Consider the following 1,151,769-nt stretch of genomic DNA (forward strand, 5'->3'; position numbering starts at 1 on the left):
AAGGAGGCTTTTCCTTGTTGAACTTTATTTGGGAGAATTTTGGACACATCAGGATCGTGCACAGTAAAAACCACAAAATCTGCCAGATTGTCAGTAGGACACTGTAAGGTGCCTAATAGGAACCAGGAAAAGCCAGGTAGCTGAAAAGGGAAAGAGACTACTCTGGCATGTGAGTAATTATTAAAAGAAGAGCAAACTTTTAATTCAAAAACTAAATGCCACGTTGGGTTTTTTTGCTGCTTCAACCACACACTGCAACTGTAACCCCTGTTTCCTGGCCATAGCAACTACAGGCTTATGAAGGAGTTACCGTGCCTCAAAGAAATTATTAAATAGAGATAACACACCTGAAAATAACATGCTTTCTGTTGACTCTCATCCAGCTCAAATATTTGCTGCTGAGTCAGCTAAGGAAAGAGCAGCCGGATGGTTGCTCTGATTTCCCGTCAGCACCCTCATACCCCCAGCTGGGTGCTCACTTCAGTGTCAGTGCAAGGAGAAAACCAAATGCCGTGAGGTGACCCAGTCCAGCGGCTGCTGCTCAGCAGTGAGAGGATGGAGATAACGGTACTTCTCTGGGGTAGTTACTTAACTTTCCTCATCAGCCCAAACCCTGAAGAGCTGTTCTACTGATGATATTGTCTAGGGTTTGTTATCTCCTGTTGCTTGGCCTGAGTAACCTAAACACCTAGCACTGACCTCCCTCTCTCCTAGCCTGATCTATCTGTTATCTGGAAAAGCTGTAGCTCTGCCGACATCTGGATGAGACCTCCACGGAGTCCAGCCTACACAGCCCTTGTTTCAGCATTCCCAACTCAGTTGTTGCCTGGCCATCACAAACAGAAAGCTAAGTGCAGCCTAGCTTCATCCTGTTGTAGCTGTGGGTGCTACCTTATGCTACCCGTAGACCCGTAGTAAGGAATTAACCGGCTTTGCCCAGCCAGAAGCCTCCTGCAGCCTCACCAGAGGCCAGGCTAAGCCTGCACACTGGGCCCTCTAGACTAGCCTTGATGCTGCCTCGACCTGCGCCACCTGAGCTCTACTCCTACGCTTGGCGAGCCAAACCCATGCCCCCAGTGCTGCGTTGCCCAGCTTAGCCCCACGGCAGCAAAGCCAAGCTATGGGCTAGCATTCGCGCAGCTGCAGCCTGCCCTGCGCTTTGCAGCCAGCAGTGCCCAAACAAGAGCTCTTCTGTTTCTGTGCAGCATGGCCAAGCTCACCTGTGTCTTTCCACCAGCAAGTTCAAAGGGACCTGGCTCTGTTTAACACCTCGAGGCATTTATGAATTAGCAGACCATGCTTTGAAACAGTTAAGCACTTATTTTATTCCCAGTGAGAGCAATATGCCCAAATGCATCTCTCCAAAACTGGAGTAAAGAATGAATACCTAGTTGGTACACATCAAAATTACAGACAAGAACAGATGACACAGACTACCAGAGAAACTGTACATTCCAATGAGAACTGCTGACTTTAATCCAATGTGAGACTTGAGGGGCAGCACGGCGTAAGAAATCAGATCTGAGGAAGTCCCTACGCCCAAGACGGTAACTCAAGCCTGCAAATCCTTGTCCAGTGCTTTGGACTGGACACTGATCACTCCACAGCCTGAGATGTTAGAATACCCTTAAAATAAATAAATAATTTTAAAAAAGCAGAACAATTTTATGCTTCTCTTTCAACAGTACTGATGGCAGGTCTGAAACACAGCATCAGGGAAACCACCAATGATTCCTCACAGGAGGAAGAAAACACCAGGATTTCTCAGACCTGCAGCAGCAGGTTGAATCTGGGTGTTGCAACCTGGCATTTTTCTACAGACTTTTGGTTTTCAGACTGAGAACAGCCCTTTAAGTATCGCTTAGAGAGTTATGCTGAATCCAACCTGTCTTGAAAGAGTTGGATTTACGCAGATGACAGTAGTCTTTCAAAAAGCTTGCATGAAATTTCCCACTGTCATTAGTGGGTCACTAGCTGAGGCCCATTATGAGATGGGGAGCAGGAAGAGAAGGGCACCTCAGTAGTCAATGACAGAGTAGTTAAAAAGCAATAAACACTTTCAGCCTTATACAAGATGTTCAGACTGCAAAACCGGGAGATTAGCTCAGCATAGTTCATGCCAATCCCACACGGTGCCTATTTCACAGCTGGTCAGACCAGTTTTTAAAATGCAAATTTAAGTCATGCTTTTTACCAAACTTCAGGAGGGGTCACACCTTCACTATTGCACAGGCATATTTCACTGGGAGGATGTGAGGAATATCCCTTTGCAACTGCAAGGGATATTCCTTAAAGCAGAGTCTCTCCCAGAACAGCAGGGTTACACATTTTTACTTGTTTCTAAAATAAAACTGGAACTCTGTCAAAGACCAGCAGTGCATAGGTCTCATCTAAAAAGCCTGGCAGGTGCAGCAGCCTAGGGACAATGTGAAATTTTTTTTGTTCCAAAATGGTTTTTGGAGGAAAACCAAAATACAAGAGCAATTTTTCTAGAAATTAGTTTCTTCTCTTTTCCCCACAAATACTTAGGTTTTGGTTTGGGCTTGAGGAAACTGGAACAGATTTGGCAGAAAACAGAAAACATTTTCATGGGCAATACAATTCATATTCTCATGCGAGCAAAACACATCATTAACCGAAATGGCTGAGGAGTCCCCACCGCACCACAGGCCTTCATGACACAACTGCACCTCCACTTTCCCATCAAGCACTGGAGCACAAACAGACCCAAATGCTCACACCCAGTGGCTCCAGCAGAACATGGTTTCTGGAATAAGTTATAAATAAATAAACATGACATGATTATTAATTCATTAAAGGCTACTTTAGCCACTACTCAACTGACAGACGCTTCAACCTCAGAATTTCTCCATGTTTCTGAGATCTAAAGCTCAAGGGCGAGAAGTGGAAGTACAGAAAAGGCTTGTAAATGCACTCTAAACTGCCTGGGATTGGCAGAAGTGGCATGTGAGTACAGACCTGAGAGCGCTCAGTAGTCTGCTCACAAGTGAATCAATGTCCAGATCCTCGGGAAGACACTGGCCCTTGAGGCAGGAGCAGCTCCAAGACATTGTCACTCTGGGTACGCAGAGGGACCCAATATGAAACCCCATTCCTTCTGCCAGGTGCTACATCATAGCTATCGCAGAGTCCTCAGTGCTGCTCTCCTGCTCCAAGCCCACCCGGCGGATGGACTCCCTGTATTTCTGCCGTCCCAGCTCAACAATGGTTTCGACCTCATCAGCAATGTCCTGGCGGCCACTCTCTTTCATGGCTGTAATCAGCTTACCCACACAGTCAGGATCCTCCAAGTTTTGCTGAGCCCATGAGAACAGCATGTCCAGGATCTGCTTATCAAGGTCCTCTCTGAAGAAAGGGGGAAGCGCAGAAGTAACCAGCACACTCTCCTGACTGACAACCCGAAGAGGCCTTACTGGAGTCCTAGTCCATGCCTGGAGCCCCAGAGAAGCCATCCAGACACACAAAGCACCCGGTGGGCCTGCCTTTTCCCCACCCACCATACAGGAGTTGCAGTTCCTACACTAGAATCTCTCTAGATTTTTTTTTTTCTAATGGAAATATCAAATTAAATGATTCTGCTTTTGAATGTAAATTCCCCACAGGAATAGTAGGTTAGTCATAGCAAGTCTAATTCTCTCCTACTGCTCTGGCTTTTTGGTCAGACTGCATGTCCCATGACGTACCACAAGCTCTTTTTGAATAAAGATGATATTCACAATCAATGCCATAAGCCATTGCTCATTGTCAGAGATGGAGTCTGGCCAGGAATCCAGATCACAGAACAAAACAGGAATGCGACTCATCAGAACTACAAAGGTCATCAGGTTTGTTATTTCCCCGATTGTGTTTTTCAAACTTAAAGCTTTGTTTTATAACAGCAAGAGAAAATAATCAGTTTTCGATAAAAGAGGTAATGTTTTGAGAAGAACCATTAGTCAACCCATCTTTTATCTGGTGAAACAATTCCAGTGGGAAAACTTTCAACCAGCCAAGCATTAATTTATACTATTACACTGCAGATAGATATAATGCACTACTCTTGATCAGTGTTGTATCTTACCTGTTATTGTATCCTATGCGCTCAATCTGCTGATAGGTCAAGCCCAGGTTCAGGCCGATGGTCTGCCAGTCAGCTCCCATGCGCCTGGCAATGCTCAGCAGGTTTGCCTGGGTCAGGTAGCCAGTCTCAGCACTGCCCAGGTTCAAGGGAGGGAAGGAGAAGCCATTCAGGGGGTGGGGATTCTCACCCCAGCGGGGTTTCAATCGCTGTGTCACAGAGGAAAGAGAGAGAGAACGTGCTAAACAAATTGGTTTTATACAGGACAATATCTGGCCATTCAGATTGCACACTGAAATATCTTTCCTCCCGCCAAGGAGGAAGGAAGATCTTGGGGCTGAACAGTCAGGCTGTAAAAAGCAAGGAGCGCTCACACTGGCAATGACCAGCAATGCTCACTGCCTCTGAAAATATCAAATCATAAAGTACACAGTCATATCTCACACTGGAAATTTCCTTTCTTTACAGAGTATTTTTCAATGAACTATCTCCCCAGAATATATTTGCCTCGGCAGTAAGAGAGCACTTAGTCTAGATGTGTAGTTGAGGTTGCATGTGTCAGAAAGGGATGTGAGATCCTGGCACGTGATCTGAACAGAAGCATTCAGCCTACAAAGGTATTTATTGTTTTAAGCTTCTCAAATATCAATTAAATTTTATAAGCAAAAGTTGCATTTCTCACTGCAACATACAGAGCAGCCTTAAAAGGCCAGTGGCTCACACCAGAGTACTTACACTCAACACTTGTATTAAAATCCAGCCTACCTACCTCATCCTAGATCTTCCTTTTTTCCTGCTGCATGAGCTGTGTGACTAAGAAATTTATAAACAAAACAGACACTTCCTTTAATTACAGTGAGCTTCCTCCTGTTCTACATCATTCATTCAATGGATCCACCCTCTCTGACCACCCATCCAACAAGCCTGTGCTTGACAGAGAAGATGAGTAGGAGAGATGGAGACCACTCCCAGCTGTTTGTGTTCCTCTTTTCAGAAGAGCTCATGGAGAGTGGGAAATCTCCATGGTTGGGCAGCCATTTCTTGCAGTCATTCATTGCATCCGTTCTCATGGAGGAAGACAAAACTAGCTGAGCAGCAAGGCCGTGCTTTTACCCACCTATTTCTTTTTTTTAGGAGACAAAAAAAACTCACAGGCAGTTTAATAGGCAGAGTAGCGAGCCAGAAGGAGTCTGGTCCTTTCCTCCTCCTGCTGGCATCTTCAGGGATGCTCTTGGGAACTGCCCCTCGGTAGAAAGAGACCTTTGCAAACAAAAAGCATGCAGTGAGGCTCAGATTCAAGAACACTGGCCAAGCCTGATTGCTTTGTCTTTCCTGTCTGGAACAGAATGAATCCAGCATTTCTCACCTATCCTCTGTTCACAAACATGGCCTCCCAATGAAGTGCAACTGGGAGGAGCACAGAGGTTCTGCCATAAAGTCTGGACTGACTGTGAAGACACCAAGAGTTAATGGCAGGAATGTAAGTCAGAGAGCTAAGTGATGAGTGATCCTTTAAGACTACTCTGTGATTATTCAGGGTTTAGTCAGTGAAATGCAAAGCCAAGGAAAAGAGGGGAGGGAAAAGAGTCATACCTGGCACTCAGAAATTATTATTGGGAACATCGTAAAAGCAATGATGATGATGGCCATGGAGGAAACAAATAGTCAGTGTAACCGGTTGCTCACCTGGCCTTTGACAGCTTGGTCTTTCCTGTCTACAGGGGAGGTCACATAGATTTCCTTCATGTTCTTCAAGTGAGAGTAAAAAATAAACGAGAGTCGTCCATCCACGCAGTCGGGGCGATCTGCGCAGAGAAGCAGCAAATGCTCAACTTGTGCAGAAAAGCGTGCAGATTTTCGAGCCTGGCCAACAGCCACTAGCAGCCTCCATGCTACTGCCTACTCCTACTCATGCCTGAAAGGAATCTAACACCCTGCTTCCTCACCGGGTGAGACGGGAAAGCAGAAAACCCTGGCTGTGGAGAAAGCAGGTCCCAAAAGTGAAAAAAGGTAATGGCCACAAGGTGGAGATCAAGTTCAAGAATGGAAGGCAAGGCAGGGCAAAGCATTCGGGGGGAGCCTAGTCCATCCTTGGCCCATTCCTCTGTCCTAGGTCCATTCTACCCCTTGGAGGGCAGAATCAGCTGCAATAGCATCCTGTCATGCATAAAAATAGGCCCCCTATCCCTCCACCATTTCTGCAGTGGGTGCTGGAATATGAATATAGCTAAATGGAAAAAACTATAATCAGGTACAACACTCATATGTAATTATCTAGAAATTAATTTAAGAGTCCAGCCTAAATCAGGACAGAGCAACAGACCCTGGCCTCACAAACTCCACTGAAAGACCAATGCACTTCAGTATTCTTGGCAGTGCTGGGTTAAAGGCTGGACTCTACGATCTTAAAGGTCTATTCCAACATAAACAATTCTATGATTCTGTGATTCATAGAGTTAAGCTTAATTTACACCAATGAAACTGAGCTGTACGCCCAGGTTTTGAAGAACATGGCTCAGTTTGCAGCTGTAACAGGTCCAGACACATTGGGGCATAAAATATCATCTTGAGTTTTGGTCTTGCTCCCTCTTTTCTTCTCTTCCAGTGGCTCCATTTGGGGGAATTTTTTTTTTGCTCTGGATTATTTCAGAAATACCTTCTCTAATCAAATACCATTATATGTGTTCTCTCAGAAATGGGCAACATTAATTAGATCACCATGGGCATTCCAGAGTTTTGTCTAAGATGCCAGGAAAAGGGCATAGATGGCTGCAGTAGCAGATCAGTCATAAAATAAACACATTTGGCTATTGCCCTCTGCAGACTACAACAGCATGAGAGGAAATGAAAGCCTACAAAGAGGACTTTCCTTCAGAAAAGTAGACACAAAAGTTGGGTGACCAGAGAATATGACAAGTTCAATGTCCAAGGGCTAGCTGCTGTGAGTAGTAGGCAAACTGGAGGCAGAGAGGAATGCCATGGAGTACAGCCCCCAGCAGATACACACCTAGGGCTAGAGAAGCACAGGAGTTAGAAGCAGAAAGGAGCCCAGTGCTGCCATACCCATATCGATGCTGATGCCTTGCTCAAAAGCTGCAAAAAATTGCTCTCCCTCAAACATCTCCACCATGTCAGATGGCTCAGGTCCTCGATAGCGGTCCTGCAGCTTCTTCAGCACTGGATCGACCTGACAAGGATGATGACACAGGACTCCATGTTTGATCTGAAGCACATCTGTCCCCTGACCCATGTTCCTACACCCATGATGTTCCCCACACCTTCAACAGGGGAAGTCCATTTTACATGGGAAGGATGTAAACAAATGAACACACACCCACCCTCCTATCCCAGGTACATTTACTACAGGCAAGGAAGTGTTTGTGGTTACCCTATTTCTCCCCTCCAGTAAAAAGCAGAAAAGCCTATGTGGACTAACAAAGATAGGCCATCCCAAAGCTGTCAATAAAAAAGCATTTTCAGCAGTATCTCTACATTGTAACAGGTCAGTAACCTTCAAAGACAGGGAAGGATTTCCTTGCTACCTTATCTCCCTCACAGTATGCCATTAAAAGACATTTTTTCTGCAAAAAGCCACATGCTGCAATAGCACACAGCTGAGGACACCAGAAAGCTCATTTTTGCTTTGCAGCTTGCAATCACACTGGCAGACCTGGGGTCTCAGAGGCAATGCAAGAGTTAGCCCAGAGCTGAGGTGTCTATTGTTCTTCCTATTTGTAACAGTAAACCTTCTCTCTCACCCCACCAGCACCCCTAGCAGGAGTACAGACACCACTGAACCTGTCTCACTGTGGGTGCCGTTGCTGCCTCCTCTGGAAACAATTTGAGCCCTGAACCCAAGATATAAAGAATCCTTATAGCTGTTTATGCGTACAGGTCATTTCAATGTTCTCCTACAGGAGAACAAATAAAGAGCAAAAGGAGGAACCAGACCAGAGGGTTGTGCAGAGAGTTGGATACGCAGCCCAGTTCTGGCAGCCTGATAAAACTCTCACGTCACTGAGCTGCGCTGTCTGTCAAGGTACACGCTCTACAAATGCAGATGCACACTTGCTTTGCTGCTGAGGGCTGGTACCCCTAGGGCAGAGGCAGCAGCAGAGAGTGAGCCCTTCCTATCTCCTGACAGACCATCAAGCCAGGTTAGCTCAGGCTAACAGCACAAACTAACTTGATGCTGCACTGAAGCAGATTAAGGAAAGCTCGTATGTTCTGTTCCACTGCTTGAACGGTAAACAGCAAGGAACATCGGGAAGAGTGAATACCATTTCTAGCCTCTCCAGCTGAAACCAAAGCAGTGCTTCTGCCCACACTACTAGCCCACGTCAGACAAGTGACTTATTAACCTTAATATCTTTGACTGAAATTTAAACCGTGTTTTGCCTCATGTTTGCTGGACACTTACAGCATGCAAATGGCCAGCTACTGTGTCTAGCTGATTTTAGCAGCCCAGTCTACAGAATGTATATCCAGCCACTGCTGCACAGAGTGAGTTTTCCTTCTACCCCAGCTCACAGTGAGCTGGTATCACACTACCAACACAGTGTGGTGACAGCATACCCCGGCCACGACCTTGGGGCAGCAAACAGGACCATTTGGTGCACTGCTGCCCTGATATCCTATAAAGGGAGGCGCAGGAAGCTCAGGAGCAAGGCAATGGAAGCCAGTCAAACCTTGTGCTTGGGGACACACTGTAGCAGGACTTGCTCGGGGTCCTTCTTCCTCTGCAGAGCAATGAAGTTCACCTGGTACATACGCAGCCGCTCATAGACTTTCTTGGCAATGCCTCCAATGTAGGTCTTGGTGGTGTACCACAGCCAGTACCTGGCAGACAAGGAATTAAGAAAAAGGAGGGATCCTGCCTAGTAAGAGAAGCCAGTGTCACACCCACAAGACTGTAAAAAGTGATGGGTAGAGATGAAGTGCTAAGCTTGGCCTGATGTGCAAAGGGAGAAGGTAGGGTTAACGGCATGAGCCCTGATCAGTGTGGGAAAAGCAAGGCAGAGGAACATCCCATCTTTTCCTCAGGACTAATCCTGCACTTACCAGGAGAAGTGGGTGACTTCAAACACCACATAGAGATGGGTGAATTCCAGCACCACCTGACTAGTAATGTCATCCCAGGTTTGGCCCTCCAGGTCACCATGGAGAAGATGCAGCCTTGACCGATCCAAATTTAGCCCTTAAAGACAACAAGGATCAAGAGATGCTATATGCAGCAGAAGCCTTTGTTCATGGCTTTACAAACCTAGCCACAGTCTGGGGGGATTCACTATTGAAAAGCACCAAAGTAAGGCTCATAGCCTTCTCTTCAGCACCCAGAACTGAATTTTGGTCAAAGAAGAGCAAAAATAAAAGGATGATGCTACTTCAACGTTTCCAGGATAGTCTGGCAGAATATGCAGGCTTAAACTGATAGTGTGCTGATTGCCACCAACAGATTAATTAGACAATTCCTATCACCAATATCTAGGGTTATTAATTAAGTTCCATCTCTTTCTAAAGGTACATCCCACAGGCTTTTCTATCCTGATGCACTTCAGACATAAAAATGCCAGGTGGTGTTACAATGAAGGCCAAGCCGTACCCAAACATATTTTACTTCTTCACAAGAAAGCCAGGAAAGGTCAAAGAAAATAGGAATTAGGAAACACAGGATACTCAGCATGCAAACAGAGGAAACCCTGGCGAGGCTGAGGCTGTTTCTAGCAATATTCAGGGTGGGAGATGGCTTAGTGTATGATCATACATTTTTAACTGCAGTGGCTCAGCATCAGATTCATGAGCTGGACCTGAACTACCTTCCGCACCACCACACTGCACCACCACTCACTCAGCATATGCACCTTGCTGCTCCTGCAGGATAAGCAGCAAGCTTTATTATTACAGGAGAGGCAAACAAAAATCCCAGCTTGCCATTCATGGCTTTCCACATATGATGTTTCTCTTTGCCAGTTTTGGGAATAAACTCACCTGTGAGCCCAGGTGGGAGGGGCAGCTGAATTCTCACTGGCCTGAGAAAATCCACCAGGGAATCCTGGGAGAGGCAGAGCAGGGGACTGGCTCTGCACCCTGCATCGGCTGTGATTTCCTCTATCTCTTCTGCAGAGACCGGCAGCACCTGGATGTGGAAAACAATATGGAGAGCAGGGCAGTCAGGCAAATTCCCAAATCACTTGCTCAGTTCCCCCAGCACCCAGCAGGCAGATGCTGCTCCTGGCTCAGGGGCCCGTGAGAAATGGAAGCACAGTGAGTGAACTTTGGCTGAAGTCTGCTCTAATACCAGTGTCAATGTGGCAAGCTGGGACAGCCCAGGGTATTACAATAGCATTTACCACTATCTAGCAGCTCTACAAAACAATTATTTTTAGTGGGGTGGCTTTAGAATTACATCCACAGAAATTATTTCCCCCTAGTCTCACTCACTAAGCTGCTGCAGCAAGAGCTGCACTAAGGCTTACTAAAGCTTGTGGTTTTTAAAGCATGCATACCTGCAGCTTGACGTTGCGAGTCTCTTCAGTGACTCCAGGAGGAAAAGTCACTTTGATGTTTGGATCCACACTGGAAAAGAGCAATGTCCCCTCTGTTGGCACTTTGCATTGATTTTGCACAAGTCGAGACACAACAAGGAACCAAGAGAAGTGGAGGACACTACAGTGAGCCACATGCTTCTGTAACGGAAGACAGGGAAGAAAACATCTAGGCATATTATGCAGTACAATAAAGGCAGGAAGCAGCCGGGCAGGTGAAAGCACTAGAACAGGGATGAAGCACAGCAGGCTGCAAGTTGTCACCTTCAGGAGACACACCTCCACAAGAGAGGAAACCTGGAGCTGAAATCCACTATGTTTTATAGCAGCTGGTCAAAACACAGCTTGGGAGGTGTTTCAAATGGATTCACTCTTGGCTGGGCAAAACGGAAGAGGGGAAGGGTAATAATGTGTGTCACCAGTCATTCCAATCTGCTTACCTTTGACTTTTTCTTCTGCTCCACTCTTGTACTCAGATCACTCCAGCTCTGCCCGCTGAAGGTCCGAACTACCACCTCACGCTGACGAAGGGTTTGAGGGGAGGTGTACGGCATCCAAATCTGTACCTCCTGGCAAAAAAAGCATTCCTGTGAGACACCAATAGAAAAGATAAAACCAAGCCTAGCTCTGCTCTGTGGCTTCCTGTGCAGACAAGAAGGGGAAAGGCAAAGCACGGCCTGTACGCAGGGAGCGGAAGAGGAGATAGGAACCTGCTCTGTCCTGCAGCCTCCAGGGAGGTGACAAGAGATGTCAGGTTTGCTACACAGTGTGGCGGCAGGAAAAGTTCTGCAGCTTGGGGGCAGAAAGGGCCAAGCAACTTTTGCGGTGAGTTGCTGTCAGCCACGACAGGGCTGGTGGCGTAAGTACTCACCAGCCTGAATGAAAACCACACAATCAGGCTTTTGGGGAAGGATGTGAACCATTCTCCTTGCAGGCTAAGGCCAAATGCTGGAACAGCACTTATCCTCTGGCACAGGAGGAAGCTTGTGAGTGAGGAAGGTTATAGCTCAGCTCAAGTGGGAGCAGTGGGGCAGGCAAAGAAGCCAGACCAGCACAGTGCCAGGAAAGCTTGTCCTTTCTGAATCTTTGTGGCTGGGCTTCTTTGAAAGGCAGTCCTGCAGTTACTTAAAAGCAGCAGTGATGGGCGTAGCTGTCTCAAAAGTCCCAAGAGACTTTCTCAGAAGACTCCGCCAAGCTATTGCAGAGGCAGATTGATCAGGAGGAGGCCTGGATGTGTCCTCACCTGCTGGAATTTGACCCCATGGGGCTGCAGCTCCAGGACTCTACTTAGAAGGACATCATGGTGTCTCAGCTTTACCCACTGAGGGTCCGGTGCAAGGGTTCGGAAGTAGATCCGCAGAGGGTCAGAAGCAGCCCCCGGTGGAAAGCAGAAATGGATGCCACAGGCCAGGACCACTTTGCAGCCTTCAGAGGTGACAGTAAAGCTTCCAGAAGAAATGCATGAATGTATGACACTGTGCAATGACGTCAGCCCTCCGAAAATCAACAGAAGGATCTCCTACCTTGTGTTTGACTGGCCTACTGAGGACATAAGCTTCTATACATATGTGCAATACCCACCACGCACCGATCTTGACTTGGAGCTTGTTACACCACTGTAATATAAGTACTTAATAACAGAGGCTTACCTGTCCTCTCCTGATGCAAGGAAGAATCTTCGTAGCCCTCTGGCACTGGATTGATCTGTGGCAATAACGTTTGGGTAGGAGAAGAAGACAGGTTACTTAAATCAGGATAGAAAAGGAAGGCTGAATTTGCATTTTAATTTTGGCTTAATCCTAATCTGACAGTCACTAACAGAACCCTGTTCACACTGCAGTAGGCTTCAGATCAAGCAGCAGCAGGAGGACAGGAAGGAACCTAGAGGTCCCAAGACACACTAGAAGTACTGACTCTCCCCCAGGAAAACTCAGAAGCAGGGAGAATTAGAAAATATTTCAATTTACCACCCCTGCAACTCTCAGGGCCTTGTTTGATTGCCTGGGGCCAACCCTGGGAGTCAGCACTTGCTCTTGTGAATGTAAACACTATTGGGAAACCTCGCTCATATTCCTGCTCATTCATCACCTTCATCTTGCACAAAGAGCTGCTCCTCTGCAGCCTGGGACCCACAGGAAAGCAGGAGGTAACTGCATGGCAAAATGAGTTCTTATTGCTCCCAGCACCTCTAGCATGAGCTACCACAGCCTTAGGGCCACGCAGCAAGTCCAAGAACTGGTGCTCACCTCTGCTAAAAAGGCTGGACCCTTTTAAGGGCCTCTCCTGATCCACCTCCTGTGAATCCCATTTTCGCTTTCACTGTAAAACCTCTCCTAGCAAGCCAAATTCCAGGGACCACCGAGCCCTTCGGACTAGGCTTGGGCTCATAAAAACAGAACTAGTACTGTCTGTATCCTTACAAGATCGTAATTGTTCCAGACAAAAAAATACCGATCTGATTCCCCCTTTCTTGCCTTCTCTAATCCAAACCCATTCACGCCATGCTGGGCTGAGGGAGGGAACAGCTGGGCAGAACCCACAGCAGCAGAAGCCTTACAATTACCATCCTGCAGGGATGGCTCCGTTTCTCCTAAGGGATTGCCTCGGAGACGAACGAATGGTGAGGTCTGGATCTCGGGGGGGACAGCACGGAGGCAATTGTTCTGCAGATCAAGTCTGGACAAGTTGGGAAGGCTGGCAAGCGAGGCAGGGACCGTCACCAGGAGATTGCTGTGGAGATGCAGCCGCCGCAGAGACTTCAGATTGGCTGCAGGTTAGAACAAGAAGTGACCCCCCATCCATGCTGTTAATTGCATTGCACATCAGCTCTAACGCCCCCGCCGCTCTCCTCATCACGCACACACGCACAAAATAAGGGAAAAGCACAAGATCCCAGCATCCCTTCAGCTCACAAAACAAAGGGGTCCAGGGAACTAGCCGAGAGGCAACGCAGCCTCCTCTCTCCTCTGCTTTTCAGCACCCAACTACCAGTATCGATATAAGATGCTTCTGTAACAGCATCAATGACAACCCCAGGCACAAAGTAATACAGGACCCAAGAGCCAGGAAGCTGGGCAGAAGTCAGAGCCCGGTTCAGTGGACTGGTCCACACTGGACAGCATGATTTGACACCCAGATTTGCATCCCACTAAACCACAGCTCTTCTGTTTCCAGTTCCAGGTGCCACCCAAAACCAGCCAGGCCAGATCCTCGGCTATTATTGTAAATTGTATTGAAATCTTAGCAGTCTTGCTGATCCACAGAAGCAGAAAGCACGGTCCAGAAAGTCATTAATGCTCAAGGGGACTGACTGAGCCAAGCATCTTTCTTCTGGGTATCCCTTCCATTTGGCTCTAACATAACAGATGGTTTGTGTTAACAGCTCTGGGGACAGAGCCCAAGGGCCTCAGGGGTCCTAGACTGTATCAAAAACTCAGTAAGTCTATGTCCTTCTTTTCCTCTAGAAAATACATACCAAAGGAGTCTGGGACACTCGATAAGCAATTCCCAGAGAGATCCAGCTCTGTGCAGTTACGCAAATTCCCGACTTCTTCGGGGAGGAATTCCAAAGCATTTTCAGAGAGATCCAGGTCCTGTAGCACTGTCAGCTCCCCAATGCTACGAGGTAAGTTCTTCAGCTGATTTTTCATAGCAGAGAAGAAAGTCAGTTTGCTCAGACAGCCAAAGTCCTCAGGGAGCGCCACCAGGCTGTTGTGGCTCACCAGGAGCACGTGGAGGCTAGGGAGGTGGAGGATGCAGCTAGGCAAGGTGGAGAGGCTGTTGAAGCTGAGATCCAGGTGGGTGAGACACCTCAGGTTCCCAGCGTCGGGTGGTAAGCTTGTCAGGGAGCCATGCTGACACGAGCCAAACTCATCCCTGGCATGGCCACCTGGGTGTGGAGGGAAGGGGAAAAAGAGGTCAGTATGCTACAGGGATACCTCACCGGCCCCACGTAAGACTCACAGGGACCCAGAAGATGGGGATTTACTGATCACATTGAGCAGCACCGATTACAAAGCATTCATAGAGAAATGGGGTTTCTCCTTGCCTCATTTTCCTGATCAGTGAAAGCGATATAATGGTGAAGACCTTTTATGAAATCAAGAGATGCTACAGTCAACCAGTAAAACTCTGCTGAACATGTCTGGAGTCACAAGTCAGGAAGCGCCAGGCCACTCCACATATCTACCCCCCTTCAGCAGGGTGGCCGATACCCCTCCAAGCCTCCCACTCTCCTTCCCCACCAGCACCAGTGGCCAACACACAACACTTTTTGGACTAAGGAGACATTCCTTACCCTCCAGGCTTTGCCCATGCTGTTGAGGGATGAACAGCCCTGAGGACTGAGATCTGCCCCTGCAAGCCTGGAGAGCAGATGTGAGGAAAGCAGTGAAAATGTGGGGAAAAAAGCAGGTAGTTCAGTATTGTGTAGGCCAGATGGCGCAGTGAGGAAAGGATACGTGTTCCCCACCCCAGCTTGTGACAAACTGAAGAAGGTCTGCACCCATGGAAAATAAGTCAAACAAACAAAAGGAACCTTCCAAAACTCTCCATTCCTTCATCGCTTTCCACTCTCCCTCCACTGTTGTCTGTTTGTATACACGTACAGCAGATGGCACCAAACATTTTTTATGCTGCATAATGGTGAAAAATGAGAACAATCAAACTAACAGACACACATTGCACTAAGAAAATCTTAGCAAACTATTTTATTGCATTTCAGGATGCTCAGGGTGTACATCTCACAAAACAAGCTTGATAAAAGCTATGCCATTATCCTCACCTTACTAAAGGGGGAAAAGACAAATGAAATTATTCACATGAGAAATCTGTGGCAGATATAGAAGCAAACTTCAGTCTTTTCAGTTTTCAGCTAGAATCCTGAATTCTGGCCACAAACTCCCCCTTTTTTTCTCTCGTTTCTTTTTTAAAATCCACCTCCCAAAGAGCAAATGATTCAGTCTAAGAAATTATACCATTTGCATTGAGATCCTCCTACAATAAAGAGACAAGAAAGTCAAAGAATGATCTAATATTTATAGGTCTAACAGTTACTACAGCTTGCCAAATTATGTGCACACCTGAGTCATGCTTTTAATAAATGTTGAGCAGTGTCTTCCGGTCTTAAACGTTCACTGACACTAAGAAGGATTAAGCTAGGATTGATGGAGATGGAAACACAGCAAAGACAGCTCATTATACTCCCAAAAATGAAAGAGGGGCTGAATATCTACCAAAAAATTAAACACCTTTCAACCCCCCCATCCTTGCATGCATAACCACGCAAAAAACCCGCTCTTCTTCTAGAGGATGGCTACAGAAAATACTGCATCATCAACCCAACCAGACTCCAAAACCTGTTCCCCAGGCAGCTGTAGAAACAAAGGAAGGAAATAAGAGTTTAGGACCTGTATCTTATTGAAATCTGCATGCAGCTCTGAGCAAGGCTAAGAGCTAAAGCTGTAGTAAGGGGCACCAGAACAAAAAAAATTCAAGGGCAGTTTGTCCTGCAGATGTGGAGAAAAGGGTAAAAAAAATTAAGCTGAGCTTAAAAGAGTTGGATGGTGATGGGCCCAGGAATTTACCTTTGAGCACCAGGGACTTCAGGTGCTTCAGATGAGGAAGGATGTCCAGTGTGGTGTCAAGGAGGCGATCGTTGCTGCTGAGCCGGAGGAACTCCACCTGGACCACCTCTCCCTGTCGCCCCTCGAACAGCTGCAGGAACCGGTGGCAGCCGTCAGGATAAACGTCCAAGTTCAGCCTGTTGTCGGCAAGGCACAAGCCAGCAAGTGCAGGAGCCCCCGAAGCCCCCTCCCCACACTTGTCCCCAAGCCCCAGAAGCTCTGCCATCTTCTGCGTTTAGTCCACAGGGTCCGGACATGCTCTGACTTGCCAGGCAGGCAGGCACCAGCAGCACTACGAGGCAGCTGGGACAAGGAGGAGGAGGAGGAAAGATGGCTCTGAAAGAGAACACAAGTGCACAATGAAGTCTTCCTGCCCCAGCCCAGAGCAGCTGGAAAGTTTATAATCACAGCAAGAGGGCAGGATGGATTACACACTCGTTACCAAAAGCTTTGTGGGCAGAGAGCACAGAAATTCAGGGTGATGGATGCTACACAGGCTTCTCCTCCTAGGGAAAACCTCTGAGTTTCCCTAGCCAACATCCCAGCAGAGAACAGAGTAATTACCCACCATCAAAATAAATAGCAATATTAACTTTTAAAGACATGAATGTAAATGCCTATGCCTTACGCAGATTTCAAAGTGCCTTAGCGGGAAGCTTTACAAGTGGAGGGGAAAACCGGGGCAGGGAGCACCAAGCCAGGAGCAGAGCCCAGAGGCTGCTCACAGGCTGCAACATCAAACCCAGCTGTGAAACTGGGTGCCAATGGGATAAAAGTGAGTGTAGATGAAAATGGACAAAGGGCAGCAGAGCCAACGTGGCAGGGCCAGGGAGAGCGTTAGAAAAGGCGTGTCCATGATACAGGAGCACTGGACTGTGCATTGGGATGGGGGCTCTTGCAGATTTGCCTCCACAGAGATGCTCTAACACAGCCACAGCCAGCTAGTCCTTGTTTCCTCCCCGCACAGCACCCTCCACAGATAAAGAGAAAGGGGGAAAGCAGGTATCACATAATGCATGCTAGGAAGGATTTAAACCTAAAGGAGCAGAGGTATGAAATTTGAAGAAATTAACTATTCTTCTGCCACCTTAGTGTGAAGAAGCCTTCATCCACCTAGGACTTTCAAAATCACCTACTATCATCACAGCACACTGGTAGTCCAAAGATGAGCAAAGGCACCACACTTGTTTTTATACCAGTAGTCACATACTTCCAAGTCCCCCACTTCCTGTTTTTTCCACTTCCTTTATCTTCTGCAGCTCCCCCTGAGCATGGCAATTAAACTAGCTTATGGTATGAATATCAGGAGTTCTTTTCAAACCCTGTCATGGATCAAATAGGTGAACAGAAATTTCTTTTAAGTGATGCAGAACTACAAAACACTTGTAACAGCTTTAATGTCCGAGGCCAGCAGAAGCAAGCTAATGCCCCTGCAACACCCTGAGGATCAGCGCTTTTTACTGTTAACCTCTGGGACATGGCAGCACTGGTGTTCCCGAGGCACAGTCTGGGGGAGGCATCACACCTGGCTCCCTGAAAGAGGAGAAATCTTTCGGGCACATAAAGACAGCAAGAACAGGTAAATGGGAACTTTAGTAAAAAAGTATTCCTTACAAAAAGGCTGTACACAACACAAACACAGCTCTCTTCCAGATACACATAAGCAAAAAGACCATCTGCTACAGCTTGGTAAAGCTATTGATGGTGAAGGAACCACAGGGCAGCTCTGAACTGGCCAGGCTGGAGGACATGGGCAGGCACCCTTGTGCACAGGCATGCACACGTGCACATACACACACATGTGCACGTACACACACACACTCACCCCAGTCTTCACCTGCCCTGCCACCAGCTCCGGCAGCACCAGGCCCCCGTTACCCCACAGGGCTCCTGAGCAGAGGCTCAGCCCCCTGGGGACACCCCTCCCCCCCCGCAGGACTTACAGCCGAGCAGCAGGGCCACACGCGCCGTGCCCCGCTGAGCACTGCCTCGCTTGTCTCACCCCCTCCGCACCCGGTCCCTGGGTCACAGACCCTGGGTCCCGAAAGGCCCGGCCGCGCTCGGTTGGGCTCAGCCCGGCACAGCACTTCCTGCAAAGTTCGCCGGCAAGCTGCGCTGCCGGGGCGGGACGAGCCGGAGGAGGTGCCAGATGCAGCGGGACAAGGCGCAGGCAGCTCTGGGAGACGAGACCCAGGCGTCCCACTGTCACAAAATGCCATTTTCCTAACGCCGGCCCAGCCTCGGCACCCCAGCTGGTCCCAGCGTGAGCTCAGCCTGCAGGGAGCGGGAGGCACAGGCAGCCTATGGTGTTATGCTCATTCACTGCAAATCCAGGGAGAGCAATGCAGCAGGGGCTGCAAGCCTGGCAGGGCACAGGGCTGAGCACTGCCGAGCCAGCCCTCGAGCCACCCAGGGCCACCGGCTCTGCCACAGCAGGGCCTTTGCCGCCCGCCTGCCCCAGGAGCCTGTAGTCCACTGCCTTGCTTGCAAGGGATGCCATGTGGTCCTAACACCGCATCCCAGCGCGGCCCCATGGCGTGTGCGCTACTCTCCATTTCGCTCCCAGGGGCAAAGCCAGGTTTTCCATGACAGCAAGTTTCTGGCCGGTGCCTGGCTGCTCTGGCATGGTGGTGCTGCTGCATTAGTGCCCTGAGAGGAGCACTCCTTGCTTACAGCCAAACACAAGCTGCACAGTGCCCTGAGGAAATGTCTCTTCCCAGAGGGAGTCAACAGAAACCACCGGCTGTTTCTCTCAGGCCCTTCCTCAGTTAGAAACCGGGAGCCTGGGTGTTCCCTGATGGCACCAAAGTTACCAGAGAAGCAGGAAACGCGCTCACCCGCATGGGGGGTTTGTAGGGAGACTCCAAGGCGGCAAGGCAGGGCTAGCCAGGACCTCCTCACGGCCCTACTGCAGCGCTTCTGGTGTATTTAGCCCCTGGGGATTTTGGCACAATATTAACTTTTTGCTATTCTTCATTTCCATAACCCAGGGAGGCCTCAACGGAACCGAACCAGGCGGTAACTCCCGCAACCCCGCGGCGAGGCCTTGCCACAGGGCCACCTGCTGCCGGCCTCCACGGGCCGGGGCAGAAGGGCCGCTCCTCGGCGGAGGGGGAGTCCGTGCTTCCCGGGGGACCCCGCCAGGGCAGGGCCCTGCACTGCCACCGCCCGGCCCGCAGGAAAGCCGCGGTTTGGGGGGAAAAAATGGTCCTAAAGCGGGGAAAACGGGCCGCTGAGGCGGCGGCACCACCCGCCGGCCGCGCCTCATAGCGCCGCGCCTCACAGCCCCGCGCGTGCGCCCCGGCCGGGCCCGCCCTGCGGCGCCGACAGCACGGCCCGCGGCTGCCCATTGGCCTGCAGCTCCCCGCCGGCCAGGCCCAATGGCAGCCTTCGTTGTTGAGGTGTGACGGGAAGAAGGTGTTGCAGAGGCACCACCCCTTCCCTTTGGCCGCCGGGCTGCCATTGCGAACGCACGTTCCGGGTCTGTCTCCCGCGCCGCCTCCTCCCAAGTAAGCGCTCGCCGGTACCTTATCCCCCCTCCCCCGCGGGAATGGTCGCTCCCGGTCCAGCCCGCGGCCCCCAGCGCGGCTTGGGCGAGACTACTTAGCGCGGGAGGGCGGGGGGTGGGAAATGGCGGCCATGTGCTCTCCTGGCCTGGGCCTGCGCAGGGCCGGGGCTGGCGGGGATGCCGCGGTACCGGGGTGCCGACAGCCTTGGGCTGGGGCGGCCGGCTGCTCGGGCTTGGGGCCCACAGCGGCTTTGCGGTGTGAGGGGCTGGCAGGGGCGGTGCGCGGCCTGGCGCGCCGTGGGCTTCTGTCTATAAGCCGAGCCAGGCGCCGGGCCGGCGGGGAGCTTTGCCTGGCTCCGCGTTCCCAGCGAGCGGGTGAGGGTGCTCCGGGCGTGGGGCCGGGTCCCTGGCACCAAGAGCCGGCTCGCTTGTTTTCCAGGATGCGTTACGTCGCAGCTTACCTCCTAGCGGTTCTCGGTGGCAACGAGTCTCCCACCTCAAAGGACTTGAAAAAGATCCTCGACAGTGTCGGCATTGAGACGGACGATGAACGCATGAACAAGGTGGTTTTGCCTCTTAATTCCAGATGGCCACGGTCTGGGCAGCTGCAGACATTGGAGCTGTTTCCTTGGTTCGGTGTTTCTTTGGTTGCCTCTGTGTTGACTAGTCTTATTTTGTTTAGGCGCTTGCAGGCATTACCTGTGTGATTTCCAAAGCACTGCTTAACCAGTCAGAACTATTTTTACAACACTTTTGTAGAAGTCTGGCTTCCTTATTTAACACCTGCCCTCCACAAAGATCTCTGGCAGTTGTTGCTGACTTCTGACTGTTCAGTTTAATAATTTTCAATGTGATGGTGGCCACAGATAAGTATGTATTGAAAATAATTTATGTTCTGACATAATGTATAGTTTGCACTTCATGTTGCATTTTGGCTTTTGGTCAGTATCAGTTCAAAGTTAGTACTTTTGAAGGCCTGATATTCAGTAATAAAGTGTCATTTAGTGTACTGCAAAGAAGCATTTGTTCCTTCACCAAGAAACATAGACAAGTTATAACGTGGACATTAAAGGTATTCAATAATAATATGTAGGAAAAATTTGGAAATTAATGTTGAAATGGTTGTGTTGAAAAACAGGTTTTTTAAGAAGGGAGTGTCTTAATTAAAACTTGGGATGTGATACTTTTCAGCCTTGTGGATTTAAATGGTCATGGGGGAAAAAAAAACTAAAGAAACTATCTTATCACCTGCCCCATAGTTGTATCAGAATGTTTCCAGGGAGGTGGGAGAAAAACTGAGTTACTTTCCCAGTTGGAGACAGTGTTTTACCACAGGCCCGACCAAACAGTGGGTTCACTGAGCTGACAGCGCCCTTATTATGGTTTGAGATGTTGATTTGAACTTGTGGTACTCCTGTTTAAGCACCAGGTCTTTGGGCTTTGGCTTGTTTACATTTGTTTAATACCTTTATAAATTAATTGTTTTCTCTGGTCCTCCAATATCCAGAAAGCTGCTCTGGAATGTGTTTTGCTTGTGATTAATTAATCCTTTTCTGTTTGCATTGGCTGTATCTTATGCCAGTGTAAATCTAGTGAAGTCTTAAAAACACCTTCCATCCAGACGAAGCAAGCACACAGGCATGACGTTTTGCAGATTGCACACTAAGCAGGAGGTGCCTCCTGCTGAAAAGCCCTTGTTTGAAGTCCTTTGGCTTTGGCAGTTAAACAGTGTTCAGCACTGACTGCTGGTAGCAGGGACTCACCGGTGAGGTCTATGGCGTTACTTTTTTTTTTAAGTGCTTGGTTGCTTTAGCAATTTTTGGATTTTTTTGCTTTCCTCGTCCCTGGCTATAGGATGGTAGTAAAACTGAAGTTGGAACTCTGTGTTCCAGTGCAAGGATACAATAGCCAGCTTGGCTGTAACATTTGGTAACGCTAGGAACAGGACCCTGTGGTTTTTGGTCTAGGGCCCAGTGCTTCAGAGCCTCCCAGTGGGTATTAAGCAAGATATGTTAACAGTCCCTCAGTGACTAACAGACCATTAGTGGGGTTTCCTACTTGGCTCCACAACATCTGTGTAGCTTGCTTTCTGCAGGGTCCTTGGGTTCACTATGAATTTATTGTAACAGATTTCATGAAAAACCTTTCACAGAAAAGTATAAAAGCCTTAGCTGAAGTTTTTGTTGCCATGTCCTCTTCCTTCCATTGAGAAACCAGCAATGCTGGGGCTGTGTAAGCAGCAGGATGGAGGCATTGCACGTGACAGTTAATCAGTGCTTGTTTAAATCTAGCTTACACTCATGCTGTTTTAAAACTATTAACATTCTAAACTTAATTTACACAGGTTATTAGTGAGTTGAATGGAAAAAACATCGAGGATGTCATTGCTCAGGGTAAGTACAGTCTCTGAGCATCACAGATAATTGCCTCTGCTACTTTGGTAACTTAGACCCAAGAGCATAAATTGGTGCAAACTCCGTGATTATTCATCAGTGTAGCTTTGTCGTTGAGGACTTCCATGTTGGATCTTAGCTGAAGTGACCAAAATCCAGGTCCATTCTCATTCCCTGCAGGTTGGTGCCAGTACCTGCTGGGTTTTGCTTGTGGACAACATTAAACTGGAGAACTTCAGCATGTATGAGCTTACTGGTAGTCTGCTCATGATGTGGTTTTCTGGACATGTTGATTGGAGAAAGAATTGGCGGTCCTTCAGGTTCTCTGGGAGACTTTTTTCTTTGTGTTTACCCACTTCTATGGGCTGATTATGTAAAACAGGAAGAACAGACTGTTAAATGTAAATTAAGTGTCATTAAGGGTACAGCTACACCCTCTGCAATTAATACAAGTCTCTCCAGTACACATCTCCTGGAGCTCCCCAAGTCTGGCTTTTCCTTTTCTCCAAGATAGGACTCTTTGAGTGCTGACTTCTGCAGGAACTTGTGCTCTTACCCGCTGGCTCTTAACTAAAGTTGGAACTTTTAACATTAATTGACTGGGTCATAGGGCTGAAATAAAGCAGAGCTGAGGTGGTGCAAAGGTTTCTGATTAATTAATTTCTGTATTTTTTGCAAGTGTGTAAGCACAAGGGAACTTTTAGGCATATGTTTGCTTAAAGGTTGCCGGGACTTTGCCTGGCGTTGCTGTTAGGAGAGCAGTAACTGGACATTTCTATCCACGGGGTCTGAAGGCCGAAGAGAGCTGTTATACATGTGCTTACAACACACTTAGGCTATCTCGTCCTGTAATACTTTTTCTTTAAATAAATTGTTTCCTAGAACATACTGACATGCATATGAAACATGTTTGTTTACTTGGCTAGTTTATTAGAGCTTGAAGTAACAGGGAATTATTTAGAAACTGATTCCCAGAAACTGAAATACAGGCAAACGTACTGTGTACGTGACCTCTGAATGCCCAGGGAGCCTTGGTATGTGAAAGGCAGATGCCAAAGAACTAGCTAGCCTTCCAAAGATGAGCATAAATCAGTTTGTTAACCTCAAAGGAGATGCAATAGGGTTCATAGGGTGCTGGAGAATTGGTTTAAAATACTGTGCTCTTTGCCATAAGTACATCTCTCCCCTCACCCCCTTCTGTCCTGTGTGATACAGTCATGCCCTCACAGTTCTCTATACCATTAAAAAAAAAGGTGAGGGAGGGGGGAAAGCCAGTGCTGCTTATGTGTTATTTTTGAGGTATATTGAAATCATCGATTTCTGGGCTCTTAGTGCTGCATTCAGAAAACACCATTTTTCTGTATATGTAAAACTGGATATGTTTGCCATATTTTTATATGACAGTTTTGGAAAAAAATGTTGAATTCGTGTACAGAAGAAAACTTACTAACAATGTGCTGCTAGCGTTCTTAGCATAAGCCTTAAACTTCAGGGTTTTTTACAAATAATAGTTTATACTTTCTTAATCATGAGCGCAGCCTCTTGTTCCTTTCAGCTAATAGAGACAAGTTCAGTCCATGAGACATAGTACCCGTTCTTCTGCACTCTTAGTTTCTCTTCTTTTTCACCATACCTCTGTGCTTGCGATGAACACTTAAATACTTCCTCTTCTGTCCCATTCAGGCAACGGAAAGCTTGCCAGCATGCCGGCCGGGGGAGCTGTAGCAGTGTCTGCTGGAGGCGGCTCTGCTGCTCCTGCTGCAGCTGCTGCCCCTGCTGCTGGTGAGTATGAGTGGAGAGGCACCCTTACAGGGCAGCACTGGTTTTCTGTGTTAAACTGAGTCCAAATTTCACGGCCTTTCCGCTTCAGCAGTTCACTATATAACTGAAGTGTAAAATGGAACAGTTGCTTTTCCTTTGGGAAATCAGAAACATTTGCTCTTTTATCTACCTTATGATTGTGCTGGCTCAGAACTGAGAATCAGATGGACTTCACTGTGTAAAGCACATCCCTTCAGCAGTAGTGTGTGCATCCCTTCAGTGTTTGTAGTTAGGTATTGAAAGGGAATGAGATGAACCGTGGAGGGTGAAATACCAATAATATGGGAGCTGAGGGCACCAAAACCTGCATCTCAAAAATCTGTCATGCAGAAAGTATAAATACTGACCATTGGCTTGGTCTTTCTTTTCCCTGCAGCTGAGGAGAAGAAAGAAGAGAAGAAGGAGGAATCTGAAGAATCTGACGATGACATGGGATTCGGCCTATTTGATTAATTATTTGTTACAGAAAAATTATTAAAATCCTTTGTTTAAATTTTTTTTTTCTTACTTTTATTATATACATACAAATGCTGTTGGATTCAGACAGCTGTTCTTAAAATAGCTCTGACAAAGCTTTGATTTTTGTCTCTGTTTGAACCAGGTACATGAATTTTAGGACAAGCCGTGGGACTGTGCTCTCTCTGAGTGCTTAGGAAATGGCTAAGCTGGTGTGACCTGGCTGCTTGTTTGGACACTGCTCTTTCTTAAACAGTATGTGGAAGCTGAATCTACCTGATGTTAACTGTACTTTGCCTTCTCTGTACTGTTTTGCCATCCTGATTACTCAGAGCCCCATCAGTTCAGCAATAAAAGGAATTTTATTTTTCAGGATCGGTTTAATCAATTCCAAAACAAGCCAAACTGAACAGACAGCAGGTCTGAATTTGTCCAGAAACATTCTAATTTCAGAGCTAGTTATAAGTTATTTTTAAATACCTAAAAGCACAGATTTCATTGTTATGTCAGATTCCCAAGGTCTAGGGACAACACCGACAATAAAGTGCTTGATTATGCTCGGATTTCATGTTACATTGATATGCACAACATAGAATCTAACAAAAAAGCCAATAGTGCATCCTGCTCCTCATGGGACACTGAGAACCTTGTAAAGGTGCTCTTCATACTGAACAGCTGTTCTGGGTGTAGCTGAATTATCAGGACACAAATCGCCTTGATCTGAACAAAAAGAAACTATTTTGTGAGGGGAATGGTATGTTTTGAGTACTGAAATTGATCCCCAGTGTGCTGAGGAATTATCAGCTTGGGAAGACTAAATTTTGCTTGATTGTTCTCTGCTAGAAGATGGTTCTGGCAGGCACCTTACCCTGACGTCTGCTGTGGTCTTTGGCTGTTGCCATAAGTAGGTACATGTGATGTACAAGCAGCACATGATGATCTTCCCATGCCAAGTTTCCATAGGTAGTGTTGGAAAGAGGTCTAGGTGTGCTGGGGCAGTCTATACTGTGAAGCTTTTCTAACATCGTTGGGAGTTTTTTTTTGGGGGGGTAAAAAAAAAAAGCATTAGCTGATACAGCTGTGTTGGTTATGAATCATTGGACAAAGCATGGCAAGTACTTCTGAGAGGAGAGAGGGTGAAATCCAAGTAGGAAAAACTATTTTATCTCCCTGTGGTGTACTCAGAGAAAACGCCCATTACTTGATAGCAGCCGAGGGAGAGGGTTGTTGAAATTCAGGTCTTCAGACCCCAAAATGGCTGGGATTTTAAGCAACTAGCCCTTGGTGCCCTTCTGTGCCTGCTGCAAGGAAGGGTTACAGGGGGTAACGGTGCCAATACCTTTCATCTACTTCGGCTCGAGTCCTAGCAGGGTGACCTTTGTGGCAGTGAGGAAAACTGCTTGGGTTTGCTCTAGTTCTCCGTCAGCCTGGTGATGGCCGTGGTTCGGCACTGGGAGGGGTGTGGGTATACCTGTGGTTTTTTCCTTGCCAATTTCTTCATTTCAGATCAGTGGAAACGAGTTGTTGGGTGTGCTTTTTTCTGAGAGGTTGCCCCCCCCTACACCCTGCAATACTGCCTTGCTTTGGGGCTGCCAAGCAAAGTCGGTGTTTTCACAGGAAGGAACTGCCCTGTCACGCCACTCGGCAGGGTTTTCTATGCACAAAGGAATTCGTTTCAGTGGCGCTGAGCTATTTGTGTTCTGCTGTGCCCAGACCTGTGGGCTGAGACTGAAACCTGTGGTGCCAGCTGCTGGCTGCTGCGATGAGGGGAGGGCTATAGCTACATCTAGAGTAACTTCTTTCTCCCCCCTACTTTTCTCTCTTTCTTCCCTATGACCTGTTTAACCTTGAGTTACAGACTCGATCCTGTGCTGGGTGTCCTCTTAGCACCTTTAAATTCCTTCCTGAAAGCTCATAATGTTGATGAAAACTCCCATCACTCAATCTGCTTTGAAAAAGGGGACAGCTCATTTGGTGAACTGTTTGAAGAAGAAACTTTGGGGGTCAGCTCTTGGAGAAAGCACTGAAACTGCAGCGTTCCTTACACTGCCACAGGGAGCCAATGCATTCTGCATAACCACTCCATAGATATTCCTGTGAAGGTCAGGGCAGAGATCTCCAAGATTTCACACACGTTTTACAGACTTTGCTAAAACCTCTGCATGGTGAACATTTCTTCTGAATGCAAAATTGAGGTATTTTAAGCTTTTGTCCCCCGCACCTGTTTACAAAACAGTTGTCACCTGATGGTTTTGTACATGAGCAGTTGTGCCTGGAAGTCTTGCAGATCTGTTTGGTGCTCTGGATGGAGTTCACAGCTCTGTTCTGATCTCAGTGAGCTTCAGCTAGGAAGGAGTTGGGATCCCTGCTCTGTGGACACTCCTCTGAATTTTCAAGAGTCACCAAGGCCTTTTCAGACTTAGCAATGATTTCCAAAGGCAAGGGCAGCGGTGGGGTGGATGCATTGTATTCCATGATGCTCTCGAAGAAAATGAGTGCCTGCAAACACTTGGAGTGGTGGCCAAGTCTGTCCCCTTGCAGAATCAATTTTAACTAGATTTTTCTGGGCTTCTTAAAGAAAGGCTCAAAGGCATTGAAGAGAAAGGAAAGGATGGCCTTGTGCCTGGAGGTTACACGGGTAACTGATCATTACTAAATTGACTGTAGGGGAGAGTGATTTAGTCATAGGCTTGACGTTGAAACATGCAGGCTTTCCTTGCTGGGACACAAACACTGTGCCACCTCAAATCACCTCTGACTGAAAATCTTACAAATACCATGGGGCAGGGAGAGTGACATGACATCTTCACTACTTGGAAAGCAGGGAGAACGTCCTGGACACTGCTGGAAAGTAGTAAGTCAATGGCTCCCTGGGGCCACTGTCAAATTAACTGGTTTCACTCTGACTACTAAGGCCCAATTTTGCAGGCTGCTACATTCAGGCAGCCCCGCTGAACTCAGTGGGTTTGACTTCACACAGGGCAGAGCTATCTGTAGTAGCTCACCTAGAAGGAAAAATCAGTCCCAAGAGAGCAGGACAAGGTGACTGCTCCATTGCCTTAGGAGATGCTCCTACAAAGCAAGTCCAGCTGTTTGCCATGGAATTGTCTGATATATGCAAACATCACAGGTAAGAAAAAGCCATCAAAGTCAGCTTTCAAATGATGTAAAGAGCACTGGATTTGGGCTTCGTGACCAGTGCCCCAGCCTTGCTGACTACAGGCAACAATACCAAAGTAACATGCTGAAGACGACGGTGTACAGGCTGCCTCTCAGCTGCCCTTCAAAATTAATTCCCAGTGGCTGCCAACAGCCAAGGTCTTACCTGAAAAAAACAATCAGGGATTGTTTGTTGGTACCTTATTATCTGATACATACTAACTGCTCACCATTCCTTAGACTGGAAGACAAATGCAGCGAAGAGATTGCATGAGCAGCTGTCTCAGTGGCATCACAACATGTAAGGAAGGGCATGAGTGAACTTGCAGCATTCTGATAGGAGTTCAATACGCATGAAAAGCTGCAATGTAAATCTTGCTGACGTGGCTTATTGCAGGATTATGAGCGATTGCAGGATTATGTCAGTACTTTCTTATTGAGGAGAAAAAGATTAGTTTGGGGGGATAATTTTTTTGAGAAAAACACAGTCCTCTGCCAGCCTGCTAAGTGCCAGTACCCAGGCAGCACTCTGCAAGAGATTACTGTTCACATGGGTTATTTCATTAACTGGTTTCAACAGGGCAGCATTAACATCCTCAAATAAGTAACCTTGAGAGCCAAGGCAGACTGGTGTAAACAACTCAGAATAAGATTGTTGTTGAGAAATCGATTGAAACTAGCCCCAGCATTGTTGCAGCATTGTTATTTTTGTTACAAACCTTAAGGTTTCTGAAACACTGGAAAAAAGAGGAAGCAGTGTTGGCTCAAGAATGAAGCTGTTCTTGTGGTCAAGTGTTAGGGAGGTATCTGCAAACAAGGTTCAGTATTCAGATTTGTCACAGATTTCCACTCAAGTCACAACCCATTGACTAGTTCTTTTGCAGCACAATTCCTGCCCCTGAAAATGCAAAACACTTTTTCTTTGGATTTGACTACATGGAAATACCTTTCCATGTGGTCAGAAGCACGGGGTGAAAGCACTCTGATTCTCTTGGTATTAAGGACCTTTAAAGAGGGTCAAGGCTCAGGTGGATGAGATGAGGGCTGACGAGGGTCATGTAACCACATCAAACTCAAGGGAGGAAGAAAACTACAACAGCAAGTAGAGGTGTGGGGGGAAAGAGAAAGAAGGGTGGGTATAGGACGCAAGTAGAGGACTTGAGATAAGTGGGATCAATCCTTTAGACGCTCCAGGATGGAGCCAATATGTGTCAAGGGTAGTTCGTGGCAGCTAGGTGAGGTGATGGGCTCCAGGGTAGGACATGAAGAAAGATAAGGCTGGAGTCCTGCCTGTCTGATGGAAGGCAAGTGCAAATATTTAATGAAAAGGCAGTCTGTCTGTAGAGGCTGGAGTATGAGGCCTAACTTGAGCTCAAATATTGGATTTACACAAGGGTTACCTGCTGAGTTTGGTTGCTTCAGCTGACTGTGAGGTGGTACACAGCTGTTCTTCCAGCCTGGATGACCCCTCTGTGGGGAGGGTACCAGCCTCCCCTGTATCCTTTGAAAAGATGTTTGGAGTGGAAGGAACAGGAGAGGGGCTGCTTGAGTGACCTCCACTAACACAAATAGTTAAAATCCCATGGGGAGGAAGGCCTGGCTTTAATTAGTCTGAGAGCTGTTACAGACAAGTACAACGGTGTCCCAAATCAGAAGCTTCCGACCAGTTACAGGAAAACTAATGCAAATAGATTTATGCCAAGACTAATTAAGTGGTTTTTTTTTTTAACTTTGGTAGAAAGTACTCTTACCCTATATTGATTACATTGAAAAAACTACTTATGCTTTTTGTTTTGTACCCACCAAACCTCCCTCCCGCTGATCTGGCTTCCTTGCTTTTGAGTTAAGCAGCTGCTTTTCTTGCCATGCTGATCCTTTTGCCACCCCTGTAAACTTTCTTGCGTATCTAACTGTTTGAATGACTATAGCTTGCATTGTTTATGAGGAGGGGATCTTCTCAGCTTCTGAAGCCTGTGTTGATCTCCGGGCAGTACCAGCCCCTCACCCAGCTGACACACCATGGGCTTGCTCCTGCAGGAACACCGCTGAAAACTGCAGTCGCCCTGACCAAAGGTAAGCTTAGAGGCACAGGGAAAGCTGTTGAGAGAAGGTTGGCAAAGGTAAGCAGCCCTATGTGCTTTGGTGAGTTCAGAGGCAGAGAAAGGTGTTAAGAGAGGGGTCGCCTTCCTCTGTGCGCTGAGCCTTGCCTCTGGCCCCTCAGCTTTTTAGGGAAGGGGAAAGCTTTTTCCTTCCTCTGTTATTTCTCCCCTCATCTCCCAAAAACCAAAACGCTCTACTTGCAGGAAGCTCTGGGAGCTTGGAGCAGAGGAAAAGCATGTTTTGTGAGGGGAAGCACCAGCCACCCCGGCACGCGGTGATGCTGGGGATGCTGCGAGGGCCGACATGTCCTCCTGCCCCCCAGTACATGGCGAGGCTGGGGGTGCTGCGAGGGGCCGAGGCTGGGGGTGCTGCGAGGGGCCACCACCCCTGCCTGCCCCCCGGCACACAGCAAGGCTGGGGGTGCTGCGAGGGGCCACCCCCCCCTCCTGCCCCGCTCCCGGTCGCCGGGCCCGGTTCAGCCCCCGGTGCGGGCCTGGTGCTCGCGGGGTCACCGGAGGAAGGGTGGCGGGGCGGGGCGGCGCTTCCCGCCCAAGGCCGGGGCCGGCCCGCGGGGCGGTGGCGGGGCCTCCGGGGCGGGCCCGGGCCGCCCCATATAAGCGCGGCGGCCGGTACCGGCAGCCCAGAGGCAGGCCTTGAGTGCCCGCCGCCTCCAGCCCCGTTTCGGCCCTCGCCTGCGTCCCGCCCGCCCCGGGGCGGTGTGGTGTGAGCGGATCCCGCTGCTCCCCCTCCGCGTCGCGGCTGCCGCTTCCCTCGCCCTCAGCGGGGTGCGGAGGCCATGTTCCCCACTGACTCCACCTGGAATATCTCCTTCGCCGGCTGCGGCTTCCTGGGGGTCTACCACGTCGGGGTAGCCAGCTGCCTGCAGGAGCATGCCCCCTTCCTCGTCGCCAACGCCAGGAAAGTCTACGGTGCCTCAGCCGGGGCGCTCACCGCCACCGCCCTAGTCAGCGGCGCCTGCCTAGGTAAGCGCGGCCTGCCGCCGCTCCGGCCCCTCTTCCCGGCCTTCTTACTAATTATTTAATTACAGCAGCAGCGGGAGGGTGGGGAGGCAGCGCTCCGCCCTCCTCATCCTTCCTCGATGCGTGCGGCCTTTTGTTGTTAAGGCCTTTACCTCAGCATCCCCCCCCCCCCCGCCTCAGGCCGGGGCGCTCAGCCCCCTCAGGAGCGGGGAGCGCCTCCAGCATGGCCCCGGCCCCCAGGGCGGGAGGGTCCCGCCGTGCCCACAGGCCCCTGGTGGCTGGGGGTCCTGGGGCTGACCCCACCCGTGGTACCCGGGGCTTGCGGGGGCTGGGTTCTGGCGTTGGGCTGGAGCGTGGGTCTGGGGGCTGCTGGTGGGCAAGAGAGCTGCCCGCGGCCGGGGATGGAGATGTCCAGCAGCGTGTTTTGTGTGCGAATTGTAGTTGACGGGCGCCTCCGAGTAATTAGGAAATCACCCTTTATTCGTTGTTAGCATCTTTATTTCTGGAAGAAGGTTATTTCTTGGGGTGTAGGGCACTTGGGAATTTTGTTGCCCTCTGCAAGAGCTAGGTCTCAGAGTTTAGCTAGATGTTACCTCAGTCTTCAAGTTGCAGAAGAAACCTTAAAAAGTTCTCTCCAAAGCAGCCACGCGACACAGTCTGTTCCTGCTTGGGGCATGTCTGGGGAACAGCTGAAGAGAATGGTGTGTGGTGTCTCCTGGTTTTTTGCTGTTTTGATTTTCAGCTGTTTTGCATATGGGAGGAAAAGCCAATGAGCATGCCAGAGTCTGTACTTGACAGCTTTTCTTTTGAGAATAACGAATGTAGAAAAGTGTCTTAAACTTGAAAGGAGAATGTGGTGTGAGAGAATCAGGTATATCTGTTTAGTCTTGGAGGGTGATGAGCCTTTCCTAGACCCAATGAAACCACGTTTGTTTACTGTTTGAACTCCTCTCACCTTGATCACAGGTGTCTTTCCATGGCACTCCCTGCTCTTTGGGGACAAGCGGAGTTTTGAGATGTAGCCTTCACACAGCAAAAGTTAGCTTTCTTTTCTGTGTAGTTTCCCGCTCCATTGGGCATTTCTGTAAACAAAATGCTAAGGATTCTTAAGTGTTGCTTCTGGAGCTTGATGGGAAGCTCTTAACAGCTGTTCAAATCCCAGTCTGGGATCTCAAAGTCTGTAGTCATGCCATGGTGCCAGCTTTTATGATGGACAAGGGAAGAGATCTCTTCTAATCTCTTCTCCTGCAGGGATCCATTTGCTGCCAGCTGCCAGGGATTTGGTTGCTTTACTTGCTGTTGCTTCTGTTGAAGAGGTGGCTGCCCAGTTAGTTCCTTGACTGGGTGGCCGGTGTGCTGGTCTGAGGTGTGACACAAACATGAGACAGGTTGGTGGTAGAGCCTTTGCCTTGCTCAGGTGTCATTATAGTGCTGAGCAAGTCTGTTATCATGTCTACCTTGTTCCTGCTGTTCATATAACATCCGTGGCGCACTAGGCATTGCCCTCGGAGAGCTGCCCAGCCTGGTAGGGAGCTTTCTGTGGGTCAGGGTTAGAACAATAGGTTTTCTCCCTCCCTATGAGGTACGAGGGGAGGCACGATAAAGAGGACTGAGTTAGGGGCCACCTTCTTGGCAGCATTTGCCTCTCTCCTGAAAGAGGGCAAGCCATGCTGTTTAAAGCTAGCCAAGGCTTGGATTTGGGGTGTTCAAATTCTGTCTTAAGTTTGACTTCTCTGGAATAGTTTTCTTTGAACTCTGTCTGTGTGACTGGCATATATATCTTTGGTAGAGAGCAGCTCTAAGGCAATAGAGCTGACTTCTGAAAGTAAAAGCTAATGGGGTGCTTGGTTGGGGCATAGTATTGCTGCACTTTGTCCCTGTCGTTAACTCTCCTGACAACGCAGATTCCAAGCTGAGGTCCAGAGGTTAGCATGAAATCATAGGGAAGAAGGGGACAGGGCAGAAGGTATAGCTGCGGCCCGTGTAAGGAGAGCAGTTCATCCTAGTACAGGCTCTTGTAGGATCCCGAGTATCTGTGTTTGCCATGCAACTGGCTTCTGTCTGAGAGTAGGTGTTATAGCCTGTGGGCTTTGAAGCTTATGGCAGCAGCTATCTTGCACTCTGTTGCCCTCTCCGTCAAATTGGAATGTTATATAGTGTCTCTTGATAGATGACGAAGCAGAGGGGAATTTTGCAGAAGCCTTGCTTACCTGGCTATGTGTAGATAAGGCTAGTGCCTTCGTGCATCTGTACTTGGCTCTGAGCACAATGAGACTCTACTGTGCAAAGGTAAATACTTCCTGGGGAGGAGTGGAAAAAACCTCTTCCTTTGGTGGTTTGTCTTTTTTTTTTTTTTTGGTTCTGATCCTCTGGACCTTAGAGTGTAAGATCTTTACATCTGAGCTGATCCTGCCTTTTCCCTGAATTAATACCTCACTGTCATCATTTGCATGTGGCAGTGGAGCTTTGCTGTGGGCTAACGCTGAAATGAAAGCCCAGACCAAGTAATCTGCAGCCTTGAGAGCTCACTGTGGGCTTCAAAGGTACATTTGAGAACACCAAATCAAACAACGTTGGGCATGCCTATTAGCTAGACAGAGGCCCTTATTCCTAAATAAGGGGCTAGGAGGTATTTGTGGTCTGATACGACCTTGCCTGGCTCTTGTTAAGCACTTTACCATTAAGTTGTAGGGATCTTGGGTTTATTCTCCAGGGCTACAACAGTGGTATTGTCCTGCATCTGAAATGCTGTCTCCCACCTTGAGGTTCTTCTGTTCACTGGCATGAAAAAGCATTGCTGTTTTTCCACTAGAATGATCTGTGTGGCTATCAAGATGCATTGGGCAAAGTCTTGCATTCTTAGGAGTTACTTGGTTGTGCATACTGCAGTGTTGTAGCATGAATCACTTCTTGTCCTGAGGGTTTTCTGGGAGATGGCCTTCTGTCATGCCTGTGTCTTCTCTTGGGAATGCTGGAATCCAGCGCACCGGGAAAGGCACCTTTATATGCCAAACAAGTGAAAAGTCCTTTTATGCAGGCTTTCAGTCTCCTCCTTATGGGTACCTCAAATTCTGCGTTTTTTCACAAACTCTAGGCCTGGAGCTCTGAGGATGTTTGAATCTGTTTGAATAAATCCAGTCATTGTCCTGGATGCGATAAGGCTGTCCCTTTTTCAGTCAGGAGTAATGCTAAAATGAAGCCACTGTTGGACCCTTAAATCTTTAATACAGGGTAGGGTATATATTCCTGTTAAGGGTCTTGAATCACCTCACTGTGGTGAGCTATATGGGATTTGGTGTGCCTGCTTTGGAAGTGTAGCAGCTTGGAGGAATGATGGGATTTGAACCTGTAATCACTGAAAAGCCATTTTTGGCTGATCCAAAGGTCCCAAACTGTGCTTCTGACTCATACTTAACTGACAGCACTCAAATGTCTGTGTAGCATGTGAGTATTGTTCTATACAGCTTTCATCTGGTGGTGGGTTGGAACTGCTGACCTGCTTTTTTTGGGGGGGGGGGGGGGGGGGAAGAGGTGGGCTCTGCTGTCAGAGGCAAAGCTGGCTATCAAACCCCCATCTGTGGGAGTTAGCTGTCCTCCTAAAGCACGACAGTATCGGCAGAAAATGATAAATCAAGCTGAGGGGATGCTTCTAGTACTAATAATAGAGAAAGGAGGCCATATGTTTGCTAGGTTGAGCAGCGTTGTTTGGAGAGCTCTTCCTGACTTGTCTACAGGTGTGTGTTTTTCAACTAGTATCTTAGCCAGGACGCTTTCAGGCTTGACCTAAGATGAAGTAACAGTTATTTGACATCCAGGTTGGTTTGTCAGCTGTCATCATGTGACCACCAGGAAATACACTGCTGAACTGTAGCGACTTTTTCCATTGAGTAACAGGAAGAAAAAAACCCTACCAAGACCAAACCCAACTGTCTTTTACCTTTTGAAATTGAGATAATGAACAATAGCAGCATCTTAAATCTTGTGCTCCTGAAATATAATTATGTGCGTGCAAAGGCTTAAAGACAGCAATTTTCTGTGTGTGGTGTCTCTTAACACCAAATCCCAGACTGAGAGCAGGGAAATAAATCAGCTTAATTTCTATGGGGTCCTTAGAGCAATGCCAGTTTCTGCTGGCCCAAGTGTCCAAGGGACAGTGTATGCAATGGTGTCGTGTGGCTGCGTGAATCGATTCATAGATCTCCCCAGCTACATGAAGGAAAACTACATAGCATCTGTGGCCTCCCAAAACTTGAGTCCCTCTCTGCACAGGAGATTGTCAGTTGTTATCTCCTGCAGAGGCCCTGGCGGGGGAAAAAGTTGTTGAGCTCAGCAGCCCCAGCCCAGTCAATGGCAGGAGAGGGACCCTTGTGTACATTCATGGAGACATGGATTATTTCATGGGGAGGCTCGTGGTGTTCTGGAAGCAGTAAAGCTGCTGCTGCTTTCACTGGTGGACAATGTGGGGGTGGGGGGTGGGGTAGGGCAGGGGGGAATGCTCTGTGCTGACATAGTTGGAAAGGCTCGCTGGCTTGGTGAAGAAGCTGCTGTGCTTGGATCAGAGCCATCAGTGGTCACAGGGCTGCAGGCTCAGGTGTCCCAGATAAGTAATCTGGCAGCCAAGCAGCTGGAGCACTGCAGTCAGTACCTTTTACTGGGAAGGAAGAAGCTTGTTCCTGCTGTCTGCCTGGCTCTAACAAGGAATTTCCCGAGAGGAAAGGTGCTCTTGCAGGAATTTTGTTGGATGAGTGCAAGGGAAGCCAAGCAGCCACTTCTAGTGAAAAACATAGTCGTAGCAATGATGTGTCTTTATTCTTTTGTCATCCCACGTAGGCAGTAGGTGTGCAGACCACCGTGGTACCCTGCCTTGCTCAGTCAGCCACAGCAGCAGCCGTGCCGTGTCAGTGCCAATGGCACAAGTGGTCCTTGCATGGTTGTTCTGACCCATAATTTCAGCATCTCTCTTGAACTTGTAGTGTGCCTAGGCTGTTCTGCTTTCTGCCTCTTATCTCCCAAAACTCTTCAAGGCATCCACGAGTCAGCCCTATAAAATATGAGAAGCTGTTGTGTGTTCTTCAGGAACCTATATCTGGTTATTGATTGTGTTTGGAAGTTTAGTCCTGATAAATCAAAAACCTTCCTCAGATTCCTTACTTTGTCTTCCAGTCCCAAACGCCCGCTGCTGTAGTGGTTACAGCATCTCTGCCTGCATGTCCAGTAGCTGATGGTGGGGTTTTGGTCTGTCAGAGGCCCATGCTGCTTTCCAGTATGGTGGGCTTGGGAATGACTGTACTCTGATGCTAGGCCCCTGCTCACTCGAGGCTTCTCGGTGTTTCCCTCTGTGTCCTCCATGAAGCAGGGATGAAATGTTCACTGTCCTGGCTGGAGAGGATTTTCAGCTCTGCTGTACTTGCTTTGTAATGTACTTGAAAAGGCCAAGCAAGGGCTGGAGAAATGATAATTTGGTTAGCATTCCTTCTCTCCAGAGCTGGAAAGGATAAGCCTTCTAATTCCAGGGCCTTTGCAAAAGCTCAGAAATCTCCTGCTCCAGGGAGCAGTGTGAGCAGGTGACTCCTGCCCACCTTGCTCTCCATGAAGCAAACCCTGTTGATGGTTGGATTCCAAACTGGCCACCACTTTCCCATCGAATCCTCTGCACTTCGACAGCTCTGTTGCTCAGCCATAATACTTGGCCTCTTTCTTTCTGCTAAGCGTTCCTGGGACTTGAGGTGAAAGTCAGGATGTGACTTCAAGAATCTGGGAGTTGAGGGAGCACATGTATGTGTATTTGCCTTGGGCTGTCTTCCTTGTCAAGTAGGCCTATGGCACCAAGAGAGTGTAAGAGCTGGTGAAAAGAAGGGCTGGAGGAAATGACTCCGTGTAGAAAGCCATAAATAGGTCTGTCCTTGGGAAAAGGCAGAATGTGTCCTGGAAGTGATAGGGTCTGAGGCAGTGGAAAATCCCTTCCACGGAGCATCTAGAAGGGAGGGAACTGGTGAGCCCAGGAGTATAGAGAAGATGTTGGAGGTTGTTGTAGCTACAAAAGTTGGAGCAAGGGAGGAGTGTTCGGCACTTGCAATACAATAGCTGCTTCTGACAGGCCTAATCCTGTCCCTGCGGTTGAGCTGATCTGCAACGTGGTGTGTCTGGGAGAGCAGCCCTCGGCCTTCCTGGTGAAGGGGACTCTTCCCAGCTGAAAGGCTCAGAACAAGTCAAGCTCCATGTAATCCCAGCAGTGATGAGGCCGGGTGGGTGGGTGGCGTGCACTTTTTGTCTTGGTGCTTGGGATGTGTCAGTTGTGGCGTTTTAGTAGAATCCAGGGCTTTGTGCTGCCCTCTGGCACTTGCCCACACCACACCTCTGGTGCTTTCTGGTACAGGCAAAGGACAAATCTACAGTGATGGCTTATGTCTGACAAGTTCTCTGGAATCGGCAAGCTTCATGAAGCATCTTCTGCAGCTCTTTCCCAGGCTTTTGGCTGTTCTGTGCCTGGAGGATTTCTGAGTGAGCCATTCTCTCCCTCTTCATACACTGCAGTTTGTTTGGTTTTGGAAGCCTTTTGGATTAGGATTTAAAGGATTGTGTACCATTTTAGTGTCAGAGGCTTTGGCAGTGTCTCTGAGCTGCCACTGCTGTGGATTATCTAATTTAGCATCCTGAAGCAGAGGAGGTGGCATCTGAGGGCGTAAATGAATGGGAGCGTGTTACATACGTTAATTACAAGAGCTGCTCTTGCCGGCTTTATTGAAGCTGCTGATCCAGGGCTGGGCCTGCAACAAAGTTATTCCAGTGTGTCATGGAGGCAGGGTGTGGATTTATGCTGCCACAGTTATGTCATGCGTGGAGAAAGTTAGAGCTCTGTTTCGGGGAGGGGGGCTGTCAACGCAGGGGGAGTTATGTTGGTTTATTGAGCCCACTGCTCTTTAGTAGGGTTGGTAAAAACTTCTTTATGGGAACAAAGTAACCATTTTACTACTAGCCATGCTTTTGCAAACAAGAGTTAATTCTGTGCGTGCAAGCTTCAGGTGGAGGTTGCTCCATCTGCCTTGCTGATGTCCTTGCTTGTGCACTGCTCAGCCTTGCAGGAAGGGTTGAGCAGAAGCTCTTTCCTTGCAGGGGTCTGTGCAACCCCCTGAGTAGCTCCTGTCCTGCTCTCATGGCTGCTCTCACAACAGTCATCTTGATGACCGGGGATTATGGCTGGGGGACCAACTGTTCACGTCCGTGGAAGAAAGACAGCGTCAGTCTCCAGATATCCTTGTGTCGTGGCTCCCAAGGAATGCAGCCTGCCTTGTGGTCTGCCTGAAGACGCTTCCCAGATGAGCAGCTTCACCAAAATCACATTCCTTCTAGAGCAGAATGCCTACGCCTCTCTGAGGACTGCTTTGGAATGAAGCTTCTCATTCTCCCTTCCTTGCTGGAGACTGCTCTGCTCATGCTGTGGCTTGTGGGGAAGAGTTCAGGGGTGTAAGGTGATACTTAATGTGCCTGTTGGGATGGAAGGGCAAAGCGGGCACAGCAAGCAGTGTGCTCACAGGCGCATGGTGAGGTGCTTGGCATGGATCGGAGCAGCTGGCTAGCTGTGCAAGCATGAGGGAGCTGGGTATGATGCAGGCTGAGGGCCAGTGGAGGACTTCAGGGATATTCCTTTCATTCTGTGCCAGGGCTTTAGTGCAAATGTACAGTGGGAAAGGATGGGGACAAGTACTAGCTGCCTCTTTTTCTGAGAGTCTTCAGCAAAGGCTCTAGTAACATCTCTGGTGGGCACAAAACAATTGCCACCTGAAAGCATGCAGGAGAGCATTTGGCAGGGGTTAGACTGAAAGCCACCAAAAGTGGTGTGTGAGCCTTGCTTTGGTGTTGGTGAGCCAGCTGAGGGTAGTGTCGTGTGTGTGGTAAAGCTAGAAGGGCTGCTGGAGTGGCAGCTATTTCTTCAGGCTCTGAAAACAGAAAGGACAACTCACTTCTTGGTTTTGTGGATCTGTGGTGCAGGTGCCTGGCAAAGGTACCTACTGTCCTTTAGGACTGATCTCTTTTTTTCCAAACATCTTGCCTCTGGTGATAGCTCCCCTGTGAAGTGGAAACAGGGCACTCCTTCTCTAGGTCTGTGGTGCCGTCCTGCAAACTGACCCTGAGAAGTGAGTGTGGAGTGTGTTTGTAACATTGTGCATGTGGATGAGACCTGGTCCTTCTGCACTGGTTCCTGTTCAGAATAACCACCACTGGAGGCTTTGTGTTAGTAGCTTTCACTGGGCTGAATAAAGTGAGTCGGATGTAGTTCCACTTCTGCCTCTGTGCAGGCAGAGGAGAAAGGCAATTTCACATTATTACGTGTTTCTCAGTCTGTTTCTCCCCTCTGCTAGCTCTATCTTGCTGAGTACTTACTTTTTAAAAGTACCCCAAACCCAGCATTGCTCTGGCTAGTAAGCAGCGGGGATCTGAGCTGTACCTTCTCTTACTCTGCGAGTCCCCTTTTCTTGTCATCCCATGCACTTTGAGTTGCTCGGTAGCATTGACAGGAATTGATGGATGGTGGAGGACAGCACATGGCTTTCGGTACGGCTTGCTTGGGATCCTGAGCAACCTTTCCTTTTCATGTGCTGGTATACCGCTTAATTTCTCTCTAATGCAATGAACATAAATGCAGCATTAAGACTTGTATTAGGCAATTACAGTGGAGAAAAATCAGACTAGTGGGGATTGCTGTTGTGGTTGTGACAGAATGATCCTGGCTGTCTGCCTGAACTGAGCTGCCTCTTGGCCTTCCTATTGACTGTTTCGCAGTAGCAGCTGCACTGTTTTGTGATTTGTGTTGCAAAAACAAACACTCCCGTCCTGGCCACAGAAACAAAGCGGGCCTCAGCTTGCAGAACATCACTTGCCTGGTATGGCTTTGGTGTGCCAACACTACATTAAAGGTTTAGCTTAGAGATGTAATCAAGCCTGGAAGCTCTTGTGCCTGTTCTCCCAATGCCTTTTTGCTTCTGTACGAAGCAGAGCAACCTACCTTATAAGAGGTGAGATGAGGTACAAGTTGTGCATCTGTACTTTGGCTTGCATGAGGGTCCTTCCCTGTGGGTACCAGTGGGTGGACAGGCAGGCAGCAGTCACTGTGGGCTGCCTAGTGAGCTGCTCTGTGCAAGAGGAAGAAATTCAGGCAGCTTAAATGCAGGTATTCTCTTATGCTCCTCATATTCAGGATTTTGCAATAGTTCTGGTTCATCTGTTAACTGGTACACAAAACAAGGACCGCTTTTGGCTGAAAGAGGAAGAATGGCTCTTGGTTTGGCTTTATTTAAACAGGTAAAGTGACAAACAGCTTTTTGCTTTTTTTCCCCAGACTTAACTTGAAATAGAAAAGCAAACATCTTGGGGACAACCACATTAATGAGGTAGGCTTCTGGCTCTGAAACAGTTGCAGGTGATCTGGGTTTACTTAGTCTTCCTGCTGCAGGCTGTGCCTCAGCACTGTTTGTGTCCAGACTCTGCAATGCTGAGCACTGAGAATCTGAGCCAGAAAGTGTTGTGGGCTGAGCATTCAGCATCCGCCTCTGGCTGTGAGAGCTGGCACTACTTGAAAAGCTGTCTCTTCCTCTCAGTGTTTCCACCTGCTCCACCTGTAAGGTCAAAACAGGTGTTGCTTACCACTGTTTGGTAGGGATCCCGAGGAGTTACTCTGATAGGGTATGAGTTGGTGCCCCTTACTCTTGAAGCAAAGGGGAGAAAAAACATTATTTACAGACAGTGGCCAGGCTTTCCTAAGAAAAATCCTTTGCAAAATCATTTGCTTGTTGCTCTGGGGTTAAATCCCTGCATAGAGCCCCTGTTGGGGAGGGTTACCTGTCACATGGAACAGTCAGTGAAGCAGTAGGGGCTATCTGTAGGCTGAGTGGGTGTGTGCTGTAAGAAGAGTTGTGTTTGCTACCTATGTCTCACAAAAAAAAAAAAATAGATACAGGAAGGAAGCTTTTCTTATCTTGAGCCAAGTCAGCTGAGCTGTTTCTTATCTGATGGCAAAGTAGTAGGTGAGGAGGTTTGAATGAAAAACTTAAAAATAAACACACCTCAGAACAACAAAAATTAGGGAAGTCCCAGAAGAACAGCTTGTTCTGGTACATGGTATTTCTCAATATTGCTGGCTTACAGGAAGGCGTGCACAGATGAGAAGAGAATTGGTTCCTTTAAAGGCTTCACTGCTAGTTGCCATCTCCTAGCCTCAAGTGTGTAAAAATGGGTGATTTTTCTTCGTGTTAAATAGTGGGAGTTATACCTATCCCTCACTTGCCAGAAGTAGTATTGTTTCCACACCCAATGCTTTTAGGCATCTGTCCAGGATTTCACGCTGAAATTAAAGAGCTGACACCAGCTGTGGGGTACACATGTCACCTGAAAATATCTTGTAAGGGAAGATTGTAAGAAGTTTTGCACATTTATTTCCTGCTGGCATGAATTTCTTTGCCCACCTCCCCTTTGCCATCCACCCAGCCTTGCTGATAGGTACCAAGAGAACATCTTGGGTCAGGTTCCCATTCAGGACATGTTGGCCTTTGTTTTGCGTGGCTCAGCTGAAGGTCTGTCTGATTCTTGCTGTTAGAGGACAGTGAGTGGAAACCAGGTCGCTTCAGCTGAGTGTGGGAAGAGAAACAGAAGTCTAGCCAAGCAGTGGGATCTTTCACAAACTGAGGTCGCTGCCCACAAGGCTTGGGGTTGGCTTTTGGTCATCGGCACGTTGCGATGTGCTGCTCCTTGGGGTGAACAAATGGGCGCTTCCTGGGGCTTTGAGCTACCTGTAAGGAAACATCCAGTAAAGTTTTCTGTTCATGATTTGCCTGATGTCAGCTTGCAGACTCTGTTTTCATCACCTCTTGTTTACAGCTTTACGTTTTTGGGCTGGTGACAGGATTGTTATAATTAGGACCGTATCATCTCCTGGGAGAGGCCAGGCTGGAAAAGCATGTGAATTGCTGCTCTCGGTACTCGGGGAAGAGGCAGGTGCAGGAGCTGAGTGTGCTGTGCTGGAGCAGCTTGGGGATTTGTACCCAGGTCAAGAACATGGGACAGCTGTCCTCATACTCCTGCTCATCTTTAGAGACTGGCTTTTAGCTCTTCCATGGATAACGTACAGGAGCAGCTGAATTAGCAAGGGACAGGCAAACAAGCTAAATTAACCTTGGGGGAGATCATGCTAGTAAATTCCTTCTCATTCCTAAATTCAGGTCTGGACTGCGATCTACCAATAGGAAACACAAGAACTCCCATGAAGCTCAGCAACCATTTGAATTGAAAGCAAAGTGTGAAGATTGTAGGTGGGGACTCTTGCAGGGAGCATCTGTGCTGAGTATTGCACAAACATCACTCAAACAGATAACTGAGCAGAACTTGGAATGCTCCAGAATGAGGTTCCTGGTTAGGGTGCGCAGGAGCTGGCTCCTGTCCTGAAAAATCTTGCAGCTAAAATAGCTTGGTCATGCCATCCCAAACTAACGAGGCATTGGGTGCTTGGGGTGCTGGAGGAATGTCAAAAGCACCCACACTTCCTTTTGCTAGCCGGCTTCCTTTGAAAGCTATTGGTATGTCTGGCCAGTCTGGAGCCTTAGCTGGGTAATGGGAATGAGGAGAGCGGGGGGTGCCTCCTGCGTTGCCAATGTGTAGGAAGGAGTCCCTGTGAATTCCTGTTGATGTTGACTGAGAAGCAGGTTTAGTGAGGATCTGCACAGTTCTCTGCCTGCCACAGTGGTCCAGGTGAGGTGTGGTGTTTGCAGTCTGGGGTGTGACTTCTGTCTGTGCCTGTTATCAGCAGGGATGGGAGGGATGCTGTCTCTACATCCATCAGCTGTGCTGTCCTCTGTTCTCCATCCCTGTTGGACAGCTTTCCCTTTAAGCTTGTGTTCTGTGGACTGCTGCACTACCCAGGGAGCAGAAATGTTCCTGGCACAGAGGGTGATCTTTGTGCTCCTGTGGAGCTCTTCCAGAGGGAGCTGCAGCGTCATGGGTGAGCCATGGTCACAGGAGCTGTGGGGTGGAATGTCCAGAATGCCCCCTCCCTCGTCAGCCTGCTCTGCTCCTATTTTTGTTTGTGTCTTAGGCTTTTTTTTCCACTCTAAATACTTTACGGGTCAACTGTCCTTTTGCTAGCTGGCAAACTGATATCTATGTGGTCTAACGTCAACAGGAGAGCATCACGGTGCCCTTAGCGCAAAAGCCCTCCTGCTGAAGATGTGCTCATCACCCCTTCTGCCATGAGGTGGCTAACCTTTGCAAGATCCTCATCCTTATGCATTGCACAGGCTTGAAAGTAGCCTTTCTCTTTCATCTCAGAGCTCTTAGCTGCAGTTAAATGTCTTCCCAGCAGCCCAGCTAACATCAGGTTTAGGTGATTGATCTTCAGCTCTTCTCCTTTTCCAGATACAGAGCAGCAGCAGGCTGCAGTAAAGGTGTTTGTGTACCATTATAAATAGCGCATGCTGCCTGAATGCTTTTCAGATTAGAGAAGGGTAGCGTAGGGGGTTGCGAGGCAGTAGAGTCTTAGGTACTGGGTTATTATTTTGGAGTCGAGCATGGCAGCCAGTTCTCTAAGGGAATGATCTTGCTATGTCAGTAAGCTAATGTGAAGCTGGCTTGATAGCTTAAAAATGAAATGCGAACTAGCAACTGCCTTCAGGTCTTTTCCGACCAGTAACAGTAACTTGCCCCTTGTAGCTACTGCAGTATGAGCACAGCATGAGCCAGCAGAGGTGGAGCAGCTGGTCTCCCCTGTCTGACGAGGGACACGTTGGGGTGTTTCAGGACGCAACTGTCTGAATTTCAGTGGTGATGACGCAAAGGAGCATCAGATAAGGACGATGGATGGCCCTGCAGTACTCGGGTTCATGTATAACAACACCTGCTGGGGCAGTGGTGGGGGCAGGGAAGAAGAAGGATATGACTTTTCTGATGAAAACAGAATATTCCACATATGAATATATAACTTTTAGAGGAATGTTGGCTTAACAAATATGTATAGGGAAAAGTGTTGAACTAATTAGTTGGTAGAAGAATGAAATGTTTTCACAGCAAGCAATACTAAATGCTAAGAATTGCCTCTGCCCCTCGGTATGTACCTCGATAAGGGAAGAGGAACTTAATTTAGCTTTTTCACATGACCCTGTATCCTGAATTGCCAGGTCCATCAAAAGCCATAGGAAACTTTCCTGTGGATTGGAATTGGCATTGGACTAGCCCTAGTAATTGACAGCTTGTGAGCTGATTTTCCTGGAATAGCACTTCTGGTAGTAATGAGATTAAACCACTCTCACCTCTTCTCTCCTCCCAAGTATATTTCTAAGAGGGCTTGTCATGTGTCATGGATCTAGCTACGTGAACCTGACTCCTTTGGCTGAACCCTCAGCTAGCCTTATTTCCAGGAAAGCTGGTGGTGCTGCAGATCACCCTGTGCCTGTCTCTTCCCACAGAGCTGTTCTGCGCCCAGCTTTGGTGCAAGTGAGCCAGCAAGTCCAACAGAATCACAGGTGCCCTTAAGTGAAAACATCTCACAAGTTCCTGTGTGTATACCTGTATTTTGCACATGTATTAAAAAAACAAACCAAAAACCCCCCTCAAAAACCAAACACCCAGAAAGCAGTTAAAGAATAAAATTGCTAATTAGCAATAATTCTTACTTCGTCCTCTTGGCTGTGAAACTGATAGAGCAGGCAGCTGCAACTGAATTCTCCCCTCAAATGCTGAGACAGTCTGTTTCCTGGCATAGCTGGGACTTGGCCATTTTGTTTTTCTTAAAAAAACCTTCCAGCTCACATTTTAGGTCAAATAGTCATAATTTCAATTTAATTGCAGTTGTCTTCAGTGCTCAATATCAAATCTTTCTGCACACTGAGATGCCAAGTCGGAAAGCTTCATTCTCTAAGCACCATCTCTGGGGTGACACCCTACTCACAAACTCCACCACCACCACCACGGCCTTTGCACATAGGGTGTATCCCCACATCTGCACACTCAATACCCACCCTCCCGCTGGGTTTTTCAGCTAAGCCAGCAACTCCCTGCAATGCACTTGGTGCAGTGGAGTTCCCTGGGGTCGTGCGGCCAAGGTGCTGGGCTGGCATTCATTTGGGTTTTGGCCCTGTTGCAGTTTGTGTGTCTTTCCTTCCCTTGTCAGATGTGAAGGTGTCTTAGGGAGCGTTATGAGTGCTGATGGCGTGGTGCTGGGATAAACGTAGTTTCTGCGAGGCTGGCTGACTTCACTTTGGGAAGTTGTTGAACCATGTGGCTACTATCTGGGACAGGTTGGGCTCAATGGCTTACTGCTAATTGAGGAAGATCGGTAGTAGACTGCTAAACATTGCCCTAGGACAGAGCAAAAGGCTGGGATTATAGTGTTAAACATTGCTTCAGAGGGGGGAATTTTGGATTTTCTGCCAAGATGCTACCTCACAGTGCCTGACCCCAGAATCTCTGGTCATGTTCAAGGGTCCGGTTCTGTGCGTGGTTGAGCTGCTGGTGTTGATGGGTTTCCAAAGCACACAATTATATTCCCAGGCTGTGTTAATGGAAAACATGTTGCTGGCACACATGTATTGCAAAAGAGTGGGATGTGTCAACATAGCATTAAGGGTGGTGGTGTTTTTATCTCCGTTATATTTATCAACCTGGATCTAACTCAGGTTCTTTCATTCTGCTGCCTCCTTTCTGCAGTTGCAGGACTGCGTGAGAGAACAAAATGGAGGGTTTTCCCGTTGGCTTGAACGGGTGGTCTTTCATCTTTCTCTGGAAACTGAACTTCAGTTCCATTGGAGAGAAGTCTTGATTTGCAAAAGCATTTTTTTATTTTTATTTTTTTTCTCCTGGTTTCTTTAGATCTTCCCCTCACATTCTTCTCACATGTATATTCCCAATGCCCCTGGGAGTGCAGTGGTTGGCTGCTACTTAAAGGAACTGTTGTCTTGTATCTTGCTGTGTCTAGGAGATGCATGTGGAAATAGCAGTCAGTGTGTGAAAGGGCAGCATGCTGGGCACTGAGGGTTTGGCTTGAGTTGTTGTTTTTGCTTTGTTTTCTCCTTTCCCACTGGAGAGCTCCAATACTCTTGCCAGATTAGGCTCCTAGTCACCGTGAGAGAGTGGACTTAGCAGATGCCTTCCTTTTTGTGCAGATGAGATGTCTCCTTTCTTCCAAAAACAGCCGGGTCACCGTGTGAAAGGGAAGGCAGGCATGCCTTTGTGTGACTTCTGCTTGTCATCAGGGCCCAGTTTTGTGCTGTGGAATTGAGCACGGGGCACCAAAGGAGGCATTAAGTTGCTGATTCCCTAATGGAACATAGTGTCCATCTTGCCCACCTGAGATGTAGCTGACGTTCACAGCAGAGCTGGAATCACTTTGATTGATGGAAAGCATTGATGTTTCTGTTTACTGGCACTTTTGCTTACATGCATGAATTTCATGGTGCACTTTTTTTTTTTCCTCTTGTTGCAGGTGAGGCTGGTGCCAGCATTATTAGAGTGTCAAAAGAAGCCCGGAAGAGGTTCTTGGGCCCACTCCATCCATCTTTCAACTTGGTGAAGATCATTCGGCTCTGCCTGTCCAAGACTGTGCCGGAGAATGGGCATGAAGTTGCAGCGGGACGTTTGGGTATTTCCCTGACACGAGTCTCTGATGGAGAAAATGTGATACTGTCAGACTTCCATTCCAAGGAGGAGCTCATCCAGGTGAATGGAAATTACTGCAGAGGGCTAGGCAGGAACTGCATGCAGTTTTGTTTTGCCTTAGTGCTGGAGTATAATTGTCAGCCAGGTGGTGTTCTGAGAAGAGTAATAGGTTCAGAAGGCTTTAACCTGCTTCTTACATTCTGGATCTCTTTCTCCTTCAGGCCTGTGTCTGCAGCACCTTTATCCCTGTGTACTGTGGGCTGATACCTCCAACCTTGCGTGGAGTGGTAAGTAAGACTCTTAAGATGCTCCTTCATTAAATCATGTACTAACAAATAAGAAGGCAGAAATCCTGGTACTCAGTGTTGTCAGTCTTATTGCCTGTCTGCTGGCAGCAATTAACCTGAAGAGGCACGAGAAATTCCCAAATAAACAATTTCCAACAGTGGCTGTGCCTTCTTTTCACTGCTGCCTGCAGTTGGCTACAAATATCCTGAAGACTAGAGGATTTAATGGGATAGTAATATACAGCACAGTCAGGGCAGGTGCTGGCTGACTTAGCAACGCTGTCCATCACTGAGGCTTCAGCCCTCTGCGTGTGGAAAGAATTTGGGTCCAGGATAGAAATCACAAGTGTGTAGTCCCTCTCCTATATGCCTGACACTTTCTGCAGGGTTTTAACTAGTGGTGCTGATACCAGACCTCTTTTCCATGGAGTTCTTCCTGTCCTTCCTCTCGGAATATGGTCTGCTGCCTGCTAGAGCTTTTTTTAATATCATGTCTAAGGCTGTCCAGAGCAATTTGTCCCTTCTGTGTTTGCATGTTAGAAATGTAACCATCTGAAAGCTCTGCAGAATTGGAGCATCTCTGATATTGCGGTCATGCTTAAGGACCTCCCTTGGACTCCCCTTGTGCTACATAGGTTAATACACGTGTTAAAAGGCAGTATGTTGGCAAAGTAAATAATCAAAAGGGAGAGGGAGAACTGCTATTAAGGTATGTGTGCCCTGGTTTCCTGTAACTGACCTGACCAAGACACCTCAGTCTGTCAGAGTGCAGCATCAAATCTGCTTCCTGCTGCTGTCTGTGTCCTGAAAGTGGGGTCAGTTTTGCTCCCGTGGGATATACAGCTTGGCTGTTTTGTCTTGTGCAAGCAGGTTGGGCAGGGAAATGAACTAGAAGAAATGTCCAATGTCCAGCCCTTCAGAGAAGTGACAGATTCAGTAATGGTTTGGTATTTTCTCAGCAGCAGCAGCCAGGGCTTTTGTCCCACAGCTGGTGGGAGCATAACAGTGGCTCTTGCCTGACACCTCTTTGGGGCTAGTGTGGATCAGGCAAAATCGCAGAATTCCAAAACTGTACATCAGGGTTTCTGGAATGTGCAGCTGCCCTGGCACACTGAAGGATGATTTCTTGTGTCAGAATTCCTCATGGGAAAAGGTGGAGAGAGAATACAGAGATGAGGAAATAATTCCTACCTCTTCCCTAGAAAACCATGGCTCTTTGTCTCTTGGAAGGCACCACTGGTGAGGGTAAATGTTAAATTAGGCTGGGTATGAGCCTGAGAAAAGGTTTTGAAACAGTTCCTAGTATGCCTGTGATGACTGTGTTTGCCACAGGACGAACTGACAGGCCTGGCATGAGGACCAGTATTCCAAGCAGTATGATTGTGTGTAAGGTGTAAAATCTATATTCTGCCTTCTTAATCTATTTGTAGTGTTTACTTCTCTGAGCCCATGGAGTAGATGATGAAGATGGGGGGGGGAACCACCTAACTCTCAAAGAACCAAGAAATGGAAGGGTTAATAACTGAAGTGTCAACACACACTCTAGTCATGAAGTGTTTTCTGCAAGTGGGTGAGATGAACCCCTAACAAGGGTCAGAAAGCTAATTGTCAGCTCATGTGAGTGAGGGGCCCTCTGCATGGGAGGACACAATAAGGGAATGGAACTGGGGTGATTTCTGCGGTGCCCAGCCCATGAACCACCCCCAAAAGCTGCTGGTGCTCACACCTGCAGGCCCCTGGTGGCTCCAGCCTGTGGCTCTGCTGCTAGGGGCTTTGCAGGAGGTGGGAGAGTGGGTTGCTAGAGATTCAGGCAAATCCAAAGAAGCGGCAGCTGGTCTTCAGTGAGGAATGGAAATCGGCATTGCTCGGGGAATGGTGGACCCGAGGGCCGGGTCTGCACCTGTGTTCCTGGCTTGCCATCTGTGAGAAGGCTTTGCTGGTCGCCTTTCTGTTGCTAAGCCTTCTTTCTAATGGCATCCGTGCACTCATGCTGCCACCCGCAGGGAAACGTTTGTTTCTGCAGCCTTGCTGCATAACTATTGTCTGTCTTAAGTGACCAAAAGGCTTACCACCATCTTTTTTGAACAAAGCAGGTGGTGCCTGCTTCTGTCCCCTTCCCACTCGGCCTGTCGTCATCTTGCCCTTGCAGAGGGAGTCAGCCAGATGTCTCCAGCTCTAGCTGCACGTAGTCCGGCTTCCAGTGGAGCAGCTTTGGGGAGATGATGACAGACAATTTGCTATGGTTACTTTCGGCTTAGGGGAAACTGATGTCCGCTTTAAAAGGGGGCAAGGGTTCAACTGATTTTTGGCACCTCTGTTGTCTAGAGAGCATCCTGTAAGCCAGCTGAGTGTCACTGTTTCTGAGACGGCGTACTTCTCTGAGTTTAATCTATCCCATCCTTCCACTTTCTTCACTGTCCAAATCCAGGTGGTGCAGAGATCTCTGTCTGCCTTGATACTGTGTTTGGTGACCAAGGCCTGACATGAGGATAAAATGCCCTGTGCTATGAGTTCGTGCTGCTGTAGCCTACAACTGTAATTGCAAGCCAGCTCTTGAACCTGTAGGCTGTATGCAGTGGTAGCCCCAAGGTTTAGTTTGCCCCTGAGAAACTAAGGGCAGTCCATCTTGACCCTGTTGCCTCGATAGGAGAGGAATTTGATTGCTTTCAGCCCAAGAACCTGTGAACCTTTCCCCAGGCTCACAGAAGCTGCCTGAAGAGGTCTCTGCCTGTCTGCTATCCAGAGCAGGAGAGAACAAAGTGCAAAGCGTCTGCATTTTCCTGGGCATTGTGCAGCAAAGGACCAGTGTCAGTGGTCAGTCTGCCTGTGAGACAAGGCAGAGCATGATGGAGAGTGGAGCGCCTCCTCTTCCAACCAGCATTTCCATGTTCTGCCTGGGTTCACCTTCTACCAGCGCAGCTCCTCACCCAGCAGAGCTGAAAGATGTTACAGCTACTGCTTATGGGGCTATGTAGCTCCTGTATGATGATTTGCATTTAAGCCTGTCCAAAGGGAAGGATTCCAAGCAGCAAATGGCAGGATCAACCCTGATACAAAATCAGCAGGACTCTTCTGTAACTAGAGGCTCACAAGAGCTTGCGTTGTTGCTCTGCAAAGGTCTCAAACCTCCTGTTCTTTTGGCTTGACCAACATCCCCTTCCTTTTATCTTCAGCATGTTGCTTACTCTGCCAAAGGCCTGTGATGGGGATTGTCTTGCTCAGCTCCTTGCGCAATTACGGTGCTCCTAACAAATATTTTGAAGTGGTTACATGCTACTGGGGTTGCCCTTCCTGCAAGGGCAATACAAATGTGTTTATGGTACATAGGTACAGAACGTTCTCTGATAAGAAGGTGCCTGTTAAGAGCAAAACCCAAGTCCCCTGTGCTCTTTTATCACACTGCAGCAAGTAGATTCCAAATGTGTATGCATGTGTTGGGATTTCTGCTCGATAAGCCTGCTGGCAACAAATCAGCTGGTTTTACTCTTAGGTAACAAACTTTCTGCCAGTGGGGACTTGTATCTGAGCTTAGTAATTTTGAACATGAGTGAAAAATGTCACAGTGTGCGTTGCAGGTGGTTGTTGGTGTGTCATATTGTTTAACTGGATGACAGTCAAACCCCATAAGAGATGTAAGTCAGCATCACACAAGTGACTATGCCTTTCATGGAACACTTGTGACCAACACACTTGACCGTAGGAAGAAAGGCATGTAGCAAGAGGAGATTATAGACAACACAGCTGCGCTGTCACTGGTTATGACTCCTCCAGCACTGGTGGATGTATTCCATTCTCTTCCCAACTTGTTGGCACAAATAGAAAATGGGAACACATAGTAAAAAAAGTCACTTCATCAGTTATGGGAATGAACAGTGCTTCATTTGTCTTGTTTTCAGAGATATGTTGATGGAGGGATTTCTGACAACTTGCCACGATATGAGCTGAAGAACACCATTACGGTGTCTCCATTCTCAGGAGAGAGTGATATCTGTCCACGGGACGGTTCCACAAACATGCATGAGCTGAGAGTCACCAATACAAGCATCCAGTTCAACCTTCGCAACCTCTACCGCCTCTCAAAGGCCCTGTTTCCTCCAGAGCCACAGGTGAGTTTCCTGGCAGCACTAGAACTTGGGGACAGTAGATGGGCACTGGCCATACTGTGTACTTTAGCAGATTCCAGACACTTAGTTTTGTCTCATGTTTGTCTGTTTTTTAACCTTGACATTATCAACCCAGTGACTTGGCAAACCTTGACCATCTGCACAAGGTTGTGTAGGGGGCTTAGTTTTCTTTTGCTACTGTGAGAGCTGGAATTTAGGTGGTAGCAGTTGCTTGGAACACGTTCCCATGGCGCAGTCTCTAGAGCAGCGTTTGCCAGGAAGTCAGGCGCGCTTGTAAGCAAAGATGTATCAGCCATTGGAACAATGTGCTCTTGAGTGTTTTAAGGTCAGGATGGAGCTTGCCAGCTTGCAGCCAGTGACTGTCTCCTAAATAGTGCCAGTGGAGTAGGTGGCACTGCAGTCAGCTTTGCCTGCTTCTGAGCAAATGCAGCCTCAGATAGCCCTGGCATTTGGGCATAATAAGTGTGCATTCATGTGCTGAATTACTCGGACAGGTTTTTGCCTGTCCCCTCGCTACTCTTAGCTGGCTTTATCTGCAAATGCAGTGGCCCTTCCTGGCATCTGCTGGGAAGTATTCTGGGCTGCTTGTCAGAGTGACTTGCTGAAGGCTGCTCACAGCAGCATCATCTCTACAAGGGGAAATGAGGTGGCTGCAACTCTAACCCCGTATTTAGGCAGGATTGCAGGTGTCCCTTCCAATCTGAATTATCCTGTGATTCCAATATCCAACATATTCCCATTGTACCTCCCATTCCTGCTCAAAGCCTGGAAAGGGCTGGCAAGGATGAGACTTGGGATAGCTCAGGAGTCAGCAGAATTCCTCTAAACCCTCATTGAGCTGGATGTTTGTGCTGCTTAGCCAGACAGTTTCCAGGTGACATAGTCTTGCCTTCCTCTGTCCACAGGTGCTGCGGGATATGTGCAAGCAGGGCTATCGGGATGCACTGCACTTCCTGAAGAAAAATGGTAAGGCACTGAGTGTTTGTAGGGTGCGCTGACTGGCCTCTTCTGTGCCAAGCTTTGAGGGTTGTCAGTGGTGTATATGAAAGGTGAAAAGGCAGAACTGAGCTGTGCCTCAAATATCAGATTATGGAATTTCTGTTAATAAGCCTTACTCTAGCATTTCAGGAAGCAGAGGTGGAGTAGACACCTTTCCAGTGCAATGCAGGACTGTAAGCACTCTGATACCAAAGTGGCGGTTTTGGCACGTGCTCAGTGCTACACCAACACAGTTGTTGGGTACCGGTGCCGTTTGTACCTCCTGCAGCTACCTCGCTCTTTTTGTACGTGCAGCTAGGGTACCTCTAACGTGGCACAGCAGTGCGGCATGCAGGCATGCCCTCAGCAGCCCTGAGTGCCTGGCAGCTTGACACAGTTGCACACCCTTCTACAGGCAAGCCCTGGACTTTCTTGCCTCCAACTGTTGTAGCAGGTTGAGTGAGTTTTTGATGCCACCTGGTGTCAATGTACAGCAGATCAAGCACGTTTGTTTGCCCTTTGTTGCACACACGTTACTGGGGTAAGAGCAGGCAGGCAGCTGTGTTTGCGGATTAAGCTGCGGGAGGGAAATCTTGCCTGCAAGACTGGTGACTGGCAGATTATAGCAACAAAATGCTGCCGAACAGCACCCTGTGGTACTTAAAGGGGAAAAGCTAGAATTTCTGGCGGGGGAAGAGAGGATGGTCTTAAAGCAGCAGGGTTTCTAACTCATGGTAATTCTTACAATAGATGTAAGTCAGAATTGACACTCTAAAGGCAAGGAAGGGCAGCTAGTTTGTATCATCCTTATGGTCTGACTTCTCTTAGGACTCCTTCATCGTCCAAGTCCTGCCCGTCCTCTCCTCGCCATAGAAGCCCCTCCAGGCGAGAAGAAAGAGGAAGAGACAGAAGGCGAGGATGAGCTTGAGGACAATACTGCCCTTGCTGTTGTTGAAGAGCACATCTTTGAACACCTGCCTCCCAAACTGAACCAAGGTATGATCCAAAGGGAGCCATTCCAGGCAATCTTTCTGTGCTGACTAGTCCAGAGGATTACTGGGATGTGTGGGTGCTGCTTGTGGCTGGGCTTGGCCATATCCAGGGGTTAGGTGGACTTGAGGCCTCTTAAAGTTGTGATTTGCCCTGTGGAGGCTGAACAGGGAGAGGCTGACTCATTTGACAGTGTTCTGCATGGTAAATAGAGGAGGGGGTCTTGTTGCTCACTCCTTTGGGAGTCTGATAAAGCTAAAAGCTGCTGTTCTCATCTGCACCGGCCCTGAGCAAGACTTCCTTAAAGAAGGTGGAGAGGGGAGACCTCTAACTTCTGCGGTATGGCAAGGAAATGGGATAGCCCCATTGTGGGGATTCAGCCATGTTCTCTTCTGTCTTCAGCTCTTCTGGAGGCTTGTGCTGAAAGAAGAAGTTTCTTGACTGGCATTACCAACATGCTGCCTATACGTGTGGCCACGGCAATGATGGTCCCTTACATGCTGCCTCTGGAGTCTGCAGTTTCCTTCACTGTCAGGTAGGCCTTCGGCTGGTTCCCTCAGTGGTGGTCTTCCCAGTGCAGCAAATGTTTTGTGTAGCTGGTGGAGCACGAATGGACAGAGAGTAGGTTCCTCTCTAACTCCGCAGTGTCAGAGCTCCTGGGGAAAGAGTTCCTGCCACTTAACCAGACATACGAAAAAAAACCTAAAAAACAAACCACCAAAACCCCACAGAACTTTTTCTGCCTTCATGTGTCATTTAGCTACAGCAGATACTTCCAGCTTGAAGGAAGATGGCTATGTCCTGGGACTTGCCCTAGGAAATGGTGATAAAATTTGGAGCCTGGAGAGAGACTTCTGAACTGGGAGTGCAGGGGTGAAAGTAGGAATCACACAAGAGGTGGTTCCCCGCTGGAGTAAGGGGTAGAGTATTCCCAGCCATTTCCAGCTCTACACTTACATGGCTGGAAAGACAGCTCTGTCAGGCTTGCTCTTAGTACAGAGCACCCTAGGAAAAGTTTCTGGAAGGGAGATAGTTTGGAATAGAAAGGCTTAGGCAAAAACACTTTCCAAATCTGAAAATGGGTGAAACCTATGGGAAGTGCAGACATAAAATGTAATGACAAGTTCCCAGGCTGTTCTCAGCCTTCGTAGCTTCTCTGCCTTAGTCCATAAATGGTAGTGTAAATGGCTCTTAAGCGTTTGTCACTAATATTAATGTAAACGTTGATAGGAGGCAACGCTGGCATTCTTTTCATCCTATCCTTTGTGTGTCCCAACTAATGGTTGTCCCCTGTTTCTTCCCAGGTTGCTGGAATGGCTCCCAGATATCCCAGAGGATATTAGATGGATGAGGCAGCAAATGACTGAAATCTGCAACTATCTTGTGAAGAAAGCCAAGAAGAAACTGGGCAGCCACCTTTCAGCCAGGTATGGCTGCTTTCCTCCGCAGCACTGTTCTGGAGGATCCTTCCATTTCCCCTTTCCCCTTTCACTTCTACAGACTCTGCTCCATTGGAGCAGAGAAAGTAAGACCCAAATTGACTGGAGGGCTTTACTGCTTAACCTAAAATGTAAATCTGGTCCATGGTCTCTTGGCTTCCTTAGCTGTTGAATAGAGTCGGCGCGTGGTCTCCTTCCTTCTTCCCGCTACAGGGCAGACCCTGTGATGGAGCTGTTACCATACCAATAGGGCAGAAGATGTAGGTCTGATTAAAACAATATGCTAGCTAATTGCATGCTCCCTGTAGAAGACTGAGGTGCTTGTCTGTGTGGCATTTGCTGACCCAGGGTCCCCTAAAAGTTCCTTCCAAGAGGTACTCGTGTTCAAGTTACCTTTTCTGCCTTGAGATCTAGGCCCGGCTTAACTGGGTGGGGAGGTGACCAGGGAACACCGGAGTGTTTCCGAGGGAGCCGGTGCTTTGGGTCTGTGTGCCATGTGCCTGTGCTGCTGAACTGAACTCCCTGTAGTAGGCCATGGCTTGAGGCTGAGGCAAGACAGTGTTGCGTGGATGAGCACAGGAAATCGTGAGTTACAGTAGGCGGCAGAGGGTCCCAGCTCCGATTTGGATCGTAGTGCAAGGGGGTGAAGTACAAGGACACATGGTCCTGAATAATGAAGCGATGAGGGGGAAAACGGGCACACACAGAGACTTGTGACTAAGATCATGCAGTCAGTAGTAGAACAAAATAGCTCTGCGGTTCTGGAGCTCTGGTCTGGTGACCTGCTAAGTCTGCCCATGTACTGATTCTTGACATGTTTGCCTTTCAGGCTTTACTATCACCTCGAGCTTGGAGGGCCCCAGACCATGCCAATTTCTTCCACACCACCTTGTGGTGAAGCCCTGCCGATGTGGATGAGAAACAACCGTTCCCTGTCTGATGTCATGATGAAGTGGGAGGAGTACCAGCGCCAGCTCATGCTGGGCTTACTCTGCATCAACATGGACATGCAGGCCTCCTTCTTCCCTCGGGAAGGGTTTCCTATAAAGCTTCCACCTCTAGACTGTGCGAAAGAGTGCCTGCCGCTCTTCTGAGCCTGCTGCTGGGAGGGGATGAGGGTGGGTGGGAAGGGGAGCGGACATAGGGTGAGACCAGTCTCATCCCTCAGCAGCAGGCTGCCCTGTGCTCCTGAGTATGCTGCAAAGGGGATTTCCCTGGGATGGAGACTGGTGGAATTGACTGTAGCCATTTGTTGCCCACTGGGCCAGGCAAGGGATCTCCGTGTTCAAGGACACACGCGAGCTGGTACCTTGCTCTAGACCTGTGTTGACACGTGGCCGTTGCCTGTGGCCAGGCTGATGCTGACCCAGCTGAGCTTTCCCAAATAATGCACTTTAAATTGCTATTGGCTTTTTACCGCCAAATAATTGGGACGTAGATGACGCTCTCAAGTTCATACAGCTTTTAGCTTCCTTTGTTTTTTAGAGCGTTAGTCTTGGGGTTTTTCTTAAATCATCTGTCATCCCTTGGCTCTTTGTGCTAGGGGAAGATGAAGTAGCTTCTTGCCAAACCAATTTTTATCATGCTTCCAAATCTGCTCCTGACTTTCTTTGCTGAAGCCACGTGCTTTCCTCTGTTCCTTAACTGCATCCCCACTGGAAGCCAGAGCTGGCCCTGCTGCAGACTCTGCTGGAACTGCAAAAATGTAAAAAAATCCATGTATTTACCCAGATTCATGTTGTCATGGTCTCTCCCTTTTTTATTTTTGTCCTCTTGGAACTGCTGCAGCTTGAACCCTTGAGTGTTAAGTCATTGAACTTAATTTAAAAAGTAATTTAGAACTTTTCTAGGGAAACACGTTGAGGTTGAGGCCCCGTTCCTAGCACTGAATGGAATTCTTGTGGGGTTGCCCTGGAAAAGCTCAGCCTAACTATCTCGGGATCAGCTTAGCAGCTGAAACAATGCGAAGGGCTTGTAGGAAGGTGAGATTGTGCAGGGCACGTTACTGTTGAGTGGCTTGTGGTGGGAGTGTCACAGCAAGTGCTGGGGCAGTGGCTGCCTCTGACAGGGGTCAGGCTTTGCTCCTTAAGGGACCGTACAGCTGAAGGAAACTCTCAAATGAGTGATGCAAAAGGGATCTCCTGCCAAACTGGGACTTGGCTTAGTCTTTTGCTCAGAGTTTGGACATCAAGGCTTTGGAGTGAGAGAGATTTGGGCTTTGTAGCTGTACCAGCCTCACAGCTTGGCTGTCTCGCATTGTGGCTCACAGGTAGAGCTCTGCAGCTGGCAATAGCGGGAGCATGAGAAGCGGAAGCGAAGTGAGGACTGTTGGTGCACATGCAGCCTGCTTGGAACTGGCTACTTTTATCTTGTCCCTTAAAAGACCAGAACCGGTAGGTCTGTAGCAGGGCAGGACTGTGCCTTCTAAGGTACTGCCTTCTCGGTGGTCTGGTTGTGACTTCCTTTGCAGAGGCATGAACTCTGTTCTTTGCGGGGCAAGACAAGGCTTCCTGTGGGGATTGCATGTACTTAAGCTTAAGTCCTTGCACTATGCCACAAAATCATCTTCTGGTATTATCTTTTTCTGCAGCGTGTCTAGCTGCATGAGGCGTCATCTACCTCTCCTAGCACAAACAGTATGCAAGTGGCCAAAGCAAACACACGCTGTCTTTGCTGGGGAGCAGGATAGGATAGCTGAAGCTGATTACATAGCCTATACATTGAATAGTGATTTATAATAGACTCTTTTGCACCTTTGATTTAGAAAGGAAAAATAACCCCAGTTCTACTAATAGCTGGAGAAAGTAGTGAATCTGCTCAATCACATCTGTATGAGCAGTGTGGGTGAGGTGGTGGGTGCTGTTTCCTACCAGCACGATCCTGCACTGGGCATGGGTTGGTTGGTTTGTGGTAGAGACCGATAAGCATCGGGACTTTTCTGCAGTGGCTGTTGCAAGCTGGGAGGCAATAGATGGGGCAGCTGTGGTGCTAACCAACTGTCCGGGAGATGCCGGTGCAAATACAAACCTGTGACTTAAAAATCACCCCACTGCCCTTCCTGGATAGTAACCTACCCATGTAACACAAGGGCCTGCATATAGCTTACGAAGCAGGCCTGCACTTAGGCAGTCAGATTTAGTCTTAAGCTTCACATAGTTAGGGCAATCAGGGAACAGGGAAGTCGCTACAGGAAGAGAAAAAAATTGGAGGATTCTGACACCAGAATAGGAATAGTGGATTATAAAACAAGTCAATCTTGTGGTTGTCTAAAGCCTGCAGAAAAAGCTTACTGCTAGATGGGTGTAACTAACTGAAGTGAACCAGCAGCAAGCTACTGGCAATTAGTGGGAACAGGATGACTTTGGTAAAAAATGGAATTGAGAAAAGGTGTTTACTTTGTGGTTTGGTGTGGGATTTCTTTTTTTCCACTGCTTTGGGCTGCTTTCTTTGGGGGAATGGCACAGGCACAGTGCTTAGTTTGCCGAATGCATATCTCGCGTCCCCAAAGCACACGGAGCAATTGGCAAGAACATGTAGATATTTAGTGGCAAGAAATGAAGGCATTTCATCCAGTAGCAAAACATCTATGATGGGCAAAGCTATATAAAGAAAATCTTGTGCTGCCCTTTTGACTCTGCCTTGTTTGTGCTAATATAAGGGTGGAGAAAATGATGCAACTGTTTGTTGGGTTTTTTTATCCCTTCTTCCTGGACTGGTAAAACCACTGAGTGATTATGTAAACCACTAAACTATGAAACAAAATTCTCTTGGCAACAGAGTGCGCTAAGAAATTGCAGCTTGGCACCCTTATCCCCTGGATCTCCTCTGTTCTCCTTTTGCATTAGAACTGACTGGGCTGGTGCCACTGTCTTCCAGTGCTCTGATCCAGAAGGCTTGCTGGTTCTGGTCCATGCATTTCAAGAGACTAACAGTTTTATTTTGTGTCTCACCTCGCCTGTCATTTATTTTATTGCGTTAACCTCTCAAAGAGAAGCTTTTGTACACTTCAAACTATAACCACAAACCAAAGCCTGGCTTTAAATATAAGGCCTAACTCTTCAGGGAGGAAACTCCTGTTTTCCCTATGCTAATTTGCAGGGTGTGAACGGATACTGGGAAAACACCACTCAGTATTAACCCCTTTTCTGCCTGTGTTTATTCCCCAGGTGGTGCGGTGGCTGTTGTGTGATAGCTTGTTGGCATTATAGATTTAAGCTCTGATAAAGGAACTGCAGATCAAAAATACCTCAAATTACCTTCTGCTTCCTTAAAAGAAGTTTCACACATCCACTTGAAATTCTTGCAATCTGTGATGAATGAGCAGCAAAGGATGAAGAAAATGGGGAAGACTTTCTTGCCCGCTAATGCAGAAAAAGGGCTGTGGCTGCTTTTGAAGAGCAGCTTTTTTGTTTTGCAGTGCTGCCTTGTCTAGGTCAGACCCCGCTTCTTTGAAATCCCTGGAAACCTCATGATAGGCTCTGGACTGGATGTGGAGGGGTTTATTGTGATAGTTGTAACGGGAGTTCCTCAGGCCTTTGTTCTGCATGTACCTTATGGCATGTGTTCTCTTCTGGGCCGCAGCTGATTAACCTACCCTTGCGCAGCTCATAGGAACGAGGTAGCCATCTGGAGCAGTCGGTCCCAAAATGTGTGGCTGGGCAGCCCAGCGGGCGGTTGCCAGGGCTTGTCCGCTCTCCAGTATGCAGCGGTTGGGAGGTCAGGTTCCTGGACCAAAAGCTCATCTTGCAGTCCATGTCCAATTCTCCTTATAGCATTCACATGAACTCTGCAAGCAGAGTCCCAACCCTTGCCGTTTCTACCGTTTCACAGAAAGGGTCTGTGCATTCAGGAATCCACTTTTTTTCCCTCCTCGTTCCTGTGGTACTAGTTGCTGCTTTTAACAAGGCTAATGGCAAACTTCTGGTGCATCTAACCAGCCCCTAACCTGTACAACGCCGTAGTTTTGTGTTGTGTACAACGGTCCGTATCTATGGCATGGTCTGTAAGCTGCAATTTGTGTGTGTTATGTTTGGTTTGCTGCCTGCCCTACTGCTAATACTGTTGCAAGGTGATTTTTTTTTTTTTTTTCAAGGGGTACAAGGAAAACACTTCTGACCACTATCTATAGGACCTAGGAGCTGTTTTCTTGTGACTTCTTGGAGGGCTGTATACCTGCAGCACTCAGACCAGAGAATAAAAGAGAACCTGCTGTCTGGCAGCACTAGGGTGTCCCTAGGACTTGTTGTATGTTTCCCAGTGGTTTTGTCAGTTTTAAAAAATGAATCTAGTAATTCACTCCTTCCTCTGAGAGAAGAGCTCTCATGTTTGCCTCAGCGGTTGTGGGAGAAATACCTGAAACTCCGTGCATATCCCTTAGGGGTCCATTTCTGCTAAGCACGTGCTAGATGTGGTGGGTGGCAGGGCTGAGCATTGCCGAAGTCAGAGGGTCTCACCAACTCTTTTCTCAAGCTTTGTTTCAGTCTTCCTCTTAAATCCGTGAGAGAATGGACCACTTCACCCGGCTGCCTCATCAGCCGGTTGGTTTGTGCCAAACACACCGTGTGCCTTTACGGTGGGCTCCGGCCTGCCTGCCTTCGGTGTCCCTGTGGTGTCTGAATGCAGCAGTACTTGCTTCCCCTCTCCCCTCCCTTCCTCCTCTTGCCTACTGGTGGGATGTTGCTGTCTTTCCATTCTGCCAGCAGCTCCACTCCTACAGTCTCTTAACTGCATCCATGGGATGGATCCACATCAGCTCTCCTGAACGGGGAGAGGGGGGAAGGAAACCTCTAGTTCTGGAAGATTTAGAAATGTAACTGAAATAAACACCATATTCTTCTGGGGGTTTCTCTTGCTCTTGAAAACAGCACCTAAAGCAGCTCTTTGAGCTAAATGCGTCCTGGGACTCCACTGCTGTCACTGAGTTTAAGACGACCCTCAGGCACGCAATGCACGCGGAGATCCTGTGGAAATCCCTGATGTCAGAGCAGCAACTAGCCCAGCAATAGCATACGCAAGTCATGTATTTACACAGCAATGTCACTAAGTAGTGTTCACAGTCACTTTAAGAGTTCAGTATTAAATTGTTGATCCTTTTTTTCCCCCCCTCCTGTTTCTTTTTTCTAAAGTTTTGCTGAAGAACATGTAACTATTTATTTTGGCAGAAATATACCTTCTAATAAAAACATTCTCGATGTATTTACCTGGCTGTGGTAGGTTACTTGCCATTTAAAGGTTTATTACCTATCTTTCAATGCACTGCACGACTTGGGTTTGTTTTGCTGAGCCCTATCCTGTTCCAAATGATCTCAGGGTAAACATGCATCAGCACGCAATGAATGAGGCATTGACCTGGAGGTGAAAAATGGTGCATTTTGGCTCAATTCTGACTTCTTCAAGCCAAAATGCCTCAAATGATATTAGCCTCTGGGTCAACCCCGGTTTCCAAGAGGAATTAAGCACCATCTTGCGGGAATAACAGGAGCTTGGCGCCTGTGAAAGGGTTACTAAGTAGTTATTCAGGGAGCTGAGACTTTTCCAGTTTGGGGGCATCACTTGGGGAAACCAAACCCTGTCCCTCCCCGCTCTGTTTCCCAGCTGGGCGATGCAGATGACGCTGCCTGTTGGGTACCTGGCTCCTTCAGCCAGACCCCGTTTCGCTTTCTCCGGTCCCGACAGCAGTAAACTGTAGAAGGATACTTTGTTACGCGCTGTCGCGGGACAAGCACAAGCCGTGTAATTAATACAGCATGCGGCTGAGAAAACGAACAGCTTTTTCACAGCGAAAAGCAAACGTCCCCCGCTCGGTGCCGCGCCCCGCTAAGTTGATCTGTCTTCCGTGGATCAGCCGGGGCGATGCCGGCGGCGGCTGCGAGCGGGGCCGGGCTGCGGGGTCCCGCGGGGGGCTCGGGGCGGGGAGCCGGCCCTGGCCCCGGGGAGCCCCGTCGGGCCCGGGGAGCCCCGTCGGGCCCGGGGAGCCCCGTCGGGCCCGGGAGCGGGGAGCCGGCCCCGGCAGCCCGGCCGCCCGCCCGCCCGCGGCCCCGCTCATTTCCGGGTCGGGGCCGCCTCCGGCGCTACCGGCGGCTCCGCTCCCGCGGGCCGGGCGGCCGCAGGTGCCCGCTGCGCCCGCTCCCCTTTGCCGGCTCAGGTAAGCGGTGCGAGGGGCTCCCGCGGCGGGCGGAGGGCGCGTTGCCCCTGGGGACGGGGCTCCTCGGCGGGGCGGCTGTCCCCCCCGCCATTTTGTGCGGCTGTCGGCGCCCGGGTGGCCCGGGCAGGACCCCCGCAGGGCCCGAGCCGGGCGGGAGAGGTGCTGGGGGCGGCCGCCCCAGCGAGGGGCCCTGGCGGCACCTGCACCGCCCCCGCCAGCCTCCCGGCCCTCGGCCCTCACCTGTGGCCTCCCTGCCCTGCATGTCACCCTCCCCGTCCCTCGCCTCATCGTCCTGCCCCGTCCTTCCTCCCGGTCTCGGTCTCCCCTTCCCTCGCCTCAGTCTCCTTGTCCCGCGCCACCTCGGCCTCCCCGGCAGCAGTGGAGCGAGGGGCGCGGGGTGCTGCGGGGGTCCTTGCCGGTCCAGAGCGACACACCCGCCCTGTCCCCGGCTGTGGGTGGGCCCTTGCCGAGGAAGGACAGGCGTGGAGGATCCACGTTCCTGTGCAAAGCCACCTGCCCTGCCAAGCTCCGGCGGCGCAGCTGTGGCCATGGGACGGGGGGCACTGCCCTGGTGGGGTCCGGGCTGGGGGCTGCCGGCTGTTCCACCTTCTCCCCTCTCCTGTTGCTCTGAAGCCTGCAGGCTCCTTTGCGATGCTGTCCGGGGGCTTTGGTCTTGTGTGCTGGACCTGAATGGAGTTCTCTTATTTTCTCTTTTTTTTTTTTTTTTTGCCATGACCCAGGTGCAGATGACACTGCACAGAAAAGTAGTGCAGGTCCCTACAGCAGCTGCGTTAGTGCTGCTTCTCCTTCTCTTCTGAAGGAAAAAACACCAGAGCTTTCCCTCTCCTAAGACTGCAGCGTTTTTCTCTTTGACATCCCGTGCACATGGGATGCACTTCAGTGAACTCGTGTGTCGAGCCTCAAGTCCTTCCTGTAGGACTTCCTGGAAGCAGCCAAGGGGAAAAGAGGCCGGCGATGGCCAGCCTCGGACACAGGGCGATGGCTGTGCTCGGGGAAGTCCTGAGGAGGCAGGATAATCCAAACACCGCTTGCTTGTTTAGACATGACCCACTGAGTCCTTGCTCGTTCCCGTGGCGATGAAGGCTGTTGTGCATCAAGGGGCTCTCAGAAAACCGGTAACTTCCAGCCTTGCCTTAACCAGGTTCAGGAGCAATTGCATCTTATTTTTCATGCTCTTGAGCTATTCCCTACCTATTTCAGAGGACAGCATAAGCAGGTATATACAGATGAATGTATATATACATCTCCTGAGGGCTGTGGAAATTGCTTTTCTAGATCAAAGAGATAATCAGTCTACTCTGTCCTTTCACTGTCCAGTTTGGGGGTTCCAGAGGAGGTTCTGAGGATGCAACGGGCTGGAGTGGAGTAATGCTGTCTTTGCCAGGGCATCCTGTTGCACAGAGACAGATGTGAGGCCCAAGGCATAAAATTTTAGGATCCTTCATAAGGTGGTATAAAATCTCTCCAAAGCGATCTTGCTGGGCAAACAAAATTGTTCTGATTCTCCAGAGCATCGCTCTTCTCTTGGTCTGCCTGCTGTGGCAAGCTAAGCTGGGTAGTATAACCAGTCCAGCTGGAAGGTCTGCTTGGCTGTTTTGTCACCATCAAATAGGAAGATTTGGTGCATGTAACGAATCAAGAGCCTACCATCTACTCACCCGAGAACTGTGTTGCAAAGGAGGACTCCATTTGGGGCTGTCTTTAGAGCATGCAGACAGTGCTGGGGGATGCTGTTACTCATGACTTTGCCAGGCAGCCTCAGAGAATAAAGTAATGGGATGAGGACAGTTGGCAATAACAAAAATCATATGGGCACAGCTCCATGCACAATGTTCTTCATGGTCAGAGAGCTTTGCAGATATTGATCCTTATGTACAATAAACTAGGTTTGGCTTCCATAATATAGCCCACATGTCACTGACTGAATCTTTTGGATTTGACAAGGCTGCTCTGGGGACCAGATCTTCCCACCTCTCCTCACCTGCTCGCAGGAGCTCATCTGGGATTTAAAGACAGTGACTAGAAACTTCAGCTGTAGCACATGTGTCGTCTTCCACCGAGCGGAGCAGCATCTTCCCTGTTCCTGCCAGATGCCTTTGCTTGCTGTCCGTATAAAGTCTGAGGTTGGTTTTCTTTGAATGTCTGAATCTTGAATGATCCATTTTGTTGTCGCATCAAAAGAGCAGAATTGTAACAATTAGTAAGGCTTTCTGTCCTTTGTCAACGTGTATCCTTTGAGGTATGGATAGCCCGGCAGCTTGGAATGGAGATGCTGCTGATGTTCTGATTACCCCTCTTAATATTTTTCTAGCAGTGTTCTCTTTTCCCTGTCCTGCATCGTAAAGCTTTATTTTCTTGGCTGATGCCGAGAAGGATTGCCCTATGCGTGGACCTAATTGCACATTTTACTAAGCAAACCTGACCTCTGCAGCTATGCAAGGAGCACTGGGGTGGATCCACTAAGTATTCGTTGCATGCTTCTGCAGCGGCAAGGAGCGCAACTCCTGATGCTGTGTGTTCAAAAGATTTGCCAGCTCTAAGCTTTTAAAAAATATCAGCCAGCCATTAAAAAAATAATTAAAAAGGTGCCATGGGATGACTAAGTGGGGTTTTTTTTGAAAATTATTTCTTGATTTGCTTTCTCATGCTGATTTCTGATTGTCTTGGAGATTTCTGCGTGTCTGTATAAGCTGCCAGCAATGCTTGAATCTCGGTATTTTACTTGACTGTAGGACCTATGGGCTTCAAGTGCAATAACAAATATTGTGAGCTGTGGGATAAAATGATGCCAAACCTCAGGTTAATAGCTGTCGTGAGTTGTGTGTAGATTGTTGTACCGTGAACTTTCAAATCAAGTCTGGAGCCACGGTGGGCTTTCCTGTGCTTCGTTCGGGTTGGGGTAAAGTGACTGGGAAGCCCTGTGGACTTCTTAACCGAGTGTTTTTCTCTTAACCATGTATCACAGAGCACTAAAGCAGGAGCAAATACTGCCTTGTGCTCTTAGAGGCTGTGGCTTTAATCATAGGTTTGCTTTGGAGGAAATGGGGTGTGGTATGACACTCTGGAAGGGTCCAGTGCTCTCATCCAGTTGGCATAATTGGAGGAAAATCTGTCAAGTAATGAGATGGAGAGCGGAGAGGCTTGTGAGATCCCTCCTTTCTATCTGGTGAAGTGTGTGATTGCAGTTAATTCAGCAGAGATGTCATCTGAAGGAGGAGCTGTTGTTCCTGCTTCTGTAGTTTTAATATCTGTGCTGGTACAAGACCTTGCATTGCTTTTCTGCACCAGTTAATGGCCCCATCTATGCGGAAGGGACTGCCTGGTTCAGAAAGACATTTGAGGATTACATACACCTGAAAGCCTTGCAGGAAAGGTTTGTGTTGTTCTGACGATGGCAGGAGACCTCTAAAAATGTGACTGGGAGCTGTGAACCTCCTGACATCTGCTGCGGTGGTCCAGCGCTGTCTGGGCATGGGGCTGGCCTGAGCTTGTGATGCTGATAAGATCCTGGCAGATGCAAAGATGTCGCTGTTTGCAGCAGATGGTGTATCATGGGCTGAGGCAACCTACATTTCTGAAGATGAGATCAGAGTATGAGTAGGGGGAGAGCTCTTAAGACCTCTTCTACGGTTTTTTGAAAGAATTAGCCTTTAGCACGTGTGCTGGATGAAGGCTAAAGCAATACAGTCAGGGCCTGAAAAATGCCAAGTCCAGTTGTTGTAGCCGTGCAATCAAGGTAATGAGTATCTAGCTGCTTATTGCTTCCAATTTCAAGCTGTTCAGAAGAATAACAAGCAGGATATCTGCAGACCTTCAGACAAGTAGAACTGGTAGCAGTGTGGTGTTAAAAATAAAATTGTGGAATGCCTAAACATGTCATTTAGGCTATGGAAAGCAAATCTTTTGGGAAGAATCCAGCTATGTCTGGGCATAGCTAAGTGAGTCCAGCCTCTGGAAAAGGAGGGTTAGAAGCAGACTGTAAGCCCTTGGCTGGGTGTGGAGGGAGAGGTGCAGGTGCGGGGAGGCAGATCTAATACGTGAAACAGGAAAACGTGGTGGCCCTCACTGTTACAGTAGCTGAACGCCTCTTCATCTCATTCAGCAAAACATGTCTGAGTAAGAGTGGTGCTTTTATCTGCCTCAGTTTTCCCTCTGCAAAATGAAGCACAGGAAACCGGGCTCATCTCCAGCTGGGAATTTAAGCTGTAGGTGACCTGTTGGTTGACAGCATGAAGGATGTTGGAGTCTTCTCTCTGGACAAATGGTCTGACTCCCTGTAAAATAAAAAGTCCTTGCCCATTGATAAGCCAGTACAAGCGTGGCTGTATTGTGTCTAGGGAAGGTGAGCTGCGTGCCCGTGCTAGCAGCTCAGGTGAAGGTCCGATGAGATATGTTGAGCCGAGTGTTATTTTCCTCAGAAAAGTATTGCTGAGCCTTATTTCCCCCGTAAGTTTGCTTGTGGACTAAATGCCTGCCTGTTTGTGGGGTGGGACAGGCTGGCCAGCAGAGCTGTCCTGCTCTGGTGTGAACTGCTGCAGGCTGAAGCTCCTGGCCTCTGCCCAGCTCCCCTCCTCGGCAGGTGCAGAGCTGCTGAGCTTTGCGCAAGGAGGAAGACGAGCGTCATCATCACTTAGATAAGATAAAGCATGACCAAATCCTTGTTACCTTTGGCAGGTGTGGCTAGATGCTGGCTGGGATTTGTGTAGCTCCAAGGAACAGCCAGGCATTGCAGCTGTGGGGAGGGTTGCAAAGCCTCTTTAAAGTGCGGAGACTCGATGCTGGAGCCCAGAAGGGAAGACAGGTGCACCCCATGGGACAGTGACAGCAAGGGCCTGAGGTATGTGAGTGAAGGAACAGCCGCCCAGCAACCCTGAGGGCAGAAGGACTTCTGCTGTGTGTTCCTGTGCCTGTGACCTGCTGCGGACTCCGGGGTTGGTGTCGCTGCATGAGCCACTCCATCAGCTTGATGTCCTCTGAGCAGGGCTGTGCGGGTGCCCTGGTATCTAGCAGGGCTGAGGACTACTTCAGCAGCAGCACTGCTAGAGCCTCTCTCTTCACCTATTAGGTTTTTGAAGTCCAGAGATGTCTGTTGTCCTGAACTGCGCCCATCTGTCTGAGATCACGGGAAATAGGAAAAAAAATCAGATTTATTGAAGGAAAGAAGGACACATGTGGTCGCCCCCACAAATGTTCATGTTTAATCCCATTGCACCCATTTCTCCTGTGCTTGAAAGCTGCCTTCTCTCTTCCTCTTTGACCTCTAAAGGAGTTTGCAACATCTCTGCTTTAGCTTTCTTTCCTCCCAGAAACATAACCAGAGCAATAATCCTCAGCTCCGGTACAGATGCACAAACCCCTTTGATTTAATGCATTTCCTATGACACAAAAAGAGACTTTTGCTTCCTATGCAAATCTGGTCGCTCAGTCAAAGCTGCTAAATGCAAATGAACCACTTGTAGCTGTTCCTTCTGGGAAGAGTGGTGTGGGTTTTATGTAAAGCATGATGATAAGACCTCAGGAGCTCAGAGAGCAGAGCAAGACACAGATTTGTGCTGAGAGACGTCAGCATGGCTGTAGTTCATTCACAACCTGTTTCCAGGCTCTTGAGGTGGGATACTAGGCAGGGGGCTATTTCAAGCCATCGGTATCAAATAAATGAGCATTTACAGAAATGGATTAACATTTACTAGGTGGGGGGCGGGGGTTGGGGCAGGGAGTTGGTCAGTTATTCTCTCCCCTCTTTCTTACCACCTCCCTGCTGCATCCAAGTGCAGAATCAACAGCGACCGTGATTTGGTGACTCAACCCCTTCTGACGCCTGGATCCCTCTCCTCTGTTCAGGTTGGGCAAACAACGTTCAGCCTGTAATCATGCTTGAGAGCTCTTGCCATTGCCCTAGGTGTGGGGAGCTGTAACGATGCTTAGATTGGCTTAATCCATTTCGATCTGAAAATTCACTTCTCTACACAATAAATATTGCACGTAGGGGGTGGTATTCAAGTGTCTTTACTAAATCAAAAACCTTTTTGGCATTGGTGGATGAAGCCTTTTTCTTTTCAACATGTACCACTAAATACACAGGATGTGCAGTATGGTTGAATTAGCATTACTATGGGAACAGTAACTTTTTGTATTTCCTGACCTTTATCCATGTAATGCTAAGGATTCATTAATGTGGCTCCAAAATGCTATTTATTTTTTGGTGTTTGATAAGCTTTTTTGTTCTGGTCAGTACCAAGAGAAGCTTTATAAAGGACCCCGGGAGGAGGTTAGAGACAGAACAGGCTGTGAGGTGGAGAAGAGCGGTTTGCTCCCTTTTTTTGTGCTGTTCTAGCAACATCCCAGCTGAGACCATGGTTCAACGTTAAGCATCTCTGCAGCAACAGTAGACAAAATGGTGAGTAAAGACAGGTACCTCATTTGACGGAGATTTGTTGGGGGTTTTTTTGTCTCAGCTACACTGCTAGAGCCTGCCACAAAGGATGTGTGGTCCTGGGGCTGAGGCAAGGCAGAGCTCTTCTCAGACCAGGACGATCAGCTCTACGCTCCTCACGGGCAGCGCTGAGCCTTCCCAGCTGGTTAGGGGGGAGCTCGCTGGCCCTCTTAAACCTGTATTAAAGACAAATGTGATGATTTGTAGTTGTATTTCCATGCATTTTTTTAGTCGGGTTTTTTGAAATAACAGTCTTATAAGTGGGAGGAACCCACCTTTCCCTTTGCTTTCTGCTGGTCCCACTGTCCCTTGCTACTGGGAGGATGGAGCTGTACGGAGCTCCTCTGTTTGCAGGGTGATGAGATACCAGCTGGAGCGTTCTCAACGGGAATTGGTAGATGAGCGGGTTTTGCTCTCTATGGAGGCTGGGCTTGCCCCGCTCATGACTTGGATGACAAAGCTTGTTTGCTGGGCAAATATTATCCTTGAGGGCTGACACAAAGAGGCATTTGGGGCAGGGTGAGCAAAGGGGAGAAAAACCATACCAGGTGATGCAGAACCAGCCTGCCAGGGGCTCAACATGCTCTTTTTTCCTTTTCTTTGTCACCTTCCAAGAAATCCTCCAGCTTAACTAGTGGGAGCTAACACAGCTGAGGGCAACTTCATGCTGCCTGGAGGCTCTGGAGCTGCGAGTGACAAATCCCCATCAGCATGTCCAGCTGTCAGTGGGTTGGGGGAGCTTTGCTTCCTTTTGGCGATGCTGTGGGATAAAGGGGTGCTTTGGTCAGCGGCAGGATAGAGGGTGGCATCCCAGGCTGCTTTAGGGAGAACATGCTGGGGTGCACACCCCACCCCTGGGGTGTGTTTTATGGTGCTTTGGAAAAACGTTCCTTGCGCTATCATCTTGTGCTTTGCTTTCTTTATTCCTAAGATCTCTGTGCTTCTTTTTGTGAAACAGGTTGCCAGCTATATAAAAATGGAATTAAACTTGAGGCAGGATTCATAGGGATAGTGTCCAGCCCTGCTTATGTTGAAATGGTATGGGAGGTCGGCAGCGAGCTACCTACAGGCACAGGTAGTGTTTCTCAGGGAAGCTAAGGTCGACGTGAGACGAGGGATCATCTGCTCTCTTACCTCTTCTTCCTTTCTTGCCTAAGGCAGCTCAGAGACAAGCCCTTCTCCTTCACAGCTGTGCGTGGGGCAGGATTACAAGGAATTTACCTTGGGAGCAGGTTTTCTTCTGCTGCTTTCTGAACTGATGGCTGCTAGCCTGTGTTGGAAAGGGGATGAGATGCGTAGGGAGCGTTGCAAACCACACCTCCTGGCTTGGACCGGCTCTGATACTCTATTTACAGTGGTGGTGTTCGTTCTCTGCTAGCTTTCTGCTGTGGGATACGCTGCTGGCTGCAGGGAAGGGGAGCATTACTGTCCTGCCTCTCGAGGTATTTGGGGATACCTGCAGAGAGAGAAAACGAGGTTGTGTGATGGGGTGGAGGGGAAGGGAGAAAGTCTCTCTCATTTGGGCAAGGAATTATTTGAGAAGGAAGTCTGAACGAGTTTGCAAGTTGCCGTGTCTCCGCAGAGTTTCTTCCTAGGAACTTTCTGTTCTGACTTCCTGCTTTTGCTTTAAAGCAGCGGAGTAGAACTCGCTGAGTGCCGTGGCGTTGTATATCGCTGCAGAAAATGGTCGTTACTCCCCTGCTGGAGCAAGGCAAATTTATTGATTGGTTTTCAAGAGCTGGAGGTGCTTAATTAACACATGGTTAATGCTTCAGTCTGGATCACCCAAGGTCTTTGCAAATGTTGAGCTGAAGAAGCTTGCTCTCGGTTCTGATGTGGTTCTGCAGGTTGCCTAACTAATGCTAGTGACTCATTGATTTGGGAAACTGCTGATTTGGGAAGCGGTTACATTTTTAAAAGTAAAGGGGGAAAAGTACATGCTTAGAATATGTGGGATTGTGATGTTTTCTGATGAAGTGGATATCTTGAGCTGGTTAGATTAAAACCTAAGGATCTTCTGCTGCATACTTTGAGAAAACTTAGAAATTTTTATTTAAAATTATTTGTCAGGAAATTTTCCACTGAGCATACCTACACCCCCTCCCCCCCCCCCCTCCCCTTTTCTATAATCCTACCTCAGTGTTGCTGCTGTGGGCTTGTTTCTCAGTGACAGCTTTTGCCAGAGGGGAGTATTTCCCCTCCCTCCCCAGTCATTTCACCTTAGAATAACTTTGTACAAGTTGAACAAAACCGCCTCTGAGATATCATCTGCTTATGAGTTTGCTTCAAATGCTGTTCCTTGCTGGCACACAGGGGACACGTGCCCTTCTGTTGCATGTTTTATCCCACTATGCAGAGGGGCAGTTCAGGGCTTGTGGGCTTTAGTTTTCTGCCTGTAGAAATCTGAAGCTTTTAGTGTTTTGCTGTGATTGTCCCCCCCCCCGAATGAGAAAGGGAGGGGATATTTCTGATATCTTGTATAAGGTCCTGGAGTTATTGGATATTCAGAGTGTTCCTCTCTTCTTTTGGGAGGTGTGGGGGTGTCAACTCCCTGGATCCAAGACTTCACCTGTGCCCCCCTCAATGGTCTGACAGCCAAGAGGTGTCTCTACTCGGGGCATGGATCGCATCCCTCTGCAGTGCACAGGTTGCACTGGCATTTCAGGAAAGGTGTTTTGCATAGCACAGCCAACACCTCCTCAGCTCGCAGGAAGGGGTGAACCTTTACCTTTATACCCACTGTTATCGGGGTAAATCCTTAGCTGATAGGTAACCAAGTGTCATGCACCTGTGCATATGGCCATTTTCATCTCTGCGAAGCTATGAATGGGTTAACTGTCATCTTGGAAATTGGCTTCACCCAGCTGCCTCTGCTCTGTTTGTTGTTTTAATAGCATCTGCAGAAAGGTCAAACTGTCCATGAGTCCCATACATCGCTCCTGGGCAAAACCAATACAGCACCAGCCACAGAGAGGCTTCTCCAGCAGGGAGTTGTGGTGCCTGGAAATCCTCTCTATACTCATTCCTGCTCGTTAATCTTTGCAAACCATGTTTGTCCTCTAAGTGCATCTTGCAGATTCAGAGTAGTGAGGTGAAGCTTCTCCCCCTGGTCCCATTGCTAACATGCAGCCCAGCAAAGATCATGGGAGTGAGATCACTGTGTCCGCTTCTCAAGATATGGGAGATGAATTTCTTGGGATGAGGAAAAGATGCTTGAACTTCATGCATCCCCCCTGCAGTTGCAGCCCTCTGGATAAGGAGCTTTCAAGTGCTGTGGAGAACTTGCCGGCACAGCCGCAGAAGGAGTCACTGTCTGCCACATGTATTCAGTAAGCAGTGTGGGTGGATGCTTTACCGAACAGAAGTTTCTTCTTCGAAAGGGGATTGGGTGGTCTGCTGTTCTGGTTTGATGTTTTATGTGTGTGTGGTGGGGGAACTATTTGAGGACAACATAAGGCTACGTATTTTTGTTTGTATAAGGCTGATTTCAAGCTTAAGGATCTTGATCGACAAAGGTAAGGCTCATGATCTCTTCTTTATATGAGTTTACACCCGTGGTACTCCAGGTGAGATTGGATTGTCCCAGGATTTTTAGCCTTTATGTGAAGAAGGCACTGAAACAGCTGAGGGGAAACTTGCAGCTGGCCAGGAGGGCTTGAGCTCAGGACAGCGGGTGGCTGTTGGGAAATTTAATGAAGAAATGACAGAATAAGATTGGAAGCCAGAGAGATTCAGCTTCTTGTTGGAAAGGAAAATCTTTGTTCTGCTATTACACAGACAGCTAGAATCTGAGGACTCACAGGGAGGTCTGGGGTGAGCTCAGCAGCCAGGTGATGGGTCTGATGGCAGTGATGGTTACGGGGAGAAGCCTGACTTTTGGCTATTGGAGTACCAAGCCCAGTTTATAGGACTGCCCTTGGTGAAAATGAAGCAAATGCTGTCGGCCTTTTGGTAGAAGACTCCATGTGCTTCGAGGGTTGTTCCTGCTGATGGGAAAGCAGCCTCTGTTCATGCTGAGGAGCAGCCAGGCTGAGTCTCCAACAGCAGCTAACGGTAGATACCCTTGTCTTCCCAGCATAAATGTGTAACAGTACTTTCCTAGTACACTCTTCTGTTGTTTGTGGCTCAGAAAGTTTTCATCAGAAACAGAATTTTTGTGTAATAGTCCTTTATGGACAAACTCAGGCAAGAAAAAAACAGCCACTTCTGCAGCCCGTGATTGCCTGTGATATCCTCAGCATCCCATGTCAGCAAGTCCCACACTTTAATGATTTGCAGAGAAGTTCTTCCTCCTGTTTGATGTGCAGCTGCCACCACCCAGTTTTATCTGAGGCTCATGGATTCTTTTTTTAAAGACGACGGTGACTGGGGACAATTCTTCACCATCTCTGCCATTCAGGAATTGGTTACACAGGCAGCTGCACAAACCCCAAAATTTTGCGTTTGAAGCTTTGTTCCATTAGAACCTTTTATCCAGTTATTCAACAAAAGGCTGTTTCTGCATAATAGAATTTTGCCCCTGAGGTACTTCAGGGACACTGAAGGAGTGTGTGTAGCTCTCCACCAGCAACCAGCATAGGACTGCATGTGCCTCCTTTCAGCCTGAATTTTCTCTGCAAGACACCAAGTGTGGGTGCATTCCTGAGGGCTGGGGAAAAACCTCGTTTAGCGGTGCCTCTGCTGCTCGCAGGGTGTGAGAGAAATCTCCCCAGCAGCATTTCTGCTGATGTGTCCTTGCTGAGCTGCGGCAGCCAAGGTGGTGCTCATCATGTGTCGAGTTTTCCTGGATAACATCTTAGCTGTTCCGTAACCAGTGGCACGAGCCCAGCAGAAGTGCACTGCCTTCTGGTTGTCGTCTCTGGTACAACCTGCTCTGCATGCAAGTCCTCCCTTTGCTAAAGGGGCAGGTAAGGCAGGAAGAAATTGCCAGTGATGTTCAATTAAACAAGCTGAGGAGTTGCCCTGCATTTATGCAATTTCCTGTAAAGGCTCTTTGTAGAGCTTTAAATACCAGCTTAGATCTGGAGCTTGTCTGCCGTATGGGGTGTCCTTGCATGCCACACCAACCCTTGGAAAAAAGTAGAAGACAGCAGGGATCTCCTTTGCCTGGGCTCCCAGTGCTCATTTTTTACTTGGAATCAAAAATGATCCAGCGTGTCTGATATCAAGCGCCAAGTCCTCTTTCTTCTCTCCTCTTTTTCCACATCCGGGCCGGCAAAGAAGGTTTGTTTGCCTCCTGCCTACCTACCTGGCCCATAGGTATCACCAGCAGAGCAGAACGCTTACTCTGTGGTCAACATGCTTGGTGTTAAGCAGGTGTAATCTCCCTACCGGTTGCTGAACTCAAAGCAGCATCTAGCTCCGACTCCACAACATTGTTAGCAGTGTTCAGCTAACACAAATAAGGGCTGTAGGATCTCTTCACAGCTAAAATACCCTGTCTCTCTCAATTATGTTCTTGAGTTGATTGTCTCTGTCCTCTCACAACCACATATCTGTGGTAGAACATTAACAGCAGTGGCATCAGGGGGAAGCTTAATGTTGCTTTTCTACTTGACTAAGTGAACAATGTTTACTTACTGCTGGCTAACGATGTCCTTTGTGGATGTGCAGCATGATCTCCAGCCTATGAAAGTACAGTGAATTCTTCTTCCTGAAGCCAAAAGGTACAATACTGCTGGGTTTTGCATTCCTCTGCCAGTGTGGTATATAAGATGAATCTTTATGTTGCGTTGTATGAGATGTTGCAGTGTTCTGTTCTGTCTCTTTTAAGGAAAAAAGAAAAAAAGGTTTCAGGAAAGCTGTAAACCTTTACAAAGAGAAGGAATTTGTAAAAATTAGTTGTTTTGAAACTAGCTGTTGCTATTTATCATATCTTATGGCAGGCATGTTCTTTGTTTTCTGAAAAATCAGCTGTGTGCTAGTTATATTGACAGATCCAAGGCCATTAGCTGTTTATGGAAAAAATGTGGATTGGATTTTGGTTTTAATTGCTGAGAATTAACTCTTGGCCCAAATATTATTAGAGGAAAAACTGATGCTTTCTCTCCTCGCTCCCCAAGCAAAACAACCCATCAAAGCCAAAACCCCAATTAGTAGGAGTGGTTCCAGTGCAAACACACACACTCGGTGTTTGCCGTGCCAATGCTGTGACACTGTGCCAGTGTCCGAGAGCTGCGGAGTGTCACTGCCTTGCGATGGGCACAGCTGGGGAGCGGCGTGGGGCTGTGCCAGAGGATTTGTGGCAATTTCTGGGGGAAAGAATATCAGTGTGGTATGTTGCGGATACCCATCTGTGTTGAAGTTATTGTATTGATGGTTCTTGGCACACGTCGGTGCTTTCTGTTGTGCTGTTGAATTGGGAAGTATCGGTGAGTGCCGTTGTTCACCTCTTGAAATAAAAAAAAAGAGAACTGTTAGCAGTCTCCGATTGCTTGCAGATAAGAGCGTAGTAGAGTCTGCATCGAACAAGTTTATGGGTGGCAAGTTTTTTTAACAAAGATCAAGAAGCTGGTGTGATAAGTCATAAAGAAGCATTCCCCTTTGATGAACTCGGGCGAGGGAAACGGTGAATTGTTTTTAAAGATGCTCTTCAGAGTGATGGAGCCTTGAAGCTGTCTGTGGCTCAGGGCTATACCTCCGTGTTGTCCTGGCATATCCCAGGATGAAGTCATCCATCCATAGTGCAGCAGGGGTTAGCTCAGGGCTATCAAGCCGGGCTAATCTCCTGCTGAGTAAACACCACAAAAGTTCCTGGATTCGTTCCTGTTTCCTTAAAGGGATACAATCAAGTGCAAGCAATTAAAAGAGAGAGAGAGAGTGAATGAAGTGTAGCTCTAAATATTACACCTGATTTCAGGCTTTCTGCCCAGGGTGTGTATGGGTTTCTTTGGGTTTTTTAAAGAACCCCCCCTTACAAAACAATTGATGTTTTCCTAATTTTTCAGTGTATTTCTTTTCCTGCTGTTCCCTTTGGGAAGGGAGAACCCAACAACCACCCAAACAAATTCCAAACAATGGAAACATTTCCTTGAGAAGGGAAAGAGCAAAATTAATTTTGCACAAAGTATATCAAGAAATAATTCTTTTCTTTCTGCTCTTCTCCCAGCCTTTTCAGGCACCATGGCAGAGCCTTTTAAAACCATTTCTACCAAATGGGTGCCCAGGTCCTTTGAGCAGCTTTTGGAAATTCAGCCTGTGTGGAAGCCAGTTTGACACGGGGGTCAGTGTCGTTCCTCTGCTCTACCTTCACCTGGTCAGATTTGTATGGCTATAATTTTGTCCTTGCATTTAGAGTATATGCTTTTTGCATGCAACTAGGATAATAATTGTAAATGTGTATTTGATCACTGAATCTCACAGTACTATAAAATCTGGGATGTGTAGATGTGACTGTGTCCTACAATGAACGCTTGTTATAGTCATTATTTGCTTTCAAAACATTGGGGAGGGAAAGGAAGGTAGAACAAACAGAGCAAGTGGCATATGTTTGATATAAAATGGTAGAAGGAGCTGTGAAGCTTTTATTGTCCTTTTTTTCTTAAGTGTACCAGTTCCTCAGCTGTTCCCCTGTGACGCTCCCATTCCATGAGCAAGTAACAAATGCTTTGTACTACTGCGCCTTGGCGTGCTTTTGCTGTGCATTTGTAATTTGCTGAAGCGACAGGCTTCTGCTGCAGGACTCCCTTGCCCCTTCATCTCTTTGTGTAGTATCTTCTCACGCATGAGATCAAACCCATCTCATCCAACGTATGCACTGAGAATGTGGTCACTGCATACCTGAACGCCTTGTGAATTCCTTCATTTAAAGTTGTAGGACACTTTTTCTGCACTGGGACTAGAAAGGGTGGGTGTTTTTCTGATGTGTTTAAATAAACGGCTTAAATACTTAGTTTTAGTAGGAGGGTGGTTTTGTTGCTTCTTATAATATTGTCTTAGGCAGAGGTACAGGAGGATGTCTTTTGGGAAAATGCCCAGCAAGTATCTGTGCACCACAGTTTGTGGTACACCTTGGACACCCGCTATGTACCTATAACGATTCTTCTTTAATATTCCCTTCAACCACCACCTCACCAAGAATTCAGCAGTACAGGAAAGCAAAAACCTGCTTTCCCCTGTAGTTCCACAGGACCAAGCGCTGGACTTGCTTTGAGATCCTGGGTAAGCCACTTAGCCAGTTGTGCTTAGTTTTTTCCTTTTTCATTAACTGTTGATTCCTGTCTTGCACTGGGGCTGGACCCCTCGAATCCTGTGTTCAGTTTTGGGTCCCTCACTTCGATGTAGATGCAGAGGTGCTGGTGGGTGTCCAGATAAGGGCAGTGGAGCTGGGGAAGGGGCTGGAGCACAAGTCTTATGAGGAGCAGCTGAGGAAACCGGGCGTGTTTAGGGGGCTGAGGGGAGACATTCTCGCTCTCTGTAACTACCTGACAGGAGGTTGTAGGCAGTTGTGGGTTGGTCTCTTCTCCCATGTAACAAGCAACAGGACAAGAGGAAGCAGCAGCCTCTTGCACCAGGGCAGGTTTAGGTTGGATATTAGGAAAAATTTCGTCACTGAGAGGGTGGTCAAGCCCTGGAACAGGCTGCCCAGGGAGGTGGTAAAGTCACTGTCCCTGGAGGTATTTAACAACATGCAGACATAGCAGGTAGGGACATGGTTTAGTGGTGGGCTTGGTAGTGTTGGACTCTATGACCTTAAAGGTCTTTTCCAACCAAAACGGTTTTATGATTCTGTGACTGCTAGGCATGCTCTGTATTCAGTGCGTGTGCAATGCCCTGTGGTGACTGGGGTCATCTGAGGACCAGCTGTGGAAAATTTGGCTGCACTCCTCACTTTCCTCCATGTCATTGGGCTGTGGAAAAAGAAAAACAACCAAAGCTGTCATGTGCACATGCTGGTCACGGTCACATATAGATAAGGGCTTGGCTGTTGATAGCATTTCAGCCATGACTTTTCTTTACCTCTTTAATACTGCTTACTGCTACAACAAGAAGTTTCTGAGACAATAAATTGGAAATCATGACCTTGCGACGCTGCCTTGAAAGTAGTATCTCCCCTCTCCAGGGAAAGTGTGTCGGATCTGTTCTTTTGTTTGTTGAAACTTGCAGTTTCTTCAAGTTCTGTGTCCAACTTTTTCATTCTTCAGCTTCGAGGCTTTGTAACTGTTTTGATGCTTGAGTTTCACATGTAATTATCAGTCTCCAGGAACTGAGTCTTAAAATAAAATGCCAGCTGTCACAAGCATCAGAACCAAATTGGAGGAGCTGACAATCTATAAGCATAGGCAGGTGACGTGACTTACCCAGGGCCATATGGCAAGCAGAGTCAGGATTAAAAATCAGGTCTTATGATTTCCGCAAAGAATGCCATGCCCATGGGATCCAGCTGACTTTCTGGCACAGCTTTGCACAGGACAAACGAGAGTTTATGCCTCAGGTGGATAAACTGCACTTGTAAGACTGGTCTGAGTTACCTCTGTGTAGAAACACAAGACCTGGTGTTAGCTGTCTTTACTGGCCGTTGAATTTCCCATTCTGTGCTGTGTCTGAGAAGATCTGTGTTTGCTTTCCAGGCTCGGGGAAAGTTGTCTTGCAGGAGCAGGTGAATTTTTGCTTGCTGGGCCCCAGCATGCTCTGTGACAGGAGATACCTGGTATAATCCGTGGGTCCTGAAGACTGGCTTTCTCTCAAGCTCTATATTGGGTTGTTCAGACGCTGGACACTGCCCAAATCTGGACTGTGTGATATCGGAGCTGACCTCGAGCACCGGCAGCCAAACCCCTGGGGCTGGGGAAGAGGGGGCTGCAGAAGAACATTACACACTGAAGCTGTCCAGGGCAATTGGAGCCCGTTGGTGCCTCTGTGTCCCTGGCACTTCCATCTTCCTTGCAGATCTCCTGGGCCCTGGGAGAAGAATTTTTGGTCTCTGCCATGGTTCTCAGATGTGAAGTTGGCAGGAAAAACTTGTTTGAACTGAAGCTGAGACTCCATGGAGCGGGTGCTGGTCAAACCATGTACCCAGAAAACTGGAATAGTGCTGTGAGGCTTTGTCAGCACCCAGTGATTGCAGCAGGCACCCCGTTTCTATCAACATGATCGTGTGAACAGTGAATGTTTTCATACGGATTCAAAGGGAGACTGGACGAGTGTCTTGGAAGACAAGGGAGGAATCAAGTGTCTCAGGAATTGCCCCAGGCTGACAGTGGCTAGAAGCTGGCAGATCTTTTCAGGGAAGCCTTGGCTGTGCTTGCCCTGCTGTTACTCTTCCCTCGCCAGCCATTCATGGCCACTGTTGAGGGCAAGATGCTGGGCTAGATGAACCCTGCAGTGACCCGTTGCGGATGTTCTTATGATCATATGAAATCAGCAGCCCAAGATACAGAGATTGTCCTGACTCTAGGCTAGGTCTGGAAATTAATTCTTAATTGATACTGACTCAAATGACTACCTTGTCCTGCCAGAAGAGATCTGGAAAATTTAATCCTGTTAGGAAGTTTTGGTAGCAACCCCAGGCTTTGTCACTGGAGGTGGCCTGGCTGTGTCTCCTTGGGGGAGCCTGGCAGGTTTGCCTGACCAAAAGCATTAGCTGCTCTTACCTGTCTTCTCTGCCTTCTCCACTTGCATCAGGCAAGCATGGCTTTTCCCAGGCTGATCTTTCTGTCGCTGAGAGTGATCTGGCTCTGCCGGCCTCACTGTTGGGTACCAGTTGCAGTACTCTAGTGACCTCAGCCTCTTTCAAAGTTGTCCTTCAGTGATGTACCATGTCTTGCTGATAAAGCTGCTTCCCCAGAAGTTTGCAGTCATGATCTGTGAGCAGGGAAGGTATGACAGCACTTGTTAGACTGAGATCTATTTTGTGTTTCATCTGCGTTTATACTATGCAATGCCCTTACCAACAGGGATGGAGATGAAGAGCTTTTCAGTCAGAGAAGCTTCTAGGAGAGAAGTCCATCAGAGCTGCAGTGTATTTTGCTTTCTGGGGCTCTCTCTTATTTGCCACTCTGGTCCTCTACGAGTCTGCATTGCCACTGAAAGAGCCACACCTGGCTTGAAGCCACTTGAAGCAGCTCGAACAAGAGACTCTGCGCTCCAAGCATTGAATAAATGGGCTTGGTCTTTTACATGTGACTGAAATCCTTTCAGAATCTTGTCTGTGTCAGGCTCCCAGCTCTTCTAATTCAGAGACTTTTAGCTTAGCCAGTGTTCGGGAGCTACAGTACAGCTGGGCTTTTGGTAAAATGAGGAGATGCTAGAGGTAGGGATGTAATGGGTCTGACTTCAGCTTGCAAATATCTTGGAGAACAGAACATCCTCCTTGTACAACCTTGTTTGCTGCAGCAGAGCTGGGGAGACGGCGTCTGCGTGGATTGCTCTGGCTTTTGAAATAGAAATGATGAATCTGATAATAAGAAAGTAAGATCATCTTCTGGGGACCTCAGTGTCTCTTAGGCAGCTAGAGGGATGTTGCAGAGAACGTGTTTCTTATTTGTGCTTTTTCTCATTCTGGCTGTTCTCTGCAATCCTGTTGTGGCTCTTGCTTTGAACTCCCATTTCGTTTCCTCCCCTGCTGCCGCCTGCGCTCACCATCTGGTACAGGGTGCTGCTTGTGCTGGGGACTGTCTTTGCAGAAGGAATGGGTCTGGCAAAAAGCTTCAGCCAACAGCTATCATTCTTCAGTGTGGCTATGTGATTCCTTACCGTAATCACCTGTAAAATCTATGCAGCGTAAGATATTTGGGTAATTTTATTCTTTTTTTTTCTTTCAAGACCAGCTGTGCAACTTTTACTTGAATGTGAAAAGTAAGCTGGGGTCTTTCCAGCTTCTTTACTACTAATTCATACAGAGTTGCCATCAGAAGCAATCTGACTGTCCAGCTAATGGATAGAATCAATCTTTAGTATCCAAATTTTGCTGTGTTGGCTCCATAAGAAAAAAAAAAAAAAAAAAGCTTGGTAGGAGAGTTTGTTTCAAAAAGAGAGAGAAAGACATTCCCTGCCTTCCTGCTTGTCATGCTTTCTTACCTTTTTTTCCTCTGCAATATTCCCCAAATCTTGGGTGCAGTTATGTGTCCATTGGTTGGCAGGGATGTCTATTTGATAAAAACATAGAATAGTACCCATTTATAGGTAGTTTTCTGCAGAGTTTCAAATAAGTATCTTCAAGTGACATGAAACAGAGGTGCCTTGAAAAAACATGGATTTGAAAGGGGGAGTGAGGCGTTCTGCTTGTTCTTTGAAGCAGAACCACCCTCTGGCTCACGAACCAGCAGTAATAAATGGAGTCAAATAGCGTGGTACACAATAGCCTTCTCCTTTTGTGTCAGCTTCATATAGTTCTCGCACGTGACATTCTTCCTGGCCATCATGCTCTTTATCCTCCCATTGTACTAAGAGTGCAAACAGAATTAACTTGTTTGTTATCACAGCATCTATACGTGGCTTTAATTTCTTGGAGATTAAAAAAAACCCCAGCAAACCAACCCTCAAGCCCTCTTTGTCTTAGCACTGTTTAAATCTGCTCTCAGCCTGCTTGCACAGCTCAGTTCTGCTTGGCAATGCAGAACAGATCTGTAGAAGCGAGAGTCTAAAGCAATCAGTGCAACAAGGCTTAAAAAATGTGGTGGTGTTGCTGAAGAAAAAGCTCTCTGGAGGGTGTTGCGTGGCCTCAGTAAGTCGGAAGATGGGTTGGGGTAGGGAGGTGTTGTGTGCATCTTTACAGTGCTTAAAGGGGTGCTTTCATTCCTAGCCTTTTTGGTTTAGGTACTTGCAAGTAACATGAATTATTTTCTTTGGCCTCCGAAATGTCTCCATAGTCATGTGGTTTCCTTCCTATAAAGGTGAACATTTCAGATTAAAATTCTGTTTGGCAGCTTATGAGGTCTCAAAACAGAGGCTGAGCAGAAAGAAGGCAGAACGGAAGGCAAGGGGGGCAGGAGTGCCCAGCTTAATACGTTTTTCCCAGTGTAGGAATTGTCTGACCTTTCTTTGTGCCATAATAATGTGAAAGGAGATGGAGTTACTATTTGGGAAGCGTTAACAAGAAAAAGAGGTGGAGGTCCAGCTGGGGAACCTGGGCGGGAGAGGGCTGGGAGGGACATGTTCCTTCTTCTCTTTGTCACTTGCACAGATCTTCCTCCTATCTGCCTTCATCCTGCTCTGGGCTCTTGCAGTTGTGATGCTGGTTTGGTGTTCGAGGATGGCAAAGAAAAGCAACAGGAGAAGGAAAAGCACATGTTAATACTGAAGGAGCCAAGACCAGAGAGAAGCATCCTGGTCAGGACACGCAGGGAGCTGCACGAGAGCTGGGAGCTGGTCCTGCTCTCCTGGTCAAGCCCCCTGTCTCAGCTAACGTGGGACTATCGCCGCGCTCCCATGCAGATTTAATTGCGTGCTTTAATATTGCCTTCCCATCCTCTTGTCTGCTGAAAGCTCCCTTTGTCACCTGGCTTTCACCAACGGAGAGTTCTGACTGCCCCACAGGTCTTCTCCTCTGGCTCAGAGGTGGCAAAAGAGCATCTTTGGTGGGTGCAGGGACTGGAGCCCATCACAGTGTGGAGGGTTACGGCTGTGTGGTAGGCTTGGTTACACCCATGTTGTGTACACTGTGTACCTCTGACAGAAACTCCCTCCCTTCCCCCCTCAGTAAGAGATCATGGAATATTTTGGGTTAGGAGGGATCTTTAAGGGTCATGTAGTCCAGATACGGATGCTGAATATTTTTCTTTCAAACTAACAAGGCATGTAACTAGGTGATGTGTGGGGTGGAAATGTAGGGCCGTGTTTGACTGGGGTTTCTCTGTTTCCTGCCCCACAGCTCTTCCATTTGCTCCTGCCCTGGGGGAAAAGACTTTGAGAAGATGGAGAACCAGAGGGGAGCACTCTTGGGATCCGCCCGCTGGGAAGGAGAAGAGGAAGGGGATGAAGAGGATGGGGTAGCTTCTGGTGTTTCTCCTTCCAGCCAAATGAGCAAACTGAAAGATGTGCAAGTGGAGATGCTCGAGAAGGCAAGGGAACTCTTCCAGCTGTGTGACAAGGATGAGAAGGGTTTTATCACCAAGGTGGATATGCAGGTGAGGGAAAAAAATCCTCCCCTATCCTGGGAGGAGTTGTAAAGTCATGCGTGGCAGAAGGGGGGAGAATGTGTTACGCCTTTACTTTTGACAGGGGTGTGTGTGTGTGTGAGCATTATCTCATTCAGATTTCTGGGAGTCAAACACTGACACAGCCGGTTGCTAGGAACTGAAAATCCCAGGAGGGCCTTGGACCTCCAGAGAATTCCAGGGACAAGTGGGACTGCAATTCAAAATTTTTAAGGAATGCATAAGATGAAATAAATTTGCAACAGTTCCTACAAACATTAAGCGTGCAGTGGATGGGAAATCTGGGGAAAAAAAAAATCTTTGGTCTAATTTAAAAAAAACAACTAACGAACACCCCCCTCCCAATCAACAATAACCAAAAAATCCACCAACCTCTTAACAAAAAAAAGCTGTATAATCTTTTTGTCTCAGTCATAGCTAAAGCCTGATCTCAAAAACTCCTATTAGGCCTGAACTAAAACCTTGCTCTAGAATAATGTGTTGTGTTGCTTTCTGTTAAAAACAGTATTTGTTAAGAGAATCTCTATAGTTTTTTGTGAGTGTTGTTTTAATGGTTTATCAGAGATGGTTACATGTGGATTGTTTTTTTCCTGTCCCATCTCTCCCTCCATCTGTAATTAGCACTTGGCAAGTCCATGCTGGTCTAATTATTGACTCACTTTGTTTTGGGTTGTATGATGTCTAATTTTGTGTAGTTACATTAGTAAGTCTTTATTAAACTTTTATGTAAAGCTGCAGGTTTAATGGAAAGTAATGAGATTTTAACCTACGCGTTTTGTTATTTGGAAGCTCCTTTGGGTGCCTCTCCGCACTAAGTGCTCTGTACGTGTATTATGAAGGGAAATCTCTGCTCCTTGTCTCTGTTGTGGGAACAATGATATGGTCCTCTTGTGGTTTAACCCCAACCAGCAACTAAGCACCACGCAGCCGCTCACTCGCTTTCCCCTGGTGGGATGGAGGAGGGAATTGAAAGAGTAAAAGTGAGAAAACTCATGGGCTGAGATAAAGACAGTTCAACAGGTAAAGCCAAAGCCACGTGCGCAAGCAAAGCTAAACAAGGGGTTCATTCATCGCTTCCCATCGGCAGGCAGCAGCCACCCCCAGGAAAGCAGGGCTCTGTCACGCCCAACAGTTACTTGGGAAGACAAACACCATCACTCCGAATGTCCCCCTCTTTCTTCTTCCTCCCCCAGCTTTAGATGCTGAGCACAGTGCCATACGGTATGGAATATCCCTTGGGTCAGCTGGGGCCAGCCGTTCCCGCTGTGTCCCCTCTTGACTCCTTGTGCCCCCCAGCCTGCTCGCTGGTGGGGTGGGGTGAGGAGCAGAAAAGGCTTTGGCTCTGAGCAAGCGCTGCTCAGCAATAACGAAAACATCCCTGTATTATCAACACTGTTTTCGGCACAAATCCAAAACACAGCCCCATACTAGCTGCTAGGTAGAAAATTAACTCTATACCAGCCAAAACCAGAAGGCAGAAGATGACAGAAGAAAGCTAACTCTCTGTGAAGGACTGAACATTTTGTTTCTGATCTGCAAGATTTCCTGCAAGGGCTGGGAACTGAATCCAGACACCTACAAGTCTGTCCTCCCTCTCTGGCCAGAGAGATGGAGCTGGTGCCTGATGTGCCTGTGGAGAGCTCTTGGGAGCAGCAGTGGTCACAGGAGGCTGGCAGTGCCCCAGCCACCTTTGGGCAGGGCTGGAGGCAGGCAGGCAGTGGTTCTGAAGTGGGGAAGGAAAAGGGTTCTGAGCTCCCTCCAAACAAAATAACCCAAAGTTCCCTCTCTGCAGTCCTGGTTAAATCATCCAGTAATGGAGAGTGTCGCTGTATCAGCGGGTCCAAACAGGTATTTGTGTCATCACTCGGAGGCACAGGCAGACTGTTGCATCCTGGCCAGGATGCAGTGCTGGAAGGGCACATCGCTGTGGGCTGAGGGTGGCAGGGACAGTAGCTAGTCACAGGGAAGACTTGAGTCCTGCCTTAATTTTGTTTGTTCTTTTCTCTTTGCAGCGGCTCCAGAGTGAACTGCCCCTAACCCTGGAACAGCTGGAGACTGTTTTCAACAGCTTGGAGCAGAACAATAAGGGATACCTGACGCCTGTGGAGTTCAGTTTGGGACTAGGTAAGGACTGCACAGAGGCAGAGGAAGGAAAAAGCCCGCCTGAGACATGATGTTTTATGTTGGTAAGAAAGAAAGCGCAGTGGTTCTGCTGGAGCTGTGCCAGCTGCGCAGAGCAATGCCCCACACTTATGTAAATGTCGTTGGGAAAAAGGTGTGTGCAATACTGCTGTCCCCCGTCCTGAGGCTTTGTTTTGCCACCTTCTACAACTGTTACCTGCCGACCTGGTAGAGCCAGCTTCTGAACATCTACTGGAGGTGGTACGTACTGCAGCCTGTATTTGGCTATGTGATCCATTCATCTGGATAAGGACCCTCGTTGGATGAGGGGACAGAAATATGCCTCTTGGCAACTGTCTCCAGCTGGTGCTGTTCAAGGTTACTAGTAGGAGCCCTGTTAGTAGGTTAGCACATTGGCAAATGAGCTTGTGTTTTCCTCTTACCGCTGTCTTTTCCAAACACGAGGAGAATGCTAATCCTATACCAGAGTCGTCATCCAGCAGCAGAAGCAGTGCAGGAGATGTTAAGGCAGAGGAAGGACTATAGCGCTAATAACCTTTGCAATAGGTCCTTAGTTGCCTTAGCTGGTCGTAAGGTCTCAGAAAATCTGCACCTTCCTTGGACGTGTAGAGCTGTTAACTGGATCAGGTCAAAGCAAGTGGATACAAGTGGTCTACGGTTTTCCGAAGCGATTGAGGAGGCTCCTGAATTGCAGTGTCCTGATATCTCAGCTTGTGGCTGCTTATGGCTTTCTCACAGCTTGGAGAAGGGTGGCCTTTTTGGTGCTCCAATTTGGACTGGCCAGAAACAGCCACCCCTGGAAGGTGAAGCTGTAGAGATTTCCTTGGAATAAACATGGAAAGCTGTGTCTTGGGCCAGCCTGTTCAGGGAATGTGTTAACCCACTGAGTGCCTGCTGACGATGCCTGTTTTTTCCTTACTTCCTTGCCTGCGGGGTGAAGCCTTGGTGACTGGTTCTGCTGCCTTTGCCAGAAACAAGAGACTTCCCAGGAGTGTAGGCTTTCCTGCCTGGCACTCTGTAGAAGGTGAACAGGCACCATTTGGGCACCTTGGCATCCACAGTGCCCTCCGTGTTATTTGGTTATTCCTAAATCTCGCTGTTCGAGGCATTTGTCCCAGCCATAGGCGTAGATGGACATCATGAGGGTACCTGTCTCAGTGCTGTTTGCATCAGCCTGGCTCAGTGGGATTTGCTCTAGTCCAGGCAAAACACTTAATTTCTGCATTTCTTTTCTTTATGCCCATTCTTTGTGTCTGGCTTCACTGAAATCCTTTTCAGACTTTGCCCCAAACTCAAGTTTGGCCCAGCATGTTGCTGTCTTCCCTCTGGAGTGTGCAGGGGGAAAATCAAGGGCAGTGGTTCAAACTGCAATCAGGTCTGCTTCTTGAGAGGGCTCCTTGCGTGGCCTCTGAGAGGCTACAGGGTGCATCTGCACAACTGACAAAAGAGCACACATTTAAATTGTTCAATGTAAAGCAATCGGAGATCCTTCTAGGATGTCAAAACAATCTTCAGACCATCCTCTACTTCAATTTTCCCAACTGTAAAAAAGAGATAATGAGACATAATGACTCTTTCTTTAAAGCAGACATCCAAAGTGCCTAATCTAAGCCCATCTCCTTAATTAACTGTCTGAGCCTCAGGCTTTAAGCTGAGTAGGGCCTGTATCTCCACACCGCTAGTTTTTTTACAGCACGTTTTAAGAGTGGGAGAGAAGCGGCTAGATTCTGGACATGCAAAACTAAGAAGTGGTGGAGTTAAGTCACTCGAGGCACACAAATAGTGGATCTGTTTCCCCTTAGAGCAGCTTCGTGTTCTTATCTGTGCTCTGAACATGTAGCTGAGATGTCATTTCTGCCTTTTGAACCAAGCAGGTATATTTTGGAAAGGAAGAGCAAGCTGCTGATGGAGGTCTGACCTCTGTGTACAGGATGAGGGCTTGTGTTTTTGGGTAGGATTGTTTGATTTGTTTCTTTGAGAAGAATTTGTTCCCAGCACCAGTATTTGTCACATTCTTTGCATAGCATGAAATTCTCATGGCGTTAGTATCTCAGTGTGAAACAGGATCCAGATAGCTGGAAGCCGTCCGTATGTGGGATGGGGCAGAAGGCGGTTCATTTTGTTCAGACGCTCTACACAATCCTAGCGAGAGGCAGTCCTTGTCCTGCAGCCCTTGAACTGGATCAGTTGTAGCACATGAGAAGGGAGGGGTAATGATCTCCTCTTTGCTCTTTTTAAGCTGGGGAGCTGAGGCACAGTACTATTCAGTGCCGGGCTTGGGGTCCCAGGAGGAGCTTGTGGGATCATGGGCAGCTGAACCCACAGCCGCTGCTCCGTGGGAGTGAGGTGACCTAATGCTGCGCGCTTTATACGCCGAGAATCCAAGGCCGTGGGTGGTAGATCATCTTCACGCAGATGTGAGCAGAGCCCTAACAGCCTGTTGTTGGGCTGGGAGCCAGCATCGGTCCCAGCATCGCAAACTGGACACTGACATCACTCAGGATGTCAGGACGGAGGCTCTTTACTGACCAGGAGCTGTATTCTACACCAACAGTGTGCAGGCAGCTTCTCGTGGAGCTCTGTTGGGCTCCCATTTATATAGCAGCTTACTAAATGATATCCAATTTTACTTTATTCTCCTTCTTCCCTTCTCGTTCCACCAGGAAAATTACTAGGGATTGAATTGTGTCAGGGGGCTGGGAGAATGGATCACTCCAGGCACGAGGAGACCTTTGAGTCAGGCTGGTCAGATGAGTTAGACGCTGCAGACGATGAAGAGAGACGATTCTGTTCCATGATGGAGCAGCTTGGAGCAGCTCAGATGTTTGAAGAGTAAGTAGGGGAGTTGCATGGCATTACTTCTACCCTGTTTTGATCTTGCAATATACCAAAACTTCAAAGGACCAGCAAAGACCAAAGAGGTGAACGGAGCTGCTTGCTTTCTGAAGCGCTGCTTGGGCTTTCTGGTACTGCTGTCTGGGGGTTTCATATGCTTGGTAACCAATGCAGTGAATTCTGGATTGTTTCATCAGTTATCTATTACTTTTAGCGCAGTGCTTTTTGTAGAGAGTTTCCCAAACTAGAATTCATACCGCAGCTGTAAAATGTAACAGTTGGTGGCGTGGAAGCCCATTTACGCACACCAAATGAAGTGTGGAGGGTTAGACTGGGTGAGGAGGATGAGTGTGCTGTCTGTTCCAGAACGGTGTGTGACTGTTCAAGTACATTCAGATAATCTTAGTTCTAAGAGTCTCTGAAAGACCTGCGCTCAACAGGCTGCTTGGGACTGGGCTGATCTTGAAGAGAGCGAAAGGCTAAACTGGGCAAGGGATGCTCACCTGAGCCTTGAAATTTGGTGTTAACGCCCTTGCATGTGGCCCCAGTAGAGTCTGCTGGCACCAGTGTCGTCCAGCCTTTTTTTAGGGTCTTCCCAAGTGAAGCATGATGCATAACTGGTTCTTACTGATGCACGTCTGCTGCGGCTGGGGTGCCCAACTGCATCTGCGGCAGCGGTTTTTTTCTGGCATCGTAGTCCAACAGTGTTGCTGCTTTCCAGGGAGCAGCCCAGATAGGGGCAGGAGGCAGACAGGATTGAAGACAGAAGCTGAGAGTGAAGGAGCTTGCTGCTTTCAGAGCTGCATCTGTCATGAAACAGATTTTTTTTTTTTTTTTTTTGTCTCATTTGCATTGTAATGCAAAGCACCTGCATGCTTCTTTTAATGCTAAACAACTTCTCCTGTCCTGAAAAATTCTGGAAAGCTGTTATGCCTCAACTAATGGGATGATGCTGTGACAGGCCATATTGCTGTTCTGGAAAAACAGTCTCGGGTGTTTAAAACTCTGCTTTCAGAAGCATCAGGTCTTAAAGTGGAACTATCCTGTTTTTATTTTGACCGCTTACTCGCAGTTTTAGGCAATGAGTTTAGTAGCTACTTCATGTCATGCCTTTGTGCCAAGCCAGCTGTTGTAAAGAAGTAATACAAAACAGAAGCTAATTGGGGTTGGAGCAGGAATCTGAACTATCTTCACTGTTTTTGCTAGAAATAAATGGTTTTGTTTGTTAAGGGGACTCAATATGTTCTTTTATCTAAAACACAAAGTTTTAATGAAGTGCTAGTAACTTTTTCAACTTGAGACAGAAAAAGGAGGCTATCATGCAACAGTGTCAGGGGGAATCAAGAGCTTTTTGGTTGTCTTTTTGTTTGTTTTTTCACAAAGAATATTAAGGGAGACAAATACATAGACAAAGAAAAACAGACATTTGGTAATGTCTGTATGTATAATTATTCTGTATATTCCTCCAAAGTACATCATGGATTTAAAAAAAAAAATTATTAATAATAAGTTCTTCCCTAAGAAGAAGCGTGAAGTAATGTCTGCATGCTTATAAGACTTTTTGGGAAAGAGTAAGTTTATAGGTGCTGTGTTCAAGCTGCGATAAATTAAATGCCAAAACAGTGTAATCGTTAGTGCAGGTTTAGAAAAAGATTTTGGGGTTTTGGGGCTTCCTCCGTTATTATCCTGATATGACACCTGGGCAAATTTGCTTCCTTTTTTTGTGTGCCTCAGTTTCCAAACCTGTAAAATAAATAAGTAAGGAGGGCTGTAGCAGCTACCACTACAGTCCCGGTGTGTGAAAAACACCTGTGTGATGTGTGCTAAAATCCCTGGGCTATAACAGTTTGCTGCTTGACCATAGCGACAGCAAATTTGCTGAATGTTCATCTCTTCAGGTCTTGGTTTAGACACCAAATGTGTTACTGCTGAATACTTGGAATAGTGATCATTCCAGGTTTGCTTCCTAGATGGCTTTCCTTTCCCTCTTTCGGATGGCTTCCTTTATTTTAACCTCACAGTAGATCTCACCCCACATGCACGCTCCGTCACTGTCCAACTTCGCCCTTTGCTATGCTGGTATAATGGAGGTTGTCACAGGAGAAGGGCGGTTTGTCTGTCCCGAGTGCATGTTGGAATTGGAATAACAGTCCATAAGATGACACAGAAGCTCATTTGCTTTCCCTCTCTTTTGTATGCTTGCTCCAGTCCACGTGAGATTCGGGAGCTCTGGGCTCGGCTACGAAAGGAGCGTCCTGAGCTCTTATCCAATTTTGAAGAGTTTCTGCTGCGTGTTTCATCATACATAAGGGAGGTGAATCACGAGAAGGAGTCCATGGAACAAGCATTGAAGCGGTAAGGAGAGCATCACGGCCATTTGCGGTCAGGAACCAGCTGATGCTTGGATGCTGCCTCAAATGCAAGGAAAGGCTGGGTTACAGGATGCAGAGATTTTTCTTGCTGTAATAAAGTGATTCTCTATCTTGATCTGATCCCCATGGGTTTGTTTTGGATCAGTGCCCACCATAACATTTGGTCTGGTTAGAATTCCACTCAGTCTTACACTGGTATTAGTAGGGATCTGTTTCCATCCTCCTCTCCTGTTTTCTATCTATTTTCTTTCTCTGTCCCGACCTGTGTGCACCCTGCTTTTTGTAGGAAGGAGACAGACCATGACCGGGAAGTCAGGTGCCTTTACGAAGAAATGGAACAACAGATCAAAGCAGAAAGGGAGAGGCTGATCTGCCAGGTACCTCATCTCTCTTGGCCGAAATCAAACTTCCTCTGGCCTGAAGCAGAGGTGGTGGCTCATCTGTCCAAGGAACAGCTCTTACTGTGCTGGGTGTTGTATGCACAGCATATGTACTCTGCGATACAATATGTATATCTTTACCTCTCTAGGAAGCACTGAGACATGACAGGAGTAACCTGCTCCAGAAGGAACTGCGCAGCAAAGAGCAGGAGCTGGAGAAAATCCTTTACCACCAGAAGAAGGTAACAGGACCTAAATCCTTTCTAAAGAAGTACATCCCTTTCTACCGTCTTTCTGCTAAGGCCTTTTCTGGCTGAGAATGGGTTTTGTGTGCGGAGGGTTGGTACTAATCTGGTATTACCTAGTCTAGTTCCCTCCTACCTCTGAAGGTGTTAAAGTGATTGGTTTGTCTCCTGTGAATGTTCTGTCCAAGCATTTTCTTATCAGGTTTGTTTTCTCGTCACAGTCTATCGGTTGTACAACAACTATTTGGCAAGAAAGAGGGTAAAAATCTGGAAGTTGTGAGTTTGGAGCCTTTTGAGGTGTGTAAGAAAGCTGTGTGCGGATACACAAGAGCCAGATTTCTCTAGTTTGTTTTCTGGCTGCTCCAAAATAACCCAGAGTGAACAGTTCCATGACACTTAGAACGGTACGTACTGTATATTTGCATTTTAGCACCTAATGACGTACTGATTAATCAGTCACAGAAAAGATGAAGGCAGAAACTTTCCTTTAGCCTGTGGTCCCTGGTACAGACATTTGTATGGGATAGTCCATTCTGGATGTCTTTTTCCTTTCTGTCTGAAGAACTGAGACATGACCCCCACAGAAACAAGTCATGGGAGGTACCTGTAAGAGGCTGGTGACTGGGAGTATCCAGGTTGGATACCTAGCTGTGATGTGGATGAAACAGCTGAAATCACCAGCTCATTGTGCAGCAGCTGGAAAAGTTAGCAAAACGTAGGTGCCATCAGGAAGGGTATTGAGAATAAGATAGAGGATGTAATTTTCCTGCTGCCCACACCCTTGATGTGCCTCAGTTGGCATGTGCAGTTCTTGGTTTCTCTAACTCCACCGTGTCCTTCTGAGTATGAAGGTGCAGAAAACGAATGCGATTCAGGAAGTGGAGCATCTGCCTTAGGAAGAGAAACCAGGAAAGTTTAGACTTGATTTTGGAGAGGAGGAGACTGAGGCAAGATCTAGGTGAGCTTCATATGGACTCAGGAAGGCGGTGGATAAAGGCCCACATACAACTGTTACTCCCTAAATCCTGCAACAGCAGAGGTGAGGGACTCGCTGGAATGGTGGTTTCTGGCTGTACTAAGCTACGTGGATAATCGGGTCCCTCTTGTGGCGTAAAACCAGTATTCTAGGGTATTGCTTCCCAGCGCAGGCAATGTAAACGGGAGAGCTGTGTGTGACGGAGGGGTCTTCGGGAGAGGCAGATTTGCTTTACTTAAAGCCTGTCCTCTGGCTCATTGAAAGGTCTGCGGAAGACCTTTCTGATCACCTGAAAGAACAGGCTGTGCGCAGGGGTTGCTGGCTCTTGGTCTCAACTCCACTGCTCAGCATATGTGGTCATGCTCAAATTTGCCCTGATGTCCAAAGGACTGGAAGTCTCCCGACAAAGCCGGGTGTGACTTGTGCTTGTAGCCTCAGAGGTGGGAGATGTAGGGCTTGTGTTTCAAGGAACCTAGGAGCGGTCCGCTCTGTTCACTCCTGCTCATGACTCTTGTACGTGTGTGCTGGTAGAGAGCAGGGTAGCAAGAAAAGAGTGCCACGGTGTGCTGCTTTACTTTGCCTTTGAGAGAGTCAGGAGGTAGACTGAGAGAGATGACAAGCTGAAGGTGTAAATGCAGAGGCTGACTGCTACCTACTACGCTGGTCAGAACTGGTTCCTGGTGCTCCTTTCTGCTTGCAAGCACAGATTGTATAATTCTATTTTGGGGCTGTAAGTTGTCAGGTGGATACTGCAGTTTCTGCAATAGCACCAGCTTCAGCAGAGGGCCCTGGTTAGCTGGTATCGCTGGCTAGATACTGAAGTGTCAGTATGATCCTTCTTGCAATGCCCCGCTTGTCATCTGAGATGGGTGGGTTTGACGGCTGCATCTGTCTTTTGACTCTTCCCCATCTACGCCAGCCGTTTGTGAGGAATCGCATCACTGGTTGAGTACATGCCTGATTTTGGGAAGTTCAAAGCCTGCTGTCTTGTTAGTTGTGTGGGGGTCTCGTGCTACCTCGAGTTCAGCTGTGCCCCAGTGGCATTTAAACAGCATCTCTAGCCTGAGGTCCTGTCTCCAACAGTTGTAAAGGCCACCTAATCGCTGGACTTCCCAGGTGTAGCGTGAGACACCCCTAGCACCTCGATATATCCCCCTTTCAGCTGCCGTGGGCTCAGGAAGCTCCCAGACTGGAGCATGCATTTCAACAACTGTGCTTGATAAGTCCCGACAGACACACCCTTGCTTCTGCCCAAATTTTTCCAGTCCTCCTTTGACCCTCACTTGCACTCTGATTTCTACTATGCCTGCCTGACAGCAGCAGGTTCCTCACGCTGCCCGAAGCGCTTCCTCAGCTATGCCTCACTAATTGCATCACTTGCTCCCCGGTGCTGGCACGGATGGTGAGAAATAATTGCTTCCAATTCACCTTCTCGATGCCACTGGTGGTCAAGTGGTGTTTATCTCCCTTCTGCTTCGTTGCTTACGTCTGCTTTTCCAGCCTGTTTTTACAGGCATGTTTGTAGCACAAACCCTTCCTCTCTGTGTTTTAACCTCTCCTTTTCCTTGCCCATTGCAGCTGGAACATCAGCTGCAGTCGCTGAACTCGGAGCAGCTGGAGACCCGTGTGCAGAATGAAAGGCTCCGGCACCTGAATGAAAACCTGCTGGAAGAGGTGGAGAAAAGCAAATGGGAGCTGGAGGCGGTGAAGGGGCAGTTACAGAAGCTCCAGAAAGAGGCTCAGCTTGAGCAAGAGCAGAAGGACAGGTGGGAATGGGCAGGGAAGGGGGTGTCAAGGCAGGAACCTAGGCAGAGAAGGCAGAGTGGGCAAGTAATTAAAGGATAAGGATAATTAGAAGCCTTGGTTTCATCAGAGGATCGCCTGTCCCTTCTTGAGGAAAAGTATTAACATCCCAGTGATCTTACAGGCCTAAACAGGGAGTGATAATGCTGCCTCCAGCCTGCCTTTAGCGGGAAATGAATGTGTTAATGGATATCTGTTTAGAAAAGCAGTGTAAAACTACCAATGTTCCTCAGTCTAAAGGAGGCTTCTCCATTTATTTTCCAGTTCACCATCACCTCTATAAGGTTCCTACAGAGCCTCTTCTAATCACTTGTTTTCCTGTTTCTGGGCTTCATCTAATAATATGTAGCTAAAACACTGGGATGTTTCAGACCCAGATGGCGGTGAGCATCCTTCCCATCTCTAGCAGCTGAGGAAAGTGGAGTGTGAAAGGAGAAAATGGGTTGCCTGTCTTCATACTGGAGGAGAGCAGGAGAGCTGGGGTACAACCCAGCCATCCCAGCTCCTGCGGCAGTGCTGCTTCCCCTGAATCCTCCCAGCTTAGGGCAGGCCCTTATCTTGGAGAAGACTCTGGGTGTCCCTGAGAAAGGGATCCTTGTATTTCCTCTCCTGTTAACTTATTTCCCCTTTTAAAATCGCCTTTGCCCAGGGATGTGTTTAGAGTCTCCAAGAACATGCAGAAAGAGAAACAAAGCCTTCTTCGGCAGCTGGAACTCCTCAGGTAAGAACTGGCTGTGGGGAGATGCTGAGCAGGGCTGGGGGAAATGCCGAGCTCTTGTGCACATAAAGGGCTGAGGTTGCAGCACTCCCACAGAAAGCTACGGGACTGTATTCGAGCAGTGCTCAGACACTGCTTGTTTCTCCAGGTCCAGAGAGAGCTGTGCCACCTGGCCAGCTCTGCCAGAGAACAGGCTGCGGTGTTTCACCGAGTATTCCCACCACTGGAGGAATTTAGTCTTCCCTGCTGGTTAAGGGGACCATGCGGACCCCATTACGTGAGCTGGGATACTTGGAAATCCCAACATGTCCAGCAATAACTAACATCTTTATCTGTGTCCCAAGCTCCCTTTCTGTTCTAGCTTTCAAATGTTGGGCTTTACTCCATTTTTGATGAGTGCTTTATTGTGTCTCTCCTGTGTCTTCCTTTGGAGCAGAGAGATGAACAAGAAACTTCGAGATGAGCGAGATGCTTTTGAAGCCAAGAAGCTGGTTAGTCTCAGAAAGAAAATCCTAACTCCCAAACACCCTCCTTTCATCTGCTGCTGTTGCTGTCACCACTTGGGGGCCTGTCACTTCCACGGGGGACAATGACCTGAGCTCACCAGGCCTGGTGTGGTGCTTAATACAGACTTCACAGCACCTCTCTGCCCGTGCTGGAGACAAGCTCTGCTGGTTGCAGTTGCCAGTCCCTGGGTTTAAGCCTTGTGACTGTTGCGCAGCCCCGTGCAGGGCTGCGGTGGGTGCTGCCTGCTGCACGTGTGGGGTCTGCGCGGTGTGACAGGCACTGGGCACACGCCAGGAAGGGAGTGAAGCTGGATACATCCCTGGAGCTGGGTGGGGAGGAAGACGATGGATTCCCAGATGTGCTGCCAGCTGACTGGGGGTGGAGAGGCACAGGAAGGTTTTGGAGTTTCTCTGACCCCTTGAGTTTGTAGCAGATGTTTTCAGATGTTCCTCTGGGGCAGCTCCCCATTCCTGTGAACTCTGCTGGGGTGGAGGTGCAGCAGTGAGCCTTGTGTCAGAGGGCTAGGAGGAGGCAGGGGGAACCCTCTGGAGCAATCAACTCCATCTCTGACCTTTCCCAGTCTCCAAGATAAGTATGAATATGTGATCTATTTTTAATTCTTATTATTTATTAATGAAAAAGTCTTTGTATTCCCAAATGTCATTGTCAAGGCTGCTCTGTGCTCTTCTTGGACCCATCCCTGCCATCATGTGTCTGTCTTTGCCTGCTCTGCCACCATGCCCCATTTGAAGATCTGGAAGTGGCTGCCTTGCAGTGAAGACAGGCAGTGGTAGGCTGCAAGAGACTGTCTGGCTGGTGTGTAAGGGAACGTGGAATGAAGCACAGGGCTCATGCCCAGATAGGGGACAAGATCTCCTGCTGCGGGAGAGGCTGCAGTTCTTCTCCAAGTGGAGCAGCAGCTGTATAAAATAACTTCAGTAACTTTTGGATGGAGGCAAGGTGTGTTTGTGTGTGCCTTTTTGTGTGTGTGTGTGTGTTTCTGAAATCTGAAAGATCTTGCTTTTATTCCCCCCTTCACTCCATTTTCAAAGCTGCAAGGTATGTGTATGTGCACCAGAGCGTCCTGCTCCCTCTTGGAGAAGTAATCAGCACTGTCACTCTGTAGCAGAGTCCAGTGCAAGCAGGCAAAGAAAATGGTTCATTTTCCTCTTTCCATGCGTAGTGCTTCATCAGCTTCTGGGTTCCTGTGGGTGGGGTGGGTGGCCCATGGAGACCGCGGTTCAGGTATGTACCTCTGCGTGTGTAAAGCTTGTCTGCTTCTGTTCTCCTCTCCTTTTCCCTTGCTAGGACCTGCTCAGGGCTTCTCTGAAACATGACAGTTGCAGGTGGATGTAAGAGAGAGCCTAGCAGAGACGGTCCCTAGTACAGAGGAGCCGCTTTCTCCTTTCTCCCAGTGCTGGCAGTAGGGATGGGGCAGCAGGGTGAACTCCTACCACCATTGCTCATCTGGTAGGGCTGTGTCATGCCGGGCAGATGAAGCCTGTGCTGAAGTAAGGGTTTTTTGCTTTGTCAGCCAGGACATCTTGTTGGCCACTCTTGTTTCAGTCCTCAGGAAAGCAGGGCTCCAACAGATTGCAGGGATGCTGCTGTCATCACACACCTGCAGATCTGCTGTCCAGCCTGTCCCACTGTAAGGGGCAGAGAAAACAGCTATACTTCCCTGCAGCAGCAAAAAGGAGAATCCAGCCTTCTGATGAGGATCCCTAATCACTCTTACCAGAGACTACCAATGTTTTTACAGCCTAAAAAGAAACCCAAGGCCTTAATACCATCTGTTAGTGCTGGGGAGAGCTGTGTTATTTCTGTGAAATGAAGGTGTGGTGAACAGCGGTTCTCTGTTAGCAAAGATCTTGAAGTGGTTGGGAGGAGGAGCTGGGCTGTACGTGGCTGACAGCAGCCCAGTGCTGTTCCTTTGCACTTCTCAGTGCTCAGCTTAATACCTTGCTCTTCATAAGAGTTTCTGGCCTTGCCAGGGTGCACCGACCCTGGCCCCACGGTGCTGTGGGGCACTGTTTTGCCCCGGTGGTTAGATCACAGTCACAGATAGCCACCGCTGCTGGGTGCTTTAAAGACCTATGGGCTGTGGGTTCAGTATCACAGCCATGACTTACCTGGCTATAGAGTTATGCTTGCATGCTGCGTATTGACAGCAAATTTCATGTCTGCTGATCATGAAGAGTGTTCTGGGACTTTGACTACATTGGACATGTGTTTGTATTTCACCGATAAATCAGAATCTTTTTTCTGTCCCTCTGATGAACCAGAATCTTTTCCATCCAAAATGCTTGTACGTGTGCTGTTGTTGCTGTGGAATCCTTGCCATCGTGTGTTGTATAGCTGTGATGTCACATCTGTCCCTTTACCATCCTGGTGAAAAGCCAAATGTCACACAAACCTGGCAGGCCAATAAAGCACGACAGAACCGATGGCAAAGCATCCCGTTGTTTCTCCTTTCTTACCCAGGTAGGTGCTCTGCAGGCTGTTTCCTTTCCAGGTAGGGGATGCCATAGCAGATTGCCTGGGAGGCCCTTTGCTTCACAGGTGACGTGAAGGTTGTGGTTCGGCTCCGGTGGGCTGTAACATGATTTCCTTGTTTCTGTGTGTCTAGAAGAGTGCCCTTGAGCGAACCTGCTCAAACCCTGAAAACATCCTCCTGCATCCCTGCTGGAGAACCACTGGCTGGCTGAACCACAGCCCAATATCGGTGTTGACTGAAGGGTCACTATGTGCCTGGGGGTCCTTTGCCTTGGAAGATATGTGCTCCACAGTTGTGAGCCTCTCCCTGCTGGGTTGTTTCTGTGCCTGGAGCTTCTCTTGAACACCAGGTTTATATGTAAAAAAAGTTCTTGGGGTGTTTTTTTCCCCTTCGAAGTTCCTAGTTGGGTGAGGCCCCTGCAGAGCCCAGAGTGTCTCCGTTAGTCGGACTGCACGGCGGCAAAGGTGTTCTGGGAATTCTGGCCAACAGAGCAGTTTCTTATTTTTTGCCTTTTAAAATAAGCCAGGGGTTACTGAGGAAATTGTCTTTGTAGCCCTCCCCTGGGCTGCGGGCAGCATGAAGGCAGGCCTGTCCAGAGCTGCCTGCAGGTGTGTGGTCAGGTCACAACTGCTGCCGGAGGTGGATCTGGCAAGCTGGGAATTCTTCTTTCCCCACCTTCACCCCCAGAAGTAACTTGTGAGGGCGCGTCGGAAATCTCCGGCCTTAGAGAGCAAGTACCTCTCCCTTTCCCCCGGCGCTGGGGCGGTGGGCACCTTGCCACGCCGTCTCTCCCTCTGTCTGTTTTGTGCCTGTAGCCAGAGCAGCCAGCCGGTCCGTTTGGGGGTGCGGGGGGGGGGGCTAGGCTGTAGCATGGCCCTTGGAGGAGCTGGCAGGGCAATCCTCTCTGCCGCAGGCTCTCCTGTGCGATCTCAGGCACGTTGTTCATCTTCGACTCTGTGGGGAATGACAAAGCTGCCGTACGGGGGAAAGAGGGTTGCGAGAGGAGTTGTCCTGCTTCCTCCTTCTCTTCCTACCGGCTGTAGGAAGGGTGTAGTGTGAGGTAAGTAGGAGGAAAGCATGGAGAGGGACGTTTGTGTAAGGCAGAGCACACACACTACCCTTTGCAGAGCGGTCTCCTGCCTTTCTTGTGGTGCGTGTGCAGCCGTGGGTGAGTACTGGTGGAGGGGTGCTAGCGCCTTCTGAGGAAGGGGCAATGGGTCTGTCCCACAGAACATCAGCCTAATAAAAAGGCAGGTGGGGAAAGAGAGATTCAGCTGTGAGACCATGTGAAGAACAAGCCACAGAAATAAAAGCTCTGGCTGGCTAGAGGAAGAGTTCAGTTTGGGGCACCACCATTACTGATGGATTTTGTTGCAAAGGGGAAAGCAGCAGCAGCGATGCCTTCTTGCCTGAGTTAAATGAACGGTGAGAAGCTGACCCCTGTGAGCCTGTGCTCACCTCCATCCAAGCCTGCCGGCAGGGTGCTACGCTGCAAGGTGCAGGGGTGCAAGGGGACCAGCCTTGCCTCCCTGAAGCGGTCTGCAGGGGTGGCGAGTGGTTGAACTGGGGCTGGTCAGGTTCCTGGGTGCTAATGACATTCTTCACCCCTTTTCTTTTCAACTTCCAGGCACCTGAGAACAAAAAACCCCTGTTGAAGAAAGGGTCAGTGCTAGGCAGTTACCTGCTGGATGACAAGCCGGTCAAACGGTTAGATGGGCGTCTGTGTTGTGTTTGTGGTGTCGGTCCGTGCCCGCTGGAGTACCCTGTCAGTCCAGCTGCGTCCCGTGTCTAGTTCTCCCACCTTGGTGCTGGCTGGTTTGGGGAGCGTGGCAGGGGGGTGACCGTGGCTCTAGCTGCCTCTCGGCGTCAGGTGGTGCTGGCTCAGCATGAAGCTGAGGATGCTGTTAGCTGATTCCCACAGGCTGTGCCCCCCTCTGGGCTGCTCCTACGTGCGGGGAGCAAACCTAAACGCCATCAGAAGCTGTGAGAGTGTTCGTGGGACAGGAGTCACGAAGGCTGCCTCTGACCGAGTCAGGCAGCTCCGTTAGAATGACTGGATCATATCCCAAGTGTGCCAGCTCCTCCTCAGGCAGAAACCCTGTCCGCTGGCAACTCATGCCAGAGCTCATATCCCTGGGACATGGGAGAGGGCAGGAGTTGCACAAGGCTGGTGTTCTCTCTGGCAGCTGAAAGCCCCAAGGAGAGGGCCCAGCTCCAGGTGGGTTCGGGGTTTATCCTGCCCATCTCTCCGCAGCTATGCAGATGCTCACCTGGCACACCGGCCTCCCCTTCAGCCAGGGCAGGTGAAAACATCTGTAAATGTCTGTGTGGTTAAGACCTTATGTTTTTTTCTGCTCCCCCCACCCCTGACATGCAGACTGTACAGTGGCTTCCATACCCACAGGTGCCTGCTTGCCTGACCAGTGCTGGCATGAAGCACCAACCCTTGTGAACTGGTTGTGTGACCAGCACACCAGTTCTGGCCAAAAGCCTGGTTCCTCTGGGAGGCATGGGAGGCCAGCCTAGAGCTGGATCTCTCTTGCAGCTGCTGGCCCCAAACAACTTTTAAAGGTGGCGTGCTTCCCTGTTTCCTACCAGGTCTCTGCAGAAGGTTCCACTGTTTCCCAGTTACTCCTGGTGCCAACCAGAGACATGTGTCTAGGCTCAGAGTTTCTTCCAGCTTAGACTCACCAGTAATGCTTGCAATTCTGGTAGTGGCATTTAAGAATTGAGCTTCAGACTCCTGGGCTCATGGACTGATGGAAAATGGGGTGAACTGTGGAGCAGGGCTGATTCTTCAGCCCAGGCTGAGGTTGCTTGAATAGGTCTGAGGCAGGGGCGTTTTGTGGCTGTGTGACTGGTAGATGTACCATGGGATCAGACAACCGAGTTCTCCCATCCTCCTCCCCAGCTATTTCTTGCAAAGATCCTGCTGGCTGCTGCTGGCGTAAACCCACCAGAACACAGGTGGAGAAGTCTGGCAGCGAGGGTGATGTGAGAAGGGGAGAAGTATTTGTTGGTCCTGTCTCTGTCCCAGTGCTGTGTCACACCTCAGTGCTTGAGAAACATGAATAAAATCCATTACATCTGGAGTCACTGTCAGAAAGTTTTGTGTTTGTCCCTTTTTTCCCCCCACTGAAGAGGCCTTTGAGACTCAGCCCCTCGTTGCTGTGACTCCTGGCTGTGGCAGATGGGGGCTGAGCCTGGAAGGATGTGTCTGGTTCCAATGGGGAGAGGTTCCAGCTGGCCTGACTCTGGGCTGGCGTTTGGGGCAGATGCAGGGAGGCCAGCCAGAAATGTGAGGTCCCTTCTACGGAAAAAGTGTAGGCATGGCAGCAGGTGAATTTTGCAGCCCTGACAAAGTGTACTTGCAGATGTGAGAGGGGAGAGTTGTTGCTTTGATTCCCACACTAGTAGCAAGAGAAGAACATTGCAGAGAGAATTGTGAAGTGCTGCCTCTGAAGAGAGTGACTGAAGCAAGCCTCTGGTCGCTCTAATTTGCTTCCAAAAGCGATCTGTTGGAGGGCAGTGGAGATACCTGAGGTGGATAAAGCCCTTCAGCTGAGTTCTAATCCTTCTCACTCCATTTGTCTAGTTCTTTAACCACAGAAAGCCAAGGCAGAGCTATGACGCTGCCTTGCTCCTCAGCAAGGGTTCCAGTACTTTACATCGGTTATTCTAGCTGTTCTTTTGGAGATTGTTCCTCCACTTGCCGTACCAGTCTACTCCCAGTGAACAAAGTGCATCGGCCTGTTCTTGTACAGGTGCCGTCAGTGCAACGCCCGTTCCCCACTGCCACGGCTTGGGCAGAGGTCCTGGGGATTTTTTTGCTGTTGAGAGCGCAGCGTGGCTGGTTGGAGGCTTTAAAAAATAAACCCCTTACAGGTCCTGGCTCCCTTACCTTGGGCCAGGCATGATGCACACCAGAGCAGAGCCAACACCAGCCAAAGCAACCCTGGTGTGAGCATTTTCTTGGCAGTTTGCCCACCTGTGGCAGGTTGCTGCTGCCTGAGCTCAGTAAGACTCTGCTCCAGCAGCGGTTGGAAGTGAGGGGGACGGGTTTCCTGGACCGCAGCTTGTGCCCTCAACAGAGCACAGCGAGACATGTGTGTACTGCATGCAGCCCTTTGTGTGCTTTGCCTCGTTTTTCAGCGCTGGGGGAAGTGGGTGGCAAAGAATCCTTGAAAAATCTGGAAGGTGGGATTTTTAATTAAAATTAGTGAAATATATGTCAGCACATGTGAGTACAGCATAGCTCAGGTGAGCTGTCTGTTTCCCTAGGGATGCTACTGATGCCTTAGTCACAGGGCGTATGGGGAGTGAATGTATAGAGTGCCTGCAAGTGCTGCATATGCACTAATTGGATCGCATTGGTTGTTTTGGGAATCTGCAACCTTCTCCTTTTCCCCTCACCCCCTACCCTCCCACCCTATTTGTGGTGCCTGTGGGCTTTAATACAGACAGCTGGCCTCTGCGGACCTTCCCTTCACCTTCCCGGAGGATGTGGCAGTGGAAGAACCCAACAAAAAGAACTGTAGATACATCCCAGGCAACAGGACGTGCCTGAAGACAGGAGAAGGAGGCAGCACAAACTTCAGAGAGAATAGTGGAGACACGGAGAGGTGGTCATTGGTAGCAGATGCTGAGTGGTTGAAGATGACTTTGAAGGGTGATGCTGACTGTAGAAAAAATGCAGATGGATTAGATGATGCTCCGTTGCCTCCTAGAGGACAGCCTGTTGGCACCGAAACCAGGGTGAGTCTAATTACTTGGGGGTTCTTCCTCAAACAGCTGCTACCAGGGACTTGAAGGTTTCTGATTCTGTTCCCATCTAACTCCAGCTGCCTAGGTTTATAGTGCAGGGGTCCAATGCCTAAATCAAAGCACGGTCTGCAGCTGGGCTGTTCAAAACTGCGTCCCTTTTTTCCGTTGTAGCTCCAGGCACTGGAACCAGCTGGCTGTTCCCCAGACCGCATCTTTAAAGTGGTGTTTGTAGGAAACTCTGGTGTTGGGAAGAGTTCCTTCATCCACCGCTTCTGCTATGACAGGTTCTTGGCTGAGCTCAATGCAACCATTGGTAAGTAGTAGGGTTCCTGACTTATCTGGCTATGAAGGGTGGGAGCTTTTTGCCCATATTTTAGCCCAACTAAAGGTAAAGATGGTCCCTTTTGCAATTTTGAATCGATCTTGCAATTTCCCTGAATTAAATAGTGTTGATCTTGGCCATTGCAATGGCAAGCTGCACTCTCTCCATTCTATCTTATGATCATTGTTACCTTCCTGACAGGTATCGATTACCAAGTGAAGAGTCTGATGGTGGATAACACCCAGGTTGCCTTACAGCTGTGGGATACAGCTGGACAAGAAAGGTAAGCAATGTATGTCAGGATGTCCTACTGCCAGGCTCAGTTTAGGAAGCAGGAGGAAAGTGCGCACGCCTGGTTTCTGGCTTTGGACCAAAGAGGTTGCAGCAGCTATCCCAGAGTTGCATCTGCAGCAGAGGTCTGTGTCAGAATTTCTAGAAGCTGTGGCTGTGAAGCAGAGCCCAGGGAGATAACTCTGAGGACTGGGGAAAAGTAGTTATCCGTATGTCTGACCTGCATGCTTGTGGCTTCAGGTAGTCTACCCATAAATCACTGTATGGTGCGGCACGCCAGGCTCCTCTAGCCCTCAAGGCTCTCCTGCATCAACCTGCTGCTGGGAAAAGCTGCAGGGCAGGGCTGCAGGGCAGGACAGAGATGAAGGCTCTGGGTAGACATCCTGTTCTCAGACTCGGTTGCATGACTGCTGTCCCCAGCTGCTCACCGCCACTTGCTATTCAGAGGGTAGAAGGAAGTGTGGGAACTTTTCCAGGTCTGACTTAGACAAAGCCAGGTGAATTGGCTCAACCTGTGGGGAAGGGGCTTTGAATACCCTGCTGGGCTCTGTTGGTAAGGTTACTGGTCCCCTCCACTGTCCCTTCTGCTCGTAGACTCGTGGAGGTGATAATCCATGGTAGAGGGATGGTGTGGCTTTTTGTGACAGTGAGTACAGGTTCCCCATTTGAATGGCTCCAGTTTCAAAAGCACAGGCTTTATCACTAAATATGACCAGCACTGTTGGTGAGGATCAAGGTAGTAAAGGACATACTTGACACTCATCTGCTACTAGAGAAGAAGGCCCACCACCACCGTCATGTAAATTACATTTTATTTAGGATACACTTTGAAGCTAAAGATGGAAAGCTATTTCAAGGGGGCCGTTAACCTCAAGAGCTTGGCAAAAATAAGTACTGGGTGTTTGGGGCTAAATATGTTATGGGGGCAGGCCTTCAGAAAGCAGCCGAGGTCGTGGGAATGTTATAATCCTAAACTGTGCCAGCAGAGCCGTGATGCTTTCTACCTCAGTCAGCTAGACCACGCAGACTTGGTGGAAATATACTAAGTAGGAGTATCTATGGAAAAGCAAAGTATTTCTTCCAAAATCAAGCCTCATGCTGAAGAAATAATGATTTTTGAGGGGACTCCTGTGGTTATTTTGGTGCTGAAGCTGAGCAGTAAGGGGAATTGTTATGACATGCTATGTGACATTTTGCTGAGGCCAGGTTCAAGATCTAGTCTCTTCTAGTCCTTCTGCAAAGGACCTTTAGGGTAGCCCCCTGCGGCATAAGCAGGTCTTAGGTGTGTACTTGCAAGAGGGAACTTGGCTTAATGCTGATGCTGAAGAGACACCTGGGAAGAAACAAAAGCTTTCCTTACTTCTAGAGAAATATTAATTATTTCTAACTGGAGGTGTCCAACTGTGAGCATCCAATGGAAGAGACAGAGGAACCCCTTGGAGCATGCAAGGAGAGCTCCTTGGTGACCTCCCTGAGACCAGTGCATGCTACATTTGATGGTCCATCTAGAGCACTTAGCCAGTCCCGTTGTTCCAGAGGTGTATTGTGACCACCAAAGATACAGTCTGCGCTTTCTCCGTTGGGTAGTTGCCAGAATGTCACGCCCTTGTCGTAGTGAGAAAGACCAGGCTTCAGGCAATCATCTGAAGGGTTCAGGAGGGTCACTACTTGCTGTAGGGTTTTTTGGCCCTTAATAGAATAGGAGAGCTTGTTATCCTGCGCAGGGCTGCAATGCGGAGCTCTCCAGTGAGATCTCAGGACTTGTGTTGCATTTAATTCCATCAGTTTGCAATTGGTGTGGTTATATCGTGGCCCTGACACAAACTGCTTACAGATTTTAAGGTTTTGATTTGGCCTTGGTTTTTTGGTGTTGTAATTTACTCCCAAAATACAAGTCTGTTGTTCTAACTGATACCCAGAGGACAAAGTAGATGTCTGGTGGGAGTTTCTCCTGGAAATTGTGTCTAACTGCTGATTTTATAGATGATGGCATTGCTTTATAGATTCAAAACTGGGAACAGGCTGTAGTGATGCAGAGGTCTTAACTGCTGCTTTGGCAGCACTGGGGCAGACATTATGCATGCTTAGTTTATACTGTGGCACAGCTTAGTCTGCAGATTCTTCCAGACTCTAGAGAAAGGTTGTGGGTTTTTCCATCCAGTTCCCTTTTTAGAGGCAATTACCTTTTCCTGTCCCACCTAAACAGATTCCTCTGTTCCTTCCCTCCTGACCTGCAGAGGTTTTCCTTCCTGCTTTCTCAGCACCATGGGTTTGCAAAGACCCCTGCTCGCCCACGGCTGGATTCAGAGGAGCAGGGATCTGATGTGTCCTTACACAGCAGCCCCAGGGGACACATCCCAGCCCAGGGGACACGTCCCACACCCGTAGGACGATCCTATTCTGTTTCTTGGCGTTACGCACCTGCGGTTCTGAGAGTGCTTTTGGTTTCGTTTGGGCTCAGGTTCCGCAGCATTACCAAGCAGTATTTCCGGAAGGCGGACGGGATTCTGGTGATGTACGACATCACGGCCGAGTGCTCCTTCAGGGCGGTGCGGAACTGGATGAGCAGTGTCCAGGTGAGAGCTGGGGTCAGTGGTGGTACCGCTGCCGTGCTGCAGACCAGCTCCAGCGGTCCGGGGGTGATGTTATCCGACGGCCCAGGAGGTCCCGTTGAGCTTAGGAAGATGCATTATCAAGGCAGATGCTACAGGTACTGCCTGTGGCAGTCACTCAGGGACCAGGGGCTTCTTGTTGAAGGTAGCCCATGGAGGGAGGGAGGGCTGTTTCTGTGGCAGGTGCTGGGACCTGCCCAAACGGTCGCGTGTGCCTGTGAGTAGCCTGTGTGCACTGGCAGCATCTCCTAAACACGGTCACATCACACCTCTGCTCAGGCAAGATCTCCTGGTGTCCAGCCCACGCACAGGGAAGGGAGGTGGTGCGGGTGTGCTTAGGCTCAGCTTTGCAGCGTGCATGCCCAGCACTGCGCGCAATCACATCCTGACTCTGCTTTGAGATTTCTAGAGGAGACTGAAATCCTAGTAATAGCTTTTTTCCCCCGCATCCTTTGCTTCAACTTTAACTGTTGGTTTGTTTTTTCTTTTCCATTACATTTGGTGACGGTGCATTAATAGTGTAGTCTGGCCCCCTGCTTTTTATTTCCAAACTCTCACTAGAAGCACTCATCTGTGGCTTGTATCTGCTTGGGGAGACAGAAATACCTGTCTGTATAATTTAACTAAGTTGTGTGTAGGTGACTCAGAGCCAAAAGGAAATTATCAAGGGTGGTTTTGTTTTGATTGTGCTGAGTCTCAACAACCAAGATCTAAGCGAAATGAATAAGCACAGTTTGGAGGCTTCTAATATTATTAACTTCCACACGCCTGTTGCGGGCAAAAAGACCCAAAACACGTGGCTGTTTCTTTGGACTCAAAAAGATCAAAGGTTAAGATTTTCAAAATTAATCAGCCTCTGAAAATCAGGCTTCTTTCAGGAAGGTTAAACTGAACACACAGAAAATCAAAGCACCCGAAATCTGTAACTTTTAATAATCTGTCGTCTTTTCCTTTTTGCTGTCATAGTATTTATTTTGCTTTGAAGCTGTTCAGGTACTGTAAGTCATCCAGGGCAGTCAAGTTTGGAAATAACTTTGAACACAGTTCTGCAATCCTTACTCTGGTGATGTCCTAGTAAGCCAGCGGATCTAGCGGGAGTTTTACCATAGGTGATGGGCTCTGGGAATTGTCTGGGAATAATGGCTCCTACAGAGACCTTACGCAAGAGTTGAAAGTTGCTTGGCTTGCTTGGCCAGTGGATTTTCAGCAAGGGATCGTTGAGTTTAGGACAGCACATCAGACAAACAGTACGGCACATACACACAATGACTGAACTTAACAAGAAGCCCTGCCTGAACTTAAATTCCCAACAGCCTATGGAGCAAACCGGTTTTCTTTAGGCTTCTTGTTTCCCAGAGAGGAACTTATGTTCTGTCTCCCGCCTCTCAGCATCCCAGCTGTACATACCAAACATTTGAAATGCACTCCCATAGTCTGAGCTTCCTTCCACAAATCCCTGGGGCTATTTGAGGAATGGCCCTTTAATGAGCTAAAGGGCCTGATCCTGCTGCCACTGAAGGTCTTGTTTGCATGAGCTGGAACAGGATCTGCTCCAAGGTATTTCCCTCCCTCAACTGAGTCTCTAGGGTGCTTTAATCTGTTTCTTTTGCAGGAAGGTATCGAGGATGGGGCTGTGGTCTTTCTGCTTGGAAATAAAATGGATGCTGCGCAGAGGGAGACCCGGAATGTGCCCAAGGTGGAAGGAGAAAGGCTGGCAAAGGTGTGACTCTGTGCTCTGTTGCTCAGCTTGCCCTGCAGCCTCCCTCCAGCTGTGAGCAGGGCAGCCTGGCTGGCAGGAAGCCCTTCTTGGAGCCATTTCCCAGTATGGTACCTTCCCTCTCCCCTCCCACCCCCTGTTTCTCCAATGTAAACATGTACCAAGGCCCTTCTGGTACAGAGAGGATGAGGTGGCGATGGGCATGGCCCTTGAGGCACGCTCATGTATTTCTCTGGAGGCTTGATGCCTCCTTACAGTGGTGCTCAGTCTTTCTGAGGGGAGCATGCATGGCTGTCTTCCCATTTGAGGACTCCTCCAATGCATGCTCTGCAAAATCGTCCTGCCTCCTTCCTCACTCCCTCCCTCTGCGTGCCCACCGGTACCTTGGCCCCTGGGTCGGGGGAGGCAGGGCTTCTGAGGTGTTCCCCATCTTCCGGACTCCGCAAGACAAAGGTAAGGGAATCCAAGCACCCTGGGCAGATACCCTCTCTTCCCAGATAACAACCCGGGTGTTCCCTTGTGGACACTGGCTGGGCCCCCGGTGCTGAACAAGCATCTCCCTTCACGGGGTTGGTGAGCAGGGTGTGCGCCCCAGCGGGGTGGCAACAGCCACCCTTCTGGCCCCAGCTGCTTATGGCAAAGTTCCCGGTGGTGAGGGTGGGCCAGCTCCCAGGGTGTGGGTGAATGGTGAGGGAGAGCTGGCAGCCAACGTGGGTGCTTGCTGTGCTCTCTGGCAGGAGTACAAGGCTGTCTTCTACGAGTGCAGCGCGATGACTGGCTATAACATCATGGAGCCCATGCTGCACATGGCCAGGTCAGTGGACAAGAGCCGTTGCTCCGGGGTATTTCCCCAGCTGTGGGTAGCTGGTGTGGGCTCTTCTGGGGAATGGGCAGGAAGAGGGGGTTGTCAGAGGCTGACTTTCTGCCATGTCACGAAAAAGACCTGGAGCAATACGCTCTTCCCCCGAGTCTAGGTCCTTGTCTTCTGTGCCTGGAGAGCACCAAGTGTAGACTGGGTGTTATTGCGTGCAAAGCTTCACCTGGCAGAGCTGCCTGTTGCAAGATTAGGAGTTTAATTCAAATATTTCATCACAAACACCTTGTGCACTATCCCTGATTTTAAGTTGGAATTTTCACTTTGAAGTCTGCGTGCATCTCTACGGTTTTTTTTTTTTTCTTCCTTATCTTATTAAGCATTATAGAGAATGTGATATTTTGGTGGTAGTATTTTTAAAGGGCGATAAGACACTTTGTAAGGATTAAGGACATTTGCTCTAAGATTTTTAGTTTTTAAAAAAGCAAGTGGTTTTAAAAAATGTCTTTGAAATCTTGCAAGAAAAAGTATCCTTTTGTTTTCTTCTATCCCTTCACTTCCTGCTGCAACATCTCTGTTAAATTCACAGCAGGACCTAGCTGTTCATTAACTGAGATGATTTACTTACAGCTAGGTAAATCACAACTTCCATAGCATATGCCTTCAGCGTGCTTTATCACCATGCTGCTGCCTGAGATGGCCGAGACAGGTGAAGCAAACAGCCCGGGATTCTGCCATCGGTGTGGGACTTTGAGAATAAGGCACAGACCACTCGCACCCCGGTCTGGTGCTCTGACTACCAAGCCATGCTGTCCCCGCTTGTATCTGTCCAGTCTCGTTCCCTGTTCCCTGGAAATTCATGCTCGTTTTCTGTGTGTGGTTTATCTAGTTACAGACCTGTCTCTTCCAGAGAAGCCTGGTCTTTGGGCTGGATGTTTTTTACAATTCTAAATGTCCCCGGCTGATGGGGAGCAAAGGGCAGAGCCAAATGCCTCAGCAGGAAGATCTCAGTAACAGGATTGTGTTCTTGTTCTGTGCTGCTTGTTCCAGGTTGCTGACAGCACAAGAAGACAGGCAGAGGGAGAATGCCCTGCAGCTGGAAGATATCAGCAGGAGGAAAGGGTGCTGCACCTAAGGCACATCAACGTGTCAACAAGAGACGTGTACCAACACTATTCCGTGAAGCTGGGGTTCCTTTCAAGCAAGCCAAACCTGATGGTGTCAGCTCGGCAGAGACTTGGGGAAGCTGAAGCTTTTCCCCATCTGGGAATTTCAAGCCACTAAATCAGGCCAAATTGTGCATATGATCTGCCCTGTTCCATTTCCAGCTTGGCACACAGCCCTGGTCTCTGAAGGCCTCTGCTTCCTGGGGGAAATTTGGCTGGTCTTGGCTAATTGCACGAACCGAGCCTTCCGTCCGGAGAGTTTGCTGCCCTGTGAAAGGATGAAGTCTTGTTCCTTCTTTTTCTGGCAAAGAAGTGGCCAAGCAGCAGAGAGCAGAGGATGCAGTGGGTGCTGTGTTAAATATAATTGTAGTGTAACAGGTAAAGAAATTATTTTAAATTGGGGCTAGCTCTAGGTAGCGATCCATCCATCTCAAAGTGCAGCATCTCTTGGTTCCATAAGAGCAGAGCCCCGCGGAAAGCCTGCTCTTGTGGTAAGCAGGAAAACCTCCAGCGGTTCCTGTAAGATCTGGATCAGGCCCTGTATTTACTGTGAAATTAAGATCTGGATCAGGCCCTGTATTTACTGTGAAATTTGTTTTGACTTACCAAAATTGTAGTTTACTCATTCCCTATGTGGATAATAATTTGTATGGATAAAATGAGTCATCCTGACGGTTTTTTCCCTTTGTTACCCTAATGGACCTTGTCACTGTCCCTCTCTTACTGTTTACAGAACACAGAGCAGTTGCCCAGGGACTCGCAGGCGCTGGCATGTGCTGCTGATTCATGACCCCTTGCAGGAGCTGTGCTGTACGTACTAGGGGGTTGTATTATAGCCTGTTTTAAGGCTGAACACTGCCTGTTTCCTCCCATTCTCTTCTTTCCTGAAAAATCTCCAGCAACTAGGAGGAAGCACCTGCAGTACTGGAAGATCCCACCCCGCTAGCCCGACCACAGTGCTTTCCAGTGGGCTGGAAGCACAGGGCAGCTGCGGGTGCGAAAGGTGTGGAGCAAGGTGTTCTCTCTTGCGGTGACCTTGTGCAGTAACCTCGCTGTGCCAAGGAAGGGCCTGAGGAAGAGCAGGACTGAACCTGTTCCCATCGGGAAGGGGCCTCCTTGGCACTGAGTGGGGGGGCATGGCAGGGCAAGGAGAGGCGTGGGCTGCGGTGGAACTGATGCCTGAAGCTGCCTCTCAGCACAGCTGCTGCCGTGCCTGCGCACCATGCACTCTCTGCGCTGGCATGCTTGCTGTGTTGTAGCTCGGTTGCTCTTAAAGCCTTGTGGGACTAAGTGAGCTTTTTTTGTGATGCCCTGTTCCCTTTTGTCGTTGAGCCTGTTTCTGTATGTGACTTTGACGTTCTAGGCGCGTGACGTGATGCTGCAGCCGTGTCGCAGCCCCCCTCAGCAGGAGAGGGAAGGTCTGTGTTTATCCACTGTCTTTCCTCTCTTGGGATAAGGCGGTTACTCTCAATAGCTGCTTACTCCACCAACGTCTCTGGGAATCTCGCATGCAGGAAAACTGCTCTGAGTCACCTACAGCCCATCAGTGTTACACAAAATTTCCATGGTTCCTCCCAGTGCCTGTAACTTCCTCTTTCCTATCAGGAGTATTCCTCTGGAAGAGCAGGATTCCTGACTAAAAGGAATAGCTAAAAGCGGCAAGCCCTGCTCGGTCCTTACTGCTGGCTGGCTGTGGTTCACGCTGTGTTTAACTGCAGTAACGCCTTCCAGAGACTGGGAATCAGAAAGTTAAAGAGGTCCAGAAGGAAGCGGGGCAGCTGGTGTGGAGCCAGCAGTAACCCCAGCAGCGCTGCCAGTGGAACTGCCTGTGCTCGCAAGAGTGATGTTTGGCAAGGGAAATCCTCTCTCTTTTCAGAAAACACCTGTAACCTGAACACAGATGTGGCTTTCTGCCTTTCTAGCCAGGGTGGGTGTGAAGGAGCACAGGCGCTGACCCCTGCTGCACAGGGCAAGCCCACCACCTGAGCTGGGGGAGCTGCTGTCAGTGGTTCCTCTGCATCATGCTCCAGCGGCACGTTAATACGGAGTGGTGCTGACCAAGAACTGGCATCTTTGGTTGGGGCACATCAGAAATGCTCATGGTTACGTACCTGCAGCAGCAGGACTTGGGAAGTTGCTGCAGAAGGAAGAGAGCAGTAGCCACTCTGCTGTGGTGGTCTGAACGTGCACCTCCCATGCCGTGTACAGAGACAAAGGTGTAAAATACAGCTGACACAAATTTGGGCCGGTCTATGTATTGCCTTTATCAGCGCTGTCATATTGCAACAGCAAGAACTACCACGTGTTGTTTTTTTTATGTACAGCCTTAAGCATGTTTTCTTAGTGTGCAAGCAGAGTACAGGCAATAAAGAAACACTGTCTTACAAATGGCTGCGTTGAGAGATTTTGTTTTTTTTCAGGCACTGCAGAAGATTCAGCCTTCTTTTTTCAGTCGCCGATTGTAGCACAACCTCCCCTTCTCGCTGCTCAGGAGGTGCCGAGAAGCCTGTCTCTCATGGTGGTACACATGGGAGGTTTGTAAGCTGGGAGAGAGTTGTTTGGGAACCCATGTCTTAGAGGCAGCACAGGAGCAAAATTCCTCTCCAGTCTTATTTTTTTTACCTCTTTCAAGCAGCCAGAATCCAGGTGATCAGGGAAGGAAGAGCAGGGAGGCGAAAAAGGGGAGATGCTTCTCCAGTCTGGGGGGAGTGCAGTGCTTTCAGAGAGGGCAAGTTCTCACCTTGTACCTGTATTTGTAGAACCAAACATTTGTTTTAATAATTTGCCATGCATATTTTTCACTAGAGTTAAGAGTTTGGTCGCTTTTAATCCTTGTGCCCTGGCATGGCTCCAGCTGCATGTTTGTGCATTACTGAACTAATCTCTCTGCAGCTTTGACAAAAGGAATTATTACTCATTTCCCCTGCTATAAGTTGATACCGCACAAGTAGCTCATTGTAACGTCTTTTTTTAGCAGGAACAGGGTGGACTTTTGTTTCAGCCATGACAAAGCGGCATGGCGTTTGAGCAGGTTGCGCTTGGACAACAGTCAGCACCAGGGCAGGTTTTATTACTGGATGTTCTTTTGTTGTCTCTCTGCACAATATTTAAATGTCCTGTTGGAAGACGCAGACACATACAGTCTAGAGGGGCACGTTGTTAGTTTTTAAACGTGTCTGATACCAGATCCAAGTTAGACCAAAAATCCTAATTGTACTACATCCCCCCCGTTTTTGTCAGAATCTCTCCTGCCTCTAAATGAATGGAAGCCCTGGGAGCAGCCACTCTTCACAAGTGACTGCTGGAAACCACGGTGTAAATAAACAAGCAAACAACGGGGATGTCCTGAGGTGGCATGAGATGAGGGAGGAGGCAAAATAGACTCTGCCTGGGGGCTTATTCCTGCCCTGTATTGGCTGCAGTCTCTGAGGGGACAGGTGACTTTTTGTACATTACCTGTGTAAGAGATTTTGGAATTGTTATCACAAGAAGGCACTTTTCTTATAGCTTGAGAAGCCTTATCCTGGCACATGCAGGGGTGCAGCTGTGTATACAATCAGATCTAGGGGCAAAGGTGAAAAAAACAGCTGCTGTGATAAGCAGCCATGGTCCCACCAAGCTCTGCAGGCAGGCAAAGGGACTCCGCACTGCCTTGCCTTGCCTTGCCTTCGACTTGGTCTCTTTCATGTTGATATGCCAGGGATAAGCACAACAGGATTACCCTGACAGCCTCTCATTGAAAAGCCAAAACAGAGCTAAAGAGAGCACATTAAGCCACAGTGTTAAGTTCAAAGCTTTCCCACAGAACAAATGCAGGGATCGCAATGGTTTGGAATGCTGTTTTCCTCTACCTTTTTGACCCCAGCAGCCTGAATTCCAAGGGACGGTTTCGGTTTATACACATTTAATCAGTTCCTGTTATGGTGATTATGGTGTCTCACACACATTATTTTCTGCCCTGACACCTTCTGTTTGTGTCTCTTTATGTTCCTTTCACTTGTTCATTGCTTAGTCCGTATATATTGGCCAAATACTTAAGCTCCAAGTATAACAGTATCTCATAGCTCATGCTATATACCTTTAAATGCTCATGGTGGAAATCTCCTGCCCCGTGCCAACAGATGCACAGCCCTGCAGCTCAGAGCTTCGTTAGCTCCTTGAGCCGCCGTCAGTCATCAGTCTGCTGTTACCTAGCTGGCTGTTTATGAGTCACACAGCAATTTCAGTTGGCGCAGCTACAACAATCCAGCTCCGAACTCTTCAGGCCTGCGAGGCATGTTTCACACGCCTATCAAACCATGCGGTGTAATAAGGGCCCGATCCCACAAACACAAGCAGAGCTGTGCGCTGCTGCCCAAATGACTAGTCTGCAGGAGACCTGACCAGGGGAAAATTAGGGTTTTTTTCAAGGTAAACATGTATCTCCAGTAAACATACGTTACTCCAGTAACAAGCTGAGGGGTGGGATGCTGGGTGTCCTGTGTGTCTCTCCTTTACCTGCAGGCCTTGCCAAGCACAGGCAGTACTTGTGCCTAATTGTGCCCGTTTGCTGGCCTCGCTGTTCTCTGAACTCCTGAATTACCAAGCTGATTATAGTGCTTAGCTATACGTTAAATAAATATACGTTAAACAAATCTGTGCACAAGGCGTAGGGCAAACTGACTCTTGTAAAGTGACGAATGAAGCCCCAGGAGGATGGGGAACAAAGAACGGATGGGGAAAAGAACGCCATTATCTAAATTGTGCAGAAGGAAGTCTCCAAGTGAGGAAGCTCTGGCTGCAAGAGATGAGCTGGCAAAATGCTGCGACTTGCAGAGAATTCGTTGAAAGAAGGACAAAGGTAATTGTGGCAGTGGGACATCGCGGCCTCCGACTCAGATAGCCCCTGAGAGCGGGCAAACCCTGCTGGGGAGTGTGCGGAGTTAGTAGAAGCTTCAGTGGTGCTGTCTGAGGGTGCGTGCTGGTTTGCATTGGAAGCGAGCGACGTGCAACCAGTCCTGTGCGCGACTGAAAACGAGTGTAACGTGCTACGATGTGCAAGTAACGCGCACCCCGAGCAGCTCGGCGCCATGCCCGCACCCAGCGCTGCTGCTCGACGCTCTGCTGCTGCGGCGCGGCCTGTGAGGCGCATCCCCAGCCGTGCCGGGACCCCGCTGCGTCCTGCTCTGCCACCCGCTCTGCGAGCGGTGCGACGGCTGTAACGGCGCCGTGCGGCCCCGCTGAGCGCTGGGCCCTGCGGGGCTCGGCTCGGGCTGGCCCCACGGGCTGCCGTGCCCGCTGCAGGCCGGCGCGGGGGCGGAGGGGGCGGCTGGGCCGAGCGCTGAGGCGGAGGAAACGCGGGTCCCGCCGCGGCCTGGTCCCTGCGCGCCCCGCGGCCGGGCTGAGGTAACGGCAGGCCGGGCCCTGCGCCCGTCGGGGGTCCTACCGTACCGGGCGGAAAGCTCCGGCGCCTCCATTACGGAGAGCGGCACCCCGAGCTCGGGCCCGCTGCGGCACTGGGGAGGCCGGCGCGGTGCCCGCAGCCCCGGGGCGGCCCGTGGCGAGCGGCGGCCCCAGGTGCCGTGCCGTGCCGTGCCGTGCCGTGCCTCAGGGCCCGGGGAACGCGGGGAGGCCCCGCCCCGCCCCGCCCCGCCGCGGCCCGGCCCGGCCCGGCCCTGCCCTGCCCCCCACAGCGTGAGGCGCGCCGCGCGCTCCGGTCCGCCGCGGCTCTGCGGAGGGTGAGGCGGGAGCGGCGCAGCCCGGCATGGCGGCGGCCGGGGGGGAAGGGGCCGCGGGCGGCCGGGCGGGGAGGGCGGGGGGCGGCGGGGGCTGCGGGCGGCAGCCCCGGGGGAGAACAGGCGCTGCCGCGGGGCCGGGCTCCGGGCTCAGCCGCCGGACTCTCAGGCGGCGGGAGCGGCCGCCCCCTCGGCGTTGCAGCTCCTCAGCGGCCCCGGGCGGCGTCACCGCGCTTGGCTTCGGCGGTTTGTTTTGTTAAATCAGTGTTTTAACCTGTTGCGGGTGCGTGTGTGTGCATATGTGTGTGTGTGTGTGTCTATGTGTGCGTGTGTGTGTGTGTCAGCAGCCCTGCCCGGCCCGCGCCGTGGGACGCTGCTCCCCGCGCTGCCCTGATCTCCTGTCACGGTGTTTATCTCCCTTTGCCTTTGGTCCTGGCCCGTCTCCCCGGTGTAGGAGGAAGGCCTGGCCTCCCAGGTGGGCTTGTAGGGCCCGCGGAGGCGGGGGAGGGGAAGGGCCAGCCCTCCTTCGCCACAGAATCCCACCAGACCCAGGCGGTGTGCCGCTTCCTTCATTTTCTGGAAGCCGGATCAGGTGGGAAGGTGATGGCCATGGGTTATTGTGCGGCAGCGCTGCTTGCCATCATGAGCCTGTCCCGCTGGCCTTTGCTCTGTGTCATCCTGTGAAGGACATAAATGCTGTAAATTTGAAAAGCCCCAACTCTTGCGGAGGGCTTTTGTAACCAACCTGGTGCAGTATCCTGTTGAATTTTAGCAATGATGCACCTTTATTTCAGGCTGCTCTGTAGCATCCCTTAAACTACGTGCTTTGTTTCCTTTGTCCCCCTGCAGTGCTTGCTGGCTTGCTCTGAGATTTCACGTAGTGTCCGCTCAAACAAGCTTTTATTAAAATGGCATCACCCATCAGAGGTCATGCCCAGCGGTGGCCTTTTGTTGGAACAGTTTTGAAACAAGTCCCTGTTGCCAAAACGCGTTTCCTTCACCATCTGCGAGGCCACTGCCTGGGTTCTTAGGGAAGCTTTTGGTGTGAGGGGATATCTACCTCCTGGTGGTGCTGAGGCTGAAGAGCCCTGGGCATGTCACCAGTCAGGCAATGGTCCATCGCAGTCCTCCTGTGCAAGTTGCTGCTACCAAAGGTGACAGCCTGTGGTGGAGGGAGCAGAGCACCTGCCTCTTCTGAGCTGTTGTTGAGCTCAGCAGAAATTAGAAAAGCTGATGCAGAAGTATCTGGCGTATTCAGATTCTCTGAAGGGCTTTGTGTGCCTGGGACAGGCAGTTCCCAATCTGCAAATTGTTGGAAGCTGGGTAATGTCTGGGGCAGCGTCACTTACGCTTTACTTGAGGCATCTGGTGACAGGTCCCCACCAAAATCGTGGTGCTGGTTTGCAAAGGTGGGTCTAGGCTCTGGTTTGCTACGGTTGCTCTTAGGTGCCGGTACTTGGGAGTTGGATGTCCTGGCTGAAAGCTTCGGTCATGCGTCAGAGGAGTCAGCCGCTTTTGAGCTCCTCCATGTAACTATCCTGAAGTCATGTCGTTGTTCTGTAGTTTCCTGATGATGTCCTTGGGTTCCTGACCTGCATGCCTTTCTGTCCATATGCTGTGTTTCTGCAAAAAGCATGGTTTATTCCACACTGGTGCATATATTGATTGGCCTGTGGCTCTCTCTCAGTAATGGCTTGCCTTCTTGGTGGAGTTCTTCTGCAGTGGAGGAGAAAGACTTCCCCAGTTGCCTGGTAAAAGTCTGGGCAGTCCCTGCTGTATGTTGACTCCAGTAAACAATAAGAGCACACCTTTTCTATGTGCTTGAGATAATGTCACTCTTGTGACATCTCATTTTACTCTGGAGTCCAAGGTGGTTAGTCTGTCCTGCAGTATGTTTTGTGGGAGCTTAACAGTCACGTTTTCTTTGTCCTGTCTCAAGGCAGGCGTGTTAAAGGGGGTTTGTTCTTAGTGCAGAGAGCAGAGCACCAAGTACGAGGAACTTTGACAGCCCAGCTGGGGCTGTGGCTCTCCTCTTGGATCTAAGACAAAAACTGTCTTCTGAGTAAGCAGGGAATACCCACCCAAGAAGATTTTTCCCCAGTGCTTTAGCTTCCCAGCCTGCTTGTGCAGAAGGGAAGTCTTATGCCAGTTTGGAAGTGGGCAGGACTCTGAGGCTTCTCTTCAAGTACTGTGAGGCACATACAGCCAAAATCTTGGCTCTGTGAAGGGTATTTTTGGTGCAGCTTCCTAAAGTTTATGTTGATGGGTGTGAGATTCTTCGGCAAGGGGTTGGAAGAAAGCTGCTTGTATTCCCTTATCAAGCAAAAATGCTAGGTGGGAGTGGCTGATGGAGTGCTATCTATCCCTGTTCGGAAGTTTCCAGCAGGCGTATTAGATTATTCCCAGCTAATAAAAGTTGTAGCACAGCTCTAGCTGTTCCCATTGCACATACACAGACCAGGCAACAACTCTCTTGCTCGTGAGACAGCCCTGCAGCAGCTGACTGATGAGCTATGTCTCCTCTAGTTGAGTCATCGCACAGGTAAATTTACTCATTGCTTCTACAGAGTTTGGCTTCTGCTCTAAGGAGTGTGTTGGGCTACTTGTTATGCATAGGAGGAGAATATGTGTTTACATGTATTTTACATGTAACATCTCTGTCGCTGTAAATGCTTGTATGTGGCAGACCGTCCTGCCTGATGTTTCCAGCTGGTTTGGTCACCTATAAAGCAATCATGCTGTCACTTTCCTTGTGCCTTGTTTTTCTTGTTTTCTTGTTTTTCTTGTGCCTCCTGTTTAAGACAGAAGCTTAGAAAAATAAAGGTAAGTACACTGACTCTGAAAAACAAAAAGGGGGAGCTTTGCTTTTTGATGTCCCAGTCTACTGCTGCTATCCCCAGTGGCCTCATCAGTCTTGCTCTTGAAACCTCCTGAGAAGATGCTCTCCTGCTCCCCACCTCTCCTCTCTCCAGGGCTCGGCACTGGGCTATCTCCAGCTCTCCCTGTGGGTGCGCACCGACTGCTGAGGTCATGGAAAGCCTGAGGGAGGGTGACTCCTGGAAGTCACAGCTCATCTCAGCTTCCCTGGCTGTGAGGAACAGAAACCTTAAGTCTCTGTGGTTGTTTGAAAACCTTCAAGGTACTGAAGGTGAAGACCAGGTCTCAGTCCATCTCGCTTGCTCATCCTGCCTTTCAGACCCTGAACATGATTTTCCTTTGGCCACAGCAAAGCCAAAATGGGATGAACAGTGGCACTGTTTGTAAAATCGTCCCATTTTCCCCTTCATTTTTGCACATGCATTTTGGCAGAGCTTTCCTCCAGGGTGGTGACCATCTTCCCAACCTGTGAGAAACGTGCTTTTCCCTGCTACCTCATGCCTGCAGCCAGGGTGTGGAGGGAGAAATGAGGAACTGAGGAACGGCAGGGCTGGGGCATGGGGAGGAGGTGTTTTGTCAGTTCTGCGGAGAGCACCTCATACCATCCTTCCCCATGGCACAGGTCCTGTTCGCTGCTAGCCCCTCCTGGCAAGGATTAGCACTGTAAGAGCAGCGTTGCTGCTGAGCATCTCTCTCACCCTGCCTGCCGTGTGATCTCAGCAGCCTGGCATCCCAGGGAATGAATTCAGTCAGTCCTGTTGGTCCTGCATCCTGGCTGCTGCACAGTAATAAGACTCTTGGCAGAATGAGCAGGAGGATAGTTACCATTTTGCACTCCTGGCATTGCATGGCAAAGAAAGAGGTGTGTTCGGCAGCCTGGGCTGCGTTTGTGTGTAATCAGCTTGGTCCGTGTTTCTAACCCGAGTTCCCTTTGCTGGTCGGGGGGTTACGGCTCTCCAGTCCGAGCTGGGAAATGCTGTGCAGCTCGGCAAGTCCATTTCTGGCAGAAGTGCAGTAGGCTCAGCGCGGGACTGAAAGCGTAGTCAGCTCCTCTGTGGAGGGGTACAATCATGAGTAGCTGCTAGTGGTGGCAGGATACTGGTCTAGTGGGAGAAGCAGGGGCAGTCAGGAATTGTGCTCTGTGGAGGTCAGTGGAGGCATCCTTGGCAGCTCTGTAATACAAGTGTATGACTTACCAGCGTAGCTGGAGTATGATCAGTGGATTCTTTGACTTCTTCACTAATGAGATCCAGTTAAAAAGGGGACCAAATGTGGTCTGAGGTAGGAATTTCTGGGGAAGAGGTTTTTGTTTTGTGTGAAGTGGATCATGTTCTGAGCCTTGCTAACCTGTTATCTGCCAGAGCAACAGCCACGATGCCTGTGTGGTTGTTTTCAGGGAGTGCTCTGATCCTCAGTGACCACCACACTGCAACAAATACAATAAAGAAAATAAGGGGGAAGGACTGTTTTGGTCAAATTTATAGAGTGAGCCAGTTGGCAGATGCCATTTCTGGCACGTCAGCCAGTGAGTGGGACTTCTGGTGTGCTGGACAGGGCAGGAGTGAGTCATGGCTTGTGAATGTCAGTTTTTCTTCCTAGCTTTAGTGGAATCCAGAAGGGAGGAATTCATATCCCACATTTCCCCCACGCAGTGCCCTGGAAACAGAGGTGACTTGTTGTTTTTCTTCATGGTCGCTGTGAGCTGCCTGCAGAGCTCCCAGGGAGGCGGTGGGCAGCTGCGTGTGCAGTCACGGCAGTGTACAGCGAGCGGGCAAGCCGGGCACGGGGACACGTGTGTGGCAAGCACTGCCTTGGAGCGGCCAGCGCTGGAGCAAGGAGGGGTCTCAGCTGTGTGTGGCGAGTGCTGGGATCAAGGGCCGTGCCCATGGGAAAGTGTTGGGCTTCGTGCTTGGGGGTTCGGCTGTTGTAGCATAGAAGGGATGGGTCCAGTCCCGTGTGGAACTACAGCTGGCTGACTAGTTGAGCTGCCTGCGAGCTCCTGTTGGCAGCGGCAGGTCCCCCCGGCTGTAAGGGGTGGCCCTCTTCCATCGTCACTGCGAGTCTGGGCTTAGGTGGGGTCTGCCAGAGGTGAGGTGGGGGGTTTGATGTGGGCTCCGATTTACCTTGCCCAGTCAGAGTGGTTTTGGAGGGATAAATTTCCCATTATTGGGAGGACCTGTGTCTATATTTGGGGAGTGGGAAGTGGCGGGCTGGTTTCTGTGCCTCTGAGTCCCAGTTTGCTGGTTTTTTCCTCATCTTGAGTGGGGAAATAGTACAGGCTTTGCGCCGAGCTCCTGTGCTGTACATGGGGAATGAGGCTGTGCTCAGCCTCGCAGATGGGCTCTGCAGACTAACAAAAGCTGCTCTGTCCATTGTGCGCTGCCCAGGGCTTACCTCCAGTGTGTGCAGTGTGGCCCCAGACTGGAGGGAAGGGAACTGAAACCATTGTGCTTACAGCAGGAGAAAAATCCCGGTGGCTGACTTCACCAGACCATTTATTTACCCTCAGAGCTGGTCAGGCACTGGGGAAGCGTGGATCCTGGCTCCCCGGTGTGCTGCCAGAAAGCTGGGAGCAGGAAAAGCAGACACAGTTGCAGGGGAAAAAACTCGGCTTTCACTGATTTAACGAGCTTTGCTTTGGCTGCATCTGTCTCTATGTGGAAGAAAACCCCTTGCAGAAAAAAGGGAGTTTATTGTTTGCTACTTCATCCAGAATTTTAACAAGTTCTCAGAAAAAAAAGAAGGGAGGAGCAAGCCAATTTAGAGAGCAGTGAAATATCCAAATTAAATCAGTGCAGCTGTATCAATGTAATTCTTATCAGTGGTATATTTACAGCGTGTAAGTGGGAACCTGGTTTGCCTGTGTATGAAGGGCATAACTGCTGCACATCAGCAGTATCCTCCCAGTTTTTGACATTGATAATCATGTCGGGCCAGTTCAGGTGCCCTCTCCCTCTGTCACCCTGACCAAATAGTCTTTTTTTGTTCTCCTGTGTCTGTACACGTGGTTAGTGGTTATCAAGTCAGGTGCTGCTGCCTGCACATGCACCACTGCAGTGAGGAACTTCTGAGAGGCAGGAGGGTGGTCAGTGCTGAAACACCCTTTCACCTGAGGTCAGTAATAGGAGGATTATTTTCTGTCTCAGAATTGCCCTGATTATTTCCAGAATGGATTTTAGAGTTTTATCTAAATTCTTCAGAAGCAAGAAGCGGGTTTTGGTTTCCAGGTTCCCTTGATATCCTAGAGGGCCCTCATTTTCACAGCGGGTATTTAAGTACTGACTGAAACTTGGGCCAAAATGAAGGTAGTTCCTCGATTTCTTCAGAAACTTTTGGCTGTGGTGTTCCTGGATTCTCTCTGAATATTTTTTTGCTTTTAATGTTTAAGGACTTACTGAGTGTCTTAACCTACAAGGGAACAGTGCTGTGGACTGCTTTTCTCCTGCTGCTCACTAATGGCATGGGGCACACAGAGAGACAGATGATAAGCCTGCCCAACGCTGGATGTTTGCTGTGTTCCTGTCTCTTAATGTGCAGGGGCAAATGTGCTGCTGCTTTCTGCTGAGCTCAGCGAAGTGGTCTGAATTCTGAGTATGTGCTAGTAGCATTTGGAGAGGCTCCCAAGGGACAAAGTATGTGGTTTCTCCCATCTCTTAAAGTCTTCCTGAGGCTTCCTGGTATTTGAGGGTTAATCTAGGGTATCCCAGAGTTGCAGAGACTCCTTTTAGCCTTTAAAATTTTAACCTTTAAAATAACAGGAGATCAGATGAGATTATATACTCCCTCTTGACTTGAAAATTGACCTACAAGGTGGGGGGGATGGGGAGGATTAAGTTTCAAACTCCTTTTAGGCTTTCATTTCATGAAGTTTGTTCATACAGGGCAGGGGTAACCTGGGGGTGGGGTGGTGGAGAAATCCCAGGTAGGATTTCCCAGCTTCGTTTGAAGTCCAGCTGTTTTGTGCTGGCAGCTGTTAGAGGAACCCTTTCCCAGTTACTTATTCCTGCCAGCTCTAAATGAAACGGATGATACGCTGAGACAGACTGGCCCGAGTTTTGCAGTGGTGATAGCTCTGTACCCTTGGTGGAGAGCTGCCCTTTGCCTGTGCCTGTATTTGAAGTGGCGGAGAGGTCCTGAGCAAGCCCAGCTCCTGGTGCCTCTGCCTGCAGGTCTGCGTACGGGCTGGTGGAGCGAGGTGTTTCAGGGAAGTGGTTGATCAGGGCTTGCGGCTGGGAGGTTTCTTTAGAACTGGTTGGCATGTGCTCTGGGGTCAGGGACTTCTTTTTATCTTTTTCCCCTGCCCCTAGCCTTGGCGAAGGGCCAGCAAGTAATTTCCTGGAGGACAGCCCTTGCCTCCCAGTTATTTATTCTCCTGCTGGTGCCTCCCTGTCAAGTTTGCAGGCTGGTCTAAAAACAGCTGCGTAAATGGGTTTGGTGGAGTCATTAAAACCTGCTACACAAGAGCAAGGCGGAAGGGGGAGGAATGTTTTATTTTTGGCTGGGGGTTGTTTAATTTACTGGAAGAATGGTCCTTTTCAAGGCAGCCTTAAGCAGCGTGGATTGAGCATTGTTTCCTGCATCGCTCCTATAGCAACAGGAGAGAGGCAGCTCCTATGGACTTGGACTTACAGCTCTGGGAAATGAAATGTCATTTAATTTGCCCTTGACTGTGCTTGATATTTGATCTGACTCTAGTAAAATGTTTTTAGCTCTGGAGAGGAATGTAAGTCCTCAAAGCATTCAATGATCGCTCCAAAACAGCCTTGGCGACGCAGACATCATGGATATATAAGGACCTATGGGCAGAAGAGACTTCTTGGCCATTCCTGGTGCTGCTGCTAGCGAAGTGGGTAATTACAGGTGCGAGCGTGTTCCCGCATGAGGTGGCTGCCCTAGGTAGGGAGGGAGGCTCCTAAAGATGTCACAGGTATCTCTCCAGCTGCCATGCTGAGGTGAGAGCTGCTGTCGCCCCGTTCTGTGGCTGCATGATGCTCCCTTTTCTGTTGATGCGCTGGGACGCTGCAGGAGTGGGTTGCCCTGTTCCTAGGACCGCAGGTACCTGCTCCGTCGCTGACATGTTGAGAGGTTTTCTCTGGCATGCCTGGCACCGGTCCTGAGCTAATCAGCAACATGGGTGAAGCAGTAAGACCGTTAACTGTAGTTTCCACTGTCAGATCCCTTCTCAGTTACTACGATCTTTGTGGAGTTGAAACAGATGAGCTGCCTGGGAGATATCTGTGAGCTGACTCCAGAGGTTTTTGTTTTGTTTGTTTACACTGCTGAAACTTCGAACAGGAAGAGCCTACTCAAAGCAAAACAGGTTTTGTGCAAAAGCTAAAGCTGCTGCCAGCTTTTTATGTGCTTCTTGCTTTGTGCTGTCTGCAGTCATGTGTCTCAGGCACAGGCAGGGCAGTGCTAACAAGTAGCTTGAAAACTTTGCGTTTTACAGCTTCATATTCTGCAGTGCTTTTCCAGAGGATGGAATAGCTCAGCAGATGGAGGATGGATGCTGAGATGCAAGGAGAGCGAATCCACCCCTTCTCTCTGCTGGGAGAGTCGCTTGATCTGTCTGTGCTTCTATTACAACGTGTTACATCTTTTTTTCTTTGTTGGGGTGCTTTGAGGAGGGAAAGGGTCTTCCAGGCAGTAAGATTATAAAACATTGTGTCATTGAGAAGCTGGAAATGTACCCTATGGTGGCAAACTGGCTGCCTGCCCTCTCTTCCAAGAACTGCTTCATGTATTTTTGACAGTGGGATTTAAAGTCCCACAATTCGTTCATGAGCTCGGTGAGGTGAAGATGATGACCTGCCATGGGATACGTACCTGCTGCTGTGGGTAGGTGGAAAATCTACTGGCTTTTAGCTAGTCACCTTCTCACTGCAGAGTTGATGGGGAATTAAAACTGAAAGTACCTCTGCAGTGAGACCGCAGCCAAATTTTGAGTGACTCTGTGCTAGCTACAACATAGCACGTGTTCTTAGGTTAGTCTTTGCCCTAAGCTCAAACCACAGTGTAAAATCCCAGCGATTTGTAGGGAGTGAACAAATAGTTGTCATCGCTGCATTGTTTGGAGAGCACTTTGAATTCATGTACAGAATTGCCTGAATAGACTTTGTGGGGGCTGGGAGGATTTTTATCCTCCCAGGATTTTTAGTGCTTGTTGGCTTGGTCCTAGTGCTGGCATGGCTACAGGGCAGGGAGGTTTTGTGAGTGCTCCCTGAAAACGCTGAGGACCCAGTGGCTTTGCCTCTGAAAGCTGAGCAGAAAATGAATGTAATGAATAGGAAGGTAATGAATGGGAAGGGATCAGGCGGAAAGCTGATTCTGCACAAATTGTTTTGTTGAGAAATGTGGTTTAATGCTACTGGTAAGTTCTCCAGTGCAGACAAAGCCCTGCTTTAAAAAACACCCCCCCCACCCACCCCCACCCCCCAAAAAAAAAAACCCCACCACAACTCTATTCACGGGCACTGTGGGGTTTTTTTTGTTTGGGGTGGGTTGAGTTGGGAAAATAGAATTTAAAATACTGATAGGCTGCAGTGAAGAGTTTGTCGTGTCTGTTGGCTAAGCCTGACCGATCTGAACTGTTGTTCCTGGTTGTGGCAAACCCTCGCTGCTATGAGCTCTCTGCAAACACATGCCAGGCACTGATTTCTGCGCTTTGAGTGAGAGAAAAGAGGCGGTTATTGTTCCTCTCCTCAGTTCAACGACTAGTGAAGTGGTTCCTGTGTATAAATAGCGTAAAGTGCTTCAGGATCCTTTGGGATAAAGGAGGCCTTATGAGATACAAGAGGATGCTGTTTGACGCAGAAGGAGTTCCTGCTGGTCGTGCAGTGCGTGCCGGTCTCTGGCCGGCCCTCCAGCTCGCGGTGGGGACAGGGTGCTTGGAGGGGCAGTTTGTTTCCCTGGTTATCCACTTCTGGGAGCAGCAGACAGGGGCTTTCTGCTCGCAGGAGGTGGTTGTGTATGTTTTGTTAGGACCAGAGCACCCTGTGAAGGATTTTTTGTTTGCTTTGTCCTAAAAGAGTGCTAGAGCACAGACGCACAGAGTCCCAAACATGCTCAATCACTCTTTCATTCTCTCTCACGCTTTATTTTTCTTAATGGTTGTGAAATTGATTTCACGCTGAGTTTCCTTTTATCTTCAAGGATCCCAAAGCCAGCCGCCACCTTGCCCAGGTTTGATTAACCCGCTCATAAACCCCTTAATTCACAAGTATGTGTGTGGTGCTGAACGTGTAAATCCTTGCTGAGTTTGAAATTTATGCTTGCTGTTATTTAGGCTTCAGTGAGTCCCTCACCTGGGGAGTAAACAGTCTTGAAAAAATGGGTGGAAGGGCTAAGTGCTCTTCTCCTGAGAGACAGCTCTTGTCTCAAAGAGCAGACAGCTCCTCAGGTGTATTAGGCACACAATTCCTTGCTGGATACCTGACTGTCATCAAAATTAGCAGGAGTTAAGGGTCTACATCTCTCTTGTGGGATCTATTCAAATGCAGCAGCTCGAGCCAGGGTAGAAGAAAGGAGGCATTTGGCAAGCATCCCAAGGGATGACCGCAGGACCATGATGTGCCCGTGGAGATGATGTCTGGACCCAGAAGGCGCTGAGGTGAGATCCTCCCAAACTCCCAGGATGGGATCTTGCTTATTTCTTCAGAAAGGTGCTCTCCCAGTGAAGAGGTAGGGCCAAGAGGGGTCTGCCAGGTGATCTTCTTGTGGAATGTAGGTGGCTTTCCAAGTTGTCTCCACCTCTCCCAGAACCACTGTGCCCATTCCTGGTAGGAGCCCGTGATGTGCTGGGAAACATTGCTCTGTATTCCTCACCTCTCAGCAGCGCCTAAAAGGCTCGGGGCGCAATCCTTTTGTGCTGGGTGCTGTACAGTTGAGGAAGATGACTGTGCCCTCAGGAGCACGTCATCAGTTTAGACAACAGGCAGAAGAAGATGAAGGCAGTTTCCAGGCTGTGGTCTGGGGAATGTCATTCAGCAGGGCCAGATGAGTTCAGCTTCCATGGGAAGGGTCAGGGAGGAGGGGTTTGGACCAAAATCTGTTCTGTGTGCCTGCCCCGCCCCCCCCCCCCCAAGTATAAATGACAATTCCTGAGAAGGAGCCTCTTTGCCTCACTGGATGTCTGGCTCGTGTTTTGCGTTCTCCCTAGCCCTAGAACCACAAGTACATTGACTTCCCAGCACGTTCCAACATGCTGAGATGGAAAGCAAAGCATTCCGCTTTGCATCCTGGGTCAGCGCTCAGCTTTGCCTCTTGGCTCCGCTTCCTCTTCCGAAGGGGCAGGAGGGTGGGAGCAGTGTGCAGCAGATGGATAAATGGCAGGGCACAAGGGCTGCTCAGCCTCGGGACTGAGGGTGCTTCAGAACTATTGCTTGCTTTGCAGGTGACTGTGCTGCTGTGCCTTCCCTCCTCTCCCCAGTTCCTCAGAAGGCTCCCTTGTCTGGTCTTTGATGTTTCCAGGGGGTTTTTTGGCCTGCTTCTCGGTGGCTCAGGTGCTGGGTTTTCCACTGTTTCAAGAGATGTTTCTGTGGTCTAGAGGCTACATAGTAATGTGAATCAACAAGTTTCTAGCTCTTACCAGAGCATTCCTTTTCATAGGGAATGGAAGCAAGGGTAAGCAAGCTAATTACAAATGAAGGTGTGTCACCCATACTATGCTAGGTAAAGGGCTGCAGGAACCTCTCCTTGAAGATAATAGTAACTTAAAATGGTCATGAATTGTGTTAAATTCGATCTGCTAATAAAAACTAACTTCTTTCCCTTGCTGGGTGGTTTGCAAACACCCCATTATCCCACCCAGGCAAGTCAGGAAATATTACTGCTTCCATATCCCGGTACGGGCAGTAAATACGAGTTTAAGCCTTAGGCTGTGAAGTCAGTTAGTGTCAGGGTGTAGATCAAAGGATCGTTAATTCAGTACCCAAACAGACAGGTTAGGGAGAAAGAATTGCTATTCTCCATCCTGCTGCCTGCCATGCCGATGGAAACGGATTGCAGGGAGAATTGAACCTGCTCGCTGTGGGCTGAGGGTGAGGTGGCTGGGCATGTGGCAGTACAAACGACTGCAAAAGGTTTGGGACCCTTTATATTAGAAAAGCAGGGGACAGAAGGGGTGCTGGACACCATTTTCCGTTACAGCAGCCTTATTCAGCCTAGCTACCTTCACAGACATGACAAGCCATGGGATGACATGCCAAGGTTAGAGGGACAGGCTGCTAGGAAGGGCCCTTAGCCTGCTGCTCTGCAGTGTTCTGGGTACACTGGAGCATGCCTCAGATCTTACGGAGAGGAGCCAGGGGCTTCTGAGGTAATAGGAGCCAAGAGGGAAATACCAGTGAAGTACCTCAAAGGAATTAAGGTGTGTTCCTCTAAAAAGGTGACGTAGCCAACAGCCCAGCTGAAGTGCTTCTGCACCAGTGCACACGGCATGAGCAACAAGCTGCTAGGATAATAAGGAGGGCTTCTGTAGGTATGTCAGCCAGAAAAGCAAGGCCAAAGAACATGTACCTCACCAGTGAACATGACTGGCAACTGGTCACAATGAGTGAGGAGAAGGTTGAGGTACTCAACAGCACACGTCTCGAGTGGATGGACCTCAAGGCAGGGACAGGGGGAGTAAAGTCCCTCCAACTGTAAGAGAAGATCAGGTTTGAGACCACCTGAGGAGCTTGAACATACAGAATGGGACATGATGAGACGCAGGATCTTGAGGGAACTGGTTGATGTATCTCCACGATATTCAAAAAGTCATGGCAGTCAGGTGAAGGCCCTGGTGACTGGGGAAAGGGAAACATCGCACCCATTTTTTAAAAGGGCAGAAAGGGACCGCTGGAACTCTGACCTGTCAGCCTCTGGGCCTGGGAAGATCACGGAACAAGATCCTGAAGCTGTGTTAAAGCATACGGAGGACAGAGAGGTGATTCAAGACAACCGGCACAGCTTCATCAAGGGCAAGTCTTGCCTGACCAGCCTAGTGGCCTCTCTGTGGCGGAGTGACTACATCAGTGGACAAGGGAGGAGCTGCAGATGTCACCTCTCTGGATTCTGTAAGGCCTTGGGCACAGTCCCCCACACAACCTTCTCTCTAAACTGGAGAGATACAGCTTTGATGGGCGGACTGCTTGGTGGGTAAGGAATTGGCTGGATGATCACATCTAGAAGGTAGTGGTCAACAGCTCAAAATCCAGATGGAGATCAGTGACCAGTGGTGTCCCTCAGGGGTCCATACTGGGACCAGTACTGTTAGATATCTTCACCAGTGACACGGACAGTGGGACCGAGCGCGCCCCCAGCAAGTCTGCAGGTGACACCAAGCTGAGTGGCGCAGTGACGACCCTGAGGGAAGGGATGCCGTTCAGAGGGACCTGGACAAGCCCCAGCAGTGGGCCCACCTGCACCTCCTGAGGCTCAGCCAGGCCAAGTGCCAGGTCCTGCACCGGGGTCGGGGCAGCCCCCAGTATGGATACGGGGTGAAGGATGGAGAGCAGCCCTGCGGAGAGGGACTTGGGGGTGCTGGTGGGTGGAAACTGGGCGTGAGCCAGCAACGTGCGCTCGCAGCCCAGAAAGCCACCCGCGCCCTGGGCTGCGTCACCAGCAGCGTGGGCAGCAGGGCGAGGGGGGGATGCTGCCCCTCCTCTCCGCTCTGGTGAGACCCCCCTGCAGCGCTGCGTCCAGCTCTGGGGTCCTCAGCACAGGAGAGACACGGGCCTGTTGGAGCGGGGCCAGAGGGGCCACAGAGATGGGCAGAGGCTGGAGCCCCGCTCGGTGAGGGCAGCTGGGAGAGCTGGGGCTGTTCAGCCTGGAGCAGAGAAGGCTCCGGGGAGACCTGACAGCCGCCTTCCATACTTGAAGGGGGCTCACGGGAAAGGTGGGGACAGACTTTTTAGTAGGGCCAGTAGTGATAGGACAAGGGATAATGGTTTTAAACTTAAAGAGGGCAGACTGAGACTAGATAGAAGAAATTTTTTATGATGAGGGTGGTGAAACACTGGCAGAGGTTGCCCAGAGGGATGGTAGATGTCCCATCCCTGGCAGTGTTCAAGGCCAGGCTGGATGGGGCTCAGCAACCTGGTGTGGTTGAAGATGTCCCTGCTCAATGCAGGGGGGTTGGACTACGTGACCTTTAAAGGTCCCTCCCAACCCAAACCGTGCTATGATTTTATGATAAATGTAGTAAGGTTGTGGAGAAACAACCTCTTGACAGCACCTTCCTGTGGCTCTGTGCCGGTCTGAGGGACACCCTGCAGTGGCAGGGGAGTTCAGGGCAGCAGTTTTCCAGCAGAACCTGGTGGTGCTTAGGACCCGTGTCTTGATTATGCTTCAGCAGTGGTAGAGGCTGAAGAAAATGGTGACTTCCTAGTGTGTGTGTTCTCTGCATGTGCCCTGCTCTGGTTTGTGCTCTGTATCCTGGGGCTTGTAAGCCCTGGGAGCAGAGGATGGATGTACACAATGAGTTCTGCCCACCACTTCCCTCTTCCCAGGCAGTTCCTGTGGGAGGGTTAGGAGAAATGATCATTTTGAGGCACTAACACCACCTGGGGCTTCACCCTGCTCAGAAGGGTCTTCTTCCTGAGCTTCTCATGGGGTTACTTTCAGGCCTTTTGCACTAGAATGAGTTGTCGTGGTGTCTGCACAGCCTTGATGGAAACAATAGCAGCATTTACAAAAGGATGCAGCAGGGAATATAAACCTGCTCTGACAGCTTCCTACCGTCCGAAGGTCTTCACGCTGTCACAGTTAGGCTCTCTCCCATTATCCAGTGCACCTTTTGCAGTTTAATCAAATGTGTGTGTAAGCTGTATTCTGAAATCAGGCACTCTTTATTAAAAGGAAGACGTGATGCCGAAGAATGTTATCAAATACCGATTCCCGGAATAATCTTTGACATGGTTTGTGATTCTCTGTATCTCTCTTCTTTTTCAGCTTTCTGCTTTCCTGAATCCAGTGGAGGACCAGAGCCAGCAAGGAGAGAGGGGTTGGAAGAGAGCACTTGAAGAGGACTGCACATTTGCGCTGGTGCTGTGAGCTGCTTTGGTGGTGAAAGGTCAGCGTCAAGGCTGTTGACTGTTGGTTTGGGGTGGATAATGGTACTCGGTAGTTGTGTAAATCAGGGCTCTTCACCTGCAAGCTTTAGAGTTCCCCTCCTGGGAAGGCTTTACTTCATGACTTCTGGCTGCTTTCTGGGCTGTGCGAGATGGGCTGGCAAGTTGATAAGCGGCTGGAGGCTTTTTCTGAGGATGTTCAGTGGGGTAGGTAAAGTGGCGGTGGTAATATTTTCATCTTACAGAGAGGGAGCTTGGAGAGGTCATGCTTTCAAAGGCTGGAGTTTAGCCTTGCTGGAGAACGAGGTCTTCAGTCAGTTTGCTGAAGGTAATAGGTTATTGGCCCACACCTGCACTGTGCATACCAGGGAGGGGACGGTCGTCTTTGTTTGCCCAGAGCTGCCTCCAGGCCAGGGTTACCGGCCCAGCTCACACAGATAAACTGCAGCATGGTGGCAGCGTGCCCGCTGCGTGTGCGAGGTGGCTGTATTGGCAGAGGGCTGACAGCGTTGGACTTGCAGCCCTTTGCGGGCTCCATTTTCATAGCAGGATAGGTGCGGAGGGGTGTCCTGCAGCGAGTCTTTCTTGTGCATGTTGGCAAAGGTGTTAGAAGTTACCTAACTGCTGGCATACAAGTTATTATGAAATAGACATTACGGATGTGTTGGATATCAATTTTCTTGCTATCATTCAAAAATCAATACTTAAAAATAATGACGCTTTTAATGGCCTGGGAGCTATTTCATTTGCTTTGGCATGGCTTCTTCCCCATCTGTCAGACACTGCTTTAGGGCAGGTTGTGCAGAAAAAGCCTGCGGGCCTGGCTTTCTTTGCTGTTTAATTAAGTCCTGTTACTGTGCAAGTTGAGGCAAATGTACCAAGTGATGTCGGTGATGACTAAATGAAAGTCTCGCCAGCAGGAGTGTGTGTGTGTGCGTGCATGCCACGTGCTTTCTGAGCTGGCATGTGGGTGCACGCCTGTGTGGGCCTTTGGGCCTGCAAATAAAAATACAGTGGTCTGGCGTGGGATAAGCAGAGCAAGTCCTGCCATTGAGGTTTTAGGTGGCTTGATGCCACAAAACAGCGGTTTGGCTCCAGTTCCAGGTGCTGAGCACCTGGGAACACAAGCACTGCACAAACTGCTCAACTTCTGGTGGATTCCTGTTACCCGGTTTGTCCTAAGGTTCAGTCTCAGTAGGATGAGAGCCCAAGAAAATCAGACCATGGAATGGCTTCACTTTTGAGGTGACCACTGCTTTGCCTGGCAGTCATGCACTGTGTATGCTTACCCAGCTGGTGGGTTGTGGCTTGCAGTCAGGCAGGGCAAGATGAGCTCACTCTCTTTTTCTTTTTACTTTTTTTGAGGTATTTGTATATGTGGGTCATCCTTTTCCTTCTTGCTTTTTGTGTAGGTGCTTCATTATTACTCCATTCTCTCATACTTCATTACTAGCATCTTGCAATCTTTGATGTATTTGAGCCAGCACGTCTTGTAAACGGTTGGCAAAATCACTTTACCAGACGTTTTCTCTCATTATAAGTATGGATTTTACTAACCCCCAAAGAGGTGGTTCCAGTTCACTGGCCAAAGTAGCCCATACTGGCAAAACCACTTTTGAGGCAGTGAAATGGTGTTGCTGTAGGGCTTTTGCCAAAACACCTGTCACCTGGAGCCTGTCCTGCCTGCATTCCTCTGTCAGCAGGGGTTCTCAGTGTAGATCCTTACAACATCACTGGGCTTAGGGGAGGATGAGGATCCTGCACTGGAGAGGAGGAGCAGAGGCAGGGGACAGACTAAGGGACTTGCCCAAGGCCATGCACAAAGTCTGTGTCAGAGTGGAGAACTGGGTTCGAGCTGTTCAACTCCCAGTTTCTTGAATTAATCTTCAAACTGTTAACCCTCCCTTTCAGGCGCAGTTCTGTTGCACTGAGTTTGTCCTTGTTTTTTCCTCCCGTCTTCATGTATTTTGTTTTAGTTAGAGCATTTTTTCTCCTGGTCACTTACATCACAGTGTGTGTGGGCATAGTAGGAACCTGTTCTTGATTTCTGGTGAATTAGATAAAAATACCTGTATTCATTGTATTAAACATCACAGCCTGTATCCCATGATTGCTTGCTTAAATTTAACTTGCTGATGAAGCTCCTGTCTATGGAACTGGACCAAGTGAACTTCATTATGGGAGTGCTTTTGGTCTTCTAACCACTTTTTCAATTAGCAAAGTGCTTCCCATTATGAAGCTCATGTCTAATTAATATGTTTTAATGCATTGGTAAATACACCACTGTGGCATAGCTTGCCATTTTCTGTCCACTGGAGAGCTCATTCGCAATTACCGATGTGATTCAGAATAGACCTTTGCCTCAGCATTTTAAAATAGGATGCAACTGTGTGTGTTAGCTGATGTTGCTGCTGCTTGTCTGGTTTCAAGAGTGATTTGTGTTCACTTCTGAGGGTCTGTTATAAAGATGACTGAAGCCAAGAGACCCTGGTCACGTCAGGGAATTCAGGATGGGGCCCCCCATGTTCATCCCAGCGCTGTGGTGCAGCACCGGAGGCTCAGAGCCCTAGGTCACACTTAGCCTGCGAGACGGATTGTGGCTCTCCTTCCTGCTGCCTGGGCTCTTTGGGAAAGGCGTTTCTCTGGCGTCTCCTGCCCTTACTTGCTCTGAAGACCAGCACAGCTCCGTACAGCCTAACCCTGTCTTTGCAGGCGACAGGAGGTGCCAGGTCACCCTGTGTGAGGCAAGGAGCACAAACACTTCCAAAAAGAGGGTCTGGAGAGAGCTGCCTTTCCCTGAATAGCTCGCTGGGTGAGTCATTAAGCATGCAGAGACAGCCAGTGCCATAAGCTCTGCTCCTGGCTAGGAGGGATAGATCAAACAGGAGACAGCCCTGATTGCTTTCTGATTCATGACCTGCCATCCCTGCGTGAATCACCCTGCTTTATAAACCTGCAGCTGTTCCCTGCCAGCTTTCTGGAAACAGGCAGATCCTCTCCTCCCAGCAGCGAAGTCGAGCCGCCTGAAAGACTTGTACGTGGTGCTTGGTGGAGCAGGACCTGCTCTCGGGGGGAGTTTCAGACTGTCATCTGAGTGCAAGTACAGTCTCAGTGGTGTGTCTGCCCAGTCCTCAACCAGAACAAGATGCCGCTTGGTCTAGGGTTTCTGAGCTCTCAGATTGGAAGGAGGGACAAGTTAGCATCCCTTGCTAGGGCCCAGCACCTGCTGTATGGTCATACATGGAAATACCTGCAGTGGCCTATTTTTGATGGGGGACATACCTTGAGGGGAAGGGGAAAAGGTTCCTGAAATCCTCTGGAGCAAGCGGGGAACTAGGCCAAGGAGCCAGCCCAAGGACAGGAAGCATCATTACCTTCCCCAGGCTATCAGTGATAGGAACCAGGGTCAGTTTCAGCAAACTTGGGGTGCATTTTCCTCTACAGACAGCGCTGATGTTAGAAGGGGATGGCAAAAAGCCAAGCACAGCCCTTAGATCTGTTACTGGAGGGCATCTCTCTGGTCTGGGCTGAGGTACCTGTTTTGGGTTGTGCCAGGGTGTGTGGCTGTGGGAACCTGCCTCGCTGCTGCCGTCTGTTCTGTGGCTAAATGAAGCCTCTGGGAACCGTAAATCTGTCACCTTCCTGAACGTTGCATTCACAGGGCGTTTTCTCATTGAGAATTTACAAGTCTGTTCAGTGCCTACGGTACCAGCAGCAGCCATTTCTCCTTGATGCCCCAGGCCTGTTTCTGCTGCAACAGGGTAATTAATCTGAGCATCGCTGGAGGTTCTGATCGCTTCTGAAGATAGCTCTGAAGAGTTATTCTCCTTGATATACGCCACCATCTCGGAGCTGTTCCCTTTGCCTGTGAAACAGCCTTCTGCTGCCAACTGTTGTTGCCAGATGTTATTCTAGAGAGAGATGTTTTCTTGTGAGATGGTGAGGGGAAACGGGCACGGGTGGGACTGCTGGCATCTTCTCACCCTCGCCTTCCCTGTTAGCTTAATTTATTAGTTTCTAAAGCACAGGCCTGGCTGGGGTTTTCAAGTGGGCTGGCGTGACGTGAAAGGAAACAGTTCCCTGCAAATAAAATAAAATTACGCCGCAGAATGGGCAGCTGCTGTTCCCAGCCTTGGTACATCTGCCTGTAAAGCCAGGTATTAGCAGTGTAGTGGCAAAGATGCTACTGACTGACCCAGCCTGAGAGGCGATCGATGTGCAGCCTGGCCGTGTGTACCCTTTGCTCACTTTCTTTTACTGTCAGGTGTTTGGCAGTGGGCTTGCCAAGGTAGATGAGCGTCTGTATGGGTTGCGTGGCTGGGTTGCAGCTGCAGTGGGTCCCCGGAGGAAGCTCACATCACTTGTGGGAAGAAGCTTTGTCATCTAAGCGAACATGAAGCCTATATCTCTGGAAAAAGGGAGAGACTGCTCGCCTGCCTGCTTCCAGGGAAACTGCTGCTTTAATAAAGCATTTTGCTCTGGTATGGGTGCAAGATGTTTGCATCGTTCGCTGCTGGCTGGTAGGGGAGGAAAGGGGAGATTTTTTAACTGAATGCAGGAGAGATGGTGTGGATTTGGTTGCACTTTTGCAAACTACCTCACACAGATGATACTGGCAGTGATGCTCTGGGCAATGCTTTTGTCCGGTCTGCCTGGCCAGGCAGTGGTGAGAGTATTTTTTTTGTTTTTGAGAGGTTCAGGTCTTCTGGCATCAACAGGCGACAGTGAAGTGACATGGAGCTGCACTTGCTGCAGAGCTACTTCAGGGAAACCTGCTCAGGAGTGTTGCAGATCTGTAACACTGCACTGGGGCTGACCCACAGCGGACTCCCATTTGTTACGTATCTGCAGCGGCGTTTTATGCTGTCAGATCATCTGAAGCCGATGGTTATGTTTCTGCCTCTTAATAGCTGGGACAGCTGCCCTAGGAGACAGTTGGCCCCTGGGAAGGGCCATGAGAAATAAGCAGAGTGAAGAAGAAAATTCATTATTCCAGTGTATTGCTGGGGTTCAAAAAGGATAGGGCATTTGAGTGGATAACAAGCATGTTCCCAGTTACAGTTGCAAAGATTAAAAATAGCTCAAACTTAAGAGAGGGATCTATTTAAGGCAGTTGTAACTAATGCCAGTGAGGAAAGAATATTCTTTGGAGACAGATTATTCCGTAAATGTCAAAGACAGAGGTTTCTGTCACTGCCTTCCGAAGCAGCAGTTACAGGCTGCAGGCAGGAGCCAGATAAACGAAGCCCCAGACTGGTTATCCAGAAAAATCTTGGTTATTTCAGCTGAAATAGGAAGAAGTGAGCATGAACTGTGCTGAAGTTTCCTCACCGTAATGTTGATCACAATTCATGGTTTTGGCTTGACCTTTTGCACAACGGTGGGTCTGATCCCTCCACTGCAAGTAGTGATCTGAAGGAAAACGAGTCTCCCGAAGTGACAGCAGGATGGAGAGAGAGGAGGAGGATGAAGGCAGTACAGGAAGGCCACTGGCTGGTACCATCTGCCTCCCTTTCGCACTGCGCAAGGTCTTGTGCCGTGTAGGTCACCCAGATGGATACAGGAGCTCTTTATTTATCAAGCAGTGTCTGATGCACTTCAGCATCCCTGAAGTCAGTTGAACGGCTTGCTCACTGCCTTACCTCAGCAACAGGTTGGAAGTGTGAGCTCTTGCAGGAGGAGAGCAGTAATGCTGGCCTTTTGGGAGAGGGGGTGTGATGACTGACTGACTCAAGCTTTTCTGATTATTTTTTTTTTCCCCAGGAACTCACTGAGCCAGAAAGATGCGTGAGTATACCGAAAAGAAGGAAACATGTGGGACCATCTGTCTCAAGTACCTGCTCTTCATCTTCAACTTCTTTTTCTGGGTAAGAAACTTCAGTCTGTTTCAGAGGAACTGACAGGGCACTGCAGTTTTGGTGTCAGGAGTACAGAGATCTTGGGCTTGATGAAGTCTTTGGCAGAAAGCACTGACATCAGCGGTACACAGATTTCATGCTGTGGGCTGCAGTCCCATCCCTTGGGCTCGCCTGCCCAGGCTGCAGAAGTTACGGTTTGATGCTGTAGTCTCTGGCTGTTTCTAGGTCATGTTACCAAGTATAGAAAATAACAGGGAGCCGGAAAACAGGCTTTGTTTTTCACCTGGCGTGCTTTTTCAGAGAGCCTGAGGACTCCATTGTCTTGCCATTTCTCTCCTCAAAATGGCAGAGGGAGTCCTGGCAGTGGAGTGAGACAGCTAGAGCAAGGATAACAAAACACCTTCTTGCAGCTGGGTCCGCACTAGAGCTTCCCAAAGTCATGCTTTCCACCAGAAAGTTAGTGATGCCAAAGCATTGTCTTTTCCTTTGCTGCCTGGGACAGCATTGGAGTGTCCGTGTCAGACCTTTAAGGAAAACTGTCTGAGCTTACTAGAAGCTGCAAAGAACCCTCCAGAGACACAAGGCTTGCAAAGAGAGAAGGGACTGCTAGGAGTCTGGTTGGCTTCTCCGTGCTCATTTGCTGCAAGGGTTAAGAGTTTAACCAGCCAGGCTGTTTAGCTCCTTGACTGCTTTCTCCCCAGATGTATTGTCTAGGAAGGAGATACTGGGCATGGTTGTCATTTATGGGTAGTATTGCTCCCTGACAAACAGTGGAAAGCTTGCTGATGTAAAGCTGTTTTCTTCCCCTCTGCTGCTGGGTAGCACCCCGGTAGACATTGTTTCCTATTTGCCCGGTGTGGCTACATTTGGGAAGGCTCAGGCCCGAGTATGAATTGCTGTACACAGGTAGATGCTTCAGATAGCATCCCAGGCAGCCCAAGATGCAAGCTAAATGGGCTGCCTTGAAGCTCGGCTCCTCCAGCGGACTGGGGCCTGCTCCTGGTCCCAGTGAGACCTCTGGGAGTCCTTCCTTTAGTGTAGATCATGAGCTTAGCTTCCAGAGCTGAGGCACATCCTGGTATCCCAGCACAGTTGCTCTGGGAGATGAGGAAATTCATACATCAGATGCCCTTCACCTGCTTGCTTCTCCCCTCCCCAGCTGGCTGGCGGGGCCGTGATGGCGGTGGGCACCTGGACCCTAGCTGAGAAGAGTGACTACATCAGCCTGCTCTCCTCCAGCACGTATTCGGCAACTGCTTATATTCTGGTGGTGGCTGGGGTGGTCGTCATGGTTACTGGCATCCTTGGTTGCTGTGCCACTTTCAAAGAGCGTCGGAATTTGCTAAGAGTGGTAAGTTTTGCTCGGTGGTTTTGTTTGGGGGAGCATTCACCCCGTTGCCTCTTGAACCATGCTGGGAGGGAGGGAAACATCTTGGCTATGTTCGGCATCAACATTGTTTGTTTGTCCTAGAGCAAATGCCCCCCAGGCCTCCTGCTCCTAACAGCACACTGTCCTTGTCCTAGGGGGCAGGTTCTGCTGCAAAGCATTTCCTTTCATCCACCCAAAGAATGTGCTTATCACTGCATGGTGCAAAAGTACCGAGTACAGTCGTAATACTTTGTGTAAGGATGTCTGCTTGAAACCATTCAAGGCAAAATCTCCTGGCTTTTGTCTCTTCTTTCTTCCCTGCCCATGCTATATTCTCTTTTGGAAAATGGGAAGAGAGAGGAAAATATAAGACACCTGCAACAAATCTGGCTTTTAATAACAGTAGGTTCATGCCAAGTGAACACCTTTTTTCAGTTGGTTGTCAAAAATCAAAACATTTCCAATGAATATTTTCCTTAATTGCAAAGAAACAATTTCAGTTTTGCTTCCACAAAAAAAAAGCCAGGCCAATCTGATAATCTGTTCCTTCTTTTACGCTGTTCCCTGTGTTACTTCCTGAGCTCCCTGCTCAGCCACCTACGCGGAAGTTTTTGACCAGCCCTAGGGTTTCTAGTCTGCTTCCTCCCTCTCAGATCTCCGTTTCGGTCTGGAGCGTGGCGCCAGTCCTTTTTAGTATCTGGGCTACAGCGGTGAGTGCAGTGACTGAAATAACAATCAGTGGTTCTTTGCTTTCACAGTTACAGAAAAGGATACTTCAGCAACTCTTCACCAGCTCCCTCCTTTGCAAATCCTCGTTCACCTGACTGTCCCATTTCCCCCTCTTTCATTTGGCTAGAGGAGCAGAAAATGGGAGTTGTGAGCAAGCCTGATGCTTGTACCACTGCTTTGAAGGCTTCGTAATCCCCATGAGAGGCAGAGTAGGGTCGGGAAGGGAGGATAAAACACAGAGGAGTGCATTGCTGGTGCTTGTTCATTAGGCTCCTGGTCTGTAGCAGTCTGGTTTGGCCTTGCTTCACTTAGTCTCCACGCCAAAGAGATCCCCCTTTGTCTTTTTTTGCCTCAGCCAGAAGCCACAGATCCAAATCCGGTGGGTTTTTCTTTGTTATTCTGCTACAGAAAACTAATAATTGTCTCTTGGGAACAAAAGGTCACTCTGTCTCCTTACACCACGCGTCCTTTTGGAGTGGCTGGTTGTGACAGGCCTATTGTCTCTTCTCGCTTGTGCTCTGCTTTGGTTGCCGGTGAGTAATCTGCACAAGAGAGAGGGCTGTGCTTGCCAGGGCTGGGTGAGCCTGGCGGGGGGCCTTTGCCAGCTCTGAGCTCAGACAGTAATTCTTACAGCTTTGCAGTCAGTGCCCTGGGGTCTGTGCCAGCCCGTCCCAATTTCTCTCTGTACCAGACGCCCGCATAAGTATGGGAGGGAGTGCTGTAAGCAGCAATCTCCGCTCTCCCCAGGGCTTCCTTGGTGGTTTTAGAAGTCAGTTAGGGCCAGCTTTGTTTGTTGTTTGTAAAAGGTATATCAGGTTTTTTTAGGTTTTTTTTCTGCTGAAGGCTCAGGAAGCTGTGAATTTTTTTGCTGCTTTTCTGCCTATGTGTTTTATGGGCCCACTTCAAGGCTTTTCATGGTATTTCATTGCTTATCGGTCTCAGCCGTGGTACTTTTTTAATGTCATTGCTTATTTGCCTTCCTCATGTCCCTCCTTCAGACCACATCCGGTGATGTCCTGAGGTTTGAGCAGTAGATGTGGAGTTTCTCTGGCTCCATGAGGAGGCACGGCAGTGGGTCCGCAGCCTGGCTGGCCGTGATGCTGCAGTCCAGCTCTTCGCAAGCACACAGACCACTACTATCTTATACTTCAGTCAAGATGCATGTACACAAAAATACGCAAGCAGGAGTCACAGAAAAGGACCCATCAAATACAAGACTTGCATGTGAAGAAAGAGGGTGGCTTTCTTCAGGCTTGGCTCCTCACGCTGCCACTTCTAGTTAGCTACCTTGGATAGGGAGAAGGGAACACACGTTGGTTATGATTTCTGTTCTTGCCACACTTCAGCCTGGAGCACTCCCTCTGAAGTGAGATTGCTGATTTAGGAGTACGGTTGCTGTATATTTCTTCTTCAGGTAGTAGAAAGTTCTTGAGTGATTTGGATTGTAGGCGGGTTGAACCATTCTTCGGGTTGTTCAGAGATAACGCACTAAATCTTGGTGCTTCACTCTAACCCTTGAGGCTGGATGGAAGAAATCTGGACCCTGTAGATCTTGAGGAGACACCAGATAGCCCTGACTCTGGCTTGGAGCCAGAGTAAGAGTAAACTTTGCCTAGAGCCCACCCAGGTCCAGGCACGTGTCTACCACAGGCTTTTGGGTGATCCCACATTTCTGTCTTGTTCTTCAGCCCCTCAGGAAGTGAGTAGGGCATGTCCCTGCAGCTCGGTGCCAGAGCTGGCGTACTCTTCCCAGGGCAGAGCTCTGTAAGAAAGCCCTGCAACTCCTGGTGAAGAGCAAGGAGAGCAGCCCTGTACGCTGTGTGTGTCCAGAGTGTGAGCTGCTGCTCCACCATGTCAGCCCGATACTTGGAAGCAGCCCTGAGGCAACGATGAGACTGAGATAAAGATAATGATGCAGCGTATCAGTAGAGACAGGTTGGATTCGTGGGTGGCAGATGCACTAACTTCCCTTAACGAGGTTTTACAGGGCCCTTGTGACTCAAATTTTTTAAGGTCTGCTGGGTGTCTCTTTCTGCCCACCGTGAGCCAGCACGATGAGCTGAGCTGTGATGACACATCTCAACTCTACCTGAATGCCTCTAACATGACAACACAGAGCAGGGAAAAATAAAGATTTCCAGTTCATTGGTTGTTCTCAGCATCCTGACCCCTCCTTGTCAGAGAGATGATGTCAGGGCAGTTAGGGCATAACTAGATCCCAACAAAAGAAAGCCAGCCTTTGTGTCAAGGCATGCCAATCCTTTCTTGCCCCCTTTCAAACTCCTCTGAGTGTTGGGACCAGCCTTCAGCTCTCCCGCACTCCACTGGGTGACTCATGCTCCTGGTATGAATGGGTACCTTGTACAGGGTCTGCAGAGACCGGCAGCGTGGGGCTGGGGGGGGACCTCTGAGATAGGGTGCTCACATTAAAGCCTGGTCTGCAGATAAAACACAGCTGTCCGTCCTTCGTCCTTCGCAGCTGCTGAATCCCAGCAGGGGCAAAAGAGGAGGCCTGAGCCTTTGTGTCTGTCTTGCTTTACTCCTGCAAGGGGCTTGGCAATACCTAGCGGAGGAGGGTGCGCAGTGGGAGTGCCACAAAAGGCAGGGCGTGCTGCGTAGCTCAGCTTGCTGCCTCCAGGTCTTCACTGTCCTGCTTTGTGCCAGGAAGAGATGGTTTGATGTCCGGTTACGTTTGTAGGGAGCAGTTTGCTCCGTCCCTTGGGAACAGCCGTTTCTTAAGGTTGGGATAAAACAGAAAATGGGAGCTACTTTGTTTGTTCTGCCCTGGGGAGGCCAGCTCTTACAAGGACTTGTTACGGCTGGAACTGGTGTCCCCTCAGATTTATCTACAGAAAGATAAATTTAATAACGAGGGTAGAACAGCCTGGATCTGTAAGGAAACTGTTCGTTGCTGCCCAGGAGCAAGGCAGGGGCTGTGTGTCAGAGCAGGGGTTCTCCCTGGAAAGCTCTCTTTGGCCCTATGGAGAAAGTGGCCACGTCACCCTCTGTCTTCAGGCCTGCCCAGGCCTTTTAACCTAGTACCCACGTTCCTCCTTGTAGACTTGGCTTCCCTTCCTGTTTGTGGGTAGGAACGGTGCTCCCAAACAGTCTTCTGTACTGTCCGTTGGATTCTCCTTGTAGTAAGCAGGGCACATCCTTCTCCATTTCACTGCCATTAAGCCCTTGTAAGAAACAGTCATGTTCTCTTCTTGGTCTTCTGAGAGCTCTTCTCACTTTGAGTTTGAGATACTGACCTTTTTCCTCTAGATCCTAATTCAGAAGAACATAATAGCCACAGTCCTGAGTGTGAATCAGTTGCTTTGTTGAATCATCATTATAACATACTCCTTCGTAACTTGGTGAAGTGCCCTGAACAATATCAAAACAAGCAAAAGTTTCAGATTTTTTTCGTATTGATGACAGAATCAGATGTTTTCTGTGATAACGAGTGGTCATCGGGTTATCCAGCAACCGCTTTCCTTTTATCCTGTGATCTCATCTCAGTTGCCTGCACTTCTCCATTCTCAGCATCCCTCTGGCTTTGTAAGTTAAACTCACACTTGCTGCTGCTTGTCTTCAGTTATCCTCTGACTTGGTTTGTTTTTTTGTTTTGTTTATTTTTTTTAATCAGTGGGGTTGTTCCTTTCCTACCCTGCTGAGGTCTTAATCCCAGCCCCTGCCTTTGGACACTGCTGCAGAAAGAGCATCAATGAAGAGTGTGTTGTGCATTTTACCAGCGAATGAAAAGCTGGTTCCCAGCATCTCCTTACGTTCTGTTCTAATGTCTTGCTTTCCGCATTATTTTACAGTACTTCATATTGTTGCTGTGCATCTTTCTCCTGGAGATCATTGCTGGAATCCTGGCCTATATCTACTACCAGCAGGTGAGTGGACATTAGTCCTTAGAGACTCAAACCAGGGAGGGAAAACAGCTGGTTGTCATCCTGTTCCTCCAGCCAGAATTGGGCTTGGAGGCTTGGGACATGGGGTCTGGTTGTGGCTCGCCTTTCCACATGTCTGTACTCACTCCCCTCCCTGTACAGAAGACCTTGAATTATTTACTGGTTTTGACAAAGCGCTGGTGGTTACTCTAGGAAGGCTGCTCAGCCTTGCTACTCAGCTCCTCCATGTTGTTCACCCCTGTGTGCTGGTTTTCTGCAGAGCCTTGTAGAAGACCATTTTTGAGGCTGCATAGATATAGGAGCTTTCTTAATGCCCTCCAAGGCGTAGTGCAAGCAGCTCAAATCATGTTAGCGCCACTTACTGTGTTCAGGACATAGGAACGGTTCCTGCTGCGTCCAACAAGCTAGCACCATACTTCTGACCTGGCAAAGATAACGAATGGTCGAGCTGAGAGGTTCTTTCAGGTCAAGAAGTTTTTGAGAGCTTTACTGAACTGGCCCAGCTGAGGGGCTGGAGAAGAGCGTAGCCTCCCCACAGCTGCAGTTCTAGCCTGGCACTTTTTGCAGTTGCAGAGAGAAGAAGCTGAAGTCATCACTTTGGTTTCAAAGGGAGTTTAACCACCAAGGCACAGACAGCCTGCAAAGTTGCTCTCATGTCTGGAAATCGATTGGAAATGGCAAATTAGGGTTGTTGTCAACTGGCTGTCTGAAAAGCAGCTGGACGTCCCATCGTGTTGGCTTCGCTGCCAGGATTCTTTGCCGTTCCTTTTTCTCTTGGGCCTTCTGTGTTTTGCCTGGCTAAGATGGGCGCTGGCGGTTTGCAAGGAGCCAAAGAGCCGTGCTGGCTCCTGCCAGGAGGGGCAGTGGTGCCAGTGTGCGTTTGTACCAGGGGAAGATCCACCTGGCAGGCATGGCAGGGAGCCAGGGTCCGTCCGTCCGTCCATCCGTCCATAGGCACGAGGTTCATACATGATAACGGATGAAGAGCTGATCCTTGGGTTGAAATAAGGGACAGCATATTCAGAGCTGGACCTCCAGTGCCTGAGATTGCTTGTGGGCATCTCTGGTCAACAGCTGCCCTTCCCTTGCCCTCTGGCTGACAAAGACCCCTCTTTCCTGGTTGCAGGCTGCTTGCTCTGTTTGCCGCTGGTTTTATTTCAGCCCTTGCTTTGGTATCCAAGGCTTGTGTGTGTGTGCGCTAAACTGTTTCTTCTGTTATCTCTGTTCCATGCTGCAGTTCTTCCCCGTGAGCCCGCAGGTAACTGCTTTTCTCCCAAGTAATAATTCTGCTAATGGACTCTCCTCTTTATTTGCCTCTGATGCCTTCCAGCTGCTGAACCTTTTCCTTTCTTTGTATTACACTAAGTCCTTTGCACTTCTGTAGAGCTTCCCAGCCCAAGATCTCAAAGCATTTTGCAAATGTTAATGAATGAAGCCTCATATCGTCTCTGTGAGGTAGGTGTTGTCCTCACTTGACGCATGGGGTTGGAAAAAAGTGTTTCAAAGGGAGAATAAACTTCAGACTGTATTTTGCAGTTTGGCATAACCAGATGTTTGACCTCTCATTTACTACTTAATGTGTAGAGTAAAAGGTGTACAGAGAGGCTGCCCACTTGTTTCGTTCATTGACCCAATCTAAAATGCATGTTGACATTGTTTATTGGTATAGGAAACTTAGCATTTCATATTTCATAGGTGTTGACTAAAGCAGTGTTGCTGTATGAACCAGGATGGCAAAAAAAAAAAAAAAGGATGCAGCTCTTTGGCTGTCACCTGGATGTTTGAGAAGAATTCATGTAGATTTAAAAGAGCCTCCACAGGATTAAATGTTTGAATCCAGTCACCTGAACATGCCGGTGGTTTATGATGATGCTTTCAGAAATTCTGTACTTGCGGAATCAGGCTTTGTCTCTCTGTCACTGTTACCAAAAAAGGCCTTGCAGTACTTTTGCAATCGCACGCGTAATTCCCTCCTGTGGCATCCTTTTTGATGCCAGTACAAGAGCTATTCAGACCGTGGCTTCAGGCCAGCATGCCCAGGACTCTTGATTTCTTCCTGCTCCTGGACAGAGTGATTTGTCACAATATTTTGTCACGGGCTTCAGAGGGAGAGGAGCACACATGGTCTTGTAGGCTTACTCATATTTTAGCAGGCACAGTTTTGTATTCTGTTTTGATGCAGGCATGTCTTGGCAATCTTACATATTCAAGGGGAGGACCCATACGGTGACGTGTAACACAGGCTGAAATTTGGTCCAGGAGCACATTCTTCCAGTTACTAAAATGGAGGCATGATCTGTGATCAGTTGGAAATAAGCCTGTCCAGTCCAACCTCGGAGGATGATCCTGAAGGAAGCTGTAAGCTTCCACTAGGTGCTCTGCTTTCCTCTTGGAGCATGCAGGGCTCTGGGTCACTCTGAGGGGTGACTTTGCTTTGTGATTTTATCCCACGTGTCTCTTCCATTCAGCTGAGCATGGAGCTGAAGCAAAATTTGAAGAACACCATGACCCAGAAGTACCGTAAGGAGGGAGAAGAGAGTGTTACCAGTGCAGTGGACAAATTGCAGCAGGAGGTGAGTGTCTGCAGAGGCAGGGAGAATTAATGCAGGGCTTAAAATCATGCACAAAAGGCATTGTGGGCTCCTGACACCCAGGATACAGATGTTTCTTCTGTGTGCGGAGTGTATGTTCTGCTGCTCCTGGTTCAAGGCAACGCTGGGTGAGGTGCAGGGCCAGGGCCATGCAACCGGCAGAACTGCACGGCGGCGCGATCCCTGGCGCCCAGCAGCGCTGGGGAGACTACATGTGAATTGCTCCCAGAGTGAACCGGAACAGCCAAGTCACTCTGACAGCTGTTTCTACTTACCACTTCAAAGCTTTGGAGGAGTTGCTGACATTTTTCATTAAGCTCCTCGGTGCCCTGGAGAGCAAGAGGTAATGAAAGAAGAGCCTTCTGTTGTGGTGGTGGCTGTGCCGGGCTCGGGGGTTGTTCAGGTGAGGGCTGCTGCAGTTCTGACAGGCTGTCCCACAGAAAGGACAGGCACTTCCAAAGCTTGGGGCCTGCTGTATGCATACTGCCATTGTAACCGGTAATTAAACTTACCCTGTTGTCACCACTAACGCTCTCCAGTCCGGCGGTTAATTGCTGAGGCAGCTGCAGGTGTGCTCTGGTTACAGTTCCTCCCAGCAGTAACCAAACGCCGCAGCTGCCGAAAGATGGATGAAGCTGGTATTTAGTGACGGTCTGGGGGGGCGTATAACACGAAAGCGACTAATAATTACAGGAGCCTAAAAAACCCCAAACAAACCTGTGGTATAGCTGGAGTCTCTCTGCAAAGGCTGGTGAAGCGCAGGGGCAGAAGGAGGTTGCGGTGCTTGCAGGCTCAGCCTTTGCTCTGTGTGTTGCAGTTCAAGTGCTGCGGCAGCAACAACTACACAGACTGGGCTGACTGCGGGTGGATCAAGTCCCCGGAGGCCAATGGACGGAAGGTCCCAGACAGCTGCTGTAAGACGATAACCGACCTGTGTGGCCGAAGGGACCATCCTTCCAACATCTACAAGGAGGTAAAGAGCCAAAGAGCTTCAGAGCCGCCTGTCACAAAGTGTGTAAAGGAGGCGGGCAGGGAGCGAGGGTGTTGGGTTATTGCTGCAAGCTGTCGGTAGGCTTCAAGGTCAGTGGGATTCCTTAGAAAGCAGAACTCATTTCTCTAGCTCAGCGTCCAGCCATCTAGGCTATTATTTTATATGTAAATATTGATAAAAATAATAAATTACATTTCTTACTAGAGTATGCTAGCGATAGGGGGAAGTTGGGGAGAGGTTGTTGGTTCTGGCAAGAGACTTGGATGTGAGCCCTACCGTTGCCGCAGCTTCCTGCCGTTGGAATTACTCGGTGAGGTGCAAATGGGAACACTTCTGGTCCTTGATCGAGATGGTGGGATTGGACCTACAGCACGAAGAAACAGCATGTGGGGAAGAAAGAGGGCCCTGTAGCAGATAAATCAGGCCAGCTCGGGTGGGCTGCAGTTTGGGCTGAGCAGGTGGCTGGAGTTGAGATGGAGGGGCTGGGCTGTTTTCTGGAAGCAAACTGAATCCCAGACTTGAGTAAGCGAACAGGTAGCGCTCACACCATTTATTCATCCAGTTTGCATGAGGCTGGTAGAAGTTCGTGCGTTTATTTTGGCACCTTCCAGTCCTGCCAGCTGGCTTTAACTTGCTGACCGTGATGCTTTCTATGGGGTAGCATAGTCCTTTTTTTCCAATCAGTGGGACCAGCCCCTTGGCTGGCTGTATGAGCCTGGGGAGCAGCAGCCAGAGCTTTTTCCTTGGTCCTGTCCCCCTGACAGTTAGGGAGGGCTGTGGATGAAGAGGTGGCCCCTTGAGAGCAGGTATTTCTTCTCACAGTCTGTGCTTTGAGCAGCACTCGGAAGAGGAGTAGGAATTAACATCCGCATTAAGACAAACAAACAGCTAAAAGAACCAACCATATGTCTTTGTGGAACGAACAGGGAGATGAAGGCCAGTCTTTCTGATCTACCAAAGCCCCTCTCACTTATGGCTGCTTGGCTTGGGCTTGCTCTTCAGGAAGAAGACTCTCCCGTAAGAGTCTCCTTCTCTGGAGACATTCAAAACCAGTGAGTGTGCAGCCTGCGCTAGGTGACCCTGCCTTAGGGGGCTGCGCTAGCTGATCTCCAGAGGTCCCTTCCCACCCTGACCAGTCTGATAAGGTTTTTGCCTTCCAGGCGAGACCCGTTAGTGCAGAATAGAGTCCAAGGGCTAATGAGGTGTTTCTGAGAGCGCAAACCCACAGCCGCTGGAGCTGGAGGGGCAGGGCGGGCAGTTCCCATCCTCTCCGTGCTGTGTGAAGCTGGAGGTATCTGCCCCAGCTGCACTAAGAGAGGCCCTGGTGGGTGCCAGATGCGTTGGGCTAGCTCTAGGGGAGTAAAAGCTGTAAGGGGAGATTTGGATCCACAGTCAGATGCTGCGTATCATGATAGGAGGTCTCAGTCAGTGTTCAGAAGGGATTTTAGTGGCGTTGGGGAAGAAAAACCTAGAAAAGGGTCAGGTCAGGGAACAGGACTAACTGCTTCGTATCAGGGCAGCTGGGGCTGATGCTAAAACCTACTGCTGGCGTGGGAAAAGCGAGGCCTTTGCCATCCCTCCCTGGAGGGCTGTGTGCTCGCTCCTCCCCTCTGCCCGTGTGCATCTCAGTGTCCGTGTTCACCGTAAACTCCTGGGACCCCCAGCACCCTTGGGGCTCTGCTGTAGCCTACGCAATAAATCCCCCTGACGTTACCATGGAAAACCTGCCTCGATAGATTAAACAGTTTGTTTAAAGGGAACTCTTCCATAAAAACCCAGAAAGTACTCTTACTGATTTATTTTTGCCTTATGACAACAAAAACTTGGGCTTGAAACAGGGAGGGAAAGGCCACGCTGCCAGCCAAGGCGGCAGTTGCAAGGCAGAGGCAGGGAGAGCCTGGCTTTCCAGGTTCACTCTGAAAGTAATCGCTGTCCTAGAGAGCGGTGGGAGGAATTTGCTCTTAAAAGGCTCCTGTCGTTAGAGTTCTTGGTACTGAATCCACTCAGGAGCATTTCCTTGGCCATTTGGTCTGATGGGGGTAAATAACCTCTCCAGGCATGTGCTAGGCAGCGAGTGTGGGAACCTTTTTCCACGTATCTCTGAGAAAAATGACACGTTCCCGCCGTATGATGTGGCTGGTTCTGCTGCATTTCTCCCACCCTGCTCGCAGCTGCCTTGGGTTTGTTCGATGGTTCCTGAGCCAGTAGGTCCAGAGCAATACAAACCAGCAGTTTACATCGTCAGTGTAGTTTTTCCAGTGGTGTCGGAGGAAGAGATTGCTCACAGATGCTGCTTTTTATAGCGTTGCTTTCAAGGGTCACAACCATTGGGTTAACGTGAACATGAGGTTAAAATGAAGCTGATTTTCCATGTCCCTCTCTTCACCCTGCAGAGTGGTTGCATTACCAAGCTGGAAAACTTCATTCAAGAGCATTTGAAAATCATCGGGGCAGTGGGGATCAGCATTGCTTGTGTGCAGGTAAAAGGGCTGAGTGGAGTTTTGGGGCTGCTGGGTAGAAGTTAAAGGAACCCCAGAGCTGAGGGAAGGAAAAAAAAAATCAAATGTTTTAGATTTTTCCCTGCCTGGCAAGGAGAAGTTGCCAGGTACTTCGGGGACCCAAGCATTCACTAGCTCCAAAGCCTTTTCTGGAGGTCTGTAACATTTACTCCTGGTGAAGGAGAGCTGCCAGCCGGGCAAGGGGGAGAGTCTGCTCCTGCTCCGAGCTGTGGGAAGGGCGGTGCTGGCCGCAGCAGGAGCTTTGGCAGCCTGAGAGAGACCTCTGGTGGGGTTGTGCCGTGGCAGCCCGCGCAGCTGAAGAGCCAGGCTGGAGGAGTTTCCTACCCTGCTCATTAGGATTGTTGTAAGTCATGCAGAATTTCTCCCTCGGCTGTGTCATACTGAAGAACGGCGCTGTGGGTCTGCGAAGGATTTGGGAGAAGGTGATGAATAAAGGGGTAGGATGTGGAGGCCCCCCCCTCCCGTTTTAGAGGGGAGGGCAGAGGATATTCTTTTCTTCCAGATGCAGATGTGTCTGGGAATTCCTCATCTTTCCCTTTGTTCTGGAAGGCAGCCAAATTACACCCCAGAGAAGCTGCTGGTGATGAATTACAAGGATTAGCACAGATTATGTTCTCTCTTGCTGCTTACTGTAAGCTGGAGTGTGGTGTCCCCCGGCAGGAGCTAGCTGCTACTTCAGTCTGGGTCCAGGCTGTTACTTTGCAGGCTGCTGCCTCCACTGCATCCGTTCTGTTTTGTCATGCATTTCTCTCTTCTCTTTACCCCCTGTAGATCTTTGGGATGATTTTCACCTGCTGCTTGTATAAGAGTTTAAAACCAGAACCCTATTAATAGCTGTGGGAACTCTCGTCGCTCCCCCTCTGCCACCTCCCGTAGCGCCTGCCACCCTGACCGCTCTCCACCACCACCACAGAAGTGTCTGTAACCTGAGGACTTGGCTCTGTAATTAAATGCCTCTCGAACCACGCGCGCCTTACCTGCCTCCCCTGCGGGGGAAAGTCACCCTCCTTGTTGTGTGCAAGGCAGCCAGGAGTTCAGCGGGGTCCTCGTCATTGTCAAGAAACCAAAGAGCTGTGGATCTTCTGCCAGAAGCTTTAGCGAAACAGTCCCTTGATACAACTCCGAAGCAAGATTTATCCAGGGCCATTTCTCTTGAGGCATTTCCTGAGCTAACAGGAAGGTTTCAGGATGCTATACAAGAGCATGGCTCGCTCCCTGAGAAGTGGCTTAGCAGCACCAGGCACTGACTGTGAGGAGGGGTGATGCTCCTGTGCTGAGCTGGAGCCAGATCCGAGTCTCCCGTACCTTGAAGATTTATCTCCCTCCTCCCAAGTGCGTGCCAGTGTCCTAACACAGCCGTTCTCTGCCCGAGGGGTGCCTGCCCGGTGGCTCGGGGCAGGAGCTACTCTCCCTGCTGATCAGGAGCACAACTCGGTGCAGTTGAAATCTTGCCATGACTCTGACGTTGCCATGATGTGGGTGCCTTAGGATTTCTCGGCAATCCTTCCTCCTCTTCCTCGAAGCTTCCCCCAGCACAGTGCCATTAGTGCCACGAGAGGCCTTTTATCTCCTAGCGATTCTGGAGCAGCGATGACGGACCGCTTTCCAGTTCTTTGGGGTCCAGTCCGTATTTATCGAGAGGCTTCCAGCGTGGGTGAGAGAACTTTGTTTCCTCCTACCTATCCCCTGCTTGAGGTTTCGTGAAGAGCTGGTCTGTTTGTGGAGCTGGCACATCTTGCTACCCTTTGGCCTGTTCGGTTTGTGGAAATGCCTTCCCCCATCTCTTACCTGCTGAAAGGTGCCCTTGGCTTGATTTTTCTAATTAAAATCTCCAGGCTTGTCTCTCTTGGGCAGGAAATTAATACATACAAATGTCTTATCAGCCTCCAAAGAGCTCATTAAGCAGCTGAGGGTTTTCTGGCTTTAATGAGATCTAGAAGGCCACTTTACTGGTTACTGCTGAGAAGGTCCCCCAGTGTACTTGGTAACTTGGTACTGCTGGGTTAGCCGTCTGTTTGCTGCAGAGGAGCAAGTTTTAATTAAATACTCTCTCTGCATTGGGATCCTGGGTACGTACAGGATGTAGACGTCGCCACTGCCATGGCCTTAGTGCCACCATGATGCTAACAGGGTCTTAGCCTGAACCGATAGGATCTTGTGTGCCTCTTGGCTTGTTCCCACCTTCCTGGTAGGCCTGTTCCACCCACGAGAGGAAGGGCTGTGGGGTTTTGGTGTTTCAAAGCAGTGGAGACAAGCCCGTCTATAAACACACACACCTCTTCCCTCTCCTGGCCTTTTAGTGGTGCCAGCTGAGCCCTGTCCCCTCGGCAGCAGAAAGTTAACAGGAGCAAAATCATCCAGGCCCCTAAAGGGTCTTGGCAGCATCATGGAGTTTTTAGTTCACAGAGCAGAAATCTTGGACTGGTGCTAAAGGGTGACAAGTTAAAATTCAGAGCAGGTCAATCTGAAACTCCCCCATCAACGTCAGCCCCGTGAAATAATCCTTAACTAATGCAGAAAGAGAGGTGGGGAAACTGAGGTGTATCCTTGGTTCCACAGCAGTAGGAGAGAGGGGAAAGAAATCTAAATTATTGTGTAATGATCTAAAGGAGAAACCTCTAAATTACTTCTTGTTTTATAATCAAGTTCCTGACAAGTATTGACTACTAACTAAGAGGAAAATATTGAGCATGTTGCTTGAAGCAATATTTCTAGTTTCTTAAGCATATCTTCATAGCTGCCCTCACCCATTCCCTTCAAGTGTGTTGTACGGGGTTGGGAGGGGCCAGGAGGAGTGAGATATGAACACTGAGTTGGCTTGTGTCCATTGAGTTGTTTTATACTTTTTCTCTGTGTAATAATATTTGTTGCTTTTTTTTTTTTTTTTTTTTTTTAACCCAGTTTTAAGTTGCTGGCCAATAGAAAAAATAAAGCTTAAGATTCTGTACTTGCTCTGTGTGGCGAAATGGAAGGGGTACCGTGAGCCGGATGGGTTATGTGGATTCCTCGGATCCTGCTGCCGAGGAGGCAATTCCTCGGGAAGAAGCTGGTCTGAGGGACCAGGCTGAGAAGCAAACTGGGGAAGAATCTGCTTTGCATCACTGATCTTGCCAGCCTGGTTCTGACCTGCTGCTCCGTGTGGCACCCTGAGAGCTGGCGTCCCGGACCTCAGGGTGCCAGCTGCTGCCCAGCGGCCGTGGGCTGTGCGCGGAGGGTCTGTGTGGCACCTCACCGCGCTCGCTGGGACACTTGGTGACCTCTCTTGGCCTTGTCACAGGCTGTGCTTTCTCGTCGCGTGCAGCGTGCCGAGGCGGACGGAACGCGCCCTTTGCCATCACGTAACTTACGTTCGTCCTGCGGGCCAGACCGGCTGGGGGTACGGGCTGGCTCAGGGTTCAGCTGTGCTCTCTACACCCTGTTTCCACTTACCCCAAAGACAGTGGAGATCCTTCCCCTTTCCATCTGGACTGGAGGAACGTAGGTGGGCGGCTGCAGCGGGGCTGCCCCTTCCTACGCCGCGCGATAAGCCTGTGTGTGCTGGTGCACGGTACACACTACATGTGTAGAGTAGCTTGTAGCCACCTTGCTTTGCAGGCACGTCAAAAAGAGGGAGCAGATGTGTGCCCTTTGGAGTTTAAGGCTGAAAATTACACATTCTGAGTTTCCGTACGCCTGTATTTGGCCAGATGGAAGCGCCTGCCTGCAGCTGAGGAGCGCAGCCGCTCGGTGGCTCTGGGGGCTCAGCACAGCACGCTGTGAATTCCGCCTCTGGAGTTCAAGTGCGTCTGATTCAAGCCGCTTGGCTCTGTGGGCAGCGGGGCCGTGGTGTCACCCAGCCCCTGGGAAGCTAGGGCAGGTCACGCTGGTGGTCCCTCGCCTGGAAGGGGAGGTTGCTGCTTCCAGCCCCGACAGCACACCTGGGTTTCCCGTTGCAGCAAGGCACAGTCGTGCAAGGCTGAGGCCGAGGGCTTGACCTCGCCTGCCCTCGGCTCAGAGCAGGTGCTACTGCTGGAAGAGCCCACGAATGTGTTGGCACATGCTGAGGAGAGAGACCCGGGTGGCTCGGAGCGGCAGGGCGAGCCAGCGCCCCTGCTGCGGCCCCGCCGTGGGAAGGCGGATCACTCCTGAGGTGCCTCGGGTGAGGCGGGCGGGCGGGCCTGGCCCTGTACGAGACACTGTCCAGGGCCTGCGCGGTGCCTTCAGAAATGGCAGATTCCTTGTGGGGAGGGGCACGGTGCTCGGGGTGAGCTATAATCCTGCACAGCGGGGATGCTGGTGCCCACCAAATTCATGTCGGTGACTCGCTAGCACAGCGGATCGCCAGGCACACTGGGGGTTTGAAGTCCTTTTACTCTCTGCAGAGGAGATGGCTGCTGCTGTGTTCTCCGCTGCCTGTGCTAGCAGAGCGGGGCTGCACGCGCTGAGGCCGTCAGGCTCAGCACCTTTCTCTCCTCTGATTACAGCTCCTGCCTGCTGAGCAGGAGCTGCTGAGCATCGGGCATTTCCAGGCTTCGCTTTTTCGAGTAGCAAACTCTTGCTGACAAGGGAAGAGCAGTTTCTGCCTACGCAGAGTGTAGAGAGTGTCCAGCGCCCCAGCTGGGTCTGATCCTGCCAGCGGCTGCTGTGTCCCCCGCTGGGACGGCAAAGCCCAGTGCTCCCACCCTTGGCATCCCAGAAGCAGCTTCGATGGCTGCGGCGTGTGTCTCTGGCAGCTCTGTGGGGAGCGTGAGGGTCACACTGAGCCCTTGCACCCCTTGGTGGGTAGAGGCCAGCCCAGACCAGGCATCGACCCTGGGGTGCCGGCTGTGTGCTTTAGCTATACGTGTGTACCTATAGCTGTATCTGCGTATCTCCTGCCTTGCTGGAGGGTTTGTACTGCCTGCCCAAACTCCTACGTGCTGGAACCCCTTTACCCCAGTAACCTGCCACCGTAGAAACGTGCTCAGTCTTTCCGGAGCCACGGTCCCCCCTTTCCCTTCCCAGGGGAGGGACGTCCTCTCTCCGGTGGGTCAGGGATGCTCCTGACCTGCCAGCAGCCACAGCCTCAGCCTTCCCTCTTCCAAAGGGCTCCCAGCCCCGGGTTAGCGAGGTGGCAAGGTGAACTGTCGTACCGCACAGCGAACGGCGTTCTCATTAACCCGGCGGTGCCCCGTTAATGGTCGGCTGCATGTCTCCCGCCTGCCGCTGGCTGTAAATAAATGGGCATCTGCCTGACAGCACCTTGCGGGTGGCAGGCGGCAGGTGCCTGCATCGGTGCGCAGCCATCGTCCTCAGGGGGAACGCAGGGCCAGAACCAAAAGCTTAAGCCCCTTGCCGTGTTTTACAGGAGCAACGGAGGCGTTTCATCCGTGCTGATCCAGCAGGTACGTGGTGGATGCTCGGGGACACGTGGAGGTGTTGGGCAGAGCTGCCTGTGCTGCTCAGTAGCACGCCGTACTCGTAGCACGTATTTTAAGTATTGTCAAAGCTGCCTTTTTCCTGGGACACTGCCTGTTTAATCGCCTTTTAACCCTCCCGAGCAGTCTTTACTGACTAGTTGTTTTCCCAGGTTGTTCTTCACGCTTTGATTTCTTGCCACCTATTCTGCGATGCAGCGTTAAGCTGTGATGGCCTGAGATGTGAGGCACCAGCCTCAGGTTTTGGGATTGCAACTTCAGCCGCTACCTCCACTCCTGGAGGATGCCAGCTCAGTTCCCCCCAGACTGAAGTAACAGCCAATATCACTAAAAAACGACATCTGAAGGCACATCCTTCCACGCTCCGCTCTTACAGCTCCCCTCTTGCATGTTACTCCTCTGTTATATGCTGAGCATTGTCAGGTACTATTTTATATTTATCTAAATTAAATCTTGTCCCATTTAAATGTGCCTGTCTCTCTAAGATATCCCAGGCTAATTCAGATTTTGTCCTTCCTTGCGTTTTCCATCCCTCCACCTCCATCGATCCGCAAACGTGATCAATGTTATAATTTATTTCCTTTCCCTCCTTTCTCCCTCTCCCCCTGCTCTCTTCTAGGACTTTAATGAAAGTTTTTAATAGCACTCAAGCTGGAGGCTGACCTGCTCTTTCCTTTGCCGAACACCTCGTGCTCTGCAGATGGGCTCATGAATGATTCAGTTGTTTGGGCTCTAGCTGACAGCTGTGGCAGAATTACTCAAATGAAACATAGCTGAGGTTTGTCCGCACTTCCATGTGGAACAATCCTGAACCCCAGAACAGGGAGCGGAGCCCTAAATCACAGGACAGCAAAGAAAGCTGCATATGTATTAAATATGTTTTTCAACAACAAAAAGAACCCCACCCAAATTTTATTCAAACATATTTTACAGTTTACTTACCATAGTTAAAGGTACTGGCTGGGGCTATTAAAATCACAGTCCCAACAAAAGTGGGTTCTTGGTGCCCTTTTCACCCAAAAACCAGCGCTGCCTTCTGGAAGTGAACTGAATCCAAACAGAAGTGGGTGAGAAGAGGTGGCACTTCACAAGCAGTGGGTCGCTGGGGACGCGGTTAAGGTGCTGAGTGGGAATACAGGAGCTTGGTGGTGCATCCGCGGTTCGCTGGGAAGTTTAAGGACACCTCTTCCATCGGGGTTTTTTGGCAGAGCTCAACAACCCCTTTAGCAAAGTGCCCAGATACTCAGATGTTACTGGTGCTGGATGGGAGCGGATGAGCGCACAGCATCGCAGGAGTCTGTCCTGCACCTGCCTAGGTGGGAGCAGACAAATTAATTCCTATCAGTCTTTTTTTTTTTTTTTCCTCCCCTCTAATAATATTTCCTTTTCCTTGTCCCCTTAAATTGAAAGCTTCCTTTTAGCATCTGTACAAGCTGTGCTGAGCGCCACGCGGCCCTGGTTGCAGCTGCACGGCTTAAGTTCTGCCTGTAATCTAAATAACGATAAAAATACTGCTCCAAAGGAGTTACGACCCCACGAAACCACTGCATGCTGGTGGCACTCTCCTTCTGAACCCAACAACGGGAACGCGGGGCGGTGGTGAACTGCAGCCTCTGCGTTAGCATCAGCAGTTTTGTCTAGTTTTTTGCATACCCTGGAGCTTCGAATAAACTTGATTCTGCTTTTGCAGGCAGAGGTTTCTGGAACGTGAATGCAAATAACATCTCTCCATGCACTGCTGGAGGGATGCACTTGTTTCACTGCTTTAGGATTCCGAGTCCTTCCCGGAGACGGGGTCCAAGGGTGCTTGTCGTCTCCCAGGGGGACCGCATGCTGCCAGCCTGTCAGTTAACTAGGAGCAGGAGCTGGGCTGGAGCAGGGAGGGGGTTTAAGGTTTGGGGAGAGGGGGGCAGTTCCCGCTTCACCTGCTTGGAGTCCGGTCACTTTTCCCCAGGAAAGGGTCCTGGAGGGAGGAGGCAGCGAGCCACAGCCCCTCGGCACTTCCACCTGCCCCCTGCACAGCACAGACCCTCCAGGCAGGGGCAGCCCCTGCTGCCACCACCTCCTGGGCAGGGGGCAGAAACAACAGGCTATAATTAAGGCCATTATGCCTTTAATTAGGCATAATTGAGCTAATGGCTTTTTTCCCAGTCTACATCACCACTCCTGGATAACCTATGAGCTCTGACTTCCCTTTCAGGGCTTGTAGGATGCAAATGCTCACCTCATTTCCTCCAGCTAATTAATGCTGCCCCCGGCCCTGCTAGAGGTGGCAGGAGATGCCCCCAGCTGCTCTTAACGAAGGCAGCTGGTGCATGAGGGTTATGCGAAGGCCTGAAGGGGCTCCCAGGCAGCTCTTTGCAGGGCTGGCTCTTCCCCTCCGTGCCTCCAGCCCTGGAGAGGGGCTCCTCTCTGCAGATGTGTGGGGGCCGAGGCTGGTGGCACTGCCCTGGGTGGCAGAGCTGTGGGCAGGGGAGATGTGCTTCAAGCCAAGAGCAGCCCAGCTGGAGCGTGGGGCGCAGGGCTGCGTGCTGAAGGAGAGGCTGCGGGATGGGAGAAGCGTGGCAGTGGTTTGTTTTTGTTGTAGCCCATCCCACGCTGCAGAAGCTCTAGCAGAAAGCCCACGACGCGTCTCTGGTGCGCCACCACCATCAGCCAGCTCACCCAGCCAAGGGCAGGAGCAACCTCCTCCTCCCTGGTGCCCCGCCCCAGTGAGATGCATGGCCCTGCCTGGCACACCCAAACCATCGCAGCATCCCTGTCCCTGCCTAGGGGGAAAGCAGCAGCTGCCACAGCCCCTTCTGGGGGGGATTTAGGTTTTGGGGGCTGCAACACTGCAGGTGCTCTGAGCTCTCACCTCCTGCAGTGGAGGGTAAGGAGCAGAAATGGGATGGCCGCACCACCGGCTTTAGCTCCAGCAGCCCTGCAACGAGCTCTTTCCTACGCAGGAGCTGTGGGATGAGGCAGGGATGAGCAATGCATCCTGTGTGCTGGGAGCAAGGGTTAAACAAATGCTGCAGCAAACAAAACAAATGTCACCTCCTCTGAGCTGTGGCTTGCTCCAGTTTTTACTTCCAAGAGCAAACACAGCCCCACTGTTGCAGCCCTGCCGTTACACATGTAATTTGGGCATCCCTGACACCAGAGTGAAGGGAGAAAGAGACGGTCCCACGGCCAGAGTAACCTCTGCCCCCACTGGGCAAGCGATGCAGAAAGCAAAGGGGAGGAAATCTGGAGATGGCTTTTGCTTCAGCCATTTCACGGGGCTGCACCTGTCTGTGGTGGCTTTTTGCAGCCAGGCTGAGCGTCCACTTGAACTTGCTGTTGAGTGTTTTCCTACATGACTCGCTCTTACTACCACACTTGGAGAGAAAATCTCCGATGTCCCCTTGAAAGGAGATGACATCTCCATGTGTCCTCACACGGTGAGGGATGCTGCTTCAACCAGGTTTGAGGAAAGTGGATTGGAAAAGGACAAATGGAAAAAAGTTGTTGCAAAGGGGGTAGCTGTGCTGGGGCAGGAGTGGGGTCCCCTCCTGAAGGGGAGCACGGGTGCCCCCTCCCTGTGTTTCCCTCCTGGCATTGCTGGGGTACCTTGGGGGCCGCTTGCTCTGCATCCCGGGCTGTAGTGGCCCAAGTGCGGGTAGGAGTAAGCCAGCAGTAATAGGTAGTATCTAGGCAGCAGGAGTGTGAGCGAGGCTTAAGGTGCAAATGGGTCCTGGTAGTGCCCTTCGGCAGAGCGGGGTACGAAGCTGGGTGGCACGCTCCGTATCCCTGACCCCTTCAAGGCCAGGAGACCTCCCCAAGGCCAGGCGTGCAGTTGGGTGCAGACAGACACCTCTGCGTTCCGAGCCAGCCCCCCGAGATCATCTCACCCCTGGCTCTGGAGACATCGCCCAGCCTCCTGACGCCGGGAGGGTGCCTTCTGCCTCGCTGTGCTGCTTTCATCCGTGCATACGCCCCGTAACTCGCACCTGCTGCCAACCGCATCCCCGCGCCGGGCCGGGCATCAGCCCTTGCTGCCGGCTGCCTCGGCACGCGGTGGGAGATGGGCAGCCGCCCCCCTCCCCAGCCGCGGGGGTCCTGCTGATGGCGCCGGGCTGAGGCTGGGGTCCGCGCTGGGTGGGGGCGGGGAGCCCCGCCGGCAGGTTTATTTGGGGCTGCACAGGAACGGCCTGCAGGCGAGGTCAGCCTTCGGCACGGGGCTGCCAACGCGGTGGCGCCGAGCCTGGTGCTGGCTTCTTCCCACGGCAGCCGGCCGTGGCTGCCCTCTCGCACACCCGTTCGCACCAGTTGCGGCGGCAGGGAGGCTCCTGCCCAGATGATATCACCAGATAAACCTGCTGAGCGGCAGAGCCAGGATGAGGCCCGTGGCACCTGGTCCAGCACCCCGTTCCTGTGCTGTCCCTGTTTGTTGCGGAGGAGCACTGTGGCTGCGCTCTCCCGCGCTTGCAGGCAGCTCTCAAAAGCATCTTGGCGCTTTCTAGGCATCCAGCCCCAGTCATGGGGTGGGATTAAATCCAGCCTGTACCACATCTGCCTAGAAGTTTCCTGGGGACCTGGGGCTCAGCTGCTCCCTGAAGTAGCATCTCACATCGCCTCCGTAACTCAGATGCCAACACGACTTTAATACAACTTTTTAGAGTATGCATTTGTATCTAGTAAGCCCTTGAGTACAGCAGAGTCCCTTTTATATTGAAATTCAGGCTCCTCAATAACATTTTATTATGAGGCTTGCTATTTTTGGAATTGCTGTTACTCTGTTATGAGCAAGGCACCTAACATCCTTCGATATGAAATCATTAAGGGCACAGCAGAGTTCATTACAGGGGCATTTCTCTGGATTAAGAACAAATCAATACCACATACTAATATCACAGCCTGGTACCTGGCTTCGGTTGCAAATATCACATCCAGAGGCAGATACTCTTCTTCTGGCCTCTTGTGCTCTTCTTCCAATACCTTATTTACTGTTTTCCCCCAAGCTGTTGTGATGGATTTATGAGCAGACAAAATCCAAAGGTTGTTTTTCCTTGAGCTACCTGAATATTGTAGCTTTTAAAATAATGAAGAAAGAAATAACCAGCTTAAGTTTGTGATATTGCCGTGGCCTCACATGCAATATGACTTCCCCGCTTCTGCCGGCAGAGCCCCCTGAGTGGGCGAGCAGAAGGGAGCAAAGGTCTGAAGCTCGCTCTGGTTAGTGTAGCCGATCACCTCCAGAGTTTAAATTAAGTTTTGGATGTTCTGAGTTGGGAACACACCTGGGGGAGGTGGGTTGGGAGTGAAAAAGGGTGAGGATAATTTGTAAGAAACCTCCAATAGAAGGAAGAGCTCTGCTGCCCAAGGGACCCCTGGAGGAGTCACCTGGTGTGAAAATCTGCCTTGGGTTGAGATGTGGAAGCAGCTGGCGTTTGTTGGCTGCCCGGGCATGCTGCACTGGCAGGGGGTGGGGGTAAGCACCAGTGCCTTGGGGGGGCAAGGGCAGCATGGCCACAGCCTCCACGACAGACCCTCACTCGGGCAGCGCATGACCACCCTGACCCCGGGTGGAGGCTCCAGCTTCGCTCCGGCCAGCACAGATCTCTGTTCCGGACCTGGCCCCAGGCAGGATTCTCCATCTGTGGTTTGAGACCAGGATAAAGGCACAAGGCAGTGGGGCGGCCAGGGGACACCGGGCTGTCAGGAGCCACTGGCTTGCTCTGGCTGTTGCTCAACCATCCAAAGCCATGTCTGTCTCCAGACGCCTCCCACTGCAGCCGAAACGGAGCTTCCTCACGCGGCTGCTCCCAGCCGTCACAGGACACAATGTTCCTTTGGTTCGGTGGCAGCTTGGCTAGCTGACGTGAAAGCTGCCGAGGCCAATGGCATTTGTTTCTCTTTATTTATTAGAAGTAATTATTCATCAGTGGACTTTAATTATTATTTTTTTGCCTTTTAAAAACGTTGCTTAATGGAGGGAAGTAGCCATTTGTCTAGGCTGCATTTAATGCTGAGTGGATCCAAAGGGGGTTTTCTTCAAGCTGTTTTGACAATAATAATAATAAAAAAAAATCAGGTTGGTGAAGTGTGGAGCTGTAGGCTGTCTCTGTAATCATCTGAAGCACTCAAGCCCTTATTAACTTAATGCTTTCATTTACTAGCTCATTCCTGGAGGAAGACCTCCTAGTCAAACTACTATTGCTCCTTTACAAAAAATGAAGTTAGTAATTGCTTCAGCTGCACATCTCATTACAAACAAAGGCCTACAGCAGAGAGCAGCACTCATCTTGGTTTTGTTTTTAAATATTTTTTTGGGGGGGTAGAATTTCAGCAAACCCTGTCATTATACCTCCAGCCTAAGTGTTAGCTATTCCATTACTGCGTATAAATTTATAAACTCAATTATAAAAGTTCTGCATTTCCACTTTCTTTGGAAATGGGAGGCTTGGGGGCTTGGCTGTATTGCAAACCATTACCCTATTGATGAAGAGCTGGGCAGAGCCTGTCAGCTGCTGGGTAGCGGCTGATAAACGGTGGTAGGAGCACATCCTATTTCATCAGTGCAGCCTTTAACCGGGAGCAGTGACACTGCTCCGAGTGCCACTTACCCCAGTGTTCCACTAAGTGGACATTTTCTCCCTTCCCTCTTCTAGTGCTGTCTAGGAAGGAGCACGCTTCACACGTGCTACCAGGGGGAAGACTTAGTTGAAAAAAAAAAAAAAAAAAAAAAGGGGAGGGGAAGGACTTTAAAGCAGCTTTGAGTAAATAGCTGGAGATAATTGGGCTTTAGCTGTGTTCTTGCACCTGCTGGATTGCCAGGGCCAGTGACGCTGCCAATCTCTGAATTGCTGCACAGGCTCAGGGCAGGAGCTTTCCATCAGCAGTTCCTGCACTGGGCTGTGCTGACAGTCAAAAAGCATTTTTTTAACCTGTTTAAAGGTATTCTATTAGGATTAGTGGACAGTATATGATAGGGGCCCTTGATAAAAGGGAGGCAAGAAGATACCAGTGGTTGGGTGAGATTAGGCTTCTCCTCATTGCCCACCTCTGATGGTTTCTGAAGAGCGGGGTGAGTGCCATCTCACAGATACAGGCAGGGAAACTGAGGCACGGCACAAGTTTGCCCAAGGCTTGTGTAATGCCTTTTTTTTCCCTTTTTTTTTTTTTTTTTTTTGACATTGAAATTGGTTCTTGTCAAAGCCTGTCCCTAAATATACACCTTCAGGGGAAGTATTTTTCAGACTTTGAAAGACACAAAAAATGATGTTATGTGGACACAGGCTAAGGGAGCCTCCGCTGCTGACGTGACCAGCCTGAAGAAAGCAAACAGAGCGTGGAATGGGATGGACCCCAGGTACACCAGTGCTGGAGGAAAGATCCTGTTGAGCTTCATGCACTCGGATCGGATCTCTGCAGAGGTGTTGGTAAGGACGGTGACATTTATGTTAATCCCTGAAGTAGTTCCAAGCTTGTAGATACCACTGTGGTGAACCCCAAGCAAATGTGGAAAGTAGCAGCTCAATAAAGGTCAGCACCTGAAGGTGGATGCTGAGCGCAGCTTTCCTACTGCTGCACTCATTTATTTCATTTTTTTTTTTAAAAAAGCAGTTAATTTCTTAGAGTGCTCCAGGTAGACCTGCTTTTAAAAGAAGGAGGTCTGATTCCCAAAGTGCGGGTATTCAGTATCCATTCTTCCTAGCTCCAAATCCAGCCCACGGGGTGGGGTGTGGGTTAATTCCAAATCCTCAGTGCTACAGAAAGTCCTGACCACAGCCTTTGCAGATCGCTTTGAAGTTTGCTGTTAACTGCCAGTTTCTTGTGCTCCCCAAAGCGTTCAGGCTTTTAGCTTTTTGTCCGCTGTGCTGTGCCTTCCTTTGATCACTATTTATTCAGCTCCTGAAAGCAGGAAATAATGAACCCATTTTATTAAAATACTTGCTTCATATTTGGGAGGGATAAATCAAGGACTTTCCTGCATGAACTTTGTAGCTTGGCTGTTACAAGACACAGTGTTCCATATGGGAGCAGATGCATCCGGAAGGAAATTGTGCGGAGATTTGTGTGGTGCTTTGGAGCTCCACGTCTTCACCCCAGCTGTGTGTGACCTACGAGGACAGGACAAGGTGTAGGTGACCAAAACAGGTGACTGACAAAGTCCGGAACATGTGCATTTGTGGAGAAGGAGAAATAAGATCGGTGGTGAGAGCCTTAATGCTCTCTGCATGTCTTGGCTCTACATCCCCTATAGATTTCTGTAAGGGAGTGTCGAGGAGAAAGAGTTTAAATGAGACCTGCTCCCACGTAAATATTGTGCTGCTGCCAAGCTCTAGCCCGATGTGAAGACGGTTGCCTTGCAGCTCCCCCTGGGTGGCTGGAGACGCTGAAGCTAGAGATAATTTCTTACCTTTTTTTTTTTTTTTTTTATGGCCTTATGTGCTGGAGACACACATGGCTGAGGTCTGCAGCAAGATCTGAAAGCTCTTTGAGTATCTAAGGCTTGGGCATCTCAAACAGCTTTTCTTAGCAGAACTTAACAAAACGAATTAATCCTGGACACTCGAGTCGCGTAAGGCACCACATGCTACCAGGCCATTTTAAGTCACGTTGAACTTAATGAAAAGGCTCCCACAGACTTCAGTGGGCGACACATCAAACCGGGCAGCACGGCAAAGCCCAAGTCTCGGCCACGTGCCTCCTGTCCTGGGTTTTCAAACACCTCTATTGTGCTGTCCCTATTGAACAATTAAAAATGCTTTCTCACTGGCTGGAGGAATTGAATCAAAATTGGATCTGAAAACAAAGCCACGCTGTATATCATGGTGCAAATGTGCTGAAAGGGAAATCAAAGCTGTGTGCATCATCTGGGTGGTCAGAGGCAGGTGGAAACATTATTTTGGAGATGTCTCAACCAAGAAGTTCCAAGAGTCAGAAAATCTTGCTGGCTAACTAAGCTCAATTGGATGTACATGTGTCTGCTCAGAGAGGCGACGAAGTAGAAATAGTGTTTTCTTACTAGGATCAGTACTGAGTTAGAAATCGTTTGGAATTAAACTGCGTTTAGAGGCAAACAGGTTATTTGGATTTGGTTGGAGTTGTTTGGTTTGGTTTGGGGGGGGGGGGGGGGGCATGCTGGGGGTGTTCGTGGGAATCGTTTTTTCCTGTAGAACTATTTGCGGGGAAAGAGGTAGCTCATGTGCTGGGTCGTCGTAGTTTATTACCAGTGAAATGCAGATTTGTAGCCACAGAGCTAGTTAGGCATCTCTATGGCAACGTGCAGCTACGGAGTTTTTGCACTGGTTGTAATTGGGGTTTTCAGAGTTTGTGTTTTTCTTCACACAGACAAGAAAGTATAGACAAGAAGTCAGACTTCAGTATCCAAATCCAGGCTGCATTTGGGGAAAGGTCATGGGAAGAACAAAACCACAGCACACATCTCAGTACATCACCCTCTGGGTGGTTTTTCAGAGTAAAACTCCTTTTGAAATACAAGGCTGGAGGCTCGTTACCGATAGGCAGGAAAGCACTCCACTTCCTTCCTGCAGATGGACTCAGAATCGTGATCAAGAGGGGTTTTTTTTGCTTAAAACTGTCATTTCAAGAAACGTAATGCTTTCCAACACACACATACCTTGGTGCTGATGCTCCAGGCAGAAGCAGGATGCTGGATTCAAGCTGATTCCTCTGTACTTCCGTGCCCTCCGCTCCCACCCTGTGCTCCTCGGGCACCAGGTCGTTATTTTGATACGAGTGATGTGTGAAGTCCTGGCCGAGGCTGCCCTGCCCCGGGAGGCTGCAGCCTGGGTGACGGGGTGGGGGGGTTACACTTCTAATGGTACTTGCTTGCTTTTCCAATACCAGGTTAGCATGATCCCTGCACCAGTCTTTCAAAACAGGCTTGAAAAATTTCCAAAATACTTTATACATCAAGTGAATAAATGATGGCAGAGGAGTGGTGGAATTTTTGTTTTTTTCAGCAATCTCCCAACTGACAGATTTCTGCATGTAATTAGGGGCTGCATATTCAGTACAATTTCTCTTTTTTGCCACTTCTGCCTATCTGTTGGTTTTATTAAGATTCAGGGAAAAGTGAGGGGGTTTTCCTTTTTTGACCTGTGTATATGCATGTGTCTCTTCTATTTGCTTTAAAAAGTACAGTTGTTGTGAGCATATTTAATGGATCTTCTCAAAGAGATCTGGCAGGTTAGAAAGCAGATCCGATAAGCTGGTGTTATTAACAGCTGCAGCAGCAAGCACAGGAGAAATTACAGCCAAAAGGGAATTACTTTCCTACTTACCGATGAGCAGGGGTGAAAGCTGGGATTTTTGGAAATTCATTGAAAAATTCACTGACTCTTTATGGAACAGGATTTAAGCTCTGTTTCTGCTCCGAACCCTCCCAGGGACAAAACTCCTGAGACAACCTTTCATACGAACATGATAAACAGTTTGCTTCGCCGCATAACAGAAATGGCTTTTCTGGTCAATGCTGTGTTTGCAAACTCCGGACGAAAAGCTGCGATGCAGACAGGTTGTCATGAGCTGCACGAGCTAATATTAATGCCTGCTGTGACTTAGTCTTGCTACTCAGGTTTTTTTGCTGCTCCTTGTGTAATATCTGTCTGACAGAGCGATACCAGCCTGTCACTAGCTTCCACTGCACCCTGTTTTCTGTCTGAGGAACGGTAACAAGAGCAACCAGAGAGGTTTTTATTTTCCTTTGAATTTTTGAATGAGGCCTGCTGTGTTTTTGCAAATTGCATCTTCATTATAAGTATTTAAGAGCCCTAGCTTTTCATATCAGACAACTTGGCATCAGCTGTGAAAAGAAACATGTTATTCTAAAGCAGAAAACTAGATTAGAAAATTGCTTTTGCAGATAGAAACAAAGTCCTGTCGGCTCATGTAATCCAGTTCTTTGGCACTGATGCAGGACAGCTTTCCACACGGCATAATGCACGGCTGCCTCTGCCAGACGTACCAGCCTGGGCTGCTGCACTTTCTCAGTACAGCTCACGGAATGCGCGCTGGGCACGGCGTTTTGATCTGTCTGTGAACAAGCTGGCACGTAGCTTCCGTGTAACGCTCCACTGTAACGTGGAAAAGTGTCCTGCACGACTTCAGCTTGGAAAGGTCATCCTCTATTTCATAACGTCCCTTTGAAAAAATAGCCTCAGAGACAAGTGAAGGTTGCTTTGTGGTTTTTTAAAGATGCATTTAGCTAGCTAATACAGCAGGCGTGCAGAACGTAAGCTATCCAACCAACTATGAAACAAATGCTAGAATTAATTGCTTAATTCTCTTGCATTAGGAGAAAGCGTATAGTTTTAAAATGTCGTCAGTGAAGAACTGCTGAACATGGGAAACATCTCCTGTTGCTGTGTACTAAATTGAAAAGCAAGTTCAAGTGTAAAGATTGGTGGGGTGATAGCCAAACACACTGTCCTGCAACTTACTTTGTGAGACAATCGAGTTTTAAGGTTTGTGCGTACGAGTTTGACCCAGTAAACACGTAAAATAATTACCATCTCTGGAACCCAGGTTTTGTTCAAAGCAACTTCTTTGTAGTTCTTCAACTACGGAAAAGAATCCACAGAGACACCTCTCACCCAGCAGCCCACGCGCGAGTGCCAAAGGCTTAACTGTACTAAGGAGTAAGAAACCACAAACCCAGGGAGTATTGTCTGTTCCAGCGCGTTTTCTACAAGGCTGCTGTAACGATGGTTTGTCCTACATTTACATATGGACCGATGCTGCACTTAAAACAGAATCCTGAGCGTGCACAGATGTAGAAATTTGCCTCTATTTTCAGGTGAGGTGGGTGTGTCTGCCTGGGCATACGCCACCCGGAACGATGCGTTTTCTGGCTGTCAGAGAACAGCCTGAAACACGGTCCAGCTTTCAAGCCAATATACAGCAGGAAGGGGAGATCTTTCGGCAGGATCAGTGCCGCTCCCTCAGTGCAGGTAACCTTCACAAGCCTTGCATGTACAGCTGACCTCTCAGTGTTTCATGCCACCACAAGAGTGCAGAGCATTCCATCTGGCCAGGCAGTACCACACCACACGCGCAGCACAACACGAAGCCAACGAAATGACTAACAAGTGGAAAGCTCGCATGTGTACCAGCTACAGCGCGGTGCAGGTGCTTGGCAAGATCAAGACTTTGATCCTGTTCACACCAGCGTGCGTAAATTCTCACATCCAGTGCTTTCCATGGGAACACTCATACATGTTTTACCTAAATGAAGGGTACTGCACCATCTGATTCACTGTTTTTTATAATACAGCAGCCCCAGTGTTATATAAGAATTGGGGTAGAGACCACAAGTTAACTGCAGTGGAAGTAACTCTGCTAGCTCCAGCAGCTCCAAGGAGTCATGCCTCGTTCCGACCAAACTCGCCCACTTCCCTGCCGCTGGAACCCTGAGCTTCTGTCCCATGTTTCTAACCCTCTTCCCTGACTAGCACAAAACAGTGAACTGATTACTTAGTAGTACGCCTAACCTCAAAGTAACCAGCACCAGCAAATGGCAAGATCCAAGCACATACTTAGCACTAACCGGAAACAGCAGGAAGGCTACAGGGAAAGACCTCCTTTATTTCAACATTTTTATGGAATATAATAAATTTTCTACATGAAAAGCATTTATTTTTGCTGGCAGAAGCATCTAAAAGTTCACAAAGCTCCAAACAAATTTAAAAAGAAGCATCCAAACTTTTAATTTAATCTTCAAATCTTGGTTAAGCAGACTTCATCCTTCCTTTGTTTCCTTGAAAGAGGTTAGTGGCTGGGAGCAGTATTTTCTCCAGAAGGCAAACATCTCTCAGCGGTTGCACTACAGGTGGCTTTCATCCTTTACTGCCTGAAGACCAGTTTCAAGTAGAATTAGAGATACGTTCCACATGGCTTGCAGCATGGTACTTTTTAAATCTTATTTCTCCAGGGGTGCATAATTCAAAAGCTTCTCAATCAGATCCACATGGGCTAGAAGCATTCTGCGGCAGCAGTATCTCTTCAAACCAAGGGCATCCAGGGCATCTCTATTAATGAACAAGAACAATAATGAAAAAAAAAAAAAAAAAAAAGGATGAAGTGAGTCAGAACCACTAAGCAACACACTGATTACTTCGAGCTTAATCAGAGACAAAAACTTGCTTGCAGTTCAAACGAAGAAACCAAAATTTAGCATGTGCTGTTAATGTTCTTTTCTGTTTACTGCTGTTGACAGTGTGTTTGCCTGTTCTCTGGCCTGCAGGAGCGCAAGATCTTCTGCTGAAGGTGGTGCCCAGCTGACACAACTACCAAACTTTCTGAGGTAAGTCTGCAGAAGTCCCACCCATAGGAACAGAACCATAACAGACTAACTCTTATGAATTTCCTCTTCCGAACTACGTGACTCATGAGGGTAGTTCCTTTCATTTGGTCATGAAACAGCAAGGTTAAATGAGATGCAAGCCTTTTGGTTTTGGAAATAAATTTTTTGTCTTCCCAGCTGGAGAGACTTGAAATATGGTACATTTCTAACCTCACTTACTTAGTTACAGTAACTGTCTTCCTTTTACAAACACCAGTCTGTAGAAAAGAAAGGAGCTGAGCTGATTTGGTTAAAGATAGATCTGATCAATCAAGAGTAGCAACAGGAACACAGTTCTGAAACATGGGAAGTAATTTCCACTCTTAAAATCCTGGACAGTCCGTAATTACTGGTGCTGGCTACAGTTCCTGTTAGTTGTATGGTAGAAGACAGCACGAAGGCACTAGACAGTCTCTTGACTCAGGAATAAGGAATAACATCTCTAAGCACCATTATAACATGCTTCTGTAAACTGAGGGTGATACCTGCCTACTTCACAAGATAAATGTGTGATCTAACCGATGATAAAAGGGTGAGAGATATACAGAAACTAAAATAACTACCCCACATACGGACGGGATGCTAACTCTGAGGAAGGCTAAAATCCTTTCCAGCTCCAATGTAAGGCAGCATTCAGTTATACAACCTGTTCCCCACAAATACACAAATAAGGATCTGCAGACTGCTCAACAAGAAATTTGTAGTTTACAGTCTTTCCACTTAATTCCTTCTGAGTGACTACTCGAGATTCTTATGGTTGGGTAGAGAACGTATGAGTCACCCTCGCCTAAACCACTGTATCCATCTCCTATGGCTATCACTATCAGAGCTCTCACAGGTAAGTGACACTATCCAAGCTCTTCAGCACCAACCTATTAGCCATAGAGCCAGTCTGACACTCCTTCAAAATTTGACATTCATGAAATACGACTGATCTCAGGTCTCTAGATCTATATGATGCCATACAACAACCCAGCATTTGCTTAAAACACAAGTAATTTCCTGAAACCTGTAATTCTGCTGTAGGAAGAAGCTGATAGATACTTTTCTAAAGTGCAAATGACTGAAAGGAAGCCTCTGCAAAGCTGGACTTGTTTGGTGTCAAGTAGTGCAGTCTGACTGCATGGAGTCAAACTCCAGCAGCTTCTCTGGTGATGTCAGTTAGTCCTTGTACCTATCAACAGTTCTTCAAGGGCTTAAATAGCAGGGCTATTTATTTTAGGGCTAGCACTTGCAAAAGTTAAAAGTATATGAATGTGTATTTTTTAAAAAAGAATGTTTATAAATAATATCACATGGTATCTAAACTTTCCAAAACACTTGAGAACAAAAGCATCTAATGTCTGTGGATAGTATAAGTTTTAAGGGCTATCTGAAAAGTTCTGAACTTTCAAATGCAGTTATCAGAGATGCAAAATACTAACATTAATCACAACTTTAGAATTCATACTATACATTTCTGCTAAAACAACTTCAATTGTATTTCCTTTTTCCTCCAGCTTCCAAGGACTTGTGGAAAGAGAGCAATTTTAAGGGACAAACATAAAGGTGTGGGTCTTTTTAACCACAAATTGTTTAGACGAGTTTCTCCCATTTTGTCCACCCATTTCTTAAGCCACCATTAACAGTGATTCTGACACTAGCCTGTAAGATTTTTAACTGTTCCATATCTGTAAACTCTGCTTTTGATCTTATCTTACAATACCATAACTGCATTACTTTGATCAGGCATCCCAGAATCACAACAGTGACCACAGCAATTGTTTTCAAGTGAGCATTTGTCAATAACAATGTACATCTTCCTGTTACATTCAAAAGCAGGGGAATAATGAAGACAGGAAAAATACTGAAATGTAATACTTGGAAAGTAAGTCAGAAGTGCTACCAGAATACCTCTGATGAAATTTCAGTATTAGTGATAAATGATTAGCAACCCGTATTATTTTAAAGATTTTAACCTCACAAATGAAAGAAAAATTATTTGTTTTTTTGTCGGAACTTTCCAAATACCTTTAGCTTAGCAGCTGCGGTATTCTACTCAACTATGTTTTACAGGTTCTGGCATGTAAATGCACTCTAAAACGGCTACTCACAGAAATAATGAGATTTAGGAGAAGTACTGAATGATTTTCACTGGACAGTTTTTAAAGAAACTGATAACATGGTGGCGGGACAGGGCATCTTTCCCCTGCAAACTCCACACCAACAGTGAGAAGCACAGAGAGTAATCCCAACTGCCTACAAGTTTAGATGAACCTCAAAACCCAAAGCCTTCCTTTTCTGTTTGTTCTGTGCTCCACTGTTCAACATTTGACAAAACAGTATCCTAAACCATAAGAATGTTTTCAGATTTACTCTAGATAAAAAAGCAGTGAAATCTGTGTTGTTAATGTACATTCTTCTGATAGGTTTTTAAATGGACTTATATCTATGAACTATTAGTAACCCTAACCATTTGAATGCAAAGCAAATACTCTTTTCTTTCTACTTAATAGTTTCAGCATCACTTTGGGAAGTCTCAGACTTCTAACATTTCTTCAAGTGGCAAAGATCTGTGGGTTGTTTTTCCCTTCCATACTTAAATTGGATGACAACGTAAATATTTCTCAAAAGTCACCTTCTCAAACCCTTCTGAAGTAGTCCCACCACAGCCAGAACCTCCTTGAACTATTAAAAGACAATTCTGGCTACGCAAAGCATGCATAACCCGCTTAAAATAGACTTGTTAGGACTACCAGTCAGTTATCTAGAGCCATTAAACTTCCCCTTCCCCCCAGCAAAGCAGTGCTTTCAAATAAGGTTAGCAATTCTGGGCAGCGAACATGAAATGCTTTTCGGAAAACCTAAAAGGGGTATACATTGTTAACAACGGCAGTTACTTTTTACACTTGTAACTTTTTCTTTCTCTACCCTTTGAAAAACCCACATTAGCATAAAAGTTGACAGTACTGTTTGTTTCTTTCCTTCCCGTCCCATACAGAGTTAAATATTTGAGACTGTTTTGGGTATAAAGGTTATGACTTGGCAACTTCCATACTCCTACCCAGAAAGATTCAGTAGGGAATCACGCAGTATTTCCTTATCCATTATAATTTCTAATCTCTGGTTACATAGTTCGCCTCAGAATGTACCTGTGGTTTTTAGCCTGGGCACAGCTAGTTCCTAGAGCTGTGATGCTGCACTTAATTATCTTACACGCTGTACAATTCCATCTAAAACCTGAGTGAAAGGACACACAAGTAATACCCACCCTTCTGTGTATTCTGCTTGCAGAAGGCCCAGGTAGGCTTCCCACTTGTTCCCAACTATTTTGCCGCACGTGAAACATCTGACTGGGATGATCATTTCTGCACTGTAACATTAAAAACCAACAGTATCACACAAGGCAAAGTGAACAAACACCGCGCTCACGGAGCGCCACGAGAAGCCCGGCCCCCCCTCGGGCCGCACGGCAGCGAGGGACGGGCCCCCGGCTGGGCCGCGGCCCGGGTGGCGCCTTCCCCCGGGGCCGGGGCAGCGGGGCCCAGCGGAACCACAGGCCGGGCACTGTGCGCCCGGGCGGGCCCGCGGGGGGTCACACTGCCCGCGGCCTGCAAACGGACGGGCCTGGTGGCCGCGGGGCCGGGGAGCCCGCGGCAGGGGCCGGGGCCGAGGCCGAGGCCTCGCTCACGGGCCAGGCCTCCCCGGAGGAAGGCGGCCCCGGCCCTCCTGCCGGCTCCTCGCCGCCGTGCCGGGGCAGCTCCCGCGGGGCCGCGGCCCCTCAGGCGATTCCTACCGTAACGGCTCCTCCGCGCTGCCGTGACGGCCACCGGGTCGCTACCAGTGGGGGAGGCGGGGGGGAAAGGCGCCCCAGTCCCCCCCCCGCTCCTACGCAGGCGGCGGGGTGGTAGCGGCCAGGCGTACGGCGTCCCGCGCGGCTCAAGAGAGCGCGGGCGGGGCGGGCTGGGTTCGCGTTTCGCGTGCGGCGCGCTGAGTGGCAGCTGGGGCGCCGGGAGCGCGGAGCGGCGGCACCGGCGGCGGGAGCGACCGAGCGCGGCGCCCGCCCCTGCTCCTCCTTCTCCTCCCTCGTTCCCCGGCGGGTGGGCACTTGTTGCACTGTGAGAGGGGCTTCTGCAGCGACGAGACTCCTCACCCCACCCTGAGGTACCGCAGCCGTCCGGGGCGGGAAGCGCAACTGGTGGTTGCAGCCCAGCAGCCGCCGAGCGCTGCCCGGCGGGGAGCGCTGCGAGACGGAGCCGGGGCGCCCCGCAGCAGCCCGCCCGCCAGCCCGCTCCCTCAGGGGAGCCGGTGCAGGTGGCGCCCGCGGTCGGGGAGCCGGTGCCCGCGGCGGGCAGAGTCCCGCGCCGCGCCTGAGGGGTGGCTGGGCGGACGTGAGGCGGGGATGGGGACCCCCCCCGGGGCTGGGGGACGCCGGCGGGCGGCTCGCTCCGCGGTTCCCGTCCTCACAGCTCTGAGGGATCGACGCGCCCGCGCCCGGGGCTTCTGTCCGCGCTCGGCGGCGGGAGCGGCTGCCGCCCGCCCTGAGGGGTGGTTATTATCGTTCTTATTAATTATTTATTTATCTATTTATTTTACCCCCTCCCACGTCGTTCCGCACAGCCCGGACAGCGTTTATTCCTTTAGAATGCGAACTCGAATCCCAGCCGAGTTGTGGGCGCTCTCTTGGCTGCCGAGAGTTTTGGGTTTTTTTTTTTTTATTATTTATTAAAAATAAAAACCACAACTCTGGGGTTAGGTTGGATTTGAAGCTGTGCTACTTAATTTCTAACCTTGCTCTTGCCTTGCCGTGACCCCTGCACGGCTGCCGTGACACTGGAGCGGTTGAACGGTCCGTGTCCCGCCCCGGCCGCTCCCCGCTGCCCCCGGGGTGCTGCCCGCCCCAGCAGCATCGATCTCCCCGGTACCTGAGGGACGGGGGATGCTCCCCTGGCTCGGGAGGCGATCAACCGATTATATGGGGTGCCCCTGAGCCAGGGAGGTTTGGGAGCAGAGGATAACACATCTTGAAACTATAGGCTTGTATCCCGTTAACCTGAGGCCGGGGGAAGCGTTAGGCATAGGCTGTGTGCATCCAGCAAAGGGAATCGTGCTGTGATGGCTATGAACTTCAGGGACAGATGCTGCTTTTCTGGAGGCTCTGGGGTGAAGCATTAGTCTGAACACTGTCAGTCCCTACTGTTCTCTTGTTATGACGCTAGGATTATGCTAATTGTCCTTGGGCAGAGCAGAAATTCTCCAAGTGTTTTATTTTCCTGCTAAAGTATCTGTGAGTTGATACAGTGCACAGTGCAGAGCCATTACTGTCAGACATATAAATAATTGTGTCTTAATGCACAGCTTATGTTAATATGTCTTTCGTGACTATTTTTTGAACGACTGGATTATTGACCCTCTGCACAGAAATGCCAGACTTCGCTTGAACTGTAAAAGAGCAAATAGTTTTGTTTCAACAAATAAGGGTTTGAGGCTGTTTGAAAGCATTTTTACAATTCTGATCGCTAGTGAAAAGACAGTAATTTTTGCAGTCCCAGGAACAATTATACACAGTTGTGAGGGGAGCAAATTGACTTGGCTTGGAGGGTAGATGAACCTCCTGCGATCTCTAGATTATCATCATTATTGTTATTGTAGGCCAGTGGGAGCCAAACTGTGCATTTTCTTTTTCTCCTTTGATTTCTTTTTTTGGGGGGGGTGGGGTGGGGTTTTGAGAATGTGGAGACTGTGATTTGATGCATTTTCAGCACCAGGGCTCCAAAGTAATTTTCTTACTGAATTGTGCGGTGAAAAGCATTTGTGTTTAGAGATGGAAGTTTGCAATTGGAAGTGAGAAAGAGGGGCTGTCACAGGGGCTTCATGGCAGAGACACATCATTAGATGTAGGTTAGCATCACAGAGCTGTCTTGTGGAAATGTGCTTGCTTATTTCTTGAAAACAAACCTAAATTTTAACTTTCAGACCTAGTCCTCTTATCTGACTTTGCTTAGCATCTTTTTTTCAAAGAAAAGTTTACTTCGCTTGTCCTCACAATATTACTTTAACTTTGTTATGTCTCTTCTGGATAACCTGCTTTGGCTGGGTGATGGGCTTAATGAACTAATAGGTCTTTTATGGCTGTAGCTTCTTTGATCCTAGAAAATGTAAGGATTTTTATGATCTGTGACCTGGAGAGACTGCTACATACTAAGAACATTCCCTGCTCAACTTCATGTATCCCTTGCTTAATCTGTCCCTTTGCCAAGCTACAGAAGTCTGTTTAAAAGAGTTGGGGGCTGTGTGTGTGGGGATATGCGCACATGTGACTGTTAAGAATCAGTGAGTGTTTTATGGGCTGTAGCTTGTGTTGGTTAGGGTGAGCCTGCAGAGTGGGCCACTTGTGGCATGCCACTTTTCAGCTCTTTCAGGTGAGCTGGGTACTGCTGACACTCAGCTGTTGCAGTTTAGTAATTAGTCAGATTTGGTCTCCTCAACTCCTCTTCTGAAGAGGACTGGAAGAATTGGAGAATTAGATCTGTTTCTTGCAATTCCTCTTCAAAGGATGCTTAATCGGTCCTATCTCCTAGAACTGCAAGGGTTTTTCTCGCGGTAGGTTCTTGTACCATTTCTGGCCTCTTGCCACTTTCAGCAAGCAGCAGTCCCCAAACTGCTGATCCTTTGGGCCTGTGGGCAGCCTGGTGGTCAGCAAACGCATCAGAGTGCTCCTCAGCTTTGAGCAGAAGAGGGTTCCCTAGAACTAATCACATTTGAAGTAAGTTTGAGAATTGTGGACTGCTTTTCTGGTGTGCTTCTGGAGCAGCTTGTGTCATGTAAGCTTTTGCTGTGGGGCATTGCAGATAATATATCCCACTTCCCGGTTAATGTGGTGCAGGGCTGCTTCCTGTGATCTGAACAACTTTGGAAAGCTGACAGTGTTCTGTCCCACCGTCGCTGTTGGGTTGAGGCTTGTTCTTGGCATTTTTTTGTGTGGATTTAGACCACATGCAGCTAGGTGTGACTGTTCTATGGCATTGTTAGTGATGACTGCTGAAATCCTAGATTAGTGACTAAGGAGTAGATCCAGCTTCCTATTCTCCCATCCACAAAATGTAATGGAAAATATTGCTGCTTGTTTAAAAAAAAAACAACCAACAAAAACCACCAGAAAAAGTCAGTTAACTGACCTGACTGACTGAACTACTCTTAAAATACTTTTATAGCTTGAGTGGCTGTATGACCTCCTGCAGCTCATGTTGGCAGATTGTGTCTTTTGTGACCTTGTCCCTGTAATTAGGGCTGTAGAAAGGAGCCGTGGGATCTCTGCATTTGTACTGGTAGCGTGAGAAACCAGTGGCTGAGGTTGGTTTTTTTTTTTTTTTTTTTTACTTTGTGGGTTACAGCAGGTCAAGTTTAGGTGTGCACCCTCACGAGTCTGGGGTCTTCACCTTTCACTACTTTTTATCTGCTGTTGTCGTTTGCCTTCTTCGGACTGCAAACATGGAGAATAGCCAGAACTGAAGACTTGGGTATTCTAAAATCTGATTTGCCAGTTGCGTTCAAGGATTGTGAATTGTTATTTAAATTCAGGACTTCTTAGGAGAGCTTTTCAGTGAAGGATTGTTTCAGTACTAGTGATTGTGACTTGCAGCTTTCTACAAACCTGTGGGTAGCCCTGTTGGCTCTGTGTGGAGTTAAAAGTTGTTTCCTATTGCTTCCTGTGGTCGTTTAGAGAAAGAATGTTACCAGTTTTCAAGCCATCTCTGACTAACACCTCACAATCCTGTGCATGATTGGAAAAGTTCATGGTACTGTAGTCAGTGTTGTACTCCTTGGATCTCAACAGAGCTAGAGAGAGAAGAACCCTAAGAGAGAAAGGCTTGCATGAATCTCAAAATGAGTGATTAAACAGGACATTAGCCAGGAACTGAAATGTGACATGGAAACATTAAGAAATAAATATGTAGCAGTAGAGAGCCAGAGTGAGAGGGGAAGATAAAACAACCACCATGCCCCACACTCCATGTGCAAGACAAATCTTGGCTATTGTTTTCTCAGGCACATTTGCCACTCCAGGTTTATTAAATCCTGCAGATTTACTGTTGGGCTTTCTCTAGTCCTGCCTGGTTAACTACTCAGAAGTGTGTCATTATCCCGTTCCACACAAGGGAAAGAAAAGTGGCTTTCTAGTTAGCTAGCATGACTTTGGAAGGACTTCCCTCCTTTCCCTCTAAAGCTTGTAGGAGCAAAGACTAAGCTGGAACCTTGTTTCCTTTCCTCTTGATTTTTTTTTTTTTTTTTTTGTGGGGGTGGCTTTCTGCCCCATTATGTGCCTCCCCCCCCCCCCCCCCCCCAACTGGATGTAGCTTTACATGTGATGGTAGGGAGGTGGAGAAAGCCAAGAAAGAGAGGCAAGGACAATGGAAGGAGGAAAGACTTGTCTAATTCTGTAGAGCTCTGTGTTGTTTAGTTGCCCTGCATGCTATTTAATAGCTGCTCAGGCCGCTGGATTTAGCGAAACAAATACAGAAGCTGCTAAACCAGTAGAAATGAAGAGAAACCTCTCTAAGCTGGGGATGTGACTGCAGCTTCACTGTAATACCAGACAAGCCTGATGCTGCTGATTTCATTAAAAGCAACATTTGGGGCCTCAAAGCAGGGTTTAATACTTGCTATATATTTTTTTAAATATGCTGACCTTATCTGGTAAGCCTGTAATATTTGTTGCAATGAAGAGCAGCTGCTGCATAAATACATATAATATCAGTTGCCAATTCTGAAAGCTGTGCTGAGACTGTGACTTGTTTGAAGTGGGGTTGCTATTAAAAGGCAGGTGGCAGGATGTTTATTTTACACCTTGTTAATTGCTTGTTTTTCCTGCTGTAATTGGCTTCCTAATGGGGGCAGAATGCACTTGGTTTTGCACACAAAGCTTCATTAGTGACAACCGATGGAAAGGATTCAGAGGGTGGGATTTATATGAAATTATATATATATTGAGTAACAGATGTCTCTGCTAAATAGAGTGTTCGAGGAAGTCCCATAGATGTGTCTAAAAATGCAAGTGTTTTCCCATAAAGCTATTTAAGGTGTCTTTGTGTTAGATGTAAAGATCGCTGCCTATTACTTGAAAAGAGGGCAGAGGCTTTATCTTGCTATTTCTGTGGGGCAGAGACTTTGTTCTGTTTCTCTGGACAGCAGTTAGGATGCTGGGTAGTGTGTATATGTATTTATAAAGATAGTTCTGATCTCTGTGGCATATCTAGCGGTTGCCTGTGCTAACAAACTGGGAGTGGATGGTGAGCTGTGGTGGTGTTTTTTTTTTTTTTTTTTAAAGATTTATGGAGCCTTCCCTGCTGCTTGTGTATGTTAGTGCTATTTCAGGTGTCCTCCCACTTGCACTGGGTAGGACATAGCTACAGAGAAGTATAGCTGGACCATCTGTAGTTTCAGAGTGATCCTAGTTGCGCTTAGAAGTGAGAGGTGAGGTGTTCTGGCTTCGGGGGGTGGGTGCTCCACAAAGGCAGTTCTTATTTTAATAATGACTTTTGGTTTTATGTGGTGTAAGAGACTGGTTGAAGAATTGTCCATTGATGGTCATCACGATGATAATCAGACACCACTGTATCTGATGCAGTGAACAGAGTTTTGCACTGTTCAGTTTGATGTGCTGTTGTTCCTGTAGAGGTAGCTGTAGGTGGCAGGTGAGCGTAGTTTTGTGTGTGTGTGTAAATGTATATGAAATTAACAATGAAAAGATAGCCTTTTGTGGAGATGGCTTGTCATCCTTGCATCTTTTAACTTCCCTACACCTCCTCTCCCCTCTTCTTTTTAGCACTGAGATGGGATTGAAAAAAAACACTGGTCTACTCCCTCACTTCTCTGCTTCTTTACATGTCAGCATTTAACTAGTTTAGGACTGGTTTTATCTGTCATGTTTGTTTTCAGTAAGATCACTTCAAGGCAAAAGTATAATGTTTGCCAGTCTTGGGTTGACATATTTTATAAGAAAAAACCTTTATTGCATGCATATATCATGGCCTAATTGACTGTTTAATTTATTTTTTTTTTTGGGGGGGTGGTGGTGGTGGTGGCAGAAGTGGTATCCTGAGGCAGCATTTTAATTGGAAAGATCACAGGATCTGCCCATCAGTTCTGCTCTTCCATGGAAATGTCCTCAGATGACAGAATAATCCCCTTTCTTGGGATAATACTTCTCATTTCAGCAGAAATTTTCCTTCCAGAGTAAAGGATGGACTGTGAAGCTGAAGTGAGACAAGGACTTGTCAGTTGTTAATGCTTGAATGGAAGAGCCCCAAGTTGTTGTTCTTCCGTGGTGAAACCACTATGTGCATTCCCATTGCGCTCATGGCAGTGCTTTTGTCTCTGGTGTACTTCCTGTCTTTGGCTGAGAATTTTTTTTCTCTGGGTGTATGAGCAGGTCATCTTCTGTCAAGATTTATCTCTATTTAAAGAGACTGCAGCAAGCCAGTCCTCTTGTAGTAGTTTGCCCTGGCATCTATGAGTCTCTGAACTCCAGGGAAAAGGAATGGGGGATTTTCTAACTTAGTTTTGAAATCTTATCTCTGAAGATCTTACAAGTGATGATGGATGCATTAGGAACAAAGAACTAAAGAGCAGGCTCTGCTGAAGGCTATCCTTTGGGCCTTTTGGGGATGTGTATGTCTGTGTTTGAGCTTGGTGCCTGGGCTTTTCCTTCCATCTGTCTTCTGGCTGGTTTTGTGTCTTGCAAGCTTTCATGGGAGTGGGAATAAAAGGTGGTTGTTTTAAGCAGGAGCAAAGATCCATCTTGCTGAGTAGTTAGTCTCTGACAGTGGCCAGGAGTGGCTATTTAAGGAAAGCAGGTAAGCCTGAAGCAAGACTGTGGTAGTAATACAGTGGGATGCCTGCAGTTTCTTTCATGGAAGTCTGTAATTGTAGCCTTGTTCCAGAACTGACCAGGTAGGGAAGAAAATGTAGTTTTTCCTGATAAAACCCATTTATCTAGCTTAGGCATGTCAGCCTGTTGTGTCCATATTCAGGTGCTGTGTGGAAGCTGGATGTCCTAAACCAGCTCTGAAGCTGCCCCTGCTGTGTGCTACATCCTGGTGAAAAACAGCTGTTTCTGGAAAATTCCCAGTGTTTGGGGCCTCCAGCTTGGATGTGGGGAGGAGGAAGAGTCAATGCACAGAATATCATGTTATCGCTCAGATGAGTGGGCTGCAATGCACCTATCGTTGTGCCATCCACAGGGAATGTTCCACTGCTTTGTTTATTGAGCTGCTGTTTTTAAAATTAAAAACAGCCAAATGTTTCATAAAATATTAAGAGGCACTGCTTTAGCGTGTCTCATCAGATTAAGTATGTCACATTGTCTGTCCTTAGGGTGATGAAGCCAATCAGCTTGGCTGTTCTCTCACCTTAAGGATGCATTAAGGTGACATGCTTCATCTCACAAGGGATGCTGAAGCTATCACACTGCAGAACTGGTAACTGTAGGGGTCCTGCACTTTAACTGTGGGTACTCAAATGAAATTCTGCAGAAGCAATAGTTTGCTTTGTTACGAGTGAATTCGTTTTTTGTTAGAGAAGTGCTTTTTGAAAAAAAAAATCGAGGTAATACAGTGGTAGACACATGCACAGTGTCTGCTCTGCAGGAAAGAAAGGAATTATGGCATGTTTTGTATGAAAGACCCAGAACTTTTACATTTCAGTGGGTAAAGGGGAAGAAGCCTCTAAATTCCTCGAACATTCTTTGTGGGTATGGATTTTAAAGCAGTATTGCTTGCAGGTGAATTTTTTTCATTCAAGAGCCAGTTCTGGCTTTTTAAACATGACACAGTGTCACTGGAGTAGCAGAGGGCTGGGAAACTGGGGGTGTGGTAGCCCCAGGACTGGAAAGCTGAGGGAGGCTCTCCAGCTTGCTGCAGAGAAGCCCGAAGGCCTGCACGCTGGTGAAACATTGTATGTTGGAGCTGGGACTGAGCTGTGGAGAGCTAGGTTTCACTGGGATTTCTGCCATCTCTTGCCTCCACCTGGCAGTTCTAGCACTCTTCAGCATGTGTACAGTACTTGGGAATGCTGCAACATACCAGGTTAAATAGTCACAAAGTTTTAATAAACTCAAGATACAAGACTGGATTGGCTTCTGAATGTCCTGGTTGTTCTTGCTTGTGTTGCCTCTTTAAACTCAGTAAGTAATGGCACAGGTGGCATATTACTTACTCTTGTGTTCCCACTGCACACAGCTAAATCACACACACGTGCGCACCAGGGAGCAGTTTTTCAGGAGTCTGTTCTGAAGGGCAGCAGTTCCTTTGTGTGATCTGATATGCTGCTGCTGCTGCTTTGCTTGGTGATGGTGTGAGGGAATAATAAAGTAAAGCCTTCAATCATATGACCTGATCTGGGTGGGTTGTCTGTAGTGATTGATACGTCCACTCAGAACAATAAGCTGCTTGAGCTGTGCCCAGGGACTGGTGAGTTTGGTTGGGGTTTTGCATTTGTTTTTGGCCTAAGTAAAAAGAACAGTGAGATCAAGGTTGCAGTTTTGTTTGCAGCTTGCCTTCAGATCCCTGCCTGATCTAAAATGGTACTTCACTGTATATACCTCTGCTCTCCCCAAAGCTATCTGGAGGGCATTTTTCCCATCTCCTCTAGGATATGCTGAGTATTTTGAGAACCCCCACGTTATTTTGATTCCTTAAATTAGCTCTTCCAAGTGGGCATGAAACAAATACATCTTTCCACCTTTTCATCCTTGCACCCCACTGGCCTGACGAGCAGCATGCTGAGCAAACAGACATGGGTTCTCTTCCCTAGGATGTCCCCCCAGCCAGGGATTTTTCCCACAGGCCTCTTGTATGACCTTGTCAAGCCGCTTCACTTCTTTTCTTGATTTATGACGTTTGCCATACTCAGTAGAGAAGCTAGAAAGCCGAATATTAAGAACACGCTTGTAGTCTGTGAAAGACAGCTTTTTCTGTTTGCGTGAAGAAACCTCTGAAGATGAATGTGTGTGTGTGGCTGCTTCTTAGCTCTGTAAATAACTGAATTGTGCAGTGGTTTATCTGTAACGTGGATGAATGTTAGCCATGAGCCGTGTTACACAAAGGATGCCACCTGTCTGCATCTGGGCCAGAGGTGTATTTGGATGTATCTGCACTTCTGCAAAGGAGATGTGTTTTTCTGCTTCTCTGTGGAGATACGTCCCCAGCGTGGGGTCTCAGTTTAAAGCAGAGATGCTCCATCTTCTCAAAATGCATGGTGAACAAATACACTTTTCCCTTTTGTCCTGCAGAACAAAATGGTATGTGGGTAAAGGAATGGCTTTCCCCCGAGCATATGTGCAGGTGCTTTATGGATTGAGGAAGGGTTTGTGGAGCATGGAAGAGCTATTGCTGCTGTAGAGAAGTGCCAGTTTGATGCTGTTTTTCAAGCATTCCTAGCTTCAGCCACAGTGGTAGTAGGCTAGGGTTGTGCTGCAGTGGCCCTGACGGTACTGCTACTGCCGCTTAGATGTTCTGCCTTTGTTAAAGTGAATCAGAACATCTGGAGGAAAGGGACTGTGGGATGACTAGGACTTTTCTGTCACATACACAAGAAGATTTCTTACTTGGAGAATGGATAATAGAATCCCTTTACATCAGAAAGCAAGAACTGCCCAGGAGATCCTGCTCCCCTGCTAGAGGTGAGGACACAGAGAGCCACACTCGCATGAAGAGGAGATTTCTTCATCTAGATGCAGTAGTAGGCTTGAGAAGCATTTGTTTCTGAAAGTTGTCTGGGATCTCTTACTGTTCTAGTGGGGTTTTTATGTTCCTTTGCTCTCTATCAGTAAATGACCATTCCATTTTGGCAGTGCCCTGCTGTTTAAATTATGGTTAGGACCAGTTTATTGTGGACCTGTTTAGCATCAGTTTTATTGCTTGCCTGCATTCCTGCTCTGCTGCGGGATCGTCATTGCAGTGCCTTTTGGGTATCCTCTTTGCTGTCAACTGGCTCGACTCCTAGGGCTTGAAAAGCTGTTTTGGGGATCCCTCTGGGAGCCGAAGGGAGTTATTGGAAAGAAGTCAAATTCTCATAAGTTCCTGAGAAAGCTGTCACAAGCCTTGTGGCTGCTGGGTTATTGCCAAGTCCTTTATTCATGGGACCCATTATGAGCCATTGCTAGACAATAATGGTTTTGGGTTCCTTTGTACTGTATTATGAAAGGAGAACCAGTTCTGGGCCATTGTTTTCACCAGTGTAAGAACCCACAAGATCCTCTATCAAAGCATTTACAGCTTAATCAGCCTTGTTTTCTGGCACCTTTTTTTAATTTTGTTTTTTACCCTAGGGTTCTTTTTTCCATGCACCTGGTTGCCCTGTTGCAGGTTCAGTCCTAGCAATGATTAATCCAGACTGCTTTTGCATCCTGTGGCCTTTGGCAACTGAAAGTCCCGTTTACCATGCGCAGTACTGATTCTAAGGGCAAGTGCTGCTGCGGATGAGCCAACTGTCCTCTACTGCTGCCTAAGCTACTTGTGGCTGTGAGGAAAATGGTTTTGATGACCCCTCGTTATGGTATTTCCCTAGTGCACCAACTCTATAGGTGCATACGCACGCACAGAGTGTACATGTTAACCCTGCCTTTGCCTGCTGGTGACTAGTTCTGTTGGGCAGGCTCTTGTATAAGTTGCAGAGTTGGTCTGCCCCTGCATATTCAACCCACATCCTCAAGACATTTGGCATTTTCTTTCCCCTTATATGCCTCTGCAGTGAAAAGGGTGAAAGTTGGAACTAGTTTATTTGCCTCATGAGTTTCCTTTATTTGCTGCTGGCTCGAGGCTTTGTCCTGCTTCATGGTGGACATGGTACAACCGAATTTTGAATAGCTATTGACGAAGTTTTAATTTCCCATGGGGAGGTTGGTACTCCACCCAAACAGCTTTCATTCTGTGAATGTCTGTCTTAGTGCAATTTTCTGTTTTTAGTTTAGTCCGATTGCCCTACACTCTAACCACTTAGTAAGAAAATGGGTTGATTAAAAAGTTATCCAGAATAGTATTGAAATGTCAAGAATGCACATTCAAGGTAATTTCAAATACTTAAATTTAAAATGAAATGTGTTGGTGCATTGAAATTGTTTGATACATCTCTCTGTTCAGGACTAAGCTGGGATGGAATCCAAACTAAACCATGCGAGATCCCTGGAGGGAAAAGTGCAATGCAAATTTGGAGGCAGAAAAGTCAGTCTGAGCTTTGGTTTGGCTTTGCCTTTGCAGTCTCTGAATGTGTGCCAGCTATGGATGAACAGCAGTAGGACAAATATTTAGGTGCTGCTGTACAGCCTATGGAAGCTTTTATTCAGTAGTATGCATTATAGGTTTCATACTAGATCTGAAAAATTGTGTTTCTGTCAGAACCCACACCACTTAATTTCAGCACAGTGTTCTGCCAGCCTTGAAACGTGCCTGCATTTGCTTGCAGAGAGCTTGCTTGGATGCAGGGTTTGGTTCCGTCTATTTCTTTTTTTCTTGGCTTGCCCTCTGCAGATACAATAATAATAAAAAGCCCCAGAGAAATCCTCTCCAAAATGTTGCTATTGGAGCTGATATATTGATGATTTCAGCAGTCGTTTAAGTTATTGGTGTTTGGGTTCTTTTGTTGTTGTTTATGTTTTTTAATTTGGCATTTCTCATTTTGATTTGAAGTATTTGAAGATTTACATATGATAGCACTACAATAGAGCTAAGCATTTGGTCAGCTGCACGGATATTGGCAAACAAGTCTGGGGACACGTTTCTGAGCCACAGTTTGGAAGAGCTGGGGTGTAAGGGACTGACTGAAAGCTGGAAGTATTTGGAAAAAAGAAGCTTTGCTGAAATCTGATACGCCAAGCTGCCTTAGTGTTTATAAAGTCTGAAAGGTCAGAGTGGACACAAGAAATTTGAGGGACTAGGGAGGAAGGAAGTCACAGGAGACGCAAAAAGCCGGGCTGGTATTCAGCACCTGTTGAGTGTTAAGTGCACGTGTGTGTGTGTGTGTGTGTGTGCAGATGATGAAAGCAGAGTGCAACTGTTAGTAGTTTCTAGATTTACTGTGGAACGGTTTGCATCACCCCAGACACACAGAGTTGCTGCTTGCTAGTCTGGACGTGAATAGTAATAGCTGCCTATGAGCTGTAATGTCAACAAGGATCACTGGAGTGCAATGAATCTGGTACTGTGCACCCAGCGCTCAGCCTGCAGCTTGTGCTGAGTGGCATGGATTGGACTGGGTGTAACAAGGAGGACATGATGTCAACAGGGTGGGAAGATCTGCTTGTGACTTTGTAAGGCAGACTGCTATGGAAATAGGAGGGAATGGGGAGCTGATAGTCATGAAGCCAAACCGGTTTTATTTTGACATAGCAGTACATGAATGATGGAGAACGAAGGCTGAAAATTCTGACTGTGGATGCTTCAGTTTATCATCAGAAGTCAAAGGTCTCTCTTGAAAGATTTCCTTCTAAGAAAGGACGTGTGTAATATGGATACTGTGTTATGTACATGTGTAAAAACTGCCTTTCACAGTGTCCTGCTGCTGCAGAGTGGATCAGACTGGCTCTCTTTCTCTGCTTATGCCAACGAAAATACATTGTCCCATCGTAACTTGTGAGGAAAGCAGCGTTCTGTAATCCTGTGTACAAGGCCACCAGCCAACGGTGTCGAAACAAAGCCAGCCCTTCCTGCGGTGTTGGATGCTGCTTCTAGGCAGGGCAGGGAGGCAGCAAAGCTGTCACTTTTGCAACTTTCTTACTCGTGGCTACTGAAAGGGGCTCTTCTCTGAACTGTGAACAATGTGTTTTTCTTGGTGTGGCCCCCCCCCCCCCCCCCGTTACTTAAGACAGCCCTGTTGCTTCTGTCAGGGAAGGTGCTGTTTTCTTTTGCAGCATTTAGAACAGGAGAAGAGGCATTGCACATATGGTATTTTGTTCCAGACACTTTCTACAGCCCTCCCATTTTATTTCTGATCTGTTTTCTCTTCTTAAGAGCTTCACAGAGCAAAAGATGAGGCTCTAATGACGCAGGAGGAGGGAGAAGGAACCTTCCCTCCTAATTTTTTGCTGCTTATATGTGTCACTGGCAAAGTAGAACATGGGGTAAGCATCAGTGTCTCTGTATGCACAGCGTTGTGGAGCAAGTGCCTCAAATTTGAGTCATATCAGGGATAGATGAAAGGGGATTGCATGGACAGGGCTGAAGGAGGGGCAAATACTGGAAGCTGGAGCTCTGAGCAGCTGAGAGAAGAGGGCTGCAGCTGACCTAGCTCCGTCCCCTACCTGTTTCTTTTCTTGTGATAATTTTTTTGCCAATTCTGATAGCAGAGCACAAGAGCAGATGCAGAGTGTGATGTAAGGGGGCTAGCAGGATCCTGAAAGCTGCCTTCTGCTTGTGAGAAGACCTTGAGCCTTCCAAGCCTGTTTGTGCTCTCTCATTTCACACTTCCCATGTGCTGTTCTCAGTGATCAGCCTTGCCTCCTCTGTTTTCTCAGGTTTATACAGCTGCTGTGTCTGAGTTTTCCTGCAATACTTGGGATGTTTTCCTCACTTCCTCTCAGTATTCAGCGTGTGTATTAGGGTTGGGGGTGTCCTAACGTGAAATCTCCTTGTACTGTTCTCTTTGTCATCAGCCAGAGCGTGTATTCTGAGAACACCTACTGGTTATCAATAACGTTCACCTGTAGGTCAAACTTCTGCTAGAAGAGGGTTTATTTTATGGGATGTGAGAAGTGAGGTGCCCAGCAAGTCAGTGGAAGGAGCTATGGCTCAAATCCAGGTTGTGTTGACATATTGCATCCACTTGGCTAGCCGGTGTCCTGCTTTCATGCCTTTGTTGTTTCTCCACTGCATCTCAGTTGATACTTGGTTGAACACAAGTGAATTACTGTGGTGTTTCAGGGTTACTGGTGCTGCTGCATTTCTGAGCTTTCTGTCAGGAAATGAAACTATTCTGAAGTCTCTTACAGTAGAATGATCACAGCAAGGTCACCCATTCACACACTTGACCTATTACTTTTCCCTGATGTTTTTCCCTTGCTACATTATAGTTGCTCTTTCCAAAAAGTGCTGTTTCCATAGAAAAATGACAATTCAATTCTAAAAAATACGTAGTTGTCTTTGCTGGAACTTGGCTGAAGATGGCATTTGTCTTTGTACATGTGGTATGGGTTGTAAAGAGTTTGCCCTGCTATTTTCCAGAAGGAGCCACAAAGAAGCTTAGAATATGCATTTCTGTGTCTCTCCAGAGATTACTGTGTTTTCACCATTTACTTTTATCTGAATTGAGCATTGCTGCTCAGATTTAACAATAGTGCAGGCCAAGTGAGGGGAGCACAACATTAATTCTGTTTAGTTGGCCCTGTGTACACCAGCTGTCCCTAATACACTTTGTCTTGGATTCATGCCACTTAATTGACGGGTCTAAAACAAGAAGTGGAAAAATGCTTGTGTTTAGATGATGACTTCCACCCTCTGGTGGGAAGAGGTGTCCATCTCTCTCCGTTGACCTTAGAGGAAGCTGCCTATCATAATCCACTTAACTTGGATATTTCTTGAGTGCCTAAAGCTGGGTTGGATGGAGTCAAGCCTAGTGTTGGAGAGCTGATGCAAAATGCATGTGAGACCCATTGTGCATGCCACCTTTTACAGCTTGCTGCTACTTGGGTTAAAGGAAAGTCTACTTAAGCTTTTGTAGAGCTGCTAAAAGCTTGTTTCAAGTTAGATCTATTTTCCTTCGCTCTTTCTAGTATCGAGCCTGGTCCTATGCTACTAGTAACGTGAAGGGTGATGCCTTACTCTTGTTTTGTGCATGTATCTTGACTAGTTGTTGTGGGTCATTAAGTCTCCTTTAAGCCAGGGAGTGTAGGTGCTGCTGGCAAGGGTAGCAGCTCAACAAGGAGCATTTGGCTGCCATTTGACCTTCAGTGTGACATTCCACTTGCCCCTACCTCAGACTGCAGGGAATGGTTACCCCAACCCAGCCAGAGACCTCAAATAAGGCAGAATCTTGCCTGCAGGGACTTCCTCAGGAATTGCAGAGCACAGGAACAGCCAGAAGATGTCTGTAAAATCTACAGACACAGGTAAGGCTTGGTGTGAAAACTTGCAGATTCCTCCTTCTTTGAACTTTCTTGCTGTTTATCACTCATTCAGAATCTGGTCTCTCTCCTAGACCTCCCTATCCATTTCCACTCCAGTCAGAGCTGGAGGTGGGCAAAGTATCGTGTCAATCTGAGACAGTACTAAGTAAATGAACTGGGAGCATGCTGGGCCTCACCTTCCCACTAATTACAGGTGCTTGTGCTGTACAGTTCAAGCACTGGGTGCCTTTGGGCAATGCACAGCTCCAGGTAACCTCTCATCCCTAGAAAGCTGGTGCACTGCTTATGCTTGTTTTGGACTGTAGTTTGTGGCTGCAGTTTTGTTCTTGTTTTGAAGGGCATTGTGTTCCTTTCTAGGTTGGCCACTCGGAATGTGGCTTCCCTGCTCCTGAAAATGGAGTGGGGTAGCACTGTGGGCTGCAAGCAGGACCTGCCTTGTCCTGTTCAAAGGGCAGCAAATTCCCCAGCCTGATTTTGCTTTATTGCTCTTTCTGAACACCATACCTCTTTCATTGCACTGAGCTGTGCAGAAGGACTAAACGAAGAGAACATTAACACAGGAGGTTTGCTACCTTTCCCTAACTGATTGGCTTTTTTCTTTTTTCCTTAGCTTTGACAAGCTTACTCTTGCATGCACGCTCAAGTAGATAATTAATCTGTCTCTCAACAGGGCTCTGTTAGCCACAGTATTTTCTTCAATTCCATGGAAAGAGTTACTTTTTCATTATGATGTTGGAAGGGTAAAAGGCAGCCTATTCTCTATTTTAAAAATATCGTGATAGAAGGTAAAGCTTTCATTAAACATGCCTGGCTGAATTTATACACTGAAGTATTTGAACTGTAGCTAATATCTTTTGAAAGGGAAGGAAAAGAACACAGCTGTAATAGCCAGCATTTTGTGTTTGGATGATTGATCAGTAGTATTTTCAGTAGTATAGAAAAATAATTAATTCCTTCATAGATACAGGCCAGGAAAAAAACCAAAATATGAATGTCTGTCGCTGTAGGGCAGTTGTCACCTTCTTTCTATATTACAATCATTTAGGAGTGTGGACATCTCAGTGGTTTGCAGGTGATGGTATCCATGTTGCAGCTTTCTTTGCTGTTTTTAACTTACCTGATAGAAGATTTGCAGTGTAATAGCTGGTGAAACAGCTGACTCGTACCAGGAGCTCTTTCCTGCTGACTTGGCTTTGAGTGGGTAACTGGTTAATGCTGAATGGTGTTTTGTCATTAAATAGGTAAAATAGCCAGCAGCTGGACACATTGTTTGGTCCCATCACTTGCTGCTGTGCTGTCTTAGACTTCAGCACACCTTTGTGGTGCATAAATGGTGAGGTAAGATTTTGCTGGACTCGGGCTGGGATTTGAGTCTACCTCAGGTAGCATTGGTAAGTTTTGGGGGCGGTCAGGACATTACTCACTCTGTGCTTTGCTGAGGGACATCTGGTGGAACAAGCCCTGGACCTGGGATTAACTGATTTTTAATAGATTTGTGGCAGTGATTGTAGTAAAATGAGTGAAGGTGGCTCTGCCATACTCAAGACTAAATAATAATTTAACTTTTTTCCTGAATTAGTTTGATGGCAGCGCTCAACTGCTGCAACAGATAGGAAAAACCCCCATACTGTGAATCAGCTGCTAGGTAATAACTTGCTAGAGCAGCATGCTTTACAATTGTATGGGAGCTGTAAGTTGTCTCGCTGTACAGACATAAAATAGTTCAGGTTAGCTGCTTGGTGGCTTGTGTACGGGGCTTAGGCTTGCAGCAACATAAACTGGAGCTCTGTTCATAAATGAAGCACGTAGCTGTGGTGTGTGGACAAGTGTCATGTTCATAGCTGGTCCTGCCAAAGATTCATTACAAAGTGTTACAAGTTGATAGGTAGAGACAGCCATAGTGTTTGGCATGGACAAATACCCCTGTTCTGGATACATGGGAGCGGTGGCTCTCTGCTTCCCTGACCATTTGGATATAGCATGGAGGTTCGCAGTCTGTGGCAGAAGACCAGCATCTGGGAATCATTACAATGCTGTCATTTCCATACTCTAGGATCCAAAAAGCATATCTGACCAAGTAAGATGGGGAACCCTGGACTTCCGGAGCAGTTGGGGTTGAAAACCACGATGTTTTTAAATGTGCCCCTTGTCTTGTCTTGGAGACTTCAACACTTGCCTGATGTTGAAAGGACAGGGTTAGAAGTTAAAGTGAGCAATCATGCAAGTCTGTGGGGTGTACCTAACCTTGAAAAACATCATCATGGAAAGGCTGTAAAATCCTGCTTTGGAGTTACTGACTTGGATACATGTGCGTGAATTTGGAACAGTGCTCAGGGAAGAGTGAACCCTAGCTAACCTTAGGTAATTGTAATATTAAAATACACACCCCTTTGTGAATAATGAGTATGCTAATTAGGGGACCTTCCTAAATGTTTTAAACTCAAAGCTAAATGCATAAATGTGAAAATGTGTAATTATGGGTGGTAAAAGAAATTGTTATTCACCAGCCAGTTGTATCTTGCTACTATAAATATCAAGATGAATCGGAACGAGGGTGTGCTGGCTGCGTTAGATGCCTGGCACCCAAATCTGCAGAACTGAAATAAAACAAATGTTCTGACTCTGTGTTGATTGGCTTATTGCACACTGGGTGAAGAATCTTTATTTTGGGAGAACACAACTGCATGCAGGCACTAATATGAGTTACAAGACCTGACATTGGTTTCTGTTTACTCCTCCTCCATTTTCACCCTACAGAGGTTATTTAACTTCTGTGGAGGTAGAAGCTTACATTTTACTGGCACCAACCCATGTGGCTGTCTGCAGCCGTAATTGGGAAGGTAGGGTTATGCTGCTTAGTGGTCTTGTCACCATTGTCTCAAAGGACTGATTTGGCTGTTGGAAGACGCAATATAAACTTTTTTTGTTTAGGCAGTTGAAAATACCACAACAACAAAACACTCCTTGTATCACCTGTTAAATCCATGGTAACTGTATAGGAGCTGAACTAAACAGGTCCACATGGATGTAACATGGATAAATAGCCACTGCTGAGGGGGTGAAAGACAGGGGAACTGTGAAGGAATTTTCAAGGTATAGAAAATAAAGATACTGTATCTCTTACTCTCCTGTAATCTGGATCCCTGTTTGCCAAAGTACTGGCAGACCCTTCTTCAGCTAAGTATTCAGAGATGTGTTTCCAAAGGGTTTCAAACCTATGAAGGCATATGGAGAGTAGCACTTCAAAGGGCCATCAAAATGTATGTGTTATGGGTGCTCTGTACCTACAAAGTCTGTGGAGAATTTCCTCTTAGGTCATTGCTAGTCTTTTTCCTTGAACACCTAGGCTCTGAGACCTGTCTTGCATTGGTTTGGCTCAGCCAAGGCAGAGCAGCGCGTGTCGAAGTATTTCCCTGAATTGAGGCATTTATGATATAAAAGATCAAAAAAAGAATGATTGGAAACGGTGACCAGAGCAGGGTTGTCAGTAGGCCCAAATGACTGTAAGCAGGCAAATAAATGACGATGCTGTGCCAGTGACCCAAGCCCACTGCTGTCAGATGACAAGATTGCCTGCGTGTTCAGCAGCTCAGGAGTTTGCACCAGGCTGGTGGAGGCAGACCCATGAGGCTGCTTTACTTTGTGCAGATGTTCTGTGTGAAATACACTGCAGAGATTTGAAGGTGTTACAGTGATTAGCTAAATGGGAACTTGAATGACAAAATGATCCTGTTACGCTGCTTAGGCTTGGCAGAAGGAGAGGGTGTCAGGGTGCTGCTGCAGTGCCTTTCAGAGCTGTGGGAGTTTGTGTCAGAGCAGAGCAGGTGTGAACACTCCAGATCATGACTAAGTGATGTCTCGGCTGATGAAGAGTGCTATTTTATTCATTTCACTTCAATGTTTTCTTCCAAATCTAATTTGCCTCAATCATGTATTTTTCTCTCTTACTTACAGTTACTGATGGCTTGCAGTTTTGTGTCAACCTGTTCTTGTTGTAGGCATGAAGAGGAGGGGAATTAGTTTTTACTTCTCTGGTTATTGGTGACCCTGTGGCATTATGGCACTGCACAAGGAAGGAAAGAGAGCTCCTGTCCTTGGGAACACGTCCTCTGAATAGAGGAATATGGGGAGGGAGTATCTCTGGCATACCTGGAGCTGGGAATGGAGCCTGGGTCTCCTGAGCACTTAGTCCAGCCTCCCAGCTACTGATGGGTACACAGGCTTGTGTGGCACTCTGCTGGCCTGCTGATTTTTTGATCTTTGGTGTGTTACATATTTTAGTTACCACAACAGCTAGTTCCAGAAAGCAGTTATTGAACTGAAGAATTTTTGAACTTGAGTGTGCAAAGAAATGGAATGAAAATAAGTAAGAACCCAGGTACCTAGTAGAAGCATTCTACTACATAGTGTGGGAGGCATTGTCTTCCTGATGCTTGTGGCTGCCTCTGGATTAACATGAAGTCTGGAGGGGAAAGGTTTACAAATGTCTTGTTTAGGTTTCCAAAATTGCTCTGAACTGCAGATTTGACTGTTCTTCAAAAATGTATTTCAGTACTGAATTCCAATACAGAGGGGCTGTTAATTCAGCTGACATCAATTTTCCTTATGCCATTTAATATTTAGGGAAAACCAGGAGAGAGTTGGGTGAGGAAGACCTCATAAAGGATTCTGCTTGCTGTTTTACTTTACAATCACTTCTTTTGAAAAGTACCAACATATCATTTCTTAATCTATGTAGGTTTACTGACCACTTCTCAAGACATTTGAAACGGCTAGCTCAAGTCATTAAGAATAGATGCTCCTTTGTCATGCTTACAGTTGGGATTTCCCACTGCCTCTCAAAGGTATGTGTGTATGCATAGGCAGGAGATAAGCTTGACTTCTGAATGAACAGGACTATACTTATTAAATGAGGCTTTTCAATCATCCTTATTTTCCTCATCTAAAAATACTTACAGAAAACCCACCACTTGCTTTTTTGAGTGTATTGGGTTTGCGCAGCAAGCAGGGGTGGCTTCTGTGAGAAGCTTCTGGGAGCTTCCCCATGTCCGAGGCAGCCAAGGCCAGGCCCATCAGCGATGGTGGTAACATATAAGAAGGGGGGGGGGGGAAAGACAGCGCAACAAATTACAGCTGAAGAGAAGAATGAGACTATGTGAGTGCAACAGCCCTGCAGACACCCGGGTCAGTGCAGGAGGAGCTCCAGGCACCGGAGCGGAGATTCCCGGGAAGCCCGTGGTGAGGCAGGCTGTCCCCCTCGGCCAGTGGAAGTTCGCTGTGGAGCAGAATTTCCTGTAAAGAACCCAAGCGACACAACCGGTTGGAGGACAGGACATTGTATATTAGCATATACCTCTTCATGCTTGCCAAAGTGTTGCCTAATGCTGCAAGTACAGCACTGGACTGCTGGCCAAAGATTTGTCTTTGTTTAGCCTGACTTCCACTTAATGCAGTTGCTTATTTCTAACCTGGTTGTGTCCCTTTAATCTATTTAAAAAACCAACTACTTCTGTGTCTTAACAATGGAAATAATTCAGATGCTGCTGAGGTAGAACATTTAAAATACACTATTTGGAATTTCTTTCAGTTGCTTTTAAACAAGCATTTGGGAAGAGATACCAAGCCTTGTGGGTTTTTCCTTGGGTTCAGGTTGGCTCAGGTGGCTTTCTGCAGAGCATCTCACATCTTCCAAGTGTGTAGTACTGGCCCTTTGCAACAAGTACAGTGTAAATTAGACCACAGGCTGCTGTGTGTGTCCACAGACACCGGACAGTTGATTTGCATTAGGAATGAATTTTTAAGCTAATTTTCCTGGTTGTCCCACCTTACTGCACTTACTTGAATAACAGACTAGCTCCAGAGTGTGTATTTGATTCCTTTTTGGATAAAACTAAACTAGAAGCTGTGTTCCGGGGGCGCATACAATGCTCATAGTCTAATTCAGAGTACCCCACCCCAAAATGCTAATGATATGTATGATGGGGGCCCTTGGGAATAGCTTATTTGCTTTACAGGTTTGTCCCTATTGGGCTGTATTTAGACAGCTTACATCTACTGGTTGGTGGGAGTAACAAGGGTAGTGGTGCTCATCTGGGCTGTGTGTGTGAGGGGAAAGGAAGCGCTGGGAACAAGTAGCACGTAGAGGAAAAGTGGGAGGTATTCTGCTTACGTACATTCTTAAAAACAAGTAAGGTTGGGGATATGAAGGTGGGATACAGCCTTGACCACAGTGACCATGAGATGGAGCTCAGGATCCTGGGTGGAGGGAACAAGACAAAAAGCAGGATCGAAATTCTGAACTGAAAATAAAGTGCCAGGAAACCTTCCTGGAGCTAAGCATGGGTTTTGTTACATATATTTAGTGCCCAGAGAACACTAGACTGAATACTACACTGGCAAAACCTTTAATCTACTGGAATATATTCCTTCTTTTTAATATGCTTGTATTTGTGTGTAGTTCATAATTTTCTTGGAAATGCTGTTCTTTTACTACTTTCTGCCAAAAAAACCTGTTAGGGTTTGGGACAAAAGATGTACTTATCGGGGTCAGATGCATGTGAAAGAGGGTACAGACTCTGGCTGTTGCTAGGTTACACTTATGTGCTCATGTAGAAAAAGAGATCTTTATATGTTGGGAGTGTCATATGATAGGCCAAAATATTTCTCCTGCTGCATTATGTCAGTCACTGCTATTGTGTAATGAATAGACCCTATGGTTAATTTTTCATGTGATTGGCATTAGTTGAACTCACCTCTGAGTCAGTCTAATATATGCAAATCTTTCTTGATTCACACACTGGAGGCGAATAATGCATTTTTCTTCTGGGAATTTGCATTTCTTACGAACTACAATAGGAATAGCAGCAATTCTGAATAAAGCAGATCTATTTTTATTGAAAGAAATGTAAATTGGATGTCTTGTTCAAAACTTTTTTGAAATGTGCTATATAGAACATGTGTCATTTCTCTTTCCTAGCCTCAATGATTCAGCATAGGAATCCTGATTTTAAGTGTATGCCTGTATTACTGCTATTTGTGTCTTTATTCAGGAGTTCAGACTAAGGCGAGGACCAGTGTGCATCCTTTACCCCTGGTGAGAAGATGCAACAGTGCACAGAAGGCAAAAAGTCTAACACAGTCTTGTCTCTGAATATTTTTTTCATCATATGCTATTGTCCTTCAAAGTCTGCTCTACATAATCACTGGAAGACTTGCTAGAGGTTAATCTAGCAAGGGATACTGAGGAGTAACTGAGCATCTTGCTTCCCCAATTAAAATGAGCTGCTATTATCTCAGTGCAAGTCTCTTGCTTGCACTATGTGAGGATACCCGAATGTCTTCCAAACATAACTCTTCATTGTCCATGTGTCTGTCCAGGGTGATGGCCTTGGATAAGCCTGTGATTTCTCTGTGCAGTCTTATAGTTTTTTTGCTTTTGGTTTCAGCTGTGCGATGATGGTTTTGTGCCAGTTATTGCATGTTTAAGCTAAAAGCCATATTAGGAAATATCTATAGGATATGCCACTGATAAGAGTAGGTTTTACCTCCTCTGAGACTGCTGGACTTTTGTTTTGTTTCTGGGCTCGATGTCTGTCTGGGATAGTTTGTGTTGCTGGGAGAACAGTAGTGCAGCGGGCACAAAACCATGAAGTAACAGGGTTTTGTCTTACACAGGGGTGTTTTAACTTTACCATAGGCTGCACATCTTTTAACTTTACTGCTTCTTTTAAATCAGGTGGTGTTTTCTTGCTCTCATAATATCATTTGGCTTTGAAATTCACCTGCTGCAAGGCTGAAGCTGTAAGTGAATCTCTTCAGAAACTATAGTGTCTCTCACTCTTGCTTAATGCACCTAGTGAAATAGGAAATAAAACTCTGTCTAGGGAGCTGTGTGTGCTGGGACTCTTGAGCATCAAACTTCTGCTTTCGCTTGTTGGATTCAGCTGAGCTTTGAGGACACATCTAGAAGGTACTCCTTAAAGCCTTTCAGTCCTGCTGTGTTTGCCAATGAAGGCTCTTAGGGAGGTAAAGAAGGACTGTTACATGCCTTAAGTACTCTGTGGCAAGATAGCAATGCTTCACGTGCTTATAGAACACTTGTAACGTAGAAGATCAAGTCTTAGCTGCCCCTGCATTTTTGAGGACATTGAGCAGGGAACCTCTTAGAAGTTCAACATTGCGATAGAAAAAATGCCAGTCATTTCCCAGTCTCTTTTGAAGGTGACTGTTTTGGGTTTTTGCTTTTAGAAAAAGCTAGCAAGAACACAGTAAGGATGTGATCTCTAAACTGTAGGTATTCTTGGTAAGTAAGAGTTTTATCTTTAATTGAGTTTTGTCTGAATGCCACCTTTTGGTCTGGATAGAGGGAGAGTAAATTGACAGCTGTAGGAACTTGGATAGAAGTGAAATTTTGAGTAAATTTAGCATGTGAGGACAGCTAACAGCTTTATCCTCATGCATTGCTTGAGAGATAATGGGACTGTCACAACGTTAATATCTAGTGCCATTTGTTTTCATTGTTTAATGTGCATGGTCACTGGAGCTCATAATTAGAAAATAAGTTCCTTTTAGGAATATGCTGTATAAAGCAGAACTCAAAATTAGTATTCATTATGAATGCCACACTGTAGATGATTCAAACAAATATGAGCACCTAGCCATTGTTTGCTTTTTTCCTTTGCAATCTTTGTATTATTCCCCTTGTGGCCCTTAAATGTTGGCCTGATTTTGACTTCTATAGATAATTGTCTAATACAATTCTTCGGGAAGGGAAGCTAACCGCCAAGTTGATTTTGCACTCTGAAGTGTTCTGCTTCTTTGGCAGATCTATCTTTAAAGGCTTGGGTTTGTGCTGTAATGACTAAACCACTGGGGAGTATTGCACGCACAGAAGTGAAAACGGTCGCTCACTCTGATTAACCTCCTGTGTAACGATGGATTTCAGAATGCAGCTTTTTGTGGCTTTCATCCATTCCCCTTTGTTTAGCTTGTTACAGTACTGATTTGTGCTTTGGTTAGCATTTGTGTGGGCCGGACCACTTGGTAGTCTGATCTCTGTGTGTCTATGTCTGTATGTCAGCTTACTGGTTTTGTGTGTGTGGATTTTGACTGCTGGAAATTCTCTTGGTGCACACATTCAAATCTACTGTCTTTCTTGCAATTACTATGTTGGCTCTTTTGATGAGAACCAAAGGTGTCCTGTGGGAAAAGTGTTGGCTGAGGAGAACTTTGGATGCCTGCAGCAGGGCTGTTTGTAGCCTGATTCCATTTGATGGCACAGTACCAGGCGTCTTCTAAGACCTTGCTGGTCAATTAATTTGTTCTTTTCTGTTCCTGAATTGGAAACTAATTGAGTACATGTGAAGGGTGCCAGACTAAACTGTTTTTGCTTGGAGTGCCAGTGAAAATGCCTTTCCCTCCTATGTTTCCTTAGGAAACTGCACTTGAAAAAATGAGCTTGTGTGATCACGCTATGTGTGAAGTTGTCAGGCCCATGCAGACAGTTACTCCATGCTGATAATGTTTGATTGTCAGCCAATTTTAATTAAATTTGTCAAAAGGTGGAGGTCCCACCTTCTCACCCAAGTATCCTTCTTGTGTCCTTTAGTTTTGTGAAAGAACTGACTTCAGTGCAGTAGTGCTAGCACAGGAAACATAATAGGTTTGAGCGTCCTTGTCTGTTTGGATGGGAGAGACTCAATGTTTGGCCCATCCTTCAGACAAATCCAACTTGTGTTCTGTGAATGTGTGGTGTGACTTCTTCCTCCTTCCTCTTCTTCCCCTTTTCAAAATGCAGTCCTGGCTCTGAGAAGAAGTCTGAGGCTGCAGTTACTTGAAGCTCTCAAGCAACATTTTTGTCAGCATTTTAACTTTATTTTCTTTCTGCTGTGGTAAAGATGAGTAATTTTAGACTCTGGTCTGGCATAAAAGGGGGGAAAAAATTTCTTATTCAAAACTCACACCAGGATCAGATTGTGTGCCTTAATCGATGAAGACTGTAAGCTATTTTGATAAGTGACAATGACTGTCTTGAACTGCCTTGAATAAAGTTCTCCCTCGTTGCTTGAGATAAGAATGTTCTCTGATTTTCATGGATGTTAACCACCAATTTCTTTTCTTCCAGACTACTGGCTGATATGGCCATGGAACAACAGGCAACATGTGTAGTCCAGCACTGAGGCCAGAGCAGCAAGGCCAAACAGTTGAGTAATTGCAGGATCGTAATGTAGATGAGTCTGCTCCCTTGCAAGCTTCATGGACACACAAGAGCACAGACTCTTAAGATGGGAAGCTCTGTTATTCTTTGCTTTGGCAAAGTGTGGGATTTTGGTTTGATTTTGGTGTTTTGAGATGTGAAAAGCCTAATAAACTGCAAGGAATTTTATTGTGGAGTTGGGATACAGTCCTGCTGGAAAAGGAAATGAAATCTTTCAAGGAGGTGGTAGAACGTCATAATGTCATAGCATGCCCCCACTACACCTCCCCCCCCCCCATGCATCACAGAGGGGAATGGTTAGGAAGGGAGGCAAGGAAGATGGTTAGGCTTTCAGAATCTGATAGGCTTACAAATAAAAATCATGCACTCCATTAAATATGCAATAATTTTTCTTCTTCACGGTATGTGACATCCCATTTCTTGCCCTCCCCCCACCCCACTACTTGCATACTTTAATCTTTTTGCTAGGAAGTCCAAGCTGTTGGGGTTTTTCTGTTGTGGGTTGTTTGTTTTGTTTTTTGGTTTTTGTTTTTTTTTTTTTTCAATTTAATGTAAAACAGTTTCCTTACGTAGGTATTTTATTGCTATTACTTTATGAAATGTTTGAAAAATGTCTGAAGTTCCTGTTTGCCTGGGATTAAATGAACAAGCTGGAATAAAGAGGGTAAGTGCTGTCTTCCTTTGCTGAAGAACACTGTTATATTTTGGTACCTTGTCATTCCATCATGAATAAATGAATTCTGCATCAGTTGTCCAAAGAAACCCTTTGAAATTTGTTTGCACTAATATGTTCCTTCAATTTCTGGACTCCTCTTCCTTTCCCTTGTGAGAAAACAAGAGCCTTTGTACAATTTTGTAATGGGAAAATGTAGGGGAACCTGAGAACTACGGGAAGAGGCAGATGTTTGTTAGCTTTGGGGATATCTGTGCATTGCTGCTGACTTGTGGTCTTGCAGTTAGGCTTTAGAAAGTTCTCCACGGGACAGATGTGTTCCCCCTGCCCTGCTCAGCTTGTCCCATGCTAATGGCTGACTATTTCTTTAACAAGGGCCTTATTTTGTGGAGTTTTGTTCAGAGGAAGAGGCTAATTTTAACAAAACGGAACACACAAACAGCCATGCAAGGGAGTTGTTCTGGGAGCAGAGGTGAGGTGCGGTAAAGGAAGGAAGGGTCTCGGCTTTGGGTAGCAGTGCTGGCTTGCACTGGTACCCGGAACCTGCCACAGCCATGTCCGGGTGGGATGCGTTTCTCATGAGGAGTTGGTAAAAGGGATCCAGGCTGCAGTAGCAGCTGCCTAGTGCTAGCTATGGTCCCTTTCCTGTAGGCTTGACTACGGGGAGCTCCAAGGGAGGGTGCGTCTTGCTTCTCTGGAGCTTTGATATTGTTTATTTCTTTGACACCCACAGGCAAAGGTAATGCTTGCTTTTTTCTTTTTAAAGAAGGAAAGCAAGAAGCAGAAACTACTGTGGAGGTATTGCAATATGACTTTGAGAAAGGAGCCAGGGGAGTTTGTAGTGTATCACTCCCCCTGCCACCCCCTTTTCTGTTTCAGAGGTGATGTTTCTTGGCCTGCCAGCTGGGTAGCTGGTATGGGATGGAGCAAGAGTAGAATAGAGCAGGTTCTGTCGAGTACTGACAGCTGACATCAAACACGGCAAGTGGGCAATGATGTGGGAACAACCTTTCTGTCTTACTATGCATTTCTCTTGCATTCCCAAATGCTGCAATGCTAATACTATTTGTTCCCAATTCATGTGGTCTTCTGTCAGGCAATAAGAGACATGACAAATGGCGCAGTAGGAATTTCCTTGAGCAGTGTTTATTTTACTGACTAACATGCCCTTATAAACTCTTTAAATTCTTGCAGATCTTGCTCTAGTCTAACTGCGCTGGGTAAGCCTGTGGTCATACAAAGCTGTGTGCTATATTAATTTAAATGAGCAACCCTCAGTGAAGTGCGTAGGACTGTCACAGTGTAACTGAGGAGAGCTTGGTCTTGTCTTACCTGACGGTAGGTCTGCGTTTGGGCAGCCATGGCTGTATTGAGGACAGAGAGCAGCAGCACACTGGCTGTTTTTTACCCAAGTGTTGTACTGCTAGTTTTCGGGTTATCCCCGAGGCAGACAGGATGTTGTGTGCGCTCTCTGACTGCTCGTTCTTCAGAGGCAACTGGCCCAGTATCAATTGTTAATAGCTGTGGTAAAAGTTTAGAGGAAGAAGAATCTGATAGTAGCAGGTATGAAAAGTTGCCCTGGGAAGGTAGAACTGAACTCCCAAGTTAAGCATACATGCCCTATGCCTGACTTATCACTAATACAACAGGCATAATAATGAAACTGTAAAAATATTTCAGTGGAGTAGTTAGGATGTGAAGTAAGAGTTGATGAACTCTAATAAATAAGGCATTTTGATCCATTAGAGCCTTTGCCTTCATTGGAAATATTCACATTCTTAAGTTCTTTGTTGGATTAGGGTAATATCCTCTAAATAACCTGGCTGATAGAACAAAGGAAAGGAACTTTAGGAAAGTATAAGCAATCAGCAGAAATCAGATTTTTTTTTTTTTTTTTTCAGTTTGCTTCTGAGGTTAAAATAACAGGAACCAGATGTAAAATAGCAGATATGTTCACGATTTGAATTCACTTTGAATTACCGTGTCATGGCTCAGAGAGAGAGGGAGGCAGAAAGAGTACTGTGCTCTGCCAAATAGGCAGAAATTTTAAATTCTCTTCTGTTTCTCACTTCTGAGAAACTGAATCAAAAATACCTGTTGCTTGCATAAGTATCTCTGGCTCATCTACTTGAAGATACTTTCCCAAAGGAAGAGTAGTGTTCATAGTAATCTTCATTAGATAGTGTGCATTGTTTTTTATGTACCAGTAAGGGAAATTCTATAAACATCAAGCAGGACAACTTTAGAACATAATAGGCAGAGCTCCCTTATTTTCAACAGAAGCCTTAAATAAAAGCTGTATAAACTTCTAGGCTACTATCATTTTAATGATACTACAATTCATTTGTTATTTCCTGCTTCTTTTGTAGAAGTTGGAAGCTCAGCCAAAATATGTTTGAAACATGAACACAAGGGTTTGATTTGCTGAGAAACATAACCTCTTTTGGGGCAAAGAGTGAACCATCACTCTGGTTTGTTTTTTTTTTTTTCTCCTGAAAAACACTTCATTCTCATTGCTATAGGTATCACCCAAACTACTTTCCTGCCTCTTTCTGTCTTGCTAGAGTCTGAGTTTGAAAATCCTGACCCTAATATATTACAGCGGGGTGGAAAGGAGGAACACTAATGGAATTGTGTCTGTCAGCTGGATGTTGTGAAATTGCCTCTTCTAGGGCTGTTTATCTGAATTTTTAAAGGGTGTTCCATGAAAAGGATGATAAGCATTCCTTACACGGAGACCTTTTTGCATTAAAAATCTGTGATGCCTGTCATAGTGTGTACCCCACAGCAAGCTAGAGGTCCGAAAGGTACTGACAGTGTAAGTATGGTGTTTTGGTTTGGTTTTAGATCGGCTCTCTTTCTTGGGGATCTCTGAGTTCTGATCAAGTCCTGCACAAACTGCAGTTGCTAGCAGGTGGAAATGAGAAAGGCACAGACTTGTGTGTGTGTGTGTGTGGCGGTTAATGGCACACTGATATGTGGAACAGTAAGCGCTGCCTCATTGCTTGCAGCCTAGTCATTACCACTCCATCTTCTTAAGCGGATGAAGTAGGAGAGATATCTTTCATTCCCTTGCTCCTGAATCGGTGTGCTGCAGGAGCATGACGTTGTGTCATCCTGCAGCAGCTTAGACTGGCCAATTAAGAAAAATCAGTGAGGGAGCTGAAATTGTGAGATGAGGCATGCCCTTGGAAAGGGGAATTTGATGAGATATATGAGTGAGCAAAGGATGCCTTTGCTTTTGGGAGTGTTGGGTGTCATCTGTATGGCAAAGGAAGGAGGGGAGGGGACTTCCCGTGGGCTGCATCTCTGGGCTGACTACACTGCAGTGTTTCTCTAGAGCAGCTAGCTCTCCAGTTGACTGAAAAACATGCACGGCTTTGTTCTTGTCTTCCTTGGGCTTCCAGCAACCCAACTAGGAAAAAATATGAAGCAGAGTCTTGCTGAGGAACAAAAAGCTGCTAGTGAAATGATGTAAGTACATGTGTTACAGTTAGGCTGCACTGGGGTGTAAGGGAGGAGTGCAGCAAGGGTCAGTTCCAAAAGAGAAGTGTGTGCTCTAGGCTTGGAGATGACATGAGAGCTGAAGCCCCTTCCTAAAGGAAAGAAACGGTGTCTTTCTGAATCCTGTTAGCTGAAAGGATACTGTTTTGGAGAGACTCCCTGCGTTGAGTGAAGTTTGTGCTCTGTCTCTTCAACTGCACAGCTACAGACACATCCCTTCCAATCTCGTGTGTGCGTGTGTGAGATGGCTCTCTGGGGACCTTAATGTTGCAGTTACCATGGGAGCCAATTCAAAGTGGATTTTCATGCCATCAGAACTAGAAGGTATGTGCAAATTCTGTTGTAGCATTTTGCAGAGGTTTGACATTTTGAATATTTCTTGCAAGAAAAGTATTTCTATTATTTACATGGGGATATAACTGTTATGTGTTAAGTGTCTCTGAAATCAAACTGGCTCTGTGATAGAGAGGACAGCATGGCAAAACAAGTCAGCCAGCCTGAAGTGGGTACAGGTACAAGAATTTTAACTTGGGATACAAGTTTCTTTTGAGAATTGTCTGTTGGTTGTCTCATTTTTGAGTTACCTTAATCCCATTCATATAGTGCACTTACCAAAATCCAAGAAGAATCTCTTTTCCTTACATAATTGTATCTCCATCCTTTCCATTGCCCTGCTTGTGCTGGCTAACTCTTCCACCTGCTGCAATACTAGAGAATCAAATCCTCAGCTGAGACTTAGAGGTACTTTTTCTAGAGAAGACCACTGTGCTAAAAGCAAGATGCTGTGCCCCGTGGACTTGTTTTTTCTTTCATCCATGAAAATCGGACCATTATTTGTGCTGGACCCCTACAGTTTAAAACATCTGCTTGTCACCAGAACTTGTTCAGTGACTTTGGACTTAACAGCTTGGGGGTTCAGTGACTTTGGACTTAACAGCTTGGGGGTTGAGCTCTAGACCTCAGAATCTCTAGGTTCCTGTGATGACAGTGCTTCTAGCACTCACAGCATCTCAGTCCACCAGCACAGCGGAGATGGCAGATGTGCTTCTTTGGAAACTTTTTTGTGTGAAGTTAAATCAAATCTTTAAATTTTAATTGCTAATTTCTCTTAGAAAGAACAGTTTGTCTCTGACCTACATATGGGACTCAAATGTGACTTTCTGGCTTAGAAGACTTTTTATTGTTGGAAATCTGAAATAGTATTAAGACTATAGGGATGCTGTTGTCTCTTTTTCTTGTAACTCCGCGCCCCCCCCCCCCCCCCGCTTTTCTGCTGGTAGTGTGGACTCTAATTCTTCATGGAGAAGAAAGCCACATCAACAGGTGGAGAGTTAGGAACTGTTTTATCAGTTGCTTTTTGTAGGCCCACTGGGGAATTATAGCAAAGCTCTTTTTGAGCAGAACTGATTAGTTTTGTCTTTTGCCCTCTCTGTAGGAATCTTTTTTTAATTGTTCTTGTTTTTTTGTCTTTTTCTCAATACAGAAAAAATTCTGGTCTGTGAACGAGATTTTTTTTGTATTGAAACCTGTAGATTTTGATGATCCATCAGAAATAAATAACAAAACCCTCAAACACCTCTGGAAATCATTCTTGTCCTATGCAAAAGTTTTGCATTAGAAAAATCTAATTCTTTGTTTCAGTGTTATTGGAATTGTTTAATCTGTTTTGTTCATTTCTAAGGAGGAAGTGTTTTCTGTCCATCAGGTGCACAAGCTATTAAAAAAACCTTAACTGTATAATTCCCTAGAGACATGGCATTTTCATAATCATAGAATAACAACATTACTATTGGGCAATTTCATTCAGATTTTATCAAATATTGTAGGCAGGCTTGTTTGAGGAACTGGATCTAAAGGATAAAGATGAGGAAGCCAAATTTAGAGTGAGGAGTAGAGTATTGCCAAAGAATTGGAAAAGAGTTGTTCTGGTTCAAGAAGAGCATAGGCATTTGGTGCAAAAATGGGAGTCTGCAAAACAGAGGAGACAAAGGCTGGTATACTGTATCAGCTAATAAACTGATAGACCCTCTAATTCAGGGATTCCAAAATATTTTACAAGCATTGATGAATGTTGTACAGTCATGGTTACTTCAGCACTAGTGGGTGTCATAAAAACTTCCATGGATGTTTTATGGTAGGACAGTGGTTGATGATTTGGATTTTGGTTCAGTAGAACGTTATTCTAAAAGGATAAAGCCATTCTTTGCGGAAGAGGCTATTTTAATGGAAGGGAGAAGAGGATATTTGCCCTAGTCTGTGAAATGAACTTTTATTGCACATGATGTACCTGTGCCCTGAATAAAAGGTGCTCATGCTTTCAGCTTCAAAAAGAAGCTGTTTGTACCTGTTTAAAACCTATCCTCTCTCAAAACAGTTCATACTGCAGTGCATATGATTCTCCCTCTGGGAAGAGAGAATAAACTGAACATCAGATATTAGCTGCAGCACTTAGTGCACTGCTGGGAGGCACTTGGATACGACAGTGATATAAGCAGTGTCAGAAGCCATGCAGCACAGAAGAGAAAGTGTCTGTGCCAGCAGATTGTGTTTGATGTTCACTACAGTATTTCTCTCTAGGACACCTATGTTTAAGCACCTAAGCCAAAAGCATTTGTGTTCCACAGCCCCCAGCTACTCTGTAAATACAGCTAGAGCACCTTGTGGCTCCAGCCAGTGCAAGAAAGTAGGGAGGTGACACTCTTTATGATTGAAGCAAGCCACCTCTGCCATGAAAACTCACCTCTGCACAGCTGGCAGCTTCCTACCATCCTCCCTGTGCCGTTTGCTGATCAAAGAAAGCATGAATCCATGAACTAATACAATGCAATGTCTTGATTTATTTTTACAGACAGGATTTTTCCAAAACTTTCTTTGGGATTTAGGAATCTGCTTGTCACTGACTTTCCTTGGGGCATAAGCGTTGACTCTCTGAGGCTATCTGGAGAGTGTCTGGGTGCTGTCACAGCATCCTTCTGAAAATGCTGGCCATGCTGTGTAAGCAATAAATGAGGGCTTATAGGCAAGGGAGAGAAATGATTTGCTTATGCATCAACTGTGTATCTATGGGGTGGAACAGGCTGTCTCCAAGAAGCATGTGGATATTACAAGAGGTGCTGGTGTCAAGAGTACATGCCTTATATACCAGATTCTTAGTCACTTTTTATGTAAAAGGCACATGCTTGCTTTGAAATCAACTGTAGTTATCTAGGTTTTTGGACAGCAGGAAAGATGTTAAAAGACTATGGCTTTTCTATATCCCCTCCCCGCCCCCACCTCTCAAGCTGCTCCATTCAATCTGGGCTTTTGATTTTTTTTAATTCGTTTCTGAAAGGGTTTCCTGATAGAGAACTTTATATTTCTAGCCATGAAAGACTGAGCTTTAGAAGCACTGTTTTAATTTAAGAAACTTGATCTTTAAAAATGTGATGTCTGCATGGGCACTGTATGTTAGCACTTCGGGCACGTTCCTGTACTGATTTCTTGTCAAAGACAGACTTCTCCCTACATCTTGTTCAAAGAGACTTTTACTTCTTTTTGAGGCCTGAAGCCAGTACTGTCATAAAATATGATAATGTCTTCAAACTGAAAATTACCTGGAGATATTTTTTTTTTTCTTAAATAAATTCCCGTGCTTTTATTTTAAGGTCCTGTGTGCAGAAACAAGGCAGCAGTATAATTCTTACCTGCTTTCTGTTTTGTTTGACCCTGTTTTATGGAAACTGTTCTTCAAGGGTCACAGTCATGCATTTGAATTGGGACACTGTACGATCTTCTCAGCTGTGCTGGAAGGACAACATAAAAATGACAGGAGCAACGAGACAAAGTGCAGTGTGAACAAGCTCCAGTAGCTTAATTTTGAAAAGCTTTGTTCAAGGCATCACATAAATATGACAGAAGATAGTTTTATGGTTTAAAAAATGAAGAGAGAATTATGTAGGTGATATTTGCAACCTAGTAAAAATACCACAGCACACGGAAATTGAAGTGTTACAGCTTCCTATGATCTAAATTGGGATCTAATCTTAGTCAGTAGGTGAATCAACACTCGAGGATGATGTTTATAGTGATTGCTCTTTTTTATCACTTAAGAACAAAGTGGTGTTTTGAAAACCTTCATTATGTGAATCAGGCAAATAAGGCAATTCAGGTAATAAGTAAAATCTCTGAAGATCAAGGAAACTCCATGCTTTACATCACATTTATAATTTGTCCAGACCTTTATTTTAATGTTCTGAACCTAAGTCTGAAAACTTCATCAAGAGGAGAAGTAGTCTGGTTATGAAGAGCAAAATCTCTTTCTGTTTAGAGCCTAAAACTCTGTTTTTCATATTATCTAGGCTTTTTTCAAATCAGTAAGTTGCTTTTTCTGCAAAGGAGATGGTTGGCTGCTACAGGCACTGCTCCAGCTGTGAAGCAATTTTTTTCTGGTCAAGAGGAAAACCTTCAATTTACACTAATTCTGCGTAACCAAAGCTGTCTAAGAATTAAACATCTAATCAATCATTTAAGGCTTCCTTCTGCAGATGACAGGGAAAAAGAGGGAACTTGGAGGGGGAGATTCATTCCAGCTCTAATAGGGCTTTCCTCAAGATGGGCTATATTGGAGTTGCTGTTTCTTTCCTTTGGCTGTAAAGGGAGCCAAGGTGTCCTTCTGAGACTGCATCTGGCAGTTAAATGGCTCACGTTGTATATACGTGTTTGTGTGCGCGACTTGAATCCCAAGCATAGTCCTTAGAGCAAAATCTGACTTTTTTACAGGGTGTGTACCTTGAGATCATGCAGCGTTTGCAACCAGCGACACTTTACTTTGGAGGCTGGTGCTCAGATTGCAGGGTTTTCATGCCAGCAGCTTACACGTATGTAGTTGAGTGTGATGGTAATTGTGTGAAGGAAACCCAGCTTCAGAACCTGCTTCTCCTGTTGGGCAGGCAGGGTCTATTTGCAAAGATTTCACAATCTGCTTGGAAGAAGCTGTTTGGACAGTTAGTTACTTACTGTAGTAACGATGAAGGAGGATGGATTTTGTCAGCATGGTACTATAAAATTTTCATAAGAAACAGAGGGAACATACCCTAAATGAAAAAAGGGCTTAATGTGAAATCAAAAGTTTTGGAGCTGAGAGTCACCTTCTTGGGTTTGGGAGTGTGTTTTCCTTCCCTGAATTCACTGAGCAATTCCACCATTGTCCAAGTTTTACAGACCTTTTAGGGTCCAACAGGCATTCCTCCTGGTAGCTTGTCATTCATTTTGAGGATCAGTTATGGGAGTGAGTGGTTACCTAGCCATTCTACCATTTTTTTTGTCAATGTGGGGTATATTCTTGCTTGAAGTCTTGTGGCCTGGAGCTCATTAAAGAGTACATGAGTGGCCCTGCTGTAAAGACTCCTTTAAAGTTGTTTTTTTTTTTTTTTTTAACCTCTGTGTGGGCTTTTTCTGCTTCCATAACAGTGTGGTTTTTCTTTCTTCTCATCCAACTTTTTTTCTTCAAATGAATTTAAAAATGCTAAAGCTGGTAGATAAATAAAAGTAAAACTCTGTCTCATGCAGTTCAGTACTGAGCTGAGCTGCAGACTCGCTGTTTAGCTTTAAGCCAGCTTGTCTGTCAGATCATTTATCTGTCTGTGAAGTGAAGACAGGTACTTCAGAGGGGCTTCTGAACATGTGTACAGCAGGATTTTGAGTTTGTGTACCGAGTGCCCATAGGAGGATGGAGAAGGGGAAAGTATTGCATGTTCCTGCATAACCAGAATATCTAGTGAAAAGTCGCGTGCAGCCTGTTTCGCTTTCTTTTCTCCTCTCCCACCTCAGTGTTGTAGCTTGAAAGTTCAGAAAACATTTCGCTGACAAATTATAACTTTGACTAGAGATGAGACTTCATTTTGCTTTTTCTGTTGAATTTCAAAGAGCATCACAGCATTGTAGGCTGCTAAGCTGACAAAAGAAAGATCAGTAGGAGAGTGCGTTTCTCCAGGCAAATTTCCTGACGGCAAAGAACTGTCAGGGTAAGTTTTTTGTCACAAGAATAAAGAAGAAAACTGGACACCTATCAATTGATCTTCACAAATGAGTTGCTCTGAAGAAACATAGCTTATACCAGCTGGAACCTGGGGTCCTGTGCTAGGCCTGGAGTAACAGTGGGGAAAGGATTGCTTTCAGGGACTGTCATACCATCCTTGCTGTGCCAGGTGCTGGCAGTGTAAAATGGCTTGATGGCAGGCAGAGAAACATGATCTTCATGCTGAAATGACCCAACAAATGTGATCTCTTTTCTAAGAGAAGAGTGTCTTTCTCTTCTCCTGAGTTTTTGATGGATGAACTGAATTTCTACAGAGCCTTTCCACCCTGGCCTGTGACTGTCCAGGCCAATCATTTGCTCTTTCATGTTGCTACAGAGATAATCCTGGTTCAGTGATGGATAAGGAATTCTGCTGAACCTGTGCTGGATTACCAGCTGTTTACCACAAGGGAGCACTTATTAATTTGCTCTAATTTTTAAGCCTATTATAACTCCTTCACTTTGGTTAATCTCATTGTGGAGCTTTTTACTCTTCTAACCTGTGTAAGATGTGACTGTAGAAGTGCTTCCATTGTTTCCCTCCCAGCTGAGGGAGGAGGCAAAAGGGCCACTGATTTTTAATATAAAAATGAGTTTAATGAGACTTGGAGGTTGAGCTTGATCCAAGGTTTACTGGAGTCAGTGGTGATCAGTCATTAGATTTCAGACTCTGGTATCTGACTTGCTGCCATGGTGTTCAGCTGTCTGTGTAGTTGGATTTTGCAGGTCTCCATCAATTATTCAAAAGCAGCACAAAATGTGGGGATGGGGCAGGGGGAAGCATGCTGGTCAGATACTTAACAGCTGCTGCTTTTAGTCCTGTGATGCTTTTGTCTCATCTTTCCTCGCGTTTTAATCATGAGTGTGTGGTCATGGTGCATGCGATAGTGGTTCATAATGAAGCACGCAACTCTAGATAATACAGCAGAGCTTTAGCAACAAGCTTTCAGAGAAAGAAGATTAATACTTTTAATTCTGAGTTGTATTTGGTAGGTGTTAATACATAGATTTTTCAAAAATGAATATTGTAATGTGAAGCCCAGGGAGTCAGATAGAGATTGGAAAGCTGTAGCAAACATGGGTGTGAACTGGTAATGTTAATTCACAGGTTCAGCTGTGTCAGCAGCTGGGCCAGATCTGGCCTGCTGGCCAGTCCTGTTCTGTTTTTCCTTGTGCACATGTTTATGTCTTGCCTAGGAGCTGCTGCCTGTTCCTTTAAGAAGGAAGGATTTCTGTGACATGGGACAGAGGATGGCCCACTGCACTGCCCCATTTGTGGCAGGCATCCCCAAAACACAGGACCATCTTCTCAGCCATAATGACTGATCTCTCTGCAAATGACTGCTGCAGCTCAAGCTTCATTTCTCACTCTCTCCCTCTGCTTTTTCTTTACTGACTTTTGATTGACTGGTACTCTAGGTCAACCATTTGCCATCAATTTGTCCTGATAGAAGTGTGTGAACAGCGCATCACTCTTACCACCTCAAACCCTAGGAGCTTGTTCAGAAAGCCAGAAGCAGGTTTTTTCTACACTTTGTTCCTGCAGATGTCATTTTTTAGGCTTCTTCACTATACAATGTTAGGTAATGTATTTTCAGCTGGAACAGGTTGGTGTGGCTGTCCATTAAAGTTAAGAATAAATGTATTGTATCACCACAAGATGCCATTCATAGAAATGGGGAGAGGAGAAAGTTATTCATGCATCTGCTTTTGAAGGAATACAGCTATTTCTGAGGTCTTTGTAAAGACAGATTTAATCTGTACAGCTAAAATGTAGTAAAAATAAAGAAAACAGCCAAATGGAATATCGCTTCTTGGAGCTTACTCTTTTCTGTCAAGCACAAGGAAGGAAGACAGGGTTGGTTTTTTTTGTGTGCGAGAGAGGGATCATGAAGTATTGTTTATCTGCTGTGTTTACTGTTAGCAATGGAACTGTACAAATGAAAGGAACAGTTCATGTACCTTGTGAATGCTAAATGGAAGTAGAATCTATACAAGAGCTATTGTAAAATTGCTGTATTACCTTTGCTTAATAAGTTGCTGGTTGTCCCTCAGATATATGCTCATTATCACTAAACCGAATGATGTATTTAAACTAATAACTTAGGACAGAGCTAGTACTTTGTCCTTGACTCTGTCTTATTTGTTGCTGTAATACCCATTAAGTTCCCTGGGCTCTTCTCCCTGTTGTCATCAGGTGTCACGTGCAGTGCCTCAATGGACAAAGGAGCCGGCAGTTCTCCCTGAGACACTGCCTTTCTGAAGAGGCTGTTGTTACTCTACCTCGGTTTTGTTCAGCCTGAAGTGTTACACGGCTGCCCAGAAATGCACTGGCTGTTGTGCTCATTATGGACCTGTTGAATTTGTTCAGGCAGCCTGATGGCTTGTGCAGGCAGGCTTGTGTTTGGATGAAATGACAACATGAAGAGAACTCCTTTTCTGTTGAGAATAAATTTACTGGGGTGGGAATTTCAAAATCTTGCACCTGAACTTTTCAGTTTTGTCACATAGGACTGCAATGTGGTGCTCTGTGCCTGATAACTTTGTCTCGCTGTGTTTTGTTCCTAGCTTACAGGTCAAACTGGAGGAGAGGAGCCGAGACAGTGATCTGCCAAGGCCTGCATGTGAGATAAACTTCACACACAGCTTGTGAAAGTGAGATGGGCAAGGCAGCTTTAAACTTTTTGCTCAGTCCAGAGGGTGCAGAATTGATTTGCTTGTCATCTTGTGACTTGCTTTCGTGATGCATTTTTGTGTAGAGACTGTATTATACCCTACCCCCTCTCCTCTGAAGGAAAAGAAGGCAAAAAGATTGTAGAACTGAAGAACAGAGAAAGGGGAGGGGGAGAATGTTAACTCCGTGGTGTTGTTTTTTTGGTTTTTTTTTTTTGGTTTTTTTTTTTTTACTTTGAGGAGAAGACCCTGACTGGGAGACATAGAGGGCACCTGTGGGCACAGAGGTTTTGTACGCATGCCTGGGGATGTGCGCAGTGGGTTAACATGCTAAAGGCCAACAGCCAGCATGTGTAGAAATAGTTGTATGCTGGTCATTTGTATGAGGGATGATTCTCCATAGAACTGTGAGTGCTGTTGTTGAGACTCTATATATTATTCCGTGAGCGTAAAGCGCAGCAAACCTGGACATGCACTTGATTTGCTCTGTTTGCTGAGCCTTCATTGGGAGCTCAAGCTGCAGTTGTTCTGTGAGCGAGAGGAGACTGTAAATGCAGTTGTGGTGTTGAATTGGGGAGGGGAGGACAGAGGTCTGGATGGTTCCCAGTCTGCTCTTAGGTTGCACACTCTCTGAGGGTCGGCAGCTGGGTGTGATCTGCAGGAGGACCTGCTTTCCCATGCTGGTGCTGTTGTGGTGCAGTGCTGAAAGCCTTCGAGGAGTGGGACCTGTGGCTCCTGCTCCTGCTCGAACCCGCAGAAAGTTGTTACAAGTAACTGGCTGCTTGGTGGGTGCTGGTGAAGATCACTTCACTTCCAGAGTTTTTATGGGGAAGCTGTCGGACAGTGGGTTCATCTCACTTCTGGAATTTCCCTGCTTCCCTATACCTTACTCCTGACTTGCTCCCCTCCACCCCCCAGCACAAAACCAGTGGTAGAGGTTTGTTTGTGCTCAATTTTGTTTGTGTACAGTGGTGCTCTTTGTCCTGTGGTGGCCTTGAATTGCAGGGACTACGGAAAGTAGGAGGTGCTGTTGGGGAAAAATGACTTGCTGCCTTTTTGGCCTGTAGGAAGGAGGACAGATGGGGGTTTGCCAACTGGCTACTGCATGGCTGAGTTCCTGATGGCTTTCTTCAGGCAGAGGGGTTATGGCAAAGATCTGTGGGGCACGGGGTGTCTTCTGCCCTCCTGAATGAGAGCTTAAACTCAGCTGCCTATACCCACCTCTGTGGTGTTCTAGAAGTGTTTTCTTTTGAAGGTGGTGAGGGTCTTCTGTGCCTGGTCTCAACAGCATGGCTCACCGAGCAGTGCCTGTGAACTCGGAAGTACAAAGTATTATATTTAAAAGGCTCTCTACTATTAAGTTTATGGTTTTTTCCTTTCTTGGAAGGACCAGACTGTTGTAGGGAGGGGGTACAAGGACTAAGTATATACCAGAGTTGTGAATTAATTTATATCTTGATCCAGATGAGTGCTGGTGGTGTTGCAAGGTATTTACAGTGCCAGTGACCTGATCTACTTGCAGAATCACCATGCTGCATAGTAGTGTTTTTTTCTCAGTATGTGCTGGATGTCCTACTGAGAGAGTCCAGCCATACCATCCCAACTGCCACTGCAAAGCTCTTACAGCACCTGCTGGGAGCACTGGTGTCTGTGCTTTACTGTGTATTTGGATCAGAGGTGCTGTGTGGGTGGTGGAAAAATGTCACAAGGAGAGGCTTTTTGAAAGGCAGAGATGCATCTGGGCTTTTCTACAACTCGCACGTTTAATAACTGTGTAATTAATGCTGACCTCCCAATTTTTATCTTTTTATGGATTTATTTATTAAATCCATTTGTGCTTAGGTGGCAAGATGCCTCTGACCCTTCATGCTTTTGATACCTTTTTACACAGTCAATGGAGGTAGAGATAAACTGACATCTGGAGACATGGGAGGTGACAGCACAGAAGAACTGAAACCCTTTCTTAATGGACTTGTGCTCTTTCTACAATCGAAGTTGGCACACATGACAGTACTGCTGCTGTGCTTTCTTTTGGCCTAGTTTTCTAAGTGCCCTTGCCCATACAAATTTCTGAAAACTGATTCTTCCTAGGCTTCTACAAGCTGTGCTGCGAGCTGTCACACAGTGTTTTGCTCATTTGTTTCGGGTGACTTTACCAGGGTCAAGGTGAGTCAATGGCTGAGCCAGGAGTTGAACTGACTATCAGATTCCTGCTTCTTTGACTACAGACACATGTGCGCTGCTTTGATAGATTGCTTTTTTAGGTAGTGGGTCACTATTACTTTGGATACATTGAGAAAACTGCCACCTGTGGCTTGCAGTACTAGCAAGTGGATTTTTATTTTTAGTATGAGAAAGATGGGTGGGAGGAGTACATATGATTGCAGTGGGTGAGATTTTTTTGGAGTTATTTTCGTTTCGTCCCCCCCCGCAAGTATTATTCACCATATGAATAGCCCGCGTTTTTAAGAACAATATTATGCTTTCAAAGACTTATAGTCTAGACATACGTTAAACTATACAATGCTAGAAAATTTCCTTCCTTCCTCTGCAACCATTCACCACATACATCTGTTTCCTTGCCATTGAAGCCTCGGCATGGAATGCTGTGGTGCGTATCAAGACTATGATTATAATCTATTTGAAATGAATGGAATTGAGAAGATGAACTACATAACTGTGTAGTGTATTTTCTAGATTATCCTTAATTTGAACACAAAATGCATGCTTTGTTAGTTTTTTCTCTTGTTCTGTGCTCAGATATTAACCAGATGAGAATATTAATGATGCCATACAAAAGTTGTTCTAGTTTAGATTTTTCAAAAAATTCATTTAAGTAACATTGCTAAATATCAGATGCTGCTTCACAGTTAAGTTTGCAGTGGAAGTTAAAAGCTTGGAAACCATACTATAGCAGGCACAACATCAGGCTATGAGCTTAACAAGATGGTGTCAAAATTAAAGGTGGTGTATTGAGAGTCGGCCCCTAGTGACTTGTATCTTTTGAAGCATTTGAACTAATTAGTGATTAAAGGCTATCTTTCTGTTATTTGAAAACCTTTTTAGAACTATTCTGTTGTTTACTTCTGTATTCTTCTCTCTTCAGACAATTAAACCATGTTTCGCCCCATAATATTCTGTGCTCCCTCTGTTCCGTGCATGTCCCCATCTTCTTCCCCCCACATCATTATTTCATAGCTTTCTGCACTTCCCAAAGCTATTTGCTTTTCCAGTAATGGTGTAACTCTTAAAACATTAAAAAAAATCTCCCACTCAAAAGCCTCCCCTGTAAAATACAAGAATTGATTTCATTTGTGTATAGAAAGAAGGGTGATTAAATGTGTGTGGTTAAAGGGAGAACTGAATGTCTTCTACTGATTTGAAGCTTAATTGGAGTACTGTGCTAGCTATTGAGTTTTACTGATGTCTTGAGTATGTGATAAAGGAGAAAAGGTTGCTTTACATATTAAGGATGGATGTATTTGAAGAAAATGAAGGCATTGGATGAAATGGTAGCTCTGTGGAAGTTTGTGTTTCTGGGATTTCTCCGATATTTGTACATTAAAAGTAATTGCATTATTGTTTGGTATTTATTCCTTGTCAGTAGAGTGTCTGGGCACCCCAGCATGTTAAGTGACATGATTTAACATGCAGCTTGGCGCAGTTTGTTCCCTTTTTCCTCTGTGTGGTTTTAGTTAACAAACAAGCAAATTGATCTTATGCCAAATGCCGGTGGCTGGCAATACTTCTTATATCAAATTGTCTTCTTGCAACTTATTGGGAAGAATTTGCTACTACTGAAGTAGGGTTCTCAGGGGAGTAATAGTAGGATTCCCAATGAGAAGCAGAAATATAGGAATGTATCTTACAAACGTCTTGGGTCATGTAGATAAATAGGACACATCAGAGATAATATTGTTTTCTCTTCTGTGTCTAAGACTAATGTGGCGTTATTCCAGCTGACACATGTAAGAGATTTTTTTGACCCAAGAAGGAAACGGGGGTCAGGTGCTTAGGTGGTGTAAACACCCAGAGCTCCCGAGAAGACAAAGACGCTCTTGTTTTAGCCAAGTAGGTGACTATGAATTCTGTGTTAAGTGTTTATATTGCTCTACTGCCTCAAATGAATGTGCCTCTTGTTTTTTGGGGGTTTTTTTGGTTGTTTTTTTTTTTTTTTAGTTTGTGTGAGGATCTGGCACTGCAGAATAAATTTAAATTCTAATGAGAGCATTACTAAAGCTGTGTAAATGACATCTGTCTCCGAATTAGAGTGGTCATCTATGGCTAAGACTGCAACGTGGATTCTTACCTTGCAAATGAATATCCTGATGGCTGGCCATGTGCTCACATTCTTTCTCTCCTGTTTCCTCTGGCCACCAAATATAGAGTTGTTTATGCCAAATAGCACAATTTCTCTGGGAGCGATTGTGAGGCTTGCTCCGGGCTGCCCAGTTGTTAATGTGCTCTCCTAAATTATATGAGACTGGCTCAAATCCTGGCTCTGTGTTGATGTGGGAAGGATTTGACCTAGATGTTAAGACTGTCCTGGCTGTGGGGAAAAGCATCAGCTTAAGCTCAGTCTTTAGGATGCTTGAGAATTGCACTACAAGGCACGACAGGGATGGAGAGGGGGCTCTGTTGCCCAGGACTTGTTTTTTCTAAGCCAACAAAGCCTGGCAAATTTCACCTAAATGCATTAATAGTTTTGGGTTAGTCAGATGTTTTTTAAAACCTTATTTTGGTGGATACATTGCCTAAAACTTCAGAGATTATGCTGTGGATGTACTTTTCTGGAGAGAGTTTCCAAGAAGACGAGCACAAGTGGAATTAGTAGGAATAACAAGGATTCTCAACCTTGTTTTCTGATGAGGATCCTCTGAGATAATTTTCTTTCTTCTGGAGAGAAAAGCCTGAAGTTAACTTTTCCAGGCAAGTAAAGAGATTGATAAATGTGCACAGGGATGTGAAAAGTAATGCAAATGTAAATTTCAGAATCTATATATTGGATTTTATTACTGATACATATGTGTTAGAAATTACTAGGGGAGGATTTCTATTTCTTCACAAGTACTCTTATTTTTAATTATATAATAATAAACCTTCGTAAAGTTATATGACACGCAGCCCTATCTAATGAACTAATCCAATTTATCCAACTAATCCAGCCTTTAGTTAAAGGAGACTATATTTTTTCCTCCTGTAAACTGTGGGAAATATCTGTACTTTCAAGAGTCTGTGGATGATAATGAAGTTAGGTAGTTTGGTCAGCTATCCTGACCCATAGCTGAAGAATTCCGGCTGTACAGAGCACAGACTATGTGCATCCTTTTTCTCTTTCTACCTGATCTGATCCACTAGAATGATGAATATCTTCCACTCCTTGCAAATCACAAGGTATTCACGAAGATTTATACGTGTACATGTGGTATGTTGGGGGATATGCAGATTATTTCTGATATCCCCTGCTCCCCCATTTGCAAAGAATCTGTCATATGCCAAAAAACTCTCCGATAGATCACACCAGACTGAAAAGAGTATTGCAGCATTTGAGGAAGGGCAGGTCTTGCGGAACAAATTTTGAAATTTGTCTCATGTTGTCTCCTTTGGAACTGTTGTCTCCTGTTGAGAACAGGAGCAGATGTTGGTGTCTTGGCTACATATAGTTCGAGGAATTGCAGTGAATTGCTTCACCATGCTGAGGGTTCTAATTAAATGTGTGGAGCTAGTGGGAGGATGGAAGTGTTTGCAGCAACATGGGAAATGTCCCCCCCTGTCCCGTGTCCCCCCTCCCCCCCCAATTCATATACTACGGTCTGTCCTACACTGGTGGAATGCATAGAGGGTGGTATGCCTCCAGGAGATCACGTAGTTCCTCTTTGCAGAAAAAGAGTTTTTAATTGCTTTAATTGGTCTGGACAGTAGATATCTGATTCTACTAGTATGTCTGCTGCTAATGAAATCCGTGGTAGGGAATCATTATTTTTAAGTAGTCTATTTTTAACAGTGCTGCTGTAACAATTTAAATGCTCTAAGCCCTGTGTATGGAGCATAGACCTGATGGGCTTTTTGTGTGTGCTTATTAAAGGGGAACAGCTGAGTATCTGAGGAATATGATTTGTTACCAGAGTTTATCTAGGTGGTAAAAGGCTGTGGCAGTTCCCCCTGAATCCTCTGAAGTTTGTTACGAAACCAGACCCTGTTTTGTGTTATTCATAAGAAAATCTGAAGAGGGGAACATTGTTCTCCTGGCTCACTAGCCATGTTGGCCATTGCTTCTCTGCAGGTTGACCTGGCATTGTGAGTTGGAAAGGCTACCCTGAAGCAGATGGCTGCTTGCTGTTCAGTCTCTATTTGTAGGTTATCGGTCAGGTTTGTCCAGAGGAAGGAACTTTAAAACATTGTTTCCTGAAGAATGATGAGTCTCTGCTGTGCTAGTTGTCCTTTGCACAGGGCTGTTACTTCCCTTTCACTCCATTTCTGTGAACAATGTGTTTAAATTGCAAGGCTGAAAAGCAGTGTTTGTAGATTCACTTCTTGTCCTGGTGTCAGTGCAAAGCACTGTCTCCTTGTGTCATTTTGCAGATGTGTTGATAGCAAATGCATCATAATTAGTGCTGTGTAACAAAGCTTGACTAAAAATTATAGCTGTCTTGTGTTAATTTGTAGCATGTGATTTATGGGACACGGGGGAAGTGGCAGTGTCTTCTAACCTTTTCAGCTGGGAACTGTGTAACCAGTCCTTACTACCATGAGAGCTGTTTCTGCTGCTCCCTGTGCCTGGTTGAGGCACACGCCACCACAGGGCTCCTTTCCCAGCCATTCTTTCTTCTCTTATTCCTGTGAACTTGCATGAAGAAGAGCCCCCTGTCCAGAGCGCGTGACAGCCCTGGGGCCTAAATAGGCACGTACAGGGTAGGGTACCCTGATGCAGTTGGGATGCTTGTGTTACCCATTGCCTTGAATTCAAGAGAGCCATAAGCGCTCTCATACTTTGCCCTGTTTGTATTTTGTTGCATGCTTGCAGCAAGCACCCAGAAACATAATGGCTGAAACTACTTTGGCCTTTGACAGGATTGTGGCTGTATTATTACTATAGGATTTCTTTTGCTGGGTTTTGTGCTAACCCACATCAGCATAAAGGTGCTGACTGAAAGGCTATCATTGCTATCCAGAGACCTGTATAGGCTAAATTGCAAATGGTTATTGTTACACACAAGTTTTGGAATGGTAACAGCAGAAGCCCAGAAGCACTAAACTGCTCCCAACATTTTTTTTTTTTTTAATTAAAAAAACCCCACCACAACAAACATGTCTAAGAGAATTGAGAAAGAAAACGTGCAATGCAGCTGGCTTTCTCCATCTTGCTCCAAGACTTATCTGATCATCGTGTCCTCAGAGTTCTTTTAAAAATGCTTGCTGTTATTTAAGGATGTTTTTAAAGTCCTTGATTTAGAGAATTTGGATAAGTGTAGAATTTAGTTTAATTAACCTTCAGCAGTCTTTCTTTCTGCATGAAAAGGTGACCTTTGTAAAATGCCAGTTACATACCCAAGAGCCTGCTGCTTGCATTCTTCTGTTGTCTATACATACTAAAAAAAAAAAGTGTATGTATATAAAAAAAGGCCATCAAAACATGTTTAAACATGTTTTAGGTATTAAAGGACCCTTTAATTTGAACAGTGGTGTTATATACAGGCACACATGGAAAAACTGTAGCCAGTGTTAGGCTCAGGCTGTTCTAAGCGTTACGTAGTTAAACAGATTCTCATCAGAAAATGGGTCTATAGCTGGGGAGGTTTTAGGGCCGCTATCTTGAAATCAGGTTGTGTGTATCTGAGTTACAGCAGTGCTTAGAGGCATTGATAGATGTCACGATGGCTATGGACTAGCCCCTATATGGATATATAGTAAGAGAGATTCTCTGACCTAAAAAGCACGTAAACTCACTAGGCTGAAAAACCTGGGGAAGACTGCAGCTCGGAGTGGGAAAATGTCTGTCCAGGTGACATTGCATGACTGCATTTCTTCTGAACCCCTGCTGAGCATGCTGTCCCCTGTATTGACCTGTCTTTTCTTGTTCTTAGATTCATCACTCATTCATGTGCACAGTTTCTCCTGTTTTCTCATGCCAAGCAGTCTAGAAGAAAGACATCTAAAAAGCTTTCCACAACTCGGACAAGTGTGAATAAACACAACTTTTGGAGAATATGAGGTCTAGTATGCTTGTTAAGTTCCCCAGATTGAATTTGCCTTTAATATGCTCTTGGGGTTGGATTTCAAATGTATTTAAGTTTCTAAAGATGCGAACAGATGCTTAGTAAAATTTTCAAAGGCTTTTAACTTGCTTAGGTGCTTTTGAAAATCCCTTTAGGTGTCTGTGTGCCTTTAATCTGCTCAATAAATTTGCAAATCCTTACAGCTTGTTGTTCAGCATTCAGGACTTCAACAAGGTCTGGAGTCTCTGTTTCTGTCCATATTTCTGTAGGTGTATTAATTGCAGCAGGGAGACTTGCATGCTGACTGTAACTGTAAATGCAAATGGGTCCCAGTTTTCAATCTGACCCTCAATAGTGCAGGTGTATGATGATCTCAGAATAATTTTCAGAGACAGAGGGCTTGTAGATTTTGCAGTCTGTATCCATCCTGTTGCAAAGAGGGGATTCTGCTCTCATTCTTTGAGAAAATTCCTTCTTGAAACAAAGTTTGTATAAAAGAGGTTACTTGAATATTAAAATACACTTTACACTGATTTATAGCATCATACAGGTTGCACACAATTACAACCTTGCTTTCTCCTGCCAGTGGAAACATGATTGTAAACAGATGTGTATTTTAGTGGGAGGGATTCACCTTAGCATTTGTATCTCTCTGTTCCTTGCCTGCGAACTGAATAACTTACAGTGGAGATGGATGGCAGAGGTAGTGCAAAAAAACTGCACTGCTTTATCCTCCAAGTCCAGCATGCACACTGAGGTTACTCAGAAATGTTCCTCCATGATTCAGAGCTGAAATAAGTCCTGTTATGATGATAGCTCAGTAGTAGAGGGAAAGAGCTCTTAAGTTTCAGGCAGAACAAAAAATTGATGGAGTTCTTTCTCACAATGTGTTTGGTTTGAATGACTTGTGTTTGGGTTGCTCCTTTTAGGACTTGACTCCATTTTAGAACCTGATTTTTGAAGACTATAAGCTCCGTTAAGCTTTGGAAGAGATTGCTGGAATAAATATGCAAGAAATACTGCATGCCAAGCAAGCAAGTGTAATGAGGTTTGGTGTGTTAGCTGGGAACTGGTCCGTTGCTTTAAGGAAGCTGCAACTCATGTTAGAAGCTGTCTCCAGTGCTTCTTATTGCCAATTTTTTTTTTTTTTTTGTCTTTTGATAAATGAGTATGAGGATTATGTCACTTAAGATCATGGACGAAATTTTATCAAACTTATGGATTTAGTAAATAGGGCAAAGGATCTCCACTTGTAGTCTGCAGTGTGAATTTTCATTTTGAAGTGGAAATGCTAAGGACTTCAGTGTCAAATGCAAACAGTGTGTGGATAAATCTCCTTAAGAAACGTAAACTGCCAATTAAGTTTTGTTTTAAGAACCAGTTAGGCTGTTGGATTATGCCAATGATTATTCTTTTCTTTTTGCATTTTGCAGGGCTCTGTTTATTAAATAAAAATAGAACATTAACTTAAATCATTCCATGTTTTAAGATTTTATTGCATTAGGTTGGAAAAGACCTTTAAGATCATAAAGTCCAATTGTTAACCCAGGACTGCTAAGCCCACCACTAAACCATGTCCCTAAGCACCGCATCTACATGTTTTTTGAACACCTCCAGGGATGGTGACTCCACTGTCTCCCTGGGCAGCCTGTTTCAATGCTTGACCACCCTTTCAGTGAAAAAATTTTGCTCAATATCTAATCTAAACCTCCCTGCTGTTAACTTGAGGCTGTTTCCTCTTGCCCTGTCACTTGTTACATGTGAGAAGAGACCAACCGCCACCTGCCTACAGCCTCCTATCAGGTAGCTGTAGAGAGCAATAAGGTTCCCCCTGAGCCACCTTTTCTGCAGGCTGAACTACCCCAATTCCCTCAGCTGCCCCTCATAAGTCTTGTGCTCCAGCCCCTTCCCCCCCTTCCCCAGCTCTGTTCCCCTTTTCTGGACACGCTTCAGCACCTCTCCATCCCTCCTGTAGTCAGGGGCCAAAACTGGACACAGGATTTGAGGTGTGGCCTCACCAGTGCCCAGTACAGGGGTACAATCGCTGCCCTGGTCCTGCTGGCCACGCTGTTTCGGAGACAACCAAGATGCTGTTGGCCTCCTTGGCCACCTGGGCACACTGCTGGCTCATGCTCAGCCGGCTCTCAGCCAGCACCCCCAGGTCCTTTTCCTCCAGGCAGCTTCCCAGTCGCTCTGCCCCAAGCCTGTAGTGTTGTGTGGGGTGGTTGTGAGCGGGCCTGGCACTTCTCCTGGCTGAACCCCATACAACTGGCCTCAGCCCATCGGCCCAGCCTGCCCAGACCCCTCTGCAGCGCCTGCCTGCCTCCAGCAGATCAACACCCCCTTCCAACTTGGTGTCACCGGCCAGCATACTGAGGGTGCACTCGATCTCCTTGTCCAGATCATTGATAAAGATATTGAATAGGCCTGGCCCAGTACTGAGCCCTGGGGAACACCACCTGTACCCGGTGCCAGCTGGATGTGACTGCACTCACCACCACTCTCCAGGCTCAGCCATCCAGCCAGCTTTTAACCCAGCATAGAATATACCCGTCCAAGCCATGAGCAGCCAGCCAGCTTCTCCAGGAGAATGCTGTGGGAGACAGTATCTTGCAAATGATGACATGATTGCTGTGAAATAGTTTCTGAAATTTTTATCATGCCATTTTTTTTTTCCTGACGTTTGCCCCATCACATCTTATGGATGCTCCTTACAGAAAATGAAATTACATTCAGACAGCTAGCAGTAAAAAGTGTATGTTCCTTGTCTAGAGTATGCACTAGATCATTGAAAGAGGGACCTTTAGAGGCTGAATGTAGTGAGGCTGCAGCCTATTTTACTTTTGAAGTTCTGGGTCTCTCTCTGAGATAATGTGGTATATTCATTTCATTTCTCCATTTCTCCATTTCCATTATTGCATAATGGTTCTTATCTCTAGTACGTGACACTGGGACTTGTTGAATGTTGGTGACAGTTTATTTTGACAGCTTTAAAAAAGAAAGATGGAAGTGCCTGAACCAACTAGAAGTTTCCATTGACCCCTGCCTGTGCTGAGCTTTGTATTATGACCTGGAAGGGGCCTCTATGGGACCACCGACTGCACTTGTTCCTAAATCGTTGTGCAAGATGGGATTAAATCCTGGCACTGAAAGGAACTCTGTGCCACCTAGACTCGCTCTGTCTCAGCTGGGTCTTGGGAGCTGTGTTACCCTTATCTCTGAAGGCAAGCGATGATTCTGCAGTGTGGTGAGGAACGAGGCTGGAAAGATGTCTGCTTGCAAGGTGCCGTAAATGTAGGTCGGTGGAGGGAGGGGAAGAGGCTATGGGAATGTTGAGCCAGCTCCGTCAGATCTGGTGATTTTGAGTGGGTGTTTGTACCTTAAGGGTGATCGGGTATTTCAATAAAATCTCCCTTGATTTCTGCATGACGTCACGTTGCTTGTAGTTACTGCTGTTCCTGAGACATAGATAAGCATGTTGCTCTGGCGCATGTGCAAAGCTATTACTTTCTCTGGGAGCTCACTGCTATGTAGAGGAGAGCTGTTCAGATCCTTCTGCCCAGTGGTTCCCACATTTCTGGTAGCCTTTCCTGGAAAGAGGGTGACTTTTAATTTTATTTATTTTTTTTTTCCTTTCTTCCCCCTCACCTTGGTGGAATTCGCTTCCTTCTACCTTGAACTGTTCTGTGGAGATGCTTTGACTTCAAACCCTGGTGCCAGGAGCACAGCTCTGGGGTGCTGCAGGCTGTCTCTAGTACCTCCCCTGTACTGTAGCAGCACCTTGCTGAAGAGGCTGGTCTTGCTGGTTGGGAGCTGCTGTTGTAGCTCATCTGCCTGCCAGTGCAGTGTCCCTCCATCTAGGGTCTCTTGGCTGCCTGCAGCAGTAGCTTGAGATCTGCCTGCCATCTGGATGACATTTCTCACAATATAACATTGCATTGACTTTTATGTTGGCTTATTGTGTAATGCCGTAAATACATATGGCTGTGTATATCTTTTGCGTAACTGCAGCTGTAGCAGTGAGAATGGTGGTTTGCAGGGCCAAGGAGACTGAGCTCTGCTGCTAAGGTTGTTAGATGTGTAGGATGCTTGCTCTCTTTGAATGTGAGGTTTTTTTTAAGGCCTGACTTAAACTCTTAAATCAGTGTAGTTGTTTGTTGTTTGGTTTTTTTTTTTTAAGTCTCTAAATACATTTTGACAATGGGGTCCTCCGATAGTGTTCTTCTGCTGCATGTCTTCTTGGTGATAAGTCTTTAGATGCAGCTGCATAGTATGTTCAGAGTATGCTCAGAAATCCTGCTTGTCTCCTGCAACACTAGAGAGATTTGTTTATCTTAATCCAGCTGCAGATCAGGCCTCCAGCTGTAAAGATGGGAATGTTTCATCCCAACTGAGGTGATGGATTTACCGTTGGCCATGCTATCAGTCACATTCATGGCAGAGGCTCTCCAAAGCTGGCAGAGAGCATGGGTCACTGCATGTTTTACTGCAAGACACACATAAAAGCTATCATGCTCGTATTGCCATTTATTAAGCTGTCTGTGTAGCGCTCTTGTTTTCCTGTTGTGCTAGGTTACATCCCAGAGCACTTGGGGAACATGTGGTGCTCATTAAGTATTTCTCAATAGATCAACAGAAATCCTGAACGGTGGAGGTCTGTGGTAACAGCCGTTGCCAAGTCACTGCTGCCTGACAAAGCCAAAGTGCTTGCAGGACGAGAGCCAGTTCACCCATCGTAGTCCTCTGTATTGCCAGTCTTGGAGACTTGGGGGTGACACTTCCATTTGTTTGTTGGATTTGTTTCCTCATCTCTTCGTGTCCAGCTTGGGAATGCTGTCAGATGTGAGCAGCAGCGGGGAAGTCACAGGGCAGCAGAGGTCCCTTTGTGCCTAGTTATGCAACCATGGGACGAGTGTGTGATTTTAAAAAGATACTGTTCTGATCCTTCAAGGACCCTTGCTTGTCCTTTGTTTAATGTGAAACATATGGCTGTAGCGTGGAGCTGAGGATAATGAGTCAAGCCAGGGGCATGGATCCCTGATGGCAACTGTGGTCGGTGCTGGCAAATAGAAAACTTCAGCAACCCCTTAAAGTCCTGTGTTGTATGCTTTTTTCAGTTAACTTTGTCATTGGTTTCTATAGCCAAATTGATTACTGAGATTTGAATACGTTTGAGTAGAGACCACGATGACACCCCTACAGTACTTTAATTTTAGTTGAATTTATTCATCCCCATGTCCCTCACCTTTCATATTTTGAATGCAGGTTAAGAAAAGGGGGCTGGAAGGAAGATTAATTTATCATAATATGTCTTGAAATAACATTAACTAAACTTTTTAAACAGAGCCATTACTAGGTGGTTGTTTCTGGTCACTGGGAGCTTGACTTAAGAAAAATATTTTGACACTAAAAGATGCAGCTAGGCACTAATTGAAAGAAAAGACAGGTCCTATGACATTTAGGCTTCTAGAACAAGTAGATTTCTGACTTTTCCACCTTGTTTATAGCTGTAGAGTGTGAAAGAGAAACAAACAGCCCTGATTTTTCAACCCTCTATTTTTCAAGCAAAGTATTGACATTAGGGGAAAATGCAAATAGGAGCATTCACTCTTTGGTACTTACTGAAAGCAGTACTTGACACTGTGCTACATTTATAAAGCTTGAGTTAACCTCAAAAGTCAAAGCTGTATCATGTGTTCAACTTTACAAAGAACCTTCTAACACTGAAATATGGGGTGGACGTTGTTCTCTGGAGTGCTTGAAAGGTTATTTGAATGTCCTAAGTAGAATATGGAAGAATTAGGCTATACCATAATTGTTTTTTAAAAAATTCTCTTCAATTTAAAACTAGGTTTGCATTCTAAAAATAAGAATGAAGTAAAGATGTTTCATGTTGCTTTAAGGAACCAAACTAACGGCTTTTTACTGGTCTTAAAATGAAAACCTTGTTTGTGTTTCGGTACGGGCTTGGAGGAGAAGGAATAACAAACGCCTCTGTCATGGCTTGACTCCAACGAGATATATGAAATCCACATTAAAAGCCAGTGCATCAGTGCCTGTCACTGGCACGCTGTTCTGCTGTTGTATGGCCATGCAGGGAAGATGAATTAGCTGAGTGGGGAATTGGGTTTCTAGGATATTTTTCTGCAGTCAGCAAAGTTAAGTGAGATGACAGCGCTCAACTTGTTTTGGTGTATTTAGAGTTTTAAGGTACCTAGAGCTTGAAATGCTCAACACCCAAATAAGCTTGGGAGAAGAAGATTTGTATTTTTCAGGCCCTATGAAGGTGTCTAGGGGAAAATCAAAATCACACCAAGTAAAAGGCCCTCAGCAGGGACAAGTATTTCTTCGTAATATGGTTAAAGCACTTCACGCACAGCAGCTGTAGCAGAATGTAATCTGCAAAAATATTTTGTACTGCTCCAGTTCTGTGTGTTTCTTAAAAAATTGTTTGCTTGGATCACAAAATCTTGCCCTTAACATGCCAGTGGTTTGGTTTGGGATTTTCTGTAATTCTGAGCTCTCTGAGGTGTTGGACCTGGTTACAGAAAAACCTCCATTGGAAGGATCTCATTTGCTCCTTTGCATAACTGATGTCTGCTTAGTAAAAATTATTTCTCCTTTTTTTCCCCTGCATATATTAACTGGAGATTCTGAACCTGCCTTTTGGCATTAGCAATGCATAACAATAAAAAGGAGGACTGAGGGAGGCTTTGGAAAAAGAACAGGCCTTTCCTCTGGTACCAGCACAGAAAGAAGGAGAATTTATTTTTAAGACTTACTATCCAGATTTTGTTTGAAAGAAAATTGCATTCACCAGCTGCATAAAATTGTACCAAATGAATTTAATTTGTTGCTTTCAATTATCAGTCTTTGATCCAGTGTGTCAAAAAATCTAGCCTTTTCACGCCTTTTCTCAGAAATGTTCCTTTATTATAGAAGCGGTGATAGGCAGAGCTGCAGAAAGACTGACCTTCTGCCTCAGGCAGACGCAGCTAGCACAGAGTGCAGCAAGATCCAGATCTACCTGCAAGGTGCTGTGTGCCCTCAGCTGCTCTCGTAGTAAGCAGTTTCCCTTGGCATGGAATGATATGTTAAGGTTAACAGTATGCAACCTTCCCTTACTAGTAAGTCACTTACTATTTTCAACCTGAGATATGAGATGCGGGAATCGGCTGGAGTAGCCAACCTGAAGGAGTGTGCTCTTGCCAGAAGGACTGGTTGGGTGCTGAATAGGCCGTGATCCTGCTGTGCTTGTTCTGGAGTTACTGATGTTTTGGATTTAATGGATAAATTACCCCTTCCAGGAGCACTTGTGAGCTCCAGCAACCTACTCCACAGTTTGAGACACTTACAGCTCATAAACTGTGCATTATTTGCCATTCGTTCATTTTCTAATGGCTTTTAAGTTCTTGTCATCTGACTTGCAGGAGCGCTTAGCAGGTCTGAACTGCCATATGTAGGAGAGCCAGTCCCTTCCCCAAGACAATGTACAGTTTAGGTAGAGAAAAGGTGTGGAAAAGGAGGCACAATTTATCCACAGTACATACATGAAATGCAAAGAAGGGAACTAAGGAATTAGTGGTGTGACTTGCAAAGGCCTGGGTTGGTGGGCACGGCTTTGCAGCACCAGAGGGAGTTAGACAGCAGAGAGTATAATTTCCATGTGTACCGATTTCGGTCTTCCTTCTGGCAGCTCGTGTGTGGGAACCTGGTAGGCACACAGTGGTCTTGTGCACTGCATATGATACTTAAATTATTAATGGAAATACAGACCACACGAGTTGAACCCAGGTTGCATATCTTAGAGCTTTCTAAGGGCTTCCTCATTCTCTGGATGACATGCATTTTCTCCCATTTCACTTCAGCTTTCTTTGTTTGTCGTTGTCTAATGTGGCATGGTATTTTAAGGCTTAGGCAAAACAACATTTTCATTCCCTTTTTACCTGCCATAAAGTCCCATTTTCTTACAGTTCAAAGATAAGATTTAGTGTAGGAAAAGTCAGTAATATTTCAAGATTATACTCGTCAATTGGTATATTTAATATTGGGTTGCAAAGATAAATTTTTTAGCTGAATTAATGACCAGTGGCACTATTAATGCTAAATGAGTCCATCAAGATCATGTTGTTATCATAAATGTCAGGAATGATTAGGCCATTATTTTCCAGTTGCTACTGTGTCTAATAGTTATTGATGTTGATTAAAAGGGATGCTGGTAGGGCTGGCAGGTGAAAAGCTTGACTCTCGTCTCAGATTTTTGTTAATCTGTTCAAAAATGTTTGACAAATTCCTGAAGACAGAGTTTGAGTGCACACATGAATTTTTTTTGAAATCTCAAGTAGTGGCAATGACAAAACCAAAATACTTCAAAGCTGGTGCTAGACTAATGCTTTGACTTACAGTTCAGATAATAAGTTTATTGTTGTCCTGGCTTTGGGCTGGGCTGGGTTAGTTTTCTCCCTGGCTGGCGCAGTGCTGCGGATTTGGGGTGAGGGTAATGTTGCTGACACCCTGATGGTTTTTGTTGTCGCTGAGCAGCGCTTACCCTAAGTCAAGGGCTTTTCAGCTTCTCACGCTGCCCCGCCAGTGAGGCGGCTGGGGGCACAAGGAGCTGGGAGGGGACACGGCCAGGACAGCTGACCCCAGCTGGCCCAAGGGATTTTCCGTGCCGTATGCCATCGTGCTGAACAAAAAAACTGGGGTGAGTTGGCTGAGGGGGTGGCTGGGCATCAGTCAGTGGTTGGTGAGCAGTTGCATCGTGCATCACTTCTGTGTATTCTTTTATCATTATTATTATTTTCCTTTCCTTTTCTGTCCTGTTAAACAGTTTTTATCTTAACCTGTGAGTTTTACCTTTTCTTTCCCCCGATTCTCTCCCCCATCCCGCGTGGGGGTGGGGGATGGCGGTGGAGGTGAGTTAACAACTGTGTGGTGTTTAGCTGCCTGCTGGGTTAAACCAGAACAGTTGTCTTGCCATTGTAGAAGTACTTAGTGATGTTTGTGTGCTTGGGTTGTAACATTCATATATTGGGGATTGTGATTATTTTTCTTTATTATATAAGGTGTAGGTGTGTTAACCTAGGCATAGGAGCCTTATTTGAAGTTTCGTGTACGCTCTATCTAGGGCTTATTGTGTGATGCTTGAAAATGAGCTTGGATTGTAGCTCCAGGGACTGCTTTTTGTAATGAACTTGAAATGCTTTTGTAATGTACCTCTAGAGTACTGCAGAAAGGGGTGGTTCTGACTTCCTCTTGCCTGTGGCTGTGTTTTTCTCAGTTTTCCTTATGCCAGATTGGTTTATTTGCAGTTACCAGTTTCACAGCTGATTCTCAATGCTACTGTCAGTATGAGAGAGGAGATGGGTTAGGGGCAGATGGGTGAAGGGGAGTGTGAGCCAGGTTACCTTTCAGCGGCATTCTACACATCAATTAAAGTGACTATGGAACTGCTTCAGGCCTAGGCTCTCCTGGCTGTGTCTGTATGCTCTTAGCTGTACCCAAGTACAGCTGAGCTTGTCGGAGTATGTGGTTGAGACTGGTTAGATGATCGAGTTTGAACCAGCAGGCTAGTTTTGCAAACCAGCATCGGAGGCAATGTAAGCAATTGGTGGGTGGGCTACTCTGAGGCTGAACCTTGAGCCAATGTGAATATATGAATATATTTGTGTTTTCCGGTCTTCACAGGGATGAGAACCCATATCTCGCAGATGAGAAAATGTGCTGTAAAGACCAAAATGTACAAAAATCTATAGCTTGTGGCTGAGACATGTATAAACTAACCCAGGCATATTAAAGGTGCACAGGTATGGTGCCTTGTTTGAAGGATTCATGTTCTTTCCTGATACTGATTTACTATTTAGTACCTGTAATAAAGAGGAGATTGTAACACTGTGTGTATACAGGTATACAGTATACATATGATAGTATGTGCACTGTCAATTCACGCTTCCACACTGTTGTGCCTGATTTCTTCACTGCTACATGAAGTAACTGAAGTATTGTAGGCTGAGGACTGGTCTGTGTTAGAAGCTGGTCTCATTGGAGCATGTTGCACCCCACATACAGAACAGATATATCCTGTTATCCAGTGAGTGTCTTTAATTGCTGGACTTCTAGAACTTTGCTTCTCCTGAGGTGAAAGCTGATGAGTCGAGAACCTCTCTGGTATTCCTAAGCAGGGCTAGCTCTGCTGGGAAGAAGATGCTGATGACTAACAGCTTGGAAAATGTGCTGTGATGTATCTAAAGCGGGGTGCAAAGTGGAACCCGCATGGATATTGTCAGTCAGCCTGGCCACCTTTTGAGCTGATCTGAAGTCGTCTTAGCTTTGATAGGTGTCAGAGGATAGATGTGCTTGTGCTTGGCATGTGCTCCTGTAATCTATGTGTATTCAATAGAAAAATGTCTCTTGGTGGCTATGCTGTATAATGTGTGCCTGATGCTGTCTGCAGGGCTTGCAGATATATTTATAATGCAAGAGGAATCAGAGGAGCCACCCACAGAACCAAAATGTTTTCAGGAGATAAAGGCTATTAAACTGCTTGAAAAGACCAGTTAGGTCTCTAGAGGGCGAAAAGCCAATTTTGACCTTACGGAAACTTTACTTGCTGATCTTACAAAGGAAGCGTTAGCAGAACAGAGAGATAAATCTATAATGGAATTACTTTCTGCCTTACAGAATGTGCCCAACAGCAAGACCCACAAAAGTTGCTTGCTCCTTAAAAAGGAAATGGGAACCAGAGGGTAAAGCATGCTTTCTTCTCTTCCCCAGTGGCCACTCCTTTTGTGGAATCCAGCTCTTCACATCCAAGCTGTTTAGCGTTCCCTTAACTGGCAGTGGGAGTATCCCACAACATGTGATGGTGATTACCTCTGTGATTGAGGACGAATACTTTACTGAATAATTATAATACTTACTATCCCTGTTAGAGTATTATGAATGTGCTACTCTAACTTACTGTTGTAGGAGTACAAACTATACCAGTATCAAGCATTCTTATTCTGGGATAATAACCCTGGTGGCCCTGAACTGGAAAGCTTTTTCAGTAAAATATTATTTTTCAATAGTTGGACCAGTTCCATCAGTGCAAAATGACTACCTTGATTAAATATTGCTTGTTTCTTAGCTGAAGGGAAGTACTGCAGTCTATTTGCTTTTGTTAAGCTAGTGTCCTTATTTTAATATATTGATGCTTTTCTGAAAGGGCTATTTCTCACACCCATTGCAACCCTTTTGTTTCATTCCTGTGACTCTCCTAATTGAAGAGACTCTTTGTAGCACAGTGGTTAGATGGGTGTAACTAATAGGGTGAGGGAAGTGCTCGTTCAGAAAATACCCTTGTTACTTGATAAACTGGCCAAAACAATGCTTGTTTTTGTATCAATTCCCAACAAATGCTGCCAACCAATGTAAATGTAGTTCCTTTTAGCAAGCCAGAGGTGAGAGGAACTTGACGTATTTGTTTTTGATGTTCTCTCTCTGTCTGTGGCTCTGGCTTTTAAACCGGAGCTGTTAACATAAAGGTAGCACTGAGGCATGTGAAGTGTCTCCAGTTGGTGACTTGGGTGTGCATGTGGACTGTTACTCTGACAAAGCCTCTAAAAAAGGGGAAAACTGAAGAAGCACACTAAGTTTTTTTGCATCACGCAGTAGATGCTAACTGGGAGGTTATGGAAATTGTCCTTGTTTGATAATTTGCTAACTTCATTCCCATTCCAAAAGTGCCTGTCGTGTTATCAGTAGAAGTTTATATGCAATCATGGCCAAGCTAGAGTCTGAGAGGCTCCTGAGTAGGGAGATGAAGAATGTGCTATGCTGCCTGGCCAGTTTAGAATGCAAAGTGGGGTGGCTTTTGTGTACTATGGCAAAGGCACGGCCAGTAAATCAGATTCCTTGAACCTGGCAGCTGCAGAAGCGGAGGGATCAGAGCTGTAATCAGAATTACCTCTTCTTCCTTGTAGCACGTTGCCTTGCAACCATAGCTTTATGGCACAGGATTTATGCCTTTAGAGTATCTGTTGCTGCAACGGTGAAGATAAGGGTGTGGAGGCACAAACCATTGCACTAGTCTTGTGTTTTTGTGCTGCGAGAGCACAAGATGGGAAGAGTTGTCTTGAGCTTTCAAGACCAGCCTCCTGCTGCGTTCCATTAACGTTATAACAAAGTGACAGTAGGCTTCAGTCTCCTGTTCTTTTCTTGCTTGTGTGATTCTTCTACTCAAAGCGCTGGGCCCCCTTAAATTGTGTTCCATGAGGGGATAAATGAAGGGCTTTCTCAGCTTGTTTTCTTGTATGCTTTTCCCACTCGCCCATGCCCCCTCCCCAGCTGGTTGTTTTTTTTCTTCTCCCCAGAACCCCTAGACTGGTAGTTTAGTTTATTTTGCAGACAAAACTAAAGGAGCTTCCAAGAGGAATGGGTCTGCAGGAATTACTTTTGCTAGTCCTCTTTCTAATATGTGCCTAAGCTTTCATGTATTGATACACATTCAATCCATTAATTTGCAAAGCAAAGAATCAGGCAATTGAGTCCAGGACTCCACTGGAGTTTCTGTGAGGGAGTTTCTTACCATACTCCAGAGAACTGTTACCATCAGTATGAACAGGACGTAGCTCATTTGTTGCAGATAGAGCTGTAACTGTTTATACATGTGGCATTTACTTGTGCATTCAAGTCGTGAAGTCCAGGAAAACTTGATCACTCCTCCTCAGGTGGGGGAGAATGAGAGAAAAATGTATGTCTGCAGCTGAAGTCCTTCCTGATCTCTCATGGTAAGAGATGACTGGACACACTGCTCTTGGAAGGAAAGATGTTATTGGAGTCATACTAATGAATGGAGATACGTTCAGTTCTTATTTGTCATAAACTTCTTGGTGTGATCATGAGCAAGATCCTTAGTCTTCTGAAAATCTATATGAGGTAAATTGTTTTCCTTTTCTCCCAGCTGTATCAGTTTAAATTGTGATGCTTGTGAGGCAGGGGCAGTACACGTTGCACAGATGTGCAGAAGGTGAAAGGGCCCAAGCTGTCCTGCCCTGTCTGCTCCCTTGTGCCAGCTGCTTTGTGGTAAGTACAGGAGCAAGGGTTGGGAGTGGCTGGAAGAAGCTGGGAGCTGGAGTGACACTCTGAGGACTGTAAAGAAGCATTGATGTAGAGGGGCATAAAAGAGTATCTTTAAATATTTGGAATTTGAGAGATTTCAGGAAGTGTAGGAAAGCTTTTTTTGTCTTGTTTCCTTGTGAATTCACCTGTATTCATGTGCCTTTTAAAAGTGAGAAAAGTGCAACACGATAAAAGCAGAAAGGAGAACTGGAGTGGTTCATGGAGGAGGGAAGAAGGATGTCAGGCTTTACTTTGGGGGTGATGAGGGGAATAGAGTGTTTTTTAGTTTAATTTTACTGAAAGCAGAACATGTGAATTGATGTTTCGAAAACCTTTACACTGTGTACATTGCTGCTTTGTAAATGCTAGCAAGTAACACTGTTATAGACTGCTGTACTCTGTACAGGGTGCTGCTCTATAGGTGTTTTTTTCCTGGTAAAGGACACCTCTAATGCTAGCTGTATGAGTTGAAAATTTTAAAAAAACTACACGCATCAGCTGTCATAATTTACTGTAATATCCTGTTCTTTAGGATAACTAGTGAGTACATCAGTTCTTTGGGTATGTTGAACCAGATCATTACTCTGTATAAACTGGCCTTCCGTCGTGGAACTGGGGGCAGTTTCATGCATTTCCCCCCACCTGAGAAACCCGTGTGCTAATGAGCATGGCAGGTCTGAAGGGCTGAGGGGCAGCTCGAGGTAGCTTTGTTAATGTGCTGGACTGACGTGTGCTGTCTTTGCTAGGAAGGAGGATCTCTTCCAAGTTCTTCTGAGACTCATCCTCCTCTTTTCCCACACTTTGCCTCCTCACCTTCCGCAGGGGTTGGATTTTGCTCCAGATGGAGAGGTGCAGGGGGGACACAGCTATTATGTATGTTTGTGTGTCAGGATATATTCCCTGTATCAGGAACTGTCATGTAATTGTAGGGGTCTTTAATCATATTTGCAGGGAAGTGGAAGGAAGTGGGAAAGGTAGTAATTGATACAAGTCACCAACACTGAGAGATTAAGGTATAGAAAGGAAACGGAGTAGAACTGCTGTCTGGATTTGCATTGACTGGAGATGAAATCATGCACCTGGCTTAGTGTTGGGAATATTATAGCATTCATATAGTGGAAATCATGGGCCGGGTACAAGAAACAATTTCTAAATTTGGGTGTTGTTTCTTAAGCCTCTCTCCTGCTCTGTAGAACATCAGCAACTTTTGTCAACCTGTACGTCACAGCCTACCCATAATGAGGAATTACTTTCTTCCAGCCTGTTCCAGGCTTTGCTTGACTTGCTGTAGCTGACTTTCGGCTCTTCTTCCCATCCAGCTGTGAGGTACTGTTGCTCTGCCTTATCCTCCCTTGGACTGCCTAATATTAAAGCACACCAGGAGTGAGAAGATGTTATCTTCCTAGCAGGAGTTTATTTATAAGCGATGCAAAGTTTTGATACAGCCATGGCATACTTCTTAAGTATAGTCTCACTGTAGGTAGCAACAGCAGCATTTCTTAGTTGAAAATTAAATATGTGTTTTGGTTGGCCATCAGCTCAGGGCAGGGACCAGCTAACTCCTGGGCTTTGGACAGTCCTGGTGCATCAGTGACGATTACAGTGCTGTATGAGCAGACATTTCTGTAAGGGGCTTGCTTGCTTTTGGGTTCTGAATTGAGAGGCGTTTTGTCTTCATTAGAGCAGTGCATGCTAGTTGTCACGTATGGGCATCAGCCACTAGCTGTACAAAGTAAATAATGCAGATGAAGTATAAACTACAGAGCAGTTTTAGACTGTGCCAGGCTGAAGATGAGACAGAAGAGCAAAGGCAGATGGCAGAAACTGCCGAGGAGAGGTAAAGAAAGACATTACAGTCGTTATTGACTTGTGGGCCTGGTGTGGTTCTAACAAGAAATACGCTGGTTAGCTATAATGCTGTTAGAATACCAGTGGCCAGTGAACAGCTGTTATCCCTGCAAATTTAATCTCCACCTGTAGCATTTAATCTGCTGGACCAACTCTTGTGTGATTGTAGCAAACCACAAGACAGAAGGACAATCAAAGTGAAATGCTTTAAATTTGGATGTTCCTGGGGATGGATACTTTGTGTCATTATAAATTTCTGAAGCTCCAAGATGGGCTCCCTATCTTGTTACAAACCTGTATGGAGCTTTGATTTTTTTTTTCCCCATATTTTTATATATATACATACAAAGATATATATGATATATGTATAATTTTACCTGTTTTCCCTCGTTTTTGTTAGGTGTAAGCAGGTAATTATTTGTATGCTGTACTGCCCAGTCTGCCCCAAACAAAAGCAGAAACTTCCTGAACTAGACATAGTGAATAAGTATTGTGATAGATGACTTCTGCTATCAAAGGGCAGATTTTGGTCTCAAGATGGACAAGTTAGTTGGAGTGTTGTCTCTATTGAGTGTGAGAACTGAGGGGCAGAGAAGTGAAGACTCCAGTCCCTTTGATAACAGCTTTGCCTGTATAACAGGGATCTAGAGCGTAGGTAAGGAACTGCATCTGCTGTCAAGCTGCTCTAATTAATACGGTGCGATGTGGCATTACTGTGACTGACTTGGCACAAAACTTTCAGAAACTTCCAAATAACTTAAAGATATTGATTTAAAGCCATTGAGGGTCTCTTGACTTCAGTGTAAAATATTGCAAAATATTTGCAGTGGTTGAAGCCAACCTTTATTTCTACAGCAGGACTTAAACACAGTATGCAGTGTTGGCTCTTCGTGAGCTGCGTTTATTTTTCCCGAGGCTTAGTGGTGCTAACGATCCATCAAATAAAGGAGTTTAAGCCCTTCTCCAGAGGGAAAGGTGTTGGAGGTACCAGCAATTAGTATGGTTGTTTAGGTATCTATACTAAAGATACTAGTACCTAGGTACTGGTTTAGATGCTTTCTCAACTTTGCAAATGAGTATGAGTTGGAAACTGTTACTGATGCTGCCTGAAAGGTGATAACTTGACTCTTGTATAGATCACAAATAAATTTTCGATGTATTCTGTGCAGTTGTCCTGTAACGAGCCTCTCGTCTTGTCACTGGGGCTATGTGTTTGAGAGTGTTACCTAAGGCATCCAAATTTTTGCAGCACGTGAGAAGGGTAGGGCAGCAGGTGGGAAGTCCTGGGGATGCTCTGTGACAAGAGGGGGGGGCGTAGGTGGTGTCTAAAGGGGTTTGGCTGGAAGCAAACTGAATGTGAGTGGTCATCCCTGACATGGGCCTGCCAGTCGGTGGGGAAATCCAGCAGTTAAGACTGTCAGAAATTTGCTTAGAGCAACGCTTGTCAAAGTGAAGTGCTCTTTGGACAATGTGAATGCTGCTGTCCCGGCCCAGCTAGATCCGAGTTGTGCTTTGCTTCACCCACTGACTAGGTCACATCCAGTGGTCCGATGCTGCCAAACACCAGTGCTCTTAAATTACTGCACAGAGGCTTGTCATGTGCCACAAAGTGCCTGCCATAGCTTCAGCGATTCTGGCGCAGGAAGCGAATGTTGTTTTGTGATAGCTGGCTGAGATGCTTAGCAGCTGATACGGGGCTGCTCTGCCAGCATGGGGGCCTGTGGCCAGGTCCAGTTACTCTGTGGCCAGATGGAAGATCAGGGAGGAAGTGGGAGCTGCTACAACCTGGTGGAAAACTTACTTGGTTTGTGGTTTTTGCATGGCTGGTTTGCGAGAGCAAATGATCTAGACGTGCCTCAAAATTGAGAATATGTTGTTTTAATTCTGTGCAGTTACCACAAAGGGCAAAGGTAGGATAGGTGTATCTTCTGCCCGGAAATACCGTGGTAAAAATTGTGTGTTATAGTTTGCTGCCTCAGAGATTTTCTGGGAGCAAAACAGGTGTCTTGGTGTATCCACAGCAACAAAACTAACATAACAGTCATTTTAAGTCACTGGCTTAAAAGGAAAAGCTGAAAAGCTTTCAAAGAAAAAAACCCCCACAAAACAAATAAAAAGATGAGTGCTTTGCAGAAATTACAGCACGTGAAAACTTAGTGCTGTGTCCTTAAGTGCTTCATTTGATTGATCGAGGTAGGAAATTAAATGTCATGTAAACTGTTGTTACCACCAAGATGTCCTTTGCCTACACTGGCTGATTCTCCTGTCTTGCTTCTCCACAGGTGTTTCTGAACACTTGCTCAGGGATGACATTTACCAGGGCAGCTTGGAGTGTTGCTGTGACTCACTGTCATACCACAGTATTAGCCGGGTCTCTGTCACAGTGTGGTGTGACCCTGGATCTAGCTAGTAAACCATCAGCTAGCTCGGGCAGTGCTGCATTAGCCTTGCTCAGGGGGAGCTTGGAGAGTGGGGAGGATCCTGCTGTTGCTGGAGTTGCCTGCCTTAACAGTGTTTCAGGTCCATGCCCGTCGCAGCATGGGAATAATAGTCCTTCTTGTGCTTATAACGATGACACAGGAACAAATGCATGCAATATTGTGATAAGAGATGTATCAGCTCTTTGGGAATTGGAGTCACTCCTTTAGAAAATACCTACAATCTCTACTTAAAGGCTTACAGTGAGGGATAGTTGGCTATGTCCACTGAGGATGTATTTCAGGAGCTAAGTACCTGTTGTATTTTAAAACCTCCCTGTGTTTCCAAAAGCCCTGCAACAGTTTTAAGAATCACTGGGCAAGTATCGTATGTCTATATTTGTGTGTGTGTAATTATATATACGAAATGAAGTGTGTTCTCTGGAAAGAAACCTCTTCACTGGTGAATTTGAAATAATGATAAAATGGGTTAGGATTTAAACTTTCCCATACCATTTAATACTACTTAAATTAAAAAGTATTTACCAGTGCAGGTTTTGCTAGGGCTTTAAAGGAAAATGAAAGTGTTTGAACCACAGGAAATCGATGGCTTAATTGTCTGGAAAAAGAGTTCTGCAGTGTCAGGATAACCTGTGAGAGCAGTAGCCTGTTCTGCAGGTGTAGGGAGAATATTTGTTATTTAAGTTTTACGGCTCTATCAGTTCCGTGATGGGTATGGGGTAACTTGTGAAGGTGTGAGGCTGGGAGTTGAGAATACCTTATAGCTTGGACCGGGGAGGACTGAGGAAAGACTAAATGAAAGATGGTGAGATACTCTATTCTGGTAGAACCAGTCACGTTTCCTTTCTTTCACTGTAGACAATCCTATTTTAAAAACAATTTCAAATGTAAAGTTTGTTAAACCCACTTCCTTCTATTAGGGAGCTATCAAGTTTGGGGCAGTTTAGATAGTAAATAAATGCTGTTTCTGCAGATTTTAATTGGGTTTTAATTTTCTTCTGAGGACAGCTTGACATTAAAAGTTAAACAAATGAACAAAAAACCACAGCAAAACAAAAGAAGAAACAAACAACCCCCTCCCACACCCCCCACCTTGACTTTAGGAAAAAAGAAATCCATCATTCATCCATTTAAAAATGGTAAAAATTGAAACTTGGGTAAATGTATAATTTATTGCGTCACTGCTTAGTTCGATGAGTGGTGATGTATTTTCCTTAACAAATTTGCATGCTGAACTTCAGTGTATGGGATATTTTAATCTAAACACCTATATGTTTTCATAGTTATTAAGCAGGGGGAATCAGCCCTTTTTCAGGCATAACACCTAAAAATGGAAGCCAAGTTTAAAGCTGCTGACCTTAATCAAAGTTTCATATTTCAGACTTCCACTCGCTTCATCTTAATGCTGAACATTAAAACTATTAAATTATTAGAGCAGGTCATAATAGTGCCTGAATTATGAATGAACAGTCAGCACCAGGCAGCCTCTCCCTTCTGGCAGGTGCAGAGGGGTGTTGCGGGAGCTGCTGCCGTGCTCTCTGGTGAGAGGTAGCATGTCCCACGGAGGAAGAACCTCTCTGCTTGCTGCTGTGGTAGCTGAGATGGGGTGGCTCTGTGCCCCAAGTGACTGTTTGAGTTGGTGCTGTTATTTCTGGTTGTACGTCCAGTGCTGGGTGTTCGCAGAACTCCTCAGCCCGACTCTCACAAGCCGCAGTAAGAGTGGTCATGGCTGGAAACCTAAATAAATTGCCTAGTGCAACACTCTGGATTTCACATCATTATTAAAACTCCTCTATTTCTGGTCTCAAAGTAACCTATTTTATTTAACAAGTTAGCACGGATCTTGGGACCTAGTTACATTAGAGACAGAGGCAGACATTGAGAGTTAGATGACGATGATGGAAAGCAACGGCTGATGCAGAGAGGCTTCTAGGAATCTGCTGTGTTTCAGCTTCCCTTTTAGGTTTACCTGCTTTGAGGAGTAGCTGCCTTCTCAGGCTGCATTGGGACAGTCTCATCCTACCCAGAGGATGGGTTGTTCGTGTTGCTGATTCCATCTAGAATCCCCAGGGTATGTAAGAGCTTAAAGCCTCATCTTTGTGCTCTGGGAATAAAATTGAGAAAAGTCAAAGCTCCTCTACAGGAGAAGAGGGAACCTCCTCACAGGTCAGGCTGAGACTTGGGAGCAGCCAAAGGAGGATCACAGATCTTGCAGCTTTCAGTGCTAAGTGCTGAGTGTAGATGCCTTTTTGAGCAGAAGCACAGGATGCAAATATTTAACAATACCCTGTCAAGCTCACGCAAGGGATGCAGAGTGCAAGTGGATGTTTTGGGCAGAGGCTTTGAGTTGTGATCTGCTGTTGCATGAACTCTGATCGAAGTTACATGTGCTCATCAGTTTAAGAGGTGATACGCATGTGTGCTGTTCTGGACTTTGTAAAGAATAACTCCAAAGAGTAAAATCAGTCCAGTGGTTTTCAGAGACAGGGGTGAAGTACGTGTTGCAGGAATATGGCTGTCAGGTTTAATGCTGATGTAAGGAAGATAAGAATAGCATATAGTTCAGAAAATCATAATAAAATAGGAGTGGGAAGGGAGTAACTATTTATATATTCCTCTATGTTTTTTTTACATATATATAATATATATATTTATATATAATACATTTTTTATATATATAAATAACTTGCATGGGGAATCCAAGAGGGTCATTCAGGTATTGAGTATTGTGCAGGTGTCAGCTGGATAGTTTATCTGGCAGATTTGCTGAGTTTTGCATACATGGTGACGGGTATGGGCATGGCAGGAGAGTTGTAGCCTTTTCTGAGGGTGAGGAGACTTACATCAAGGAACAGGAGTTGAAGGAGGTGACTTAAAATATGATTGCAAGTTGTCAAATGGAGTTCTGTTTGAGGGGAGAGCATGTGGACAATAAATACAATGTTACCTTAATTAAAAATAAATTAAATGAAAAAGTGGGGGTGGGTGGGAAACTGGTGGGTGGTGGTGCAAAGATGAAACTTGCTGACTTTTCTTTTTGGTATTTTTCTCTTAAAAACAAGAGCAAGCAGTGTTCAGATCTGCTTTAAAATGTACTTTCCACAGCCTCTTGTGTTTAGTAGGATTTCACAAAATAGCATTTTGTTGTTGTTGTTACAGGTACTGTCTGCTAATGCAAGAGTACAGGCAGTCAGTAAATTTCCTGTTATAGTTGCATTAGTTGAAAGCTGAGCAGAGATTGAAAAATGTCCCTTGCCACCAGTGGAGGTGGCGATGCCTGATCTGTGTGGCTCCAGGAATTTCTGTGTGTTCCCTTCAAGACAGGGAAGTTGAGTAGTTCTACACATACACATCCTGTGTGCCGTGGCGATAGAAATCAGGGCAATTCCCTGCTACCTGCTATAGGTCCCTTGTCGTATTTAGCCCTGGGTATTTACAAGAGCACTGGCAGAAAGACGTCACCTTGTAACGCCTCGTGGGAAGACACATGCAGCAAAGCCTTTCCTCCTATTTGGCATCCCCATTGAACGCCGCTGATGAGATCTCTGTTGATAATGGTTCTGTTTCTTTGGGATTGCTGCCCAAACAGGTGCAGCTTGGTGTTTGTCACATTATGGATGTTGTCTCAAAAGAAGGAGGGGGAAGGTATTTTCTGGTTGAAGGGGAAAGAAAAAAATATAAAATTGTTGATTTGGCTTAGAAGTGTGAAAACTCAGGCAATATTAGCACAGCATGTTACTAAGTGTCTCCTAACTGCCAAGTTCACTCTTTGCCTTTAACGGTACAGTAAGTCTTCCCTCTGTGCCTGGCAAGATTATGGGGCAGATCCTCCTGAAAACTGTGCTAAGGCGCATGGAAAACAGAGAAGTGATCGGTGACAGCCAACATGGCTTCACTAAAGGCGAATGCAGGAGTGGGGAGAGCAAGTCCAGGTGTTTCAAAGCAAGAAAATCAGAGAATGGGACTCATGCCTTCCAAGTTCCTGTAAAGCTGAGTTGTCTGACAGGTCTTTATTTGGTGTGAATTTAGGCATTAGGACTCAGTTCATCCTCTCTTGCTAAGCTGTAGTTTCCCCCTTAAGAACCTGTGAAGTTAGCCTGAAAACAATCTCCTAAATGGTTGGGAGTTGTCAGAGATTTCTTGTTGAGATGGACTCTAGGTTGTGTGGGGCATGCCAGAGTCAGGAAGCGTTTGACACAAGCCAGGGCAGAAAGAGTAAACACATGCCTCTGGTCTCTGGAGCGAGATGTCTGGTGTAGATGGGTTTGAGGCGAGCCTTGTAGCACTAATTGCAGTTACACTCCAGCTGACATTCCTGTTGATATTAAAGTTGATGCTTAGAGGCCCTGTTGTGCGCAGCAACACATGATAAATAGACATAAACATCTTGTAAAAGATGATCCCTGGTCAAAAGAGCAGACAAAAAAAAAAAAAAAAAAAAATCAACCTGAGAACGAAAGTGACACAAGTAGACAAAATGTTTTGCCTGGGTTATACAGCAGGTCGTGTGTGGGGAGGGAAGTGGGGCCCTGGCCTCCTTGCTGGGGTGCCAGCACCTCCTTTGCTGGAAGTGTGGTTGCCTGGGCTCATGTGTTGGGCAGGTCAAAGGAAATTTCTGCCGTGACTAAGATACTCAGAGGAAGATTTTGGATGTCTTCTAGATTCAAAGAGTAGATTTTGATGCAGCCCACCGAGATCCCATCCTCTCATTAGTGTAATGCTGCCTCTTCCGATGGCAGTGACAAGCCCTGCTTCAGGAGGCAGGATTGCAGCCTGAGTAGCTGTACGTGACCTAGGTTTCGTTACCGTTAACAGGCGTGATGAAGGTATGACGGTACTGGGTTATACATGACTACACAGGCTCACTGGAGGTCGTGTGTGCTTCTGTATCTCCTCTGCCTTATCTCTTGAGCTGGTTGTCAACTGTGTTGAAAGCATGTGTGACTGCAGTGTAGATACAGCTTCAAGTACAGACTTCCTCCTGCATTCCTATAGAAAAGATAAGGCAAGAAATGCGTTCCTGTGCATCTGTGCTTGTGTTTACTGTACTCTCTAGGCATGCAAATGGACTGTAGGACTGGGTCAGGCCAGTAGTCTGTCTAGCTTGTTCGCAGTAGCCAAGAGCACCTGCTGAACCAGTTAATACCAGCCCACAAAATTCTTGGGTAAAGGATTAGTTTGCGTTGTTAAAACCAAGGCTTCTAGCTTCTCGCTTCATGGTGGAATTTGTTTTTCTAGGAAGAACCTTTGCTGTTATGAGTCACTCTGGCTTAAAAGAAGGATTTAGCTTTCAGCTGCCTTTTGCCTTAAAAGGTGATGTTGCTTCTGGTATTTGTCAAGTTCAGGGGGAAAAAAAACAAACTAAAAATCATGAGGCAGCTCTCTCTTCTCAAGAAACACTCAATATCTACTTTCTTAGTTCTTTGGTTTAGAAAAACCAAAATAAAGCAATGTTTAGGGAATGCATTGCTGATCCTCCTTTGGGGACTGCTTGATTTATGTGGCAGCGAAATGTCAGACAGAACACTCCTGCACGTAACAGGGATGTAGCCTGCTTTCTGTTGTGCTAGATTTCTAGACCATCTGGAAATTAGTGTCATTAAGCACCTGAAATAGCAAGATTAAAAAACCCACCCAACCAACCACAACAAAAACCAGGAGTCACACTATGGGAAATCAGGCATGGTTGATCTATAGACAAAATGTCTTTCAAATGGGTAAATAAACTGCAGTCTCGGTCTGTGGTCAGTAAGGATGTCATAGTTCTTTTGCAGGCCTTGGCTTTTTAATCCTAAGCAATTTCCAGTGGGCCTAATTACATTGTACTTAACTAAAATATATCTGCAATTCCAAACAATGCTAATGAGATGTATGCACTAGCAAAAAATCTTGTGGCACAAAACAGTGTTGTGATTTCTCATCCACTGTAATGACAAAGCTGCCATGGAAAAGGGAAGGGGTTGTTTTTGGTTTTTTTTTTTTTGTTGTTTGGAAAAGTTTGTCTACACGACAGACCTTACCGTTGCTTCTTTAGGTAGAACTAAACTCTTGGTCGATCATATGTTTGAATGTTGCTATGCATTTGAGTACAGCTATAACCTTACTTTTCCCTGTGCAGCATCACTTCGTGTAATTTGACCACTCCCAGCAGAAGGTGCTTTTCATTTGTGGGTATTTGTTGCATAAAATGCTTCCACCAGCTGAGATTGCTTTGTTGGCATTTGTCAGTCTCAGAAACTTGAATGATTAGAAATATTTATCAGTTTTACTCTCCCTGGCCATGGCCTTCTCCCTGCATAGGAAACATAAGTTTGTGCTCTCTTCTGAATGTTTTCTGTGTGTGTTGTTCCCTGGTAGCAATAAAGCTTGTTTCTTGAGGTGCTGATGGACCATAAATTACAGGGTGCTGTCCCATAGGCACTCTTTACCTGGACTTTCCTCTGCAAGCCCAGCATGCCTTAATCTATTGCCATTGCATGTTCACCCTTACTTTGTTAGTTTGTGCGTGGATTCAATGAGAAAAAGTCACCTATTTAAAATGATTTTTAAAAATTCTGTTTTGAAAATATGCCAGAAGGTATTTTCTCCAATAAGTCCATCTTTATTTGGTGACCTGAGTTTTATTTTGGTAACAAACTTCACTGAGGTTGAAGAGTGTGTGGGAATGTACAGAGGGGAGGGGAAGGGGGCTGTGAAATTGAACTGTAATACTGGATTGAAAAGTCTGTTCCTGAAGTGACTCCTGATCACTACCTGCTTGTTTTGCTCATGAATCTGTTGGTTTGTGTCTTGCAGTGGCATCGCTGAAGGGCTAGCTGTTCTTGCTGTGGTAGATCAAAAGCCACTTCCAACGGCATCTTGTGTGTCATCTGCAACACCACCAGTCACAGTGAGTTTTTCCTACATGCCCTCTGTTTTCCCCAGCGAGGGTTTGTTAGCTGTAACCTGTGGTAACAATATTTTTCTTTTTTATACTTTGTCAGTTCACTTTCTGCTGTAAAAATATTTGATTTACCAATCCCAAGCCAAATAGATACATACCTTCCCCCTTGTGCCCCCAAAAGCTCATACTGGGAGCTCAGTATTGCAAACCCTTCTGGCCGCTTGCAGACCTTGTGACGGTGGGATGACAGATGGCTATGTGCTTTGAGTGTGTGTTCTGGTTATTTATCCTATAATAGCCAAGATGAGAATTGGACAAAATATTTTGTTTCTGAGCACAACTTCAGAAGGAAAAACTTATTTAAATAAAAAGAGGAAAGAGAATTACTGCTTGGGTGAGGAAGATTAAACTTCCTTAGTCGTTCAGAGTGCCAGAAGCGAACACATCGTACATGTGTGGCATCTGGTCATAGGCAGTGGCAGGTGAAAGGAGAGGGTGTCTCAGTGCTGGAGTGCTCCCGAGTCTGTTCCTAGGTATAATCTTAAAAAGAGAGGATGGCATTTTCTCAGCAGTGTAAGTCAGCTAGCTAATTCAGTGCTATTTGGATACTAAATGAAAACTCTTGAAAAACCCCATTCCCTCAAACTCTTAATTTCTACCTAAAAGAAACACAGTGAAGAAAATGCTTCCCTACTCCTACCAGCTACCTGTGAATTTCCATGTAACTTGCCTGTGATTCTTTTGTCAATAATTCTCTTTTGCCAATGACTCAGAAAACTGCATTTGGTGGATATTGGTATTTTGCACCCTTTGAAACAAGCAAAATTGTCTCTGGTTTTCAGACAACTATCTACCTGTCTTGTGCTCTGTGGGAGAGCTTAATATGTCAGTCATGTATCTCCTGTGTGGAATCCGTCTGCAAGACTAGGAGGGCAGGAGCAAATCTATGCATGTGCAAGTGTTTGTTTTGAGGAAAACTTGAGGACTTAATGAATAATAATAAAAAAAAAAAAGTTGTGTGCTTAAGGGAGTATAGGACACTTGTTAACATTCAATGCCATTTAACTGTATGTGGTGTCAATTTTGGTTTTTGGGGTTTCCCCTAAGGGAGGTAGTTTTGCTCAGGTAACTAATTCTCCTGAGAACTAATGGCAATAGCAGGAGGAAGCAATACTTCAAAAGGAAAAGGCCCCAAAATCTGTTGAAAGGGTATATAAAAGAAAATTGGACACAATTTATATTTCTAGTCTTTGTTGATATTACGGCTGTATAAATTATATATGACTTGTAAAATAAGAAAGGTTGCTTCTAGTGAGCTGTTGTCGTTTTGCCTGGAAGGAGAGAGCCAGCTTGCAACATATGTAGAGAGAAATACCTGTCAGAAATTGGATATTGAGTGAAAGTAATTGTTTTAATCAAAAGTAGTTAAAGTGAGGCTGGGTTGAAGTTAAAAACAACTGTTCAGCTGGAAGACCGCTTCCAGTGCTGCAGACATGCCCTGAGACGTGTATTTTATATATTAGGAATATTGACCAAGGCCATAATTGTACCTTACATTACCACTGTGGCTCCTGATCGTTGTGACCAAGATTTCTCAACTTTTATTTGCTTCTGCGTGACCAAGTGTAAATCACTTGGTGCTGGTGTGATAGAGAACTAAGCATTGTATTGAGGTGGTTAGCTTGGCCCTTATTTCCTTCTGATTTAGTATTGTGCGGAAATGACCGTTTCAGTTACTAAAAAGCTAAAAAGCCAGGAGCTCGGTCTCTGTACTCTCCTATGAGGTCCTCTAGTAATTCTGCAAGTGAGCTTTGCCTCTGCTGAAGGCAGCACGATTGTGTCTGAAGGTAGCATGATCGTGTCACAGAGGTGTCCTCCCCCCCCCCCCCCCCCCGCCCTGTTATTCACTTAGATCCTTGATCTTGCCTGCTGGCATTTTCCCTGATGGATGGATCTTACTGTGGGTCATGAATTTTGGCTGGGTAAAATGCAGGAAGGAGAAGGGGTTTAAATGAGATGTGTCCTGTGTCAGCTGGCAGGAGAACACTGCTCAAAGGCGAAGCTTCTTGGTGCATGGACAGATATTTGGCTGAATCCACTGGCTGTGGCAAAGAAATGGTTGTTTATATCAATTATCATTCCTGACAAATCATTTGTAGTGATTGTGGGTGTTTTGTTAAGAGAGTCATTGTGAAGGGGTGTCACTGGGAACAGTGACTGCATGCACAATCTGAGCTACACTGACCTGAGTGCTATAAAGGAGCCCGAGACTTTGTGCTTCTCCAAAGAAACAGCTTAGGCTGCCTTTTGAGGTTTTTGGCTTTCGGATCAAATGCAGGATAGCTTCCACAGACTTCAGCCAGTTTTCTATTTCTCTTGAGTCAATGTCCCTTCCCTTCTGATTCTTTACAGCGCCCTGAGAAAGGTGAATCCATGGAAGCCGCTTCCGCTTGCGTCTGTTAAAACTAGCTGGCAGCGAAGGGTGAGGTTGCAGATGAGTGATGGCAAGGGCCTCTTCTGCGCTGTAACATTTGGTTACTGCACCCTTGAGAAGGCAGGAGCCTGCAGTTGTACTGCCTGAGCAAGGCTCCCCGGGGAGCAGGTCAGCCCTGGAGTGATTCTGGATGCGTGGTAGATGCTGGACATGCAGCCGTGCTGGTGCAGTTTAACCTTGACTTTCTGCTCTGACTTCCTTGTTCTTTTGTTTAGCCACCAGACTTTCAGAGTAAGCTGTACAAGCGCATTCTAGCTGCTATGCTTGTTGAAAGGAGAATGATCTGGCGGCTAATTTTAGAGCTCTGCAAGTCCAGTTTCAGCTCCCTGGACTGCTTGCAGATTCCCTTTGAGGATTCAGTAGCATGACTTGGTCTCTGTGCCAGTTTCCTTTTCTGTTAAAAGGACGCTTTCCATATTGGATGGGAACTGAGGGTAAACACACAGCCAGTGAATGCTGCAGTGGCTGAAGCAGTAACATGAGTATTAACCACAATGTCTTTCTCTAATATTTCTGCACAGCTCAAATAGTATCCTTGAAGTCTTTTCAGCAGCCCAAATGAGACAGAGCGTGTGTGTGTGTGGGAAATGCAGGGTTATGTGCCATGCCTGTGATACTGCGGTGTGAGCATCCACTGTCCCACACTGAATATGTCTCACCTCTCTGGGTGAAAGTGCTTGCTTGGACCTGGGACACCAGAGGTTGCAAACAGTTTGGGTTTCATGTCCCTCACCTGGGCTTCCAGTAGCAGGTGCTGCTTTGCTCCTCTCGAGGCTTTGCCTTACATAGTCACATCTGCTGGCCTGCCTGTTGCATGCTGGCTTTCAGCGTTTACCTTAGGGTCGCAGGAAAGCCTTTTACCTTGCTTTCCAAATGTCACTGGGTGAAGTTCTTTTCAGAGCCTGGCTATTTCATCGCTGCACAGCCTACCTCCAAATAGTTGTTGTCCCTGGTGTGTCAGTGAATAGGATCTTGATAGGATTGACAGCTATAAAACATTCCCTCTGAACTCGGAGATGAAAGTGAGGCATTTCCTTTCTCCTTCCAGAGGGCTCGTCTGCTGTAAGAGGAGTGAGGTGATTTTCGTTTTTAAAATGTAACTTGTATTAGGCATCATAGCAGTGTCTACAGCACTCCATGGCAGCACGCTGTGATGCCTCATCCTACGGGAGACTGGGAATATGGGAATGGGAGGCAACTCTGCCAAGAGGCTTCTGTCTGTGTTGATGGGGTAGTACTCATGACTTACGGCAGTACCTGAATCTTGCTGGCCATACAGTGGAAAAAGAGTAGGGTAAAATCAAGTTAGGGTTCAAATATTCAGATTGCAAGGATACTCCCTGGGGCTTGATTTGCTTGCTTGCTAATGGTGTAGCATAGGGAACAGAATAAATTAAAGAAGTTTGTTTGGCTCTGCACTGCAAGTACGTAAGCCAACCTTCCTTTGGCTCCCAGCCCAGGGTGAAAAGGATGGCTGATCACCCTGCTCTTTCAGTGTTGACAGCTATTGCTGTCAGGGACAGATGTGACTTGGGTTTAAGATAGGGATAATAGCTTGAGTGCTTTTTAGTGGGAAGGTAGGTTTTAGGAGATAATGCAATTTGTCTGTCTAAAGTAAAGGGAAACAACAGAAATGTTTCTGTGTTCTCTTGGTGCGTTTTTCTTGACTTTTTTTTTTCATATTGGTTCCTTGGATGCAAGGATATTGCTCAAATATTCTAGTACTTAACAATCTTGGATTATACCTCTGGTTCATCCAGTCTCATAACCTGTTCCTCCCTTTGGCAAAGCCGGTTAACTTACCTGCAAGGAAGCAGGTTCTGGGATACCACTGGCTCTGCAGAAATAAGTCTGTGTGTTTTTATCCTTATGAAAATGTTTTGAAGAACTGAACAAGAAAGCAGTGTAGGAATTTGGTGGGCACATTAATTGCATTCCTATTTCAGGCTGTTTATTCATAGCTTTAACTTTTTTACGGCAAAAAGGAGGGTATTTTTAGCTTGCTTTTTTTTCCTCCCTATTAACCCAAACAAATTTTCCTCTCCGAGGAGAGGGTGGGGTTGGGAGGAAGGAAGGGTGGAATTGAAACTGCTTCATTAAATCAGTTTCAAGATCATCAACACACAATTTTGTTTTCACATTACAGTTTTGAGCACACATGAGAATTTTTACACTTTCCAGAGAGGGGAAGCTTTGTGTACAGAGGAGGGAGAGTGAGGGCCTTTGACACAATCAAGTGGTTATGGAAACTTACTACTTGAGGTTCCTGAATATTTTTTCTGGTTACTTCCATTGGGGTTAGCCTGTTATTTCAAGGAATGGTACAGCTTGGTGATAGTTTACTCTCACAGCTTCCAACTCCCAGCAAATGCCTTGTATTGCAAGATGGAGGGAAGGATTCTGCTATAACCAGGAAGGTTATTCAGATATTGCTAAGCCACTAATGGTAGATGTTCTCCTTGAGATCCCTGTGTGTATCTGGTAAGAGATGGAACCTGACCTAAAGAGGTGGGACTATAAGGGTAGGTGATGAACCATCAGAAAGGTAACCAAGCTCTCCTGAGTCCCAGTATACCCGTTTTGATGGTTTTATGGTAAGCTGCTGCTGAAGGAGAGAGAGCAAGAACTCCAGCAGCTTCCTTACTAGGTTGATGTGACTTTGCCTTTAACTTCCTATGTTTACTGGCTTTGGTTTGCTGCAGACAGGGTTGCTGAATCCGGGGCCTGTGGATATGGTCTGTAGAAAGAAGGATACATGCTCTGATTGATAACCCAGCAGCCGGTGCTGCCTGGCCACTGCAGAGCACTGCTGCTTTTTTTTAATTTCTCTTAATCTCTCTGGCTTTAATGTTGATTCTTCAGTACCTGTTAGCTTCCCTTCCCTGTGTAGATAATGATGTTAAAGGATCTTTACAATGAAACATCTGTCTACCTCTGGTGCAGGAGTAGAGAGTCGCTTATGTTGCCCTGCACAGGCTACTCAAGGTTGGATCCCAAACAGGATCCTTCTTGCCGTGTGTTGCTCCTGCTGTGTGTTCTCCTGTTGGAGAACTGATGAAAAACAGAGGTTATGTTTGTGTCCAAAGAAAAACTTTTCTGTTTTAGAAATAAACAGCAAAAATCCCCAGCAAACAAACTAAGTAAATCCTTCTCTTCCAGTAATCACTGGTTACCAAGTTATTGAGCTCTATGTATGAACTCAGAGCTGGGAAGGACAACTTGATTTTCCAAGCCTCAGTCCCAGGGAAGGCTCCCTGCTGCTGAGGGATCAATGTGGGGCAGGAGCCCTTTGTGTGGACTCTCAGGTTCTCTCTGTATCTGCTTTCTTCTCCTCTTTCACTTTTCCCGCTTGGCGGCTGCTCCATGTCTCCACTGTTCCATACTCGGATTTTTCTGACCTCTAGCCCAGAAGCGTTCATGGCTGGTTTGTCTCATTTCTGCACCGAGACAAATCTATGGTTTAAATGGTTCTTCTCATTTCTTGCTGCTCTCCTCCTTAAGTGTATTTGCAGGCAGCGAACCTCTCCCTTATCAGGCCGTGTTTTGTCAGCTTAAACAAGCCAAGCTTTCCTGAGACAGGCCTCTTATTCTGCGCACTTCTGTGCACCTATTCTCAAGTCTGTTAATAATCTTTGATTTTTGGAGTGACTCACAGCAAGAGTGTCTGGGAAGGGGCTGCTTTCATGAACACTAATTTCAGCATCTAACCATGTGGCTTAACTAACTGTGGCTTAAGCTAGATCATATATTTCAGAAGGATCCTCAGGTCTTGCCTTTGAAGACATGAAGTAAGGGTGACTTTTTCTGCTCTAGGGGAGTTTTGTTAATGGTTGGTTACTTTAAATAGGTACCTTAATTTGAATAGGCTGCCTTTAGCCACTTTGTCTTGAAATGCCTTTCTTAGTTTACAGAGGCTTCTCTTATCAGAAATCTGTTTTTTTAGAAGTGCTTTTATACTTGTAGACTATGTAAAGTGATCAGTAAATTACAAGAGTTTGAATTTTAGAAACCAAGCACGCCTATTACAAGAAAAAGTCCCTTTTAAGGTATCTTTGCATATCCAAAAATGGCTTGCTATCAGCTTCCATCTCTGGATGACACTGGGCAGTGCACCAGCAAGACTATATGCAAAGAATGAAAATAAAGTCCATTATTTATGACCCTGTCTCTGAGCTTCCCTGACTTGTGTGAGGAAAGTGGAACTACTTGGAAATACTTTGCCTCCCTCTGGATTTCTGGCTTCTTTGAAGGTTGTCTTGATCTTTGTGAATAATCTTTGGTTTATACGTTTGATTTCATGCCAGCAAACTAAATCTTTCTATAATGCGCATTCCTTCAGGCTTAGTTTATCATGAAGATTTGAAGGATTTCTCCCACCGTTTGGTGTAGTGCCGTTTTCGTTCTACTGGCACTGAAGAGTAGCGGGATGTGGTTGGGAGCAAGGCGCAGCCCGCTGTGCGCAAAGTCAGAGTTTGTTCCTTGGCTGTGCTGCAGGTGCTCTGCCTGTCCGTGACTGAACTGCACAATTGCTCCCTGTATCTGCCTTTAAACTGGGGGCAGTTACACTTTGCCTGGCCCAGCTGAGCTCTTGTGCTCTGCTAAACCCTTCTGATGACAATTTTCTGACTGCTTAGCCGTTGGGCTTACAGTGATGGTAGCACGGGGCTGCTAGTGAAGATCAGCTCGTGGTCCCCAACCCCCCCTGGAAGGATGTTCTTGGCTGAGCTTAACACTCTGTTGGGAGTGCTTACATTAGGATGCTGGTGAGGCTGACTGCAGTTTTCTTTTTCGTTCCTTGTGCTCTCCCAGTCTCTGGATTTTGTTCCACACTGTCTCTTGTAATATACTCTGATTCAGTGGCTTCTAACCTTTTTGGAACGATGGATTGTTGCCAGACACAAAGTTTCTGGTAGGCTGAGTTCCTCATTTATCATACATCACTGTTCTCGCATTTGAGATGCACTTAATTTTGCTTATTGGAGAGGCTACAAACATTTATTGTGGACCCGTGAGCTGCTGCTGGGGAACCATTGTGTTACTCTTAGCATAAGGACTGTTTTTCTTCTGCTTCACAGTGCCTTACACTAAAGTCTTGATTAAAGGTGTAGTAATACAGATACATTTGTCTTAAAATCGATTGAGTAAATGCCCCATACTTATTTGAAAAAAAACCAAATACAAATGGATATAAGCTGCCTTCTGGATTTTAGGTGTAATCCTACCATAAGAAAATGAATTGCTCTTTCCTTTCGCTTCACTTGGAGTTCTAGTCTAGAGCTAAATGATTTTGCCAAAATCCTTTCAGGCATTTAACTTCCATGATCATAATTTTATTTATAATAATTAATAAATCCTTTCACAATGACAAGCTTTTACCTTTAGAAAATGCCTGTGAGCCCCTCCTGCTAGATTACACTGCCAGTATATGTATATAACTTATCAGATATTTATGTTACGAAAGCACGTATTTTTTAGTGCATTAATCTCTCTGAGATAGCAGCCATCCTTGTGCTCTGGGTGTCCTTTACATCATTTAAAGTATATCATAAACTCAGTGATTAAAATAACTTGCCATACATCCCATTGTCCTTGAATGATTTTTCACATGTGCAATTATGGTGCCTTCTACCTTATCTTTTCAAGTGCTGGTTTTTTTTTGTTTTTTGTTTTTTTTTTTTTTTTAAAGTGCTCTTGTGCTTTTAAAAGTTATTCTTTTCCTGCTCTGTCACATGTAGTCTTAGTTCATTGTGCAGATATCTTCTAGTCACTTGTCCTTTAAAAGTACAATTACATAATTTATATAAATTTAGAAAGGGAAAGATCTCTGTGCCAGTTTTTTTTTTTTTTTCTTAAATCCTCTGTGAAAGCTAGGAAGAATTCAGGTGAGCATTCTAGAAAGTAATTAGCATTTGAAATGGAGGTTAAGATTGGACAGTTTCTCATGTGTGCTGAAGGAGATGTTTCTGGAGTCTCCTTGCCTTTCATTGGTAGGTGTAATCTCTCAGTTTTAATAAATGACTGTTTCCGAGTCCTGAAGCAGCTTCCCCATAGCTATTTGTCCTTGCCGAAGGAGAAGGTAAGTGTCTGCTTTACTTTGAATTGAGAAGTTAGCCCAGCTCTCTGTATTTAATCTTGAACGTGGGCAACTGAACAATCTCTGTTTTGGAATTTGGTCTGAATAAGGCTGATTTTATTTTTGTATCACAGCAGTGTTCACGAGCCCCAGCTGGCAACTCATGCTACGTAAGTGCTGTACAACTGCAGGACAAGAAAATGGTCCCTAATCAGAGAGGTTTCAGCCCACGTGGAATAAATGATCACTACATTAGTAAATGCTCCTGTCTGAATAGAGACTTCATCCTGTGCCCAACCCTTCCAGATGGAGGGAACACGCAGTTTGTACTGCACTACAGGCTGGTGAAAGCTCTACTTCCTGCATCCACAGCACAGCTGGTTGGTCTATAGTAGTTGTCTAATATTTCCCAGATGTGAACATGCATACAGGATGCTTCTCTTCCCGCGTAGCACTTGGAGAAAGATGGTGGCCAGCAGTGGGCTGCGGGCATCCTGGTGAAGGTGACACAGTCCTGCCTGTGGTTTACCTAGAGAACCCATCGCAAGTGAACAGGGAGAGGAGCTGTGGCTGTGTGGATTGTTCTTGTGACCTGCTCACGGGACAAAACAGCTCTCCTGGCAGGAGAGGAGTAAGGGACCATCTTAGGGTTCCCCTTCTGTCAGGGGCCGGTCAGTTAGGGCTAGATGAGCTCTTCTGCCAGGTCATGGGTTTGGACACTTGCAGTCTATACCGTGAAGTTCTATTTTTAGAACTCATTTGCCTTATTCACTAATTTAAAAAAAAAAAAATGTTTTAACAGAAATCTGAGGCTTATTGTCTTCCCCTCTGCTCCTGGAAGCTGCCTTTAAATCCAGGATTAGGAGCTGAGGGACAGTTCTGTTGACATGAATCTAGGGGAGAATGATTTTCGAAAAGCAAAACTGTCAGTCTTGCAGATTTTCCTCTGATGGCTCTGTTCATGCTCTTGAGCTCACTGAAGTCCTCTTTGTATCAACCAGCAGGCTCAGGAATACAGTGTTGTTCCCACGTGCATTCTGCTTGCATTTAAAAGGCTATCTCTGCAACTATAAGGGCTGCATCTTGATTCATTTTAATTGGTAACATAGATTGTATAGAGGCTTGGGAGTTGTATTTGCATTCTCCAAAGTAAGATTTCCAGCTGTAGTGAGAAGAAAGTGGATTCAGTTTTGCAAACCCTGTGTTTCTACTTGAGTCTCGAGTGAGGTGCTGCAATCATTTTGATGCTTGGTGAAATAAGTCCACCATTCGTTTCAGATGCCTACAAACTAGCTGCCTGCATCTGCCTGAGGTATGTGGACTGTACTTCCAGTTAGGAAAGAGAAATAGATATTTTAGGACACAGTTCATCTGACCCTGGTTTAGACAACTGCTTTAGAAACAGATGAATCCTGCCCTGCAGGTGCCTATTTCTCTCCATCAACTGTAGCAGCTATGTGGGTAACTAGCACAGACACTGATGTCAACATTTGCTCAAATGAATCCCATATGAAGTATTTCCAGTTTTAAATTTAACTGATTAGACATTTTCAGTAAAGCATAGTCCCCAACCAACAAACATGTCCTAGTACCCAGGGAGCCAGTTGTACGTTGTAGCTTTTTCTACTTTTATTTTTATTTTCCAGCTCTTTATCTAGAGAATGAAAATTATTCCATCATGACAGGAACACTGGCCTTTAGAAAGCTCCTTTTATCTACACAAATATGTTCTGCGGTATTTTTCCACTTTTGCTTATCCATCTTAGAGCTGGATTAATTTCAGAAAAGCCTTGTACGGAACTCTGAGGCACATTTATTTCTTTGACCAGTAAATCAGTATTATAGTTTCCTGGGGACTGGGAAAGAGGGTTTTATTATGGAGTTAGACTTCTAAGTCCACTTTCCTGAATGCCGAATTTCCAAGGAAAAGATATAAATCTCCTTTGTGGAGAAGCAGCTATATGAAAGAGACTTTAGGGGCCTTATTCTCTTTGTGTTTATGCTTGCTTGCCTCTATTTTCTACCTTCCTCGCTTTCCTCAGGTGCTATGGGACGTTACTTAATCTCCTTTCAGGTAAGTATAGCTTCTTTGTCACTGTATGGAGCGCATCGGTATTCAGAAGAACTTTTTTCTGTCAGACCTAATATTTTGTTTCTTTGTAAGACTGACCTTCTTGGAACTCTCTAGCTAATATTTTTCTTTTCCTCTGTCTTTATTGACTGTGGTACATTAAGTATTTCTTCCCTCCTCAGTAATTTTTGGGATTTTATTCATGACTAATACATCTATTTTATGAAGCAATGAAACCTGTTTACAAAGGAAAATGAAGCTCATTGCAGGGGCTTCCTGGAAGTGACAATAAGGAAGCACACACTTTTGAGTCATGTTTGTTATATTGATGAGGTCTAGCATGCAGCGGAGAGGCACAAATTCTGTGGTTCTCCCAGATCCTTTTGGCTGTGGTCAGAACTTCTTTTCCACAGCCGTCTGGGAAGGGTTGTGCTGAAGCTGGCTGGAAAGGGTTTAGTTGAGCAGAGGTGGCTACAGACTGTGCTCCTGTTCTCCTTGCCGGTGCTAGAGGAGGGGAAATCCCAGCTGTTTTGTCACCTCTGTGTCTCTCTTCCCCCACCATTCTTTGTCTGCTTGCACTGCAAACTATTGCAAGAAGAACCTTTATTCCTGCAATGCCAGTACAGAAGAAAGTGCATGGAAATTCGCATCCTGATTCCCCCTTTCTCCCCACTCCACTCCCTTTTTCCCCTTCCATCTCTGTTTCACAGTCATTTTAGCAGATGTTGACTTTTGAGATCATCAAGTCGAGCCGATGACCCAGGACTGCCAAGACCATCTCTAAAACATGTCCCTAAGCACCACATCTATGCATTTTTAAAATATCTCCAGAGATGGTGATTCCACCCCCTCCCTGGGCAGCCTGTTCCAATGCTTCACCACCCGTTCAGTGATAATTTTTTTTTCCTGATATCCAGTCTAAACCTCCCTGGTGCAACTTGAGGCTGTTTCCTCTTGTCCTATTACTTGTTACATGGGAGAAGAGACTGACCCCCACCTGCCTATAACCTCCTTTCAGGTAGCTGTAGAAAGCAATAAGATTCCCCCCAGCTCTCCTCCAGGCTAAACAGCCCCAGTTCCCTCAGTGGTTCCTCATAAGACTTGCTCTGCAGACCCTTCACCAGCTTATTGTATGCACGTTTTGGAAGGCTAGGAATCCATGCGGCATGCAGGGGAGGACGGGTGACTTCCCTGCATTCCAAGTATTTATCAGTGTGTTCGCATGTGGAAGCTCTTGTTTAATTTCTGCCAGGATCTTCTTGTTCACGGCAGATTCCTGGACCACAGAACTGGCGTTTATGGGGTGTAATAGGCTGTGCAGGAGGAGCATGTGGGTAGTTTGCTGGGGTGGAGAAGGGGATCTTACCCCTGCCTCTTTGGCTCTGGTCTGTACCCCCTGAAGTGCTGGGGAGGTAATACACTGGGTTGCCTAGGTATTATGGCAGTGAGGGATTAAGAAAAGTAGACAGCTGATAGTGGTTGTCAGAAGGAAACATTAACTTTTGTTTGTCTAGGTATATTATTTCAGAGCCCCCTTGCTGTTGTCATAGATTAAATATGATTGGAACTTCTCTGGGTTTCATCTCGTGCACAGGGCTCGAATGGAATGTTGACCTCTGATTCAGGGTTGACGACCCGTGTTGTAAGTGTGTGTTCTGGCTTCTTGTTAGCCGAGTAGTCTTGTTCACAGCTGGTCTCTTAAAGGGCACAGCTAACTTGTCACATCCAGGCTACCAAGTCACTGGTTCAGGAGCTTGGCTCAGTGCTGTTATTTGCAGTGAAGTGCAAAACACACTTTCAAATAACATTTATTTTTCAGTAATCCACACTTGTATAACTTGCAGCCTTGCTTTTAATTTGTTGATAATCCAGTCTCAGTTTTGCACCTCCCCAGTTGGGCTCTCTCAGCCTTAGAACGCTGTCCAACCAAAACTGGAAACGGTCACTCTTTGTGACCAGCGAGCTGTTCAGAAAGCTTTGATTCTCTGGTTTGAAAGTGCTGGAAACCTAGAACATAGATGGCAAATCTGGCCACCTAAGCCAACAAACAAACCCATTCAATGCACCAGAATTTTTCAAGATGAAGTAAAGCTCTGACAGGAAGAGAGCAGTAGGAGACAGTTGTTGGTGGGGAAATCTGACAAGTTAGTTTATTTTTGATGTTTTAATTGGATAGGTTGAGAGACAGGGAAAGAAAAGATGATTCTGGAGACAAGAGTCCTGGGAAAGAGAGAGGGGAAAGTAGTTGTGAACATGACCAGCAAAATAATCTACTTCATGTGGAAAGTTCATTTAAATGTAAATTACCCAAAGTGATATTTTTTTCAGTGGAATTTTTAGCAGCACGGTGTATAAAGAAGTATTTTTCCTCTTGTTTAAATATGTGATGCAGACAGCTGTAGAGAGCTATAAACATCCCCCATCTCTCTACCTCCTCACACCCACTTCTTTCCTCTAGGCTCCTTGGAGCTGTTCCCTGCAGCAATGCTTCCAGGTAGTGACAGTTAGGATATTCAATTCAGTCACCAGAGCCCTGTCAGGGCCAATTAGTATCCTAATGACTGGCATGTACCATCTTGATAACATTCAGTCTGTGCTAAGTACCAGGGGACCCAGCCTCTTAAGAACCCATCTTGTCTCATCTGGCCCATACCAGTTGTATAAACCTGGTTTAAAAAAAAAAAAAAAAGAAAAAAAGAAGAAAATTTCCATTTCATCTTGTCTTCTGGGTCCCAGGGGCTTCAGCACAGAACAAATATACTGTCCTTTCCTTTAGCTAGAAATGATGAATCTTGGCTTAGGGGGAGGGGACTTAAACTGCTGCTCTTGGAGATACTGAGTACTTGGGGACAAAGCTTCAACTCAGGCTAAGCAATGCGGTACTCATTCTTCAGAGCTGTGTTGAATAAGAGCAATCAAAGACCCAGCCACATAGTCTTTAAATATTCAGTATCTGGCTAGCATGAGGACTAGAGTGGTACTTTTTTGTGAAATTACTGCTACCTGTTGTTGTTTGGTGGTCTGCTGCAAGATCCACTTCATGGTAGACTGGCATCTGCAGTCAAAACTGTGCTCTTATCATTCAATCAAACCAGGGCTGAATGCTGTGCAGAGACCTTTTCTGTAGCACAGACCAGGGCATGCAGGTGAGGAGATTTAGGGGAGGGGTTGCAGAGCTGCTCAGCAAGGTCGGAGCATGGTGGAGTGCCCAGGGTGTAAACCTGCCACTCGAGCATCCTTTGTCAGCGTGGAGATCCACGAGGCTTTGTACTGTGCTGTGTCAGGCTGGACGGGGAACGTATCCTCTGGCAGTGGCAGAGTTAAATGCTGCAGTATGAAATCACCCTGTTTCTGTGCTGCATTTTATTGTTTAGTGGCAACATACTTTTGTGAGGAACTTGTGCATCTATGCTGATTTTCAGCCCGAAAAGTCAGTGTTCCTTCTTGTTGCTGTCTAATCTTGCCATGTCCTAGCTCTTCAAATGGCCTTAATGAAGTGCTGTGATGCCAGGGCCAGCTGGTTGGCATGTTGTGTTATAGCTGGCACAGCCACACTGGGTCATCTGGAGGGAGAGGTCAAGAGTTTAATGGTCCTTAGGAGAAGCCAAATCACCCGTGATGCTAAATAAATCAGGCCAAAGAGTGGCTGAAGGGCAGTGTGTTACGGTGGTTGGACTGAAGCTGCAGTAGGGAGGGTTTCGGTTTATGGGGCTGTGGAGGTGGCACCATAGCATAACAACCTTAACATTGTATTATTTGAAATGGCATTACTAAGATTCTGGGGACAAAAAAAGCTTTCTTCCCCATTAGAGACCGCAAATCCCAACTGTGAACTCTGGAGAGCGAGTGAGCAAGAATTATTATTTTTAAGGTCAGAACTATTCTTAAAACACATGGTGAAAAATACACCTGCCATCCCCCAACCCAGCCTGTGAGACTGAAAGGCAGCACATTAACATATCCACATGGTGCAGAAGTTATTTTTAATGTTGCCGTGAGAATTTTGTCTTTTCCTGAATTTTTTGAATGGCATTTGCATTTACTATCAGAATGCTGTCATATTGCTATCATGACTATTTAAATTCTAATCTTAATGTTTTGATGTGATCTTCTGCAATGTCACAAGAACTTGATGGCTAGGAAGGCTGCAGGTACACAGACAGGAGCACTGACATTTGTTCAAGTATTTGTGTGTACCTCTTGTCTCTTCTGGACGTGTCACCAGAAGACCTAAGCCTTTGTCCTGGAGCCCCTTTTCAGAAGCGCTGCTTGGAACGTCATGGTATCTGTTACAGTCTGGTTTGTATGCACCGAGCTGCTCTCATTGTGCACGAGGAGTAGTAAACCAGCAAGGCTGACTTACTGCATGCACACAAAGTGCCCGAGACCAGAAGCCCTCCTAAAGTGGCCCAATGATTTGAACTCTGCCTCTTGTGTTCTCTTATGTGCATGACTTTGTGGGTACCTCTGAGGCTGAATGAAGCCCTATGTCCCACTGTTTCATCCCTGAGCATCCCCAAATCTGACATTATAGGCCTGACAAGATCACAATGTGCTGCTTTCTCCAGGTCATCATGCATTAAATTCTACTCAAGGTTACAGTTTTTCTTTACAAACATAAAGGCCAAAAACTTAACCCTAAAACATAACCTCCAATAAAAGGTTGATTATTGTATAATGATCTCTCTTGAGAAGCTTAAGTGCTTAGTCAAGTGTCAAATATAGATAAAATGGAGAGAGCTGGCAGAGCTGATGTAACAGATGGATGATAACAGGGCAGTTTTTCCCCACATTACTCTGCCTACGTGCCTAATGCTGACCTAGAGCTGTTCTACCTCCCCCATCAGAGAGAGGAGGTAGCTAGGTTTCTGTGGCCTCTTTAAGAAGTGGATAGTGCCCTTCAGCTTTCCAAAATGCGTATGAAAACAGAGCATGCAAGCTCCCAGGCAAGGGTTCAGGGGCTCCGATAAAGATTTTGGCAACTGTGCATGTACATCACCTGAAAGCCAGGGACTGGTTAGTTTGTCCGTGCTGCAGAGAGGGGCAGAGCCATAGCGTGAGCTGGTCCTTCTGTACTGGTGGAGCTTCCTGGTGTAGCTGTACTGATGGCCTTCAGAGCCATCTGGTTTCTTAAGATTGAAGCTGGAGGCTGAGAGTTAGGGGTTTAGGGCTGAGGCATGAGTGCGATCTCTAACTGCCCAGGAAAACATAAATATTGTTGGTGTGACTGCGGATGTATCTTTTATGGCCAAATCAGCAAAAATCATTTAGGTCGCTAACTCCCACTGATCTCAAGAGGATTAGGTGTCTACACGACTTTGTATATCAAAACCCTCCCTGCTTCAGTTCTCTTGTGGTAAAATCAATAAAATACTACCTCCTCTTTTCGCCTCCCAGCCTGGCCATGTGAAGGTGCCAGAGATTTATCCTCAGGATTTGTTTTTAAACCAATGGGGGCATGCTCTCAGCTGGGGCTCTCATCACCAGATAATTATTGCCTTATGTCAGAATACAGAGCTGTCGCTCAAAGTTTTCTGCTCAAGCACATAGTCAAAAATCAGAGACTGCAGCTCAAAATAATATGTGGTCAAATCAATAATCTGAACACACTGTGGTTTTCTGTAGCGTAGGACAATTCCCAGAGATTAATGTAAATGTAAAAGCCTTTCTAGTGGAAGCAAGCCACAGGACTGCGTGATTGCATTAGACACTTCCAGTGGCTGTGTAAAGACTTGGCAACCACTTATTTTTGTAACACATTTATTCTTGGTGCAGCTCAGACCCTAGCTCAGTGATGAATTACCGTAAACTTGAAAATGAACTCCTTGTCCTGGTGTCAGGATGGATTGTAATCTTAAAGGTGATTTGTAAGAGAAAACAAATATTTATTTAGCTCGTGACTTTTCTCATCATATAATGAGTAAAGAGAGCACAAAAAGCAGATACTTCTTGAAAGTGTCAGTGATGGCTGAAGGACTACTAACATCATGACTCCTAGCGTTTCAGAATATCAGATCTGTGCAGTCCTTTGAGACTTGTAAAATTTTCTTCTGAGTCAAGTGCTGTTTCTTTTGTGTCTGCTTCAATTACACATTCTGGAAAAAAACCCTTTATTTGTTTCAGTGTCCTTTCCACATAAGGTGTAGAAACTTGCAATGTCTATTCCCAGGACACTTGTGGAGGGGACTTGCAGTTGGCTTTGCCAGTTACTAATGCTGGCTGCTGAAGACGTAGGAAACAGAGAGCTCAGGGCTAAATTTAAAATTTCTCCAGTTTCTTGGAACGAGAGAGCTGCCATCACCTCGCTGCTCACAAAACTCATCCTTTTCAATTGCAAAGGCTGGTTTTAATCCCAGTTGTTATCCATATTCTTTGTTCTGTACAGCTTGGTTTTTACCCAGTGACCAATAAGGTCTTGCCCCTGATTCATTACTGTAAATTAAACTTAGAAACCGCATGGTCTGATGCGATGGCTGATTTTTGTCCTGAAGCAGAATATCCATCCTAGCATTTATATTTTTGAGGTTTTGCTTATTTCCCTCTCCACTCCCATGCTTATTGCTTTTCTTCACTCATTCTCTATGTATATTTTGAAATACTTGAGGGATTTTCACAAGTCTTTGTGGAGTTAACTGTGTACCTTGTGCTTATTAGGATAAGTGTTTCATCATCAATGATCTTGAATATCAATAGTCAGTTAATAACTTATGCTCATGTCTTGTATTGAATTTGCAGTCCACATCGTTCCTGGTGTGACATCGTTGCATGGTATTTAGAAGAAAAACCTTTTCAGGAGTGAAATGCAGACTGTCTGACTTCGACCTTGGGCACGTTGTGGGCAGAGCTGGTCTGCTCAGCTGTAGGAGACCGTAGCTACATAGCTTCATTCTCCTGTGGCTGCAGCAGCTTGAGAGGACATATGTGTGCAACAGCTGTCAGGTACTGTGGCTCGCCTAGCACACTGTAACCTGATTGATTTGCTGTCATTTGCTGGTGGGTCTGACACCCTGACACACATCCCTTGGCCAGTCACATCTGTATTGTGTTGCAGGCTCTGGAACTGGTGTGGGAACTACAATTCTGCAGTGGTTTTGCATGAAGTGGAAAACAGAACTGCATTTGGTTAGGTATGGAGTGAGCAACAAGTTCCAGTGGGTAGAATTGCTTTTCTTATACAATATATTCATAGTCTGGTTGGAGTATTTTCAGTTGGCTGCAGATTTGTTGTGAAACAGTACGATGTACTTGTGGCCAGCAAGGAGAGGGTGTCTGAGCTTGGTGTTGCGATCAGTGTGTAAGTTGGAGGTCTCTGTGCCAGGTTCTGGAATAGGATTGATAGCAGGACTGCTATGCAACCTGTGGGCTGCTGATCTCTGGATGAAGAGCTGCCAAAATATGGTAGTCCTGTTGCTAATGAACAGCAGGCAAGACTGTACTTTTTTCTGCTGTTTTTATGCTTCTTGAGCTGTGTCTCATCCTGAACAAGGACGCTGGAGTTTAGTGTCAGATGGATGAGTTCATAAGCCTTGCTGTGTGCAGCCCTGGGTGGCTCAGGGAAGGAGCTGAGGGGGTGTATGGGGGAATAGTGGCCAGGACGTGAGCTTTGAGGACCATACTCTATTGTTGCAAATTAGATGAAAGTAGGTTGGTTTCTTTTCTGTCTTTGGGAAGGACAACAAAGAGTTTAAATGTTGTCACGGGCTGCCTGGAACACAGCTATGCTCTTCTGGTCCATTGTGGCTGGCTGGCTGGCTGCAAGCTCAGACATAACTTAAAATGTTATCCTCCTAGGTTTTCCAAAGTTAAGGCTCCAGGGCACAGTTCTAGAACAGTGATCTGCAAAATTTCTAGCTGTGCAGTTCATTCTAGTCTGTGTGGCTCCCGAGACAGTTCATTGTCTGTGAGAACTTCGTGTTTTTTCCCTGTTCCAAGAATGCGGTTACAAATACTGTATTTCTGGCTTATTGCATTGAACATTTTTTTTTTTTTTCCTGTCACCTCACTGGGCTTCCTTTCCCACCACCCAAATGCAAAACACTCGTCTTCATTGTCAGCTCTTCATATCCCACCCCTGCCCTGCATATCTTGTTCAGTGCAGCACTGAGACATCACCCCCCTTCTGCTGTCAGTCTTGAGTGCTCGTTTGTCATGCTTTTCCACAAAGACTCCTTCATGTTTTCTCCCATGTCACATCTTGGCATCCAAGAGTAGTCCTGGCTAAAGGTCAACAAAGCTGACAACTTTTCTTTCCTTAGTGCTCTCCTGTGCCACCGTCAAGCTAGGAGATGATGAGACAGCTGCTGCACAGCCAGCTCCAGGCATGGCCCGGGAAGCAGTTGCTGGAGGGGGAAGCTGCGGGGGGTGACAGAAGCTGTCCATGTGCCCCTTTCTTTGCCATGGCAGTACCCTGTGGCTGCCCAGGCGGGAGTGGGTGTGGAGGGTGGGAGAGCACTGCCAGCCGGGGCTGGCACAATCCCTGCTCCTTCAGCAGCAGCAAGGCTGCCTCTGCTCAGCTCTCCTCAGGGTTTGGTAAGGGCTGCCTTGCTAAGAACTTTGAGCTGGCAAGTGATAGCATCGTCACAGTCTCCTTCATAAGTCTCCTTCACAGCTGTCTGAATCTGTTCCTCTCTTGGGGACTTGGGTGATGTCCCCATTATTGTGTGCCTGCTGCACTTGGTAAGGTGCTTAGCAAAATACGCAGGAACTGTGAGGTGCTGCTGTGGTTTAAAAGCTCAGCAGTTTCTTCAGGACTTCCACTGCTGATCACTATATGCTTGATTCAGGTCCGTCCTCTTCTCTTGCCTGCAAAAAGCACGGTGAAATTTAAATTTTGCATGACAGGGAAGTGCGTGTTTCCTCATCAATGAGAGAAATAGTGCCAGTTGTGGTTTCAGTATTAACAGCAATCAAAGCCTCCCTAAAACATTTTTTTTTTCTCCCTTCCTCTCCCTTGGCAGGCAATTTTATGGACTTATTTTTATCTCATTATGTTTTATATGCCTCAGTTGTTTGTATACTTTATAAAGCCTCTAAAGCAGAATTATTGAATAAACACCCTAATGTTGGACCCATGTGTTCTCATGGCTGGCTTCACATGTTTGTGTTTTTTTTTTTTAAATATCTGTTTACAGGACACAGTGTATTATATCCCCTCCCAACGCTTGCACTCCCCCAGAAAAGCCACAGTTGTCTTCAAATGCTTTTTTGTTTAGCTGGTTGTAGTTCTGTTCTAACCTGGGAATGATTTCCTTTTCGTGTGGCAAAATGATATATCCAGCTCTGTTATTGATATACGTGATTCATAGCTGAGGGTCTGATTAAGAATCTGCATGAGACTGTGAATCTTTCCATTGATTTTCAATAGATTTTGACTGTACCTCTAATTGCCTGTCGTTCTCTGAGGATAGGTGCTGCTCTGTTTACTTTGCTTGATGAGGTAAGGATCATTCTGTTCCTTGGTGAGATGCATTCCCAGGAGTCTTCCTTTTTTTCCACATGTACAATGATCACTTTATATTTTAGCAACCTGAAGTTAATAAGTGCTGCAGCGTTAGCTGTGCCTTGGAGACAACGCTGCTGTAGTGCAGAACCTTTGTGCCCATGGGTCTTGCATGTTCCTCTCGGCTGGGGTGCAAGCCGGTGACTGCGGCTGCCCTCAATCTACATCAAAACTCCCACAACATTACTTTTGTGAAGGGATGGCGTGCCACTCTGTCCTTTGCTTATCTTGCCCATCTTTTATGGTCGGTCCTTGTCAATTTATAGTTACTATTGTGGTTTTTTTTTTTTTTCTGCGCTCCTCTTTACCTTATGTCTCATTGATGTATTTGCAACTTCTTTTTTGTATGTTTGGCTTTTCTGTCCCCATTTTTTTTACCCCAGTGGTTTTTACTCTCAGCTGTGTGGATGTCACTTTCTATATTGCTCCTTGGAGTTTTATGGCTTGTTTTTATCTCCTGTAGCACTGGACAGGCAGCTGGCCCTCCTCTGAGGAGCTGAGTAGGTGCTTTGGGTGAACATCCAGCTAGACAAAGATGGTCAGCTTAGTCTTCCCTGACAGCCAGGAGCAGGATTTGCATCAAGATGGTTCACTGATGTAGTCACAGATCAGGCACGGGTTTAGGTGAGCATTCAGAGGAACCTGGTGAGCTTGAGGACCAGCAGCGAGACCAAAACCAATGACGCAGAACCAAGGTCCAGTGACACGCTTTGTGGCCTTGTTGCAATGTCCTTGCTCCTTTTTCAAACACCCAGCACTCACTCATGTAACCCATTATTTCCAGTTACCAGGCAAGGTTGCAAAATTGTGGAAACAAGTAGTTACGTGCTGGTCTGGGCTGTGTGACTGCTTGCTGGAGCTCTGCAAATTTTCTGTTCTGATCCTGAAACAAATGCCTCTACCTGAACAAACAAACCATCTTCAGACACCCTGGTGTGCTGCTCACGGTGGAAGGGCAGTGGCGGTGGTCATTATATCTTCCAAATCTGCCTTTGTGGTTCTCCTGTGCTGACAAGTCTGCCCATCAACGCCTGAGTGACTGCCCCCATCACAAAGCTTGCCTTAGTGATACCTCATCCTTATTATCTCCACTGAGACTTTGTAGTGACATTGTTAACTTCTGGAAGGGCTGAACACGTGCCTGTTTTCTGTGGGTTTTTGTTTAGGGGAACAACACTGCGTTGTTTGCTGCTTGGAGTCATGTCTGGAAAATATTTATGGGCACCTCGGAGAGCAGCTAGGAAGTCTTTATTTCTTGAGAAAGTTGAGCTTCTGCAGAATCTGAATCTTATCTGTAGCCCACATTAATTTATTGCATTTATGCCTTGAGCAGGCTGCATTTAGTATGTCAATTGAATGGAGAGATGATTTAAAAACATGAAGTGTTCTGGAGAGAGATTAAACTGTTTTCTTGTTCAGTATTTTGTGTATCTCTGCCTGCCCTGAAAATTGAAACTGCAAATATTAATAAATTGACATATTTGCTAGTCTCATTGTAATGATACAGCCAATCCACAAGCAGTCAAATGATGAGTTGTACCTTCAAAAGCAGGAGATATTAAATCATGAAGTTATTTCAGCATTGGGATTTGTTTTTAATTTGTCTTGTGCTTTCTGAACATTTAGGGTTAGTATTGCCAGGCTTTCTTCTGCAATCAGGAGGAGCAGAAACTTGGTACTTTTTTTTTTTAAACCGGGCACCGCTTAGGAGACTTGTAGTAAAAGTTGACAGATCTACAACTTTCTCTCTATCCTTTCAGTTGTGATTTAAAGAAACAGCATCCTGTGACAAGCAATGAATAATGATAATTGAGGATTCTTGAAACAGATCTATACTTGGCACTTTTTCTCCTGTCTGTCTTCTGTTTTCTTTTTTTCCCCCTCTTTTACCAAATTCAGAGGTTGTCTTATTAATACCAGCCACCACTTTCTCAGTGTCTGTGCACCAGGACCACAGTGCTTTGGACAGAAAACCTGGGCAGGGATATTCCAAAAACTTCCTCAAAGGCTGTGTGGCAATTTCTTGTTCTTGTTTGATTCTGGATATTTTGTGGGAGAATTATTTTCCTAATAGTTTGGTGGCGTGTTAGAGCTGTAGTACTGTACTAGAGCCTGATACTGATAAAACATTACTGATACTGATAAAAAAAAAGGTGTTAAAATAATCAGGGTAGCCAGATTTAGAAGCAGTTTGAAGTGTTGCAGAGGGTCTCTCAGTGCTGAGTGACCAGGTGATAACATGACAGGCAAAATGCATCATCAGTGAATGCAAAGTTTTGCATATAAAAATAAAATAACCTTCTTCGCTTCCGTACCAAAACCCCACAAAGTATTTGAGGGTAGCGATGATGAGTCATACCTCAACTAATGCTGCTTGGGGAAAGTTGCTCCTAGTAAGTCTTTGGAAGCATTAGCTCCATGTTCAGAGATGATTAAAGAGGCAAATAAAGTGAAAGATATTTTTCTACTGTGCGTGAATTCATCAATTTCTAGACTTGTCAGCCTGGAAAAGAGGTAAATGAGAGGTTGCGGGTGAAGGCTAATGAAATCATGAAGAAGGCAGAGAAGATAAATTAGGGAATGATTGTTCACCTTCTCATAAATCAGACATTAGAAACCATCCAGTGAAATAAGTAGTAGTTTTAAAGTAAATGAAAATATATTTTCCTGCAATGTGGCATGGAGCTGTGGAACTCATTGCTACATCATGTTGTTGGGGCTAAAAGCGTACACAGACTAGAGAAATTCATGGAGGAGAAATTAATGGAGGAAAGATTCATGGGCTATTAAACAGAACAGTTCAATGCCAGCCTCTAGCTCGGGAGCCATAAGCTTCTAATAGCTGGAAGACTTTAAGGAAAGGGATGCGCCAGGAGGAAGGTCGTGCTACCTTCTGGCTCCTTCCATCTTTACTCCCACCTAATCATTATTTGGGAGTGGATGGTGAGCTGCTTACACAGGATGGCAGCTTCTGTTTCTAGTTACTTGGTTTGTGTATCTGAGCAGCTTTACCGGGTTGATAAGAAAGAGCTTAGAGTCATGTGAGCACATTCCCCATGTCTTCCCATATGCATACACTTTTTTTTTTTTTTTTTTTTTTTTCTGGAAAGCTTTCCTGTGTAACTGGATTGCATCGGTTTTATTTCAATGCGATAGGATCTCGATGCAGGTCACATCCTACGAAGCCCATGGAGCTGCACTGAGGAAAACCTCCACTAGTTGTCACCCAATCCCTATTTGAAAGCTGACTTCAACACCCAGTCGAGCTCTTTTTAGCTTCCGTAAAAATGATGTCCTGGGACCCAGATAACAAACACCTGTGACAAATTTGGCCACGGAGTCCTTCTGAAACATTGTGATAGGAATCGGTTTAAATCCAAGAGACGGCAGCCTCTGCAAGCGATGTTCTGTGGGTTTTGGCTTTCTGAGTAATTATTCCGAACAGCAAGTTGTCTGACGTCCAAACTATGCTGGGGCCGGCGTGTCAGCCGCTGTACGCGTGCTGTGTGGTAACTGCTCTCTGGAGGGGTGGTGATCTCAATGGACATGTTCCCTCCTGGAGGAGAAGCTGCAGAAGAAAGGGCTATGGCAGCACCTAGCTCAGCTTGGGTTTAGTTTTTGATGGATGTTTTGTCGGGGGGAAATCTGCGGGACTGAAAATCAGGAGTGTGGTGCAAGGGTGCTAGAGTGATGAGGAGGATGGAGCTCTGCAGAGGTATTGCGCAGCTCATTCCCAGGATGGCTTCCTTTCTCTGATTTCTTTCGGTCAAAAATCCAGATGCTTGGAATGTAAACTGTTTTACAGGCGTGTGTTTTGCCTGCTTTATTTCTTTGGTGCTTGTATTCAAAGCCAGCGTGAATCTGAGAAAAATAATAAATTCCATAAACTTGATAAGCATCTTATTTCTTTTGTCATGTTTAGTTCTGCCGTCACAGGTTCACATGTAGAGCACATGTTTTATTGTGTTAGAGGTAGTGTTGTGTTGAATAAATGTTCTGTACCAGTTGGTGCTTGACTCTGTGAGGTTAGGAAGGGAGAGATGCTGATTGTCCTAAAGAGGTTGCAGTCTGAGTGAATCGCAGGAAAATGCAAACACGTCACAATTCAGGCTTCTAATTTCTCATTAATTTAGCAAAATTATTTTGTCCTTCTTTGTTTTGATGGCTGGCCAGCTTGTCTTGCATTTTTTTCTCTTCTACCAGACTTGTGCTTGGCCTGCCCCAGACCTTCAATAGAGCACAAGGGGTTGCCTGCTTGGCAGGCTCATAAGGAAAAAGCATTCAGTTCTTTACATGCTTTGGTTTCACTGAACGTATATTACTTGGGGTAGTAATCAATGATGGAGTCCATGAGCAAGAGCAGTTACAATGTCCTCTACCCTCCTCTCACCTGCTCACTTGTCTGTAAGTACTGTTATGCCTCTACCTCACGGACTCTGGGAGAGAGGATGGAATACAGAGCAAAGCAGCCTGTGCTGTGTGGCTGGAAAGGTCTGGCGTATACTTGTTCCTACGAATCAATTGCTGTTTTGAGTCACTCAGTGCTTTAGTAGTAAGCGAAAGCATGCTTAAAATGTGTGTGTGTGTGGGGAAAACAAACCCCAAAATTCCCAAACAAAAAGCTCCACCACAAAACCCCAACTGAACCCAAAACAAAACAAAATACAACCAAAACAGACAAGGAAGAATACCCCCAAAACCCATCCACAAAACCAAATCAAACCCCTCTCATTTTTTAGAATTTAAAGAAAAGGATTTTATTTTCATCAAAATTCCCTTTCTAATGTAATGAAACTGAAAGAATTTGTTTGTCAATGACTTGTTCATTTTAACAGTAAAGGTGTAGTGCTGAGTTAGTGCTATAAAATTTAATAGAAAGTATTATTCAATCCTTTTTCTTTTCTCCTCTTGAAAAGGAGCTAAGAAAATCAGCTCAAACATAATTGCTCTCAAGGTGTTTCTTCGAGGTTGGAGAATGTTTCCTGCTCCAGCTACCCATTTCCTTTGAAATAATTATGTTTTGGAAATGCCGTGGGCCCAGGCCATCCAAGTGAGTGTCAAGGGAACGAGGGACTGTTGGAAACCAACGGGCAGGATGTTTCTGCACTTTTATCCCAGGACTTGGTATGTTTCACTTGTATACTGAGATAAGTGAGATGAGAAATGTGCTTTTTAAATCTCTTATTATATCAGTTCCTAACTTGATTGTTTTGTTGAAACTTTTATTACACATCTTTGTCTAGTATTTTCTTCATTCTTTAATTTTCTAAAAGCCATTTGAAAACCGTTGAGATTGGGCAATCCCCTCTTCCATATATCTTACATTTTAAATGTTGGAGAAAATGATCAGAAACTTCTTATTGCTCTTGATTGCCTTTTAATTAATTTCTACTTTAATTAAGTCTCACTGTTCCTCCTTAAGGGTATTGTTCGGGAAGTGTTTTAGTAATTCTGCACGAGCAGCATCTGTGGAAGTTTTCGGTTACTTTGGCAAGGAGGATTTTCACTAATGGGAGCAAATAGCACATGATGAGGTTTGCTGCTCTGGTGTCACCTGGGCCAGCTTCGGGGAAGCTGTGGGGCAAAAGTACAACCCCAGAACTATACAATGCCTAGGAAACACGTTACTGAGGCTGGAGCAGCCTTGCCTGGTGGTAATCATTGCACTCATAAAGGGACCATTTCCATGGTTTATGCTGCACTGCTCAGAACATTATTAGCCAATTTGATGGCTTCCTTGATCCAAGCCATTTTGTAATAAAATCAGAGGTGCCAGACAGTGACGACTTAGGTGCTTACATCATGTCTTCTGTGGTGGCAAAAAGTCTGAGGCAGGGATCAACGCGTTATAACGCGTGAGAGAGCTTACTCCAGCCTGCCTGCCTGCATGTGAGAGGGTGCTGCTGCCAAGACCAGAACTTCAGGGGCTGAGTTAGTACTCTGTGACACAGGTAAAATTTGACCAGGAGAGGGTCCTTCAGTTGCTGACTCTGCATTTTAACAGTTGCGCAACAAAATTTGGTTCTACCACAACCAGACCTTGAGCTCACGTGAAAAATTCGTGTGTCATTGTAACATGTAAAGTATGTGCTAAACTGAACAGCTACAGCTGAGAGTAAGTCTGAAGTGAAGCTGATTAACTGAATTTAAATCTTAAGGATCACTTTGAGGAGAAGTTTAAAGAGCAGTTAAGTTTTCCAGACAAATTCCGTGCAGAGACAGTGTCTCGATAACTTGGTAGCAAGGTGAGAGAAGCCTGGGAAGGCTCTGCCAGCGTGTCCGGTACACTGGATGTTTATTCAGTTTGGTCGGGCCCCACTGCAGGATTAGTGAAATGAAAGTGCATCTTCATATACAGTAGTTAAACTCTCAGTAGAGAGAACCTATATCTCCTTGATCGACACACCTAAAGCATTCTGCTTCCGCAAAGGTTAGCATTAGCCAGAAGACCCACATAAATAACTTAGCTCAAGGCATTGCCATGAGCATGATATAATATGGTTGAGTACCTCATGGTGATCAATCTCATATGGGGTCACTCTTGCACAGAGAAGCAGAGATGATCTCCTGTCTTGGTATGCATGTCTGCAAAAAAGACAAGTTTGGGGTTGAAGTTGTGTACAAGGCTGTCTCAACCCTAGCTGGCATTTTGGGTATTCAGCTGTGAACAAATGAGAGTCTGCCGTATCAGTTCATCAGGGAATCTAGCAAATGAAGAACTGCAGTAATTAACATCTTGCTGGTGTAAAATCCTACTGAAAATACTTAGCATCTGCCATCCAGCAATCTTAAAATACTTAACAAGCTTTCGACTTGCTTATGAGGAGGTAAACATCAGCATCTCCCATTTTACAGAGACTGGTATACAGAACCGCCAAATGATTTTCCCTAGTCATATGCAGTGAACTAAAGCAGAGTTCTTTGATCAGGATTTTAACGTTAATGTTGGAGGTCTTTCCATACATGCAATCACAGTTATTACAACTGATAGAGCAAAGTCTTACCTGCTGTAGGTGGAATATGCTTTGAAGGAACTTGTCAATCAAAGAGACATCAAGTACCTTTCTGTGGAAAAACTGAAGAGTCTTATGCTGCTGTGAAAGAGAAAGAGCTATGGCTGTAAATTAGTTTCTTGCACAGATTTTTTTTTTTTTTTCATCAGTAAAAGAGCAGAACTGATTGAGGAAAATTTTCTTTCCTTAAGAATTAACAATCAAGAGTATAAGGGCACTCTTAAGGGTTAGAGCCTTACTTAGCTCATAAACCATATCAACATGCTGTATGAAATGGGTTATTGCAGAAGCAAGATACTTGACAGCAGTCAGATCAGCAATGAAGTGTAGTTTGACCAAGATCTGGTTGAAAAGAATTGAATAATTACTGCACATTGTAAAGTATTTCAAGTGCAACATAAAAGACTCCTTCACCTTCATGGAAATGTAATTGCACTTCACATAAACCCCTGGAAACTTGTAGCCAGATCTTGCTTTAAGCTTAGGTGGGATGCTGAGGGAGACATTAGAAAGGTATTTGGGGGTTGTATAGCCCAGGTCTACATATTGATATAAACTCTGAAAAACTATAGGCAAACTTTGATGAGATTGAAGAGAGAAGAAAAAAAGATGAAAGAACTGAAAGGAATTTAAATTTAGTGTTAAAAGAAGTCCCTGCTAGTTCAGTGTATCCTGGTATGCTTTTTTGGCATCTTGCTTACAAAGCTGTACCTGGAAAACCTAATCATGCTTAGAGAAGTAACCTGGAGTTCTGCTGCGATGACTGTATCTCTGAGTCTGCCTAAAATATCTAGTCAAAGCAGGTGACAAATACACGTATGATTTTCCTTATTCTGAGCTCTGGATCTGCAGTACTCCATTGCAACACCATTACAAGATTCATAGCATTACCATAGTTTAAACATAAAGTTGGCTTTTTTTCCCACAAGAAAGTTCCTCATGAAGTCACTGAAATGTAGTTTATTTTTAAGATGGTATGTTTTACGTGCCCAGTCCTGCAGATGAAATCACTGATCACATACTGCAAGTGTTAAACACTGAAACTAAATATAAGCCAATAAAATTTGCTTATCTTCCTGGTGAAATGTAGTTGAGGAGGGGGGCTGTGACAACCGTTTTGGATGATACAAGTTTGAAGGGTGGGAGGAGGAAGTGATAAGACCCTTCTGTGAAACTTCAGGAAGACTGTGAGCGCAATGGTTTTAGTGCCATGTCAAGGAATTTGACCAAGATACTTGCATGAAGGCCCATATAAGATGTTTGTTACTATTTATAGACTTCTATTTAAAGATTTCTAGGTGGCTGAGTTCCAAGACTTCTGTTATCCTCAGTTTGGTCTGGCAGTCAGAAAGCGTGTGGTGATGATTCATCAGGTGTAGTGAGCACAAATACATTTTTGACAGATGCAATTAAGCTGTGTGTCTTAGCAACATTTTTCTTAGCCACAGGTCAGTGTACTCTCCATTTATTCAGGGCTTTCTTTTAAGTGACAAATGGTGCAAGACAGCTGTTTCAGAAATAGGACTCATTTCAGTGTCAGAGGTGAGAAAACACTTTTCGTTGTGTGTAATGGAAAGGCCAACACCAGGGTCCCCGCAGACAGAGCTTCAGAAAGCACTGCAGCTTTATACTATGTGGGAGGACTTTTTGTCTATGAAAGCAAGGGGTAGGGAGCACTCCTTTCTACTACAGACTCTGGATATTTTATGTGCCTAGTACCCTGCTAGCACTCATGCAAATGCAGCAGTCTGACTGTTCCACATCACCTGTGGACATAGCGCCAATGTCACGTCGCTCCTAACCTCTCTGCTCTGGGACAGTATATACCTTTTATTCTAGCATGTGACCTGCTTTGATACCTGGCAGCTCCTGGCACTGACTTCTCCCCCGTTGTCCTCCTGTTGCCATACCAGCTTTCTGCTTGCTGGGTGAGCCACCACTCTTATGCCGGAGTATATCTCGGGGCTGAAATCCACAGTATAGCCCTAGCCCTGCAAAGCCCCAGTCCCATTTGAAATGTGGAACTGTTTTAATTTTATTTTTTTTAACAGCCTGTTGGATACCAGACTGTTCCTCAGCACTTTTGTTGGTTGCCTTTCTTGATTTTCACCTTGAACAGTGCAAAAAACCCCAGTGGATTAGCCCAAATCAGAGGCTGAGGTCTGCTTGAAACACTGGACTGGAAATGTGTAGAAAGATATATGCTAGTTTCTCTTGGTGATCAACGGTAGGAGTTCCCAGACATATAGGAAACCTTTTCTCGGCAGGGGAACAAATTTAGCCTTCTTCCCTTAGTCCTTGATCTCTGGTAATAGAGAATAAAATAAATCAAGCATTCTTACAGCATGTGATCCCTTTATTAGGAGTTTGTTTCCTGACAAGGAATAGGAATTAGAAGGCTCTTGTTGCTTAGACTGTATGCATGCTGCCCACTGAGAGCTGTATAAAGCAGATGACTTCATATTTCATGAGAGCTTTCCGGCAGTCTTCTGTGCTCTATACAGTCCTGTAGACCAGCGTAAGTGTGCAGGAGATGGTAAGGAACAGAGGAAGGGATGTCCTCTCTGAGCCTCTGTGTCACAATAGACATGGTTAGAGGTTAGCGATTGATGGATTGTCTCTAGTAATTACATTTGCAGCCATCTAAAGGCACAAAACATGATGTACTGTTGACAGTTGGAGTTACTTTAATTAACTGCTTAAAATGCCAAGTCTGTGGAACTGTTAAGAGAGAAAAATGCCAGATGTTTCAGGTATGGTAGATATTGAGAAGGGTTTAATTAATAATTTGTATAAATATGTATTTTCTATGAATAAAGCTCGTATTCTGCAAAAAAATTATTAGTTCCATGTACTAAGGGTTAGTGAGGAGAAGCTGTTGAAAAAGTGATTAATGCGTTTTCACTGCACTTTTTATGAATCGCATAAGCGCAGTGAATTCCAGCTTTCAGGGTCTCATGTTAAGTGATTCCACAATGCATTTCCTGTACTCTTTAGGTATTTATCTATCTATCTGTATGTATTTATATGTGTATATATAAAAAGTACAATAGAACAGCTTCATAGATGTGGATTTCACAGAGCCACAGACGGGTCGGGGTGGGAAGGGACCTCTGGGGATCCTCTAGTCCACCCCCCTCCCAAGGCAGGGTCACCTAGAGCAGGGTGCGCAGCGTCGCGTCCAGGTGGGGTTTGAATGTCTCCAGGGAAGGAGACCCCACAGCCTCTCTGGGCAGAACCGTCCCAGCGCTCCAGCACCCTCAAGGTGAAGAAGTGCTTCCTCACATTCAGAAGGAACCTCCTGTGTTGCAGGCTGTGCCCGTTGCCCCTTGTCCTGTCGCTGGGCACCGCTGCGAAGAGCCTGGCCCGTCCTGTCGGCACTCGCCCTGGAGAGATGTGTGTGCGTCGATGAGATCCCCTCTCAGCCTTCCCTTCCCCAGGCTGGGCAGGCCCAGCTCTCCCAGCCTGTCCCCATACGGGAGATGCTCCAGTCCACTAACCATCATCACAGCCCTCCGCTGGCTGCCCTTCAGCTAAAGGGCTCAGCACCCACGTTGGTGTCTGGCTCGGGGATGTTTGCTTTGGGCCGGCTCTGGCTGTGGCTCTGCTGACTGCCAGCACGACGTGCTATCTCATACTGTCTGCTGAGATCACTTGTCCATCTGTGTGGCTATAATCCCTGTCTGAATGGGAGCAGTGACTGTGTAGGTGCGGTGTTTTCAGACAGGCAGCTTGTGGTAACCCTGTTGTGTTTCTCTATGGACGTTTATACAATGTGTATCTGGACAAAACAGCAGCTGCTGAGATGCTCGTTACTAGTTGCAGTCCTAATTACTCAACAGCTGATGCAAACCGTTATCTCTGAGACAGATCAATTGCAATGTAACACAAAACTTTAAATTTAGTTGGTTAACTTTACTCTTCTGTGGTGGTTTGGTTTTTTTTTTTTAATTATTTGAACTTTTCTTCTTGAATATGAAGCATTCTTATTTCACAGTTGCCCGCTTGCTTTATTTTGTTAAATGTGACATTTCCCCATGGAGCTTTCATGGGCTGCTCAACTCAAGGAAACTGCACACTGTCTTCTGAGCCTTGGATGCTGCTCTTTCTAGAAGTTTGAAGTGTCTTTCTAGAGTTGCTGTGTGAAGTCAGTTATACCATTAGTTAAAAAAATAAAATCACCTTTAAAATTTGCATTTCTGGATTTTTTTTTCTTTGTTACCTTCAGAAAATGGCCCACCTTTCTTTCTCTTGAACTTAATTTAAAATCAGTGGATGCAAAGGGATGTGGAAACAGCCATGTGGAGGTTGGAAAGCCAGTTTCTTCTGGCTTTTCAAAATTTGTTAAGAATTCTGCTTCCTACTGACTTAAAAATGTTGGAAGACTTCACAAAGGAAAAGTCCGTAGCCTCACATGTGTGTATAGGGAGATATTTGACTTAGAGTCTGTATTTTTTTTATTTCAGTTTTCAAAACTGAAATATTTCATTTAGATTCTGACATCAGAAGTGTAAATGTAATATGCAGAGAAAAAGTATGGATACTTGATAAATTAATGGATAAAATAATGAATAAAATAATTGAAAGTAATTTACAAATGAAAAGTGAGCAAACACCTCTTTCTTCTGGAAACATTGTGGGGTGAAATGACTTGTATCCGGTATTTATATTATTTTAATATTGTCAACATTGTTTTGATTTTATGAAACCCTAAGATTTCAGCAGAAACGCTTGTTTTGATGAGTTGTGGGTTTCTGAGATACTGTGCTTTTCTGTTGTTGCTGCAACTGCATTATTGTGATGTGCAGAGGCAGAATTCAGATTAGATTTTCAGAGTATTAACTGGAATCCTTACAATGAAGAGCATCCCGATAAGGTTAGTGCATTTCAACACATAACAAAGCTAATTCTGACCCTGTTGATATAATTGACAAAACCACAGTGAACTTTGCCCGGTTGAGGATTTCATTTGAATGATTCAAGGTTTTGCTTTCTCTGGTAAGCTGAAGCCCTTTGTTTTTGAGGCCCTTGGTGAAGTGATTTTATCAGCGTTTGGTTAGGCTTTGCTTTGAAATGCTAGTTTCTCAATTCTGTTACATATCTTCTTTCTCTTCCCTATTCTGCTGGGCTTTGTGCCTTCACTTTGGAGTCCAAATGCAATATGTCATTAAGTTGGGAGGAGGCCGGAATGACATCTGTTTTAGAAATAAATGAAAGTGAACCCCCCACGGAAGTCCACCAGTTTCATTCCCTTCCTCAGCATCGTGGCAGATTTAAGAGCCCGAAGCCCCTACAAAGAGGCTGTCCTCTGCAATGGCAGTTTTCAGGCCCACTAGACTATAGTTAAAAAAATAAATTTCCTTTGAGTATTATTTCTGTGTAGTCAGACACTCTGGAACTTTCTGGGTTCACACAAGGTTAACCATTTCAATGCCTTTAGTGGCCAAATGCGGAGTAATCAATCAATCTATTGTTTCTTATAGTCTGTGTTTTTCTGGACTTAACTCATTTTAGCCTTGTGGTACCAGCTGAAGCTCTCTAGAAGAGAGGAGGCTCTCTTCTATCCCAGAGTTATTTTTCACATAGATTTTGCCGGTAAAGGGGATCTCTGTTTTATGTTTGAGTTCGTTTTCCTCTTCCAAGGTGTTCATTGTGTTCAAGGAAACGACAGAGCTAACGTGTAACTTCATTAAGGTCAAGCCATGAGTTCTACATCCAAAATTGGCACAAAACTAAGCTGGCGCTGGCTGAAGGTAGTGCAGGGTTTGGAGGTCACATCACAGTATCGTTGTGGCTGTGTCTTCACTGACATGGCTTAATGTGCCCCGCAGCGGTTACGAGATGCCCGATTATAGTGATGCCTTGCATGTTACCTGTGCTTGCTCTCTGCAAATGCCAGTTCCTTCTTGCAAAGCGCCGTAGTATTTCATAGCACTCATATGCGGTCTTAATGGGGGTGCAGGCGAGGCTGTCTTAATGCAGTGCTTATAATTAATCCTCAGATGTTTGGGCAAACACCTGGACTGCACAAATACGCTATAAACTGTAATTATGCACCCGTGTAGTTGTGAGAACTGGGTGATTCTACTGTCACTTTGCTTTTGAAGCCATGATCATCCTTGCCATGACCCAGCTTGATAGCCTCATTCTTGGTGGGGATTTCATTTCACTGTGTTTCGTACAAACATGCTGTAAGTGATGTTGAAGAATTTAGCATCTAGATGGGCAAGAGAGAAAGGAAATATCATTATAATTCCGTTCAGAAATAGGACTGAAAAAATGGTAGGCTTGGGTCAGGTCGATGGGAGAGTGGCAGCTGGACCCAGGTCGAAGACTTGGGCAAAGGGCTGAGGGTCAAGGCTGCCCAGCCTTTGCACAGCGCTCCTGGCTGTTCCCACATAGGCATTTGCCTGATGTGTGTTTCAGTGGTTATTTGCTTTTTCATCTTGTTACATAGCATCAAAAAGTACTCAGCCAGATGGGCTGTTTGATTTGTTGGATGTTTCACTCTTTTATGTTTAGTTAAGTCAATATATGTCAATTTTTCATCTGTAAAGCAGAGCTAAAACTTTTCTGCTTAATACTGTGCTGTGAGGATAAATTGAGAGGTTCATTTCTTTTTTGCAGTGTCAGGAAGAGACTTAATATGGTTTAAAGATGAAAAATAAATGTTTTGGATCCCATCTCTCCCAATATTACATGTATACTGTGTATCTGAAGTTTTTGCTCACACCTACCCATATACGATTTAAGTAACACACATTTTAAATGTGTTATCCCTTTTGGATAGCGGAGGGTAACACCTGCTTATTCCAACTTTCATTGACCTTGTTTCATAAGCTTAAGAAGGGATGTTGCTCTTTGGAGGCAGCTCGTTCATACTGCTTCTTAAATGTTGGGAGGATGTGTTAAGCATGATGTTGGGTGACTTGAGATCAGGAGTCAGGCTGTCGATCCCAAAGGGAGAAAACATAATCTCATGGCTAAGATGAAAGGCTGCGGATCTTGCATTAAGTCCTTCTCTTTGCACATCCTTCAGTATCCCAAAGTCATGAAGTGAGGGAGCTTAGATTTCCCTGTCTAGTCTAGGTGTTGTAAGAATAAATTAATTGGTGTAGATGAGTCACTCGAATGCTCTGGGACTATGGGTTATTTAAAAACCTAAATTTATCACTGAGGCCAGACTTTTCTAAAGGGCTCAGCTTGGCTTTTAAGCTCATGCCAGTAGTTGTCTTACCACTGTCATTTAGGATTTGTATCACAGCTGTGCCTAGAAGCCCGCATGGACATCAATAATGTATTACACAAAGGCTTATTATCCAGGAGGCCTTGCCCTAAAGAGCTTGCAGTCAAGTCAGAGGCAATAAATGGATATGAAGAACACAGGAGAATGGGGAGGACATGGCAACGGAGAGAATCATAGGAGTTATTGTGATTGTAGCTTTAAGTTGGGCAGGAATCTCTACAGCAGCATTTTCAACAAATGTAAGTAGCACAAGATTGCATTTATCAAAAAGGAAGGGAAGAGTTTTCAGTAGCAAATTTCCTAGCAAGATTATTGCCAGATTAGTGTGCAGAGGCCAGTCCGTCTGTGCACTGCGAGGTATATTTCCACCCTAAATTGAATTATTTTAGCTGTCAGCAAATGCTTGATAATATAGTGATCTGTGCTTGGGAGATTTGCTCTTTATATTAGTGTTGTATTGCGTTCAGTGTTGAGGCTAGACAGAGCTACTCATCTTTACGTCATGGTCCCACGTGGACTCTCTTAACTTAGTCATGAGTGGGCAATTAAATAAGAAGAGAGACCTTGTCAGCTCCAGGCATTAATATAAATCTTGGTGCTTGTAATACATTTACATGGCTCCCCCAAGTCTATCTGGGCTTATAACTGTCTCTCTCATTCACAAATCTTCTGGGATATTGACTGCTCACTTCTGCTTTGTCATTTTCCAAATCCAAATTTGGCCCAGGAGATAACCAGCAGTAAGTTTTTTCTGACAGGCAGTCCGTAAGCACAGGCATTTACCCGCTTTGGTGTGCGTCGGCGTGGCCTCAAGTAACACCCAACACTCTGCTGGGGAAACAGGGGCTTGTGCTTAGCAGCTTCTGCTCTCAAATTTCTCTTGTTCAGATGCATTTGCCTTTAAATGGCGTAGAGTTTTCAGTTCCCAGTGGCTGATACAAGGCCTTTGTGAACAGATTCGGTGATCTTTTTATTTAGAAAGAACATGTGTCTGCATCGTAGGGCCCTGAATGAATGGTCGCTATGTCTAGTTTTCACAGGGATTTCAGTAAGATGCTCTTCCTAATTTCTTTACCTTAATGACCTGGAAATGTGTTAAGGATATAAGTATAGTAGTACTCTGGTCCTAAAGCAGGCATGATCCAGTAGTTAAGATGACTCGTTATGCATAAGCCTTTATTGATGATCCTGTGGAAGGTCCATGAGCTGAACGGAGCTTGAAGTTTGATTTACCCTGGAGAAACAAACATCTTACAGAAGGAAAGACAAGATGTAGACATGTTGAAACAGAATAGCAAAGAGATGCTGTTTGTGCTCTGTTTTTTGCTCTCCAAGTTAGAAGTCTTCCATTAATGCCTGCTTCAGGACTCCCATAATCCTACAAATAAATGCTGGGGCATAATTTTATAAGTAGTCTGCGCTGGGAGGTGGGGACTTAAGCCTTCATTCTTCCAAGTAGATGCACATTTCACTGGGTTTTGTCAGAAAGATTTTCTGACTGCTTCAGAGCCTTAAAGCAAGTGTTGTTTCTGGGACTTCTTCCCTTCCTCCCATCCCTCCACAGAAAGCAGCATGGTAGCATCCACCAGGACGGCTGATAACGTTGCTAGGTATTTGCATTTCTAGTGTAGATGTGTTGTGAAATCCAAAATAAGCTTAAGAGATAATGTTAGCAGAATCAAATATTGTCTGAGGCTGATGTCTCTGTGGCTATATAAAGGATATTTGGGTTGTCAGTGTGTCTTTTGACATCAAGAGATAGGGATGCTGTGATAAAGCCTTGTTAAGGTGACTGTTATACAAAATGATTGGTGTGCGTTTCTGCGCTGCAGCTGATGAATGTTGCTGCAGAGGCAGAAGCTGCCCGCTCTGTATCTTCATTGATCTTCTGTTTTCAGATGTGTTTTGATAACCATCTCACGGCAAGGTGCAGCCAGTTACAGAACAGCTGATCATGACAGTAGGGGACTGGATGGATGACAGCACCTAGGTCTGGGTGGCCGATGTGTTTTTCAAATGTAGCTTTCAGCACTGTGTAGCTGGGCATTTTCTTCCAGTGACTGGCACAGCCATTCTGTATCACTTTGGACTCAATTTTGTCCTCATGTGCATGTGAACCGTTCACAGTGAAGTTGAGTTGTGCATGTATGACTGTGAAGGCAGAATTTAGTTCAGTCTTGGGCAAAAGTTGGGTGGCAGCAGCTGGTGAGAGAGTCAAATGGTCTGTGAGCTTGCTGTGCCCCTTGCTGTCTTTCCCTCGCCACCTTCCCCTTCTGTCCATCCCAGGTGGGTGCTAATACAAGTGCTGCACAATCTGCTGGAGCTTTGGGGTAGGTCAGAGAGAGAGATGATCTGCAGTGTTAATTCAAGACATGACATTGAAAGCTGGAAACATTCCCAAGTGATGAAAGATTTATGTGTGTGCGTGTTTGTGTGTATATGTATATAGTCTGACTGATTGATGTTTGGTTTTTTTTAAATTCAATTAGGACAATGAACACAAAACATTTTCTGCTACTGCAGAGACAATATTTACAGCTGAAACTTTTATGGTGACAGTCCCTCCGTAGCATACGTTTCAGAGTATTGCTGTGCTGCTGACTATGGCCTTTCAAGTCTTTGTGGTAACAACCACAGTAATATTTTCCCTTTCTTTACTTAGGTCCACTATGCTTGAGGTGTCAGCTACAACCTTGTCAGCAGGTCAGAAATACTTTGCCTTTCTTGTACTGTTAAATGGAAGGGAGGCTCCTGGCATGGTGCGAATAGTCTGCCATCAGTAAATGGATACAAATTAATTAAACCTCTGCACTTTCCTTGCTCACACTTTATTTTGTCATTTCCTAAAGGAACGTTTATTGTCTACATGCTTAATCATCGGGCTCAGAGTTGCTTTTCAAGCCCTGTTTTGTTACTGAGCCATTCTGAATCCCAGCCGAGCAGTTCCGCAGACGTGTGTGCAGTGCAGCCCTGACGCTATAGCAGGGGTCAGCGGAAGGTGCTGACCCACAGCTCCTCGCTCCATTTCGGGATGCGAAGTTGTGGCGGCTGACTGCCCCTGGAGAGGGAAGTTCCAACACTTGCACTGTAGGTGTGAGTCTGTATGAGAGACTGATATTCAAGAGTAAACTTCCGTATTTGTTTTATCTTGCAGTTGCTTGGCCCTGGCTCCCCAGAACTGATCCTTCCCACCCCCCCCCCCCACCCCCCCCCCGCCTCAGCTAAGCTTTAATATGGCCCATGCTCGTGGGTCTGGCTTCCTCCCATGAGCAGCCCTGTTAATGGCCATGGAGGGCCTCGGCGTTAAGCAAGCACGTGAATGTGTGGAGGGCAGGGGCTGAAGCCCCAGCGTTAACATGCCACACCTTTTCGTAAGGGGTGATCTCAAGTGAAGCAGCTATCACGCCATTGCTGGGTAAATGGGATTTTTGTGCCTGACCAAGTTGTCCCCTAATTCAACAGAGATGCAAATGAATGACGTTAAGTTATAGCGAAAACGTGCAGGAAATATTTAATGTAATTAATGAATGTGTAATTTAATATGAAGAGTTAAAGATAGTTTGCTGCCTTCATACTCCTTCTGAAGATTTACAGCAAAGGAGGCTGGGTTACCTGCTGTCCTCTGAGTATTGGGCTTTGAATATTCATCCAGCCAATCTTCCTGATTGACTAATGATCCCAGGTGGCTGCGTATGCACTAACACCAATTCCTGCAGCAGGTTTCCTAGAAGCTGATACTGCCTGCCTTTACCTGCAGCTGAGTTAGCCACTTGTCTTCTGGTGGAGATGGAGGCCCATATGAGTGACTTCGCATCCACAGAAGTGTAAGACACAAATTCTTTAACTTGTTCATCATTATATAACTGAGTGCTCTTTTTGGGATGCTTTGCCAGCAGGTTGCACAGGAGTTTGATAGCAGCGAGGCAGTAAGACTCACCCCGCTCAGGAGGTGGATATTTACTGGAGCGCAGGATTTGTGCATATGCCTGTTTTCCCAAGAGCAACGTCTTTTGCCTCTTTTTCTAGGTTATTCTTGTTCCAAGCCTGCCTTTTTGCAGTGTGGCCCTACAGACAGTGTCAGGCCCCTTCTCCTATAGCTCTGCCTCAGTCCCTGTGCCCTTGATCTCTTAGCAACTTTTGTGTACCTTCAACCTAAAGTTTCTCTCCTGACCCCATCAAACACAGTATTTTCTTATCAGATTCCCTGCCTTTGCCCAGCCAGTTGCAATTTCCTGCTCCCTCCCTTTATTCTTAAATTTTAGTTTGCTTTTCCCGCAACCCTTTCTGCTCTGTACAAGCTTTTTAAAAATGCTTTTGTCTTCATTCACCTGCCTGTCTCTCTCCGTGGCTGGTGGTTGATTCCTTTCCCTGGTTCACGTGCTGCTTCCTCTGCCTCAGTGACAGCAGGGATTGCTTGGAGCTCTCCCACATGCTTCTCTCACCTTTACAGTGTTGATATCCAGGTGTGTGGCTCAACCTGGAGCTGCTGTTGCAGGGCATCCTGCCCAGTTCCCCAGCCTGGTGTGAGCAAACTGCAGCTGGAGTCTTTGTAGGCGCGAGATATCCTGAAGCCTAATTAATGTTTGCAGAGCCTGTGCAGACTGCAGCATGCAATTGCAGATGCGAAGCTGCAGTATAGCAGCTGGATTATTCCAGAGTGTGTAAATTAGTCTTATTTGGGTGGTTTCTGGCTGCACACTGTTCCTTTTCAAAAAGGAAAAAAAGCTGAGATGCTACACGTATATAAGATGTGCTGCTGCCTTCTCAGGTAACGCAGGGCTCTGCTGCGTGCGTTAGCCCATTGTCTCATTAACACTGAAGTTCGTTCTCTCCCCCTGACATTTGAAGACAGAGGGCCTGAGATACAGTAAATTGGTGCTGAAAATCATCTTTTCCTCCTTTGTTAAATGATATGATGACATGATAGCAGTTCTTTGAACAAGAAGGAAGATAATGTAAGGCTGAGTAGTGAAACTGGCTGATATTAGTCCAGTGGACAGAGCTTTGAGAACTATCCTAAAAGGAGGAAAAGTCAGAAACCAAGAAGAGGCTATTCCCAAGGAAAAAATATAGGGAATTGTCCTTATCTGTGGCAACAGAGAGGAGGGTCCTGTGACCCCTTGTTAGCCTGTACAAAGAAAGATGAATGTTTAGAGATTCCAGGTTGAGATTTGCTAATGGTTAATATATGGCTTGGGGATGACAGGTCAGATACTGTCAACAAGTTGCTGTCGGTGTCTGTGAGCATGTCTAAGTTAAGGATCTTGCTAGCACACTTTGTTTTGGAGTGAGATGCAAATGATTGAGGAGAAATTTGTAACTGAAGGGCAGTTGCAACCAGCGTGCACCCTGTCTCAGTGGTTGTGAGCTGCAGTCAGGAGTGCTGTTGCCATGGGAAGTATCCCAGAAGAGCATCAAGCATTGACAGGCACCTTAGGGATTGGAGGGCTTTCTCAGACAGTCAGTTTCTTGTTATTATAATCAAAAGTACTTTCTCCCCCCAGTACTTCCTCATCTGAGTGAATCAACAGTGACCCTTGGTGGTTAGAAAGACTCAGTGCCTGCTGGTCCATCATGCACAGTCTTCCCTTACTCAACCCGTGTATCTGTCTGCTGAGATCGTGAATCATGTGGCCACTGGCTAAGGCGTTGGGCATCTTATTTCACAACTGATCAGACTGATGTTTTAAGACAAAAATCTCCTCTAGCCAGTCCAGTTTGTGCATGGGAATCCTATTTTTTAGATGGAGGGTTTTGGCAGGTCACTTAAATCTCATCTTGAATATTTGGGTCATCACTTTGACACAAATTCCCCCACTGCTGATCTTACCATAGATCCATAGCATTGTCCTGTTAGAAGAAAAGCACAGGCACCGACTCGCCATCCCTCACTCCATACGAAGAGTTTTGGAAAGAGATATCCTTTAAGGCCCATTTGAATTCACAGAGATCAGCTCGGTGAAATTTAGCATCAGGCCACAACCTGTCGTTGTCTGTGACTTTCATTATAGACATCTGTCTGCTGCAACAGACTTCCTCATATCACCGTGTCTCGGTGTAACTATAAGGCGAAGACTCACAGTGAGTTGTTATTCTGATGGGTATAACTGATGCTGATGCTGATGCTATGTTTTTACAGTTCAGCAATCATTTCTATTCATTCTTGAACCTGGGCTATGCTTCAAAACAGAATTTAAGTAGAGTCACCACCTGTTCATTTTTCAGCCAGACAATCTGCTTTTTTTAATCTTTTAATAAAAAACCCACCTCTTCAGCAGAAGTCAATTTGTTTCCCTGACTGGCTTCTGATTCCTGGCTCATTTTCCAGCCAAGTGGCACCTCCTGTTCCTCCTCTTTACATCTTTGCTTCCGACTGCTCAGTGTAACGCTTAACACGTGATGTGGCATCGCTGGAAGCTGTTTAAGCTATTTGAATCCAACCATAGCAGAGTGAGAATGCAGATATGGACTCATGAGAAAACTAGATGCATAGGGTGAAGGCATTTCTATGAAACTTTCAACTTGTTCCTGCTTTTCAAAAGCAAGTTATTGTGAATATATATAAAACATCTGTATGGTGCTAGAGATTATACTAAACTTATACATCAAAGGCACAGATGTAGTGACTGTGTATAATGGTGCTTTCTGGGGACACAATTTCTGCTGCCCAATTTCAGACACTTAGAAGGAGCTACGAAGTGTTCCAGGACAGGCATTTGCTGTTGCTGGTACTAGTTGAGGATACAGTTTGAGTACATGATCTCTTCCATGTACCTGTGTTTATATCGCTGGGGAGCTGGACAGGAAAACTCTTGAGACCTTTTCAGCCCTCACCTTCAGTTGCGCTTTGGGTGTGCACACACATAGTGGTATAAAAAACATGGAGAGGTTTGAATAAAACTCCGTCTCGTCTCCTGACTTGCTTGAAAGCTACTGCTAGCTGATTCGGGATGTAATGCAACTTGGGCAATCGTGGAGCTGGCCTGCATGTATCCACTCTTACTAAACTGCATTTAGAGAGGGCTTTGAGGCAGGCCAACAGTTTTAAAAAGAGCAACCCTGCCTTGCAAACCGTCAGCCGTGTGAGTAATTTGGGAAAGCTCCCAAAGAGGCTTGAAGAACAAGAGCCTTACCGCTTCGTACTTTGGTGTGAGTTCCCATTATTTCTTTTGCTACAGTTTTTTGCATTTCAGTCTGAACTCTCTCTGCTGGACCTGGCAAACAGTGGTTGGATAATGTAAGAAAATTAAGAGTTTGGGGGCTTTGCTGTCTGAGATTTGTATTGGAAGCTGCTGTTTGTGTTGCTCCATAAAATATGTGTGTATTTGCTGTGGCTCCAATGCAGGGGTCTACAGAGACCTGTGAGGGTGTCCTGTATTCTGAACTGTGATTTCCAGCTGGGTCATTTGGAATTTACAATTTTGTTGGGTTTATTTTTTCCATGATTTATGCTGTTGTGTGGTAGGGAGCCACTTAACTTTCAAATCTATTACATCTTAGAAATAGCACTTAGATTGCAACTAAAATTAAATAGTGAATGAATATGGGAGGAGTGCTTTCACTGGAAATTAAAGAAGATAAAATTTTAAAACCCTACAGTGATGTAAAAATAATTGTCCAGGTGCACTCTTTAGACTTTTAGTGGTGTGAAGTGCTTTTAAAGGACAGTGCATATGTTAATTATAGAGTGAATCCTTCATATTTATGTAATTCCTCTTGTCCAAGGCTGTAAAAACACTTAACAAAAGGTGATCAAGTCTTTTTTGCTGTACTTTTACAGAGAGATGTCTTGCCCTAGATCATGGAGCATGTCAGCCAGGGTGGCTCTTTCCTTGTGACTTATCCCCACTGCAGTTTATAACCCTAGGTAAAATCTCTCAGGGCATTATCTCCCTGCTGTGCTAAGGACAGATGACATGTGCCGGCACCACTCCTGGCACCCCAACACGCTGGAACAGGAGTCACACACTGCAGCTGTGCAGTAGCTCTCCACGGCGATTTCTACCAGCTAAAAAGCATGAGAACTGCCTAATCTACAGCAGCACTCTGCACTATGTGGGCATTAGTGAAAAATCTTAAAAGTTTTTTTGGGAGAATAATCTCAACAACTTGTGAAGCATAAAGGTAGTCAGTTTGGGAGCTCATGTGAAATGTGAGTTGATGTGACATCTGTCAAATGTCACTTTCAGCCATTTGAAATGACCCTGTGAATCCTGGTTTTCAAAGAAGCGGGTAAATGATGAGACACACTGTAGCCTTGCAAATCCTCTTACTGGGAGGAGAACTCATCATTTGGCCTCACATGGGCAAACTGACCTGTAGGCTTTCACAAAATCGATAGGCTGTCCTTGTAAGCCTATTGTCCTTGAGGGAGTTCCTGCAGTTTCTCACCATCTTCAAACAGAACTTAACTGGAAGAAATGTCGATTAAACTGAAGCCCCTCCAGGGCAAGCTTTTGTTTATTACAAAGCACTGATGTATGAAATAACAGTGCTATAATCATCTGTAAATGAACCACGAACTAGAACATCCACAAGCATTTTATAATGAGATGTGTTCTCTAAAGTTTCACTTGGCCAAAATAAATCAATAGTCCATGGAGTGCGCTTTTATTTTAGTCCTAAATGTGCAAAAGGCAGTTTTAAGTGGTTCTGCTTTTGAGAGCACAGACTTTAAAACTTCCTGACTCTAGCCATTTTCAATGCCTTAAGTTGTGCACTAAGTAAGTAGTAATAAATTTCCTGAAAATGTAGTAGGTCTTTCATCTTTATCTGCTGTGAGTTATTCAAAGGAGGAAAATAATTATGGCTCCTTGTTCCAAGGAGCATTGTTCAGTCTACCAATGTTTAATGACTTTTCGTTTAAATAGATCTCATCACTTTTGAGCCATTTGTTGTTTGTCCAATGTGCTTAAGAAGGCAAAAAGACAAGAACAAGAGAAAATAGAGGTTGCTCTGAAGTGTATGTTGATGTTTCAACACAATGATTGGACAGTAGAGGAATTACTAGTTTTGTTGCTTTAGACATCTGTAGATCAGTTGTCGTATCATCAAGACTATAGAAGCAAAGAATCACCTTGTGGATAGTATTCACTTACCAGTTTGCTGTCTCTGCAAGGGTGAGTATCTTCTTGCAAGCCTTCACACTTTGCTGCTTATGAGCTTCAACTGCTCCTTTCCCCTAGCCTGTTCCTTCACACCACAAATTCTTCCCGTAGCTGCCTTGGTCTCTGATTCTATCTATCCCTTTCCCTATCTCACTTCTAATACAGTCCTTTCATTTTTCACCTCTTCATTGCAAGCCACCTTTGTCTACGTCTGGTGAGTCCTTTCCTTTTGACTGAAAACGTGTAATAGGCTCAGAATACCCCACCGCGCTCCACCCCAAATTCATTCCTTCTCCCATGCCCTATGATTTCTTTTTGGGTCAGTAGCCTTGCCCGCTGCTAAACACAACTCTCTCTCTTCATGGGTCAGATCCTTTCCCACAGCCTTCTTTTTGGTAAAGAACTTCACCATGGTCTCCCGAGAGTAACAGCAAGAGAGGATGATGTATACAGCACATCTGCATGGTGCTTTCCTAGGACTGGGGTACTGTGGTCCTACATAAGCCTGCAAACCCTTGGTGGCCATAGCTGAATTCACTGCCTACAACTTTTCTACTGCAGAGTATCTTGAGAGGGCAGAGAAATGCTCTGCTTCAGATGTCTGGAATGTTCAGTAGCGTTGTATGCATTAGATTTAAATTGGTTAAGAAGGCTGTACCCCTTCCTGTTATTTGAACTAGGTCAGATGGACTTGTCTGCATCCATGTTACATCCTGCCAAGGTCTCCTTTTTTGTGTCATGCAGAGGAAGCTCCTGTTCTTCCTGAGCGGTGCCAGAGGCTGTCCCAACTTGCCCTGTGCTGACAGGGCATCTAGTGCGTGAAAGGCAGTGCTGGAGTGGTGGTGGGTAACTGCACTGCTTTGATGTCTCCAAAGCTTGGAACAGGCTTTGTGCAGGACTGATGCGTGTGCTTAACACTGACAAGGGTGCAGAAATGTACTTTGCACTTAAGCGTAGAAAGCTGACAGGCTGCAGCAGGTTTTAGTTGTAGCCCTGGTATTGCTGCATACCAGGATATTAAATGTTTTCAATTCTAATGAACACTTTCATTAAAGTGTTGCTTTGCTGTTTTTAATGAAACTGTACGGAGCTCTTTTCATCTGCCTACCTAGGATCTGCCTGTAACGCGTGGTGGTTCTCTCTTGATCGCTGAGGCCTTCTAGTCGTTTTAAGTTTAAAGGAGTATGATGTTTGTGGTAGAGGTGGTGGCAAGTTGCTTCTCATCTAAACAAGTGAACTCCCCCTGATTTGTTACTGCTGGATCCTTGCTGGGAGAATGTAAGTCATAGCAAGGTTGCCGATGTCAAATAAATAAATTCATGACAGAGGAATTTATGGTCCATCACAGAAAAAAAAAATGGGAGCTGTGATTTATATATTTATTTGCTTTAATAAATATGAAAAATTAGTGTGACTTTATTCATAGGAGCCCTGGCAGTGAGCGATGATGGTGCAGTCTGTACATACCTGCCCAGTAGATGAGTCTTTCCTGGGAAAAAACTTGTGGACAAGGAGCAGCATTTTAAATATACAGGTGTATGTGTGTGGGATGGTGTTTGTATGACAATATACCTTGACAATAAATGTAAGTACCTATGAGTAGGAGACAGATCACCTGTTTCTCTTGGACTTTTTAGGTAGTCCTGCTTTTTTGTTGCTTGGCCTTTGGTGCAAGCCAGTGTGCTGTTCCCAGTCCATGCTGGTTCTGTTCTTCCTGTGACACAATCTCATCATTGGTACAGCATACCTGGAGATTTACACATTGATCAGAAGGCAGAGGAGGGGAATTCTGCTCCCCCCTCCCGCCCCCGCCAACTTGCCATAAGAAAATCAAGTTGCTCCAATGTCTAGAACATCACATGGGAAACATGCCAGCTCATGGACACAGAGCACATCTGGATTGTAGGAAGGCTGGCATCCTTTGGGGGCTGGTGTGTGCACTCTGTGATGTGTTGTCATTGCAAGAGATTCTGGGGCAAAGCACTGCTCTTTGGGGAGAACGGCAGAATTGCTTTCCACATCCTTGGTTCCTGTTCCAGGACATAGGCAGCATACCTGACTTGAAGAGCGAGGGTTTTGGGGTGGAAAGGGGATAGGAAAAGGGGGCTACCTTATGCTAGAGGCCTGTCAACCTCAAACATACAGTCTGCTGCCTAGCTTTGCATTTTTGTGCTGTTGCTGAATTACAAATGGAGAAATATCTGTGATGTTGTACCATATAAAGAATGGAAGATACGGATTCACATCTTCAGCTGCATGCTACACTTGATTTAAGTTCTCATACCTGGGTTTCTTGGTAAAATTACATAGTATATTTAACTTTTCTGAAATCTGAGAGAATTTGGTATTTTTTGGCTCATCTATGTTTACGTCCACATAACCTGGGATGGAAGAGAAGGTTGAGAAAGTTGTAAGGGTATGGAAAGTGGAGATCACAGAAAAATTGTATGCTAGGAGTCACTCTACAAATGTTACACAAAAGCTACGGCTTATTTCCTTTATGCTTAACTGGGATAAAGCGGTTTAGATTCACTGATGCCAGCTGCAGTAGTAGCTGGTAATGATTTGGTCTCTTATTTGGGAGGGGGGGAAGAGGAAAGAGAACAACCACCTTCACTGAAAGCTGTGGTGGTTTTTTTTTGGGTTTTTTTGGTTGTTTTTTTTTTGTTGTTGTTCAAAAGGAATCATCTCAAAGGATAGGGAACATTTCAGGTGATGTCTTCATGGTTTTTTGGGGTGCCTTCACTAGCTGTTTTCAGGTAGTCATCGCAGCAAATTCTCTCTGAGCTGATTCTGCGGTTTCTTGAGCGCTGCCCATCACAGATTTCTTCTTAGAGTGTCTTTAGCAGAGAGGTTAAACAGGGTAACACACGTTGAGACTTTTCAATCCTCTAGATGCTAATGCTCTGCTAGTATGGTTCAGCAGAAGGACTGATGTATTACCTCTCCTCGTCTTTCACTTGAGATGGGTAACTACTGAAATGCCTTTATTAAATAGCAAACAAAAGGCGGGGACTGGTACTTGGAGAGGAAATCGGGCCATGGGACCAATACCTTCCAGCTGTGACAGGCTCTCAGCACTGCCTGCTGCAGCAGCCAGAGCTTTATCGTGCATGTGAGACCAATGCATCTAGATCCTACCCATGTATTTTTCCTGTGATGCCTTTTGGTATTTGGCTTTATACCCAGCACCATTTACTACCCTGCTGTCTCCTGGGTTTAGGGAGAGAAAACGTGTTCTGGCCCTCTGGCATGAAACGGGACGTTTAACAGGGATGGTTTCTAGCGCTGATGCATAGTTTTATCATCAGCAGTACAGACTGAAGTTACGGAGGGTGAGTGCCGGTTTTAATTCCTGATTTGCAGTCATTTTGAAGGCTTATGGCTTATATGGTATGACAGATGTAACATGGGATTCTTTTTTATAAAAATAGTGAGGATATATCCTCCTAGTGAGGTGCTCCTTCTGTGTCCAGGTTTGGGCTGACTAAATATGCTCTTTCATGGAGCACTTATTTCCTGGGGGGTAATTTCTGTTATTGTCATTGTTAATAAGAAACTGCTAATTAGGGATCAGTCCCGACTCTTTCCAAGAAGTGCCCTGTGTGAACTGCATGTGGAAAATATGGATGTAAGCTTGGAATTTTGAAAGGCCACTTCTGAGGTGCCCCAAAAGATCTGATAATCTCAGTTTTGGGGCATAGCAAATGGCTGAAAGACCTACAAGGTCTCTTAGACACTAAAAATCAACACAAGTCTTATTTATACATTTTGGTTTGTGAAATCTAATCTTATGCACACTAGAGCATACATTACACTTGACTCGTTTGAGATGTCCCTGGACAATGCCAGTAAGGACTGCAATGGGTGAACTGGTGGATAGGCAAGCTGGGGCTCATGTTTTACATACTGTGCTTTATGGAGGGATGCTCCCCTGCTAGCTATGCCACATCTTTAAAACATTGGAGTGGACTCACCTGGCTTCTACCTTCTGTACTAATTGGAAAGAGGCCGTTTCTGAATTGTATTACCTTTTGCGATAGCATTTGTAAAGTACTTAAACGACACATTTACAATCGCTCTCTTTTTTAAATTTAAATCTTCCCTGTTCAGATAGTCACAGCTCAAAAGTCCTGCTCAAGGCAAAAGCACACCATAAAACCCTAATGCAAGATAAATGGGCCTCCTGGCTGCTGAGCAGTGAGGACTGGATCTATTTGAATAGTTCACACAGACTGCATTTTTCATTGCCTTTAGGCATCTCTTATAGATCTTTCATTCTCTTTTTTATGTTGTTCCTTCTCATGGTTATTATAGTCCAAAAAAAGTTAACCAACACTTATCTAAGGTGCAGAAACTACTGTAGATAAGGATTTGTTGAGTTTCCCTACCAGCTTTGACCAGGGTTATTGTACACCTACGGGCATGGTTTAGAAGCCGGTTTTGAGTTGACACCAGTTAGATTAACCTAGCTCCTCAGTGCAGGAGATAACTAGCAATACAAAGATAGGTGTTGCAAGTGTACCTCTCTTTATAGTGAGAGTAACCTTGGAGGTGGTCAATGCCAGTAGGCTGACTGTCCAAGTTCACGTAACTCCTCAAATCTCCTGAGATGGGAAAGTGAAGAAAGTTAGTGTTGGGAGGAGCTGGCTAATCAGTGCTTTTCAGGTAGTGGAGGATTCTGCATTTACGCTTAATCTCTTTCTCACTTTTAAATCTCATTTCATGCCAATACTATGGGGGAAAGATTTTTGGAATTCAACATGAGTTGCTTCTTTGTGCTTCTTTAAAATCTCTGAAGTTTCTAATTGCTCATCACTAGTGAAAAAACATGACTAGTATTTTAAAATCCTAATAGTTGTGCTTTTCCCAGACTCCTGTGTTCACAAAATAATCTGTTACAAAACCTGATGCGGTACCCTTAACAGTTATTTTTCATGCAGTTTTGTTTTATGTATATATATGTGGCCTTTCATACTCCTAGTGGACATGCAGGTGCTTTTGATGAAGTGGGCAGCTGTCTTTGAACTATTTGAAATCACTGAACAGATGCATGACTGCCACACATCAGCTCGGTGCAAGGCATCCCTCCTGTGCAGCATAAATCAGGAGCCTTCAGAAGCAAATATACAGTGCTAGACTTCTCGTTTTCTCATTTATCTTTGCCACATTGTACCCCCCTGGGGGGGATAATATTTTGATGGGTGAATAAAGTACCATTAACTTTAACATTACCATCAATCATTATGACAAAGGAGGACAAGTAGTCTTTGTACCTGGTCTTGCCACTTGTTTAGTCATCAAAACCTTTGCAAAAGGAGTGTTAAACTCTACTTTATTAAGGCATGGGTCTGTGATACAGTTTTTTGGACAGCAATACCTGTTCTAGCTACTGCTGCTGCTACCTTGCACCCTTAAGGCATAGCAGCATCTCCATCCATTGTTCTGTGCAACTGCACATACTGCCACCCTGCTCAGGGCACCAACTTGGCTCACCTTTTTAGAGAAAAAAACAATAGAGAACACATTTTGGGGGGGAGGTGGTGAGAAGCTAGTTTTTCTAAAGCTGCCTCAGTTTCCTGGTCCTCTTCACTGCCTGGCTTTGTGAAGAGCTGACCTGGCAGCCACTGAGAGGAGCGGGCTGGGCAGAGGGCAGGCATACCTGTGGGGTGGGAGAAGAAGGGGAATGGTTTTAAGCCAGCATTTTCAAAAAGCAGTGAATTGTACCAGGAAATTAAACCTAATTTGGTAACCTGTGTAAATGTTGGTAACGCTTCAGTACCAAGGATGTAGAGTAGCCAGGATCCTTTGTTGACAGCTTTCGTAATAGCCCTTTTGTTTTATCCTTGTTGAGATGACTTCTTGAGGGGAGAGCGATCCTCATGAGAAGGGGGGGTGTTGCAGTGCAGCAGGCACGCTGGGCTGTGGGCCAGCACTGTCAGGGAGTCGGGATGTTCACGGGCTTGCTGCAGGTCTGCTGCTCAGCTGAGAACGGGGGCAGCACCAGCTAATTTCTATCAAAGGTCTTTTTCAACAGTAGCCTTTCACGATGACGTAGTACAAAGAATTCTTCAAATAACTTTCCTCTTCCTTTTGCTTTCAGAAAGTCACTGCAGATGTGGCAGATTATGGCTGTGCTTTTCAAAGGGATTACTGTACCTCACAGATGGAGAGATTATTCACTATCTATTGGCTGTGGGTTATAATTTTACTGGTTTTTTTCATTTGAGCTGTCCCTTAAGCATAGCTTTTCCCTCCAAGAAAGTGGGGCAAATGATGAGTGGATTCTACTGCACTGGCATTTACTAAGTTGCTGCTTAGGGGCAATTTTCTTGCTTGCTCCTTGGGTGAATGTGGTACAATAATAGTCTTTAATCTGGTAGAAAAACAAAATATCATGCTTCCCCAGAGTTCTTCCTGGGTAGCATTCTCAATATGCACAAACACTTATGAGCCCATGCACGGAAAAGTTTTCCAAAATAATGCCCCTTTATAGTATGTTAGGAGTTGAGGTCAGGATGTGGCAACCCGTTTCCAGGAAGCCCCAGTGAAGAAGCGCTCTTTACCTAGCCATATAATTGGCTTGTGTTGCTCACAAAGCTCACTCTCCTGCTAAAAAGGCACCCATGGAAAGAAATCCTTCTGTGGTAGGTTTGGAAATTTTATGTACTGTTCTAAGAGGACAAATCAGAAGGGGTCTGGACAAAGCAGAAGACAGTAATTAACAGTAGGAAGAAGGTAAATAGGATGAATGTAGGCACCTGATCGCCTGACTCAAGAGGATGGTCAGTAAAAGTAAGAAACTACAAGACAATGTATAGAAATTCAAAGTCCTGCAAAGCAGCTGGCCTCTGAAACTCTTTGCCACCACCAGACAAGGAAACCAAATAGCCAGGACTCAGAAAGGCACTAAACTGTGCTGGAAAACTGTAGAGGAATGAAGCTGGGTTAATTAGCATTGATAATATACAGCTGTGGTTGGCTTCAGGGGCAGCAGGTTGGCCGATGTAGCTAAGGTGCAGCTGTGGCTGGTTCTGTGAAGGGGTCGAGAGCCAATGAAGGGAGAGCAGCCGAGGAAGAAGAGAGAGAGGAAGAAGCAAGAGGAGAGAGAATGCACGCCCGAGATGAGGAGAAGGCAGCCGAGGGACTGGCATGAAGAGTGTGCTGGGATGAGGTGGTAACAGACCTTGTTGCAGCTCGATAGTTTGGAGAGTGCTGCGACAAAAAACAGGCTTGTCAGATACAGTGGGGAATACTATAGCTCACCGAGACTGTAGGAAGGGATACAGTCTCCTAGGTTTCGGAGTCTGGGCTAAAGTCTTGCTGCTGTGGATTCAGAGGACCCTCCCTGGGAGCAGGTTATGCCCTATTCGAAGAGCTGAGATCTGCTTGTGGTAGCTGCTGGTGGGAGGCAGTGTGCTTCCCAGGACAGAGGGCTCCCCGGGATCGCTTGTCAGCAAGCAGCAGGGTAAGGATGAAAAAGCCTGGGACCCACTACTTCCTTCACCACTGGCTCAGACACAGTCAAGGAAAATGAGTTCTTCCTTAACTGGGGATAAGTCGCGGATGGAGAAGCTTGGTGACAAAACCATTAAGGTGACCTGACTTAGCTGGATCTGCTCTGAGCAAAGGGGCTGAAATGCGTAACCTCCAGAGGTCCCTTCCAACCTAAATAATTCCACGTATCTGAGCATGTGAGTTACCACACAACCCTGGAAATGCTATAGCTGCAACTGTTTGCTTGTGACTACGTTTGGGCGATGTTTTTTTGTTTTGTTTCTTTGTTATTCTCTTGAGGCATACCCAGCGTGGGTTTCTCGGCTTAGCCAGGGACGTCAGCCGCCACATCTCCGTCATCTCCCTTTGCTGTTGGGGGGGGAAGGGATCCTCAGTTCAGTGTGAGGTGTTCAGGCTCCTGCAGCTCCTTTCTTTGCATTGATGATTGAGGGTGTCTGAGGAAGGCAGACAGCTAGCTGAGAGGCCTGGACCTTCCTTTCCCCCTTCCTCTCCCTGACTTTCTTTGCTTTTGATGCATGTTTTTCTGAATTTCTTATCTGGAACAGGAGCATTTATTAGCTGATCTGTCAGACTTCCCATACTCTTACTTTCTCCACACTTTTTCTTTCTCTGCCCTTTTTTCTTCTCTGTCCCTTGTAACCATGCTAATCAACTAAGGTAATATTAATTCTTTAATAGTGAGTGTTGAAATCTGTGGAATTGCCTTGTGCCGCTTTGCGTGGCTGGATGGTGCATTACAACAGCTGACCAGGTTTTGAAATCTTGAGCGCTGCGAGTTGAGTAGAGCAACCTGGTTCAAGGGAGCTGTGTTAGTCTGCCAAGGATGAGCACAGGTTGTAACCTGATGACTTTGAACAGCATTTTCCATGTTGGCTGATAAATTTTTCGAGACTTTACCCCAAAGAGAGGAATGGATCCATGCCATGTCTAAAAAAAAATATTAATAATAATCAAGAGAGAATTTGCATGCCCAAATGTAGATGTTTTAAGCACTTGAATTTCCATGTTGAAGCTCATTGTTTCCAATTCAGCCCGCAGAAGACCCCATAGCCAGTTTCTATCTGACCATTGAATCCATCCTTTGAAGCAAATCATGCAGCACAAGATCCATCATGCGCTCTCAGCATATGGCACGACAGAGCATTTTGCTGTTGCAAACCAGCCCTGCCATACCCTGCCTCCTTCCTGCATAGTACAGTTTAATACACAGCAGAGAGGAGTTAGCTTCCCAGTGAAGATCTGGAAGAAAAACATTGGCCTGGCTGGAGGTACATGGGCAGCGATCACGAATGTGCTCGAGCCGGGATATTTCTCTGGTCCTTTCTGCATGTGCACCAGGGGAAGGCTTGGCAAGCGTTTGTCTGCATTGAGATTCTGAACCAGACTCACAGCCATCACAAATAGATGATCCCAGTCTCTGGCTGAGCTGGCAATGATGGATTGAAACCCTTGAGACACAAGACTGAGCAGATGTGAGTGACCTTAACTGACTCAGAAATGAAACCTTATCTGCATCGAAGAGGGGGTTCAGCTCATCACTTGCTATTTTGAACAGCAGGAAAGGAGAAAGGTACAGAAACTAGCCCCAGGTAAAGCTTACCAACAGAAGGCAGCTAGGAAGGAACTTGGCCAACTTTTAATTTTTTCTTTATTTATTTATTTTTAAATCCAACCACCAGAATGCTAACAAATATTTAAAATGTCATGTGGGTTTTTTTGGTTGTTTTATTTATTTATTTATTTGTTATTAAACTATTCTTCCTTCAAGTATGTATTCCCAAGGCTGTGCCTGTTCAGGTTTTGTGTGTTTTCCATTTTCTCTTCTCTTTGCCCTACTGTGTTTAGGGCCGAGTTCTGCACACAGGTGGAGCAGGGGGTTGTTATCCAGGTTAGTGTGTTGTGTTGGTCAGTCAGCACTGGGCACTGCAGGCTATCCTTTATTTACAGGTAAGAAAATCTTTCATGGTTTTCCATCACCAACATGCTTAGACCTTACCTCACAGAAACTAGAGGGATTCTCACAAATTTCCAGGTACCGAAATTGTCTCTTACTGAGTGTGCCTGTATTGTGCCTAGCAGAACAGGATGTTGAACTTGATTGGGGGTGCTGAGTGTAATCAAGGTAGAAAATACTAAGTATCACTTTTCAGGCCAGAAATACATTTGGGTCATGCAAGTGAGCTTCTACATGTTGATGGAAGCTGTTCTGAAGTTTGCAGAGGGTGAGGTATAGAGACCAGCAGGCAAGCCCAGTCTGTGTCTTGTTTTCTCTGCATGCATGTGAAAGAAGCAGCCTTGTAGGTATCCCTGCAACACCAAACCTGGAATGCACATGGCGGTAGCTTTAGATTTCTGGGTAGTCTCATTACTTTACAGAATCTCCCCATGGGCATAAAATTTGGCAGAGACAGGGATTTGCAGGAATGTTCTTCTATTTAACGTGTACAGTGGAAACTGTGGTTTGATTCGTTTGTGTGGCTGTTGGATACTGGCTCCTGGATAGCTGTGGCACAAGCAGTGCTTTCCTGTGTTTCCTTGGACGATTGGATTGCTGGCAAAGGCTGCCTGGGATAGCAGGTCAACGTGAAAGAAGGACTCTCTTTACTCTCATCAGAAAAGGCTGTACCTAGATGCTTGCTTCCAACAGGAGGAGAAGGAAGGCAGGGGATAGAAATGAAACAGGAACAAGACTGTGTTCCAAGTGGAAAATGTTAAAGGACAGGAGTGTCAGGAAAGCACCATTTCACTTGATGATTGATTGCTCTTCAGTATGCGGTCATGCAAGAGCATCTCTCCTGTAACTGTAGCACTTTGTATGTTCTAGCACCCTGAAGAGCTCAAAGAGCACAGTGACCTTAGAGGAGTTAAATCTGCGGCAATTCCGAGACAGAGGTGCAATCACCTCTGTTCTGCAGGTGAAACTGAGGAAGAAAAGTTGAGGTGCTTACCCAGAATCAGTGAGTCATTGACAAAGGTAGGAACGGAATGGGAACTGACTCCCAGTCAAGTATGCAGACAGAAATTAGCCACAATGAAACTACTAGGCTGGGCTCCACCCTTGCTTAGGTAGTTGAACAAATAAAACTGGTGGTGGTTTTGTTTGTGTGTGTGGTTTTTGTTTTTTTTTTTTTTTTTAAAGCATTGAGCACCCACTAGCTCCTGTGGAAACCTGCTGGAGTTCTGCAAACCAAACTCTTGAAAAGCAAGAGATGTTGTACAATTGGTTGTATTAGACCTATTGATCCTTCGGAAAATAAATGTTGCATTATGTGGATAAGAAACAGCCTTAAGAGGGTAGAGTATTGGCGAGCTTTCTGGGGCCATTTGGAGTGCATAGAGTAGCATAGGATCAAAATTGAGCAAGAGATAGGAGATAAGGAAATGAGAGAGCACTGAGGAAGCGGGTGGATGGCTCTTGTGATAGTTGAGCCAGCCAAGTCATTTGGTTTTACAGGTGACTTGGGTAACATACCTGGACCTCATAATGACAAAGAGTGTGCCCATGTCCCTCACCATGGCTTGGATGTTTGCTCTCTTAGCTTCTGCAGTGTTATCAGGAGCTTGGGCAGCCTTTGTGAGGAGGAGATCAGGCAGCTAATGGAGATACTGCAGGAAAGCAGAGCGTCTCACCGCTGCAACATCAAGGCATATATAGAAAATGTGGATTTCCTGTGGCTAGGATCTCTGGCTGTGCTGCAGATCTGTTGTGCCATCTTGGGCAGATCTTTTTATCCCCCTGGATGTTTCTTCTTTCTCTTGTTTGTTCCTGTCTTGCTGCCAGGAGGGGCCTGCATTGTGCCATCTGTACAGCACCAGGTTGTACGAGCAGCTGGGATCTCCCAGCACATCAGTCATGCTAATAGTGATGGGAATGAGGGCACCCATCAGAAATTTCTCCTTACCTTTTAGTTTTTAATACGTTTCCCCATCTCTCTCTCCTTTTTTTCTTCCCCTTTTTTTCCTTGCTTGAAGGAGAAAAATAAGTCAGCTATCTTTTATCCCTTCTAAAAGAAATGAGTCTTGACAGGTCTGGAAACGTGTTTCCTGCAGTTACTCTGTGTATATAGGGGCCGTGCTGGCTCATTTATACACCCACATACCGCAGCTCAGACGTTTCATTAGCTTGGCATATATCTTTTGTTTGCAGCGATAGGCACATGAAAGTACGGCAGGAACAGGGCTGGAGAAGAGGGAAGGGGACACACACTGGTGCCTGAAAATCGCTGTTTCAATATTTTATTCCTTGTCTATGCAGGACAATGTTCTTTTTATTCTTCTTACTGCTTACTAGCAGTGCTTTCTGTGTACAAGAGCTGGCATGGACTCAGATGAATCCACTGTGGCCTGCGTGGCTGCTTGTGCCACTCAAACAAGGTTGATTTGTGATCTTGGCTAGCAGAGGAAGGGAGAAGGGTATGTAGGGGATTCTCCTGTTGGTCAGGAGTCAGAGTGTACCCTGGAGAAAGCATGAGGCAAATACTTGGCCAGTTCTGTCCTCAGCCTCATCTCTGGTCGCTCTTGCTTCTGGGCATCTCCTCCACCAGAAGCTGATGTGTGCTGGCTGTGTGTGGGGACTGATGGCTGCAGGGTGGCGGGCAGGAGGGGACGGTGGGGGCCGTGCTGCTGTCTGATTTCCGTGCCCACAGCAGGGGTTGTCCTTGGCCAAGCGCATCCAGGGTGTTTGTGTGAGAACTGAAATGCAGTCGAGGCTGGTTAGATCACTGTGAGGCTGATTTTAAATCCCAGATATGCTGTCAGTCTTGTGCTGCATAGCTCTGGCCATCCTGCTCCCTTTCATCTTGCTGCAGCTTCGTCTTTCCCTTTCAGAGTTGTCCCCTGTTGCTCAGTGCAATTCCTGGGCGACTGGTTTTTGTGTCTAAGCCCATTTCTGCGCTTGCAACTAGTGTCCTGGAAATGTTTGCCCTTGTCAGATGCGTCCCTCTTATTCAGCCAGCTACAGTGTCTGGCAGATCTAGGCCTTCTGCCAATGCTTCTGTGGTGCTGTGGTCTCTCAAGCAAAAAGCCACTCTTTTCTGTAGGTAGCACAGGCTGACAGATGTTTTGACTTCTGCTTCTCTCCCTGCCTGGCTGTCTTGGAGATGAAAAAAGGCACATTGAATCCAGTGCAGATGGGAGAGATGTCTGCTGGGATCTACCAAAGGTCACACAAAAACTGTGGAAGAAAGACATTAGTGCTATCTTTATTTTATTCCTACTTCCATCCCCAGCTTGAGATGCTGTGGAGGAGGAGCCACCCTTGTTACGTCAGATCTTCATAACATAATCTAGCTTTGTTCCGTCCTGGCTCTTCTTTCTCTTGAAGGCTCTGTCAGCACTCTTGTAGACTGTGTCATGTTCTCCATGCTTACGTTTAAACTGAAATCTTTGGGTTTCAGGGTTAGCAAGTTGCTCTGAGTAGCTGTGGCTGTTTGTGCTTCTCACTGCCTGGGAAATGACTGTCCACTTGTCTGACATGAGCTTGAACTCTAGTGCTTAGTGAGAGCCTCTGGTTTGAGTTAAGAAGGCTGTGTTTTGCGGATAATTTTTGCTGGGGGAAGCAAACCGAACTGCAGACATCCACAAACTGAAAGAGCTGTAATGAGCTTGTGTCTCCTGTGAATGCAAGGGGCCCTAGAACGCGCTCTGAAGAGCAGGGGTTCAGTGGTACTCCAGAATCATTGCCACAGCTCATGCAGGTTAAACAATTTAAAGACAATTTGCTACCCAAACCCTTTGGTTTGCTGATTACAGGTGAGGTGTGGGCACTCTTTCCCTGATGCCATGGATAGGATCTGCCATGGTGAGCTACTCCTATGCTGTTGTTTGACCAAAGAATTACTGACCATAAAGTCAACTTTATGGCGTTGTTTTGGCTTTTTGTTTGGTAGGGTTTTTATTTGTTGTTGTGGGATTTTTTGTGTGGGGTGTGGTTTTGTGTTTGTTTTTTTTTTTGTTTTTTTTTTTTTAGGCTTGCATCATAGTAAGAAAATTGATAGTGGCATTCTATGTGCAATGCCACGGATTATTTAAGGTGTTACTGCCTATTCAAAGCTGTTGGTTAACTGAGCATCACAGAGTTACAGGCCTGGTCTGCCAAATGCAAACACGGTAATAGTTTTTGTTTATTTCACAGTTTTAAATTCAGATCTTCGGTCATGTTTTTTGAGAGAATATCTTGTGGCTCAGGGTTTTTGACATTTCACAGTAAATCCTTGGCACTGTGCTGAGAAAGAGAGGGATGGATAAGATTCTTCAAATACTTTTCTGTTGTGTCCTCATCATCCTTCTGCACTGACGGCATTTGCTTGTTCACCAAATTGCTGTCATCCTTGCACAAAAAGTGCGTTTTCAGCAGATGTCAAGGCAGTGCTAAATTGTAGCAGGCCCATTGCTCTTTGGTTACTGTTTCTTCTTTAAAGCCCTAGACAAAGGGTGCTTAAGCCTTTGAATCAGGGAATGGTTTTCAGAAGTGCTTAAATGATTTAAGAGTGTGGTTCCCTTTGGCTTCTAGGTAGACTTTGTGCTCTTTAATCTTTTTAGGTGCTTAAAAGACATGCTTTCTTTCTCTCCCTGAAGGGTTTGCTGAATCTGTCTCTCCTAAGTACTAACATGGCCCCTTAAACTGTAACGTCTGAGTGCTGCCCAGCCTCCAGTATGTTATCGCCACAGCCTAGTCTGGGAGAAGGGATCAGTGTCTCCATCTTACAGGTGGGGAGTTAAGACATGAGGGAGACGGAGTGACTTGCCTGTAGCCAGGCAGGGTTTTTGAAGCACAGGTACCCAAGTCCTACACTAAATCCCTGAGCAGATTGCTCAGCTTCTTTACAGGGAGGTGCCAGGCATTCTCTGCCATGCTTTGCTGAGTCGGGGCCTTGGGCTCTCCCTGACATGGTCTATTTGTCTACACATACAAGTACTTGCCAAAACTGCTGAGGTTCTGCTATAAACTAAAATGTTGTCATCGGAACCTCTCAGGGTTGCACTCTGCTGAATTACTGTGTCTGCTCAGAAAAGGAGGATAAGGAGCAGGCAAAGGCATTTAAATACAATATTCTGCATGTAGCATTTGTTTCACTCATGATGCCTGACCATGGAAGAGCATACAAAGTACAAACTCAGTGGTGTTGGGCTCTTTCATTAATGACAGCCCTTCCATTAATGGTGGATCTTGTCATAAGAGCATGTTGGGTGAGCTTTGGGCCACCCCTGCAGAACTCACCTGTACAGCTTGGGACCTTGGAACATGGGTAGGGGGTATAGGGAATTTAAGCAAGCAAAGATGGAATGAGCTGGAAAAGAAAATCTTACTTTGAATTTTCTTAAGATGCTGTTTCTTCGGGATGCAGTGATAGCTTGTAGTTTGGAACAGCTGTGGCCTTGCTGTTCAGAGAGAAGTGGGGCTTTGAGGTGGAATGTCCTTTTGGAGGCAGGAGAAGCCGCAGCGCTGGCCTAGGTTTTGTGCCGGGTGTTTTCTCTCTATCAGGGCTGCCTGGAGAGGTGGCTGATATGGCCCCTGCCCTCGACAGGCTTCCCATGGCAAGAAGGACTGGGTGCAGCGTAGGAATATTTTTTCAAATGAGAACTTAATTAAAAATGTTTAGAAAAAAATAATTGAGCGTTAAGTATTTCTTGACAGTTTTAAACAATAAATGACAATGTTCAGCATTTTGGCTTTTGTATGCTTTTTACCTTTTTTCTCCTTTTAAGCTTTTGGTTGCTGCTGCTGCTGTTTCTTTCTCTTTGTGTTGACGGGTCCTTGGTTAGCCATGGTGTTTTGTGTTGGCTTGACAATGCTGTGTGTCCCAGGGACCATGTGTTTCAGTTATCTGGTCTGGGCCAATTGAACAGCTGTAGTCCTCTGGCAGGATGTGTTCCTGAAATGAAAAATATGGTTCTAATTTATTTTTGTTTATTTTAAATCTTGTTTGGCAGTCAACATCTTATACGTACCACATTCTGATTGCAGACAGTGGCAAAAATAATTTGCTTGAAGTTTAAAAAACCTGATGTATGGCACTTATTTTTTTTTTTTTAAGGAAAATAGTCTAACTGTTTTGAATTTTTTTAGAATGCATTTTTGTTGACTTTTTTATGTCACTTTGAGGTGATCAATTTTACTCCCCAGAGATGTTCAGGATAGCACTTGCACACCAAAACTGAGCCCATCGCTAAGTTGGTGGTTCCTCTGTTAAAACATATTTAAGAAAGGGCAAAAAATACCACAGAGGCAGGGGAGAAGGGGAAAAAAAAAGAGTGTGAGAAACAACGGAGGGAGCACTAAGGTCAGGGAATTAAGAGGAGGAAGAGGAGGTTCTCAGTGGTGGAGCAGGTATTACTTGCAGCCTGTGGAATATTCCTAAAGATTATTATAGTATTATATATGATATAGTATAACATTATATAATAAAGATGGATATTCCTAAAGAAACTGCTGCCTATGGAGAGCCCATGCTGGAGCAGAGGAAAAGTATGAGAAGAAAGGAGCAGCAGAGAGGAACGTGATGTGCTGACCATGTATCTTCACCAGTGACACGGACAGTGGGACCGAGCGCGCCCCCAGCAAGTCTGCAGGTGACACCAAGCTGAGTGGCGCAGTGACGACCCTGAGGGAAGGGATGCCGTTCAGAGGGACCTGGACAAGCCCCAGCAGTGGGCCCACCTGCACCTCCTGAGGCTCAGCAAAGCCAAGTGCCTGGTCCTGCACCGGGGTCGGGGCAGCCCCCAGTATGGATACTGGGTGAAGGATGGAGAGCAGCCCTGCGGAGAGGGACTTGGGGGTGCTGGTGGGTGGAAACTGGGCGTGAGGCAGCAACGTGCGCTCGCAGCCCAGAAAGCCACCCGCGTCCTGGGCTGCGTCACCAGCAGCGTGGGCAGCAGGGCGAGGGGGGGATGCTGCCCCTCCTCTCCGCTCTGGTGAGACCCCCCTGCAGCGCTGCGTCCAGCTCTGGGGTCCTCAGCACAGGCGAGACACGGGCCTGTTGGAGCGGGGCCAGAGGGGCCACAGAGATGGGCAGAGGCTGGAGCCCCGCTCGGTGAGGGCAGCTGGGAGAGCTGGGGCTGTTCAGCCTGGAGCAGAGAAGGCTCCGGGGAGACCTGACAGCCGCCTTCCAGCACCTAAAGGGGCCGACAGGAAAGCCGGAGAGGGGCTTTTTACAAGGGCAGGTAGCGATGGGACAAGGGGTAATGGTTTTAAAGTTAAAGAGGGCAGACTGAGACTAGATATAAGAAATTTTTTATGATGAGGGTGATGAAACACTGGCAGAGGTTGCCCAGAGAGGTTGTAGGTGCCCCATTCCTGGAAACATCCAAGGCCAGGCTGGATGGGGCTCTGAGCAACCTGATGTGGTTGAAGATGTTGCTGCTCAATGCAGGGGGGTTGGAGTAGATGACCTTTAAAGATGCCTCCCAACCCAACCCATGCTATGATTCTGTGACCATAACCCTCATCCCCCTGTACTGCTTGAGGTGGGGAGTAGAGTCTGGAGAAAAGGAGCGAAGTCGAGCCTGTGAGAGGGGAGAGGCAAGGTGGTATTTTAATGTTTTCCTTTTTGTTTCTCACTACTTAAATCTGTTTTACTTGGCAGTAAGTTAAGTAACTTTCTTCAAGTCATGTCTGTTTTGCCTGCAGCAGTAATTGATAAGCTGTTTCCCTGTCTTTTCCTTGACCAACAAACTTTCTCATTCCTATTCTTTTGATTTTCTCCATGTCCTGCTGAAAAGGAGAGAGTGAGCGAGTGCCTGGGTGGGCATGTGGCTCTTGGCCAAGGTAACTCACCACAGCTGGCAAGAGGTTTAAAATCAAACTAAGTGGGTCTCGCACTGGTACAGTTCTGCACTGCAGCTGTGAACCACAGCTGTAGCCAAGCTGGCTTATTTAAACCAGCAAATACAGCAAGGTGAGGCTTAGGGCTGGCTTCATGACTTCACTTGGTTGGGCTGTCCAGTATCTTAAGAGGGTTTTTAGTGAAAGCAGCCTGCCCCTTCACCCTTCTTCCCCTCCTCACAGCTAACACAAAATACTGACAACGTCTGTATCTACTGAGCTTTCCTAATGGTATTCTACCATGTATGCGCAAACATTGTATTTCTTGCATAGGTCTTATGCTGGATGGAAATAGGAGACTTGCAGTTTTTGCACTTGCAAATAGGAGAGAGGAGCTTGCCGGATTAGTTGCAGTCAGGAAGGATGCATCTCTCAGCCAGATAGTTTGGATATTTAGGATGCCCTCTTTTAATATAAAGGAAGGTAGAAGGTGTCCTTGACTACTCAGACACGGGAATTTGGCTCCATATGATACTGATGATCTCAAGAGATCAAATCAAACTAAAGCATGAGTTTCTTAAAATAATAATTTCTTAAAAGACCAAGCAAATCTACTGTGATTTTAATTTGTTTTTTGACTTTTACACTGTGTTTGCAGGAGGAGGAGGAGGAGGTCAACAGTGTGGTTGTAAGTGCACATAAAAATGTATTCGCCTTCATAGACTTCCCTGTTGCTGAGACTGTGACTCCTCCTTTGTCTTTCTTCACCTCTAAAGTAAGCGCCACCCACCTTCTTTATGATCTTCATTTTTTCCTTTTCTGCCTTTGAACTTTTTCTTCTATATAGCCCTTTGGTATGTGGAATAAAAAGCGATGCTGGAGGAAAACTAAGAGCAGTACAGAAGGTGCAGAACAAGAAATGACAGAGCTTGAATGTGGTGGGCACAGTGTGTCTTAAGGTGGAGGAAAAGATCTTTTAGTTCCTCATGGAGAAAAAAAAATCCTCAAATCGGATAGTTGAGTAGTATGTTGCTTCAGGGCCCTACACAGAACTCTGCTTGAATTAGCAGGCCTAAAAATAATAGAGCTGGAGGAGCTACTTGCTTCACATCAAGGACTCTTGCAATGTCCTGCAAGTGCTAAATGCTGTGCTCTATGATTTATTTGTGAGAGCTGGCAATGCTGTTACGTGATTGTATCAGTCATGGTCTCATACTTCCTACCACGCCTTCCAGCTGTGACCCTGCGGTCAGGAGAAAGTAGCTGTGTACATGATCCCCATTCAAATACAGCGGGGGTTTTTTTTCTGGTGAATTTCATTGATTTTGCAAATATGCACTCAGTTAGCAAGCCTGCTATTTCTAAAAATATGTGTGTTTAGCTGTGTCCTTGTTGCTAATGCATATGGTATGACATTGTGCTAGGAGTTGAGTGACCTTTGGTTTTGTAGGGCCATTGTTCCTTATTTTCTGTATGTTGAGGCAGCTCTATTGCCCTGATAATAATGATTTATTTAGCAGGATTTGCTTCTTTTAGCAGACGTAGACTATCTCTGTCATTTAATAAATACAAGCAGGCTAAGAGATCCTCAGGAGGAAGTGTTATGGTGACCTAGGCTTCCTGGTTAACTTGGGCTCAAGACCCTCATTCAGCAGTTCTTGTGTCTAGCCCTTAAATTTTTACTTCTGCTGGAGCATATTGTCAGAAACCATACTGCTTTCTTTGAGGGTTTGAAGTGACAAAGTACTGTGTGGTTTATTAAATTGTGGCAGTGGTTAATTACTTTTTGTAATAAATTATTCAGCTGTACTTCAGTTTGCGTTTTGCCCAGCTATAGTTTGAATGGTTCTCATTGTGCTCTTTCTGCTATTTTAACAGTTCCTTTCCATTCCTGGAAATTATATTCATATATAGGTGATTATACATGGTAAATTAGGCAGATTAAAATTTCCAATATTAAGGTTCTTGTACAGGAGAATGTGTTCTGTAGGCTTCGAGTAGGACTAATGGTCATCAGATTTTTTTTTTTTTACTTTTATTTGAAAGGTATTTTGAAATAGCTTTCACGTTGGAGAACACGTTTTTGAATTTCCTTCTAGCAGTTTTCCATGCCACTCACCCTCTTGGAATGGTCCATGACTACAAGACTTAGGAAGATGTGAATGGCTTAAAACCATCTTGGCAGCCAAACACTACAGATATATTTTATTTTTTGTGAGACAAAAATGAAATTAAATTACATCTATGAAAATAGATGGTACGTGAAGGGAAGAAAGTAAATATCTTTGAGTTCCACATCCTCCTTTGTTCACCTACCTTTGTTCTTCAAGGACATAAGTGTCAGGCAGCTTGTTATATAATGTAGGCTTAATGTGCATATATATAAAAATATAAATTATTTTGCCTTTTAACACTTTATAAGCATTTTCTTTCCTGGAGGCCAAGTGAATGGTGTTTGTTTCCTTGATGTTCTCTGTTAGTGGCCACTGCTTTGTGATCCAGTAGAGTGTTAATGGTCTGTTGCAGAAGCAGTATCAAGGCCTGTCGGTTTAACACCTTTACTTTCCTTTTATAACAAAAATCAAACAAGTGGAAATATGTGTGTATTTATTTTGTCAAACTACTCCAAAAGAGGCTGATCAAGGATGTAGGTGGCCTTAACGTGTGCCTGGAGCAGAAACTGCTGTGACGAGACTGCTGGCAGGCAGCCACTCCATGCTGTACAGTCAGTACAGCTGGGGGCAGCTGAGGGGACCAGAGGGTCCCTCCACACCCTGCAGATGGACAAGGGAACTTACAAGCGAGAAGACTTTTGATTAGACATCAAGTCTCAGTGTAACACATCAAGCTGTGGTGTAAGGTAGAGCAACTACAGGGCAGCTGGATGTCTATGCTGCTGAGGTCCTTACACACTTGGCAACATTATCTCTTGTTCTTTGCTAAGTCCCTCCTTGCAGGTAGGTACCTGGTGTTCTCTCGTGCAAAGTGTCCAGCTCTTCCCAGACCCGGTTGTTGTGACCTCCCCCTAAACAGCAACTCCATGACAGACTCTTGAATAGCTGCTAAATTTGCACCACAGGCTTGGGTGCCCATGGCTGGCAGCTTTGCGTGTCTGGTTGTTCCATAGCTGTCAGGGGTTTGATAGGTGCTGAACTCTGACCATGGCGCTTGAGGTGCACAGGCAATTGCAAACACCCCAAGTGTTTGAAAAGTCATTTGCCAAGTATTGCAGGTGCTTTTGTAAGCTTTAAGCACCTTACACATTTATTTGCTTTCTGTGAATACTGAGGATAAAAAAAAAATATCTAAGATTTGGAGCTGATTAAAAGAGAGAAGGAACATAACTGTTTGGATAAACAGGTGTACTCTGCAAACTCGTTTACTGGGGTTAATTTTGCCCATAGCCATGTTTGTGCTATTGGCAAAGCGACAGTCCTATTGCAGGAAACGGTTTCTACTGAATTCTCCCCTGGGCACGGGAGCCCAGAGTTCCCAGCTGTACGGGAGCAGAAGGGCAGGAGACAGTCCTCAAACCCAGCATTTACAACGGTTAGGTGTTCCCGTACTCTTCTGGGGTGCCTGCTGTGCTTCGTAATGCTGCAGAAGTGGTACATTATAAAGAACATTGCGGTCATTTGGGTGTTTCTGGTTCTTTGTTTGGAATTGTAAAATTCTTTATACTTTCAAAATATAGACAGCTGTGCAAGTTGTTGAGTTGCAGTGAAATTGATTATCATAATATATTTGGAAACAGTTTGGAGAAGGAAACCTAAAGTCTCTCGGTGGATGTAGATACTTTGCTGCAGCCCCGAGTGCTGAATCCCATCATGGCAAGGCTCAGTTCATCAAAGTGGAATTAGTCTCATCTGTCCCTAGCTGTCTGAACTTAAAGCATCTAGGCCTGACAGTGCTTCAGCCCTGCTATTTCGGGTGCCTGTTTTAGGGTGGGTAGGTCACGCTCAGATGATGTCTGTCTCCACCGGCTGCAGGGTGCACGGAGAGCTGCTTCGGATGCTGTGCCTGCATATTATGACAGCTCAATAGCCCTGGGGCAGCCCCACAGTTCGGAAGAGTTTGCAGTCTCATGGTGTCATTTAAGGCAGCATTTGTGTGCTCTTGGTCGAAACAGTTCCCGCTCAGAACAGCACTTGAGCACCTCCTTCTCCTCCCCCTGGGCAGGCATGTTTTCCTGGAATGAGGCCTCCGGCTCTTACCAGATGTCCCCTTCTGGCTCCAGCTGTGTCAGCCAAGATGTCACTACTTGTCGCTGCTTCTCAGGGCTGGTGACGATCCCAGGGAAGCTGAATCTATCGGTTTATTGTAAACAATTTGCCGTGCTTGGTTTGATCTGTCCTGATGGATTTTACCCAAAGCGGATCCAGCAGCGCTTGCACGAATGCTTCCACCAGCACCAGGCACTACAGTGTGTAAAGGGCATGTATTTCTGCAGTTTGAACGAAGGAGATGGGGGGGTGCGGGGTGTCTCTCAGCCTTCTCTCTGTCCACTGGACTGTGCTTTATCTAGCTCATGTCTCATCTTAAGCCTCCAGCGATGTTAAAACACTTTGACTCTCAGCTGTGGATGCATAACAGTGTTGACCTTTCTTGTTTTACCAAGCCGAGCAAGACAGAACCATCAGGGGATGTGGTGTGCTTTGGGGGCAGGTGTAATAGGTACCAAGGGGGACTTCAGACAGTATAGCACCTCTCTCAAATGAGTGAGCACATATAGATAACAAAAAGTTGGTTGTACCAGGGGAATTTGTGAGAACAAACCACAAGTTTGCTGTGGACGTTAGCAGATGATTTCTGTGCTTGCACATATTCACGCAGAGTCATCTAGTTTTGTCAGGCTTTACAGTCACAGATGTGGTGAAGCTATAATCTCTCTCCTCCTTAATTCAGAATTTGGATTCCTTCCTGCTCCATTGAATCCCACATTTAACTTTATTTTTAAGATTTTTGGCCATAGGAACAGTGTTGGGGACAAAAATGGTACATTTAGTTCTGCTGAATGGATATGGTATTGGATTGACAGTCCCTGTCAGTGTGTAATTGCAGATTAATGGGATGTAGTATGTCATTATGACAGCTCAATAGCACATTTCAGAGCTGTGCACAAGTCCAGGCTTTCATTTCTCGTTAGAAGGGGCTACTCTGACCTGCCTTGCACGATTTTCTCCCTGATCTCTTGTGGCAGAGAATAAGGATGTTTACACTTCAGGTACTTAATGACCCCAGAAATATGATGCAAGACCAACAGTGTAATTTAAAGGACGTGAAGAGATAGGGAAGAACTGATACAACATGGGAATGACAGAACCCAACAATATGCTATAAGGAATGAGCGTATGAAAAGCTTTATGTTGTGAAATGATCAGCCTTCTGCACAACATCTACCAGCGGATGCAAAAGTATTATTTGTGCACAAAATGCATAGAGTTGGTGAGCTTTACTAACGAGACTGTGAATTCAAGGGAGGGACCATATTCATGGACTGGAAAACGAGGGCATTCGAATGGGTTATTGGAGCAACTTTCCCAGATATTGCCAAGTTGAGCCTCTATCAGCCAGTACTTTAATACTTCATGTCTTGGTAGCAGGTGCCAGCTGAGCTGGTTGGTTTGAGGGTGTTCTCACTGAGGACCACCTTGAAACATTTACCTGCCTAAAAAGTACTTTACACAATGAGCAGCTCTCCTTATGTCTGCAGATGAAAATAATGCTGTTTGGGAATTGAACAGATTGTAGTTTAGCCCTAGAGCAGAGCTGAGTAAGGGACCAAACAGATGTTAGAAAGGGCTTCATCACTTTAAGATGTAATAGACCTCCTTCAATTTGTCTTTCCTTGCAAGACAGCCTGTCAGTGTTGCTGTGCATGTTCCAGGTACCTCCTCAAGAGCCACTTGTTCTTGGACTCCACAACTGAAAGTCCTGCTTGTGCAGACAGTGCGGTGTGGATTGCTGTAAGATGGAATAGATTTTTTTTTTAATTTGATGGGGTAGAGAAAATGTTCTTGTGTGGGAGTGGGCAGAGTAGGTATTTATCCTTCCCTGTCTGATAAAGTCTCACGGAGGAAATGCTAACTATCCCAGAATGAAAGAAATGGCTTGGAAATCTCTGTGGCAAGCACAGAATTGCTTCCTCCTTGACAGATTTTGAGGCAGCAGTTGTAGTGCTGGTTAAAGGATGATGAGAAGAAGAGACACCCCACCGCTGGGGAGTTTCAGATGTATGTGACAGATCCTCTTGGAATTTTTCCTCATGCTATAAAAAGTATGGCTTCCACCACGTTTGCTTGTGATTTATCATTTGTTTATGCTTCTGACACTAGGATAAGTATTTTATGTGTCCAGTTTGTTCTGTGCTGTTGTAGAAGTGGAAAATGGCAGGGCTTAGCAAGTCTTTACTCAGAGGATACCAAGTCTGTTGAAACTGCTGACCCGGGGGGGCAGGGATGCTTTTAGGCAGAAGAAGCATATCTCAATAATCTGATGTAGTATGACCTTTACTGTGCTTCTGTGTGAGAGTGTTAGGGACTTGTGAAGAGCTCCATTACTCCTGCACAAAGAACAAATAGACTAGTACCATGCCCAGACCTCCATGTCAGAATAGCAGCCCAGGGAGAGCATCGATGGAGCTGCTATTGCTTCCTATTCCCTACAAGTAGGTGAGGATGGAGCAGCAAAGTGTGGGGAGTGGGGTAACTCCCCCTCCCTCTTGGCCTGTGTGTCTGAGTCACACCTGGGGAAGGGGTTGTAGCAACCCATCAGGGCCAGATGTAACGCCTCCTATCTGAGAGCAGGGGTGCGGACTGTGATTCCTCCAGGGCCCAGGTGTGTTCCTTTGGACCTACCGGTGTTGGGAAGGAGGTGACTGTCCACAGCCCCCTGTCAAAGGTTACTGCCTCCCTGGTATGGGGACAGAGCAGGGTGTGAGAGTACTCCCTGATCCGCTCCAGGCACAGTCGGGTTGTCTAGCTCAGGTCAACAATTTGTACTGTTCTGTACTAGCACTGATATTTTATTTTTCCTAAATATAAGCAAGCAATTCTTACAAAATAGCTTTTCAGGCAGCACTGTGTGTAACAGCATCCAGGAAGGAGTTGCAGTGAGTAGCTGGAAGGTGTGAAACTCTATTCTAAGTGTACACGGGGATCTAGGAAAGAAGTCTGTGATGGCCTCAGATTCATAACTCTCTGCCCTTTGCTCAGGGCTTGTTTGACAGCAACGGGGGAACTAAATATTTGTGCATTTACAGTTTGCAGAAAAAAAAAAGTAAATTCTTATTTACTTTTAATATGTGGATAATACCACAGAACCACCAACCTAGTTCAGAAAAGTGGTAAGATCCTAATAATGCCTTTGTTTAAAAGGACCGATGGACTAATTCACCCCTAGAAGTGAGGAAGGTATTTATCACTGGTACTACACTGTCAGATTTAGTAGTATGAAAATAATGCAAACAGTCATCTGTAATGCAAATGTTGACATCTGATTAATAGAGAAAATAACGTGAGCAATTAATCCACAAGGGAATAGATCATTATAAATGTAAATTAGATCATCAAAGGATAAGCCACACAGAAATAAAACTACCCCAAATCATGATTAATTATTAAAATCCCAGTAAAAAAGGCATCTTTAACAATAGACTCCTTGGAAGACGTGTCATGTGATTCATCAAAATTCTGGACAGGGTTATTTTACAATCACAAAATTGATTAGCTTCATTATAAATATAATAGGGACATTTATTCCACCCAAGATAGTATGCTGTTTCTGGGACAGAGCACAGCCTTAGGACTACACTGTCTCGGTTTGGATTTATGCACACCCAGTTTTTGATATAAATATATATATATATATATAGTTTGCTTGGGTAAGTCAGGAGATACCTGCTTGCATTTTTTTCAGGGAGGGATGTAGCTTTTACATTAATACGTATTTCTACCTGCACATGATCTTAATCACCCCAAGATACAGAGTTGGAGGAAAGATTGCCTTCCTGGTCAGGGCATAAAGTTTTGTCAAAAATTAGTTTCTCTTCTTACCTCTCACAAATTTTCAGGTGACCTTGGGCAGATCACTTTGTCTCTCTGTGCTTTGTTCTCTACCTTGAATTTGAATACTTCAGCTTAATGATGTATAACATGAAATTATTTAAAAGATCTTCATTTCAAGTAATGCTAGGAACCTGCCCTTGTAAAATCCTGGTCAGTTTTTAAAAGCTGAATTAAAGATGTTATTCTTTTCTAACAAAGCAGGGTTTACTGCTCTTCAAGTGTTGTTAAATACTCGAGTGGCTTCATACTTTGAAGATACACAGTATTTTAACACTGGTTTTAACATTAAAGGCCACAATTATAATATGCATCTTTCCTGAGGCTTAATTTTATGTCTTGCTATTATTAAAGACCTACTTAGGAACTTGGCAGTTTTCCCCCTTTCAATTAAAACTAGACTCAGTGTGCTTTACTCTAGTAGTTTAGTTGCATTTTGTATGGCATCATGTTGGCGTATGGCTCATGTTGGCGTACTGCAGACTTTGCAGAACTGGCCTTATGCAACACCTTGCTGCGTGTTCAAGGCCAGCTGGGAGTCCGACATCCGTTGCTGAAATGAGTATTTGAAAGTGTCTGAGGGAGAAAAAATAGGAGAAGCGTCTCTGAAGCTGGTACGGGCAAGGCTTGTGGGCAGTCAGGGTAGCAAGGGTCTAGAAAAAACTGACAACAAACTTTTGTGTACAGGACAGGTTGACAAGAATGTGGAAACAGAAAGAATGAAAACATCTGTCTCTTGCTGTTTGGCTTCTTTGAGGAAACAAGATTTTCTAAGTGTTATTTTCTGAATAAATATTACCCAGGAAATGCTGTATCTGTCCTTTCGCTTCTTCATAGAAACAAGTTGCATGACCCCAGTGTAGATTAGCCTCTGGGCTAGAAAGTGTCTCAGAACAAGGTTTACATACTGCTTTACTCTAGATTGATATGCTGCTGCTTCTGCCCACCGATGTACAGGACACCTAGCAGAGAGTCCCAAGCCCTGGTTATGTTAGGAAGTCATGTGGTCACCTCTCTTGAGCTTCAGTTTTCTTTTCGCTTGGCACCTTACTTTTCAAATCAGTTTTGCTACCTTTTTCCCCCTGTTTTGAAGGACAGCAAGGCTGAAATCTCTGTAACAGGTGGGTCTCCTCAGAGCCTCTTGGCTGTTAACAAACACTGAGCAATGACTGGTGCCATACAGGAACCGGCATCTCAACTGTGGCTTGAAGCTGTTCCCCAAAAAGTTTGCCTTCACTGTGAGCCACAGTCAGTAGTTTTTATTGCTCCTGAATATTATTTTCAGCCCTGGCAGGCTTGCCTTTTCCAAATAGCACTAGAGTGCTGCTGCTTGTGGTGCAAATTTCTGCAACTGTGAGACGGCCACCTGATGGTAAATGTTTCTGCTTCTTCATTCAGTTAAATGGCTTTGAGGCATTTCTTACAGGAATTTAGTTGGAACATTGTATTAGGTACCTTTGTGCTTTTGAGGCTCCAACAGCTAGATTTAAATGCTCTAGAACATATACAAAACCCCTAGGAAATCAGAAACAAATACCTGCCAAGAAAAAACACTTTATATTGTAATTATTTCTTAAAAAGCAACACTTCTGGCCTGATTCTTGTGTAGAGCATTCCTGTATAGGAAAAACTTGGCTTTGACTAACGTTTCATTTTGTGCTCCTGAGCCTTTGGTGATACCAGCAAGTCACTTCTATTACTGTAAGCATCCAAGTTTAAATAGCAGCCTTTTTTAGCCTGTAATGGAGAGTGTCCTACTGGGTCGTCTTCAGCCTGAGAAAGGATGAGTGCCGTGCCTTATCTAAAGGACCTGGGAACATAAGCAGAAATGGTAGAATATGTATTTTCCTGAGTTCCCTTAGGGCTGTAGAGAGAGCCCTGGAGGGAAAAAGGCAGCTGGGAAGAAACGAATGTTGGTAAGTGGTATTAAAAACTAGCAGGCAGGGAGAGAGATATGAATGCAAGATACATAGGGCTGTTAAGTGAGGGAGCAGACTGTGAACCCAATTTATGCCAGTGGCATGAGGAATGAAACAAGAAAGGTGGCACTCAGTAGGTTCCCTTGGCTTTTCATAAATTTCAGTGTCTGCCTTTCCTTTTTTAGTATGCTGAAAAATGCAACCCTGGGACTGTTAGAAGATGTGCTGGCGAAGGTGATAGGAGATGAGAGAAGGAATTTCCCCATTCTGGCCTTCATTTCCCAGATCTTCAATGATTTGTTAATCAATTAACAGGAGGTCAGATATGTCTGTAATTTGTTAGTGTGTTGCAGACCAGTGGAGTATGTTATTCAACTTAACTTGCCTGCATGTTCAGAACCACACTTGCTCTGACAATATTTTGGATTCACAGTGATGAAGAAAAGGATTTTAATTTTTCAGCACCCTCTGTGCAGAATGACACTTATACTTTGTGTATTTCTGTATTTTTAGCAGGAACATAAAAGAAATTGCTGTTTAAAACAAACACTTGTAAGCCAGCTAATTCCTAGAAATCATTTTAGTTAAGGGGAAGAGGAGAAAAGGATGGAGAGGCCTCCTTCTGGTGTTCCTACTGTGGATTAGCTGGTTTAAGTCTGGAGGACCAGTGACTGGAACTTCTGATTTTTCTCATCAGGATCCTTGTCCTCTCCCTTATTTAATGCTTCCTTAGCCTGGGGACTCCACCAGTGTTGTCATATCATCAGGCCACAGAACCTTGGCAGCTGAGATGACTTCTTTTTTTTTTTTTTTCAGCTGTGCTCAGCACATGTACAATACAAAATAACCATGTGCTCCCAGAGAGTGAACACTGAGTGCTTGTGAGAACTTACCAGTAAGGTGCGAGGAGTTGCTTTGCAAAGCAAATAGTAGGAAATATTTTTTAAACTTTGGCAGTCCCTATCCACTTTGTCCTCTACTGACATGCAGTCCTTTAAAAAACCTGAAGCTTGGGTTCATTTGTCGTTGATTTCTCAAGTCATGCAGGAGGCCCGTTGCAGCTCCGTGTGTTGCAGGCTGTGTTCCATCCTGTAGCAGGGTGGTAGGAGCACCAGCATCGCGTGCTGGTTTGTTCTGCTTAAACAGGTGAAAATTGTGTCTTGTGATCTGGTTATAAATACTCTGGAGTTCAGCAGAGGAATTTGATAAACCTCTTGGCCTTTCCATGGAGATCTTCACATGGCCAATAACTCATTTGAAATAGATATTTTTTTTGACCAATTCTACATGATCCCCAAGAGTGGCCATCCTGTTTCCTGGCAATCTGAATTCCAGCCAGGTAAGGCCTCAGCTTTTCATAGTCCTCTCTGTCCCTCATATGAGGTAGCTATGTTTTAAGAGGGTGTTTTCAAACTGTGTCTGTCTACACAAACCTCCCAGGCATGGTTTTGTACACAGGATAGGAGAAATCTCTTTTTACAAGGCATTAATGAAAGCAATTCCCTAACAAAATTCATTTAATTCAGTGAACTGTCCACAGTGTCGGTATAGATAAGACCTCTTTCCCCTCAGGATTGCTCAGTAAGTGATTCCCAGGCCAACGTTAGCTAGACTTCCCCTTTGAGTGACCTGCTGGAGCGGTTATTTATGGATTACCGATGCCTGTGGCTCTTCCGTGCCTGCTGGAGACCTCCCGTTCCCAGGCGCTCTGTTTCTGGTTGCCCTGAGGCAGTGAACTCCGCCAGCCTTGCTGGAGCCTTTGGTGCTGTACAGGCCGTGTACCCCTGTTCTCCTCCCTGCCCCCTGACACGCAGGGGTGTTGTAGCCCCCTTCATGGGAAGCAGTATGACAGTTGTGTCACTGGTCTCACGTCCGGAGGCTGGAGGCTCTCTGGGCCTCCAGGCCTGGGGCTCAGGCTTCCTCCCTGGCTGGCAGCACGCCATCTCCGCGCTCCATCTTCTTACAGACAGCGGCGCCTCCGGCTGAGCGCTCCCGAAACGGTGCCGCTCCTCCCCAGCGGTGCCTGGTGACTGATCCCTGCCGTCCCAGCGCCCTGGGTCGGTCAGGAGAAGCTCAGTGGGGTGATGTGTGGGTAAGGGATCGCCTGCCATCGGCCAGATGGTTTTGTGAGGAAGGTGGGAGCTGAGGCCCGGAGTCAGGCGGCAGCACACGCCTGAAGGAGTCACTCAGGCCCACACTGGTGCTATGGAGCTTTAGGCAAATATCTGAAGTGCCTGAAGTTCAAAGCTTAGGTTGAGAGAGGCACTTCGGCTAGCCTTTGTCCTCCTGTCTTCTGTGTACTCTGTCTAGTTGTGTACTTGTTAGAGAAAGCGCTCGCTCTGAGTGAGTGTGCGTGAGGACAGCCAGCTCTCAGCCCGTGGGGGTCTCGTCCTGTCCAGTGCTATGCCCCAGATTACTGGTACTGATCGTGTTAATGCTGGTGGGGGAGGTGGGAAATATTTCATTGATTCTGAAAACAGTTAAACTGATTTGAAGTAAGGGCAGCTGTAGGTGTCGGTCCTCTCTGTTTCGTTGCACTGGCACCGCAGCGCTCTGAGAACGCCAGCCTTGTACTGTCTAGGGAGTTTTCTGCAGAACTTTTAATAGCTTTGTTATGGGGTGCTGTGCAGTTCCGCAGGTAATTGGCCTGTGTGTAACCCTAAATGTTTCTACAGGAGTATGTAGGTGAAGAGCAATTTGTGCTAATTAATCATTGTTCCATTAAGCTGAATGTAATTAATGCAAATTAGAGAAAGCTAAGTTGTTAATTTAACCGTTGTGGATTTGGGACAGAATTCTCAGTGATTTACTTTGTGGCAAAGAAGAAAGCATCAGGAAATATTGCTACAGAACAACTCAAATGAAGAGGGATCACCTTGCTGGAGGTATGGCTGCGTATTAGACTGGTGCTGAAAGCTTTTTGTACTTCTGCAAGGCTGTACGGCAGATTATAGTTAGAGCTGAGAGGCAGTATGGGGGTCTTTGTCTCAAGAAGCTTTTAAGGCTTAGAAAACTTGAATGTACTTAACAAGGTAGCTGCCCCAGCAGCCTGCAGCCTCTCCTCTGCTCCCTTGAAGGGTTTTAACTGCCTGGGGTCAAGGCTGGCTCTGATCCAGGGCAGGGTCAGGGCCGGGTTCCATGGTGCTTGGTTCCAAGCTTGAGTGTGGGCTGCTTTGCCAAGGGGAGGGGAGCTGGGAGCTGAGGATGATGGCAAGGCAGTCAGGGCAGTGGCCTCATCACCAGTTTGGCAAGTGGCGCCGCGCCTGAGCAAGAGGAGCAGGCAAGTCCCCTGACAGTAAGCAAGGCCGGCCAAGAGCAAAGTCACTCAGTGTGCAGAGATGAGGCAGGTCCAGGTTCAAGCTAGGGCGTTGCAGTCGGGATCGGGAAGGTAAGAGCGGCAGGCACAAACAAGCTTGTGTGAACTGAGGCAAGGGCTTGAACTGAAGTGCATCTCCACGGCCAAGGGGTGAGGGCCCTGCGGGAAGTGTCTTACAGAAGGTTCTCACGCTTAGCTGTTTCACAGCAGTCTGGTTTCAGCTTATGGTTATGTTGTTCTAGCACTGGACTTGAGCCTGGGCAGCCAGACCCTGAGGAGAGAGGTTGCAGAGCCTCTTCTATGCTCAATTCAATTAAAATACCCCCCCCCCCAACTTCTAACATTTTCACACACAGAATAAGCTGCAGCCTTTTCACGCAACGTGGCCGGTGGCAGGCTGGCTAGGGCATCTGTGGGACTGGAGTAACCATATTCAAGACTGCTTGTCCTCCTCACAGATCTCAGCTTAAGCCTATCTTCTACTCCTAGAACGAGTATCTTCCTGTTCCTGAGATGAATATCCCGCTTACCAGGGCTTTCATTCTTGGCAGGGATTGTTTTTTTTTTTCCTATTCCTTTTTTCAGATCCAGGCCAAAATTTCAGGTATAAAAAAATCTTGATGAAACCCAGGCAAATGACAAACCCCTCTTAATTTTAATTTACCTCAATGTTTGTGAGTGTTGTGTATCATCATAGGAAAGAATGTGCTCATCTCTGGTGTGGTACTATAATGCCAGTGAAAAAAGTGCATTCAACCATAGGTTGCAATTTTCTGTGTTTTCAATACTCATGTCTAGTCCCAAAGCAAAGACAGCCCCACTGAAGCAGGATGGCTGGGGCAGGGTGAAATCTTTATCCCTGATCTTGCTGAGCAGAGGCCACCCAGAAGGCTGTCCCCCAGGCACAGGCAGAAAGCATCACAACTCATTTTCACTATGCCTTGTGTCTGAGAAATTCCCTGAAAATTCCTGTTGCCAGCAGCGGTGCTGGGTATTGTGCGACTGATGCTCAGTGAATTCCTGGTAATTTTGTCTTTGCTGCTGTTGGGGATGAATCGTAATAGTTCAGTTGTCAGTGGAAGCTGCAGAGGAGGGCAGGTGTGGTCCTACACTAATTTCCTCCTTGTTCTCATCTGTGTATCTGTCCCTGCTCTCAGAGGTCTGAAGTCATGTGCAGGAGCGCAGGACTTACCTGCCTTATCTTGTTGTTTTAAATGTCTTCCAAGTATCAGCTAAGATCAAAAACTCTCAAGTGTTCTTAAGATAAATGGCTTGCTGTTTGCAAGTGAAAGCAAAAGATTGAATTGTCTTGACATTTTATAATCTTTCTGTTTTCGCATGTTGGAGCTAAAATGCATTGTGAAAGGCCCCTGACATTTTCCTGGAGCCTGCTGGGTCTCCGCGGACAGGGGTAATACCCTCACTCCCCTGCAGTCTCCATTCTGCATCTGGTCCTGTGACCTTCAGGAGCCTGATCCAAGGTTTTGTTTTCCTCAGGGCCGTGCTGGCTTCTGGACAGGTTAGGCATACCTGTTACTAAACTAAATCTGATAAGGAAATATGAAAAGATCAAATATGGCTTTATTCTCTGGAATGCCTCAGCTGCGTTGAGTTGCTTGAGGGTGGAGCTGGGTGACTTCTTGTCGCTCAGTACTGTCCTATTCACCGTGGTACTGCATCTCTGTTTGAGCTGCTGGAATTTATTATTGGTGTAGTGAGTTTTCCAGCCTCAGCTCTGATTTTATTTACTTGTGAATCTGTATTGCTGATTTCTATGCCAAGCTAATACACAGGGCAAGGGAAAACATATTTAGAGAGCTGTGTTGAATTTGGGAACCTGTGAAGCTCGTAATTCCTGCCTTTTCTTATCAAAGAGTAGACTGCAGCATTCTGGTACGATGCAGCCCATCAGGAGTAGATGTATTTCTGTCAAGGGAAAGAAAGAAAATTCAGTCCCTTTTCTCTTTCTGCTCTGGTGCTCCAGGAGATGTGGAGAAGAGAAATGGGATCCCTGAGGATCTCCACAGATAGTGAGAAAAGAATATATAGAGAAGGCAAAAATCAGCTACAGGATGCCATACCTTGAGGAATTCCAGATTCAATTGGCTTTTGATACCTCAGGCTTTAAGCTGTCTTTTGGTAGTAGGCACTGCAGATGATGCTGTCTTCAGACAGCACCATTGCAGGCTCTGCCAGAATGTGGCGGGTGTGTGTGTGTGTGTCTTGTGATGTCAATGAGGAGTCAAGTTCTGATATCAAAATGACTTTTTTGATCGTCACTTATTCCACAGAAATGTCAGAATTGATGACTCTTTATTGACAGTAGAAGAATTTTGTCAATTGTTCCTCCCCTTGAAATGAAAACAATTCAGTTTATAATGTTGAAAGGAAATGTTTCACAAAGGATTGGAAAATGTGTTTTGAATCCTGGTGAAAAACAGTCTCTTCAGTATGCCAGTATTTTTTTTTTTTTTTAATTGTTTTCTGACAAGCCTTCTCATGGTAAGGAGTCTTGCACATCGGGGGAGACGAGGAGGTAATGACTACTTGACCGTTGCGTTAGATGTGTCTGTGTAGGAGACTGGTGGTGGTGCTACGTAATCCATGTTGCTTAAAAAATGTACTGCCAGGTAGGAGCTACCTGCAAAATGCTGCTAGTGAGAGCTGCTCTCCAGCTGCAAGTGCAAGGACTCTGGTTCACGTTGGCGGTGTTTAGATATTTCATAATCCAGATTTGGAGCATTCCTCACTCCTTTCAGTTGCCTGGTTGTCCCCGTCAGCTGGCTCAGACCTGCTCTTAATCCTGGATTTTGGCCAAGGCTGAACCTTGGGTACCAGGGCAGGGAGGCCTTGAGCTAGAGATGTCTTCCCTCCCAGGAGACACAGCGCCCTGTTAGTTGCCTTTAGGGCATGATGGAAATATCATTCATTTAATCTGATCTGTTTAACCTTGGCCATACTGCCACTGCCCTTCACATTTCTGGTTTGCATTTGTGATATTTTTCTTCCCCCTGGGAACAGAGCTTGCTTCATCAGTTGGAGTGGCTGCTGAAGAGCAATGAATTCTGCCTTTGTACCAGGCTTTTAAAGAAATTATTTATGATTCTAAGATGATTGGATATGTTTTAGTGTCGGCACTGGGTATGCATTTTTAAGAATGCTATTGAGACTCATACAAAAAATCAGCTAAGCATATTCCTAGAATTTTTTTATAGTATTAAAGAAAGTATTGAGTGCAGTGGTATTAAATACAATTTTTCAATTAATTTATCAAAACCTTTTCAGTGCTTTCTTCCTTCCAGGATAGGCAGAATTTAAAAAAACACCAAGCAAAAGAAGGGGACAGAAACATTTTTTTGACCCTACATCTTATGTCTCTTTTGCTTTAACTGGGACTGGTTAGGCTGAATACATAAGCATAAGCTCAGAGGCTTAATTTTCGTTGAAGGGAAATTCTGTAGCAGGAGTTTGAAAAGTCACATGTGATTGATGTCAAGTAAGCCTGAAGTTACATAGGCTTTGAGCTTGTTATCTGCAATAATGTGAGTTAACCTCCGTGAACGATCAACAGCCATAGTAATGGGCTAACAGAGCATCCAGATTTAAAAAAACCATGGATGATCACAACAAAGAGATCTTGGGGTTTTTACCCTTTGAAAATTAAATGATAAAGTTTAAAGAACAGCTTTGTGGTTAATATTTTGATGGGACCAGTATGGTTTTAAAAGTTTTCAACAAAATGGATGCTGACATTTCTTATTAGTCTGGTTCTCTGGCAGACATGAAAAAATAAGTTCATAAAACAAAAAGATTAAAAACCGTGAAAAGGGAAGAAGCCATTCTAGTAATGTTGCCTATAGATACATTTCATTAGGTGGGCAGTAGAGCTGCTCCTCTGCATCAGGCAAAAGTCCAGAATTTGTTTCTGGGCTATGTGCCTGGTCAGTTTTATCTTTATATGTAGATCTCTGGGCTAAAATGTGAAAGGATTTACACTGGAGTAGTTGAAGTTGTGGTGATCTCTAGGAATCTAACTCAAGCAAATTTTGTCTCTAAGAATGTAAGTCAAGCTAGATTAAGTGATACATAAGACACAAGCACTTTCTTGGATTGGAAACAAGGCGGAAACTTTGGATGGGTACATTGTAGAAACAAGTCCTCCAAGTTTAATTTTTCCCAAAAATTTTTGTTGGTTTTGCTGCTTTTCCTGTTTCAAACTGGAACAAGCATGGAATTCTGTTTGTTCTAATAAGCTGGAAATGAGAGAGAGAGAGAGAGAAAAAAAAAAGACACATTTGTCCCAGCGAAATCCTTCTTAATATGTGGAGTTCTCCCAAGATGTTTTCCTGTTCATGCCTCACTTTTATAAAATCCTCTCTTGAGAGCTGCTGGAAAATAGTTCAGATGCATTTTTTCAGTTGTGAATAATCTGTTCCTGTACCATGGATGCACTTCGGTGCATCCCCCTACATTACGGGGGAAAGCAGATTTTGTACCTTGCGTGGCACTTTCAACACCAGGCCTGATGCAGTAGTGCTGTTCTAAGCGGCAGAAGAGTTCAAAAGTGGGTAAAGACTCATCAGTGCAATCAGTGGTTCATAGTTTCCATTCTCTTATAGGATTACTTCTTCCTTGAAAGATTTTCTAATGCTGTACTTGAATTGTTTAATTTATGCAATGGATATTTTTTTTTTGCCTTCTCAGTACTTCTCCTGAACTGAGTGTGTACTTAAATGGGAAGGAATAGCCCTAGTTCTCCTGTCTGTCTAATCTAATTAATCTATCTCATTTATTCAGGAATTAGAACATACAGATTTAAATTTTAATTTTTTATTTATTTAACTCAAGAAGTAGAAGATGTGAGTGCTGAACATCTGTGTGTTCTTGCAGAGTCTGTCTGGTTGAATAAAAGACATTCTCTGGTGCCATCCTCTTCGCTTGAAACAGATGTTTGCAAGTTCACCTTTTTGGATGACTTTGATCTGAAGGCATGGAAAGCCTATTGGGAAAACAAGGGTCAGAGGCCTCTCAGGCCTTTTGAAAGAGTTAAATCACTCTCTGATCTCACTGGTTTCAGTTAGGCTATTCGGTCTTTAAGCAGCTTGTCTTTGAGGATTAGTCTGAACTCTTAATTGTCCATTCCAGCTGGTTTCTACCACTTCAAGTGCACTAATCCTACCTGAAACAATAAGTACAGCAGTCATTGCATTGGCTTCAAAACTTCTGTTATTCTGCTTATAGCATGCTCCACTTAAAAGCTTTTCTTTCCAAGCCTTTCAGCTGGTCCATGACTGGGGTGGTGGGGGGTGAGACTGTGGGCAAAGTTGAGCAGAGCCATAGGACTTGATAAATCGCTTGTTTTCAGGGCCCTTGGAAGAAGGGCCCTGTCACCAAGCCATTTTTTTACTAAAATCTGCCGGCAGCAAGTTGGCAGTGTGTTGATTCCCAGGCAGTTTGCATTAGAACAGGATCAAAGACCTGCATCTGCCAAGTGCCCTGTGGGCTTTGGGAAGACTTCTCGTGTAGTTGTGAAGAAGCATGAGTCTTATCATGAGAGTCAAGTTGATGAAGGGACCAGAGTATCTCTCATTGAGGAAAGGCTGAGAGAGCTGGGAATATTCAGCTCTGAAAAGAGAAGGCACAGGGGGGATCTTATCAATGTATATAAATACCTGAAGGGAGGATGCAAAGATTGGAGCCAGGCTCTTTTCAGTGGTGCCCAGTGACAGGACCAGAGGCGACTGGCACAAACAGAAACATGGGAGGTTCTGTCTGAACATCAGGAAACATTTTTTTTTTTTTGCTGTGAGGGTGACTGAGCACTGCCACAGGTTGCCCAGACAGGCTGCGGAGTCTCAATTCTTGAAGATCTTTTAAAAGCTGTCTGGACACGATCCTGGTCAGCTGCTTTAGGTGGCCCTGCTTAAACAGGGTGGTTGGGCCAGATGACCTCCAGAGGTCCCTTTCAACCTCAACTAGTCTGTGATTCTGTGAAGCTAAGTTTTAATTCAGAGCATCATGTGGACAATGATGTGACTTGGGATGGAGGTTTAATTTTCCTGCTGTCTTGTCTCCTCCAGTGCAGTCATCTCATTCTTTTGTACAGTATCATCCCACTGCTGACACTTTCTGCTGTTCGATGGATGATTTTTAAAATATTATTTATTTATTTCATTTTTAGTTTATGAAAAGCCCTCCAATTTCTGAATTTTGAATGCATGAGATTTTGGGTAGATCTCAGCTTTCATTTAAAAAACATAATTAAAAATTAATCTTTGTGGCTATGGAGAAGAAAGATCAAAAGCATAAATATCTAAAGAGTCAAAATATTGGGTAATAAAGAGATTCTAATGCTCAGTGTTTTATGAAAACATTTATTTTGATTTGGGTAGCTGATATTTGATTTTTCTTTAGATTAACTTGGCAGTAATAGTTTCTTCTATTTTCTGTTCTTCAACAAACCATGCCTCTCCCCTGCCCCCCCCCAAAAAAAACCCCAAAGGCATTTATACATTACATATTCTGGATGTGTAGAATTTATGTGGGCATCTCTTTTGAGTCTGAAGTCCATGAAGTGCTCATCTCTGATCCAGTGTTTAACGTGATTCAGATTATGCAGACAATCTGATAACGCTACCCTTTCTAACAAAATGCTTGAAACTTGGACCTAAGTGGAAACATGCTGTGTGGGATGTTCGGATTTGCCTATGGGAGAGAGGAGCTTAAGTTCCCATTGAGAGTGAAGAGCTTGACCCCACCACGCTGAGAACGTGGTGTCTCCCCCATGCTCTGCTCCCACTGCTGTTGGTGGGTGTTGTCATTCTGATGACAATGTCAGCCAAGCTACAGGTTCCATGCACCACCCCTTTACGGTTACACTAATGAGAACTCCTGTACAATGCCAAGTTTCCCTCTGTTAGTTTTCAACCCAGGGATTTTAGTTCAGTTAATGAGAAGGGTCTCTTTTGTCCTTCCTGAAAGATGTTTAGAGACTGTTCTTTTCCTTGTATTTTGCAAAAGACACGTGGCTTCTGACACACAGGCTCCTGTTTTGCAGGTCTGTGGTTTGCTGGTTGTGGAGAGGCCACCTTGTCAACTGGGATCACGCCAGGTGCTCTGAGCTCCTGTTCCTGCATCAGGTATGTGAATGGCTGTGATCAATTTATCGATCTAGAATAAAGTTCCGCGTGGATGATTGCATTTGAACTTCAGGCCTCAGTGAATGGCTTTTTAAAGGGTAGAAAAGACAGTCTGCAGAAACTGTTATAATTAATATGATGGATCAGGCTGGTGGCAGAGCTGTTGCTTACTGCCGATGTGGATTGTGTTTCTCTGTTTCTCTTGGAGTGGGATGGCCTGGAAAGACATTGTGCTGAACCCTTTGGGTGAAGGGACTGAAGTGGGCATTGAATTATCCCAGGATCGTGGGTTTGTTTTTGTTTTTTTTTTAGTATTACTGGCAAACTAATATAGCTTCAAGTGACGAGAGTACTGTTTCCCTGAATGCTGAAAGCAACTCTGTTCTTTCCAAGCCAGATAATTTTTTTCCATTTATGATGAAGGTTGATATATTATGAGGCTTCAATGTTTAAGAAAAATAATAATAATAATAAAAAAATCCTGTCTGCTGAAGTTATGCGTGAAATATATCTTCATTCTTTTCTCCCTGAAACTCCGTCTTTTGTGCACAGCCTGTGTATTTTGAATAGTGAAAATAAAACCAGCCAAGTGCTTCCAATCATGTTATAAAAACAACGGAGGTGTTGAAGAACGTGCTGTGGTAATGGAAGGACAGATAAACAGATCAAAAAAGAGGTGCTGCAGCATCTGGCACAGTTGCTGCAAGTATATCGTTGATCCACCCAGCAACAAATGATTAAGGCACCGAGGTATATTTAGTATAAATTCGCAGAGTGCAGCTCCTGAAGTAGGGCAAAAAGAAGATGGCGATACATTGGAGTTTATGTTCTGTCCCCTCTTGGGAAAAATATTTCTGAATCTTCTGGAAGAATAAAGCTACAAGTAAAGCACTGTAATAACTTCCACGTGAGTGGATGTGAAGCAGTGAAGCATTTAAACGGAGGCTTAGTCTTCCCCCTTTATTTATCTTAAGTACTTCCTATTTTGGTCTCCTTTAAACAGTTATAGTGACCAGCCCCAACCTCCAGCTGAAAGTTGGATTTTGTCAGAAATCTGGAAGGAAATATAATTTCCAGTTTGCAGTTGAACCAAAAATCCACATGACAGCAAATGGTGAGCACTCGCTGCTGGCAAGCTACTGGAGACACTCAGAAAAGCCATCACCCCTGCGTGGTGTGCCTTTTAATGGGGGGCTGCGGGTGATAATTACTAATCCGTGTAGGACTGTGGACTTCTGCAGCACATGCAAACTGGGGGGTTGACCAAGGTCTGTGGGGTGAAGCAGAATTGAAGTTGGGCATCTGATGTTAATCGATATTAACTTTTGACTCTGCTATTCTCAAACTCTCAAAAGCTGGTGTCTATCAGGAATTTTTCTGTTGCCTGACTTTCAGTGACCCTTTTCCTCTAGCTCCTAGCTCTCTGGTTCTTTGTGGGAAAATGTGTTTTCTTTGCTTCTCTTTGTATCGACTTCCATGTTAGTTACAACTGGAATTAAGATCTTTGCTATATCGTTAATGTTACCCTGGGATAATTGAAATGAGTCAATTGAAGATCAGTGATTCATACTAGGAAATAACTCTTTTTGTCACTTTTTCACCATTTCTGCTGTCTGTGAAGACTAAAACATCTGCTGTTATTACAGGCCCTTCAGAAGGGCTGTTCTGTCCATGTAGGTTTTCCAGTTAAACGTAGCAGGTTAATTTGGTAGAGTGGCCATAATTTACCACCTAATAGAGTCTGTAATTGGGCTAGGGGCTTGGTTTGTTTTCTGAATTACTGTGTCAAAATGTAAGCAACTTTGCTTTCAGTTCTCAGACTGAATTACAGGCTTAGGCCAGGGAGATTCAACAAACACAGGCTTTCAGCAGCCAGACTGACCCAATTTTCTGCATTGCCAGTGATGATTTTGTTAGTTTTGTGTGATTGTATATTTAACTCAAGCACAGCTTCCAATAGGCGAGGATCAGAGAAGAGTAGGAGTCGTCTTTATTTGCTTTGTTACTGTAAATATTCACACATCATCGCTATATAGAGGATACAGCTCTTAGGGCCATGTTTAATCCCTCATCCTTATGACATTGTGCAAAACACTGCTGTATAAACTGCAGGAAAAAATCCGAGCAAAATCTGTTTCTCTGCAGAATTTTTTTATATTGAGTCTTTAAGATGTTCTTTACAGGCTAAGGATGACCCCTTTTTTCCCCTTGTGTAAGGGCTAGTGAAACATGGGGAATGAGTGCTGGGAGTGTCTGTTTGGACTGACAGTGAACGTATTTGATTATAGATACAGCGTTTGTACTTTAACTTTATGAAAGAAGTGTGAGTTTCCCAAGTAGTACTTCACCATTGAAATCAAGCAATATGAGTTGTCACCTCAATAGCAGTGTCACTGGGAGGTGAGATTTAGCCAAAATAGTTGCCTCTGCTGTGCAGAGAAGGAAATGGAGTGATGGAAAAATGGCATGTCGTCACCTTCCTTTCCCTGGCAGAAAGGGAGGGGAATGTCTGCCTGTGCAGTACTTACACACAGACAAGGAGTATATTCCAGAAGCTCTCAGGTTGCAGACTCTGAGAGATTTAAAACTATCTTAGTGCCATGAAAAGATTTTCTGCCCACGTGCCTGACGATAGGAGTGGAGTCATTGTGGAGACAAGTAATGCTTTGCTTTCCCCACCAGTTTTTGGTTTTCTTTAGCTCTTCCTGCTTCTTGCCTCACTACTGACAGAGACTGGTTTGACATGCTAAACACCTTGGGGCTGACAGGATGGAGAAAACCTACAGGCTCCTTTAACAGTTGTAATCAATAAAAAGTGAAAAATCTCACTTTGAGAAGCCCTTTCCCTGAGTATAAATGGCAACAAAAATAATGAAGGTGAAACCTCAATTTTAGACCAAACTGTGAAAGCAGAGGGCCAGAAACCTGAGCCCAGGGAAAAGATATGCAAAACAAGAGTTTCTCTCTGCTCCTCTGTGTGCGCCTGAGTCAAAGAAAGAGCCACACTGTGCCAGACAGTCCTCAAAAATTCCTTCCTCAGACAGCTCATAAGCTGGAGCTTTGCTTAGCACATCCCGGTGCTCTTAGGGCAGAAACAGGGCTTTGCTGCAAGAGCTTTCATTATCATATTGCAACCTTCTCTGAAAGCCCTGGTCACCTTCCGAGAGGTGCTGAAATTCTCCAGCTCTTCTGAGAGTCACTGGGAGATGAGGAAACTTCATTAATAACATCTAGGCAGAAGGAGGGATCAGAATTAGCTTTTTAACCTCGCAAGTCTAATTCATTTTTAAAAACAAGTAAATGATTTCTATGGAAGAAAAAAACAAGTTGTTTCCTTCCAAGTAGATTTAATTGCTAGTAAGCCACGTTGAAAATGGGAATAACAACTTTTAATTATGACTAGGGATAGACAGAAATTCCCAGAGCACCTGGCTGATCAAAAATAGAGGCTGAGGAGTGCAGTATTTTTAATGCTGTATTATGATGACAACGACAAGTCATTCGGAAAGCATAATAGGAAAAGTAATGTCTAACTGATATGTTCTTGGTTTGTGATGTTGAGTAACTATTAGTATGGGCTGTTACTGTCATTTTTGTTTTGCAGGAAGCAATGCAAAAGAATAAATATGGCTGTATCCCATATTGTCGGTTTACTCACAACTTAGGTGTTTGGTTAATATGGATTTTTTAATTCCCTTTCTGTTATGGGTGCAGCCAGGGAATTTGGTGGTAATAAAAATACAGAGCTCTTGCAATGAGCTTTGTGCTGATAGATCTCAGTGTTTTGTCAAATATGATTAACCTCACTGTGGATATATGTAACAGAGAAATAAGTTTGCCCCCGTGGTCACTTGGCTGGCAGAAGAACTGGGATGAGGATCCCTGCCCTGGAGCCTCAGCACAGGGCTCCCTCTGTCTGGCTGTGCAGCCTCTGCTTTAGTTTAATAGAACTGTCAGTGGTGTCATTCCTCCTGAGGATGTGGGGAAGGTTTTAGGTTCCCCGGATATTAATCAGGTATCTTTTTGTCAGCACTAGATTAACTTTAAAGAAGAGATGCAAAAATAGCACACATCCTTTTGTATTAGCCATTACACGTCCTCTGGAAGCATCTTTGCCAAATGTATAAAAGAATGCAGTTAATGGCTACCCAAGAGATTTATTCTATTATCTTGACTAGCTTATTTCTAAAGTAGTTTGACATTTTATTTGTCTGACTTATCTGTTGTTGTAGGGAGGTTTTGTTTTATTACCCTTGAGAAGGCTGAAATGTTAAATGGGAAATACAGGAGCTCCTTTCATTACTTTTTTCCAATGAAATGTGAACTCGCAGACTGGAGTGTCAGCTCTACAGTAAAGGAGAAATCTAGGCTCAGGTGAAATGGTGCTCAGGAGATTTAGATTTGATTAGAAACAGTATTCCAGACCCTCCGTGGTAAGCTGCTTATACTTCAATCCCACAAAGCAGTTTTAAGCCCTGCACACCCTACCTCTTAACTGTGAAATTCAGGTTGAGCTTTGTCTTCCTCTAGCACTGCCAGCATCTGCAGGAGCGTGGTCGGGCACCGCAGGGAAGGAGCGCACTGGAGCGAACTTGGGTTCCTGCTCCCAGAGCAGACTTAGCTGTGAAGAGTAGGACAGATGTAATTTAAAGTACTCACTGGTGTTGCTGCTGAATGTGTACTGTTGGTAATAAGAACTATCATGGTAATATTAATATATTAATGTTAATACAATAGAACAAAGACTCCATTTACCTGGTGGAATAAGAGCCATTTTTAGAATCATACAATCATGGAATTGTTAGGTTGGAAAAGACCTTTTAGGATTATAATTTAGGTTTATTATTTTATTAGGATTATCATTATTAGGTTTAACTGTTCACCTAGCACTGCCCAGTCCACCATTAAACTGTGTCCTTAAGTGCCACATCTACACAACTTTTAAATACCTCCAGGGGTGGTGACTCCACCACTTCCCTGGGCAGCCTGTTCCAATGCTTGACCAGCCTTTCAGTGAAATTTTTTCCTAATACCCCATTTAAACCTCCTGGGACAATCTGAGGCTGTTTCCTCTTGCCCCATCACTTGTTACATGGGAAGAGACCGACCCCCACCTGCCTACAAACCCCCCTGTCAGGCAGCTGTAGGGAGCGATAAGGTCCCCCCCGAGCCTCCTGTTCTCCAGGCTAAACACCCCCCAGTTCCCTCAGCTGCTGCTCGTAAGTCTTGTGCTCCAGCCGCTTCCCCAGCTCCGTTGCCATTCTCTGGGCATGGTCCACCACCTCTACGTCCCTCTTCTAGTGAGGGGCTCAAAACTGGACACAGGATTTGAGGTGCGGCCTCACCAGTGCCCAGAACAGGGGCACGATCACTGCCCTGGTCCTGCTGGCCACGCTATTACTGTTACAAGCCAGGATACTGTTGGCCACCATGGCCACCTGGGCACACTGCTGGCTCATGTTCAGCTGGCTGTTGACCAATATCCCCAGACCCTTTTTCTCCAAGCAGTTTCCCAACCACACTGCCCCAAGCCTGTAGTGCTGTGTGGGGTTGCTGTGACCCAAGAGCAGGACCCGGCACTTCTCCTGGTTGAACCCCATACTATTGGCCCTCAGCCCTTCGGCCCAGCCTGCCCAGACCCCCCTGCAGAGCCTGCCTGCCTCCAGCAGATCAACACCCCCTAGCTTGGTGTCATCTACAAACATACTGAGGGTGCACTTGATTCCCTTGTCCAGATGGTCAATAAAGACATTAAACAGGGCTGGCCCCGGTACTGAGCCCTGGGGACACTGCTGGTGCCTGGCACCAGTGGGGTGTAACTACATTCCCCACTGCGCTTTGGGCTCAGTATCCAGCAGATTTATTTTTTTATCCAGCGAATAGCAAGCTCACCAAGCCATGAGCAGCCAGTTTCTCCAGAGGAATGCTGTGGGAAACTATCAAAGGCTTTAGTAAAGTCTGGGTAGACAACATCCACGGCGTATTTCGTTGTCTTTTAAACTGAACTTTTTTCTTCTTCAGCCAGTCCAGACATGTTTGACATCAGCTGAAATCTCTTAATGGCTTTGGGATGGTTTTGTAATGGTATTCTGCTGTCCAGTTCTCTCTGCGGTAGTTCATGATGTCCGGATTCCACCTTCACGCATGCACAGACACTCTCCATTTGGGAACACAGATGAAATATTTGATTTGATTGTGGTCTTTGGGAGGCACTATAAGTAGGAATGATTTTTGAGTGGCTAGGAGAAAGCTCAGAGAGTCAAATCAGAAGCAGAGAAAATGGACTGAGGGTGGGTGTGCAGTTTTCTGTGTGTAAGCATGCTATTTTGCTTTGTATTGACATTTTGAGTCAAAGAGGAACAGCATCTGATTAATAGAAGCCTGAATGAAGAGATGTACTATTATAGGGGTTTTGGAGTCCTGTAGATCTTGGGCTTGGCACCCCAAAAACCTGTCCCTTTGAGGGAGTTTTCTTTGTATTGGAGAAAACTGTAAGGTAAATAAAACAAGCAAGTAGAGCAGGCATATATTATTAAGCACGTTTTTGTGTGAGTAAATGAATATCCACAGTTCTAAAAGGGGTCTAAAACAGCTCTGCAGAAATAATTTGCTTTATCTTAATAACGTACAACATCCAACAAAGCCTCTGCTTTTTGAGGAAAAAATATTGGAAACTTTAGACTTTCTTGAAGCAAACGTGATTACACTCTTGCTTATTTTAATTACATTATCTTAAGTAGGTCACTCACAGCCTTAAAACTGTAGAAAATGTAGGGAAGCTTAGGAATGTGGCATAAGCACAGAGCCAGGGGACCTTGGTTCCCATCTTCTTTTAATGATCAGTCCCAGCATTTTAGCATTGTCTACCTGTAGTCAGTGTTCACTTGTATTTGGTTTTTAATCCAGACAGGTGTTAGCACTTTTTTTTTCTGGGTCAACTGATTTAATTACAAGCGTGTTCATTGCAGTCAAGCTGTCTTGTAGCAGCAGTGATAAAAAGATAAAATCAGGCTTCTGAAAGCAAAGGTGACAAGATTGTCTCAGACTGGATAAAAAGAGTGAAAACAGGAGCAATTTTATATGGTCAGAGATGTTACTGAGTATTTGCTTTCTGCTGCTCACATACTTGGTCAGCTTTTGGGAGGCTGGGTGAATTGCACAACCTCTGATCAGTGTTCTTACTGGTATATTTTTTCCCTTCACTGTGAAGCCCAGCCTGCACGACTTCTTAAAAGCAAATGGCAGTTATTGGCAGCTTGAACTTCTCAACGGTGTTCAAAGCAATAGGGTTTTATAAACACAAGGCAGGACGTTTTCCTTCTGTTACGATAGCAGGTTAGCTTCCCCCCGCGCCCCCCCCCCCCCCCCCCCCCCCCCCACACACACACACACACACTTCGGTCAGGACTTCACCAGGCAGAGAGGAGGGAGCAAGGTGGTAAAGAGGCAGACCCTCTGTTTTTAATTCTTGGCTGCTGGGTTTTTGTTAACTCACAGCGAGGGATAAGAGCCACACTGAAGTCCACAGTCCTTTGCATTCAAAGATTCTCATCTATCCCAAGGGATCTGAAACAAGCTCCAGGCCTTCAATCCAGCTCGTAATAGTGTTGACTGGCCAACTTGGGGGAAAAAGAGATATTAAAATAATAATATCCTGGAGCATGCCCCTTCAGCAATACATACCCTGTCTTCTGTCTGCCTGGCATTTAGCAGCACCAAGTTAAAGCTATGTTCGTTAGCTCCTTGCCTGGTGTAATGAAAGATCTTCCTCTGGTTTCAGCCCACAAACTATTATGACTGCTTACTGGAGGGCGAAATGCTGTATTCTCGTTACAGCCCTGCTTATTCCTATTCCTATCCCTATTTCTCCACAATGCAGCAGATACTTTTCATTCTCTGGTTTCTTCTGTAAGATGGCAGGTTGTAGGGGAGGGGACCTAAGTACACAGTAAGGACTTGAAATGAAGCTGAAACAAAATAAGAAAAGCTGTAGGGAAAGTGTATTTGATTGGAAAGTTTTCTCTGGGTGATGAGCCAAATCCCTAGATCTGCCTACTCCTGGATTTTTCCTGGGAGAAACTTTTTTAGGTTAATGATATAGATATAATCCCCTATGAGGACATTTGTCTGGAGTAAGAGTGTCTATTTAGAAACTCTTGAAACCACTTGAAAGTACTTATTCTGCAGTAGCTACTTCGATTAATTTCTCAGGATACCAGGACCTACAGTGATTACAGTTGGCATTGCTTCTGTACCACACTGCTTACCTAAAGTAGCTCAGAGAGTGTCCCCAGTATTGAGTCACATTCAGAATTGTGCCCTCTCATTTTACTTAAACTAGCAGAAGCAAACAATCTTCTTGACACTTTATCTAAAAATGTGTACCACAGATTGAAACACCGCACTGCCTATCTGTGCCGACTCCATGGAACTCCCACCCTTTGCCTCTATCACTTTCATAACTGCAGGGTTTAAATGTGGAAACATCTCTTAAGTCAGACAAGGCTATTTGGCTCAGAAAATGAGAGGAGGGAGGAGGTCAGTGCGTCACATGAAGCAAGACGTTAGGGGATGAGATGTGTCTAATGGAAAAGACTGGAGAAAGGAAAGGGAAGAGTACTGAGGGAGGGAAGAACAGAACTAAAGGGAGTGGAAACAGAAGAGAGAATGCAAGGAGAAGCTGGAAGATCCTGATGAAGTTGAAACGAGTAGTTGTTAGTACACAGTGACTTTGGAAAGAGCGGGCTGCCTGCTCGAGCTCTGCTGGCTTCCCTGCCACGCTGCCCCAGGTTGCTTCGGGAGAGGACTTGGCCTTCATCCTGCAGCGGCTGCTGTCTGGCCCAGCCACCCGCCGGCCTGTGCATTATTAGTGCTTGTCTAAAGGCACTGACTGCTGAGTGTGTGAGCTTTGCTGTTGCTCCAGGATTGATGCTGTAGCTCAGCTGGGGGCCAAAGTAGGGTCTTAAGCCAAAAAAAGCCCCAGATCAGCTCCCGTAGCTCTCCCCGTGTCCCCAGAGGAATGGGGCAGCGCCCAGCTGTGCTGCGGCCAAGGCCATGGACAGAGTAGCAGTGTTTAAAGCTGAAATAAGTAAGTGCTGTTCGTCTGTGTGGTATCATTCATCTAAGGACCTTACAGTTCTATTATTGTCTGGATGGAGCTTCACAGAAACTTGGTGAGGTGGCTCAGCTCTTTCCAGTAGGAATGGGAAAAGATACCAAAGGCAACTATCTACTGAGTGAACAGAGCTGAGGATAACCCTCAGCTTGCCTGAGCTCGTGGCCCCTGCGCTTTCCCCTGGGCAGCGTGTGCAGTTGTTCCTTCATTATAAAAGTATTTTCTCTGCATGGAGCTCGTGAGCAGCCTTGTGTTCTTTGGTGTGGTGGACCACCACGTGCTTTTAGTTTGCTGCCTGCAGTTCTGGTGAACCCGCATCTTTTACTTGGCCGAGAGCTGACCTGGCTTGGCTGCTTGCAGATGCCTGGGGTCAGTTCCCAGAGGATCTGCTTTGACTCCAAGCGAAAAATGGAGCACTTAATCTCTCACTGCAGGTATTGGCTTCAGCTCAGCCACAAAAGCTTGGTACTGCTCCCTTTTCTGGGGTGAGCAACAGTTAGTTAATCCTTATTTGGTCCTGATTGCTTCAAAAGGTCTCCCTTGTCCAGGACTGTTTGGCTGGACAGGAGGTGCTTAAAACTAACTGCCTGCAAACAGATGCGAGTTCACCCTCACCTTTCATTTATACTCGGGAGGAAATATGATACATACGTTAGACTATAGCACTGACCAAAAATAACTCCAGCACTTTGTACCCGGTGAGGAGCTGGCGAACGTGGTGCTTTGTTTAGACGTCGCAGTCTCCCTGCAGTCGCTGTTTAGACCCAAATGACAGAAACACAAAGAAATTCCTGGAATCAAGTAGTTAGAGTTCATGAACAGCACAGGGTCAGATTTTAAACTGGTGGCGGTTACCATAGCTTCATTAAAGTTTCACGTATTGATGTGTGCATGATTTTAGCTGCCTGATTTCCCAGCTCTAATTTAGAGCGTGGCAATGCACGTAACTGAATCAGCTGAAGTAAGGTGGTAGCAGAGTCTTCTGTGAGCAGAGCAGATGTGTTGTGGGGGGAGGGTTAGCCCTGTTCAATCAGGTGTGCTGTCACTAAATATAATTATGTGGAAGCACAGCCTTAATAGAGTGATGCAATTTTATACCAGCTCCTGATGTGACTGGTAAGTTGTAGCTAAACTTTAATTTACCCACCACCCCCTGCTCTTCATGCTGAGTATCGTAATCATGAAAGCTCCTCTCATCTGAGAATGGTCTTAAGAGTTACTGGTATGAGGGCACTAAAGGTAGGCCAAGAGCAAGTCGTGTACTCCATGTCATGAATTCACAAGCTAGTTATCGCCTGTCAGTGGAATTATAAAAGGACGTTAGCATTCTGGAAGTCCTTTCCATAGTGCAAGCGCACATTGTAGTTCTATTAATTTAGTATTTTAAGTCTAACCTTTAAAAATTGAAGCCTAACTTTTTGAAAGCACGGTCATACTGATTGTAATGGTATTGGAGGATACAAGGTTTGTTTACCCGCTCAGTCTTAAAATGTCTTTCTGTTGTTATAGAGCTGTTCCAAATTTAGTTTGAGGTTAAATCTTTGCAATTCCTTCATCTCAACTGAATAATGCTTCCAGTGTCTCTGAGCTATAGAATTTTGGTGGTGGTTTGGTTTTGGTTTTTTTTTTAATTTTGTCAAATTTTATCTATTGCTTTATAGTTAAACAGAAACTTTCTGAAGGAAGGACTGAAAAGAGTTTAAGGTAACTATTTTTTAAAGTTATTATTTGATAACGTGCAAGTGAAAGATACTTTATCTGAGATGAAGGGTTGTCCTGGTTTTTTGTGTTTAGTCAGCCTTTAGTTATGATTTCTGGGCATGTATGTGGCAAAGGTTTAGATCATCTTTGCCATTTTGAATTTCTTTAAGTTTCTTTTGACTTCAGCAGGTACTAAATCTAATAAGGGCAAGCATGTCACTATAAAATTGAGGCAGAGACAGGAAATAGACATTTGTCATATGGATTAATTTCAACAAGCTTGATTTCATACTGCTTTTTGAAAAGCAGCCTGGTATGATAAATGACAGCAAATGAAATTATTTTTAATGGCTTCTGACCTTTTTTTTTTTTTATTTTTTTTTTTTATTTCCCCTTGCCCCAGTATTCCTGGAGAAGATGCCAATAGTCAAACATAAATACAGAAAATAGAGTGCACGTTATGAAGCTTTCCATGTGTATAAAGAGTGTTCTCCAAAGCACTTTGAGTAATGAGTCTTGCTAAGTATGCGTAATTTTGCCAATATATAGTTCTGTTACAGGTGTGGGGGGATAGAAAAGCGGGTATTCTCATGACAGATGGTAGCCATGTCCCTTGATGTACATCTGGAAAATTCTTGGACTTAAATTGAAATGTCCTCACAGACATTAACATATGTTGGTTGGTCACTGATTGTCTGCCCCTGGCCGTGCTTTGAGCCCAGCCAGCAACTAAGTACCATGCAGATGCTCGCTCCCTCCTCTCCCCGCTCCCCGGTGGGTTGGGGAGGAAAAAGGTTAAAACCCATGGGTTGAGATAAGGACAGTTTAATAATTGAAATAAAATAAAAATAATAATATTAGTAATACCAACAACAATAATAATTGTAATGAAAAGGAGCACAGTGGTCCTTCATACCCCTTATGGTTTCTGGGTGTATTATTTCTTTTCCCCCCCTCATACTCTTTTGGGCCTCTAAGGAAGACGAGCAAAGGCTAACTTCAGCAGCAGCCACTTTCCTTTTGAGAACTTCTATTCTTTGCTGCGTGTCAGATGGTGTTATGGGATAGTTTCTAAACTAGATTAATTGAGTTCAAAGAAAGTTCCTAAGCTTTGCAAAAGCTGCCAATTTACATTTTTTTCCCTTTTTGACACAATCTAGTGTCAAAAAGAGTTCAAACTCCAATATGACAGCATGATGGGAAGGTGTTGTGCCTTCTTTCCAATTTAGAAGAATTGCTTTCCAAGTGGGAAGATCTCCAGCATCTCCTAGTGCTGTGAAGAACGCAGCAAGTACAAGAAAGCTTTGCAGTAAATGTCTCCAGGAGGCCTGGCAAAGCCTGAATGAGCCAGTTGAGATGCTCCGCGATATGAAATGCCTCTTGTGCTGGGACTACAAAGACCAAGTTATCTGCTGTAATATCTAATTTACTAACAAGAAAATTATGTTTGCTAATAGTTAACAACTTGTTGCATTATGTTTCCTTGCAAATGCTCGTCTCCTGTCCAGTATTTCCTCTTTGGCAAGCTCTGAATATGAAGGGAAATATAGTTCCGTGCAGCACATTCTGGCTGGTTAGTTCTTTCCCTTAGATCCAGCTGCAGAGCTTCTCTCTCTGTGTGTAGTACTTATTCCTACCTCTTACTTGGAGTGGGGTTTAGATCCCTCCCAGGACATATCTCATGTTCATCCCTGTCCACCTACAGTTGTTGGTGCGATGAGGCATTTGGGCATAGTTAGGCTCACTGAAGGAGAAAATAAATCTTCCTACAGGTTTTGTCAGTGTCTCGTGTACTCTCTGCAAGCTAACTGCTCACTTGACTTACTGTTGCTCAGTCTCTAGACAATTTTGGAATCCCTGTAGACTCAGGTCTGGGTTTCAGGGAAGCTGTACATGCAATTTCTTAACCTTGAACTGTTATTTAAACTTGTACTTCCCGAACAGAGCACAAAACCAGGCGCTTAACTCTGTGAACATGCTTGTTGGCTTAAGTGCCTATCAGATCAGACTGCGTGTTGTGTCAGTGTTAGGAAGAAATGAAGGACAGATTTTTACTTACACACCCCCCGCCCCCATCAGCATCTTGAAAGTATAAGATTATATGGCTTCTTACTAGACTTGAGGAAAAGTCATCTTTTTCTAAGAGTTTGTGTTTCTGAGAGAATAATGGTGGCGTATGGGGGGAAGTTTTGGGGTTGGGGGGTGGTTGCTTTTGCTTTTTAACTTCGATCTTCCACTGCAGGCTTTAGACTGTAATGACAGAATCCATCAGGCATAATGAAGTACCAGCAGGTCCCAGCTCTTCCATTTGCCTCATGTCTTGTTGTGCTCCGTATTCTGGATGATGCAGAAACTGCCATATAAATCCTTGGCTTGGCAATGGAAATGCCATCCAGTTATCTCACTGACCGGTCTCTGTTTTGCTTCATCTAGTTTTCTGATCTCATTTCTGATTTGCTACCACCTGGTCTGCATGTGGTAATGGCAGCCATAGGTATTTATAGACGTATAGCCATATGTGTGTGTTTAAATGCATGTATCTATACATACTAAATGTGTCCACAATTCAATTGCATTATGAGTTCCCATCATCTCTGGGAGTGGGCTACCAGTGTTTTCTTTCATTGTATTGATTTAGGTGCTCTCAATGAGTGAATGAAAATGCATCAACTCAGAAGGTGCACGTTCCAGAGATTGTTCAGAAGTGAACCGGTTGACTTGACAAGTTCAATTTTGAAAGCAATCTTTTCCAGTGCACTGAAAGATAACAAGTGAGAAATCCTGCCCAGGAAACAAGAGAGACTCAATTTACCAACTGTCAGACACGTGGCATTAACTTTGAACAAAATGAACGCCAGATTCTCTGAGGCATGAGGCTTCAGTGGAGCTCAAAAGTCAGGTACACATATTCGAACGATGCAGAGGAGTGGCCTTTGTGTGGCAAGGTTGTTTTTGTCTCCTAAAGTGAAATAATGGCATCTATAAAGGTGACTTTGCAACAGGGAGGACTTATGACCCAGGTTTTGAAATGAGTATAAAATGTGGAGAGTAATGAGTTCTAACCGATCGCGTTCCTCTTTTTTTCCCTGTGAAAACCTCCTACATTTCATAGCACGTTGCAGTTCAAATGCTGATCCTATCCAGGGGTGTTTCCAATTTGGTTTGAGGGGTGGGGGGAAAAGCAGTGAGTGTTGAGAAAGATATAATGTGTTGAGGTATAATATTCTCTCTCATAGTCTTCACATAGTACTTTGAGTAGTAGAATTAAAAACCCACAACTTTGGAACTGTTCATTAACTTGTTTGAGCCAGAACAGGAAGAAGCAGTGGTCAAAGTTTACAAACATGATATCACGTTTGGGTTTTTTTGTTGGTTGAGTTTGTTTTGTTGGTTCTTATTTTGAGGGAGGGTTTTGGGTTTTTTGTTTGTGGCTTGCTGGATTTTGTTGTTTTGTTTTGTAAAACCTCAGCAATCTGGCTGCTGGGTTGGATCTATGTCAAAAGCTTTTTGGGTTAGCCGACACATTTACACCTCCTAGCTTGGAAGCCGGGCCTGTACTGTTTCCATCAGGAGATTTTGAAGAAACTGCCAGGTGGGTACTTTGCAGAGATACAGAAGCTGATGGGGCTGCAGGGGACAGCACACTGCAAGTTAAGAACAGACGTGGAACGGCCCTTACGTCTCTCCTGCCCGCTGTGCCCGGCAGACACGCTGCTCTTGCTTTGCCTCGACAGTGCTGCTCCTGGCGTGTGCCAGGCCTTGGCACGAGCTATGTGTTAAGCCAAAATCTGAGCAGGAGCTGAGTGAACAGTCACCATCAGCCTCAAAAAAATCATGCAAGCCTGCTAATTCTTCACTAAAATAATGCACTTTGCATTATTTGAAGGATTGACTTCTGTGCTGAAACGAAAGGTTTACCTACAAAAAGTCAGACTGGCCACCATATACCTGCACCGAGGGCAACGATTGCATGCCAGCGTGTGCTTCCTGGGGGTCTTGTCCCCACTGATATCCCTGCGTGTAAGGAAGGAGTAATTACTTGCAGTGCAGGTGGTTCCATTTCAAATTCTGATGATGCTTTAAATGACATTTCACAATATTTTAATTAGAAAGCCAAACCAAAACAAATACAAAGAGAGAGAAATGGGAAGGGGAAAAAAACGGTGTTCAGCAGAAGTTTAGATTACACTTTGTTTTTGATACATTCTTCTGTTTTCACCAGGAAAAACACTCCTACTCACTATGGGGGAAGGTGTTTTTCAAACCCTGTCTTGCAAGTTGGAAATGTAAAAGCAGCATCATTGTCAGCACAGGTGACACTGAAAAAGTGAAACGGGACTTAAAATATGGGTATAAAAGATCTGTCATGAAGCAGATTTAGGTAAAAAGTAAAGCTCCGATACTTTATGCTGCTGCTTTGCTGCTCTTTCTGATGGAGATTACACCCCAGCAAATTCAATGTCAGGATGAGATTATAATCCATGGGTTTGAATTTGCTTTGCTGTTCCGCGTGTCATTCAGCTTGTTCCCATTTAGATGTGGATATAGGAGGCTGAAAGCGGGTTTGTTGTTAACAGGCTAACGGTACAGGACGAGAGAAAGAGGGAAAGAGCAATTCATTTGTGAAACCTGGGAGTGTGCTTGAAGGAGGATTACGTGAGGTGGTGGTTTAAAAAGTGGTTGTGCATTCTTCTGCTGGTTTCCTGTGGCGGCTGGTAAATGTTTACAATGAAAGCAGGTGGAGAGATCTGTCAGAATTAGACTGAAATGTGAAAACACCTCCATGCTGTGGAAACCCAAGCTTATTGATATGTGGAAGAGTCTAATAGAGATGATGTCAGGTGGGAGCTGGAGAGTCATTTCACCATTATCATGATTTGCTTGCTCTGGGGAAAAGAAAGATTTCCTTAACAGGTCATCAGTTTTATTTAGTAATTTGTTTTAAAGGAAAAAAAAAAACCAAAACAAACAAACCCAGAAAAAAGAGACCGAAAATTAGAGGGGAAATAAGGTTTTTCAGGATTATTCAGGTGTTTCTTGGTATGGGTGTGTGTTTGGGGTGTTTTTTTTTTTTTTTTTGTTTGCTTGGTTTTGTGTGTGTGGTTTTTTTTTTGTTTTGTAGAGGTGAATAAGCATAAAGGAGTGGAGAGATACATGTGGCTCAGGTTCAGCTTTTTGTTTAGGGACCAGAGAATCTTCACTTTTTTTTATTAAATGAATGTGGTTAGTGTGTGACAACTATGGCATTGTTTTGTGAAATATAGCCCTTAGACTTCTTTTTGAAGGGAGTAAAAAAAAAAAATCCTGCTTGATTTATGGAGAAAAAAGCCTTAAGCTGTAGGTGACATTAGCAATGAAAATGTCAGGCTCTGTAGTGTGTAATACATGACTGTGCTGTGATTTCACTGTATTTAATGTTACGGGACAATAACCAGGAGTTTCTGCCCTTCTGATTACTCATTTTGAATGCAGCTTTTCTAGAGAGAGTGATAGTTTCATATTCCCAGGGAACAAAGTGCAGCTATCTTAACTACTGTAAACTTTGGCCTTCCTCCACAGAAGTCAGCGGGATTTACTCATCTCCTATGGGAGAACGATAAAACCTTAACAATATGTGTAAAGAGGGAATTTTCAGAGAAAACTTATTTACATCAGCTTAGTTACTGAGCTGTCTGCTGGAAAGCTTTTCTCTGTTCTTGATTACAAGGATGTCTTTCATTTTCATCCAAAATCTGTTTGTCCTGCACAAATATTTTGCCTTTCCACTTCTACTCTTTTAAAATAAATAAATAAATAAAAAATTATATATATGGATTGAAAGCTTTAAACACAAGGGCAACAGCAAGAATACTTTGCACTGAGGAAGGATGTCTGTGGCTCTCATAAGTGCTCTGCATGTGTGACTTTTTTGCATTGCATGTTTTCACTTTTCAGCCCCTTCCTACATTATGGCTGATAGATATGCTGCTGGATATCTTTGTTCTTATTCACCCATACATCAACAAATTATGAGAAAAACAAAATTTGTTTTCCCTGGGAAGAACTACTCCCTGTTCTTCAGCAAGGAGTGAGGCGGCTGGTTTAGATCAAGTCATTACAGGACCTGGCATTAGGTTAACGGAAGATCATGGAAATGGCTTAACACTTCAGTAGTTTTGTTACTGGAATTGCAGAGCTGAATGTTCAACAGCTAGGTGAGGTCATCTCAGTCTTATGTTCTGCCTCAGCATCCCTGCAGAGGTGACAGCATCAGCCAGAATAGGGGACGCTGCAGATGGATGTGCCAGAATTTCATCATAGCCAAGACATGGTTCTTACAAAGGAAGAGGCAAGTAACAAAAATATCTCCAGTAAGCAATACTGGAGTGACTTTTTGGAATCATTTCTGACTCTCACCTGCTGACTTCATGGAGATTAAACCTGTGTAATGGATGGTAAGTTACATTCAGCTGACTCTGCTCTACTGTCTGGCCCTGCTGCTTTAATTTTTGGCTTTCCTCAATGTCTTACATAGCTATATAACTAAAGTAGGAAGTCTGGTCCAGTCGATTTAATACTTTCATATAAGGTAGTGCACAGAGTTACCATTAAATCTGTTTTTATTCCTGTTTTTTATTTTGGTATTAAAATACTGAAATGCTGGCTCAGTTCTGCTTGTTCGTTAAACCTTGTATGATGCAGGAGCTGAGTTCTAATGAGCAGTTTGGCTGATACATTTGCAGGCACATTTATGGGAGGAAAAATGTGAGTTGGAAATAAAATTTCAGTCTCAGGCTGCCATGGGCCAGTCATTTTAAAGACAGATTAAAAATAATGAAAATATTCTTACTGGATAAAAGTTTTGAATTACCTGTGTGAATTATAAGTTTTAATGCTGGGTTTCCAAAGTCACTTTGGATCAGTTTTATGAAGATACTGCAATATCTAAAGTTGCAGGTAGACATTTTGTGGAATTAACAAATTCAAATGTCATTGAGGGCCTCGAAGATACATATATATTTTTTTTTTTAATAAAAACCTAGGTATTTTGGTGCTTGGCCTGAATCTTTTTAATGAGACCTGATTTTCTAAGGGGAAAGGAAGTAGCACTTTTGAAAGCTGAACTCTGTAAACTGTTTGAAACTGTATATGAAGAATAGAAGGACATACTACTGCTGTACTAGTTTCTGAAAAGTGTACATTTAAAGTATTTCTGAAAAAGGAGAAGCAAAAATTGTATCCGGTTAGAACAGTAGCAGCAAGTGTAAGACAATGGGAAAACTCCCTTTGATGTAATGAGGAGTAACGATATGATCTGTGAAACTGGGGTGTGGATGAGAATTTCCTTATTACTTTGCCTATAACAAATGTTAGGATTTCTTCTTTTTTCATTGGTTGAGCTGAAAAAATTGAGACTTTTCTTTTTGCATCTCAACTCAAACTATGTAGCACAGACTCTGAATAGAAAGTAGAAGAATATAAATGAAAGCTACAAATAAAATTAATTTCCAGCTAGCTCTATATAAGCTCTAAAAACAGAAATAGAGAAGCTTTCATAGTTTCTCTGTAGCATCCAGCAATGAAAATCAATCAGTTTGAACCAAGTTCATAATATTAAAACAAACCATCAACTCATAGGAGGAAGTAAAACAGGAGGTGCAATATTCACAGTAAGGAAAACAGATGGAACAAGTGAGCAGATTAATGGGAATATTTTTAAAAACATTTGTGTGTTTGTGTCCATGATCTTTTATTACAAGAGAAAATCCAGTCAATTAAATTTTATATTGTTCATTGAAGTCCAATTACAGATACTGCATAGTGGGAGCATGTGGTGGATTGACCCTGGCCAGCAACTAAACACCCACCAGCGATTGCTCACTGCCCGCTGCCCCCCCAGCGGGATGGGGGCGGGAACTGGAAGAGCAAAAATGAGAAAAAGATCTGTTTAATAACTGAAGCAAAGCTCTGTGTGCAAGCAAAGCAGAGTAAAGAATTTATTCGCTACTTGCCATCAGCAGGCAGATGTTTAGCCACGTTGTGCAGGCAGGCAGGCAGGCCTCAGCCAGCGTGATGCTTACGTGGGAAGATGAAACGTGTAAGAGCAAATGACCCTCCTTCATTCTCCTTTCCCTCAGCTTTTATTGCTGAGCATGTCATCATGGGATATCCCATGGGACAGCCCTTTGGTCACTTGGAGTCAGCTGTCCTGGCTGTGTCCCCTCCCAACTTCTTGCCCAACACTCGGTGTCCCACGCTGCCGTTCAAGCCTGCTGTTCCTTGGTTTTACTCCAGAGTGTCTGTTGCTGCTGGAGGAACGGTGCCTGGTGGTGGCCATTCGTGCTGGTCAGAAGAAGGTGCTGCTTGTGACTGCAGCTGCTGGAGGTTTCTGCTAGACCTTGTCATTCTCAAGACATCCAGGGGTTTCACTTGGCCATTTTGCCAGGCTTCAGTTTCACCATTTTCTTGGATCAACTGAATTCCATAATAAATCCATCAAGACATGTGTATCTCTGGTCACGGCTAGAGATACCTTGTCTTTTTTACTGCTGGAGAGGCTTGATTTTTGTTGCTAAGTTATTTTTACCAGCTGAAGTTTTGGAGTTTTGTTAGAAATTAGTTCCCAGTGTGTACGTGGCTAGTATGAGATAGCATGTTCATCCCTTCAGCTATCAACAGAGGCTGTCTGGCTGGACTTGAATCTAACTTGAAGTTAGTTTAACCCATTTTGATTGCAACAAAGGCTCTTTAAGTCCTCAGCATCGTTGTTGCCTTCGTTTGGACATACTGAATTCCACATTCGTCTGAATCTCATGGTTTGGAATAGCTTAATTTTGGGAGTCAAAGATGCCCTGTCTTTCAGATGGTGCTTGCTGGACACTCAGTGCGGCTGGGTACTTTTGTTTCCAATGTGGCTGTGTTCAAAGTGCAGGAGTTAGTGCTTTCGGTCAGTGTTGTAAATGCACAAGAGGCAGCTCTGCGAGTTACACATTGACATTGCATTTAAATGAGGCATTTGCTAAGTTTTCCGCTACAGCTGAAAGAGCCCAACTCTAATGGTAGCTTTGGTTTTAAGTGTTTAGATTGTTTTGCCTTGTAATTACACACTTCTGTTAGATATATGTATTTTAACTTGAGTGAGCATCTATGCTTACCTTTCAGTTATTTCTTCCTGGAATTTCTTGGTTTAGAATGATAAAACTGTGTAGCGAACTGAGATTATTCATAACTGGTACAGAACATCTCTCAGAATACCAGAAATATGGAGGCCTTGAGAGTTAAGAACTGTCTTTCTGCCATGACCTTATTAATATCTTACCACTGCCCACTATTTTAATGGAGAAGATCTACTGTTAAAATTTTATAGATGTGTTTGAAGTTGCTATTTCAGTATACGTTTTCATGTTTTCCTTTGCCTGAAGCAGCTGATGTCCCCCTGAATCCTGAGCAGGATATTTATCTGTGATATTGAAGAAACCTTATAGCTCTGCCTGTGTGAACACAATTCCAGTTGCTTCTGAATGCCCTAGCAGTGTTTCAGAGTTAGGTAAATAAACTAACTACATTAATTGCTCCTACATCCCTTGAGTGCTTCCACTTTGTGGGTTTTACAGTGATGTTAATGTATTGTAATCCATTATTATCTGCAAAATTAAAATTTTCTTTCTTTGCCTGCATCTGCCACTGTTAATTCAGAAACTCTAATAAATGCATTAAAAGAGGGAAGTAATAAGCAAAAGAAGGTCCCTCTGGGAATGTATAATTTCACCCTTCATACTGGGTTGGAAGAAAATAAACAGTGTAAACATGCAAAGTTAGCATGCTGCTAAAGTGAGACTACAAAGCAAAGTCATAAAAGCCTTCCGTAGCTGATGAACTTGCATTCATTATAGAAATGGGAAGAATGAGACTAAGTGCAGTGATGCACTGAAAACAGGTCTCAGACTTGCATCGAAGGGTTGGGGCTCACGTGGAAGCCATGAGCAGTGTCACACACTGGAATGAGAAACTACCCAGTGGGGCACATTGGGTCAGTCATTTTTGTCAGGGAAAATGATAGACCATCAGAAATCTGGGATTTGTCAAGGAAAGGAGGGAAATCCCAGAGACACCCATGTGTGGACACAGCATATTGGTATGAAAAAGGGAGACTGATGGGCAGATGAAACTTTATCAGACCTAATAGTTTTGCTTTTAACACAGTTGGCTCACCACCATTTGGGAGCTGGCCGATTACTAAAGGTGCATTTCTCCTACTATTTTTAAGTGCTGGAGGACATTAGGAGATGCTGGGCAGATACTTAGTTTAGCCATTGTCTGACCTCAAAGGAGTAGGTGAGTATGAGGCCGTCTATGACATGTTGAACAACTGGGATAAGTCAGAGAGAGATCCAGGCAGAGTAAAGGAAGAAATCAGGGTGGGAGCAAGGTGGTGAAAAAGAAGGAAAGTAAGTGGAGGGGGAGTGGATGTTTTGGGAAACCTTTATATTTAAAAGGTGAGGATTTTCGCAAAGTTGAGCTCAAGCAGAATTAGGAGAAGCTGAATTGGCTGGAGCAGAAGAAACATTTGCAAGCAGCATGGCTCCCCAGGAGGTGCCAGGCAGATAGCTACATATAGGGAATGCAGAGGAAGCAAATGTGCCTAATTTCATTTGCCAGTGTTGTACTGTATCCTGCTGGGGCTTCAGTTGGTCTTCCGTGGGGTTTCAGAGGAGACGCTGGTTCCACACCTTACTGTGGATGACATACCTGACAATTGCAACCTACTCAACAGCCTGTCACAGCACCGTGGCCTCACCGGGGTTCTTCTGGTCCTCTGCTGAGGAAGCAGATGCAGGGATGCTTGCAGGCAGCAGTGCCAGGGCACAAGCTTGTGTAGGACAGGTAAACAGCAGCCCAGGGATAGGAAGCAGGCCTTTCCCAGTGGGTAGGATATGACAAATGTCCTGTTGTTTCAATGAGGTAGTCTTCTGCCATTAGTCTAATCACTGTAATTAGTCATGCTGTGCTCACTGGTGATGTCCCCTGGGATGTGTTTCAAATGTTTCCTCATGTTATGTGCCTGGAGGGTGCTGGATTTGGGAATGAAGAACAACAGCACTCTTACTGTTATCCACCGTAACAGGAGAGATTGAGCAAAGGAGGCAGTGGCAGAGGATGACTTCCAGCAGTCACAATAAAAAGATACGCATGGGAGAGCGAGGGTGAAATTTAGGAAAGGAATAAGATTGCTGTGCTGGCTGGGATGTATATATACAGGGGCAGGTTAGTCCCTCTTGGGTTACTTATCTCAGGGGGTTCCTGCCTTTGGCGTATGTTCAGGAGGAAAAGTGTCAGTCTACAGCTGCTAGGGTACTTACAAAGCCAGGAACAGGCATGTGAAGTTCAGTGTGATGTCGGTTTTATGCAGACATAAAGCAATGGCAGTGAAATAAATGGGGTTCTTTAATTTCGTGAGGCTTAAAAAATGGGTATGGCCCACAAGGCTGTACAAATCCCTCTTGATTTTCTAATGTGCAACAGCATTGGGTTTTTCAGAATAAATGGAGCTAATCATTTCTAGGAGCTCGTCTGATCCATTGCTTGAGAAGCCAAGAGTTAGGCCTTGTTTCTTTGAGTCAGTTGGAACTCCTTTCTTCTGTCTTAAAATGTTAATGTACAGAGCAGTGGAACTTCATGGGTGTTTGTAAAGCTTTGGAATTGCTGCATTGAAAGATTGTCCTCTGTGCAGTATGCAGTGTTATTCCTAGATTCTTGTGGGGTAAAGTACTCGCCTTTTGTGTGTGTCAGACTTGAGGGCTGACTAGTAATTGTTGAAGCCTTGAATATTTACAGTGAATCGTGGAAGAAGAATGGACGGATAGATAAACGTTTCATTAACGTAGATAAAGAAACAGGCATTTAGTGAACACAAACGTGTATTTGCCAGTATTTCAAGAACATAAAAATTGCTATAAAGTAGAACAAAGCAACTTTACATTAAGTAGAGCTTCTGTGTTATGAACGAGATAAATATCAGACAATAATTAACTGCAAAGGCTTTCAGGAAAGCAATGCTGTAGAAACACACACACGCTTTTGCCACATGTGTCCCACATTCATTAAAGCGCATCAAACGCTGTGAATGAGCTGTCAGCAACATCTGCTTGCTGAGTTCTCATTAGGAGATGCTGATCTACGTTTAGTTATATTATTGACTCACTTCCAGAAACCTCAGCTTTCTGCTCCTTTGAAGCGCGTGGCAGCAACGTGTTTGGTTTCGGAGCAGTACTTCATTGTTCTGTCGTTCCCCTGCCCCTCACACTGCCTCGGCCGTACAATGCAAAATGTTTCTTGCAAGTTCAACAACTGTGCTGGGTTATGTGCAGGCTGGAGATTTCCGTACGGCGAGGAAGTGCTTGTAAAGAAGAGCTTGGAGTTTTAAAAATAGCTGAAAAAATGACAGCAAGACGGTCTGTATTTATTGTCTTCTAGTGATTTCTTAGTTTAGTCAGGAAAAAAGATATTCTCAACCTTTTAGTATGTTATAAAAGTTTTATCCTAACGTAATTCTAATGAAATTGGTAACAATACAGGGCTGTAAAATAAGCATAATGTAATGGAAACAAGCAATAGTGGTCCTACTCACCAACTCAGAGCTAAACTTTTAGTGTGAGCATTAAGTTTGGTATTTTTGGTCCATCAATGACAACATTTTGTATTTAAAACTTTTCATGTTAAAGTACTATAAACCCACTGTGACTTCTTTTCATACCCTTGGCATTGTAGAGCTCTAATGCTGCTGTCTAGCTGATGAATTAGACGCTTCTACATCATCATTACGTATATACCATCACTGGTGCTGTGTCTGTAGGAGTAATTCTGAAAATAAGCTTTACGTGAGATCATCGTTCTTCCAGGTAGTCTGAGGAGAAGCCAAAGGATGATGTCATGTCTAAGCAGTCCTTGAATCCTAGATGTATCTTTTAATGTCCTGATTTACATGCGTTTCTGCAATAGTGTGAAGTCTACACTGAAGCTATATGGGTTTTTTCCTTGGGCTGTCGATTTTTCAACTTCAGCTATAGAAATAAATACTTATCAAGAAAATCTATTTTTTTAGATTTAGACCTCTACGTATCTGCATATATGTATATAGATCATACACATGTATCTTTGGTTTAGCTTTTATAATTTAGCTGGTGTTTTCATACCCATGTCCCAGTTCTAGAAAAAGCTTTGACAAGATTATGTCAAAAAGATTTTTTTGGATTGAGTGAGTTTTGTTGTGATTTGTTTGTTTGCTTATTTATTAGAACTTTTCTATACTAATAGCAGCCATAACACGGTTGCATTTCTATTGCCAGAAATGCTTTTGCTGAAATAATTGCTTGACTTTTTTTTAAAATTCTACACACTAACATAAATTTAACTGACAAAAGACAGTGTCATTGCTATAGGCTGTGCCTATAGTAGAATCAGCTGCTTCAGTCGTGCCGAGATGGGTTGTACTTGCACAATGATGCCAGCAAACCATTTCTGAAGCAGACCTTGCCTGAGGCACATACCTTAAGTTTACATACCGCAAATAATTTCACTGATTTCAGAAATTATTTTAAAGACAATATCTTGGCCCCCACATTCCACAGACTTCAGTGGAGCTAGAAGCCACCCACAGGGTATAAACCATTTTCAGACTCTGGACTAGAGCTAATAGAATCCCTGAGGCTACAACAGAGGTAGAAATTATCTTTTGATATTGAAGAAGTGGTGAGAGAGACTCGTGGGTAAACTGTGGAAAACTTAGCAACAATACATAACTTATTATTGATGTGAAAGAGAGAAGGGAATGGGCAGAGGCTTCCATAGAAAGTAATAACATTGCCAAAGGGATGGTCTAGGAAAATGGCCTTTAAAGCAGCATTTTGGATAAATAGCTGTGGAACAAGATTGTGTTTGTCAAGAGAGTTTTATCTCTGCAGATGAGAGCATGTTATGGATGGCTTGTTAGAGACGCTATATGGAAACTCTCTGCCAGGCTGAGGTATAGCTTAGATGCAAGACACAAGAATCAAGAGCGAGCTCCAAGATGAAGATGTTATCCAAGTTATGGGCTGGTGCGACATGAAGATGTTACTGTTCACAAGGCATGATGAAAGAAGGTAATAGGCAGAAGAGTCTCAGGAAGAGAAGTAAGGTATCTCCTTTAACCATGATGAGTTTGTGGTAATTGCTAAACACACACGTAAAAATATAAGAAGACAAGCTGAGATTCCCATTTGAACAGGAGGTGTGTCATCTTGTAACTTATCAGGATAGCTGAATTTGTGTTTGCAAATGAGAAGAAATATGGAAGGGAAAGAGAAGGAACAAAAAGGACAGAGGCCACTGGAACTACAGAAGAAAATGGAAAGATGTGGAGCATGAGGAGAGTTCCAGAGAGGACACGCTGACAGAGCACTCAGAGAACTGGGAGAAGGATTCAGGGAACAGTATCTCCAAAGCCATGAAAAGAAAAGCAGGAGCATGGCCAAAGTTACTGATGGGCCTAAGAAGTTGTAAAGGTGTTGTTAGAGGTCATTCCCATTGACACTAAGAGCAAGGACAAGATCTTTCTAGACTGGATTTGTTTGAAAGCAATACAAGGTAATTATTGTAGTGATCTCAGAGTGGCTTATATGTTTCAGCATGGGTTTTTCAGGATGGGAGAGACTAAAGCATGTTTGATGTTTATTTGTATTATGAAGGGAAGAGCTAGAAGGAGAGAAGGTTGATTGCAGGGGAGGTCTGAGGACAAGAAGAGATCACCCTTGTAATCAGAGCTGCTTAGAGGATGAGACCCTTTCCATGCAATCATCAAGGAATTATCCCTTGAATAAGAAAATTAATGACTCGAGCTGTAAACGAGACAGTCGCATTGGGCTAGTCATGTAACCTTATGGCTACAACATACATTTAGTGTGAACTTGGACGTATACGTTTGACTACTTTTTGTGATCTGTTTGAGTGAATGTATGTCTAACTCTGGATGCATTTAAAAGATGTTTATTTTTGCATTTGAAAGGCATGATGGACACGTACATGAGATCCTGAGGGCTAAAGCAGGGTGAGAGCAGTCTTCCTGATGTCATGCATCAAATATTGCATGGGACAGGCTGAGCTGCTGCAAATACCACATCAAGCTTTTAACCACCCAGGAATTATTCCATGCCTTTCTGATATCTTAAGCATGCGTTCATGCCTTAGCTGAGAATGCCTGTCCTGTGCCCCAGGAGACACGTGCTCTTGGTTCTTCTCGGCCAGTTGTGTACTCCCTTGGGCAGTATCACTGGCACAAGTTAGATTACTGATTTTGCTGCTTTTGTCCTTTTCAGAGTATGTTTTGCAGAGATTTAACCAAAATTTTCATCACCTCTTAATATAGTCAGCTTGCTGTGTTCAGATGGGCCACATGAGGCATTAAGTTAATACTGGTACGGATGGGGACTTGTTGAATGATGGTATAATGTGAATGGTTTCAGCTAATTAGCACCTGAGTTTCTGTTCCATTTTATTTTCTCCAAGTGACTGCAGTAACAGACTGTCCCTGAAGCTATTGGAAGACAAGTAGATAGCAAGTGTTTCCTGTCCATAAACACCACTGTGAAAATGCAGTGACTCTGTTCTGCTCTTGTGGAGCGTGCTCAGCGCCTGTTAGCATGAACAGGGCTTACACATGTGCGCCGCGGGCCAGGTACCCCATAGCCACTGGGTAGCAGAAACCCTTATCTTGCATTTCCATATTGCTGCACGGAACAAAAGCCATTGTAAAAACAAATCCACCCCATCCCTCTGTGGGTATTTTGTCTTGCTTCTGTCTCTTCATGAGAGCTAATTTCCAATGAGACAACTCAAAGCTGACAAAAAGAGAGCTTTGTTACTTTCTGCTAGCTTAAAGAGAGACAAGAGACTTCCTGACACGCTGCCATCACTGTCCAGACCTTTTCCAAGCTTTATCTTCTCCAGCTGCAGAGTTTGGGAGGTGAAAATCACCTCTCCTGAAAATGCCATGCAGTTTCCACGGGATGAAATCACTGTCTGCAGGTCAGATTGTAGCTCCTGATTTACAAAAGTGTTGCTGTATCCAGGTGGCTTCAGAGAACTCTGAATCCTAAAAGTGCTGATGAATACTGGTATCGTCAAAGAAACCTAAGCACTTTCCCTGCCCTACACAGCTGCCCTACCAGCTGTGTCTGTGCGACTGTAAATGGGGCTGCACCATGCAACTAGAACATCAAAGTGATGGAGAGTCAGAAACATGGCAGAAAGGGGAAGGGGTCTTTTGGTCTTTAGGTGACCTGGTTCATTGCATTTGTGTGTGCATAGTTAAGGTGCTAAGCTGCAGCACAGGGAAGTTAATGAAGAGCAGGGATTTAGGACAGCCTCATAGTGCCCTTAGACAAACTGCAGAACAATTGAGGGATGAATTCCCTGTAGTGCTACTTAATTCTTTTTGGGAGTTTCTGCCAGCATCCTTAGCCTTGTGAACCACCTAATCCAGGAGTCAGTGCATTGCAGGTACTGAAGCATGCATTTAAATCCCTGCACCTTGCTTGTCGTCTTGCTTGAAACACAAACTATTTTTCTAACTCTGTGAGGTGTAAGTGTCACTAAATGCTATCTGTTAAAAAAAACCCCAAACAAACCAAAAAAACACTAAAAAAAATAATCCCAAACCACCCTAAAGAATCCTCTGTGGCAAAAATTCTGTCCTTTGTAGGTGAGGCTGCAGAAGTTGCCAACGTCTGTATAACTCCTTGGAGGGAATTCCTTTGGAGAAAGTTTATTTTCTTTTATATAGGGAAGTCAATCCCCCAGTAATTGTGCACTTGGTGTGGCTGCGATGCCTCCTTTTTATTGTGTGTGCTGATGCGCTCTTGGGACTGAAATGTGCTTGTGCACCCTTTTAGTATCCAGATGTGCATCACTGCTCGTTTTCAGAACGAAGAGAGAGACAAAGGGGCAAAGGAAATGTTTTCCTTGTAGGTGTCCCTGTGGGAAGAGCTGTTATGAATGTCTTTGGTCTTCCCTGGTACTTCCCACAGGTACCTTGGTTACACGGTATTTCTCCAAACATTTCTAGGTCAAATCAATCTTTTTTGTAACAGCTTTGACCTTACTCTTATTTATCTATCTGACCAGCTGTTCTCCAGGTAAGTGATGCAAAAGAGGTAAGGAAAGGAGAGAAAGAGCAAAGGGAGGGAGCAAGTACTTTTCTGTCTCATCCACCACTGAGAAAGGAGAGAAAAAAGGGAGAGGAAGAGGAGGAGGACATGGCTGCATTGTTTTCCTCCTCTCCTTACTCCATCGTGCAGCAAATGACCTGAAGGACTGTTTGTACTTCCCCCACTAACTAAGCCGCTGCTGGAGCTGATGATAGCTGCCAGGAACAGTCAGTCATGACCGCAGCTAGCAGTATTTCTCCCCTGCCTGTTGCAGGGGGCGGAATGCTCTGTAGCTGTGCAGGGTCCTGCAGATGCTGTTGCGGGGGAAGGAGGGCAGGCAGGTGATAAATACCCTCGCCAGTCATGATATTCTTGCAGCTGTACGGGAATGGGATTATCTAGATGCTTTTCAAATATTCCTCTTACGATAGTCTCATCAGACGTGCGCGTCATGCTTCCCGTTTAAGAAAGGTGCTTGTAGTATGTGGTCTCTAATCCATATTGCAGAACCATGTTCCTCCTCCATCTTGTATCCTTGGAGAATGTACCTTTGAAGAAAGGTCCACGGTTTCATCCTACAGAAGCTTCATACAAGTTTGGTAAGGATAGTAATATATACGCTGATGATTCTTCAGATAAGAGCCATGCATTTGTGACAATCATCTTAGCAGGTGAGGAGCATGGGCATCACTAGGAGTCCATAAAAGCGCAGGCAGCTTCAAAAAATGTCACTTACTCTATGTGGATCATGAAATTAACCTCCAATGTGCTGCCCAAGATAATTTCTGGTACCCAGGCTATCCTTCCCTATTCCCAAAGTGTAAGAAAAAGAAATAGGATTATCTTGGCTTTACTGAGGGGATTGGAAACAGAGTAAGTGTCAGTTGTGTCAGAGCCAGGGTTTGAATAGTAATCATCTGAATGTCAGGCTGGTGCTTTAGCCCCCAAAGCAGGCTGCTGTGCTGGAGAAGAAAAGCCTGCACTCGGTCACGTTTACAGCTCTGGGGAGGTGACTGGCCAGAAAAACGAGCGTTAGCCAAATGTTTTTCATTTTTGTGTTTGTGTGAGAGAAGCTGTGCGTGCTCTAATTTGGTAAAAATTCAACTTCATCTCTTAATTAGAAGTTGTTATCTAAAAACTTTGCAGCACTCCCACATTTCTCCTGACAGCTTGGGCTGTGTGGCACAGACAAGCTAGGATGGCTTTAAATGTCAAAATATGCTTTTCATTCTTGTGTGTATATATATATCAATGCATTATCAAATAAAATAAAACTCTGCAGTGTGACAGATGATGTTTCTTTAATTGTCATCACTCTTTAAATGAATTTATGGCTGTCAAGAGAAATTTGCACTTCTAGAACTCTTGGAAACCTCATATAAGCTGAAAAGGCCAGGCCTTGCACTGCATCCTCTTGCTGCAACATTGTTGGAGGTTGCTGAGCTGATTTGAATACATTTGGTTTTGAATGCTTGCTCTCACTTTGCTGATTACTTACCAGGCTGTATTTCCTGCAGAACTCTGACCGTTTTCTTCAGCGATTTTTATTGTTTGTGGGAATAAGGAAGTGGGAAGCTTGTCTCCTGAGAAAGCTGATTCTTCACGTTTTCCTGCTGAGTGGCCCCTGCTGCTGTGGTGTTGGTGGAGCAAGAAACCTGTGTGCCACGGGGAGTTAGGGAACTTTGTGTTCCCTGTTCAGAGGTGGACATGAGATAGCAGTAGGCTGGTGCTGGGAATCTATTAACCAAATTGTGCTTAACCTGGACCCACTCAGCAGGAAGGTGTGCTGGCTTCTGGAGGCCACCCCCAGGTCCTTTTCCACCAGCTATAGCTGTTCCCAGCTGTAGGACATGGCACAGGACATCACTGCAATCATTCTCAAACGGAGCTGGAAATGCAGTATTTGATATTCACATTCAAACTGGGGACTGGGTCAAAGTGGCTGTAACTTTTAAGTACTTTTCACATCAGTGTAGATATTCAGGTGAACAAAACTTAAACATATATTCAGACCTGTCTGAGTTTTTCTTATGTGGCATATTGTTTATTTTTGGTGTCTTAAAGTTCTTTTTATTTCCCCCGTCCTTTTACAGAGGCTTGCACAGAATGTATTGCAAGGCATAAGTATGCAGCAGGAGCAGAGGTGAATATTTTCGCTTCCCTTTGACAACGTATGCCTTTCCAGCTCTGTCTTGATTTTGATATTTTCTTTTCCTCATTATTAATTGCTTGGGATAATGCATAGTTACCAGAAACCTCTCTCCTGTGGTAAGCCAGGATGACAGAAAGGCATCTCCTTGAAAACATTTGCAAAGGTGCAGCCCAGCATCTGAAAATCGATGCTTCCCATATAGTGAGAGCTGCAGGTTACGTGAAGTCTTCAGACCAAAGCATGCCTGTGTTAACTAGGTATTTGTAAATATTTCAGATTAATTTCTGGGAAAGGCTTGGATTTCTATGAATTGTAGTTTGAAAACAAAAAAAAAAAAAAGGAGGAAAAAAGTTGTATGGATCAGCTGTTGCCAATTGCCAATTTTGAGAATGTACTGGGATAACCATGGTCATATGCCTGCTAATGTCTCTGGCTATAGAATGAAGAGCGTATTTTAAGGCTTAATACTGTGTTGTGGAGGTTCTTTGCTAGGTAGGCATCTTAAAACTGGTTGTATTATTAGGCTTTGTGGTATTGCATTACGTGTGTTTTAGGCTAAAGAGATGTATGCACATCAGCTATGGATATATTATTATGAAGTTGCTACTAGGAGCCTCTGAAGAATGTGAGAAGGGGAACAAGGGAATAAACAGAGGCAAATTGAAGCAAAGATGACTCATCTGATGCCTTAAACATGAATGTCACTGATAATTTTTAACTATGCAGAAATCAACAACTGCTGTTGCAATTAGCTTTCCTCCTTCCTTTTAAAATATTTAATTTTGAGTTTTGTTTACTATGCCAAGCATCCTTTTGTGTGCTGCATAGATCTAAAGTCATATGTTGTTATTTAAGGGGTCCCCAGCAGGGATACTGGAGGTGCCAACCTTGACACTAATTTTTTTACTGTGATTAACAAAGCTCAGACTCTACAAACCTTAAAACTATGTGGCTTGCTTGTCAGCTGCATCTCTGGGTTGAGAGATACTGTTCAAATGGCAGCTGGAGGAAGGAAATTACAGTCAGGCAGCAACAGGGGCTCCAGCATCACCTTGAGCTCCACTTAAATGCCTGGGCTTTTTTGCAGCAGATATGTCACATTAGTCAGGGTTTGTTATATTTTCTGCCTTTTGGTTTTCCCAGATTCATTTACCTGGTTAGATACTCTGTTGTCTTGAGAGAAAAATCTGTGAATTAAATGCCACAGCTAGAATTGCCTTTTTCTTGTGCTGCTCTTCTGGATGCAGATGGGTGTCCTCTGCCCGCTCGCAGCAGCAGCGGCCGGCCAAACTGGTAGGTCACAACACTTCTGCCTAAGATGGAGAAGGAGAAGTTCTGATTAAAATGCAGCCAGAGCCTCTAATACAGTATTATTAATAACGATGCTAGCCTTGACAAAAATAGCTGTTAAATGGGGAGTAAAAAGCTTTCCATGTTTGCCAAAGTTGTAATGAAAATGGTGGAGCTGTCACAAATACGATGTTCTTAGCTAAAATGATTATGGCTTAACAATTTTCCAATGCATTGCATTGGGTTATTTCCAGCACATTCAGATCTTAGTATTGTAAAGGTTTAATGGAAAATCTTGACAGTGAGTCTTTATCTGTGCCAGAGGAAAAGGTAGTCCATGTTTATGAAATCCACTCACATTCTTTATTCACCACTTTGATGTTGCTCCCATGCTCATTTGTTGTCATCTTTATATGCGTCTAACTCTCTCAAGAAACACTTGATGCAGTGTAGGGCTGTGGATCGCTGAAGTTTGGTTGCTGGTGTGATGACACCACCTTTAAATAGACAGGCTGACTGCTCAGCAGGGATAAATCCATGGCATTCCGCGGAAGGGGCTGGAGCTGTGCCAGTCTGCGGTGCTTGAAGACGGAGCCCAGTGATGCATCTTGGATGCAAACTACTACTTTGAGGAAAAACTAGTATTTACATGGAATCAGGCATGCATGGGTTAATGCTGAACTGTGAAGCAGGGCCAGAAGTTAGGTTTGACAGATCTTTGTTAGATGCCAAGGAACTCAGGGAAAATTTAAATACCAGCCTCTGTGGTAATGATAGAACAACAGTAGCTGAGAAAATGCGTGAAGTATTTTATTCCAAATGGCAAAATGACTAATGCTGTTCACTTATGATCCACACAGTGGGAAAGTGCGTTCGCCTCTGTGTATGTCTGATTTCAGCCTGTAGCAGAAACTTGGCTCAGTAGCAGAAACTTTAACATTGGATGACTCCAGCTCTCATTAATTGTCGATTTTGTTTTTTATTTCTCCAGAACAGGGGCTGAATGTTCCTTGGCGTATTTTCACTGATCCCTAATGGGTTTTGTAAGTGAGGGAGAAATATGCATGTTTGGAAGTTCTGCTGGCCCGCAGGAATATTACTTTCTTCTCTTTTTTGTGTATTCTGAATTAAAAGGAGAATAATAATTAATTTCTCCTGAGGCCAAGAGCTGCAGAGAACCTAAGGTAGCATTATGGTCTTTGTAACTGTAGAGGGCATGTTGCTGAGTGTGCAGGACAACCCAGAAATAGTGGATGGCTAATACTTGATATAGGTTGCTTGTTTATCTCATACTAAAGAGAGCAATTTGGTCTTGAGGAGCATTCCCATTTGCAGTTAGCGTACCAGGAAATAGCCTGCTTTTTCTCTTTGGGTGTCTCAGTTGAGGGAAAAATGCAGCGCTGCCTTGCTAGCCTCATCAGAAAGCAATAGAGCCCCCCGATTCTCGCCTCTTGTTTCGCAGGGTTGTGTAGGAGATGGGGCTGTTCAGTGGCTCAGTTAAGTATGTGCTGAAGTGCCTTTCTGAATCCATAGCTTTCTGTGTAGATTACTTTTATGAAGAAATAATAACAATAGCCACAATAAAGTATTTTTTGCACTTCTGTGAAAATTAGGTATTTTTTTTCAGAGAAGGTATATGAGTGTACAAGCTAAAGAAATTGGATGTGTGCTTTATTGCCTGTTAGTGGCTTTGCAAAGCTTATAAGTAAGATAGGTACATAATGCCTTTGGAATCCCTATGTTAGTAATAGTGTTTACTACTAACACCTTAGTAATTGTGTTTTGGTAGCTTGGGCGGTCTAAAGACATCTGTGAGGGAAGTTTTACAGGGAGAGGTGTTATGCTTTAGTAAATCAGCTGATATACCTAGAGAGAACAGACAAATTCTGAGAACCAGTAAACTTTAGGGAAAAAAATATTGGTGGACAGTAAGTGTGATATGAGCACTTTCAGCCATTGCCTCCTAAGCACACTTTGATGCAGGTGGTAAACACCTGGAAGACAAGAGCATGTACATACATATATGTCAAAATAAATAGCTTTTAAGCTGTTGTTTTGCTGGTAGCTACAGAGTGTGTCTAGGTAAGGCTGTCATGCCCTGGATGTCAAGCCCTCTCCCGCTAGCTGCCCTTTTCCAGGGACCTGGTGACTTCAGGTAGCAGCTGCCCATCTGATAACCTGAACTGGCTGCTATTGAACCTGTCTTGATCCCACCTCCGGGTGATCAGACCTTTGCAGCGGCCTGCTGAGTGTTGGCTGTGTGTCTGAGATTTCTTTCTCGGGTAGCAAGTGTCACTTCATGTGCTGCTGAGAAACTGGTGGAATCTAACCTGTGCCTATGGGGAGATGCCTTTTCCAGATTTGATCCATCAGATAAAAGATGCCCCGCTGTGATTAATCAAGGCTCAGCTGTCTCCTTTGATCACTGCTTCAGTTATTGATCCCTATGTCTACGCTCTACATAAACGATTTAGCTTTCACAGATAAGAGCATCTTGCCCCAGCTACCGTTCTGGTACCCTTTGGTCAGACCTGAGGGTGTTAGCTGACCTGTTTTAGAAGCATAGCTGATATACCACAAACAAAGGAGCAGCTTTAAGCTAACACAGTAGGAGCTGACCTCAGCCTTCTAGCCTGCTCTGAAAAATACTGGGCTAACAGCATGCTACTGTATTTACTGCACATGCTGGATATGGTTAGGGCTCCCAGATGCGTGGCAGCCCTGAGTAAACATGAAATATTCCACCGGATTTACCTGGGGAACAGTTAAGTATGGAGATGTTACGCTGATTCAATGACTGATTCTCACAAATACAAAAAAAGTATTGCTTTCCTAGTCTTCCTCTCTGGAAAGCCTGGAAGTACTGAAAAACGGGTTAGCAAAGCTACTGCTACTTATAAAAGGAGCCTTGATGGTAAGGAAGGCACCTGCTACAAGTCACAGAAGCTAAATAGCAGTTTTTACATACACTGTTCAAAATTGAATTACCTGAGGAAAGAGTAATTTTTTAATTTGTTTTCTGTTGAATGTTGCATGTGATTCCATTTAGAAAAGTTAAAATGCTGAACATTTGTGTTACGGTCTTGTTCTGGTTATGTTTGGTCCTCCCAGTTTGTGTTCTAAGGAACCAGACTAGGACCAGTTACATGAATTTAGGAACACAGGAGATTATTATTTTTTTCGGTAGCTGCTATGACATTCCTTATTTGTCTACATATTTTTACAGAGTTTGCTGACATTTGAGCTCTTAGTGTAGGAAAGCGAAATAAAGAGAGTGGATAAGGGAAAAAATGAAGAGGGAAAAGCCAAGCTGTGACCTAAGAAAGAATATAGGGAGAGTATCTACAAGATTTTCTGAAAGAAACCTCAGATTTGATGCAGTTTGCATTATCTAACAAGTAACATATAACAATAAAAAAAGCCAAAATTAAAGGTAAACACTTGGGAGGTGGGATTCAGTACTGAGTTTAAAATGTTGGTATTTTCTACTGCTGATGTGATGCTTTATTGTTGCAGGGAATTTGGTGTTTCTGTTGCAAGTAGAATTAAACTTTCCTGCTAACATATGCCAGAGCACCACATGCGTGCCCTTGGATTTCCTTGATGGACAATTCTTTTGTACACAAAAATGAATGCTTGTAATATTACAGGCACATTTTGGTTTCAATGGTTGCATCTCTCTTTGACAAAACAATCAGAGAATGTATATATTAAATAGCTGTGTTGCAAGGTCTGAGTTCATGGCGGCAGGCAGTTCTGAGTCAGAGCAACATTAGCACAGTATCCGTTTTCAACAGTAGCTCAGAGCAAAGGCTTTAGAAAATGGTAAAAAAGACACATAGTGATAATCCGTGACTATCCTGACAGTTTGTAGAAGCCACTGAGCGATGTGTCTGCATCAGTGCGAGCCCTAAGCAGAGGCTGAGAGGTACTGCTTCCAGTTCTCCTCTTTGAAACAGGAGTAAGTGCACACGCCACGGCTTGAGCTTTTCCTTGTTTGCAGTCTGGATTTGCATCAGTGCAGGTGGATACTTGGCCTCTGCCTCCTGAGCGGAGTTAATTCTGTAAATACCTCCCCCCCGTGAGGCGGGTAAGACTTCTTATGGCGCTGAACATGAACCAAATGACACGAACAAAAATGAAGCCTGCAGTTAGCAGCTGTCCCGCTCTGCGATCGCAAACCTGGCTTTTGGTAGCTGCACAGGTGTTTGTGTCTCTCATGTACCTGCATTTTGGATGGATAGTGATAACTACTTACGATCACTAGCACTTGAGGCTGCTGAAGAAGAAAGAAATGCATGTTTGTGGGCATCCTTCCACGTTTGGTTTCTGTCTGCATGCAAGTGCAGGAGGTTTATGAGGCAGTTAGCTTGGGGTCTAAGCTCCTTTTTAGGAATCTTTTCCTTTGCCCTCCTTCCTGTGCCATCCCTTCAAAGTGGTGCTGGAAAGCGGCAGCCATTGGATCAGGTGTTGGGTCACTGGCAGGATCCACAGCCTGGCTGTAGCTCCTGAAGAGTAGCGGAAAGACCTGGAGATGCGCCCGAGTTTCTGCATTATAACAGCTATTGATAATAATTTCATCTTCTCCCTGAGAATTAAAACTACAAAATTGATGAATTGATTTCAGATTTTTTTTTTTCTGTTGGCCTTCAGTTGCATGGACTGTTTAATACCAATGGTCGATAGTTTCATTATAGCTTTTCTCCTGTAAGCATATAAGATCTTTATGGAAAAGTGATTTGGGATTTCTTCATTATGCCTGAAAGTGTCTTTAAAGATGCCTTGCATGGTGCTAATTTGCAAAAGTGAGATGAGTGAGTGTGGATTTTCTGGGAGAACAAAAACTTTAAAACTTGGAATTTGACGCCCTAAATTGCTACTTTTTTCCTTTGTTTCCTCTCCTTCCTCTTTTCTTATATATTAAAGCCTTTTTGGTAGTTGTAACAGTGACTGCTACGTTACTTATTGTGATTTCTTCTTTTGATACCTAAAACCTGTTTTTGTGCTTTGTGTAGGGTTTTTTTGTTGTGGTTGTGTTTTTTGACCATTGATCCCAAGCGATTTCCATATGGCATAAAATCCAGGACAGAGGGGAAAAGATTGGCTTTTAAAGCAAGTGTGTCAATAAATATTTTAAACTCCTGATTTAGAAACAAGTCGGTAAATGCTGAGGCCCTCACAGATGGCCTGATATTGCTGCTCCCAGTTTTAGACACTCCTATGACCATCCCTCAATATCGCTATATGAACTGGTGGGTTCAGCTGGGAGAATGGTGAATAATTTCCTACCCGGTGTTGGCAGTCTCCAAGGGAGCCTGGTTAAAAATTCATGGGGGTTATCTTAGCTCTTCACGTTCTGGTTTTCAAAAAGTTTGAAGCTTGCTGAATAAGGTATTAAAAGCAGAAGGTATTATCAGGCAGCCTCAGGTTTGCATTAGTGCAGGGGTTTTTTCCCCCCCCTTTGAATTCTTTTTGGTAGCATGCAAGGAGAACATTAAATATTCTGCTGGAAAGGGATGGAGTTTATGCCAGTCTCTTACACTTGCTGATCTGTGAGAGCCAATGATTTGAGGCACTGTGTGTTCTTGAACTGTTAATAATTTAGCAGGTAGGAAATATTCCTAATTTTTAGGCGAAAAGTGATAGAAATTGTGAAACTAGTTGGATAGAGTTTTTGTTAGCTAGACGGCTTCTCTCTTGGCTGTTGGGGTTTCTGGTGTCTCCCTACAAATGAAAGGGACTTCTGGAGAGTCAGCTCATTGCAGAAATAGCAGGAGGCTGTTCATTGAGAATAATCTCTCACAGAGACATGATTTCACAGCAACAGCATTTCTTCTGCTTTATTTCCCACAGCACTAAGCTAAAGTGCTTCAGCCTTCCGGACATTACAAGCTTGTGTTGCTCCTTTATTTGTTTAACACTTTTTCTGAGCTTTAGGTCATGGATGTCATATCTAGCCCACTTAAGGTATGTTTCGTGTTCTTCTACACACTCTAATTGTAGCGTTTTTATTCCCTGAGGGGACCCCTTCGTTGCTGTTTTCCTCACGCTCCCCTTACACTTCCTTGGTAAGAACATCTTTTGTACCCACTTATATACACACTTTGTGGGTATGAAACAGCGAAGGACAGATTTCTGGCATAAGGCCTTTCTTAAAAGGGCCAAATCCTTCCGAGCTGAAGAATAGGTCTGCGTGATGCTAGAGGTATTCAGTTGTGAACGATCTGAGAAATATTCCTATAATTATTCCATTCCTTTTTCATAACTGGAGTATCTCCAGAATGCCAATTGCCACAGCTTTGTATATATCTGGTCAAGAATTTCTCTTTAAGTCACACGTAGCATTAAGGACACTCCAGGTATACGTGTGTACGGTAGTTTCTGTTGCAGCTGCTCTTTGAATGGACCTTGTAGGGGTCGCTGCCCTTGAAACTCAGCAGGAAGCTCCCAAGAGCTTGTGACATCTGCTGCTTAACGGCCATCGTGCCTTCCCAAAATCCCGGCCATCTCACCCTTTGCACACTGTTTCTTTCATCACCCTGAAAACTCTAGATAGCAAGGACCATTTTTAATATCAGATGTGATACTGTCGACCTGTTAATTCTTATCGAGGCCTCCACATGCTTCCCCAGGTTAAGAAGTAATGAGCGATGGTTGTTGGTAGTTCTGTCAGTTGTGTGTCGGGCCTCTGGTGTTTTAATCACATCTTTCTGAGAGATGCCGACAGTTATTTTTTATTGTCTAAAGCAAAGTATGAGCAAGTTAAGTCCGTGGCTCTTGGTTCTTTGCTTTTTGGGCCACTTATGAATGTCCACCTATACGCTTGCTTGTGGACCGTTCTCTGCCAAAGCGCTTGTATATTGTGTTGGTTATAGTTGATTATGCAAAAATTGATTAATTCTTTTTTTATTCTTATTTTTTCCTCTACAATACAGCTAGATGGCTTTTTTTTGTTCTGAAATCCACTTGTAGAATTCTCTAGGTTCAAGACAGCATTAACTGTAAGAGTTTCTAGCGGTCAGTGTCCTCTGCATAATCTAGAAAAGTCAGTTCAGGTGTCTAGCTCTGATTTGTTGCTGCTTATTTATATATATTTTTAATATATATATATATATAATATATTATAATTCCATATTTCTGGGTGTTCTCAATAAAAAAAAGCATTGTTGTCTGTTTTGGGGGTTGCTGTGGCCTTGTGGTTTTTCTTAAAACGTGTAGTAATTTTGTTTGACATGTAGTGATTTTTATTTGTGCCTGCAGTCTGTCAGTCAGCTGGAGATGTTACTATATATTTGTTCAATGCAGGCTGGGGTTGGTGTACACAACAAACCATATAGACAGTTACTGCTCTGAGCTAATCTTATCTCCTGGAGCAAAGCATTTCTGAGGAATTTCTAATTTTGACAACTGGGATCAAATGTCTGACTTCTGAGGGCTCACAATAATGCCAGGGGCTGAGCTGCTTTGTCCTGTTGATAGCAACTGCACAGTTTAAAAACCACACTAAATGCCAGGGAACCATGCATCTGAGCTGGTTAGGTGCAGGGGGGCGTGTTTAGGGTAAGGCATTAGCTTTAGAAGTCTTTATGGGGCAGAAACGCTGCGGCTGCTCAGGGGTAAAAATAGTTCTGGGTTTTCAATGGCTGCATTCCGTGGCTGGAGCCTGAAATCATGAATCAGGGCTCAGCTCTCAGTCTGTGCAGGACCAACTGTGAGAGCTCTGCAGGCAGACGTGGGAGGGGAGCAGCTCTCAGAGATGAGCCTGAGCCCAGCACCGCTGATACTCTGGGAGGGACCCGTGTTGCTTGTACACTCTCAGCAAGGTATCGTACCTTAATATTTGGATTTCCAGTAGGAGTGTACTTACTTGAGTGTGAGTAATTAAAAGTCTACTGAACCATGCAAAATTTCCCACTAAAGCAAAGATGACTTTTAAAAAGTGTCTGTTCTGTGCGAATTCAGCTTCACACAGACTTGTAGCTTCACACCTTACCAGCTTCCAGAGACCTGGGGTGATAATTGTGATCGGAAGGGCACGCTGCTCTTTCCCACCTGAACATTCTGTTGTGCAAGTGTTTGCCCTTGATTTTTGCATGGCAAGTTTTTTCCAGAAATTTTCTAGCCTGGAAATTCCTAGGAATTTAGATACATAAATAGTTAGGAGACTTTTGAAACCTTCCTGCAATAGTGCTTTTAAAAAATATTACCTAAACCATGGATGCTTAAATGAAAGATCTCTCTAAAGCTTCGAACCCTGTCAGTGTTGCGGCATGAGATCGATGCGGGTTTAAACCCCATTTTGACAGAGTTCAGATGGTTATTCTCAGTGGTTTAACACATGGCAGAATTTCATGAAAGGGTGAATTTTGAACTTTGAGTCAGGACTTTTTGTTGAAAGTGTTGCTAGGATGCTGCCAAAGTTTTTGTGACCAACATTACCTTTGAAAGCAGTAAACAGAAACCTTTTTGTTTCTTTTTCGTTGTTTGTTTGGTTGTTTTTTTGTCCTTAAGACATTTTAAATATGTATCTTCCAGGCCATAGCTAGTAGGGAGGACCTTGAGGAACTGATGTTCCTGCAGTTTTTGGCACATCCTGTGAGTTGAATAACGGTATGATTCTCCCTGCAGAGTGAGCTGCTAGATTTCGTGTTGCTGGAAGTACCCATGCCGGCCCCGTGCACGGATTGTCTGTTCCGTCAGTGCCCAGGGCAAAACGATGCCAATGCACACACGGGGGCCTCGCAGCCAGGCACAGCGCTCAAGTGCATTCATCTGCTTGCTTTCTAGGCCCTGGGATGCAGCCCTGCATGCCCATCCGACACTCTCCGCGTAGCTGCTTGTGCTGATGCTCTGCTCTACCCCTGCGTGCCTGGCACAGCTGCGGGCACCTGCCTTTCGTTTTGCTGGCACTTTTACACGTAACTTGGGCACCTACAGCTGTGCTGTCCCCAGGTACTGCTGGATGGGCTCGTGTTAGACTTGGCACGGCACCGTGTACTGGTGATCTTGCTTTAGCAAACCGACTGCCGAAGCTGTTTGTGCCTCATTTTTTTTCTCTTCTAATGTACTGGCACAGCTTCCTTCCCTGAATGTTGCTGATAAGCAGAGTAGAGGATACTGTTGTCTCACGCAGCTCCCACATTGTGAGGCTGATCTGTAACAGATCAACGAAGTGAATTTGGGAAATCTCACGTGGAAAACCAACTTTGTAAAGTGGGAAGCATATTGCTTTAAGACAAGGAGTAAAACTGTAGAATTCAAAGTAGTTGCATGCCGTAAGCTAAGTGAGGTGTTAGGTATAGTTATAGAATGATTAGCAAACATCGGGAAATCTTAAATCTATATTGTTCTATTTTACTTGAGACATCTTAGCATGTAAGGCAGCAGGCTTGGTGCAGGAGCTGGCTTCTCTTTCAGCCTTGCTGGTGTGGAATTGAGTTACCTAATTTTCTTGCTTTTAGGTTCCCAATCTGTATAATGAGGATGAATTTACAACAGACCTGTCATGGGAATAAAATCTATTTATCATGAATGTAAGTGCTTTACTCCTTCAGAGCTGCCAAATTAACTCCCAATGCACCACTCCTGGGGGGCTCATCCAACTTCTGAGACAGGAGTTTTGTGTCCTCACAAATGCCATTTTACAGAGGGTGAATATGAACTGCGGATAGTTTAAAGGATATTCCAAGAGTCGTACAAAGTCCGAGGACAAGAACACGTGCTGTAATCCTGCCTACCAGTGTCCTGTGTGCTGGCCTCGCCGTATGTTCCCCTTTTGGGAGGTTCAGTAAGAGTTAGAAGTATGTTGCAAGGCATTTGGTTAGTCACCAGCACTGCACAAAAATACTTGAAGGGGTATTTTAAAGAAGTGACATTGCAAAAACTGTTGGTGTATTTGTACCAACATCAGAGCTGCCTAAAATAAGACCATGAAAAAGTCCCTTCTAATGTCAGCACTTTATCTAATGCCATTTTCGCCTACTGTGGAGAGAGCAATGAGAAGTATCTCAAATATTCAGTCAGTGGTCCCAGATATTATGCACCCTTTGTGCTAGGAATTATAACACTTCAAACTATCTGCCAGAGTTGTCAGCTAAGGTGGATAACTGAAGATTTGGATGTTTGCCCAAGCTGTCCGGATTTAATTATCCTGTGAAACCTCATTAGAGATGAGCTGCACCTGTGATACTCAGAGGGAACTATTTTGAAGGTAGTTCAGACTCTGATTCATAGCTCAATTTAAAAAATACTCTTCTAGAATCTGAAAGTTTTTGCATCCCTTTTTTGCATCCCCATGTACTCTGTTACAATTAGTGTTCAGTCCTGATCTGATTTTCTGAGGCGGTGGAAAATAGAGAAGCCAAAATGATGTTGACAAATTGGAGATACAGTCTCCAAAAAATGGATAAATGCAATATATTTCACTTGAGAAATAATCAATTGCCTAAGTACTGGTAGGCCTATAAGAGAAGATCTGAGGGTTATTGTGGTTCACAAAGTGAATTTAAGTCAGGAATGCTGTGTTTCTTCAAAAGGCAAAGTCATCTTGCAATGCAAAACCAGAACGTATCGCCTGTGAGACTTGGGAAATAATCCATCCCTTGGGCACTTATTCCAGTCTCAGCTGGGATATAGTTCAGGTTTTGGGAGCTGCAGTTGAAAAATGTGGATCAACTGGACAATTTGATATAAGTGCAGTGAGAATGATCAAGGTAAAAAAAAAAAAATATCTAAAGGGAATCTTGCATCAGTTGGAGTTGTTTGGTAAAGAAGAGATTGCTAAGGATATTTAACAGCATTTTGCAAACTTGTAAATGGCTGCTGGAAAGAGGAAGGAAAGAGCTCCTCTTTGTAGGCAGAGGGTAAGAAGCAACAGGCTTCAGTCACAGAACAGAAGATTCGGGTTTGTTAACACAAAGTAAATGTCTGTCTGGGGTGATGTGGACATGACCTGTTCTGCTGCCGTCCCTGCGGTCTTTTCAAGTCTCTCCCGATTCTATGATTCTGCAATTCTGCATGATTATATGCTTGGAGTTGGAGACTAACGCCCCTAATCCTCTGCAGCAGCCAACGCCGATGTGCTCAGCGTCTCCCAGAGACCCTGGTCCTGCAGCTGGGGCTGATGCTGCTGTGGAGAACCGGAGCTGGGCCAAGGGAAGGGCTCGGGGGGCTCTGTAACCTTCTGGCCATCGTGACCAAAGGTGGAGCCCTGCGTCGGGAACCATTGGTCATTCTCAGTTTCTTGTGGTACCAGAGCTGTAGGACAACGGAATTGTCAGGTGGTAAATGCAAAACAGGGGAAGGACTTTTTCTCACCGTTGGTCGTTAACCTGAGGAATGTACTGCTCTTAGATGTGCTGGGTGCCAAAAGCTATTCGACGATATTATGCTAGCAGATCTGTCAAAAGCATTTAAACATAAATATACCAGTTGCAGCTCAGGAATTTCCCCAGACACACGTTGCTGGAGGCTGGGATGGTGTAGCGGGGAGGCTATTGCTGTGTTTGTGCCCTGTTCTTATACTCTTGGCACTGGCTAGTGGTGTCTGTCAGAGGCTGAAGGGAGAGCTGCATCCAAAATTTATTGAAGGAGAGTTTTCTCTTTCTCCAGTCTGCCGTGCACAGCCTGTGGAGGCATCCACATGCCTCATAATCAGCACATTTAAAATAGCCTTTTGCCTGTCAGGATCTGAGCAGAGCCCTGACAGGGATGACTTCTGTCCGCATCTGAGGAGCATTCTGTCCGCACTCCCGCTTCAGCCCAAGGAGCGCAGTGGAACAGCTGGGGTGGACTGGGAAGAGGCAGCAAATTCAGTCCTAGGCACTGGACACTCTCATGTCTTCGCTGGGAATTTCAGGGCATGTGTTTCCCAGATTATTTCCAGCCAGAACTGTGCTGTGAAGTATCAAGTCTTTGCTGTTAAGGATAACTTAGGAAGCCCCATCATGAGAGACATTTCTGAGCGCAAAGCTTGGCATGGCTTATAGGAGGAATTGCAAATAGCCAAGAGGTATGTGAGCCAGGTCAGATAAAAACTGCATAAATGCTATGAGTCAGTTCTTTTCTATCAAAAAATTGTCCTGTCTTTGGCAGGATGATATTATGAACGATCCTAAAATAATTTCTGTAGCTGACATGCTGCCATTCTGTTAGGATTATGTGTTGTGAGGCCATGACAACGAGGGATTGATATGCCAGGAGATGGCATGCAAGCAGCAGACTCTGGGTGCCTTTCTGCCTATAAGCTTTCCTCTGCCAACTCTAAAACCACTGTGTTGACAAGAGTAAGCTATGAATTTTACCTGTGGGGCAAACAATTCACAGCGTTGACAGAAGAGGATTGAGTAGAGTGGCAGAGGCTGCCTGGTATAAGAACATAAGGCCAGGAGAAGAGTTAAGCACCTCTGGTCATGTTCATCTTGTTACAGAATAGGGTCTGATGGGTCAGTCTGCCGGAGCATATTACTAGAGGGAATATTCCTTACAGACAGCGTGCAGTTTGATAACAAAATGGAAATCGGGTAGAATAATGTCCGCCTGAGAAGTCCTTACACTAACAATGTACAAGCCATTTTGTACGCAATAGGGCGTACACTGATGTGGAAGAGTGTCTTCTAGTTCTACAGCACAATGCCTTGATCAGCGAGCAAAAAAGACTGGTGTTTAGATTTGGAAAGGTATTGTGGTACCTAGCTCTTTCATTAGGAAGCTAAAAATACCTTTACAAGCCTGGGACAGAGCTATAAGAGGGAAGAGTCCTTTGAGCGTTGGCAGCATTGTGGGGCAGTTGTACTTGGCCTAGGAAAATGGTTGGAATTCATTATTCGAAGCTGAAAAAATAAGTACTTGTGAAATCCTCCTCAGAACTTTGTTAATGCCTTTCTAGGTGTTGTCTCAAGATCCTCAGCTCTGTTTTTCTGACATCAAACCTTTTAAGACAAAGCAAAAGCATCCCATAGTCAACAGATCCTGGAAAAAAGATTCCTCAAATTTAAATTGAAAAAAGGAAGCATCACTTCAACATTTCTTCAGCAGATTTCACTACAGGTGATTTCCAACTCATTTTATAAATCTCTTGAATTAAAAAGCAGCAACACTCTCAAAGGGGGCTGTACTTTGAGGGATGTCCAAAAATTACTGCAGTAAGTCAAAGCGCTGACCCAGCTAGTCTGGATTTTGGCCAGTACTGCATAGCTTAGAAAGCCCCTCATTTAGTGGTTGATTTCTTTCATCTTTTAGAAACAAATGTGAAGTCCTATTTGATGTAAGCTCAAGTGTTCTAACGAGCCATATGGGAGTCCATCCTAGTGCACACCCTGCGGAGCTCTCGGGCAGGGGGGCCGGTGGCTCTGAGCGGGTGGTGTAACCATAGACAGAGCTGGTGCTGCACGGGAGGAATTTTTATCCTTTGCAGAACTTAAAGCAGCCTGCCACCTAATTTAAATTAACGATTTCTGAATTAGTACCTGTAATGGGATCTTATCAAAGACTACTTGACCCGGCACACCTGAACAGCCTACCCTCCTGCAGCTGGCCTGGCTCTCTGTGCCCACCCCTGCCCTTAGCAGCCCCTATATCCATTTTGAACCATCTAAACCAGAATGATGCTGTCTGTGACAGAATGTGCCTGATGCTGGAAAATCCCCCTCTTGTTTTGATAGCAGCTTTGCAGTTGCTTTTTGTGTTCTGAACAGCCAAAGCAGTCAGATGAGGAAGTGAATAACTGACCTTCTATGTTGCTGTCATGTGCCCACCTTAAAAAAAATTTCACCCTAAAGGTTAATAAAATAAAAATACAAAATAAATAACAAAAAAAGCGCATTTTTATGCTCCTTTGACAGTACTTGTGACAAATATGCCCTCTGGGTTTGCAATGTATATTGGGTGTTGCATATACCTTACAATGAATATTCTAGTGGCTATTCTACTGTAGTTATTTCTGCAGTCCCAACTGGAACGGGAGATTTTCCTGCAGGATATTGTACGTGGTGCAGACTAATTCATTCTGAACTTTTGATCTGCTTTGCTGAAATGGAATTTCCCTGCAGAAGAATTTGCCTTCCTGATATTGAACTAATAATATGAATGTGTATGTGTTTCCATTTGAAAGGGTTGATAGCCACAGAGCACAACTCAGTTGTAATAATACTCAAATTATTATTGCAAAATACATGTCAGGTTGTTTGTTTTCTCATTTCCTGGAGCTGTATTTAATGATGTTTTAAATGCAGCAAATTTCCCCTCCAAACGAAGAACAGCTTCTCTCAGTGAAACATAAGGAAATCCTTCCTTATATTCTCTGTTTCGTTATTAGGATTTCTGCAAAGTTTATTTTGAGTTCGTTGGCCCCCCAAGCTATTTTATTGATGCCTATGCCAAAGCAAAAATCATTGGTCAGATGAGAGGGGAAGTACATATTGGTACAGTGACATATCTGCAGTGATATCATCTGCTTTATGGAGAAATGCCTTTTAGTTCATCTTGTACATCTGTATCCTTAGCAGCAGGTGCCACTGCCAGACAATTCATCAAAGTTAATGTGATTGTCGAGAAATGCTAAAGCCTTTCTTTTTTATTGCTGTGGGAGGTGGTGTAAAGAACTGTGTACTCTGTGGGAGGGGGAAAAGGCTGTACTGACAAGCAAGCTCCAGAGGCGGACTTCCCAACTCTACTTGGTTGAGGATTAAACATAAAAAACCAGGAGTGCCCTCCCCAACGTGGGACACCTTGTCTCAGCAGGAGATGGGCACAAGTTCCGTGCAGGGGGGCCATCTGGTAGGTGGGGTGGAATACACTTGCAGGAAGGACAGGGATGAGAAGTGAATAGGAATTTTTTCCAGCTGAAATGCTGCCGACTTAGTCATGCCATCAGCAGAGGCTGGACATTTCACTCTCCCTCTGGCAGGTGGCTTTAAAAGCAGCACATGCTGCTTCACAGATTTTACTGGGCAGGTACCAGCCTGCCCCAGCAAGTTTTTGGCTTTACTACCTGTAGCTGTTGATGCCTACTAACCGGTGAGCGGCAGGATTTGCTGAGATTTTATGTCTTTCTGAACTTTTGCCCCACATTGAGAAGACCAGGCTGGAGATCAGTGGAAATCATGTGAGTTTGCGTATGTGCAGCTGGGTAAGAAGTAGCCAGGTTTGGGAGGAGGGAGCCTGTAGCAAATGAACCTCAGGAGCACCTGTGCTAGTGCTAAAGTGACAAATGGCTAAGAAAGGATGCTCTGTGGCACAGGGTGGTGGAAACATTAGCAGAGAGCTAGTTACAGGGGAAGAAAATGGTGCAAAGCAGACCGATAGAATTAACAGCACCACATTGCTAGCAATGGATGTTAGCAGCAGCAGGCAGGGCAACGAGGGTGGAGCGTGCAGGTACAAACGGAGCCGTGCACATACACAGCCAGCCCCTTGGGTTGGAAGTATGCAATGCTCAAAACCAGGAGAGATCCTAATGCTAACGTGGGCACGAGTTCAGTAGCTGGGAGGCTGTGTCCTTCCCTCCCAACACAGAGCCACATACGTAAGAAGCATCTGTGTTATGGGAAGGACAGCTAAGGTGCCTTTTCCTTACATCAACACTTCTGCAGAAACAACTGAGAAGTTGAGCATGAGCTAAACATACTTGGTGGCAGAATAGTGATGCTGGGTAGTTCAGAGAATGCCAAGCAGGGAACAACTTAAGCTGAACAGTAGGACACAAGTGACCATGAAATGTTCAGGTCTCAAGTATTTCATTGGACAAAAAGCTCAAGCATGTACACAGTAATACAATCAAGAGCTCAGGACCTGCACTATGACGATATTAGTAAACCAGGCGATGATTAGATTGGCCTTCACAGAAAACCACCTTGTGATTCTGCCACAGCGTCTGTGCAAGGCTGTAGCTGAATTAGGAATCAACTTAGTCTCAGGACACCAGATTTAAACCCTATAACCCAGTTTAATTGCAGTTCATAGCCAAACTTTTTCTAAATTCTCCAGTGATGCCAGCGCAGTGTTCTTTTCCGTGTCCTTTGTATAACCTTTCCTTGGTCCTATTGTAACTGGGAAGTCTGGGTAATATCTATGGAAATTGTTTGGTTTATTGATTTTTTTTTTTCATGCCCTAAAGTGAAAGGGCTATCAGCACAATAACTTGGATTTATGAAACAAAGATTTGAATTCTAATTTGTTCAGTATTTTAGAGAAGTAGTATTTTCATTTTCGTGGCCAAGCTCTGACTATGTTTGAAGCACAGGGTTGATCCCCCATAGAATAAACTTGACTTGCTCATTTCTTTGTGCTTTTAGGTAGTTTGAGGTGGTTTGATGCTTACCTAAGTGATAATAGTCTTTGTTGTTTTTTTCAGGAGGAAGTTTTGTTTCTTGAAATGGCCTGTAGCTGGGATTTTGGACCCAGGAGTCCCATCTTAAAATGTTGCTTTCCGTAAAGGACATGAGTGAGAGAGTGCCGCCTTTTGGCAGAGGAGCAAGAAGTGACTAATCACCATTTGCTGGAAGTGGAGCATTATTTATGAAGGCTGATTAGAGCTTTGAAAATGTTGGTCTTGTGTTGAGTAGCATTTGCTTGTGCTGGTCTATCCCAGTCTTCCCCCAAGTTCTGTTAATAACTAGGTTGAACTTGAAAAGGATCAACATCTTAATGTCTTTTCACTGAGTAGCAAATATTGGGGGTGTCTCATTAAGGCAAGTAACAGCATTCTTAATTGTTCATGCACAAGATAGGAAAGGACAGGTCTTATCCATCCACTGGTGGAGTCCGACCTTTACAGAAGTTCATCTTTTCAAGTGCAGTATGTGTTACGATTTCTTCTTGAGATTCTTGCTGGGTTTCAGTTTTTTCCTACCTTAGATTGCATGTAAATACTGACAGAGTTTGGGGAGCTTTCTTTTCCTTCTAAATAGAGTCTTAGGCCAAATAAAGTAACCTAAACCATTTGAAATGCAGGAAGAAAAGTAGGGTTTGGAGATGTAAATTCAGTTGCCTGGTGTAATTTAAATAACAAGTGAACAAACAAAGTCCCATAATCTAGCCCACATGAGCAGATGTTTGGCAGGCTTCAGTGTGGTGGGTTTGCATCTCTGCTTACCACAGGACCAGGGCTGCATGCATCACTACCACATGCTTCTCTTTTCCCTTCATCTCAGGGAAACTAATCTTGTCAAGAAAAGAATGTGAGAGGAGGAAATGTATCATTCCAGCACAAGCTGGATGCAATTCCTGCGCTCAGTGTTAGCAGAGGCTGGGCAGGAGAGGCCTTACATCTTTCAGACAGCCTATTGCAGATACAAATTCCAATGTCTGCTCTTACTTCTAGTGAAGGGATTTTTTTTCCTTTTTTAACATGTATGAATTATAAAGCTATTTTCTTCAACAGACTCAGATGCTAAAATATTTGGCACCGTAGCATCTCTCCTTTGTGTGGCATATACAAGTGGCTCGTTGACTGTCCAACTGTAATTTCTATTTTATACTAAATGAAGAGCAGGAGAGACATGTTGGCACCAGAATCTCCCTTTAAAATGGAAAATTTAAGATGCCTAAAAGTACCTTTAGATTTGGAAGCATTTCCCTTTTCCCCTAAGTGGAGAAAATATTCCATTAAAGTTTCAACCATGGTAGTAATACGGTGAGTGTTAGTATCAATAGTTTGTCAGTTATACAGTTAACAATCCTGTTAACCTCCTCAGACTAAATGTTCAGTCCTTACTACCTGAGCTGTAAAAAGCAGGAATTCACATGAAGTGCTGCAGTAGCTTTTGATGGAGAAGTTTCCCACTCAGGGTAACCTACCGAGAGTGTGTGGCCTGAGCAGCTCTGAGAATGGTGAGGTGCTGTGAATGCAGGGTGAACCAGCAGAGCAGTTTTAATTTATGAAGGAAACTTAAAGGGGCTCATTTTCTGCTGCCATTAGGAGCCGAGTATCGCAGAAATCGTGGGTGTATAGGGAAATCAGCATAACAGAATTCAGTGGGAGATCTTATGGGAAAGGAAAGTAGTATTTATTTTTAAAATCTTTAAATAAGTTGATTTTCCCTGCTGACACTCATTTTGTCATAGATTTCATTCATCTGCATTCTTGCACCTGCATACCCACAAGCACCAGGAGGTGTACGTCCAGTGCCCTGGCAAGGATCGCTTGTGCGTGCCGTGGAGGCCAGGGGATGCCAGCTGTCAGGTCCCTGCGGTCCTTCCCGAGGTGACAGCCGTGGCTTTGAACACATCTTTTTTCGGTGGCCGCAGGGTGTTGCTTTGCTGCAGAGCCTTGCTTGCTCCATCCTCCATAATCTTAGGCTAGGTTGCCACCCGCTGCCTGTTTTCCCCTTGGGCTAAGGAGGATAGGAGTGGTGGATGTGACACTGCCACAAGCTTGGTTACAACTTAGCGCTACAGACCCTTCTTCTAACCCTCTGTCCTTCTGCTGCTTCTGGTGCTTGCACCTACACGTTTCTGTTCAGCCCGCATTATGCCATGTGATGCTAGATGTCTCTAACAAACCTCTTTGGGTGGGATTTTTAAGCGCACCCGTTGTTGTCCAAACTCTTTTTGCACTGAAGTTAGCAGTAAAGTTCTTGTGGGTGTCAAAGAGAGCGAGTGAGTTGTGTCACTGCTTGGTACTTTGGAAAATTAATTAATTCCTTAGAAATGCAATTGTATACCATCTCTCCCCAAATAGGGGAGACATCTCCAGCTCCAGCGTCAAGTTTGGACTAGACAGAATAATTTATGACCCTGCTGCAGTTCTAGAACCGTAGCGTTGCATGAGTGCAGAGAAGCAGTTAGGTTTTTGCAAGAAACTGAAAATAGGTTTTTGTGTGACAGTGTTTCCACGTGGCATGTTTTCAGGTTTTTGTCATGTGACAGCGACTTTATCTCTTCATGCTTAGCAGAAAGATTCAGACCTACAGAAAAGTGACCTTAGCCCTGCTGGTGTTACTGTGCTGTCAGGGCTCAGCACCAGATTGCTTATCCAACCAAGTTGTTCTGCATGGTTGCTACCACTTGGTCACCTTTAGCTTCTGTACCCCTTGGCGAAGTGCAGGAGATGACCTCAGTCATCTGACGATCCAGAGAATAACTGGAAGACGGAGCACTTTGGTGCAGGACAGCAACACCAAGAAGAGCTGCTCACGTAGCTTGAGAAGAAGGTTGTGGTTCCATGAATCAGTTCAGTGAGTCTCAGCTCATGCATATGGAAGAGAGGTACCGACCTTGGGCTTCTGGGAAGTTTTCTGTACCACCCCCCTCTTCCTCCCCAATTTAGGGTCTCTTTAGGGCATTAGAGTTATTAATACTAAGTTTATCTGCACAGTATAGTTTGTAGTCTTCTGTTGGAGAGTCCCTGGTGATTGTGTTGCATTAGTACTTCAGTTTCTGCACAGCATATGTGAGTTTCATGCGCCGGTGGCTTCTGTCACAAGAGTACTTGGTTACTGAAGCTGCCGAATGAGCCTACCTGCAGTGATTTGAATGCTTGATTAAAACTTGATTTGATTCCTCTGTCTGAACTGAATATTTCAAATAGTCCAAAACACTCCAGTGGACTGAAGCGATGGAAAATGGGAAGGGAGAAGTGGGGAATGAGAGTAGGGGCAGAAAACAGCTGCTAAAACATTCTGCAACAGCTTAGAACGACAGTTTAAATTCAGTAGCATTTCCAAGCTAAAACCAGTCTACTGCAAAATTCTCAACTTCGGCTACGTGTTGTGGGTGGCTATGAAGAATATTGCCTTTTAAAGAATTGGCAGTAGGGTTTGGCAGAGGGGAGGATATAGAAAGCAAGTTGTTTTTGCATGCAAACCCAGTGTCGATGAGGTCTCTGTAACGCAGCTACTGTGGAGAGGATTAAATAAGTATTTGAGATGCTAACTTGGAGGTGGGGTGGTGCCCTAGGCTACCTGATTTGGGAGAATGTGTTTATGGTTCACTTTTCTGCACAAGCTGAAGAAGAAGCCACAGGCTGTGGAAAAAGAGTGGGAAAGGAACTAAAAATGCTATGAGTGATGGAAACTTTTGGCTCTTTAACACAATATCCTTGAATACATAACCCAGTCCGGAAAGAAATGTAGTTGGTACTCAGGTGTCAGCTGGGAAGCAGCAAGTTGCCGAAGTCCTGAGGAACAGGTTGGCCCTTAGCCTGTGGGAGGATGGGTGTGAGGACTCTGGCAAGCTCTAGCGAGACGTTTAACGCCAGCATGGAAAATCCCAAGGCCCACAGAGAGGATATCGGGGAGCTCCTGTGTGAAATTTCACTCGTGGTTTATGTCGGGCTCGTAGCTGGCTGGCTGTTTCCAACTACTGCGCGCGCTCCGGTTGTTTTCCTGAGACTCACAGTGCAGCACCAAAGAAAAACACCACTAGAAGATCACTCAGCTTCATTTGAATAAACCACTCCTGGGGGGTGGTGGACAGCAACGAACTCTTACGACACGGTTGGTAGCGAGCCTGGATTGTCATGGCCAAGCCACCGCGCTGTAAGCTCTCAGCGTTCCTGGGAGCAATCCTGGTAATTGGTTGTGCTTTGTCAGGTCTTTTCCAGAGTCTGATCTAACTTGGGCTGCCCTTTTTGCATGAGCTGGAAAATCTCAGTCAGCAGTACCAAGGAGCTCCGGTTTCCTTGGGAACTTGGCGCTGAGTCTTATTTACAATGTGGGATGGATGCTTCGAGCAGCAGGGCAGGGAGAGCATGTTATCAGACCGCCCGGCGCCACAGATCTTGAAGTTGCCAGCACATGGGAGTGCATCGCTGAGCGCTGATGGCAGGGACAAGCCAAAAGGCTATTTTCTTAACTCCTGCTGTTCCCCTCCTGCATACCCCTCCACGTCCATCATGTGGGGAAGTTAGCAGATGGGCTGCCCCCAGGTGACACACGCTTACCTGCAGGGAAGAGGAGCTCTGGTACCAGGTCCCCGGTGAAAGTGCTGCTGCTGGCAGGTGGGCAGCTCTGTCGCTTGGCAGCAGGCCTCAGAGAGAAGATTACTTTGTCCTTCTTCTTCGTCCTGTTTGCCAGGTTCCCTTCTGGTTGCCAGGCTGGTAATGCATGGGGGAGATAACCCTGGTTCAGTGAGCAGCAACTCAGTCTGTCATCAAACAGGAAATACTTGAGCAGAATTAACAAAGCCATGTGCTAAGCTAATTTGGTGTCAGGCGCGTGGATATGGTTCTTTGGTACAAGTATTTTTCAGCGTGTCTTTCTGCAGAGAGGACTGAAATCTTCCATCAGAATCTCCCCCTGTCCTGTACAGGCCTCCTCACCCCTTTCACGGTCCCCTCCATGCTCTTTACTTCCAAACTGAGGTGCCGCCTCTCCAGTCTCTCCAACATACTTCCCAGCAGCAGCGGTTTTGTTCCCTTTTCCCCAGCACTCCCATCACCAGCTCTGCAGAACTGTTTGTGCTCTCGTTTTCCGTGGCTTGCTGAGCTTCCCAGATGCTTCAGGTAGTCCTGTCAGTCCAGTCCCGTCCCTTCCCAACCCCTGGCCTCCTCCAAAAGAAAGATTTAAATCATCACTTCAAAGTGATGTTCCTTTGTGAAATTTGGCTGCTTTCTCTTGTAAAAAAACAAGATGCGTCTTTCCTATTTTGCTTTTTGTCATCTCATTTTTACCACCTTCCTAGCTGTTGCTAATGGCTTCGGCTGTGGCTGAGTGTGACTCCCCATCCCAGAGGGCTTAACTGGGTGAGATCCAGGTTGTGAATAACACTTGTGGTCACAGCATCTTGTCTAAATAACCTTCAGTGCAGGTTCCTGCCATGTCGCTTAGGATGAAAGAAAGTGTATTGCTGTGTCCTGTGCAGGCATCTGGGAATCAACTGTGGGCTGGATTCACTCAGTAACACCCCCCCAAAGGATCTCTTCACCCACCCTACCACGCAGGGATTCCCCCACATACTTGCAAGCGTTGCATACCACCATTTTTTTTTATTTTTCTATGACAGAGAAGACCTCGTGTCTCTGTTACTTCTTGAATTACTTTCTTGTCTGTCTTCTCTAGCAAAGGTAACAGGTGATGCACACACATGCGGGAATACCTACGTTTTGCCCTCCATTTGTACTCTCTGGCCAGAGTATCTAGCTATGAAATCACTGGATTCATTATTTGGTGCAAGGGCCATGGGAGAATTTACCATGATACTAATGTGTTTGGGATTTAGTAAGCAGTAAGTGCAGAAGAAAACATACCTTTTTGTTTATTGGCCATCTTCAGCGAGCTTCCAAAAGCCATGTTTTCTCCAGTGTTTCAATTTAAAATATGAGTTAGCTGGTTTGATGTTACAAAGAAGTCACTCTTCCCTCACTTCTGCTGTAGGTGTAAAGCAGCAAATGAAGGGATAAAACTGGACATGGAGGAATGTGAAGTGGTTATGATGGCGTGATAGACAGCAGCAGGGTTCAAGGAGAGAGGTTTATAGCATCACAGCTGCTGGCCGCATCTTTCCAATGCCCAGACCTGGGTGGAAATCTCTCCGTGCCCTCTAAAATCTTGCTGTTGCTGAACTTCAGGAAGGCATCATGTTCACAAACGCTTTATTTATATGCACATGCCAGGCATACAGAGGAGATAAAATTGCTAATTGAGTGTGACTATGTCAAAGCAGATCTTGCTCCTCTGCTTCTTCATGCTTTGGCAGCCTAATAGTGGGGTTTGGTTTGTTGCTGTTGTGTTTTTCTGTAGCCATTTGTTGCTGAGTCGTGATTTCCACGTGTCTGTCACAGCAGAAACCTCGGATGCATGAGGGCCAGGATTTTCCCCCAAAAATGTCCCATAGGAGACAGTAACCCAAGCACAGAGCAAGGGTCCTCTGTCTGCTCTCTCCTTTGCTCTGGCCAATAACTTTCTATTTTGGTGCAAACACAAATGCAGAAAACCAGCCAGATTTTTTTTATAAGGCATTGGCTCAATTTGGCATGTTTTAATACGTAGCAATATTGGTGACCACTCAGAGCTGTGCCGGCTGGCCTCTGCGGTGTGATACTCTATTCCACTGCAGCAGGCACCGAGGTAGTTTTAATGCTGCCCATTTGGTTACTGTCTGCCTAAACCATCCCAGACCATTTGGGTTCTTAGTGTAAAGAAACAGACATTTTCACCTTCGTGAAAAACAGTTTGCTTTCTCCTTTAGTAACTTGCTGCTGTCTGCTCTGCCATGCAGCTACTGCTTGCTTGCTGTCACTGTTCAGCTCATCTAGAGTGACATTGTCCTGTTGTTTTGACAATGACCTAAATCTGTTTGTGCAGTTTAAAGTAAAGGCAGTGTGGCCAGAGATGGAAATGCATGGGCTTAGGCAGCTTATAATGAAATACAGTGTCTTTTCCTTCAGCTGCTTTGAAGCCACTGCAAATCAGTTGTTGGATTTGACATGTCTTCAGTGATGTGAAATGAATTTAGTGGCTTCTAGCTATTGTAGTGAATTGGGTGTTCACCTCGTGAAATGCTCCAATATAATCAGGCTTTGTGGGTGGCAGGCTTAGCAGGTATGCCCGTGCCTATATCAAACTGAATGTAGCTTAGTCTACCGACAGGGATTTTGATAAACCGAGTTGGAGGCGATTTAACAGACAGATCATTGAGCAGGAACTTCCTGATGTGGTTGCCTGTACTTGTGCGGATCGTAGACACAGACAATAGTAGCACTTTAAGTAAATGGCACTGCAGAGCTGAGGTAGGTGGTAGGATCAATAATTTCCTGTTAGCTGGTGTCCCTTAGTGCTGCTGGGGTGGGGGAACTGCCTCGGTACGTTAGCACTGGGAAAAATCAAAGTCTGGACTATCAGTCCGGTGCCTTTCAATAGCAATAGATTCAAAGCAGCTGCACAGAAGAGCAGAGAGCAAGTTACCCAAGAGAAAGCAAACTGTTCCTGATTAATTTGAAAACGCTTGATTTGTCCTTGCTAAGAAATGGGAACATGTTGTCTGGTGAAGAGCCTCCCCAGAAAAGTTGATCCCCCTGGGAGCACTGGTGGGGTGGGAGATGGCTACAAACCCTCCCTTCATGCTACATACCGTCCCAAAGGTCTGCTGCAAGGGCGAGAGCAGAGCAAGGCACGTGGCTTACGTTACATGGACTTTTAGATCCGTGGTGGCTCCAAAAGGCAGCCAGTTGCATTGTACTTTGGAACGTGCTTTTGTGGAGATCCTAGCACTCTGTCTGGCTTCTTAAGTGGAAGTAGCTGTGCATCGAGTATTAACACCCACAAACTCTTGCCACAGGCAGCAGTGCATGGTGTTTTGCCCTTGCCTGGCAAAATTGCTTCCTTTATGCTACAAGCTAGAAACAGCAGCACATTCCTTTCTTTTTACCTTTTTGGGCTTGAATTCTCCGGACGCTGTGAAGTCCTACTAACAACCAGTTCAGCATCTATTTCCAGAAGTCACACATTTCCCTTGATTTGCATTGTTTAATCAGTGAGGATGCAGGGGGATGCACATACTATGAACAAGACAATCTTTATTGCAATCACTTTCCTGACTGCAAGCCTCAGCTTTCAAGGCAATTAAAAGATAAGCTCACAGGCATGCAAACCTGCCTGCTGCTCCTTACAGCATTAGTGTTTACTTAAGTTATTTTCTATTATTTGTTGCCATCAAAGCATTTCCTGCTAGTAATTCTGCTAGTCACCAGAAACATAGTTACATAAATACCTCTCCTTCTCCTTCCGTTGATGGGAGTCTAAGCCAAATCAAGAGGGATGTTCAGGTTCTGTCTGAGGATTAATGAGAGTTGAGCGTTCTGGAGTGGAAGTGGTTCCTGTGTTGCAGAAAAAATACTAAAAAGGAGGAGTTGTTTATCTACTATGGAGCTTTTCAATATCAGTGTAGCAGTAGAGGGAAGAGCCTGGTCATATGGGAGATATCATCAGTGTGATGGATGAAATATAAATGCAACTCTAACAAGCTGGAAAGGTAAGCTGCTGTTGAACTGTCTTCAGTCTGGTTTCTTTGTGGATCTAGACTAATGACGAAGCGATGAACAATAAAATGTGTGTGGACCTAATGAATAAGAAATGCTGCTGAGATACAGGGGATGGACTTCATTCCTGTCTCTCTCACTGCTCTGCTGAGTAATCTTTCCTTGGTTGTGCTTCAGTGCCTTTATCTGTCAGATGGCAATAATGATAAAAATCTCTGGTTTAAAGCTTGTTGGGCTATACCAGTGAAGAGCATACATAGGATCTGGACACAAACATTTTTTTATTTTCTTCACCACAGGCCAGGAGTGAGAGAAGGGAAGACATAGCTGCCACCTGAAAGATGAGTGTCAGGGACTTTGAATGCCTTCTGAGGTATTTTAGAGCTGCCCTGTTCAGGGCATTTTTTCAAGGTCAGACAATATATCAATTTGTGTTGTGCTGCTGTGATATTTCCCCAGATTTCATTGCTTTGTAAGCAACTGTCATTGTGATTTTAGGCTGCCAGTCAGTTGCATCTGATGGCCTTTTCTTGTGTTTTGAATCACTTTATTCTCGTCAAGTGGAAGAGGAGGGTTTGTGAGGAAACGTTCTCTCTCTTCCATTCCTTGTGGTCACCGTGTCTGGTCTTTTACAGACGCTTCAGGAGTGGAAATGACTGAAAAATCCTGTGTTGTTTGTATGTGCTTCTCCTCTACAGCTCTCTCTGATTATGGTGACATTACTTCTCTGCTATTTATAGGTCATACTCTTGCAGAGCTATCAGTGCACAGTACCTCTAACTTTGTCAGTTTGTGCTTTATATACATCTCAAGTCAACCAAAGTACATCCATTTATAATGTGATTAATAGCCCTTTGGGCCTGGCCCCTCATCCTGCGTTCTGGATGTTCAGCTTTTCCACCATATATCTACTTTTTTAACGTAACTGTGTAAGTAGCCTGTGCCTGCGTAGCCATACTTAAACTCTCTATGTCCCTTCTGTGACAAGCCACTTACAATTTGTAACCACATTTCTATTAATTTTGGTAAAAAAACTCTGTATACTTTTCCTGCACTGCTTAGGTCTGCCAAAGTATCTCTTGTTGTCTGTCAGGTGACTTACTCTCAGTAAAAATATATTCCTTGTGGAATATTTGGGATGCACAAGTTTTTGTTATCACTACAGAACAAAAGGAACTAGAGGAGTGAGCTATATTTTGGTATAACTTGTGGTGCATTTCTGTGTTTATTTCCTAAATTCTAATCTGCTATTTCTGTGCAAGTCCCTTGACATCTGTTAGCAAGAAGGAAAGAACCCAGCTGGAGTTGTGGGACTCCCACAGTGAATATACAGGATTTAGGGAGTAAGGTATTCTTTCTTGCAAATTGAGGCTATTTGATTTGAAATTCCCTGAACAGAGCCAGCTTTTGGGTGAAAGGGCTTTAAGCAAACGTTTTCTGAAGGGTTTGGTCTGAACTCTTCTTTTCAAATGACTTTTCAGTGCTCCAGTTCTTGGTTCAGTGTTTTTTCTAGGGGCTCGTCCTGTGTTGTTTGCAGAGATGTAAAGCTTGGAAAGCTCCAGGTACCACCACCACGCTGGGAGGAAGACTTGACAGTGCAGCAGCTTTGCTCTGAGTAGAAGACACTATTTTGCAGGCTTTCTTAGAGGATGTTGTCATTCTGCTTTACCACTGGTGTGTTTACTGAACTGGAATGTATTTTCTAAGCATCAAAACGAAGGCATGCTGCTGTTCTTATGTTGAAGTGCCAGCTCTTCCTCTCCTGCTATTCCTTATATCCTGACATTTTCCGTGTCAAAACCTAAATGTCTTTCTAGTGTCATGCTAATGATTATGGGTCCCACTTGACCAGAATGAGAAGGTCAAGTTGACTTCCCCTCTGGAAGCAAGGTACTCTGCAGGTTTCTAGATCAAACAGCATTATTTCCCTACCCCATCCAAAAAGCACAGAAATGTAAATATGGCAAAGGATGACAAAATTAAAATCTGTCATCCGGACAGATGCCAAAGTAGTGCAAAATCAGAAAGGTAACCCAGTAGTTGCTGTCTCTATTCCACACAAGTAACAAGCGGTGCTAGGCTTAAACAGCCTTTCAAGGTTGGCTTGGGCTTTTTCTATATTTTTTTTTAAACAGCCTTCTCCACCGTACAGATTGCTTGTAAAACAGAAATCACAGTCTGCAAAGATGCGGTTGGTTCCTGGTCCTGAGGCAGTGGCAGGCTGAGGTTTGTCATCAGGGGAGTCAGTCACGTCATGCTGCATTACACGAGCGGGGGTTTTATGGCTGTATCCGTGTCGCTAAACATGCAACCCACCTTTACTGTTAGAACCCTCTTTTCTGGGCTAACTTCAGCTGACTTCTGTGTGCACTAAAACCCCAACCATGTTTAGCAGAACTGCGGTGTTGAGAAATAATGGAAATAAATTTGCCAGCCTTGAGACAGCTGTAAAAAAAAAATAAAAAATAATAAAAAAAATGCATATTAACAGCCCTGTTCCACTAAGGGCTGTGTCCGTAACGGATAGCGCCAAACTACTGTATTCCATCACCCACCTCCACAGGTGGAGTTATTAAAAGCCTTGTTTAGTCGTGCAATCATAGTAAGAACAATCTGTTCTAATGAATATGTATTTTGGTTAATCAGATAGGATTTAACAGCTTTGGTCTTCTGATTGATAAGGCATTTTTATAGGTTCATCAAAGATTTCTTAAACGTAATAAATGTTGTCCTAAATAAGCTTGACTTCAGAGGTACAATGCCAAGAGAGGCACCTCTTTTCCTGCCTAAGCACTTAGATGGCAGAAATGTCGTTGTTGAAGTTTGCTGCTGGGTGGGAGAGCACTGGAGGTCTGTCTGCCTGCAGAGCAGAGGAGGTCAGGTGAAGCTAATAGGCAAAGACCAATTAAAACTGATTCCTGCCTGAAGGCAAAAGTGTAGCCCTAGCAAGGCGTCGGCCTGAAGTCCCATGGTGTTTCAGCGAAGGGAGCACAGAGGAGCACACTGCCAACAAGAGGACCCTGAACCACAGGGTGGAGGCACTTACTCTTCATCCACAACCAGACCGGTGCCATGTCCGCCCTCTTCAGCTCGTGGTGCAATGGCCAGCTCTTCGTGGTGCAGATTTTGACATTTTTAGCTAGTGGTGTTCTATTACGTGGTCTCTTTTTGTGCCCACCCCGAGAGGCAGGAGTGTTCCCTCTCTTTTCCCAGCAGCACTTGTTAACAAATGTGCTTGACATGCTTTGATCCCTCAGAATGCTTCATGGAAAATCGGTGCTTCGTCAGGCTGCGTCTTCAACAGCTGTCCCTGTGAGTGAGCCCTGCCGGGCAGGCGCGTGCTCATCTCCTTCCAGGAGTCAGCGATCGCTCCAGGATGGGCATTCCCAATCTGTGTTAGTAATTGTTGGGCTCTTCTAATACAACAGCTTAGTTGTTAACAAGGAATTGAAACATAACTTTAAAATCTCATCAGACACGATGTCCTCATGTAACAGAAAGGTAATAGTAAAGGAACAGTATTTCACAGCCAAAATATCAGGAAACTGTAACCTGGCTTTCTTTTCTACCAGTTACTAAAGACTTTTTCGCATTCCTAGCGAATGGTTGAGGGGGATGTTGGCAATAAGGTGGTCATTCCACCATGCTTGGAAATTCACTAGATCCAGGTTATTTGGGGCAAAATAACTCAAAAAAATGCCTAGCACTTTGTTCACGCTGTTGCGGCTGTAGCCCTGTCCTGCACCCAGTGCTGGGGGGCTGGTGCAGGTGTGGGGGGGCCGCCTCTGCTGCTGTGGCTGTGACTGTGCAGTAGCTGCAGTGCTCACGGTGCTGGGGGTCAAAATCCAGCCAAGCAGCCTGGTCCTGGATCCCGCAGCAGGAGGATGCAGGTCCTGTTGTGGCCCCAGAACTCGGTGGGAAGGGAGAACAGCTTCACCGTAGCTTCCTGAAAAGCAACTGGTCAAAATAACGAGCGTGACGATCCCTAGTAGTTAGTGGTTTTGAAAAATTTTTCGGATACACTTTCCAACTAAAAGACAATCTACCCGTGATGCGTACAAGGAGAACGGCAGCACCCGAGTTTCTGTGTGCTTGGTTGAAAGCAGACAAACTTGGGCATTAAAGCAAAGCTGGAAAAGGGTAAATGTAAATTAAACCCAGGATATCTTCAAATGATAAACCTTCAGAATTAAGTTTTCTGAAAGGGCAGTTGGGAACGGGGTGAAATTCCCAGCAAATACTGGCAAGTGCCAGCAGAGGGCATTTGGAAATTGGCTTTTCTGCTCGTTCTCTTTCTACAGATTCGAGCCCCTGTGCAGTTCCTGTGTCAGGCTGGTGTGCTGGTGGTGAAGGCAAAACTTAGGGTGTGCTATTTGCTGCTGGTGGTGGTTTGGTTTTGTTTGTTTTGTTTTGCTTTGGTGTTTTTTTTGTTTGTTTTGTTTTGGGGTTTTTTGTGGTTGTTTTTTTTTTCTTTTGGTTTTTTTTTTAGTTAACGTACAGAATACCATCAATAAAATATGTATTTCTGAGTCATTTCCAAGTTAGCAGAAGTATTTAGCCAGAAAGCTCCAGCTTCTATCAGGAGAGAGTAACTGGGTGTGAAGCGCACAGAAGGCCAGAAGGAAGGGAGTGAAGAAACAGTGTATTCCCTCTGTTTTTTCCAGTATTATGTGTAAATTAGCAATCTAAAGTGGAACCTGATTGCTTGATACGAATTACCCTATTTAGGTATCAGTTACACCTCCACCACCTGTCGCCGGCACAAGGCTCTTACCAGTGACCAGCTTAGCCCAGTACTCTGTCTTCAGTACCGAGAAAATGGCACATGTAGGCACAGTAAATAAAGATCAAATAGCAACTCTTTGTATTCGTGACCAAAAATCCTGTTGCATTTCTGTTGATTGGGGCTTTGGTAATTTGTAGCGCGGTAGTTACCACAATGCAGTACAGAACAGGTCTCCCACCAGCACTGCCCTTGGAGAGAGCTGTTGTTAAAGCCCAGATCACTGAGTAAATGTGCAAAAGCATCAAAGTGTAACTGCTTTTGTGTGTCTTGGGGCTTTGGGACATGCGATTCCTATCCATCGCCTTGATTCGGGCTCTGGCAGCATCTTTCTTGAAGACACTTTTGATGGATTTCTTAGAAGACAGTCTGAAGGCATCTAGTAATGGAGGACAGGATTGAACCTCGAGACTGCTTTGGCCCTTTCTGTTCCAGTTCTGCAGATTGAGGTCTGAAGAGATGGAAACAGACCTAGCTTAGGTCTTACACCAATACACACGTAGGAAAATTTCACTGCATTTTGCAGAAAGCTTGTAGGAAAGCATGCAGCAGAAGTGGCAGTAGGGCTCAGATCTCCAAACTCTACGTGCTCTGCTTTGTTTCACATTCAGAAATTAGCCTTTGTTAGTTTTCTTTGAAAATCAGAGTAGAGTTCTAAATGTGGGCTGTGCTTGTGAAACCAACTGACGTGCATTTCTCACCTTTGCAATATTGTATTTAGTTCCAGCACTGTGAGGCTGTTAAGACCTTCAGCTTTTCTAGCAATTTGGAAAAAAGTTAATGAAAAATAGGGGAAGATATTTTTTTAAGCTGTGTAAAGATGCATAAAGTGGACCTGTTTGTAGTTTCTTGGTTTGCTATTATGCATGCTAAAATATTACAAATATGAACTTTAATAGAAGGGGTGGCTTTATTGCATATGCTAAGCAACTACATTTGGAGATTAGTTCCTCTAAATCACATTTGTGGTAAGATATGATTTATGCTGCCAAATATGATTTATTAAGTATATCTTGATAACGTGGATGCAACATGGTATTTCTGGGAGCCAAAAAGTTATTGATTTATAATATAAGTGTCAGCAGCAAAGACAGAGTAAAAAAAAAGAGGAGCTGAAGGCTACATTTATTGATATATATTTCATGTATACTTGCTATAACATCTGTTAACAAAATCGGCCTGACACATCCTTATATTTTGTTGCATCCCTGTGGCAGAACTTTCTGTTGGCCTTTGAAAACACTAGCTTGTTAGTGAATGTTAGTTTGTACTGCACAACCTACCTACATTGCATTGTGCTTCCACATGTCCACGTTACAGAAGAATTCATTGGCTTCATCTGAAATAACGTGCAGAGCCCCTAAACTTGATTATTAACATTTGGGTGGTGGATTTCAAAGGTGTTTGCCTGCACATTTGCAGCACAGATACCTGTCAGGTATAAAAAGTGAACTTTTCCTTTGTGGTGACTTGTCATTGTGGTTGAAAAACAACTTGCTCCTTCTTGCAAACCTGCTTGGGTAAGTTTAGAGAGGGGGGAGAGCAGTGGGGTGGGCTCTCTGCTGGGAAAGGAGCACGGAAGACGATAGCAATTTACTCAGGTCTTGGAAAAGTGGGTCCAATGCTGTACTTTTGCAGTGGCATGATGGGACTGCAGTGGTTACTCCTATGGAAAAGCTGTATGTTTAGGAAACTCGGAGCCGTTCAGCACCATATGCCCAAATCCAACATAATTCTTGGCTCCAACTGTGTGGCTAGCAGCTCCTTTTGGTACGAAATACGTGATTTCTTTAAGCAAAGCTAAAATGCTCCCTATGTGATGACAGTGTGTCTCACTCCTTTTCACCATCACCACCTGTCCATACTGTATTTCCTCATTTCTGTGTTGTCCTCCCTCGCAGGGACTGAAGCACGGGGACTGAATGACCTACCCAGCCCTGGAGCTCTGCGTCAGAGGTGGAATGGGAACTTAGTTTCTGGCTTCAGTCTGAAAGCCTACTTAATTTTTAGGGACAAAGGCTTAGTCCTTCTTGTTGTTTCATTGCAAAGTAGACTGACTCCCATCTTTCTATCCCTCCTCCTAGCAAAAGGCCAGACCTGACCCTCTCGTTCAGCACATCGGGAGGCACATCCAGTTTTCAGCTCTGCTGGCTCGGTGAGGAAGGGCAGCTGCCAGTAAAGTAGCTGCAGATGCCTGATATTTAGTATTCCACATGTACAGGGAGACAGCTTTAAATTATTCTCTAAATGACAAAGTTTCTCAAAAGTTTGCCCTGCTCGTCAGGCTCATCGGTAGACCTCCCACTGACTTCAGTGGGTGCTGGATTGGCTCACATGGGGAGAAGGAAAAGAACATTTGAATTTTGGAATAAACATTAGCTGAGCTGATAAATCCCGACAGCTTTCTCATCGCCATGGCTGCGTGGGTCCCTGCCCCATGGAGCCATTCTACCTCCTCGTCTCCTCTCGTCTGCTTTAGGGAAACGTGCAGGCAGCATTGCGCTGTGCCTCTGGCCTGGGCAGCCTTCAGTCAGGCCATGCATCTTCCAAAAACATTTTGAAAAACATAAAACAGGGCTATGATGAACAGCCTGATACAGAATAAACTATGTCACTCAGCAGCAATGGGAGGCTATAACAAAACATACTCGGCAGCAGTGTCCTGCTACCCCTTTGCCTGGAAGGAAAAATAAATCTAAACACCAGAATCTCAAATGAAGCTGGCTTGGGTACATGGATTGGCAGGTAGCAAATAACAGTGTGAAGTGACTTCTGGCCCTTCCTGGCTGCTTGCCTTGAGAGAGAAAGGTGCCAGCCGTGCTCCCAGATGGAGGAGCAAGAGGGAGTCTAACGCTGCGACGTGTGAGGTTCCTCCGTGGATGCTGAGGCCCAGCTGGCAGCTGATCCTCCAGCAAGGCTGGTGACAGCTCGAGGGAAGGGCATCTCACCTGTGCCATGGCAGCATCAGCTATGCCAGTCGGGCCTTGGCACGCGTAGCTCAACCGAATCGGGAAAACTAGAGCCTCTACTCAAAGAAAGGGGGAAACGCAGGCGAATCCCAGAGTGCAGTTCTGAAACGCTGCGGCAGATAGTTTCCACAGCAGCCACAGGAATGAGAAAGGCAGCATATATGTGGGGGAGAAATACTTCAGCGGTGGGGCTTGCCTGAGTGGAAGCCTCTGCAATTTTAAGACGCTTGGCTGGGTTCTCAGTTGGTGTAAACCCATCCAGTGCCTTTGATTTCCTTGCAGTTAACTTGTTTTGCAGCGGATCTCGCTTATACATCCAAAACACAACTGAGGAGCGTGAGTCCCGGAGGGACTTGTATCAAAACCTGATGGCTAATTAGCATATGGTGTTAAAAGCAGATCTAGTTTAAGTGAACAGCACTTCAATGCAACTATCCAGATGAGATTTGATCCTTGATTCTAAAGAGGAAAGATGAGCTGTCCGGTCACAGCTCAACCCTGACGAAGTCCAACCCAAAAATACAAAGTTTTGAAATAAACATAAAAATATGAAATTATCCATTTCTCAGGGGTACCAGTGAAGTTCTTAAGATTCTGATTTTCTGTGAAAGTGTATACACTTGAACACATGCTTATTAATACATATATTCATCATAAGGGTACATACCAGAACCAATGTGAAACCTTTCAATCCAGTCAGGGAAGAGAAACTGCTGACTAATTAGGCAATCGTATCAGAGAAGAATAGCAAATTGCGAAGCAAATCATGGAAACAACATTTTTTGTGACTGAAAGATGTTTGCAACAGACTTGCAGAAAGACAGAAGATTTTCACATGTATAGAAGGGAAACAGGCACCCAGCTTCCACTGAGACCCATCTCCCTTATTTAATACAAGCCCTGATCCTTCTTCCTAAAAAACAATCTACCAGTAGAACCCAGTCGTCTCATGGGTGATCTGTAAATGGTAACACGAGACTTTTAGTCACCGCTGCATACGCAGTAATTGGCTGCATGGAAATTCTGCCTGGTAAATGCGAGGTCATTATTTATTTGTGGTGTAATGAATTGTTTCTTCTCCCGTGATGCCAAAAGCTGTTGCCATGAACACTACAAAGCATGGATTTACTTGCTGTCGGGCCACCCTGGTTATTTACTACCCTGAAATCCTTGCCTCTTCATCCCTTCCCTTTGCATACAAAGGCAGAAAACTGCCCCGGCGAGAGCGTTGCTCTCTCACCTGGAGGTGAGGGCTGTGCGTGGACCACTGGTCCCCAGCCGCTGTGAGGGAGATCTGCCTGAGCGGCAAAAGTCCCCCCGGTGCCGGGCGGGGGGCACCCCAGCCTCCAGGGGTGCCTGCAGTGGGTGTGCGGGGGGGTTTGGAGGCAGTGCCTTTTTGGATCTAGCGGGTGCCCAGGGTGCTGGGCGAGCTGTCCCAGCGTGCGGGGACTGGCTGTATTTGCAGCCTGCCCGCGACCTCTGTCCGACGTGGTGGGACAGAGAGCCCCAGTGGGGGCAGCTGGCCGGCCTGGCTTCCCTTGCTGCTTCGTGGGGGCCAACTTTATTCTGGAGAAGACCCAAGTCCTTCTCTGTTCCAGCCTTCTGGGAAGGGGGAGCATCCTGGTGATGCAGGTGCAGTTAAACAGGTCCTTTTCCCACGGGATCTTCCCTTCCCTTTGCAGTCGTGGTTGTGAAGCCCGCAGGGCTGCCTCGTTGGTGCTACGCTTTCGTGACAGCTCAGACTGTTGTGACAGCAGCACTCTGTTCTAGAGTCTCCCCCTTGAAAGATCCTTATTTTAAATCCTAGCCATCCAGCAGTCTAGTTAGCTAATTGTCAGAGTTTGTCATGCTAGGTAATTAATTTTTGGACAGCGTTCAGATGTCTCTTGAAGAGTGTGTAAGGGTGTGTGGAACTGCATCTCTTCTGTCCCGTTACTGCAAGAATTGACACACGCTCGCTGCCGGCTCAAACAGAGCTGTGGGCATCATCATGGTGGGTTTAGTGGAGGATTTAAGATCAGGAGCTTCTGTAACCTGATCCCAGAGGAAAATCCCAGCTAACCTTGCTGCTAGTGCAGGGATCTGTTCACAACCGGCTGGGGATGACCAAGAGGATTCTTCTAGTCCCATCAACCTTATGCTTATTATAGCCTAGTAACTGGCCTGGAAGCACTGAGGTGAGACAAGCAGCCCTCAAGTTAAGGTCTCTGTCCTGGACAGGGATGATAAAGCTTCTGCATGCTGGATTTGAGAGTGCCATGCTGCTCACTGCTGCTGATGCACACGCAGTTTGGATAAACAAACTCCTTGTGCCCAGGTGGTCATGCGCTGCAAGGGTCACCTCTCCCTGTTGCTGGCTGAGGGAGGTGGGAACAAGCCCCAGAGCTTCATTGATCTTGCAAAAAATAAAAAAGCGTCTGTGTGTGTACACACACACCTATATATTTATTTTTTTGCCGGGAAAAATGCCAACATGCTGCTTGTAATTTTGAGGTATTGCCATCCTGGGTGCAGTCTATTGAATTCTGGGGTGGTTTTGTTTTTAAAGCCGTGTTACAGAAATTAATGTCAACATGGAAAGTGTTTTTTTGTTTAAAATGTAATAACAAAAAAACATCTTTCAGGTCCCCTAAATGCTCGAACATTATTGCAGCAGAATGTTTTGCTTTAAAACTCTGTGTGCAGCACCTGTGCTGTCCTGATTCATCCCAAGATTTTCAATAGCATCCTTCTGGAGGCAGAATAAAGCATGGCTCTCACTGGAACCTCTCTTCTGTCAAGAGCTCAGCATGGTCAAAAAATAAACTTAAATCACAGCGAAGTTGTTAAAGCCAATTCCTTTGAGTTGCTCTCAAACTGGGAGGAAATAGTCCTATAACACACACAAAAAAACCTTCATCTGCTTTTATGGTGCTTCAAGAAGTGTAGACAAGCAGGGATCCATGACTCGAATGGTTCTGTTAGAGGAATGCAGGCTGTCAACAGAGTCCTTAAGTGGATGAATAAAACAAGGTTAAAACACACCAGAACTAAACTAGTAAAGCCTTGTAGTGGCTTCTGAACCGAGCCCTGTCTGTTTGTCGTGCGTGTCTCCTACGCACTGAATGCTGGCTCTTGTGCCCATAGCTGTGTGCTTTTCTCTGCAGTCCCTTTCAGAGCTCGGGGTGCCCAGGTGAGATGGCTGCAGAGTATCGACTGTGCTCCTTGCTTCTGGTGATGAGAGCTGCTTGTCCTGAAATTTTGTTGTCCTTATCTGCAGGAGACCTCCTTTCTCTTGATTGCTCTCCAGCAACCTCTGACTAACCACATTTCAGACATGCCCGGTCACTGTTGGTTTCCTTTTTCGCTTTTGATTTGTTTGAAGAGAGCACCTAGAGGTGCAGTTTGTCTTCCTAGGTAGTGAGTAAAAAGGGTGATGGAAGCAAGCTGTGCCCGGAGAAGTGCAAAATGTGGCTGTGAAAGGCAGAGGGAAAAAAATAAAATATCGTTTCTCTGTGCTAAGAGCTGAGGCCACAGAGATTTACAGCCCTGCCTGTTGCAGGAGCAGCCTGACGGAGGGCTGGCTGTGCTTTTGCAGTAGCTGCCACTGACAGGAGGCGCCTGGTCCAGCAGCCTGTTCTTGTTCCTGATGGGCAACGTCTTTCCCCTGTGCCCCCCTGCTTTAGTGGCTTTCAGTGGCTCCAGACCCACGTAGGTCACGTCCCAGACAGCTTTCCCTCCTGTTTGTGCTTCTCCACCACTTCTCAGGAGCTTGAGACATTATGGCCTCACACACTAGTTTAGCTGACTGTTTAGAAGGAACCTTAACATTTTGCAAACTTGGGTGCAAATAGCACAGTCTCCGTGTGCTGATCTCGTAGGTGGGGCCGGATGATCTTGACGGAATCTCCTGGAGAAGGTGGGTAAATCCCACCAGCTGTTTGGCAGAAGCAGAGGGAAACCTGCGAGCTGGTATTTCCCTGCTGGGGAAAGCAGCCGAAAGGGAACAGCACCAGGTTGAGCTCAAACCAGTTATCTTATTACTGAGAACCTCTGGGGCTCCGGGAAGCAAAGAGGATGCTTTTGAAGTCAAGTCTGTCTGTTTATAAGCTTCAATAAGCAGCTGAGACCAGACTGTCCCAAGGGCCAGGGAAAAGGGAACCTCTTGTGTAGTGCCTCTGATCTGCAGGTTTTGTTAGGTGGATTTTGTGATCTGTAGTTTAGGATTAAAAAGACCAAAGACCTTTTTAAGTATGGATTTCATTCTGCTGATTGTGTCATTGTCCACAGATGTGGAGCCAGCCAGCGTGCATTAGACCCTTCATCAACTAATTAACTCAAGTTGTCAAGCTGCAATCAGTGAGCTGCTCTCATACTAAAATAATAATGATAAATTTCTCTCATCTGAAGCTGTCAGCTTCCAGCTGCACGAGGCAGGAGTTTGCAGGATCCCTAACTTACTCCATGAAGGAAAATAAGATTTGCACCTCTGTCTTGCCAAAGCCAGCTTTGGCTTGGTTCCTTTTCTAGCAGGGGTTGCTGCTGGAGGAGCACAGGGCCAGGGCAGGATGATGCCAGCGCTCCCAGCGGGGCGGATAGCCACCGTTGGACACAGCGTGCTGCAGCGGTGCGGGTCCCATCGCTTCACCGGGAGCACGGGAGCGGAGAGGGTGCCCTCGCTGCGCCGAGCCGGGGCAGCTTCACCCTGCTAGAGCTCGTGGGTTTCTGGTTTCAGTTGCTTGTTTATAGGCTGAAGTTTGTTGGTTTCTTTTGGGTTGCGTTTGTAAAAATTTGCCTGTAAGGGGTACGTGTCTGTAGAAATTCTTCCCCTAGTTATTTTGTGAGGCAGGAAGAGCGCTGCACATCTCACTGTAGGACAGGGTCTGACACCTGGCTGAAGGGACAGACATCCAGGGTGCCTTTGGGACCACTTGTGTGACCCACAGCGCTGGCAGGCCAGCAGCAGCCCTCACAGGCGCTGGTGGGGGTGCCAGCCCTTCTCCCCTCCCAGTTCTTGGAGATTTAATGCTCCGTTACATCTGTCCTGTCACACTTATCATTCCTATCCTGTCTTAAACAGATCGATAAAGAAATCCCTTTCCACAGTGGTGAAGGGAGTCCTGGATTCAACCCTCCTGCTTCTGTGTTTTGCATAAAAGAATTTCATGCCATCTCGTCCAAGTATGACAAATTTATGGCAGTCCCGCTCACTGCAATATCCAGGCATCACCGAGGGCAGAAGCTTGCTCCAAGGTTTGCCTGGACCGAGAGCAGCCAGGCTTTTGAGGTGCTGAGGTTGGAAGAGCACCTCGCAATGATTTCAGTGTTTTGGATCACGCTCCAAACACAGTATGCTGTTTGAGCCAGGCAGTATCATTATCTTCCGGGTATTTTCACTTTCTGCTCTTGCACATACATTCAGCGTCTTCGTTCTTGGCGTGCAGAGAGCACCAGAGGTACAGTTTTGGTTTGGCAGTGTGTGACCCCTATAGGAATTGGTAGAGTTGTGGTACAGTTTGTTTTAGCTTTTCCATTTCCAAGCAAAATGGAAGCACACTAAAATGATTATTTGTTTTATCCGGACAGACTTTGACCAAGGAATTTGTGTAGTCTTCTAAGAAATAATAACTAGCTTTTACTGCGATGAATCTCTTTGCACAGTGTAAACATAACAGATAGAAATTGAAAGTACAGTTTACCCTACAGCATAGGATTGGGTAACACTTATAAAAGGCTATAAAGCATCTTAATTAAAGTTTTATAGGCTCATAATTATGCATTATTTGAGAGAAATATCATTAGCAATACCAGAGCTATGCAGAAACTTAATGTGGTCTTCAGATACCTGGAAATATGTGTGAAACAAAGATGTTTCTAAGGAGGTTCCTTTTCCCCATCAAATAAGAAATCCTGTCTAAAGGCAGAAACGCAGAATACAGAAAGGGGGGGGGAAAGGCTGGTTCTGCTTTCTGCATTCCCTGCCAGTTCTGAAAATCATCATGGAATAGATATCTTTTTTTTTTTTTTTTTTTTTTTTTTTTTTTTTTTTTGTGTGTGTGTGTGGAAATACTCCTAATCACTTTTCAGTTGGCTTCTCAGTGATTGGATGCAGAAATCTTTTTTTAGTGTATAAATCTGCCTGTATAAAACTCCCCATAAATATCATACAGTAAACAAACTGCTTGGAGGTCAGACCACAGAAGAGGTTGACCTTGCATTTTTAGCAGTTTAATGTATGCTAGGGCTTAGATTTAGCAGGATTAAATTTTGCAAATGTTCTGTGCCCAGTGTTTCTCAGAGTAGGAATATCTGAAAGCCTAGTGCAAACCAGTAGGAAACACTGAGCACAAACACTCCAGTGGAATTTAGGTACAGATTTGGTTTTGATTAAATCCAGAATCTCAGGCAGTGTGCAAAACGGGTGATGACTTTAAAGACTAAACAGATACTTTGAAAGTACCTTTTCTAGGGGAGAATCTAAATTCAGGCGCTGATTATCTTTCATTCTTTATCATTACAGCTTTAAGTTATGTCCCTATTTCTGCCCAAACAAAGTCCCATGATTAAAGTTAAATAGCATGAAGCGCCTTAATATTTAGGGTTGAGTTTCTCCTGTATTTTTAAACAACTGGAATTTGCTGAATTAGAGCCTCTGTATTATCTTGGGTAACTGAGTTTAGGTATGTTTTGCACAAAGGGTATCGTAATGTAGCCGTGCTGCCTTAAAATGCAGGTGCCTCTTCCCTCTGTGTGGATGGACCCTCCCGTAGGGAAATGAGCTCGTTTACAGCTTTTCACAGGGAAATGTAAAAAAAAGCCAGATTGTGGTGATCTGTACAAGTAAATAGAGATATATGGTTTCCAGTGCAGGTTATAATTTTTCTTCCCAAAAAGCATTTTCATTTCAAGTATTATCGCTATTATAGTCGCTAATATGTCTTTTAGGAGTGTAAATCCAAGGCTGTTGTTTTAAGTTGTTTACTTGTATGTGTTATCTGTTAAAAAAAATACATTTGAAAGTATGTCTGCTGGTAGCACTCCTGACGTTATTTCTGAAATTATTTTTGACTGTTGACTGTTATGAATGCTTAGAGTGGCAAAGCAGAAAGTCAAAAGCTTGTGCTCATACCCAGATTTTATTTTTTTTTAACAGCAGAAGCTTCTCTCTTTTTGCTTGAATGTTTTTGCTTCAATGGTTTCAGAGATGTCAGGGGTATGAGATCCACTGTTGTTTACTTTTACTATGTGGGATGACGTAAGTCCTGTCATTCCTTACAACAGCAAGAAAAGGAATAATAGCTGAACACGTAATATATGAAAACAGATATGGCCAGTTAAATTTTCTTTGTACAAATCCATTGTATTTTAATATCAATATTTAATCATCACCTAGTTTTTTGTTTATTATTCCCTTTCAAATGCTCTTCTAATTTGCTGCAGGCTCTTTAATACTTCAGTTTTATTTTTAAGCTCTTTCCAGCACAGCTTGCATTGTTAAGAAATACATTGAGTTGGTGTGGCAGAACTTCCATGTTGTAAAAAATAACGTCCATTTGCTTATTCCAAGAAGTTGTTACCTTTCAAGGTGAAAAGGATGTCTGTTGGGTTTTTTTTTTTTCAGTCCTTTTTTAGAAAGTCTATTTATCTTTAAGCTAGGATTTTGGAAGGAGCCTAAGGGAGCTGGGAGCACACGGGGGTCTCGTGGCTCTGAAGACAGGGGCGTGGAGCCAGCGATGCAGCGGCAGTGCTGACCCCCCCCCAGCCTGCCCCAGGCTGTTGGGGTGCTGGCTCATGTCTCTCGGCTGAGCTGCTAGTAGATTTGCTCCTCACCCTGTTTCAAACCACCCGAACTAAGTGGACTTGGTGTGGCTGGAGGCACCTCCTGGTCAGCTCTGCAGGTGGATCTGCCCAGCAGGAGCCCCAGAGATGCACATGGCTGGTGACTCCTTCCACCGCGGATGGTGACTCCTTCCACCGCGGATGGTGACTCCTTCCACCGCGGATGGTGACTCCTTCCACCGCCAGTGGTGACTCCTTCCACCGCGGATGGTGACTCCTTCCACCGCCAGTGGTGACTCCTTCCACCGCGGATGGTGACTCCTTCCACCGCGGATGGCGACTCCTTCCACCGCGGATGGTGACTCCTTCCACCGCGGATGGCGACTCCTTCCACCGCGGATGGTGACTCCTTCCACCGCGGATGGTGACTCCTTCCACCGCGGATGGTGACTCCTTCCACCGCGGATGGCGACTCCTTCCACCGCGGATGGTGACTCCTTCCACCGCGGATGGTGACTCCTTCCACCGCGGATGGTGACTCCTTCCACCGCCAGTGGTGACTCCTTCCACCGCGGATGGCGACTCCTTCCACCGCGGATGGTGACTCCTTCCACGGCGGATGGTGACTCCTTCCACCGCGGATGGTGACTCCTTCCACCGCGGATGGCGACTCCTTCCACCGCGGATGGTGACTCCTTCCACCGCGGATGGTGACTCCTTCCACCGCGGATGGTGACTCCTTCCACCGCGGATGGTGACTCCTTCCACCACCAGTGGTGACTCCTTCCACCGCGGATGGTGACTCCTTCCACCGCGGATGGTGACTCCTTCCACCGCGGATGGTGACTCCTTCCACCGCGGATGGTGACTCCTTCCACCGCTGCAGCTGCGGACGCGGCCGGCTGGGGCTGCGGCCTTGCAAACGCTGCGTTTCTCATGCTTATGTACAGTCCCGCTCACGAAAGCATTTAAACGTGTGCTTCCTCTTTGAGTACATGACTATCTCTACACAGTGCAAACTGGGGGTGAGTACTTGGCTGAAATGGGCTTTCCGTGACCTGATTCTCAGAAGTGCTGAGCACTGGGATCCCTGCGAGGGCAGTGAACGCGGCAGGGCCTTCATTGCTTTGGAAATGGAGCTGAAATGTGGTTACGTGAACCTTGCTTCATGCTCATGTGCTTGCAGAACCCTAGCCCCGTTTTTAAGGATGCGAGACAAGAAGAGAATCCATTTTGAATCTTCAAGGAAAAAAATCCATGAAGGTGTTAAAAAGACAGACATTAGTTAAGCAACATTAATGAATCTGCATTTTTCAAAGTAAATTTTTGTTTTGTTTGCTTCTGCTTTAAAACACCTACTTCCACAAAGCACCAGAACTGTGTAGTTTAAAGGTTTTTGTGTCTGATTGCTGTATATTTGACAGGAAGATCCTGAGTACCACGTGTTTCATGTGCTGTTTCTTTGAACATCAGCTGATCTATCAGGTTAGAGAAAGTAACCTGATTTTAAGAAAACTAGCACATAAATTGCATTCGTGCTGCTAAAACCTGCTGACACTGCAAAGATAGGTCTTGACAAAAATTTTCTTTGGGCCACAACTCATCTTGTATGGGGTGTCAGATGGATTTTTTATTTCTTTTCTTTCGTTCTTTGTTACTGAGGGCATTGGCAGAGGAACAGGGCTTCTGCTTCTCCAGGAGTGACTGGCACTGCTTGTCTTTCATCTGCAGCAATATTCCTCTCTGTCCAGGACTTTAATATGCAGAATTTGCTGGAGGAGCAGGGAATCTCCCTACTTAAAATTTTTATTATTGGACAAAAGAAATCGTTAGTGAAGAACAGGATGACAAAAGCCCAGAGGGCACAAATGGTAAGGGAGGCCTGTGGTGCACAGGGTTTTAGGGCCCAATCCCAAGTCATTTTTTAAAGAGATTTTTTTTTTTTTAGTCTGACTAGGCACCAGCTCTTCTGCATGCATGTGTGCTGTTGTCACTGTGTGACCGTGTAGGTGCTCAAATATGGGTGAATGAAATGCCATCGGTGTGAGCAGTGCGCAGATCAATACCAGCGTGTCAGAATGCACAAGCAGAGGTGATGAAGACAGTTATGCAGATGAGAGCACGTAAAAAGCAGTGAGGTGTCTGCAAAAGTAACTTGTGCACAGGCTTAAATAAAGAACATTGCAAATCATACCCAAAATATTTTCTCTGTGTCTATGATTATGTTATTTCCATAGCAACTAATTATGCCATAAACCAAAGATCATGACTTCAGGTGGCATGTGAGCAGAAGGAGATGAGCTATTAAGTATTGAAGACCTTTTTTTTTTCATGCAAATTTCCTTATTTATAAAGAAAAAAAACCAGAGACAATGAAAAAAACCCCACAAACCCTGAAGTCTGCTATATAAGTGAAATTGCTTCTGACTGGGATATTTTTTTCAAAGTTTTGTTGGAGGCATCAGTAAATCTTTAAAGGAGTTGTGGGTACAATTGTGAATATCAAAAGATCTTTGTATTAGCTGAGGAATTCTCTAGAAGATTTGACTTTCTCCTCTTGCTCATGCAATCCAGGGATCAAGCGCTTGCCAGCAAACAGCCTTTTTCAGTTATTGAAATTGCTAATAGACAAGCAAGAACCCTGGAAATAAAAGGGAAGGTGTGGGATCTTCTTACGTATGCAATAAGTTTGAGGTTTCAGTGAAACATACTCTCTTCTGCTTGAGTTGCTAAAAAATATATTTTTCTTTCTACAATAAAAGAAAGGGCCTTGAGAGATCCTCAGCTTACGTGGTAATACCCCTTGAGCTGGAGGACCTGCTGGGTGGTTGATTTACATGTTTCTCCGGGGGCTGCACTGATGTGTCTGCCTTTTGGTTCAGGAACTGGCTTTATGGCTCCAAGTTTGACCCACTCACGTGTCTCTTAAAGCCTTTGGCAACATGAGACAGCACAGACTCTTTGCACCATGAAGATTTTTAGGAGAGAGCAGGATCTAGGATTGCTGCTTCTTTGCTCTGTATGGGCTGTTAGAAAGGGGACTGACGCGCAGGGACACTGCCATCATATTCTCCATTGCTTAGCCTGTGGAGGGAGATGCAGAGAGGCAATCGTACAGCACTGGCTCAGTGCCTAGGTCCCCCAGTCATGTTTGTAGAATCGTAGCATGGGTTGGGTTGGAAGGGACCTTTAAAGGTCACTAGTCCATCTGCACTGCGTTGAGCACGGACATCTTCAACCACATCAGGTTGCTCAGAGCCCCAACCAGCCTGGTCTTGGATGTTTCCAGGAATGGGGCACCTACAACCTCTCTGGGCAACCTCTGCCAGTGTTTCACCACCCTCATCATAAAAAATTTCTTCTATCTAGTCTCAGTCTGCCCTCTTCTAGTTTAAAACCATTATCCCTTGTCCTATCACTACTGGCCCTACTAAAAAGTCTGTCCCCACCTTTCCCGTGAGCCCCCTTCAAGTATGGAAGGCGGCTGTCAGGTCTCCCCGGAGCCTTCTCTGCTCCAGGCTGAACAGCCCCAGCTCTCCCAGCTGCCCTCACCGAGCGGGGCTCCAGCCTCTGCCCATCTCTGTGGCCCCTCTGGCCCCGCTCCAACAGGCCCGTGTCTCGCCTGTGCTGAGGACCCCAGAGCTGGACGCAGCGCTGCAGGGGGGTCTCACCAGAGCGGAGAGGAGGGGCAGCATCCCCCCCTCGCCCTGCTGCCCACGCTGCTGGTGACGCAGCCCAGGACACGGGTGGCTTTCTGGGCTGCGAGCGCATGTTGCTGGCTCACGCCCAGTTTCCACCCACCAGCACCCCCAAGTCCCTCTCCGCAGGGCTGCTCTCCATCCTTCACCCAGTATCCATACTGGGGGCTGCCCCGACCCCGGTGCAGGACCTGGCACTTGGCCTGGCTGAGCCTCAGGAGGTGCAGGTGGGCCCACTGCTGGGGCTTGTCCAGGTCCCTCTGAACGGCATCCCTTCCCTCAGGGTCGTCACTGCGCCACTCAGCTTGGTGTCACCTGCAGACTTGCTGGGGGCGCGCTCGGTCCCACTGTCCGTGTCACTGGTGAAGATATCTAACAGTACCAGGCGGGACTGAGCAGAGGCTGCAGACCTATCCACGAGGTTGTCATGTTAAAAATCTTGCCACTCTCTTTTGCCTTGTGCTTTTAGTCATTCATATTCATGCAAAATGAATATACAAAACCAAACGAATCAAAGACTCCATCACAAGGGTGTTTTTCTACTAGCCAAAACAGCCAGCCTGGCCCTGAAGGTTGGTTTACCCTCCAGGCAGAAGAGGTAATGTTTCTCTTAGTCTTTGGACCAGGTATGTTTCTAACAGAGCCTGCATCACTGAATCCAGCATAACTAAACGGTAGCTGCAAAGAGTGCACTGAGGGGAGGGGAGGGATTGCTTGCTAGCGACGTTGCTGAAGAAGGGGACAGGCAGTGCCAAACAGTTTCAATTAATGCTCTTACGTGGTGATCTCTGTGTATGTGAAAATAAAAAAATAAACATTTGGAGTTTATTTATCAGTTTATCGCCCTTAGCTGATTGTAATGCTGTGGTGTGGAGCAAAGTTAATAACATACAAAAAGCTCCCACTCTTATATTAATTCTTGATCTTAGACATTTTGTTCACTGAAGCTACTGGCAAAGACTATCATGTCTCATGTGTGCGCCTTTGCACACCCCCCTGCTGCAAAACAGGAGCAGTTGTCACAATCATACCCTGTACTTATATAGCATAGTTCAGTAATAGCTTCCAGCAGGATTTTTTAAAAATTTATTTTATTTCATGGAACACTTAACGTTTTTTTATGAGATGCTCACTAACAGGCTAGTGAGGTTAATGCAAAGTGGGTTTTTTCTTTAGGAGGATGCAGCAGGTATGTAGTTTTCAACACAGTGACGAGAGGCATTAGTAGAAGGAAAGGCAATGTCACTATTAAAGGACTAATGAGACTAAATTAATGAGGAGGTGAGTTAGTGGCTACATTTTGTGTGACCTGAAGGGGCTGATGTTTTGTGATCATGAGAGTTAAATCATGGAGCAAGAAGAGAAAGCAGCATTCAAAATGGATAAAAGGAAGGCTTGATCTAAAGCGGTATCGAAATACCCGTTGGTTTCAGCTGATGGTTCCTTCAGGTCCAGAGGCGTCACACGCAGCAAGGTGTGAGGAGGGGAAGCCCTGGACATGGAACAGGGAAAGGAGCAGCTGGGTCTGGAAAAGCACAGTGCCCCAGAAGAGGAGCCAAGGGCGATCAGGGGGCCGGAGAGGCCCTGGAATCAGCTCTCACCCAGACCACGGGCACAGGCAGGTTCTTTCGGGATCCTCAGTAGGACATTTTGACGCTCTAACCATTGCTTGAGCTCAGAGCATGTGCACAAGGCTCGCTGCAGCCTGGGCAGCGGCGGTGGTGCCCTGGGGAGCAGGGCTCAGCAGCACTGCCCGGCCTCGGCCGCACTGGGGGCTCGCTGCTGCCTGTGCCATAGGCAGCACACTGCGGGCCTCATCCTGCTCGGCCCGGGCACCTGCGACACCTTCAAAGGAGGAGCGGTGCTGTGCCCAGCCTGCCCATGGGTACTGGCCGCCCGCCCCGCAAGGCGGCGTGGGGTGGGCAGGCAGCTGGAGCAGCAGCCACGGCAGCAAGGGCAGGGATCGGGAGCAGGTGTGGCGAAGGTGGTTGGAGCGTGGTGCGGGGCCTGCGGTGGCCGCAAGCACAGGGCAAGGTGGCAGGTGGGAAGTGCGGGCTGAACAAGTAGGTGCACGTCTGCAGGTGACAGCTGAAGCCATGGATGAGGTTGTTCTGAGAAAGGGTGTGATGGGTAACGCAGCTGATGCACTGCTGATGCCCAAAGTGGTTACGGTTTATAGCCTGGAGCTCATCTGACATCGTTAGCGCTGCCTCCCCTCTTCCAGGGCCGGCGTGTTGGCTGCGGACACTGCACGGTTACCAGCCCTTGCTCAGAGCGGCAGGGACAGAGTTGTTACAACGTAAATGGTACCGTGCCACCAGAATCAATACAAATTGAACCTCTGCTGGCGAGCCGGCACGGTGCTTGCTTTCTTGCGTAGGGGAATCGATATGAATTGGCCACAGGATAGGAATATGCAGCTGGGGAGAGAAAAAGTAGATGGAAAGCTGAGGTGAACAGAGGTCGCTAGGTTCAGGCTGTGATTTTAGGCTCAACCGTTAACAAAAAGTTTTGTGAAAGCTGTAATTCATCTGCCCCTTGAGTCATCCTCATGGCGACAACGGCCCAGCGACACAGGGCTTCCGAGGTTTGTTCTTGGTTCACGTAGGTATTACTTTATTATAATGGCTTAAATGTTGATACGGGTCCCAGGCATGTGCCTGCCCCTTTCATCATCCACTTTCCGCCAGGGATGGGCAAAAGCAGAGTACATCAGCTCTTTGCCTTTTATTGCTTTTCACCGGTTCCCGTGCTCACTCCATCATACAAGCACACCACCCCAGCCACGGCTGACCTGCCGGGGCAGTCTTGCTTATCTCAAGGATTCCCCTTTTAGGCGAGCCACTCTGACTGGGTTTCCTAGCGTGGAAGATTTAATGAAAGAATGATTCTGGAGCTGTATAATATCTGTATCCCAAATGACTCTGTTTCTAATTAGCTGTTGATGTTGGTGTGAGAAGGAAGAACAGTGACGACTTGAGAGCTGAATTTTACACTGAAGTGCCTTTGAAATGTGGTGTCAATGAGCGGTGCTGAGGGATGCTGGTGAAAGGAGGCTGGGGTGAAAGTACCCTTTATTGTAAGGGTCCCGTGGGACCGCCACCTTCCTCACGCGTTTTTCTGCAGTCAGTCTGAAATATGCCTACTGGGTGTCGATGTTTAGTATTTGGTATTTAAAAGCAGCATTTAGAAACTCTCCCTGCTACCTCAAATCTTGGTTTTATAATTTATTCCACCCGTATCAAGGACTGAATTCTTTTGGGGACTGATGATTTCTTCCCTTAAGGAAAGGTGAAATCAAGTGATTTCTACCCCCTTTCTTACCCAGATTGCAGTAAGTGAGCTGCTTCTGAGCCTTCAGATGTCTAGTTTACAGTAAATATGCCAAATTGGCCTCTGTCACTGCTTGTAGTACAGTGGGCACCCTTGTTAAATAACGATTATCCGACTTGACAATATTTCAACGTAATCTGTGTACAGAGCTGTACCCAGTTTTTCTTTTTACCGTTTAATACGGAGCTTCGTGCAGAGGAATTTCTGCGTACTGACAGGAGACATAGAAAATAATTGAACCACTTCGGCGTTTCCATTGCCAAACTGGTCTAGTTGCCATACAGACAAGCAGGAAGATTGGAGGCAGAACTGTTTGGTGCCACAGGAAAAATAAACGGCGTATTGGAAACTCAGACCAAGAACAGATCTGCTTGCCTGGGACCGTCTGGATGTCCTAGGAAAGGAGGACTCCTTCCTGGGGACAGTCTGTACCGCGCCGGAAAGGGAGGGAGGGCAAACGGAAGAGCGAGCTGCATTGGGGCTAGGAAGTAGCTCTGTTCTTAGGGGTAGGGAAATTAAAAAGTGGAAGAGTTGTTAAGTCACCCAAAGTTGTTGAAACAGATGGCGCAGGAGTTATTAGCCTTGTGTTTTGTGCTCAAGTTCTTCCTCTCTAAAGCTTGTACCAGGTATGCCCAGTGTATTTATAGTTTGCAGAGGAAATGAAGGGAAATAATTAGACTCTAGCTTTGCAGTTGTAAATTAACAGAATTAGAGGGCGGTTTGCAAGGGTGAACTGCTCAGGCTATGTGCAAACCCAGCCCATTTTACTTTTGCTAATTTGTTTGTTAATTAATTGGCACCTGTGTCTCTTGATTTGTGCCCTGACTGGCAAGATGCTTCGTGCAAGAAACCCATTTTCATCTTGATTAATTCTCTGCTGGGGCAAACCTTTTAAAAAATCCTAGCCAGCCGGCTCCTCGCCTAGCTGCAGGAGCTTGCAGCCAGCATCCTGCGCCGGAGGGATGAGGGAAGGAGCCCCCATCCCGCGGGTGGGACGCGGCGCCTATGGAGGGAAGTGAGTGACTGGCCCGGGAAGCGGAGCGCGAAGGCGGTGAAGGCGCCTGGGCTCTCCCGAGGGTCCCGCCGCGGGTAGCGCGGCCTCGGGCGGCTTTTCCTTGCAGGAAAACTTGCGCGGGGCGGATTTGCTACTCTGCTGCCCGTGGGGGTGGCCCCGCCGTCGGGAAGCGGCCCCCGCCGCGGGGAGCCCGGGGCCAGCGGGGCGATACCTGGGGGGGCGGCCGGCCCGGGGGGGGGGGGGGGGACAGCCGGGCTGGGGGGGGAGGGGGGGGGGAGCCGGGCCGGGGAGCAGCGGGCGAGCTGGGCCGTACGTTTTGCTGAGCGGTGATTCCGCGGGACCGAGCGCGTCAGGCAAACCCGGGGATGGAGCCGCGGCGGAGCGGGCGAGGCGGCCGGTGCTGACCCCGGGCATCCCACCGCGTACGCGTGAGGAATCCTGACACCGGTTCCCTGCGTGAGGAATCCTGACACCGGTTCCCTGCGTGAGGAATCCTGACACCGGTTCCCTACGTAAGGAATCCTGACACCGGTTCCTCCCGCCCGTGCCGCCGGCAGCCCGCGCCCCCCGCCGCGCCGCACGAGTTTCGGAGCGGGGAGGGGGCCCCGGGCCGGCCCCCGGCGGCGGTGGGGGGGTCCTGCCGCCGCCTCCCGGGCCGGGGTGGGGGGTCGGATCGCGGGGGCGGCGGGCGGGGAACGCCATTGGCGCGGCGCTCGGAGGAGTGGCGGCGGCGGGGGCAGGGCGGGGGGTGCGGGAGGGGCCGGCGGAGCGGCGGGGGCAGCCGGTGCGCGGGGCGGGGGCAGCCGGTGCGCGGCGATGCGCCGGGCAGGGCCGGGCGGCGGGGGCTGCGCGGCGCGGCGGTAAGCGCTGCCCTCGGCCGCGGGGCTGGTGCGGCGGCGCCCGCCGGGTGCGTGCGGGGCGGGGGGTTACATGGCTTGTGCCGTCCGGGCCAGGTCACGCTGCCGCTCTGTGGAACGCGCTCGGCGGGGGGCAGCGGACCGCGCTCTCCTCCTTCCCTTCGCCGGGAGCGGGGTGGGCCGGGAGGGGCGGCTGTGCCGCCGGCGGGGCCGGGTGCCCGCACAGAAGGCTCTCTCCGGTGGAAGCACGCTGCGCCCCAACTCCCGGCTACGCAGCCTTCAGTTCGCCAACTTCGCCGCCGTGCAGCACGTGTAACTCCTTGGCAGGATGGCAGACAAAAGAACAGCTGGTGCAAAGCGATAGGGGATTCGGAGCGAGGAGGAGGAAAGCCAACCGCAAACCTTTCGCCCGCACCGTCGACACCCGCCGATTGCCGGAGCAGCGGCTGCGCCGGGGCGCGCGGGGCCACCATGCGCAGGTCTAGCACCGATGAGTCGACCTACCACCGGAGCCCTTCCCTGGACAGCAAGGATTACAGTTTCCCAAATGGCGCCTTCCGTCGCTACAGCAGCATGTATGGTGGCCAGTTTGGGGCTGCCAGCAACTCTTTTTTCGGATTCCACACCAACCCAGGCCCTAAGGCCACCAAGGCTAAGTACACGTCCCCGAAGGGAAACAAGTACGTTGTCTTTTACCTGGATCTCTCATTTATTTTTCTCCTAGAACTGAAGAGGTGCAGCATGGCTCATAACTGCCTGCAGTGTATCAAGTACCTAATGTTTGTCTTCAACCTTCTCTTCTGGGTGAGTACGTGTTTGAAACTGCGAGGCGGTTGCATTCATGTCTGTTTGCTGAGGTGGAAGATGAACTTGTTGCTGCTTTTGAACTTAGAAGTTTAAACTTGGAAGTTGAACAAAGTGGTGCCTAGGCGCCCTGTTCTGTGGCCTCGGTCACGTGTGGGGACAGCCTGCTGAGGGCTTCCTTCACCGTCTCCTTTCCTGGCCTTCAGCCGTGTTTCAAAACGCACAAAGCAAAAGAGCGTGTTTATAGAGGCCAGTTGCATGAATGCCTTCATCACTTTGTTCCAGTTCCTTTGGTTGCCCTCATCTTCCATTCTCCCGTGTGCTTGCCTCTAAAGTCATGCATAGTCTTAGAGAAATCACTGAGGGCGTTCATGACTTTAAAGTCGAGCACATGCTCACATCCATTGCAGTATCGTGTATGGCGCGCTTGGTACGTCACGATGTAAAAGCCTGTACCAGGAATCTTCAAGTGATTGTTCTCTGTCCCCGTCAGTGATGGGTCCTGGCATTGCTGTTGCCTCCTGAAGACATGGCTCCGAAGGGTGGAGGGAGACCGGAGCCCTCCTCACTTCTGGGGCTGCTATGCTGTGGTGAGAGCTTATCAAATCACTGCGAGGCAGGCGTGTGTCAGCAGGATGCCGTGATGGGATGTATGGAACCGCATCTCCCCATCACCTTTGTAATAAATGAGGTGGCTGTCAACAGCAGGGTGGTGGGGCATTTCACTGCCACGAAATGGAGCACAGAGACTAAAGAAGCTCTGTGGGGGTTACAAGTGCTGTTTGTCCTGTAAAAAAAAGGGAGTAGCATGATTACTAGGGGTTGGGAGGAGTAATTTCCAGTTTAAAGTCTCCCGTCCAAATTTGTGTGTGGGAGGGTCTATTGCCAGGTCCTCAGGAGGTGCCTTTAAATGCCACGTTCTTCTGGAGCGGTTTGTTAACATGCTGAGGGAAATAAGGGGTATTGTGAAGAGACACCACTTCTGTCCTGGCACTTAAGGAGGGGGTACATGGTTGCAATTGGATGTTACCGTGCCCATATTACGGGTTGTCTGTGCTCTCATGAATTATCAGAGGTACGCGGAGGGCTGTGAGTGAGATGGAAAGAGCCGTTCTCTAGTGTGCACTGCTGTACAGCTATTTAAAACCAGGCATGCTGCAGTGCTGGTGCACTGGTGCATCGGGAAACACAAAGTGCAGACAGATTGTGCTGACCTGAGTCATACCAAGGAGTCCTGATGTGATAAACTAGTGCACATCCCCTGAACCGGCATGGTACTAACCAGAGCTATGAAACACAAGGAGGGTGCTCTCTTTACACCCTAAATAAACTGGTAGAAAGAGTGCTTGTAAGACTGCAGTCTGTCTTTCAACTCTGACTCTGGTTACTTCTGCATGCCTAAATATTGTCGAATATTTATTGCAGCTTACTTCAGACTTTTCTGAAAAAAACAAACACTACCTTTCTTGCTCTTTTAAGGCTCATGTCTTTACTGGCTGTCCCTGATTGAGGTTGTAGCCCGGACAGCTAGTTGAAGTGTGTGCTGGAGAAATGCAATAGGATGCTGGAATGAATAGCTCTTTTCAGGACTATGCATGGTATTGCCACGAAGGATACTGGCTGCATTCTGATTCCTTTTACAATATTCATCTTTCACTGAAACATATGCACATGATAAGACAAGGTACTGCTGCGAGTAATGCCTGTGTGTTTACAAAGGCAAGATGACACATAATAATCTTTGGCATACTTTCCACCAGGAAAGCCTTAATCCTTTGAGAGAGGTTTTTGCCTTTCCCCTGAAACCATTAAAGCTATTCTCAAATGCTTGGAGGGAGAGAACACACAGGGGTCCCAAAACGAGAGAAAAACTACATGCCAACTGGGTCCTTGTGAACCACAGCATACGAGCAAGGGAGTGGGTGGTGTCAAATACTGCAGCACAATTTCTGTTTTGTTTCCCTTTCACATGCTACCTGCACAGCAGGAGTGATTTATGATGATCATGTCCAAATGAGGTTTGCACAGCATGTAGTTATAATAGATGCAAGCTCTTCACCTTCTCACAGTGAAGAAAGTAACTAAAAAGAGATGATTTTTAAAAGTACTGGCTTAAGCTGACCTGTCTTTACTAAACCCCCCAAAAATATTTCCATTTCTAGCGATCAAAGATCTTGGAATGATTGCAGGCTGATGATGTAACTGTTTCGCTTTTCAAGTTGTTGTCAGTTATCTGTCATGTTTTACTTTGTGAAATTAAAGGAGAGGCACCTCTGCAAGAAGACCGTATTTCTCTTTGCATATGTGCTTGTGGAAGTTTTGCTGTCTCCACCTTTCCCCTCCACCCTTCTCTAGGCAATTGGTTAGTGACCAACAATAGTAAGTTGGAAGAGGAATTGTTTTTTTCGTGTTTTGAACTCCAAATAAAACCTGCAGTTGTTTCCCTGTATAGAGAGTAGTCATTTCATTAAATGAATTAAATGCCTCTTATAGGTTGTTCCTGCTTTTTATTCTGGTTTGAGCAAATGCTTTGATTTCCTTCAGAAATCATATTTTCGTTTCCTTCTTCCTCTGCCTATTCATTAACTCCAGTCCATTTTGTGCATCTCTACAGCCTGTTTCCCAGTACCTTCAGCTGTCCTTCCCAAGTGTGGCAGAAAAATAGTCCTCAGCTCTGTGCAGCTCTGGTGGGATCGGTGCTGCATTTCTGAGGAAAAGACCCTTTTCCAAAAAGTCTGGTGAACTTATAGGAAACAAAATCTCAGAGACCTTGATTTTAAATGTTCCTGGCAAGCTTTATTGGATTAGGTGCTGTGCTCATGCTGTAAATTTTTTAAAAGCTGTCATATAACTGTGAAAACAACAAATTTCTCCTCCCCTTTCTGATGGTTTGAAGGGAACGCAAAGCTCCTTCATGAATGTGAGAGGTTGAGGTGCCTTGTCACTGTTGGTGCTGAATCAATTAATTAGTCCAGCCGACCCGCAGCTATTAATGTAAAGAAAAAATCTGATAGTCTAGAATAGCTCTTTTCTCCATGAAGGGTCCTGCACAAATTGCTCTCGGTGCATTTGCAGCTGCTCAGGGGTATTAAGATACTGAAACTCAGGCAAAACGTTATTAGACAGCAGCGCTCCCGCTCTAGTGGGAATTGCCATTCAGAGGCTGTTCCCTGGAATATGGCCAGATGCAGAGGAGTCGTCATTGTATCACTGCACTGGTTTGTAAGCTCCCGAAATAACTTTTGTCACCTGATACATAATACTTGCCTGGCTTCATTCATTTTTATGGACTTCGATTTTCTTTTGTTGAATTGCTGAACCTTTGAGACTGAAGATCACCCCAGATGACCACAAAGCAGAATATTTTTATTTCATAATGAAATATTTGTATTACACTGTGAAATACCCAAGGAAGAACATTTGTTTTCCCCATTCTGTCCTCCAAACATCCAGGGTTTCTTTATGACAGTCAGTAAAATGAACTATTTTCTTTCTGTGCTTGTAATCCAAGGCTCTGCTTGCCTTCTCTTTTTTCATTAAAAAAAAAGTAGGATATATCCTAAAGGCTGAGAGAGTGCTATAGAAAGAAAAACATCATCTCCTTAAGCCCTCTTGGCTTATGCCAGCATTCCCACTTTCTTTGACTTCTAACTCCCAAACCTCCAAGACTCAAAAGAGGGAATGCACAGAACCGTACTTGTGTTTCCAGTGGCTCTTGCTTTCCTTAAGATTCTTTTTTCCTGTGCTAGAGAAAACTAGCTAGGTCATTAGCAATTTGCCCATCAAAGAACTGAATACCTATATCTGACTCTTCAGGTAACACTTTAACCAATAGAGAAGTCCAGTAAAGAACAAAATTTGCAAAATGTCGTTGTTAGTAGACTAGTTAGAGAGGAGACAGCAACAAAAAGGAAGGGGACCAAGCAGGTTGCTGTTAGCAAACTTGCCATTAATCATTTCTATGTTTGTGTCTCCTTTCTATTGTTAAAACATCCTAAGGTTGTATGCACTGTAAGGAAGTCGGAGTCTTCGGAATGGTATGTGAAGACTGATCCAGTGGGTTGGCTCCCAGAGAGCTAGGGGAATATTCTCTTGTAGTTTGAAAACTTGGGAGTTGCTGTCTGCCGGCTGGGATGAGCAGCTGGAGCTCTGGTTTCCACCTTCCTGCCTAGAGAGATGAAGCAAAGCGCTTGGCTTTGATTTGTCATTTGGTCCATATAAAATTCCCAGCCGCAAGGGCTCTGAGGACGGTGCATCTTGGCTTCTGAGACACAACGCGCAAATCTGAGACGTGTGGGAACACGGAGCCAAGGAAGTGGCAGGTAGCACTGGTGGATGCACTAGGATCTCTGTGGAAAAAACCAAGACCTTCTTTTATCTGATTCCAGGGACCAGCTGTGGGTCTCTTCCTTTGGCTTTGATGCTGTTGATGGTTCGTGGACCACGGTTTGGGAAGTACTGCTGGCCTGGTGTGCTAGCAATATTGCCAGCAGACAATCTCTATTAACTTGGTTGTGATTGGAAAGAAGGAGAGGAAGTAATGAAAATGAGAAATCCCTCATTACTGGCATAGTTTTCTATCCTTACACTTCAACTTCAGTGGCACAGGTATGTCTTGTAAGAACTACGCAAATGTTTCTAATATCTGGAAGGCTGAGCGTGCAGGGCAGCTGGAGAAAGGAACAGCTTGATCTGAAAATGCACCATGGGGCGTTGGATGATCTGTGAGTGACCCTGGCCAAATTCGACCAGAGGGTGGAGGCAGAGGGGTGTCTCTTCATTTCTTTGTACCTCATTGGGAAGCCATCTGACATTATTAGTTTTGAGGAGAGCTGTTAGCTGAGCCTGTTCCCAAAGCTGGGGGATTTTGTAAGAGAAGCAGCTGATTTTGCTGCATCAGGTTCCTTGTCCTTCATCTGCATCCTCCATCAGTCAGCTGAATGAGAGTGATGGCTAAAACAGCCAGAAACTCTACAGATTGTTAGTGACTGAGGACAGCAATCATTTTGCAGTTATACTTGGCTGCAGTCTTAAGTTGGTGGAAAAAAAATTACCAGTAGAGCAGTAAGCCATTTTAAGAGCAGGCCCGCCATCTCATCATCATTATTTGTGCACGTTCTCCTCCGATGGGCAGCGGCTGCCACTCATCCCATGGAGCTGAGCTCTTCAGCTAGAGCTGCTGTGTGCTGTTCCGCAGGGAAGGCCGTCACGTGCACCAGTTGGGTGGTGCTCTGGGAAGACAGTTTGATTAGAAATAAGACAGGCTGTGTATTTTCACATGTAGAACAGGTGGATAATCTGTGACAAACAAAAACTTGATTAAACAGCAACACAGACTTTGCTTCTGTGTAATTAAAGCATGGGAAGTCTACCCCAGAATGTCATTTTCTCTAACTGCCTCGGAGTCTTTGATTTTTTTTTTGTTACTTATCTCCTCCAGCAACTGCTTGGTCTGATTGACATGTTATCTCTGCCTCTGACTTTGTGAGGGCTCTCTGAGGATGTATTTTTAAGGAGCATTGCTTTTAAAGAAAGGAGAGTCATTTGATATGGGAATTACAGACTTCAAAAAATGGCATTTCTGTGAGCAGAACTATTTAGGGCTGATACGAAGTGTGAGAGAGAGATGATTGTATTACCTGATGTCTGATTTATACGAGCACCAATTAGAGCTTCTCTCATGGCGGTACTGTTCATACAGTCTCCTTGCTGTGCGGGTTCTGATGTCTAATAGCGGTTGGGGGTGATGCTGGAGTCATATCTCCCGGTGAAGGCATTGCTAAGGGCTACATTTGCTACCTAAATGCGTATCTTCTGAAAACTTTCAGGAAGTTAATGACTTTGAAAGGGTGCATATCTGTCTAATCAGGCTAACAGTGACAAATGGACTCAGGAGTTATTCGTGGGACACTCATCCAGCATAGTTCAATTTCATAATCTTCTTTTCCTTAGGAAACCAGGCTCAGAGGACTTCTAATACAGGAGAAAAAAATTGCCTTAAAATTGGCTATATAATAGATACCATCTTCAAATTGCTCGCTGTGGGCCAGTTTCTGCTTCCGTTACTCATGACAAAGAGTCGTATCATTGCTTTAGGTAGATTTGCTAACATACTGATAAGCTTTTTGGCTGTAAGTATTGGCAAGGACTAAGCACCTTGCCTTAGTTTTGCTGTCAAGTATATCCACTGCACCTAATTCACACTTCCTGGTAGCTCAAAGAACTGAGGAAACCCATCAGTGGATAAACCCACAGGACTCTCCTGGGGCGTGTTGCAGTTGTGGAGAAACTGGCCTTTTTAAAGCAATGAGTGAAGTGGCTGTAAATGTTATTCCCTCTTCTGGACAATGACAGATGCTAAATCTATCACAGCCGGTACTTTGAACTGTACAGAGGAAGACAAAAGGCGGGTGAGATCATTTCCATCATTCATTGTTCCTCTTCCTTCTCCATATCTTGGCTTGAAGATTTCTGAAGGCTAGCCAGCGCTGCCTTCTTAGGCGGGATTTCTCATCATGGGGGCTATGATCAAGGCCAGAGTAACTGCCACAGCCTAGGCTGGTACCTCACAGTTCCCTCTGCCTGCGTATTAGATCTTTTTCAACCCCTTTGGGCCTCTATTTTAGAGTATGATCCTTTTGGTCAGGCAATTGTTGCAACTTTGTACCCACAGAGTATCTAGAAGAATAAAATCCCAGTCTGGGTTTGTCTCCAGACACTACTGTGTCAAATGTGATAGCTATTCGGACTGCTGTGTGATTTATTTATTTAGAATATAACTTTTGGCTAGTCCATCACTATATGAATAATACACTGTATCCGTATAAAACATGTAAAGACACTTCTGTCTGGTATTTATAGTGTAAAGTGAGCACTGCTAGGTCAAAAATGAAATGTGGTGTTCGATGGAACGACTTCTGCATACTTATGCAGATCAGAGTCAGTAAATTGTATTTCTTAGTATTGTCCTGTAATTGTTTCTCCAGGAAATGTTAAACCATCACAAGATGCAACAGAAGTAAATAAAATTGAAATTGCAGTCTGTAATTAGACTGTCATACTGTAACGCATCTTAAATCTGTCTTCAACAGAAAAACTAACACCCTCCAAAAAACATGCCCAACCTGCTTCAAGTGTGAATGCATGCAGAGCCTTATAATTTAACATGATGCAGCTGAGGCTTGCTCTAAAGATGCTGTAATTTGAAATAGTAGTTTGGATGAGACAGAAAGTTGATGTGCAAGGACAAAGGACCAAAATGACTCAGTCTTGTAAGTTATTTGTATACAGACTTTCAAGACTTTTGGGTGTCTGTTTTGCTGGGGTTTTTGTTTGTTTGTTTGTTTTCTGTTTGCTCTGCCAGGTTGCTCATATAGCCCTTTTTATTCTTTCCTTGGCCGTGATATCTTTGTTCTCAAGTACTTCCAAAATAGTGGTGCAGCAGCTATTGCTCTATGTCATCTCATTCTTGGAGTCCCTCTGAGCTGTATGCTTTAAGGGTGGCTCTAAATGCAGATCAGCTTGATCCATACTGGCTTACTTTATTATTACTTTGTCTACTCTTCTTTCTGCTCTGCACGTTGTGCCATACCTAATTACCTGCTCTTCTCACAAGCATCTTCATGTTTTCACCTCAGGCCATCCTTTACAGGAAAATCCTGGTTACTAAAGCTTCCCTTTCCCCTCCAGCTGTATTTTGGAAACTCCTTTTTGAGAAATCATCCCCTGTGATGCCTGTAAACACTACATCTGATGACTGTGAAATGATAGTGATTTACTAGTGCTGATTTTGTTTATTGCACATGTTCGTTGCACATACCAATTAATCTGTGGTGCTGGCTCTTACTTAATTCCTTTCCTCCTTCAGCATCCCATGCTTACACATTTCTTTATATGAGGTGTTCAGGGGGGAACTTTTTTCCTCTTCTGGCTTATCAATGGGAACTTTGATAATGTAGAGGCTTCTGGATATAACTTTCAGTGGGAATGTGCTTTCTTGGCTTCTGCTTGCAGTCATTGCTAGATGCTTTGTTGGTAAAAACAACCAAGTGTCGCAGTCCATTCAGACAGACAGCCGTCTTCTCCTGCGCCTAACAGGACTTCATTTGAGACTTGGAGAACATGGAGAGCTGTGTTGTGGGGAAGGGAAACCCAGCTAACCACCTGCCCTTCGTGCCGATGTCAGTTTGCACTTTATTTTTCCATGTGAAGTTCACTTTCTTTTCCCCTACGTGGCTTTCCTTTGTCACAGTGACCAACTTTAATGATCAGCCAGCAACCGGGTGCAATACTTGGAATTAAGCAACATAAGACTCTTATTTAAAACAGCCTTAGCACTTAGGAGCAAAAATCTCATTGACTTAACAAATGACTATAGGGCAGGCCTACGGTGGGATTACAAAGCCTTTGTGTAAACTGCAGTTACGCCAGCAAAATTGTGCTCGAGCCAAGAAAGCTTGTTTTGTTCAGAAGACTGGTGTAGGCTGCAGTGGCAAAAAGTGCTTTTGCTAGTATTAGTTGTTCCTCCAGTAGGGGCTTTGCTGGTATGACATGCTGACAATTTTTTTTTCATTTTTTTTAGCCCACAAGGTTTAAGAACAGCGATGTTCTCTCTGTGCTGCCACCAGACAGCACTGGAACTGGGTAAAGGGAAGGTGAATGTTGGCTGGAGGAAAGGAGATGTTGTTGCTGGTCAGCGGCTGTAGGCTTTAAGCTGTGCAACAGCAAGAGGAGGCCATGCCATCTGAGCTGTGAGCAAGGTGCTTCCCCCAGGAGCAGAAAAGGGGGGTGACAGCTTAGAGAAGGAAAGGTAGCAGCCAGCAGCTGCTGTGGCAACATAGGTAGTGGCTGCATCTTGTTTTCTACCTCCTCCTTCCTTATTTAAATGCCAGTTGTTTTGCGCTTGCTGTCTACACAATGTTTAGAAGGGAGAGCACATAGAAGGAGCTAGATTCTCGGTATGTCCATTTGCTTCTCTGTGAGCACCGGGACCAGGTACCTCTTTGTGCGGCTGTGCTTGGAAAGGCTTGTCTGATGTCATCCTCTATAGGGGACAATCTCGTGGGTTTCAAACGTTCTAAGGCATTTTTTTTCCTGCGATGCTGTGGTCTCCCAGTAGTGGTACCTACAGTTTCTGGTCTTGTCATGGTTCCTGTGACAACTTGAGAGTCACCTGTAGTAGCAGCAAGGGTGCAAGTCTCCTTGGGAAACACCATACGTGACTGTGTTTTGTTCTGTTGAGCATCTGGATTTTTTTTCCAGGTCATCTTACTGTAGAGCATTTCTGTGGCATTGCTGATGTTCTTTATTCTCTGAGTATTCACCACTGGCTATTATGAAGGTAGATAATGGGTGAGATGGACTTACAGCTCTTTTACAAAACATAAAATAGAGCTCCAGTTTGTTGCGAGCCACTAACCCCACCCCCCCCACCCCCACCCCCCCCCACCCCCATCTTGGTTATCTTTCAATAACAATTTTTTAACATCCCCTCCCCCACTGGTAGAAACTATACGTTTAAATGTTATTCATGCTCATTTTATTACATTACCTTTTTCTAAAATCCCTCTACAAATTGACCTTAAGTTACATCCTGTCTACCACATTGCTCCTGTCAAGTTTGTAAACGTTTGTAAATGGTCTGTCTTCATATTGGCCAAGTGAACACTTGTACTCTTGGTTTGTAAGTGACATTTATCCGGGGTTGTAGCATAAACTGTTTACTTATGTCTGAATAAATCTTTTCACTAATCCGTTTGCGGCAGCATGGGAAGGAGCTGAGGTGACACGTGTGAAACCATTTTCATCAACAAAACAACTGGAACTCTGGACGTGAATTGAGTTCCGCTGCCACTTGCAATCTGTTACGAGCTGCCAGCCTTGAAGGCCAGAGTTCTTAACGCATCCACCATCTGTTTTGTACTTACTATATCCATGCAGAATACTTGGTTGTTTTGGATGACTTTTCCAACTAAGATAAAGAACTCTGAAATAGTTGAATGCATCCTATATACACATGCTGCCACTACCAAAGGGTACACTGAAACATCTTCGGGCATGGTACCTTCCTGTAAGATTCCACTTGCTGTACTCAAAAGTTGCAGTGAGTTATTATTTTGAGGCTGAAACTTGGAAATACTTTGTGCTTTGTTGCTGTAGTTGAAAATTCTCTCCAAAATAATATCCAACCCGTTCAATTCCCAGCTTAGTATTTTTAGACAAGCTGCTTGCAGCTATATGTCACCTTCTCTATAACAGCAGCGTGGATTTCCCTGTGCATGTGTTAGCAGTGCTCCCTTTTGCAACCTAATCCATTTTAGTGACTTGGTAATTCTGATGTGAAATTGTGAAAACAGCACAAAGCCCTTCATTTTAACTCTCACACCTGCTAGCTGCAAGAGTGGATACCTATAGCTATATAGTACTTTGTTGTCCCCCATGCTGGGCACTTGTATCCCGTTTTCCATGGACTCCACATGGAACTGGCCAACTAAGAAATGTGAAGTTCTATGGCACGTTCTTCTTCAGACTGGCTGTAGTTTTTCATATCGCTCTATTTCTTTCAAAAAGAACATGGTTTTCCTGTTTATTTCATGAGGTTTTTACAACTTCTGCAAACATTTCGCAGTCCCTATGGGATTTGCCTTTGGCCCAGGGTTCATTTGGATTATGAAATTACTCGGGACACCAAAAGCACAGGCTCGCGTCGTTTTCTCCCTGGCATGCTTTTGTGCAGGAAATATGCGTGTGAGGGTGGGCATATTTCAGTGATGATACTGCAACTGCCTGGCATGTATGTAGGATGAAAGAGAAGGAGAAGAAAGAAAATGAAAGTTGAAAGCAATAAAGGCTGTCATAGTGCATACCATTTGGTGCAGCATATGCACTTGCCCTCCGTCACGTGGCTGAGCAGCTGCACTAATGCTCCATCCTGCTGGTGAGATCTGAGCCAGACCTTGATGCTTTAGAGTCACATTTGATCCCATCAGTACCTGGGTTTGGATTGCTTCCCTTTGCTTACTGCTTGCAAGTTAATCCTCTTTATGCATCATCTCGTTTTGTCCTGTCAGTGCTCTGTTATTTTTTTTTATTCCAGCCATATGTTAGGGTTTGGGGTTTTTTACCCCTTTTTTATCACGTCTGTAAAAGTGAAAATGCTCTATGGCCACACGGTATCTGTGGGCTGGGGACTCTGTAGGATTCGCAGTCTTGGCACACGCTTTGTTGTCTGCTGGTATAATAGGAGCTGTTAGGTTGCGCAGCAAGTTATAGGCTTCAGTCCCCGTTATACTCAGTAAAACAGCGATCTTTTTCTCATCACAGATATCTTTAGCTATTATGTACGGTTTCAGTCGCTCAATAGAGGTGTCAGATCTTCCACTGAATTACCAAACAGGTCCATGTTCCCCAAACATCAGGCCAGTTTAACCCTCTTTCTGACTGCAGGGGAGGTGGCTCATGGATCCAGTGCTGCACACAGCAGGTTTAGTTTGATTTTGGTTTTGCTTCTTTAGCTACACCCTGCTTTGTTCTGTTCCCAAATTAGGTTTTTGCCCCTATTGCCAAACTCTTCGCCCGTTCTTTCTAAACTCATAAAGTGGGGAAGCTGCAGGGGCACAGTTGGTTTCCCGGCAGCTGTGGCGTGTTAATGACATGCAAAGCTTTAAGCATCAGCTACCCATGGACTCTGCTGCAAAGTTTATGTGGCTTCTGCTGCAGAAGACGGGGCAGACAATGCCAGAGGGCTCAGATGGTGCTTAAAAGCCTGTCACTGTGTCACTGTGCTGCACTGGGTTGTCCGGCCTGTAGCTCTTGAGCCATAGGCAGCAGGTGCCTTATAGCTTCTACTGCAGGGGTTGTCATGGGGCAGCAGGGATGCCAGCATTGCTGCAGTGCCTCTGGGACCCCTGCGTACCCTCAGTTCAGCCCCAGCCTCTGAGGAAGCAGCGGGACCAGGTGGAACCCCATGCTGCTGCTGTGGAAGGCGGTGTATGTGTTGTGTCTTTCAGGCTGGTGCCGCATCCTTCTGCCGGTCGATCCTGGTACCTCCGCGCAGGCAATGGCAAGAAGGGAAGGAAACAGAACCTCCCTGCGGTGTTGCAAGTACTGTGCCAAGTACAACCTCGCTCATCTTGGCACCGGTGTTGCCGTTGGCGTGTGCACCGAGAGGTTTTAGTAGGCACGTAGTGGTGTGTACTGGTGTAAGCGAGTATCGTGGAATTAAGCTGTTTTCCAGTATACAGGGAAGTACGATCCATAACGTAAAGCTGGGCTTTGTAAAAGGCAAAGTAAGAAGCTTCTACAAGATTATCAAAGTATTGGATGCATGTTCTGAGATCTCCAGAGCCTTCTGAAAGGTTTACAGAAACTTTGTTGTGACAGTTCAGTGCTGCCGCTGACTTTGTCCTGAGCTGAAAAACCAAATGTAAAAAAAAAATAAAAATAAAAATGAAGAGCTATAGGGAACAGTAGCTGGATGTTCACCCCAGACATACTCGTTTTGTGTGGAATGTAGAATCATTTGTTTTATCTGAGTGGTTTCATCACTGCGTGCATATGTGTGTGTGCATGTGTATGAGAGGGTGAGAAAGCCGAGTTTTTGTGAGTGGGTGCTCAATTTTGTCTAACAAGATCCTATTTCACTTGGAATTTGGTATAACAAGTGACAGCTGTGGGACTTACAGATCTATCAGTTTTGGAAGTTTAACGATTACACCAGAACAGTAGGTATGTATATTGAACAGGCATATTTTGTTCTAGGAGGAAAAATATACATCAAGTTCTATGAATATTTAGGGATAATAAGGGAAAATCATACACATTTCTTTGAAATAAATAGTACAAGATAAGAGATGGGGGTTGCAAGAGACACTGTATATATGAGGGATACAGTACAAAGTAATTACCTTGCCAAGATCCATAGATCATGAAATAGAAAGTCTCTGTAGACTTTTTTGGCAAGTTACCTGTTAGGGAAGGAATTTACAAACCAGGCTACTTACTTACTGTGGAACTATATTTTACACTCTTGTTGATAAAATAGATTATCCCTAGCATTACGGGGGAAGTCTCAAAAGTTTTGAAATAAACAATTTTCCTCTACTAGCCCATTAAAAACAATACCGGCATCATGGAAATACATACTTTTGTTCTCAGAAAGCCACCTGAGCAATATCATCAAAGAAAATCCTTGTTTCTATATAGTTGCTTTAAAATCAATACGATGAGCTGAACCTAGGCCTCCGCACAGCCAGCATCACCGCACTTGCTTGTGCTGCAGGACCCGACGCTTGTCTCCCTCACTGGAGAGGCATTTAGTGTGTGTCACAGCTTAACTGCATGTCATTAGGTGTGCAACGGTAGAATTGTGCTGCCTAATACAGGCATGGCTTTTCAAAAAGTTGAAGGAGGATTAGATAAAAATGAAACACAGTAATATTTTAGACTGCCTTTACTCTTAGGATTTTCTTAATTTACTTTCCTGCTTGAAGATGTGATTTTTTAAAAAATGTCCTGTATACAGAATGTGAAAATATTCAGCAGAGCAGGAGGTTTAGTCTTTTGGAGAACAGTATCTCCTTACAAACTCAGTTTTCTAGTAGCAGCTGTTCCAGGCTGTTAGGTGGTTAACAGGTGTGCAGAAGAGAACGAAAACCCTTGTCAGATGTTATAGCTGGAAGGGAAGGGATTCCAGAGGAGTTCTGCTTTGGGTCTATGACATTTAGAGTGCATAGTTACATACATATGGAAGGTGGAAGGAAAAAAGAGGATGCCTGAAGAGCCTGTGTGTCTCTTAACTTCAAGAGGTTTCCACTACTTGGTCATTAATTACTATATAATTTGTATGGTTAGGAGTGACTGAGTCACCCGTACTAGAGGAGATTTTATGATAGTGACCATTTTCAGCCTGGTGTGTTCAGAAGGACTAATGTGGCTTAAATATCCATGTCCTGTTGAATTTCCATTACAGCTGAACATCTTTTAGGTCATTTGAAGTTTTACTCCAAGTCTTTCTCTTCAGACACTTCTGTCAGTTACAACTTCTTCCAGTCTGTGCCCCCTGCTCCCCTACTGTGGAAGACGGGAGGAGCTTTGTCCTTGAAAAAGGCACCTGTCACATGGATCTGAGAAAGTTGCTCCTCACCTCTCACACTCCAGACTCGTGTGATTCTCTTAGAAAATTTCAAGACAGAGAGAAGCATTAACTGTGTCATATGGTGTCGTATAATCCAGGATTTACGTGGAAGGCAGAAGGCTTGCGGTAATTTCAGTAGTCTTAGGTGCTCTGCCTCTAGTTGTCTGATCAAGTCCCTTTTTCCAAGTGAGCAAAGCCTTGAGAATGGCACAGGGAGACAGAATTTTCTTGTAACACTGCCATGACCTTTTAGCAGATTGCATTTAGGTTTCAGGTCTTACCTTTGTGCCTGCTGTTGTGCCTCATTGGGATTATTTTCTTGAAAACTAGAAAATAGGCTTTGTTTAAAAAACGGTTGCAGGGGGTTTGCGTTTCTTGTGTCTTGAATAATTTGAGTAATTTATAATCTGAGAATAGATCTGCAATTTTACACAAGGGCCTACAATGGAGAAATACCACTTTTGCACTGCTGCTGTGGGTGTGACTGGGCTGGCAGGCACCCAGGTACATGTCCCTGCTTTGGGACTTTCCCTTTCTAGCCTCAGTTTTTGCTCTTCTGCCTGTGTTGGCAATTTCCTCTGGTCTCTCAAGTTACCCATGCAGGTACATACTGGTGGGTTCATCTCTGAGATGAATGTTGCGATTGTGTAGATAGTGTTGACTGGGGTTTTGTGGTTTTCTTTTTCCTTTCTTCATTCCTATTGACTGTGCTTTCCTGACGCTTCAGAAGCACCCAGGGCCATTGAACCAGAGAACCTGTGTATCCCAAAGAGGGGTTTATCACCGAGGAAATGTTATTAATGAGCTGTCTCTTAAGTCTTCCACTCTGCCCTGGTTGGTTGTCTGTGTAATTGGTATGTGCACTCCTCTAGGAAGCCCTAAACTTGCTGTCTGCTGCTTTTGAAAATGTTACTAATTAAGCAGGAAGTTGTATTATTGTCTTAACTGCATAGTTGCCCTTGACACTCCAGAGGGTCTGTGTGGTGATGTAGATACTGTTTATACACGGCAGTCTTTTTTAATTACCTTTGACCCTAAGTTTTTAACAGTTCCTTCTAATCTACTACCTGTAAGAGTGACAAGAGGGATCATGTAAGTGGCAGAGTTTAATTTTGGTATCAAGCAGAGCTGAATAAGCTATTAAGCATGCTTACGTATGAGTTATTTGATGAATTCATAAAATGTTAAAGCAACTTCACAAAAACAATGTAAAAATGTAACATAAACGTGGAAACCTCTGCCCTTGCTTTCCCCACTCCAAACTGAGTGTCAGAGGAGCGTGTGCCTGTTAGGTAGCATACCAGCTACACCAAATAAATAGCAGCACTGTCATATTTGGTACAAGTCTCTAACAAATGCTCAATTTTGATCTTTTGGCAGCATTTGACGTTAATAGACGGCAAGGTGCTCCCCCCCCCCCCCCCCCAAGTCAAAGTGGTTGCTGATGTCCTGGGGGCTATTTCTATCCCCCTCTCCTGTGTGATTTGTATAATTTTTAGAAGCTATGGGTCACTCGGTTGTGAAAAGCATCTGTCTTGTCTTCAAAGGGTTAAACATGCCAGTGGCTGTGGGGCATTCTTCCTGCATATTTTCATGATTTCACGTCTGGGTGGAGGGGCCGCAGAGGGAGGACTGTGGTACCAAACCATGCTCTGCTCTTTTGGTTGCACATATGATGCGACTGATTACTGAGAAATTATGTCACTAGGTAGGGCTGTGGGAGCCAGACCTTTACTGTGGGTAGCAGGAAGATCTCATGCATGTACCAGCGTAAGTGTTGAGGCAGTGGGAGAGGACAAGAGTGCTGACCTGTGTGGGAATTTGCATCTGTCATTCACAATCATAAAGTGGAGCTTTCATTTGTATGTCTTACAAAGCACCATTCTTATTTATCTTTTCCAAATCTTTCATCAACAGTACTTGTCACTGCATTTTCCCTGTTGACTTCAGCCTCTCCTGATCTTCTTTAGGGAAAAGATCCTAAGGAAGGTTTGCTACTGACTCTGGCTTTCCCAAAGCCGGTGCCCATCTGAATGTCTCCCTTCTCTTTGTCTGCAGGAGTTGATTTAAAGTTTCCTTTGGATGGTTTTATTGCAACTGATTTTTATTATTGCTGTTATGCTTATTCTGAATCCACATCAGCTGTATCCTCAGCCTTTTTATTTATTTGGCATTTGCTTTTCATCACACAAGTATTATTGCAGTTGATCAGACAAGCATTGTCTAATGTGAAGCCTGCGCCTCAGGAGAAGGCACGGAAAACCTAAAATGAGCAATTATTCCAGATCATTTACAGTTGTCTTATCTGGGGATGTTAAGACCATGTATGTAAAGCCCAGAATGGTGTTTCTGTTGTGTTGAAACCAGTATGTGAAGTTCTGCAGATGCCAGGGTTTTGTTGGCCATCTGTGCCAGCTCTGGAGGTTTAGATAGTGTTCTAGAAGGCACATACTCCAGCTTGGAGACTTTGTAGCTCTATAGTTTTGAAGATACAGTTCCCCCTGTTCAGTGAATAATATTATCTTGTAAGGTTACAGGGATCTTTCAGTAGGATAACCTTCCCAGTTATGATCTAATCTGTCCTTCCTGAAGCATAGGATGCCTGAATGGCATCCCATTGATTCTTGTCACTCTGCCATGCTCAGGAAGTGCCTCCTTCCTCAAAGCTCTCTTTTACTGGCAGGTAATCAGACTCGTCTGTTTTAGCGCTTGAGCTTCTCATTGAAGCTTCTACTTGAGTAGAAGAAAAGGCCCTCATTGCTTCTACTTCTGGGCTTGTGCCTCTTTGCTCACCCACCTCCCCTTAAAAAGAATAAAAATAATAAAAATAATTTTAAAAAAAGTTCAAGACCCTTAATACCCTGAAAGTATCCAAAGTTTACCTCTTTCTTTTGGTCTGTTTTTCCTGTAGTTCACTCGTGGGTGTTCCATCCTTGTCTGCAGTTATCTCTTGATTATTGGCTCAGAATTTTGGAAGTTTTTTCTTTAACCTTGTGCAATAGGGAATGTTTTGGCAAACAGGATGCTCTGCCCATAAACCCATTCCAATATCTTACCAACTTGTCCTTAAAAGTGAGCACTCGCCTTGCTAAGAGGAGTTTTATCAATCCCTTACAAAATGCATGCTTTGCTGGTTTACGCAGGAACTAGTGACGGAGTTATCTGGCAGAAACATCCTTCGGTTGGTGCAATCAGTTGCTGCACTCTTCACCTTCAGACTAATCAGACCTGCTTTGGCATAAGCCCCATGTTCCTGGAGTCTAAATCCAGGATGCACGTGACAGTCGGATCAGGGAGGATTGTCCATCATGGTTAGTGCATGCTCTTGAGCTTAGTCAGCACTCCTGGTTTTGTGACAGGGGTCATGACGGATATATTGTAGTTCCCCACATGTAAGAGAGCTGGTCCATGCAGGCTTTTATTGTCAGACTTTCCCTGCTATCATCAGATACAGTTTCACTAAATGTGCTCAGTTATAGTGAAAGATGCTGAGTATGATAATGCATTTAAGCAATGGTTATGTCTGACCCTGCAAAATCCAGAGACAGTTCCTTAAGTTTGTTTCTTCCTTTCCCACACCTCCACCTTCATTAAGTATCACTGATACACATCTATTCAGGAAATAGCAATTAGGCACAATCATCTGGTAAGGCAACGAGCTCTCGATCAAGTGAAATGCTGCACGTCTGTGAAATTCCAGGTCACGCAAGGACTGCCAGTGCCGCCGCAGCAGCCCCTGTCGTCATGATGCTCCCGTGGTGCTGTTTACTGCCTGGTCGCAGCGGGGGCCACAAGGGCCGCTTTCCTATGGCAGCTGCCAGTCCTCATCACGTCAGTCTGTAATGAAACTGCGTGTCAGAGTGCACAGGAGTGTTGCAATGGGTCTCCAGAATTTCACAGTACAGACAACCCTAGGTGGCAGAGCTGCCTGTAGCCACAACAGGATGAATAGAGGGGAAGCCCCCAAATCCTTCTTTCTTGCTGCTCTTCCACAAAAGTAATTCCAGCTTCTAAGAAACCCTGGTGTTGTCTTCAGCTGTTCCTTATACCTGTGTTCCCATTACAGCCAGGCTCTGTGTCACTCAACAAACTAAAATACTGTAGTCTTACAATTGGATATAGCTGGAGAAAAAATTAACAAGCCTTTTTCTTCATACAGCTCCTTAATGAAGAAATTGCATAGCCAAAAATTAATATGTGGGGCTTTTTTTTTTTTTTTTTGGGCGGGGGGGCAAAAACTTTATTAATGATTCTTTAATAAACGCTGATACTTTTTCTTACATTCTTGCCCCAGTTATGTCCTTAGACTATCACAACTGTGTTACCCATTTTGTTTCTCTGCAGCATATTTTTCCTAAACTGAAGTCCCTGGGGTCTACCCCAGGTTTGCCAGAAACATGTGTGGTAGCATCCTGGAGAACAACTCCTTTCATTTTCCCTAGATTACTGCCTGATGATGATGTAAGAAAAACCTTGCAGATGCTTTTTGCATTAAATAAAGAGCTTTCCCTATGAATTTAAATCTCCTATAGCTTACTTTTTATGATTCAGTGATGAGTTATATTTGGTTTATATTTTGTAATTAGAGGGCAGAACAGATGGCAAGCCCTCTGTTTAAAGTGAAGCGTACTGAGTAACCCACAGTGCCTAGTGCTTTGTATCTGGCTAACCATAACTTGGAGAAAAGTTGCACTCACTTTTCTCAGCCTTGCTCCCAGAACTTTAGGTGGAAACAGTGTTAGCAGAAACATTCACCAAGTCTCACTTAACAGCAGCACTGTTTTTGCTGCTGCTTAGGCCAGCAAACTAAATCTAGTTTAGAGTAGCTGGGGGCGGATGTCAGGAGATATCAAATACTGTGAGCAGAGGCATCCTTATGAGACAGACACTACAAAGCATCCAGTTCAGCGTCTGGGAAACAAATGTGTCATTAAAAGTAAAGGCTTTGGCCAAAACATAAGACCAGCCTAGAACGCTAAAAAGATTCTTAAGTGACGTTCTTTCAGTAAAAGAATGATCTTGATCCTTGATGAATTTCAGTATGCAATACAGCTTGACCACTTCAGTATCCTACCTTTCAGTGACATACAGAATTTTTCATTCCTTTTGTGTTGCTGTGTTGGTTTGTTCCATGGAATTGGTGCAGGCAGGACTCCATTTCAGCTGTAGGTAAGCTTAACCTTTTCCCTGCTTTAGCAAATTGTTAGGAAGCTTCTATTAATGAAACATTTGCTTTTGCTGTAATATTTGCTTTTACTTCAGTGACAGAAAGTGTAACAGAACTGGTAGGGTATCAGATGCTGCAATACTTTGCTTTTTGGAAGAGGTGCCAGAGGGACACTCATTCCAGAGATGTACTTATTCCCTTTCAGAGTAAACAGGAACAAAGAAGTGGGAGAAGGCAGTGGAAAACATGTGACGTAGAGTTCCTTGGTGTTGACTTCCAGAGATTCCTTTCCCTTGTCACCTATTTAGACGAGAGTCTATCTGTTGTAGGCTATAGGTCTAGAGGAGTATAGGCACTAGCTGGCAGGTAGGAACTGTCACCAGAGATGCTTCTGCATTCAGAGTTTACCTATGGGATAAAATAAAGGCTGGTTCAAAGCTCTCCTTTCTTTGCCTCTTTCAATTATTTTTTTTTTTTTAATTCTTTTTTTTTTCTGTCCTGACATTACTCTGGCCATTTCCCCATCATCCATCTATTCCCCTGTCTATGCTCTGTATCTTTTTAGTAGCAGTTGTGGTCTGTGAAGTATGCATAGTATCACGATGAGAATTCAGAATGACCCAGCACTATTCCGTACTCTTCCCCACCCCTCCATCCTGCTGCTGTTTCTTCATTAATTTCTTATTCCTTTTCTTCTTTCCTCTGCTAGTCTTTATTTTGCATCCTATTTCCCATTTTGCATCTAATCTGCTCCTGCTTTGAGCAGGGAGTTGGACCTGTTGACAATCTGTATCATTCTGTTCACTGAAAAGCATGCTTTAAATTGCAGAGTCCGCCACCAGCGTTGCTAATCATAATTCTTTTATGTGGAAACGCTCACATTTTCATGGCATTGTATGGTGGTCCTATTAAAACACAAAACCCTCCAAACTTGGAATTTGTCTTGTACCTAGGTCGCATCTTGGATTAACAACAGTGTTAGTTTCATGCTGTGCATCAGTTTTTATATTGCAGCCTTTCTTGTATGTCTGGTAAAAATTTAGGCTTTTGGTGCATGATTGAATTATGTCCGCTGAGTCCTGATGATCATCTACAGATACACTTACAATCCATGATATATTTGAGGTAACTTTGCTTAGCTTCACTCATAATGAAAAAAACTTATTTGTTAAAGTTACTGTTGCCAAAAGCACACAGCCAGTGTCACACCAGGTGAATTGACAAGTAGCAACTATTTAAACCAAGGTAGTTTTATTATGGATTGAGATCTTAGTTCAAAGGTACTGGGTTATGTATTCTGAATCAAGCAGGGTCAGGCTTTCAGTGACAAAATTTCTGTAGTTAGGTATTATTTTTCATACCGGCATTGAGTACTGCTGTGTTCAGTTGGTGGCCCTATTGATTTTTTTGATATTGTTTCTAGTCTGATTTAATCTATGTGAAAAGGCATCAGGATCTGGTCTGATAAACGGAAGACAGCAGTAAAGGCTTCCCTGCTCCCTGCCCTTGAGTTCAAGACAGACAGCACTTTCATAAAATGTTAGCTGTGTTTAAGGTTGCAGTTCTTCCAGAGACGCCTCACTCAAACTACTTAGTCTTGTTGCCTTAAAGCCCTAAGCCACTTACTTAATTCACATTCTTAATGAAAAATCTGCCTCTGAACACATTTAGCCTTGGACAGAAAGCTTCAAGAAACTCATGACGATAAGTAGACATGGCTTAGAAGCTAGGTGACATACTCTGCCATCCCATCCCTTACAGACCTTCAGTAAAACCATCCCAGTTATGTTATTGTGTTCACAAATTGCACTGCTACTGCCAGGCAAATATTTTCCCCAGCAACCTTGTGCTTATTATCCTTCTTTCCCTTTTTTTTTCTTTTCTTTTGTTCCCCCCCCCCCCCCTCTTTTCTTTTTCTTTTGAGGGGGAGGGGCAGCAAGGGGAAAAGGTTGTAGCAGCATTTCAGTCTGACATTCGCGCAGCTGTAAGAACTGTGTTTTGTCAGCTGCTCTCTGAGCTCTTTTTACATAACGGATTCTCAGGTTAAGAGAAGCCGGGGGAACAGAAGAGTGTTTCAATGATTAATACCACTGCTGTGCACCAGGATGTCAGATTGCTGGTGCAGAAGAAATTAAAAAAAAGAGAGAGAGAGATATTGAGGCCAATTTTCTGCTGGATGCCCAAAGGAGAGAAAGCCAGGTTTTTAAAGGTGTTGGGGAACCAAAATATAAAGTAGGTACCTTTATGTGTATCTTTAGGTGTATAATCATTATCAGAGAAGCAACCCTTTTTTGCTCTTGAAAGATGCTTATTATCCTGTAGTGATTACAGAGTTAAGTAATGCTTTTGACTTCAAAGAAATCTGTTCCTTTTTTATGGTGAGGAATCAGCAAGAAAAAATCCTTGTTATTGTAGAAGCAGGCAAAAAATCCTCAGATCTGGACAGAGAGTATGAGGAACAGAAATCCTAGCAATATGCACAGCTGTGGTGGTCTTTAACCCAGTGTTCTGGTCTGAATTACTTGTGAAGGCTCTTGCAGGCAGCGCAAAGGAAACGAAGCGGTCCACTTCAAACGGCATCTTGCAGGGGTGTGCCACCTGCGTGTTCAGTGTTTATCTGTGAGAGTACAGGTGACCAAAAGATGGAAATGGGCTTGCATGCTCAAACCTTCTTCCTATAACAGCACATTTTCTGCAGCACAAAGTGCTTAAAGAAGTTGGAAGTGACTTTTATTGACATCATCTATTTTTAGCAAGTAATCAGAACCAATTTATTCTCCTTGATAGGGCAGTGTATAAGAAAGCAGAGGAGAGGCAGCCTGGGGGGATGTGAAGTATCTTACTAAGGATGTTTCCCCTGATAGCCCAAATGTAATTTATTTAACTGTTTGTTGTGGTGTTTCTGTTTCCCTTCCTTCATTTTGTTAAAGCCATGCTATTAAATTGTTGCTGATGTGGGTGCTGTTAGGATCAAAAGCGTTGTAGGCTACAAGAATGTGATTATGACCGTAGCCCGTAAGAGTTTTCTGTGACACTGTTCTCTACAGACTGCTGTTCCTGGGAAGCTGATCTAACTTCCAGGACAGGAAATCTTCTATAAAGGTGACAGACTCTCAAATGACTCTTCAAGGTGTTTGTGTAGGGGTATGATGCCTTCCAATTACCTAATTAGCCAGTGAACACCTGTAGACACCCTGGTGTTTTCTGCCAGTTGGAAACTATTCATGGATGGGAGAAAGAAAATTGCTTGTACTGCAGTTTTGCATGGACCTGGAAGGTGTGGGGCTGCTCAGCTCTCTAGAGGACAGGCACTGTTCTCTGCTTCGTTACATTCATTAAACTTCATTACAGTCCTTAAGTGTCTGCAGCAGTACTAGGGAATCAATACTACTCTGTGTTTCCTCTGCAAGAGTTGTTTTCTGAGCTCTAGTGCACTCTACGGTACCACTGACCTAATCCAAAAAGGGTAAGAGATACTTAATTCAGCAGCTGCTTTATTTTTGTTGTTCCCCACTAATAATGAAGGCCGAGTTCACTCTCAGGTTAAAGATCAAGCTTAAGGAGAATTTCTCTGGGAATCCAGCCATTGCGAAGAATTGATTTCACCTGCCCTTCCAGAAAGCTGGGCTTCTGGGCGCAGGCATCCTTCAACCCAAGCAGAAGTCCCCCTCCTCCCCAGCCTCACCTCTCATTGCAAAGCTTAGTTTCTATGATAAATAACACTGCCCACATGCTCAGGTTTTCCCTGTCCGTCTAATAAGCGATCACTTAGTGCTGATGACAGGAAACTGCCTACAGAAATCGATAGCCGACGTGCGGCAGCCCTCTTCGGGTGAAGGCAGCAGTGTGAATACAGATGAGGAGAGCAAGTCCCTTGACACGAAGAGGATTTACAAGCTACGTTCATGTGGCTAGAAAAGAAAGGGCTGAGGAAGGGGTGCTAATTGGAGTGAAGAGGTGGGCTTGGGGATTTCAGTGTCGGTAGGTGTAAGGGCTAAACAAATAAGGCAGAAATGAAAGGAATTTAAGAGGCACTTTCTTCCTTAGCACAGCTGGCGTGGCGTCTGGGGATGCGAACCTTGGAGAGTACAACACTCCTGGAGTTACACGTGGGATCAGGATCTGGGCGGTTATAATGACCCATTCTGACCTTTAAAAAGGAGTCTCTGCACGCTCACTGAAATAACTGTTTAAGATACTGGTCAGCCCTAGTGTAGAAGAGGAGGGGAGCTGGAAAGCAGTGTTTCCCCTTTGATAGACTTGTTTCTATCGATACTTTGATACCATCGGATTACTTCCATCTGGGCGAATGCTTGTTATTGTTGTGGAGGAAAAAATAAATCAGACTCCACACAGATGTATTCAAGCCTGCTGCTTATTTAGCTCACACACTAATTCCCTTATTTCTCCAAGTAGACCCCATCATGTTTGACATTGTTGGATTTTCTTTTCCCAGTACTTTTTCTCTCTCCTCTCTAAGCCATTTTCTCTCTACTTATCCTGCTGTAAAACTTTATTGTTCCCTTAGGTTGTGACTGACTCTTTTGCAGCAAGGTGATTTAAAACACTTTGCAATGAGCATGTTATATGAAAATTAATTGTATTCTGTTCTACAGTCTGGGTTTGGGTGGTGTTTGTTTTTTGGTTTACTTCCAACCTTCCATTCTTCCTTCACCTTTGAACCCACTCTATTGTACAAAAATAAATACTAGTATGAGTGTGTATTATCTGCTCCAGATAAGATCTTGTGGACTCTAGCAAACTATTTCTTTGTTCTGTGCAGTGTGGATTGATTTGCCTCCTAGATTTTTTTTTTCCTTGACTTAGGGATCAATCTAATCTTCTCTAACTTTTCTAGTACTGTGTTCAGTTTTTCTCCAGTTCTCTGATTAGATCTGACTGGGACATTGTTCTACAGCGACACACTGTAATTTCATACTCCTCTTTTTTTTACTTTTTCCCCTCTCGAGGTACAGTGTAATTTCCTGTGCGGTCTTCACAAGTGGTTGCCATGCTGTGAGCCAATAATTCAGCTGAAAATAAGAATGCCCCAGGGCTTCTTCAACGCATATTAATACATATTTTAACCAACACAAGGTGTCATGACATATCAAGAACTTCACTAAAATTTCATCTGCTGTATCTTAGATTTTGATTTCTTCTTATTGGTTAGAGAGATTGGCATGTAAATAGTTTCAAGTCTCTTGAAAGCACTTTTCCTCTGTGATGTAACCAAAGAATGTACTTTGTATTACCTTGCAGTAACTGGTAGCAGTTGGGACTGATCTGTCAGGTCACACAGGCTCTTTAAAGACTGTACTGTGTAGTTTAAGTGCACGGGGTCTCATCCTTTATCTGGCTGTGCAATTTCAGGGAATGAGGAAGATCACAATGACTGTATTTTACTTTATGCCCTGAATCATTAATTGCAGAACTTCTTTGAGCAGTTCTTCGATAGCATAAGGCAGCTAGAGCAGAAAATGGTTTCTTCTTCCTTTGGCCACACCTGGCTTTCACGTGGCAAAAGAGCACAGTGCAGACGTCTGTAAATTATCCTCCTATCATTTGCCTTTTTTAATTTTATACAAGACTCTGTCAAGAATGTTTGGGATTTTTTTTGCGTTGTGCTTAAAGTGGGCGGTTCATTCTTGGTTGGTCCTCAAGCACTATTGTAACAATCCTGATTATTAGGAAACCTAAAATCTAAAATCTAAGCCTCATCAAAAGCCAGTTAGAGCAATTGGAAAGAAGCTGACTTAATTAGCTTTACAGCAGGCCCTTCTCCAAGTCTGCCTATCCTACTAAGTAAAAAGTAGGGAAAAGCACTTAAGAGATTATTTTGTTCTTTTAGCTCTTCTTTTTTGTTTTGCCCACCATTTGCAAGTGCCTACTTGTCCCAACTGTGTGTTTTCTCATTCCCACCTCTTTTCAGTAGAATTTACACACCACACACAAACTTGCGAGAGGTATTTTGCTTTTCTTTCCCCCCCATTGAAACCCTGCAAGTAAAGGCAACGTAAACCACTATATTCTCCTTACTTTACATGGCCCTTCCCAAATGCTCAGTATATACTTCAGTGATAGTTGTTTTACTTCATTTAATTGATTTTTTCATATATTCTAGAACTGCTGGAACAAATACATTGAGGTTTTGATCCTTCAAGTCAATACAATTGTGTGCTTGCACACTTCCATAGCACCCAGAACTGTGAGGGGCCGGTGAGACAGCATCTCTGCCAGCAGGAAGGAAGGATTCTATTTCTTGCGCCGAAGTCTCAAGGAAGGTATTTCGGCACCTAGCATTGCACCACTGATTTCAAGGATCTTTTTTCAAATGCTTCAGTGGATGCACAATTACACATAGCCTTTCGATTCCATTTCCCTGCACTTTGGAAATTACTTACACCGTTTAGTGCCTCCCATTATGGCAGTACAGTTCTCTCAAATGGTGAAAAAGGGCATTAGTGCACAATTGGGGATCTTTACCCACTCTTGAAGACCTTATGACCTCATTTAAAATGAGGTAGATTACATTTTAATACCAGGTGCCTTTCTGGAGTAGGATTGTTACAGGAGCAGCCTCATTTGGTGGAGATATTTTGGTGATTCCAGTGGGGTGGCTTTTTTGTCTGCTGTGACAATTTTGCTTACAAAACTTTATTCCTAATGTCCTTGTAGTCAGAATTCAGATAAGGAGTTTTCAGAAATCTGTAAGGCATAAAGTTGCTCTGAGATCCAGTTGCTCTGAGAGTGCTATATTTAGCCGTGCATTAATGCATATAATTAATAAAGAGTTGTTTGCATCTGTGAAGTAAGCAGCTATGCTTTGAAAATGTGCATGGAGCAAGTATATGGAATTGCTTGTCAAGAATTAAGTCCTGTTATTTTCAGTGAGGCTTACACAATAAATCACCTGTCGTGTAAAGCAGACACAAAACCAGAGACTGACAAGTTTCTTTTGTTGATAACAAATTGACTATACTCATCAATATTTTGCCTTTATCAGAGGAAAAAACAGGTTTCCGATATTTCATGTGCTGACCTTGTAGTGGATATATATGCAATCTCTGTGTGTTTTTTGAATTGTCATCACTGACTGGATCCTTAGAAAAAAGGATATGAGAAAGAGCATCAACATCAGTAAGAGTGAGTGTACTTTACACTCCTACAGTGCTGTCTCTTGCTGTGTCTTTGGCTGCATGAAATAGCTATCATGCTATAATACCATGTAAGAAGAGTTTTCTACTTGCAGTGCTCTCTGTTTCCAACACTCGAAATTACTCAGGCTGGGTAAAACACTGTTGCAGATGATTTGGAAAACAGCTGAATGAAACCAGAACTCTCAAGATATCTATTGATATCTATTGATATCTAGGTTACCCAAGATCTCCTTCACTTTAGTGACTGCCGAGAGAGCACCCCCAAAAGAAATGGGAAAATAAGCCTTTTAAGGTTTGGAATAGCGGGTTCAAAAGCATTGACTTGTAGGAGGTGATGGTGATATGCAACCCTGGAAGGCACGAAGCAAGGAGGTTGTGCCAGGGCAGTGTGGACCACTGTCTCGTACTTCAGCAGAAGGAGGTAGGATGGCAAAGGCTGTTTTCACATGAAGAGAGCAAGCCTCATCTAACTGCTCTGAGACAAGAAATTATGTTACTTTCAGTGACTTATTGGTGGAATATAATTGAACTACTGCAGAAAAGGAACTAAAAAATTCCCCTTAAGTCGATTTGTTTGCTGGCAGTTTGATAGGAAATCAGGGGACTAGGAACAGATGATTAGCAGCTTTTTTTTTTTTTTTTTTTTTTTTTTTTGTGTGTGTTTAGTTTTAAGAGATTAGGAACTACAAAATGCATGATACAGACTTCTGGCATCATTAGCAATTCCTCCAGCTTTATTTTCCCTGTCACTCTGTAATGAGAAATGAACTAAGCTGGTATTAAGGCAAGCTTAACAAGCTATTGCTTTTTAAATGGCAAGTCTCCCAATATGTCCCTCTCCTTATTATTAATTTTAAATAACTCTCATCTTTGTGGCTGCCTTTCTGTTCCTTATGAATTTTGCATAACGTTTGCATTCGCATACCTTCAGTCCTCCCTGCAAAGATGTGGTGATTAGGTGCACTCTGTTACCAGATTCCAGGACATAAGAACAAAGGGTGTTCCTAGGCAATGAAAGGTCAGGAAAACTATGATCAAAGTCAGAAATCTCCTTTAGAGGCAAGATAGTCTGGGAAATGCCCTACTGCATTGAAGTTGCTGAAATTTCTGAAAGGTGCTCAAGATTTCATGTCTATTAACAGCATGTGTAATTGAGCTGTTGAAAATAGTGGTGAGAGTAAGCCTGAAGTTCCTCTACCTTGAAAACTGTCTCTGGCCTCTTGGCTGAAAGAATTTTGGACTGAATCACTGGTCCGGTTCAACTGGCATTGCCATCCAGCTCAAAAAGGGTTTTATTGGTGAACAATGCAGATTATTGAGGTCAAAAGATGTGTTGGTATATGAAGAACTTAACATAGTTTGATCAAAGAAGGCGTGCTAAGTGTAGGACAGAAGGATGAATGCAATCTCATGTGCTCCTATTTTACATTTCCTGTAAAATAAGAACAGGTGATGTCCAGCGAAGGTGCAAGATCACTGTTTCAGTGATAAAGGAAAATACTTGGAAATTCACTTACTTGAACTTATCTTAATGAAGGTAGAAAAAAACACTTCTAAATGTGATACTTGGGATCCTGTGTTCCTCTTTTTTTTCCAAAGACTTTGGCATTGAGGATACTTGGGTTTCCTGAGTCTCTTCAAATCCTGGGTTTCCTGCACATAACAAAAATTTAAATCTTAATGTGCTAAGAATTAAAACACGTAATGGGGTATGGAAGCTGGTTTCTATATGCAATATATAGAGCACTGTGTGCTCTAGAATTTACTTTGTCTTTGCTAAAGTGTCTGCCCCTGTCAGAGATAAGTCATAAGAACAGGTGAATTGATGGTCTAATTTGAAATTTCCCTATCTAAAGAGACTAATGCTAGCAGTGTGGAAAAAGTTACTTTCCATAAATACAAATGAATTCAAGGCTAAGACTTTAAAAAAAGGGATTTTTGGATGCTTCTCTTGTGCTTAACCTGTGAGCCTCCTTTGAAAGGGCATTGGTGTCTCAAAAATAAGACACTTGCATCTTGAATGTTGTGTAAAGTTCTGTGCCTCTCATCTCAAAAAGCCTAAAACAATGGTAAAACATGCAGAGAAGGGAGATGGGAGGATCAGAGTGAGGGAATGGCTTCTAGATGAGGGGTAGTAAATAGAGTAGATCTCTTCAGTCTAGGAAACCAGTGGCTGAGGATGGGCTTGACAGATTTTGTAAGCATAAAATTAGGGGTTATGTGAAAAAGGTGGTTTTGTGAAGAATATGTGGCTGAGCCTGTGGATGTCATTGCCACAGGACATACGGCGGGTAGCATGAGTTAAAAAATGAGAAAATTGGGAATAAAACCTGTTAAAGGCTGTGAAATATGAAGATGCTCCAGAGTCAGGACGTGCCCAAGAGCTGGAGCCTGAGGCAGGGCCCTGAGAAATCATTCCTGCATGCTGTCTGGGTCCTTGCACTTTTTCTTTCCTTTGGTTGTAGGATGTGGTTAGAGATTCACTGCTGTTCTGGATGGAAGCTTGTTCTGACTTGATGCAACCATTTCTGAGTGAAATATTGGGCTCTCACCTCCTGAGAATGAGGCGGTGTAAAAACATCTCCGTTTAGGCATAAAAAAATAGATGGTTTCAAATCCCTCTTTGCACTTCAGGCCATAAAGTGCCAGATTTCAGAGCATTAATTGTAAAGAATGTAAAAAATATCACCTTGCTCTGTGCCTGACCCCAGGAATATGGGGTAGCTTGTAGATTAAGGTATTATTTGCTGCAGGCACAGGGATTGGAGTTTAGCCATTATTTGAGCAAAAGAGAATACTTTATGCCAAGTGACAGTGTTAGGTGAGTGATGCCATCTTATTCCTTGATACGAGTGTAAGTATAATTCCATCTAAATATGGTTCAATGTGATAGAGCTTAACAATTTCAGAGAGGAGTCATTACAGATGATCAAGTAAATAGAATGTATTTAGAAAGGAAAAAGCCCATGAGCTTGAATAGTTATTTACCCAATGGCTTAGTGCGTGTAGGCAGAGGAGTGGTTATCCTGTCAAGCTTCCTATGTACCTGTCAGAGTGTTTTCTGCTCCACAGTATACATATTTATACAATCAGATTGAAGACTTAAATGTGAAGGAGCTATTGCCAGCTGTGATATGTATGTGCTGTCCAATGACAGGAATATCTTTTGAAATAGAAAAGCAATTCCTTTAAAATATGCATGGCACAAACTTGTTTTGTCTTCACACCTTTAGGCAAACATGAAAAAGGAGAGGTGGGAAGAGGAGAGGGAGGGTTATTCTAGTTCTTCTTGGGAGAGTTCCCAGCTCTGCTCAGCCTGGTTTGCCCTTGGGCTAACAGAGCTTTCCTTGTGTGGCATCCAGCAGCTTAAATGCTCAGGAGACACAGTCTGCCAGCAGTACCTGCTCAGGAGATGGACCCTTGGACTGACGACTTGTTCAAGGTTCTTCCAAATTTCACTTTTCAAGAAGGACAGGGTAGCAGAAAATGTTTCAGATATTCCTGAGCATTTTGTCTTGGGGTTCACTTGTTGGCCTTTCACTCCGCGGGAGGGCTATGCTCATGCAGTGCGGTACCTGCTTGTGTTAGAAGCAGGCTCCGTGCATGGAGCAGATCAGTTTAGAGTTGCTTTTTTTGTGCATTGCAGCATCACTGAGGCATCTCAGCAGAAACTGGGCAGTGTTGTGAAAGGTACAGCACAAACACTTAGGAATGGAATTTCTGCCCAGAAAAATGTGAAAAGGCGAGGAAAGTTAAGAAGAGTGATTCCCTCGCAGGGGACTGAGCCCTGTGAGGTTCAGTAACTTGCCTAAGTATCAAACAGGGAGCATGTTCCAAAGACAGCTTTAATACAAGATTTGAGTGCGATGAAAAGGCAAGTGCTTGTTTCATGTTTGCTGTTGGGTGTAAACACAGTAACCTCACTGCAGCTGAATCGCTTGCAGTAGAGATCTAAGCACCAGCATTAATCCCAGAGGCTCGAAGGAGTGCTTGGCCTGACACCTCTCCTTGCATCATTTTTCTGCACTTTCCGTAGGTCATTTGATGCGTTGATATGACTCACAGTCTTTGCTCAGGAGAACCTGAAGTGGTAGGAAGAGTTGTGAGTCTGCACTGGGGGTTGTCAGCAGGGTTGTATTTAAAGCCCTGCACAAGCACTTCTCTACGTTCTGCCTGGGTACAGCCACTCTGTGTGGCTCAGACTTTGGCAGACCAACTTCAATTCATTCCCATAAAGAAAAATACACGAAGAAGAAGGAAGTAGCTACATATCCATAAATAAAGTCAATGGGGATGATTACATATAACAGTTTAGCTTTGAAGGTGCTGTGACACTGGCAGAGGCAACCTCTGAGCCTCCAGCCTGGCTCAGAGCGGATTCAAAGGCACGGGGCTGTGCTGCGGGGTGGCAGTGACAGCATCTGTTGTGTCGCTGCCTGGGCAGCAGCTCTGGAGAAGCAGCCTTAGAGGCAGACACGCTGGGTCCAAACTGGCTTCTGCTGGTTTTCCCACCTGCCACTGTCTTCTGTTATTGCAGGGTTGTGTTGATATTTGTGTTTATTGAATTTCTGACCAGGTATTTAGATATTGGTACAGTCGCCCTTCGTGCTGCTCTCGCTGATGAGTTTCGTGCTATATTTCAAAGATTTTTAAAGCCAGAGAATTTTATTTTAAAGTGTGGTTTTGATGAGGGAAGTGACTAAGTAAAATAACTGCATCCTTATTCTAGAATGGTTCCCTAGTGTATTTTCAAGACATTTGATTATTTTGACAAATACAAGTCTTTATGCTGCTTTTCCCTGCAGACCTTGTAAAACTATGGAAGAGTGGCCTGCAGTCTTTTCTGCCTGGAGCATTTGCTACTTAACTCACAGGCAGAGTCCTGAATATACAATTCAGAGTCTTTATTATCTGTGCTGCTGTTAGAGACGGGAGAAATGTAGCATGGTTTTTCCAATCTCTGAATGAGAATTGTGAACTGTCAGGGGAGAAAAAGCCCATCACAGAGTTGTAAACTGAGCAATAACAGAATGAATGCAGGCTCTCTGCTGTCACTTTGTTATGAACTGATTGCTCTGGTGGTGGGCCTGTTGCTGCTCACAGCGTTCAGCATAGGCCCACATCAGAAGATAAGGGTAAGACTGCTCTGTCTTATCAGTGTGGAACAGTGCATAAAATATGCATCTGTGGTGAACAATTTGCTTCTTCCTCCATGTGTTATCTCCTCACCTCTGTCACAGAGGCGGGTATTTCTGTGCCTTACAAAGTCTTGTGCTTCTGGAGAATGAGCATCCATGTCTGTGGTTATACTGACAGTAAGCAGAGCAGGAGACTATACTGTGCTCTTTCTTCACTCCTACCGCATACTGCTAAGGCTTAGCTGCTGCATTGCTGATTTGAGATGGAACTGAAATGTAAAATCTCAATTTCAGCCTGGATTTCAGCCCCAGGAATTTGAGACTCCCTTAATGAAGGGTTTTGTTTCAGTTTCTTTCGCAGATGTGATACAGCTGTAATGTCCAAATGCCTTCTGGGTCTGAGTATTGGTGTGACCCTTCTGCCTGTCTGTGAGCAGGGAGGCAGTTCTCTCCTCTGGCAGCAAACTGGGATCCAAAACTTCCTGAAACTAATAACAAGTGCTCATTTAATGTGTTTCTGATAACAGACGGTCGGTTGGGGTTTTTTTGGGTTTTTTCCCTCTCTACTGGTTTAGCAAGCTGCTTCTGAAAATATTGCAGGGGCTGGGGGAAAGGCAGGGCTGTGAATCCTACTGAACACTGTAACTGAAAGTGCAAACTAGGGCAGAATGCTGTGAAGTGGATATGGAGAGGAGTGGTTTGTTTTAATTTTACCTACTGTGTTACCCCTAGACTCTGAACTCTGAAGCTGGTTGGCAGCTTGTTGATCAGCATTTGGAGATAATACAGAGGATCCATGTGTCTTGCACCATCTGAACTCCCTCTTAAGAAGTGTTTGCTAGAGCTGGTCGGAAACAGGCTTTTGTTCTCATGAACAGTTTCAATATAGATCACACAGGTTTTCATTTACATTTTCTTTCCTATGGCTTTCTTTTGGAAAAGGTGTGGGTAAAGGTTATTTTGATAAAAAAAGAAACTTTTGGGGTTTGTTTAGACTGGCTTAGTGCTTTGATGTGTGAAGATACAAAATAGCAATGAAATCTCCTATATAATTTTGCTATCTTTCTCCTATAGATGGACACTACTCTCCTGATACTTTTGCATCTATACGATTGTGAACATCAATGCACTTCAGACAAGTACAGGAACAGAAGTTCCATCAAGCTGAGATGGATGCTCATTATTTAACAGATATTTAGTCCCTAAAGGACTCTTGACTGCATCCTGATGCAGGGATTTGGAAATCTTTTGTGAGAGGAGGTTTCCAGAGATCAGCATTCGGATGACACTTAATCCCCATTAGTCATTAGTGCTACCTCAGAGAAATGACCTTACTAATTTAAGCTGTATTCAAGGAACAAGCTTATGAAAGGAGAAAAACCAAAACAAAAGCCAGTATTTTCTAAAGAAGCCTCTGATTTGTGGTGTTTATTTTTCCATGATCATTAGCATGTATACACCTGCTGCTCACAGGTTCTTTGGTTGTTAGGAAGTGTCGGATCTTCAGAGAAATCAAACAGAAGAGACAGTTTCACTCGTATCACTCAGTAAATATTTAAAAGCAAGGGGAGAGAAAGAGTTAAAGGGAAGTGACATTACAGATTTGATTCTGTCTCCGCTATTACCTGGTACGTTTTTACTGGTAGCTATAGAGAGTCCTTTTCAGTTTAGTAATGTTTGGTTTAAGGTGAAAGTTAATTTAATGACAAAACAAAAATAACCTGAGATATGTTTGATGCCAACTAATTTGTGTTTTGACAGTTTCTGAAAACCCCAGTCAGAGACCAAGACCTCCTCAGACCAGGCTTGCTACAGCTTTAACAGAATATCAGTCCTTAACTCCAAAGAGTTTGCAAAGTGTCAGAGGAGAGACAACCAACAGAAATGACAGACAGATGGGAGGGTGTGCAAAGAAACAGCAAGCCAATTAAGATTAGCATAATAAGCAATGCAGTGAGGTTATTGTAATGCTCAGTAATTACACCCAAGTAAGAAACTGATGGGTGGTGAATTTCTTTTTTTCTGCTTGAAAGTGACTGAGCTGTTTCCCGCTGTTCTCTGCTGTCTGTGTGCAGGAGTGTGTGTATTTTCAAAGCCCCTTCTGACTCTTTGGGTGTGGGAACTTCAATGCTTGGGCATGCCTCCTTGGGCTGCCAGACACCCGTTTGATGGAAGCTGTATGCAGAACCGTGGGTGCTCTCAGCTTGCAGAAAGCACTTCCCAGGATGATTTCAGACATTCTTTTGAGGCTTATGTTTCAATCTCTGCGTATTATGCCTACTTACAAGTCAGTGTTAGTGAACATATGAAGAGTCTGTTACCGTTGGGAGAGGAGTGAAATACCTAGAGTAATCTAGAGATAAGTGCTACCTACTCTGAATGCAGCCCTCGTTTCCTGGTCACAGTTGGTGGTGTGATCTGCCAGAGTGATACTTTGCTCAGAAAGCAGCAGGTCCAAGAAGGGAAGTCTGTCCAGTAAATGAGGCCAGGCATGTAAGCGCCTGCAATCAAAACGTGCTCTTTACTCTACAGACAGCAGGACAGATGGCAGTAGAGTTTATGAAATCAGGTAATAAGCTCTGGTGGAGAGAAGCATGTTAAATGTGTCAATCAACCACAACTTGGAAGGCCCCCATTTGAATAATCAGAGCAGGTTCTCTCAGTGCTGACAAGTTGAAGGTCTGTCATCATTTTCTCCAAGGAGTATAAAATATGTAGTAGTAACAAACTAAGAGAGCATGGTTTTAGGAAGAAGATGAAAGTACGTTGATAGTCTCTTCGGTGTGTATGGCTGTGGGATGAGTTCCCTTATGTCTATATGCTCTGCTGCAGACCCAGCAAAGCCTGACCCCAGAAATCCTGAGTTCCTGTATTCAGATTTGAAGTTGGCCTTAGTTCCTTCGAAGTAAGTGACCAGCACTGGGTTAGAGTTTCTGAAGATCTGCTCCCCGGCTTCCTTGGCTATGCAAAACGTGGAGCTTGTAGCTGTGCGCTGAAAGAGCATTTTTTGAAAGAGGGAAGGCTGCTATCCTCTCTACGTTTAGTTGTGGTTTTGTACAGCTGGCTAATGAGTCCCAGCTTGTGCAGTTATTATAACAGAGACCTGCACAGTTGGAACCTCTGTCAGCTGCTAAGCTACTGCTCTTCACAAAAAGGAATGTTTTCTGAAGTTCAGCAAAGTTTTAGAGACGAGTTCTCTAAGGAAGCTCCATTGTCTCCAAGGCCTGACTAGTTTTTCTTTTCTCCGGCACTAGACTTTCTTGGCTTCAGGTAGCTGACTGCCTCCCTACCAACTCCCTGCAAGCCAGAGAGGAGGGAGCATTACAGGGAAGGAGCATCACAGAGACTTTATAGGAAAAGAGTCATTGGAGAATTTCCTTCTCAAAAATCACATCTGAAGCATACTAGAGGTTTTCTTTCTCACCTTCTGCCATGTGAATGTCTGTTTTATCCAGGTTTTTTTTAGCACGTCTTGGCCTGTTTTGTTCATGTAATAGATAAATTCAGGATATATCATCTCTGACATGAGTGTTGGGGTGCAATTAAAGCCGGCTGTGCTCCTTAAGAGATGAGGGTCTAGCACCTGAGTACAACAACACGGCAGGCAGGGCAGGGGTCTGGCTGGCCAGGGTGCATCTCCACTTCACCCCAGGGAGGCAAGCAGGGCCAGGCTGGGGACGGCGGCCAGGGTCAGCTGGTCCAGGTCAAGACATCCACAGTAATGAGGCTGATCCAAAGTCAAGCTGAAAACACAAGTCAGGGTCAGGACCACATCCAGTGACACCAATCAGGTCCATAGTGGTGAGGCAGGTCTGAGGTCAAGCTGGGAAGTTAGTATGCAGAGCAGGGTCCAGATCAACAAGGTCCATTAGCAGGCATGACAGGGCTGGAGCTGGGCACAGGTACATCCCTACAACAGCTGAGGCAGAGACCAAAGGCTCAGGGAGCTCAGAACGAGCCCCTTGGGCAGAGGAGGTGGGGGGAGGCCCTTGGGGAGTCAGGGTGACTCAGATCTTGGCCTTGAACTTGTGTTGCAGCATTTTGTGTTAGAGAAGCTGAGTTTCATGTTCTCTTTGCATCACGGTCAGGGAAAGAAGAAAGGTTCAAAGCAAATTTTGGGTCCTTTGCAGTTGGTACAAACTCCATAGTGGTGTAGGTGAGAGGCAAATGCTACTCTTAGGTTGGGGAGGGGATCATTCCCTTACATCGACTATGGGCTGGCCACATCAGGGAATGGGAAGTGTTCAGCTGGCTGAGGTGGACCTCACATTATCAACTGGAAATTGATATAAACAAGCTGCTGTTTCTTTCATAGGGCAACCACCAAAACAAACAACAAGCCACCTTCCAGTCTTTTCTCTTGCTATAGTTGGGATAGTGAGACTGACAGAGCCCTTGTCCAGCCGGCTGGGGTTTGAGCGTAGCTTTGGCGTGGCTTCACGTGCTGCCGCAGCAGGAGTTTTAGAGTTGTTCCTCCATTTCCATTCATCCTTCCCTCAATGCAGGAGGAGTTCAGGCTCCGTGCTGGCAGCCAAAGCAGCATTTCTGTGGTTTGCTCCAGGGGAAGTAGGTAAGCTGAATGGAAGCGTGTGTGTGTGCTGCCTGGTTTGGGGTTCTCCAGTAGTTTCATGCTGCTTTAGATGCTGATGACTATTTTGGCTGGCTCTGAAGGCTGATGGCTTTAGCTTGAATTTTTTTTAGAGCCATTTGATATCCTTATCCTGTTCAATCTCTCAAGAAAGGGAAAACATGCACTCCAGATAAGTGGTGTGTGGCAGAGATAAATCAGCTATAAATTGCTTGATTTCCTTTCAAAGAGAAGCTGCCTTTGCATAATTTTTTTAAAGAATCTTGGAGGGGCATGAGGAGGCAGGGACTATACCACACTGTTTCTGTAGTACAGAGACATATTGCCCTTTTTCAAGACTGAAATGCCGACTTGCATTTTGTTGTGCGTTGCTCAGGAGCTGTCTGCTTAGGTTTTACAAGCCTCAAATGAAGGGAAGCACTGACTACAGTCAGATGACCTTGAAAGAGTCAGTCTCCTTCATCTGTGCCTGGACTACATTCACTACTCATAATTCTTAAAAAAGTCACTCTTCCAGGGTTCCCCAACAAATGTCATTTGCCTTCAGTGTTTTTTTGGATGTGATTCAAGGGGCACTGGGCAAATAGAGGAGCTATGGGGAAAGTGGTAGCCCGTTACCTGTGAGCGTCTGCTTATCAGTGCCTTTGCTGAACCTGTCCTCAGGGTTACTAAAGCGAACAATTTGGGGGGTTTTTTGGGTTTTTTGTTTGTTTGGTTGGTTTTGGGTTTGGTTTTTTTTTTTGTGGATGTAGAGACTTGTCAGCTAGAAATGTGACCTGAACCAATAGTTCATTTCACACAATAGGTACTGCACAGCAGCTGGTATGCTAACTGTGTGAGCTTAGTGGCAGAATCCAAAAACAGAGAATACCCCCCCCCCATCTGCCAAGAATTCAAGAAGGGGGAAGGGAACCCAAAGACAAGCATCTGCTAACATCTGATGCAGAGATGGAGAAGGAAGCTGGGAGGGATCCGTGAGTGGATCTGAAAGATGTTTTCTTGTGTCTTACAGATGTGTTTTTTTTTTTAAAAGTAAGTGTGCAATGTAGTCTACCTTGTGTTAGCTCTAACCTGACAATGAATAATGTTTGGCAGTGCAGTCATGTTACAGGTACAGTCACAGGTCAGGTTGCATTAGCCATACAAATTTCTATTCCAAGTCTAATTTAGCTATTCGTTAGGAATAAAGAGCTAAAAACCCTTCCCTTCCATAGCTACAATTCAAAATAAAATGTCTGTTGAAGAGGGATGATATTGAGTAAGAACTGTACTTGCACCATCCCTTATTCCTGCAGGATCTTGAAATCATTCTGGTTTAACTGAATAATTCTGCTGTGGTCCGGGGCTTTTATCATCGGTTAGTGCTTTTAAATGGTTAACCATTGCATGACTGTTGGGCTTAAATTGCCAAATTCAGGGTGGCAGGCAAGCTCTGTGTCTTTGCATACCACCATGGGAACAGTCCCTCTCTGTGAACCAAAGTAGAATCAGCACTTTTCTTGATTACCTCAAAAGAAAATCCCAAGGGGAGTACCTTTTACTTTACCTAGTCAGTAAGGCAGTAAAAGTCTTTGGGATATGACTGGGTATCCTAAAATGCAAAGGGTTAGACAGTAATGTTCTTTCAGTTTTTAAAACATGAGGTTATGTTAAAATTATTTGCACCAATCATGGCTTGAATGGTTTCAGAAGGAGGTGCTACTTGGTTTTGCAAAGTGCAAGACACCCTGTACTGGTGGAAAGCTGCAGTGGTACAGAATCTAATAGGCAGGTCTCTGGTTTTTTTGGAAGGAAGGCTAGAGCTTATCAGCAGAAATACAGTATCTTTTGGGAGAGGTTCTTTAATGCTTCAGCGGCATCCCAAACCACATTTTAGATACCAGCTGCTCTGTGGCTTCTCCTGCTTTATAGCATGTGTCATTTGAATTGGATGCTGAATCTTTGGCTAGATGTATGGGAATGTTTTTCTGCCTTTTACACAGCAGCACTATTGCTATCCCTTGGGAAGATAACATTCCCTTCAATTATTTGCTCCTGAGAAGGATGCTTGAGGCAGTTAACACCTCATATCTGGGAATCTGCTGCTGGAGCTCTGTTATTTACTTTGGAGTGTTCAACCACTTTATAAAAGTAAATGAAAAAGCTATAGCTGTGACTAATTCTAGTTGCAAAGTCTGAGGGGTAAAAGCTATGTGCTTCTGTTGATGGTATGCCAGAGGGAAGAGCTTCAGTCCAGAGGCATCTTGAGAAGCCTGAAGATGGACCAAGGGAGACTGCTTAACAAGAAGTACAAAATTCTGCTCTTGCAGCGGAACACCCCTGTGTATCTGTACAGGTAAGGAACCAAGTGGCTGAGTAGCAGCAAACCTGCTGCGAGGGCCCTGCAAGTTCTGAGCCGTGTCAAGCTGAATACTGGCCAGCAGCGCACTCTGCACGTGGATAAGGTGAAGTACATGCTGGGCTACATTCAGAGGACTGTGGCTAGCAGATTGAAGGAAATTATGATCCTTCTTTATTTGAGACTGGCAAGGCTTTGCCTCGTATGCTGGATCTAATTTTGGGTCTCCTACTTCACGAAGGATGTCAAGAACCTGAAGCAGGATCCACAAAGACCTGCTGGGATGGCTAGGGGCTGGGCACGGGAATTACAGGCAGAGTTTGAGAGAAATGGGTTTGTGTCATGTGGTGAGAGGAAGCAAAGGGGCCTTCAAATAACAACCTACAACTACCTGAAGAGAGTAACAAAAATAACAGACCCAAACCCTTCCCAGCAGTTGCAGGTGGTATGTCAAGGGCGCTATGGCCAGAAGTTGCAGCTTGAAAGCTTCAAACTAATGAAATATAATTTTTCATTTGTTGGCGCTGTTAATAAGGTACCTGGAGATGATGTGTCTCCATCTTTGGACATTTTCAAGACTAAGACTGAACTATGGCTGAGCTGTTGGCTCAGTAGTGCTTCTTAGAGAATGACACTGGGCTGGAGACCTGTGGAGTGCTCACCAATGCTTCCGCAGGTCTGCATAAACCCTAATTCCTGGCCAGCCCCCTAATCTGAAGAACTATGGTGAAGTGGGGAGCAGCATCACTGGAGTTGTGCTCAACTTGGTCGCGGTGCACTGAACCGTTCAAGGTGGGTTGCTGACTCAGTAACAGGGTGAAAGTGTGTGTTTCTTTCTTGGCATTTCCCCCCAGTTTATTTGACACAAGCCATGGTTGTTGCTGCTTCTGGATGAGACATTATTAAAACCCACCCAACTAAAAATAGATTGTAGTGAACCAAACTCTCTTGGTTCATTTGACAGTGTGCCCTGCTTTCACCTCTTGCCATCAGCTGTCTTTTTATTTTAATTAGATCTGGGGTTTTATGTGTTTGGTTTTTAACATTTTTTTCCCCTCTTCTCCTCCCTTCCCTTCCCATGGATTTCATTTCTGTACCACAGGGCTGAGTTTCTTCTGGGCTTTTAAAAGTATGGAGTTACTAGCTGACACATAGCAATTTCCACTGGTTATGAAAAACTCTGATTTCTATGATTCAGTCTCTAAAGTTTCCTGGGTTTTTAGCACTTCTTGAAACTTCCAAGAGGTGTATAGTTCAAGGATAGAGTTAACGGAATGCCTTGCCTTGCCTTAGTATGGTCTTGCTCATGTATTTAAGGGTGCTTGTGACCAGCAATTTCAGCTGAAGCAAAATGTGTAGTTGTCAGTTGGTTAGACTACTAATGTACTGTAAGAAAAAGTGTATCTTTAACAAAAATAGATAGGACCATATTCTCAGCTTGGTTAAACCGCCGTAGCTTGGTCGATTCAATGAGGTTATGATGGTAAAAATCGTGTCTTTCTTTTAGGTCTTTTTAACTCTCACGGGTTGAGTGGCACTGGGGGGTGGGGAGGGGAACAACCAGATAAATGTATGTTTATTGGACTGGAACAGTTGGTAGAGTACTTCAAACAAGACAGCTTGCTATATGGTTAGTAGTTGGATTAAAAATTGTTGAGAGAAATGTAGGTAAGTGTTAATAAGCAGAAGCTTGGCATGACTTCCATGAAGTGTTCCTATTTTCTTAATAAATAATTTATTTAATATCAGGAAGAGTATTACTTGGAAGTTCCATTAACTCTTTAGAAGAAGTGATAAGGAAGATAGAAGTTGTGAGGTCTCTGGAATAGTAAAGAAGATGAAGAAATGTTTTAAACAAACTTGGAAAGCTGAATAGGGGTAAGACTGAGAATAAAATGGACCATGGTAGAAGTCAACCAAATATGCCTGGTAAAATAATTTGCACTGATTTTTGAAGGAAAAAAGTAATTTCAGAAGTGGTAAACAGAATGTGTCAGGCTGTATATGTCTCCAGCATGGTACAGCAATAGAAAGCACAAGCAGGAGTGCAGGCTGGTTTTGTTGAATAAATTATGTCCCATAACAAAGAGGTGACAACTTCTCCTTTACCTGTCTTTCAAATAAGGTCTATCAAATCTGGTACTGAATCCTCTGACACCATTGAGAGTTCAGATAGTGTATTAAAATTACAGGAGAGGAATAGGTAAGAAAAAGCACGGTGCTAATTGTGAACGGCATGGTCTAAGAGTCTGGCAGAATAGAGTGGACAAAAACAAGTACGATAACGTAGAGAGTAAAAGTAGAGAAGAAGTAAAGGAATTCTTTAACAGTAAATGGATGAGTTTTAGAAGGGACAAGCTACTGGGGAAAACCCTCCTTTTCATTTGTGGAAGTCTTGATGGTGCCACGGTGGTAACACAAAGCTGGATGTCTAGGAGGTGAAGTGTACTTAACAATTCTGCAGTGGCTGAGAATTCATTTATGATGAGTTAAATAGCTTGTGCAGAATGAGTTCAATAGTAAAGTTCAAAATGAAAGCAGTAGTCAAGCCTCAGAGAAGAATAAACAAATCCAAGATGTGTACCTTGCTATCTACACACAAGAATTAGTTCTGAATTGAGTCCATGTTTCTGACTTTGACTTGAGGGCACTGGGTCTTGCCTTTCCATGAAGAGGCAAAAATAATTGCAGATCATTTTCCACCCTGGAAAGCTGTGACCTACCTTCTATAGATCTGGTAACTTAAAATAACTTCCAGCTCATTATGTGCATTTTAGTGCTGTCCTGGTCTGAGAACACTTCTTGGTCTCCACAAACTCCAAAGAGGTACTTCCTGCTATGTTAAAAACATCGCGTTGGCACTTTCATTTATCCTGAGTTCTGATGAATTTTCATGCACTGAAAAATGTCTAGAAGATGTCACTCTACAAAAATTACTAAAACTTTTTATTAAAAAAAACTAAAAGATGTGTTATAGCTTTGCTTCAGATAAACTCTACCTCCACATTCTTTAGTTAGTGTTATTCAGAATAAATGTGAAAGGAGCTAAGAGAATTTACCACCTATTCTTTATGGTTTCTGCATTCACATTTTCAGTTCATAATATTCAGCCTAAGTTTTTCTTCACAGATAGAAGGTTCAGGATCTTACATTTTTTGCTTTGTTAGGCAGAAAGTATGTGTAAGAAGTCTGAAGTTCATGGTTTTAATTCAGGCACTGTATATGAAATTCTTTCATTTTGCATGTTGGGCTTCATTCTCTCTCATACTTACAAGATCTTCAGACTTTTATATTACTGGTTTTGATTTATCCACCCAGTTTTTGACAATGGTTTTGTTATATTCTGTACCAGCAGATTTTGTAGCCTTTCCTGTTCAGGGAACCAGATCTGTATCCAGCTGAATTCTATGTGAGGCGTTGAATGACTCTAGTAAAATCTGACTTAAAGAATGGAGGCAACCTCAGGGTCTCCATCGACACAAATGACAGCTGCATTCCACTGCCAAAGTAGTTGCACTGCTACTCTGAAGCTGATTGCTTGAGGAAGAAGTGCTCTCAGCTGCCTTGGACTGTAGAAGAGCAATGTAAGTAATCCGTTGCAGAATCAGAATAATTTGAGTTCAGAAGGGTTCTATCTCTAGTGATGATATAGTCCAGCTGAAAGCAGGTGTGACTAGATGAGGTTGTTCATGTGCTTGTCCAGTTTTGAGTATCTTCAAGGATGGAGACTCCTCAGTCTCTTTGTGGACCTCTTCCAGTGGTTGACCACTCTCAAACACATTAATTTCTCTTTCTGTTCAGTAAATACGTGACTGCAGAAAGAGTGATGCAATGACAAACCTCAGTCTCAGACATCTGAAAATCTAATGAGAACAGAATGACTTTTCTTGCTCTCATCATTCCCTGTTACAAACAAGTAGTAACAAGCTGGCTACGAGGTAGTGGGAAATGTCACAGTATCTTCACTAATTCCTTGCTGCAAAATGTCCTTTTTCTTCCATCACCATTTAATTGGATGGAAGAGTTGAGAAAAGGCCTTTGATGACTTTTACAGTCAATATATTCTTTTCCCATCCACTCCACAGAATCACGTATGTGGTTAAAACAGGGGGAGAAGGCTCTTGCAGCTTGTACCACTGAGGCAGCATCATCAGCAGAATATTCTCTTTTTCACACAACGAGAACCTTCCCCATGATTATGGGCAAATCACTTAACTTTTGATGTCTTAGCTTTTTCATGGATGTCATGCTTCTTGTAGTTCCTTTGAAGTAATTGTTGATGGCTTCATATCTACTGAAGTAAATAACGAAGAGTGGATCATCTCATCTGATCTCCTGTATGTCCCACGCTGAAGAATTTCAGGTAGTCTGGCTTTGAACTTGTGTTTCTGCAATTTAATCAGCTGTGGAGTGCCTCAGGCACGCGGGGGGAGGCCTTCTAGGTGTCTTGTGTTTTCAGTTCCTCGGTGGCCTACAGGAACACGGGGTGCCTGGTCTAATCTTCTCAGTCACTCTTTTTATATTTTTCTAGTTTAGCCATTTCAACAACTCACTTTCCTCTTCCTTTGGAGAATGTTGGGCAAATCCTGAAGTCTCTGACTTTCCCTTACATCTCTGCTTGACATAAAATGATCTTACTTTTCACAGGACTTAAAATAGATCTGCTTGCAAACCTATTTAATTATGTTACCTGCTAAGCCTGATTAACAGTATCTTTAGCCTGTGGAATTACCAGGTTTTTGGTCTCATGTACAGTGACTTTATGAGCATGCAGCTTTTTGTCTGAGCTGAGAATAAGCCTGCGTTGTAACAGAAGGATCCTATGTTGATTTTAGGTGTGATCCTACACAGAATAGTCAGTGTTCCCAGTAAGATGGACACTAGAAACCCAGAGTCAGAACCGAGAGGTGGAAAAACTGATGATGAACCTTATCACTACTGAAAAATAACATTTAGAGGTCAGGTTTCTTGCTGGCTGATGGGCTAGGGGGAAATGAATTACGTGAAGAGAAAAAAGGAAAAATTTTTAATTAAAGCCAATAGCAAAAACAAACAAGCAAAGATCCTTGAGCTATTATCCCTGATTTCTATATATGCTTTCTCATATGCTTTCTCTTTATTTGGTTTCTAGGATTTCCTTACTATCTTTACTCTTTTGCAAGATTATTTTTTTTTGCTTCTGAGATTTGCATTTACGATTAAATTTTTCTTCCTTCTCCCATGTGCATGCAGGAAAGAAAACATTTTTATTGCTATAGCTGGTAATATCTGCTCCTCAGTAGGATGTGAAAGGCCTTGTGTATTTGGTTTGCTTTTTTTTTTTCCCCTTGGTGCCTTTTCTCTGCAAATGTCAGACTTCCAGATGCAGCAGGTGGTGGAAGAGAGGCTGCTTGAGGGAGTTGTGACGTGGAGTAGGGTTGAATTCTGCATGCTAAAAACTGACTATCCTGCAACCCTGTGAACTGAAACCCCAGGTGACTTCCAGTTCTGGAGTCCCTTCCCTTCTCTACTGCCAAGAGTAGTACTGGAGGAGGTGGCATAGCTGATAAAATCAAATGTGTTCTTCAACTCATACAGGGTTATGAAATTGTATTTTTGTTCTGAAAAAATAGCTGTGTAAAAGGTGCATGGCTGCACCTCTTGGGCTGTATTGCTTGTTGCATCAGAATTTGAGGTGCTGAATACAGTGAGATGTATGGGACATTCTTCTTTTTCTCTCTCCCCCCCGCCTTGTTATTCTTACAAGACCGATGTAGTGAAATGACAGTGTTGTCCTCATGGAATTTTCTTGTGGTCCTTACTATATTTGCTATTTTTCCTAAAATCCCAACTTTTATATCCATGATAATACTTCAGAATATTAGTATTCATTTTTCTGTGAGCACATTTGTAACTTCATTTTTCTGTGGGAAAAGGTGTCACTCAAATGTCACACTTTCCAGTTATTCAAGTGTTCTGGAAGATTCAGACTCCCAGCATTTAACAAAAGAAATGCATCCTGCATTTTAATCCAGCTTCACAGTTTTAGGAGTTTGATTTCTGATTTCTGTACGCATAAGATTAGCAGTATTGAACTGAGCTGGATTTTATTCCTTTTGTATCCTACAACACACTGTTTTAAGAAATACAGAGCTGACTCAACCTCAGCCAACCATAAATCAGAAGAAACCATGGGAGGTATTGGGGCTGCCCAAAGATCATATTGGGCATAACAGGAAGTTTTCAGGTCTCTGTTTTTATTACTTTGGGTCAGCTACATGACTGAATGTGAAGGATAAGTGGACGGTGCTAACCTTTGAGGAAAAAATGTCCTGTGTTCTGGAATAAATCATAAACTGTTCTCACAGTTAAGACAAGTTGAGACAAATGAGGAGGAGATTGTGTCAGTTTTGCAATGCAGTATTTCACGACACACTAAAAGACAAATAAATCCCTGTAGTCAGAGTTGGGTGATAGGTTCCTTCTTCAGCTATAACCTTTCTCAGACATGGTGGTCGTTGGAGTCAGGAGACAACTTCAAGGAAGCCCTTAATTGACACTGAACTTAGGCATACCTAAGTGTTTTAAGTAGAGGACTGCGTTGCACCTGGGTCTGAAGTCAAGTGTTCAAATGCTTTGCTGGGTGGTACTTCTCACCTGGTTTTATCTTCCTCTAGTCACCTCACATAATGTAGTAGTTCTTGGCCTGCTTCTTCCATCACATGATCCCTAGCTTGGGCTAAACTGTTTCAGTGATGTGTTTGATCTCCACTACAATGGTTAGGATCCCTGAAAGTCATTATGACAAATTAATCTCTTGGATTACCCATGTGCCTTGTTGCTTTTGTCCTGCCTTGACTAACAAGTTTTGACAAGTAAATTATCAGGTCAATAGCCCTTGTCGGATGAGGCTGATTGAGAAAATGGGAAGCAGCTTCAAAGCACAAATGGTTTACTGTAGCAAGAAACATAGTGGATCTTCAGGGATGTTGAACCCAATTATCCATATCCTCCTTGGATAACGCCAAGCTGTTTCGAAGCTAATTATCCAGAGTTTAGACCAATCTGGATATGAATTTCAGCTGGTTCTAATGAACTTTTATTCTTCAGCTTTGCTCATCTCAACTGCAGTGAATTTCACTTTTGAGTTAATGTTGGTTTTGTTTTAATTACATTGCAGCAGACTAATTGGATGGCTCGGGACTAGATGCTTAATAACTTGATACTGCATATTATTAGTGCTGTCATTTAATATTAGGGGATGAAAGAAAGTTATTACTAAGTACAGAGGTTTTGGAGCTTATTCTTCCAGGAGAAGCAGCCTGGATTTTGCTACTTCTTGGTTGTCTCCTTTGACTTAGTGACTGATAGAGCTCTTAGTAAGGTCTATAAAAAGATTCCCATTGATTTGAACGAAGCTTTTATAGATGCTCATTTAGATCTTAATTTAGAAAAGTACTTTAGCAGGTAAATAAATGTTTCCCTATCAACAGAATTTAAGCACATGTTCGAAAAAAATACTGAGGCATGAATCAAGACTTAAAAAGGGTAATTTATTCAGAAATGCTTGCCCTTCCAACTTACCAGAAGAAAATACTAAATCATTTGAAAGGATGGCTAGCCTTCTAGTATTCACCTTTTTCTTTTAATTTTGACCTTATAGTCATGACTGATTTATCTTTCCCATTTTTGCTTTGGCTAATTAGGAAAAAACCTCAAAAGCTCATTTCCAGTTTTCCTGCTACCTCATTCACCAATAACTTGGTTTTTTCACGTCTGCTTCTGTTTCTTCCTTACTTTTTTTGCTTCAGTTGAGTGGCAGTTGATCTATCTAAACAGAATGGGAGTATTACTGCTTTATTCACAGGGGCTGAGATTTGTACCTGCTAACTTAAGGGAGATGGCTTGTGTTACACAGTTTGCTGTGAGATCAGGATCAGGACTTTGGGGTCCTGTGCCTCCATTTGAGCACTCAGTCTTGCATTCAGCAAAGCACTGGCAGTGAAGTGTACCATTAAGTAACACTAAGTCAGTCATAGGGACTGTTCACCTCCATAAAATTTAACATGCAAAACTGTTTTTGAAGATGATACAGTCTTATATAGAATGATACTATATTCAGTGCCTGATTTTTTGCATCTCCCAGATCATTTCATGTCTTCTCATGAGTTTACTGCCTATGGTAAGGCACGTAATTACGTACATAACATTCGACTTGACAGTCTGTGGCAAGTGCAAATGGTCCCAGGGAAGGAAGCAAGTGAGAAAAGTAGCAGCTGCACTTGTTTCTTTTCTTGTCTTTGTTTCTTTAAATTTTAGGTGGAATTTTTATGGAAGTGTGGAACTTTTATATTAAAGCCTATTTATTATAGGTATTATATTAAACCATATTTAGGTTTTAGAATGACTGCATTACTAGCAGTCATTAAGATATAGTTGGAAAACAGAATAAAAAAAAATAATTGCTGCTTTGCTTTCTGCACCTTTCTTAATGTAAGATAATAAAACCTAGTGGGTCAGTTATGGGTTTTGTGTCTCACTAGATAGTCACAGTGCAATTTTTTTTGAGTTCTGGAAATAGAAAGACTGTTTTGAAAGAAACTCTATTCTCATCTAGAGGAAAAAAAATTAATGTTCCTATGTGTATGAACTTTAATAACATTTCTCTTAAGTTCCAATCTGCAGCTTAAATGTGTGTTGAGATCCGAAGATACAGCAAGTGGAACTTTAGGTCTTTTTATACTCCTCTGCTTGATGGAATTTACATTTTGACAAGGCTGGTCACAAGCTTACATTGCAATTTCTTTAACTTAGAGTGATGAGCAAAGGCTCAGTTTGTTTGGGGGTGTGTGTGTCAAATGTTCTAGTCTCTACCTAGAAAATTATGAGACTTTTAAACAGAGATCTGAATGTTTTCATTCCCATCTTACTTTATGTCTTAAAAATCTCTTTATTTTCTAGCTATTGTTTGAAACCATGAGTAATTTTTGTTGTTAGCTGAGACTCTGCTGTTATACAGGGTGCCAGGAACTAGAACTCTAAGGAAAACAGTAAATAGACAGCAGATGTTAATAACGCTGATAAGCTGCAAGTACTTGTTTTATAAGTTACAAGAATTGGAGGGAAATTGTATTATTGCACAGAAAGTGCTATGCCAGCCCTATATCGTCTGTGAAGTCCTTTATGTTGGAGTGACTTGATTATAACTGACTCTGTTGGTGTTACACTGTTTTCTGCTAGCAGTGTCATCTGTACCTAAGAGAGAATCTGAATCTGTTTTTGTAGACCTAATTGAAATTACTGTTATTTGGATGCAGTAACATAATGGGGAAAGTCTGTTCAGACCTCTGCCTTTCCATGTTCAGGTGATGTTAGAAAGATTTGCATGTCATGCCCCAGAGCTGTGACTGAATGGCAGAGATAGCTATGTAACCGCCCTCTTAATAAATAAATAAATAAAAATCTCACAGGCATAAGCAAACTAGTGTAAATGAGATAAAATTCTGCACTGAAGAGTTATTTCAAATGAAAGATCGAAATGTAATAACACATCATCAGAATGTTCTCTCTTAGGGATTCTTGGCAGGTAATGCAGTGAATAGAGCTCAAATAAATCAGTTTTAAATAGTAATAGATTATTGTGTTGGTGTAGAACAACTCCTATTTGGAACACACATGGTGATTCTACACTACGTACCTGTTACTCTTTAGAAAACCTTCTGCAAATGCCTACTTCTGTGGGAAACCACAAGAGTTCTGCATGCAAGTGCACATCACACCCACCATACAGCAAGACATCCAGTCGTTTGGTAAATGAGGGCTTTTATCAGTCTCAGCTGTAGCTAATATTGGAAAATCCTTGCTTTTAGAAATGGTCCCAGTTACTTAACATTTATCCCAATACTTTTATGATAGCGGTGTTGGAGATGTGAGTTCAAAGGGGTTAAAAGCTGTGAACTGCTGTAGAAACTCTTGTGCCAAACAGGTTGCCAGACAGTGCCCACGTACCAGTGGGTTTTCGGGAAGGCTGTGCCCGTGCCGTTGGACCTGAGTGAGCCAGTGCCGAGAACATGCAGTTGGCGGAAATGTGGGCAAATGTGAGCACATTGCCCTACGTTTTGATTTTGTAGGTGAGGTCCTCTGTGGAGATGAGGAAAGAGTGTAATACAAGAGATAGTTTGGTTAGCATTCATATATATATTTAAACTATATGGCTGCTTGGTAAGGATGAAAGAGAAATTAGGTAACAGATAATTAATTAAAGTGATGGGTGAAATTCTGTATCCAACAAAGCACAGGAAATCCATAATAGTCAAATACTGAGCCCTAGTTTTAATTTTCTGAGTCCCCTGGCTAGTTCTCTAACCACAAAAAATTCTTAATGTCACCGCAGCTAGCTCTATAGCAGACAGACAATATTAGAAATTATTCTTGTGTAGCACATTATATCATGAGTAAGAATAAAGCCTCTAAGACTTTTTTTCTTTAATGTGCCTTTCAAAGCATAATGAGAGCAAGAATAATTTTCCAAGCAAGTGTAAATTCATTGCTGTTACTTTACATGCCTTTCAACTCTTATTACTACTGAATTAGGGGGAAAGGGAATCAAATCTTTTCTTTACTTTTTTTTCTTTTTACTGTACGAAGCAACAGTAGCTATAAAATGTGTGTGCTAGCAGGAAAAAAACACCCCAATGTTTTAAACAGCCGGCAAGGAATCGTAAACTGGACTGGAAGTTTTGTATTTCTGAGAAAGCAGTTATTGTAAATTAAGTCAGGTTTATTTATGAGACTTATTAATGTGAAATATAGAATCAGTGTTCTATGGTTTTCACAGACGGCTACTCTTAAGAGACAGAGTAATTATGGTCATAAATATTGTGTGTAATCCTGATGGGTAGAAGGGATGGAAAGAAAGGGCTGTGACCGGGTTTTGAGGGGCCGTGCTGTTGCCAGCAGGGTTTAGCAGTCTGGCTGGAAACCTGATTAGAAGTATGATAGCAAAAAATGTGCACCACTAGCAATTATTACAGATTTCTTCTTACTAAGTATTTGGAGGAGAAAAAAAGTGTTCAAAATGGGTCTGCTTCCAATGAAGGCAAGGTAAAAATTATTTTCTTCATGAGTGCACTTGACAAGCCTGATGCCCAGTGAAGGCTTGCGGAGCCCTTCTCGGAGATTGCCTGCCTGGAGACTGAGGTGCCGTGTGGGTTCCTTGCAGGGTGGCACAGCCAGTGGTGGCCAAGGCCTGGTGCCCTGCAAAGGTAAGACTATTTTCAGAAAAGCAGATAAGTTTGTTCTGACATAGCTGAAGACAGTAAGCAGAATTACTGAGTCGCTAATCCAGTTACTTCAATTTTAGCCCTGCTGCTGCACTTGTTGCCTGCTCTGAACAGAAAGCTAAAAATCATAACACATCTCTCCTTCTGTGCAAAACATGGAGGGAACCATTTAAAATAACTCCATCACATGCTGTATGTGCATTTTGAGACCACAGCTGCTACACCCATGCACAAGGCATTTGAGAGGGCACTGCTGCCTGGGGCCATCCCACAGAGAGACCGGTGTCCAGCCTGGGACCCAGCTGACTGACTGGTTTTTGTATCTGGAAACTGGTTTTCCTTTATGGACACTGCTGGTAGCAGTCCTCCGGTCCTAGCTTCAGCATAGCCTGATGGGGTGCCATCTTCAGCCCATCTCCTGCAGGTCCTGACTGGACTCCCTGGGCCTGACTCCAAGCTTCTTTCATCACCCCCACATTGGGGGTGGCCAATGGCACCTGCTGGTGTCCCCAGGCCACTCTGCCCACCCCAGTGGGATGCGGTGGGATGGTGCTGAGGGCAATGTCAGGCACCAGTCGGGTTCCCCAGGTCTCCTGGCCAGTGCCCATTCCTGTTGTGCAGCACCCTCCTGCAGTGGGTGCACCACAGACTGCCTTCATTGTGCTCAGTAGATGTCCTACTCAAGAAACCGGTGAGAATAGAGTTTGGTAGAGGTTCCAGTCCATGGGTGGTGTGTATGTATATTTGCACCAAGGCTCTGCCCTTTCAATGACCTTCAAATACGGGAAAAGCTGTTGTGTTCACATGTTGCCTCAGGTGTCAGTAACTGGTGTCACTGTTGCAGCATCAGAAGTGCTTATTGCTGAAAGCCTGCCTTCATGGCTGCCGTGTCATTTAACTGTACTGCCCGCTATACAATAAAGGCATGGCTGCTTTCAGAAGACACATTTTTCCACACATTTGCCAGAAAAGTCTGGTGACTATGTAGGGGTTACAAATACATCAGAGTAAAGCTATACAGGAGAAAGGGTGTTGTAAAATAGAAGTATTTCATTGAGAAAGTAGCCAAAGAGGAGCTGCTGTAAGTCAGACTTGTAAAAAGAAAAAAAAGGTATTTTTAGTGGCCCTAAAAGTTTCCTACAGTTACTCCACCTTCCTTGTTCTGCTGGTGAGATAGCTTTGGTACAGCTGGACCTTGATAACATGGTGGTCTCATGTGCTTTATCCTTGTATTAGTGCTGCTTTTGGACAGGCATTTAGTTGGTAGTAAATAAATGCTCCATACAGTATGACTTATTTTTAGCAAGTTTCTTGCAAATTACCAAATAACCTTCAGGGGGTAACGGAGACTTTCTGCTGCTTTAGACTCGGGATTTGGTTTGAATCAGAACCCAAAGGTGAGTGGCTCCTGTTTTTATCAGCCTGATTCATATCTTTCCCTCAGGCTTTTCAAAAAGGTAGGGAAAGAGTAAAAGCCACTGTTGGCTCTCACTAATTGACTGCCTCCAATTTCAGTTCATTGCTTCTCCAGTCCTCTCATGGCTCATGTGATACTATTTTGCGTTGGATGTTTTTTTGCGAAAGGTAAATGTGGTCAGTGCAGCACAGCTAGGTTATAATATATGAGTAAATGTTGCTAGGGGAGCAGTATTCTTTCTTGTGGTGTGTCTTGACCACGGTCTGTCAGCAGTGGTCAATGTGCAATGAGGACCCTGCCACACAGCCATTAAAATCCTAAAAGGGAAACTTCCTTCAGCCACAAGAAATATTTTCCTTAAGTTGTGTGTGTGACAGGCTATTATTAATGGCACTGTCCCCTGATGATGCAAACATGTATAAAAGTGCAAACCTTAGCACAATAAATAATTCTGAGCATAATCTGATTAACAGCTAGGATTAAGCTGAACTTTCCACACAGGTTAGTGTTACATAGGGTGTTCAACATAAGGTAATGCAGGGATAAGAATGCAAGAATAAGGATGACTGGAGCTTGTATACCCAGTAGACAGAGGAAGAAGGCTGAGTTGGTTGTTGTGGTGATCACGATGGGGTGGTGTTGGTATTTTGTGTATTATTAAAGATGTTTAGCAAGGGACTTCTTGGAAAGAGAGGATGGGTAGCAGGCAAGGCCTGATTTGTTAGTCTCATCTTGCCTTCTGTTCTGCTTAATATGCAAAACAAATTGTTAATTCTATTCAACTTGCCAAATTTACCTATACATTACATAGGTAGCAAACTGAACGAGCCTAGAGTGCCCCTGTGGTGGTATTTGTGGAACGGGCCATGATGCCAACAGTTATCTTTCATCCTTTTCATATCCCTTTTCTGTACCTACTGAGGGTGGGTTAAAATGCCATATGATCTCCAAAGCCACCCTGGGTAGCAATTTCAAGAAAGTCACAACTTTCTGAGGATATAAAGCTTTATAGAACACGGGACTAAGCACTGCACAACTGAAAGTTTTAGTTTTTCTCTGTGATAGGGAAATTACAAGTTTGTATTTTAGTCACTGTGACATCGAAATTACCACCTTTAAACACTTGTGAGAACTAAATGGGGATCAAGAAGGTTTAACGTAATGTTTAGGAGCATCATCATGAGTAAGAGAAACTAGCAGAAGCTCTCTGATTACATGTAAGAGTAATCATAGACTTCCTCTGGGCATGGTGGAAGTCTGGTTAGCTCTTAGGGACCTCTAATGCTGAAAGATCTTGTGCTATTAGTAGTGTGGGGAATAGAAAAGATGTGTTGTTGGCTTGGGCAGCTGGCATCTCTCTCTGCTTGCCCGTGAGAAATATGTTGTGTTATTTTCTTCCCTGAAATCAGCACTTGAATGTTTTGTTAGGAACACCCCAGCTTGTCACACACGTGGTAGCTGCCTACAGCTGCTGCTGGCTCCCTAGCTGCACAAACTTGACTGAGTGTCGCTGTTGCAGGTTTGTAGAGATGAGGTCAGTCAGTACCTGAGAGAGACTTATGTATGGGCATGGGACAAGAAGGAAGGACTACCTAATGCACACAGAAAAGCATGACTTAATGAGTGGTGGTGGACGGACAGTTGAGGAGGATTTGAATGTCATAGTTCCACTGAAATTTGTCTTGCTTCTTCAGGGGAACTATGATCATAATTTTTCCATGTAAGTGTTAGTATTTGTTTACATGGATCAGTGTTGATATGAGTCATTGATGTGGCTTAATCTTCTGCAGATGACCTGCTGACTTCTGGCTGAGCTCAGTGCCTTGATGTGTCCATATATGTTTGATTAACATCTAAATAGCAGCTCTCCAAACTTCATTGGAGGCATTCACATTTCAGGAAACTGAGGCTTTTTTAAAGAAAAAAAATCCACAGGAAAAGGGCAAATTACTCTCCTTACACATGACTTCAGGTTTGCCTTTGAAATTAAAGAAGGGAATTAACTGTGATTATAGCTGGGCAAATTTAGAAGTTTCCGTCACAGTGGGAATGCCTGCATTTTAATATTTGAGTTTGTTCCAAGTTGGTACTAAAATATGAAATAGGACATTTGAACGTAGTGGGAATTCTGAAACACTCCATTTGACTTTTCTTTAATCAAAATGAAATATTTTAACACTTTCCAGGTTGAAAATGCTTAATTTCTATTATCGATTGGCTGTGTAGTATTTCATTTTGAGCCTGTTTAGTGTTTACCCTAAATACAAGATAGTAAGCGCAGTTAAGACACATGATGTGTTTTCCATTCTCCCTTTTGGGTTGTCCTGTTTTTATGGACTATGTCTCCAGGGATTATTTATAATTATGTGGTTTCTGTAATATATCATACAGATGACTCAGAGGAAGATTTACATTGCATTATAGGAAATGTAGTCTTCTGGGCCGTTCAGTTTATGTTAGAAAATGTGGGCCCATACTTCAATTTAGAAGAATCAACATACTTTTAGGAAAATGCAGGTTAGTAATTTCTTAATCCAAGTTCAAGGAAACGTTTTGGGTTAGTTCATACTTTAAAAACCCTGCAAACACTTTTAGGGGCAAAGAACTCTGTAATAAGATATTTCAGCTAAATTTTTCTTAGATGGGGATGGTAATACTATAATATTTTCTAGCAAATCAGTTTTCCAGTGGAAAGTGCTGGTTTTGTGACGTTGCATATTTGATTAGCAAGCTCAAATATTCCTAAAATCTGATTTTCTACAGGTTTTATTCAGTGGCCGAGGTCTTCCCTCTGCTGATGACTGTACAATATACCAGTCAGACCCTAGGAAATTTTGCTGTGGAGCTTCTGTTAAGCTGTCCAGTTTCCCATTGCCTTTGGAGATTCACAGGTCACCAATATTCAGTAATGGCTTGTTTTACAATTGTCAAATCAAGAAAGAAGAAATCTAAAAACCTGCTGAACAGGGTGCTGCAGTAGTGAGGGTAGTACTAACCCCGCATCCCTGCACTGGGCAGGGTTTTAAAGTAGTAAGTGCCCAGATCAGATTGGTTAGGGAAAAGGTTGGAGAATGCAGCTACCACCTGATTAGGGATCTGGTATTATCTAGATCATGTTAGCCTTGTTAAGCAGCTTAGTTTAGGTATTAGTATAGTCAATCCTATGAATGTTTCATGGGAAGTATTTCAGGATTTCTTTAAAACTTTTGTACTTCTTTTATAGATGCTGCTTCTGAGTTCTGTCTTTAAACAAGGCACTGGCCAACACTCAGGCAGGGGATGTTGGATAAAAAACATCCTAATAGCTTTTCAGAGTGCCATAAATAATTGGAAAGAGATTTCCCTTAGCTAGCTGCAGTCCAGTATTTTCTGTTTGAAGTTGTATTTCAGTGTTGTGCTGACACTGGTTTTCAGATGAGATTAAAAGGGGGCTTTAATTTGAAATGAAATGTGGTTGTCACTGCCTGTGTTGGCAGAGGATTTCCTTCTTGTTCAGTTTTTTCTGTCTTCTAAAAGCCCGTCTGAAGAATTTCTTTCCATCACCGGTATGTCACAGGTATGCTTGTACTTGGTTACTTTTACTTGCTCGTTACTTTTTCTGAAGGTTGTCCAAGGTCCCTTCTCTCACGAGGCAAACAAAAACTTGCTGTTTCCCTCTTTACATCTTGGGGAGGTTGAGGGATGCTTTGCAAGCTTCCTTATGTTAGGAACATAACAGGAAACAATACTCTGTTAATGCAGACTTTGCCATATTGAATTAGCTCATTACCTCCTGTGGTGTATCAGCACACCGCCTGTAACAGCGTTGGAGCCCTATCAAGGTGACCTGCAGCTCCTTTCAGTAATTTATCTAATCAACTGTGCGGTAATTTACTTAAGGTTGAAAAGGCAGAGGAGTTACTTCATGACCTTTGTATCTGTCAGTTCATACTCCAAAGTGTAATTTTTTTACTACCCATTTTATGTGAGGCTGCATAATGATAACACTAGATCCTTCTTAAAATTCATTACCTGCACCTGTCTTTAATAAATTCTAGTAATTATGTATTCCATGAACTCCCTCTGTGTTGCCTTAAGAAGTCTGCCTTTGTATTGATTTTTAATTCACTGCCCTTTAGCTTTATTGATGAACCTAAATATTTCAAAATATAGAAATGCAGATTGTACCACCCAAGCATACATAAGCCTTATGGCAGTGCCTGAGAGCACTCGTGTCAAATTTATTCAGACACAATAAACAAGTGTAACTCTCAGTGACTACAAAGGCTGGGCCTGACAATTGCATTAAAGTCATTTTAATGCATGGAAATGTGCAGGCCTGAAAAAAAAAGACCTATTTAATTCTTCATCTTAGAATTATCAAAATAATAATTTTCCAGACTTCATTAAGATCCCACATGCCACCAGTTGTACAAGTGTCATTAATCAGTAAGCTACTGTATCTACTTGGACAAATTTTCAAGGCTCAGTTTATTAAATTAGGGGCAGTTCACAAAGGGAATAAAAGGGTGTAATGATGAAATGTATATTAGAAATACAGCAATATTTTATACTTCATAGCCTACTTCATAGCTTACACTTAGCAAAATCTATAGTTTAGCACATCTCAAGCTGCATCTGGCAGGTGCTCTGGGAACACACCCATCAGAGAAGTCTATCCCACCCGCTGCTGGTAGTGCCTCTGCAGCCCTTTTCACCCAAGGGCTCAGTGGCCACAGCTGCTGCGCAGGGTGCCAAGTTCAGTTCTCCTCCAAATCTCAAGGGCTTTGGATGTGCCAGTTCCTGTGCATGCTTGTCTTTGTAAGAAAGGGCTGTTAGAAACTCATCTTTAGAATACTAGAATGCTAGCTGCATTACTGCAATTCAAAGTCTTTTATTCCTAATGAGAAACAATGTTTCAGCTGCACTTAACATTTCTCACTGATCAGGTTGTGTCCTTTTGACTTGGCATCTGGTCTCATTGTGAGGTGGTCAGGTGTCATGGCAAGTAGGTGAGCAAAAAGTGGTGTTGTGAACTCTGCCAGCAATACATATCCCTAAGAACCAGTGTCCCTTAGGACTGTGGTAGGTAGTGGGATATGCCACATATACACGCTTGAGAAAACTTATTCCTCACGGTGTAAAGTATTAACCCTGTATGTTTATGTACTCTATCCCACCAAGTACGAAAACTTGGTGATGAGACAAAATATATCTCATATTGATATAACAGATAGTCCCTTAAAAGTAGTTATGGGTATCATCCAAGTACAGTGTACCATCTGAGTAAAGAAAGACTGGGCTCCTGGCAATAGAGTGTCGTCTTGTAAGGAGTCATATGCACGTGCTGGAGAGGGCAAAGAAAAACTGCACAGATTCAGAGATCTTGTATTCCCTCAGGAGCACAACTGTTACAAGGTATTGTTCAAAGTTCTTTAGAAGTGCAGAGGGGCTTGGTCTGGTGCAGATCTGTCAGGTCAGATCGTCTGTTACCTGGCAGACAGGACACAAGTAGGGTCTCACCCCCTTAATCAGTTCAGTGTAATAAAAATGATATGCTAGTCTAAACAGAAATAAAAGTTACCCAGTGAAGAATAATCACTGCCTAAGCTTTTATAAAACAGCCATTTTACTTATTTGGAATGTTTTAAGAGTGTTATTGTGCTTCTTGAATCTCTTCTTACACCTTCCTGTCCAAAGGGGAGTGGCTGTGGACCTGTGTGTAAATACAGGTGATGGGGCACTTACAAACAAGTGGTGGGAGAGAGGAGAATATACATCTTGGTTCTGTATTACTGAAAATGTCCAAGCCATTTGAGGCTTGGGAAGTGCTGTGTTAACTGCAGCTCCTAGTCTTTTCATTAGCTTTGTTCCCTCCAATTAGAATCTATTAAGCAAAAATGAGAAATGAAATTCTTAAGAGAATGCCTTTCTTACAAAGTGCATCTTTGTCTTCTGACTGTACTTCCCACAACATTGCCACACAGTTGTCTCATTAGTATGAAAGCTTTTGCTTTACAATGTTTGAGAGGGTGCAGGTAGCTGCCATAACCACAAAGAGCCATGCATGGGCACTTGTGCCACATTTCTACTTCTGAGTTGTTCAGAGGCACTGGGCAATCTCTGACATTGATGTAGTGTGGTACAGCCTTTAACGCCTTCATTTTCACTTCAGACACGCTCCCACTGTCCCATTATGGCTGGCTTCAGCGGTTTTTGTTATGATCAGCATTAGCACCTCATTTCCTCCTGTCCTTTCAACCTCCCTTGAAAGCTCCATAAAATCCATCTCATCTCTGGTATCTGACAAATATTTTTGGACACCTTGAAGCACTGTCTTGTGAGGAGGGAAGCAAGGCTCAGGTGTGGCTGCCTCCGTAAGCCAGCTAAGGGCAGCGTTAACTCAATATAAAACCTGTGACTGGTATTCATCTCTCCCTCCCTCCTGTTCTCCCTTTGTCTTCTTCATTCAGTCCTTCTCTTCCTCTTATTGTTGATGGGTTTTTTATTTGCTTATAGAGCCTAAGATGCAAAGTGAGCTGGGCCTCTGTGCTTTCACAGAAGCTAAGCAGCTCCTCTGTAATCTGCTTGGATTTGATTTGTCTCTGACAGTGATGGGGACTGATGTCCTTAGCAGTACGGAAGCTGTTAGTTGGATGTGACTATCACTGCTGTCATGAAGAGGAACTGCTCAGGCTATTTCAAGGTCTGAACATATGTTCCTGTTAGATTTTATGCACTGTCTCTTGCAAATGTTTGTGAATTAAAGGATTTCTGCCTGTGTATGTAGGTAGTGGTTAAAATAGTAATGAAAGCAATATTTACAGGTCTGTAGAAGGCAGGAAAACTTTACTTTAACTGAACTTGCACTTACTCTCTTTCTGACTGCATTTGCCTCCTAACAGGTTTCTCTGTTAGACAGTCAGCAGGTGGCTGAGTCTTTCTGCAGAACTTTCTAGCACTCTTCCTGTGCATCTATCTCAGCTTACTCCCTCCCTGCTGTTCCAAAACCGGCTGTATTATTACTGTAATTACTTATTTTTATGGCGTTAGTGGCTGGAGATCTGCAGATAGTGTCACATCAGGCTATGAATGTTAGGCAGACGTGGCTTTGTAGAGTAAGTGTGTTTCTACCCATAGAGGCTTGCAAACTGAAACATTTTAAGACACATTTTATAATACCTTAGCCTATGAAGTTGCTTTGTACTTAGGATGTGCTTCCTTCTGCTCACTTAAGACCCATCAGGAGCAATAAGGATCGTATATTTATGGTTGCCTTCGTTTGTCTCTCCATCATTTTACAAGTGTTTGATAGCAACTAAAATTCTTGTCAGTTGTTTCATCATCTTGTGTCACATACTATTGATAGAGTTAATTTTCTGCTGAGAGAAAGTACAGACGGTCTGGAGATGGGACAGGCTTGAAAGCAAAGAGGTGGGAATGTTCATGGAGCCTATGCCTTATTATTTTAATGGCGTGCTTCCTATGTATGTGAGAGGAGGCAGCTGATGAGGAACGGAAAAGAGAGAAAGAAGTAAGGAAGCTGATATAAAGATTAAATTATACAAGAAAATGATGTCTAGACTTTTACTTGTAACATTAGCCTGTTGAGTTGCCTAGTGTTAAGGGTAGTGACAGACAGCTCATACACCGCTCAGCACCTGCTCTAGGGTAATTCTGCAGGAACTTTGGCTGTTCTGCAGAAAGCGCAATTTCCATTACTCTTAGGGGGCAAGAAAGGCTGCTGCAGACCCAGCCTCCAGTGAAAGTTGCCCTAACAGACATCTCTCTCTACTGAAGTCTGACATGAGGGGAAAGGAGGTATTTCTTCCTCCAGTTACTTTTCATTTGAATGCACAGTAAACTCTTCAAATCCATTTAGCTGTTCAGATGCAAAATGGTTGTTATCCCTTTTGCTGAACTGTTTTAGAAAGCAGATTTACATTTTCCGTTCCAGTTGCAGATGAAGAAGTGGAATTCTCTGTATACAAAGTGGGTCTGTGTTAAATCTTTGATTGAACAAGTTGTTATGTACAGGTATCCTCTGGATTTAGTACTGGGAGAAGGATAAAGAGATTCTGTGATTCTAAATTAGATCTGAAAATGTGTAAACACTGTTTAAAGTAGGATAAGACAACCTGGCTCCTTCAATACTCTGGATCACTCAAGGCAAAGAGCCTCCAGCAGCCAATTTAGAATAGTAAGTCAAAGTATGTTTGAAGGTTTGAAATGTGCAGTTGTCTGCTGTGATGTATGTCTGGGAAAGAGTAAAGCCTGTACGTGGTCAAGAAATATGGTTTAGTGTACTGATAAGTGAGAATATTTCCACCCTTCAGTTATCTTATATCTTAGATATCTTGCATCTGAAGAAATATGGCTTTCTCCTATGCAGTTGTTTTAAATCCAGCCATGTCAACTAATCTCAAGAAAATAAAAAGTGTGCATCTCCCACAAAACATCAGTAACATTTGAATGCTTCATTCCCTTCATCCACTTTGGAAATCTCAGCCAAATGCAAAGGCATTTTGCCAAGTCTTCTACGCTATGCTTTGAAGGGTGTTTCAGCAATTAATGCCTCTTTGTGGATTTTGGTTGGTGACTTTATTCCTTGGGGTTCAGCCAATTTTGCATTGTGAGAGCTACATTTGCTGTAAACTGAACTTCAGAATAAGGATAGCTTATAGGGTAGCAGATCAGGTGCATGCTCTTCTTTGCATGATGTTTAAAAAAAAAACAAAACCCCAAGCACCCAACCCACCTTCCTAGTGCCACACAGAAATTACGAAAAATATATTTTTTCACTGTTTTAATGCTGAAAACCCATTTGTCTTTTGTGTCCTTAACCAGACCTACAGAAAAAGATACAACTTAAGCAATTTACTTTGCAGAATGAGGCATTAGCAATTTACTTGATTAACGACATGTACTAGCTTTTGCTCTGAATTTGAAATACCACAAAAATCATTTGACCTCTTTTTACGGTTAGCTCTGTAGTGACAAAGGAAGCCAAATCAGAAAAATGTGTGTGGCGTTCCTGGGAGTGCCAAGGGCTGCAAGGAAGCTTCCTGTTCCTGCCCAAGATAGCTGATGTGTCCTGTTGAGATGGGCATATTTCTGCTCAGTGGTTGCCTTTCATATTGCATTTTCTTTTAAGTTCACAATTATCTTAGCCATTTAAAAATCAAAATTTAGGTGTTGTTTGGATTTGTCTTCATTAATTAGGTCTGTGACAAAGAAGTGCCTGAAAGACTGCTATTTTATCTGTTACTAAGCTCATGTTTGAGCATGCTGGTTTGTGCTAGAAACTTCATAATCTAATTAGTTGAATACAAACACAGCAAAATTATTATTTTAAATTAATTTACAGGAGAATGAAAATAAATACAAATGAAAAATACTCCAGGATGTTCCAGAAGAGCAAAGTTTTGCTCTGTAAAGATTTTCAAGGATCCTTGATTAATTTGGACCAGCAGTTTGGCCAGTGGGCCGACAGGCAATACAGGCCTGGCTGTATCATGCTGGGTACTTGTGCTATTTCCTTCAGTTAAGGAATATGCACGTCCTGAATTGAAGGAGGCTGCTCTAAAAGAAAATAGCATGATTTTATGGAAACTGAGATCATGAAGAGAAATATGCTGTCTCTGTTTTCCAGAGAGAACTTTGTTAGAGCAATTGTATGAGCCAGAGAGGAAGATCTATGAGGCCCTGTGCTTCTGGCTAGTGAAATGACTTTCCAGATCTTTCTGCTTTTTCTTCCTCAAATTGTGACTTACTTGTCTGTATCAGCTTTAGGGCTACCTCTGATTTTTTCCTAACATGCGTGTTTTCCCTCTACGTATTTGTTTATTTCAGCATATGGCCTCTAACTTAAGCAATTCAATTAATGGGGTTATATTTCCTATTCATTATCCCATACTTAATTGGGGCAGGTCACAAATGAAGATACTAGAAGACCAGTTTTATAACTTTTATTTGGTTTAGTTGTCTTTCAAGTGCTAGAGTACCTTCCAGCTTGGAAGTTCACATGGGCCTTGTGCTCTGCTTATGTTTACTGTATCAATAAAAGCAAAATTGCTAAGGAAAGAATTTTAAAAGTAATAGTCAATAAGGGAGAAGTTTTAATACCAGGTAACCACTATCCCCTGAAACTTCAACTATGGCTGAGGCTTGCAGGGGTGGATTTTTTTGTGTCATTCATTTTAATGACAAAATGTCCTTTCAGTAAAGTATGAAGAACTAAGTGCCTCCACTTGGACAATCAATAGCAAATCTCGAATCCCATCAGCAAGTGCACAAGAGGCTGCTGTTGCTCAAATCCCTTTTATTTTCACCTTTAATGAGGTAGAAAGTAATTCAATTGATGTATTGTGCCCTGGCCTTTTCCCAGTAATTGACCTAGACTACTGGGCCCTGTCTTAATAAATCTGTTGTTTGCAGGGAGGGAGGGAAGAGGAGAGGACCAATGAGTTTGGTCTAGGCTTGCCTTATAGCTCTAGGTTTCCTCATTAGTAATTTCAAGAATCATTCTTGTCTGAACAAGTTTTCTATCATAGGATAAAACTGACCAAAGTAAAATGATTTAATGTCTAGAATATAGTCTTGCTTTTACCAGAATTGCTGTATTTGCAGGGCAGCAGTTAAGGTCTTCTTCATGATACAGTGAAGACCCTTGTCCTTTCTGATGATGGCTGTTTATGGCAAAGGACTGTTGCCTGTCTTCTCTTTAAATTCACTTTATATATAGGGGAGGGGGGCTTTTGCCTCACAAGGCTTTTGCCATGCTTACAGATACCCACATTTCGGGGTGGAGGGCTGTTTGCAGGAAAGGTGGGGTTTGTCCATACATTTTCAACCAACCACCTAACTGGATTGGCAGTGGACACGCTGCTTTACAGCCTTCCTCGCTGGAGCTCAGGTGTCTCGATGGTTCCAGTTGTGATCACAAGCTCTCTGGATCAAACCATAATTGGTTCAGATTCCAAATTTGTCCTGGTTATCGTTGTTCACTGGGGGACACCAAAACCCAGGAGAATCTCTCCTGGCCTTCAACAGCAAGTAATGTTTCTTCTCAGAAACTTGGCTGTTAGGCAACTGTAGGTGTCTTTCCATAGTAAATGAACTGCTGTAAAATCAGAGCTTTTGGTGTGAGCTTTTGGAAGATGATTATTTGAAAACCAAGTCAGCTGTATTTATATACCAATGCAGAGACTACAAGAACGTAACTTAAGCACACCTTAAGGGTGTTTTCAAAAAGCGTGTTTGTAACTGAACCCCTTTAATAATATATATTCCTTTGAATATTATGTGCTCTGTTTTTAAGATCTTTGTTAAAGCCTGCTTGTTTGAACACATAAGGTAAGAACATTTGATCCGTCGTCTCTCTTTGAAAATAAGCAATGTCTACATGATAAAATATTACTCAGTAGCTGCATAGATACATTTAAGCACTGAATCATCTGCATCCTTGTTCATATACACATGTGGAACCATAAAATTACTTAGAACTGCAAAGGCTTGCCACAAGATTGGAAGCATTTTATAGGGGACTTGCACTTCCAAGTCTCTAAAAGTTAGGGAATTGATTATAGATTTTTTTTTAAGCTAATGCATAAACGGCAATTCTGGAATGTGACAATGTTATTGTTTCACACCTTCTGCTCTTAAAGCCTTCAGCAGCTGCATCTTTCACATTAGCTCTAGGCGTAAAAACTGTAAATGCTTGGGTACGTGTGGCTGGCACACTTGAGGAATTGGGTGCCAGACACCCAGCAGATGAGCTGGAGATAAGTCAGAGGTAGCCAGTTTTCCCATTTTGTAAATACTTGAGGAAGAATGCTAAGATCTTCTGGGTCCCATAGTTTTGGTTTGACTGCTGTATGTTTCAGTCTTTTAGTTGGTTCATTTCCTGCCCTTTGCATTGGAATGACACAATTATTTTGTGCATGTTCCCTGTCTCAGAATAAAGACAAACAGGATGCTTTCATTATTGTCATAAAACTGTGCGTAAATACCAACACTCTCCATGTGTATATATGTGTGAAAAAAAAAATCCCTAAAGAATCTTAATAAAACTGCAAATCCCTTAAAATTAGGAGACACCAGAATTGAAGTAACCTGTGTAGCGCTAGTTTGGCATTTCTGTGTTAAATGACCGATGGTAAAGATTTAATATTTTGTCCTGGCTTTGCCTAAGGAGAGAGGTAGTTTTCTTCTTAGTAGCTGGTACAGGGCTGTGTTTTGGATGTAGTGTGAGAGTAACGTTGATAACACTGATGGTTTAGTTGCTGCTGAGCAGCGCTTACTCTAAGTGAAGGACTCCTCCATTCCCCGCGCTGTGCCATGAGGAGGTGCACAAGGAGCCGGGAGGGAGCAGAGCCAGGACACTGACCCGAACTGGCCAAGGGGCTATTCCGTACCACAGAGCATCACGCTCGGTACATACACTGGGGGTGGGGCTGGCTGGGGGCTGCCGGTCACTGCTGGGGGGCTGGCTGGGTGTCAGTCAGCGGGGGTGAGCAACTGTGTTGTGTGTCGCTTGTGGGTTTCATTCCTCTCTCTCCCTCTTCTCTTCGTTACAATTGTTATTGGGTTTTTGCTGTTGGTTTTGTTAGTTTTTGTAAAACTTTATTTCAATTATTAAACTGTTCTTATCTCAACCTATGGGTTTTACCTTTTTTCCGATTCTCCTCCCCATCCCACTGGGGCGGTGTGAGTGAGTGGCTGTGTGGTATTTAGTTGCTGGCTGGTGTTAAGCCACAACATACTTACAGCCTATAATAATGGCAACCTTGTCATGTATTAGTGAGGAAGAAGAATCACATTCACCTGTCAGTTTTCTACCGATTTTGTTAATGGAGTTAACTGAAATAATAGTAGATTGGGGTTTTTAATGGGGATAGGAATAAGATACATTTATAAATATGCTACGTGGCTATTTACTAATAGGAAGGGTATTTCTGAAATGTTGAGATTTAAATTTCACATTCTATTCTAGGCTTTGGAGGTTCCAGGGCTTTTTTTAGCATATAAAAATGTTTCCTTATCTTCATAAATTTGGAAGCTTCTCTGCTTTCCACACTGACCATTGTTTACACCTTATGGGTTTTTTCTCCACCCTGCCACAGCCTGAGGAGAAAGAAGAAACTTGTTTATGTGCTTTTGATGCTGAGCCTGAGAGGAATCTGCATTTGTAGAAAAACCTTGGCTGGCCTCCTGCAGCCCTGGCTGCAGCCTGCTCAGGGTGAATGGAGTCTTCAGCGAAGTCAGCTGCAACAAACTTGAGTATCTTTGCTAAGGAGGACTTGGCTCCAGTTTTTCTAACGGCTTGTGAGTTGTTATTCTTGGAAAGCTATTTCCTTGCCAAGTTGCACTTCCACACTGCAAATCTAGAGCTTCTTAAAGAAAATATTTTTTTCTTTTGCTTTTAAACATGAGCAAAACAATGGGTTTTTTCTCTAACCTCCTTCTGGGAAATGTCTGAACTGTTGAAACTGAAATTTTCTAAACCAGCATAGCTAGAGGCATGCTCCTAGTACATTAAATTCTCTGGGATTTGAATGTTTTCTGCTTTGGTGCTAGAAATGGTCCTGTCTTGTGCCTTTTAAAACCTCTCAGCATCAGTTCCTTTGAGTTTGCTGCTGCTGACATCATCTGTCAGAAGTCAACTCATAGGGCTGACATGGTTTAATAAAGCAAATTTTGTTTAGTTAAAGTTGTTACTCATGCTACTGTATACCTTTCTAAATAGGTAGGGCTAAATATCACATTGGACTTTTACAGAAAACTATCATTTTAGCCTTTATTTATTCTCTGTTCCCAAAGACAGTTGTTGTTTGTCTGACAGACCAGTGGTTTTTGCAGAGGGTGTAAGCAGTCAGTCTGGAATTAAAAAGTAACTTCCTGACCAGAGCATGCAATTCACAGTGGAATCAACAGATAAAAAAGCTCTAAGTTTGAGAAAGGACAGTCACATCTATTTGGAAATAATTTTATGTTTTCATCATCCTTACCTGCATTTGTTCTATTTACTTTTTTCGGATTACATTGTGTTTATTTCATAGACATTTTCTTCTGTGCCTTTTCTGCTTGAATTCTTCAGCTTTACCATTTACTTGAAGTCTGAAAATTCTTCTGGCTTCCAGAGTGACAATGCTTATTTTTAGTTTAGGATTTTTAGGGTTGGGTTGTTTCTAATCGTATCGGTACTGATTCTCATATATGAGCTACAATTTTTTTTTTTTTTTTTTTATAAAATACTCTAAGGCTTTCCTTTGAAAGGAACTACTGGACTGTGAGGAGTTGTGCTTGTGGGAGCATTCAGAACAGGAAAGCTTTAATGATGAGTATACTCTAGGAACACAGTCCACTTTCATTCCTGTCTTTACAACAGAATCCTGTGTACCCTGTGGCATTACTACCTGAGAGCAGAGTGACTAATATTAAAGTTTTCTTCTGCCCATCTTTGATTATAGAGTTGTATTTTTAACATTTTGTGGAATGCATCAAAAAAGTGAAATAACAATATAGGTGTCACCCTGTCAGTCTTTATCTAGTCAGTGAAACAAATTGTAATGTAAATAAATCAGTTTCAATAGAAACTCCATTAAGTTTAGCTGAGTAAAATATACAGTAATACAGATCTGCCTCCAACTTTATCTGTTCCGAGTACATAGGAAAAGAATTTGTATGAACAGCTGTAAATATAGTTAATTTGTTCCATAAATACATTAGGAAATGCATTACTCTGAAGTTTCACTGGTGCACATTCAAGTAAAATAAAATTTGTGTTGCAGAGAGAGGAATGGATTCATAGGACAGATTGCCCATAAGTAGTGGCTGTTGTGGTGGCCTTAGTGTTTACTCTGCTACATTTTTCTCAGCTCTGTCTTCCTGAGGTAAGGCATTAATTCTGTGCAAGACTAGTTTTTTCTCTTTTCAGGAGAGGGTTTTGTCCTTGGTCAGCAGGTACAGACAGGTGCTGAAAAGTGATGTGTGAATGTGCGTAGTGATGGCAACAAAAACTTCTGTGCATTAAAAGGTGAAGCAGATTAATAAATTGGGAGTAACTTACTGTATTTTTTTTATGTGTAAGAAGCCCAAGTTGGATATTAGAACATGTTGATAGGTATTAGATCATTTTTGATCCAGTGTTCTCTAGTGCTGGTGTGCCAATGTGGTAATTCTTGGTAAAGTGTTACAGTAGTTATCCCTCATGAAATCTGGAGTTAGAAGAGCTCTTACAAAGATCACTAAAATTTAAAATTGTCATGATTTTTCTGAATTCAACATGATGAGGCTAATTGGCACCCTTAGGTGGAAGGCCAAACCAAGGTCTGTGTTTGTCTTGCCTGCTCAAAAACCATTATAATTTGGGACTTCGGTGGCTTGTAAATCTTGTGGTGATTCTTCTGAATTCATTAAAACTGAATTGTTAATGTTGTAGAGAAACAGAAAGGGTGTGGTAAATAAACATGTATGTGGGTAGATGTCCTGTATTCCGGGTTTATTCTGCCTGTTACCATCGGTTTCTGGTTGTTGGAATTGGTATTGTGAGAAACGCTAATATATTTTCTTAAATGTAAATGACCACCTACTTCAGGTCTTCAGATATATTCCACCTAACAGCAGGAAGCCCCTAAATCTCTGTTATCAGTTTAATCCATACTCAAGGATCATTTTATAACCTTTTTTTTAACATGAGGATTACTCTATGGTTTTATTACTTCCTTGCTTAACTTTTCTACCTAAAAATTGAGGATAATAAAAGACAGGGGACTGGGTTCTCAGCGTGTCATGTGCATCCAGCCAGCTGGAAAAACGTCTGTTTGCTGAATAATGGGACAAAGACTGTTTTGTTGTGATGAAGAGTTTTATGTTACAAACTCATATGAAGGCTGTTTCCCTGTATATCATCTACATATTCAGAGTTGGGCTATGGCCATTTTAAAGTCAGCAAGATGTGAATATTTTCATAAAAATTAATGTATTTGGGGTGAGAGATAGTGTGGTGGGTTAACTTTGACTAACAGCCAAGCTACTGCCCTGCCACTGTTACACCTCCTCCTCAGTGGGAGAGGGCCAGAAAACAGGAAAATAGGAGCCAGAAATTCCTCGTATCTTGGGGTTTGAGGTAAAATTGGGGAGATTGCTTATCAGTCACTCCTGTGGGTGAACCAGTCTTGACTTGTGGAAAATTAATTTATTGCCAATTCAAATAGATTCAGGTACTAATAAGAAAAAAAGACAAACATTAAAACACCTTTCCTACCTGCTCGCTGAGGTTCAGCTTCACTCCAGACTCCAACCCCTCCTGCCAGGGAGCACTGGGGGATGATGGGGAGAGTGTAGTCAGTACATGGTGGTTTCTCTCTGCCACTTCATCCTTCTCATGCCTTTTCCTCTGCCGCAGCATGGGCTTTCCACAGGCTGCAGATCCTGTCAGGAAAATCTGCCCCAGCACAGGTCCTCCACAGGCTTCTGGGAATGTCTGTGCCACCATGGAGCCCCTCTTTCTCCTCCTTGGTGCTCCCTCTGCTGTTTCCTGCTCTTTTTGTTCCCGCCTCTTGTGCCCAAGTGCCATTTTCTGCCCTTTAAGTGTGTTTTCCTGGAGGTGCCACTACCTTGGCTGATGGGCTCAGCTGCACCCTGAGGTGAGGCCACTGGGGAGCTGTCTGGAACTGTCTGGAACCAGCTGGCTGGAACTGGCTGTGTCTGGCACAGAGCAGCCCCAGCCTCTGCTCACCGTGGCTGCTCTGCACCCCAGCCGTAGGCAGCAGCACCCTGCCATAGGCAGCTCCTCAGCCATGGGCGGTGCTCCGCCATAGGCAGCTCCTCAGCCGTGGGCAGCCCCTCAGCCGTGGTGAGCACCCCACCATGGGCAGCTCCTCAGCCATGGGTAGTGCTCTGCCACAGGCAGCTCCTCAGCTGTGGGCAGCCCCTCAGGCGTTCGCAGCACCCCACCAAGGGCAGCCCCTCAGGCGTGGGCAGCCCCTCAGCTGTGGGCAGCACTCCACCATAGGCAGCTCCTCAGCCGTGGGCAGCAGCCCCTCAGCTGTGGGCCGCAGCCTGCCATAGGCAGCCTTTCAGCTGCTGGCAGCCCCTCAGCCGTGGGCAGCACCCCGCCATAGGCAGCCCCTCAGCCATGGACGGCACCCTACCATAGGCAGCCCCTCAGCCGTAGGCAGCACCCCGCCATAGGCAGCTCCTCATCCGTGGGCAGCAGCCCACCGTGGGCAGCAGGCAGCAGCCCCTCAGCCATTGGCAGCAGCCCGCTGTGGGCAGCAGCCCCTCAGCCACAGGCAGCCCCTCAGCTACAGGCAGCCCCTCAGCCACGGGCAGCCCCTCAGCCGCAGGCAGCCCCTCAGCCACGGGCAGCCCCTCAGCCGCAGGCAGCCCCTCAGCCGCAGGCAGCCCCTCAGCCGCAGGCAGCCCCTCAGCTACAGGCAGCCCCTCAGCCACGGGCAGCCCCTCAGCTGCAGGCAGCCCCTCAGCCGCAGGCAGCCCCTCAGCCACGGGCAGCCCCTCAGCTGCAGGCAGCCCCTCAGCTGCAGGCAGCCCCTCAGCCACGGGCAGCCCCTCAGCTACGGGCAGCCCCTCAGCTACGGGCAGCCCCTCAGCTACGGGCAGCAGTTCAGCTACAGGCAGCCCCTCGGGCAGCCCCTCAGCTACGGGCAGCAGCTCAGCTACAGGCAGCCCCTCGGGCAGCACCTCAGCTACGGGCAGCAGCTCAGCTACGGGCAGCAGCTCAGCTACAGGCAGCCCCTCAGCTACAGGCAGCCCCTCAGCTACAGGCAGCAGCTCAGCTACAGGCAGCCCCTCAGCCACGGGCAGCCCCTCAGCTACAGGCAGCCCCTCAGCTACGGGCAGCCCCTCAGCCACGGGCAGCCCCTCAGCTACAGGCAGCAGCTCAGCTACGGGCATTACCTCAGCTACAGGCAGTACCTCAGCTACGGGCAGCACCTCAGCTACAGGCAGCACCTCAGCTACGGGCAGCAGCTCAGCCACAGGCAGCAGCTCAGCCACAGGCAGCACCTCAGCTACAGGCAGCACCTCAGCTACAGGCAGCACCTCAGCCATGGGCAGCACCTCACCAGGGGCGCCCAGTACACATGCAGGTGACTTTGCGAAATGGATCTAAAAGCTTAAAATGTTCAGGACCCCAGTCATTTATGCTTACAACTAATAGTTGATGGTTTATATGATTTCTGAGCATTAGTGATTTAGCAATTAGTGATCTTATAGATGCTAAGTAAATCTCCATACAGGGCTGGTGCCGTTGAGGTGGTGGGCTGTGTGTGGGAGAGCTGGACTGGAGGGCAGCAGAAGGCTCTGCCCTGTCCCAGGAGGCCACATCTGATAAAATTCAGAGCTAAATGCATGTGGTTTGGCTGTCCAGTGTGCCCATGATATACACATACTGGCTGGGTGCTGCCAAAAAGATTAATGGCCGTTTTTTCCTTCCTTTCCTTCAGTGCCACCACAGGGGTGACTTTCTCTCCTCTTCACAGCTGTTGGGTATTTACAAAAATTACAGGAACTTTATTGTCTCAGAAACATCTACACTTGCTGTCTGAACTTGACAGAAAGCTCAGAAAGGGAATAATTTAGAAATTGCTGGGGAGGAGGAACAAAGAGGTACACGGATGCACAGGTAGATAGTACAGTCACTGCATAAGCCTCTTCTTCTTAGGAAACTGTCTGAAGTGTGGTAATTTAATTACAAACTGTTTTGTAAATCAGATGTTTTTCATCTCCTGACCTGAAGGAGTCTCACCTGGCAGTTTTGATTTATTTTAAATGTACGTAATATATATATTATTCTGGGCCATAGATTACATTGTGCTGTTGTGTCAGGCCTCCTCTTGAATATCTACCCGTTTATGCTAAAACAATACATTCATTTTGCTTTCATATAGAAAATCTTACAACCCACTTTCTACTGGTGTGTTTTAAACCACAAAGGTCTGCTTTAACTTCTTGAGCTTCTTTCAGATATTCTTTGTCTTTATTTTAGTATGGAACTTGGTTATTATATATGAAGTATTTAAAGATGACTACCTCAGTGTATCCGGTTTACTTTACCTTAATGACACTTTCTAGAAGCAATTTACTTGTTTAGATTAACTGCCATGTTTATTTCATTAATAAAACACCTTTTATTTGCAAATGTTACATCCAAAGATAACAAGTATACCATTAAAGATAACTATGATGTTGACAGTTGCATTTGGCTTTGGTGTCACCTCTCAAGGTGATGAATAAACATTGTCTTTGGAAGTAGAAACAGTGGAATTACCTATATCAAGTCATTCATGCTTCAAATGGAGTTTTAGACTTTAGAAAAGCTGATCAGGTTTACAACGAGCCATTCTTCACCCACACCGTGTTGTCACAACAGGGCATATAATGTCCTTCCGGGATACCTTTCCTAATGTGCAATTCATAGTATCTGTGAAGCTATATGAAGGTCCTCTTGTAAGAGCCATGTTTGTAGTTTAGCATCTTGTGTCTGCCTCTGGATCCCTACTAGTGGTTAAAACTGTTTTAGGTTATATGATAAGAAACTTCTGTTCTCAAATCTATGCAACTTTTGTGACAGCAGGGAGAGGAATGGATGGGCCAATGTGTGTCACACCAGTTAGAGTCAACGGTGGTACTTGCTGTCTTCCCCAAACCACCAAGTTCCTTCCTGACACATCTGGGGAACCGCTTATTTCTAGACCTGTAGGACCTACAAGCTAACACACGCCACCAAATTAAAGCCAAAGAAAATTATTACTATCCTAGAGCACAGTTACTTTAACATTTGTCCCTTCTTTCCTTCGTCTGCTAGGATACGTTTTCTCCTGTTTCTGTCCCCCTTCCTCTTTGTCAGGAAGTACATCATCATTTCTGAATCACCATAATCTTGTCTGAACTGCTTAATATTTTCTTCTCCTTGGGATGCTCCAGTCTAACATTTACAAAGGGAAGAAACCCAGGATGCTTCTATGGTAAGAAAATCTTGCTCTAATGGGGCTGCATCAGCACTTCTAGTGCATTAATATTTTTATTGGACTGCATAGTGAAGTACTAGGAGGTAAGTGCAGTAGTGTGGATCAGCATTTCTGAGCTGTGGTTGTGTTTTATAGAGGTTATCAACAAGACAGTGCATTTGAAAGCTTTGTTGATCTGGATCAGCAATTCAGTGCATTAGTGATTCATGCAAATGCTTAGGCCCTGGGACCAAGGGAGAACAGGGACGTGTTGCTGTGTGTCACTAATCCAACTATTATTATTAGCCTTTGGCTTGAAGCTGAAGTTCAGAATTTGATGGATATTGATTATCAGATGAAAACTTTAATTTATTTCATAGTGAAAACAGGGGAACGTACATGGCAGCAAGTGATTATTTTTGCCTTTGGAATTTAATTTATTAAACAGGGAATCTTTTTGGAGGAAGGTAAAATTCAATTCTAATAGCAGCTATAAAATTCCACTCATCTTTTAATGAGTGTTTATGGCATGCTATCAAATAGAAGCAGAACCAAAAATTCAAGACTAAATGTTTCCATCACATTGAAACAGCAGTATAGACCTGATGTAACCTGGGCTTCCATGTCTTGTCCCTCTCCCCACTTTGTAGCTCTTCTGGTTGTCCTTCTGAAAGTGTTTGAGGCAGCTCAGTCCTTTGCTTCTAGTCGCTTGCTTTCTTATGCCTTGGCTTCTCCTGACCTGATGTTTTTTCCAAATCTCCCTGGTCATTGCTCCCTTTGGGTTGTAATTACAGTGGAGCTAGAAGAGGGATAAGCATCAGGAATGGAGACCAGGGAAAGCTGAGCTTTGGTCTTGAAAAGGGAAGAAAAGTGATAAAGCAGCATAGGTAAACTGATGGGAAGAGATATGTGAATTAGGTAAGACAGGTAATTGTTAAGGTCTGAAATTCAGGGACAGGTACACTAGGTCTTGAGTCTCATTTGTTTAGGGTTAAAGAGAAGATGCAGAAAGGAGCAATATCTCAGTAAACAACAGAGTACAGGGGAGGAGACAGAGGTGAATCCTACCCAAAGAGTGATTTTAATTCACACGTACAATGTGACTGTTTACATCCAGTAATAAATATATTGTAAAATTATAATTCTTTTGTTTCAGCTGTTACAAAGAAATGTGCTCGTACAGGAATGGGTACTTGAAACCAAGAGAAACTCAAGTAATTTCTGTTTTCTGATGTAAGAGATGCAGTGCACTGTTAAGAATTCAGGGATGCATAGCAATTAGTTCTGTCCCCAGGTATGGACATGAAGGTCCCGTTAAAAGGGATATTTTTGTTCATATCCAAAAATTGTTTACGGAATTTTAAGAAGGGCAGTATTATTTTCTGCTTTTGCTAATGGCTTTGACATACTCAGTCACAGGAGCATCACACTGGCAGAATGTGATGTGCAAAAGAATCAAGTCCTCTGAGGGTGAGTGCTAAAGATCCTTCACTCTTTGCCTACCCAAATGAGAGAGGATGCACTTGCAATTTCAGTACAGATTTTCAACACAGAAGAAAAATAGAGTTAATAATCTCCATTTCATTTTTTCCCTCCCTTTTCAGTCAGCTTTAAAGGTAACATTGCTGTATTCTGTGATTTCTTCAGAATTGCAATACAGTTTCACCTACACCCCATTTCAGCTTGTGTTAAAGTCCCAGTAGTGTCACAGGACTTCGAGATGAGTTCTAGTTTAAACATGCTCACAGTGTTTGCTCTGGTTCCCTTCATCAACTCTCTGCCTTAATAGTTGCCTGTTATATTTTTTCCATCCTTCATTTCAACACCCAGGCAAAAAACCCAAGAGTATGTTGACTTGTACTTTGTCCATATTCTGATACAGGTGCACACGCTTTATGTTCTTTTAAAACTTTGAAGTTCTTGTGACACAGGGGAAATGAAAATGTGTAGGCTCACTAGAGAAGACAACTGGGCAATCAGGTAGGCTGCATCTTGAAATGGTTGCATTAGCGCTGCTAATTGCGAGATACAGATTAACTTTGTGGGTCATGACCTGAAGAGGCACCTAAGAATTGACACGTTACTAGCTGAGGTTTTGGAAAGTGCTTTCTCAGGTGCCCATTCTGAGGCACAGAGATTTAAATGTATTGCTGCTTTGTGGAAAGCAGAGAGCTGATCTGACGGTGCTGGCTCTAAAGCAGCTGTCATCTGTGTGCGCTGTTTCTTTCTGTGTCGCCACTCAGAGTAAGCAGCAGCGATGGCAGCAGCAGTAACACTGTCACTCACTCTGTTTCTTTCTCTTGAGCCCCTTTCACTATGCTTTTGGGTTCTCATTTTCAGGTACATATTGGATATTCAGAGAAAGATTATACTGCTGCTGGCATGCTGTTCAAAAAGGCAGAATCAACCAATGCACTTGCTTTCATGTGTCTGTATCAGCATGTTGCCTGCCTCTGTGTTGTCAAGCCCTGAACAAAACAAGGAGCTTTGTTCTCTGGTTCTTCTTTGCAGCCATATGGAAGTGTCTGGTTGTGATGCTTATCATTTTAATGTGCTAGCAAATTGCTTCTGCAGACTGAGAGGCTCTCTGTAACTTTCCCTCTAGTGGGTCACTTCTGTTTGGGCATCTCTGACTGTGTAGAGAGACTGTGCAAGCAGCATATATGCAATTTAAGAGCACACAGTGGTAATTTATTGAGTAATGCATATAGTAGTCAGCTAGGACATAAGTGCTACCAGGTTAGAAGAACATCCATTGCAGACAGAGAGACCTAATGGGTGGTGGGTTAATTATCAGTTAGTCATCAGTCATGTGGGAAAGGGCTAGCCTTTACTGCTCCTTCAGTCAAGCTGATCCTTGACCATTGCTGTCTCTGATTCTCTGTGGTTTTTTTCTTAGGACTTTTTAGCTTCTCGTGTCAGTACCAGTCAGTGACTCAAGAGAAAAACACTATCTGGACAGTTTCATTTTTGTTAGCATTTTGATCTTGCTTGGCTTCAGCTTATGGACTGTTTCACAACTCAGTAACCATTTTTTTTACAATGAAGCTGAGCCAGATTCTTGTGGCTGTCCTGCAGCACGCTACATATTGGGTCTCAGAGAGCTGAACCCCAGAGAACGCGGTTGGTCTGGGGAAATGCTGATAATCATCTGTGATGGTGCTCTTTTCCTCTGGAAAGGGGAGGCCAAATGGGCCAGAAAAAGTTTTCTCCCTAACCTAATTTTAACGTTTTGGTAGAATGCAGATGAAACTCTTTTCTGAAACCAGAACTGCAGGTGAACTGACCTATAGGTGTTGTGCCCACCTGTACAAAACACAGCTGCTGCTCTGCAACTTTACTAACAAAACTGATACTTGCTACTGTATTTTATAGCATTGAAATTTTAAAAATGCTCTTTTTTCTGTTTGGGTTTTGTTGGGTTTTTTTCATGTTTGGCAGTACTGGGGGGCTAAGAGTATTCTTCTGTCTACTGAAATGATTTCCTGGTAACTGTGTCCTTGTTCTCATTCTAAGTGAACCACATCATCAAACCTTTTCTGGTTGCGAAGAACTGGACTGAGTCTCCACTATGAGCAAACAGGTGGAGGTATAAATAGCATAAATATCAATAATAGGAATGAAGGAGTGAACTTTAGCAGCTCATGGGCAGACATGAAAAGGATTGCTTTAAAGTGTGCATAGAGCAGTGGGACTGGAGAGAGACTTTGAGCATCACAGATAGCAAGCATCCCTTGAAAGTGCTCAAAGACTTGGAAAAGGAAGAATACTTAGGGTCCTGTGCTTGTGCGAGGGAGGCTGTCCTGGGTGAAAAGTCTGAGTGAAGGCCTCCAAATACAGAAATCAGAATCAAACCGTAGTTGTATCTCCTGGGTTTTGCTTCTCATATCTACTGTTGTACTTTAAGAATGAAAAAATACTATGTCTTTGTGGCTGGAGGTGACCCTGAATATTTAAGCTCTTAAGCATTCTAGTTCATCTTTGCCATCACCCACGCCTTTTGTTTTTTCTCCCAGAATCACTTTTTATTGAAGCAGGATTTGAATCTTCAGAGCCAGAATTCTCTGAGAAGCTGTCTTTTCTTTTTGGTCCCTATACTGTGCCAGTGATGAGTGCAGCCTGCTCTGCCACACTGTGGAAATGTCAGCTTTGCAACAGCAGCTCTCTGGGGTCTCTGCAGGTGAGAGCATTCCTGATGCTGCTGCACTTTTTAGGGGAAACATTGCCAGTCAGTCACAAGGGAAATCATGACAGAATAATCTCCTGATAAGAACTCATATCAGAAAAGCTTGGCAGCTCCAGAAAATGTGTGTGAGAGACACTGAGTTCCTGAATGAAAAATAAAAATTGAATACTTAATTTGTACTGCCTGGTTTTGACTGCACTCAACCTGTCTGTGGTAGCTGTGAGCTTATCGTTTGGCTTAGTGTGAACTATAATGGTGTAGCCAAAAGTCTGAAGCTCACGCACCTACATGTAGGCAGTGGCACAAATATAATGTGTGCATAAACATGCACTAATTAATCTGGGGTGATTTTATGTGGGCAGACTGGAGTTAGTCATGGTGGATATACATGATTACCAGACTAAACTTCAGCACTTCACTGCATAAAGCCAGGAGTGTTTCAGTCTGTAGACCGTGAGCATGACTTGCAAGGAAAAAGGGATTGTCAGCCCACAGAAACAGATACACCTTCCCAACTTGTGTGATTGGTACATCAGATCTGAGTAACTACTCCTTACTCTTCTTACAGACTTTGTTAATACAGAGAACAAATAAAATACGCAAAAGGAGGTGGATAAATTGAATTGTGAAACAGTGATTCTACTCAGCCCAATCTGTTGTCTGGTTTTCATGCTGTCTGTATAGTAAATTGAGTTTTATTTACGTGCTCAAGAGCACTAAAGGAAAAGAGACAATAAATATTATGGTAAATAATTTTGTATTCCAGTGCTTAGCCAGGGTTCCCTATATTAAGCCCAAGACCAGGTGGTCTTAGGAGTTGCTTTTCTCAGGACATTAAACTATGCTCCTGGCAGAGAGCAGCAGAGACGAGAAACATATTAATTGAAATATGTCTACATGATTCTAGCAGGCAAGCTATGCACTGTGCAAGGGAGATAGGAAAAAAAAATAATCCCCTGATGCCTTCAGAAAATTCTTTTTCAATTTCACATAAAGTGATCTGTCTGCCCTTGAGTATCCAAGTAACACTCACCAGCCAGCCCTCAACAAAAAGGGCTCTTGTGTAGCACAGCAGTAGCCTTCCATCCAGTGCCCACAGCTCTAGCTGCAGCTGCTCTGATGCCTCAGAGAAGGAAGAAATATTCAGACAAGGGAAGGCCACATTGTGCCTGGTCAAGCATGCATCAGTGGAAAAATCCTTCCTGGTTTTTGCCACAGAGCACCCAAGGCTGTGCAGTGAGGTTTGACTTTACCCATGCTGTAATACAGAACTATAAGATGAGGACAGTGGAAGTCAACTCGGTCCACTTTTCAGAGAGTATTTATAAAGGTCAAGGTCAGGAGGGTTCTCCTGGGACCTTCAGGCCAATTTCCTTCTCTTCATTCCCAGCTGTCTAGGCTGTAAAATTTCTCCTAGAAGCAGCATTAAGCTATATATTTTAAAGTCTCCAGATCCAGGCAAGACTATCACCAATCCTGGTAACCAGTTCTAATACTTAATTATACTTTCCCTAAGAAATCGTGCCTTATTTCAAGGTTAAATCTGTCTCACTTTAGCTTCCAGTCAGTGGATCTTCCTATGTTATTATCAGTAGGATTAGAAAGGCTGCACTATCTCATCTCTTTTCTATGAAAACAGTGTTTCATGGTGTTCACATCACTTCTAGGTTTATTCTTAAATATCCTAAATACATCAAAATTTTCTCACGCCTTACATTGTCAGGATGAATTTTTCATTTCCTAGGACACTTCATGACCCCCAACTTTGCGCTTGCTGTAAGGTGCCCGTGGCCACCGTGGTACGCATGGACCAGAACTCACACACCAGTCTAATAATGATCTTTCTAGTGCTACATACACAGAGCTGGGAAATGCTTCCCTGGATCTTACCCTCTTTGGGGCTGAAGTTGCCCTTTTTGTAAGTTTGCTTTTCTCACAGGTCGTTCTTGAATAATTATCTGTCAGACCCATGGGGTTCTTTGCTTAGTTGCTATTTCTGCAGACAGTCTCTCGTGATACAGTTGTAGGTGTTGTTCCCATATGCACAGTCTTCTTGGAGGGCATTCGCTTTAGTCATGTTGAATAGTGACCATTTATTTAGGTTAGGGCCAGCTCAAGGCTTTCAGCAGACTGGGCAAAATCATTACTCCAAGAAGGCGGCCTGTGCTGAGCTTGACAGTAAAGGGAAGCATGGAGAAATCGAGCCAGAAAACCTCACGAGGAGTGAGGCTGGGAGAGATGTCTGCTTTCCTCTATGCCTACAGCAGGGCTCCCCAGCAGCTGGCGTAGGTGAGGCTTGAACTGCTTGTTCTGTGTTTCTTCCATGATGAATGTAGGGAATAAAGTATAGAAGGATAGAAATGCAAAGCAACACACGTTCCAAGTTCCTCAGTCCATAAAGAAAAACTGTGCTTGCATGATGCTTGGTAAGGCTATCTTCCAGAAAATATGTGTAACTTACTAAAAAAATAGGTGAAATAAAGGGGGAAACAGCTGGGATTAAAAGTCATACCCATTTACAACTCAAATATTGAAAGGTTTAACAGATAGGAAAACTAATCACTGCTCAAATTGACTTACCCAAAACTTTAAGCGTCATTTATGCAATGATAACACATGGTTGGAATCAGCGATGAAGCAGAGACATAGTTTGCCAGATTTAAACAAACATTGGGCAAAAAATTTTTGTTCTAAGAATTTTTTTATCTCTTCATTATGTGATAGTGGGAAGAATGGTCACAGGTCTGGAATAAAACACTGGCTGGCTGAATTAGTTCCTACTGATCTCTGAATTTTTAAATAGGGAACACGAGGCACTGCGTGGTTTATTGCTAAACCCACACATCCTCCCATTTACCATGCACTCCAATGTTTGTAAGTTTCTAAAGAATTGTAGGAAGCTGTTGCATAGTGCTTTTGTAAATCTAGTGAGGATATTTAATTTACTTAAATTAATACCTAGGAAAGTATGTTAATTTTGCTTCTTTCAAAAGTGGCAATCATTTAAGAAGTTAATAGGTGAAGACCTCCTGTGTAGTAGGCACAAGAATTCTGGTTCATTGTCTTTGCAGTCTTAACTCACCCTCTTTATGCCCATACACTATGATACAGTCTTTAATTAGTGCTCACATACTTTTTTTGTTCGCAGAGTGCCTTCCTCACACAGGACACACAGGAAAGCTGCAAGGTCTTTCAGGGAATGAGTCTGATCTTTGTGGAGCCCTTGTCTTGTTTGCAAACTATGCAGTGAGTACGGCCAGGGATTGCTGACAGGCAATGGATAAGCCTATGCAGTGCCAAAATACTCTGAGCCGCAGTGTGCCCATGCCATTAATTATGCAGGTACTTGGTAGGTTGTATGTTAGGCTAGATTTGCATAAATGCTGAGCGCTCCCAGCTGCAAGCATGACCACTTGGATCTGTGCTCTGCGTGTATGGAGTGCCATAAAAATGGTAACTGCTTTGGAAAAGCACACTCTGGAGATCTCAAGTTTGTTCCTTAAATGTAGAGTTTTAGCTGCTTCAGCTTTACTCACAGCTAGCTTTAGTTCTGCATCTGCCGAAAAAAGATTGTAATAATGCCAATGTTGTAGGAATATCGAGGCAAAGTGAGAAATTTTCTGATGCTAGTGTAACAAAGAAAGGCCTGGAAGTGTGATGCAATCAGTATAGGGTTTATGGGTGTATAGAAATAAGGTGTGGTGCAATGCACAGTATGTGGAGGTTGAGAAGAAAGACCAAGTAACTAGAGTCACTAAATGAGCCATGATTCTGATGGAAACGTGGGTTTTGGTAGTGCGTCCCTACATGTGTGCACTTGAGAGAGACCTGAAGTGCGACAAGCAACCTGTTACTATCTGGCTTTGCAGTCCTCACTTTCATGTGCTGGAGGGTTTTCTGGTTTGTTTTAATTTAATAAATATATGTCACTACACTTCACTAGCTATTTGTTTGACAGGAAATAAAGACATCTGAGCCATTAATGCCTGAGGCAGGCCAGGTGCAGCTATGTAAGGAGGTCATATTTCTCTGTGAGCCTAATGAGTCATTCAGGGAGATTACTGTATACAGTGTCATTCAACATCACCGCTGACGCCTGATGGAATTAATAATACTATTTATATCAATAAGATTTGCAGCAGATAGGTTCAATGTTATTAATAGTATAATTAGCAACTATGAATTTGTATTGATGTTGTGTAGTACCTTGTACATTAGCGTGTCATAAAAGCTATCACTGTTAGGAAGTAGATGGCAGGTGCCGAGTCAATGAAACACCTGCTTACAGATAATTGTAATTTAAGCAGCCACATTTAGTTTGGTGAATATAATTTTTTTCTTTTCTTGCTAGGGCATACCCTAATGTCATGGATAACAAAAGTAGCACCAGATAAGGCACCTTAGAAACATTTAGTCGAGCTCCAAGGATCTTGCAGGTCTGCTTAGTGCATCTTTCCCACTAGTATCTGATTTTACCTATTCTTGAATATTTACAGTATTGGTTGCTAGCCAGCTTCCCTGGAGATGCTATTCACTTACCAGTTATTCTTTTCCTTAACTTATACTGCCAACTTACCTACCAACTTCTGAGACCAAGCAATTCCCATCTTTAATTTATACATTTGTGCTATTGCCTTGAAGATATTTATAGACTGCTTGTGTTCCCTGTGAGTCATCTCTTTTCTGAACTATTAGTTCCTTTAGCATTTCCATGTGTGTGACCTGTTTGTCTAATTTTATGAGTCACTGATGAAGAAGGGGAGCTGCCTGTAGTACCTAAATAGAGTATGAGTCAGAGGAGAAGCGACTCTATCACAATTATTGTAAGTGTGAGATACTTGAACTTCCTATCTCAAACCCTTTTTTTTTTACTCCCTGCTGAAACTGTTGTAAATTCAACTTGGTAACTGCTGGTTCACACTCTTCATTCTCAATGTAACAAAGTTAAACGTTAGATGAATCTCAGTCATTTCAGTTCATCTGTATTGAAATAGGTGTCCACAGCCATAGTGAATTCAGTGAAGTGGTGTCCTGGAAAAAAAATAATAATTCACCTGCTCAGGACTCTTGAATTAAGAGTTGACTTTGAACATATGCCTGTTGTGCTAAGGTTGTGTTTACATTACAGAAACTATGTAGTATAGCTGGTAAGTTCCTGAACAAGCTTCTTATAAGTTAGCTTGGGTGCCTGCTGCAATGGATCTCAGCATGATTGAATTATTCTGGAGTGAAAGCACACTACATGTTCATATGTGTATTATGTACACACACACTATACTGTAACTAACCTGCTGTTAGGACAGAGTGTTTTGCTGAAAATAAATGCTAGTTATCTTATGTAAATAAAATGTACAGAGGGAGAGGGCAAGATCTATTAGCTTTGTAAAGATCAAGTTTTAAGGGCACAGGATATACTAATTTACTCTGGCATCCCTTCAGTCTGTCTTCACTGTATGCATTCACTACATTCCAAATAAGATCAAAGCAAAGCAAAACTTTATTATCCTTCAGTTAAATAAATATTTAATTTCATAAAGAATAGGATAAACAGTGCATTAAGCATGTCATTCAGTCTGAATCTGATGACCTGACCTAGTTTGTTGTTTGCACAAAGTTCTAGTTATGGAGCATCCCAAATTACAAATATTCTTTACTTTGGAAAACTCTTCAGTGGCAGTATCATGTCAAGTACAGTAAAATAATATGATCGCTCATATGAGATGATACTGTCTTCAATAGGACTTGTAGAACAACGTCTGCCGTAACATTGATGTATTTTATGCACTGCCTGCTCTTTGTTTAGTTCCAATCTGCTCTTGCAACAGCCGGCTGGAAGATCAAGTGGTTGTGTACCAGCCAAGTCAGTCACAACCTCTGTTCATAGATGGCTCTGTCAACATGGCTGCTTCAGCTCGTGCAACTTTATCTTAGAAGATTCTCCAAGTAATATTTTCTTCATATTTATAGCAGAATATAAAGTAACTTTTCCAGCTGTGGCTGTATAAAACATTTCATGCATGGTAAAAAAGCTGTCTCACTTGTGCAATAATCTGCATTGGGCATTACAGAGTGTCATAATCCTGGTGCTTGTGGTGTCCCTCAGGCAGAAACAGCCATTGCTGTCAAAACCATTCTGAATCTACAATATGTACATAGAAAACTAAATGTCTGGTAACTGCCCCAATAAATTTTATGGTGATTGACTTTATGGTTGCAATTTAACATAAAGGCAAAACCTCAAAATACTGGAATCAACAGTTTTGCATTTTGTCAGTTACTTATTCTAACACTTGATAGATCTTCAACGCTTTTTCTAGACAAGCTCTTCTGTCAGTCTGGTATCCTGCTGAAGCTGGACCTAGCCTGGATTCTGGCTTGCATATCAGCTTTACAATTGGCATTTTGTAATCACTCATGGAGGAGAGAGAAGAAAGTCCTGTGAGGGCAAGTCCATGTAGGAATGCTGTTTGTGGTTCATTGAGGGGACCTTTGGGGATTATCAGTACAGAATAGAGAGAAGTGCTGAGTGAAACAGTAGTGTAACTAGAGAAACTTTCATGTCATTAATCAGTGTACTAGCACTCTCCACTTCCAGGCAATTAAGATACCAAAATATGGGTCCAAGAAAATCAATCTGCATCACCAGAACACTTTCATAAATAAAATGTTGCAAAGAGCAACGGCTTTTAGACTCTTCTGACAAATCTTGTAGTAGAGTTTATAGAATGCTTTTGACTGAAGCATTGGCCTTAATTTCTTTAGGGGTGAATTGTCACAGCCTAAAAGTATAAGCATGTATGCCATTATTGTCATCAGTGTGTGTAAGTATAATGAGAGATGCAAAACATACATAAAAAACAAATGCTTTGTGCATCCTTCAGATCTTATCTGTGGCATATGAACTTCTTTTGCCCATTAATGCTGTTTGTGTCCCGATTATGAGTGCAACCTCATAGTGATTGTTACATAGGTTAGGATCGGTGAGTGAGAAGACTCCAAAGAAAAACTCCTCACAACTCCACACAAAATGGTAACAAGCTTCCCCTGCCCTCAGAGCAAGAGTAACGTCATAAAGCGTAGCCTGCTTCTGGGGATGTTATTCATAGGTAAGTACCACAGCTCTTCACACTGTGTTGTTTTCTGTGTATGAAAACATACCTATTTTAATTTAGATTCTCTCCTCCCTTTTCCATGAAAGGACAACCAGATTTTTTGAGAGCCTTTTCTTTTTACCTGCTTATTGTAATACGTTAGCAAATTTTAACACTGTTATAAACAAACACATTTTAGTCTGTCTTCCCCTGATAAGGATTAACACATGCCAGGCATTCTTTGTCTGTTCCTAGCTGTCTAAGAAAATCATCTTGCTGGCAAACATGCTGAACGGGGATTCAGGCTGTAGCGTGCTGTATCTCCCACTGCGGTATCTGGGAGCCTAGCGTGTAAACCCATTCCTGCTTTTGCAGAACTATAGCAGGGGAGAATCATCTTTAAAGTTGTCATGAACAGGGCAGATGTATCAGCAGCCCAAGTCAACAGAAGAATTATTGAACAGATTAATTCAAGCAGAGCACAATTATCTGGAAAGAAGCAGAGATCCAGGGACATGAAGGAATAATGGAGACCCTGCAGAAACATTAACAGGTGGTTTCCCTCTGAATGAGATGAAATTGTTGAATGGCCTTCATGTGCAGCACATTGCAATTATTGCAGTCAATCATTGACCTTGTCAGTGCTGCAAATGGTAACAAGGACACTACAGCAAGGGGTGACAAGGCTACTGAGCATTTGGCAATATCTGAGCATCCCAGGAAACACTACCTGTTCATTAAAATGAGACTAAGGGACTTAAGCATTTTGCATGAACTAAGCCTTGATGTGAGTCACCCGATGTAACATTTCATTTCCATATTGTGGTGCAAGTTTCGGCATCCCTCAGTGCCAGCAGAGAGGTGATGCATTGGAGGAGTCCAGAGACGCTGTGGGCATCCTCTGTTGAGGTAGAAAACAGTAAGGTGAGCCAAATCATCTTTGTAACATCAGTGATATAGCAGATTGGCCACTCCAGGGAGCCACAGCTCCTCTATCCCTGTTGTTATGCTCATTCTGGAAAACAATCCTGCTCAGAAAGATGGAAAAGAGGAAGGCAAGGAAATAGCTGGGAAGTTTTACCAAGTGCAGTTTGTACTGTGCTGTTTGATACTAACAGGGTAAATGACCTAGAACTCTCACTCAGGTGTTGACTGTGTGAGCAACAGAACTGTGCACTGCATGTGTATGCTGGCAGAGGCATTAATGGATCCCTGCATTTTAAATACCAACCATAATTTAATGAATAAGGTCACTAAAGACTTTCTCTGAAGTGCCTTTATGGTGCTTTTCGGTATTTTGAAGTCTCTTACAGGCTCTTTAAGCCAAATATTCTAGAGATACATTAGTGAAGGTACAAAACCAGTAAAAAAAGGTTGGAAAAGTTGGTTGTAATTACAAATTGTAGTGAGAATGTTACAGGCTTATAATACTTTCTGAACATCGTTGCTTTTATATTGAGCTGACAAGGGCCTCTTAGGATGAGGATGCTCCAGAAACTATTTGATTGTGCAGGACAAACTGAAGCAAAGGTTTCTTTACTGTTTTACACTTTCAAGAAGTGTGTGATAAGTTGATGGTTTGGGAAGAGAGTGCAATTACCAGCACCAAACTCTCAAAACCTAGTTTGTCCCTTCAGACCATTTCTGAATGGTTTTTTTTTTGGGTGTAGCAGAGGGCTCCTTCTATTCAGTGTCTGCTCTGGGGGAAGTTGCAAAGGGGCTAGCACTAGCCAAAAGAGCCTAAAAGCTTCATGCTCAGACTGAGGAACAAGGAGCATGGAGGCCACCCAAAGGAAGTATCACTAGCAGTATTCGGCAGCGTGGCTCCTATGAATACAAGGAGGATTCCTTTCACACTGTGATGGCAGCTCACAGCAGAAGGCGTAAATGGAGGCATGAAAGTCTCTTTGTTCACTGAGCAGATGGAAATGTTTGGCTACTTTGCGGATTTCTTCTTGCCGTCTGGACTGGAATTGCCCTTGTTTTCATACCATCCAGCATTAATGTTTCCCAGAGTTACCCCTTAAACAGAGCAAAAATACTCTACAGCATATTAACAACACAAGCATATCATAGTAAATGGCTTTATACATAATACAACATGGTCGTTAGCCAGCTGTGCATATAAAGCACCAAGCGGAGGCAGCAGGATGTAAAGCAGGTTCTTCAGCTCTGAAGACATTAGCCTCTGCACGAAGGGCTAACGGAGCTCTCCTGGCCTGTGTGTTGCAGTGGAGAGTGCTTTTCCAGCAGCAGTAGTTGTCCTTCTCTAGGGTGTTTTAGACCATTCCAAAATGCCTGTAAGCTATGGGCTAGCTTGGTGAGAACACACCAATTAACCAGCAGGCAACAACTCCTGTGTGATAATCAGAGATCTGTTGACCATGATAATTTTTAAACCGTCGTAACTTACTGCCCGTCAGATTTGGACATGTTTATATCTTGTGATTTACCACAGTTAGAAGTACCTCATACTGGCCTAATATCTGTATCTACCTATTCATCATATTACTGTATTTCTAGATAATTAGAGAAAGAACAAATATTTGATGATATGGCATAGAAGATTTTTATTAGCAGAAGTTTATGGCCACAAGTTTTATTTGCTAAAGTTTTACATCCACACCAAGTTACGTACGTCATCCTTAACAAGTGCCAATAAAACTTTTATATTGTAGCACACACACTATCATGTATGCAGAACATATCTCAGAACCACCATTTCTGTTTAACTATTTGCATTGCGTCTTCAACAGTGGAAACCCAAGAAATGGGTCTGGTGGTCCTGAAAGCTTCCCATGTGGACTTTCCTGCAGAGCTGACACACCTCTGCTGGTGAAAGCCAGAGGCAATCACTGGTGTGGGTGCCCCATTCTCTTTGCCACCTACACGCTTGAAAGTCTCGGAAGTAAATGGTAAGGACTGGTATATTCCATGTAAGGGTGAAGTTGAACACTGAAGATGTGGCTGGCTCGTTTCTGAAAAGTGTATTTCATGTTACCCAGTAGTAGTAGGATGGAACTAGGCAAGTGGAAAAGACACACATTATATTTGATAGATTTTTCAGCAATGTTTTGGCTTGGTTAGTTATTACTGACAGAATCGAATTGTGGAGAGTCAAGGAGAGATTTTTTCAAAAGCTCAGTGTAAATTCAGTGAGTAGGTAAATAGCAGAAGCAGATAAACACGTTTAAGGGGACAAAACCATTTCCTGATAAATAGCTGTAAGCAATGAGGGTGGACCTGTTTTCTGTATGGCCTAGCCTTAACTACTGTAAAGGAAATGAAGCAAAGGCTTTTGTGGTTGTTTCATTTAAAGAAGACAAGTGATTTGCTGCTCTCACTTCACGGTATCAGAGCTCATGTAGTGCAAATTAAGAGAGGAGGCACCATCAGATTCAGATTTCTGGAGCATTGGAAGCCTAGACTTTGCTCTAGTCTCAAAGAATGGTAGTTTCATAACCCTCTGATACAGGTATGCTTGCTTTCACACCTGAACTGTAGTGGAGTTAAGTTGGATGGAGTATTTAAGTACATCTCAAGCAAAGACCTCTCTTGTCTTGGGGGGGGAAAACCCTTGGAACTGCAGTTCCATGCTACAGTTTCTGAGATTCTGAGTTTCTGAGATGCTGTATGAGCTCATTGTAAAAGGGAGAAGAAAACAAAACAGGAGCTGGCTCAGGGAGACGTTCACCGAACAACAGTAAGCTGCCAAGTGATCATTTTAATGCTGCAGTTGTTTGCAACATTTCAAGGACACCCATCAAAAAAGCTTGCTTGGGAAAATTGTTTTTAAAAGAGGTGTTCTGTGGTGGCAGTTTCAGTTTGGAAGAACTATGTTTTGAGACAATGCAGTGTTTCTTTAATAGGAGGAAAAAAATGCAGATTCTACAATAAGCAATTCCTGTATTTAGTCTGCTACAATTGCATCACCTTTTTATAAAGCACTCCCATTTAGGGTTATCTCATACCAGTATGTGCCTAGTAGCTCTATAGAAGCCTGAGATAGTTCACTGTGGTTTTGTATCAGTTCTGTCTTCCCTTGAAAAGGTGCAGGCAACAATGAGCAGCTTTACAGTAGGAAAGCTGTTGTGCTTTCTCATTGTACTGACAACAGAGGAAAAGCAATCAGGAAGAGTAAAACAAAATGCCTTTTATTTAAAGGATAGTGAATACATTCCCCTTTATCAGTGGTAACAGGCATTGCTCAGAGAGGTTTTCTGAAGGACATGAGTGCGACTAAGTTGTTATCAAGTGTTCCCTGAAAACTCCTTTCAGCCCACGGGGTCTGTATTGTTCTTGCTGTTTTGTCCTATAATACCTCCCCTTTTCCCCAAATTGACGGACTGTCATGTTCCTATGTACCAAGACTCCCTCAAAGCCTAAAATCATCTGCTCAAGCAAATTGTTGCAGAACTATTTCATTTTAAAAAAATTTATACTCAGTGTCATAATTCAGCCCTGGTTCATTTGTGCTTTGGCTGAGGCAAGGACTTTTCTCAAAACACAAATGAATTTGGCTTCCCTCAGTCCTGCTCTTTTCAGGTATTTGTTCTGATGCCGTCACCTCTGCGTTAGTTAGTGACTGCTGAAATAGAGCAGAACTAATGTGGTGCTCTGCTGTGGCAACTTTACGTATGAATAACTCACAACTGGAGAGGTTGTTACCTGACATACATTTGGTTGTATGGTAAGTACACGCTCTTGGAAAGGTTTCCACAGCAATCCTGATGGGAAAGAGTGGGGGGGGCAGTATTGTTTTGGTTTGATTTGGCTTTCTTGTAGCTGTGGAATTTACACCATAGGACAGAGTAGTTCTTTAGATACCAGGACTACATATTCTTAGTTTTGATTGTGTTTGTGGGAAGGGAATTGCAGATTCTGGGGCCAAGGACTACAAAAGATTTGGTTTGTGTTGTGAAGAGCATGGTCTTTACTGTTGATCTTGGCGCAGTGTCCTTGTTGGCAAGCTATGAGAATGTAAAAACCCTGCTCTCTTAAATAATGTTAGCTCTGCTTAGTGCCATTGGATTAAAATTCACGATCAGTTGTTTTGTAAACCCGTCATTGCAAAGTGCAGGCATTGGCTTGCTACTGCTAAACTGTTTAATCATAGAAGAGTAAGAGTCTGGGTAAGTCAGCTTCCACAGGACACTGCCATCCTATTTTGTACAGCTACGGACTTCTCCTCCTGATGCTGGAGAAGGAGCAAAGACTTCTTGCAGAGCACCAGGAGAATCAGCTGCTTTACCTATAAATTCTAGGACTTTCGCCATTCAGACCATGTCTGTGCCACATCACAGTACACTCCTTTTTCTGTATCACAAGGCTTGGTTTTGCCTGGGCAGCTACCGGCATGCAGGAGCTGTCTCCATTCAATTGTGTTACCAGTCAGCGTAACCAAACTTCTCCTCATACCTAAATCTGCCTTTTAGGGGTCAGGAGCCGCTGCTTAAATATCCTTACATCCCACTACTAACAGTATAGCCTGAGTTTTTTGTATACCAAGCTTGCTGAGACACCAAAAGTGGAGATGATGGGGTACCATGTGGCAGTGACAGCAGAAGTGGCTGCAAATAGCTTTTGACTCCGTATCAGCCCATGTACAGGGCAGATAGCTAGTTGTTCAGGCAGTACCCAGTCTTCCCAAGAGCAGTTGGTCATCCTGATTCCTGTTTGTGTACCATAGTTTGGGAACCACTTGGTTTGGCAGTGGCAGGAGTTTGCAAAAGGAATATTACAATTTGTCTCTGAAAATCTTTCCTTGGTAGGTCAGTGATAATGGTCTATTACATTTTACAGAACTTTCCCTTGCTGCTATAACACTGTAATATTGAAAATATCCCGGAACAGCTATATTTTATGTCTTTGCACCCCCCCCTCTCAGTTCCAGTTTGGTGTAGGTATAGACTGCTAATTCATTAAGATTGTTGCCAAATCTGTGCAGGCCGAGTCATCAGCGATGAGGGTGTGAAACAAAGCAGTAAGGCAATCTCAATTTCCATTTTAGGGAAGGAATAAAGTGAAGCATGGGTTTTTTCCTTCCTTCATTACAGTATTTACATAAAACTTGAATTATTCCCTTTGCTTTTTTGCCACATCAAGTTCAGTAATGTAGTAGAAATGAGTACCAGGCCCAGTATGTCATACTGAAAGGGATGGGGTTATTAGCAAAATAAATTAACTGAAGTTTGTGGTTATCGGAACAACTGATATTATAACCAAACCAAAAGCTCTGAAATAACATCTTTTTAAGTAATAGAAAACAATCCTGAAGTGCTCAAACACATCCTGTGCCTGAGATGAAGTTCTTCATACTTGATGGAAGATTGAATGGAGTTGGACAGTGCTGGTATCTCATTTCTTTTGCTTGCTTTAAGAGTAAACTTTAATCTCATTTATTCAGACCATTTATAGTTTGCTCAGGAGTGAGCTTGGCTGACCCCTGGCAGTCCCTTGTTTTGAAGCAGAGCTTATTAAATCGAGTGTGGTTCTACTAGAAGCAGAATATTTAGACAAAATAGCCCTTGTCGTTAATGTGCCTGTTTGTATGGAGCATACTTATTAATTTTGGTTGAATGAGTAAACATTCATTTTTTAAAATTACGATCATTAGTATTTTTCTCTATTCTTCTTCAAGTATGGGGCTAGTGAGGAAAGAAAGGAGATTATTTTCAGTGCTTGTAGAAGAAAAGTATTTTTGTAGATGCACAGAAAACCATGCACCCTTACTGTTTTTAACTTGACCTATTGGAAATGAGAGGCATTATCCATATACTTTCAGAGGTTCACAAAACACGTGGCTCCTTTTCCTCAACAATGAATTAAACATCGGTAATATCTGTCTCAAGAGCAGATTTTCACCTGCAGGTAAGACCTTAAAGAGCAGTTAATACCAAATGCACCTTCAAATCTCATTATGCAAGACTGAGAAAGGTAGAAAAATAGAACCTGAGAGCCAAAAGAGATATTCAGATCTCTCTGAAGTCTTCTTGCTAGTAGCGGTTTCTCTCAATTTGAAATACTTGTTCTAAATACTTGTTTTTCTGATGTTAGTGGTTTTATTATCTAATCTTTACAAATAACTTACAAATTATCTGATACTAACAATAGAAATCGAGAAGAATTATTTTTTATATAGTTGAAGAGGTGAAATATATGAAACACGCTGCTAGATTTTTTTGTTTTGTATTTTGTATGTGGACAGACAGTTCAGTAAAATAATTCCATGTATTGCATTGCATGGGCTGTTTCCTTCCCACTGCGTATCATCACGTGACGGTCTTCTAATATCATGAGACAGGCTTCAGTGAGCTTCAGATTGGGCCACAGATTGACCAGACCTGATGGAAAAGAAATGAGCAACAAAATGCTTAAGACACATCAAGATAAAATGAAAATTAAAAAATTCAGACATACAAGACTGAACTCTTTGGGTTGAAATAACTTCTGGATAGCTAATATCTAGTAGCAGGTCCTATGCAAAGGAGAAGATCCAAATTACAGTTTTTAGCTGATGCCCTGTTGCAGTCATTTTCTGTTTGCTTCCAGTGTGTTCCCAGTGTGATGTGGGGAAAATGGATTTTGGAAAAAAAAAAAAAAAAAGCTGAAGAGGTGGGTGCTTTTTTTCATATTTCGAGATACATCTCTTGTCTAGTTCAAGTTGATGTAATTTACTCAATGCAGTACAGTGATAGCTGTTACTGTCAGGCTGAGAATAGGTAATTCTATCCCTAAGGAAAATACTTTTCTCTCTATAGCAAGGCACTAGAGATGAGATGCGGGACAATGTTGGCATCTCCAGCTCTCAGCAGAAGATGCAGACTTGACAAAATAAGTCTTGTTGAGGATCAGGGAATATCGTTGCAGAGTATTATTTGGATGTGATAAGCAGAAGGGGGAGATGGTATTAAAATGATGTTGTTTGACAAGACACTTCAGGGAAAGGGATAACAGACTACTGTATTCCACTTGGCTCTAGGAGAGTGGATAAGGCGTTTCATAGTTTGTGTGCTGTTGTGTTAATAGCGTGAACGTTGTTCCTTTGAATAATGTTTAATGTTGCAAGCAGCAGCATATGCTGTCATTGCAGCACGCAGGCAAACGTTTACATGCAAAAGTACTATTTTTGTAAAGGAATTGCCTAGAAAGCCCAAGGTTGTCCTTGTAGGTTTACTGGGATGCATGGTTGATGAGCACTGCATGAATATTTAAAATTACTTATATGGAATCCTTTACAAGCTTCACTGAACCTGCAGATGGGGAGAAAAGTGGTTTTGGATTATATATGCTAACCTACTCGGAGTATTACATACTGCTCTACCACTGAGAAAATATCATACCTAAAGTCAACAGATTTTCTCACCTGGTCAGGCAATAGGGTTTCCTTGTATCATCGAGCCTAGCACTATGCTTGATAGCCCTCCTTTTCCTCCCCTGGCAATTCAGAATTAAGATACTGCTGTGATTTAAGCATTCTCACCTGTTTCTCTTACCACTTCTGTGCAGACCCTTGCCCCTGCTTAAGTGCTTTCTTGTATCAAAGGTGCCATGTAGCTTGCAAAACCAATCACAATGAAGTAACATCATCATTTCCACAGAAAAGGCTTCTCTACTTTCTTTATTGCCCCATGTAGAGCTTCTTGCATGCTGAGGCACACAAGAAAGGCAACTTACTCCTCTGCTCCTTGGCCTCATGAGAAGAGGAAGGTTTCAATGTGAGGTTGCATTTTGAGTCCCATGAAGTCACACCTGGCTGCTGGCTACAGCTGTCACATTCTGTGCAGTGGCTTCCATGTGCTGGATGTAGCTATTCAGCAGAGCCTATCAGCAACACTGGTGCAGGATACCTGGTAGTAGGGCACAGCACTGGGCTCCTGATTTCTAGGCACCAAATAATGGAGCCATAGAAAAAGTGAGACTTTCCAAGCCTGAAAGAAACTTGTGCATCGCAAACAGGCCCGCAGTACTGCTAGGGGGGCTCAAAAATGCAGTCTGTCGTTGCTTCGGTCTTTTAAAACTGTGGCTGTAATTTCCTTGTATCCATACATGCTCTGCAGATAATAGTTACGAGTTTCCACATTGGTTGCCAGCAGCACGATCTATTACTGCCATAAATTGCAGAGCTATTAAACCAATGGAGAAGGTCATGGTGATGAGGTCCAGGCAGCGCTCACTGGGGAAATAAAAGTTGTCATAGGCTATACCACATCATTAAAAACAAAGACATTGGATGGCAACATATTCAGATCCCACGGGTTGCATTTATTTGGATTTTTGTTGTATTTCTATTTGCAAAAAAAGACCCCTGAATGCTGACGGCTGCACAGTACACTCTTGACAGTTTGAAAGAAGCAGTCAAGACTTCCTATTAATTTCCCAGGATAACAGCCTGGCGAACATGCTTTGTGACAGGCTGTGTGTTGACCTGTTCAGTCTCAAGTATTTTGCCTGTGTTCTTGTAAGTGGCTTGGTTGAGTCAGGGCAACCCCTCAGGCAAGGGAGGGAAATCACACCTTGCCTGGACACCAGCTGAGAAGGAGCAAGGGAGGGGACTTTCAGAGACATTACATGTGGGAGGTGGGAGTGTCACCACATGGAGCTGAGAGCAGCCACTCAGGGGACAGAGAAAACTTAAGAACCATGTTCCTTAAGGACTTCTTAAGGTGTGGGCATAGTTTGCTGCAGAAAGTGACTGATGACAGGAATAAAGCTTGGGGGCAAGGACCCATTTGTAAGGAGACCACGGGTGATGGGAGTATCGGTTATAACCCGTTTTCATTTCTCTTCTCTCTGCAATAGTTTGTTTTGGGGTTTTTAGGTTCTTGAATTTAAATGTTCTATTCTATACTTTAGCAAAACCTGCCTTTTTTTCATTTAGAAGCCTTTTGGTCTTTTTGCAGAACTGTCTATAAAGAGAAGGCTTTGGATCTTTTCACACATTAAATACAAGTTAATCCTCATCTGCATCCCTGCCTTCTGCCACATGGAAGTACGAAAGGGCAAGGTGGAAAGGGATAAAGGCACTTATGCTGGAAAAAGCGAAACAGCTTTGACCTTATGCTCAGTAATTCCCCTGAGCACATGGACTGCAACTCAAAACACAAAAGTCAGCAAAGCTATTTGGAGTGCGCAGGGTTAAGTGTCAAGCAGACCAAGTGAGGACAGAGAAATTCAAAATGGTGTGCAGTGCTCCAGGACCAGTTAGGTCCCAGCAGTGCCTATGCTACTGGAAGGGGTGCTGCCCAGTTGTGCCCTGCAGTGGGCATTGTGGGAGGGCTGCTTGATGGCCAGGGCTCTCGGAACTTGAGTGCCATCCTGTTTGCATCACGGCAACTCAGCACCCTACACACAGCACCGGTACAGACTAGATTGCATATGGATGTATATAAAACTGCCAATACATTATATGTTAAAGACATTCAATTAGTTTTGGCAGTTATTTGGAAATGTTAAGAGTTTAACAAAAGGCAAGATCAGTATTACCAAAGCACTGCTTTTTCCTTTTCTGTTATCATTGTCACCTTAAAAAGCTGCAGGCCCCATGTTTCTGTGTTCTGTTAGATCTCAGAAGGGTGTAAATGTTTACAAGCGATCTCTAGAGACAGGGCAAAGCACTAAGGTTGTAAAATTGTGCCGTTTTAATTTAAGGAGGCAGAAAGCCAAGTTAGATAGACGGTTTAAGTACCAACAAAATAATAAACTAAATGCAGATTCTGTGTCCAAGCCTTTTCTGCTTTCAGTTCCCACTGGGACACTCTGTTCCAGTGCCCTTGTTCCATCTGACTTTCTTGCAGAGGAATTGGAGAGTATCCAACTTTTAAAATTACCTCAGCTTTAATTTATTCTGCTTTTGATGTTCATGGCACCATATATCAAATGGTCCCCAAATCTTTTCCTTAGACTCTGAGGCTGTAATTTACCTGCCCAATGTCTCAAAGGCAGATAGCACTTACTTTACAAGTTACGTATAATTTTAATATCCATATGTTTATATAATATATGAAGTTTGTGGGGTGAGTGAGGAAGGGGGAATGATTTATACTTATGAATATTTCCAGCCATTTAAAAGACAAATGAATTTCAGTTTTCCAGAGGCATCTTAGCAGAAACCTGCACAGGTCCAGCATATTTAATGTAACTTACACTTGGCAAAAAGAAATGAACAAGCTAGTCTCCCTTAGGACTTAGTACCAACCTCGGAGAACTCAGCATGATCTGGGTGAATGTATTCTTTTTCTATGACAGGGTTTTGTAAAGAAAAACACTGAGACTGGGGCATATGGGAAAAAGGCACACGAATTAAGAAGCACTGAATTTTATAAGTCAGGATTTAGAAACAGAGAACTCAATTCAAGTTTCCACTGAGGCACCTTTATGTAAACCTGGAAATGCAAAGGAAAATCAGGGGGGAAAAAAATGTAGTGCTTGCTAAGGCCCTTTTTCAGAATAGGTTAAATTTAGATAAAACTCAGATCCAAAGCCTTGTTTCCCATGTGATTGCAGGGCTGTAGGAATGGGACCTATATATATAAGTAGAAGAGAATTATGTTGAGAATTAAATTCTGAAGACTGGCCACGTAAGGGCACAGAATGGCTCAGGAAAGCAAATATGAGCAAGGTGTCCTGTGATTGCATCACAGCTGGTGAAAGTGAGCTCCGGTCCAAGGTGAGCACTGGCTCCGGAGCCCTGCGGACACTCACCTGCTGAATGACACGTTGCCTCTCACGGCTCCCCGTGGCTGGCCAGGGCAGGGTGTGGGTATTGATTTCCTCCTGCATCTAAGCCTAGTATGATCTCTGTGCACACTTGCTGCTCCCCTGGCATTACGGAGATCAGACACAGTAGAAAAGGAGGTCATCCAATTCCCCGCAAAGCAAGTTAATACATCTGTCGGGCATCTACTAGTTTCAAATGTATCATCTCCTTTTATTTTCACCTGCACATATATGCTCAGGCAAAGCCAAATTCTCACATGGTGCATGTTGATATAACTTTCTTAAAGCCTGGTGGAGGCCAGTAGAACTATGGAGATCTGGAACCTTATCTGACCTTATGAATTCTGATTTGAATAGAGGTGCAATGAGTGTAACTTAGCATCCATTAGCAGTAGAGATGTAACACCTCTGAAGAATCAGACAAGTATCTCTATTTCAGTCTATGCTTGAAACAACTTACCAGGCTTGCAACACAGGTAACTTTTTTTACTGTTTCTTGACTTTTTTTAAGGAAAAGAGGGGGCACAAAGACACTGCTTTCGTCATACCTACACTGCCCAATAGGTCATCCTAAACAACATGAAATGTTGTCTTGCATCTTTCTAACAAGCTGTTTCTTCCTTTTTTGTGCTCCTTTTCTTTTTTCTTCCATAGGTGATGCAATAGATTGGCTCCAGCTCTCCCCTCCTGGCATGCCATATGTGCTGTGTGATGCCCTTCTTTGCTAGACTGTTCCAGCCTTTCGGGAGGTGGGAATTTATTCCTGGAATCACACCAGTGTCCAGATCACTTTCATTGTCTTTATTAGAATGGACTGCAGCCCATCACCATTGAGGAGAACAGTTGGTAGGGAGTATATGATATAATTGCCTAAAATGAACTCTACCTCCACAGGGCACAAAATCACTCGGTGGCATTGCAGCTTTCTTATTCTGGCTTAAGTCACCTTCCTTCCTCTGGGCAGTAGCTGGTTCTTATGTATGTTATGGGGACCATATGCTCAGCCTAGAGCCAGTCCCAGACTTAGACAGTCTGTCTGTAAAGCAATATACATTCTCACCTGCAGACGTTTCTAGGTGGCATCCCCATCTTTCAAGTGCAGGATGGCTGGCAGCAAAAGAAATCAACTTTTCATGCTCACTAACTGAGCAAAGCTCCATGGGTCCAAAGGATCAGGCTCTTCCTATCTGCTCATTCCCAAGCCTGTGTGGTCAGGCCAGCCTCTCCAACATTGCTGCACCTCATGCAAGGGTATATGACTTTCATAGAATCATAGAATTATTTAGGTTAGAAAAAGCCCTTAAGATCATTAAGTCCAACCATTAACCTAACACTGCCAAGTCCACCACTAAGCCATCTCCCTACATACCACATCTGCACATCTTTTAGATACCTCCAGGGATGGTGACTCAACCACTTCCCTGGGCAGCCTGTTCCAGTGCTTGACAACCTTTTTGGTGAAGAAATTTTTCTAATATTAGATCTAAACCTCCCCTGGTTCAACTTGAGGCTATTTTCTCTTATTGTTGGTTACTTGGGAAAAGTGACCGACACCCACCTTGCTACAACTTCCTTTCAGGTAGTTGTAGAGAGTAATTAAGGTCTCCACTGAATCTCCTTTTACTCCAGGCTAAATAACCCCAGTTCCCTCAACTACTCCTCATAACACGTGCTCTAGACCGTTCTTGTCAGCTTAAAACAGAGTACTGCACTATTTCATGTGGGCTTTAGGCTGGTGATGGGTTATAACTGTGTAAGTATGGTCCAAGTCTCTGAAGGTTTCCTTTCTCGTATTTGTAATAAGATGAACCAAATCCCAGTGTTGTTTTCTCTGCTGGGCTTATTGAGTATAGAGAGCGTGGTGAACCATAAATGGTCAAGGATGGGCTTTGCTAGCCCCCCAGCTGGAACCAGTTAGCTGATGAGAACTAGGGCTGCAAACTGCCAAAGAGGAGGAACATGCCAGGAGAAAGCTGGAGGTGTGGTTTCTGGAGCTACAGACTGAGGGGAACTGTGCAAGGAAAAATGTAAGAAGGGGAGGAGTAAAAGCAATTAGGAAAATTACAAGAGGTGAGTAGGACCATTGGTGCTTAGTACATGGTTTCTGGGCTTCCCATTCCTTGTGGAAGGGGGACAAGAAGCCCTGGATGGAAATAAACCACAGAAAAAGGGAAAGTCCAGTGCTCGTTTGTATGGTATGAGATTTAGCTGTTTGGAAAAGGAAGAGAGGTTGCTGAAGCCAGGCAGAAAGGTCATGTCTGCCTAGTATGATGCTTAGATTTCTTCAAGCCTGAGACATGGGGAGTAGCATGGTTGTGGTAGTAACATACTTCTTCTGGGTAACTTTGTTTCCTAAAAAACTGGCTATGTTAGCCTGATTGAAATGCTGTAGCAGTGTGTAGCAGACTTCCTGTGCCTGCATTGTTGCACTGGAAGTTAGTTTTGCTGAATTGCACAATGTAACTGCATACAGGGTACTGAGGGGGATATACTGTATTAACAGGCACAGTGGGCACTTTGTACCGTCTATCTGGTGGTGACTTCTGCCACATCACTGTTTTTGAAATCTCTTTGTCAAGTGGAGTTTTGACTGGAGGTTCTTTCTTGGTTATGTATGTTATATGTATATTATCAGTATGGTTTGAGCAAGATAAAAAGCAAAAATTCACTCCTCTCAGAAGTAGCACAACCCCACAGCTGTTCTCTGCCTTGAAGCAGCTGTGTCTCATCATGGCTCGTTACAGCAGTTGGAGGTCTTGCTGTTCATTAGGCTCCTGTCTGCCCTCTCCTACTTGAATTTGTTGCATTGCTGTGGAGGGGAGAAGGCAGTAAGCTCTTGCATTCAGTGCACTTCTGGATATCAAACTAAACTGCAACTATGGCCTGAATTAGAAGTATCAGGACAAAACCAAAACTTTACAAACCAGTGAACTCTTTTACAGCCTGCTGTAAGTATATATATATTTTTTTTACAGTTCTAAAGGGAAATAGCCATGCATCTCTTTGCCACTTCAGTGAGCAGGAAGCTTTATTATAAAATGTTTCCTTGTGTTTGCGTCCTGCTTGGTTTGTTTGGTTCTTATTAGTTGGTAAGTGTTTCACTACTGTAGAAATAGATGTCATGTTACTTTTTCATCTTGGTGTTGGGTTTTTTTCCCCACCCTGTTGTTGTGTGAACATTTCTTACAGTTATTTGCTGCAGGAAAAATGTGAAGAGGACTGTTTAACAACAGGCAGAAACTGAGAAACTGCCTTAGCTTTGGAAGAGCCTTGCTTCTTGTCTTCAGCTGGCATCAACAAACCTGTCCCTATTAGGTGTAAGCCAAAATGACCTAGCTTTACAATTACAAAGGAAGGGGTGGGGGCAGGTTGAACCAGGGCAGATTAAGAGACTGGAGAAGAGTCATTGGGAGGTGTGTGCAGCTGAAAGCGCGCCAGTTTTGAGTCATTATTCATTGAATCAGGGAGGAATGGAAGCCCTGGTGTGATTTATGCAGTCCTTCACTCTGTGTACACCTTTACTCTCTCAATTGCTAGTGGTTTCTGATCCATGGATCTCCAGCAGGAGTTGTCTTTGACTGTTGGTCTTGCCTCTGCAACAGGGTGGCATGTGAAGGCAGTGTCAATGGGTGTATGTGAGCCTCATGTTTACAGAGTGGTGTCGGCGCTACTAGCTTTTAGCAGCTGAAAGAGACTGGTATTAGCAGCTGGTCTGTCTGCCTGCGTACCTGAGGCCATAGATCCCAGCCAGGAATGCCTTTCTGCCAGCAGCCCGAACTGCAGTGCTGGTAAGATGTGTGCAGTATCATTTATGGTGAATAATAGAATGCTAAATAGTTTAACGTATTACATGCTGATCCTGGAGCGATGGAAATTTAAGGGCATGGGGTAGGGGTGAAATAGGGCTTAGCATAGCTGTCCCATCCATGTCATCCCACAGCCTCAAATTTTCTGCAGCAACTGGGAGGAGACAGAATATTTAGGGATTTGGGGGGAAATGCGTTTGAAGGGGAGATGTGGAAGAGGTGTTAGATGAAGAATGGGAGGAAGCTCCAGGCTTTTGCTGTTGAAGGGAATGGGAGGGCTGTTTGCGTGTGAGGGTGGGCATGAAGATCATGTGCTGTTTGGCTTGAGTAGAACAGGCAAGTTAGAAGGAGGCAGTCAGAAATTGTCAGTTGGCTGCATGGGTGGTTAGCAAGTGTCCAAAAGCAATCTGAGACTACCAAAGGCTAAAAATAGTTAAAAGTTCATGGGGGTCTTTACGTGCACAGTACTGTCATGCAGTACCTCTGCATGACAACATTTTTCTGCTGGAGCCTTTGGAAAAACACAGAGCATGCTGCCAGGAGTGCATTGCTCTCTCCTTTGCCCTGTGTATCTTGACAGCAAAAGCTTTCAGGCTTAGGGCTTTTATGAAGGATTGTTTTTTAACAGTATCAAGTGCCAGGCAGTACGGCCACAGCTGTATTTCCTATGGCAGAGCTCAGTCTTACATCCCTGTGACCTTCTCTGGCTCTGTCTCATCCTGGACCTTGCGGTTGTAGGGATATTGCTGATGCTTATGTTTTTATGGTGAATTAAAGAAGCCAAGAGACACTTTAAAATTCAGGTGTCTCTTAATATTTCAAGCAGGGGCTGGACAGATGCTTTTTTTCCCACAGATAACTTTAGTGCAGAGGAAAGAGCTGCAGAGGAGAGCTTTGCACATTAAGGAACCTGATGAATTATGCATGAAGCACAGCAGTCTGGTATTGGCAGTGGCTGCTTTATGAGAGGAAGGGAGTGATAGTAACAATTTACACCATACCGTAGCTGTAGTTTTTCATACTGAAGCAGTAATGCAGACTGCTGGGCTGAGAACAAATAACGTGGCTCCCCCTTTGAGCCCTAGGGGGCTGAGAAAGGGTATTTGGGGGTGGGGAACAGAAGACCCGTTTTGAGCAAAGCACAGAGAAAGGAGGGAGGACACATCAGGCCCGCAGGCTGCTTGGCAGAGCTGTGCTGAAGAGCAGTGGAGTCACTGCCAGGTTGACAGACCCAGCGTGTGCACATTAAACTCTGCCATGTAATGGGACAGTAAGACTGACGCTGAAAGCATCGTATCAGGCGATCTGTGCTGCCTGTGCTCGCTGTCCTGCGGAGCAAAGGTGGAAAGAGAAAAAGGAAGCGGTGGTTAAAAAAAATAATCTCATTAAGGGTAAAGGTTGACTGCAGAAAAATAAAAGGATAATACTCTGCACTGCTTTAATGTGAAGTCCGTTGCTGTGCATGACAGTAGACTTGCAGAGTTACTGTGTGTTAGAAGCTGTGATGGCAATACTCTGTAGGTAACTGGTTCAATCTGCCAGGAAATGAAGTGCCCTATAAGTTCGTCAAGCCTTTGTGATTCAGCAGCAAAAGAAATTTCTACACTTGTTGGCGAGTTGCCACTGCATATTAATGAGGCAGCTACTTCTTTGGTAGTGGCAGTAGTAGGAACTTGGATTTCCTTGTAACTCTTTGTGGTTCTTTTTCAACCAGATCTGTGTCTTCCATTGCTCTCTTTAGGTTTCTTTTTTGGCCATTCATTATTTTGAATATTCATTCCTTTTAGGAAGAGGCAGTCCCTAGAGGTGTTGGAAGTGGGCTGTACTGCTGTGAGGCATGTAGGTAGCAGTAATGATTTTGGTTTTTTAATATAGTGTTGATTATTCTGCCCTTTCAAAAGCTTTGCAAACAGCAAGGTAGCTGTATGCTACTCTTCTTGTGGTGGGAGAATATTTTCATACTCAGTTTGCAGAGACTGACACTCAGAGAAGTACAGTTCAGCATTTTCAGAAGTGTCTTGCATTAGGAGGCAGACATTTCCCAAGACTTTAAGAGATGCCGATCACGTGGAACCTCTCCTGGGCATCAGCTAAAGTGCCTGGCATTTACAAAACTGGAAAGCATTTGATACTTGACAGAATCTGAGGCTACTCTGAAAAACATTGGCTTATGAGACTTCCTTGGACTAAAGGTCTCAGTAGGAATCCTGGACATTGCTGCGATACCCGTTTCTCTGCTGCTCTACCATACATTGTTCTTTATACCTTTTATTCTTTAAATGGTGACTGTGTTTGCCTTGGCTTTGTCTTCCCAGTCTCTGTCAGGATCCTTTATGTGATGAAGTTGTGTATTTAAGTCTTGTATTTTGGGGTTATTGTTCTGACTAACCTCAGCCATGAGCAGCACAAACAGATTTTGCTTTACTTCAGCCTCTCTCATAGGACACTCAGATGCGGAAGAGAGGAGAAACTGCAGCACACTCGGAGTTCTTTCCCCTTGTCTGGGCTCGTGCAGAATTTAAATCCATAGGTATGCTCAGTGGTAAAAATGTTGATTTAACAGTTTTACAAAATGGTTAAAAAGGACTGAACAAATTAGAGCTTTCTTGCCAGAACTGGCAAAGCTTTGATTCTGACTATCTAATGTCTCTGGTACACACATGACGTTGCAGTATCTCATTACTGTATTTCCAAGCAGGGTTCATTGAATTGTTCTATTTTGTGTTTAGTGGTATGAATAAGCATGAAAAATGAAACCACTCTTAACTGTAAGCAGTAAAATATGTATTGTGCTGTAATTGTTTTCATTTTTGGCAGAGCTACTTTATAATACAATTATGTTTGTGCCCAGGGGCATGTGGGATTGAATTACTGGGTATCCAACTTCCAGCACTCTCTTTCAGGCACCCCATACTTAAATTATACAAATCCTTTGGGAACAAGGCAATTGTATGTGGTGGTTAGCAAAAATCATCTGAAGTGGCATACAAACATACTTCTCTGAAGCCATTTTATAGGTAACCTTTCTTTTTGTTAATCTAAGTGCTTAGAATATAAGCTTTAGATTTCTGCTGAAGCAACTTCTTATGAAGATGTTTTCTGCATGCTAGGACAAGAGACATCTGGGGAAAATGTGAATCACCTACTCTGGCCAAGCATGAAAAAAGGAAAAGGGAAAAAGAAGTCTTTTGGGAAAAATAAGTCTATTAGCTGAAGTGCAAGCTCTGGTAATCCTCATTCAGACAAGGCTTCTTTGTTTGCCTGTGCTTTTTTTGTGTTTTCTTTTAATTTTTTCAACACTTTATGGAAGATGAGGTGTGTGACTTTTTTTGCGAAGATGCTTAGGCAGGAATTATTTGTTGCTGGCAAAGAACTTAAGGCCAGTATCGTATGCAACTTGGTCAGTTTGGCTAAGACTTTTCTTTCTTTCTTTTTTTTTTTTTTAAGTATTCATAATCGAGCAGAACCAGATTTTGCATCGCTGTTGTTATCTTGACTTGTACTTATTTCTCAGATGATCTGAAGTGCTGTAGACTGCTTAAGTTGAAGTCAGTGCATGCCTAAAGGTGTTTACAGGAAGTTAGAGTAACTTGGAGCCAGCTTTAGTATGAATTTACTCTATAAATTAACAGTAGTAACTTGCAAATGGGGGCAATACAAAAAGGTTTGATGAAAGTACTGTCATCCCTATAACCCTAGCTAGGTTGACTGATGGAGGCATTTTACCATGTAAAGACTTGATTTGAAATCTGCTGCAAACCATGGTGGCATGTTCCACTTCCTTCACTGTTGTAAAAGGTTGCAGAATGTGCAAGGGAGCAGTCAATGCATACCCAAATTTCTGCAAGGGAGATATAAGTACATGTGTGTGTATATATGTGTGTAAGTCCCTTTTCCTCTAACCAGAGACATGAACACAGCTTCTACACTGGACCTTCAGATTCAATTTGTCTGTGTAGCAGGTTAGTCCTTCATTGTTTGTTATCAGCTTTCAAAGGTTTTAGTCCCTCTGTCTTAAATGTAAAACACCCTTTCTCCATGTATGTTTAGAGTATGCTCTCCTAGTTACTAAAAAGTCCCTATTTCTTAATAAGCCAGGCTGATGATTAAATCTCAAGGTTTGTTTGTGTCTTGGGTGGAATTTTTCCCTCCTAGGGCTGGTCCAAGCCAAGTTTCTATAGCTGGATCGTTGCTTATACACAGAGGTGTGCTTGCAATTGCTGAAATTACACACGGGTATTTACCAAAGGATAATAATATACACTGTGTAACCTCTTTCCTTGGCTTTTATTTAAATATGAAGAGGAGACAAATGATCTGCCTAGAGGTTTCCTTTGTGTTCCCCCTCTCACCCTCCTTTCTGTTTCAGAGGGGAAAACTCCCCACCCAACTGCCATGTTCTCTAGCTAAAACCCATTCAAACAAAAGAAGTCCTAAATCCATATTAATCACTGCTACCTTTAATTTTTCAATCACTGCTTGATTAAATTGCTGCCTAGATTCGCCCTTTCAGTGATAGGGCCTGGTGAGCCCTCTGCAGTGAACTCAAACAGAGAAGTAATAAAGTGCTTTCTGTCGTAGGCACTCCCCAAAGCACCAGACACAACACAAGTTATTAAAAAAATATCAAAGAGTGAGCTCCTATAAACTGTGCAGAAGAGAAAAATGTGATTGTCCAGGGAAGGGGAAGAAGATTTTAATTTTGCATCTGCAATTATGAAGGCAAATACATCTGTATAGAGGGTATTTCAAAGTCAAAAAGAAATGAGCAAATTCAGATGTTTGGGCCTGTGTCAAGAGCTAGGTTTGTAAAGGTTTAACTGCTGTCAAAGGGCAAGTGCCTGGTTTTTTTCTTTTTCAATACAATTGTCAGCACAGAGCATGTCTATCAGTTAATAAACTCACACTGATCCACAACCATCTGCCTTTAAATCTTCCCATGAGGAATGCGGATGTTCTGGCTCCAGACATGCCCTGATTCCAGTGAAGGTGGGGTTCTGCTTAAGCCAGTTTATATTGGTGCGCAGTCCTCTCCTGGTGCTCCACAACTCTTATGAAATCGGTTTATGCTGCTGTAGGACTCAAAGGTAGACCTGCGGTTCTTGAGCCACCTTCCACTAGTGAACAGTCAAGGTGCTGTTCCCGTGCTGGGGTGGTTTGGAGCCTAGTGTTGGCACCGAGGTTCCTGTGTAGCCTGACATGAGCCAACAGCTCTTTCCTGGCGGCTGTCCTAACTCTGGAAGTGAGTTGTAAAGTTGGCTTTGGTGTTATGTTATGATATAACTGGACTTCTGTGTGTTACAGGGTGGCTGCTGTTCAAAGCAGTCATTGCATATTAAGTCAGCGTAAGCGTCTCCTGGTGGTTGAGCACTTGGAAACAAAGTGAAGGTATTTGAAGAAGCACCTGTCCTTCATCTGAGTGTGATAGCTGCCAGCACAAGCACTGATTATCTAGTATATACAGAATAAAATGGACCAACTGAAGCAAACAGCTGTGAGTGCACACATTTGGCATCCCTGCCTCAGCTGAGAAGTAACTTCAAGATGAAATGGGTTATTTTCTTTAAAATACAGTCTGAGTCTTTTGCAATTACGTGAGCATTCCCGTGGCTTTACATCTTGTCTTTGACAAATCCCTAAACCTTGATGTTGATAAAAACATATATTGGACAACTTTGTTCTTGTTAAGACGTTTCACAGGACATGTTGCTGTTTTCTGACTCAAAGAACACTTTTTCTTTTTTCTTTTTTTTTTTCCTACTGTGGCCACAACCTGAGTAAATAAAGAGTCAACATGAACTAAATCATTATAAGTCAATTTTAACCAATTCAGAAATGTCCATACTGGGGTTTGTGTGGACAACAATTTAGTGAAATCAATTGAAAAATCAATGTTAGGCATCATCTCTGTCAGTTTAACTAGCTTCTTTCCCATTCATCTCCCAGCCAGCTAATAGCAGGCTGAAAACTGCAACACAGTGTTATCTTAGGCTTGCACAATCTTCATTGGCAAAAGGATTTTAGGGCTTGAACTTACTCCCTTAAGTTTGTGTTGTGCACAACTTTACCCAGCTAAGGGAGTGATGGAGACAGCCATTTCGTGCTGAAGCAGCCTGTAGCTACAGCTATTTGAGAGCAGAACAGCCTTGTATATGAGATATCAGGGCAGGAATCAAGAGAGCTGAGTTCTCATTTCTACACCTTCTATTTTATCTTTCTATCTTTTCCCTTCCCCAGATGACTGCAATAATACAAATCTTGCATGTGGTGTACGGGCCTTATTTTCATTCATTTGTTCTTGGGAAGCTTTTTAAAGGCTGGTCAATACAAAGGTAATAAAAACACACTGATGATTGTAGTCACTGGACATCTGGAGTAGTGCTGTCATGTTTGTGATATTCTGCCGTTATGCCTGCTTGTATCGTCATGCTGTGATGAAAACCTGGGGCTGCTGTTGCAGTGATCAGGCTGGTCTCCTGAAGAAATCTGTCATCACACAAAGCTTCATCTAATTATTTAGCAAGTGCCTCTGAAACTTCAGAACTAAGCATGGATCCCTTCTGGTTAATAAGGAATATGTGTGGAAAATGCATTTCTACCCTTAGTTTTCTTGTACTTTAGAGGAATCCTGCTATTGCAGTTCTTTTGGTGCAAGGCTGACCGACTTAGAAGCAACATTGCCTACATGAGAGCTGTGAACTTGAAGTAGGGTTCAACAACACTAAAATTCCTGCTTTCTGTTGCTTATCTGTTGAAAGATTCAGGAGCGAGGTGTATTTCTATCCTGTGGTACCCTTACACATCATCGGTTGCCCTACATCAGGCTTCATGGCCCTCAGCTAAGTTACTGCCAGTGTCTGTAGTGCAGAGCCAGGGAGCCGGGGTCGGTAACTGCTGTGATACCGTACTGCATGGCAGTGTGTGCACCCTGTGCCTCTCCTGAATAAACACATCTTGTACTGCTCTGCAGGAAAATGCAGTCATCCCGCAATGAGCAATAACAATTCAAAAACATTTCATAAACATTCTGTTTAAAACCAAAAAACCACAAACCAAACAACCCACAAGACAACAGCGGTATTTCATTTTCACAAAATGACTTGGAGAGCTCTTTGTGGACTGTAGTAGAAATATTATTGGAGCAGTGGGTCTGAGACTTTCCTTTCCTGCGATCTTTCCATTTAGCATCAAGATACATCTGGGCTTCCTTCTCTGCTGTAATACTGTTGTTGGCAAATCTGTGTTTTCTTGTTTACACTCTGAAACCCTTACCAAGACAGCTTGTGCTGTTACCTGCTTGCTTGAGAAAAGGATCCAGAATTGAACCCTTCCAAAACCCAATAGGTTGGATGTTGAAAATGTCAGCCAGGGATATCCATGTTCTTACCTCTGTTTTTCACAAGCACGATCACAGTTTTTAATTTCTCCAAGTCCCTGAGGGAATCCTACTAGAAAAAGCTGATAAGGGAAATTGCTTCTAATTCTGCAGCATTCTCTATCCTTTTACTCGTTTAGTTATTATTGTATTCTGCCAACAGTCTTGATGACACATGTTTGTTGCTGCCTTGTCCCATCACGCGCTGCAATTACTTCAGACATTTTATTAGAATGACACAACTGGAGTCGTTGTTTACTGGAGATGTAATGTCTTGGGATACTGAGGTCTTCAAGTAGGCATGGGGTTAACCTTTGCATCCACTGTAATTATGTCAGCTAGTGGAAATAATTGCAAGACCTGAGACACAAGCTTCAGAACAGACAAGCACCTGTGGCCAGCATTTTTTAACCTCTTTGGCTTATCCCAAGCAACCAGGTGTCTTACAGCCAAGTGGCAGATGCCTACTTTGTCAGTGAGCAGTTAGTTTAGCAGGGAGATGGTGTTATAACACACATAATTTCTTTACTGTATAAGCAGAGTAACTTGAATTTAGCCAGGTGAACGATTAATAGAAAAGGAGCTTTGATAGAAGTAAGGTAATTTGTTTTCAATTATAAAAGCTAGAGTTACAGCGTAAGTCAAGAAGGGTGCAGCGCGCGGGAAGGTGTGGATGTGTTGATCCTTCACGCTTAGATTGATTTACCTCTTTGCTTTCCTGACCTTCACGTTGAACAGTTTTCTACCAGATAAATTTAGACAGATTGAAACTGTTAGAAGTAGAGAAACTTGCAGAGCAAGAAAAGAGGGATCTGAGGATTTTTATCACAAGCACACTCACCCATCAAGTGCCAAACCAGCAGGTTATATAGCATGGCCAGACTGTCGGCAGAACATCTCTGTTGAGTTATGCAGCTATCTGCGAACAGCCTTTTGGGCAGAGCAAGGGGCTCTGTAGAGAAGTGCTTTATCACAATGTAGCACTGGCCAGCTGCTGTGGGCTGATGACTCTCAGTTCCCAGAAATGCCTGGTTTAGGGTTAGCATTCCCTTACATCATATGTGAATCATTATGAAGAGCAGCAGTTTCACCTTTTGCATTTGCTTGACAACCTTTTGGCTTTCCAGTTTGGTTTGTAACAAATGCTGCCGTTTTTTAGAACATATGCCGTCAGCTTTGATTGGCTTCCTTTGTAATTTTGACAGGCAATGTTCTGTAAATGTGTGACACAGAGGATTCTGGTGAAGATTGTCATGTACAGGACAAAGGGATTTTAAGAATAATGACAAGTAAACGTCCATCTTTGGTGGACTTCTGTTAAAATCATTGGTGAAGATAATTCATACGAAGGGTGTGATCAGAGTTTTAGGAATTGCTGATGTCCAGAAAGAGGAAGGGTGAATATGATTTTTTTTTTTTTTTAATTAAGGCAAATAGATATGATTTGAAAGTTTGAATGGGTTTTGTGCCCCCCCTCCCCTTTTTGTTTTTTACTCCTTTCTGAACAGAGGAGGGGGGGTGAGCAGTGCTGTAAGGAAGATGCAGGTAGGATGAAAGGATCAGACAGGATGGGATGCAGAACACCCAAGAGGCAATGGTTTTATTTGCAGAGGGCAGGGAAACAGTCAAGGAGATGACAGGGAAAGCTTGATTGTACAGTTAAGTTTGTATGATGTTAAGTGTTGAAGGATATCACAGTTATTTCAGGCTTGCTGGTTTCTGTAATATACCATCAGTGAGGCTTTTGGGAGTGTGGCATTTACTGAATGGCAGAGAGCTTTTCCAAAGCTGTGAAAGGACCTTGAATGTTACACCTTTCTCCACATAAAGCCACATATGTTGGAGTTCACAGCTCAGTGACACTGGTGTCTGTCTTTAGAAACATTAGGTTGCAAAACTTGGGTGTGCAGAGAAAAGCCGCACCTCGGCTCTAATTTCAGTGAATTCTTTTGCTGTTTGGTTTTTGTGTAATATTCTGTGAGCTGCCAATTTTAGGAGGGTTTTTTTATATTATTACTTTTTTTAAATGCCATTGTTGTGGCAACAAAACGAAGAGCCTTTCTGCCCTTTCTTACTGAATAAACCCACATAATTGTTTCCTTCTCTCTCTCTCTCTCTCAACAAAATAAGGTGAACCAAGGCTGTACGGTCTCTGCCCTGCTGTGGGAAGGCATGGCAGTCTTCTGAGCCCGTCTTCTTTTATAGCAAGCAGTAAATAGTCATAAAGCATTTGAACACAGCATATTTATGTGCAAGTAGGTTCTGTATTAAAAAAATGACAAGCATTTGTATGATGGAGGGAGTACTCATCATAAAAAATATTCAGTTCAGTTATCTGGAGACATTTCTATAGCTGAAAACCAGCCCTGCCAGCTGAAAATGTCTGCAATGGCAGGAGGAAGAAAGGCAGGCCTTCAAGCAGTTTTCTTCAGAACTGAAGGAATTTCTTCAGAATTAAGGAATTTGTCTTCAGTCTTACCCTTTTATTTTTAAAAAAGATTGCTTTAAGAATACTATGTAGTGGTACTAGGACCATAAAGCATTACTAAGGGTAAATGACTGGTAACCTGAACCAGAACTCTTTGAAATTGGAGGAAGTTTGGGAATGGCTCGTGGCTGTAAAGACGGCAAGGAGATGGAGAGGGCAAGGAGTATGGCATTGGCTAAGAAGGACACACACACGTGCACAAAAAAGTGTGCTTTTAGCATCCTTCTTTAAAAGCCATGTGTTTAATCTCAGTAACAAAATTTTAGTCAGAATTTCTGTGTGTTCACTGTTGGCATGCCAGTAAAAGCTAAGGCCTCTGCTACAAGGTTTTGCAGCATGATACAAAAGAGACCTGAAAGCGGCAATGTTGCCTTTTCCTCCCTTACTCTCTTTGTGATTCAGTAATTCAGTTAGAGGCACAACTGGTGAAAAGCAGCAAAAAGGTTTGTTTGTACTCGCTCTCCCTGGCTGGCTCAGATACGCTATTTGTACGTGTGTCAGTTTCTCACACCTGCTTTGAAACAGCAAGGGAGGATAACGAGAACAGCCTTATTCGTTCCTTTTATACAAATGGTCAGGCTAATCCAAGCAGGAGTTTTTCAAAAGCCAAAACTTTATCAAGAGCCAGTCTCACTGTTGCATTTACGCTTGGCATTATAAATTGGGCCTCTGTTTTGGATTGATATTCTTCATGAACAAACTCGAAAAGTGGAATTTAAAAACAAAAAAAGGGATTCAATTATTTGAGCTTCATTACGCTTCATGCTGCTGCTCCTCCCCCTGGAGAGCACTGGAGAGACTCCCTTGCCATTTCAGACTCTTCTCATTTACAGAGTGTGATTGTATGAGTTGACCAAATTTTCCAAACCACTGATCTTGCTGCAAATGCTTTGCTGACTTGTTTCTGGCTTACGTGCAGAAAGTTAGTGAGTTGTATGGAATTACCAATAGTTCTTTCAAGTCAAGGGGTCTGTATTCTGCTTTTCTTTGTTACTGGCTGCTATGTTCCTTACACATCAGGTGGAAGGGGGAGATATAACCATATGGGAAAAGGTTCCACGTATTTGCATAGCTGCTTAGAAGTTGGTGGGTCTGTGCTGTTTTGCACGAGCTGGATTTGGCTGTGTCGTGTGACCTGTGCTTTTAGGCAGCTGAAATACTTCAAATTACATCAGAGATTTGGCAAGGGAATACCCCATTTAGGAGTATGCATTATATATTATGTGCATGCGAATAAGCATGTATGAGGGCACCCAGCTTGTTCTTTTGTTGTTGTAGCAATTCTTTTCCCTTTCCCTTAAAGCCACATGTGATACAACAGGACTTACCTGATGTGCTCTGCAGTCTAGACAGACTTAAACTAGTTTTATTTCTTTCTTTCTCATCTGCTCTACCTGACTGCAGGTTTACTCTGTTATAACACAGACAGCAGAGACCATTGGTAGCAGATTAGGATTGGATGAACTTCCCTGGGCTTGTTTAGATCCTATCAAATACCTATTATAAAGCAGCTGCAGACCCAGGGAAGAGGCATTTCATTGATCAAAGTATACCCAGCGAGCTCTAAACCTTGTGGTCTGTATATGTATTAATACCACCACACTGGCAGCTTTTTGCTAAATCTAAGCAGAGAACAGTGTGTGTGAATACAAAAAGTCTTTCCTAGACTACTCATCTGCAGTGGGCCCAGAGGACATCATGGGGGCAGAAGGCATGAGCAACACCTGTGTGGAATTTAGATGTGAATAACATGCTTGTAAAAAAAAACCAAACTCTGAATTCAGAAAAATAGATGGCTTGTATTGGTGCAGAGCATTACGTGTGAGTGGTTCTTCCCTCTCACTGTGCCTATCCGGCATCACACAGAAATCGCCTCCTCAGAGATGAACCTGTTGAGGTGTTTCAGATGGGCCAGCTGAGGCTGGAACTGCTGCAGACTCCCTCTATCTGCTGTCTGGCTGATATTTCTCTCCCAGTCTATGCCAGAAGGACTTTGGCTGCCCTTGCACCAATCTGTTTGCTGTGGGACAGGTGGTGGTAAGCCATTGTGGCCCCCAAGCATGAGCTTTCCTATAGCCAGTGCAATCAGGAACAGACTGTAGTGAACATTTGTGGAGGTACAATTTAACGGTTGGGGCTGGAGATTGCACAGGGTGCAGTGGAACAGTCTTGTAACGTCCCCAAAGCACTTTTGGGATAATAACCTTGAGGCCTGGGGACAGGCACCAAGCAGTCCTTGGTCGGCATTCCAGCTGCAGAGCTGGGAGAGCCTCCTGCTTCTCTGTGGCCATTGCTTTGCAAAAGGGGATGCCTGGGGTTTGCAAAAGGATTTGGCACCTGTTTAATCCCACATCCAAATGCTTCTGCCTTAGCTTCTGTGCAGAGCTGTTGTGTATTTCGATACTTTGAGAGGCACCTGGAGGGAGAAAATGCTGGACACTTCCTGCTAGAGCTTCAGAGGGTCCATTTTCCAGAGAGCAGGGGTGGGGGCTGATGTAAAGAGAGGAGAACCATTTCTCATTGGCAATGTTGAGCATTTCTCCTTTTCATACAAATATTGCCACTATTTAGTTCTGCAGTTCGTGTTGGCAACAGCAATAAAGTCAGCAAGCAGATGCTTTACAGAGAGAAATTATTTCTCTGCTGTTGGTTTTCTTGCCCTATAGCAAAGTTTTATTGTGAGTCGATTGTGTCTGTAATAAGCCTGGCTTTCTGAGAGCTGCTCTTGGGTAGAAGACACAAAAGTTTCACTGTGAGCCTTTTGTCCCTTTTGTCAGAGTTAATTTCCCATTTCTAGCTGGCTTTAAGGTAATGATATGCTTGTTTAGTCAATTTAATAGTGGGGGAAGCCAAAAGTTTTACTTGTCAAAAGCCCTTTTAGGGGAAGGCCCTGGAGTGTGTTCAGTATGCTAAGTGCCAAGTGCTGTTGTGCCACCAGCATCACCAGGTCTGGGATGTTCTAGCCACTTGTAGCCACTGCAGGCTCACTGTGTGTTTTGCCCTGGCTTGCATTGGTTTAAAGAGAAAGGACTTGACTTTGAACCTGTTTAGAGCAAAACAAAGCAGCAGGATTCCTGCCTGAGCAAGGGGTTTTTCTCTTGATTCTGAAAGATGCTATTTGCCTGGAAGCCTTTGCTGAACTTCTGAGTGAAAGCAAGCATGACCCAACCAGACCTCTACCAAACAAGAACTTCTTGCAATGGGAGCAATGGCTGGGAAGAAGAGGGTGTGACTACAGGGCAAGCTGTTTCTGCTTTCTCTCCAAGATCTCTTTGACTCTGCCTCTTTTAATGTATGAGATTGTGCAAGCATGTTGAATGCATAATTGTACTTACAAAGCTGTTGGGGTGAGCTTGACTCTGCTTTCCTTGGGCTTGTTGAGAGCAGGACAGTGTTTTGCATAGAAAACCTGAAGAGAACTGGCTTTGCAGCATTGAGCTCACTGAAAAAGGTGTCATATTTTGATCACAGCTCCTTAAAGGTCCTGACAGAAGTATTTATTTAGGCATTTCAGAAACTAGCTCTAGCTGCTTGCACCAGCCATAGCTATTAAAGATTACAACTGAGGATAATTATTCTTTGTAAGAACTAGTTTTTATTAGAGGGGACTAATAGGCAGCCCTGGTAGTGCCATGCACGTGTTGGTGGTGCTTTAGCACTTCTTCATAATCATTCACAGTAATGCTGCCCAACTAAGCAAATCCCATGGCCATTTCATCCAGATAAAATGGAGAAAATGGATGAGCTTTTCACTGTCCCTGGAAGGCTGACAGCAAATCTCAGATTCATCAGACCAAGGAGGAAGCAATTACCCAGACAGCAGCTTGCCAACAGCAACTTTCTCCCTTTATATGAAGGGGCACAATGACATCATATTTTCATCAGCTCTCCCTGTGCTGCTGCAGTGAAGGAAAGGCAGCGTCTGGGTCTGAGAAAGCTGCCTTTTCCTCTAGTGCTTTCCTCTGACTTTTTTTTCTTCTAAACCTCTGTTTTCTTTGTTACTGCATGTCCTTCTGCCCTGAACATGCTTTGTTGCCTGCCACCTTGTATCAGAACAACAGAAGGACAGACATTCTCTTAAATTTCATGCTGCTTTGGGCAAATTCATCTGCACTGGCAATTACACTTAGTTTCCTGCTCCATCATATGCTGAGATCCAGTATGGAACAGCCCAGACAGAGTATACAGATGATGCAAGTGGTATCTGAGGGAATTGTTTTATGATGGGAAGAGGTACTTGATGAAAAGTGAGGCTGTGCATCCCACATGTGGTCACTTAGAGTTAAAATACCTGAACCCAAAGAGAGAGTAGCAGCATGTCAACAACTGTGTAGAGAGTGTATTTTCACCAGCAGTTGTGATGGGGACAAGATAGATAAGAAGATCATTAGCCAGGTCTTTTTGTCTTGGAGACTGTGCAAGTGGAAGGATGAATTCCATATCTCTTCATAGTGTATTGTTGGACATGTAGTGTCTAATAGCTTGGATGGCAAAAGCCCACAGAGTGTAGGTGGGAGATGCCTTCTAGTCTCACGTTGCTTGAAATCGTGTGGAAGCTTTGGAGCTTTCTGGTTTGGGGAGAGGGAGGTACCTTTCTGTCAGTTTTCTCTACCAAGTGCATGCAAATGATTTCTTGGAGTGTAGAATAGAATAGACTATTTCAGTTGGAAGGGACCTGCAATGATCATCTAGTCCAAGTGCCTGACCAGTTCAGGGCTGACCAAAAGTTAAAGTATATCGTTAAGGGTGTTGTCGAAGGGTATTTACCTCTTAAACACTGACAGGCATGGGGCATCCACCACCTCTCTGGGAAGCCTGTTCTGGGGTTTGACCACCCTGTTGGTAAAGAAATGCTTCCTCATGTCCAGTCCAAACCTCCCGTGCCACAGCTTTGAACCATTTCTGTCACTGGATCCCAGGGAGAAGAGCTCAGTGCCCCCCTCTCCACCGCCCCTCCTCAGGAAGCTGGAGGGAGCAATGAGGTGGCTCCTCAGCCTCCTTTTCTCCAGACGAGGCAAACACCACGTCCTTAGCCGCTTCTCAGAGGACATTCCTTCCAGCCCTGTCACTGGCTTTGTTGCCCTCCTCTGGGTGCATTCAGGGACCTTAACCTGCGGGGCCCAGAACTGCACGCTGTCCTCGGGGTGAGGCCGCACCGACGCTGGATGCAGCAGGATGCCCACCTCTTCGGACCGGCTGGTTCTACCGTGTTTGACGCACCACGGGGTTCGGTTTGCCCCCCTGGCTACCAGGGCTCACTGCTGGCTCATCGTGAGCCTGCTGCTGACCAGCATCCCTAGATCCCTTTCTGCAGGGCTGCTATCCAGCTACTCCTTTCCCAGTTCATACTTGTGCCTGGCGTTACTCTGTTCCAAGTGCAGGATCCAGCATTTGGACTTGTTAAATTTCATCCCATTAATCATAGCCCAACACTAATCTAGATCCTTCTGCAAGGCCTCCAGTCCCTCAAGAGAGTCAACAGCACCTCCCGGTTTGGGATCACCAGCAAGCTTGCTAATGGTGCATTCAGCTCCCTGCACCCGAATCGTTAACAGATGCGTTGAATAGCACTGGCCCTAGAATTGAACCCTGAGGAACGCCGCTGGTGACTGTTCACCAGCCAGATGTAGCCCCATTCACTGCAACCCTTTCAGCTCTGCCCTTCAGCCAGCCCTTCACCCAGCACACTATGAACCCACTCATCCCACAGCTGGACAAATTGTACAGAAGAATGCTGCAAGGGACAGTATCAAAAGCCTTACTAAAATAAAAAAATATTATATCTACTGCCTTCCTTCATCCACTGGGCGAGTGACCTCATCATAGGAGGATACCAAATCAGTTAAGCAGGATCTTCGCTTTGGGAACCCATGTTGACTGTGCCTGATGATTGCATTATTCTTGAAATGCCCTTCAGCAGCATCCAGTATAATCTTCATAGTTTTTCCAGTAATTGAGGTTAGACTAACAGATCTGTAGTTCCCTCAGTCTTCCCTCACAACCTTTTTTGTAGACTGGAATAACATTGGCTAGCTTCTAGTCAGCAGGAACCTCTCCAGGCTCCCAGACTTTTGGTGGTAAATGCCTGAGAAGAGTCCTGCCATAACATCTGCTAGCTCCTTTAGAACTCTTGGATGAATCCCAGCAGGTTCCACAGACTTGTGAGCATTCAGCTGATACAGCAGGTCCCTTAGAATTTCAGGGGCCACAAATGGAAAGTCATCATTCCCACGCTTGTGGTCCTCCACCTTGGTGGACTGGGCAGCTCAAGGTCCGTCAGTATTATTAGAGACGGAGACAAAAATAAATTGAATGCCTTTGCTTTTTCTTCATCCCTATTAGTCCGATGACTGCCTTCAACAAGTATTGGTCCAATGTTTTCTTTAGACCTCCTGTTGCTATTAACATACTTAAAAGAGCTCTCCTTATTATCTGACACAACACTGGCCAGTTTCAACTCCTTTCATGTCTTCTCCCTGCATGCCTGAACCGCAGCTCTGTACTCTTGCTGTGAAGCCAGACTTCACTTCCAGAGCTCATGCAGTTTCTGTTTCCTTGAGTTCCAGAAGTTCCCTGGTCAGCCAAGCTGGCCTTCTGTCCCACTTGCCTGACTTTCAACACAGTGGAATTGCCTGCTCCTGTGCTTCTCAAAGACTGACCAACATCTGTGGACTCCTGAGCCCGCAAAATCGGATTCCCAGGGTGCTCTGCTAGGTAGCTCCCCAAATAAAGTTTGCTCTCCTGAAGTCCAGAGTAGCAACTCTGCTGTCCTTTTTTCCCTCATTACGCTGAAAATTTTCAGTGCAACTGTTTCATGGTCACTGTGGCCAAGACAGTCACCTACCATTGCATCCTACACGAGTCCGTTATTCACAAGCAGCAAGTCCAGGAGAGCATCTTTCCAAGCTGGCTCACTGAGTATCTGTGACAAGAACTTATCTCCTACAAACTTCAAGAATTTTCAAGACCTGTTCGTCACAGCAGTATGATATTCCCAGTGGATGTCTGGGAAGTTGAAATTTCTCATAAGGACTAGGGATACCGATCCAGAAATTTCTCCTAATCGCTTGGAGAGTAACTCATTGGTGCTTACATCCTGGCTGCACAATAAGTAATAGGCACCCACTTCTCCTTTGTTTTGCCTTCCCCTGATCCTCACCAGAGGCTCTCAACCACATCATCACTAACTGTAAGGGCTGTGCAATTGAGTCTCTCCCTTACACAGAGTGTGACGTCTCCACCTCGCCTGCCTTGCCTGTCAGGCCCTGAACAGCCTGTAGCCCTCCATCCCTGCACTCCGCTCATGGGACTTGTTCCACCAAGTCTCACTAATACCAATGATACCGTAACTCTGGGAGCTAACCAACAATTCCAGTTCACCCTGTTTGTCTCTCATCCTGCGTGCGTTGGTTTACAAGTATTTCAGATACACTCTTGAGCCCTCTGTGCTCCAAGGAACAGTGCAAGTGTTCCCACTAAGATTGCCACCCTCTGGCAGTACCATGCCAACCCTTGACTTACCTAATGCAATCCTGTTGGTGTCCCCTTACCCCACCAATTCTTTTATTCACACGCGCACACCCCCAAGCAAATCAGAGACCACAGTCACTGAGCAGAAAGGAGTTTTGGTTCAGTGAACACAGAAAGTCTTGAAATTAGGAGTGAATGTAGAGCTCCTCTAGAATAACAAAAATTGCTGAGATAGCATATCTCAGGATGAAAGTCAAGGATGGAGAGGGAACGTTTATCCAGATCACTGAGTCTGGAGGGAGCTAGTTAAGGAGAGTAGGCTATTTACTCAAGGGATTTTCCTTCATGTTTCTCTGCTTTATCTTTCCACTTTCATTTACCCTGCTATGCTTTCCTCCCTTGCGATATTTCAGCCATGTACTTTTGATACCTGTCCTGTGAGAGAGGGTCATCTTAATGGCCGGTCACACCTGGAGACATGGGAAAGAGAGGAGGTACACTGAAAATTGGATTTGATACTTTTCTTTTGTTATTTTTGTCCTGGCAAAAGCCAGTTGCATTAGAATAGTCTTTGAGATGCGCCACGTGCCAGGTAAGATCTCATCAATCTGGACTAAGCACCGAGCATTGCTGTTGCTTGATAGGCAAAGCTCACTCACCCTTGGGAGAGCGAGAGACCATACTGGGACTGAAATGCCAGAAAAAATACTGAAGTGAATGCCTCTTGGAGATTCATTTCGTTGTGTGAAGATGAGCTGTTAAAGGCAGGCTCTGAGGACTACAGCTTTTTGTCCCTTGGGTTGTGTTTTCCCTGTTAAATTGTTCATGGAACAGGAACGGAGTCTGCTGAAATTGTCATGAGATGTTTTCTTGTTACTGAGCTTCTAGTTTAAAGTTTGAAATCAGTCATTTAATTTTAAGTAGCTACAGGTCATTAATTATGAGTAGGTTCTCTACAGTAGAGCTGCAGACTGTAAGTGGCCTCGTGATGTGTTACTATTTAAGACTTTCCTCTTGATTCACAAATACAAATTTCAGTCTGAACTTAACTGAGAGATTTCAGACTGAGAGTCCCTTCTCTGCCTTCCACCTTCATATCCAGAGAAGCTAATTTTGTAGTTAATCCAAGATTATGGTTCACTATCCAAAATACCCTCTTGGTCTGTTTGGATAAAGTTGTGTTTCTCCAGGTTTGACTTCCTTTCCTGTCCCACTGCCACGTATGTGTCTGATTTTATTGTCTAGTCAGACCTGTCCCACTCAGCACAGACATATTGCAACAGTCTCTGCCCTGAAGCTCATTTATTCTCTTGCCTATTAAATTTGTATAAAATTCCAGTGTTTTGTTTTGGGGATATCTCCATTAATACACGGCCTGATGTCATGAGACTGTTCTCTAGATTTCCTCTCCTTGCTGAAGGCTGTAACATTTATATTTGAAAGCTTTTTATTTTTCCACCTGTGGCATTTAAATTGCAGTATACCCTGTGGACATTTCAGCTTTGTCAGATTGACTGTTATTAAGCTGTAATCATTTATCATCATTGGCAATGATTTTATTTCTGGGTGGGTTTTTTTAGCAGGTATTGCAGAACATTTATTAGTAAACTACTGTGAGCATGCAAAGACTTAAGATATATAATTTATAAAGCTGTATTTATGTGGCAGTGCTTTATGATGGAAGGTTGTGCTGAGAAAGCGTTTGAGATGACGGTTTATTTTTAGATGAGCCAGAAGTCTTTGTTTCCATCTCATTTCAGGCCCCAGCACAGAATGATTGAGGATCTGCAGAAACCCAAAAGCTTTTTCCCCTCTAATGGCAAGAGAGAGTGTGTAAATAAAACTGACAAACATAAAAATTCAATAAACTACAACTGTTTCATGAATTTATAACGTGAGGGCACAAAGTAATAAAAAAGCTATAAATTCATGTCACTCATACTCCTTTATTAAGAGCTACTAAGCAATGCACGTAATGGGCAGTGCAAGCGTGTAAGTGTAGCTGAATGTTTTCTGTGAGCATTGACTGGAAGGGACTTGCTAAATTGAGATAATTTGATTCTTCATGCTTGCTTTGTGTGTTTGCACACACATGGGGTTTTAGTATCTATGCAGTGGCATGTTTTTATGATAAGGAAGAAAAAAACAGTATGTAATTTTAATTAATAAGGGTAGATGAGTTAATTTCCAAATTATCTCAGGGAGGATTGTGAAATTTCATAACCTGATACTTGGAGAGAGAATCACCTTTTCTGTCTTTTAGGTAACAGAGCAAGGGAGGGAATTTATGTTTAAGTCTACTCTGCTTGCTCTGGCTACCCTACAATCACTACATAGAGTAGGTTTCCCAAAGGATGATTTGTCAAAGATGCATATTCTGGGGTAGGCTGGGGTGACTTTTGGAGACGCCTGTTTCTTTCCAGTGACAAAAGAAACTGGGCAGATGGATTTGAGCTGGGATCCAGGTTGCCCTAACTCTAGGCATTGGGCTACTGTTGCAGTCAGGGGAATTCTGGTCAATGCCATTAGTGGTGTCTAGGGAGCTATTCAGCTGATCAAAGGCAGGCTTAAACCATGATGAGCCACATTGATTTCTAGACACCGCTAATGGCATTGACATCTAGAGTTAGGTGACCTGGATCCCACCCTAGATATCTAACAGCTAATTGTATAGACCTGAAGTTAGAAGAAATATTTGCCATCTTTCTGTGTTGTATCCTGTAGCATTTGACAAAAGAAAATGGGAGTTTAGTGCCGAAATCTTCTGCAGTTTAGAAGTTTTAACAGTGCTTATATGACCAGAGGTAGGTAGCCCTTAGTGTAATCTCATTGTTTGGACAGTCCCGGTGGGAATGTTGTACTTATTTTTACTTCATAGTTTTTGCACTCATTTCCACAGATCTGTGAAACAGAAAAGGCAAAATAAAATGTGAAAGCAAGGGATTCTGTGGGCTGTCCTATCTGTACGTTGCAATGAAGCTGCTGATTACAGATCTGTTGAACTAAATGTGTTTTTTCTGAAGCATCTGAAATGCTTCCATAGCAGATATTTGCTTGGTGATAAGAAAGGACTGTAGCGTTTCCTTTGAGGATAACTAGCACAGAAAAAGATTATTTGAGGTGGCATTCATTACTGATGGCATACTGCCCATGCTTGGAAGTGGCTTGGGATACAGGCAATTGCATATAAATAGAACCAGTAAGAGTGCAGAAAAGCCTCAATGTGCTATTATATAGCAAATCCTGATATAAATAATCATCAAAAATTGCTTACATAAAACAAGGGAATAATCTTTGCTTTCTCTTGTACTCCCACCCCATTAGAATAGGTTTTTTGACAAGGCATTTGAACTATTGAAGTGAGAGATGTTATTCCAGTCACAACACTGGTTTTGTTCCAAGGGACTGCTTACATGGCATTGTTAGGCAATTGCGATTGCAGTAAATATTTTGTTTGCCTGTACAAATATTATTAACAATCCATTAAGAAGAACCCATAAAAGATTCAGAAAGCATTTTTCTCAGCTTTCTGATTGTGTTCAGTGAAAGAAGATGAGCTTTTGTGATGTGAGGCTGCTTGTTATTAGGGGGTGAGTATTGCTCACAATTTCGTTATTGATCAGGGGATCAATACCGAACATAGTAGAAATCCTTCCTATGACCATGTGAGGCGCTTATTGATGGGACTGTTTAAAAAAAAGAGTTCTTACTAAAAGCCAGTTGTGGAGTACAAGTTTGGTCATTCCTCCCCATCTCTGTGGAAAGCTAAACCTCAGAAAAGGAAAGTCTTGCTGAGTATTAATGTATTTCACATTTCATCATTAGTATTGCTATTGCTGGTATGATTACCTGTTCTCCATGGTGCTATGTTTGTATTTGCATGTTGGATACATGTTGGTTTTGGTGATTGTTGGTTTGTTTTAATACAGGAAAGAATACTAGGACAGTGAGTGGTCATTTTTCATGTGAGCTGTTACGGCAGTCAAGGGGTTAAATTGCATCCCAGAGAGTAATTGGTTTTCATTGTGAAATGTGGCAGAGGCTGGTGGTGGGGAGGGAAAAATAAAAATAAAAGGAGAAGGTGGGAAATTATGTTGCAGTGATCTGAACCAGTCTTTCATTGTACAGTTTGATTCATGAGGCCTCAGCACCCCCATCTTGGACTTCAGCTGTTTTCTTGTTTGTTTTAAACCCAACACTAACCTCACACTTTTTGTTACTTCCATTAATTGATGCCATAGTGTTGTTCTGATACGGACTAGGATGTGTGTCTAGCTTTACTGGAAGCACGAATATTGAGAAGCCTCTCCAATAGCAATTAGATTTTTTACGCCTGTGATTCATTCAGATAGAAGGGTTACACTGGAGTCATGTCCCACAGCTTTTTTTTTTTTTTTTTTTTTTTTTTTCATCACAGGAGCTGAGATACAGTGTAAAAGTCCTCCTACTGCTGCCCCAAACTTCCCTGTCCCTGCTGGGGATGGGCTTGACTCCTGAGCAGGGCTTGAGCTCCTCAAGGAAGAGCGTTAGGCATGCCAGGGATTAGCCCAAGAGTCCTGTGCTTTTTGGGGAGGGACCTGGAGAGCGGTGGGAAATAAAAAAAATATATATATTTGTATTTCCCCAGGTGTTGCCAGCACCTGGTCAGGGAGAGCAGCCCGCAGGCACAGTATCTGTGATGGGACCGAGGGAAGGGAGTCCTGTGTTGCTGGTGTTCCCACCGACCTCAGCACCAGCCCTCTGCCGTCAGCTGGTGGGCTTAAAAGCAGTATTTGATGGTGACCCTATATATCCTTGTTGACACTGTTACTGCCTGCTGGGTGAGCTTCAGGAAGGTGAACGGGAGGGAAGAATGTGGCATAGTTGCATTGCTACTGGTGGAACTGGAGAAGACCTGTTCTGTCATGTAGACCGTATGTTTGCAAAGACAGCCCATTTCCCTGTCTTTGAAAAGGTCTCAGTCAGGAAAATTAACCATAGTTACAGTGGAATACATCAGCACAATTTGAGACCTGGGGAAGGATGCTCTTAAAATTAGCCTTGAAATATAAAGAGCCAGACCCGTTAGGAAAAGCTACGTGCCCCCCATACCAGGACTGAAACCAGAGACTCTTTTTGTGATCTTACTCAGCTTCCAGAATGAAGTCCAACTTCTGCCAGGGTGCATTGCAGGAGATTCTTTGTTCAGACTATTTAATCAAATATTGGTTTATATAGTCAAGACTCTTTAATTTTTGAAAGGTTTTATGAGGGAGGGTATCAGCTTTAGCTGTCGTCATTTTTTTCCATAGTATCAGCAATTTTCTTCTTTTAGATACACAACTAATTTTGAATTTCAACTATAGTATCTGTATTCACTATGGTTGTTCCTATAGCAACCAGCCTTGTGCAATCTACATACCTCTATGGATGGATTAAACATGCGATATAAAAATGTTTTTAATTTTATTTTTCTGCCAACTGTGTCTGTTAGCACATTTTTAAAGAAGTTTGAGTAATATGACATAGGAAAACCACCTCTCTCATCTTCTCCTTAAGAAACCTGTTTGCTTATCTTTGCTTTTTATATAACCCCTATCATTTTATTATTTCACTACCTCTTACTCTAAACCTATCTAATGCCTCTAGGGGAGAGAAAATCACTAAAGACACCAAATCTGGGTTTTATCCAATGCAAGGGATCTGTGGTCAACCAAGGAACTGAGCTGTGGCCTCTGGAGTCATTATTTGAAGGTCATTATCCTCAGTTTCACTCAGCATCTCACCAAATGGCTTAGGTAAAATTCTCTGTCAATAATCTTCTTTACAGAAATCACAGCCTTTATACTGTATAAAAGACCAAACTTTACCATTTTATTTACTTCTATTGCTTTCAGTACATAGTGCTATGTATGTGACAACAGGTGGCTAAAATTCAGTCTGGGGCCCCAGATCTGGTCTTTTGCTGGTTTATGCTACAAAGTAATTTAAAAGGTTGTATGTTATTTTAGGGATGGGACAGAACAGGGACTCCAGAGCATACCCAGTTTTCTTCCATTTCTGCTTCTTTTTTAAAAGATTTAACTTCACTTGATGGATTCTGATCCCAGACCTCATGCATGTATTCCTCTTTACAGCCGTATTGATTTCATTACAGTAATCCCAGGTGGATTTAGAAATTACATTTGAACAGCAGATGAAAAAGCTTTAACACTTTCATTTTGGCAGCAGTTAAAGCTAGAACCTGAAAAGAGACATACTCTTTTTGTTGTTGAGTATTCATCCATTTCCCTCTTCTGACTCACGCATCTGCTCTGCATTTCAGTGGGTTGTCATTAATTCAGTACTTTACTCATAATCCTTAATTTGAATTAGAGTTTAGGCAAATTTCCAAATTGGATTCTTGTGACACTGATAATCACCAATTTGTGATATTCTGTGATCATGTTTAATCTTTTATCAGCCACACTGCCTTAATAGGTCATCCTCATCTGTTCTATTTCTGAAAGGTTTTCCATCCTTGGTGATATGACTTTGTTGTATGGGGCAATTAAGTGCACTGCAGAAGTGGCTAATTAAAGTCAGTGGCATTTAAGGACATGCTTTAAATGCTTTGCTTGGGTAAGGATGTGTTTGAGCACACATTTAAGCGTTTCAGTGAATTTTGAGCCCATGAAAGGAAAGCATCACTTTTAGATTGGGTGTATTAACTCATAAATGTTGTAGTTTGGTTCTTCTGCAACTGTAGTTGATAGATAACTATGATTTAGAGGAACAAGTGTGCAGGGGAATGCTACTCATAAAACAGCAGGGATTAACTGAATGACTTTTTATTCACTTTTCCGTTAGTGGGATGTCAGCATGATATTCTGTCTTTCGACGTCTTCAATTGTCGCCAAATTTACTTTGGTTGTATGAGACTGCAATTTAGTGCTGGAGCTCAACTGGGGAAGAATAATAAATTTCTTAAGCTTTTGAGGCTCAATCCCCACAAGGATAACTGAAAAAGCAGCATTTTACATTTCCATTATTGACAGTATGAAAATGAATGCCCTTCTTGTGAGGTTCCTTTGCCCACATAGAGCTCCAAAGTTCTGTTTGTAGACTTTCTAGGTTTGATAGAAACGCTCTTGGTATTTGTCAGGTGCACGCACTTGATGGAATATCCTAAACCAAAGCCTATTTATAGGAGTGAAGTGTCTAAAAGGAACATGAAGTGTGTTTCTTTGACCCTGTGACAAGACTACAGAGCAGTTAGAGGGCAGCGAGGGTGTGAATGCCACGATGTTGTGCTGGCAGGCAGAAGATGGGTTAGGACTGTAGACCTCAGCTACATGTACGCGTGTAATGGTTGCTTCCCTGTCGCGCAGGGTATCAAGTTCAGGCCCAAGGAAGATGGCGCGTCATGTCTTCTTTGAAATCATGTTGAGCGCTGTACGTTGTGTTGTACCACTGACAAGACAGTGGCTTGTAAAGAGGAGGCAGACAGCATGTTAATCAGCTCCTAAGGAAAAGTCTAGTATGACATCCTGGCCAGATCCTTGGCTGTTCTTGATCAGGGTGCTGCCTGATCAGTCATGCTGGTTGACACCAGCGGGGAACACCAGCCTGCAACTCTTGGAGGCGTTTGGTTGTTGCTTGTGTACATAAAAGCCCATATTGCAAAATGAGATTTTTGTATTTGAAACTAATTTTTAAGGAAAATGAAAAGAATGTGGGATGGCAGGGCTAAACAAGGAGTTTCACAGAGCTCTTAATTTTTAGCTGCTTACGTGCAGAGCTGAAGATACTGCTATTTGAAATGCTTTGTGCTTCACTCAGTTGCACTTTTTTAAAGCATCTCCCTGTAAGTCATAGAGTAAGTGAAAGAGTTAAAAAATGAATTTAAATTACACCAGAACAAAATAGAATTTTGGCTTGAGAGGACATACCGCGGTGAGTAGATGTTGTTGTAAAAGAAAGTATTGAGGCCTGGAATAGAGCAGCATCTATTTGTGATGTGTCATTTCTGTGGGATAATGTCTGTCTGCTGGCTAGAGCTAGCACTTGTTAGGAGCTGAGACCAGACGTGCCTGTCTGAGCAGCAATGCAACTGAGAGCCCATTTGAATTAGATAAGGACAGGTTTTCCTGACTTGTTCCTTTTTACAGAGGGGCTTTGCAGAACAGAGGCCTGGAGGGCTCTTTTTTCTTTTTTTTTTTTTTTTTTTTTTCCTGTACAAACCTCATGATGTGCCCTACTGTTGAAATCCCAAGCCCCAATGGACTTTTGAGGTCTATTCCAAGGCTTGATAAACTGGAATATTTTCTGCCCTTATTTATGGTTCTCTGAAAAGACTTCTACAGGGGACTGCACTGACTCAGCCAGCCTGACAATCGAAGGGCTGAAGAGATGTGGATGGAATATGGGGTGGAAAGGACATGCTTTGCGTTCAGCCAAGCTTTAAAAGGTGACTTAGTCCCTAGAGTGGGAAATCAGGGAGTTTTTTACATGGATCTAGAGGATCCATAAACCTAGTTCTCATTGATTTTTTTTTTTTTATGTGAATTATGAGACAGCTCAAGTACTCTGGAGTGATGACAGCTGAAAATTTGCTGGCAGCTGCCCAGGTTCCATAAACAATACTGGAAAACGGGGGCCATGGCTGCAAGAACAGAAGGCAGCACTATAGAGAAGGAAGTACATGTGTGTGAAGAGCTGAAGTGGAGGTATCCTTATTCTGCGTTAGAAATACAGTTAGATAATTTCATCCTTAATTTAATCCTTTTATTTTTTGTTAATGTACTAGAGCATAACCACTGTGGCTTTTCTAGTTTGGCTATTGATTGCACCAACACAAGAGTCTGTTAGGTGTGGCATAAGTTGTAGAATTCCCTGCAACTATTCTATATCAAACTGCAAAAAATCTAGTGGACTGCCTGCGTAGAGATTAGCAGGTCTTGTTCCATGTTTGCTAAGGCTGATAGAGACTGGATAGGATCCATACATCCGCTGGAAAAGAGATACAGCTTTTATAGGTCAAACGGATCTGAGGGAGAGAAAGAGTTTTTGAGGTTGTTTTTAAATTTGATGAATATGATGAATGAACAGACTTCTAAATTTGAGTTTGAAATAAGCTATGCTTTCATTGATACAAAACCTAGAGTATGATATGTAGGTAAGGTGAAGCAAGAACTTAACTCTTTGATTGTTGTTTGTATCTATAACCCTGTCTCTGAACCTAGGCTGATACCAAGCAAAGCAAGCAAGCAAAACAAAAATCAAATTCAAACTGTAAGTGAACATTAAAACTAGGGAGGGGAAGAGGGTGAAGTAAGGAGAACATACTAATGCCCATGATTTTGGAAAGGTTCATCTAGCTGAGTACCCTATTTTTGGTCATGGGATGCTTAGAGAGTATATGAAAAAGGAGAGATAACAGGACATTTTTATCAGCTGCTCCAATTAACAGTTTAAGGTCTTCCCCTGCAAGGGCTGCCTGCAAAATGTCATTTTTAATAAATGCTAGGATACCTTGCCCTCCTTTGTGTAATCCATTTTTGAACCTGCTTATATTTTGACATTCACAAAACCACGGTGATGAATTCCAGAATTTAATTAAATGTTTTGTGAAGAAGTACTTGCTTTTATTGGGTTTCAATCTGCAGACCAAATAACCCCTAGATTTTTTTTTTCTTAAGAAGAATGAATAATGGTCCTCTCTTCACCTTTCCCATCCCACATTGGTGTTTATGGACTGCTGCTGTTCCACTCTGTTCACTGTCAGGAACATGGTCTGATCTTTTTTCAAGTATTTTTTCCCTAGTTCTTTTTAAGTTGTTGCTAAAAGGACACATCTCAAATCATGGCCATTTTGCGTGAGGTTTGCACGTGTCCTTCAGTTCTACGCTGCTGAGCTCTAGAGCTTCAATACGCTAAGGGTAGAAATGTTCCTCGTTCCCCTTTTACAACTCCATTTAACTTTCTAAAATCAGAGGCAGAAAGGGATTAGACTTTATACCATCCTTTATTTGTTAAATTTCTGTATGCTATCCCATATTTGTTAAAATCCAGACCTCTGGCTAGCAACAGAAATGCAGCTTATGCTACACTACCAGTATATGTCACACAAGCTGTGCTAGTGTCCACCCACCTGGTGGGACACCATCTACACATTCAGTCATCCTGCACCGGGGTAGTTGGTAGCGGTGGTGTGCTGCAGACGGTTGTCTGTGGGGCTTCAGAAGTCTAATGGCCATGAAGTGCCAGCTTGAAGGTGTTTTGCAGAAGTGGCCACTCCTTCCTCCGAGACAGGCAGCAGCTACACCCACAGGCTGTTTCGCATGTCCATGTTAGAGCGCTGTGGTCTCTGCATTAGTGCGCACACTTCTGCTTTTTCCATGTAGGATTCTGGATTCGTTTGATCCTGGTAATGTATACATGTATTCCATTTCCACCTCCTCTGTGTGCCTTGTGAAAGGAACAGTAATTTAAGTATGCCTTACATTATAGAGAACATTTGCTGGATGGTCTTCACATTGCTACTATTAATACTTTGAGGCTGATTTTTCCATCATATACTTGTACTCCATAGTTAGAGGGGGAAGCTCATTCACACAGGAGTAACTGGATAGCAAGTGGGATTGAGAAAGCCCTTCTAGTTTAAATGTATGGAGACTGGGGGAGAAAATTCCTTCAATTGAGTTAGTTTAACTGCAAAACAGCTGGGCATACCTTCTACTTGGATTCTGTTATCAGTGTATTCTTTAACACACAAGATTTTTATTTTTTTTAATCTAAAGGAGGAAGTATGATGGGTAGGTCCTAATCAGATACAATATAAGAAGCCTCAATTAGATGCATTTTCCGTGTAATAAACCCAATGAAAAAAAAACACTTAAGGACCCGAACACCATTATCATGAACAATGAGGCAATTTCTCCTGCAGTGTTTTAAGTGTGTAGCTGTAACTTCAGAATAATTTTCTCCAACAACATGCATATATCCAGGGCTGTTTGGGATTACTTTGTTTACTATACTGTAAGATCAATTCTAAATGTATGCACTGAAGTCTGAATAATTTATTTTCTAGCCCATTAGAACAATTTGGAGGATCTAATTCTGTAGGCAGCTTTTCTGTCAAGACAGTGAGTGCATACCTGTCTGTGTATCTCTTGGGGAAGGAGAGACAGACCAAATCTATGCTTTTAGAGTAAGCCACCTGCTTTACTGCTTGATTCCGCTGTATAAATGCCGATGAGCAATTTGACTTGAGCAGAATAAACTGCTCCTCCTACAGCCAATTCCAAAGTCTGGGGCTTGCAAAGAACCCGCTACTCTTATCTTTCTGCTCACAATTTTGCAACTCGGGCACAGACATACTAAACAGCCTATTCAACAATTATGCTGATGTCTGCCCTGAAACAGACACTTAACTCAAATCTCCTAAGACTTAGGGATGTGACACTATCCTTTCTGGTGCCCCACTGTTTTGGCCTTAGAATAAAAGATTTGACCAAGAAAATGCAACACTTATTGGGAAAAAAATTGTTGGAGGAAGCTGAATTTTTTTCCCCAGATTTTTCCATGAGCTGCCTTGCTTGCGAGAGACTGTATTGTCATGAACAATTAGGCAAATAATGTGTTAAACATTTCACAAGAAAATTTACAAAAATGCTGTTGTCAGTAGCCTGGCATCTTTGAGGGGGATTTGGGATTTTTCTTGTTTTTAAAAGTCAACCCTGCACTCATCACATGTAGTCAATACAGACTCTTCTTTGGCTGCCAATAAGATCAGGTTCAAGCCGTAGATTACTTGCTAATCTTTTTGTTTTAATGTTTTATCTTTTAACCATGACAGCTTCACCATTTGCATGGAAGCCCCTGAACTGTCAAGAGTAGCCCTGTTAATGGCTTTGGTTTTGTTTAATTTCACATCTTGGCAAGCCCTGAAAGCTGTCAAGACTTACCATGTATGTCATCACTCTGCTTCTGACTGTTCGACAAAAACGGGGATGGGGGGTTGGAGATGGGGTATGGAGAGTAAAAGTGGAGGAAAGGGAACACCATAAACGACTTGGTAAAATGATCTGTAACTTAACAGCTCCTTAGATACCAAGACAAAGGAATCAAAACAGACAGACAGCATAGAACTAACTCTAACAGTTTTCTTTTCACTCTGATCCAGAATAAACAAACGTGATCCCTCTGATCCCTGAATGTTAGACTGGGAATTATGCTGCTATTCAGTTCAGAATGGGAGGGGGGGTGAGCTTTTTTAGAGTTTGGGAGTAGAAAATACTCGCCTGTCATTGGAAAGGCTCCTGTGATGTCTTGGAGGGGTCTTGGGACCGTTAACTGGGTGCTGGAGTGTATAAAGGTAATTGGACAGAGACTTCCAGGCGTGTGTCTCTGGCTGGCGGAGCAAGGGCTTCAAAGAGCAGTTTAAAACTAGAGTTAAGGGCAGCCTTTGGCTCCCAGGGCCCGGTGTGGCAGCTTAGCGATGTTATTCAAGGACCAAGAGGGAACATTCTGGTGTGGGAAAAGGAACAGGGCTAAATGAAGGTGGAGTAGCCCTCAGTACTGTGTGCTGACATTTCCTAACCAGTACTTTGTGAAATCCAGTTTGAACCAGATGGTTTAATGCTTAAAGGATCTCTTTGTGCATTTCAGAGTTCGGTTAATCGATCTAAGAAAAAGCTGTGCATTATCTCATAGAAAATAGGAAGCTAATGAGCTGCTAGAGAGCCTGGTGTGTATTAGTGTTATCTCAGAATCAAGGGCAATGTAGTGAGATGCTCCTGCTGACCAACTGACCTGAATATTCAGCCCTGATCTAAATGGGTACAGCCTCAGTCACGGCATTTTGCTTGAACTGTCTCCTGGTTTTGTGATGTTTTGAGCCACTGATGAGCTCCCAGTTTCTGCAGGCAAGAATGACTTTGGAGGGAGATGATGCTGGAATTAAATGTCCCAAGGACAACGATGTCTCAAGCATTAAGTTCTTTATGATGCCTAATGGGTGATGGAGGAACAGGCAAGCCGGTCTGTCTTGCCTTTATTAGACACAGTAGTGTCCTTGGTGAGACCAAATTTCCATAATGCAAACTATAGTTGTGGGTGTCAGTATCACTCAGAGTGGCGTAGCAACATGGGGAGCACAAAAGGTGATGAAATAAGCTGCCTCTTATTGGTGCTGTTGAATTGCTTCGGAACAAAGAGCTGAAGATAATGGCTAAACATATTGCAAGGTGATGCTTCTGCTGCTGCTGCCCGTCTGCCTTCGTTAGGCTTAATTAGACCATTTGTGTCCTCACTGTGCCTGTAGCTCCCAGGCTGATTTGGAGGCAGAACATCCACCAGGCTGTGGAGGCAGAAGCACGGTTCTTCCCATCCCATTCCTCGGCCAGTTCAGTGCTATTCCCGACTATTTCAGTGCTCTGCCCATTTGGTTTTAACTTGGCTGTCTGCCACCTCTCCTTTATGCTGTTCTGTAGTCCAGTAGACCTTCAGAGTTTTATCATCATTTTAGGGAATTTATTCCTTTTTTTTTTTTTTCCAATTTTTGTTTTCCTTGTGCCATGTTGATAGCTTTTGTTTATACCCCCTTGGTTATCCTAAATTATTTTCTATGGGTTACCTTCTTTAAATGTTCTTCCCACTCCTCTCCCCTGGTTATTCTTTAGTGATTTTAGACCACATTAAAGATCACTGTCCATAAGTGGGCATAGAGGGGAGGTATTCCTGGTGTATATGGTGTATATGGTCAAGGCATGGACTGTCTCTCTGTGGTGCTTGTAGAGGGCACTTTGCAAAAGGGCAAATGTGGTGATACGGGATGCCTGTATGTGAAAAGGCTGCTGAACAAGGTGATTTGAGTCCCTGTGTCCTGGAGTCTGCCTCCTTTCAGTGGAGACACACAGGCTGATGCCTCAGTGAGGCATAGTTTGGAATGAAATAGCCTGATTTAGAACTGGGGTGAGGAGTCCTGCCTTTGAGACACAGCCACTTTTATTGTCCCTTATTGAGGGGGAACCTTACCAATTAGTATAAGAAATTGCTTTGGCTTTTGTGTTTCTCTTCTGTGTTTCATTTCTGAGGCTTAGCTCGGCCCCAGGATTATCTCTATCTTTTTCCTCCCCTGGTTCATGAGCTGCCTTATGTTCATCCACTTTATGCAGACATTTAATTGATATGCTTCTATGTCTGGCTTACTACTCTGAACACAATTTCTTTCCTAGCCTTTAATTGATTTGGATAATAAAGTGCAATTATAAAACTCAATAAAAATTCGTTATTTTAAAGGGAGAGCAGGAAATAAAGAAACCTAAGTGATGCTCTGCTGTGTGACTGTATATTAATGCAAAATCCCCTTTGGTTTAATTCTATTTAATTGCTCAGCTTTACTTAGATTGTTACAATTCTGCAGGCTTTCTTGCAATTATAAGCAGCACGCTTAAAACCGTTTGTGTTTTTTAAAAGTTCCTTGTGTATATAATAATTGTAAATTTTATGGTTTTGTGGTGGCTGCTGCCTGCACTGGCATCCTCCCTTCTCCTCGCTCACATGCTGGGGAGCCTGTACTGCTGCTCCCCTCTCAAACTTTTCCTAAACCAGCCAAACCCTCTTTTGAGGACTGAATTACCAAACCAGTGGCCATATTAGCAGTAAACATCTCTTTGTGGGGTTTTATTTCTTTTAATGTTATGGGAGGATTCTCCCTCCTTCTCTGGCCCCTTTTACACTCTAAATGCTCTCTTGCTTCCAAGGGAGGCTAGACTTTGGACAGGAATGAACTAAGAAGAGGTGTGAAGTTTCGTACCAGGGGATGCTCTGACAAGACTTGTTCATGGCATGTGCTAGGGATGGGTGATGGTGCATTGGGATGGGCTGGACAGCACTTCAGCCGTTATGGGCAGCTGTCTGAGGTAGCTAAATAGGATATGGATTTTTTTCAATCCCTTTGAGAACTGAATCTTTCAGAATTTCTTCTGTACTCAGTGTCTGCTTTTTCACTAGGGAAGAGGAGAGCTGATATTTGAAGTTGTGTCTTGGATTTAGGAAATTGTGTCTTTTTCTGGAGCGTTACGTCTCACTGATGAGTTCCCCTTCTATATTTTTTTCCCCTTTGTTCTCCTTCCAGAAAGTGCCATAGGGAGAGATCATTTTTTATTAGGTGTGACTGCTGGGTTTACATCAGCAGAGCCATACCACCACTGTCATATTGATATGGTTTAGTATGTGGGGTTGCTTGGATATAATAACTGAGTTTCCTTGTTTCTCTTTATTTTCCTAGTTGGGAGGCTGTGGAATCCTTGGAGTAGGCATCTGGCTGGCTGTTACCCAAGGGAACTTTGCCACCCTCTCCTCTTCTTTCCCATCCCTGTCAGCTGCCAACCTACTGATCGTCACAGGGACATTTGTCATGATCATTGGCTTCGTGGGCTGCATAGGCGCCATCAAAGAAAACAAGTGCCTCCTGCTGAGTGTGAGTATTAACCTGCTATGCTGTTGCAGTGTTTGCTGTCTTAAGGTGCTGGTACTATTCCAACGCATGTTACTGTCCTGTATTTCAACAGAAGTTGCCCACTTGACATGGATAACAGTCATATTTGAATCAGTATTTGATAGCTCTAAGGAGCTTCTAGATCATTCCTGACCATGCTTTAAACCTGTCCTTGGAGGACAAGACCTCTAAGAAGGGAATGGATAGCAGTGGTGTGGCTTTCCTTCAACTCTGCAGAGAAGAGGGAGGGGTTTGTGAAGACATCTTTTGCAGTGTACCCTTGAATTATTTTTCTACTCAGCTTTGGTAGTTATCTACTCCAAATGTCTACCCTGGCAGGACTGATGATCTGAATTCCTGGGCAGAAAGTTCAGTGTAGGCAGGAAACATTGTGAAGAGGTTGATTTTGGTTTAAATTGAAAATGAAGTCCTTCAGATTTGGCAGTGCTATTCTGCCAATCATTAACTCTCAAAAGGCTGAGATGTCAGGAAGCAAAGGTGCCAGCACAAGGAGACTGCTGTGAAATCAAAGATTAATAAGGTGCCAGATGCCCATGTTTTAACAGGGGCTTGAGCCACATCCCTGGTGTATTTTATCAATATTTAGCTTGATGTCACTCCAAGCTGGACTTGTGAGTAGTGAGTGCCTGCTGTAGTTGGTGTTACTGTGCATTTTAGGTCCTGTTTAGCTGAAGACCAGAAAGTGAGGTGATTTTGCTGCTCAAGTCCAGGACTTCATCATGAGGTTCAGCAAACCTCAGAGTAAAGTGAAGCTGGGGTTTAATTTGGTGAGCTGGTGACTCCTTTGTAAAAGACTGCTCCTCACTGCACTTCACATATTCATTTTGCTTCCCTGGGAACTACAGAATGAGTCAACAAGGCACACAGCCCCCAAGAAAAACTCACCCTGTAAAAATCTTCAAGTGACTGTGAGATTACAAGCCTCAATAGAGGACTCTTTCCAGACCCTAGACTTAATCAGTTGTTCCTGCTGATTTTTAACCAGTAAAAGTCAGGACTAGTCAGTCTAAGCTAGTAAGGGCTATTTATGTGCTAGGTAGGTGGTTTGAAACTAAAATGAGCAACATAAATTGCAATTAAGGCAATTTGGTGAGTGGAAATTTATACTGGGAAGGCTGAAGTCAGAATCTGAGGCTGGAAGTCCTTGACAGTTTTAACAGTCTTATAAATACCCACTTTGTGGAGGAAGTGTCTGGCCAGCCAGATGTAATTACTGGATTACAGCTTCAATGCCAATGCAGCAGGAGTCAACAGGGTGCCAAGTCTAATGGAATAGCTTATATGTGCAAAATTAATCACCTCTTTTGTGCTTTTTTGACTGAAATCCTAGCTCAGGTGTAACCGGCAATAAGTGGTGTCATCTTATGTGTCAGGATCAGGTCAGGATGTGGCAGTCAGTCCTCAGTACTGGAAGAGGTTCAGCCTTTTATCTCGCATGGCCCTTGTTTCTCCTTTTGACAAGGGCAAAGTCACCCTTGATCAGCTGTCACTGCTGCAGCTAGTGAATGTTCTCAGCCAGCCATAGGTGGGCATCCTTTTAGAGAGATGCAGATGTTTCTGGGTAGTGCTTCCACTACCACACGCTGCATGGTGCTTGGGATCTAATGCCTTCAGTGCACCTTGTAAGGACTAATCTAATGCCCTTCGGGGCATGATGTAAGGACTCTACTTGATGGATCAAATTAAGTAATGCAAAGGAATCCAAATTCGTTTATGAACTCTTTGCATGGAAGAATTGGGAAACTTGATCTGATTTGGTACCAGCATTTCACTCTGCCTGTCCTTAGCTTTGTCTACCATAGCTGTTCAGCATGGCCTCTAATTTTACTCAATTTTCTTCAAAATTGAATTACGTTAGAGCTAATTACAGCTACTTTAATTCTGAATAAGCCCAGCTATAGAGGGTAGAAATACAGTTTCATTAGTCTGTGTTGAATTCACTTTTTCTTTAGTCTAGAGTAACTTTCCAAAATGTGCATTGGTACATACTTACCTTCATTGAATACCAGTGAGATTTTTGAGTTCTTGTTGGCTCTTCTGTTGAGTCTATCCGTTTGGAAGGGAAACAGATGGTGGTAGGAGCTTCTCTTTCTGGAAGCAAAGCCTTAATATGTAGGTTTGTTCTTAGTCTTCCCAGATTGCTGGTTCTGTTTGACTAGTGTTTGAAATAGTGCTTTTAAGTTCAGGGCCGGGGCATTTGGTTTTGGCCAGCTCCCATTTTTTTAGGTAATGTAGGTAGCAAAATAAATGCTTGCATGAAAGCACTTGCTGGGTATCAAACCTGGCTGTTCTTTGGGGGCATGGTTGCTGGTTGCTAAATCTCTTCACCTTTTTCCTGTTTCACAGATGTTCCCAACACTGTGATCTGCCAAAACGGAAAGAATATCTTCCCAAAATATCTGGGTTTTGTTAAACATCCCTGAGAATGCCCCTTCTTCTTAGGAGTACTGTTTTGGTGCAGCTGGGCTATGATAGGATTTGCTGTCTAAGTTGTAAAGGGAAAGCTACCAAGTACTGGCAACCTTGTGTGTGTGTGACACGCTGTGTTTAACAGTCATTGCAGGATCAAGTCCTCACACTTTTCTGTATCTCCTAGGCCACCACTTAACATCTGGCTTTGTTCTTGGTAGCAGCTAAGATTGCTTTTTGAACTGAATTCCTGTAATTTATGTCTCCAGAAGGTATTACCACAAATGTGACAGCAACTCATGGAGTAAGTTGTCTTGCTCATGTGTGATGTCACTACTATATCTTCTTGTGCAGCGTTTGGTTTAGCTAACTTGTGCTTCCATTTGGAAACAGGAGCTTTGATAGTACACAGACAGAGAAATGAAGTCTGGCTGCACAGGTGCTTGCTATGGGCTGATGGAGGCTATTTTATTGTATGGGTAGTATATTCTGTTGCACTATTCACTGGATAATGTATTTGATTCTCTTAATTTGCCCTCACCTCCTGATACTAGGCCAGCCCTAGCACTAGACAAAGACACATGTGCTAAACAAACTTGGGGAACTGGAATGGAGAGGAGTTAGACAAGGTCTGCAGGCAGTTGAAACAGGTTTGTGGTGGGCTTAAAAGCAATGAAAAACTATTAACTAAGTACTAAAATGAAAGCAAGAAGTAAAAGCCAAGATGTTGTGTCTCTTGCATGTTTTAGTAGTCTGATTAAGTGGGGCTTGGAATGGACAAAAAGAAAAGGAATAAACCAAGCTGGAGGAATTCCCAGGGATCCTGTCATGGTAGGATGGCAGATACTCAAGTTATAACTTATATATATAAGATCAAACATTGCTCCATTGAGCAGAACATCACTGTGTATCTCTGAGCGAGCTACAAGTTTCACTGACCTCCCCCTTTCCTCTGCCTGATACAGTGTGAAAGTAAGTCTGGGATGTTAAGTATGACCATGGGCAATAATAAGGGTGATGTGAATGTCATCTGGTTCTCCAGATACTCTGCCTATACTGTATACCTGTTGTCTCCTGCTCTGAAATCATGCCCTTAAGAACTCCTCGAAGACACGTATGGCAGCAGAAGCATACAGACCACATGGATATGTCTGGTTTTAACCAGGAACAATTTGGACCTCCACTTGCTGTTATCTCCTGTAGTACACCCCAGGTGTCGTCTTTAGGCCTGCGAGGACTGGAAAGACAAATTTGCCATGCAACAGGAGCACCTCTTGACCTGCTTCCTAAAAGAAGAGGAAAGGGTGTGGCAGTTACAAGCTGGGGAAGAATGTAGTTGGGAGGATGTGCTGCTGTGATTGGTGTGGGTGGTTTGAAGGAAAACATTGGAGATATTGCAGGAGGCATGAAGCACCCCTGGCATCCTAAAATGGACTGGGAGGGAGCAGATCAAGAAGAACTACTAGCTCAGCCCTCCTGCATTGGAGGAGCAGAATTTTACGTGTGTTAGGCAGAGCAGGATGTTTGTGTATGGTCTTGCCTTCCGAACAGTGCTACTGTTTGATGATGTGGTGAGGAATGAGATTTCCTTAGGAGCCTGCTGGAGTGGATGAGAAATTAGCAGTATGCAAGAGATATATCAGTGTATTTGTATTTCATACACTTGCTTGCACAGCAGATGAGACTCTGATCTTGTATCTTTGTGTTCTCCACGTATGACATTTGTATTGGGTTGTCAGAGCAAACCTGTAAGCTCTTTGGTGTTAGGCTGCTGTGATGATGTTGGGTGTAAATGATAATAATTGCTTACCTCTGGTGTTTGCCAACAGCTTTTTAAAGAAAGGAAGGCAGACAAAGTATTTTAAGTAACAGAGGACGGATGGAGCAGAAGTAATATTTAATCTGTAAATGAAACTTTTGCATAGATGTGTGCAATAGTCAGGGATGATCCGCGTTAACTCTCTGAATAGTGTTTATATAGTCTCGAGCTTCACAGTTTTATTGGCTTGAAAGGACTTACCTGGTGTCCACTAAGGAGCTGGCAGATACTCTTTACTCAGTGGCAATGTATAGTCAGGACAATGCCTCATTAATCTTATAACAGGCCCATTCCTATTCCTCTGCATTCAGAGGATTAGAATAATACGAAAACCTAAAATAGTGTGAAAAAAATATCAAGGAAACATCAACTATCTTATGTGTTCTGCAAAAATACGCAGATGGGGCAAGTCGTGCAGCTGTCATTCTAAGATCTCAGTGAACAAAGAATGGATATTTGCAACGATTCTTATTTGCTCCAGCTACAGTGTGAAAGAAGATAAACTCTTCCATCATTAGATTTCCCTAGGGAAATCAGAGCAACTAGCATTTCTTGAAAATATAACAACCTGGTGTATATAGTCTTGCATTTGAATGTAGATGGAAATTGATGAGTGAAGCAGGGGAACAATACTTCATTGCTTCAGTAAGATTCCTTTGACATTTCTGCTTGCTCAAGACTGTGTAAATAGAGATCCCTCTGCTACAGGCTCAGCTGTAATTAGAAAATGGCAGCCCTGTTCTGGTGGGCTGGGTCACTGTCCTGAACAGGTGACAGAGGTAACAAGCTAAGAGTCTTGACTTGAGAACGTTAGTTTATGGAATTTTTTTTTATTTTTTTTTTTTAAAAAAAGGTGTTTGATCCCGTGTTGCCGGATCATCTAGCTGTACTGCAAATCTCTATAGGCTATCTTGAAACAAAAGTAGGAATCTCGTTTTGCTCCCGTCCCCTTTGCAAATATGTTCTAATCTCTATCAGAGCTTTTAGTCGTATCCAACATCTTTGTGAATTTTAGCAAAACATTTAGCTTGAGTGCTGTTAACCCCCTTGCAGTGGATGTGCTTGTCAGCTGAGGTGGGTTCTTGCAGAAGATGAGGCACCAGCTTGCTTTACCACCTAGCAGAAGCAGTTAGGATGACTTGGTCATAGAACTGACTGGTCAGGTGCTGTATGTACCTGTGCATGTGCCATTGCTCTCTGATTAAGAAATTTGTGCCTGATAAAGTACATTTTTCTCTTTCATGTTCAAATGTTGACCTAGCTGATCCTTAATTGCCTGTGTAAACATTGTCTTTTAGGTTAACTGCTCTGTTTGAGGAGCTAAATTGCATGAATTCTCTTCCTTTCATACATGTGTAGTAGATCTATATTTGTATGCTTGCACTTAAAAAAGGTTGTTATTCCATGGATAGTCCAGGTGAAAAATCTCAGCTTTACATGTTAAATCATGGCAGATGATGTTATTTATTATCTGTATTACGGTATCTCCTGCAGGCAGCCCATGAGATCAGAATGCTCATTCTGTATAAAACTCCTGGTAAGAGGAGGTCCCTGACCAGTAAAGCTTACCAGTTAAATAGATAAGACAAATAGGAAGTATTATTATCCTCATTAGACAGATGGGGAGCCGCAACAAAGCGAAACTAAGTGCCTTGAGTAGGTTGCACTGGGAGATAGTGAGAGAGCTATGAAGCAAACCCAAATTCTCAGCTCAGTGCCTTTTTCATCTTCCTCTGGTCACAGCAGAACATGTCTAGTTGTCCTGTGTGGTACAGTGCCCTTTAAGAAGTATTTAGTCCATGTTTCCATAATAGTAATGACAATTTTGATTTCTTTCATCATATGTATTATGTCCAAATGATAAATAAATATCCCAAAGCAAAGTTAGTTCTCGATTTCAATTTTGTTGTAAGTGCCTAATTGGCACAATTAGCTCGTTTCCATGAGCTCCACTGCAGGACATCCCAGCTGAGCCAATCAGCCTAATTGCAATGTTCAATTCAGTTGAATCAATTCAGTTAAATGGGAAACAGGCCATTTAGAGAAGCTGTCAGAAAGGGCATGTGAACATGGTCTAATGTAAATTTTTTGCAAAAGGAACTTCTGGTCCAGGAAATTATAGTCACTGGAAAAAATAAGTGACCCTTTGTGAAGGAAAAATTTTTTGTGTCTATTTGGTTATTAGAGCACACATGTATAGATACCTTGTTTCTATACACTTGCAACTGAAATAATAACCCATGTCCTAGAAGGAAACAAGATCCTTTGGCAGTTCGTTATTTCACCATTTGATTTTGTGACACTTTTTTTCTCCAGTCATTTGGCACAAAACCCACGTTCTTCTGCTTCTGGATGGGTTGTGCAACTTGGTCAACAGTCCAATCAGAAGAGGTAGAAGATGAGTCTTGCTTGTGTAGACCTTAAGTTGACAAAGGAGATTGTTCAGTACATATTGCCCATTCAGGAATTACTAGAAAGGGGAAAGGGCTTGAAGCAGACAAAATGTTGATCCTTCTCTGATTACCCAACGCCGGCTGGCTTCTTATAAAGCACCAAGGTTAGGTATGTTCATCAGATCAAGGATTAGATAAGTAAGAAGATGGCTTACATACACCCTCTTTCCCCTTATACCTGATTTGTGGATAGCCTGATTATTTATTTGGGTTTTTTTAGAAAAGCTGAAACAATGATTAATAAGGAGGGGAAAGAAAATAATCATTAACAGACAGATCTGTGTGTTCAGCTTAATTTAAATGAGGACCTCGTGTTAATAAGCGAGGAGTTCATCACAGTTGCTGGAATGAATAAGATCAGAATTAAACCTTGATACTAGGTCAGGACCAGCTGTGGAAAGAGCTGATATTCTATACATATCTGAATGACTATGCAGACATCAAAAGGCATTTATTTATGGAACAGTCCAAGGGGAAAATGAGTGCCCGTGATGTTTTGTACTGTGCTGTTGAGAGTTTTCTGAATTTCAGCCAGCTCATCTGTAAGTGAAATAGCAATAAAGAAAATGAGGAAAAAGTTAATGAGTGGATAGAAAAGGAGAATAAAAAACCCTACTGTTTTAAATAGTGTCACTGGATCCAACCAGAGAGCTGACAGCTGAAACTCCACTGGTGACAGGAGATTTATTTCAAAGCAACTAAATGGGAAAGAAATAGCCCGTGAATGACTTCATCTCGGTAATTTAATGCTACAGACCAAACAGCAGATTCTCATTCCAGTTTAGCACATGAGCTTGTGTTCTTCAAGCAATCTGAGTAGAAAAAAACAGAGAAATCATGGCTGCAGCCATAGCAGCAAGGAAGTGATGGAAAGACCAGGAAGATGCATGCACACAGCCTGTGTGAGCATTATACATCATGGGTAACACTTCTCTGTGTAGTACATAGATACATGTAAAGCGTATGAAGCCCTAACTTGCTACTTGTTTGGACCCTTAAGTACTGAACACCAAGGTCCCCTAGTTTTGTTGCCTCTCATTTATCATTAAGAACCTGCTCCTCGCTGCCTTTCAGTTTTTAGCTCCTTCTGCTTGGCTGTGACTAAAACTCAGGAGTGGATGGGACCCGTCTGAGCCCTACCCTTCCTCTCTTCTTTTCTTCAGCTCTGGTAGCAATTAATCAAAGGACCTGGGAACAGAGGAAAGAATAAAGCTGTTTTCCTTCCCTCTTGTTTTTAGTCTTGAGCCTAGGCTCAATGTGTAGGAAGGACTTGCTTCATGGGGGGGGGGCGGGGTGTGTGTGTGTATTCATTTTTGTAATATAGACTGATGCAATACCACTAGTGCCTGATATGCTTTGAGTCACAGAATCATAGAATATCTCAAGTTGGAAAGGACTTACAAGGATGATTGAGTCCAACTCCCTGCTCCTCACAGGACTACCTAAAACTAAACCATATAGCTAAGAGCGTCGTCCAGGTGCTCCTTGACCACAGCTTGGTGCCGTAACCACTTCCCTGGGGAACCTGTTCCAGTGACTGGCCACCTTCTCAGTGAAGAACCTTTTCCTGATGTCCCCATTCCTTTTTGTATTGTCAAGATGCTGCTTTATGGCAGTCAGCATGACAGCGCCATGTGCAGGAGTCAGTTGGAGCTATGCTAATTTGTTATCAGTTGAAGGCTTAATCTGTTTAAATGACTCTCAGTGTTTCCAGCCGCCTAACTCCTGGTTGATTAATCTACTAACTAGTAGCTGTTAGCTGTGTAGTAGCAACTTCAGCTTCTCTGACAGTTCATGCAGGCTCAAGATCCTCTGTCGCTCAGAAAGCCTCCCTCACCCCGTCTTTTGTCTCAACATTCAACCAACTCTTATGTGCCAAGATTTTCTTGAAAAGAAACCTGGCTCTGAGACATTTCAAAAGGGGACCCAGAAACCAAGCCTCATCTTGCCCTACTACTGTCTGGAGATAACTCATGCGCATCCAGGACAGTTAAGTAATACAATGAACCTCCTGGTGGAAGAGCAGAGCATAAGACTGGAAAAGACTGGTGGTCAGGAAAACACTTTCAAGAAAGCCTGCTTTCTGCCAGAGCTTGCAGTCTCTGGACAGATGTGTTCAAGGTCTGATCTATTAGACTGACTTCTGCTGATTTGGATGGGCTTTTGCTCCAAACCTAGGGTCACCTGCAAGATCTGGTAGGCAACAGAACTGCTCCCATTTCAAAAGTAAAGGACAAGTAACTTGTGTGCTCCTTACCAGCCCAGACATGTCACTTTTGAGCATAACATTTGATCTTTTTTTTTTTTCTTAACAATAAAATTACCTCCTCAGATTTGTAAGCCCATGGCTTTCTAAGAAGCATGTGTGCTTATATTCCCAATCATTCATTTGCTGTTTTAGCCACCTTAACACTGCTGCTTAAATTTGTGCAACACAAGCTTTTTTCTTCAAGGATTAGAGTTACCTGAAGCTCAGAAGTATCTGCCTCTGCAGATAAAGAAATGGAGGCTAGCTGGTGTAAATCGGTGATGATTATACAAGGTGTAGCCAGAGCTGTTCTGATGCTGTAGACATTTCAGTTCCCCAGTGGCTGAAAGGAAGTTAAGGAAGAGTTAAGTTAAAGAGTTAAGGCAGTCAAACCGACTGCTGTTCGTTTTTTAAGCTGACCCCTGTGCATCTGATGCAGCAGCCTCTGTGCAGGACATTTGAGAACAGCAAACTGGGGAGAAAACCAGCAGTGGAATTTAAATACAGATAAAATACTCTACCTTGTCCTTTTTTTTCTTCTTGACCATCTGCTTTTCACCATTTCCTTCACATACACATACAGTGCAGTTTCTAGATACTGTTTTGAGACTCCTAGATAAGAGAAATTTTCTGTTGTTATAATTAGCAGGTGACGTCCCATTGCAAACTTAGCTCAGGGTTGGCAAATACGTGTAAAGGCAAAACTGCTGAATTTTAGACTTAATTTTTTCCCCCTTCAGCTCATCATAAGTCAGCTGAGCAGCATGGTCATGTCATTTGCTCTTGTCATCTTGGGGGAACTTCTGTCAGTTTGCCCAGCACTTGGGGTCCAGCCAGATGTTAGGTGTGAACATGAATGTGAAGCTAGCCCTGCCGACTCGCTCGCTCCCCAAGCCAGGTGTGTGGGGACCACTTGCTGCTCTCCTCTTCCTCTTGAGGCACCAAACTGTCTGATTGTCAAGCTGCCTGGTGCTGGAGCTCCAGATGACAAGAAACATATCCCGGGAATGATAGATTCAGGGAAGAAGCTCAGTTTACTACATACAGAGGTGATGGCAAAGTCCGCGCAGAAGATGTAAGTTTAGAAAGTAATTAACTTTGCATGTCTTTGCCACAGATGGAGAATACTGGATCAACCCCAAGCCAGAGCCTCTTAGTTGTATTTGGTATTTCCATAAGCAACTGCTTTGTTATTAATGATGTGGCACAGGGACGTGTAAGAGCTAGCCAAATGTTTTAGTTCTTCAGCTGCATCACCCTTCAGAAGTAGGATGAGTTTGTCTTGACTAGGATAAAGATTGACACCAGACCACATCACACCTGTGCACTACGTTTGCAGAAAAGATGAAGCAACCCTTCAAGAGAGTCAGAGGCCAGCGAGACCTTTATCTGTGCTCAGGAATAATAATCTGCAATCTGTTAAATAGGCCTCCACCCACCTACTGTTGATGTGAGTGATACCTGGCTAATATTTGATGACATTTCATTGATTTTGAGTCAGTTTTTGGAGAAGATGGAAAATGACTAGAAACACCACAAAATGCCGGTTAAAATCCTATGACACAGTACAGGAATGTCAAGTCTCTCAACTCTCACTAATGCAGTAAGGCTGAAGGATTCCAACTGAAAGCAGTAACAAGACTAGAATGAAACACTATTCATGTGTTAAAACAGCACATGTTGTATATCTTCCCAGAAATAATTACTGCAGATTTCTTTGAGCTTTCTTGATCAGCAGGAGTTTTTGCACATTCATAAAAAATATACTCCAACCATAAACAGAGCTGTACTATATATACCCAGCAGGCATAAAGCATGCACAACTTTGTCACAATCACAATGAATTAACCATTAAGGTTGTTAGAGAATAATAGCTGATGAACCAAGTTTAGATACATGCTGTTTCCATAAAGGAGTTTCTGTTCATAAGTTTGCTCATATACATTACTGCCTTTTTAAGTTTATGAGCAAACGTATCATTTTTATGCTGGAAAAAAAAAAAATAAGGAGACTAAAGAGATTTACTTCCAAGGAAGTATTAAAAGAGCGAAATATGCACAGCATGGCAGAGAAGGGGCTCAGATGGGACATAAGTCTACAAATATTAAAGAAGTCTAAATTCTGTGGGCAGAAAGGAAGCATGCATGGTGCTAAAGAGGGTGCTAAGTAGGAGCAATGGTATGGAACTAACAAAAGGAGAATTCAAACCGAGTGTCAGCAAAAACTTTGGTACTGGGATGAGGAATCGGAATCCACTGTGATGGAACCTGATGGAGGCACGCTGCCCTTCCCCTGTTGTTGTGAAGTTTGCGTGGTAGGTCAATAGACTGGGATTTTATTGACTGTAATTCCAGTTACTGTTACTGCCTGGGCATTCTCCTGTCATTTCTTTCATTGCTCCTTCTCTTTCTGTATGCGTCTTCCAGGCTGCAGAAGACGTTATTTCTAAGATGCGAGTACAATTCCCATTTCACTTTTTCTTCTGCTCTCTTCTCATTGCTCACTTCTTTGGAAAAGAAAATCAAAGAAAATTTTAAAAATCGAAGCGAGCCTTTTATAATGTTCCTACTCCCTATTAATATATCAGATCAAAATGCTGCCTTTTGGGAATTATTTTAAACCAAACTTCTTGTGAGAGCTAGCGATACATTAAACACTTTTGCTTTCAAAGGTGGAAGAAAGTTGGGGTTTTTTGGTCCCCGTCCCCCCCTCCTCTTCTTTTGAGTGCTGATAAAATATGTACCATATGAGTTTTTATTCTGTGGAAGTCATGTACCAGTATGTAATAAAAAAAGCTATTCTAGGAACCCTTTTAAGATGCTTGGGGATGATCTTTGTATTGCTCTGCCTAGAAAGCCGGAGCCAACGTTGGCATGCATTGGTACCTGAAAGCAGGTACAGGATCCCTATAAAGAGCAGGTGGTTCTCTGGTACGTGGAGTTCTGGTTTCCAGCACTTCAGTGGGAATTCTTGCACGGATTTTGACTTTTCATACTGGCTTGATTTTTTTTCAAAGTGTGGAACATGCAGTAAATTTGGCAATAGCTTATAGCCTTCAGGACTTCTGTCAATGACCCATTTTCGTGCTCAGCTTTAGGCATCTCAGTTTGTTGATGCATCTGTTTTAATGTGGTTAATCATTGGGGTTCCTGCACTTCTGCAGGGAAGATACAAGATTTTGACAATGCCAACCGTAGTAATGAGGCATCTCCACTCAGTCTACTAGATATTATTTTAATATAAATAATATAATTGATGATAACTGAGCGGGAAAATTACAGAGCATATTCAATTCAAGGAAAGTTCTTTGCTTTCAGGCAGCTTGGTAAAGTGTGGCTACTATAATATCCATTAAGTTCTTTTGACTTCAGTGGAGCACTGTGAATTTGTAAGTAAAGGTTTGACTTCATTTATTCAAAAAAGAGAGATACTGTTTATACCTTCATTATTAAAGATAAGATGCTGTCCTGCAGAGAAGGTTATGTGCAGAATATGCTGTGATTTTTTTTTTAATGATATTTCTGTTCATATCAAATTATAATCTAAAAATCAATTAAAAATCTTTTTGGCAGATAGTTTAGGCCTAAAGCACAGTAACATAATTTGATAATCCTTTTAACTCAAAAATAAAGGACTTTCTCCTTTTGATCAGAACAAGCAGAGGTGTTTCAGATGTGTGGAGAGCCTGTACTTTAATATGTGCCTTTGTCTTAAATCAGAATTGGGAACTTGTAGGCCATACCAATCCCCACATTCCCTTACATTTTTTGACACTCAGAAAGAGTAACACATTCTCCCACAATAAGGCAAGGCTACATCTGGAGTGCTTAGCCCATTTTGGGGCTCCTCAGTAGAAGAGACACGTACATACCAGAGGGGAAGGAATCCAACAGAGGGCCACCATGATGATTACGGGGCATGTGATGTGCAAGGACAGACTGAGGGAGCTGGGTTTGTTCTGTCTTAAAAAGTTAAAGCAAGGAGGAGATTTTATTCCTATATTCAGCTACCTTACAGTAGTGTCTAAAGAAAATACAGGTTTTTGAAGGGTTCACAGGGATCAGATGAGGTAACAGACATGTTACAACATGGGAAATTCCAGTTAGAGACATGGAATATTTTTGTTATCATGAAGATAGTAAAGTACTAGAAAAAGCTGTCCATGGAGGTTGCGGATGACTGTCCATCTTCATCCTTGAAGATGCTCAGAAGGTAGCTGGGCACAGCTCTGCACAGCTTCATCTGCTTGACTGTGCTTTTAGCAAGGTGTTGGACCAGACGATCGCCAGAGGTCTTTGCCAGTCTGCATGTTTCTGTGATTCCAAGAGACTCTGTATTCTAGCAGCCAGAGCTGGACTAATCTTTGATACAGATCAGAGTTATGTAAGTTATGTATTAGGACCAGGCAGAGAAATTAAGATCCCTCCCAGGCTATGAAGTTAGAGTTCTCTTGGAAGACCAGCGATTTTAGCCCAACAAATTCTCTGTCATTTCTTCTGCCCGAGGTTCTTATTAATTAGGAAGTGAAACGTAATATCAAAATTAAGGCTGATCAGTGAGGACTTGGTAATCTAGCTTAAATAAAAGGCAAAATGCTCGTATGAAATTGAGGAAAGTTTGCCTGTAAATCTTCTTCTTTTTTTTTTTTTTTTTCTTTTGTCTTCATCCTGGCAGCTGCTGCAGGCCCAAAGTACTTAGCTTGCTGGAACTCTTTCACAGGAGTAACCCACCTACTCATGTGTTTTTATTTCATATTGTCTCTGTCAGAAAATACGCTGTCCTTCTTGCAGACAGATCGACAGTGTAGGCACTACATGATGGAACACAGCACAGGCTGACTGTTGAAGTTATTTGTGCAGTTTCTTAGGTCAATTATGCTAACTTCTAGACTGTTTGGTCTAAACAAATTATTTGCTAAGCCATGAATTTAAAAACTGTTTTGAAATGTATAACTGTTCCAAAGATACTGCTGACTTTTGGGTCTTCCTACTACTTTCTTGCTGTGTGTTGCAGAGGATTTTAATAATACTTTGCAAGAAACTTCTGTCTCCTGTTATTAGCTAAGTTGAGAAGAGGGTCTGGCATACTGAGATCTTACTGTCTCCCTCTGAGGCAGACTCCCATCAAACTAAAAGCATTACTTCAGGAGTCAGTCTAAACACAGAATTCTCAAGTTTCCCATCAGTTATATCATGTTCAGTCTCATAGCAAAATGTTAGGAGACTAACAAGATGATCACAGATTGGTTTTCATTGGATTTGGTCACTTGGTTTTGGGAGACTGAGAAGATCAGCTACTCCTGACATGGAGAGATGGGCAGTTTGAGCAGCGCGATAGAGCTATTGAGAAGATTTGGGGAGGAGAGACAATGAGGAAGCAAAAGGCCCAATTGTGTGTATTAGTATGTGATGCTCAGTCATCATGCAGAGAGGCAAGTGTCTATAACGTCAGAGAAACCAGAGAATCTTGTTTGTTTGTGAAGAAAATATAAGACCTGTTGCTCTGTGCCATTGTAAGCTGTGATAGAAATGTGTGTTAAGTGATGTACACAGGGAACAGTTCTTGATTCTCCCACTGATACTAAGAGGGCAGATGAAGGGATGAATTGGAACCAGTGGGTCAAAAGCCCAGTGCAGCTCCAGTGGGGATGGAGTTGCAAGTTGACATGTCTTCAAATAGATTTTTTTTCTCTCTTTCTGACATCATGAGGGTGATGCCTAACTATGAGGAAGGCTTGCTAGCAATTGCATACTTTTCTTTTTTCCTTTACTCCTTTAATTGGGACCTGTGGGAAAGTCATGGACTTTGTGGAATATGAAGAGAACTGCTGAGAAACTAGCCTTAGTTTTCTTAAGGGTTGGAAATCAGCAGTGGTAGCTAGACAGAAAGGCATCACCTTACCTCCCTTCTCATCAAAACTTCTGTGGGTTTATTTCAAGTGTAATTTATGAAAAGCTGTGCAGTAGGAACCTCTCCAGTAAACCTCTACTAGGTTGCATCCCACTGTTTGACAAGTAGTGTGGTAAAGCATCTCTCTGTACAAGGTCAGATTAATCTTTTTTTAATGGAGTTTTACATGAATGGTTTGCTTTGGGATTGTTGTTTCTCCATGCATAAATCTTTATTATACCAGCAGCCTGCAGCCCCAGTGAACCAAAGCAAAACTCATTTTTATTCTTTGTATTTATCACCACAGTGAGATAATTCATTTGAAAAGGAGCTGTGAGATATTCCAGCAGGTGTGGTGGGGTTTAGGTGCTGCGAGCCTTCTGTGGGCTTGTGTTTCTCCATTTTAAATTTGAATGGGATATGCCCAGCTGGTTCTGGCTCCTGATTGAGCATCATTCCCTTTGGGGTGATACTGAGGATGGAACTGAAAGTGAACTTTGTGCTGCGGGAACAGAGGAGCAGGTTGTGCATGTGTCCATACATTCACTTTAGTGGGATGGATCAGATGCTGAAGTGTGCAGGCTGTGCTTTGCAGCCAGCTCACTCTGAAGCCTCAGTTTTTACTTTCTGACACATTGGGTTGGGTTCCGGTAGGGTTCTTCTTTAGAGGGGCATAATAAATGTGCTAACATGTAAGTACTTGTAGCTTTTACCAGGTGGTGAATTTGAACCCTCCACCTTAAAGTTGACATCACCTGATTTATCTTTGCAATAAAAGATACAGCGTGTGTCTCTGCCTGCACACTGTGGGATTACTAATGTGTGCTAGTTACCTGTGATATAGCAGTGTACTTTTTGTTAATGAGTGCAAATAGTAAGGTAGATAAAACTAGAGCTTTTCTTTAAAAACAAAAATATTTTTCTACAGAGAAAAGGCATGATCTAGGCTTTGACTTTCTGAACAACATGCATTAATTTTGGTTCACTGTATGACTTCCAAAAACTGAAGTGTGTGAAACCAAATTCCACCGGTAATAGCTTGGAGGAACCTCTGAGCCTGTGTAGGGAAAGACTTAGACATGGTACGTAACCATCACTGAGAAGACTTATATTCTAAGATATCCTAAATTTTGAGTGCTTGGCTTTACAGCTTGCCATATCTGTTTCTCTGGTATGAACTGAAGAAGGCAGGAGCACTATCATGGTCTCACCAGAAGATCCTCCCCACAGCCTTCTGCTGCTGGACACAGTGGCACAGCTGGCAACAGCTACCTGCTCCAGTCCTAAGGTCAGGGCGTTTAGCAGAGCAGGTGCTGCGGGGAAAATACTCTTGAGTCATGAAATTTCACTTAATTTATTGCCAAGTAAGCTAAACTTATTATTACTGATCCTACTATTGAGAAGTAATGCCACACACTTGAGAAAACACCCCAGCTTCCCTCCAGACACCTTTCCTCCCCATGCCAGTCTCCAGTCCACTCCCCGCACATGGTACTCAGTCATGGGGGTCAGTGTAGGGTGTTTTCCTTTTTCTGCCACTTTTTGTTTCTTACTCTTTTTTTTTTTTTTTTCCCGTGGCTTCAGCACGGGATCCTCCACAGGCTGTCATCCTCTCGAAGGGGAAGGTCCTCCTTGGTGTCCACATGCACAGGCATTCCCTGCTGCTGCGCACGCCTTGCCTCTGCCTCCTGCCCTCATCGGCTGCTCCCTATAGGTCCAGTTTCTCTAAAACTGGTAGCCAGGTCATATCCTAACGCAAACCATTCCCCATCTGCTGGTAAAAACGTTCTTCCTCAGGCCCCCCCTTTCTCCTGCAAAGTCACTCCCTGGCTTCATCTGTACATCTATGCTGCTGAGTGCAAAGAAGGGAGGAAAAGCTTTCCTGAGAGCATAGGAAAAATAAGTCCCTGAATTTTACTCCCGTTCCTGGCCATACCCAGTGTTTCAAGTCTTGTCTTGTGAGGTGGGACTGGAGGCCGTCAGCTCCGAGAGGATGGCAGAAAGGCATTGCAGGCATGTGTGGGCACCACAGGAGCAGGGAAGGTGCTCTGTTGGATGGTTTGTGAGTTTTCTGGGCATGCGTGAGCTGTGGGAAGGATGTGAGCAGGCTTTTTGTGGTTGTAGACTTTGAAGATTTTAGCTGCTGAGTGCTCTCGTTTCTACTGGATGTGTGAAATGCAGTTTTCTGAAAGCTAGTAACTTCCCCACAAAAATCCACACATAGTTGGGTAAGACAAAAGGCACATACCTGAGATGGAGCTGTACTCTGTTTTGGGTCCCTGCTCTAAACACCAGAGTGTGAGAGGATTTCATATTAAGCCATCAGAAATTTAGCCATGGCAGAATAACATACCATGCCCTGCTTCATTCTTAGGAGTAATTGAAGTGCTATTTTTGGAGTTCTTCCAAAAGCTTTTATCCTTTAGACTCAAGCAAGCTCACAATATATAAGCATGGACAAACGAGGTCTGGCAAAATTATAAGCTGACAAAATCGGGGTCCTATGGTAGGAAATGCCAATCACTATTTATAATGGGTACGAGTCCTTTGTTCCAGAAAATGCCTAATGTATTCCAGGCTATGCCAGTGAATTTCACAAGGAGACAGTGGTGTTCACATGCACGTTTTGGAAAAAACATGCTTTATGGATGAGCAAAAAAGTACCCCACAGCCAATTAAAATATAGCAAAGTGTCTGTGGATCTTTGCAAAGAGTGATATGCTTTGTCCTGTTTCAGTCAATGCTGTGCGGCAGGCTAAAATCATAAATGTAAAAAATAAGCAAGCTGTGCCAAGGCTGGTTTGCAAAGCCATACAGAAGGCCAGTATCGCATGGTAATTATATGGAAATCAACTTGGATCACGAGTGTGAATGAGTTTGGTGATTCAAAACTGGGCAGTAATAGGATCCCATATTAGGGTCAGGCAGCTGTGAAGATACTTGTGATGAAGATTTGAAAATAAACTTTAATTTAAGACCTGCAGGGCAAAATGCAATGAGTTTGCTAGACAGTGTAATTGAACTAGTGGAGAAAGGTATTTTCCTCTTCTTGACCTCTTGCCCTCCATTCAAACACAGAAATCCATAGGTTCAAAGGTTTGGGTTTGACTTACCAAGCAGTGAAGAAGCTCTGATAAGGCTTTGTAGCTATTAAACTTTCATAGGTTTGCAGCCTTGTGTTAAAGCTAAAGAGATGGTAATGTTTTTTTTCTCTTGGGGATAGGATTTCAATTAAGTCAGCGTTGCTCAGTATTAGAATTCCAGCCTTGCAGGCTGCTAAGCATATGGAGTTTGTGTAACAGAGAGCAAGACCTTTGTCTGAGCCTAGAAAGTTTCCACAATTACTCTCTCTTCCTTACCTATCATTGTAAAACTCAGTTTCATTTAATGCTCTGATAATGCTTGTTCTAAAGTCAGTGCAACCACCATGTTGACACTGCTGCAGACCTGTCCAGCGTCTTAACAAAAAGCAGTGAATATGGGTTTGGGGAAGTGTATGGCATTGCCAGCAGCACCTCTCACTGAAGTTGGTCAGAGCCGAGGGCTTTAGAGAATCTACATGAAATCCCAGCGTTAGAAGTTTTTTATCCACTCCTTTGAGCTTTTGACTACTGGGTTTTAGATAGTTCCGTGTCTTACGAGGAAAAAAAAAGACATGGAGCAACTTCACTTTGATGTCTTCAGTACAAATCAGCCCCTTTCAGTAGAAACCCCTGGGTCATCTGAGTAGCTACCCAAAACTGCTGGGAAAGCGAACTCGGTGTACAAGTTTTTTGGTGTGCCTGTGACTCCTCCCACCATTCTGCTAGAAAAGATCTATGATCTTATGGTTTATGGGCCGTGCTACCTCCTCTTGCAATGTGAAGTCTAAGCTGTGGATTTCATTGATAGCTTGTTAATTGGAAACATCTGATGGGGAAAACAATAAAGAAAACCTAGGTGGGGAGGGGTCCTGAAGGGTTCCTGTCAGACAGAGCACTGGCCTGCTGGGGGGGGGGCTGATCTTTGTGGAGTTTTATGTGGTTCTACTGAAATCAGTGATAGAATGAGCCATAAGTAGGCCCAGATACTGTTGTGTTTCCTGACTAGTCTTTACCTGTTTTTTCGGTTCCTGCATGTTGCATGCCTTCTGTTCTGCTGTAACACAGCAGCTTTGTACCCTGCTGCCTGTATGACTCTCACTCCCCGTTCTGCATGATCTGTTGAATGTACTTTTGTGTATCCAGAAAAAGCTGAAAATAACGTTGATGGTTTTTGCTTTTTGTTTTGTCCCCTGTCCCTTCTTCTCTTGACAGTTTTTTATCATGCTGTTAATTATATTTCTGTTGGAGCTTACTGTTGTGATTCTGTTCTTCGTCTACACTGACAAGGTAAGTCAGATTCTTCATTTTTCTTTTCCCTTCAGCAAATTTTTATGCCCCTTTTCCCTATAAATAAATCATGAAGCACTTGGCTTGGTATGCACATCATGCTCCTGTCTTCCTTGAGACACCCCTCTCAGAAGGAGCTCTCTCAGAATGCATAAACAGCCTTGCAGGACTGGGCTCTCTTGCTTGCTCGTGTGTACAACTCAAGGTCACAGATATTGCCAAGTGCATCAGCCATTAAAAAAACCAAACAAAACCAAACAACAAACACACACCAAAAGCCCCCACAAAAAAAAGCAAAGAAGCCAAGGAGCCTTACTAGGAACAAGTAGGAAGAGGCATCCATCAGAATGAATGGGATTTTAAAAAAATAAGTTTACAATTTAAGAGCCACTTTAATGTTGTTATAAAAGAGGTGTCCTTAGCACAGGCAAAGGCACACAATTCATTATCTTTCCAAGTTGCGCCTTGAAGCACATGTGTACTTAGATTCTAGTGGTAAGCCAAGGTAAATGTTTAAAAGTTTATTAAACAAAGCTTTTGTTCGCAGTTTGAAATTTTATGTATGTTTGACCTTTGTTCCTCTGCTTACCTGGTATTTCTATTGTAAGGGCAACACTGGCTATTTGAATTCTCTTTGCTCTTAAAATAATGTTTCTAAAAAACAAACAAAAAAAATCTTACATGAATAGACACAAACCAAGGGCATAATTCTGTGTAACCTGCCTACTCAATCAAAATTGTCGGTGTCTCTTACAACTGAAGACTAAGGGAGCTTGAAAATCACAAGGTAGGTGGCAAAATTTTGCTGTGAATTAACAGTCATCAGGTACATGACCAATCAACAGCTTCTTCTGAAATGGAAAGGTAAAATAGCAAAAAGTAAATAAAAATAAACATAAATACACAAAATATCAAAATACAATGGAGATTAACCGTAGACCTCGTTATATGCAGTATATTTAGCAATAACCTGGATAAGGAGGGGATGAGATGTCAACATTACTTTCTAGAAAGGCTCTGAATGAATTAGTGAGCACTCTGAGTGATTGTCAGGTGCACTTCTGAAGGACTGAAAAGTGCTAGGCTGCCGGATGGCATGCTGTAGCTGGTACATGGTATTAACTTGCAAGGTAATTAAAGTAGAAGGGGCAACTTAAAATTACTTGTATGCATTATTGGATTCTGAAATACTTGTAAGCTCATGGGAGAAAGATTTACGTGTCATACATGACAGCTTAATAAAGGCATCTACTTAATATGCAGTGGGCCTCCAAAACCCAAATACAACACTCGGTTATATTTAGAAAGGGAATCAGTTAGAAAATATTATCATGTCATTGTATAAATTGACGGACTCGCCTCACTGTGAATTTAATACTGAGTTGTGGTTACAGAAACGATTAGAAACACTACAAAGGTGGGAGAGAGCAGTCATGAAGAGGGAGGCTACCCTGATTCAGTTTGGGAAAGGGAAAAGATCCTCTCCTTAAGAGATCTTAGAAGAGAAGTGATAGCAGTTTCTAAAATAATGACATACTAAAGACCTCTTCTGAACACAGAAGAAATACTTGAAAATATTAAGGAGTAGTTTTAAAAGAGAAATGTTTCTTATGCTCCACGTCATCATCTTGAATTCTCTGTTGGTGGATGTTGTTGAGGCTGATAGCTTGATAGATGTGTGGGTATGGAGGAAATGAAAAAAAACAGTGAAACATTTTTATTCGTAAAGCAATCAGTGCTGTTATGTTGACAAGCGTGTCACAGGGAGTGTTGGTCCTCACTCTTCAGAAGTAAAAATAGTGGAAAAAGTGTCAGGAATTATTCCCTCCTTCCTTCAGCGTGTTGGTTTGCAGTGGGTTTTATTTGCTCTTTGTGAGGAGATCAGGAAATTTAACTTTCTCTGAGTCACACGCTGTGGGTTGGTGCAGGAGGTACAGGACAGTTGTCTGTAAGATCAAACCAGTCTCAAACATGGGCTCCAGTTTAAGGGCAGTTTTACTGAGTTAAGAAATTGCTATAGTCTGTGCATTGCGGATGATCAAATTTGAGGCTCTTAATATTCCTGTATGACTTTAAATCCATAGTCTTATACTGAGGAAATCAATAGCTTGTCTCTGTGTTACATTTACACTTCTGCCTACAGAACAAATAAAACAACAGCAGCCTAAAACTAATATTTTCATGCAATATGCTTAGAGTTTGTGTTCTGGCATTCCTGATGTGAAAAAACAGTATTCCACACGTACTGGTATGGGAAAGTAGCTATTCCAGACAAGTGCACCACAGTAATTCAGTTAATGCAGTTCCTTGGAAAATCAGTGAAGGAATGATCTACACTAACACTTGCATGTCAAAAGAAAGTAACATTAATTCTGTGTGCAAAAGCAGAAAAGAACTCTGCAGGTTAAGGCTTTGAGGGCTCCTATATAATTTGTGTGTGTATATATATAAACATAAAAAAAAAGCTCAGCAGGTTTTTTGAGTACCCGTTAGCCTTCTATTAATTAAGAGTGTATGAACATGTAAAATTCTTCCCAGAATAAAATGGATGCCAATTGTTATTTTCCGTTTCTGCCTTGAGAAGAGGTTGAATAATGGATTCCCCTGCAGTTTTCATTTACTTCTACTTTGTCAAGTGGAGGAACTCTGAAGTGGATACTTCATCCCTTGCTACGAAGTTTAATCAATGCTCTCCTCTTCCCATAAAGCAGGGCAGTGTTACTACCTGTCTTGGGTTTGCGCAGCAAGGTTTGGGTGACAGGGGGGCTACAGGGGTGGCTTCTGTGAGAAGCTTCTGGGAGCTTCCCCATGTCCGAGGCAGCCAAGGCCAGGCCCATCAGCGATGGTGGTAACAGATATAAGAAGGGGGAGGGGGGAGAAACAGCGCAACAAATTACAGCTGAAGAGAAGAATGAGACTATGTGAGTGCAACAGCCCTGCAGACACCCGGGTCAGTGCAGGAGGAGCTCCAGGCACCGGAGCGGAGATTCCCGGGAAGCCCGTGGTGAGGCAGGCTGTCCCCCTCGGCCCGTGGAAGTTCGCGGTGGAGCCAGCATCCACCTGCAGTCTGAGCAGGACCCTCTGTTGGAGCAGAGGGATGCCCAAAGGAGGCTGTCACACTGGGAAGCCCATGATGGCGCAGGCTGCGCGGGAGAGGAGCCCAGGCTGGAGCAGGGTTGCTGGCAGGGCTTGTGACCCCGTGGGGGACCCACGCTGGAGCGGGCTGTTCCTGAAGGACTGCACCCCGTGGGAGGGACCCACACGGGAACAGTTTGTGAAGAACTGTAGCCCATGGCAAGGACTCCTGTTGGAGAAGTTCATGGAGAACTGTCTCCCGTGGGAGGGACCCCGCAGGAGGATGTGTGAGGAGTCCTGGCTCTGAGGAGGAGGGAGTGGCAGAGACCACGTGTGATGAACTGGCCGCAGCCCCCGTTCCTGTGCTGCAGAATGTCGTCTTCCCATGTCTTTGTGAAGACACGTTTATCTTGATCTCACGAGATAAACGCTGCCCTGGACTTTGCAACTCTTTCTCTGAACTGGCTGTGCAGTCTAGTGGTGTAAAGAGATGGGGCTTGGAGAAAGCTCAGAAATACAGAATAGAGGAAGGGAAGGGGTAACGCCTTGCTGCTTGGAGCGGCACTGGGTCTCCCCGGCAGGGCCAGTGCTCCAGCGTTTGCTGTTCCTCCAGACTTCCTAGCTGGGTTACATTGCAAAATATGAATCCCTGGACTTCTGCAGAAGTGAAATGTGGGCTGTGTGGGAATAGGATGAGGAAATGCATTCCTACAGGATGGTTTTCAGGAAAAATATATTATTTTAATAAAATAGAAATACTGTTTTTATTTCATCCTGGCTGTTCCCAAAGCAGTGGAGTGACTGGTTCTTAGGCTGTCTTCAGCTCAGAGTGGGCACCTGAAGGACTTGGGAGCTCCTACTGGTGTTTGTGCATGTTCATCTGCAAGTTCCCAAAGTGTAATTTTTATTTTTTTTTTGAGGGCAGAAATATCAGCCCAGGAGATTGTGAATATGATAACTAAGGCAGGTTTTTATCACTCTGGGAGCACTATTTTTTCAGACTAAATTTTCACCCCCATTTGAAGCAGGTCAAACTCCAGTGACATTGCTAGTCATGTGAATGGTTACATGAATGGCCACCCATCTATTGCTTGAATAGTCTCTTTAATATGTTTTATTTTGATTCCATTAATACAAAGCAGCATTTTACACTTTTATAAGTTGATAATTTCTGTGTGAGGCTCTATATGAATTTATAGAGATCCATGGAGTACTGATAGGGTTAACAATTTTATTGTGATAAAGAGAAGGCAGCAGGGCCCTATGCTATCAGAAGCTGGATACTCCTTATATTTCTCAACACCAGATTGGACCCTGCTAGAATATAAATTATGCTAATAAAATGCATGGTCTTGCACTAGTTTTAACTTGTATAATCCTTCTGGTTTTAGCATCTGTATTTATTTTTACTGTGATGATTTTCCTGGAGGCACAGGGAAAAAAAATAATCCATATTTACTTTTTTGCAGCTGTAATAAAAGATTTTTTTCAGTAGGTTGGTTTGTTCAGATGTCTGCATTTTTTCTGATTTATGGGCAGAGCTATGGTGCTGCTATTTAATGCCCACAAATGGAAGAACATAAATAAACCACCATGATGTGTTGGGGTTTTTTTTTCCTTTTCTTTTTGAAATGTCAAACTGAGTAACATAAACCAGTTTAAGAAACAAAAGCACTGAAGGATCATTGACTATGATATTTGATTATGGGAGCAGTTACTGTTATTGGCAACTCAAGACCAGAATTTTCAATAAAGATTAGGCCATTAACTCACTTGGTATCCCTGTGAAAATTACAGCCTAAATTCCATGCCTGCTTAGCTGTGTTGAAAATGGCCCACGGAATGGTAGAGGATTGAAAAATAATGGCTACTTCTGTTTTTCATGAGATGTGTGAAAATGCTTTCCTTTTCATGTTGCAGTAAATTGTAATGAGTTTCTCTATAGCTTTTACTGCTAGCTTATAAAAAATATAGTCTGTAGATTGATGCATCTCTTGTTTTGTCTTTCAAAATGTTTTGCAAATTACTGTAATTCCCGATTAATATTTTGCCTGGTCCAATACAGATTAGAGACAGCAGACGTGAATGTAGTGGGTATGATTTCAGGTACGGCTCGGTACTCACAACCTCTTTCACATTTGGCTTTAAAGACAAAGTGGAAAAACTGAATCTCTTCCACCTTTTGCACTCGTGAGCAGCTGCTCACAGAAATGCTCTGGTGCTGCTGAGCCGCTCGGCAATGTGAGGAAGGGGTTCACAATCAAACTGAAGAAATTATTCATACAGAAAGTTTAGCTCAAACATAACTGCAGAAGCTGTTCTCATCATGCTTCTGTCCAGAGAGCTTAAAAGTTTTCCACGTTTGTTTTTGGCAGAGCTTCAGTGGAGCAGGGTGTCTGCTGAGGTAACAAAATGCCTTGTGTTCCCAGTCAGCCTAGCACGCAGGGCTGCCCAGGGTGCACACGCAGGTGGTGTTAATCTCTTTGAAGATGGAGAAATCGAGGCGAAAGTGGAAGAGACAAGGTCATCCAAATTGTATGCGGTTTATGGGTGGTCTTAAGTTACAGGAGAACAACAGGCTTTGGAAAGACCTGCAGAACCGGTGGGGTGGTCGCTGCGCTGCAGTGAGATGGCCTGCCTGTGCTACCAGTGTTTCTTCATCAGCATTTCACTTTGCCAACACTGTCCCACTGTCGCATGTTTTAAAACTTCTTACTGGTGAATCTTTTGAGTGCTGGTACAACTATTGGGTCCCTGCATCTCCTTTCCCACAGTGAACATAGCTGTTCCTGCTGCTGTGCAAGGCAGGGGGCATTTCAGAACAGCATGTGGGTACTGTCAGCGTGCAGAAGGCTCCCAGGGGACAAGGCCGTTTTTAATTCTCTGTGGTATTTCTGCATAATGTGCTACGTTAACATGCTTCAGAGCGTGCAGGTCCTGGTATGTGTACGCAGTGGTTTCTGAGCAGCCTGTGTGTTACCGCTTTATTTTTCAGTTAGTGTTCCATTTGTTCCATTTCTAAAAGAGCTCTCCATGCACTGAGCAGTTGCTGGCATGTGGCATCTCTCTGGCAGTGCTCCGGGCTGAGGGGTTTGCATAAGTGCTGACATAGCTAAAAGCGATTTCTCGTCTAACAGGAGCAGCACTGCAGGCGGATGTGGAGGGATCTATAGACCCTCTCCTGGATTGTGATGCGCTGCAATTACTGCTCTGTGAGGCTGATGTGTTAGCCCTGGTCGAGTATTTTATTTCTCTAATGCAAAATAATGTTATATAAATGGTGTTAGAAAATCAGAAAAGACAGAAGTGTCCCTGTGGTTTATTTTACTTGGTAATAAGCTTATTTTTAACTAGTTTATTAGCATTTCAGTACTGATGTCACACAATAGGGAGCTACAGACATTTCATCAGAAGAATTTAATTATAACCAATTCGTTTTGGCTTCTTTTCAGCAAAGCATTCAGGCATAGGTTTAAATCTGTCCCTATTCAGCAGATAACTTGAGTACATGCTTAAATCCACGTGACTGACTCTGATCATATACTGAAGTCTTGTCAAAGTTGATGTGTACCTTTTGTGTCTTTCCTTTACAAAAAATATTGCTAGGGAAATGCTAATGACAATGCAAAATTCTGGAGACTGTAAAGATGCATCACATCTTTCGCTCCGTTGGGAATTTAGTGAAAAATAATGAGTGTTTGCTTTAAAGCATTATTGGTTATCTTTTCTATTTGTTCTGAACAGTTTTCCGTCTAGTATCTTGAACTCCAACACATCACTTTAACCTTTTTTTAGGCAGGAGGAGGTGAAGGGGATGGAATTTATTTGCCTGTGTGACTGAAAAAAAGCAAACACACCAAAGGAAATCCCAGCAGTTTTACTAATTCATTTGTCAAAGGAGGATTTGATTGAACATGCACCTCCAAAATGCTAACAGGATTGTTGAAGGATAGCATTGATGGAAAGAATTAAGTGCATGCTCAGAAATAGGTGTTATTTAGGAACGATAACTGCAGATAAAATGCATTAGGCCTCCCCATTGGGAACTCTTGATCGATGGTTGATCAAGGCCTAATTGATTCCTTGAATAAAGTGTTAGCCAGGGAATGGGTGCAGGGAAAGGAAAATCAAACTTTCCTAAATTAAGCTCCATGCCTAACACAAATGCTGTTTGTAAAGATTAGATAATGCAGTAGCCTGGCAGCTCTTTATGCCGTGTATCTTCCTAGTTTGGTTGAGTTCACAAATGGAGATGAATGTGCGTGTCTCATCCTAGGCAGTATGGATTTTTATTCATATTGCAATGAGTACAGTATTTTTCATATTGTCCTGCTGCACAATTTGGAATAGTGTTTTTTCTCGGGAGAAATCCAGTTCTGACCTCCAACCTGGCTGACTGGGAGATTAATTCCCAGATCTGTGTAGATGAATCGATCACAGCTGCTGCTGCCATTATGCCTGGCATAAAGCCAACCAGATCTATCTTCTACTTCCTGACATTACTAAATTCATCTGAGGGTCTCCCAATAAATATTTGGCAATGTATCAGTTAGCCTACGACAGAAAGAGATTTATCTGGGCTTCCTTCTTGCTGGTTTTTAATCCCTAATTAGAGGTTAACTCATAATCCCAGGAGCACATCAGAGTATATATTTGTTGTGGGAGCATTTTTACGATGATTTGTTTCCCATGCCTGTGTCTCAAGATTCGGGTTTCATAGACAAAATATGAGTAGTGCAGGTCCTTCGGCCAGCCTCTCTGAAGGAAAACTCTAGAATACAGTAATGGTGGTTATTAAATACATTGCACAACTGCATGTTTCTTGTCCAGGCATCTTAAAGCATGTTGCAAGTGGTAAGTAGTTCAGCTCCCTTTTTGCTGACTGGGAGAAGTGATGTTGAAGGCTAAATCCTGAAGGTGCGGTGTCTCCTGGGAAACACCTGGTGCCTTCGTGTCTGAAGGAATGCAATGGGACCTTACTATTCCAGAGGACAAGGTTTTTTGTGACTCGTCTGTGGTCAAATAATCCATTTCAATAACCAGGTGGATCAGGGACTGAATGCATGTTGCTATTCCGTGCTGATAGAACTCAAGCGAACACCACCGGTTTACATACATCTGATCAGCACAAGTGTTCCTGGTGGCTGGCCCCCAGGTTTGCATCTGTTCTAGCTGCTGGTAGGCATTTTATACAATTTTATTTGAAAAAGGGAAGAATAGCAGAAAGAGAAAAAAAGTATTTTAGAAAGGCGATAAATAATTAAGGCATTTAAATACAGGCAACATCAAATGCAGAAGAATGACTGAGATGCTGTATTGAAACAGACAGCACATTTTTTATTCATTCTATGAAGATTTTTGATGTGTCACAATGTATTTCAGACAACATCAGAAAATGACAGTAAACTAAATGTTGAACATTTTTACTTATACAAAAAGAGAGGGGAAGATGTTTTTTTGTGTCATCAGACTGTAAGCAGGCCAGCAGTGTACAGTCCTTGTCTTGGATTTGTCAGCTGCAGTTGGAGAACAGTGTGGTGGGTAGACCACTTCATTAGGTGTAATTTGCAGCTAAAGTTCTTTCAGCTCCTTCCTTTTATTTAATTCAGCGGCAGTCTGCACAGAATGACTCCTAGTTGAAAGGAGGAAAGATGGATCCGTTGGTCAGCAGCTCTAAACCATTACTAACTCTGAGTTCTTTTAGAGTGTAGTATGTTGACTTGAAGGCTACAAATCATGTTCAGGTGCTTTATGTTACCCAGACTCCATGATAAGTACAAGGCATCCACTGGATAGTGTAGCTTTGCGTTGGAAATCCTGCTGCACTGCAAGGCGGTGGTGTCTTTCCAGCTGCTAATGGTGGGCTGAGTCCTTGCTGTGAAGTTCAGCTGTAGGAAGGAGGTGCAGCAAGCGTTCTAGGTACCAGCCGTTGTACCTCTTGTAATGTATTCACAGACTTAACCCAACATAATCAATGGTGATTACCAATCAATGGTAATCAATATCTGATTGCTCTTTTACTGTCTGTGCCAGTAGAACAGCAATCAGGTATATCAGCAATAATCTTTAATATGAACTAACTATGTTTAATCATTTGGGATCTTCGACTCCCTGAATCTTTTTACAAATAAGCACCAAAATCAGTGATTGACCTGACAATAGGAAATGGCTGAGCTGGAAGAGACAGAAGTAGGTTTTGTGGAAAGGGATAGATCTGAACAGGAACCAGAGAGAGAAATGTATTTTACCATTTCTGAGTGCACACATTTCCTGCTTGATGCTTTCAGTGCCTCTGATAACTTGGATGATGGTAGTGTAACACAATTTTGCTAGTATCCTGGCATTAGCAGTGAATGAGGCATGTACAAAGATTGTTTTAACCTTGGTGCAATCGTAATTCACTTTGTTGCACTGCAGTTATTTTGTGTGCCCTCTTCTATGCCTTTAAATTGCAAGGGACGCATCCTTGAGAACAGAGAATTCTCTTATAGTTTCAGTTCTTTCTTGCTGAAACTCATTCATCTACTTACACTCCCCCTCCTACTAGTTGTCTTTGATACAATTTCTTAATGAGTTTGTTTGTGATAGATTATTGAATTAATGCACAACAATATGTTTTGATTTTCTTGTTTACTCCATTTTGCACTTGACTGCCATAAGCCAAGGGTGTTCTTGCTCCGCCAGACATTTTTGCCATCTGCACCTTGCCACCCTGAACCACAGGAAAGCAGAACAACACGTCATCATCTTCAGCTGTGCTGATGCTGCCTCTGTTGACAAAGCCCTAACCTCAGCATTTAGGAAACCTTTTCAGAGGTCACCTTGAAGGGCATATTGAAGTGCAAACAATTCCCTGTTAAAAACTGGTGAATTATGTAAATGAAGCAAAAAGGAAAAAAATTCAAAAGATCTGTTGAAGATATTTAAGAAAACAACTGTCTTTAGAGAATGTTGAAAGTGGAAATTCAGAAAGCACGTAAGAGAAAAAGATTCTGATTCAAAACCAGATGTTGTTAGATTTATCACAGAAGACATTTAGTTTCAAAAATTCAGTACCAAAAAAGTTGCAATAAGATTTTAATTAATCAAAATTGTTGAAAGGATATTTAAAAAAATGTGATGAGACTCAACAGTACTGTCTATACAACATACATGCACAAGAAAACATCCTGCAGATTTCTTTCAGGTCTGCCTTTTTTTTAATGAATAGGGAATGCATTGTAGTTTGCAGAAAAGCAGCTTGAATACATTCAAACAAAGGGAAGCAATGTTTTTTTCAAGGTCAGGTAGCTTGGGAAAAAAAAAAAAGTTCTTTTGGGTACTGTGAAGAAAGAAGGAGGAGAATGTGTTGCATACCTTGAAATGTGTTGAGATCAGGCTGGCATTTAAGTAAATGTCAGTGGAGTGCCCTTGCTGGTGCCATTCAGTGGCCAGGTGTGGCTTCCCACAGCTGGGTGTTCTCAATGGAAACCTGGCTGTGCTGTCTTTGACTCTGATTTCAGGCAGCTCTTTCATAGTAACTGCTGTCATCACAGAAGAGCACTGAACGATGAGCATTGCTTTTCTGATTGCCTATCATAAGTTTTCTCTCTTCCAACTCTGTTCATGTAAGAGCATCAGTGAGAGACAGGTGAGTAAGACTAGGACTCTGGAGTGGCGCTCTGCTGCTGCATAGCACAGTTTTGCCATATCCATTTTAAGCCATTTAGGGGTTTAGTTGCATGATATAATATCAGGTGTCAGCACAGAATGAATACATGAGTTACCACTTTCTATAGGGTAAAATCCTGGCCCCAGTGAAGCTGGCAGGAGCTGTGTGTAGCCTTCCATGGAGTCAAGCTATTATCCTTAATTTTAGGATTTTTGAAACCTCCTTCCCACATGGTGATCCAAGTAATGCTCACTTGAGCGTGAGATGGTGTATTACAGTGCTATAGGAGATTTCACCACATGGCAACTGCAATAATCAGGGAGTTTGGTTCCCTAGCATCATGTCTTAATCTTGCAGTACAGAATGCGGGGGGTGCTGCTGTCTGCAAAGAAATTGGTTGAACTTTGGCTGCAGAAAAATTATGCATTTCCAAGAGAAATTAAATTAATGAAATCTAGAGTCCTGTGGGTATTTTTTGCTCTAATCTCTGGAGTAGTAGCTTGGCTTCGCCATCAGTGTTCTCAATGAATGTGCAGCACCTTTGCCTACAGTACAGAATTGCAGAATTGTTTAGGTTAGAAGGAACCTCTTGAGATCGGATAGTCCAACCCCTTCTTTGAGCAGGAACATCTAGAGCAGGCTGCCCAGGACTCTGTCCAGTGGGGTTGAGAGTATCTTCACAGATAGAGACTCTACAACCTCTCTGGGCAACCTTTTGGAGATTTGACCACCCTCACAGTAAAAAGGGGTTTTTCTTGTGTTCAGATTGAACGTCCTGCTTTTCAGTTTGTGCCTGTTGCCTCCTGTGATCTCGGTGACCTCTCCTCTCTGCTGAGAAGAGTCTGACTCTCTCTTCTTCATTCCTTCCTATCAGTTGCTTATACACATTGCTAAGAACCTCTCTGAATCTTCTTTTCTCCAAAGCAGAGCAGACCTGTCTCTCTTGGTCTCTCCTTGTATGAGAAGAGGCTGCAGTCACATCACCTCTGTAGCTCTGTGCAGGACTTACCCCAGTAAATCCTTTTCTTTCTTGTACTGGGGAGCTCAGAACTGGACACACGTGTGGCCTCACCAGTGCTGAGTAGAGGAGGAAGGATCACCTCCTGTGACATGGTGGCAGTGCTTCTCCTGATGCAGTCCAGGATGCTGTTGGCCACCTTTGCTACAAGAGTGTGCTTCTGGCTCATGGTCAACTTAATGTCCACCAAGACCCCAAGGTATTCCTCTGCAGAGCCACAGGTGTCCAAAGCTGTACTAAAGGCAAGGTGAAGAACAGAACATCCACTGCTCTCCCCTCATCCACAGAGTTAGTTACCGTATTGTGGAAAGCTATCCTGTTAATTAAGGATGATTTCCCCTTTAAAAATCCATTCTGATTACTTGCAGTCATCATTTTGTTCTTTATGTGGTTTTGAAATGGTTTCCAGGATTAGTTGCTCCATCATCTTCCCGGGGATTGAGGTGAGAATGACAGGCCTGTAGCTCCTGGATCTTCCCATGTTGAAGATGGGAGTGGTGGTTGCTCTTTTCCAGTGCTGATGAACTTTCCACTGCTCTCTAGTGGGACAGGGTCCTCTCTTGTCTTGCATGCTATTGCCATTTCTTGCCCGGTACTTCCAGTCACTGCGCTGGCAGAACAGCAGCCCACGTGCTGGTCGGCAGGGCTCTCTCTATATGTTCAGGAGCAGATGAAATGTGTGCCTGTTACACTCCCGCTTCAGCCTTTTTTTTCTCATTCTGGGTATTAATTTTGGCTATCTCCTGCAGCCAGTCACCCATTGTCACAGAAATTATGGGAACTGACTGTATCTGAAATCCGTGTGTCTACCACCCATTTTACTTCATATTTTTTGCTTTGTAATTAGTTGTTGAATGCATATAATGGCAAGAACTTAGCAATGATAAATGCTCCCACTGCTACATGCCATAGGCTTGCAGTGATTAAGCAAAAGGAGAATATTGGAGTTAAAGGTGAATATGCAAGTTAAAGCTTTTTCTCAGTGATACTTACTGGAATTAGGGCTTTTACAATTAGCCTTTCACTGTCATTTAGTTGAAATGACATTTTTTGAGTACTCACTTTGAATTCCTGGAATGTACTTGCTATCAAACTGCTAAGGGGGCAGCAGGAAGAGACCTAATTCCACATTGAGCTGGATTTTTTTTAGGATTTAATATGTCCCTTTTCCACATGCTCATTTTTAGATTTTGTGATGAGATATGGTTATGTTTTTATATTCATCCCACAAGGAACAGCTAGTGCTATGCATGGTAAAATGGATATTGTGGCTTTTTACTTCCATACCTTTGGTGGGCTGTGCAGATTCCATAGGAGTCAGATTCTGGATTCCTTGGGCTTCTGTCTTCTGATCCAGGGGCAGCTCCTAGAACACCACAGAACTGTCAGCGTTACTTTGAGGAGCTCACATCGGGCTCTGAGATGCAAAACCTCCTGCTTGACCTGGGAAATACGAAGGCACTTCTCTGATGTAAAGGCTTTCCTCCGCCCATTCTAGACATGTTTTGAGCAATGTTCCACTGGAGCAGCTGGCCATTTGGAATGGACCTGTTAGCTGCGTGCCTGGGAGAGCAAGCCTTCCCCGTGAGGCTGGTGTGACACTGTGGAGAGGCTCGTGGCGTGTTCTGGTGTGAAATTGCCTGGATGTAGTCCTGGCTATGTCCTGTTTATCAGGTAGGTGCTAACAGCCAGGTTTAAAGGTGGACGAACAAACCCTTTCTGTGTGTCCTTATGAAACAATTTTAATGCAAATTTATAGAGAAATTATATAGAATTACAGATAATTATATATAATTATAAAGAAATTTTAGATAAATTTAATTTATTAGAGAAGGGTTAAGGAGTCCTGTTCTATATAGATTTTTGTGAAAAGTGGCATGTTTGGGGTCTGGGGAACAAAGCTGATGAGAGCATAAAATGCACTACTTGAAGCATGTTTCTTCAGTCACACAATTATTCTCTTTCACTTCACTTATTTCACTTGCCTCATTCAGCTTAACATTATGAATCCTCAATTTAAAGAGCATGAATTAAGAGGATCAAGTTTCTGATCTCTGAAAGCTTGTGGTACCCCCTGGTTATTCTAACCTTCCAAGGGAAGAGGACGTTGAGATGTCCCCATGTCAGTTCTGACTTGCTGATCACTTCATCTTCTGTCCTTGAAACAATTATCCAGTGGGAATTTTAGGTTGCATGCAGACAACTTGTGTTCTGATTGAACGGCGATAAGTGGAGTGAAGTAGGCAAGAATTTGACACTTGTTACAGAGGTTGTTCTTATGCAACTTTTAGGTGCTCTTTGAAGTGGTGGTTGTGGAATCTGGTGAAGACAAAAATTAATGCTAAAGGAAAATGAGATTTAACAGTTAACTACATCCTGCATAATAAAAATGTGTGTTTAAGCCGAGAATGATTTGGGTGTGTCCCTTGTTGACCCACTTTGAGATAATTCAGAGAGGCTTGAATTTTGACACTTCATGAATATTAGACCTGTTGGGATGTGAAGTGGGGTGCCCCGAATGCCCTCTTATGTCTGCAAGTCATCTCTGAGGCAGAATGACACTGAACAGCAGTATGGCGGTACAGCAGTGCACCGCCTACCACAGCAACAAGCTTTACAAGGGAAGGATTCCTGAAGAATCTTAACATTCCCTTTTTTGTGTCCTGTGGCCACAGTGCTGAGCCTTTGGCTCATATCCCTTTGGGATGTGGTTGTGCATGGCAGGTAAAAATGTATTTGTGTTAATAAGCATATGGGTTTGGATGACTTTCTTTTGTTCATCAGGAGCTAGCAGTTCACCTGGTCCTCCATGTCAAGCTGAAATGGAAGAATATATTAAACAAGTCTTTTATCCCAGCAGATTTTTATAGAAGTGGGGAATGGAATGTGAATTGCATTTTATAACATAGGAAATTAAATCAGCTTTCCACCCACCTTCTAATTCAAAAATCCAGGAAAAGTCCGGAAATGTTCCTTGCTTTCTGAATGTGTCAGTACCCCTCCCCAGGTCTGGGCTGTCTGGGAATATACAGGAAGGGCTTTGGGATTTGTGAAGGGTGGCTGGATGGGTCTTTTCCTGAAGATAAAGCGGTTTCTCCTAAGAAGTATGTGTGGCATCTGGAAGTGAATTTGTCAATTTGCAACAAGAGAAGAAACCCCAAACCAATCCCACAGTGCTCTGTGGCTTCACCTCACCCACAGGGTCTTCCTTTACAGCCCTTATGGGGGGGACGGGGGGACACACACGAGTTCCCTTGCCTGACATCTACAGTCAGGGACTCAGGGCAGCAGGGTTAGGTGGGGGGAAGGCGAAGGTTTTATGCTGCTGCTTTTTCTCAGGGAGCACAGGCCGCTTCATCTTCCCCCATCTTGCCAAATCAAGGAACGGAGTTGTTGATGAAGGAATTGAGTGAGGGGCTGTACTCTTTGCCAGAGATGAGTATGAATATGGTTGGTGCCCAAGCTGGGAGTAATGTTTATTTCTAAACATTACGCAAATTGTGGCAGAAATGGCTGTTTTGGGATTCTCCTGGCAGCATTTGTTCTCTGGTCCCTCTATCCTCAGGAATGCAGTCAGACAGCCCAAGTAATTTAAGGCGATTAAAAACTAGCCCCCAGTGAAAGGAGTGATGAGGGAGATTCTTTACTTATTCCCCATTAGTCCTGAGCAGGCTTGCTTATGAATGCTGTAACCTTGGCAGCAAGAGAACCTCCTTTTGCTTTGCTATCTGCAAGGAAATTAATTACACAAGCATAGAAATTCATGAACGTGGAATACTGCAATTAATTTTGTTAAAGTCTCTCTATATATTTAGTATGGGAAGAGGAAGGAAGGAGAAGCTTATCACCAGCTATGAGTCTGAACCCACAAATCTTGCACAGCTTTCACTTTGAGATAAAAATGAATCTATAAGGAATCCAGAAACCCTTTGTTTATTTTATAGATTGTAAGAATGAGAAATGATGAAGGCAGTAACGTAAAGTAGTGTTAACATCACGATCCCCATATTGAATTGATTAACATGGAGAAAACATGTTAATAGCTTTTTTTATTACTAGTCTGAAAACTTTATAATGGCATTTATTGGTACAGAACTGAAATGTAAATGGCAGAACTTTATAAATCTCAGCTGGTACGTGGTGGCCTAAACACTGTCTGAAAATGTGGTTGTTTTTTTTATAAAAGAAGAGTACAGACTTTGAATTTTGCCAGTTTTTCCCATTTAATCTTTCATTTGTACATATTAAGCAGACAATCATATTGCAGAGGAGAAGCTGTAAACTGAATGCATTGGATGTGCAAATTTTCTCTCTTTATGGCCAAAACAGGTGCATGTAAATGTTTCATCAGCACACCCATGAAGTTCCCAGTGGTAAATTTAGCCACAAGCATTCAGGAGGTGCTTACTTTGCATTTAATTTAGATCTAAAAAAAGATGTAGCAGGTTTATTTAAAATGCATTACATTCAGCTTATTTAATATTCTTATTCTCATATATTCTCACTTGTTATGTTTATATAAAAAATAAATGAGAAAGTCACAGGAATACCCACACAGCTCAAAGTGATGAGGGTGGTTCTTCTAAAATGGGTAAAATCTGGCTAAGCAACCCGTCAGTCATTTCATGAATTCTGTTTGAGTGAACTTAGAAATAACCTCACTGAAGTCAGAGAGCTTCTCCCAGGCAGAGCAACCCCTTTTTCCTCTCTTTTTGAGTTGCACCAAACATTCCTAATTTTTCGTGCTGCTGCATAGTGCTCACGCTGTAGGCAGTTGTAGTTCTTTTTCATCCTTCTTTTTCTTATTCTTTTTTTGTGGGCAGTGCCAATCAACTTGCAAGTTGCAGCATGCTCACAGTGGAGGTTTCTTTGCCAGGTACTTACAGACTTTACAGGGTTAACTCTTGCTGTGGTACAGTCTCACTCTGCCATGGGTAAGATGATGCAGGGACTTGTGCTTGTGCATCACCCGCCTGTCCTTGACAACAGTGCTTTGCACTGCATTAGGAGATGGGTTTCTTTGGGAGTTGCATTGAAGTCACTTAATATGGGAAATGTGGTTTTTTGACCACATCTATTCGAAATGGGTGGCCAGAAATCGTAATTGCTGGACAAGGGGAATGATGTTACGATAAATAAAGTACAGTAAATAAAGCTGCTATTTGGAATATAACAAGAATATATTTCTGACTGTCTGGCAAATTGTACTGAAGGGAGGTGGCTACAAAGCATGAAGGAGGTTTGTCTTGGTAGGATGAGGTATGTACAGACCTGTACGTATAACAGGCCTCTGAGAAGTGTGCTTGAATACTGTGTGAAAACTGTCCGTTGGTAATGTTTGGACTAACTGGGTGCTAAAGCCTTAATAAGATTGAAATACAATCATCATCTTTCTACTGTTTCAATGTGTCCTCAGCCAGAATCATGGGCTTCAGCATGATGAGGTATGAAGTTGATAACAAATATCTGGGTTTCTCTGTTGTATTTTACTGCTTTGGCATGCTATTGTTTATTCTCTTTCAGGGGATGGAGTTTTACTGCACTCCATCCTTACAGTATCTCTGTAAATAAGAAGAAAACAGAAAACTCATTACTTACACTTATTCTTGAGTTTAGCTTGTATCTTACCCGAGTTTTAGAAGACAATTTTAACAACTTCAAAAACTCTTCTTAAATTGCCTATTATGGGGCAGGGGGGAGAAAGCCTGGGGGTTTTTTTCTCTGATTTTTTTGTTGTTGTTGTTTTCCCCCTGACAAAATGGTCTTTTGTAGTAGAAGGGAACACATTTTTCCACCTTTGTCCCTTCCTATCTTGTTTCATCACAAGTCACACTCCATTAGATTCCTAATTTTTCTTCTATCAATAAATGATGGATTTACCAATGGCGATTTAAGTTGAAAATTACTTGCAAAAACTTAATGAAGCCTGCAAATCATGAATTATATTTCAAATAAATTGCCTCTGACAGTTAAAAACTACAGGACCAAAGTAATTTCAAGGGTGGCATTTTTTCCCCCCTCTATAAATTATGTATCAGGTCAGAACAGGGGTGGTTTCGTAGGAATTACTATTAATTTTTAAAGCAAATTGCAGTTTGTTTCTTGCAGCAGTAGCTTTCTCTTATTAGTCTGTGTTGGGGTTGGTGACATGCTCCTGCAAAAAAAATAATCTGTTTCTGCTGCAACTAGCTGCTGTGAGTGCCAGTCTGCTTCCGAGCTATATTTTCCATCTGTTTGAACAACGGTTTCTATTGCTGCTTCCCTGTCTTGTGCCCTTGTTACTAGACTGCTATGGGCAAAAATGATACCCGTGAGGTCTCAGCCCGTGCGTTTCTGAACAGGGTTATATTTTTATAACCCAAGTGTTCTTTGCAGGTTTAAACTGTCCCTTTTGGGACACTTTGCCTGTGCAGGAGAGGATGCCTCATGCTGGTTTGTGGTTTCAGGAGGAAGAGAATCCCTTTACCCAAAAGGGCATGTGGGGAATTTGCTGTTGCTTGGAGCATATTCATTTAGTTAATTAGATTTGTGAAAGATAATGAGAAATTTCCTGTCCTGAAATCAGAGTATTTAATGCAATTCGGGAACAGTTGTAAATCTATCTAAAATAAGCAGAACAGTAGTTATCCTACTCATTCTTTCCTGTCTGTCTTTTCCCTCAAATCCAAGGAGGTAAGAGTAGTTTCAAACCCTTCCCTCCAAAAAAAGCTGGAGTGTGTGTGTGTGTGTGTGGCCAGTACTTACAATGGTTTAATAATTGTGCCTATAGACTTTATTTAGATGTGATGATATTCTCTGAGCTGCGTGGTAACAGGGTGGTAGTCAGCATGTTTCTGAATGCTGTTGGTCTCCCATTTGGTGATAGGAGCTACAATTTTACAGACTTAAACTAAAAAGCTTTCTAATACAGCTAAGAAAAAAAAACACAGGAGTGATAGGCATTGTTTAGATGTGGCATAAATAGATAATACAAATTCTTCTCCTCTCTTAATTTTGTTCCAATTGCAAATTGAACCCTGTAGATGAACCCTTTTTTGATCAAACTTTTGGTGCATCTTTTCGATTATTAAGATTTCCATTGGCTGTTTCAGAAACTGTGGGGTTTTTTAAGCCCTCACTTAGTTTTGGCGAAAGGCCTCCACTGAATACGCAGCGTTCAATTTTCCATTATTTTTTTCTGACTTGTTACATGGTCTATTTTTTTCCACCAGTCTGCATAAGCTGTCTTGGTGGAAGTAAATTCAGCCATGGCTGATTAGTCTAAACATTTCTGTTGTCCTGTTTATGTTGCAGAAAGAGGTGAGTGCAATAGGTTTAGTAATTGAAACTTGTTTCAGTCCTCTCAGTTAAGGATGCCAGGACTGATTTACTCCATGTATGCCGGGTGTCATTTTTCATCTGCAAAGCTGCTTTGTGCACAACATGGATATCTGTTGCTTTTGATTTGCATGGTTTCAGCTCTGTTTCCACGATTAGATTGTCTGTGGCCCATTTATCTATCAACAAATTGTTTGTCTACATGATGAGACGTTCCCTTTTGCAAGACGGATACCGTCCTTTGTAGCTCAACCTCCAGCTTAGAGCATTTGTGATTCTTGACTGAATGCTTCCCTTCCAGATTTCCGTGTAGATCTGGCTGTAAGGTCGGTTGTTATCACTAATGTGAGGTTAGCAAAGAAATCATCACTGCTCAGTAATTCTGTTCACGTGGCTGTGGCCTTTGCAGTTTCAGAACAATTGGAATCCAGTCCTTGTCTCAAGGCTTTCTGCAGTGCTGTTGTGGTCCTTGCTATTTCAGCTGTGCAAATCTCTTAGTGGTGCTAATGGGCCTTGTTTGTGTTGACAGTAGAGAGCACTGCCACGTTTCTCCTTCAGTGGAGCATTTTGCACTTGCATGTTTGCATGTGGTGGTCACATAGCCAGTTTCTCAAAGCCTTTTGTCCTTCAAGTGCACTCTGACTCCTATGATATTTTGTCCTGGTTTCAGCTGGGACAGAGTTAATTTTCTTCTTAGTAGCTGGTGCAGTGCTGTGTTTTGGATGTGGTGTGAGAACAATGTCGATAGCACACTGATGGTTTTAGTTGTTGCTGGGTCATGTTTATACTAAATCAAGGACTTTTTGGTTTCTTGGGCCCTGCCAGCCAGAGGGCTGGAGTGGCATGGAAATTGGGAGGGGACACAGCCAGGACAGCTGACCCAGACTAGCCAAAGGGATATTCCACACCATATGACATCATGCTGAGTATATAAACTGGGGGAGAAGGAGGAAGTGGGGGGGACATTTGGCATTATGGCGTTTGCCTTCCCGAGTAACCGTTACGCATGGAGCCCTGCTGCCCTGGGGATGGCCGGGCATCTGCCTGCCCGTGGGAGGTAGGAAACGAATTCCTTACTTTGCTTTGCTTGTGTGTGCGGGTTTTGCTTTACCTATTAAATTGTTCTTATCTCAACCCTTGAGTTTTACATTCCTTTCCAATTCTTCTCCCCATCCCTCTGGTTGTGGGGAGTGAGCAAGCAGCTGCGCAGTGCGTGGTTGCTGGCCGGGGTTAAACCACGACATATTTACACCCCAGATCCTGTATTGGTGATTTCTGAGTTTTCCCTCCTGTCAGAGTTGTTACCACCTTGCTTTTTTGACACAACACAGTTTGAGAGTTGTGGCCTTTTTTCACCATTATTAATATGCTGCAGCACTTCCAGTGACTCTGTCTTTCACTGTTGTTAGTTCTTCTGATGACTTTCAAATCTTCCAAGATCTGGAGATATGGATCCTGACCATTGACCTGAGTAGCACTCAGAAAAGTATTTCATGTAATTATGTCCCAAAGCAATACTAGATTGGATAGGGTCTTTTGATTACATAGTCAACATGTTTTCTGTGTTAATTAGAAAGGGAAGGGGAGCCATAGGCTTTTCTTTTTGCTGTATTTGTCTTCACAGCTGTGATGGCAAAACTTTCAGCAACACTATGTCAAGAAGTTCAGTAGTAGGAAAAAAACCGCTGATACTGTAACATTCTTGTCTGATTTGGATAAGATATCTACAGATAAAGAAACTGTATCACAGATAAAGAAACTTTAATAATATTTTTTTTATTATTGCATTTTCCAGCAGTAAAACTCTAGAAAGGTGAAAGCTGGCATAGCAAAGGCTTCCCCAAATGTTGTCAGACTGTGTTGTGTAGTCAAGCAGTTCTTGTGACCACTGGAGAGCTGGCTTCTGCTGGCCACAGGGGTACACAGCTGAGATGGGGTCGCTGCCTCTTTTGAAAGTGGTCATGCTTTGTAGAAAAATGAGATATAAATAGGATCTGATGGGGGGGGGGGGGGGCAGTCACAGGTGTATCATGAGAAGGAAATGGTCTTAGTAATTATTATAAGTGCCTTTTGATGCTCAGGTGAAGATACTGTATAGCCAATAGTGGTAATTTTGTTAGATTCTGAACTAGTATAAATAGCTACAGCATCTGCTAAATGGTCATATCATTGGCCCGTGGAGCTGTGCCAGAGCTTTACCAGAGCTGAGAAGCTGCCAGCATTCACTGTATGAAATCATGCAAGATAACATTGGTAGTGGGGCAGAATGACAAATACAACTCTTTCTTCTTACTAAGTTGGGGGAGTGGAGGGTTGGCTTTTGCTTTTTAATGTTTTCAGACTTTTAGCATAAACCATGAGGCCTCAAGATTTCATAATAAACCCTTTTTTAATAAAAACCAAAAACTGTAGCTGCTGGATTCAGTAGCTGAAACATTATACAAATCACCATGCAAGTACTATGTGATTTCTCAAAACATCCCAAAAGCTGGTGATATTGTAGAAGTACAAGGTTGCTGCTTTGGGTTAGTGGCTCATGCAGACTGATCCCAGCCTGCGATTTCTTTAATACTGCTACTTTAGTTTGGGTTTTTTGGTTTTGGGGGTTTTTTTGTTTGTTTCTTTTTTGGGGGTTTTTTTAACTTATGTGTTTGTCAAAAAGCATACTCTTTGACTCTTTGCTATTTAATATTTAGGTGGTTTAGTTTGTCATCCTGGCCAAATAGGATGTTTTGAATTTCCCTGACAGAATGAAGAAAACTAAAGAAAAATTATCAGTGGAGAATAATGAGTGAACAGCAGAACAAGTCTCAGATTTTCATTCCTGCTACATCTGCCTTGTCCAGCACTTATAAACATTGTTATGAACTCCTCACAGGCTTTCAGTATCTAAAAAAGACCTCACAAGACACAAAAAACTGCACTTTGCATTTCTGTGTGTATGCATTTTATTTTCGCTATAGCAACATCTGGGGGCCCCTGCTGTTGCTTTTAGGCCTATAGGATCGTGTAAGGAAAATTGTGATTGCAGCTCCAAAGTCTTCGAATCCCATAGGAGATTTAATGCTGTTGATCCAGGTCTATATAAAGTTTTGAAATAAGTATGGAAGCATGTCACAGTCACAGCTGAGTGAATGTGAGCTTTTACTGTGCCTTGGGTTGTGAATGGCAGGTGGTGTCACTGCACCTCATCACAGTGTAATGTTTTCTGAAATAGTTACAGTTTAGATGATGGAAGTTTTTCAAATAAAAAGTTAATGGGATTCTGAATAGCAGGGCAGCACACAGGGTCTTTCTCTAGAAGGAAGATACTGCAAAACTAGAGCAGTGATAGTGAGTGATGGCAGCAAACGGTGCAGTGTGCCTGTGACTGGCCTTCGCTGCTGCACTGCGCTCAGCACAGCCCTGCCTGTGCAGGCTGGGGGTCCGGCCAGATGCCCTGACTTTGTGAGTATTGCTTGGGTATAGCCTGGAGATGTGCTTGGGTATAGCCTGGAGATGGACCTGGTGATGCTGCACCCTGCCAAGCCAGTGTTGCGGTCTCAGGGAAGTGTCTGAGAGGACAGGTAAGGGACAGAAGCAGTGCTGCTACTACAAAATCTAAGGAACCAAAAGGACTCAACTGTCTGGACTGGCAATCATGTGGCATTGATTACTGAAAATTAGTTTGAAGGCAATTTTTGCAGTTTATCTAGGAGTCCTGACTTTATGTCAGAGGGAATAAAACGTGCTTGCCTGCACCAAGGGAGTTAAGGCAGCACAGCTGAGAGCCGCTCGCCCGTGACCCCTTAGGCTCAGCTTTGGGTGCAGCGCAGTGCGGGGGGTTGCCTGTGTGCGGGCTCTCACCCTGCTGCACCCCTGGAGCCAGGTAAAGCGACATCTAAAATGAATGATCTGAATGCGCCGCAGGGCAAATGATTCTGCCCGCAGCTGTGGAGCAGCTGGCCTTGGTAACTTGGATGACACCTTTGCCAAAGCACCCGTGCTCTCGGGAGCAGCACCCCATGCAATACTGAGACCAGTGCTTCTGAGCGTTAACGTGGCGAGGAGATGTGGATTTGGCGGATAGGGAGCTTATTCGGAGAACTTGGACTGTGATCTAGGAGAATTTGTGCCCCCAAATCACCAGTGCCAGTTTGAAAGGAGCAATGCCCGAGTCTCCCAAGGCAAGATGGGCTAAATAGACTGATATGGTTTATGTCAACTTTTCTTTCAGGATGGATTTGAAGCAAAGGTCAAGGTGCAGGGCATAGGTGATGCAATCTGGCATGAATAACAAAGTCCCTATCATTGGAAAACCTTGTAGCCTTCTGGAAAGATTTTTAAATTTTGAGACCAGATGAAACAGTTACGGTCATCCATGGGCCATAGGATTTCAGTCTGTATTCTTGTCGTCAAACTATTTACATCTGAGTTATAACTTCACAAAATTTTTTAAAATTTTGTTTTAAAGACACTGACTGCACCTCATTCCTCAGTAATTTGTTCTAAGAATTTTTTTCTTCACATTTAAAATGATGCCTTGTTTATGTCTTGTGTTTGTCTAGCTTAAACTTCTAACCATTAACTCTCATTATGTCTTTTTTCTGATAGATTAAAGCGCTGTCTACGGTTGAGAATCTAGGTACCTGAAGACTGCAGTTAGGCTGCTTTTTAACCTGGTCACTCTAGTTCATCCAATAGTGTTAGTCATGTGAAGTAAAGCATGCTACTCAGTGATCGGCTTTTTCTTGTGGGTCTTCCCTAAAATCTTTTCAAATTTTTGATAGATTTCTGAAAACATGGATATCAGTTCTGCAATGTAGAGATACTGATACAACTCAGCCTTTATACAGCTTATGTTGAATACACCCATGACTCCTCTGTGAGTTGGAAGTGTTGCCCTCAGAGCATGTCCTTGTCCATTTCCTCGGTCTTTCCACAGATTTCCTGCTTTTCTGAATGTGGTTTCTAGTCTTGTAGTGTGACCTCTCGTCTTTGTTCTTAAACGTTTATTCTGGTATTTGGCTGGATAAGCTACAAGGCTCTGTAAACAAGTGGTCCAAGTGATATCAGAATATTTAATGCACAGCAGGTTTTGTGTGTTATCTACAAAATTTCATTAGCAGTGATTTTTGTGCTTCCTTCCCTAGCAATGAGAAAAATACCAAATAACATTGGGTCAAGAATCCACTAAAAACCTCACTGAATGAACCCCCTTTTTTTAATAAAGTTCCTCACATGTAAATTTTAAAAATATATTCAAGGTGACTGCACTGAATTTTCTTTGTCTTACCCTCCCTCCCCACTCTCCCCCTTGAACCTGATAGCAAATTTCAGTCAAATTTGAGTTCTTTAGAAGTGTCAAAAGCAGTAAGTTTCGATAGGTGCATAGACCCAGGTGAATGCCCCATGGAGAAAAAGGTCTTGGAGGTCACTCAACCAGTATTATTAGACACCAGAAAATCCAAGGGAGATGAGAGGAAGAAGACAGTTTCCAGCTTTAAGAAGAGACTTGGGATCAATGCTTCTTTTTTGGCAAAAAGCCAATCTCCTAATTAGGAAGAGGGGCTCATTTTGAAAGGTAGAAGCACGAGCAACAAAAAATACGAAACAAGCCAGAGACAGCTGAGGAGCATCTTCAGAGGTGTTCTTGAGACCATTGTCATATGTGGCAGATTTAACCTTTCACTTCAGTTTCTGCTGCTCTCTGAGGGTTAACTCACCCTTCAGTTCCTGAATAAACTCGATCATCACTGACAGTTGCTCAGCCTGCCTGGGTTGCTTCCAGGGCTGTGATGCCATTTCTAGAAGAGACACACAATTGTATACAGAAGAAGCTTGTTTCAGATCCTTACCTCAAACACCACCTTCTGAAACAACAGCACCTCTTCTAGAAGGCTTGTATGTTGGCTGAAGGTAATTGCATAGAAGCAGAGTAGGTGTAAACTATGACTAGAATTAAAAAAAAAAAGAAAACAAAACAAAACAAAAACCCCAAACCAAAAAACCATCACCACCAAAAATGCAGCAGTATTTTTGTTCCAGACAGAAAGCTTGTAAGACTTCAAGTTTTTTCAAGTTTTGTGGAAGAGAAAGGAGGTGCATTGGGATGGGTTAGCCTAGCAGGCTGGTAACGGGATCCAGCCGGTACTGTAGATTTGTACTGACTGTGGTGGGGTGAGTTGAGCTGTAGTTGATTGACAAGAAGCTTTAGACGATTTGCACATTTTTAAAGGCAATTCTGGACACTAGGTACATGTTTGAACCAAGCTAATATTACTGTAGTTTGATCTCAGAGGCAAACCAGAGGTGTTTGGAGATCGTTCAAACTAACCTTTATGAATGTGTCAGTGACCTCTAGGTGACTGGCAGTCGATTAAGCCAAGGTGAAATTTTCCAGTAGAGATAAGCCCTTTAAGGATCCTGATTAAGATGCAGCTTGTGCTTAGAACTGAATAAAAGTGATTGCCATCTGAAGGAGATGGTGGTTTGGCCAGCAGTTATTTGATTAAATCCGGATTATTGTAGACAGCTCCCTATATACTTCTAGATGTGACCTTGTGTGGTTCTTTTGAGGGAGACAAGACTGAGAGGGGCCAATTCTGTGGATTTCCTTCCCTTTCCCTAAACCATGGCTCCTTTGGATTTGGAATAGGACTCATCTCTGTCATGACATGGGCATCCACTTTCACTGGGGAGTCTGCTTACCTCTACTCCAGCTACATGTGGCACGTGATCTTCAAATGCTTGCTAATATGTTGGTTTTTATAGGTTTAGGTGAGGGCAGCTCAAATTATAATTGCTCTTGGGTCCCTTGCTGCTCACGTGAACAGTATGTGCATTTTTTATGCTGGTTTTTTTTACTTTTCCAGTTGGCACCTCTGAGTTTCATTTCCCTTCGGTCAGGACCACCAGGCAGTTGAGGAACCTGAGGCTCCCTGGTCTCTCCCAACTCCACTAACTGTCCAAGGCTGTAGATGGTCACCGATAGCTAGATATACAGAGTGTGTGTCATCATTTACATGATGATGCAATTACAAAAGAAGTTGGCTTGTACCCTGTGTGGTTTGAAAGACTGCATCTGCCCCAGAGCAGTGGTGCTGATGCTGTCCTCCGCTGCTCACCCCAGAGGGTCTGGGAAGGGAGCCAAAGCTGCTGGTTTGCAGCTGGTTTTGGCAGCTGGGATGTGCACGTGTGGCGTTCTGCGATATAGGAGGGCTCCCCAAGCAGCAGCAGTTTGAGGTGAACCTTTCTTCAAGATTTCTGGTCTCTCCTTTCATCCAACTTTGCTGCCATTTAGCAGGGTGTCTGCTGTTCGTTGGTGAATGCCACTTTTTATGCGAAAAAACAGCATATATAATTCTGTTTTGTTTGGAAGTATTGCAGTCTCCAGCACCTTGCTCAGTGAAGGTACTGTCACTTACCTCTGTTAACATATGGGGAGCAGTGATGTTTCCTTCTCCATTCAACCCGTGTGACTTCCAGTGAGAAATGTGGCTTTTTTCTGACATTATTAGTAGAGAAGGTGTCGGAAACTTGCATTTTGTGCCATGTAAGTGTGACTGGCAGATTGTTTATTTGCTTGTTTTCTGTCATTGTGGAAAGCAATCTCTATGTAGTTTATTCATTTGCAGTGACCGAGTCCCACATCATTCCATTCAGGATGAAATCTGTTTTTGATGAAGTGTGGTGAAGAGCTGCAATTGTTTGTTTCATTAAAGCAAGGGGGAGGCATTTAATAGCAGTTACTTCTGTTGCTTTTGTTATGTACGAGCTTTACGAGACATTTTATTTACCAGTTTATAATATGTCCACTGGTAGCTTACCTGAGGACTGACAACAGTAATTCCAGTTGCTGAAGGTCAGAACTCCTGTGGTGTCAGAGATGTTGTTTTGAAGAGGGAATGGTTTATAAGCTTGGATGTTACCCTAATAGAAATATGGGTTTGAGGCACTGGAGACACTATTTGATGATGCCAAGTACTAGAAATGTGGGTAACTCCATTGATTTTAGCAGTCAGGCAGATTTCTACTAGCTGAGGAGCTGGCATACAGCATAACCTGTGGTTCTTACAAGTACATGTTTATGTGATTGGAAGAACATAACATATTTTCAAGGAAGAAACTACTATAGGTAAGGAGATAATTAACTTTTCTGGTGTTTAGTCAGGAGGATATTGAGATCCTGTTCCTTTGTGGTTTTTTGGGGGGGGGTTGTGTTGATTTTTTCAAAATAAAGCCAGGCAACTCTTCCAATGGTCTTGCAGAGTTTTTGCGAAGTAGCCAGATGCTCCTGCAAAGCCCTCTGCCTCTTCCCTGGCTCGGTGCTTTATGCTGCCTCTCTCTCTGGGGGGCATTCTGCGTGCTCCCACTTTCAGGCTGAGCAGAGATCACCCCGCAGGAGGCACGGCGCTTGCTGTAGTGAGCCTGGCTTCGCCTGCTGGGCTGTTCCCTCCAAGGGCAGTGGTAGTTCTCTTCACAGCATTATTTATTTTAAATGAGTTAATTTCAGAGAGAGCATATCTTACGAATAATAAAGCAGGCTGTGTGCAAATCTCGCTTTCCCCTAAGGATTAACGTTCCCTGCATCTAGGAAGACACAGTTTCTTCAATCTGTTTCCACAGAATCGCTTTTTCCAGACAAGTTTCTCCTGGCAGAGTAACAGATTTTAACCCTTCAGTGGGTTGCCTTGGTTTGGTTTTTAATGGGTCTTTTAGTTCCAGCAGAGGGAAAGGTTTGTTCCCCCTGTCCCAAGGAACACTCCTTCCCCCGAGGATGTAACCAGCTCTCTTCCCCGCTGGCTGTACAGCTCGCCCTGGAAGCAGAGCAGCTCTGCCACCGAGGGGTGGCCATGCCAGTGCCTGGGCTTGACCATGGGGAGCTTGGCTGCCTTTCCCGTGGTCCCCAGCAAGGTTCAGCTGCCACCAGTGGCCTGATCTAGTTAAGGTGTAATTGCTTTGACTTTTGCAGAGATGTATTTACTTTATGGGACAAATTCTGTATTTTGGCTTGTATTTCCCTGCCAGAGTTAGAAATTTAAGAGGAAATGAAGTGACTCGGATAAATAGATCTGCAGATAAGCCCACGTGGTTTGTGGGACTTGTCCATCTTCTCTTACCGTAGTGACAGGGTAGGGTATGGTTTGCCTTTGCTGTCCCTCCTCCCCTGATATTTTAGTAGTGCACTCTTAGTTGAAAGCTTTCTCATTCACCTTTAAACTAAGTAAATGAGCGTTGTAAATAATTGAAGCAAAGGTTGATCCCACGGGACGGCTGCAGCAAATGGCTTAGTGGGCAAATGGCCAAGTCCTTCATCTCTGTGAGTAAACTGCTGGCTTCCCCTTGCCCAGCTCACAGCATCTGCAAGGGAGTCTGTGTCCAATGTCACTGTTCCGCCTAATATATAATCACACAACGGTCATTAGTTCCTACAAGGGAAGTGGCTTGTCTCCCTGCTTTGATTTGCCTCAGCACGTCCTGAAACCTTTGTGGCAGCTAATTGGATCTCAAGCTCTATTGACATGTGCATCCCTAGGTGGCTGGGGGTTTTTTGCGCTTTTTTTTTTGGTCTGTATAGATGGAGATAACAGGTTGTTAGCACTTGAAACACAAATGCAACCCACCTTTCATGTCTCTTGGAAAACAAAGGCTCAACAGCATATATCATGTTAATTAGCATCCTTCTCAATTTACTTATCTGAGGTTATACTGATGTTTCTTGAGGACAAATGAAAGTGATTATCTTTTTTTAAAAAACAAAAAAGGGGGGGGGTGGTCGGGGCAGGGGCACACCACAAAGAGGCTGAATACAGATATACTGGGAATATTCTCAGCATAAGCATAGGTTTTGAAAAAAATAGGCATTTCCCTTTTCTACTGGCCTGGATTCAGTGTACATGGGATTTTAATACATGAGCCTGGGTCGGAGGGGTCTTTGCACCCTGGAACAGGTGTGGCCCTGTAGCCACTAGACATCAAGGCAAAACTGTTTACTGGGACATGCAGGAAAGGAATGACTCCTACAGGACCATGTCTGGGGAAAGACGATTCGAATGAGTAGAGGCGGTGGTACAGAAAGGAGATAATGGCTTTGGGGATAGGTTATGAGATCTGCGGGACACGAGGCTGGTGTGTGAAGACAGAGGAGCATTGCTGAGGGCAGCAGTTGGTGGGATATGTAACTGGAGAAAGGGGATAGAAGCTTTCATGTGTTGGTCATCTTTGGAGCGAGTGTATGGAGAAAACCTGCTATAAAGGGAGTTTAATTTTGAAAATGACATGGTAGTATTAGGTCGCAATGGCACCCAGCTTTGCTGGTGTCACTGCTATTGAGAATGTTAGTGTTGGTTTTTCCCAACCAGCTCAATAATCCGAAGACGACCTTACTGATATGTAAACAAAAGGTTCCTTCTCTGGAATCAGCATAAGGTATATCCTGAGTGCTGTACAAATAATTAGATATGTCACAAAAACCATGCACCTCAGTGTTCACTCACCTGAAATTCCTCCAACGTGCTCGTGAGGCTTTTGTCACTCAAAATGCATAATGCCCAAGAAGAAATGACTTAATATCCTGGTAATTAATTTGCAGTGCCACTCTTTTGTGTATGTAATTTATTTGATTTACCTGCCTAGTTTTGCCCAACCCTTTCCCCATGTTTGCTGCAGCTTTCAAACTCCTTTGAAACAAGAAGCAGCAAGCCAAGAATTCATGTTTAAAGTTTTTATTCCTAGGTTCACTAAAAAGAAACAAGATTTGCGGAGGGTTTTTTGAGGAGGTCTAGAACTATGTCGTTGGAAAGTGCCCGTGCACAAGGTGCCATACAGGAGAGAGAGCTGGATGTACGCATCCTCTTAAGTAAGGATTCAGCTGTACTATAAGCTTCATTCTCTATGCAAGCAAAGAACATGCATAAAGGCACCTTAACGTTTTGAGCCCGTATCTCTGAGCTAGTTATGATGTACTTTATTTAAACAAGTTTGGGGACTTGATGCACCATTTATTCAGCTGTTGCTGTGCATAGGAGCAGATCAGATGGCAGAGGCCTCTCTGGCTACAGAAAAGCATGTTTTCCCCTTACACCGTCAATGACAGGAACATTCACTTTGTATGGAACAATGATAAAATGCCTGTCTCTCCCTTGGACTTGAAAGGAAGCATTTGGACAGAATCAAGTGCAGTTTGCTGAAAATATTTGAATTTGCTCTTGCATAAAATTTTTTGAGTTGCAGAGCCTGGTGAATTGTCATACTTGTGATTACTTTTTAAAAACAAAGTGGCACTGAAGCTGCTGTTGGTGTTCATTGGCATTTTAATAGTATGAATAGTACGGGAACGTTTTGGTGGCTCCTTTCTTGCAGCCCTAGCTGCCTGCCATGTCAGGTGCCTTGACGCCTGCTTTTGAGCATGAAGACAGTGACTGAAACTGCAATTGTATGTACAAACCATGGACCCAGGAAAAACTGATTTGAAAAACCCAAGTTCTTGGCTTTCTCACTAGCTTTTTGTTAATAAAAACCATTGCAACTTCTTAGTTCTTGTCAGAGCGTGTGGCAGCAGACCCTTTCTCTTACAGTTCCATCAGCTGCCTGCTCCAGGCCAATGCAAGATGTACTTGTCCTTCCTTTTGGTTCCTGATGAACGTCAGTTTTACCTTCTCAGGTAAATGCCAGGAGCGTTACTGACCTCTCAGGTTAGTAACTCCATTCCTTGTCTCAGATTCTGTGCAGGGCTTCATGTGTCAGGTTGGTTTTGGTATTCACACACCTCCTCCAAATTATATTCCTAATTTTACAGCATGAGTGGAGTCAGGTTGTTCCTGGTTTACAAATGGAGAACTGAAACACAAGAGAAACAGTGGCTTTTCAAGGCTGTGTAGGAAGGCTGTGTCACAGCACAAGGGTCTCACCTCAGGTGACCCAAGGCAGCATGTTTCAGAAATGTTTGTTCTTCCTCCCACACCCAAACCATTTCCTATGATCTTCTGTTGCTGCATTCTCTGCTTTTGCTCTGAAGTTACACAGCCAATGCCAGTGCATCTCTCTTGGTAGCAAACACTGCTAGAGTGAATAAGCATTTCACCTAACTTACTGATCCTTGGAAGGTCCATAAAAACCGTTTGACTACTTCTGACACAGGCTTTTGCAGTCAAGCTAGGGAGAGAGAATTCACTAAGCAAGTATTTTGCTGTGTTTAAAGAAGCAATTACAAAAAAAAAAAAAAAGTTAAGTTGTAGAGTTGTTTCACTTTTGGGGAGGAAGTGAGGAAGAGAGAATCTCACAGAGCTGGGCAAAGAGTCCTGGAGATGCTGTGTGACACTGATGACGCTGACAAGAAACGAGTATATTGTCCAAAACAATAAACTGCCAAACAGCAGCAAAACTCATGCAATGTCTCTTCCTTAGTAAAATCTTACCAGATTTCTGGTTATAGGCAGATAGCATAAGGAGGATGTCAGTGGCGAGGAGAGCATGTCCTGCTCTCAGCTTCTTACAGACAGGCTTGAGGACATCTCGTTTAAAACACGCCTTACCTGTTGGTACTATCAATCTCATCTCTTCTTAGCAGGCAAGAGGGCTCCCACAAATGACCTTATAGATTAGACATTTTCTGTTTGCATTTGATTTCCCACTCCCTGCTATTTGAAGAGAGTGATTATCAAGGCATTAAATTAAAAGTTTTGCCCGGTGGGAAACTATTGGATATTTTGTCATTTCCTTACAGCCTCCCCTGTTCTGAGAGAGGCAGAGGGGTAGGGGAAGCAATCACCAGAAAGGTCAGGGATATTTACTTACCTATATTGAAATGCTGTTGAGAGGCTTTGTCCAGTTTAGGGGGCTTCTTGGATGGCATTTTCGTTCATGACATGGTAGGGAAGCATTGAGGCTCGAAACGAAATGTCTCCATTTACCTGCAGGTTAGAAAGCTGGGGGTGCTGCTGGCACCATCTGGCCTTTGCCTAAAGGCTGTGCCAGAATCTAAGTGACGTCTCACGCTGACAGCAAGTTGAAAAGGAGTTAAGAGCCTTCTTTTGGCCTTTCTTCCAGAGAGGATTGCAGACAAACACCTCCCCTCTCAGTGTGCTGCGACAGTGGAAGGACTTTGTCTCTTCAGTATTGGCATAGCTTCAGTTTAGTCAAACTCTTGCATCACATTCGCTGTAAATATTGATAACACCTATATTCTATGCAGTTACAACTTGCTTGTTTGCCCAAGAAGTTTTGCTCCAAAGCACTATATTCTCCTTATCAGCAGCAAAATGACAGGACTGGGCTACTGAGGAAGCAGTACTTGTCTTCTGTTTCATGCCTTAACAGTAAGTACACAAACTCCAAAGCTGTTCATTTAGACAGAGTGTGAAAGATCTGTCAAACAGTCCGCAGGAACTGAGAAGGCTACTGCAATCCTGTAGTAAGTCTGGAGTACATCTGTAATACAGAATGGAAATAATTATGAGCCTCGCTGGGTTTTTGCAGAGCAGAATGTTTATGTAGTGCTTTCAGTGTGCTGTGTCTGTGCTAAGCAGGGTTTTGTTGTTGCTGCTGTTAACAGTTTTTATCTCGGCCTCAGTTATTCTTGGGTTGTCTTGTTCAAGGAGGCAAGGTGGACCCTGACAGCTCTTGGTCCTCTTGAAGGATGCTGGCTTCTGCAGCGAGGAGTGTCAGCCAGCCAGCCACAATCCTGCCTGGAGGCTCCAGATTTCCAAAGCAATGAAGGGACAAAGCTGACAGTAAAACAAATCTTACGTGGAAATTGCTGCAGCTTAAGTAGCTGTCTCAAGGGAATACAGTTTAAGAAGGAACCACTTTTTAATTTGGCCTGAATTTATACACAGGCTTAAGTAAGATTTTTTTAAGGGATGTTGTGTCACAGCCGTAGTGTAGATGAGGCTCAGCTATATCCCTGGCCATTCATCACTCACTGCATTCATTCATTCTCACTGCATCAGCTGCTTCCAGCCACTTTTCCTGACCTCTGTGGCAGTTTCTCTCTAGTCCGGGTGCATTCCTTGTAGCTTTCTCTTCTCTAGTTCAAATACGGTGTTTCCTTCCTCACCTGAAACTCTCTGCCCATGACTTGTCTGCCTTAGAGTACTGGGGTTTTTAGAAAGTCTTTGTAATAGGGCAATGAGAGATTTTAAGAGCCAAATTAGGGCCTAATGGAATGGAAGTCAGTGAGAAAGCATTTGTGTTCCTTGGAGTGGGAACAGAATCTTACCTTAGATAAAGTGCTAGTGATGTGCATGTCCCACGCTAAGGAGTGGTTCTCTTGCTGTCGTGGATTGTAGTAGATAACCACACTAAGCAACAGGACAGTGTAACATACTGTCAGTAGGAACACCACTGAAACCTGATGGTGCTGATAAGCATGAGCAAGCCTCGCACGTGTCTGAAGTCAGAAGTCATAGGAATTGACATCGATGGGGTGCCACCGTGAAGCTTACACCTCTCATCTGCTGACCAGTGAATCCCAAGGAGGAAAATAATTTTTCTCTGCTTCAGTTCCAGATTGATAGAAGGTTCTTACTGCTTAACCTTTCAGAAACTTTTTCTTCTAAGGAAATCTCTGGTATTCCACATGACTAAAAATAGGAATCTCAATTAGAATAACAGTTTGCCTGCTGAGAGTTTTTATTCTGCTCCATTGTGCTCCTTCACCAGATAGACTTGTGCTTTGTGAAGGGCCTGGCTTGCGTATGGGAGAAGTTCAGATTCAAACTGCGGAATATTTAATATGGTACTTGCAGTCCCTGTTTTACAATAGACATTTTTGCCTGGCTGAGGACTGGTAGCACAGAGACAAACAAGAGAAGCTGACAGATTGGTGAATGCTGGGTGGGATCGTTTTTCAGGAGACGTGATGAATCACTGCTGCAGCATTTCATTTTCAGAAAGATCATTTTCTGAAAAACTCAAATTGAAGGCAGAAGAGACAGCTGGGGGTGTTTTGTGAGTTTTCATTTAAATCAAATATACAATTAGAATAAAGGCATATTGCAAAGTCCCTGCTATTCTAAAAATATTTTGAGGAAGAAACAAGCATGAGGTTAGCAGGAAACAGAATAACCTGGAGAAACGTTCGCCAGCTAGGCTTCACAAATAGCTGTTGAGTTTTACTTGCCCCTCTCTGTTCAAAGCCAGTGGGAATGATACGTCTAGAGCTTTCAGCAGTGCTTCTATTAGGGGAAAAACATCCATCCTATAACCTTGTATACAGGTTATTCAAGCAGAGGTCAGTGTGCTTTTAATAGCACTGAACTCGTCACAGCCTGAATGAGAGCAGTGGTCTTGTTTAATATCATCTCTGCATCTCCAAGGCTGCTTGAGCGTCAAGACTGATTAATTTGTGCAAGGTAACATGTTAATAAAAACGGCTCTGCATAACTGGCTGGAAGCAGGGGAGATGCAAATGGTGGGGGACGTCATGCTGGTACCTCAGCTGTAGACACAGTGACAGGAGCCCGAAGGGCAATGCCTGCTTCCCCTTTCTGCTGGTGCCAAAAGGCCACAAACGCTGTTGTGCTGTACAAGGGTATTTCTAGGTGATGGTGAAGACCTCTTTGGCCCTAGCATAAGCAAATCGGAGAGTGGGAATGCTTTAAGGAGTAGCTCTATAAAAGAGACATTGAAATTCAGCTGCCTTTCAGAGAATAGCGCTGGTGCATTTACAGCACACTTGGTCGGAAGATCAGTTAGAAACTTTGTAAAGGAGAACTATGTAAAATCCTACGTTTACAATCACTCAAATAAATGTAAGGCTCTCTGTGTCTATAAAACCATGTGAGATTTCCAGGTAACTTCCTATGGCAGTGGACATGAAATAGAAAAGGAAAGCAAACCGGAGATCCTGTGTCACAGCTGTGTGTGCCTCTCTCACAGTTGCAGGCTGCATAGAGATGAGGGAGGTGAGGAAGCGAGACACACATGTGGCATGGCATTCTGAAAAGCTTATAGCCTTTTCCAAGCAAGATTCAAACAGGCACTTTCTTTTCAAAATATTTAAATATTTAAATGAAAAAAACCTAAAAACAAATAATAATGGATCACACAGTGTGCATGACTTGATGTTGAGGCCTTTTGAAACAGCAGTGAGAGAACTGGTCACATAGTACCCGCTTCCTTGAGTAATGCTCAGTTTCTGAAATAGGCAAATCTTTTCCCAGTTGTGTTCCCAGTGTCAAGGACTTGCTCTCTTTGTGCGGGGCAAGGTGGTTAATTTTATGAGGAAGAGACGACTTGCTTTCATGTTGCCTCAGCAAGGTGCTTGCTAGTGTGTCTTCCCCAGGTAAAAGGACGAGCAGGAACGCTTGGTGAGGCAATCTCTTGGAGCCACGTTAAAGCACATGTGGACCAACAAAACCTTGTTCCCTATCTTGAAGTACTTTATAAATGTTGTTCTTAAGTTACTAAATTATCATTATGGTGATGTTGTTATTATCGATCTCAAACAGGACATGACGATTGCACTAAGGGCAGCCCTAGTAAAAGGGATTATCATGCTGAGCCACTGCATTGGTTGGCAAAGCAAAATCTGAGTGAAGAAATGCAAACTTTGCATCTTGCATCCTTTTGGTAGCACGGTGTTTACCCTTCAGATAAGGATTACTGTTTCATTTGACCTTATCTCCCTTGTTCCATATTAGTGGTGATACGTACAGTAGGCTGATGCGTAGCGCTCTCACTTTACAGGGCAGATTTTTTCAGGTGTGATAATTACAGTTCCAAATAGACCTTTCTTTTTTTGTCTTCGAGGCCACAGATCTACTACCTAGATTTCTGTCTCCACCCGCCCTCGGCTATGCTGTTCCTCTTCACCTCTGTCCCTTTCTGAAAAAGATTTGGTTTTTCAACAATTCGTTTACCTCACTACCTCTGTAGGACACTCACTAAATCTCAAAGCCTCTCTCAGGCCAGCAGCACAACCGTGCCCTTCCATCCCAACTGGTGGCTCTGCTGGAGACCGCAGCAGGTCTAGTTGAGACACAGGGAGCTGAGGGTAAGTGAGGAGCTGAAACCCAGTTCAGTCTCATTCTTAAATGAGCTCTAGGAATCCCACACAGCTATGTTTATATTTTTTTTGCCTGTAATTTTCTCAAGTAATTCCAAATTTAGTGATAGCTTTCAGCTTTGGTTTTCTCTTCTAATTAAGGTACCAGTGACTATGTATAATCTCTGCGTAAAGTCAAAAGCAGCTTACATGGTAATCACAGTGGGAGCACAGCACCTACTGTTCTCGATAGCCATCCATGAGAAGTGCTTGCATGATGGGTAAGGTGCTGAGTATGTCTGTCTTGTATTTTTTGTTATTTTATTGGTGGCTCAGCTTGATGATGGTGGTAAACTTTCAGGAAGGAAACCAAAGAATTGTAGAGACCAAGCACAACCCTCTGCACATAGAGCAGAGACTTCTTGGACATTATGAAGTTTTGAGGTAGTAGTTTTTTGTGGAGTCATAGTGTTAAGTAACTTTACATTTACCCCATAATAATTATGATGTAGTTGGTTGAAAATCCCTCTTTTACACTGTGGACAATGCTTTGCATCCACTTTTTTTTTCAGGAGCAAGTGAAAACAATTCTGACTGAAGAAAGCAGAAGGAAAATCAAAGTGTATGCTAGAAGCAGAATACATTTGTTCCCTCTGTTAACTCAGAATTAGCCTTGGTTACTTCATTTGAGACCCCCCTCAATGAGGACCACTGGAATGACTAGTGTCAGAGGGGCAGTCGCTAGAGAACACACCGTGTCCGTCTGTTGTCCCATATGGAAAAGAGCATGTGTTAACTTAGACTGTCCTGAGGGGGCAAGCTGTGAATTGAGTTTTGGTTTTCTTTTTGACTCTTGCAGCAGCAGGAAGATCTGAGTGGCACTGTATTTTGCAGTCAGATTTATATCAGATTGATAGAGAAGGAAATGGGACAGGTCTGCTCACCCTTCTTGCTATACCTCTGATGTCGAACAGCCCGCTAACACCGACAAGCACCCAGGGGAGGGGGGAACGTGCAGGCGAGTTTGAGCAGCAACAGAAAAATCAGGTTAAACCATGAATACCCATTTATTATTTGCTTCCTTTTTCGTGTTTGCTTGATTCTGTAGGAATGTGTATGTATGGTTAGACTGGAAGAGAGGCACTTGCAGTCATTTTGGGTACTACCTGATGGTGACCAGTGGATGCACAATAGGCTGCCTTACCAGCAGAGACTCTCAACAAGCACCACCTTCAATTGCAAAAGCCTCTAAAGCAGAACGTTGTGCTCTCACTAAGTTAACAAAAATGCGTTTATTTAAGAGCAGCTCCATTTAGTAACTAAATTCTTAAATCCTGTCTGTCGTGAATTTTGTATAGCTCATTCCCTTCTGCTTCAATATAGCTACATACATTCTGTTGTAAGAAGAGGGGTACCCTGGCTGATATAATGAACACAATTCAGAGCATCAGTACAATGTTAATGCCGCTGTTGATCTCTCAGGAAGCATATGGAAGATGCTGAGGGGTACTTGGCCACAATTAAAGATAATAAGCTAAAAGGAAATGCTGTGTGTAGATGAATGTTTTAATATATATGCCTCATTTGCAAAAAATGAATGATTAAACTGAATCCAGTCTCTCTAGAGTACTTTGGTGGTTAAGTGAGAGAGGGAAAAGATATTCTGGAGGTCTGTGATGGAAAACATGAACATTTAACTCTGAACAGGAACTCCTCATGTTCTTTACAAAATGCAGATGCCTTCTGTCTCTGCTGGAGAAAGGCTTTAGGAAATGTTGGTTAACTTGTTACTCATTTCAGTACAGGACTGTTGTTCAGCATCTCCCTGCTCCGTGTGCTTTGATTCTGAAATGTGGTACTCGGCACATTTTGAGTTTGGTGTCTTTTGTTGTTGGTTTTAGATTGACAGGTATGCTCAGCGGGATCTGAAGAAAGGGCTTCATTTGTATGGGACAGATGGAAATATTGGCCTAACTAATGCATGGAGCATCATTCAAACAGATGTAAGTCTGAACTTTTTTTTTTTCCTTCCTCTTTACCCTCTGGGTTCTGTAACAGCATGTTTTGGTGTGAACCTAATTAAACCTTCAGAGCCCAAACCAATCTCTTCCTCCCACCCAGTCAACACATTAGCAGCTAAACTCTCTGCTTTTTGTAACATGGTAATTTTTATTTATTTCCCCTTTGACCAGGATAGCTTATTTCTTTTAAAAATCTATATTGTGTTGATGCCTAAATATCATATAGGCCCGTGCTGGGTGGAGAGTGAAGGAGATGGTCAGGAAACAAGCAGTACCTTCTCTTTAAAGTCAAAGGGACAGCTTATATTGGAAGAAAGAGCAATAGCGTAATAACAAAGAACCACTTCAATCCATTTTCATTTCTGTCCCGCCTCCTTTCATTGCTATTGTTGTTTCTGCTAGTGAAGTCAAAATGGAAACTGGCCATGGTGTTTCAGCCTCCTACAGTCAATGCATTTTTTCAGCAGAATTCATCCTTCACCGCAGATGGGCTGGGAATGTGCTTTTGCTGTGTTGCCACTGCTAGCTGCACCCTTCTGCTTCTCTGACAGCGCTCTGCCAGTGTTTGTCTCGCAAGGACTGGTGAACACTACACCTGACTTCCTCCTTTTGTCCCTGTGTGGCTTGCTGAGGAAACACCGTCACCGACAGTTCACTTTCATTAGCTCTGTCCTTCTCATAATCAGTTCAATCGGTTCTCTTGGGGATGATCTTTCTGATTTGAATTTCTCTGCTTCTTGAATGAGGAAAACAACTTTTCTTCTGCTTTAGGAAGAAGCACTTGTACTGCCGTGGATTCACTCAGAAAACCATACACAGCTTTCTCAAATTCTCTTCCAGAAGCGCTAGCATGGTACAGGCAGGCAGGGCTTTAGTCTTGCCTCTGATGTCTTAAATCAGCCCAAGATGATAAACTCTCCCAATGCTTCCAAGGTTATATGGACTGTTCAGGATGATGGGTAGGCTACCTACCGCATTCCAGTATGATAAACCTGCTTAATTACCCTTTACTAAACATCTTTCCATCTGGTAGTATCAAGATTCACAGTCACTCCTCTGTACCATACAAGGTAACAGGAACAGCAGGCTGCTAAGAAAAGGTCTGAGAAATTAAAACTTTGGTATCACTAACAACCGAAGAACTGGTGGCCAAACTCCATGTGCATCGCTGGGGCCGCGGGAGCTGTCTGCTGAGGGCAGTAGGTTGACAGCAACAGTACTTTGTGTGAAAGACAAACAGCTCAGGGCCAGCAAAGGGGCGAACAAGCTTTCCACCAGTCCTTCATGCCAACCACTGCCCGTGGAAGGCTCTTTCAGTTACCTTTAAAGGGCTTCAGCATCCTGCAATACTCTTAGTATTTTTCTCCTCCAATACTATAATCAAACACGAGAAACCATCAGTTACTAACAAGAGAAATGCATTTTGTGGTGCTACCCAAGAGTAAGTCACGTGAAATACAGATAAAAATTTTATTATTATTGCTTATATCACACAGTATTAGAAATTTTTCTCTTTTACACTAACTGAACTCTGCTTAGTAAAAACGTAGTAAAAAATTGCTAATATTAAGATGTTAGCAGTAAATTTTAATCTGGTTTCAGTGACACCCCAAGAACTATTAAAAGCATATAGCAAAGGTGGGGGAAAAGCATTATTTGGAGGACTTAGGAGATATAAACCCTTTGTTTCTGCTCCCCTTTCTGTAAAATAGGTGTGAGAATATATACTATGTCTAGTTGACCTAGACACATTTTTCAAGATGTTCACAAGTTCAATTGGATTCAGAAAACATGTAAAAGAATAATAAGAATTTTGGAAATCTGCATTATGGTGAGAAATTTTGAAAACTTTCTATAACTAGGAAAAGATGAAATAGTGATGTGACTGTAGTCCTTAAAGAGAGAGCAGGAAGGGGAAAGGTTTTTGAAAGAAAAGGGCTCTGTGATTGATCCAAGAGCTAAAAACTTAAGGTACAGATATCTGATGGTAGGATGCAGCTGTACAGCAGGATGGTGGATTCTTTTTCTCTGAAGTGGACAGGTTGGGGTGGGGGGGGGGGGGGGGGGGGGGTGTGCCTAAAAGAAATGGTCTTGTTCGGTGCCAAGCTTGGATTTTGAGGCAGGAGCTGACAGCCTGTGGTCTCTGTAGCACTACAGATCATGCTCAATTGTCTTAGTGATTCCTTTTGGCTTTGAAACCTGTTATGGTTTAAAGAGTATCTTGCAAGTTTTAGGTGAAACTAACGTTAGCCAGGGCTTCGGTGCCCAGAAGATAATGGGGAAGTGCCATCTCGCAAGCCTTGTACAGTCATGTTACATCACTCTCTTTTCTAACGTGGCAGCTATGAAATTACCACGCAGTGTCTTGATGGAACCATAGTGTTAAAGCCTCCGTGCTCCCTGTGCAAGGCACTGAAGAGAAAAGCAACGAGCTCCCACAGACCCATATTTACTGCTCTGCATAATCGTTTTTCACAGGTTATCTTTCAAAACTCTTTAGGAATAGACTATTGCAGTGGTGCAGTGAAGGCAATCCCAGCATGGTTAATTATGTAAAGCACTTGGCAGTTGAACAGCAATATGTAAATGCCAAGTATTTTTTTGTTGTTGTTGTTCAGTAATAACCGTTATCCTTTACATCCCTAATCAGCAGAGTGCAATCACTGGTAGGAGGATTAGGCCAATACAGGGGACTTTCTGGAAGGCAAGTCCCAGCCCAGGCTTGCTGTTTGCATTCTGGCTCCTAAGAGACAGCTCTCCAACCCCCCCATCAGAGCCAGCCCACTAGGTAGGACAGGGTCTCAGCATGGACTTTTCTCATGGGGCCAGTGGGCGTCAGGTGGCTGAGCTACAGGCCGTGTCTGTATGCGGGTGGAAAACAGCAACCTCAGGAAAAAGCATGACATGTGAAAAACATGACAGTAACAAATCATGATGAGTCCCTCTCCCTTGTCCTCTGTGCATCTCTCTGCATTCGCACTCATTTCTTTGCAAAAATATTTTTCAGAGCTTGAGCAGGATGGCGCTGTGGTTATAGCAGTAGGCTCAGACATCAGGGATCTATGTTATGGCATCGTTCTTAATTTCTCTTACTACTGGCTTAAAGAAAGACCATCCTCGCCCTGAGTTCATGAAGTACAGCTCTGTATGGAAACTTTTGCTTAAAGCAGGCGGGGGTGGGTGGGTGAAGTTTCTCCATGGCATTTAAGTGGCATTTGATTTCTGCGGGACTGGCCGATCACAAATCGGGAGAGTTTTGTTTGGGAGTGTGGATACCCAGTGCACACAGTGACTTGGGAGGGGTGACCACTGTATTTCTTATTCAGGTGCGAGAGGCCTGAGCAAGCTTTTTTTGGGGTAGCTTTCTTCTCTGAAGCCTTTGTGCCTTGGGAAACCGTTTTCCTCTTTTTAACAGAAGCATACGATTCCCGAGTAAGTGGGAACAAGGGAAGACCCGGGTCCACCAGGCCCGTCTTTACGGAGGAAGTTGCAGTTTTGGTCCATGACTGATCTGTTCAGATTCTGACAAATGAGCTGGGTTGAGCTGCATACATGTACCGCCTGTTAGAGGAGAAGCACCAGATTCATTTTGCAGGCGTATTAAGCCTCTAGGTCAGGGAGCTGTTTTAAATTAGAACACTTTATTGATTTCTTTTTAATACCATCAGCTAACCAACCTCACAGCCTTTCCCAATAGCGTTTCAAACCTTAAAAGGATCAGAAGCACAGGCAGGTGACTTTTGTGTGTCATGACTGAAGAGTACGAAAGCTTACAAAGTGATTTTGAACATGACTAAAATTCTAATAGTTTAGGATCCAAGTTACCTTGAACTGCATCACACTCCGTACCGACCAGGACTGGCTAAAGTTACAGGTAGAGATCATTAGGAAATGAGAAATGGGCATTAATTTTTAAAATGTTGCTTCATCCCCAGCATCTTTGTGATCAATATTTGAACACTTCTCCTTTTAACTAACCAGGCAGTAATTTGAGAGGCATGCAGAAAGCTTATTAGCTTCACTAAAGTGAGCAAATTCCGCTCACTTTTACTACTGTGTAATGCCTTTCATGTCTGTTTAGACCACTGTAACAGAGAACAAAATTTGACCCATCTTCTTCAACCCCAGTCATTGATTGTTAGATTAAACCATACGTTGGGATTACTGCTAAGAATCCAAACCGCCTATTAAACGTGATTTTAGAATAAAACTGTCTTTAGAATAAAACTTTTTACGGTGATGGAGGAAAATAGCATATAAAAGCCACCCTACCCCTACCCTGTCCCTGGTTGTTCATCACATTCACAAAACTGTAAGACCAGGAATTGCAAAAAGCTGCCTGCAACAAGGATTGGGTGTCTTTTTGTTTTCATGAACCCTACCCCAGCCTGGTTGATGTTGCAGGAATTTGACAAAGAAAACAAGGCATACCTAGCTGTCAGTACTGGCATTGCTGTAAAATACATACAAGAATCTAGCTTCTCTACATCTCTATTGCACTAAGGTAGAAACTTTGTTTAACATTAATTACCAGCCCTAGATACCCTGTGCTAGAGCAGCAATTACTTGTTAACACATAAATCAAGTGATTTGCAAGCAGCGTTGCTTTCCGTGAGCAGAGCACAGAGCTCTCCGTGCTGCTGGGTGCCGCCTGGCCAGGGTGAGCACTTTTCAGCAGCAGGACCTTCCACTGCGTCATTGCACTGAGCTGCCCCTGCGTGTCCTGAGCTCTTGGGAACCAAGGAGCCACTTCAGGACCCCATGGGTAATCAGTAGAGGAGGGATTTATATCTCTCTGACAAAGGAGGGAAAAAATGTGCTTTGACATCTCGGGAGACAGAGCCTCCCACGTGAAACAAACAGCAGCACATTGTCAGTATTCCTGGAAATGTTCAGCAGCAGGAGCTTAGACACTCCAAGGCATTTGACAAGGTTTTGCTTGTTTGAGCAAGTCTGCCAAACAGTGTACAAGTGTCCCCGGAGCCACTACGCGATTGTCACCTTATGCTGTAAGTACCTGCATTTGCTCATGTGGGCAGGCACAGTTGCACCTAATCATGCATGCTCCTTCACAGCTGCAAGCTCTACAATCAAGTGACCTTAGGCGTCCAAGTCAAGGTGTCTTAAAGTTACTGCTATTCAAGACAGTATCTGACATTTTTAACTGATTACCCCCCTTTAAAGTGTCTGGGTACCCCAGTATTAGTTGTAATTGTTTCTAAAAACCAATTTCTAAAAAAAGTTTATTGTTTGCTGTTGAAACTAGGAACAGGACTAATCGGTTAGGCAACCTTCTCTAATTTTATCATTTAACTAGTGAAGGGACCAAGACAAAACTGTAAATGCAACCAAAAATTTAATGTGGTTGTAGCAAGAATTGAGTGTGGAATTGCTTTGTGACAGGCAGCGTAACTTTCTGGCATTGGTGGAACATCTGTCTTTGTGGAAAAACATGAAAGACAAAGTCTGGTATAACTGGCTGCAACAAACTGCTGGTGGCAGAAGGTATTCTTCATGTGACCTGAGCGTTCTCTACCCTCCAAGCACAGGACTGTGACACTCTCCTTGCTCAGATACCTTGTACATTTCAAAAAGAGACCATTGCTCTCAAATCTAAGAGAACTCTAAAAAACCCTCTTGTTTGGCTCTGGTCCTCAATGTTCCCCTTTCTTCTAATAGTCCTCATCTCCCTCAACGATTTGGCTACTTACCGTCCAGCTTCATGCACACAGGATAAACCAGTTGCTTGCCACATGATCCACAAACCACTCCTGCATTCCCTCCTCTCTACTTGGGCGTCCATAATGAAGTCTCTGAAGTTACTGACCTCTCAGTTTATCTTTCTGGCTTCCAGCCGGACCCCTTTGCTGAATCTATACCGGTGAGCCATTCGGTCCCACTGCTGCTTGTTTCCTTGTTCTTGCCTCTTTGACCTACTGCCATGGGGCAGTGTATCTGCTTCCTGAGAGATGCTATTCACCAGACTTGGTTTCCATGGGACACTGCTCACTCACTTGCTCTGGTCTCTGTGGTGTTAGCACTCCTCTGTGTTTGTCACCTGCTCTCCGTTAGGATTGTCCATCATCTGCTGCTTAATTCCATCGAGCATCCTTTCTTTGTCTTCCAAAGACATGAGGTCTCGTCCAGTTAGAGTTCCAGACAAATTTCTTCTGTTCCCAAGAGAATTGATCCTCATGCTACTTTCATTCTTTTTTATCCTTGATCTTTTCTTAGCCATTTCTCCCGTGGCTGGGACTGCTTTGTCTGCCAGCAGTGGTCAGCAAGTATCGATATTAAATCCTTTGCTCTTTCTTGTACAATACACAGAGGATCCGCGTGGGCAGGCAGTGTGTGTCCAGCTGCAGCTCGCCTTTGTGATCCTGCATCCCCCTTCTGGCTTACCAGGAAGTTTTACTCCTTGGAGCCCCAGCCCTAGATCCTGGCCTAGCCCCGTTCTGCTTCACAGGCTCCACAGGAGCAGCTGTCCCCAAGCTCTTAGTGAGCTCTTAGCTACAAACCCTGTACTTCATCTCCTTAGTCTGTTAGGCTTTGACACCCTCAGCCATGCAGGATTATGGGGAGGACAGGTCTAGTCCCTATTTCAAACTTGTGTCACTTGTGTTTGGCCAGAACATCACTCATACGTCTCATCCCTTACTGCTGCACACCCTACATCACAGATGAGCCACATTTTCAGGGCTTGCTATTTACAAGCTGTCACTTCTCACTGTCTATCAAAGAGCTGCCTCCTGACTCTAATGATGACAGCCTGCAAGACCTTCTTGCTAGATTTCCAGATAAACCAGCTTTCCTCAAATGCATGCCATGTGTTCCATGCCGCTGCTATCTGCCTTTGGGACCTGCTACGCACGGAGCTCCTGTCTTGTGTGCAAGAAAATAGAGGAAAAAAAGAAAGTCACAAACTTTTTTTACTTTCAAGGCAGTTTGTAGAAAATTAAGCCTGTAAGCTCACAAATCAAACTGTTGCGAGCCAAGGATTGATTCCTGCCACAGACCAAATCAGAATTCCGAGCAGAACCTTGCGGGGATAGATGTTAGTCTGGGAAAGATTTCTGACTTTTGCTTGGCAGAAGAAAACCAGCGCTGTGAGCACGAAAACATCTCTATTGTGGAGTGCTTGAAGCATCCTATGATGCGTAAGGCAATGCGCAACACCCCTGCCCTCTGTTGGTCTCGAATGGCAGATCCTGTGTGTGCAGCCAGACCAGAACACTCAGCCCTCTGCCCATAGACTCTGCAACTAATAGATATATATATATCTGTATCTCGAAACATATATAAATAGGGAATATTCTCCCTTAGGCCAATGTCAACATCAGGCTCTGAATTAGGTCCTTGGTCCTGGTGATGCAGATGTCTGCGTGATTACGAGTCTATCACAAACAAGAGGAATGTTCTCTATAGAGATGTGAAAAATACTGTACAGGCTTCTATACAATCACATTTAAAAAATAAAATCTTGGCAAGTCATTCTGGGGCTAAGTAGGTGGCTGGCACAGCCTTGAGAAAGCGTGAAGTGCTGCCAATAGCAGGGAATGGTTCTGCGGCCCAGTGTTGTCTTGTTTTACTCATTAGTGCTGAAGTGTTTAAATACTGACAAAGTCCTGCTTTTGAGTTAGCACAAGAGTGACAGATGATGTATACATCTATATGCTAAAGAGTCTTAGCTTATTTTATATCACAGGAATATACCAGTTCCTAGGGGGGGAAGACGGTCACAGAGCCATTCCCTCGAGTGTTACGCACATTTCCTAAACCTTCCGTCCCTTCTGATTTAGCGCTAACGTATTGTACACGGTGTCACCGTGTGCAGACGCTCAAAGCACCACTATTTAGCAGCATCAGATGATGACATTAAGGAACTGCACCAAAGACAGAAGAGAAAGAAATACATCTTTCACTGACTGACAAAGACTTTCAAAGGTGATCAGTAATTAACAGCTTAGAGAGAAATTTGCCTCATTAACTTTAATCATGATTTCAGAAGTACTGTGCCATAGAGATCCCAGTATCTTCATCTCCTGGGTGCTGTATCTGTATCTTAAAGAATCTTTTTTTCCTGACAACAAGCTGCAAATGATTGTTATAATCCTGCTCAGTCACATCACTCCTAACCTCGGTACTTGGCTGGGGTTGTCCTGTTTCAGCTCCTGCAGTGTCCTGCCCCTGCAAATCGGGGCCTTGGCTTCTTGTGTCAACATCACCTACATCCAAGACCATATTTGAGCATAATAAAAGAAGGGGGGGGGAAAGGGCTATTTGGGTAAAGCTGAGGAAACACTGTATTTCTTTAAAATTTCAAACCTCTGCTGGTATAATCAAAACGCACTGAATGTGTAGCTTCCGGGAGCCAGCGACAGATTGTACTTATGGTGTCGTCTCGGGTTTTATTTTTCCAGTTCAGATGCTGTGGAGTCTCCAACTACACTGATTGGTTTGAAGTGTACAATACAACCCGGGTGCCGGACTCCTGCTGCTTAGAGTTCAGTGAGAACTGTGGCCTCCATTCCCCAGGGACCTGGTGGAAAGCGGTGAGTATCCCCAGTAGCAGCTGCCCCGCGACCCCACCGAGGGGCAGGCAGCTGGGTGATCGCAGGGCTATGCAGGTGACAGGGTATGTTGTATCCTTACTCATCTTTAATCATCAGGTGATTTCAGAAGGCTCACGGTGAGCTGTGCCTTTTGACTTCCAAACCCACCAATTTAATTAATTTTATGAGCTGAAGGCTTTCCTTTCAGTAGGTTCCAAGCTGTCGTTTCACAGTGCAGACAAGCACCTCCCAGCACTGGCCTGGAGCCGCCTAGCCAGCTCGAGCTAGGAAATGACAGCATTGTCCTTTTTAATGTCGCACCTGTTGGAGGCAGGTGGAGATAAAGGCAAAGGGCTTGTCCACAGGCCTAGCACAGCCCCTGGAGCAGCAGCCACAGCTGATCATGGCCCAGCGGTGCTGAGGCAGGAGGACGAGGTGAGCCTGGGGCGCTCTGCTCGGGCCAGGGGCTCCCGCTGCGCCAGAGGGGCGTGGGACATGCGAGGGGCGCGGGATGCACGAGGAACATGGGGACGTGCAGGGACGTGTGAGGAGAGCGGGACGTGTTCGCTGCACGGCCAGCAGCGTTTATTTTTGTGCAGCGAGTTTGTGCCCTTGCCTGTAATCAAAGTCAAAACTCCACGGGATAATTTCCCTACAATGTCCTCAGCAAGATCTTTCCAGAAGAGATAGTCAGAGCCTAAATTCTTCTGTGAAATTAGCTCAGCAATTCTTTGTGTTAATTACAGGTAGAGCAATTACCCAGGAGGGGTGTGGAGTAAGGCCATCTGATGAAGTGGCATTATATAAGGAAGTTTTGCTGGTTCTAGCGGTTTCTGAAGACAATGAGTAAAGCTTCCCTGGCCACTTCCTAGCGAGATTTCATACACATGGACGGGCACTGGCAGAGGCCGAGTTCCAGCCAAACATGGCTCCCTTCCACCTCTCAAGTAGCTCCAAGTCAAATTTTGAATTTAAGGAATTAAGAGAAGTTCTTCTGTTTCATTTAGGGTACCAGGAAGATCAGTGCAGGTTAACGCCATGTGGGCACTGATAGTTCTTCCTTTATACATATGCCAAAGCCACTACCTGAAGGCTGCTGTGATTCTTGGCCGTGCACATTTACAAGACAGAGGGCACAACTTTTGCATAAGGTTGTCTTACAGACATTTTTTATTATTTACACATTATTTAAACGAAGGTTTTGCTTGGGCCAATTCCACACTCCCAAAAACGGGGCCAGTAACATGAGGTTACTGCTACTGCAGAATTTAGAACAGGAAGAAAGCAATGGAGGAGCACCCATACTGCAGTTTGAAATGATGGAAAATAGTACAGAACGGACCCACGTGCAGCAGGAGCGGCTACTGAGCAACTCTCGCTGGAATTTGGGGCGGGGGGTTGATATACATAAATATACACTATAAGAAATATTTGTTTTCCTGAAATGTGGAGATAAATGAAAGGCCCATTCTGAAGTTATAACTGCTTCTGGTTGTTTTTTTAGAGAGCAAAGAGGACCCAAAGGCACTGCTTGTTTATTTTCAGTCAGTGGTTTATATGGAGCAGTGCGCATGCAGCATTCTGTGTGTCCTTAGAATTAGTACTCCATGTTCAGGTGTCAGCCCTGGAATACACAGTAGCTGCTCCAAGGCTGAAATGATAATCCAGGCTGCCTAGCAGCTCTGCCTGAGCAGGTTCCTTTCTGGCCGTATGTTCCCAGGGCAGTCGCTGTGTGTTTATGGCTAATGCAATATTCTGGGGTTTTTTCCAGCCTTGCTATGAAACGGTGAAAATATGGCTCCAAGAAAACCTACTAGCAGTGGGAATCTTTGGATTGTGCACAGCGATGGTGCAGGTACTGTTTAATATCAATTTTCAAATTTTAATTAAACCTAAGTAAGTAACCATAGATTGAGATACTAAAACAGGCTTGGGCTGAGTATAATTGCAAGTTCTGTGTGATGTTAGAGTAAAACTCTACAAGATTTAACGCATTTACGTTTTAGTTAAAATACCATGCAAAGGTGCAGAACTTGTAACACTGCACACATCTCTGGTTTGCTGCATTCTGGGACCGCGAGGAGCAGGCACTTTACCAGGTGGTTTCTCTAAGGCTTAGACTAGACTCAGTGGAGAGGTAGTCCCCATCCTCCAAAGACAGAAGCCTTCGTCAGGGTGAGCTGCCTCTTAGGGTACCTGTAGTTGTCCAGTAGCTCTCCAGAGAGGATCATCTGCCTCGGCTAAATATCTAACTTCGAGACAGCCTAACGGTAGCTTAAGTTTTCAACTCCACCCTCAATCCTAGTGTAAGTTACAAGTTAGGATGTTGTTACCATTACTCAATCTTGCCAATAAAACCATGCTCCTCTTCTACTAACCACAGGGCAATTAGGGAAGATTGGCAGAGAGGAATCAGTCATCGGTGTAGTGCCTCGTCCCTCATTCTTACCTACCCGTGTCTTTAATCCAGCATGCCCTGGTTATGGCCGTAGTGTAGCCCCAATGGCACAAACTTTAGGCTGAGGATGGGCAAGCGAAGGCTGTGCTGGAGCTCCGGCTGTGGCAGCCCCTCCATTTATGGCCCAAAGTCCCATTCCCAAATGTAGCGAAGATAGAGCTTTAGTTTCAAGCTGCACCTCTCTCACACTCAACATATATGCAGAAAGGATGGCATTGCTAAGCTAATACCATCTAACTCCAAATGGTGGGGGTTTAATTGTGTAGTTATACCACTAGCAGCAGCAAGAGAGAGCCTGGGATCAGAATCCCACTCATATTCCTACTGAGGATTGTTGTCAGATTAGGCAGAATGGCAGCACGTGTCTTCCTCGCATGTCACGTACTGGCTGCAACTTATTAATGCAAATGCTTGACTCCTCCCAGGCCCAAATTCAGTGGAGTTTGGGGTTTTGTTCTCCAGTAGAGTAAGCAGATATACTTAGGAGAAAAGATAAACTCAGGAAGATCACATTGCAGAGAGACAATGTAAGACTGTTTTTAATATATTACCATATTTTTAAAAACAGCTTTTGAGCATCTACTATTTAGTATTTAGGGAGTCTTTAAAAGATACATTAAACCCCAGCAGCCTCTGTCAGGCTGTCTCATAGATCTTGATTATATTTAGGGTATTTAACACATTAACTAGTTCGCATGGGAGAAAACACTTCAGAATTAAAAAATGCTGATTAATATTCCTAGTAAATGCTGCAAAATACAAAGAAAACACCTCAGAACACAAAAGATTTCTAGCTGTGCTACATGATTGAATCTAATTGACAAAAGTTTTGATGCACTGTCACCTGAAATGAATGGGACTCCCCCTGTTGTTGCTGTTACCATGTTGTTCTGGCCCTAAGCATGTGATAGCTTTTGTTTTTCATGTTAACGATCTTATAGTTAGAACCATACAGTGACACCACTTGAAGGACACAAAGCACATGTGGCAGGCAAATCTTCAGTCATGCATGCTTGAAATTATAAAATAAATTCAGTCACAAAATTTTATTATGCAGCTGTCCCTGAAGGTGTTCCTTTGCTGGGAAGCAGAAGGCAGCGGTCAGGGGATACTTCCAAAAAGGCACGTGCTCACTGTAAAACAGCACACCAAAGCATAACAATCTTATTTCACTGTGGAGGAATGGGAAAGGAAGAAGATAACAGCTTTATAACCGCTTATTTTTCTTTATAAATAAAGTAGTATGTGAGTTACATAGTTTTTCAAAATATTCATTAATAGGAACTACTTAGTTATGTAAAGACTAAATTTGAATTGGTCAAATTAAGTGCTTAAAATAGAATTCATGCAAAAAAATTGCTCCCTGGCAAATCTTTTTTTCCATGACAATTTTTACAGTGTGGTGTTGCAAAGGAATAGTAAAAACCATTTAGTACATTCATACAAGTACTTCAACTGGAAGGAAAATAAGACTTTCTTCCTCATCCCCTTTCCTAATGAAGTAATCAGAGGTGGCACAGCAGGTCAGTAGTTGGGCTGGGAGAACCACCGCCGCCTTCCTGCTGCTTCTCTTTAATAGGCTGAGTAGACAAGACACATGCATTGTTGATGAGGCATTGATGGTTATGATTAATGCATGGACAGTCTCCAGTGATTCCCCCACAGGGACCTGTGCACACACAGACCTGGAACAGCACCGTACCGTACCCCACCACCTTCTCCGGGTCAGGGATGAACCTGCTTGAAACATATTCAAGCAAAAGACAGCCAAACATTTTTTTTCGCTATACCTCTTCCCAGTATCTGGTGGCAGCTTTTCGTGGAGAAATCAACTCTCCCGTGCTCTCATTGTTCACTCTGTAAAACAGCAATACAGATAAGGACAAAAGGCAGACGCAAACTAGGAACAGAACGAGGACATGAACCAGCAGGAAAAGCAGCATGTGATGTGTCTTCCTGTGTGTGAACAAAACACGGTTGTTTGTTTTTTTAAAGTAAGCATGCTTTTCCCTCTCTTTTTTTTTTTTTTTTTTTTAGATTCAATAAATAGGGGTGATTTTATTTTTTTTAACTTGCTGAAAAACATTTGTCTGTTTGTTTGTTTTTTCCTCTTAGATTCTCGGACTCACCTTTGCAATGACCATGTATTGTCAGGTAGTCAAGGCAGACACCTACTGTGCATAGATACCATTCCCAATCTTTCTGCTCCTCCTCCAAAGGACACAGGAGAAATCTCCTTCATGCTCATTCATCTGACCTTTTTTTTTCCCCCCTTTGTACTATAAACTGTGTATAATGCTATCTTTCTGAAGATTTTGTGAATCACCCCACTTCACTGAAGGAGGAAGAAAAGAAAAAGTCAGTACTTGAACTGGCACAGGTAAGAAGCAGCCTTGTCTTCACACAGAAGAAACCCTCCAAAGAGCAATGGCTCCTCTTCCACGGCCTGGGGCAAGGCAAAGGGGGCTGCGTACGAGGGGCTAACCTGCAAACCGATGTTAGGAAAAGCTCGCACTGAGGCAACCTCTGCGAAACCGGCCAGGCTGCCTTCCCACGCTTCACGGTCTGGAAGAGAGGGCATACGCAATGAGTAGTTCTTCAGCGTGGAAAGAAGGTACAGAGTAGCTAGCACTGAATGCAATTGTAATTTCACGACAGTTTGCACACAGCTAAAATGTCAAGATCAAGCAGCCCTGCCTCCAAGTGTGTCTCACAATGATTTTGTAGCCAGAAGAAGATCATCTTCAGAAATATGTTCTTTCAAAGGAGTATTTTTAATCTTATGCGTTGCAAAGTCAGGCTTTTAATCAGAATCTGTACAGTGAGATCTGGCTGTTAAGGGAAAACAATATTGGACATTGTCTCACTTATTAATTGCCAGTGGCATATAGATGGTTGACTGTATATGTAATATATATTACGTTCGTCTACACATACTGTTCTGAAAGGAGGTGAAAATACCCAGCATCTGACCTCAGAAAGAGGGAACCTTTCTATCCCATTTTACATTCCAACTGAAGTAACCGAATATTATTTCTTGTAGGAGGCACCATCACTTGTACCTCTGGGAAACAAGTAATTACTTTCAGCTGTATCTTCATTTCAGTAAACAACTTGTGAGTGGGCTCTCTCTGTCATTCTACTATGACTTTATTTTTTATCATGCCCGTTTCAAGTTAGTCTGCCAAAAAATATCATTCATTTCCACACTTGAAGATCTGTACAAAGCTGTCAGCTGTTCCTTCCCTCAATGTCACCATTTCATTAATTTACTTTGGGATATCATCATCTGCAGGTATGATACAGTTTGCCTTGCTGAGGAAAAAAATCTTTTGCACATTGCTCATTTTTCTGAGAGTTATTAAGACTTCAGATGTTTTTATGCTTAGCTTCTTTTTTTTTTTTTTTTCCCCCAGCTGCACACTTACAACAGCCAAGGCACATCAGTCTCTCTTAGAACTGGAGTCACTTCTCATTTCTGTTTTTCAGACCCATCTCCCTCTGTCCGGCCTTTGGCTGGAACATGCCCCACACTTTCTGCAAAAATACGTTCCTCAGCCAGGGAACAGGCGCCAGTTGTCTTATTTCCCCATGCCCTGGTAACTGCAGCAGCATACGTAGTGTCCTTTGGTGCACACCTTCTAGCCCTGAGGTCAAGAACCACGTTTCCCAGTGTTAAACAAGCAGTTCCCCACCAGCGAGTGGCCCCAGGAGCGCCCGTGTGACAGGGAGAAGCTGGAGCACCCCATGGAACGGGCACAGCAGTGCAGCGGGCCCGCTCCCCCAGCCTTCGGGGCCCTTGGCCACCAGCAGCGGAGCAGAGGGACACCCCACGGCCCTGTTTTCCAGAAAGCTCCGTGCAGCTCTTCCTGCTGTGCCGGGCTGGCCTGGAGTTCCCCTCCGCCCGCAGCGCTTACAACAGCAGGCCCTGCTAAGTGCCATCCTGCTCCTGCTCACTTTGATTTAAAGGCGATTCCCAGCGGTAAGGCTGGACGTGCTCCCCCCAGCCTCTAGGACAAGCTCCTTCACACCGTAGGTTACACCGTGAGTTACCCTTCTCTGGCCCTGCTACACTGACAAATACTATTCTCGCTGCTTAGGTTTGGGGGGGGGGTTCCCCCTCTTTGCTGATTTCCTGCAGTCTTCTCACCCTCAGGCCCAAACTACTCCATGTTTTGTGGGGAAGTGCTTAGGACAGGCCGGTGTGTGAAAGAGCGAGCATCTTACAGAACCTTCCCCCCACCTTTATGCGCCAAGCGCTGCAGCTCGGGGCACTCAGCTGTGCAGGCCCAGGTGAAGGTGCTGCGTTACCTGTGAGCATTTTATGTGGCTTCCCACCCACTGCCACCGCAACCTCACTACCACTAGAGGATTTTCCTGCCTTACTAGTGAGCCTTGACAAATGCTAACAGACCTCAAGACAAAGGTTAAACTGAGTGAGTGGCCCACACACAGGTGCTCTGTAAACCCCAAACAAGAGACTTACTCTTGGTGTTACAGCCACACAGCCTCAGTGCTCACTCCTCCTTCCTGAGCCCAGGCAGACCGGTCAACAGTCCTGCTCTTCAGCTCTCCACTCTGTTTCTTTTTTACCTGCATAAAACGTGACTCCAGGATAGATGTTCCGCTAGTTCTTGCCCTGGTTTATAGTTTGTACACATAGGTGCTCCTTCTGACAGCTTAGAGTTTCCAACACTGAAAAGCAGCATAACAGTGATGAATACATTAATAAAACATTGATTTTTAAGAAAGATAAAAGGTAGACAAGTCTATTTGTAGTGATCCCTACCATTAAAAATTAACACAGAGACAGCAGGCTGATGATGGCTCAGTTGATAAGAGCAAACCGTTGTGCAGCAGAGCTCCCGCAGAGGGAAACTCATCAATTTGCCTGATGCTGGTGGAAGGAGGGGAGAGATCACAAACCCTCATCCTGCGAGTCTCCCAATAGTATGTGCTGAGCTCTCAGAGGAGACTCCTACACTTCAGCTAAACCTACAGAAGAAACAAAATGAGAAAGAGACACTGAAAACAAGTCACACGTTGTGGTTCCCTCTAATCACTTTCCACAGTTTAGGTGGAAACCTAAACTTTTTAGGTTTTTTTTAACCTAAATTAACAAGATAAACCGCCTTGGTTTTCAAAAACACATATCTATAGGGAGCATAAGCAATACTCACTTGAAAATCCCAGTCACTGCAACAGAAACAAACAGCACTAACTGCTGGGAAAAAAAAAAAAAAACACAGAAAAAATACAAAAAACCCCTACCACCACACAAAAAAACCCACCCACCCACAAATTGCTGCTGATTCTTTTTTTAGAAGAAAAGTACCCTTACACTGCCAACTGAGATGGCACTACAACTTGTTTATAATTTGAACTGGACTATTTTCTATATTTGATGTTATTAATTCTCTTCAGGCCAAACAGATGTTATGGTGCTTAAAGCATTAACCAATCCAATTTCAAACCTCGGAACACACTGCATGTAACAAGCCTCAGACTTACATTTTCTTTTAAAAAGTGTTGCATCCTCTCTTTGCTGACGAAGTCAGAATATTTTGTGATAGGTAACAGCAATACTTTTTTAAAAAAACAAAAAAAGATAGCTCCATATCATGCATACATGTTGAACTGGGTGATTATAACTAAATACCCTGTAGTACACAATACCCGTTTAGAAGGCTGCTTATATCATATGTATGCAGAGCAACACAGAAGTCATTCCAATTGCTTCCATTAGCGTTTTGTCACTTTTACTAAAGTCTTATATTACTTTCACTTCTTTTTTTACACATGAAGGAGGACTTGATACAGTTACATTAAGACAGAACCAAAGGCAACAAAGACATTGAAGGAGAGCACTCCTCATTTATACTCATTGCTCTTTCTGCTTAAAAACCAGATGTGAAGGCACAGGGTGCATGGCTGGACCTACTGAATTCAGCAACATCAGGATTCACCTTGTCGATTCAGCGTGGCTTTTCATCTTCACAATTATATGTATACACACACACATATATATATTTAATAGAATATGGTTGATTTTTCTGTACTGTAACTGTCAGTAGCAGCCAAATCTTACTGCTTGCGCAACAGAATTATTTAGCGCTACATCTTCTAGTGCACAATCACTGAAATTCACCCCAGTTTCTGTTCTATGAATACTTCTTTGTTCCTCCCCCTCAAATAATATAAGCTTGTAAAGGTTTATTCTTCCACTTAATAATTACCATTTGAATGCAGCATTATATGGTTTATAATATGGAGAGGAAGGAACCGCACGGAAGCTGTAAAAATATTTTATCTTGCATCAGCAATACGGCTGCTACGTGAATCCACCCAAACCCCTCACGTCTCCCAAAATAATTAAGAACTGGTCACATCTTCCAGTGCCCGTGGCTCCCTGCTGCCTCTGCCCCCTTCACAGGTAGGGCAGGAGGCTGGCAGCACACAGACACTCGAAGCCATTCCCTTACCCTTAGCTCCATTGTTGTGCTATAGATGTGGCACCCAAGGTAAGCAACAGAAACCAGCAGCTGATGGTGGCATTTATTTTAAAATCAGACTCTTTATTAACTTCATCTGCAAGGATTCTTGCTAAGTGTGAATGATCCTCATAGATACCGAGTTAGACAATTCACAGTACGGAAACAAGTCAGGACTCGCCCTGGGAAGTTTTGTTTGGATTCCATTGTGAATTCTCCTAGGCTGTCACCGGTACCTCACCCCAGTGGGCAGGTCTCCGCCATTCTTTGGATTTTGTTGCTGCAACTACAATGATACATTTTTGTGCATTCATATAAAGAACAGAATTTAAAATATACATTTTATTTTTTAAAAGTTATTAAATAGTCTTTAAAGTTTACAACAGAATGTCTTTTGTATTCTTTATAATCAACTACACAAGCTATAAAGTGAGTATATACATTGCACACACACACAGTGTATGCAATTAAAAGAAATACACAGCATATTTTTTTATCATTTCTCATTACCTATCTTTGATTTGACCTATCCTTCCTTAATAGATTTTGTTAGTAATATTAAAGTGGCTCACCCATTCCCAGGTAAATTTACACCGCTTTCTGTTTCTTCTTAAGAGCAACCTGAAATTATGCGATAAATTGATAACAATTCAGAAAATACTGGGATAGCATGTTTACAGTGTAATAAAATACCAAGACCTGAAATCAATTATTTTCTGTTTAGAATTTGTCTGTTACTGATAATTTTCAAACAAAAGGACTTCTCTTTTTCTGAGGTAGTTGCTTAGATTCAGAAACTACATAGAAAAAACTTAGAAAATTAACATCAGACTGTGTTAAAATGGAACAACTAGCAACTCCCACTATATCAGGGCAGAAAAAGCTCTGGTTAGCCAGGTGTCTTGTCTGAAGTGTCTAACACCGCCTTTTCCGATAGAATTTATTGCACCCTTTGGGTCCAACAGCTTCACAAATGAAATTGCCTCTGAACTGGGTGCGTTCAGAATGCCACCACAGGCACATACCATTGAAAGTGGAAGGGCAGACGCAGGCGGAACGTGGAGACCCAGAGGTTTTAGAGGTTGTTGCAGAAAACCTCAGAAAGGATAACCCAAACCTTTGGTGGAAGTTTCTTACAACTCCCTCAGTTCAGCAGGCATGTTTATATTACCTGAATTTTCTTCATCCCATTAACTGTACCACTAGATGGTCTCGTTAACCACATCTATCTGCAATACCTTTCTAACTTTGTGAAACTTTCCGCTGCGGTCTCACGTTGTAGTAGTGAATATCACAATTTCATCATGCTGTATACATTTAAAAGAGCCCTTCTTATATAAATTGTAACATCTTGCCTTTCAATTTCATTTATTCACCATTGATTCTATATTTCAGGAATGCTAACTTAATGATTCTTACAGAAATATACGGGCACAGAGCAACTGTATTACCTTTACAGCCTAATTTGTCATTCCACTGAAGCTTGAAGCTGGGTAATAAGAGTATGCTATTGATTTTCCGGATCCCATTGTTTCAAAAAACTAAGCCCAGTGTACCTTCCCGCCCCCCCATCCCCCGCAGCTATCCTAGTTCAGTTGTCTCTGCTCTTTGAACTGCATGTTGGCAGAGGTGTTTCTGTTTTAATCAACAACTAACCTAGTACTCCATCTAACATCATGCTATTTTTCTCAAGTGTACTTAGCGCAACCTGGGAGTACCAGGCTTAGCCGATTGTACTAGCCATGTAATACAAAGTACCGTCTTGGCTGCACGGTGATAATTTTCAAAAAGGCTTAAGGGTAGCCTATGAAACTTCATCCAAAGTTTTGCCTTGACACATCAGAAGTGCAAAATACAGCGCCCAGTGTTTCTTACTTTCCCGTACATCAAAAAAAAACCAAACCAGAGGAAGAAAAAAAAAAAAATCTATCATTATTGGCTCACCTAGCAAGTGCAATTTGAAAGGCTTCTTTGTTTTGAAATCCCATCAGTTGCCCACGTGGGTGATTTTACCCTAGGTCTTGCTTCTCCCCAGCCCTCCTCCCCCCAGTAAAACTGCTTCCCCATAGAAATACTGTACATTAGTGTGTTCATTAGAAATTGTGGGGTTTATTGACCTAAGAACAGCTTAGTTTACACTCCCTCCCGCAACAGCCAGGAAGCATTCACAACCAAATCTACATCAGTGCATTAGACAGCTACACAGAGGCCCCTAAGTCACCTTGCAATGCTTGGGTTTTTAGTGAAGAAATGGCTGACCAGTTAAACTAGTTTCTCAAACAACTCCTCGGTATCTTTTATGCAGAAATTGTTTAGGCGGAACATTTTGTTACTACAGAATTGCTTAACAGAGACTAACCAGTTCTTGTGAGAGAAATCACGCGAAAGGATGGGATCCCTACCCACTAAACATCCCCTTACATTCCCATGGCACTCCTATTACAGAATATCACAGAATTCAAACCACAGCCAACAAAATATATAACCATATATAATTAAATCTATATAAAACAAATTCCAGCATAAAAAACTACTGTAATGTGCATTGCTTGTGTGCTTATTTTTCTATATGGACAGTGACAAGAGTTTCAGGTGTAAAGCATTTATCCTGAAAATACTAAAAATTACTATAGGAAAAAAAAAAAGAGATTTCAGGAACTGGTTTGTGAAAATCTATTCAGATGCCCCTTGTCATCCCCCTCCCTCACGAACACCCATCCTCAGCTGTAAAGCTCGAGCCCGTCCCTGCTGCAGCCCTTCCACCCCTACCGTACCACCTAAACCTGCCCCCCCCGCGCGCAGGGCCACTTGGCTAAGCGAGGTCCCAGCCTGCCGAACGCCGAGGGGATTCAGTTATTTGCATTTTCTGTCTTTAAGTGCCCAAGGACAGACCTCTTACGAGGCTTTACGAAGTTCAGGTTTGACACTGAGTTCAGAGACCATAGTCCCTACACAGCAGAGACAAGTACTGCACCCAGGCGACTCCTGGCAGGCTGGTTACAGACCCGGCTGGTGTCCACAGCTGGTGACCACGGGTGACCTGCTCTCAGTGCCCCCCTCTCCCCGGCGCACGCCTGCAGATGGCCGGCTGAGCACTGTTCTCGAGCAGAATGCTCTAGTTGTTTGGCATTCTCCAGAAAGACTCATGCCGCAGGGATTATTTTTTTCCTTCTTTTTCTTTTAACCCAATTTACCTGGGAAACTTATTCAATGTTATTGTATCATCCACAGATCCAATTAACTGATTCTGATATTGTACCTCACGCTTGGTTAATAAGCACCCAGAATAGTGAACTAAAAAAATGCCTTAGCCTAGAAATGTTGCCACTACTGTTCTTTTGAAATGCTGACATGCATCCACACGCTGCGGAGGTGATGGGAGCAGCACGTGCATCCCCACATTCCGTACAGTGGCAAGCCAACTGTCCAAGATAACTTCCACAAAATTAAAAAAAAAAAAAGGGGTCAATTCTCAGTTCTCTCATTTTCAGGCTCTCATTTCTCAAGGAATGTAATAATCCTCCCCCCAAGGGACTCAAAGCCGTTTACAAACTCAATTAAGATGAAGCATTTGCAAGTACTCCAGGAAAAGAGCACTTCTGGTGCTGCTTCAAGTGCTTTCTTGGAAGCCCTCCTCTCACTCTGTGAGCCTCTACCAGATCACTCGTGACAGTCAAAGTCACTAAAAGCTTCTTTATAATCCTCAGGGCACCACGCAGCCCTCCTCCCTCCCCACCTGTACTAATGTCATTTGAAAGTCATGTTGGCATTACTTGAGTAGAGAAAGCATGGAGCTACACGTGAAGCTATTGTGGAAAATTCTTCATGGCGGGAGCTCAGCTGCAGGAGCTGGAGACACAAGTATGTTAGAAAAAGAAACAGGAATATTTCCCCCTAGAAGGCAGAGGTGCTTTAGCAATTCCCCTGGTGAGCAGCTAAGTTACGCTTCTTGAGAAGAGAGATGCCAGAGAACCTCATGGTGAAAATACTCCTACTTTTTGGGGGAAGAACAGAAACGGTGAACCGAGACCTGTGCGCAACCGAAGGAATTACGGATTTGCAAATGCAAACACAAGGGAGTACATAGGCTGAATTGATGTGTCATTTAATTACCAACTCACTTTCCCTGAACAAAATAACTCACCAGCTTGGAAGTACAGCTTGTTGTCATGGAACTTGCTTGATATTTGGTGCTAATAAAAATTGAAGTTTTAAATCTCCTTCCTGTGAAGTCCGTGCGTTAAAGTTCTTCCCTATTAAACACCTTCTTATTCCTAACTGTGCATCGCAGGTGGTTACCCTCATTATCAAAAAGTCCTTTGAAATAAGTGCTTGCGGGTTTAAAAGAAGAATTATCACATTAAAAACTAGCAAATTACAAGCCTCCTACAAATCACACTCTTGTTCCTGATGGAAACAAGAGTTGATGTACATTCAAAAATCTACATACATACGTTCTTCTCAGAACTAGAACATTCCAATGCAAACAGTCTTTGCTATGGATGACACAGGAATCCAGTTTATCAAGACTTCTGCACCAGGGAAGGTGAGGAAATAAAAGGGAAACTATGATGGGTAGGAAAAACATAGATGAAAAATATGGGAGAAGGTTGGAAACAGCCAAGAGGCCTGGGCAGACAGCACTTGGCACCGGAGCAGACCCTTGTTCCCACTGTAAGGTACAAAACCAGAGCAGTATCCCGTGAAATACACGGTCAGCTCGTTCACAGCAGACACAGTGTTCTTTTAGAGGCACTCCCAGAACTGAATCAGGGCTGTGGGGTGTAGCAGGTCTCTCTATAAACTGTTCCTCCTAGTCCCTGTGATTTAGCAGATTTGGGGGGTTTGAGTTCTGTGTTGATGGTGGTTCCCCCAGTTCTAGGACTAAAGCAGTCCCTCTCCGCAGCAGCACGCGGTGATACAGATCTGTGTGACAAAAGCTGTAATAACCTGCTGCTACTGCAACCGGGGGCAACCAGCCCATCCCTTCAAGGCGGTCATCATCTTCCCACCGCGGCAGCCATACGGGCAGCCTCCGAGCAGAGGAAGCACTGCAGCCGATGGCTGGCACCTGGAGAAGGGGGGAAGTCACCAACCCCACTAGGGACAGAAGTCAGAGGTATGCACATAAACGTTCAGCGCCATTTTTCCTTGATCCTGCTTTCAGCTTTCATCCTGTTCCGACTGCTTCCCTGCCCTCTTCAGACTGCAGTCCCATCTATTCCCCTCCTAGGTGCTGTGGGACCAAAGCTGCCAAAGGACACAACTCTGATGTTACAAACAGTTACAAGGGGTATAGACACTGATTTTTCTTATATCTTCCAACCTTCAGTACTTCCAGTCTCACAGGAGATCAATCCAGGGAGCAGTAGGGCTCTATTTATTTGTAATTTAAACATTACTGAAAACTGAGATCCATGACATTTTAAAGAACTCAGCATGTCATAGCTGATGTGTCACTGGTCACACAGAGCACAGCGTCCTGCAAGTGAAAAAGCTTTCCTAACTCCTGCGCCGTCACACAGAGGGTGTTCAGCCACCTCGGAGCCAGCACCGAACAACAGAGTGCCCTGGTGCCTTATTTGCACAAGCAGCTCTGGTGAAGTAGAAACAGAAATCTGCGACAGCGCTGCCATGCTCAGGCTGATGATGCAAGCTTATTTCATTTTCATTTTAATTTAGTGAGCTCTCACTGAAAATTAAAGATTCCCTGAGAGCTTTATAGCATGAAGTGGCAAATTAAATTAAAATTGAGTTAATCCCCAGAAATATGTACACAAGTAAAGCAACTCCAAGTCCAGACACCTTTCAGACTAGTAAGTTCTTATGTGAGTAAGAAAAAGCAAATCCTCTACAATGAAAATATTCTGAAGCCTTTCAATTTGTCTGAAGATATCCCAGAACGCATCACATAGTGTCTACACTATCACTGCAGTGAGACTGCTCAGATCTCTGACAGAGAATGAAGTACTATTGAAATGGGTGACATGATCCAGAGACACCACGGAATTTCACAGATGGAAATTTATTTAAAAAAAAAAAAAAAAAAAAAGCAGCCAGCTGAGGCAGTCTTTTTCAAATTTCCTCTGGCTACCTTATCGAGAGCACATATCACAAGCCTCAACATCATTTAATTTTCACTTTGGTATTTTCAAATAGCAACACTTGCTTATTTGAAAGGCTAAGCGAGTCCTACCTCTGTTCAGATAGGAAACTTGTTCAGCTCTGCAACTCTTGTTTTTCAGGTCCGTGTGTAACTGTGGGGACAACAATGTAATACAAAATGAAAACCCACAAGGAATGACACTCGGGGTGTACAGATGTACACAGAAGGAATTTAAGCCCCAGGAATGAAAGCAGATTTGCCAGCAGCCAAGGTTGGGCTGTAGTTTCAGTTATGTCTTCAGTGCAGTTTTTGAAGCAGGGGATATGATGATTCCCCGGGGAAACTGCACAACCACAATGCCTAAGCATATTTAAAGATTATCATTCAGGGCCTTTAAATCCTGCTCTATGTTTCCATTAATCCACTGAGCTGCCAGCCCAATCTCACACTGGCAGCTTCACTCACTCTCTAACAATAGAGAGCTTATTAAATATTAAGGTCTTAATCTTAAGTACTTCTGCTTGACTGAGAAATCCTACACAGTGCACAGAAGATAAACATTTTCTCACTAAATATATATACACATGCGCTGTAGTATTGGATCAAGGCAAATGTCCCCACGCTGGCAGGAGAACCGTGGAATAAAGCCGTTCATTTTAAAGCAGCCCGCATGTCCCCGCTGTCACATTCTCCCCAGCCCCAGGGTTCACAGGACTTACCCCTGAAGGAGAAAAGCTCCCGTCTCTCCTGCCCTGCAGTGCCAGCTTAGCGATGAAAAAGAGGTTCACAGCAGGACTCATGCTACACTGCTAGTGCTGACGGGAAATGCTACACGTAAAGAGACAGACAAATGGCTGGGCAAAGGCAGCAGGACCAGCAGCACATCTAATGCTTGATCTCTGCTACTTTCCATTATATTATTTTTAAAAGCCTGACGGCCAAGAAAGCCCAATTTCGAAGCAAAAGCTAACTGAAATGCATGAGCTGGATATGTATCCAATACAAGTTTTTCTGAAAAATCATTTTCTACCTAACGGGGAAGGGAGGGCAGCAAGTCAGATGGATTACTTTCCTCTTCTGGTTCACTTCAGACCTAGCACCACTCGGCGTGGGGTGGTGGAAACCAGGAAAGCTTTCAGCCGAGACTTTTAGCTCCTCATGCTGTTAAGGCGTTCCGCTGGACCCAACAGTAAGACCGACAGTCACCAGGAAAACCGCCAGCAGCAGAAAGGGTCCTGTTCGGGAGGTCTCCTGCGGCACAGGGCTGGGCAGCACCCACGTGGGTGCTGAAACCCCCCTTGCTTCTTAGAGGGAAGATCCGTAGTGCCAGCAGCCCTGCTGCCCCTGAAGCAGCCCGGTGAGCTCGTGGGAAGTGAGGCCTGCTACGCTGTCTGAGGGACCAAGACGTTCCCAGGGTAGATAAGGCTTTTATCTCCTTTCTCTGCACCCATCCCTCCGACCCAGGTTTCCTTGCAGCCAGGTCTGCTCGGTGCAGCGTCACCACTGCTCTGCGGCTGGCACGCTGAAACCCCTCTGCCACCAGTCAGAGCCACAGCAGCTCCTCTACAAACAGAAATCCAAACCCGATTTCCCTTTCCAGAATCCAGACAGGCTCAGATATCAAACAACGATCAGAGAGGAATTACACCCACAGGGGCAAAACCTGGACGTTGCCAAAAAATGAAAGAAATAAGGAGCTTAAGAGTGCGGGTGTACGTATGCAAACCTAGAGATGAATCAGAACTGAGGTAAAACACGATGAAGCCAAACAGCGAGCAGCTGCCTGAGGTTATTCCAGCGTGCTGCTGCCAGGGACCTTGCCACAGGCTGGTGGAGACACTGCTCTGTGCTGGAGGACACCACTTCGACATGGGTAGCGTGTGGGCACTGCCATTCCCTTTACGATATTTATATGTGGACCCAAGAAAGTAGTTGCAAAACCAACACACTCACAAATTTTTTCCACGATTTTGTCAAAGCTCAAAATGCAAAGTTATCATTTGGATGTATCTGGCCAGAGGTTCAGCAGAGGCTCAGCTTCATGTTTCCCTAACCCATGTCATCATGTACATCATCCCCATCAGTACGGGACAAAGTACTTCACTATTCACGTTTGAGGACCACGATTAACATTTCATAAAAACGAGTTCTGCAGGTACTGCAATGAGGTAAGGGGGTACCGAGGGCCAGAAAACACCCAAGGCTTCAAACCCCTTGGAAAGGATAATAGAGCATGCAGAACGATGTAAGTCGTTTTGTACTGCAAGTCAATCCCTTTATTAACAGGGGATTACAACAACCGCAGCGTTCGGTATTCATCCACACACAGCCCGTGTATTAACTCCTTTATATGCAAAACTCAATTCAGTGATGTACTCCTGCCATGTCCCCTTCCTCAAAGCTTTTCAACTCCAAGAACGTCAGTACCTCCAGGTTTACATTTCAGAAGCTGTCCTGAATTACAGCAGAGCATGGCCTTTTACAAGAGCCCAGAGGAATGTGGTTTCTACATTTACCCAGAACTCCAGGAATCTTTGTCCTTCTTCCACTAGTGGCCTGTATGACCATTCCAGGGAAATGGTAAGGTCTGCAAAGTCACTAGGTTAAAACAAACAATATTTAAATGCCTTTGCAAGACCTACAGACCAGTCCTTGAAACCACTGCAGATTTGGTGACAAAATGATCTTCCACTTAACTGTTCCTTTTGTGTGTGCACTAGCTTAGTTTGTTCATGCTTTATTCCATACTTAGAACAATTATTTTTGAAGAACAGTCCTTAGAAATACTCACTATCCATGCTTACAAATGTTTCTTTATGCAGAAGTAACAAAAACCACAGAATCACCTTAACAGACAAAACAAAGCACCAAGTAGTCTGAAGAAAAATAATGTGTTACTTACATAAGCACAGGAAGAAATTATTCTGACAGTGTGTAGAACAATCCACAAAACATTAAATAAAATGAATTCATTTAGAAAGAAGCTGAAACGCTTCTTTTATAATCTCCTCTTGATAGGTAAGCCCAGTTCGCCTTGCCACAACCACTGTTCCCACAGTAACGGCAAAAGGATGAGACATCTATCAGGACACAGATGATTTTGAAACTAAACCAAACATCCTTCTTCAGGATGATGCACATCTGAGGGGTTACTTACGAGACCCTGCCTTTCAGCCAAGCATCACACCTTTTACTGTCTGACAGAAAGCAAAGCTGTACAGTGACAGAAAAGTGCTGGAGAGAGACACCATCAGAGGACTCGGAGGGCTTACCAAGCGCCGCTTGCTCCACGCTGTGCTTACACACCACGCCAATACAATCAGAAATTCAAAAACATTTTCACATGCAGTGAGTCATCCCGTTCCCCTCCTGCTCTGTCAGTGGCCACAGTCAGCCCAGGTGACATCACCCCATCGCCATGAAGAAACTGCCCAAATTTAAGTGCTTGACACCTGCACTGTAGTATGCTTCTCACTAAGCAAAGCTTTCATTATTTTAGATTTGCTCTAAAATTAGAAGTAATTTCTTTCGGATACAGCCATTCACCTCCAGAAAAGCCCCAAGTGAGTTATTTGATGCTGCCAGTGGAAATACCTTAAAACGCAAAAGGGTATTTTTACAAAAGTAGCATTATCAATACAAACTGGCTGAGCTATACAACTTCACAGCAGAGCTCTGTTCTCCTTTCCATCATTCAGAACCCCTATCCAGTCTGCCATTCCAAACAATGGTTTTAAATATTCTGCAGGACAAGGGAAAGGCATTATTACTTCTTCCGATTCCCACTCTCACTAAGTCAACACAACTGCAGGAGATGAAGCAGGATTATGTTTTCATTTGAGATTCATTAGAAGAGCTGCAATCAAAATGCAGCTGCGCTGCTAAATTCTGTTTTAATCATAAACAACAACAAAAATCCCAGAAAACAAACGGGCTCCCAGATACACAAGTCTGTGGCGAAATGGGGCCTGTGGAATCTTTAAGTATCAGTAGTGCCTGAATACCAGCGGTGCTTGAACGCCAGGCCAAAAAAAAAAAAAACCACCACAAAACCTTTCACTTACAACCAGAAATGAAAGCTGAGCAGCAGTTTGACTCAGACATCACACAAACACAGAGGCCACGGAGTCACCATCAAAGGAGAGAACCGGATCACCTGAAGTGCGTACGCAAGCAAGATTAAAAAGCACAAGGTCAGCCATGCAAACATGATCCACTACAGATCCTTTTCTTTTTTTCCAGCTTATCCAGGTAACATGAAAAATGCCAGGAGTACCAAGGTGCTGCAAAAGATGTTCAAATATTGGGGGGTTGGGGTGCAGACAAGACGCCCCATCACTGTGGAGTGGCTGGAAGACAAGGGACATATTACGAGCAATCCAGCCCAAGTAACTTTGTTGTAGGAGCAGGCCGAGCAGGCCGAAGCTGTAACAAGCTGCAGGTGTTGTGAAGGACACGTGCAAGGCCAAGGGAGACAGAGAAACTGGGTATTCGCAGAGAGATAAGAGAGTTGGACAGAAAGATGAGGACAAACAGGATGCCTGCACAAGGGGCGAGCAGCGTGTGGGCACCACCCCGGGACCCATCCTAGGGCAGGTGGAAGCGTGTGAACGAGTAGTTTTAACTGATCACCTTCTACACAACAAAGCCTGCGTAGCGTGTGCATTTTTAGCTGGGGGTATAAATTGCTGTGGGTCTATTAATAGCACCGGCAGAGTATAAATTGCTGTGTATCCCTTAATAAAGTGGCACTAACTTGATCACGTTGGTTGTATAATTTGTGTCCAAGCCTCCCGCGTCGACACATCACAGCAGTAACAATTTAGCTAATGGCAAGAGGACTAAACCACCATTGATCTCCCTTCAATGTATATAATCGGTGATTTCAGGACTACAAAAACCCATTTTCCCTTACTCTGCAGCGGACAGGGAGCTTGCCCCTTCTCACAGGATCACCCAGAGCAGCAGCAGCATGCTCCGCTCCTTCGGCACAAACACAACCCCAACTTGTTGCCAACAGGTTGTTCTGCAACCAGCGATCCTGAGAAGACCCTCCCAGTGCCAGCGAGGAAGAGACCCCCCTTTGCTCCGGCCTGTCTGGGTTTCTCAGGACCAGCAGCAGGGTCTAGCCTGCGGGGGATGGGAGAGAGATTCGGAAACCTTGGCTCCCCTTTGGCTTTGTGCCAGACTTACTACCCAACACCGCAAAAGTAATTTTCTCTTCTGTTTCCCCTTCGTCCTTTATCTGCCAGGTCTGTTTAAGGTTGTGTGCTCTTTGGAACACCGGTCCCTCTTCTAACGCTTTACTCTGGGAAGCCTACCTTTTTTTTTCAATGCAGTTATTGCCCCTAACAACCAAGGGCTCCTGAGAGGGAGAAGGAAAAGGCTCCTCATACACCTGATAAATGAGTTTAATACTGCACACACTTGAAATTCAAATTATACGCCAATATGCCTGGGAAGGCAATGTCTATTTACAATATTCATGTTGTCATCTGCAAAATTCACTCAGTAACTTAATTCTCTGCCAAAAAGCACTGGGAGAAGCCATCGAAACAGTAACCTTACAGAACCTTTTTACAAATATATATGCCAAGGATACAGCATTGACTCTGCCAAACTATTTCATATTCCTTGGCTCCAAGACAGACAAGGCTCAAAACCACACAGGGGCAATCTTGGGAACGCAGGGGTTTGGGCTTTGTTTACCAAGTCTGGTTCTCTGCTGCTGCTACAAGAGGGAGAAAAGGAGAAAGTGCATTTTCTTCGAAAGCAAGTTGCTTTGTGCCATTCCCTCCCTCTCATCGCCATCAAGCAGCTCCCCGCACTCTGTTTCCCTCTCCTGCCCTGCCCACCACCTTAAGAGACACAGGCAGGTCAGCCCAACAGCGGCTGCGAAGGGGAGAAGTTGAAATCTGAACACAAAACTGGGACCTTCCTCATGCCAAAGGTTTAATCACTCGGTATCAGAGAGAACGGGAAAGTCTTCATTCTGGGAACACTGAAGAGTCTCCCTACCACCTTTTTTTTTTTTTTTTTTTAAACTCTCTTATTCAAACATCTGAAAAATCTCGATCAGTAAAACCCCAGACTCTTAAAACTTATTGCCCAATTCCTCTTGTATCTAAGGCAGTAATCCCAAATCCTAAAGCAAATACTAAAGGTATAATTTAACCCTCAGTGCTTAAATAGTCAATAAACTCCTAAACCAGGCTCTCAAGGCACGAGCTCAGCCAATCTCCTGTGTGCAACTGCATCTTCATGTCAGCCACAGTGTCGGGGTTGATGAAGAAATAAGGAATCAGATAGAATTTAAAATAGCGGCCCACTGTTTGGCACAGAAAGTCCATCTAAAACAATTCCAAGCTAACAGCAAAAGCAATTTAATTTTAATAGAAAGTTCCAAGTTAAAAAGCAGGAAGCAGCATGTAAAGGCCCATTTAGTGCTGTGATTCTAAAGGCATCACTGAACAGAAAGCTTTCAAATGTTAATTCCAGCTAATGATATTAGAAAGCTACCTGGTCTCAATAAAAAAATGAAAAAATAATAATAAAAAAAGACTTAAAAAAATTGACTGCTTTGAAGTTGTATCTACAGTTGCAATGCACAGAACGTATTCGTGAAGAGGGGTGCTTGCCACATAGGAAGAAACAATTTGTCTGCTTGCATTAGCAGAACCGGTCTGCGTTAATTATTGCAAACACCTCCACCTGGTTCATCACTAGCTGCAGCTCTAGTGCAAAACAAAGGTACTTCGGCTTCCACTTAGCCAGTTTTTTCCATGAGAGCAAAATGAAGAAGATTTTTAGTACAGAGGTTTTTCACAGAAGGACACGAAATAGCACAGCAAATACGCCACAGCTGCTTGTTTTACACAAAAGCTCCCATCACAGCAGCTGAAGCAACACTCGCGTACAAGGGGGAGATCAGTCCGAGGCAGCTGCTGCGAGCAGGGCTGAGCTTTGCCACCTGCCACAGAACCACTGTGGTAACCACAGGGACTAGGGGTCAGCTTTGCAAGTGATATAAATTACTTTTTCCTTCTCGCTCTCAGTGTGGTCACGGTCACTGACACTCCCAGGCATCTTCCCCCCGACTTCCACAGCACAAGAACGCTGCTGCTGCTGAGCCTTCACCTATTTGTGATATATATACAAGCGTGTCCACTCACAGCATTTGTTTTGTTCAGCCTCCAAAAGGAGCAAAGGAAAACACAAAAGGGTTGCAAAACCGGTCATAATAGTCAAATAGCATGTTGCAACCTAACCTTTCTGCCCCACATGAGCTCACAGAGAAGAAACATTAAAAGTTGGGTGAAAATGGATATACACAGTCTAAATCATTTCCTACAGCGGGCAGTAGCTGTCTGCCGGCTATTTTAGGCACAGCCCCATTCTCCACCACTGCAAGCAAAGAGCACACAGAGCAGGGTATATGCTCTCCACTGGTGTGCTGGAAGAAAACAGGCCTACCTAGACCATTCCCAAATGCAGACTGTAAGGAAGAATAAAAAAAGTAATGAAAACTGGTGATGCGTGTAAGGTTTTTTTGAGCTACTTCAGCATTTGCAAATGTACGCAATAAGCAAAGGAAAACAAAATTCTATCTCACCTTTTTCAGTAGGATGAGTAGCAAAGGTAACCATAACGTGCCAACTTCACATACTGGAGGAAACGGGTGAAACACCATAATCTTCTGACTTCTGTGTCATGCACACTGACCTTTGAGGAAGGTGAGGTCTATCAGTCAGGCAATCCCTGAAGACAGCGGAAGACAACAGAGCTGGAACGTTAGATAGCCCTGCTCCACGAAACTGTGCCTGGATTTGCAGAAAAACACAACAATCCAGTGAGCCTCACAGCAAGTCGCTTATGCAAAGAACACATCACATGCGATTTAGAATCTGAAGGCTCTTCAGCCCTTCTACCACCATGCAGAGCTCTGTTGTGATTAGCAGCTTCTGGAAAACGAAATTAGGAGAGCCAGGAAGGCTCCAGAAGAGTCAATATGCTGCTTATCTACACTGAACGTTTTCACATGAGCTTCACTACCCCTCTTTGAAAGAACAGGTGGGCAGTGTAATGCCCTGTGATTAAGTTCTGCTCCCACCTGGGCAGCCAGCTGAGAATTCATACACAGAGGGGCAACTTTTTAGTTTCTTTTATGTTTTGCCTTCCTAGACAATTACTAAATTTTATCTTATTTAAACTCCACACAATGGATGGATCAAAATACGACAATCTACATGCCGTGTTAAGGCAGCTTAAAAGGGCACCTCTGCTTTGCTCTCAGCAGTTGAGTGGAGAATTGGTTCCAGCACGCTGGAAATCAGAATAAAGAGCTCATTTCATTAAAAGCTTGTAAGAAACATTTTGTTTGTTTTTGTGAAAATACTGCACAGTTTTCTCTACAGTATTTTTTCTAAAATAATTTTTAAGTTACATTGTAACCAACTAAACATTAAAATATATCCAGAAAAGGTAACTGATATAATAGGAATGTAAACCAACTAATTTTTTTCAATTTCAAGTCTTAGATTCCATTCAGCTATGTTTTTTTGCAAAATAACATTTTGATGTAATGTTCTCATTCCAATAGAATACATTTAAAGGCATATTTCAGCTTTTATTCTCAAATGCAAAAAAGGTAAGTGATGTTATTTATATTTGCAACTTTTTGAATAAGCAATGTTACTCAAATGCTATTGCAGTTATTTTCCATATTAAAAAATTTTCTTCTAATAAAAAGATACAGTTTTCCCCAAGACAGATTATCAAAGTGATTGTCTGGTAGACTACAAAACACCAATTCAGGCTTAGTTAATTTGCACTTACTGCATAAAAAAGAGATCACTGAGGGAATGCGATTTTCAGGAAACAGCTACATGCAACCTCTTCAAGCTGCAGAGGCAGAATCCATCTGCTTTGTGCTGCCATTTGTTTAACTGAAGTCAAACAGCTGCACTGTGTATTAATCAAAACAGCAAACTTCAAAAGACATGTCCCCAAATCGGGAGCCACTGTAATTACACAGATCCTATGAACATCCGTTAACTTTGCAATCCCCGCAGAGAAGTATGCACGAAACACCACCCCCACTCTTAAAAATAATTACCACTAGTAGTTCATCACAGAAACAGAAAAGGTATTTTATATTTTCACCCACACCCATAAACAACACTAAACTGCCACAACTCGCTCAACAATTCTCTGGAACTAAGAAGTGCTTAAAGAAGCTGTTTTTCTACTGTCATCCTTTGGTCTACCTTACCTCTTCTCTTTCACTCCCAACTTTCTTACCTGGAAGCTACAATTAATTCTGGAGTTTGACACCCACATATGATAACAAAAAGGAACTATAAAATAAGGTACTGAAGCAATTTTCCTTGAAGAAGTAGCATCTCACAATGAGACAAGGTAAACAACTTATTTTCCACAAGACTCTCTTAAAAATGTTTCTGATTACAAAGACTCTATGGCAGCGCCAGTTTTCAAGACAGATATGCTTACCCGAATAGACACATTTCCTGAGATAAGATGCGATGCTGTTATCCCAGGAGTATGGCCCATGTTATCCTGCAAGTAGTCAGGTATGTCCTCTTTTGTGTCTCGATAAGATACTCCACTTATCAGGTATACAAATACGAAAAAAACGCTTTGCTAACTATTAAAATGATGTGTGTGACAATAACTGACAATAAAAATACTAGGTTCATATCAAAGCCCAACTGCAACAGACTCAGCTACTTTTTTCTTTCTCAGCTTTCTTTTTCCCAGTGAACGCAATAGAAATTGTGCATTAAAATGTATTTATCTTAACCCTGCATAAGTCTAACACAAAAAAATAAAACATGGGGAAACACAAGAGCAAAGCTCAGTTGGAAGAAAGCTCAGTAACTCCAAGATACCTTTACTATATCTTTTTGCTATATAGTTGCTATATATGATACTTTGCTATATTCATAGCACCTGAGATCTTACCCCAATATACAGAGTTCTTTCTTGCAACAGAACTAGATTATAGACTATAGCTTTTTTCCCCCCTTAAATTTATCTTAGAAAACTGAATGATGAAATATTCTGTCGAAATAAACACAGTTCCATTTCACCACCCACTACACTAGATGTAAACTGTTTTAATAGGAACATCAGATATTCCTCCCCAGTAGTACCCTCGCTTCTTTACATGCAGTATATTTGGCCTTGCTCTGAAAGTACCTCATTTAAGGGGTTCTGGCCTCCGTGGAAGAAGAAACAGACTTAATAATAATAATAATAATAAATAATAAAAAATAATAAATAATAATAATAATAATAACAATAAATGTTTCTTTGCCTTGTAAATCAGTACTTTCTGTTCTTTTTGAACTGAAGGAATGAAAGCCACCTGCCATGGTCCTTCCAGCAGTGCCACCCCAGCACTCCCACCCACCTTCTGCCCTTTGCTCAGTTTCCCCCACTTGCCTGAGGCAAAGTCATGAAAACAGACGCTCTGCAGAACCCCCTTTCATACCAGCATCTCTCTCCTATGTCATCTTTGCATACATGCGGTGAGGTGCAAAATTTCAAAAGCAGCTTGTTTTCACAGAGGCTTGCTGATGGCACACTGCTTTGTGAATTCTCTGATATCTAATAAAAGACATTCCCACACACTGAAAAATAAAGCGAATGCCAGACCAATCCGTCAGAAGCCAATCTTCATTCATTCTGGAGCTCACACGCCTTCTGGTGCTCTTTTTTTTTTTTTTTTTTTTTTTTTTTTAACAGAGAACTTCACAACAAAGAATTTATACCAACTTCGTTTCTTGTGGAATATTATTTCTAGAACAACAAACATGTTTTGCCTTTAGAGCCAAAAGGCAACAACGTCGGTCTCAAGCACCTCTATACCATGGATGGCTCAAAATCACAATGTACTTCTCACCTGGTATTTACCTTTCATGATAGAGGCAAGGGTTACTCCGATCTTTTTGACGCACAGACATATTAATTCTATCTGTAAGGATGGGAAAGATACTTCTTTCTAACATAGGTGTACTCACAGACAAACAGGAATCCTGAACTTCACAGAAAATCATCACAAAATATAAAAATATTATTAAAAATGTGACAAAATACATATATCTTTTCTAGAGAGGAAACAAGAAGCTAAAATGAAATACCTTTTTCTTTCCCACACCCAGTTTAGAAAGCTACCTTCTAGCTAATATGATCTGAAATGGCATCTATTTTTATAACTGCTTCCATTTCTTACAGATTTTTTTTTCTCAGACATTCTGGTTCAGTAGTACCACTGAAAGTAGAAAAATCAGTGTAAAAGAATTTAATTCTTGTGCTATTCTAGATACCATTGCCAGAGTGACTTTAGATTGCTTTTGAATGAACTACAAAGTTCAAGTTAATAGAACACAAGGATTCATGTAGCAAATTATCTTCCTACTAATGCTATGGAAGAAAGAAGCCTGATTAGTAAACCCTGCTGGATACTTGTGCAATGTGAGAAGTTGGGAGATGCCAGAACTAAATCAGAGAGGTGAAGATCAATAGTTCTTTAATCAATGGTGGATTACACTGGGATTTATTCTGCTGAAAACAGCAGGAGCAGATAAATTCCCCACTGTGATTAATTACTGGGAAGGGTGGATGCAAACAGAAAAGTGCAGTTATCTTTGTGACAACTGTAAGTGACAAGAAGAACACCAGTGGGAGCACAGAGCTATTGCCTGAGTCTCTGCTGGTGACCAATGACACCCTCATCAAATTCCCAGCACCCCTTAGTTTCCTTAGAAGAAACTGCCTTGAAGCCTGTGTATTTCTACAAACATAAATACTGAAAACCAAAAACCAGAGACACAATTTTTTGGCTTTGTTTTTAAACCGATGGGTCGTTACAGTTTTTGGGTTCATAAAAATTCTGCATCGTGGAAACAAAAGCACCAACGCGTACAGCTAACGAACAACAGCGTCCTGCACAAGGACACTGACCACCTGCCAGAGCTGCTCTGGAGCTCTCTCTGTTGGGGCTATCCATGAAATCCAGCCTTATCTTTAAAGCTTTTGGTGCTACACATGACAGTTCCCACGAGCTAATCACTGATGCATGCTGCACTAGTGCTAAATACTGTAAACCGAGACACTAAGCAGAATGGAGAAATCACAGAGCATGGCCTGTAACAAAAACTGATTTAGAAACATGTCCTAAATTGAAACTACTATGACTGAACTACTTAAGGAATTTACTAAAAGGAAAAGAAAACCAGAACTAACAGTTTAGCTTGTCAGTGCTGGATTTTCTACCAGCTTGACAGAAGGGTATCTACCCGGTCTCTGCCACAACATTTTATGTTGACTCACCTTATCAGAAGTCAGCAAGATGCAGAGGGTCCAGCAGATACTAAATTTGCTGGACATAATCTGATGGAATTATTTGTTCAGTTACTTTGGTTATGACCAGCAACTGTTTCAGAGGTCTCTGCCTGAAATCTTGATCAGATGGCACCAACTTGTACATTTTATTTCTTGTAGAAAACATTTCAGAAAATATTTTCAATTCTGACACCATCCCAGCTATGTTGGTCTATTTTCAATGACTCTGAATTCAGGAGCTTTAAAAGAAATTTCTGGATTTTTGGGGTTTTTTTCTCTCAATTTTACCAGATACGAACAAACATGTCTGTGTGGCAAATCACAAAAGGTTTTTTATTGGAAAAAATGAAAGTTTAATACAGATACAATATCAATTACAAAAAATGTTTTAAAAATCACCTCTGCAGGCTACCCAAATTATTGAAGGTGGAGTCTCAGTGAAGCAAATAAAGTCTTTTCCAGATCATCTCTTATTTTAAAGCAGGTCATAAAAATAGTCCAGGCCTTGTCCCAGTTCCCAGATGGATATTCCAGTGCCCAATTCTTTTGCAAGCTCTATGCGCAACTGGATGGACTAAGACAAAGACACATAAAGCAACTACCTTTTAGTTAGAGACATTAGACACTCCATGCTGCCAGCTCTTCATGCCATTATCAGTTTTTTTAAAAGCATCTATCCTTGAACCAGATACTGAAAAACCTAGTCTGTATTTCAAATACTCTCTGGTTAGCAAGCAATCATTCAGCAAGAGACAGTTAATTGCACCAGTTAATTCAATGACCTAATAAAAGATAACTATCTAAATAGACAAAATGCCAAAGAAATAAATCAGATTTATGAACTACGCAAAGGACTATTCTTATTTAGGCTATCATTTCACAGCGTACAGAAATTCTAACTCATCCCAGAAATGTCTTGGGGGTAAAATAAAACTTTATCACTGAAGACACTTAGAACAACAATACAAATATGTATGTTTAACCATACTAAATGTCTCTGTTCTCTGTAAATATGATATACTTCCACTACAGAAGCAATTCCCTTCCAATATTAAAAGCCAGCAGAGGCTTAACGTACTGCCTTTAGCTTAATTTGAGAAAATCTAAATATAGCTTCCTAGGAACCAAGGCTGCAAGTAACCACTTTATCCTGCATTCTGGTATATTACAGCCTATTATATAGACAGAAATTGTATGGCCTGCCAAGGGACTTTAGGAAGGCGAAATGCTTAAGTTTTCAAAACACTAAAATATGTTCCACAGAAACAGAACTGAAGAAAACAGGGTGATGTAGGCTGACAGGGAGAATCAGAACCCCATTACAGAGGAAGGCAAAAGTTCCCCAAGCTTCCAGCCAACACTATCAGAAGGAAAATTTCTTCAGTCTCTTCCCTGACAAGCAGCATGTCTATTAGTACATGAACTGTGCACTGCTTTGTCCTGGTGTACCTTATCTCTAGACATGGCTTGTCTTCAAAGATCCCCAAACCCCGTTATGCATGAGACAGAAAAAAACAATCTTCTTGTACAAGCAGCTGAAGCTTCGAATCATAACAACTACGTAAGGGTAAACTTCGTTCACAAAAGCCTAAACCCAGTTCAATATTTTCTGAAGTGTCTCAATAATGCAACAAGTCAAGTAAACATCTCTTTCCTCTTTCAGCCCTCTGATGTGAAGAAGTGGCACTTACCTTCAGCGTTGGGTAGAAGACTGCATGTTTTCCTCCTTTATTTCTGCAAAACAGGAAAACCAAATAGTCACAACAGATTTGATAGATTCCCATAGCATTTTTATCTGAGATTAGAATTTGAAACCAGGTTTATTCCTTCCCACTACAAGGAAACAAAGACAGGGCTGAAGAAAACTGCTGATTTTATTTTGAAGAAGTGACTGCTATTAACAGTAAGATAGGCTAGTATGTTCAGCACATGAGCATTAATAAACCCATATCAAAGACAGACACTACTTGCCATTTAGTACCTTGGAACTTTGAGATTTCTTACCCAACGCTCATTCCACGCTGGAACCTGAGTCGCTGTGTCTCTGAAATCAGACACTTTTGCCATTCATTCCATACTTGCACCTGGCTACTCTATCTACTGAGGGCAGGGGCAGGGTCGGGCCAAAGTCTTCTCTACCTCTCTTCCTCTTCTACTGTAGATAAGAAGTTCTACTCCTGCCCTTTTTCTACTGTAGATAGAAATACAGCACAGCACATGAATCCAAAGTGGTGGGGAAGGAAAAGCTGTTAAAAGAAGGTACGCAACACATCTGACAGTCAAATATGCAACCATGACACTGTCCTGCATGTTTCAGTTACAGGAATATTTGTCAGAAAGGTCCTCCTGACAAAATCATCCTACTTCAATGGGCTTTGACAGTGCTAGCTGCTGGAAAGTTAGAAAGTTCAAAACATGACTGTGTACCGTCAAAGACCTGCTAGAGGAGTCTTTGCACAGCAACTGCATCGTGCCACAACTAGAACAAAAATCCCTGGTTGTTTAAAGGATTCCTTAAAAGACATCAGGACAAGCCCTTTCAAAACACCGTAAGAACAGAGCACAGTTTCCTACCACTAGCACAAAGTTTGAGAAGAAATCAGGTAACTTTCATGATTAAGATTAAAGTCCCAAATTTTGGGTGTAACATTTTTCCTAAGAACTGGTTACAATGAAATACAGTACAGGCAGAGTCAGAGGAGGTACTTATGTGCCCCATACTAGCGGCCTTTAAGGAGGGCAGCTCTTAGGAGAAGTAAAAAGGTTGACAGCAAAAATAGAGGATCCAAGAAGAGATCTCACAGCAGAGAGGGTCTGATACCAGATCTAAGTAAACACGCTGACATATCTTGTTGCAACTGGATTACAAAACTGTCAGATAGTAAAACAGTTGCGCCTACTAAATGCGCATCTGAAAAAGATGAAGACATTTTGTTGTCAGATGAAAACTGTGAAAGATTTTCCCCAATTCCCCAAATAACTATCTTTCAGGTTCAATTAAATGCTAGCTGTATAAAATATACAGACAGGGCAAGCCACACTGGGCACAGATACCAAGGCTGCATTTTCAACCCCTAATAATGAGAAGGATGAGTTACAAGTGGTCTCACAGCACCGTTTTACCGGTTAGACTGGAAGGAAATGCAGAGTGCGTGGACAGACCAAGTAGGAATTGCTCCTAAAATCTCCCAACTTACATAAATGCACGCTCACCTGTAAAGTGCACTAGGACAAGCACTCAGAGACAACAGGTTTCTGTAACTACTTGTAATAGTCTCTGGGTGCTACATCAAAATCATTAGCTGTGCTTTGCTTAAAGATTCATGATGATTTCTTAGCAACTGCAGAGATGCAAGATTTCCAGATGAGATGCTTTACCAGTGAAGCATACTTCAGGCTTGGCTTCCATCCCCATCCCGTGTAACCGAACCCTTGCAAACCAAAGCGGTAACCAAAAAAGTTCCCTTAAATAACCCTCCCTGCAGCCAGCCCAACCACTGCAGACACGCTAAGCCACGCGGCTGCCTGCCAAGCACAGCACAGCAAGTGACGTTTGGAGTGATTTTCAGATCCAGTGTGCTTTATGCATGAAGAATTCCTTCCAGAAGCCCGCAAAAAAGAATCTCCAAAAATTGGCTTTCAAAGCAAATGATGCAGTACTACTGACAAGCAGTCAGTTTGCAAGGAGACGTTTAGGAAATGTGTTTCAAACACGAGTCCCAAAAGCATGCCATTCCAACAGCCCTCAGATTTACCTTTTTGAGAGCAAATTTTCACCCAGTGCTCACTGTCTCTCCAATTGAATTGTACGTTGAAGAGCGGTAAAACAAAACTTCTGATTTATTCCTTTAGTTAACACAAAACCCCTTCTAATTGTTTGGCACAAAGGAATTTTGTAACAGGATACCAAAGAATTAAATATGAAGGAACACAGATACAAGCCCTTTCATACAGACACAGAAAAAAAATTGAAACTCTTCTGACCAACAAGTAAATTACTTTTTTTCCCTGATAGGAAATGTGTGTTGCTGAGAAGTCCAGAGAAAATTACTGGCTGAGAGAAACTTTAAAATTAAACAAAAAAGATAACAGCAGGACATTTTTCAGGGTTGCTTTTTTTGTTTGTTTCTTTGTTTTGAGGGTTCGTTAACTTAAAAAATTTAAACCAAGAAGGTATTTGGGAAATAAAGTAGTTCTGACATTTTTTTTCTTAAAGTACTCTAAAAGGTCTTTTACTTTTTTTCAGTGGCGTGCCTTCACATCAACAATGCATTGAGTGATATACAAGATACTTTTGTAGAAGTAGGTGGAAGTCGTTTGTATAATTTTACCATATTTTTGTAAATTTCCATAAAAAACAGCAAATTATCAGAGGCTTAATAAGATGTTGCTGGGTTTCTTTTTAAATCTGTTTTAAACAGGTTCTTCCTAGCATCAGGAATCCTCTTGTCATTTCACGAGGAAAAAGGGAAGACAAAGAAAGTTATTACTCTTCCTCTTCATGCTCTCAGTCATCTTAGAAACTTGACCTGGAAGTCACTTGATATTATTATTCTCATGACATTTCTTTACAATCCATTCCGTTTAGTGGAAGTCTGTTGCCTGACCAACCTTACCGCTAGGACTTGTAAAATCAGGCTCCTGTTTCACAGATTTTTCCCAGAATTATTTCTGGCCGCACTGTTGGTAATCACCCAACTGCTCCCAGTACTAATCTCAGAGCCTCTGATTAACTGATACTCAGCAGATAACTTTGAGGATAACTTCTAAAGATATGACTCATCAGACTTCTCTTATAACGATTGTTTTAGCTTATGGTATCTAATTAATCCTTCTCTGATTTACTTCTCTCACCTGACGCACTCTTTTCTGCTGCAGTTCAGTGTTGATATTCAGATCACAAACAGCAGAATTTCCATTTGCTCAATTTGTTGCATACTATAGTTAGCTGGTAATTCACTGTGTACTGGGCCATGCCCAAAAATATTTGCAGAATGATAAGTTAATAAATGTAACTCACTTTTTGTATTCGAAGTAGTGTTCAGCAATTTGTTCATCCCAGACAATTTTTGGTTTGTGCTCCTTCAAGGTTTCAATGTACCTACAAATTAAAAACATATATATGGAATTAACTTTTCTAAAAAGCAGTTATGAAATGACATTGAAGAAGTTTCTGAAAAATCAGTTTTACCATGCTTAGATGTTGAACACTGTATCAAAAATATCTTCTGGCTGACAATTAATTTCCTGAGCTACTTTACAATTTGCTATGTTCAAATTTTTAGGCTTTTTTTTTTTTTTTAAGCAATGAATTAATTTAAGTTTATCAATTGACAAATCTATAAAGGCACATGAAGGCAGTGCTTCAATATTTCTACAGTCTGGTTCCTATATGCCCAAGTACAGGAACTGAAGTCATCCTTAGGCTGTACTTAATTGTGTGCTCCAAGGCTAACCAATGAAATTCTTAATTATAAGCCACCATTATATGATCAGGAAAAATGTTCTATAAAAGGGGTTTAGTTAATCTTCTAAAAATGAAATTTAAAAAAACTTGTTTTCAAGGAAAAATTACTGCTAAATAATTCTGCATATGAAATTTTGATACCGCTTGCTTCTTGGCATTCTTCTCTTGCACGGACACTTTGAACACGGAATGACCTACCTCATCCCTACAGGATGTAAAGTGAGGAGAGAATGCTACTTGAACCCCAAAAAACTGCATAGGGAACCAGTGTGGAATAGTTAGTATGTTGGAAATTCATGTTCTTGTCTAGCTCACAGGATCATCTCAGTGTAGAGACAGTGTCTCCTTGTGTCTGCATTTTTGACTGCACAAGGGAAACAAAGCTGTTTGCTGCCTCATGTGAGAAAGCCAGAAGATGGCAAGCTACTGCCAGCAACAGAAGCCACGCGGGTGTCACAGAAAGCAAAAGTCTCTATCACATGCTCCTCTGTCTCTTATTAACCTGCATCTTTGGCCAGCAAGAAGGCTGAACTTCATTCTGCTGCCAGCTTCCCTGACTAAACATTAGGGGGTTTATTTGGCCACCGGCCAAGCACCACCAGTTCCTTTTTTCCCTTGGGGATTGTATCAGGAATTTTAATTCCAAGTTCCATTATCAGTATTCTATCATGATTATAAAAAGCTATCACAGGCAAACACGGTGATCATAAGGTACCATTAAAATTCTTTGTTTAATTTTGCAACATCTATCAAAACCATCTCTTCCACAATGTTGTCTCATTCTTGCAATAAAATCTCTGCTCATGGTAGGATTTGCATGGAGAAAGTTGCCTTCAAATCATCTTATTATGAAATAAGAAATTTCCATCTCCTATGTAAAAGATATTATAACTGATTTCCATCAGCCACTATCCTGCCTCCATCAGTGCTGAAATTCCACCTCACTATATACTTCAAAAAAACCCATAGAAAAATTGGTATTTCTTAGTTTGAGAAAGATTTATTCTCTCCTTCTGTATTATTCTAAACAATTACAACATTCACCATTGCAGGGAATATCTTGACTCTTTTGTTGTGGCTTGCTCATTCATATATCGTTAAATTGTTGCCTTCTACTAGCAGTTTTAGAAAAGATTTTCATTTCGTATTTAAATTAAATGAACGCAAGCCAGGCATGCTATTTAAACATCTACATAAGCAAACACATGGCAGAGCTGTTGCACTCTTCCCCAACACACACATGCCCTGGAACAATGCACCTTTTCAAATAATGCAAGTTACACCTTGGAACCTGCCCACTCCTTTGTAAGATACACAAAATTTTACGTTGCTCCACTAGAGAAATATGCAAAGAGATCTAGTATTGTGTATTTAAAATTTAAGGATAGCTTTTAACACATTGCCCCATTCCAGAATCGGGAGTCCAGTCATGACAGGAAACAACCCTCATGTAGAACATGGGACCAAGATGTTACAGCCCAGAAGACAAGAAGTACCAGACAACACATCCTGGCACACAGCTTTATTCCTGAAGGTGTGGCTTCAGATGGGAAATCCTAATTTCACAAGCTCAAAGTCCCAACAAAATTAAAGAGTGGTCAACAAACATACAAGCAAGCTTTAAAATTAGAAATGCAACTTGAAACAATTATAACAATTATTATAGCCTATTATACGTAATATATATGATTATTTTAAAGCTGTTCAGGCACACACTGCATTTAATGAGAACACAGCCCAGCCAGGCAGACAATTTATTTCCCTTCCTCCTGCCTCTAGGCTTTTAGCACCACAGTATGTAAGAGCAAAAATGAACAAGTTTGTCTTCAAATCACATCTATGCTGATGAGACTAGCACCAAGCTTGAGTGGGAGAAAAAAAGAAATATTAGGCCCAATACTGTAACTACTATCCATTAATTTTGGGGAACCTACCTGAAACGTATTAACTTGGCTTTTACATTCTCTGTATTAAGGACAACAAAAATTCAAAATACAACCTTCAAAACAATAGGCTCCTGTATCGCAGCTGCATACTCAACACTTCCGTAAGTCAAGTTTCACATTTTTCAACCAGACAACAAGTTGCTGTGAAGAGTCTGGAAGAGATGCAGCAACAAACCAGAGCTGTTCACACAGGCTTTCCACTGCCCTAATCTGGGAACGATCCATTCCCCCTCTGTAGTCATCTGCCCCGGTCATGATTCAATTTTTTCCCGTAAAAAGATCCAGGAGCTTTACAGGCAACATCTCCCAGACAGGCCTCACTTCCCATTACCTCCGCACTATCCCACTATGTGCATCGTAAGCAGAAGGGTTCCCGTGTAAAACTGCAGCATCTCTATCATACTGCACATTTACTTGACTCAAACTAATGCCTACCCAAGCACTCTGAACATTTTAGCTCCTCGTTGAAGCAGTACTTGACAAATATTTGATATGCAGTTATTTAAAAAAAAAAAAATTAAAAAATTGGAAAGAGAAATATTCCATCATGTTGAACTAGACAAGCACGGGATATTGGTATGCTGGGGGTACGAGAGATCTAGATGCACCTCCAGGTTTTCAAAGAGGAAAAGTGATTGACTGGTAGGGAGCTAATCACAGCCAGCCTTCCTTCTTCTTGCCACCTCCCACCAAACTCTTTTCCTTTCAACTCATTTATTGCTGGTTTTCTCTCCTCTCTTTCTAATTTATCCCTCTTTCGACTGCCACTGTCCCAGTTTACATTTGGTTTTATATGCCTGTCCAGACTAATTCATTTGCCTTCTCATCCGTCAGCTCCTAACTTCCCAGCTTTATTCTTTTACCAAGCTGCCTCAGCAGTACATTAAATGCTGAAAACTCAGCTTCACCGCCCTGTACCACGTATTTCCTGGGAAGCTGGTGACCATTTGCAGAGAAAGTCAGGCTGTTTCTCTGGTCCTAGCCTGAAACAAGGTTTTGTTTTCAAGCAGGGATGAAGTACCTGAAGTGTTGATGCAAGTCTCAAATGAAGCACCAATGTAGCATGTGTAAATGATAAATTTGCATGGATTACTGGGAATAGCAACAAAAGGCAGATGTCACCTCCACATCTACCTTGCAAATACTCGTTATTAAACAGAGACCTGCCAGTCTGGCTCCTTTAAACAGGCCTTGATTTAACTTAGCCAAAGCAATATTTTTGTTCCCCAGAACATTCATTCTTGCTAATAGTGGAGCAGGTGAAGTATCAATTCAGTTGCCACAACTGGCCTTTGAAAGTTTAAAAATTATGACCTAGTAAAAACACAGCCACATAACACAAAAGTGAGTGGAAACGATTTGAAGTCTGCCTGCCACCTTTCACACAAGACTTCAAACCTGCAGTGTTTTACTGCAACTTCTGGCCATACCTCTGTTCAAAAAAGACGCTTCTTGGTCTACAGACACCGACTGTTATTCTTATCACTCTGATACTCCTGATAACAAACCCACTGGGCAGGGTTGGACTAAAACAAGCATTCAATTCTGCAGAGTAAATGAGAAGCCAAAATGTACACATTAAGAAGTACCTGTACAGTCAGTTCTGCCAAAGATGTGTATCTACAAACAACACTGATATGGCTACACCTATACACTGTTGCACTTTGCTGCACATTCAACTAATAAATAAAGGATTCAGCAGAAAGGTTCTCAGCATTTATGGCTGGTGTTCCTTTTCTTCCAAAACATGAAAAATAGTATGGCACTGGAATATGTTAAGGTAAAAACCATGATCTGTAGTCGCCCCGATGAAAGTATTTATCTTCATGGATAATGCTTTTTCACCAAGGATATAAAGAAACAAGCCTCTAGTATATCTTTTTTGCACCAAGAATATACACTCTAGGAAAATATATAACTTCACATATAATTTTTAGAGTAGGATTTATTTACAAAGGGTAACTTTTTTAATCCTCAGGTGCTTTGCTTTACTAGTCCTGAGTCACTCTTCAAGAAAAATGCTTTAGTGAAAGGGAAACCGCTACTGAACACACATCCCATTTTGATGCTCTTTTCTTAACACTTTCCATTCTCTCCTCGGTTCTCTCACACAAACCAAACTGACTAGAAGCGACAGGTCTCTGATCAGAAGGAAGGATCATCTGCTCCTGCTGCAGCAAACTGCACTTATCTTCCACTACGGCAAACTGAGTGATTCAGTCAAAGGATAAAAAATACTATTCAGCTTGAAAATCTATACCACACATTTTCTTTTCAGTGTGCTTCTTAAAAACTTAACTCAGTTATTAAACCCTGAATCTACCAGGAATTGCACCTCCATCACTGACCATAAATAGCGTCTACGCATAGCAACAGCTGGTTTAGACTCAACTGGCAAGGGTCCATCGTCCCCCTTTTCAGGGAGCCATATCTCTTAATAAATGTAAGAGAAATTACCTAAAAAGCTGTATCCTAAAGCTCAAGAGTTTAGATTTCTGTTGCAAAACAAAAATACAGAAATACCTCCCCAACAGTTTTCACAGCAGTCCTCCAAAGGTACATGTCTCCCGAACAGGACTGGCCAGTCCCCCACTGCTCCATGTACATCAGGACAGCGTGTGAAAGGGCAAATACCCATCTTCAAAACAAGATTTTTCAAAGGGCATATATATGTAACCTGTAAGTCAAAACCTCTTTTATTTAATGTTTAATTTCAGCTACCATGACAATTTCACATTTTAGCTGTTTAACCTTTTCTTAAACTACTTCCTTTTTGGTGAGAGAAAAGGTCAAGAAACAATATACTCTGGAGACATTTTTAAACTTTAAATTGAAAAGGTTTTAAAAGTGAGAATTTTTCTGGCCTTCTCTCCTCTTTAGAAGATCATTTCTAAAGAAAAGCTGCAAAACTGGTGAATGTACTACAAGCTACTAAATAATTCAACCATGAAACTAAGAGTTTTGATAAGGGCTGTCTTCAATGGTAATATACAGAAACAGAAAAGGAATAAAATTTGCAAAAGAAAAAAGATTATATAGAGATTTAGAGTTCTCACTCAGTCCCTAAAATTACAGCTTGCAAAAGGTAGAGATGCCTTGCAATTTAACGATCTCTATATATTAGCCTTCAAAATACTTTTGTGAGCATGCATAAATTTATGAAAAGCCTCTGTGTGTCTGTGTGTGTATATAGTATGCAGTAACAAAGGTGGGTAATAGTCTGAACAATGAAATAAGCCTTCACCACACTGGTCCCATCAGGATGACTTAAGCACCTTTTTACTCATCTCCTCTCACCATTCCATAATAATAATAACGGCATATTTACAATATCTAAGTATAAACTTCTGACTTTAAAAGGTGGCAAAGTTGTGTATCACTATATTCTTTTCTTGCACATTAAAGAATCCAGATTTTAATAACACAAATCCCACATGTTCTTTCAAAAGCAAACAGGTTATCCAAGGAAACATAGCTAGCACGTATCTTCTAGAGGATCAAAAGAACACTCCAACTAACATTAAAACAGTTTTTACTCTGAGGACTTATGCATTTGAGTAAACAGTACACTCTGGAAGCTTTATTTATTCTGTCTGCAGGGTATGTTATTCAAAAGTAGTTCTATTACATTCTTCAGATTATTTCATGTAAAATAACTTCAAACTAAATATGGTTTGCAGAGAGACACCAATCTGTTCACTTTCATTGCTGTGGGGTGTCTTGGGTAAAGCTGTTGAAGTATCCAAACAGCAGCGTAGAAATGAAAAACCTATAAGCAAGCACCATGCTTCTCTATTAATCTTCCTTCTGTTGTCGCCTGCACCTTTGCTCTGTCAGTTTTAAAACGCAATAGTACTATTTTTACTATAGTAACAGGTTTCCAACAGAGTAGTTTCTCTGTGGGTTTGTTGGTTTCAGTAAGTTTTATAAAGTCATTCTCACTGATTTCGCCGCAATACTTCATCGCTGACTTGACAGACAGCACTTTTCAGTGCTTCTCCACCATCTCACACAAACCTACTGACCTTCTACCTTCTGCCATGGTGCACCAGCCAAGCCATGATGCACCAGCCCAATGAAAACAAGCAGAACCTCAGCAACATTTCTGTCACTACTCTGGGCTCTTCAAAAGTGCACCTTGTTTAGCATTCTCAAAGTAATTCAGAAACAATAATACTTTAGTGGACACAACTGTTGAAAGGCAGCCAAGTATTCCTATTTTATAGAACTCTGGAGACACAGAAGATGACAGCAAGCTTTTTAGAAGTGTCCTCTTCTTGCTCTTGTCCCAGGGAAACAGCAAGCATCAAAATCTTTCAGTCCCTTACAATGGCTACAGAAGACAGCACAAACGTTACAGTATTTCCATGCATGCGGGTTTACATGTTAATAGTGCTCCTTATTCTCATTTAACTTCACAGAGGCTTTATTGAAAAAAGCGCCCCATCTGAGAGTGTACACAATGGTACGCTGGCAAATTACCCCAGGGAACTGCAAGTACAGCTGAAAGTACTCCAGTGCATGCTAACTCTTCTCAAAATAACCAAACTGGGGGTTCTCTACGAAAAAGAAAACAAAGTTGCAGTCAGATATTGATTCAAGAATAGAATTAATCACACACAAGGCAGGAAAAGGTGGGAACGTTAATATATTTAAGGTTTTGACTCAAACTGACAGATATGAGAGGAACATATGAAAATCTCCTTAAAGAAAACTAGATCTTTATTTCTATGCCAATAAATATTTCTCAGGCAACAGAAACATAACTAGATTGAGGCAGAAGGTTTGCATATCTGTATACCTTCAATAACACACCGCTGTTCAGCAGCTTCATTTTATTTTGTAATGATACAGATTTTTATTGTCTTTTGTGCTGCTGTCCTATTTTTCAAGACACCTGGGACTACATAATGTGAACTTTTTTTTCCCAGTGCAAATTATTCATGAAAGCAACTGTTTCCTAAGTTACTTCTTGTTCACATGCATCAACTTTGCATACTTTCTATCAGAAATCTTTGTTGTTCCTGACCATTGCCAAGACTCAACTTTCCAGCTGAAGTATGAGGCAATCTTTTCGCTTGTGTTTGTTCAGTTAGACAGATTTTTTTCTTTCCAATTTATCCAATCTAGCACATGACAGGTCACTATTTATAGTGGGGGCTGGTTTCAGCAGCTCTTGTTGTCATGAATGAGTTCATTGCCTTTAAAAGCCTGCTGTATCATCTGGGCTTCTCTCTCTGCTCTGGCCGAAGGGCACCCTCCTGTCAGGCAGAAGACATGTTAATGGCAGAAGAGTTTACTGTGCTAGAAGAAAAAGCAAGATTCAGATAAGCTCACATAAACAAAAAAGCACAAGAGAACAGAATGAAATAAAGCATACCGTTATGGACTAGCTCAAGTAACTAGTCATAGTTCAGTCATACGAAAAAAAGTTTAGTTTGACTAGGAGCTAGAGGCTAGAGGTTCCACAGATGATTATTTTTTAATAGTTTTTTTTATAAACTCCATGTATTGGTCAATTTGAAGACTTTGATAAAAATGTATCTTCATTTGGTCTTGATTGCCTTTGCACACTTTAAAAAACATGACTATTCAACAAAAATATTGTCTTTGGTATTCATCACAGAAATAATACCAAGTAGTCATGCTACTGGGCAAACAAAGAGGAACAACATTCTCTCTCAAATTAGGAAACAGGTCACCTCAAGGTTAACATTTTTTCTAACTCACTTCGGTTATGAACTACATCAGAAAAAGCTCTCCCTATGTGCTCACTTCTAAGCAAGAATCACCCTTCTCCCAGTTCTAAGTTGAAATTAAGTACAAAAGAGCAAAAATAGTAGATGTGTAAAACAGTCTAATATAAATAATTTAATAATTTGGAAGTTGATATTAATTTGATCCTCCCCTCTCTCACACTTCCTATTTCATAATTGAAAATGTTCACAACTATATCTGCCATAAATCAGGGACAACTTGAAAAGCCTCCTTTAAAACAGATTGCCAGACTACATTTTGCAGCTCTAAAATGCAGAAAATTGTGAAAACAAACTGATTTTCCTGCAAATTTATATCATCCACCATCACCAACACAAACCACAGATATGTTAAACCTAATAGAAAACCTACAGGACACACCAATGACCATCATCCCTAAAGAGTATAAGGAAACACTATACCTCAGTTATTAAAACATTGCACCACAGAGGTTTGCTGGTCCACATGGCCTGATAACCCCACCATTATTTATACAAACACACACAGTACTGCATGCTGTCTCTGCTGATTACCAAGTTGATTGACCTGTTCTATACTGCCTAAATCCTACAATATAGCTTGTTTACACTACCTAGGAAAATGGCAGTTCAAGGGTTCGATTGAACCAGCACAATGCAGTTATTCCTAGCAGGGTCAATCAAAAGCCAAGTGCTATTTTGTGAGATACGAAATGTCTGCATGCATGCAAATTGTCCTGCGTAAGAGCTGAAAACATTACTATACATTACTAATGAAAAGACAATTTCAACAAAATATGTAGATGTGTCAACAGCACTATTTAGTATACCATTTTATGTCAAATCATATAATCTGTACTTAGTTATTAAAATGCTGCAATGATTTTATACTTTATTTTAAAATCAATGTAATGTTTCCATTATTTGTTATGATACCAGGAAAAAGTAGAATATCTCATTTTTACTAACATAAAAGTATTAGAATAAAAAAAGCATGATGGAGAATACTCAGCAAAAAAGACTTTGCCAGTAAAGTACCTAACTTTCTTGCAGGCTGTAACATTTAAGTAGAACCTCCCCATTTTGAAAAAAGAGACAATCACAGCTTTCTTACTTTCTTTTTTGTTGTTGTTCATTTGCTTCATCAGATCTCTGCATACATATATACATGGGGTACCCCTCGTTTCTTTACTTTCCTATCTCTGGATAGCATTTGTAATCTGGATCTTTTGTGGCATATGGGGAAAAAAAAAAAAAAAGGACAGAACGTGGAGATCTGTATCAAACTGAAATCTTTCTAGATGCCTCCCTGTAGTCATGGATAACCACACTTTTTCGGGACAAGCCTCAGACTAACAATGCTGTTTCAGAATAATTATACCAGAAGATGCTACGGTGCAATGCCAGAATATGCTCTGAGCAGTGAAAGTATTGCTTACTCCTACCATACTAACGTAGTTTCCACCGTAATCCAGGGTACAAATCATCTCCACATGCAAGATTTTAGCATCATCATATAATGGTAGAACTTTTAGTCCTTCCTAGACTGTACAACATAAAAGTTTAAATTCAGCTCACCCAATAATCTGTTTTACTACAAAATCTGAGACAAGACATAGTCTCTCTGCTTAAAACTACTTCTCAACGTGATGAAAACCAACGCTTGTTTATCCCTATGGGTTTGTTTCAAGAATCAGCAGGTTCAGCCTAAAAAGAAATATCTTTGAAGATAAAAACTGCTAGTTTAAGGGTACATTTTCTGAAATGCTTAAGTAATGCTCAACTGGGGTCGAAGTGTTTTCAAATTCATTAAGTACAATACTGTGCTTGATTCTTCCAAGAACTGACATAATAGGCAATGCACATGGAAAAGTGAGGCTGCATATCTTTGGATGCATGGCTGAACAAAGTTCCGATACACTAATGTATCTGCTGTTCAGCTTCAGCTGTAGGTAACAAAAACTCTAACTCTGCTGGTTCTGTTGCACGTCAGGTTGGGTTTGTTGGGTTTGTGAGGTTTTTTACATACATCAAAAAAGCTTTCCAGACTTTCCTCTTGCTCAAAATATACAAAACAGGTATACATGCTACAAAGATTAGCTACGAAAACTATTGTATACTGGATTTGGAGCCTGGTCAGATACGAGTTGATCTTAATTCAGTGTACTGGAGATGAAACTGAACCCACTCCAGCTATGAAAATGAAGGTTGAGTGCTGAGTCACCTACTTGGATATTCTTAATTCTTCCATGTCTACTTCATTAAAAAAGGCAGATATTAAAAAAGTCACATTTCTCTTCCATCCTTGCCTAAAAGGTCAGGTGACCTTAATGCCAGTGAACATCACTGCTAACTCTTCCAGATGCTTGCTGCATCTCCTTTCAACTGTTCCTGAATTAAAACCATCCCAATACAAACACAAGGTCAGCAGCAGTGTCACCCACCAGATGTATCAACCACAAAAGCCAGCAGGAACATCTTTCCCTCACCCTGTGTCAGGAAAGGAGCAGCACAGTTCTTCTTCCAAGGCCCAACCTCAGCCCTGTCTGACCTGGGTCTGGGGTACTGGAGGACCACCTTTGCAGCTGCCGGGAGGTGTGTAGGTGCTCCAGCCTGCTGTTTTCCATAGGGTTACTAAGTGGTCCTGGCTGAGACAGATGGGCAGGGGCCAAGCCCCATGCCGGGCACAGTTTCTGAAAGGTTACTCTTGGTAGCAAAGGAGAATAAAAGCGCACATCTGTTGGGTGCAAGCAGCGGGATGGGAGAAGCACCAAGGACAGGAGAAGGATGCTGAAGGGGAAGATCTGCTAGCAGCATAGCTCCCAGGTGATCTTCTCTAGTCAGGCAGAGAGAGCACTTAACTTGCAGGCTGAAGGACTCGGGATGTAAAACTGACCCAGGTCAGCAACAGCCTTAGGAGAGAAATACTGGCTTTGTCCTCTCCCCAGAAACAGAACTAGTTTAGGCCAGACAGCAGCAGTGTGTGTCTCCAAGAACCAGAACTTCAGGTGACGAACAAAACTAACTGCAGCAGGAGACTCAGCCTAAGGACGGTGACTGCTCTTTGGATCCCACCTGCTTCCCAAGATGCTGAGAATGAGGCATGGAAATAGATCTCGACTTGCAAGTAGCCTCAGAAGAGTGTTCAGATTCCTTTGCTGACATTCGTATCATGCCTGCAGCTTCCACTACCAGTATTTCTGCCTGCTTCTCCCTGGCCTCATCAGTCACACGACCTCATTACTCACAGGTCAGTAAAAGGTGACCTGTGAAAGCAAGTTGAAACAAAATGCTAAACCATAGAAGTGACCTAATTGTTGAACAGCCCTCTCCCTTCAAAGCACTGGGAATATCCGTATCCTTCCAATCTCTTGAAGGCAGCCTCTGCTGCTGCGGCCCTGCATTTCAGCATACACTGCAGGAAGAACGGTCCAAGAAGCAGGAAGGTTGCATTCAGCACTGCCTTGTGCAGCTCCGCTGCAGACCCTTGAAATTCCAAGCAACCTGTTGAATGCAACAAATAAATGCCTTTGAGAATGGCCTTAATGTCAGCCCAACAAATTAATTCATGGTATTATTTCCTCCATCCAGGACACTGCCATACTCCCAGGTACCAGAGCCCTAGGACTGTAATTTTCAATGCTGCTATGACGAACAAGGACAAAATATCCACCATTTACTTGTACCTGTTTCTTTTCACTTGAAAACTAGGTAGTAAATGCTTTCATAATGCAAGAATACTTATTGAAATAATGGTATTTAAGTAATTCCTTACAAAAAATAAATTCAATTCCATAAAAGCAATTGTGATAAACTATCTAAAAGTAGCTATGAAATTACAGAGTTACTCAAGCTTTATGTATCTTACTGTGCTGCTCCAGTTTTCTGATAAATGTTACCCATGGTCTCTTAAAACTAATGCATTCAAAATCTATTTCAGGTTATGTTCCTAAATGGAAGCATATTGCAGTATTCTCTGACTTCCCGAGGTAGCAAAGAGCAAAACACAGTAAGTTTTGCTCCTGCCTCTGAGGTTAACCTGCTAAATTCTCATGCTGATAATCTGACTAAAATAGGACTTCCAGGTTATCACACACATAGTTTTTGATAATTTTCAGGGGTTTGTTCCAATTTTTACTTTAGCTGGCATGTCAATTAAATTTCAGTATTTCAACCTAGCTCTCACAAAGCAGAAAAATATTTCCAAGCTACCCCATGTCTTGTAATTATCACCTGTCATGTCTCAAGTTCAACCTCTGAAGACCTGACCACCAAACACTTTCTAGAAGACCAAAGAAACACAGTTCAGGGATAGTTTTTTGGCATGAAGTAGTTACAGATGCACAGTAATAGATTTAAATGAGCAAGCGCAATACAGCAGATAATTTTGCCTTCATATGAAAGAGATCATAAATTCAATCCCTGACTGGAGGATTATAACTAAAGAAGGAAAATACACTAAAGGAAAATCTATGGCAGATTTTCTGCAGACCTCCAGTGTCCTATGAAGCTATGGACTATATATGCTTTTCCATATTTTGGGACCAAGTTAAGCGAAGAACAAAGAACATTTCTGCTGACTTTCAAGTTAATTTTTTATACTTGGCAGAGGGTTTTTCTCTTCTCAGTTGACCGTGTTTTAGTCACAGTTATAGAGATTTATTCTGGATTTACACCAATAGAACTAATATAAGACTTTCAGCCTTTATTTTTTGAAAAGATAGAATGATGACAAATTCATGCAAATGACTATTAATCTCTCATAAATAATGCAAATCTCACAGTGTTAGTACATTTTTAACATGCTTTAGAATAATCTGGGTGGCATATAATTCCTCCATTTTAGGCATGAATTGAATTGAAGATGGCCTATGATGTAATACACTATATGTTACACAATGAGAGTAGAGATTTATGCCTTTTTAAGAAATCATCACGGCAGTTAAGTAAATACTTGGGAACACCAATTTTAAATCTCTTGATACTTAGTTAAACTAATACATATTCATTTGGTAGTGTTCAGTTTTAAGGAAAAGCCTAGCACTTCTCATCCTGAAAAAACAGCTGAATGTCTTCCGTATCTTTGCTGTAACTCCAACAAATATTTGCATATTTTTATCTGTTTGGTTTCTGCTGAACAAACATATCTGTGCCAGCTGGTAAAATTTGTTAAGGTTAAGACTAAATTTTAAAGCAAAAACCAACATACATATATATATTCGAAATTACTTCCAAAAGAACTGTTACTTAAATCAAATGGCAATGCTTGGAGTGCAAATCAAGGGACAAAATGATGGCCACCACATTTTTTCCCCTTGTATTAACTGGAAGACCTCAAAATGCAATACTATTTTGCCTCTAACAGGTATGTATATAATTTTTTTTAATATTTAAATTAAACAGCAATACCTTTTGCATTAACCGTAACTATAGCCCTCTACCAGATATACAGCACTCTGTATACAAAGGAACTTTGGTTTGCTGAAGAAATAGTTGATTTAGAGGAAGAGTGTAAATGGGAATTATACTCACGCCATAGGCGGGATCACTGTACATTCTAAAGCTTTGTTAACATCTGGGGAAGTTAGAAAATAAATCTTTTAGCTGTCTTTGAATGACAGAAATTTGCTTTTTGCAAATATTTGAGCAAATTCACACACAATTTATCCTAGTACACTGATAAGGGTAAACCAGTAGGGCATTTATGTATCTTAAGTGGTTCCACATGCAAATATATTAAATTGCAATAACAGTTTCAAAATACTATCACTTTGAATTCCCTATACAAGTCATCCAACACACAGAGTAATCACCACTACAGCTGTGTAATTAATAGAAGAATGTCCTTTAAACACTCCGTAACTGTAAACCTAAACAAGTTAAATATTAACAAAACCAACTTAAATATTAACAAACACTATGATATGCATGTAACAGAAGGCAAATCCAGAAAGCCCAAAGCAAAAAATCCTGCAAGGCATCAATTACTAAAAGTGTAAGTCGGAAAAGACTGATAGGGTGTAGAATGATGATACAGTCTTGTTGTTTTTTTTTTAAAAGCACAATCTAGAAACAACTGTTGGGGAAAAAAGGTTGTAATTTCCCTTTTTTCTTCTGCTTTCATCAGAGAACATTGCTTTTTTCAAAGGCTCAAGAAAAGCATTTGTTTTAATTTAAAAAAAAATATTCCAATGAATTAATCTGGCAAGATAGGGAATAGGTTCATTGCCACAAATAAGTCAACTTTTCTACCTTAAGGCAGGCCTGAGGGGGAAGTAAAGCTTTACTTCGCTTTGCAAAGAGCCATTTCAAAACCATATGGCAGAGGTGCTACCTGGGAATAATGCCCTGTGCCCCACATACCTAATTATCACAAGCTCCTGCTACATGTAGTCCTACGCACAGAGCTAGGTATGAATGCCCTTGTGAAGTAAAGAAAACATAAAAAGAGGATGATAGCAAAGCTGGGAGATGAAGAGAAACAGATGGGTCTGTCAACTGTAGAACTGCAAAGCCCTACTATGCAAGAACATGAGTAACGTGGAGAATAGTGCTTGGATTAGATGAAAAAGTTCCACCTGCCGTCACCGACAGACTGACTGACCTATGTTCAGGACTGGTAGGGCTTTGGCTGGGTATATTTTAACTGTGCTTACTTTTAGATAAGGTGGAGGGCTGTCCTCTGTTCCTCTTTCCTTTTCCATTGCAGCTATTGCAATAAACCTCAGTACTGCTTTACACACATTGCAGTCCACAACGCAGCTATTGCACCACTTCAGCAGCTCTTTTATTTCCCTCACCCCCTTCAGGATGGCACAGTTTTCTCTTTAAGCAAAGAACTATTACTGCTGGATGATGGATCCTGTACTCAGCATCAAAAATGGCTGGTCAATCAAATCCAGAAGTCTTAAAGAGATATAAAAATTACTTCCTCAGACCATGAAAAAAATGCAGGTTCTTGGCTTTTCAATAACCGCCGAGTCCATAACTAGGATCGGTTGAACTAGTTTTTCTCACTGCTTTGGCAATTCTGACTTGAAATCCCAAATATTATGTTAGTAATCTTTTCCCCCCACCAAAGCTCTCCATTTGTGGACTGTGATGACTGCTATCTTTGATCAAATGCTCAGAGGTTCCATGCAGAGGACCTAACTAGGAGGAAAACCAAAAGAACCTGCAGCACCACATGACTGACCATCAAAATACAGAGAAGCACAATGAAAAGGCCAAAACAGATGTTATTGGGCCATCTGTCTATGTGGACATCACATCAGGGAAGCTCTAAATACATCACACGTGCTCCAGGCTTCTAATGCTGACAGGACAAGACAAAGGAGGAAAAAAAAAGAGTGGGGCCAAGAGCTAATTTTTATCCATTAATGTTTTTGAGCAAGCAACAGCAATTTTAATATGCCAGATACTTTTTTGGATCCTGGGGAATGAAGATTATTAGACCTATTAATTTATATTCACAAAATATATTCCAATTACAAGTAGTTTCTGACCCTTTCTGGCCCCACAGCCATTGCAAGAACCCTTTAATTACTTGCCTCTTTTGCAATAAAATACAATTAAGCAGGACTAATTATTTGATGCAAGATATTTTAAATTTCAAAGAAGCTAACCAGTTGCTATAACAACATAACTTAATGAACTTGACTGGCAGGTATTACAGATTCTCCTATGGCAGAAGTTTTGAACCGTACCCCCGCTTTCAAACCTACCATCTTGGTTGCAATTTGTACCTACAACAAAATGAGAACATATTGAATAGAAGACTGCTGAAAGAATTCATAAAGCCATCAATTGTCACAGCATTTCACACTTCAGGATGATGCATAAACATTAAGCAATTAAGATAGAGGTGGGAAAACTACTGATAAAAATAAAGAATCTATTTGGAAACAAGTTCTTCCTCTGAAAGACAGAAGTCAGTGATAATGCTACAAATAAAACTAGACGAAAGCAATTACCAACCCAGTCAGTAACTGTGGGGATTTTGTATAATAAAACTGTGACTTCTCCCTACAAGGGCAGCAGCTAAATATGCCACAATGTATAAATATTTCTTCTAAAATATTGCAACAGCATTAGCAGGCGGCTAGAAAAAAAAATAATTAAGACAGGTATCAGAAAACTATAAAAACTCTTGAAATTTCTCCACACATTCCAGACAGATCTTCATTGTGTCCCCCAAAAGAATGCCTGGTCACAGAAGGGAAGGGGGACCTAAGAAGTTACCACGTTAACAGAAGAGCAGTTTAGGGATGTTATGTGACCAGGTTGTTTAACTTCCAGCTAACACAAATTACACTGTTAGCCATTTGAATTTGGTCAATTACATAGATGCAAATTTTATTTTTAACACAATGAAAGGACGAGTAATTCAAAGTTAATTCAAAAATGTGCTCCATTTTTTCAGATACAGAAACACCATTTCATAAAGAACCGGTTCTCCAATTTTGAGTGGAGAAAGACAATACACTAGCTTCCCAGAACCAGAAATACCACTTCATTCCAGAAAATAGATCTATATTGTTTATTTAAAAAATACAAGTAATATATCCAAGTTTTCTTAGCTTTTCATTTGAGTTACTGGATACTCAAAATTAAATGTGAAGCCAACATCGAGTATTTGTGTTTGGTTTTACTCAGAAGCTAAAACATTTCTTGGAATGGTTCACCTCTAATAATTAAAATGTATGGAAGTCACTATAATTTTCTAAGTGTATTACCTGTCACTAACTACAACCTCAAACATGACAGAAGAAAAAAAAAATCTTGACTGGCGTCTGATACTCATGTTCACCACCAAACCTTCCTTCTTGACCTTACGATGTCTTTAGCAAGTCAAACCAACTTGTGAGTCAAACCAGGAGTCACAAGCGCTTCAGAAAGCCACACACACCTGCATTTTGTCAGTATCAAATCAAACATCTCTCTCCTTCCTTGAATAAATAGGCAAAACCTACCTCCATTCCTCTGCTAGTCAATGTTAGCAGAACACAAATACTTGCATTTGGTTCCACACTATTTCCAAAAGAGAATTTAGCTAAATCATAAATTACAAAACTACTCAAAACATTAAGATATTTTAGTAACGTTTAAGGAAACACAAAAATATAGAAATAAATCCAAAATGTTTACTTAGTAGTCAAAATCAGTTCTTTCGTTGTGTAAATCACAACAGCTCTTTTTTGCTGTCTGTTTTGATTTTCAGATGCATCTCAGGGAATTTACAAGTAAGACAGTGTGCCTAGCATTAAGCATAATATTCTGATTCTGTAATGAAAAACATTTCCAAGGTTTTGCTTTGTTTTCAAAAGAATTAAAATCTTAACATAAATATAATCTTATTTATTTCTTAAAACAAATATGGAGTCTTAAAGATTCATATCTTAAAGTCTATTAAATATTTCAGTACAACATACTTGAATATTTTCATATGAAAGCTCTTAGGAGTACATATTGTATGAACTTCTGGGGGTAAAAATTAGGGCAATATCACCATCTTTACCAATTCAGCATTAATATGGAAGAACAGCTGATGGAACAAGTGTGTTAGAATTAATCGTATGATTCGAATACACATACACTGAAAGAAAGGCTACTAAATTACAAGGATCAAGAAAGTATTTTAAAAGGACAGAAACATATTAGGATGAAAACCAACATACGCACAAAACAGATTTTGCTAGAAAGAGATGCATATGGGACATTATGTTGTACCTCTGATGTTACTGCCTTTCTGCGGAAGGGAAAGACAGCTCTATATAATACAGACACCTTCAATTTGCCCACACAGTACTGAAATCTGCTGGCTTAGGATTTCCACAACTATTTAAACAAGCATCAACTACGATTTCACTTGTTTCTTGAAGAATTTTCAAAGGGTGATAGAAGGCTATGTGATCTGCTGGTTAGTCTGATTTTTCACAGCTACTAAGAAAACAATATATTCATTAGTCGAGAATGAAAGTCACATCTCAAGAGGTGAGATCTGTTAAGGGTAGGATGCTATTATTGATGCCACTCAACTCCACCCCCACATACACTGAATAATATAGTATTTATGTATGGAAAGAATCTTTCTGCATGAGCCAGTACTGAAAAATTGAAACTGGAGCTTTACATGAAGCTTTTTTGCTGAAAATAGTGAAGATGATGATTTTCATTAACACAAGCAAACACAGAATAATTTAACTTCAGCACCTCTTAAACTTGACTAATTAACTGCTTAACTTTGACTGCACTGAAAAAGTGTATTTTAATATAACTTCGCAATCACTGTATGCAGAACATACTAATAACTTCCATAATTTATGTATTCCAAAGCATCACGAAGGCTAATGAACCTTGCTGTTTTGATTTATCATGCAAGCTAACCTGGTTAGACAGTTAGTCATTAAGAAGCTGCTTTCTCATAACATGAAATAGAAGTTTTCACTAATGGTGAAAACGCCATAAAATACATCTCAAGGTACATAAAGACTACTTTACTCATTCCAAAATTTTCTATAAAATTATGAAAAAATCAGAAGTGCAAATAATTATTTGTCAAAGGTCTCCTTAGATTTTTTCCAAGGACAGGTGGAATAAACCTTATTTTCATAATGTTCTGACATCTTCTAAATGCCTCACTGGCATTATTCAATTAATCTTCTGAGCAGCTCATCTTCCACATGAAGGAAAAGGCAGAGATGTTAACCTGTGTCACCAGCAAGAGCAATGTATTCAAGATCATCACAGGACCAGAAGCCTGCCCTTGTAAAAAATGGTATGTCTGTATTGGTAAATGATTATTATCAAAAGTACCTGAAGCACATTTAATCCACTATTTTTAACACAATTAGTGAAAAATAAAGTAACTGCCCACTTGAATAACATTTTTCTTCTTCAATATTTACAAGCAGCACGACTCTTGATTAATCCCCAGTTTGCTTACCAGTTTGACTATCAAGAAACCAAGGCTATAACTAGACTCCAACTTAGAGAACAAGTTTATTTCCTTCTGTTGAAACTAAATGAGGATGAACTTTAATAGGTGCCATGGAAATTTCAAGAGTTTATAGGTGGATTTGAATTTTTTAAAAAGTTGCTTAGTCTTTGGGCAAGTTTGAGAGCTTTGATAATAACTTGTAAATACATACAGTAGAAATAAAGAGATGTAGTAAAGGAAATTCACTGCAGAAGCCAAGACTAACAAGTATTTGAAGTTTTTGCTTTATAGGTACAAAGGGCTGTAAATGTGAAGTCAGTTATTTCAGCCATACATTACTTTTCTTTGGAATCCTGTATTAAGGGCAGGGGAAGCGGGGGGAAACATACCAATCTTTGAATTACTTGGAATCCGTGAGCCTCAAAGGGCTTCCTTGCTTTGACATATGTAGAAGATTACGTGAAGTAATTTAGAATTCTATCTATCATGTTCCAGAGCACAGCTGTGAGAGACTCCAAATGCCTTGTCACCTTGTTCTTGCCACAAGCTCGAAGGCAAAGAGCCTCAGACTAAAGCTCTTGGCTTTCTTGCATCTCCACGCACACTCTGAGAAAAAGATTTCTTTACTAGGATTGTCACCAACACATCAACACGCTGGACACAGTTGCTTCAACGAACAAACCAGGCTCTTCCTTCCCCTGTGTGAATGTGCAGGCAGAGAGCTGGTGCCGCGGACGTTCACACGGCGTGTTTCAGGAGTCACTTCGCACTAGCCCTAGTCCTGTTTCACAGACTCAGGTTCCATACGGACAGTGAACTAAATGCCCCCATGTCGCTCAGCTCCCATTTCAGTCTTGTCCAAAAGGAATTCATTTGGCATATTCCAAGACTGCTCTGCAATGTAAATTAAAGTAACAGAAATGGGATATGGATTTGGATATATGTAGCATGAGCCAGTACTATATGTTGTGATATGGAAGACTGACTTAAAAAGTGTATTCCAGAACCACACTAAAATACACCACACTATTTTAAATGTTTCTCATGAAAAGAACGATCAGTGGGGTTTGTTTTGGTTGGTTGGGTTTTTTTACAGTCTATACGCAGTGTATCTTTATCTTTCTTCCCCTTACTGCATTTTTAAAGTCCGTTATGAACAACCACACTATATGCCAAGTGTTAAGTCTAACTGAGTTACAACTTTTAAAAGGAATTATTACCTGAATAACAACTTGTATCCCAGGAGATGAGTATCCTAAATATACACATGTAAGATCTCGATTCTATTGCTAAATGGTGTCAGAACACAGGGTACCTCCAAAACAAAGCTGAAAAGTCAAATTTATCTGCATTACAGGAAAGTGAGACAAATGTTCACCTTTGAAACCATGAAACACACAGTAATGGAGATACAGTAGTACAGCTGAACTACTTGCTTTTGGCACTCCAGAAAGTTCTGTATTAATTCATAAACAAGAAGGATATCTTCAGTAGCTCATAACACTTTCAGATTCCACAAGTTTAGAAATTACATAGAGAATGCATATGCTGACATACAATACAAAAATATATATTCCGCTTTTTTCATAGAAAAAAAAAGTTAAGTAGGCCCTGACATTTGCTTGTCTGATTTCAGAAAGACACAAGCTTTCTAATTCAGAAAAAAAAAAAGCCAGAAAGGGTCAAAGAGTAATTTCAAAGAGTAGTTTTGTACTTACAAGAAGGCAATCTGATTTCTAGGAAATTTTAAACATCTAGGACAAGGGCAGTGGTAGTATATATTTTAGATATGGTTAACTGTAAAATAAATGAGTGCATCCCCCACTGATTTCAAAATTAAGTTTATCCACTCATGGATAGAAATAATTTGGCCAAAATGTATTAGTTACTAACTTCAGCCTGCAAATTAACTTCATTTGATAAAGGCCTTAATACATGCCTGCTTTCACACATCTTTCCTTCATTTATGCTGAGTTCTTAAGATGCCTGCAGCTTTCAGTCACCAAGTTCTACTTTTGCAATGCTTAAGTATTTTTGCTGAATTTAGAAATCCTTTTTATTTCTACAAATCACTATTCACAGTGCTTAGTCTGAGTCTTCTGCAAAAAAACCAGTGAAATGTGGCAGGGTAAAAATGTCATTGCAATGGCATACTCCTCTGTCTCTCCTGTTCCTTCTGTCTGTTCTTAAAGAGAGTCAGATTTGATTCTCACAACTCCAGCTACATTCTAAAGCATTCTGTAAAATTTTAGCTTCTTCTCATACGAATGTTGCTGAATCTCTTCAGGATTTTTCTCACAGTGTTTTTTTAGTTTTAAAGAAAATACATTAAAGTGTGTGACACTTCAACCTTACGTTTAAAATTATCGTATTCTTTATGCTAAAATTCACAAATCACTAAGCATGTCTTGGGAAACCTCTGGAAGAAGTTACAAACTGAGATCATTAGTACACCAAGCATGTATTAGAAAACAGTGTGACTGAATTGGGTTAAATTTGCACATAGTTAATTTTGAAAAAAAATGTGTGTTCTTAAATAAAACAAGCACAGAGAAAAGCACAGTACAAAAGCAAGGTCATTACATTTGCAGTAATCGAGGAGGGATTACTAGCCTGTATTCAAGGAAAGAAGAAACTCATGGAGGGAGATTACGTACAGCAGGAGAAGGAGAAGAAAGAGATCAGGAAAGGATAGAACTGGGAGATTGAAAATTGTAAGAACCTTCAGAACTCAGAAGAGATTAAGGACGGATGAACTGTATATAAGACTTAAGGACCAACATAGAAATATTAGGATTGAAGAATAATTAAAATACTAATCAGCATGGCTATTAAAATATTAGTACTAAAAAAGACAAATAAAAGTATTAAAAATGTAACATAAAACAAAATCATCACTCTTAAAATTCTGTTTAATATCAGATGTGAACAAAAATAATCCAACTTACATCATGAACTGTATTTGTAGAGACGGGAATAAACCACTTTTTTCAGTACTACTCGTAAGAAACATTAGTAACTAGTATGTGTGAAACTTGCTGAAGTTCATGATGACTTTACAAGGCTGAACTAGATGTTGAGAGTAAGTTTTGCTCAAATCCGTTCAGTAAATCCTGAGGGAGTGGGACCTAGCATTGAGCACACAGGACAGCTACCAGAGTTAAACGCTGTTGCTGGTTTGCTACTCCCACCTCATTTTTGTGGCTAGAGGCAAATCATTTATGAACACGGAATATATCCAACATTAAACAAGGTTATATATGCTTTTACTGGACACACTGAAACTTCAGACTGAGTATCACACCCACATGAAGTACTTCCAAGGTTCTTTTACAGGCTTACATGAAGAGACTCAGGTCTAACTTGTATGTCCTGGTCATAAAGAAATTCTGCAATTTTTTTAACATAGGAAAGGACCACGAAGGATTTAGCAGCAATCCTTGATTGGTGGAAGTCTAATTTCATCCTGTTCTTCTATCTGTATAACTCAAATGATTTTGAATTCCTTGCAGTACGTAAATGGCAAGCCAGCAACCATTAGAATATAATCTCAACTAAGCAACGAAGCTGGTGAAGGGTCTCGAGAACAAGTCCTGTGAGACCCAGCTGAGCGAGCTGGGGTTGTGTAGTCTGGAGAGGGGGCGGCTGAAGGGAGAACTTCTCATTCTCTACAACTACCTGAAAGGAGGTTGTAGCGAGGTGGGGATAAGTCTCTTTTCCCAAGTAACAAGTGAGAGGACAAGAGGAAACAGCCTCAAGTTGCACCAGGGAAGGTTTAGGTTGGCTACCAGGAAAAAATTCTTTACCAAAAGGGTTTCCAAGCATTGGAACAGGCTGCCCAGGGAGGTGGTGGAGTCACCATCCTTGGAGGTATTTAAAAGCTGTGTAGATGTGGTGCTTAGAAACATGGTTTAGTGGTGGATTTGGCAATGTTAGGTTTATAGTTGGACCTGATGATCTCAAAGTCTTTTCCAACCTAAATGAATCACAGATCATAGTCTATAAAAACAACGTGACTGATCCCGATCTTTATACAAGGGGTTTTTTTTAGTTACCTTGTTGCAGACATTCATTTTTATTTGCACTTCAATAAATCCATGATTTAGTACCTTGAAATAACAGCTACCTCCTTGAAACTTGGGGAAAATTTCAAAGGCAAAGTAAGACATTGTAAAAATCAACAGTCAGGAAACTCATGCTGTCTAATGAACACCAGCACTACCATCTCCTCTTAGAAAGAACTGAGGAAACATTTGGAAGACAAAGAACATGAACAACACTGGACACAGACCAGCCTTCCCAGTTATGAACACTTATAACTCTAAAGACAAGTTAAGCCGATAACTGAGACACGGGAATTATTTCTGGTCAAAGTTCTGAAACAGAATCCCAGTATAGGTTTAAAAGAAAATACAAATTAAATCTAACGATTTATCTGCTTGAACTGTGCTACCTTCTGTCTTTTTTTCAAAGGTCTTAGGAATAGGTTAAATACCCCACAAAAAAGGCAAAAATTATGAGGCACCTAAGGTAATGCTTAATAGTAAGATACTTGATGGTTGTAAAGCCTTTCGGTTTGTCTTTGGCCACAAAGAGCCAACTAGATAATCTCTAAAACTAGCATTCAAAAAAAAAGCTAGCAGTTTTTGATCAAGCCTTTCACAGCTGAAGTTGAACAGTAAAGGGGTCTGATCTAGTTCACTTTCAGAGCAGATGGAAGGAAGCCCGATGCTCATCAAGCCTCCCAGATGATGCAAAATGGAATTGGACAGCAAGAGCCTTGTTACCGTGCCTCAGCGTGGCCCCCAAGAGATTCATTATGCACTGAAGGTCAAATTCAGCTTTAATTCACTAGCAGAACATTAAATACAACAAAGAAAATGCTGATGAGTGACATTCTGGCATTGGCCATCCCGGTGAGGCATGTGAGCGAAGAGAATTAAGTGATTTTTGGAACTCTCCCTAGCTGAACCAGGTCAAATGCAGAAGAGGACCTCATAAAAGTAAATATGTGGTCTGTTAAGACTGATGTGTCAGACAGGACAATGGTTGAATTTAAATATGATTTCAGGGGAAATAAGAAACTACTTGGGAGGGCACACTGTAGTCTGGTGGTTACACCACGTTAAACTCTCATTCTGTGACAGCATTGTTGCTGCATTTGAGCTATCCATATAGCAAAATACTTGGCAGCTCCCTTACTATAGTGGCAGTACACTGAGTGAAAGGAACACTGCTAAACCTGTAACAAAACAAAAAAATGGGGGTTTTCAGTATCTCTTTATGTCATAAAATCAGATGTACAGCAATAAGTGAATACAGAAATCTACAACTGAATAGGTTCTCAAAGCCCAGCGAGCAGTCCAACACAGGAGAGGAACACAGGCATGCTGGAAGAATCTTGCTAACTGAAGGTGTGCGCAGTTCACAACTCTGAATCAGAAAACAATATAACCTTGTCAAAACCAGTAAGTGACAAAGTAAAAGCACTGTCTAAGACCCCTAAATCCAGCAAAAAGTCTTGCTAAGTTAGTTCACGCAAATCAACTGTAATCCTCATGGACAGGTCTCCGCTGAGTAGCTGCTGGAGGATGCGCATGGGGAAGCTCGTCCATTGCAGGACCGAGGGAGCAGTGGGGGCGGCTGTGGTGACAGTCCAGCCAGCTGCAAGAATTGCATCCTGCGGTTTGCAACCCACTGCTTTAAAACCAATGTGCACAGCCTCCAAAGAACTGACTGTCAAAAACATCGAGTCTTTTAAATAGAAACATTTAGAAAACAGTGTCTGAAAGGCATATGCGAGGATTTCTCTCAGGAAAAACTTCAAGCCCTATTAATACCAAAAATACATCCCTTCATCTCACTTCTGGATTACTCAAAATGGTAGGCACTGTGGATTTTCTCCAAGTATCCTATTTAGAATGTCATCAACAAATACAACCTGTAAAGCACATCAATTTCACAAAACAAAGTTAAAGGACCTAGAGCTGTGTTCATACAGAAGACCTGAAGGAAAGTCAGAAGTAGTATACGGCTATTCTTCTTTATCACTTGGAAGTAACAATCCAGATCTGATACATCATGATTTATTACTGGGTTTTCTTAAACCTAAATGTCTATTCCCTCCATGTCAATTACCAAGATAAATGTTCTTTTTAACAAATTCTCATAATCAAGATACATAAATAAATACTGACTATAAAGGTATATATACAAGGCTGAGAAACACAAATTGAATGCTCCTATCTCTGATTTGCACACGACACAGTAACACAAAACTTCCATGCTAGGAGTGATCCTCTAACGCACTGAGCACTGCCTCGCAGGTGGTGAAGCACAGATCCTCAAACATTTTCACAGGTTTCACTTCTATTAAAATCCTTTGTTCCAGAAGACTTTAGTAAGAACTAAGTAAGACTTCAGCAAGAACTAAGTGCCAAAATGCTTTGGGCAACCTCGCTTGCAGACTCTAGAGCTCGTATTTAAAGTGACTGGGGAAAAAGAAGGCTCAGGCTTGAACAGTTCCAAATCTATCATATTTTATTTCAACGGTTGGTAAGGGACAGGGTGGTCATCTATCATGTCATTTAAATATACCTACAAACTTTAAGAAGTGTTGAAATGAATAATTAAGATCATAAATTTTGCACTACCCACAAAATGAATGTACTTTACATTTTTCAAATATAAAAGAAATGCATATTTCATTACAAAACAACATGGACTGCTGGTGGCAGTAAGAGCTGGGTTTATGCATTATTCACTCATGAAAAAAATTCATTAATTCAAAGATTGCCTGCTGGTGTTCATGCCCTTCCGCAACACTAAGCCTGAGGAGGAATGAAGGTGTTTCAAACTGAAATCTTGCATTTTTGCTTTTGCTGGCAGTGGAACACTGGGGAATACCTGCACGCCGTCCAGTCACTTCCAGTTAGATGTTACCTGCAGCCTACAGAGAGATCAACACAAAGGATATGGCAAAGCTACGATGGGTCAGCAGTGTTTCTCCAAGCTTCTCAGCCCAGCCCTTACACAGGCGAGAGCTGCACAAGCATTGTGCGAGATCTGAGCACTCCCAGGTTCAGCACGCAAGCAGGTACCCAAAGTCACTTACAAAGAAATGTCATGTGTGGGCCCATCAGCCTGCAATTTTCTGCTACTCGTTTCCTGTCAGCAGGTAAATGGGAGCAGAGTGTGCTGCGTAAATTTAGTTGTGAGCAAGTGAAATTACAGAATCGGAAGGCAACAACTGCTTTAGCATAAGGAGACTAATGTGTGTGACCGAAGGATGTAGGCACGTATCTCCTACTGAAGGCAGTGCGAAGGCAGGCTGCAAGTAATGCTGGGCACACTGGTGCATGACTGAAAGAGAGAACAGCCATTGTATGAACTTTTGCCATAATTTTGTATTTCTAAAGTCTCAGAAGCCTGGCTTTTTCTGACTTCAAACCCCCTCAAGATGGAAAGAAGATACCAGTAGGAATCCATAGTTCTGCACTGAGTAAGGCATTTCATCAAATTAGTAGACATATGGACTTTTTATCCGGCAATAGTAAGTGGTTGTTTTCACAACAGAAAGAAGTAAGCTACAGCATTTCACAAATATCTGTGTTGCGACCTTTGCTGTTCGATTTATATATATAAAAATCTGAAAAAGGAGCAATTACCAAGGCTGCAAAATTTGCTGATGACATGAAAATGTTCAGAGCCAATTAAACCCAAACTTGACTGAAACAAGCTGCAGAAGTTCACAGTAATGAACGTGGCAGTAAAATGGCAACCAAAATCTGATACCAATAAACACAAAATAGTAACTATGAGGAGAGTACAGTATTAGTTCTGAATGAGTTGTTATCACCCAGAACAATGACCTGGGTGTTTCTACAGGTGGTTCTCCGTTAGTATCAGTCTAGCACTCAAAAGTTGCAAGAAGTCAAACAGAGTATTAGAAGTTAGTAAGAAGGAATTGCAGAAACATGAACTACAAACTGTTGCACTGACTTTATAAAGTATCCTGAATGCAGTTCTCAGTTCTGGTGCTTGGAAGCCTATGGTATGTCAGGTGCATTTTAACAAATCATAACAGCAACATTCAGGCTAAGGGTCACATTTAATCAGATGTGCACTGCTACTTTCCAGTTTGGGGCTATAGCATAGGATAATCCTGGTGTTCCTGTAAATGTACAATCCCACGAAGTTTCAGCTTACTCCAATTGTTAATGCAAGCAACATTTCTGGATGAGACGTAAACCCACAAAATATTAAAAGTGTTTTCCCTGTCAAGAAGAGTAGGCTAATCTATCAAATGGTACATATTTAAATACTCAAAGTAACCAGTAAGTCACGATTTAACCTCACTTTATCATCCCTCCACAATGAAAACACACCTATAGGACTGACACAGTTTTTAGTGGCAGTGCCTGAATCAGTTACTTAACTAGAATAAGTAAAATGAGCAAAAAGATGAAGGAATCTGCACTCAAGGTTTGTCAGAATAAGGCTTTGCTTGTTAAAAGCATAATTTTCCTCATTATTCTTCCTAGTATTTTAGGGAAATACCAGTCTATACATTATACATCTTAAACATCAGCTGGAGTAACCATTTTTGCATCAATCCTACCTAATTTGTGCAGACTGTGCAATGCAGATAGAAAAGGAAAAAGAACAAACTCAAATTATATCTTAACTGTAAAACTGAAATATTTAAATGCAATTAATTTTCTCCATTTCACTACAAAGGTGTAAAGAAGCCCCAGTGTTTTGAAGCCACTTGTCATTTTGTGCGAGTGAAAAGAATAACAAAATATTTAACTATGTAAACATAGAAAATGAAGATTTTCCAAAGTAGAAAAATAGGATTTACAAATTTAATCCAAATGAAAACCAAAAGTTGGACAATCCAGTGTATCTCATGATTCTTTTCTGCTTTTGTAAGCAAATTTTTGCTGTTTAATAGCAATGTTAAAACTACAATGCATGCAGTCTGCCTCCTCCTAATGAAGTGCAATATTTAAAGTCTTAAACAGAAATGGATTCCAGAATCCTTGCACTGACAAACTTCATTTTGTGAAAGTAATAGAGACATGCCTTCATTTGCTTCTTTCGCATCCACGCCTTTGCAAATACCATATTGCTTTCACTTGCATTAACAAGCTTTTGCATTGCCATTCCATCCATGTTCTCTCCAAAAGCAACATCACAATAAGTGTTTCAGAACATTTTCTCATTACTTCTGCAGTACAGGTCATTGAACATATCCCCCAATAAATCTTTCAAATTTCATTTCTTCAAGATGCATTTCCATCAAATACCTTTGACAACTCGGAGAGAATGCCACTAAGTTATGAATTTTGCTTAAGGTTATGAAAACACACCTTAAGCTTTGCTTAAGGTTTATGAAGACACGTGTATGAAAACGCGCGCTACTTATGGCCTCAGGGTGGGCGCACTGTGCAGCTCTCCATCACAGCGGCAGCTGGGCTCCCAGCTCAGGTGCAATAAAGAACCTCTGCTGCCCAGCTACGTTCCAGAGGGAATAACGTTGGAGGAGGGCTCATTACACAAGACAAAAATCACTTCACTTTTAAATTCTAACAGGCTCTAAATATACGAATGAACTTTGATCCTCAGACAAGGCTGGCTGGGAAAGAGAGACAACGGATTCTAAAAGGAGGGGGGTACCTAATGTCTCTTTGGGGAGAAAATAGCAAAGGGACATTTTATTTTTTTTTTTTTTCCCTAAGCAGAAGAGTAAAACCTATGTGCAGGAGGGGAATAATGAACCTTCAGAGGCTCTGATGTTAATTTTAATGAGCAAAGTAAAGCCGTAAGAAACACAGACATTTATTATTTTGGCCTCTGTATATTTCTCATTCTAGCTAAAGTGAAGAGCGTTTATTTCCTTTGACCCATTAGCAAGTCCCAGTGGGTATTTAATTGTTAGTTTTTCCTGTAAGTATCACAAATATTGGACGAGATAAACTGCAAAATGGAACTGTACAACAGGAGCTGAGGAAGAGTGTGGGCTAACAGTGAATCTGCAGGATCCATGCTTATCTGGGAACTTAGAGAAGCCAGTTGCAAAGCACAATCCACCACCAGGCAATAAACAAGGATCTGCCTCCAGGAAAACAGTCAGGGAGGCAAGAACGACAGCACTGCAACCAGCCCAGACCTAGCAAAGGTAGGAGCACAGGGATGACGGTGAACTTCAAACCCAGCGCTATGAATGTGCAGCAACAGAACCATGGTGCCTGTGCCATCACTTCATTGCTGGCCCAAGCTTTTTGTTTCTAGCTCCTGCAAAGAGTTTCCTGCGTAAGTCACAACTGCAGAAATGTAATTTTTCTGTGAAATCCCTGAGGAAACCTCAGCACATTAATTAGAACTGCTCCAAGTGGAAAATAAACATCTCCACTTATCTCAAAGAGTCAGGTGAGCTATTATGGAGAATTATCTGTGTCCTCACTCGATCTCATAGGAACAGGCTATTAGAGATGGTTTGGGGTTGGTCGATTTTTTTACCCCACCTAGCCACTCATCCCAGTATTTCTTGGAACACATGCACCTGATAAAAAGATTTGGCTATTGCTCACATGAAAAAGTTTAAGTACTTGACTGCACAGCAGACAGAACCATAATCACCACCAAGTGCAATTCTAGACGCTTCACTGTTTCCAAGTTAGACTGTGTTTATAGTGAACTTGGGAACAAGAAAGACCCGCTGAAGTCAGCTGAAGCCAATACCTTACTGGTTTACCTGAGGTCTCTGTATTGGTTCTGCTCATCCTCCAGGTAAGTCTTAAGTTGTAGCATGAGATTTCACTCCAAACTTTTGTTAGTACAGTGGCTTTTATTTATTATTTATTTATACCTTAAATTAACTTACTGCCAAGAAACCAGAGTTAATTTTCTAGCAACCATTGTAGTCCTTTTGCTGAGACAGCCGTGACGGTTATAGGTGTGATTTTTCTCTTGTTGCAGCATTTCCCACCTGGTAAGTGAAGAGTTGTTTTTTTTAACAGTGTCTGTCACATAGTTGACATGGGAGTGTTTTCTCTGGTAGCTATACCTACAAATATTTTAAGTGCCAACTCCAAACATTTGCAGACTGTAACAAATATTTATAAAGCGTTCAAGCAAATATTTACAAAAAATACTCTGAGACCTTCAATTACCTTAGGTGCAGAAAAATTCCATTAGAATGCTGTACCAATGACAAAGATAGAAGAAAAACCCTCCAGGACATGAAACAACTCTGTATGAGAAACATCATACATTACATATGAAGCCTACATTTTTGTGCAAGAATTTCACGTTTGAACTCTTAATGTGTGGGCTTGATGTTATCTTCAGGTAAGCACTTTTTATGTGTGGAACTAAAAAGAGGACATAACTTAAGCAAAATTATTTTCCGTCTTTAAGTGCATAATTGGATGTACATACATACACTCATGAATCATGGCAATTTCCCTGAAAAACAATCTGTATTTTCATCTGAACTGACATTTCAGTAATGGTATCAATGAAATTACAGTTCTGGACTAACTACAAGGAAATGTGAGATCAGAAATTAAAAAATGCAAACTATTAACGTGGACATTGTTTGGAAATTTGGCAAACACCTTCCAAGAATTCAGTTACATCTTCTATCAGTCACCCACCTGAAATTCTACAAATCACACTGAATCTAGCCTGTAACAACAAGACTGATTAAATACTTCTTGAATTCTTTACAACATATGGCATTTTGAAACTTTAAGCAGTACCTATCTGTCAACATTTTACTTTCTACAACTTCTTAATCCTGAAATATCTCCCTATTAGCCTTCTATATATTTATCTTTTAAAAACCAAAACGGCAGTGTGTAACATTAAATAACCATTTTGGTTGTGAAAAATAACATTCAGCCCATCAGATAAAAATATAGTACCAGGCAAGGAATTGCTGAAGTTACTTATGGCCTGTCTTTTTGAAGAGTGTTTTCCTTAAAAGATGGCTTTGTGTCATATGGAACTATAGAAAACACCCCCATATTCCCCCAAACCTGCCTGGTTTTATTTATCAGCTTTCCTGTGATTGTGCTGTACCTCCGTAGCTGGAAGTCTCATTCTTGGCTTAATGACATGGAAAGCTAAAAAGTTGCCCCCAAACCCTGCTTTTCAAAGAGATTGCTTTATCTGCTGAAGTAAATTACAAATATTCCCTAAATTACCAGAATTTATTTGGAATAATGTCTCCACTCTTACATTTGGTATACAGTCCACTTACTCCTACCATTTCTAAACAATAATGTTAGTTAGAATTAATAAGTATTGGTTATGATCCAGCCTGTTAATAGTGAGATTGATCCATGGAGTGTTTTATAGCTTGTTAAAAGTTTATTTGCTATTGCAGATCATCAATAAAATCTGTTTAATTGGCTAATTGCTACAGCTGCTGCTTTCAGTGATGCTTGCGATTCCTCCCATGTATACAGTAGCCTCTACTGCTGAACACTGCCTGCCTGATACTCCTTTTACAGGAGACTCTTATTGCAGCTTTGCACTCTGTGGTAACACAGCAGTTTTTACCTCTTACCCGTTCCTATGAGAAATGCTAGCTTAGGTTACAGCTGCAGTCAGAAGAACCTTTTTAAGATGTGTGGAAAATTAAAAAAAATAAAAACGAACAGCCTTTCAAGTGTCTTGGTTTGATAAGTAGTGACCTCAGAAAGTCAGTGCTCTGATGGACTGACTAGGGATTACTACAGCACCTTTGTTCAAGCCTTTATTGCAGCTGTTTCACAATCTCATATGGCTAAGCAAGTATTTGCAATGAAAAACATCTAACACCCAAACAGTCAGCCAGCTGGAATTATAAGAATGATGGCATTTCACAATTGTTATTAGATACAACGTAGTTTTATTTGAATTCTATTTCACGAGAAAAGATTATCGTATTCAATGTGCAGAAACTTTTCATTTTCTCCATAAACAACTTCTTCTAACTGCTTGTAATACGAAAATTGTGTTTAAATACATGAGGCGTGTATTATTGATCACTAAAACAGCTCTTAACGGTTGCATATGAACAGCTGACTGCCATACTGTACTGCAGATGTCCGTATGAGATTATCAACTCTTCCAATGTTCTCAGAGCAACCTAGAAAGTCAATACAACATAAGGAATATCATCAAGATTTTGCTTGTTAGAATCTGTCGAATACTATATTTATTTCAGGGTTTCCAACCTACACTACCCAAGTCCAGCTACCATATTGGTCGGCATTCTGGGCAGCAGTGCTCAGGCTTTCACCAGTGAAGAGCACAGACCAAGGATTCTTTGAAACGGGGTTATACTTGCAGGAATTCCTAAGAAGTAAATGCATATAGTGTTCATCTATTCCTCCTGCAGATACTCAAGTGTTACATGCCTGAATGGATGACACCCTCAAGCACTGCTCTAAAGTAGGTATTCCTACAGTGCTCATCCTTAAACGTTCTGAGGGAAAAGCAGTAGCACAACGGCTGAGAACAGCTTGTTATGCCTGTGAATTTCTTCATTTATAAGTGTGCAAGCTCAATATAGGGAGGGAGGTGTTTCTAGAAACAAGTCGCTCTAGACCTTCTAATTATCCTGCTGTTGAAGGGTATTGCAAGAAAGCAAAATACACACACACACACACACACAAGAGAGATCTACTTTCAGTTATTCTTACAGATCATCTAAGGTTCATTTTAAAACTGTATGTCCCTTATGCAGCACATCCATGCATTCCTGACATTCAAATTCTCAAGCCAGAGTTACACATAGCATATTCCATTTTACTTTGCCCTCCAGTACCAACTTGGTATTAACTCAATGCACAACTACTACACTCTGAAATTCAGCAACGCAGTATCTTTGCTTGTTGAACAACAACAGTGCAGTTACAAGCTCTCTCTTGCCTCTCTCTGTTTGGGATTTTGTGAGAGGAACACAATAGTTATGCAATAGAGAGTATCGTCCTAGCAGATTGCTAAATCTGCTTGATAATTATACATTAAGTGTTGATCGATGAGGAAAGTGAATTAATGCATTCCAAAAACCTGACATGTATCTTAAGTTACTGTTAAGGCTACCATCTTCTGAACAATGAATTTTAATGACAGTTGCACAGGATAATCACATTTCAGAATAATAGTTTATGGTACAAAAGCCTGAGTGCTTTCAAAGCCAGTATGAGCTTATCAGGTGACAAAAAACTAGGTCAACTGCAATTCATATTATTGCTTTACAGTCTTATAGATATTACTTTAGATCATCTCTAGCAATAAATGTAAGTATTCAATGTTTAATACTGTTCCGATGTTTTTACCCTTCCAAAAGGCATCTTTTAAGCCTACTTACATAGAACAGAAAGAGATAGAGGTAGAAAAGGTGTAATAATTAGATATATGATTAGCACCACCACCTGTAAGTTGTAGATAAAAAAACAGATCCATTTCTTAGCGCTGAGCTGCTGCATACCCTCTTATACTATTACTTGTTCTCTGATCATTTCCCAGAATTCCACCAGTGCAGTGTACAAATTTACTAATAGCCTTAAGATACTAATTCTGCATAGACACAACGTATCAGAACCTGGGAAAAGAATATTGTCTACAGTTCTGCCTCTCTGAGATTTGAGATAATTCACATTCCTGAATCTCAGTTCCATGTTTGAGATAGAACAGAAACTCCTGAAGGTCCTAGGAGCTGTGATGGTGGCTAGATGTAATTCATCCTGTGCATGGTACCAGTGCCATGGGGCACTTTTGGAAAGCTTTTGGGATATTTGTGCCAATCAACATCCTCTGTTCTATCCAACCAAAATAACTGAAAAAAATTACATTACATAAAGAATTTAGTTCAGTATACAAAATAAATATTAAGATAGAACATATCCTGAAGTTTCCTGTCCCATTGTGCTTTGTTTACAAGCCTCATAAGTCTTCTAGATATTCACAGACATACGAAACTTTAAAAAAACCCAAACAAATCTGAGTCTCAGTTCCTGATTAAAGCACATCAGTACTAGGATGCAAATAATAAATTCCAAAGCAATATGATGGTCAACAGAGCATTCATAAAGCCAGAGTAAAGGATCAGAGAAGATTTACATCTATACAACAAGGCTGAATTCAGAAAATATCTAAATGCATTGTGGGGAAATCTGAAGAATAAAAATTGAGAAAAAAAGTCATAGCTTCTATTGAAAGTTTTTTTTCTAAAACAGAGTCAAGAGGACATACCTGCTATGCATCAAAGACTATGGATAACCTCAGAGCAGAGCGTAGAGCCACTGTCCATATGGGTTACACTGCATTCCTTCACCTGCCCTTTAGGACAAAAACTTTGAGAGCTTTGTGATTTCCAAAATCTTCTACCAGGGAACAGACACCTAAAAACAAGGAACCTGACAGATGGTATCTTGAGGCAGAACAGCCAGCCTTATGGTATGTGTCAGAATCATGGTTTTGTCAAACTTCAGGTTTTACGTCAAATTTCTTAAGAGCAAGTTTTGCCAAAAGGAAACCAAGCAGAGAAAATCTTCTTCTAAAGTAGCAGTCAGCAAGTCTTAGGAAAGACCATACTGAACCTCTTCTAATACCATCTGTTAATACCAGATGAAGATGTGAGTACTGGGTTTACATTGGCAATCATTAATGTATTTTCACTTGTACCCTGATAAACCCCATGTATTGGCTAACGACACAGACTATCTGCAGAGTACTGAGCAAGTCCAGCTGGGCTGATTAAGAAATCCCAGATAGAGGAGTAACTTTTTGTACCATTGTAGCTTTTACAAGGCTAGTGTTTTCCTTTAATGCAAAGACCCAAAACACCTAACAAGATTGGAAACATGAGCAAAACCACAAGCTAGTATGAAGAAAAGATGCAATCAAATGCATCAAGGCTTTGATGTGATTGACTGAAAGCTATCTCTCGTCTGAAACAATATAGAGCTGTTTCACACACAAGTTGGCTGTTCACATAGTCTTTTATCGGGAACTTGATCCATTATAAGGTGTATATATATAAGGTAATATACAACAACTCTTCCTGGTGACTATCTGAGTATATCTCTCTCAAATTTAATGAATATAGAATGGTTGGCTGGTACAAAAAGTAACACTGTGTTCAATATGACTAAAGAAGAATCCATGGGTTCAGAATAACTTTTTTTTAGCTATTAACTCCTGATACAAGAAGTTACTTGCTAGTAACCTTGATCTAGTGAAAGAGAATAAATTGTTATCCACTATGGGATTGTCAGCGTTCTTCCTATAAAATGCTTATCATGCTACTGAAGATAATCATCAGTCTCACTGGCACCTTTAAAACTTCTGAACATCATGACAAACAGAGCCCAAGAAATAGAACTCATTCAACCCCTTCTGAACAATCCTTTTCGTAATGATAGTTGATTTGTTATCAACTCTTTGGTTAGAAACATTAATGCAACATAAAACCTGATTATAGATACAATGAATAGTCATTTTGTGAGCATGTTACAGAAAATTCTCCATGTACCATTCTAGTAGTATTTAGAACAAAAGTTTAAGGTACAATATTTCAGTGCTGAATATTAACTGATTGTGAAATATTACAGTCCCAGAAAGATCACTGTCATCCTTGCCTATCACTATAAAATGTGCATATGTTTCATAAAGTTAATTCAGGCACTGTAAGAATGTCCAAATTACCCAGAGGTTTATTATACAGTTTCAGGACAGAATCAGCACAAAGAATTTCATCGCCTTGATACAGAACATAGATTAAATTGCATGATTTGTTGATAAAACAAATCAACATTGTATCAATCGGTATTTTTTAGTCTGGAGCACTGCAACACTTTTTGTCAGAATGCAAAATTATGCTTTTCCTTAACCAAAACCAGTCAAGCTTGTATTTTTCAGTTCATCAAGAGGTTTAGTACCCCAGGTAAGGGATGAAATTACATTACATCAGTAATTATCTGTGCCCCAAATATTTTTATTTGTCATACTCTTAACTTTGGCATTACTGAAACCCCTTTCCACTTCAGAAAGCCTTGACATTCTATATAGTGGGACAGCACCATCACTACAAAATGATCCTTGTGCAACAGTGCTGCCACCAGCTTTGCAATACCCTCGCATCCTAGAATGTCAAAGTTTCAAATCTAAACAAAAATTTCAGGGCATTGGGGAGGTTTGTTGTCATTTTTGCACTGAGGGAAGGATGGAGAACCCAACTTCACGCTCAGATGTCAAGTTCATAACTGTAGCATGAATTTCACAAATTAAAGTAATTTGAGTTGGTTACAATTCCCTGTGCAAGCATATAATTAATAAAATGGGAATAAACCTTGCTGTACAATTTGTGCCAGCACTTGCTCTAATTTCCCAGACAGCCACAGCCTCATTACCTCCAGATTTGTGCATCTCATTATGATGCTGACACTCACACTTGTGTGATTAGTGCTGAAATTACAGATTCATCCTGATTTAGTGTGGCCTTTATTGCTGTTAATTAGGCAATGAAATGTGAAAACTGTTACAGCATTTTAATTATCTGAATGCAATGAGATTTGTATACTTAAAAAAAAAATTAAAACAGAGAGAATGCAATCTTTTTTTTTGAAACAGTTGTTGGTTTTGATGGAAACAGCTGATTGAGAGAAATTTGACATTTTATTTTGCTGCTACTAAAGGTGACCCCTGTCTGTATCTGCCATGTACAGTTCCATTTTTTGCAAACAGACAGATCAAAAATGCCCTCTTATCAGAGGGCATCAAACTGTGCAGTAACAAAAACCTGAATGAAACACGGACAGATGAATTGCTTAATCTAGGCAAACTTTTTATATTATTTTGGCCAAGATCCTTCCCCAAAAAGGAACAGCTACCAGCAGGCCAACCTACATGCAGAAACACAACCTCAAGGGAGACAGCATCAAAACCCCAATGGCAGAAGCACTGAAGTCTCACCCTTCTGTTGGACCTAGGCTGAAGTACTTTTGTAAGCCGAGCGGTCAGCACGACCCCATCCTCATCAGTTATCGCGGCCAAGGTGGGTGCCCTCCTGCAGTCAGCTGTCGTGGAAGGCGCGTGGGAGTACAACTCCTCTGGAGCAGCCATAGCATGGGCTATAGACAGCACATAACTGTAACGAGTCACGTGCGAGTCAGGTATGTGCCTGGGTGTGTCTCCTACTATTGCTTACTGTTTAAATAAATGTTTCATTGAGCACCATTGCTTTGGTTCAGTAGTTTTAGTTATTAGTAGACTATTATTTTTTGCTAACATACAGTAATTAACTGTCGTGGCACATTGCGAAGGAATTTGGTTCATGGGCAGAGGAAGGCTTTAAAAAGATGGAGAGCCACCTATCCTTGCATGCTGGCACCATGACCGTCCCACGACAGATTGCCGGAGAAGGCCGGCAGCAGGAGGCTGCCCCTCAGGGACAGGACTGCTGATCTTGCCAGCAGTCCACCCGTGGCTTCGCTTACTAAAATGGTACTTTAAGTAGACAGATCACAGGCAGGCGCTTGCATGTACCCACAGACGTACAAGTCTGAGCCCTGAACTGCACCATGCCTTGCGTGCTTGTATTTCTGTAAATACTTAAAGATTACATCAGAATAAAAAATACTTATAGTTAATAGTTACATCACAGCCTGTCTTCACAAGCGCTCAGAAGAATGCAGAGCCTGGCAAGCCTGCAGAGAGCTGTGGATAATACACTTGTGGAACCTGTATAAAAGCACTATCATCACTATCATCCACACTTTTATTATAGACTCAAATTTGTAGAACATTATTCTTGCTACACCCATTTAAATCTTCCTTCAACAGTTTAACCTATGTGCTACTTATTTGATCAGAAATAACTTTCTATACATAAAACTTTCATTTGGATAATTAAGCTCTCTTAAACCTGTCCACTCCTTTCATCATATACTGGATAGAATTTTGTAGTTTTTCTTTTACAAGATCACAGGCAACACACAAAGTTAGTATTATATTTATTTGCAAAAAGGTACTTCAACTAGTGTCATAGTTTTTCATCAAGCATGAGATTTCAAATAGTTTTTAAACAGAAAAGCATCAGAAAATCTGAAAAGAAAGGTTCTCAAAGAAATGTCAGGTTTAATAGATTTATGCATATCTCTTCCATACACCATCCATCAGTAGTCTGTAACACTAAAATATAACTGTCATGGTGTTGCACTGAGAACTTCTCTAATCTCTCATTTACATTCTCATCTTAATGTATGTACATTATACATTTTTGGATTGGTAATTTTTTAAATTAAATAGCATAACTCTAGTGAAAACAAATTCAAAACACTATGGTGAAAATACTGAAGTACTTGCATTATTACCACCACAGACTAACTAACTTTCATGATGTAAATAACCAGCATGCCTTTATCCAGGTATTTAGTGTTCAGAAAGCATGGAAAAACTGGATTTTTCAGAGACATTTAATCTCTTGTTTCTCTCACGTAGATAAAATGATAAGCATCTTTTCTAGCAAAGAAGTCAGTTGCTTTCCATGACTGTTGATTAGGCACGAGGACCAAATTTTACTCCAATTAAAAATCCAAGGCCTTTAATATTTGGTTTAAAATCCTCCTTGAAAAATGGTATTCTCTTACTTCCAAACCAATATGTTTCTCAGTGTGCTTCTGGAGTCGTAACACATCACCTTTTCCTTCTATTGCCACATGCCTGTCTGGACATTCTGCTATAGAACAGAAGTACCACTGGGTTTGGAGCTGAACTCTGCTTTACTGGGGAGCAAAGTAAAAGTATGTGGAAAAGAAACATGCAATCCCCTGCTTTCTACCTCCTCTTGACTTTCAATACCACAATCAACCCTCTGAAACTGGAGCGGGAAGATACTACTGAATTGAGCATCTGCCTGAGGAACATAGGGCTTTAGACTTATCGGTTAGACCGATGGGTTTAATATCTAGAAATAAACATGAATTGATCCAGCAATTTTTCATTCTAAAGCTAGCTTCCCCTAGAAGCATCATACAAGGATAAGTACCAACATTTTTCAAACACTAGAAATGCAAATATTAGGCAATTTGCCAAAGGCTATACAAGTCAATAAAAGAATTATGAGCAGAGTCCTGTTCCTTGCTGAATTCATTAAACTACTAATCAGTAAAGTCATTAAAGTCAGGGCAAGCAACATGTATTTCTAATACAAGCACAGAAATTATGTTGACAGAATATTTATAAATACGTGCACACACTCAATCTGACAGTAGTGCAGCCCCTTATGCTTCTTGAAAAAGTGGACATCAAAATCTATAAAAACAGAGTAGTCTTTATTTTATTTTCTTCTTAAAGATACTGCATGGTTGCCTGTTCCACTTAAGCAAGTGCTCAAGTTCACCCCTTTATGCGTTGTTCCGTAGGCTTTATCTTCTAAATCCCAGAAAGTGGATTAACTTGGTGCCTGCGTTCTTAATAAACATCCTGTACCCCTTGTCCCATGAACATTACTACCTGGGAATCATTTTATTTGCCAGTCAACCTTTCCTTTTCTGACCATTCATTTGCACACAAATAATGAAAAGTCTCCAGCTGGATACACACTTCAGAGAAAATTTTACAGCTGTCACAGAACAGTAGAAAGGATGGTCCTGACTCCACACCTGACTGTCCCAGCTCAGTGCACATGATTCCAGTGAAATGGATACGTCTTCCTATGAATATGATCTTTTTGGCACCCAAGGATGAATGCAGCCAATTAATGTAAAGCAGTAAGACAGACTCCCAGATGCGAAGTCAAAGGTATCAGGAGTTCCACCCTGAACACCCAGCTCAGAATAATGGACATCTTTAAACTGAAAGCTGAACTAATCCCAAATAATAAATAAACTATATTTTACCCATGACTTCATACAGCTTTTTTCAATAGCAACTAAGGAGAAAAACAATGAATTTATTCCTGCCACCCCTTTATTTTTTTGGCTCTATGTGGAGAATGAGACAGTGAACTGTTATTTCTCTGGCTTAAAATCAAAAGGTTGATGTGTTACACTAAAGTCTAGAAGACGCTTCCCTCAATAAATTTGCAAATTAATGGTTTACATTTTCGTAGTCTAGCAGACTGCCATACAAGCATATTTTCCATATACTCATATCTAATTGGTACAAGATAGGTCATTTCATTAGTATTTTTAAGTGATCAAAGAATGGGACCACTCATATGAATTCTAAAATAAGTACACTGAAATATCACAGAACAGTTGGAAAACACCTACCGTGCTACCTGGTAAAAGTACTCGGATTATCATAAAGAGGTATTCAGCACCTGAAATGTCCCAGTCACACCTGAAACAGACATTTGCTATTACAGCATTCAACTTACCTCTCACAAATCCTGTCTTTGCACTGATAGTATGCAATATTTCAAATACAGAATAGACACAAAGTTCTCATCTCATACATATCGAATAAACAATCCAAGAATATCTTTTGCCAAGGAAATCAGTCATTCTATGAAGCGATTTTCCATTAAGAAGAAAAAACAACTAAGCTTTGCTGCCAGCGGCGTGGGCTGCAAAACCCACTCCATTACAGAGTAATATAATACATAAAGCAATTAAGGAACACCTGTTTAAAAAAAAAAAAAAAAAAAAAGGTAATCACTGAGTGTTTGCAACAGCCAGCTTGGATTAATAATGAAACAGCAGACTGTTACTCATGAAACACTCCCTCCCTGAGCTTGTATTTCGAATATTACCAGATTTGAGGTCTACTTCTCCATATTCTTTGCTTATTGAGACTCACTGATTATGAGTACTTGGTACAAAGGAGGATGGACAAGGGAGACGTTTTACAGGAAACCTGTGTGATGGAAAAAGTCAAATTTTCTGAAGAAACATCAGCAAGAATTAACTACAGTCTTCTGCCCAGTAGGAGGGATTGTGTCTGTCTCTTGCAATAGTTCACAGAGCTACAGACAGGGGGAACACTAACTTGACCTGAGATTAAAAAAAGCTCTGCACATAGCTGAAATACAACAACGTCACAGCACTCCAACAGAAGTATTTAAAAAAGAAGGAAGCTGCATGCATTACCCTGAACTGATACTGCAAACGAACATGGAAACAAACTAAATGTAGAGCAGTCCACTTTTAAGAATGGCCGTAAACAATTCCTCAGCCCTTCAACATTATGCTTCAGCATCATCAATGCAGCACCTTCATGCATGGTTAATAGAGTACGTATCATTCCAGCATCCAGCATCCCCTACCCAGCTTACATTTCCTCAGTGAGAAAGGCTGCTTAAGAATCTATTTTAAAACCTAGACATGCATGTTCTGCCACTTGTCCTCAGCCCCAAGATGACTGGTACATCCTTCACTGTATCTATGAAATTTGAAAGGGGGAGGGGAAAAAAAAAAAAAAAAAAAAAAGCAGCCCTGTGATTTCAAAAGAAAACACCAAGGAGCAGAAGAGATGGGGGTGCTCGTGAAAAGTAGTCAAGCATCAGTGCACTGCACAATCGTTGCCAAGGCAGCCAAGAGGGCACTGAGAATACTGATAGACCACAGCAACTACAGGGATGTAGCATACATGAATTCTTTGTTGGTGGGAATCATCATCCTTAGATCACAAGGCAATGGGTAATCGTCTCCTGAGTCTTTTTATGAACAATTCCAGTTACAAACGTTGACTTACAAGAACCACTGTGTGACCACATAAAATACTTCAAATACCTAACAAGCATCTCGGACACATGAACAACGGAAGTCAAAATGTCCTAACACACACAAAGTGTACATAAAATTTTGTGGCTGGTGTTATTCAAGACGGTGATTCAAACACAAGAACTTGCTGTCTCCTGTAAAGCACTTATTACCTGAAGGCAAGCTAATTCTCATTTTAAAGAAGTCAAAATGCTATGCCTTAATAATATCTCTTGGATCTTGAAACACTCTCTTGATGTGGAACAGTTATGCTTCTGTTGGTCCATCACAAGGATTATGCCCTTCCGTCTAGTATTGGCTCTTTGGCAGTGCTCAAGGACTATCTGTTTAACAACATTTAAGAAATGCTGACCCATCTTTCCCTGGATACCACTTCAAAATTAGATCATCTTGAAAGAACATATAAATTGCCAAGTATACTCTCTACTAATAGCCACTGTTAAAGGAAGTATACTTATTATCCAGTGTAATTAGCTACAAGCTTCTGAATGTCAATTCACCACACAGGGCGGAATGACAGGAGGGGAAGAGTCAGTTTGACCACTGAGGTCTTTATGAATTGCAAACACTAGCAAAACTCAGTAAGAAAGTACCCTGAAGTGTGTATTGGCAATTACACTGCTATTAGAGAGTATTAGAAGTTACTCATATGCCAAAGCTAAGATGAGACAAAAGTAGAAAGCTTACATAAGCTTCTATTATGAAGAAGCAGTATTGAATGTAAAAGTAATTGAAAATGAGATTGTAGGCAGCCACTGAAAGGCTGAACTTGCCTTAGCTCTAAAAATACACAATAATGTATTTGCTGGTTAGTGGCTGTAAAGGACTTAGAGCTGATCTGTACCCATTTATAAACACTGCATGTGACCTGGTTACTGAAACAGTTACTGCATGCATATATTAATTTGGCTTAGTAAAAAAGCTGTTCAGAAACTGTACAGAACCACTGGATTAGCAACAATTGCCAAGTTATGAATCAATCACACAGTAAACATCACTGACAGAAATACTGGACAACTTGAAGCTCCAAAGTTGCAAGAATTATTTTGCCAAAGTTGGAAAGCAAAGAGCTAGAGGACAGTAAACAATAGTTTTCAACCTCTTTCAGCTAGGCAAAAAAACCTGTTGCAGAGGCCTGCTAAGCAATCACAGTTTGTACACAAGGAGATTACCCAGCACTCACTTTAAAAGCAAGCTCTCCTGCAGGTAAAGGAAGTAAGATCAGGTTAGCAGAATCACTCAGCAAGACCAAAAATAGAAGCAGAAAAGTAGCTAACACACAAGCCCTGACATCTTTAACAAAGTGCATACTGTTATTTCAGGTAGAATGTCAAGTATCCTGAAGTTTCCCTTAGGAAACCTCTTCTCTAGCATTAGTTACCAGTGTTCAATATCATATATGGATTCACTAGTATGGATCAGTCATACAGTGACTCAAGAGTGTTCTGTGCAACTAACTTAAATGTTATGCCTGTTAGCATCAATATGGTCTAGGATTGCCTAATACTTATGAGAGTATGTGTATAATAACCCCAATCATCTGCCAATTGTCTAAACTAAAGAAATATTTCCAGAGGACAACTCTTCCTTCTCAAACCTTTCAAAATAATTGTTATAGAAGGGCTCATGATGCCCGCTTGCATGTATGTAAAGTAGAGACAGCTCTCATGGAAATCAGTAACAGCACATACAGTACATGATCAGCAACCTATATTTTCACCAGACTACACTGATCATTGTTTCACTACTATCAGCTTAAGAACCTTCCTAGCTGCCACAAAATGCCACTGAAAGAATGAGGTGCTAGAAGGAGAAATAAAATTATGTGGCCCTGTGATATTCAGAGGTCATGGCAAATTTAATCAGCATGTGGCACCATCAGTGCTATATCCAGGAGTTCAAGCTATCTAGAGGTGAAAGAATATAAAACTAAAACTGAACTGTGACTGAGAGAGGTCAGGAACAACTTTCTTTCATGTTCAACTGGCCTCCTAACAAAATACACAGAATGTAATCAGAACTTACCCCTGAAGATGATGCAATATAAAACTGGTTTGGTTTTTTTTTCCTTCTTCTTTTATTATTTTTTCAGAATGCATTCAGGAACCCAGACATTTACTTTATCTTTTAAAGTGTGTCACTAGTAGACACCGCCCCTTGTGAGAATACTCATTGCAATTTAAGAAACAAGCTGTGTAATAATCAGTGGTACACCGGTTTGCTTCGTATGAAAAAGTAAAAAACCTAAACCTCTATAACCCAACAGAGAAGCCCATCAACTTCAAAAGTATATCTTCAGTGCCGAAAACACAGAGGTAGAGCACCAGCAGGTGTTTACAGTTAAAGACTTTTGAGACTTAAGGTTCTTAAAACCCTCTTGGTGATAATGCCATTCAACATCAAATCTCAAAAAGCTTCATAAAATACCACTCCGAAATGCAGCACATCTCTGCAAATGAACATTCAGAGTAATATACATAATCATGTCAGCCCTGGGAAAAACAAGCACTGCCCACATAATGCCACAAGATACTCTGTGTGAGCAGAAAGGAGCTTTGTTTCTCAGGTATGATGGAAGCTCCTGGTAAAATGGATTTTCTAGAAAGTTACAACGTGAACCAAAATTTCTATTTGTACATACAAGTAGACAAGCATTATAGTGTGAACAAGTATGGGTTTTATGTCATTATTTTTAAGAAATATGCTATATTTCCTCTGGTATTTAGCACCAGAGAAAGTAAAAATCTCTTGACTTAAAACTCATCACAAATTTTATGGTAGTTCCACGTGGGCGTACAAAGGCACATCTCACAGGTGACTTTCAAATCATGCAGGGCAGGAATTCCACATACTGAAAAGCATACAGGCAACTAAAAAACACCAGCAGACAGAAGACAGCCGTTCCCTTATAGCTATTCTACCAAACAGCTGCTTTTCAGTTTAACATTCTAGGAAAAAGCTTCTTGGCTTTTTGTAAAGAATATTAGTAAAGTTACCCTTTAAAAGACCCCAAAACAACCCATGCGCCCCCAAAACCCACTACAAACCCTGAACTACTGAACAATGAATCCTCTGAGCTGTGCACAATAGAGCCCAAATACGTCTCAACAACCAAGGCAACTGAGATGTATTTTCATACTTTGCTTTATTAAGACAGGTGAAATTTTCTGTTGCAGAAAACAACCGTGTGTTGCTTGATGCAATCTACAAAACAAACTGATTTCCTGCCCTGCATTTTCTTTGAAGAATGCTTCTCTAATATCTTAACCCTAAACACAGCCTCAGCTTCTAATATGCTAATATCCATCTCTTCAAAATAAAACATTAATTTAAATCGATAACAAAATCCTGAAATTATACTGACAACAGTGTGTAACTCAGAGATACATATTTATAACATTCCTTCCCTACTGAGCGTTATTCTGGAATCACTCAAGTATTTTTTGAAAAAGTATTTTAAAGAAATCATGCTGCTAGATAACTTCTTATTCCATACATTGATCATTTTGTTCTTACTACCTCAATGACTGCCATTATACATAGCAAGGGCAGTTTAAATTCTCTACCACTATGTTTCTGTATTGATCCCCTTGATGAGGCAGCCTGGAGCAAACACCAACCACAAGGTTCCCTTGTTTCCATGGTCTCCAATTCTTACCCGTAAGATTTCAACCTGCTCACGGCTATTCTTCAGAGACAGCTCTTCATAACCTATCCATTTCTTGATATAGAGGGCAAACAACCCCCACCCCACCCCCAATCTCCTTCCTTGCCTGTCCCTTCTGAACAGCTTGTAGCCATTGATAGCCACACTCCAGTCACAAGAGTCATCCCACCACATTTCAGTAACGGCAAGCAGGTCACAGCTTTCTAGAAGCACAGAGGCTTCCAACTCCTCATTTGTTACCCATGTGTGCACGGGTGCAGAGGCACTGTTGGCCGTTCCACCCCTTTAGAGGAACACACCTCTACCAAGAAAATTAATTTCTTTGAGGTGTTTCACCAGGCCCCAGGGAGGCAACAGACTTCCCTAAGAGGAAGGTCTTCTGGCACATTGGACCCTCTGTTCCCCTAAGAAGGGAGTCACCTACCACTATAACCTGTCTTCTCTTCCTCATGGAGGTAGTCACGATACTGGGGGTAGTCCTTTCTGACCTTGGCAACACCTCTGGCGTAGATGGAGCATCATCCACATCATCCATTGACTGATCTGCCACAGCCAGAGCCTCACAGCTGTTGATACGAGCACCCGGGAAGGCTAGGTGGGCAAGGAGGGGGCTCACCTGCCATCCTGAGCATGGACTTTATTCACATCCATTCACTCCTTCTATTCAAGATACTCCTTCTGCCTGGCAGGGGGAGTACACAGGATCCCCATTATCCTGGGACTGGTTTTTTTGATGGTGTCTGTTCCTGTCTCAGGGAAGACAGAGCATGGTTCCACCAGTCTAAATCTTTCTCATTTCCCTACTAATGACCCTGTGTTCAACTCTTACGTACTTTGAAATAGCAGTCAGGTGGCTGATAAGCGTAGCTCTGTGTAACAAAGTGCAATGTCTTTGAAAATATTGTTTTCCATTTCAAGTAATGACATTAAGTGATTCAAAAGCATTATTTTTATGTTTCTTATAATAACCACACAAACCAGAAATTTATTTTATTTTGCTCACAGTAGCAGATGAATGCACACAAAAATATATAGCTAGTAAAGGGTCATTTGCTACTTGTTTCATGGATTTTGACTAGCATTTGCTTCAAGCTTGAGCAGAAGCTATGTAATATGACTGACGCAGAATGAATTCCATCTTACTCAAATTACTTTGCAGGGCTTATTCTCATTAGAGGAGAAAGCTCCTCAAGTCAAAAAGCAATGGAAAAGATGTTTCAGCCCACCTCATGCTCTGAACTCTACCTGGAATTCAACACAGAGCTTTAATATCTGGATGCATTTGGATCTGCTCAAATAGGATTTAATATGCTTCTATAAATAGCAAGTTGTGTCTAAGTTAAGATATCACTGGTACAGAATTAACTCTTGCAACTGTTATTATATTTATAGGTTAAATATGTATGTTATTATATATATGCAATACTTTATATACACATACGTTTAGAATGTAAAAATGAAATAAACATTTTTATACTGCAAGTGCTTGTATTTCCACTATGACAAAAGCTTTTTTATCAAACAGTTCTGTCTGGATTAATAACATTTCTGCTAATTCTAAAGCACCTAACAAGTTACCATATCAATTAAATGGAACAGAGTCAAATGAGGAAGCTACTATTAACTTCTGGAATAAGAATGTTAATTCTTTTATGTTAACTGGCCTTTTGGGATTTCTAATAGGCTGAATCTTGCATACTGTGGGATTTTAGCATTGACATGTTTCTAATGAGAGGTTAATGAATCTAATCTCTTATACCATGGTAAAACACAAGACTGGGATTCAGGGAGTCAGTTCTGACAGTATTTGGCTGTGTTCCAGCTGAGTTCACTTATTCACGAAAAAGTTTCCATCAGATGCTCCACTTCTTACTGAAACATGAAGTGAGTTGGAAAAGAAAGGTCCCCATGGTGTAGAAGGAACTGTCAGCAACCCAAGGAAAAGGCCAAATTAAAATTGAAATTCATTAACCTTAGCATCTGTCAAACAGTTTTGAAAGGAAGAAGGAAAAGAAGAAAAAAAGAAGGGCAAGTACAGTAGTCTGACACAAACAGAATTACCACGTTTTATGTTTCCCAGAAAACTACCTACAACATCAATAAGCCTTAGTTCTCTGAGAACAGTATCTTTGATAAATAGAAATTTTGTAACCTAGCCAAGTACCATTCTTCACTGACACCTCCATTTGTCTACCTGGCATTTGAATGTGATAAGAATACCTTTTTCAGTCTTCCTTTTCCTGATTTTTTTGTTTCAAAACCGGAATCAAACCCCTCTACTTTTTCCAAATCCTTTCCTTAAGTAATGTAAAATTCAGGAACAGCTTGCAGTCATGTAAGGTAGAGACTTTGTGGGAAAAAACGTGAAAAAAAATTGAAAGATTACTTAGAGATAATGAAGCATCTCTACAGGACCGAAATCACTAACGGGAAGACAGTGCCTTTTTTAATTTGTACTGTGCTTATGGAGTCCACATCTGGGTTTCCTACATGCTACTGTAGTGCAAACAATGTATGATAGCAGTCTGGCAAAAAATCTTCTGCTCTATTAAAAAAAAAAATTTTAAGGTTTTGGTGGTATTTAAAGATGAAAGACTACAAGGTGAAAAGCAAGACTTAGTGCTTATTGAGACAAAAATTAAACAAGACCAGCACTACCAATGCAAAAGAAAAACAAAAGGCAAGCATAAATTTTAAATGTTTCCTCTAAAATATACTGATTAGAAAGCTACCTAATATTACATCTATTAAATACATCTGCATCTATTAAATAATCTATTTTAAATACCTAATTCCCAAATGTGAAAACAATACTACATTAACAACAAGCTTTATAATTTAACAACAGCTTTGTAGAATAATTTGGCTTGTTTCAAGCAGAATTGTTAACATTGAACAGAATTTTATTTTTATTCACTATTGAACCTTTCACGTGAATAAACTGCTCAGCTTGAGTACCTGGAAGAGTTGACACAAGTAACATGTAAGGACTCTTCCTCAGGAAATAGAACAAGTTAGTGATAGACATTGAAAGATGAAGTCTGTATCTGATACAGCAGCTAATAAAGGAGGTTTCTGAGGTCATCTTAAATGTGATTACTGACACCAATGAGATCATGGCTCTGCAATCCACACAGATCTATAATTCTTCTTATTTATTCCCCATGCTGCATGTGTTAGTGTACAGGTATTTCAGAGAGGTAATCAAGCACGCCGGTTTCCCAGGAGGGGTGCAAGAAGCTCCACCATAGTCACGCACACCCTCAAGGTGGCTGGCCTTCTGATACTCATCTTGGGAGGCAGCTAAGGAACATACACTGCTGCTCTAATTCAGTTCCCTCTACCTAACGGAACGCAAACTTTTCCCAGTTGAGATTTACGTGGATGCTCTGGCAACCAGTGACAGCTTATGGTAGGGAAGCTTACCCTCTTCACAACCATGATTTATAATTTACAGCTCTGCTAAGCCACCTATACTCAGAAGAGTTTTCCTATCTTTGAGAACTTCAGTTTTCCTATCTTTAAGAACTTTGGTCTTTGTCAAATTTGGTTTAAAGTAGTTCATATACTGAAAAGACACTGCAGAAAACAACTGCATGGACAAGCTGACTGACAGAGACAATACGAGTCATAAAACTTTTTTTCTTATGAAATCAAGAAAAATAGTAATAATCTGGATGACCAAGTGTAGAATATTCAAGGTATGAAATTTAAAGTAAATCCAAACAATGTATTTGAATACTAATATATATGAAACATGCACAAGCACCTCAAAAGCAAATAAAACTCAGTGAAACTTCAAGCAGTTCATAAAGAGATACTATTTTTCATTGCTAGTTCAAAATTCACTCTTTGGCATCTGAATACATAATTTACTTTAGCTCTGTCCTTAAAACAGTATTTTTTTTGCAGACTAATGAATACTTGAAATTTGTTTTTATATATTTTACATTTCCTAGCAATTGGAAGCACAATTCTGCAATTTAACAGTGCCATATCATAGGTAAATAAATAAACACATTTTATGCAAGTTATTCAGCCCGTCTTGCTGCTTTTCAAATGTTGCTTCTACTACACAGCTGTGAATGAGTAGCATCCTTCCTTCATCCCTCTCTGCTTAGCTTCCTGTTAGATTTCTTCTTGCCTAAAATACAGCTCTTTTTCAATACTAGCAGGTCAAAGTGATCAAAATTCCTGTAATAATACTTCAAATATTTAACTTATATTTCAAATTTATTTTAAGATTAACATGTTCTCTTGCCACCCTCACTAGATCTTGACTTCAATTTCAGACGTTAATCTAATTAACTTTCTTTGGGAACTCTGGTTCCTTATTTGGTTTAGGTAAATTCCAACTCTGGCACCAGTAATGTCCCTTTTTGGTGCTGCAGCACTGGGAGAAGGTTTAAGCTTCTTGGAAGGCAACACACTAAATACCAGCTCAAAGCATTCTTATTTGAGAACTTTTTATTTCAATGTGTCAAAGTTTGTAAAATATGTAGAATTTGGAATTATAAACTGAATAACTTTTTAAAAATATGCTTTAGCACAGTGTAGAATAAGAGATAAAGAATGGGTATGGTGAATTTTCCATGAGGTGAAGACACAAATAAAAAATATGTAGTAGAAGTATTAAAAGGTTTTTAATAAATAGCTGGAAAATCACACATCAAATAACAAGCCTAAACAGAAAAACACGGCAAGTATAATGAGATTTACAGCACTGGTAATGTTATTGGACTGTTATTTGTTTCCAGCATAGAAGAAACCCATTACAATGGGCCTCTGGTACTGCAACAAGACAGTATCATACATCCTTCTCTGACAGAAGATATTCTTTCTTGAATGAACAACATTCAGAACTTTAACTCTGTACACTAACATGGGGGGGGGGGAAGTCACCTGGAATCTCCTCAAAGTCATTTCAAAGCAGGTGAAAGTATTATGACATCCCTAGACCATCCTTGAACATATAGTTTCAAGACAATCTTCTACTATAAAGAGGACACTATAAAATGACCTTCCTTGTTTAGCTGTAATGGAGGAAAATGCTGCCAGTTAATACTGTGAAGGTAGAGATATCAAATGTCAACATTTTCAAAAACACATTTCCAAAATCCAAACCAAGATCCCTTGTTGCACAGTATTCCAGGATTACTCTTAATAAAGGCCAAAAAATCCTCACAATAAAGCAACTCACTCGCCAAACTCTAAACTTACTCCATTTTTTTCAAGGCTGTAAAAAATAGCCAAAGCAGCTCCCCTTCAGCAGGCTATCAAATAAGGCTATCAAATATTCTATGACTATATTTTATTTATTCTCTCCCAGTAGCTCTGGCAACCATAAAGCGAAGGGAACAGAGGGCAGGACCGTTATGCAATGGAGTGCTGGAGAAAAGATGAGTTCTCCGGCTCTTTTCAGGAGTTGATTCTTGTACCATTACTTGCCTGATAAAAATTATTTACCTGAACCACTATTAGTATAACACATGTATAGGAAGCAGAAGTTCAGCTCATTTCCCATGAGAGTGAATTCTGCACACACCCCCCACCAACTTTACAGCAATCCTGGTGGAGGTTTTGCTTTTTTAATAGACTCCACATCTGCCATTTTTTCTCCCTGTCAAAAATTTATCCTCTGGAGAAATTGTCTGGAGAGAAAAGGCAAAGTGACTCCATTCACGATGATTATATTTAGCAATAAAATGAGACAAAAAAATAGCAAGAGTCTGAAGATGCAGGATACAAGGCAGAAATGAGGGTAATAGGAAGGGCCTTTAAGAGAAATCAGAAGCATCAGGAATCAAGAACAAGAGAGAATGCCAAGGACTCATTAAATAACATTAAACATATATGATTAAAGTAATTCAAGAAACTGGAAAATACGAAAAGCTATTATTGAGTAAGGCAAAACACATCTCTGCTTTCAGCAAAAAGATCAGATGTTCCTTCTAACACTTCAACAAAAAACCCCAAACAAAACAATAGCATAGTCCAGTTAAGGTCTCTAGCTGACACCCAAATATTTATTATGCTATTACTGCCCACTGTTCCTGAATTTTGCATTACCTAGCTCTGAACAATTTACCACAGCCTTTTTATGTTAAGTGGTATCTTTTCAGATTTAGACACAGAAGTGCTACAAAAGCACAAACTGCAGATTGAAATTAATTCCAAGCTGTTTCATCTCTACTAAAAATCTCAATATTTGTGGAATTTGAAATGCAGATCTCTTACCAGCAATACTCCTAGAACTAAAATACATACATGTCTGCTTTTCTGATAGTTCAAATAACGGGGAAGAGGTTAAACAAACTGCTACGGTTTCACAGAGAAGTCAAGAGCACAATTGAGAAAGAAAATGAAGAAGAGCAGGTTTAGGTTTACTAAAAAGTCTGCCTTTTCATCATCATATTCTTTTCCTCACCCTTCAGAAACATAACCTTGAATTTTTATCTTTCTAGTCAAAAGAACAAGGCTTTTTCTCCACAGATGCCTGAGTGTTTTTAATAAGCTTTCCTACCATTTGCTTTCCGAACTCCACAAGAATTTTAGTCCTCCATTACAGTTGGCTTTGGAGGAGGGATGAGGGGCTTTGTTGCCCCCAGCACAGCACTGTTGGTTATCAAGCATATTGACTGGAAATACAGTTTTAGTAAAAATACAAAGGAAAGGAAAGCATTTACACAGCACCATTCTCCTCAGCTACCTTGGTGGCAGTAGCCCATATTGAAAGACGCAGGCCTCAGTCGGACAGTCCTAGCAAAAAAACATCCTGAAGGCGGAAAGTCCTATGTCACAAGGTCAGGTTAAGGGACAGCTTAAACTTAGAATAATAAAAGCTGTATTTAAACATAAATAGGAACCATTTCATGGAGGTGCAAAAGGCAGGTAGGTCACCTAATTAAAAGCATAGTTTCAAGCGATGGGATTCGAAAGTTCTGGTCAAAGGCCATAAATGCAACCTTAAATTATATGGCTACTTCAGGACAAACTGACTATTTGAAGCCGCTCATTTTTGTTAAAGCAGTGGAACAGTTATTCCAGATAAAGATTCCACTGAGCAACGATTGCTTTATTATTCTATTAAACTTGAAAGCATGCCTACAGAAATTAGTCAGTACATTACAATGATTAAAATGGCAGGCCACTAATGGAAAGGGAACAAGAGAATCTAAGGACATTTTGTGCCATTGCATTAGAGCATTATAACATGGTCAGCTACAACATATGTTACGCCTAACATCCTAATACTAAAACTACTTGGGGTTTATGTATCCTTAAAAAGATAGTCGTATTAAATGGCAAGATGCTCCAGCCTTTAACAGCTATGAAATATTATATACAGAAAACCATTGCTCCACATACTAAACCAAACAGCTTTATAAATAAGTTAAATTCAGAATTTGAGCATTTTGCAGTAAATAAGTATATAATTCTATACTTATGCCCCAATTTTATGCTTTTTATTGCTTTCTTCAACACCCAGCACCTGCCTAGGAACAGTCAACCTACTTTTTTTTATAATACGACTCTCAGACTTATTTCTGCAAGGATATTTTTCCCCGTATTTCTACAAATACTGCTAGTTCAACTTATCTATTATTGGCTACCAGAGAATACAATTAGACTGGGGAAAGTAAAATCAGCTTTAAAACTGACATAATAGTACTGAATAAATAAATATACTAGTATTTTTCACATTCTGCATTTGTATAAATGTGGGAAGGTTAATTTCAAAAGCCTTCTCTCTCCCATTACTCTTCTTGCCTTTACATTTGATTTTGTGCTGGCTGAGGACTCATTTTCATGAACCAGTAGTTTTCCAATGGATGTGGATTATCTGAGCTGCAGGCTTTAAGTGTAAAATATGCTAAAAGAGATAAATGTTCAAATGTGTTTCTCATTCCTAATAACAATCAAAACAAAGATTTCAAGCTGAAAATTTAATGTGAAAACAAGCTCTGAAAATAAATTTATTATCCTGTGAACAAGAAGTTTTTATTGTATAAATCAGCAGCTTTTTAAAAAAAATCATCTTAGTATACATCCAATTACAATAATTCAGATACCAAAAGAAATTCAAGCTGCCGAAATATTTTACTTGCAGAGACTTTCCAAACTCACACAAGAAGGGACAAAGACATTTATAGAGCAGACAAACAAATGTTGGAATCAAAGAAAGATTCAGAACAGTGGTTGAAATATAAACAGCCAAATAAAAAAATATAACATAGATTACCTAATACTACTCTAGTGGTCTGTGAGTGTATTTTGAAATTTGGATACTAAAAAGGTAGAAAAAAAGAGAGTAATACTTTTTTAAATATCCATTCTTAAAATTTTAAACCCTCTATAGGTATCAGACAGCTTCAGTGGTTTTTCTACACACAATGTACAGAAATAACATTGTTAAAACTCCAAAGATAGCTTCCCATGTGAACAGAAACACTCTAATTTCAAATAAGAAGGTGTCAACATGTGGCAGAGCAGAGTGTGATCTTAAATTATGTCCATTGCTAAGAAGGGGATTCTAGTAACTAGCTGCAGTGAACTTGGAGAAAGTGAATGGAAAAGAAATTATTTAGAATGTAATTCTGAACTGCATGTGTCAACATATGCACATTACTGTCATTTGAAACAAATAGTTCTATGTCAGCTCTAGAAAAAAAAATTTTCTCCATGTTCTAAAACTACTATTTTTGAAGACATTTGCTATTCCTTACTGCAGCTAAAAGAGAACTTATATTCCTATTCAAGATCACTGAGGAGACCTTCAGAACAAACTGCTCCACCTGTGGCCACAGACTCCCTAATGCTTAAATGTAGCTACTAATACACTTGAAGATTTTACATTTATGTTCCTAATATACTCCTATTTATACACTTCTTTCTCATGGTTCTATAAAACAGATTCTAACAAAATACTGCTCATCCTGGAAGGTCTTACTGTATATAGTAATGCATGCCATCACTCCTCTATTATGCAGCTTGATGATGACCATTTCACAACAGACTAATGGCAAGCAATTTCTTTGCAAATTATCAGTGTTTAACTTTGGCAAGCTCATGATTCAATATCAGATTTTTTCTTCAAAAACCCACAGATTTTCAATTATTCTTAATACAGCTGCTAAATAAATGCTGCCAGTCAACTACAGGGTTCCAAGAATATCTTGTGATATTCCCTTTACAGGTTTTCTCAAGGAAGACTCTAGGGGTAAGGAGCAGAAAGAAAACTCTTCATTTTAGAAGAGGTTTTCAGACCTGATAGAAATGTATTGCTGGGCCTCTGTAAGCTTGACATATTACCATCAGTGTTACAGGGCTTTTTTTTTTTTTTTTTTTTTTTTTAATCTGGGGAGAGACTAAATTTACTTTACATTTATCAAGCACCTTAGTTTCTCCTGACTCAAATTTTAATTTATTTTCTTGATACAAAGCTGGTTTTGGTTGACAGTTTCCTTCACCAGACTGATCAGTTTTCTTTCACTATTAGATCCGCACGGAAAAATGAAAATAACTAAATATTCCTGAGTATAACTGTTTCTAAATCAGAAGAAGTATCACACAATACTGCTATACTTGTCTATGCTTTTAAATGGAAGCACTGTGTCTGCTGCTCTTATCAACTCATAGTTCTAAAAATCTTATAATTGGTATCTCCAAGTAAAGCTTACAGAGATACCGACACTTAAGATACAAACCTTTGCAACACGATATTCACTTTACACATACAGATGCTTATAAAACTGCTTACCAGGCAAACTTAAGAGCAATTATAAATGACAAACATTAACTATTCCACCCTTTTCCCTCTCTTCTAATTCATTTTCCCGAGGATGCACACATCACCAAAAGGCAATTGTTCAGGTGGCCTTCAATGTGCAAACTCAAGTACAGAAACAAACCCTCGGTAAACCAAACACTTCAGAATGCCTGGACCCAGCTAAAACATGATGACAAAAAAAAATATTATTTTAAACATTACTAGAAACAATGCAATCCCAACACAGAAGAAACTAGATGTTTATTTTGTAACTGAGCAACAATCAAGGTAATACAAGATAGCTACATCGTATTTATAACTTAAAATTTCAGCGTTAACTGCAGAGACACTTCCATTGTGTATTCACTGGGTAATGAGGGCTCAGCTATGCCAGTCTGCAGTGATCATATCGGTTTCCCAGGTTTGGTACATAAAGGTCTCCCTAAGAATGCACGTCTGATTGATCTCTCTCCTTATGCTCATAATCCACAAATGCTAAAATCTAGGACCAATTCTATGGATTATTATTCCCAATAGCAATCATAACTTCACTTGCACTGTCAATACTAAAATATATTCCACTTCTATATTGAGTTTTCTCAAACTGTCTAGTGCCTCATCACTAAAATGCAGAATTCAGTGAAATGTAGCTATATCTAAATCCATTAGAACTTATTAAAAGCAGTGTAAGAATATGCAGAGTGACAGCTTCATCGACTTTTACCTTTCCAGGTTTATGGCTCCAAGTGATCAGCATATTAAACACAGACCTCTAACCCACAACTAATCCTCAGCTGGAAACACTGTAAGAAAATAAATTACTGGGACTCAAAGCCCAGGACTCAGAGAAATTCTGCTTTCACTCAAACAGGAAAAAATTAATTTTCTAAAACACTGATGTCTCTACATTTTGGTAAATACAAGGAAACACTAATGGTAAGATGACCTTCTCTGGGTTTTAACCATTGCAGTAGATAATTTTATATTCAAGATTGTAAGCACCATCTGCCATCCACACTCCCACCCTGTATTTGAGGCTGGCAGTAGGACTATCCCCCAATCTTACAGAAAGTGGGTCACAGAACTTACAGACTCCATCTTAACCCTCTCGCCTGATCAACGTTCTCACTCCCAAACAGGGAACTGCATGTACCTGCTCTAAGGCTGGCGGCACAGCTACCTTGAACTTCACAGAAAATACTGTTCTCGAAAAATTTTCTTTCCCCTCCCCAACCTTAAGGGCAGGTAAATAACAAAAAGCAGAAGCTATCTACAAAAGGTTTACAAAGATGTGTATATGGAGAGCTCCTTACTTTTTTCAGACGGTTTCTTTCTAAAACAGGGTCACAAAACTAACATTTGATTTAAACATGGAAATGACATACATAAAACTGTCAGAAAGAGGTAACTATTTAGGATATATAGATACATTTTGGGCATGATCTTGTAAATTTCACTGAGTTTCCAAATAACTCATTTCTAATAATTTTCATAATACTGTATTTTTTTCCTCAAAGTAGATTAAGTATCAGTCTGCCTCAATTTCCATTTTAGACATGAACAGCACTACATTCCAGTAACATTCTGAAATATAACTCTCCTATTTTAGAGCACAAAATCAAAAAACTATTTAACCTAAAATTTACTACTCTATTTCTAGATCCATTTTCCTACAATAGGCATGAACTAATCGGGGGGGGGGGGGGCGGGGGCACCCTACCTCCCTCTACTGCCTTGTGTTAATAATATACTGAAATAGCTCATAAAAATGTAAAGAAAAAATTATTGGACCTTATACTGCTACTGAATGTTATCAACAGAAATCTCATTCAATCACCTGCTGTATAACTCCAAGTGCAAACAAGCTGTTTGCACAGATCAAAATTAATGTTGTGGAACATACTTGCACTTCTATTACTTTAAAGAGTATGTAGCTATGTGCTCCATTACTATTTTCTTTAAGTATGACTTCAAGGCTTTGAGCCCATTCCTAAGTCTTACATATTTCCATGCTGGCTCTTGACTTGGTTATCAAGTCCTCCCCATCCAGAATTACATCACTCTGCACACATTGTTGCTGTGATTGCTGCTTTTCTCTAAAATTGTAGTAAACGTTCACATAAAATTTTTGCTCTCTGAAACAACTGCACAAAAAACACAGCCTTGAGAATTGTTAAAATATTTTTATAGAAATGTTTTCACTGCCTTATGCAAACAGTATTGAATATGTTTTGTAACTTTCACTTTCTTTTTTTAATTGTACTGTTTAAAAGCATTGTGCCAAAATCAAAGGAGGCATTTAGATTGATTCTGGCTATAACGAACTTACAGCCCACATCAGGACTGAGCTTTTACAAGAAAAACTAACACCATACTTTAGTATTCATCATGGAGCAGTCTCAGAGTACATGAAATAGATGATTCTTCTGAATGAAATAACAGCAGAAGAGGTACTCCAACTCCAATGAGTTTCAGTCCATAAGACCAGACTAGAGTCATCCCAAAGAAAAAAAGCCCCAAGGACTCACTGTGTAAGCACTGGGTCCTCAGTACCACTTTTGTGCCTGACAGCATACACATAACCAAGTAATGAAGACATGACTTCAGCAGGTCAGGAAAAAAAGCAAAGAACTGTACTTTATCGGGAATTACTCTAAGTTTCAGAGTTTGCTAAATAAAGCTTTAGCAAATGAAGGAGTATGAATATATAAGAAGTCAATTACAACCAACTGAAACTATATTATACAGGGACATGGTTTAGCGATGGACTTGGCAGTCCTGGGCTAACAGTTGGATTTGATGATCTCAAAGGTCTTTTCCAATCTCAGTGATTCTATGTTTCTACATTTGAGTTACTTCCTTTGAGAAATAAAGTTCATTCCAACTTTTAAATCTAGACTGATGATACTCAGATTAGTTTCAACAGACATATAAAAAGTCGTATTTTGGTTTTAATTCTGACTGCTTCGCCACAGTCATGGCAATTCAATTCACTGAACGGACTAGTGTTAAAATTAGGTAATAATGATCACAAAATCAGTTTAAGGTACAAATATCTCCAAGCTGCTTTCTTTTAAGGCTTAAAAGCTTGTCTGTTAAAAAACCCAAGCAACACATCAAACAATGCCCCTCCTTCATCAAAATACAAATGATCTCATTAATGTCAATTTTCTAGTAAAAAGAACAGACAATCAGAGTCTGGCTCTGTTTAAGTTGCAAGATAAACAAGCCCTATCTTACGGTATCTGTATTCAGAAACATGTATTCAATTATTTTCAAGACAGCCTGATTTTTCAACCATCAGACATGCTAATCGACAAAGAATTGTTCCACCTCATCAAAACCAAAGGAGGAAGCAACTTAGACATAAAACAGCTGGGAGGGGCAAGAAAAAACAAACAATACAGAACAAAACCAAAACGAAACCACAAACACAAACAAACCAAAACCCCAGGATCTTAGAAAAAGGTCAAAAACTCTCCCAGGCTGGAAACAAGCAAAAATATCCAGTTGCCTGGAACCAACGCTTTAGTCCATGCATCCCTGTCAGCAGTGGCTAGGTACGAGGGTGATTGATAAATTTCATCCAGTCTTTTGGTTCAAGAAGAGGAGGACTTCATGCCTTCAGAATCAGAAGTTTCCCGGAGGAATCTATACTGCGCATGATCCCGCAAGTCAGTACAGTGCACTTCGCCAGCTCTAGGCTAACTTGTATAAAGACAACAAGCAATTTCAGGAGGCCCTGTTCACACTCATCCCCAGCTGACCTGCAGTGTGACTGAACACAATGAGCACCTGGTAGTGGACAGTCAACACCAGGCAAAAATTAAGCATTATCCTTTCAGCACTGAGCATGAGAGAGGACGGGGCAATGGGAGCCAAGGGACTGAGAGTGGAGGAACCTGGATATGCACAGTGTTACCTATGTTCTTTGTTAATCACTGTGTATTTGAAGAGATTCAGTGAGGGCTAGTAGTGGTTTTAGATCCACCACCACTAGTGACCTCACAAGCCCAAATAAGGCTTCCAAAGCAATGAGTTATTTTTTACTTTATACCAGGTGCAGACACCCACATGCAATTCTATAAATGTAAGCAAATTTAACTTACCAGAAAGGTTTCCAGCCCTTCCCTTAGTTTCAAACCACAGAAGTATTTTTCCCCCAATTCCAACATGCTATCTTCTAATCATTAGAGTACAACAATAAGACAGTAAAGAACTGTATCATTATTATTATGTCTACATTTGACTGCCTAAATATTGCCTGTAGCAAATTTACTGTTAAAAAAGATCCTGAGAGACAGAGAAGAGTACATTTCACAGCCATATGCCCACCACTTAAAATGTACATAACTGACTACATTGTTTTTTAAAACAGATGCACTGAGATATGCACGCTCACCCACAGCCAATATGCCACTGTACAACTGAACTTCAGAACCAATCGTCTGCCTAATAAACACAAGCCACCTTTCCCTCATTTCAGAAGAAATAAGGAATGCATTTTACATGAAATGCAATTACAACTGCTTTTGTATTTAACATCATATTCACAACTTGGACAAGCTGAAATACTATCATAATTTCACTTTGTAAGACATTCTGTCTACTTTATATGAATTAACTAGTCTAATTTTCAGCTAACAGCTCACGCCTACTTTCCTTTCCTAAAGGGAGGGTGGGACAGATATACAATGGAAACCACCTAGAACAAAATATCCCAGAGGGAACTTAATGGAATAAACTTCTTGAAAAAGTCCTGAATTATTCAGATATTTGTAAAATAGACATAACTTCTTTCCAATTCCAGGCCCAGCTGTAGCTTCTCCTCCTATCACTGCCATGATTTTATCATCTGGTCTGGCAGTACAATTTAAAAAGAAAGAGTTTAACAGTTTCTCCAATGAAGCAGAGAGGTGGACAACAGATCGAGAGGATGTTCAATCCTACAGAGAGAATTCATCCATCAGTTTATTTGAAACATTGGTATCTCCCCAGTGTTACATAAACTATGAGCAAAACGGATTAAATCAGAAGACAGAATGCAGAGAAATAATGGAAATCCTGAGAGAATTACAGTATGAAGAGAAATGCCGTAAAAGCCTTGAAGCTTGAAGAATAAAAGCATCCCTTGCACAAGTTTTTTGCTACCTTCTGTAAGACAAAATCATGAGTCACAGTTGGCCCAAATCTTCTTAAATTGCTGCTAATAAAGACACTGCCATGGTAATTCAGGGAAAAAAACTCACCTCTAACTGTTTCTAAGTACCACTTTTATTACCTGCTATTTACAGAATGGCAGGCAGCCAATAAAACTCTCAGTAGAACATTCTCACATAGCTTGCAAGTCATCTTATTTTCTATCTCTGAACAGCACAATGCATTGTCAAATTAGTTTCTCCCTTGCTTCAACTGGCAATTTATTATATCAATCTTCTTAAATGTGTAAAAATTAACATAAAAATCCCTACTCAGATTCCTTTAAATATAAGGCAAGCACACACAGCATTGTCTCACAACCATAGAGTTATTCACGTATCTATTTTCAACAGCTACATTTGGAACAAAAGCAGAACGTACTCAAAAGTTATATACAGCCAGGTGAACACCCGAGATGTATCTTCCCTCTTTCAGCACTACACACACCCCCACCCCAGAAGGACAAAATATCTTTAACACATTAAATTTAACAGGAATGCAGTCAATAAAGAAGGCTGATTTATTAAACCTAAGTGGCACCCTCGCCACATGATAGGCTTTGATATACATTGCTTTTCATTCACAGCTAGCAATGAAGTTTATGAATTCCATTTTGGCCCAGGTCATAATGGCTACAGATTTTAGATGGCACAGAATAGAAAACACCGGTGCACTGCTGCCTAACTTCCCATGAGTAGGCAAAAGAAAACAATGGGCACTACCACAACTGAAATATTCTGTCCCAATGATTAAGAGAGATTCTGAAGAGCAGATAACTAAAGGCAAAAAAGCACATCAGAAATAAGAAGCTCATGAAATTGAAGGGCGTGCTGACCAACTACAGGTCTCAAAAAGGCCTCAAAGGTAAAGATTCTGCAGAAAGGATAAACAATTTCTTAAGCTTCAGGGTATACTGAAGAATTATTTACCTAACACATACACTTTTGAGGTGAAGAAGAAATATTGTCAGGTTGTGGTATCAAGAGGACATGCTGGAACAAACTGATCGTTAGAGCAGCAAGTCAGCAACACCAGATGGTTATGTTCTGACAGGTTTTTAATATAGTGGTAAGTTTTAATGACTGCATCCTAGCAGTTCAAACACCTGATCCTTGACAGCCAGAGGGCAGAAAACATTGCCAGAAACACTAGAGGTGATCTAGGGAATCACAGGCACAACACCTTTATTTCAGGCTTAGCATTTCAGAGAAAATACGTCAGAACGAAGTATACACAGAAATGTAGCTTCCCTGCAGCTGAACAACAATGGTACTTGTTTGATTAAAGCAACAGAATGTGCTATAATCTCTGAGATTGACTGATATTAACAATATCTGTGATGGAGCTGCAAGATAAACACATTATTACTGCAAATACAAGCTGCAGTTCCTACTGTAACAACACCCAACAACAAACTACATTGTGCTCTAAAAGAATTTTTTTCCATTTCATTTGATCCCAATATATATACACATACTCAAGCACATACACATATGCATATTACTTCTCATGGCATATATGAAGGAAAAAGCATATTTATGGAAAGGTTGTGTATCTTTTCAGCAAAATGTTAGCCAAGTACTTCTGTCTTTAAGTTACATCCTGCAATAAAATTATTCTGCCAGGTATTTATCTGCTAGATGATAATATTATCTGGAAATAGGAATTATATTGAAAGTTATTTTATGAACTTCTGCACTGAAAAAATATTCAGTGAATGAAATCGACCTACATTCAGAGCCTCTTTCCATCACATAATTCCTATCCTAAAGAAAAACACAAGCACAAGACCATCAAAGGCTTTTGCACTCTGCATGTAATCCTATGTATAAACTATAATAATAATCAATTTAAGTGCATACTACATTTACATCAAACAACCTGAGAATATAGTTTGCCACTGAAGCTTACAATTGTCCAGCTCTCTTATTAAAGATGATTAGATTCCAATGAGTATGTTTCAACAAAACAGTGTGCACGGGAGCACTGGCATGCTGGAGACCTGTACGAGTGTCCTGGCTTCAGCTGGGACAGAGTTAATTTTCTTCTTAGTAGCTGGTGCAGTGCTGTGTTTTGGATGTGGTGTGAGAACAATGTCGATAGCACACTGATGGTTTTAGTTATTGCTGGGTCATGTTTATACTAGATCAAGGACTTTTTGGTTCCTTGGGCCCTGCCAGCCAGAGGGCTGGAGTGGCATGGAAACTGGGAGGGGACACAGCCAGGACAGCTGACCTGAACTAGCCAAAGAGGTATTCCACACCATATGACATCATGCTGAGTATATAAACTGGGGGAGAAGAAGGTGGAAGGCGGGGGGGGGGCATTTTGGCATTATGGCGTTTGCCTTCCCGAGTAACCGTTACGCGTGATGGAGCCCTGCTGCCCTGGGGATGGCCGGACACCTGCCTGTCCATGGGAGGTATGGAATGAATTCCTTGCTTTGCTTGCATGCACAGCTTCTGCTTTACCTATTAAATTGTTCTTATCTCAACCTTTGAGTTTTATACTGCTTTCTGATTCTCCCCCCCATCCCTCTGGGTGAGGGGGTATGAGCAAGTGGCTGCGTGGTGCTTGGTTGCTGGCCAGGGTTAAACCACGATGACAAGTAATAAATTTCAGATGCAAAAACCTGAAGAGAAATCTACAACAAAAAAGCTGATACCCACCATACTGCACCTAACTGAATAGATTTTGAATTAATTTTAATACCAGTAACTTAGCTTAACATCGCTACCACCACACCATATGGAGGGTGCCCTAAAAGAGCCATAACTCAATCCTTCAACACTTTTCACAGGTCATGACTAACACTGGATTACAGTAACCAAGAAACTGGAAGCTCAAGTTCACTAAGGAGCCAAGGTGAGAAAAATAAATAATCAAACCATCCACTGGACACAGCTTCTGAGCAGCCTTTCTATGTTGTATGTGGCAGATAGAAAATTGAGAAGGAATAGGATCAGCCTCAGCCATGTGTCTTATTAGAGAACAAAAAAACCTGATGTATGTAGCCAGAGTATTAATAATGGAATAAGAAGGAAGCTATTTTTTTTAGACAGAGGTGGAGAAGAGCATCTCTGAACAAGCTGTGCCCATACTGGGATTCAATTGGATGTGGTAGTGACAGTTTTCAAAGATTCACAGATGCTAGAAAGCAGGACTTCCTTACAAACAGCCTGTTACTAATTAAGGGGCAGAAAGCTTATTTTACACTAATAATTTTTTTTCTGTTTTCGTTATGTCAGAAGCTTGGCCTATTTTGAAGCAGATTTACCTTGAACCTATTTTACTATTACATTACTACACGACATACACAGAAAAGACTAATGCTCAAAAATATATTTCTGGAAAACAAATCTGATGCTGGCCAACGTTTAATATGTAAGGCTGCAAACTGAAAATGAGTGTGTTTTACCTACAAACTCAAAGTCTCTTAAAGATTTTGTCCAGAAATTTGCTTCTGGTAGATATCTGAAAAAACCCACAATATCATGGTCTGCCAACAAAAAATACGTTAACAGGACCATTCTCTGTATAAAACATAATTGTCTTGTACTGTGTGCCAGTGCCCTACATACAGGTAAACATAGCCTCTTTCAGTAGAAGATTAATCACACAAGACAATTAGCTAGGATATGTTTGCCGTAATTAAAAAGCAACATGAATTAATACTATAATACAGTCCAGAAGAACCTATGAAAAGTAAAAGTAGGTGTCATCCTAGTGTACAGTATGTTTTCAAGTGGAAACTTTATTCCAAAAGTTGCAGCTCAGGAAAAAAAGCAAGATCCTTTTATTCTGCTAGGTAACACTATACTCCTACCTGCAAAAGAAACGTAGTATTACAGTAAAGCTACATTAATTGTGCTGAGCTTGTATAATTAGGCTTGTAAATCAACTTTGATTATTGAGTATTTTTCCTTCCCAGCCACTACCAACTAACTTTACAGAAGCCATTCTGATATACTTACTATATACCCTTCACTGTAGACAATGGTTTTATTTTTCCCACCCTGTAGCCATTTGGTTTCTCAGTCAGATTCAGACACAATTCAGCGCTGGGAGAAAACTGTGTCTATGGTATTATACCCCTGCAAACAGCCAAGGTGAAGCAGGAAGACAGCAGAGGCAAGCACGATGATGACAAAGTGTTTGTCTAACTGAAGGCACAGACACAAAAAATTCAGGCCCTTACTTTATCCAATCCATCTCAGATAGTATTTCAACGCCTAACAAGCAATCTGTTACCATATTGAAATATCCTGGTGTAATGAACTTTAGGAACCTGTGAAAGTGAGAACAGTCGCCTCTTGTGCCTTAAGTTTGTTTCCATTTGGCTCGGTTCCATTTTTTAACTCTATAACAAACTTCTGAACAAACCTGATACGCCTGCCAAATTCACATTGTTTTTCTTGCTTTTTCTTCTGCCTTGACGTACTGTACCCTGACTGCAGTTCTACAAAGCTCACTGTTACTGTAGGTGGCTATTATCCAAAACTGAAACAACCATTTTCCTCTGAGAATCAATATAAAATTTCAGGCTGGCTTCGGAATACTTCCCGTTATCTTGTTATAGATTTTTGTCTCCAGGTGAGCTTATTGCAGCTTTTTGTACTCAAAAGAAACCTGGTGGCATATTGCTGTTTGAAACCAGTATCAAATTTCAAAGTAACAGGTAACAACTTCAGGAGCTGAGAGAAACAATCTTTAGGTCAACTGCACAAACCCCTAAAACGATACAGAGTGTAACAGAAAACTGCAGAACATTTTAACACAAAGACGGAAAACTGCATGTAAAAACATGGATAGAGGAAAGAGGGAAAATGACACAAATCATTTTTCCATAGGAGTTCTGACAGGATAACTGTGCCATCTATCTGCACCTCTGTATAGCGACGAGAAGATAATTTCTTACTCTAACTAGTGAGCTACTATTTCACGTGAAGATTTATCACGTTTGCTATTTCTGTGTTACTAACACATCCATATTTCTAAACCAGAATACTTGTAAAGTTCTGAGTTTTGTGAGAATATATCATACATAAGTACTTACTATCCAGAGAAGTCTTACCTGCTACCAAGTATTGGCTCCCCAGTGGCTCCCAAAGCAGAATAGTCCATGCCATAGAAATTCAGCCCTAGCAGTATTTTATTCCTCCATTTTGAATCAGGATCCAGTACTTGAACACAGGCTCGTACCCAGGGAAGAGGGGAATTTGGACCAGGTCTGTCAAGTCAGCAAAAATCAAACAGGTTGTCAGAAAATGTACACATTCCCAGCCCTGTCTTTTTGACTAGTGTAATTGTGAAGAGCAAACTACAGCACACAAAAATCAGTGAAGGTTAACCTACAGCGCTATGAAGGTTAAATGCACATTCTTCAGTGTCTTGAAGTACTGATGCACAAAACGTGCTTGCCCCACTCTTGACTTCGTGTTTCACCTCTAAGGTGAAGGGACACAAAACTTCTCACAGTGGGCAATAAAAGGTTTCCACCTAGAACATTTTCTCAGTCACCGGGCCTGACAGTTAATTCAAAACTCATAGGACTTCAGTCATTTTTCAATACCATCCTTGATGTTTTTACTATAAACTGGCACAACGTATTGGGACAAAATCCACCATTTACTTTCAGAAAGAACTCTAAAATCAGTGACTGGTAAGCAAGACAGGTTTCAATGATTGCTTACCACTTATTTATGGATAAAACCCTAAATAGGCAATTACCTAACAAAAAGCTACATCAAGAAAAAGAGTAGAGCATTAATACATGGAGTTACTGAATTGTCATACATATAGCATCAGGATATATTTCATCAGCTCATTTCATTCCTATCTCAAGGAGCAGGCTTTATGACAAACACTAACATGATAAAAGGAAAAGCACACTCTAGTCTTACAAATGTCAGTATCTTCTACTCCCTACTAATTATCTGTCTCAAAGCCGTTGGGATATCTGTGCCATTAAAACTGAGTGTGCTAATACAGTACAGGAATGTTGCTGGAAATGGTATTCATATTTAAAGGCAAAAATTTTGTGAGGAAAATCTATGTATTTCTTATATTTCATATACTCAGACCAATCAAAGCAAATGCAAGAGAAAGAGATTTGAATTCTTCTCATAAAATCCTTCCTCAGACTAAAAGCATTACATCTCAGAAACTATATTTCAGATACAATAGGTGTGCACTGAAGAATGCTTCTCCTCCTCCTCTCAAGTAAAAAAGATTAGCAGCTCCACAACAGGTCTAAGCAACTTAAAGCACGACTGAAAGCACTGTGTAATGTGACTGTACCATAAAAGAACCTGTGATTTTAACATGGCATAAAGCATGGTGCTGCTTTGATACACAGGGAAGATGTGGTCTATGGCACAGTATTTCAAAATGCATTCAGGGTTCCAGATGGGTTTGTATAGCCTGCACAAAAGCCCTTAGCGCCTCATCTTCATAGACATCAGATCTACCTAGAGGAAAGCTAAACTGGATACCTCTACACTGCATATTCCAGCAAGAGAGTAACAAAATACTGTAATTACTGTTGTAACTTCAGTATGCCTTACTGCGCATGTTCACTAGCCTACTTCACCTACTCCCCTAGGTTGCTAGGCTTGAAGATGCAGACAGACCTGGGGAGAGATAGGAAGGAGATATATAAAATCTTTTCAGAAAAGACAAAAGTTCCTTTCTGTTAAACCTGTCTAGACATTATCAAAATGCCAATATACTACAGGTGACAAAAGTTCTAGTGATGTAACAAACACAAAAAAAGATAGCTTTTCTAAATCTGCCAGTTTACCACAAATATTAACTCTGGACAGCCACCTTGAAGCAATACACAGAATCTCCCAGGAATTCCAAAAGTATATCCTTACCTGTAATCCGGAGATTAAACGAACCATGCTTTTGGAGAACAGTAACATAGTCTCCGTAGAGTTCAAGGACATCTCAACTACATTGCTGTTCTACTTTCACACAGTTAAAACTATTAAGTTCCTGAAAATGAATATTCATGTCCAAGAGTGGGGGTTTGTGTTATTTTTCAGTCAGATCAGCTCCCTGATCTGGTTTGATGAACTGCTGCACAAGCAGCTACACTGGTACAAGGGAGAGACTAGTGGAAAAATGGAAAAACATATCTGCGCGTGTCCACATTAGCAGTGCTGCCAAAAGGCAGTCTGCTGCCTCAGGGTGAAGCAAATGAATTGTCAATTGTAACTTTAAAGCTAATTTTTTCAAGAATGGCACGTTCTGGATTATTCATGTACCTAACCTGCAGATCTGTGCTAAATAACTAAAAAGAACCTGGCCTGGAAAAGAGTAAGCGTCAAGGAACTAGTAAAAGAATAATTTTTTAGTTTGAGTATGAAGCCTGTCACAATACCTGGCTGCCAAATATACACTGCTGTTAAACAATGTCCTGAGTTACTGGCTTGTTCAAATATCACCTACCCTAATTACAAATCCAAAACTTTAGTATCTGATACAGTTAAAACAAACTACCCACTTTACTAAAAAAATGAACTTATACTGTAGATTTAACAGTGACTTAGCTGGGAATCTATTCCTTCAGCAATCTTTTTCTGATGTTAGATGGAGTCTTACCGTTGTGGTGTTGAATAGTCGTATGTCATGAGACTGAAGCTGTCTACTGCTGATGCCAACTGATCAAATTCTTTCTTTGTGAACATTCCCGGCCGGTTAGTCCTTTTAAAACAAAGCAAAACAAAAACAACAGAAAGAGATAAATTACTACAATAACCTGGCTTATTCTCTTCTTTGGGTTTCATATCATTTGATCAGGTAAGAAAAATCTTTCATTCTGAGGTGGCAAAAACCAGATATTTCAGTGCCATTCTTATAATAAATGCCTAAGAACAAAAAAATATTCAATGCTACTTTTGTTGCCAGTGGGAAGAATGAGACTTCCATAGCATACTTACTAAATAAGCACTTCCAGCATGGCTACACAATAGTGATTATGAGGGCTGTGGACTAATCAAATTGCCTTAGGTAGCAATCAACTGAACTCTAAAAGCTTTTACAAAACCTTTAATTGCTTAGCCTGTCAAACTGTTTTTGATGCTTATAAAGCTAAGTTATCTAAGCCATACTTAAATAAATGGATGGGTGCAGCTGTTGATACAAAAACATAATCAAAAGGTAATTTTTTTTATTAATCTCAAAAACAATGGTAATTTTGTCTTGTACTGTACTTAAGCAATTTTCTCTCACTAGTGAAAAACACTTCAGTTTCTTTCCACTCCCTTTCAAAAAAGTCCTAAAGAGCAGAAGGCCAATAAACTGCCTGCTTTTAGCAAAAGACTACACAAACCTCTTTTCTGTAGAAAAACCCCCCACATTCTTTACTTGCCTTTTTTTTTTTTTTTTTTTTTGGGGGGGGGGGTGGGGGTGGGGGGGTGGGCGGGCCAGGGGGAGAAATCCATTCTACAACCTTTAGGCAAAAGTCTGGTTATGCCTTCTGCACTTCTGCATATCTTTGCATGAAATATGGAACACAACTCTTACTTCCCCATTTTTTGCTTATTCTTGATTTACAAAATCTAGCACTGGGTTAATACCTACCTTAGCATCATGGGCGAGGGGATGTATTTTTGACAGTTTTGGACTCATAGAGACTATTGACTTCCTTCAACCATTCATCTCAGAAACAATTAATGCACATGAGATGCCTGAAAACATTGAATCTGTTTCAAAGAGAATTTGTAACTTCAAACTAGCAGCCCACATAGCACAGCAGGGAACATAAGGCAGCCACAATCACATTGCAAAATGGGACTGAACTAAAAAGGAGGAGCTGCTGCCAGGGGAACCATGTCCTCAGCCAGAGGGCTCTGAAGCATGTTAAGATGAGACAGACAGATAGAGAAGCAGCATATTGTCCTAAATAGCCTAAGAGAACAGAGTACATAGGGGAACATTATAAAAGAAAACAAAAAGAAGAAGAAGAAGAAAAAAGGTGGTTTAACAGTCACAAAGTCTGTGGTGCACCTCTGCCATTCAAGATGCAGACTTAGATGACATACAAGATTCCTCTAGAGAGCAGAGGAGAGAGACTGAAGAATTCAGACCTTCCCAGTAATATCAGAAGATGTTGCTTTATCTAGAAATTAGTAGACAACCCCTGTCTGGACAAGGTACACACTAAGATGGCTTTAAACTAAAGTTGCCGGGGAGAACCTCAATCCATTCCACTCCTCCCAGTTTGGTGCCAATGCCAGCAAGGCATGCCGATAGCCCAGAGAGGAATCCCAGGGCAGCAGGAGAGCACCTGAAGAGCAGCACAAGGGAAATCCAGCTGCTCCAGCCAGTAAATCAGGTTCAATGGGGGCCCAACTGAAATGCCTCTATGCAAATGCACGTAGCTTGGGAGATAAACAAGAAGAGTTAGAGACACGCACACACACCTACAGGGCTACAATCTGATTAGCATCACAGAGACATGGTGGGATGACTCTTGTGACAGGAGTGCTGGAATGGAAAGATACAAGCTCTTTAGGAAGGACAGGCAGGGGAAAAGAGGAGAGGATATGGCCCTCTATGTCAGCAACCAGCTGGAGTGCATGGAGCTCCACCTGGGGATGGATGAGGAGCAGACCAAGAACTTATGAGTCAGGATTAAAGGGTGGGCAGGGGCAGGGACAGGTGACATGATAGTGGGGGTCTGCTACAGGCCATCTGACCAGGATGACCAAGTAGATGAAGCCCTCTACAGACGGAGAGGACCCACCTCACAGTCACAAGCCCTGGTCCTCATGGGGGACTTCAGCCACCCTGATACCTGTTGGAGAAGACAACAGAGCAGGGCACAGGCAGTCCAGAAGGTTCTTGAAATGCATTGACAATAACTTCCTTCTTCAAGTGATAGAGAGGCCAACAAGGAGAGGTGCCATGCTGAATCTTGTTCTCACCAACAAGGAGAGGCTGGTAGGGAATGTGAATTTCAAGGGCAGCCTTAGCTACAGTGACCAGAAAATGGCGGAATTCAAGATCCTTAGGGGAGCAAAGAGGGCATGCATCAAGGTTGCTACCCTGGACTTCAGAAGAGCTGACTTTGACCTCTTCAGGTATCTGCTTGGTAGAGTACTATGGGATAGAGCCTTGGAGGGAAGAGGCACCCAAGAAAGCTGGTTAATATTCCAGGATCACCTCCTCCAAGCTCAGGAGCGATGCATCCCAACAAAGAGGAAGTTGGGCAAAAAAGCCAGGAGGCCTGCATGGATGAACAAGTTGCTCTTGGACAAAATAAAACACAAAAAGGAAGCCTATGGGGGTGGAAGAAAGAACAAGTAGCCTGGGAAGAATACAGAGAAACTGTCTCAAGAAGCCAGGGATCAGGTTAGGAAAGCTAAGCCCTGACAGAATAAAATCTGGCCAGGGATGTCAAGGGCAACAAGAAAAGCTTCTACAGGTACATCAGTGATAAAAGGAAGACTAGGCAATAAGCGGGCCCTCGCCAGATGGGAACAGGACACTTGGGTACCTGGGACATGGAGAAGGCTGAGGTACTCTAAATTTTTCACCTTGGTCTTCACCAGCAAGAGCTCCAGCCATATCACCCAAGTCACTGAAGGCAAAGACAGGGACTGAGAAAATGAAGAACACTCGCTATAGGAGATCAGATTTGAGACCATCTAAGGAACCTTAAGGTGCACAAGTCCATGGGACCTGCTAAGATGCACCTGTGCATCCTGAGGGACCTGGCAGATGAAGTGGCTAAGCCACTATCCATCACATTTGAGAAGTCGTGGCAGTCTGGTGAAGTTCCCACAGACTTGAAAAGTGGAAACGTAACCCCCATTTTTAAAAAGAGAAATAAGGAAGACCTGGGAAACTAAAGGCCAGTCAGTCTCACCTCAGTGCCTGGCAAGATCGTGGAGCAGATCCTCCTGGATACTATAAGCACTTGGAAAATAAGGAGTAATTGGTGACAGCCAACATGGCTTCACTAAGAGCAAATCATGCTTGACAAATTTGGTAGCCTTTCACAACAGGGTTACAGGGTTGATGGATCAAGGAAAGAGTGACTGATGCCATCTACCTAGACCTGTGCAGAGCTTTTGACACTGTCCCACGTAACATCCTTGTCTCTAAACTGGACAGACATAGATTTGATGGATGGACACTCAGCGGATAAGGAATTGGCTGGATGGTCACACTCAGAGAGTTGTAGTCAACGGCTCAATGTCCAAGTAGAGACTGGTGACATGTGGCATTCCTCAGGGGTCCACACTAGGACCAGTGCTGTTCAACATCTTTGTTGGCGAGATGGACAGTGGGATCAAGTGCACCCTCAGCAAGTCTGCCAATGACACCAAGCTGTGTGGTGCGGTTGTCACACTGGATGGAAGAGATGCCATCCAGAGGGACCTTAACATACTTGAGCGGTGGGCCCAAACGAACCTCAGGAAGTCCAACAAGGCCAAGTGCAAGGTTCTGCACCTGGGATGGGGCAACCACCAAAATCAGTACAGGCTGGGCAGAGAATGGATTGAAAGCAGTCCTGAGGAGAAGGACTTTGGGGTGCTTGTAGACACAAAGCTCAACATGGCCTGACAATGTGTACTTGCAGCCCAGAAAGCCCATTGAATCCTGGGCTGAGTAAAAAGAAGTGTAGCCAGTACATCGAAGGAGGTGATTCTCCCACTCTGCCTCATGAGACCCCACCTGCAGTACTGCATTCAGCTCTGGAGCCCCCAGCATAAGAAGGACATGGACCTGCTGTAGCGAGTTGAGAGGAGGCCACAAAGAAGATCCAGCAAGCACCTCTCCTTTGAGGACAGGCTGAGAGAGTTGGGTTGTTCAGCCTAGAGAAGAGAAGGCTCTGGAGAGACCTTATTGTGGCCTTCCACTACCTAAAAAGCACCTACTATAAAGCCAGAGAGGGACTTCTTAGTAGAGCATGTAGAGGTAAGACAAGGGGGAACGGCTTTAAACTGAAAAGAGGGTAGATTTAGATTAGATATTAGGAAGAAATTCTTTACTGTAAGGGTGGCGAGACACTGTGGAGCAGGTTGCCCAGAGAAGCTGTGGATGTGCCATCCCTGGAAGTGTTCAGGACCAGCCTGGATGTGTCTTGGAGCAACCTGGTCTAGCGGAAGGTGCCCCTGCCCATAGCAGGGAGGTTGGAACTAGATAATCTTTAAGTTTCTTTCCAGCCCAAACCATTCTATGATGATTCCATGATTAAAACCCCTCACGTTCCATCCTAAATGTAAAAACCAAAAAGGTGCTTTAGTGACAGATGCAAGTAATAAACTGAAAAAATCACTTATTTTGACCCTTATCACTTTTGGATCAGTGTGCAAATTCTCCATCCAACAATATGTGCTGAGTGGATCACCAGAGCATAACAGCATTCATTTATCAGTTTGCAAGGACACTTTCTGTTCCAGCACATTAGGAAAGAGCTCAACAGAATACAGGTTACAGAGTGGGGCACATTAAATCATTTAACATGCCTGTCATGCAATAAGGGAGCAAAGTATGAATGATATTTGCAAGTCAGGTCAATGAACCTGACCAGACATACAGATTACAGCTACATAATCCAGCATATAAAGCATAGTGATATCCTGAAAGTCTCAAGTTTTCAGAACCAGTAATCTACTTATAATAAGGAGAAATCCCATCCCTCTTCTTCCAGGATTTTAACAAATTAAAACAATCTTCACTTCTGGAATGTATTGGTGGACCTCAGTTTTTGGATAGTTATCTGCTTGTCATTTACCGCAATTGCAAACTACAGCTGTTTTACAAGAAAAAAGAAAATGAAAGACATCTTTGAAATAATGTCATGGCAACTCAGATGTCTGTAGGCAAAATAATTCCCCAACGCAAACTCCAGCATTTTCAGTAAATTGATTGTGATTACTCATGCAGGGAAAGCATAAAAAAGTAATTATAATGTGTATTAGATATTAGGGCAAGTTGGATCGCTTTATAGATTAAGCTGGGTAGTACTTTAATGAAATCTGTACATTTAATATATATATTTTTATATATTTTATATGTTTACATATATATTATATAACATCTATAATTTTATCTATATAATATATATTATAACGTGTGCCATTATATTATAATTTGTTATATATTATATAAAACCAAATATGTTATAGTATATGCATATCATACAATATTTAATGATATATATAATTATAAAATCTGTTATGTATAACAGTAAATATATATATATATATAGAATATATATATTTTATATATAAATGTCATTCAGTTTCCTTAACATCCTGCTCAAATGTACTCGCATTCCTACATGACTCTGATATCAGCATTCAATACAGTTAACTCTGAAACTTAGTAAATACTAGCAAAACCCTCAACTGTTCAGGTTTGGAAATGGCCATCTAACCTCAAATATAACCCTATACGTCCATTTTCATATATACTGTCACGTAATATGAAAAAAACCCAAAACCATCAACACAACAAAAACAAAAACCCAAAAAAACCCAAAAAACAAAACAAAAATAAACCCCACACTTTGGTTAAAATGGGTATCGTTGTCATTTTCTTCAAAGCAAGCTTATAACTGAACTACTTCCACTACAATGGAATGCCATCTGAGGAGCAAGGTCATTAATTTCCAACTTGGAACAAACCCAGCAGCAATGAAAATGCTTTGTCCATTCATGGGTAGCGTTAAAACACCACAACTCTTCACAGAAAGCAAGCACCACGCACCAGCTCTAGCAGCACCGCCAGTCAATTCTACTCTAGACAAGCACTTCAGGAAACTGTCCACTGGAGCAAAAACCAAAGGCTATTCGATCCATGCCTTGAGAATTGCTGAGTCAAGAAAATTGGCACTCAAAGATTAAAACTACGTATTTTTCAACAGCTATTATGCAACTCATTTGAGGTTTTCAAATCATTCTGGTATTTAATCATAAATGTAACTGAAGGGCAGGTATGTTCTACTGATTACATCATTGAGAAAACCAGCACAGAGAAAGTCAAGAGGCTTTGCACAGAACATGCAAAGTCCAGAAGAACAGAAGTTTCCTTGTCATTCTTCTAAGCCTTGAACACCGTTTCCAAAATACTCAGTGAAGTGGCAGAAACTTCATAATCACTTATCAGCACCATACAACATAAATACTAAAGACAGCTCGTTATTAAATTGTCAGATAACTAAACCCTTGGTGATTTTATCTGTTCACTATCAACATCATAAATGTGAAAGAGCACAAGTCAGGTGTCTGAATGTGAATAATCCGAAAAGCAAATGATTTAATATATCTGAAAAATCTCTTTGCATAGAATTAACCCTGAACTCTGAACCGCTTCATTTACTTTACCTTTGAGTTCACCATAGGACACAGTTCAAAAATCACATCTCATTTTGTGTCCAACAAATGTACTCATTAAAAGAGTGAAATTGAACATTTCAATACAAAAGAAAGCTGTTTAAAGAAACCTGCTCCTACTGGCCTAAAAATACACTGAAATTATGCAACGTGCACAATAAATACCGAACAATTTGGATTCAAGGAATAAATTTAAGCAGAACAGGATAGTCTTTTTAAGTCAGCTTATACTAAACGCTTTTTATTGCTGTTCTAAGAGCCAGACACTTCATATAATATTTGCATTTGTATGTTTCTAACCTTAATATACCTTAAGCAAATGTCATTCAGTTTCCTTAACATCCTGCTCAAATGTACTCGCATTCCTACATGATTCTGGTATCAGCGTTCAATATAGTTAACTCTGAAACTTATTAAATACTAGCAAAACCCTCAACTGTTCAGGTTTGGAAATGGCCATCTAACCTCAGCAAAATTTGCATCTATATGGACTGTAAAAGTTCCTCCATGAAGAGAAATTCACCACAGATCAATTTATGGCACTAACTGCAGTAAAACATACCTCTGATTCTATATATACCACAAATCATCCATTTCAGCTGTGGTCTGGATAAAACGCCCATCATGATGTGTATCCCAGGTGCTTGTGCTAATTGACAGCAGGCTCACGATGAGCCAGCAGTGAGCCCTGGTAGCCAGGGGGGCAAACCAAACCCCGTGGTGCGTCAAACACGGTAGAACCAGCCGGTCCGAAGAGGTGGGCATCCTGCTGCATCCAGCGTCGGTGCGGCCTCACCCCGAGGACAGCGTGCAGTTCTGGGCCCCGCAGGTTAAGGTCCCTGAATGCACCCAGAGGAGGGCAACAAAGCCAGTGACAGGGCTGGAAGGAATGTCCTCTGAGAAGCGGCTAAGGACGTGGTGTTTGCCTCGTCTGGAGAAAAGGAGGCTGAGGAGCCACCTCATTGCTCCCTCCAGCTTCCTGAGGAGGGGCGGTGGAGAGGGGGGCACTGAGCTCTTCTCCCTGGGATCCAGTGACAGAAATGGTTCAAAGCTGTGGCACGGGAGGTTTGGACTGGACATGAGGAAGCATTTCTTTACCAACAGGGTGGTCAAACCCCAGAACAGGCTTCCCAGAGAGGTGGTGGATGCCCCATGCCCGTCAGTGTTTAAGAGGCATTTCAATAACACCCTTAACAATAACTTTTGGTCAGCCCTGAAGCGATCAAACAGCTGGACTAGATGATTGTTGTAGGTTCCTTCCAACTGAAAATGTTCTATCTTTCTTGTCCCTTTGTAGGGAACCACTGAGTTACTGAGAGAAAAAGCACTCTATACAGTTTGCACATAATGTTTAAGACACAGAAATATTTCTAGTAAGTGTCACAGCCCTTTTCTTGTACAGGGAACAGCTGTCCCTGAGACACATCAACACTTTTGCTTTAGACCAGCCCATTTTCTTGAGACGTGATGTAGCTTCCACCACACGCTTTGAAGAGATGCATTTTCTTGGATAAAATCTTGACTTTCCTACTGAAGCCTTGTTTACATGACCCAGTCCTAATTTCTTCCCATTCTTAGCTATGACACTTTTGACTTGACTAAGGCGCTCCTTTACTTTGTCGAGAGACTTACTCTTTCCATTTGTAGACTCCTGACCCAAATTTCTGCTAGACAACACAGTGAAAGAGGAATAGCTATTCCCCTGAGAGCACAGGTCTCATTTGCACACATTCCTGACAATTTGTCAGTGTTTCCCAAAGTCACACTGCTGTATGCATATAAAGCAACCATTATAGGGACAACTGACTTAGGCAAAGTCACCTGTTGGTATTTCTGTATACACAGCTTAGAATTTCACAGTCCCTTCCTACCATTCTGTCCTCTCACATCTAAAATAACTGCAGGGGAGTTTGCTTCATAGCCTAGAATGCCTACTACCTGAATCTTCCAAACAGCATATGGTCATATGTATCAAAATTCCCATTAGTGTTTTACTGATAAGTATTTCTATGAGGTTTTGACTTTGTAGTCTTTCGTAAAGAAAGACTGGGAAAAATACTTCAACCATGCAAGCCACTTTCATTTACTTTCAAATGAATCTACATTCTCAATTACTTGTTGTCTCACTATGATTACTCTCAAAATGAAGTAAGAAAAACTGTATTTCTGTTTGGTTACCACCTTCTCCCTCCCTTACAAAAGACAAGTTTTCTGTATACTCATGTCTTTGAGTAGTCCTTCACAATGGAAAATCTGATTGATTTTCTGTTCCCTGTATGTATCTATTTCAGAAATCATCTTCTTGGTAATGACTTAATTTTCTTGTTGTGTATAATCCTGGTTTTTTTCTGTAAAGCAACTGTTTGCAGATCTTTGCTTCTCCCATCTTTCTTCACCATGAGATATTATTGGTTTTCATAGCTCCTTGCAGTTATGAGCATTAAAGTACAATGCTACTGCATTTTATGAACACAGAACATTGAATTCAGTTAACGCACAATCACTGAATAAAAATTCATTGTCTCTTCCTGCAGCCAGTCTGGTTTTTAGCAAACAGGAGGAAGAGCTAAAATCTCTACCCTGTACATCACACAATTATAGGAATTGATAATGAAGTGGTCAAAGGTATAAACAAGTTAAATCTGAAACAATTTTCTTTTCAGGAAAAATCCTCTTGGCAGTTTTGCAACTACCCCACCTCTTTTTAGGTTCTCCAAAAGTCTGTAAGGATGACAGATCACTGAAGTAAATCTCCACTCTCAAGTGTTTAGAAAACAGTTACACATCGATCCTGGTTTCTGTGGATGTTTTGCGACCAGATTCTCTGGTGTCTTATAGGTGTTCTATTTACAATGCCCTTTCACTGCTGGGTCTTGGGAAAAAAGATGCGTCATCTTTGTCTATCCAGCTCTCTATTTTCATGAAGTGGCAGGGACCTGACCATTAAAATTCCATGTCTGTGTCAATTTTGTTTGAAACTGGTCAAATGCTAAAAAAGCTTTTCCAGAGAGATGAAGAACAGAAGAGATAAAGCTTACAGACACCTTGTTACCTCAGAAATTGTGCTAAAAATAGAATTAAGGTCTGTCTGCAATAGTATGGGATGAAACAGGCAAGTTAACAACAGGACCTTGACACGATACCACTGTTCAAAGCCATAAACAATAATTATAGATCTAATCCTTGCTGTCAAAAAAAAAGACGACGACCATACTGAATTAGTCAAAAAAAGAGATTCTCAGGCAGATGAAAATAGATTTACTACACAGAGGGGACTGAATTCCATGCAGTTGATAGAAGCACAGCATGATCTCCACCTCTGACCTCTCTCCCTCAGCGAGCACATCCTTGCAGACAATGTATCAAGGTTTTTACAGAGATGCATGTTACTCATTAAGCATTTCAGAAAACACGCACGCTTAGTATTCAAATACATTCACAAGCGTTTGTAATACAGGATTATTCTTTTTTCCTCTATTTCCTTTCTAAGGACAAAAAGTTGCAAGCACTGAAGAACTGCATACAATTTCTCTTAAAATAGAAATAAAAATCAAACTGAAAGGTAACTCCATAAAACCAGCATATCACCACTGCTCACATACACTCTACCAGTCATGGCTTTTCATCTTGGTTCTATTCTTAGAACACTCTCCCAGTTCCACACGCTAAAAGTGTTGGGACAGATGAATGCAGAGACAGAAGCAGGAGATTCCTTCCCCTTCCAACTAACCCACACATTCTTAACATCTCCAAATCACGTTTTGGTCACGTAATATGAAAGACTACACCTTATTGTTAATAAATCAGAGAAATATCATCCCAGCAGATAAAAATTAAGAAAGAATGAGCAAGTGAAAAAAAGGGGCATTTTAATGGAAACATGACAATTTAGCAGATCGTTTATAACGAGTTGGAATAGCCTGAATATCCCAAGGTAATTACTTTAGCAAGCCTGTGCTAGACATTAGGGAGAACCTTCTAATGGTGCAGGTAGTCTGGGAGCACTCTAACAATATTCACTGGTACATTTTAAGAGCTTGTTAGGTAAACTTCTATCAAAAGTCATGTAGTTTATTTTGCCTTAGGATGACGCACCTTCCATACTATTTCTACTATGCAGAACAGTAGCTTAAATTCAGAAATAAAAAACTGCAAGCCTGCCTGTGCACTGTCTTTGGCTGCTGCACTAATTTCATTGGAAGAATGGTAAAATTCAGATGCATTCAAATAGCATAAGGGTTATCTGTCAGTTGTCCACAGAAAAGATCAAAATTTAAAATAAATCATTCTCTACCAAGTGCATCCTAAAAACATAAATCTGATTGATTTTATTTAGCATTACCACATTCAAGTTTTCTTAATGGCAAAGATCTCTTTACCAAATTCTGAGATTAGATTAGGATAGGCATTTAAGAAACAACAACAAAACCTAGCTAGTTTGACAAACAAGAAAATTGTAACAGAGTGCTACAGGCTTACAATGCAGAAGAGCTGGGAGTGGTTACTCCACACAATACGAGTGCTTCGCATCACTAGGGGACTGTAAATGATAACAGACTGACAAGTAAAAACTTGCTGTATTTTCATCAGGAAACAAAATGGTATTTATGTATCAAATGAATTTTTTGCAGAACATTGAGGGCTGGCACTCTTCCTTAATATACATATCCCATCCCAGCTGTTGCCTTTGCAGTACTTGCTCTCCAAACAGGGAGAAACATGGGATCTGTTCTTGTCATGGAGTAGCCTACACAGTTTTCATGAAGCCAAACTAATTACCTGTGGCCCATCTGGTTTAAACCAGTAACAGAAGTCAAGAAGGAGAAACATGCCAAGAATTATATATCCTGAAAAGAAAGCATGAAAACCCAGCAGACACCTAGGGACAAATGAGCCTGAGAAGTGCTGTCCTCAGAGCTGACGCATGCTGGCAGACCAGTCTGCACCACTTACACTGTATTTTTCAAGTTACTTATGAATTTTTTGTATGAAATTCTTAAGCCAACAAAAGAAACTCACCTGTTTGCCAAAACCAGACAATGTGAATAGCAAAGAAGAAAGTTTCTTTTGATACCTGTCATTGTATTTACTGCTTCCATTTTTGGGGAGGTTAACGGCTCTTCTTTAGCGCTGTTTCTGTTATGTTGCTTCAGCCTCTTCAGAAGAGTCATTTAAGCAAGACTATGCATAAATGAACATCCACTGTGTCACCATTTGGTTCTCTTAATTTCCTAACTACTCTAGTGCCTTTCATGCCAGGGCTTAATGCCCAGGCAAGCCACGCTCCAATAGCAGAACATCACGCAAAACAAGCTTGTACCCTGGAGCATATGAGCCTAATCTAAAAACCCTAACACATCAAATGTAGGCTTAATTCCTCCTTGCAAAGATTAAAATGCTCATCATTTTGGGTTTTTTTCTTTTCTTTTTTTTTTTTTTTTGGAAAGTTTTCCAGCTTCACACTGAAACTTACGCAGTAATTGCTCTGCAGCAGCTGGCTCAGAATTGGTAGAGCCACAAACGCCAGACATGATGAGGAATACATTTCACTCTTCCTTCTCTTTGACCGTTGTTAGTTGACCTACAGATTATTTTAACAATTCTCCCTAGCGGGAATTCAAAAACTGATGTGTACACCTGCTTCAGCAGGTGTCAGTGTAGTCAGACCGTGGCTGCATTAATTCTATGTAGCAAGGCATAGTCTTTAAAAAGCCATTTCTAAGAATAGTTTTGTTCCTCTCAAGTCCTTTCTGAATATATATAAAATGTGTTGAGCCTTGCATGGCCACAGCCAGAGCCATGCTGTACTGAGCCCAATAAATAGCAGCAAAAACAGGTAGGTCATTGGTAAGGGAAATATATGTAGTTTAGAGCCCTTAACAAGCATCCAGGTTTACTATAGCTAACAGGATTGTGTCTAACAAGAGATGTGACTGACAGATGTATATTTCAAGCCTTTATACAGGGAAGAAACAAAACTCACGAGCCCAACAGTATGACTCTGAGTACAATTCAATAGTATTACTGTAATTTGAAGAGGTTATTAAGCTTTCTCAATAACGGTTACTCAGAAGCAGTCAGTAGTCATTTCCTGCCCAGTTTTCTGCTCCCCTCAACATAAACTCATGTCTCAATCTGTGTCTTGTCATCCAAGTCATTCATATTTTACAGGTTCTCTAGTATGCAATAAAAAACTATTATGCCAGTCAGCTAGCCTGGACAGCCCACTTAAGAGTCATTTCTACGCTTTATGCTGTGCTGAGTTTTATGCACAGAACCCGATTTCAAAATCTCTTGATATGTAACTGTACTCTCCATATTCCTGACAGTGCATTTTTTTTTTAGGATAATCACAGGAAGATGGACAACTACAGGAATAATGGAGGACAATGTGTTGTCATCAACCAGACACAACAAACAGGAAACTGTGTACAATCATAGTTTTCAGGTTTTCCTTCCCATGTCCCATTTTCTGTAAAATACTTGCCCAAAAAGATTGTCTTTCAGCATCAAATTTCTTTATTAGCAACAGAGAGCATAAGAAAGTATACTTGGTGTATATACTAGCTAAGCCTCAGTGAATACACACTGATCATTTTTAGAATTGCTTGCTTTTATGTGACTTCATTTATCAAATCAGAAGGAAAAATAAGGAAGACAATCAGACGTGTAGAAGATCAGAAAAGTGCAGCAATAGTATTATTGATTCCAACAAACTAAGATTATTATGGGTAGGTTTTTCACAAACTTTTTAACCTTTCATAAGGTGTAGGTACTGGTAAAACAGAATTCTACTTAATAAGCACCACTCTATGAAGCTGTTTTTCTAGTATGGTTTCACTTGACATAATCTGATAATTTAAAACTTCATCTGAAACAAGCAATTTCCTGTTGGTTTGGTCCCTGGCATTTACTTACAAAATTTCAAGGCTTTACATTTTGCTGTATAATCCTGTCTGAGAATGTTTAAAGTAAGTGACAGTTCCCATTTCACTCAAAAAACAGAGACATCTTAAAAGCTGTATATAATATATTTGAATTTGTTTACCATATATTATCATAAAAATTACCGTTATTTACTTGCATATTCTGTATCATAAATACTACTTGCTAGAAATGCTTCTAAGGAAAACAGTGCATGTATACCAGCACAGTGAACCCACAAACATCATTCTTTATACACAAAGTAATGGCAAGGCAACTGAATCTGCAGCAACTTGTGAAGATGTCAGACTCCTGGTGAAAGACACCGATTACCCTAATAATTACAAGTACCCATTCATAATCGACTCTAAGAGACTAAAACACCCGTTTCCTTTATCATATATGCAAAACACTGGCCAATTGTGGCATCAGCTGAGCTGGGCCACCATGAGGTCAACAAGCAATTTTCTATCATGTATTCTTCTTACTTTTCAGCAAAGTATGTCTGTGTATTTATAGGTGAGGAAGAAAAGAACATGACAGTACAAAGTAAAAGGAGGGACAAGTTGTCTGCCCTGCTGCCAATCTTTCCCAAGCAGCACGGTAGCAAAACTAAGCTGGTATCTACCGCTACTGGATAACAGTAATGAAGACTTTCATTAATTTTCATTGCATAGAAACTCTGGAAAGAAAGAGCTGAAGCTACTTAAGACAGTCCTTTACATCCACAATGTTTTTGCAGCAAGAATAAACTGAGTAGGTAAAAATGTTGCTTTTGGAGAAGTGGAAATTTAGAGATTTGAATATGCTGACATTATGGACCTAGAGAAGCTTTAATAACAGGGAGAGAGGCTGTAGGTTCGGGGTTTTTTTTACTCTTACATATGCAAATATAAACATCCAAAGTTAGGGATGCTTGCTGTATTTTGAATGAGGAACATACATTATATTCAAATATCTGAAGAGAGCGAAGTGGTTTGGGCTCCTGCAGCTTTCAGATGAAAGCAGCTGCACTACTGCTGTGCATCTCAAGAAGCCAATAAAGACAGACAAATTTGATACGGATTATTTGCCAAGACTGCAGTAGCTTTAAAATGCTCTTTTCAAAGCCTAGAATCTAAAAAAGTTAAAAACAAAAGACATGCACAGCTACAGATTTCACTGCACATGTTTCACAAGCAAGTAACAAGTTGTGAGCAAGAGCCGTGCCTAGCAGAGAAGTATTTTGCAAACTCTCTTAAGAACAAAGAGGTAATAAAACAGCATTACAGTAGAGTAAGCTGAAGAACCTGAATATCAAAACTTCTGCTTTGCAGGATGTTTTTGGCACAAATTGGAAATTCTACTTTTCAGCCATCTCTGCTTCCACCTGCTTAATGAGTGACTTTCATTAATGCAGTTGTCTGGCTTTCTTTTAAAGTTCAGAGAGAAAATGCATATTGTTCAACCATTTTCTTATATTCATCTTAAGAGATCATACTAAGTTTAGTGTAACAAAGATAGTAAAAACTTGAACTTTAGCAAGAACATTTTAAAAAGATAAATCACTTCACAATGCTACAGGGTGTCTGTTCCCCAAATCCATTGTTACATACCTGCTGACAAAATACAGAACAGTTCTAGGATTCCCCCTAATACAAAGGTGGATCTTGATCCATAAAACCTAAGAAACAGCTGATTCTTACAGCAAATGAAAAACACGAAGAAACATCCACCTATTCTGAACAGTCAGCTAGCAGTCTAAAGGAAGAAAACCCTGCTACATAAATCTCTCTTCATAAACAGCAGAGACACTAGAAAAAGCTTCACAGTTTCTCCAGAAAAGTCTTCTCTTCACTTTCTACTCCACTAAAAGAACTCTTTTTAACAAGATAACATCTTTTTTTCCTGCAAATACAATTTCTTCCTTCCTAAAGAAAGGATCAGTATACTTTAACCTTTACAGCCCCCATACAGTCCTGGAAGGATTTCAGTGATATGTTTTTAGAAAAGACTAAATACTTGTCCAGCTTTCTACCAATTTTGGAATAACTCTGCCTAAACAGCATGACACTAAATAGGAATCTGTTAACTGCCTCTTGTTTTTCCCCAGTGATCTCCTAAAAGAAGCTAGGTCTTTAGGTCCATATATTCACATCTCACTATAGCAAACCCTAATGTTCAATAAACAAAAAATGCCATTTCAAAGCTACCAAGACAACTAGTCTTTTCATGACAAAACTACAGTAATTTAGAATCAATCTTGTCTACCCTCTGCCCCCGCTACTACAAAACTAAAGCAAAACCAGTACAGAATATTCCTTCTGACCTTGTTCAGGAATGTCAACAGATCCAGCTCCTAGAACAATGAGCATACTACAATGAAGATTTTCAAAATAGTGCTAAGCACCATTTTAACATAAAATGCATTCTCTTTAATGGCTTAAATCAAAAACACTTTTGAGGCTGAAATGAGGAAAATTGCTGAATCACAGTGAAACACTGTCAAGGCTTTATAATCTGCCAACTGTAAAAACAGTGATACAGTAATGGCCCTTCAGATATTTTCATTTTTTCTTGAAGTCCTTTGTCTCATAATGTACATGTAAACCAAAAATACTCTCTTCCAGCAACTTTTCATCACTTTGAAAAAAATATACTGTCAAGAACACTTAACCTCAGCATAACCAAAATCAATTACCAAATCTTAAGACTTCAGACTGTTTGAAATGTAAGAAGTGCTATGATTTTCAACTTCCTTTTTCCCCATCAAACAAGAGATCAGCCACAGTAAGAAGCAGCAGTTACAAATTATGGCTGGGATGTAACTGGACTTAGCTGAGAATGGACAGGAAGCAGAAACACATTTTCAGTGTTGCTGTGCTTCACATATATATGTGGCAAACTTTTCAAGGCAAGGAGAAAAGAGCCAGCACAGTATCTGACAGAAAGCGTTTTGTCATAGGCATGTTTTACCAGTTTTAGGCAACTCATGAAAACTCACATAAGTTTATAAATTTAACAGTATGGGCCTCTTAGTGTTTTAGACATTATGGAAATGTTTACCTGTCATTTAAATTCAGAGGCTAAAAGCAAGCTTATAAAGTCTCAATAACAGAATGCTAACACCTGACAAGTATCTTCAGCTCTCTCCATTCCTTTGCTATGTCTGCCCCACCTACCCTTTTTAAATCCCTTCTCTAGATTTCTAGCTTACCTAAAACTTTAGTAGGGAGGCTTAACAAAGAAAGCCTTTGAGTCTCAGGTGTGTTCCCTGCACAAGATGCTGCCCACAGCTCTTCAAGAGAAACAGGAGGAAGGTGTATTTGTGAATGTTTGATTTGTTCCTGTGACAGAGGAAGAAAGTTTCACAACAACTCTTTTATCTTCTTTCGCTGGCTCAGCTCTGCTTCTTTGCACTCTTCTACTGAACAGGCATCTATGGAACGTTGATTCTACCATCCAAAGAAATTAATAAAGGCTGCTCTCCATTTCATCCTTGCGCAGTTGTGCATCACCTGCTACTTAGATATGTATCAAGTTCAAAATGCATATGAAGATACCAAAATTTTTCTAGGTGTTTCTACAGTGTCTTGCCATCTGACATTACTCTTTTTCTCGTGTTCAACCTAAGAACACTCTATCATGAACTATGATAATTTTTATCCTTTTCTTCCAAGCTGATGTAAAGACCAATGTATCACTGTCACTTATTTAGCCACTGTTGACACATTTTAAGACTTACTGTGTCTCCTGGCAATTTGTCCTCTTTTTAATATACTGAATTCTTCAAACTTTCCTCAAAGGAGACATTATCTATATTTCTACGCATTTTTCTTGCTTTCCTCTGAACACTCTTATCTTGCTACATTCTCTTATAAATATAGCACCCCAGACTCAGTTTTCCATGAGACCTGCCTAGCACAAAGAGCAGAATAATTAATAACCTTTTGTCACCTTGAAAGTTCCCAGTCAATCATCTCAAAATAAAAAGTGTCCCTTTCCCTACATCTCACAGCACTGTTGCCTCGGCATTTTGAAACTGTCTGATCATCTTCTCACACAGGTCTGCTCAGAAAGTTTCCAGGCATTTCCATGTTTTACTTCTCCCTCTTTAAAATCGTAACTTATATCTGCCTTTACTTAATCTCACGGCATAAGTCCCAGCTAGTTTTTAATGTTTCTAGAATAACTTCAAGATCTGATCAGCTCCTGTTAAAAGTTTACTTACCAACCTGGTATCTTCCACAAACCTAAAAACAATCCACTAGCCTTATACTGTTTTAGGAAAATGTTTTAGGTCACTTTCATACGAAATACATTGCCCTACCACTTCTCTGGCCCAGATTTTAGAGGTCCAGCAATCTCTGCAGAAGATCAGCAAAGACTGATTTTTATACTGCATATATAACTGGTCTAATGTATTCAGAATATACTAGACCTGCCAGGCATCTGCCACACAAATATCTGTGCTGTCCTATACATTCTGCTCTATACATATGGACATATATTTCTTCCTGAAAAAACTAAGAGCTGTGCCTATAGATACATTGTTCAGGGAACCATCTATTAAGGAAGCTGTAGGAGATCTAGAGAGTCTCCAAAGAACAATCCAAGGGCTAGAAAATGCGACCCTATAAAGTCATTAACAGACTTTGGTTTATTTATTCCATACAATGTTTGCTGATGCATGCCACCGAAATAACATCCTAGTCCAAAAGTTGCACATCTGCAGAGCTCACTATTTTAAGAAAGCCAGCGCTTACACCAAATTCATACTGAGAGCTTTTGTTTTAGAGATGAGGAACCATACTTCGTATTTCCACTAGTTCTTCATCCTTCTGCCAGATGTGAAACTGTGCGGTTAAGCGCACCTTTAAAAAAACATGCGGGGTTTTTTAAATTTAAGTACTACTTTGATATACAGTATCAGAAACTGGCCAGAAGATAACGAATTCTTCTAGCTAAATTGTATGCAATCTACCAGTAGTGGTATTTTTGAAAACTTCCATGAGGACACTGATAGCTCCAATGATTTGTTTACAATGTGCTTCATTCTTTCTAATAATCCCAAAGACCATGTCCCATAAAGTTAAATGAAAACACACTGCTCAATGGCCTCTGCTTTGTACTGGAAAGAGTTGTATTTGTGAAGTATTGTAATGTATTATTAATTAATATTGTAAGCATTGTATTATTAAGACACAGGTAAGAACAGCAGCTATTATACATATTATTACTTAAACCAAGGACCAAGGTCTAATCAAATCTAGCATGGTAATGCTAGATGTATATAAAATTACTAAAGCATAAAGCTGCCTTGTGTTACCTGAGGCTTCTTAAACAATTGAAAAAAATCTGGTTTTAAAACTGTCTTCCATGCATTTTAATTATGATTGACACATACAAAACTCCAAAGTTTCGGAGGTTTTAAGCAGATATTTTAAATTTTTTTTCCCCCAGAAATGCAGTAATCACTACTTTAACAGGCTTTTCATCTATAATTCTGAAACTCCTAACAGTGACAAAGTAACCAGTGCTTCTTTGGAGCTTCACCATATATTCAGGGTACGATAAAACAAACTTTTAGTATCTTAAATGTGATCTTCCTTGAAAAAGACCCCAAAAGAGTTCTCAATGGCATATCAAGTAAGTTGAGATATTTCATAGAATCACGTAGGTTGGAAAAGACCTTTAAAATCACCAGGTCCAACTGTAAACCTAACACTGCCAAGTTCACCACTAAACCATGTTCCTAAGCACCACATCTACACAGCTTTTAAACACCTTCAGGGATGGTGACTGGGCAGCCTGTTCCAATGCTTGACCATCCTTTCAGTGAGAAAATTTTGCCTAATATCCCGTCTAAACCTCCCCTGGCACAACTTGAGGCCATTTCCTCTTGTCCTATCACTTCTTATCTGGGAAAAGAGATGAACACCCACCTCACTGCAACCTCCTTTCAGTAGATGCAGACAGCTGAGGTCTCCCCTCAGCCTCCTTTTCTGCAGAATACACAAGCTCTGTTCCCTCAGCCGCTCCTCATAAGACTGGGCTTACTATTAAACACTGAGGCAAGGGAGGCATTAAGTGCCTTCAGCCTTTTCCTCAGCCTCTGTCACTGTGTTTCCCCCCTGCATCCAATAAAGGATGCAGATTATCCTTAGCCCACCTTTGGGTTTGATGTATTTATAGAAACATTTTTATTGTCTTGTACTGCAGTAGCCAGATTAAGTTCTAGCTGGGCTTTGGCCCTGCTAATTTTCCCCCTGCATAACCTCACAACATCCTTGCAGTCCTCCTGCATTGCCTGCCCCTCCTTCCAAAGGTCATAAACATTTTTTTCCTGAGTTCCAGCCAAAGCTCTCTGTTCATCCAGGCCAGCCTTCTTCCCCACTAGCTCGCCTTTCGGCACATGGGGACGGCCCACTCCTGTGCCTTTAAGATTCACTTTTTGAGGGATGTCCAGCCTTCCTGGACCCCTTGGCCCTTCAGGACTGTCTCCCAAGGGACTCTGTCGACCAGGCCCCTAAACAGGACGCAGGCGCACTCCCACAGCCGTGCTCAAGGCTGCTGTCTGCTACTGGCATAAGAGGGGCACAGCCTGCAACCCGAGCATGGCTGGGAAGCTGTGTCAGTCAGGGTGCGTGCAGAGCTTAGAGATGTCCCAGCTTTCTACCAGGTGGATACCACTGCTCCCTTCCCGTGCACCTTCCATACAAACTGCTGTCCCAGGCCCTGTTTGTCCTCCCAGGCCACTCATGCTGCCCAGGGGCTTGGCCACCATACTCCTGGCCTAGCCCAGCTCTCCTCGGCTGCTACGGTGTGAGCTGCGGGTTCCTGCCAGCACTCTTGGCTCCCCTGAGCTTCCTCTGGTTTGGGTAACACCCTGTGCACCACACTGGAGCACGCTGATTGTGCTGACACCAGAGCTGCTCGCCTCGACAACTGAGTTTACTCCAGATATTACTTTTCCTCATTTACAGATTCCATACAACTTGAAGAAAAAAAGAATCATCTGCTATTTAAGGAGTGGTTTACTCTCTTGTAACCAAAGACAGGTGTTTTAAAAGGATAGCTATCACACAGGACAAACTGCTTGGTCCATATCGTAACCATCAAAATGCAAGTAAAGGGCAGTGCTGTATTATGGAGTGACACACCCAACGCTATTCTCTTATTGCTACTTTGCGCAAAGGATTATACTTCAGGGAACAATAAAAGCCCAAGAACAGTGACCACTAACAACCTGTCTGTATATACAGAGTTATTTAACACCACCTTTAGCAAAATTGACAACTTTTAATAAACCTGCATATACCAAGCTGGTCCTTAACACAGTCACACCATATGTCTTATGTCTGTAAGAAGCTACAAATACCAGAAAAGCCATGGTTACGCAGCCACGGCTAGATCCAGAATCCCTGTGAAGACAACATCTTATCTACAGCTCCTGAGAGATTTTTGTCTGCCTTTGCTCTTTCTCAGGACAGCAGGGAACAAAAGTGTTAGTGATGTTCTTTCAAATGAATTCCTGGAGAGCATTGACGATAACTTTTTGACACAGATGGTGGAGAAGCCAAGGAGGTGAGGTGTGCTCTTTGACCTTGTCTTCACAAAGAAAAGCTGTTGAGGATATGAAGGTGTTGGGGGCAGCCTTGGCTGCCGTGACCATGAGATGGTGGAGTTCAGGACCCTGCATGGAGGAAGCAGAGCAACAGGTAGGATTGCAACCCTGGACTTCAGGAGAGCTAACTTTGGCCTCTTCAACAACCTACTTGGAAAAATCCCATGGGTTAGGACTCTAGAAGGCAGGGGGTCCAAGACAGCTGGCTAGTATTCAAGCATCACTTCCTCCAACCTCAATCTATGTGCATTCCCAGGAGTAGGAAACCAAGCAAAGCAGGCAGGAGGCCTGCATGGTTGAACAAGGAGCTTCTGGCAAACCTCAAACAGAAGAAAGAAACTAACAGGATGTAGAAAAAGGGACAGTACACTTAAGGGGAATATAGGGGTATGGTCAGAACATGCAGGGAGGCAATGAGGAACGCTAAAGTCTGTTTGGAATCAAATCTGGTGAGGGATGTCAAGGTCAACAAGAAGGGCTTCTTCAAATGTATCAGCAGGAAAAGGATGACTAGGGAAAATGTGGACCTGCTGCTGAATGAGGTGGGTGCACTGATGACAAAGGACATGGAGAAAGTAGAGTTACTGAATGCCTTCTTGGCTTCAGCCGTCACTGCTAAGGCTAGCCCTCTGGTTTCCCGGACCCTGGAGGCAAGAGAGAGTCTGGAGAAAGGATTAGGTTAGAGATCACTTCAGCAAACCTGACACGCAGAAATCCACAGGCCCCAATGGGATGCACCCCCAAGTGCTGCAGGAGCTGGCAGATGTTATTGCCAAGCCAGTCTCCATCTTTTAATGGCCATGGAGAACAGAAGAGATGCCTGAGGACAGAAGAAAAGCCAGTGTCACTCCAATCTTCAAAAAGGGCAAGGAGGAGGACCCAGGAAACTACAGGCAGGTCAGTCTCACCTCCATCCCTGGAAAGGTGATGGAACAGTTCATCCTGGAGGTCATCTCAAAGTGTGTGGAGAAAAAGAAGGTAATCAGGAACAGTCAACATGGATTCATCAAGGGGAAATAGTGCCTGATGAACCCGAGAGCCTTCTACGACAGAATAACTGGCTAGGTAGACAAGGGGACAGTGGTGGATGTTGTCTACTTTGACCTCAGCAAGGCTTTTGACACAGTCTCCCATAACATCCTGATACGTAAACTCAGGAAGCATGGAACAGATGAGGGTACAGTGACACGGAGAAGTGGCTGAATGGCAGAGCTCAGAGTGGTGATCAGCAGCACAGAGTCAAGCTGGAGGCCTGTAGCAAGTTGCCCATGGGCAGCAGTGTGCCCTCATGGCCAAGAAAGCCAAGGGATCCTGGGGTACATTAGGAGGACCATGTGCAGCAGACCAAGGGAGGTGACCCTCTCCCTCTACTCTGCCCTGCGGAGGCCACATCTGGAGTGCTGTGTCCAGTTCTGGGCTCCCCAGTTCAAGTGAGACGGGGAACTACTGCAGGGGGGGCCAGCAGAAGGCTACAGAGATGATAAGCAGATGGAGCATCTCCTGTATGAGGAAAGTCTGAGAGAGTTGGGCCTGTTAGCCTGAAGAAGACTGACATGAGATCTTATCAGCGTCTACAAATAGCTTAAGGGTGAGCATCAAGATGTGGCCAGGCTCTTTTCAGCGGTGCCCAAGGACAGGACAAGGGGAAATGGGCACAAACTGAAACAGAAGAAGTTCCTTCTGAATATGAGGAAGAACACGAAAATAAATGAAATAACCAACTCAATCCCTGTGATTTACAGACTTAAGAGAACAGGTGCAACCAAATTTCAAGTCCCACTTGCTGCTTTTTTTTTTTTTTCTGCCTTTTTGTTTTCCTCCCAACAGTGTATTTAGGCATAAAGGTAGTTCACACTCCAGCACAGCTACCCTATTCGGGAAAAGGCTTATGATACCAGTATAAAAACATCCACACAGCTTTCACCAGCATGATTTCTGCAATAGAATAATTGCTGAAGTGCACATATTTAAGCCAGGAATTTAATCAAGGCCAGGATTAGTTAGCACAAATGGAGCTACCCACTGTCACCAATGAGTAGAATATGCCTGGCTATCCATTTACTGGTTTAGAAATGGTACTCATAGAGTTTATACATGCATCCATATCCATGCATGTTAAAAGCAGTAACACTAACATTTTGAGACGTGTTGAAAGACAGCCTGGAAGTCTTCATCAAACCACCTGCTCTAGCAACCATTTATATAACACAGCAATCCTAGCACCTCTCTTCAAGATACACAACCACAAGTCTCCTGTCCCAAAGGAGAATCACAGTACATACACTTTTTAGAGCATAGCTTTGGCTTCTGCTGTTCCTCTCCTGCAAACCACTTAGGTCTGCAGGAAAATCATGCAATTCCTGGACATCAGGTGGATAGAAATACTATCTCAATCTGTTTGCCACCATGGTAGCTCCACATGCATTCTCTGTGACAGGAAAGCTTGCTAGAGGTTGCTGCCTCCTGATCCGCCTCCACACACATTCCCACCCCTTGATTATGTCAGTGCAACTGTCTCTGGTCAATGCTGTAAACTGATACATTAGAAAAATGCTTTAAAGGTATATATAAAATGTCTGGATTAAAAAAAAAAAAAATATCAAGTGAAGTATTTTTTTAGCCCAGAACATTTCCCAAGAAAACAAAAAAAACCAAAGAAACCAAAGGCTTCACTGGATCATTTAGTTGTAGGGCGTAGTTATTCAGCTAGAGGATCAGTCTCACTCAGGTTTTTTTGCAAGAGCTTAATCTGAAAAGTTAAACAGATGACCCAATATGTTTCCTTCCTGCATCATGCACTTGATCTCATGTGCAACGCTGTATTTTCCAGACTGTTTTCCCCTAAACAAACCAGTATTTTTAGCTCTTAAAAGTGTCTCCTTTCAGATAGCATTTGTTGGCAGACTGCTTTGATCTTAATGCATATCAAAGGAGTCTAAATTACGAATTGCTAAGTAAACTGCTTACATTTAACTATGCTCTCTCTTTAAATTTTAATCAGGGTAGAACACAAAAGGAACTATGTTTCAGCTCCTAGCATCCCAGCTGATTAGGGTATTCCACATAAAACTCTTGTCTCCTTTATCATCTTTTGCCAGCTGCTGAACTCTAAAATATTATTTGGTTCTTGATGGTGCTTATTTCCATGCCTTTTGCTGTATTTTTAATTAACAGTTGACAGGGATTCCAACAAATAAAGAATATAAGATGCATTAAAGGACACTTTCAACCACGTGCAAGTGTTAAAACCCAAAGTGAGTTAAGACACGAGATACTTAATACACAATGGGAAGCACTTTTCAGCCGAAGCCTTGTTATCCTATAAATTAAAATTTTTCAAAGTACAGCTACTGTCTAAAAAGTCAGGTAAGGCAGAAAGGAAATTTCAGGATTCTGCTTACTGATGTGATAAACGCAGTCATGATTCATGTCAAAAATAGAATGTACTGTGGTAAGTGTAACTGTTGTACCCTGTGTAAATCTGGGACCTGTATCACAGTTGTGGTGAGTGGGCACGTGTGGCTCTCCTTTAAGACAATGTGATGGCTTCCCCTTCCCCTGAGGCAATCGCTGCCTGGAAAAGCCTGCCAAAAGGACACAAGGAAAGCGAAACCACACGAGGGAAGGCCCACTGAAGGAGACAAAGACCTTGAGATTTGAAAAGCGCCAAAGGAGAGCCAATAGGAGGAGAAGGTGTACCCTAACGATCCAGTGGGGAAAGAGCAGGACGTACATCCGGCAAGAAGAGATTGGTCAAGATCCGGGGATAAAAGACGCTGCTTTTAGGACTCAGGTGTGCGTGTGATGGAAGTAATTGAGTTCTCCACACACCCAGCGCTGTTTTTGCTTATTGTTTCTCAACCTAAATTGATTGAACCCAAAATAAAATTGTTTTAATTGTTATCATTTATAACACTGATATCACTAAATCCAATGTCCTTCTTAGCTTTAAAGCGTACATGGACATTGTGAATGTTTTAGGATATTTCCCTAACTTATGAGTGTACTTTCAGCTACCTATTTACTCAACAAGTGTTTTTTTTCTAGTTAATGCAATAGGAGACATACATGGAATACACAGACAGGTGGCTTATGTAACAGTGAGAAGAATGTGACTAATGCATTCTCCTGGGCACTAAGGTTCATGAATAAATCCCAGAAACTTTAAAAATGCATACAGAAACAGAATAACTTGTTCAGAGGAATGAAACTTTCTGATTCTTTCATATAAACTACAGGTGTTATCTCCTGCAGCTGGAAAACACAAATACTTTACTACCCCGCTACAGATAAGGCCATTTAGGGACAGGCACATTATATTTCAGGTTTAAAACTGCATTTTAGACAGGCAGCTCTTCCCAGCTCTAACAGGGCATCTCCAAATCCCAGTTCAGAAAGGTTTTGGAACTGTGAACCCACTACTCTGTCATTATGCTGGACAGCAGCAGGAGAAGCAACGACAACACAAGGTCCAAACCTCAGTGTGGTGGTAGGCTGCAAAATACTCCTGAAAGATATAACTGGCTTAAAGCAAATTCCAGCCAAGGCAAAATGTGTTTAAAAATCCAGAGGCGTTACAGTGGCTTCAACTCCTGTTTTGGGATTTAGAAAAACTACACTGTAAACCCCATATGACTATGTATTAAAAAAAATCCAAAAATCAAAAGCACAGATTTAGGTCCTTCTGGCTATAAGATTGAATCTGGTAATGCCAACAGGCATCACGATGAACAGGAATCTTAAAAGTTTGTACTAATCTCCACTTTGTTCCTACCACCAAAAGGAGCAAACGCATTTTAACAACAGTGTTTACAGCAATTACTTAAATTCTACCAGAGCATGTATTAGCATTTTAAAAAGCATCCATGTGATGAAGTGACTGATAAAGCATTTTAGAAAAAAGTTTTAAAGTGTTCTCCTTTGCTTTATCTGTAATAGACCACAATTAAAAGCAACAGAAGATTGCTTTAAAAAGGAACTATCAACTGGGATGAAATGTAGATCATAAGAGGGCAGCGTGAAAGACTGGAATAAGTGACAGACAGGAGAGAAGACATAGTAATTTCTCATTATTTTTTTACTTAACTAAAGCATAACAATCTCAGAGTATTTATCACCATCGAACATCCATGTGACACTAAGGCATACCAGCCCACAATCTTCCAGAGAAATCTGCAAGAAATGAGAGTATTAACCTCTGCAACATTCACAGACTGTTATCTTGTGAGCCAGGAATTTAAGGACTTAAGTTTCCACGTCTTTATTTTTAAAGAAGTATTGCAGTTATTGCTCTGTGGTGCAATGAGCTAATAAAACAAGGCATGTAACACTGACTTACTGAGATGCATGCCAGCATTTCAGGGGTCCATAGCCAAAAGCACGGTTCGGTTCCTGGAACCTTCCCTATAGTATAAAGTTTTATCAGCAAAGAAATCCATGCATCAGAAGAAGCTCCTAAGTGTTTATATTCGCAAGCATATCTGGATGACTCTCAACCTTCTCTTGACAGAACAAGCTGGCTTCATAAGAATCAAGTATTACCAACCACAAAAGTCGCTCTCAACAGCCACACAAAGACATCCTTGACAGTAAGGAACAGCATACCCTGCCCTGCAGCTCTGATAACTTGCAACACGCGATGCCTCATCCTGAGAAACAGTGCTGATTAAAATCCTCTGCATCTTATGGCCTGAACTTCCTTTCAAATAATTGCATGGTGGTGAAGAGACTACTGCCTCTAGCTCTGGGAATACCACATATGGAAAAGGTCTGACTGACCTGAGGGGTTTGAACAAACTTTAACCTTCAGCTGACAGCCAAAGGAGAGAAAGCAGGCTGTGGTAAGAAACATGGGAAATAGCCCCAAATGAAATCCAAATTCTGACTAAGAAAAAAACCTCCAGCATGAATATCACACTGCTCCTGAGAAAGACCTCATCATGCCGATGACTCATCGTTGTGCTCAAGGAATACTGAGTGTCAACCTCAGGACCCACAAGGAACAATGGAAAGGTAAGCATAACACCATAGCAAAGCAGTAGGAAGTGGGAAGGCTCTGCATAACAATTCTAGCTATAATCTTCATGAGGCTTTTCTGTATTAACTAGGTAATTTGGACTATCAGACGATTAAAATATTAAGTGGGCAAACAATAAATTCTTGACTCCACTTAGTGCATTCCTTTCTGTGCACTACAAGATTTTGGGTGTTGCAGGAGGCCAAACTGCCTCAGGATTATAGGGTGCATACTCTTACACAGGGAGACCATGGAAAACACAGAGCACAGGGAGGAAAAAGGCACAAGCCACACCACATCTAGAGAACAAGAAACAACAGTCTAGTGTCGTTCTGAGACTTGGATCTACTCTCTTAATGCCATAATGCACTACAAATCAGTACTGTTCCACAAAGAGAATCTCACAAAACATACTGCAAAAACCACCAGAACTGAAGTAGAAACAGAGGGGCTAGAGTGACAGGGAAGAATCTCCTCAAAAATGAAGCTAGGCTGTCAGAACCCTTCAGTCCTAAAGAAAGGGCTCTGCACAAGTATTATTTTACAGGACTGTCTACGTTACCAATTTACATGGCATTTATTTTGTCTGCTTTTGCAATAATCTTCAACACATTGTTCCTCCCTCTCTGCCTATCAAAATCTGATGGCCAGCCAAACATGGAAGCAAAGGGATTATTGTGTTAAACTAGCTACTTCAATTTAAGGATAGAGAAGTTATACCATGTAATAGATGAAAATATAAAGCACAAAAACCACCCTGAAGTACATAGCTTTACAGAAAATAAACCGAAATCAGTTACAGGTAGATATTATTCTGGCCCTCCAGTCTTCAGATGGCAGAAAGCACATATCCTGTATTCAGGAATTGGTTTGGATGGGGTTACATCACTAACCCACAGAAGAGGTGAGCTCTGCATAGATATCTGCAGGCAGATATGCTTTGTTTCCCCCTCGTGCTATCAGACCTTCCCACAAAATTCAGCAAAAACTTGTGACCATTGCAGAGAAAAGTCCGGCTGCAGAAGAGACATTTACAAGCCTGCTCAAATACTCAAGCATTCCATTGTCTCAGCCTTTTTGGTGCCCTGAAAAGGAATGCACACTGAAAGACTGTGACAGCCTACAAGAAATTCAGGAGGTTGTACAACACCATCCTGAAACTGTGCTGTTAAACTGTCAAACTGCAGTGGCTGTGAGCCTGTCCATACTGTTATACAGCCCAAAGTGAGAAAAATAAGACATTGTAATATTTTTTCTTTAGCTGTCTATTAACTCTCACCTGAAAAATACCTAATAATAAAAAGATTGACTTATATTACTGAACTTTCATGTGCAGGCATAAGGCTGCTGAACATCCTGAAGGAAAAAGGAAGCTTAGAAAAAAAAAAAAATCTTGTGTTGCCAACTATATATTATGAGTCTTCCCCACTTATCATTACCAGCAAGTCAAGCACAGTAAGCCAAAACTATCTGCATAACCAGAACAAAGTACCTATTTCATTAGGTAAATTTCAGAGATAAGGAGCAAAGCACGACACAGGATTAGCGTGTCTCATCTGTCACCTATTCCGCAGTCAGCAGAACCCACTGCAGCATATTCAACCACTTTATGAAGACTGTTCCATGTATGTAATCCTGTACAACAGGTTATGCTGCATTATTCTGCAGTCCCGTGTGACAACAGTCCCCACCAAATCTCTTAAAAACAACTAGCAGGGATCTGGAGCTTCTCACTCTGACAGTAAAAGGCCATTAACCATGACATGTACATAACTTTAACATTTGGCCTATTCACAACGTAACAGGAACTTTCATTACCTTTGAGAAGCAAGCAAAGGGGAGAGTGGAATATGGAGACTGAGAACCTGGTAGGTTTTGGGATAAAATAACCCTTATCACCGCAGTTCTCTGAAAGGCACGATGTATTCCCTGTAGCACTATTGTATATCATAAACACGTTTCCACAAGGATAGCTATGCTCACGGTGCAAGGATACCATGCATCTTTTTGACCTGGAAGGGCATCCAAATGTGAACAAATGTTACCAAATGGTAGATAGATACTGGAAAAACTCTTGCTAATAAATATGTATAGCATTGGCACAGCCCACGTTTCAATTTGAAGTTACAATAATGAAGTCCCATCACTATGCTGGTATTCCGAATCACCTTCCGCCCTTGTCTTCAGTTCTATCTGCTGACTCTCACATGGATGTAGTCACTGATTCATCATTCAAAACCTGGAAGGACTAGACACAATCTCCCTAAAATAGCAAAATCTAAAGTGCCATTTTCTTTCCAGAAGACTATAGAGATTTTTCAGTTTTACTATACATTACTTAAAGACAATGTAGAATCTTTTTCTAAAAATGTAAAAAGAGGATTCACATCCTTTCCGTATATAATGAAATTATATTCTCATTTTCCACACGGGTTTTGTTTTTTCAACAAGTACAATCTTAGGCAGTAAATATTTCTCAGCTATAAAAACTGAAAAATAAGAGATGTTTACTGCTGTTCAGCCAGAAGAGCATATAAACTGGTACATCCATCAGATTCAAGTAATTGCACAAATAAACAGAATCATTAACAATTCTGAATATTATCCTCTTACTGAATGCATTTTCTGTACATACAAACCATCAAGTCAAAACAAGTAATTTTTTAAACCCACAGCTTTACTATAGATGTAATTCCTTCCTGTACCTGTTTTTCTTACTTAAAGAATAACTATTATCTATCCTAGCTGAAATTGTGCCCAGAGGCTCAGAAAGTCCTTTTTATATGCTACCTTTATGACATCCTTTTCACTTCTTGGCAACAAGTCATTAAGCTCCACAACTGTTTCTGCTCTTGCTCTCCTGGAAGTTCTTACCAGACATTTTGGGTTAGCACCACAACAGGAGGTCCCTCTGTTATTTTGACGTCAGAAGTTATGAGGTACATATGAATGCACATAGTTACTATTCAGTGCAACATGCATAGACTGGACTACCAATCAAACTCAAACCGTTTCTTATTCATTTAAACTGCACAGCTATGAACAAAGCTTTGAATTTATTGTATATGAGAGAAGGAAGTATTTCTCATCTAGAACCTGCCATCTAAATAGGAATACTCACCCTGCTGCAACTGCAGGAGGGATGACCAGGACAAGTTTAAGTTGTGCTTCACGCAGAGCTTCAGAAAGGTGAATGAGCAAGTGAATCAACTCCCTGAAATATAAATGCATTGTCAGAGGGAAAGGAAGTGAAACTGGTGCTATATATCAGTAAGAACAAGTTTAACAGTAGAAATAATTGAAAAGACCCAGCTGCTAAGAGAGCCCAACAGTTTGTAGCAAATGACAATAGCAGAAGACCGATCAGAGGTTTACCCTCCTCAAGGACTAAGAACACTGAACTGTTGGAGACAGTCTTAGTTTTATTGGAACTGATGATCACCTTGGGGCTAAAACGTTTCCTAGTTTTATTTTCATCTAACTATGCGTTGTTAGCATGTAAAACCAGCATACCTTATCAAAGCAGGTCACTTCTTGAGATCATATTAAGTAAAAGGAATTAGCTCAACAGAAGAACCAAACACTGCTCTGAAACAGGCAGCTGTTGAATAGATTCAAGTTGCCACTGTATTACTACACATGAGGTCTTAGAATTTGTAAAGGTCTTTCACAGCAAGACATGCAATCTTCAGGGATATTTCTGAGGCCTGTGTTTAGAGATATTTCTGCTACTGTTTTTTCCTGTGTATAATCTTTTTGTTTCTCAATACATTACTGAATAGCTACAAAGTAAGTGTTTGACAACATCATATCTGGAAGTATCACCTTCCATATGCATAATTTAAAAACTTTCACAAGAGCTGATTTTCAAATCCATATTCTAAGCACATCAATAGGAAAATAAATTCTAAAATTCTCATGCAAACCATTTTTAGCCTTCGTTATTTGAAGGGTAATGTTAACAGAAAATCCTTCAGAGACAGACTGTTGAAACAAAACCATTTAATGGCTATTGTTATCTTAGGAGTCAAATATTACCTTAAATTTGCACTATAAATATGGCCCTTCTGTGTGCCTTCCTTAAGTCATCTGATTTTCCAGAACAAAGTCAACTTTCATATTTACGCACTGGTGGGTCCTCAAAGGCAGTCAGGCAGATGTTAGGACAGAATTCTAGATCTGTTCAGAATTATGCTTAAATCTGAACCAAGTAGAAAGCAACTTCATGACCCATTCCAGTAGGTTAAACGTGCTAAACCAGGAAAAGCAGGATATACATAAGCAATCTTCCAGGTTGTTTGTTCCACTTAAACTGGATTAGACCTGAAATTTCAGAAACAACTTTTGGTACTGTCATGCCTTTCAAGGCATTATCATCCTAGAGATATTCTTCTGAAATCACTGACGTTCCCATATGATTATCCATCACAGTAATGATGCTTGACTTGCACATTGTAGACACTATCCAAAGGTAACCAAGTATTTTCATTTTCCCTGAAATGATTTAATGCCTGATGAAAGCTTCCTAAGGGTACTACAGAAGCCATTACTCTAAAAATCCTGGCAAACAAACAAAGCAAGTTTTACTACTTTCCCAATACCATCAGTATTTTGTGCTTACAATTTTGAGAGCTGGCTGTGCTGAACAGCTCTTGACAAAGAACTGTCACACTGCCACCTACATTTTCTCTTCCAGAAGGAGGCATGAGATTACAGGAATCAGCTTTTCATCTGTGCAGCAGGTACTTCTACCATGCTTGCTCTGGGAAAGTAACAGCTTTCCCTCCCGTCTCCTTATCATATGCATTCCACATTAAGTGTGTCGCTATTCAGACAAATCAATTACAGCAAAGAAAAATCCTTTTCCATATGAACGCATTAGCAATTACAACACTAAACTAAACAGACATTTATTGCCTCCAACATACTCATCATGGCACCCATATGATATAATCTTATCAAAAACTTGTCATGGAATGAAGTGACACACTTCACTCAGAGAGGCAGCAATATGTTTATTGGTATAAAACAGCAATTTAACGAAGTTTGATAGTAAACAACGCAACAGTTGTTTAACAAGATTCAATGGCAAGATACACTTGATCGTTTACTGCACAGAGGACAGGGTCAGACAAAACTGTCAGGACAACCCTCCCATTGAGTCATGATATTAAAACTATCTAAGCCTTCTTTCCCACTGCTTTGTATCTCACGGCTAAGTGACCTTTTTAACTAATTATGCCCAAACTACAGTATGGTTGTACCCTTTATTAGCCATCAAAGATACTACATATAAGATAAATTTGACCAAGGATTCAAATCCTCTGGCACTGAGATCATTCTGCATTGTTTATCGGCAGTGATCTCTCTTCTCTGCCTGGCTGCCTTTGTTAGCTGTAGGAACTGAGACCTCTACACCATGCAAAACATTTGCTGACTTTACATTTTTTAGAAAGTAAGGGGACAAAAGGAGGGGCAGGATAGAACAAAAGAACCTAACATAGGTCCAGAGCAAGACAGCATCTTTTTCAATCAGAAACAAAGCTAACACCCTTGCTCCAACTTTGCATCTTCACATATCTGCCTCAGAGCCTAAAATTTTGCTATCCAGACAGCAATGCTTTGAAGCATAAGAAAAGCAGTTGGGATTATTTTAAAGCAGATGCAGAGAAAAAAAAGAAGAATTCAAGCAAATATGAAATTGAAAGCTTCCCCTTCTTTGGCAATATCAGACACTGATGGTTAGCCAGCACAGGTAAAAATGAATCCACAAAAGCCAGGACATACCCACAAAAACAGTAGCTGCACAAAAGTTGTTATATATTAAAACTAGAAAGACATACAGCATAGAACCACAACTTACAACTGTAAAGGATAGAGATTTGTGGCCTGATAAAGGGGCAGGAGTACAGTCTGGATTGCTGGTTTTATTTTGTAGCTGGCAGACAGGAGTCAACTAAACAGACTCCACCAAAATGGCCACTTCCCCTCCTCCTGTCACCAAATCCAAGCAGTTTAATTTTGGCCAAAAATTAATTAGCTTCAACCTGGAGGAGGTCGGGAAGAAAAGGGGTAGCTGAACAACTGCAGATTCTTGATCAAGTAACCCAGATTAACATCTACTCACTAACCTGTCAAACCAGGATTCTGGGCCCTGAAAACCTTCTAGCAAATCAGACAGGATTAATGATCAAAGATTTATTTATCCATTTGTCAGCCAAGAAAGATTATGTAAATCAAATGCAAACTCTTCCCCTCTCCCCCGAACAGCAATAGCAGAAAGCTCATTTATTGTGCTAGAAATTAAAACTTCACTGTGTCCCAACAGTACTTTCCAGTGTTTTAAATGCAATATTCTCCCATATTCCACTGGTAATTTTAAAAGAAAAGCTACTGACATTTTAAACACTATAATGAGGTGCCGGCAAGCAGGAATAAAATCAATCTTCCTGAAAAGGCTTTGTTAAATATTTACCAGAGATTTCACCATTGTCAAATTTAACTTCAGAGTAGCTACTAAAACACTGGCAGCTTTAAGACTCTATCTCGAGCTAATTAAGGTCTACTTCATCCCTGCTATTTCAGGCTTTCTATTATCACTACTTGGTCGGTCAATTTTCCAAGTGTTCATGATTTCAAAGCATCCTGCCATCTATAAAGTGTGCAGACCTCCAAATTTTCATCACCCAAGTTTTCCAGGAAGCTTGTTTTTTCAGAACTCCCTTTTTCCAGCACCACTAGTCTATTGTGTCTGAGACACCTTGTAGTACAGTTTACTTCAACGCACAAGAGTGGGCTGTAGGTATGTTTGAAAAACCTTGCAGAAGACACATAAGACTGTTATATCCTTCCCTTCAGTTACATGACCCTTCAGAACTCTGCAACTTCCCAACTCAGCCACTTTTTTTGCACAAGTTGGTAGTCAGTACTCCCTGAAATTTATGCCTTATCAAGAAAATTGGACAGAATAAAGCTGTCTACTTCAAGAAGAAATTGCCCTTTTGTGCCATTTCATTGCCTAGTTAATACCAAGAAATCGGAGTGAATTACGGGAAATCTTTGATTAATAGATTAATTTTTCAAGGACTAACATGAAGGATAGAACTGCCAGAAGAGCTTTTTGCTCCTACACTCCTACCAACATTAATAAGATGTCTGAAGGTCATCTTCTGCATGATACCAAATGCCTGCAGCACGTGGTGACAAAAAGGAAAAAAATCACGTTTTTCAGATGAATTCTGTGTGATGGCAGTGCCATCTGTCAGCTAATGCCAGACTGATCAGAATAACGTGCACTTTTATGTATGCTGTGAGATTCTGATGGTATATTCATGCCTTCTTCACAATATGACACAGGTCTCTTGGGAAAAAAAACCCAACACCCAAAAAACCCACAAGTGAGATTAGCGAGAGAGACATCATCATGTCTAGCTGTTAACTAAATAAGCAGGAGAACCTTTGCTTGCTCAGTTATCTCAATATTTCTGCCAAGTGCATTTCTAAACTTAAATGCCACAGGATGAATAACTCAGAATATTTTATTGCAAAATCAGTCAAGAAAGTTTTAGATAAAAGACAGTTATTTAGTTAAGAAGCAAGTTTAAACTATAAGATGCAGTAAAAGACATTAGAATTGAGGTATCATCTGCACAGGATATCTAGGCTGACTTAGATTTTTGTTAGGAGACCAAGTTCCTGTACATTGGAATAAAAGATGGGAAGCTGAATACTTTTTCACCACACAATGATTGTCAGCATGAGAAAAGGCATCATCATTTAGATGCAGTCTTTCATGTCACATTAAATTGGACCTCACTGTGATTTGCATATCAATAATTCTATTCCCAGAAATCACAGGAAAGGGACACCAGTACTATAGAGGGTACTTCAAATATCTGTATTAGATGTCTACAGGAGCCTGAACTGCTCAGCATAAATCCCCTAAAACTTAGGTCCACACATACATATCAAGCCAATTCAGGTTCTTCAGATAGAGGTGGTACTTCATGAACAGCCAGAGACCAGGCTGCTTAAGATACCCAACATGAAACCAGGCAGCTATATTTAGGCACGTAATTCTCTTACATAAAATTTACGCTGTTGGCAAAATCAATGCTTAAATGAATACGCCAAAGAAAGCATCACAAAGGATTGACAGAATTTAAGACTTCAGTCTGCTGACCGTTACAGGGCAATTCTAATCCCAAACCAGAACGATCAGAAAATTTTTTGTTCTTGAAAACAAACAAAACCAGATTAAGTTAGTTCTGCTTAAGATGTAAAACAGAAGATACACGGTGAGCCTGAAACCACAGAATTTTGTGTTGTAGTGAATACCAGCCACATAACTTCTTAGCAACATTTCACCTTATCTGTAATGCCAGCTAGGACAAAGAAGAAACTGAAAGCTCTTTTTAGATAACTCGTCAGGCCTTGCAGGAAGATTTTTCACTCATTTCTAATGTTGCAGCAAGTACATATATACACACACACACACAAAAAAAAAAAAAAAAAAAAAGAGAAGAAAATAACCAAGATTTTCTAGAAACAACTAAAGGGCTGATAGGGCTTGTCTAAATCTGCCTCATTTTAAAGTTCAGTGATCACAGGTTCTTAAAGAGGCTGGTCACAGGACATATGGGTTACAGAACCTTTGCACACTTACACAGCTTTTGCACTGTTACCCTGTTATATGGAGATACTTACAAAATTAACTGTCATAAGGTCCTTAGGCAACCTGTGTTTCAAGCCCCAACATAGAGATAACTGGGAGAGCATGTGTTATGAAGATGTCATCATGCCTTTTTAATCCAACAAAAAACCATGTTCAGCTATTGAAAAAGGGACACTTGCTCAGCTGAGTTCCACTGAGTAGAGTTTCAGCTGCAATTAAACCAGCTTTCTGATATATGAAGTAGTGCTTAAATCATAACCCAATTCATTAGTAAGTTAGGACACTAATTTGCAAGTTTTCAGATTCTTTTGCAGACTCACCTGCCTCAAGAAATATTGGTGTACTTTGCTAGAAAGTACCACTAAACACTTTTTAGAGAGAAGATGCTGATTTTGTAGCTCAAACACCATACCAAGCTCAGGTGTCCCACAAGCAAATCCCCCCTCTCTGGTCATTTTAGGACTGATAAAGTAACCTGTACTATATTAAGTGTTCCTGCACCCCTAAGGTAGTGCACTGGATGCGATTATAGATCTTTTCCATAACACTATCAAAAAAACCCTCAACAGGAAGCATTTCCACAGCCTTCCCCTCAACACAGGTACATGAAAAGATACACTAGAATAACTGAGTGCCATTTTATTATTTATTAATTTAACAGCTAGGTATCTATTTAATTTTGGTTCTGAAAAATGAAAGCCATCATGATTCTAAGTGAAATATTTTCCCTATATCCATACCGCCTCTCTGCCATTTCATAAGGCAAGCTGGCAGCTGCAGCATATTCCCATATATTTTTATGCACCTATGTTGAGTCTCAATAATGTGTTGCTAACTGCTTATGTGAGACTATTCCTTGTATTTCAGAAAAAAATAATCAACTGATCTGGAATTTTCTTTATAAACTAGAAAATGTTCACACTAAATAGGAACAAATTGTATTAGCTAGGCAGGTCTGCTTGTATTGTGAAGATAGCTCTGGAAGTAATTTGAAGGCAGACTATTTGTTCCTAGGAGCACCATTGTGATCTTCTGTTCCTTTACCTAAAAGTAGGTTAAGCTGCTTTCATGTGTTTGACCTTGAAGAATCCGAATCGTGAAAGCCTATGCTGTGTACCTAACAGTTAACACTGATGCTTTAGATGGAGTGTGCACAATTGCTTTTCTATGAGCACTTCACATCTCCAAAGGATTAGGGGTCATCACTGTCTCAACACCTACCTGTCAACTGACCCCCACCTCCCGAGGTTAAGGACATGCTTTACTACCGGTGTCTGTCACCTCCGAAAGACGTCACTCGACAAGGCCTGTCGGGGATGACTCGCGTTACAACACCGCCACTCTGTGGGCTAAAGAGCTCATGGGCTGCTCCGGTTCTTTCCTGGCAGGGACAAGTGAAGCAAGAGCCTGTCCATGCTTACCCATTTATCAGGAATAACTCCGCTCTGCTATTCAAAAGTAAATTAACAGATCCCAAAAACAGTATTCTGTGCAATAAAAATACAAGATTGCCAAGGTGCTAAGTTCACCTAATTCTTCCCCTTAAAGGTCTGTTCAAAGCACCTGTCCACTCCAAAAAAACATTAATAGGGAAAACCCCTGGGGCACTGGATACCCAAGACATCCAGCTTTAGAGCAAGTGATAAACAAATTGACTTAATCTCAAAACGAAGACACTGGTCCCATAACTTACAAGCATCATGAGACAAAATCTTAACGTAATGATGCACTTCTGCTTTCACAAAACAACTGTTACTCCACACGCAGGCTTCAGCTTGCTGCCAAGACTAGCCTTACTCAGAATGCTTGTCTTCAGGAGGCAAGCCCAACACAAGGTGTTTTGCAGGTTAAACACCCTAACCATTTCTAGGGGACTGGCAATAAGGGGGGGGGGGGGAAGAAAACAAACAAAAAACAATCAAAACCAAAAAAACCCAAACTCGTCTTGAAGAGGAAGAAAACCTGCAGTTTGTAACTTCTGCTTCTATTCATGTTTTTCTGCCAAACATCATTTTTAGTTAGGATAATCCTGAAGTCTTGTTCACAGATGGCCAAATATGATCAAACTTTACTGACTCAGAGCAAAGCAGGCAGCTACCATTCTGCTCCAGGAGAATAAACTTCTCCGTCTCTGAAGTTATTGAAAATACTTCCCACTCCTGTCTACCAGTAACAGACAGAATATGTAGGGGAAGGACAGAAGCACCACTGAAGTAACACTCAGGTACTGAAGGCTAGAGCAACTACGCAGCAGTACCTCCTCTAGTACAAACAGCTCTTATCACGCAAAATGGGACAAGCAATGCTCTTTTGAATCAGCTTTACTCCTGGCAAAGAGTAAAATTTTACTATGCCACAAGTAAATTCATCCTGGAGCTAATAAAAAAAAAGTACGTGTTGTGCATTGTTCATGTGTGTCATTTGCAATACAGCACTTTGATGCTACTGTTCTTAAATTATCTTTAGCAAGTCTTAAAATTACAATACAGTCTGTCTTTCATGTCAGTTAACCAATAGGAAGAGCATCGATTTTACTGAAATACAGTAAGCACAAGTAGACAAACTGACCACTGCGCCCAACCTCTGACTGGCAGTTACTAATTGCCTAAATCACCTTATTTGCCACCTTAAGACATTGCAATAGGTTCAGAGCTCAGTAGAGAGATCAACTCTTAGGAACTGCCTGGCAAATTACATAATTATGAGCAAAAGCGTATAGCATTAGGAATATTCATTCCAGCACAAATGGTGGAGCCCCTGACAAGGCTACAAAGACTCTGCAGTTTCAATTCTTTGTTCTCAAGTGTTCATTTTATAGGGAAAAGGTAAGACTCCATTAACAGCACACTCAGTTCCAGAAGTAACTATTATATGCCATCAATCAGTAACACTCGCCCTAAACAGAATAACCTGAAGTAGCCATTTCAGAAAGTTGAAAGTCTTCCATAATGAAGCCTGTATCCTGTGGAGCCTTCTTTTAAACTTACTTTTCCCCCAGACATTTTAGGCAATAGAGAGCTGGTAGGCATACTGTGCTTTAGGGAATGGATGCCTGAATTTCCTGAGGGAACTAACACAAAAAGTTTGGTATCACTGCACTGAATCATTCATTTCACCACACGCTCTGCCTTTTCTTCCTGAAGCACCTTGACTCTATCCATGGTGTTAAGCCAGCCAAGCAGATTTTGTTCAAGGAAAACAGATTAGAATATGTCAGGAAACAGCTTAACATGGATAAGCTTTTTAGGTTTAGCAGCTACAATAAATGCAGACTCACTGAAACCTCATAGTGGAGCTACCAATAGGTAGATCAGCTACTCCAGCGTTCAGAATACATTGTGCTTGCAAGAACTGGAAGCCAGTTGCTCCCTAGATTTGCTTCAGGTTGGAGATTTTGTGTTTAGTACCTCTAAAAGATCTCCATATAAAGATTTGGAAGGTTTCCTAATCAACTCAAATCTGGTAGTCTTGAAAGTATCCCATACTTCCATGCTTCACCCAGTAACCCAAACCAATCAATGTTACAAAGGCCAGGGTCAACATCTGAGTAAGCAGGCAGTTGAGGTATCCTCTTCACCCTTGTACAACAGTAACGTCTTACAGAACTCAAGTATGAAAGGCTAATGTGGTCTGCCAGGTCCACTATGAAGATTACTATGTAATTTTGAGCTCATGTGGAGTGGAGTAGACTCTTCTACTTCATTCTAAGATAACTGGAACAATCTTTAGTTGTCCTAGAATGAAGTGTCTCTATTTATAATGACAAATTAGAAACATGCTTTAAAAGAGCAGATTTTTAGGAACTGCATCCTAGAGACTTATACTCACGTTTGCTTTTGATTTCCCAGCTGACTCCAAACTTCAACTACAAAACCATCAAAATCTTCATTCTAAATAAAGGGAGTTGAAACAATATACACTTAATTACCATGCTTACTCATTATGCTTGTATCAGAGATGATAATACAGTATCAAAAGCACACAACTACTGTAGTTTTTCTTGTATTATTACAGGTTGAACATACTTTGTATTCTTATAGCAGCTTTTGTCTTTAATGCAGCATTGCATGAAATAGAGAAGCACAAATTATTTAATAGACATGTAAAAGTTTAAAATCTCTGTTATTTATCCATGACTTCTACTGCTACAGGACAAAATATCAGATCGGAAAAATTCAGCCACTGATGAGAGATGGTTGTTAAGCAAATCAGTTGACACACATTTACATGTATATTGGGAAAAAAAATCCTCATGAGCTCTTGAGTCTAAAGACACAAATGCTAACTTGGCATAGGTATGGTTCCAAACATCTCTCACAATTAATCTCACTTGTGACAATTTATGTTTAGCATGATCACGATACTGCTGTACTTGTGTACTCTTTCCTTAAGAGGCCAGCTGTTACTGAGGACCCAACATTGATGTAAAACAAATTTTAAGAAACTATTCAGTTTACCTCTACACCCATCTTCCTCTAGAGGACCTTAAGTTTTCTTTACACTGTGCAGCAAGTGAGAAAACTTATTCTGACAGTAATTAAGCAGGCTGCCATGCATCAACCACTAAAGCTGAATGTCTTTCGGGTGCAACTTCTCTAGTCCTACACATGTATAGCCATTAGCTAAGGGGCTGCCCAGAAAACCTTAGCCAACAGTGATCATTCCCTATGGTAAATCCTCTTCTCTCTCCACCCTCTTAACATTTTAAGAAAACTGGTTCATCAGACCTGAGCAAAACTGTACAGTAACAGGCATTCAGTGAGTTAGTCTCAGTATTGTGTGGCGTGTTTAGCTCCAGCACACTGAGCCTGAACATACTCCTGTAACACAGCAAACAGCACTCACTGCGCCTGTGACCCTTTTCCTCTCTATCAAACAATGCCACTAACCAGTTTAGCCCCTGCTTAATAGATTTATTATTTTAATAGAAGCATAAAAAGAAAGCAGTCTGCTCACTATGCAACCTCCATGTGAAGTTTATCAGGTACCCACTACTGCCTCAGTCACATTCAGCCTGTCAGCTGTTTGGAACAGGTTTTATCAATCACAATTTATAGCAGGCAAAAGTCACCAGTGCAGCTGCCAACAATAACTTAATAAGGTGACATTGATCAGACTTATGTAGCATGACTTTAGACTGCACTCAAGCATTGCTATACTTTGTATTTACGGGATTTGGACACATGCTAGGACACACTATTAAGAATCCTGGTTAATTATTGTTTTGAGCAGAATTTTGTAGAACATAAAACTACTGAAAATGAGAAAACACCCATTACAAAAGGAATCAAATATCAAACTATTTCATAAGCATTAGAAAAAAGTTTTTTACCTTGGCTAGTAGAACCATGCTCTTGGAAAGCTCCTCTATCTCATCCTCACTGCCAAACACACTCTCAAAGTCCTGGTAAGTCCAGCCATCAAACAAAATTCGAGGCACTATCAAGCAAAGTTGTCAAACAGTACTGAAAATCAAGAATTTATTATCTACACCAGAATACTTGTGCAGAAACAGAATACAGCAGACACAAGGAGAGATGAACATATTCCATGGCTAAGATCATTGCTCTTTTACTCTGACCAACTTCAGCAGCACCGATAAATTGACATTGTAGAACATTCTTCTTCATTTTATGCTTAGTTAAAGGTCAACACTGATGCAAGTTTTAAGAAAAGACACCTTCACTCGACTGAACCATCTTAACTGAACTACCACTTAGGGCCCCAAGAAAAGTCTTAAAAAGAACACCAACAGGAGAAAGCAATCTTTCTGCAAGTTGTGCATCTTTTCTACCACAAGAGGAGGATAGAATAGTTCACCTCAAACTCTGATTTACTCTTTGGTACACAGCCCTATATTACATCACTCTTCTACTCGTCTCAAGACCCTATGACAAACTTTGGAAGACACAGGCACTTGAGCTCGTGTGATTTCATGAATGGACAATAGTTAGAAAAACTACTGTTGGAACAGCTGATAATCACGCACACTGGAAAACCCAACAACTCATACAGAGCTATGTCTAAGCCCTTTCTAACTACCAAGGATGTAGAAGAGTGTTAGAAGAATTGAGAGATTTCAAAGGCTTTATCATCTGGCAGCTGAAATAAATATCCGAGCACTCAATTTTTCTAATGCATTCCAGGTTTCATACTCCCTTCTGAATCAGGAAGGGTTTCACAGCTCCACAGAATCCTTGCTATAGAGAAATGTTAGCAGTTTTACCTCTACAGCAATGTTCGTCATTTTGCCTAAAGACACACACCATGGCACAACCCTTGAGTTCCCAGCTTCAAGGGGAGAAGAGCCAATGGAAGACTTTTCAACCGTCATGCAAGAAAGTCTGATTGACTCGTATGTGGATTATTATTTTTTCCTTTTTAACGAAGCAGAACCCCTGAGCAACAAGCTTGAAGATGCTTCCCGCCCCCCCCCCCCCCCCCCCCCCCCGGTAAGCCCTTAGTGTTATACACAAAGCACCCCTCCAGAGAGGGCCCCATGACCCAGGGTTTAACCAGGGACAAGACACTGAGGCAAAACATTAGGGCACCAACCATTAGGATGAACACTTCAGTTATTTAACTATAGTTCACTGGTTTTATTTTTCTTCTCAGAACTCTTCCTGTATGCAACTATGCTAAGGTAACCTTCCTTTCTCCCATATACACCTGGAACCAAGCCGTCTTTTGGTCTGCTAGTAGTTAAAGATGATAAAAACCAAACAAACATAAAACAGGGGCTCACCTATTCTGATGGTTTTGGAAGTTTTTCTGACATCTTTCATCCAGCCTGTCAAACAGTATGATGTAAGAGAACAACTGTTAAAATTAAGTGATGTTGACAATGACAACTTATTTTTAACCATTCTTGAAGTAATGGAGCATAGTTTCATTATATATCTTCCTGCCATAGACTACTAGTTCACAACCACAACAGATGAAACATCCTGTGATCCACAGAGTTTGAAGCTATCCACCTCCACCACAGCATAACCAACATTTACTACAGCCTTACAATAGTCCCTACCCAGCCCCTCCCTACTGCTTACAGTTCTGCCCTATCATAGAAACTATCTTACTACCTACTCAGAATACTTCTGTAGTCACCAAGCATCACCTGGGAAGAATTTTCTTTAATTTTTTTTTTTAAAAGATGGTACTTTCAAGTGTCCCATCTACTCTTGGCAGTCATTGCGCTAGAATAAGTTTTGTTAGCAAGCGCCAACACAGTAAGAATTACAGCTGTTTCAAATGAGATCCATGTTCAATCAAGTTGAAAACTATTAAGTACTTAGTTATTTAAGAACATACTAGCTAAAATCTGAACTTGCTGCCAGTTTCTTGACAGTGAAGGAAAAAATTCTTTTCAGATGAAATTTGTTTTCCATTCCCAAAACAAATTCACCCCAAGGTTTTTTTGCAAAAGGAAAAAAAAACCCAAACCTACAATAGGTATACAACTGCACAGTGCAAACACCAAAGACTGTTTCTGCCTGTACAGATTCTTTGTTCCTTCCTTTTTTCAAGAGGGGATGTGTAGACAGCCTGGTGGAAAAGCCGATCTTTCTACTTGCTCTTTGGACAAATAAACTATGTTCACATGTGGAAGCAGGTGGGGACAGAAAGAAGTTCACTGTGAAGATTCACCATAAGGCAGAGCCAGGAAAACCCACATGCATATACCACCAAAGCTACATAGTCTGCAACAAGACCAGCAATCTTACTTTCAACGCATATTCAAAGAAAAAGAAAATAATACCTTTATCAGCATCATGGAGCCCAGTGAACTGGAACCTTTCCTTCCCTCTCCTTTTCACTTGTAACCAGACTGGTGAGATTAGTGTAAATTTGTTTCCAAATATTTTAGCAATGTCATAGCCATGGCTGTTCCACTTGAAAAGAAAGAAGAAGAAAAAAAAAAAAAGTGAGAGGCTCAAAAGCAAAAAATATACTTTTGACCAATACAAGTTCTTTAGCACAAATGTTATCATTTGCTGGATCCCCACTTGTCAGTTCAAGGAAACATCCTGAGACATTATTTTTATTTAAATAAGAAAGTACCTGGAAACTGTGATCGCTACATGAAAGGTAATCTTCAAATCATGTAAGCTCAGGTGAACTACAGGTATTTACACACAGATTCTAACACAGTATTGAATTTTCAGGCTCTGCATTTATGTTCAAGACAACTTGTGAAACAAGTAAAAAGCATCCTCTAAACAAAAGGAATAAACATTTATTATTCAAGAAAGGATGTTATGAATAACAGTAAGACTGGAGAACAAAAGAGATTACTTTGACAGCAGCATAAATTTTTACTGCTTATTTAGAAGGTTCAGGTTGGTAGCTGCATGGTATGAGGACACTTGGTAACTCTCCTGTTCAGACTTTACTGCAACTTCGGATGGCTCACCAAGGACAAGATCATACTGCCATCTCTGTTTTATGTGAGAAGAAACCAATATGACCTAGATAGATATCCTATAAGAGATGGATGAGAGAACAAGAGTTTGAGACCACCTGAATCCCAAGCCAGCTCTCAAATAATCCTCTGGCTATTTGACCAGAAATTCCTATTATTATAGAATGCTTTTAAAACAGGGATGCAAGATTAGCACAGTCTGCTGCATATTCATTCTAAGCACCAATTGTATTCATTGTATTAACTTACAGGTGTAATATATCCCAGAACATCTCCCAAGAAATGTCTTTCCTTCATCTTCTTGGAGCAGTAACTTTTGTGTTCCAGTATTATATCCTTTGCCTTTGGATCCACAACTACTAGCCCCCGGTCCTGCACATTTTTATCAGAATGCAGCGTCTGGGGGGAGAAGACAGTTTTTAGAACCAGCTATATGAAGCAGCCACTTTCAATAGCAACATACTTAAAAAAGAGAAAAAAAGTCACAGCATTAAACTCTGAGCACTCCTTTTAAATGATGCAGAACAGTTTGATTTAAAACTGGAAAGTGCTCAGAAATGATTTGTCATCATCAGTAAATTTACTGAGTTTGCAAGGCAAAAAGCATATAAACAAAACAAAGCAAACCAAGGCATGGTAAGACTAAAGAACATCATTCACCACAGCTGACGGTGCACTGCTCTCTATTCAATGCTTTCAGGCACCTTGCCTCCAAAATGATAAAAAAGGGGTTAGGAGTTATTAATCAAGAATTTGAAGATGACCTTTACATTAGATATATTTCAAATTGAGTATGCTGCCTTGTGGTTACTGAAGGCCAAAGTTCTGAACACCTGTCTTGAAGGAAGATCTGCTTCGACTAAAACAGCACAAACAGTTTTAGCAGACAAGAGTGAGAAGGCCTAATAAAGTGCACATGGTGAGTAGGTAGAAACCATCTATTGATTCAGGATAAGGACTTTAGGGATAAGACCTGTCTTAAGACTTTGCATTACCCTCACTAACTGCAGACTAGATTTTCTTGCTAGTAGACACTGAGCAAGCAAGCACTACAAACAATGAGATGTATCTGCATAATGAAGAAGTAACGATACTTGTAATTTAAGGGAGAGGATTTTAACATGTCTACTTTCTTACCTAATGAGCTTAGCAATGATAAGTATATATACTCAGTATATGCACTAGTAAATATACTTCCTCTCCATGCATACCCTTTCTCTTGCACTGCTGTGCCTTCTTGCAGTTTTGAAAGAAAACAGGAAGCAAACAAGAACACACTCAGCAAGTTAAGAGAGAATTCAGCGTGTTGGCTCCATTTGCTCAGATTCCTACAGAACTCCGAATCATTTCTGCCTGCAAAGGAACTCCAGGTTAGAAAGCTCTTCAAACTCTTCTATGAGGATACAGGCTTCCCATTGGCAAGGCTGAGTACACCTCTCCTTCCACCAGTAAATGACCTAGTGCTCTTGGCCCAAACTACTGCTCCCCACCCCTCTCTCCAAAGGGATGGAAGCACATCTCCTTTAGCTATGCAAGAGGGGACAAAAACTTCCTGCTTCTGCAGCTTGCATGGGGGATTAAAGCTCCAGAAGTCTACACGATATTGGTTCAAGGACTGAATCATTTGTGACACTCACAAAAGCTAAAGACGAGCAACTTCAGGTAGTCTTATTGTGAACATAAGCTTCAACACAAACGCATGGTTGCTTTTAACACGGTTTTGACAGAATGAGAGTCCATTTACCAAAGTTCAATTAATTCACTGCACATGTCAGAAAAGATGAGCATTTCAGCTATTTCTCTTACCTTTTCTTCCGGCTTTTTTGCAGCACTTTTCTTTGTATCTGTTTTTGACAGGGTACCTTCAGCGAGCCAGCAAATCACAGTAAGAGAAAGTGAAGTATAGAGAAGCTTCATGATGTTTTTCCCCATGTCAGCTTTCTCCTGCCCTGAAAACATAAGGGTTCAGATCTCTGAACGAAAGAATATAGCAGTTTCTTGCCTAAGAAAAGTCAAGCAATTGTCTTATCTTCTGCCCTCTAGAATCAGACTTACTAAAGCAGTACTGTTTTAACAGTGCTTTTGGTCTTCTAACACTTCTTGGATCCAGATGGCAGGGTAAAAGCTGAATTGCTATACCATTTGAAATTCACTATTAATAATAGTTAAGGTATCGTGCTTCTACTTTGACTTCAAGGTCACTGGTAACCCTTTTGTTTTCCATATCCTAAAAAATAGGACAAAGCAGGTTGCTCTTGATAGCATCTAGTCTGGGCTGTCTAGCCTGGCAGGATCTATAAACTGCTGCAGAGAGGAACAATTGAGAGCCTGAAGAGTCAATGCAAGTCTTAACTATTTGGACAGGATATCAATTCTTCCAGAAGCTGGTATATATTGATTTGGAAGTGTTTAATTTCACTTTCAGAAACAATTAGCAACAGCATCCACTTCCCTGAAGAGAAGTTAACGTTTAACAGCTTAAGAACAGAAGTTTTAAAAATATCACTGAACTCTAATTAGATATCAGAATGTGCTCATTTCCTTGACATGATCATATCCATCTGGCAATTAGTGGTAAGTCAACATTCACTCCTAGATCTATAGGAAGCACTGACCCTGTGACAAAATGGTTTCTGCCAGTGACAATCCAGTATTGACTCTTGGTTGCAACCTTACTTTAATAATTTTTTCCTTAACATTGGTTTAGTGAAAATTAAGTAGACAGCATCACTTTACTACATGAAGATGAATTGGTCAAACTTTAAATGCTCTTTATGGAAATCATAAGCATGAATTTGGCAAGCTTTACATAACTAGTTCCCCATAAAATTTTTCTTCTGCAAACCTTCCTTCATCTTTCTTTTAATTCTCCTCTAACTAAACTGAGTAGAAATATACAAGCTTGGCACTCTTGTTTATTTCCTGTGTCACCGCAAAATGTGACAAATGACAAAAATCGATGACTGACTCATTATTTCCTTGTTCAACTGGTACTACGGACAACCTAAGGTTTAAGACATCTTTTGACGAACTGATCTGAAGCCCAGGTTTCTCTCAAACCCAGATCACAAATGTTGTTTAGACTCATAGAATCATTTATATTTGAAAGGACCTTTAAGATCATCAGGGCCAACCGTTACCCATGACTAACAAGCCCACCACTAAACCATTCCACTAAGCACCACATCTACACATTTTTAAAACACCTTCAGGGATGGTGAGTCCACCACCTCCCTGGGCAGCGTGTTCCAATGCTTGACCATCCTTTCAGTGAAGAAGTTTTCTTTAATATCCCGTCTAAACCTCCCCTGGCACAACTTGAGGCCATTTCCTCTTGTCCTATCACTTCTTATCTGGGAAAAGAGATGAACACCCACCTCACTGCAACCTCCTTTCAGTAGATGCAGACAGCTGAGGTCTCCCCTCAGCCTCCTTTTCTGCAGAATACACAAGCTCTGTTCCCTCAGCCGCTCCTCATAAGACTGGGCTTACTATTAAACACTGAGGCAAGGGAGGCATTAAGTGCCTTCAGCCTTTTCCTCAGCCTCTGTCACTGTGTTTCCCCCCTGCATCCAATAAAGGATGCAGATTATCCTTAGCCCACCTTTGGGTTTGATGTATTTATAGAAACATTTTTATTGTCTTGTACTGTACTGCAGTAGCCAGATTAAGTTCTAGCTGGGCTTTGGCCCTGCTAATTTTCCCCCTGCATAACCTCACAACATCCTTGCAGTCCTCCTGCATTGCCTGCCCCTCCTTCCAAAGGTCATAAACATTTTTTTTCCTGAGTTCCAGCCAAAGCTCTCTGTTCATCCAGGCCAGTCTTCTTCCCCACTAGCTCGCCTTTCGGCACATGGGGACGGCCCACTCCTGTGCCTTTAAGATTCACTTTTTGAGGGATGTCCAGCCTTCCTGGACCCCTTGGCCCTTCAGGACTGTCTCCCAAGGGACTCTGTCCACCAGGCTCCTATATAGGCCAGTCTGTCCTCTGGAAGCCCAAGGTTTAACCTGAACCTCCACATGAAGTAACATACGTTTAGTCAGCTGTTTCAGATGGATGTTTTTATTAAAAAGAGAAAAGCTGGCATAGATTTAGGCTGTTAAAAAGAAGTAATCAAAGAAACCCAGTAGTCTTGGAGGCTGGCACAGTAACTGTGGAGAACAGGGTTAATATTTATACTTTACTTCTAAAGAAGAAACTAGATTCTAAATTACTGCTGCAGAAGCCTACTACAATTTGTAAAGGAAGCCCAGGAAGCATGCTGCTGATGTGCTTTAAAAAAACAAAAGCTAGATTCAGAAATATATTCAGAAAAAAACCCCATTTCTAACCTGTGTAAACATTACTCTTTCCCCTTGTAAGGCACTCTACTTTGACCGTTAGAATTGCCGCCCATACTCATCTGCTCTCGAGATGCCAACCCTTTCCAGAGACTTGCCCTGAGCGACCATCTGCAGCCTGCGAGCGGGCCGGGCCGGGCCATGCCAGGCCAGCAGGGTCCCGCAGGGCGCGCCCCCGCCGCGGCCTGCCGCCCCGCTGTAGCCCCTGTCCCCCCCGCAGCCGCTGTGCCACCCTCCCTGCCACCCGCCACCGCGGCTGCGGCGCAGGCCGAGGCCCCCCGCGCCGGCGGAGCGCACCTTACCGCCCGCCTCCAGCCCGGCCCTGGGCCGCCCGCGCCGCTCGGGAAGGGGAGGCGGCCGGCCCCGCCCCGCGGCTGCCGGGCAGCGCCGAGGCGGCGGGCAGGAGCGGGCTGCGCCAACATGGCGGCGGGGCAGCTGCGCAGCGGCCGCGGCTGGGCGCCTGCTCGGCGGGGGGCGAGGCGCGGGGGCAGGGGCGCCGCCGGGGCCTGCAGGAAGCAAACGATACGCGCGGGATAACCGTACATTCCCTTGAAGAGCCTCTCGGTGTGTGTGTTCAGGCCGTAGCCAAGAGTGTAGGTCAAGTAGGGAGCGTGGGCTATAATATGTGCGCTGCCCTGGGAACAAAATGACAGGACAGCGGCAAGCAATATTGTTAACCCCCCCGTGTGCAGAAAGGAGGGGTCACGTAGCCATTAACAGGCTTTAAAATGAAATTTTATGTTTGAAACTGAGATTTTTATTATCTTCTCTTTTGACCTTACAGTTTGTGGTTTTAGGTGCAACATGGCTGTGCTACTATTTTTACCGCAGCGGGAGCTTTGGGGTTTGCCCATGTTTTTGCCCATGTTCTTTCATGGGCAGCTTGCAGGCACTATATGCCGTATCAAAAGACTTGATAAAACCAGATGTGTTGCGTGGGGCAAGCCTGACACACCCTGGCAGCGTGCTTCCCAACAGAAGCCTTTCAGCGTCCTGCTTTCTGTGCTGGTCACAGCTTGCTGAGACTTCCCAGAAGCTGAACTGGAAAGTTACCTTATTTTCTCCTGATCTGGCCTCCTCTTTCATTCCCTCTTGTGCAATGAAGATCTTCGTGAACATTCTTTAGCACTGAAAAGAAAAATAGAAATGCTGTTCCTCTGAATGGAAATCTTGACAGTGAAATGGATGTATGGCCCCTCTGGGCAAGCGCTAAGAGTGTATACACTTTGTGCACTTAATCACCCAGATTTAAATTCTAGCAAGGACTTCAGAAAGGAAACTGGTAGAAAGGTTCACTAGTATATTTGGACCCACACACTTACAGGAAAGAGCAGGAAAAAGGAATGTCTCATCCCACTTTTTTAGTATCACCAAGACACCTCTGAATCCTTCAGCTTTTGCTCAAGAAGTGGTGATTTTTTTAAATCTCATAGGACGGCTTGATAGGCGTGTTTGAAATACAGTACATTTTCATATATAAGCTACCCCAAATTTAAAAGGTACATAACTACAGTGCCTAAAGTAATTTACAACCAATGTGGTACCAGATTTTCTGTTGTTTCCTAACATGCTGTTCATCTCTCACAAACTTTAAATGCTTCCAGGTTACACTTCTAAATAGGAATGACAGAAATAAGGCATGAACAAAGGTGTGAAAAATCAGTTTTGTTTCCAGTGTCTCTGTAATTGAATCTATAATTTCTTGTGTTGCATTCCCATCATATTCTCCTGTTGACTCTCTTGTAGCCTTAGCGGGACTGATCCAAAGGTTTGCTGCAAGTAGCTGACAGGGTGCATGCTGCCACTGAGGAAGGAGGCCTGCAGCTACCTGTAAGGGAATCACAGCTCTTACTTCTGACATGTAAGGATGCACACAGATTGTTAGCATATCTGCAAAGTATTGGGCAATCCCCACCATTGGCTGGCATTCCACTAAGCAAGACGAAAAGATAAGGGGATCTTTATGCTTCTACATTTTCAACGTTCCCCAATGAGATAGGATTCTGTATCTGTTCTTGGAATCGTGAATGTGTCTTGTTTAACTCCCATTGCCCACCCCATCAACTGCTTACCAGATTCAGTAACTGAACTTGGCACTATGAATTCCTTTCTTTGGGCCAGGTACTTGAAGACTGGGTGCAACAACAGTGGGCATCTCAGCACCTAAATTTCCCCTATGCAATTTATTGTAACTCATTAAATCTCACTTTGCTTTCCCTGGAATTGTAGCTCATGCTTCTTAACTTTTTTTTTTCCTAGAAATGAAAAGGCCCCAAGCTTCAAAGGTATTTCACATAAAATACTGACCAGTTTTCTGTTTGTTTTTTCCTCATAATCTAGCAGTTACTGATTTTTATTATTTTTACTGACAGTAAGTCTTTTGCTTTAATTCTATGCATTTGTGTCCATGTCAAAGTGGCATAAATGTTTAAAAATGAGGTACAGTTGCCTGTAATAGACCATATCGGTTTTATTTCTGTTTTTTCAGTCTGTACACTATTATTAAAGCAGTACCTGAGTAAGATAGGACACCTGGGGGAGAGTAAAAGTGTGCTGCTTTGCTGGCAAGTAAATGTGCATACTCAGAAAATAAAAATGGTGTGGTAGCAAGAAATGAGTGGCAGCCTGTCATTAAGGAGAAAGAAGGTTAAGAGAAACAGCAGAAGGACCTCAGAGAGTAAATGAAAAAAAAAAAAAAAACCCACCAAAAAAACCCACCCCAAAACCAACACAAACTCCTCCTATGAACTAGAAGGAATTATACAGAGTTTATTGCAACTCACAAAGCCACCAGCTGGCTGACATTGCCAGCATGCAGGTGTCAAAGGAGATCTTGTTTGTACAACCTTTGTTAACCCTTATTTTATCTCATCTACTTTCTTAGAGTTTATTTTAAAGCTTAGGTATTCTATTCTACATTGTAATATAAACCTGTTGTTTTGAATGTAAACCCCTTCTGGTCATTGAGGAGCTCACAGGAAAGAAAAGGTCTAGGCAGAAGGGAGATCCATCCCAAATTTCTGGAAGTTTAGGGTTTTATGATAGTGCTATCATCCTAACTTTGTGTTTCTTAATCTTGAAAGCAGCCATCTGATACTCTGACATGGCAGAAGGCGTTGCTGATAAACCTGTGCTCTCTGTTAATGGATAGTGAATGTTAGATGACAGGTAGAGAGACACAATGGGGTGTACATGTGGAGGAGACGCTGATTCTGTTTTCTCCTTAGCTCTTTTTGCTTAGCTCTTTTTGCTTCCAGTAATGGTTAGAATGACCACGAGGAGCAGAAGAAAGCGATAAACGATGGGATGCAGAACAAATCTGACAGAACAGTGACAAAGGGAAAGGAACAATTACCTTTTTATAGTTCCCACAAATCCATTCAGTTTAATGGTAATAGTTCTATGAAGGTCAGTGTAATTATTCAAGTCTTTGTACCAAAGTACGACAAAATTCTGCAAATTATTAAAGCAGCTATGACATGGGAAAGAAGGGACAGACAATCGTGGATTTGTTGGCAAACAAATGTGCTGCAGAACATTTTGTATAGTAGGAAAGCATTTAGGACTATTTCCCCTTTACTGCTGATCTTACAGTAATTAGCAATCACTTTACAAATCTCAGTATCTTCGGATGGATGGACCTAATGAAGTCTGCTCTTTCACAGACTGGTGTTTTATAGATTTTAAGCTCAAACCAGAACATTTTCCAGATTTATTAACTCAGTGCATTTGTAAAGGGCTGTGCCTGGCATGAACTCTGTGCTGTATAGTAACAGCTGAGCTCACATTACAATGTTTCTTTCAGACAGGGTGCATCTAGATACCATTACAGTCTCTCTTTCATCCAGCTAACTATTCACATAAAATTTGTATCTTCTCCCTACCAAACTGCCTGAAGTGGGCTAATAAATTCTAAATTATGAGGCAGTAAAGGCAGGTATATACCTACACATTCACCATAATTGACATAAGCCTTTGTTGAGGCAAAAAGAAGACAGGGAGCAAAGATGAATATAGTAAAGCCTCAAAAAAACTCAGTCAAAGGAGGATGACAAAATAACTGGGGTATGTGTACTGCAAACTGAGCCACTTTCAATGAAATATTTAGCAGTATAGTTACAAAACTAGAGAGTGCCACATGGGTTAACTACTTGAATATTTACCCCAGTTCTCAAGCAGAATTTGCAGCCCATGCTTAGCTTTATATTACCACAGCTATTCTGTTAGCAGTATTTAAGCCACCACTTCAAAGGTAGTGTGTACCTGCATGACTTGCAGTTGCAGTATTGACTGGAATACCGCCAGACAGGACTGAAAGACTTAGCCTTTAGGTGTCACTGTGCTCATGACAGTAGAAATAAGCTCAACATTTCGGCTACCTCAAAAAAGGTATTTTTTTTCTGAAACAGAAACTCCTACTCAGCGACATCATAAGTTTTCAGCTTCAAAGGTAGATGGAAATTATTGTTAAGCATCAAAATCTGTCTGCAAAGCTATGAAAAGGGAGAATTTTCTTCTTGTAAGCCTACAGACGCAGAGAATTTGAGCTGAATATAAGACTAGTTGTGTGTGACTGCCTGTAGTTGCACTTGGTGTACAAAAAGGATCCAGGAAGAAACAGATGCATGACCAGCCCATACTGTCATCTTGTCTTTCTAATAGATACTTACACAACTAAAAAGCACTCATGTAACAGTATATGCTGAAAACATGCAGAACATATTTGAGAGGTGACCTAACTGAGGCATATGGCCATTATCAGAAAGAGTTCTTTATCTATGAAAGAAAAATGTAATATTAACTTCAAGGCACTGGAGCTTGATAAATTTAAGTAAGATACAAGCTCTAAATGAGTAGAATTAACCATGGGAACAAACTGCCCAGGAGAACAGTAAATTTGATGGCATCAAATCAAGACTAAGTGCCTTTCTGGAAGATAGGCTTGAGCTAAAAGCTAGATACTGGGGTAAGTTTGGGGGCGGGGGGAGGTGGGGGTGGGGGTGGGAAAACCACCACCAACAAAACCAAACAGGTGAAATGAAATGACTTCAAGTATACAGGAAAACAGATGAAGTGACTGATTGATCTCCATTACCCCAAACCCCATCTTTCTACAAGTCATTATAATCCACTAAGTATACCAATCGCTTGTGTTATGACTGAAACTGTCAACATACTTTTAGTTAGGCAGACTAGGCCAGTTTTGACACCATTTCAGCTGATGAGATTAAATGCTCTGCGCAGTCCTACCTCTTTGGCATGTTTAAGGCAGTTTAACCTTGAAATGTTTTCAGTCTCAGGAGTGGATATGGCATGGGACTGTGTTGCTCTGCAGATCTGCAGCCTTCATGAGAAACACATAGCCCTGGGTTTGTACACACATGAGGCGCCACATGTAATGCAGAGCAACTGCCTCACCCAGCTGAGGACAGGCTCACAAGGGGCATGTGACAAAGGGTGGCTCTGTGTATAGTGGCTCTTGGGCTTGCAAATGTTCAGACTGACTATGCAGGGTATGTGAAGTAGATCCCGTGGCCTGTTTTGGGGCCCCTTTTGAACTGGAGGACTGAGGCATGGGCTCCATCAGTCCGCCCTGGGGAAAGCATGATCTTATGTACCTGTACCATAGAATCTGTACCCCGCTCTCCACAGTTTAGAAATAAGATCCTAGAGTAGATTAGAAATAAAATCCTACTCAAAGCTTACTGATCTTGTCTCCTGATCTGCCGTCCGTCGTCTCCTTCTCCCTCAGAAGGTACATCCTTTGAGGCACCTGCAAAGCCTGATGTTTCTCCTTCGTAAGTCATAAAACTTCTCGATCATTAGCGTTCAGGGAGAGTAGGAGATCGGGCCGTTCCTGAGCAGGGAGCACGCAGTGGGTTCACCGCGGATCCAGCGCCTGAAGCAGCCCTGCCAGCCCCTCACGGGGAAGGGCCGCCCGCCGGCAGCCCCTCACGTCGGCCTGGGCCCGTTTGCCCTGGCGGCGGTGCCTGCTAATGGCGTCCCAGCAGCGGCACCACCGACCTGGGGGCCCAAGCTGCCACCCCCCCGGAGCGGAGGATTGCCCGGGCTCCTGCGGCACCGCAGGGCAGCCGGGGGCGAGGCCGCGGCCCTTGCCCGCCCCAGCGGCGGAGGGGAGGCCCGGCGCGGGCCGCGGCGCTCCCGCCTCCGCGCGGCAGGTGGCGCCAGAGCCGCGCGCGCGCGGCCGCCCGCGGGGGCGCGGAGCCGCCCCGGCGCCTGCGCGCTGCAGAGGCGGCGGCGGTGGCAGCGGCCTGAAGAGCCCCGCGGGGAGAGCGGGCGGCGGTGGGGGTAGTTGCGGTGCTTTGGTGTGTGGCTGGGCGGATTGCGCGCCACCATGCCTGCCGTGTCGAAGGGCGATGGGATGCGGGGTCTGGCGGTCTTCATCTCCGATATCCGGAACTGTGAGTGGCGGCTGAGGCGCGGTGGGGCTGCGGCCTGGGCCTGGGCGCCCGCTGCCCCGCGGGTTCGGGGGCTTTTTTCCCTCCATCCCCTCCCCAGCGCTCTCTTCTTCTCCCTGTCCCTGCAGCGGGCTGCTCGGAGCGCTCCCGCCTCACGAAATGGCGACGCGCCCTGGGGGGCGGCGGGGGGGCGGGCGAGCGAGCGGGGGGGGCAGCTTAACGCTTTTTTGCTGTGGGTTTGGGTTGATTTGTGCGGTTTGGGGGGTTGGTCGGGGTATTTGCAGCCCCCCCTTTCCCCCCGCCCCCGCTGCGGAGGGGCGCTGGGTGTGGTGGCCGAGCGGGGGTGCCGGGGGCTGCTGCCCGCCATCGTCCTTGTTTATGAGGCGCTGAAGCGAAGCTGGCGGGTGTCCGGGCGCGGGTGGGTTTGTGGTGGGCCGGGGGGATCGTCTCTGGTCCCCTTCCAAATCTGTAAGCTTCTTTCTGTGCCAGACGTCACTGATGGAAAGCAGGCCTCTGTAAGGGTGCCTGCGAGCGGGGCCTTCCCTGCGGATGGCTAGGCTGCGCTTACACTGGCTTGAAAATCCTGCTCTGACAGAATTCAACTCTTGGGATCTGTGCAATTAAAAATGGGATGGGGAGGGGTGCGAGTGGGTGCTCACCTGAGGGGAGAGCAGGTAGCACGTCTGTGCAGCACGGGGGGAGGGGTACAAATTGCTGCTGCTGGGGGGGTGGGGAAGATGTGTGTCTGGGGGCACACTTCAGTGCTCAGTTTTTCTTTTTGACTGAAAACTGCATGTGATAGTAGTTTAATATTAATCTGAGTTAGAAATCTAAGTATGATGTGGCAGGAATTGCCTGGGGAAGGGCTAAGGTCACTGTGGTTGGTGTGATGAAACAGCTCTATTTTGTCCACCTGCGTGTACCTCTCTGGATTACTTGAGGCTACTTTAAAAGCAATGGCAGTAAGGTTTCCTCTCTGAGGTAGAAGTGGATTTTTTTTTTTTTTTTTTTTGCAAATCATGATGACCTAACTAGGCTTATGTTGGGATAACCACACCAGCTTGGAAAAATCTTCACATTGATGACTTCTAATACAATTTTCTCATCAGCTCTTTGTATTGATAAAATGAGACTGTTTAAAAACACTTAAACTAAATTCAGGTGATTTGGACTTCTAACTATGTAAACAGGGTCTTCATATGTAAAATTCAAGGTGGTTTAGCATCCTTACAGCAGAAGCTGTCTCACTTTTTTTTTTTTTTCCACAAGAGTTGCAGGTCCTTATGTTTCTTGAGACTTCACTCGTATGTGTAGGAGAAGGCTTACAAGATGTGTTTTGTATTGATTGGTTCAAGGTTACATGAATGCTTTTGTGCTTTGTGTGGTTGACCCAGCTGTGTACTGAAAATTTTCCAGAGTCCTGGTATTCTATGCAAAATGCACATGTAACGTAGCTTCACCTGCTGTCGTAACATTTAAGATGTGCTGTTGTATCTACCCACTATTTTTTAAATGATTGTTCTCATTCATTTAGCTATAAGTAATATGGTTTTATTCTTCATTGTCGTAAGTCTTGCAGTTGGTTAACACATCTGTCCACTCTTGTTTTCAGTGGAATTTAGTAGAAGGGAATACAAGAGAAACATTCAAGCTCGTAGGTTCCAAACCTGTGTGTAGAGAGGTGGAATAACAGGAGTTAAGGTAGTAGGATAGAACAAATTAACTGATTTCCCCACAAGCTTGCCAGTGTGTAGGCAGTGTGGGAAGTCTGATGGAACAACCACCTCTCTGTCCAGACTGGACAACAAACCTCTCAGCTCCCAGGGTTTGCAAGAGTAACAAAGATGTAACTTGCTTGTGAAACAAATATTAACACTTTCACTGTTTAAAAAAATACTGGTGTTTCTCAAATGTTTTGTCCCTGTCCACGCAGGAGCTATAATTACTTTTGTATTTCTCTCATCTTCAGTATGAACTACATCTTCCAAATAGCTCTGAAAGAGCAGATAGCTCCCATTAGTAGGTGACCTGTGTAGGTTCCAAATACTTGCCTAATGGCATTTGAATCTTTTTTTCCTTTAAGTGAGCTCTGAATGTTGCCAGCTAACCGTGGGCTGGTGTGTGCTGACTAAGATTCCCAAAAATACTTCAGAGCACTCTCTAGAGAATTCTGTGTTTTGCAGGCACTGGTGTTGGCTTAAATTCCATCTTTCACTCTTCAGATCAGGGAGCTAGATATTTGTCAAGAACAAAAAGTAACAGTTCTTTAGGTTAACAGAATCTCTTGACTTGCAAATCTTAAGAAAATGTTCTTGTTCCAAGATGGGAAGGAAGCTAGGCACCAAGTGCAGCTCAACCTCCATTTCTAGCTTTAAAGTTGGAGTAAATATCTGACAGTTACACTGATGTACAAATTGCCTGCTGGCATTCTGAATTTCAGTCTTAATTTTGGCTGTTGGACTTGTTTATCCCTTTGTAATACTACCATAAGGGCCTGACACTTCTAGTTTGCCTAGAGGTCTTCCAGATTATGAATACTGTTGAAACATGGTGTATGGTCTTTCTTCTGAAAGACTTTGCACAGATAAGGAATCTGCGTTACAGGTATTGAAGAATGAAAATGCAGTTGTGTGCAAACTGTGCCTAGGTGGATGCACAGCATGTAATTTCAAAGTAATAACCTAAACTTTAAGGGGATACTTGCGTAAATTTAGACTATCTACCTTTGGAAATGCCTAATCTTTTTACATCAAGTCTCATTTCTTGGATGGTTGTACCTACAACATCTGCAGCACTAAATAATGCATCCTTCTCGTACAAGTTCATTATATTACTGATTTGGGATTGATGCTTGTCTTGCCTATCTGTTTTTACCAGTCCATTACAGTCTTAAAGTCTTATTGATAGCAATTTTCATTGCTTACAATTCTAATTGATTATGAGTGAATGGATGAACAGCTCACATTGCCAGTCTGTCTTAAATAGTTAAAAGGATGCTTGTCAATTGTCAGGCATATTTTCGGCACTTGGGTTATCTATTTAACTTGATCTGTGTGTTAAATGCTTTTATGCCACATATGACTTTGAATGTAAGAATTACTTTCTAGCCAACTTTTAAAAGTTCACTTAAAATACGACAATATCTCAAAAGGCTCCAAAGCTTTTCATAAAAAAAGTCAACATGCTGCTTGTAGTGTGTTCTTGATGCTTTGACTTTGCTGTAGTTGCTGTGAAACTAATATTTTAGAGTAACTTTTTCAAAGCAAAATGTTCTTTATTCATACAAGTATCAAGTCAATTTTCAAAATCCAATGGTATAAGAAAATTAATTATCCTGCAGCTCCTGATAGCTCTGCAGAACTTTGTTTCAGGGCAGCTTCTTGTTGTAGGCTCTGTATTTTGCATACAGAGGTCCTAGTGCAGATGGTGGGGGCAGGGAGGGTTTTAAAGAAAATAGCCTTTTTAAATGCCTGACAACTTGCCAGTAGATATATGGACTTTTCTAGAAACTTTCTCAGTTGGATTGTTTATAACATAAAAGTCTATTTGCTCTGCTATTTCGTTTAGCTTATCTTTTGTGGACACCAGAGAAGAGACAAGAAAACTACAAATTGAAAGCTGAAGTACTTGGTTAAGATAGCCTAGTTAATTAGCACTTAAGGTGACCTGCTGAGAAAATAGTAAGGTGTGACTATACTGTGAAATAATTGGTGGTGGTGAAGCTGGAAAGCTCTGAATCTTGTGGCTTGGTGAAGTGCCACTCAGGAGTTCAGGTCGGGAAGAGTCCTTGTCACTGCTTGAAGTGCCTCGTGAACTAAGCCCCAACAAGATTCTGCATATGTTATAAGCATATGGACTCCTGCAAGAAGTACAGTACTTATTCTTAAATAGTATGTTAAATTGTTTTTTGTGTATGTGCTGCAGAGCTGCTGAAGTGATTTGGCTTATGCAAGATGGTGCTTTATAAGCTCTCCAGCTGTCTCGGCTGACAGATGTATCATCAGGGATCTGTTTTCATTTTTTTGAGAATAGCTTTATGCTTATCTGGTGATGAAGTATTTCAAAGTCATTTGTCACTCAACCAATTCTGTTGCAACAACAGTATTATCTGCTATTCAACCTGAAAACTAGGTGAGCTTGCTTTTCTCCTTCTTTTGGAGGTGGTGGTGTAGAAATAGTTTCTATTACAGTATTAAGTACACTACTGGTCACCCCCTCCACTGTAAAATCGGGAAGTTGTTTACCCTTGGGCTGATGAAATGTGTCTACACAGAGGCAAAAGCTGCTTTTGCCATAGGCGCTTAGAGGACAAGACAGTTCTTTGTTTACTTGCTGCTTTAGGTAACTGTCTTACCTTTTCAGTGTCACCTTAAAAGTTGGATAGAGGGAGGAAGATTTCCTTTAGGTTGATCTCCAAATGTTTCTGTGTAAGTTCTGTTCCAAGATACTGTTCCTTTTTCCGCAGGCTATATTTTTTCCTTACATAAAACCAAACAGATGTATTAAATAAAGGTCTGTCTCTTCTCCTAGAACTTACCGCATTAATTTTTCCTTGTACTGGACGCGGAGAGTGTCCAGAGGCTGAAGCCTTTTGAAGTCTGACTTCAATAGCTTTGCTTCACTGCATTGGGACTGGTGCATCAGCTTACGGATAAGCAAGTGGGGATTAAAAAAAGGCTGGTTCATGAAATTAATCTTATGATGATCACCCGTTTGACTGTATGGTAGATAATGGAGTGCGTTACCTGTGTATGTGGGAGGGGCATGTGTATGAATTAAATGACCACATGGGTATGTATAGGGTTATTTTTTTCTCTGTGAGAACAGGCACACAGTAAAACAAACTTCACATAGGGTGAGTTGGGCATAAACAGTTTGTTCTAGTACTATATGTCAGTAACGTGGCTTTCAGAGTGTAAGCTAAACTTACTACATTGCTCCTCTGAGGTGTAGGTTCTTATTGGCATTGGATATAGTTTTGAAGTAGGACTTGCGTTATTTCTGTAGACAACCAATGACTTTTATTTGTATTGTTAGGCTACTTATCTCTTCAAAGAAACTTGAAGGCAAAGCATCCTGGTTTGCTTTCCTATTTCCCTTGCAAGGCTATGGCCACTCATCTAATATGGGCAGTTTCTGGCCTGAAAAAGCCCTAATAGTCTGCTGCTTAGAGCTATAATAAGTACTAAGTCTTGCATCACTTCCTACTATTTGCAGGAGAGAGATTTAAGGAAAACACAATTAGCATGAGATTAATCTGAGGAGAATGTGTAAAATGAAGCTACTGTTCTACCATGACTTCTGTCTTGACTTTCTTAAGGTCATTTCATGGAACTCTGAGGGGCTGGGTTTTTGGAGGTTTTGGTGGTGGCTTTTTATTATTATTTGTTTGGGTTTTTTTACACTTACTGAATTTGTGCATATTTAGCTGAGGAGAGTAGGTGAAGATGATAATTAATAGATGAGAGATAGTAAAGAGCTAGAGTCTTCCATATGACATCAACCTCTCCATTAGAGATATTGGAAGACATAACATCTGCTGAGTTAGAAATCCTGTGGATAAAGGCTGCCCATCAGGACTGGTAAGAGGAAGTTAAGGGCTGTTGCAGAGACTATTACATACTTGCATCAGTTAACAAGCTCATACAGGATTTTTTTTTAAGGCCCCTGAAATAGTAGTTTTGAAGTGATAGTTAAACTAGGAGAGTTTGGTTAAGTCTCAAAACTGTTCTTCTATTATCTGAACGTGAACTAATGTTGAAGAGAATCCACAGTGCCTTGTACTAAACTGGTGTTAATACAACCTTAAGCTATACTGCTCAAGGAAATGACTACTTTAATGCTGCTCAGTCAAGGAAGGAGGAAGAGCTGCTTTATGAAGTAGCCTAACCTTGCACTTCTGGTTTTGCATATCTTTTTAGCGTAAAGCTTCTCCTTTGGTAGGAGTTGATGTTGTTTTGTCAACTAAACTGCCAAATGGATGTTTTATATGGCATAAAGTCACTTGGATATGAGTTTCCACCAAGCTTTTCAGTTAATTTGGGGAAAGCTAGACCCTATTACCTAGTTACTCCTCAAACTCTCTGTTTGAGCTGTAGTGTTTTTCTTAATTTGTGGCGCCTAGTTAGAAAAAAGCATCCATGGTAGGCACCTAAAATTATTACCCTTGTATTTTATTATGTAATGTAATTTTTTTATATGTAATTACTGCAATTAGAGTATCTGAATTGTGATAGGCTTTGGAAGCTGTTGTGTGCTCTTTTACATTTATTTCCCTTCTCTTATAAGGACAGTTATTGGATTACTGGATTACATTAAAGCTTGCGTCTCCCTGCTGTTTCATGGGAAGTGTTACAGAGGCAAATTTCTAGCAGCGTACTGCAGGAAGAAGTCAGTTCTGTTCACTTACTGTGCAGAATATTAGAACGTGAACTCTACAGCGTTCTTAAATGTGATCAGTAGGTCACTGATTTCTTTGTAGTAATGCATACCTAATCACAACAAGATGTCCCAAGGCACAACAATGTTCAACTGCCTTTGTGGCATTCATGATCTTCAACATGACACAGGTGTTTCTTTCCTCTGATCAAAAACATCTTGCAAAAGGACAGCATGCACGTATGGTTTTGTACATAAAAGGATGTTGATACGTCATTAGCAGAAGGCTTCTTGTTCTTCAGCCTTCAACCGGTCAGTTTCTGAACAAAACTGAAGCCATGCTAACACCTTGTGAAGGTATAGCATTTTATAGTAGTCTCTTTGGATTAGTTGCGCAGTGAGTTTGTAGGCAATAGCACCAGCATCCTCCTTCAGACATGCTCAGGTGGACCTGGAACTTGCATCTCTATTGTAGTACTCTAGATAGTTCAGCCAAATAAAGGAATTCTCACAAACTCACATAATGTGAGGGCGGGCATACACCAAACAAACCACCGTAATGTGTTGCTCTGTACCCTGCCTCCTTTTTTGTCCTTCTTCCCTGCTGTGCTAAATAATAACCAGCTGAGACATTAGGGAGGGGTAGAGGGTGGATCTGGTGTTTTACTTCATGAATTCAATGATCTGCACAGCAAATGGCTAGTCTGTACTCCAGAGCTGTAACATGAATATCTGACCAGCTGGCAGGTAAAAGTAGTGGCTTAATTTGCTGATATGAGATATGAAAACTGTTTCACAAAAGCAAGAACAGATGCACTGATCACTCCTACGTGAATATTTTCTCATAAGTATTTGCACTTTTTTTACGGTAGAAGTGCTAGTGTTTGTTTTGATTCAGGCCTCCTCTTTCAACTGGTTTTTCTCTGTCCCCTGACAGTAGGGTTTAAGAATGCAGTGTAGTCTTAGTGTCATGCTTGTAAGCAGTTCTAGCAATAGGAAAGGCAAGTGGGTAATTTTGATTGCTTTATACCAACTAAAGTGTGTGTGGATGGTGAATGTGGTGAACTTGCTCTCTACTTGGTCATGTATTCTTCTGTCTTCTGTTGGCATCATCACTTGTAGTAAAGCTGCTATCTTACACTTTGGATATTAAATAAACCAATTTGGTTTTGTCTGTTTGGCTCCCTAGCTGACCTGCAGTGGTACAACGTAGTAACAGGAATGTGTATGCCAGGAGTAGAGCAGTGCTAAGAAACAATCTGGAGTTGTCTGTTAAGAAGTATAGCCTTGAATCAAACTGATTATGAAACTATATCAACATACTTTACTGAAGGGAAGCTAGTAGCAGTTTGACTGTGATGTCTGTCCCACCTAACTCAGCCATCAGCTTAGATACTCCCGATGTAGAGACTAACAAAAACATAACAAAATGGAAAAATTCTTATGTTTGGAAAACAATGATTCACAGCTTTCGAGGTAAACATCTAAAACATCTTTAAAACTGAGAATTTATCTTTTGTGTAAGAACAGTGTTCTTCCCAAGTAGATATTCTTAGCCACTACAGAGTTCAGGGGAGAAGCTGCTCCTCTCAGCCTTGGCAGTATTTGGCAGCTCTCCTGAACAGAAAACTAAGTTGTCCTGTCTTCAGGGCCTGTTTGATAATTGAATGTGGACAGACAGGCATGTTCTGTTAGACAAATGGTAGTGCCACAGATAGTAACCGACACAGCTACTAGCCTTCAAGAAGCATGACAGAGTGCTGGCGGGCTTTTTCTTATGCTAGTAGTCCCCTACCCAACATAGTTTATAGTTCTTCATGCTAATAATGGCACATGTATAATCGTAGGATTGTCAGATGGCCATGGGGCAAGTAAGGCTGAGGTAACACAGTGTTACAGTTCTGACCTGTGCTATGCACGTTGTGGGATGTTGTGGCTGGATATCTGTTTGCTCAGGTACTCATCTTGGAGAAGACTAACAGCAGTCAAATTCAAAAAAAGTGAATTATTGGGTGGGCTCAATTACACTGGCTGCTGGTCATAAGCAGATTGGAGCCAGATGAGTATGGGAAACACCTAAACTTCTGTGAAGCAATTATATTTTTTTGCTTTAAATGTTGCCAATGCACCTGTCTCTTGAGCTTGCCTGCAGAAATCTGCTCTGCTCTGCATTTGTGTAGGCACTTGTGTAGAAGAGTGCTTGCTTCTCTGTTCATTTGGGAAATAGATGTGTAGACTTGTTTAGTATTAAATATCTTAAATGTTCTCTTCAAATGAACAGAATCAACAGATCCCTTTCCTGTAACTTGTGTCATACCATTCTTCTGTAGACTGTAATGCAAAACTCCACACTGAGATACGGAGGTGTTATTCAGGTAGTACTCAAGCTGTGGCTGTAGCCTGGATTACTAGGAGAGTTAAGAATAATAATTGGCTCTCTGAAGAGCTGGGTGACTTTGGATGTTCCCTAGTCTATCTTTGTTAAACAAGATGGTAATTAAAGATAATAGTGCACTGCAGACTAAATTTACCTTGCCTAATGAAGGCAGTAGGCAGGACAGTGGAGTCTGAAGTGTGGCAAGTTGCCAGATAAGTAATCGCTCATAAGCACCTTGGAGGATGTTGTGGCTGGGTATCTGTTTGCTCGGGTACTAGTCTTGGAGAAGACTAACAGCAGTCACATACTAGGGCTCTTATTGGCAAAATAGCCAGCCAAAATTTACTGGCTTGCAGTAACCTCTATTAAAAACTTGTTATGGATATTTAATCATAATCTTGCTAAACTAGAAAAAGCCTGAATAAGTGAAAGTGAGGATGTGGTAGCTGAACTGATGTGGAACATAATCTTACTGTGCTCAGGCTTAAATACTGTCCTACCCATCTGTTTATATACATGACATAACTTTTTATTAAGCCTCTCAAAGTTGAATGGCTTGGCTGCAGCACATTTTGTTGGAATACAGCTCTGGTGATTTCTTGAAACCGGGAGCTGTGTAGCAGCCTGGAAGTGAGGTGGAGCAGTTGCCTCTGTAAGCTTTGAAATGTAAGCCTCTAGTTCTGCAGCACAGCACTTCTTTGACTGTCATCAGTAGTGCTCTTACCTTTTTAACCATCCTTAAGATTACTTAAGTGACTCTAGTGATGGTAAAACTCAAACGTATGTGGAATTTCTTCAGTAACTGTTATGATGGCTGAGTAATGTGATGTTAATCAAACAAATTTTCTTTAATAGCCCCCATCCCCAGCTTAGTGGAACAGAAGTGCAGCTAAAAAATGCTCTGTGGGTTTTGATGCTTTTCTTTTTCACTGTATGTGGAACAAACTGAAGCCACCTGTTGCTGTGAGGTTTTGCTTTGTTTTGTCATCCCCTAGTGTAAACAATAAATTAAGTTTGAATAAGGTGTGTGGTATAACTACTGGAGCTCAGGAAATAGATTTTTAGGTGCTTCAGCCTGGTTTTAACTCATGATTTATCCTAAGCATTGTTATGTGACTGTCCTCAGTGACATTTAACACCAATATGCTGGTGCTGGTCCCTAAAACTACAGTGTATATGTACCTGAAATTGTAATCAATAATAAGGAGACAACTTAAGACTTAATGATTGTTGTAGAATCGTTCAGGTTGGGAAAGACCCTTGAGATCAAGTCTAACCATTAACCCAGGGCTCCTGAGTCCATCACTAAACCATGTTGCTAAGCATTGCATCTGTGCATTTTTTAAATACCTCCAGGGATGGTGATTCCACCACCTGCCTGGGCAGCCTGTTCTGATGCTTGACCACCCTTTTAGTGAGGAAATTTTGCCTAAAATGCAATCTAAACTTCCCCTGGCACAACTTGAGGCTGTTTCCTCTTGTCTTGTCACTTGATTTCAATTCAATTTCAACATGATTTCCAATGAGTGGAGTGAAAACTTTCATCACCAGCTAGTTTTATATGTGCTTTATGAGGGTCTAGATGAGACTATGTACTGTATTCAAAATAGAACTGCCTGAAAGAATTATTCAAAACAGGATTTTGTTCATATGCTATGCAAGTTTTTAACTTTGAGAGAACAAACCTTCAGATGTGAGCTTCCTGTTTAATGTGGATGTTCCTGTCAACTCACTGCTATAGCTGTGTGTGCAGGGGGTGGGATTTTGATTTTTCTGTTGCTGAGGCTGCAGTCCATCTCTGCCAAAGGTGCTGACTTCACAAATTCCTGGAGTATTTTAGTCAGGCTTCCCTTAGTGCTCTGTTAACTTGCTTAGGACACGAAGAACTCAGTTTCTAGCAGTAACTGATAACCTGTGAGCATAACAGGTAGTTAATGCTGCTTGAAAGGTTTGCTGAGAGGTTTTGGTGATTAACAAAAAAATGATGGCCTTGATTTTTGTCCTGGGTTAAGAAAAACAAGCTGGCACGTACATCAGTGATTATTGCCATGCTTGAGGTTAGAGAAACACTTAATAATAATTCAAAGTAAATATTGCAATGTGCTTTCCTTATGGACAGAATCTGAAGACATAGAGCAAGGACCTAGCTTTCAAACTGAAGTAGCTAAATGTTGTACTCAAGTTAGCAGTATACTGGACTGAGGTCAGTGTTCTCTGCCCGGGTAATCTAAATGAAGTTTAAAATCTCCCAACTCATTGGTAATGTTTTAATGAGATGTGCCCTTAACTTGGTAAAAGGGAAAAATAAATTTATAGTTCTAGAAATTAAGACTTATCTGGAGCAGATAAATTGCTGAAAATAAGGGAGGTGTTTTCAAGTCTTTAAAAAGTGCTAATGTGATGGCTTACAAATTGGAGTGTTCTTTATTTACAGAAACACTTGCACCCTGTTGGCATATGTTAGTGTGGCCCTGTGTTCATAGAGTATGGACCCAGGAGCAAAAGAGTTGCTTCAGTCTAGTAGTGAATTTCTAATGCTGGCAAGTATCTTAGACGTGAACATTTTAGTATCTCTGCCATGTGTGAAGGACAAATAATCTAATCCAATTAAGACAAATTTAAAAACTATAGTGGAAGACACTTTAAGCCTTAGATTGTATGAGCTGCTGCTTATTTATACAGTAAAGAGTGTTACTGCTTTAAAACCAGCGTATTTAAGGTTGGCAAGTTAAATTAGAAGAAAACTTGTGTTGCATGATATATTAGTGAAAACTGGTTAAACGTTGTGATCCTAACAAATGCATCTTGTAAATGGAGGGAAGTATACTGTGATCTCTAGTTTTGTCATTCTAGAAGTCATTTGAAGCTTCTAGGTCAAATTAAAACAGTGGGCATAGCTCCTGCTTTATCTGAAAACCAAGATGCATACAGATAGCAACTACACCTTATGTTTCAGAACAGGTATTGTGAACTCTTGAGTCTGAAAATGCTTAACTTTCTAAAAGCAGTAAGTGGACAAATAGGTACAAGTAAGTAGTGTTCTGGGGTTGGGTATGGGAGAAGTTGGCTGGTGGTTTTGTTTTGCTATGTGGAGTGCTTACCAAGGCACCCAGCACTTCAGTGTTTTGGGCAGTGTGCCTTATAAAATTGTTGTAGAACAGAAAGACTCCATTTTAAGCAAGTTTTTAGGTGTTTTGTTAAAGTGACGAGGCAAACTGAAGTAGTTGTGTCTATTTTGGGCCTAACTTGTTTCCATTTGTACAGTCTGTGAGTCTTGCTATGTGTCTGTACTCTTGTGGCCGTAATCATAGGCATATTAATATAAACCAGTTTTCTCCATCTTAGGCAAGAGTTGGTTTTGGAAGTACGCAACTTCAGTTTCTTTTTTTTGAGCCTAAATCAAGAAACAAACAAAATTGGATTAATACTTATTTGGTGTGGGCTTCCCTTATTCTTTAAATACTTGGTTATTACCCTCTCCCAAGGCACTTGTTTCCTTGAGTGAGTTAATCGCCTTTCATCTGGCCTGCTGTCTGATCATCTTTGGAATGGTAGAGAGGTGATTAACAGTTATTGGGTGATACAGGAGACTTGGACATGCAAATGTAGTAGGATGTTTAAATGCTGTGAGTTGTTGCTTTGCTTATGTGGAAGAAAGGGGTGAGATTGGAGGTGCTGTGGAATGCTGGTCCTAATCTGCTCTTCAAGCCTTGTTGCATACCCTTCTTCCACTGACATGGCTGTAGTTACGATTGGAGTGGGGAGTGAAAGCAGGGCATCTGATGCCCGCAACTTGTAAGGTTGGACCATTTTCAAACAGGACCAGGAGACTTATATTCATAACCTTGTACCCAAATAAATGGGATGAAGAGTAAAGGAAGCTGTCATCTGCTGCTGCTAGTTGGTATCTTGGAAGCTGCTTGAAAGTTTGCATAGGTTCAGGTCTCAATTTCCAACACAACTAAATGGCCTGTTCCACATTGCTAAAGCAGACTTCATTTGTTTCCCTCGGGCTTCAAGCAACTGAACATAGTGCCCAAGTTGCATGTTCTACCCTACCATGCTCACTCATGTAGGAGCTAATGGACCCAGACCTCTATAGAATCTCAGTCACCAAAACCTAAAATGCTGAAGAGCAATAGGCTGCTTTGGACAGTGCAAGTATTACTTGAATAACTTTGCATTATCAGAATCTAAACTGGAGCTTATTTCCCTGAATATCTAACTTGAATAGCCACTAGGAATCCTAATAACCTATTCTTGGATTCAAAAGTTGATATGAAATATGGACTGTGCTGAGAAGCCAAAGGTGATAAAGTCACCTGATAAAACATGAATTTTAAAAATTTCTGGTTTTTAAGTGACTTTCATGGGGCATATTGAGAGTCTGGAGTTATGCATGTGCTTATGTTTGAGGTCTTCTGAGTCTTGTGGCTACTTATAAGTTTACTGCTTTTCCTCTTCAGTGTCTGTTAAGAATGTTTTTAAAGTTGTTGATCTGAATGACCCATTCAGTAAGGATGTTTACACAACAGGCTTGTCCTTAAGGTGAGGATTAACAGAAACTGTTTATAAGATTGTGCTTAGGCGATGTTTTCCTTCTGAGCCCTGTCAACCTAGTAATCAAATTGGAAATAGAATTCGGTTTCTCTTGCCAGCTTAAGAAATAGAAAAACTGAAGTGGTTGTGGAAGTCAGTAGTAAAGGCTTCACAGATTAATTGTATACAACTGATACTATCTAAAGTCTACAAAGCTTCTTGAAACAGGGAGGTCCTTTTAGCTTCTCAGATTCCCCTATGAAGTGATGCTCAAGTTACCTCTGTGACGTTTGCCTTCAACTAGTCCTAACACTGGGAAGGGAGAGTAAAAATTCCTCCTGACATTTGTATGTTTGTGCAGCATGGCTGGGTGGAAAGAAGCTTAGGATGTCAGAGGGCTGTCCAAAGCATTGTATCCTGATGTGTGTTCTTTTGATTTCAGGCAAAAGTAAAGAAGCGGAGATAAAGAGGATAAATAAAGAACTAGCAAACATTCGGTCAAAATTTAAAGGTAAGTCACTTCATCATACTAAACTATACATGTTTTCTTAACATGACATTCTATGGGTTTTTCTTCTGTTTTTACATGCTTAGACTTTTTTTGTCAACTGCTGATGCAAGCAAAATGCTAGAGCAGGCTGTTAGAATAACTACTGAAAGTGTTCTCTTAACTACAGAACTTCCTGCCAGTCCTGTGGCTCTTGGCCATAACAGAAGGAAAATACCTCCTATATCAAAGAACTGAGCTACTGTTTACAAACTATTTCTAATACTTTGCCTCTTAATTATGTGACTACTCGGCCTGTCTTCTTCCAGAGGGCTGTGAACTAGTCTGAAGAGATACGGGCAGATGTAATTATTGCCGGTAAAATAGAATCTGTTTAAACTTATGCACCACCCCTTTCCCCACCCCTTTAGAGAGTAATGGGTTAAGCTGTCTTCTAGCAGAATTAAGATGAAAATATGTAGCTGATAAAGCAATATCTTTACCACACACATAGTTCAAGGGTCTACCAGCAACCTGCATACAAGAGTAGCAGCCATTTTTCATAGTTCCAACTGTATGATGAAAGTAGATCTTACTGCCTAGTAAATTTAAGCATAAAATTGTAACTTTTAAGTAAAGCAGTTGAACATAAAAGCAAGATCTATACTAGGCAAATTAGTGTATCTTTCAGCTAAAGAGACTGAGTTTGATGAAAAACTGTTTAATAAGTTTCTGTACACTTAAGTTAGTCAAAGTTTCTTGTTACTTTGTCTTTCAACTAGTTTGTTCATTAATCTGGAAGGTATAGCCACAAAGACTACTTGTTTTCTCTTGGTCTGTGTTTGTAAAACTACTTGCTGTCAGCAGCATTATTATTTGTCAGTTGTTGCTGGAAATTCATTTGAACACCTAAATTTCTTACTTAATTTTTCAGACTGAACAGATGTTTTGAGAAAGCAGCATGTTACCTTCCCTGTAGCTATATTAACAGTTACTCCACTTATGCCCTTCTATCATGAAGAACAACTAGAGGTTAATGCCTGGCTGGAAACCTTCCTGCAGTCATACTACCACAGAAATCTAGTTCTTTCAGCAGCTTGACTTCAGGCTACACCACCTTTTTTGTCTTGATTTAGTTGATGGGCAAGCTTTAGTTTGTAAAACCTAATCGGTTTTTCATTAATGGACCTGTAAGCTTTTCAGACGAAGTCACCAGTTTGCAGTGAAGGTCTGAAAACTTCAAAAGGCATAAAAAAAGTGAAAGTTACTGAAACTGCTGTAGAACCTCACTGCCAGCTGTATGTTCCAGTGTGCACAAAGCATGAAAGAGGTTCTGTCAAACCTTCTTGCTTCACTGCTAGAGTCAAACATGCTGTTGTAAAGGAGTGCAATAAGGAATTGCAGAGGTGTTCATGAAGTACTAACTTGGAGGGATATAGTCCCGTTCTTGCTGTTTGGCTGTGGTCAAATCCTGTTGAGTAATAGTCTTGAGGTAGGAGTAGTTGGTACCTCACTTGCTGCTTACTACTCCAACTCCTTGATTTTGCACCTGATGAGAAAAACTTTAATCTATGAGCTGAAATGAAGAAACTAAATTCAAACCTATTCCGTATGAAAGCTAAGCAATCTAGAAAAAATGATGGCTTATGTGTTTTGAATTAACACAAGTTAAACTCCATTTGGGTCCATCCACACCCGTTAACCTGCATACTTCTGTAAACTTAAGAGTGTGAAAGAAGTGAATCTGAATTGTTTGGGTACCACAGCAATCAATGCATCCTTTAAAATTCATGCTAATAATGATTATGCTTTGAGTGCACTTACCAGTAAAGTGCAATAAATCACAGAATGAACGCTGACACAGAATTAAATATTTTGTCATCATCGGTCATCCTGAGTCTTGCCCTGTGAAGAGCTTATGAACATGTATTTAGAAGGCTGCTAATATCACCTCTAGTAACAGGCTGCTTAACACATGCTAGAGCTAGTCTTCACTGTTCTTTCCTGTGCATGTCTTTCTAAAAGCAACAGTATAGCCCACTGTATTACTAACTTCAAGAAAACTTGGCAGTAATGAAGCTCTAAGTGAAATTACTTCTGTGAGAATACCATTCTCTGGTTAACAGAGGTAGTTGTGCTGTATCACTGAGTAATCATAGGTTAGAGATGATGATGGCACAGTTCATAAAAACTTGCAAGGTATTTTGTGGCTTATGTACAAAAATAGCTAAAAGTGTGTAGACAGCAAACTGGTTAATTGTGATGCAGGGGAGAAAAGATTATAGGGACCTTGAGCTGTGTAGAACAGTCAGGCAGTGATGAGAGAACAGAGTTGGTTTCAGCAAACTAGTGCGGTAAGTTCAGCATGCCTACTTTGTGTAGCATCTTGTAAGCACGGTTTAAATAGTTTTGAATAGATATCTGTGTGCTCTTTCAGTAGCTTGAATGAAAGATGACTATACCTTCCCATGAACTGATCCTCTATGGCTAGTATATTACTGCAGTTGCATGGGTTTCAGGTGAGAAAAAATCTTAATTAACTGAAGAGAATAATTTGATGTAGCCTGAACAAAAACTAGACATAAATGTCACAATTCGGAAGAAGCTGAGTTTGGACAACTTCTTTTGTAACTGCTTGAGGCCTTGAGAGTGTGAGGAGGTGATAGCTGTCTATCTTTCTGCTGCAGAAGTTCTGTGTGGGCTTTGTGCTGCATGGTTCTTGCTTGCAGAAGGACTGCATAAAAATAAACACACTCTCATAATGCGTTTTATTCTTGGTTTTAGTGGGGATCATTCAGTTTAGCCTAGTTTCTTTTTCTGTACCTCTGACTTCTAGAAATGTGTTTACATAGTACGGATGAAGACAACAGTGTGCCTATGAACTTAAGATGGAGTCCCTTGCTAAATAATTATGGGGAATACTGGAGCCCTGGGTTAATTACCTGGGGAGGAGATGCAGGTGTTGGGCTGGCTGCATTGCTGTAACCAGGGTGAGGTCTGACTTTAAGAAGCAAGGCTGACAGTACTGTTTCTTGACACAGGTATGTTCTTGCCTGAGAGTAGCATAAGAGACTGGTATGTGACAAGTATCCTTTCTTTGCTCTGGATATTTATGCTCTTCCACAGTACCTAGACCCCCACCCTATGTAACTTGCAAGATACATTCTTACACTGTTACACACAGAGGCTAAGTATTTGTTCTATCATGAAAGCAGCTGGCAAGCCTGTTACCTGCCTTAGGTTTGGGTAACCTGCTATTTAAAATACCCTTGTACTTAATAGGCTGGGATGAGGCTGTATGTCTCTGGAGAAGCCATACTTTTCTGGAACTGATGGGACATAAGGCTATGGCTTTGGGTTCTGATCTGGCTTCTGTGCTCCAAGCTCAGGAGGAATCTAGAATCCCTTTACTTAAGGGGACTTTGTCTCCTGTTTCAGCATGAGGAAGCTCTGTTGCTGAGGTCAGTGTGTCCTTGACGGTTGCTTTAAATGTTTCTGCATTAACTGAGATAAGATGTGTGTAGTAGAGAGAAACTACACCAGTGTAAAAAAGCAGAAGCTGTAGGAGTTCAGCGTTTCTCCACACTTTTCCATTTTTACATATTCAGACTGTAAGCTGATTTTGCTGCCATGCTTGAGCCAAACTGAAGTCTGTCAGAATAGTAATTGCTTTGTAAATGAGTGAGGAAAAATCTGGTTTATTTGTTGTGTCATTTTGACCTCTCTGAGCAGAATTTGCATACTAATGAAACTGCCTGCAAATCTGTAAGTTGTTTGTGCGGTCGAAGGAACTTTGTTCTCTGCTTGTTCTGTTTTCCAGATCTGGCATTAGATTTTAGTTTTGTTCTAATTGCTTAATAGGGTTTGTATTTATTAGAGCTTGTTTGCTACAAGAATTCAGACATGTAATGTATCTTAATTTTGGCTTGTGTAGAAGCATGCCAGTGTCACTTGATAATCTTTTTTCTTTTTTTTTTTTAACTTCAGCTCATTTGTTTTCCCAAATCTGAGCAAGTCTTCTCTATTGTCCCAAACTACACAGTAACGTTTTGCAGGAAGTTCAAGATAAGCCTCTAAATACCTGTGTTAAACAGAAGCTACTGTAACAGTAAACTGCTTTCCTGGCAGGCTGTGAAAGCATGGTCTTTGTATTTAAGGTGGGTCTGATTAGTCACAGTGTCCTCTGGTCATCTGAGAGATGTATGAAGGCAATCATACAGCAATAAAGTGTATTGTTGGAAGTAAAACCAGGCTTCAAATACCACCAGAGTTGTAGGGCTACTCTAGTAAAACTGTTCTGGTGGTAGTAGTGTGGTAACTAACCCTTACAAATCCATAAGCTAGTATTTATCTGCCACAAATATTTGGCTTTTCATTTAGAAGTCTTGGACTGTCACTCTTACTGAAAGAAATTTGTCTTGGAAGTATAAATACATTTGTAAAAAGCAACTTCATTTTTCTTGGCCTCTAAGCTAGTTGTAGGCTTTCTTATACAGTATAGCAATGGATTGCTGTCAACTGCATGAACAACCTAGGAAGGATGCACACTGAATCAGAGACCCACTTAAGGGTGTTATTCATTCTGTTTTGCATAAGCCCTGACTGCAGTTTTAAAAGCTAAGATTGTATTGTCTTTGAGATGGCAATTGAACTTCTGAATGCTGGTGAGACTAGGTTTGTCAGGCCTTCTGTGAGATTTTCACTTGGGGGCAGGACTTGTCGTCCTCTCTGGTTGGTAGCAGGCTCTGTAACTGTGCAGCAGGCTGGCTTGTAAGTGTACTGAATTAGATTCAAAAGCAGGTGCTGTTTTTTAATTCATGGTCCAAATTAGAAATGGAAGGTGCTGCCTGGAAACTAAAGGGTCTCATAACACATTTTTACCTTATTTCTTCCTTTTTGGAAGGCTGTGTGAAAGAGATCTCTGCGCAATGAAAACCAAAACTTCTCTGTTGCAATGGTAGAGGGGTGATGCACAGAAATGTGAAAACAGTAATTCTTTCTTAATAATAGTACTATTTGCTGATCAGCTTAGAAAAATTACTAATAAACTTTCCAGGGAAAGCAAGTAGCCCTTGAAATGCCCAGTGTGCTCAAAACCTGCTGACGTGCGTTCTGAATCCTTCCTGTTTCTGCTGACTTGATTTGCAGTACTTGCTAATGTTCCCGAAAGCATTCTAAAATGAGCTGAGTTAAAAGAAATGATTGTGTATTGCAATAAAGATAACAGAACATGTGAAATTTCCTTCTGCTCTTGTTTGGATGTTTGCTTTAGGCTGGGGGAAGCTGTGCTATTTTAGTATATGCTTAAGCAATGAGACTTGTTAGTAACATTTAAAATAGAACTTTTATAACTTCGTAAATGCTACATGGAGGTGGGGGGGGGAGAGGAATTGAGTATTTAAACTTGAAATTTCAGTAAGAATCTGAATCGGACTTCTTCAAAACACAGCTGGAGTTCGACAACTACAGTGAGAGCTTTGACTGCAATGCTCTTACTTTCAAATACCTCAGCTAATAAAATAATATAATTTAAAAAAAAAATAGTTCCCAGCAATAACAGAACATCATAAGGCTTTAAAGAAGAGTTATACGAACTGTTACTTGCCTTAGCTTATAGGCTTGCCTGTTACTGAGAACCTTCACATCGACTGTAGTTCTGCAAACAAGGCCCAAAAGCTTTTGAAAGCAGCCAGTGAACTGTATTTTTTGTCTTAAAGTGTTTCAGGTACTGATTTTAAAATACTGTTCTTTGATAGCACATGATGGAGAAGGAAGCTGCTTTTTAAGGAAACGTCAGCGTGTTTTGAGCTTGATTGTGTGGCGTAGCTTCTATCAGGAGTGCTTCAAATACCCCAAGATCCAAGGACTTTGCTAATCTGAGCTCTTAAAGTACTGCTATCTTGGAAGGATGTAACATTTTAAATAGCTGGGTCCTAAACTTTGGGGGGGGGGGGGGGGGAAACCCCAACTGCTATACTTTGTTGTGAACATCAGTGTGGTTTGGAGTATACATACTTTCATCTGCTTATGTTCCTCATTAAATGAGTTACAATGTTCTGTACTCCCTCTTCCCTTCTGGTCTCACGAAGTCAACACCAGATTCATTTGGGAAGGTGAGAGAATAGGGTTTATACTTGTGACTTTGTGTATTGCTGATGGATCGTACAGTAACAGACAGCTGCAGTTCAATCTCTTGGACTCCCAGGAGCTCAAGTCTTGGAGACTAGTTAGAGTTTTTTCACTTATGGTCATGTTTTTACGTGAAGGCTACTTTCTGACGCCTGTAGGCGTATCTGTATCTCTGAGAGAAGCAACTAATTACAGTAATGCTATTAAATACCACAGCAAGTCCTCACTTATGTGGATGTTTGCCACTAGAGGAGCACTGACGAAGATGGATTCAGCTAATTTAGTTTCCCCTTCTGTGAACCTTAATAGTATCTGGTAGTGGTATTCAGCATTACCTGTCCCTTTGTTCAGTCACCTGGAAACAGCTGGCTTGTCATGAGTTGGTGTGTTCTTACAAAGCAATATAAAGCCCCCCTGGCTTATTCACAGATTATTTCTCTTCCGTACCTCATGCAGAAGAGCAATTGGAAAAACAAATCTTGAGAGCTTGCAGAAACTTTTCCGAAGCAGCTGAAATATACATAAAAACTAAAGCTGTTGCTCTACCTTTTCCTGTGGCTTTTTTCTCTTGCTTCCCTTAAGGAAGGCAGGCATCTTTGATCTGCATCTCCCTGCTATGATGAGGTGGCAGGAAGCTTCAGCTCTTAAATACCTCCTATTATATTACTTTCCCAAGAAGATGGTACTCATTTCCCTTGTTGTAAGTACAGATGAGTTTATTCCTTGGCTGTTCAAGCCATAGTTTGAAGACCACAGCAGATAGACAGACATGGCTGAATATCTAGTTTTCCCTCTGGCCATATTGCTTCCAAAGAAGAAAAAAAACCAAACAAAACCAAAGAAACACATACACACTAAAAAAAAACTCCACTTCAAAACAAAACAAACCTTTCTCCCTCTCAGTCTGGATGTTTCACTCTGGTTCTTCTAATGTTAAATCAGACTTCTAGTAAAGCAAACTGCCCTGGATTTGTTTGCTGATTCAGCAGGAAAATAGCCTTATGGCAGGAAACGGTAAATGTGATGTGAAGAAAACATCTTTGGACAGCATTCTGCAGAACTAGCTGTTGTCAGAGAATCTTTACAGGATCCAGTGTAGTGGGATTTCACTGTCATGAGTATATTTGGTAATGCTGTTTCATGTATCCAATTAATGTGACGTTGTGTTGGCTTCTGTGGTATAGAGCTGAAGGCAATTTTTCTTTGTGCAGCATAAAAACAGCTTTAAGGTAAAGCTTCTTTTTGTTGGCAAGTGATAAGCTGTCTGTGCCAGTTCAAATCTGAATCTGTAGACACTTTTTAAGGTATCGTTTTCTGTATTAACATAACAGTTGTGTGCTTCAATCTGTCTTCTCAGCTGAAATAAAACTAAGTAAGTTTCTAGAGTAAAAATAGAAACCAACCTACCAAAATGCATAGCTGCAGCCTGTAGACATAACCTTTTATCATCTTCTACTTAAGCGTGCCAGTATTCTTTCTCTTGGTTCGCTAGTATTACATGGCTTCACACATTGATGGTAGTGTTCAATCCGTCACAAGCTAAATTTATACTGGTAGGTTTTCATTGCTGTCATGTGGTCAGCGAGTGTAGCATGAAATCTATGGGAGCTGTAGATACGTGGCATGAGAAATCTAACCTGCTTCTGCACCACTGGATGAGAAGGAAGTAGGAGATGCTTCTATACTATGATTCTTTATTATATATTTAGCTGCCTATTACATAAATCTGAAGTTTTAAAAAAAATGCAGCTTGGAGCTTTTTTCATGAGGGCAATGAGTTAGGGATATGTTATTTAAGCTTTACTTTATGCAATCCTGTTCTGGCTGAACTTGCCCATCACTAAGGAATACACACTGGTATGACAGATTAGTTATTCTGGGCTTAGAATGCAGAAGCTGAGGAGCTTATGTAGCCTTTTAGGCAGCAGTGTCTATTAAAATTTTGCTACCCTGACTGAACTTGTTAGCATTCAGGCTTGCCTGATCCAGTGGGCACTCCTTTGTCTCCTGATTTGGGATAGGGAAGGAATGTTCAGCAGAGAGTGTATGTTCATGTGTAGCCCTTCAGGAAAAGTGGTCTGGCTGATGAGCTGTAAGCTGCTGTACTGTCCCATGTAGCTTTTACAAGTTTCTACAATACAGCAGTACTGCAACATAAGACAAAATCTATTTAGGATGCATTTTTCTTGGAAAACTGAAACACTTATGAATACTTTGATTTTACAAACACTTCATGGTAATCTCATTACATCCCAAAGCCTTGAAAAAATATATGAATCTCTTCACTTTATCATTCTAAAAAGACTTGCTGTTTTTATTTTCTTGCTACCTAGTTCTCTACTGTAGTGTACTTCAGGAGGTGTGTTAAGACCTTTAACTGTGATAAAGATTTTGTAATTGGTTTAACAAGAGGGCATGTGTATGAAAGATACAGCTGCTCTTAGCAGAAGCAGGAAAAGCAAAATCTAATAAATGCATATGTATTGTCTCTTTGCAGGAAAATACTTCAAGGACATAGCAGGATAATTCAGGGACTAGATGACAGCATTATTTCATGATTGTCCTTTAGGGTGGAATTAGCACTAAAATATTTGGGGTTTTTTTCCCCTTAAATGAATTTCACACTTGGAGAAGTATTTAAAACTAGTACTATGTGAATGTCTTGTTGAAAAAGATGAGCTATCACTTAATCGGTGTGGTGAATTTTCCTGTCTCGAGCTATTAGGAAGAGCTACAAGCTACCTGTTTTATGACTGAGACTATTTTTTCTCTAAAACTGAGGAGTTGTTTGTCTGACATCTGTTGATAATGGTTTGTGATAACTTTCGTGTGTTCAGCACAAAATGTAGAGACTTATACCCCTTTAAATCGGGGATAAGTGGGTATATTTAGCATTTTGCTTGCTGTAGAGTGAATAGAAGCTAATAATTAGCACATTTAAAATCTGTGGAATTCAGATACTGCAATAGCTGAACCCTCAGTTTGTCCCTCTACTGTAGGGTGATATGTAGTGAATCAAGTGTCAATTTTAATTGCTATGTCCAACTGTAAATCTTCTTACTGTTAAGGTATGATGAGGTACCTTAGTGGAGCTGCGGAGGAAGGAGAACGGGATATAGGAGCAACATAGACTTAATTGTTCTTTGTTTCTTTGCTTTCCAGGTGACAAGGCTCTGGATGGTTACAGTAAGAAAAAATATGTCTGCAAATTGCTTTTCATTTTTCTTCTGGGGCATGACATTGACTTTGGTCACATGGAGGCTGTAAACCTGCTCAGTTCCAATAGATACACAGAGAAACAAATTGTGAGTAACTCTGTCTCTATATAAGATAGGCTGTTCTGTCTAATATCCTGTCTTGGCTGTGTAGTCTGTAAAGGACTTTGCTTCATTCCAGCGTGCCCCCATCCCCCCATCTTAAAAGCCTTATTTTGAATCCAATAGCGATTCTGAAGTTTAAACACCTTTGTGTACAGGGAATCTTGTACTAATGGTAAAAGCCTAAAGTGTGTACTCTGTGTAGAAATTATTATTCTTGCTAAGAAACTGCCTTGAGTCTTGCATTAAAAGGTAAGTAACCTCTTAATTTTCAGAACATCTCTTTAAATCTTCCTAGGTGAGGCTGTGTTTATCAGGCACATGTAAGTTAGTAGTGTTTGAATAAGCTGAATTCTTGATTTGCTCCCATTCATCTAAAATGATCTTTTGAGTATATGCTGAAATAGATTGATGAAACACTTAGTAAATTAGGGTATCACTAAACTTACTAATTTTTGCTTATTTCACTTAATCTTTATAACCTCTTCTCTGCTGTCTGAATATTTATTTCTGCCCATATGTTTTGGATTGGAGGAGAAATATATGTCTTGGAATGACTTGTGGCATTAACAGAAGTCAGCTAAAATCAATTTTCATTTTCCTTTTTCTGAATCACAGGGATATCTCTTCATCTCCGTACTAGTGAACTCTAACAGTGAGCTGATTCGTTTAATAAACAATGCGATCAAGAATGATCTGGCCAGCCGCAACCCCACCTTCATGGGGCTTGCTCTGCATTGTATTGCTAATGTGGGTAGCCGGGAGATGGCGGAAGCATTTGCTGGAGAAATTCCAAAAATACTTGTAGCTGGGTAGGTATGGCATGTGTCCTTCAAATACAACACCAATAAGCCTTTTCAGTTACTTGGTTCCATTGCAGCAGCTTAATCTATGCTTAGGAGCTATACAGCCCTGGGCTTGCAGTACAAATAGTGACTGTGTGCTGGTTTTAGCTGGTATAGAGCTAACTTTCTTCGTAGTAGCAAGTATGGGGCTGTGTTTTGGATCTGTGCTGAAAACAGTGTTGATAATGCAGATATGTTTTCATTATTGCTGAGCAGCGCTTGCACAGAATGAAGGCCTTTTCTGCTTCTCACGCCACCCCAACAGCAAGTAGGCTGGGGGTGCACAAGATGCTTGGAGAAGACACAGCCAGGACAGCTGGCCCCAACTGTCCAAAGGGATCATAGAGTCATTGAGGTTGGAAAAGGCCTTTGAGATAGTCGTGGGTTAACACTTGGATTTGACAAACAAGTCCACCACTAAACCATGTCCCTAAGCACCACATCTATGCATTCCTCAAACATCACCAGGGATGGTCATTCCACTGCTTTCCTGGCAGCCTGTTCCGATGCTTGACAGCCCTTTTAGTGAAGAAATTTTGCCTAACATACAATCTACACCTCCCCTGGCACAACTTGAGGCTGTTTCCTCTTGCCCTGTCACTTCTTACACAGAAGAAGAGACTGACCCCCCACCTGCCTACGGTCTCCTTTCAAGTAGCTGTAGAGAGCAGTAAGGTCCCCTCAAGCCTCCTTTTCTCCAGGCTAAACAACCCCAGTTCCCTCAGCTGCTCCTCACAGGAGTTGTGCTCCAGCTCTGTTGCCCTTCTCTGGACACGCACCAGCACCTCTATGCAGCTCTTGAGGTGATGGGCCCAAAACTGAACACAGGATTTGAGGGGTGTCTTCACCAGTGCTGAGCACAGGGGAACAATCACTGCCCTGGTCCTGCTGGCCACACTATTTTGGGTAGAAGCCAGGATGCTGTTGGCCTCTTTGGCCACCTGGGCATGCTGCTGGCCCATGTTCAGCCAGCTGTCAGCCAGCACCCCCAGGTCCTTTGCAAATGCACTGAGGGTGCATTCAATCACCTTGTCCAGGTCATTGATAAAGGTACTAAACTGATCTAGTCCCAGTACTGAGCCCTGAGAGAACACCACTTTTGAACTGGCCACCAGCTATGAAGCTATGCTAAGCATATAAAGTTGGGGGAGGGGATGCTTGGAGTGATGGAGTTGTGTCTTCCCATGTAACTGTTACGTGTGATGGAGCTCTGCTTTCCTGGAGATGGCTGAACACCTGCCTGCCAATGGGAAGGAGCGAATGAATTCCTTGTATTGCTTTGCTTGTGTGCGTGGCTTTAGCTTTTGCTATTAAACTGTATCTCAACCTGTAAGTTTTCTCACTTCTACCCTTCTGATTCTCTCCCGTATCCCACCCTGGGGATAGTGAGCGAGCATATGGGGCTTAGTTGCTAGATGGGGTTAAACCGCAACAGTGGCAATTTCCAGTAACTGCCGATACTTTGATATGCCTGAGCATGGAGGCGCTTATATACATGTGCAGGTACAATATGGAAACAAAGACTCTGTCAGTATCTTGCATAGGATTTTAAAGCTTTGTTGTGATCCAGGTTTAGTTCTGTGGATCCAGCTGTGATGAAGTTTTGTGGCTGTGAGCCCTCCTGAAATGTGTGTTACTTTCCCTTATCTCTCCTGATGAAAAGAAGAAATAAATGAACCAAAATAGGTCTACGCTACAAATTTTGTTATAAACTGAAGTTCTTATTTAAATGGTCCTGACTTCATAAGGAATGTGAGAATATTCTGCTGTGTGAACTTTCTTGCTTCCCCTACTAGCCATGTAAACACAAATTCCTGTAAATGAGAAATGGTCACTACTAATTTTCTAACTTTCCCTTTGTGTAGATAGAAGTCTCTAAACAGACCTGGCAAATGTCTGGAACTAAGTAAATCTGAAATGAAACTTGTGATTGCAGGGCTAATTTATTTTGGAACTTAAAATGTGCAAGTGCAAACAGTGCGTTTAAACTGTCTTATGGATATGAAATGTTTTTTTCGAGTATGCATGGATCTTGTTTTATAAAAAACTAATGTGTTACATTAATATTAAAAAAGCAACATGTTGCACAAGAACTGTATTAATTCTCCAAATGTCAAGCACTGGAGCTTGCAAGTGTTGGAAATGTGCTTGCTTATGCAACACTAATTTTGACTGTATTATGTGCACTGTCTGAGTTGGTGACAAGAGGAAGGATATAACGTGATACATAGTTGTAGCAAGAGTCTTAGGAAATACTTCCAAGTGCCTTGAAATAGTGTCTCTATAATGCCACGCTTGAATACTGTTACTATTTTGTGGAGCTGCAATGTAGTATGGGCCAGAAAGAATCATAAGCAGCTGGCATATGATGCTCAGTATGGGTCTGGTCTAGTGGAGGAAATGGGGAGAATCTATCATGTACCTCCACCTTTCTCAGACATGGAATTCCCTATGTAAAGGTGCATGTTTAGGGATGGCACGTTCTGGGCCCCCTGTCTGGCTTGTTGCTGTCCTGTCCTGCAGTGCCCTTGCCAGGTGCTGTTCTCCATGTGGCATAGTGGAGACAACACTGAGTTGTGGGGTTCTAATGAGATAACATTAAAAAAAGTTTCATAAATTTCACTTGGGGTGATCAATACAGATAGAGCACAGCACCTTTAGTCCAGACTTGTTTGAACTTTTGAGTGTTGTTTATATTCCAAGATCAGTCTTCAGGGCATGATTCCTCTTGCATTTTCAAAAGAATGTACACACACTTTTATATATATAAATATGTCTATGTACGACATGAGTGACCTGTGCAGAATGAGCGCTGTCAATTAAACTTGCAATGTCAGTGTAGCTCCTTTGGCTTGAATTATAAATTGGAGGGAAGGAGTGGTCAGGGAGGGGAGGAATAGGTTTTTGGGTTTCTTGGTGCATCTTTTTTTTAACCAAGGTACAAATTGATCTATGGAAAATTGGTAAATTCATAAAGAATGGGTGGACTTAATTTCTGCTGAGTATGTGGAGGTTGCTGAACATTTAAGCAAGATTGCACATATAAACTGCCTCTTAAAACTATGACTGCTAATGCTCTGTACGTTTTTTGGCTGTTGTTTGTGCAATAAACAAAATGCTTAGTTGACTGCTTTATGAAAGGGAGTTCGGTGAACTAGAATAGTAGCATGCTGATCTTAAAATATTCCGTTTCTGTGCCAGCAGCATGGATGGCAAGGTGAAGAGATTTGTGGGTTGCATGCTTGGTGATAGCTAGCCAACTTGCATGGTAGCTGTAGGTACTGACACTGTTGAATAGTTAATGATTTGTATTTAATATGCAGGACCTATCAGGAGATCCAGCTTTGGTTAAAAGCATAGTAGTGTACCTTAGCTGTTCAAGTCAGGCTTGTTTTTTTGATTAGATGAGCTTGTGCTTGTCTAATGGTGAACTTTAAATTCTGATTTGAAGATTGTGAAATGTCATTCTGAGTTGCAGAGAATCATAACAGAGGCTACTCGGCATATGTAATGGTTGAAAACTTGATTGGTTAAGCTTACTGGACAAAATTAAGAACAGCAAATACTGTAACATAGGAAGAATTAGTGAACTGCTGTTTCACCTTCTCTTGAAAAGATGCTGCCTGGCTAGGGATGCCGAGTCAGTGCAGACTAGCGTAATGCTGGCCTGCAAGGATTGCTGTGACTTAATCACTGTATTTTTAAGTCCATATTTATGTCTTGCAGAGATACTATGGACAGTGTGAAGCAGAGTGCTGCGTTATGCTTGCTGCGTTTGTACAGAACTTCGCCTGACCTTGTCCCCATGGGAGACTGGACATCTAGAGTGGTGCATCTCCTTAATGATCAGCACTTGGTAAATCGGCTTCATTATGTTTCTTGGGCCTACTCTGTATGGAGAATGACGCAGCTTCTGCTGTTAAATACGCTGTTGATTTATTTCTTCTTGAGTCTTTCAAGCAAGTGGGTTGCTGTTTTCTTCAAGCTTTGGTAAACAAAACCTGGTCTTGAATGCTTCCAGGGATGGGGCATCCACAGCTTCTCTGGGCAAACCTGTTCCAGTGTTTCACCACCCTCAATAAAGAATATCTTCCTAATACCTAAATCTATTATCTTTCAGCTTAAAACTATTACCCCGTGTTCTGTTGCTATGTGCCCTTATAAAAAGTTCCTCTCAATCTTGTGCCTTATTGATCCTAAGTCATATGGCATAGGTGTCGTACTCATTTTCCTAGGCATTTTAACATCAGACCTGCACTAAAAATGCAAGGCGTGGTTTGTCAGTGCTTGGACTTCCTTGTTCTGTGGTGTCCACATTGTCATTCTTACCTTGCTAGTTCAGAAAAACCTATTGGTCTTGATAAAAGGCTCTACTTTTCTTCCTGTAATACTTAATTTATGAAAGTAAGGCTATTAAGACCTGTGCTTCAGTGGTAATAAAGAATGCTTTAGTCTGCAGTAATATGTTTGTGTTATGCAAAGCACTTTCTTCATGTTGGGTTGTCAGAACCCTTTCCTGGATGATCTGCTGCATCTTCTTTCTTCTGCTTATGTTTCTCTTGTGTAATAAGGCAATTTGCATCCAGACTTTATTTTAATACTAGCTCTCTTATTTTAGATGTACCGTACAAGTACGAAGCAAAGCTATACAAAAATAGCATGAAATGCTCTGCAGCTGTAGCAGTATTATGTTGTTGAAAATCCTGTTGTATTTTGAAGATGTCTAATTGGTCTAGCTGCTAGCCAAATAAAGGGCTTTTTAATGTGGGGCTTTGTCAGGGGGATAAACTTAAGGTTTTTTTTAAATATACAACAAAATTGAAGTGAAAGGTGTTAATTGGCAGCATCTTAGGCTGTTACAAAATTGATTGTGTTGCTTTGTTGTTTTCTAGGGTGTGGTTACTGCAGCTACAAGTCTGATCACCACTTTGGCACAGAAGAACCCAGAAGAGTTTAAAACTTCAGTCTCCTTGGCAGTGTCTAGATTAAGCAGAGTGAGTCTGATGATAACCCTGATAATACTTCACTGTTGCTTAATTTACACAGCTTTCTAGGTCAGGTTTGCTTACTGTTGCTTATTTATTCAGCTTTCTAGGTCAGATTAGTTTAGTGTACCATTAAAAGCAAAGGTGATTCAGTTTCACTGTATAGCTTGTTCAACTAACCTCTTTTAACGCTTGCTGCTTACCAGGACAGAAAACTGCATTGTCTTGCCCAGGCTCTCTTTTTGTAATCTTTGCTATGGTTCCAAGTCTATGCATCAAAAAGGTGTCGTTCTCTTTCTACTTAGCAACTCTGTTTGAGAGAATCTTCATGATGCAGTTGAGTGTTTAATCCTTGTTTTATGTTACTATAACCGCAAAGAGTAGCGGGATCAAAGACTGATTCTGCAAACTTCTGCACAGAACGCTCAAAAATACAGCCCATACTTTTTAACTGTATCAAAGCTTCTTACAAGATCTGTTGTCTTCCTGTTCCCCCTTTAGAGCTGCTGCTAGGTTAATAATCATCAGTATTTCATACCCTGTAAATGGGTGTAGCGGTTAAGCAGGGGCAGGGGGTGCAGCAAGGAGTGGCAAGAAGTTTCTGTAAGTTAGCATTGTGTGCTGGAAAACTTAGGCTACTTTTCTGTTTGTTTTTGTTGGTTTTGCTTTGTCTTTTGGAAGGTATGCAAGACATGGAAGGATACTACTTAACAAAGGTAATTTAGACCCAGATTTATGTGGTGTTACACCCAAGGTTACTTGTAGTCCAGAGAAATTTAATTTCTTTTCAAATGTGAAGATTTGTCTAATATTTAAAAGCAAGAGAGTACTGAGAGAAGGGCACAGCTGTACTGTAATGGAGCAGCAAGAATTAGCATTTATTTGAGCAAAGTAAACTTAGACTACTGTATCTGTGAAAATGAATTTCTATTAGTAAGGACTCTGATATAATATGACAACTTGCACCTAATTAATCTACCAAATTAAACAGTAGTTTTGTGACATAGTTTTGTAAGCTTCTGTCAAAGGTGACCTGCTGTGTTCTTTGGGTCCCCCTCATCATTGTGCATCATGTAAGTCCAGTAGTTGACATCATGCTGTCTGCTTATTTTACAGATTGTGACTTCTGCATCAACAGATCTTCAGGACTACACATACTACTTTGTTCCTGCTCCTTGGTTATCTGTGAAGCTCCTGAGGCTGTTACAGTGCTATCCACCTCCAGGTAATGCACAAATCACAACAGTGGCCGTTTCTCTTACTCGGTATGCTGTCTCCCAAGAGCTACTGTGCTGTGCTGTTACCTTAACTTGGAGTGCACACACACTGTCCTAAGACAAGGATATTGACGTCTGTACTCCTGAGTGTTTCAGCTTGTTAAAATTAAACACAGTGTAATTCAAAAGGCCACGTAGCTTAGAGCAAGGTGTCAAACTGGTGTGCATCTTACAAACCAATTGCAACTACAGTTTTAAATGTTCTTTAATGTTATCAACTGTATTAAAGCCTTGAAACTTACTACGGTGTAGATCGCGTTTGGCTTGGCTTTTGTTCTCACCCAAATAGAACTATGACTTAGAATTCTTTTGCCAACTTTATATTGCGGGAGGGTGAGCTGTTTTTGATGGGTCAGAATACTGCAGTTTATTCAGATTTAGCAAGGTGGAAGGCCTGAGGTAGTGATTAGGGTATTGAGCAAAGCGAAGTTGTCCAACGGCTTGTTCTTCTCCAGAAGACCCTGCGGTACGTGGTCGTCTAACAGAATGCCTGGAAACTATTCTTAACAAAGCACAGGAGCCACCAAAGTCAAAAAAAGTACAACACTCAAATGCAAAGAATGCCGTGCTGTTTGAGGCAATAAGCTTAATTATACATCATGACAGGTGAGCTGTGAGAACACTTCTATTGAGAGGAATGTTTAAGTGAAAAGCTGTGGCTTTGTCTTGAACACTAAATGGAATTTTACTGGGAGGGAAGGGGAGGAGAACAGAATATGAAGTTGCTTGCTAGACTGGGACGCAACCACAGCAATGAAATTGAACAGTATTAATGAACTGTGGTGCTGTCAGCATACTTTTTATTGCTTTGTTTCTTGCTTCTAGGTGTTTTTGGTATTTTGTATTGACCCTACCACTCTAGTCCAACTGACATTATTTGCTCATAGTACTTGAATTTTCATTTCACCAGTGAGGCGTTCTGGCAGACACTGAGACATTTAAAGAAATTTCCACTGCAGAAATAGTATTCTATATTGGGTATTCTCAAACCTGTTGCTTTTAACCCTTTCACTTTCTCTCCTGTTCTGTGCAGTGAGCCAAATCTACTAGTCCGTGCCTGTAACCAGCTAGGTCAGTTCTTGCAGCACCGAGAAACTAATTTGCGTTACCTAGCACTGGAAAGCATGTGCACGCTTGCCAGCTCTGAATTCTCACATGAGGCTGTGAAAACACACATAGAAACAGTTATCAATGCATTGAAGGTAAATATTTAAGTGTGCAATTCTGTTTTGAGTGTTGTCTTCTCCCCTGCCTCAATGCCCTCTCCCCCACTGCCCTAAGCCCCCTATCCCTAATTAAGCTAATGATACTTTGAGACCGAATGAGTTATTCTCAGGAGTTTGCTTTAGGTTTTTTCTTTAATCCTGCAAAATCTTGCTGTATTGGCAACAATATAGGTCAGCTTCAGTTTTTCTGCAGCTTGCTAGTAAATCTGACGCTTGCAGCTGTGGCCCCTGTGATACTGTGGTAACTCCTCAAGCTGCAGGCTGAAGATGGATAATTCTTTATGCTGGGAAGATTTTGTTTTGCTACTGTCTTGCTGGTGTCAGACACTACTCCTACTGCAGTAGCTGATGAGGGGCAGTGGAGCAGATTAATTTCCGCTGCAGAATCAGACAGTCAGGAAACCAGAAAGACACATGCCCAGGCCATCTTCATGTGAAAAAGGAGTCAAAAGAGGAAGACTGATTTGCATGTAAATTTACTTGCACGCTTCAGTGTTTACATGTACTTTTTTCTTCCAAGCTCATGCTGTAGCATATTAATACATGTGTCTAACCTTCAAGTATGTAGCTGTTCTAGCTGGGCTTCTGTCGATACAAGGCAAGCCCAACACTAAACCTGCAGGTAGCTAAATCGTTCACTGGCCTGGTGACAATTTGACAATGTCAGCCAGTTATTAGTGCTTTTGTGGCCAGTAGTACCAGTTACCCAGTGCACAGCAGACCACAAACTCATTCATGTAGGGTAGTAGTGGAGTATTCTGTAGAAACTTCTCCATCCTTTCAGCACTTGCACGGATTTGAATATTATGCTACAGGAACAAAACCTGATGACTTGAATTTTTGTAATAATATCTAAAGGCAGGAAGCTGCTTGACTCTCCAGTGACTTTTTTTTCTAGGTGAAAGTGAGAATAACATGAGAAACTCATAGCTTTTGTGAAGGATATACCCAAGTTCATTCTGCATCTGAAAGATGAAAATGCATTTGTTTTAAATTTGATTATAGATTAGTGTTTGATCTCTTCAGTAAATTGCATGTGCTTTCCAAGTGAAGGTGAAATCATCTTGACTTTTTGCTGTGTGTCCTGTTGCAGACTGAAAGAGATGTAAGTGTACGACAAAGAGCTGTAGATCTCCTGTACGCAATGTGTGACCGAAGCAATGCCCAACAGATTGTGGCTGAAATGCTCAATTACTTGGAGACTGCTGATTATTCCATTAGAGAAGAAATTGTGAGAAATTTCTTTCCTTAATTTTTTCATAGCTGGGTTTGGCACCATATATGTCATTTATCAATCGGGATGCTGCATAGTCTGTAACAGAATCTTTTTTTCATGGTTCTTCTTTTTTTAAAAAAGAAAGTAACCTAAGACCTAAGTTTGTAGTCTAATAGCGAAGAATGTTCTTCATTTGGGTTAAACTAGAAGCATCAGAAGTTAGTAAGATAAGCAATTATTTGTAGGTAGAACTTCATACTGTGTATGCTGTGAGAATGTTCTCTGTCTAAGGACTCCCTAAACCAACACCTCGTCAGCTAAGAGAGGCGTGATCTCTATCTTCTTCTTCCAGCAGGAAAAGAGTGCATAAGCTGAAATACTCGTAATGACCTTCCTAGAATGGTAGCTAAAACCTGTACTTATGGAAATTACTTCGCTTAGTTAAGTGCTAAAGTCTTTTGCTCAGAGAAGTTAATGTTAATACTGTGTTAGCTGACTTACCTGTTGCACTGTCTTGTTGCTGTGGGCAGTCTACCCTGACTTGGCAGATAATGTAAATTAAATTCACTACTTGTAAAAGAACAGGTCAGTATAAATGCAACTGATAACAAATGATGTGGAGGTCTCTTCCTATGCTGATTGTTTGCTTCAGGATATAGGAAACTTAGTATGACCTGGAAAAGTCAGCTATATTTTGGTGAGTCTGGTCTGTCTCTGCTAGTTTGAGTTCCCACTTTTTTTTTAGATGTCTCCAGTTTCCTGCTTGCTTCTGTTGTGGTGTGATGGTTTTGATGGTGTCTTTATAGCAAACAAAACCAGTTTAATAAATTGCTCGTGATTGTGTAGGTACACAGTTGAAAAGTGACAGATGCAATATTTGATTGAGTTACGGGGAAAGCATTACGTACCTGGCAACTGGTGCATTCTGGCACAGAATGTCAATGTTTGTCTTCTAGCTGCAGGAGCAAGTGAGCAAGCTGATGTATCTGAAACTGAGGCTTCTGGGCTACCATGGGGTATCGCTAGGTGTATTCACTTGAAGCGTATTAAGTGAATCTTAATACACAACTCATGGTAGAAGCTAGTCAACCTTCTTTATTTTCTTATGTGTTCAGGTTCTGAAAGTTGCAATTCTAGCTGAGAAGTATGCAGTGGATTATACCTGGTATGTGGATACGATCTTGAATCTGATTCGCATTGCTGGTGACTATGTCAGTGAAGAAGTGTGGTACAGAGTTATTCAGATTGTTATCAACAGGGATGATGTTCAAGGGTATGCAGCAAAGACTGTTTTTGAGGTGAGAATGAGTTTTCAATTAACTTTCAAAGTGGCATAGGAATTGAGTAAACACCATGTGATCTAACAGGTGTGTGCGCTTCCCCATGCTAGGGAGGACTAAAAATACGATCCTGAATATTTCAACAGAACACTGCTGAAGCTTTCTGTAAAACTGGTAGTATAGATTTTTCAGAGCCAGAAACTGTGTTAAGCTGATGAGAAGCTTCTCCGGCTGAAGCTATGTAAAATATGCCTGGTACTGTTCTGGGGAGGGGAGGGGAGGGCGGGGTGGGATATGCTGAATTTTTCATTACTTTTGTGGATGGCATTGAATGAATGGCTTAGTAAGGAAATAACATCACCTGGAAAACTACTGAAATGTCATAAAAAAACTTTTTACAGGGGAGTGTGCTTTTTGTTTGAGTTTTCTGCATGCAGGAATACACAACAGTCAAAATAACTTGATGATCCTCTGGGAAGCGCATATCCATTCCTTCTTTTCAGGATCTGATAAATATGGAATTTGAACTATTGAAGGAAAACACTTTCAAATGTCTGGCTTTGTTGCTTTGACTCTGTTTGGATTCTTCATATGGGCTTTCCACTTTTTTTTTTACTTCCTTCCTTGAACATTTAAGCTGACTTCCAGAACTCATCCTTGCTATGTGTTTCTTCATACTCAATAAAGAGTATTTTTATTTTGGACAACTTCAACACATTCTTGCAAGATTTAAACAGAGTATATTAACATCCTTCCGACACTTCTAAAGATGTAAAAGGAAACCTAAGCACCTGTTATCTGTCCTCAAAATTCAACAGTGCTGCCAGATGCACCTAAGAGTGCTCTTAAGCAAGTAATACTTACGTTAAAGATTCTTCTATCAAGTCATACCACCTATTATGCCTCTTTCATAAGCATGCTCTCTGTAGTACTTAGACTGATGGTCCTGCTCTTACAGGAAGGTAGACTAGGAAACTGGACATGGAAGTGACAGAGAAGATCACTTTTGATACATTACAGATGTAACGTATCAAATTTGATACATTACAGACTGTTAATGTGTTCTTACAGGCCCTTCAAGCTCCAGCATGCCATGAGAATCTTGTAAAAGTAGGTGGCTACATCTTGGGAGAATTTGGAAATCTGATAGCAGGTGATCCAAGATCAAGGTAAAACACCTTCTAAAATACTGAACTGAAGTAGTAATGCTTTGTGTAAAGAATCTACTGTCTATTTAATATTCCTAAAGGCCAGCTAACAAATGATTAGGCTCTTGCTAGTAATGCACTAAGAATTACCATGTCTACAAGAACTGAACAAACTATTTTTCTTCCCATTTAAGTCCTCTCATCCAGTTCAACTTGCTACATTCCAAGTTTCATCTGTGTAGTGTTCCTACCCGAGCTCTGCTTCTGTCTACCTACATCAAGTTTGTGAACCTGTTTCCAGAAATCAAAACTACAATTCAAGATGTATTGCGCAGTGACAGTCAGCTAAAGAATGCTGATGTTGAGCTGCAGCAGAGAGCTGTTGAGTATTTGAGGCTCAGTACTATTGCCAGTACTGATATATTGGTAGGTATAAAGATTATTTATTATGCAGAACTCTTTAGTTATGTCTTCTGTCAAAAAGTAAAATCCACTAAACCTTACCTGATGGCTCAGAAATCTTAATGCAGGATTAAAGATCCACAATGTGGGTGCTGATTCTTTTAGTCTATTTAATTAATCTGCAGTCATCGTTAATATAGAGCTAAAATGAAAGTTGTTACTGCTCTAGTGGGACAAATAACCGTTAAAGCATGCTAATCCAGAGTTGGGAAGCCAGTGACACCTGGTGTAGTGCAGGGTCCTACAGTATTCAGATACCAAAAGGCTAGTGCTTTGTTTCGAGGGCTGACTTGATGGTGGGCAGGGAACTTGAAATTGTGCTGAGACTAGTAATATGTTTTGGTTTTTTTTTTTTTTTTTTTTCCCCTCTAGAAGTTCAGTGTGTTAACCTGATGCTCTCGGGTCTGGCCAGAGCATGGCACACTCAGCACGCTCAGTCTTAAGAGCTAATAAATGTGTAGGTCAGACTAGATCTGGGGTAATCTTCTGTGGCTTCAGTCTAGGCCTGCTTGAGTCAAGGACCATTGTCTGCTGATTTAATTCTCGCTTATTTTATTTCATAGTATGATACCAGAGAACCTATATGCCTCTGTTCTTTTAAACAACTGTTTTGAGAGGATTTCAGAAAGCTTTAAATTGCAGTGTTTTTTTTTTTTTAAAAAAAAAAGCAAGCAATCTATCTATCACTGCAATAAACTGCATACACCCTTACAGAGGCAAGAGCAGAAGTTACTACTCACACAGAAAATGAGTATCTTGTTGAAGACTCTGAAGCTGGTTTGACTTCTCTTGTAAGTTTAACTAATACACTTTTTCCTGTGATAAGGCCACAGTGCTGGAAGAAATGCCTCCCTTTCCAGAGAGGGAATCTTCTATTTTGGCTAAACTCAAGAAGAAGAAAGGCCCAGGCACAGTTACTGACTTGGAAGAGATCAAAAAGGAGAGGAGCTCTGATATGAATGGAAGTGCTGAACCTGCCTCTGTCAATGCCAGTGCTGTTGTGAGTTTAAAAGCTGTTATTTCACTAATTTGGAAGATGTGCAAATGAGAGAAGAATGGTTTCCTTAAAGTGGCTTTTTAGGGATTTAAAGTTTCTAATCTCAAATTTAAAACAGTGGGTGTTTATACCCCCGCTGTATGCTTGGATGCTATTTTGCTTTGGAAAGCTTATGTAAATGGGGACAAAGTGCAGCCTAAAAAAATTCTGTTTATGTTGATGCTTTTTAAAAATATTGCTGTAAACGTAGAAATGGGAATTTCCTTGCTGGTGAAATTTCAGTGAAGGTGAGACGATAAAATTAACATGCATAAAAGGAGTAACTTGAATTTCGAAGTATCAGCTGTTCTGCTTTGTCTAACATGGTAGATATTTTGCATCTTGTTTCAGGTTGTTACTGTTTTTACTAGAATTGGACAACACTTACTGATTTAAGGACATCTTGTTAATTTTGTTACTGTTTATTTGATGGTACTGTTTGAGTTCAATTATTGTAGACAAGGTCAGTGTCTTGTTTCTTCTGAGCTGAAACTTCTCATTTTATCGTGAGTTACAGCTGCTAGTATGAATTGTTCCCATAATGTAATCCTTGTTTCTGGTTTTAATGACTAATGTAACTTGTAATTACATTTGAGATGTAGTAGTAGATTACGGAAGAGGAGGAAATGTTGTAGCACGTTCCCTGCCCAGTTTGTTAAAGCATAATCCTCGAACTCTTAGTCATTGCAGCATGTAAGAGTAGATGTTCCAAGTGCAACATCTTTGAATGGACAGAAATACCTTACCAGCAGAAAAGCTGCCAGATTTTCTTTGCATGCCAGACTGACTGAGGTGACTGGCAGTTAAAACTGCATTACGCTTTATGAGCTTCACCTTACGGGTTGCAGCCATGTAAGAAGCTCTGTTACATTACCTTCATTAGTGGCTTTGGTGTGACCCTGGCCTAGATGCCAACAATATGTTCCAAACTGGAGTTCTAACTGTTTTCAGTAGTACTTACTGATTGGCTTCTGAAAGTTTTTCACCAGGGAATTTCTTGTTAGACTGCATCAAATTCAGTATTTGTAGTATGATAAATTTGAGTTGGCTTAAAAAAACCTACAATTTCAGGCTCAATCCGAATGCATCTCATGACTCATCTTCACTGTATCTGGCATATTGTAGGCTGCTGATGTCTAATACGTGAACATTTTGGTTTTAAGTCTGCTTTGTGCTTGCACGTGACTTGGGCACGTATATGTGGCCTGTATTGCATGATTCTGTGTTCTGGCTACCTGATTTGTTCTCTTGGGGGTGGGGGGCAGAAATTAAAGGTCTTGCCTCTACCTTTACTGTTTGCAGCTTGAACTAGTGACAGACTCTGCTTTTTTGCTGGTTAGGTTTTACTATGTTTCTAAGGGTTTGCCAAGCTTCAAAAACGCAGGACTAAACTGATAATCAATTATAAAGATGTGGTGATGTTTTAATTTAGGTTTGTGTAAAAGCCACTGCTTTTCTTGCTGGATTCTTCATGAAAGAAAAGCAACATATTTGAATTTTACTCCTTGCAGTATTTTAATTTCCCTTGAAATGAAGAGGGGGGGGGGGAACATTGTCATCTGTCTTCTGCAAAATTAGATTCTAGGTGGACGAAATTTGTTGGGTTTTTTATTTAATAGTTAGATGAACATAACTCACCTCAAAGGGAATAAACCCACATCTGTAAATTACCTTAAGTTGAAATGCAACGTAGTAATTGCATTCGTGAAGCCTCCAATGTCCATTCAAAGCTTTGTGCGGGGTGGGGAGAGGCACTTCGCCATAGCTTAGCTGGCTGTGCAGAAGAGACGGCTTTGTTCTCCTTTTACTGTAGTGTAACACCAAAGCATCTTGTCTTCCCTAGTCTACTCCTTCTCCGTCTGCGGATCTGCTGGGTCTGGGTGCTGCCCCCCTCACCAATTCGGCTCCCCCACCGTCCTCTAGTGGTAGCCTGCTGGTGGATGTATTTTCAGATTCAGCCTCTGCGGTTGCACCTCTTGCTCCTGGTTCTGATGACAACTTTGCGAGGTAATCAAGTCATGCTGTAAGGGATCTGAAGAAAAATCCATCTGTTAAAACAAGAGATATACAATAACTTTTGATTTTGTTCCAGCTTATTGAATGCATTCCTGGGTACTAGCTGTGCAGCAAGAGAGGTATTCTTGACCTCTGTGCTGGATGTGCTGTCTTTATAGAATACCCGTGCTCCTGGAAAAACTGAGCCTGTAGGAATCAACCTGAGGATATTAACCACACAGTATTGCCTGGTTTTCATGCTGGTTTTGCTTCTTTGTTAAACAAAAAGCTTCTTGTGTATCTCAATACATGTTGAATTTAGGGGTTATCTGGCCCAATATGAACACATTTATTCCTATTTCCATAAAGTATTCTTGTGTCTCCACTTACGGCAAGCTGATACTGGAACAGTGAGATGGATTATATCCAGGGATACTGGTTCTCAGAATTTCAGGATACACTTAAGTAGTTCTGCTGCTGTCTGACACACAGGTGTGAAAAGGGGGGAAAAAACCCAACAGGTGCTTGCTTTTTTTAATGGGATTTGATACAAATATCTTCCTAATTACATTCCCAAGTGTAGTGTGGGTGTAGTATGTTGTTAAGGCCATCAGTATTCAGTGCCACTGTGGCTACACTAAAATTTTATTTGGCTAAAATTTTCAAAATAGTATGAGATCACAGAATGCCTTTAAAAAAAAATCTATCATCTTACTGGCCAAAGAATGTGTTACTATTGTCAAGGACCAAGTTTTGGATGATGGCGTGACAAATTTGCAATGCATTTTAGTATAAAAGATGTAAGTGGTGAATGTAAGCTTCCTGGATCATTGAGACTTTCATCAAAATGCTAGGCAATTGTTGCAGATTTGCAATGATTAAGACTTGATCCTTTGTTTCTGTTAGAAGGCAATAAGCGATGTTTAATCATGATACACAATACCAAGACTCTTAAGAAGCTACACAAGCTTGTTCAAGCTTTATCTTTTTTAAAGAGGAAGAAAAAGAACCAGAACTAGTAGCTTCATAAGCAAGTTGCCTAAAAAGTTTTCGTTTTCTGCAAAAGAAAGTATGGCGTTGTCCAACCCTTGATCTGTCTGTAGATGATGAAATACTTCTCTGATGATACTGAGAAGTTGCCTTTTACAGTTTTCTGCCTCTCTTTAGTGCTGTTGTCACTTTTGTTTCTGATCTTTTACTGAAGTCATCCTCTGTGCCTTTATTTAATACATACTTGTTGTTAAGAATTGATTGGGCAGCTGTAGTGCCACTAAGGTTGATGAGACCTCCACTTCAATGCACGCATTTGTAGTAGTTGGTATGTCTCTACATTTATGGTTTTGAACTGAAACTTTTCTGCCGTCACAACTAAACACCTAAAAGAACTTGATTACTAAAGAGGTGTAAGTTTAAGCTACTTATGAACGCCTTCAGCCGTGTTTGGGAAGAATTGCTGGTTCCTAACAATCAGGGTGGGGCGGGGGAGAGAAGTGGGGGGGGAAACATTGCCTAATGCCTAAAACCTTTCTAGGTGTACTGAGCTAGGGCAGCTAATAAATTTTTTCATGCATTAAACTCAGCAGTGCCGTTTTTGAGGAAGGAGGTAAAAGAAAGAACTAAGCACTAAGCTGTCTTTACTAACTCCTGCTATCTCTGTCGCTACCGCCTTTCTTCCTTTGTGCTGCCTGAACTAGCCCTGACCTGGCTTCATCTGAGGTAGTTTCTGAGGAACCAGCTGATACTGTGCATGATGCTGATGAGCTTTTTCACAAGTAAGCAATACTAAAACCTTGCAAGGCTGGGCAACTTCCAGAATATAGTTATAAAGCAAAACTATATTGTGCATTAACTTAATACCAGCAAAACTAGACTAGTACTGTCAGACTTGTGACTAGAACAGCCCTGTAGATGATTTGGATTTTATGGCAAGCTCATGAATACACAGGTTAGAGCTGCTTTTACAAGTCAGTGCTATCACACACTGCTCTAAAATGAGGCAAGGCCAGTTGTGAGTAGTTGCAAAACTAAATATACAAATAAAAGGAAAACATAAGAGTAAATTGTCAAAAGGAATGATATTTGGGAGTATGTTTTAAATGCCTTGTATGCAAAAGGCTGACACTTGCTGACCACCTCTTCTACTTTCAAGTGAAGGGTGACAGAAAGGACTGAAATCATTGCAAAATGGGCTTCCTCTCTCAAAATGGAAAAAAAGAATACAGCTCTCAGTTGACTTACGTGGTACTGAACGGATAAAACAAGGGAATTTTTTCTTTCAGGTTTAAACAGTCAAAGCTTCAAACTTTTCAATTCTGCACCAACCTAATGAGTTTCAGAAGTTTTCAAGAATATGAATAAGAGAAATCCTAGTCTGTTGCCTGGTCCTTTATAGGCAGTGTGTGTGTGTGTGTATAGCATATTGTTGCTTCCTTCATAGTTTCTCAGACATCCTATCAAATAAAAATTTCAGTTCTTTTAGTGTCCTACAAGTGGTGGTTTTGGTTGTGAAACTGTCTTTTCTAACTCTGCAGTTTTCTGCAAAGGCCTCCCAGACTGATGCACTCTAGGTTAACCACAATCTTCATCCTCTGTATAAACCCTGAATTTTGTGGTTCTAAATATTTCTTAATACAACTCCAATTAAAACATGTTTTCCCTCTCTTCCCCTAGGTTTGTGTGTAAAAATAATGGAGTCTTATTTGAAAACCAGTTGCTCCAAATTGGATTGAAATCTGAATTTCGACAGAACCTGGGTAAGATCTTTCAGGTCAGGTGGCTGCCTGTCTGCGTTATGAACCCTGCTGCCAGCATGAGATGTGGATGGGGCTGCCTTTTCAGCTGCTTAAGAGGGAAATGCGATTTCAGGCTTAACCTGTCTTAGGCTCTTCACTGTCTGTGTCTCCCTGGCTTCTCCGGGGGTTCTTGGTTTCTTAAACTTTTTGGCTGCTGTGTTAGCTGCAATGAAATAGGAGCGTTGAATGGCACTGTAAGCTCCCAGCTGTTGCTGCCCAGTTGTAAGGCTGGCACAGCCAGGGTTATAAAGGACCATTCTCCTCCTCCGTTTTCATGTCTTACAGTATGGCTTACTGTAATGATACACAATACGTATCAGATGTGCATTAATGTGTTATGATAGACACAATATACTGAAAACGCATAGGAAAGAACTGGGAGGCGAACAAGGGCCACAACTAGGATTGCTTGCTACTCACCTTCTGCATTGCTTTTGGTACCATAATAGCTGCTTTAAGTAAAAGTAATGTTCTCTGGCAGCTGAAAGACCTCCTCTAATTATTTAACTGCCTGTGTGACAGCTACTGTGGGAGAAGTCTGATGGTCTGTTTTAATCTGTTATTTCATTTTGAACTGTGAATATCCTTGTAGGATAAACAGTGTAAATTGTTTTGTTTTTAAAAGCTGTTTTAAAGAAAGGTAAAAGACAATGTATTAGATCCTTGAAGCACAAGTAGTTAAAGATGATTACATGTGACGTACCTAAAAATTCTGATGCCTTTTTATTCTTTCTAGGACGTATGTTCATATTCTATGGTAATAAGACATCAACACAGTTCTTGACTTTTACTCCAACAGTAATCTGCTCAGATGACCTACAGTCAAATATCCTTAAATGCAGTAGCATGTGTCTGTTCTCATTTGGGTTTTGTGGTTTATGCTGCACAAAGTTACAATAAAGCTGCTGGATCAAGGTGTGGTGTCCTTGAACATGAAGAAATGAGAAATTTGCTGGTAACTCTCTAAAGTTCTTGTAGAAAGAATAAGTCTTGAGCAGAGATGGAAGATTCTTTCCTGAAAGCTCTGGCTGCAAACGCAAATGTTACTGTTAAAATAAGGAGAAATTAGGCTGAATAAATATATAATGTAATTCCTGTTTCTCTGCAGTCATGAAGTAGCAGAGCCATAGGTGTGGTGTCCTTCAAGTGCTGCATTAGCAGATAACATCAGACTTGAGATGGAGGTGGTAGAATACGTGTACACAAAGATTATAATACTTTAAAATAGGCTTTTATTTACAGTTTGTCCTTAATGCTTGGTGTTGCAAATCCAGGATTTCTTGGAGACTGCGTAATCAGTGGTGTTTGATGTAATGTTCACATCAAAATGAGATAGTCCGGTGTGTTTTACTGTGAAGGCTGGCTGTGCCTTCATACATTTTGAGGGCATCATTTTAAGAATATCCAAATAACTTGAATTGCGGGGGTGGTTGTTTCTAGGTGTGTCAATATGGGGGAGGGGCGTGGGGCGCAATGACCCCAAAACATTACAACTTTTTTGCTGTACAAGAATTGAGCTTTGTCCACTCAGTCTCTATGTGCTACTGAATATTCATGATGCTAATTCCTCATGTGGCTTATTGGAGGATTTGCTATTACTTTTTTTTTTTTTCAAAGTTAGGAATTCCCCGATCAGTTTCCTTAACCACTTCTTAAGCCTGAATCTTCAGACGAAACCTGTTGACCCCACGGTGGATGGAGGTGCGCAGGTTCAGCAGGTGGTGAACATCGAATGTGTGTCAGACTTTATGGAAGCTCCCATACTGAACATTCAATTCAGGTAAAAGACAGGATTCAAATGCTGGTGAATTATTTAGATGAAAGGTATTAAATTTTTCCTGGTTCTCTGACTGAAGTGTGGAATGTGGACACGTAAAGCTGTCTTGGATAGATGACTGACTTGAAAAATGGATCTAACTAAGCTTTAGGCTACTAGAGGAGGTGGGGAATCTACTTGGAACAATGTGGTTAAAAAAACCTAATGAAGTAGCTACTGATAAAATGTCTCTTAACTTCTCTTTCCACTACCTACATAAAACAGCAGTCTTCCTGTTTAAGAAATCTTGACAGGAATATACGCAGTAACCTGTCCCTTCTCAAAACCAAGAACACGTCTGCAAACAACTTGGACTGGAAATGCAGGCACCAAAAATAGAATCTTGTTATGTCCACTCAACATCAGCCTTTAGGAAATCCTTATTTCTGGGCTATGTTCTGTTATTTTAGTCTAAACTGGTTCTTACTGGTATATTTTCACAGGGATGTGTGTTCACCCTTGTGATGGGCGCTAGCTAGAAAGGTAGCGACCGACGTTGAAAACAGAGTTCCTTGTTAAAAGTTCTGCCAGTTCGCTTTCACGTGCCGTCTAGGCAGAGCAAATAAACTTCTTTAACAGTGGATTAAAACTGTATCTTAGAAATAATGTTCTCTGTAGCTTAACTGTTTATCACAAACAGTTGCAGCTTGGTGTTCATCCCCAGTTGCTTGGTCCGTTTGGGCTGAGACTGCTGACCCCGTGCTGCACCCGGTCATGTTTCTGTTCCTTGTGCAGGTATGGCGGAACGTTTCAGAATCTTTCAGTAAAATTACCCATCACACTCAATAAATTTTTCCAGCCAACAGAGATGTCTTCTCAAGACTTTTTTCAGCGTTGGAAGCAACTGAGCAAGTAAGGCTCTACCTATCCTTGGGGCTCTTGTGGTGGGCCAAGGGAGTGGAAACGGCATGGTGTGAACATGGCTGGTGTGGTGCCACGTCCCATGCTTAATCCTGTGGGTTATAAACTCTCCTGGTGTTGCCATTGAACAATGCTGTACATCACACATGTTAGATACCATGTATTGCCTTGTCTTGCAGCCCAAAACAAGAAGTACAGAATATCTTTAAAGCAAAACACCCGATGGATGCAGAGATCACAAAGGCAAAGGTAGTGTTGTGATTTTACTTTGTAGCGTAAGGGTCGTGGTATAAGAAACTTTCTTCATCTTGGTTCGTATGGCGGCTGGATCTCCAAGTCCACGTTGTGTAACTGGGCTGAATAGACTGTTTCTCAGCGTGGCCTCTATTAGATAGTCTTCACTAGCAGCTGAAAACTTGAAGCTGTTTAAGAAAATACCAGTTTAGTGCTTAAAACTGATTTGGAAGATACTTCAGGCCTTCATTTACACTAGAGCAACTAGTCAGAAAACAAGTAACTCTGTACAACTGGCTGCCTTAGGCACAACAGAAGTGACTAGTGTAAGACAGGAGTGGCTTTACCAAAACCAGGAGAGACTTATCTCAGTAATTTTTGAGAAGAACCTTTTTTCAGGAAGAACTCGTTATCAGGGTCACTCTGTCACTTAAGAAACTTGTTGTAATAAAATTGGTATTGGATAATTCTTTAATGTCTTGAGCACTACAAGTAAAAGTTAAGTATCTTATTTGATTTGCTAATTGACAGTGGCTGTGCTTGGGTAGGCTTGCTATTGGTGTCCTGCTGTCCCCACATCTAAATCTTCTGAGTTTCTTCCATAGATCATTGGCTTTGGATCAGCCCTGCTTGAGGAGGTGGATCCCAATCCCGCGAACTTTGTTGGTGCTGGCATCATACATACAAAAACCACTCAGATCGGATGTTTGCTGCGCCTTGAACCCAACCTCCAGGCACAGGTAGCTGTTTAAGTATCTACAGCTGAAGTACAGGTTCTTGTTTGAAATAAATATCTGGGTATATCTGAAACTCCTGAAGGTATTTATTAAAAATCACTATGGCAATAGCTAATTGTGACTGTGGACTCCGACAAGAAATGAAACTTGCAGCGGGCCCTGGCCCAGTTTGGTAAGCTGCCGTTCAGAGCAGTTCCCTTTCCTGTTGGAAGAGGTCATTGTATTGTCCACAGAGTCTCATCTTTTTGTGAAGGTTTGAAACGTTTAACGTTTCTGGTTTGTGCACTTCGGGGAGAAGATTAAGTACAATTCTCTTTGCCATTTTAAATAAATGAAGGAATGATTGGCTAAAAGAAAACATAAGCGAATGAACATAACGTTAAGAATATTTTTCCTTGGGCATCTTGATCAAGGTTTTATGAAGGTTGACTGAGGACTAAAAATAAGTTTCGGGTGGTAAGTCCTGTTTTCTGAAGAAGTGGTGGTAGAGAGTCTTAAGGCTTTTCCACAACATCTTCTGCTAGAAAAATTTTGGCCAACACCTTGCTGTTAAAGACTAAAAATATTAGAACAAGGGTTGGAAGATGTACTCCAGCCTGTGGTTTGAAAAAGCCATATTAACGCAGTGGACGGCTGCCTCAGAATGTTTTAATTTGAGGTCTTTTTCCTACGAAATCTAACAAAACAAAAGGTAACTGGTAGCTTTCACTAGTCAACTGTGCATTCATTTAATGCCAAACTGTTTAAAAAGCCAATAACGTTTTATGTTCTTTTTCAGATGTATAGGCTCACACTACGAACAAGTAAAGAAGCTGTATCTCAGAGGTTATGTGAATTGCTGTCAGAACAGTTTTAATATTAACCATGCCAGCTGGGGTTTTCCATTTATATCACTGTCATCATACTGCAAATAAATGTCTTGTACATCACTGTCTTGAGTACTGCAATGTTAACCAATACCAGCTCCCTGCCTTAATAGGACTTGACCCTTGTTTGAAACTAAGGTATAAAATGTACAGTACAGGCAAGTGACTTTTTACATTAAAAATGGCTTTTAGTGTGTTACACAAAGGCTGGGAAGGCTGTCTTGTGCTTTTTTTTTTTTTTTCCTCCCCCCCCAGAGGTCAGGCTTTTAAGCTTGTTAAAGGGAAATTGATTTTGATGTGGTAACCAAGGATTTCAACTGGAAAGGGCTGGTAACATTCTGCCTTAGTGCCTTTAACAGGCACTCCCTCTGCTCTGAGCTGAAACCAGTGCAGGGCTGCTCACTGAGGGGGACTCGGATCTTCATGTAGAGTCAGAACTTTGTACAGGTGAACATTGCCACGAGGCTTGTACTGGGTGGGAGAGCAGATTCCAAGATACGTTTGAATCGGATTCAAGTGAACATTTATGTTGAGTGTCACCTATCCTTAGAGTTGAAAAATGCCACAGGACCAGAGTTGTAAAGTGTTGATCTTGTAATTCTTTACATCTTAATGTTTTGGAAGGTGGGTTGAACACAAAAGCTGTTCTTAATCCTTCTGCTTATCTCAGATAATGAGGTAGGTGAGTGAGTACATGCTTCTTCATTGTTAAAGTGATGTTACATGTTCTGTTCAGTGTTCTCTGCTTCCATCAGGCTTAGCAAGTAACGGTCCTCAGGATGTGATGAAACTAGTGCAGAGCCTGCTATGGTGGGAAAGGAGACCTGGGAAGAGATGGGCCCTTGAAGGGCTGTAAGGCATGCGCTCTTTGTAGATGGAAATGTAATTATAAACATTATTTTTGTTCCCCAGTGTACACTAATGTTAAAACTCCAGGAGGCTGAATTAACTGATATGTAAACAGTTTCCTGTCTGTCAGTGGTAGTAAAAATATCCAACCTGGTGTAGAAGACTTGTGTTGAGACTGAGAGTGGAAGGCCCACAAATGTTCAGCTTTTCTAGTGGTTTTCACAACCAAGGCCTTTGTAACTTGTTCCCCGTCAGCAGACTCCTTGCGGGCTCTCTGCAGGTGTAGGTGGTCACAACTTTGGCACTTGCTCCTCCAGCCTTGAGGCGCAGCAAAGGCTGCGGACACCAGGCAGGTGAGGTAGTGCAGTCAGAAACCACGGGCAGTTGTCAGCAAGTTCTGCAGGTCACAAGGAACAAAGTCAGCCGCTGCTGACACGAGAACGAACCTCGGATCACGATTTCCTCGAGGTTATTTGAAGGAAGCCTGGCACTGGTGTCTCATAACGCCTGCAGCCATGAATGCCCATGAAATTAAGGTTTTGAGTGGTAGTGGTGATGGTGAAAATACATTTTAGCGAGGCTGCTGTCATGCTGCCCCATGCGCAGCAGGGGACAGGGTTCCACGCGGTTCAGCCTGCCCTGCTGTCAGTCTTCAGTGTGTTAAGTGTTGGAGCTGGGTGGTTGTGATTTGGTTTGGCTGAAGGCTAGTGGTCGTACTTGAGTGCCGGTGAAAAACGAGGAGCAAAGGTGGTGGTGTGTGGGTTTGGGGGAGATATTTGTGTTGTGTTTTTGGGTTTTTTTTTTTCAGAAATGGCTGGTGACTATGGATGTTAAGAATTAAAATTTGGCTATAGACCTGGTCTGTCTGCAAAAGTTCTCTTGAACAATTGGTCCTTTTACGGCCTTTCATGTAGCTAATCAAGACACTGATCGCAAACACTTTTTTTGGGGGAAAAAAGAAAACACAGCCATCATGAGCAGCTGGGCAGTTGGCAAAATGCTAATGGCCTACCTTCTGTTGTGTCCCTTGGATGCCGTATGTCTATTTATTTATTAGTCCTGTTACATTACCATAGTGGCCACCAGCATGGTTAAAAAATCTGATGTGCTGAACTGCAGGGAGCCTCGGCAAGGAGCGGGGAGGAGCTTCTGTTGGACTTTTTCCAGATCTTGTGGTGTATCTGTCCCCTGAAAACATTGTGTGCCCTCACCGAAGGAGACACTGCGCTACTCCAGGTCACTTTGATTTGGTTCAAGCTGCGCTAAAACGTGCGTTACAAGCGTGGGGAGGCGGGGGTGAGGGGAAGTGTCTGTTCAGTGGTGACTTTGTTAAGCTTATGACTGTTCACACTTTGTATTAAATGTCAGCTCAGTAGTGAAGTCATGAGCAGAAAAGTGAACAAATTAAGGACAAATACTTGATTTTTTTTTTTTGTGAATGATGGTTAACTTACCAAAGTGATGTATCCTGTCGAGCAGACAAAGTAATTTCTGCAGTAAACAGTGTTATTGTTTAAGTACAGTATTTTCAGGCATTGACATGTGAAAATAACTGAATAGCGAAACAGGTAGCATATGTTCATTCTTGACCTACACTCCAGTATGTAACTTTTATGGTGATTGTCTTATTTGTATAAAACAAAGTTCTGTCAAATTAAGTGGAGAATTTTCATATAGAAGACTATATATTAGACTATATTCATCAGAAGAACGTATTAAGATTAAATAAATGATTAGAACAGTAATCAAACTGTCCTTTTATTGTCTGGGGGCATGGAAGTGTAAAGAATACTTGCATGGGGAATACTTGCAACTTGTTATGGAACAACACTTGATGTGTGACAGTAAATTCCTCCCTGGGAACTCCTGCTGGGTTGTGTTCAGTTGAGCCCTCCCTCGCCTGCAGCGCTCTGCTGCCCCAGGGAGTTCCTTAGTGGCTTTTTTGTTGGTGTGTTTGGTCACACGGTACAAATATGCTGCTGTAAAAAAAAAAAAAAAAGAAAAAAAAGAAAAAATGGGGGAAAAAACACCAAACCAACAACAAACCACCAAACCCACAACTTGCTGTGAAATGTTTCTTCCTGTAGTGTTTAACAACAGTGAGTATATTAACAGTACATGCTGCAGTGAACTGGTGTAACAGCGGGGTGTGGCTGAGGCTGAAGCACACACCTGTATTACCTGCAGGCAGGACTTGTGTAAAAAAGGAAAAAAAAAAAAAAAATGTTGCTGTAAAGGAAGTATCAGACTGCTAAATAACTTCCCGCAAGCTTTAAATGTATGCGTCATGTTCTTAGTACTTCTCTAAAACTTGCTAAAAGAAATAAATACCTGGGCACTGTGAGCTTTTGTGCGTTCATACAACCTCCTGCAATGACCGGCCACTAACGTAGTGAAGAACCGGCCTGCTGGCCGCCAGCGCAGGTGCCTTGGGAGCGAGCAGCCCCTGTGCCCACGGCCACGCTGGCCCTTTGGTGGCTTGCAGAGAAAATGCCCTGCAAATCTCTGCCTTGCCCAAGAGCTGCTGCCTGTCCATGCTAACCTGCTTCTGGGACTGTCCCGGCACAGCGAGGCTGCGCGGAGGAAGCCCGCAGCTGGCTTTGGGCTCTGTAGCACCTGCCTTTCTCACAGAGCTGCTGTGGTGCTGAGCTCAGGTGCTGGGTCCGAGCTCAGAGGAGAGGGAACGGGCCACCTCGGCCGCTTCTCTCAGTGATGCGATGGGTGATTCCACAGGTCCTGGACTTATCCCAAACCTGGGTTCACCCGGTGCGCGTGAGCCTGTAACACATAGTAAAACCTTGTAAACAGTTGTTGAAGGTGCAGAAACTCTGTTTAGTCACTCTTCGTTCTCACTGGTTCTTCCATGCTTGGTCTCCATGTCCAGGTAGGGCATTCTCCTTGTCACCGGGCAGCGCCGGGGGGCGAGGGGGCTCGCTGCTGGAGGCTGGATCTTTTTAGTGTGCTAGTTAGGGCAGTTCACACATAGTTCAAGTAATTTTCTGATTAGTCTCATTAACCATTTGGTTCTACTTCAGCTTATCTCCTTACCTCTTGGCTTGACCTACTTATGGTGTCTATTCTCTCTCCCAAGGCCATGGTTTGTTAACTGTTCCTAAGGATTAACTGTTATCTCTGTTTTTCAAATTCTCTTGTTTTTTCATTGTAGATACTTAGGTTATTTTTCTTTTCTACAGTAAATAATTCTGTCACTGGTTCAACTGTAGTAAAATCAACAGACCGTTTTCGATTGAAATAATTGGTCAGATAATGAGAAGTTAACACATTCAGTTCCTTCTGCTTTATTTGAAAGTCAGATTTCTGTTACCACACAGTGTAGGTGCCAGTTTTTAGCCTCTGGTTAAATATCACCCCGAGCAAGGCGAGACCCCTCTGAGCTGGTCTTCCCTCCCACCCTGCCCCGTGGTGGGTGGTTTTGGGGTTGATTTTCTCCTCCCCTGCACCCCCACCCTTCCTGATAAGGAATAATTTACCCCTAAGTTCATCGCCGCTGCTCGGGAAGCCTCACCGCAGCACTAGCCTGTGTAATCAGAGAACTCCCAGCAGTGAGCTGCCACTGTGGAAGTGTTAAATTGTGATCAGTGGTTTAAGGGTTGTGGGTTTTTTGTTTGTTTTTTTTTTAAAAAAAAAAAAAGTAGCTGAGGCCATCTGGAGCTCTGACTAGTGTGTGCAACTGTCAAAGTCACAAACACAGCTGCTAAATACAATTATTTCTGTAACAAGCCTTTTTCTGGGGTTATCCGGGTCCTGGCACGGGAGCTGGAATTCCTTCTTCAGCAGCTGGAGCGGCCTGCAGCAGCCGCAGGCGGTGCTGACCAGCATCTTCTCAGCGTCCCACCTGTTGGGAAGAGAGGGAGGCTCAGGAGGCTGTGTATGGCGCTCCAGGCTCACAGCTTTTCGAGTATTAGAACGTTTATTTTTGTCTTCTGGTGGAAGTTTACAGGAAGGAGTGCCACTACTAAGAGCTTAATGGTTCTGTCAACTAGAGAACCACAGACAGCGCGGGAAGGGATTATTTTAAGTCCTCACGATGACGGCGGTGGGAGTTCAGGCGCACTGAGCTGCTGCCCACCTCTCAGACTGAATGTTCAAAGGGCTTGTAGCTGTTAGGCCTCAGACCTGGCTGGAAACTTTTACAACTTTTTTCCCAAATAATTTTGAGTTCTGTAAGGCCACTGCAGGGAGTTAGTTTTCACTGAGGCCTTGATTCCCCGGGTAGTTTGCTGCTGAGCAAGCAGGAGTGCACAGGCTGGCAGCCCACCTGGGCCTACACCATCCCCGAGTTACGCTGTTGGGAAAACAGACAATTGAACTAACATCGTGTATTTAGGTGAGAGAAATTTCTTATTTTGTTGTCTTGGCTATTTGAAAACAAGTATCTGTACTCTAACTGCCCTTTAAAAAAAACAACAACAAAACCAACCAAAAGAAACCCAAAACCAAAACCAACAAAGGCCCAAAAACCTGCAGCATAATGTGTCTGGTTTTGTTTGTTGTTTTTTTTTTAAACTGAGACAACATTTCTTGCTTAAATTCTAAATCCCAACATACTAAAGGTGTTACTAGCACTGGTTCGAGTTAGCTGGCTTATACTGCAACGTTCTGTTGCAGGGTGGCTGCCAACCACATATTTCTGCCTGCACCAGAAAGCAGCAGTCGTTAATGGATCACTACCTTGTTTGGCCACCTGCAGAAAAAGAAACCAGTTTAGTTCCCTGCAGTCTGTCAGCTCCCCCTTACTTTGTGGAAGATGGGCACGATCCTTCACACCGGCTTAAAGTGACGTTTGTAGAACAGCCTTTGTAAGTTATTTTTTCTTCATATTTGTGTTCTTCACAACGCTCTGTCAAATGTAAAAAGAAAAAAAAATAGAGCAGAAATTTATCTTAAAGTCTTCTCAAGTGACCTTTGCTGGATGCCAAAATCCTCCATACTCTGTTTCATGGAAAACTGTTCCCGTTGCATGAGACAGTAAGTCACAAGTAACAGCATGAGCGGGTTTTAAACTAGGCACTGAAGATACCTGAGAGGGCTGCCCTGCAGGGCAGCTAAGAAAAGGCAAGTCACAGGAATTAGGAATGAGCAAAAAAATTCCTGTTAAGGAATATAGCGCACCCCCAGTCCAGCAGGAAAAAAACCTTCTAATCCACTGATGAGAACACAAAGATGCAAATAAAACAACCAGCTGGCTGATTCTGCTGGAATTATTTCTGGTTCACAGACTTTGTAATAGTTTGTTGGGTTTGTTTTTTTTTTGAAAAATGCTAAATATACTCTTTAAGGACTGACTCGGGCAGCCAGCAGATCACAACCGAAATGCCTGACTCAAGTCTTGCTGAGTGGATAGAAAGGAGAGCGCTACGTCCTGGGTAATGATTCTGTGTCTTGCATTTTCTCCTGACTTGAAGCAAGACACTAAGCGCTTCATAAGGCAAAGCGCTGGCTGAAAGCACAGGTTTTCCTACGAGTTTAAAGACCGTGTTTGAAGTTTATGTTAAGGAGAACAAAGATGTTGAATACTATGAAGGCAATTTATGTACCTCTCGTGTGCTCCCGTACAATGCTCTTCAGAGCACATTTGGGTTCCCTGCTTGAAGACAGGTTATGGATGTAAAGCTGAACACTGTTATGGGGAAGGCTCAGTTAATGCTGTAGTAGGAATTTGGAAACTTGCCGTTGGAAAACAAGGCAATGCCTGGACCCCAGGCCAAGGTGCTATACCAGTATCTTAGAAATTAGGAGCTAGGCTAGTATTTAACTTTTCTTTCTGGACTGAAAGTTCAACAATGTAGCTGAAACGGAGAGCGTAACTTTTCTGGGTCCTCAAACAGTGGTTAAAACAAATAGACACAGCAAGTAAAACATAACCACGCAGGAAATCTACCTTCAGTTCAGAGATTCACAGTGCACATCTCATTCTGGTTTATTCTTAGAAGGGTTAATCCATATTATAAGGGAGCACTGAAGAAAACCTGTCTGCCTCCCGGTTTCCAAGTAGGGCTAGCAACTAGGTCTCTGCCACCTATAGAGAACACAGTTAACAATGTATAGATGTCTCCTGTGCGTCCGCATCAGTGTTCCTGACTCCTATACTGATCATCCTTAGGATGCTTCCATTTAAAACCAGTAAGGAGGATGTTGCTTTGTGTGCCTCCCTTTACGTGACATTCTACAGAAAATGGAGGATGTGGCGTTCCTTTAGCCAGAACATACTAGGTAGTAACACCGGGAGCCAAAAAACATCACTGTGTCCTGAAAACAGAGAAAAGGCTTGCTGCAGAGGGGAAACTGAACAATGCTCTAGTGTGCAGAAAGTCTAAGAGACCGAACAGGGCAACAGCAGGGTAAGTTAAGATACCTTTTATTTGGTATCTTGCTCTCTTACAATATTGAGCTGGGATTTTAAGATTAAAAACCAAACGATTCTGTGACTTTCCTTATACGCATCCTGTCAGCCTCCTTAACTCATGCTTTTTCATGTTTACACCAGTATGTAGCAGGGACCCAGTTATGAAATGAAGGAATTCAGACAAATACTTTACAAAAAAAAAACTGCAGAAAGGACAAGGAGATGGAGACAGTGCATACAAATAGTATCATGGACAAAGAATATGCAAAGTGAGAATTCATACACTCACGCAAGAAAAGATGTGCTAAAAACAAGGGAAATGATACAGATATACTTTACCTTGTGGCACTATAAATGGTCCAACAGAAGATGAAGTTGTTGAAAGTCCAGAGGTAGAAAAAGAGGATGATGTGGTGCGGGTAGTGGTTAACGTTGTTCGCAATGAAGTCGTTTCAGCTGATTCCATAGAAACAGTAGTAATAACACCGGGAGCAAGAGTAGTTGTAATTAAAGCAGTTGGGATCAACACCGGAGTGGACTTGGCAGAGACAGTGGCAGGAGGTACTGATGAAGGTATTTCACCATATGGACTAAATGTTGCGTTTGGTGAGGAAAAATATGGAGTACTCTCAGCAGATCTAAATGTGGAAGTAGTGAGGGGCACAGAGGTACGTGTGGGCCTGCTGCTTGGGGCTGCGGTGGAGGACACTGTGGAAGTGGTGGAGGACACTGTGGACGTGGTGGAGGACACTGTGGAAGTGGTGGCAGATGGCAGCCGGGTGCTGGGCGCGCTGCTGGCGGCTGGCGCAGAGCTGGGACTTGGAGACATCCCGGTCAGAGGGGCTTCTGTGGAGCTGGTGGGGGTGGCCCCTCTGGAGGCAGAGGTCCTGGAGGTGCTGCTGGCAGGGGTGGTGGCGGTGGTCTTCTGCGTGGTGACAGGCGGCATAATGTGTGGCATAGTGGGCTTTGTGTGGGTGAAGGCTGCCGGGAGGGAAGCACAGGTCATCTGAGGGTGAGGGCAAGAGGGGAAGGCAAAGGAGGTGTGCAGATGCGCCCTGCAGGGAACATGGACACTGAGTCTTGATGGGCAAGAGGGAGCAGTGGGATGGCGGTTCCTGCCTGCAGAATCCCCATCCAGGTTCTCCCCCTAGAAGAAGGAACTAGGGACAGTGTCTAACGGGTTCCTTCATCAAGCCGGCGCCCTCTGCCTCTCCCTGGAAAAGGAGCGCCCCCAGATATGGATGTCCCCCCCCAGGGCAGGCACAGCGCACCCTCTGCTCCCTCCCAGACTGGCAGCCAGGCCCCGTGGGACAGGCCTGTGCTCCAGGGCCATCCCAAAGTGCCACTTCCAAAGTAAGTGGGAACAGAGAGCAAGTACTAAGACAACAGCCTGAGCAGCGTGTGCGTCTAGGAAGGAAGAATGGAAGAAACCCAGCATGAGAGATGGGAACAGCAAGCAGAGCAGTGCGAAGGGAGGCAGGGAGCCTTACCGGGGTGTGAGGAGCTCAGCCATGTTGAGGACACAGTCGAGGACACAGTCGAGGAGGGGGAAGATGCAGGCGACGGCAGCGGGCTGGTTTTGGCCGTGGAGGGTGCAGAGGACTGCAGTGGAGGCAACTCTGTTGGAGCTCTGGTCGTCAGGGAAAAGGGCCTGGGCCTCAGGGTCGTAGGCGTAGGCTGGGGGCTGGTGGCCGGGGCTGCGGTGGAGGACACTGTGGAAGTGGTGGAGGACACTGTGGAAGTGGTGGAGGACACTGTGGACGTGGTGGCAGATGGCAGCCGGGTGCTGGGCGCGCTGCTGGGGGCTGGCGCAGAGCTGGGACTTGGAGACATCCCGGTCAGAGGGGCTTCTGTGGAGCTGGTGGGGGTGGCCCCTCTGGAGGCAGAGGTCCTGGAGGTGCTGCTGGCAGGGGTGGTGGCGGTGGTCTTCTGCGTGGTGACAGGCGGCATAATGTGTGGCATAGTGGGCTTTGTGTGGGTGAAGGCTGCCGGGAGGGAAGCACAGGTCATCTGAGGGTGAGGGCAAGAGGGGAAGGCAAAGGAGGTGGGCAGATGTGCCCTGCAGGGCCTCGAGCAAGAAACACAGCCCTGTGGCGCACTGAGTCTTGCAGGGCAAGAAGGAAAATTGGGCTTCTGGCTTCTTCCTTAAGCCTCCTTATCCCCCTTAGTGCCAGCACGGCCCAACGTGTGCCAGTCAGCGGCGGGCTGACCCTGGCTGGATGCCAAGCACCCATCCAGCCACTCGCTTCCTGCCCCCTCAGCACAAACAGAGAGAGTCAGAGATGCAAAAGCACAAAACCCCACAGAACACCCAGGTATGGACAAATTAAAGGGAAACCACACCAAACCCCACCCAGGAGACGGAAAGGCAGCCACTCGCCACCTCCCAGTGGTGGCCAATGGCCAGCCAGTCCCTGAGCAATGGCTACTTGGGAAAAACTGCCCCCACCCCATGTTCCTGCTCAGCATGGCTCTCTGTGGGGTGGCGCATCTCCTTGGTCACTCCCTTTGCGTCAGCCATCCTGGCTAGGTCCAAACCAACCCCTTGCCCACTCCTTGGCTGGCAGGAGGAGGAAAAGAGCAGGCCTGGACATTGTCCTAGCAACCCTCAGCAAAAGCTGAAGCGCTTGTGCGCTACCCACACTGGCTTGGACACACAGCTGGAACACAGCACCAGAAAACCTGCTGGGAAAACACTTGGCTCCATCCCACTCAGAGCCAGGACACAGGCCCAGGCCTGCACCAGGTCTTAGGCTGGCCAAGGGCAGCGCAAAGGGAGGGCCGAGTACCAAAACAAATGCACAAGCTGAGAATGGTTCTCGGAAGGAATAATGGAGATGGATGGAAGGAGAAGTAAAGAGCTGGGAAGAACAGGCAGGAGCGGCAGGAAGGGAGGCAGGGAGCCTTACCGGGGTGTGAGGAGCTCAGCCATGTTGAGGACACAGTCGAGGACACAGTCGAGGAGGGGGAAGATGCAGGCGACGGCAGCGGGCTGGTTTTGGTCGTGGAGGGTGCAGAGGACTGCAGTGGAGGCAACTCTGTTGGAGCTCTGGTCGTCAAGGAAAAGGGCCTGGGCCTCAGGGTCGTAGGCGTAGGCTGGGGGCTGGTGGCCAGGGCTGCGGTGGAGGACACTGTGGAAGTGGTGGAGGACACTGTGGAAGTGGTGGAGGACACTGTGGACGTGGTGGCAGATGGCAGCCGGGTGCTGGGCGCGCTGCTGGGGGCTGGCGCAGAGCTGGGACTTGGAGACATCCCGGTCAGAGGGGCTTCTGTGGAGCTGGTGGGGGTGGCCCCTCTGGAGGCAGAGGTCCTGGAGGTGCTGCTGGCAGGGGTGGTGGCGGTGGTCTTCTGCGTGGTGACAGGCGGCATAATGTGTGGCATAGTGGGCTTTGTGTGGGTGAAGGCTGCCGGGAGGGAAGCACAGGTCATCTGAGGGTGAGGGCAAGAGGGGAAGGCAAAGGAGGTGTGCAGATGCGCCCTGCAGGGAACATGGACACTGAGTCTTGATGGGCAAGAGGGAGCAGTGGGATGGCGGTTCCTGCCTGCAGAATCCCCATCCAGGTTCTCCCCCTAGAAGAAGGAACTAGGGACAGTGTCTAACGGGTTCCTTCATCAAGCCGGCGCCCTCTGCCTCTCCCTGGAAAAGGAGCGCCCCCAGATATGGATGTCCCCCCCCAGGGCAGGCACAGCGCACCCTCTGCTCCCTCCCAGACTGGCAGCCAGGCCCCGTGGGACAGGCCTGTGCTCCAGGGCCATCCCAAAGTGCCACTTCCAAAGTAAGTGGGAACAGAGAGCAAGTACTAAGACAACAGCCTGAGCAGCGTGTGCGTCTAGGAAGGAAGAATGGAAGAAACCCAGCATGAGAGATGGGAACAGCAAGCAGAGCAGTGTGAAGGGAGGCAGGGAGCCTTACCGGGGTGTGAGGAGCTCAGCCATGTTGAGGACACAGTCGAGGACACAGTCGAGGAGGGGGAAGATGCAGGCGACGGCAGCGGGCTGGTTTTGGCCGTGGAGGGTGCAGAGGACTGCAGTGGAGGCAACTCTGTTGGAGCTCTGGTCGTCAGGGAAAAGGGCCTGGGCCTCAGGGTCGTAGGCGTAGGCTGGGGGCTGGTGGCCGGGGCTGCGGTGGAGGACACTGTGGAAGTGGTGGAGGACACTGTGGAAGTGGTGGAGGACACTGTGGACGTGGTGGCAGATGGCAGCCGGGTGCTGGGCGCGCTGCTGGGGGCTGGCGCAGAGCTGGGACTTGGAGACATCCCGGTCAGAGGGGCTTCTGTGGAGCTGGTGGGGGTGGCCCCTCTGGAGGCAGAGGTCCTGGAGGTGCTGCTGGCAGGGGTGGTGGCGGTGGTCTTCTGCGTGGTGACAGGCGGCATAATGTGTGGCATAGTGGGCTTTGTGTGGGTGAAGGCTGCCGGGAGGGAAGCACAGGTCAATTAAGATGACTGTGTAAGGTGGGAAGGTGTGTAAGGTGGGCATTTCTGGGGTAAACTCTTCGTGCTATGATACGGACAAGGAAGACAGAACCAGGTCCCAGTAATTGTTGCTGTTTCACATATGAATGTATTGGTCCACGTCCCCCAGTATATCCCATCCCGTTCTGCAGCTTCTGGGAATTGCAGGGTGGTGATCATTTTGACATTTGTCTTCTCGCAGTTTGTTTCTGTCCTTTTTTGTGGAGCTCTTGAGAGGGGAAGGGCTATCACTACTTTCATGTGCAATTCCACTGGTTTACAGATAGTCTACAATTTGCCTGATGCAGACTGCGCTGTAAAGGATCCAAAGGGGAGTCGAGGCTAATGAAGGGAGACACGCATTGGCCATGGATGACTCACAGCTCTGTCCTGACCAGAGCACTCACCTGTTACTACTTTACTAGTTGGAGTCTTAGCTCTGGTTGGCTCCCTTGCTACAAAGAAAGGGAGGAGAGAAAAGAATGGTTGAGTCTTGGGAAGGATTCTAGGCAAAGCATGTTGTGGCATCTCCTCAAAGCAGGCTGTCCTGTTCAACACCAAGGCAACCCAAGTATGTGGAGCCCGATGGGTCTAAGTGGGAGAACTTAGCCTGGAGCTGAGCGTACACCTTCTTGCCCACCCTCCCTGGTGACTTTTACTCCCAGGGTCTGCATTGGCCAAGGAGGTGGTATTTGTTGACCCACACTTGTCATGGGTGTGCCTGGGCCCGGCCATCCTTTGGCTGGAGACATGCCTTGTTTACTGTCTTTTACCCAAAACTGTCTTTAGATCGGAACTGGAGATGTGTTTCTACTTTCACTGCCTTTTGTTCCCCACACTGTGCATTCTCACGCACCACTGTAAGGGGAGGGAGCGTGTATTAGCTTGTCTCTGCTTGCCAGTTGTAGGGCAGGAACTCATGGATGTCTGTACCCTGACAAAGGCCTGTGCCCCAGAGCCAAACCCCTGCGGTGGCAAGGGAGGAGGACGCAGTCAGGGTCACGTGCAGGCCAGTCCCAGGACCCCTGGGTCCCAGGACTCCCTTAGCAGGACTAGTGGAAATTGAGAGTGAGTACCAAAACTGAAGCCCGTGAAGGTTGTGCTGCTTAGAAGAGAACAGTGGGAGCTTGAAGGAGTGTGGAGAGGAGCAGGAGGGAGCCTTACCAGGATATGATGGTCTCAGCTGTGTTGAGGACACAGTTGAGGAGGGAGAAGAAGGAGATGACGCTGAGGTGGCAGGTAAAGAGCTGGGGCTTGGAAACATCCTTGTCAGTGGGGCTTCTGGGCTGCTGGCAAGGCTGACCTCTCTTGGGACAGAGGTGCTGCTGGCAGATATGGCAGAGGTGGTCTTCTGTGTGATGAGATGCTGGACAATGTGTGGCTTTGTTGACCTTCTGTGGGTGACAACTACGGAGAGAAAAGTACAGGTTGATTGAGGATAGTAGGGCAAGAGGGGAAGGCAAAGGAGGTGGGAAATTTCTTGGTGGAAGCCCCAGGGAATGGGTGGGGGTAGGCAAGCGGGAAAAATGGACCAGTGGCTTCCCCCCACAAAAAAAAATATGGGGCCCTGTGACTATTCAGCAACGCCTGTCTCTTCCTGGATCTCCCGAGGGAAGAAAAGCCTCTCTGTATGTGCATGTCTTCCCTCCAGGGTGTTCCAGACTGGGCAAGAACATCATCTGGAAAAGCTGGGCTAAGTAAAGCAGTCTTAGGCCAAGGGTACCACCTAGCTCCCTCTTACTCACCTACAGGGACCTGGTGGTACAGAGTGGTCGCTTGGGTTCCCTTACTTTCTGTAACGTAAGGAAGAACGGATATTAGTAATGGTTGGGAGCTGGTAAAGTTCCTAATTAAAGTGAGTTGTGGTACTTCCTCAGAGGAGGCTGTAATTGCTGGCACAAGACAACCCAGATGTGTGCACCCCAACAGTATTTTGTGGGAAACACATAGATTGGGAGTGTATGCCTGCGCCCCCACTACAGCAGACTGCTCCCCACGCACTGTCCCAGCCTCTGGTGTCAGTTGTGAACCTAGCAATTCATGTTGCCACAACCTCAGAGGACTGTCCTTTTTGGCATATGGAGTACCTGACATCCCACAGTGTAATTTCCTTTTTTTAATATTTACTTTTGGGAGAATTTGTTACAACGGCTAGAGGGAACATACATTCTGTCACTTGTGAGTTTTCAAGAACTCACTTTGAAGTACAGATGGAGATTTTGCCTGTATTTGAAGGCAGTGTAGAGTATGGCCTTGAAGAGAAATGTTATGTTTAAGATATTTGGATGTCAGATGCTTGCTCCATTGGCAAGGCACATACATTTCCATTATTTTTATCACACTTCTTCAGTTAACATTGCAAATAGATAGCAAAGGACATGGTTAAGACAAATAGTAAGAATGCTTGGGGGTTTTATAAGGAGTATATTGACATGTGTCTTGTGAGTGATGGCTTCACCTGGCAGATACCAAAAAAGTGATATTTACTTCCTGTTGGTAGTTTAGAAAGTGGTATTTACCTACTGTTGTTAGTTTAGGTTTGCTGAAAGTTGTGATCTGAGATGTGGTTTGAGTAGGTATTGAGGTGGTTGTTTCCTTTTTGATAGTGGTCTTGAAGGGTGGTGTGGTGAACCTTACTTGTTCTGTCTCTGTTGAAGCAGCAGTTGAGGAGCCAACAGCCGTAGGCTTTGGTGTAGTGGTCATGGTTCTTTTTGTTGAGGTAGTTATATAGGGGACAGTGATGGTTGTAGTCACGTTTGGTGTGGTAAAAACTGACATTGTATGCTCTTTTGGAGTAAAGGTAAATGATATATTGTGAGTAATCAATTCATTGAATATTTTAAAATAGATAAAATATGAAGAAGCTACCCATATTCCACAGACCCAGTTTTCACCCTTGATCTTTTGAATATTTTCTGTGTAATTGTTTGTATTCATATTCTCTTAAGCTCTCCAAATCTTTCTCTGCTCCTACTTGTTTTCTATTGTTTCATATCTTTCTTTGTTCTCTTTTTCTGTATTTTTCCTGTATTAGACTATTTTTTATACAATTTTTCTAAGAAGTCAGCTTTGCTGTCATTTATAGGGTGGTCTGTATGGACTTTGCCCAAATGACAATTTCATTGGCTATTCTTATGTTCCAAATCAGCCACAGTTTCAGCTTCCTGTAATTTGTACTACAAAGCTAAATAGCATCACACTATAGGACTTGCCTTGTCCCAGTGCACAGCTCTTAGGAGTCACAATGAAGCCTTTGAAGTTGTGTTTTGACTCCTGTGGGACTTTTCAGCTCTGCTTTCCCTGACAGCCTGGGTCCAGGATGGCTTATTAGTTGACGTGCATGTTGGTGGGAAGCTACACGTTATGATTCTCCACAAGCCACAGAACTGGAAAGTAATTTATGTTGGAGAAGTCATTCTCCTGACAGCAGGACTCTGTAAATCCTAGACAAAGCTGCTACACTGATACCTGTGTGATTTGGCTTCGGAGCCTGCTTACATTCATCAGAGTTGATAGGTTGGGTCCTCCTTGAATATGACTGCATAACTGAACCAGCTGTGGAAAGGAAGCTGAAGCTGAGCTAATAAAGCCAACTGGAGCTGAGCTGGCTCACTGCTGACAGACCTTCTAACGTGCTTCTCAGATAAGTCACACAAATGATTCTCAGCTGTGCTTTTAACCTAGTGCCTACATCCTTTCTCTTTACATGCACTTTCAACCTATACTTCTGGAAGCTTCTGGTTTACAAACTCCTTTCTAGAAGCCTGCTTTCCCTGTGGCATGGTCTGGAGTCTTATGCCTGGATGTTGAGACAGCTTGCAATGCTTCCCTAGTAGAGTGCTATCTCAGCTATGTATAGAGAGGGTTTACTGTAATTTATTTTAGACGGTAACACTAAAAACCTACCAGTTGTTGACTTTACTGTGACAAGGGGTGATGCTGATGAGGTCCTTGGAACTGTGATTTTTGAGGTTATTGTTGGATTTGTAGTCTCAGTTGATACAACAGCTGCAGAAGAAGAAATATGAGGTACTGTGGGCAGGGTACTTGTGGTAAAGCTTCTTGTTACTTTAGGCTGCACTGTTGCCACTAAAAAAAAAAAAAAGCAAAATTAAAGGATAAGGAATAGTTCTTGATAATCGATTTATAATATCCTATACAAGTTGAAAATTATTTTTGAAGCAAAACCACTCTCTCTTAAGTAAGTGATAGTAGTAACAACTACTAAACCCCACTATCTTTTAGAAAAAAACATTTGATAAAAGCTATCCATCTATTCCTTTGCTATTATATGCAGTTATTATATTAAACAGGAAATCTTGCAGAAGCTTTATACATTCTTCTGCATCACTTTAAAGTGAATATGGCATAAATACTTCGGCATAGCAGGAGAGATGGAATTGTATTTTGTTATTCACACAGCTGACAGTGTAACTTTTTCACAATACCGTATTTCTTCAAGGAAATTAATGGAATTTCTAATAAATTCAAGATCAGTATATAGAGATTTCTATCTTGAATCAGGCTGTAGGGGTTGGGTATAGACAGTCATACCATTCCATGAGGACCTTCTAAAATTGTTAAAGTGTTTTATGGCCATCACCACTAAGAAATGTAATGACATTTTTGTGGGATATTGTACATCATATGAACACAGAATGGTTTAGGTTGGAAGTGACCTTTAAAGGTCATCTGCTCCAACCCTGCTGCAATGAGCAGGGACATCTTCAACTACATCAGGTTGCTCAGAGCCCCAACCAGCCTGGCCTTGGATGTTTCCAGGGATGGGGCACCTACAGCTTTTCTAGGCAACCTCTGCCAGTGTTTCACCACCCTCATCATAAAAAATTTCTTCTATCTAGTCTCAGTCTGCCCTCTTCTAGTTGAAAACCATTGCCCGTTGTCCTGTCACTACTGGCCCTACTAAAAAGTCTGTCCCCACCTTTCCCGTGAGCCCCCTTCAAGTATGGAAGGCGGCTGTCAGGTCTCCCCGGAGCCTTCTCTGCTCCAGGCTGAACAGCCCCAGCTCTCCCAGCTGCCCTCACCGAGCGGGGCTCCAGCCTCTGCCCATCTCTGTGGCCCCTCTGGCCCCGCTCCAACAGGCCCATGTCTCTCCTGTGCTGAGGACCCCAGAGCTGGACGCAGCGCTGCAGGGGGGTCTCACCAGAGCGGAGAGGAGGGGCAGCATCCCCCCCTCGCCCTGCTGCCCACGCTGCTGGTGACGCAGCCCAGGACACGGGTGGCTTTCTGGGCTGCGAGCGCATGTTGCTGGCTCACGCCCAGTTTCCACCCACCAGCACCCCCAAGTCCCTCTCCGCAGGGCTGCTCTCCATCCTTCACCCAGTATCCATACTGGGGGCTGCCCCGACCCCGGTGCAGGACCTGGCACTTGGCCTGGCTGAGCCTCAGGAGGTGCAGGTGGGCCCACTGCTGGGGCTTGTCCAGGTCCCTCTGAACGGCATCCCTTCCCTCAGGGTCGTCACTGCGCCACTCAGCTTGGTGTCACCTGCACCTCCGAGGTGCTGGGGGCGCGCTCAGTCTCACCATCCACCAGAGACAAAACAGAAGTCCTTTTTCACTAGCAGAGATATTTCATTACTGATATCTGGAAATGCCTAAGTATACTCTGGAAACACTGTTCTCAGTAATTTTTTTTTTAATTAAGATGTCTAAGAAGTATCTCTGGGATTTTTTTGGTGATAATTATGACACCAGGTTATTTTTCATCATTACATCTTATGCATGTGAAACTGGTGATGCTACTATATCGCACAAAATAGGATAGTGCTTACCGTATAAACACATACTTGAAATATATAAGTGTGTAAGTACTAGTTTGGTCAACTATGTGAACTAACCTGTTGAAGGTGAAGATATTTCAGGTGTGGTACTAACGATTTTAGGTCCTGTAATGTAAAAGTAGAACAAGTTAAATTTGTGAATCAAAACATATTAAAATACTTCAAATAAGGCAAATTTCAGATTGGATTCAAAGGACTGTGTTCATTAGTGAGATACTCCTAAAAATGCTTAGTATTACATAATTTAGTGGTAAACTTCACATCAAAGGACTTAATGATAAACCAATACATCTCATAATAATGAACATGAGTAAATTTTTTGCTACCTTTCTTATGATTTTTATGCTTAAGGACACCTCATTTTTCAGGGACAATGGAAAGATACTAGCCAAGATCCCAGTTACACAAGTTAGAATTTTGTAATATGACAAAAATTGTCCTTGAATTTTTTTGCATCTGCATGAAAATCCAAACTGTGCAGCTGGAGTCTATCCAAAACACTATTTAACAGAAGTAAACCATATGGTAATAAATATAAAGGTAAAATAAATTTTAAAAAAAGTATCTAAAAAGAGATTTGCTAAGTAGAGTTCATTAGCTAGGTCTCATCCTCTTCTGTATGTTCTCTTCTTTTATGGAAGGTGTTGGACATACCTGAGACTCACAGCTCTGCTGGGACAGCCCCTCACACTGATCAGAATACCAACACACTTTCAGGAAGACCCACATTTTGAAAAGTACTTACATTTAACAATGAACATAACTTCATGCTGCTGACTAAAACCAGCCAGGGTCATCCAGCTTCTGTATTTGAGCATTCCCTACCCTCATCTTTCTTTTATTTTTTTTTACTAAAATTCTTTTCAACCCTTTACTTACAACCAAAGTTTTACATACTAGCAGTACAGTAACGTGGTTATTTTGAAGGAAACTTCTGTTCCAATGAACATTTATTATAAATCGAGAGGTACCAGGAAAAATACATTCTTTGAGAACAGACAAATGTTTTAGTATAGTTTTCCCATTACTGTAGAGAAAGAGAATGAGTATATAGCTTACCACATGGCATGCATCTGCCCTTCTCATGGTCAAAATATTCATCATGAGAGCAGTTGTAACAGCCTGAAGAAAGGGCAAGATAAGTTTTTTATACATTTCTCAAAGAAAAGCATTTCATTAATTCTATCTATAATCTCATATCTTGTGTTTCTGTTATTAAAAATTGCAATTAAATCAATTGCAATTGCAATAATAATAAAAAAATATCAATCGCAACACCATCTATTCAGGTAAGCATTTCCAATGTCACCCTCAGAAGAAGGGTCTGCCTATGTAGTGATTTTTTTGGTTTCTCCAACTATACCCATTTGTCAAAAAAAAAATAAATCTTCAAACCTCCTCTCTCCAAGTTTTCTTATCGAAGTAAGGCATATTCTTTTGATTTGGCGCAAGTCAGAGAATTTATCTTCAAGACAGGCTGAGCTCAATGTAAAGCTAGGTATAGTACAGGTACTGAATTATTATGTATTTAAAGCAGTAATAGTAAGGTAAAGATCAGCAAAGCTTCTTTAAAGATAGCACCAATTAGAATACCACTATTAACCATTAACTGTGGTAGGAGTGATGTAAAAAACAGCATTGAAAAGTATTATTTTGTAACTGTTTCCCAGTTTACACTAGTACAGCTTATTACCTTCGATGTTGACATATTTGTAGTTTTGATTTGGGCAGTTACAAGGCCTGTAATGCCAGGTGCAGTTGTCATTGCTGTAGCCATAGGAATACGCACCACCACTTCCTGGTTTTTTATGAGAATTATAATATTCACAATAGACAGCTAAAAAAGGTAAGAGGAAGAGAGAAATCAGATATTTTCAATTTAATGGCATGTTATTTTCAAAGGACTAAAGGGAGTACAAAATCAATAAACAGTTTCAATCAACAATTTTGTCACTGAAGTTATTAGCTTCTGATGTAAACTGAAATTTATGCTCCAGTGAAGTCAGTTTGTTTTTTGCAAACGCACTGTGCAGGCACTTCCACAGTTTTTAATACATAATATAGTGAAATGTTGAAAAAAACTATCGAAGATAGCAACTCTAGCATTGATTTATAACGTATTCATTCTCTTTTTTTCCTCCATATACAGTGTTCTGTAACACTGTGATATCTTTTTCCTGTTTTACAGTGTTCCAGCCAACACAGCTGTCTGTTTCCTTGACATCCACGCAGAAGGAATTCCATCATAGCTAAAACAAAACATATTTTTTCACAATTTCATACTCCCTCTGCTGACAAACTGACAGTTCACTATACAGTGGCAGCAAAAGAATCAGTCTGTGTTCTGTGAACACATTATTTTCTCTCATTACTCCACGGTAAGAAGAGATATAATATTTTGGTTAATTTAGCACAAATGAAAACTACAGATTTCAAAACCCAGGTGACTGAAGTTAACTATTTCCCATAGAGGAAAATGCAACTTAGGAGGTGCTTATTAAACAATGACCTACATTGCCATGTTAATATACTCACAGCAACAATAATAGTACCTTAAACCTTTTTAAAGAGAGCTTAAAGAAACTTACGGCAGAACTCGGGGGTTCTCCAGTCAATGCAGATACCTTTATCTAAGCACGCCATGGCATATACTGCAATGGCATCACACATGCATTCACAGTCCCCTCCAATGTCACAACCACAAGAGTCTCGAACACAGGCCTCATAATAGGGCATACGATTCACCTGCATTGGGAAATGAAGTAATGGATTTTCTAGGATCTTTTTCTACCTGTTTGTTAAGAAGGTGTTTTTCCCTGGGCTAAACATGTGTTCCACTAAGCAAGAGTAACTAGCATTTCCTCTGAACACTTGTCAAAGCAATTACAGTCCCACTTCATACAAATCTTTTTAGCAAGAATGTAGGTGGTCTTCACATCAACAATAGACATACACGTGGCAAAATGTCATGAGTTTCTATTGTTGATGTGGAGACACCTATGTATACATATTCTGTATAGCCAGCTAAAAACCCCTAAAACCCTCGCACCCATTCAGGACACGTGTCTCTTTGTCAGCTCTACACCCGCCATGGATTTGCATGAGCTCTGCAGCATTATCCACATTTCGCATTTGTTTTCACCTTCTGGAAACAGAGATCTACCTTCAGAAGGCCTGGTTCTGATCAACCTTGCAGTATTTTCATTTCCACAAAGTGGGCAACTTAAATCAGATAGGAAGGTTGATGATACCTTTACTCTTGGGCTGATCTGCACCTTCTAAGTAATGTTGACTTACTGATGAGAACCAGGGTTTTCAGGCTTTTCTGAAGTTTGATTTTCTGACAAAGGCAAAATGATTTCAAAAGAGTAACCAGTGCATTGATCAGTATCAGACATCATCAACAGACTGACTAATTTCTGATATTTAGGTCTTCATTCTTTTTTCACTCTGGTATTTTTAACTCATCAGCTGACTTAGCTTTTGTGCTTACAAAAGGGCTGGTGAAGTGCAAATAAGAAAGGAAGAAGGCTAACATAAATGAAAGCCATAAAACATTTTACATGTATTTTACATTCTGGGGAAGAGAAAATTAAGTGTTGGAATGTGAGCACTCTGGAAAAATACAGGTTATGCCTATAAATAAAAAGAAGGCCAAATAAATTCTTACCTTATTGTGACAGGCAGAAAAGACTTGGCTGTTGATGATGGAACATGTCTTTTCTGCCCATGCTTTACGATAAGGGTTCTTGTTACAGGGGTCCACTACGAAGTATACATCCCCACACAGAGGATTCTCTTTCCATGAATTGACAAATTCCAATTCACTTGATGCCACATACTTGCTTCGAGTTTCAAAATCATCCTTCATATTGCCATTATAGTTCCCACACAAACCGCATATAGTTTCCTAGATCAGATGAAAGCAGGAATATCAATTCAGCAAGTTACAATTACTTGCCTTCCCTTTCAATGATGGACAGTCTCCCGTGCTTTAGGAGTGAATGTAATTCTACAAATACTCTCTCATATATTCTTGGTGTCTTGTGCACGAGGTTCTGTTCATCAGTGGATGAATGTGTTTCTCCTCAAAACTATAAACTGTCATAATGCAGAGATCAAACTCAGCCATGCAGTTGTATAAAATACAAGCACTTAGCTCAACAGTTTCCTGAATGCAGCATGGTAATCACTTACAAATCAGCCTGTAGTGAAAATCTCTGCTGTTTTGGAGATAATGATGAAAATGAATTGCTAGTAGCATCTCTGAAAAAAATTCGCCATCACAAAGAGTCAAGGCAACCACCATCAAATATGCAGTTCATTCTGAGTTGAGGGGCAGTTTTATGAGGAAGTTATTCTGCAATACCTGGGTTTCTCTGGAGATCTTGATGAATAAAGTCATGTGCTTATTCCAGATAAGGGTCATGTTGTATTTTCCTGGGATAATGATATCAAACATCAGGTGAAGGGCATTCTTTTTCACGCTGTATCGTACTCCAGGGTTTTCCCCGGAAATAGTGAAGGTTTCATCACGCAGTATGAATGTCAAATTCTGGAAGAAAATTTATCTGGGTGTTATAACTTGCCAAGTTTCAGTATTTTCCTTACTCTGTGTCACACTGCTGAAGGTCAGATGCTATGCTACTACAGACTCTCTTGACATCTCCAATTATTTTTGAAAAGTCATGTCAGGTGAAGGCCTCGGTGACTGGGGAAAGGGAAACATCGCACCCATTTTTAAAAAAGGCAGAAAGGGACCGCTGGAACTCTGACCTGTCAGCCTCTGGGCCTGGGAAGATCACGGAACAGATCCTGAAGCTGTGTTAAAGCATACGGAGGACAGAGAGGTGATTCGAGACAACCGGCACAGCTTCATCAAGGGCAAGTCTTGCCTGACCAGCCTAGTGGCCTCTCTGTGGCGGAGTGACTACATCAGTGGACAAGGGAGGAGCTGCAGATGTCACCTCTCTGGATTCTGTAAGGCCTTGGGCACAGTCCCCCACACAACCTTCTCTCTAAACTGGAGAGATACAGCTTTGATGGGCGGACTGCTTGGTGGGTAAGGAATTGGCTGGATGATCACATCTAGAAGGTAGTGGTCAACAGCTCAAAATCCAGATGGAGATCAGTGACCAGTGGTGTCCCTCAGGGGTCCATACTGGGACCAGTACTGTTAGATATCTTCACCAGTGACACGGACAGTGGGACCGAGCGGGCCCCCAGCAAGTCTGCAGGTGACACCAAGCTGAGTGGCGCAGTGACGACCCTGAGGGAAGGGATGCCGTTCAGAGGGACCTGGACAAGCCCCAGCAGTGGGCCCACCTGCACCTCCTGAGGCTCAGCCAGGCCAAGTGCCAGGTCCTGCACCGGGGTCGGGGCAGCCCCCAGTATGGATACGGGGTGAAGGATGGAGAGCAGCCCTGCGGAGAGGGACTTGGGGGTGCTGGTGGGTGGAAACTGGGCGTGAGCCAGCAACGTGCGCTCGCAGCCCAGAAAGCCACCCGCGTCCTGGGCTGCGTCACCAGCAGCGTGGGCAGCAGGGCGAGGGGGGGATGCTGCCCCTCCTCTCCGCTCTGGTGAGACCCCCCTGCAGCGCTGCGTCCAGCTCTGGGGTCCTCAGCACAGGAGAGACATGGGCCTGTTGGAGCGGGGCCAGAGGGGCCACAGAGATGGGCAGAGGCTGGAGCCCCGCTCGGTGAGGGCAGCTGGGAGAGCTGGGGCTGCTCAGCCTGGAGCAGAGAAGGCTCCGGGGAGACCTGACAGCCGCCTTCCATACTTGAAGGGGGCTCACGGGAAAGGTGGGGACAGACTTTTTAGTAGGGCCAGTAGTGATAGGACAACAGGCAATGGTTTTCAACTAGAAGAGGGCAGACTGAGACTAGATAGAAGAAATTTTTTATGATGAGGGTGGTGAAACACTGGCAGAGGTTGCCTAGAAAAGCTGTAGGTGCCCCATCCCTGGAAACATCCAAGGCCAGGCTGGTTGGGGCTCTGAGCAACCTGATGTAGTTGAAGATGTCCCTGCTCATTGCAGCAGGGTTGGAGCAGATGACCTTTAAAGGTCCCTTCCAACACAAACAATTATATGATTCTACTCTATCCTATGATTCTATTTTATAGGCTTTTTTACCCCCTTGGGATTATTTTGTATGCATACACAAACCTGAACAGGAAAAAAAATATCTGAGATTGTTCCACTCTCATTGTTAGGTGCACTATCACTCAGCATTTGGTGGAAATAATATCATCATCTACATGCAGCCAGCAGAGTAGAAGTATGTTTTCATGTGTTCCTATCAATAATCAAAAAGTTACAGAGAAAACAGTTATCTATATTGAGCTCTTTTATTATCTCCCATGCTCACATGTACTCTTACAACTTTACTCCTGCCATGCTGCAGTGTTTCAGTGTCTAGATAATCAATGGAAAGATCTGTCTGGAGCGTGCATTTATGAAGCTGGATCCTAAGCAAACAAACTTTTTCACCATGGCACTGACCTGCTGAAACTGCCAGTATTTATTCAGAAATGTGGCAAATACGTACTGCTTGTAGTGACTGTTCCTTGGGATAAAGTCTCATCTGTCTATATTATTCTATCTGTCAGACAATGAAAGACTCTAAGATGATCTGATACTACTGAGCATTACTGTCCCATGAAACTGAGAACAGTAACACGCAGTTCTGGAAGCTGTCACACAGCAGTGGAAATGAGGATAAATGCTCACTGCTGTAGTTTCATGGATATATCAGGTAAGATCTGGATATATTTTGAATGGCAGATATTACCTGGACTTAGAGAAATTTGGAGACACTTGGCTCATTGTCCATGATGAGAATCCCCCAGTTTCACACTATTGTTTTCATGAGTTGGTGTGGTGGGGTGGCAGGGGGGTGGAAATCAGTATTTTTAACTGAGCAATTCACTGCTGAGTCAGTAAAGTTAAAAAGTTTATAGTTTCTATGTAGGCAAGAAGTTTGGGGACTGAAACATTGAGATGAGAATTGAAAAAAAAAAAAAAAGGTTGCAATTCCTACTAAAACTGAGGCTCTAGATTTAGCACATAATTTCACTTACAAGACACCACTTCAAAGACACAGCTAAAGCTTCCAAAGGGAAGCAAACATGAGCTTAAAATAGCTATTCAGCTAGATAACAGCAGAATTAAGATCTTACCCCAAGGTTAATGCTGATGGATCTGGAGCATGTAACCCCTGATCTCCCACAGATGACATTCTCCGTAACAATTTTGAAAGAGGAAGCAGGTCTATTAACACTGCAGCCATCCTAAAAAAACCAAAATAAACCACAAAAAGCACAAAACCACAACAGACTGTGTCTGGACTGACTCTTCCAGCTTAAAACATAAAAGCATAAGTAAAGAAAACTTAAAATGTCATGATTCTGATTCTGCCTGTTTTGGGAGATGATGACCTCTGATTTGGTAGTCAAACTGACATCAATTCCCTAAAAGATACAGTTGGCTGGTACAAAATACATACCTATCAATGATTATTTCAACATGTTACTAAATCTAAAATTGGTTGTAATTGCATGAAAAAGCTGTGCTTTGAGAAGTAAAGTCTTTTCATCTTAAGTACTGAAATAAGTAGAAAATACAAAAACACATTAAGTGTTTATAAAATTCAAAGTGGTTATAGAGATATCCTAGGATATTTTCATTAGCCATTTAAAGCTCTTTCTCGGTGTTAAGATATTACTGAAATAAGCAGTAAGAGGCAGATTACCATAGCTAATATGTATTCACAGTTGCCATCAAACACGAAGCGCTGTCCGTCAAAAGTGGTGATGTGGCCTTCTCCATACAGATTACACGTTGAAGAACACTTTGATTTTTGAACACATTTCCATTTGCCTTTTGTGCAAGTGCTGGGAGTGAGAAAAGAAACCATATTCAGATTTCAAAGAAATCCCACCTCGACCTGCTTCCCTCTATATACAACGCACATTTATAGATAAGATGTTAATTTAACTGACTTGTGTACACTGTGACCAAGTCACAATTAATATAAGAACCATAACTACAAGTTATGGACTGCCTAGAAAATTAATTCATGATAAAGAAGAAATCTTAAGTAATTTTTGCTTTCCTTTTTTTTTTTTCACGAAAGAAAGAACATAAAGCTCATTTATTTTTGCTCCTGATGAGAACAGATGTCACTGTTCTGTGTACTTTGGGTAGTGTTTTTTTAATACTAGATTAGTAACTGCAATGGGAATAAAGTACTTTGAGAATGCTGCCAAAGAGTTGGAAACAATTTTTTGGGGAGTTTGCTTTTATCTACCAAAAAGAAGGAAGATTGTGCCCTCGTTATTTAGGTGGAGCTGTTAATCCTTGACCTTATGTAGTTTATACAGTTACAGGCCCTACTGTATGCCCTTCTTCCTGGATAAGCATATGGCAGATATTATACCTGAAGTCAGTACCATGACTCTTTTATCTATACATATAGATCGTCAAATGTTCAGTTTCCCTTTGTCACCTCTAAGCTTTATCACTGAATTCCTTCCATTCAGCTGTTGCCATTTCCTACTCTCCTGTCAACTAAATGCTTTTGTTATGCAATTGTACAGGTTGGCAAAACAGAGGTTCCACAATGGAAAACTGTATGATTCTTACCAGATCTCACATTCAGTTTGGATCTGTTCACCTTTTGCATAAGCAAGACCACCATATTCACATGGACACTCCTCAGCTGGAACACACCTGCCATCAAGATTTTCATATAGCCCATCAGCACAGACACAGCCCGACTCACATTTAGTGGGTATCTGGTAAGGAGCCGATTGCAAAATGAAAAGAAATGTGAGATGCATTTTTTCTTGTACATGAATGGTGTCAAGAGTGAACCCGTGCTAAGTTCTAGTTTTGACTTGATATCAGTTCTATGATTTTCCTTATACTGATATACTAGTCAATTGAACTAGTTTCACTGAAGTTGTAAGATATACCTGTTGCATGAGATACTGAACGGACTTGAAGACTGAAAAATCTATTTTTCATTGCTACCAGTCTTTCAAAGTACAACAGAAGTTTCTTTATGTCAAGGAAGCTTATTAAAATTCTTCCAATTAGTCTGTTTCCTTAATACAAAGGCATAAGAAAGCCCTATAAGGACAGACCAGAGGTCCACCTAGCCTAGGTCTCCTGCATCCTGTGACCATCAGCAGCAGAGAGTTGGGAAAGAACAGAACATGAAGCGTAAGCCACATGTTCTACCAGTTTCCAGTGACATGCAGTTTATGGAGTACATGAGCCAGAAGTGATAGCCATGCAATTAAGAATCCTTAATGGATTTTTATTCTATATATTTAATATAGATTAATTAATTAATTCATACAATATAATTCCTTAATCACTTCTTGAATTTATGCACATTTTTTGTGTCCACAGTCTGTGGAAAGAAGTCTAATGTTTAACCATAACATGTTAGAAGAAGTATCTCCCTTCATTTCACTAGAAGCAATGTAGTAAAGTTCTAAGTAACAACCACAACATTCTTTCTCTCAAGAGGATAAATATCCCTGAGCTGTGAAACTCACACATTCGATTCCAGTAGCCAGCATCTGACAGGTAGGGGCACATGCCGCTCCATACTTGTTTTCTAAGCTGTCAGAACACGATATATATTTCTTAGGAGCTTTGCAGCTTTCTAGGAAAAAGGAAGAGAAATAAACATTGGAGAGACTGTGAAGTAGCATTTTTACAACATCGGGGGAAAGAATATGTTTCTCAGTAAACCATGTAAGGCCCATACCTGCAGGATTTTGAGGTTTGCCTGTGCAACTTAGCTTCCCATTAACACAGTAGCTAGGGGGGGAAAAACAAAACAAAGGAATTTCAATGCAGTTCTCTCACAAGAAAAAAAAATATTTTTTTGTAAAATGGCTTCATGTTTCTCAGCGTTGGAAAGATTTCATTTATGTTACTAGCTCCTCCCCATGCTTCATAGTGAAGCATGAGTCAATTTGTCTTTCTGCTTTTTGTAGTGTATACACTACATCCATTCTGAAAGTGAATAGTAGGCCATTCACTACTATGATGGCCTATCTAGTCATTTTTGAGGTTTCTCAAACAGGTCCAGACGCTGTTGACAAAATCTCCTACTAGGAATAATCAATCTTATCTATTATTTTCTAATATTTTCCTTAACATTTCCAAGCTTAAGGTAAGTGAAATGCTTTTTGTTCATTTAAAAATTTTTGTGTTTTAGGAAAGGGCAAAAAGATGTCTTAAAAAATAAAAAAATAAACCTTGCTATTAGAAGTAAAGGAGACCGTACTTGTTTTGGCTGGAATGGAGTTAATTTTCTTCGTAGCAGCTTGATGGTGTTATGCTTTGGATTTGTGACCAAAACAGTGTTGATAATATCATGTTGTTTTAGCTATTGCTGAACAGTGTCAAGGCCTTCTCTGCTTCTCACGGTGCTCTGCCAGCGAGTAAACTGGGAGCTGGGAGGGGACACAGCCATGACAGCTGACCTGAACTGACTAAAGAGATATTCCATACTACACAACATCATGCTCAGCAACAAAACCTCAGGCAAAGAAGGAGGAAGGAGGGATGTTTGGAGTTATGATGCTTGTCTTCCCAAGTAACCATTATGCATGACAAATTCATGCTTCCTGGAACTGTCTAAACATCTGCCTGCTGCTGGGAAGTAGTGAATTAATTCCTTATTTAGCTTTGACTGCACATGCCACTTTGCTTATTAAATAAGCTTATTTTTGCTTTTTAATAAGAAAGTTATTAAACTGTCTCGATCTCAACCCACACATTTTCCTGCTTTTACCCTTCTGATTCTCTTCTGCATCTGCCTGAAGTGGAGTAGGCAAGCAGCTGTGTGGTGCTTAGCTGCTTACTGCTGTTAAGCCTCAACAGAAACATGAAGACCCCTCGCCTCCATTTTCAGTTTGTTAATCTTTAAACTTGAAACACTTACCAGGTAATCCCACCAGTTATTGTTGACTGGTCAGGCAAAATGTACTTTCTGTCTTCTAAATAGCAGGGACAATAAGATCTACGAACACACTCGTTCTTGTGGTTCAGGTATGTTCCTTTAGGACAATGGCAGCCTTCGATAGGGATGTCAGCTGGATGACATTCCAGGGCTCGGTTGGAGAGTGACAAGCATGTCCTGTCACACGCCTGAGTGTTGTAGCTGAATGTTTGATTGCCAGTACAAGTAATGGCTATAAAACAAGACAAGAGGGTATGTTAAACGTGGTTTACTTATCCTCTTCCTGGTAAAAGATAACTGTGTTCATAATGTGCTGCATATATTGTGTCAATAGCTTCAATACCTAATGCTTCCCATTGCTTCTTTTCCTGTGGATGTGGAGCTCTAGCACGAAATACTGCAGAGCAGGGCTTAGCACCAACCATGGAGCTGTTTGGAAGTTTTATGAAGTTAAAATATCTTATTGCGTCTTTGTGTATCTTGGAATAAAATGATGCAAAGAGAATCTTTGCAGAAATACCAATGTATTTTTGAGTAACTGTGAACTTGCACCTATGCCTAAGTTGCATAATAGCAAAATCACATCTGCAGCCAGAGTTTTTCCCATTTCTCATGTTATGGTACAGTATAGCTTTATCTATCTATTCCATCACTTAATTATCAAGTTCTGGAAGCATCCACATGCTCACCTTAAAGCTTATGAGTAATCTTTCCCACGTAGTCTTAAAATAACTATCCTTTTCTGAAACAGACTAGATGAATATTCAAAATTTCTCTTTCTGCTTTCCTCTTTTTTCCCTAATTCCCGCATTACTCTTAAGATTATTTGGACAATGCTTAGGATATTGCTTTACCATTTACATTTTTTGTTGTGTTATGACACATCTGTGAAGTCAGCAGCTCCTGGGAATATGGCTTTTATACCTGCTGGTTGGCCTCCCTGATAGAAATATGTACTTATTTTCTAATGACTGACAAGTAGTTTTAAAATATGTTCTTGCTTTTATTCAGCGTTGTCATGGGTGAATCAAACATGGGGATATTCTAAATGGAAACAGACAGACCCATATGCATGCATTCATCTGACGGCAGACTATTAAGACTATTAAGTTGGTTTAATTACTTACTACAGTTGTCCATACTGTTTCTCCAGTTCTCAAGGATTAAACCCATTGAACTGCATGTTCGTGCATATGATCCCAGAGCAGAACAAATATAAGGAAAGGTCTCTTCGTAATTACAGGCTTGGTAAACACATCTCTGAAACCCAATACATGGAGAGTGTACTGTTACTGGGAAGCAGACATCTGGAGGTGCTAACCCCTGGAAATATTTAAAAGCTGTAGTGGTGGACTTGGCAGTGTTACGTTTGCAGTTGGACTCAATGATCTTAAAGGTCTTTTCCAACCTACACGATTATACGATTCTACGACTGTATGCTGAATTGTAGGGGTAAATCATACAAAACATATATTATTGCATAACTAAAACTGATGAAAAAAATCAGATTAAATGCCTGATTGACGAATAAAATATACTTAGTACTTAAAATTGTGTTTGTTTATTCACTGCTTTCACTTTTAAATTTCAAAATGTTCTGTGGAGACTGGCAAATATGATGAGCTCAATTATGCACATGGGAAAATCAATCCTTTGCATAGGAAGTTGTTGACATGGAGAACTGCAGCATGAGCAAAAATAACTTCTGATTCATAGGGATGGGACTGTGCCTATGAACAATCAGACTTGTACTGTGGTGCAGACACAATTTACAAAACCACACTTGTTCCTTAGTTTCTATGCACTGCTGATTCGAATGAGTGGGATCCTGTATACAAGTACATTCTGGTCCATATTTGGACTCCCTCTGTACAGCATCTACCATAATTTCCTACCTTGTAGAAAGGAATTGGGTTCACCACAGCATGGCATTTCTCGAACACTGTACCCTTCTTGGTAAGAATGGAGCAATGAGTCTCAGCAGATATTTCTAATGAAAGTAAATCATGGACATTAAACAGAGAAAATTAGGAAAAAGAAATGAAAAAATGGAAAAGAAATTAAAAAAAACCTGGACAAAATTACTCTAGGTGAGCTTTTTGCAGTGATGAATTGAGCAAAAGGACAATGTCTTAGCTTGTTAGCTTCAGACTATACTTTTGTTCAAACAGCTCAGTAAGGCTTTTTTTTTTTTTTTTTTTTTTTTTTTTTAAAGACCACTAGCAATAGAGGCTTAAGAAGGCAAAGCCTGGATATCAGTCACAGCACTATTGAGCTGCTGGGCAAGTTTAAGACATTCATGAATATTGCAATTTCACTGGAAATACCACCAAAACCCTGTCATTCATCATCTCAATCCCAGATCTCTAGAATGGGATCTGATAAGCTTTTACTAGATTTGTATTCTAGAAATCAGAAATGCCTTGTTGGTGACAGAATTTGTGATCTTCAATCCTTTCAGTCTCTGCTTCTCTCAAACTCTTTCAATCCCACTTATGGAAGTGTCAGACAAAACTAGCTGGAGAGATCAGTTACACCAGGATCATCTACTTACTGTTCAGTTGACTCAAAGCGCAAGGGTCAGTGTCTCTCTCTAAAGCGGGATGGCAATTTCCTGCCCTCCAGGAATCGACAAACAGGGAGGCTGTTCCTTCAGTGATATCCATGCTAGTCATGAAGTCATCTGTAGTGTCTCCATTATAATTGCCACACAAACCTAACATCAGAAATGCAAGGGATGGCTGAAAATTAAAGATTGTGTATCCCATGGTCTATGTTTCATTCTGTAACAGTGAGAAAATTGATTCTAACATTCCACATGGTGTCAATGAAAACTATAGGTCAGACACCCAGAGAATCTTGATCATGTGCACATTCGGTCACTGAGCCTTCACCTTCTCAAGTTACAACTGTCCACTTCTATTCAATGAAAAATGCATACAGAAGTTTTTGTCTTGTTTTTAGAAAAAAAGACTTTTTCAGTGGTTTGAAATCATGTAACAGAAAGGCCATGAAATTCTTTTGCAGTTACATGTTTTTTTATGTATATAAAGTCTATAATGACATTTACATTTTTTTAAAAGCTAAAACCTCTCTGTAATTCCCCATAGATAATTAGAATGTAGGATATGCCTTTGTGGCTAACTTTGCTTTGCAATCAACATAAACATCTCCATCTGGTGCTTATCAGCTGAGAAGCCTTTAGATTCTTAGGCTCGTTGCATTTACAGTGATTGTGCACTGCATTCAAAGAACTACGTCCAAGATGCAGAGACCACACAGGCTAATTTATTGCCCCTTCATTGTGTAGTAAAGCACATACTGAAAAAGGCACACACAAAACATGTGAAGAACAGTATTGTATTACACATGAAAAATGTCACCCATCTATTTTCTTTGAGTCATTTTAAAATTATTAGCAAACCCCCAAATTCTTAGCACATCAATTTCCCAATGCAGGCATTTTTCTTGGGTTTTTTTTCCCCTTGAATCCAAAGAAGGAAGTTTATTCCTTAAAGGATGAGTACTAAGCTTTCAAAATTACACTCCATACATTTTCTCCTTCGTATGGTCACTAGGTTTCTTACCTAGGGTTCTGCCTTTGAATTGTGATCCCACTTTCACATAGGTCTGGAACACAGGTGATGTTTGAACTAAAAGTTCCAGCCCGAAGGTTGTATACATTTGAATGTACATTGAGGACTGTCTGAAAATAGTGATGTCTCCTGAAAGAACACAGAAATTTAGAAACAGAGATTTTGAGATTTTGAGACATAGGATATTGCAAAGTCATGATTTCAATGCAGATATAAGTGTTCCAGTATTCTGTCTACAAGTCTTCTCTTTCCACACACAACTCTCCACAGAGGGACAGATGCAATGGGAAAGATTTTAACCTTCCTATAAAACCTCTGCTATTGCCAGTTGCAAGAGAAAAGATGCTGGGTTGTGTAAAGCAGACATTTAATGTCATTTGGATTTTACGCATGTTCCCTTTTCTTTACCTGATCTGTAAGGTAGCCGCTTAAGTTCATCATCATCAGTAAGGAGTTCATTCTGAGAAATCACGATTTTGTCCTGTAAGAAAAGACATATCTGTACTGTCGGTATTTATACAGTATTCAGTATTCAGGAACTATATTTATTCAGTATACAGTATTCAGGAACTATATTGTTAATGACCTATATAACAGGAAAACATTGATTCAATCTTTTTCTCACATGTTATTCCACACTGCTTTCAGTTTTCACTTTGAAAATACTTTAACTTCCCGAGTTGATGTGGCAACTGAGATCTTTACAGTGTATGCATGAACTGGAACATACCTTTAGTATCTATCCCCCATAATTTTTCAGTTCAGGCTAGTAGCAATGACTTTAAGTATTTACTTGCTAAACTGGTTACTGAAATGCTGGATAGAACCTGTGGAGGGAATACTTGCCTTTGCAGAGAGGTAAATTATAGCACTAAGTGATGTCTCAGAATAAGAATAACCGGACTTTTCATATACAGCCATTAGGGTTCCATTGTGTGGCAGGCTGGAACTCTGGAGGAAAACAGCAAAAAGGGAAGTCTGTGACAAATTAACGATGATTTGTAGAGTAAACAGAGCATAGGAATACCTCAGCTTGTGTTCCAATAGGAAACCAAGGACAGACTGAAATATATCGATTTGATATTGGGTGTTTTTAAACTGCAGGAAATTACCTTCATAAGAACGTAAGTGCAAACCCCATGAAACCTGTATGATCTAGAATCAAACGTGGTAACAAAGGACCCTCCTTCCAGTGAACACCTTCCAGGGCAGGGCAAGTCTTTGCAGTTCCATTGACCCATTGTACATTTACTGAGGAAAACAAGAAATACTGTGTAAGGTTATTCTCATACTAAGGCACTATAGATCAGCAAACAACTTGATCCTCCTGCCTGGGGGTTTTGCTGTAGCTGGTCAACATGCAAAACTGCTTAGTGAACACAGTGTAATATACATACACATTCTGAATTTTATTTTCCACTGCTTTGATATTTCTTTTCTTTACAGTCTTTTAGACTCAGCTACTTTTTTGGAATCAGCTACTTCCTAGTAAAGGAAGATGTAATTTGTATCACTTTCCCCCTTATACTTTCTATGCTTTGATTTTCTTTGTCTGTGTATATCAGTTGAAGTTGTTCATCTTAATTCAAGGCTGCTGAAGATTTGTCAGTAAACGCTCCTGAACAGATTAATCATGAAAAGTGCATTCATTGTTACAGTTCTGAGGATCAAATTCTATTATTTATCCTTTATTTTCTTTATTAGAATAGCAAGACATGTAACACACAAATACATAATTCCCCCTTTTTTTTGAAAAAATTTCCAATTTTAAAAAATATTGCCTGAAGTCATCATTTTCTGTTTCCAAACAGAAATTTAGTTTTCAGTACTGATTTAATGATGAGTAATGCTGAGATGGCCAGAAAGAAACTGTAAATACTAGATATCTGTTTTGAACTAATTTTACCTCTGCTTTTACAGAGGAAATAAAACCACAAAGTTTTGTGTGGCCTGAAGGAGCATTTATATTTGTACAGATTAATCAGGAAATGAGACATGTACATCTTCAATTATAAATGAATGATTTGCTGTACTCAAAGAAGGTGGCCTCAGAGATGATATGACACATCTGCAGCTACCCTCTGAAAAGTTAGACTAAATTTCCCAGTCACTTGGTGAGGATACTCTCCATCCTCTCACGAAAGTACCCATTGCTACTCACCAGGTCCTACATGCAGCTTTCATTGCCTCACCAGGAGCATATGTTTTCCCATTCAGTGTACATGGACACTGCTTAATGTGAACACACGTTCGATTCTTTGAGATGTCATCAAGAACAGTTCCTGCCAAAGACGACAAACAAAATAAATTATTTTCCATGTCTTTACTTAGCACTAAAGTTATTGTAGCTTGAATGCCTTCCAAAATTAGCTTGAGAATGCTATTCTTGCACAGCCAGTGCCCATACTTAGCAACATAATGTGGAGGACATTTTCTCTTAATTAAAAAAATGGACTCTACAAGTGATAACAATGTTTGGCTACTTTGTTATATGAAAGTGCAGACAGCTGCCTTCATTTGAAATTTGAACACAATTTGAAATAACAAGTTTGAATGTTATTTTTTCATTTTTTTTTCTAGGACACTAATTAAGTTGGGAATTTTGAAGAATGGACATATTCTATGTCCTAGAATACTGTCTAGTTTTAAATATGTAGCTCAGAACACATTACTTTTGACTACTGTAAAATGGTGATGATGCTGATGTAAATACCCACATCACAGTAACCCTGGAGGATATTTCAGTTCTGAAAAAACAGACATGATGCAAATGATAGTAATAATTACAATTTTTGTAGGAAGTTAATCTTGAACTAAAAGGGATTTTACAAAATGCTCATAACATCGCATAAATTCTCTGTAATTACTATTATTAGAAAACTACATCTTGCTGTGTCCTGAAAGGCTAGATACCTGTTTGGGATAGGAAATTCATGAAGTTTACTCAACTTATATTATAGTATAGAACTTCAAGCAGGCCGCATATAAAATACCCCATTGCATAGAAACACAGAATCATTTAGGTTGGAAAAGACCTTTAAGATCAAGTTCAACATATCACAGTCTTGTGAGGAAAATGCTTTCACAGTTCTCTTCTTGCAAAGAGTGATCAAGGATCTTTAAGGACCATGACTATTTAGGACTCCAGTTATATTATGTTATCCAAGAAATGGCAGTTCTTGCAGTACAAGGCCCTGAAATGCACTGGTAGTTCATTGTTAAGAAGTCCATGCCACTTGACTGGATATATGCCAAAAATGTTTCTATGGGCCATTTAGCATATGATGAATACAAAAACGATACCTTCTGGACAAAAGCAGCCATAGGTACAGTGACTGGAGCAGCTGTACTCTGGGTTGGAACAGGTTTTAATACATGGAGAACCACATTCCTCATAGATTTGGTTAGCAGAACATTTTCCTACGGCTGCAACAAACAGTGAAAGTGAGAGATTCTGTTCACACTTCAAAAATCTTAACATTTACCACACAGGATGGAGAAGACCTTGTGATTTCTGGCACTAACATTCTCTTATCCTCCCTCAACACTCAATTCATTATTCTGACTACTCATCATTACCATCATATTCACTCTAGTTTTTATTATTTTTTAATGCCTTATTTATTAGAAACTCCTTCCAGAAGCCTGAAGAATGGCGAACAGGCTATACTGCAGCCTAATACAATACCACAAATCAGATTTTGCGTAGCACTTGAAGGATTTAAAGAATATAGCTGTTGATCTTCTGTATAGTTCCTGCTTCTCAGACATTATCTGCTTTTCAGAATGCAGCTACCTAGCAATTCTAATATATGGAACTCAGAACATGTTTTATTGTGTGACAAATTCCAGCAGAGATTCTTCCTTATCTGAAAGACTAAAAGTAAGTCAGATAGGGAAACAGAGATAGTTAGAGATGACAAATCATAGAATGGTTTGGGTTGGAAAGGACCTTACAGATCATCTAGTTCCAACCCTCCTGCCATGGGCAGGGACACCTTCCACTAGACCAGGTTGCTCAAAGCCACATCCAAAAGAAAGAAACAATAAAGACTATAAAAGTTCATTACCTTTGTATATTTGGCATTTATTTGTAATTTCTTAGATTCTCAGCTTTGGTTTTTGGGGAAACAAGGGTTTCCACTCCCACCCCCCTCTTTTTTTTTAAGCTTTTATCACTTTACTACCACTCCTAATAAAGGCCTACTGGCAACATGAAAACTGCTATGATTTGGAGAAAACAAGGCTGTTATTTTACTGTGATTAGTAAGAGTTATTATACAGTTCTGTGAAAGCACACAGTGCCTTACTAGTATTTATCTGAATCTATAAAATGCACAAGGAGTTTATAATTTTGAAGGATTAAAACAAATTGCAGACCAACCAAAGAAGAAAATGGGCTACCAATTTATGTAAGATGGATAACCTTGGAGAAGAGGAAGGGGAAAATTATTTTAGAAAGAAGCACAATTTTAAAGTGTCACAAATAATAATGGAGTTTAGTAGGAAAGGTTTTCAGTAAGTATGAGAAAAGAATGAAAGAAAACTCAATGTTAAATACAAAACAAAAAATGAAGAGTGGCACCAGTATGTGAAGATCAAGAGAGCAGAAGAATATCGCACCGGATATGCAGGGCGGGAAAAGTCATGCAAAGCCTTGTAAGTAACAATGGCGAGATGATGAGACTATGCCAAGTTAAACAATGATTTCAGGAATATAATTCAACTAGGATTTCACTATTCTTATGCTAAAATCTAAATGGTAGCCCTATTACAGATTTTTGTAACAGAATAAGAATCAAAGGATAAGGAGAAATATATTCCTGTCAAAGCAATTTATATTATGAATTTGCTACCCATGACCATATATTCATATAAAGGATAAATAAAAACATGATTAAATTATATGCTTCTGAAAGACATTACCATATGAAGCAAAGTCATTTTGAAAGCTCCTCTTTTTTGACATGAACTGCATCTCTGATAATTTAGTGTGTGAGTTGGTTTAGAAATAACAACATCAATTTAAGTTACTTTTGACTTTTTTTTTTTTTACTATCAGCACGTTCTTTTATAATCCTGCTACATAACACTGACTACAGGTCGAAGTTTCAGGTGGATTCAAAAAGACTACAAAAAGCAAACCAGAACTTTGATAACAGGCAGGCATTTGAGAAAAAGTGTGCCTAACCATGTATGACTTGGAGAGAAATGGAAGGCTTGCTTCCTATTTACTTCCAATCCCTAGTTGTATTTAAGGGGGTTGAGCATCTGAAAATGGACTACTGAAAACCTCCTGTGACTAAAAGGGGCTATGGCACTTGTTGGCAAAAAGCTTCAAAGACTTCAGAGGCCATTTAAAAGTTCTCTCTCTTCACTGGGTAATTTGTTAAGTACAATAATGAAAAAGCTTTACTAAGAGAGAGCAGCCTCCTGTTGGAAGTCGGAGAAATTCAACAGTTTTCACTTGGTGGATGTTTCTCTCTTCTATGGTCACTGATCAAGATGCAGGAGCTACACTTCATGCCTCCTCCTTCTCCTTTGAGATGTCTATACTCTCCCTAATGCTTTACCAAAGACCACTATTGTTCTCTTAAGAAAATAAATTGTCTGATTCAAGACACTGGAGACTTTTCTATCAGTTGATTTGAATTCCAGTTAATCATCATTCTCCCTCTGTGTAAGATACAGCAAGGTTTAAGTACAATCTGCTATAAATAAAACCTTTGAACTTACAACAGAGGTTTTCCGTTCTCCAGTTGAACACCATTTGATGGGACATAGCACATTGCCTTGAATACTCTGACAGTGTAGAGCAAGTGCAATTGTTTTGTCCTGGCTCACTACAGTCCTGCATATCAAGCTGGCAACGAATGACAAACCCATCCTTCGGCACACTGCAGGTTGGTGACACCGAGTTAAGTAGCTGAGAGCAGATCATAACCTAAATAAAAAAAGAAAGAAAACTGTTCCTAGTAGTGTTTCCCTCATGTGAAAACCACAATAGAATTTCACTACTAGTTATCATTTTCTTGTTGGTTTGTTTGCCTTTTTCCCCCTACAATTTAGTAATATGTATTTAAGTCAAAATGCATAAGAAATTCACAAATAGAAGGGAATATAAGTCCATTGTAAACAGAAGGATCTGGATATGTTGAATTAGTTCCGCTCCTCATTAAGCTGACAATTAAGTAATTCTTTCAGTACCATCAATCCCCCTAAAAATGGCCGAGAACATTACAGGCAGGGAATATATTTTCTCATGGAGATTCAGTCCCAGGACAAACATCCCCAATATGAAGGTAACACTTTGTTCCCCTCTGAGCAAACAGTTGATGCATTCGTATTGCCTATGGTGCCTACTGCAGTGTAGGTCTCAAAGAGAAACAACCTAAAAAGGTTAAAACTCCCAGCCAACAGAAGTTCTCCACCAGATCAAAGTAATTTTTCAGTGTGAATACAAGTAATATTTACAACCCTTTTCTTCTGAAAGTATCTTCCTCAGAGGGCCCACAAAACCTCCTATTCTTTATTCCTGCTCTTCGTGTTAAAGGGATGCTATAAAACTAATGTTTCTCTGGTTTTCTGTTCTGGGAAAAAGGAGAATCTCAGAAGGATTCTAGCTGCCTCTTCCTCTAGCATGAAAGCTAAACTTTTTAGCAAGAGGAATCGTTTCTATGTTCAAACTAAGATTCCTGGGTTGCTAGAAAAATAAGATGAAACAAGTAAAGAAAAATCTATTTCAAGAGAAAACTTTTAAAGCATTCTGTAACCTATATACTGTATACAATTAACTACATGAGAATTACAAAGTAAGATCATGTTCTTGTGAGGAAGTACAAATGGAACCAAAGAGCATGATCATTCTACGTGAAGTGAAATGCTTTTTAGAGTACAGCAATGAATACTTGCCATTAGGTATATGGTGACTTTATGACCTCCTAGGTAGAAAAAAGAACAGGCTGCCGAGAGAAACTATGGAGTTTCCAGCTCCTTAGCCTGGAAGATCTTCCCAGAAGATACTCAAAACCTACTAGGACATTGGTCTGGACAAGTTGCGCTGACCTTGCTTGAGCAGAGGAGTTGGACTGGATGATGTAAAGAGATCCCTTCCAAGCCAAACCATTCTGTGATTCTGTAAAATCTCTGTGGGAATGCAAAATCTGAGTTTCTCTGGTACACTTAACAGGATCATCTTAATTAGGATTTGGTTCCTGTATCTGCAAAATCTAAGAAATAGAAGCCCTTTTGTTCTTTGCTGCTACCAAGCTTTGTCTTTCAACCATGGATGCATCCTGTTTCAGGTACGCTGATTTTCTTTTCATCTAGGACTGGAATTGATAGCAGTTGATTGGCCCTGTTATGAATGTTGTTCATAATCTGAATATGTTTCAAGTATCACTGAAATGTCTTCAAGCAATCTGGCAATTGTTTTAAGTATCACCAAAATGTCTTCAAGCCTGTACAGCTTACAATGCCAGGTCCCTAGCTGATCAATAAAAAGTTCTTTAAAGCTTCACTCATTTCCATGATGACCTGGACAGAATTTCAGGAAAGCTGTGAGCTAAATGCTGGTAGGTTTATATGAGCAATATAAATGCAGCCTCAAAAATGACCATGGGCCTTTTTAAAAATGTATTCTTAATGCAAAGAACTCTTCTTCTTTCCCATGTCATGCTATACAAATTTTTACTTTATGCATTTTCACAGAAGCCAGTTTTATAAAACCACAGCCTCTTCTGTGTTGGTTTCTATCTTTCCACCTCTATTAGGAGTCATGCTGCAGAAAAAAACAAGATCTTCCTTACGTATTTTTTGTGAGGAATCGTGGAAATTGGTATCTCCTCAGACAGGCAGATCTCTGATGGATCATCCATTTTTTGTAATGCAGCAAATTTATATGTATCCAGGATTTTACCTGTAAATTGAAGGGTTATTTGTCACAAATAAGTCCACATGGATTTTTTTTACTTGTTGCCGTGATGTAGCAAAACTCAGATTCTACTCTGACTGTGAAAGGCCCTACTATTTAATCTTTCAGATAACAGCTACCTCTTTTTCCCTTTAACTGGATTCTATTCAGTAAAGCATACTTTTATCACCTTGATCATTTTTCTGAGCTATTTCCTTATCTACCACATCTACTATCTTACATGAGACCAGCTGCTACTGTTTTGCTCCCAGCTGTGTTATCTTTTGCCAGCTAATCTGTGCCTCTTCTCCTCACCCCCCATTCTTACATTTTCCCCTACGTGTGGGGTTACACTCATCATCACAACTCAAAATATATGGTATTATTTTTACAAGTCTCTTCTGTGATGTGTATAGAAAACTGCATCTGGCTGTGTTCATCTGCGATTAGTGTACTGTGCAATTTTATGTCTCCACACTAGCACTGTAGGTTAGATTAGAAGCGTGCTTTTAAATCACATCTTCCAACCATCTCCACTCTGTACAATTTTATTTCCTTTGTGGAGTGATCTTGGTATACAAAGTTCTTTCAAGATGAAACCAAGCCAGAAGATGTGCTCCAAGAGCATGTGTAATGAGCTCCAACTGTTAATGGGCATTAGTTCAACAGACCAGATTAGAGTGACTCTGAACACCCCAAACCATATATAGTGCAGATGTCAGGTCCTCAGCACCAACTATTTTGTTCTAAAGATCCACCCCTATTCAGACACACTACTTGTTAATGTTTTTGTCCACTATATTCTTTTTATTATAGCCTCATTCTTGCTTCTGCTTAATGCAATCATTTCCCTAACTGTGCCTTGCTACGAACCTAGACTGTTCTGAAAGTTGGGTGACAGTGTGATCCTTACCACCTGTTTCTAAAATATAGGAGAGTCCTTATCACTTGTCTGAAGAACCCACAATATTGTCATCATAGCAAATAATAGTGTGTAGCATAGTGATAAAATAACCATGTTGGTGACCTGTGGGAGTGCTTAATTCTGAAACGGAGTGAGCAGTCAGAGTAACGTTAGTACAGTATGAAATTTCCACCTTGACTCAGTTTAACTAGTTCTCCTTCCATCTGACTTGTCCATAGATCTTACCTTCACTCACAAATTCATTCAATTCATAACCATCATAATTTCCACACATGCCACAGGTTTTCCCCATATACTTTTTCTCAGTCAAAACCTAAAATAAAACAAAACATTTAAAAGGATCACCCTAAGTAAAATTATCTATATAGCATTACCTTTCCCAAACAAATTCAGTTCAAGGATCCAATTAAAGGAAACCCTTCTCATTAATTTAAGTGACTTGACTGGAGGAAAAGTTTTGAAAGCAGTCACTTCTTTTGCCAAGGAGGCGATAGTGATTGTAGCGATTTTTTGATTTAATAAAAGAATAAGATTCTAAGACTTTGCAAAGAATTGAGGGGGGATAATATTCTGAGTAGCCAGAAAAAATAGAAAAGGAAATTATGCTGTTTCCTTGATCACATCTTTGTTGACAGAGCATGAACTTCAGGTTTGTTCTCTTAAGAAACTGAAAGTTACAGGAAGAAAATCTGGCTTTTTTCAGAAGGTTATTCAATTATCTATTGCTCTGCAGAGTAAAGTGATAATATTACTACTGGCTAAAATCAATGAATTATTATTAAAACCTTAGATCAGAGGCACAGTGTGTACCCGTCATAGTAGTATTTCCTGTTATATCTCTGATAGTAATGCTCGTAAATCTCCCAGATAATTTATTGCATAACAATTTCCCCTATTTTAGCAAACTTACCAATTTAGAAATCAGTGTCTTTTGTGGCATTAATATACAGATCATGATGAGAAAATGTAATCTCCTTCTCTAAAATATGTCAGAGATTTTGGAGGGAAAACATGAAAAGTATCAGAAAAAGGAAGAAACAGAGGAGCTGGTAGGAGCACTGTATGTTTGAAACTGAAAGATGTCCAGGGAAAGCACAGTGAAAATGACAAAACTATGGCACACACTACTAAATCCTACACAACTACAACATCCCTTTAGCAAAACATTGTAGCTGCTGGAAAAGCCTGAGGGAAGTTTAAAATCTGTGAAAGCATCCATAAATGTCAACATTGGTGGCTTTAGCTAACTACCAATGCTGGAAGTGAAAGGAACATGCAGGGATAAAAAACAAAGTTTGTTTACTTCAAGAATAAGGGATGAAGCAGGAAAAGAATAAATATCCAATAGTAAAGAAATACAAAACCTACCCACTAAGTCTAAAGAGAGCTTGTAAATTCAATAAGTCAGTGATAATAGTCTCTTCTGCTTTATGAGAACATTTTACTAACCATAAGATAGTCATCATTGTTCCACATGACAACTAGCTCCATCTCCATCAGCTTGGCCACCAGACGGATGTTGCAGCCATAAGGTGCAATTTGAATCCCATTGCTGGTGTAAGGCAACTTAATGACACTGTAAGAAGGTGAGAAGAGAAACTGACCTTCTCATACCAATATTATGCAGGTCTTGGTTACCTTTTGGGGGATATAATACACATACAACCTCAGTACTTGCAGCAACATGAAATAGAATTTTTTTCCTTTGTAACTGTTAACAGTTCAAGATACAGTAAAATTTCTGTTGAAAATGAATGTCAGCAGATTCTTAGAAGAATCACCAGGACATGGTTGCATAGTGATTATACTACTGAAAATGTCTGCACAGGTGCAGATGAAAATGCATCTTCACTTGGTTTGGTTTTATTAGGGTATAGTTATATGTTTCAAGAACTTGTAAAATACAGTTTGTGTGGTAGAACTGTTGTTGATTACCCTGAAAAGCTTCTACGGACTACAGCCTGTTAATACAGGAATTACTGCTATGACTGAAAACTGACAAAGTAACAGAAACTTGTAAGGGGAATGTTGTGCCAGAATTAGGTGTTCATCCTTGCAGCCGACTTCTAATGCTACAAACTAACAACGTTAAAGAACAAATATATTTTGCTAAATACTCAGTATGTGACATAACCATAGAAAAGCTGGTTGAAAGGGACTTTCTGATGTTGCCCAGGCCAGCCTTCCACCTGAAGCAGGGCTATGTCAACAATAGACCAGGTCAGTCATGGAATTTGAGTCTACTGAATGGAAGACAAAAACTTAAAATGCAGCTCATTGGGTTAGGATCATGGATTTATATAATTTTCCTGGAACATAAATTTTTAAAGGAAGTTTTTCTAAATACAGTTTGCTAAATTAACGTATAGCTGCAAGTTGTGTTTTTGGCATGATTGTTATTGTACCCAGGTAAGTGTAATAAGATACAGTTGATCCAGAGTGAATTGTTTCCCGTATCTGCATGTACTCACAGAAAAAAATTCAATGCTGCCTACCTGATAAAAATACTGAAAACTTCCCTTGAGAAATTTCCTTGTATAGGAGCAATTTGTCTAGATGAATGAATGATGCAGGACTCAGTTTCCCATCAGTGTAATTCGGCAGTAAAACAGCTATTTTCTGGACAAAGTAATCCTTGAAATGTGAACAGTCAGTGGTCTCATGCACAAGGACTTCTTCGTAAGACCCTCCGATATTTCTCTGTTGGTTGTGTAGTTCAAAATGTCTCTCTCCTACCCTATACAGGTGTTACCTTTAGCACAGAGGGTTCAGTTACTCAACTCTCAAATCAAATGAGCTCAAGCAAAACACAGGAATTTCAGCTCGTATCTACTAAAGGGTATAAGCTGTTTCATCTGTGCTCATAGTAGAGAGAAGCATAAGCAAACCGGTAGTATCTAGGAGACTGGAGTTTCAATGTGAGCATTGTTTTGGGCTGAGGTTAGTTTATCCCTTTGCCTACACAAAGGTACTCTAAGCTAAATAAATGCAGGTGAAATACTCACCTAGACAGTGTCAATACTTGACGGGAAGAAATGGGAGTAGAGTCCAGTTAAGTGTGCCAATTTCTGTAATCTGTTAATTCGTTTTTGATACAAACTAATCTTTAGTGCAACTGCTATATAACTGCTTGCCTTCTTTAAACACTTTTTTCCCATTCATCACAGAATCTTACCCAACACTCCTGATGGAAATGTTGCCTTTCTCAACAATGATAACAGAAGGTCCCAGCTCAATAATGATCCTCGCAATTTTTTTGTCCAGCCCACGGCGGAACTGAATGTTGAAGTCTGGGCTGGTTTCATCACATACAGTTGCAAAGATATAGTTGCAGGTCCCAGTGAAGTCATACTGATACTTATCAAAGGTTGAAAAATGCCCTCCACCCCAGGTAGAACAGGAATCCTTGCTCAAAACTATAGAAGTAAAAGAGAAAGAAAAAATCATTTTGATCGTTATTTCAAATATAAATAGCAGGAAAAGCTACTAAGTTTCTACTCAGACTAATTATGTAAACAACAACCTAGCTACATTTTTTTTTTTTTTTTTTGTAACATCAAAATTTTATCTGAAGTCCGGAAGTGAAACAAAATTTAGAGTCAGAGCAATGTTCTTATTTCCTGTAAGCAGAGGAGAGCTCCTTAGCTTTCTAGCTTTGGAAACACCTTTCCATCTCCTTCATGGGTAACATAAAGGTTTACTTTCTTATAATTCAGTCTGCTCAATCTGTTTGTGACAGCTTCCTACTAGAGAGACCTTCAACATCTCAGGCACAACATTTATGAAGCCAGCTAGGGCATTACTGCATCATGATTCATTGCACAGTCAGATCATTAGGTATCTACAGACAGTCTTCAAAGCCTAACTTGCAAGTCCCCACTTTTTTGGCTCTGTGATTGTGTGACAAAGTTCCAGCCAGCCTTGTAAATACATGGAATGTTTTAATCAGTTTTCATTTTTAAAAAGTAATCAATTTTTATCTGATTTGACAGATTTTAGGAGGTTGAAATGAATCATAAAAAAGGGATGCAACTCCAGCGCTTAATGTTAGATATTTCTATACCTACTTAAAGCATATGAACAGTCCCTCTGAAGTTGACAGAACTGCTGAAGTTAAAACATGTCCTTTGTTATGTATTTTCCGACTCAGATCACCACTTTTCATTTTTTAATTATTTTCGCTTATGGAGTTATATGAAGCTCAGGTGTCTAAGAATGTACCTTAGAAGCACAAAGTATCAGGTAAGTTTAGCAAAGTCTAACTGCAATTTATATTCCCTGCTTTAAAGCCAAAACATTTTTTTACTCTTAAAGAGCAATCAAATGACTACAGAATACTGGGTTTATTCAAGCCATGTAGAAAATACTGTTTCTCAATGAGCTGTTACCTGTCAGCAAAAAATACTCCTCTTCCATACCTCCGTGCTGTCCAGAATGTCTGACTGGAAAATAGGAATTGGCTAACTGCTACCATTGGTTCTTCATGCCCAATTCCAGCTACTTTAATATATTGTGTTTAAGTGATACTGACCATCAAATCCCAGCTTTTGCTTGGCATTGTGCAATGGTCAGAGTGCAATATGTGCCCCTTTCTGTAAATAAGGGAATGCCTTCACTGTATTTGTTTTTATTTAAATCTTAACAGAGAAAAGTAACAGATAGGACTGTCAATAACTCAAGAAAGTTTAAAACTAGATTATATAGTGACTTTTGAGTTCAGTTACTATTAAGTGATACGTAGGGATTTTATTTTCATTTGTGTATATCCATGCCCTACTGTTCCCCTTGTTGTAAGAACAGACAGAAGACAGAGGTGAGTTGCTGAACTGAATTTGGGGTTTTTTTGCTGATCACAAGCACTCAGCTATTTGAACCTTTAGAATGAATTTATGTAGCATTTTCATGCTTACATTGAATGAGAATTCACCCAGTTCAAGCCACACTCTACTTCTGCTGCCTAAAGAAATACTTGTCATGATAATAAATATGCATTTTAGACCATTCTTATTGTTCTACACCTCTGCATTTTCCCCAAACTAGACTAAGAATTTCATTGTCAGCCACTGAAATGCAGCAACTTCTGGAGTATACAGAGTTGCTTTTTAACAGTGTGCAAACAGGAAAGCACAGTATTTTCATGTAAAACAAGATTACAGATTACTAGGAAGAATAACTATAAATATAATTTGGCAGAAAAAATGTTCAAAATACTAGGACTGATATCCGTATTTATTTTAGAAAGGATCTAGTGAAAACTGTATGTTTTCAGAAGGGTTATAGCCTTCTGTATTCTGTCTTATCAGAGGAACAGCATGTCTTAGCATGATGACTTTTATTCATTCTTGTCATGGATGTGGAAAACTAAATGTTTAATCAATGAATTTTAAATTGAAAAGCTAATGCCTCTTATTTCTTCAGAAAAGGATGTGTGAAAAGTGGTATTGGTTCTCTGACCAAGCACTGATGTAGCTTGGCATTTTATTTGCAGCAGTGATTGTTAAGAGACTGTCCAAAGGAAGAGTACCATCAGGACAAGCATGTATTCTTCCACAGATATGCTCTCAGTCTCCAATTATTTTCAGTTCAGGGGATTTTGCGAGGCTACTGGGATTTGTCTGCCTACTCTCCTTGTGCTCTGTCTTCCAAGTACTTGTGCAGCTTCCTTTTGAACTGAAGTGAAATTTCTTTGTAACAGAAAATACTACAATCACTGCTGTCAAAAGCTACCATTTTAATTATGAGTTAATATTTTAATGATATCTGCCTTTCTAACAGTACTTCTGATAGCTAATACTTCTAGCACTGAAGCTAGAATATGCTAATTATTTTGTGCTTTGGCATGACATTTTTACACAAGTAAGACAGTAGTATCTTACTATATTTTGTATTTCTTAGACTCAGGACTAGCAAAAAATTGCAGCAAGTAGGTGGCTGGAGTTAATTCTGCTTACAGATTTGGGTGCATGCACACAAGCCATTTTAGGTGTTAAGGGAAAATTTCTGGGTAACTGTTGCCACAGGACTGTGGCAACAACAGCTTCGGCTGGCACAGCAGGATGTTGAAGCAGAGATCTATCTATACCCTGACTCCCCACTGGCTGCTAGCTATAAAGGTCAGGAAGAATTATTCCATATTCTTATCTTCCCCTTGCACATAGATTTGTTTTAACCTGAAATCTTTAAAATAATCTCATAGACCTAGCCTATATGGAGAATCAGCTTTATTTCATTTCCTGAATTCTGCAGCATCAAATAATCAAGTTCCTAAATTCTTAGATAATATTAGGCAGTGATCTGCAGGAATTGAAATCTAAAAGATCACACAAATGACCTCAACAGCAAATTTCTACATGTGGAAAGCTATTAAACTGCTCACAGTTTCTATCCTTAGGCATCAAAATGTCAGCATGGCACACTAAAGTGCTTTCCATTTAATGTAAAACTCACCAGAGTGAGACAACATATTCTACCATCTTTTTATAGGCAAACTCTTCCTTTTGAATTTTTGAAAGTAATGCTTTAAAAATATATGCTCCTTGAGACAAGGATTTATTTTTATTATGTGTTTTGTGGTGTCTTCTGCAATATAGAATTGATGCTGAATGTTACTCACAGTTCAACATGAACATTAAACACCAGGTCAGGCACTTACTTTTTTGCAGAGATTCTTTCTGTTTTTGGAGAAAAAAGTGAGGCCAATAATTTCCATCAAAAGCTGTGAAAGGAAAAAGACAACAGGTAGAAGTTATTCTTTGAATGCAAGGAAGTAGAGTATTTGTTGGTTTGTTTTTTTTTTTTTTTTTTAAACATGGTACAAGTCAAAGCAGGGTCCACACAGATTACTCGTGTCATGCCACACAAAACTGAATGGAAATTATAGTGGAAAACCACGTACTTCAGCTTGTAATAAAAAATTCTTCTGCAACTTGTAAAACGTTACCAAAACCTGCAATAAATCCTGTGCAATATGGGCTTTCTTGTACTTCATCCTCAAATCCTATGTGCCTCATTAAAAAAATGTGGGATAAATCTTTCCTCACGTTTCTGAATTCTTATTCCACCATGAGGGAAGAAGCGGTGGAGGGAACAGTCAAAACTGGGAAAATACAGGAAAAGTAATGTTGTATGTGTTCTTCACAAGAATCATGGAATCCGTAGCTGAAGAGCAGGAAATCCCCAGGCCTAGTTGTTGCTTTTGCTACTCATGTTAAGGTAGAACGATGAAAGCTGTTACCTGCTCCCTTCCACACACCTGTTCACAAAGCCTGTTCTGGTTATGCGAAGCCAAGGAACGTTTAGCAAATGTGGAGCACAGTATGGTTCCTCTTCTGTCACAAGCCCAGCCCTACTGCATGTGCACAACTGCACTGTGTGTTCATGTATACCCAAAGGTTCTTCCACCTAGCAACTTGCTTCCTGCCCTAAGTGTGATGAGAGAGAGAGAAGATGTTGGAAAGGGCATTTAGTGAGCGCTGTGCAGGGACAGAGGTGGTGCATTCGTGGAGTGTGCTTTCACAGAGTCAATAGCTGGATGGTAACAACCAAAGCAAGCTGTAAGAAAAAGGACTCCAGGCGCTTCAGAAATGTGCTACTCATTTTCAAAGTTTGTCTGGTCCAGTATTACTTAAGAGAGTATAAACAAATATCCTGTAGAAAACATGTAATTCCCCATTATACGTTTAGGATATTTTGCAACAGAGAAAATGTTATGTCAGAAGGTTTCTTTAATCATATAAACCAGGCCAAGTCTACTTATATATATATATATATATACACACACACACACTACAGCTCTGCAGGCTTCTGTTGCTTTCTTATATACTGAAGAGAGTAAAAGCCTCTAAGGAGCTCACCAATTGTAATTGACTCCCCAGACAATTCTATGCTGTGCTGCTGAATGTGAGGCAACATGTTGTATCTCAAGGATGGTAGGTAAACAGGGGAGGTTCTGCCTTTTATGTGAGGCTAGATTAAGGCACAAGGGGGCAATTTGGAGAATAAGAGTTTCAGCTTTGGATCTGACATCTCCAACTTCCTCATTAGTCCATGCCTCAGTTCTTCACTAAAATAATACTTACTGAAAAAGACGTTATCTGGATAAACATAGCTACGCTTTTAAGAGCTAAAATACTACACACTGGTGGAATTGTATACAATGAGTATCTAGACAGAAGAGAAATAAATCAAGGATGTAAGTTCAGTGACAGAAGTGCTCCCACCCCAAATGTTGCTCTAATAGCTTTAAATGACATTCATCTCAGCCACTTGTCAAGACCCTTTTCACAGGCTGTGAAAGTAAATACAAATTCGCTGAGTACAATTTGATTTGCAAAATATGTGTCTAACATCAAAAAAATGGATTATACACAAAAAATTTCTTTCTCTCCACTGGTGTAGCGGAAACCTTAGGTGACTATCTGCAGTGTAAATGCCAAGGCAGAAGTTTAGTGAGATGTATTATCTCTATCCTGCTTCCTAGATAGTGTCTGTTTCAATGGGACGGTGCTCTATAAACAAAAAATGAAACTCAAGAGTGCAATGCACAGATTTTTGAAGTTGGAGTAAGTTAGCAGCATAACAATGTATTGATAAACTAAACAGGAACATTTCCACAAGAAAGAAACAGTATGAAGTGATCTCATTAGCTGCTGAATTGCAAGCTGCTATACTCACTGCATGACCAGCACTTCAACTTCCACAGCTGACACACTCATCAGAAAATCATTGTAGATGCTACTCACGCTGCCTTGTCCCCTGTAATTGGTCATTACTGGCTAATAATTATTTGAAATCTTGCCAGTGTTTCATACTACCCTGACAGTTAGCCTGCAACTCAGCAGGCATCTGCGGAATAGCATGCTTCTTCCTCTGTCCTTTCAAGTTCCTAAAAACCCACGCATCACAGTAAGTACACCACACAACGTAGTAAGAGTCAGTTTGTGTGGCTATCAAGCTAACATTCTTTACACCTAGAGTTGCTGCTGCCTTTTTTGAACCCCTTGATTTTGGTATTTCTATTTGTTCAACAACCTGTTATTGTTGGTTTAAATGTTTTCCAATCACTACAGTTTAACCCCGAACTACAAACACTACATTAATGGGATTTAAAAGTGTGTAACATCTGCCTTCAGAGGATATTTCACTTGTAAGATATGCCCAAAACACTTCAAGTGAGATCCATCTAGAGAGCTTGATGTAAAACAAAAAGCCTAATACTTTATGCACAAGTATCTTAGATGACAACAGACAATTTGGTTTACAAACCTTATCTGTAAGCTTTTCAAACTCAAAATTCACAAGTCTAAGCATGCCAAACATTTACAAAATATTACGAATGCTCCAGGACTGGTATTTAGATTCAAAAATTGAAGGTAATAATCATCCTGGATTACATGAAGGTGTGCAAAAGTTACGCTGAAAATAACTAAGGATATGAAACTCACTTTACCAATTTGCTCAAATAATAGCTAGTGAAATACAAAGCCATTTGCTGACTATCTGCCAGTCTGTATCCTGTCAGATCAAACTATTAAACTAATTAGAGTATGGTAATTATTCTCAGCATATACATTCTTTTTCTCACACTTAACTCTGAAGAGATTAGTAAAATCATCCTGGCAATATTAATAACCATTCACAACCACATGAAATGGCAGGTTGCATATATGCAGCAAGAGCTACGGCCCCAAAGCAGAAGTTGTATCTGACAACCATTTAGGAATTTTCCATTGGAAAGGCCATCCTAGTGGTAAATGAGATCTCTAAACTACTGAACTCTTGCTCACTGTCATTTTACTATTGCTGCAAGTATTCTGGTTTCCTTTGATAAATGGGATGATTTTGAGTTGCCATGAAATACTTGATTTTTAATTAGCTCCACAGAACTTTAAACAGACTTTCACTTTTCTTAGATAAAGGAAGTTTTACTTTCAATTCCTACTCTGCTCTAGCTGGCCTGACTTCCTTGAGAATTAGATCTTTCAAAGTGCAATTTCTGGATGGTTAGCCTGTCTTGTTCATGACCATAATACAATCCAGACAGGAAACCTCACTTACTGTGAAGAAAGAAGTAATTTTGTTCCTATACTACAGTTACTATGAGATATCCCTATGGGAAAATACAATCTTATGTTGTAATGACTTCAATCAAAGTATTTCACATTAGTAAATGAACGAAAACAAAACATTTCTGATCGATGTAAAACACTGAAATGAAATCTTTTGTGTACTTCCAAAGAAAAAAATCAGGATTTCTGTTCTGTAAAGGGTTCACTTTTTATCTTCTCATTTAAGACAAAAAGAAATGTTGAAATGTCAGAAGTTCTGGAAAGGAAAAGATCTTTAAAATAAATTATATAAACTTAAAATGAAATTTAACAGCAAGGGTAGTGCTACAGTCATAGCTGTAATAGTTGCACATTTTCACAATGATTTCTCTTCAATATGAAATTAACTCCCTTTGCCACTTGCAAAACAAGATGATTCAACAGCATAAATCAAGGTAACTTTCTAGTTGCGTACTTTGTAAGAAAAAAATATCACGACTGAACAAAAACGTCTCTTAAGGATCCACGCACAGTTTTGACTATTGAAATAGCTGAAGTGGTGAAGCATCAATTTAATCAAGGAATCAGCATCTGTTACTAAGTAAAAGCTAGAACTAAGAGTTTCAATCTGGTCTTAAAGTTCTGTAGTTTTTTTTAATCAGGGTAATGCATGTTTTCTGCTTTTCTTGAGTTATCAAGGGAAAGAGGAAGTTGGTCTTCCAGTTTCCATCAAACTTCGCACCAAATGTATATCCTTACAATTACATTTCTAGTTACAGATAGGCTCAAGGCACAGAATTGAAATGCAGATCCATGAAGAGAGAACTGCAGTCCTTGCTTTGATTTAAATTATTCTGAAGAGAGAAGACCTGGGTCTAGAGTTCAAAACAATGAGCATCCTGCCTGTTGGCCAGTTTTAGAACAGACAGATCAACCTCTTACTGTTCAGATATACCTCCAAAAATTGTCTGCTTTCAAAAACTTACTTCGCAGAAAGAAAACCCTTATTTGTTTTTAGTCTCCAATCTTGCATGGCATTTCAGGGCCCCAAAATGTTGATACATCCCAAAGTGAGAAGACTGCTCTGTAAGAATTTTCTAGATCCTACTTTATGTTTTTATGTTAAAATCCAATTGAAGTTCCATCTGAGACAACACAGTACTTTATAGATGAGGCCCTACTTGTAACTGCCAAATTCATACATAAAGCTTGTGGCTGAGTAGGGGTCAACAGTAATTTTCCATTTGATTGTGAATATTAGTGTTTATAGTAATACATCTACTTATCTAACATAGGAAACCATGTAGATTAAGAACTTGCAGGCATCTACATTTGGGGTTAGGACCTATGTTCAGGTACTTGACTTGATCTTGTTTACAATAGTGCTAATACAGTGAATGGAGTAATACCTGATAACAATACAGCTGAGATCAGAAATTGGCTCTGAGAGTATACAAAAGGGTTGAGTTGCTTAGACTTCAATTTTTTTAATGCTACAGTTTACGTCAGTGATTTAAGAGCAATGCATGTCCATCCAATTTCAACTAAATATAGTAAACACGATACAGAAGAAATATTTAACTTTTCTTCAATGAAAGCAAGTGAAGTATGCTTTTTATCAGCTTGCAGCCTGTTCTTGAAATCAGAACTGTAACAACTAATTACAGAGAATACACAGAAGAGATAAAAAGAAACCGTTATCTCAAGCAATGCCAAACCTTGGCAAAAAAGGCTCACTCTCAAATAATCCATTAAAAACACTACAGGAAGAGGAATAAGTAAGAAGGCAGAGTAGCTACAGAGTCAATTAACTTGTCTTTTTTAAAAAATTACACAGTTATCTGATAGTCAGATGGGTTGGATCAAGAAAGTGAAGACAGAGCTCTTTAAAAGACTGAATATTCAATATTCAAATTATACTACACTGAATAATATATGAAGGAATACTTTGAGTCATGTTAATTTTTTAGACTGGAATAATTTGCCTTTTCTGCAGCACAGGATTCTTTCTATTACATCATTCCTCAAAAAAATAATGCCCTCACATAGATCGTACTTAATACTTTTTGCAGTCTGTGTAACAAAGGAAAAAGGTTTTGATCATCACTCTACACATAAGACATACAACTTCCACAGTGACATCACCACATCACTAGATCATAAACATCTGAAAGATGAAGGTACTCAGCAGCATGGAAACACAACAGAAGTCCATTAAAAAATACTCCTTGTACCTAGGGAACCAGTTTTAGGGAAACATCCAACAAATCAGTAGCCACATATCTAAAAACAGTTAAGAAGAAATAGTTCTATTTCAGTCATGTTATTAAATAGGCAGTTGTGTTTCAAGATGCAGTGAGGGAGAATAAAATGTGTAGATTTAATGCTGATGGTTGTGGGAAAGGAGAACAAGACCTGAACCTCATGGGTTGTAATATTACAATGGAGTCACCTACTTTGTTTCAATACATGTGTATTTTCCTTCAAATCATATACCAAGAGGAAGACAGGCATATTAAGACTTACCAGCTGATTGCAGAAAACTGCAGATGAGCAGTATTACTATTGGAAACATGATGCATGTCCTAACTGGAGAGGTTTTCCCGTACTCTCCTCGGTTCCAAATGGGCAGTGCTGCTACTGCTACTTTCTAGGCTTACCTCTTCAAGCTTGAATGCTTTATATATAGAATTGCAATGCCCTCCCTCATTCCCATGGCTTTCAGAAACTGCAACAGCAGAGTGCCCGCCAAACAGGATCTCCTCTTCATCAAGTTCAACACTCTTAAATGCCATTTAGAAAAAAAAAAAAAAAAAAAGAAAAGAAAAAAGAAAATACAACTGTCCTCCAGTTCATTATCACTCTTACAAGGTTTTTACAATGGTTTCTTTTTGTAACGGCTCAAACACTTTTAACTTCATTTACTGAAGAAAGTTGTTATTATATGCAAAAGCAATACGCAAAAAGACAAATAATACACAAATTATGATCACTATCTGATAAAGAGAGGAGTAACATCTGACCTGTACACAAAGTGGAAGAATGAAGTGCAGTAGTTTTGGAACTGCTGGGAAGAACATGTGGATAAAAGATGGTAAGGGATGAATGAATAGAGCTACAGATCACAGATTTTTATTAAATCTTCTTTAATTAACTTTTATTTACTCTTCTGAACGATTGTGTTAATCTCTCCCTTGTGTGACTTTTTATGCAAAATGATAAACTGTGCCTCAGCAAAAAGGGCTGTCCACGTTACAGCTTCTTTCCTCAGTTTGCAAGGAAGCTGAGTAAGCTCTTGCCTACCACCTTAGCACTGCCAAGCGCGCAGGGCAATCCGTGTTATGAAACAGGAAAGGCTCTTGCACTGCGGTACTTCGGCAACTCTGACAAGTTGATCTCCACCTTCTCACCAACATACCAAAAGATCAGTTCCAGTTCTGTTACAACACTTGGCTCTCTCCACATCAGAGGTTAAAAGCTGAATGCACTGAAAATGTTCACTGTATCACTGCCACAATACAAGACCTTCACTTGCTTGATCCTGTCATTTTTCACTAGCACATTTATTACTTCAGGAAAAAAGTCTAATTAGAAGACAACTTTCCCCATAAAATATAAAAGGTATGGATTACCTCTCCATATTAATCTCTTCAGCCTTTTCTGTTTCACCTATGCAATACTTATTTTATGTAATTCATTATATTCCTGGATTCCTACTGTTTCATCCTTCTTTGGTATCATTACCATATATACCATACCACATATATCATACCATATATATTATCTGGTATCACCTTTGCTTAAAACTGGCTCCTCATTGTGTTCTGAGAGCTACCCCTTCTGAGTAGTGGGAAGAAGCACAGGAGAGACAGTGACCATCCTTTAATGTATTTTAAGCCCTGGCTCAACTTGGTTACTTGGTTGTGATTAAAATAAAAACATTAAATTTTAATTGAAATTGAGGTCTGTCTTAATTATTTTGCCTTTTCTTCCCTTCCCCCATGCCTGACCCCTGGCAACTAAGGGGTAAATATACAGTTGTTGATAAAAGAATTGTGACCCTAAATTCCAAAACTTCTGTTGAAAATTATCTGCATCTGCCTTCTAACAAAACAAAGTAAATGAACAAAATCAAGAGAAAAATTCTCAGTGAGAAAAAAAATCTGTTTAGTTAAATCTCAGACACTTAAGAAAGAATTTTATGCATCTACATACTGATCATTAGCATATCCCATGGTTTCAACTGGATTGTGAAAATTTAATATTAAAATCCTCCACAAGACAAGAACAATCTCATCACCTTTGACTCCGTCACAGTTGATGCAATATTTTTTTTGTTTACAGATCCTTTTCACAGATTTCACCTTAATGTAGTTAAAACAATAGAAATTTTAAAATTAAATGTAATAATGTGAGAATTACTATTTGACTCCAGTAATTAAACTTTTATGTGACTTTTGTGTAGCTCCCTTCTTGGATGCAGGAGTTCATATACTTTAAAAGTGCATCATAACTGCTCAGCACTTTCTGAATAAACAGTACCTTTTCCCAAAAGGTGTGACCACAAATAACCCATATCCCTCATGACTTCTGAAAATCTGGATCAAAATGCAAAAATATTAAGTCCTCAAAACAGGCAAAATAATTAGACTGATGATCAATAAATCTATAATTACTAAGATTTCACAACTGTATATATCACATTAATGTCTGGCAAATCACCTCTTAAGTTCTTACTAATGAAATCCAAAACAGAATTTCATTTTTCACACTTCTAAGAAATAACTGCTCTGTGAAGATCAGGAACTGAAGTGCTCCCTAACAATTCAAACTTGATCACTAATAATGTCATGCAGAAATTTACCTTCCTCTGACACAAAAAATGAAAAAAAAAAAATCCATCACTGTTGTCAAACAGGTATTTATTTTTGTTTTTTACGTATTTACATAATCTTTCTGTCAAGTAGTAAAAATTAAAATAGCTGATATCAATGAACATTCCACGACTTGCTCATTTCCACAGCTGGGCACCTGAAAGCAACATTTTTGCTATCAGAGGTACCAGACTGACACCTCATGGCATTAAGATCACCGTCAAAGCATGAGAAGGTCCTAAAGCCTTTATATAGCACCTAACGGCTACCTTTGCTCTTCCATTACCATGCCTTCAAGCATCTCACTGTAGCATTTACGTTTACCAAAACCTTTTATGTCTTTATTATATGAACCTTAAGAAGAACTCATTAAATGCAAATAGTAGCAAAAGTTACTACAAATACTTATCCAAAATATTGTTTTCAGTTCTCCATATTTGTAGCAATGTTCTTAACTAACACTCATTCTATCTGAGAAGATTTTACCTTCAGCTATCCTGGAAAGAATTTCACTGAATCAGCCTAAATACTTACAATTCAGCAGGCAGCTTGGTATTTTATAAGGACATACAATGATGATGTAAATACAGTTAATCAAAAGCATTGATCTACAACTACATTTAAGTCAGGACTCAAGACCAAGAAAAAGGCATTTGCTGAAGGTCTATGAGAAGTGACTAAGTCTGCAGTACACAGACAATTATTTTATGTGGAAAAGGTTTCTGGAAAATTGTCTATCCAGCTGTAGTGAAAGAATGACACCTCTAATTAATGGGGTTTTTTTCTATGTAATTATTATAACTGACTTAGTAACATCATTAACTGTCACAAACTGGCATTGTAAACCTAAGCAGAGATTATTGTGGCCCTCTACATTATTCAGTAAAAATTTCTCAGTATTTAGGTATAGTTTACTTTCCAGGATCATGTATAATACTTCTGGACGATTCTGAAATCTCAAAGGACTTTATATTAAGCCAGAAATTATGCATATTGAGAGAGTCATAACACTTTAAGTAACAGACCATCTTGCACAGTTTAATGCATCTAGAAAATTACAGGTGTATGAATTATAGAATATTTTGATGGTTTTACAAAGATCCCTAAGAAAATATTCCACTTCCAGTAATATACCCCATCTTTGTGTATGATTTTAGCAGCCTTGCATATATTTGGACAAATAGCTACATATCTTTATAAAGAGTCAAACCAAAATACAACGTTTGATTAGCCCTGTGTCTTGTGGGTGTTCAAGTCATTTCCAACCTTTGAAGCTTGTGCCTCTAAGATTCCTTTGCTCCTTCTGTTATATAAAGATACTGGCTACAGCTTGATAGCAATCTGACACAGCAGCTGATCTGGTGTGGTTTTTTTTTCTTTGAGCTCTGATATTTGATTTTCTGTCTTGCTCAAGTTTTAAATTGTTGTAAGATATACTGGTTTAACATGAGACTATTAAAATCATATATACTTTAACTTCCAGATTATTGTAGATGACTGGCCTTCAAACAAATGTTTTAGAATATTCATGGTAGCATCATTTATGTACAATATAACATTTAGTATCTTAGAAATGCTGTATCAGAATTAGATAAAATGAGGCTCTTGAATACAACTGGATTATCTTTGTTCTGTATGACTGAGACATCCACTATGACTGGCAGGGAAATCTCAGTTTCTATCTGCAATCAAATGAACTGTAGAATTTCAGTAGGAAAGCTTGACATTCCAGGGAAATTTGTGGGGCTTTTTTGGTACAGACTGTCTCAAAGTAACTATTTATTTTCTATTAGTATACCTTAACTATATGTGTATTTTAACATGTCTAGTATGAACACAGACTTGGAAAGAAGTCTGAAATCCTTCAAACATGAAACTGGAAGATAGGATTGCCACATGAAGATTTCAGGCCAATTTTTATCCAGTATCCTGTTCAAAAGATCACTGCAAATTTGCCTTAGAAATTTCACAACAGGTATGATAGAATGTTTCCTTCAGTTTCTAAGCCATTTTAAAATCTTAGTAAGATCATACTGTGGGGTGCAATAGTAACAAATGGGGATGATCGTCAGAAATATCTCACTTCCTTTAATGAATTTTGCATTTGACAAGAGCAGAAGCACGTCCACATAACTCGAGATTGTCATTGAACAGTGGTATCTCTGCCATATAAGGCAAAACCACTAAATTCCTATAGGCACAACTGAATATATGCTGACTGCATCTCTCATGCAAAATTTACAAGTAATTAATATAAACAGAATTCAGCTTCAGACTGTGCAAAGCTTTAAACAATGAATAACTGAATGAGACATGGACAACCAAAAAAAAAGAGCCGAGTAATCTTTTCTCTGTACTATTGTGGAATAAAACGGAGTATTTTTGATTTCTCCCCTACAGTGGAAAGGAGCTAAAAGGAATTATTCCTATGCTGTAACACATACTGAACATTTTATGTCCTGGTCTTCTGTTCTCACAAAAACAGCTTAGAGTGAAAAACTAAAGAAAGAAAGGCAAGTAGTCAGTATTAGGCATTTTATATAAAACACTTTCAATAAGGGCCAGAAAATTCAGTACTGTGAATAGCTGACAGAAAGGAAAAGAGGGATGCAATTATTAGTCAAGTCAGAATGAAATGGGGAAGCATTAGTGCTTCACCTTGCGAAAGATTATTTCATTACCATAACACTATCAAAATAAACCAAAGGTCAACATAACTGGCATTACTATCCTAAACTTAAGAAAACAGGCTCCCATTTTGTCTGCTTGTTTGTATTTGTTATCTTTCAGGTAATTTAACCAGGAAGCGAAGGATTACATATACTGCTGCTTCTCCAGGCTAAGCTCACTGCACGCACCAGGGGCTCCTGCCTTTTTGTCTGAGTAGCTGGCAGGCAACCACCACATAGCCAGCTGGCTGCCCCTGCTGCCAAGATGCTTTCCAAAGAAACTGACAGTAAATCAGATACATATTCTGAGAATGTTCCAATTGTGGTAAATACGGTATTTTCAGCTGAGAAATAAAAAAAACCCCATAACTAGCTAGGCCCTTGTCCTCAGCCTATGTCCCACCTTTAGAATCCTCTGATATTTATGTTCATTCTGTGTGCCTTTCTACCCACCTCTTCATACTTTTTGTACCATTAAATCTCCTTCCCCAAACAGTACTTAAAAGCCCAGTGTGACTGTGCCATCAGACACTAAATAATCCACCTTATGGTTTTAGTAGAAATCCATAATTCGTCCTTTGCTTTTGGTCACCAAACCAAAGAGAATTCTTTCTCAACACCTAGGAAATGGTCCATAATTCTGAAATTTATCAGATACAGTCTTCAAAATAGACAAGATAGCTCACACACAACCAGAAGAAATGCTATTGAGTAGACTATTAGGGCTGTCATTCACCTGGAGCCAGCTCTGCTGTCCTTGAGTATCTGACTACAGCTATTTAAATGTAAAATTTCATTTAACAATGTAAATTATGTTTTGTTGCAACATACAGAGATACAGGGGCTATAGGTGTCATGGTGGATTTAATTTCTTGTTTTTCAGTGCGTATAGCTGGAAAAAGAATATAAACTAAGAAATAACTAACAGCACTCTTTCACTGTTCCACAAGTACTTTTGTACTTAAATGACTGTAAAGTCAAGCCTTTCCTATATACTGGTTAAGAAAAAAATGTAGAAAAAAATTTAAAACACATGGCTCTGAAAGTGGTAGATACTTCATTAACTGGCACTTACCTTTTAATTATAATTTGTTGGGTACAATGGCCTGAGACCTCCCCGTGTTGGCTTTATGCCTCTGGCATTCATGTTGATGAATATCTCAAATACTACAGCTGTGGGGACCTCGCCTGCTGTCGTTCTCGCTCTGTATCCTGCCAACATGAGAGGCTGAGAAAGCCTGCTACTCCCACAGCTCTCTGAAGCATAACTGCTGCCCCGAAGACAAACTTGGACAAAATATTTGAAGTACTTCTGGAGTAAAACATGGGTGAAAACAAATGCCCTACACAAACAGCAAGGCCTGCCACCGTGAGTGTGCTCGCACAGACAATACCATGTTGTCCTTCCCATGCACAAGACACAGGGAAGGCAAACTGTTAGCTCTCATCTCCTGATCCTGAATTCTGTGCTGTTCATGCTGGGCTCAAACTGGCTTGCATGCTGATCTCTGGAGCAGTCTGGACTGCACAGCTTGTTCTACAACACTTTATCCTAAATCCTGGTAATTTTAGCTGCAGTGCTGACAGAAAAGAACCCGATGATACAATGGAGGAAAGAGAAACCATAGAGGGAATGTGCCCTTTATTCATGTCTGTCTTCTCTCTCTTGATACTCGAGTATGACCTTTTCCATTAAAATTTCCCTCAAACACTGTAATTGTGCACAAAATCTGTGTAGTATCTCTTAAGGCCAAATTTATCTTCCAGTGCTTAATTAGCCTGTAGAGGAAGACATTGATTCTTTCATTTTCACTTGCTTCCAGCAGAGAGAGTAAAGGTATTCCTTCTTGCTATTTCTTGACTATTCATGATGATCTCATATCAAAGTCTAGAGACAGGTTAGACTTCATTTTGAATTAAATCCAAACTTGGATTGCTCCTTTTTTGCCCAAATAGAAATGTTGATACCAAATTATTATATTTTTTAAAATTCCTAATATTTTTCCCCCTCCCCGGGCTGTATTAGCATGGAGAGAAATTATCCTATAAGCAAAAATTTGGGAAAGCAAAGGCCAATTTTTTTCCCCAGCTTTTAGGCTTTAACAATTAATTGGTATTTCCTCTCTAAGGGAAGTTCAGGAATTAACCTGAATTACATGTCAACAGTTCTTCTGGGAAGTATGCATTTTGACTCCATGCAGTACAGCAAACAAATGGAAAGCATTACACATGAAAGCAGCTGTGGCTCAAACGTTTCTAGCTTAGAACTTAGTTCACTGAGTCACACAAACAGGAAACAGCCTAGGTTCTCCTAATTGCTCTATTCACAATCGCCATGCCGCTGAGCTGAGCCAAATTTGTAGTTTCTCATTAATGTTCAAACCGGACTTAGAAAAAATAAAGTTATTTGCCCCTTGTTACATCATAGGTCTATTAATTTAATAATCAGGTGGATTTTATTACCAGATATAGAATGAAAAGCAAATACATTATATGAAGCAGGAATCCATTAAGTACAGGCTTTGACCTCTACTGGTAAGAAAGTAAAATAAAACCTGTATTTACACAAATATTAAGAGCTTGGAACAGGAAGTCAGTGGCAATCACGTTTAACTTGCCCTTTACTGTGTGTGCATTTTAGAACAGATAGTCTCCAATTGATGCTAATATAACATATCCGCTAAGATAATACAGTCAAGTATATACTTCTTTTTACCCTTTACTTGATACGTTCTGATCCTTTTCTTTTTTAGGCATTTTGGTTGATTTGGATTTTAGAAACAACAACAAAAACCTACAAAAGAGATACTCACTTTGCCAAACCCCTTAGAATTCTGAATCATGATAGGAAAAACTTGAAAAGCATGACTTATATCTTGTTCTGAAATTAGGAAACCTGTTTCCGGTTCTAAAGAAATGAAGTTACTGAGAGAATGAAACACAGTTAAGGTGTGAAAAGTATGAAGGGATTAATGAAGGTAGTTTCTGTGCATACAGTTTTAAGAACAAAGGAGAGTGTGGCTATTTTTTTCCATGGCCAGAGAGCACTACATATAGAGAATCGTAGGAAGAATGCATACACAGAGATCATACATTCTCTTGCAGCAAAAATGAACAACTTGCATCACTTCTGCAAATCTCTACTTTTGACTAGTATAAACACAATGGAACTGCAGCTGCAACTTGCAATGTTATTTACGGCTGCTTTGCCTCATAGTCCAGACAGCTATGTTTCTGTCATGTCTCTTTCTGTCAGCTGATCATTTAATGTGTTAAGACTTCACTCCCTGGAGACACTGGCAGCCATTTTGTGTTTATTTTCATGCAGAATAAAGTTGTCAGCACTATGCTTTCTCACAAAGATTTGACATTTTTGTCCTAATTTCACCCTAATATATGCTACAGATTCAGACCTGAAAGCTCTTTACTTCCGTGTGATTAAATATAATCGAATCTATATGCTATTATCAGTCACACTGTTACAGTAAGAACAGTTTTTCTCATGGGGAAAAAACCCCACTATTTGAAAGTTCTGTTTAATTAAGCACACATGCACTTTTAACACTCTAAAGTTTCTAAGGAAGATTAAAAATAATAAGGTATGAAGAATCAGTTGGAAAATGAGAATTAAATATTCAGTTGCCTTTATTTGGCAGTTTCACTTTTCCGTTTTTTAAACTAAGCATAACACAGCACTGAATTGCTGCATTGTGCCATGTAGTTATATCTTTAATATTTCAAGTTTGGATTTTCTCCCCTTGAGTCAGGTTGTGGGTGTCTTATATGTAAATGTACAGGACAAATATAAAGAACTATTTCAGAATGCTTAGGTAGGATGCAAATTAAATTTCAGTACTTGTGAGTATGACTACTCCCTTGTCCTCTTTGTTAAAGTGATTACTAAATTAGTAGTAGGTACTCTCCACCTTTTTTATTCTAGATTTTCTTTCCTTTCAGATATGTTTCACTACTTCAATTATTGACTTGAAATCTCTAGTTTCTCATTTTTCAGTTTAAGAACAAGCAGAGGGAGGAATAACGAAAACATGTACATATGTTATGTCCCTACAATACAATATAAACAAGATATTCCCCAAATGTATATTTTATCTAAGGTACAATATGCTGTTTTCCTAAGAAGTCAGACCATACATTGCTAAATGCATCTAATTCAACTTCACTTTTCTAACAAGTCTCAATATATTTTCCACCTGTTAATACTTACCATGTATGTAAATGTATGCACATACTGTATGTGTATCACACATATACAAATGTATATACATATACATCTTGTACATATATGAATACTCTTTTGTCCTTTTCTGGTGAGTCCAGAGAACCATGCTGCTGTCAGACTGACAACTCTACACAGAACTGAAAACTTTGACCAATCAAAGCACTTAACGTGGCCCAAAGCATGTGAAAAAAGTGCAGGGCCAGGTTTTGTTTCAGTGATGTAATTCTGGTGTGGTGTCAGTAATTCCATTCGAGTTAATGTCACAGTTGTTCCAAAGCCTGTGACTGATGAGCTGTATATAGTACACTTACCTTAGTTTCTCAATAGATTATCAGTGGAGTACTTGCTTGTTGAGAATATAAAGTATATGGGAACCTGAAACTGCCTGTGGGAAATCTGGCAAGTTGAACTGCTCCTGTGTTTACATATTTTTAATTAAACTAAACCAACACACTCATAAATGCTGGCAGTTGCTGACGTCTATGATAAAACTCTCATGCACTTTAATGGTAATATTCCCCAAATCTCAAAAGCAGTGGAAAATTCATATCTGAGTAGCACCAGAATGTAGAGGCAATTTAAAAATAGTGAAACTTTAGCTTTTCTTTTACCATTTTAATCTTTCTTCCATACATTTCCAGGCAAAACTAAATTTATTTGTGTTTCATTGATCTTACCTGAAAAGCTAGACCTTACGATGTTTACATATATTCTCATCAATTACTACAACCCCCTCATTATGTGGTGCAGTGGTGCCTATGTAAATGAACAGCTTGAAGGAAAGGTCAGGTATTCCTTGCCCTCACTGAGGAATTGCACACTTCTGGTTACTCTGGGGTTTGGGGTTTTCAATAAGCAGCAGACATTGTAATGTCAGATGTTTCATACAGAGTCAGAAACAAATGGAATGACCTTCTTTGTGTTATCCTTCATTCTCCTGCAAGAACCACAAATACAGGTGCAAGAGAATTTAATTCTCGGAGCATCCTTATTGACTTCTACTAGGCTTCATATAGGAAGGTGGGCTTCCCACACAGATCTATTTTGAGGACTGAAATTCAGTTTCAAACAGTATATTGCATTTGTACTAATTACTACTGCTATACCTATCTTCTGCTGTATCACATTAATGATCTTGCTCAAGTTTCTTCCAGTAACGTACTGAGAAACAAGGTTACACGTCTGCCTGGTACTGGTTCAATCACTTATTCTTTCACTAAGGTGAGAAAGATGTATGCAGCTGCACTCTTTTTTAAAGAGTTTATAAAACATCAACACCATTACAGGTAAAAGAAATGTTGAGGTCAATGCCTTGCACATGATGCATGACAAGTAGTGAGCATTATGGCAGTCCTTCAGACTCTCAGGTAAGCTTGTTCCTCTTAGTGGTTAGCTTATTGGAAAGACTACCAATTTGCTAGAAGAGCATTGCTGATGACTACAGCCTTTTTTTTCAGCGTTTTCAACAGACTTCAGAATACTGAATTCAGATAAGGGAGTCTGCTGAAGATAAGGACTGGGACTGGATTTGAAATTGTGTGGGAAGGCAGCATAGATAACAAAGGACAAACATGCTATACATGTAAAGGACTGTTTGAGAAGGTGCTCTGCAGCATTTTTCACTGGCTGCTGTTTCCCATACAGTGAAAACTTCATGTCCAGATATAACCTGTTTCTTCCAGCCAAGCAATAAAAAGCCCACATCATGGTTTGGAAAGATGTTTAATAGCCTAATATCCTTATATTCAATGAGAGGCAACAGAAAGAATTGTTTGGAGCCAATAGTTGCTATCTGAGAATACTTACGCATTACAGCCTATACTGAGAAAGGGTGGTAGTTTTTCTGCAGAAAGGAAAATTTCACAAGGGCTGCGAGCTACAATTATATTGAAATGTTACTAAGCTGAAATACATTAGTAACTGTCAAAACACTTCTGCTGGCTTTGCCAGTACTAATGGTATCTTCTGCTATTTTGTTATGCTTGCAACAGTGATGAATGATGATGAGAGAGGGGAAATGGTGTTTTCCAACAGTTTTTACAGTGGCTAAACTTGAATGCAGTTTAAGATCTCTCTCCTCATATCCTGTTTAGGGTGTGAGCACTGAGAGTAAGCAATAAGAACTGTGGAGCAGCTGCTGTTAGAAAATAGTAGAAAGCCTTCACCTCCTACAACTTCATATGGCTAGAATACATTGAGGAACTCAAGACAACCTGCATTGTGGGATTCTTACTTGAAAAGATCTTTATGTTGAAGCAAACAAGATAAACAATCTTGCCCATTCTCTTGACAATCTGTGCCAAGAACATTCATAATTTATATGATCATTCATATACAATTGCTTTCATAACAGTCAGACAGGGAAACCACTGGATTGCTGAAGGCACATTTATTGCCCATACACCCTGTCCCCGCATGAAAGTTCTTTCCAGTTTCACAGATAAAAGCAGCACACCACTTAGGACACTGTTGTATGTACTGCTACAGAGTTGCACCACTGAGCTTATAATGTTCAAGATTTTTTTTTTAACAACATGTGAAAAATCATACTGTGTATGATGTTCAAGATTTAGCACTTTAATACTGTCTACTTGCTGAATCAAATCTTAAAGAGACTGGCAGAAGCTATTAAATGACCATGATTAAAATTCTTGCCAGCAAGCATCAAACTCAACAGGTATCCCAAGAATGACATAAACATCATTCACCATATCAGGATATCCTTGAGTGTTTTGAGGCTTTGGAATATTTACAGCAACATTCTCTAATGGATACAAATATAAGAATATACAAATGGAATTTGACTCCAGGTTTTTGATTGCTTATTTTCAGTGAAGATGCAACCTATCTGCTCTTTTCATGTTGCCTTTCCATGTATTTAGTGCACTGTGAAGCATCTGGATTTAGAGCAGTCAGGTTATTGGTTCTGCCAAAGGAAATGTTCACTCAAGGCTACTGGCAAGGAGGGAAGGATGAGAAACTCTCATCATTACTCAAGTATGTACTGTTAAGTATCAGCATCTAATCTGTACACATTATTAAAGAAGAGGGATTTAAAAAGACATGTTTCTGCAGCTGTCTTCTGCAGCATTGAGAGACATAAAAGATCATCAAGGTAACTCTGGAACTGAAAATAATGATGAGCTGCATAAAGACCAGTAACATACCTTGAGACTGGAGGCTAAAGATTTCTACTGAGTGGAATACTGCATTGAACCAGAGAACTTCTGTTTGAACACCCACACAAAATGGTACTGTACTCACAGTATCCAGTGTAGCAATACAAAAGCAGAACAACAGCATAAGTTTGTGGAAATTATAAAGGCTCTATTAACCAGGCAGTTACAAAGTATCTGTGACCTGTGATCTTAACAAATCAATTTCTTATTGCTTTTGCCAGGACCAAGTGTCCAAATATGCCAACAACTTACCATCAATACACTGCAGATGCTCAAGAAATCATGAGCCTGAGACAGACACCTCCAAATCAAAATTCCCATTTTAGCTAGGATTTTGTTTCCAGTACTCCATGGAATCTGATTTCCAAAATCCTATATGGTATAATCCTTTATATATATCCTTACTTTGGGATCATCTGAGAAAGAAACTTCTGAGCAGCTTTAAGAAGTTTGGAGCTATACGGCATCTACCTGAGAGTACATCAGATAAACTCAACTCATAATGAATGTCCTGGAGACAAAATCCGAACATTAGGCTTGTATATTAATTTTGATTCCTCAATTTTTACCAGGTTTCTATTTCGAATTACAAAAAACATGCTGAAGTTCTCCCCTACCTCTCTGATACTAAGGTCTATGGATACCAATGAAAAAATAGGCAGAAGCATTCAAAACCAGTAAGAAGTTACTGAGATGTGATTCTATTCTTTCTAATATGACAAAACAAGACTTTTAATGATTATCTGTGACATTTTGACACATGACATTGGACCTGTTCTCAGAAAACCTACTATCCAGTAACACTGATGTTAACTGAACAAAAATATACAGAAGCAGAAACAGAAGCATTCATCAGTGGAATTAAAAAAACCCAAAACAACAAACCTAACCCTGTAATTATGGCAGTAGTGGCTTGTTTGTGGTTTGTATGGAGTGAAATACAGTGCTAAAGAGTCTCTCTCTCTCCAGCAACTAGTTAACATTTCCATCTATAGCCCCTCATGCTATTGAATGTTATACTAAATAGCAATCGTTCATTACAGGCTTACTCACAAGTAAAGAAAATCAATCATGAATGTGCTGTGTTTTCTGTTGGAGCATATTCATCCAGACTCTGGCCTTGAAAATGACTCTCAAAGTTCCAACAGCAGTGTAGGCTCATGCAGGTGTGAAGGGGATGCCTGATTAAGAAAACCATCGGGTGAGATCAAAGTATTTTAGTCCATAAACTTATGATGAAATACCTCTGTGGCAGGCTATGCTGAAGGAGGGTGTTAAAAGCAGCACATCCAGCTACCATGCAAGTTGAAACTGTTAGCCAAAAGTTATGTCTAGCAACTCAGAACTACTGCAAACACACAGAAAATTACAAACAAAATTACTTCTCAAGATGCTGTGACATCACTTAACTTTTAAGCATTTCTCTACAAAATGATCCAAATCATGTGACTAAAGATCTTTTACAAATTCTAGACTATTCATAGGCTCTTTTTAGAGGCGGGGGAGACCTCAGCTTCCTGGCAGCATGGTCTTTCTTGAAATGACTTACGAATTTAGTGTCATTGCAAACATCTGCTGTAACATTCCTCATCCTTCAGCAGTTGTTTGTGACTCATAGGGTGGTGTATTTGGTAGTATTGGAGTACTTTAACCTCTTGTACTCAGGAATTTAACCAAAACCAGATGTATCTGAGCCTTCAACACTGCACTGTGGTAAGTGGAATCAAGACTACAGGGAGGCCTTAGAGCTGCTTTCGCAATAAAACTGAGTTTTCCTGAAAAACAGATTAGAACAATTAGTGTTTTAAACAACAGGGCACTGAATCCTTTTGATAAAAATAAAGCAGGGGTGGGTGGGAATGGGAGAACACAGCTCTCCACTCACAGCACAGCCTGCTAACTTGGGACAGCAAACCTCCACGGCTTCAGCCACCCTGTGCACAATCCCCTGTGTGTTGGTTCTCAGACTCTCGCTGCTGGGAAGGAATACCAGCTCCTTACCTTTCCCAACAGCGCCAGGCGCGCTGCACTGCAGCCCTCCTCACAGCACCTGCCGTGCCTCTCGCCTACAGCCCTCCCCGCTTCGCGCCTGGAACCTTCGCTCCCCTCAGCGAGCCCTGGCGCCCTCAGGGAAAGCCCCGCCCCGCCCTGCCTGAGGGCTGCACCGCCAGCGAGAGGCGCTGCTGTGAGGAAACAGCCCGCGGTTTTCTCCTTTACTGCTCACCTCCTCTCTTTCAATGCGAAATACTATAAAATACGCACTAAATTGCAGGCAAGTGGACAACATGTGTACTAGCCCTTTTATTTGAAGTGGGGAGATGGGCTGATGTGGCATGTGCTGTGTTCTGTGATGTGTCAGGCAAATACCAGAGAGAGCCTGGATGGTGAGCTGCTTGGGGGTATGAGCAGAGGTACTGTTAGTGTTAGAATCTACCTCCTGTGCCTCTGCATTGGGAGGGTTTATGTTTTCTTAGGAAACAGGGAGCTGCCTGAACATGAGCCTCCTTCACCAGTCGCTGGAGGAAGTTTGTGGCCGCTGAAGGGTGAGTGAGGCTCTCCCCTGTCAGCAGGCTGGGGCAGCCATCTTCTGAAACCTCCCTGCAGCCGTGGCCTCCCGTGTATTCCTCAGGTGCCTCTTTGGGAGTCAGTCAGCACCCTGTGGTCCCTAATAGCTGTGGTCAGTCTGACAGCGCTCCCTGAAACCATCACTCAGAAGGGGCATTTGCTGTAAGTGCTTTAAGGAGTGTGTGGTGGAACTCGGTGCGCCCTGGCTGGCTGGTTATCACATGCAGCAAAGTGGGAATGGCATGTAAGCAATGTGCAATACCAGATTTTTTTTTATACTGAAATATAAAAGTTAGTGATGTTGGTGTGTGTGAACCTGATGGAGTTTGTTTCAGGCCTGAATCTATTTTCTGTCTTGAGTGTTGGGCATGTTGCCACTACAGAGAATGGCAACCTGGCTGATTTTTAACACCAAATTTTACTACTGTGGTTTTAAAATAATAATATTGTGAATAATAAGCATATTTAGATGATTATAAAAACCCCCGCACTTGGAAAACATTGTGTACCTGCTGGTGGAAAAGGAATTATTACAGCTATCAAAGATCGTGTTGCCTTTACAGCTATCCTTACTTTGAAGGACACAATATTCTTGCGTGTAAGTGAAAAGTTCTCCCAGCCCTGTTTCTCCAGTTTAATTTGAACCTATGTTTTCTTTGTTTGTAGTGTGCAATTTTGAAACTCTGTGTTGAAGTACATCACCATAAAAGAAAAACCAATAAAGCACAACAGTCATTTATGTAGATACGGTCTATCTAACTGTATTCAGCTATGAGATTGATTTAGTCTGTTTGGATTATTTAAATTTCAGTCTTCTTTTTTCATAAATTCTTTACTGTAATTTATTAAAAAGGATATAAGCTTTCCTTTAAAATACAGTTGCCAGTGAGGTGTCAAAAAGCATCATCGTTTTGATGTAATTTAAATCTAGCATGCTAAGAAAATAAGTTCACTTCATATGTTCTGGGCCAAAAGCAGGAAATTGAATAATAGGATATTTTTCTTTTAAATGCTTTTCATTTTGTAAATCAGTAATAATTAATGGGTTTTGAGGGGGGGTATGTGTGTTTGATTTTTGATTTTTGTTGGTTGTAAATATTATTGTTTTAATCTTAAAGGGTCAACAGGCACTTTGGAATCTCTGGAATTCAGGATTCTGAGTATGTTAATAATCTCCAGCATCACTTTTATATCAAGGAATCCAATAAAATTTAAAATGTTTACTTTTAACAAAGTTTCCAGGACTTTAACTACGCAATCAATAGATAGAGTATGTTTACATATTGCTAGCAGTGAGTGAGTCACTATTCGGTATTTGCATTCAGCAAGGATGGTTTTAATACCAGATTGTGGTATCTCTGCAAATTCCATACAGGTTCTTTTACACTGCTGGTCTAACACCTTGTGCCTATGGTATCTAAAGAAATTTTCAGGCTATTTGTATAGATTTTGTTCAAAGGACCAAATTGAATTGTTTGAAGCAGAGCAGATACGGAGAAAATAGCTGCTTGACATCTTTTGGCAGCATTTCTTTGGGACAATTACTGAACTTCTATAGGAGAGCTTTCAAGTGTTGCCTATCTGAAGTAAGAAATTGTGGTGGGTTGACCCTGGCAGGGTGCCCACCAAAAGCTACCACTTCCTTCTTCAACTGAATGGGAGAGAGAAAATGTAATGAAAGGTTCATGGATTGAGATAAGGACAGCAAGATCAGTTGCCAATTAGTGTCACAGGCAAAACAGACTTGACTTGGAAAATTAGTTTATTACCAATGAAATCAGAATAGGGTAAAGAGAAATAAAACTAAAATTTAAAAACAACTTGCCCCCACCCCTCCTGTCTTCCCCAGCTCAACTTCACTCCCAATTTTCTCCACCTCCTCCTGCACAGTGGCACAGAGGGATGGGAATGGGGGATGCAGTCAGTTATTCACGCGTTATCTCTGCCACTCCTTCCTCATCAGGGCCAGGACTCCTCACACTCTTCCCCTGCTCCAGCATGGGGTCCCTCACACAGGAGGCAGTTCTTCGTGAACTTTCCAACATGTGTCCTCACAGAATGCGGTTCTTCACAAACTGTTCCAGTGTGGGTACCTCCCACGGGGTGCAGTCCTTCAGGAACAGCCCGCTCCAGCATGGGTCCCCCACGGGGTCACAAGCCCTGCCAGCAACCCTGCCCCAGCCTGGGCTCCTCTCCCCCCAGGGCCACAGGTCTTGCCAGGAGCCTGCTCCAGCACAGGCTTCCCACAGGGTTACAGCCTCCCTTGGACGCCTCCCTGCTCCAGTGTGGGGTTCTCCACAGGCTGCAGATGGGGATCTGTTTCCCCCTGGACTTCCGTGGGCTGAGGGATAGCCTGCTTCACCAGGGTCTTCACCATGGGCTGCAGGGGAATCTCTGCTTGGGTACCTGGAGCTCCTCCTGCCCTCCTTCTGCACGGACCTGGGTGTCTGCAGGGCTGTTGCTCTCACAGATTCTCACTCACCTCTTTGGCAGAAATTGCTGTTGTGCAGCAACTTTTCCCCCTTTTTAAATATGTTACCCCAGAGGTGCAACCACTGTTGCTCATGGGCTTGGCCTTAGCCAGTGGTGGGTCTGACTTGGAGCAGGCTGGTATGGGCTCCATTGGATATAAGGGAAGCTTCTAGCAGCTTCTCACAGAAGCCACCTGTGCAGGCTGCCCCCCACCTCCACCACCCCACCCGCACACCCCCCCCCCAAAAAAAAGCAAAAAAAAAAAAAGCTTGCCATGCAAACCCGGTACAAAACTAATTAAAGTGTCAGGGTTTTGGTACTTTTACTAGGTCTTGCCAGTTAACTTGGACTCTGGTTCCAAGCATTGTCTCTACTTCCATTTAAAAATAAGCGGGGAAAAAAATAATGGTATTATATATATATTACAAATTATCAGGCATTATCTAGTAATTAGTATGAGATTTGTGAGGATGGAAACTTCATTTTCTTCTACAGCAAACAGAAAGCTTATATTTGGGATCCATTCTCTATGAGTGGGATTAAAAAAATCACTTTGCTGTGAGAATGATCTTAAATTTTCTTTGGAACATGCTATCTAAATAGGTCTTAGTAAATCTTAAACAGTGTAGTTTCAATTTTTTTTCTTAATTTCAGTTCAGCTTGTCTCATTCCTTCCTCTTTTTAAATTTTTCACTTTCATTTCCTTCCTATTATAAAGGCTATAAAAGTAATGCTAGAAGGTGAGTAAAACTGCCTAAGAATCACAGAATCTTAAAGTTTGGAAGGGGTCTAACTCCCCTGCTAGGGCAGGACCATGTCTGTAGAGGAATGCAGGCAGTGGGTTGATTAGCATTGGTAACATGCAGCTGTGGCTTTGCCTCAGAGGCAGTGGGTTGATTGACATGGATGATGTGCAGGTGTAGCTCGTTCCAGCTAAGTGGTTAAATAGCCCTGAGGATTGGGGGGTGGGGTGTGTGTGGTGTCAGACCGAGGAGGAGTAGTGTGGTCTGACCTCTGGAGGAAGGAGATACAGCACAGACAATAGAATCTGACCAATGGTAAAGCTTTGTTGCAGTCTACTAGTTTGATTGTGCTGCAATAATTGGTGCCCTGTGTGAGGCTGAGTTGGGCTCCAACTACAACAATTGGTGCCCAACATAGCTGAGACAAGCAGGAGAACTTGCAACTCGCTGCCTTCATTCCTCTACACATGTCCAGATGGCTTCTGAATATGTCTAAAGATGGAGGGTCCACCAATTCTCTGAGCAAACTGCTCCAGTGCTTACTGATCTTTATGGCAAAAAAAAAAAAAAAAAAAGTGCTTCCTTATTTTTAGATGGGCCCTCCTGTTCTTCAGTTCATGCTCATTGTCTCTGGGCAGCACTGAAAAGATCCTGGCTCTGGTGGTCTTAACACACTCCCTTCAGCTTGATAAGATCTCCCCTCAGCCTTCTCTAGGCTAAACAGTCCCAGCTTTCTCAGTCTTTCCTCATACGTGAAATGCTCCTGTCCCTTAGTTATCTCTGTGGCCCTTTGTTGAACTCTCTCCAGTATGACAGTGTGTCGGTTGTACTGGGGAGCCCAGAACTGGACACAGCGTTCCAGGTGTGGCCTCACCAGTGCTGAATAGAGGACAACGATCACCTCCCTTGACATGTTGGCAATACCTCTCCTAATGCAGGCCAGGATACCATTAGCCCTCTTTGCTGTAATGTTGCATTGCTGCCTCATGTTCAGCTTGGTGTCCACCAGTACCCCTGGGTCTCTTACAGAACTGCTTTCCAGCGATGTGGTCCCCCCTGCCTATGGGTGCCTGGGGTTGTTCCTCCCCTGGTGCAGGACTTGGTGCTTCCCCTTGTTGAACTGCATGACATTCCTGTTAGCCCACTTCTCCAGCCTGCCCAGGTCCCTCTGGATGGCAGCACAACTCTCTGGCGTATCGGCCATTCCTCCCAGATTTGTGTCACCTGCCCAGTCATTCAGATCATTAATGAAGATGTTAAACAGGACTGGACCCACTGACCGGTGGGGTACACTGCTAGTTACTGGCTTCCAACTAGATTTTGTGCCAGCTTCATTAGCTTGTCTATGAGTATCTTATGGGAGATGGTGTCAGAAGCCATACTGCAGTCTGGGTACACAATATCCACTGCTCTCCCCTTGCCTACCATACCAGTAATTTAATCATAGATGGTTACCAAGTTGGTCAAGTTGGACTTCCTGCTGGTCAATCTATGCTGACTACTCTTGATGACTTGCTTGTCCTTCATGTGCCTGGAAATGGCTTCCAGGATTAGTTGCTCCATTACCTTCCCAGGTATTGAGGTGAGGCTGACTGGCCTCTAGTTTCCTGGGAGCTTCCCTTACAGGAAGTACCAAGTTCTCACCTTGTATATCAAGTGTTCCTACTAGTTCCAAAGAGTTACTTCAAATAAATTTTGCCAACCTTTGGTTTACTACTGAAAAAGCCTAACCCCTAAAATTCTCTTTCTGTGGCTTGATGGAGAATTTTGATTCCTTAAGTGTTGCTTAAAAAACTAGCATCTCCAACATTCAAAACTTTTCAGGAATTATATTAAATTGCTCTGATTTCTTTGTATGCTTCCTGTCAATTGTCTTTGTATTCTTCAGTAAGTATAACAAAAGTAGTTCCTTAAAGATAATCATTACTTTTAGTTAGTAAATATTGGTTGTTCAAATAGCTAAAACTAACTGCTTTTTATTCTAGTGATCTTTTCTTCCTGCTGTCTGAGGACATGACTTCTGGCCAAGATTCCAGCAATCTTCCCTCAGCTGTCCCCTCTCCTCATCCCTTTCACATGCCAAGGCCTAACTGCTGCTGCCTGCTGTGCAAGTGCTCTGCCCAAATGCCAGGCAGAAGGACTGGGATCACTGGGAGGCTAGCGTTTAGGAACAGTTGATCTCTCTAGTCCAAGGGACAGAAACTTTCAAGGCAGTCAGAGGTGGTAAACAGCATTCTGTAGAAGGTTCAGGCCTAGAGGTCTCCTGCAGATCTTAGACTGGGTTCATAGCTCTGAAATGATGGGGTGCAGAGGTTGTTTCTGTTAAGGTGAGCTTTTCCTGCAAAACCTAAAATGCTATGACTAATTTGCAAGATCTGGTTTCTCTGCCTTCCCATGAGTTGCACAGCAAGATGACTTCTATTTAGGGTAGGGAGTTATCATTCAATCTCTTCTCTTCCCCACTTCCATTATTAATGTACTTCCTAAGCAGCGTATGGTTAACACTGTTCTGCCAGACAGGAAGAAACTTATTTGTGCCAACCCAAAGATGAGGATACTAGTAGAGGAGGAGATAGCACTGGAACTGCATCTGGTTTTACTGGTGGTTTGACTGAAAAGAGTTTATAGCAGGACCTGTGTCTGTCAGGGTACCCCTAACAACAATTCCGCAGCACAAACCAACTACTTCCTTTGCACCAGCCTGTACTATAGAAAACTAGATATGAGTCTATGGTTGTTTTATTCACTTTAAAAATCTGTCACTCTGAGTGACTAGCTGCTTTATCAATGTCAAGAGCAAACTCTGGTTAAGCAGCCAGTTTCTTCCAGTGCTCTGCTTCTGTCACCTACTCGGTGTACCTTTGCATCATCTCTGCTGTGTAAGCATTTGTTTAGGCTGAGTAAGCACCACAGAGCTGCAGCTGTTTGTCTTGAGGACAACTTTATGCTTGTAGAAAATAATTCCCACATCTTCATATGTGGTAACAACTTTGAGGAAATTTTGATCATTTTGAGGATTGGTCCCTTTAAAGATAAGGAGGCTGGCAGCCATTTTGAACAACAACATTTAGGAATGGCAGCCTATTATCCTGTTTCTTTGGGGCTAGTTTATAACAAAAGGTTGATATCATTAGAGCACTGCACATCTTATAAACTGTCACAGTATGGGAAGGCTAGGATGGAAAGAAATTAATTTGGTGAGTGCTGCCCCCTCTGAAAAGCATTCCCTCTGAAGAATATTTAACACTGTACAGCTGCTTCCTCTTCGTGAAAGGAAAACCCCTAAAACTGCAGGGGTAGGAGATGTGATATACCGGACAAGGAGGTAATATGGGAAAAAAATCCTTTAATTAAGGATCACAAGTACATAGAATGTAAAGGGGCAAAATGCTTTTCTGCTCTGTTTGGTACAAGATAAATATGTAATTAAAATGGTACTTAATGACTCTTAAATTCACATTAGTTCATGTGTTTGGGGGTCTTTATTTCTGTTTGAAAGTCTTGCACGGCACTTTCCCTTACCAAGCAGCCTAGGAGACAAGTATCATTCTGTCATGGTAATTCATATGAACATGCTGTCTTCACAAATTTGAAGTGGAAATATGTCGATGACTTCCCACATACCTAATCATATATTTCTGTTAGCAGAAGTAAAAAACTTTGGGAAAAGGTGTAATAGCAACATTTTCTCTTGTCTAACCATAGGCAAAGATTTTTCAGTTTCCCTCAGTGTGGGACCGGAAATCCGTTTTATCACACAGAGAATCCGTGTGCCTTGGCAATTCTGTGGTTTAAACTTGATTGCCCACCCAGAACTCTCTATTGTAATTCTCAGGTAGACTTGGCTGCTTCTGCATGCACTTCACTGTCCCTTAATTGATTAATATTGCTTCATTTATAAAGTTCTGTAGGCAGAGGTGACATTTGTATGGTTGCATTTGGATGGTGTTTGAAATATCGCTGAGTACAGAATGGCTGTCACATTTGACAGCTCAGTAACAGCACTACCCATATTTCATACACATTGTGCAAAGTCATTTGGGCATTTCTGAGTTTAAAAGACAAATAATTCTTCAATCCACATACAAATTAATTATTTAGAAAAAAAGGTTCACAAGTTCTCACTTTTGGCTTTACATTTCACAGGACAAAATTGGAGCTGACATACACAGACAAGCTCTACCACTTTGTGGGAGTCATTCCCTGGATTTACACAGGTGTAACACAGCAACATTTATCAACTTGTAAAAATATATTTATGCATATTGATAGATTTGTTGATGTAAGAACTGCATGAACATGACTGGTATGTTCCTGATGAGTAAGTAGTAAGCTAGAGGTTACTCTGTGTGTTATTGGCAGTTGAAGAGCAGATGTGCCTAGTGATAGGTGCTTGGATTTTTTTGAATTCCTGCTTATTTGTGATGAAGAAAATTATCTGTAGAAATCTAACCACCAGATCACTGAATTTGCCCTCAACGAATTCACCTTACTTAATTTAAATGTATCCATTATTAATCAGGTGATAAAAGGAAACAAATAGTTGGGGGAAAAAGTAAATCCTCTTAAAATTTTGCTTTAATTATTTTTAAGAAAAGCAAATACACAATTTCAGTGAAAGTTATCTTTTCCTGTGTTTTAAGATTTTAGATACTTAGTGTGATCTATTATAATTTTAGCAAATGTTGTCTTAATATTCCCATGTTTCTTTATCTGGAATTTCAAAAAGGAAACTTAAGAGCATTGAATCAAGGCTTTTTTTACTTCCAAATTCAAATATTGGAGTCACTGTCCCTTCACTATTGGACTCTTGGACCCGGATAGAGCTTCAAAAGGAGGATGAAGCTTCTCAAGTCTAAGGCAGCACAGGGGGGCTGGGGCTGGGGCACTTGGTTTGGCCTGCCAAGAGCTGTGGAGTTGTTGTGGAGTTGTGCTTCCAAGTGAAAGAGCTATGGGAGGAGGTCAGAAAACTGTGTAGAATCCAGAAGGATGAGAAAGCAATCCACTGACACTTCACTGAGACTGTGCGCCTTCACAAACCTCAACCTTCATCTGTAGCGGAGAGACTGGAAGGTGGAATCCCCCATCAAGGCAAAGGCTGGAAGCTGGTGACTCCTCACACCAGGGGGAAGGCTCCAGCTCCACCTCATGACTTGCAGTTACAGAATAGGTTCGCTGCCCTCATAACTGAAGAGGAGCTGGGAGTGCCATCAGATGAAGCATCTCCAGTGGCTGACCCTCAGCCACTTGGGACCACTAGAAGGAAGTGGCAAGTGATCATGGTTGGAGTCTTTGTCCTGCAGGGGACAAAGGTTTCCATCTGCTGACCTGATTTGTCATTTATGGAGGTTTGCTGCTTGCCAGCTGCTTGGATTTGGGATGTTGTGGAGAAGCTACCAAGGCTCACCTCACACTGCAGCTACTGCTGCTTTTCTGTGTAGGTGCTGAAAATACTGCTGGGTGACCTGGGAAGTATCAGGTGTGACTGAAGAGCACTGGGCCAGTGATCAAGTGGCATGGGGATGGAGGTGGTGTTCTCCTTGATTCTGCCAGTGAGGGGAAGGGTCTGAGGATTACTCGATGGATTCTGCAGGTTAACAACTAGTTGCACAGCTCGTGTAGGCAGCAGGACTTCAGTGGTACCCTCCTTGAGGGCCCACGGCAGCTTGTAAGGGGTGGGACCCAGCTGACTGAATGGGGCAAAAGGCTTTCCCAGCAAGCCGGACAATTTGGTAGGCAGAAGTTTAAACTGGAAACAATGGGGGAAAGAAGCTCAGCTAAGGAAGTTAGGGACAGGGTAGGCAAGCCAAGGGCCCAGGTGGTGGCAATTAAAGGTGCATAGCAATCAACAAAGCAGATCTGCAGTGGAATCTCGAGCTTAGACATGTGAAGAAAAAAGTGACTGCAGAGCAGCCTTATGGTTAAAGCTGTCTTGCCTGTTCTGAAGAATTGGCATGGCTGGGTGCTTCTCTGAAACGCCTCCACACTGATGAATGCAGTGTGGGGATCAAGCAGAAGTTAGAAGTCTGAATGTAGTTACTGGTCAGTCACCTCATTGGGATAATGAACAGGATAGCTCACATATCTGGACTGTGTCGGCAGAGGGATCAATCAAGGCAAAATCCAGCTGCTGGTGTACATAATTTGCTCTCATAAATCCACTACCTTCTCAAAATGAATAGCATCCAGGGTGATTTCCCACTGCTGTAAAAGGAGAACTACGGTTACAGCAAAGGTGAGACAAATGGTGATGATAAAGGAGGAAGTGGTGAATTTAAGAAACAGAGGATCAGAATTTGTCAAAGGTAATGTTAAGAGAATGAATGACCTTAACAAACTTTTTTCCTCTGTTCACATTTAGATATGTTTAAAATGTTTAGCAAACATCTTTAAAATACTGTAGTGAATGAGACAAGTAAAACAATGTAGAGCTTAAAAAAGTAATGCAAAATCTTCCAACCATACAGGAAAAAAACCCCAAAACCCAATAACAAATCAAAATGAAATGCCACCATAAATAAAAGATGCTGAGGCTAGAATGTTCATTTATGGCAAGGTGCTAGCCTTATCTTTTTAAAACAGTTGTGTCTTCTCCATTGCCTCCCTGGACTAAATACAGATGAAAATTAAAGTCAATATCTAATTTAGACCATTAATTCAAAAACAAAACCATAATTATAACCATGAGACCTTAAACAAATCTTAGAAATATCGTATAGTTAAATACTTGAATGCAAAAGTTGAAGTCATAATACACTTTTGGGAAACTAGTTAAACAGAAGAAGCATAAACCTTTTCTTCACGTTCCTGGGAAAAAACTAATGCTAGAAAGATACTTAATGGGTCAGTTGTCTACTGACAAAGTATCTTGATATTCTTTTTTCTTTAGAAGAAAATATTCTTTTTTCTTAGTCAGCCCAAAGGAAAGGAAGGCAACATTTCCATTTACTGATTTTATATCTACTAGTGTATTAAAATAGCATGGGGTTTATAGGGTGACTGTTAATCCTATTTGGGATGGGATAGAAAATCACAGTCATTCAAATAGAGTGGCAACTGTATTTTGGAAATTCCTATGCAATTTCTGTTTCTGAGGAAGCACTGTTTTTCAGGAAGGATGTGTGTATGACTAGTTGTAGAACACAGATATTACCTCATTTAGTATGAAGTGAGAAAGTGCCCTGAGAAGCTGGCATATACTTCTGGTAGATCATCTCCATTAGTCAGGTAGAAAAAATACTCTTTGAATTGCAGACATGATGATGTTAATTAAGCAAATCATATTAACGTACTGAATTTCTATCTGATTTTTCAGTGCCTGAAAAGTTTCTTTTAGGGAGCACTGAAATTGTTTTTGCAGAACAACTATATAAAACCTGATTTTGAGCCACTGTAATAGTTGTTGAAGCCTACGTGTACTTTAAAAAGAAAACTCAAATGCCGATTACTTTTTCTTTCTAACCTGTCAGAAACTGGACTACAGAGCTATCATGGTGAATTTGTTAGATTCTTGGCTAAAAATCAGAGAATGGCAGTATAATGCTATCTAGATAGGATGAAGTATGTTCTAGACAATTGCATAGTACTGAGTAATGAAGACTTGCGTGTCTATAATACAGTGTACACACCATCATGCAGGAGATAGAAAGTTTCTGTGTTAGCATTTTTCACAGTTTGAGCAGGTCTTTCATAATAACCTGGCTAGATTCCAAACACATGCTCTTAAATTTTTAATATCTGGTTTTCTGTAGCTTTGTAATTGTTCATAAATTAAGGCATGTGTTACAAGATGTAGATTGCATTAAGAATGCCAGCTAGAAATATGGCTTGGTGGTTTTTTTTTATTATTATTATTTTAAAATATGCTAGTAGTCTCATGGGTGAGGCATTTCTTTTTGTCATTTCAAGAGTTTAAAAACAACACTAGGTATATGGAGTTGATATTGAGACAGGGTTTTAACCCCTTCCCTACCTGTTTGTTTCTGTCGCTTTAGCAGAAAGCACCATTCTGTAATCTTGGAGTTCAATGTGGTAGGATTCTTCTGTTATCCCTAATCAGCCTGGCCATCTAGCCTGCAAACTCTGATGTAATGTATAGAAAAAATGAAAAAGGAAAATGTAAGAACTGTACTTGTTTTCGTAGTGATAAAGCTTTATGGATAAACTCTTGTTGTGTGTAGAGTTGGAGCGAGCACACTCTATGTGGCATGCTTTTGTGGAAAAAGGGAATGGGCTCTCCCCTGCCAAGCAATGTGGCAGATCAACAAATACCCTGCTCATTTATCAGAGCTGGAAATGCAGGTGAAGGAATTTACGACAAGAAACTCCCAAATTTAGGCCATGAGCAGTCTTACTGTACCTAGAAAAGAAAGGTCACAGATGTGCTTTAACACTTTTCTCTGTACCATAGGCATGGAATAAATGGGGAAAACTTAGTCTGAACCAAGCAAGATGCTCTGCATTCTTACTTGGCATTTTAAAAAATGGGAGTTTACAGTCTCTGAAAAATGTAGACTGTAGATTTTTGTCAGCTAGTAAGAATTGTGCTATTACCTATTGACTAGAAACCATTTTGATGTTAACTTCAGCTCAGCTGAACAGGTTTTTAATTGTAAATACTATTTCTGAATAATGAAAGTAACAATATGCTGCTGTTCCTGTCTGTGGTTTAGTAGGGCCAGTAATCCACACCAGTATCTTGTTTTCTTATGCAATAGTAGTTTGAGAATAATAAAAAGAATGCAGGAAAAGACAGAAAGATCATTTTATGCAATTACTGTAAGTACCCCTAGTAGATGGGCAGAATGACTGTTTGTAGTGTCAAGCAATGCCAGGCAATCTGTTCTGGGGCATGGAATAACTCTGTTGGTTTTTCACTGATGGGAACACTTGTCATTTACAACTGCGAGGGTGTACATATGTTGGCATTAGATAAATTCTCAGTACGCTTCTTGAATAATTTCTCCTGGCTGAATGATTTGTGTCCAAAAGCAAATCTGAGGAACTCCTGTCTTCTTGAAGAAGTTTATCAGAAAAAGAGTTCTGTTCCCTTCTCAGTGGGAGTACAAATCCGCATCTCTTACATTTCACCAGGGTGCATTGATCACCGTTAGGCTGCCTCCTAGTCTGTGCAGCAATACTCCTTTTTCCTGTCTTACTGATGCTGCAGCACTATGGAGCAAGACTAATGGGAGCAGAAATAAAGCAAATAAAAAGGAGCACAGTATTGTGGCTTCCTGGGATAGGGCACTCATTTGGCTGGTAGGAAGATCTATATATTTGACCCTGCAAAATTTTAGTTTGGTAATTTTATATTAAACTGTCATTTAAACCCAGGAGTAATTCTGGAATTTCTGTCTGTGTTACACTGTCATCAGCATTATAATAATTTCACGTGTTCTTGGGTGCAGTTTAAAAAGGATTAAATTGTATGTCCTGGTGGAATTTGCGTAACATCATGCTAGGGAGGTTCCTTGACAAGGTTCATGACCATATTCCTGTGTTTGTTGCAAAAACAGAAAAGCTAAATGCTTACAGATCTCAGTGCTTAAAACCTGAAGCTAATAACTTGAAGGTGTGTTTACAGACATTTTTTCATTGTGGATGATCCTGAATGGAGGCAGTGTTTACTTCTATGTGCATATCTGTTTTCCACCAATCCCTACCTCAGAAAATCAGAACTTCAGGTTTCTGAGGGCTACATTGTAAGAAATGAAGTGTGTAATTAAATCAGTGCAGTTATCTTGATGTTTTTTTCTGTCATGGCAGATTTTGCTGACTGACAAAAAGGAAAACTTATTCCTGATAGTTACCAGTAATACATTATCTTGTTCTGTGTTATTTAAATAGTCCCATTGTGATGTCTGTGACTTCTGCCTGTAACATGCCAGGCAGGGCAAGCAGCATATGCAAAAGTGTGGTAGAAAGTTGTCTTCATGTCATTTTCTTTCCATCTTCATTCCAGATCAGCTATGTTGAGCTAGTTTTGCATGCTCACATTGCTTCTAATTTTCTCATGGTTTTTAATTATAACTTCACTGGGTGGCAGTAGAGTTTCTGCCCTTTTAGAATTGTCATTGAGTTACTGCTACAGCCATGTCATGATTCCATAAAGTAAACCCCTTGCTTGTTTACCTCTGGGAGTAGCAGTTCTTTCCTGTTTTAGAGCAAAGTCAGTCTCACCTTTAATAAGTACAGTAGCATCACATAATTTTCACAATAAGGATTATTTCCTTTTACAGTTTGATGGCTCCTTTTTTCCCCCGAGGCATGTTCGCCTCTGTGGGAAACAGCTATCCTGTATTTCTGCCTACTATGTCAGGTAGAAGAAGAAATTTAAAACCTTCTAGTCATCATTATTCTTCCATATATCTGGGGCAAAAATGCACTGGATTAACTTAAATAATATAATTAAAGAAAACACTCCAAATTAGATAATGAATCCGCAATGAATGCTAATTAGGTGTCTTATGGCACTGAATCTGAAAGATAATTGCATGGGGAAGTATCTGAAAAGTTTAATTCTGGATACTTAATAGGCCATATTTGAAACCATCCTGTTACTCTATTTCAAAGAAATCTGTGTAAACCAGCTTTTCCTACAGGTAGTACCCCGGAGTAACTTCCTGGGTTAGGCTGGTTGCTGGTGATTTCAACAGGCTCTCAGCACTTCTGTGGTTGTGGAACTGTGAACAATGCCAGGAGAGAAAGTTGGTTAATAAGTTACAGTGCTCTCAGGTTAGTTTATTGTGAGTGACCTGAATCATGGTGCATGCTTTACAATGCAGTAGTTCACAGTGTCTTGTTTTGAGTGCCCCCTTTGAAGTATGTTAGAACATATGCAATGAAAAGCCACTGGGAAACCAGCAGCTCATGTACATTGCTCCAGAAAAGTAAATAGCAACCTTTTGGAGGTCACAGACTGTTTTATTGCTTTTTTTTCCAGTATTCTGGAATTTGGGCAGCACTATTGGGTGACAAAGGAGCTAATTAGAGGTCACACAGGGCATGAGACTGGCAACTTTCACCCTCCTATGGGAACAAGCTTGGGTCTGTATTCTTTTGGCTTACCCAGGGATAACGGGAGCAAACATGATAATGAAGAGAGACTGGTATTGCTGTTTGCAGACTTCCTGCCCTTTCCTCCTTTCCCTGGTCAATAAATTCCTACCAGGGGAAGGTCCTTCCTATTGTTTTCCATTTCCTCTGCAATGTCTTTATTTTTTCAGCCTCCCATATGTTGCCAGGGAATTTTGAGAGGATACTACTGCTTAATGTTTATTCAAATGGTTTCAGCTTTGGAATGCAGTAGAAAGGCTGTCTGCTACTTGCGCTTCCTCACAGGGTAGGGAGGCAAGTGGTGTTGATTTTGCTGTAAGAAATGGAGAAGTGACTCATCCAAGATTGCAAAGCTTCTTGGCATTACTGCTAGAGAAAGACCTCTACAAAACTGTCTCTGAAAATGGTAACTATAGGAAAGGAATTCACATTTTCTTTAGGGAAGTAGTGGTGTAACCCTTTCAAACTCCTCCTCTCCCCACCCACCAACTCCATCCCCAGAAGGCTGACACGGCTAATCCTCTGCTGAAACTAAGGCTTCTGTCTACATTGATGCTTTTGGTATTTGTCTTCTTCCAGTCAACCTTTTTCTCCATCTTCACTTGCTCCATGTTCTCACTTTCTTCGTATCTATTGACATGAGGCATGTACACTGCAAAGTAGGTGGCTGCTAGATGTAAGTGCTGGAGTGTATCAGGTGACATTGCTGCTTGACCTGGGGTCTTGGAGATTAGATACCAAGCTGGGAAGAACTTCCTTCTTTGTAATTTTACAGTTTAGAAATAAGGCTATAATTTCAGCAATTTAGTGTATTTGCCCACATCAGCTGATCTTTGAAGATCATGTTTCTAGTCTGAGGCAACGCAAGGTAAAACAGATTAGCTTAAAATACTGCATAATTTGTAGAATTTACTTTATAAATTATGATCCTGTATAAATTATTGTGGTTTACCTGCCCGTTCTATCGGTCAGTTACTGTGGCTTCACCAGTTTATCCTGTCACCTAGCATCTGTGCTTTGCCGGTGGTGTGGGGGGCAGAGATGGAAAAGCATAATGGAGCAGTAGTGACTGAAAAGCTGCCTATGGAGTGAGCACTGTTGCGGTGAGAAGCTGGAAGCAGCTGCTGCAGCACACAGTGCCGCAGTGAATTGGTGAACTGAGCACAGCTACTCACAGCGAACCGTGGCGTTTATGGACCACACATGACGATCCCTTCGCTCAGCTGCAGTTGCTGAGGGACTTCTAGTTCTTATTCAGCAGGATTGAAAGCCCCAGTTCTTGCTTCCGCCTGCGCAGTGTGGGTCCTCTCAGTTTGCAGAGGGAAACCAGGGTAGTGGCAGGAGAGTTCAGTTTGCAAGTCGGGAGGCTGCATGGGTTTTGAGAACCATTCCTTCTTCAAGTGGCTCAGCGCTGGAGCCAGGAAGTCTGTGGAGGAGCTGCAGATACTCCAGTTCTGGTATGCGGAGACAGATGGAACTGATTGCTCAAGCACCTTTGGCCTGGAATGATCATTAAACATCACAAATAACATGTTTTCTCTCCGAGTAGTGAGTTGGTCCCACTGTAGTGAAAAATAAGCCTGGTAGCATTCTGTCTTCTGGGGCATTACATTCTTCTGTGGAACTAACCCTGCAGATGACTCTATGTTTTCTTATTACTGCCAGAACTTCTTTGTATTATTGCTCCTTAGGCTTAAATAGCTTGGACGCTTCATACCAGATCTAACTATGTTTCAGTGGTGGGTAGATAATCCTTTTAGAATACAGGAATTACTTCTAGCATGATTTTTTTCAGTATATTCTGTCTTCCTTCTTGATAGTTACCCTAGTATTTCTAAGAAAAAGTGGTGGCTGCAGTACTACTGGAGGAATTCTGGGTACCTGGAGAAAAGATAGTACATAAATGGATTTCGCTTAACATCTCTGCAGGAATATATGTGTATGTATACATATACATACTTGTAAAGTAAAAAAAGTAATCAAGGAGCTAATCTAAAAAGGACTTCTGATTTCCCTTGTAGCTTAATATATTGGCCCCACCCAATGTTGGGGCATAGTAAGCAAAAAGATTCATTGCAGCTGTGTGCATCCAGCTTTGGAAGTACATTTCTTCAGCTGCATGCATGCGTACAGCCTTTTTCTTTATCGTACAGTTGAGAAGTTGTTTCAGTGCTGAAAAACAGAAAACTGTCTGGTAGTTTGTATCAGATCAAATTAGATGCAGGCATTAATACAAAATCTTTTTCTTCGGAGTGTGACATAAAAGCATTGTTCTCCCACCCTCTTTTCATCCAGGCTGGCTTACTAGTTTGTTTTTGTTCTATCTTTCAGGGAATTTGGCAGGCCCATGTCTTCACACCTCTTAGCCAAGTATTGGAACAGATTCAGAACAGTATTGTCAGTTGTTTTAGGATGGTTTTCTGTATTTTCACAGGCTCAGGTCCAGTAATTTCTCTGATCAATCTATGCTAGAGAAAGATTAAATATAAGGTAGTAAAAAATGTGCTAGTCTCCACTGGGTTCTGTTCTTGGAGATGGAGAGGACTAAGAAGCAGCAATGTATGTTTGGTATTTAAGCAATGCTGTGGAGCAGCTCCTGAACATCGCAGGAATACTGTAAAGCTATGTCCCAAACAAGACATCAGTTATTCTCTGTGTTTGGCTTGGTCATCCTCTGTTGTCATTTCTGACATACAGGATAAAACATCAGAACTCTTAAGGACCTCAGGAAAAAATGTCAGCTGATGGTCTGTAGATGTGGTAGGTGCTGAAAATAAGGCAGTTGAGACACTGGATTTTAAAATCAGAATGCAAAAATTTGTGGAGAAGTGAAAAAAAAAAAAGTGGGGCCTTCTGTCCCCCACCCCAGACACTAGCCTGTAAATAGTTTGTTTTTCTCTAATCACTGGTTACAAGGATAGTTTAGGATTATTATTTCTCACAAATCAAGTTTATTTCTTACTCTTTCTTTAGTTGTCATTATGGACTGAATATTGAAGGTGTGGTACAGAACATCACTAAAGTCTGCTTAACTTTGTATAGTGTATAAAACAGGAAATAACAGACTAATGATTCTGCAATGGTGCAAAAAAATATGGCTTTGTGTACAATATGCCAACTTTAAATAGTCTATTATACTATTGTAATGTACAGAACAAGGCCTAGGACAGATTAGAGAATTGCTATCTATTAGGTATAAGAAATCTTTGAGTTTCAGGTTGAGTGGCAAATACCTTTCTTCTAAAATCTGCAGTTATACCATATCTTCTGTAAGTAGCATAACATTTTAGGCCAAAAACTCCAAACCAATGAGACAATGAAGTATTTTATGCACTATAGACGTTTTTTTACCCAAGTGATTCTGAGGTCCTTTTATTTCATTGATGCATTCTATTGAAGTGTCATTTGTGTTTCCAAAAATACTTTCTAGCATGCATTTCTTAATAAAATATTGTTTTATACAGAGCCAAACCTAGACATTTCCAATTAAAATTAACCCATACTAGAAGATAGTTGCCACCTTCTTCAGCTGCAGAGCTGTAGTTGTTTAATATGTATTATTGCATATTAAATAGATATTAATGCATCCCATAGAATCATAAATCATAATAACCTCAATCTTTATTTTAAAAGAATGATATGATAAAAATATGATCATAAAATCATCACAAATTGGAAGGGACCCATAAGGATCATCAAGTTCAACTGTGTGTTCCTTGCAGCACTACCTAAAACTAAACTATATGACTGAGAGCATCATCCAGAAGCTCCTTGAACTCTGACCAGCTTGATGCATGACCACTTCCCTGGGGAGCCTGTTCAGTGACCAGCCACACTCTCAGTGAATATAAGGTCCAGTCTGAACTTCCCTTGACACATCTTCATACCATATGTATTATGTAGGGGCTGTAGTTTATTTAATGGGATTATTAATGAATTAATGCATCACTTAACCACCTATTTGTGGAAATAGAAGAGGAGTTTAAAAATACTGTGATTCAGGGCATCTGCACAGGAGGATTAAAAGAAAAAAAAACAGGTTTTGTATGTGAAAATGTTGTAACGAATTATTAAGTATGTAAAAGTTTGTATGCTTTTGGAATTAGATACAGGAATGTCTCTGTAAGTTGTCTCTATGCACTTTTTTTCACAGGCACAAAATACCAGACCTTTAGTGTGCCATTACAGTAGGATTTAATATTCTCTGTTGCTTTCTGTCAGCCTCCTGGTGTGGTCAGGTTCTGTATGGCCTTACTTTTGTCTGTCACTGTCCTCTGGAATACAAAAACAGCAGCTAAGGCAAAAAATTCTGTTTTAATGAGAAAATAAACGAGCAAAAATATCTCTGCAGTGGCCATAGATTTTGCTGGTAACACAGATGTTTTTCCTTGATCCCTTTTCCTAAAGAGAAATAATGATGCCATCTACCGGCAGAGGATAGGCCTCTTCTGGGATCTGAGATCCTGTTGATAAAGCTTGTGTCTTCCTCTGGTGAGATACAAATCCTTACACATACACCACACACACGTATTCCCTCCACCCCACCCCCACCCCACCCCATCCCCATTTAATTCATTGATTTTGGTCATTGGAGACTGAAGAAACATTGGAAGGAAGAACTATATTAAAAAGAAAAGGAGCTACTAGATTAAGATTTGTAAACAGCCTTTTCTCCTTATCTGGAACGTTGTACATTATTATAGGCTCATTTGGCTTATTTGCTTTCTGCCTTGTGAATACAAAGTAATTGTATTTTATCTTCAAAAAAAGAAGATACTGTTCTTCTGCTTTTCTGAAAACTGCTGATCCTGAGGAGACAGATGGAGGAAGTTTCCCGTTTTGACCTTGCTTAATTTTACAGATTTTATGTAGGTCACAGGATGCCAGTGGTTGAAAGCCCAGGCCTTTTGAAGGCTCTGGGGATGCATTTTCTTGAGTAACCAACCACATAGGGGCTCTGAAGGGTGTGTGATGTGACACCACTCTCTCAGGAAAAGAACAGTATTTCTGATGTTGTTCATCTTTACCAACTGCAGGATGAAGCATGGTGCATTTTGATTGGAAGTGGAATGCTATGAATTTCTCCTCTGTGTAAATAAATGCTATGTCTTATGCTAAGGCTATTAAGAAGTGCTTTATTTGGTTTTGGATGAAAAATGCTGTGGACTAGAGGCAGCAGTTGCTTTTCATAACATAGAAATTATATTACTTGTCTGGTAAGGTTGTCTTACAGGACGGTGAATGAGAATAGAACAGGTGTCTAGAGAGAAAAGATTCTGACTTCCTGGGGTTTTGGCAATTAAAGGCCAAGCTGTAGTAAACTCTGCTTAAGTTCAAGCAGAAGGAAGGAGGAAGAAGGAAACATGATAAGAATTTGAAAAGAACCCTCTTTACTTTAGGCCTATGCTGATGCCAGCGTGGCCAGATCTTGAGAGATCTCATAGCTCAGCCTTTGCATGACTTGCAGGCATTGTTTGAATTGAAAGCTTTCTTCCTTCCCTATCTCCAGAAAGAAGCAACTGGTTAGGGTTGCTGCAGATGACAGAGCATATCTGACATTCTCCTCATCAACAGACTAGTGTTTGGGTGAGCGTATACTAGAGAGAAAGTATTTGTCAAACCTCCTGTAAAAAAAAGGATTAATGCAGAAACAGAAAGCTAATTCTCCCTGCCCCACATAGTTGAAACTGGATCAGGTTTACCATTGCTTCTCCATTCTCTCAGTTTTGTAACAGCAGAAAGGGAAAGGGGAAAAGGGATGCCCTGGATCTAGCTGAGGGACAAAGCTGTCTCCTGCAATTTCATACCTAGACCCAGGAGAAGGATGGATGGTCTTTGAGTTTGGAGGAGGATAATAGGAACATGCATCAGAGTTGGAGCAGGAAGCTAAAGCATGTATAATTGATTTGAGGGGATGGAGTGGCTGAAGTGAACACAAAAGGAATGAATTAAAATTGGGGCGTGGGGGGGAGGGAGCTAACAGGAAGCTGGGTGCCCTGAATCCTAGGGCAGACTCATCTGTAACCTAGGTTACTTTCTGTAACCTAATTTTATATTAAAAGCTCTTGATTTAAAATCCAATTCACCTTATTTCTGTGTGGTTTGGAGAGTCATTTATTTTGCAGCCATCCTAAATTTGAGTACTTTCACCACTAAACTATGTCCCTAAGTGCCACATCTACACGTCTTTTAAATATTTCCAGGGATGGTGACTCCAACACTTCCCTGGGCAGCCTGTTCAATATGTAATAACCCTTTCGGTGAATAACTTTTCCTAATACTCCATCTAAACTTCCCCTGGTGCAACTTGAGGCCATTTCCTCTTGTCCTATCGCTTCTTTACTTGGGAGAAGAGACTGACACATGCATATGTATATGTATAACTGACAGAACATGTTTAATATGTGCTCTCTTCACCTGCATTTAGAGGACACTATAGTCAGTAAAGGTATCCTTAGTATCATTCATTTTGCTAAAACATTCTAAGAACTGATTATCACTTAAGCACAACATTTTAAACTGTTCTTTCTTGGCAGGCCAGCAAATAGACTTACTCTCTTCATTGAAAATACTGTACTTTTTGGGGTAGAGTGCCTAAAAGAGCTTACATGGTGAACTGCAACACCCAGTTATACTCTATTGAGGTTTGTTGTGATGTTACAAAATGGCATTAGAAAGCTGAGGCCTCTAAATAAGATCAGTCTGAATAGTGCTGCCTGGAATGCTGTGTTGTGCCTGAGGTTTCTAGCAGAAAATTCCTGAAGTGTCTAAAGATCTGTTACTTATGTGCCTCATAATCAGTGACTTTGCTTTAAGATGTCTACATGTCCTATGTCCTTCCTTGGCACTATAAAACTAGGAAATAACTGACTTTGCATTTGAACTCCTTGAAGCGACTGGTGTATTTGGCATGCTCTGAACATGCCTAACTCCATCTGACTCTGGTGAGTCAGACTTGGGCTGAACACTGACTCCAAAGTGTTGCTGCAGCCTGAGAAAGTTTAAACAAAAAAATTGAGTGTCTTCATGACCAAAATTGTGGGAATGTGGTGGTGGATATCCCTGAATTCCTGCTGAGACTAAATAACTGTGAGAAAGTCAGCTTGTAAATCCGAGGGAGCCCTGATAGGAAAGACAGGGCTCAGTCAGCTGGGGAGACCCTGAACACAAAGCTTACATTGTTTTTTGGATCTAACCCCTCCTGGTGAGAGTAATGTAATGCACAATAACTTCAAGTGCCTAAGTGACTCTGAACTGTCAACGTTGTGATTTATGAGAAATAATCTGAAACAGCTTTCTTAATTTCTCTTTTAGCTTGAATGCATTTCTTGATCATACTAGATCTCTGCATTTAGCATTACACTTTTTGGATGGTTAAAAGCAATTGTGTCCCACCTGAGTGGGACTTTAGTAGAAGCATAGCTGTGGAACAGTAAGACTTACTTTACTGTGGCCCTTTTTAGTGGGTATTTCATTACATTGCATGCAAACACTCTGAATTTTAATTATCTATTATGCTATCTCATGCCAAATTCTGTAGCAGAAAGATTTGAAAATGTCACTAACAGCTTTTTTAAAAATGCGGTGAAACGAAGCGTTAGAATCAGTGTATGGCTTGTCAAGAGAATATTTGGTTGCCAAAATTGTTACTCCTCCAAATGACAAATGCTCTTTTTGTATAAGATGTGAGAAGTTCCAAAATACACTGTGTTTTTGTTAGGGAGATTGCTACCACAGCTCCTTACAGGGCCTTGAATTTCCAGTTTTCTTCTCTTGCTGTTTTAATCCTGAATCCTTTATGAAGTTTCTTAGCTGGCAGTCTTGGCCACAGCAGCTAAACTGCCTTAGATAGATCTAAGCAAAATACAGCACTTGTTCCTACTTCAGCAAAACAGTGCTACAAAAAGATAAGACTTTTGGTGGAGTATTTGGAATATACGAAATCTCTTTTTAATCAGTGGTGATAGTTGCCGTAAGTTTAATTAATTCACATTTATAATTAAAATGTGACATTAACTTAAACATTGAATTAAAAGATCCCTGAGTTGAGGAATATAATTGAATAAAAGTTTATTTTGTGCTTAGCACAACAGGTTCATGTCTGGGTGGACAGATATGTGCTACTGCTATAAAATGGGAAAGTTAGATCTTTAAAAGTTCTTTGTCTTGGTCTAAGTCTGTCCCCAACAGATGTAGTTACAAAGCATTCATTAAAAAATAATGGCAAATCTCCCATAAATTTAATAATATAAATTATTTTAAAGTAATAATAAGGCATGTAAATGTTGAGAAATAAAATACACCTACATGCTTAAGTATATTAATTAAAATGTATTTAAGCAGACAATAAATTGTGCTATTGAGCCTAAATGTAGAAACATAAACTAAACAATGTTGGGTTTTTTTTCACTTTTTAAAGTTCTGTTTGTGGCCCCATTTTCAATCTAGATGCTTTAACAGGCACTTCATTTTAGTATGATGATTATAACTGCAACAGAATATATGGCATTTTAACCTATGGTCACAGTCAAAACTCATTGACATGCTCTTTTGCATACAAACATGACATAATATCACTATGTTATCACACATGAGAACTGTCTATTTTTATGTTACAGGAAGAGGCTAATTTTCTTAGGAAATGGTTAGTGGAATCCTTTATTCATACAGTCATAAGGGCACTGGTTTACAAAACCGGAATGCCCTTGCCTTGCACCAGGAACTTGCCATAAGTCAAGTCACAAATGTGAAAATGGGTGCAAACTCCACATATATGCCATCTCATAATCATTATTTTTTTTATCAGCTATGGCAAGCAGCTGTTGTTAATTTTTCAGCTCCTCCCAGAACATTTATTGTCTGTTCCCTTCAGAAACTGGGTAGGTTAAATATGACTGTCCTCACTGAGTGTTTATCTTGGGCCAGGCAGCTACTTCAATGAGAGCGTTGTTCGTTCTCTATTGTAAAAAGGAGTTTTCATTTTCAGTATGTCAGTATGACTATGGTAATCTCAGTTTTGAGAATTTAGAGCTACTTCTTAATAACCATCAGCTTCTCTTCACTGTTCTTCCCCAGAGCTGGTCTGAGTTTTCTCTGTACTAAAGTGATCCAATTTCAGAGATGCTGAAAGATTCTCTTTGCTCCACAAAGAGCAATCACTGATTATTAATGGCCTTATCTTTTGACTGAGAATCCAGTTAATGAAAAATAAGTGTGTTATGTCCAATTAAATTGGAAGTGCATATCTGTGTTCGCGATGAATGAAATATCATTTACCTGTTGAGCTGCATGTTAGTGCAGCTTGTTACAATACAGTTCTGGAAGGCAGAAATCCTTCATTGGGGATAGAGTTATGGTGTTTGGTAAGACAGTTGTACAAGCAGCAGCCTGTATTTGTGGGATTGGAAGAATGCCCAGTGCATTTTCTAATTTTCACTGTTCTGAAAATAAATGTATGAACTGAAACATGGTCTAAAGTATGTATTTTTAAATTGAAAAAATACTTCAGTACTTAAGGAAAAGAAGAAATGTCTATACCTGGGGGCATAAAGCACTTAATATAACCACAGAATTGATACAACACAGTCAGTACCAGTTTGTGTTGCTTCACCCTGTCTCATCATAGTTTTGCAGATGCAGGGTGACCACTGGCAGTAATGAAAAATATGTGAATGTTTGCTGCATTTGATTATGACTTGGGGCAGATGAATGCCAGGAAAAAACCCCAGCACTTCCATAGGCGTATGTTGATTTTTCCTCAGTACCATTATCTAAGTTTGTTTTCAGTTTTTGGCCAAGATATAAAAACACTCTGAATCTCATTAACAATTATTAAGAAGATTAATGGTCTACAGTGTACAGTACTCTGCAAATCATGATACCTGTTTCAGGCTTCTTGCTTTTGCTCTTATGTGCAACATTTCTTGGCGTTTATCTTTTAACCTTTTTTCCAATCATGCTTACATTTTTGTGTGATTACTAGAAAAGTTGCCATACTTGTGAAGTTTTCTTTTCAAACTGGGTGTGCAGTGATGTTATTGTGACTTTAAGATGGCATATAAAAGGAAAATGCTAAGCTGTAATGACATGCTCTTATTTATTACCCCTTAAACTCTGCTTCCCCCTCAACTGTTGCTTTAAAAAATTGAGGTCAGTACAATGGGCTAGAAGGCAGGTGGTACTAGTGATACCAAATGTGAAGGGACTGGTCAATCTATATGTAATATGTGCATATAAATGCATATATAATGATTGCAGGGCTTCTTTCCGTAGGGCTTCTTTCTTATAACTATCCTGTTGTAGTTCAGTCATCAATGTATTTCCTTCTCTTTTTGATGAAGAATATTAGATTGCCTCTTGACAATCTATTGCAATGCAGGCATTATCAATACCTATTAGTTTTGCTGCTGTCAAAATGTGCATGTTTATCACACACTAAAGATGTCCATACATTTAAGAAGGACATAACTATTCAGTGTACCAACATGATTAACTCATGAATAAGGAAAAATCAGAACTGCAGATAGCTGTCAAGGAAAATATAACATTTGCTCACACTTACTCAAAGCTTATAGATGTCAAGAAATGGAATATAAATTATTTCTGAATTCAAAAATAAGGGAAGGAAGCTATATAGTGGAAGCTCCTGGAAATTACATCATTTGAGTCATTTACAGCTAGATTTAAGAAAATAAAAAGTGTACTTTGGAAAGCAAGTAAGTCTGCAAAGAGCAGAGACAATAAATATAAGTGTGTGTCATTCAAATAAATTAGGCAATATCTTTCAATCACATTTGTCTGTATTCCTTGACTGGAAAAACCAACATGTGCATGATTGATCAAATATAGATTTATATTCACTCATTCTTAACGTGGCTTTTATTTGTCACTCTTTTTTTTTTGCAATAGCTTGAAATAGCTTTAGTGACGTAAGAAGGAACTAGCACTAACATCTATAAAACTATTGTGTACATAAGCAGTTTAGTTTGTAAAAAGAATACATTTAAATGAAGTAGGTAAATAGAAGTGAAAAGGCAAGTCTTGTCTAAGAAATGAACCCTGTAAAAGAAGTCTACCAAGTACTCACATGTTACATAACATGTCACTGCAAAACTGATAGGAAGAGACGGTAATAGGCAGTCAGGCCCTCGAGTGAGAGGATTGGTTGGTAGTTCTAATTGTGGGGCAAATTGGGGCTTTTGTTTCTCTATCCGATCTTGGCAGAAAGTGCTGAATATTGGTGTATTTTTCCCTTCCTATATAATATATATTTTCTAATAATCCCAAAGAGGAATTCAGAACTTTTTCTGTACTGTCTAAAACTGAGAAGAAATCACTGAACTGGCTGTAAACACAGAATCCTATCCTGATTTAGGGAAGATGCTGATTAGGACTGTCTTAATGCCCTTTTGATTATACAAGTAACATAGGAAGAGATGGAAGTGGAGTAAGGAGTCAGAAGAAGAGAGAGCAGGTAGGACTGAGAGAACAGAGTATATGTCACCTTAGCAGTGTACATGCATGGCAGTTACATGTTCAGAAGAACTGGCACTGTTTTTTTCTCACACTTTTTTTTTTTTTTCAAAGATGGTAAAATAGACTCTTGAAAACATGCACCTGAAAAAACCTGCCTCCACCCCCAAAAAACAAACCCCTTTTAAATTAGTTTGAAAAAACGAATTACTGACTAAACATGCTTTCTGTGGAGCGTTCACCTGCTTGGTGGGTTCTCAAGCCAGTCAGACTAACTGTGGGACTGTACTGCAAACACTGCAATTCTGTATTATGACTTGTAGAGGAAAAGACTTGATGAAAGGAATATTGATCAAAAAACCTCATTGTTATCTGAGATAGGACTGTCTCAAATATTATGTAACCCTGTTAGGGTGTCCATATTTATCACCACCTTTCTTGAGAGGCTGTGGGGCTGGCATAAATAGAAATGGCCAAGATAGGGTACTTGGAGTGTGTTGTATTACCTCTGTTCTTGCAAGGTATTATTCTTTAGGTGCCAGTGACTGTTCATCATTCTGAAGTTTTCCTTCAGAAGAATGCTGACTAGAGACTAGTAGCATGTGCTTAATATAGGTTTGTTGTGGTTTAACCCTAGCCAGCAACTAGGCACCGTACAGCTGCTCACTCGCTCCCCTCTTCCCCTGGTGAGACAGGGAGGAGAATCATAAAGAAGGTAAAACTTGTGGGTTGAAATAAGAACAATTTTGTAATTGAAATAAAATATAATAATGAAAATAATAATAACAACAACTGTGATGAAAAGGAGACAGAGGGAGAGAGGAATAAAATCCAAAAACCTGCTGACTGATGCCCTGCCAGTCCCTTGAGCAGTGATTGTAAGGCCCTGGTCAGCTCCCCCAGTTTATGTACTCAGTATAATGTTCTATGGTATGGAATATCCCTTTGGCTAGTTCAGGTCAGCTGTCCTGGTAGTGTCCCCTCCCAATTTCTTGTGTCCCTCCAGCCTTCTTGCTGGCAGGGCCTAAGACACCAAAAAGCCCTTGACTTAGTGTAAACATTACTTAGCAACAGCTAAAAACACCAGTGTATTATCAACGTTATTCTCATAATAAATCCAAAGCACAGTACTGTGCCAGCTACTGAAAAGAAAATTAACTCCATCCCAGCCAAAACCAGAACAATGTTCTTAAGGCCTTTGAAGGCAGCATGTTATGGAATGGTTTAATTCCAATGAACTTTACCATTTTAGTTTGGTTGAGAGTTTGGCACCGCACCTCCCCGGGTGAGGAATTTATGCTCCACTCTTGAAGAAACTGATGGAAACATTTGCCTGAACTAGTTTTTGTTTTCAGCACCACGGCCAGGGCACAAGGTAGGGGATATGTGAGAGACAAGACAAATTTATAAATCATTTGTAATAAAAAATAATTTTACCATGGATATGTTGCTGGCTGTACTTTCCATAGATGAACAGTAGCATATGGTGAGCTAGATTTGCCAAGCATGAAACTGCTTAATTTCCTCCTCTTCCTGATAGTCACCCATTAACAGCACGTTAGTGCCTCCTGTAAGTTAGATCTGCCAGCAAGTAGGGTAAATTGCAGCATTATTTATAATCTCCTAATCAAAGTGAAAGATGTTATTGATTTTTTCCAGGTTTTAAAGCAGACCTAATGGGAACTAGTCATGTCCTTTTCAGTGGTGTCTTATTTGGTTTGTTCCTCAGCACCACAAGTTAGGCGTTCAGATGTTTATTCTAGGAAACATATTCCAAGTATGAGAAAAACACAGTAAGTGTAAGAAAATAAAAACTGAATCTGAAGGTGTAGTTTAGCTTCAGGGAGTGAATAAATAATATAAAGGTTGTGTATGACTGTGCTTCTCTTTCTGCCTCTGAATCACAGGTATTAAAAAGGTCTTCTTAACTCTCGTCAACCGCCCCCAATCAGTTTGTAATCAGAGGCATATCACACTATAAGGGAACTTACATAATAAAATTAAATGTGGAATGTTATGGGAGAGTGATACTTACTTACAAGATCTCTAAATTACTTTATTTTATCATCTTCCATACCTCCTCCCCTGAATTTCACTCCTTTCCCCTTGCATACACATCTGCAGCTACAAGCATCAAGCGTGGGATACCAAGTTTTGCTAGGTTTTGCCAGGATTGTTGGTGTGCAAAGTAAAGGACAACAGACACTGCGGTCAAGTCTCCATTACATTTTTTATTTCACATTGATGTGCAAGAAAAGCAATCCAAAATCATCCCAAAAAGCCTTGCCTCCTAACATTTAAAGAAAAATAAATGAACATTATAAATGTGCCACAGTAGAATTTGTGAACTTACCCAGCAAAAAAAGTCACCTTTAAAAAGACATGTTGATTATGTAGATAAATATAACTCCTTGACTCAAAATGACTGCTGTTGTAGAAGTTGAACAATCTATATCCCACAAGGATAAGCCATAAACCTGCAACAGAGAGAAGCTACTGAGTCAGCTTTCTGAAGTAGATGTGCAGCATATGGATAGAGGTGTTAGGCCTGTAGGTGCTCCAGATCTGTCTTTTCGAATACTGTGTCTCTGTGACTTAAGTTACGGAGGAGTTATGCAAACTAATGAGTCATAGAACTGGGGAGCTAGAGAAAGCTCAGGCTGTGTCTCATGGAAAAATATTTGCAACTAGCAATGCTTAGGGTAATTTGAATATTTTCATTAGGTTTTCCCCAGAGTCCAGAAAAAAGTTACTGGGAAATTTGCTGGTTTTGGCTGGGATAGAGTTAATTTTCTCCATGGTTGCTAGTATGGGGCTGTGGTTTGGATTGTGCTGAAAACAGTCTTGATAATATAGGGATGTTTTTGTTACTACTAATGAGCGCTTACACAGAGTCAAGGTCTTTTCTGTTTCTCACACTGCCTCACCAGCAAATATGCTGGGTGGGCACAAGAAGCTGGGAGGGGACACAGCCGGGACAGCTGACCCCAACTGACCCAAGTGATATTACAGACAATATGACATCATGTCAGAAAAGTAAAGTTGGGGGAAGAAGGAAGTGCGGGGAGAACATTTGGAGTGATGGTGTTTTGTCTTCCCAAGTAACTATTATGAATGATCGAGCCCTGCTTTCCTGGAGATGGCTGAACCACCTACCTGTTGATGGGAAGTAGTGAATTAATTCTTTGGTTTACTTTGTTTACACACACGGCTTTGGCTTTTGCTATTAAACTCTTATCTCAACCCACGAGTTTTTTCACTTTCACCCTTCTGATTTTCTCCCCCATCCCACCAGGATGGAGTGTGCGAGTGGCTGTGTTGGGGATTAGTTGCTGTGTGGGGTTAAACCACAACAGAAATGCAACTTGAGTGCTGTATGATTCATGGTATTTTTCAGTACTGACCAGATTATTATTTTTTTTTATTAGCTTTTGATTTTTTACTGTTCTGTTGCAACTCTTGACTCCTATCTGTTGAGTGATATTTGTATTGAAGCAGTTCCAGACACGAAGTAGCTTTTGTGAGATGCATGTGGTTACTGCGTGGGGCATAGGGAAAGAGAATATGAATGGTGGCAATGAAAGATATGAAGGAAATAAACCCCAGTGCATTTTTCTGTTCAAGTGACAATATTTGGGCAATTGTTATTCTGACATACCTGTCCTGGATTGAATGCAAATATTTGTTTATATAGAAAGCTTCTATTATTTTCATTTTCACTATGTGAAACGTATCCTTGCCTCTATTTTGTTCTCTTCCAGCTAATCAAATAAGAAAGCTTTTTACTGAGACTCACATAGACTGCGCGTATACATTTACCTAAGTTAGGCTCAATTACTCAGTAGTATACACTAATCTGTTCACATCAGACTCCTTTTATATTTTTCAGATTTACTTTGTGAAATGGGAGTTACCAGAGTGTGTGGTAGTTTCTCAGGAATCACATGAAGAGGATATACCTTCTTATTCAATTAGAGAGCTTATTATGAAGGTAAATGCTGTAAATTAGGCATCAATCACTTCCAAGTTCATTCAGGTGTGCTTAACATTATTTATATAACAGGAGTCAAGATAACATACAGAGCTATACAAATACTGTTTAGCTTTCTAAACCTAAATTCTGTTAGTTCAAAATTGCTGCTTGCAACCTGCATGCGAATCTCATCTCTGCATCCCTGTTTAGGCTGGGGTGAGCTGCTCTTTCCAAGTTCACTGAATTTCCCTCAGTTAAAAATGATTTTTCCTGTTCACAGGTGGGTTTTTTTGGCTATGTTCCACATAGTAGCTTACATGAAAGAGACCTGAAAAGTTCAGGGTCACAACATGAAAATGGTGTTTCATCAAAAGAGCGAGTTTTCCTACAGGAGCTAGTAGCTCCTATTAAAACTCAGATAATCCATGTTTCATGTTCTGCATGTTTAATCAGTTCAATATTCTGTGTGTTTGATACAGTTTTGTGTATAATCAATATTGTCCCTTGTATAGTTAGTAGCATATTAAAATCTCATACATCCTCGGTCAGTTCAGGGGGATTTTTTGTTTTGTTTTGAATGATGCAATCTGAAAAGATTCCTGTGATGACAAAATGAAAACAAAGAGATTGGGACAAGAGAAGAGTTGGAAAATAGGTTTTCCTTTGACATACCCGTATTCCATAGATCTCTTGCAAAGAAAGAGAAGAGCTCTACTCCCAAATGCAATTAACAATAACAGAAAACAATTTTTTGGGCGATGGCTAGAAGTATGATTTACGTTTTGTTTTATTATAATAGTTTTCTTCAAAAGCTCATGTGCCTGTCTCAAGCCTTCCGGTTGCCGTAATATCCTGTTACCTTGAGCACTTTTTAATAAATCTGCATTAAAAGTTGACCATTTGTTACCATTTTAGTTGTTTTAAACACCTTTTTTGAATTATGGATGATTTACAGAAGGATGCTTCCCTCTTGTCAGACAGTGCTAGCATTTCGATTCAATACCTGTAGAGTAAATGTCTAATTGTATTGTTAGTTTATAGACAAGCATTTTCAGTCTGGGATAAAATACTAGAAGAAGATCCTTCTTGGAACATGTGGCTCTCTGAGATGATAAAGAGATATTTCTGTAATAATTTACATACAAGTGTATTGGGTTTATGTGGCAAGATTTTGGTGAAGGGGAGCTGCAGGGGGGGGCTCTGTAAGAAGAGACTAGGACTGCCCTGTGCCAGGCATGGATGCTGCCAGCTGGCTCCAGCAGTCCCACCGCAGTGCACAGCTGAGCCTATCAGCCAAGCTGGTGGCGCCTCTGTGGAAATGCATTTAAGAAAGGGTAAAATGCTGTGTAGCAGTGAGAGAGAGGAGGGAGGAAGAAACATCTTATTAAGAGAGCTGCTGGATGAGAGTTTGCAGCCAGCCAACCTTAACCCACCACAGCAGGAAATACACTCTTTTTATCTAAATACAGGTTTGCCTGACTAGAGCAACGCTTAATGCACTGTTGGTGAAGTACTGTTTTGAACTGGAAAATTTACTCTGACCTCTGTCTTGGGGAAGTACAGAGAAGATATTATCACTTATCTCCTGGACCTGCTTTTGATTTAGCCTTTTTATTAAGCTATTTGCTTACAGCAAACATCTCTTACAGGTTGTTATGAAATACTTTTTCTCTGTAATGTTTCTAACATACGGAAGCATTGCTGGAAAAATAACTGTTCTTCAGACTGGGCAGAGAAAGATTATTTTACTCTGTTATTCGCATTCTGCATGCCCTTACACATCAGCAACCTTCTGCTGTGGTATGTTCAACTAAGTCACACTCTCCAGGTCAAGATAATGTAAAATTATTTATTTTTTATTAATTTTTCTCTTTGCATAAACTGAGAAACATCTTCATAAATCACCTTACACAATTTAGGCTTATATCCATACCAAAGTTCCTATTCTCAGGTTGTGAGCTATATTTTATCTCAAACGTTTGGATTAACTGAGACCATACCCCTCCTCCCTCTTCTCATCAGCGAGTCCCTCTAATTTCTGCATTGTAGCATCATGCTCACTCCTGCTTTCCTTGTCTTTGGAACAATGAAACTCTTAAGTATGCTGTGCAAAGTCAAAACCTTTCAAAAGGAGGAGGGAGCCTTAGAGCCCAGGGATTCAGGTATTAGAATAGAATTGTTCAGTTGGAAGGGACCTACAACAATCACCTAGTCCAACTACATTCTCACAGGTGTGAACAGGAGGCCCCAGGAAAGATTTAGGTATGTCAGCCCTCACTTAATGAGTACTCAGTGATCTGCAGAATGAAGAATCCTCCTCTGACATAACTTTGAGAAAAGGCTCTACTTTTTAAAAGGCATGGAGCACTCATTTTCATAAAGAGGGTCATACCTATGAAGGTATTAGTCACAATCCACAGAAAAGAGTTAAAATTTAGACATTCCTCTTGCCTGGTCCAGGCAGCTCCTTGTTCAGAATGCTGGATGTGTACATCTTGTTTTGAGCCCTTGTTGTATATTGCCTGAGTACTTACGTGGTTCTGTATCGCTGCCTGTGTGTTTAATTCTGCAGTTGTAAGTATTGGGACAGGAGTTTTGTGAAGACACATGCATCAAAACTGTGAGGTATCCTGACACTTTCGGAAACAGTTTTCTGGACATCAGTTACCTATAATTTAAAGTTATAATCAGATTTTTTTTTCCAAATTGTTTTTATTCAGCCTTTCCAAAATTTGAATGTAGGCAATGCTACTAAATGCAACACATCACTGAATGGCATGGACTGTCAGTCTCACTGTTAGTGTTTTATGGTGATCTGCTTCTGAGAATTGACATTTAAAAAGCAGTAACTGCGAAGCATTAAGGAATGCTCAAAATTATTTTTTAGTTTACCTCCTGGTTTTGTTCTTTGTTTCCTTCCCTTTCAAAAGCCACCTTAACAAATGGTCACACACAGTTTTTGAAAATGCATGGAAAATAAACACAAACAGTGCAAAATAAGTCATGGAAGTGTGTGAAGGAAAATATTTCTTAGGATGTCTAATTCATCCTTCCCTGTCCCTTGCTGTGTGGGAGGTAGCAGCTCTTAAAGTGATCTTCGATATAAACTGTTATATTCACAATGTTGCTGTGATACAGCACTCTGTATTGACAGTGTTGTCTTTGTGATGATTCAAAAGTTAATTATAAAGTCGTTAGAAAATGTGCATGGCAGCTGGAAGACTTGGGTATGAGTCAGATGTATTCTTGCATTTGAGTTTTTCCCTCTAACACGCAACAGAAGGAACTGTTAATTACGTAAATGTTTATTTACATAACAGAAAACAGTTAAAGTTTACCGTAACTATGGCAATTGAAGTAAATTGTATCAGCAGGATCTTAAAATTTGATGGGAGGAGGAGGAAGACTAAATATTCTTAGCTCAATGTTCATGCAAATGAACTCAAGTTTCTGTAGTGTCCTGTGGGACCATCATCATAGTTACAGAATAACTCAGAATATTGTTTAGCTCAGCTATTTGATGTTAAATCTTACATTTAAGAAATTCTATCAGGTAAGCAGAAGTGTTGACTACATCCATTGAGTAAGCCATTCTATCAAGATGGGAAAAGTTTGATCTATCATCCAAGTGACTGGACTGGATGTTTTGTAAAATAGGAGAATATACTGTTCTAATTAGGCATACGGTGTAATATTTGGAGGGTCATTCAAAAATGTTGGTTTGAAAGCTAAAAAATAACTTGTAGCAAATGGTGACCTGGAAGCTATATCTGTATACTGCCACCAAAAGGAAGGGGAAAGTTAAAGGTTTGCTCTCTAGTTTTGTTTGTGACAGTAAGGTGAGTCTGATTTTGAATATGGCACCTGAAAATATTAAGTAAATGCAAATTTACTCAGTTCCACCCTCAGTGTCAGTAGGATTTTCAAGACAAGGAGATGGTAGAGAATATTAGTAGAGGAAAATTGCAATTAAAGCAAGTATGCTCACCTTCTTTCTTGTTCAAGCTCTAACATCTCCTTGGTATGTGAGCTCTATTGAGAGAACACATGTTTAGATGAGCTGTATTTTCAGAAAAAAATCTTCTTCAGAGGACAAAGGAAAAAGAATAATGCATATTTTGCCAGTATTTTTCTTCCTAGTGTTTTCTAGAGAGAAAATAAAAGATTTGAAAAATCCCACTCCACTGGGGTAAAATTGCCAGAGAGAAATGAATGTGGAGTGTAATTCCCTTGATGCCTTTTCGATGTCATCTCTTCTTGGCTCTGTCCATTTCCCTGTAGTAAACCTCACAGATGCTTGAGCAAAGGAGAACTGTTCTAATATATTTTTTTTAATTGTCAAGTATTTTTCTATGCATATTGATACAGAATTGTTGTGCCGAGAATTTTCACAGACACACATTTTCTAGAAGGTAAGTGTTAGCCAAAAAGTTTACTGGTTGATGTTACTACTTGCTACATCTGTTCCTAATCTCCAGTAGTTGTGTGTCACACGTTTTCCCCCATTTGTACTTAACTGGAAGAGAAAGAAATATTTTGCAACCTTAGTCTTAGAGTATGAGCTACCAACAAAAAGAAAGAGGTATTATGAGTGGAAACTGGATGCTAATCTTAAAATTTCTATGACAAATCATTTAAGGAAGGCCATGTGAGAATGTTATACTCCATCTAGCATCAGCAGATACCTTACACTATTGTATTTGTTGAATAAAGAAGAATGCCTGTGACCCAAAGACTTGCTCAAGGTCATAGTGATGAAATTAGTAGTAAAGCTGAGATTAGTTCAATCAGAAACCAAATACCTTAGGGTAAAATGATAGGATAGTTAATTACATGATTTTGATTGACCTAGGATCAATCAAAAGTATGCAGTTTTTTGTAAAATTTCCTTAAATAAAAGCTTGACTGTTGAATACATGTAAATAGACATCCTGTGTATTAAAGTCCTTTCTGTAAAAGCAGTAACTAGTGACTCCCCATTAGAAAGTCTGAGAGAGCAATAAGTTGGTTATGGCCATGGGTTTTGCCACTTGTTTTTAGTTCTTTAACATAAACCCCATTAATCAATAATTTCAGCAATTTTGTACCAGTTGTACATCCATATAAATACTGGCTCCTTTTGTGTTGATAATTTTAGGTGAATCTGTTGACAGTATACATATCATGTGATACACATATCAAAAAGAAGTGTACCTCCATTACTTCTATGTCATCGCTTTAACAGTTTCTTTCATACGCTGTTCAGCCTTCTGCTGCTTGTCTGTCCTTAGTTTTTTGTCAAGGTGTGCTATAGAGTGCGTCCTGGTGTCTTGGTCAAGGAAGTACTGTGACTGCTTGTCAAATATCTCTTAATTCATAATCTGCCTATGTTTTGCCAGAGCTATTTCAGAATGGTGGCTAGGGAGTTTGGACAAAAGGGGGTGATGCGTATATTGTTGCAGTTGGATGTTCATCTGGAAAGCTTTGTGTGTGCTCTGGTGAAATGCTAACAGGTAGAAGAGTAGCAGAAAAATTTCCCATGGCTACTTCTGCAGAGCAATGTCACTGACAGAACATTGCTTCTTGGTTTGACAGTCTGATCAGCGGCAAGCAGGAATACAGAAGCAGATATGGAAAAAAATTCAGTCACCAATTGTACTTTCTGAGGTATTTGTACAGTTGTCATCCTGGGATTACTCTGACAAGACTGCAATGAAATTTCGTTTTGGTATGTTAATGGATAGGAACAGACCCCAGGTTCCTGAAAAATTATTTATTCTTCCTAAAACAATAAACCTAGCCAGGTCTCTGCTTTATTTTATCTTAAAGTAATATACATTTTCCATATAGGCCATTTTCTTCTGCAGTGTGAGTCAGAATGAAGATAATCTTCTGTGTATGTTTTCTTTTTTAACAGAAAGTATACTACAAAATAAATGTATACGGTAATTAATATGAACATTAAAAGCTAGCTATACTGATGGAATGATAAGAAATCATCTCATAAAAGTTTAAGGGTAGGAAAACACTCAATGCATTGACACAACTATGACTCAAAACACATTTTTTATCTGTCCTTCATCTGCTGCTATAACAAATACACTTGCCATGCAGTCAACTTTTCTTTTTTTCTTTTTTTTTTTTTTTTGTAACTTTGAATTTCTGCATTGGCTGTTTTAGCACTGGTGTTGGGGCTCCTAGGTCAGGCATATTTTGAAAGATTATGGGAACTTGCATTTCTTATGCATGATCTTCAGCAACTTTAAAAAACATCCTTCTGTTAAGCTGTGGGACCTAAATATGAAAGCACACCTTCTCATCACTTATTCTGGTTGTGGCACTTGCACAGTGATAACTTACTCAGTTAGGATTCCATCTGGTTTAAATTGTACTGTCCGTCCTTGGGAGAAGATTGAAGTGCGTGCAGAGTTATGAGAAGTATTGTTGGTATTAAAGGCAAATGAACACCTGGCATTGGAAAAAGGAAGATGACTTCTAATTATGATGACCAGAAGCAAGGAATGGCGTAAAGTTCCAAAGACAGGTCAGCTCAGACATAGAGAATTGATGTAAGCTTAAAGCAAAGATGCTAATGCTAAAGCAGAATTATCTTTGTTCCAAAATGCATTGATTACTTCAGGTTACGAAACAATTCACAATAAATAAATAAATGCATCCATAGAGATGCAGAGTTATCTGTGCATTATCAGTAAAATTCTTCTGGATTAAAATGTGTAATCCAATAAACTGTAAGGTAGCTGAGCATGAAATACAACAGGCTATGATGTCCACCTCAAAGACTGATTATTTCTGAAAGGCATATAAAGCAGCTGGTAGACAGGATCATTACCTTCTGGCAATAAGGAAACAGAGATGGTATAGTTTAGGACACTTTCTAATGCTAGCAAAAGTACTTACAGATTGTCAAGATCTGTACTCAGCTGTCCTCAGATCAGCACAGCCATGTAAACTTGGGTGCAAATTCTGTAAGAGTGGTCTCAATGCTCAAAGTTATGTTGCTTTCTCTTAGTCTCCAGTTTGGGATGTCAGTGAGCCGCAGCTTCCTATGTGTCAGAAGAAGGGACAATGAGAAGTTGTTGGTCACTGAGACGAAAAAGCTGGAGAAGGAAAATAGTTCTGTTTTAACTTTATAGCCCAAGAAGGAATCATGATCCCTGTAGGATCATGGTAGGACCATGGCCCTGCAGGCCAGAGCTGAAGCAGAGAAAATCAGTCACTAAAATGTGGCAATGCTTGGCGAAGAGTAGCTCTTTACGGGCTTAGACCTATCCATATAACCCAAAGAAAGGTGCATCCCTCACTTGCATAGGAGAAAAACGCCAGCATATGGAACTGAGGGATGATGCATCTTTAGGTGAAGGAGGGTGATTACCTTTCACAGTCCCAGCAAATGAATGAGGCTGGTTCCAAATCTAGAAGTCTTGTGGCAAAGAAATATGAATGGAAAATATGCAAGTTTTCAATTTACACCTGTGAGCATACACATCCAATTTATTCTATAAAGTTGTCAGGTCTGCTGTGTACATGGAGTTGCTGTCACAGTTTGCAAAGGCTCTATATGAATTAAGCCATGGACACTCTTTCTTCTTGGGCAATGGGAGTTCCAGACAGGACACTATCTGAAAAAACACAAGGAGGAAAAGAAAAGCTCAAAATAAAGTCCCTCAGGAATCTCCTAAGTAGTTTTATAAAACACTTCTGAACTAAGAGTTTTGGTGGCATAAAATACAGATAAATTCCAAGAAATAGATATCTCTGAGGTGTCGTAAGTTCGACCCACTAAAGTATCCATCAGGGAGAGGTGTCTGTAGACAGCGTTTCTTCTTTCTCTAAATGTTTTTTTTTCTAACTGGTTAATACTGTTTTTGTTTTTATTTTCCAAGAAGGAAAATCAGTTCTGTGTACTTCCAGAGATAGACCCCCAAAGGAGAAAAGGGTGAGTACTTGATTTCAGTCATTAAATGTTGAATGAATAATACTCTGTGTAAGGGGGAGAGAAGTGCAAATCTGTATCCTCAAATAGGAAAAGCAGGAAGTCTGAAACCTTTTGAGATCTGGTGAGGGAAAACAGGAAGATGTTCTGGTTGAGGCTAGACTGTAGTTGAGATAAAAATAGGAAATAAAAGAAAACAGCAGCTAAAGACCATGCCTTTGTGACAAAAGGGTGTTTCTAGTTGACTAGAGCAGCCAAAAGGGCTAAGTGAAGAGTTTCCTTGGTCTTTTGCAAAATATAAAAGCTCTACTTGTAATCTGAGTAATGAAAGTAAGGAACACTCTGAACAATTAAGAGGATTAGAGATTTCTAGACACTGCATCTTTTGATGAGAAAATATAGAGCCTGGCCTGGGAGTTTTAAGAAGTAAACCCTGTTAGTGCTATGAAGCAGATGTGATAAAAGATCTGTTGAAATAAGTGTATTTTACGTGAAGGAGCCTGTGTTTTATCTTCTGAAGAGATGCAGAAACACCTTCTCAAAGGAATCTTTCAGAGTACAGTAGAATGCACGTGCAAAACTTGTATTTCTGAAGCAGCATTCTGAACTGGTTCCTGGTTCTGTTTTCTGCTTTCTTCTTCTCTCACGGACCATATTCATCTTCCTCTGCACAAAACAAAGCTGACCTTACCAGCTTTTGTGGGATCTGATGTGGGACAGTAGACTGCACATTTCTTATTCACATAGAAGGTAGGCAAGACTGAACTATTGGGGGTTGTGTGTGTGCGTGTGTGTCTGAAAACAGTTGTTTTTTAGTGTGGACAGTAATGTCTTCCTCTTTTTCTTTCTTTTATTTTTATTTAAACTTTATTTATTTCCCCCCCTAAAGCTTAATATGTTGTGAAAGCCTCTACAACCTTTTGAATGGTCTTTCTGTTGCACCACGACAATGTTTGATGGGGCATCTCTTCTGCTGTGAATTCCTTGAGCTTGCCTTATTTTATCTTGCCCATCTCAATTATATTTTGGGCGCAATATGCAGTATGGGCTTACCTTGTTTTAAATGCTCCCCAAAGCTTTACAAATGAAAGGAATCCAACAATTGCCTGCAAAATAATATTACTATGCAAGGTGTTGTATAATTTTTATTTGCAAGAGTTACTGCTGTCTACAAGGAGGTTCACAGGCATCGTTTCGTTTTTGCAGAAATCATTCTTGTGATGGTGAAAAATGAAAAATCCTTTGGGTCTGAAGCCATTGTTTGAGTGTATCTCATCCTAAACTTCCTTCAAGGGATTTCTTTGTTCACACATTCCAAAATTCACTACTTGTTATAGGGGTTACTGAGGTTTAAACTTGGAATGAGCATGTGAAAAAGATTTAAAAGCATAGCATCCTGTAGGTGATACAGAGCAATAAAAAATTGCATGATTACTGAATCAATATTATACTATTTCCTGTATACTGAATTCCTTCATTTATGGTGAAAAATACCTGTCTGTTTACTTCTTATCTTCTGTAAATATCACGCCTATTTTTTTACCCCTCCTCTTTCCTCCTCCCTTTGTACGTCCTCCCCTGTGATAGAAGCAATTGTATCAGTGGATACTATATAAAGAAAAGTTTTTAGCAGAGTTCTCAGTTCGCCCACCTTAGCCACCATGGGGCTAAGAGCTGCCAGCCTTTTTCTACTCTGGCTGGCTCTTTCCTATGCAAATGAAATAAGAAAAGGTAAGCTCTAGAAATTAAATGATAGCAGATTGCCTCCTGTAAAAGGAGGAGAGAATTAAAATACTGCTGCAGAGGTAGAAGGCGGCAGTGCATTTAAATAACGCGCTGGGGTTTGAATGTACCTTAAATTTCTATAACTTTCAAATACTGAGGCTACATGGCTCAGCCAACATAGGTAGATACTGCTGTCTTTGGATAGATTGATACCTATAACTACTGTGTTAATCTCTAGTTTGATGTGCTTGGAAAATATTTTCAGTGTTACTTTTCTTTCCATGTGTTGATACTTTCCTAAGTATGTCAATTACTTTGCAGAAAGCAATTATAGGAGTTTGGGAGGTTCATTGTTACAGCAATGAAGAAAGTGGATGATTGTGCCTTTCGTTACTTTGGAATGACATAAATACTTTCTTCAAAAGTGTGTGTAGTAACATTGAACAAAGCTCAATTTGTCATTCAGGATGTTAATAATCCTTCTGTAAAAACTAATTTACTGTTATCGACTTTGAAGTGTTAAAATGGAGCTCTCTTACTGACTATTTTTTTTTAGGGATAGTTGATGAATTTTGGGCAGTGATCAGGTTTGGGGTATTGGTTTTGGGTTTTGGTCTGCTGCATCTTGAATTCAGCAATGGGAAGGAAGCATTATCTTGCATTTGGGATACCAGCTGTGAGCCCTGGGAGCACCTCTGTGTAGTGTTCCTTCTGGGGAGAGAAGCATACCAGTTTGGCTGGATGTATCTGTATGGCTGATACCATCAAAGTACAATAAAGCAGAGGTCTCCTTGGTAGTTTTGCTTTCTCAAATTAAACACTGCAAGAAAATCTTGTGAAGATGTGTGGCATGTGTGCTTTTTGTACCTTGGCAAGCTTCCCAAGTATGCTCAGGTTTTATGTTCACCCCTAATCTACAGCATCTTGATATTTATCAGACATTGTTAATTTTTATTTTTTGTTGGTATAGGTGGATAGGAAGGGAACAAATATCATCATCTTCATCTTTTGCTATTACGAAAAAAAATATTTTTTTTTCTCCTACTATGGTTATTTTCTGGCCTATCTTCTAAAGAATTTCTATTCTCTAGTAAGAGAAATCACCACTTCTGTTAGGAAAAGACAGGATTCAATAAAAGCTCCTGTTGTACACAAATCCTTTTGTAACATTTAATCTATTTGCCTTCTAGACTAGGAGTGGTACCTTGGTTTCCTAGCTGTTTTCCTTTCTAGTGCATGTTGCATCAGGGAAGAAAATAGCTCTTAGAAATATTTAATATTGCTAAAAATGATACTGTGATTTGGAATAAATTCGTATGTTTGACAAGGCAGCTCTATTGCACCGATGCACCAACTTGCTAGTGGTCAGATGGTTAAGTTTCCCCACCTCATGTAGATAAATTCGTTCGCCTCAGTGAGGATTATATGATAAACCCAGGTCTCAGCAGTATTTGTTAATGTCTTATTCTCCATTAGAGGTTCACATCTCTTCTGTTTAGTAGCAAAGACTTGATCAGGCCTGACATCTGTGGGATCACTGTGCACATAATTCCAAGTGGTTTCTACTATAAAATGCAACACTTTTCTTGGTGCTAGCTCATTCATTTCACTTTCTTCATACCTATTTCTTTTGCATCACTTAACAGGAAGGACAAGAAACCATGGCCACTATGTCTGCAGCACTTGGGGAAACAACCATTTCAAAACTTTCGATGGAGACATCTATCAATTCCCTGGCATGTGCGAGTATAATTTTGCTTCTGACTGCCGAGAGTCTTACAAGGAGTTCTCTGTTCACATCCAGCGTGCTCGCAACAGCAATAACCACCCTGAGATCCAGTATATTCTGATAACAATCAAGGACTTTACGGTGTACCTCAGACCAAAACTGGCTGTCGTGGATGGGCGGATGTAAGTTCCTTTAATATAATAGTATTTCAGAGAAATGTGCTGGGAAGATAAAAGCAGGATTGATTCTTTGCACAGCTTTCTGTATACCAACCGTTAAGGTAACTGCTACAAGCATTTCCACAAGCAAAAAAAAAAACAACCCAAAATGCCTTTTGAAATCCTGCAGAAAAATTGCTTTGAGGAGCAGTTTTAGTATTAATTGTCATTTCTATGCTAGCATAAAGGATGATTTAAATGCCAGTCAGGAAGAGGTTTGCATGAATTGTTCTTCTGGTTGTGCAGGCAACAGTGCAGCTCATGAGCCAGACCTTTCACTGGCATTAAATGCCATAGCTTCCTTTGTTTTACGGCATCCCCTTAAGTTTACCATAGGAGATGGTCTAGCAGACCCTCAGAAATGAAGATGCATTTCTCTTTTTCTTTTTTTTTTTTTTGTCTTTTATTTTGTGGCAGAGGAGAGTTGTTTTTTTCCAATTTTCATAAATAATTCTTCAAGATCTTATGGCCATTCCTCAAGGGATTGTAACAGATACAATGCAGGTCAAAGTTTACACTAATTTGTATGTGGCAATATGTACTTTTTCCACAGTGAGCTCCTCCTGTAACATGGTCACACAAGGAACTAGTCTGACACTATTACTGGTATCAAGTAGTGTCTTAACCTAGCCTTTCCTATCTTTTCCTATCCTTTCAGTGTGTGTTTATATATATATATAAACACAGAAACAAGTGAAGCAACTCATAAGTTAAGACATAGCTCTAAAGATGGAAGTTGACTGTTAGTATGTCTTAGCATAATTTAAAAACCAAACTTTTATTGTGATCCTAGGACTGGGTTTTGCCCCAAATTCATCTTTTGCTCTGAAGTTTGGAAGCCACTGCAATAAAAACCTGTTCAAAGATAGAAAATAATGTTCATTTTTCCAAGGTTCATAGCAAAATTCATAACAAAATTACATGAAGCTATAAAAAAATGCATTCTTGCCTCAAACTGGAAAAGCCCTTTATTGTGTGTGAAAAATAAGTTTAGAAATCCTTTAAAAATTGTTTTTCTTAAACCAAGCCTCTTTTTGTTTGGTTGGTTGGGGTTTTTTTTGTCTTAGGTAGTATTCACAAAACAATAGATTCCTTCTGAACCAGTTTTTGTGTATGGGAGACTTAGTTTGTTGTAGAACTTAATTTCCCATATTGCTCTTTAAATGGCATGATGCATTGACGTGTAAAATAGCATTTCACACTACTGAAGTGAAAACTGTAAAGCAGAAAAATGTATGAATTTGCCTTTTGGTACCTGATCTACCAATTGATTGAATGTTCTAGTATTATAAAGAAAGAGAAACAGTCCATGCTGTGATAGCTGAAAGGTGAAAGGTTGCCCTGTGTTTTATAATCCCTCTCCAAAAAGCATGATCTTTTAAGGCCTCATTGTCCAGAGGATGAACAATACAGCCAAAAGTAAAAGCAATGGTTTCTGACTTCCTACCTAGTATTTAGATGTGTAAGTAGTTTGGCCATGTTAAAAATGCCTGAGGTAAATAGCAAGAAAAATCCCAGTGACAGGAAATTAGGAGATAAAATTCTCCCAGAGACTAGTTAAGAGGGGATGTGCATAGATACACATGAATCCTGATAGGTAGCAATTGTGTTGGCAAATCTGTAGAAAACGAGCTGATTATTTTGACTAGGTTCCAGTTTACACTACTTCTGTTCGAACAGTCTCTAGTTCTTTAGATTTTATAGGATGAAGCTGCTTGCTATAATCCCTGTATTGCTGAATGAAGTTCAGCAGTGTGACTTGTTACGTAGTGCACTATAAGACAGATGTACGAGAACAGATCTGGTGAATTGATTCTTTATCAGAGAAAAACGTCTATGCTCAGCCTTCTGCAAAATACCTTCTATCACATTAACTTGCCTTGCTGTCACCACTGCCAGAGTTGGTCCTGCCAATTAATTAACTACTGAAACAAACTACTGAATTCCTCTTTACATGCTCCTTTCTTTTCAAACTTTTGTTGGCAGTCCCTGTCTCTGCCTGTGCTTTTTGAACTCTCTCTGGAAGAGGAGGATGCTTAGAAAGGAACATTCATTCTCTCTGAAGTCATTGTCAGATCTTTTGGTAAAGAAAAGCTTCCATTAATGTTGTTACTTCTTTCATTGAAGTAAATGATTAGTGAGTGTTTGAATATCTTCTGTTAATACCACAGTGATGATCGTTTGATTATGTTGAAGACATCTGCCATTTTGGCTTTTTTCTTAAAGAACCCACACTCTTGGGGAGGCTTTGCCTCTGAAATTGTGTTGCCTTTTAAAGGCAATGAGTTATCCTGTCCAATGTCAGAGAGAGAGGATTTTAGCCTCATTTAAACAAGGTATCCTGTGTGGCTAGGATCAGGTAGACAGATACTGTTTTCTCTATTCATTAGGGCATTTGGCTTATTGCAGACATCCGTGTCACCCCTTATGTTTCTGTATTAATGCAAAGTCTCTGGTTTTCTTCCTAGTGTGAAGACACCTTACTACAGCTCTGGTATGTTCATTGAGAGCAATGACATCTACACCAAGGTTTATGCCAAATTAGGCCTGATTCTGATTTGGAATCAGGAAGATGCACTGATGGTATGTATGATCTGAGTTGTCTTTATTGGTATTTCCTGGGTTTAACAGATTATACTGTGTACTGAACAGAAGTAGAATCTCACGAACTGAACAGAGCTAGAGTGTTAGGCTGACTCATCCAACTGACACATTACCTTATCTTAAAAGCATAACATTCATTTCTCTGCAATGTGATAGAGGTAGCAGTATGGCATGCAGATGATCTTACTCTTCTCAAGAAAGGGAGAAGGAGCTTTCTGAGAAATAACTGATGATTTTGCTATATCACTACCACAATCCAATCTACATTTTCCTTCATTTGTCTTTTAAAGGACTTCCATCATTGACCTTCCTAATTTATAGCAAGACCTAAATTTTATCCCAGTAGGGGAAAAAATGAGGAAACCCCCCCAACCCCTGTGATTTTAAGAATGCTTTCCTTTTCATCTTTATCACCATGGTGGTTACTGCCATTACTGAAACACAAAAGCTTCACTCACTTCTGTTTTTTGTGTTACTTTTTACATCTAACTGTGTGTTTATTAACTATGTTACAAATTCATTTGCAAAAGTTGTGTCTCTAGAGTTTTGAGTTCACCATCACTTCTGCTTATAGCAACCTCCCTTCCGAGTAAATGTATTTGCTTTGAAATCTCTTCATGCTCCAAATAATTATTTTCTGGTTTTTCTTTTTTCTTTCCATTGCCTAGGTGGAGCTGGACAGCAGATTTAGTAACCATACATGTGGTCTCTGTGGGGATTACAATGGAGTTCCAATCTACAATGAGTTTATCAATGGAGGTGAGTCATCCTACCATACATATGACAGAAGACAGGCTGATAAGCATTGTGCATAGGAGCATCTCAGGAGAGTAAATTTCACCTGAGAGATGCCTGTTATTGCCCCAGAATAAACATTGTGTTCCAGTGCTGCATTCCTGGTCTAAGGTTATTTTATTCCAGATGAATCATCTTGTTCTTTTCTCTACTGGCCTTCTTTTCTCATTACCACTTTACATTTTTAAGCACACTTATTCATAATAGATGTAATTCAGAGCAGAGACCTGTGTCCAACAGGCATATTTGATACCATAGTAACTGTTTTGCTTGATCAGTAGAGTCCCAGAAATCAGATGCTCCTTGTGAATTTTTTGGGCTCAGCAAGTCCTCTTTGCATTTTTTTCTCATAGATGCAAACTACAATTCAATTACATATGGAAATTTACAGAAGATCAGGAAACCCAATGCCAAATGTGAAGATCCTGATGAAACTCAGGCACTTCCAAGCTGTAATGAGCATGTGAGTATTCCTCATGGTGAACTTCACTTGCATGAGCACATGAAGTCATTCTTGTGCTATGGGGAGTTGGTCTGTGAGGAACTGGGAAGACTTTGTCCCTTCCAGGGCAAATGGTTTCTTCTTCCTTTCTTGAAAAACTGTTGCTGTTCAGAAGACAACAGTTTTCCGTTTTTAAGCCAAGACAGGAAGTGCCTAGAAGCTCAGGTGCTTATAAGTCTTAAATACTACTACTTTTCCTCCTTAGCGTCATGAGTGTGAGAGATTGCTGACTTCCTCTGCATTTGCTGATTGTCGGTTACGCCTTAATTTGGAAATGTACATCCAAGCCTGCATGCAGGACAAGTGTGCATGTAATGGAAATGAGGACTCCTTCTGCCTCTGCAGCACCATCTCTGAATATTCTCGCCAGTGTTCACATGCGGGTGGCCGGCCGGGTGAATGGAGGACAGAGTACTTTTGCCGTAAGCAGCTATATAAATCTTACAAAGAAGCAAGTATTTCATGGATATGGTGCTGTGAAACATTTAAATTCATTCTTTCTTTAGAAAACTACAGGCATATATTATACATTTCCTATCAGTAGCGCAATAAACTGCATACTATGTTCTTCCTGTTTTCTTCTTCTATCACCCTTGTTATTAAGAAATCTTTTTCAGCAAGTAGAAATTCTGTTCCCATTAAAGGACTGTGAGTTCTGATACTGCAGATGACTGGGATAATTTGATCTATTAGAAACCAAAAGAAGGAAGTATAAAGAGAGGGAAAGCAGTTCAGAAACAGTCAAGCTTTGCCAGAGGGAGTCTGGCTTGGGACACCACTGACTTGAGGGGAGTAGGGGATATGGTCTGCAATTTCTGAGGAATGATGGACTTCACACACAAATAACTGGTAGTGTCTTTCTCATTCTTTCAGCCAAGACCTGTCCTGATACCATGATCTATAGGGAAAGCAGCTCACCCTGCATGGATACTTGCTCACACTTGGGGATCAGCAGCCTTTGTGAAGAACACTACATGGATGGGTGTTTCTGCCCTGAAGGCAAGTGTTATTGTTGCTATAGTATATGGAACAAAACCTAGAGCTCCGGCAAAGGAGGTCATAGATAAAACATAAAATGTAGTCAAATTCTATCTTAAAAATTAGTACTACTACTCATTATTCCTCCCCCCCCCCCCCCCCCCCCCCCCCCCCGGGGGAACATAACTATAAGTTTTTCTTAAAACGGAGGTCATAGTTCATTAATTAATCATTGATTTTATAGTTAAATCATTTTAACACAATGATAGGTAATAAACTGTGCTTTTTACTTCTCAACAAATTGACCTCTGCTAATTTACAGAAAATCATGCTTTTTAGGTTGAATAATTCTGAGACAGTGGACATCATTTGCCCAGAAAGTGATAGTGAGGAACAGTGAGTGAAATTCTCAGACTATCAACCTTAGGAAAAAAGATTACAATTATAGTCTACATATGCCAGAAGGACTGAAAATGTAAACATGTAAATTTCTGAGATTGTTCCTCTATATTTACATTAAGCTTTTCATCTGTGTATGGTTATATAAATGGATACACTTAGATTTTCAAAGCTGGATAAAAGTATTTTCCCTGTGTCTTATAGGACAAAAAATAGAAACAGTATTCAAAAAGTAGAAACACTATTCTTCAGAGATTTGATAATCTCAGCCTCTGCTTTCTGTGTCAAGTTGAGTGCATGCCTCCTCTTGAGAGTTTCTGCTCTGTGGAAACTGCTTATTTCAGAAAAAGCTGGAATAGTTTACTGTTGTGCTTTACAGGAACTGTGTATGATGATATTACTGAAAAAGGCTGCATACCTGCTAGCCAGTGCCGCTGCAAGCTCCATGGAAAGGAGTATTCACCTGGAGAAAGCATTACCAATGAATGTGAAGAATGGTAAGGATCACGGTGGTTTATATGCCTTTCTTGGAATGGTTGTGAATGGGTCTGTGTTTTTCAATCTTCCACTTAGTCATAGGAGACTTCCTGAAAACATTTCTGCTGCATGTCAATACAACCAATTTTCTGGAAAGTTTTCTTGTATCTGTGTTATATGGCAGGGGGGAAACTTAAGGAAATTGTCAAAGATACTGTGTTAAAACACCTGGGGATATTTTGCTGTTTGCTGGGTATACAGATGTTTTCAGTGCTATCAGCTCCTGCAATACCTACAAGCACTTTTTTATTTGTCTGTTTATAGCGTCTGTGATTCAGGCAGATGGACATGTAAAGATTTACCCTGTCCAGGCACATGTTCAGTGGAAGGAGGTTCCCATATTACCACCTTTGATGGGAAGAAATACACCTTCCATGGAGACTGTTACTATGTGTTGGCCAAGGTACTGTGTACTGTAGGACTTTTTTCTTTTCAAGTAAATACAAGCATCTGTGTGCTGATAAGTAACAGCTATGAATTGTTGTTTTATTCCATTTTTATGGGATGAGGGAAGCAGAAATGCTAAAAGCTGTACTGGAAAATTCAGGATGGGCTGTAATAGCCCAAAGTGAGGAGTTCAGCACTTGCTGCAGTGGGTGGTTAACTGATTCAGATAGTAGGCTATGTATGGTGTCATTATCCAGTGGAGTCCTTCACATATAAGAAATCAAAGGATCATGCCAGCTACGTGGACAGGTAGGCTGCAAAAATTGGCAGTTCTCAGGATTAGAAGCTCTGAGCCAAATCTGTAGTAGCTATTTCTTTGTCTGAGTGCGAAAGTCCACTAGGGAAAGGAGCTAGGCAGGCTATTTTATGCATCTGTCCCTAAAATATCTGCTGCCTGTTCTAGGGAATGACAAAAGATCTTGCTGAACTATAAACCATACCAAATAATTTGTTTGAAAGACGGTTCAGCTTCCAGAGTCCGTGCTGAAATGGTGGTCTTAATAGCTAAGTTCTATTGTAATTGCTATTGTAACTGATGACTTTTTGTTTTGGAAATCATCTTGTGACAATTTTGATTGGACTAATGGATATTTATTTCCCTGTGATTATAGGGTACGGTAAATGACAGTTATGCTCTCCTGGCAGAGCTGACTCCCTGTGGCTCCACAGACAGGCAGACCTGTTTGAAGACTGTCGTGCTGTTAGTAGATGACAAAAAAAATGTAAGTGTTTTGCGGGTTCTGCTAGATATATTGAAAATTAGCATATTTTCCTTACTCTGGAGCAATAACTAATTTTGTTATTATTAGTTGCTGTTGTGGATGGTAAGGCACCTCAGACAGACTGAAAAACAGCTCAGGCTTCTGCCTTGAGAGCTCGTAACAGACCTAACCAAAACAAAAGATGACATTCAAATAAGCTGATATCTTCCACTGTTCTCTTCTCTTCTCTGTGCTATATGATTATTCTCACTGTATTCCAGGCTGGGTAGAAGTAAGAGTACCATTCTTACTCCCCTCACAGTATTTTACTTTATTCAGGTATAATTTTGTAGATGTAGTTGAGTCTTTTTCAGAAGAGATCCCATCTTTGAATGTTGATACAATCCATACTTCCTAAATATTTGTATTTTCATTCACTTTAGCATTCTGTATGGGAATTTCTAGACTATATTTATACATAATTTTGCATACATTTACACAGAATTTTCCTCCCTTGTTTCTGGTCTTCCACATCCTTGCCAGTGTAACTGGAACAAAACTAAACAAATCAGAAACCCATCATTTTATGTTTCTGTATACAGACTAGCATCTCTTCAGGAAGCTTAACAATTGGATTTCTTATTATGCCAGAATTGTGCTAAACCATTACACTAAAGCTGTGGCATATGCTTCTGTAGGGAACAGGAACTTGCTATAGATTCTGAAGGCCTGATTTTTTTTCTACTTGCTGAAACCAAAGTGCCCAATATAAACAAGCTTTGCATTTCGTTACTGCTATAAACTGTTGTAGGCAGGTGTAAGTGAAACACTGAATAGCAAGACAAAACCTTATTTGTATCCTACAGGTCTGCTGCCACATTCAGTTTTCAGACAGATTCTTCCATTCAAAGATTTTAAGTTCTAGTCACAGTCGAAACGTGAAAAATCCTCCCTCTTAATTTTTTTTATTAGTTCCTTTTCCTCTCAGTACCTGAAACCTCATTATTCTATTTGCTGTTACACAGGTGGTGGCTTTCAGATCAGATGGCAGTGTGTTACTGAATGAGATGGCAGTGAATGTGCCTCATGTGTCAGGTAAGGGACGCAGCCATCACACACCTGACTTCTCATGTAGGGGTGTGTTATTTCAGAGGCAAAAGTGGAAGAGAGGAATATGAAATTTGTTCAGATTTTGGAAAAAACTTGGGAGGAAGGTGATTTAATAATTTCATGGACAGACTGACTCTAGACAGCTGATGACTGAAAAAAATATCCCTTCACTTTTGTCATACATTTTGAATATACTTTGACATGTAGCTTGCGAAAGAGGGATTGCCATCGCTTAAAGTTAAGGCAGGTAACTTAACTTGCCTATAAAGAAGGGTGTTTAGCACTTTCCAAGTCTGGCTACGTGGTGTGGGCATGTCCTGGCTCCCAGTAATGGTGTGTCTCAAGCATGTCTACCTCATCTCTCTTCTTTCCCATGATTCATTTTTTTTCCCCTGTGGGAAGAAAGCCTGGCAGAAGGTATCTGCTGTATTTTCTGGTCAGCCACAGCAGGAAAGATGATGTGCTGTGTAGCACCCTCTTATTTTCTCACCTCACTTGAGACAGCATCTTTTTATATAATCAATGGATTTAGACAGACACTTTCAGAGGTTGACTCAGATCACCTCGTTTAGGAGCCTAACTTCTGGTGGAAGGTCACTATCAGACAGCAGCTGTGAGCTCTGGGAGTAACTTTTGAAAGGAATACAGAATTCCTCTTTATCGCTTCTTTTTGGATATGTTCAGGCAGCACACTGACACAGTATGTGTTGCTTCTTACTGGCCTATTGGAAGATGGCAAGTTACTTGCTAGAAAGGAATTCTTTATCTGAAAGAACAAGTGTTCATGGGATGATATGTTCATGGATGCTTGTGCAAAAACAATTACAGTATGTAGCTGAAAGTTTTAGAGAAGTTAAAGTGCTCTAGACAATAAAATAGATCATCTAATAAGTAGATTAAATAGATAAATAGAGCATATAATAATAGATTTACTATAAGAAATCAGTTAGCCAGTAGATGTTGGGTTTTTTGACTTTAGCAAAGCTTTTGATACTGCCTGTCAGAGTAGCCTGGGCAAACTGTCCAGCATGCAGCTAGGCAAATGTGTTATACATTTGGTTGGCTGGAAAGTCAGGTTCAAATAGTTAGTAGTAAATGAGGTTAAATCAGGTTGGTGGCCAGTCACCAATGGGGCTCCCCAGGGTTCAATTTTAGGGACATTGCTCTTTGTATTCATAAATGGTCTGGATGCAGGAGTTGAATGTACTTTAAGTAAGTTTGCCAATTATAATAAATTAGGAGGAGCTGTGGAATTCCTCAAGGGTAGAGAGGCCTGGATAGACTAGGAAGCTGGGCAATCACCAACTATATGCAATTTAACAAGAACAGTTGCACCTGGGACAAGGTAGTCCTGGTTATATATGCAGACTGGGGGATGAGAGGCTGGAGGACAACCCTGTGGAAAGACATCTGGGGGTTTGGTTTGATCGCAAGTTGAATATGAGTCAACAGTGTGCCCTAGCAGCCAGAAGGGCCAGCTGTATGCTGGGGTGCATCAAGCACAGTGTAGCTAACTGGTCAAGGGAGGTGATTGTTGCACTCTACGCTGCACTGGTGCACCCCCATCTTGAGTACTGTGTGCAGTTTTGGGCACCTCCACGTAAGAAGGGCATCAAACTATTAAAGTGTCTAGAGGAGGGTGACCGAGATTGTGAAAAGCCTCTGGAGCAAGATCTGTGAGGAGCAGTGAGGTCACTTCATTTTTTTCAGTTTAGAGAAAAGAAGGCTGAGGGGTAGCCTCATCTCATTGCAGTCTACAACTTCCTCAAGAGGAGCAGCAGGGGGTGAGGTGCTGATCTCCTCTCTGGTGACCAGCGATAGGACACCAGGAAATAGTAAGAAGCTGCACCAAGGGAAGTGCAGACTGGGCATTTAGGGAAAGGCTCTTCACCGAGAGGGTGGTCAGTCACTGGAACAGGCAGCTCAGGGAAGTGGTCACAGCACCAAGGCTGTCAGAGTTCAAGGAGCATCTGGACAATGCTTTTAGTCATACAGTATGCAACAGTGCTGGGGTAATACCTTCTCTGAAAATCTCTTGCACTTCAGATTTCTCAGCATTAATGAGTTAGCACTGAAGCTGTATTGCAGAAAATTTGAACTTGGTACTGATCCCAGGGATGAGTCGTTATAGGTAATCAGCTTGTTAAGTTAGTGGGGACCAGCATTATATTTAGTTGGCCAGCAATTTTTAGAGGAAAAAAAAAATGATTAATTTGATCCTGATCTCAGAGTTTTCATGGCAGGTGATACCTTAGAATCTAATAAGAAGTATTCTCTCAGCAGCATATGTGTGTGTTTACTTCACAGTCCATGTTTTGTTTTTCAGCCAGCTTCTCAGTATTCAAGCCATCTTCCTACTACCTCATTGTTCAGACTTCTTTTGGGCTTCAGCTGCAGATCCAATTGTTTCCAGTCATGCAGCTGTTTGCGACTGTGGATCAATCAGTTCAAGGAAAACTTCAAGGCAAGTGTCTATTCAAATGGGAAGCAAAGCCATGCTGTTCCACAGCTGAAGAATCATGTATTCTTTACACGAGTGATAATTCGTGCTACTTATTGATTGAAGAGGAAGAAACTAAAAGCAGAAAATAAAACACTGGAAGAGAATTGACTCAAGCAAACTAGAAATGCATTTTTATTTCATATTTCATATTGAAGTGACCTATCACTCCTGTGCCAGTACATGAATGTTTCTTAGAATATTCCTTACTTTTGTATTCAGTTTAATTTTTAACTGTCTACAAAACTAGGCTTTTAGTGCACTTTCTGGTTTTAATATCATCAGAAAGCATAAAAAATACAGGTTAGGGCAGTGATCTCCTGAGGCAGAGGTGCCTTCATGAAGGCTACTCTTCTGAAGAGGTTAAAGATTTAAAATAGGGCTCCTACATCTTCAGTACTTGTAGAATGCATTAATATTGAGGTGGAATATTCAGCTGTATGTACTTCTGTTTCAAATGTTTGTGATCAGTGGTCCCTTTCCCTTTGACCTTTTAGAATGAGAATGAGTAATTAGGTAAATTTTTTACTTTCTTTTTTGATAGGTCTTTGTGGAAACTTTAATGGGATGGAAGGTGATGATTTTAAAACAGCCAGTGGCTTGGTGGAAGCTACAGGATCTGCCTTTGCTAACACATGGAAAGCTCAGTCAACCTGCAATGACCAAGTAGAAAAGCTGGAAGACCCCTGCAGTCTCAGCATTGAAAGCGGTAAGCACACTAATAATTCAGATGGATTACTTCTGCCAGAATGAGCAGAAAGCATTTGTTTTATATTACTGCAACAAACGTGTAAGAGTTGTAGCGTGGCATTGAACTCTTTCTAGAGGACTGTCAAATGAATAATTAATTTCTGCAAGTACATATGCATACAAGCACTGATTTCCCATGAAATTAAAGTGAAATTTTAGTGGGTGATGGTAGAGGAATCCTGAGCTGGAAGATAGGGAAGCAAGGTCATTAATTTATATTATCTGCAAAGGCAGCTTCTATTTCCTAGTATTATTTTCCCCTGTTTTAACTTAGCTTTATGGTCCCCAGATGGAAAGGGCTGTCACAATTCCATGTAGACAAGTTGCAGCAATATGATACTGATTTTGATTTTATGATTGCATGTCTACTGCTAGATAACTGAATCGGAGAATAGAAATAAAGGTACAGTGATTGCATGTAGTTTCTCAGCTCCCCAAAGTGCACACAGTTCTGTCATTTGTGTGGCTGTATTGCATTTATGTGACAGCATAAGTAGACATGGCACAAGGAAGATAAGTGAATGTAATGAATATGATGATATAATTTCATTTTTATCCTATTTTTTTTAGCAAATTATGCTGAGCATTGGTGTTCTTTGCTGAAAAACTCAGAGGGTCCTTTTGCAAGATGTCATTTAGTTATTGATCCTTCAGAATACTATAAGGTATTGTAATTTTGCACTCTTTTTAGTACTGCTTTATTTCAGATGGATGACTAGATGTTTATCATTGTTCAAACATTTGAGACATTACTGAGTAGCTTGCCTATAAGAGCTGGTAAAATTTTTGTGGTGGTTAACTGAAGCAGCATAGCATGCATCCAGAGTATCTCCTATGAGGAGATTCTTATGGAGTGCTGCTGAAGAAAGAAGTACATTCGTTCTGGTTTCTTATGTTTTATATTTAATATACTTTTTTATTGGATTGGGTATTTGAACTGGAAAGAAGATTCAAGAGATGCAATTGTGCACACAAAGTTTAAGGCTACCCTTACACATTAGTTGCTATTAAGTCAGAAGAAAAATTAGTGAACATTTATTAAGTTTCCTGTATTTGTTGGAATGTAATACCAAACCATTTTCATGTGAGAATCTCCATGGCTTCTTTTTCCCCTATGCTCATCATTATTGAGCAGTTAGTGAGGCTTACCTGAGCAAAAAAAAGAAATTCCTAAATCTCTGCTCATACTGGAACTCAGTTGGAGCTCAAATTTTGTGAAGAACGTCACAGATCTGGTTAATATTTTGCCATTCTGATTTTTATTTTTTTAATGGATCTCTGCATTCCTAAGTTGAACTGGGAAAGAATGGTATCAAAGTCCTTTAAGACAGGTGTTGATAGGAGGCTGGCTACTTTTTAAAGCTTTAAGAGGCTTGGCTTAGATTGGGATAAGCATTCAAAACTTTAATTGTGTATGAAATGAAGCAGCACTTTCAGTCTCTGGTCTTTGTCCATTCCTTCCACCATTCTCTGATCACGGGAACTAATAAAAACAACATCAGAAAAAGGACATAGGGTATTTCATAGCAACTGAGTTGCAATTGCCAGTTGTTTTCCTGTGGACTTACTGATCCTTTCATTCTTTTTTTCAGAAATGTAAGTATGACACCTGCCTCTGTGAAGACAATGAAGAATGCTTGTGTGCTGCCCTGTCCTCTTATTCAAGAGCCTGTGCTTTCAAAGGGATCATACTGGAAGGCTGGAGAAAAAGTGTCTGCAGTAAGTAGTGGAACTATAATCCCCATGGAATTAACTAGCCATGAGAAATAAGCAGTTCTTTCTGAATTTGGCTGTCAGTGATCTCAGTGTTAAGGGTTTTGGGGTATCTTAGAAATGTCTAATGGACTGAAAAGAGACAATGCTTGTAAATGTTTACTAATTTGTGTTATATTCTTTAGCTGTAATTTTTTCATGGCATTTAAAAGTAGAAGGCACTATTTTTCACTTTCACCTTCTTTCCCCAGTTTAAACAATAATGCTCTCTCTAGCTTTGGCTAACAGAATCCCAGCCAATCATGGCTTTTACATTGTCTATGCTTATCAGTGTCTTTATCATTGTCCTTGCTTTTCATCAGTAATACAATATTATAGAGACTAGTTTATTGTTTTGTGATCTTTCTCTGATTATCAGTATGTGAAAAAAATATGGCTATGAAACTAGAAACTAATAATAGCATTTAAAAAGAAGTCTTCAGCTGGTAAGCAAGGTTAGGCTACCATTACTTGTGACTTTTGATATTTTTGTACTTTAATAAAATCTAAGAGAATATTTTTACCATTATATGCTGCACAGCCAAAGAAATCAAACTGGAAATGTCAAGGTTAAATTGTTCATCCTGCATTCCTTATTTATCAGTTTGTTTCTTTTCCCTCCAGCTAGTGAAGTTTCTACCTGCCCAGGAAATCAGATCTTCCTTTACAATCTTACAATGTGCCAGCAAACCTGCCGTTCCCTTATTGATGGTGAAAAGCATTGCTTGCAAGACTTCACTCCCGTGGATGGCTGTGGCTGCCCATATAATACATACTTGGATAACCAGGGTACCTGTGTGCCCATCTCCAAGTGCCCATGCTATTACAAAGGATCATACCTGGAACCAGGGGAATATGTCACAAAAGATGGAGAACGTTGGTATGTTCTATTGTGGCTTCTTGTTTGTGGGGATAAAGGTCCTTTTAAAATTTGCTGATTAGGTGTAAGCTGCTTAGCTTTTTTTGGTGCTTTAATGAACATTTGTAATACATTTCACAACAGCTTCAGGCTAAGCAAAGCATTATCCTGTTGCAATGTAATTTATTAATGATTGAGAAATGCAGCTTTGTTTAGAGGCGCGAGTACTGGCCTTCACAGATAAACATTACTCTGAAGCTGCACTGTTAATAGGGGTTTGTTGAGCAGAGGGGTAAAAGGAAAATAAAAGGTCAGCTATAATTTTATGTTGCTCTTTCCTTTTCTGTCAGAAAACTGTTCCACTGGAGGAACATCTCCTTGATAAGTACTCGCGGTAGTATAGGTTTTTGAAAGCAACTTTCATGATTCTGGTATTTTTAATCATGAACTCTGACAGAAGTCTGCTGCATGAATCATCAGTGCAAACTGTGAAATACTTCTTTCTCTCATCAGGCAGATGAGGCATACAGGCCAACAGATTTGCAGCATATGAATTAAATAAGCATGAAAATATACTGTGTTCCAAATGAAGGCTTTGATTTAAATTATCATTATTATCTGTTTCCTGAGTCATCAGAAAGCATATTAGTAAGGATTAATAGAATAGCTGTCATTCCTTAAAAAATATAACTTTTCTGTGCATGTAGCCTAAAGTCTTGCTACATGTTTTCTTCAAATGAAAATTCATGAGTGCGCATCAGGAGAGTTCACCTTGAAATATCAGTAGAAATTATGCAGAACATATCTGATAAATACTCTCAAATTTGTTTAAAAATCCTTAGATTTAAATTGAAGGCACTGAGCTTGCTGCTTTTTTTTTTAATTTCTACTTCACTTTTCCAGTGTTTGCCGAAATGCAAAGGTCCAATGTACCTCAGTCACAATAAGAACGAAAGGTGAGTGACATTCTGTAAAGCAAAATAAAATAAAACAAAACCATAACCCAACTTCCAAACCCAAACCTACATCTTTCCATTTGAATTCTCCACTTATTTCTTTTGCATGTTTGTTTTTGCTTTTTATGTGAAACAGTTAGGCACTTTGTTCTGTCTTCACTAAGCCTCTTTTTCTCGTAAGCATAGACATACCCCGAGATTTCTGTCTCAGTAACAACCGCCTTTCATACACATTTCTTTTGCTTTTTCTTTATTCATCTAAACCAAAAATGTACCTTTCAGGGGCAACAGAATGTTCTTCTAACAAGACGTACTTTGACTGCAATGCATCCCCAAAGTGGTCTTCGCAAACACCTATACAACTTAGCTGCCATACTCCTCAAACTGATTATGTATGTATTCAGTTTTTCTCCATGTTAAGTTTCCTTTATTCTGTATTCCTTAAATGATGCACTGCAACACAGAAAATACAGCTGTAACTAACAGTTTATTCCTTTAGGGTTTAATCTTCCTTTATTTTCTCCCCAATGATATTACTCTGTTGCCAATTTCATGATGATTACCCTTACCGTTTCCTCTTCTTTTTCTTTTTACTGTGTCTTCAGTGATCGTACCTCCCAGATGAAATTTGATTTGGGCTCTTAGAGAAACAAAAAACAATAGAAAAGAACTAGAAAACTAGAAAGAAAAACCTTCTAAAGCTAGTCAATATTAGGCTGTTTGGTTATGAATGCAGTTTTTACAGGAGTGTTTATGAAGAAGTGAAATAAAAATGCAGTGCTTTTTCATAAAGTAACAATTTCTCCTTTTATTCCTTAGTTTCAGGCAGAGTGTGTCTCAGGCTGTGTGTGCCCTGAAGGTCTATTTGATGATGGGAAAGGGGGCTGTGTTGAGGCGAAGGACTGCCCATGCTTTCATAACAACCAGTGGTATTCTTCTGGACAGAAGATAACAGTGGACTGCAACACCTGGTAAGTTATGATTCTGTACTGTCTTCTAGAGTATATTCTATGCAGTAAATTAATAGTCATGTCTAGTTTTATGTACTACAGTAGCTGCAATAGCTGCAAGTATAAACCTTTATTTTTAGGCATACTTTTTGCTATCTGAGGAAACAGAGGTAGTTATTACCCTAATATTTTCAGCACAATCTACGTTTGCAGTAGATTGTGCTGAAAATATTGGTGTAACTGATACCTCTGTTTTTAGTAGGCATCTCTTATTGGAAAAGTGCACTTATTTTTAAAATAGAAGCACTAACACTATCAGATCTAAAAAAATATATCTGGTCAGAGTTAAAAATTATGTTACAAGCTAAAAAGCAGGCTAAACTAGAGAAGATGGTAATTCTACAACACTGACATGGATATTGTGCACATTATCATGTATCAGGTGGCGGCTTGGTTTGTTCTGCAGTTTTCCAGACAGCACACTCTGGGTGAGATCTGAAAATTCCACTCTTCTGTTCTCTTCTAGTACCTGCCAAAAAGGGTTTTGGAGCTGCACTGAACATGTGTGCTATGGGACTTGTATGATATATGGAAGTGGCCATTATATCACCTTTGATGGAAAATTCTATGACTTTGATGGGAGTTGTGAATATGTGGCTACTCAGGTAATGCTTATCGGGAGGGCTGAAATGTCATCTGATTGCCTTGAAGATCTACTTTCCTCTGTGGTTTTGTCATTCTTTATTGCCTGCCATCACTTTCCCTGAGGAGTTTACACATTCTGCCAAGATAAATTCTGTATTTTCAGTGTAGGCAAGCTGTGCGAATGTCGCGATTTTTTTCTGATACTGTGGTCATAAATTGTATGTAACAGGACTACTTCATAGTGAGAGCTAACAGCTCATTATCAGTTGTGGAATGAATCAAAATTCTGAGTCTACAAAAGAAGATACTTATATTTAAGGATATATTCCTCATTTTGTTTTATTGTCCCACCTGTTTCCCAGGTTTTACCACACAAAAGACTTAGATATTTATATGTATGCAGAGACGTATGTGTATATGTTTGTGCATCTGTAAAAATATATGTACGTAGGATTTCACATATGATGCAGCAGTAACAATTTATACATTGTGAAGATTTAAATTATTGTAATTATTATGAGATTGAACTAAAAATTAAGTATCTACCTAATTTTCTTATGCTCATTTTCCCCTTTTTCAATAGGATTTTTGTGGTGACAAAAATTCCAGCGGCTCATTCAGTATCATCACAGAGAATGTTCCTTGTGGAACTACAGGAGTCACCTGCTCAAAGGCTATTAAAATGTTTCTAGGGGTGAGTAATGATACTCGGTGAGCATATAATGGTATTCAAGTATTTCAAAAAAAGTAATGCTCTGAAGTCACATCTCTAAAAGCAGCTATAATAAGGAAAGGTTAGAGGCCTTATCACATTAATCTGTGAAAGTGTAGTTTCTCAGGTACTGAAACCTCTCTCAAAGTGCTACAGCACTTCCTGTCATTTCACCCCAGACTTTAAGCTATTGGTTTCAGAATGAGCTGTATTATTACAAGCATCCAACATTTTATCCTATCATGAAAATTAGTGTTATAACATTTCTCTCTTCATCTTTCAGAAAACTGAACTGAAATTGGAGAACAAAGATTATAAAGAAATTCAGCGAGATACTGGTGATGATGTGCGTTATTGGAACAAGACAGTAGGCTTCTACCTCGTTATTGAGGCTAGCAATGGAGTGATGCTTATCTGGGATAAGAAGACTACTGTTTTCATCAAGCTGACCCCTGATTACAAAGTTAGGACCTGTCTCTTTTTCTAAAGTAGTAATATGAATAGATATATGTGATAAGAAAACATAAATGTTCTTTTATTCTGGTTCCATGTTTAATTCCTATATCCTCTACATATTGATGATTAGCTTGCATTTTTACTACCACAGCTTGCAGAGGTACTACTGGAGTTCCTTACAGTCCATCAAAATGCATTGCAGAGAATGCACAGCATATTTGCATTAAAGCTAAACATCTAAGGCATTCTGAGTTTACGGATATTAAGAGCCAAGCTTCCAAAGTAACGTAGGGGATGCGAACTGACTGTACACGCACTTAGAAACCTGCATGGAATCTCAGCCATGTCAGTTAAACCCAAACTTCCTACGGAATGTATGGAGATGGTTCTGACTTCTGAAAAGCAGCATGCTGAATTACAGAGTACTGAATTCGCTGGGCTGAATGAGGAGGTGGGGGGTTGTATAAACAGGGACATACTGTTGCTTGAGGGGGCTGATGTTCCTGAAATAGCACTACCAAAAGTTCACTAATGTGGGTAAGTTGCTAAATACTTTCAAGAAAAATTAGTTCCTGTCATTTTTTTTGGTCATGGATGAAGAAATAGTGCTTTTAGTTAGAAGTTGGAAGCTTTTAATAAAAACAGTTTTGAGCAGAATGAAATGTGCTCAGACTTATATTAATAGCTGAGTTATGATAAATTGTGAAGAATGGAAAATTAATTCTTCTCAGCTAATGGAGGCTTAGCCTCTCTTTAGCGTTGTAAGTTGGATGAAGGGCTGCTGCAGACATGGAAATACGCTAGATACAATTCATTTCAAGGAGGGAAGACATGGCAGCTGAACAGTTTGCTGAGTACACAGACAAATAAAGGTTTAATTTCTTAATTTCGAAGATGAAAATATGTCATGTACACAGAGAGTCAGTTGTCCTTTTTAATGTCAGTGCTTTGCTCTTACTTTACTAGAATCTATTTCTCACTTCCATGGTATTTTTAAAAGCTGTGGATATGTTATTTTTCTTTTCCAGGGCAAAGTGTGTGGTCTGTGTGGGAACTTTGATGACAAGTCTAACAATGATTTTACAACAAGGAGTGGGCTGCAGGAGACTAATGCTCTGAAGTTTGGGAATTCTTGGAAACAGTCTTCCATGTGCCCAGATGTCACACAAGAAATTAAGCCCTGTGATGTGAAACCACATCGGAAGTCCTGGGCAGAGAAAGAATGCAGCATCATCCAGAGTGAAGTCTTTAAAATATGTCACTCCAAGGTTTGTAGAGGGCAGTGACAGAACAGCACAATGCATTTCTGTTACTGCAGAAGCAGAGAGACCATCAGAAATAAATGAAGAGATGGTTAAGTAGAGTGACCTTCAATTAAATCAAGCAGTTCAACTTGGAGCAGTATGAGTATCTGTGGCAACAGGACTCTGTCAGTAGTGGTGCCAGCCCTGGCTGTATAAGCCCATATTAATCACCACAGTTTCACTTCTACTGCTGTGCAAGCCAGCTTCATAAATCTAACCTGAATAGGTCCATGAGTGCTGCAGTTGCACCATGTCTTGTTGAGGGACTGTCAATACCGTAAGTTCTGAAAGGCCTTGCGAGCATCAGATCCATCTTCTGACAGAAACGCGTACTATACTTGAAAGGTAGCTGTTGAAGAGACCACTGCTCCTTGTAATATTCAGCCCATGGAAGGGATCTTCTTGGAAACCACATCGCACAGTTTAGACAGGCTTAGCTGTCAGCACTGTGCCTCCAAATTGTCATAGCATACACTATGTCAGGCCCACAGCTTCCAGAGCACAGGACATAGAGAGCACTCCTCTCCATTTCTGGTCTCTTTCCTGAAGTGTGGTAATATTATCAACAGTTTTTTTAACTCACAGTGGAAAAATCACAAAGAATTACTAATTTAATTAACTTAATATGTATTTCTATGATGATTCCTTGCAGCAGCTAAAATCCAGTCCTAGTTTCTCCTCTTGCAGTCCCAAGCAAAAAATAGTGGATATGTTTTACTAATGTGTCATTGGATAAACTCCAAAAACTGGCAAGCACAAAATTCTCTGCTTCATATTTGCTGTGAAGTGCAGCCTTTCTGATACAGTTCACCACTTGGTTGGCAAAGCTTGCTGGAAGATCAGACTTCACTGGCATCAATCCAGTTTGGTTTCGATAGCAGTAAAATGGAACTGCGTTAGAAAACACTGCCAGTGACACTTGTTGGTTTTTTTTTCAGTCATAGCAAATTGTGAAGGTACTATATTACTTTAAATCTATTATTGTCCAAAATACATAAAGCAGCTTCAAGCCCATAATGTTTGTTTGCGATTTGGTAATTCTAAGAAACAGTTTCATTCCTGCTCAGCTCAATTACCATATCTCAAGAGATCTGTCAGGCTTAGTAGTTTGAAAACTAATTTGGAGATGAACTGGGGCATCATTTCTTTCCCCAACAGGTGGACCCAGTTCCTTTCTATGAAGCTTGTGTTCATGATGCCTGCTCTTGTGACAGTGGTGGAGATTGTGAGTGCTTCTGCTCTGCAGTTGCTGCATATGCTCAAGAATGTACGAAGGCTCAGGCCTGTGTTTTCTGGAGAACTCCTGATATATGCCGTGAGTAACAGTTAAACACAACTGTATCTTTCTGGCCGCTGTCAGAAAGCCTATCAAATAAATCATAAATACTATCACTGCAAGGTCATGCTGGCTATGCAATGAAATTTGTGTTTGCAGCATATCAGGGAACAAACAGAACTAGTAAATGTTTATATTCCAAATATCTTTTATTCAGCTTGCCTTTTTCTTCTTGTTGTTATTTTTCTTCTGGTTCTGCTGTTTCTTTCTTTCTTTCATTTTCTATCTTTTTTCTTCTTTTCCTCTCTCTCTCTTGGCTAGGTTTCAAGTAATCCTGCCATTTTGCTTGATAAATGTTGAACTGCAACTCCCACTGTCTTTCTCCTCTCTCTTTTTTCCAAATTATTTAAAAATTGCTTTTAGCAAAAATATATGGAAGTGTTCTTGTGTAGATGAACCTAATCAGTATTGAGTAGCTTAAGCGGTGCCCATTAGTGGTGCTAATGCTCATACCAGTATGTCATAAGATAATGTAAAATAATATTTAGATTAGTATTTCCCCAAAAAGTGCTAAAATCAGATTTCATTCTGATTCAGAATTAAGTCTTGTTGTAGTTTTGAAGTGTAAGAAGTCAGTGAACCAGAAGTCATAAGTTTAAATCAGCTCCGATGTCTAAGTTTATAAAAGCTCCTTCCTCTGTCCATAGTCATCTAAGCTTAATTCTGTTTTAAGTTGTATCCATAATGTCTCATATGCTTCCTCTTGGCCTGCTGGAGGAGACTCTCGGTGCACGTGATACAGCAAGGTAAACTATTGTAAACATACTGCAAGAGTTTTCAGGAGTTTGCTAGTAGTTAGGGAAGAAAAATACTCTCAGAAATTTACACTTATTTTTCAATTAAACTCAACACTAGTTCTTTACTTTTTTTGTGATTTGAATCAAACATTTTCACCCTGCATCTTCAATGTTTAATACGAAAATCTTGGCCCCCAGAGTTTTGACCTATACTTTTGTTTAAATACAGTAACAGAAAGTCCAGGTCCTATACCTCAAGAGAAATTTTTCTGGCTTAGCATGAAGGTTCATTTGGCTTGTACCTTTAAAGACCTGCATTCACTTTAAAGAGCTGCATTCTGGCAACTGTATTTTTAATCAGCTTCTCTTTTTTTCCTCATCAGCGATATTTTGTGACTACTACAACCCTCGTAATGAGTGTGACTGGCACTATGAGCCTTGTGGCAGTAATGTCACAACCTGCAGGATGATTAATAATGTCAGCACCAACTTTTCAGTACCATACCTGGAAGGTAATAAGCCCTTGCCATTTTTGTATTTTATTTCATGTAATTGTGCCCAGGTATCATTTAATTAATATGGAATAGTCAGTCGCCTTGACAAGATGTTCTTAAATCTGTTGTGTTGAATTTGCTTCCAGTCTTACATAAAGATTTCCTATAATATAATTTGTTATTTCTGAACATCAGTGGCTAATAGTTACATTACTGACACCCATAAAACTAGGTCTCTAGGAATTTCACATCATGGGGACTACAATGATCCAAGAATATGAATGACACTACAAATATCTTCTGTTTTACAACCTGATAAAGTTGGAGAAAACAGCCATGTTTTTCCACTTTTTTGGCCACACAGTCTGTCTGGTCTAGACTGGAAGCAGTTCTCTCTTCTAGTTTAGGGACTGGAAAGAAATGTCCAGAGTTTGACTTTTCTATTTTAATCCTTGAACTGCTGATAAGAAAACAACAACAACAAAAAAAACCACCAAACTATCCCAAAATCCTAACCATAGTATTTACAAAAAATAGTTAACTGTATGTTTTGAAATAGATTGAGATTATTACAAAGAGTGGGGAAGTGTCAGAAGGCACATTTTTATATATCCAGTTATTTTTCTAAATTATTTTTGTTTTTTATCTTCGGTGGAAATATAAAGAACAGTTACTATTGTTAGGACACCTTTAGTGTACTCTGGCAGTGTGAAGTACCAATGAGAATTGTTTGATTTAAGGATTTTGGAAAGACTAATTGTTCAAGGATTACTTTGATTTAAACTTTATGTTTGATCCTTTTACCTTCAGAAGGTATCCTATCATCAAGTTAACTCTTTATACTTTTTCTTCATCCTTTATATTGTTCTACTTGCCATCAACAGGTTGCTACCCCAGATGCCCTGAGGACAAGCCTGTTTATAATGAAGAGACAAAGGAATGTGTGACTGAAGATAAATGTTGGTGTTACATCAACGGAACTCCTGTTCTCCCTGGGCAGGAAATACCCACAGAAGACAACTGTACAATATGGTATATAAAAAATGCAAAAACATTTGCAGTAATTCAGGAAATAATTTGTATATTCTTATTTACGTTACTGGACCTCAAGCAAATAGAAATGCAAGTCCAACTGAAGAGCTGGTATATTTTAGCATTTATCTATACAAATCAGAGGAACAATGCCATTTATACTAGTTGAGACTTAAACTCAAAAAATGCTGCACTTACAATACATATAGATTCTAAACTTCCATTCATAGTTTTCCAAACTCATAGTTATCCAGATTTCAGGTTGATAGTGTCGTTATAATAATTGTATTAACAAATCCATTAAATATACTCTTTGAAGTGTCATACATGATACAATGGCATGAAACCTGGATGCATCTCTAACAACCTTTTTATTCTCATGGCACTTTGGGAAGAGAGGGGCTACTCTGCCTTGCATTCTCTGCATTCTCACTTAAAACTTGGATTTAAAAAACACTGTAATTTGAAATTATCTGTACTAGCTGTGAAAGAGATAGCTGAGTCCTAACTGCTCATTCCTAGAGCCTTCTGACATCTTTGACTCCACATAGTGACAAAACCCTGATTGAGCTGTAAGTTCACTGATCTGAAAACCGGTTGTTATTATTGCACTGTTGTAACTTGCCACACAAAGCACTTTGTGATAGTTTTAAGATGCTGTACTTAAAGAATGAAAGTGGTGACTTAGTTTGAATTAAATAATGATAGGCAATATTGGAAAATATTACACCCAGAAAAATATCCAGTAGTGTGAATGGAGATGAAGTACAAATTTCTACATTTCTCTGCTCTTGGGTCTGCTAACAGGTGCCATAAAACATCTGCAACATTTAAATTTTTTCAAATTTTACTTCTAGTGTCTGTGGACCCTCAGGATCCATACAGTGTAAACCAGTCCCAGGTAAATAACATTTGGATTTTTCTACAAATAAAAAATTGCATAGATCTGCTATGTCTGTCTCTACAAAAGATTTAGTACTGATTTGGAATAAGTGAAAGTCATGGTCAAAGAAAATTTGGTAGCACTTTTGTTGAACCTTGCTGTTAGTACTTCTTGTTTAACTCTTCTCTCATGTCCCTTTTTCTTTCTTTCTATGTCCCATATCCAAAGCAACAGATTTCACTATAAGTGTTTGCACTCCCAGAACATGTAGTATTATAGAAAAGTGTCAGATAGTAGTTTGCAATTGTTACTTCGCACAGAACATCTTAAAACTTGGTTTGGAATTCTGTTCTTCTGGACGTTTTATGTAGGGATTTATTAAATATGTTGTAATGTTCCTCTAAGTCTAAAGATAAATTAGTACAGTGTATAGATCTAAGCTCCAGGTATAGCTCTGAAAGGAGCATGCATGATTCATATAAATTCTTACTTGTCTATAAATATTTTGCCTTTGTCTCTTACGTGGTAGTAGAAAAATTGCTTTTTCTTGCAGGGTGTCCTTGTGTCATCAATGGAACGAGTTATGAAGTGGGTGAAACTGTTGCACAAATACAGGATGGCAACATATGTACTACATACATTTGTGCAGAAAATGGTTCTGTAGTTGTCGGAAGTATTTATCCTTGTCCAACATCTACTTCACCTACAACCATTTCAACCTCCTTTCCTACCAGTACTCTTACCACCACAGGTAAATCTTCAACAGAGGTGTGCATCTAAATATTATTTTCTTGAAGGAAAGTGCTTTAAAAATAGAATGTACAAGTATATGGGTTTATAGCTGAGACAGATTAAACAATACTTATGAACAGTTTTATCACACTAAGAAAAATTTTTAACACTTTGAGTTGATTTACTTCTCATGGAAGAAACTGTAAGTGTACAGAGTGCCTTCCTAATTCTGAAAAACATCTCAGTATCTCAATATCCTGCTAGAATAGTAGAAATTGTCTCAGTACTTTCAGCAAAAATATATAATAAGGATATTTAAAACTACTATTATTTTTTTATAAAGCTTACAGATGATAGAGTAATCTTTTTTTTTCTATTTCAGTTACCACTACAAGCCCTCCAGCAAGCACAAGTAAGTGTTAAATAGAAAACTAATTTAAAAAATGTCAAAGGAACTTTTAAAGGAAGAGTAAATTAAAGACCGTCACTACAGAAAAATATATTTAAACCAGAAATAAATAGTTTTTTTAAAAAAAAATCAGAAATGTGATAAATGTGATAAGTATATAGAGAAGAAAGACCTTTAAAGGCTTCAGCATGGTGATTTTATTTTGAGATGAAGCTTCCTGTTGAGAAACTTGGTAATGCAGAACCAATTTTGGAACTCTCTTCTTAATGGAATAGAATACAAAATCAGTCTTCTCAGAGTGTTCTCTGTAAGCCTAGATGCTGAATCTCTGTCTTTTCTTGCAGCTCCATGCTTTGTATTAATCTGCAATTGGACTGAGTGGTTTGACGTTAGTAAACCTGAAGAAGATGGCGGTGACTATGAAACCTATGATGCAATAAGAAATGAACATGGAAACAAAATATGTGAAGCTCCTGAAGACATTGAATGCAGGGCTAAAGATAATCCTGATATGAGTTTAGAGGAACTTGGCCAGAAAGTAGAGTGCAATGTCACATATGGACTAATCTGTAGAAATGAGGAGCAAGATGCAACTATATGGCAACTTTGCTATAATTATGAAATCAGAGTAAACTGTTGTGAGTGGCATGAAATTTCTTGTGAGGTTACACCGACTCCAACACCAACTGGAACTTCAATCACCACCAGCACAACAGTACCCACCATCACTACAGCCAGACAGCCAACAGCAATTACCACCACGCCCGTACCCACCCCAACCATCACAAGCGAATTCACACCATCAGTCAGCACCCCAGTAACTTCAACCTCTGCAGGTATTTAGCAGACCAATACTCTCTGTTCTTGCTTTGACATAGGAGAAATTAAAGGGCTGTCAGCTACTAAATGTGCGTCACCTCCATAGCAGATAATTGATCTGGCAAGAAATCTTACATACAATGTTTGAAGCTCCTGTTGGAGAAAGATTCCCAGAAGGACCCATTGTGATATTAGATCAGGCACTGATTTAGAGTAGCATCATTTTAGGCATTGTCTAGGCGGGGCTGTGCAGAATTCCTTCAATTTCTCTTCCTGCTTTCCCTCTGTCAGCACTAAATTTTGCCTGTGGTTATGGATCTAGGAAAGAAGGATTCCTCTGGCAGGCTTTCAAGAACAGTTTCACCCTGCAGGCTGTTAACTTGCTGTTAACTTGCTGTTAACTGTGGTCTTTGCAGCTGAGATCCACTAGTACTCTTTGAACCTTTTCTTCAGGCTGACATTGCACCACAGGGACATTATATGACCATCAGGCCGGAACATACTCCTGTGAATACTTCCCTCCCAAACCACAGCATCCTCTACGTGGTTCTTACTCCATGAGATAGTTAGGTGTCCTAAGTAATAACACAGAGATATAAAGCCTCCCAGAGCCTTACTCCTCCTCAAGTCTTACCTATTGGTAGGTATTTTCAATTTAGTGAGAATAACAACAGCAACACCCCTGGTTTCTTTGCTAGTAAAGGACTGACATGACCCTGTCTGTGCATTGATTTGGAACTGGTCTACTTTCTGGGATCAGAAACGAAGGCCTAGTGACACAGGCCTTTACTGTGCTGAGAGTGGGCTGACTGCTATAGGTTTGTGGCAGCTGCCTAACATGTGACTTCTATTCAGTGCATATGGTGACACACACACGTGCATAATTGCAGCTTTGTCTGTTTTCTTTCTCCCTGCTATTTCTAACAGCCCCACCTTCATCCACAAGGAGCACAATGTCCCCTCCACCTCTATCAACAACCACTCCCACGCCAACGTCATCGGAGCCTCCCAGCAGCACTGCCACCACCACGATGCCCCCCAGCAGCACCAGCGGCAGCACCCCGGGGACAACGTTGACTGTTCCTACCACATCAACACCCATCCCAATGACTGCAAGCACATCTGTACCCACACCGACATACACTGCCACCCAGTCACCTCCAGGTACATGCCTGGTCTGTGCTCTTGTGTGTTGCCTTGTTGTGGGAGAAGTGAAGATCTATGAGCATCTTAACTTGTGCCTTCTGTATGGGGTCAGGGGTGGGAGTAGTTGTGCATTCGCTGAAATGGCATGTGGCCAGAGGTAGCCCTTGGGCTGGCTGATTCAGAAAGGGGATGGCGCTCGGGTCCAGTGTAGAAGTTCCTGTGTTCTCTGACTCAACAGTGCTCCAAGGAGATGTTTTCTCCTGGTGCCTCTGCCCAGCTTGGAAAGATACTGAGCTGACGGCAGATTTTGCTTTTGCTGCTGTTGGACCTCGTCCTTCAGCTGGAGAGAACGTACTCAGTGGGCCCCACGGTGTGCGATGGGAGTGGGGCTCGGTTCTGTGGCACTGCCAGTTCAGGCGTTGTTGGGGCGCAGCTGTGCAGACTTTCTTGCCTTTCTTCCCTTGCGTTTCTTCTGTGGCCATTGCTGCCACTCACCCGCAGTGCTGCCTGTAGGAAGCTTTGATGGTTTTCCCTGATGGATTTTGGGGAAAGGTTTCAGACCACGGGTTGCCCCTTGCTACAGACCTAGGCTGAGGGCAGCCGTGTTCTCCCGGCTTTCCCACAAGAGGTGTTCTCCAGCTGTCCCCACACTGTTGGGAAGCAAGCCGACATTTTGGCACCAGTGTGTGTCCTGTGCCTGCTTCCTTCAGATCGTGACCGTTCCTGGTGTTTGGTTTCTCCCTGAGATAGTCAGGTGGTGCGAGTGGCATGAGAAAGTGTGAGAGTGGTATAAGTCCCTGCTTAGTCCTGCTCCACCTCACGTGTTGCCCTTACGTGAGTGTTTTTTGCACGGGAGAAGCCCGATACAGCAATGTGCCTTCGCTGCAAAGGGGAGGCGGCGCACACGGCTTGGCAGTGCCTGTGTCCTGATTTGGCCCCGGTGTGCTTTGCAAGGCCAAGGAGAGGAGGCCTGCCCACACACATGAGCTTTGCTGTGGCCAGGGTTGGCTGACTGGTGCAGCAGTGCCCGAGGGGCACCCTTGTGTGCGACAGGTGCCCAGAGCACCACCTGTGAGTGTACTGGTGTCCCAGCTTGTTGTCTCTGTTCCGGCTGTCTCTAATTCTTCCTCTTGCTGTTGTCCTCCAGACTGTACCTGCATCTGGACGGGATGGATTGATGTGAGTTACCCAGATAGTTCTGACAGAAACAGTGGTGACTACGAAACCTTTGAGAACATTCTGAAGCACAACTCCTCCTTTGTCTGTGCAAAAGCTGAGAATATTTCATGCAGAGCAACGCGGTTCCCTGACATTCCCATTACAGATTTAGGGCAGAACGTGGAATGCAGCGTTGACACAGGGCTGGTCTGTAACAATAGTGATCAGACCATAGGAGGTATAATACCGATGCCCGTCTGCCTCAATTATGAGATCAATATCTGCTGCATCCCCAACATACCAGAGTGTGTTACAAGTACCACTGTGAGTACCACTGTGAGCACCACAACAGCCCCACCTTCATCCACAAGGAGCACAATGTCCCCTCCACCTCTTTCGACAACCGCTTCCACACCAACGTCATCGGAGCCTCCCAGCAGCACTGCCACCACCACGATGCCCCCCAGCAGCACTAGCGGCAGCACCCCGGGGACAACGTTGACTGTTCCTACCACATTAACAACTACCCCAATGACTGCAAGCACGTTTACACCACCAATAATTATCACCAGAACTCCACTGGCTCCGACTTCAGAAGCAATAAGTAATTCTCTGGATATTTTATCATTTCTTGCATTGCTGTGCGAGAAATCAGGGTTTATTGGCAGTTTAATGTTTGTCTTAGTTTCTGTACTGAGGGAGTAGTTGAAATATATTCCCCCCAGAAATTATAGAGTAGTTTTGGTTAGAAGGAATCTTTTTAAAGATCTTTCAGTCCAACCCTCCTGCTGTGGGCAGAGGCATATTTTTCACTACCTCAGGTGGCTCAGAGCCCCATTCTGCCTCACATTGGATGATTCTAACGGTTCAGCATCCACAACTTCTCTGGGAATTATGTTCCAATGTCATAAAAAATTTCTTCCATACATTCAACCTAAACCTACCCTCTCTGTTTAAAACTGTTGCCCCTTTTTTTTATTGGTTTTATTTTTTACTAGTCTTGGTAAAATATCTCTCTGTGACTTTCTTACAGCGCCACCCTTCATATATTGAAAAGCTACAATAATTTGTCCCTGGAGCCTTTTCTTCTCTCTGCTGAAAACCCCAAACTCTCTTAGCTTGTCTTCACAGGGGAGGTGTTCTAGCCCTCTGATCATTTTTGTGGCCTTATCTGGACCTGCTCAAACAGATTCCTGGGGACCCCAGAGCTAGATATAGTACACTAGATGGGTCTCACATGAGTGGAGCAGAGTGGGTCCTGCACTCAGCTCTCTGTTTACGAGGGAGAGTCCAAAACATGTTTCTCATTCTTGTTTCCATTCTGTTGATTATGAGGAACACAGGATTTTTCTCCTCCTGGTGCCTTTGCCCAGCTTAGACAGGTAACTGAGCTGACGGCAGATCTTGCTTTTGCTGCTGTTGGACCTCGTCCTTCAGCTGGAGAGAACGTACTCAGTGGGCCCCACGGTGTGCGATGGGAGTGGGGCTCGGTTCTGTGGCACTGCCAGTTCAGGCGTTGTTGGGGCGCAGCTGTGCAGACTTTCTTGCCTTTCTTCCCTTGCGTTTCTTCTGTGGCCATTGCTGCCACTCACCCGCAGTGCTGCCTGTAGGAAGCTTTGATGGTTTTCCCTGATGGATTTTGGGGAAAGGTTTCAGACCACGGGTTGCCCCTTGCTACAGACCTAGGCTGAGGGCAGCCGTGTTCTCCCGGCATCCCCATGAGTGGTGTTCTCCACCTTGCTTTCCTCACACTGTTGGGAAGCAAGCTGATATTTTGGCAGCAATGTGAGACCCTATAATGTTCCAGTGAATCTGCCTCTGTAGCATTTACACCATCTGTTCCTCTGTTTCCTTCTGAGCATGAAGGAGTTTACCTGTTCTCACACAAAAGTGAATTAATTTTAGTGGAAGGACTTAGGGTGTGGATTGTGTGGGTAGAAGCAGTGTATCTTACTCTTCTACTCCAGCATTATGACTGTATTCCTACTATGTATGCAGTGCTTCTCTATATGCCATGTGTCTCTTACATCATGCTGTAAAAGCAGAGATGGCTCTGAGTCTGGCCTCTGAGTATCTTGAACAATTTATGATGCTAATCAAAAACTATTTTAAAGGAGCCTGCATTAGGGCCCATAATGAAAACTGGCTTGGTCATGTGAGAAAGAAAAAGCAGAAAAGGGAGTTCGGAGTTCCTAGCATGCCAAAATAAATTGTGGGTAAGTAGTCTTAAAAGGCTGGGAGTTAGGATTAGAAGACAGATTGCTAGAGGAACTGCTCAGTTTTAGTAGAATCAAAAAATTCTGAAGCATAATAAATACTAGTATGAACATGCCATGTGAAGTAGTACAGGGAAGAGTGGTCTACCCAAGAAATATATTATGAGAGAAATCCATAATTAATCAAAGGGTTTACTGATAAATTCAGTGAATTCGCCTGGATTTAGGATTGCTAGACTCTTCTCTGCAATAGAAAATTTTGACAGTCCAGACAGCTGTTCCAGCTGACATTGGTCATTGATAAAGTGTTTATATCAGTACCTCCAATGAATATGTATGAGATTTATTAATAATCCCTCTCATATGCAAAAGCCAGTAAAAAAAATTTGTTGGATTTCATTTGCTTATTAGAAAACAAAATTAAGTTAATAACAAATGCAAGAGGTGTACATGAAAAAAATTAATGTGTTTTCTCCTTGTCTTAAAGAGCATACAACATCTGAATCAGGAACACTAACAAACACGACTACTGCAGTTACTCCGTCAGTTACTGCACCACCAACAGCTATGACAGAAATAGCAAGTACAGTATCTACCATAAGCACCACTATTGAACAGTCAACAACATTAGTATCAACAACCCCCGTGACAGTCACCACCTCTGGAGTCACGGAGACAGGGTCGACCACCAGAATCACCCCTTCAGGCCCCACACCCTCAGGACCGCCTCTTGAGAGCACCACAATTTTAACGGAAAGGCCTACCCAGGAGACCACAACCACCGGCACTGGGAGCCCTCCAACAGCACCTCCGACTGCCACTGCCAGCACCACAACCACAGCACCGCCATCCCCAGGGCCTACAGCCAGCACTACTGTGTGGCCACCTTCCGTTTCAACAACCCCAGTGACAGTCACCACCTCTGGAGTCACGGAGACAGGGTCGACCACCAGAATCACCCCTTCAGGCCCCACACCCTCAGGACCGCCTCTTGAGAGCACCACAATTTTAACGGAAAGGCCTACTCAGGAGACCACGACCACCGGCACTGGGAGCCCTCCAACAGCACCTCCGACTGCCACTGCCAGCACCACAACCACAGCACCGCCGTCCCCAGGGCCTACAGCCAGCACTACTGTGTTGCCACCATTAGTTTCAACAACCCCAGTGACAGCCACCACCTCTGGAGTCACGGAGACAGGGTCGACCACCAGAATCACCCCTTCAGTCCCCACACCCTCAGGACCGCCTCTTGAGAGCACCACAATTTTAACGGAAAGGCCTACCCAGGAGACCACGACCACCGGCACTGGGAGCCCTCCAACAGCACCTCCGACTGCCACTGCCAGCATCACAACATCGGGACCATTCTCCCAAGAGCCTATAACCGGTACTACGGTGTTACCACCTTCCGTTTCAACAACCCCTGTGTCAGTTACCACCTCTGGAGTCACGGAGACAGGGTCGACCACCAGAATCACCCCTTCAGGCCCCACACCCTCAGGACCGCCTCTTGAGAGCACCACAATTTTAACGGAAAGGCCTACTCAGGAGACCACGACCACCGGCACTGGGAGCCCTCCAACAGCACCTCCGACTGCCACTGCCAGCACCACAACCACAGCACCGCCGTCCCCAGGGCCTACAGCCAGCACTACTGTGTTGCCACCATTAGTTTCAACAACCCCAGTGACAGCCACCACCTCTGGAGTCACGGAGACAGGGTCGACCACCAGAGTCACCCCTTCAGGCCCCACACCCTCAGGACCGCCTCTTGAGAGCACCACAATTTTAACGGAAAGGCCTACCCAGGAGACCACGACCACCGGCACTGGGAGCCCTCCAACAGCACCTCCGACTGCCACTGCCAGCACCACAACCACAGCACCGCCGTCCCCAGGGCCTACAGCCAGCACTACTGTGTTGCCACCTTCTGTTTCAACAACCCCAGTGACAGTCACCACCTCTGGAGTCACGGAGACAGGGTCGACCACCAGAGTCACCCCTTCAGTCCCCACACCCTCAGGACCGCCTCTTGAGAGCACCACAATTTTAACGGAAAGGCCTGCCCAGGAGACCACGACCACCGGCACTGGGAGCCCTCCAACAGCACCTCCGACTGCCACTGCCAGCATCACAACATCGGGACCATTCTCCCAAGAGCCTATAACCGGTACTACGGTGTTACCACCTTCCGTTTCAACAACCCCTGTGTCAGTTACCACCTCTGGAGTCACGGAGACAGGGTCGACCACCAGAATCACCCCTTCAGGCCCCACACCCTCAGGACCGCCTCTTGAGAGCACCACAATTTTAACGGAAAGGCCTACTCAGGAGACCACGACCACCGGCACTGGGAGCCCTCCAACAGCACCTCCGACTGCCACTGCCAGCACCACAACCACAGCACCGCCGTCCCCAGGGCCTACAGCCAGCACTACTGTGTTGCCACCTTCCGTTTCAACAACCCCAGTGACAGTCACCACCTCTGGAGTCACGGAGACAGGGTCGACCACCAGAATCACCCCTTCAGGCCCCACACCCTCAGGACCGCCTCTTGAGAGCACCACAATTTTAACGGAAAGGCCTACCCAGGAGACCACGACCACCGGCACTGGGAGCCCTCCAACAGCACCTCCGACTGCCACTGCCAGCACCACAACCACAGCACCGCCGTCCCCAGGGCCTACAGCCAGCACTACTGTGTTGCCACCTTCCGTTTCAACAACCCCAGTGACAGTCACCACCTCTGGAGTCACGGAGACAGGGTCGACCACCAGAGTCACCCCTTCAGTCCCCACACCCTCAGGACCGCCTCTTGAGAGCACCACAATTTTAACGGAAAGGCCTGCCCAGGAGACCACGACCACCGGCACTGGGAGCCCTCCAACAGCACCTCCGACTGCCACTGCCAGCACCACAACCACAGCACCGCCGTCCCCAGGGCCTACAGCCAGCACTACTGTGTTGCCACCATCAGTTTCAACAACCCCAGTGACAGCCACCACCTCTGGAGTCACGGAGACAGGGTCGACCACCAGAATCACCCCTTCAGGCCCCACACCCTCAGGACCGCCTCTTGAGAGCACCACAATTTTAACGGAAAGGCCTACTCAGGAGACCACGACCACCGGCACTGGGAGCCCTCCAACAGCACCTCCGACTGCCACTGCCAGCACCACAACCACAGCACCGCCGTCCCCAGGGCCTACAGCCAGCACTACTGTGTTGCCACCTTCCGTTTCAACAACCCCAGTGACAGTCACCACCTCTGGAGTCACGGAGACAGGGTCGACCACCAGAATCACCCCTTCAGGCCCCACACCCTCAGGACCGCCTCTTGAGAGCACCACAATTTTAACGGAAAGGCCTACCCAGGAGACCACGACCACCGGCACTGGGAGCCCTCCAACAGCACCTCCGACTGCCACTGCCAGCACCACAACCACAGCACCGCCGTCCCCAGGGCCTACAGCCAGCACTACTGTGTGGCCACCTTCCGTTTCAACAACCCCAGTGACAGTCACCACCTCTGGAGTCACGGAGACAGGGTCGACCACCAGAGTCACCCCTTCAGGCCCCACACCCTCAGGACCGCCTCTTGAGAGCACCACAATTTTAACGGAAAGGCCTACGCAGGAGACCACGACCACCGGCACTGGGAGCCCTCCAACAGCACCTCCGACTGCCACTGCCAGCACCACAACCACAGCACCGCCGTCCCCAGGGCCTACAGCCAGCACTACTGTGTTGCCACCATCAGTTTCAACAACCCCAGTGACAGCCACCACCTCTGGAGTCACGGAGACAGGGTCGACCACCAGAATCACCCCTTCAGGCCCCACACCCTCAGGACCGCCTCTTGAGAGCACCACAATTTTAACGGAAAGGCCTACTCAGGAGACCACGACCACCGGCACTGGGAGCCCTCCAACAGCACCTCCGACTGCCACTGCCAGCACCACAACCACAGCACCGCCGTCCCCAGGGCCTACAGCCAGCACTACTGTGTTGCCACCTTCCGTTTCAACAACCCCAGTGACAGTCACCACCTCTGGAGTCACGGAGACAGGGTCGACCACCAGAATCACCCCTTCAGGCCCCACACCCTCAGGACCGCCTCTTGAGAGCACCACAATTTTAACGGAAAGGCCTACCCAGGAGACCACGACCACCGGCACTGGGAGCCCTCCAACAGCACCTCCGACTGCCACTGCCAGCATCACAACATCGGGACCATTCTCCCAAGAGCCTATAACCGGTACTACGGTGTTACCACCTTCCGTTTCAACAACCCCTGTGTCAGTTACCACCTCTGGTACAACTCCAACAGAATCTTTTACCACTACTTCAGGGACCACCTCTAGTAGTTTTACCAGTATTGCTGGAACTACTACCACCACTGCCACTGAAATTGTTTCCCCTGGCTCAACTAGTACTTCCTGGCCAACTGAAACATCGAGTGCAGTCACTATTGCAGGAAGTTCTACATACAGTACAGTTACTCCAGCCAGTGCTTCAAGTTCCGCTACAAGTCTACCATCAGCCACTCCTGGAAGAAATTGTTCTATTTTCCCTAATGAATCTTATGCAGTGAGTAGATTTTTTTGAGGTTTTAGCATTTTGTTTGGGTGGAGACTAGACACATAATTTCGATGTTGGCAGGTAACAGAGTAGGTATTAATCTGTACAGAAAAGGAAGTACCATTCCATTCTATTTCATTCGGTTTTCTTGGGTATCATCATGGCTTCCAATAGTATGGTGCTTGTTAGCTTATATACTGCGAATAGTTCTTCAGGGATAATTTCAGAAAGGCTTTTTTCAAGGAGTTGTGTCACAACTCAGTGTTTCTTGTTACTGTAGGATGGCTTTGATGCAGAGCTAACTAAGTGGTGCTACCCTATTTTTTCTGTTTCTTTTTTTCAATATGTTCAGAGTGGGGGAAAGTTGTTTTTGTGTTTGCAGTGCAGCCCAACGTGAAACCACAGGGCTGAACTAGTCTAAATTTGTGTTGAGTCTTGCTTGGTCATTGTCTGGTTTCAGGAGAGGACTGTGAAACTGATCAACGCATCCAAATACTCATGAATTATGACTGAGGTTTCTGAAGTTTTTGGAACCTTTCACCTCTGACATAAACAAGCTAATGTATTGTACATTTCTAAAGCCTCCTCACAGCTTAGATGTCTACCAACTTGCTCAGTAGATCTGCAGGGATAAAAGTTATACATGGCAAGTTATACATGGGATATAGGGATAAAAGATATACATGGAAGACAGAAAAAATGCATACAGTCACAATGCCTGTATGTAATCACCTTAGGCATTACTCCCCAGATAGCCAGTGTTCACTGTAGCTTTAGCTGTTAATCTGTTCTCAGTATTCATGGAAGGAGATTCATCATATGTTGTTCACTGTTACTGATCAGTGTCATTCACCGTTGATTAGAAAGGGAGTGTAGGTGATGAGATTAGATCAGACATCTAACTTAGCTGAAACTAAAAAACACAATTTTTTTAAACTTTTTTTTTAGGAAAAAACCTTCAGGTTACTGGCTTGACTTTTATAAGTAATGCTTTTCACTTAGCAGCTATCAGTAGTTCTAGCTCATCTTGCAGACCTTGATGGTGCTGAATGCTGTACTTCTTCCCATTTTCAGACTTGGGGTGGGGAGGAAATTGTCAATAAACGTATGGCATTTTAAAACTCTGCAAAAGATATTCAGGCATAACTGTTGTCAGTCTGACTGCTTCATAAGGTTTCTCTCTCTCCACCCCACCCCCCCTCCCTTTCCAAACACAGCCAGGTGAGTCGTGGTGGCTCTGTGAGTGCATTAAGGCAATATGTATAGAAGATGATATAGTCCAGGTGGTTCCCATAATCTGTGAGCCACCTCCTAAACCTACATGTGCCAATGGGCTTTCTCCTGTGCAAGTTCTTGATAAGGATGGATGCTGTTGGCACTGGGAGTGTGATTGTAAGTATATATTTTGTTGAATATTTTATCTGTTGTGGGAATAATACTAATGTCAAGAGCAACAATATTTATCATGGGACAAGTATTGCACAAGGCTGTGACCCTCAGATTTCTAGTGTTGGTCTGTTTGGAGTGTTTCATTTATTCTCTTTAGCTAACAGGGGGCTTTTGCTTAATTTGCCATAATATCCACATAACTATTGTGTTAGTAGAATAAATCGGTCTCCCAAGGCAGGGTTTAAATGTCCACATGCAGACATCTATAGGCTGGAAGCCTACGTGTAAGTTACTTGTTTAGAGTATCAGTATCGGTTAAGGTATATCTAGGGTGCAGTTAGTCCTATTTTCAGTTGTCTTTCAGAAATGTTGCATGAACTGTGCCCTGAAAGTGCCTGGTTTTCCTCTATTATTGATGAATTTTAGATAATAATCTCATTCATTGACATACATGCTTTAAAAATTTAAATGATTGAAGTTGGATGAGATGATTCCTACTCCTATTGACTTTGTAGTCTGCTCCGATTCTGTATGTTGCTGGAAGAAGCTAACCTAGCTGTATGTTTTCGCAGGCTACTGCACTGGCTGGGGAGACCCACATTACATGACTTTTGATGGACTGTACTACAGCTATCAGGGGAATTGTACATACGTCCTTGTGGAAGAGATATCTAAGAAAGTTGACAACTTTGGTGTCTACATTGATAATTACCATTGTGATACACGGGATGTAGTCTCCTGTCCTCGAACACTCATTGTGAGACACGAGACTCAGGAAGTGCGCATAGCAACAGTCAAACCAAATACTTTGCAAGTAGAGGTATTGGAAAATATTACCTTCGAATTCTTGATTAAAATATTAACAGTGTCAACCTGATAATTGTATTCACAATGTTAGGGAAAAAATGAAAGAGGATTCTGTGCTTTAGATTTAGTACCAATTTGGATTATAAAATAGATCTGCTTTGAAGGACTGCTTTTTTGCTGCTGAATATGGGGAAATTTTCTACAACTTTTTACCTTTTGTATCTCAAATATTTGCATTGCCTTATCTCTCCTAAATACACTAGTGTAGACAAATTTCTAAGAGTTAAGGATATGAAATGATTAATTTATAATTAGTGTAACAAAGGAAAAGAATAAATGTTGAATGGGAGGATACAGCATAAACTAGATGTAACAATAAAGTAATGGGCTTAAGTATTCTTAAAAAGTATCATATACTAGCTTTGATTGGGGTCACCTTTTCAGTTCTTCAGAATAGGGGCTTTTGTGTGTTTATTTCATGGATAAACGTCATGTCCCGGCTTTGGGGCTTCAAAACTGGGTGAGAAGCATTTGGTTTTAGGCTTTTGTTTGTGGGGTTTGTTTGGTTTATTTTCATGCATTACTGTGTGGGAATGTTACAAGTTAGATTGCAGCATATTGTTGAAAATTTGCAACATTTAGACTCCTTTTTTTCCCTCCAAAGTAAGGACATCTACCATTGCTGAGTAAAAGTAGTAGGGTTAGTTTCATAGGTATATAATAGCTACCGTGTTTAAATAAATAATAAAAATTTTGGCTTATTTATTTAATTTAACTTTCCTACAAGCATGTTCTCTTTATGCCACGAAAGTTAAAACTTCATGCACTGGGAATTTAGGATAATTTTATATTGCACTTCCATGCAGTGTCCTCAACACCATAGTGACTATAATAAATCTGTTGAGTATTAGAATTTAGCTGATTTAAACACTGAATTTGAGCCTAGTTTATCAGTGGCTGATAGGCCTTTTCTTTGGCTCAGAGAAGAGAAGTTTGGCTTTCCAGTAATGTAAACTGAAACACGGGGACAATTGTTACAAACTAAAAGCACATTATTTGCCTTTACATTTTATCACCAGTGCAAAGGAATGGTCAGTTTTCTACAGTCAAACTAAATACATGTCTCTTTTCTGTTTTCTTTTAATTAACAGGTGACAGTAAACAAACAGGTAGTGTCTTTGCCTTATAAGAAGTTTGGCTTGAGCATCTACGAGTCAGGCATAAATCGTGTGGTGGAAATTCCTGAACTAAAAATGAATGTGACCTACAATGGCTTGTCCTTTTCTATCAGAATGCCCTACAGCCTGTTTGGCAACAACACTCAAGGACAGTGTGGTAAGGCTTACTGTTGTAATTTTTGTACTCTTAGAAAACCACAAACAGCTAAATGACAGCCCTGCCACAAAGATGAATGGAACTTGATGACAAATCTGTGAGTGAATTCTCTCTCCCCTTACCAATTTTAGGCACTTGCAATAACAACACAGCAGATGACTGCATGTTGCCAAACGGAAACATTGCAGAAAACTGTGAAACCATGGCAGATCATTGGCAAGTGGTTGATCCCTCCAAACCACAGTGCTCTCCAGGCCTATCTCCTACAAAAGTACCTGGCACAGCCCCAGTGCAGCCTTGCAAAGAATCTTCCATCTGTGAGCTTCTTTTGGGAAGGTAGACATTGCTCTGGTGTTTATAAGCCTTTGATCTTCAAATTAAGTGGCAATTTTAGGATTCATTTCTCAATCAAAAGTGTTTCTAACTATTGCTCTATTTCTTGTAGCTTTGTGGGTTGCTTCTATTCCTTTTGCTGCTACTAGATGTCATTTTTTTGCTGATAGTTTGCTTCCAACCCTCTGGCTGCTACGTTAGCCTTTCTTGATGTTCTCATGTTCTCCTACACTCTCTGTCCACCACTGTCCTATGCTCTTGCCTTTTTATACCCTCACTTAGCAGAAAACAGAGTCCAACTGAAATCAGAGATCTTAATTTTTAGAATGTCATGTCAGAATTGAAAAGTAGCAAAGTAGTTCATGGTTATACTAGTAATATTCATGTAGCTCCTGGACAGAAATTATTGGTGCCTGAGTGTTCTGTAGGTGAGGGGAGAAAACTTTAAGATGTGTTGAAAGGTTACAATCTAGGTAACTGCTCAAGTGCTCTTGTAATGTCTCAGTAATAGCCCTTGTTCACATCTCCTAGCACCACTGTTGCCACATTATAATTTTAAGCACACTGAAGAATTCATGGATTATGCAGTAACTGATAATGATAAATGTTTCTGTTTCTAGTGTGTTTGAGCCATGCCATGGCTTTGTCCAGCCTGAAAAATACTATGCAGCCTGTGTTTTTGATAGTTGTGTACTTCCCAACTTAGACCTGGAATGCTCAAGTCTGCAAACCTATGCTGCTGTCTGTGCTGATCAAAGTGTATGCATTGACTGGAGAAATCATACCAATGGTGTTTGCTGTAAGTATTTGGCCATTTATCTTGAAGAATTAGGGAAGCTTATATGGAACTGTTTTGGCAATAATATCCTAATGCTAAGTCGTATTACTTTCCGTGCAATGAAGACACCAATAAATCACACCAGCTGCTCTCCTTAAGTAATTTACCAGTAATATTTTTAACAGTGGAAATGATAAATGAGCCTGCAAAAATATACATCTATTGACTGTATCAGAAACATCTATATCAGTAGATACTTTTTTGTACATAGGCAGTTTGTTTTGCTGGCATACATAAAAACATGGTTTTATCTCCTTAACGCTATATGTCCATGGCTAAGCTGCATAAAAAAACTCCATTCAGAGACTGATACCTGTTGTTTTTTTTCTCTTTGCTTCTCAAGGTTGTCAGTGATGTATAGGAAAATGAGTAGTCAGTGTTTAATTACTTGGCGTAAGGTCATAGGGCTTTTACATCATACTGTTACTGAGCTCTTCCTCCTTTTTATTCTCCCATTCCAGCTTATAAATGCCCCTCAGGTAAAGAATACAGAGCATGTGGTCCTATTAAAGAGATAACCTGCAAATCAAGGTAAATAATCCCTTCACTGTTAGTTACAACTTCTACAACTGTTCAGTCATATCTAATGCATAGGTGGATAGGAGAAATCAACCTCCTGTCATGTCTTAATCTGTCTGTCAAATTTGGTACCATTTTCCTCTTGATCCTAAGTCTGTGTGTCTGTACGGTTTATGCCATTTGGCAATACCAAACATGAACACTGACAATAACTAAATAGAAAATGTGCAGATCATTTGCCACTGTATCTTCAGTGAAAGGTTATTTGGCATAATCCTTCTCTGCATGCCTATGATAATAATGGTGTTCCTCTGAACATTTTGTCTCACACAGCCAACAAAACGAAACTTCATCTAAACGTGTGGAAGGCTGTTTCTGTCCTAATGGAACAATGCTGTATGACTCTGGTGTGGATGTCTGTGTGAAAACCTGTGGTGAGTTTTACTGCTTCACTTGGATGCATGCACGTTTTCTTTGTTATTTCCTTTTCATGCATGCAATATAGATCTGACTGTATGCAGTACTTCTGCTGTTATATGAGTGGTAATAGAAATTTGTTCTGATATTTTCACAGGCTGTGTTGGAGTGGATAAGATACCCAGAGAGGTATGCTGCCATATGCTTTTGTATTTCAAATGGAGGCTGGGGATGGGGAGACAAGGGTGTAGTCTTGTTTTGTGATCTCCCAACCTTTCATTCCTGTTTTTATCTCTGTTTTTTTTTTTTTTTTAATTTGTAACCATGCAATCACACACTTTATTTTCTTTAATGACAGTTTGGGGAAAGGTTTACAGTAGACTGTCAGGACTGTATTTGCCTGGAAGGCGAAAATGGCATTGTATGTGAGCCTCATGAATGTGCTAAACAAAATAAGACCAGCTGTGATGGAGAAGGCTTCTATGAGGTCAACGAAGTAAATTCTGAAGACTCCTGCTGCCCCATTGTCACATGCAGTGAGTTTATCCTTTTGTTTCTAGTCTTTCTGTACCTTTTAGTAATAGAAAGGAAAAGAGAAATGAACTAGTTTAGCACCAGAGACCCACAGCAGGGAGTCACAAAACAGTGTCTTTCCTCATGTTTTTTAAAATCAACTTATGCAATGTTAGGGAAAATACGTTTTAATATTGCAATGACCCCACATAAATGAATTTATACTCAAGTAACATGCAGGTAGATTATGGAGTTATATGGGGGTTTTAATTTTGCAGCAGCTACCTGCAGCCTTGGAGAGAGTAGCAGTTGTCCACTACTTCTCTGCAAAGAATTGTGAAACTTTTTTAACTCTTGGTAATTACCTAGTAGAAAAAGTCTCATAAACTAGTGCATTTCCCCCAGTCCAGTGCCTGGATTTAGTAGGAAAAAACGTGTTCTTTTTCTGCAATTTGTTTCTTTGGGAGGATCTGGGCTGTTTCCTAGCAGTGGAAAGTCTATTCTAAATGCTTTAATGGATGCCTGTTTCCAGTAGCTGTGATTTAGTTTACTTTCTGCCTTACTCCTTTTTTTTTTTTTTTTTTTTCCAGAATGCAATACAAGCTTGTGCACAAGTAAAGCCCCCAAGTGTACACTGGGATTTGAAGTTCATTCTCATATTCCCAGTGGTCAGTGCTGTCCTGTGTACCAGTGTGGTAAGTCCCTTGGAAATACGTTCTAATGATTAGTATTATATAGCATGTAATTTAGCATCACACTTAGTAAGACTGTATGAAATAGCCTATTGAAAGAAGTAATAAATACAGCAAAATCCTACAAATTGTTTACTATTAGCACTGGTCACTACTGCTATGGTTATGACGAACAACTGTGAAATCAGAAATAGCTCAGGTGGCTCAAGTTCAATTTTCCTGGTTGTAAGTACATGTAAGAACAGCTATAGAATTAAACGGGAGTGTGGTCTTAGTTTAATCTAGCAAAATGTCCCTGTAAGCATCCCCAGTAGAAGGCAGGTTTACAAAGTATGCTTTGTTCTTGGTAACTAAAACAAGGAACTACTTATACCCGTTAAGTGGACGTTCTTGGCTATGAACTGGACCATGTGTATTGGGACAAATCTTCCTCCCTTTTTGCACATGCAGTATTAGTTCTTATACTTTATGTATGTCATATCTGCTATGAGAAATGGGGAATAACCAATGTATTTGATCATATGCATTATGATTCATTGTGGAAGAAATGAGTTTGACTAGAGTGGGGTGAAGACTGGTAGGTTTTTCCCCCTGTGTAACCACCTAATCCTTGCTTCTTAACAGTTCCCAAGAGGGTTTGTGTACATCAGAATGCTGAGTTCTTGGTAAGTTCCTATTTCAACAGTCTTCTGAAAATGCTTAAAAGATCACTTTGTATGGTTTATCAGAAGTGCTATGAGGAGGTTTATCTAGCACAATCAATGCTTTAGAAGTTTTCAAATTCCTGTCAGGGGTTCATCAATTTCACAAAGCCTAAATCTTTTCAGAAAAGGTTTTTGTGTATGAAAGAGAATGAAGAGTTGCTTGTATGTCAGTATCAGAGAGACATTTGTTTTTAGAGTTAAGTGTGCATAAATTTTAAAAAGTCAGTCCACATTTACTGTCAGGACGTTATTACAGTTTTAAGACTCTGCCTTCAAAAATGAAAACATTTGTAAATAAGTATGCTTCTAAACAGAATTAGATTACTAATAAATTCTATTGGGTCTAGTAATTGCTTTATTGCAGATACTGGTATGACACCTGTCCTTTTAATATCTGAGTTTATCAATGCTGTATAGGACTTCAGTAAAGACACATATTAAATTAAATTCACTATTTTAAAAATGTCTTCATAAAGGGCTAGCCAAATAACTATCCAATAGTCTTTATGATTGTTTCCTTTTCCATTGCTTGTTTTAGAGATTATTTTGGAAGTTAAGAAATGTATGCCACCATGCCATATCTTATTAACATATAAACCTTTTTTTTCTTAAAATTTATAGCCAAATTCATCAGTCTTTGTTGATAAGTGTCAGAATTGTTTATGCACTGACAAAGTTAACGTCAGCAACCAACTGAATATCATCTCATGCGAACATATTCCATGCAACACATATTGTGAACCAGTAAGTGACAAACTTAAAACGAACAAAACCCACCTCAAAATACCCATGTATGTGAAAAGCAGTTTGATCAATGAGTGGTATAATCAAAGGCCAGTGAGCAGAAATCTGGAGTCCAACTCCAGCATGGATACCAACTGTCCTGAAGTTGACTGTGTATCTTACAGTATTCATTTCACATTGGGAAGATTAGCTGGGAAATTTCTGCAGAGCACTTAATAGAGTGATATTTAATTATTAGGCATATTTAATATAGTGCTTTAATTTATTCCATCTATAGCCGTCTTTTATTACTTGTCTTCTGTTGGGTTGGAGCATAGAAGGGCACAAATCTGTAGAGCGCACTTCAAAGCATAATCAATTAATGGGTTAGTATGTCTTCATTTATTTCTCAAAAATGCATCCATCATAGTGATTTCATTTTTAATTAATATCTAGGGATATGAACTTCAGCCAGTGAAAGGTGAATGTTGTGGAAGATGTGTGCAGACCAAGTGTGTTATACATACAGGAAACAATTTTGATCTTGTCTTGAGTGTAAGTATGCTCTACATTTTATGTCTCTACCTAATTTGTAAAGTTCCTCTTCCAGAGCGGGAACATCATCTTGTCAGAGATGAGGCTTAGTGTAAGTTTGCACCTGAAAGGTCAGAGGCTTACCTAAAGCAAAGCTGATCTACAATGTTTTGGCCTGAAGGAAGGGCACATGAAATCAAATTTTCTGGGAGAAACTTCCTGGAATGACAAATCCAATACCATTGGAAGGGGTTTTCTTGCAGTGTCTGCAGGCTTGGGCTTTTCTATATTACTGGATTTCTGTGTACTGAAAATCACTAGTAAAGCCTGAGTATGAAACAATTTTATTGCCTCTGTAGGGTGGAAGTTTAGGATTGTTCTTAATTACCGTATAACAGTTTAGCTTTCCTTAGGCAAAATCCATTGGCACTGATGATTTCGTTAATAACTCTAATGTACCCTAATACTTCAGAGGGATTTTTCTTTTACAAGGGAAATCCCATGTAAAACTGAAGATTCTCTCCACATATGGCATATTGCAATACATGTAATAATATTTATCCAAAACTACTGTTAACCTAAAAATAATTCATTAGTAAACAGGAGGAAAGTCATTGTCAGAGGGCAGGAAAATTTTGGTCTGAGCTCCCTTCAGCTTTTCTTATTAAATTTTGTATTTCACTTGCAGCCTGGAGAGTTTAAAAGTGATCCTTACAACAACTGCACCATTTATAGCTGTGTAAATGTCCACAACCAGCTTATCTCCTCCACATCTGAGATTACCTGCCCAGCATTCAGTGAGAAAAGCTGCAAACCTGTAAGTAAATATGGAAAACTTACCTTTTACTCAATGCATAGATTACTTCAGTTTAGTTCAGCCACCTAACTAGCAACAAAAGTCAAATTAAGCTCTGACAACCTTTCACCAAAGTTGCTCAGTCCCAAGGACAAAAGTTTCTGCTGCATCCATGCAGACCTCTAGAGTGTATAAAATAAGATACCTGAGTAAGAGTTCAAGGCTTATAGCTGGCAGCTGTCTCTCAGTCGCCAAAACGCTGGTCAGCACTGAGGTACAAAGTCCTTGCTGACTGCTTTCTGCGGGGTCCTCTCTGAACAAGAACCATGTTTTCTTGAATCTTACAGAAACACAAGCTATTCAGTCAGTAGGCTGCCAGTAACACCATGCATACTCCCTATTCAAATAGAGAAGTGTTTAAGAAAACATTTTTTGGAATTGTTTCTGAGGGAAAATTTCATGATGTTAACTGTAGACTTCCTACAAAGCATTTATCTTTATTTCCACAATCCTTTGTAAATTAATAGATTTCAAGTCTGGAAGAGACCATTATCTTTGTTTATTCGCACCAATGCTACAGTTTTCACTGGTTATTTCCAGCCATTGAGGAATTGCTCTCCTCAGTTATTGGCCTAAAAGTCTCTGTAATACAGGGAAAGAAAATAATGTTTATTTCCTATTTCTTTGTTCTTTTAGGGAACTATTACATTCTTACCTAACGGCTGTTGCAAAACTTGTAAGTATGCCAGTGTACCTGAATCAACAATACAGAGAATCAATTTTCCTCTTAAATCAGCCCATTTTCCAGCCATAGAGGTTGATATGTTTGTATTTAAATAGGTTCTCCTATATTTGTTTGTTATTCCAAGCATTGACTGATCTCTCTGGGAAAGTTTAAAGTGAAGCAGAAAGACCACTTAAGACACTTCTTTTGATTGCCCTAGTGAAGCCCTGAGAGTTCTGCAAGGAACTTCTGGAGCTACTTTCAGTGAAAGTTTTTTATGATCTTTCTCTATAGGTGCACCTCTGGATAGTCCTGCACCGTGTGCTGTCCATCAAAGAAAAGACTTTATCCTCTATAAGGGCTGCCGTTCTGTGAACAGAGTTGTTATGACTGAATGTGAAGGAACATGTGGAACCTTCTCACTGTAAGTAAACTGATCAGACAATAAGATTTGAATTCTACTGGCACGGAGCTTGTTTATATAAAAGGAACAATAAATAGGTAGGCTATGGAGTAGTAGGAGACCTGAAACTGTCAGCTCCCTAAATCATGAGCACAAAATCATGAAACCTCTGATTGAACAGTTGATTCATCTTATTACAAAGTAGAAAAGTGTATTAAATTGCCTTGGGATTCAGACAGCTATGGTAAGATTTATTCATCCATTAAGAACTGGCTTGTCTGTCATTTGTGTCAGGCCACCTTGGCTAGAAATTATCACAAAAGAACATGGATTACTTCCTGTAATGAGCTCAGAGAGCAGCCAGACCTGATGCTCATAAGCTGAAAAGCTGCTTCTCAATAATTAACATATAAAATGAAATACACATACATCTTTTAAAGGAAGATTCAAACACGGGCAATTTTATACAGGAAAGAAATCAGAAAACAAGTGCTTTAGGGGTGGTGTTAGCAGAGTAGTTTCACTGTACATTTTCCTCTGAAATGAGAGAATCTGTAAGAAAGTGGCTGGTAGGACACCTGGTACTGAGCCATTAAAACACTGTAAAAACATAACTCTAACTCCCCAAAGAAACTGTAATTTGCTGCCTATCACTGAGTATGCCAAAGGGCATCCTACATGGGAGGAAACTGATCTTTAGTCTCAGATTGAACCCCGATTGGCCAGGGGGTTCATTAGTATTTTGTAATACCTTATGATTTTAAGAGTCTTGCTGTGGTTACCTCTGCACACAAATACAAGGAAAAGATGGCTCTTGACACAGTTTGTAGCCTCATGTTGAGAGATTCTGCAGGTTAGGAATGGTGCTTGAGAAACTGATGAACGCAAGGCTGCAAAAAATACCTTGCTGTGAGGTAGCAACAGAAAGAGCTGCTGCTTCCCCTTTCTCTTAACACTGCCTGATTTTGATTCACGTGATGCAACTGTAGCCCTTGTAGCCAGTTTTGAAGATGGCATTGTAGCCACTTGTCTAATCAGTTTTCTTATTTGTGTCAGGGCTCTGTCTGCCCTTAATTGTTGGTATGGTGTATTTAACATCCATCAGCACTGGGATGATGAGAGGAATCTAAGGTAGCTGAGCCCCTAGAACTCACTGGGCTTTTTTACTAGGACTTCAATACTGATTGTTCTATCACAGAGAAATCTCAGCAAATGCAATGCATTTTAAAAGCATGTTGTTATAACGACTGATGTGTCAGATTAGCTACAACTGTGGCTCTTGGACATGCTATTCCAAACTTTTCACAAGAGTTCTGTACCTAAGTTCACCCTTTCCTCTATATGCTGGCTTCTGGCACAGAGTAATGTTGCCATTTTCCATGTTAACAGATACTCTGCTGAGGCCAATTCTATGGACCACAGCTGTTCCTGCTGCAAGGAATCAAGGACTTCTGTGAGGGAAGTGGAACTGAAATGCCCCACTGGGCATTCCATTTCACATAAGTATATATACGTGGAAAGCTGCAGCTGTCAAGAGACTGAATGCAGCAGCTCACAGTCCAGCGAGTCGCAGAGCACAGAAGAAAATGACAAGGCAAGCACTCTGAACCGTATCAAGAGGGCCATCAGCTTGACATCAAAATGAAGGGGAAAAAACCTAGCGGCAGTCACCTAAAAGGACTATGCACCAGTCTCATCTTCCTTGACTACTTTGGAACTTTTCACTGTTCCTGTTACTTTATCCTGTTTGTTCTCTGATTATTTTTAACAGTGTTCTATTTATTTGTGCACAAAATAAGAACACAGTTTTGTGCACTTGCAAGAATATAACCTTTAGGGTCCTTTTATAATCAGCTTATTTTCTCTGAATGATTAAAAGCACACTTCAAAAAACATGGATTTTGTACTTATTCATGTGCTGTCTTGATGAGCCTGAGTTTTAAAAGAGAAGAAAAGTTCTTTTTCAAGTTACCATAAGTCAACTGAAGTATTTCCTAAATTTTTGGGGTATGTGTTTCTGGCTCATTAAAAGCTGAAATATCAGAAGGTACTGTCTGGAGGACCCAACATGTAAGATGGGGCAGAAGTTGATGCTGTCTGCCAGAACAAAACCAAAGTTGAATAATGATCATGAAGTGATTGATGTGAAGGATGACTCAAAGAAACTTCTAGTTCAGCGCCAGATCTTATTTTAGCAGGGCTCTGTGTGTTAGAACTGTCTCAGTTCATCACAGTTACATATTTTCAATAAGAAAGTAGTCCCTCAGCTATGGGAGCATGAAGTTCATTTACAGTTCTTGAGGGATATATAATTAGTACTACAGCAAGAGCCCTCCACATTCCAACTTTTGCAAAACAGATGCCCATCTCTGAGCTATATAATCCTAGGCTTTCTCTACAGGACACGAAGAGAAATAACCATTTTTGACATTCATTTGTCCCACAACAAAGGACATATCCAAAGGAGCTTAGCTGAATTGTATTCTGAAGTGCCGGTTCATCTGGCCTTACTGTGAGGGAAGATGAAGGAGATTAGGTAAAATGGACATCTCTCTTGAACCATCTGAAGTACAAAGAGGGTAATCCACACCTGTTGTGTGTGAAAATTGCTTTTGGTATTATATTGTCTCTGTTTCTCTGTTAATGAAAACTAACTGTGCTTTAACCTTCTGAGAACTTAAAGTAACTGCTTGAGTCACAGCCAACCTGAATACAGACATTTTTACTACCTAAAGAATTGGTGGCACCATTTTGTGCTACTGCTAGCCCTGCCAAATGTGTGGCACCTTAGAATGCAGACACTGGTAGGAAAGTACAGAAAATGAAACTCCAGAAGTTTTGCCTCTTTAGAACACTATGCTTAGAAAGATAGTTTCTGTAGGAGAGGGAGAGGTAGCTGAAGTCAGCAGATAGCTTCTGGAGACAGCAGACACAAAGTCTGATCAAATCTGCCTTGACTCCTATTGAAAAATAGATAAAATATTCCAAGTCAATAGTGGCATTTTGCTGCATATCATATTTACACTGAAGGCTAAAATCTCCCTTGCTTAATTTTTTTCATTTGTTCTGTAGTTTGCATGGGCTCTTTCTGTCCCCTCTGGTGATGAGCAAACTACTTCTAAATAAGGGATTCAAAAGATCCTGTATAAAAGACAGTAAGGCTGCAGATTTTGGCTTTGCCACTGCAGGGCAGTCTATAGCTAAGAATGTTAAATCACTCCAGACACAAAAAAAGCAAGCTGCCTCCAAAAGGGATTTTGTACTTCAAGTAAAGGGTTTTACCACTGAGAAGAATGAGTGCTCCTATTTCCACACAGACACTTGTATGCACTGGAAAAAAAATTATTCTGACAGGGATTTACATGCGTGCACAGGATGGTGTTCCTTACAGTGGTCTGGATCATAGCAGCGCCTTCAGTTTTAGTGCTGGGTCAGTGTTGCACATAAGCAGGCTCCCAAGTGGATGCTGTCAGAGAATTCTTACTTACAAGTGCTTGGCAGTTCTAGGTCAAACTGTACGTGTCAAACCTCCACCCCTTTCTGCACTCTTAGTCACCTCAGAACTTTGCAGTTCACTTTGCACCTGTATTTCCATTGGAACTGGATGACAAAGTTAAACAGATTGAACTTTTTCCAGCTGAGAAATCTGCAGATAGTCTTGTGGAAAGAAAGAAAGCAAAGAAGCTTTAACTGTGGATCCCTACAAGGAGAGCAGTAGTAGCAGGGAGTGAGCAGCACTTTTGCTACTTCTTACAATCCTCTTGGAAATAAATGGAAACCTGTCCTACCTCACCCCATGGAGCATTTTGTTTCTTAAGCAAGAGCCGTTGGTCTGCAGGTCACAAGCAGAGATTCATCTGGAAAACCCAGAGGGAAAACTGAAAAAATCTGTTACTCTCACAAGGCAATGACAGCCCTTTAGGGGCTCAGAGGAGATGGTGGAACCTTCTGATCCCATTGTCTCCCAGGCAAAACCTTCTGCAAGGGGCACTGGCAGCTTCACAAAAAGCATTGGTGCTGGAAGGGAATGGGATTGACTGCCTCTGTCCTCCAAGAATGACTCAGTTCTCCAGGAATTTCATCATCTCCTGGAGTCTAGCAAGAAGGGAGCAGTAGCAAGAGCCCCAGCCGAGTTCAGCTGGTGGCAGAGTGGCTAAAACACTCTCATGTCTCCATGGCTGAGTCCTGCGTTCATCTTGTGTTAGACTTTCTGTCTAGACTCCCACTTTCATTGGTGGCAAAGGGTTTCTGTTTGGTTTGTTTCTTTTTCTTCATCTCCAGTTACTTAGCAGTTTTAGTTTTGCTTTGAAAAAGAAGGAAGCCTTCTTGGGACGTAACTGGGACTTCTACCACACAGCCCTTGAAGATACAAAAAGCCAGGGTCCTAGCTCTTGGTCTCCCAACAGCTGCTTGGTTTGGCTTCACTTTGTGATAATGTCCCTGAGGAAGAGATGAGAAGAGTTCCTCTAAGCCTGGGGTTTGAATGTGTCCCTGAGGCCCTCAAAGAAGTGCTTGAACCTGCTTGGAGATTCTGGTGAACCAAACAAAAAGAAAAACCTCATGGCTTTATAGCTGCCTTCCCTAAGGGCAGGAAGGGCTTAAATGGGCTGGTTGAAATTCCCCAGTACAGGCTGGGGCTAGGATTTACCTGTAACATGATTATTGTCTTGGTTGCCAGAGGCTGTGATTTTTGAGTCCTTGCCTCAGGTGCAGGCTCCTCCAAGTCAGCAGGGAACTGAAGCAAATCCTTCCCAGGAAGCTGCGGACTCACAGGAAGCTCCTCACGGCATAGAGCTAGCTGTAGGAGACCACTGCCAAATGCTGGAGCAAACCTGAGTGGGTTGTCTGCAGCTCAGGGTGGGTGCTGTTACTACAGGAGTAAAAAGCACTGCAGCTGAGGGCCTCCAGTGCAGCACTTGACATGCTTAGCCACTCTAATAAGCAAAAGGAAAAAGCCCATTGTCCTGTTGCACTGTGGCCCACTTGAGGGGGGATACGCACAAATATCCCCTTAGATGCACCCTGAGCCTTCCTTGTGGTGGGTTGCATACTTCCCTGGAAGCAAAGTGGTTGTGGCATGTACCTTATAGGTGGACATACGTGGGTTTCATTCCCAGTTGCAGTTTTCTCTAAGGTAATGTGAAGCTCAGACAATTTCTTCCTAATTACCTGGAGGTGTGCTGGAAATTCAGTGTTGCTCATATGACTCTACAGTAATATAGTGAGAACCTTCATCTGGAGTTACAATGGAGTTCTCAGATTTGTTGATAAAGTGAGCACAGTTTTATGAACTGTTACTAGACAAGTGTTTTGAAAACACCAGGGGCAGAAAGGAAAATGCTTGTTAGCGATATGGAAAAATCACTGCTGCTATCTGAGGTGTGGCAGATGGGATTCAGAAAGGGAGGAAAAAGCTACATGCAAACCAAGAAGAACCCTCCCCAAAATGATACAAGGTAGGGATTTCTGATCTAATAACTACCTTGTTTAGTGATATAGCTACATAGTGTAACATTATCATTTTGTGCTGTATAAGAGGAAGGGTAAGATGAAATTTTCAGTAATTTACTGTTAGACTGTACTTTGTTAAACCACACTTCACTGAACTAAGCACATGCAACTCTGCACACAAGCCCCAGTGAAAGGACTTCAGCAAAGGCAAAGCCCTAAGTAAATAATCATGTAGTTACTGTGCTTGTTATGCACTGTTTAAGCTTGTGTAGCAAAGCAAGTAGATACTGGGAAAAGAGGCACAAATAGACTTACAAACTGTAAGACCATAGAAAAGAAAACTCTTGTGAACTTTAGGTCCCACAAAAACCTGAAATACATTTAAATAGCTGTAACACTGATAGAAAATTTCTGAGATTTCATCTCCCACCAGAAGCTTTGAGGGGTAGGAGTGTTTTAAGGCAGAACAAATTCTTCAAGGTATGCAGCCCTCTTCCTAGGCCAAATTTCCTAAATTAACTCAAATCTTTTCAGACTACCTCAAATAACTGTGATCTTAACTGGCAACCTCCCAGACTAACTTCCAACCAGGCTACACAAGCCATATTCCCATCACTAATGTAGAAAATCCTGTAAATTCTTTTTCAGCATCATCCTTTTAAAATCTGGTATGTTCAACCTGGACTTCCTTTAATGTTCCTGTTTTTCAGCATTCATATGTAAAATGCTTGAAATCCTTTCACAAACTAGTCTCTAGAACAGTGAAAACCACTGCTGTAATTTTTTTCCTTATTCCAAGGCTTTGAAAAAACTCATAAAACATAGTGTTACTATAAAAAATACATAATGTATTTCTTATATTGCTTTGGAGCAACAACTTCCATATCAGAACATCTTTCTGTTGCAGAGTGGTGTAAAGACAGAAGACACTTTATGTCAGCTTTTGCTATGCTTTTGGCTAAGCTCCTTTCTACCATCTGCCAAAGAAATGGTTCTCCCAACTGCCATTGAGCTTCCCCAGTTCCAGGAAATCACAGATCTTCCAGTGATAAGCAGTTACTCTTACAAAGAGTAGCTTGTAAGAATCATTCTGTACATTTGCTTCTGGTCATGTTATATGGTACATTTGACAGGTGAAAACTTTCTTGTTTACTTTGAGGGCTAAAACCAAGGACTGGTCCTGAGAGCCTAATTCAGTTAGTCACACAAATGCTAATCTTCACCCAGAGAAGAAGCTACTCCATTGATCTCAGTCTGACTTAATGATAAGAGAAGCACCACAGATTTTCAAGTCGTGCAAAAATTAGCATGTATGTGGGGAGCAAGGTGGAAAAGAATCCTCAGATAGAAAGTGAAGCAACATACGTACATCTGCCCTATTTGGCAGAAATGAAGTAGAGAGAAAGTAGGGCAGACCTGGGGTTGGGAAGGAGCACCTTTCTTCAGGCAGCTCTCTTAAGCAGTTACAAAAGGCCACAGGAACCGTGGTCGAAGAATGTGTCTTTACACAATGCCTGTGACCTGACACAGCAGCGAAATGTCAATAGCCTGTCCCTTTGGACTAGTGTAGCTGAGCACTTCTTGCACTTCGTTTGCAGCATCTATGAGAGCTGTAAGCTCATTCTTCTCCTTAAAAATGCATGGAGCCTAAGCTAAACACAGCACACTAGGGGCAGCTAGATACTGGGTGGCTAATTCTAACTTTCTCAATGTGCTAAGCAGAAGCCTGGGGAACGACTGGTCCCATTTGTCTTGGTTTTCCTTCCTCTGGATAGTCATTTGAATTTAGAAGAAAATTGGAATTCAGCCATCTACAATACTGCTTTGGTTTTAGTGACTACAATGTTCAAGGCAAGGCAAGCTCTGAACTTGGGTGACATATAAGAGTTAGCTGCTTACTGCAAAAAATCGTGGTTCATTTCAGAATGATCACAGTCTCATGAGTGCAGTAGAAATGCTCTGACAGAATTCTAGATCAAGTCCTTAACAAGGACATAGTCTAAGTCCAATTTAGGAAAAAAAACCAGACCAAGGTTGCTTAGCTTCTCACCTCAACCAGTTCTCTGCCCCATCTCTCTACATTTCTTTTGGTTTTCAGTAACTTTCAGTCATGGTGGAGATCATTACTGGGTATGTAATTTCATGTAATATCAGGGTTATACACACTTCAGTATTAAGTATGCAGTGACTTCTTCTGAATTGTTTTGGCATCCGTGGAATAATAAATTGCTTTTAAAAAATATCATAGAGTCTGCTCTGGCCTGAAACTCATAAAGCTCTAATTATTAAAGTAGAATGTTCATATCCATCCCCATGTGGAGCCCTGGATTCCCTTTGTTCTGCTACTCCATATTTTTCACCAGGAAAGTTGTTTAAAGAAAACTCTTTCAAGTAGAAAAAGCTGAAGGGCTCAACCTCCTGATGAAATGATTTTCTATGCAGGGAGTCTTTCTTACGTGAGGAAGTGCCAATAGGTCAATGAGACCTGTGTGCACAAAGACCAATCAGCCGTGTCATCATTACTCCTTGTATGTGGATTTTGAAAGATCTACATCGTCTTAAAAAAAAAAAAAAAAAAGGGAGGGGGCGAGGAAAGAGCAGTTGAACTGATTCCTTGTGAAGAGGAGTGACTAATGCCCTTGATTAGTTCAGGAAAAGTCAAGGAATCCTATGGCAAGATGAGAGGTTAAGGAGCTTTGTGTTCATTCTAGGGCAACATGTAAGAAAACACCAAACCTTCTCCTATCCAAATTAAAATACTGAAGGCATTCTTCATGTATTTTAATCAACAATTAATGACAGAGATCCATTCCCTGCTTTTCCTCTGCCTATTACAGATCACCTTATGCTTACTGCCAGCCATTTCAAACTGTGTGGTGGATGCAGACCTGATGGATCCAATAAATCTTTGTGAATTTCCTAAATTCTATGGGATTATACCAAGGATAAAAATATAATACATGTTGTTCTTGAATTCTTCTAGCAATTTACAATGTGCAAATTAGTGCTGTAAAATATTTTGCCAAGTTAACTTCAGATGTTTTTATCATGTGTATTATCGGCACAAGAAGGCTTGATACCAAATCCAAATTAATCTTTTTTCCTAGCTAACTTTACCTTGTTAATGAAGTGCACATCATTTCTCTAGAGTTGTTACCTGGCAGTGCTTGTAAAACACTATTTTATAGTGGATTCACATTTGAAGAAGCAGTACCAGCTTTGCCTGAAATGAACTGGAATATTGGAGGATTTCCAAGCTGAACCCCACCTGTGCTTGCCCTGACCCAGGATGGTGTGCTACAAAAGTGTTGGTAGACTTCATGTTTTACAGTATGATTGGGATCATCTTCTGACAGAAGAGTACAAATGCAACTGCCAAGCTTCAGTGCAGTGGCTAGCTATGAATGCCGTTAAAAAACCAGGTGCCCCCAGTCTGAGTGCCTCTTTACCAAGTTTGTATCAAAAAATATGAGATGTGAGTCACGGTATTACATTAGCTTTGTGACAGTTTATCTCCAGTGAGTCAGTGGTGATAAAGAAGCCGAGTTAATATTTACCTATTGTATTTACTAAAATCACATACCCTTTAATGGCAAATGATCCATGAAATGGGCTGTAAAGGGGCCAAGAGGAATTGTTCTTTTTGCTAGTACAGCTGCAGCAGAGAGAAGGCCTCTTATGCTGCAGGGCCCAATAAAGGGAAGAGTTATTAATCCCAGTATGTCGCTGCAGGGGGAATAGTTATAACCTGTGTGCCTGCAATAGCAATGATTCAGTGGTAAGTGATCAACATATTCAGGAGCTCCCTGTCAAGTCTGACTTTCCTTCTGAAAAGCTACCCTGTACTTCTGAAAACCTCAGTGTTGCCACACTTGAATATAAAAACTTCATTTGAATGCAAATAACCTTCCCCTGACAGTAGCCTTGAAATCATTGCAGGGGATTGAGGCATCCAGTGATTTCTAAGGAGTGTAGCCAGCACTCTGTGGAGAAACCAGAAATAGCTCTGGTTAGTCACTGACAGGAACTCTGCTCCCTGAGAAATGGCAAAGGAATGGCAAAAATGACAGAGCAGACAAGCAGAGGTAAGAAAATGGCTATGTACAGAGCAAGAGGGCTGGGTTTCCTGTTTCTCTGAGTAGCAAGAGATGTGCTTTTGCTTTTCTCGGGGGAGGATCCCAGAGGACTGATATTACTTTCTTTGCGGAGTGGAGCATAAATGGATGGTGGTTCAATGAATTATTTGCTTTATTCTGTCTGTTCCTTGAACACAGTTTTAACATGTGCTGTTCATGCTCTTCCCAGGCCTTTAAATGCTAAGTGGGGCTTGCAGGGCAAAATCATGCCTTGGCTCATCCCTCCTGCCCACCTCACCATGCCCCTGAACCATCCCACACGCAGAAGACAAATGGGTGGGAGTAGCAGTGGTCAGCCTCACCACGTCTTTGTCATCTAAGGATTACTGCAACCTGAAGGGTATCTTTGGCAAGTAGTTCATGTGTGGTTCCTACTGGTTTTGTGCTGTCTGCTAGGAATAAAATTATTTTTTTCTAGGGTCAGGAATCATGCTTCTAGAATCCTGGTTTTTGTGTTGTCATACCAATATGAATGAAATAGGTGTCTTGAGTGGCTGGGTGGGAATGGGAAAGGAAGATGACCATGGTTAAAATAAATTGACTATCTCAGCAGAGTTCTGCATTTGGATGCTAGCTTTTATTTGGGAAAGTTAATAGGTTTCAGCTTTCTATCTTTAGCCTTAACTAAGTTTGCTTTGTCAGTGTCTGTGGTCTACTGACCTACGTGCTTTTTCTCCTGGGCTTCACAGCGCTTCCCCACACCTGCCATTAACACTGTTCTGTGGCCTGAACAAGAACTCAATCTGAAAGTTATTATGGAAATCCGCTAAATTTGAGTGTTACTATTGCACTGTATTCAATTTCAGATCATCCTACAATGTCATATTCTCATGGTTCGGTTTATCTGCTAGATACTCTGCTGGTTTACTTTGTAACTATTTCGATGGAGAGCAGCAGAGAAGATGTGTCGTGATTGAAAGGAAAAGCAGCAGAAACCTATTACTTCCATCACTGGTGCCATAAAGTCTGTTGGTTCTGTATTCCAGCCAAAATGGCAGGGCTTCAAGAACAGACTTTACCTTCCAGTTGTGCCCTGTCTCAAGTGCGACTGACAATAGAATTAATGGGACACGGACAGTGGGAAAGGGGTAACATGAACTCATGTTTCATATACCGCACAATGCTCTTGCCCGCTAGTGCAGGATTTTCTTAAGAGTGACAGCAGCAGCAAATCTTCATCTGGCAGACATTTGCACCTGCAATTCTTTAAGCTGCTTAGCAAGTGGCTCCTAACTGTGCAGGAGGACAGCTGAAAGAAGCAGTGGGTCAGCTTTAGGACACTTTGTAAGCGTCAGGAAGCTTGGTAAAGCAGTGAGCAAGATGCAGTTCTCAAGGACCAGCTTATTGTCTGCCAACCAGACAAAATGGCATGTGTGTGCCTCGGTGAGTGCATGGACACGCTCAGCCTGAAAAGTTGGAAAAAGGGCGAAACCTAAATCCAATTTAAACTGTGTTTGTGCCCATTTACTACAGGCAATCATTCTGGCATTAGTGTATTCCCAAAGAGGCCTAGAGCAGCTGACAATGTGGGAACGCCTGTTATCCATGTTTGATTTGCTGGGACTAGCTGAGAGGCTTGCTCTGTGTCAGAAGCAGTTCTCCCACAGCATGGGTAAGGTGAAGAAATGCTAGGCCAGCTTGTGCCAACAGAGCAAGTAAATCTCTAAAAGAGACCCTAAAATTACTGACGTCAATCACCTGTGACAGGATATCTAAGAATTGTCCTACAGTGGAATGTAGGACGTCACTGAGCCTGCTGAATTGTTCATGGGTATGTGATTGGGTATTGGAGCACTCTGATAGCACCAAGAGACCCTTTTACAGCAGCATAATTGAGGACGTGAAGGAATGAATTGTGTCTACCTTTTGGTGAGACTCGGGCACTGCTCCCTTATGCAGTTTGGAGAAAGCACCACCTTTGTGTGCATAAGGAACAAATTGACTTCCCATGTCTGACTGGTGCAATTAAATCCCATTTGTACAATAGAGGTAAGAAGTTTGCACTTTGTAGACTAATGCCATTCCTCATCTGTTGAAGCAGTAAAGCTCTGGTGGTTTTTGTAAGATATTTTGGATACACTTCTTAAAGGACATTGCCCTGCTGCCTAAAGTTTTTGCTCTATATAGACCATATATTATGCCTGACCTTACAATATTTTTTGCTCTAACTTTGAGAAGTCACCATCAAGCTAGCAGAGTCAACGAACACTTTTTCTTGAGCTGGGGGACACTGCTGATGTGCAAGCCAGATGAAAGCTCTAAAAGAGGGCAATGATTGCATGTTACTAATCAGATGTTATGAAAAAGAAAACTATTGTTGCCAAAGAAAAAGCAACACTGTAGGTGTTGGGGGCTGGGGGACCTGTATTAAAGAAAGGAAATAAGAAAGCACTGTCTCTGCAGAAAGGAAGAGAACTAGATACCTGTCTAATCTGAAAGACAGAAGGTTGCTGGGTGCTAAACACGAACCACCAAAAGAAAACTGAATGAAGCTCCACCTTTCGGGGACCCTGCCATCGGTGTTTTGTTCTCACGCCAAATTCCTGGACTATAAAAATCTGCCTATAAGCCAAGAAAAAAACACTCCCCTGGAAGGATTTTCAAGTTACCGCTTCATGGCAAGATGGAAATAAAAAAGTGGAGGTCATTTTGGATCTTCTGCCTAATTTGGAGTTGTTGTAAGGGCAAAGAACCTGTTCAGATAGGTAAGAAAAGAAAGTATCTTAATTCTCAAATTATTTGCTTAAATGTTGCTCTCCATAGGTGACAAATAGAATTGTCAAATGAAAATATGTAACATATTCATGTAAGAGCTGTAGACGTACCAGATACTGTTTAACATTGTACAGTTTCATTCTTAATGTAATGATTTAAGTATGTTACTTTTTTTCTTTCACTACTAGGTAGTTTATCAACTGTTTGATGTCCTAAGTGTCTAATCTTGAAAGAGGATACTCTCTGGATACAGTTTGCATCATTAAAAAAAAAAAAAAGCGACATCCTTTTCAACACATTTCACATGCAGTCTCTATAGAAGTATGTTACTATAGTGCCTGCTAGGCTTGACTGCCCAGTGTGAAATACTGCATTAGGAGTAATCACGGTCTTTGTGGTCTGCTGCACTGTTACCTCCTGGTTTAGTTTTGAATGTCTTAATCTTCTCCCAGTCGCTTAATACATTAACAATGAATGTGACAGTTATTGCTGTCTTAGTAATTCTAGTAACTCAACTTCCAAGAATCACCAAACTTTCTAGTTTCCCCTCATTATTGTGTACAAAAGTGCTAGATCACCATAATCCACTTTAGTGCTGCAAACACCTAAAGCAATTTTTTGAAGAGTCACTTTAAAAAGCTGTTTCTGTAAGGACTTCTTGGCACTCGAGTTTGTGTTGCCCATTTCTAACATCAAGTTCTGAATTTTTCAGTGTTCCCTTGCTGGTTATTAGGTAAGAATATTTTAATAATATTTTAGAGTTCACTGGGTACATTAATGACTGGTTTTTATTTGATCTGTGGTGGATGTTACTATATTGATTTTCCTAAACAGGCTACATAAACAACATAAAGAAATTTGCCCTTTTTCATTTGTCAGTCTTTCAGATGGGCCTGGAAGAAATGCTAAAAGCATTTTGTAGCAAGCTTATTTAATTCAAGGTGATTCATACTGGCTTTGTGCAGCTTAGTGGTGTGAACAGTACTTTCTGAAGTGATGTCTTCTATGCACTTGAAGTACGTGTCAATACCTTCAGCAGAGGTACAGCTCAGAGGTCTAAGGCATGAGTTCTGGTTGAGATGAGAAACTAGCTCTGAGCTGACTGTTGCAGCTGGTGGCAGCCTTAACTGCTGAGATCAGCAGCTGCCATTTTGCTGAAGAGTCACACCACCTGTGGTATCTCCTGGAAGGGACTCCGTTCAAGGCTTTGGACCAAACTCTTGCCTGTGTTAAGAAGAAGGAATACAAAAGCAGAAATGAGATTTAGGCAGGCAGGATGGGATCCCCCTCACTTTACTTTAGATATCTACAGTGTAAAGGTATCTAAAGTATACATGCCAATGGGTGCCGTTCTACATGGGCACCCCTCAGCAACCTTTATAGACAATGGAGAGAAACATGCAGTCTTAGAGCATGTTCTTCCTAGGCAGGTATGTAAGGTGGGGAAGCTGAACCTCTTCTGCTTCTCACTGTTAACTTCAAAGGAGCCTGGGCTCATCTTCTTATGTTGGAGGTATCTCTGGCATGGACTTCAAAAGTTCAGTGTGATGAAACTCCTTCTCACAAACTAGTATTTTCCAGGGGTTAACATTTTTGCCTTTGAAAATCTATCCTTTAATGTCTTTCAACAAAAAAAGAGAACCTCATGTGGGATGAATTTCTAAGCTCCCCTCCTATGACTTCTTTCTTTAGTCCAGGTCTCTACTGTCAGTAGGAGTGAGTGTGCTACCTGGGGCAATTTCCACTTTCATACATTTGACCATGTTAAGTTCAATTTTCCTGGAACCTGCACATATGTCTTCGCTTCACACTGCAATGACAGCTACCAGGACTTTAACATCCAGATCAGACGCAGTGACAAGAATAACTTCTTGGTCTACTTCACTGTCATCATTGATGGAGTGATCTTGGAGGTGAAGGAGACAGGCATCACAGTGAATGGGAACAAGTAAGTAAAGACCATACTGTTGTTTTGTTGTGCAGCAGGTTTTTTACTATATATTAGCAACAGGTGTCTGTCTAGGAAGCGGTCCTACGCTGTAGAGGTGCAAATGGCTGTGTGTGATACGTTTGTAGCACTTTGAACAGGCTATTGCAAAAGGTCCGCTCCATTGTGGTGGAAGAGACAAGAAGCATGTAAACTACATCTCCTAGGGATCCACATCAACATGATAAGCAAAAAGCAATATGTATGTTATAAAAACAAAATGTGTAAGTTTCCTTAATGTTGCTTTGATTTGGGAGGGAGGGGTGAAGGGAAGGACATAACATCAACACTTCGTTTATAGAAAATTCTGTAGAAACTTTGTATCTTTTTTCTCATAACATGATTTCTGTGGTAGTAACCCTACTGTTGTATGTTGCTGTTCAGGAAAAGATGATCCTTTCAGAAAAAGTTTTCCCTTTCCAGATAATTAGTCTAGAAAATTGCCTTGCTTTTCAGATCACAGCTTGCCTTGTGATCTTCTTACACAAAAGACAGAAGTTTCAGAAGTCAAAATCCGTACCTTTAATTCCAATGTGAAATGGACCAGAAAGCAAACTGCAAGCAGAAGGGTAAAACTACTCCATAAATAAAAAGTCATATTCAACAGTAGCTGAAAGTCGCACACAATTTTAAGGGCAGCCCTCATGAGAAGTGCAGTGACCTGCTCCCAGCATATAGGTACCAAGGGCCAAGGCAAGCTTTGACTCTAGGAAAAACCCTCATGATCTTGTTGGACAGAAAACTGTAATCATATGGGCTATCTTATCTTGACAGCTTTCTAGAAATGACCAAATATAGAATAGCATCACTCAGTTGTAATTATAGTAGCAAAGCCTAGGTGTATCTTTTAAATCAAAGGGGCAAGAAATCTCCTTTTAGCCATTTTCTGATTTTCTAAGTTTTTCAGGCTCTGGGAAAATGAACAGTAATTGTCTTGGTGAGATTAAAAAAGTTGTGTAGGTCTGAGTCACATCAGTACATGAGTGACAGAACAGAGCTCTTTTCACACCTTTGTGAATCCCAAATGTCAGAGAAAGCCTGGAGGGATAATAAGAACCTGCAGCATCCTCATGTGGAGGGCCATTTTCCCAGTATTGTGATCTTCTTATAACCTTTAAGGTTAGGTCCTCAGGATATAAAAACAAGCAGAGCTGCATTAGTATCAGCTGAGTGGCTGCAGTATTGACACACTCATGACCAAAATAAATTGTTGATTAAGGTTGGTAAAAAGTCACAGTGGACAAGGTGATCATGCATAAATTAAATGCATTGTGTGGATGAAGGCTGACTTTGAAAAGAGTATCTCCATGGCTTATTTAGCTCCTTTTGGCTCTAGTTTTTCTTCCTGTATCTCTGAGAGAATTTCATCAGTCTTTTCTTTCAATGCAATCTGTTTTGTTCCCTCCAATTTCCAGGATCCCCATGCCTTTCAGCTTGAAGAGCATCCTGATTGAGGACACCTGCACTTACTTCCAAGTCACTTCCAAGCTGGGCCTGACACTCAAGTGGAACTGGGCTGACACTCTCCTAGTATGAACAGCCAGTTAGTTGTTTTTCTCTTGGTGAACCTCATCAGTGATGAAAAGCAGAGTTGGACGCAGGCACTGTGTTGATATAAGAGACTGGGGAGGGGAGGTATCACTGTATCCGTAAGCTGGTAGGGACATACCAAACTAGGTAGTAGTTTCATGGGGCAGGGGCATAGAGTCACAACCCCCAGGCCTTCCCAACTCATTTTATGTGACAAAAGGTGTCCCTGTTAACCCTGGAGATAGCACCCCTGTAATTACCTGCTTCCTCCATGGGGTGCTGGCAGCAGCACAGCTAGTCCATCCAGCTCTGACTTGTTAATTACCCTCTTGTCTTGATGTACATTTTGTGTGGGAAACTAATATCCTGTGGCCAGTTCAGACAATGGCCTCTCTCATTCCAAAGTCTTGCGATGTGGGACTTCCCCTCTCTGTGTCCACCCCAAAATAATCCTCTTCTGCAACACTGTATTTGCACTAATGGGTGTGAACAGTTAACCTCCACAGTTAGGACTGAGATATTAGATAAAAGAAAGTTGCACGTTCAGAGAGACAGGGAGAGGGTAGATGGTGAATAGAGAAAAAATAATCAGGAAGCAATCAAGTAGTATTCAAATTCTGATTTAATGAAGTATTTCCTTCCCCCCTTCCCCTCTACTAATTAGTACCTGAAGTATTACAAGCATCCCCTGTAGAGTGGATACACTTTTAGGGTGACACACTTGTAGGAAAAGCACTGCCTATTTTTGGTGCTACCTCCAAGTACTACCTCCAGTACTACCCTCCAAGCATGAGGGAGTGATTAGGTGCAGTAGTTTTGTCTAGCAAGGCAATAATGTTCTAACCTGGCTTTCTATTCCCCCAAGTATGGGCAGAATAGGTTACACTGGACAGACCCACCCCTAGAAAATCTGTGAAGTGTCCCATTTAGCCTATGGACTAGAAAAAGCCTTAGATGTGGTTAAAAAATGACCAGAAGCTGCTTCTTCACAGCATCGAGCTTCACAGCAGTTACCTCACCTGCCCAGAGTGAAGCTGTGGTACCTTGCAAGAGGTACCACATGCCTATATACCACTATCTCTGTACTGGGAGACACTGGTCCAAGGACTTCTCCAGTGTTCAGCACGCTTCATTTAGCTCCTTAGTAGCTAGGAATGACAATTGCTAGAGGATTATCTTCCTATTTAAATTCAACCTGTCTGCAGTTAAGTTTTATGGCAGGTTTGTAACAGAAGACTGCTACAAATGAATAACAAGCATTTCTGCTATGGTGCTTTTCTATTGTGAATCGCTTTGTAACATGTGCTGCTGATGTGGGGAAAAGCCTTTAAGCTCTGGGCTTTCTCTTTCCTTTTGTTTTGTAGCTGGACCTCGAAGAAACATATAAAGAGAAAATATGTGGTCTGTGTGGGAACTATGATGGCAGTGAGAAGAATGATTTGATTTTGGATGGTAGGCCATGATTACAGCATATTCCACATAGAACAGAACTCTTAATATGTGACACAAAACTTGGTATCTGTTTCCTCAAAGCAGAGTTTCAGATTTCCTGACAGGCACTCTGAAATACATGAGCATTTCCATATACAGGAGATGTATTTTAAGAAGTTCTGGGGTGATTTGGATTTCTCTGCCATTTGCAAACTTGCAAGTCTCAAACTTCTTTGACCCAAATTAATTGCCTGGCTATCATGCAGCAACATCGCCTGGTTTCCCACTGATAGTAGCAACCTTTCAGGAACTTGTAGTCTCAAATCAGGCACAAGTACAATTTGTGTCCTTCCATTTTCACCATTTTATAGTTGGGTATCAAATGTGGTTATGTTTGCCTCTAATGAAATGAAAGCACCATCACTAAGCCAGAGAGATTTCACTGAGCATCTTTGCAGAAACCGTGGTGCCATCCACTGATACCTTCAGATATTGCGCTGAACTGGAAAGAGGCCAACACAGCAGAGCTGAGGCTACAGTCCTGCAGCAGGTAGAATGAGTGGAAAGAAACCTGCATGCTGAGATAATAGCTGCAGGACTGAAGCCAAAGTTACGTCACCCCTTCATATAATACCTGGGCTTCTTAAGTCACCAGAAAACTATTGTCGTCTACCTCACCTATTCAGAAAGAATCCTGAGATTTGATTAAAAAATACCACTTGTAGCAATAGATTTGGCATTCATTTTCGTATTTCATATTAAGCTTTTTGAATGCATCTTAGTCATGTTTCTGCCCGTTACTTCACAAGCGCAACAGGCAAAAACTAAAGCTTGCTGATTTTTTCTGAAGAAAGTTAGCTACTGAGAAGCATTGCTCTAAGAAAAACAGGCTCTCCTTTTATGCATCTGGTTCAAGTTATCATCTGGATAACAAGTTTCCACACCCAGGGGTCAGGTGGCCTCCTATATCCCTCCTCTCTGCTGTGAACGCATCCTTCTCCCTGGGCTGAGCAGGCAGCAGTCGATCTGCCTGCCCAGCTTAATATCCACTGGGCATAAACGTCCAAATTCTTTCAGACTCTTTTCTCTTAAGGAAAAAAAATTATCAGGAAGAAAAATCTCATTTCTGCATGAAGCAGCTCATTTTAAGATTTTATTCTTTATATTCTTTAATGTCAATTGAGATCTTTGACAAATCACATAGCTCCAAGAGCTCAGGGCTTTAGAAAGACTTCTATTTCCAGAAAAGTTAGTGGTAAAACACCTGGAAATAACATTTTTGTGGAAGTAATTCTCTCAGACCTGCATTTAGTTAAGGGACTGAACCATTATAAGAGAACAGACCTGGTCACAAATCTGTCTATAAAACCTTTTTTTTTTTAAAAAAAAAAAAAAAAAAGAGAGAGAGAGAGAGAATGGCAATTTATGCATACTCTCCATAAAAATGTGTAAATTTCAAACTTTGTTGCAAAAATTTCTTGCATCCAGGATCAAGTCTCTGGTAATGCTTTGGGAAAATGCACCCCTTTACGTAGTGTAATAGTTAACATACATGTATTTTGTGCCTGTCTTCCTCTTGCTCCCTCTTCCTATCCTTTGTTGCCTGTAAAAAGTAATAGACTTCCAGATGAATACAAACGCACTGCATCTAATGCTGTGCTAAATTTACGTTTTGATAGAAGGCAAACTAAAATGTACAATAATTACACAAGTGAATGCAAAACTGTAAGTTCAAATACACCCACAATGAACAGAAGTCTTTGGAAGTGATCAGGTGCAATAAGAAAGGTCAAGAGTCTCATGTGAACATAAATGCCCAGGCTGACAGCAGATCCTGATACAAATGTGCTGGATTCCTGGCTGTAGCTCAACAGAAGTTATATCAGGCTGTCATTCACTATAATAATGGATGCTGTACTTAAATTTGGGTGTTTGGTGAAGAGCATACTGTCTTAGAGCCCAAAGATTAAGTGCATCTTTATAACTCACTACCTGATCTACAGAATTGCAGGCAGTTACTCAGATGCCTCTGGGGATTTTACAGGGTATAAAATGCATCCAAGGCAATTTGGGAACTTCCACAAAGTAGAAGATCCATCAGAAAAGTGTGCAGATGTGAGTCCAGATGACCACACTGGAAGACATCCTAGAAGGGAAGACCATAGATGCAGTAAATATGTAAGTATGTGTGGCTGAGAAGTATAAACCCTCCTGAACTGCAGCCCTGGAAAAACTGTGTTGAAACAAACGTTAATTATAGAACATGCACCATACTGAATTTTTCAGGAGCCTACCCATGAGTCTGACCAACATGTTGATCTTATAACTGAAATATCTCATTACAGTATAAAAGAAATAGATACTGGGAAAATGCACATTTGAATGACAGCTTCCAGTCCAAGAAAAAGGACCCCATGACATAAAGTTAGACTGGATAATCTCCAAAAGTCCCTTCCAATCTGAATTATCCTGTGACTCTGGCATCACACCATCAAAAATTGCGTTGCACATCCATAAACCTGAAAGCTGGTAAAATTTCAAGCGTTGCTTTTCTTTCCCTTTTCTCATTTACAGAAAACAAAATGCAAGAAACTTATGTCCCGTTTTGGAAACTGCCCCAAAGTGGTTGCATTTGATGACTATGTAGAGACCTGCACTGAGGATATGTGCCACTGTGTAGTTAATTCTTCTCACTCTGATTTGGTTTCCAGCTGCATATGCAGCACTTTAAACCAGTACTCTCGAGACTGTGTCCTCAGGAAGGGAGACCCTGGGGAATGGAGAACCAAAGAACTTTGCTGTAAGTAACTGCTGCTCTGGAGATTTCTTTCAGGTTAGACATATACACATGTATTCTGATCCCAGCAGAGCAAAGCCGGGAGCTCTGCTAACTACTGTGAACCAATCTGTAGAAGTACTTTGACAGAAACATTGTTAATAGAAAAGCTTCTGCAAATTTAACTTGATTTTGCTCCTTAAATTAGAAATATATCTTAATATTGTCCCCCTCCTCCTTATGGCTAAGTTCTCTCCAGTTCTTTTTTTGATTTACCAGGCACAGTTAACTCATAAAGAGCCTAGACTGAGAAGTCTAATGAGTTTGTCCTTACTGTATCCTGTGCTTTCATACTTGGTAGTTGCAGCTACAGAGCAGGAAATCACTAAATCCAGGGGGAAGGCTACAGGTAGTTCTCCCAAACTGCTGGTGTGCATTGGGATAGGAAATTAATACCAGAATGACTGATGCTTCAGGCAAAAATAAACTATTATGACTCCAAAAATGATTCTGTTGTCCTTTGCTTGTATCATGACTTCCGCCAACCTTGAGCTAGTAAAATAATGTGAAATAATTTATATTTCCCAGCAGTACTGTTTTCTCCAAACATGAAGTAAAAGTGCCCATTAAAAGTTCCTTTAGAGATTAAACAAACATGACACATCTGGATAGAAAGTTTTGCAAACAAGATATGGGGGAAAGGCGGAAGAAGGAGTTGGGTAGTGATACAATTACTTGAGAGCTCTTATAAATACATCATTAACATACCCTGTTTTCATTTGGTCTTACAGATCAGGAATGCCCAAACAACATGGAGTACATGGAATGTGGAAACTCCTGTGCTGACACGTGTGCTGACCCAGAAAGGAGCAGGATCTGTAAAGCCCCGTGTACAGATGGCTGTTTCTGTCCTCCTGGTAAGGCAGTTCACTTCTTCCGATGGGTCACACACAGAGAGAGGTTGGCCCCTTTCAGTTAGTGGCATTTTTTTTTCTTTAACATTTTATACTAACACCAATGAATAAACTGTTTCTTCTAGCATAATTTAACAACTTTCTTGAAAGAACCGGATCTCTAAAGATTCAAGATCCTGACACTGGAGGAAGGGAGAGAAAAGATTTCTAAGGACTAGAAAGAAAAAAATGGTACAGATGTGGAAAAAGGAGAGGTTTTCATTAGACAGTAAGAATGTAGGTGATGTCTGGTGAGGTGCCTCCCTGTTAATAGGCTAGATTTTGCTGGAGGTTAAGTTACACAGAAGGTCACATATGCATAAATGCATTGCCAGGTATGTACACATGTAAATTTGCACATGAAGTAGAAGCTAAGATGCAGGTCTGATTCCTGTTAGATTCACTATGAGAAAAGGATGGAAACTGGCTCACATGCTTGCAATCTGGCACTTGATGATCCTGCTCACAGTGACAAATTTCAGTAACATGCAGTGATACTCTTTGGGGTTTACATTGCTTTCATTTCAGCTTAGTATAAAATGTTTCCCATCCGTTACCACCTGAAAGAGCCTGGTGCGGTGTTTTCCTTAGAACACATCCCATTCATTTACAGAAATGCTGAATACTCACTCCAGAGTTGTTTTGTTATGTGTGTCTTCCTTGATAGTGTTGCCTAGACTCACCAAAGGAATATTAACTAGACAATGTGTCTGAACAGGAACTATCCTTGATGACCTCGGTGGCAAAAAATGCGTCCCCAGAGACAGCTGCCCCTGTATGTTTCAAGGCAAAGTCTACTCATCTGGAGAGACTTACTTCACTCCCTGCCAGAACTGGTAATGTTGTAAATTGCACTGTGATTGCACTAACAAGGCAGAGGCATTTATTTCAGAGTGTTGATGAGCTGCATCCTGTTCTTTTCTCCTTTTTTTTTTTTTTTTTTCCTATTCCTAATATTTGTCTTAAATAATAATGCAAAGCCTGAGTCTGAATTTCAACAGTACATGAAAATTTGGAAATTCTCAGCCTCACACAGTTGCCACCCTCGACTGGAACTGCAAAAACTGAGCTCAAGGTTTCAGAATGCAGAAAAATGAGACTCCTCGCTATTTAGTTCAGAGGCATTGGCCACTAAAGTGAGGCAAGGAGTCATGTTAATGAGTTACATTTCCAACCATTAGATCTACAAGAGCTGTTTCAAAGTCCTGATCCTTGAGAACGATTTGATACAGAAAAAACCCTGTAGCTTGAACCCATCTCCACTCTGCACTAGTGAAAGGTGATAAGACCTCAGGTATATTATTCTCAAAACAATTTTATTTCTTACTCTGATACCCATCTAGCGAATGAACAGTTGTATGTGTTATTTGGGCTCCCATGAGACAGCTTCGTTTCTTCACCATAGGCTTAACCTTTACTATAGGGAGTAATGAAATATGCCGTTGTACATGGTGGGATAGGCCAGATGTTCAGCAAACCCCTTTGGATTGAATATTTCCTGCATTTTGAGGAAATAGTCATAAAAAACTGCAATTTTGAGGAACTGAACTTGATGAGTAGTGGGTGGGTCCCATATATTCACATCCTCACTCTTCCCAAACCCTGAGCTGAATGTTGCTGGGTTGTTCCCCTCCTGTGGGCACAGCTCTAAGAATTGTAACTGCTCATTATTTCAGGTCCTTCACAGTTAGTTGCTGAAATATTGCATCAGGAACTTGCTGAATAGTTGCATCAGTAGCATGAAATGTTGCAAGATCCTGCTTAAAGAGGTTCATTCCTTCTTTCTTTAAAAACTCAAGTAAACAATTTATAGGCCCTGAAAAACATTTCTTGCCTGGCCAAGTCGGTGTCTTTCTGAAGGAGCTAGGCCGAAGCCTAGTGCAGTTAACTCTCTCATTGAGAAGCATTCAACCTTCACACTTCAAGGGTTTAATATAAAGTCTTAATTCCACAGGGATTTAATAAGCAGCCAAATGAAAAGCTAAAAAGACAAAAAGGGTGTCATCTGTGCAGATGTTTTGAAGTTTTAAACCTATGTTTTTTCTGACTGCTCCTTTTTGGGTTTTGTACAGTACTTGCAAAGGAGGCCACTGGAGCTGTATCTCTCTGCCCTGTTCTGGAACTTGCAATATAGATGGAGGATTCCATATAACAACATTTGATAACAAGAGATTCAATTTTCATGGCAACTGCCATTATGTCTTAGCTAAGGTATGAAGAATCTCCCATTTCACTCCTAAATCTCTTGAGTAGCATGAGGCATTAAACTGTACTGGAGCTTTCTATGACTTAATTAAATGGCACCAATCCAGCAAAGCACTTCAACACATGCTCAGTCTTAAACCTCATAAATTTTCCCATTTGCAATGGATTGCAAGTCAATTGCTTGATGCTTAGCATCGAAGTTTTGCAGCGTCGTCATGGTTTTATAACTTTTTTAAAAAAATGATTTAATTTTCTTAATGGATGTATTAGCCAAGATTAAAGCATTTCTCCTGAAGCTTTTTTCATGTATGACTGTCAAAAGGAAGTGGATGAGCAAAAGTTCCTACAAAAAGATTGAATTCCACATGACTGTCTGCAAATACACAGTGCACACAGGTTGATAGCAAGGAAACAGAGTGTAGCAGTAAATGTCACTGATTTTGGCAATGAAATGAAGCAGTCTGCAATCAGAGATTAAATGCCCCAGTTCTTTCATTATTCCATGGTAGCCTTTCAGAGACTCCTTTTTTCTCTTCTAGCTCCTTTCCTGCAATATGCTAACAATGCCTGCACATCCCCTTTCTCATGTCTTTTCAGAATACTGATGACACATTTGTAGTGATTGGAGAGATCATCCAGTGTGGGACATCAAAGACAATAACTTGCTTAAAGAATGTATTAGTCACACTAGGAAGAACTGTAAGTAACTTGCTTTAATTAGTTACACATAATATGTCACTTTTATTTAGGTTCAAGGTGCAATTTCTGTAGCACTGTGGACTCATTTTGGTCTCTTGCTGTTGCGAGACTGCAAGATTAATACCAGCAGATGATGCCGTGCTTGTGTTTATTGGTTTTGTTCTGGCAGAGTTACTTCCTTTCCAGTTATTTTTGATTCTGGCTTTTCCATTTTCTTTAGAGGTAGATGGATAAAAATTATCCTTGTCAGCTTTCCCACTCTTTTCCATTACTTCAAACATTTTAATTTCGTTCTTTTTTAAAGATGAAGTTTTCTACAAGAAAAGATCCCCTTCTTTTCACAGCAGTTCTGAGTCTTGTAGTTTTTCCTAATGCATCGAGTGAAGTAGAATTTTCCAAGTGAAGGCCAAAGGCCCCTCCCACTGAAGATTATGCCATGATTTAAAACTAATTCAGTGGAAGCTGAGTTAGGGCTGGTATTTATGCACTCTTAATGTTACACAGATTCATTCTGTTCACCTGGTATTTAACTGGTGCAGTCCTAACCTTGTTAGGAGATCAAACATACTAACCTCCCTCTACAGTTAACAGAGGAAGATGGGGATTTCCAAAGGACATTAGCCCACCTAAGGTATGAGCTGTTCTGGAGGGGCCTGTCTCCATCCATTAACTAGTGAGGCAGTTTGCATCAGACAGCTCTCGTTTTGGGTATGTTACATTTTCAGTGAGAGGGATCTAAACCTACACATAATATCTCACATGCAGTTCTCAAAAAGAAAACCTCTAGGTGTGTGAGAACACTCAATCAGAGCTGTTGCTTATGGAGAGGGCTTTATATTTTTTGTTATGGCCTAGAGATTTGCTCTGCATTACTGTATGGCATCAAGACACCAAGTTACATTGACCCTAGAGGTGATCATGTTTTGAAGACACTACTTCGTAATGCTTAATGAAGCTTGTCAGGTTGCTGTCATCTGTATCATGCCATATGCATTCACTACTGTGGGCTTTTTCTTTTTATTTTTTCCCAGCAGACTATAAAAATATGTTCCTGTGGAAATATTTACATGAACAATTTCATTGTGAAACTGCCAGTAAGCAAAGGTAAATATCCTTCTTCACATCTTCCCCAGACTAACCTACACCTATTTAAAGAGGGATTCCAGCTCCTTTCTCTGAAAAAAACCCTCGATCCTACTCATTGTTAGGTCATTTGCCTTAGGTGGATACTAGGTCTGGGACTGCCTGGGAATTCCTGTGTTATACTGGATGCACTGATAGATGGAAGTTCCTGTTTACTCAGCTTCATAAAGATTTGCAAGTGCGTGCACCTCTTTCTTTTCTTTTTTCCCTCTTTAGATGGTGTCACCATCTTCAGACCCTCTACTTTTTTCATCAAAATCTTGAGCTCAACTGGAGTACGGATTCGAGTGCAAATGAAACCTGTAATGCAGCTCTCCATAACAGTTGATCATTCTTACCAGAATCGCACATCTGGTAGGGGACACAATGCTCTTTCAGTTTGCTCTTAAACTGAGTTATAGCTGATTGTCTATCACTTAGAGTGAGCAAATAATTTGATTTTATATTGAATTTGGTATGTTAGAACCCCTGGTTAAATCTATAACCTTCCTGAAACAAAGTATTGGCTAAACTCTTCAATTTGCTGAAGAAAATTAGATAATCTCTGTGATGTTTAGTGTGTGCAGGTCCTTTAGACTATCTGTAAAAGCAGGCCTTCATCAGAAATTTGCAAGATGCAGACCATGCTCTTGGTTTTGCCTCCAATCTCCTGTTTACATCATGTAAGCTTTTTTTTTTTGCTTCTGTTTCCTATCTGTTTAATGGGATTATATCCTGTCTCTCCAACCCACATTGTTTTGCTTTTGCAGTTTCCTTTGTGTATAAGCCTTTGGGAAAGGCACTCCTCTGCCTGCCAGTGTTTACTGAAGCACATCTAAGCAGCTTCCAATCTCTGTGCTATTACTAAGTGCTACTGTAATGCAGAAAAATAGTAATTACATTTTAAACACAGGGTCCTGTCTGATGTGTGGGAACATCAGGAAGTCTCTGAAGGAAAAACTTCTCTCAGATGAGGTCCATTATAGACCTAAGAATATTCATCTAGAAGCCATTTCTTTTTCCACTGATGTAGTGATTTCTTCTTTCCTTCTGCCTTATTTTTTTTCTTGCAACCCACACAAGGTCTTTGTGGCAATTTCAATAACATCCATACTGATGACTTCAGAACAGTCACTGGAGCTGTGGAAGATTCAGCTTCTGCTTTTGGTAACTCATGGAAAACCAGAGCCAGCTGTTATGATGTTGAGGACAGCTTTGAAGATCCTTGTTCAAACAGTGTGGATAGAGGTAGCAGGCTTTTCATTCCTGGGTTATCAGTACTAAATAATTTTCACATGACAGATAACCAAAAAAGCTTTAGAAATCTCATAAACATCAAAAGCTGCTGCCTTTGAGGGTGTTACTAGAAAGAACACATTGGGTTTTGCAGGTCTGTAAGGTGACAGCTTTGCTTTTAAACAAAAGGACTGCAGTGCTGGTGAAAGAGTCAGCAACTTCACTGATGACTTGAAAAGCACACACAGCATCAGTGAGAACAATTTAGGTTTAAGGCAGAGTGTACTTTTTTGTTAATATTTGGGCAAGGTTTTCATCCAATCTAGGTTGTTGTAGCTGTGCTGAAGTCAAAAGGACTGTGTTATCAACAGTACTGACTTCAGCAAGCGTTGTACTGTACTAGGTGCCCTGTCTAGTTTCTCACTTTGACTGGGTCTGGGTATATATAGGATTCAGACTGTACTCTCCTAGGTATGGCCACATGTAATTAAAGCTGCAGCTTATAGCCATACAGCTCACTGATGAATACATGCTTGAAGTGATTGCTTGACTGTTAAGAATTGCCTGACTCTAAAGAATTAGGGAAGTTAGATGGAGAACAATGAAAATGGGGAGGTTTTACAGGTGTTCTACAAATACAGCCACAGTAATAGTGTTATTACTTGGAAGGTGAAACCTTTAGGGAGATGGCTGGTCACCCATCCAACTACGCTTGTCACCTTGATTTGTTGATGCCCCATATTTATTTCCAGCATTATCTGAACACTTCAGGACATTCTAGGTCTGTGTGATACCTGATAAGAATATTGATTCAGATAGTAAATGTGGTTTAAGTGACTATGGACAACTATATTTTTTCCCACTTCAGAAAAATTTGCCCAGCATTGGTGTGCTCTTCTGTCTAATACAAGCAGTGTGTTTGCTGCCTGCCATTCTGTTGTAGACCCTTCTGTGTACATCAAGGTAAGGCACTGGTCTAAATGGGTGCTTTAGTGTAGTCCAGATACTGATCCACCATGAAGATACCCTGGCCTACAGGGGTGAAATAAATTACAGTAATGCCTGTTTGTAAAGAAGTTCACTGATACCCATGAGAAAAATAACAAAATGAGAATTTATGCAAGATATGATGGGCCTTTTTGGCTACAGGCCTGAAAGTACTGACTGCCGTCACTGACAGTTCTGTTGCATGATCCAGAAGCAAAGTAAGAAAAAACAGGTTTACTGTTTTTGAAATCCGTTCACTCTTTGAAAACCCAAATCATAGTTTCTGTGTGGAATTGACATGAGAGCTTTTTCAGCCCCATGGATTTCCTCTGCCTTGGTTTAAAATTCATGTCTAGGGGGAGAATAAATACTATATTTACATAATATCTTTCCCATTTATTACTGTAGAATCATGTTAGTCTCCTTGTATTTAGAATGCAAGAAGCCGTCCATAAGTACTGTTGATGTAGAGCTGTATAATGCTGTTGAGAAAGTTGGCTAAACTCAAGAGTTGCCACATTTATATGAATAATAAAGAAGTTTCTGCAAAACCACAGAAAAATCATGTAGGAGGCGTGGGTGATACAACTTACTGAGAAAATACCTGACCCTGAAATTTTGCCTAAAATTAATAAGTCTTCAGGCACCTTTAAAAATATGGCTTATGCTTTACCTCTCCCAAATTTCCCTCAGAAAGTATTTCTCCTTGAGAATTAACATTAAAAATAAATAAAACAGGAATTTGCAATTTTCAGTTAAGGAAAAGTAATAACCAATTTCTTATGGATTTGTCTGTTACCTCTGTTGATTTCTTCAGATTTTAAACCATGATTCATGGAAGCATTTTCCATGACATCAGTAATGGCAGGATAAGTCACCATCTGTGCAGTATGACTGTACTGGTTTTGAGTGACTAGCTGTATCTGCGTTTTTCTGTCCAGCCACCCAATTAAAAGAACTTGAGCTTTAATTCCCTTTGATAGTTACCTAACTAGTTCTTTAGATGCCATTACATATAACTCCGTATTAAACCATCTTCTATTATGCACTTGTCATTTAACTGGGTATCTTATATCTACACGCCCAGTAGGTACACAAGTGCCAGTCATCACTGTGCAATATTTTCAGTTCTTTATATTTTCAGATGACATATTTTGACATGTCCTAGTTTATACATCCTCATGGGAGGCTGCTATAGACATTTCTTAGTGCTTTAATGAACTATAGGTGCTCTTACCATTCTTACTATTCATCTACTCACGAGTGTTAGACATAACGTCATTGCAGTTGTCTGATTGTAACTGATTTCCTATTTCTCAGGTTTGCATACTATTTCATTAGCATACATTTTCTCTTAGAGATATTACAAATTAAGTTTCATTGGTAATAATACCTTTTTAAAGTATATTGGTTGACTACTTTTTTATTGCTATGTGATTCTCTGTTTCTTCTGTGAGCTGGACATAACAAATCAATACCCATATGCCTTTCTGTTCCCTAGAAATGTATGTATGACACCTGTAATACAGAGAAGAGTGAAGTTGCACTGTGTAGTGTGCTCTCTACTTACTCCAGAGACTGTGCTGCAGCAGGCATGACCCTGAAGGGCTGGAGGCAGGGCGTCTGTGGTATGCATCCTAACATACCTTGGGTAGGGCTATGGGGGAACAGCTTCAAGAGAGGCCACTCTCTGGCAGTCAATATCTTCTGTGCTTAGTCACCAAGTTTTGAAAAATACAATAAGCATATATTCTGTAAAAAACTTCTTCCTGCCAAAATCAGTTCATGTCTACTTCATGCTCTTATGATGCATGTTCCTTGTATAAAATATTAGGTTAATTCAATACTTAGAGAAGCAAAAGAGTATAAGGTGTATTAATCAAATCACAATGAGGAGCTGCAATTCGGTTAGTTTTGAACACATGGGCATCCCCATATATTTTAATTCTGATACCCTTTCTGCAGTTCATCTCAATGGTCTTGTCTCAGACATTGCCCATACGAATGGTATCACTCTCATTAACTGCATTTTTCCGTGTTGTAGTAAAATAGTAAAGTTTTTAATAAACATAATTTAGTGATATGTGAGAATGAGAAACTGTTTAAAGGCATATTCAGCTCAGGACTATCTAACAAATGAATGAAAGTTTCTTGGACCTTGTCACTAAATCATGGGTTTCGAGTCCACATATGTATAGATTTTTCTTTGGCACTGACGGAATTTATTATGAGATGGTATCAGAGCTGAGAATAAAATTCACAAGTCCCAGCTTCTGAATTTTACTTTAACATTTCCATTTTTCCATATAACAATCAGATAGTTCAAGTGAGATTTTCCTGTATCAACATGAAAATAGATGTATGGGTTTCTTGACTAATGACACATCTGAACAGGAAACATAACAAATATTTTTAATGGAGCTTTGATGCAGCTATGATCTATTTAATTGCCTGACTTAGGGGCTAGCTGGGATATTTAATAGAGACAAACAATGTAACTGGTATGGTGCTTTGTCAAAGGCATTTAAGATACAGTAAGAACAATCAAAAAAACCTCTACTGAAATAACTCAAAGGGAACATAGTGTAGTCCACAGCAAAATATCCTAGATTCATGCAGATTTATGTACTAGGTACAGTCCCTGTTTATCAAAAGCTTTATTATCAACACAGGATTGCTGACATTTTTAATGCCAAAGTGAGACTGGTTTGCAGCATGGGTTAGACTGGAGTCTGTGGACTCATGGCACAGTAGATAATATTGACCCAAACAGTGCAGTAACCTTGGGGAAAAAAATGCTAATGGTTTAATCAGCACAATCAGTTTAGGCCTTATTTAAGAACAAATAATTTTTCGGGAACATGCCTGTGATAAGATTGAAGGTTGTGCTATTCATGAGTGAAAGAATAAATGAGCCAGAACTGTAGCTCTCAGGGGCCTGTCCCGTTGTGGGGGTTGGAAAAGCTTTTCCAGCTCCTGTAGCTGTGTCCAGCTGTGCCAGGCTGCAGGCAGCGTCCAAGGCAGGTTATATCCTAAGAGGATGTCTACATTGCAGTCAGTAGAGTGTATGAAATAAGTAAACCCCACCAGCTAACTGTTGGCAGTCATGTATGTGACACAGTCTTTAGTGGAAGCATGAAACATTACTTTTGTTACTGGTTACCCAGAAGATCACTGGGGTTAGTAGCCTTTGCCAAGTCATGGCACTATTTTTTTTGCACTCCTTGTGCAAGCTAGCTTGAAGCTATCTTTGGTATGCTTATGTTCTCTGCACTCATGCCTTCAGTTATGATGTATGTAATTTAAGATACATATCTGTGACCATGAGTACTGTAATCAAATAGCCTTTCTCTTACCAGATCTTGCTTTACCAAAACTGACCTTTTTCTTCCATGAAAAATTAAAGAGAAAGTATACACATTGTTTTATTGCATTAACAGCTAGCAATTGAGACACCCATTCAGGTAAATCTGATGTAAACTTGTGTTCAACATCGTTATTCATATTTTTCTTATTTTGGCCTTTTTTGATGTAAGAGTACCAGTTTCTGCATCTTTATAGTATGCCTATGAAGTAGGTTGCCTGTCTGATTACACACAGAGTATCATGTCTGCTCCAGCTACTGCCAGGAACCAGCTGGGTGTTGTTGGTGGAGGTGGTGGTTTTGGATGTGTACACAAACCTATCACACTAGCTAAGCTAAGAAAGTGTACTATAGGCACGGACTGGAAAACCATACAGAGCTTTGTTTAAGCATGGATCCGATTAGTGATATCATGATAACATTGCTGCAAGGTTGGTAAACACAACTGCCCATGAACAACTCCCCTGTACCTTCTAGTACATCTCTGTGTATCTGAAAAACAGCTGTGGGGTTAGAATCTAACTCACTTAGATGTGAGTTAGAAAGAGGTCCAAGATGACTGGATCCCCAGTTCTTGTTGAATTTCAGAGGAATCTGGATGCCAGGCTTTCTTGAAAACCACAGCTTTAATGTGGGTGATATTTCCTGGCAAAATTTGGTATCATCCCTATGGATGGCTACTGCAGATGTTATGGGAGAGTTTTGAAGGGTGTTTCTTGGTAGCCTGTGAAAATTAACCAGCTTTTCACTGTCTTAGAGTGTCAGCTGAGCACTTTAGATTTTGGTATTTAACATTCAGTTTACCCAGAAGTCTTAGAAAATGTTGTTTTCTCATTTCCCCAGAGGACAACAATAAGAGGTTTCCTCAAGACATTTCTGAGAATTCAAACACACTTTCTTTGGTAGCATAAAATGATGAGCAGAGTTCCTTGAAGTGTTTTAAAAATGCATAGGTGCGGTGCTTAGAGGCATGGTTTAGTGGTGGACTTGGCAGCTGTCATTTAACCTGATTGGACCTGATGATCTTGAAGATCTTTTCCAGCCTAAATAATTTGTGATTCTGTGCTCATTTCTTAAATTATTCCCAGCCAAAGGAATCATTAATAAAGGACAAGATTTTTAACTACAAGGACAAATCAGAAGTTACTGATTTCAGTTAGTTAGAAATGTAAACTGTACAAATTGCAAAATCACACTGATTCTGTTATTCAGTCAAGATACAGGCTGCTGAGTATTTCAGCATTTACTGTCACATAGGCTATGTGAGCATACTTCCCCCAGACCACTGGGAGATGAAGTCTTCTAGTTTGAAAGAAGCACTTTTATGGCTACCGGTGTGCAGAAAGGTGCATTAACAGCATGAGTGATGATTGCAGAGAGAATGCCATACATCCATTTTATTTCTTTTGCAAAGATCCCTCTGAGGAGTGTCCTGAGACTATGGTTTATAACTATAGCGTGAAGTATTGTAACCAGTCTTGCCACTCGCTGGATGAACCTGATCCACTGTGTAAAGTTCAGATTGCTCCTATGGAGGGCTGTGGTTGCCCTGAAGGCACCTACCTCAATGATGAGGAAGAATGTGTAACTCCAGATGACTGTCCCTGCTACTACAAAGGCAAGATTGTTCAGCCTGGCAACTCCTTCCAAGAGGACAAACTGATGTGGTAAGCTGCTCTGATGCTGCAAAGGCTGCATACCTGGGGTACGTCATGGCCCACTGGGGAAGTCCCTGCTCAAATCTCCGAATGGTGTCATTTTACCATAAGGAATAATGACAAATTTCTCCTAGATTGTACCAAAGCAAATATTCCACTGGCGGGAAGTGCAGCCATAGCAAAGGTTAAGATCCTATATTCCTGCTAGCAAAAAAGAACCTGAAAACATACTAAGTAGAGTAATGTTTGCAATCTGTCTGTATGCAAAGCTCATTGTTGTGTAAAAAATATCCACATGCAGTGGGAGCAAGTTTTCCAGAAGGCAGAGGGCTTGGGGGAGTTTCTGGCTTTGAAATAAAAAAGCAAAGTAGAACCACCTTCCAACACACCATCCTGCAGACTATTTAAAAAATAAAAATGGTCCAGGAAAAAAACGCCTAATCTCAGTTTTTAAACTGAGAGGGTTTTTTTAAAAAAAGAGAGAGAGATTTTTTGGGAAAATACTAAAAATAGCATAATTAATTTGCATCTGCAGTGAAAAAAAAATGCCATTTTCTCATTTTCAACCAGCTCAAGGCAGCAATGCAAACAAATACAGGGGAAGGCTGGTTTATTCAACTTACTTGTTGAACAAACTTGTGTCTTCAGATGCCTACTTATTCTCTCTCTCTCTCTTCCAACTCCCATATCTTTTCCTGACAATTCCAGACGATTTTGTAAACACAGTTTCATTTAGTAATGTAAGAGGTCTCTTATTTAAGAAAATATTAGTATTATCTCATGGAGTGGAAGATTGATGCTTAGGAAAACCTTGATGTAGGGTAAACGCACAGTAAACCAGTGGCAGATGAAAGAAGAGAATTTAAGAGCTGGGTGTCTTAATCTTCCTTCTGGGGATGGTAATTCCTGTCTGTGAACCTGATAGCTGTACCAAATACTCATTTTGATAGGAATTTGTTATTTGTGTGTGAATTATTAGTGAAGTTCTGCAGTGCCTTTCTCTCTAGTGAGAGAGAAATGTGCGAAGAGCTGATGTGTTTCATTTTATGGAATCTCTTTAGCAAATGCATTCAAGGAAGATTAGACTGCATTGGAGAAACTGTCCTGGTAAAAGGTGAGATTTTGTTAAATAATGGCATTATGGTGTCAGCTAGTATTTATGATGTTTTTCTGTGTTATCTCTCACTTTCTGTAACATTTTAGTATTCTGCACATTTTTGCCTGCTCCCTAAAATGTGCTGGTTATTGATAATAGTTGTCTTTGTAAAAATGTCATCAGACTTGCTGAATTCTTTAAAAGATGAAGGTATTTCCCAAAGCTTAGAAGTTATCTGCCTCCTTCTCCCCGCACTGCTGGTGCGCAGAAGCAAAATATAATAGAAGTTGTAAATGAGAGACACATGCTGCCCTCTGAAATGCCCTGCTCTGTTTTACAATTGCTGACAGCATCCTTATTGCTTTCATTAAATTACCTTCCTAAAATGTTTGCTTCCTCCTATAGATTGCCCAGCTCCTATGTATTACTTCAACTGCAGCTCTGCGGGTCCTGGTGCGATTGGATCAGAGTGTCAGAAAAGTTGTAAGACGCAGGACATGCATTGTGTAAGGACTTCACCTTCTAGCAGGAGCATGGGACAACATGATTGTGCATGTATGATTGTTCTTAACAAATGCTGACGGTAACATGTTACGCTGTTCACAGACCAGTGACTTTACTGATTAACACAGCAGCTATCTGTGATACTCACAGTGTGATTGTCTCTAGCTTACAGTTACAGGGTTGTAAAAAAAAAATCCAGATGTTTGGCATCCAGAGCTAACACCTTTACTGGTTCCCTGTACTTCCTGTGCATTAACAAGTTGCCTTGTGTTGTATCTTTACATATGCAGTATGTCACAGAATGTGTTTCTGGCTGCATGTGTCCCGATGGGCTTGTATTGGATGGCAGTGGAGGATGTATTCCCAAAGATCAATGCCCGTGTGTTCATGGAGGACACTTCTATAAACCTGGGGAAACCATCAAAGTGGACTGCAATACATGGTATGTTCTTCCAGGGACCCTTGTTTTATAACAAAGGCTGTTAAAATTGTCAGTGCATAGTGTGTCCATGGGACAGGATGTATTTTGAAGGCTTCCTCATCATTAGAGCCATCAGACTTCTAGTAAAAATAAAAGGGAAGCATTTCCTCTCTGCAACATGCTGCATGAGCCTGGGGAGATTTCCATCCTTTCCTGCACATTGCTTCCACACCAGCTTTAGAAACACAGCCTTATCCAGGTTGGTCTGTGGCTGGTTGTTCTATAACAGGGAATTGAGTCTGTCTGGCACAGCTGAACCCCAGAAAAGAATTGAATTTAGAAAAGGGAGGAATCACAGCGATCTTTCAGTGACTTGCAGTGCTTCTGGGTGCCTAGTTCTCAGATGAGATAAATGAATGCTCTAGGTGCTCCAGTTGCTGGTATAACTCTGCCATAGACTTCATTGTTCTTACTGATCATGATGGGTAAAATGCTTTGAATTCCTACCCATTATTTGGTGAGGATGAGACTGTATAGTCCTGCCAAGAGGATGCACAGGAAATAAGAGCCAGAAGCACTTTGATCTGATCATCACTGGTACAAGCAATCAAGATTAACATGTGAAGCCAAACCCTGATAAACAGTTGTTGATATCATGGAGGCCATTAAGAGGTTTCATTGCATGAGGGCTTTGTTTTCTTATGAGATTTTCTTATGAGTCTCCTGACAGGACTTAATGATTTAAAAGATATTTGATGGAAAAAAATTGACAAAGTTCAAACATGCCTTGGTAGTAAACATGAACTTTCTAATTAGTAAGCCATCTTTCGGCATGGTTTCAGAACAGTTGAGTGGGTAAGCCTGGAAGAGTGAGAGATGATTGCTTTCTCTGAAGTTCTGCAAAAGACAAACGTTTGAATTACTGTGCCCCTGTTTGGGGTTAAGGAAAAACCACGCTGTGATACTTTGCATTTTGCCTCCCAGCACCTGTAGAAAAAGGCAGTGGAACTGCACAGACAACCCCTGCAAGGGAACCTGCACTGTGTATGGAAATGGGCATTACATGAGCTTTGATGGGGAGAAGTTTGATTTCCTGGGAGACTGTGACTATATCCTAGCTCAGGTATCAATGTTTTTCACCTTTCTGTCCGTATGCTTTTCACAGATTACACTGTAGGGTTCAACTGAGTAATTGAAGTGCTATCCTATGCAAAATAGTCAACTCTGATGACCAGAGCCTATTCCCCTTCTCTTGTACCTAGAGCAGACAGGCACAGTGAGATTTTCTATATAAAAGCAAAGCAATTAGCCCTCAGAAGTGGCACAAGAGGGCACTGTGTGATCCTAAATGACTGACTCCTGGGCTGGACAGCCCTCACCTGGTAATTCCAGCATCTGCAAGGGAAAGGAATTGATGTGGTGGTGAAAAGCTTAAGTGTTTCTCTCGGCCATTCAAGACTGACAGTATTTTTGCTGTGACAGAAGCACACAGAGGTTAACATGTGAGCTTTATGTATAATAACTGCATGCAATGAGACAGTACTCAGACATTTTGTATTCTCCAAGTTACAGTTGTTTTGCTAATTTGAAGAAACAATATTTTTACCTTTTTGGCTGTGCAGGACTGGTGCTATGAAAAGCTCAGGTTTTTCCTTAGCTTCTGTCTTTGAAATTCCTGGTCAGTATGAATCTACCACCAGGTCATTTGCCACCAGATTCTTCTAAAATAAAAAAACGACAAAGTAGCAGAAGTCAGATTGAAATGTCATTTGTTTAGAGCTCCTGAAAATGTTTAAAGCTAGTCTAGTTGCCTGAAAAGCTCTAATACAATGTTATCTATTTTTCTAAGGATTTTTGTCCCAATAACATGGATGCTGGCACATTCCGAATTGTAATTCAGAACAACGCCTGTGGGAAGTCACTCTCCATCTGCTCCCTAAAGATCACGCTGATTTTTGAGGTTTGTCTAAATTGGTTATAAATGAGGAGCTGTAGTCTTGATTTTGTAGTGGTTACTGTAGTATCCCCTTATATTCCAACTCAGTTGCTGCTAGAGAGTACCTATGGAAGTCAAGCAGCCAGAAAGCAGAGGCAAGCAAGCTGGGGAAGGTTTAGGTGTTTGGTGTTAACAGGGCTGGACACTTCTGCAGGTAAGGATGCAGATGCAGGGAGTCAAGGGCACTCTGCATATGTGCATGTGTGTGTGTATTTGCATCTGCAACATTAGTGGTATAGGAGTGATGGTAAAGTTTTTAGAGGAGCATGTTACTGTACTGTGGTCTGAGCACAGGGCAGATTTAACTCTGGAGGGAAGAGTTCCTTCCCTCCAGCTCAGGCTTAGAATTTCCCCAAAGTGTACGCAAAAGAGATTTCTCCCATAGTAGGGGTGAGGGGATGCAGCGTGACAAGGAGTGTTGCACTATGCCCAATTGCCCGTGCACTCAGGAGTTGCTGTGCCAGCAGAACAGATTTCATCTAGAATGTGGACAATTTCTGTGGCCATGAGGTAAGTCTTGCCATGCAAGGGCAGACATTTCCTGTTGAACTCACTAGGTCTTGTCTGGCAATAGACCAAGATGTTGTGTAAAGACTACAGGAAAGTGAGATGAAGGACAAGAGGCAGAATACCAGTGTTGTTACACTAAATTTTCTGTTAGATTTCCTTCCATGCAATGTATTTGTTCCTTGTAGAGCAGTGAAATAAGGCTGTTGGAAGGAAGAATTCAGGAGATAGCCACTGATCCAGGAGCTGAGAGGAATTACAAAGTGGATCTCAGAGGAGGTTATATTGTGATTGAAACAAAGCAAGGAATGAACTTCATGTGGGACCAGAAGACCACTGTTGTTGTTCACGTGGCACCATCTTTCCAGGTAGGTGTGGCATGGACTAGGAGTTTTGATTTCAAACTCAAAGTTATGCATCCAGAACTGCAGCTCCAGTTTGAAAAGCAGGACTTGGAAAAGTGTTCAGTTCAGTGGACAAGAAGCAGCAAGCAAGCCATGTCTTGTGTTTTATTTCATTGTTCAGTCAGTACGAAGCACTCCAGAATATTTGGAGCTAGAAGTGAAGCCAGACACTCTGCAGTATCGAAGAGCTAACAGAATGATCTTGTCCAGCTTTTTCTAAGCTGTTTTTTGGATAGCTGTTTAGAAGTTTGCAGCTATTTTGCCTTGGCCTGTTCTGTAGTTCATTTCTGTCAAACAGTGGGCTGCACTCAAAATAACCAAACCATTTACTGTGCTGACACAAATTCTGCAGGGAAAGGTCTGCGGCCTTTGTGGGGACTTCGATGGCCGCTCAAGGAACGACTTCACAACCAGAGGGCAGTCCATGGAGATGAGCATCCAGGAGTTTGGAAACAGCTGGAAAATAACAAGCACCTGCTCAAATATAAACATGACGGACCTGTGTGCTGATCAACCTTTCAGGTCTGCTCTGGGACAGAAGCACTGCAGCATCATAAAGAGTAACATCTTTGAAGCCTGTCACAGTAAGGTAATCCTGTTCTCTCATCCTCAGTAGTTTCACACTAGGTATTTGTTGCTATTATGCAGCACATTTGCACAGAAATTTTTACTATTGAAGGCTTACATGACATCCTTGAGTGCAAGGGCTGCCTCTCTCAAAACCTCACTTTACAGCTGTGCCAGTTGCATCCTGTTGCATGGTATTGAGGAAACAGCAGTGCCTGTTTGCAGCAACTGAAGACAAGAGGGTAATAATTGGCCACCAGAAAAAAAAAGTTAGGTATCAGTTTGTAAAATCTAGAGATAAGTTAGTGTAGGACTGTTTGTATGGGGATCCTTGAGAAAGTTTATTCAAATTACCTAAATAGATTAATTACTTGGTTTATTTTAGACACAAATTAATCTAAACAGAAACAAGGCTACTAATTCTTAGTGAGAATGTCTATAAAAAGCTTCAGTGCAGTTTAATAAGCCATTTTAAAAGCAAACTGGGCTTGATTTCCATGGTTAGTTCACATTGGCATGGATTAAAACACAAGAGATGTGAAGTTCAGTGGAAATGGGATTTCCTTTTATACTCAATCACTCTCTCAGTTAGAGAGTGTGCACACTATGTAGTTGTCCTAACCCAAAGCAAGGTAGTTCAGTCCTGCAGATATTGCACTGGAAAGACATTTTGAGTATAAATCACAGTATTACACACATGAGAATGAGAAGATTTAGAGTCCAGTTCTACCAAGCAGGTGGAAATAGAAAACCGACTGTTGTAAAATATCATAGCTCCCTCATGACAATCCCAGTCTGTCACAGACAGCCTGGTTCTGCCAATAAAACTGCCAGTGGGTGACAGGAGTTCTGAGCCCTTTCTCTCTTTGAAACACAGTGCAGCAGGTACGTCTCGGTAACATCTGTTGGTGTTTTGATAGGTGAACCCAATACCATATTACGAATCTTGTATTTCTGACTTCTGTGGCTGTGACAGTGTGGGAGACTGTGAGTGCTTTTGTACTTCAGTTGCTGCTTATTCAAGAAGCTGTAGCAGAGCTGGTGTCTGTATTGAGTGGAGAACGCCTGCCATTTGCCGTAAGTGTTGCACTGAACATGCACACAGAAAAGCAGTGCTCCATGTGCTTAGGCACACGGGAGGTGAAGACTGGAATTCTGACACTGCTGTGCATGCGTGACTTAACAAGCTCTCTTTTACAAGATTTAGAAAATAACTCCTGCCTGGTGTCTGAGACTTGGAGTTTTTTTGGTCTTCTGTTCCAGCTGTGTTCTGTGATTATTACAATCCACCTGACAAACACGAGTGGTTCTATAAACCCTGTGGAGCCCCTTGTCTAAAGACCTGCAGGAACCCACAAGGGAAATGTGGGAACTTGATGTACAGTTTAGAAGGTAATTCTTGCTTGACTTTGATGCATTTTATGGGAGTTGAAGTTATTAGGCTGGTTTTAAATATCTGGAGCATCAAGGTTGCTACAAGGTCATTTGCCCCAGAAACCCATTGACCATGTCTTGCCTGGGCTAATTCCTAGTGTGATAGTGCCATTCATGGCATAATTTGCCTGATGCCTTTAAATCTGGAGGGAGATAAAAGGTCATTCAGTCTAAATTTGCAAAGAATAATTAACTGTTGACAAACAGAGATAGTTAAAAATTTTGGGAGGGAGAAAGAATGTGGAAAAATAATTAGTAGTATAAAGAACATTCATACTGGGATCACATCCATTTTGGGATCAAATCTACATCTAATAGAGGTATTTCTCTGTTTTTCCTGGATCTATGTAAAGCAGACTAAGAACGTTATGTTTACTTTAACTTTCCAGGCTGTTACCCGGAGTGTGGCCCTGACAAGCCATATTTTGATGAAGAAAGCAGGGAGTGCGTCTCCCTTCCCAACTGCACTTCATGGTAGGTCAGCTGGTGGTGAGAGAGGCAGAACAGGGTTGGAAGGGACCAGCTAGGCAATGTTTGGTTTATGTTCAGAGGCAACGGCAATTATCATTAAATCCTCCAGGAATAGGCTTTATGTACAAGTAGATACTGTTGCAGACATTGTTATTCCACATTGATTTAAGCCAATAAAAGAAGTCTTCTCCTTTTCTCTTTATCTTCAGTGATCCTGAAGAGAAGCTATGTAGTGAAGACTCCAAAGGTAACTTTTCACCACCCTCACCATTCACTGAGGGGTGGTAGGGCTGAAACGACCCAACATCACGTGTTACTGCAGGTGTATTGGTAACAGGACTCCAGCAAGCTAGTTCAGTAGGTGGATGCACAGCAGTACAGATATACTTTGATAAGCAAAATGCAGCCTTGGACCTAAAGAACTGTCTAAAGGATAATCATAGGGAGGAAGGAGAAAGGCACGAAATGCGAGGTTCATCTCAGCCAGGCAAATACCACTTCTCCAGTTTACACTTCCTTGGTAGTCAGTGGAGACAGACAGAAAGTAGGCTGAAGCAGGCCATTCATAACTTTTTATGAGCACTTTTTGAACAGGGCAAATCATGTAGAGGTGCTATTCCCTGTCCACTAGTTTAATAATAAACCTTATGAGAGACATGTTTGTGTGCCTAAAGGACACACTTGCTTAAGGTATGGTATCAGTTCATTTGCATATCTGGGAGAAACCACATCTCAAAATGCATGGTGACCCACTAGACAACACATCATCAGTTTTCCTGATTTTGTTGCCAGTAATTCCCTTGGGTTCCTGAATGTATATTGTCCAAAACCTGGAGAGCTTCTCATATATTTAAATGAAATTGTTTATCACTGCATGTTCCTCATTAGTGGATGGAAATGGCTGTACAACATGTTCTGAGCCAGTGTTTCATCACTCAGCAAGACCGTAATCCCAGTCACGTTCCCTGCCAAGAGGGAATGCACCTGTGCTCCATGCTGGGTCAGGACAGTGCCAGTTCTGATGCTCTCACCAGTAAATCCTTTATGCAAGCTGACTCCAAGAACCAACAGCAACAGCAAAAATCCAACCCAATTTATATAAACAAGGTAGACTCCCAGTGCAAGTTCTCAAGTAAAGACTAAGAAAGTTTTTCAGCCAGGTAATTCATGTTTGATGATATGAGCTACAGAAGGGTAAATCCAGAGTTTGGTTTTCTTTTCGTTTGTATTTATATTACACGTGTTCCCTGTTACCACGGTGTTTGCTGTTTTGGTGCCTCAGATTGCCTTTGCTGCTACAATGGAAAGACCTACACCTTAAATGAAACTGTATACAGCCAAGTATATGGGACCAACTGCGGTGATGCTGTCTGCGGCCCTAATGGAGAGATCATTAAAACACTTTTCACTTGCAAAACACCCCCCGCACCAGCACAAGGTACTAGATTTATAAGAGGTTTTGTGGTGATTTTATGGAAGTCTGTAGTCTTGGAAAAAGACTCCTACTGCATGTCTAGGATAAGTACAGACCAAGGTGGTTGAAGGTTCAGGAATGAGGGGTCAGAGCTTGTGGGTCTCATGGTGGGGACCAAAAGTGTAATTTTTATAGATTCGTACTATCAATGAAGTAAAGAGAGACTAGAGTCGGCCATTTTTCAGTACAGCTCTTACAGTAACCTTGGGCATACCGCAGTTTACACTCTGGTGTAGTTGGCCTCAGTATTTCATACTTCCAAACGCTGTTTTTCTCCTTCTTAGCACCTCTACCACATTATGGTTCTTCTTGTACTGTTCTCTGCATTGGAATAAGTCAGTCTCCAATGGGTCACTGCAGCAAGAAAGTAAAGCTGCCTGGTGGTTTATTCCCTTCCCAGAAGAGAAGTTGCAGGGTGAAGGGGGTATGAATGAACACAAAATAGGAAGTAAAAAGGAAAAAAGTAAAAGTGGAATTTTGCCACATGATTATAGCAAAGGCTAAAAATAATGTGTATTATCCTGATAACAAATTATACAAAGGGTACAAGGAAAATTAAAAGTTAGCTTCTCTACCCGAGTGGAAGAGCTAAAGACTTGATGGTCAGTCCGTGTGTTTGATATTTACTAAATGGTTTAACACGTAGACTAAGAAGTATAATGAAGTAATAGCTAGGAAAGGAAGGACTGTTGGAAGCAGAGTGTAGGTAGCATAGTAAAATGACTAAATGATCTGTCTGTATTTAAACCAACAGATTCTTTGCAACAAGGCATTAAAAGGCAAAATGGAGTGCCACTGGAAATCACCTCTCCAGAGTCAGGTGAAGTCCTGCAGAATTAGAAAGTTCAAAGAAACTTTAAATTGGAATGAATAAGTGACAGTAGAAGGGCAGTTTATTGTATTCTATATAGAGGAAAAACTAACTCCAGAAAGAGTGCATGTGTATTATTCTTGTAGCATACAGTGTAATAGAGAAAGTATATATAAGTACAGAGAGGAGGATTTTATTGTGTATGCATACGGAATGTGATGGGGGTAGAAAAGTGATTATTTTTTCCTCTTTTGGGGATTGTAGACAATGTAATAGATGCCATAGGGCCGGAAAGCAGGGGGGCAAAAAAAGCAGAGGATTTGAAAATTAATTGATGTCATTTCCTGCAGAACCACCTACGCAACCTGTAACACCTACACCTCCATTGTTAGTGACCACTCCCTGCTTCTGCAGTGACAATGGACAATTGATACAAATGGGTGAGAAACCAAGCAAATTTTTTTTCTGCACCATTGATGTGGGAAGATGTACTGTTAGATAAAGGTGCTTCAGCAAGTGTTCATTCAGCCTGCTACAGTTAACATTAGCACAAGTTGTTACATCTTTGACCTGTAACTAACACCTTCAGAACTATGACTCTTCCATATCTTATAACTTTGCCCTGGTTAGGATGTCCCTGGGGTAAGGAAGCTTATACAGATGATGACTTCAGTGGACTCCTGCACAAATCCTGAATCCCAAACTGTTGGAACGTAGGTTTGTAATCCACAGTCATATTCCAAAGACAGAGAAGGGGAGATTTGTCATGTCTTAGTAGCTCCTGAACCACCTATCTCCTGGTCTTTGTGCTCAGTCATATATTCAGTATTCTCTCCTCTGCTACTTATTTTCAATTCCTGCTAATGTACTTAAAAGCAGAATTTCAGATTAGCTGCCTGTGGTCCTCCCTCAGCCTTTGCCATTTGAGTGAATTGAGCTCTGGTTCAGTCATTGAATTCAAGGAGTTGCAGACAGTCACACCTGAAGGTGGCCATCAGGCACGCGTAGACCCAGCTGGCTGGATGCAGGTCTGAGTGCGTGGCCGATCTGTGATGCATAGGCCTTGAGTTACCTTGAGTTCCATGCACAGTCCAGTGCTAACAGTTGGATTTTGACCTTGCAGGAGAAAATGTTTCTCTGCCAGTCAATATATCAGGTGACTGTGCTTACTCGGTTTGCAATGCATCATGTCAGATTGAATTAGTTTGGGCAGAGTGTAAAATTGGTCATACTGAAGCCCTCAAGATCTGTGATCCAGACTCCGAAGCCTGTCCACCACCGTCTGCTCCCAGTGCAACAAGTCAAGTTCCTGCTCCCCCAGGGACTCCTGTCAGTGATTGTCTTGGGCTCATTCCTCCCAGAAAGGTGAGAGACTTGAAAGAAGATGTGTTTCTTCAGCTGTAGCATTGCCTGCTGCCAAGAGCTGATGCTCTCCTCTGATGGTGGTAACCACCACTGCAGCTGGACTGTAGGTGTGGCTGAATTAGATGATTTAAAAGTATACCAGAAACCTCCAAATAATTAAGGGAATAAGGTGAAGATCATTCTGTTCACCTGAAATACCTAAATGATTGTATGTGGGCAGAGATACCTAAGCTGAACCAAGGCTAGGAAACCAGATCTGGCAGTGTCCCATCATCAGAAGTGGTCAGGACCTTAACATTGAGTCCTATGCAAAATGTTGTAGAACAGAGGTAGATACCAAGACTCCGTTGATTGCCGTATGTTTCATATTGCCTGGTTTCCAAAGGAAGAGTAGTTAGCCAATAATGCCATGCTAGACTATTAACTGAATGGAGTGTAGTTGCCGTGTGTGATTTTAAAGATCTTGTTATATTACTTTGTTTTGTGTCTCTCCTTTTTCAATCTGTCAACAGTTTAATGAAACGTGGAACTTTGGGAACTGCCAGATTGCCACTTGCCTGGGAGGAGGAAACAATATTAAACTGTCCAGCATGACTTGCCCTCCTCAGCAACTGAAAATCTGTGTCAATGGTTTCCCATTCACAAAACACCATGATAAAACTGGTTGCTGTGAAGTCTTTGAGTGTCAGTGTAAGTACTGTGGCAGGAGAAATCCTGAAATTTATTTAATGTTCAGCTGGGCCTCAAGAAAGATATATCTATGTGGTCAACATCTATATTACGTTTGTATTAATTCAGTAGGATGTAATGGAACAGAAGTCCCATCTAAAACATTGGCTGTTAAGAGCAGATAAGAGTGTCCTTGCTAGGCTGATTTTTCTTCATCAAACTGATTATTTCAGCTTTCACTGAAAAAGAGTAAGAGAGTTAAAACCAGCTTGTACTTACAGGAAGCTCAGAAGCCAAATTTGAAGTCTGTCACTCTTGCCTTCCAGGTATTTGCAGTGGATGGGGAAATGAGCATTATGTGACTTTTGATGGAACATATTTTAATTTTAAAGAAAACTGCACCTATGTCCTTGTGAAGTCAATTCATCCTGACTCTCACAACTTCTGGATTCACATAGACAACTACTACTGTGCTGCCATTGATGGAGCAATTTGTTCAATGTCCCTTCTCATTTTTCACTCCAACTCTGTTGTTATTCTGACACAAGCAATGGAACATGGAAAAGAAACAAACTTGGTAAAGTATTGTGTTGAAATTAATTCTCAATATTATTTTGCTGTAGTTATATTACTGTACTGCCAAATGTCCTGTCACTACAAAAGATGAAGCGTGTAGAAAATGGAATGAGTAGGAAATGCAATTACATTGTTTTTTCTCTCTTTTTTCCTTTGTGTCAACAAAAATGTGTGTATTATAAAAACTTGGGAAATGATTGCATAATTGAAAGTTGTGCCTTTCTTACTGACATAAGTGTTCAAACATAAATTACAATATCTTAAAAATGAATCATAGACAACCGCTTAAATGATTGCCTGAGGTATGAATTTGTGCTGCTCTGCATTCCACTTGCACAAACCATATACCTTACTCAACAGAAGGATGTCCATAGAGACCTTTTGTTTCTTTTCTTTTTAGATTTTGTTTAATGATAAAAAAGTTGTTCCAGACATTTCCAGGAATGGTATCAGGATAACCAGTTCTGGCCTTTACATCATAGTTGAAATACCTGAATTAGAAGCTTATGTCTCCTACAGTCGACTTGCATTTTACATAAAACTCCCTTTTGGAAAGTTCTATAATAATACCATGGGACTGTGTGGTGAGTGTCCTCATCTGCTGACAGTAATGAGTGCCATAAATTTTCCTCCTTCTTTCTCTTGTCCCCTTGTAAACATCTCTAAATGCTTGCAACTCCACTGATTTGTATTTTTAACAAGTTTTAATAAATTTATCTGTTTGGTGGACTGACTGTCAGGAGATGCAGTTTTAAGACACTTCCTTTCACTCTGTTCAGAGTCTGATGGAGATAGGCTCTTTCCAAGCCCTTCATCTTGATCTTACCTACTCGATATGGGAATGTATGAAATCTGGAGAGTCCTGAGCTCGACAGAGCCACCTCAGTTGCTTTAGCCATCAGGACAAATGCATCAACTCTGCATCAACAGAGCATCGGCTCTGGTTTTCATAACTAGCAAACTATTTCTTCTAGCCTTCCCTTCCTACAAACAGTTCTTGTGAACTCACCCGGGACCCCACATGTTGTTACCTCCCCACAAGGAGGAGAACTTCTTTACAGGTTTTCTCTAAAAGCAGCTTCATCAGCATTAACTGTTCATGAACTGTCACTTGGCTTTTATATTGCTACCAGGTACCTGTACCAACCAGAAGTCTGATGATGCTGTGAAGAGAAATGGTGAGGTTATTGAGTCCTTCAAAGAGATGGCATTAGGTTGGAAAGTCCCAGATCCTACCAACAGATACTGCAATCCAGGTGTCTCAGAACCAGTTGAGATCGAATATCATCAGCACTGTGAGCCTTCCAATCTGTGTAAAATCATTTGGTAAGACAACTCCCAAAAGTGCCAGAAAAATAAGTCCACAAGATAATTTTGTGCTTCACTACATGCCTTGGGTGAACTGATTATAAGACGTAATGAAAATATGAAGTCTAGCATACCTTGAAAAACTGAACAATGAACTGATGTGTGAATGTTTCTGAGTATGGCAGATATTTTTCAGCTGCATCATCAAAATCAGTCCTTCCTTAATAGTGTCTGCTGCTTGGCACTCCCTCTGTCTGTCAGTTCTGGAGAAGCCAACCAGGAACTAGCTATAATTCAGTATCTGAAAGCTCTGGATGAAAAGGAACACAGTCAGAATATAGTAAACAAATGTGTGTGTCTTTTTTTAAAAAAATGATTTTGTGGTTCAAAACAGGATTGTCAAACATGCTGACTGTCAGCATATAGAATTATAGCTGTGAGCTGTGCGGGAGACTTTTCTCTGCAGGTACTAGCCCAACATAAAATTGCTTCCTTTCAAAACATTCTAAAGAATGGGAGATAAAGCTCATTTTTAATTAAGGTGTGTGGGCGTACTGCCTATCAGAGCAATTTGTGGTTGTATCTTTACCTTGAGGCTTTCTCTTTGGGGATGGGTTTAGTTCTGAGTTGAATTTTTCCGTGGGAGTAGCCCAAGGATGTGAAATGCCATGTCTGTCTCCTTCCTTTGCAAAGGAACCTGACCGAGTGCCACAGCGTGGTCGCCCCCCAGCCCTACTATGAGGCATGTGTGGCGAGTGGGTGCTCAGGACAGCACCCCAGCACCCAGTGCCAGAGCATGCAGACCTACGCAGCCTTGTGCGGGCTCCACGGGGTCTGCGTGGACTGGAGGCGGCGGACGAACGGGCAGTGCGGTAAGCCTGGCAAAGACCTGCTGGCTGTGTAGCAGCTCAGGTCTGTTATTTCCTCACCTACATGTCTGTTTGCGTTCCTTTACATCAACCGGCTTCAATCATTCTTGAGCTGCTCTGGACTGGAGGAAAAGCAGGAACAAATCAGAGGTTGCTCCAGTCCGGAACTGGTTTAAAACAAGTGGGGAACTTCCCATAGGCTTGTGAGCAGCATAGCTGAGCCCTGTGTGTTACCTGGAGCTTCATCACTAGATGGCAACACACGGCTTCTCTGTGGGCTTTGCCCTGCTCAGGGGACCCAGGGCTTCAGGGGGAAGCACTACGAGTACTGTCACAGGCACCTTGCTGAACCCACTGATCCCCCCTTGCTGAAGCTGCAGGACCCCCTGGCTGGCCGGAGCCTGGGCTGTGAGCACCCGTAGGCAGGCTGCCTTGGCGCGTGCCGTGTGTCTGCTGTGCATGGAAGGGTATGCAGGGGTCTGGGCTTTCTAACCTGTGTTATAATGCTCCACAGAGGCCAGCTGTGCTCAGGATGAGGTATACAAGCCATGCGGGGAAGCTAAAAGAAGTACTTGCTTCAGCAGGTGAGTCATTTCCTAAGATACTTTTCAAGTCCATAACTTGAAAATTGCCGAGGAAGGCTGCAAGTTTACATTCCCCTGGGATTTAGGTGTCTGATGCCCTGGGGTGTATTTCTGCCCCTGATTTTTGTTTCTGTTCATATTCTAATTGTGCAGAGAAGCCGTTATGGAGACCCTCCCCTCCCAAAATCACACACCAGTGTTCGTTGAGGGATGCTACTGTCCTGATGGAAAAACTCGGCTGAATGATAATGATGGCATTTGTGTTTCTGTCTGTGGTAAGAAATGTAAATGGTGAGATTGGAAGGGGGGATAAGAGCCTGACTAGCAGTGTGCATTAAAGGGGATGTTCTGGGTACAAAAGAAGTGGGAGAGACCTTGATACTCATCCTTTCTAGTGAGGCTGGAAACGTTTCAGACTGGCAGTTTCTGCCTGCTATTATGCAGAAAGTGCAACTTTCAAAAGAACAGAGAGGAGGTTCTTTAAGATGTTTTTGGGTATAGAATCTGGGACTTTGCACTCTGGATGTCTCTTTCTCTTTGTGGCTGTTCCTCAGATTTCAAGACCTTCCCTCTATTCCTGTCTTCCTCCTTCTGTTGTTTTTCCCAGTTCAGTTAGCATTAAAGGAATCTGTAATTCATTTTATAGGTTGCACTGCACAAGATGGGTCGGTGAAACAGGTAAGAAAAAAGAAAATACTGTCTTTATGCTGTAGCTGGGGGCTGTGACCTGTAAAAATGACTGCATGAATTTCTTCTTTTAATAAAAAGTTTAAATACCAGTGAACTGCAATGTGGCAAAGAAACCAGCAGATTTTATGAGCTCTAGATCTTTATTAATCGCTTGAGGTACAGAAGCAGAAATAGCTGTTTTGGGGAATCACTGTTCCCTGGTAGAACTACCAGGCTTCCCTTCTGGAAATATGTAAGCCTGCCAAGGAAAGTGGCAGATAACAGCATTTTTTCTTACTTTTTCTTTCTTCTCCTTCTGTGATTTGAACTATGATTTTCCTACACAGACAATGAGGGCAACCCACCCCTATGCTGTCTTGCAGCAGGCATTCATTAACATAATGCTTCTAGGTTTTGCTTTCTGAACTACTATCCCTATTGTTTTCACAGCCTAGAGAGGCTTGGGAACATGACTGTCAATACTGTGCTTGCGATGAAGTCACTTTGAATATCTCTTGCTTCCCCCGGCCTTGTGCTAAATCTCCACCTATTAACTGCACTAAAGAGGGCTTTGTACGCAAAATAAAACCACGTCTGGATGACCCATGCTGCACAGAGACAGTCTGTGGTGAGTAGATAATTTAGGTGTCATAATGTGGCAGCATTTGCCTTTAGGAGCAATCCTCAAGTGAGACCTGGTACCCCACAAGTACCAGATTCAGATAAACACACTGGAGTGGTCATATCTTCCACCTACATGCCAGGAGCTTTTGCAATTAAAGGAGACCTCTTCTGGTCCAGATTGCATTCTAAACTAGTGCCATGACCTGCCACATATGTACGTGGGAAAATCCCCCATGGATCAGATCATTGGGACTACCAAGTGCTACACAGGATCCTCTGGCTCTTGTCCGTCTGAGATGAGAGGGTGATCCTTGCACAGAGATCCATCCAGTAAGGGAGGATGTGCCCACCTTCCAGGCTCCCCAGGGCCTCCTGTGGAGGTTCTTGACATATATTTGCCCTCATCTTTCCATTTGCATCCTCCCAGTCCCAAATGCCCATCACAGCACAGGACCTCCTCATCCTCACAGGAGCAGGTGCTCCTAAGCCTGGCCATCCCCAGCGCCTGTAGGAAGATTCAGGACAGGGGATCCTGGCAATGGTTGTGGGATGGTTTTCTGTTCCTCGTCCCTTTGTGCTGCCAGGCAAAGGTCCATTAGGCTCCTTGGATGCTTTGAGGGAGCACTGGGCACTGTCAGGGTGCTTTGCCTTGCATGTCCCGACTCCATGTCTTTGGCTCTCATCCACTGCCTCTTCATTTCTTTCACTCTCTGACTCATTTACCTTTACCCCAACTTGTTTCTCTGTCAGTTCTCTAAGTTGAGGGTGTTCAGTTATTTTAGTGCTGACATCCAGTGAGGGAAGAGAAGCAGGATTAAAGGCTGCAAGGAGAAGTCCAGGGAAGAGCTTTATAGTAAAGCAAGGTTAGAGATACTTCACCTGAACACATCCCAAACTCCAAAAATGTGTGGTTCAAGAATCATCTATTTATACCCAATTTCTTGGATGTTCAAGCTTTCTCTGCAAGTAATGCTGCTTGATGAGATGCTTTGGCTTACTTTATCTCTGTTGTCTATTACAGAATGCGATATAAAAACCTGCATTATCAACAAAACAACATGTGACTTAGGCTTCCAACCAGTGGTTTCTATATCTGAGGATGGTTGTTGTCCTATCTTCTCCTGTAGTAAGTACCACGTTTCCTTAAGTTGTTTTATTTATTTATTGAACTATTTCATTTTTTATAAATGAGTCAAAATCATAAGCAGTAGCCTCTCCCCTTCCCTCTCAGCCTTTACAATTGGTGCTCTTTTTTCATCTGTTTTGGAGGGAGAGTAACTGGTGCAGGTTCTCTGTAGCTAGTATTCAGTGAGTGCAAGTTATTGATCAGATACTGAATGCTCGTTACATTGAACCCACCCAGAAGCTCTGCTGCGAAATTATATTTCCAGATTCACATACTTGACCCAGCTTCCCATTGGCTCTGTTACCAGCAAGGTGGTTAACAATAAAGGAAAGCTCAACTAATTTGAAGTATGGGTAAAAAACATGAGGTAAATAGATTTTTCCATATGGAAAATACCAGGATGTAGAATTACCCCTCACTTTGTGCATAACATCTGAGCAAATGTTACATATGGGCTTCTGAATAACAAGTAACACCACCTACTAGTTACTTTTTTCCGTGGTTTTGTGCGGGCTATGAAGGCTAGTGAAAAACCTCAGTTCTACTTCGTCTCCTCTAAATCACTCACAATTCAGAGATCAGTACAGTAACTGTTTACATCATTCCTAGCACATCCTTTTCATTTAATTTTTTCTTACAGTACCAAAAGGTGTATGTGTTTCTGAAGGAGTTGAATTTAAGGTAGGTCTTCTTCCAGACACTTCTTTCCAAAGATTAATGCCACCTGACTCAGAATTTTCTGAAGTCGTTATTGTCAACACTTACATAAAAAGCAGGATTAGAATAGCCCATAACTTTTCCCTGCCAGTGGTCTTATGTACTATTGGAAATGTTACTGAATAGGTAAAGCTAGAGACCATTAGCTTGCTTACTAAATGAGATCTTACCTTGTTTTAGAGTCAAGAAATCAGAACTGTAATTGAATACAAATTTTAAATCTCATTGAATGTTGTAAGATTAATTACTGGGTAAAACGAAACAAAAGTTGATGCATAGAATTTTTGAGATAACTTAACTCATTTAACGTGATTGATGCACTTGGGAGTGTCAGTCTGGTGTTCATGTTGTGATACTGACAGTGTGAGGTTCTAGAGATGCAGAGATATTAATTTCAGGAAGTTCTTCTAAAAATAAACCCCAATCTTAAGCATTCATTTTTTCATTAGCACAAGGCTCGGGCATGTATATTTATTCTAGAACCCACTGAATTCTTGCCATTCTTATCTCCTGTCTCCTCTGTATTTCCAGCCTGGGGCAATGGTGCCTAAAAGCTCTTGCGAGAACTGTGTGTGTACAGATGAGCAGGATGTTGTGACACGGACCAACCGCATCCAGTGTGTTCCAGTGAAATGCCAAACCACCTGCCAGCAGGTCAGCGCTCAACTCCCCCAACCACAAACAACGGTTGTTGAGGGGATGTGCTGCAAAACTGGGCTAGTATAACTGCTTCCTCACTGAAAGATAGCAGGATATAATCTCCTCCTAGATTTTTTGTAAAGTCTTTTTAGGGTGCTGGTTATTTTTGCTTTAGCAAATTTAAGAAAACACCCTTGGAAAGATGTCCTGAGGGAGAAAAATTGCAACCCTTTAAAGAGAAGTCTGACTGCTGAGAGATGACATTTGTGGTGTTCTGTTTGGTGTTGCCCATTGTCAGCTCAAAAATGAAGGTAGTAAACAAACTGCACAGTGGTTTACACGTTTCTAGACAATTATCAGTAGTTGGCAGCTGAGAGTGTGCACACAATTGTTCAGTCTATTGTTGAATGTAAGTAAAAAGTAGTTTCTTTCCCATTCTTGCCCAGATAGGGTCAGACCCATCATTAATCCTAAAAATGGATAAAACCATTATCCTTTATCCTGAAGCTACCAACACCCACTGAGAGACCAATGGGAACCTAAAACGCAGCAGGGGAAATAACTGATGCATGGTCTTCACATGTCTGACAGCAGCAATTCTTGTGGGTAATCATATCAGACCAAGCACTGGTGGTAGATTGTGCAAGTAATCATATGCTGAATTAACTTACTTGGCCTGACCTGTGTGTTAGCCCAAAGAAGAATAACCAATGACAGGGTCTTCGTGGTAACTGAAGTGTGCAGAAGTCACTATTCAATCAGGGAAAGAAATTGTCAGCTGTGATTGTCAGGCTTAAAGTGGTTCCACCATGTTTCTAAGGACAACAAATTAAACCAGAAGGTGGGCTCACTTCCTCTGCCATCTCCACCGTGGCTTTGATCCAAGGGTGCTTCATGAACAAGACATCAGGTAACGTGGCTAAACAGAAACTTTATTCCCACAGGGTTTCCGCTATGTAGAAGAGAAGGGTCAGTGCTGCAGCCGGTGCCAGCAAGTGGCATGTGTGGCAAATTTTCCATTTGGCAATGTGACCATTGAGGTAAGTACTCACTTGCTCTGCACACAAGGCTGAATTACCAAAGAGACCTCAGCACTTTTTGATGCAGTGTCATACATTTTGTAGCTGGGAAGACCTCCAGGAGATTTAAAAATGCCTGTATTTCCAAAGTAAATGTGGATGTATATACATGTAGATGTTTCTACAACTGCTCTCTGCTGTATGTGTCTCACAGGCCCCACTGTGTTGAAAATTATGCATCTCTGGCAGGAATGGAAATCATGTTACCACCCCTCCTCCTGACATGCAACAGAGAGAAAGAATTTGGAGGGGATGGTGGCGTTGTGTAATACTGCTCTTGCAGAGATATGTGAGCTGGCTTCACATCATATGGCTCTATCTGGAAACAGTGTCATTATCTTGCCCTGGAGATACAGGACTACATAGTGTGAGCGAGCTGATACAGCTGTACTACCAGTAGTTCTGAATTTGCTGAGGCAGAAATCAAAAGTGGCATAGCTGCTGTAGTGTAGTGTGACTCGGTAACACACCCAGGTAATACATCATGTCTTGTGAGCGTAGCATTGTACAGACGTGGGCTGAGCCTCAGGCTAGCTCTGTGGTTTTATTAAGCCTGCTCCTTCTGTGAACGGTTAATGACAGTGTCTCAGCCAGTAACTATTGTCTTACATGCTATTGCTTCTCGGGAGCTCTTGTGTTCTGCATCTTTTCTGCAATCCTTTTCTTTAATCCTTTTATTCCGTGCTAATTTATCTTGCAAGCTAGCTTCTGCTGTGCCAATATACAATTTTTATGTTTCCATAAGGAGGCTTTGCATTTATCTATTAACTTCTGTTTGAAGATTTCTCCTCTTTAACACTTTTTGCTTTTCTTCTATCTATTAAAAAAGAAAACTATTGAAATCATGTAGAAGAATTGTTTTTCTTTTGTGTATATTTTGTTCCATATACATTAACACACCTACCTTATGGAATTTCTATGATCATTCTGCCACCAGCTCTTGACTTTTTCCATGTAGGTGGCCACAGAAGGGATTTTGCATAGGCTGGTAGTGGGTCAGCTTGGAACATAATTTGCAGATGTGAGTTCCAGATATCTCAGCACTTTCAGAGTGATTTGAACAACCTAGTCCCTCTGCCAGTTCATTGACTGTACCACTGTTGTGTTATTCTGTTGTTATTGCTATACTATATTGGGCTGTTTGGGTTTTTTTTTCCCTGTTTTTATTCAGGTTGGAAAGAGTTATAAAGCTCCATATGATAACTGCACTCAGTACACATGCACTGAATCAGCAGGCCAGTTTTCTTTGACCAGTAGAGTGAAGGTCTGCCTACCATTTGAAGAATCAAACTGTGTCCCAGTAAGTATTTAAATCACAAAAAAAGACGTCTAGAATGAGCCCTGCTGCTGGTCTGGGAGTTTTATTTACTGTTTTGAATGAGCCATTTCAGTATTTCTTGATCTTTCTGACTTCATCATCATTGTTTGAAGGAAACATACTTTTTCAGCCCTGAATAGAGTGTCCCATGGAAGTAAAACAGAACCATTTGCAAACAACCCACACATTTTACTTGTGGGATAAGAACTAGAACTCAAAACAGTATTGGGGCAATAACAAGGTGGGATTTCTCATCACCTGAGAAACACCAGTGTTATGAAATGCATTGGAGCAAATGGGAACCGATGAACGCAGTGTCTTCTGGTATGTGGTGCATCAGTAAGGGAAGTGATGGGACATGGATGAGCAAAGGGTATCATTCATGCCCTGGCTTTTGAAAGGTTGCGGGGCTTCGCGGCAGTTTGAAAACCAAAGCAGGGACAAAGACAGCCATTGACTTGAATTAGCTTTGGGACAGGTTCTTCACAGGTCAGGCTGTTCAATTCAAGGAGCAGCTGTCATTCTCTGGGGCTGGGGGCTTTGTGCTGGCTTCAATAGGACCTACATAAGGTCAGGCATGTGTTACAAGACATCTTATCTGGCTTGTGAGAGGATATATATTTTTCAGAAAGTTCACTCTCTTCCTTGCTAGGTTTTTTTTGTTGGTTTTTTTTTGGTTTGGTTTTTTTTTGTTTTTTTTGGTTTTAAGCAGTTTGATGTATATTCGGTACACAGATCAGTCTGATGAATCTGAGTTGGTTAGAGATGAGGGAATATACTTGAACTGTCATCATTGCTACTACCTGCTTAGCAATACGTGCATCTGAACGTTCTGCTTATGTTTGCTTTCAATACAGGGGACAGTTGATGTGACTCCAGATGGCTGTTGTAAGACATGTGAGTGCATTAAGTCACTGCTTCCCTATTCCAATACTGTTAGGTTCTCCACTGCTTGTAGTCCTGTTTCTGCATGCACTGAGAGTCTGCAGTTTCCACAGACTGGAAGGCTGTTCTTACAGCTGCAGAGTTGTTTTGTACCTTACAGCTGAAGCTAAAATCCACTCACAGCTAAAAATCTGCCTCATTCTTCCAATGGGAACACTAAAATTCTTCAATTTCCTTTCTTGTGTTTTTAAATAACTGAAATACTGTTAGTTTGAACTATACTCTCAAGCAGAAAATTTGTAGAAAATATGCGCTGTATTGTTTCTTCTGGAAATTGCATAGAAAAAGGGGTGTCTTTTCTCTAGCATCCACCCAGAAATCATCGGTTGTTACAGAATCACAAATGTCATTTATAGCCATTTTTAAAGAACTAAACCCTTCATGTTTCCTTTAGGTCTTGGTTCAATAATATCTTTACATGAACTTGTACCTAAGCATTTAAGCTAATCCTCAACTAGAAAAGTACCTTGACCAGCTGGAAATTGCTTTGCTGGATTAGTGCCTCTTTGCACTCTCATTTGTTTTTTTGATTATGCATTTTTAGTAGGATGATCTGCCCTTGGTTTCCTAGCAGATGTCTTTCAAAACATTTACTCCCCAGTCTGATGAAGTCTAACAGAAGTGTTCTCCTTACACAGGCATCGACCTGCCACATAAATGCAAGCGCAATGTGAAAGAGCAGTATTTCGTCCACAGCAACTGTAAGTCAGCTGCTCCGGTCCCAGTGCCCTTTTGTGAAGGAACATGCAGTACCTATTCCGTGTAAGTAGGAAACCTTTCTCTGTCCTCCCCCATGTCTGGTCGTCCTGGGTTCTTGTCTGTGGGCTGCAGCTGTTTGTCCCCTTCCTGCTGTTTAAAAGGACCCAATCGGGAAACCAGGCGTGCAAAACACCAGTCATCAGGAATGTCTTTAGTGCCTTATCTTAGTCAGGAAAATAGGTCTCTTTGAAAAGACATCAGCTACATTTATTAACTACCTGTTCTTAAACATATCCTTATGTGGTTTTTTAACAGCTCTGGTGTTTAGTGGTGTTTTTTCCTGCTCTTTGATCTCTGCATGAATTGTTCCTTTCTGTCTTGCCAGAATGGGCCTAATCCAAAATCCACTGAAGTTACTGGGATTTTCCCCATTCGTGTCAGAAGATCTGGCCCTGCATGGCTAGTAGCGTCCCAGGGAAAGACTGTTAGGAATAAGCATAAAAAATAGATAGGAAATTTTGCCTCTCTGCTTCTTAGAAGTACCTCCATTTGGAGCAGCAAAAATGGATCAATTTGGGAAGACAACAGGCAGCAGACTAATGTGCAAATCTCATTTCTATAGGTATTCCTTTGAGGCCAGAGAAATCGAACACAAATGCATTTGCTGCCATGAAAAAAAGAGTCATGCAGTGAAGGTGGAACTGGTTTGCTCTGAGCGTAAGACAGTCCAATTCACGTATGTGCATATAGATGAATGTGGATGTGTGGAAACAAAATGCCCAAAGAGGAGAACATGAGCATAAACTAAAGGAAACATTTCAGGTCCCATTTAATGCTTCCTTAGCAAGTGAGTAGTTTAGAAAACAGCTGTGAGTAACCTTCAAATGACCGTACTTCTCCCTTGTGCTTTTTCCTTCTGGTATTATATGCAGTTATGGAAATTAGCTAAAGATTTTACTCTAAATGTTTGTAGAATAAACTGCATTTCAAAGAGGACTTGCTCTCCTGTTTCAGTGATGCTGCTAATGGGGGTAAGATGGCTAATGTCTTTAATCCCAAGGTGGTGTATAAACCAAGGTTATTACAAGACACTCTGGAGACAGCTGATGCCTTTCAAAAGCCCTGCCTGAAGAAAGTGCACGTTGTAAACCATAACCACACGCATAACTTCATTTCCCTTAGAAGGAAAACAGCAATCACTTCCACAGCTGTGGTTCAGTCAGAGAGGCAGGACTCAGCCCAGGGGCACATTTGCGTTGTTATCCCCAGTGGTCCTGAACCTACTTTGGCTGTTACTCTGGGGCACCGGAGGGAAGCAAGGTGCTTTTTTCCTTTTGCACAGTGAGCACTACATCAGGAGTGTAAAAACATGTTTTACATATACACTATAAAATTACTATATTTCTACTCTTACAGTGAGTCCTTATCTCACTGGTGGTTTTTATTGTTTGCCAGCATCAAACAGGTAAGAGGCTGATGTTCAGTCTTACTGCTGGTTACTTGACTATGATTTTGTTACAGACAACTGACTCCCACCTTGCATACCCAGTAGTACTGGTGACAGTATCTTATGCGGACAGGGATCAAATTGGTCCAACAATACTTTCAGAGTATGCAAGGAGGGCAGATGCTTCTACTACTTGAGCAGTTTGGTCTTTGTGACTTGAAAGAGAACTGAGGACTGTGTCTTTCTCAGAGTGCAATGTCCTACAGCCTGCTGTGTGAGGGCTTTTGGGAACTGTTTTGAAGGGAATGCTTTTGAACAGACCAAGTAGGTATGAAGTGCATTAACCTTTAGCTTTCCATTTTAAAATGCTGCAGCTGTTGAGCCCTAAGTAATCTTTAATTCTTTTTTATAATAAATCATTTCAGCTGATCTCAGGTTACTTTCATGTGTACTGTTTCATTATGATGTTACTGATCTTAAAATTGAGGGAATCCTTGACTTTGAATAGGCATAGGAGTTGAATGGTACGTGTTTTTCTCCACTTTCACCTGAGTCCCACACTTATTGGGTCACCACTGTGATGCAATAGTACAGCCCACGTTACGCCTCTGCAGGATTTGGCTCAGATTGTTTTAACTAACCCACTCTCCAGCCCCTTTCTGGAATGATTTGTTGCAGCCTATGACCTGGTGTAAGAGCCCTTGGGAAGTTAGCAGTTTCTCAGCACTGAGTATTTTGAGAGCCAGGGTAGCCAGCTCAGACAGCTGAAGTCAAAGGAGTTGAATTTCATCTTGTTTTGTTTCCTTAAAAAAAAATACAAGAAAGGTTGGCTTTACCCAATATGCGAATAGGCACATTGTAGGTATCTTTGGGAAACATGGACAACAAAATCCAACAAGGTGTTTGGGCTGAAGTAATGAATTATAGAATCATAGAATTATAGAATATCTCAAGCTGGAAGGGACCCATAAGGATCATCAAATTGGCACTAACTCTCTCATTCCCAGCCTCTGCACTAGTCAGTGGACCAGTTTGCTTGATTATAAATGATAGGAACCTTCAAACAATCCAGTTAAATGTCAGTGCAATGCAACTCCCTTGCAAGGCATGTGTTGCAATTGCTTGAGAGTGAGTCTCATGTATAAATTTCACATTTGCCCAGAAAACTGTTCTTACTGATACAAATCAAATGCATGCGTGCTTTTAGAGTGCAAAGAACAGCAGCAAAAAAGGACATTCCTTTCTTTCCTCCTTGCCTTTCCCCGAGGGGGAAAAAAATAATTCTTGAGTGCTTTTGTCATCAGAAGAGTAAACACACTCTGTAAGTAGTCAGATAGACACTCATGTAAACTCTGTAAATCAATCATTCTCAGCAGGATGGCTTTGCAAGAACACGATCAGAAACCTTTCCCATCTCTGCATTATCTTCAGGTGGGAGAAGGGCATAAAACACAATCTAATCTTACCGTGTACTTAGATTTCTGTTTTTCTGTGTGTTTTGGTGATGATGAGACTTTCTACAGACCCTGAGAATGGCACTGATTTAAAGGTATACTTTCCTCTTCATTTTTGGCATGCATTTTGCTTTTCAGGCAAGTGAAATGCTGGAACCAAAGGCATCTCCAGAGTTCTATTGAACAGGGGATCAAATGCACCTTCTCCATTCCCAGTTACACCTGGCACTTCATTTACTCACTCAGTCCAGCATATAACTGGCCTGTGCAATACTATTTACAGCTCCAATGGCCAGGTATTCCCTGTTCACAGGGGCAGTCCTATTTAGCTGATATGCAGCCAGCAAGGTAAAGCCTCTTTAACGAAAACTCTCAGATTCCTCAGGTCTGAGACAGTCAATGGGTCAAACATCTCCCCCTCAACCACGCATTCATAGATGCACAGAAACAAAAATTAGCCTGAAAACTACTCAGTTTTGGGAAAGCGTTACACTGGAAGCAGAGAGATACAATGACCCTCTGCACACAGCAACATTGCCACTTGCACAGAGCAACTGGACTGCAGCTAAAGTCTACGTGGCCTTCTTTAGGCCGTTGTTAACAAGCTCCCCACCAAACCGGCAAAGTTAAACACAGGCGACTCTTCCAGGAAAAGCTTCCTTGTAAACGCTTGACTTGACCACAATCCTGCTGCTGCTGCAGTGTGGCTACTTCTCACGTGTGCACAGCCCTCATCTGTAGCCGCAGGCCATCTCTTCCAGTTAGTGACTAGTCTCTGCAAGTCAAACATTTCCCTGGTGTAACTCAAGAAAAATCAGTGGCATTGCTCCAAGTACTGTTTCTTCCTCTTGCGTGAATTCTTTACACCAGCATCCACTTCAATGGGGTAACCCCAGGAGAACCAGTGTTCAGCTGAGCCAGTTGGGCCAGGGCTCAGCTGGTTTCAGCCTGCAGCCATTCTTTCCTTATCATGTGAGGATGGTACTCCCACTCACTGAACAGTGCTGAGGCAACACACCAGGAAGTACTGTCCCATATTGCTAGAATAAATATTTGCTGGAGATACTGCATTGTGTCAGCTGAACAAGTCCTAAGACACTTTATCATGTCGTTGGTGTGCTCTGAGTCTGGGTTGCCCCTATGAGATAAACTCTGACTTGCCTATTGGTTTGTGGCTTGGAAAGGTCAGTGCCCAATACTTATTTAGTTTGGCTAAATTTTTGGTTTGGCTTTTGCTACCAATTATTGGTAAGGAGGAAAAAAAAATTAAAGGGTACTCTGGATTTCATCTGGGGAGAGGCACTGTTCTTTTACATACTTTTCCACTGAGTGGATCCCCTGGTTGTGGAATTGGACCTCTGGTGTTATCTATGGGGTGCTGTATCGATATCAATCTATTCTGTTATCTAGAATCTCAAGCTGAAAACAAAGACTGAACTGTAAATGCCCTCTAATACAGAACTGATTGTTTAGAAGAATGCTGCACCTATTTTGTTTAAGCATACCAGCTTAACAATTAGAAAGTTGCAATGTAAACATGAAAAAATTTGCCTAAATATCGCTCAGGAAAGTTATCTGAGAGTAATGAACCAGAAAAAAAAAATATTGTCAAATTCAGTGGATGGTCTTTCAGGTAAGGGGCAGAACAACCACTGGGTGGTCTGAGAGCTGTACCTGATTTACACAGATTTGTGTGCTCAGATGCATTTTTTTGGCCTTGTTTATATTTCCTTTCTGATCTAAGATAAGGATGAAGGTAGGTCTTTGTTTCTTTCATGTGATCTTGACATTTAAGTTTGTAAAGACTATATATGCAGAAGTATATAACATGCTATTTGCAAACCTGAAGTGGCTCCCTCACTTTTGTCAGGCATCCCAAACATTTTTTAGGAGAAAGAACTGTGACAGTTTTCCAAAGACACCAAGACAAAGGTATCAGTTGTGAAAATCTTTCTGGTTTCTACACTTCAAAGGATCTGTTTATTCGGTATCTGTAGGGCAACAATGGAGTCTCAGTTTAAGTTGTACAAGGCCATTCTCACATCCATTTAATTCTCTGACAACCACAATCCCTCTCGGGAAAGCAACCCCATCAGCAGTGTGCCCTGGCAATTGGCTTTGTGTCCGAAATATGCCAGGGTTTGATCAGGAAGCTACAGGAGGTTGTAATTTCTTACGCACTTTTCTCTAGGTGTGAAGACCCAGTTTTTGCCACTAGTCTTGAGGACATTTAATTGATACTTGCTGTTTATGCTGTTTAATTTGATGGTTTTCTTAATTCAAAGGGGATCTGTCCAGTGGCTTCCTGTAACTGCCGGTTGATGCCTCTGTTGATAGATCTCCTTGTTTCACTCGAGCTTGCTTTCTGTGGAAGCCTGTTTCTAAAATATCCTCCTTGTTGGAAAGAAAATTATTTAACTACTGATCCTCCAGAAGATCCAGTCCAGTGAGGTCTCCCACTGATATGAGTGAAGAAACCAAGGAGGACTGGGTGGGTAGGCTCTGGTTCATCCCAGCTACCTCAAAAAAAAAGTATATATACATGAGGACTTAAGACACTGTTATCTTTTTGCATAGTTATTGAAAATTGCTATGCATCTTACCTTCTGCAAGGTGCCCCTATGTACTGCCTTCTGCAAATGCCCTCCACCTCTCCCTCTTTTGACTTCCTAGGCAGTCTAAGGTAAGTACAGCCCTATCTCATCTAAATCCTTTAAAACAATTGAAGAAGTTGATCCCAAATCCCAGTTTTATAAATTTGTAACAGGAAGCACCAGATACTTACTGCAAATTCTGCCAAGCCTATGTCCTGCATGGAACATCTCAACCATCCTCAGGACTTACAGTGACTCTTTCACCCTGATTTCTAATAAGAATGGTGCTGAGAACAGTTTCATTGTTTTGGATACATTCTTTGCTGAGGGCTTCATCTCACTTGCCGTTAATATTTGTAGTGGTCTCGTGAATTTTCCCCTTATTCTCTTTTGGTTTTTTAAATGTAGTCCTTAGTAACTGATCTTGTTCTCAACCCTGGCACAGAGCGAGTCATATCTTTACCTATACCACTGTCCCTTAGCACGACTTGAGCAAATCAAAGGCAGCTTAATATTGGGCTAACTCAGCAGGCAGGGAGTTTGCTGCCATTTCTTTGTGGGTTTTATGTAAGTTATATTCAGCTTGAATTACTGAATGTCGATGAAGAACTGCATAAACCCTTTTGTGTTTCAGCTCTGAAACTTTTTTTCCATGTTACCACCTCTCCCTACACTGCTATTCAAATATAGTCACGAGGGAAGTCCATTGCCACTCCTTTACAGCATCTTGCCTTCACTTCTTTATATATCCAGACATTTTTCTATATTGACTGATCCATTCACTGTCATGCCATAAAATCCTGGCTTAAAACCAGAGTTTAATCTGACCCTCAGTGAGCATTGTTCTATAAACAAAAGGCTACCAAAGTGCAATGTAACCATACCAGCTGCTAGTTTATGGCCTGGAATTAGCTTCTCCCCCAGGGCTATTTGTCTCAAGGACCGGAGCAGATACTTTTATATCCTCAAACACCCCAACCTCCTTCTAGCCTGCCCACTTACCCTTTCTGTTTGCTCTTGATGATGTTCTCTGGGTTTTTCAGATGCAGTCATTTCAGGTTAGGCATGGAAAAGATTTCCTAGGTATGCGATGTATGCTATAAATCCATCTTTCTTTACTGTTACCCTAGGAAAATTTTCAGGAACTGCTACAATTCATCACACCCTTCCTAAATAACTAGTTGGGGAAATCTTTCAAAGAATTTTTATAGCCTGCAATGCTTATTCTGTACGGTGAAGTGCCTGTCCGAGGGCTGTTTACTGAGAACCTAAATAGCCCCTGTGGTACCAGTGTGGGTGCTTGTTGTTTTCCACCACCACATAAATTGGACTGGACACCTTCCTGAAGACGCCTGTGCCTTTCCAGCAGTGAGTAGTTGATTGGGTGACATTTCTGTATCCTACATTGTGCTGCTCAGACTAGATTATAACCATGACCCTTACAGCCTTTGTAAAAGGAAACTGGTTTCAAGGACATTCTCACCCTACATCCACACATTCATAATTGGATAATTAGGTATTCGATTACTGGTCATGCAAAGATTTCTGGCAGAAACAGAAGCTATGCCTATTAATTCACCTTTCCCTCACGCTCAATGACTTGAAAAACATCTGAAAAAAAAACCTCAAGATAAAACCCCAAAGTTTTCCCAGCAGTCTCATATTTTGCTTTCTGAGTAATGCTTGAGAGTGTGCTTGACTTCCCTGACCTGTTTTTATTAATAACTAATGGAATAAGCTGCTTGGGTTTGATGTTGATTTTTCACTGCAGAGTAAGACTCAGTGAAGGGAGTTTCTCTGCATCCTCGGCATGAGTGTTACTGCTGTGTCTCAGCTCTGTCTATCTGACTGATATTTGTCCTGGGGTACCAGAAGTGTGGCACTTCTGGTAACAAAATCGTCTGTTCTATCAAAATTGTAAAAAAATTAGTTGTTCTTTTGTTTAATGAACAGTTCTACAATACTGTGTAATATCACCCCTGCTCATAGATACTGGAGGATTCCATAATATAGCTACATTTCACTGGTATAGATACCTATAATTTTGAATCCTCTGGGTTTTAATAGCTTTGGGACTGATTCTCTTCTAGTTTCTAGTTTATATATATGGGGTAATTCAGGAATCATCTTTTTTTTTATTATTATTTTTAGTCACAGGTTTTTATTACAGCTTTAGAACTGAACTACATTTTTAGTTTTTATTTCCCTCATAACTGGTCTGGCTTGCCTGAGAATGATTCTTCTAACAAAACAACAAATCACAAAGTTTTTCTTTATCATCAGCAAAGATGAATACTTAGTACATGGAGCTTGTAAAACACTGTAGGCTCCAACTATTTGAACAAAATAGTCTGTTAATAATGCATGCAAGGGATTATTAGTAATTAAGAACTGTTTCTCCTTGTTCCTGTGGTCAAAACAACGGAGCAAACACTGAAATATGTAATCTTTGTTGCTAATGGATTCTGACTGGACTAGTAGGTCCTGCTTCGTCTGCACAACTTTCTTTGAAGGAAATACAAATTAATTATGTGTTCAGTCTGTACTGCAGCTGGAGGCATGAGATGCAACCGTACTGTCCTTTAGAGTGAAATATATACTTACACTAGCAGAATCTGAAAGCAAGAAAAGCCCTTGCTCTCTGTGAAAAACCCAACCTGTCATTCGATACGAGCTGACATTGAAAGCAGTGTTACGATGTGACAGAAACGTGGTGTGACAGGTTCCCTAGCCAGCCAGTTCACTGAAGTGGAGTGTTTTTAAAGTAAAAAGGGCTCTCCCATGCCAAAAAAACCACCAGATACTTCCAGTCCCTACAACTGGATTTTACTAGAGTACAAAAATAATAATCTGCAACAGGGTGGCTCTCAGCAGAGGAACTGCAGGGCTATTTGGCCAATCTGATGTTAAAAGGTTTGATTAAATAGGTTCCCTGTCAGCTGTGTTCATGAAGCGAGGGTCCTTGGGTCCTTTCCCCCAGTCCAGCTCCTGCCAACACCACTGGGGTTGCCAGGTCTCTTCAGGGTCCCTGGGAAGCTCCTTCTCTCCCTCATCTCTCTTTGGCTTTGGGTCTGCTCTCAGTTACTCTCAGAAAGGAGCCATCTCCCCTTCCTCGAGAGGGTCTGCTTCAGGCTGCAGCAAGTATGGGGCAACCCCCAGTATCAGCGCAGACTGGGTGAAAAGTTTGTTGAGAGCAGCCCTGCAGAGAAGCACTTGAGGATACTGTTGGATGTAAAATTGGACATGAACTGGGAATGTGCACTTGCAGCCCAGAAAGTCACAAACATCCTGGGCTGCATCAAAAGAAGCAAGGCCAGCAGGTCGGGGGAGGGGATTCTCCCCCTGTACTCTGCTCTGTACTTTATTCACGTGGGAGTACTGCACCCAGCTCTGGGGTCCCCAGTACCAGAAGAACATGGACCTGTTAGGTCCAGAGGAGAGCCACAGAAATGACCAGGGGGCTGGGACACCTTTTCTGTGAGGAGAGGCTGAGAGCTGGGGTTGTTCAGCCTGGAGAAGAGAAGGCTCCAGGGAGATCTTACAGCAGTTTCTCAATGTGTAAAGGGGGCTTATAAAAAAGACATAGAAAGACTTTTACCAGCACCTGCAGTGACATGACAAAGAACAGTTTTAAACTGAAAGAGGGTAGGTTTAAATTGGATATAAGGAAGACTTTTTTATGATAATGGTGGTGGGATACTGGAACAGGTTGCCCAGAGAAGTTGTGGATGCCCCATCATTGGCAGTGTCCAAAGTCAGGTTGGATGGCACTTCGAGCAACCCAATGTAGTGAAAGATGCCCCTGCAGGGGCATTGGGCTAGATAATCGTTGAAGGTCCCTTCCAACCCAGCTCACTATGAATCCGTGTTGTTCTCTACGGAGACACTCTTTGGCAGAATATGCAACGAACAGCAGTTGTTTTCACCTGAAAATCAGTAATGGTTACTTCGGGGCTTTTATTTTTAATAAACAAAAAGACCAGTGAAAAGGATGGCAGTACTCTGCATTCCTCCTAGGCGGAGGAAAACCACGCCCATACCTACCGCCAGCACCAAAAAATCCTTCTTGCATGTTCTCTGGGCCTCTGTAGCTAACTTGCCAAGGCACACCGACTGGCTTTCTAGCTGTTTTAACTTGCAGCTGGTGTCAGTCCTTTTGCAGAGTCATACTTCAGGCTTTTTTCCCCACAAAAGTATTAGCAAGTGAATCGCAAGTTGTAGTAATTTCTTTGGGTAAAATATTTCGTGCATAATTGCATCACTCAAATAGAAACCTCTGGCAAAGCTGTCTTTCCCCTTCAGTGACATTGTTACTCCTGGGCTCACTACAGACATTCAGCATGGCATCTTACTTATTTTACATAAATCCTGGTTTTCTCTGGGCAAAGATTTGTAGTACTGTGTTAGAAAATAACCGTGGTTTGAAGCTTTTGCAGTATTTTAAAATGTGACAAATTGCCAAGATGAAAAAAATCTAGAAGTGAATTTTAAAAAAACTCATTGATTTAGACAAGATTACTATACTGGGATATTAATAATATTATTTGTGCTCTGGTTTTTAAATTATACCAGGGGTATGGTAGGCAATGAAACATTATAAAGTGCCAGTTCATTCACTCTGACAGGCCTTGATCTTTCCTTTACAATATCTAGAAAGCACAATTAATACAACAAAGCTATTAACAGAACAAAAGCCAAAAGTTTCTGCTACACCTAACAGTACCAAGATGATTTCTCATGTTTTGACAGAGGATTATACTTAACTGCATCCACAAAGGTGAAATTTTAAGGAAGAAAAAGCCAGAGTTTTACCATATGTCAATCCTAGGTAAAAATGTTCTTGATTTACTGGAAATTATTTTTGGATTTAAGGGAAATGGAGAGAAAAATTCTTTTAAAACTAGTTTTGGACGTAAATTGCTGATGGCCTTCTGTTTTGTTAAATCTCAGAATATTTAGCTTGATGAGAATTTTATTTCTAATCCTTATGGCTATATTTAAATATTCTTAAATGGTCTTTCATTTTTGTAGATATAATTTCTGATTTCCTAATAGGTGTTTTGATAACCTTCTCTTTCTTCTGCTTACAGCAAGTGCAATCATATTACTAATGGCATTCTCTTAATATATTTATATCAACAGTTATGGAACTTATTATGGATGACTTTACATCAGTTTTAGCATAACGTATATGTGTATAGAGAAAATATTAATTTTCTGATTATGTAATCCTTTCAAGTCCATTTGAAACAACCCTATGTTGCTATTGCAGCTGTTACTGCTTTTACTTAGGCTAATGTAGAATTCACTGAAGTTAACAGAACAGGTACAGAAATGATGTGAATAGAGTTACTCTTTTGTTTACAGTAAGGATTAGATTTATTAGTACTACATCCATTTGATTGTGTAGCAATCCTGTTATTTCATGTATCCTGTATTATAGTTCTCCTAATTCCTATTTACCAGAGTCCTTCTGTCTGTAATATGAATGTCTGTTGAGAACCAAAACTGTCCGATGCTGACAGAGCTTTTCCAGGTGAAGGATAAAGAGCTGATTTGCATATTTTGTTGCATATACCATCTGCATCCAGAAAGTCAATACAAGAAGGGTGGAATAATCAACAAGTTTCACAGAAGTATTTGCTTTTTCTTCCTTAATCTGAAATCAGCCATATTTTTGTAAGCCATCCAATGTGAAGGGCACTGTAACAGTTTTTCTTAGGGAATGGTAAAGGCAAAGAAACTACTGGGTTTAAGGTAGAGATCAGTATGTTTATGAGAGATTACCCAACATGATTCCTTCTAGATACAAGAAGGGAATCTTGTGGCCTGAGAATTTTCTTCTGCTTTGAAGTTCTTATTAGACCAGGGACATGAGTTTTAGTGGCACAAGTCAGGAGGGCCGTGCTGATGCTTTTAGTGCCCATTGAAGTCCATATTGCCTGTTTGAACAACATGTTCCTGACCATTGGCGTATTTCTTTCCAGAGAGCCAAGTTAAACTTCACCCTTTTGCTTTCAGTCCATGATTTGACATAAATCATGGCTGCAATGGCGTGTCCCGGACCTTAGCCAGACTGAGCATTTAACATAGCTTACACTCTGAGCAGCGCTCCCGACCCAGCTCCCACACTGGGTTTTTAGCACAGCTTTATAATTTCTGTTATAATTGCGGTAATGTCACAGAATGTCACCTTATCTTATCTGTGACCCTTTCTTCACCATAAACATGTCGATCTCAAAGCCTGAAGTTAAATCAAGTGACCTGGCTTTTTTTTTTTTTTCGCAGTGCCTGACTGGGAGATGTGGAGGCTTGTAAGACTGTCTCCGTTTCATGATTCACGTGTTGTTTGAAATTCACTGCCACAAACTCAGACTCTTGGGTGTTCATACTGCATAAAAGGTGACTGTATCTCCTTCCTCCTAGCTCAGCCGTATTTTCTTCTCAGGATAGCACACCCTGCGGGACTCCACTGGTATTCTGCCATGCTTTGGGAGGTCGCAAAGGAAAACATTAGTGAAGCAAACTGTTGTGTGTCACTAGTGGTGTTATTGCACTGGACAACGTTTGCTTTGCAAAACTCAAGTTCAATAGAAGTAATAAATCATTTAATTGCTTTCCACATGTCTGCGGCAGCACAGCTAACCTCCTGCTTAACTGGCCAGGCAGATTTCAGCAAACACTATACACAGGAGAGGTGAAAAGAAACCCAAACATAATGGCAGGAGAAAATTTGTTTCAGTGTTGACAAAAGCAACTCTTTCTCCCTAAATCAAATGCCAGGACAATGGAATCACCCCAAAATACAGTATATTGTGTTGCTCCTAGATTTTAGCATGGGAGTCCATGCCCTCATTGTTCTTTCCCATATACCAGCACACAGTAGTGTTTACTGTACAATTTCCATGGGTTCAGCTTTTGTGCTTAGTTAATTACAAGGAAGCAGCTACAATTTAAAGTCATTGCATTTCTGAAAACAGGACAAAGTGCTACTTGCTATTCCTTGCTAGGCAAAGACTGCTGTTTTCATGTAAAAATAACGCAGACTTAAGCAACTTACTTGCAAAGAGGATGGAACCATCTCCTCCCTTTCAATCTGCACCTCAGGTTCACAATCTGGAAATGCTCCTGTGCAACAAACTTCCTAAGAAATGGGCTAAAACTAGCTGCATTCATGTTATCTCCCAGGGATGTTACTGAAGATTCCTCATTGGTTTAGAAGAATTCAGTTTCTTTTGATGACCCACCAAGCGTGAGTCTCCACAGAGCCAAATGCTAGGCCAGTCACTGGAAGGTTTGCCTTAAGGTTGTCAGTTGTACTGCACATCACCCCATGTCCCGAATGGCTCCAGTATACGTTAACACCACTCCAGTGACACCACAGGCTTTGGAAAAGCTGCTGCCCGGTGAGGTTCCTCACTTTTTTATTCTTTCCTTTATATTCAGCCCATCCTTTTCAATGGTTGTTCATAGTTTTGCAACCATTTTATGTTTTGGTTCTCCGCTTATTTTTTCAGGCAAGTTTATCAGCAAATGCTGGCTTGTTAAAAAAGAAATGTTTCTGATGGAAACTAGTATGGGAGCACTTCTCTCATTTTACCTTTGACTTAAATTAAATGTAAATCCTGGAAAATAAACTAAGTAGTGAAACCACACTGCCCGTTCTGCTTTCTCCGTTTATGCTGGTTGATCAGTGAACTTACTAAAAGCTTATCTCCCTACAGAAGTGAATTTGGATTAAGGGTGTGTGTATTAATTAAACTGTGCTGCTTGTCACTGATTGGCTTCCTGGGTGATAGCTTTTATCTGGGAATTGAGAGTGGTCTGTGCATAAAACCTGTTCAGAATAAGAAGCTCTTTCCAGCTTCAGAAAGTTGGGTTTTTTTCTGAATTACCTTCATCTGCAAATACTGGGGTAACAGGGTCACACAGGGAGTGAGTGTAAGTCCTAGCATGAGATGCTCAAGGGGCAGGAAGGGTTGGAAGGCAAGGGCTGTGCTATTTGCCCTACAGAGCATCAGGCATGAACCCACCACCTTTTCATAACCCTCAAGGGCTGATAACGGTTGAAACGAAAGACATGTATTTGCAGCTGTTAAGTCTCCATATGACTTCTGTGAATAATTTGGACTCTTGAGCAACATTTACAATTCTTCCTTATATGTGGGCGATACAGTATTTGTAGCACTTTCCATAGAAGTAGAAGTGTTAACAGCCTGGCATCCTGGATATATTCCAGCACACTTCCATTTTGCTTACCCATGTTAGCCCTGTAGTTTCAGATCCCGTAGCCAAAGCGTTTGCTTCTTCTTGTTCTAAAATGGCAAATACCAGCCATGTTGACTCACAGGGCAGGGCATTCCTACAGCTTGCACTGTTATTACATCTGTCTGGTAAAGAAAGTTCATTATATCACCCATGCACAAACCGTTTGAGCTGACACCATCTTTCCCTCGTTCTTTTAAGTATTCAAACATTTACCTAAGGAACAGGCATTTTCCATGCTAGATATTCCAGCAAGATATTTGGGGTTTGTTTTGATTGGTTTTGTTTATACTGGAAAAATAGTTTCCAGACTGTTTTTTTAGAAATGCAGTTTGACTTCTTTCCTCTGACATTTTTTTCATCGTGAGCAATTACCGTTCTTTCTCTTTTACCTGTTTTCTGATCTTTAGATATGATTAAGAGGGCCAATAGGTACAATTAGCATATTAACTCAAAGATCACAAATAAAAATCTACACCAAGAAGAATAGAGATTGATTAAATCTTGACACTGGGCCTGTGGGCAGTGCCAATATCGACTGTATCTGCTATCTACATTGGCTAATGGTAATAATAATATACTCACAGATTCTAAGAGAGAGAGAAAAAAATCATCATTTCTCAGCATTCTCAGAAAGATTCTGTGCTCTTATCCCCATCGCTGAGAGATGTTGAGGCAGTGAAGACAGTGATGGGACACACTCTATGTACAATGGCTATGTGCCATACATGGTGGAAAGCATTTCACTCTTCAGTTCCCAACCAATTCCTCCAAAGCATCTGTGTTTACCCCTTGAGCAGTAAGAGAAAGAGGAATCAATCATATTAAGTTTGTCCTGGAAAGTTTTTACTTTGGATTTGAAGAAATACCTAGCTCCCTTAAACACTTCTCCACGTGTTTCAGTTTCTGTTGCAACCATCCCTATGGACCTAAACAAAATTATAGGAGCCTCGCAAGCCCGTCTGTGTTTATTGAATCAAGAATTGAGAGGACTTTTGTTAGTTCATCTGCGTAAAGAGCTAGGGATTGATTGTTTATTTTAAATTGAGATACCTAGCCTAAATTGCCAGGATGTATAGTCTAATAACATTAAGCAACAAGAGCTACTTTTAAGTGTGTTTTTCCCAGGGTTGACCGCACATACTTTTCTTGAGTAAAAACAGCATGCACCTTCCTGCTTCGCTCAAGACCAGGCAATGACGGCTTACCTCATGTCTCCTGCACACCCAGAGTGTCAACAGTAATGGCTGAATGGAACCATTGAAATAGTAATATTGTTCATTAAGGAGTCTTTTTTACACCAGGGTTTTGTCTTGTTTTTTTTGAAAATCAAGGGAAATCAAACTGAACCTGAATGGCTGCAGCACTGAAAACAGAGTTCTCCTCGGAAGATTACCTAATACTGCACATTTCTTACACATTTGTTTTGGTGGAAAGCATTTTGTAAGCTCTGTGGAGAAGTGAGCAGAAATATATTTAACAATAAAAAGGGCACTGAAAATGCAATGGATTGGTAGGAAAGTTGATCTCCTTATGTTTTAAAGCATGATTTACAGGCAGAGCTGTGGTATCGGATATGTTTTCAGTTAAGGTAGCATACACCCAGTACAATCGCTTTATTTCATAAGAGCATTAGGATTCTTGGTGAAGAAAGGTGCTATTATAAATGCAACGCATTATTATAATAATATGTTAACGATTGTAGGAATTATTGCAAAGGAAGTGAGCTGTTTGTTCAAACAATATCATTTTATCATCAGTTCCTATGTACGTACAATATAAATGGGATCGAATCCAGTCTACAATAATGTCAAAGTCCAACTGAATTTCATTTGCAGTGCAAAGCAGGAAAGAAAGATAATTTGGGAAGTATGGGCTGTTTGGACTTCGCTTACTTTGGCAAGACCCATTTCTGTATAGTACATTCCTGGCTCTCCCATTTTTGCAGTCAACGTCTATTCTTTTTTTTCCAATGCCAGGGAGATCAGTGTTCTTCTTATAAAACAAGGTTGCATAATGTTCCCAGCACACGTGAGCCAAGGGGAAAACCCCTCTATTCCATGTCCTACAGCCTGTTAAAGCCAATGTTGGCATTTTTTCCACTCTGCTGCATATGGTTAATTTTTTTTTTTTAACTTGCTGGTGAAAAAAAAGCAGCGCAGTGTTTTGAATGAGTGCATCTATCACAGAACTAGATGGTCCCTGGCTTGACGCACTTGGCCCATGTACTGAGCCTGTTCGGCTTTAAGCTTTCCCAGGTAGATGGGGATTTTGCTGCTGGCTTTTTCCTTTGTCCCTAAATTACATGTTCTTGGCACAACCTCTCTCCCAGGAGGAGTGAAAGAGCTCCGGTGCTGCTTTTTCATCACCACCCCCAGTGTCACCATCTGCTCTGCAGGATCTCCAGCACAACGGGTGCTCTGGATTTACAGCAATCCCACTCAGGCTTTGCTAAGACTTGTCAACACGTTTCCTCTTTAAATAGCACAGAAAGCTACATGGCAGAGCGGGGGCTGGGGGGGGGGGGGGCGGGGCATGCATCCTGAATGATACTGCAAAAGCCTGCATGGGCTGCCTGAGCTCCTTTCCCTCAGGAGCTGGGAGCGTTCTCTGACAACGATTCCTGCATCCCAGCTGCTACCTGTAGGAGTGTGTTCGGTGGGGTGGGAGAGGGAGGGAGGGAAGCGGCAGCTGCAAGCTGTTCAGCATTATCCAAAGATCTTCTTCCAGGTGGTGGGTTAATTCCTGGCAGCTCCAGGTGTAAGCAATTCAAGCCACTATCGGGAGGCCTGGCCTGGCAGTCCTGCAGGCCACCTCTGCCCCTCAGCGCCTTACACCTGGCTACCAGCTGCACAGCGTGCACCTGTGTGGAGCCTTCCTGGCTTCCTCCTGGCTGGCTTTTCTTTTTTGTACTTCGTATGTCCCCAGCCTAGGCGCCTGCAGATGGAAATGGCTGTGGAACAGCTGAAGCCACAGGTATGGACCTGCTGCCTGGACACTGGCTCATGTCTTGTGGGGCTCCTGGGCACTGGGAAATCAGAGGAATCATAGAATAGCTTGGTTTGGAAGTGATCTTAAAGGTCATCCAGTCTTAAAGGTCATCCAGTTCCAGCCCTCCTGCCGTGCGCAGGGACACCTGCCACTAGACCACTAGAGTCGCTACTTCAGTTTAAGAAGGCACATGTGTGGTGGGATGCCGTGGGCCTTGTGTGGCCCTGGACTGGTCTGGCCAGTCCTACTGGGGAGGTCATCGAAGTCCGGCTTCCTGGGGGGCTAAAGGTTGTGCCTCTCCAGTGCAGCACGTACAGGATCTTTTACCTGCAGCTTATCTCTTAATCACTGACTCACTGCCCTCTGTATAAATTTTATTTGACCTTAATTAAGTTTGTAGTCAGAACCAGTCTTCTACATGGCCAAAATTCACTTCCTCTTGCCTCTCTTGCCACCCTCAGACATTCAGTACTACAAGACCTGTGACACAAGTCTCATGATTTTTGCTCTGCTTTGGGAAAATTCCACTGTGCCAAACTCTAGCCATTTTCAGGAAAGTAAGTGTAAACTGGTTACCTTTAGTAATTTTAGTCACTGTTTAGTCTGATCTTGAACCAGTCACTAACTAATAGCTCTTTATGCTGCTCTCTTTCAAAACCAGACTTGTAGCTGCAACTCCTCTGCTGCGTAGTGCAAGAAGCAGGAGGGAGGAGGAGGAGGAGGAGGTAGAGACAGTTTGAAGAAAAATAAAATCAATCCTATTACATTTACAGAAGAATTTACCTGTTACTGAAAAGCTCACAGCATGCAGTTCTGTGACTGCAAGACGCACACAGTACTGGGAAGCTGATTACATTTTTGCTGATACCATATCAGAAGTATTGAGTGTTTGATGGACATGCCTGTCCTAATAATAACAGAGCCTGAGTTTGTCATCCTATTGCCTTTATAGATCCTAAAGCTGTGTATATTTCTGAAAAAAGGAGATTTTTCCTTTAAAAAGTTCATTACTGAGCTTCTAACCCATCATCAGGTACATTCAGGAGTCATGGAGGGTTGGTCTTAAACAAATATCCCAATGAATTTGTTACGTCAAAGTCATGTTCACTCCATTGTGTCTAATGCCAAAGGCATTGAGGAAATTCCATCAATAAAATAATCTTCCAGTCTCCCTGCATTCCTTGCCAAGAACAGCATCAACACAACTGATAGCCAGACTTGCTACTGGCGTGTAGCGTTCTTTGCAAAGGAACAGCAGAGCAAAAAGAGCAGTTACTGAAATATATATAAATGAAGGGGGGGAAAAGCTTAAAATGTCACTTGTTTTTGTCCTCAGTTGGGTGACACTTCATGTGAAGTCAGGAACTTAGGCCTAAAGTGAAACATGCTAAAATTTATTTCTTAAATAAAGAGCCTGCCCTGTCTGCGAACTGCCCATCTTTAATGCAAAGAGGTCAGTTCAAGGATGTTGCAAACTGTGCTGTAAGTGAAAGGCTCCTCAAGGTGCAGTGCACTTCCCAGCTCCTTTCATGCGTGGTTGTTCCCCCCGTATGATGTGAGACACCCCCACCCCCACCCCCCATAAAATTACTGTTCCCCAGTGGCCATTCCTGTTGCTGTTCTAGTCACTTCCATCTTTGCAGAAGTAGAAGGAGGCTGGAACGAGATAGATAATCATCCTTTGTGGTAGCTGGGATTTCTCTCTAGGAAAGCGTCGGAGAAGATTTAAATCTTGTGAAGTTCTAAGTGAGAGTAATTAGAATAGCTTTCACTACACGCTGTCTTCAGTTACTAAATAAACAGAGGCCTAGTGTGCACACACTTATGCCTAAGGCCAGAACCCGTTCCCTTCCTCAAGCAAACCAGAGCGACTTCAGGTGTTTTTCAAACCAGATCCTGGAACAAAAACCATCCAAACTTTAAGGTGTCCAAATCCTGCATTCTGATTTTCCATATGGGACCTTTCCCTCTTTCACAGCTCCTCTAAAAAAGAAAACAGAAGGATGTGGCTTTGGAGTGCAGAGCCTAAGCTCCTTTTGAAATGCCTCTCCCACTGCTTATCTTCATTCCTCTACTCATTCCTTCCTATATCATGTGCTTGTGATGCAATTGTAGGAACAGCATGGGGCCTCACAGCAGAAATGTTATAGCTCCAAGATTACTGAATTTGTAGAGCTGGAAGAGTTAATGAAGAGTAAATGGCAACAAGCAACTTGAGAGGAGGGAGAGATGTTAAGAACTGAGGCATTGTTTTCTGGATTAATGGTTTGTACACAGAGAGGAAAGTCAAAACTTCTCCTGTTATAGGCAGTTGGGATTGGTAAAGTCGGGTCACACCTTTAGAAAAAAAATGTCTTGGCAATTTACTCCAGACAATTCCAAGTAATCTGAAACTTTCAAGGTTGTTTAGTCTTCCTCCTGATACATCCCTCGGTGAAGATTTAACACTTTTGATCGGAGCTGTAGTGTTTCACATCTGTGACTGGAACTGTAGCAGTGGGGCGGGAGAAGTATGCTAGATGGATATAGGTGAGCCTGAGTCTTCCTCCTCTGCTAACCATGGAGGACAGTAGGAGGTGGCTGGCCAAATCTGAAAGGGGTGAGTGGAAGGGTGACCAAAGTACCTCGAGTTACACACAGAAAACCCCATACTAACAGTGAATCACTAAAAATGGCTGTTCAGTGTATTAACAATCTCTTAAATCCCTCTTCTAAGAAAGATGACATCCAGCTGGTCAATACAACTTTAGCTGCTCTGCAGAGCTATCTGCAAAAAGGCATTTATCTCTAGAAAAAGAAATGAGCACAGCTAGAAGAAATACCTCCACAAAATTGTTATGCGGATTGCCCAGTACCAAACGATACATGACGGTATCTGCACTTCCTTGTTGACCAGTAGATCTCATTTTCAGTCTCTTTTCTCTCCCACACCATTCCTTGTCTTTTCCTAGATGACTGATTCTTCCTGAGGTAACTAAGATGATTTCTAAGTACTTGCATTGTTCATGAAGGTACTCAGCAGTTCAGTGCTGTAGGAACACCGGGCCAAGACCATCTAATGAGAAAATACAACCTGCTGCTTGACCTACCCTGCATAATCATAGGTTGGCATAATACCAATATTGGTCACAATGTTTTTGGAGCCTGATGTACAGGAATGTGTAGATCTCTATCTGTTCCTGTGTTTACATGAGCCAAATGCCTGAGAAGAAGAGCTGGAGCACAGGTTTGCTCGGTGGAGAAGCATACTGTATAGCAGCATGATGGAAACGCATGCTGCATCGTAGCCCTGTGAAACCAGAGACAACACCTATTGCATGTATTGCAACAATGCTCAGGCCTGAAGGAAACGCCTCGCAGCTCGGCTGTCAGGCCTTAGGTTCACAGCTACAGCCCTCAAAGAGACTTCCCTAGTTCGGTGGACTTACCAGAAATACAAATTTTCTGAGTGGCAGGGGTTCATCTAACCTGATTTCGGTTCCTACGGTCCTCTTCGAGTTTTAATCTGTATAGATGAAGTCAGACCCTCAATACCCAAAATATCACCTTGGACTTATACTACCTAATTTCAACATATACTACCTAATACCCCACCAAGGCAGTTCAGACCATTAGAGATACCAATCTCCCTGTGTTCTTCTCCACTGACTCAGGTTCTAATTTAAGAACCTGGGTTAAGTACCCACATCAGACTGATTGTATTTAGGGCCCTCGCATTTTATGGGCAGGTAAGCTTTTGGCATCTATTAAAACTAGAATTTGCTGTGAGTAATCATTTAAAGATGCTCAGCAGGGCTCCAGCCTTGATTTACAAAGCACAAAGTGTTTCCCAGCCTCCCTCCCTGTAACCCGTCAAATGATTGTGGTCTGATACGGAGAGATCCCCTCAGGAACAGCCTGCAGATTTGACCTTCCATTCTTTATCCTGCAACTTATTGTCCAGATACTTTGCAACTCCTTCTGTGTGCTCTTTGGAGGACCTGAATGCTTTTTGAACCCTCTTGTCCACAAAGCTCACAGTCTAACCTGCATTTACTTTCGGTCATACAGCAGTAGACACAACAAATCCCGAGGTGGGTCTGCTTGGAGACTACAGACTCGTGGTGAAGACTGGAAATACTACATTAAAATGATAGTAAGTTCATGATCAAGGAAATTTTCCTAACTTTGTGGAAGCAGAGTTCAGTTGTGCTGTCAGCAAATGTCAAGTTAAATATTACTTTGATTTCCCGAAGGCGGTCACAGATTCCATCTCTTAGTCCTTCAAAGCTACCCCGTTCTAGCATCACCCTTGTCACGTGTGCTCTTGTGATAAGTGGCATTTCATGCAAGTCAGCTCAAGCCACCAGCCACATGAGCTTCCAGGAAGGACCATATTTCAGCATCCGGGGACGATCTCAGCATCCTGAGCAAAGCAGTCCATTTAATACAAAACGCCAGATCTCAAGGGCAGGACCCTCACTGACTCCAGCTGGGTTTGGATCCCATCTGTCACCTTCATTTCACTGCCTCGGGGGATTCTGTGTATCAGTTGACTGACACAAAGGGAAGGTTCTCCAAAATAGAGTTGTAGCTACATGTAATGCAGAGTGCCAGGAGGGAATCTCTGTGCAGGGGCTGCAGGAAATCAGAAGACCTTCTTCAGAAGAGCAGCAGGAATAACTCAGCAGAAAAGAGGGCCACCTGTTAGCCAATATGAAATGCCTCCACATCCATGCTTAATACCCACTGCTGGTGAACAGTTGTAGGGGTTGTAAACACGTAGGAACTTCCTGTAATGTGACTACAATTAATTATAAAGAATATTTGTCGTTTGTTTTTGAGAAATGTCAGGGGTCTCCACCTTTATTAGCATCAGTTCATCTTCCTTGTATTCCAGGAAGAATTTTGTCTTGTGAATTTCCCTCCCAGCTTGCTCTCTTCATCCCATCCATCGCAGCAAGCTTTCGCTTACTAGGTTACTTTGTTGGTGTTACCAGGACACTGAGGATTTTCATACTGTATTTCATGTGACACTGTAAAGTGTCACTCAATGAAGGCTAAGTCTTTTTTAAAACATAGGACCCACCCACTAAATTCAGCTGCTGGATTTTTATCCGACTTTTGGCCTCTACTTGTTTACCAACCTTCCACAAAATCTTGAAGTAAAATAGCAGGGACAGTCAACATTACCCAGGAAAATGAAACCATTCTTTATGGATTAGGTTCTCCTGTCAACTCTGGGAAATAGTAGTATAGGGTACTATTAAATTGTTGGACTTACAAAACAAAATCTTTAACCCACCACCTTTACATGTTAGGATTTTGTTTTTTCAGCCACAGTTTCAGAAGAAAACTTATTTCTTTGACTTTGTTTGTTTCTTAGATTAAAAACATTCTGATTACGTAGAATTTAAGAAAATATTCCTGTAGTTTTACATGCTTACCAAATTGTTATGCAAAACTAGATGCGCATTGATGATGATAATCGCTTCCCTCTGGGGAGAAATGAAGTCATAGGTAAATAAAAGGGAGTAGTTAGATAACATTTCCACAGTAAGGAAACAATGGTTGTATGTTTGCAGAGCTGTAATCGGACAGGAAGATTTCCTTTGTTGGGGACACTGTTATCTGTTTTTAAAAAAAAAGTTGTTCAAGTCTGTGCTAAACATTCTGCTCTGACTGACCAAGTCAGAGCCAGAGGTAACCCCAAAGGGATGATCTGGGTTGCTCAATTTAGACCTAATCAGTTCTTACAACTGGCCAGGGAGGTGGAGGTCTGCTGCTCTACCACTTCCAGTCCTTTCCCTACCCTACCTCCCCTAATCCTCATGAAGATACACCCCTCCTGTCCCCCCTCCTGCCTTCCTGCACAGGGATGGGGAAGGAAAAGAGAGAAGGAGAAGTTATTGAGCTATAAGTACCAAGTTTCTCTTAGCATAGCCTTAATTTTTAAGATCACATTTGTGCTGCAAATGGAGGAGCGCTGCAAAACGCAAGGCCAGGACCCTTGCAGCTATGGGTCAAGGCTGGAAATCCTGCTGATACAGAAGGGATTGAAAAGGCTTGAACAGCAGCAGCAAAGAGGAATACAGAGCTCACTCTGGGGACGGTTCTGCCAGGAAGAAATTCTTAGCTTCCACTGCAGGAATGACTTCAGAGCAGGCAGGGCTGGAAATAAGTAAGAGTAGGGACAATGGTCAGCTGTTATACCAAAATCCATCAGACATGTGCCCCAGAAAACCAGAAGTGAAGGAAACGTGATCTGTTGTATGTTGGGGAGGTTGCCTTTCCCCCCAGGGGACCCTTCCCCACAGCCTAAGTGGTTAAAAGGCACAGCATATTGCTTGCTTCACTGTGGCTACTTACGTGACAGCTCTCAGGGTTGAAGTACCATAAATCACACTTTTTTTTTTTTTTTGGCCAGGATGCTTAAAAATCTGATACAAACAGGCTCCTGACAAAAATGTTACACCACTGGAATAGCCAGGAGCCACTGATTTTATACGTTTACAGCTTCTGTTGCCCATATTCAAACCAATCCAGTTTACAGTTAAATACGAGTTGTCAAGGGAGCTATTTCAGCCTTCGAAAGCCAATGATATCGGTGCCTTAACAGTGACAGATCGGCTAACGAAAGAGAACTGAGGTGCTTATTCCTCCCGATAGTATTACCCATTCAATTCCAAATTCTTTTTCCCAATATTTGTATGAAACCATTAACCCAAAGGGTGAGTTGCCCCTGACCTCAAACCAGTCTCAGTTTGTGCTGGAGCTGTTGCAGCACCACTACAGAGCAGGGCTAGCAAGGCCACAAAGAGTTCGGGAAGGTAAAACAACAAACGCCTGATTACAGAGCAGGCAAGTTTTACCCAAAGGATCTCTCTTTTTCTTCATCTAAAAGGTGGGATCCTATTTTCTATTAAACTGAGTAGGAGGTAGCAGTCCAAAAGAAAGAGTACCCCAAAATCTGCTGGAATAGCTGCTGCCCTACGAAATGACTGAGTTCATTCCACACCTGAAAGTCCTGGTCCTGCAGATGCTAAGGGCTGCACGGAACTGGACAAAACTTTCGAAGGCTAAGTTTGAGTGTGATCAGAAGTATTTTGCAGGCATCATTCAGAAACATGAAGAGGATGTTGGCTTGGCTGGATTTCTGGTGGCATAGCTTACCTGAGGCGTTAGGGGTTAGATCACTGCACACATCTGTCTGTGTTTGGAGTTGGGGGGGAATGGGACAGACAAAATCTAAGCAATAAATTGATGTTAAAGAGCCAGAAAAAAACCTTACGACCTTAATCATGGAGGAAAGCTAGCATGTTTCAGAAATCACCAAATGCCTGTGTATTCCCACAGGGGCTCATGAAAACCTGGCAACCACGTAGAAGCTTTTTCTCATGTTTCCAACAGGAAAACACAAATTATTTTATTACAGCAAAAGTAGAAAATTCACTTGGAACCAATATATAAGTTTCAGAGTCTAGCTGGTGGTGGCATAAGATTACAAGCAAAAAAAGATAAAGCATTTGTAGCAAGTTCCATGCCTCAGTGGTGCCTTATCAGCTTACGTGAATAGCAAAGATCAGACAAGTTCCAGTTAAGAGCGTTGTAAATTCTGTATGTACAATATTAGGCTTTAGCAATGTTGACGCTTTCAGGAAAGCAGAAGGTAGGCTGCCTTATATTTCTTAATAAATCCGTTATGACAAGCACTGTTTGCTTGTCATAAAATCAAATCACTAACACAGCTGTGTGTGCAGAATACTGTCCACACCGGTTTGGGTAAGGAGGACTGGTATCGTCGCCCCTCAGTTTTCCTTGACAAATGGGCAGAGGGGCCCTTCAGCAGCTGCTGCTAACAACTTCTGAACCATGCAAGTACATAAAATGAGGTCTTTGATGTGGTAAAAGGGGGAAAAAAAAGTAGTTTATTTTCTCAGTTTTCAGTTTGTTATAGTATTATTCTTTTAGTTTATTTTAATACCCTCACACGTAAGCATACAAACATAAATATATATTTCTCTCAGTATTAAACATAGTCCATGTATTTTGTATTTTCCCATGACATCAAACATAACCAAACATTAATGCAAGTTAGAGCCACAAAAAGTGACTCTAAAATGACATTTTACATTGTTGAAACATTTTTTTAATTAGAAGTGTAATTTTCTTTAACATGGTCTTGCAAATATGTATTTCTTTTCTTTTCAAGGCAAAAATGCTCCAATGACATTTTCATTAATGACTTTTGGATGAGCTCAGTTTATGACCTTTGAGTGATTTTGCCTTTAGTATTCTGTATTTATACAGCAATATCTACTACCACGTATCACATTTGCTCCTAACTTATACCAGATCTTCTGAAATGGCAACAGGTAAAAACCAGCAGTGGATCATTATTCCCAACAGAAAACCAGATGATTTATACCTTAAAAATGCATTCATTTAAATTAACATTATATCATCATCATTCATCCAACGTTATTCATGGGTAAGTAGTGCTCTGATAGTCAGCTACAGGGTCCGCCAGAGTGAGCAGTAAAGCTGAACAGGGGTCTGTAGCTGTCTCTTGGTTAGGAGGAAACGGCCTGATGTGTGAACGTCATCTTTGAACAGATTTTCCGGAAAGTACAAATGTTCAAAGTTAATATTGGTATTGTGTGTTGCTTTGTTTCAATCCCCCTAATATACATACAACTGAGTAGGTACAACTTGGTTCAGGTTTATCCGGCACACAATGAAGAGAACTAGACTCGGGAGCTTATGCAGATCAGTGTATAATCACTAAACAATCACTGTGGGGATTATATAGATTTCTGTGGAAACCAGGGGGTAAGTCAGAGGATCTGTATCAAACACTGAATGTCTGTAGCAGTGTCTCATCAGAGAGCTAACTCCAGCTGCTGGCTACAAGAAGAAAGCAAAGGGCTCAAGCCATAAAATACATCCGATCTGGATTTCAGACACTTTGGAGCAGATGAGTTCAATTTCATTTGGCTTACTGCGCTGACAGGGTCCACGAACAAAACAAATGAACAGACAAAACCTACCCAGGGCCAAAACCCAGATTCAAACACTCCTGGCTATGATGTGAGTTAAGACAGAATAATAAAAAAACCACTCAGAGTAATAAAAAAAAAACCAACCCAAAACCAAAATTGTGCATAAATATACTTGTACATATACATGTGCGAATGTAAATATGCATAGCTTCATTTCTTTTCCCAGGTCTTTCACTCAAACCTTGACCTGTCTGATCTGCTCAATCTTTCTCTTTTTCTATGAAATACATGTATTTTCGCATGTGATCTCTTTTTTTCTAGAGTCTCTGTTGCTCAGAAGGAGTTAGGACTATGAAGTACTTTATTAAAATAAATTAAAAGAGCATAGATTATTTAGTCAAGGATTCAAAGCGGGTGTCCTGGTTTTGGCTAGCATAATTTTCTTCCTCATAGCCAGTACAGGGCTGTGTTTTGGATGTAGTGTGAGAGTAACGCTGATAACCCGCTGATGGTTTAGTTGCTGCTGAGCAGCGCTTACTCTAAGTGAAGGACTCCCCCGTTCCCCGCGCTGTGCCATGAGGAGGTGCACAAGGAGCCGGGAGGGAGCAGAGCCAGGACACTGACCCGAACTGGCCAAGGGGCTATTCCGTACCACAGAGCATCACGCTCGGTACATACACTGGGGGTGGGGCTGGCTGGGGGCTGCCGGTCACTGCTGGGGGGCTGGCTGGGTGTCAGTCAGCGGGGGTGAGCAACTGTGTTGTGCACCGCTTGTCTTTCTTGGGGTTTATTTCTCTCTCTTTTTCCTTTTCATTACTCTTACTAGTATTGTTATTACTATTATAATATTTTACTTTATTTCAATTACTAAACTGTTCTTATCTCAACCCATGGGATTTACCTTTTCCAGATTCTCCTCCCCATCCCACTGGGAGAGGCAGTGAGCGAGGCTGTGTGGTACTTACTTGCTGGCTGGGGTTAAACCATGACAGGGGGTTATGACATTTCTTTGTATACACAAAAAAGGTTTGAATCTGAAGTGGGGAGAAGAACCATGCAAAAAGAATGATGGCAACTGGAAACTGAAGTAGGCAAGATATCAGCGATAAACTCTGATGACCTTGAAAGTACCAGATTTGGCATTCATCTTCCAAAAGGCTATTAGAAAACTAAAGAACTTGAAGATGGAGCTCAATCCCTACAGAAAGGTGGAGGTAAGTTTGGAGGAGAAAACCTGGGAAGAGACTTTACTGTTGTGATACCCCGCCCTGTCCCCATCCTCACAATAGCTCCAGGGACAGGGAGCACGCTGAAGGAAGAGAAGGAAGCAATCATTTCCCCCCTGTCCCTTCATGCATGATTTAGCATCCAGGTGTGTTTTTCAGGTTCTGAAGTCCTGGAGACTGGGCAGAGCTAAGAGGGTGCAGCAGTGCTGCATGGTGTTCTGCTCTGACAGGCACCCAGCTGCTGCAACCTGCTCGCACACAGAGAGTTAAAAATCAGATCTTGAGCAGAGAGGTGGGGGTTTTATATTGAAGTATATTGGAAGAGGTTGTCAGGTTTGGGAGGTTTCTACTCTTTACTCTGATATGGGTGTGAGTCATCAAAGTCAACGTACGTAGCAAAACCTACATCCCATTCCTTTCTCTATCCTTTGCCCTGTTCCTCATTACAGGGTGTCTGTAAAGCTGTAGGCTCTGGCTAGGCTGTTTTGTTTATGCTTTCCCGTTTTACGACCTCCAGGTGAGTTTCCTCTAGGAAAGCAGTTTTTCAAAATTGTGCTTTACTACGATATCCATTCAAGAGGCAAGGCAAATGTTTTTAGGAAACAAAATACAGCAGGGCACATGACATTTGAAATTTATGCCATCTCCTTTGTGCAGCAGTAGTGACAAGCAGGCATCTAGTGCAGCATTTCCGTGAGGTCTGCTGCCTACATAGCACTGCTCAGTTTACTGACAGCTCCATCCTCACTTTAGAGCTTTATCCTGCTATCTGCATTGAAAGGGAAGTTGAGATGTTCATGCAGCCTCTCAACATCAGCTATGTTTGCTTTAAGACAGGCACCAGAGGACTCTGAGGCTTGTCATGAAACAGAGAGTGATGCCAAGGCTGGCTTTGAGCATAGAGTCTCTTTGACATGAGGAGATTTTATGCAAGTGGGACCTATTCCCTATTTTCTTGGCAGATTTCTGATAGGTTCACTGTGCCCTGATTGATTTCTCTTTTCCTGTGTATAACAGCATTACCTGTAGCAAACTGGCTAGCCTCTACAAATCATTTGCTACGTGTTCTTGGAGAGATGTCAAATCCAGAAAGAAGTTTAATTAACCTTTGCGGTCAAGCTGATAAGGCACAAACTTACTTGCAGCAGTAACACTGGCAAAATACAGATGGTTAAGCCTGATGAGGACATGGGCCATCAATATGTCCTTTAAGCTTTTACTTCCCTCTACATATCATTTTGGCAGTTGCCTTTTATGATACCTCCCCTGCTACGAAATTTTAGATAGATGCAAATTCCTGGGAGGTCTGTGGCATGCAGTTTAAATCTCTGTGTATTTCTACCCAAGGAATAAGAAATGATCTGATGTGTTTCTCTGGCCTCATTTTGCTGTTTGAATGATGATGCTTCTATCATACCTGTACCAGTGAATCCTCTTGGGAATCCTTTTGGATGAAAGGTATTATTCAAATGTAAATTTTGACTTGTTAGAAAAACCGTTTCTAGCTTTGTGTTAGGAATTACATGAACAGATGTTTGAAAAGCCTGGCTAATTCCCTTTGAAATGCAGGGCATAAATTAGTGCTGTCGCCTGCCTTGTTTGGGTCTAGAATAACAGGAATTCAGGAGGCCCAGGGGTTATAAGCAAGGAATACTGGAAAAGACAGGCAAAGTCTCTAAGAGTCCCTGTCCCCTGTCCAAGAGTTGAGGTTTTTTTACTGTGTTCTTTAAGGACGCATATAAACACAGGGCTAGAAACCATATGTGTGCCAGAATGATTCAGCCTTATTTTGGAAGTAGATTAGACCCTGGCTTCAGCGCGCACCTTCCTGCAGTTGCCAGAGAACGAACATTGGACATCTCCTGGAATTCACCTCCGCTGCACGTGGGCAGCCTCCAGCGCTGCAGACACCTGCGGGGAGGCCAGCGGCAGCCAGGTCGGTCTGCTCGGCGGAGGTGAGCCCATCCCCCACCGCAGTCAGGCTGCCCTGCTGTTTGGGCTCAAGTACATAAACTTAGGGTTGAGGTGAAAGGCAGATGGGGGGCCCAGGCCAGCGTTAGGGACAGCGGAGTTTTGATTACGGCTACAGCTTTACCGGCATAGCAGAGTTACGCAGAGCTGGGTCAGAACACACACACACCTTCATTCGTTGAATGCATCCCTTGGGTCACCCCGCTACTTGCCGCGGTTAAGCTTTAGGCAAAGCTGCAAGGTGTTGGCTTCCTCCAGAGGTTTTCCCAAGTGATAATCTCTGTTGGTGTAGCTAGAGAAGAAAGGTGCTGGTCTTTCACCTTCCTTAATCCTGCTAGTTTGTAATGCTAGACAGTTAGGACAAAAATGAACCAGAATGAGTGTGAAAACTACTGGAATGAATGTTCCTACTATCTAACCTGCAGCATTCTCTGCACTTCGGGCACACCCCCCCCCCCAGTAATAACACCATCTCACATTAATTCAGGGCCTTTCACCTTCCATGGCTTCACAAGCCATTTTAAGAATATTGTGTGGATAGGTGATTTCTGTTTCTAGGCAATGCAGAGCACAGAGAAACACTGCAGAAGAGAGGATAATAACAGCTCTATGTTTAGTTGAAAACATGACAGGTTTTCTAGCCATGAAAATTCCTCCAAACTGGAATTAGGCAACCATGGGATTAGTATCTTCTCCTTCACTGAATTTACTTCTGATCATCAATTTTTATTTGTATAATTGTTCTTTCAGCAGAACATCACCTTCTAATGGTATGCATGATGGATGGGAAACAAAGGTCCAATGCTGGGGTGAAGGGCAAATGAGTCACCTACTGAATTTATGCCATCCATTAAGGGTCGCTGAAACATGCTATCCAAAAAACAAAACAGCTGAGATTATGCTATCAGACTGTATCCAGAAAAAGTAAGTTACAGGGGTCACAGATACCAAGTGCACTTACTGGCACTGAAAAGTAAAGAAGTGAAATACCAGAAATATTTGCTAAATTCAGATATGCAATTGTTCTCTGAGGTTATATTCCTGAAAATATTATTACTCCTCCTTTAGTAATGTTTTTACTAAAACTTTGTGTCCTTCCTGACATTGTGAAACTCAAAAATACACACATGAATAAAAAGATATCAAACCAAAGCTCTTGCAGGCTGGTCTTAACAATCAACATCTGAACGTATCTCTCAGGTCTTTGTTCTTGTGGAGTCCCTTTAAAAACCGCATGGTTTCTGACAGTATCGTAGTGGTTCTGCTCTAAAACAAAGTGAGGTCAAGTGGAGCCTTCCCATTGATTTTATTGGCATTGTTATCAAGATCACCACACCTAAGATTTTGCTGTATTTTCCATTGGAACAAATCAGAAAGCGTGTGATTTTCTACATACATCCCTGATTTTTCAATGGGTGAGCCAATGGCCACTTCTGCCTTGCTTGCCCAATTTTTGACAGTTTAAAAGTTAAGACTCCTGGTATATTTAGCTGCTGCTTTACTAGGAAAAAAAAACCCAAACAGCCATGTGGCAAATCACTCTAGAGTTGGGAGTACTGTTCCAATTTTTTTCAGTATTACTGATATAGTGAAAGTACACTTAGGAATGCAGAGATCACCTAGAAGATAGCAGGTGTTACCCTACTACCTTTAATGATTTACCCTTAGAGACCTTAGAAGAAAGAACAGGAATATGGTCAAAAATCCCTTCTAAAGCCCTTTCCCTAATCTCTATTACTGGCATTCATTTTGATCAACACACACTTGCCATATAATCTCTATAATCTCTATGGTTATTTACTTAGGCCTTGCTGTTTTTATCTAGACAACAAGATTCATGGAAATATTCATATACCATAACCTTCATCACAGATGAGATACTGTAAATGAGCTTTGCGTGACTGTGCTAGAGTGGCTCAACAGGTTTTGGTCCACGTCTAGTACACCCCTGAGTGCTTCTGATTTACGGTGACATCCCATCAGATTTCCATCCAGAAGGGCAATCTAATATTGGTTTGGAAACTTCCACAGCAACCAGTTGCTATTTCTCCTCAGCAAATATCTCCTATAATCATTTTGTTGATTTGTTTATTTATTTAAATAATGCATTAGTCGCATGCAGTAAGCAGTGTTTTGAACAATTTTGAAGATCCTTTGTTTTTTGTTTTCTCAAATCAAAGTAACCCATCAGTGAATTAACTGGATGCAACTTTCTTTGCAACTGCGTTGACCTGCTTTCACAATAAGCTTTCAGGTGCCTGCCCAAGGGTGAGAAACTGAGCTTTACTTCCTCACGTGGGACATGCCCAAACCCAGTTACTGTGCATCCTTCCATTGATTTCAGTGAACTTGTGCATCGCTTATTCATTGGCCGCGTGCCTACTTATTGACCGGTTCCTTTAATATGTTACCGAACCAAAGGCGTTAGCAGGCGTTCTGTCCAGATCCGTGCGCAGACTGACCAGCCAGCTGTGCATCAGGAAGATGAAAAGGGATTCCAGCAGCCAGCTTTTTGTTGAATGTAATGAATGCTGCAGTATTATCTGTGTTAAAGGAGTTTCTCTTTTCTGTCAATCAATTTCAATCAATGTTTCTTAAGACCTAACTGACATCCAGGAGGCAGAAACAAATTCAGGGAAGGCTGATGCCCTGGAGAAATTGCTGACAGATTTGTTTGAGGAAATGGAAGTTTAAGCCCCTTTGTAGATAAACTCAAAAGCAGATGTAAGTATGTCCACAAACACTGAGGAAGCTTGGGTGTCTCTCTTTTGAAAATAATGTTTTTACTGTAGACTGTTAATCATCAAAAAAGATAAATAATTCATCATCAGAACAAACTAAATAACTGCCTATAAATGATCCCTGTTTGTTTTTTTAATTGTGCTTTCAGCTAATTCCACTTTCTTGGATTAAACGGAAACAGGATGAAAGTGTAACATACAATCTTTGAGAAGATCTAGCAGTACTGCACTCCCTACCCAACCTCTTTTCCATGAGCCCTGAGACCACAACTTTTATGATAAAGTTCACCCAACTTTCTTTGAGTACTATGTTACAAATCGTATTGTGTGGATAGTACTATCCAAGAGCCTGTTTCTGCCCAGATGTCGCGCTGCAGATATCCAACAGGGCATAAGATGAAGTCCACCTTTTTTTTTTCTTTTGTCTAATTAATTACATTCTAGAAATAGTAGCTGTATCTGTAAACTGTTATCACTGTTACAGATCTATTGGGAGGTGCTCCTTCACGTCATACCCTTTCATTCAATATTGTTAACGTAAAAATATGCAGTACAATGCAGTGAGGTTTATTATGGTTACTGAAGATAAAGATCTACACATTCATCCCCTGCCTTTTTTGAGGCAACTTTAGCTTGATGGATTTGTTCCTCCATACACAGGTACAGTATCTCTTAGTACTAGTGAGTCAACGGGGCAAATGCTGCGCCAAAGGGAGGGCGATGGCTCTATGTGACTCTTCAAGTGTCATGCCCAGTCAGAGAAGCAAGGGAGAAGCTGTTTCCATCTGCAGTCTTAGCTGAATGGATCGCAAGGTCTGAATCTGCCTGATCTGGTTTGCAACAGCACAGAGCCATTTGTAAAGCCCCATATTAAAACACACCACTAGAAAGAATTTTTGACGAATATCCAAAAGCCTGTAACGCACACACGATTTCATCACATGGAAACTGCAACGTGGACTACATTGATGGTGTGGTGCAGAACAAGTTTTCAGGATTTTCTTGGGTTATGTGAGATATGTTCCACCGATAAAAAGTAAATATTACAGATATAAGAAAGCTAAAAATCCAGTGCTCAGCTCAAGGGTTGGACGATAAGCAGTAAAGATGAGCCAGATGGGTGACTGCCCAAGTGAATGGCACTGCAACCTCTAGACAGGTGAACATTCGTCATTCATAAGTATGGAAAATCATCTACTTTTTTAATAAAACATTGGTTTATCTCACTTGTGGAGAAATACCCGTCACGTCAATTAAGAAAAATGATGAGCCATATTCTCTTGTGGCATGATTTCTCATTCCTGCACCAGCACAGTCCATAGTGTGACCATGATTACAGCAGTACAGAGGTATTACACGTTATTGTAAGTGGTTCCCCTTAGTGCAGAAATAAGCACTACGAACCCACCACATGTATACTGCTCAAATCACAGCCGTGCCACATTTTCTGTTCTGGTAAAGGTGCACAACTTCTACATATAGGCAAAGCAAATCTGCCTTTAAAACAACCAATCAAACAACATTGTCTGCTTGGAGGGATACATGTAAAAATTATCAAAATAAGCAAGGCTATGAGGAAAAAAACAACCTGTTGCATGAGCCGTGGAACAAAAAGGGCTGGCTTCATGCAGAGCTGCATTATTGGTGAGTAGTTCACGGCTTCTCTAATAGATATCAACAAGGGTTGAGCTCACACAATGGCCTTTCTTTTAGTAAGGACGTTTTTTCTTTTGCTTGACCCCCTATTTTCATGGAGGTTGCAAGAATCTAGAGCCTCTGGGATCACATACCTCTGTCAGATTTCACTGAAATCAGCCACAGACGTCAGGTGTCATCTGGGAATAGCAGCTGAGTAGCCAGACTGACCCACGCTGCATCACTGAATGACCTTAACTCCCACATAGAAACCTGAAGCAAGAAGAAGACAGACAGGTTTTGTTCAATACAGTAGGCAGGTGGAAGTAACAGGTTTTTATACTCATTAAATACACATTTGTCCAATATTCTGCTTTTCTGTTCCCAAGTCTAGTACATCAGTGAAACGGAGCACCAAAACCGGGGGTTGAAAAAGGCGGTAAAAGGCAGAGGTGCAAAGAAGCCCTTAGCACGGCTGGCTCCTCGGGACGGCCCGGTGGCCTTTGGCAATCCGCCCTTTCCGGCAGGTCCTGCAGCAGAGCCGAGGAAGGGGTGGCCAGTGCTGAGCAGCGAGGTGCAGCGCTGATGCCCAGCTTTCCTGGCAAGCCTAAGGCCATGGTGTGGAGCAGTGGGGAGAGGAGCCTGGGGGTGGCTGAGGAGCAAGATAGCAATGAGAGGTTTGTCGCTTTGCCTGTGCAAGGAGGGAGCCCAGGCTTTCCTCCCACACCAGCTCTGTACGCTCCTGAGCAATGAGCTTCAGTCGCCTGAACAGAGTCCCTTTACCTGGAAAATCGCATGGTGAGCTTCCCCCTTCCTTGAGGATCAGTTGCTTTGTAGCACAAAGGAATGGGGTAAAAAGCCTTTCTGGAGAGAGAAGGAAACCTCTGAAGGTGACTCCCCAGCAAAGCATGCCCACACAGTCAGCTCCACGCCACGTGCTTTGCACACCTGATGGGTGCACCTCTCCCACTCTCCGTGTTCCCAGACAGCACCTTGATTCACATTAACAATGATCAACTGGCATATGCTGGAGCAAAATACACCGGCTGCACCGTGGCATTTCCCTCCCAGCATGCCTTCGGTCTTGTGTGACACCTGAGCAAAAGAGGCAACAGGGAGGATCCCTCCTTTCAGCGCATCCTCAACACACAGCTTCTGTTCCTCCTTCTTTTCCAAGACGTAGAAGGGACAACACCTTCCACGTGGGAGCTGCGAGATGATACTACTTTGTGTTCTGTCACCTGGGACTGTTTCAATTACAAACCAATTAGAAGTATTTAGGTTGTTAAAAGAAAATGCGTTACAACTTTAGCTTGCCAGTGCTTCATATCTCTTCAGAGTACAGAAGTAGCAGGTTAACCCTACGCATCCCATGCCAGTTTTAGAGCAAAAACTTGCAGCAGCTTTCCAGACGCTTTAAGAAGGGACACAGAGTACAAGCTACTGAAGCTATCTGGCTGAATGAGCCCTTTTAATTCTTATTGGGATATAAACCCGTAAGATCTCGACTAGGTCTTGCCATCCTGCAACACACTTTCCATGAGCAATTGCCATTTACGACTTCCTGGGGGATGGGCTGCAATTGTTGTAATTTGCTTTGAGGACTGTCAATGACCAGCTTTAGGTCAGAAGGGGTGGGAAAATTATTTTAAAAGTCCATTATCATTACCTTGATTTGGGAATTTAATTTAGATGAATTGCAGCAGGTCTCAAGGAGGAAGCTCTGCAGAGGTGCTGAACATAAGGACATATTTATTGCTAGGGTGTTAGATTAAAGGTAATCTGAGGAAGGAATGAGTTTTTCTGGTCAATACATAACAACTTTTCTACTAAGACATAAGCAAATCATAAGCAAATCCTTGTGCAGTTGCCAAGGATTTTTTCCCCTGTGTCTGTGAAAGCATTTTGAACATTACAAGTGGCTACTGTGCTGACATTAAGAATGCATGTCACTGAAAACTGGTGGCAGCTGCTGAAACAGCAAAGTTTTGCTCGGACTCCCATCTAGCAATAAATAAAACAGAGGAAATGACAACACAGGCAGCATGGCTCTGTTTCTTGAACAAGCCAAGTCTACAAATGGCATCAAAAAGGGAGGACTGCAGGGAAGGGCTCAGAATAGACACCCTACAACAGCTTACTTTAATATCGTTCCCAGCGTTACTACTTTGCTGTCTCTGCTTTTCAGCAAATATAACTAAACTATGAATATTTGCCTTCAGCTATCACCAGAACACAAATACTTCAAGTCAGTATCTACTGTATATACCTGGTTACAGATTTAATACATCCAAATACCGCAAAAAAAACCATTCAGCACCAGCCTGGTGGCTGCAGTGTAACTTTTAATGATGATAAAGAGCAAAGGGAAAGTTTTTGACTAAACAGAGCAAAAGAAAAAAAAAAGCTGGAAAAGTTCCTAAACTAAAAAAAAAAAGCTTAGTTCCTAAGCTAGCACACGGTGTTCTAAAAATAGCAGCTTGTTCCCAGGATGCCACAGTTACTCAGTAAAAATTATAGCCATAAAAACGTGGCATAAAATGACATAAAACCATGCCATTTTTATGTAGTAGCTTCTAGACTTCTAAGCCTGGGGCTTTGCTAGAAGCAGGGCTCCCCCAGCCAGTTCTCTGGCACTGATAGGTCTTCCCAAAGGGTTTCAGGTTTACGTGAAAACAATATACTCTGCTGTTTGCTTCAGAATAGTTCCAGGTTTGGTTTTGGATTGGAATTCTTGAACATAGGCTTGTTAAAAAACTGACTTAAGAGATACCTGTTAAAGTTTCCAAGTTAAATGTTTTACCTGCATACACATGTGAACAGTGGTCATGGAAGCCCACAAAAACATCTGTTAAAGTGCACATTAAAGGTCACAGAGCGAATATACATTGAATCTTGGGGATATCAGGTACAATTGACTTTAACAAAAATCAGATATTACCAACATGGAAAATCTGCCGTAAAAGCTACCCATTTAAATCAGGCTTTCAAACTTTTCCAACTGTTTGAAGTCAATGATATGGAAATACATGCATACAATGTTAAATAATGACAGGTTAGTTAAAAAGCTGTTTTAAAAAAAATCAGTATCATGTTTCAATACAATCGCAATATTTATTACAGTATGATAGGAACTATTTTAAGCATAACACTCTAGAAGCTTTTAGTAATAGTATCGTATCACAACAGTTTTTCTTCTCATACTCACGAAACTTTTTGCTTAAGAGAAGCAAGAATACCAGACGTTGGAAAGAAAGAGTTATTTAATTAGATGTTTTGAAGGGGCTTGCATTGGTTCTGTATTTTATACCCCCCAATGTATTGGTTAACATTCTAAGTACATCACCTTTATGTTATTAATATCATCAGGAACACAAGGTCAAATATTAACTTTGTAAATATCTTGAAAAATACTGCTGGACTTAAAAGTTTATTTGATGCCAGAATACCTTTACTGTGTAATTTACAAAGATTTCAGTCTTACCACATGAATGCACTACAAGATTAATTGCTCATATTATCCCTTGAAAGGCAGCCATGTGACTGTTCTTATATGAAGGTAAACCATAATATACTTATTTTATTCTCATACTCAATGCTCATACCTTCTTTTGTCTGTCCGAACAATTATGCAGCTTTTAGCAAGGCCTCTCAAACACTTACTGGTTCCTGTTTGCACAGCTCTATGGCCATTAGAGTTAGAAGCTTTAATGCAGTGAATAAATACCTCTATATGATCAGCTGACTGCCTTCTACATTCAATTACTGATATATTAAAAAGCCTGTCACAGGCTACTAATTTCACCTCTCATTTTGTACGTGCACGACTTCAAGATCACATCAGACTGGTTTTTTTAAGTAAGTGATATGGTAAAAAGGCAGCACAAAATCTTGAAGGCATTGTTTCCCTTCCTTGAGCACTATCTTGAAAGACGCAGAAGCCATCCCCGCTTATCTGGAATTTATCTCGAATGTGCGTGAACAGCCAAAAGTAAAAAGCAGCTATTTGTAGAGGACAAATATCTGTTTCCTTATCTAAGATTTCTTCAGGCCACTGAATCTTACGGGCAAACAAAAATGGTTTTGTGGCTCTGTGACTTATCAGTCTTCATCAGAAATGTTTATTTACAAGCAGTTTCTTGAAGTTGACTGTATTATATGGTAAATTCAAGTGTTTTATAAGCTAAGAGTCAGCACTTAAGCAAACTGATAAAACACCATTTACGTGAACAGTAGCACATCTATGCTTTTGACCCCTGTATTTACCTACAGCTGGAGAGTTAGTCTCAATCTAGAGGTTTTGTTACACTACAGTAGCAGAATTATTTCCGAGACTGACAACGCTAGCTCACTTCAGCCCCCGGGTAAAACACCAGGGATCCCCTTGGTTCATTAGAGGCACACCCAGAGCATGCTGCAGCTCCGTCCTTCCTCATGCATCCCGCTGACCTCCACCAGAACTACCAACACCTGCCACAAGATTGTCACCGCCTGTGTCTCCACTGCTCATTTGGATATCCTTCAAATCCGTGTATTTTCCTCTGTTTGGAATATCACGGCAGGTCCTTTATGTAGGTCAGTTATGTGAGAGCTTGTCGACGCAGAAGGCTTGGACACAACTTATACAACCAACGTGATCAAGTTAGTGCCACTTTATTAAGGGATACACAGCAATTTATACTCTGCCGGTGCTATTAATAGACCCACAGCAATTTATACCCCCAGCTAAAAATGCACACGCTACGCAGGCTTTGTTGTGTAGAAGGTGATCAGTTAAAACTACTCGTTCACACGCTTCCACCTGCCCTAGGATGGGTCCCGGGGTGGTGCCCACATGCTGCTCGCCCCTTGTGCAGGCATCCTGTTTGTCCTCATCTTTCTGTCCAACTCTCTTATCTCTCTGCGAATACCCAGTTTCTCTGTCTCCCTTGGCCTTGCACGTGTCCTTCACAACACCTGCAGCTTGTTACAGCTTCGGCCTGCTCGGCCTGCTCCTACAACAAAGTTACTTGGGCTGGATTGCTCGTATTATGTCCCTTGTCTTCCAGCCACTCCACAGGAGCTACATCCCCATCAACAGTAAACAAAGCTGCTAGTTCATGCCGCAGCCCCTAAGCCCAGCGTGGCCAGGTCTCTGGCCGGCGGACACCTACTGAAGATACCATTACACAAACCTTTAGGCTCTACTGCCTGAGGAGAGGTGGGAGTAAACTCCTCTTATTGGTGAGCTGTTCCTTTTGGCTCTCTGTAGTGAGGTTTCTTGCACTTGGCTTCTTGGCCAGTCGCTGCCAAAGGCAATTGGCAGGATTTGCAGGCTTGGCTGCTGGGATTAGCCTGACGCAGCTCTCTGTGGATGTGTTCTTCATGTTTTCCTACCATAGCTGCTTTGCAGCACTTCCCAAGAAAGCACAGAAGGGCTTCTTGGACTGCTAGCACTTGAGAAGACTGTATGTGGGATCTGCCAGCAGCAATTCCTCTTATTCCAAGAGGAAGGGCTGTTTTATACCCTGGAGAGATGAACTGTGCAGAGGAACAAGGTCCTGGGAGGCCAGAGTGTGGGCAGCAGATGCAGGCAGTTCCAGTCCGTGGAAGACCAAATCCCTGTGAGGAAGGACATCTACCCCTGTGAGCACTGAAGAGGACTTTGGATTCAGATTAGGGTTCCTTTCTCCTTGAGACACTAGCAGTTTTCTTTAAATCTGAAGAATGTCTAATTTATGGAGCTAAAGGATTAAAAATATTCCCTTTCATAACCTATTGCCTTAAAAATCTGCAGATCAAAGGCATATAGACTGAAATTAAAGCAGTATGCAAACTGGTGTCCCTTAGAAACTTTGCCTGTGCATACAGTTTATTACAAACACAGAGCTAGATCTAACAAGACACCGAGCTTTAAAAAAATATTGATGAGAAAATTAAAACCCGGCTTGAAAAATGAATCTAACAAGAAATCCCAGTCTCTTCAAATCTTCACATTTTTTGGATTTTCAGTAGAAGAGCTTATTCTTATTTCTCCTTCATCCCTATATTTACCTGAAAACCCACTTCCCTACTGTTTCTTGAGGGATGGTTATGTTGCCAAATTCCAACATAAATAACTGGTATTTTTCTGCCCATCTAGATGTAGTTCAGTAGGATTTTAACATGCTCCTCAGCCTGTGAGCATTGCCTTGCGAGCGCATTCGATCGCAGAGGTAGATGGCAGAGTTGCTACCTTACATCTCAGCATTACAGACTTTCTTTTTAGTTAGGACAATTTCTGACACATATAATATTTATTAAAGTCTGTCTTTGTCTCACAGCCACGATTGGAACTTATCACAGTCACACAAATGCAAAACTAGAACCAGGCAAGAAGTTGTACTTCCCTGTTATATAGTTCCTCCATCAGCAGTAAGCCCTCACAAAACCTCTCGGAGTTAAACTTTCACATGGATTGTATCTCCATGAAACATTTAAAGTTAGAGAATTAATAGACCAGATCCTCCACTAGCTAAGACTCCAGGTAAGCCTAGTGAAACCAAAGGAGCAGGGGCTGCTGACAGCAGTTGCAGGTACAGTCTGTTAGGTGCCTCCTTCAAGGCATGCCCATTTTGTCTTGTCTTTTGACAGAAATGTGGTAGAGGCCATGTAAGCCAAGAAGGATCTCCAGGATTCCCATGTACCAAATAATTCTGTTTCACTGTGGCAGGAAAAAGGTCAAAAGGCAAACTGAGTAAGAGTTGTGTCCACCTAGGTATGCTGGAGATTAACTCCCGTGTTACATACCTTTATGTTTCTTGTGTTTACCTCTCTGGTAATTTTTGAAATCTTTGTCTGTTGAACTTGTTTTCTGTTTGGTAACTTGGACGATGTGTTGCCTCCTTAGCTAAACATACAGATAAAAGTTGAGAGGAATATTATAAATAAGGTTATTATTATTTAATAAGTGAGTCACAGTTCCAGGAAATATAGGGACATGGAGGCATTGCTATGTAGAAGTCAGTAAGGCCAATACAATCTTGGACGTCATTACACTAGGTAGAAAATTAGCATTAGCCACCTCCCTCCTACCAGAAACAGAAAGACATTATTTCATATCACAATGAAACTCATTTCACTATTACATTTCGTAATGTTTTGATAAGCACAAGGTCCTTCTTTGGAAAACCAGACTTCTAACTCTTTTGCTTACCTTTCTCTGTCCCATTTTTGGAAAAAAGTCTTCCTAGTCTTCCTCACAAAGGCCATAGCTTACAAAAAATTGCAAATAGGGAAGATGGAAGGAAAGATGATCGATTCGAAGTCCAGCTCTTGCAGGCTGCTCTTCCTCCCAAAGCCATGGCCACCTTTTTTTTTTTTTTTTTTTTTTTAAAACCATCTTACTGTTTTCTTTACATATGCATGACCCAGAAGATTTATCCAAGCCAAGTGTGCAGAGGGACCCATGCCTCGCTCTAAGAAACTGCAGATTTCAGAATTTTGAAGCTGCTCTGGGAAGCAAAACCCACAATCCATTTACTACATTTTTTCTTCCCTTCTTTCAATTCAAATCAGCATTGAAATAGCTTTCTTAATTTTTTAAGCTCCCTCTGAATTTCTCCCATCTGCCCTCAGTTATGTGGTCCCCAACACGCTTGCTCCTTGCCCATATTCTCCTAAAGCAGGAAGACCAACAACCCTTGCTCATTTCCCTCTTTGCCCCTTCCCACCTTCTCATGCCACAGGCTGTCAGACCGCACACTCTGCTGCTGTGCTAACGCCAAGGGAGCTCTGCTTTTAAAAAGAAAATCAGGACACCAGATGTGGAAATGTCTCCTAGAACACATCTTCAATAAGTTTAACTGGAGACTGAGAAGTGAAGTGAAGGAAGCCTGAGCTGAACATTACCATACTGAATTTCCCGAGTTAAAATAGTCCCGCAGGCAAATGAAAACAAATAAACTGTATTAATTCCTGTATTGTATTTTTCATAAAACCTTTTTGTTGCTACTGAAACACAACTAGAGATTTCCTTCTCAGCTGCTGAAGGACTTACTGAAGTGGTCCTTACAAATGCGTAACTTTGCAGAACCAGGAAGAGAACCTGAATCCCCACATCATACACATTCTACAGCGAGATTTACACTGCTGGTAACACAACCCAACATCCTCTCCTCACCCGCCCAGCAGCACGACAACAACCAATAACTCATGTGGTATAACACCATATGTCACATTACTTGACAAAGCCACCAGGAGGACCCTCATGTAGCACCCTGATAAATCTTTCATGAACAGATTTACTTTCATCTTTGTTTGTGGATTAAGGAGAGGGGAGGAAAGGGGGAAACATGCATCTCCTACCAGGAACAACATAAATGAAAATACTCTTGGATGGAGAGCTAAAATTCCCCAGCCTGCTTTCCCAATGTCTCCAGCATTCGTGCATTTGAGAAGGTGTGTCTGTTTGCTGCCTTTCCTGCCTGATATGACAACAGAAATGCCTGCAGCTTGCCCACTCTCCATCAAGCATTTGGCTGAGGAAATGGTACCTCTTCACCTACAGGTCTTCAACCCTAAGTTCCAAAGAGTGTGAAGTCTTTTTCTGTGCACTACAGGGACAACAGAGTAGTCCCTGTTTCCTGAAATGACTTAACTTTCTGGTAGCAGCACATTAAAGGTGGATATTTCTTGCACAAGGCTAAAGACTGGCAGGGATTGGGCTTTGAGCATGTGACAAAGACAAAACGCTGTCCAGAAGATGGCTGTGGCTAACTGCAGGGAGGAAGGGAGATCCCAGTCTGCAGACGACAAGGAACCCTTGTCTAGAGGACTATGTTGTGCAGGTTTTTGTTTGGATGAATGTCACGGTAGATATGTTCAGAGATTCCCCATGGAAAAGCTGCCTGGGAGATCAGCAGAGGCTGCAGAACCTGTATGCTGTTCTCACAGTTCTCCCTCAACGAGAAGTGTCAAAAATTGCCCAAATAAAGACCAAGCTTATCTCTAAAGGTTCCAAGTCCATGAGAAGAAAATTTGGACCAGGTTTGCAATGCACTTACCTTGGGAGGCAGAGCAGCTGCCAAGACCATCCTGTGTAAACACACATCTGCAAGAGGAAGTGGTGCTTGCTTTTTCCCATAGACAGGCCTGAGGGAGCATCCTCGTGTCTGAATTAGGTCCATCACTGTTCTTCTTATTATGGTTTGCACCCTCATGGTAATGCACTGGATTTTGCTCCTCAGTACTTCATTTTGAAGCCCATCCTTGTGATTCTGGGCAAACGATTGCTTACTTGCTGTGCAGAGAATCTGCTAGTGTAGTTCTGAGAAATGCACCTTTCAACAAATAGCTTAAGAAACAAAAAAGCTGCAAATAGACATGGCAGATGCCTCTATTCAGCTGTCAGGAGTTGCTCTGAATTTGACTGTATTTGGGTCTGAACTCTTTCTTGAATAAGATGCATAGGGAAAAATGAATAGAAACTATTGGGGAAATGGAGTGGTAAGACTCTATAAAGATAAAATAAGAGATTTCAGGAGCATTTATCTCCATAGCTACAACTGATGAGTGACAGTGGAAAGCAAGACAATGAGAAAGCAGCTTATTTTTTATATTGGCAAGTTCTGATGCACTGTGTGGGTTTAATCCTGTTCGTGCACACAGGTGGAGGAATCTGCTCTGAAACTCTACTCTATTTCTTTTTTGGTGGGATTCCTCAAGTTTCATATCTCTCAAAATGACCTCCTAAACACACTGGCTTTTTAACTTTGTAATCCAAAGAGAAAGCTGCAGAAAAACCAACTGAATACTAAAGGAACAATTTTGAAATTTAGAGTTAAGAATTAACAAAGAGTTTGCCAAACAAGAGAGAAAAAAATTGAAGATCAGTCTGAATTTATATAGGGGGAATAGCAATTCAATAAATGTACCAGGAACAAAGACCTGAAAGGAGGAAGATGAATGAAGCTCTCAAAGTCACAGACAAGGAAGAACATTATCCTGGTGTGCACAGGTGGCAGAACAGAGCACGAGAGCTAGTTCAGACAACCAGGATGTTCTCAGTCCTGGGGAGAAGGAAGAATGGGGAAGAAAGGGCAGAATAGCTGAAACTGCCTTCGTGACTCACAAGAACGAGAAAGCATGTGATCGCATAAAAAAGTACATCTAAGGGGAGCAAAAAAGTACATCTAAGGGGAGCTCACTCCTTCCTCAGAACAGTAGTACCTGATGAGGGATGACCACGGTGGATTCATTCAATGCCAGGGCAAAAAGTCTCCTGAATGGTAGTTCCACAAGCATTGGACCTATTAAAGCCTGGTTTCCTAGAGGTTCTGTCTTCTTGGTCCACTGAAACTTTAACCGAGTTACAATAAACGGAATCTTAATTGAACTACACTAACATTATTCATCCAAGCTAAGAACGTTACGGATGCACCAGCTTTCAGTCAGTATATACACCTTAGTAGACATCACAAAACCTACCTGTCAGGTGAGAGGGTGTTTAAGGTGTGGGGCAAAGAAGCATGTTTCCAACATACAAGCATTTTGATGTTAAGCTCTCATGTTGATCCCTTTTACCCCTGTGCAATAAGGGGTAAATTAATACTGAAGCTTCTCCTGCAGTGGAAGGTATTTAACAGACTTAACTTAATAATGTTTCTTTCTTTTACTTGGCTAAGTACTCTAGCCTTATGGAAACTTGAGACATCTAGCCATCTGCTAAATGTGATTGAAATTGGCCAAAGGTCCAGAAAATGTTCTGGGGGACAGACAGATGTTTATACCAGGCAACACATTATTATTGTATTGCACATACTGCATAAGTAAGAGGTCATTATTTCAGAAAGGATCTTTTTTACTAACTCTTGTTCGGAGTTTGGAGTGACTTTTCTGACCAGGAATATTTCTCTTTTCTGGACACATTCACAAGTCTTTGCCAAGTGCTCTTAGTAAAGCAGAGCACATGTCTGTGCATGCTCACTGCTGCTTCTGGAAAATTTGGTTGCTGCAGTCACAGGTTGGCTTTTGTTCTGCAAGGCCAGAAAACTCAACCAATTTTTGAATGTTTGCAAGGTAAAACATTTGCATAGCTAGCATATTACTTCAGGGGGTTAGGGGGTGGGGGGAGCAAAAGCATTTGCAGGAGAAACAAAACTGCAGGACAAGAATGGGGTGTGTAGGATTTGTAAAGATCTCCACAGCTTCTGGACTCCCACCCTCTAGTTTTGATTAAGCATTTCCTTACTGCTTAGTTCCAGAGACAATACATTCAGGCTCCACTCTATGATTTCCATGTGCTGCTTTCTCTGTCAGTGTACATTGGCCCTCATTTATTTGATAACAAGGTCCTATCCTGACTCTTCCCTGGTATTTACTTCTTGCAAAATCGAAGCTCTTTATGTTTGCAATATTCCTAGTTCAGTTTACACTGGAACACATCTGGGATCCATTTTTTTATCACCCACAGCCGGTAACAAGGAAAGGTATGCCACGGGTGGCTCCTCGGACTTACCGTGCCACAGCCCATGCTGGCCATTTCGGATAGCACATCTACCAGTAACAGCTAACGACTGCTTTTCAACACACTATTTGGGACTATTTGCACCATTTCACTGCACAGCTGGGGACCCGTACAGACCCACCTATACTTGAAAGATTTCTCACCACTACCAGACTATAAAGTTACCAGTGTGACCATGCTAATTGGGGAAGTCTTCCTCTTTACAGATTTGCCAGTACATTCCCCCATGTCTTTGCTTGTGCATATATGTGTATATATTTACATGTATCTACTCGATATGATAAGGCATGACATGATACAATTAATATAATCTCAAAGGTACCTGGTCCTAACTTCATCAGACTGTCTCCTTGCCATATGTCCTGGCATCCTGGTACAATTCTGGGCAAGGCCCATCATTACTGTACCCGTGCCTCAGGGCTTGTGTTGATGTCCTGAGTTTGAATTCAGTTTCTGTTGTGTTGCTGCCCAGTAGTGGGTGGCACTCTCACCCGGAAGGGGCAATATGAGCTATCTCAGGAGCTTTCAACTGCACTTTCCCACTGTCTCAGAATGCTTTTATTGTACGTTGCCCCACCTAGCCATGTAGCGCCAGTGCGGTTTATGTCTTATCAGCCTCCTGGGCTGCATTGGGCAGAGTGCTGCCAGCTGGCTGGGAGAAGGAGGGAGCGTTACCCACTACTCAGGACTGGTGAGGCACATCCAGAATGCTTATGTTTATATGGTATCAGCGAGATAATGGAGCTATTGGAGCAAGTCTAGCAAACAGCCATAGAGATGATTAAGGGGCAGAAGCATCTGTCATGTGAGGAGAGGCTGAGGGCTGGGACTGGTTAGCCTGGAGAAGGCTCATGAGGTGCCTTGGCCTTGCGTATAAAATATCTGATGTTTATTTTCTTGCTTTTTTCTCATGTCCAGGAATTTTTTAACTGCTTATTGTAAGGTATGGCTGAGACATCCCAGAGGAATAATGCATCTTACACATGCCCTGTTCTCAGAATTTTCTGTAAACATCTTCTGCTATTCACCCAGTTGTTCACACTTTTTAGGTTCTTATTTTTTCAGTAGAATATTTGTTGGACCATAACGTTCACATTCGTGGTGTAGGTGTCTGTTCCACCTCTGGAGATCCCACAGAATTTCCCTTGGTTTGCACTTGTGCCAGCAATGGCAAGTGGCTGCCCTGGTCCCACCCTTGCCTGACCTACCCAGACACAGTGCTCTCCCCACACCGCAAGCGCTGCTCTAGGCACTCTCCCTTCAAGTGCTGCTGGCACCATCAGCTTTTCTGCCTTCAGGCTCTCACATAAATTATTCTGAAGACTGTTGTAAAATTACCTACTGTTCAAACATTTTACTGAGGCATGATTGATGTATCAACACAGAATATTTAAAGATCATTGTACAGTTGTATGTATTATTGTATATATTGTTTATATATTGTTATAACTGTTACTTGTCTGTTAACAACAACTTTTCTGATCAGCTGAGTCAGGTAAAGGAGGTTTTGTGCGAGACAATTCTTGTGTCAGACGTCTGCGGATACCTATTCCACCTGAGCACTGCTCCCCGGGCAGTGTGATATTTAAGTGAATATACATGGTTCAGGAGACCTGAGAATACAAAAGGGACCAGAGGTACAAAAGGCGGCTCTGCTTTAGGTCGAGGACGTGACCTAATCCATACTTAACCTAAGAACGAACACCGAACTTTGCTTGAAACAGGAAGGTCCTGGGAAGGATTGAATTTTTATCCAACAAACTTTGCCTAAGAGAGGGGATGTTTTTTAGCAGCTTCTAAAATAGTTGTGAAAGGTTGCTAGCAGAGGAAACACTCTCCGAACTGTGCTTCAGCTCATGAAGCAAAACTGTTGGCATCTTAACAGCAAAACCCAGCTCAGAAACAGGAAGGTTTTAAACAGATGGGCTTGAATCTTAAAACAAAACAAAACAAAAGTAGCACAGTGCTTTCTGGTTTGCCTGTGTGTTGCTGAGCAGGGTGGAGGCAGGCTTACCCCGAGCTCCAGCGCTGCACAAATGGTTCCAGAACCGCCTGGAGCTGCCATGACAAGACACTGCTGGTTACCAAGGAGCAACACCTCACTGCCACCCACATCAGCGCTGTCAGAAGCTTTTCTTGTTTAAACTGAAACAGAAAATAGGGACACATCTCCTTCCTACACAGAGGCTTTGTTAAGGACCATGTTAATAGAAGTTCACTGATCCTAAGATTAGATGTCCCAAGGGGAGTAACAGAAGGAGAACCAAATGGTGAAGTAAACTACATGGCACTTTCCCCACAGACGTTTCAGCCCTTGGAAAAGGGAGTGTAAGCCTGCTATGCCTCACACTACGTATCAAATTTTCCATTCCTTTGTGATAGTGATGCGTGACAACAGTTTCACAGAAGGAAGGGTTTGGCCACGTTGTGGGAATAATGAATATTTTTTATTATCTACAGTTACTGGATTATTTCAGCACGGAAAACCTTGCTTCCAGTTCTGGATTTGGGAATTTTTCTCAATTTTTTTATAAATTGCTGACATGTCCAGTCAGAGACCTTATAAACTACCATGTACATCCAAGATCTTTAAAACTCAAGTTTCTGCATTAGTTTTTTGTTTGGGTTTTTTTTCTTTTTTTTTTACTTTCCCTTTTTTGACTTCTAAAGATGGCAAAAATGCAAAGGTCTGAAGGACACTGAAATGGAAAATGAACCTTCTGCTACCAAGTCTTTAGAAAAGTGATTGTTACAAGCAGATGGGCCCCACCTTGCAGCAAATTGAACAAATAAAGAATAATTTATCTTTAGATGCAATAAGCATCATACAAAAGTTTGCCAAAGGCTGGATAATTCCATAAAGCTGCTCAACAAGAAGGCAGGAGTGATTAGAAATGAAAGGTCTCACACCACCACCCTGAGTACTCAGCTCTTAATCAGGTTATCAGACAGCAGAGCTTTTCTTAATTGATATGGCCTTTTATCAAATGAGGGTGTTATCTCATTGGTGATGTCATAAAATGTGAGTCACACAGAGTCAATAGGATATCCAACACAAAGGCAACAGTATACATTATAGAGGCTAAAGATATTGCAGGAATTGTAGATGCTGTTTGCTTAAAGGCAACTGGTGAGTGTTGTGGTCCTCTTTGACCTTCAGGAAAAGCTAGTTCAACCTCACTGTGCCTACTGTTCAGAGTAACTCTGCTAATCACGATTTTATATTCTTGCCTTGGTGATGCTGTGTGACATTTTGAACCCAGTGCCTAATTTCTCATAAACAACTGTAGTTCCACTGATCTTCAGTTGCCACATAGCTGAGGTTTTGATTTAGCTAAGCTGAATGAGTTCTCTGAACACTGAGTTTGTGTAATTAAACTCGCAACCAACTCACTTGTATTAGGTAAAGAAAAATGAACATCATGAATGAAGTATTTCACTGCTCTACTAAAATTTATCTTCAGAGTGGCTGCCAGTCAGCTCTGGACTTGGCAATCTGGCTGTGACAATTCCTGGTTTCATACCTGAATTCTGGTATGAGTTTTGGCAAGACTTTGGCTTTGATTTTCTACAACTCTTAGGTACCTAAATCTTTGGCATTGTAGTCCTGCATGAAAACCATTTCTTAGCTTGCTTTTTCTTGTGTGTATGTGTCTATAAATTAAGAGAGAATGAGTCTATAAACAAAATCAAGGCACTCAGCTATACTTAGGAGAAACCTAGCTAAGCCCACTCATAAAAAAACCTTCCACACTAGTATCATCTAGCACCTGATGCTTTAAGTTAGAAAAAAAAAATGCACTGTTACAAGAGCTAATCACAAGATCAGCATGCAAATAATTTTCTTCCTGAAATTATTTTTTAAACCAAACCAAAAATCTTTGATTAAAACATCTTGTGTACATATTAGAAGTACTTTCAAGCCCTTAATAATGCTTTAAACACAGAAATATGCAAATATAAAATGCAAAAAGGTTTTTTTTTCTTATCATAGACTATCTGAAGTTAGAAGGGACCCACAAGGATCATCAGGGTCAACTTATTGGTGTCTACTTCATCAGTGGCGGTAGTTAGACACCCATCTTTCAGGACTGAATTTCAACCTGACAAACACATACAAGGCAGAAGTGCCCAGCTTGCTGCAGTGTGCTGGGTTTCATCGCACAGCATCCCTAGAACATCGCGTGCACAGCGCCTCAGCTTCGCTGGCTCCTTACAAACACCATCGGGGCTGGTTTACGTGGCACATAGAGACTCAGACTTCTCCCACATTCCTTCCCACTTAGTTACTCAATGCAATAGTCTGGTCAGCCATGTCAAGTGTACTGTTTTGCTTTATGCCAGAAATAGTGTTAAACAGTATGTCCAATGAATAAATAACTTTGTTCTGTTAAAAAGGAGCAACAGCAGTAGGGATTTACTTCCAAGCAGCAATGCAACAGGAATGACCAGAAGAACAGAAGGTAACAATTGACAAAGAAATCACTAAGTCTTAAAGATTAAACCAATTATGTTCATTACAAACTTGCAACAAAAAAACCTTCCCAGTGTACACTACAACATGACCTTCTTCAGGTACAATGAAAAACTGCAGAAGACCATCCCACATGCTAACATGCTGCAAAGGAAGCATTCACAGTTAGCACAGGTGCCTCTGATCTGTAATTCTATTATCAGAGAATCTGAATGGTCTCAGGTGAACCAAAAACCCTGAGCAAAGAGCTTCTCCCTGCCACTGACTTCAAACAGCTTAAGGTTATACTGAACAAATTTCTACCTGCCAGACAGAAACAAATCCCAGCTGTCACCTTATTGCCTTTAGACCCGTTCTGGGCATACTGCCCTCAACAGATCAGGTAGTAGAAACACTGCTTAAGTCCATGTGGATGGTATTGATTAAAAGATTGTGTGTGAGATCATTCAGCTAAGAAGCCAAAAGTTTACATTGAATGTTGCTCCTTAGATTTGAAAGCTCCACTGTCCTTACAAAGGCACTCCAGCAAAACTGGAAATCAGTTCCCTGTTTCATGACATATACATATGCACAGGGGTTCTTTGTACCACTGAGTAACTGTGTCATACTAAAGACCAGTATAGTAGTAAATTCTAAAGATTAGTTCACTTAGTTGGTGTATATAATAAATAATATCTATTAAAAAAAATAATGGCAATGATTAAAAAAAAAAGAGTATATTGTCCAAATGAGAACTGGATGATCCTAGGTTACAAAGGTTTATCCTGATAATGAAGTACAAGTACTGAATGGCTTAGAGAATTAGTACTGAAATGTAAAGCCTTATTCCTACCAACACTGAGGCAACTCCAAGCCTTAGCTCCATTGGTACAGTTCAACCTGTGCTGTAGTTCAGTGGCTTCCTATTAGGATGACTGGCATCAAACCCCAACGTTGCTAACAGCCTTCCAGAAAGGCGGCTCCTTACATAGTCACATAGAATGACATAATTTCCATGTTTCCAAGGACGTGAATGCAGCTCAGCTTTTTAGTGCTCAAGCTGCATGCAGAAGATTACACTGAGAGAGGTACTCAACCCACAGATTTTTGTGACTATCTTTATGCCAGCAGGGAAGCAACTGGTGTGTGTTTGGAGAATTTCAGGCAGATTTTGAGCTTGTTGCCTGCCTGGAAGTCACACAGCCTGCGTCATAACCCTTGCAGTGACAAAAAATACAAGCAATACCAAGATAAGACAAGAGCAAACCACCCATTCAATCTCTCTCACCTCGTCGTTCCGCAGGCTTGGCTTCTTCTCCCACTATTAATGGGGCTAAGCGAGCTGCTGCTGAAGGCTGCAGCAATGGGTGGCTGGCTCAGTTGCACAGCAGTAGCCATCACGAGGTTCTCAGTCTGCTGCCTTCTTCTAACTGGCCAACTCTGCAGCAGCAGTGAAGAGTCACAAAACTCAACTTCAGGGTTGCAACTCAGACACCCGAGGTGAAAGACCACATTCCCTCTAAGTCAATCAAAAGGAATCAAGCACCTGCAAGGGAATATTCATAGAATCAAACTTAGCATCCTGCTATTCTCATCTAGCAGTGGAAGAGGTGGGATACAGCTACACAAACACAGGCACATGGTGCCCTTTGCAAGTATCTGACATTGCCAGTGACTGCAGAGGTAGAAGGGCACAAATACCCTGTTCATGCCTCTCGGGTATCCTGGGCCATTTAAAGGCTATTTCATTGCCCCTATATTCAGGCAATTAAATCCCGCTTCCGTGGTCTAAAGGGTCATGCACTTTACAATGAAAACTACCCAACCTTTTTTGAATAAAGCAACATATGTTTCTTTACTGACAGCCACTCAGACTAACAAGGTTTTATAAGACTCTATAGGATTTCATTTTCATATTGCTTAAAATATTTGCTCATATTTTGACCAAAAAGAAATGGGAATTTCCAGGCAGAGAGGTACTGCAATAAACAAGACCATGTTTAATGGTTCAGTGTGTTCGTCAGCTGGATGAAATCCACCCATGGTTTTGAAAAGCCCTTAATTACAGTTCAGCCTAAAAACTAATAGGGCTCTGCAGGCCAACAAAAGTTGCCAGGTGGGCAGTCTGCCAAAAAATTCAATGCAGAACAGAAAAAACTATGATGTTGAAAATACACATTGGCGTCTAATTATTCCACATCCCTGGTGCCACGAATCTGAAAAGTCAGACAGTTGTTCCTCCTTACAAGAAATCTGAGTTTCTGCACACTCACACTCATTCCTGAGTCCTGGTTTCAATTGCTCACGCACGTTGCATGTATGCCAGCTTACTCCCAGGCTGTTTCAGAAACAGGTTAACTCCACCCAGGGTCAAACCTGGATTTGGGGGATACCTCCATTTGGGAACTTCCTTCTCATGGCAGAATGGAGAAGCCCATGTTAGGACCAGCTCCTTCTGACCTACATGGTCCTCTAGCATTATCCAACTAGGTCTTCAATCGTCAACTGTCCTAGTCCAGGGATTGCAACTCAAATGTTTGGCATAGAGCTTTAAGACACCTCTCTCCCCTCTCACTGATATGTGCACTTTAGACTGAAAAAGGCCCAAATCAAACAGAGAATAATCATGTTTTAGTGCCACAGAAGCCCCACATAAGTGCCCAGAGGAAATCCATGTCAAGAGCTTCCCAACACGGATGTGGCCAGCCTGCTCCAGAGGAAACCAGCCTCGGCAGTCGGAGATTGTTTGGATGATGTCTTTATCTGTGAAGGCACAGTATAGTGTTTATGTCTGCAAATGTATTTCACTCTCCTCTGTAATAATCAAACAGCTAAAACTTGGCATCTCATACTAACTTTTGATTTTCTAAAGCCAAATACTTTACTTTTTTGTGTATTGATCTCTACAGTTTTAAACATGCACACACACACAGATGAACATACAAGCCTATCAAAAATCAGACATCTGAGATCATTTTACACTGAAGTCCAACATACTTTCATTCCTTCAAGCATACTTAGAAAATATTCTTTTGAATGTGTCAAATGATTAGACTTTTGTTTCCTCCTTTGACTTCTTTCCCTTCCTTTCCACATCTCCAAGCCCTTCTCTTAGGACAAAGATAACAGTAAAAAGACAGAAGTCCATTTATTTTCTCTTTGACTTTTGGGGTTATATCCTGTTACTTTTTTACTCAGTGTTGGCACAGGAGTTTCATTTTCCTTTTGAAAGTTCTGATAAGTGGCAAATGGAAAAATCAATAAAGAAACGGCCCCACATAGAATTAATTTTAGAATAATCGGTGGAAAAGGGCTTAAAACCTTTTTATAATGGAATTAAATTAACTGATTTTTTTTTTTGATAGAAAACAGGAACTAACTCTGCTTTCAGACAAGAAGAGCAGCCTCTTCCACCCGACACCCCCATCTCCCATAGGACTGCTGCTTCAAAGATGGGTATGTCGGGTTGTCATTCACAAGCTTCTGCAACACTGGGAGCTGTGGAGGTCAGATCCCAGCTATGGGACACCTCCAGCCTGCCCACCACTTGTGACAGCCCTCATCTGGTGTCATGGGGTCAAGCACATGAGAGAATTGAGTCCAGCACTACTGTGCATGCCTTTAACCAGGCTGTGCAGCTCACCCTTTGTGTGTACAGGAGGAAGCATTAGGCGGTGTGGGCATCACTTACTTCCTGCACAGCTGCTCCTCATCTCTTCGAGGGAACGGAGCCAGATAGGAACAACTGTGAATGTGGACAATGCCAACAGGATGCAAGAGACTCACCTCTGGGAACACCAGGTTTGGGGTTTTTGGGGTTGTTTTTTTTTTGCAGGGAACTGGAGTATAGTAGGTGTTACCATAAAGGAATATGGTTTGCCACTGGCCATGGGCGCAGACAAGTTGACTGAGTGACCTCATGGGCTCTGACTGCTGACACCAACCACACAGAATTGAATCCTGCAGTCTCCCAAAAGATTTCCACCATCCTATTAACCCTGAGTGATGGGGACTTTCTGTTGGTGGCCATGCCCAAGGGTATCGATGGAAACGTTCTTAACAACTGCTTGGTTAAAGTCCCTAAAGGCATCACGAAAGTGAAACCTTTGCTACTTTGGAGTAAGTAAGAATAAGTAAATGTCCTATTATTGACTTTGCCAAGGCCTCTCTCTCTTGAACAAGTCAATCCTTTAGGGAGGTGATTTTATATAGCTGGTTTAAAAAAAAAAAGAAAACTTACAAAAACTTTTATCTTCTTCTTGTGACCACAGATGTCTGTTTCCTGTAATACATTTTATACGTATTTATATGTATCAGGAATACAGACTTTTAAAAACTAAACTGGAAGCTTGATTTGGGGCACAAGGAAAACATCTAGAAAATGCTAACTTCTGTCCAAACAGTGAAGAGCTCATCACTCTCTCTAACTATACCATTAGATCCTGTAAAGAGCACCATGTAGCTTGTCCCCCCTCACACAAATTCCCCAGGTAGGTATTTTTTCCTGATGTGTCCGAGTTGAGGCTATTATTGCTGATACTCCCTCCTTGCTACCAGGAAGAGGCTGAATGGGCACTCAAAAAGTAGCCTGAGTTGCATTCCTCTTTCACCATCTCGCCTGGTCAGACTATGCTGCAAGAAGCGCAGTGTGGGTGATAAAGCCATGTAAGTAGCAATGGGAAGTAAAGTGGAGGGGGATTGGAAGACAGAAAATACAGGCTGTTTTTTTTTAATCAGTTCATCTAGGCAGGGGCATCAGGTAAGTATAATCATTGACTCAGAGATTTGTGAGTTGAAACATCACCCAGGCTTGGGTTTTGGCACAGTTACAGGAAGAAGTCAAATTGTCTGACTCAGTAACTTTGAATGGGTTGCTGTTCCTCTGGTTGGTAAGCGGCATCTGAGAGCTGCTAAATCAGTAAATTGCTAGCATATCTGGCTCTGAACTCAGCAAGCTTGACTTGCTCATCCAGTTACTGTTGCACGTGCTTTGACATCAACTTTAGCAAAGAGGATCTGAACCAGGAACTCCTAGAAACAATTTTTCTTTGAAATCAGATTAGCAAGTCAGAAATGCCAAATGATAAGAGAAGACTTTCCTTCACAGACTTCCTTTAGAAGTCCTAAGTCAATGGCACCAGGAAGACACAAACCTTCATATCCACCCACACAGGCAGAAAAGTTGGTTCCCTGTAGTCATGAAAGGTATAATTTTAGCTTTAATTCAGCTAGCCATGGAACATAATTAGAGATGTATTAAAGTCAGACATACCTTCCTGATTTTAAAAGAGAGAAAAAAAAAAAGGTATAATGTGCTTGGAGGAAGTGTTCACCCCAAATATGGATTAAAAAAAAGAAGTGAAAGTATATGGGGGAGGGAATCAACCTGCTTGCTAGTTTTGACAGGAAGGTTCCTTGCAGGCAAAAAGTGAGTCTTCCAAGCAAGCAGATGGAGAGCTGCTTCTTTTGGCTGGTGGTGGGGATAGTGGGGGAGAGCTGTTTCTTTTTTGGAGTGGACTGGTTTCTAGAAAAATCTTTTTAGTAAAATTATCCTGGCATAATGTTCCTGATCAGTTCTTCTAGTAGCAGCCTTTGTATTGATAGGAATCTAGTGAGTTCGAGATGCTCAGCAAGAGACTTGGGACGGCCAGTGCTGTGAGGTCGGTATGCTGGCTGCATTGCTGCACGTTGGCACCGCACCTACAAAATACGCTCTTTGAAGAGCCAGATACACTGAAGCCTGTGGTTCCTCATCAAGCTGGCACGCAAGGTATGCTGAGGAAGGAGTGTTTGGTGAAGATGTGGGAGAGCAGTTTCTCTTCTAAAAAAAAAAATAGAACAGCTTTCCTTTCTTTTCCTCTGTTGAACTATGGTGATGCTGGCCCATCTCAGACTTGACATCCTTTTTTGGGGGCTGGAGCTCCAGTATGAAAAGTCAGAGTGAATGGAGGATATTATAAGCAATTTAGGAACCTGCAAGTATCCAAACTGCTCCCAACTGAAGAAAGAGCTGTCCAACCTAAGAATTTTCATCCTTATGTATGTTTTTTTTCCATCTTTCCCCCAATAATTTACCTCACAAATAACTTCAGACCATTGCAATTACAAAAACATTGCTGCCACATTTTTATACTTCTCTATATAAAAAAAAAATGCGATAATAGTTATTTCAAAATGTAGGCTATTTCTACCTTAGAGTCACATCAAAACCTCTACCATTTATAAATCTGGATGGGTTATTTTCCAAAAAGCAGTTTACAGAAGGGATGTCACATGCATTCTGGTTTGTATTGGTCTAACAAACCCTCTCGCACTTAGCCCATAGCATCCTCCCCAAAACGGGATCAGGAATTACATGGAGGAGGTGAAAAACTCACAGCGTGAAATGCACTGAACTCTTAAATCCAGCACTTAGGTTTAGCACTACCAGTGGAGAGAGGCACCCCCAGGAGGTCATCCAGCCTGCCTAAAATCTGTCTGGAACGTGTAGGATAGCTATAGCTGAAGTTACCATTCCATAGCAAACACCATTAAAGCAGCATTCAAGACGTAGCTTCTGACACTCAACCCAGGAAGATCAGTGTCACTCCTTTGACTTAATATTAACACAAAAGAAGAAAATATACACTGCTGGAAAAATGCAGCTAAACCCCGTACACCCACTATTTCCAGGTACAAGCTTTAGTTAGGGCTGTGATCTGTCATCAGTGTGGTGGGTCATTACCCACAGGTATGGTGTTTCTTCTGTCAACATTTGTTCAAGTCTGCAAACAAGTGGATTACCTGCATGTATATATCTTTGTGATGGTTTCCATGTTAAATCTGTTGTTATCAGATCAAAGAGGGCGTAACACAAATTTGACTACATTCGTTTCAAAGAGCTAAGCTCATTTCTCACCCCGGTGATCTACCACAGACTTTTCACAGTAATATCACCTCTGTCCCAGAGTTAAGAGACATAAAATAAATGACAGAGCAGGAAAAAAAACTCCTTCTTTTACTTCTCTAGGTATAACATACAATAAAATAGTCAGAAGATTTCTCATCAGAATTGGTTTTAAAGATAAAAATGGCTTTTTTGAGCAAATGTGAATTCACTTAGAAAAACCCTCACAAAACAGCTCAGAAGGAAATGAAAAGGAAAAACTGAAGACAAATTACTTTTTGTCAATACTCATTTTCATAAACATCTGAAAGGCCAGGGAAAAGAATGCACTGGAGATGTTAATTTTACACCTCTTACACACCTTTACTACATATCTGGTGGAAAGGTGTTGCTCCACCATGCTTCCTACTCACTGTACACATTTTTGTACAGCAGTGCTTCCTACTTTAAAGTGAGCAGAGCTTTAAGGAGAAAATGTCAGAAAGGTGAACAGAGGATTACACATTTTTTGATCATGCAGCTACCTTACTAAGCTGTCATGGAAGCCGAGCCCGTGTTGAGTCATTGAATCAGGATCTTCCAGGCAATGGGAGGGTTTGTGCTCCTTTGAGGTTCCTGGTTCAGTGTTCACCTCCATCTTCAGAAAGTAAATGGTGGGGGTTCCTGACTTCAAAGAAAATAAGTTTTTGCATTCATATCCTAGTGCAAGAGTGACACGATCCGCTGATGGGGAGGGAAACACTATTTGGACTTGGCTGTGAATATCCATTCTTTTGAACATCAAAAGGGGACTTTCAGAGATGCTTTGATTAAATGCTTCCTTGAGCAACACCTGCTCTAACTCAGGAGTAAAGCCAAGGAATTTGGCAGTTACAATGAAACGTTGCACATGAAATGAACAGCTGGTTGAGACATGTAAGTTCCAAGTGGGTGAGAAGTCCATTTTTAATGCTACACAGCACTACAGTTCGAGCTACCAGCAGTGGGCATTCAGAGAAGCTCTTGCATGTGCTTGCACGACATTATGATAGCAATAAATATAAATAAAAAAAAAAGACAAAATACGTACTTCAAAAATAATAAGGTGAAAGGGCTGGAGAAATGGGGAATTTTGTAAATCTATAGAAGAAAAATAATTATAGCTATTATCTTTTCTCCTCTACTTTATTTTTATATATTTGCTTTTACTTTTTCTTTGCTTTCTGTTTATATGAAAATAATGTCTTTCATGAGCCACTTCCATTAGTTTAGCTCCCAAAGGAATTTATTTAAAATTAAACTATATTTCTGCTTCTTTTATCCTTTTTCTTTCCTACGTCCATATTTTTCCTTTTAAAAAAAATACAATTTTCCTTTTATAATTTATTTTAAACCTTCCTGCTTGGTATTTTCTTGACCAACGCCAACTAATGATTTTCCCTCTTCCTTATAGGTCCCTTTTTCTTTTTATGAGCTTCTGGTTTGCTTTCTTCTGAAATAAATATACCAATCTCAAGCTCTTTATTGTAACATTTATGGATTTCATATATGTGTATGCTACTTTTTAATCTTTTTTTTGTCTTCTCTTTAAAGAAAAGTATTTATCTCTCTACTTTTCCACATACTTCTGATATTTTTATTGACCAGATAAAGAATATGAGCTCTACTTTGACACATTAGTGTGTCAAAGGAAAGAGTAAATGAGTTTGCTTTTGTTTTATTAGATATTAAAAATGGTTTACCTGTTTCTTTCAAAAAAAGTTGACTTTTTTTTCTCTATACTGCATCCCACTATATTTATCTATGAAGTGTCCATGCTGTTGCTATGCCTTCATCTCTCTTTTGGTTTTGGCTGCAATTCCAACATGCAGATTGCCAAACAATCAGCTTATTTCCAAAAATCAAATGAAGCAGCCATAGCTGATATGCAGCGTAACATCTATCCTTTTAGAGATATTTTGGTCCATCAGCAAAACCAGTTGTTCAGTGGAGGGGTTACATGCTTCAAGATTTTTTTCTGCTTTCTCCCTTCCCACTACTGGCAATGCAGCTATCGCTCCTCCCTGGATGTCCACACAAAATTCCAACAGCAGGCCCAGATGGGGAGATGTCGTGGGTGAGCTCCACGACCTGTAGGACAGCAGGAACCTGTCACTAGATGCTGTGCCAGATAACAGGCTAATGTGTTGCCTCTGCTCCTCTGCACTGCAAGTAGAGATACAGCACAGCTCTGCATCCTTGGGAAGGCAGGACTGCTGTATCAAATAGCTTTGGGCTTTGGAACTGAATTTTGGGAGGAGCTCCTGGCTAGCAGACTCTAATTTGACAAATGCAACTATGAAATCACAGGGACTTCAGACATAGTTAAACTGGAGAGTGTTTCATCTGTTAAGGTCTATGCATCTTTCTGTTTCATGGAGCATTACTTGGGGAGGAGTGATTAGTGGAAATTCCAAAGGGATAAACCACTTGCAGAAGCTCATCTTGCTCCCAGAGGTTTGTATATGATCCACCACCCATCTGCATGTGCACAGGACTGACAGAAAGATAAAGACCTGTTCTGGCCTGGAACAGGGGCTCTTATTTAGTCTTAGAACTGATCCAATGTTATTTCAGGCAGCCACTGAGCAGAACAAGGATCCCATACAGGTAACTGGTGACCTCTGACTGTATCTCTGTATACAGGTGAAATTATTACTTTATGAGCCATTCTTGTAATTGCTGTTGACCATCAAAAGATATTGTCAGAGCTGACCAGTCACCGGTGAACAAGGTCACTGCATCGGAAAGGGCTGAGTACAGGTGCTGAACCAGTTAGCTGTGCTGAGGCTCTGTTAAGGTAAGAAGCTACTGTCACAAACATACTGGACGAGGAGGGGAAATGAGAAGTCGTGTTTGGAGATCTGATCTAGGGACCTTGAAGAAAGCCAGGGGAAGTAAGGAAAAATATATGCCAGTTCTTGACTTCTGCGTTCCTGATGCATATTACATTCTGAGAACTTAAAACATCTTCCTGTGTGCTTTGTTCTGAAATAACCAATGTTCTTTTTTTTTTTTTTTTTTTTAATTAGAAATATGCTGAGTAACTGGGCTCCAGAAAAGAACACATAAACTTAATATGCAAAGCTTATGCCTAGAAGCAACTGGCTTCATGAATATTAGTCTCAGGCCAGTAAGAAATGTAGTTGATTGCTTGCCAAAGATGTGTGATTTTGAAATACAGACCTGTAATTGTGAAGGGCAAGAATAATTTGAAGTAAAACTTGCTTACATATTAGTAATCCATCAAACTTCAGAAAATAACCATAAACCCTCCCTAACACTAGAATTTTTCTTCCTTTATAGTATGGAAAGGATGGAGTAGGATATCGATAAGGAGAGGAAATTTAGGAAATTATGCAAACTAGTGACGGTAACACACTAGGAGATGGCAGTCCCTCCCAAATTACCCCACTCGCTTACATAGGGCAAAGAACAAGCTACAGGACTGCTCTTTCTTGGCTATTCAGAGTGGACCAGGGAGGGACTAAATCTCACTCTACATGTGTGTGGTGCTTAGTATTGTGGGGTCCTAACCTGCAGGTCTTAAAAATGATAATAACAAAAAAATCACATACTGTTACAATTTCTACCTGAACTGAACTCTGTTCTGTTCCAGTAGCTGTTTCAGATTGCCACCTAGCAAGATCCAAGAACTTTCCAGCAATTTATTCAGGGCTTCTCCAAAAGTTTTCCACAAATCAGAAGTATCATACTAGTAAGACACTTCTTCACAACTCCTCAAACAACCTTACACAGAAAGCCACCAATTACATTTTCATTGTAGCTTTTGAATCTTTTTTTTTTTACCTGACATCTTAACTAAATGCTTAAAGACATATCAGTGAATCCCACTACACTTAAAAAACCCTAGCATCTTTTCTTTATCTCTCTTAAATCACATCACCTTTCCCACCCCAGCATAAAACCAGCTAGTTTCCTGCCTTTTTCACTGCTGCTATGTTCTTCTCTCTTACTCCTTCCAAACCAGTCACTGCTTCCTCCCTCCCTCTCACCTCCTGGCTATCCTCCCCTCAACCCAACACTCTCCCTGCTCCTCTGACCTCCATGAACTCACCGCGGTGGCAATGCCTGGAAGCCTGGGGTCAACCTCCCAGGTTGCACTTGAGAAGACAAAAAGCTACTGCTGCTGAGATCATTCCCTTCTCCAAATCTCCAATTTCCTATTGCCACAGCAAAATTGTTGGTAACTGCTGATTTGTGTGGTACTGTCAAATTTGCTTTTAAGAGCATTATTGTGGAAAAAAATTTAAAAAGAAGTTAATTATCAAGACCATTTTCCACTCTCAGCATTGATCTCTGTTGACATGGCTGTTGCAGCAGCAATAAATGGTGGCTGTCAGTGGGAACACTGGGTGAAAGTCTCGTCCATCAGCACCATGATGCAGTCAATAAGTCTTGAAGGAGGTCCTCGTGGACCTCCTCATTCATGGAAGAGCGGTTTCTACAAATTGTACATGTTTTTTCTAGCTCAGGTTTGCCATAACAGAGAGAGAAGAAAAAGGAGAAACATTAGCTGTGAGCGACTGACTGAACACAAATAACTGGAGGGTAAAGAGGTTTAAAATGCAGCTCATTTCCCTCCTTGACCTAGTCCCAGCCTTAACTGTAACATCTTGGAGGTAAATGTTCAGAGGGGGCAGAGGTTTGTCCTGCAGGGTATTTTCATTCTGCACGCAGTTTCATGAGTTTCTCCTTTTATGAGCATCTTAAGCAATGCCGTGAGCCTGGCAGAACGGGCTGTGGCAGGGTGTTTTGGCATTTCAGTCTCGCATTTGATCCTTCCAATCAAAGGAAAGTCTCCAGGAGAACAGGTGTATAGTGGCTGAACAGATCAGGCAATTTCATACACATTTACAGTCACTGGACCTGGATAAACATCTGCAGTAATTATTTACTCAAAGAGTTGTCCTCTGTGAATGTTCCACGGAACAGTTGCACTGTACGCATTCTAGCTTTTGCACTTTTTTTTAACGAAGACCATTTCCCAAAACATTTGCATGTCATCCCCTTTGCTGTCTGTTGTTTTGTTCTTTGGTTGCAAGATCTTTGTGGCAGAGAGAAATGTTTTGCCCTGTAATTACACATCTAGCAGAGCAGAGGTTTGGCCTGAGACTACACACACACACATATACACATTTAAACGTATATATATACACACACACACATATATAAAAGAAGACAGCAGCTCAGCTTCTCTTTATATGTTCATGACTATATGCCACCTTCCATAGCAAGTTTCTCAAGACTGGCTGTGGGTCACACAACTCCTCCTTTTTTATCAGTTCCTTGTTCTAGTACTGGGCCATCTTCACTCAACTCCCAACACTTCATTTTTATTAGACACATGGTCTGAGCCATGTATTATAAAATGATAGAACTTTGCCTGCCATAAATATGGAATGTACAAAGCGTAGTCTGTAACCAGAGGTAAGAGAAAAGAATGTGATCCAAATCCAAACTTCCTCAGGCTTTTGGAAGACGTAAATTATAGTTGCAGTGTTAGTGTTCAGGTGTACATCTGAATCACCACAGTGGAGGGCAGATAATCCCCGTTTAGCATCTCTTTTAAAGGTCAGCTTTAGTGGCTCTGTGCTCCTCTGTTACAGTAGTACATCATGGACCAGACTCACATCAACGGGGCTAGATTTCAGTGAGTAGAAGAGGGCTGGTTTACAGTACCCAAGAATTCACCTTCATTAATTTTTGGTAATAGAATAGAAATTTTCTAGCCAAGTGCTTCCAAACAATGGCTTCCTATGACATGTGATGTAAATATTTATTTGAATTAATGTCAGTTGTTCAGGTTTTTTGGAACAATTTGGATCAGAACAGTACTACAGGACTGCAGGACTGTCACAGGTGTAGGAATAATACATGCTGTTCTCATTGGCTTAAATTTAGTTTTCATGCATAGACAGCAAAGAATATATACCCTGCTGGAATCCTGCTTTAACTTGAATATTTAGAGGGCTTAAGTATGAGACTGAAGTGTAGCACAACCTTTGTTCTGAAACATTTAAGATACCAATGGGATCCTCTGTTTTTAGGGAGATCACATATTAGAAATACAGGTCTTTTATAGCTAGATATTCACATCCATTGAATTTGGGATAAAGAAAAGAATTCCTATCCATCCTAAAGCATTATATCTGGTTTGGACATTGTCTATATACTGATATAATAATCATCACCCTGTCTAAAGTAGGCTAAATGCAAACCTAGTTCTATGTGCTTGTAAATCAAAGTTCCCATTCATAAAAAGGTTGATCTGTCCAGTAGTTACTCTGCCAGTCTAACTTGCAAGTTTGACTGAACTTTACCTCAAGTCCTAGTGTGACTTACTTTATGGGTTTTTTCCTTTAAAAAAGCCTTTTTCAGTCTTTCCAAAGGACTCATCTAAGTTATAAATATATCTTCTTTTAAAATATTACATTATTTCTCAATTAAACCCCAAATTAAATATTGTCAGCAGGATTTCCTCTAAGTCACTCTGTAAAAATTCAGCAATGGCCTTGAAGCAGCTTTTCAAAGGTTACTGCCTCTTGCCTTGCTGGCTGCAGAGATAGTGCACTGGTCAGGTATCTCTGGAAGGGTGGTTATCGAAGGGGGTTAAATGAGATCAGTGAATGTCACAGGAAGCAATTTCACAAAGGAGTGAGAGAGTCTGAGCTGGCAGAAAAGCCAGTGTTAGCTGGTCCAGGACACTGCCTTCCTTGCTTCAGCTAGTTAAGGGTCAGTAATCAAACAGCAGATGAGAACAGAAACCTTGTGGTCCGAAAAAAAAAAAATACTTCCACCCCATCACTCATATGAAAAATATTATTGCTATGCAATGCATTTCTATGCTTTCATATGAAAAAAGCCATCTTATTTGAGACCAAGATGGCTTTTTTCTCCTCCAGCAAGAGACCTGCATGAGTAACATGCCTCCAGGCAGCCTTTCTTGTTGCCTAACCCTTTGGGAGACTAAAGCTCTCCTTCCAATCTTTTGCGCTACTGGTTGCTACATGCAGCAAAAGACCAAGGTGCCTTGCCACAAACAGTCCAGCATCTGTGTCCTTAATTGAATGGAGAGGTGCAGCACTTCAGGCAATTCACCTTGTGCCTTGGAAATCTCTGCTGGCTCCATCGCTTCTTTCAAGTTGAGTCTTAGTGATGAATCCTGTTTCCCTCTCCAACATGCCTCTCCTATACAATCCCGAGATGGCATTATAGTGTGGAAAGCACCACTTCCACCCATTTTCCAGTGTAAGGATCATGTTAGAAATGTAACTTACTTTTTTTTTCCATGATAAGGTAGGTGTTATTTCCTGGACTTACCAAAAGCCACTTCTCAGCTGGCACCTTGAACAAATATGGAAACTTAAACAAATAAAAGTAAGCAAGCATTCCATAACTCCCAAAGATGGCAGATACAAATAGGTGATCTAGAAGCTGTTCAGTGAAACAAAGAATTGTCAGAATAACACCTCTAATCATAACCGCTGATCATTAAATTCATGTGAATGCAGAATTTCCTCATTAAGTGATATCTGAGAAAAAAAAAAAATTATTTATGGTGGGAAGGGTCAAAACCTTCCTCCCTCATTTTCTGACCCTACCAACTAGAAAAATGGCCTTTTCCCACTTTGTGCCACAAAAGGAGTCTGTATCATCCAAACTGCACAGTTCCAACTCCCTCAGCATCATCACTTATTCCCACATGAGCTTTGCTCCTTGAATCCCTATTTCACCCCTTGCCAGTTTAGAAAAGCAGCAGAGGGACCCTGCCTTTCCCCAGCTGCAGAGAGCCTTGCTGCCTCCCTGCAGTCCTGCTAGGAGGCATAGTCCGTATTTATCCAAATCTCTGCCAAACAACTGGAAAATGGGACTTGGAACATGGCTTGGTTTGACTGAATTTCACAGGGATGGCACCAGGGTATTTTCAAATTTAAAGTACTACTTTTCCAAGCAATGCAATTGCGTGACCTTGTCAATGGGAAGTGGCACACTGCAGGTAGTCATGTTCTCAAACAGCCAAGCAAACAATCAGAAGTCACAAGATAATTACACAGATGTTTGATATAATTAATTACAAGGACCATAGAGTCAATATATTTCATGACTTCAGCCAGAGGTTTTACCATGGATAAAGACTCAATACACTTCACAACCTGACATTTAACGTGATCATGGCATTTTGGTTCAAAATAGTTAAATTTCCTGGCTGAACTGTGTTGATCTGCAAGTGAATGTAATTATGGGAAGAACCTGGTCCATGCCCAGTGGCAAGACAGATTTCTGAGGACTCTATTTCCTGCTGTTGCTGCACCATAGTTATTAACCAGAACATGCCCTTTCAGGTGTATTACTCCCTGTTCAGTCAGTTAAGAACGAAGCTCAAGCTGACACTCAGAGTCATTTCCAAGGACCCGTGACAGATACAGTGACATTTTGTAAAAGATGCTGCCTGACACCCACAGAAGCCATATGTAAACTGGCATGCTCCGCATCTGTCCTGGCTGAGTGTGATCTATTTATATTATAGCTCAGTATATTTACACTCCTTATTGCTCCACAATACCCACCAGGAATAAATTATTTTTTCTATTTACATTAGATTGACCAGGTAAAATTGCAATTTTATTTTTTTCAGTTGTTGCATAAACAGTTTTAACCTTGTAGAGCTTGACATGTGAAATTTTGACTAAAAAAGAATTCCAAATTTGGGACCTGTATGGTTATGGGCCATATGGTTGTTATGAAGAGAAAGTCTGGCATTTACCTGGAATAAAATGAAGTGCGGGTTCTATATTTCGTTCTTACTGAACATGAGACGTTGCCTTTAAGACACCTGTCTGTGCAGCACAGCTTAGTGTTAAACATACATTTCTGGGTGGAAACCAACCAAAAATTGGTACTTTTTACTACTGCTCTTGTTCTCCTAGATAATGATTTGAGCAGGCTAGTCTTTGTTTTCAGGGTGCTTGGCTTGAAGTTGTTCGTTTACTGTTTTGGCAGTAGAAAGAACAACTTTTTGGCAGTGCTGTGCATTTTCCATGGCTTGTACTTGCTAAATATTTTGTTTACAAATATTCATAATTTCAATAGGAAATACCGACATATTCAAATAGTACAGATTCTGCACTAATAACAAACAGAATGGGAAATTGCTAAAACAGGAATTCTGTAAGTTAATAATATATTAAATTAACATAGCTAATTATTATTAAATATTATACTAATATCACAAATAATTCTAGTTCTTTGTATGAATATGTAAATTGGTACCTGTTCTGGACATAGTTCCATTCAGTGTTTCATTCATGATTTGGATACTAAGCATTTCTTGATGATACCAACCCCGGCTGGGCAACAAGTATACTGGAAAAAAGAATTGACATCAAAATTATCCAGATAAACTGGAAAAATACCTAAAATCAAGACCAGAGCATTAAAACTACTTGAACAGTTGATTTTGGGTTGGCAAAAGAAATTTAGGAATTGCAAAGGGAATTAGGTGCCAAAAGGCAGCCAGTAAAGTGGCATACAGTTTGATACAATTTCCAGTTAGCATATTAGCAGAAGAGCACCATATTAATTCAGTTCCGTTATTCTCTGTTCACCACTGAGTAAGTCTGAAACTCCTCTGCTTCCAGAGCACTGCTGCACAATCTTAGGTATGCACGCTGCCAGGAGTTTATTCTGCAGCTTCATCCTTATTAGAGAAATTCTTAAATCAGACTTCAATCTGTAACTACCAGTGGTTCTTACAATGATTACATTTCCTGCTAGCAATAGTAGAGTGTTGGGAATCATCATCAGACTTATGGCTATCCTCAAACAAAGCAGTAATGAGACCCAGAGTGTTTGGGACATAAGGAATAATTGCTGATAAGTTGGATAGCTGCATAACTCTCTCAACACATTATTCATTACAAGGGTAAACCTTGTCTTTAAGATCAAAGATGTTGCTTGCAGGTTATGGTAGCGACATGTGGGAAGAAATCTGTTCATAACATCTTCAGTTCAGCTCAGCCCCTCTCATCTGCATTTCCAGAAGGTGCTCTTTTAGCTCACCCTCACTACTGTTGCAATACCTTCAAGAAACAGCGTGCTCTAAGCAAATCTCTGTCATGACTGTGGCCAAAGCTTAAGATGCAGCATTACCATTCTACAGGGTACTACTAAAAATTGTAATTCTTTCCACTTTTCCTCCTTTATCTCCCAAAATCCCCATCGAGGGACACAAGAAAATTTTCTGCATGCCCATCAGGGCACACTCTGTGGCAGTGCTTCCATCAGGGGCAGTTTTGTTCTTTGTGGTTATTGGAATGAAGAGCAAAAGCAATGCAGAGGAGAACTTTACCTGGAGCTGTTCCTCCAATACTGTCTATCACACCATTTCTCCCCTGGTTTGAATTTGTGAAGGCACACGTCAAGGAGGCTGCCAACAAAAACATTCTTTCAGACTTCCTGTATTGAAACAAATACTGTTTTCACACTATGAAATATGGCTCTGAGTTTTAAGCGCCTTGGTTTCAGGGAATGGCAGGGTGATTGAACTCATGCACCCAGAGTGCAGGCACTTAGAACCATCATCAGTGCTATAGCTCTGGCCTCCACCCTTTCTTAGCACTTAGCTACCATCCTGTGTTATTAAATGCTGAGCTTTGTTATACACTGTCCTAGACAGTAGCTAGGCTTGTTGTGTATTTAAGATTTTAATGGGATTTGTCCTGACTAATCTTGTATGTTGGAACTGTACGGTGGAAAACATTCCTTGCTCTTTACACAGGGAAAGTGTCCTTAGACCCATTTATTTACCTATTCATTTGCAGTTCTGGCTCAGACCAGGTTTCTCAGGCATTTCTACCCTAACCCTTTATTTGCCAAGGTGGGAACCAGCACAAATCACCATCCCCTCAAGGCTTCTTATTTTTAAACTTTTAAGCCAGAAGCCAACACTGCACATCTATTTTTACTGAACACACAAAAAAACCCCAAAAAAACTCCACCTTTTGCAGTTTAGAAGTTAAAAAGACTCATATTCCAAACCCATGGAATTTCCCCCAGCTTCTCTAGTGGAAAAGTAGATTGTCAAAGTAGATTGCTTATCAAGGTAGATCATCTCCCAGGACCACTGAATTTAATGGATTGCATAACACAGAGATAACCATTGTTTCCTGTAGACTTGATGGCAAACTGAGCAAAGGTTTTGCTTTTGGCTTTGAAAACACTATAGTAAGTTTTGCGAATATCTGCAAAGGAATCCTGCAGTGGACAAAGTTTAATTGCATATCAGAAAATTTTATAGGTCAGAACCACTGAAACCTCTTTCTACTACTGACAAGTTTAGGCTCTCATAATGTTGCATGAGAAAAAATGTATAAAATTTGCATTATGAACTCTTAGTAGTAAGTTCAGCTTGGAACCACTAGAGGGGAAAGTGATTGCAATAAGAAAACATCTTTTATTTCCTCAGCTAGCTTAATCAGTATAAATACAATGAATTCATGTGAACCATGACAAGCAGGTTCAAACGGGGCTTCAAAAGGAGCTTCAAGCCATAATGTGCATAAATAGCTCAGTAATCACTAAGCATTATACAAATAAGACAAAACACAGAATCATTTAAGCCTTTTGATATGCAGCACTTACAGAAAAGCTGAAATACACTACAAAGCCTAAAAAAGTATGCTGAAGTGACCATTGCACAGCTCCAAAATGGTCGAAACACCTCTGGTTACATGCAACCCAAATGATTCCTAACACAGTGAAAGGCTTCTCTCACTTTTTTCATCTACAGGTAGTATTTTGCCTTGATCTGATCCACCTTCACTTGGTGTGGGAGAAAACGACTGAGTTCCTGGGAGCTGAAACTCCATGAAGAACAAGGCAAGCAAACCTATTTTAGCCAAATTTTAACATCATTTTTTCAGCAAACTGACTTAGTGCTCAGCTGGGCAATGCTTCAGATGCTGATGTATGCATGTTTCCTCCCCTTGACTCTTTCCTTAGAAAAATGAGACCGTCATTTAGCTATGTTGAGTATACAACAACTAAAGCAGCTTACCAACAAATACAGATAATTCCCTGTTACTGGGAATTTCTAAGCCAAGAAGGGATGTTTGCCTAAGTGATTTGCCCTAAATAAAATGTAAATTGATGAGCTACATGCAAAAAGCACAGGATAAAAAGTGTGTGAGAGTGTAATCTCAGTTACAGAGGAGGTCTGCTTCAACACAAATGATCTCAGTTGTCTCTGATGGCTTTAAATCTTTGAGCCTTGAAATGTGCTTGTTGTTTGGACTATCATTGAAAGAGCATGGAACTCACATGCAGCTCAGCTGAGCTTATGATGAAGTGCTCTGAAAGCTCACCAGCGTAAGAGACTCGAGTTTCCTGGAGTCTTGAATTCAATCCAAAACCTGTAAGAAAAGAAAGCGCTCCCCACCTGTTTGCAAGAATGATTCAGAGAGAACAAATGAGCATACAAAGGAGTTCCAAAACTGCAGGATCCACACCATAAAAGCAAACTTACTTTTCCTGTTTCTCTTCTCGTTGGACAGAAACAGAAAATGGAGATGGACAGCCTTCTGGATTGTGCTTGTTTCAGAAAGATTAAGAGCTCACTGTCTGCTATGAAACATATGTCATTTTTTTCTATTTCTTTCTAAGGATTGTAGTAGACTAATTTGTTTGTTCGTTCTTGTAAAGACAGAAAAATGTCTCCATTTCATGACAATATTTTCTCTGTCAAAAATGTTATTGTATTGATAAGGATAATAATGGAAGACAATCCTTTGTGTCAATATTAATCTGAGATACACTTCAACAAGAAACCCTGCTTCACTTCCAATTTCAAAAAAAGTCAGCCTTTTACAGAAATACATTTTGCAGTCATTTCTGTGATCATGTAATCAATTCTACAAAGGACAAGCTTTCTTCAGATCTCTTCAGCATCCACTGCACAGAGACTATAGGATTGTCAGTTCAGATCTCCACTTGATGCATTCATCATTGCACATCTTATCTCTAATGCAGCGTTTTCTATCTGTAGTGTCCAAAACACCTTCCACAAACTGCAACAACATTCCTATTTTATTAAGAAAGCTTGCTCTCCACAAAACCACTTAAACTTATTTGATAACAGGGCTTAGTGCCATCACCAATATGCAGGTTCTACTATTATTTCAGTCACAAAACTGAAACATACACAAATAACATAACCCAGCCAATAAGTTATCCTATCATATACTGTATTCTCAAAAGAAAGAAAAAAGTACCGAAGACACATGAAGAACTGATAGAGAGGTGTTTCCCTAAAGCTAGTTGTGGGACAATATAAACAAGAGGTGAATTGTTTATTTGAATTGTGCCATACAAAAGGAATCATAGCTCTTCTACTCAGTACCTGTATAAATGCTTCAGCCCACAAGTGTGTATCGGAACTAACCACACACAGAATAAGTCTTAGGGTAACATAATGTGGGCCAAAAGTATCAGGAAGATAAAACTGGACCAAGAAAACCCCACATATTCCAACTTAACACAAGGGTCACTATCAAGAGACAGATGTGATATAGAAGATCAAGTGTTTGAAAACCTAGAGAAGCAAATAAAAAGACAAATCTATCCTCTAGAAACTGAGTACTTGAATACCATTTTTATTATGAAACCAGGTGAATTTGATACTGTCCAGTGAATCTAGATATATCATTATTTTGATTTCTAGGGTGACTATAAACAGTTTATAATTTAGTCTTACTTTCCTAATCGGCAGCTCATGCAAATCTGTTTCAAATTCAAAGTCTGTGTGGGATTCTCTCTGTTCACTTCATTACTAATAATGCAGACTCTGCCTCTGTTCAGTCAGAAATATTGTTAGCACACAAAGGAGCTGCAGAGTTAGAAGATGCACTCTGTCAAAATCAGACAATGGCTACAGCAATCACTACAAGCTTGCAACATCATACTCCTGCCGAAAACTGTTTGACAGTCGAAACGACATTGATAAAGTTTGCCTGATGATGACAATAGAAAGGAGCAGAATCATCTGCTGCTCATCCTTTACTCTGGTAGTCATTTCAGGTCAGGGGAAGAAATTTCAGTCAATACAAAACGTGAACATGCAACAGCAGTTTTCAGTCATTTGCAGCAATGGATCAAAGCAGATAAGGATTTTCATAGTTTTCAGATCAATAAAGCTGAAAACTGACTATAAAAGAGGTCAACAGACAATTCATCCACTGACGTATTGAATGTTCAATACAGTACAAGTCTAGCTGCTCAAGTTTGGCAGCATTCTTGTTTTATTTCATACTTCGGCATTCCAAAATGATAAGGAGGCTGACAGCTCAGCTTAGCAAACCATGCAGACCAATTAGTCACCTCCATGATGCGTATTTAGAGAACGTATCTAAAAGCCATGTCTATGATAACTTAAAACATCGAGCCCAGAGAAATGAGAATTTCTCATGAGAAGTTTTCTACCCATCCAGACTCGATGGGGAAGGATTACTTACGTTATGAGTGCAGGCTATCTGAAGTCATAATGTGCCATCTTTGTGCATATGCAGTATTACACAATCTCTAAGTATATGATCAGATCCTGCTGCTCTCCACCGGGTTTCTATTTCACCGGGTGTACACCAAGCACCTGCTGAAGGGAGGGTGAACCCGGATTCAAGGTTGAATAAAAACATATTGCAAGCATGATGGTTGTTCACAGTCCTCTCATTGCCTAGAGAAACTGGCTGTTGCAGAGTGAACATGGCACACAGATGTCATCATGTCAAAACAGATTTAATTTCTCCCTCAGTTAGAATAGTTCTTTTTCAATGGTCCACATACCTGCTTAAATTGCAGCTATCACAGTCAGTGATCTGCAGAACTGTGGGACCTTCATAGTTCTACCTGAAGTCAACAGTGTAAACATGCACGCTACCAAAACAAAGCTCAGTACTTTAAAAAATCAGTCCTAGGAGTGTTAGACTCTTCACCCAAAATTACTGGATTCCCATAACTTTTCCATGCCTCATTTAGCAATATGTAAAACAAAGGTAATAAAACCTAAGTATTTCAAAACATCTTTTCGAAAGCAATACATTGCTGTTGATGAACATCTCAGGTACTCCAGTGATGGGCACCACAGAAAAGTAACTGGGGAAATTGTTGAGTCTGTATTCAGAGTAAGGCTTCAATAACACACAGCAACAAAGTGTCAGGACACGCAGTTAAAAATAATTGAACAAATGACTGAAGATACTCATTGTCTAAGCTCTGCCTAAAAAAAGCAAGAACCCTCTAAGAAACATAATGTTTCACTCATGTAATTTAAAACTCTTGCATGGAACTGCACTGATGGTCTTAACAGCAATACTTCCCAGAGTTTTGACCTTGCAAATTTAGAAATATTTTATAAAAGTAAATAAAAGCTTTGCAAAAGAATGTATTAAACTAAAAATAAAATGGATGAAGGCAATGCTATTATAAAGCTTCATACCAATAACCACATAAGCGAACATCAGGACTGTCTTCGAAATACTTGGTTCTGATCCCTGCTACTGCAATGAAGTCTTGCAGAACTGATAGCAATCCTTTGACACTTACAAACCTGATCCAAATTTCCAAGTGAAATTAATCTGTTGCCAGCTTGTAACTCCTTGTATTTTGTCCAACATCTTCCATTAGTTTAAGTCTTTCTGCTGTACTATTATCTAAGTTTGTAAACTGAAATGCTAAATATAGAAAAGGAACTTTTGAAAGTTATTTTACAATACATATTCAACACACACACAGAGGCCCCATGCAATATGTTCTCTCCTCAAGGAGGATGATATAACAGAAACTTTAATTATTAAAATGAATAGCAATATTTGAATTGAGATCTCTGCTATCTTTTATACCACGGCTATAAATTTAACTAATTTCTCAGAGTCCTGAAATTATACGTGGACTAAAGGATTTTGTTTCCTTCTCCATTTGTCTTTGTTTACATGCATTTTATTATTTCTTCCATGCACTTTTTGGATAAAGAAATTCTGCTACAGATTTAAACTAAGGGCATAATTGCAAATGTCCAGTGGATGAAGACAGTACAACTTCCACTAATACTAAGACTTCTGATAAAACTCACTAGTGGTAATAGTGTATATATATGCACTTCTTCTAGAGTCTGTTGTTTATATTATTACAAACATCTAAGTGTCATTCAGCAGAATGATGTCCACCAGAGGACATAGACTTTTTTTGAGGCTGTGGATCACTACTAGGTCTCTGTGAGGGTTTAGATATACTGCTCAGCTCAGCACCCCCTTTCACCCACTTTTTACTTGTACCATTTATTTCTCTGAGCCTGCAAACACACACCAATTGTTACTAAAGACTGATTTTTGACTTTGGGGCACTACTTCACTACCTAACAGAGTAGTTAGTAGAACAGCTTCAGCTCGCTTTAGGCAGCGCTGCTACAACTGTATGGCACAATATAGCCCTGGGTAGAGATATCAGCTCAAATCCCCAATACAATGTTGCAGCATAAGTGCCTCAGAAAAAGACAAATTCTCTTAGCTGCGACTTCGTATCAATGTAGTGACACTATTTCCTATTATGAATTTACCTTGGCTGTTGTAAGCAGAGGGATCTCTGCAACATGCACCACTGCACAATGTAAATATGTCCTCAAGTATCTGTGTGTACATCACTTTTTTAGTTTATAATACCAATTGCAAATATTAGTATGCACAGTTGATGTGTCTGTGTTTACAAGCTATAAAGAGGCTTAAGTGTTTATCCCCTTTGTACAGAGAAATATCCTGGATGTGTCCAGACAGCATGGAAACCTTACTCTGGTCCCTGTGTTCATACTCTTCATGGTAAAGGATGCACATTATTTTTTTCTGCAGAACCTTCTCTTACTCAAAGCATTGCAGGGATCTTTCTGGTAAAATTGTATTTAAGATTTCCTGCTTTGTTTATTTGTTTGTTGCAGAACTTAAATTTGAGGTGACTGAATAAGGGAAACACTGAAAAGAACAGGACAGTGTCATCAAGCTGCTTAAGTGCCACCAAGTTCATTTGTGATGCCAGTTAAAAGATTTATATCAAATTATAACTGCAGTTTTAAACATTCTTCATTTTCTGGACAATCAGCTTGAAACGTTGAACATGTAGAAGTGCTGAGCATTCAGTCATCGCTGAAAGCAGCAGGAGCCATGCTCTGAACATACAGCTTTGTACGTAACGCCAAATACTCTGAAGAAAAACCCCAGATCCCAAGTTGTCTTCAACTGGGTATGTCAAGAAGTAGAACACTGGAGGGAGAAGGGAAAGAGAAGAATGCAGAGCAGCACTGACTGCAGGTAGATCTGAATCAAAGAAACAGTAATTACACAGATGGCAGAAGGAGCCAGTCATGAGGAGGATTATTCTGTATACAGAAATTCTGGGAATAACAACCTGAAATTTGGCACTGGAGTTACAGAAAAGGTGTGAAGGCAGGCATGGACTAAAATAATGCTGTTCAGCTGCTGAATGTTTGATTACAGGGAAAACTCCTCATACCAGTGCAGGATTGCTCTGGAAACTTGTGGTAATCTCACAATATTGTGCAATACTAATACTGTTGTCCATTTGACCCAGTTCTCACCTATAAGAGCATAGGTACCATTGACAAGCAGAACTTGTAGGATGAGGTCTCTTTACCAACTTTGCATAGGTGGAATATCTTAGTACAGAACTCTAAGATGTTCTGTGACTGAATTTCTTCCCAAAAGAAAACCAATAAGTAAAATGAGAGATACTATACTCAATATATTCTACTTCCTAGTCATATTGGTGTAAACTAGCCTCTTATGTTGCAGCTAGATAGTTTCCAGTGACTGATTTAGCTTATTAAGCTATTCTGGGGGCTTTCTAAATGACACTGCAACCTTTGAAATGAACAGATAATAGAAACAAACCCAGAAATAGATCCTAATCATATTACACATTCTATGCTTCACAGTAAAGCACAGAGGCTGCAAGGGACATCAAAGCATTATGTGCTTGGCCCTCTACAATGCACACACTGGAAGACAGCAGGAGAACTACTCATGTTAATGAAATAGGGTTTCAAATCTCAGGTATTCATGTGATTTGATTTTCAATCAATGAGTTTCATCTAAGCATTTTGAAGTAAAGGAATGGATCAACAGCACCATGTTTGACTAAGATCTAGTAAAGGACACAAAAGGAGTTGTATCCCTATTATATCTTCAACTATAGCTTTATTTTGATAGACTATACTGTATCATACTATAAAATACCTACTGCAACTGTTTGAAATGTAGTTCATCTTCATATAATTAAGAGAACACCTATAATGTTAATGAACAACTTTTGAGTAGAAACTAATCAGTTATCTCACTTTTCCAGAGAAACTTTCAGGTAAAAAACGGGTTTGAATTTGCACCGGTCAAAAATTAGGGACAATCAGAATGGTACTTCAGCTGAATGCAAAGCCTAATGCCCCAGCACTAATTCTGGAGCTTAAACTCAGCCTCAGAAGTGGACAAATGACCAGCCTGAGAAAAGCCCAGCAGAGACATCCTTGTTAACTTGCATTGTAGTGCTGGCACAGAGGAAATGTCAGAATTTCTTTCAATTACAAATGTTTTCATTCTTCCCTCAAAAGGAAGCTACTCCAATAGAGCACTAGGTGGACTAGACACCTTCTGCATGTCTCTATGAGTCCATCATTCTGTCTCTTAGAAATATAAATGGAGACACTGATTTCCATCGTTACTGCACCTGAAAGTTAACCAAATTAGCTATGACATTTTATCTGCATTCTACAAGAGAGGCTGTATGAAAGTAAGATGAGGGTCTCATTTTTTCTTATGAAGAACCAGATTCAGGAAAGAAAGAAGTGTCAGCCTTTTCAGATCAAGTACAATGTTAGAATCCTTTATCTTTTCTGTTAAAAAAAAACAACACACCAACAACTTACAGCAATCAATTTTCAAAATATATTAATACTTCTGCTTATGCAGTCAACTGTATTTGATCATAAACAGTTACACAAACCTGGACATGTTGCTCCAAGCCAGTCTTCGAAAAATATTCTTCCATGTCAAGTGTGTAAATCTAATGAGTGAATAGTGGTGAAATACAATTTGAAGAGTAATTATTTCTTTGAATAATTATTAATACTGCTAAATTAACTTATCATAAATATTTGGAAATTATTTTTGCAAGTATCATATTTTGACACATTTTATAATGATTTGCAGAAATAATCAGCACAAGATAATGGAAGTTAACATGGCAAGAAGATTAATGAATGAAGTAACCACTTAGGAGTGTAAAGATAATGTGATTCATGACATACAAGAGGTTTGAGACTTTCAGGCAAAAATGCAAACATAGGCAACTACTTTTGATGGTGCCTTAAAGCTCAGTCAAAGGGGTGCAATTTAACTGAAACTGTTTTCAACCTAGTTTGTGATGACCATAGAAAGGGCATCATCATAGTGACCAAACTGGGATCTCAGAGGTCTCAGTACTTCCCTGAACATGCAGGAAATGTTAACCTGTGTATATGAGACCACAGAATAGCAGCTGGTGATTTGAACTGATTTTTCAGTGATAAGCAATGTAATGATTCATAAAGCATATTTTTCTTCTTACCAACAGAATCACTTCATAAGCTTATCAGTTGAGTTTACCATACGATTTTATAATTAATCACACACCAGTTCTTTCTCTTAAAATTATTTTTTTTTTAGATCTTCATCCTGGAACTTTGATAATAACTGTTAGAGGTGATACCATTGCCCTTAGATTTTCACTGCATGTATTTCTGTATGTAAAAGCATCTTGCACCTATCTTCTTTTCCTCATAAGCAATACTAAGGTAAATTCTACAGACTTATACATCAATTAACTTACCAGAGGTATAACTCACAACTGAAGCTGACCAATTATTTTCCTCAACACTTCCAGTTTTATTTAGTTATGTCACTTTTATTCAAATATTAATAACTAGTTGTACTTTTACAGTGTTTAGGAAAGATAGCATCTTATTTTGCTTCTGTTTACTGCTTAGGGGAAAAAATATGCCTTTTATTTTTGTCTTAATGCTGACATTACTTCCTCAAATATAACTGCTCCAACAGAGGGAATACATATTATTTTTCAGAAAAAAAATAATAGAAAATCATGTTTGAAGGAATCTTAAATGGCCATTTAGTCTGTTCCCCTGCTACAGGGCACTATCAACAGCACTTACACTGACACCATTCTCAGGTAGGTCTTTTTCTAATCTGTTCCTAAAAACCACCAGTGATAGAAATTTGACAGCCTTCTTAAGCAACGTATCTGAGTACTTCATCACTCTTGAAAAAAGGAAATTTCTCCCCAATGTCTAACTTAAACTTCATTCCCAGTTTTAAGCCCCATTATGTCTTATCATTTTGACTGAGAATATGGAGACCATCCCAGTACCACCTTCTCTGCAGAAACTGTTTGATCTCATGTGGGATTATGGGATCCATCCTTCTACTGAAAGGCTGTGTTTCTCTACACCCCAGGGTAAAACACTATAAAAGGTTAATTCACCAAAGTAATATAGCTGTAAATTAATACATTAATATATTCACAAAACATTGTTCACTCTCTTATTGTTCCTAAGATAAGGAACATTTCAAAGGAGATTCTTATGAATCAGTCTTTTTGAGTGTCTAGGAAGAGCAATCAGCAAGAAAATCTAAATTTTTTTATTGTAGGTAGAATCAGTCTAATTTGTTATGGTGAAATCACGTTTACTCAGAAGAGAAACAGCTGAAATAGCACTAAAACTGCCCATGTGAGAGGTGGAATCCCTCAGGGAAAGGTCCTTATTACTGACTCTGCAATGCTGGAGGACTTTCACTGTATAGTCCTGTGTCATGCCTGGCCTGTGCTGACCTCAGATGGCATTTGATTATTCCTTTTTCACAGGCAAAGTAGCTACATAGAGAGATAGAAACTCATTTTAAAAAATCTGTCAGACAGAACTTCCTTAGGTTTTTTGAGAAGTTAAGTTGCCATCATTTATCATAAGGAGGAAAATTAAAAATAGTGAGGTAATCCATTCCAAGTTCCTGCTCAAAAGTCACTCAGAAGTCCCTTAAATTGTATTTATCCTATAATATACAACAATTTGGGAAGACTAAGCCTAAGCAAAAATTATTCCTGCTCACTGCTTGACATTTAATCAAAAAGATCTGCAGAAAGAAGACTCCTCCTAGAGTGCAAATACCTGAGAAAAAGTCAGAGCATCCTCTATTTACCTGTGCACCTGTAAAGGAAAACTAAAATGTCTGAAGCCCCACCTTTTAAGAACCTTGTGAAACAATCTGGGAACTGAGCCAAAACCTACTCCCTCACTATATAAGTCTCCGGAGCAGACAGGTATTTCCTCAGAGGCAGGTTGTTCGGTAGTTTCTACCGGACTTCCAGAAGATGGGCACAGGTGGTGGGACACGAATACCACTATGGATATTGGTATTAGCACTTGCCTTCATACAGATCAAAGGTAGGAAGATTCACTTGCTTGCTGTTTTTACTGCTCTAAAGAATTTATAACTTGCTTTGGAGTCTGAAATATTTTTTTCTTGGCTTTGTGAAGCTAATGAACCTATCACCTTTATGCAAAATTTTTCTGTTACAAATACTTCCCTTCCTAAGAAGAGGAAATTAACTGCTTTGAAAAATGATACTGTATTCCATGCTCTCATCGTATTTTCTTCAGTCAAAATCTGGAATGGCTCCATTGAATTCAGTGAAACTCAGCTGGAAATTACATTTCTACCAAAATGCCTCAAGATTCATGTTTAGCTTTTGATGTCCACTTCATGGTGGTACAGCATTTCTAAATACACAATCCAAAAGGTGCAAAAGTGGCTTTAGGCACAAACAAATCAGTGGAGTCTGTCTGTATGCATTGGTAAAGATCTTGTTTGTTTTATCAGCTGCTGATACAATATTGAAAAAAGGAAGGATTTTGTTTGAAAAATAATGGACAACGGATTTTGGAAATTCATCTATTTTTACACATTTGATTGCATAAATGCTTGGAGCACAGGGCTGGTTTCTGATGGGGTCAAAACAAATGGAGTTGCCTTAAGTATTCTAGGAGGTCACTTAATACTTGCACATGAGTGAAGATCTTTTTTACATATACTTCACCTATTAATTTCTTTTAAAGTTTAAGATAACGACAATGTTAGTTTTAGTGCATTTTTGGTTTCAGATGCAGATCCTATTGTATTATTTTTTCCTACTTCCAGATAACTCCACATTAACTTAAGTTAAAAAGTGCTTTTGATGGGCTATTCTTTGACATCAAAACACTAGCTGTAGCATTACTGCGCCATGCAATGGAAACAGGAGTCTGCAATGCATATGGCATGAAGCAGAGAGTTGGAGCCATGCAGTGCACAGAGAGAGAAGCAAACATCTCTCTGAGGCTAGGTAGTGGGGAAGAGGAGCCCAGGAGTATTGAATGGTTCATAGCTTAAAAACAGGCATGATGTGTCCTTCCAGCACCAGCTGCAGCCCCTCAGCTGGTGCAAAAAGGAAGGGACTTGGGAGCAACCTACAGCTCTGATTTCAGCCTCAGCCCCTCTAGTGGTGCTCCCCACCACTGCTCTCCTTGTGGGATGCAGTGGAGGGTTTGCCTGCCTTTTCGGTTTTCTCTGGCCAGCACAACTTCCCCTGCAACCTGCCCTCTGATGAGCTCTCACTAAGCGGTGCATTAAAAGCCCCTCTGGCCCCTGCAGGTGTTGTGTGTGTTCCTATTCTGATGCTGCAGTGGAATGGAATGAAAAATTATTTCTTTGCTGGAAACAAAAAAAATTTACTTTGGGGCAAAGTCATCAGTCACAAATGTATCTATTGGAAAGACCTATTTCTTTCTGTGTGGGTTGTGCATTTATTTTCCTTCTGCTACTTATTAAAAAAAGTGCTTCAAACTGTAAAATACAGAGTAACTTTGGCTTTCAGTAAGAGAGGACAGAAATCAGTCCTCTAATTCTAAAAATATTTCTTCCTTTACAAAAGAGACCTGCTTTTAAAGCCCTCAGGCTAGACAAAGGGTTTTACTGATGCTTAAAGTACACAGTGATCATTAAAACTAAGAAAATGAAGTCTTTTTCTGAAAAGTTTATAAGGACATCCAGGGGTACCGTGACAAAAGTACATAGAATAAGGATCTGCTCAAATTATCACGGAATGTTTTTGATGGCTTCCCTGCAGCAATTTATGAGGAAAAAAAAAAAAAAGTTGAAGGAGTGGTGCACAGCCATCATGGTTGCATGTAGCACAGGTCCTGATGCAAATCTGACCTCCTGTACATGAATATAGCTTTGCTGTTTTTTTGATATACTGACTGTTGCATTTTTAAACAGATATAATTGAGAAATTATGAAGGAACTCAAGAAAGTTAGGCATTAACATTTTCCTCCACTCTTCTGCAGTTCAAGCCCAGGACGATGAACATCAAACAAAATCAGACTATGTTTCTGAAGCCCTCCTGCAGCGACAAAAAAGTAAGTATTTTTATGATGATGATCTATTTCTAAGATTTTGTCCCAAATTCATTTGATAAATAATAAGATTACTACAGCCTTATTCCCAGGTAGAACGCCCCACCCCACCCCTCACTCCCCCTCAAAAAAAAGGACAGAGAAATCCTCTGAACTGTATATCCAGTTCCCAGCCAATCTCTGACTGCTCTAAACTGGACAACTTCCTCTGAGATCTGGCCCAGTGGATCTGGTCTACTGATATGATACAGTTATCTAATCTTTAACTTCATGAAAGGTACATACCTTCTATCTAAAAGTGTATTTTCAGAAGAGGTGTGTGTATACATACATATCACTAAGGCACTTGATAGCAGGTAATAAAAGATACATTTTTTATGTTGTGTCAAGATGACTGCTTCACTCATGAGAGAGTAAGAAAACCTTAACTACCTTAAACACTAGAAAAATTAGGCACTACAAGTTCATGCACGACACATAACCGTACAGAGCAAACACCATAACCGTACAGAGCAAAATAAGAGCGGAAGGATACAACACTGACTGATATATTAGTGATGACTAATAGGCTGAAACAATTAATCATGAAGCCTGCCTTACAATCTGTAATTTGTGAGGTCATTAGATGGCAATCAAAATAATGATAAACCCAAACTGGAAGTGTACCACAACTTACTATTAAGTGCATTGAATTATTGGAATAGATTGTCAGGCAAGGTAATATGTGTGTTTTTCCTTAAAATCCTTACATCAAGACTAAATGAGATTGTCTTTCTAAAACACATAAATGTCTTAGTGATTTTTTTTGGTCTAAATGCAGAAGTCAGTGGCTAATATTGCACAATCTACAGTTTGGAATTCATCCAATTCTATGATTTTGGTACTTTCAAATGTGAAACTGTTAAATTCCTCAGACTCTCATGACAAAAAAAAATCACATTGCCTGTTCTCTAAGTATTCTATCTCTTTCACTGCTGGATCCAAAGAGAAAACATTGGATTTGGACATGGAAAATTTAGGGCGGGATACTACCAATAGGAAGTCTTTGTATGAAAAGCACATGATTAAAGTTTCACAGAATTTAAACTGTTTTAAAAAAAAAATCCACTAAAGAGTTGGTTGTGCAGAATTGCATATCTCAGCACAAAGAAAGACATGAACTTCAGACAAAAACCCAGCTCCTCTTTCTCATCTTCAGCTTCTAATATTCCTCAGTAACTTTCTGCTCAGTAACTTCTGCTAAGTGCACTGAGAGGCCGAGTTTCAGACAGACATTAGCAGTGGTTTTTCTGCATCACTATTACAACACTGTGCTCCAAGGAGCAGGTTGCTGCTTTTCACTTCAGAATATCAGGGACAGTATCAGATGGGAGTCTTGAACAAATAACGGGAGGACGTACTACAGCCAAAGAGCGTGGTCTTTGGGATTTGGCTGGTAGTAAAATATATAGAAAGACAGAACACAAAGCCCTGTGTAAAAACCAGCAACAAAACATTGTGGAAACTTCCCCTTAGAGTGTAATTAGTAGTAGGAAATGTTAATCACTAAAGAAACTAGGCAATCTCTATCCATTTTTTAGGACTTCTAATAAGATTAAACTTGATCTTTTTTTCCTCCTTAGATTTTTCACCGGCTTCGAAATCCCAAGAACTGACAATCATTCCAGCTTTTCAAAACACACTGAAGCTAAAGGGTAAGTTAAACAAATGTCATGGCTCAGATATCTGTATTCTTGTTGATCAAGAGCATGGAATGACTGATTAATAAATTGTATAAGATCCTTCAGCAGCATAAAACAAAAAATGAACAAGAAAAGTAGTCAGTTTGTCAGGTAACAAGGTAACAAGGATAATCTAAATGTGACTCCAGTACTCAGCCTGCATTTTGTTAATACGATGCAACTGTAAAAAAAAAAAAAAAAAAAGAAGGTTTAAAATTTTTATATACGTATATATATATATAAAAATACCGGGATAAATCTTGCACAATATTTCCAGTAAAGAGAGGGAAATATCAGTGTGTTCAAAGCACTGGTGAGACACCTTATCTGGGGTATAGGGTACAATTCTGACTAGTCGTGGTCAAGCAGGATGAGTGTAAATCTGGAAGAGGTGCAGAGAGGGACTATGAGGATAACCAGGGAGACAGAGAGCCTGCTTGTAAGGAAATGGAGGCTGAAAACAGATAAATGATTTCTGCAGTGAGTGGGGGGAGTAGCTGGGAGGTGGGACCCCTTCAAGGTGAAGTGTAATACTGGCACAAGAACAACCAGGCATACATAAGGCAGGAATGTATTTTGGAAGATGCTGGTAATCCAGACGTTCAAAGGATGCGCCTATAAGTGGCCTTCCCTAATAGAAGTACCCGCTAGTTTTAAACTAAGCTTAAACTGTTTTATAGTGAAACTTTAGGACTTCATACATTTAGAAAAAGTTTTATATAGAATGTAGCTTTCCGCAGAACCAGGGCATTGGACATAGCGACGTGGGAGGTCTCTTCCAGCCTTAGACCCTATATCCCTATGCAAAACAGATCAAACACAAAAGATAACTGAACTAAGTAAAGAACAGATCCATAAACAAATAGCCTGACAAGAAGGAAAACAGAAGATTGGCTTCTTGGACAGCAGCTAGTGAAAGAAATAGAAGGGGAAAAGCAACTGAAGGGAGTGTATCTACAGCAAATTACAGAAAATTCTTACTACTTATTTTGAACCCACAGCTGGCAACCCCTCCCACAATGGCCGTGTGTGCAGCACCTGGGGTAACTTCCACTTCAAAACCTTTGATGGGGACATCTTTTACTTCCCTGGGGTCTGCAATTACATCTTTACATCCAACTGCAAATCTCCCTATGAGGATTTCAACATCCAGATCAGGCGTACAATGATGGAAAACGCTACCGTGATCACTCATGTAATCATGAAGCTGGAAGGAGTAGTGATTGAACTGACCCGTGGCTCTGTCCTGCTTGATGACAAACCGTATGTTCATAACTTGAAACTGCCTTCACTTCTCTCGCTTCCAGTGGGCTCTTGGAGCAAGCATCCCTTTCCTCCACCTAATCTCACATTGCTCCCAAGCAGCTGGAGGGCTCAGGTCCTTCCTGAAGTATCAACAAAAATAAGAGGGCCTGACAGTGAGCTAAGTGCCATTTCTGCAGGTTACCCATGCCTATCTTGTTCAGACCAGCTAAATCCCAGATGCTGCCCCACTGTTACAATCATGCATGTAAATATACAATTGAGTCTGTAACCTGGATTCAGTCAAAATGTTAGGTTTTTACACCCTTTAAGTTTTGACTCTCCGTTAATTTTACCAGAACAGGATTCTTGAGAGGAATTTTTGACAGCTTTTGTCCTTGCACTGAACAGTAAGCAGTTAAGCAGTGACTGCAGCTTGTACCTGCGTTCATTTAAAACGAGCTGGTCTGGAAACCAGCTCTCTATGTAGCAACAGTAGCACTGACTTTGGCATAGGGTGTGAAACCCATCCAAAAGGCTGGGTAAATATTTGAGTAGTTATCCCATAGTGAGTTGTGTATTATAACAGCTAAGTACAGTGAACTAGTCTAAAGGTTATCTTGGGTACACCTTTGTGAATGGCAGTCATCTCACAGAAAGCCTGAAGAGTCTATCCCTTTATTATCAAGGGCTTGAAGGAGTAAATAGCAATATCCTGAAGCATACTGCCTGCAAAACAGAACCTCCCAGCACTTTTTTGAACAACACAACCAAAGACACATGCCAACATTTTACCTAGTAAAAATTTTTACCTAAAAGAATTTACCTGGTAAAACACCATTAACAGATAGAGCCAAAAGGAACAGCAGGGAAAGCAAGGTCATTCTATTTGCACAAGAAGCAATTGCATAGGGAACAGCCAAAATGTTATCACCTTGTGCTGGCTGTATTTAGTTACTGCTCTAATTTCCCCACCTATGCATGCTGATGCTTCTCAAAGAGAATGAGAAAGGATATCAGTGTGGCTGTTCAATGGATATTCTGTCCCTACCCCCACTGAATTAAGTGATCTTTCTCCAGGGTTCAGATGCCCTACAGCCATATGGGAGTCTTGATAGAGAGAAGTAACAGCTATCTGAAAGTGTCTGCCAAGTTAGGACTGACCTTCCTTTGGAATGAAGAGGACGCCCTCCTGGTAAGAAAACATTCAAAACATGGCAGAAAGGTGGATTTTGAAATTAGTCTGTTTACATCTTTGCAGTCTTAACCAGCCAGCAGGCGTTAGTTACATTTGGATTTGTGTCCATTTTTAGCGTATTGTTCTGTCTTCCAGTCTTTCCTCGATTTCCCTTTTTTTTCCCCCAAGCTCAGCTCAGGATCAATAAAGCCCCAGTTACCACGTTCCCACCTCACAGTGTACTCGTCAGATCCCAGACCTGGCAATGCAGTAGAATAAGACCAAGTTTTTCTTGCTGGTCACTGACCTTGGCAATGGTGCCTACCTTGTTACCACATGACTCACTCTGCACAGCATACATACGCCAAATTCTAAGTACATAAGCAATATCGATCTAGGCTGTGTCCCTAACCGTCAAGGCTGACATTACTATGAACCTAAGCTCCCTTTCCTCATTTCTTTTAGGTGGAACTAGATACGAAATACACCAATCAAACTTGCGGACTTTGTGGGGACTTCAATGGAATTCCAATCAGCAATGAATTTATTTCAGAGAGTAAGTAATAAAAAGCATTATTATTAAGTATTGGCGCTTTGTTTTTCTTTCTTTAGCAGTATACTGTAACGTGGGTTGTGGGTTGTATTAACTGCAAAACTAGTGATACTTCTTCATGTATTTCTATGATGTCAGTTATGTATAGAGTAGGCTTTGAGGTGTATTAGGCTGCTTCCATCGCTGTTAGATCTTTTAAGATGTGCCACATGCAACTATCTATGCATTTCCAATAGTTAGGATCCAGTTCCTTGTATACATTCCCCATCTCCTTTTGCCTTTCATATTAGAGTGATAATCACTGTTCATGTCATAGCAGGAAGTGTCACAAAAGAAAATATCTCTGTGCAAAAGCCAGTAAACCAGTAAATTTTATTCTAATATTTGGACTGCTTTTCACAGAGACAAAACTGACACCCATACAGTTTGGGAACAGGCAGAAGATGGATGGACCCACAGAGCAGTGTGCTGATCCTATTTCTCCTGGTGTTACAGTGAACTGCTCAGCTGAATTTGTAAGAACCTCTCTCTCAAAATTATTTTTCTCAATATAAATTACATTATCCCTCTCTTTGGAGAAAAGTTAGAATTGGAAAAAATATAGCACAAATATGACTGAACTATAGGTCTGGAAAAGGTTTTTTCTAGATTTTTTTCTTATTCTTCGCTAAAGTGAATGCTAGAAAGTTGCATTCCCCTTCCAAGAGAAGACTGGGTATTTTCATGAAAAAGAAATTCACTGAGGATGTCAATATAAAGAAACTGTATAATGCTTGGGAAGTCACCGGAGCTGAAAGTAACTCAAGATATAGAGGGATATGGGAGGTAATCAAAGGAGTTCCACATGTACTTGCCCTATTGTTATACTTTGCCTTAAACATCTGCATATGGCTACCGTTGGACAGTTTTGGGACCAGGTGGACCTTTGGTTTGTTCTGCTACATGCCTTAAATAATTAGTTTCATATTTTCTAAACACCTGTTTTACATTCTTTATTTTCCCTCCTAGGCTTCTATCTGTGAGACAGTGTTAACCAGTGAAGCCTTTACAAGCTGTAATGCACTTGTGAGTGTTCAGGACTACATTGAAACTTGCATACAAGACCTATGCCACTGTGATAGCTCTATGGCTGACTTCTGCATGTGCAACACCTTTGCTGAATACTCCCGGCAGTGTGCTCATGCAGGTGGACAGCCTCTGAACTGGAGAACCTCAGAACTGTGTCGTAAGTATCTTGGGAAGGGACCTTCATCTGTGCTTACTACCCATATCTAATAAACTTCAAGTAAATGAATTTTTTTTTCCTGAAGAAGACAGCTGTTTAAAGGTGCATGTCATTTTCATGAAATTACAGTTCTAACCTGAGCATACTCAAGACTTTAGGAATATGGAAGTTTAGAGGATTTCACATTACTAAGCAGTTTTGATATATATAGAACGTGTTGTAGCCTCCACCTGGATCAGGATTCCCCCATTATATCTTGACAGAAAGCATCCTAAATTGCAAATACTGTTTTCTCAACATGTCAAAGAAAAAGTCAGCATTATAACACTCTTTCTGCTTTCAGCAAAATCATGTCCTTTCAACATGCAATACAAGGAGTGTGGCTCCCCCTGCTCTGACACATGCAGCAACCCAGAACGATCTGCACTTTGCGAAGATCATTGTACAGACGGCTGCGTCTGCCCTCCAGGCAAGCTTGTTTCCTGCCCTTTTCTCATACCCAAACCCTCTACAACACTCACCTGTATACATGGAATAACTTTCCTGCACTGTATCGTTCTCCTCACATTGTCACTGTTATTATCATCGAAGTATCCACCATTTCTATTCAGATTACTAAAAATGCCCTTTTAAACAACAAACATGCCTGAGATATGTACATAATGACTGAACTGAGAATAAGATACTTTGCTCCTAACAATAAAGGGAAGTATTCTATTCCCAGCATCCATATCCAGTTCCAGCAAAGTACATAATGTTTAACCACATTTTGCCCACAATAACAAGTCTGGTGTTAGCAAAAATGTGTCTGGTTCCCCAGTTTACACAACCCTCCCTGTCCAGTACTGCGTGTCTAAACAAGGACCTGAGAGAGCACTAGGCTGTGGGTAAAATCTGGTGCTTCAGAGAATTATGCATGAGAACTGAGTATCAGTACAAGACAAACAATGCGAATATGTTCTTGTGCACACTTGCTTCTGGGGCTGAGAACTGTTGCTGTTGCGAGTGACTGCATGGTAGGACCTTCACCCCTTGCAGCACTTCTGCCCATCCTCCATGACATCTCACAGAATTCACTATCACTTGTTTCTCTAATAGCATTGACTTCTCTCAGATAATCTTCTGCCTTTGGGTATAAAAATATTTACTGTACAAACATGTCCCTGTGCAGTCTTACAAACAGTTAATCTATTCCAACTCATTATCTATTAATGTTAATTCTACTTCCATTCTAATGAAGTCCATAACAGACAGGTATTTCCCTAGAGCTCTTTTGATCACCCTAAGATTTTAGATAGGCTTTAAAGGAATATAGCCCTTCAATCCCTACAAAACTTGCATCCTATTATTTTAAAGTACTTTCTATTAATTTTCTGTGTTACAGAGAAGAAAAGGAACATGCTTTCAGGCATCTGCCAGATATATGTACAAAAGCAGGTTCTGCCATGCACAGAATGAGTAACAGACCATTTCTTTCCCTAGGAATGGTATTTGATGACATTAATGGTGCTGGCTGCATTCCCCGTGAGCAATGCCACTGTACCTATGAAGGTGAAACTTATGCTCCTGGTGTCTCCTTCTCATCTAAATGCAGATCATGGTAATGTAGTCCCTTTCTCATACTTCTCCTTTTAGGTGCATTACTTGAACATTTGGAAGACAGGGAAAAATTACCAAATTCCTGTAAAAAAGAAATGGGGCTACTTATCAATTGAAGTTTTCTTGATTACGTGTTTTTAGAAGATACTTATATCTCTGTTTTCTACTCACACTTGGAAGTAAAAATTGGGGTTTAGATATAGGTACTGCAATTTCAAGACCAATCAATTAAAGGAGGCTATTCAATTCAGTTACTGAAGATATTTAAAAATGTGAATTACTGTGTTAGGTCCTTTGCAGCACTACAGTGTAATACTAGGGTGCTCATGTAAATACTATGGAGGATGTGACATTTAGGGACACGTTGCATTAGACAGAGTGGGAGATCACATCTGAGATGTGTGTTTGACAGATATGACACATATTTTTTTCAGCATCATTATAGTTACTGAAGTATTATTGCATAAGCATATGCAAATGCACCCATCTACCCATGAATACAAGAACCACAAACATGCATGCTATTTTCCAAGAAATACCTAACATGTTTGAAACTTAAGCCATGCTGATGGAGATGAGGGACAATCCTTTGTATGCAGCAGAATGGAAGCCAGGTTCACCAGGACTGAATTCTGTCCAAACACTGGAAATGAACAGCAATATATAAAAAAATATCACTAATAAAAATATGCCTGCCCCATACTTATTCTGAGATTTCAAAGCAATGTTGCTTTCTTTGACAGTATGATCAATGCTTCAAGAGGAAAAACAAGGCATCAACTGTCTTATTGTCTCTTATTTTATTTATACTTGTATTACTCAAGTGCACTGAATGCCTTCTTCATTTCAGTACCTGTGTGGGAGGTGAATGGTCTTGTGTCACCCAGTCATGCCCCGGGACTTGCAGTATTGAAGGAGGCTCCCACATTTCAACATTTGATGAGAAACATTATTCCTTCTTTGGAGACTGTAGCTATGTTTTAACCAAGGTAAAAATTAGTCACAATCCTTGCTAAAGCAATTTACTAAAGGAAAATGGTTGGGGGTTTTTTGGATTAAAAATACTGGCTATCATATCAACTTCCTGAAACACAGAGGGTCAACACGGAACCTTAAATGGATTTCAGGGGGCTTTCTGTTAGGGTTATACTAAATGAACATGCTGCAGTAGTTTTGTGTTCTTTGATCATTGTTTTAGGATTGCACTGAGTTTTTAGGTTCCATGAAACCATCTCCATGCTTCCCACTAGTTCTTTAATTAAATATTAGCTGTCTGGTGTTTTATAACTGCTTCTTTCTGGTGACTGTATACATATATGTAAGAAGATATGAACAGTAAGAAAAGGAATAAACAATATTTTAAGACTCACTTTACTAAAAAATGTCATTTGAGTGTGAGCCTTTTTAACATAACAATATTTTAATATATCAAATCCTTTTAACGACATATTTTGTTATCTTCTAGCTCTGTGACAGCAATGAATTTACTGTTCTGGGAGATATCCACAAGTGTGGCCTGACTGACACTGAGACATGCCTCAAGGGCATCGCCATCAGCCTAAGTGGGGGACAAACTGTAAGTCGAAAATGGAGGCACCTAACATTCTGCAGGGATGTTTTCAAAGCTTAATAGACAAACGACACATAACAGCACAGACAGGAAATCTGCATGATTTTTTTGTTTTATCTCATTTGAACATTATTCAAAGAAAAATTAAGAATAGAGTAGGTCCATCGGAAGTCAAGATCTTAGAAATTTTCTATCGTTTAGTTGTCTTTGGTCTTTTGCTTGTTTGTTTTGACAGTCAATGGACCACAGTAATAAAGATTAAAGAAATAGTATAGAAATATATAGAACATCATCACAGGATCCCTCCACTTTTTTTTCCTTTATCCTGAACAATACCAGATAGAAAACATTTGGAAAGTGTTTAATCTTCCCTAAATATGCTTGATAATCATTGCCTTTTCTTTTGGGCAGAACATTGTGATCCAGCCTTCTGGCAGTGTATTTGTGAATATGATCTACACACAGCTCCCATTTTCTGCAGGTAAGTTTCTTTGGAAGACTTCTGTAATGTTTCTAATTTTTTACTATGAAATGTTATTACACAGGTTAATCTAAAGCCAAATTTCACCTTTGGTCACCTTTGCAGCAAACCCTAGATATTCCAATAGAGCATAGTCACTCATTTTGAAAGTAATAGGATTTGCCTGTTCAACTCTTATAATTTTAGCAAAATTATGGTCTAATTTTAGCAAGATCTGATGAGATGGAGAATTAATTCAAGCAAATAGTATCATTGCACACGTCCAGATCAAAATATTGCCCTAAAAGGGGAAAGAAAAATTCTGATTCGCAACAGGAGTCCAATATCTTCAGTTTAGTTCCCTGTGCTCCCTCTGTCCCTTTGCTTGGTACACATTCATCACTGGAGATTTTCTCTCATGCCAGTTCTCAGATATTACTGCATCTGAAAATAAAGCAAACCTTGAAAAGACAGAATAGGTCCAGGTAGAAGTCTACCACTAAATCATGGTGTATCATTTTGGTCGAGCAAAGGTGCTCTTTTAAATAGCAACAGAAGTGTGTGTTCTTCCCCTTATTTTAAAACACCTGACAGGAAGTGCCTCCACTTTTATATATTTGTTGTTTAGGGTAAAGACAGCCTGCTTTGGTGCTGGATTTGAAATCCTATATGAATAATTTTCCCCTCAGTTCTTCAGAAATTAGGATCATATCAAACACAGCTGTAGAATCCCTCTATATAATGAACAGTTATTTCAACTGCTTATCTCACATGAAATGATAACTCATATGTTCTTATGTCCCTAGCGAATGTCACCATCTTCAGACCATCATCTTTCTTCATCATTCTGCAAACAAGCTTTGGTCTTCAGCTACAGGTTCAGCTTGTTCCTCTCATGCAACTTTTTATAGACTTGGACCCATCACATAAAGGGCAGACCTGTGGTAAGTGATCTTATCACAACAATGCCTTCCCCAGTATACTTCGCTCTGAAGGAGATTTTCACAGCCCATCTGCTTCCTTTCAGGTCTCTGTGGTAACTTCAATGACGTGCAGACAGATGATTTCAAAACCACCAGCGGTGTAATAGAGGGTACTTCAGCAGCCTTTGGCAATACTTGGAAAACTCGGGCTGATTGTCATGATGCCCAAAACACCTTTGAGAACCCCTGTACTCTCAGCATACAGAATGGTAAGCTCAGCATACAGTAACCTCTTCTAGTCTCTTTTAAGATGGAAAGGAGGAATAAGCTGATCAACCACCCAGCACTGAACCAAAATAGCAGTGGACAGCTTGCACAGACACTATTTTCCTCAGTTGACACTAGAAGGCTTCAACCGATAAATAATAACTAGGAAAATATTTTGGATCTTTAAAAATATTGCTTTGGATAAAGAAAACAAGTGGTTTGCCAGCTTATTTAAGGGAAACTGCAACCATCAGCCTATTGGGGATCGATTCCTAGGAAAGAGTGTTTGCCATATAGGAAAAAAGCTGTGCATAGTCTCACTGAAGGCTGGACTTAGTGTGGTCCTTCCACTGTTAAACTGAGAACCAGACTTAAAATTCGGAGCTTCATGGCTCTCAGGTCCTATTTCAGCCAATGAAATATGTAATTTTTGAGCATTCACAAGCCCCTCTTCCGATTTCTGAGATGTACTAGCATATTTTTATTCACAATGTGAACCTTCTTTTTCAAAATTCAGCTAAGGATGTGTTAGTTTATTCCATGACAACTACCATAGATTAAGAGCATTCAGTTTATGAAGATTCGTGTTTCTGTATAGAGGAAGTGAAAGGCTGTTTGTGTTCCAGCAAATGCAGAGCTGAATTCTACTGCAGAGTAAGCTTCTACAATTTCTCTGCAGGAACTATAGTTACATTGAGACAAGAGTTTAGACAATGAAGTACAACAGACATTCTTATCATGTTTTCAATTCACAGACCAGTATGCTCAGCATTGGTGTGGACTGCTCTCTGATGCCATGGGACCTTTTGCTGAATGTCATTCGACAGTGAATCCAGAAGTTTACCAGAAGGTACTTGGCTCTTAACTTTTTCCCATTTAAAAGAAAAAGACTCAGATCAAGAGTTACTAACACCTGAGAGAATAATTTGCTAATTGGAAGGAGATGCATTCATGATAGTTCTTTTCAAGCCAGGGGTTCATTTTTACATCCCCTTCATAATAATTACTTCTTTGTAAAAGTATCTTCATTTTCATTCCCAGGAGGATAAACTTACAGGTATATTCCTGCTGCACCTATTTTTAGGTATTAACTGGAGTCCTTATCAGGTCTTTAGTCAGAATCTTAACTAGCACTTTGCCCAGCTGCTCTGAACTGCTCTCTGAAGGCTTTTGGATAGTTCCAAGGGCAAGGCAAGAAACGTGTGTAAGAAGCAGCAAAGAGATTTAGATAAGGTGCAAACAAAAATGTTCCAAGAATTCAAGGTGATGAAGCTCTGGAACAGAGTGCCTGGGGACTTTACAAAGTCTCCCTGTTATTGAAAATCTGCAAGATTATGCTCACCAAACATCTTCCGGAATGACAACATTATAGTGACCTTGCCCGGCACTGCAACACATTAAATGACTTCTTGTTTTCTTCATTCCTCTGATGCAGAGAACCCAAACTCCTGAGCCTAAGCCCTAAAAGCTGGGTGGCATCAAATACCCTCTACTTGTTCTAAGTATATATGACACAGTGACTACAACCTGGAAGTAGCTGGGAAACCTACCAGCACCTGAAAAAGTAAAAAAGAACAAGAAAAAGAAAAAATAGTTTAAAATTGTCAGACTCTAATTACTCTCTCTCCTTGCAAAGCATCTTTTTTGGAAGTACTCAATGAAATCTTCAAATGAAAACCAGGCATATGTTTACTTATGCATATGAATTACACTCACTTTTAGCTCTAACAAACATGGCACTAAAAAGTCTAGAGCACCATGGCTTTGACACAACAATCCGATGATCATCTGTCATCCTCTGTCCCTAGAACTGCATGTTTGACACGTGTAACTGTGAGAAGAGTGAGGACTGCATGTGTGCTGCCCTTTCCAGCTATGTCAGGGCCTGTGCTGCTAAAGGAGTTTTCCTCACTGGATGGAGAAACAAAGCCTGCAGTAAGTTCTACATCCCTTTGCATCTTGAAAATGACCGTCCAGAGGCCCCACACAGTAGCTTTCAGGGATTTGCACAGTAAATTGTGTTAAATTGTGTTTTAAGTATAGCATTGACTCAAGCATTTGAGGAGGAAGGGAATACCATAAAAGACAAGCAGTAAGCAGGGAGGAATAGAAAAAAGAGGCTTTGTTAAACTGCTTGCTCAGAAGCAGCAGAAGCAACATGGACCTCACTTGTCTTGCAACAGGAGTAAAATAAGTAGGATGTTTCTCAATTTACTTTGGAAAAAAAAATAGCAATGAAGAAAAAACATGACATGCATTAATATAATTGAACTTTTTTCTTTTTTCAACCTGGGCAAAACATTTGTACCTGTGACACATTTATAGGGGAATATTCTGCTCTAGTGGTACAAAAAGAAAAAATTACACTATTGAGGATATCAGTAAAGCACGTGTACATACATTGCCATGTTTATCATATATAAGAACTGCATTTATACCTACATCGATTCTTAAATAAACTACAAATGTAACTCACTTTTTTGTTCTCAAGCAAAATACACCACCTTGTGTCCGAAATCCTTGAAGTACACTTACAATGTCGATTCCTGTCAACCCACCTGCCGGTCTCTGAGTGAGCCTGATGTCACGTGCAGCATCAAGTTTGTTCCAGTTGATGGCTGCACCTGCATGAATGGAACCTACATGGATGAAAATGGCAAATGTGTACCTGCTTCTAGCTGTCCTTGTTACTACAAAGGAATGCCTCTGTCTTCTGGAGAAGTTATTCATGATAATGGTGTTGTCTGGTAAGAGATTTGTAAAGAAAAGAATGAGATTGGATATAGGCAGTCGTGAAACCACATACACATTAGGCAATCTATTCAAATCAAATGCATTTCTCTCCCCAATAATTTCAATACAACAAATCACAGATCCTTAAAAATTGTTATGACTATCCATGTTTGGAAGACTGTACTTAGGCTACTGTAGGAGTTCAACAAACCATACTGTGGTGGGCTAGCCTTGGCTAACAGCCAAACTCCCACCCAGTCACTCCCTCCGTCCCTCTCTTCCCACCTCACATACTTTCTCTTATCCATATATTCCTTCATGATATATACTTTTCTTATCCATGACTGTGCAAGACTTATTCCATGGTAAAAGATGCTTGATAATCCCATTTCAGATTTTTCCCATTATAAATGGAATCTGAACTATTCTGAGGGACAGTTTTTAATGAGGCAAATGGTCAGAGAAAACCTGTCTTTATACAGAACATACTTGTATTTTTATCTGCTCTAATATTTTATAGTTTTGAATAGTACAAGCTATTCTGGTAAAAAACACATTTTCTCTGTTTTGTCACATGGTAATTGTTCATTATTTCAAATTCATTAGGAAACAAGCTGAAACTTTACAAGGAAAAGCACAAACATACCTATTCTCTTTTTTTATAGCACTTGCACCTATGGAAAGCTGAGCTGCATTGGAGAGAAACCCGAACCAGGTAACGTATCACTTAAGATTTTCTTTAATTCTCCCTTTCCATCTTTATTCTTTTCAGTTCTGTCTTTTTTTGTCATAATGATGCAAATTGTAAAAGTCTGAAATCAGTCAAGAAAATGAACAGATGACTTCTGTAATTTAGAGGATACCCCAAAATATAAAGAAATATTGTCTTACCTTTCAGATAGCTGAAAAAAGTTATAACTTCCTGGGTTACCCAGGGGTAAAAAATACTTGGTCACCTCAGTAAATGTGAGGAGAAAAATATCGACAATATAAATAAAGTAAAAATACTAAAAACCTAAGAAAACTACAAAGTAAACCAAGATCTTAGTTTTCCTGTTTTTTTAATATTTTTGCTGAAAGGAAGTGTTTCACTAAGCTAACTAAACATGAATTCCTACAAGCAGTCCACACATAAGCACAAAAACCAGATGAGCATGACTTCAAAACAATACTCATTTTCTCTTTCTGGTCAAATGCATGATATTAAGGTACACATACCTCACAAAGGAGTCTTTAGGGTTTTTTTTCCTTCACTCTGCAGTAAGGAAACATGAAGATATAAATACATGGTTGAACTCACATCTCTCATGGCTTTTCTGTCTTTCAGTCTGTGCACATCCCATGGTCTATATTGATTGTGGCAATGCCACTGCAGATGTGGTAGGAGCAGAATGCCAGAAGAGCTGTCAGACTCTAGATATGGAATGTGTAAGCATAGCCTCTTTATACCCAGTTGAAAGCATATTCAACTGGACATCTTTTACAATTGCCAGCTGCAGCTGGACTCTTCTATCAGGGAAATGCTTCGAGTTATGTTTTCTATGTGGTTCTTACAGTACAGAACTCAGTGTATCTCTGGATGCGTATGTCCTCATAATCAAGTGTTAGATGGCAAAGGTGGCTGTATAGCTCCAGAAGACTGTCCATGTATTCACAATGGGATTTCCTACAGTCCAGGAGAATCAGTCAGAGTTGGCTGTAACAACTGGTAAGAGCATACTGAATAATAATATTTTTGAGTATCTGAAAAGAAATAGTTGAAGCTCTAGGTGAATTACAGCATTTCACTCTAGCAGTGTCAATATTTATAGGAAGTGATCCCACGTAAGATGATCCACTTAGTACCCAAAAAGCAAGGTCTGTCTGTTTTTTACAATGGCACACAGCAGAGAAATTGCAATTGGTCAGAAGAACAATATGGTTTGGATGTTGTCATATTCATTCAAGCAAGAAAGCTCTTTTCCTCACAGGCAATCCTTACATTTCCATACATTCAACAAGATTTGGAAATGTGAAAGATTTGAAGTATTTTCTAACTCAAGCTATGCGTGACATCATGAAGTAACACAGTCTTTGGGTAAATCCCAAAGGCTTTTGAGCTATGCTGCATTTCTGAGAATAAGTAAACCTTATTTTTTCATTATAGGTTTAATATTTTTTAAAATCAGATAGATGTACATGCAGGAATGCGCATATAGCTATATTATGTGTACGTCTGGTTTTTACATTTGAAGTGCTTTTTGTCTTTTGCAGCACATGCAGAAACAGAAAATGGCACTGCTCTGAGGAACCCTGCCTGGAAACCTGTTCTGTTTATGGAGATGGGCATTATACCACCTTTGATGGCAAACGCTTTGACTTTGAAGGAGACTGTGAATATGTTCTGGTCCAGGTAACGGAGTCCTTCCCAGATTTTAGCACTGTTGAAGTACCTTCCATTTTACATATGACCTTGTAGCATAGTTAACACTGAATATCGTTCCTGTGTTTCAGAACTACTGTGGTCAACAAACTATGAACCAGGGAACATTCAGAGTCATCACTGAGAACATTCCATGTGGCACCACAGGAACCACCTGCTCTAAGTCTATTAAAGTTTTCCTGGGGGTAAGTATTTTCTTTAATAAGATTTACCTCAGGTCTAATGGGCCAGAAGGATGGAACAGGCTGTCCCAGATAGACTGCATCATAGAAGTGTCCTCCAAGACAGTGAAAATGTTACTACGCTTCTTTGTTCACTGCTAACAGTTCTTGTCTCTGCTAGAGAAAGCAGAGGAGGGAATTCCAAAGAGAAATTGCCTAACATGATGTTGTTGAATAAAACAATTATAATGATAACAGAGTTGCTATTTTAATAACAGTTATTGGCAATATATAAAATTGTACCCAAGAGGTGACTTTTTAAATCGACCTCTGAGCTTTTCTTTTCCTGTCCTAGAACTTTGAGCTGGTACTCAGTGATGGACGCTCTGATGTCATCCAGAGGGCACCTGGAGGAAAAATGCCATTCCAAATCCGTTCCATGGGCATCTACCTGGTGGTTGACACTACTGTTGGTCTGATACTCATGTGGGACAAGAAAACCAGTATATTCATCAAACTTAGTCCCAGCTTTCAGGTACATTTTAAAATCCAAAACCTGGATAAAACTATTTCTGAAAGATATTCATGTTATCTCCTAAAGAAAAAAATGGAAATTTGGGCTATAACCAGAAGACTGAAAGAGCAGAAATTGCATATTATTATCCTTGTAGTGTTGACTTAGATTGAGTACTACTTATTCTTCCTTAATTTACATTATTCAACAATGGCGTAACAGTAACCACATCAGTAGCTTTCTTCATGAAAAGCCACGCTGAAGAGCTATGTTCAGGTTTAGATAAAACTAATTAGCTCAATACTAAGAGCAAAACCCATGAGTCTCTTCTGCTTCCTGTCCTTACCCTTCCTAACAACAAGTTAGAGACATCTCTTCAAGAAAGGTATTTTACAAAAATACCCAAGCCTGTTACTGAAGAGGACCAGATAATCTTAAATAAGATTAATTCTGAAGGTCTATTACTCACAGTTACTGAGAAACTGTGCCTTACTGATCTCTGTCTTTTTGCGTTTATCCCCATGCAGGGACACGTCTGCGGACTTTGCGGAAACTATGATGGCAATGGAAATAATGACTTCACTACTCGCAGTCAGTCCGTGGTAGGAAATGTGCTGGAGTTTGCCAACAGCTGGAAAGTGTCTTCTAGTTGCCCAAATGCCAATCGTACCAAAGATCCATGCACTGCAAATCCATACAGGAAAGCCTGGGCACAGAAGCAATGCAGCATCATTACCAGTGAAGTGTTTGCAAAGTGTCACTCCGAGGTATGGCAAAAACTTCAGTCTTAAGTTGTCTTGAGCCATAAATTACATTAATTTTTATGTGGGAGAGCTGAAAAATACAATAAAAAACACTTTGTCATGCTTGACAAGGTGAAATCAAACCAAGTTCCAGGGAGACTGCATAGAAAGTATTTTCACTTTCATTTTCTCAGCTTGTGCCTTGAGCTAGTACACTAAAGAAACGGATAGGTTGTTTTGGTTTTGTTGTTGTTTTTGTTGTTGTTTTTATTAGAAGGGGCAATCACAGATAAATCTCAAGATATGTTTATTTTCTAATGGGATAATGGGATAATTTTCTACTAATATGAATATCATCCTTCTGATATGTATGACTGTGTGCTAGCTTGTAGTAATGCAACTATTAGTTCTGCAAATGTATCTTCAACATCAAATAGTTCTTAGAATTATGACTTATTAGTAATATCTTTATTCTACATTTTCCTCTTAATTTCTCAAAGCATTCTCATGGTTTTCTCTTTTCTTCTCTCTCACACATACAGAGTTGTCAGTTTAAGATATTTTATTCACATTTTTTAGGACAATGAATGCTTTTTCAAAGAGGACAAATGCATGAAAACTCAAATGTTTTCTCCAACAGGTTGAACCAAATGAATATTATCAAGCATGTGTGGATGACGCTTGTGCCTGCGACACTGGAGGAGACTGTGAATGTTTCTGTACAGCAGTAGCTGCCTATGCTCAAGTGTGTAATGAGCGGGACATCTGCATTTCATGGAGGACTCCATCCATTTGTCGTGAGTTTCACCCTACTACATTTTGAAGGGGTCTAGAGGGGAAAAAAAAAAGGGGGGGGTGCTGAAGAAAAACAAATGGGACAAAGAAAGAAAGAAGGATGTAATTATATTTGTAAGAGGCATTGCTGTATTCTAAAACCAGCAAAAAAACCTACAAAGCAAGTTGACTAAATCACTGGAAGCCAATCTATTTTCTTAAAATGAAACTATTGATAGTAACCTGACAAGGGGTGTCACTACTGTCTGATTTACTTGTCAATCATGACACACCACTGGTGAACTATAATATTGTATTACACTCCCACCTGTCTACATCAGGCTCAGTGTAAATAAATATTAGTGCATACTAGCTAAAATCAGTGATTCAATTAATTGATTTTCATGCTTAATGTATAAGTCTGTTCTATGTTTTATAACTTTATCGGTGTCAAAAGGTGGTAGAAGTGCAACAATTGTTTTAAATTAGAAATAAGACAATATAGCTTTCACCACCTATGTGACTATGCTGCTCCCATGGGATTTTTACCCAGCAAAACTGGAATACTGTAGAGCAAAAAGATCAAAAGTCTTTTTCTGTCATTCCTTCTTCCTCTAGCTCTGTTCTGTGATTACTACAATCCACAAGGGGAATGTGAGTGGCATTACCAGCCATGTGGAGCCCCTTGCATGAAGACCTGCAATAATCCAAGTGGGAAATGCCTTCATGAGTTGAGAGGTTTGGAAGGTAAACATAATTATGCATATCTTATTCTACTTATAAGAAGCTAAAATGCAGTATGATTAACCAAATTCATGTTACTTAGCATATGACATGTTTATATTAGAAATTATAAGAAGAGATTTTCTAATTACTGCCTAATGGCTATGAAATTGTTTGGAGAGAAGATGAGGACAAAATGCTCCAAAGCTTCATGTGCAGTCAAAGGAACAGAAGAGAGAGAGTCTGGAAGTCCACTTGCCATATGGGATAATATAGGGAAAGCAGATATAAGGAGAGTATAGAGTTACTTCTACTTGTGAAAGGCCATGTATCAACATAACTCTCATTTTTTATTGCAGGCTGCTATCCGCAGTGTCCAAAGAATAAGCCCTATTTTGATGAGGAAACCATGACTTGTGTTTCTAATTGTGGTTGTTATGAAAATGGAAAAAATTACAAACCAGGAATGCAGATGCCTTCAAAGCAGAATTGTCAATCATGGTAGGATTAGTAAAGATTTTTAAATGTTGAATTTAAAGCTGTGGAACATAATTGATCATGCATTAAGTTTGTTTGCCCACAGGAACTAGGCCACTCAGGCTGCTGAATAACGTCTAACATTCTTCCTTCCCCAGGAAATTAAATGATGACATGGTGAAACATTTTACCATAGAGAGATTAATTTTCTGTTATTCTGTACTCTAACTGAAGTACTTTAAAATTATTATTATTATTATTATTATTATTAAATTAAGGAAAAGCAAATTAAAATAATAATAGTTATGAAAATAGCCGGATAATTTTTATTAAGATAGTCCTACAGTTACTATGTGAAATTATTTAGAAGTTAGTAGGCGACTAATCTTCATAGTTTTGATCTTGTTTCTGTTATTGTCCTGGTACTTCCATATTTGCAACTGTTAGCAAGTATTCTTACACATTCTGTCAGAACCGATGACATGCTGGGACAAGTGCTGCTAAGCCTTCTGTCAAATAGCACAAAGTTAGCAGAACCAGTTGGGAAGCAGTTAACACCTGTTCTAAGATACCTTTAGAGTAGCTACACTTGAATACTGTAAGCGGTGCAGTCAGAATGGCAGAGAGCTTAGCGAGAAACTCAGCTGAACTAACCCAAATTTCATGGCATGTTTTGCAGTTCAGAGACAGCTTTGCCTGCCTCAGCTACATCATTAACAGCACTAAACCTAACCTGTTAAATACATGTCTATATTTACTTGAGTTTGTTCAGCGTACAGATGCCCTTAGTCACTGTAAATAAATATATCAATATTCAGTTCTTAACAGATAATAGATAATTCCCTTTAAAACCAGAATATATTCCTGCATCTTTTGGAAGTCTGAGATTCGCTGTGTAGACAACCTCAATATCTGTGATACAGTGATGCTTTCTCAAAATTATACATTTACTGCACCTTCCCTTACAAAAAATAACTACCAGTCAGGGAGATAAGAACATTTCAGAACCCCTCCCCACATCGTTGCCCAGCTCCCAAAAGCACCAATAACAATACTGCATGTTTACTATGCTGACACAGAAAAGCTGCCTTTCTTGCTAGAAAACAGAGTCATCCTACCTAATCTGAATTTGTACAGGAGAACTGAACATCTAACTCAGAGAAGATAGGGTCTTTCTACGTATAAACACTGAATGAATAGCAAAGAATTGAAAATAGCAAAAAAATGAAACAATAAAATGATGTCATGAACCAATATATTCACATCATAATCTCCTTTTTTTTCTTTTCCAGTGAATGCACAATTCATGGCAAAAAATGCAAATATGATGAAAATGGTATGTTGACAATGTTGGTTTTATCTGTATAGGATATATTTGAGGAACTCTGTGTTTTGGATAACAAACAGTAACACCCTCTCCTGATTTACAGAATGTGTCTGCATTTATGAGGGACGTAAATACAACTATAGAGATGTGATCTACAATACTACAGATGGCACAGGAGGGTGTATTGTTGCGGTCTGTGGTCCCAATGGAACTATTGAAAGGTTTGTCTATGGATGTCCAGTCTCAACATCACCCACAACAACAACGTTTCACTTCAGCACTACGCCACCTGTTGCTACTTCCACAGGTACAGCCTTTACAGCCCGTAAGGGCATATTCCTTCATTAGAGAGTAAAACAAGAGCTACAAAACCATGCCCACACTCACAACATAAATGGATTAATGCAACCTCAAAATAAAAGACAGCAAGTCTCATTTGTTATTTGTATTTGGTTTCAGTCGATATTTGGTAAACAAACTAACACAAGGAAATAAACAGAAAATAAAACCACTTCTAAAAACGCCAAAATCAAAACCACTGCACACTGGTTTGATACTATTATTTTGCTTAGCTTTCTGGTGAACGATTAAAAAATCAGTGTCAGATTTATTATGTGTAACTGTAACAGTTTCTATAGCTGGAATAATCTTTACTGAATAAGTCATTATTTTTCTGTAGAATTTTCTGTAGTGGCAATTACAGTATTGCTACTTTTTGAAAAATTCCTGATAAGGTTCATGGTATTTATAATTACAGTACTAAGTGGACTGCTCAGATATTGGCATTAAGACACCGAAATTTTCATTTTTAGTATTCTTGTTCAGCATTCTTCAGGTTGGTAATCTGTAATTACTAGGTGCACAAGTTGTTTAATTAAATACTTATTCAGTATAAAATTAAAACAACAAGTTTTGAAACACAGAAAACACCAGCCTAGCTGGAATTCATTAAGCATTTTCCAGCCATTTCACAGTAAGAATTCACCTGCAAAAGCTTACAGACTGCTCTCCAACCAATAAATGGTTTCTTAAGACTAGGGCTACACTATGAAGTGTAGGGGTGCTAATAATGCTGCATTAGACATCTTTTATGTTAAATGGAAGAGAAAAGACAATGCAGCATATCACATAAGGAGTCAATGCATTTGGAAGAAAAAGGAACCTATGAATCTAGACTAAATGTTATTCTTTCCACTGGATTTCAATCAGGCTTTGACACTATGGAGAGACTGATAAATACTGAAAAAAAAACAAACAAGAAATTACATTAAATCAAAGGCAAAACAACAACAACAAAAAGTTATTTCCAACCACCCAATGTGTATAAACTATGTCTGAGACTTATTTCAGCCCTTTGTAAAATATAATAAGCATTCTTTTTGGAATTGACAGTTCCAAGCACATTGGTACATTAAATTGCTACGTGATAGATTTTCTGTTCTACTTCATACGAAATTATAAGAACAATAAACTGATGCACTACAGGCTCATCATGCAAGAAAATGACCTTAGGAAAATTTTCAGCCCATTTAATAAAATAAAAAAGGAAATATATGAAGGAAGATAAGTTTCCTGATACCTTATTTTTCACTTTCACAGTGACACCAACTACATCAATATGTGTTCATGAAGTCTGTGAGTGGTCAGAATGGTATGACGGGAGTCAGCAAACCCCTGGCTACGATGGTGGAGATTTTGAAACCTTTCAAGATTTGAGAGCTAAAGGTTATGAAGTCTGTAAAGCTCCACGGGATGTTCAATGCAGAGCAGAGAAATACCCTAACATAACACTAAAAGACCTTGGCCAAGAAGTAGAATGCAGTACAACAGCTGGTCTTATATGTTACAACAAAGATCAGATTTCAACAATGTGCTACAATTATGAAATAAGAATCTTATGCTGTGCTTTTGTACCATGTTCTTCCACAACAAATTTCAGCACATCAACACCAACCATGACACCAGCTAAAAGCACAGAAACATCAAGTTCAACTGAAGAAACCACATCATTTTCAACCACTACATTACCACTTACTACAACTTCTGAAAGTACAACATTCACAACTTCAACTACTAAAGAAACAACTACAAGCACAAGTGAAATGACAACATCTGTAACTTCTTCTGCTTCAACATCTCAACCTTGTATTGAAGAAGAATGCTACTGGTCAATGTGGTACGATGCAAGTTACCCAGGGTCTGGATATGATGATGGAGATTTTGACACAATACACAACATTGAAAAGAAGGGATACAAAGTCTGTAATAACAGAAAGGCTGTTGAATGCAGAGCAGTAAGGTTCCCTGATGTACCATATCCCCTACTAGAACAACATATAACATGTAACACGGAAGAAGGGTTGATATGCTACAATAAAGACCAACTACCACCAATCTGCTATAATTATGAAATAAGATTTAAATGCTGTCAAAATATAACAGTACCATGCCCAACAAGTAAAGCGCCTACTACAACTTCCACAAAACCAACACCCACCCAAATAGCTACGACTCAAAGTACACCGTACACAGAACTACCAACAACACCACACTTAATAACAAAACATAAAAGCACTACAATTTCAACAATGCCACCAGAAACAGGATATATACACACTGAAACTACATCAGAAACAACAACCCACACTACATACGAAACACAAACAACAAAAACTTCAAGGCCCACCCCGACACCTACCATATCCTCCACTGGCGTGAGCTCCACCACCACCACCACCACCTCGTCCATTACCACCTGTCAAAAAGAAGTGTGCTCCTGGACCGAATGGTTCGACGTCGACTTCCCCTCCCCGGGGCCCAGCCAGGGAGACTTTGAAACCTACGAGCACATCCGGGCCGCCGGCAAGAAGATCTGTCACCAGCCCAAGGAAATCGAGTGCCAGGCAGAGGACTACCCCGAGGTTGCCATCCAACAGGTCGGGCAGGTCGTGCAGTGCGACGTCCACTTTGGCCTGGTGTGCAAGAACGAAGACCAGACCGGCAAATTTAAGTTGTGCCTCAACTACAGGATACGCGTCTACTGCTGCACCCCGAACTACGAGTGTGTGACCAGCACACCCCTGCCCACCACCAGCCCCACCACCATCACCACCCGCAAACCAACCACCACCACCCCGACTTCCGCCACAGTCACGACCTCCACCTCCACGACCTCCTCCCCCACCACGCGGCCCACCTCCTCAGAAACCACACAGCAGACCTCCACCACCACAACCAGACCCACCCCGACACCTACCATATCCTCCACTGGCGTGAGCTCCACCACCACCACCACCACCACCACCACCTCGTCCATTACCACCTGTCAAAAAGAAGTGTGCTCCTGGACCGAATGGTTCGACGTCGACTTCCCCTCCCCGGGGCCCAGCCAGGGAGACTTTGAAACCTACGAGCACATCCGGGCCGCCGGCAAGAAGATCTGTCACCAGCCCAAGGAAATCGAGTGCCAGGCAGAGGACTACCCCGAGGTTGCCATCCAACAGGTCGGGCAGGTCGTGCAGTGCGACGTCCACTTTGGCCTGGTGTGCAAGAACGAAGACCAGACCGGCAAATTTAAGTTGTGCCTCAACTACAGGATACGCGTCTACTGCTGCACCCCGAACTACGAGTGTGTGACCAGCACACCCCTGCCCACCACCAGCCCCACCACCATCACCACCCGCAAACCAACCACCACCAAACCGACTTCCGCCACAGTCACGACCTCCACCTCCACGACCTCCTCCCCCACCACGCGGCCCACCTCCTCAGAAACCACACAGCAGACCTCCACCACCACAACCAGACCCACCCCGACACCTACCATATCCTCCACTGGCGTGAGCTCCACCACCACCACCACCACCACCACCACCTCGTCCATTACCACCTGTCAAAAAGAAGTGTGCTCCTGGACCGAATGGTTCGACGTCGACTTCCCCTCCCCGGGGCCCAGCCAGGGAGACTTTGAAACCTACGAGCACATCCGGGCCGCCGGCAAGAAGATCTGTCACCAGCCCAAGGAAATCGAGTGCCAGGCAGAGGACTACCCCGAGGTTGCCATCCAACAGGTCGGGCAGGTCGTGCAGTGCGACGTCCACTTTGGCCTGGTGTGCAAGAACGAAGACCAGACCGGCAAATTTAAGTTGTGCCTCAACTACAGGATACGCGTCTACTGCTGCACCCCGAACTACGAGTGTGTGACCAGCACACCCCTGCCCACCACCAGCCCCACCACCATCACCACCCGCAAACCAACCACCACCACCCCGACTTCCGCCACAGTCACGACCTCCACCTCCACGACCTCCTCCCCCACCACGCGGCCCACCTCCTCAGAAACCACACAGCAGACCTCCACCACCACAACCAGACCCACCCCGACACCTACCATATCCTCCACTGGCGTGAGCTCCACCACCACCACCACCACCACCACCACCTCGTCCATTACCACCTGTCAAAAAGAAGTGTGCTCCTGGACCGAATGGTTCGACGTCGACTTCCCCTCCCCGGGGCCCAGCCAGGGAGACTTTGAAACCTACGAGCACATCCGGGCCGCCGGCAAGAAGATCTGTCACCAGCCCAAGGAAATCGAGTGCCAGGCAGAGGACTACCCCGAGGTTGCCATCCAACAGGTCGGGCAGGTCGTGCAGTGCGACGTCCACTTTGGCCTGGTGTGCAAGAACGAAGACCAGACCGGCAAATTTAAGTTGTGCCTCAACTACAGGATACGCGTCTACTGCTGCACCCCGAACTACGAGTGTGTGACCAGCACACCCCTGCCCACCACCAGCCCCACCACCATCACCACCCGCAAACCAACCACCACCAAACCGACTTCCGCCACAGTCACGACCTCCACCTCCACGACCTCCTCCCCCACCACGCGGCCCACCTCCTCAGAAACCACACAGCGGACCTCCACCACCACAACCAGACCCACCCCGACACCTACCATATCCTCCACTGGCGTGAGCTCCACCACCACCACCACCACCACCACCACCTCGTCCATTACCACCTGTCAAAAAGAAGTGTGCTCCTGGACCGAATGGTTCGACGTCGACTTCCCCTCCCCGGGGCCCAGCCAGGGAGACTTTGAAACCTACGAGCACATCCGGGCCGCCGGCAAGAAGATCTGTCACCAGCCCAAGGAAATCGAGTGCCAGGCAGAGGACTACCCCGAGGTTGCCATCCAACAGGTCGGGCAGGTCGTGCAGTGCGACGTCCACTTTGGCCTGGTGTGCAAGAACGAAGACCAGACCGGCAAATTTAAGTTGTGCCTCAACTACAGGATACGCGTCTACTGCTGCACCCCGAACTACGAGTGTGTGACCAGCACACCCCTGCCCACCACCAGCCCCACCACCATCACCACCCGCAAACCAACCACCACCAAACCGACTTCCGCCACAGTCACGACCTCCACCTCCACGACCTCCTCCCCCACCACGCGGCCCACCTCCTCAGAAACCACACAGCGGACCTCCACCACCACAACCAGACCCACCCCGACACCTACCATATCCTCCACTGGCGTGAGCTCCACCACCACCACCACCACCACCACCACCTCGTCCATTACCACCTGTCAAAAAGAAGTGTGCTCCTGGACAGAATGGTTCGACGTCGACTTCCCCTCCCCGGGGCCCAGCCAGGGAGACTTTGAAACCTACGAGCACATCCGGGCCGCCGGCAAGAAGATCTGTCACCAGCCCAAGGAAATCGAGTGCCAGGCAGAGGACTACCCCGAGGTTGCCATCCAACAGGTCGGGCAGGTCGTGCAGTGCGACGTCCACTTTGGCCTGGTGTGCAAGAACGAAGACCAGACCGGCAAATTTAAGTTGTGCCTCAACTACAGGATACGCGTCTACTGCTGCACCCCGAACTACGAGTGTGTGACCAGCACACCCCTGCCCACCACCAGCCCCACCACCATCACCACCCGCAAACCAACCACCACCACCCCGACTTCCGCCACAGTCACGACCTCCACCTCCACGACCTCCTCCCCCACCACGCGGCCCACCTCCTCAGAAACCACACAGCAGACCTCCACCACCACAACCAGACCCACCCCGACACCTACCATATCCTCCACTGGCGTGAGCTCCACCACCACCACCACCACCACCACCACCTCGTCCATTACCACCTGTCAAAAAGAAGTGTGCTCCTGGACCGAATGGTTCGACGTCGACTTCCCCTCCCCGGGGCCCAGCCAGGGAGACTTTGAAACCTACGAGCACATCCGGGCCGCCGGCAAGAAGATCTGTCACCAGCCCAAGGAAATCGAGTGCCAGGCAGAGGACTACCCCGAGGTTGCCATCCAACAGGTCGGGCAGGTCGTGCAGTGCGACGTCCACTTTGGCCTGGTGTGCAAGAACGAAGACCAGACCGGCAAATTTAAGTTGTGCCTCAACTACAGGATACGCGTCTACTGCTGCACCCCGAACTACGAGTGTGTGACCAGCACACCCCTGCCCACCACCAGCCCCACCACCATCACCACCCGCAAACCAACCACCACCACCCCGACTTCCGCCACAGTCACGACCTCCACCTCCACGACCTCCTCCCCCACCACGCGGCCCACCTCCTCAGAAACCACACAGCAGACCTCCACCACCACAACCAGACCCACCCCGACACCTACCATATCCTCCACTGGCGTGAGCTCCACCACCACCACCACCACCACCACCACCTCGTCCATTACCACCTGTCAAAAAGAAGTGTGCTCCTGGACCGAATGGTTCGACGTCGACTTCCCCTCCCCGGGGCCCAGCCAGGGAGACTTTGAAACCTACGAGCACATCCGGGCCGCCGGCAAGAAGATCTGTCACCAGCCCAAGGAAATCGAGTGCCAGGCAGAGGACTACCCCGAGGTTGCCATCCAACAGGTCGGGCAGGTCGTGCAGTGCGACGTCCACTTTGGCCTGGTGTGCAAGAACGAAGACCAGACCGGCAAATTTAAGTTGTGCCTCAACTACAGGATACGCGTCTACTGCTGCACCCCGAACTACGAGTGTGTGACCAGCACACCCCTGCCCACCACCAGCCCCACCACCATCACCACCCGCAAACCAACCACCACCAAACCGACTTCCGCCACAGTCACGACCTCCACCTCCACGACCTCCTCCCCCACCACGCGGCCCACCTCCTCAGAAACCACACAGCAGACCTCCACCACCACAACCAGACCCACCCCGACACCTACCATATCCTCCACTGGCGTGAGCTCCACCACCACCACCACCACCACCACCACCTCGTCCATTACCACCTGTCAAAAAGAAGTGTGCTCCTGGACCGAATGGTTCGACGTCGACTTCCCCTCCCCGGGGCCCAGCCAGGGAGACTTTGAAACCTACGAGCACATCCGGGCCGCCGGCAAGAAGATCTGTCACCAGCCCAAGGAAATCGAGTGCCAGGCAGAGGACTACCCCGAGGTTGCCATCCAACAGGTCGGGCAGGTCGTGCAGTGCGACGTCCACTTTGGCCTGGTGTGCAAGAACGAAGACCAGACCGGCAAATTTAAGTTGTGCCTCAACTACAGGATACGCGTCTACTGCTGCACCCCGAACTACGAGTGTGTGACCAGCACACCCCTGCCCACCACCAGCCCCACCACCATCACCACCCGCAAACCAACCACCACCACCCCGACTTCCGCCACAGTCACGACCTCCACCTCCACGACCTCCTCCCCCACCACGCGGCCCACCTCCTCAGAAACCACACAGCGGACCTCCACCACCACAACCAGACCCACCCCGACACCTACCATATCCTCCACTGGCGTGAGCTCCACCACCACCACCACCACCACCACCACCTCGTCCATTACCACCTGTCAAAAAGAAGTGTGCTCCTGGACCGAATGGTTCGACGTCGACTTCCCCTCCCCGGGGCCCAGCCAGGGAGACTTTGAAACCTACGAGCACATCCGGGCCGCCGGCAAGAAGATCTGTCACCAGCCCAAGGAAATCGAGTGCCAGGCAGAGGACTACCCCGAGGTTGCCATCCAACAGGTCGGGCAGGTCGTGCAGTGCGACGTCCACTTTGGCCTGGTGTGCAAGAACGAAGACCAGACCGGCAAATTTAAGTTGTGCCTCAACTACAGGATACGCGTCTACTGCTGCACCCCGAACTACGAGTGTGTGACCAGCACACCCCTGCCCACCACCAGCCCCACCACCATCACCACCCGCAAACCAACCACCACCACCCCGACTTCCGCCACAGTCACGACCTCCACCTCCACGACCTCCTCCCCCACCACGCGGCCCACCTCCTCAGAAACCACACAGCAGACCTCCACCACCACAACCAGACCCACCCCGACACCTACCATATCCTCCACTGGCGTGAGCTCCACCACCACCACCACCACCACCACCACCTCGTCCATTACCACCTGTCAAAAAGAAGTGTGCTCCTGGACCGAATGGTTCGACGTCGACTTCCCCTCCCCGGGGCCCAGCCAGGGAGACTTTGAAACCTACGAGCACATCCGGGCCGCCGGCAAGAAGATCTGTCACCAGCCCAAGGAAATCGAGTGCCAGGCAGAGGACTACCCCGAGGTTGCCATCCAACAGGTCGGGCAGGTCGTGCAGTGCGACGTCCACTTTGGCCTGGTGTGCAAGAACGAAGACCAGACCGGCAAATTTAAGTTGTGCCTCAACTACAGGATACGCGTCTACTGCTGCACCCCGAACTACGAGTGTGTGACCAGCACACCCCTGCCCACCACCAGCCCCACCACCATCACCACCCGCAAACCAACCACCACCACCCCGACTTCCGCCACAGTCACGACCTCCACCTCCACGACCTCCTCCCCCACCACGCGGCCCACCTCCTCAGAAACCACACAGCAGACCTCCACCACCACAACCAGACCCACCCCGACACCTACCATATCCTCCACTGGCGTGAGCTCCACCACCACCACCACCACCACCACCACCTCGTCCATTACCACCTGTCAAAAAGAAGTGTGCTCCTGGACCGAATGGTTCGACGTCGACTTCCCCTCCCCGGGGCCCAGCCAGGGAGACTTTGAAACCTACGAGCACATCCGGGCCGCCGGCAAGAAGATCTGTCACCAGCCCAAGGAAATCGAGTGCCAGGCAGAGGACTACCCCGAGGTTGCCATCCAACAGGTCGGGCAGGTCGTGCAGTGCGACGTCCACTTTGGCCTGGTGTGCAAGAACGAAGACCAGACCGGCAAATTTAAGTTGTGCCTCAACTACAGGATACGCGTCTACTGCTGCACCCCGAACTACGAGTGTGTGACCAGCACACCCCTGCCCACCACCAGCCCCACCACCATCACCACCCGCAAACCAACCACCACCACCCCGACTTCCGCCACAGTCACGACCTCCACCTCCACGACCTCCTCCCCCACCACGCGGCCCACCTCCTCAGAAACCACACAGCGGACCTCCACCACCACAACCAGACCCACCCCGACACCTACCATATCCTCCACTGGCGTGAGCTCCACCACCACCACCACCACCACCACCACCTCGTCCATTACCACCTGTCAAAAAGAAGTGTGCTCCTGGACCGAATGGTTCGACGTCGACTTCCCCTCCCCGGGGCCCAGCCAGGGAGACTTTGAAACCTACGAGCACATCCGGGCCGCCGGCAAGAAGATCTGTCACCAGCCCAAGGAAATCGAGTGCCAGGCAGAGGACTACCCCGAGGTTGCCATCCAACAGGTCGGGCAGGTCGTGCAGTGCGACGTCCACTTTGGCCTGGTGTGCAAGAACGAAGACCAGACCGGCAAATTTAAGTTGTGCCTCAACTACAGGATACGCGTCTACTGCTGCACCCCGAACTACGAGTGTGTGACCAGCACACCCCTGCCCACCACCAGCCCCACCACCATCACCACCCGCAAACCAACCACCACCACCCCGACTTCCGCCACAGTCACGACCTCCACCTCCACGACCTCCTCCCCCACCACGCGGCCCACCTCCTCAGAAACCACACAGCAGACCTCCACCACCACAACCAGACCCACCCCGACACCTACCATATCCTCCACTGGCGTGAGCTCCACCACCACCACCACCACCACCACCACCTCGTCCATTACCACCTGTCAAAAAGAAGTGTGCTCCTGGACCGAATGGTTCGACGTCGACTTCCCCTCCCCGGGGCCCAGCCAGGGAGACTTTGAAACCTACGAGCACATCCGGGCCGCCGGCAAGAAGATCTGTCACCAGCCCAAGGAAATCGAGTGCCAGGCAGAGGACTACCCCGAGGTTGCCATCCAACAGGTCGGGCAGGTCGTGCAGTGCGACGTCCACTTTGGCCTGGTGTGCAAGAACGAAGACCAGACCGGCAAATTTAAGTTGTGCCTCAACTACAGGATACGCGTCTACTGCTGCACCCCGAACTACGAGTGTGTGACCAGCACACCCCTGCCCACCACCAGCCCCACCACCATCACCACCCGCAAACCAACCACCACCACCCCGACTTCCGCCACAGTCACGACCTCCACCTCCACGACCTCCTCCCCCACCACGCGGCCCACCTCCTCAGAAACCACACAGCGGACCTCCACCACCACAACCAGACCCACCCCGACACCTACCATATCCTCCACTGGCGTGAGCTCCACCACCACCACCACCACCACCACCACCTCGTCCATTACCACCTGTCAAAAAGAAGTGTGCTCCTGGACCGAATGGTTCGACGTCGACTTCCCCTCCCCGGGGCCCAGCCAGGGAGACTTTGAAACCTACGAGCACATCCGGGCCGCCGGCAAGAAGATCTGTCACCAGCCCAAGGAAATCGAGTGCCAGGCAGAGGACTACCCCGAGGTTGCCATCCAACAGGTCGGGCAGGTCGTGCAGTGCGACGTCCACTTTGGCCTGGTGTGCAAGAACGAAGACCAGACCGGCAAATTTAAGTTGTGCCTCAACTACAGGATACGCGTCTACTGCTGCACCCCGAACTACGAGTGTGTGACCAGCACACCCCTGCCCACCACCAGCCCCACCACCATCACCACCCGCAAACCAACCACCACCACCCCGACTTCCGCCACAGTCACGACCTCCACCTCCACGACCTCCTCCCCCACCACGCGGCCCACCTCCTCAGAAACCACACAGCAGACCTCCACCACCACAACCAGACCCACCCCGACACCTACCATATCCTCCACTGGCGTGAGCTCCACCACCACCACCACCACCACCTCGTCCATTACCACCTGTCAAAAAGAAGTGTGCTCCTGGACCGAATGGTTCGACGTCGACTTCCCCTCCCCGGGGCCCAGCCAGGGAGACTTTGAAACCTACGAGCACATCCGGGCCGCCGGCAAGAAGATCTGTCACCAGCCCAAGGAAATCGAGTGCCAGGCAGAGGACTACCCCGAGGTTGCCATCCAACAGGTCGGGCAGGTCGTGCAGTGCGACGTCCACTTTGGCCTGGTGTGCAAGAACGAAGACCAGACCGGCAAATTTAAGTTGTGCCTCAACTACAGGATACGCGTCTACTGCTGCACCCCGAACTACGAGTGTGTGACCAGCACACCCCTGCCCACCACCAGCCCCACCACCATCACCACCCGCAAACCAACCACCACCACCCCGACTTCCGCCACAGTCACGACCTCCACCTCCACGACCTCCTCCCCCACCACGCGGCCCACCTCCTCAGAAACCACACAGCAGACCTCCACCACCACAACCAGACCCACCCCGACACCTACCATATCCTCCACTGGCGTGAGCTCCACCACCACCACCACCACCACCACCACCTCGTCCATTACCACCTGTCAAAAAGAAGTGTGCTCCTGGACCGAATGGTTCGACGTCGACTTCCCCTCCCCGGGGCCCAGCCAGGGAGACTTTGAAACCTACGAGCACATCCGGGCCGCCGGCAAGAAGATCTGTCACCAGCCCAAGGAAATCGAGTGCCAGGCAGAGGACTACCCCGAGGTTGCCATCCAACAGGTCGGGCAGGTCGTGCAGTGCGACGTCCACTTTGGCCTGGTGTGCAAGAACGAAGACCAGACCGGCAAATTTAAGTTGTGCCTCAACTACAGGATACGCGTCTACTGCTGCACCCCGAACTACGAGTGTGTGACCAGCACACCCCTGCCCACCACCAGCCCCACCACCATCACCACCCGCAAACCAACCACCACCACCCCGACTTCCGCCACAGTCACGACCTCCACCTCCACGACCTCCTCCCCCACCACGCGGCCCACCTCCTCAGAAACCACACAGCGGACCTCCACCACCACAACCAGACCCACCCCGACACCTACCATATCCTCCACTGGCGTGAGCTCCACCACCACCACCACCACCACCACCACCTCGTCCATTACCACCTGTCAAAAAGAAGTGTGCTCCTGGACAGAATGGTTCGACGTCGACTTCCCCTCCCCGGGGCCCAGCCAGGGAGACTTTGAAACCTACGAGCACATCCGGGCCGCCGGCAAGAAGATCTGTCACCAGCCCAAGGAAATCGAGTGCCAGGCAGAGGACTACCCCGAGGTTGCCATCCAACAGGTCGGGCAGGTCGTGCAGTGCGACGTCCACTTTGGCCTGGTGTGCAAGAACGAAGACCAGACCGGCAAATTTAAGTTGTGCCTCAACTACAGGATACGCGTCTACTGCTGCACCCCGAACTACGAGTGTGTGACCAGCACACCCCTGCCCACCACCAGCCCCACCACCATCACCACCCGTAAACCAACCACCACCAAACCGACTTCCGCCACAGTCACGACCTCCACCTCCACGACCTCCTCCCCCACCACGCGGCCCACCTCCTCAGAAACCACACAGCGGACCTCCACCACCACAACCAGACCCACCCCGACACCTACCATATCCTCCACTGGCGTGAGCTCCACCACCACCACCACCACCACCACCACCTCGTCCATTACCACCTGTCAAAAAGAAGTGTGCTCCTGGACCGAATGGTTCGACGTCGACTTCCCCTCCCCGGGGCCCAGCCAGGGAGACTTTGAAACCTACGAGCACATCCGGGCCGCCGGCAAGAAGATCTGTCACCAGCCCAAGGAAATCGAGTGCCAGGCAGAGGACTACCCCGAGGTTGCCATCCAACAGGTCGGGCAGGTCGTGCAGTGCGACGTCCACTTTGGCCTGGTGTGCAAGAACGAAGACCAGACCGGCAAATTTAAGTTGTGCCTCAACTACAGGATACGCGTCTACTGCTGCACCCCGAACTACGAGTGTGTGACCAGCACACCCCTGCCCACCACCAGCCCCACCACCATCACCACCCGCAAACCAACCACCACCACCCCGACTTCCGCCACAGTCACGACCTCCACCTCCACGACCTCCTCCCCCACCACGCGGCCCACCTCCTCAGAAACCACACAGCGGACCTCCACCACCACAACCAGACCCACCCCGACACCTACCATATCCTCCACTGGCGTGAGCTCCACCACCACCACCACCACCACCACCACCACCACCTCGTCCATTACCACCTGTCAAAAAGAAGTGTGCTCCTGGACCGAATGGTTCGACGTCGACTTCCCCTCCCCGGGGCCCAGCCAGGGAGACTTTGAAACCTACGAGCACATCCGGGCCGCCGGCAAGAAGATCTGTCACCAGCCCAAGGAAATCGAGTGCCAGGCAGAGGACTACCCCGAGGTTGCCATCCAACAGGTCGGGCAGGTCGTGCAGTGCGACGTCCACTTTGGCCTGGTGTGCAAGAACGAAGACCAGACCGGCAAATTTAAGTTGTGCCTCAACTACAGGATACGCGTCTACTGCTGCACCCCGAACTACGAGTGTGTGACCAGCACACCCCTGCCCACCACCAGCCCCACCACCATCACCACCCGCAAACCAACCACCACCACCCCGACTTCCGCCACAGTCACGACCTCCACCTCCACGACCTCCTCCCCCACCACGCGGCCCACCTCCTCAGAAACCACACAGCGGACCTCCACCACCACAACCAGACCCACCCCGACACCTACCATATCCTCCACTGGCGTGAGCTCCACCACCACCACCACCACCACCACCACCTCGTCCATTACCACCTGTCAAAAAGAAGTGTGCTCCTGGACCGAATGGTTCGACGTCGACTTCCCCTCCCCGGGGCCCAGCCAGGGAGACTTTGAAACCTACGAGCACATCCGGGCCGCCGGCAAGAAGATCTGTCACCAGCCCAAGGAAATCGAGTGCCAGGCAGAGGACTACCCCGAGGTTGCCATCCAACAGGTCGGGCAGGTCGTGCAGTGCGACGTCCACTTTGGCCTGGTGTGCAAGAACGAAGACCAGACCGGCAAATTTAAGTTGTGCCTCAACTACAGGATACGCGTCTACTGCTGCACCCCGAACTACGAGTGTGTGACCAGCACACCCCTGCCCACCACCAGCCCCACCACCATCACCACCCGCAAACCAACCACCACCACCCCGACTTCCGCCACAGTCACGACCTCCACCTCAACGACCACTTCCCCTACCTCAGTTACCCCTGTATCAACACCTTGTTTCTGCAAAGTTGGTGATGCTATATTTTCACCTGGTTAGTTTATCTGTTTTTTTCACTCTAAATATTTTTTTCTTTCTTTTGAAATTATTTATAATTTATTCTCTAATTCAGATTTCATTGTAGTTTACTGGTTTTTCTTGTAATTTTTTTGGCTAAGTGGTATTTTTAATTTTTTTTTAAATTTTGTTTTCTTTTTTTTTGTTTTTTTTTCTTCAGGTGAGTTGATTTATAGTAAAACTGATAGTGATGGATGTACATTTTATGCAATCTGTAGTCCAACATGTACAGTTGAACGACACACTGTACAATGTAATGTTACTACTCCTCTGACCACTACTTCACCTGAACCGTCTACCTTAACGACATCAGTTCCTCAGTCTACCACTTCTGGAAATATTTGTGTTTCATCTTCTTATCCTCCCCTTCGGGTATGTAGTTACTATGTTATGTTTGATGAAATAACACCAACGTTAGATTGATATCAGAAAGCAATGGTTTCTAGTCTTTAAACCTTGTACATGCAGATTGACAGAATAACTGTTACTTGTGATGGCCTTTATACATGACATAAAAATTTTATGTTCCTTCTTCATATTTTATTTTTTTTATACTGAGAAAGCATGCTACAATATTTTCTAATTACTTCAGGGCTAGTAAAACATTTTCTGATACAAAGCATTGCATAAACACCAAACCTTCATACTGAAATAACAGGGGAAATTTTCATGTGCATTTGTTTCTCCACTAAACAGAAAAAATTAAGCTACTGTGGAGGCTTGTAGCTGTTTCTGTTCTGTTGCCCCCTTATCTTTACTTCTTCACATTATTTTTTTTGTTGGCTTTTTTTGTGATAATGATGGTCTGTGCTGATATTTTACAGTATATATAGCTACTATATAGGACTCAGTTCCCTTAACCTAAGACCTATCCCCAGAAACCTCAGAAGACCCCGCCCCGCAAACATGCTGAAGATAAAGCTGGAATTAAGTTTCCCACCTCCTTTTTAGCATTAAAAAAAATTCATTTTGTAAAATATTTACAACCTTGTACTATCCATGAAGACTTTCACTTCAGTCTTTGCTTCAGATTTGGAAAACAACAGTTTCTGATCCTCCATGTCACAGTCAGAATTATGAGTACCTCTGGTCAACATTACAAATCATTAGTGCCACAAATTGAAGAGAACTAACACATATTAATTTTTTTTTCCAACACTACCATTACTGGCAATAATAAATCATTAAACTAAAAATATGAGTAGAGTTCATATCTGTTTGCAAATTCTTGTGACAGCAATTTTTGTTCATTTTGCAGCCTGGAGAAACACACAAATTATCCAACTGTACAGAAATCATCTGTAAGGGAGACAACAAGATAGAGGTAGTTCCCACACACTGTCCACCCGTAAAGGAAATTACCTGTGCAAACAAATACCCAGCAATACTGGTACCTGATGAAAACGGCTGCTGTTACCACTACGAGTGTCAATGTAAGCACCAGTAGATTAAGGAATAACTTTTTTAAAAAAGAAAAACTTTGTATTGATTATATGGGTATTTTGTTTTCTTGAGGTTGCTTTACAAATTGTCCTATGTTCACTTCAGTTCCTCAATTCTTTTTTCTACGTTAATTTTCATGTTAATATTCTAAATATTTTCTCTATCAGGTGTGTGCAGTGGATGGGGTGATCCTCATTACATTACTTTTGATGGAATCTACTATACTTTCCTTGAAAATTGCACTTACGTCCTGGTGAAACAGATTGTACCTAAATATGACAACTTCCGTGTTTACATTGACAATTACTACTGCAATTCAAAAGATGGACTTTCCTGCCCAAAATCCATTATTATTTTCTACAAATCTGCAGAAGTGGTGCTGACCCGTGAACTCATGAATGGTGTGATGACCAACGTGGTAAAATACACATTTTTTTATTTCTTTATTTTTGCAAAGAAGAAATAAGTTCCATAGGCCTTACCAACTCTAATTTGAAATAGTCTGTTAGAATATCATATCATGGAGGTCATGAGGGCAGAGGGGAAAAAAAAGATTACACCAGTTTCTAAGTACAAAATGACAGAATAGGGAACAGGCTGATATTGCCGATAGAGAAAACAGGAGTGCTTTCACTGGTGCTTGATTCATGTTGCATGAAAACTAGTACATGCTGCCATTCAATTACGTAAACAAACACATTATGAAGAAATATCAATTCAAATCACAAGTATGATTCTTCTCTCATGGAGAAGATGGGTATGTATCCCTTATCAGCTAGATGACAGGAACTGCTTCCTCTCCACAGGAAACTTCAAGCACCAGAGCCATGACATGATTCCCCCTCCAAATCCCTGCTAGGAAGAGAGATATAGCTGAAGAAAAGGGGGACTGGGGGTGTCACTTCACCTTCATAGGCCTAAACTGGTGTTGGCAAGCCACTGAAAACAAAGTCAGTCCCACTGTTATATAGGGAACTAAGTAGTTGTTTAGAGAACACAAGAGGTGGGAGGAATTTTGTCTCAATATATACTGACCCCCTATTAGAGCTGTGCCAAGTTCTCCTTACCTTACATTCAAAAAAGGCATGCTGAAAAAATTAGTCCAGGGATTTCCTGTGAAAGAAAACAGTAACTGATAGTTTTAACACTTACTTTTATCCCAATTCAATGAGAAGAAAATTGCAGAGTAACTCCTGACAAAAAGCTATTAGGCAAATACGTCCACCTTTGTTAGCTCACATAAGATACAGGCTGCAAATGGAACAGCTTAGATTAACTAATAAATATCACCACTACATGAAATGGGCAGCAGGAACATTTGACTTTGTTTTGTTTTCAGACAACTCTTCCAATGCCAAGCAACATGTAGTACGGGGACAGTGTGATTTTGCAGCAAAATTATTACATAATAATGGCAGGGATATTTCTGTAGTTAAGAAATCTACCACTCATTGTCATATGAAAAATGCTTACAATGCACAAAATGATGAGGGGTACAAAGGAAATACCTGGATTTAGAATGCTGTGCAGTAGCACGCAATCTGCACAAACATGATACAAAGAGGCCACTTAGATTATCACACTGTAGCAATATAGCAATACAAGCTGAGATATTAATGCATATATATGCTGTTATTGCAATGCCAATAGGCATTGGATGTGACGGACAACAATATGGAGTTATGCATGATTATGTAGATTAGAAAATACATTATTTAAAACAGTCAGGCAGAAGCAGTGTTTATTCTGAACTTGTGCTTTTTTTTTAACCTTGCATTCAGATGTACTTCAACAGAAAGATTGTCAAACCAGGCTTCAAAAAAGATGGCATTTATTTCTCCACACTTGGCATAAACATGATTGTTGAAATACCAGAGATTGGTGTGACCATTACCTTCAGCGGGCTCATTTTCTCTGTGAAACTCCCGTACAGCTTATTTGGCAACAACACCGAAGGACAGTGTGGTAAGAGACATGAATTAATTGGAGGTGGGGCTCTTTCCCCAGGTGGTTATTCTCACCTGTTCTGGCTATGCAGTCTCATGACTGACAGAAATTTTTAAACAGCAGTAAAATGGAAATTAAAATAGTTCTGCTTTTCAACTTCAGGATCAAATGTTCAATATTTCAGCAACCTGTTTTTATTTCTTTGGGGCTGGGGTTTTACATTTATTTGTTTTTCCCTAACCTAAATTAAAGTTCACATAACTGTAAAGCAAGCACTCCCCATTAAGCAGGGCACCTTATACATTTCACAAGGGTATCAGGTCTACACGTGTTTTATCAACACAAAACATATTATGCACCTCTGATGTGGCTTATGTGAGACTTACATAGCTTGTCTCTTCCAGGAACATGTACAAATAAAAAATCAGATGAATGCCGCTTACCAAGTGGTGAGATCATTTCTTCCTGTCCCCAAATGGCTCATCACTGGTTCGTTGGTAACGACACGTCATGCCATGGAGTACCAGTACCACCACCAGTTGTAACCACACCTTCACCAAAGCCTCAGTGTGAAACATCTCTCTGCAAGCTTATCTGGAGCGAGTAAGAAAAAGATCTGAAAAAAGTCACTCTTTCTAGACAAAACTGCCTCAGTATCTTGCAAGGAGAGTTAGAACTAACTATAGGTCTAGCATGTGATTATAGCTGAAAATGTCAACTTAATGACAGGTTATGTGTAGTGAAAAGGCCTTTGCCAAAGAAAATGGTTTTCTTTAATGACTTGCATGCCAAAGATAACTGAGCAAGGAGTGGTGAAGTCAGAAAATCAGGAATGCAGCAAGCACTAAAATCCATACTACCTGGGTTGCAACCACACAGATTCATGTTCTCTTTCTCTCTCCCGATCTTCCAGGGTATGCTCAATTACCCTTAGTTACACCATTAAGTACAGACTGAACTCTAAATTTGAAGTGGGACTTCAGCACAAACCGTAAAGAACCTGGTTACCAACCAAGTTAAGAGAGCAGAAAGAAACATCTCAGCCATAAAGTGTCCTTCGTTCTTTGTACATTTTGTATAAAACATGGAACTACAAAAGCACAAAGGGCTATTACCTCCAACATTTCCTATACTTGTGTGAGCTCCGACAAAAGCTTTTTTTCAGCTGGATCACTTATAAAGGTCTTCTTACATGTGCTCACTGTAGTCCCTACGAAGTTATGAGCTATTGTGTGTGCAATTTATCTGTCTCTCAGCTACTAGTATCATCACTTTTTCCTCAATCTGATGCAGTTGCATTTTTCATTACATTTCTGGTGTCAGACTGATGAAAAGTTGTGTAGACATACAGAAACAATATGACCATTAACCTGTTCAGAAAAAAAACGGAGCTTCAAAATTCCTAAGCCCTCCTTTCCTGAATCTATATCCCAGATTATTGGCCATTCTTAGAGTTTTGTTTCTTTCTGAACCAGATTCACATGGCTTTAAATGGGAAGCGTTGCCTGACAGGAACAGATTTTATGTAATGACTGGTTAACAGAAAAGGCATCTGGTTTCACTTCTGTCTGCAGGGTTTTTGCAGATTGTCACACTGTGATACCACCAGAACCATTTTTCAAAGGCTGTGTTTTTGATGCATGTCGCATAGAGGATAAATCCGTGCAGTGTTCCAGTTTGGAGATGTATGCTACTGAGTGTGCTGCTAGAGGTGTCTGCATTGACTGGAGAGGAAAGACCAACAACACATGCCGTAAGTATTTCAGAATCAAAAATATGTGAGAGAAATGGTAGCAATTAGTGTTTTATTCAGTAAACACATCTAACACTCGACTACTGCCTACAAAAATGCAGCGACGTGCTTACTCAGAGAAACTACAAATGAAGAAGGCACAACTGTAGTCACTTCTGCAAAAATGCACCTACTGTCAATTTTTGATCTTTTTTCTTCTTTTTCCAAACAGCATACAACTGTTCAGCAAACTTGGTATACAAGCCATGTGGGCCCATTAATCCTGCTACCTGTGACCCAAGGTATGGAAGGACAAAAAAAAACCCACCCCAAAACAACTGCTTGTTTTAATTTTTTTTCTATTTTTTTACCTATTTTCCTTAGAAAATAATGAAATGTCTTGTGAATTGAGAGAATTTATTTGACATTTATAAATACTAGTCATCTCTATGAATATGTACTTCCTGTTGCACTTCAGATGTAAATACTTTTGTCTCCCTTGTATCTGACATGGTGACCTTCTACACATGCTGCTCTCTCTCCTGCTTTACTGCAAAAACATTGCACTCAAATACATACATTCCTCCCTCTGTAGTGTTGTTGAGCTTCCTGGCTATGGAGTAACTGAAGGATGTTTCTGTCCTGAAGGAAAGAAATTCTTAAGTCAAGACAGCAACATCTGTGTCCCTGGATGCTGTAAGTAATCTGTAGTTAGTTTGAGGAATAGAGATAGGACTGATAGTCAGGAGGCCTGTGTTTTACTGCCATCTTCTACATGTGCAAACCAGCCTCTAAGCTCCTCTAGTCTCCTCATCTAAAAACTAAATAATAATCAAAATTACATTTTTTAAATTTTGCTTCCTTACATGAGAGAGACCTACCAACATGGTAGAATTCTGCATTTCAAAACTAGTCTGCATATTCATTTTCTTGTTAGTTTTATCTTCTCAGTATTTCTACTTGAAACAGCACAGTTTTACTCCTTTGTGTCAGTTTTCCATGGTGTAAATCTCCATTATTTTTTTTCTTTCCAGTTTGTATGGATCAAAATGGAGTATCCAGACAGGTGAGCATCACAATCAATGTGGTTTATCAAGCACAGACAAGTGAAGCAAGAGATTATTTAATGTTTCACAAAAACAAAGTTTTCTTAGGTTGGGGGAGACTTAAGTTTTTTTTCTCAAATGTCCATTCCCTTTTAGTCTCAAAAATAAGTATGAGTGCCACAGTCAAAACCACATTACTCCCTAAGAAATTTAACAGTAAGTGACGGGATATTCTTTCAATAACCATCACCTCACATAACGGAAAAATAAAAAAGGAGATAGATGGTAGTAGTGGAATATTGGCTTATGTGCTGCTTTTATTTCCACAAATTTGGCTCACGTAAGTGATAAGATATGAAGGGACAGATGGATAACAAAGCTTACCTGCTGCTAATGTTGGTAGTCTGCATTTTAGTTCCTCAGATGCATACAAATTATAGAAATATCTTTGTAACCTAATGTGCAAATGAGTATGTCATATGATAATTTCTTATTCAAAAATGCATGCAAAGCTCAATCACGTCTCCTTTAGATCTCTTGTATCCCTATACTAACACAACTAATAAAGTGATAGCTGTGCGAACACACTCAGAACCTTTAGTGGCCTCCATTATCTTCCCCTAATTAGTGTCAGCTTGAGGGTTTCTTGTAAAATCTAAAAATACTAGAAATATGAAAAGGCTGATGTAATCAGGTATCACTGTATCTATAAATAAGTGAACCAGAAACAAACAGAATTATTTTGGTTTGAATTTATGTATCATTTTTTCCTTCCTTTTTTTCTTTTTTATATAGCCAGGAGAAAAATGGTCAAAAGATTGCCAGGAATGTGTCTGTGAGGAAAATACTCTTAAAGTGCGCTGTATAAAACACAAATGTTCTCCAACACAGCAAGTATTTTGTGATGAACCAGGTTACATGCCCGTTCAGACACCAATACCAGATGATCCATGCTGTACCAGGACTGAATGCTGTAAGTACTGCCCTAGTTCTTTATCTTATGGGAAATATACTATATTCATTTGGGGGAATTACAGCAATAATTTTTCTTTTTTTTAATACTTTGCATTGATTTCATAATGCTTTGCTCCATTATCCTACTTTTTAGGACCTTCTTGCAGGGCATGTATTAGATGCCTGAAGAGAACAAATTTAAAGATGAAAAGATTTTAGAAAGTTAGACCTAGAAAAGTAACTAGAGATCTCCTATAATCTAACATTGAAAATCTTTAATGCTGCCACCACCTGAAAAATATTCAAAAACTCTTAAAAGCATTTACCATTTCAAAGACCAATATTAAAAAAAAATAACTTAATGAAAGCTTTGAACATTTAAAAATTGCTCAAGGAAGTTCCCGAACCTCTGAGAGTCATCACATTTCCCAGCTGGTACTAAATCCTTTTTTGGAAGCATCTCTTTCCATGAATCACCACTCTAGTCTTCTCAGACAATGCTTTGTTTTACAAAGATTATGGAAAAGCCCCCTCACTTTAAAAATATGTTGGATTTGTCATTAAACCAGCTTGTGTAAACAGCACATTTTTGCCCCACGGGAAAACTTCTTAAGTTCATGAAAAAAAAAATATATATTACTTCAATGTAAAAATTCTGAGTTCATTATTTTCTATATTCTCTTACATTAAATAGTCTGCAACACTAGCCTCTGCCCTAAGGTCACACCCCAGTGCTTAGAGGGACAAGAAGCAGTCACAATAATGCAGCCTGGGAAATGCTGTCCTACCTTTGAATGCAGTAAGTACTATGCACCTTTGTCATGTATTAATCACAGCTACGTTTTTCTAAGTTTATGAACGTAAAAACCTTAAAAGAGAAAGATGCATAATTTTTTTCACATAGCAGTTTTTTCACATAATTCTGCTTCTTAAAACTTCCATGTCTATGACACCATCTTTCTTCCACCTTTACAGGACATGGCTGTGTAGTCAATGAAACCTACTATGCAGTAAGTACACAGAGGAACTCACTATAAAAATACACCTTCACATAGGTTTACAATGTGTTGGTTTTGAGACTCCTATCATGGACCATATTTTCCAGAAAGGCCTGAGATAAAGCATTATTATTTAAATCGAGGTCAGCATATCAACACCCTTCATACAAACAAAAGCATTTTCTGCTCTCCTTTCTGCATTAATAGAATTTAATTCCAAAATGGATATTACCAACAAAGAAACTCTGCTTAAGTAAAACAACTAAAATTGTATTTAAGGATAGTTTAGCCCATACATATTTCAGCTTTGTATTGTCTGTGACATACATACACAAAGTAACTTGTTTTTACTGAATAATCATGACTTTCTTTCCTGACTAGCCTGGAGCTGTCATTCCATCAGGCCCCTGTGAAGAATGCATCTGTTCTGAATCCCCTTACTCAAGCCCTCACCATGCTACTGTCAAGTGCAAGCCTGTTATCTGTGACACACACTGCCCAGCAGTAAGTGCTATTTTGCTGTCAGTAATTCAGCTCAAATATCCAGCAGTTAAGGTCAGCGTCTTGACTCAATGTCATTTCCTCTCTATTTCTTTCAAAACAGGGTTATAAGTACACAAAGGAACCTGGACAGTGCTGTGGCACGTGCAAGGCAGTGGCTTGTGTAGTGACTATTGGAGACATTACACGCGTGCTCAAAGTAACTATCCCCATTTTAGCTCACTTTTGGTGAACTCTGCTGCTCTTTTCACTGCTTCTTCTCCTTGTCTTTATCACATTTATTTGATGCATCTTTTCTCATGTTAGACAAATGCATATTTAAGCAGGGAATGGACTGTCTCATATAGCTTGAACAGTACCTCAAGCCATGAAACTCCAGTTCTAAGACTTCCAGAAGCAACTGTGATACTGAACAGTGGCTTTCAGAAATCAACATAGAAAAATACATAAGTGAAAGCAATGGGTCCTTATTTGCTTTCAACTCTGAAAATATAGCACCCATTTTGCTCAAAGGATAATTTTATCTGTGGAGGCAGTTTTCTGCTCCAAACCACCAGTCTCAAGTTAGCTGAGAGCTTTAAGACAGTATGAATCAGTGAAGCCAGCAGAAATTCTGCCATGTATCTGAATGGACACATCCATAAATTCTGTTGATAAAACCACTGAAATACAAATCATTCTTTCCAAATGAGTCCACATACTTATCCTAGTCACACAAAAAGCATGTCCATATACAGATAAAAATACAGCCTCTTCACTTGGTTAATGAAAAAGACAGCAGTATGATAATATGACAAGTAACTATAAGCTGAAATTCAAGAAATTTGTTTGGAATAATCAGACTACAGTAGGAAGCAATGATAAGACACTAGGGTGGGAGGTTTTTGTTTCATTTTTATGTAAGAAGACTTTTTATTCACTTTAATTTTAACTCATTTCAGGTTGGAGAATTCTGGAGCCCACTTGGTGATAACTGTACAATTTACACATGTGAAAAATATGATGACCAGTTCATTCAGGTCATCTCACAGAAAAGCTGTCCTCCCTTTAACCCTGATGAATGTGATCCAGTAAGTACTCTTCTACCAGTTCTCATGTTTGAAAAGGTTTCAGTGGCTAACACCAGTGATAGAAGGATCACGGTGTGCAAGGAAAATACCTAGCAGAAGCATCACAGGGGATGTAGCTCTCCTTTTATCATTTCTGAATCTGGTCCCATCAAATTCCATTTCAGAAAAGGAAATAAAAACTAAAATAGATGATATATCAATATTTATTGAGGACTGGGGACTAGAGAAAAGGGTACAACATAAGGCTTTAGATTCCTAAATGTGTCAGGTGGCCCAGAAGCAAGGGTCTTATTGAAAAACAATGGGATTTTTATTCCTAAATTAAGATTGTAAATTCTTTTTTAAAAATTCACTTATTGAGAACTTATCGAGGAAAATAAGCTGCTTCACAACATCATTTAGCTTAATATAGCTCAGAGTAGATTAGAACCAGCCCCACACATCTGGGAGTCAGTTATTTCATTAATTGTGTTCCCCTGTCTGACATAATACTTCACCTGCTCTGACTTGGGTCACTCCAAATATCCTACATGTGCTACAAGCTTTATTTCTGAAATTTTACTACTGAACTCTGATGACAGCAAAGCAGTTCCAGTCACCCTCAATATCAGCTTTTAAAGAACTCTTATTGAAGTAGTTACGTGCCCTTAGTATTTAGCCTTGCCTGAAAGTAGGTTCCATGTCAATACAAAAAACTTTCTGGTGCCAGAAAAATTTAGGAAGCAGGGAAGTCTCTGCTTTAGTATTCAGATATGAAACCTGACTTATCTTCTTCTGTTTTCCCACTCAAGGATGACATCCAGCTATCTGAAGATGGCTGCTGTAAAGAGTGCCCAAGAAATCTGAAGAGTAAGTAATGATAATATGTACCCTATTAGGTATATTAGTCCACCTTCAAGATAGATGTATAGATAGAAGAGGTGAACAGACCAGGTTTGGAACCTCTGCCTCACACTGGGGTGAGAAAGAAAGCAAGTGAAAAAAAGAAAGGAACAGAACATTTCCAGCACACACTTTAGGGCCTTGGTGAACTTTCCCATTCTCTACTGTTAAATTTTAGTCTTTATGTAGGAGGGAGAGGACTGTGACTCCAACTTCCATCAATAAATACTGTTTTAAGGAAGAAAGTGAAGCTGGTTCTGGGAGGTGGATGTGCATTGAGCAGTTGCCACAGTACTGCTCCTTATTTCTGCATCCTGCACCAAAGTTGCATAATGAATGAAAAATTCCTTTTTGTTTTGATAACACAAGCATCCAAGATTCATCACTTGGCCCTTAGCAATTAAGAGAGAAATGCACTGTGATCTAATTCCCTATTGCAGCGCCAGTCATCTCAGTTTCCTACTACAGACTGTCTATCATATACATATCTATTTATCTGCACATATATTTTAACTTATTTTCCCTTGGTTTGTGACAACCTCAGCTTGTACGAAGCACAATACTACTACTGTCATCAAACATCATGGATGTAAATCTGCACCTGTTGAGATGACACACTGTGAAGGCAGCTGTGATGCTTACTCACGGTAAGTGGTGTAAAAGATAACTGTAGTCTCTTGCATTTTGCTCTTTATACAAGTTACATAAAGCAAATCACAAGGGATTTTCTAATATGCCCACCCAGGTATCAGCTGTTTCCATTGTGCTAATTAGAATTTCTAGCAGACACGATGCTGTACTAGCTTAATTAGCTCAAGACTTAGAATATTTTAACAGCCTGTTTAGTGTCATAGTGAATAGACCCAAGTTTTGATTTTGCCCATGTAAAAGTGAGATTATTTTTTTCCCCCTATTCTCTCATTTTGGACTAATTTAATATATGATCTGGATTAATTAATTTACTTCTGTGCCTTAATGAAGAGCTAGATTCATCCAGTTTAACAATGTGGAGCAACTTGTGTTTCACAACAATTGAGCCATAGTCCAATATGCAAGAACTTAACTTCTGGTTGTACTCAGTAACAGGCGGAACTGGCAGCGGTATTTCTCGCATAATTTCTGAATCTTTCTCTTTTGTCGGTCTTGCAATCAGATATTCTCCAGAGGCAAACACAATGGAACATAAATGCTCGTGTTGTCAGGAAATCAAGACCAGCCAAAGAAAAGTGACTCTGACGTGCAGTGACGGAACTTACCTTGATCACTCATACACCTATGTGGAGCAATGCGGCTGTGTGAGCGCTTTCTGCATTCCCCAGGATAGCACCCAACAGGGAATAAGCCAAGCAAAGACCTCTCAGGAGCAACCGAATGTCTAAAATTAGAACTAGAGAGAAGCCAAACAAGGAACATAAGACTAAAAAAAACAAAAACAAAAAGAAACACCCCAAAAAACCAAAACAAACCACTTTGAAAAAATACAAAAGTATCAGAAGCAGCTAAGATTTTGGATGAACAGAGGATATTTTCTGCATGCAAATTCAATGTCTGTCCACATTATTTCATTTTTCGTTGCTGATATATCTTCCATTGTTTTTAATAACTTTTCTTTTACACCTTTTTTTTTTTAAAAAAATGTCATTTACAGAATGACATAAGGTCATTTTGACATCTTCTTTTAGTTTGTCTTCTGAGAAGTGCTGTACCATAAGACTGAAAGCTGGATTTACACTTGCACAAAGTCTACTATGAGAACAATATTCCCTTCTGTCTTGAAGGTTGCCTGTGTGGCATAATATAGACACTTGACAATATCTGATATTTCCATTGACACAGACTGAACTTTTTAATAATATTTTCATTCCAGTTCATTGAGACAAATCAAAAGCTAAAGTCCAGAAAACAAACAAAAAAAATGCAAAGAAAACTGTACTTCTCTGTTGCTTCATTTTTCTTTTTTCATTAAGGAAAACTTAGACTGCAGAAAGCCATACCTTCTCAAAACTATAAACTTCAATATTTTGAACTATTTATGATAGGCATATTTCCCTATATATTCTTGTGAGAAAAAGAGAAATCCTATCATAGGAAGCTGCTGCACACTAGTCTTTGTTTACATAACACCATCAGCATAGTAATTGTACGAAAAATATGGATTTTTTTGTTTTTTTGTGGTTAACTGTTTACAGAAGAAGTATATATATATATATTTGCCAACAGGGGCATATGAAGGATTTTTGTAAACAAAAGTTAATAATAATAAATATAAATCCTTTCCTAGGAAGCTTTTAAAAGTTGAACCATTGCTATTTATTTTGTTTTTTTGGAAAACTGATTTATTGGGTCATTTCTTTCAGAATTAATGTTATCCCATTTCTTCTTAGTCTTAGTCAGGTTGTCTGGGTGTGGTATGTTTTCTTTTTCTGTTTTGTTTTGGAATAGTGTTTTGTTTTTTGTTCCTTATGAAAAAAAGTAATGATGATTAATAAATTTTAAGCATCTTAGAGCATGTCTCCTCTGACTTTTCACTGAATTGCTCACATGAGTGCTGGCCCTGTAAAATATTTGCTTCCCATCCTACTACAGCCATTTCTCAATAGATCCAGGTCAAAAATCAATCTAGTCTGTAATACCCACCCCCCCCACCCCCCAAGCTTTGATACAGCTTTGAATGAAATGCAATTAAAAACAAATACTCAAAGTGTTCCAAGCACTTCAGATGATATCAATTAAGCGAGCTTGTAGTAAGCAAGCACATCTTTGAGTCTCCACATATTTTATAGCTCTGAAAGTTCTTCACCTGACAGACAGAAACTATCCAAAGTATTCCGGATCAGTTAGTCCCATAATTTAGAGCCCACTGCAACATATATAAGTCTCAAACCAGAAATTGCACTGTTATAAATCTGCAAGTTTTGACAGGTTACTATGCAGCTTTAGTTACACTATTCTTTGAACCAGCCACCACAGATCTGATTGTAGATTGTATAATGCTAAGCAACATGTTTTACACAATTTAAAAATGTCTGCTCTTGGGAAGAGTAAAAAAATTAAAGCTAGTGACCTTTCTGCTAGCCTACACTAGCTCAGTAGAGGGACTAACAGTGCAGGTGCCCTGCAGCAGCTTCATCTGCTTTCTCACCCATTTTTCTTTCATGGAACAGTAACAACCCATATACTCCCCCACTCAGAGGTGGACACTGAGTTTTCCCTGAGGATCACTACTAATGTCATATTTCCAGCTGGCAAAAACCCCTACCTCCTCCCAGCTTCCTGTTGACAAATTGTTACTTCCTGTTGACAAATTTTTACTTCACTGTCTGTTTTTTCCAGTCCTTAGGCTCTTCTGTTTCCCAGTGAGCCCCCAGGTGGCATATCGCTCTGTTCTCTCCTTTCCACCTATCCCACCAGGCTTCCCAGTGCAGCACTACTACTGAATTCAGGACCAGTTTGATGAGTGACAGATTCCTTGGCCTTCCCAGGCAAGTTAGGAAATCATTCTTCTTCCACTCATTCTGCAGAAAATACATTGTCTATAATATAAAAATCAATTATTATGCTCTTCTTTGGTCCACAACAGCTCCTTGCCCACAGTTAACCCACTGAAATGAGAGGTTCTCGGCATGTTGCTTCAAGGTCATTTTCCATGCAAGTTCATCTTCCATGCAAAGCAGCATCCTAGCAGCTACCCTCTTCCATGGAAAACTCTGTGTAGTAAGTCTGTGTCACAAGCCACTTCATACAACTCACTGAGAAAGGAAAAACCACTAGGATGAGGAAGAAGGGAACGAGACACACAGAATATGTGGCACATTGAAGACTGAGAGGTGATAATGACAGGGATAGCAGAGGCCAAAAACCACCTAGAGTTTGTGAAAAAGTGAATAAAGAAAAAAAGAAAAAAGAGAGAGAGAAGCAAAGGAATGGACAGACTTTGGTCCTGTCATAGGCATAAGGAAACAAGGAAGGGAAAAATAAGTCAAGGCAAACCATGGAGGCACACGTAACCCGTAGCTGGTAATGTACTGAAGACACTGCCTTGGAGAAGGATCTGTATCACAGATACAGTCCCAGTGCTGTGAAAGAGCAAATAGGAACCCTCAAGTCAAGAGAAGGAGAACCTGGGACAACATGCTTTGGGCATGAAAGAGCAAATGGAAGGACTTGCAGGAACTCCCTGAAACAAGACATGGAGTAAGTGAAAAACAGAGACCTGCAGTGGATGTAGTAGACCAGCCTTACAGGCTTCCTAAATTTTCCCTTTACATAGGACCTATCCTTGCTTTGAGTTACTGCTGACATAAACTGGCTAACAGCTCCAAAGTAAACCTTTCTGAAAACTGGGATGAATGAAATCAGTTGTATCTCTCAGAAATAAATCTTGAATTTTTTTAAACCATAGGTAATTAATAAAGTCAATAAACAATTAAGTGGAAGAAAGTGATTGGCTTGGTAGCTGTTCATTGACACAGGTTAGAATACTGTGCAGGTCACACTGAACTATATTAGTGTAGATAATTAATGTATATTACACCAACACTGACACTACAGGGCTCTAGGCTCACAGTTTCCAAGTCCATATGAAAAGGTTTTCTGTCAAAAGGGTTTATTTCAAGGCACTTTGAAGTGAGCCACATAATAACTATCGCCTTACTTTAAAATCTTTAAGATAAACTTTGCTCTTAACTTTTGAATCTACAGGCATCCGTTCCACATAACGTATCAAGACTTGTTTATATGTCACAATTTTTTTTCCTTTCTTATCTGATCATCTTTGGAACACAAATAAATTGCAGCAGAGAAATCATTCACTTACACAGAATTTATTCCAGCTGTAAAAAAAAAAAAATACTCAAAGGTTTTAGCTCTAATTTCAATATTGCCTGCCAGCAGTCTTTCATTGGGCATTCGTACATTTGCTCCCCACTCAGGACTCCTGTCATGTAGCCTAACTAATGCATGAGCAGCTTCTTTTTTCCCCTTTTCCACACAGAATTTTAAAACTCATGTCAGCTGGTGGTTGCTCTGTATTCTGGAGAATGAGACTATTTTATGCAATGCAGTTCTATCACTTGCTCTGCTATTAATGCTTTCATGCTTTATGACCCCATTTTAACGGAAATTCAGGTCCATTATTCAGATATTTGCTATTTTACAGGAAACGAGCATTATAATTGCACTAAATTTGTGTTGACTGAAGGTAATGCAAAACAATATTGAATCATGTACCTCATGGTAAGCTGCAGTTGCACCACATTCATAGAGAAGTTGTCACAGTACACTTGATCTAGCAGACACATGTAAAAAACCTTTGTGTTTAGCAAGGAAGCTATGGGATCAATATAATCCAACCCTTAGTAATCCTAACCAGGATTTTAATGACCAGCATTTGAACAGTCTTTCAATCTGTAAAGACCAGCAATGGTATGTATACAACAAACCCATCAACAACCCTGCCTCCCATTTATCTTTTATCTTCAGTCCGAAATTGTTAACACCAGAGGCTTTACACACACAGCCTGTTAATTCAGAGCAATTACTAACCTGAAATAACAGAGTACCCCACAATTTTGTTTCAACCTAGCAAATTGGAGGTCCAGAAGAAAAGGCATCTCTGATGCAAGCTTTCCAGCAGAATACAGACATCTAAGAGAAAATTCACAAAATCTGGTTTTTTACATAAACGAAGAGTAGCCCCTTACCATGTTAGTTTATCATTGATCTACTAGATTTCCTCTTAAATACTTTCCTGAAGAATTCCTCTATGTCACTATCTTTGCAAGAGGAACAGTGGGCTTGAGAGAAAAGGAGGAATGCTAAAAAAAGCATATGGACTTCAGTCAGCCATCAGACCACATGGATTCACATGTGAATTTCCACCAGTGCAAGAACTCACCCATGAAAGGAAGCCCTTCCACAGCAAAGGCAACCAAGGCCTCACTTGTATCTACATAAAACCAACAGAGTCACTGCTGAATCACACCCTGGAAAAGAAAGGAGACATCTGTGGAATCACCAAAAAGCCCAGGTTGCATAGGGAACACAGTAAAAAATGTACACCTCATGAGAATACTTGATCTTACACACTGCCTTTATATATGTTAAATGCAAGAGATTTATTTGTGCAAAAATCTGGGCCAAACCTTTGTTTATACTTAAACTCCTACAAGTTCTCCTGTGACACAACTGTACCATAACATTGAAAATCATCAGTCACTTATCTGACACAAGGAAGACTTCAGCTGATTAAAAGACTACGTGATCTACTCTAATCTGTTCCTTTTCAGCTCACGAGACTTGGAGTACACCACAGGGACAGGGCAAAGAATAGCTCAAGTATGCTCAACTCCTGCAAACCTCAAAATGTTCATGAGCTCTTCTGCCTTGGTATCAAAGAAGCCATTTTTGTACTCCCAAGCAGAAATTCACACAAAGCAGCACTCCCAAGTCACAAGGCCATCAAACTAGCCTGTGCTCCAAGAGACGCAGAAAAACCTGCCAGCATTACACTGACGTAAGCACAGTGAATGCGATATTGGCAGGATCTCAACTTACCTCACAGGAAAATACAAATATGCATTGTGATTAACCTCTGAGACTTTCAGGAAACTACGAAAATGGCATGGAGACTCCTTTTTACAGTTCATTTACCCCAACCAAAAAAATAACTGGACATCCCAAATGCCTCAGTAAGCACACCTCACTTACTCAGTTGAGGGAGCACATTTGAGCAACACACAAGGGTTAAAAATAAATAAATAGACCAGAGTTACCAGAGAGAGACAGAGACTTTCTCCTACTTTGGTTCACCCATTCTAGTATGGTCATATTGGTGTTATTCCATGATTTTTCTAGCACACATGAATCACACAATCACAGGATCATTGGGGTTGGAAGGGACCTCTGGAGACCATCTAGTCCAGCCCCCTGCCAGAGCAGATTCTCCTAGAGCACATTGCACAGGATTGCATCTGGGCACGTTTTGAATGTCTCCAGGGAAGGAGGCCCCACAGCCTCTCTGGGCAGAACCGTCCCAGCGCTCCAGCACCCTCAAGGTGAAGAAGTGCTTCCTCACATTCAGAAGGAACCTCCTGTGTTGCAGTCTGTGCCCGTTGCCCCTTGTCCTGTCGCTGGGCACCGCTGCGAAGAGCCTGGCCCGTCCTGTCGGCACTCGCCCTGGAGAGATGTGTGTGCATCGATGAGATCCCCTCTCAGCCTTCCCTTCCCCAGGCTGGGCAGGCCCAGCTCTCCCAGCCTGTCCCCATACGGGAGATGCTCCATGCCCTCATCACCTCTGCAGCCTCTGCCAGCCCCTGCCAGCCCCTCTCCAGCAGCTCCCTGTCCCTCTGGAACTGGGGAGCCCAGCACTGGGCACAGCACCCCAGATGTGGCCTCACCAGGGCAGAGCAGAGGGGGAGGATCACCCCCCTCGACCTGCTGGCCCTGCTCCTCCTGATGCCCCTCAGGATCCCGCTGGCCCCTTGGCCACACTGCTGGCCCGTGGGCAACTCCCTGGCCACGGGGACTCCCAGGTCCTTCTTCACAAAGCTGCCTTCCAGCAGGTCACAGGAGCCTTCATATGCCAGGAATCAAACACAAAGCAGAGCATAAGGATTACAATCTTTCTTGTATTTATGATGGCAATGATAATGAAAGGGCCATCATCCTAAAGGCAGGATTATTTTTTCAAGTTGTCAATTCACTTTAAGCAATTTGAGATTAGTATCATCTGGTAACATGTCCAAGATAAGCATTTGGAAGCTGCCCATAATAAAGCTGTCCAGTAGTAAATTGCTTCATTTCTGGCAACTGTGTTTGTTAAAAGCTTATATGAAAGACAGAGTTCATGCAATGCATTACAAATAATTTCCCACACATAATTTAGTCACAAATGCCATTAAATAATAAAGAATCAAACCACACTGTACCCCAAATGGCTCTTTGAAAATTCCTTTCACAAGGGCTCAGAGTAAACAGTACAGGATGAAAAAAAAATATCTGAATGTGGCACAACCTGCTCATTTATGATGTAAGAGCATTTTGGGAGAGAGGAAAAAGAACAACCCACTACCTCCAGAGAGCTTTCCCCACTCAAGACAGCTGCCAGAAGCCATTGAAGATAATGTTGCAAAAAGGTGGGAGCACAGGAGCTGTGAGGGGCCAGGCAGAAGGATGTTGTGTCCTTCCCAGGGCTTAACCCAAAAGTCACAAAGCTCCAGGCATGTCCTCCTAAGAAATACAACAGAGACAGGATCTCCTTCCCCAGGTGGCCTTCAGGCCTGCCATCTTAAACACACCTGGCTACTGCAGGACACGAGGTAGCAGTGGCGGGAAACGCCTCGCCCGTGGGCAGCTGGCAGCAGAGCAGCTAAGGTGGCCAGCCTGAGGTGTGCCACATTTCTTGGCTGTCATCGAGGCTGGGTAAAGCCCCAGGGATGATGTTTGCCCAAACGCAAGGTGTAATCTGCCTCCCAGAGAAAGCGCAGCCCTTCACGGGGGCTGCCAGGCACTTTCACCTCAGTGCAGCCACCAGTCGGGGGTGGCGGGCAGCGCCCTGCACCTCGAGCGGGGTGCTTGCAGCTCCAGGCATGGCAGCTCACCCTCATCACCGCTTCTTCAGGAGAAAGGCAGCGAGGTACGTAACTGCGGCACGGTACTCCTGCCTCTTCGGAAAACCTATTCTGAGAGGACTTTGCCAGTTTTGCTGCATTTCTGCTCCTGGAGCGGCAACCAAAACTGTGCCTGAAAGGCTTGGGACTTCCCCTGCTTTCTTTTAATTGTTCCTTTTTTTTTTTTTTTTTCCTGACAGGAATTTTGGGTGGAACAACCCCATCTGCTTGTGCACAAACAAAATCACTGGCTTTCCACCCAGAAACAACAAGCTATCCTCCTCAGCAAGGTAACCTGTTAACTCATACCCCAGATTACATGTAAAGGGCAGAAAAGCGCTGGTGGTAGGTTGCCCCCCACCACCTGCAGGCCCTGGTAGGGCTGCCCTGGTCCTGCTGCAGCCCCAGGGCCAGCCTCCCTCAGCCCCTGTCTCCCTCCTCTGTCTGTGGAAAAACACACACCACTCAGCATTTACACAGGTGGTATAAACACACAGGATTTATACACAGGTGAACAAAGGAAGCTACCCAACCATTCTCCATAAAGTCCTGTTTCTAAGGTCACTGGGATTTGGTATGGTTTTAGCTTCTTTAAAGGTTGAAACAGAATAGAGAGGGTTTTGCTCGTTGATGCTGGCTGCCTAGCACATCAAGTTGCACCGGTACTGCATTTTACAGCTACCTGTGTGCCTTAGCAGATGCTCCCCTGTGTCTGCCTGGTGCACATTTCTGCTCTGTTCACAGGGCCTACAGGCAAGGCCGAGGACTGTTAGTTTAGGCAATGGGCTGAATCAGGACAATATAGGAAAGGCTCAAAGCTGTACATATTCCTCTCTGTAAGGTGTGCCAAACCATGTTCTGGCACTGCTGAGGATCTGCTGTGTCACACCAATGAACTCAGAATCCTGACTGCCGAAGTAATGAGCATCAAGATCAAACAGGTCTGCTTACAAGGAAACAGCAGAATGTATGCAGGGAGCCGATTTGCCACCTTACTAAAAAGGGAATTCTATGCTTGCTTATATTTCTTAAGGCTATGTCAGTCTTGTTATTTATTGTTTGTTTCATTCTTAATATCCATTGTATCATGCAGCTTAATGCTTATTTGTGCCGATGATTATATTGCACTTATTCTCTTACATGATACAGGCTACTGTTTCATTCTATTTACTGACACAGATGTTTTCTTAGGGTTTTGAAATACTTCAGTATATTTTTTTTAAATAATACTGTGTCTTTATGTTTTGAACAAAATCCACAAGCTTTCACTTTTCTGAAGAAACTATGTTATTAGTCTCCAGGAAACATAACTAGCGGCTTTCAGAATCACACAGGAAGTTTCACAGCTGTGCATTTGATTTACTCACCTATCAGCAGTTGCATAGAAGGTCATTGGTCTATTTTGGCAAACTTGAACTTTTGTACAATACAATAGCAAACAGTGTTTTGCTTGAGGCAACAGGTAATTTTGTTCCTTTCTCCCAAGAACCTGTGTCATCTAGGTTGCAACTCAGATATTTCAGCTGTATTAGGCAATCTGTGTTGATATATATATATGAACTCTCACGTTAAGAGTACTTTCTGTGGTTAGTGCACAAGGATCCCAAAGGGGAAAGGATCTACAAGGAAAGTACAGATACGTTGTCTGTTGTTTACCATTTCAAACAAAGTTTTCCCTCTTATTTTCAGTAATCAGTCTGGAGCTACTAGTACCATTACTTCTCCAAAGTCTGCCCAGCCTTCTCTCTCAAATGAAGGTCACAAGTAATATAAAGTTTGTAGGTAGAGATAATGTTTTATTGGCTCAGCTGACATAAACAGAAAAAATAGGCAAGCTTTTTTTGGCACAGAAGCCCTCCAGTCAGCTGCAAAGAAAGGTGAATAAATATTTTGCCATTAGAGAGTTATTTCTTAGATAAACCTACCTAAGGAAGCAGTGAAATCCAGCCAAATCCTACTCTTCTAGCCCATTCAGCTGAAGCCAGGAGGACTGGATTTGCACAGTCAGGACTGAATTTGGCCCACAGTCAGCTTCAGGAAAACATTTGCAGCACTGACTTGAAGAGGAATCCTGCACTATTTTAGCAATATGCTTAAAAGCTTGCTTTCTCCATGTACTTCTATTCCACTATAGATACTCTAAACAATCAGTACTATTACTGTAATATATATATATATATTGCTAGATGTAAAAGGGACTTGTAGGATTCACTCCCACTAGCTGTGCTGCTGCAACGCCAGTTTTTAACTTCAAGCAGAGCATACTATAGTGTTCTATTTACATGTCTACGTTGCATGTAAGACACAAATATATGCAACAGTCATGCAGACAAATTCTAAACAAGAAGTCAGTATTTTACCTGTAAACATATCCCAGCAAGACTCCTGGGTCTTGAGGAATTGTTCCCAGCAGAAAAGATCGGTTCCTCTGGTATTAATATTGGTGTGTTTGGGGAGGTGGTGGTTGCTTGTTTTACTGAATCTGGGTTCATGATAGGTTGTTTCAGGCTCCTCCACATCTATCCATGCACGTGACATCATTAGATGCTGATAGCAGGCAAAGTGCTCCTAACTGGAAAAACTGCTTTGCCTTTGAGTTCTGCAAAGGTTGAGACTAGCTGTCATTTTATCCCTGATAATAGTTCTCCTATTCATTTTGACAAAGGCTTAGATATTCAACAGGTGTCACACAAACTGAATCCATACAAAGCAAACAGTCAGACAGAGACTGCCATTGTGGACAGGTTGTATTACCTTCAGCCTCATGCCTAAAAATGCCCTTGAGGCATGGTCTTGGCTCTACCCCAACTCAATGCACGTGCTGACAGATCAGAGCCCTGTAAAATAATGGCTGGTAGATAAAGTAATCAAAAATGTACTCCAATGAAAAGATCAATATAAGTAATGAAGACACTTTGTTCGGAAGCCACATGAAGACTGCAAGAACACAGAACAAGGACTGGGAGTTTTAATTGAAATATTTCTGTAAAAATCATGCAACAGCATGAGTTACATTCCTTTATAGGAGCAAATAAGTAGCAAGAAAAGGGAAATCCTACTCTGTCTACTCTGTCTCCCTCTGTTTTTTCTGGTTTCCCCCTCACTGTTTTTTTCTACTTTTCTGATTGCATTTCATTAAGAAGATTTCTATTTTGAGGATGTGGGGTACTGGTTCTTAGCTGTCAACTCAGCAACATTCTTGAGAATTTATGAAACTGTAAATTCATGGATAGCTCTGTTGGAACAACTGGGATTACTTAAGTCTGTAAAGTCAGATTCCACTTAATACCCAATTCCATTCCACATACTTATTCAGAAAGGTAGTTTAAGAACATACACATTTCAGAATAAACTAAATGCTTGCTTTGCCTCTAGTGTTACCCTAACAGCTGAGAATGCCACTCACATGGACCAGGATGTTCCTGTGCTAGGCACTGTAACATACTATGGTCGAATCAATTCTTTGAAATACACACATGCATGCTTTGCCAAACTAGATTAGAGTTTCATTTTGTTCACAACTCTCTGCATTGCCCTGCTATTATTTATTTAGATATTTATTAAGCCATGGTGGTGCTGGTAGTAGAGTGGCATAGAATTACTCTCTGCTCTGCTGTGCAAACATGAAATGTGAGAATTCTTGGAGATAAAAGATACAAAGACGCGGAAGGGAGGAAAGAAAGAACAGTAATAGGCATCTAAGGTTACCTATAGCATTTATGAAGCTTAAAGGAAACATAAAACTGCTTGGAACTGGGATTTTGCTACTAATTTCTGTAGTAGTGTGGCCCCTGCTCTGCTAGTTTAAGGACAATAGTCACAGTGTTCATGGTGTGAACAGCAGTCATCAGAGGGGAGGGATCAAAGCTGACTAGGGACAGAAACTTTTCTTAAACTCCAGCAAGCAATGTCATTTAAAGGAGACTGTGAGATACAAGGATGTCCGCACACCACCTCCAAGACAAATAAAATTCAGAAGCATGACGTCCTTTCCATGGCTTGCCCAGAACAGTACAAAAAGGAATTCTTTATACTAAGTCCTTTAACTCTTTCAGTCAGAAAGGCTAGCCCATGTCTTTAGTTGTGTTTAATTTAGTTTACCTCCAGGATCTGGAGGTACAAAAAGTTATTTTATACGATTCTTTTTTTCAGTTGCTACCTCACATACACTCTCAGCTTCCTCACTCATCCATAGGTACCCACTTCCCTCTGACACCTTTCTGCATTCTGTCTTGTCACACATTCTTCCAAGCTATTCTCCCTTTATGATCCTCAAGTCCCACTTTTTTCCTCCACCCTCTTTCCCAGTCAGTGCTCCACTTTCCATCTCCCTTTGGCTTCTGTAAGAGGAAGCTGTCACACTTGTAATCCAGTAGCAGCAACAGCCAAGAGCAAGAAGAAAAGGGGCAGTGAAAAGGAAGCTGATCTGCTGGCAACAGCTGAGCTGCAACATAAAGTCAGGAAGAGGATGAAATTAGTCTGCCTTCAAGGTCTTTTAATTTCTATTGTAAGTTTGCTTCTTCTCCATACTGACTGCAACCATAATCCATGTGCCCTTTTAGCTTAATAACAACAACAAAACCATAAAGATAGTGAACCTAAAGAGATCCTCTGAGCCATTTATTTGTGGAGTATAGGAGGCTATTTTTCAGAATTATCACTTTGTGCTTGCTCAGCTCTTTCCTTGGAACACTACATTGGCCACTACCACAGATTGGGTTGGATGGACAATTCCTCTCAGCTACTGCGGTCAGTCTTATACTCAATGAACAGATTGGAGGTAGTTCTCATATGGCTAAAACCAACACCAACTTACCTACTGTTCTTGTTTTGTGTTAGTGTTGGAGGGGTGTATGTGTGTGTGTGAACAACCCTCCAAATTATTCGCAAAGCAAACACGTATTTATCAGAAATGTTTGATTCTGTTCCCCAGCATCTCGTTTACTTTTCTGCTCAATTACAGAAAAGTGAAATTTGATCTGACATCTACTAAATGCTTTGCCACACAATAGAAATACCAGGACCTCTCAGAGCTAAACGTCAGCAGCAGCTGTATGAACAACTCAAATTCCAGTAAATTCTAATAAACAGTAGTTTGCTTTTCAAGTGTAGTTGTCAAGACATGCTTTTTAAATAGAAGCAAAATCCCCCTAAATTCCCTCATGCTGCAACATAGTGATTTGTTAAATGATATATCAAGCAATGTATTCTCTTGCCATATTCTGAAAAGCTGGATCATTCCAATTGAAATACTTCCACCTCCTTCTTCCAGGAATATTTAGCACAAGTAGATCAAAAGTCTAAAATGTTAACTAAACAATTAAAAGCTTGACAAAATCATAGCAATTGGAAAGAAGGTCTCAGTGTGGAGAACATTGTATAATCACATTGAGCAGTGCCATAAGGTAAAGATGTAAGACAGATTCAGGAACAAATCAAAACTAGACTCAGTCATGTTCCAGCTAATGTGTAAGTGATGGTTCAAGATAATAATTCATGTCAGTAGATATGCAGTCATTCAGCTTCCATGATTCTGCATTATGCATTGCCTTGGGCTAGGAAGCATTTTGTCCACTTAGTAAGGCAGCATGTGAAAGGATACAATCGTTATCAAAGCATACATTATTAAAGGATTAATGAAATTTGTATGAGCTTCCATAGAAGTCTCTTCATTGATTACAGTGGGAGGTGAATAGTGCTCTCTGTATAATAAGTTCTTCCCCAGCTGTGAAGAATAGAGAATATCTAAGGTTAATCGCTAAACTAAAAGTGCAAATTCTTACTTTTTAGCAAATCAGCATAATTTAAGAAAAATATAAATTTGCATAGATCTTTGTCATAATTTTTGTTGTCTGGATTTCTGGACTACATAAAAAATATCTGAAGACAGTTCTTTCCCCAAGATGTTTTTCATTAAATCAATTCAGATAATCTTCCTGCCTGTAAGCACACAGGAACAGCTTTCCCACATTAACATTCAAGGGCCATTGAACAAAAAAGGTCTGAGGGAAATTGTTTTTTAAATAACTTTTGATGTAGAACTGACTAACTTACATGCGCAAATATACTCACTATCCTTTCTCTTTATGAGCAAATATTAGCTGGAATAGTGACTAATTAGCAGTGACGCCCAAAAGAACAAACATGAGAGTTTCCTGACATTCTACTTCATATTATTTTCCTTGATTTCAAAATTTAACATATCAAAGGTTTTTCTCCATTCAGAACTTTTATATGGCTTTGTTCCACAAATATCCTAGCAAACAGTTCTGTAGCCAGATGTCTTCTTGGGTACAGCTAAAGTGTCTGACATACAGAATAAGCTCATTGAGTTCTTTCGTGAGTGGTCAAACTGGATATTCTTTCCCAAAGTCCTATTTGTCTTTGATCTTGAAACACACAGGATGTTCCTTCTGTTAGGAGCAAAGTAACACAAAAATGTGAAAACCCACTGAATAGTCCAGGGTGTGTGTACAGCATGCTCTGTGGTTGAGACCATTTTAGCCTTCACAATTAAAGCACGTTTGCT

At 42.7% G+C, this 1,151,769-nt stretch overlaps 13 protein-coding genes and 4 long non-coding RNA genes across 47 annotated transcripts; 9 read left to right on the forward strand and 8 right to left on the reverse strand.

Annotated features, from left to right (window-relative positions):
• Positions 1–679: 679 nt before the first annotated feature.
• Positions 680–19,508, reverse strand: PIDD1 (p53-induced death domain protein 1). 3 transcript variants are annotated; one of them, XM_027810514.2, is made up of 16 exons: positions 19,085–19,508; positions 16,209–16,583; positions 14,099–14,512; positions 13,181–13,390; positions 12,273–12,327; positions 11,867–12,068; positions 11,064–11,192; positions 10,585–10,764; positions 10,067–10,214; positions 9,140–9,275; positions 8,767–8,917; positions 7,142–7,265; positions 5,765–5,883; positions 5,231–5,338; positions 4,082–4,287; positions 680–3,366 (listed from the first exon to the last, which is right to left on the reverse strand). In XM_027810514.2, exons 2-16 carry the CDS (start codon positions 16,471–16,473, stop codon positions 3,129–3,131), a joined length of 2,685 nt encoding a protein of 894 aa, XP_027666315.2. In that variant the 5' UTR covers positions 16,474–16,583; positions 19,085–19,508; the 3' UTR covers positions 680–3,128. The 3 variants fall into 3 exon arrangements, with proteins under 3 accessions (XP_027666315.2, XP_027666316.2, XP_027666313.2); XM_027810515.2 differs by lacking the exon at positions 19,085–19,508 and adding an exon at positions 18,191–18,578 and having other exon boundaries at positions 13,187–13,390; XM_027810512.2 differs by lacking the exon at positions 19,085–19,508 and adding an exon at positions 18,191–18,578.
• A 110-nt stretch (positions 19,509–19,618) lies between these two features.
• RPLP2 (ribosomal protein lateral stalk subunit P2) lies at positions 19,619–24,797 on the forward strand. Its single transcript, XM_055722703.1, has 5 exons — positions 19,619–19,756; positions 20,195–20,318; positions 22,100–22,148; positions 23,832–23,930; positions 24,346–24,797. The coding sequence occupies exons 2-5, from the start codon at positions 20,196–20,198 to the stop codon at positions 24,420–24,422; spliced, it is 348 nt and encodes a 115-aa protein (XP_055578678.1). The 5' UTR covers positions 19,619–19,756; position 20,195; the 3' UTR covers positions 24,423–24,797.
• Positions 24,798–30,305: 5,508 nt separating this feature from the next.
• PNPLA2 (patatin like phospholipase domain containing 2) lies at positions 30,306–60,313 on the forward strand. Its single transcript, XM_055722341.1, has 9 exons — positions 30,306–30,667; positions 46,128–46,360; positions 46,522–46,587; positions 50,484–50,693; positions 51,617–51,677; positions 52,518–52,685; positions 53,082–53,214; positions 53,984–54,106; positions 54,948–60,313. The coding sequence occupies exons 1-9, from the start codon at positions 30,481–30,483 to the stop codon at positions 55,210–55,212; spliced, it is 1,446 nt and encodes a 481-aa protein (XP_055578316.1). The 5' UTR covers positions 30,306–30,480; the 3' UTR covers positions 55,213–60,313.
• A 10,293-nt stretch (positions 60,314–70,606) lies between these two features.
• Positions 70,607–110,361, forward strand: CRACR2B (calcium release activated channel regulator 2B). Its single transcript, XM_014282848.3, has 18 exons — positions 70,607–71,045; positions 81,527–81,782; positions 83,825–83,936; positions 86,618–86,786; positions 88,998–89,144; positions 89,448–89,538; positions 89,691–89,783; positions 92,341–92,528; positions 93,215–93,286; positions 93,720–93,774; positions 97,915–97,994; positions 100,748–101,042; positions 101,223–101,364; positions 101,575–101,656; positions 104,126–104,240; positions 105,889–105,996; positions 106,731–106,807; positions 107,858–110,361. The coding sequence occupies exons 1-18, from the start codon at positions 70,840–70,842 to the stop codon at positions 107,940–107,942; spliced, it is 2,373 nt and encodes a 790-aa protein (XP_014138323.3). The 5' UTR covers positions 70,607–70,839; the 3' UTR covers positions 107,943–110,361.
• LOC129736900 (uncharacterized) lies at positions 110,213–113,581 on the reverse strand. Of its 2 annotated transcripts, none has more exons than XR_008734066.1 (2): positions 113,404–113,581; positions 110,213–111,089 (listed from the first exon to the last, which is right to left on the reverse strand). It is a non-coding gene; the product is annotated as an uncharacterized LOC129736900 (long non-coding RNA). The 2 variants fall into 2 exon arrangements; XR_008734065.1 differs by having other exon boundaries at positions 110,213–110,720; positions 113,404–113,558.
• CD151 (CD151 molecule (Raph blood group)) lies at positions 112,647–149,520 on the forward strand. Of its 7 annotated transcripts, XM_055721541.1 has the most exons (10): positions 113,592–113,690; positions 128,496–128,616; positions 131,327–131,426; positions 134,378–134,481; positions 135,632–135,823; positions 140,380–140,454; positions 142,941–143,045; positions 143,881–144,036; positions 146,448–146,534; positions 147,345–149,520. In XM_055721541.1, exons 4-10 carry the CDS (start codon positions 134,398–134,400, stop codon positions 147,402–147,404), a joined length of 759 nt encoding a protein of 252 aa, XP_055577516.1. In that variant the 5' UTR covers positions 113,592–113,690; positions 128,496–128,616; positions 131,327–131,426; positions 134,378–134,397; the 3' UTR covers positions 147,405–149,520. The 7 variants fall into 7 exon arrangements, with proteins under 7 accessions (XP_055577512.1, XP_055577515.1, XP_055577516.1 ...); XM_055721537.1 differs by lacking the exons at positions 113,592–113,690; positions 131,327–131,426 and adding an exon at positions 112,647–112,813; XM_055721540.1 differs by lacking the exons at positions 113,592–113,690; positions 131,327–131,426 and adding an exon at positions 112,879–113,358.
• Positions 149,521–164,528: 15,008 nt separating this feature from the next.
• On the reverse strand, positions 164,529–169,223 carry POLR2L (RNA polymerase II, I and III subunit L). Its single transcript, XM_055722381.1, has 3 exons — positions 169,081–169,223; positions 168,556–168,657; positions 164,529–164,991 (listed from the first exon to the last, which is right to left on the reverse strand). Exons 2-3 carry the CDS (start codon positions 168,648–168,650, stop codon positions 164,883–164,885), a joined length of 204 nt encoding a protein of 67 aa, XP_055578356.1. The 5' UTR covers positions 168,651–168,657; positions 169,081–169,223; the 3' UTR covers positions 164,529–164,882.
• Positions 169,224–169,306: 83 nt separating this feature from the next.
• TSPAN4 (tetraspanin 4) lies at positions 169,307–604,941 on the forward strand. 5 transcript variants are annotated; one of them, XM_055722380.1, is made up of 11 exons: positions 192,630–192,703; positions 194,525–194,602; positions 239,921–240,014; positions 321,148–321,229; positions 402,703–402,782; positions 533,325–533,516; positions 552,669–552,743; positions 590,675–590,776; positions 599,215–599,346; positions 601,118–601,201; positions 603,920–604,941. In XM_055722380.1, exons 5-11 carry the CDS (start codon positions 402,720–402,722, stop codon positions 603,986–603,988), a joined length of 717 nt encoding a protein of 238 aa, XP_055578355.1. In that variant the 5' UTR covers positions 192,630–192,703; positions 194,525–194,602; positions 239,921–240,014; positions 321,148–321,229; positions 402,703–402,719; the 3' UTR covers positions 603,989–604,941. The 5 variants fall into 5 exon arrangements, with proteins under 5 accessions (XP_055578352.1, XP_055578353.1, XP_055578354.1 ...); XM_055722377.1 differs by lacking the exons at positions 192,630–192,703; positions 194,525–194,602; positions 402,703–402,782 and adding exons at positions 169,307–169,448; positions 278,121–278,228; XM_055722378.1 differs by lacking the exons at positions 192,630–192,703; positions 194,525–194,602; positions 402,703–402,782 and adding exons at positions 169,307–169,448; positions 278,124–278,228.
• Positions 492,384–509,043, reverse strand: LOC114016825 (uncharacterized). Its single transcript, XR_003561536.2, has 3 exons — positions 508,955–509,043; positions 493,697–494,389; positions 492,384–492,557 (listed from the first exon to the last, which is right to left on the reverse strand). It is a non-coding gene; the product is annotated as an uncharacterized LOC114016825 (long non-coding RNA).
• On the reverse strand, positions 582,495–584,863 carry LOC114015537 (uncharacterized). The gene is made up of 2 exons (XR_003559534.2): positions 584,582–584,863; positions 582,495–583,624 (listed from the first exon to the last, which is right to left on the reverse strand). It is a non-coding gene; the product is annotated as an uncharacterized LOC114015537 (long non-coding RNA).
• On the reverse strand, positions 602,326–624,656 carry LOC129736940 (uncharacterized). Of its 5 annotated transcripts, none has more exons than XR_008734179.1 (4): positions 623,912–624,656; positions 622,014–623,365; positions 606,594–606,799; positions 602,326–606,499 (listed from the first exon to the last, which is right to left on the reverse strand). It is a non-coding gene; the product is annotated as an uncharacterized LOC129736940 (long non-coding RNA). The 5 variants fall into 5 exon arrangements; XR_008734177.1 differs by having other exon boundaries at positions 622,014–622,159; positions 623,237–624,656; XR_008734175.1 differs by having other exon boundaries at positions 622,014–624,656.
• Positions 624,657–627,073: 2,417 nt separating this feature from the next.
• Positions 627,074–754,573, reverse strand: CHID1 (chitinase domain containing 1). Of its 11 annotated transcripts, XM_055722387.1 has the most exons (14): positions 754,266–754,566; positions 749,613–749,687; positions 746,025–746,167; positions 744,468–744,617; positions 743,556–743,688; positions 742,542–742,586; positions 741,129–741,235; positions 739,625–739,686; positions 730,244–730,336; positions 699,828–699,929; positions 697,294–697,449; positions 631,788–631,868; positions 628,459–628,501; positions 627,074–627,341 (listed from the first exon to the last, which is right to left on the reverse strand). In XM_055722387.1, exons 3-14 carry the CDS (start codon positions 746,148–746,150, stop codon positions 627,243–627,245), a joined length of 1,197 nt encoding a protein of 398 aa, XP_055578362.1. In that variant the 5' UTR covers positions 746,151–746,167; positions 749,613–749,687; positions 754,266–754,566; the 3' UTR covers positions 627,074–627,242. The 11 variants fall into 11 exon arrangements, with proteins under 11 accessions (XP_055578362.1, XP_055578370.1, XP_055578371.1 ...); XM_055722395.1 differs by lacking the exon at positions 631,788–631,868 and having other exon boundaries at positions 754,266–754,573; XM_055722396.1 differs by lacking the exon at positions 730,244–730,336 and having other exon boundaries at positions 754,266–754,571.
• A 225-nt stretch (positions 754,574–754,798) lies between these two features.
• Positions 754,799–801,044, forward strand: AP2A2 (adaptor related protein complex 2 subunit alpha 2). Of its 4 annotated transcripts, none has more exons than XM_055722383.1 (23): positions 754,799–754,981; positions 768,715–768,783; positions 778,051–778,193; positions 778,824–779,017; positions 782,777–782,906; positions 783,943–784,044; positions 785,152–785,260; positions 785,771–785,918; positions 786,346–786,514; positions 787,632–787,769; positions 788,870–789,052; positions 790,106–790,203; positions 790,377–790,608; positions 791,471–791,644; positions 793,524–793,687; positions 795,370–795,447; positions 796,346–796,428; positions 797,204–797,291; positions 798,122–798,247; positions 799,019–799,135; positions 799,324–799,393; positions 799,984–800,118; positions 800,894–801,044. In XM_055722383.1, exons 1-23 carry the CDS (start codon positions 754,915–754,917, stop codon positions 800,969–800,971), a joined length of 2,895 nt encoding a protein of 964 aa, XP_055578358.1. In that variant the 5' UTR covers positions 754,799–754,914; the 3' UTR covers positions 800,972–801,044. The 4 variants fall into 4 exon arrangements, with proteins under 4 accessions (XP_055578358.1, XP_055578357.1, XP_055578360.1 ...); XM_055722382.1 differs by having other exon boundaries at positions 754,800–754,981; positions 785,768–785,918; XM_055722385.1 differs by lacking the exon at positions 795,370–795,447 and having other exon boundaries at positions 754,800–754,981; positions 785,768–785,918.
• A 4,445-nt stretch (positions 801,045–805,489) lies between these two features.
• On the reverse strand, positions 805,490–855,714 carry MUC6 (mucin 6, oligomeric mucus/gel-forming). Its single transcript, XM_055722574.1, has 38 exons — positions 854,440–855,714; positions 848,520–848,582; positions 845,043–845,283; positions 843,317–843,443; positions 842,093–842,180; positions 840,839–840,948; positions 838,767–838,974; positions 836,334–836,456; positions 835,192–835,312; positions 834,143–834,281; positions 833,877–833,981; positions 833,439–833,511; positions 833,022–833,159; positions 831,989–832,150; positions 831,330–831,424; positions 830,562–830,694; positions 829,417–829,666; positions 828,232–828,284; positions 828,017–828,126; positions 827,094–827,245; positions 826,201–826,342; positions 825,629–825,739; positions 822,819–823,004; positions 822,120–822,359; positions 821,038–821,194; positions 820,143–820,286; positions 819,509–819,571; positions 818,507–818,554; positions 816,555–816,737; positions 814,394–814,441; positions 813,813–814,055; positions 813,030–813,103; positions 812,111–812,694; positions 811,107–811,735; positions 809,608–810,182; positions 808,537–809,344; positions 806,589–806,691; positions 805,490–805,686 (listed from the first exon to the last, which is right to left on the reverse strand). Exons 1-38 carry the CDS (start codon positions 854,486–854,488, stop codon positions 805,509–805,511), a joined length of 7,056 nt encoding a protein of 2,351 aa, XP_055578549.1. The 5' UTR covers positions 854,489–855,714; the 3' UTR covers positions 805,490–805,508.
• Positions 855,715–908,752: 53,038 nt separating this feature from the next.
• MUC2 (mucin 2, oligomeric mucus/gel-forming) lies at positions 908,753–957,874 on the forward strand. The gene is made up of 51 exons (XM_055722576.1): positions 908,753–908,822; positions 910,463–910,727; positions 913,232–913,346; positions 914,036–914,126; positions 914,516–914,625; positions 914,870–915,086; positions 915,538–915,663; positions 916,421–916,538; positions 916,843–916,981; positions 917,637–917,747; positions 918,752–918,821; positions 921,163–921,300; positions 921,881–922,045; positions 922,657–922,751; positions 923,679–923,809; positions 924,467–924,718; positions 925,601–925,653; positions 925,936–926,045; positions 926,473–926,624; positions 927,130–927,268; positions 927,832–927,942; positions 928,244–928,423; positions 929,445–929,684; positions 930,879–931,035; positions 932,177–932,305; positions 933,172–933,319; positions 934,177–934,220; positions 934,756–934,953; positions 935,317–935,346; positions 935,688–936,135; positions 937,088–937,326; positions 938,456–939,070; positions 941,170–945,275; positions 946,484–946,658; positions 947,228–947,475; positions 948,614–948,797; positions 948,929–949,133; positions 949,751–949,929; positions 950,312–950,314; positions 950,430–950,499; positions 950,821–950,921; positions 951,062–951,093; positions 951,263–951,440; positions 952,008–952,112; positions 952,734–952,774; positions 953,435–953,557; positions 953,993–954,091; positions 954,759–954,887; positions 955,563–955,602; positions 955,885–956,014; positions 957,383–957,874. Exons 1-51 carry the CDS (start codon positions 908,753–908,755, stop codon positions 957,636–957,638), a joined length of 11,610 nt encoding a protein of 3,869 aa, XP_055578551.1. The 3' UTR covers positions 957,639–957,874.
• A 10,197-nt stretch (positions 957,875–968,071) lies between these two features.
• Positions 968,072–1,012,109, forward strand: LOC102052782 (mucin-5B). Its single transcript, XM_005441632.2, has 47 exons — positions 968,072–968,285; positions 969,988–970,243; positions 971,698–971,812; positions 973,177–973,264; positions 975,288–975,421; positions 975,818–976,043; positions 976,811–976,936; positions 977,691–977,808; positions 979,045–979,183; positions 979,775–979,876; positions 980,911–980,980; positions 981,236–981,373; positions 982,082–982,246; positions 983,103–983,197; positions 984,723–984,849; positions 988,000–988,252; positions 989,305–989,357; positions 989,745–989,845; positions 990,134–990,285; positions 991,249–991,387; positions 992,114–992,224; positions 992,956–993,135; positions 993,524–993,760; positions 994,659–994,815; positions 995,002–995,130; positions 995,562–995,646; positions 995,853–995,890; positions 996,926–997,081; positions 998,279–998,368; positions 999,052–999,293; positions 999,806–999,983; positions 1,000,289–1,000,539; positions 1,000,939–1,001,122; positions 1,001,672–1,001,864; positions 1,002,540–1,002,718; positions 1,003,230–1,003,299; positions 1,003,453–1,003,574; positions 1,003,946–1,003,977; positions 1,004,419–1,004,596; positions 1,005,614–1,005,718; positions 1,006,359–1,006,399; positions 1,006,967–1,007,089; positions 1,008,019–1,008,114; positions 1,009,325–1,009,453; positions 1,010,329–1,010,368; positions 1,011,055–1,011,178; positions 1,011,738–1,012,109. Exons 1-47 carry the CDS (start codon positions 968,204–968,206, stop codon positions 1,011,910–1,011,912), a joined length of 6,324 nt encoding a protein of 2,107 aa, XP_005441689.1. The 5' UTR covers positions 968,072–968,203; the 3' UTR covers positions 1,011,913–1,012,109.
• A 77,562-nt stretch (positions 1,012,110–1,089,671) lies between these two features.
• On the forward strand, positions 1,089,672–1,139,066 carry LOC102053473 (mucin-5AC). Its single transcript, XM_055722577.1, has 61 exons — positions 1,089,672–1,089,765; positions 1,090,770–1,090,841; positions 1,092,461–1,092,532; positions 1,093,561–1,093,822; positions 1,094,882–1,094,996; positions 1,095,444–1,095,534; positions 1,095,934–1,096,046; positions 1,096,540–1,096,756; positions 1,097,100–1,097,225; positions 1,098,239–1,098,356; positions 1,099,206–1,099,344; positions 1,099,821–1,099,931; positions 1,100,337–1,100,406; positions 1,101,192–1,101,329; positions 1,101,413–1,101,577; positions 1,102,331–1,102,425; positions 1,103,384–1,103,510; positions 1,104,067–1,104,322; positions 1,104,974–1,105,023; positions 1,105,636–1,105,736; positions 1,105,865–1,106,016; positions 1,106,562–1,106,700; positions 1,106,802–1,106,915; positions 1,107,247–1,107,426; positions 1,107,933–1,108,172; positions 1,108,789–1,108,945; positions 1,109,541–1,109,669; positions 1,110,005–1,110,146; positions 1,111,415–1,111,458; positions 1,111,553–1,111,756; positions 1,113,049–1,116,213; positions 1,116,301–1,116,780; positions 1,116,868–1,117,347; positions 1,117,435–1,117,914; positions 1,118,002–1,120,749; positions 1,120,837–1,121,316; positions 1,121,404–1,121,885; positions 1,121,922–1,123,011; positions 1,123,099–1,123,578; positions 1,123,666–1,124,145; positions 1,124,233–1,124,712; positions 1,124,800–1,125,285; positions 1,125,373–1,125,852; positions 1,126,219–1,126,430; positions 1,127,317–1,127,491; positions 1,127,669–1,127,919; positions 1,129,283–1,129,466; positions 1,129,853–1,130,051; positions 1,131,023–1,131,201; positions 1,131,413–1,131,482; positions 1,131,776–1,131,876; positions 1,132,215–1,132,246; positions 1,133,022–1,133,199; positions 1,133,875–1,133,979; positions 1,134,156–1,134,190; positions 1,134,560–1,134,682; positions 1,134,783–1,134,878; positions 1,135,621–1,135,749; positions 1,136,541–1,136,598; positions 1,137,176–1,137,278; positions 1,137,785–1,139,066. The coding sequence occupies exons 1-61, from the start codon at positions 1,089,672–1,089,674 to the stop codon at positions 1,138,008–1,138,010; spliced, it is 18,300 nt and encodes a 6,099-aa protein (XP_055578552.1). The 3' UTR covers positions 1,138,011–1,139,066.
• Positions 1,139,067–1,151,769: the final 12,703 nt, after the last annotated feature.

This window comes from Falco cherrug, chromosome 10 (assembly GCF_023634085.1).
Source record: "Falco cherrug isolate bFalChe1 chromosome 10, bFalChe1.pri, whole genome shotgun sequence".
In the NCBI taxonomy this organism is placed as follows: domain Eukaryota; kingdom Metazoa; phylum Chordata; class Aves; order Falconiformes; family Falconidae; genus Falco; species Falco cherrug.

Excerpts from the sequence above, each read along its gene's own strand:
- PIDD1 (XM_027810514.2), bottom strand. The coding sequence starts at position 16,473 with ATGGCAGAGCTTCTGGGGCTTGGGGACAAGTGTGGGGAGGGGGCTTCG. Across the intron at positions 7,266-8,766 it reads AGTGTGTCCCCAAGCACAAG|GTCGATCCAGTGCTGAAGAA; the intron begins GTTTGACTGGCT and ends CATCCTTGTCAG. Across the intron at positions 4,288-5,230 it reads CTCTGCCTATTAAACTGCCT|CGATTGAAACCCCGCTGGGG; the intron begins GTGAGTTTTTTT and ends TCTGTGACACAG.
- RPLP2 (XM_055722703.1), top strand. The coding sequence starts at position 20,196 with ATGCGTTACGTCGCAGCTTACCTCCTAGCGGTTCTCGGTGGCAACGAG. Across the intron at positions 22,149-23,831 it reads CGAGGATGTCATTGCTCAGG|GCAACGGAAAGCTTGCCAGC; the intron begins GTAAGTACAGTC and ends TGTCCCATTCAG. Across the intron at positions 23,931-24,345 it reads AGCTGCTGCCCCTGCTGCTG|CTGAGGAGAAGAAAGAAGAG; the intron begins GTGAGTATGAGT and ends TTTTCCCTGCAG.
- PNPLA2 (XM_055722341.1), top strand. The coding sequence starts at position 30,481 with ATGTTCCCCACTGACTCCACCTGGAATATCTCCTTCGCCGGCTGCGGC. Across the intron at positions 46,361-46,521 it reads CCAAGGAGGAGCTCATCCAG|GCCTGTGTCTGCAGCACCTT; the intron begins GTGAATGGAAAT and ends TTTCTCCTTCAG. Across the intron at positions 50,694-51,616 it reads TGTTTCCTCCAGAGCCACAG|GTGCTGCGGGATATGTGCAA; the intron begins GTGAGTTTCCTG and ends CTCTGTCCACAG.
- CRACR2B (XM_014282848.3), top strand. The coding sequence starts at position 70,840 with ATGCAGCCCAGCAAAGATCATGGGAGTGAGATCACTGTGTCCGCTTCT. Across the intron at positions 71,046-81,526 it reads CTGTCTGCCACATGTATTCA|CTCTTCCATTTGCTCCTGCC; the intron begins GTAAGCAGTGTG and ends CCTGCCCCACAG. Across the intron at positions 86,787-88,997 it reads GCAGCTCAGATGTTTGAAGA|TCCACGTGAGATTCGGGAGC; the intron begins GTAAGTAGGGGA and ends TGCTTGCTCCAG.
- CD151 (XM_055721537.1), top strand. The coding sequence starts at position 134,398 with ATGCGTGAGTATACCGAAAAGAAGGAAACATGTGGGACCATCTGTCTC. Across the intron at positions 134,482-135,631 it reads TCTTCAACTTCTTTTTCTGG|CTGGCTGGCGGGGCCGTGAT; the intron begins GTAAGAAACTTC and ends TCCCCTCCCCAG. Across the intron at positions 135,824-140,379 it reads GTCGGAATTTGCTAAGAGTG|TACTTCATATTGTTGCTGTG; the intron begins GTAAGTTTTGCT and ends ATTATTTTACAG.
- POLR2L (XM_055722381.1), bottom strand. The coding sequence starts at position 168,650 with ATGATCATCCCAGTCAGATGTTTCACGTGCGGCAAAATAGTTGGGAAC. Across the intron at positions 164,992-168,555 it reads CAAGCAGAATACACAGAAGG|AGATGCCCTGGATGCCCTTG; the intron begins GTGGGTATTACT and ends GTTCATTAATAG.
- TSPAN4 (XM_055722376.1), top strand. The coding sequence starts at position 402,450 with ATGCGCAGGTCTAGCACCGATGAGTCGACCTACCACCGGAGCCCTTCC. Across the intron at positions 552,744-590,674 it reads TCTTCGTCTACACTGACAAG|ATTGACAGGTATGCTCAGCG; the intron begins GTAAGTCAGATT and ends TGTTGGTTTTAG. Across the intron at positions 590,777-599,214 it reads GGAGCATCATTCAAACAGAT|TTCAGATGCTGTGGAGTCTC; the intron begins GTAAGTCTGAAC and ends TTATTTTTCCAG.
- CHID1 (XM_055722387.1), bottom strand. The coding sequence starts at position 746,150 with ATGGGGAAAAACATCATGAAGCTTCTCTATACTTCACTTTCTCTTACT. Across the intron at positions 739,687-741,128 it reads GCATGGTTCTACTAGCCAAG|AATGAAGATTTTGATGGTTT; the intron begins GTAAAAAACTTT and ends CCCTTTATTTAG. Across the intron at positions 730,337-739,624 it reads CTGGGAAATCAAAAGCAAAC|GGAGTTGATTCACTTGCTCA; the intron begins GTGAGTATAAGT and ends TTTATATTTCAG.
- AP2A2 (XM_055722382.1), top strand. The coding sequence starts at position 754,915 with ATGCCTGCCGTGTCGAAGGGCGATGGGATGCGGGGTCTGGCGGTCTTC. Across the intron at positions 793,688-795,369 it reads TCTGATGACAACTTTGCGAG|CCCTGACCTGGCTTCATCTG; the intron begins GTAATCAAGTCA and ends TGCCTGAACTAG. Across the intron at positions 795,448-796,345 it reads GCTGATGAGCTTTTTCACAA|GTTTGTGTGTAAAAATAATG; the intron begins GTAAGCAATACT and ends CTCTTCCCCTAG.
- MUC6 (XM_055722574.1), bottom strand. The coding sequence starts at position 854,488 with ATGTTTCCAATAGTAATACTGCTCATCTGCAGTTTTCTGCAATCAGCT. Across the intron at positions 829,667-830,561 it reads AAACAGTATGGACAACTGTA|CCATTACTTGTACTGGCAAT; the intron begins GTAAGTAATTAA and ends CTTGTTTTATAG. Across the intron at positions 810,183-811,106 it reads GCTGAGCTCCTCACACCCCG|CCTTCACCCACACAAAGCCC; the intron begins GTAAGGCTCCCT and ends CCCTCCCGGCAG.
- MUC2 (XM_055722576.1), top strand. The coding sequence starts at position 908,753 with ATGGGGCTAAGAGCTGCCAGCCTTTTTCTACTCTGGCTGGCTCTTTCC. Across the intron at positions 921,301-921,880 it reads AGTTCAAGGAAAACTTCAAG|GTCTTTGTGGAAACTTTAAT; the intron begins GCAAGTGTCTAT and ends CTTTTTTGATAG. Across the intron at positions 936,136-937,087 it reads ACCCCAACCATCACAAGCGA|AGCCCCACCTTCATCCACAA; the intron begins ATTCACACCATC and ends GCTATTTCTAAC.
- LOC102052782 (XM_005441632.2), top strand. The coding sequence starts at position 968,204 with ATGGAAATAAAAAAGTGGAGGTCATTTTGGATCTTCTGCCTAATTTGG. Across the intron at positions 976,044-976,810 it reads GAGAACCAAAGAACTTTGCT|ATCAGGAATGCCCAAACAAC; the intron begins GTAAGTAACTGC and ends TTGGTCTTACAG. Across the intron at positions 993,761-994,658 it reads TTGAAGCCTGTCACAGTAAG|GTGAACCCAATACCATATTA; the intron begins GTAATCCTGTTC and ends GTGTTTTGATAG.
- LOC102053473 (XM_055722577.1), top strand. The coding sequence starts at position 1,089,672 with ATGGAAACAGGAGTCTGCAATGCATATGGCATGAAGCAGAGAGTTGGA. Across the intron at positions 1,100,407-1,101,191 it reads ACAGCTCCCATTTTCTGCAG|CGAATGTCACCATCTTCAGA; the intron begins GTAAGTTTCTTT and ends TTATGTCCCTAG. Across the intron at positions 1,106,017-1,106,561 it reads AGAGTTGGCTGTAACAACTG|CACATGCAGAAACAGAAAAT; the intron begins GTAAGAGCATAC and ends TGTCTTTTGCAG.